At 38.4% G+C, this 934,954-nt stretch overlaps 2 protein-coding genes and 1 pseudogene across 12 annotated transcripts; all 3 read left to right on the forward strand.

The window, feature by feature from the left end:
* Window positions 1-60,385: 60,385 nt before the first annotated feature.
* LOC121433159 lies at window positions 60,386-63,673 on the forward strand (annotated as a pseudogene).
* Window positions 63,674-258,793: 195,120 nt separating this feature from the next.
* On the forward strand, window positions 258,794-333,717 carry LOC121433232 (xin actin-binding repeat-containing protein 2-like). 5 transcript variants are annotated; one of them, XM_041631588.1, is made up of 10 exons: window positions 258,913-258,925; window positions 259,412-259,501; window positions 287,205-287,353; window positions 292,446-292,583; window positions 313,290-313,376; window positions 313,765-313,837; window positions 315,158-315,291; window positions 316,069-325,384; window positions 327,449-327,566; window positions 331,876-333,717. In XM_041631588.1, exons 3-10 carry the CDS (start codon window positions 287,297-287,299, stop codon window positions 333,374-333,376), a joined length of 11,424 nt encoding a protein of 3,807 aa, XP_041487522.1. In that variant the 5' UTR covers window positions 258,913-258,925; window positions 259,412-259,501; window positions 287,205-287,296; the 3' UTR covers window positions 333,377-333,717. The 5 variants fall into 5 exon arrangements, with proteins under 5 accessions (XP_041487519.1, XP_041487522.1, XP_041487518.1 ...); XM_041631584.1 differs by having other exon boundaries at window positions 313,269-313,376; window positions 327,433-327,566; window positions 331,876-332,012; XM_041631586.1 differs by having other exon boundaries at window positions 327,433-327,566; window positions 331,876-332,012.
* Window positions 333,718-366,061: 32,344 nt separating this feature from the next.
* On the forward strand, window positions 366,062-880,263 carry B3galt1 (beta-1,3-galactosyltransferase 1). 7 transcript variants are annotated; one of them, XM_041631421.1, is made up of 6 exons: window positions 366,062-366,839; window positions 547,049-547,152; window positions 656,098-656,162; window positions 747,730-747,777; window positions 830,345-830,476; window positions 872,636-877,536. In XM_041631421.1, the coding sequence occupies exon 6, from the start codon at window positions 872,865-872,867 to the stop codon at window positions 873,843-873,845; it is 981 nt and encodes a 326-aa protein (XP_041487355.1). In that variant the 5' UTR covers window positions 366,062-366,839; window positions 547,049-547,152; window positions 656,098-656,162; window positions 747,730-747,777; window positions 830,345-830,476; window positions 872,636-872,864; the 3' UTR covers window positions 873,846-877,536. The 7 variants fall into 7 exon arrangements, 5 of the variants coding, with proteins under 5 accessions (XP_041487355.1, XP_041487356.1, XP_041487354.1 ...); XM_041631422.1 differs by having other exon boundaries at window positions 747,734-747,777; XR_005972290.1 differs by lacking the exons at window positions 366,062-366,839; window positions 547,049-547,152; window positions 656,098-656,162; window positions 872,636-877,536 and adding exons at window positions 734,826-734,984; window positions 879,968-880,263.
* The last annotated feature ends 54,691 nt before the right edge of the window (window positions 880,264-934,954 follow it).

Below are 934,954 nucleotides of genomic sequence, written 5' to 3' on the forward strand. Positions count from 1 at the left end.
TTGAACCTGGTGTCTGGGTGAGTGATTGACCTTGAGCCTCTGTACCAGAGAGCTAGACTCATATATTAAAATTAAACAGAACATTTCCTTTTTTGAAATGAATTGAAAGGGAAGAATGTATTCTGTAATTTTTAAGCAAGATGAATGATTTTCCCTGGCTTTGCGACTGACTAGCTCCAATCTCCATAATCCACACAGTGACAGACAATTCCCTCTGCTGTCCATTTTAAAGACAGCACCTCTGATCAGAGAGAAAAACTGCTTTGCTATTATTAAAACACATTCTGCCTTTCAACTCAATCAGTTTTCTAGACTAAATTTTTATTGATTATGAAGACCTGATAAAATGCAGCTTTTAAAATGTTTGTTGCTTTTATAAATCTTAGCCTCTTACTTAATGGCCTTGGCCTGATACTGGGATCTCCTTATCGCATCAGCAAAACAACAGTCTAAAAATAAAATAGTAATCAACTCTCCAGAATGTATGGGTTTATAGATTTTAGAGGTGGTAAGCTTGAATATGATGCCAAGTATCCTTTAAAAAAAAGCCTCCTTGTAATGCACACAAGAGAAATTAAGAAATTTTTTATTGATTTTTTTATTGAGCTCTACATTTTCTCTGCTTCCCTCTCTGCCTCTCCTCTCCCTCTTTTAACAATCCCCAAACTCCCCATGCTCCCAATTTATTCAGGAGATCTATGTATGTCTCTCTTAGGGTCCTCATTGTTGTCTAGGTTATCTGGGATTGTGATTTGTAGACTGATTTTCTCTGCTTTATGTTTAAAAACCACCTATGAGTGAGTACACGTGATAATTGTCTTTCTGTGTCTGGGTCTCACTCAAAATAATGTCTTCTAGCTCCATCAATTTTCCTGCAAAATTCAAGCCAGAACCTGGAAACAACCTAAATGCCCCTTGACCAAAGAATGAATAAGGAAAATGTGGTACATTTACACAATGGAGTATTACACAGCAGAAAAAAAATAATGACATTTTGAATTTTGCAGGAAGTGTTTTCTTTACCTTCTAATCATCAAAAATTATTGGGAAGGACTGGGCATGGTAATGCGGCACGTGCCTTCAATCCTAGTCCTTGTGAAGCAGAATCAGTGGATCTATGAACTTAAGGCTATCACAGTCTACATATTGAGTTCCTGATGAGCAAAGCCTGCAGAATGAGACTCTGCATATCATAATAATAATAATAATACAAAACAAAATTGTTGGCAAATAAAGATCTTGCTAACTAATATGAAACAATATACTTAAAATGTATCTAGGTAATGAGACTCAGAGTTCATAATAACCCCTGATTATGGGTGTTAGGTAAGCAGTGAGAAAAGCAAGTGATATCTGATAAACCAAAATAAGGATCTGTTGAATGTGTCAGTCACACATCAGATATGACAGTCCAGTACAAGCCAGGTTCATATGTTCCTTAGAGCATGATGCAAGACGGGGAATGGAGAAGTTAAACATGTGAGCCAGATTTAAGGACAGTGCTCACTTTTTAAAGACAAGGCTCAAGTAGAGTTGTCAAATAAAACTATAACCAGTTCTCTCATAAATTTAATTGATTACTTATTTCAAGAATCACTTTAGAAGATGCTAAATCATATTTGTCTATTAATTTATTTATCTAGACACTAGATTTAAGAATGATATTCATTGGATACCCTGCATTCTGCATATACATCTTAAAAATACAGAGAGGAGTAAAAGTAGGTGTGTGCACACACAGACACATACACACACTTCTCAAGGAACACAACATCATTAAAGAACTCATACAGTTACTGATTCTTGTTATAGGAAAAATTAACTATGTTCATTAGGTGTAATTAAGGGGGCTGTGATGTTAAGTATAAATTATCAAATGGGCTTATTTGGGGAGGGGCCATGAAAAAATGGAGATCTAGAAATGGAACTATTGAGACAGATAGGTGAAGAGCTCCCAAAAGTAAAGAGAGTAATTGGTTCAAGATCCTGGTGATAGGTGAAGAGCTCCCAAAAGTAAAGAGAGTAATTGGTTCAAGATCCTGGATCACACAAGCTCACTGACTTTTCAGAAAAGAGGGGTCCAATGAGACATTTGTCCCATGAATAAGAGGGAGGACAGGGGGAACACAATGAGATAAGTCAGTCATGAAGGACCTTGTACAGGCCATTGTATCATCTTGAAAATCTTCAGACACAGCACGATTTCTTAAAATTATAAAATAAGATTTTACTTCAACCATTGGGGTAATCTTCATATTTTTTTCACAAAGAAGTAAGAAATAACCAGATATTCCAGGGAAATTTTTGAAATGATATAAAAAAGATACAATGGAATTGGGGACATGGCTTGCTCTTACAGATAAGGGTCTCAGCCTACCACATCACCTTGTCCAGCCCTAATAGGAAAGGAGGTCCCAAATATCACTGCAACTTGATGTACCATGGCTGGCTGATACCCATGAGAGGCCTGCACTTTTCTGAAGAGAAGGAGAGAAGGGAGGAGGGTAGATTGTGGGAGCCTGGGCAGTGGGAGGAAGGAGGGAGCAGAAACTGGCCAGAATGTTGCAGAGGTATGGGTCATGGTCCAGCTGCTCAGGTTCCTGGGTTCTTCCCAGAGGTGAAAAAGAATTAATCACCTGAGAAAAAGCAAGTGAAGACTCACAAAAGGTGAAAACGAGTGTTCTCTGAAGCAGAAGCAGAGTATAAATCACCTGTTCCAGAAGGATGGAATCTTCAGAGTTGATAGAAGTGAATTCTGGGCTTATCTTGTATAGTGCCTCTGGGTACTCCTCTCCTTTGATATCTCTCTCTCTCTCTCTCTCTCTCTCTCTCTCTCTCTCTCTCCCTCAATTTCTTCATCGCTTCTCCTATTACTTCATCTCCTCAACCTACCCAAGCTGATACTTGGCCTGGGGAAGGGGGCTGAATATCAACGGCAAATGAAGTAGCATCCCAACTGCAAAGTAGAAATGTTGTAGCTCTTTATAGTCCTGCTACTATGCAGGAAGGTTGTCCCTTTCTATTGTACCTCTTCCATGACTACCTATTCCCTGATCACTCCTCACAAGATTCCAAGTAAAACTGAACATGGTAGCATATATCTATAATTAAAGTGCTCCACAACAGATGGGCTCAGAGACAGGAGAATCACCTGAAGAATGTGGACCCATTAGCCTGGCATAAACCTTAGCAAATCACAGGAGAGTCTCTACCAGCCAAAGTGGAAGAGAAGGATCAAACCCCAAGATTATCCTTTAAACTCCACAGCCAGGTTTTGACTTATGGCTATGCTTACTACTAATAGTACTCTGCATTTTTGACCAGTTCTTATTTTCTTTAATGCTGTCTTTCTCTAGTTATAAAGAGAAGGTTCTTTGACACAGGGTAAGAACTACACTTACTTGTGGTTACAATGATGAATATTACGTTTGTGGTTAGGCAATATGCTGGTATTGGAAAATAATAGGTGTATATTCTCCTCCCAGATTCATGACTTCTTTAGGCCTTGTTAATGTTTACTAGTTTTCAGTACCAGACATGATATTCCTTTTGTTTAGCAGGTCTTAGGTCCAATTAGATAGGCAATGGCTACCGCCAAGATTGCGAGCATCACCACTGGACCTTTAGGTCATCTTGCTAGGATGGGTAATTGTGATTCGGAGGTATCACAAGCTGAGTCAGACTATCCATTGTTTTCCTAAACAGCTTGCATTGAAGTTTCCAGTACTATGAAAGATCTTACATGGAGGAGGCTTACATGTAAGTTGCAGCTCAAATCTTCTAACTCAAGTCTAAAGTCCAATTGCATGTTGTTTTCAGCATTAGGAGCTTACCCGCAACCTTTAGCAGGGATCCAAGGGAAACATTAGTCAATATTGAAAGTCTCTAGGGTTCAACAGCTCGAAAAGTGGTTTCACAAACCTGGTATTGGAATTTTTTTATTTTTAGTCTATGGTTCTTGGGGGTAGACCTATCAGTCCAATTATCAAGTATCATAACTTTATTGAAGTTACATATGTGTGTGTTATATAGGTGATTAAATGTAAATAAAAATAATATGATCCATTGTAGCTTTTAAATAACAAATAGTACTTTCCCTTCTTCTTCCCTCTCCTGTATTGACCTCCCTCACCCCTCCTCAGTTACAACCCTAACAGTTATTTTTTTAATCTCCTTCCTCCTTTATATATCCTCCATCATAGATTTACTTTATTGACCATACACCTCTCCCAAGGTGCTATTTTACTTTTCTGGTTTCTGTACTTACTCCAGGTTTGGTAATAACTTTGGAGGATTGAACCTGGGAGTTTCAAATGAGAGACAATTTAGAGCACTTTTGTTTCTGGGTCTGGGTAACCTCATTCACGATAATATTTTCTCCTCTGTTCATTTACCTGCATATTTCGCGTTTTTTAGCTGAGCAGCATCACATAGTATATATGTGCCATGATTTCTTTATCCATTCATCAGCTGAAGGACATTTAGGTCTGTTCCGTCCCAAGCTATCAGGGCAACCAAGCACATTGCTGAGCAAGTATCTTTGGCCATATGCCAAAGGGTGGTAGAGCCGGGTCTTACGGTAGATTTATTTTTAGATTTATGAGAATTCTTCATACCCATTGCCAGAGGGACTGTAGCACTTTGTCATGCCACAAACAGTGAATGTGTATTCTCTCTCCTCATATCCCCTCCATCATTTTGTTTTTCTTTATTTGTTGATATTTGCCTTTTTGACTAAAGTAAGATGAAATCCCAAAGTTGTTTGAATTTGCATTTCCCTAATTGCTGTGAATGTTGAAACATCTTTTTGGGGATATTTCTTAGACATTTTTGTTTCTTATTTTGAGAACTTTCTGTTTAGTCTAATTATCCATTTTCTAACTGTGTGCATGTTTTACTCCTTTTTTAAGTCTTTTATATATTCTAGATATTAAACCTTTGTCAGGATCTGTAGTTGAGAGAGATACTTTCTCATTGGGACTTTCACTTTTCTTCATTGATTGTTTCCTTAATTATAAAGAAACTTTAGTTGTATCAGGTTCCGCTTGTGAATTGCTGACCTTAATTCCTGGACAAATAAAGTCCATATCAGAAAGTCTTTTCCTACACCTAAGTCTTGTAGGGTACTGCCATTGTAATACCTGTAATTACTTCTTGTAATACTTTGTTTTAGATTTTACATTGAAATTTTTGATATGTTTGGGGTTAGTTTTTCTGCAAGTTTATAGATATATCTCTAATTTCTACATTTCATATTTTCTGGTACTATTTGCTGAAGTTATTTTATTTTCTTTAGTCTTGGCATCTTAGTCAAATATCAGGAGGCTGTAGTTTGGGTCCTTGATATTGTTCCATTTATCAATTTTTGTACTGGTACCATACTGCTTTTATTACTATAACTCAGTAACATATCATAAAATCTGGAATGGTAATTACTCCAACATTGTTCTTTTCTCTCAGTATTGTTTTGGCTATCTGGGGTCTGTTGTAGTTCCATGTAGTAATATGGGCGGCGGGGCTGCGTCCCCAACACCCCAGCCACCTGCTAGCTTATGCCCCGAAATAAAAATACACAAATTGTTTCATTTAAACACTGCTTGGCCCTTTAGCTCTAGCCCTTACTGGCTAATTCTGATATCCCAATCAACCCATCTCTAATAATCTGTGAGCACCAGTCTTACCAGGAAGATTCTAGCCTACGTCCATCCTGGGTTGGAGCTTCATCGTGTGCGTCTGACCTGGAGAGCGGAGCATGGCGTCTCTCTGAGCTCACTTCCTCTTCCTCCCAGCATTCTGTTCTGTTCATTCCTCCCACCTATATTTTAACCTATGAGGGCCAGCCAAGCAGTTTCTTTATTTTTTTAACCAATGACCTTCCTCCATCATTTCCCCTTTTTCTGTTTAAACAAAAAGAAAGGAAGGCTTTAACTTTAACATAGCAAAATTACATATAACAAAACAGTTATCAAGTAAAAATTACAATAATTTTTATCATAACTAAGGAAAACTATAACTATAACTAACTATTCTTAACTCCATCAAAGACTCCAGAAAGATACAATATTACCTAAGCAAACAAGAAAAAAGCAACTTTCAAACTCTAGAAATGACAGAGACATCTCGCTGCCTGGACAGTCATCCAAAGTTCCTCTGTACAGTTGGGGCATCCATCTTCGGCCTACAGGCCCATAGTTTCCAGCAGACATTTCCACAAAGCAGGAAATGTCAAAGGAAGTCACTATCTGCTTGTCCTGAAGAATGTCTTGCAGACTCTTTCATGAATCAGGAACCCCGAAAGATCATCTCACCTTTAGGCAAGTTCAGTAGTCCTCTCTCTGTGGGTTCTCTGTGTCCAGTTTATGCAATAGTCCAGGCAAGAGCAGTTTCTTGCCCAAATGGCTATCAAACTCCATAAGGATCCTCTTCGATGCCCATCTTCTTCTTGAAGTAGATTGGTGCCGCCAGGAGCACACATGTCTCATTGTCATGAAAAACCCTAAGTTATTAAAACATTTAAAATGCCATATTCTGTAGCCTTTGAGAGATATGAAGAATGTCTATCTAACTGAAATGTATTTCTATATATCTAGAAAATCTAACATGACTACAAGCTTTACTATTATCGATAATTATCCATTAACAACCTATATTTCCTATTATACATTACATTTTAAATGAACTACACAATCACAATACCTTAATCAAGATCAGAAATACATATACATATAACAAAATTGACTGTAAAATCCATACCAATGCAAATTATTCATATCTATATCATATCCCCCTTTAAATGTAAAAGAACATTTATAAACAATATTTTGGGAACATGGGCGCAATTTTTTCTCTCCAAACTGCTTCCTGCTGAATGGGGGCGCTGTTAATCAGATCATTTAGGGTGTAACCTGTGTGCCAGGTTTATCTCAGTTGGCAGTTGAGTGAAGTAATTTTTTTGAGGGTGTTCACAGGAACTTTTCGGGAGGTCATGGTCTATCATACCATATCGGGATAGATGCAGTCCACAGGGTCTGGTCCTCTGTGAAAACAAAAGAAGACCCTCTCCAAAGCATCATATCCTTAGACCCAAATTTTGAAATCGTAATACCCTTATATCCATTCTGGTTTAGCTTGGCAACCCATGTAATGAAATGTCTCTCTGTACTTAGCTCCTTTACAGTCAAAAATTTTAAAGAAAACAGAATGTACATAATCCAGACTCTCTGTGAATTTTCCATTTTTACGTGGCTTATTTTTCTTTATTTCTTTTAATCTCTTAACTATCTGTACTCTGTCTCCTTAAAGACTTTACCTTTTTTTTTAACCATTAACTTTATTCTCTATATTCTTTTTCTTCTCTCTCCCAAGCCAACGTACATTCATCCAACAGTGTGACTCATTTAGTGGTCTGAATCTGTCCTATTGTGAATCTGCAATCCATATGAATTTTCGATTTGGTTTTCCTCCTTCTGTGAAGTATGAGATGAAGATTTTAATTAGGATTGAATGTGCATTGAATGTGTAGATAGCTTTTGGCAGAACGGTCATTTTCAAAATATTAACTCTACTAGTCTATGAGCATTTCTCAGCGTTCTCCTCGATTTATTCCCGAAGTCATTCAAAGCTCTCATTGCAGCGTTTATTGGTTAAGTTCATCCCTGAATATTCACCTTCTTTGAGTCTGCTGTGAATGCATGACTAACACTAATCTTCGTTAACTGTTTTGATTGAATCTGATTTAAAAATAAAAAAAAACAAAAACAAAACTATTAAACAGGGCTTTTGTACCAAACTCTCGCCGTGTGCTCTTTAGCAGATAAATTTCTCCTGGTTTCAGTTTTGTCACGGGTAACTCTGGGGACAGTGGTGCTTCTGTTTTGTGACATGTGGTACGTGATGGAGGGAGGGAGTGTAAGCAAGGGCTGTTTCACAGCCACCTGTGTCACACACGGGGGAGGCGGAATTAGGTGTCCAAACGTTAAGGATTAAATGAAAATTTGCATTCTCTATGGGAAAATGAGAATCTGTATGTGGAGACAGAGGGAAGTTAAAAGATAGAGTATGTAGTTCTTTTTCAGGGAAATTGTCTGTTTAAAAAAAAATCACAGGTTTCTAGGAGTTGTTAAAATGATTATTTGAAAATCAGGTCAGATTATTTATCTACTTATTTTACGTCCCAACCACAGTGTCTCCCTCACTCCTCTCCTCACATTCCCTTACCCCTGCCCTCCACCATCTCTCTCAATTCATTCCTCCTCCATTTCTCTTCAGAAAAAGGCAGGCCTCCCAGGGGTATCAGCAGAGCATGTAATATCAAGTTGTAGCAAGCACCTCCTCTTGTATTAAGGCTGAGCAAGGCAATCCAGTATGAAGACCAGGTTCCTACCAGTCAAAACATCAGGGACAGTCCATGCTCCTATTGTGCAGACTCCCACAAGTAGACCCAGCTACACAACTGTCACATGTACATAGAAAGCCTAGGTCAGTCCCATTCATGCTCCCTGATTGCCGATTCAGAATCTGTGCGTTGCTATGAGCCAAGTTAGTTGTTCCTGTGTTTTCTTGTGGTGTTCTTGGTCCCTCTGGTGCTTACAACCCTTCTTCCCTCTCTTCATCAGGACTAGTTTTCAAAACAAAGGGATATAAGCTCACCAGAAGCCATTAGTGGTCAGCAGATAGCTCTCCTAACTGTGCCTAAAAACCAAAAGAGAATTGACTTTACTATCAAATTTTCATATCAAAACTTACAATTTTGTGAGTGGACATTATGATTACTGCCAAAATTGGAAGAGTGCGAATTTTTTAAGTTCAAAAAATAAACATTACAATTTAAAACTGCACTTTGGTATGGTCATAACTTCAGAAAAAATTTAATTGTCTTTCTATAGTGAGAAATATGCTAAGCTATGTTAGAAAGCTTATTTTTTTAAAGAGGCATGGGAATGACAGTATAAGGATTACCTGGAGTTTGACACAGCCAAATAGTAATGACAGAAACTTGGGGAGTAGAGTAAGGGCAGTAATGCTAGAGAGAAATAACAACAACAACGAAAAGTTCTGTTCTAACAGTTTTAGGTTTAGCCTTAAGAGAGCAGAGTGCTAACGAGGTCACTGGGAGAGCAAAAGGCTTGAGCAGCATCAGGTGACTAGGGGAGGTCACGGGAGAGCAGGAGGCATGGGCAGAGCATCGGGTGACAGAGCATCCCGAACCACAGCAAGCCCAGAGAAACCTGAACCACAGCAAGACAGCAAGGATGTTTAGCAGTCCCGGGAGCTTAAAACAAAAAGAGGAATTGGATACCAGAAACATTTTGTGACGCGGTAATGAGATCTGCTTGCTAGTGGATTCATGCCCTGAGGAATACACTCAAGGCCTGTCATCTGAAACATGCTTCATTAGAGAAAGAGAAATCTGCCTGGACAGACGCTTAGAACATCTCAGGGTTTAGAGATTGGTTAATTTCTTCCCACTTCTGCCTGATGATCCATTAGCTTAAGAAACCACCTAGTTAGAGGCAGGGTACTAATTGCTTGCATAAAATCGGGTTCTCTCTTAAGACCTGATGAATCTACTTTTTTTCCTTCTCTAAATCCCGTTAGTTGTAAATTCCCTCAGGTAATCAGATCGCCTAGCTGGGCGCCTTGCACCGCCTGCATAAAGCATTTGTGTAAGGGGTTCCTTTGCAACAGAGCATTCTAGAGAATGGAGGAAAAGGCAGAAAATTGACACCCGTGGCTACTTCCCATTGTTGATTTGAACTTTCCTCTCTCCCTGTGGTATGTTCTTTGTGTTTGCTCTCAGGGGATGTTTGTCGCTCACCACAGTAAAGCACTTCGTTTTTCTGGCAATGCAGATTTGTACAGTATCATATGAGGAAAACCAACATTGTTTGAAAATAGCTGAATGTTTTCCCCAGGGGAAAGACATGGAACAACAGTTTGCGGAATACCAGCAAAGTGTACCTCCCAGCTTTCATTCTGATGAATGATGCTAATTAGCCTTGAGGCTTTTGCACGTGTACACTTCCTAACTTCACTGTGTTATCATTTCATAGTGGTTTCTGCTGATGTAGTCGTATGCTTGTAAAAGTGGTGCTCAACAATGATTTGGGTGTACTAGACACAGACATTCATTCCTCCAGTTCTTTAGTCCTATAACACCTCCCATTCTTGCTTGTCTTTCTGCAAAGATTTCGATGAAGCAGAGGGACTTTCCTCTTAGATGGTTAAAACTAGGAAACATGAGCTAGTTGCCTTTTAGGTTAGATGCCATGGTTTTGGAGTGGGCCATCCACACTGAATACTGGAAGAAAAGAGATATTTGAAAAAGTGTGTATACATAGCCTACTCATTCTGGTGTATTACTGGAAATGTCATATACTGAAACTGTAAAATTTTCTAGACTTGTCAAAATAATCCATGTAGTCCCTCTAGTAAATTAATCTTTAAAGGTGGTATGATGGATACTTTTATGTCAGCTTGAAACAAGTTAAAGAGGAAATCTCAGCTGAGAAAATTTCCCAAACTGATAGTCCTCTGGGCAAGCCTGAGAGATATTTTTAGATGATTATTGATATCCATCCCTTCCATATTGACCTGGGCTGGATCCTGGGTACTAAAAAAAATCAGACTGTGTAGGCCATGGGAAACAAGCCAGTAAACAGAACTACTCCTTGGCCTTTGCATTTGTCTGTGCCTTCAGGTTCCTGCCTAGAGTTCCTCTCCTGAACTCATTTGATGAAGGACTATGATGTGGAGCTGTAATCTTCAAATAGATTCTTTCCTTTCCAAGTTGCTTTTGGTCTTAGTGTTTCTATCTCAGCAAATGAAATATTTTCTAAGACAGGTGGAATATAAATCATCTCTGGTATTGTCAACCTGTTCTTGATGTTGGGAAATGACTTAGCTTTCAAAACCAAACTGTTTCCCTACATTCCAATTTCACCTTTTCCCTTCTCATAGTAAAAAAAGATTAAGTTTACTTTACTTCTACAAAAACTGTCAAGACCAAGACTGTGAGGACTATCAAATTCTTCCCACAGACTGGGCTTTCGATGGCTGTTCTGAAACTTTTCTTCAAATCCCAAAAAGCAGTATTGCTTCCATGCCAGCTCCCTTGTTGGCACACCAATGGTGGCTTGTTTTAACACTGCACTTGTCTCTTAGTAGTTACATTCCAAGAGTTTCTCTTTGAACCATTGTCAAAATAGCAAGGAACCATAGGCCACAGATTATGCAAAGTTCTTCACAAATTCAACAGATTTGACTCGATTCAAAATTCTTTATTTTCTAACATTTGCTAAGCACTAAACTATGTTATTCTAAGAAATGTAATCTACTTATCCTGCTTCCTTAAGGTCTCCGTGTGACTCTAGCTTCCAATGCCTTATGGAGTGGCATTTCTTATTTAAGTAGGCTTCACCTCTTACACGGTAATTCTTGGTATAGGAGTACACAGAGGTCACAAGCGAAGTGCTTTCTAAGACAGTATAAAAGGCTCCAGAACACAAAGAAAGAATTTGAAGCTATTAACACTTTCTCTTCAGTAATGAGACCTGGTGAGTTTATTGGGTTGAGATCGCCTTAGAGAGTCCCTTCAAGGACAAATTGGGTAAACTATTGTTCTGTTAGCAAAGGGCTCAGTACTTAGTTTCAAAGAATGTTAAATAGATTTCCTATGGGAAGCCTGGGGAGAAAAGACATTGATAATCTTTTGCTTTCCACACTGATTGTTCCTTCAAGTTCTAGCTAGAGTTTTGGTATTGTTAGCTAACAACTGATCCAAAGACAAAAAAAAAAAGGTCTGAAACAGGGATACTTGGTTATCTTTTCTTGTTTTTGTTTTTGAGACAGAGTTTCTCTGTAGCTTTGGAGCCTGTCCTGGAACTAGCTCTTGTAGAACAGGTTAGTCTTGAACTCACAGAGATCCACCTGCCTCTGCCTCCTGAGTCCTGGGATTAAAGGCATGCGCCACCACTTCTTGCTTTTTATGTGGATGTTTTATCCATATATATTGTCAACTGACATGTTTGAGCCAACTTTAGACACCATGATCATGTGCATACCACAAATTAATTTGTCCCACATCATAGATAACCTGGTAGCTATTATTGTTTTTGCCCCTCTCTAGTAAATTTCTAGGAGTGGGAGGAGGGGGAGAAGGATGGGAGGAGGGGGAGAAGGGTGGGAGGAGGGGGAGGGAAATGGGAGGCTGGGAGGAGGTGGAAACTTGTTTTTTTTTTCTTCCTTTTCTCAATAAAAAAAGGGAAAAAAAGGAAAAAAAATAAATTTTATATTCTTATTTCCTATTTTCTAGTAAATTTCTAAATTTTATATTCTTATTTTCTATTTTCTAGTAAATTTCTAAATTTTATATTCTTATTTCCTATTTTCTAGTAAATTTCTAAATTTTATATTCTTATTTCCTTGTGCTGTCACAGATTTTGATTATGATTAGCAAATGGGGGCAACCTCATGATGTTAACAGCTCAGAATGTCTGGTGCTGGGAGGGTATATAGGTTTTTATCCCATTGTTAAATAAATGAGTCTTCTGTATCCCTTTCAAAGGTTCTGCCTTCTCACTTCTTTTTCCAACGAAGATGTTAGGGCCCAGTTACAACGAACTCCTGTAGTAAGGAAAGGAAAATAGTCAGGAGGGAACTTTAAGCTTTTATTCTTCTGATTTTCGAACCTTTGGAATTTGCATAGAAAATTTCTCTTTCTGACTCAATTCTAAGTATTGAATTCTAAGTATTCTTAGTACAACTGATTTAAATTTTATTTTCTAAGAGAAAGAATTTTGATAGCTTCAGTTTTCTTCAAACTACTTTTCTTTGTCCTTTGGTTTCAGCACAGGTTCCAATAAATTCCCAAAGTTCATAATCACACCTGGAATGAAAAGGAACAAAGCTTTCACATGACTTCTCAACCATAAAGACTTGAGTCCGCATCCCAAATTCACTTAATTGTAGGAGGGTATAGTAGCCCACTTATACTCAAGCGCTCACTTAAAAGGCAGATTCAGGGGATCCTTGGGACAAGCTGCCTACCCAGACTACCTAACCCAGTTGCCTAGTTCTTTGTTCAAGTTAGAGACACTGGTTCTATGAATAATGTATAGTGAGGAAGACACGCAACATTAACCATGAGTCTCTAAGTGTGGATATTCACATGAACATCCTACCCATGTGAGCCCCCACACATGAAAGCACATGAACTTGAATACCACACACACATGCATACACAAATAATTATTACCACAAGCATTTACCAGCATCAAGATTGAGAATTTGCTTGCACTTTAAGTTCGTTGTATAAGGTAATTCAAGAAGATAAAAGGTTTACTGGTGTCAGTTCTAAGAGAAATGTAATAATTTTAGAATAGAGTTGATGAGCCATTCTTTATCCCTTAATTTCCAGGAAAGCACATCAATTTTAACACAAGTCAGTGTCAATGAAAACTGTAAAGTAAGAAAAGGTGGACCTCAATATGTGAGGATTCTTCAAGACATAAAAGAGATTAGTGTGTGATGAGGTGCCCTGACCAGCCATGGAAGGTGAAAGGGGAGGCTCCAGCAGGCTCATGGGAAATGAGTTTGGCTCCAGATGAGCTGAGACAGAGCAGGCTAATGGAGCAGAGGGCATAAGTATCAGCATCATCACTGTTCTCAGAGCTCAGTTCCTTCATCACAACATAAAGAACATGAGAGAGCAAGGAAATATTCCTCTGTCCTTTCACTTTTTCTCCTACTCTTTTTTTTTCTCCCATTTTTCAAACAGGTTGCAAATTTGTCTGTAAGGTAATTTCCCTAAACTATGTTTGGAATGGGTATGAGAATCTCAGCATATTAAAGAGGAAGGAATCTCTGCATGTTTGGGCAATGCAGAAACTGTAAAGTAGGAGGGAAAGCAGATGAAGCAGCTCAAGCTTGCCTTTTCATACAGTCAAGAGCTATGCTCATGTCCTGCCTTTGTCAGCCACTCTGCAGATATCTGTGTCCCAAGTAAATAGTGTCTCATCCCTTCTAGAGAATGTGCAGTCTAACATGAGATTCAAATAACTAAATTTACAGTGGAGAAATGTACTCATTAGGATGACGATAAGAAGAAAAGATAATGTCTTCATGAACAAATCAAAGATTGCCATAGAAAAAATATATGGTAGTAGCTGGGATATGATTAAGTTGGTAGAGTGATTTCCCTATGTGTAGGAAACCTGAATTCCGTCCTTCATACTGCATAAACCAAGCATGTTGTCATACAACTGTAACCATAGTGTTTTGGAATAGGAGGCAGGAGGAGCATTCTTCATTGCCACTGCAGAAATCAACATCCCTGCAACCTTTGTCAAAATGCACTTAGATGTTAAAACTACACAAAATATTGACCCTCACCAACATCTGCCCACGTACTGCCCTTGCAAGAGGGTTGTTCAGCTCCCAGTACTCAAGGAAGGTGGCTCACAACTGCCTGTGACTTCAGCTCCAAACGATGAGACACCTCTGTGTTTTGGAGTCACATATACCTCTGATTGCATAACCAGGCACACACAAAAATAATTAAAAACAATAAGAATAGTAACAAAATCCTAAAAAAAAGTGAAGTAATTAATTTGTAACGTGTAAGTAAAGTGTATATAGGATGAGTAGACTTACTTAATGGATAAGTAAGTAGGCTTTGTGACTGGACAGCACTCACAAGAAACCATTAGGCTGGGGGGCACCATTTCCTAGTCATCAGCATTTAGAATGGCTAAAGTTCTGGGCATGGGATTGTCACAAAAGATCAAGAGGAGTAAGATATTTAATTCTGTAGACATTTTAGTCATTTAAAACTATTTCAAATGGGACACTCAACATTCATTCTTATCTGTGCAAAAGGACAAATAAAAGACAGAAATCAGACTTAATAATAAGCTATCGCTCCTGAGCCCCATTATTTGAGAAGGGTAATTTACTCTTGGAGCTTAAAAGCAGAATTGACTACCTGGAACTGAGATTCTAAATTGTTTTTCATGCTATTTTTTTTCTATCTCGCATTTTACAAATTAATGTGTTTTTTTTTGGGGGGGGGGGGAGGAAATTAAACATAATTGATGTTAGAAAACCAAGGAGTAGAAAGAAAAGCTTCGCTTTTTCCTACTTACTTTGTTCTTCCTAACTTCAATAAGGGACCAAGCTGTACCTGTGTGCAGTGTACTTAATGAGAAGACACAAATCTATAGAAACAGCAGAGGAGATGTAGGTAGATATCATCCTACAAGCCATATATACACTCACAGTGGTGACCTGGGTAAAATCAGTCCTCTCTGATACAGGAGTGAGAAGCCTTGTGAGAAAAAAGCAATCTGATGTACATACAGAAGGACTCAGATGCACACAGATGGGGAAGAGAAAGGGGGTCAGTACTGATGCCAATGTGGCTGGTGAATAGAGCGCTGTGGGAAAGTGTTCTTGTACACTGTAAAGATTTGTCATTCATATTAGTTTAATAAAATGCTGATTGGCCAGGAGTCAGGCAGGAAGTATAGGTAGGGCAACCAGACTAGGAGAAATCTGGGAAGAGGAAGGCAGAGACGCAGTCACCAGCCAAATGCAGAGGAAGGAAGATTAGAATGCCTCACTGAGAAAAGGTACCAAGCCATGTGGCTAATATAGACAAGAATTATGGGTTAAATCAAGTTGTAAGAGCTAGTTAATAAGAAGCCCGAGCTAATAGGCCAAACAGTTTATAATTAATATAAGCCTCTGTGTTTCTTTGGAACTGAATGACTGCAGGACCAGGCAGGAAAGAAACTTCTGTCTACAATAGAGCTCAGCACCCTGTCCTCCTTATCTTAATTTGGATGATCATCTTTGTCAAAAAGAAGCATGATTGAGAATAAAAGAATTTAAAGGGAGAATAACTATAAAACAGTAGATCACAGTAAGCATTGCTCAGCAGACGTGGAAAGAAGACTCCAAAAGTAAACTGAAATTCTCAATGGCCAGTGGCACAGCACAGTGTTTCTGCAGAGTAAACAAGGAAATTCAGAATGCCCTCGGCTTCTCATACACTGTGGTCACCCTGCCAACTGTCATCTCTACACTTACCAGAAGAATGTCTGTTCTTCCTTCTTTACTCCCTGTCATTCTGAAATGTGCCTTCTAAGCAGCTAAATTCCAGCCATCTTCCTGCTTCAGCCTCCATAGTTGCTGAGATCATAGGTGTTTGGTACAATTAAACCTGGCTTGCATACACAGTATGCATTACAATATACCTTGGAAATTAAACTGATAGGGATAAGTCAATCATTAATATTTCACCAAAAAGCATTAGGCTATAGGCATGTAATCCAGTCCTAGCCCATCAGATATAAAGAGAAATTTTCTTACCCTTATGTAAAATGTTTTCATACAACACAACAAGAGGAAAGCCCCCATTTTCCCAGAGTACCTTTTTCTTTTTTTCAAGACCTATAGTGATATATATATATATATATACATATATATGTGTGTGTGTGTGTTCATATGTGTATACACGCATACTAGTGAAGCGTTATAGCAGCCATTTTATATCTAAACTGTGTAATATGTCAAACTGGAAGGGAAGAGCAAATGAAGGGGTAAGAATAGAGAACAACAGCAGCAACAACAAAAAGAACAAAATAATGTCTTAGTGATTTTTCTATTGCTCTTATAAGACACTGCTGTAGGAAGTCTTACAACCAGTGGTTACCGGCCCATTGGGGCGTGGCCTCTTATACTATATAAGTGGAGGTAGAGTATGCATCTGCTCTCTTTCCTGGCCTCTCTGTTCTCATTGTAGATTTCAGTTTCTGATCTCCATTTAAGCAGAGGTTTCTGATTTGTGAGTCTCCCCATAAATAAATAACTATTCCTCAATTCTGAGCTAGTGTGGGATTTCTTTTAAGCATCCTTCTTTAAGACACCATGACCAAAGCAACTTATAGAAAGAAGAGTTTATTTGGTTATTACAGGTTTAGAGAATTAGAGGTCATGACCATCATGTCAAAAGTATATCTGCAGTTAGGTGTGTACAATGCTGGAGGGTAGCTGAAAGCTTACATCTTGAGACACAACTCCAGACAAAGAGAACACCGGGATTGACAGGAGTCTTTTGAAACCTCAAAGTCCACCCACAATGACACACCTCCCCCAACAAGACCACATCCCCTAGCTCTTCTCAAACAGTTCCAGCAAATGGGGACCAGGTATTGAAATATATGAGCCCATGGGAACTCTTCATCTACAAACTACCAAATATGCTAGATATATAGGAAAATGTCAAGATGAAACCCGTGCCTATATTTGCTAATCAAAGAACACTTAACAACTGAGTTTTATAGAGTAGCTTAAAAACTGTGCTTGGGGCTGGGCATGGTGGCACTCACCTTTAACCTCAGCACTCATGAAGCAAAGGCAAGTTTTTCTCTGTGAGTCTGAGGTCACATTAGACAAAAGAGTGAGTTCCAAACCAAGGACTGACTATTTAGTGCTACTTTGTATGTATAGCTAAAATAAAATAAGAATAAACTGGGCTCTTGATAACAGTACTGGATTTCTACACTATTGAATTAATTGACTTTAAGACTTCTAGATATTCGGTCGGCGCTGGATAGCCGGGTCCCTGTCTGTCCCCGCCGGCGGGTCGATCACCGTGGCCCCCTCGCCGCGTGTCGGGGGGAAAAATAAATAAAAATTTTAAAAAAAGAAAAAAGACTCCTAGATATATTAATTAATTCAAAAACTTAGTTTGTTCTGTCACAATGAGCCAAATATTCTGCTATTTTCATTCTAAAAATTAAAATATATATCCTGTAGTAGTAGTATATTAGCCTCATTTGGCTTCATAGCCTTCATGAACCATTGGTGTTTCAGAAAGCAAGGCCAGAAGTAGAAAGAGATATTATGACAGATGTTAGAGGAAGGAGATAGGAGTTTTAAAGGAAGCTATGATGACATACATCCTCTAGTCTTTTATTTTGATATGGACTTTCAAAAGAGAGATTTGAAAGTATGAACAATAAACTGAATATGTACATGTATTTATTTGTTTGTATGTTATAATTCATTATCTCACCGTTAAAGTCTAGCAACACAGAGGCGAAGAACTGAATGGATGAAATCATAGTTAGCTATTAGAGTAGTAATATAAGTAGACTATTATTAAGCTGTCAAAATAATAGCATATGAAAGAACTTAATATGTCTGCTGCATAATAACTGTTCATTAAAATTCTGTTAAATTTAGTTCATACTTTAGCATCCATGTTTCTTAGTGAAAGTAATTCTAATTAGTGAGTAGCATGCCCCTCAAAAGAGACTAAACTTAATTATGCTTCAGGTGGTAGTAGTGTTGTAATTTGTTTATCATACACTACTCTTACTGAACGACAGAATTGGAAATATGGACACCAGCGTGCAATACTTGTTTGGGAATTTAGTAAATCTGGCATTGAGAGACATTCTCAGAAAGGAAGGAGATACATAAACGGCTTCTTCTTGAGCTCTCACTGGAGTGGACTGCTGCCACAAAAACACTTAAAAAAGTTCTGGTCCCTCTGCAAAAAACATCAAATTTACACCAATTTAAGTAGCCAGAGAAACGTTGGCTAGAGAGTGCTGCAAAGCAGGGGTGGGAAACTTAATTTTTTCATTTCTTCAGTTTCAAGAGGAAAGCAAAAGGAAAAGTTCTCATTGTAGATGAAGGAACTGACAGTTTTCAAGGAACTTGAAAGGTAGAGGTGCACACAAAACGGTCAGCATCTGCTACAAATACCTTTTAGCTATTTCCTTCTTGTATACTTCTGGTGTTTTATCTCAACTTTCTCGAAATAAGAGATATAGTTGGCTGGAGTCGTATTGCATGGGAACGAATGAATATTGGGCCTTTTTTTTTTTTAAATAAATGTGCCACACTTCCATCTGCTCTCCGTCTGCAGATCACAATTGCCTCATGCTAAGACTGATCCTCTTTAGTACCTGAAAGACACAGTCCTACTTTTCTGATGTCGCGAGTTTCATTTCTATTGCTGTGATAAAACAAACTGATCAGAAACAAATTATTTGAGAAAGGGTTGTTCATCTTACAATTCTGAGTTACAGTTCAACATTTTAGGCAAGTTGGGGCAGTAATCAAGCAGTTAGTCCTATCCCATAGCCAAGAGTGAAGAGAGAATAATTGCATCCTTGCCTGCCACCTTGCTCACGTGTAGCTTTTTTCTATTCTTTACAGTTCATCAGCCCTTACACAGGTAGTAGTACTGCCCATGGAGGAATAGGTCTTCTAAGTCAACAATCAAAACAGTACCCCATGGAAATGTCCACAGGCCAACCTGTTTTAATTCATCACTAGTCCTCTGTTTCCAGGTAATTCCAGACTATAAATTTAACAGTTTTAATTAACCATCACAACTGCCTTTTAATTCCCCTTTGGTTTGCTTCCATGAAAGGAAACTGTGTTTTTCAGAACCTTGTGTATCTAATACTCCCTTTTGGTTGCCATACAGTTTTTCTTAGTCCTTATCATCTCAGGCTTTTTCAGTGTTAAATTATGTTGTTCTATAGCTTCCTCCTTCCTCTCCAACTCTCTATTCTATTCTGTTTTATTCTATTCTATTCATCTATTTTGTTGATTTATCAGTACCAGAAAAATGAAAAACTTACTGATAGCAGAGCACCAATGGAAAAATGCATACTTAAATTCAAATATCTACACATTAATTCATGGCAATTTTCAAATGTAATTGTATGATAGCTATGTGCCATACGAAGAGAGGAGAAATTGGGTGACAGAAGACATCTCAGAAACTCTCTCCAACCATCTCTGAAGTCAGAAATATTAATTCAAATAACTATTCTCTTCCCATAACCTGATCTATGAAAATAGTCTAAGCTAAAATTTCAGGGAGCAAAATGCAGGTTTTTGTGCTTTCCATCTAGAGTAACAAATTAACATATACTTAGATGATTTATTTCTCTGTGAAATGTTATGCTTTTCCAAAAGTGCATCCTTGTGACACAAGGCTTTCAAAATGTCAAATGTTCTTTAAAATGTTCCCTGTGTTTCTGTGCTCCTGACACTGTATTTCCAAGAAAAAATAACAACTCTCTTCCTTATTCTTACCTACCAGAGTAATGTACATTCATGTTTAGAAGGTTAACTCCCAGCACTCCACTTATTAAAAGAGGGCAAAGGAACATCATTTTCAAGACTTAACCTTGACCAGAGAGGAATGGCCCTAGGAACCTCTTTCTTCCCCTTCCCCAAGCTTACTATTTTATTACTTCTATTCTCCTCAAGCCATCCATTCTTTAAACATTAACAATTTGGAATTATTTGAAGAATTTAATGCATGTCAGATCTATGCTATTGATTAGTAATACAGCACATCACCTTGGATCAGCACAGAGGTAGGCTGCCTGGATTAATGAATGGATTACTATAAACTATCTTGTTAACTATCAAGTATTTATTATATTATTATTTCATATATCATTTATTTATAATTATTATTTAATTTATAACTCTTTATAATATTATTTATTCTTAGTATTTATTATAATTATTAACCATTAACTGTCTTGTTAAGAGTCTCTGTAAGTTTAGTGTCTTTATATACAAAACAGAAGGATTAGAGCATATATCTATAGTGAAATGTTTGATGTGAGATAGGTTGGACACAGTTCTAGGAACACACTACAGAGTAAGTGTAAGAGAAAAAATTATGTTAATGAAATGTCACAGCATCAAACTAATCATGCTTGAGAAACATACATTCCTTTTCTTCAAAGAATTGGTAGTTCAAGTCTTTCAAATGCTTAGCAGTAAATAACAATCACTATTTTTTTCACAAGGAATTCAATGAAATGTTAGTGAGATCTACAGTGAGGATTAATTGTATTATAACATACTACTTTATTCATATCTTCCCTTTATGAAGCCATTATTTAAAATTAACCAAATGATGGGAACAATGATGTAGGCCAGTAAATCCATCCTTCTATATAGAATTGCTACTTAATCATTAAATTATCTCTTAACAAATCTATTGAGTAACAACTGTATTCTAAGCTTCATTCCAAAACCTGTGTTTTACAGCAAGAAGTAATTAAGGTCCTAAATTAATTGTCCTTAAGGAGAGATTATCTGCAGTGGGCCCAGTGAGACTTTTAAGTAAGTGGACTAAACTAATAAGAAAGTTTCAAATAATGAGAGTAATTTAAAAGCATGGAGATTCTCCATTGCTGTCTTGAAGATGGAAGGACAATAGCAAATTTTGAGGACTGGGGGTCATGCTATGTCTTATATAGTTATAGAGAGATTGGGCCACTGGAATGGGAGTATTAAGTGGAGATTGAGAGGAAAGGTGGGGTAAGAAAGAAAACAAAGGGAAGGACATACTAAGGGCTGTAGTAAGAGGGCCGCTTGTTTATTTCCTGTCTGCTCAGACTCTGGAAATAACCACACAAAAACTGTATTTATTAAATCACTGCTTGGTCCATTATCTCTAGCTTCTTATTGGATAACTATTACATATTAATTTAACCCATCTCTATTAATCTCTGTATCACCATGTGGCTGTGGCTTACCGGGTGAAGTTCCGTCTGGCATCTGTCTCTGGCAGGGGTTACATGGCTTCTCTCTGACTCTGTTCTTCTTCCTCCCAGCGTTCAGTTTAGTTTTCCCTGCCTAGCTTTGTTCTTCACTATCAGGCCAAGCCAGTTTCTTCATTAACTAATGGTATTCACAGCATACAGTGGGGAATCCCACATCAAAAGGCCATTTAATGGGTCATATAGGGGCAAACTACAGTATAATTTTCTTAAAATATATTTGCATATGAAAAATATCTAGATGGAATCACAAAATAACGGGAGACAAAGCCCCATATGAGCCTCTTGCCATTGAGTAAAACAGTGCCAGGCTACATTACATCTCACTGAGCTGTTGGCCAAAAGGAGCCTATGGAAATTCCAAGCAATTCAGGTTAGCTTCAAAGCTCCTTGTTGCTTTCCACCATCTGATGGTAATGCCCTATTGATGAAGACAACACCTGTGTGTTGAACACGGAGAATTTGAGCTGATTCTTCATGTAAACCTATATCCTTACTGCCTAGTGTTCCTGGCACTGAAAGATCTTCTGCACACTCCCAGAAGAGAAAGTTAAACACCAGCCTAGCTACAAAACCTTTCATCTACAATGGTAATATATCTAATGACACACTGGTGCACCAATGGTATAAAGTTGTTGGAGTAATCAAACATAATCTTATTGGACTAAAGTCCATTCCATGAGAAGGAACCCATACCTGGCACTGCTCTGGCAGCAAAGGACCTGAGACTAGATAGGTCAATGACCTAGAAAAAAAAACCCAATACAATGACTCCTAATGACATTCTGCTATACCCATAGATAATTGTTTTATGGAGCCTCCAGTGGTATCTCTTTGGGTATAGAAACCACACTTAGGAGACTTCATGCTCAGCAGTAGTTGGCAAACACAAAGCATATTTAATAATACTTTTGGAGAATTTTTTGTTTCATAATGCTTTGTGTGGGTGTTTATCTTTAATTCTGCAAGCAATTCTCTCTCTCTCTCTCTCTCTCTCTCTCTCTCTCTCTCTCTCTCTCAATGAGATACCACTGGAGGAAAAAAATTTTTCCTTTGCTAGTGGTATCTAAATGGAAGTAGTTTCTGGGTTATGAATGGGGATTGTGTCCATTTCTTTTCTCAGTGCTGGGACTCCTTCTGGCTTAGACCTGAGCAGTCTTGTTTGGTTGTTTTTCTATTGGTTTGTTTTTTTTTTTCTAAAGAGAGTGAGAAAGAAGATGTGGATTTTATAGGTGGGAGGTGAGAAGTGGGGAGGATATGGAATGAGTTGAGTAAGGAGAAACCATGATCAGATATACTAAGTATGACTGGAATCTTGATTTTCAATTCAGAATATACTGGCAAAGCAAACTAGGCTATGTCATACCTAGATTTCTAGCTGAAGACCTGACAGATAAATAGATATTGTTTTAAGCAACTAAAATTATATTTGTTACACAAAATGAGAAACTAAAACAATGAATAAAAATTGCTATGTAAAAGAAATAAATATTTGAAGAATCAATGACTAAAAAAATCTTTTCTAATAAGATTGACAAAGAGTTGGGAATAAAGCTTACAGAATAAGAATAGATACCCCAATAAACTAGTAATTTGAAGCAACAAAAGGCTCTCAGAAAGACTAGAGATTAAATTGATATATTTATATATTTCCTTAGTTACAAGTGTTACTATAAAACGTATAGGCCTCACTCATCTCTAATTCAGTGCAACTCTAATCAAAATTTCAATGAGGATTTTATAAAATTTCAAGAGCTTATTATTGATCTTAACAACCATAGTATAAGAGAAATTAACTAAGGCAATAATGAAAAAAGATATTGGCGGATTTACACTGCAGATTGTGATTTTAATATAAAAAGTTTAAGTAGAAAGTGAGGTGTGAAAGCACTCTACAGAGAGAAGGATCCAGAAAGAGATGTAGACATGGGGTCGTTTCAATAATAGTACCAGGCACTTCAATAGACAAGGTAACTCTTCATTTGAATATTACTGGAAAGTATGAGTGGAAGTAATTGCCACATATCCTCAGCTCTAAGTCACGGAAAATTAATTCTGTGATGCAGCATGGGTATAAAGGTCTTAGAGCTAAAATGCCTTTGTGATCTAAAATACTCAAAACACTTTCAGAGAAGGCACTTAAAGTACAATTAAAGTACCAGCCATAAAATGAAATGATAAAGAAAACTTGGTTCAAATTAACTATCCACCTTCACAAAAGATTAAGAGAATAAGAAATGTTGTGTACCTAGAAAACATATCCCCAGTTTATATTTTCTAAAAAGCAAGCTTTTATATATAATCCAATGATGGATTTGTAGAGATGGATTAACAATTAAGAGTGCTTTCTCGACTTGCATAAACCTGAGTTAAGAGCCGGGCGGTGGTGGCGCATGCCTTTAATCCCAGCACTCGGAAGGCAGAGGCAGGCGGATCTCTGTGAGTTCGAGGACAGCCTGGTCTACAAGAGCTAGTTCCAGGACAGTAACCAAAAGCTATGGAGAAACCCTGTCTCGAAAAACCAAAAAAAAAAAAAAAAAAAAAACCTGAGTTAAGTCTCCAGCACCCAGATCAGGCAGTTCACAACCTCACAAAACTCCAGCTCCAGGGAATGTGTAGCCACAACTGCTCCCTCAGTGTTCATGCACCATACTGTTTGTTTTGTGGTTCATAGATATCATAGCATAGTGGTTTGCTTGGTTGCTGTTGGTTGCTTTCCTTCTTTGGGAATTACATCCTATGCAGGACTCCATTTACCTAAGATTTATGACTAACAGTGGACAACCAAGACTACATAAAATTAAAAAACTTCAACAGAGCAAAATAAGTAATCAATTTGTTGAAAAGAATGTCCACAATATGGGAGACAATCTTTGCCAGCTATACATCCGACATAAAACTAGTATCCAGAACACACACACACACACACACACACGCACACACACAAACACCAAACCTCAAAAACAAATAATAAAAATTCAAAATGACCCATTCAAACAATGACCCTGATATCTGAACAGAGAGTTCTCAAAAAACTAAAACAAAAACTGGGCTAAAGGGGGACAATGAAACATCTCAAAAAATGTTCATCAACTCTTGCACTTAGTGAAATGAAAACCAAAACAACGTTAAGACTTCATTTTACCCTAGTAAGAATCAAAAAGACAAGCCAAAGATCTAAGAACAAATGCTGGAGAGGGTTTGGGAGAAGGAACACTCATGGTTGGTGGGATGGCCAACTGCTCCAACACCCTGGAAATCAAAATTCTCAAAAAGCAAAAAAAAAAAATAAATAAAATAAAATAAACTTATCATGTGACCCAACTATACTGCTCCTTGACATATACACAAAGCTCAGCATATTCTTTGCTGTCGTATTCACAATAGCTAAAAACTGGAAACAACTTAAATGCCCTCCAACTGACAAATAGATAACGAAACTATTGTACACATATGTTGTGGACTACTGTTTGACTATAATTTGCAGATAATTTGCTGGAACTAGAAAGAGTATATTTAGTGAGATAACCCACACCCAGAAAGATAAATGTCACGTGTTCCTTTTCATTGGAGATCCCTAGCTCGAAATCTTCAGAGGTGAGTACAAACCTTGGAGAAACTGCAGAAACCAGGCAAGGAAAATGGGACCATTGCAGTGGTAATGGAGTGGGGGAACAGTAGAGCGGGTGAGCAGCAGGGTTCAAGTTGTCTGAAGGGCAAAATTTAAAAAAAAAAAAAAAGAGGTGTTTAATTAGGGTGAAGGAAAGGAGATGACTACGGAATCAGGGAGTAGAGCGTGAAATGATAATACGGACGTCTGAAAAAGTCATAAGAATTATACTTCTAAATATCTATCTCTGAAAACCTGCAGCACTTTGAAGTCTATGTATAAATACACACATATATTTTAAATGATATTTTTTCTATGTGGGCTGGCAATTCCCCCCTCCAGTGCCAAAGACCATCTAAACCAAATCTCAACACCAGACACGAGAAGCTCTTTTGAATTTATTTTCAGAGATGTCCGAGAGACTGCCCAAACATTACCTGCATGGGCTGTTGTCCTTGGTTGCCCCCACGAGGTGAAAGGTAAGTCTTTATTGCTAAAAAGAACATAGATTTCAGACACAGGGTCCAGGAGTTCCTGATCTGGAAATGTCACAAGTTCTTAATAAGTGTAGTTCAATATCATTCCTCATGAATAAGTATTGATTAAAACCAAAAGAGGACAGTATGCTACATTCACTAAAATTAAAATTATCCCAGACTGTACCAAATTTTGATGAATATGTGAACACCAGAAATAGTCAAACATGCCAGGTACACATGTAAAAATAAAAATGCTTTAAAAAATATTTCAATATTTTTTTAAATCAAGCACTCACTAATATTTTAAATTAATGGTACTACGTAGGCAGGAAAATAGAAAGAACTAAATCTTTGCCCAGTGAAATAGTTTTACTTTAACCTACTAAAACCCAGAAATAACTCAACAATTAACATGAAAATGAATAAGTAAGTTGTCAGACAGTTAGTAGAGCAATGTCTAAAAATTACAAATGAGTCTGCAAAGTTACACTGATGAATCACCGAATCATCTTACTAGTAAGTGAGAGAAACAAAGCAAGATGTTCTTACTATTGCATTTTTGTAAAGTTCAAGTAATATAAAATAATCTGTTATCACAAGATTAACAGATGCTGCCTATGAGAATGCTAACTGAGAAGGGACACTTAGATTTTCCGGAGCGGTGGAAATGAGATAACCTGTACATTGATAAAATATGCTCACATGGATATATGCATTTCTGATTCTCATCAATTGAAACTAAATCTGTTCAAAGTACAAAAGGCATATTTGACTTAAACTGTGCTGCCACTAGGGGTTTCTCTACCACTGCTGTCTGATGCACATCTTAACTTGGTTTCAAATTCTTTTTGAAACTTACTTCAAACTATATACCAATCCTCCTTATCTGTTAACTCTTAATCTGTTTGAATAGAGTTTTACGACAACTATCCATTTCTTTACATGTTGTACACAGCTAGCTAACCACAAAAGCCTTAAGTAGACCATGATCAGCCTAGACAAGTTAATTCAAAGTCTTTCAAGTTTATCATATAATTTAACAAGATTCTTTGCAGTTAATTAAGGCATCTGATTATTCTTCAGAATCAATTGTCATTTAATTCCTAAATCTAAACTTTCTTTCTAGGGGAAAGTGTTAATGTCAACAGCTAACATTGTGGTCAGCCATTTATGAGGGTGTTCTCGAGTAGCTGTAACGTTCACACTCCTATCAGCAATGAATGGGGTTTCTCTTTACCCACAACCTCACCAGAGTTTGAGGTCCTTGCATCCATTATGACTGATGTGAAGCTGATGGAAACTCAAGGTAGTTTTGCTTTGCCTTTTCATGATGGCTGAGGATGTTGAACACTTATATTTATTGGCCATTAATGTTTCTTCTTGTGTGAGCTATCTGTTCAGTTAATTGGCCCATTTATCCATTGACTGCGTAGGAGGGTTGTATAACTAAATTTTCCGCACTTCATATACTTTAGATATTAACTTCTGTCTTAAATATATTTGATAGACATTGTCTTGCTCTATAGACTGTCTGTTTACTCTGATACTTTCCTTTGCTCTACAATAACTTCTGGAAACATTAAACACAGAACTATCTTCTACATTATAGCGCTCCAAGTCTTATGCTTCACGGATATTATATTCTACTAAAGAGATACACATTAATGTTTATTGCCCCTATGTTTACATAAGAAAAAAGTGGAAAAGGTCAGATATCCATATGAACATGTAATGAAAATGTGGTACACAAACACACACACACACACACACACACACACACACACACATATATAATCTTTATTCAGTCATAAAGAGAATAGAAATTGTCTATCTTCATGTTAATACATTTAGGTAAACCTAGACTCAGAATGGTAAGTACTACCTGTTCTCCTCATCTGGGACTGGTAGCTTTCTGTTCTCATATATGCAGCTGTAGGAGTATGGATCTTGGAGCTAGAAAAGGGGCTATGAGTAGCGGAAAGAAATTTAAAGGAGAGATGGGGAAAAGGAAATAGAATGTTAGAGCACATGTGATATGAAAGTGGACTACTGGAAGACGAAAGATATTGAGAATATAGAAGGAGAGAGAAAGAAAGATGAGAACCAGCAAAAAATTTATTATCTATGAAAATGAAACAGTTTGTTCATATGTATGCCAATTACAAAACTAATATATATTAGCTATATTTATATAACATGGATATACAAATATTTAATTTATTTATATTGTTCTATGTGTATGGTGTTTTTCCTGATGCGTATAAGTGTTTCCTAGAAGTGCTCTGCGAATAAACATTAGACGAGGGCATCAGAGTCCCTGGAACTGGACTTGCAAATGGCTGTGATTCACCATGGTTACGCTCTTAACCAAACCTGGCCTTCTACAGGAGTAGGCAGTGCTCTTACTATGTGAGCCATTTCTTTATCCCCTAAAATAGTTCTAGAAGATGTTTTCTCACCTGTTTTTTTTTTTTTTACTTTATTGGCCACATCTGATCTGACTTGCATCTTGAGCCATGAGTACTAATTGTGAATTCATGAAATTCACAAGTGTGTCTGTGCAGTCATAGTTAGGTTTAAATTGATGTTATGTCTTAAGTTATTAGACAGTATGTCTGAGAAAAGGTTTGGGTAATTTTAATAATATGATCATTGAAACAAAAGCCCTGGAATGACTGCATTCGATGGCAGTGGGGAAGACTACACAGTGGGTCAACTTTTCTATACTTTACACCTGGAGACTGGATTGTATGAACATATTTTGTAACAGTTAAGAAGAAGCCAGACATTTCAGTGTGTCTCCAATACCGATTCACAAAAACTAGCAAAATGTTCCAAGATGATGATAAGTAGAAAATACCAAACAAAAAAGTAATTTTAAACATCGCTTGATGAACCTCTTCAGAAGAAAGATCTGCTTATGATTCTTATCAAAATATTCTCTGGCTTCTTTGCAGGAGATAAGGAGAATTGAAGTTGGGAATTACCCAACTATTGGAAAATAAAATCTGGAAATCTAACCTATTTTTATTCCACTTTGAATCCTTGAGATCCTTGCTGTCATGGCCGAGTCTTGCATTCCTTCAGGGCTAATCATTTCCATCCTTCTCAATATCTTTGCTAACTAACCATTTCATCACTACAGCTCAATTAAAGGCACAGCTTGTTATTTGCTGGATTCTGAAACTGAGGTCCACTCTTGGAGAGCTCTGAGCTCATTCAATGAGGCATAGCATTTAATTTCATTTGCTGAGTTTCTGCTATCAGACTTTCCACAAATTAAATGAGATCATCCATTGCTTACCATTAGGCTAATAGGACTTACATTGTTTGCCCACACTTAATTTCTTGATATCTTGGTTTCATAATCTAATATCAAAAAGAAAATCAGTGATAGAATTGAATATAATGTTTTTTAAAAAAAAAATCTCTGTTTATTACCTTTGTATGGCTCTATGAACCCCCAGACCTCTTCTACCTGGCAGAATTGCAAGCGTACAACTGTCAGGTCAGGAAATCTCTATTTACATGTGCTGAGCCTGACATATAAACACAGAGCAGGTTGGGTCTGATGATGACCAGACATCAAACTTCCATTTGTAAGACAAGGAAAATTATCATGAAGAAAAATTGTGTAAGGCATGCAAATAATTTAAGTCGACATTTGCCCAAAATTTGAAAAGAAATTAAATTAATTTTAATCTCCCCTGCTCTCATAGATCACCCACTGGGAAATAAGCAATAAGCAAAACAGTTTGAATAATGATTAACTTCACTCATGCCCTTTAGAACACTGTTTGGAAATAAACATATACCAACACAGTCTTGGGATGTATTGTACAAACTTATCCGGACCTGCAGGGAGAGGCTGTAGGCTTGTTGGAGAAAAAAAAAAATTAGACATTAGATTGTGGAAAAGAAACTAAAAGCTGAAACCAGAAGGAAGAGTATACTAAACACACTAAAGGAGTGTGCAATCTAAGGGAGGTTTGGATAGCAGGCATAATCACAGGATTTATCTAAGGTAGAAATTTCAGCTACAAAATGGAGTGGTGAAGTCAGTAGAAGCACCAGAAGAACTGGCCATTGGTTTGAAGCTCGAGACAAGGTATTTTGAAGCACTCAAGTTGTAAACTAAATTTGCAAGGGAGAGTATGTTTACAATGTTCACAGGGCTTTAGTAATCTGTAGCAATATAGCATTTTCTTACACATTTAGGATTTGGAACCCAGTTCCACACTGATTGAAAGAAAATATTTAGAGTGGTTAGAGGCACTTGAGACATAGAAGAAAACACATGATTTGTAGCAATTTTCTAATTACTAGGAAGAAGTTAAGTTGGTAAACCCAGGAATTCCAGTTTATGTGTGCAAAGCCAGAAAGAAATGCAGTGAACCCTGGGAGCACAGTATGTTCATAGTACAGGATTATTTTATACGGCAACCCTTCTGGGATAAAATTATTCTTAGTACTGCTACTTACTAAATAGGGAAAAAAATCCTAAACAAATAACTCATTTTATATATAAAAGCTTTCAAGTTTCAGTGATTTCACTAGCAGCTTGGTATCCTACTAGGGAACCATTATTCTATTGACAAAAACCTCAAACTTTGCTATGCTTCTTAAGAAATACAGAATACAGGAGAAGGCCAGTTCAGGCATCCTCTCCACTATTGTTTACGGTCTTAGCTGGGGTCATCCTTGTGGATCCCTGGGAATTTTCCTAGTGCCAGGTTTCTCATCAGCCCCATAATGACTTTCTCAATCAAGGTATCTCTTTCCTTGCTCTCCCTCTCTGTTCTTCCTCCATCTGGAACATCATTTTTCCTCTGTTCTCCTTGCTCCTACTCTTCTTCTCTCCCCCTCCCCTTTCACCTTTCCTTCTCTCCAATGCTCTCAATTTTCTCAAGAGATCTTGTCTATTTCCTCTTCTAAGTGGAATCCATGTATGTCTCTCCTAGGCTACTCCTTGTTACCTAGCTTCTCTGGGGTTGTGTACTATAGGCTGGTTATCCTTTGCTTTATGCCTGACATCCGCTTATGAGTGAGTACATACTTGCCTTCCTCTGTAGTGAGACTGATGACTACCTTAGTTGTCCTCATAGAACCTTCATCCACCAACTGATGGAGGCAGATGCAGAGATCCACAGCAGAGCACTTGGACAAGCTCCCAGAGTCCAGTTGAAGAGAGGGAGAATGATAATTAGAGCAAAGGGGTCAAGACCATGATGGGGATAACCACAGAAACAGCTGACCTCAACTAGTGGGAGTTCACTGACTCGCAACTGACAGCAGGAAACCTGCATAGAACCAAACCAGGCCCTCTGAATGTGGGTGACAGTTGTATGGCTGGAGCAATCTGTGGGGCCACTGGCAGTGGGACCAGGATTTATCCCTAGTGCTTGAACTGGCTCTTTGAAGCCCATTCTCTTTGGAGGGATACCTTGCTCAACCCTAGATATATGGGCGTGAGCATTGATCCTGCCTCAAAGTGGTGTTTCAGACTTTGCTGACTTCTCATGGGAAGCCTTACCCTCTCTGAGGACTGGATGGGGGTTGGGGAAAGATGGGAGGGAGCCATAGAAGGGGAGAGAGTGAGAACTGGAATTGGTATGTAAAATGAAAATAGATTGTTTTCAAGTAAAAAGAATATTTAAAAAAGAAAGAAATACAGAATGCCACTCTCTTTCCACTATACACATTGCATTAGCAACTAAAATTTGAGGTGACATTTGGCTAGATGTTTCAAATTTGTCATTTTTAACTCTAGAAGTCCTTCTGAACAATAGATTTCCATTGTATTGAAAGAAAACTATGTCAAAAACTCCTGTCAGACTTGACAACGCAATAAGTAGACATTTCACAATAGAAATGTGGGGGTCAGTACAAGATTGAAGAAAGTCAAATGAGGAATGGGGCCTTTACATGAAAGGATAAAGGGAGTCAAATTAACTAAAAAGCTTTAGAAGAAAATTTTCAGATGGAAGGAATATTGAACAATAAGGGAACAGAGAAGACTGGAGGTGGAGCTGAAATCCTAAGTAACGTGGGCAATGTCTCCTTCTAAAGGAAATGTGGAAATAGATGTGGCCCAGAAGAAAGCACACTCAGGGACCTGACCTAAGATCTGGAGACCTTAAAAGCTTTTCCAGTGTTTAATCTGTAACTCATGGGATTAACATGATTTAAAAGAACACAAAAGAACAAAGTTAAGCACTACTTCTCGGTAGCAGCATTTTCTCAGGTGGACTCTGTTTGCAGAAGGCAAGCACATCTCATTTAAAAGAGGCTTTCTGACTCAGCTTTAGCTTCAAAAATCTAGCATCTCTTTTAAGAAGCTCCACCACCGAACACTTAAATGGTGTTTACAAATAGCCAGCAGAATGCTTCTTGGTAGAAGCAGAACTTTGAAACTCCATAGAGTTGTGACAATAAACCTGGCTCCTACCAGTACATATACTGTGAAAGCAAAGGAATGGAGTGCATTCAGCCATTAAAGTGATAGCTTTAATACTAGCCATAATGCTTAGCAAATAAAGACATATGTGGTCAGAAAAAGAGAGATATACAGTACAGATAGCTTCAGATGAAAAATCTCTAAATGGCTTACAGTGTTAAACATTAAAAATGTATGTAGGCTTGGTAGAGAAAAAAAAAGAATAAAGTCCATAAAAACAGAAAAAAAAAGGGGGCCCTTTGTTCGCTAGCTAACCAAGCAGCACAGAGTTTCCATCTGGGCACCGAGTGAAACATCATTGTGGTGAGTGAGTGCTGCGGCAGTCGGGAACATACCTCAGCCCGCCTACACTTCCTGGCCATCCTACAGGGGCTATACTGCCCTATACCTCCTCTCTCTTCCTATCCCATCCAGCTTACATCCAGACCCCCCCACCCCCTATCTCCCTCCCTCCCTCCCTTCTTTGGCTGCATAGCGCCTTGCCTCCCTGCTCAGCCTGCTCGGGCGCTGGGACCGAACCCAAATCGGGGGGGGGGCGAAAGGGAGGGCAGCAGCTCCTTTGTCCCCATAGCCTGCCTGCAGCAAGCAGGGTGGGCCCTTCGTTTGTGAGCTAACCAAGCAGCAAGGAGATCCGATCTGGATACCAGGAGAAGCATCACTGGGGAATGACATCACTGGGAAGGTACATCAGTGGGCAAGAAGACCTGATCCTGTAAAAGAAGATCCATAGGGGAGTATTGGGAGGAAGAGATGGGCAGATGCCAATGCAAGAATTCACCCAACAATCTGAAAAACAACACGAAACCACCAGAAGCCAGCGACCTCACAACAGGAGGACATGAACACCTTAATCAAGAAGAAGTAGAAAAAACTGACTTCATGAAAGTGATTCCCTTAAACAGCATGTAAAAAATGCCCTTATAGAAATGGATGAGAAGTATAACAGAAAGTTCGAGGAATTGAGTAAATCAGTGAATGATACCCTAGGAAACCAAGGAAAAACAATCAAGCAGATAATGGAAACAGTTCATGACTTGAAAACGGAAATGGAGGCAAAGAAGAAAACACAAACAGAGGGCCGGCTGGACATGGAAAATCTAGGTAAATGAATAGAGACTACAGAAACAAGCATAACCAGCAGAATACAAGAGATAGAAGAAAGAATCTCAGATTCTGAGGATAACATAGAGAAAATAAACGCACTGATCAAAGAAAATAGCAAGTCCAACAAATTCTCATCACAAAACATTCAGGAAATATGGGACACAATAAAAAGACCAAACCTAAGAATAATTGGAGTAGAAGAAGGAGAAGAATTGCAGCTCAACGGTCCTGAAAATATACTTAATAAAATAATAGAAGAAAACTTTCCCAACCTGAAGAAAGATGTACCTATGAAGGTTCAAGAAGCATACAGAACACCAAATAGGCTGGATCAAAAAAAAAACATCCCCTCGCCATATAATAATCAAAACACAAAATATACAGAATAAAGAAAGAATATTAAGAGCCGCAAAGGAAAAAGGCCAAGTAACTTATAAAGGTAAACCTATCAGACTTACACCTGACTTCTCTATGGAAACCATGAAAGCAAGAAGGTCCTGGGTAGATGTACTGCAAAAACTAAGAGACCATGGATGCAAACCCAGACTACTATATCCAGCCAAGCTTTCGTTCACTATAAATGGAGAAAACCAAATTTTCCAGGATAAAAACAAATTTAAACAATACGTAGCCACAAATCCAGCCTTACAGAAAATAATAGAAGGAAAATCACTAACCAAAGAGTCCAACAATGACCACAATAACTCAGACATCAAGAGACCCTTCACCAGCACAACTCAAAGAAGGGAAACACACAAACCCTACTACTAAAAAAGTGACCGGAGTTAACAACCACTGGTCATTAATATCACTTAATGTCAATGGGCTCAACTCACCTATAAAAAGGCACAGGCAAAGAGATTGGATACAAAAACAGGATCCAACATTCTGCTGTCTACAAGAAACACACCTCAACCACAAAGACAGGCACCTACTCAGAGTAAAGGGCTGGGAAAAGGCTTATCAAGCAAATGGACCTAAGAAACAAGCAGGTGTGGCCATACTAATATCTAACAAAGTTGACTTCAAACTTAAATCAATCAGAAGAGATGGAGAGGGACATCTTATACTCATAACAGGAACAATTCATCAGGAAGAAATCTCAATCCTGAATATCTATGCCCCTAATATAAAAGCACCCACGTACGTAAAAGAAACATTACTAAAACTCAAGGCAGCCATCAAACCGCACACACTAATAGTAGGAGACTTCAACACTCCTCTCTCACCAATGGACAGGTCAATCAGACAGAAACCTAACAGAGAAATTAGAGAATTAATGGAGGTAATGAAGCAAATGGACTTAACAGACATCTATTCCACCCAAAGAGGAAAGAATATACCTTCTTCTCTGCAGCTCATGGAACCTTCTCGAAAATTGACCACATACTCGGTAACAAAGCTAACTTACACAGTGACAAAAAAATTTTAGTAACCACCTGTGTCTTATCAGATCACCATGGATTAAAGTTAGATTCAACAACAATGCTACCCCCAGAAAGCCTACAAACTCATGGAAACTGAACAGTCAACTACTGAACCATACCTGGATTAAGGAAGAAATAAAGAAAGAAATTAAAGTCTTCCTGGAATTCAATGAAACTAAAGAAACAACATACTCGAATTTATGGGACCCTATGAAAGCAGTCCTAAGAGGAAAGTTCATAGAACTAAGTGACCACTTAAAGAAAACAGAGAAAGCACATATTGGAGACTTAACAGCCCACCTGAAAGCTCTAGAAAAGAAAAAAAGAAGCAGACTCACCTAGGAGGAGTAGAAGACTGGAAATAATCAAACTGAGGGCTGAAATCAACAAAATAGAAACACAGAAAACAATCCAAAGAATCAATGAAACAAAAAGCTGGTTCCTGGAGAAAATCAACAAGATTGATAAACCCCTATCCAAACTAATCAAACGACAGAGAGAGAACACGCAAATTAATAAGATCAGAAATGAAAAGGGGGACATAACCACAGACACAGAGGAAATTCAGAGATCCTACTACAAAAGCCTATATGCCACAGAACTGGAAAATGTAAAAGAAATGGACACTTTCTTAGATAAATACCATTTAGCAAAATTAAACCAGGACCAGGTGAACAATCTAAACAGACCTGTCAGTCGCGAAGAATTAGAAGAGGTTATCAAAAACCTCCCTACCAAAAAAAGCCCAGGACCAGATGTTTTCAATGCAGAATTCTACCAGAACTTCCAAGAAGACCTAATACCTATACTCCTTAATGTATTCCACCATATAGAATCAGAAGGGTCATTACCAAATTCCTTTTATGAAGCTACAGTTACTCTGATAACAAAACCGCACAAAGACTCAACCAAGAAAGAGAATTATAGACCAATCTCACTCATGAACATCGATGCAAAAATCCTCAACAAAATACTGGCAAACCGAATCCAAGAACACATCAAAAAAATTATCCATTATGATCAAGTAGGCTTCATTCCTGAGATGCAGGGCTGGTTCAACATATGAAAATCTATCAATGTAATCCAGCATATAAATAAACTGAAAGAAAAAAACCATATGATCATTTCATTAGATGCTGAAAAAGCATTTGACAAAATTCAACATCCATTTATGTTAAAAGTCTTGGAGAGATTAGGGATACAAGGGTCATACCTAAATATAATAAAAGCTATATACAGCAAGCCGACAGCTAACATCAAATTAAACGGAGAGACACTCAAAGCCATCCCACTTAACTCAGGAACACGACAAGGCTGTCCACTCTCGCCATACCTTTTCAATATAGTGCTTGAAGTTCTAACAATAGCAATAAGACAACATAATGGGATCAATGGGATTCGAATTGGAAAGGAAGAAGTTAAACTTTCGTTATTTGCAGATGATATGATAGTGTACATAAGCGACCCCCAAAACTCCACCAAAGAACTTTTACAGCTGATAAACAGCTTTAGTAATGTGGCAGGATACAAGATCAACTCCAAAAAATCAGTCGCCCTCTTATACACAAAGGATATGGAAGCAGAGAGGGAAATCAGAGAAGCTTCACCTTTCACGATAGCCACAAACAGCATAAAATATCTGGGGGTAAATCTAACCAAGGAAGTGAAAGATCTATTTGACAAGAACTTTAAGCCATTGAAGAAAGAAATTGAAGAGGATACCAAAAAATGGATGGACCTCCCTTGCTCTTGGATTGGGAGGATCAACATAGTAAAAATGGCAATTCTACCAAAGGCAATTTATACATTCAATGCAATCCCCATCAAGATCCCATCAAAATTCTTCACAGATCTGGAGAGGACAATAATCAACTTTATATGGAAAAACAAAAAACCCAGGATAGCGAAAACAATCCTATACAATAAAGGATCTTCTGGAGGCATTACCATCCCTGACTTCAAACTCTATTACAGAGCTACAGTAATGAAAACAGTGTGGTACTGGCATAAAAACAGAGACGTCGACCAATGGAATCGTATAGAAGACCCGGATTTTATCCCACAAACCTATGACCACCTCATTTTCGATAAAGGAGTTAAAAGTATACAATGGAAGAAAGAAAGCATCTTCAACAAATGGTGCTGGCACAATTGGATGTCAACCTGTAGAAGAATGAAAATAGACCCATATCTATCACCGTGCACAAAACTCAGGTCCAAATGAATTAAAGACCTCAATATCAGCCCGAACACACTGAACCTGATAGAAGAGAAAGTGGGAAATACCCTACAGGAGATGGGCACAGGAGATCGCTTCCTAGGTATAACCCCAGGAGCACAGACATTAAGAGCAACATTGAATAAATGGGACCTACTTAAACTGAGAAGCTTCTGTAAATCAAAGGACACTGTCACTAAGACACAAAGGCAACCTACTGACTGGGAGAAGATCTTCACCAACCCCGCAACAGACAAAGGTCTGATCTCCAAAATATATAGAGAACTCAAGAAACTAGACTTTAAAATGCTAATTAACCCAATTAAAAAATGGGGCACTGAACTGAACAGAGAATTCTCAACAGAAGTTCAAATGGCCAAAAGACACTTAAGGTCGTGCTCAACTTCCTTAGTAATCAGGGAAATGCAAATCAAAACAATTTTGAGATATCATCTTACACCTGTCAGAATGGCTAAACTCAAAAACACCAAGGATAGCCTTTGCTGGAGAGGCTGTGGAGGAAGGGGTACCCTCATCCATTGCTGGTGGGAATGCAATCTTGTGCAACCACTTTGGAAAGCAGTGTTTCGGTTTCTCAGGAAATTTGGGATCAACCTACCCCTGGACCCAGCAATACCACTCCTGGGAATATACCCAAGAGATGCTCTATCATATGACCAAAGCATTTGTTCAACTATGTTCATAGCAGTATTATTTGTAATAGCCAGAACCTGGAAACAACCTAGATGCCCTTCAATGGAAGAATGGATGAAGAAAGTATGGAATATATACACACTAGAGTACTACGCTGCGGTAAAAAACAATGACTTCTCGAATTTTGCATGCAAATGGATGGAAATAGAAAACACTATCCTGAGTATGGTGTCCCAGACCCAAAAAGATGATCATGGGATGTACTCACTCATAATTGGTTTCTAGCCATAAATAAGGGTCACGGAGTCTACAATAGGTGAACCTATAGAAGCTAAATAAGAAGGTGAACCCAAGGAAAAACATATAGTTATCCTCTTGGCTAAGAGAAGTAGACCAAATTGCCGGGGAGTAAATTGAGATCTTGGGGGTGGGGTGGGATGGGGGTAAGGGGAGAAGGGGAGAGAAAAAGTAGAAGGGAAGGAGGCGGGGCTTGGGGAAATAGGAGGATTGGGATAAAGGAAGGGTGGATAGGGGAGCACGGAACCACAATTCTTAGTCAAGGGAGCCACTATAGGGTGGGCAAGAGACTTGGCCCTAGAGGGGCTCCCAGGTGCCCAAGCTGAGGTTCCCAGTTAGTTCCTTGGGCAGCTGAGGATAGGGAACCTGAAATGACCCTATCCTAGAGCAATACTGACGAATATCTTGCATATCATCATAGAACCTTCATCTGGTGATGGATGGAGATAGAGACAGAGACCCACACTGGAGCACTGGACAGAGCTCCCAAGGTCCCAAGGAGGAGCAGAAGGAGGGAGAACATGAGCAAAGAAGTCGGGACCACGAGGGGTGCACCCACCCACTGAGACAGCGGAGCTGATCTACTGGGAGCTCACCAAGGCCAGCTGGACTGTGACCGAAAAAGCATGGGATAAATCCGGTCTCTCTGAACATGGCGAACAATGGGGGCTGATGAGATGCCAATGACAATGGCACGGGGTTTTGATCCTACTTAATGTGCTGGCTTTGTGGGAGCCTAGCCCGTTTGGATGTTCACCTTCCTAGATATGGACGGATGGGTGAGGACCTAGGACTTTCCACAGGGCAGGGAACCCGGACTGCTTTTGGACTGGAGAGGGAGGGGGAGAGGAGTGGGGTGAGTTGGAAAAGGGTGGGAGAAGGGGAAGGGTGGGAGGAGGGGGAGGGAAATGGGAGGCTGGGAGGAGGAGGAAACTTGTTTTTTTTTTTCACTTCTTTTCTCAATTAAAAAAAATCATTCTAAAAAAAAAACAGAAAAAAAGGAGAGAGTAATTTGGTGTGGTGGCACACACCTTTAATCTCAGAACTTAGGAGACAGAGGCAGGTGGATCTCTTTGATTTCAAGGGCGGCAGCCTGTTCTACAGAGTGAGTTCTAGAACAGCCAAAGATACACAGAAAAACCTTGTCTCAAAAAATCAAAAACTAAAAATAAAAAACAGAGTTTAAAATAAAGCCATATAAAGATGGAAACTACAAAGAGAATCTGGATACTGTATGTTATTGTGTTTTCTTTGAATTGTTTGACAACAGAGGAAGGAGCAACAGGTACTAAAAGACATTTTATTATAAATGCTACTGGCTTATTCCAGTACATTTTGAAAATGCTTTGACTTCAAAATTTAAGTCAAAAGTTATGTTGGTGAAGAGGTTTTGCTTTTGTTTCCACAAAAAAATGAGAGGGTGTGATTCATTCTGGGTTAAGAAAAATCAGGTTTGATCAAGGAAGACTCCCTGAGAAATCTCTGATAGGAGCAGATGGCCCAGATAACCCAACATTTCAGAGAACCTCTGTTGGAGTTTTCTCTGAGTTCTATATCCAGAACAGCTCAAACTTCTGGCTGAAATGATCAAGCTTCACAGAGTATTCCAGTCAGGACTTGACCATATCCTAAATTTTCTATAGGTCCCCATAAGATTATTGGCACCCCAATCAGCATGAAGTAGCCTAGAAAACTACACCCACATTTCAAAAAAATGGATTATGGATGTTTATCTTTGTTTATAGTGTTGTTTACAAGTTGTTATAGATAATGGTCTGGAAAAAAAGGTAAACAAAGGAGATTAGATTCAGAGTTCTTGTTTTGAAATAGGGGGGAATGCTGTGAGACAATGGTCTTGTACCCTATAAGGATTTGGCACTTGTATTGGTTTAATAAAATGCTGATTGGCCAGTAGCCTGGTAGGAAGTATAGGCAGGGTGACTAGAACAGGAGAATTCTGGGAAAAGGAAAGTCTCAGACTACAGTGATCTCCCAGACACAGAGGAAGCAAGACGAGAATGCTTCACTGATAAAAGGTACCAAGCCACGTGGCTAACACAGACAAGAATTCTGGGCAAATTTAAGATGTAAGAGTTAATAAGAAGCCAACAAGTTTATATTAATGTAGACCTCTGTGTATTTCTTTGGGACTGAACAGCTATGGGACCAGGTAGGCTGAAACATCTGTCTAAAGGCTAGTTCTTTCCCAGGTGATCCAGTTCTTTATTAAGATCTTGAACCAGCTGGCTGTGGCTTCCCCACACTATATAGAACACTGGGATTCACTTGCTCTTTTTAAAAGTTAATCTTAACTCCAAAATAACTACACAGCAATTTTATGACTGCTGTTTTCCCATAACCTCATAGTGGAGACTAGCCCAAATTGATAAAACTTAATCATCACAGTATTTATTCTCTTGCATCCTAAAATATGGTATATATGTAATTTTCCAAGCTATCAAACTCAGACCAACTATTAAATAAAATACTTTTTTCGATAGTATAAAGTCTGGAAGCCCAATGTCTTTGGCATAGATCTTCTTACTATTCTTTATTTACTCAATCTATGACTTCTTATGTTGTGAAAATAAGTATGAGACTCAAGATATAAAATGAAATACCATGCTTTGTTTGTTAAAACATTAAGCATTATTAAATTTTATTTATATTTATACTGACATGAAAATGCTCATATATGTAGGTAAACACATGTACATCTACTGTATGTGTGTGGGTATATCCCTCAGTTGGTTTTTTAATTCTGGAGATCTTTCAGACAGTTCAGATACATACAAAACCATTTTGGACAGTAATAAAATGATTGTGTAAATTAAAGCCAGGAAAGTGACCACAAACACCATGTGCTATTTGTAAATACCAGTCATTGGTTGAGTTCTGGACACAAAGGCTGATTAGACAGTGTTCACTAGGAATGAATAAGGAGGTAGGGATTTCACTGAGTGGTTCTTCATTCATGGTGCATTTTCAAAACATGCAACGTTTTATTTTTCTTTGAAAATGAGTGTTTGGGCAAAGTAAGGACACAGCTTTATCTTTCACTGAAGATCTATTGCCTTGAGTTGACTGGTGTAAATGCTATAAGAGCATTTACATATAGTACGTTATAGAGAAAAAAAGGAATGATATTACCAATTGAAAGAAAGAAGGCTTTATAAAATTACTGCCCGAGGACATAATTATACTGAAAGCAATTATATACTGACTTTTGTTTAAGTGTCTTGAATTTTGCACACTCCATTCTACAAAATGATATGAAAGTACCCATGGACTAATGGTGGAACAATTGCCTTTGTAATGTGATGGTGGAGTAAATTTTAACAGTTGACTGGTTGACAAATGGTATTTCAGGTCCCTTTCCTTGATGGTGCTAGAGAAGACTTTTGCTAGCTGTTTCTCATAGCCAGAGATTTCATATTTTTATGTTGGAGCTGGAATGTAGATTTGCTTAGTTTGCATATTCTGTTCAGGTTTGATTTTGTCTGTGGGGAGTTATTTCACACAAACAGTCTTGCATATCCTCCATGGATCACAGCCTGCAAGACACACACACAAAAAATGTTTTTCATGTCAGTATAGGACGAAATTCCATATGATGTCCAGATCCTAAGTCTCAGAAAATATAAATGTTATTTTATATAGGGATTTGCATGTCTGATTATAAAGCAACTGAGAAACTGCAATTAAAGTTGCCTTCTGGCTTACACACAAACACACAGTGGAGGGGGTGTCAGGGGTTAGCAGACTGGTATAGATTGTGAAAAGACGGATTAAAAGTCAAGAAAAGCATGATGGGTGTCACTCCCTGGTAGATGTCACTCACAATGACGAGATGTCTATCTAGAGTTCTCATTTCGCAGTGTAGATGTGCACAGGTGCATGGAATTTCAAAGACTAAAGAGCAGGAAGATGGGCTAAAAGAAATAGAATAAATGTGTGTGTGGTTCTCTTAATTTCATCAATTTAAGTGACAAAATCTTGAGATTTCTATGTTTGCATGAACATAAATACACACCCCCTCAGGAAGCATCCACCTTTTTTGTTAATATTTTATTTGAACATTTCATATGCTAATACAATGTTTTTGTCATATTCATAACGACCACCACCCTCCAACTTTTCCTAGTGACCCTCATTCAGTTACACTCCAAACAGCACATCCTCTTTTTATTGTTATTAATAACACCTTGTATTTAATTATTTCTATTCATTTGTGCATGGATGTGGAGCTATACAGTGCAGCATGGTCAACCTAACAGGGACCACATCTCCAACGAATAGTGAATCCTCCTCTCTTAGAAACCATCAACTACCAATATCTTTTCTAAGGGTTGGGCTTCAGGGTCCTCTCTCTCTCTGTTGCTTGGATTTTTGACCCACTTAATCCTGTGCAGATCATGCAGGAATACCTGCAAGCATTCTGTGTGCCAAATCCATGCCATTTCCAGGATTTGGGACTTCCCAGCCCCATCCCACCCCATTCTCCAGCTCTTCTGAGATGCCTCCAGATCCTTGGATGAGGAGACGTGAATATAAATAATGCAAAAGCAGCTGAGCACTCATAGTTATTTATACTTGCCACTATGTTCATTTAGATGTCTCTGCAGTGACTGCCACCCACTGTAAAAGAAGCTTCTCTTACTGAAGTTGAGAACAGTAGAGACATGTGGGCATGAATATAAATATTTAGAAGACAGTTTGGCATCATGATAATTTTGCAGAACAATAACAATAAGTGTCCCAACCCAACCTGAGCCTATGGCATCCCTAGGCCAGTCTGGCAGTACTAGGCACACAGTTTCTCTTGTATAACAGGTCTCATGTTTAATGAGAAAATCATCAGCTACCCATGGACTTATCAAGCCATCATTATACCAATGAGCAACCTTGCTATGACAGATGGTATCAAAGGATATAGGGTAAGACTACTGAAAGTCATTTTTCTTACCAAGCTGTGTGTATGCAACTGTGGTACTATGTAATGTAAGAGTGTCCTGGGTACTATGAGGTTGATTTCTTTGGGCCATTGATCACAAAATGAGCAAGAGAAATCTGACTATCTGCTCTGGTTTGCCCCCACGAATAATGCCAAGAGTCTGTGTTGTTTTGGGTGACTCACTAGCCAGTACCTTGGAGGGAGATGTCCCCTGAGTGGCAATCAGATTTTGACTAGTTTTTACTCACATCATATATTATATTCTGCCCCCATCCCTGTCATCTGTACCCAGCACCATTTCTGATAAACTAGTTCTTCTCTCTGTTGGAAATAAACACCAGTCAATTCCTATTGTGAGCCAAAGAATTATTACCGCTGCTTCATTTTTTTATTACATATGTTTTGGAAACCTAAATAATTTATGCATTTCCTAGTCTCCTTTAGGCAACAATTACTGCTAGTATGCTAGTGCTAACTGTTGCTGTATCTCCCAGGATTTTTGCATTTTATTTTCCCACGAGAGCTGTTAAGCTTGATTTAAAAATCCAGAAAGAACATAAGGAGTGTTTTATTCATCTCTCTAATCCTTTGTACTTCTGTTTCTTTTCATTTTTTTCCCCTGCACCTTTCTTTGTTATGCTACTAGAGAAAAAAAAACATAATACCCCAAACTTTCTCCTTCCGTGATTGAACAAATCATGCATCTGTACTGAGGTTCATTTCAATCTTCAAGAGTGAACAGAAGATGGAGTGATGGGCCATTGACCACCCTTCCATCTACCAAGATAACAATTTCATTTTAATTGTGAAACTGCCAGTCTCTAGTAAGGTACAAAATGAATCAACATGCAGTTTATTTAATGCAGTTTTTTTCTTTCCTCTACCAGAGCAAAAATAGAAGAGCAGATGGGCGTAAATTCAGCAAAACTTAATGACTTGGCAAGTTATGACATTAAATAAGTTAGCAGGGAGGGAGTTTAGCACCTATCAAGAAAGAAATAAAATACAAAAAATATTGTTTTAGATAATAAAACATTATAATTTATACATTATGGATCTTTTATTTCCTTAATATGATTATGTTTAGGTACTTTTATTTTATTGGCAATTGATAAATTATATGTTTGTATGGGGTTCAGTGAAAACAGATACACAGTTATATAATCCAAACAGAGTCATTAACACATTTAACCATTTCAATATTTATCAGAAGATCTAGAGGCTCGTTGAATTTTGGATTTCTGTTATTCTTTTTATTTAGTTACTTTGTGTGGAGGGAGATGTGGGATTGCCACAACAAATATACGGAGGTCGTAGGAAATCTTGGGAAATTACTTCTCTCCTTCTAAAATGTGAATCTTGGGATCAAACTCAGATCAAACTCAGCAGACACCTTCGCCAGTTGAACCATCTCACTCTCTCCTTAAACTCTTTTCAATTTAAAATCTAAGTTAAGCTGGGTGGTTGGGCACATGTCTTTAATTCCACCACTTAGAATGCAGAGGCAGGCAGATCTGTGTGAGTTCAAGGCTAGCCTCGTCTATAGAGTGAGTTCCAGGACAAGGTTCAAAGCTACACAGAGAAACTCTGTCTCAAAAAACCATATATAATGCTGTATAAAAAAATACCAGAATTTTCCTCTAAGTTATACTTCCCCTAATGTGCCCCCTTCCTCTAGTCCCTATACCCATATTCACCTAACCACTATCATTTTATTACTTCTGCTGAGTTTGAATTTGTAGGTTATCATGTAAATAATATAGTATTTGTCTCTATGGGGGTGCCTATACTATTTCACATAACATATATTCTCCAGTGCTTGTTCATGTTTAACAAATCATAGGATGTCTTTCCAAGGCAGTATTACTCGACAATATTTAGGTATCACAGTTTTTAATATTTTGAGCCCTTGATACAGATTGTTTCCTTCTCTTATAATTTGTAAATATTAAGCATAGAAATGGAAATATTCCTACAACAAACTGATGCCCATACCTCTGAGAGTATGCCCAGTACTGGGTTCACTGGATCACACAATAGTTCCATTCATAATTTTTTTATAGTTTCTTGAAACAGGGTTTCTCTGTGCAGTCCTGGCTGTCCTGTCACTAGCTCTGTAGACCAAGCTGGCCATGAACTCACGGAGATACCCCAGTCTCTGCCTTCTGAGTGTTGGAATTAAAAGCGTGCACCACCACCACTTGGCTTATTCTTAATTTTTAAAGGAAACTCTCAAGCAATGGTTCTCAACCTTCCTAATGTTGTGACTTTTTAAAACAGTTCCTCATGATGTGGTGATCCCAACCACTGAATTATTTCATTGCTACTTCATACATGTAATTTTGGTAGTGTTATGAATCGTAATATGCATACCTGTTACAGGACCCCCGTAAAAGGGTCATTGGACCCACAGGCTGAGAAGCTCTGGTCTATATTCTGTTGTTGCCCTGTGTCACAGAGAGCCTACTATTTTGAATTTGTGGCTTACTCCCCTTCAAGTGCTCCAACAGTTCATATATGATTTGGATGTTGGGGTGGGCTAACTCATAGCCCTGGTTCTGAGCCTGCATAGTAGCTGGTAGGTCAGGTTGCTAGCTTTTCCTTATTTTCACTCCCTAGCACTACTTCAGCACTACCTTGGCTTGCTCACCCAATGCACTCTAGAGCAAGGAGTGGGACCCTCAGATCTGGGTCCCTCTCACTCATATCATCAGGGCCAACAACAGAATATCCAAGAGGAACCCCAGTGAGGGGGCATTATAGGTGGTTCAGCGGAAATCAGAGGCCTGGAGCCACATCAACGACTGTGGGCAATGAATACCTGCAGGGAAAGAAGTAGTGACTAAAGGGTGAACTGTGTGTCTCAAACAGACCACCCTACAGCTCCAGGACAAGACACTTCTTCCCCTCCCGTTTCCTTCTTCATTTTTGTTTTGTTTTGTTTCTTTTGCTTATTTGTTCGTTTGGTTGGCTTTTGGTTTTTCTTTTAAATTTGGTATTGTTTTTGTGGGGGTGGGGTGTTGCAAGGGCACATGCAGGGGGGCAGGTAGGTAAGTGAGATTGAGTTACACGATGTGAAATCCACAAAGAATCAATATTATTTTGTTAAAAAAGATAATTTCTTCCCTTTTCTCCAAACCCTCAACACTAGTCAGCTTTCATGTTTTATACAATAGCCAGTCTATCAGGTGTAGACAATATCTCATTGAGATTTTCACTTCCATTTCTCAAAATCACATAGACATTAAACATCGGCAAGCTTTTTGAGAGAGATCAATGCTTGTTTTTACAGAAATGTCTATTTTGCTTTTGCCATTTGTTCTTATAGAGCAAGTTAAAAACAAAATTTATGAAAGCATGATTAATTTAATGAGACTAATTCTATAGAAGCACAAATTCTCTAAAAATACTTTAAAATGCGATTGTAGCTTTGCCAACACTGTTTCTCTTCAATGACTCCTAAATGCCAAATAACTCCTTCAGTCCCTCATTTCAAGAGGCACAATACTATGTGCTTTGGACTCAGATTTCTACATATTTCAGAATTTAATAACAAATTTGGCGCTGAAAAGGGGAATCTGGTGGAAAATGTGCTCCCTTAGAAAATAGGGCTGAATCATAGTATGCCTTGCTGAAATTTGTTCTGTATCCCAGAACAACTAAAGAATGAGGAATTTATATGCAAACATAGAGCAGAGACAGTGGGAGGAAGAATAGCCTATGGAGTTTGGGGGAATGTGACTAGGCAGGGATGAATCCATATTATCCTTTTTAATGAACACTTTCTCATATTGAGCATGTATTATTGACAGAACTGGCACAGTACATAGAGAGCATGGATGACTGTCTAATAATGATTAACTATTTAACTTATACAAGGTAATATGGCACAGTCTACCAAGGACAGACTTCTCAGAGCAAGGACATATAGAATATTGGTTAGCAAAGAAAAAGATAGCTTCAAGCCTGGGTTGCTCATACCCTAGCTGTAATCCCTTTTCTTAGGTGTCCAAGGGCCAGATAATTTTGAGTTCAAGGTAACAGTGAGCTAATATTCAGTTGATCAGGCTGATCAATTTAGTGAATCTCCCCCCACTCCGCAAATAAAATAAAATTAAAATTAAAGGAAGAGAAAGGGGAGTTGAAGAGATAGCCCAGTCAGTAAATTGTCTCTCTTGAACATATCAAGACCTAAGTTCAGTCCCCAGAACACATGTCAAAACTGTGTGTGGTGACAGGCTTGTAATTCCACCACCGAGGAAGAAGGACCAGCAGATTCCCAGGTTCCCTGGCCAGCCAGCCTAGCATACAAGCTATAAGCACCAGGTCAGCGATAGACCCTGTCTCAAAAACCAAGATGGACTGCTCTCAAGGAACTATATCTGATGTTGACTTTTAGCCTGCGTATATCCACAAATGCATGCATACCCACAAGTATATGTTCACACACACATACACAGACAGGGACAGATACACACACACACACACACACACACACACAGAGAGAGAGAGAGAGAGAGAGAGAGAGAGAGAGAGAGAGAGAGAGACAATCCAGCCCATTAAAAAATATGGTTAGAATATTATAATTTATGTGCAAAGATAAGCCATATAAACCTTAAAGATTCTTCTCCAAAGAGTTGATAGGATATTAGGATAGACTGCCCTGTTTATTACATCAGGACTATATGCTAATATATCTTATTAAGCAGATACACTTTGCATTGCTTAGTAATAAATATGAACAATTCAAGTCCATGGCAATCTATAAATTATTCTTGAAGGGTTATCAAGATAAGAAAATTAACTGAGATCATAACACTTTTCATAGTTCTAGGCGAAGGAAAGAAATAAAAAATTAAGGATGATGACTTTTATGAGCGTAAGGTCTGCAAATTTCTCATGTGATTAAAAACAGAGGTCGTTGTGACATTTTGAGACTCTACACAGTCATATGCTATGGCACTAATCTAAATCATAAAGGGTCCTGTTATTCAGCTTTCCTGTACTAAAAATCAATGTGCGCAAGAGACTAATTTGAAGGGGGAAGCATGAGGCTCGGGAGATGACTCTATCCCTAAAGCTTTTCCTCAGAAGTATGAACATTTGATTTCCGATCCTCAGCATTGTTGTAAAACCCTGGGTGTGGCAGTTAATGCTTGTAATCACAGTGCTGGGGAGGTAGAAGAAAAGACCAAAAGGCCAACCCGACTACACAACCAGAGAGCTCTAGTTTCCAAGTTAGATCCTTTCTCAAAAAATAAGGAGAATTGAGGAAAAAAAAAAAACCTGATGTTGACCTCTGGCCTCCACAATGCTCTATGCATGTGTATGCATTCTTCCACACGTTCACATGAATACATGCATTCATAAATGATTACACACACACACACACACCACTCACAGGGGTTTAATTTGGATCACATATCCAAAGTCACTTGGTCCTATCGCTTTGAACCTGTTAGATCACACTGTATGATGTCAGGATGATCAACCTGGTATCCAGAAAAGAATCTTGCAATATCAGTTTTATAGGCATACACCCAGGAAGGCAACCTTCTCTCAATTTGTTGCACCTCTTAAAGTTTCTACTACCTCTTGACTCCACAGGTTTTCAATGAAGCCTTTATTATGTACTCTTTGTGGGACACTCACCAAAACAAAAAAGGCAAAATGGAGTACAAGCAAGTAATTGTGTTCATTTTTTTGACTTTGACTAGAAATAGTAGAAGATGAACAACATTCCTGCCATTAGGTCTTAGATTTACGGATTTATTCGTTTATGATGAGCCATAAAATGGGACAGAGTATTAGTGAGGTTTCATTCTATTTTAGATATGAAGAATATGCTGAAAAGATCATTTTTGCAATTTAGCCTACTGTTTTAGGGAGTGAAGAGTCATGCATTTCATTTTGCTAAAGAGTTACCCCACAAAGATTTCATCTTATGGTGTTTACTTAGACTTATATACAAAAGGAGTACTACTGACAAACCCTTCAAAGTAAAGGTTTTGATACTAACAGATTTGTAAATCTATTACACAATATGTGATCAAATACATTCTTCTCAAGATTCCCTAGTTGACCCTGCTTCTAGCTCATAGAAATATGTTCTGTTTTTATGGATCAAGCATTATTTGAATTACAATAAAGGATCACCAGCTAGCATTGTAACCCCATACTTTCATTTGCAAAATGGTACCATTATATCTGTCCCTGAAAGGATATTTGTAAAGATTATTTTAGCTCAGCCCTATCACACCAAAATTATTAAAGCCTAGTACCTTAAATGATGCACTTTTCCTTTCTATAATTCTGAATGCTGGGAGATCAAGAACAAGAACCAGTATGATTGTGCTCTGACTACATTTGTTCTGTGATAGCTCTACTTCCAATAAGAGTCTCATTGAGAAGCATGACTTCTACTATAGATATGTAAAAAATATCTTTCTATAGTTACAGATCCAAAATCTCTGATCATGGAAGTTGGTAATTTACAGTTTCCAAAACATCCTGAGAAATCTTAGGTCACTGAAGCACGAGATTCATAATGGATAAAGTGTAAAGGCGTTTGCATGTGGTATGATTTGTTTTACAGTGGATATTAAACATACTGGCTCTTTTAATTCTTCTATATGTTGATATCCAGTTATACCAGCACTCCTTGTTGAATATGCTTTCTTTTTTCCATTTTATAGATTTTGCTTCTTTGTGAAAATCAGGTGTTTATAGGTGTGTGGATTGATATCTGGGTCTTCAATTTGATTCCATTGGTCCTTCTGTCTGTTTTTATGCCAATACCAGGCTGTTTTCAGTACTGTAACTCTTAGTAGAGTTTGAAGTCAGGGATTGTGATGCTTCAAGAAGTTCCTTTATTGTACAGGATTGTTTAGGTATCCTGGGTGTTTTTGCTTTTCCACATGAAGTTGAGTACCATTCTTTCGAGGTCTGTGAAGAATTTTGCTGGGATTTTGCTGGGCATTACATTGAACCTGGAGATTGCCATTTTTACTATGTTAATTCTACCTACCCAAGAGCATGGGAGATTGTTCCATTTTCTGGTGTCTTCTTCAATTTCTCTCTTGGAAGATTTAAAGTTCTTCTCATACAGGTCTCCTACTTGTTGGATTAATGTTACTCCGATATATTTTATGTTGTTGGTGGCTATGGTGAAGGGTGATGCTTCTCTGATTTCTTTCTCAGTCCACTTATCATCTATTTGGAAAAATTAAAGATAAATATCACTTACAAAATTAAATCAAAACCAGATAAGCAAATTAAATAGACCTATAACTGCTAGTTATATTTAGATCACTTTTTAGGAAGGGGTCTCCTGTGCCAATGCATTGAAATGTACCTCCAGCTTTCTCTTTTATGAAGTTCAGTGTGGATGGATATTTGTTGAGGTCTTTGATCCATTTGAACTTGAGTCTTCCAATTTTGCGGAGTACAGGTTTTCAAAGTATAACCTGACAATTATCTGGATTTCCTCTGTGTCTGTTGTTATATACCCCTTTTCATTTCTGATTTTGTTAATTTGGATATTTTCTCTCTGCCTTTTGGTTACTTTGGATAAAGATTTGCTAATTTTGTTGATTTTCCTGAGGAACCAAATCTTTGTATCATTGATTCTTTGCATTGTTTTCTTTGTTTCTATTTTGTTGCTTTCAGCTCTCAGTTTGATTATTTGCTGCCATCTAGTCCTCCTGAATGAGTTTGCTTTTGTTGTTGTTGTTGTTGTTCAAGAGTTTTCAGGTGTTCTGTTAATTTACTAGTGGGGAATTTTTTTCCAGCTTCTTTATGTAGCTAAAAATTTAATGATATGATTCTGTACATTTGGTGGTTACATAAGGTGTTTCCCTAGATCAAATATATATAATAGCAGTCACATGAGTGAAGTATTTAATGCAACTCTAAATAAAGAGGATTACCTTTATTTAGATTTGACTTAGCCAATATTTCCTAGCCAATAAGTGAGCAAGAACTCCTAAATTCAGCAAATAAAAATAAGGAGCCCAACTCCTAAATTCAGCAAATAAAAATAAGGAGTCCAACTCCTAAATCCAGCAAATATAAATTAGTCAGCATTAACATCAAGAGTAAAAGCATTTCTCTTGGCCCCTGTGTAGAGAATTACTCCATTTCTGTCTTCCATATACTACCTCCTCTTTTCTGAAATTGCTTTCTTTACCTGCTTCCTATTCTAAGGAACACAAAGTGTCCGTGACAGGTGACAAAACACTGATTTAGGGCCTTCTAACTTTTTCCAAACACTCTCATACATAGTACAGTTCTTCAACGTATACTTTAAAATTAATACTTCCCTTTTACTAAGGTGTTTGACATTTAAATGGTATTTCATGTTTTGACTTCTTGCTTAGGAACTACTTACACTTCTTTAAAATTGTGACTATTTCACATTGAGCGAGCTGTTTTTGCCATTCATATGTCCCAGGTGTTTCTTTATAGATGAGAGGAGCGTGAACTCTTCTTGTGGGAAGAAGCATTTAGGGTCAGCACTAGAAATAATAACCAGCTGGACTGATTCATTAAGTAGATGGCATATCTGATTAAATTACATGCACCTCCTCTATTTTCAGGGTCTCCCGGCCTCCACAGTACTGTAGCAATGGAACCATTGCAGCATATAGTTTATAGACATTATAGTTTCTCATATCTTTCCCCACTATGATTCTCTGACTTAACTTCTGTAACTTAACACAGACAAGAATAAGATTAAGTAGAGAAGCATGATGTTTGCAAGGCATTGCTGCTGCCGAGGAACTGGTTTTCACAATAACATATTTTCATAAGAAAATGATCACAAAATCAGTTTTGTCTCAACTTAATATATGGCATTGTCATCTTAATATCTAGTAGGCCTCCTTACCTCTCCAACTTTCTGCTTGAGCCTATTTGCAGGCATATTAAAAACAGTTATTAATAGAAATACATAAAAAGGTTAAAATGCCTTAGAAAGTGCATTTTATTTCTGCAGTGTGTGGAATTACCTCTACCTCATGACAGAGTCAGGACGTATATTTGTCTAAAAAGTTCCCTGGGGCTCCTGCTGTTGTAACTCTACCAAAGATGGAAATTAAGTTGATTTGGCTGATGTTATTTGTCATGATGCCAAAGAAATTTTATCTGCTACCCTTATTTTATAGGCGCTCCCAAACTGGATTTTTATTGCTGTGTATCAGCAAGTGTTTAACTAGGTGGTGATGGCAGGTCTGTAATTTCTAATACTATCACCTGTCTCATCTTCTGAGATTAGAAACAATAAAGACACTAAGGCAAGCCCTACACTTGTTTTTCTAAAATTACCGGACTGCAATCTGTTGCATACATTGTTCTAGACTTATTTTATAAGAGTCTTACAAAGTAGTATCGCAAATCAGGATAGGAAGCTCTGACTGTGATCAAGTTATAATAATTGGCTTAGTGTGTTTTCTTTATATCACACCCATTTCTCAATGTCATCTCTCAAATGTCACATCAAATAGACCCCATAATTTTAGCTCTCAAATCAGACTTCAGAAATAAAATAATTTGAAGACTGAATAAACTTCTCATTTAATTGCATGACACAGTTCTGCTTATATATGAGGTTCATTTGTTAAACAGTAAAGATACTATGTTAAATGCACCGATCACGTTAAATTTACTTATGTAAAAAAAAGAAGTAATATTATTGTGAATAAACTATCACTGAACCAATTACATAAGGCAGCTTCCAGACAGGAGTGAATAACTATTGGTAAATCACAAAAACTGGGACTCTTGGCATGGCTCAGAAATAGGGTGCTTAGTGAGCATCTATTAGAGACACGGTAAGACCCGAGCATGTATACACACGTGTAAAGAGAGATTGGGGGAGTCTGAAATTATCTACCTATCCATAATTAGACATTTGGGATTTTGTTATTTTGGCTGTTATGAGCAACACTGAAACAAATGTATAGATAAATGACTTTAGATCTTCGCTTCAGTTTTTATGTTGCAAAAAAGAAGTATGAAGTAGGACTTCTGGCTTATATAGTAGTTTGTTTTATGATTAGCTATTTGAGGATTCTCCCATGTTCTTGTCCAGATAAATTACCCTAATTTCCATTCTTTTTAGTGAAACAGAGTTCTCATTTTCCCAAACCCCATTGCTCAAACATTTCTTCATTTTTTTCTGTAGTTTAAAAACATTTAATTATGGTTGAACACAGTAGTCTTGAATAAGCAATGTGTTTCTGAACGAGTGGATGCTATTTTCTATTCTGCAGTTCATTTATCTTTATGTCAATGAGGCAGTAGTTTTCTTTAATTGCAGCATTCACAGGTGCTAGGCATTGGAATTACCTAAGTTGCTTAAGGAAAACGGATTCCCGGACTACATTCCAAACCTGTTGAATATGAAACATACTGCATGAGGCCATGAAAGTCTACAGCTGACATTTCAGATGATGCAAGTATCAGTGAAGAACAGGGCATCCCACTAGACCGTAAATCCTTTAAAGTTGGAATTTATGCTGTTTGCCTTTAGGCAGATTTCCACATTGCTCTCTATATAGCATTACTCTTTTTATCACTGACCTGGAGAGTCATACTTACAACCCTGGAAACACGTCTTGAATTATTTCCCTACAGATGTGCTTCAAGAGTGTGACCGATATGTCCAATGTATCAGGATATCAATTTTGCCCTAAATTTAAAGTTCTTTTCTGGTTCCCAGTCTGCTGGGGATCATCCTGAGAATGTTTAACAATTACCTTAGTTTGTTAAATATAAATGATCCAAGACCTACAGACAAATTCTCAGGATGCTGTAAGACAGTCCGTTTACTGAAGATTGGTTTTTGTTGTGCAGAGTTTAGAAACAAAAGCTTCTTCAATCAGCCTTTACCTGGCAAGTGTGTAAGCTGAGCACCCAGTGCACACAGGGTTATGGTTGAGGGCGCACTTCTCTCTTCCATGACTCACTAAATAATGTAGCTCCCGGGGCTGACTATGACAGATTTGGTGTCTTGTAACTGCTATCTGCCGACGTATGTCCATCATGCTTGATGTCCATTAGTTAGATGACATCAGTGGGTTAAAGAACTGGTAAATTTGTGTTTTCCTCTAATGGATACGTGACTGTGGTACCCGAGTCACTGGACTGAAACTTAACAGAGAAGGACATGGCGGTAAGATAAGCTTATTACAAATATTGCTCCATAAATTCTTTTAATGATTTGTCATAGCAAGCAGCCTTAGCCAGTTCCCTTGATAAATGCGAACGAGGAGATAAAAGAAAGTAAAGTAAACAGATGCTCCATTCCTGAGTCTTTTCCTTCATGGGTATGAATTATGCATGTGTCTTTTTAGAGTTAGTGAGGAATGTGCTGGTAGATGAAAAAGCCTTAAACATCTGTCTCGCTGAACTTAGACGAGCCGGAAAAACAGGTCGAATTTGCAATATTAGTTTTAAATATTTAATTTATTTGTTAATATTGAGACTGTCCTTGAAACTTTTTACTCATTTCTCTCTCATTCATAGCAGGCAAACTATCTGCCAAAAGTTCACAAAAATTTTCTCTCTCAAATGATCAGCTAATTTTTTTTAACAATATTTTTAGAGGATGTCTTTAAAATTCTTTTTGAAAATAAAACTGATAATATTTCTTAATCACAATTAAATGACCAAAAGGTTGGTAACCGAAAATGCAAAGCAAACAACAACAACCACCACAAAATAACTTACACTAATATAACGGGCTTAACATTTGAGTCCTTAGCTTTGTTGGAAGGTGTTAAGTTGATTTATTTCCATAACTCTTGCTTGTTTTAAGCTTTGGCGAGACTGGAGCTTCTGTTGGCAGAGAGTGTGGCTCAAGGACAGCATAAACATTGCAGGTTCTTCGAAACCCTTTGTTTTCTAGTTTGAAACTGCAGCCTGCAAATTCGGAAGCGCCTCACAGTTTTTCTTGGAAGCTGCCTCTGTTTAGGACCATCAGTTGACATTGGAAAGGAGGCTAGAACTAGATTGCAACAATTGTTTCCTCCCGCAGATACATGGTGGTCGTTACCAAAGGAAAAGGGTCAACAAATTGAGAGCCCTTATTCTAGTCTGATGTTATTAATTTTTTAGTGGTTAGATCTTTCATTTGGTTAAAAAAGTGTTTCCTGATTGCAGTAGGCATTAGGATTTTTATTTTCTTTTTTTAAAAAAAAGCTAAATTAGATATCTGAAAACTATAACTAGAGTAACATTTAAAGGGCTTCTTGAGAGATACTTTGATCTAGGTGTGTTGGGAAAGAAGGGTGTTCACTGAAGCCACAGGGAGGAATGAGGATAAAAAGAGTCATTTCTGGTTCTTTCATGGAAAATAAAAATAAATTAATTCATAATCGAAATGATTCTACAAGCAGAAGAGGCTTGCAATCCAGACACTGCAGCATGCTTTATTTCTAAGTCAACTTTCAATTATTACAGAGAGTGAAGCAGAGTTTGACAGTCTCCCAAGGCACTCTCCTTGTCTGCCTCAGAGGGGGGCTTCCTGTGAATTCCAGCCAAGGCTGGTCTCCTGGGTGCCCACTGCAGTCACTTCCCAAGTTCCTGAAGCTGAAATATACATTTTTTTTCATTGATATAAGCTCAGGTTACTCGGCCGCAGAGTGCCACATTTTCAGAGCAACAACACTTGCATCATGTGCCATCAGCCACAGGTTTCATTTCACAGAAGCAATGTGAATAAATGCATTCATTTCTCACTGGAGTGGAAGGAAGCAGCCCCTGCTGGTTGCAGAGAGTTTGCTAGTACGGTAACTTAAAACAGACAGACGTGACCACAGTAAACTGACTCTCCGGCTTAGGTTACATTTGGTGGTCATTCTCTGCTTAGTGAAAAATGAGAATATTGGAATTTGATGCTATAAATATTAGAGTAACTGGGGGGAAGAGGAACAAGGACTCTCAATCATTAAGCCATCTCTCCAGCCTCAGGATTTTGCTATTCTTGACATTAACCGTGCTGTTTAAAACTTCACTCACTATGGTTTTGAGATAGTCATACACTTCTGAGATTTTAAAATATGTTGAAGTTTCTAAATACTTATGCTTTCAACTTTGAAACTCACTATTAATGGAAAAGTGAAAAAGAAGCCTGTTCTTAAATCCACAATATGAGTCATGACTTGGAAGAAGTCATAGTAAATCAACTGTATGAAACATCTACAAAGCTTGTGTAGAATTTGACTTCAGGAAGTTTACTTGGTAATTTTTCTTTATTCAAAAAATTTGCATTGTTTTCTATCGAAAATGTTAAGATGACAAACAAAATCATTATTGTCCTTGTTTTTTTGCAGTGGGTCTCAAGACCATCAGAATTATTTTGGTTAGAAATAAGCTAAGCCCTAAAACTGAGCCAGGAAATAATACTTAAATTTGCATATATTATAAGGTGTGGACTATCAGGAAGAATCCAGTCTTTAATTCACTGACAATGTGCTTACAGACTGGGCTACTCTTTTCTTATTTAAAAAATTTCCCTCTGCAGACCCGTTACACTTTCTCATAAGACAATCAATCACTTGACAGCAACATGACATGCAGTATTTGAAATCCTAATGTGAATTCCAGCTCACATGTATTTCACAATCTTGGCAGATTATATCTCTGTACATCAATGTGACCCATCACTGTCATTTCTGTGATGCTCAAGGCCTATGTTCGAAAACACTGTTCTTAAAGCTATATCAGGTGCTTATTAAAACTGCGTTTAATTAGTTTTCTAAAAGATCTATTGGATTTGAATTAACTATAGGAGAACTCTTATTCCAAACCTTGAGTCTAGCATAAGAAAAAATATGTCTATATAGTGTTGATGATTTGTGTAAAATCTAAATGTGTAGCAATAGAGTGTCGATTTACTAAATATTTACTGAGCCTCAGCTTTGTTCTAAGCACTATGTTAGAAGTCAAGGATAAACTTCTAGACAGAAGCTGACATGATCCCTACATTCAGGACCTTGACGTTAGGGAACTAATAAAATAGCCACCTAAACAAGTGTTAAAGTATAATTGTCATCATCTGTCCAATGAAGACTACAGTGTAATAAAGATTAAACAGTGACCTAAGACAGCACTGAGAAATCAGGGATGCTTCTCTAAATGGTTCATAGTTTGAACTAAAAACAGAAACATATGTAACAAATGCTAGAAGATCAAGTGATAAAAGTCTCACACTGTTTGATGATATCCAATGTCCTCTTCTGCCTTCCAAGAATACCAGGTATTTTGTGTACTTGCTTACATGCAGACAAGCAGTTACACACATAAAATAAATCAACTTCTTTAAAAAAAAAAGAAAAGCAGAATTAGAGGTGGGAAAGAAGAAAGTGTATGATTAATTTACTTAGAGTCAAAACATTGTGCATTATGATCCTCTGAAGAACACATACAATAAGAACATTAGTTTTGTTAATCCATGAATATCCCTAATTTCACTCAACACTGGCCGACTTTGATTGATCCTCAGGTTCAATAACTCAATTTATTAAGGCTAGGTAAAGACACTCGATGAAGACAATTTAAATCCATAATGGTGACCCCCTAGATCTTCTTGATCACCGCTGATGTTTCTGACTGGATAAAGTGACACAGGCCTCATAACAACCAGCAACAGGACAGAGTAAACAGAGAAGGAAATGATGTGACTGTTCTTATGTGTCAGGGTTCACAGGGAAAAGATACTATAAGAATCTGGTTGTGCTGTCTTCACAAAAGAGTATCCTAATAGCTTCCTCTCTTCTTTTAGTGTATGAACAATGGCTTTTGTAACGTCTTATATGTGCAGCTGACTTGTATAATTCTCTGAGTGTTATTAAAACATTCTTGTTTTATACATAAGTCACAATTTACAGCATTATCTTTAACAATGTTTAGGTTCTAATAAAATAAAAATACTCAAAAGTGGTGAATAAAATAATGATCAATGTAAGTTTTTTCCCCTCAGATCTTGCTAAAGTCAAAACTAGGTAAAATGAATAATATATTTAATCAGTTTAATATACAATATATAATATATTATTCTGCCTAATATATTATATGTAAATATATAATTATAATACAATAAATTATATTATATATTAATATAATGCTATATATTATAATAAATATATAATAAAATGTATTATATAATAATCAATATGTATTATATATATATATGAGACTTGCTTTTTTGTGATTAGTGGGTTTTGCGTTCCATCAATATTTATCAAAATAGCTTTGATAGAAGACAGCTCTGATAGAAGAATACAATGAAAAATACATTTACGAGATATCTGGCCTGATAAATTTATAACATCTTTGAATTACTTGCACTTATTTTCTATAGACCTTTTCACAGGATTTTTCCAAGTACCTTATAAGTTTTAAAGGTGGGTATATTAAGTGTCTTAAGCTCAATTTTTCCCATGTATTCTTTTCTCCATGGTTTTCTGAACGACAGTATTTCATACTGGTGTCCCTCAGAGCCAATGTGAGACACGCTGCCCTCTGCTGTACTTGTAATTCCGCTATCAAAGACCACTGATAAAGAACTTTCTAAATGTCATTTCACGTGTGAACACAATCAGCTATCAGGGAGCAGTATCATGACTTATTATTGACAAGTCTGGTAACAATGGTCATCGTGACCTCCTATTGAAACTAGAGAAAAATTATGTTTTATGGAATGAGAGCATCTGGTAGTCTGCATTCAATTAGGAAATAGATGCCCTACAGTAAGATGAACAGTAAAAAAGTAATGTCGTGTTGATAACTGGGATAACAGAATATCTGCCATGTACATGTGCATCAACATAGTATCCATGGCAGAGCATAGCAGGGCATGCGGTCAGCACTTGGTGACAAAGCCATGCAGTTAGAGTTGGACTGTCTAGACAAAAGACCTTCAGATCACAGCTTGTGCAGCTTCTGGGAAAGGGAGTTATGGATCAGGATTTGTCTCTTAATTGACAAGGATAAAAGCCAGGCTCCTTATATTCCCTAGAGGAGTACCCCATTGCCATTAGGTGACATTGTAAGGGGGTCCAGTATCTCCACTGTCGATCATCTCTGTATAACTGGGAAGAAGAAGTTATTTTTTTTACTATTCTCCATGTGTCTTCAACTTGTAGCACTAAGAGAAGGAGGCTTCATGGGTAATTGTTATGGCACAGTGTCCTCTGGCATAAATAGGGAGCAGAGGGATATTTTCTCCACCCCAGGTGAAGACACAGAAGGGTCTTCTCAGAAGGTCTTGGTGAAGATTTGTTATCAAATGAAAATGAGAGTCCTTTTTCCTCTTCCTAGGATGGTCTCATTGTCCTAGCATTTGATGTTTAAGAATGCTGATGTCCTTTGGTCTCCATAGCCCGCATAGCACCTTCCAGAACTCTGAGTACTACAGGCATCAACCATCTTTCCAGTTCAGTTCCCGCTGGATTTCTCTGTATTAAGCAACTGTGGTATAGCTTCACGTCCGCAATATAGTTTACCTTCTGGGTTTGCTGGGTAACCTAGAGAAATGGCAGAAGCCTTTGTTGTTTTGGGAGCTTCTGATGCCTGCATGAAGAGCAACTTATAAAGAGCTATCTCAATCCTGGTAGCAGAGTCATTGTTTATTATTGCCCATGACTTTGGCAGCCTTCCCCATCTATGTAAAGAATGTCCCTTTAATACCCATTTCAAAAAGAAAAAAATAAAAATTATATTCCTCTATTTGATTCTAAGATAGTAAGCTTCCATAGGGCATATTCATTCCCTCTTTGCCTGTGTTAACACCTCTCTTCATGGTCTCCACTGTCCTACTTCATTCTTAAGCATTTCTGTCTGTGGAACTCCCTTCTCTTCTTCCATATTGCCTATATTTTGATACCTCCATGCATTAAGACTTCCCCACCCATTGCCCACGTACTACTTCCTTGGTTTCTATAGAAACTCCAAAGTAAATGCATACAGTTGCAGATTAAAGTGTAGCATCCATGTTGAAGGAAACCTACATTTATCTGTGCCAGATTACCCCAGTCAGTATAATTTCTCTAGTTCCAAATGCTTACCTTGAATTATAAAAATTCACTTTTATACAGCTGCATCATCCCTTTATTTTATAATGGACATAAGAGCTGCAGCCAGGGAGAAGTGTTATGAGCTGCCACCTTCTGGAGGTTGCATAGCCATTGCAATCATGACCTCTCATAAACAAGGAGGTCTGCACTGAATCTGCACAAATATATACCAATTAATAGTCAGACATGGATGGAGGAGGTGATCAATGGACCCCAGGCCTCACTGCTGAACTACTTGCTAATCATAAATTCAGGAAGGGTAGAGCAATGGCCTTCAAACATACACCCACTAGAGGTTCTATAGTTCTCCCATGGATAGTGCCTATTCAGTTGGCTCACAGGTGGCCTTGTATAAACAAAAGAAGTTATAAATTCAATCAAAGATATGAGTCTTTGACAGGGATGGTGAGGAGGAACTTGGTAGAGATAGAAGGAAGATAATAGATAGCATCAGAATCTTTTATATACAGGTGTGACATTTTCAAGAAAAGTAATGGTTAAAACATATTCTGCCCTCTACGTCTTCGCTGAACTGATGACTATGAGAAGAGCAAAGGAAAAAGAAAAAAATTTAGACTCCCGCTCAGTGTCGTGGGAAGCGGGGAAAGTAAGTTGCACATTTTGCAAAGCACTTGCCCATGGTTAAGATTGTTTTTTCTATTGTAGGTTGCCCTTTTCTTAATTTGTCTTGGCTTTTGTCAGTGCAAATGGTCTTTTCACGTGTGAAATGTTCCTGATGTTCTTCTATTAAAGCTTCTATCTTATCGATGCTTCTAGCAACCAGTGGTAGATGGATAAAAGAAAATACAAGAAATCTACTGTCATACTGTCCCTCAGCTTTGTGGGGGCCTAGGCACCATGCCATCTCTTCAGTATTAAACATTTTAAACTTGATTCACATAAAATTTCAGGGTCTTTAGGTATGTGCACTAGGAGGGACTGGGAAATGCAGGTGTCTTCCATCTTGATCCAGAACTAGATGATCAAATAAGTTTAAATCATTGGGACCCATTTGCTATAGAAGAAAATGGGTCTCTGCTCAAGCTTACAAGTTTGTCATCTTCTTGGAGTGTTGTCTTATTTTGTGTTGTTTTCTTTTCAGCTTTCTTTCCCTAACTGTGCAAGTCTGGATTCAAAATAATTATTATATTAAATGACAAGATATGCTTATTCCTACCAGCTGGGACACTGTCTTGAAAAGGAAATAACCACATGTAAATAAATTGCTTTGCATCACTTGTTTATTTACAGGCAAGACACAGAATTACAGATCTTCTTGGTATAAGTCTTGCCATTTGCTAGTTAGTTTCTAAAACAGATTTTCAGGTCTTGTGTGGTACCTCTGTTTCATTCAGACATTCAGTAGTGACTAACAAAAACGTATTAATTACTAATACTTTTTGTAGCCAAAAATTCCAATATGTTTTAGTCTAAGAATCTGTCCCTTTAAAAGTCTCTTCTCTTTTTCCAAGTATTGCAGGCTAGGGGCTCATAAGCACTGTAAATATTTTAGTAATTAAAATAATGTTTTACCAAAAAAATAGAGTTAGAGTTAATGGCAGAAATTAGTAACTCCATTGAGGACTATAATATACACTAAGACAGTTTGCTGGAAGTGAGGGTTAATTACTATATATAAAGTAATACCCATTCTAGGGCTACCATGTGATGTGTCATGCACATATTTCATAAAATTCAAATTATGCATGGCCATATCTTTGAATGTTTATTACTTTGTTGTGATGAAAACATGTAGAATCATTTATTCTTAATATTCAGTACATCATAATTATCTATGGTAATGTACTATGTACTAAACCTTAGAAAGAGATGATCAATCATGATGCTGATGACCGGGCAGAAACTGAGTGTAGAGCAGTGTTCACCGCAGGCTGAAGAGAGTAGGAGCTACTACGAGGGCTAGGAGAAGGCTGACCAAATAGAGATGAGTCACATAACTTTATTTTTAAAGGCATTCGTTTCTCTTATCCACTGAAGCTTTTTCAAGGTCACAATGTTGCTGAACCCCATCTTGGAAATGGGCATCTGTCTGCTGTAAGGTCATACTATACAGTGGTGCCAGGGTCACCATTAAATCTACTCAGTACCTCACAAACTTTATTACAAATGGAGGAAAGCAAAACATAAACTATTATCAGTCTTTTTACATAGTAAGAGGATATATTACTTAATGAAAACAAAGTTTGTTTCTTCTATAAGCATGTATTAATCTAATATGTACATTAGTCTCATACATGAAGTATTTTTCCCAAATGAGACCAACATCCGAAGAAACATATGGCCGTTAATTTAGATGACATTTGAGATACTTCCAAAACTTACTTTAAATGGTATTGTATACCACATTGCTGACAATTTTAAAAGAAAATGCAACATCCTTCAAGAGCAAAATTTATTTTTTAAAGCTTCAAGTTTGCAATGCATCATCTAGGTGGGCAGCAGAGCTATTTATATTTAAGTGACAAACTTCATGGTAGCTGATAAGGCTCATTGACCATGATTGATCTCCCTCCATGTGTGTGAGAACCTGTGTGTTTTATGGTAAGAATATGTTTTTTTTTCCATCTGAAGTTTCTTCTGTTCACCATAAAACTCTGAAACAGAGTCCTGTTTAAATGAGCTTCACCATGAGACACTTAAAAATTACAAAAGTAGCAATAAACCCCAATGGTATCAGGAGCAGTTGCTAAAATTACACAGATAAATTTTTCAGATTCAGACTTGGTCATTGAGGACCTGGGCAAATTATTCAGTCCAAGCCTACAACACACTAATAATAGTTGCAACTAATTCGTCTGTGATAATTTGGGGAACAAGATGGGTACATATACAAAGCAATTATTGTAGTGTTTGCCTTACAGCCAAGGATTAATAATGATAAGCTATTAGTCTGTTACTTCTGAAGTAATAGGTTTACAAAACACCAATAATTCAAAAGAAATATTATACTGTTACACATGGGAAATGGCCCCATTCTGCTTCATTGCCTCCCTCATAAATGACCCTTTGCCTCAGAATTTATTCAACAATGAACTTACAAGGCTTATTTTGCATGAAAGGAAGAGGAAAAAAATCTTGTCTTCCTAGCTGTATTTTTGTCTCTTTACGGTCACTTGGCTGTGTCTATGCTGACTCTTCCTCTCAATCTGTGTGAATTGTGGCTCACTGTCATGGCATTGTGCCATCAAGTCAAGTACCTACCTTCAGTGATGTGTTTGAATACAACTGACGTCTGTGCACATTTATAATGAAAGAACCTTTGCCGTTTTAGGACCACCTGGAGTCGTCTGCTTTCCCCATCCAGAAGGGGTCATTGAATCTCCTGAGGCAGAAGTGGGAATCCAGTGACTGCCAGAGAAGTGAGAGCTACCCTGGAGGTAGTGGGTGCCGGCTCTTCCAGCTTAAGGAAAGCACCTTGCTTGAACCTGAAGGAGATGGGCTCTCTGCGTTTGACCCTCCGGAGCCACCGAGTCTGTCCTGCAGCACAGGGGAAGAGATATTGAGTGGGGAACCTGAAGACCACGTTCCTGAGGACCAGAGTGACAAACTCAAAGCCTCTGGCCAACCAGAAATTCTGAAGGAGGATTCCCTGGCTGGCCGGCGCAGGATTGAACGCTTTTCCATTGCTCTTGATGAGCTGAGAAGTATTTTTGAGGCCCCTAAGAGTGGAATTTGCCCAGCTGGACCAGTTGAATATCTGCAAAAGGTAAGAAGCTATTGATTTCAGAATTGCAGTCAGCAAATGTACAGGCTTACCTAGGTTGGCATTTAGTTCTAAATATATAGTGCATTTTGTTTTCCCATCACCTGTACCCTAGCCAGCTGTCTGGGTGACATCATAGAGGAACTTTGAAGCTTGACATCTTCTTTCATTGACTTCTCTATAGTCTGTGTCAATGGGGACTTGACTCTTCCACTTCTCCAAAATCAATTCTGATAACATTCTCTTGTCTTGGTGGGTCTTTGTGTGTGTGCCTGGTTTGCACAAGTCAGTTATAAGTTCTTTGGTAGCAAGGAAAATTTATAATCATTAGTTGTGTTTCATACATCAAACCATGGCACCAAACTTAGGATGGACTGTGAGAAAAAGTTTGAATTTTTTTCTTTTCACTTTGAAGTTTTGTTATTGTTTGATATGTGGAAAGCAAACTGACACTAACTTAGCAGAAAACAAAATTTGTCATGTTTCTAAGCATGGAAGTCACATACGCAGAAGGAAGCTCAAAGCAGGCTCGAGAGCTAGAATTTAAAAAGCAGGTTGATTGCAAGAAGAACAAGGGAATGGCAGCAGAATGCTGGGAATTGTATTGTGTTGAGGTAAGCCTTGCCAAGAAGAGAAATGTGGAGTGACTTTTGGTCTATCAAGTAGGCAAAGACTCCTATATACCAGTCACCAAATGAAAGCCTGCGTTCAGACCTTCCCAAGCCAGGTGTCAGATCCTGTATACATGAAAATAATTCCCCTCTGAGAATGGTGGTTACTGGTGAGAATTGCTGGCATCTGCTCTTTACTGATGGAGATAGATGTGAGCTTATTTTTCCTGAAGGACATTCCCCCAGGGTCATGTCTATGTCTGCATATGTCTGCCATTTTTCCAAATAACAAACTTAGAACATGCCAAGGGAACAATTTATGGCAAAGTGTTGTGGAGTCCAGTCAGACTTATCAGTAATGCTGTGAGATGAGATGAAAGAAAGCTTTGAAACTACCATGGCCTGGGTTCCCTTCCGCAAACCTGTGACTAGCTTCTGAAACAGAACACCTGACCCTATAAACATGAATGTTTTAATCTACTACTTCACTTTTTATCATAGAAATTATGTATAATATTCTCACGTTACTACATACTGAGTTTGAGTTTTGTATGGTACTTGATGATCCTTCATGGCTGACTATTGTCATTTGCGATGCTGTATGAACTGAGTCTGTGAGATAAAGGGGTCTTTAATCAAAGACAGAAAACAGGATTAGCAGTATTGAGAACAATGACCACATTTTCTATTTCCATGGTCAAACAAAATAGCTATCATTTGTGTCTAAATTACTGAAAACATATTACACATCTTAGGGACTGTACAGAAAGCAAATTACAAAAGAATTTAATTAATAATAAGCACGTGATATTCGCATCCTATCTGGAAGCAAAGTTCATGCTTGGCCTTTGAGGTTTTAACTTATGGATGTTTGTCATGATGCTATAACCCTACACTTGCTTATGTATAATTAGTTTCCATAGAGGACATTATAAAAACGAATTTCCTGTTAGCATAATTGTTGCTGTTATCTATTCTTAATTTTTCTTTTAATTTTGTGTGTATGTGTGTGTGCACACATGGTTATGCGTGTGGAGATGTGCATGTCTGTACTCGTGTATGGAGATGAGATGTTTAGCTTCGCTGTTACTCCTCAGGAGTGGTCTGCCTTGTCCTTTAAGACAGGATTTCTCACAGGTTTGGCACTGGCTAATTAGGGCAGTCATCATGGGGATCTGTGGGATTCCACCTCTGAATTAAAAGCAGGCGCACACAGATTCTCATGCTCATGCGGCAAGCACTCTACTGCAGTGATTCTCAACCTGTGGTTCATGTCTCCTTTGGAGGGTCGCGTATCAGATATTCTGTGTAGTATACAGTAAATGTACAGTGGACAGATCTGTTGAACTATCCACCGGAAGTGTACAGACACCCCACTAGGAGTTTTTGCAAAGCTACGGGGACATTTGCCCTTTAGATAAGTCATTGTCAGTTTGTAGAAATCTTGTGAAATCATGGCATTTCTCCCTTCTATAGTTTCCCAGCAGTGTGTAAACCTGACTTTTCCTGTAGGGCAACTGGATACCTCCCTGCACACCATGAAGTCATGGTGTGCAAAGGATTCAGTCAACCCTTTGTTCTCATAACCAAACTCTACGTAATAATAGTCCCCCACAGACTTTCTTTATTGACAGTAGTCACTGGTAAGTAAGGAGTCTCATACTGGAGGTAATATGTCTGCTCTAGCAGCTGACTGAGGAAGGAGTAATCTACTGGTCTTTTGCTCTGACTTAACAAGCTACTGATATTCTATATTTACCTTTACCTTGGTTTCAAACAACATAAGATCATAGCCCAGGAAATTAGCTGTTTATACAAGAAAAAAGCCTGGGTTGCTAAAACTAGCTTCAGAGAGATACATTCTCACCTGGGCATCCTGCTGGAGTCAAAAGCAAGGTTCCCTCTGGAGACCTTGAGACTCCATTTAATCCAACTAGGTAGATGCTAATGCAAATCACACACATGGGTTACTATGGCTACCAAGGCTGTGTTCCCAGATGCAAGGGAACTTCACAGTCATGTCCCCTCTGAGACATAAGGTCCCTCCTTGCCAGATCCACCAGTTTTTGTGACTGTAAAAATGCATGCTTGACAGTATTGTTACCCCCTATGGGATTGCTAACTTGTCTGTATGCCTACATAAACTGAAAGCTTTATGGAGATCACCCTCTCTTTGACCCTTATGCCTTATGTCTTATCCCCTTTTCCCTTACCGTTACCCCTAATGCCTGATGCCCTTACCTTTAACCTCTTATGCCCCATGCTTATTTTTCTTCTCCCTTCTTTCATCTTCCATGTAGAAGTAAAGAAACATGCAGGAAAAAATGTGCCTGAGTCAGTTAGTTCTACCCCTCAGATCCCATTTCCAAGCCAGTTTTCGCTTGTCGTAGAAGTCCTGTTCTGAACCTGGAGAGAGTGCTGAGGCCAGTACTCAGTAGCTCCCAATAATTCTGCATTTCAGATCTTTATGTTAGGATTCATAACAGTATAAAAAGTACAATTATGAAGTAGGGGCTCACCACAACAAGAACATCCGTTTTAAACGTTCCCAGCATTAGGAAGGCTGAGAGTCACTAGTATACTCACTGACTTGTCTCCACAGTCCCTGTTCCCTACTTTGCCTAGTGGGACTTACATAGCCCTCTGTGCTTCTTAAATATCAAATGACTAATTGAGTTAATGGTAAAAAAAGATAGGAAGTTACACTTGTGAGGTTGTGTTGAAAGTAGAGGCTCTCTCCAAACTGCAGTAACATGATGAACTCTGTTTTAAAAGTTTTCTTTTTAAAGTTTATTCATTTATTTTACATCCTGGCCACAGTTTCCTCTACCTTCTTTCCTTCCATTCCTCCCTCCTCTCTCCCTCAATCCATTCCTCCTCTGTTTTTGTTCAGAAAGGGGAAGTCCTCCCATGGGAGCATGGCATAGCAAGTTGCGGTAGGACTAAACTCCTCCCCTTATATCGGAGACTTGGCAAGGCAACCCATTATGAGGAATAAGATCCAGAAGGCGATCAACGCGTTGGGAACAGCCCCTGCTGCCACTGCTCGGAGTCCCACAAGTAGATCAAGCTACACAACTATCACACTTTTGTAGCGGGCCTAGGTCAGTTCCAGGCAGGCTCCCTGGCTGTTGGTTCAGATTCCGTGAGCTCCTATAAGCATAGGTTAGTTGTTTCTTTGGTTGTCTTTTTTTTTTTTTTGAGTCTATCAAAATCCCTTTATTTGTTTTTTAAAAGTAGTAGAATGAAAGTCTGAAAACATTAGCTCTGGAAATAACCATCAAAGGCAGAGAAGCCAATAGGTCCACAAGCAGGCTAAGCATTGACCATGCTAATTTTCAATTGATAGATTGATGAGCTTTATTATTAAATAGAGTAAGTACCATTGAAAAATCTGCATCACGTGGGAATTGAAGCTCTACATTTGGTTGACAGACTGATGAAAGAAACAGAATGTGGAGACTATCTGGGGTCGTGATGGTTGTGTTGAGGGCAGTAGGATTTGATTACCTCTGAACTGTTGCCTGGAAGAATCTGGAAAAAGTGATCTTTGGTTGTCTTTGTGATGCCCTCCTACAACCCGCCCCCTCCTTTGGTTTATACAATCCTTCCTACCTCTCTTCAGCAGAATGTCTCAAGCTCAGCCCAATGATTGATTCTGGGTCTCTGTATCAGTTTCTGTCAGTTACTGGATGAGGGCTTTCTAATGACAATTTAGGTAATCAGCAATCTTTGATTATAGTAGAATATCATTTGGCATAATTATGTTGACTTTTTTTTCTTCAATAGTTTTTAACTCTATCCTAGGTCTTTGGACCATCCAGCCTCTAGGTCCTGGCCTTCCAAGCAGTGTCGGGGTTAATCTCACTGTCATGGTATGGGTCTGAGGCTAGACCAGTCATTGGTTAGACACCCCCAGAATCTCCACACAACCCTTAACACACATACACACACCCTGTGGGTCTGAGGCTAGACTATTCCTTGGTTAGAAACTCCCACAATCTCCACACAACTCCTAACACCAACCCCCATGGGTCTGAGGCTAGACTAGTCCTTGGATAGACACTCCTACAATTCCTCCATCAACCCTTCCCCAAGGTCCCCATGCTCCCAATTTACTCAGGAGATCTTGACTTTTTCTACTTCCCATGTAGATTAGATCTATGTATGTCTCTCTTAGGGTCCTCATTGTTGTCTAAGCTTTTTGGGATTGTGATTTGCGGGCTTGTTTTCTTTGCTTTATGTTTAAAAAACACCTATGAGTGAGTACATGTGATGATTGTCTTTCTGTGTCTGAGTTACCTCACTCAAAATAATGTTTCCTAGCTCCATCCATATTCCTGCAAAATTCAAGATGTCATTATTTTTTTTTCTGCTGTGTACTACTCCATTGTGTAAATATACCACATTTTTCTTATCCATTCTTTGGTCAAGAGCATTTAGGTTGTTTCCAAATTTTGGCTATGACAGACAATGCAGCTATGGACATAGTTGAGCACATGTCCTTGTGGCACAATTGAGCATCCTTTGGATAAATACCCAATAGTGTTATTACTGGGTCTTGAGGAAGGTTGTTCCCTAATTTTCTGAAGTTCTATTTAGACTAATATACAAAACAAAACAAAAATTCTGTATTATACAATATTCTTATGGCCAGGATCCTTTTCGTTTTTACTTTGGTAAGGTTATTTAGTTGGTTGACAGCTAATTAAATATAACAGTGCTATTTATTTTCTCTTAATAAACTCAGAAAGCAACAACTTAGTAAAAAAGGGGCTAAATGCATAAAAGTTTTACATAAATATTATAATCTGTTTTAATCTTAACGAATCATAGGTTCTTTAAAATGGAGAAATGAAGCATTAATAATATGGTCTCCTTAAAATATTAGAGGACTACTATTCAGCATGGTATATGGCTTGCCACCTAGTATTTAAAAAATAATTATAGCAAAAAAATACAAAAAGCTCATTATTTGTCTTGAAAATTGTGATTTATTTAGTATATCTCATATAATATGTTTAAACAACTCTAGGGTACCATCTCATATTCGGTATTTCTCTATGTTTATAATGCATTAATTGTGTGTTTACAAATCTTTAATCCACAGCACACACATGTTTTAAAGTCATTACATAAGGAACAATTCAAAATGTAAGCAAAATTTTCTTTCTGAACAGATTCCACTGCTTCTATAACAATGTGGTATGGAAGGAAAATGATAAGTCAATTAAGAATTAAATCACTCTTCATCAGTGAAACATTTTGATGTGTTGTTAGGCTTTTGAGCACAATTATTGTCCCACTGAATTTGAAATTAGATATTTCACCCTTTGCATAGTAATAACACACGCAAAACGCGCTTTGTCTCTGTATGTCCTCTCTCCGTCTTGTCAACACTTTATATTATTAGGTGCCATTATAAAGTAATGAGATAATTTTTATTTGCATAAATCATGCAACAATTCCAGCTACTTTGTAACTCTGACGCATATTTACGGAGAGTCTTAGAATATTGATGATGTGGTGAAAGGTCTTTAATATTTATGACTTTTAATGTGAGGGCTAAAAGTAATTTCAAATATAGAAAATTGTTTACAACTAGCAAATTATTTAAGCAATAAGAAATGATCAATTGCATTCTAACATTGCTACAAAAGGAAACACTCCTGCTATAGGCACTTGGTTTGGGATAACCAAGAATATGTTTCAGTTTAAAGAAAATCTACAGAATTTTAAATGTCAAAATAGTATATACACATATATGCAAAAGTAACACACATGGTGTATATGTTATGTAAATATTCTTTCTAAAACTTTTTCACCTAATATGAGACTATGTCTTACTTATTTAAATATCCATTTGAGTAAAGTTTGGTTTAGAAAATAATTTCTCAGCAAGAAAATAAAGAACTAGGAGCAGCTTGATATTATCTTCACTGTTCATATTAGTTTTTATAAAAGTGGAAGCTCATTAAATAGAGATACTTATGTTTTAAAATTTTCCTTGTATTGCAGAACCTTACTTTAAAACAATTTATTCTAATATAAAACAAGAGAAAATTAGCAAGGAATTCTTAAAATGATTTTATTTGTTGCTATATTAACAATTTTCAGATGTGTACAACCTTAACCAAGAATTTATAAAATACACCACTTATGAAACATAAACTGACCTTAAACCTGAATACTACATATGTATGGGACAGACTATATCTTAATGATACAGATTCAATAAGCCTCATCACAAATGAGTAATGTGGAATGTAAACTTAAGGGATTACAAATCTTAGAAAAGTTAGTACATCTTTCAGTTTTATATTGTATATATGAGTTTTAGTGTGGAATTAAGAAAAGAAGGAAGGAAGGAAGGAAAGAAAGACAGGACGGAAGGAAGGAAGGAAGGAAGGAAGGAAGGAAGTAGAAAAAAGAATGGGGGTCGACAAAATGGCTCAGTGGGTAGAATAGCTTGCCACAAAGTGTGATGTTCTGAATTGGATTCTCATAACCTTCATGGTAAGTAGAAACAACTCTATCAACTTGTTCTTTTATCTCCACAAGTATGCTATGGTACATATGACTCACCTCCCACACAGTAATAATTAATTAATTAATTAGTAAATGGTTCAATATGTTATGAGTTAACACACTTAGAAGCCGGACCACATTAAAAAACGATCCATTTCACAACTATCTGTGGCTGTGACTGGTCTTATTCCTCACTTAGATTTGTGTAACTGGAGCTTGTAGGCTAGATAGGATAATTGCCTCCCAAGAACATGTATATCCTAATTTCCACCTGATATAATACTGATATGATATAGGGATCTTGAGAAACTAGGATCTTCCCACACACGAAAGGATTCTGAAAGGAAGGAAGAGAAGACTTGATGTTAGAAAATTGTGACCTGAGGATCACATTGGCTCTCCAAGAATCAGCACAGAAAACAACTCTAACCTGGACTTTGCAGATCGAGTACAGTCCTGTGGATGCAAGGAGCTTACACAGTAAACTTGATGGAGACTTGACTATAGGAAGTTTGTACTGATAAAAGGGATATAAAAGGTTTTAGAAATGAAGATTTAAACACAGAAAAGCATTTCGGATATATTTGTCTCAATTCATATTTCTTCTATAGGTTATGCATAACATGGTGGAAATACATATGCTTTTAAAATGCAATTCACTCACCTCAGACTCGCTATTTCTCAATTGGAGCAAACTTTAGTCTTATCTGGAGAAGAACGAGAAGTGGACTTCTTTCCCTCCCCTTCAAAGGCCCCATTTGCTGTTCATAGAATTGAAAGGATGAAGCCCCTAACACTGTTCCCTGAGAGATCTGCAGCCTTCTGTTTATTTCCATGGGTAATGAATATTTTTGTGATATAATTATTCAGTCTTGACTTTGTTCCATCAGAGTCTCCTGGGCCCCCAATGGTAAACAATATGATTATTGCATTATGTGGCTTAATGCCTCTCTGTGTTTTCAATGAACAGCTTTAATTGTTCCTTAAAACCATTCACATGAAGAATTGAGATGAGTATGCCTAATATTTAACGGTGGCTGTCTCTATCATTTATCTGGTCCCTGGGATTTTGACAAAGACCATTCAAACATGAAACAAACTTAACATAGAACACTCTGCTGGCACACACGGACTGTGCTGTTGCCTTAAAATATATTGGCTGAATCTATTGTACAGTTGAAGGCATGGGGAAAACAAGACTTAAAGCTAGTAAGTCTATGAAATTATATGCATCAATTATTATATGGCATGACTAATCAAAGATAGTCAATGTCATACAATATTATCTATTTCCATTCAACTCAATGATTAAAACACCCATTTTTTTTTAAATGACAAGTCTGGAACCATCCAGTCTTTAGTTCTGAATGAAATCAAGCACTTGAAAACATAGGTGTGAATCAGAAGCCCTATTTCTGCTTGCGTTACAAAATCACCTCATTCGGAGTTTAAACTTACCTGTGCCCCTTAACCTCAGATGCATGGGTACTTAGGGCACGATTTCCCCCTTAGACTGACTTCTCTGCCAGCCTGCTGACCCGATGTATGCCTTCTCACCAAGGCTTGTGAAATCATTTATCACAAGCATTCTGCATTCAATGAAAGTGTTCAACAGAATAAACATTTTCACAATTTGAAAAAGATTACTAAAAATATGTGTACCAGACTCTTACAAACATTAAAACTTTTAAAATTAAAAATTAGTACATATGAAAATACAGTAATAAACTCGAGTGGATGGCCAGAAACCGATGCACATAATGGAAACCCTATATGAACTAAGTGGACTTGCAAAACAGTCTAAGAAATTTGGGAAGACAAAGTGTTGAGCAGCATATAAGGGGAGAGAGTGAGTGGATCAAAATAAATTATGAACATCTATGAAATTACCAAACAGAATTTGAAAAAATAAATAGAATGTTCTTTCTTGAGAATGAATATAGAACTATTGGAAGATGTAAAACATATTTATTTTGCTTAAACAATGGGAAAAATCATCACATAAAGCTGAACTATAGTTCTAATTAAGAAATACTACTTCCCTCTGAGTTAGGCAGAGTATTGTACAGGTTGATCCCGTTCATTCCAGCATACCACAGGAGCATATCTGATGACAACGGGTCAGTTGGAACATTTGTCTCAATAGCTTCCTGATTGCATAAACTTGAATGATGAATTTTACTTCACTATTTCTAATCTTCATGTATATAAAATGAACAAATTATACAGCATGGGATTTTTGTGAACACAAAGCAGTGTGACACCTGAAGGAGAAGTCTTTAAGAGGCAGACCTAATAAAATTTAAGAAATGGCACCAAAGTTACATCAAATGAGTAAATTCTTACTTTTCCCTATCCTAAATGTTTCTTGCTATGCTTGGGAAAGTATAACCTCAATAGACTTCCATTTTCTCCCTTGGAAAGAAAGACAGTTGCACTCGTGGTTTCTATAAGTAGTGGACTAGTTACTCTCTGTCAATTTGACAGAAAAAGGAAAACACTAGGGGAAAGGGAACTTGAACTGAGGAATTCTCTCTATCAGATTGAGCTACAATGTCAGTGGAACATTGTATTCCTTAAAGATTGACAGGTGAGGGATAAGTGAACTGTGGGCTTATCTTACTGTGTGAGCAGTTTGGGGTTGTATAAAAAAGCAAGCAATGCAAACCATTTGAGCAAACTCTCTCTGGTCTCCGCTTCACTTACTTTGTTAGGCTCTTGCCTTGACTTCCCTCAGGATGGAATATAGAATGTAAGATTTAAAAGGCCCCTCCCACCAAGCTGCTTTTGGCCATAGCGTTTATCACAGTAACAGAAAATGAAACTTTAGAAACTGGTATCAGACTGGGTATGTGAAGACTGTTTTACAGAACAGAGGATGCTGGTTTTTGAAGTAATAGGAGCGACGGCGGGGCTGCGTCCCCAACACCCCAGCCGCCTGCCCGGCTAGCTTATGCCCCGAAATAATTACATGGACACTGTATTCTTTTAAACACAGGTTGGCCCATTCTCTTCTAGGCTAATTCTCACATATTAATTTAGCCCATTTCTAATCATCTGTGTGTAGCACCCCAAGGTGCGCTTACCGGGGAGATTCTAGCCTATGTCCATCCTGGGTCGGAGCTTCATGCTGGGAGCGGGGCATGGCGTCTCTCTCAGGCGTCTGCTCCTGAGAGGAGAGCTGTCGAGTCTCTGACCTCACTTCCTCTTCCTCCCAGCGTTCTGTTCTGTTTTCTCCTCCCACCTATCTTCTAACCAATAAAATGGGCCAGGGTGGTTCCTTTATTAGCCAATGACCTTCCTCCATCAGGTTTTGCTAGGGCTGATGATTTGTTGGGGATTCACAAAAGAGTATCATTTAGGTGATAACTTTTGGGAAGATTTCCCTCTTCAGGGTCAGCATCTGGAAGCTATGACCCATAGGATCCAAGGCTGCATCTAAAGCTGGTAGCCAAACTTGGTAATGTGTAAAAATCTCTCAGGTGGTACTGGTTTTGGTGGCCTGAACACTGCAGGTTTGCAGGGATCATGAAGAAAAAAATAAGGTTTATCTCCATGAGGCAAGATTAGAGTCCCTAAAGGGAGTAGAAAACCTGAAGCTGTAGTGCCATCCACGGTGAAGACCAAGGATATTGTATATGTTAGGACCCTGGCTGACTAGTAAGGATAGAGGCAATGGAGATGATCTGAGCCTGTAAGACAATTCTGCATGCTCAGGATGGCAGGTCAGGGACAAATGCTACACAAGCCCTTTGGAATCCAAAGATTATGAGTGAGTAATAAATCCGACACTGGGTGATTGACACTGATAAATGGCATGTTTGGCTTTGATCTGATTGTTATTCCCTGGTTCTTCCTTCATGAAATGAGACAATATATGTTATTTTTTAATTTTATTTTTATTTTACTGGTGTCCATAGGTAAGAGGCTTGGGATTTTGAAAGAGACTTTGGATTTTTAAAGTGTTGAGAATATTAAAGACTGTGGTTTTAAAAATTGTGCTATGTTTTACGTGGTGATATTAAAACAAGGTTTGACAAGAACAAAAAAGGAAACGTGTGGTTTATGGTGCTCTGTTTATGTGTCAACTTTACAAAGGGTCAGTTGTGCTTATTTGCTCTTGCCCACAACACAAACTAGAGCCACTGAGGGAAAGGGACCTCAATGGACAAATTGCCTTCATCAGATGGTCCTGTGGCAATATCTGTGATGGATTGCCTTAATTGATGGTTGATGTGGTATGACTGAGTCCATAGTAGGAAATGCCACCACTGGGTAGGTATCTCTGGGTTGTATAATAAGGCAGGTTGTTCAAGCAATGGAAAACACACCAATAAGCAGTGTTCTCCTATGGTCTCTGCTTCAGTTCCTGTATCCATGTCTCTAAATTCCTGCATTCATGTCTCCAGGTTGTTGCTTTGGCTTCACGTGATAGACTGCAAGCTGTAAGATGAAGTAAAGCCTCTCCACTCCTGCACTTTAAGTTGTTTTTGGTTACAGTGATTATCCAAACAAACTGAAACAGATGAGAAAGAAGGCTGCAGATGGAAGCGTCTATCCTGCCTCGATGAGCAACCATTCAGTCCCAAAGAAACACACAGAGGCTAATGTTAATTACAAACTGTTTGGCCTGTTAGCTTAGGCTTATTTCTTACTGCCTCTTACAGCTTAAAATAACCCATAATTCTTGTCTATGTTTAGTTGTGTGGCTTGGTACCTTTTTTCAGTGAGGCATTCTCATCTTGCTTCCCCTGCATCTGGCTTGTGGCTGTGTCTCTGCCTTTCCTCTTCCCTGAATTTTCCTGGTCTGGTTGCTTCGCCTATACTTCCTGCCTGGATACTGGCCAACAGGTGTCTTATAGTGTACAAGAGCATTTTCCTACAGGAGAAGGCTTTTTTGGCATCTTTGATTTTACATTTAACAGGACATTGGTCTTAGGTCTAGAAAGGTCCCATATAGAAGAATTTCCCTTGTACAGTAAGTGGGTGAAATGGGCAGATATTTATGAAACTTTCCAGCAAAATAGAAAATCCTATTTTGAGATGATAAAACTACACGTTGCAATTTGTACTTTGCAAAACTTACTCAAAACTTAGAGAGTGATATGTCTATCATTGTCATTTTTCATACAAGTTAATAAAGTCCCTGTACTCAGGCTGTACTCAGGAACTCAAAATCCAAATCTAATTAAATATGAGTGTTTATTATGGTTACACACACACACACACACACACACACACACAGACGCCAAGTTAAACCAAGACCTCAAGGATACGGCATGGATAAGGTACATTGACTGTACCATTGTGTTCTATTTAAGGAAGCTTTTATTTATGCTGTAGTTCTTTCGTTGTTTCAAAATAATGCAAAATTTTATTGTTGGTTCTTTTTAATCTTTTTTTTTTTTTTTGGTTTTTCGAGACAGGGTTTCTCTGTGGTTTTTGGAGCCTGTCCTGGAACTAGCTCTTGTAGACCAGGCTGATCTCGAACTCACAGAGATCCACCTGCCTCTGCCTCCCAAGTGCTGGGATTAAAGTCTTTTTAATCTTTTAATGTATTTCTTACTTTAATACTTTTATTAAGTTTAATACCTTTTATGAGGTATTGAATTTTAGTTGAAATAGTAACTGACAAAACTCCCAACAACTCCTTTTACATGGCCTATAGGACTTTCAGAGAAAAACGAATGCCTTCTCTTCTCATTGGTTTTCCATAGTGGAGTATATAGTCACCATATGACACTACTTAATAATGCTGTGCCAATACACACAGAGGAATGTTATATAGTAGTGACTTGACTTCAACTGAGAAAGCTGCCCTCAGCTCTCAGAGCAGCAGGCTTGATGCTTCGCTTAGAATGGTGGGCAATTTACTCCCCTGCTAAAAGTACCCTTGCTAACTCTAGTACCTCTGTTTAGAGTTCAGCCTTTCCCAATTTTGTCATGGGTCATCCAAATTCTATTATTTTTTCCCCAATGGTCATCCAAATTCTATTATTTCTCAATTAGATTGATTTTTTTATGACCGTTCACTGTCCTCTCATTACTGATACTCAGACTCTACCAAGTTATTCTCAGAATCTTATCAGCATCGGGATTCAGTGAAAGAGGGAAAGAGAAAACTTCAAATAATAGGAGTGATTTAATAGGGCAAACTGAACTCTTAATCATTTTCTTTGATTCTAAAAGCAGGAGAGATGTCACTCTAGACAACCTGAAAATCCACTACAGAACATCCTTCAACAATCCAAAACCCTTCCTGAATGTCAGCATGGAGATTTCTTCTATGACAGTTCTCACATAAGTGCCCATTCAACATGGAAAAGCTGGAAGAAAGCACTTTCCCAAGTGATTTAAGTTCATGTCAACACCAGCATCATGTATTTGTTTACGTGGTGCATCTTGATGGCAGAACTTCATTGCACTGATTTACCTGAAATTCCCTAAAACAAAACTATCAGATAAACCAATAGAGTTGGAATTTGCTTAAACAAGTAACCACAGATCTTTCTAGATGGCAAGAAGGTGGAGAAGACTGAAAACCTGTTACAGGTTAGAGGAATCTAAAGCATCATGAAAACCAAATTAAGTATGAGATTTATTCTTAATCCTGGACCATAAAATAAAATACAATCATGGAAAATAGAAATATTACATTGTTGTTGGCTGAAAAATATCACACGAATATTTATAACAATATTAATGAGATAGAAAACTTGTCCTGGAGAGAAAACTGCATCAGAAAGTACTTGCTATGTAAGTATAGGGAGCTGCAGAATTCAGTCTCCAGAAAATACCTAAAGAGACAGACAAAGTCTCTCATACCTGTAATGCCAGACTTAAGGAAGTGGAGATAAAAGGATTCCTAGGGATTTCTGGAGAGCCGGTCTAGCTTCAAATCTTGAGCTCTGGATTCCAGTGAACAAAAATCTCAAAAAGAAAGGTAGAAAGCTCTTGAGAGATGATGCTCAAGGTGGTCTGCTCGCCTCTCCATGCACATGAATCTATATTCACACATATGCCTCATGTGTACACCTAGAGAGGAGGAAGGAGAAATGGAGGAAGGGAATGAGGTAGCGAGAGAGAAAGGGCAGAGGAGAGAAGAGAAAAATTTGTCTTCCCTCAGTTTAGGACAAAGGTCCTTGAATAGCCAGCTTCTTTAATGGTATTGGTTACTCTGTCTGGTCTCCTTTGTTGTCAAGCAAACCTCAGAGTTGATGCAACTTTTTGATATAGTCTCTCCTTTGCTAGCCTCAGACTGAGTTGTTCATCTGCCCATAGACATCTGTAATTATTAAAACAAAAAGTCACTATTAAAACAAAAGATGTTTAGCATGGAGTGCAGTACAAGTGCTGACATTTCAGAATAGATGAGACCCCAGGTAACAAGTCCAGCATCACATCCTGGAGGTCAAGCAATTTTCAGGAGCTTGAGGGCCCTTCATTTCAGCACACCCAGTACTCAGAATATTTTGTATGGGAAGTAGATAGTTAACACAGTTTTCTGTTGGGAAAGTTGCTTCTTTACATACATAATGTGTAGTGGTGGGTGAGTCAATGAGTTCCAAACACCTGAAACAAATTCAAGCTCCATTAATGCTTCTCATCTGCAACAACCACTGAATATGATGATTTATGGTGCTTAATAGTGTACTAACTTCCTTTGGGGCAGTGTAAGTCATTTATTAGATATCGTCAGAAGAGTTGCCCTAGAGCGTGGTTATGCATCATAATGGGTGCAATGTAGTTTCTTCCTCACTTTTACAAAGACATCAAGACCACACATTGAAATTAAATCCTCTGATTTTAACTTTGACTGTCTTCATTTTATTCAAGATAAAGAGTATATAAAATGCTTCTCTTTCTGTTAATAATGATTTAGTTATTTAGATTTCATTTTTCCTGTTTGTTTTCTTTATTTTGGAGTTTAGGAGTATTTTAAGTGCAATTCACTTTTTATTCATTCATTTAAAATTATACCCTCTTCCTCTCACCAAATCATTTCTTCCCAAGTCACTTTCCTACTTTTATTACTTTTCCTTTTTGATGAAATTCTTATATGAAAAAAATTCCAGGATATTTCAAGAAGAGCCAAACAAATATATTATTTTGTTTTACAACCATCAGTGTGCCCACCACTACCACAGAACCTGGAAACAAAGATTCATGTTTAATGTAAAAGCACGAGGCTGTAGGCCTCAGATGCTAATTTCTCTACAGTATTGCTGAATAGAGGTTTGGTGTGGTAAGTCTTTCTGTATATGTGTTGCTTTTATTGGTTAATGAGGAAAGAAGCTGCTTTCAGCCAGTGACTTAACAGAAGATAGCCAGGCTGGAAGTACGATATATAGAGAGAGTAGGTGGAACCAAGGAAATGCCATGGAACCACCAGAGGGGAAAGATGCAAGCTGCCAGCTGGAACCTTGCTGGTAGGCAACGAACCTTGTAGTAAAATCTAAAATAGTAGAAATAGGTTAACCAAAGATATAAGAGCTAGCTAGCAACACACTTAACTGATTGGCCAATAGGTGTAATTAATACAGTTTCTTATGGTTATTTTTGTTCTGGGCAGACAGGAACAAACAAGTGTCCTCTGCCTACAGATTGGCATCCAACATGAGGCACAGGCCAAGACAGCTTCTCTATTCACTAACCAATAAAAGCAACACATATACAGAAGGACTTCCCACACCAGAGGCTCTATGAGCCTCTATGAGCCCTTTTTAGTTGATTCTGTGGGTCAATTCCTTGTCTTACACCTGTTAGAATGGCTAAGATAAAAAATACAAATGATAGCTCATGCTGGCAAGGATGTGGAGCAAGGGGAACACTCCTCCATTGCTGGTGGGAGTGCAGATTTGCACAGCCACTTTAAAAATCAATCTGGCATTTTCTCAGAAAATTGACACTCTACCTCAAGACCCAGCTATAACACTGCTGAGAATAATCCCAAAAGACACTCTACCCTATCAAAAAAATGTTTGCTCAACTATGGTCATTGCAGTTTTATTCATAATAGTCAGAAACAACCTAGATATCCCTCAACTGAAGAATGGATAAAGAAACGTGGTACATGTACACATGGAGTATCATTTAACTGTTAGGAAAATAACATCATGAAATTTGCTGGAAAATTAATGGCACTAGAAAAATATCATCCTGAGTAAGCTAACCCAGCCAGAAAAACAAATACATTATGTGCTCACTTATAATTAGCTGTAATGTAAAGGATAATTATGTTACAATCAAAAGACCTGGAGAGGCTAATTAACAAGGAGGGCTTAATAAAGGACTCATGGATCTCCCAGGGAAGGGGTAATAGACTAGATTTCAAGGGTGTACTGGGGTCAGATTGGGATGGGAACAGGAGGGATCAGGTGAAGGTGAAGGGAGAGTACTGGGAGAAAGAAATGGAATTGGGGTACATTTCAGGGGTAAGGTAGAAACCTAGTGTGTTCTTCAGATCTGTATTTATAATTATTATTATTATTATTATTATTATTATTATTATTATTATTATTGGTTTTTTGAGACAGGGTTTCTCTGTGGCTTTGGAGCCTGTCCTAGAACTAGCTCTGTAGACCAGGCTGGTCTCGAACTCACAGAGATCCGTCTGCCTCTGCCTCCCGAGTGCTGGAATTAAATGCGTGCGCCACCATCGCCCGGCCTGTATTTAATTTTTGTCTTCCATTCAACATCTATCCTTATCATCTTCTGCCGCATTATTATATTACTTCTCTAGTACCCTGGTTTCCGCAGAGTAAACCCTAGAGTTTTAAGCTAACTCCTGTAATTTCCACAGAAGTGGACTTGGAGGCCTAATCTCATAAATATACAATCCGTTTTACATGGCAATATAATCAATTCTGATTCCCTAGTCACATCTAATAACTTTTCTAGTTTCAATTCTAATTAATTAATATGAAATAAATTAAACTCATTTTTTAGTCATCCTAGTGATACTTCAAGTTCTGCATAACTAGTTGCGCATAACTAGTTGCATTGCTAGAAACTAGCTTTATGTATCTACGTCACAAGTGTATCCCCACAGATATACCCATTGGGCTTGGCATTTTAACAGTCTCTACACATGTATCTAACTTCTTCCTTTCACCTTTTCCTCATATTATAGAAGTTTAGAATATTCTTGGCTTATATTACTTATATTACTCTACATTCCTGCCTTTCTACCTTGAAGTGATGTCCCAGGTAGTTTATGTACTTGTATTTTGAGCTTCAATGTTCTCAGAAGCTCTCTCTGCAATGATGCCAGAGGACAGGAGAACAGAACATCATGAATATGCCTGCAGAGATCTGTGTATCACAAATGCTAAGTGCATCATTGGTTCTATAATCAATTAGTAGAAGCCCAGAGGATGGTTTTGGAATGATTGGCTGCATTTTCTCCTTTAAATGTTTTTGAGTGCATATTTCGCCTTACCTTCTATACAATCTCCATAGGCAGCTATCCAGTGGTCCTATTTTACGTTTTCTAAGGCTTTTAGGAAAGTTCTTTGATTGTCTTCTATTCATGACAACCTCCAGCCTGGTAGGTCCTTTTATACAATTAACATTCTTGATTGTAAAGCTTTAGGGAGACACTGCAAGTTCAGAGTTTTATATGCCTTCTCCTCTCAACTCTCTTTCCTTTGCCATTGGCCTACATCAGCACTGTGCACTTGATACTGTGAGGGGTCATTAGCAATGGTTATGATCCACCAAAGCTCACAATTTGTATGAGAATTGACTCTCTTCGAACAGTCTTGAAAAATGTCTAATGTGTCCACTCCACATAATCAAGCAGTATATTTTCAACATCAAAGCAGTAAAACCCTTCACAGTTCGCCTGTTCAGCCCACTTTGACTCTGAGCTTCAGAAATCACTTTTTACCATGTCGAAAGTTGTGTCTTTTTCAGAATTTGACATTATATTATATAGAGACATTTCATATATTTTGTTTGTTTAGTAATATGGACATCTTTGCTTTGTAGCTCATTGCTTTTTATCACTAAGTTATGTTCCTTTGTAGAAATAAATGCCATTTATTCATTAACATACTGAGAAACTTCTAAGTTATTTTAGTAATGGAAGGATCTACTATGAAGATTTCTGTTAAACTTATGCTGTAGATGCATATTTTTAATTAGTTTGGCTTGTAACGGCTGTGGACATGGATTTTCAATTCATCAAAGAGCATGGTTGAGGATTTTACTGTACAAGTATGTTTACTTTTGTAATAAAATGTCAAACTGTTCTCCAAAGTGACTGAGAAAACCTAAAGACATTGTGTTTCTTCCAGCAATGAGTAGAACTCCTTTGTTCTGTATCCCTTGGGCTTCTGAAGCTTTGCCACTCTGGTCACTATATATTTAGAGAAAGTGTAATATTGATTCTTCATTTTTTACATTTATTATCTTTCTCCTGTGATCTAAAATTAATTGGAAAACACATTCACTTTTAATTGACCCTCTAATTCATTGATGTAATTTTGTTCCCTTTCCTTATGACAACATTGTTTTTATTTTGACCTTTTAATTTAATTTTTTTAATTTAAATTTTAATTGCAAAGTAATATTTAAGCAAGAAAGTCTTGAATTGCAATTCAGTGTCAGAGCACTCTCTTGGCATAGAAATGCCCAGAGTTTGATTCCTACTACCTCAAATAAAAATAGTAATAAGCTATTACTTATATTATATTTTTATCATCTGCATGGCAAGCCTGTGAAAAACTGCCTGATTTACACAACTTTACCCTGAATAAGTATTAATTGCTAAATACATTACATAATTAAATTACTAAATTAATAAAGGTAAGTTTTTGCTTCGGATAAACTTATAGCCCTGAAAAAATATTCACCTTAATGTAAAGACAGAAGTCACAAGTTGTCTTGTTCTTTCTCCCATGATTTTTCCCAGAGCACTAAGCCTGTGTGCCATTGGGAACAAAGCCTCTTGGTAAGATGAGCTCAAGTCTCTTGGCATTCTCACTTCAGTCCCTACTGTAGCAGGAATTCTAATTGGTCTTAATAATAAAAACCCAGAGTCAGGTATTAGTGGAGGAAATCTGAAAGATCAGAGAAGCAGAGCAGCCAGCTACCAGTTCATAGAGATAGCTCTTACCTTCACAAACCCCCTCATACCAAATGGGGTACCTGTCTCTACAAGTCGCAGATGGAATGTCTTGAGTTCATGTCTCCCCCAACCTTATATTCCTCTCTCTGTTAAGCCATATCCTTTCCTGTCTCCATCTTCCTAATGATGGGTTTTAAAGTGTGTAATTTACAAGTGCTGGAGCTAAAGGTGTGCACCACCACTGCCTGGCCTCGATGGCTAACTAGTGGCGGGCTCGCTGCACACTTTGATCCTCAGACAAATTTTATTTGTTATAGCACAAACAAAATATCACCACTCCCCACACATAGTTGTCATTAGCTTTTGAGGTCATAATTCCTCAGTCTGCACTGAATCTAGGTGTCATCTTCTGCTCATCTGCCTCATAATCAGATGTCGTTAGCCCCTGGCAAATGGTCAGGGCAGACTTAATGTCCTTCCCTATGGCTGTGTTCCAACTTCTGTGGATTGGACGACCTGTCTTGTCACTCTTCGTGCCTGATAGATGACACTTCTGAAACGGTGCAGGAAGTATATGTGAGGAATTAATACACCTTTTATTGACCCTTCTTTTAAAGGCTGACGCCTCATGTTACTCTGACACCAAACTGTCTGCCAGCCTCCCAAAGGACATACTGTCTCCTGCATTCATATTTATCCCATTTTCCACAGTGAATTATTAAACTGTGACCTGAATATACAGCTAGTTTCAGAAATAGCATTCATCTTGTTACATAAACTCTTGGTGGAGTCTACCTCATGAATTGCAGACCAGCACATAATGCAAAGGTTACCACCAGATTAGGAAGCCCCTCTATGATGTTCTGATATTTTCCCATGTTTGATCTGCTTTTAGAAGTCTCAAAATTACCATACAATAATCAATTATTGTTCACGCTTTTTAAAGGAGAAATTGTTTTAAGCATAAAAAAAGTGTGAAAATATATTCTACATCTCCCCGAAGCAGTGCATCAAAGTGAAATGGGGACTAGATAAAGATGCCCAAGTACTGAAATCCTTTTTATGTTGGTTCCTCTTAGGAAGCTGAGGGACTTTTTTTCTAGCAAAAACTTTATTGATGCTAATGTCCAAATTCTTCTCATGTAAAATATATCAAAAACCTGCCTTAAAAAGGAGAAAGCAAACCCAGAGAATGTAGGATTTAGAGTAAGTAATAAATATATACTGCCCACCCTGCATATATACACACAACATTAAAATTAAGTCAGTTCTTTTCTCTCTCTCCTTTTCTTTCTCCTTATCTATCCTTCTCTGTCTGTCTGTCTGTCTGTCTCTCCCCCTCTCCCTCTTCCCTTTTTCCCTAGAGAGAGTAAGTTTTTTTATTTCCTACATAGCCAATTATTTGTGTTGGATACATAATGTTTTATTTCTTGTTCATAAGTGAATAAAAAAGAGGCTCTTCCCGTCAAAGATATTCAGAATCTTAGTTTCTCTGTTGGTAAAGTTGTTTTCATTTTATGAATATAAACAATCTTATCATAGTAGAGACTGAAAGAGATGAGAAAAAGGAAAAGCACAGTAATGAGAAGCTTAGATGCCACCAACAGTCACTTAGGACCTGCAGCTCCAGGGTAGGTGCATTGAGGAGTAGCAATCTGTAATAAATGGCTTCCTACAGTAGAAGGTAAAGCACATGTTTTTCCTTGAGTTTCCAATGGAGTTACTTGGCATAAATGATCGAGATGGTTTCCAGATGCTCAGGAGGCCTCAATAAGAGATTACTGACAAGCTGAGTTCCGTTCACTTTTATTTATTTATGATAATAAAAACCTACACATTTTCCCACATAAATCATCTCATTCCACAATGAACGTAGCTAATAAATCCCCCTCAGGGTAGAATAACACTGTCTTCTTTTCCTTTGGTGAATCATCAGATATTTTCATTCAGGTTGGACCGTCCAAGTAAAGGACAATTCTGGGTTCACAATACGCGATGCCTCTGTGTTCAGAGTGAATTTGTAGTCAGATGATGCATTGCAGACTTCGGGTACTGACTTCTAAACAGCAGATGATTTTCAAAATAAATGATCATTCAAAATAATGGACAAGCAGTTTTCATATAGGAATAAAGGTTGAAGGAGGAAAGTTAGATGTCACCAAATCAAACTCAAGCTGGAATCTGCCTTCTCTCTCACACAGGCGGCAGCAGTCTGTGTTCCTTTTAAAGTGTACCCTGCTTCAAGGAGTTCCTGCTTCCACAAAGCTCTCCCGACACGTCAATAAATAACTCTTAGGTTCATATTTACATGAAACAGAATGTACCCCTTGAGAACATTCACATTTTCAATAAAATTGTGTCTTTTCAAACAACATGATATAATTCTCTATTTGCTGCCTTGGAAATGACAGGCTATGAGTAACCTTAAGTATGCAGGACAGAGTTTAGCAATGGGAGGTGAGGTAGAAATACTCCTTATTGATGTAGAAAGGGTTGGGGCCAAACCCATGTACGACAAGGACATGACATAGCCCAGTGGGCTCAGAATAAGAGAAGACACGTACACCTCCCCAAAACAAAACTTGCCACCAATTAAAGAGGCAGCACTATCACATCAGCCAATACATTACAGATTCTCTTTTGAAGCTATTTCAAAACTGCTATTTGCTTATGTTTATGGAAAAGTGAGAAATATGTTACAAGGCTTATGTAGACTTTTCAGATATATAGAGGGACAGATGCCACTGGTGAGTTTTCTCTAAGTTTTGTAAAAAGACAGGTTAGGAAGACAGACCATTTGACAAATATAGGCTCCATTATACATGGAAAAACACCTTTCTAGTGAACAAATTGTCCTGTTTATAGACAGGTGACAAATGCATCATAAGATTTTTGACTTTTAAAAATATTTTTTCTCTAAGTATAAATCCCATTACAAGTGCATATGCAGTAATACTTTGAGTAGGGTGTAGTGGCTACACTTGCATCCAGCATCTTAGTCCCAGGGCAATTGAATATTTTGTCAGTCGAAGCAAAGTAGAAACAAGAGTGGAATAGGAAGAGGTTTCTCAAGAACAAACCAGACCATGGCTTTTTTCCAACCCCCACATTTTCCAACACAGTGAACCCTGTCTCTCAGGACTTAGCTCTACAACACACTGGGCCCTGTAGCACTCTTTCATCTTAATCTTGATGTATGGCATGATTCTAAGAGTAATGGGAGAATAAAGATACCTTTAATCTTAAAAGATATCATTAAATTCAGACATTGCAGAAGATTTCATACAGCTAGCCCTTAAAATGTTGATTCCTTTCTCAAGGTCAATCCAACAGTTTGCATTTGATCTCACTCAGAAAGTAAATCTGGTTTGAATGTTAAGAATGTGGTTATAACTCCCACAGAGGCAGCCCTTTCTCTACTGTCCCATAACCTTCAATCCCATGCTACAGAGTACTGGACCTGTTTTAGCAATATGCATTTTTTTCTATCTCAAAAAGTAGTACAGGCTTTTCTTTCATTCATAATAGGTAGTAACTGTATTTATCAAAAATCTTATCAGTCATGAAGCTGGACAGCTGTCAACTACATTCAGCAATATACTGTGAAGCCTGTAAGGAAGTCTCAAGACTAGGATTTAATATTCAATATAGAGTTTCATAAAGTTTCAAATTACATTCAAAAATATTTTTTTGAAACAGGGTCTTAATGTGTAGGCTAGGATGCTCTTAAAGTCATTGTATTTCTCTTGCCTTAGCTGGGATTACAGGTATGAGCCCATTATCTGACTTCAGATCACAAAGTCTTTAAGCTTCTATACTCTCAGAAGTATTGAAAGGCCACTCAGAGATTCTATTTTTCCAATTTCTAGATGCAGTACTGGAAATCATAATTAAAATCACCAAACTTATCTTACTTTTTAGTGTATGGCACAATCTTAATTACTTAATTAATTTCTATTTTTTATTAACTTATTTTGCCCACAGACCACAGCCTCCCCTTCCTCCTCTCCTCCCTCTCCCTCCTATTTCCTCCCCTGTGCCCTCCTCCTTCACAATCTATCCTTCCTCTATAATGCCTCAGAAAGGGCAGGCCTCCCATGGGCTTCAGCAAAGCAGGGCATATCAAGCTGCCATAAGACTAAACACCTCTCCCACTGTTCAGGCTGGGAATGCAGTTCAGCATGAGAAATAGGCTCCCAAGAGCCAGTCAAAGCACTGGGGATAGCCCCTTCTCCCATTACTGAGAGTTACAAATATAGACCAAGTTACACAACTATCACATATATGCAGAGGGCCTAGGTCAGTCCCATGAAGGCTTTCTGATTGTTGGTTCAGATCCTGTGAGTTCCCATGAACCTGATCAGTGGTTTCTGTGGGATTTCCTGACCCTGCTGGCTCCTACAATTCCTATCCTCTCTCCTCATCAGGACTCCTGGAGCTCAGCTGGATGTTTGGCATGGGTCTCTGAATCTGTTTCCATCCGTCACTGGATGAAGGCTCTCCAATGACAACTGGGATAGCCACAAATCCTATTATAGGAAATGGCCAGTTGAGGTCATGCATCCACTGCTGCCAGGAGTCTTAACTGGGGCCATTCTTGTAGACTCATGGAAGTTTCCCTTGCATTAGGCTTCTACCGACTCTGTATAGCACCCTGTTGTGGTCAGCTCTCACAGCATTGTTATCCTCTGCCTACCCACCAACCATATCCCAAAGGTTCCCATGCCCAACTGCATCCAATCCAACTAGGAGACCTCCTCTATTTCTCTTTCCAGGGGAGATTCATGCTGTCCCCCTTGAGCCCTCCTTCTTACCTAACCTCTCTGGGTCTGTGGATTGCAGCATGTCTATCTTTTACTTTACAGTTAATATACACTTACAAGTGAATACATATCATGTTTGTCTTTCTAGGTCTGGGTTACCTCACTCAGAATGATTCTTTTTCCTAATTCCATGCATTTGTCTTCAAATTTCCTGTTGGCATTATTTTAGCAGCTGAATAATACTCCATTATGTATATGTAACGCATTTTGTTGATCCATCTAGGTTGTTGCCAGGTTCTGTCTATTACAAATAAGGCTTCTATGAACATAACTGAGCTAGTATCTTCGTGGTATGATTGAGAGTTTTTAGGGTCCAAAAATTAGTATGCTGGGTCTTGAGATAAATCGATTCCTAATTTTCTAAGAAGCTGCCATATGAATTTCCATTGTAGCTGTACCAGTTTTCACTCCAACTATCAATGAAGGAGTGTTCCCCTTACTCCATATCCTCTATAGCATGACCTGTCATTTGTGGTTTTGATCTTAGCCATTCTGACAAGTGTTAAGATTACCTCAGAGTTGTTTGGATTTGCACTTCCATGATGGCTAAGGATGATGAACATTTCTTTAAGTGTTTCTCAGCCATTTAAGATTCTTATGTGTGAATTCTCAGTTTCAGTCAGTACTTCATTTTTTATTGGATTATTTTGTTTTTTGTTGTCTAGTTTCTGAGTTTTTTAATATATTTTATAGATCAGCCCTCTGTTGGACATGGGGTTGCAGAAGATCTTTTCCCATTCTATAGGTTGTGATTTTGTCCTATTGACAGAGTCCTTTGCCTCACAGAAACTTTTCAGATTCCTGAGATCTCATTTACTAATTGCTGATCTTAGAGTCTCTGCCACTGGTGTCCTATTCTGGGATCTATCTCCTGTGCCAAATGCATTCAAGGCTGTTCCCCACTTTCTCTTCCATCAGGTTCAGAGTAACTGGACTTATGTTGAGGACTGATCCACTTGAACCTGAGTTTTGTGCATGGCGATTGATATGGATCTATTTGCGTTCTTCTACATGTCGACATCCAGTTAAGAGAGCACCATTTGTTGAAGATGCTTTCTTTTCTCCATAGTATTGTTTTGGTTTCTTTGTGGAAAATTAAGTGTCCATTGGAGTATGGATTAATATCTCAGTCTTTGATCTGATTCCATTGATCCGCCTGTTTTTATGCCAATACTAAGTTGTTTTTATTACTATACCTCTGTAGTAGAGCTTGAGATCAGAGATAGTGATACCTCAGGAAGTTCTTTTATTGTACAGGACTGTTTTAGATATCCTGGCTTTTTTTTTCAAATGAAGGTGAGTATTGTTCTTTCAAGATCTTTCAAAATCTGGAATTTTGATGGGGATTGGGAATTGCATTAAATCTGTAGATTGTTTTAAGTAAGATGACCACATTCACTATATATTTTTTCAAGACAGGGTTTCTCTGTAGCTTTGGTACCTGTTCTGAAACCAGCTCTTGTAGACCAGGCTGCCCTTGAACTCACAGAGATCTACCTGCCTCTGCCTTCAGAGTGCTGGGATTAAAGGTGTGCACCACCACTACCTGGCCACTTTTACTATAATCTTACTGATCCATGAGCATGGGAGATCTTTCCACCAAAATCTTGAAGTTCTTTTTATACAGAGAAAACCCTTGCTTAGTCAGTTACCTAAAGTTATTTTATATTATTTGTAGTTATTGAGAAGGGTGTTGTTTCCCTGATTTCTTTTTCAGTGCTTTTATCATTTGTTTATAAGAGAACTACTGATTTCTTTTTTTTTTGTTGAGTTAATTTTGTGTCCTGCTTCTTAGCTAAAGATGTTTATCTTCTGTAGAAGATATCCAGTAGAATTTTTGAGGTTATATCAACATGCTATCTGCAAATTGCAATAATTTGGCTTCTTCTCTTGCAATTTGTGTCTCCTTGATCTCCTTTTGTTGTCTTACTGCTTTAGCTAGAACTTCGAGTACTATATTGAAGAGATACAGAGTGAGAGGACAGTCTGCCTTGTTCTTGATTTTAGTAGAATTTCGTTGAATTTCTCTCCATTTAATTTGATATCGACCATCAACTTGCTGTAAATTGCTTTTATAAAGTTTAGGTATGTTCCTTGTATCCCTGATATCTCCAAGACTTTTATCTTTAAGGGATGTTGGATTTTGTCAAAGATTTTTCAGCATCTAATGAGATGACTGTGTGTGTGTGTGTGTGTGTGTGTGTGTGTGTGTGTGTGTTTCCTTTCAGTTTGTTTATATGGTGGATTACAATGACATAATTTTGTATGTTGAGCCATCCCTGAATCTCAGTGATCAATTCCACTTGCTTGTAATGGATGATCTTTTTGATGTGGTTTTTAATTTGGCTTCACAAATTAAAATACTATTGTTCATGAGGGAGATTGGTCTATAATTCTCTTTTTTTGTTAGGTCTCTGTGTGATTTAGGTATCAGGGTAATTGTGGTCTCATAAAAAGAGATTGGTAATATCCTTCTGTTTCTATTTTGTAGAATAATTTGAGGACTACTAGTATCAGCTCTTCTTTGAAAGTCTGGTATAATTCTGAGTTGAAACCTTCTGACCTGAATTTTTTATGATTGGGTGAATTTTAATGACTACTTCTATTTCTTAAGGGTTTATAGGCTGTTTAAATTATTTACCTGATCTTGGTTTACTTTTGGTATGTGGCATCTATCAAAAAAAATGGCCATTTCTTATGTTTTCCAATTGGTGGAGCAGAAATTTTTGAAGTGTGACCTAATGATCATCTGGATCTCTTCAGTGTTTGTTATGTCCCCCTTTTTGCTCCTGATTTTGCTAATTGGATATTACTCTATGCCTTTTAATTAGTTTGGTAAAGGGTTTTTCTGGCGAGTTGATTTTCTCAAAGAACCAATTCTTTGTTTCATTGATTCTTTGTATGATTCTCTTTGTTTCTATTTTATTGATTTCAGCACTCAGTTTGAGTATTTTCTGCTGTCTACTCCTCTTGGGTATGTTTACATATTTTTGTTCCAGAGCTTTGAGGTGTTCTGTTAAGTTGTTAGTATGAAATTCCTTTAAATTCTTTATGGAGGCACATAGTGCTCTAAGCTTCCCTCTTAGCCCCGCTTTATTGTGTCCCATAAGTTTGGATATGTTGTGTATTCATTTTCATTTGATTCTAGGAAGTCTTTAATGTCTTTATTTCTGCCTGGACCTAGTGATGATTCATTTGAGAGTTGTTCAGTTTCCATGTGTTTATAGACCATCTATAGTTGATGTTGATGGTGAACTCCAACTTTAATCTGTGGTGATTTGATAAGATACAGGTGTTTATAGTGATTTGTCACAGCTATAGGAAGCAAAGTTTTAAAAAAAGTTTCACAAGGCATTCCTTAGGCCATTTATTTTTGAAATTATCTGTTCTCCTACTTCATATTAAAACAAATCACCTCAAATTTGCTTACTTTATAGAATGTTTTCCTGCTATTATTGTGCTGATGATAAATAATCAATTATGATTAAAATATGGAGAACCACTAATCTATCTATCCCCACCTAAACTGTAGAAAAATGACTGCCTTGGTTTCAAAGAGATACAATCCAGTCCCCTGAAACTTGTCATTGTTGCTGCTTGAAATAAAAATTCTCCTGCTTCCTGAGGGTTTGTGGAACTAGGGACTACACATAGGAATCTATAACACATATGCAAATATTATATTCAGCCTCACAGAAGAGGCTAGTCTCCCTCAGTTGCAAATCTTTGTCTTTCAGGTTTCTGTCCATTAGCATCACATCTGACAGACTAGATTCAGGTGCTCATTTGGCATCTTCCAACTGTTCATGCTGTGCTCAGAATCCCTCCCAGACATGAGTTATCTTTAATATTTACTTTCTCCCAAAGATATACAATCTCATTGTCTAAGAGGAAACACATGGATAAACTTCAGACGAGAGGAAATGCTAGCCCTGAACATTCTCTCTCGTCCCTAAAATGTAGCTCATGCATCTTCAGTTTGGTAAAGCAGCAGCTACCCATGCCCCAGCAGACAAAGTGTGCAAATTATAATGTACCCAGCCACAGCTCAAAGTCCTAAGACCATTGCTGTTTCGACAGTCTGTGCTCAGTTGTCGCTCATAATTGGAGGCAAAGATGAGTCGAGAAGATGACTTTAAAGGTCGCAGGTTTGCCTTCACTTTGGAATGCTTGTTCACTCAACGTTACTTCTCAGGAGCTATTTTCAAGCTAAAGAGTTTAATATCTTAAACTTTGTATATTCCCTTTTTACAGAAACTTGCTTAGTTTGAACACAGATATTGTGATTAATTGAGGAAATAACCAAGTAAAAGCAGAAAGAAAATAGACAACTGAAGAGTAAGATTAACACCTGTGGTAGGCTGAATGAGAATGACCCTTAGAGGCTCATATATTTGAACAATTTGTCCCTTGTTAATGGAAGTATTTAGGAAGGAGTAAAGGTATGGCCTTGTTTGAAGAGGAGGTGGGACACTGGGATGGTCTTTGAGGTTTCAAAATTCCACGCCTTTCCCAGCTGTCTGTCATAGTTTGCGTTTTTATTGCTGTGATGAAACACTATGGCCAAAAGTAGTTTGAGGGAAAAAAAAAACATCTATTTTCTTTATATTTCCGGCAACATTCCATCATAGAGAAAAATCAGGGCAGAAACTCAACAAGGCAGGAACATGGAGACAAGAACTGTTGTAGAGGCCCTAGAGGAATACTGCTTAATGGCCTGGTGTTATTGCTTGATCAGTCTGCTTTTTTTTTAATAACCCAGGACCACTCACAAAGGGATGGATTCTTCCCCATCAATCAACAATTAAGAAAATGCCCCAAAGGATTGCTTATGTAGGCTTTTATTCAGATTGGTTTCCACCCTCTTAGGTGATTCTTACTTGCTTCAAACTCTCTCTGCTCCTACTTACAGATATAATTAAAGCACTCAAATACTGCTCTTGTGCCATACCTGGATGCCTGCTGCAATGTCACCTTCCATGACAGGCATGGAATCTAAACCCTACAAAACCGTGAATCCAACATTAAACATTTTCTTTTACAAGTTGCCTTGACTGTAGTGTTCTGTCACAGCAGTAGAAAAGTCACTAAGTCAAAGTACCTTTAGGGTGAGCAGTCCAATTTCCAATGAATATAAAAGTACTAGTAACCAGTTGCTGCTATAACAAATTATCTCTATCTTAATGACTTCAGCTATGCTAATTTATAATTTTAAAATTTAAATCAAAGCTCTTCATGGGAGTGACTATTTGACTCAACAGGCACAAGTACTTAGTGTGTCTGTAGGCCTGAAGATCTGAGTTCTATGACTGAATTTCACAAATGGATAGGGGAGAGCCAAATCCTGAAACTCTTCCTTGAATCTAAACGTATCCTCAGCACCGCTGTGGCACATTAACACACACACACACACACACACACACACACACACACAAAATAAAATAAATAAATATAAACATGCATCTCATTAAGGTAAAATTGAAGTGTCAACCAGGTATTGTGGTGTGTATCTGCAATCCCAAACACTTGGGAGGCTTGGGTTACAGGGAAACTTGATCTAGTTGTTCCAAGCCAAAGGGTATACCATAGTAAGACCCCCATCTCCAAGAAAAAAGAAGGCTGAATAAAAAACAGAGAAGGGAGAGAATAGAGGTAGAGACAGGGAGACAAGGAGACCTTGAGGGGTGGTAATGGGAACTGATTGTGACAAAGCAGTTTGCATAAATGGGACTTCTGAAGATTCCACTTTTTATTATCGCCAGCCTCTAGATGTCTGCTGTACATTTTGATGCATGGCACTTTGACTCTATTTAAACAATTGTAAAAGTCATTATTGCATTATCTTGTTCTAGCTTCTACTTCTGCTTTTTTCCCCCAATTTTATTACCTCTTTTAATCAGACTGGACTAATTCACATAATGTAAGATGAAGTCCCTATTACAAGAGGAAGATGTGGGAATGGGAGTCTGAATTAATCTACCAGAATCATACAATTAAGATCATGTTTGAAAAATATAAATTTGTATCTTGCTTTTACATTTGCTAAAATGCACTTATTAGTTGCTTACAACCCTTCATCTAGCTGTAGAAATTAGAAATGTTAGAGAAAACAGGATGAAAAGATAATGCCAAGGTAAGGATGCTTTTACCAAACTTGGCAACTGCTTTAATCCCCAGCAGCCATTTGTTACAAGGAGAAAACTGACTCCTACAAATTTTCCTCTGACATCCACACATACCATGGCAAGCTTACACACGCACGCACACACACAAATAAAGAAAGAGATGGATCAAATTGTTAAAATAAATCAATAAAAGAAAAGGCTAAAACTATCCATCTACTGACCTTTAAAAAATAAATCTGATGAAAAGAGTTAATACTATTTTTTTCTTTGACTTCAGTCTGTCAATATTTATCACTTATATTAAGGTTAAACAAAGCAGTTGTTATGCCTTATAATAAAGAAGACACCATTCTTGCATATTGACTAAGTCTCGTGAATTGCACGACAGATGTATTTAACATAAAGGTTCTATAGTAAAACTGTCAGTCCTCAAACCAGAGTGAGATTAGAAAGAATGAGAAACATGTCTATAGAAGGCTGCATGGAGCTGTCAAAGTGATCTACAGGAGTCCACTGTATACACTCACTAGCCAGGGAATACCACCGAGCAAGACTTTGATTAAAAAACCAAGGGAAGTCCTAATATCAGATATTGAATACTTAGTATGAAAGGCTTATAAGGTTTCCATTGAGCCATTTAATTCCACTTCTAAGTTTACATTTCACTCTTCTAGATTTCAAATTCATCAAATCTCTACAGTTTCTGGATGAACAATGATACACGCAAGGATACTATTTTTTCCAATTACTAAGTATATTCTGAGAGTTGCCATCCAAAAGATACCAAATTTACATTGCTTTTCGTATATAACATAATTTCAGTTTCTCATCTTATGAGATGCCTCAAGCAGTATAATCAGTTTAATCTCTTGCTGCAACCAACTGTCTTTAAAGCCATGTTCCAATATTCAAACTAAAATATTTGGAAATAAGTCTGTTCCCACTAACCCATACCCATGGGAAAGGACTATGTTAAATTCATCCTGGTATCCCTCTGTTGATCAGTGTGCCAAGCACAGGAGAAGCATGCGGTAGACTATCTGCATCATGCTGAGACTGCCTGGAGGGTATCACTCTGAGGACGTGTTCTTATCTCATCATATTTGCCAAGGAAAGCGGTAATTCACTGTAACAGAAAGCAGAGGAAGCATTAGAATTCTTACAACTGGGCAGAACTGTATCTTTGTAAACACTCTGTTGCCATTCTCAAAGGTAAACCAACCAGCAGCCCAACCAGACTTTGCCAAAGAAGTCTGTTAACCTCAACCATCTGTGATTTCCACCAACACCTGTTGAATCAAAAATGGGTCAGTTAAAAATTCTGAATTGCAGAAAGATGTCTAGCTAGTTTTGATGCTCACATTGGCAGCACAGACATGGACTGACCCTGTGGCTGGAACACAGACCTTTCCATTTGAGCACTCGCTCTTGAAATATGTGAGGTCTGATTCTTAGTAAGAATTGTCGTAACTTCTTCCCAATAAACTCACATTCCCCACTTACCACCCTTAAAGCCACATTGACAACAATTAATAACAGCAAAGCTCATTGTAGGGAATTAAGTTTGCTCTCCTACAGCTCTTCTACACCTCTGGGAGACTTAATTTGCTCTTCTGGCTTGAGTTAATGGGTGCACACTACTGGACATTGCAATGTTACTGAGAATTTTGATAGCATTGTATTATCGTGTCATTGGATTATAGTGATTAGGAAAACTTGGCATGTCACTGAAAAGCATTTTTGGTTATTTAGTTCAATAACAAGGACCTTTGTTCTTTTCCCCTCTTGTTTTATTCTACAGATGATAGTTTTAAACTGTAATTCACCATATATGTATATCTTATTTAATTTCTTTTATTTTTCTTGTTACTTTTCCAAAAACTATAGAAGACATTTTGGAAATAGACTTCTTGCTCCTTCTGTATTGAATTCTTTAAGACAATATACATTATCAGTTACAATAAAAAAGTAAATTTATTCTTTGGACTTAATGTTTTTCATGCTGGTATTAGGAAACACACACACAGATGATAATGATGAATAAATAGACAGATAAGATATAAAAACAGTGTGAACCTCATAGAAGAGCAAGTGAGAAGTACACTTAAACACATTGGCACAGGAGACGACTTCCTAAATATAACCCTAGTAGCACTGACACTGAGAGAATCAATTAATAAATGGAACCTCCTGAAAGTGAAAATTTTCTGTAAAACAAAGGGCATGGTCAACTGCCTACAGAATTGGAAAAGATCGTCAACATCCCCACATCAGACAGAGGACTGATCTCCAAAATATTCAAAGAACTCAAGAAATTGGACACAAAAAGAACAAATAATTCAATAAAAATGGAGTACAGACATAAATGGAGAACTCACAACAGAGGAATCTAACATGGCTGAAAGACATTTAAGGAAATGCTCAACATCCTTAGCCATCAGAGAAATATAAATCAAAACTCTGAGATTCCATCTTACAACTTTCAGAATGGCCAAGATCAAAAACACTGATGACAACTTATGCTGGAGAGGTTGTGGGGTAAAGGGAACACTTCTTGCTGGTGTGAATAGAAACTGGTACAGGCCCTTTGAATGTCAGTATGGCGATTTCTCAGAAAACTAGGAAACAACCGTCCTCAAGACCCAGCAATATCACTTTTGGGTTATATCCAAAGGGTGCTCAATCATATCACAAGGACATGTGCTCAACTATGTTCATAGCTGCATTGTTTGTCATAGCCAGAACCTGGAAACAACCTAAATGTCCCTCGACCGAAGAATGGATAAGGAAAATGTGGTACATTTACACAATGGGGTACTACACAGCATAGAAAAATAATGACACCATGAAATTTGCAGATAAATGAATGGATCTAGAAAAGATCATATTCATTGAGGTAACTCAAAGCCAGAAAAACTAATATCATATGTGCTCCCTCATAAGTGCTTTTAGACATAAAGCAAAGAAAACCAGTCTACAGTTCACAATCCCAGAGAACCTAGACAATAATGAGGACCCTAAGAGAGATATACATAGATCTATTCTACATGGGAAGTACAAAAAGACAAGATTTCCTGAGTAAATTGGGAGCATGGGCACCTTGAGAGAGGGTTGAAGGGGAGAATAGAGGCTGGGAGGGGAGCAGAGAAAAAAGTAGTATTTAAAAATAAATGATAAAAAGAGACAAAAAAGTTATAAAAACAGACACACACCTAATGGTTTTCAGACACAAGTCAAAATAGTTAGAGTCTGACGTCATTGTTGAAATTTGAAAACTCCAAGGAATGAGAATACACAGTGAGGACTTACAGTTACTGGCATGGATTGTCCTTAAAATTCTGTTTCTTTAAAACTTTGCTTTGAAGTTGTTGTACTGATCCTATACTTTTGTACATCTTCATTGGGAAGTTTTTAGATCTGAATGGTATTTAACAGTATGAGTGAGAAGTCAGTTATTTTTAAACAAAGACCGCTCATTTAATCTTAAATATTGTACAATGGCACCTCACAGAATCTTGTGAAATAGATGTCAGAAGTCAGAGTAAACTCACTGCAGTCTTTCTGTGCCTCTCTGTCTCTCTGTGTCTCTCCATGTCTCTCTGTCTCTCTCTCTTACACACATAGACACACACAAACACACACACATACACACACACACATACACACACACAAACACACACACATACACACACACACACACACACACACACACACCGTTTTTACCAGACTGTTGGCATATTAGGATTAGATTAATCAACATCTTCTTTCTTATGGCCATTCTTGTTCATTAACAAGCTTTCTTAATCAAAGTTTTGAAAGGGCATTCTCTTTGTGACAGACATAGTCCACATTCTGTCACATACACTACTACTACAGGCAGAATTCTATTCATGACATCTTAAATTTCCATTTGTACTATGTATTTCAGTAGCTTCATATAAAACACATAATAGATGATAAAAATGAAAAAAAAAGTCAAGATGAAAATTAACTTTGTTTGCTTGTGTAGCTTTTAGGACAGAGCAGTCTTGCGATAGAAGCAAAGGAAAGGTGGCATATGCACCAGTATGTGCTTTATTTCCTAAGTGCAGTTAACATAATTCCCTGTTGATATCAGTGATACATTTTAAGCTCTAAACATCAGTTTCCCTTTGAACTGAGGAGTAAAGAAACTGCCCGTGGAGCTCCTCTGCTTCTCTTCTGTCGTGTCCCCCTCTTCTCATCCACTCCTGACCTTAAAATCAGCCGGCATTGTTTCAGAACAGTGCTGATGAAAAGAGCTAGACAGCAATGAATTAGCCTTGTTCGTTTATGTTGGTGGTTGTTGATTTTCACTGTACTGTTACCTAAGTTCTCGCAACTCCAATTCTTTGCTTTCTCGGCGCAGAAAATAGGTTAAATGATTGCTAATTCTAGAAGCCAGAGTGGGTTGAGCAGCATCAGAGTAAAATGCAATGTGTCTTTATCAGAACAGATAAATCTTAGCATGATGTCAGAAACTCAGTGAAGAATGCCACAATTTTAGGAACTCTCTGGAGACTAACAAGGAAGACGTTGGGAAAATGAAAATGGAAATAGTATAAGTCAAATGGGATTGAACACGAACATAAAAGACTAATTCTAAGTCTTGAACCAGTAAAGCGGTGACATAGGAGACAGGCTCTTGTATTGAATTGCTTAATTTACATACAAGTTTCAAGTGAACAGCTCAGTTGACTTCTACATATTTATACACCAGTCCTCCCATTAGAGAATAAATTAAACCTGACATTTACCTTGACAGCTTCTCCCATGCTTCCTTCTACTCAATCACACACTCCTCAGAGGGGCAGCCTCCCTGGCTTCCCAGAGCAATAGATTCATTTTTGGCGATTATAAGTTCACAAACATGGAGAATTACAGTGCATATACTTTTGTATCTGAATATTTTTCCCTCTGTATATTTTTGGAATATTCACCAAAACTTTTCCATAGAGATCATGAGCCTGTATGTTTCTGAGACTGAGCAGAACACAGTTTTGTAAGCTTTGTCTCCGTTTTCTTGTTGCTGCTGCATTACACTGTTTTTTGTTTTTTCCTACTTTACTCAACAGTTTCAAATAACCTACCACAATGATTTATACACAGATTTTGGCGAATACATATATTCACCAAATAATGTCCTCCTTGTCTTCAAAAGTGATTTATTTTAATGAAGTTTTATTTATAAAACGTACATAAATGTTCCGTATAAGAAATATTCACCAGCTGTAATATGACAAAAATGTCTCTACACCTTCTCAAGGAACTTAATCCAATTCATTTTGAAATAATTTCTATTTGTAGTATGAGATAAAACTCTAGATTCTCCCCTATAGGGACCTATGTATCTTAGCACCAGTGTTTGACAAGACCAACCCTGTCCTATTGTGTACTAACTGTCATAGCACACGTGTGTGAGGTACCATCTACATGTGGACTTCTTTCTACATCAGCCATTTTATGGCTTTGGCCAATTTTTTTCACTTTTGACAAATACTAATCTATATTCATGTTATCTTGTAATAAATACTGCAATCTGGTGAATTTCTCTTCTTTTTCAAGATTTGCTTTTAAGTTATAAGGTTAGTTAATACACACACACACACACACACACACACACACACCACAAATACTTTCTGGAAATTTAATTGAGGTGAATTAAACTGTATTGCAACTTAGAACTGACAGTAATACATTATATCTTTTAATTGAAAAGATCTCTGGTTATATCGGTATTTAAATTTTTCCTTTAAGAGAATTTTATATTTATAATATAGACATCTAACATATAGTTTGCTAAAATTATTCATATTTCTCTTATCTTTAAGATTATTTAAGATGGTACACTGTAATTGTCTTGTCAATTTGAATCCTGCCTTAAATATGTAAGACCACTTCATAAATATAAAAATATTTACTTTTTAAAAACCACGAATAATACAATTTAACTGAAATGCCTCAAATTCATAACTTTTTGTGTAAGACCTAAGCTGAGCTCCAACAATTTTGCCTTCAAAGCTTCAAGGCTTTCAGTGAGGTTGAGACCAGCCTGCAATGATTGGAATAGTGTAGAAGTGGAATCTGCTAGTCCCGTGATCATGTTATTCTGTACGTGAAACTATATTGTGAAAATCTTTCTCTTGCTTGCTTTAAAGAAGTATGGTACCACAAATTAAACCATCATATGAAGAAAACCATGTAGCAAGAGACTGTAAGTAATACAGAGAGCTCAGCATGGCCTTCAGCAAGAACCTAAACCTTGAGTCCCTTGCTGCAAGAAAATGAATTATACCTACAGCATAAAGGGGCTTCAAAATCAATTTCTTTCACATCAATGCCTATGATGGAATCCTAGTAACAACTTGGTCGTATTCTGAATTATAAAATCTGGACTTCTGTCCTATAGAAACTAGAGAATAGGAAATTTGGAATTCTATAAAGTAATGTTTTTAACAATTACCTAGCAAAGTAAAATGAACTCTCAAAGCTCACAAAGAAACTATTTTTGTAATAACTTTTTTATTGACTCTTTTGGAGTTTCACATCACAAACCCCAATCCCATTCACCTTCTGTGCCCCCCTGTTCTCCCCTTATTCCTACCATGCCCCCTACACACAATGAAACAAATCAAAGTAAGCAATCAAGCAAACAAAAGCAAAAGTCAAAAAAAAAAAAAAACCCAACCAACAGAAATCCCACAACCAAAGTGGTATAAAGTCTACAACATCAGAAAAATCTCTTTGCTTCTCGTTCTTTCCTGCTTCTCCATCACCTCTTTATTCATCCTGGTGGCAATGGAGGCTCCATTGTGCCATATAGAATACCTGTTTGTCCCATCAGTTTTACTGTCAAATGTTCATTGCAGTGAGTCACTGGTCTGGTTCAAGGTCTCTGGTTTCTGATACAGCATCTTCACTGAATCCTAACTGGAACTTCTCTGGGATATCCTGTGGCTTCCACAAGTCTTGGAAATCTTGTGGATATCCTTTAAAGGACCAGTTTCTCTACCAGCTCCAGCTGGTCCTAGATGGTGTAGATGCTAGGATGGGTCAACCCAAGGCCCAGCTGTAGGCCTAAATAGTGGCCAAATTGGTCAGCTCAGACCCCGGGGGCCGCCTACTTGGGGTGAGTGGGTGGAGGCATTTCTCTCAGGATCTGTACACCCTGGCCTATGGTGAGGGATGGGTGTCATCTCTCCATTGTGCAGGGGTCAGCTCTCTTGCTGTGGTGTCCAGCTTTCCCAGGACCAGCCAAGGAAGTGGACAAATCAGCATGGCCCCCTGATTTCATCTCACATTCTTCCTAGACTGAGAGTCATGTCGGGGGTCCATGGCCTTATAGCCATGGGTCTGAAATGACATAGGGGCACCATGAGGATGCCCAGGGTCAGATTAGCCACCTGAAGCCAGGTTGGTGTCCAAGGGGCAGGAAGCATCCAGATCTAAGTGGCCTGCCCTGCTATACAAGATAATAGTGATGTCTGGGCCAGAGTTGCAGCTAAGGACCATGTCAGGGTCCATGGCCCTACTGTGGCCAGGGTGTGTGCTGATGTCCAATGTACCTGTTACCACCGAAGGCTGTGCAGACACCAGAGATTGAGGGCCATGTTGGTGTTTCAATGACTCTACTGTGACTGGGGTCTGTGTTGAAGTTCGGGTCTTATATTGCCACCAAAGTTCTCAAAGAGGCCCTAGGTTAGGGTCACAACCATTCCTACCTGAGTCACCAGTCCCTTTACCAGAGCCAGGGTGTCTACTAGGCCCGAGCTGCTACAGAGAACCATGTGGGGATCTGTGGCCCAGTTACAGCTGGGGTCTGTGGGCATGTCTGTGGCCTGTGACACCCCAGGAGACCCTAAGAAAATATTAAGTATATTTTTTCCTTTATAATGTTTCTGGCTTTGTCACTTACAGTTGTATTCTTCCTCTTAAAAATCATGATTAATGTGAAGATACATAGACAGTGTTTGTCAAATGCAGGATAATAAAAAAAAAAAAACATCTTCCAAGCCAATGTGTGCTTAGAGACGTTTTAAAGAAAGTATTAAATTCCTGAGGGAGCCTGTGTATTAGAGTTGATTAAATGGGTGACCCTGAAACTATGATCATGATAATCAATGCTTAACATTATAAAACATTTAGAAGTCTCTTAAAAATGGTAGCAATAATTGTTCTTTAAGGAATTAAGTTTGTGGTGTAATGAAATAACATCTAAGTAATGCTACAAGAAAAAAATGCATAGTATGGTCTCACACCTAAAATATATTTTTCCTTTGTAAAATAAGCTACACAAAGCCAAGCAATAGAATGTATCAAACTGTTAAATTGTACTTGCTATTTGTGTCTGATTCTCAATGTTTTGATATTATAAATTTTATATCTTTATAGCTGTCTTAGATATACACATGAAAATTTTATATGTGTCTCTTGAATACTACGATGATTCTTGTGATGAAAAGAAATGAACAGGGCTGGAGTCAGAGCTCAGCGGTTAGGAACACATTGTGATCTTTCAGAGGACCCAAGTTCAGTTCCCAGCGTCCACATCAGGTGGCTCACAATTGCCCGTTACCCCAGCTCCAGGGGCATCCTACACCTCTGCCCTCTGTTACTTGCAATCTCATGAACATACCCAGACACAGACATAAAAAACAAAAGTAAAAACAAAGTGCATTTTCAGAATGACCAACAAAAACAAGCAGAACAAGAGGGAATCACGAAACATGCTGTATTTGCTTTTCTTTTCCCCCTTAGCCATGACCCTTTAACAAAATTATCTTGAATTTTGGCAGTCCTTGAATGTGTACAGCATTCTTTGTGGGAGGGGGGATTTCTCAATTTGTCTTTTCAAGACAAAGACAACAAAACAGAAGAAATAAAAGTCATATGAATACACACGAGATCGTTGGCAGCAGTAGATGGCCCAAGGACACCCACTTTGTGCGAGAACCAGTCCTCCCACTGGCCTCCAAATGAGAGACGGAACGCTATGTTCTTTCCATAAAACATTGTAAAATTCAACCACAAGCGTCAACATCCATTTATTATTTAAAGACCATTATGATTATGCATATTTCATAGACTGTTACTGATAAATGGCTCCTACGAGAAGGCAGAAAGTGCTTAAACGATCGTTTTCAAACCATGATCTTTTCGTCAAACAGCTCTGTTTTGTACACATTTATATTAGATAAGAAATATCATTGTTAGTATTTTTAACTGCAACACAAAAGCAGAGGGACTGTGTTGAATTTTAAGCTTTACAACATCAATCAAATTGCTGGTATAAGTGTTAAGAGTAATTAACAGCATCAAAATATTACCATTTACACTTTAATTCTCAAATGGCATCTCTTGTTAATAATAAAAAGCCCAGAAATATAGACGAATTATCTAGAATTATATTTTAGGAATGGTGAATAGTATTAAACTCTGCTCTCACTAAATTTGGCTTGACTACCATTAAACTCAAATAAATGTATATCAAATAGGATAATTGCTACCTCCATTGGTATATTTCTTTAAGAAACTTTAATTTCTTTGCTGTTCAGACTAAAAGCTCTTGGTCTTCACTATTCACTTGAGGAGATAATTAAAAGAAACACAAACCTATTGCGAAGCTTGATTGTGGCATTGATAATAATATACAGAGAGATTTATATTGATTTATCGAAATGATAAAATGATGCTGAATTAACTTTTTATGTATAATGGAATGGGATTAATGACTATAAAAGATCAACAGAGGAACTAGAATGCAAGGGACTGGTAAGAGAATCACGAAATGGCTGTCTTGTCTCTACTTCTTTCTTGTTCCGAGATCTGCTTTGTAGCTGTGTAAAAATTCAACTGCCTCGGTAAACCCATGGAGCGTCATCTGTGACTGGTATTCGTGTCATTTTGCCTTCATATGCATTAGAAACCTTTCTACTGTAGTCTGTGTCATTGTGGGTAGAATACCACATACCTGTGTTTGTCACATCATAATGACAGGCCAGTGAGGTTAATGACTGGCCTCAGCCAGGCCCCTCTGAATTTTGCTTGTTTAGTAAGGAAGGAACTCAAACCTTTTAAAAAAAATTTCATTTGATTCTCTCCATTTTGCCCTTGTCTCCATTGGTGCAGGAGGGTTCATTCCATTGGTGGGATCTTCAGCCTTAGCCCTTTGTTCAGGACTCTTTCTCTCTAAAGTACAGACTCCTTCTTCACAGTGCATTTGATTTCTTGTCCAGTTTGATTACACCCAATTTAAAAGTACTTCTCAGCAAACATCCTGACACAATAAAGTTCCTGGTGCATATAATTAGTTGAAATGGCAAGCAATGAGAAGTGAGATATGAATGCTGGCACTCTCTTGCTTTCACCTCTGAAATAAAAAACAGAAAAAATGTCTTTCCACAATGCAGGTTGAACTTTAACTTACAGACCATTTATATATACTGTACTTTCTTTATATACAAAACTTTCAAAGAATAAAAAATATTTATTTTTTAATTAACTATATATTTTATTTTTGTTGATTCTTTACTTGACTTCACATGTTTTGGTTGTGATGTGTTAGTGCTTTCATTTTGCTTCAAAATGAGGTTGACTACTAATGATTATTTTATTCAAATGTGTTTTTTAAATCATGCTTAGTCCATTAACTTTTATTATCAAAAGAAAAATCCATTATTTTAGATTCACTGGGTCAGATCTTCAAAGAAAATTACTGTGCTTATTGTCCAGAGATTGCATATTAGAAGTCTACTTGAGATGATGATGCAGGAATCAGAAAGAGCTTTATGTCCTGTAGAGTGGATAACGCCACTGCCGTCTGTATCCTGGTGTAGTACTATGCTGCAGTTCTTCCAAAAACCTCGCTTTTGAGAGAATAGTGGAAATTAATATCCATGTGTTAGGAAGAAAGACTAGAGAAGTGTCCTTAATAAACATAGCTATGTCCATTTCAAGTCATATGATCAAAACTCAAAGTAAGAAAAATATGATATATATGCATTATATTCCTTTAACTGAGACAAATAATTTTGATATTCAGGCATATGATTGAATGTCTTCTACATATGCTTCTGAGTTCCTTGTAAGCTTTAAACCATTTTATCTCAACAATATTGAAGACGGACACTTAAAAGAAAACCCACACTAGCTCAGATTTGGGTATAATAGAGGGTTACTTATTTGGGGTTATACTCACAGATTACAGTCATCTGCACAAACAGGGAACATGAACCGAATCACAGTAATGGAAGAGATCCTGGATGTGTGCTTTACATCAGTATATATAGTATAAGAGGCCATGCCCAAGTAGTCGGATAACTTAAAGGCTACTGGATGTAGGAATTCATGCAGCACCTCCCCCTTTTGTTTAAGTAAGAAAGTTTTAAGCCTAAAACAAAATTATTACAATAAGAACAAATATAAAGTGTAAAAATTAAAATTACAACCAGTATAAACAATTAAGAAACATGTGATAAATGTTTTAATAATTATCCTATCCTAATGAGTTTAAGTCTTGTATAATAAATAACTCGGCCAAGTCATAAGAGGAAAGTAACTACAACTATCTAGTCTTCAACACCATTGAAGACCCGAAAAGGGAAATAATATTACTTGAGTAAGTACGAAGTGCAATCAAGCAACTTTCAAAATGTGCAACAAATAACAGAAACAACTGGTTACCTGGGCAATCACCCAAAGTCTCATTTGCAATGTTGGAGCAACCTACTTTGACTAAGACCTAGAGTAACTGACAAACCATTTTCAGAGGCAGGAAATTTTTCAAAACCATCTTACCCTGTCTTGGCAAGATTTGACTGTCTTTTTTCTTGTATTCTGCTTGTTCTGTTTGGAAACCATGCATTTGTCAGTGGTTGATGTATGGGCAGTTCCTTGCTCAAAGGCCAGTTTTGCCAAGAACAAAACAAGCTTCAAGTTGAGTTTCTTTGGTGTTCAACATTCTTTCAGAAATAGATTGGTGCTTCTAGGAGCAATCATGTCTCAGGTCAACAGAACCCCAAGTTATTTAAATGCCATATTATACAGCTCCTTGAAGTGACTGAAGATTACCTATGTATGTGGAATACAATTTCTATGTATCTAAAGAATCTGATTAGTCTATAAGTATGAAAAACTAAATGACTATTGACCTGTAATTCTTAATATCTATGTAACTTAAAGTCTAAGACTTTATATTAGAATATTAAACAATCTTCAAAGAACTGTGCAACAAACAAGGACAATGATCTCAAAATTTAAACAATGTATCATTATCTTGATTAGAGGTAGAAATGTGTATTGCAATATGATAAATATATACAAAATGTCTTAAGCAGAGGTAGAAGAATGCATGCGAGCAATATGACAAAATAAATTTGCCTATATATACAAATATTAGATGAAAATAGGAACATATTTAATATATTTTAAGTATCAATGTATCAATATAAGAATCTGTACCAATGTAAATTGCCTATAAATAATAGCTCACAAGTATTCACTCTATTACTCACTATTATAATTAGTGTGAATAAACTCACATTAATCTATTATCCCGTCCATTATCTTTCTTTAAAAGAGATCCCTGAGCTTACATAATTTCCCCCAATCTCCAACCCTATAACAATTATAATTAACCCCTAAATGATATCCCTAACCCTGAGGACAAACTTTGTTGGGAGAGGGGGCATCGTCTTCTAGAATTACTTCCAGCTGTCATGGGGGCAATGTTCTTTCTCTGGGATACTTTGAAAGCAAAATGATGGCTAAGTTTCAAGATTACTGTCTGGTAGAATTACAAATAGTCTCTCAGTATTTGGTAGAATTTTTCTGGGGTTCCTAGTTGGAGTTCTCGCCAGAACGTTGTAAAAAAAAAAAAGTGCACCATTTTAATTAACCAAGTTGGAACCATCTTGAGCAGCTGGTAAAACAGGTCTTATAGTAGTGCTATCAGCATCATGACGTCATAACAACCAGGTGGAATTGTTGTTGTGGGGCCCCATCTTCCTGTTAACTTCAAAGATGACTGCAGAAAACTTTATTTTTCATTTTAGAAAATTTAAACATTATTTATAAAGACATATATTCAATGAAAGGCACCACAGGAAAAAATAGGTATAAAGAAAAGTAAAATATTTTCTAATTTTTTTCTTTTTTCTGTCCTATACCAGACAGCTCTTGACATGAGACAGAAACTCAGAATTTTTCTTTTGACAACATGTTTGGATTTAGAGAAGGACAGAGCCATTGTCCAACTTTAAGTTGGACTTCTAAGTGAATCGTGACTATAATTCTATTTAGTATTTAGAGATTCTTACCCTCAGATGACATGTCTTCACAAGTCATAATTCTCTTTGCTTGGTGATCCTATCCAAATAATTATCCTTTTCTCTTTAGTCATCTTGATATCCAGGCTCTCTTAAGTTTTTGAAGATGAGTATTTTTCTGCAAAGACAAGAACAGAAGCCTGCCCCAACCCTTATGAGGTTTCCTTACCACCTGATTGGTTGTCACCTCTGTGGATGAGCCATCACAGAGGCCTTATTATTATTTTAATTCGTATCTGTTAATCAGAGCTGGTTGTGGTGGCACACACCTGGAATCCCAGAGGTGGAGTTGTGAGCCCAGTGAGCTGCAGATTAGCCCAGGCTACAGAGCAAGACTTTGTCTCAGAATGAAGGAAACGGTATATTCGGAACTATGGGGAGCACAGCAGCAAGGCCAAGATTTGACCTCAAGCAGCTTTACTGTAGAGACTGTGCAATGAATCTATAGACTAGAGTAACTCAGGGTGCCTAAGTCATCCTGGAGCCCAGTGGTGACTTAAGCCAAAGAACTCATCACATGGCTTTCAGTTCATGGTGGGATCTCTTTTCCTCTTGGATCTGGCCACATCGTTTCCTTCTTATGTTGGCCTTTCAATTTGACAGGGAAGCCATCCTCTCTCAGTCAGAGGTTATTGATCTTAGGAAGTATATTATAGTTCATCTATCTAAGCCATAGGGTCATTTCCATAACATCAGGGTAGAACACGTTACTGTATGAAACAGGGCTGAGAATTGTTGGGCAGACAGGACAAAGAAAAAACACATTCTAATTTCTACTGCCTGCTTTCTCAGGAATGATGCCATTCGGTGAGACACCAGAGAGTGTGCATACTTTGAGGATATTTAGAATACGGGAATATGAAGAATAATTACTGTGATTATAAGGTTCTTTATGAATAAACAAAAGTTGAAGAGTTCTCATTTATAGGTGCTTTGGCAAAAGTCATAAAACTAATCAGCGGCTAAGTGGCACCATTTATTTTGAGGTGGTACGGAACAGGGTGGCAAATTACCCTCCCATATGCTGACACCGTTTGTTCCGTCCCTTCCATGCAGATGTCGCATCTCCTGAGAGCTGTTACTGGAACAGCACAATTCAAATGGTCCTTAGGTTCCAGGAGCAGATTGCTGAGAGTCGGTCCTCTTCAAACTGAGCCTGTTCAAATTGTCTGCGCTTGAACCGAGACTGGCTTTAGTGAGCTCTGCGGAGAATCCTGCTTTTATACTGATTTAACTAGAAAGCAGCTTACATTTTTATTGTTTTGGCTTTCTTCGTCTGGCGTTTCTTGTCTCAAATGTTTCGTGGGTTTTAAAAAAGTCCACAGATCTTAAATCAGGCTTCCTGAATAACTAATTGCTAAAAGCATCCTTCGGTGGAATCTGAGTATTTCTAGAATCATTTTTCTGTGTTTGAGAGATAGAAAGGGAGACAGACAGTCATACAGACAGACACAAAGGGACAGGAAGAGAATGAATAAGACTAAAGGATGATATTTAGCACTCCCTACTGAATATAATTTGAAACTCTAGAGGGAAAATATTACTCTCAGAGCTATTCATTATTTAAAGCTCACAGAAGCTGAATTGGCTCACAAACATAAGAAGGGGCAAGATCCCCATAGAATCTGAGAACACTGAACTGCAGAATTTATAATAATAATAATAATAATAATAATAATAATAATAAGTAGTAGTAGTAGTAGTAGTAGTAGTAGTAGTAATATTTAAAGAAAATGTCAAAAGTCAGCATCACATAAGTAATATGCAAGACGTTTCAGACTCTTGCCGGATTACTGCCTCATTCTGGACTGGGCTGTAGAATCAGCTTTCTAAAGTCCTTCATGGGATATATTTACAAAGCATCTCTATATCTTTTATGTGAAAACTTTTTCCTTTTATCCCAGACTTATGCAGTATTTAATAAACAACGTTGTAAAACCAGAAAATACTTTAGACAGTATTGTCAATGAAATTTATTTTTTGTTTCAACTTAATTTTTTGGTGGTTTTATGTATGAGAATTGTATTTACCATTTTAACCCTTACCTGCTTTCCTATAAGTCCTCTGAAATCCTCCTTGCTCCCTGTTAGAATTATAACCTCTTCCCTAGAAATTTGTAACATATAATTATAAACTCATTACAGCCCACTGAATTCATTTTGTATTGCTCTTCTATGAATTTGTATAAGGCTGACTAACATGGACCTATTCGGGGACTTGTCCCTGGAGAAGATCCATTCTCCCAGAAGGAATTAATAGCTTGTATATAGCTCTTCATTCAGGGGTAGAGTCTTGAAAGACGCTATCCATCCCCATTGGGAGGTCAGCTGTTATTGCCACTGTGTAGGTCTTGTTTAGGCAGCCATTTTGAGATTTCATTGATGCAGTGTGTTTGTCATTTGTATTAGACATTACCTCACAGAAGACATCCCAGGTCCTCAGGCTCTTCCTGTGTCTTCATCGTCTGCCTTGTTCCCTGAGCTTCAGATGTACAGACTGTGATGTAGATATTGGGCACATCCTAGTCTCTTTGATATGAATTCCTTTGTAAGTTCTACTTGTTTGCTCTTCTGCATGTGCCCCAAAACGGAATCTTTTTTTTTTTTTTTTGGTTTTTTCGAGACAGGGTTTCTCTGTGGCTTTGGAGCCTGTCCTGGAACTAGCTCTGTAGACCAGGCTGGCCTCGAACTCACAGAGATCCACCTGCCTCTGCCTCCCGAGTGCTGGGATTAAAGGCGTGCGCCACCACCGCCCGGCTCCAAAACGGAATCTTAACCTCAAAAAAAAAAAAAAGAAAGCCAAATTTTTACTTAAATGTTATTTCTGTAATATAGCTTTGGCGATGTGTTAGTTACTCTTTGTTGACTTAGGGGAGAAAGGGATTTTTTTACTTGTAGTTCCACAGAATCAGATTCTATAATGGTGGAAAAGGCAAGGCTACAGGAGGAGGAGGCAGGATAATCGTGTTTTACCTATACATAAGAAGCAGTACAGAGCAGAAAACAGGAAGTAAGCATGGCTATAAACACTCAAATCCCACCCTAAGTAATGGACTTCCTTCAGCAAGATTCTATTTCTTACAGATTCCACATCTCCCAACACTTCCATCTCCTGGAAACAAGTATTCAGATATGTGAGTCTATGAGGCACATATCATTCCAACCACATCAGGCATTTCTGTTTATTTTGTATATGTCTCTGTTATGTTTAGTTTATTTTCATTCTCTCTTTGTCACTTCCATTTGCATATACTCAAGTGTGGTGTTCAAAATTCTGCTGTGAATAAAATTGCTGATGGGAAGGCAAAGTGATGTGATTTTACAACAAAATTAATATAATCTTGCCCCTATGGTACACTACTCAAGACTCCTGTTTTTTACCGAAAGAAATTAAAAAAATCCTTGTTTGCACCAAATTCTGCATTGCTATATTCATATGATATTTATGTACAGCTGCAAATTTTGAAAACATTGAAGTTGTAGCTTCATCAGGTGAATGATAGCTCTGCACGCGCAAACAACAGACTACATCAATTTTAAGGGGAAAAAAATGAGATGTCAACCGCAAAAGATTTGTCGACTTAAATTCATCACTAAGCGAAATGATGTCATATGAAAGCCAACACTAATGACTCTTTTAGAAGCAAAAACTATAGAAACAGATAAAAGAGCGCTGACCACCATTAAAAGGGAAAGAAGAGATAGATACGATTAGCAGAGAGGACTTCTGATGCTATTTTTGAAACTATTGTGTCTGATATGACAGTGATGGATTTATGCCATTTCTAATTTGTCAGAAAGAACAGAATGTGCGATGCCTGGAGCAAATCTCACTATAAGCGATGGACTTTGTGTGATTAGGGGGATGACTTGTCTGGGTTTATCAGCTGTGACAAGCCTGATACTCAATGGGGAATACTGGTAGTGGGGAATCATTGCATGTACAGGGGTGGGGAACATGTCAAAACTCTTTCTTCCTCTCGATCATTCTGAAAATCTTAAACTGCTCGGAAAACGGTGCTATAGGAAGTGAGGTTGTGGTTTCAGAACATTACTACATCTTCTGCCTGGGGTTTTGTGAATCTTTTGCATTGAGTTAAATTTGTATGGAGTTGCATTTGTGTCAGACAAACCAGCAGTGGCTTTGATTAATTTAATATCAAATCAAATTGGATAGCATAGTCTTGATACTAAAACCAGGTCCTTAATAAACACTACATAGAACTGGCCTCAAAGCCAATACCCGAACATGATGTACCATTCATTTTCTAACTTTAGATTGTAAAACCTAAAGATAAAAACGGAAAGGAAACCAAAAAGAATACTGAAGAGAATATGCCAATTCCATTTCAGGTGCCTCATGAACATTACTGTTTATAAGTCATCCCATAATTCTAGGAATCAGTAGCATTGCCTTCATTTTACAGATAGTGCAAGCAATGCTGGTGTAGCCTCATATTTCTATATTCTATTGATCCAGGAAAAAATTCAAAAAAAATTAAAAAGTACTCATTGACTTCATGTCAGTCATTTAATTATTAAGGTCACCAATAAATAATAGAATTCAAAACGTTAGAACTATTTTTTGACTGATCCTATGTCCCTCAGGAAACTCTGTTATTTATTTATTTATTTAGAATGCACCCATTTGCAGAGTAGGCATATAAGACACCTTGGTCAATGTTAGTGAAGCAGAATCACATCCTGCATTATCCAACATGAGATAATCATCATGAACTTTGCCTTATGAGGTGTTTTGACAGTTAATAGATCTTGCTTTAGCAAATCACCACAGCTCATAGATTCATAGAGCTCTTTTCACACCGCCACAAAGTTGGGCTACAGCAGCTTTAAGGCTCGGGTTTTTAGTGTGTGAACATCATTTCTCTTTAGACATGCTTTCATTCTCCTGTTTTTATTTCTCCCTCTCTATATTGCCTTGTGTTCCAGTGGTGGTGTGCTTTATGAATCATGTTCCCTTTGTTTAAATTCATGAGAGCGCTATTCATGGCAGACAACCCAGCAGTGACTCTGATTAATTCAATATCAAAACAAATCAGATACCATATTTATGATGCTTAAGACTAGGTCATTAATCAAACACTACATCGGGTTGGTCTCAGAGCCAACCGTTAACATAATGTATCATTGCTTGAAGTTATTACACAGATGTTGGCCATTTGGACAGGTGTAAGATAGAATCTCAGATTTGCATTTCTCTGCTGATTAAATATTGAGCATTTCCTTAGGTGTCTTGCAGCCATTTGAGATTCATATGCTATGATGGAGAGGATATGGGGTAAAGGGAACACTCCCCTATTACTGGTAGGGGTGAAACCTTGTACAGCTGCTTTGGAAATCAGTATGGCAATTTCTCAGAAAACTAGGAAACAAACTTCCTCAAGACCCAGCAATACCACTTTTGGGTTATACCCAAAGGAAGCTCAATCATACCACAAAGACAGGTGTTCAACTTTGTTCATAGTAGCATTATTCATAATAGTCAGAAACTGGAAACAACTTAGATGTACCTCAACAGAAAAATGGATAAAGAAAATGTGGTATATTTACAAAATGAAGTAGTACACGGCAATAAAAAGCAATGAAATCTTGAAATTTTCAAACAAATGGATGGATCTAGAAAAAAACATTTTGAATAAGCTAACCCACACCCAGAAAGACAAATGTAATATGTATTCACTCATAAGTGGATTTTAGACATAAAGCAAAGAAAAACTTGCTTACAGACCACAACCCCAGACAACAATGAGGACCCTAAGAGAGCCATACTTAAATCTAAATAGGAGGAGAAAAGACAAGATCTTCTGAGTAAATTAGAAGCATGGGGGCCAAGGTAGAGGGTAGAAGGAGAAAGGGGAGGAAGAGAGGGGAGTGAAGGAAATTGTATAGCACGATAAAAACAATAAAATTTTAATAGTAATAAACAATTTTTAAGAATACAGAAAGATAAGAACAGGGAAGAAAAGACACACAAATGCTATACATTGTGGTTATAATTATAGTACTTGATTAGTTTTACTAGTCTTTAAAGTATAAAATTGTCTTCCTATGAAGTGTGTGATTAAGATAATATAACCAACTCAATATCAAATTCCTGCCTTTTTCCTTGCCTTCCCTTTTCAACAGTGTTGTCTTTTAGTGAGTGGAAACTAAACATCAAACTGCACATGTGATAATAAAGAATAAGTCACGAGGAGCAAATGGTAGTTAATTGCATACAAACAGTTCTACAGACAACAATGCATGGCAACACCTAAAATTCTCAATAAAATATTTCACACTGAATAACTTAAATTAAGAATGCAAATCAAATTGTAAATGTAATACAAATGGTGCTCTTGATTGGAATAGCTGTCTGCCTGTAGTGCTTGTTTGTGTAGCCACTAAAGTACCCGCCCTGGTTGTTTGCTATTTGAAAGATTGTCCTAGAATCTCAAGTACTTGTTGTCACTGAGGGAAAAGCTAATTTTCTCTCCATTATAGTATCTGTCTTCGCATTCACGTGCTTAATTGTGGTGAAGTCTTGGGAGTAGTTTCTGACTTTTATGCAAGGGGAAATAAGAGCAGAGCTGTTACTTTTGACAGCTCACAGATAAAAACCTGATAGAAAATAGTTTGGAAAGCTGAATTAAATCCAGACCATAAAAGCCTTAATTAGTAGGAGCATAATTATGGAGAACTATTGTAGAATAAAATCTAAATTGTATTCAAATACTTTTCAACTGACATGAAGATGAAGGGAAAAAGCAGGTTTTACACTGCAATCAATTTCTTTAAATTACTGCCCGGCACTGAATTTCATAATTTAAAACTGAATGCTGGAATAAAAGCTTATTTTTGTTTGTTTTCTTGCTTGAAGTGCTTTGGTAAGACACTTTTGAGCATGGTTAAAGCAGTTCAACAAATTGTTAAAGGCAGCGTGTCACTGATTATTGAAAAGAGCAAAGCGTGTGAAGATCTCTCTCATGCCATTGAGTCTTTCTCAATAAGCAAGTCAGTGTCACGCTCATCCATAGTCCAGTGCCTTACTCTGTGTCGCATGTGAAGATCTCTCTCATGCCGTTGAGTCCTTCTCAATAAGCAAGTCAATGTCACGCTCATCCATAGTACAGTGCCTTACTCTGTGTCGCATGTGAAGATCTCTCTCATGCCATTGAGTCCTTCTCAATAAGCAAGTCAATGTCACGCTCATCCATAGTCCAGTGCCTTACTCTGTGTCGTCAGTGGTACTGAGGAGGGTGAACACAAGTCAAGATTTCGTACCTAGTTTGTTCCAGAATCTTCTCCACAGTGACATGAACAGAGACATAACTATACAACTAACGGGCCACGGGAGACAAGGAACATTTAATTATTATCACTATACACCAGTGCAATCATTTATAATGTTAGAATTCTCTTGATTATTAAAGAAAAGTATTCATTTCCCAAGGCCCCTCTTTGTGCATAGTGTGGTTCCCGTGTTTCTAGATTTTCTAAAGAAAGAATCCACACACATCAGTGTCAAAAGGAACAGTGAGACAACCACCACCCTCTATTTTCACCATTATTAATTTTTTTTAAAATAAAATGAATCGTGTTTTTAAATAAACAAAACACCCAGGAAACACATGGTTGCATACTGGCTTCAGCTTGACAATCCCTGCACAGACCTGGAGGGCTGATGTTTAGGCGTTTTCAGACCCAGCACAGGAATGTTGTTCTCACCACAAACTCCAGCCATGCTGGACCAGTTGTACTCAGATAAGAACGTGTTTCGGAGAGCAAAGATTTGGGTGGGAAGAAGGGTACGTGGAAGAGGGATACTTTCATCTGGAGAAGAAACTGTTCCATATACAAATAAAAATGGAAATTGTTGTGTCTTCATGCCACCTGAAACTTACTTTTAGTATTTATGAGACAATATGATCCTTAAGCTTTTTTTTTACAAAAATTCTCAGTCAAATTTTATTGATTTGAGATACAGTAAAAGAAGCCTTTATTGTAGGGTAACAGATGAGATTTTTTTTATTGGATTTTTTTTTTAAAAATACCAATCCAAATTCCCACTCCCTCCCCTCTCCCCATTCCCTCCACACCACCTCCCACCCCACCCCGCTCCAATCCTAAGCGAGGGTAAGGCACTTTGCTTTGTGGAAGGTCCAAGCCTTTTCTCCCACTACATCTAGGCTGAGCAAGGTATACATTCAAAGAGAATAGGATCCCAAAATGTCAGTATATGCAGTAGAGATAAATCCCAGTGCCACTACCCATGGCCCCTCAGTCTGCCCCAGCCATGCAGCATTCAGAGAGACTAGCTTGGTCCTATGCTTATTCTTTCCCATTCCAACTGGAGTTGGTGAGCTCCCATTAGCTCAGGTAAACTGTTTCAGTGGATGAAGCCTTCATGGTCTTGACCTCTTTGCTCATATTCTCATTCATTCTACTCTTCAACTGGACTTTGGGAGCTCAGTCCAGTGCTCCAATGTGGGTCTCTGCCTCTGTTTCCATCTGTTATTGGATGAAGGTTGTATGATGATATTTAAGATATTCATCAATCTGACTACAGGTCAAGGCCAGTTTGGGCCCCCTCTCCTCTATTGCTTAGGCTCTTAGCTGGGGTCATCTTTAAGGATTCCTGGGAAGTTTTCTAGAGCCAGGTTTCTTCCTAACCCCATAACAGCTCCCTCAATCAAGATATCTCTTTCATTGCTCTCATATCTCTTCTTCCTCCATCTTGACTATCCCATTCCCTCAAGTTCTCCTCGACCCTCCTCTTTCCCTTTCTTCTACCCCCTTCTTAGGCTTTTAGGGCTTAAATTTGTTCATGAGTTTAAAAGTTTTAGCCAAACTAGTTTTGAAAATTGGTCATGCATTATAAGGAAGGTGGACTTCAGAGCTAATTTAATGACGGCCTGAGTGCCATTCACACTTTGAAAATCACTCTGCCTTATAATTGAACAAAATTGAGATCATAACATGTTTTCAATTAGATAATACGTGAACTTCTAATGTTGTCATATGATCTAATTAGACTCGTGAGCTAACTTATTTAAGAACTACCATGCAGAAATATGATAAACTATCTGAGAACTCTGAAATTATGACAAACACGTCTAGAAACACACAAATTTCACACTTCTTCTCACTTAGTAGATTTTTTACCCTTGTCAACTCCAACCCTTTTTGGATTGATGGTGGCATCCCATGGGAACAATGGCGGGACAAGCCTGCTGAAGATTTAGTGTCTTTTCATAGCTTTAATCAGCCAGGCTATTTAAAATGTGAACGAACATATATGCTTGCACTTATTCTGCTTTTTCGTCTTCAGACAATCATTGTTCTAAATGGCTCATTGTAGATAAAAATTTAATTTTAGACAATAACTTGGCTTCAATACATAGATAATGCACTCTCGGCTTCATTTATCTCTAGCGTAGACAATTAAAACAAATGATAAAGTCCTCAGTTTCATCCTAGCCTGTGCAATTTTATTACACAAATATGTCCCAAGCCAAATTCTATTTAAAAAAAGTATAAGTATTCCCATAGATGAAGCTTTATTAAACACTATTGCTAGCAAATAGATGTGTCAAGTAACTGTACAACCGTAAAGGAAATAAAAAGATGTTTTTGCTCAAAAATACCATACTCCTTCTAAGACTCGCTAGGGAACCTCTAACTACTGAGTACATTATGACAGAAACAAACATGAACACATTTTTGTCATTTCAAACTGTAAGAATTTATAGAACAGCAATAAATTCACAATGTGTGGTAGTTTCAATGATGCAATCTGCCAGATAGTCAAACTTTCCTTGGTAACCCCAGCTAAGGAGAAAGAACAGCAGTCCTGGTGAGACAAACGTAGGATCAGCAGAGAACAGTTGAATAGGAAAAACCAACAGCAGGGACCAAGTTGAACTACAGTCTAGAGGACAATCTCGTGCTGCACACACAGAGTGGTCAGAAGACAGACAAGTACAGTGATTGCCATCACAATGCTGGGTGTCGAAACCTGTTTGGAGTCCAGGTGAGGGAGTCGTATCCTTTTTTGATTTGGAATATCTGATAAGTCCGTGAACATGCTTGGCTTCCCTAATATGACTTTAAAACTCCCACATGACCTTACAGTCTCAGTTAACTATAATCAACTTCTAGGGTATACCTTTTGTACTCCTGGGAATAAGACATATATCTCTATGCTATGTGGATGATGTTAGACAGATAGTGCCATTCATTCAACACCCCAGGTCTAGAGTCACCCTCTTTGGTCAAAATGGAGAATGGGAGATACTTGTAAAAATGGAATCTGAGAGTCAGGCACAATGTGAGAAACCATCATTATATTTTACAAAATAGAATGTAATTTAGAGCAAGTGCAGGGGTGACCCAATCTTAACACAAAGCATACAGTACTATCTCTACATTGTAATGCAAATTCCAGCCATTTTAGAGGCTCTAGAAAATGAAAATACACTGTGTACTTCAAACCACCAAGAGCAAAGTGCAGGCGTGTTATGGGAGGTCCTCCCACTCCTCCAGCCTATTGCCGCTGAGATACCAGCCCATTGGGGCGTGGTCTCTCTCCCTTTAAAAAAGCGGACACTTCCCTCTCCTCTCCCTGCTCCGCCAGCAACTAGACTCCTTTCCTGGTTGCATAGAGGGCTGTTGCCTGGGACAGTGATCTGTAAGTTTTTTCCCCTTTAAATAAATACCACCCTAATAATCATAATCCCAAATTGGTGTGGCATTGTTTGTGACTTACGCCTTCATTTTGGCACCCAACGTTTGGTTTTAGAACCTCTCCTTTCCCTGCTCGCAGCCGCGAGTTCGGCTTGGCAGGAGCCCTCCCTTCCTCAGCTGCTGCCTGTGCCTTGCAGCAGCGGCCTTGGCCTCCCCACGTGGATTTAAACTCCACAGGCCCGCATAGTCTCTGCCCCTGTGGTTTGCTCTTTTCTGAGTCATTTTTAAATCTCCCTTGCAAGCACAGCTCTTAAGTGGCGTGAACCAGAGCACGCGGTTGCTGAAAGCTGCAACCCCTCAGGGTGACTTTGTCACGTGGAGGCATAAGCGGCTTCCAGATTGCTTTTCTCTACCCCTGGATTCTGGGTTTCTGGTTCCATCTCTGGAATTGATTCAATTACATTTACTTTGTTGAGAAACTTGCATTTTCCAGTTTTTAACATCTACTAAGGCACTGAAACAGGACCATGTTTTCATCACAACTCTGCAACAGCGCCAACTGCTGGATAATAGGTAATATGGCAGTTTTCGTTTCTAACGCAAATTTTACTGCTTTGTTTTCACTAATACAATGGATTAGTAAATTTATATTTACTAATACAATGAATTACATCATACAAGATTTATATAATTATGGGGATACCTTAATTTGCTTGTTACTAGGCTTCAGTTTTCTTTTCCATATTCTATCATTAAGGAAGAATATGGCACTCCTAAGAACGATTGAATCTTTACGTACTAATAATGAACAGAAGAATATGGCACTCCTAAATACGATAGAATCTTTACAAACTAATAATGAACAGAAGAATATGGCACTCCTAAGAATGATAGAATCTTTACGAACTAATAATGAACAACTAATTGACAGGATTAAAATTATTGAAAATCAGAGGTTATCTGAACAAGTGGATACTATGACAGACAAAATTGATTCCATATCCAAGGGTAATAGAAAGTTACCTGAAAGGGTTCAGGCTGTTGAATTTGACCTTCAGACTTTATCACAAAGTTTTGATAAGGTAACAGACAGAATGTACCTCCAAGATGGGAATCTACATGATATACAAGAAAAGTTTAAGGAGGACATGTTATCTTTGAAGGAAAAAATTAAAGCTTTGGAATCACAGGTGCAGAATGGGGACCAAAAAATTGATACCTCAGTGAAATCACTGGAAATATATACAGGTCAGGAGATTCAGGATTTAAGAGAGACAATGATAAAAAGATTTGAAAAGATTGGAGAAATTATTACAGCTGGTGAACAGAGTAAGGAGGCACAAGGACAGGATACAATGCCTCCACCAGCTATTAGAACTGGCTTACCCAGGGTTCTAGAGACATACCCCATACTTAATTCTGACAAAGCGTCAACTTCTAAAGGCTCAAAGGGAGTCAGAGAAGCTAGATGGACACCAATAGCAATGAATGATCTGAAGGAAATTAAGCAAGCTGTTGTTAATTTTGGCTTGCACAATGCATATGTAAAGGAAATGATAAGGACTTGGGCTTCTAATGCTAGAGCTACCCCCATGATTTCCATCAGTTAGTGTCTGCAGTTTTAGATAATGGACCTTCCTTGATGTTTGGAATTTATTTCAGAGAAGAATCCAAACATATGGAACAGCAAGGAAGAGCAAAAGGTATTGAGGTTTCTCAAGATCAAATTCTTGGTGCAGGAGAAAATGCTGATCCACAGGTCCAAGCTCTTTATGACGATGAAGTACTGTGTCTATGTCACCAAGCAGCTTTAAATGCTTGGAATAGGATACAAGATCCAGCAAAAAGGGTTGAATCATATACCAGAATTAGGCAGGGACAGAGAGAACCCTTTATTGACTTTTTGCAAAGATTAATTAAGGCTCTGGACATAGGGGTAACAGACCCAGAAGCTAAACGAATACTTCTTGAATCTCTAGCTTTTGAGAATGCAAACATAGAATGCAAAAAGATAATTGGGCCTTTAAAGTCTAGATCAGCACCTATGGATGAATGGATTCAGCATACGATGAATATTGAGACGTTTAGCTATAATGATGAATCTTGGGTAGGAGAAGCGATTTCCAAAGCAATGAGGAGACATCAAACTGCCAGGTGTTTTAATTGTGGTAAATTAGGACATTTGCAAAGGGATTGCAGGCAAAGAATTTCTAGGAATAATATCTCTTCTGGGAATGACAAAAATAGGAGACCTCGGCCTTCAGGTATATGTAGGAGATGCGGTAAAGGCAGGCATTGGTCCAATGTAGTAGTAAGGGCAGCGCGGCTGTGTCCCCAACACCCCAGCCGCCTGCTCGGCTAGCTTATGCCCTGAAATAACAACACACAAACTGTATTCATTTAATCACAGCTTGGCCCATTCTCTTCTAGGCTAATTCTCACATATTAATTTAGCCCATTTCTAATCATCTGTGTGTAGCTCCCCAAGGTGCGCTTACCGGGGAGATTCTAGCCTAGTCCATCCTGGGTTGGAGCTTCATCCCGGGAGCGGGGCATGGCATCTCTCTCAGGCGTCTGCTCCTGAGAGGAGAGCTTTCGAGTCTGACCTCACTTCCTCTTCCTCCCAGAATTTTGTTCTGTTTACTCCACCCACAGGGCCAAGCAGTTTCTTTATTGGCCAATGACCTTCCTCCATCATTTCCCCTTTTTCGGTTTAAACAAAAAAAAAAAAAGGCTTTAACTTTAACATAGCAAAATTACATATAACAAAACAGTTATCAAGTAAAAGTTACAATAATCTTTATCATAACTAAGGAAAACTGTAACTATAACTAACTATTCTTAACTCCATCAAAGACTCCAGAAACATATAATATTACCTAAGTAAACAAGAACTAAGAAACTTCAAACTCTAGAAATGACAAAGACATCTCATTGCCTGGACAGTCACCCAAAGTTCTTTAGTACCATTGGGGCATCCATCTTCAGCCTTCAGGCCAATGGTATCCAGCAGACATTTCCATAAAGCAGGAAAATTCAAAGTCAGTTCAGTCACTATCTGTTGTGTCCTGCAGAATGTCTCGCAGACTCTTTCAAAATGAATCAGGAACCCCGAAAGATCATCTCACCTTAGGCAAGTTCAGTAGTCCTCTCTCAGCGGGTTCTCTGTGTCCAGTTTATGCAATAGTCCAGGCAAGAGCAGTTTCTTGCCCAAATGGCTATCAAACTCCATAAGGATCCTCTTCGATGCCCATCTTCCTCTTGAAGTAGATTGGTGCTGCCAGGAGCAGAGTGTCTCATTGTCATGAAAAGTCCTCAGTTATTAAAACATTAAATGTCCTATTCTGTAATCTTTGAAAGACATGAAGAAAGTCTATCTAAAATATATCTCTATATATCTAGAAAATCTAACATGACTACAAGCTTTACTATTATCGATGATTATCCATCAACAACCTATACTTCTTAATTATACAGTACATATTTAAATGAATTACACTGTCACAATACCTTAATCAAAATCAGAAACACTTATACATATAACAAAATTGACCTTAAATCTCTATCAATAAAGCAAAATCTATACTAATGTAAATTATTCATATCTATATCATATCCCCCTTAAAATGTAAAAGAACATTTATAAACCATATTTGGGAATATGGGTGCAGTTTTTTCTTTCCAAACTGCTTCCTGCTGAATGGGGGCATCGTTAATTAGGTCTTTCATGGTATAACCTGTGTGCTAGTTTCATCTCAGTTGGCAGTTGAGCAAAGCAATTTTTTGAAGGCATTCACACCAACCCTTCAGGAGGGCGTGGTCCATCATACCAAATCGGAATAGAAGAAATGAACAGCGTCTCATCCTCTGTGAAAACAAAATAAGAAACTCCTTTCCAAAGCATCATGTCCTTAGATCCAAATTTCAAAGTCAAGGCATCAAAATATCTATGTCAGTTTAGTTCAGAAGCATTTATAAATAAATATCTTTTAGCAGCTGTTGCTCCTTCCTCAGCATTCAAACAATTCAAAGAGAGCATAATAGCATACAGTATCAAAATTCTCTGTATATTTTCCATCTTTGTGCAGCTTTGTTTTAACCTCTATTTTGTTTATTTTTACTTTTAACTCTTTGCTTTTTGAGACAGGTTCTCTGTATCTTTGACCTGAAGTAACTCTGTAGACCAGGCTGTCTTAGAACTCTCAGAGATCCACCTGTCTCTGCCTCCCAGGCATTCGGGATTAAAGGTGTACACTACTACACCTTGAACTCACAGAGAACTGTTTGTCTCTGCCTTCTAGGCACTGGGATTAAAGGCGTGTGTTACCACACACAACAACTCTCTTCCTTTTTTTTTTGTTTTTTACTTTAAGAACTTCAACTTTTAGTCTGCATATATTTTTAACACGCTGTAAATCATTTAGAAATTTTCTCTGTCTTTGAATCTTTCTTTACTGTATATCTCTTTTTCTGACCACACGAGCCTTTAAATTACTGAGCAATATGGGTAGGATTAAAGGCGTGGCTTTGCCAGCTAGATCCAGTCCATTCCTTAGCTTTCCAGCCTCATGGCTGAGGTACTGGCTGTAGCCATGTTTACTGCAGCAACTCTATGGCATTTCAAGGTTCTTGCCAGCAAGCGAGCTTCAGCAACCTGTGCTTGCAAACCGCATGAACCGCCTGCATAAAAGAGTCAGAGTTTGTCCTCGCAGGACAGCCCAGAAAGCCGGCATTTTTAAAAGGCGCAGCTTTTTTCATGCTATGGCTGAAAACGGAAAAGCATGTGTTCAGCTTTTCGTCAACAGCATTTAAGTGTTTCGTGGCAGGACCTCTTAATGAGCTGCAGGCTTTGCAGCTAAAGCTGAGTCAGGAAGCCTCTCTTATATGAGGCGCTTGCTTGCCTCTAGCAAGCAGAGCAGACCCAAGAACACAGCGAGTCTAGTTTCCATCAAACAAATCGTAGCACTTTACTCCAAATGCTCTATTCAAAAGCTCTGTCTCCCGCAGGAGCCAGACAGAGATCGCAATGGAGGCACAGCCCCAGGAAGTCGTGCTTTAAAATGACACATCTTTTTCTGCTACTCTTGCCGAATCAGGAAATCTCTCTACAGCACGCCACCAACAAACAGCAAAAATTTGTGTTAAACTCTCTCTCCCTTATTTTTAAGCCTTCTCAGGTTTTTTAAATGGGTTTCAGCTGCCCCACGTTGGGCGCCAACTGTAGTAGTAAGGGCAGCGCGGCTGCGTCCCCAACACCCCAGCCGCCTGCTTGGCTAGCTTATGCCCCGAAATAACAACACACAAACTGTATTCATTTAATCACTGCTTGGCCCATTCTCTTCTAGGCTAATTCTCACATATTAATTTAGCCCATTTCTAATCATCTGTGTGTAGCACCCCAAGGTGCGCTTACCGGGGAGATTCTAGCCTAGTCCATCCTGGGTTGGAGCTTCATCCCGGGAGCGGGGCATGGCATCTCTCTCAGGCGTCTGCTCCTGAGAGGAGAGCTTTCGAGTCTGACCTCACTTCCTCTTCCTCCCAGCATTTTGTTCTGTTTACTCCACCCACAGGGCCAAGCAGTTTCTTTATTGGCCAGTGACCTTCCTCCATCAGTCCAACGAATGTAGGTCAACAACAGACAGACAGGGCAATCCGATATCATCAGGAAACTCCTTGGGGGGCCTCTCACAGGCCCCCAAGCCAACAGTGGCCCAGTCATTCCCAGTCACATGGAGAAGGTGCCTCACCAAGAAAATTAAAAGCTCCAATTTCTGCTGTAAAAAGTAATACTGGTCTAAATGATGAATTACGTGTGGAGGATGAGTCAAAAATCCCAGTAGGACAGAGTAAATGTATATTTTGGCAGACTTCTATTAATGATCAAAGACCAAAGCTAAGAGTCTGTATAAATGGCACTTTTATTGAAGGCTTATTAGACACAGGTGCGGATGTTAGTATCATTACCCCAGAATCATGGCATCCGAATTGGCCTCTTCAAGAGGTAGATGTTCAGTTCCTAGGAATTGGAACCCTATCTCGTGTGAAACAAAGCACAAGATGGGTTGAATGCATAGGGCCCGAAGGGCAAATAGGAAGACTAAGGCCATATATAGCCAATATTGCCATAAATTTATGGGGCCGTGACCTGTTACAGCAATGGAATACCCAGATTAACATTCCTGTATTTCCAGGAACTCATAATTCTGGGAAGGATATGATGAGGTATTATGGAAAAAGGTCACCAGCCATTCAGGCTGTACAAGAACATACAGCAAATACCAAACCTTTAGAGGTACCAACAGCCCTACCTTTAAAATGGCTAACTGAGAAGCCAATATGGATCAAACAGTGGCCTCTAGCTGAAGATAAACTACAGGCATTGGAACAGCTGGTGCAAGAGCAACTAGATGCTCACCATATTGAAGAATTAACCAGCCCTTGGAATTCTCCTGTGTTTGTTGTAAAAAAGAAATCTGGTAAATGGAGAATGGTGACGGATCTAAGAGCTGTCAACAAAGTAATTCAACCTATGGGCCCACTACAATCTGGAATTCCTTTGCCTTCTCTGTTACCAAAAGGATGGCCTCTTATAGTTATTGATTTGAAAGACTGTTTTTTCACTATACCGTTACAAGAAAAGGATAGAGAAAAATTTGCCTTCACGGTGCCTACTTATAATAATTCTCAGCCTAATAGGAGATATCAATGGACTGTCCTCCCACAGGGTATGCTCAATAGTCCTACATTGTGTCAATATTTTGTAAGTAAGCCATTGGAAATAATTCGTTAGCAATTCCCCAAGTCCATCATTTATCATTACTTGGATGACATCTTGTTATCTGATTCAAATAAAGATACTTTAGAAAGGATGTTTGAAGATGTAAAGAAAGTCTTGCCTAGGTGGGGATTACAAATTGCCCCTGAAAAGATTCAAAGAGGAAATTCTATTAATTACCTAGGTTACAGAATAGGGTTAGAGAAAATTAAAACGCAAAAGGCACAAATTAGGAGAGACCGGTTAAATACTCTTAATGACTTCCAAAGATTTTTAGGAGACATTTCCAGTCTACGACCAGCTGTTGGGATAACACCTGATCTAATAGTTCATTTAAACAAAACCTTAGATGGTGATAAAGATTTGAATAGTCCAAGAAAACTGACAGCTGAACCAGAAAAGGAACTGACAATGACTGAGGAAAAATTACAGGAGGCACATGTGGATAGGGTGAACCCAAATCTTAGCTGCATCCTAGTCATATTGCCTTCCAGAATTTCTCCTACAGGGATTCTAATGCAGAGGGAAGATATTATTTTAGAGTGGATATTTATACCTAATAAACCAAGTAAAAAATTAAAAAAACTTATGTGGAAAAAGTCTCTGAATTAATTATAAAAGGTAAGCTGAGATTTCGTCAACTAGCAGGTATAGACCCAGCAGAAATTATAGTGCCTTTTACTACTGAAGAAATAAAAAAGTTATGGGAAGATAATGAACCGTGGCAAAGAACTTGTGCTAACTTTTTGGGAGAAATTAATAGCAACTATCCCAAAAGTGGTAGACTTAACCTCATAAAAAGAACTTCTTGGATTCTTCCTAGAATTGTACATGATGCTCCAATAACTGGAGCCCGTACGTTCTATACTGATGCAAATAAATCAGGGAAAGCAGGTTACAAGTCAGATGAATTGAGTAAGGTGGAACAAAGCCCTTATAATTCTGTCCAGAAGGCAGAATTATATGCCATTCTTATGGTGCTAAGGGATTTTAAAGAACCTCTTAATATAGTTACAGATTCACAATATGCAGAAAGAGTTATCTTGCATATTGAAACCGCTGAATTTATACCAGATGACACAGAGTTGACTTCAGTGTTTATCCAGGTACAAGACATAATCAGGAACAGGCTTTGTCCGATGTACATAACACACACATCCGGTCCCATACAGGTCTGCCTGGTCCTCTAGCCCAAGGCAACGCTGAGATTGATCAGTTATTGATTGGAAGTGTGTTGCAGGCCTCAGAATTTCATAAGAAGCATCATGTCAATAGTAAAGGCCTAAAGAAAGAATTTTCCATTACTTGGCAACAAGCTAAGGACATTATAAAGAGATGTCCTACTTGCTCTTTCTATAATCAAACACCGTTGCCTGCAGGGAGTAACCCAAAGGGTACTAAGAGAAATGAAATCTGGCAGATGGATGTGTTCCACTTTATGGAATTTGGTAAATTAAAATATGTACAGCACACCATAGGCACGTATTCAGGTTTTCAATGGGCTACTGCCCTGAGCTCAGAAAAGGCTGATTCAGTAATCACACATTTATTGGAAGTTATGGCCATCATGGGTATACCTGCACAAATAAAGACAGATAATGGTCCAGCATATGTATCTAAGAAAATGAAACGCTTTTTTGATTATTATAATATAAAACACATTACAGGTATACCAAATAATCCTACAGGTCAGGCAGTTATAGAAAGATCAAATCGTACTATAAAGGATATGCTGAACAAACAGAAAGGGACCGAAAATACCCCCAGAAATAGATTACATAATGCTTTATTAACCTTGAATTTTCTTAGTGCTAATGAGAAAGGAACGACAGCAGCAGAGAGACATTGGATAATGGAAAAGTCTGCTGAACTAAATCAACCGATTTATTTCAAAGATGTGCTGACCTCTCCATGGAAGACAGGAGATGTGCTACGTTGGGGAAGGGGTTTTGCTCTTGTTTCCACAGGAGAAGAAACATTGTGGATACCATCAAAAATTAATAAAGTTTCGATTTGAAGAGGAGAAACCTCTTGGAAAGGAGAAATGACAACTTATCCACAATGATGATATTCATACTGGTGGTAAAAAAAAAACATATAGAATGGGGGCAGGGCTCTGTTCTTATCTCCACAGGAAAACACTCATCTTTGAAAAATTCAAGGGACCCTGGATATTTGGATACTGACAGATGGAAAAATACCTGCCCAATAGGAAATATCAAGAAAACTGAAAGGGTTGTGTAAGTAATATTAAACCATATTTCTAAATTTATAAAGCTGGTTTCGAAGTTGGACTCTGGCTCAGTCCCTCTCCAATTTCAAGCCTGTTAGTAAGAGAAAAACTCAGAGTTTCTGTCTCATGTCAAGAGCCATGATATGGGACAGAAAGAAATATGAGTTTAGAAAACATCTTTGCTTTTCTTCATATCTATCATACTTTTCATTGAACATATCTATCATGCCTTTCAGTGAATATGTATATATATATATATATATGTCTATATATGTCTATATGATTAATGTTTAAGTTTTTCACAATGAACAATGAGTTTCTCCTGAAGTGACATTTGACGTTTCCAGGAAGAAGATGGGGCCCCATAACAACAACTCCACCTGGTTGATAGGATGTCATGATACTGATAGCGCTACTACAAGACCTGCTTTGGGTACCAGCTGCACAAGACAGTTCCAACTTGGTTAGCTGAAATGGTGCGCATCTTATACAACATTTTGGCCAGACCTGCACAAAATATTCAGAGACTATTGGCAATTTTAAAAGACATTGATCTTGAAATTTAACCATCATTTTACTTTCACAGGATCCCCCAGAAAGAACGTCGCCCCTATGACAGCTGGAAGTAATTCTAGAGGACGATGTCCCCTCTCCCAGTTAAGTTTGCCCTTGGGTTTAGGGACATCATTTAGGGGTGGATTATCATTAGTATACGATTGAGGGTTGGGGAAGGAATTTTATAAGCTCAGGGAATATTTTGAAAAAAAAGAGGGATGATGGGATAATAGATATGTAATTGTGAGTTACTGTCTTTAGACAAATATATTGGTATAGATTCTTGTATATTGATACAAAGTTAAATTATATTGACTATTGTATGCATGCATGTTTCTACCTCTGTTTAAAACATTTTTTATGTATTGACATATATTGTATTGATATATATATATATATTGTATATATTTACCATATTGCAGTGTACATTTCTACCTCTGATTAAGATACTTATATAATGTTTGTGTATTGATACATATTTACCTACTGCAATGTATATTTGTACATTGTTTATTTTTGGAGGTCATTGTCCTCATTTGTTTCACAGTCGTTTATTGTCTTAGTCTTTAAGTTAGATAGATATTGAGAATTATATAGATTAATAGTCATCTAAGTTTGTCATTTATAATTAGACTAATCAGGTTCTTTAGATATATAGAGATTATACTCAGTATAGATAGATAATCTTCAACTTCTTCAAAGAGCTGTAGAAAATGGCCTTTAATCTAACTCAGAGTTTAGTGGTAGTGAGACACAATTGCTCCTGGCAACACCGCTCTATTCCCGAGAGAATGTTGAGCACCAAAGACACTCCACCTGTACCCTTTCTTTTTAGCAGAACTGGCCTTTGGGAAAAGAAATGCCCATACCTCAACCACTGACAGAGATACAGAGCATGCATCAATGGATAAAACAGGACTGTCATATCCTGCCAAAACAGGGTAAGATAGTTTTGAAAAGTTGCTTGCCTTTGAAAATGGTATGTCAGTTATGTTAGACCTTAGCCAAAGTTTGAAGTAATAAGGGTGGCGGGGCTGCGTTCCCAGCACCCCGGCCGCCTGCTCGGCTAGCTTATGCTCTGAAATAACAAGACACAAACTGTATTCATTTAAACACTGCTTGGCCCATTCTCTTCTAGGCTAATTCTCACATATTAATTTAGCCCATTTCTAATCATCTGTGTGTAGCACCCCAAGGTGCGCTTACCGGGAAGATTCTAGCCTATGTCCATCCTGGGTCGGAGCTTCATAGCATGCGTCTGCCCACGAGCCAGGAGCATGTCGTCTCTCTCAGGCGTCTGCTCCAGAGAGGAGAGCTGTCGAGACTGAGCTCACTTCCTCTTCCTCCCAGCGTCCTGTTCTGCCTACTCCTCCCACCTATCTTTCAACCAATAAAATGGGCCAAGGTAGTTCCTTTATTAGCCAATGACCTTCCTCCATCAAAAGTTGGTTGCTTCAACGCTGCTAACATGATTTTGGGTGATTGCCCAGGTAGCTAGTTGTCTCTGTGATTTGTTGCATGTTTTGGAAGTTGTTTTACTGAACTTCCTAATTACCCAGGTAACATTATTTCCCTTCTCAGATCTTCAATGGGGTTGAAGACTATATAAATGTAGTTACTTTCTCTCATGACTTGGCCAAGTTATTTATTATACAAGACCTAAGCTAGTTAGAATAGGATATTTGTACTTATTGTATATAATTTCATAGTAGGTTTAGAACTCTCTTATTTAAACAAAAGGGGGAGGTGTTATGGGAGGTCCTCCCACACCTCCAGCCTATCGCTGCTGAGATACCAGCCCATTGGGACGTGGTCTCTCTCCCTTTAAAAAAGCGGACACTTCCCTCTCCTCTCCCTCTTCACTTCCTGCTCCGCCGGCGACTAGACTCCTTTCCTGGTTGCGTAGAGGGCTGTTGCCTGGGACAGTGATCTGATCTGTAAGTTTTTCCCCTTTAAATAAATACCACCCTAATAATCATAATCCCAAATTGGTGTGGCATTGTTTGTGACTTACACCTTCACGGGCGAATGCAACTGCCTTTTCCAAAGTGTTCAACATTGAAGAGAAACACAGTCTTATTGGCAAGTCCCTGGATAATATCTGGGAGTTCATACCCATGATATACCACCGTCCAGCTCTAAATAATCTTAATAGTTAAGCACATCTGCATGGGAATTAAGGGTTAAGTAACGGATCCCAAAAGTGAATGATTTAGACAGATTAGCTGCTTGATTTTTCTTCTAGTGAAAACAGTTAGTCCAAGGCAGAGAATTAGCACTCCCCTCTCACTCCAAAGTCATCTCTTGATACAAGAAATATACCATTTAAAGCAGCAAGGATAAGAGGCATTTTATTCTTTAGTCAAATATGGTTAATGCTGGTGTGGAAACCAAGATTTAGCTCACGACAAATCCATGTTTCAGTATGGCTGCTATTTCACAAGATCTTTATAATAACTGAACAGATAAAATCATCAATCAATATTTCAACTATATTGATACATCAGGTAGGTGAGCTAGTTATCAGAGGCAGGGCTTCTAGAAAGGTTTTTAGAAGGCAGCTTGGCACCACAACTATTCAACTAAGCATTAGTGGTGGATTCCATCATGGGGTCTCTAAGTCCTCCTCAGAGCAATGAGTTTTGACCAGGTTTACATTGCCAGGTGTTCTCTCTTTAGAAGGAGGCCTTCTACGTTTCAATGAGCAGTTGTCTGCCCCCATAATACCTGTGCTACTGTTGCACTAGCAAGTCCATCAATGATGAATGTTGCACTAACACATGCAGCCGTGATGAGTAGAGGAGTGAAGATGGAGGAACCTCCTCTTGGATTAGTTTGACCAAGAGTGAGCACAGATGTGAATTCTCCACTTTTCCTGTCTTCTCTCTGACTGTACTTTGTGGTTGTTAGTATGCCTGATCTCTGTTTGTTGGATGTGTGTGATTTGTTCTGTGTGTTTTTGCCTGTGTCTGATGTCTGTGTAAGTGTGCATGTGTGGTATGTGTGAGCATGGTGTGTGTGTTTGATGTCCGCCATGCCTGTCCTTAACAAAGCGTTTGTTCTGTATTTTCTGAATAACACTGAAATTACAGTGTGGGAAAGGAGCAAGGGATGTTTTATTGCAGACCGTTGCCTGTATTTTAGAAGGGAAGAAGTTACTAGACTCATCTGACCCAGAATAGCAAACAAAAAAGCTGACCCTCTCATCTTATATCTACATGTAGTGTAAATAAATATATACCAACATTTGTGCTAGATATTTGGTTTGTTTAAAGTTGCTTCAACTCTGCTTTCGTCAAAAGATTACCACAACACATGCATATACAAACACGGGGGGAGGTGTGTGGAAAAGTCCATAACTTAAGGCAAAGTTAAGCATTAGCTTATTAGTTCAAGTTGATTGTGTAGGAAATCCACATAAGGTTGCTAACGTGGTTCTCATAAAGGAAGGTTAAAAAACACAGTAGGAGAACAGATTAAGTAAGTACGTAGTGTTAAGGGATATTCTTAACTGGGCTGTGAGGTGCAGCAAAAAGGTAGTCTCCTTGGGGTCAAGCGACATTTTCAGAAAAACGTATCAACTCAAGTGGAAACATGTTGTCTGGCAGGTTGATATTGTAGTTTTAGTGGTTCACAGATGAATAGGACTATTGAAGACTTTTCTTCTCTAGCAGCTTATGCGGCGCCTTTCAGAACAATAGAATTTAGCCAACAGGGGAGAAAGCATCCACTTCAGTTCTAGCTGATTTCTCTGTGTCTTGTAGTCAAGGTGTATATTATTTCAGCAAAAGGGCATGTCAGTTAGTTCTAACAAAGAGGAATGGCCAGAACCTGCATTTCTTTGAAAACTCTAGGGCCTTTAGAACCAACAGCTTGCAAAGGGTACATATAAAAACTCATAAATGGAGGATATATGTTCATTTGCAGTTATGATTCAATAAGTAGGTGAACCAAGTGATTTCATATAATGATTACCTTTGTGTTTATGAATGTGCCCGATAGTGCATAAAATGTATATTTTATACATGCAATTTAACTGTACATAGTTTTCTTGAACAGAGCTTGAATATAAAATATAATCCTTAAATGCAATCAAAGTGCTGCATGTTGCACTTATGAAAAGAAATGTTTCTTATTCCCATATTCATCAGGTGACTCTATCAAGAGACATTTTTAAAATCAAGCCATGTAGATAATAGAATAGTATAAATGATTTGAGGTCTCTTCTGGGGAAACTTTTTGTCTATTTGATTTTCTCATCAAATCATTGACTTTATTACCCAACCCCCTGTAAGACGCTACTACACTGTAAAACTGTGTACCCACTCAACAACTGATTTCCCTTTGAAACTCAGTTGACAACTGCCTATGTTTTATTACATCGTCTTCTCAGTGTGATTGCTAGCTATTCACTGTGTGTTGATGTGTAAGTAGAGTTACAAACTAATGAAGAGATAATATTCTCAGAATCCACAAAGACTAGAGAGTTCAGAATTGAAGAGTCATCTATTGGGGGGAATAGAAGAGATTTCTCAATTTTTTTTTTGGATTGCAGTAATGAATATCAACTTATTGCCTCACATTCCTGTTAAAATGCCTCAGTACATATGGCTTTCTGACCATGAATCAGTAGATGGTTAGACACATTCCAGAGAATTGTAAGGGATGGTCACTAAATAATTAGGAAATTATATAAATTAGATACAGATGCAACAACAACCAAACTGATTAACCGCAAAGAGGTAACAGGTAAATCCAGTGAAGGCGATGAAGGGTGGGTTTGTTTTTGTTCCCATAAATGAACAAAAGCACACTGGAGATGTAGAGTAATAGACTCAGCCAAGTATTGGTGATGCTGGCCTGGAACTGTATTGTTTCTAGTCTGACTGTAGACAGTCCTACAACTCCAATGTGTGATCATAGGTACATGAATAAACCTCACTTCCATTGAGGTTTTCCATTTATAAAAATAAGTAAAATAGAAAATTGATAATATGATTAATAACAGTGCTAGTCTCATAGTGATGTATTTGTGGCTTAGGACAAGGTCAAGGAGTTAAAAGAGTTCATTATTACTGTGTTGTATGAGGAGCAGCTGCATCCTGCCGTCTGGCTAGCTTAACCCCCGAAATAACCACACAGAAATTGTATCAGTTAAATTACTGCCTGGCTCATTATATCTAACCTCTTCTTTGCCAACTCTCACTTCCCGATCTAACCCATTTCTACCAATCTGTGTAACACCATGAGGTCGTGGCTTACAGGGAAAGATTCCAACCAGCGTCAGTCTCAGGCAGGAGCTTCATGGCATTTGCCACACTGCCTTCTTCCTCCCAGAATTCAGTTCTGTCTTCGCACCTATCTAAGTTCCAACCTATCAAAAGGCCAAGGCAGTTTCTTTATTCAACCAATGAAAGCAACACAAATACAGAAGGATCTCCCACACCATTAGTGTTTATAATGATCTATCATATGTTAGTTGTAAGCTGTCTTTCTATGAGGAGTTTATTTTATTAAGCTATATATTTTTTTCTGTTTTTCTCCCTTCCTCTTCCTTCCCTTCTACCCTCTCCCATGACTCCCACACTCCCAATTTACTCATGAGATCTTGTCTTTTTTTTCTCTTTCCTATGTAGATTTGTGTATGTCTCTCTTAGGGTCCTCTTTGTTGTCTAGCTTCTCTGGGGTTGTGGACGAAAGGTTGGTTTTTCTTTGCTTTATTTCTAGAAGCCATTTAACAGTGAATGCATATTATATTTTTCTTTCTGGGTTTGGATTACTTCACTCAATATGTTTTTTATTACTCCATCCATTTGCCTGCAAATTTCAAGATGTCATTATTTTTACCACTATGTAGTACTTCATTGTGTAAATTATGAAACAATCTTCCTCAATAAATAGCAATACTGCTGTTGGGTATATACCCAAAGGATGCTCAATCATACCACAAGGACATGTGTTCAATTATATTCATAGCAGTATTATTTGTAATAGCAAGAACCTGACAAAAACCTAGATGTCCCTCAACTGAAGAGGAGTTTTTTTTAATACTATGTTTTTCTCCTTCAGTGTATGCAGTTTTGTCCATGTATCTTACAGTTTAAATAACCCACCTTTCACTCCTTCTATTCTCATGGAATGTCAGTGATAAAGGAATTGAGATGTTCCAAAGACATCTTTTTTTTCACAGATGGAGAACTCCATCTCAAGCTTTTCTGCCTTCTGCAGTGACTACTTCATATCCCTTAATACTTAGGTAGGAATATGTCTATTTCTCATAATATTTTAAAGTAGAAATATTCATAAAGACAGCTGAGAATTTCAGTGGTGATTGTCATCTTGACTCAGGAGGGCATCAATTAATGTGTTTATTGGTAGCAGCAGTATTATTCTCTCTCTTGCATCTTTAACATATATCACCAACAGATTGTGTATGTCCCTGGTCCAAAATAAATAAATAAATAAATAAATAAATAAATAAATATTCAGTGCTCTTTAAAAAAATTGTCTTGAAAAGTTATACCTGGAGAGGACTGGATAAAATAAGAAATACAGATACCTTCCATGAACTACTACAGTAATTTATTTTTGTGCAATTGGAATGCAAAGCTTGTCTATAAAGCTATGCAGATAGGAGCCAAGTACAGCTATGTGATTAGATTTTTAATCCCATTTACTGTAAATGCTTCTTATAAGATTTGTACTTAAAGTATGTGTCCTGCTTTAGAAATGCAAAGAAAAGAGAGTGTGATGAAACATTTCCTCAATTCTGGATGGGAAACTGAGAAAGTAGCACACAGGAAAGCTCTGGAGAAAATCTGGCTGGCTTCATTTAAAACTCAACTTATCATGATTACACAGGTTTAGGGATACATAAATCCCCATGTCCACTCTGAAATTGCGTTGTAGCAGGGCTCGGCACCCTCATATTCATTTTTTATAGCTGGACTTTGACATCTTTGTTGTACTTTTGGTAGTTGGACTATGAATTCATGCATGAAAGGGAACAAGTCTCCCAGTTTTAAAAGCTTTTGTTTCGGAGGGTACAATTCCAGCAGCTATTTCTGTATTTCCAAGGAAGGTCTATTAAATACAAGGCTGATTCGGTGCAACTGATAAACAATGCCACTTTAAGAAAATGAAGATGAATTGTGTCTGATGTTTAGAGAAAAGGAAAATATAATTGATCAAATTAAAAATAATTTCAAATCACAATTATAATAGTGCATCATTAGTTTTGCTGTGGTATTCTCTGTTGCTCAACTATAGTATGAAAATTTCCAAAGTAACAAATATTACTATTTGAAGAATGCCTAGCAATAAAGTCCATTTTGCTCTGTATAGTATCTGTTAGTTGTAAGTAAAATAAGATAAGAGTGAGGTTGCTTTTAAACTAATGCAATCACAATGTTGGAGGTTTGAGCACTTGGTAGAGAGGAGATATCTTAATTGAACAGTGAAAAAGTGAGACAAAAAAATTAGGGGAAAATAAAATACCAACAACAACATCCTTTTCTATAAAGCCCATAGAGTAAGGAGAAGAACACAAGAAGGAGAGTAAGGTCAAAGGTGTGAATCTGCCAATTTAGTTAGGGCGGTTGTCGTCATAAAACAAAAGACAAATGAATTGTTCAAAGAGCTAGATCCAAAACATCATGGTGAAATCAGATTGGATCCATGTATGAGTCACTTGCTTTGATGAGTATATCACAAGGGAACTTGCCAAATGTAAGGAAACCTGGGAAGGGATGAATCTCCTTCCTTTCACACTGAAATAAATATTGAAATAGAAAATTATTAAAGAATATGCTTCAAGTATCCTCTGAATCCCAGATTTCCAGACATCTTTTTATTAGTAAAGTTAAGTTAACATGGAAATCATAGCTTCTATGGGTATTTTCTTCACACATACCAGTCAGAACATTGAAATCGAGATAATTATCTCAATAGAAGTAGACACACCATAATTAATAGTTGCAAAATACTTCATAGTGAAAGTCAAGCCCAGAGCTTTTATCAGAGAAGGCAGAATCAGGTTTATTCTGAGCCTCCTACTTGGAAGCTCTTATTGTTCCATTGACACCCTTCTGACCTTTATCTTGTTCGGACTTGTATTAAATGCAGCGGCAGAACACTAGCTTGTGCCCTCAGAGGCCCATTACCGCCATTAGAGAGCTCAGTTTAAGTACCATCATTGCATCAGATTGCTCTACTTGCCTAATTAGCATAGCATGAATATGAAGAGCGCCGCTAATACAAAGTGCCACTGCACACTCTGGTACCCCGGGTCTGTGTGTGTCGCAGATTTGCTGGCAAACTTGCAGTTAAGAGAATTCTTTGTAGACATCAGAGTTAACCCTTGCTTCTGGGTGAAGAGAGCAGAGCCATTAACAAGGAGAGTTGAGCCATTTTGTACTAATTGCCATTTAGAACTTGTTCTTCCACGGACAGATACTGACCTCCTCAGCATCAAAAGGGTCGACGCAAAAGAACATTTAAGCATGCTTCATCTACATTCGTCAGAATGTCATCAACATACACTTTCAGACTGCTTAATGGGGATGCTATAGTTGATGCCAGTGATTCCAGGCTGTGGAGTGGTCTACACTCTGAATATGTGTTATAAGCTACTTTTGAGTCATCAGAAACAGATTCAAATCTGAGAGTTTTTTGTTTATTGTTTTATTTGTATGTTTGTTTTGCTACTCCAGATAATTTAATACCAATTTTCTGCCTTTGACAACACTAAAGAATTTTGATCAAATGTTTCTTTTTCCCCCAATTTTGTCAGAAGTAACTATGGGTCATTCACAGTCAAAGAGCTAGGTAAGGAACTGCATATAAGATCAAGAAATTTCTTGACTTGATGTGTGTGGGAGGGCATCTGTCATCCCATCTTCTTAATTTTTTTTATCTGTTTCTCCCCTAGAGCATAGCTTTAATTTAATTTTCCCCAGATATTCGCTATCTTCACTTTATTAGATTTCAACAAAAAAAAACACTTTTTAGGTATAAAATTTTGGAATGAGTAAAACATATGTACAATATTCCAGAGAGTCTTACAACTGAAAGAAGATTGCATCATACAGCAGAGAAGTTGTAGGGTTAAAAATAATTTGCAACCAGAGCATTCTAAAAGACGGGGGGGGGGGCAGTTTCTTCTTTCTGGCTTCTCATAATAAACTCTGTTAGGACCTTGGATAGAATAATATTTGCTTAGAATCTCTGTCACATCCTAGTCGCAACAACTAAAAAGTACAAGCAGCATGAATTGGCTTTGTTGATGATCGCATATTTTTAGAGGACTGAAGGGTAAGTTTTTAGAAGACATAGATCTTGATTTGTGTTTCTAAATGTTTCTAATGTATTCTTGAAGAGCCTTGTGTAGCGAGAGGTCCGAATCTTCTGTACAGCACTATGGAAGATGAGAGGATGATCAAGTTCAAAGCCTTCCTTGACTTCATGAAGATTTCTAAGACATTCTGGAGTATTTGAGACATTGTCTAAAGCAAGAAAAAGTTTTCCAAGTATTTAAAACTGGGATGCAAAATTTATCTTGGTCTAAACTATAACACAAACAATGCAGAAACTCTGTATGTCAACTGGTAAAGTCCATATAGGCATCCCACTGAATGAGAGAAGATCTTCACCAACCCCACAACAGACAAAGGTCTGATCTCCAAAATATATAAAGAACTCAAAAAATTAGACATCAAAATTCCAAATAATCCAATTTAAAAATGAGGTACAGAACTAAACAGAAAATTCTTTACAGAAGAATCTCAAATGGCAGAAAGACATTTAAGGAAATCTTCATTATCTTTAGTCATTAGGGAATGCAAATCAAAACGACTCTGAGATACCATCCTACACCTGTCAGAATGGCTATGATCAAAAAATACCAATGAGGATCAGGCAATGATGGTGCATGCCTTTAATCTCAGCACTCAGGAGGCTGAGGCAGGTGGATCTCTGTGAGTTCGAGGCCAGCCTGGTCTACAAGAGCTAGTTCCAGGAAAGGCTCCAAAGCAATAGAAAAAAAGCTCTGTCTCTAAAGGGGGGGGACACTCCCCCATTTCTGATGGGAATGAAAACTTGTACAACCACTCTGGAAATCAGCATAACAGTATCTCAGAAAATTGGGAATCAACCTACCTAAAGATCTAGCAATACCACTCTTGAGCATATACCCAAAATATGTTCAATCATACTACAAAGTCATTTGTTCAACTATGTTCATAATCTGTAATAGCATTATCTGTAATAGCCAGAATCTGGAAGAAACCTGGATGCCCCTCAACCTAAGAATGGATAAAGATAATGTGGCACATTTACACAATAGAGTACTACTCAGCGGTAAAAACAAAACAAAACAATGACACCTTGAATTTTGCAAGCAAATAGATGGAACTAGGAAAAAAACACCCTGAGTGAGGTAACCCAGACCTAGAAAGATGAACATGGTATGTACTTACTCATGTGTAGATACTTGCTGTAAAGCAGAAGATAACAAGTCTATAGTTCATGATGCTATAGAAGCCAAGTAACAAGGTTAACTCTAAGAGAAACATACATATATCCCTCTGGGAAAGAGAAATAAACAACATCTCCTGACTCAATAGGGAGCATGGGGGTCAGGGGAGTAGGGAGGGCATAAGGGGAAGAGGAGTGGAGGTTAGGGAAGAGGATAACTTGAAGAAATGAGATAGTCTACATGGGGGAAGGACAGAGATGTAGCACAAGGAAAGAGATAATCTTGATTGAGGCATCCATTATGAGGCTAGCAAGAAACCTGGCACTAGAGAAATTTCCAAGAATCTACAAGGATAACCCCAGCTAAGACCCTAAACAATAGTGGAGAGGGTGCCCGAATTGGCCTTGCCCTATGTTCAGATTAATGAATATCTTTAATGTCATCATAGATCCTTCATCCAGCAACTGATTTTGACAGGGGCAGAGACCTGCATTGGAGCACTGGGCTGAATTCACAAAGTCCAGTTGAAGAGTGAGAGAAGGGAGAATATGAACAAAGAGGTCAAGACCATGATAGGGACACCCACTGAAACAGCTTACCTTAGCTAATGGGAGCTCACCAACTCCAGTTGGACAAGGAAGGAACAAGCTAGGATCAAGCTAGACCCTCTAATGTGGGTGACAGCTGTATGACTGGTGCAGACTGTGGGGCTACTGGAAGTGGCACCAGGGTTTGCCCCTGGTGCTTGTACTGGCTTTTTAAAACCCATTCTCTTTGGATGGATACCTTGCTCAGCCTGGATATAGTCCTTTCTTGGAGCAATGTGTCTTACCCTCTCTGGGGAGCATATGGGGGTGTAAGGGGTGGAAGTAGAAGGAATTGGAGGAGGTGAGGGAGTGGGAACTGGGATTGGTATGTAAAATGAAAAAGAATGGCTTGTTTTCTTTATTTAAAAAATAAAACTAGGAGTTCTTTGAAAGAAATAAAGATGAAAACAAATATTTTGCTGAAGTTTATTAATGTAAAATTGATGATCCAATATCAGTCATTCAGGATATGGGAGCCTCTAAGTTTCCAAATTCTCTTTTCATTAAATTCTGTTACAAATGACTCAAACAATTTGTCATGAATATTGAAATATTGACTGGTTTCTAGATAGGGTTACAAATAGTAACGACACCCAAACTCCCACCTTAGAACAAATTACCTCTTATTTTTTCCCATATGTTAGTATCCAAATACAAAGCCAATCACTCAACAAAAAAAGAGAGAGAAAACAAATGCAGTACAATCTGTAATTGTTATTCATCGTATTTCCATAACAACAGTCAATATCTGAATTATCTACCCTTCACTTTGGCAGTCCTCCCTCCATTCATTCTCTCGTTTTAGCTGATAGAGATTCAGGCAGGTAGGTGCCACCTACCACTCTTAAGGAGTTGGCACGTGCTGGTAAAGAGACTAAACAAGCAAATGGGATCATTTGGAGTGGAATGTGGTGCTAATGAAGGCAATACAGGGTGTTAATGAAAAGATTTGTTGGAAGAGAAAATGTTTCACAAGGGACTGTGAGTGATAGGGATGTGTAAAGAGGGATGTTTAGACAGGGACATCACTGAACCATCTGAAAAAAGAATTTGAATAAGAGGAATCCATACAGAATAATTAGAAAAGATATTTATTGGGGATAGAGCAAGGGAGTATATCTGGGGGGCTGCAAGTTGCATAGTAACAGTCTCAGGACTGGCACACCTCCCAGCTGAGAGAACCTGTCCTGAGCTGATTGGTCAGCTGCAGCTACAGAAAGCTTGCTGTACCTGGAGGCCATCAGGAGACAGTTCTATGGTTACTGCGTTTCACCATTATTAGTAAAACACACACAGAGCCTGCCAACTAACTTCTTTTTTTTTAAATTTTTTGTTGAGAAAAAGAAAAAAAAGTTTCTGCCTCCTCCCAGCCTCCCATTTCCCTCCCCCTCCTCCCACCCTTCTCCCGCTCCCCCCACTCCTCTCCCCCTCCTTCTCCAGTCCAAAGAGCAGTCAGGGTTTCCTGCCCTGTGGAAAGTCCAAGGTCCCCCCCCCCCCGCTTCGTCCTTGTCTAGAAAGGTGAACATCCAAACTGGCTAGGCTCCCACAAAGCCAGAACATGAAGTAGGATCAAAACCCCGTGCCATTGTCCTTGGCTTCTCATCAGCCCTCATTGTTCGCCGTGTTCAGAGAGTCCGGTTTTATCCCATGCTTTCTCAGTCACAGTCCAGCTGGCCTTGGTGAGCTCCCAATAGATAAGCACCACTGTCTCAGTGGGTGGGTGCACCCCTCGTGGTCCTGACTTCCTTGCTCATGTTCTCCCTCCTTCTGCTCCTCATTGGGATTGGTTTCTTACCACCTGGAAAATACCTGGCGGTTTTTCCCCAGTAATTAGGGCAAGGTCTGGGGCTCAACTCATTCTGCTGAGTCTGGGGCCTACATCTTTCTGGGTCTTTTCTGCTGTCTGTCACAGCTGCCAAAATGGGGGACTGGGTGAGGGTCTGGGCCTTTCATCGGAAATATGCAAGAAATCATCACAAAAGATAGAAATGCCATTAATATGCAAATTCTCCCAGTCAAGGAATAACGTAGCTTTAAGATATTGGTAATCCTCCTTGGTTAGGAAACCAAATTTTCTCAAATTATAGAAAGTTATTCAAAGTAATTATGATTCATATGTTTACTTGCTGGATAGAGTTTTAATTTTTACCATTTTGTTCTATATAAACTACTTATAAAACATCACTACATTGTTGTTTGAGTACCTTTAATTAAACTATAATTCTGAGGTGTTCCTGAGGAGTGTGTGTGTGTGTGTGTGTGTGTGTGTGTGTGTGTGTGTGTGTATGTAAGAGAGAGAGAGAGGAAGAAAGAAAGACCTTAGTGTGTGATGTGTGCATGCGAATGTACAGGTACATGCACACGTAAACATGCATGCAGATGTTACAGAAAGATCTTCAGTGTCTTCTCCCACTCTCTGATTTATTAACTTTAGAGTCAGTCTCTCACTCAGCTGGAAACTCCAGATCTCTCCATTTTGGCTAGATCAGCTAGCCAATGAGTTCTAAGGATGATCTAATTACTTCATGTGAAAATCGTAACTCACAAATGGTATGTTGTTAAGGAGTGTCAATTGATTTCTTCATCTTATTTGACTTGACAAAGTAGTCTAGGCTCCTCCAAAAGCATAGAGGCTACACTGAAGTCAGAGACCAGGTAAGAAATATACGTTCTGTTCATACACAGCCTTGTATAAATATGCTTTTCTGAGAACCATTTTGTATGTGCTTATTGATAGAGTATGTCTCTCAATCTTGAAACATTTTATTTCTAAAAGAAATAATTTTACTATATAAATCATATTGCACATAACTAGGTAACATTAAAAGGCACAGAATTTCATTTATATGATTGGAAAAATGACAGCGTTGATCTTTAGGTCATTAGATCTACACTAGGGAAATACAGTTTAGGTCATAAACTGTTAACTTTCTGTGTAAGTTATTGTACATCTCATGAAAATCAAAGATTTGGGGGGAAGTCAAAATGACGATATTCCATGCTACAGCTATGAAAGTTGAAAGAAATTCTAAGAAAATGGTCATAGAACATTAAAGGAAGGAAGTAGTTAATCTTAATTTCCTGCACTGACTTTTTCTTCTGGAAAGTACTAATTTAGGGCCTCATATATACTATGCAAGTGTTTGACCTCTGAGATATACACACAGTTTCAAATTACTTTTACAGAAAATAAGCATAAAAAATTACATCCATTTTCTCATAATGCTTCTATACCGTGAATGCTCATTGCTTTCAAGAACATACACAAACCATGGTAAACTCTTAACTTTAAAGATGTCTTGATGCTACCATTCCCTGTTTGCATAAACTAGCACATTAGCATGTGAAAATATTTTAACCAAGAGAAACAAAGCATTCTTTGTTTTATAACATCATACTGATACTTGCCAAAATTCATTAATATCATTCATGAATTTAGTATTTTTTTTACCCCAAAGGAGATTGCATGATAAAGGGGATTTATTTGTTCACACAGAAAGCTCCAGGAACAAGGCCAATGTCATGTGGAGTTCGACCATAGTAGTGTCTACATTTCTGTGCAGTGTATCTCTGTGTGTCCACATTGTCCTTAGACTTTATGGTCTCTGAAGTTCTGGAGGCTCTTTTATTCCTTATTCACAACCAGAGAGTGTAGAAAACCACTGAGTGGAAATTGGAAGAAACTTTAATGGGAAGAGATGAAGTGGATGTCATCCCCTGCAGCAATCATATCAGTATGATGATGGAGTCCATTCCATCCAGCATTAAGACCATGACACATTAAATAGGATTTTAAAGGAGTTTGGAGAGCAATAACCATAGCTACATTAAATAAATATTTTCATTTTGCTAATATTCATCAATTATAAAATTTCCATATACCAATGTATAAAAATAGTGCCTAATAAAATGAGTCTTTAAATTTGACAAGCAAGAACTTATTAATATGAAATGTGAGAATCCCTTAAAATTAGTTAAAAATCCTGCTGGGTTTTATGATGCCTTCTGTAGTATGAGAGAAATAAATCTTATTACATTAGAAAAGGAGCCCCCTTTCAATCATTGGTCCTTTAAAGCAGTTCCAATCTTAAAGCTTTAAATATAAATTTTCTAAAAATATTTTAAAGCAGCCCAAATGGGAAGCAATTTCATGCTTGCTTTTTCAAGAATCTATTCAAAGAAGCTCATTAAAACCATTCATTTAAATAATCTCATGTATGCTCATTATACTATGTCCTTTGGGAGGAAAAATAAAGGTATGAACGGCTGCCAGAAAGCAAATGAAGGGAACAAATGCTAAATGTAAAAGGTTAGGCCTTCATGGAAAGAGAGTTGGATATCATCAGCTATCCCGTGCCCTGAAAACCTCTGGCCAGACATATTTATATATGCTTAAGACAGCAAATTAAAGGAAGAAAAAGCTGAAAAATAAATTTAAGCTGTAATAACTAAAGACGAGTAATCATTAGTGTGGGGACAATTTAGCTTTTGACTTTTGGTTCCATGTGAATGGTGGAGCTCAGTGCACACACACAGTGCAAGCCGTCAGTCTGCACACACTAAACCACAAGAGGATGCTTGTGGAAAAAGGCAGTGACCATCTGCATTTTACTTAAAATCTTCATCAAGGTAGACATACTTAATGCTCATTGTGTTCTCTCACTTTTGAAAACTGTTAGGATTTTAAGTTTCTGTGAAACAGGGTGGTGGTGGAGCACGCCTTTAGTCCCAGCACTCGGGAGGCAGAGGCAGGCCTATGTATAGAAGTGGTATAATTTTATCTTGTTCCTGAGTGTGTCTTAGATGACAAAGTTGTAGGCAAGATTTCATCTAGTTATTTTCTCTTAGTTTCTCAAAGTTGAGTTTGTTTTGTTATTGTATCCCTCCGCCACTAAAGCCACTGTGGCATGGCAAGAATGGGACGATGATGGAGTGATAGACTGAGCATCTCAAGTTTAATTTCTTCTTTTTCAAATGCCATCATGATAGCTCATAACTCTAATTCCTAATGTTCTTTACTCAAGAACTTTGTTCAGTGAGAGCATCTGAGAGACTCACAGAAGACTAGAGAAAAATGTAAAGTCACTGAGATCTTAAACAGGCAGCAATCTAAAGAAAATGTCAACTATCTGAAATAAACATGGTGATCCTAATAAAATATCAGTAATACATTCATTCCTTAGTGTGGAAAACTAATTCAAAAGTTCCTATTTATAAATACAATATTATATAATACTAAAATAGTGTAATGTCTTGATAAGTAAAGCATGTTTATATAAACATATATATATATATTTCAAATACCTAAATGAATTACTTTCATTTTCTCATTAGTTCATATATATGTGAATTAAATATACAGTAAGAAGTCAATCTGAGATTTAGGTCTATGTTACATTCTTTAAAGTAAATTGTAGAATCTGGAGGTGTGCCTCAGCAGTAAAGAACTTGAATAGCATGCCTGAGACCTCAGGTTCAATACCTAGTTCTAGAAGAAGTCTGTAACAGGAGAAATAATTGTGGAACAAGGTGAGAGTTAGATAGAAGCTCAAGAAGCCGAATGAACCAGAAACTAATAGAAACAATGAGAAGAAAATCTATTGGGAGTATTTTTTCCATCTCACCCCTTTTTAAGTATTAATCTATATCTCTGAGTGTTTCATACAATAGGAATTTTACTTTAATATTTTTCCAATTTAATTAATTTTCTTTTTCTTGTACTGTATGAGACACTGAAGCCAAAACAGAATGATTTTGGCTTATTGATGTCGAAACTTTTTATTGTGCCTGATTCATTGGAGAACTCACTAAATTTTTGATGATTAAATTAAAAATTATATAAAAATTCCAGTCATGTAGGAGATAATTTAAAGAAATAAAAATTGGATGTTTAAGCTCATGGCTGGGTTCCTCAGATACTAATAAGGAGAGTTTTTTTTTTTAACTCAAATATTTTGGTCCATTAGAGCAAAACATGGTTTAATTACTTTTGATATTTCCACTCCCTGCTCGCTCACATTCTTCTACAACCTTGCAATTTACGAGCCTGTAAGTGAAAAAATTACTTCCTTAGTATAATTAGTTTTTTTAATGTACAACATTATTCTGATATCATGACATTTTTCATGGTAGACATTTTTCATTGACTTATTTGAAATAATTCTACAAAATGAAATATTGTCCTGTAAAATCAAATTCATGATTATATTATAAAATAAAAGTTTTTGCACTTATTCAGGAAATTATTTTTAATAATCAAAATCTTGTAGAAGAGGGAACAAAATAGTATCCATATTATTGTAAGACCAGTTGACATCCTGGGCTAAAGTACTACTTATCAGAAACTTAGTACCTGTATACCACTTTTGTATGTGTATATTTGTAAAAATATTCAAAGAAAACTGGATGTGGGCTCAAAGACACACACTGTAAGATGTATATTTATGTATGTTTGAATAAGTACCTTTATAAGAGGGAGAAACGAGAGCACATTCTCTCTCTCTCTTTCTGTGTATGTATATATCTTTGTGTTTGTATATGTGTATATATGTATTGGAGGCAAACCAGGACTATGGCCATAACCAAACACTGAATTTATCTGCACTTTGATTTTGCACTTCTTACAAAGCTGTGGAAAATAGCTATGTTATGCATAAAACATATAGCTTGTTTATATATATGTTGAAAATAGTTTGTTTATGCATACAAAATGGTATTCAATTGTAATAGCACAGAGTGAACTGAACAACTTGTTTGCACTTCCTTCGTCTTGTCCCTGAATTTTGGTAGGGTAGGGTGATCTTATGCACATGAATGAATAGCAGCTCTGATGCCATCGGGAAAGTAGACATGATGTATACATCAGCTTAAAGAGCATCTTTACCTACACGATGTTTAGATCAGCTTAAACAACATCTCTACCTACACGATGCATTATCAGCTTAAATAGCATCTCTCCCTATTACTAAATCACATTTCCAAACTAGAAAAGGTTCTGGAAGAAAGAGTTGAGAGTGGATTCTGGGCTAATGTCTAGTGTCCGCTAAAGCATCATAAATAGTCTACTCACCAAATAGATTCTAGCAAAACGTCGTTACACATGATGCCACAATGATGGCAGCTGGAAACTTTGCCTCAACACAAACTCCTCTCTGACAGAAAATTGGAGCTTACAGAGAGAAGAAATTCTGGCATTCATACTGGAAGAGGGAGGGCTTGGGAACTGTTGTCCCCAAGGCTCCTTATTCATCCCTGTTTCCCTTCTTGCCATCCAGACTCAAGATTCAGCTGTTAACAACTGAGAGTTGTAAATCCTAGCCCAGAATTGATTTTGGCAGAGGTAAAGTGGGAACATTGGTAATTAAATATTTTGTATCCCATGTATTTTAAAAATTCATCAGTACTTGTCTAATGAAGTGAATTATGGTGCCACACTTCTTCCGCAAAGTGATTTTTTCACAACGCCTTTGTTTTAGAGCACTTTTTCTAGGAAATTCTTTAGAGAGCCAGGCGAGTTGGCCTTGAGTTGCTGCTGCTTTTACATTATCTACTCAGCCAGCCTTTCATTACCTCTCCTAAAGTTGCCTACACTTGGAAATCAAAAGTTCTTCACGGAAGGGAGTTGTGGTGATGAATTCAACAGACATAATATTTTAAGAAAAAAATGAAGTGAGAATTAATTTCTTGTATGGGAATATTACATTACTAGAAAATTTCAAGAAAACCATTTTTTTTTTTATCTTTGGTGCCTTCCATTGGAAAACGCTATGTTCAACTAGCTAGTGTTACAGTTCTTCCGTGTCCTGACTGCACACTCCCCAGAGGCTGGAGCATGGCCTGAGTCTTGCTAAGTAGATGAAGTCCGTCTTTGTCACAGCTGAGTGTGCTAAAGTTACCCTAGCTATTCACCGGGTGAAGGCACAGAGCACCACTGTCTTGGAGCTGGGTATCAGACATAGGTCAGAATGGTTGTGATTACTGATCCAAAATCTTTGCAGCACTAGTTTAGATGCCTGGCTCTTAGCAAAGTGTGTTTCACTGTCACGCGGTAGCAACCTCATAGGGAGCCTTAGCACCACTGCAGAGTCTGAGTCCCAGACTTCAGCAATGGAGTCTGCATGATACTAGTACGTCACTAAATTTGGAAAGTTTAGCTTTAAGTCATTTAGGTCATTTAAGAAAAATCTGGGCCCATAGCTTAAAGGCATGTATTCACTTCTCAGTAAATACTCCTGAAATATATAATTACATTCAGACTGATGACTCCATCAGTATTCCCATGAAGTTCTAGATACCTTCATTCCTGATGTTTATTTATCTTTGAGATATCACCTATAATAATATGAACTTTAAAACTGAGTAAATGAATGGATCTTTTGTTAATAATTATAGAATTCTCTTAGATAAATCTATCACGAGAAAAAAATGAACTTAATATGAATTACAAAATCACACAAAGACAGGACTATTTGGAAGAACTAACTGTAAAGAGACAATGGCTCTTTTATATATTATATATTATAATACTGGTGATACATAATATATGTTATATATTATAACATTAAAAAGAGAAGCATGTGCTGTCGGCAGTATTCTTTATATAACATTTATCCTAAATTCACTCCTTTTACTATAGCACAATCTGGACAGAGACATGCAAGCATCTACAGTCCTCTCTTGGCTTAGCGTTGGTTTCAGAGAACAGAATTTACTGCAGCCTCGAACTGCAGCAAATGACAGATGCAGTCCTCTGGGAGAACAGTGTATGCAGGTGTGAACTGTGTTCTAGTCACCCAGGCAGCCCTAACCATTGCCCACAGTTGCGTGCAGAGGAGGATGGCTGAGACCATAACCCAACAAAATCAGAAACGTTCTTAAAAGCTCTGTTAGTTTTAAAGATTTTTAAGTCACTTGTGTGGCTCTCAGTATGATATTTGTAGCAAAACTATACTGTGTCAGAATGTCAAAAGTTTAGACATGCCTTCTAAAGAAGTTTGAGAGGAGAATCAGAAATTAATATGACCCTAAATGAAGTTATTCATATTTAAAAATTAAGCCATTTAACCAAGCCTTAAACTTTTATATGGTGGGAATTATTTCTAAATACATAATTATCTATTCAATTTAGATACTCATCTATTAAATTTAGTAGAAATATGAATATTCACAGGAATAAAATTATATTTACTAATCTGATAATTTCCATAAAATGGTATAATATTAATTTTAAATTGATCGTTATGTGAATAAATATTGTAAGTCAGGCTGTGGTGGCACATGCCTTTAATCTCAGCACTCGGGAGGCAGAGGCAGGCGGATCTTTTTGAGTTCGAGACCAGTCTGGTCTACAAGAGCTAGTTCCAGGACAAGCTCCAAAGCTACAGAGAATCCCTGTCATGAAAAACCAAGAAAAGAAAAAATATTGCAGATATTAGTACCCCATTAAATAAAAAGTAATATTTTAAAATCTAAAAGAAATCAAAGTATACTAGGTACAAGCATGTCTTATATAAAACATATGATGAAATAGAAAAAAAACTAGAAAAACAGATGGAACACTTTAAAAAATTACAAACCAAAAATATATAAATCCAAACATTATCAATAGCACCAACTGTATAGGAAGACTGAACTTACCAATCAAATACAGAAAATAAGACTAGACAAATGAAAAAAAAACAAGTTTAAACTGCAAACTGAATTATACTTTAAAATTAAAAATTGTGAGCATTGAATTTGAAATTGAAGATTCCCAGTGTAGCATGAGACACAAGGAAACTGGTGTAATTTCAGAGACAGATGGAGTAAACTTCAGCAAAGTGCTTCCACGAAATTTCAAGCCATAAAGAGGTCAATACAGAAAAAGCATTTAAAAAATATGGTTATCTATTTACCTTGTTAAATGGCTTCAAGATATCTGAATAAGAAAGAGGTAAAATTACAGGGAAAGGTAAACTCACAACAATGGGAAATTTCATTTTTTCTAAGAAATTGATGGAAAGGCTAGAAAGAAATCAATGGGAACTACAAGATCAAATAACTCTGCTCAGAAATCAAACCAATTCAGTGCTCCAGAGTGAAATATATCAAGCAAGTACAGAATGAGCATGCACTGCAGCTGTGTGTGGTGTGGTATACTCTGCAGTGGGGCATGGAATCTTAAATGTAAAATCCGGTGGACAATGTTCTGCGACTTCAGCTGCTGTCGAGATGTTCTTTTTCAGCTCTCAGCCATGTCCATTTGAATTCTAAATATTGTCTGGTTTTGGATGTAAATTTTTCTCTCTGAATTTGCGAAATTCTTGGCTTCTTGCTAGTTCAATATTTTTGAATCTGTTTATTTAAAAAAATTAGCAACAATGCATCTAATCATCAGTGTATATATGTATTTATCCTAATTGGAACCAAATTTTGAGGTCAAGATACCTTCAATATATATTGGTTTAGCTTAGCAGACTATACAAAGAAATGTCTCTCTGTACTTAGACCATTCACAGTCAAAAAAATTTAAAGAAAACACAATAATACACATAATCCAAACTCTCCGTGTATTTTCCATCTTTTCATGGGTTATTTTTTATTACTTTTTCATCAGTCTGTTTCAAGTATTAAAATGAACTTTTCAAGTATTAAAATGAACCACAATTTCTTTTATATTAATACAATGTAATCAGCAGATACGTAACATCCTCCAACTTTATTTCTTCTCTTCAAGATTGCTTTGAATATTGCTGTTTCATGGGATCTACAATCCTTTCAGGTTTATCTTATCAATTATTACAGCAAAGACTGGTCAAGTGGGAACAGGCTTATGGTAAATGAATAGCTTTCCTGAGAACCAGCAATATTGATTCTTCCATACCGGAATGGTGGTGTTGTTAAAATTATTTCAGCTTTTCTTGTCTTCAGCAAAAAGAACCGAATTACATTTGAGTCTTTCCAACACTTTTAAAAATGTGAGGAATTCTGTGATTCAGTAGAAAAATGGCTCACTTAAATGTCATCAGGTTAACATAGTCTCACTTACCTTTAAAACCCCAGAGAGCTTAAATGAAATCCTAAGTTTAAAAATGAATACATTTTCTAATTTTACTTAGCAATACGTTCTAAAGGTATGTTCTCACTTTTAGCCTTTATATATACATAAAAACAAATATTCACATGCACTCCAAGATCAAATAGTTCATATACATGTATGTTCTGAAAACATATTTTATTCTAGATATTACGCTAAAATATTTTAATGCATTCTTCAGCGTCAGTTATACAAGTTGCACTTGAAAAGTTCACATTATAGTAAGGAAGATATATTAGTGGAAATCTGTGTTAAATGAAGCAAAGTGTGCTTTTAATGATGACAAGTTGCTGGTGCCAAAGATGCTTGTAAAATCTTTGAAAAATAGTGTTGTACGAGTTGGATTTTTGTCACACAAACAGCAATCCTGACATCTGGGTTATTGAATCAGACAAAGGCCACATCATCCATATGGTTATAAACTGGTGGGATATTACTGACTTTGTCAAAAAGAATCAAAATTTACTTTTTAAAGTCACTTCCAACTGCTGTGTTGAATGTCTTGGGCCATAAACCAGGAGCTCTCATGTAATCCTAGTCATTCTTACTTACTAATGGTTTCACTGAATGTGATAATTGCCTATGTGTTCTGTAATCTCCAGAGCTCTTATTGCCAAATGTGCTACATAATTACTTCTTTTTTTCAACCTTTAAAAAAGTTGGTCACTAATAATATTGATTCGAGTAATAATAACCACACGAATCAACTCTTTTTCCACTTTTGTCATAATCAAAAATGGAAATCAAGTGGAATAGTTAGCAATGAAAGTCTCTACAGCTACAGCTAATTAGTAACAGAGCTCAGAGAAAGAGATAAGAAAATCATCAGGTTACAAGAGCTTCCAAGCATGTGCATAGCTCAAATGTGTCACTTATCTTGCCTCACTAACTAACATTGCCAACATGTGATATCCAAGGTATTACTTTAAAAACAATTCCACCATTGTAACAATGTCTTTACCTAAATGTCTTCTGCAGCATTGACTTGGTTGATCTGAATACATTGTGATGTTGGGAATTTCTTATGTCTTTGCTCTAAAAACAAAACATCTAATGCTTTCAATATTCAGAGCCCAACAGAAGGAATGTTTATACTTCCAAATCAAATGTTCCAGTCATTTGTGAAGAGAAGACTGGCAGAGCAAGGAACAAAATTAAGAACAAGTTTAAAAAATTAGAAAGTCACCCTTCTTCTTTCCATGCCAGTGAGAAGAAAGGGCTAGCAGAGAAAAAGACAGCCTTGTCGAAAAAGTTGTCAACTTGACGGGATCGTGAATCACCTAGGAGACAAACCATAGGACACCCACGACACAAAGGAATTCCATAAAGCATTACCTAGATTAGGTTAGCCTCTGAGAGATTACCTAGATTAGGATAATAGAAGTGGGAAGAACTGCACACTATGGGCAGCACCATTGCATAGAATGAGTCCTACAGTGAATAAAAAGGGGAGAGAAAGCTAAGCAGCAGCATTCATTGCTTTCTGTTTCCTGATGTAGATATGCACTATGACCAGCCAGCCTCCTGCTCCTGCTGCATGCCTTCCCTGCCATGATGCAATGTATTCTCTCAGACTGTAAACTAGAACCTTTCTTTGTTTACATTAATTATTTCATGTACTGTATTTTGTCAAAACAACAAGAACAACTTGTACAAGCTAATCAGGCAATGACAAAGTATTGTTGAATATTTTTAAGAATAAAGTTTCATTTTCCTGTCTTTCAGTAGATTAGGTTCTTTTATAATATTGTGTAGAATCCCTACCTTCTCATCCACCTGAATCCACAACTTTTTTCCCTTTCCCATTAGAAGACAGTCAACTAAATGCAAACAAAAACAATAGAAGACAAACAATTAAAAAAGGAACCAAACAAAAATCATAGGCAACACATGCAATACGAAGAAACACACACACACACACACACACACACACACACACACACACACACATTGTTCAATATCAGGGAAATGCAAATCAAAACTACTTTGAGATTTCATCTTACACCAATAATAATGACAGCCCATACTGATGAGGATATGGAATAAGGGGAACATTCATCCACTGAGCATTCATCTGTTGCTGGTGGAGTGCAAACTTGTACAGCCTCTATGAAAAGCACTGCACAGTTCCTCAGGAAGCTTGAGACTGACCTGCCTCAAGCAAGATCCTGTAGCACCACTCTTGGGTAGATATACACAGTGGTTGCTTTATCCTGTTACAGAGATACTTGCACAACCATGTTCACTGTTAATCTATTCATAATAGCCAGATATTATAAGCAACCTATATGTCTGTCAAGGGATGAGCTGATCAGAAAAGTTTAGTACATTTGCATAATGGACTAGTACTCAGATGTAAAAAAAATCACAAAATTCATAGTAAATAGATGGAACTAGAAAAAAAATCATTCAGAGTGAGGTAACCTAGACCTCAAAAGAGAGATATGGCATGCATTCAGATAGATAGATAGATAGATAGATAGATAGATAGATAGATAGATAGATAGATCTTTTAAATCTTCTACAAGTCAGTTACAATCAGAATAACCACAGAGGTTAGGGAGAGAGTAAGGAACTGAGACAGAAGGAAAGGATCTCTTCAGGAATATAGAATAGAGCATACAGTTAGGAATGACTACTGTATATGGAGAGGTCCTGAAATGGGAGGATTAAATGAAGAAGGGTAGTGAGGAAGAGGGCAGTAAGGAAAGAAATATGGGAGGAAATAGCTAAAACTAGGGACCATTTAAAGTTTCTTATGGAAATCTAGAAATTTCTTAAAATATACACATGTATGAAAGAAACATAAGTGGAATCACCAAGTAAGGGAGAGAGAAAGCCTGCACCAGATGAGACCTCCAGCGCCAGAAATGGGTTACACTTAATTGAATTATTGGCCAAAGGGTGCCATGGAAACCCCCGTTGTGTTTTATGATTTCCAGTTTCCTTAATTCCTCCTTGTCCTTTGCCCCACAACACATTTTAAGAATGTACTCTAAGTTTCTGGAGGTCAACAAGAAAAATGCTGGCCCAAATCAAAAAAGGTTTGATGACCAGAAGTGATGCATAGTTAAAGAACTGTGGTCAGTAAAAACAACTTGGTGAAATGTGTCATATCTCCTATGGAATTCATGATGGCATTAGCTCTTACATTTCTATTAATGTTAAAGAAACTGAGAAAAAGTCCTTCTGGGTCTTCTATAAAATTAAAAATAGATTTCAATTTCTTCGTCTCTTATAAAATGGAGATAAAAGGAACCATAAAAACAATTACCATAGTGCAATTTTGTTATAAAACTGATTTTCAAATATAATTTTCATAGTAGGCACTGAATACTGCTGACCTTTTATGCTGTTAATGAAATTTGAAGGAGACTGGGAATGTAGGAAAATTCCCTGTACTCAGCTCTTTCCTTAGGGAATCATGTGACCTCTTCTTCCAAATTGTCTAGAATCATTTTGGTCTCAAACCTGTGCTTACACAGTTCCCAGCTCGCTCTTCCTCTATTTTTACCTCACTTCAACTTCCTTTTATCTTCTTAGATTTATGCCTTTATTAATAATGCTTGATAGTTCCCTCCCTCTCCTTCTCTCTCATATGCCACTTGTATGCATATTGAATAATATGACTGAGGCCAATCATAGCACCTTGTAATTGCTACTTGATGTATTGAGTTCCCAGATAAGTACTAACCTCTTTTAAGTAAAGAGCTGGATTTTATTCTTTCAATTTCCCTAGTCGTTTTTTGAGACTTTCTAATACACACAGATATATAGTAATTATTTGTGAGAAAGAATAAATTGACCAGAGAAAAGAAAGTAGCTTCAAACCTGAAATTTACAAGCCAAACTTGCTTATAACATTTGCAAATGTAAGAAAACTTGTACGATAGCTAATTGAGTATATTTCATACTTTAAAGTTCTATATGTACAATATCATGCAAAATATTGTAGTTATCCTAAACTAAAATGATGAATTGATGCTTTCAATTTGCCACTCTTCTTCATCGCCATCCCAACTAATAGGAAAGCTTAGTTGTGCTTATATAAACTTGGTCACATACATGTGTAGATTCACATTTCACACTTGGAGAATTACTGCATCTGTTCTTCTGTACTCTATCTCTAGTTCATGATTAATCTTTCTTTATCCATTTCCATAATTATGAAACTGCTTTAAAACATGACTATTATTTGTCCACATACCATGAATCTTGAACAAAAGGATCTGAATTTAAAAATGTAATTAAAATATTAGTTCAGGATTTGACAAAGGAAAGAATGAAGTTGTTTTGTTTTGTAAAAGAGAAGATAACTACTATTGCCCTAATTCATGGCCAGCACAATATCGTTTATGAGTGGAGACAGAAGTTTCTTTCCCACCCATTCTCAAAGCCATCCAATCCCAATGAAACACACAGAGGCTTATAATAATTAAAAACCTTTTGGCCTATTAGCTCAGGCTTATTATAAACTAGCTCTTACAACTTAAAAATTAACCCATAATTCTTGTCTATGTTTAGCTATGTGGCTTAGTACCTTTTCTCAATAAAGCATTCTCATCTTGCTTCTTTTGTACCTGGCTGGTGACTGTCTCTGCCTTTCCTCTTCTCGGAATTCTCCTAGCTTGGTTTCCCCACTTATACTTTCTGTTTGGCTACCAGTCAGTCAGCATTTTATTAAACTAATACAAGTGACAAATCTTTATAGCTTACAAGAGCATTATCCCACAGCAAGCATTTTATTAAACCAATACAAGTGACAAATGTTTATAGTGTACAAGATGATTATCCCAGAACAGATGATCAAAATGCATTTATCATTAATGTATTTCAAAGTGTAAAAGTTAGGTTCATGAGGTTTTAGGAGATCTCTTTTTCTAGAATACTTTTCAGAATTTAACACATTTCTGAAATTGTTTCAGTTAGTATTCAGCCAATTTAAAATATAGACAAATAAAGCAATACTATTAGCAACTATAGTGTAAATAAAGGAAATTAATGGAATTAATATCATTTTCTCATTGAAATTTATCACAAGATGATAAGTTACCACCAAAATTTATGATGAGCATTAGTTAAGAGAAAAATGGCAAATGTATTTCATCAATTTAATCATTTTATTGGAAATTGAAGTGATTAGAGCACACAAGTTTAAAGACAATATCAACCCCAGTTTTAAACACATGAAAGCTATGTACTAAAGGAGATATTACACCTTCTTTTTAACAATCTAAGAAAATGCTTTCCATACTGAATCTCAGATACATGGACAAATAATCCTTCAGAAACCACACAAGCAATAGCTGTGCATGGTATGTTATGAGTGTTTGGAATCTTAGGACATGGAGCACAGATTACAGTGAGATTGAGTAGAGGCTGAATCACAAAGTAACCTCCAGGCTAGCACATGCCAATATAGAGACTTATACATTACGTATAGAAACACAGGTACAGAGACAAGAAGTAACAGGAGGGAGAAACAAATGCACAAACACACAGAGAGAAACACAGAGAGATCAAAACAAAGGTAAATAAATATAATTTAAGTAACAAAACTAAAATGTATTTTTTAAAGTTGACCAGTGTTTTGTTTAAAGGTAATTATGTTTCAAAACTAAGTAATTATGTATAATACACATTTTATTATAATGATGGCACTAATCTCAAACAGTAATAAAAAACCCACAAGTTATGCCAATAACTGAAGTTATTACTGAACTCTTATGATTCTATACATGTAGTCCTAAGACAAACAAGTGAAAATATGAGAACATGAGACATCAGTGAAGAAACATGATTCCCCATTATCTTTTATGCCTAAAACACTCTGAACCAATATAGACTTAGCTGTTTTATGTTCGGTTCTTACTTCCAGCATTCGGATTTATTGTTGTTTTGATGGCCCCAACTTATGGTAGTCTGTTTCTTTCTGTAGTTAGTCATTTTTATAGAGAACTCATATTACTTGAGGCATTTTGATTAGAAGTATTTTCCTTCAAAACGTGCCTGTTTTCTTTCTTTCTTTCTTTCTTTTTTTGTACATTTAAAGAAGATTGCTCTGGCGTGGAGTCTCTGCATTTATTACTGTTATTCACTGATTAGATGATTGCAAAGCACTTAGTAGCATAAGTCTGTGCCTGTGACTGCATGGGAAGCCTTTCATTAGACATTCTCAATGTATAGGTGTAATTCACTGAAAATACCATTTTTCACACAAAGGAACAGTAAATAAGAGTGTGTGTGCGCGCGCGCACGCACGCACATGTGTGCACGTGCACGTACATGTATGCACACACAATATATATCTTGAGGACTGGAATGACAATTGACTGTGTTCATATTAAAACAAAAAGCAATATAAGAAATTAGACTTTATTGTTGTCATTGTTGATACTATTCATTGTATGAGCATGCATTGGGAAGAGAAAATTTCTTCAAACAGCATCATTGAGTAAAATCATAACTGACTTACTAAAATGAGTCTTTTCTGATTTATTCTAATAGTTCCCCCATTTATTATTTTTTAATTTGAATATTATTACCATTTTTAAATTGACAAGCCCAGTAAAATTTTCTGAAATGGAAAAATTGCTAGTCAGTTTATGCTCGATTTTAAGCCCTGAATTTTTTGTCTCTTTTTTAAAAACTTAATTGAAATTTATTCACACTATTTCTCTCCTCCTCTTACCTCCTATTCTTTCTATATTAACCATTGTTATAAGCACATACAAATGTATCAACATATAAATAGACCTGTTGTGTGTGTGTCTATGTTTCTAAGGCTGGCCTCTTGGCATCGTATTACCAGTCAAGGAGGTCATCCCTGGAGAAGATTAATGCTCCCTTTTACAACAGTGTCATTATCTGTAGCTCTTCGTCTGATGGTAGAGCTCCTTCAGTGCCCCCATCTACCTCAGAATGTCAATTGAAATTGTTCATGTCTTCTTTAAGCAGCAATGTCATAAAGGTTTCATGTTTATTTCTACCCCATCATTGTCAGAAGACACTGTCCCACACTGTTCTTCTGGCTTTCACAAACTCTTCTGTCCCCTTTTGTGAAGTCTCCCAAATCTTGGGTACCCGAGTTGTGTTATAGATGTTTTATTTGTGTCTCTGCACCTAAAGGTCAGTTGTCAGTAGTACTCTGCCTTGTGACTAGTTGCGACCTACTTTTTCTAATGATCTCCGTCTACTACAAAGAAGCTTCTTTGACAAGGGGTGAGACTTTCCCTTACGTGTGGGTATGAACATGAGTATTTAGAATGCAGGTAAGAGTTATTATACTGGCTTAAGAAAGTAGTAGCATGATGATAGCAGATTCTCCTCTACGATACATGGCCTTGCTAGCCATGTAAGTACATATATGGTACTGTGTGTAGTTTCCATCATATTAGTTGAAGCCGGGCGATGGTAGCGCATGCCTTTTATCCCAGTACTTGGGAGGCAGAGGCAGGCTGATCTCTGTGAGTTCGAGACCAGCCTGGTCTACAGAGCTAGTTCCAGGACAGGCTCCAAAGACACAGAGAAACCCTGTCTCGAAAAAAACCAAAAAAAAAAAAAATCCATCATATTAGTTGAATTTTGAGTACAATAACTAACAGCAAAGAAGTCATCTCCAATAAATAAGTAGGCTCTACACAAGTTCCCCTACAGAGTGTACATGTTAATTTAGTCTTGAACGATCTACTGAAAATACAGTTTCAGAATTTATAATTTACTTAAAGAGCAGCTCTGCCTCTATCTAACATACTACTTCAAACTGCCAATCATTTATAGAAGCTTTGGCTTAAAATAATTTTAACTCTAAAATCATCCATGAAATCACAGAGCAGCCAATAAACTACCTAAGGGATAATTATCCTGTTAGCTATCTTCACACTTCCTAGCACCACTAAGCAAGGCTCAGAAGCATTTCAGATATTTCTCATTTCTCATGTGATTTCTGTATGAGATACTGATCATTTTCTACAAATTTATGCACGTGATATTTTGTTACTGACCTCTGGAAGAAACTATTTTAGAAAAAAATGTTGTGTAGAGAGCTGAAAATAAACTTTCTATTAACTTCAGTCACTTTAGAGTAACATATATTCAATTTATATTAACATAAAAAGAATATTTAATTGTATGCAGTAGGCAAATGTACAAGATTATTAATTCCCATTTGAATGTGTGATTACAAAAGCACAACACTGATATTAGTATACAAATTACTTTGCCCAGTAACTTCCTGCCATAGAGAGAAAAATAATCCAAATGATAGAAAGATAAAATTATTTCCTAGGGACTATTAGCAAATATATTAGAGAAAAAAGACTGATGAAATTGCAAGTGTTGCTTTTGATATCTTCACTAATTTACTATGTCTTCTCTGGAAGAGAAAAGTAATTTCAAATGCTTTCTTCTTGCGTAAGATGCTCACATAATTTTAATTTATTAAGGTGGATTATAAGACAGATAATATGTTTTGCTTGCTTTTAAGAAACCTAAATAACCATTCTATAGTGTTTCCCAAGTTCCTACTTTTAAAATTGCAACTTTAAATTCTTTTGATTTCTAAACATCCTTTAAGTAATCAATTAGATAAGGATTTGTTTGTTGGCTTGATAATTTGAATTATGCCCAATGCTATTTGAGGGACACAGGTTCTTCTGCAAAGAGAATCATAGATCTCTTTCTGTATAGTCCTGTCTGGGGATGTCCAGGTCCCAAGATGAATTCAGCAGTGATGCAAACCCTGGTTATGAAGAGGGACTTCCCTCCATCTACCTCTTTTTTATCTAGAGTTACCTTTTGTCTAAGCAAGCTGACTGACAGCTGGGCTTTCTCTTTATCAGTTTTTCCAATGAATGATAGGTGGTCTCCCTCACATTGTTCAATTTCCACTAATAACTTATACAATTAATGAGATTGGTTATGAATGTAAATATGCATCACCTTCCAATAATCAGCCAAAAGAAGAAGAAAGAAAAGAAAAAATAAAAACAGAGGTATGAGACCTGGATAGAGGTGGGCAGTCCTTGGGCTTCCCACAGGTCAGGGAACCCTGATTGCTCTTCGAGCAGATGAGGGGGGGGGAATTGATCGGGGGAGGGGGAGGGAAATGGGAAGCGGTTGTGGGGACGAGGCAGAAATCCTTAATAAATAAATAAATTTAAAATTAAAAAAAAAAAACAGAGGTATGAATCATATGACTTGTTTTCTTATTTCATTTTGGCTGCCACTGTAGGGAAATTCTGTCCTATACAGTTGCTAATAAGGCTAAGAAATATGAAAGCAGTAATAACCATTAATAAGCTGTTTCGTTGCTTCAAATTAATTATGTTGCCAATGTATATTTCTGTTTCCTTACCATTTCATACATACAAATATTAAACTGTGAGCATAAAAGTATTACTTACAAAATACCAAAGCAGCAAAATTATCATATTAGAAATAACACCATGACCTGGGGATCACTTATTAATTACATCATAAAATAGTTTCCTCCCACGAATATCCTGTGCTGTTTGACAGTTTTTGAAATGAAGATAAAATAGCCTCTAAAACTTCCATGATACATATTTTTTTTAGATATTCCGATGCTTCATGGCTTTATGATGTCTACGGTCATTCTGTCTCCCTAAGATGCTACAATTTGCCAAATATGAGCATAGCTAAACCAATGTCATAAGGATAGAGACTGACTGTTCTCAGTGCTCTTAGATGTTACCTCAGCTAATCGTATTTCTTTACTACCTTGTGTTAATCAATCACATGATGAAAATATATCATAATTCCAATGAGATAACTTGGAAATATTTGATATGGACCTTAAATAAATGTTATTTGGAAAATTGTCTCATTAAAGAGAATATACATTTTTCAAAATTACATGATTCTATAAGAATTCTAAAATAATTGTGTACATGTTCAGGTCTTATATCAGATTGAATTTGGCCAAAATTGGAATTTTTATATGGTAGCATCATTAGATTTAAGTTATATAAAGCATCCAGACAGAGTCTTAGTTAAGGTTTCTATTGCTGTGAAGAGACACTATGGCCACAGCAAGTCTTACAAGGAAAACATTTAATTGAGGGGACTCACAGTTTCACAGGCTTAGTTCATTATAATCATGACGAGAAGCATGGCAGCATGAAGGCAGATATGATGCTGGAATAGCTGAGATTCCTACATCTTTCAGGCAACAGGAAGTCGAGTGTGTCACTTGGCACTATCCTGAGCATTAGAAACCTCAAAGATCACCCCACAGTCACACACTTCTTCCAACAAGGCAACAAGGCCATACCCACTCCAACAAAGTCACACCTCCTAATAGTGTCACTCCCTATGAGTTTATGGTGGCCAATTACATTCAAACTGCCACACAGAGGTAAAAGCTGGTCAAGAGGACCATTCAGACAACTGATCAGTCAATCCAAATAAATCCTGTAAGAATTTCCTTTCAACAATCCATCATTAGGACAAATCAATTGAGTTGGGCACAATAATTGGTACTGATTGTCAACATTCCGGCATTTATCATTTTGTTTTCACTTTGATTTGAGTATGTTGAAAACAATAGTGTTGTGTCACCGAGGATTAAAGTCGACAATTACACAAATGCACAAATATCAGTAAATATTGAAACATTGTATGTTTAGACACTTTTATTATCTCATGGCAAAACTGAGGTTTTCTTCTCCATTTCCAACAGAAATTGTCTTTTCTTTAATTAAATTCTATTGCATTTTGCTATTATTCATTTTATTTATTAGTTCCTGGCTTTGTTATTTGTATTTCTTATCTCACAGTTTCAAGTTTTTCGGGTAAGTATATTTTTCCGGACATTAGTTCTAAATCTTGCACATAATATTTTTAAATAAATGTTTATTAAATAGATAAAATATTAGCTAATTGATGGAACTGTGTCAGTGAAAAGAAAGATGGTAATATTTTTTTATCTAATAAGTGACTCTTCAAATAGTCAAATGCAGTTAGTGTGATATCCATGCATCTTGGGACATTTCCCATATTCATTGATGTTTGATTGCCAGATGCGAACAGTTTATTAAATCTGTAATTTGTGGAATTTGAAAAGACAAGTTGCTAATGAATTTGAATATGTCTCAAATCATTGTTTCTTATATTCCTCCTACTGAATAATTCATAAAAAACAAACAGCTTTGAAGCAGAAGTATCGAGAGAAAAAAGTATGTCTATATTACAAAGACAAACAACAAAGATGTAATTTGATTAAAATATGGTACTTATTAATTATAAGTGTTCATTATGTACAAATAAGCTTCATGCATTCTTACCACAACCATTTGTGTAAGATTGGCATAAAGAAAGAAATTATGAAAGAAGAGAATGTCACTTGTAGAATTTTCACACTTAATATAGATGATAAAAAATATGAACGGAAAAGCAAGATGGCAAATGTACAAAGGAACAATGAGTAAAAGGAAAAAATAATAAAAATAAGTATGGGATTGGGGAAGATTTGTGAAGAGGTGACATGTGAGTTTATTACTTTATACAGCACAGTTTACCATGAAATTGCCTGTGTGTGGAGAGAGGCATTGACTGGTGTCCCAGACACAGCAGAAATGAAAATTTCTAAGAAGATGGAGTTTGAAAGAAGTAGGCAAGGAGATCTCATCAGCACAGTTGAATGTAGATTATTAATGTGTGGGAGAGCAATTGAATTGCCTGTACCTACACGAAATGACATAGAAATAACATTGGAATTAAAATTTGATTCCAACCTTAAAGCAATGGAAAACTGTTAGAGGATTTTAGGTGATAAAAAATTAAATGCAATTCATGATCATACCAATGACTCCACTTGAAGCTACAAGTAAGAGTAAATATGAAGATATGTTTAAACATACATTTTGTCTATGCAAATGAGTTGTGTTTGAAAAGAACTTTCATCTGTAATAAAACAAACAGAATCAGTCACAACAGAATTATAAAACTCATGTCCCTGGGAGAGCACAGTGAGGCTGACAGCAGATTTTAAAATATGATGTTCAAAGATTTCTAATTACTGCCTGAAAACACATTAAATATCATTAAATCGCCTCATACCACAAGTTATCCAGTGACAAAAAAAAGTCTGTGGGATAGTTTAGCAATGCATAGTAACTATAAGAAGTGTGTCTTCTCTTATGATGCTTACAAACATGTATGTAATATAATTTAAGCACATTTGAACCCACTTCTTTATCTACTCCTCCCAGAGTCCTCATTTCACTCCCCCAATATGCTTCTACATTTGTGCCTTCATTTTTCAAGGAAAACTCTTGACTCTGAAAACATGGTCCTTCTGACTCTGGCTTATCTCATTGAGCGTGCTACTCTCTGTGCCCCTGACTTTCCTGAAGATGATATGACAGTATCACTCAAGCAAGAAGGCTGTGTCTTGATGAGTAAATCTCACTATATTTTTTCACCTAATGATGGGTACCTAGGCAGAGTCTACAACTTAGCCATTGTGAGTAGTGCCTCAACTAACAATGTTGTCTTAGTGTTTTTAATTGGTGTGTAGAGACACCATGGCCTCAGCAACTCTTACAAGGGAAAACATTTAATACAATGTCTTATATTAATGGTTCTGTCCATTATCATCATGGTGAGGCATGGCAGCATGCACACAGACATGGTGCAAGAGAGGTAGCTGAGGGTTCTACGTCTTGCATAGATAACAGGAAGTGTAATGAGACACCGGAAGTGACACAAAGTCCTCCTCCACAGTGACATACTTCCTTCAACAAGGTCATCAGTTCTCCAAGAAAACCGTAACTCCTAATAGTGCTATTCCGTGTGAGTTTATGGAGGCCAGTTACATTCAAACCTACCACAAAGGATGCTCTGTTATCTCAATAAATATATACCTTTGTTCTTATACCATGAAGGAAAATCATTTTGCCTACAAGGCAATTTTTATTGACATGCTTGTTACATATCAGCCATATATTTTAGCTGTACTTATTCTTATGATTCTGTTATTCATCTTTCACATGTGAGATGTGCAGATGCAAAATCTAAGGCCGAGAGGAATTTAGTACTTTCCCCAAATTCATTATGATAGTAAGGCGTAGAAACACTTGACTTTAAAAACAAACTATGATAATTACAAATAATTTTAGTATGTTTCAATATTGAATCTACTGTGTATATAGGGAGGCAGAAAAATTAGGATTGTACAATGCTAGGCCAGAACTTTATTTGAAAACATTGTAATTGTTAAAAGAACTTACCATTTTCCACCTCTGAGAGCAGGTGAAGTTGCTGTCAAAAAAAAAAAAAAAAAAAGTTTGGGGTGGTGGGTGAAGAAAGGTCATGAAAAGGCCCTAGAAACTAGAAATACTGATGAGTATCAGCAACACTGTTCAAATCATTAACACAGTGAAGAACTCTATGTCCTCACTGGAGAAAGCTGTACAAGACAAGGTAGACAACAAAGGGGGGCATATAGGATGCCACGTAGGTCTGCTGCTCTCCCAGAGCAAGGTGTGAAATGTATTCTCACAGAAGTGGAGCCTCTATAGAAGGCTTCAATGATGGCCCCATGAAAAATCTCCATCTCTAACTGTTCCGTATGCCAGCAGCCAACACGCTTCCTAAGTGACATGAGATAATATTGCTATCCAACATTGATTGGATTACAGCAAAGCAGACAGATGATGTGCTTATATTTTTATGACTATGTATATATATATATGTATACATATATATGAGTATATACACACACACATATATATATATGTATATATCCTGAGAGAGAGAGAGACTCTTATAACAAGAATAAGAAGTTAATAAAAAGGGAAATGGGAGACAGGGAGGAGGCAGAAATTTTTAATAAAAATAAATAAATATTAAAAAATCAGTTAAATATGGTAAAAAAAGAAGTTAATAACAAAAGCCAATAAATATTTTTTTGCCTACAATGTAGCAGAGAGAATTTTGTTTTCAGAACTGTTGTTTTGCTACATTTGAAAATGTGATGTTAAAACAAATTTCAGAGGTTTTTAATTTTGATAATTATGTACCATGGTAAGGAAGAAGGCTATAAACAACATTTATATCAACCAAAAATAAAACAACAAAAAAAGGCATCCTCCTTCTCTAACTTTCTTCAGAGGCTACCGTAACCAAGGACTCAGGAGCTGTCTTTAATTTCCTTGCAGTAATGATCTCTACAGGGGAGAAAAGGTATCAATACTTCTGGTTGAAACCTCTAGGTAGCAATTATTATTATTATTATTATTATTATTATTATTATTATTATTATTTTGGTTTTTTGAGACAGGGTTTCTCTGTAGCTTTGGAACCTATCCTGGAACTAGTTCTTTTAGACCAGGTTAGCCTCGAACTCAAAAACATCCACCTGCCTCTGCCTCCCAAGTGCTGGAATTAAAGGCGTGTGCCACCACCGCCCAACAAAAACTGAATGTAAACCTCAGAATGTGTCAGAGCACACTCCCTCCATGTGCAGACAAAGGAGATGAGACATAAACAGATTAAAGTTTTCAGGGGACCGATGGACATGGAAATTTTGATAATTATTTAGAGCCTCTGAAAATTATTTAGAATAAGTGAAAAACTTTGAAAAACTTAAGAGTTTAAAGTTGTCCAACATATACTACTAAAAGCTGAGGAACAATTGACATGGTAAATACCTGAGGCGCCCAAGCAACCATTATCAATTGCAGGAGATCAGCATAGAGAAGAATAATTTCCCTTACATAAGAGAAAATGATTAAGTATCTGAAAAATTCTAGGCAACTTTCCTTGTGCAAAAAACATCCTGTCTCGCGTGATCACATGCACCTGCATTTCCCACTACTCAGAGGACCAGGGAAAGAATATTGTGAGTTCAAAGCCAGCTTGGTTTTGACATAGAGAGGTCCTGTCTCACAGAACAACAGTGGAGAAAAAAATATATTTTGATGAAATATCTAGCCATTTACTCAAATGTCTGCCTCCTGAGCCGTATCTGAAATCAGATTAGCTTTTTAAAATACATCTGGTTCAGACTAGATATGTGCTGAACGGAGCTAATACTGCTAAGCCTTGTCTGCTCTGATCTCACCACACTGACATTTCAGAAGTATTTATGTAGCATTATATAATGCTCCGTCTTTAAGAATGTGAAATTCCTTACAGTAAGCACTGTGATGATTTTTATTTATCACTGTCTTCAAGAATTTATTATTGTATATGTCATGTTTTACATTCTCAATATTATTCCTGTGACAATACAGGAAAAGAAAGACTTCCGTTGTTGAAACAGGAACCGTAAAATATTTTGGGTAGCTCTGTGGAAGGTAGGAAGCAGTAAAAATAATCTTGAAAACCTTTCCACTTCTGCTTTACATACATGCTAAGTCATGTTTGAAGATCTTAAGGATTTTTTTTCACTATTATGAGGGGGTGGGTGACAAAGAAACCCATATGTTATGAAAGAAAGAATACAGTTTGCAAAGGCTCCAAACTCTTTGGAAATGCAGAGGACAGAGTCTAATATTAGCAGGACAAGCAAGAAATTATATACGAAGAAATGTAAAGCCATTACAAAAAGGGCAGACTGCCCTTGCACCTGGTTGCTGATGAGGACTGATGTGTGGAAATAGAATGTGCTTGTGTCATTTACATTGTTAAGCTGTAAAACATCACAACACCATGAGAAGATTCAGCTGGATGGTGGGCAAGGGGGTCCCTACAGAGGCAGATGTAACCACATGGTGTGCAGTAAGCAGCCAGAACACAGTCCGCAAAAGCCATGGGTTGCAAAGGAGACCAAACATTACAGCTAACAGCCATTGGCTTTCCTGTTGGTGGCAGAAGAAAAACTCCTTAGGGTGAACTGAAAACACCATTAAAATTCTAGCACAGCTGGATATACCATTTCACTTGTGGTATTTGCTTGTCTTCTTTAAGGAATAACATCTTATAAAATATAAAGTGAAATACACTGTTGCTTCTCACAGTCATATCAGGTCACTCCTGCTCGTTCTTATAGCTCTAAAGTCGTCCACTTCTCTCTTCATTAACTGCAGAGAGGATAAGGAAGTCTATAGGAGAACTTCGAAGAAGACGCACTGGTCTGTAGATTTGATTTATTCAAACGTCACAGGCCAGAGGAAAGGGAGTTGAAACCATTGTGTAATGAACAACAATGGCTTCATATAAAAACATCATCTTACTCATCTAATTACTTAACCATTTTTTTGTTTTTTAAAGACTACTGAGGGGCTGGAGAGATGGCTCAGTGGTTAAGAGCATTGCCTGCTCTTTCAAAGGTCCTGAGTTCAATTCCCAGCAACCACATGGTGGCTCACAACCATCTGTAATGAGGCCTGGTGCCCTCTTCTGGCCTGCAGGGGTACGTGTAGGCAGAACATTGTATACATAATAAATAAATAAATAAATATTTAAAAAAAAAAAAAAAAGACTACTGAGAATAGGTGTATGTTACCAAAGCTAGCAACTTATAACATGTGAAAAGCCTGATTTTAATGCAAATTTACAATATGCCAGAGAATGGCAGTCATGATTGTATAGAGAATATAACTATTTTTCCTAAAATAAATTTGTATTGGGTTTGAATTATCAGTTATAAAAAGCAAATACATTGCAAAGATGAGCCACAACGTACTATGAAAGTAAAATTTCAAATCAATGAAAATGTAGTCCACATGGTAACCCTTAGAACCGAAGTGGGATTATGCAGTGTATAATCACAGACTGGGGATATTTCAGAAGACTATATAAACTATGAAAATTTTTTTCCAACCTAGAATTTTTAATAAATAACTAACATTGGATAGCATTGTTAGAACAATGTAGGATATGAATCATAAAATGTAGGATTTAGATTGAGTTAATAATAGGGAAGGGGATATAGGTGTTTGATGGGGGACAAACTTGTGAATATATAATATGCTTCTAAGATAAAATCTACTAATTTTTTTTAAAATGTAATAGTACATATATTCATGACCTTTAGTAAAAGTGCAAGAGAATTAATTAGATTTTTGGTTTGTCTTGTTTGTTTTTCGAGACAAGATTTCTCTGTGAAAAAGTCCTGGTTGTCCTAGAACTCACTTTGTAGACCAGACTGAGCTCAAACTCATAGAGATCCACCTGCCTCTGTCTCCTGAGTGCTGAGATTAAAGGCGTGTGCCACCACCCAAAATACATTTTTAATAAAATACATTAATTTTTCAAACAAAAAATCCAGTAATGTGTAATGGCTCAGTAGTAAGATATAGAGTCCTTTGAGTATGCACAGGAGTGGTATGGATAAGTCATATGGTGCTTATACTCTTCAGTATCTAGGCTTTGTTTTGTGTTGTTTTGTTTGTAAATCCCCAGACTAATTTCCAAAGTGACAATACAAATTTACACAGAAGGAGAGGTTTCTATTAAGAGAAAGAAGTTACACTACAATTGATTAAACAAATCATTTGAAATCATAGCTTGCTGTTGTTTAAAAAACAATTATGAGGATAAAAATAGAAAAGGAGCAGAAAATGATTCAATTAAGTCAGCGTTTGTCTCTGTTCAAAGGATGATTCAAATTAACTAGTTACAAAATTAATTTGCAAAACCAAGAAGAGTCTTCAGTTTTAAATGTTTAAAATTATATATATGAATATATTGTTTATCATTATATATAATGAAATGTGGTTATATATATATATATATCCTAATTTAGTAAATATTGCTGATATATTTTTTCTCAGACTCTAGTTTCCCTTTTATCTGTCCTTGAAGCTTCTAGTCAGCACCGACGATTCTCATAGACACGGCATCTGTATCGTCACTGGAATCATATATGACTTCATCTTCCCATGTTTGTCCTTTAACTGCTTTCCCTTTGACAGTTCAGAACAGGAAATCACACTCAACAACCCCTTATGCCTTAGAAGGAAACTGCATGTAAACTAGTCTGTCCTCATTAGCAGTCCCTCTACCACAGGCAGCTGCAAATATCCAGCGTCCCATTATTTCCAATTCATCAACTGGATCTTCCATGAAGATTAAAAATTAGAGCACTAGTAGTAAAACTTCTTGTCAGTTGTTCTTCTTTCTTGGTGGCAAAATTGACATCAAGACATCAATTAAAGTTTGACATTTATCAGCCAACTTGCTTCTCAGCTAATTCTCTGGAAACTATCTCTCCAGTTAAAATGCCCCCATAGGACTGCATCTTATTTCTAATCCAGTACTTTTTTCTTTTTTATTTATCTCTGTTTGTGTGTGTGTGTGAGTGTGTGTGTGTGTGTGTGTGTGTGTGAGAGAGAGAGAGAGAGAGAGAGAGAGAGAGAGAGAGAATTTATCACTAAACTTCTGTTTCTAAACACATAGATATACATACAAATACACAACATGAAAAATGTTAGTCAATGCTCTTCATAAGCGTTTTTATTTTTTCTTGGGTATATTATACCAATGCATCTAAAACCCTGAAGTAAGTATAATTTTTCAACATAAAGCAAATAATAAAAGACAATATTTTTATTTTGGAAATGTTCTATTTTTTACAGTTTTGTTAGATTATAATTCTTAAGTGTGGAGTGGAAAATATTTGAATATCATTCTTAATTTTTAGATCATATATTTGTAGATCATATAACATACTAGCCAAGAGACTGAAACAAAGACATGTATAAGTTCAGTGCTTTGAACTGAATCGCCTGCAGTTCAGTTATGGATGCTCTTTGTAGCTGATTGCTACCATTAGGTAGCTGAAGTCTTGTTTTTCAGGTGCCAAGGCCTTTTAGAAATGTTTGTATGATTTTGTTTGTAGTGATTTTAATTTTAGCTTTTAAAATGCCAATTTCTTAATTTCAATTTCAATCTATTTTCTAAACTTTATCTAAATTTTCACATATTGGTGGGTTATCTCATTGTAAGCGTGCATTTTATAATGTGTAAACATATCTACTAGAATTCATAAATACTAGAATATTTAAGAGTGCATTCTATAATGTGTAAGCACATCTACTACAACATTTAGATTCCTTTACAACGGAAACACTACACACTCTCTTCTAGTTTTTTCAAATGAGCAGTCTGTTATTATTCTCTATTGTCACCTAACTAAAAATGGAAATGGTAATTTTATCACCTTTCCTACAGAGTGGTACAGACTTTTAAAAGTGTAAGAATTAGCTAATGATCTATAGTGAAGACATGGTTGTTATGTCTTAGCCTGCAACATAGTTCAGTTATAGTTCAACCAAGCTTAGAGGAAGCCTTCGGGTAACACCTGCCTTTAAAAGAGTCTGTTAATCCTCAAAAGTGAAAGCATTCTTTACCCAAGTTAAGATTATTCACTGGCTAATAGTAAGAAAAAGAAAGTGTGACTTTGATCTGAACATGTGTTTGATTACATTAGGGTCCATTGCTATTCTGCAATATAATAATACATCACTGTCTGGGAACCTTGTTCCTAAACATGAAGATCTGAAATGTATAAAAAAGAAAAAAATAATAGTATTTTTTATCATTAGAACTACATTGAAGGAGGCTGTCCTTTCTTCATCTTCAATTCCAGAGACCATTAATAAACCCTGAGTCCTAAAAAAGAATTGTACTTTAATCTGAATAAATTCTTAATTACTAATCATACATTTTTCCATGTTTGCAAAAGTAAACTGTAGAATTGCCCCAACAGTTCAAATAACTCTTAGCACTTCTATCTTCCTTGCTGTTCCTAGTGTGTACCATTAAATAGTGTTTAAATCATTCCACTTCTTTCATAACCCAAAGTACCAAAGTCCAAATTCCTTCAAACAAACACATGGTCTGGCTTATCATAGCAATATCCCAGTCTCTGGTACCAACTCCAGATTGTCTGGGAAACAGGCCAACGAATTAGTCATAAAAGAGACATATGTATAACGTAAAACATACACAACAAGAAGAAAAAAGTAAAAGATATCATTGATTTATGATAAAAAGTTTGAAATATGAAGATAAAGGGACAAGAAAAATCTGAAAGAAAGATGCACAGACATCGGCCCATTTGCACAAGGGTCTGCTACGTCAGCTATGTGTCAAGAAAACATGAGCCAGGAAAATACTGCATATTTCAGCAACAAATCATAGTCAGTATCCCAGGGCATTCAAGTGGGGCTTGGGAGAGGCAGAGAAGAGTGTGGCCTTCATGTGAGCACAGAAGCAAGTCCTCAAGGGTGGTTATTGAGGATGTCAGTCAGCATCTCATACAAGGATATCTGAGAAGTACATTTTCTTTTGGCCAGCAGAGACTTGAAGACCCATTCCCATCATGTTCTGACATTTACTGATAATTTAAAATTTACCTTAGCATTTATTTCCACTGAGAACGATCTCTTCCTGCTTCCCTTTCTCTTTCCTGTATCCTTACAATACTCAAGCTTTAATCTGTCCCCCAGGATCACAATGTACACAACTGCCTGTTTGCTTTGATCTTTTATGTGAGCATCTGGAGGACAGAGTAATTTTTTTTATTTTTAAAATCCAAGTTCTTACTGTATAGTTCTAAAGGCACAGTGAATACTAAATTAAGTGTTTACTAAATGAATAAATGTATGTCCAAGTGATCAAAGGAAGTCTGCTTAGGACCTGCTTTGCACTGAAAGACCTGCTTTGCACTTAGGTCTGCTTAGGCACAGAAAGAATGATTAGTCATAGTGTTAAAAACAAAGCACCAAGAAAACTTTAAAATCTTTCTGTATGAACTAAATTCAACGTATTATGAATGTCTAAGAGTCAGCTTGTAGAAGAATCATACTTTATTAACAAGTTGTAAACACTAATTGCAAGGAAGTGACCCTGATGATATCATGAATAAAAAGGTTCAACAAAGAAAATACGTGACAACAAAGTGCAAAGAATAGATAATGTCATCTGGAAGGGAAAAAACTTAGAAGTATAAATTTCCCAGGCTCTGACATCTTTGCTGCAAATCTGATCCCTGAGACAAATAGGTTGTCAGAAAGTTTTTATTTATTAAAGAAGAAAATGAAATGGAAAAACAACAAAGCAATTAAATAAGTGTTGTACACACTCATTTAGCTAGGTAGAGTGAAGACCTTCAGTCTGGAAATTTAAGTTGGCTTTATACTGTGTATTCATTGTTAACTGGCAATGTGGTTGGAAGATATTTTTTACTGCTGATTAAAACAATATTAATCTTAAGAATTCCATATAGTTTTATTTTTATTAATAAGACATTTGGTAAAAAAAATCATAAAATGAGTTATATATACCCAGAGCTGTGAATTCCTGAGGTTATTACTTTCCTTATTTGAAAAAAAAAATCACTTTTACGAATGCATTGAAATGTAGATACTTTTACAGCAGTGATTTGTATTCCCATCTAAGTGCTTCATTTGAATTAAGACGATGCATTAAAAGCTTATGTTTTTGTTTTCCAGCTCTCCATAAACTTGTATTATGGCTCACAAATGTAATATTATCTTTAAGGAAATGAATGTTATTTTCAATCATTCTTTCAGGCATTATCAAGACCATAATAAGACACTGTGCACTTATCAAGTTCTTTCCATTTAAGTTAGAACATTCGTCCTATCCAAAGAGCTCCAGGAACTTTTTGTGAAGTCAAAACTGAAAGTGTAAAGGGAAACCTGGGATGAGAAAATTATCCCAACTATCTTATTTTTTGGATTGGAGTTCATAAATGGATTTTGTAATTATTTACATAATACAAAGTAATATTCTTGCATAGCATTTGAATTCTCAAATAATAATTGAACAGAAATAATAATCCATTAAAAAGTGAAGAAAAGCACTGTTTTCTTATTCAACCAATTTAGGCTTCATATTATTTTTTAAAACCTTAAGATGAACTTGAGTGTGTATATGCATCTACATAGTATGGTATATGCCTATGTAATACAAAACGTATCATACATGAAAGAATGTTTTATTATAGTTTTTATGTTGATAACGTTTCAGGGTTTATTTTTTATTTTAAAGCAAACTTCTCTAAATTACATACCAATCCCAATTCTCACTCCCTCGCCTCCTCCCACTTCCTCCACTTTCCACCAACCCCATCCCCTATCCACTCCTCAGAGAAGGTAAGGCTTCCCATGGTGAATCAACAAAGTCTGACGCATCGCTTTGAAGCAGGACCACCCCCCCCCCTGCATCCCCCACAATATCTAGGCTGAGAAAGGTATCCCTTCAAAAAGAATGAGCTTTCAAAAATCAGTTCAAGCACTAAAGATAGTCCTGGTCCCACTGTCTGTGGCCCCCACAGACTACCTCAGGCACACAAATGTCACCCACATTCAGAGGGCCTTATTTGGTCCTATGCAGGTTCCCCCGCTGTCAGTGTGGAGTCAGTGAGCTCCCTTTAGCTTAGGTCAGCTGTAGCACCATAATGATCTTTAACCATTTGGTTCATATTATTGCCCCACAGAAATCACACAGAGAGAACACAGCTGGGTCTTGTGCCTGTTTTTCTCTTCCAGTCCCAGAAAGCCACACCCTAACTTGGATCCACCTCTTAAAGATAATTGGCTAGCAAGATTTCCCCATCACTCAAGCAGGAATGTGGTACAAAGATCATTACAGACCACAGAGGACAACTGTTTAAAGTCTTGCTTCCTCTGACTTACTCATCATCTTTTCTTATACACGCCAGGCTTAGGGATTGTTCTGCCTATAGCGAGCTGGGGACTCCTACAGTAGCGATTAAGAAAATGTCCCTCAGCTGTGTTCATAAGTCAATCTGATAGAGAAGATTTCTCAGTTGAGGTTCTTTCTTCCCAGATGATTCTAGTTTCTGTCAAGTTGACAAGCACTGAGCACATAACGCTTTACTTAAATATTTTCCCATGCATTCTTTATTTCTATCTTGATCCCTTCAATACCTACAAGGATTACAATTCCTTTGAAAATATTAATTTCTATGATTTGTTTATGCAAACATTACTCCACTTATGAGTACTGAGCTTTTTACTCTGAAGATCTATTCAGAGAAATTTTAGTTTGAGGATTTTTCTTTCCATTATTGAATCAAAACTTAATTATTAGTCAAAAAATTTCCTTATTGATTTCCTGCTTTTTCCCATTACATGCACAATAGGTTTAGAATAATGAATACTGTTTATTATTATTTTAAAAATATAAAGGTCTTGTATTTGTTCTGATATCAAGAAGTGATATTAGTAATTCCTTGGTGATTTTTAGGTCGTTGTTAGTGGTATCATCCTCATTGATCTTAATGTATTACCCTTCACCACTCTGTTTGTGAAATCCCTGTGATGAAAGCAATAATGAAGACTCGAGAATTGCCTATTCAGTTATAACTAGACATAAAACTAACTGGGACCATTTAATGAACTCCAGAGAAATTGCTAAAACTAAAACATATCAACTCTACAGATCTAAACAATTGTTTATAACTAGACAATAAATGAACTCAAAACCATGTTGTTTTTTAAACAACACTTGCTTTTTACATAAAAATATTAGTTCTTTCTACCAGTTTTCTGTAATTCTTCTCCAAAATACTACTTGATGTGATATTTAATTAACCCTGACAATTTAATTTAGAAGACACGCACAAGTGCAAAGCTGCCAAAACTATAGAAAAACTGCCTATCAAAGACAAATTTTTATAGATTTATTTGTAATTTAAGTGTACATGTGAGCCTGTGAGAACAAATGAGCTCCCCTTGCATGCAAGGGCCTGCAGGGGTCAGCAGAGGGCTTCAGATGCCCTGGAACTTGAGTTACAGATATTTGTGTGCTGTTATACAGGTGCAGGGAACCAAACAGAGTTCTCTGCAAGAGCATCAAGAACTCTTAAACACTAACCTATCTCTCCCACCCTAAATACACATTTCTCATCAGTAGTTAATTCAATTTTGAAAATATCAATGTTTCTTAGAGATATTGAAGGGGGAAATTAATTGGTTTTTCTCAATGACTCTACTTTCCTTGTTCATAAAGTCCTCTAGTTTTCTAATGGTGAACTTATTTCCTGAGCTGCTTCCTCATCCACTTAACAATGTTTATCATATGCCCTACACTCTTCTAGGCACTGCTATGAACATACACACTGAAAGACGTTGAACCTCAGATCACAGCATTATAAAAACTTGAGTAAGTAAATAAGTAATTGATTTTATGAGCAGAATGAAGAAACCATTGTCTCACCTGCCAACCCATGAGTAGAAAAGCAAGAGTAAATGTTCCGGCAGAGTGAAACATAACATAAAAACGTAAGAATTAGAAAAGAAGTGGAACATGCATTACTTCTTAACGTGATATGTTCATCCTCCCCAAATAGCAACAGATTTTAGTCAACAGGTTAATTAAAACCACTAATTAGTTTGACCAAGTTCATAAATATAATTAATCTACAAGGACCAGTAACATTTCCCTACATTAGCAATAAATAATATGAACGCATATAAATATTCTCATGATAAAAAGAAATCCTTCAATTATTCAGTGACTAGCTGCATTGAGATTATATTAAATAAGGGTTTTTTGGGGAAAAATTTAAAATTATAAATATAAATAATAAACAATGTGAATAAATGTACAGGCAGGCTGAACTCTGAAATGTTGTAAATGCCTTACCACTGAATGTATAAATGCAGTACTATCTAAGTAAAAATAAAAAATTTTATATACAGTTATGAGGGACAATAAAATTACTCATAGATATAGAAGATTCAAAGACCACACTTATTCTAACTATTCTATTTTAAAGAATGCACTCTCACTTCCAGACACTAATATTAGCATAAAATGCTGGCTGTCGCTGTCACCAAGAGTGCATCAATCTTTTATTGTTTGTATCATTTATTACTAGTCAAGTGTTCGTCAGGCTTTGACGAAAGGTGCTGAACTAGCCGGAATAGTCTCAGTACCTCAGAGCCCAGTAAGGGCACACAAACAAAAGTTTGGAATACATCATGATAGGAGTTGGATTTGGTTTTCTGGGTTTTGTTTGCTTATTTGGTTGGTTAGTTGATTGTTTTTCATTTTCTGTTGTGGTTTAATTTAGCAGTTTTAAGTCTAGCCTTACTTTCCTTATCCCAGATAATTAAAACAAAACCATTTCCTAGAATTTGTCCATTAAAAGATGGCATATAGTCCCAGTATGATATGACTGCACATGCTGAAGTCAGTAAGACATTAAATTACCTTTCATAAATTACAAATGTAGCAGCTGTATAGTTATGATTAAATGTGAGTTCTAGCAAATAAATTGATTTCTTATAATTATAAATACCAAATACTTTTGAATGCTCTCTTTTTACAGTTAAAAACTCCATTACTTACTGATTCTTTTATTTTTTTTCGTGATACAAATGCAGCATAAATTATGAAGCCATAGTAAAAATAATGATAAATATCCCAACACTATTTATAAAAGAAAACATAATTTATCAGAGATTTTTTTATTGAGCAACTTTTGCATCAGTAACACTTGCAGGTATTAAATATATAGATATCGTGTTCTAATGTTTATAAATTATTATTATAACATATTGACTTATGCATTTAATACAGCAAGAAAATGTTATTTTCTAAACCTATAAAAATTATTTTATATTTTATATTTTTGAAGTACAATTGAATATCTATGAAAAACTTACTTGCTTTCTTTTTGGAGCTCCTCTACATTTCCAACCTAGGTGTACAAGCTAGAACCAACAGTAGAATATATCACACATGTACATCGTTAGCACATTCCTAGCCTGTGAAATGAATTCATAATTTTCCCATTTACTATTATGTCTGCTGTAGACTTTTTAAATGCACTCAATTTACCTATATTTTTGCCATTGAGTTTTATTGTTAAACTTTTCATAATATATGGAGACTGAATTCTTCTTTTTTATTGATTTTTATTGAGCTCCGCATTTTTTTCTGCTCCCCTCCCTGCCTCTCTTCTCCTCTTCAAACCTCCCCCAAAGTCCCCATGCTTTCAATTTACTCAGGAGATCTTATCTTTTTCTACTTTCTTTTTCTCATGTGGATTAGATCTATGTAAGTCTCTCTTAGTGTCCTCATTGTTGTCTAAGTTCTCTGGGATTGTGGTTTGTAGGCTGGTTTTCTTTGCTTTATGTTTAAAAACCACCTATGAGTGAATACATGTGATAATTGTCTTTCTGCGTCTGGGTTACCTCACTCAAAATAATGTTTTCTAGCTCCATCCATTTTCTTGCAAAATTCAAGATGTCATTATTTTTTCCTGCTGTGTAGGACTCGATTGTATAAATGTACCACATTTTCCTTGTCTATTCTTCTGTCAAGATTTCATCTTACTCCTGTAAGAATGGCCAAGATCAAAAACACTGATGACAACTTATGCTGGAGAGGTTGTGGGGAAAAGGAACACTTCTGCATTGCTGGTGGGAGTACAAGCTGGTACAACCCTTTTGGATGTCAGTGTGGGAATTTCTCAGAAAATTAGGAAACAACCTTCCTTAAGACCCACTAATACCACTTTTGGGTATATATCCAAAGGATGCTCAATCGTGCCACAAGGACATGGGCTCAACTATGTTCACAGCAGCATTATTTGTCATATCCAGAACCTGGAAACAACCTAAATGGAGATTGAACTCTTAAGTTGTATAATATAATAGTGCTCTGTATTTTAAACTTATAACCTGCATTGAATGGATTCTAGCATAAAAATTTTCGCAAATTTTAAAGAATTTAAAAGATTGGCATATTTTAGAATGCATATGTACCTCCAGCCACTATATTGATAAAATACTCAGCATATTATTATTTTCACGAAACAATTACCAGTTTGCTTGCATACATTCATGAGTCTCCTGTCTCTGGCAACATTCATTTCTCTGCTTTGATGTCAACTTATTTACAAACACATATAATTTGGAAGAGAATTGAAAGAATATGTAGCATTCGCTTTCATTAGTGCAGAATAGTCTCCCTTTTTGTTGAATTTTCTGTTGGCAAGAATGTTCTTTCTGTACATTAAAAAGCCTACTCCTTTGGTGGTCATTTGTTGCTGTAGGTTAACTTCAAGGTTTCTGGCCATCTTTTACAAGTAATTTGCCTTCATATCTTTAAACTAGTTTAAAGTTTACACTAGTTTTTCAGTCTGGTTACTGGGAGGTGTTTTGTCTTCTCTCACACAGAAAGAAAGAGGAGGGGTAATAACCCAGTATATTCTATATACGGCACTAATATTATTCATGAGATAATTTCTGCTTAATACATTTTAGTACTAGTTTTCTTGAATGTTTAATTAAAACAGTTGTTTTAAATTTTGATATCATGATTGCATCATTCCAGTAACTTCTTTGTCTATTTTATTTAAGTTTTCATTTCCTGGTATTTTGTATTCCTGTAACATTTTGTGCAATATTGTCCAGTCGATTGGAGAATTCATAGAGTTTCTGACGGATGCTGTTTGCCTTCTAAAAAGACTCATTTTTTTTCTTCTACAGGAAAAGGGAAAGCAGCTTACCCTGATGCAATATTCCGGTTGCTGAGTCTTAAACTCTGATTTATGCCCCCACCAACCCAGCACCATTAGCATTATAGGACTTCAGCAGAAGATTTTGTCAGTTTCTAGCTGCCTTCTTAATGATCTCACTTTTAAAAAAAACTGGAAAAAAAAACATTATCAGTACAAAATATAAAATGCTATTCTTAGTTGTGTTTACCACCTTCACCCCACCCTCACAATCTTGGCATGAAATTCTGGCCCATGGTGCTTCTGATTCCATTTTTTTTTCCTCTAAAGCACTATAATGTGGATTAAAGCCCCACTGGTCTTCCAGCATGTTGGCTGCTGTCCAACTTCCTGACTTATTATCAAAACTAACACTAAGTGAATGCCGGTGGCCAGTAAGTATGTGAGATTTTAAACTCACTCCAATGAGATAAGTTCTCTCTGTGTCTCTGTCTCTCTCCCCCTCTCTCTTTCTGTCTATACACACACACACACACACACACACACACACACACATTACTTATGTTTCTGGCTGTTTGGAACACATGTAAGCACAATCTTTTACTACTACTACTTTTACTATTATTATTACTATTATTGCATGTTAATCATAGAAATTAATGAGATTAACTATATTTCCACATCACATTCTTGAATAATGCTCTGATCATGTCCATCCATCTTTTTTATCACCAATAATTTTCTCATATGAGTTAGAATATGCAATGTTTGTCTGTGTGTCACACCTAGCTTTTAACCAAGATTTGCTAAGTGTTCTCTGCATTAGCGGCGGTCTGCTAATGGATTCCAACATCACATTCACAGAATGAAGCGACAACAACATTGAAATGTATCTTTACTTTTAAAATTTGTCCATATTCATTTTAGCACATGAAAGCCAACATTATATTTAGCTGATGAAAATATTATCTATCTTTCACTTCCACGTTAAAAAACAAAGAACAAGATCCAATAGCTTTTAGATCGTCCTTGGGTTCACTTTATATGTTGCATAGATTCTAATTTTTAGAAAATGAAAATAATTTAGCCTATTTTTCTTTATCTAAACTACATTAAGACACCTTCACAGATCCTATTTTACAATCTTCGTGTCCACTGAAAATGTTAGCACAATGAATAACTTTTCTAACTCACAGTTTTATTTTTTGTTTTGCTCATAAGTGGTTTCTAAACATAAAGCAATGAAAACCAGCCTACAATTCACAATCCCAGAGAATCTAGACAACAATGAGGACCCTAAGAGAGACATACATGAATCTAATCTATGTGGGAAAATCTAGTCTATGAGTAGAAAAAGATAGGAACTCCTGAGTAAATTGGGAGCATGGGGATCATAGAAGAAGATAGAAGGGGAGGGGAGACGGAGGAGGGGGAGAGGGAAGCAGAGAAAAACGTATGGCTCAATAAAATCAATTAAAAAAATTAAAAGAAGAAAAAAATGTTTGACTTATTTAGGTTGCCCCTCTGGCTTTTGTACTGGGGAATGTTTCTGCCGGTGATAGTTTTTTCAAAGTTCTAGTGATTTCTGAAGACGAGAGGCAACCAGTAGGCAAATGAAAAATGGCAGCATAAAATTCTGTAAACGAAGTAATGGAAACTTTTGAGTACACTGTGCCCCACTGGTAACCTCTGAAGAGCGTGGTGGTCAGCTTTGCTTCAGCTTAGACTGTTTACAAAATGATAGATTTAAGATTCCACATGCCCTCAGGCTTCAATTTGGGAGAAGCTATCTCAGAAATGAGTTTTAAACGCTGGCTGAGTTGTTACAGATTATGGCTATATGTAATGACTTCAACGCTTGACATTTTAAGGCATCTAAGATTTCTGTATGAAACCGTACATAACTTGTTTTGGTTGGCAATTGCCTGTTTATTTGAAGCTTTGCTTTCTTATTAAGTCGTCTATATAATTACCGAAGTGTAACTACCACAGGCCCTTGACAATTGCTGTTCATAAAAAAAAAAAATAAGCTATCATTCAGTTGGTACAGACAGCAAAGCTAACAGCTTCTAAGATGGGATTTTAGCAGTTATCCCATCTAAACCCAGTAGTGTCTCCAGGCTGCTTGGTTTTTGCAGCTTAAAATGATAAGCATGTGAAATCTGTGAAAACAGAGACTTTCATTAACATGCATTAGTGGATTCAAGACAATGTACATATAATTCCATATCTCCACCTCTTATCTATGTCATTATTCAAGTAAAACCAAAGTGGTGGTCCCACTCAAAGTAGGAAAAAGAATTGTATTCCAAGGAATTTACCACAACTCAAACATGCTAGATGCTACATGGCATTTCAGAACAGAATTACTGAAATGTTGAATATACAAGACCCAATAATGTAGATTAAGGAAGGGCAGACTGAAGGAAGAGGAGACCCTGGATTGTTTGCTGTAGACCATATTGCTAGAATTAAGAATAGAAAGTAGTAGGTCTGAAATCTAGGTGATACTCCAGTTAGCTGCAGAAACAGAAAGCTTGGTGGGAGGGTGAAGAAGCTAAAGTGTTGTTCCTAGGATTCACTCCCCCTGTATGGTTACCTGCTCACACCTTAGCCTCCTTCATATTTCAACACAAACCATCTTACCAGCTGGGGTGAGAACTGTATGAAGGCTTTATAGCCCATCCTAGCCAGGAAACACTGTGGCGTTTAAATCTGCCAGACACGTGTGCGATTTTATATTGCCAGTGTTCTCAATTAGCATGCCATTAAGTTCGGGCCATCTATTTCAACTCCTGGAAATTCTTTATTTATGAATACCGTGGATTGTAAACTTGCTTTGTGCATGAGGCTTTTAACAGTCACTTGTATATATAGCAGACATTAAATAAATGATTTCCAATAAATAAGTAGACAGTTAAAAAGTTACACACATTATTTGATAGTGTTTCATGTGCATATGTGTGAGTTCTGCTTTCTCCTTTCAACTTGATTTGTTTATACAACATTTAATTTATCCATGGTAAAGAAAACCTTAAGAGAATATAATAAAATGGCATCTTTTTGACTAAATCAAGGTGATAAATGTTATTAGAAACTGATCTCTATTTACCTGTCTTGTTGAAATAGTCTATTATGTAAAAAAACATATACATAGCCAACATAGTCTATTTGAGGAAACTCGGTCAGGCCTCTCTGAGGATATTTTAAGTAATGACCCTCTGAATGATAGCAAATTGTATGGCTCTTCTCTAACTGATTTGCATTTAGGGAACAGATGATGATACAGGATGAAAACAGGCTGTTGAGTTATAATCTACCTTGAAAAGCTGCGATAAAGGCAGGCTTTTCATGATCTGATAGTCTTTTTAGTGTTTTGGAAGACTTGAAGTTATCATTTTCTTACTAAGAAATGAAAGTAGAGTGACGCCCATAAGTAAAGGATATAGAACACGATGTTATACAAAACAGAAACTTTCTCTTCGAGGACATTATGTTCTAGTAAGAAAAACAGTGCTAAATTAGAGCCAGTTTAGTATCATGGTGCCTACCCAAGATGACTTTTAACAAAATGCTCTTATTATTTTTAAATAAGAAGACTGAAGACTAAAGGAACTGATTGTTTTTAACATACAAGAAAACCACAACACTTAGAATATATTTTATATTGCATGGCACTTGCTGTGTGAAAAATCTATTGGAGTGAATTTGAAGTAGTAGGCATCTAATATGTGAACCCAAGCTAACCCACTTAAATTTTATTAGTTTTTAGCGATTTATTTGTTAGATTCTCTAAGAGAATAGCACAGATGTGGTGTGAGAAATAAAGGCTGTTGCGCCATTAATTCATTGTGTTGTGTTAGTATTATATTGAATGCCTGATTCCACTGAAATGCTTAAAAGTATTAATGTGGATTGGTTAGGATTCACAATATTTTCTAAATTGAAATAGCAATTTAATTATCATTTTTCTTAAATCTACTAAATATATTCATTTGAATTTCTTGTATAAAGGTTATCCATTCATTCATGAATATTAGACCCCGATAGGAAATCAGATTAAATTGAGATAGACACAGAAAATAACATGCACCACTGTAAAATAGAATAAATATTCTAACAAAAAGCCATTCTTAAATTACTTTGTTGTTCTTTAAGCTCAAAAAGAAAGCCTTTGTTTTAAGTCTGGCATCCAATTAACTACTTACCATAGATAAAATGGTATTAGATAGAACTAGCTATCATAAAACATCTAACATAATTTTTTAGAATTCGAGCTCTTTAAATTGGGTGTACATATAGAAATTTATTTATGTTTTATTTTTTAATTTATTTATTTATTAAAGATTTCTGTCTCTTCCCCGCCACCGCCTCCCATTTCCCTCCCCCTCCCCCAATCAAGTCCCCCTCCCTCCCTCGTCAGCCCAAGGACCAATCAGGTTTCCCTGCCCTTAGGGAACTCAAGAAAAATGGCAATGGGTTTTGATCCTACTGCACGTACTGGCTTTGTGGGAGCCTAGGCAGTTTGGATGCTCACCTTACTAGACCTGGATGGAGGTGGGTAGTCCTTGGACTTCCCACAGAAATTCAAAAATGAAATGCTTCTTTCTTTTGGCAGTGTATTGGTCTATGTAGTCATACTATGAGATTCTTTGTATAGAGTCTGTTGTAAATATGAGAATATAAGGTTCAGAGAAAAGACAAATTGCCCTTTAGATGAGTTTACTGGGAGAGTTACAGCATCACATTCCTAGACAACCACAATGAGACCAAGAAGAGGAAGAGAAGACCTTTGGGAATGAATAAATATTGCATTAAGACAGGAAACTAGGTGCTCATGACATGCTCATGAAGAGGGCCATCCTTCATATCCCTTCAATTCTGAAGAAGAAAGGGCAGATTCTTACACATATTTTCAGAGGACTCAGGGAAAGTTCTGGAGCAGGGATCCTACATTATGCCCTGGGATCCAGGAAGGTACTGATAAGGACAAGCTATATAACTCAGGGTCATCTTGGATGAGTAGCTGAAGCTGGAAGGGTGAAGGAGAATGTATTCTGAAAGAGCTGCAAGGCCACAGTGTGTGCTGCTCTAGAGAAAATTACAATGGGGTGTGGCCTGATTTTCAGAGTCTATAACCTAATAGTACACAGTTGAAGAGAAAGGTCCAGAGAGAGGGGCTTCCCCCGCGGCTACATGTACCTCCACCCACTCGACCTTCAGTGACTTTATTATCATGCTTCCCTGACTTCACTCAATTAGAGTGTCTCTGTCTCTCTATCTCTCCCTGTCTCTGTCTCTCTCCCATTGTCTTTCCTTAATATCTAATTATAAATTGACGAGACTTCCTATCTTGATGTGACATTGGCATGTTAGGATATTAGGAACCTTAAGCTAGGTGTGGTTGTGCATACTGTGTAACTGTGTAAGCCCAGAACTCTTCAAGGTTACAGCAGCTCATCTTCATCTGCATAGTGATTTTAAGGATCCCAAAACAAAGTAAACAAACCTTCATACTTTCATGATTACATAACTGAATGTCTGTTCAGTTCATATAGGTATGCTCTGAATTTGATATATAGCTTAATCTTTTTCACTTGACAAAGTATGGCATTCATATATATGTTAAAATATTATAAATGAGATGTTTCACTACTTCATTTGACAATTGGAGTTTTATTGACATTTTTATTTTAGATCTAATTTTTACAGCCAAGTAAATTATTTTATTTCAATATTAGCATCTGGCACAGTTCCAACTATGACATAACTATCGAAAAAAACTGAGATGATGACACTATGTATTAGAAAACCAACTACAAAGCTCCACTTTTACATATGATTTCTCCCTTTGTTGCAAGCTATGCTGAAAATAACAAGTTTTGTGGCAAGTGGGTCATTCTATTTGAAACATCGATCATTTATCATGCTTTGCTCAAGCCATTTTGTATAGTTCTAGGGTCATTAAACATTTAATTTTCTGCTTTCAATTACTGCCCTTTGACATTTTACCTTCTTCCTGAGTCTCATAACATCAATCAGCAAGAGTTAGTTATATAAGGTGTGTTTGTGATAATCACAGTTTTGAAGAACAAAATGTTCTTGTAGGGAAATGTTTCGTTTAAGTTAAAAGACACTAAAAATTTGACATTTGAATGGCTTCTTAAACTTGTACTTCACCTAAGTAATCTATGTTAGAACAAAAGAATTGTACTAGTATTTTTTTCTTAAGAACTTTAATAATAATATTTGGATCAAAATTGCAGCATTTTATGCAAAGTTCTAAGTCTAAAATTCAATAAGCATTTGATCAAATGGCCAGTACACTATGTTGAATTGACTACCTTCAAAACTACACAAGCATAGTTTAATAGTAATTTTAATTTTAAGAACAAAATGTGTAGAAACTAAGTTTTCTGTCAATTTAATACAGTTAATTTTTTACACTGACTGCAACCCATACTTACAATGCTCTGGTCATTGAAGATCTAATCTTTGATAGAAAGTAATTAGCATCTATGCTTAACATTTTATCAAGGTTCTTATTAGATAATTGAACTGATGCCATCGTGATTAATGTGTGTTCTGAGGTCAAATGGGATCAAGGCCAGATTTTATCCAAACTTTGATTTGCTTTGCCACACTTGAAATAATCTCTATTGGAGAGAAAATGCATATAATTTTCTAGAATACACAATTCTCTCTCTCTCTCTCTCTCTCTCTCTCTCTCTCTCTCTCAATCTTTTTCTATTTCAAAATCATAGGACTTAAAAGATGGTGGTTGAACTTATTTCTTCATCAAAATTACCAGATTTGGCCGGGCGGTGGTGGTGCACGCCTTTAATCCCAACACTCGGGGGGCAGAGGCAGGTGGATTTCTGTGAGTTCGAGACCAGCCTGGTCTACAGAGCTAGTTCCAGGACAGGCTCCAAAACCACAGAGAAACCCTGTCTCGAAAAACCAAAAAAAAAAAAATTACCAGATTTGAATTATTATGACTCATATTCAGTAATTACTTGATTTTTTATGGAAAACCACCTCAAACTTAGTTCTTCTAAAAAAAAGATTTTATCAAGCTTACACTTTCTTACATTTAGAGGTTTTATTACAGCAGCTATGTGATTTTTTTTCTAATGTCTGAGTTCAACTGTACTCACTGATGCATCTTCAGTCCTTGAAGGGAGCTAATGATGGTAAAATATAAAACTCTTTGACACTTCAGGTCATTTCTAGATTTATGTTCTCTTTACCATACTGCAGGGTTTTATTAAATTTAGAGTATCTATTCATATCTTAACGATGGTACTGAAAATCCTATGTCCCTGTGAGTGAGAATTATAAAAATGAAATGATAATTAAAACTAAAAAGAACAAACAAACAGTGGAGGCGAGGAGATGAAAACAGAAACAGGAGTTCAAGAGCACCAGACCAGAATGATCACATGACTTCTCTCAAAGCTCAATTATCTGTCTATACATCAAACACTAATAATTTGTATGCTAACTGAATTAGGAAAACATCACTTTATAAGGAGGTATTTTTTCATTGAATATTTTGAATAATTTTTTAAATTTATTAAAGTGATATAATTAATCTTTTGAGGTAATCCTGAGCAAAACAAGAAAATTAGGGTGGTATTATACTGCTGGACTTAAAATAATGTATATAGTTATAGTGACAAAAGCACCCTGTCACCAGAGATATAGGCCCAACCTTCTTCTGACATCTTACTGGTCTATATGTTCATGCATTAAGTTATATGTGGAATAAATTAGTCAAAAGAAAGCCAGTGTATAAGCCAATGAATGGGACCAATGATATATATATGATCTATCTAGATCCCTGAATCTAAAGCCAACTGATTTTTCATAACAATCTGAAAATAGGCATTTGGGAAAATAAATCTTGTTCAATAAATTGTCCTAGAAAAATTGTAATCCTCATATTGAAGAGGAAATGAAATATAAAATAATTTCAAAATATATTTTAAAACCTCCATAAATACTGAATCTAAACTTCTATGCTCATTTCCATAATATTAATTTGACCAGAAATGAGCATGGAAGGTTTTCAGCCTCTTTCAGGGGCTATTAGGAATGGAATTAGTTCCCTGATTTCTGTCTTAGCATGATTGTTACATTAAAAAAATTAATGAGTTTTCTAAGTTAATTTTTTATCCTACCACATTATTTAAAATGTTGCTTACTTCTAGAAGTTTTTTGGTGGAGTCTTTGGGATCTCATGCCTAATGGCATATGGTTCACAAACAGAAATAATGGATTTACCCACATATCCACAGATGAGGGTAGCTCTCAACAGTCATCATAGTAGCTTCTTATGGTAGTGGTTTACAAGCAACACACAGCTATTTAAAGTAAAGAAAGCAAGTGATCTGGAGAATGCTCAGCCCCAAATGTGACATCCATGCTACCCTCTCCACCCAAACCCAAAGAAACTAATTGAATGAGGAGCTGAACGATTGTAGGAGCCAAAGACTGAGGGATTTTTCAAAATATTTTATTCTGGATATGGCAGAGCTGAGAAATTCTTACAGAATAGGTAAATAAAATAAAACTTAGAGAAACACGGGCTATGTCTTAAGATCTCATAGGCAATGACTTTCTGAATGAAACTCTAAAAACTGATGAAAAATACCAATAAATAATAAATAAAATCTTATAAAATTTAAAGACTCAGTCCAGCATAGGAAAAAATAAGAGTGAAGAGAAAATATACACAAAGAAGAAAATCTGTGTTAGATACATGGAAAAGCAGCACGTGTATTTAAATAGATGCATTTACCCATAATCAAGAAAAGGCAAATCAAGTTACATATTGCATCTCACACCAGTCAACAAATTCAGGAAAGGATGCCAGAAAAAACAAAGCATTCTACACTATCTGTGAGAAAATATGGCAGTCCATCTTCTATGAAAATCAATCAATATGGAGATTCTTTAATATATTAAAGAGTGTAATATATATTTATTATATATTAATATAAATTAAAGAATGCAATACATATAATATATTAATGCAAATATATTAATAAAATTTTAAGAATTTAATATATAATCTGTATTAATATAAATTTAAGTGTTAATACATAACATATTAGAGAATTTAATATAATACATATGAAAGAATTTAATATTTAATATATATTAAAGAATATCCATAATGATTTTCACAGAAGATGGACTCAGATACATACACACACACACACACACACACACACACACATATGTGTTAGTGATGTTAGTGATTTATTCCTCTAACATTCATCAAAACTATGCCACCTCTAGGTTAATATCTGAAAGAATGAAAGGCTTCAGAACAGTTCACAATAGCCAGCTTTTGGAATCATCATTGGTGCTCATCAAAAGATGACTAGATAAGGAAAATGTAATACATATACACAATAAGAAATTATCACAGGGAAAAACAAAAATCACATTGTTTAGAGGAAAATTAATGGAACTGGAGTAACTCAGTCTCAAAAAAGTAGAGCATGTTTTCTCTTGTATGCAGAATGTAGACTTGATACAGAGAATCGATGGAGATAGAAAGCAAAACAATGTGGGAATAGGAAGGGAGTAGAAGACCTAGAGCAGGGGAGAGCAACAAAAGGTTCTGTGGAATCAAAGTACAACATATACAAGTATAGAGATGTCAGAATGAATTCTATTACAGCTACCTTGCTAAACAAGGCACACTGATACAAAGATTTTACGCTGCAGGTATAAATGTCAAAGAGTACAACTTGTATTTGCTGTGTTCAGATGTGTAGGCAGAGTTTTCTATGTCCCACCAGTCAGCTCTGTCCTGCCAACCAGCTCCCAAATAACCACATAGAGACTTATTAATTATAAATGCTCAGTCAATAGTTCTTACTCCTTAAATTAACCCATATATCTTGTCTGCTCTGTAGCACGTGACGTTACCTTTTTACAGCATGGCATGTTCATCTCCTGGTTACCCTGCACTGGCTGATGACTCTACCATTCTTCTTCCCCATGCTGTCTTTTTTTTCTGCAAATCCCACCTAATCTCTGTTGGCCATTGAGCTCTTTATTAAACCAATGGGAATGAGAACAACAAATCTTTGTAGTGTACAAACAGATTGGTCCATGGCACAGATGTGATGTAAATAGCCTGTTCTCATAAATCATTGCAGAATAAACTTCCCTTGACAAAGAATATGGAATATATATTTTATCTCCAAATTTGCATGTTTCAGTTATGCTTGAAATAGAAGAACAATGTTACGATATAGTTGTCATTTATTGAAGCTATATAATGATTAAGAGCAATAATTGTACTAAACATGAACCAGAAAAGCATGCTTAGCTGATGATATTGAATAGGCAGCTGGCATCACATTAAACTGTAAGCCTATGATTCTCTTCACTTGCTCACGTGGTCAGGCAAAAGAGAAAGTGCTCTTTGATATTTCAGACTGGACACCATAACATTCAATGTCATATTGTTATGCCCAGTCCTTGGGGACCCCAAAAGACCAACAGGGAGACTGACTCACCAAAATGCAAAAACAAGGTTTATTGCGCAGACATTACAAGCCAGCAGGAACCTCACAGCTCAGCAATGAGAGGAGTTACCTCGCCTTTCTAGAGGGCATTATTTCAAGGCAAAAACCAGAACAGTTGTATTAACAGGGTGTGTGCTAGCAGGTCACCCTATCTACAATGATTGGAACATTAAGAATTTCCTTTGGATGGTCTGTTCCTGAGTGGTGTCTGGGTAATCTCAGTTTGTGGTCTTTCCTGAAACAAGGTATTGCCTTGGGGAAACTACTGAAACTCAGGCCTCTGTTGAGCTTGTCTTGGCTGGGTCCTACAATTTGAAATGCATTAACACATTTGCCAGTTAAAATAATATGCAATTTTATAATCTTGCTATTAATTGTGAGCTCTTTTTTGAAAATATATCAGGCTTTTCAACTTTATTTTTTAGCTTATTGATCTTCACACTTAATAAGTAAATTTATTTTAACATGTATATGATAAAGGATTAGACCAGCTCTCCTTACAAAGAACACAGCTCTGGCCTTAACTGGATGTATTTCAATAGGACAATTCCTGCTGAGGTGGCAGTGACTGAAGAAGTTGAGAACAGGCTTTATTGATGGGCTTAGACTTGTAAGTCACTGGGGAAAAAATAAAAGAGGACAATCTTCTCATTTCCTGGTAGGACCCTGAAGTTATAAAATCAATGTTCAAACATAAATGTGAAATTACTTTTTTATGGATATATTTCAGCTGGTTGATTTAAGCAGCGATTTGTCCGTTTCTATGTGTTTCACTCAGTACACTAAAAGTCTCGATGTACATCTCTACACACCAGAAGTCCCTCTCCTTAAATTGATAGTATAAAGTTTAAGACCCCTTTCTAATAAACACTGCGCACTCCCAGTTAATGTAAACTCTGGGTGCTCTGCTTTCCTTCTGCGCGTCCTTCTGAAAGGTTATCAGTTAGCTCTCTATTCCAAATCACTTTGGGAGCTTTAATCATTCACTGAGGCTTGCCAAGTATTAGTGTCTTTCATTGCAAATCAAGAATAATAACAAAAATGCTTTTGCTGATATTTACATTTGCCTGTTTAGGATAGATAGGTAATAAGGTCTGAAGAGTTCTTTGGAGCTGAGAGGGTTAGATGCTTCCTCCCCCAATATTTGGGTTTTTGGGTGTTTTTGTTTTTTGTTTTGGGTTTGGTTTTTTTTTTTTTTTGGACTTTATAAGGAAAGGTAGCTTTGGTTGCATAACTGAGGGTAAGTTGAATATACCTGGGAATCATCAGATCTGCGAAAATAAACGGATGGAGACATACTCCCCATTGTCCTGGACCAGTATGTGTGTGCCTATGATTGGAGGAATGGGATACAAAAATTAATATGATTTTCTTGGAACCTTGTTTAGTCTTAAGCAGTTAAACCATGTGTCTTCCCATCTGTAAAGCGATGCTGATAATAAAACTGACTCATAGAGTGTACTCAAATTCAAATGAGGAATTATTTGAATTACTAATAAATATTAACAAGAACACCATCATCACTATCATCGTCATCCCCCAGGGGAGACTTAGCCAAGCTACTCTGTTTTGAGATCCAAGCTAGCAAGGTGTGACAGGAAGGAATAGGAGACTTTTGTCCTCTCCCTGGGAAATCATGCAAGGATTTCACCAGCTAATTGGGTGAGATGTCTCATGTTTATTCTCTCGGTCCCTAGGAGGCAGAGGCAGGAAGATTGTCACAAGCTTGAGAGTCCTGTGTTATACACAGTGTGTTCTTGAACAACAGTGGCTACATAGCAAAATCCTGTCTCAAACACAAAGCCAAGAGAAATTTTAAAATATTCAATGCATGGATTTTATAAGTATAGGAATGAATGAACGGAGCCAGAATAGAAGAATAGCAAAGTCGTTCTTTGTTCGCCACAAAATAATAGGTCAGAAATGTCTGGGTTGCTTAAGAGCCTTAGAACAGTGTATCCAGGACTCAGAAAACAGTGGCTGTAATTATTACCAGTGAGTCTATTATCTGCTCACTGACAGTCCCCGAAAACTGACAAAGATGCGAACTCTGCAAAGTGCTTCCATCATTTGCAACAGCAGTTTCCTTGGCAGGCTGACAGTTTACAATCACTTGGGCTTAAAATAATGATACAATGTTGTTCTTGTGGCTGTTTAATGAAAATAAAGACAACCGCAAATCCTGTAGGATTTTCTGCTCCATCAGAAGCAAAGAAACAAGCGAAAGCACATTGGACGCAAAGGAGTCCCTTATTCATCTCTCTGTTCGGAGCTTAACATCTCACCATCTTGACAGATGTGTGGGATTTAAAATGGGCAGAGTACTTCACGTTCCGGAAGAAAGTGAAAACAAAAGTCAGTGGCTAAGAGGGAAGGTGAACTCGACTAGCTCTGGTCAGCTGTCCCTGCGGTTTTCCCAATCGTGGGAGCTCATGGACTGTGGACTGACAGCTGGGAACCTGCATGGGACCTAACTAAGACCTCTGAATGTGGGCAACCGTTATGTGCCTTGAGCGGCCCCTAGAAGTGGAACCAGGACTAACCTTTGGTGTATGAACTGGCTTTTGAGAGCCCATTCCTTATGGAGGAATACCTTGCTCAAAAATGCTACAGGGGGGAAGTTCTTGGTTCTGCCTCAGTTAAGTATGCCAGTCTTTGTTAACTCCCCAAGGGATGACTTATGTTCTCTGAAGAGTGCATGGGGGAGTAGGATAGAGGCAAGATGGAGTGCAGAAGGAGAGGGAGGAGAAACTTGGACTGGTATGTGTAATGGTAAAAATAAAATGGCACTGTTCCCTGAGTGGCCTGTAGGCCACAAGGAGCAACAAGTTCTAGGCAGGGAGCCACATGGTGGGTGAGAGACCAAGAGCAGCAAGTCCCACAAGGCGCGCAGTCCCTGCAGTGAGAGACGGATAGGCGCCCTATGCAGAGTGAGGTTGGATATTAATTTAGTGGGTTATGGAGGGGAAAGGAGGAAAGGGAAGAAGGATAACAGCAGAGAGAATGAGAAAAAGGAAAAAAAAGAAAGAGAACCAGAGGGTAGGGAGAAGAGGAGCCATGGCAGCAGCTCACTCAAGGTCAGGAATGGTCTTGTGGCTGGATACTGTTTGACCATCTGTGCTGTGCTTTGTTCTGTTTTTGTATATAAGCAGGTTCTGAAAGAAACTCTCAGCTGTTTGGCTGCTTCGGCATGACCAGACAGACCTCCAGATTCTATCCTGTCTTCTGTATCTTTAGACTCTTCTTTCGCCTCAAGGATCCCCTATCCAGGAACCCTAGCTGAACTTGGAGGAGTGGACCCCTAGAAGGAGCCAGACTGGAGGAAGCACAACTAGCAGCTCTTTTCTGACCTCCAACCTTCCCGCATTCTCTTCAATATTCCTGGCCACCAAGAGGGAATTGGCATTATTCGTCCACACTCTGCAGTGATGCTATGCCGATTAGGATCCCCCCATTTCAGAGCAAGCTGACCATGGACTGGAACTCTGAATCCATTGTGGGCCCAAACGAAAACGTCTTTCTTTAACATTGGCTTAGATATTCGTCACAGTGATGAAGCCTGTTAACACAATGAGTAGGCAAGGGTACAAATCATGCAGTCTGCATGCAGTATTGCTAATAAATTTTAAAGGAAATCTTGATATGTGTGACAATACAGATGAAGCCGAAGAACATTACCTTGAATGTCAATTGTAGAAATAAATCTTTTACCCATTTTCGTTCCATTTCTATACTGCTGGTTCCCTGGAATTTGATTAAGACACACTTGGATGTCGTTTAAGTACTTATTCCACTTGGTGTCCCCTGAGTCTGAGTCTGTAGTTATCACGAGTTTGAACTCTCCTCACCCATTTCCTGCTGCAGTGTTCTTTGTTCCTCTTGTCTTTACATTCTTTTACTAACACTTCAATTACATGTATTTTTTGTTACTTAATGATAGTGAGTTCCTGATAAACTATATGATGATGTTCCTATCTCTTTTTTCTGATGTATTTTCAAGACGTTCTATTATTTTTTCCAAGTTCACTGATTTTTCACTGTTTAAGCAATATTTAATCTGTTTAACCCCAACCAAGCTAGTTCTTATTTTATATCCTATCATTTCTACCTCTATATTTTCCCTTTTGTGCTGGCTATGGTGTTCACACCTATCCTAACATTTGTGAAGTTGAGGCGGGGGAATTTTGAGTCTACAGCTAGTCTGGACTATATTGCAAGACTCTCAAAAGAAAGAAAGAAAGAAAGAAAGAAAGAAAGAAAGAAAGAAAGAAAGAAATTTTCATTTGTATTCCATAGCTCTATTGTACCCATGCTCTCTTTTACTATCTTAAGTGTGCATGTGCCTGTGTGTATGTATGTGTGTCTTTACAAAAACCACTAAAACATCCATAGAAGATCATTCTTTAGGGACTTTTTCACCCTATGCTTTAGTTATACTTGCTACAGATTATAGTTTATTTAAAGATTTGTGCGCTCTTTCTGTAAATCTCTGGAATTCTATGATGATCCACTTTGCTCTTCAAAAGTTCTTTAAAAAGTCCAGCTACTAGTTCTTAGAGCTTGCTCTGTTCATCTTCTTCATCCACTCTCTCTGCCATTTATCATGTAAGCCAGGTTACTACTTTAGTCTTAGACATTTTATATACTACTTCCTTGTCTATATTGTTTACTTTTATAGTGTTGGAGATCCAAACCAGGACCTCTTGGGTGTCATAAAAGGCTCTACCACTAATCTGTTTCAAATTGTAATATGTAGCTTTTAATTTGCAATAATGAAATTCATTAATCTTCTGTATGTTGCCTAAAGTCCTTAAAAGATATCTTAATAGGTATCTATACCTATAATCTCTCTACTTTTCTACTTTAACCATTGCTCTGTATGCAGCACTTAAAATCAAAGACATAATGCAGCCCCAAGATCTTTTCTAAATCCAGTAGTCCATTGTTTGTTTTATCAAAATTCCAGAAGTTCTGTTGTGCTTTCCAGGGACTCTCTGGATTGACCTTCAATCTCCTGCTCATTGCCCATTGCATCTCTGATATTTGGAAAAATTCCTGAGTAGAATATTAACTCTCGACGTGGAGTCTGTGACTCCTCTTTCTCTCTCTCCCTCCCTCCCTCCCTCCCTCCCTCCCTCCCTCCCTCCTCTCTCTCTCTCCATTTTTATACAGATTCCCAGGATATCCTCCAGAATAATCTTACAAATGCCATTTCTCATCTTGGTTCATTCCCCTTCATCATTTAGTTTCTCCATATGTCATTACGTGTGCAGTTCTCCCCTTGCAGCAAGCAGTTGACCTCCATATTTTATTTCACTTTCTTGAGTTTCCTAGTGAGTGACTACTGCTGCCCATGATCCACACCACTCCACTGAAAGCACAATCCATTAAGATGGTTCAACCTTTAAAGAAAATTTCATCGGTATAGACTCCAACAATTTGACCTCACCCTATATTCTATGCAGCCCTTAAATGTGAGCCAGAGTGTACTGAGAATCCATCTTAACCTGCGGAATGCTCCAAATATTTTTCTCAGGGTCCCACCTGAGGCTCTTCCTTTCTAGTTCTCTGCTTAAAGAAGTGAGACCTGAAAACACGTCTCTTCTATCATGTGCTCTTTCGTATTAGGGCCTAGGTTTTGCTTGGATTTAAATTCCCCATGCCTCATATCTCAGGGCTGTACAAATAGCAAACCTCAATAAATATTTGATGATCTCAGTTGAATAGCTTATACTTAGTATTTTGGTACCCTTTGCCCTTTCTGTCTGTGACCTCCTAATCCAGGAAGTTCAGTTCCAGATAAGTCTTTTATTAGTTAGATTATTTTCCAGGCAAAAAGCATTGAATTCTGAGCTCTCCAATCTTTGGGTTAGCCACACAGGACCAGATAAGCAGAAAATCCCACATCTAAATGAATTTTAGTCAGCGAGCAAGCTATTGAAATAGAAATCTTTATCTTTCACATGTTTACAATTTTACCACTGACTTTAGTTTAGAATATAGCATTCAGGTATTTTGTTCTTTAAAATGACCATGGGACCCCCAAGTAGCAGTTTTTTTTATCAATCAATAGAAATGGACTTTTTATTTGTTTTTTGTTAATTTGTTCTTTTGTTTCCTAAGTTTTATTATAGAAATAGATAATACTTCTACTATTAGAAAATCTGCTATTATTATTCATATTAGGTACAGGCAAAGTCATTTAATGCAAACCATAACTGGTAGAATTTTCCATTAAATAACAACTTTATCATGATGCATTCTTGCCAAATTGATTAAAAATACTAAAGAAATAACACATGGTAGCAACAAACTTGCTTCTTGAATGCTTATGATGTTGATGTCATTGTACTAAATATTTGTACAAATTGTATTTTATTGAATGTTCACAGTAACATCAAGAGTCAGGCACTCTTTTGGGGGGGAGAGGGGTTTTGAGACAGGGTTTCTCTCCGTAACTTTGGAGCCTGTCCTGGAACTCTCTCTGTAGAGAAGTCTGGCCTCGAACTGACGGAGATCCGCCTGCCTCTGCCTCCGGATTACTGGGATTAAAGGCATGTGGCACCACTGCCTGGCTAGATAGGCACTCTTACCATCCTAAGTTTATGCAGTAGTCTGCCTAACAAACATCTAGCAAATTTGAGGATGAATTCATCAGCAGATTTTATTGGAACTGGGAAGTCTATCGTCTATGTGCTTCATACTAAGTTAGTCTTTAGTTGTCTGATTAAAACATGGAATCAACAAGAATGATTTCATAGGTAAAAAATTAAATTGAATCAAAATTATATATATATATGGTGTCTTAATCTTTGAACTATATTGATTTATAAAACATAAATTAACGTTGTGTGAAAACTCACATGGAAACATATTACTAAGAAAGTGAATCATTATATTGTAATAAACCAGAACCCCGAAGTCAAACAACTCATTTTCTGCCTTATACTGAATCTCTCTCTCTCCATCTCCCTGTCCCTGTCCCTCTACATCTCCCCTCTCCCTCCCTCTACTCCCTACCCTATGTGAAATATGAAAGTAGGGAGGGAACCATGAGAGAGATGACACTGGAATACATGTGACATGAAGGCAGTAAAGAAAGTAACTATCTTAGAGAGAGAATAAAGAACCTGCAAGAGAGCGGCTGGGAAGATGAGGAGGCAGTGGGCAAATGAGGTGAACAAGAACACACATATACAAAGAGGACAAAATGTAACTCATTATTTCATATCCTAACTTTTAAAAATATTTTTAAAAGAAAGAAGAGTGGATTGATTAGCAAATTAAGACATTTTCTTGAAATCATCTCCAACAGAAAAAAATGATAATCATTAGGAAGAAATATGAAGAAATTAATGTAAGGATTTTAAGAGAAATCTAAAGTACACACACTGATATGTTCTCTGCATATCCAAGCCACTGTCCCGGGCTAATGTGAGTAGAATGTTTCAAAATGTCTACTTGTCCAAGATGGACAGTGTGTGATGGGAGAGAAAATGGAAAGGAAATTTGGCTTTATATTAAGACTTCAGTTTTGAGAGGGAATGATGATCTTGAATAACAGGAGTTGGGGAGGTGGGGTTCATGTTTAGAAGTTAAAATAAAAGTTTCCACTGATCAACATAAGGCAGTCAACAAAAATGTCAGAAATGTGGAAAGGGGTAGAGTTTTGTTTGCCTTACTTGTTCTAGGAACTAGCAAGTCTACTGTGTCAGGACAGCCCCTGAAAATGGCACATTTGGATTGGAAATGGGTATTTAAAAAATGGGATCAATAAAAACATGGAAACATATTACTAAGTCATTATCAATCGAAATTAAATACAGAGTAGAAAAATAGAAGAACAGGGAGGGAGAACTCCCAAAGGTTAACACCATGAAACTGACAAGAAGCTTTGCTTATATGTGTGTGACATTAATCTTAGACATGATTAGGATGATCTGCCACATGCTCCCATAGAAGACCTTGTTTAAAATCAATATTATTTTCTTACTGATGAAGCCACAATGCACTTTGGCTAAATGACATAACAGAAACCAACGTCAAGCTGAACAGGATCCTTTTTCTCAACTGGCTACCTTTCAAATTTCTGGACGGTTCCATAAAGGATTGCTAGAGGAGGCAATACCAATGATCTTACCTTGGGCTAAAACCTGCATGCTGTAATATTGACATACTGGACAAACTAAGCTCAGTAGGGAAATAGGGGCAATAATGTTGTGGAGTAACTGACCACTTTCTGATTAGTTTTGGTGCCTGTTCCACGTGAAGGACTCTGTCTGGTATAATAAACTCTGTCTAAAGCTCATCGCAGGAAAAGTAAGCCCTACTGTTCTTACTAAATAGGTATGCTCACAAATTGCTATCTCAGTATTTATGTTTATGTCCTTAGACCTGATATGCTCTCATACTTGGTCTAAGAAACTTGTTTGTTTCCCCAGTAGGTTGCAGTAAATGGATAGATGCACAACTTGTCACAATGCTGAGTGCTCATCTGTAAGAAAAACACCTGTATCAAACCTTCTTCACACACACACACACACACACACACACACACACACACACACACACAAGTCTTAAGGCATCTGAAAGGATTTAAGAACCAAGGGATGAGAAGAGTACTGTGAGATTCTGTTTTCGGAACATGACATGGTCAACAGTCATGAATTTACAGCAGCTGTGTTTCCTTGAATAGGGCTGGTACATGATCAAGTCAGCCAAAATTGCAGCAGTATGGAGGTCCATTGGCACATGACAGTTTTTTAAATGACAGAGAATCATTCTCTTTTGAGGATGTGGCCACTGATAGGGTTTCTATTCTCCAGTGGGTGGCCCCACACCCATCCATGAATGGGAAACAATAAGTGGATCTACAGGGTTATATATTTTTATATTGTGATTGCTTAACACAATATGAGTTAGATATTTGTAAACTATGTAACATATATTATATCATATGAATCTATTAAACAGGTATGTATATCATGTTTTCAGTGTGATTGTTTTGTATATATGTGTGAGTATATACATATGTATAAATTTTTCCATGCAGATAAAATGAATTTTTCTTCTCTAAATGCTTTATTCAGAAATATTTTATAAGGAAATGTAAGTAGAAAACCGTGTTTTTCAACAGTGTGGTTTATATAATGTAATAAAATAAAAATATATAAGAAAATACAGAGAATTAAATTAATGACTGAGCAACCCCTTTGTGGATAGTCTTTCCTTCATTTTCTGCTTGTCTGAATGTACTTCTTGTCATTACAGGATTGTCTTCAGCCATGGGCAGGACCAGATCTCTTAGTTGCAGGATTCTCCATACTCTCAACGCCATTGTGATAGCAAATATTACATTCCTTTATATGATATGACCTGTGCTACAATAGCAATCAAATAATTATATGTCATTCTCTATTTTTAGCCTAAGAAGTGCACCGCACACTCAGTAAGTCCAGTTGAGCTATATGATCTCTCAAGACAAAGCTTCCTTCTCAGAGTATCTAATAATAGGCTATGTCGGTTCAGATTCCCAATCAGCATTTACAGTATGATTATTATTGTTTATACGAAAATGTTTGAGTTCAGATTAAAATTTCCCTTCATATAAAAGAATGTTTCTTTTAGGAAACAGAATGAATGAAAACTCCATCTGTAAATCATTTAACCTAAGCATACAAAGGGTCACATATTTTGCATATAGAATATGTGTAATACATCATAGAATTCTTCAAGCTTAAACTGTATGAAGCACCCCGCATGTTCCAATTTATTCTCTTGGATAATAAAAGCAAGAAAAGAGTAAAAAAAAATCTCATACAAACATAATGCACTTAGCAAGCTAAAACAATTATTTTGACATGAATCTAAGATAATTATAGTGATTTATTGTAAAAACCTTTCAAATAAACATTAATTTAAAGAATCCAAATTGAAGTTATAATTTTTATGTAGTTTCTTATTTTCTTTGAGTTGTCCAATTAGCCTTTATATTTGACCTTCAGTCTTCAAGATTTTCTGTCTTATATTTTTCTAGCAAGGGATATAAAAATGTCCTAACATAATCATTGAAACAGAACTTTAAAATAATTTTGCATCTTTACTTTCAATTCTGGGTTTATATGGGGGTATGGTATACGTAAGTGCACACCTGTGGAGGGTAAAAGAGGACGTTGGATATCACAGAGCTGGCATTACAAGATATTGTAAGCCATCAGATGTGAGTGTTGGAAAATGAATTTTAATCTGCAAGAACAGTATTTGTTCTTAACCGCTGAATCATCCATCTCCTCAGCCTGATAATTAGTTTTTAATGTGAAAATTTTTGATGTAAATAATGATTATCTGATTCTTAGTTTACTAGTGTAAATACTATTAAACAAACAGCTATTCCCGTGTAAAATGCTTGGTCCTGTTTCTAAAAGGAAACGTCTACATACAATGATTCAGATCCATCCCTTTGATTCACTTGCTTGTGTCTGTCACTTGATTTCATTTCAGATTTTGTCATGACCTTTGATGTATTGGTAACCACATGCCAGTGCTGTCCTGTTTATTATTTAGTGTCTCATCAATATGCCATATCCCCTTACAAGCAAGTGACTCACTATAACCCTACTAGTATTAGAGGCATCGCTGAGGAACAATAAATTCAATTTAGAAAATAATGCATCAATCAAAATCTCTAGAAGCTGATCAACATGAAAAACTTTGATGCATTCAGCACCCTAACCAAAGAGGCCACCTTCTTTTTTATATTCCTGAAAGTAAACAATATTCTCATTGTTAACCATGATGAAACATATAATTCTAAATGAAAAACGTCTTTAATTTAGTATTTAACCTTTTAATGTCAAAATAAGTTAAGTTTTTAAGTATGTACTTTAGTTTATAATTGTTGAAATCCTTTCCTTATTGTGAGTTGGCATTTTACTAGTTAGTTAAAAACTCTGATTACTTTTCTCAGGGATATATTTGTTAGACTCTACAGGATCTTATTATACCATTGCACACAGATAATAGGGGAGAAAACTCTTTAGATATATCTAAATCTGAATTTTTGCCTGGCTCCGTCATTCGCTAGAAAAGTGAACATGGGCAAATAATTAATTTCTCTACAATGACTCTTTTTCTATTAGCCTGACTTAGCAATGTTTTAAGGGTTACATGAGAATCCATGAGACATTTATCTAAAGGTAGTCACCATACACCCATTTCGAGGATTTATTTATTCTTTTTAATTTTATATTTAACCATTTTCTAGACATTATAAAAATTAGAAAAATCATGATACTTTCATTTATTATACTCAGTATTAAATTATATTTCCCTCATAAAATTTGTTGATTCAATATTTTAGGCGGTCATACAATTTTAAGATCAATGTTTTCATGCTTCATATTTTATTTCATTGTATAAAAGAAAGTGAATTGGATCAGGAATCCTAAGTTCCAGTTTTTCGTATGTTTACAAGGTTTATTTAAGCAATTATTTCAGACGTTTTCTTGGTGTGTGTAGTAGTGAGACTGAACCCAGTACTTCACACTTGATAAGCAAATATTCTAGCACTATACTACATGCTAGTCTACAGACATTTAATCTGAAGACTGTCAAAATCAACAGTTTCCAATGGGTCTTAGATGATTTTGTGTCAGGTTCTGTGTCTACCAACTAGTTTGTCTACCACATGTGATTATGCCTCTGTGTGCATAGGGGTATGTGCACCCAGTATATATCATGCTAGTGTTTTTGTAAAGGTAGTAGATGGGGTTGTGGTTTAATTAATAAGGGTTCCCATAGGTTTATAGATTAGAATGTTTTGTTATTAGAGAGTGGAAGAGGTATGGCCTTGTTGGAGTAAGTGTGACCTTGTTGGAGGAAGTGTGTCACTGAGGGTGAGCTTTAGGGTTTCAAATATTCAAGCCAGTCTCAGTCTCTCTCTCTCTCTCTCTCTCTCTCTCTCTCTCTCTCTCTCTCTCTCTCTTGTCTCTCTCTCTGTCTCTCTGTCTCTCTCTCTCTGTCTCTCTCTCTGTCTCTCTCTCTCTCTCTCTCTCTCTCTCTCTTTGTCTGTCTCTCTCTCTCTCTGCCAACATGCAGCCATCTTTACCTCCATGCTTCCTGTCACTCTCATAAGGGACTAAAACTCTAAAATTTGAAAGAATAGCAATTAGACGTCTTTATTTATAAGATTGTATGTGACCATGGTGTCTCTTTATAGCAAGAGATTATTAACTAAGCAGAAGTTGGTACTAGGGACTGAGGTGTTGCTGTGACAGACCCGACCATACTTCATGTTGGCAGAATGTGAGCTTTACAACTTTGGAAATCAGTTGAACACTTAAGTGAGGCTTAAGGGACCATGCTTGTAGGGAGCAAACAAGACAGTGGTGCTGAGAACAATGTAGATCAGAAAAGAGTATTAATAAGTGTCCTTGAGATAGTTCTTGTGATAATTTGGTGAAGAATGTGGCTGCTTTTTGCCCTTGTCCTGAAAGTCGATCTGAGGCCATATTGAGGTGTTTTGTGTTAATGCCGTTGGCAGAGGAGATTTCAAAATAACCTAGTATTTACTGTGTCTGGTGGTTATTGGCAACCAGTCTTTTTTTTTTTTTTTTCTTTTTGGTTTTTTCGAGACAGGGTTTCTCTGTGGCTTTGGAGCCTGTCCTGGAACTAGCTCTGTAGACCAGGCTGGTCTCGAACTCACAGTGATCCGCCTGCCTCTGCCTCCCGAGTGCTGGGATTAAAGGCTTGCGCCACCATCGCCCAGCATGCAGATCTATAATGAAAAGGAACAGACTGTGAAAGGAAAAACACAAAATGCACAGTTTGAAGAGAAAAGGGGTATCAGGAATTGGAATGGAGCTAAGGCCTGTACTCAAGTCAATAAACAGTTTAAAGAAAAGCCTAATGCTAAATGGAAAAAAAAAGAAAATGGTGACTTCATATTTTCCAGTTGTAAAAAAAGAATTAAAGAAAGGAATGTAGGACTCTCAACTTCTCCTCTAGCACCATGTATTCCTACCTGCTGTCATTCTACTCTCCGTGATGAAAGCTTTCTAAATCTGTGAAACTACAAGCAAGCCCCAATTAAATGCTTTCTTTTATAAGGACTGTCTTGGTTATGGTGTCTCTGCACAGCAATAGAACAGTAACTAAGACAACAGGACACACTATGATTACTTAGTGATAAAGCATTTTCGTTACTATAACTAGAAGGAAGAAAAAGTGGTTAAAATGTTGAAAGAGGTAGAAGTACAGAAATAAAAAATGAAAACAAGATGGGAAGAAAGGAGAGGAAGAGCAGAGGAAAAGAGTGGGAAAATCAGATAGTGAAGAAGTGAGGAGGAAAAAGGCAGGAGAGAGGGGAAGGGGGAGAAGAGAAGAAGGGAAAAGTGGAGAGAAGTCAAGGCCAAGAAATAATAAAACACCAATTGCCTACTTACTAAGCCTTGAACATCACACTACAAATTATCAAAAGAAGGTTTGGCAGACCATTTTGCTCATGGGTGACAGTGAGATTTTACATTCTCCGATCATTTTAATAATATAATTTAAATGTGAAAGAAATGATATAAAAGATGCTTAAGTACTCTTTTCCTTTAACAAAACACTGTTTATTTTGTTTTTTGTTTTTTTTTTTTTTGTGGATGACTGTTGAGTGTTTTCTTCCCCTATTGCAGAGCAGGCAGTGTGTACTGGAGTCCTCAGAAGAAAGAGGTAGGCTGTCCTGCCACGCAGCCTTAATGACATACAGAGAGAGCATGGTGTCATGAGAGTGGCAACAGATTTTTCTAACAGTCCTTGAAAATAGTGGTTCATTACTGTAGCTCCTGTTTTTAAGAAATGTAAATCATCTTAAAACATTAAATGCTCCAGTGACGGGCAAAAGTGAAGGTGACATCTCCGAAGGAACTTAGAGAGGATTTATGCGGCATCAAAGCAATGACTCTCTTAGCATAACTTCAATCCTTTATTTGAATGCGGGCGCTTAAGAGTCTTTCATTTCCAGCTGAAGTTAGAAAAAGAGTGATGGAGGTGAACACATTGTCTTAAAACGCATGATGAATTTTCCAGAAAACATTGGTTGTCAATTATATTCAAGTGAAAACGCTAAACGAGAAAAACCATAAACTTGCAAGAGGGAAGAAGAAATTAAACACGGGGAGCTAGTTCACTGGAAAGCAAATGCAAACTGGAGAGCCATTTTTAGTTAAGAAAGGCAAGATCATGGTCCTCTGCTTTAATTGCCATCAAAAGCTGTCCAGTGCTGGTTCTTTGCATCTTAGCGGTACTTTGTTAGTCTTCGGGTTAAGGGGTCTGCACACACGGGTAGCAAGCATAAATGTGAAAATTATTGTTGTAAGGAAAGCTCCGCAGTGCTCATAATCACTGAATATACATCTGTTTGTCAGGAGCACCCGGGAAATGCTTTTCTGTGTCAGATAATAGTTACCATGATTATTTGCTTATTTTCTGTCATTTTTTTACCACATTTCTTGGGCGACCTTTGTCAGATTGTTTTTAAAGGCTGGTATTTCGAATCATTTTAATAGAAGTGTGTGCTTCCCTGATATTATGGTAATTATCACTCTTTCTTGTTGTCTATATTAAATCATTTACCCAACAAGCAATTTTCCAGTGGTTATTACCAGACAGCTGTTAGTCCAGACACAGAAGACAGAACAGTTGCAAACAAAGGCTAAGTTCACACTACTTAACAGCTGACATTTAAGAGAAGAGGCATAAGATAAATAAAAACATAAGCAGTGCTCTCTAAGTGTCACAAAGAAAAGTGCAGAACGCAAAGGGCGCAGGAGCCGCATGGATTAGTGTATGATAGTGACTTGTAAGGGCATGGCCCAGAACTGCCGGGCTGGTATCCAAGAACATATACGAAAGCTGTGAAGGGGCACATCACATGGATTTCTGGGGAGAGAGTGGTTCAACCACTGACAACAGCAAGTACTGAAGGACGGAGGGAGGGACACGCTCAGGATATCAGAGAATTAGAGCTCCACCATGGAAGCCCCGGGCTTTGTCACTGGCTTCAGGGTCCTCAGCAGAAAAGCTGCAATGTCTTGGGCATTGGTTTTTACCTAGTTACTAGTTCTTGCTGTTTTCAGCCTAGTTCTTGCTGTGGCAAAGTACTTGACAAAAGCAATTTAAGAGCAGAAAGGTTTATTTTGACCCAGCGTTCCAGAATATAGTCCAGCCGGGTGGAACGCACGGGGGGGCGAGAGCCAGAGGCAGCTGGTCACAATGCGTCCTCTCTTGGAAAGTATAGAGAGGTAACTGCTGAAGTTCAAGCTTATCTTTTCCTTCTTATTCAGTCTGGGATCCACCCAGTGGAATGATGCTCGCTGCTTTTCTGGTGACACTTTCCACTTTGATTAATCCAGTCCATAAACTCCCCCACAGAAACGCCCAGAGGTTAGTTTCCAAGGAGATTCTGAAACCATTCAAACTGACAATTAAGATTAGCTATCAAAGCTGGCCAGTTCCAAGTGGATTGTAGCTGTTTAGGGACATTTAAAACAATACAATTATGAGACTATTGTTATCACGTAGGTGAATTAAACTTAAGGCCAGGACAACTTGGAAGCCAGGGAAAAGATAAATAAGAAAGCTACATCTTAGCTCTTTGTTTGCTGTAATCGTGGCCTTGCCGATTTAGAGAACTCTAAAGTTAAAAAAATACAGGACATAAAAGAAGTCACAGCGTGAAGACATTAGACAATGAGTGGGCAGCAAGGAGTTTTTAGAGCACAGCCTCAGAAAGAAAACCCTAGCCTTGAAACAGGACATCCGCTCTGCTCTAGGCTAGAGGGAACTTGTAGATACCATGACATTAACAGATACTGAGACGAACTTTCAGGAATAGGGTAAGAAATTAGTGCCAGGGACTCTATGACAAGAACCTAAAGGGTGATGTATACAGTAGAGCGTAAAGGGACAGAGCCTCATAACTGTGAGTTTGGGGCGGTGGATTTGACCCCCTCATCCCTTGGGTACAGAGTAGAGATAGAAGGAAGTAGGGAGAAAACACACCAATTTCTTCTAGCGCCTAGAAAAATAAGTACTTTTTAAATGTGTATTAATTTATGATTTCTTTACTTTATGAATATTAATTTGCCCTTTGTTTAGAATCCCGAGTAAAATAATTTTTTTTCTAAACTAGAATTCCAAGAGAACATTTTCATCCTCTGAAAAGCACTTGTGTAGAGAAATGTAGCATTTCAATATTCAGAAATGTTTATTTCTTAAGTAATTTACTTAAGGGTTTAACAAACACGGCAATTATACTAATGCACACTAAAGAAAAAATAATAATTATTAAAATATTAGATATGACAGTTTTGATGGTTTGTTTTCGATTGTCTTAATTTGGGGTTTATTAGCATATTGTATGTCTGTGTATGTGTGTGTATGTGTGTGTTCGTAGAGAATGGGAAGAAAGCTTCAGTTCCCAGGATAAGAAGAGGGACTCAGATCTCAAGTTTTACAACTAAGGAAACAGACGAGCATGTTGCATTGTGCCATCAGTAAGATATCACCTTCAATTAGGGAAATGATAATTCAAGATTGCCTCAGTGAGAGACCATTTCTCAAAAGACTAAATGGAGAACAGTTGAAAGACAAAAGACACCAAAGATCCACCTCTGGGTCACACACACATACACACATTCACACACACACATGAGAATATATATATATATATATATATATATATATATATATATAATGTGTATATATATATGTATATACTAAACAACAAATGAAACAAAATAATTTACAATTTAAAATCAGTGAATTATCTTCACACAGATTTAGGAAACATGTATGCTTGTAGACACATAAATGAAATAAAATAATATAACAATACAAAAACTATCACTGAACTGTCTTCACACAGACTTAGGAACGATGGCATGCCCTTTTGCAAACAAAACTTAAAATTGCATAATATGGATTTTCGTCAGGTAGCTATGTGATCTCTCGAAGTTTATCAAAATTAACTACTTTTCCTGAAACCATCTCCATACCCTGAAGGAGGCAATGAATCATGATGTCCCACCTCTGTCGGCTGCTTTGGCCAGATTGGTTAAACCCAGTGTGGTTCTGTGGATGGCACAGCCACTTCCCTGACAGGGGCTGTAATGTCTACCAGATGAGTCTGGTCTGCGTATTGTCTAGCTGCTGCCTGAATTCTACTTTGCTCCTCAGGAGTGAGAGTAGAAGCTTGGATGATGTAGAAGTCATGCCAGGGCGAGGTCGTAAGTCTGGGACAGATAACAAAACTCTTTAATAGAAACAGAAGGATTAGCAGTAAAGGAACCCAGCCACTTTTCTATCTGAGAGAGATATGGAAGAGAAAAGGGAACATGGACTTTAATAATGCCATGGGCTCCTGCTACTTTCCAGAGAGGGCAGAGAAGGGCAGGGTTATGGTGAGATCTGGTATGGGAGGAGACAGGATAGGATTGGGAGGGGTTAGCCCAGTGTGTAGAGGGGGTCCCAGGGTAGGGAGATGCGGTGGGGGGAGCAGAAGGGAGGAAGGTGGGTAAGGAGAAAGTTGACCTTGAACTTCTGGTTTGGCTGGGGAGGGAGTAGGTGGGGGTGGGTAAGGAGGGGTAAGGAGAGGAGAGTGGAGAATGTTGCTCCACAGGAGGGGGTTGAGTAGTAAGGGTTCAGAGAGTGGAAGGGGGGACCAGCACCTCTGGCTGCATGGTCCAGGAGGAGCTATCAGGGTCCCAATTCCCAGTTGGCAGGAATTCTGGAGGCGCTGTGACCCTAGCTCCCAGAACTGATGCTGCAAGACACTGGCTACTGAGGGAGGGGTGAGAGCGCAGGGCCCCAGAACCATAGACACATGAGATTTCTGTCCATTTATCTCCACGGCCACAAAAATTTTCTAGGTCCAGGAAGACGTTAAACTCAAGAGTTCCCTCTGGTGGTCATCGCGTCCCATTGTCAAGGTCATATTGAGGCCAAATCTTAGTGTGTAGAATAATTAGCCGCTTGGGACAGATTGTATCAAACAGTCCCAATTTAATAAAGATTTTGTAAGAGCCAGCCCAGGGGTGATAACAGATCTTACTTCGAATTGCAAGCACCCATTTTTAAAAAGTGGCTCCTGAGCCAGAAACAGGGCTGTGAAAATTGAATGGCAGGCATCCCTGGTCACACAATCTTCACCTCAGAGAAAGCCCAGCTTTGACCAGGTGAGTAAAGCTTTGGGCGCAGATCGTGACTTCAGCAAAAGCCCAAAAATCGACAAAAGTAAACAGGAATGAGTTGTCGTGCCCCCCCCCCCAACCCTAATAGCATAGCCAAGAACAAAAAAAAAAAAAAGGGAGAAACCAATCTAGCCTGTAAGCCTACTCTGATCTGGCGGAGAGCTGGGGGGGGGGGGGGGGGGGGGGGGATGGGAATAAGGGTGTTTTCAACACGTTATTTTGAGCCCATGGGAAAAACAGCCTCCCATGGGGCTTCCAAGATGTTAGGAATATTCCTAACTGAGCCTCTCCGCCAATGCAAAAATAATACCAATCAGACCAAATTAAAAGATATCCAGGTTTAATTGAACTCCTGCATTCTTGGGTGGCCCCGAGGGGAAATGGAAAGCCACTGACAGGACCACTGCAGAGGAAGAGGGAAGACCACGTGTTTGTTTTCTGGGGAGCAGTTTAAATAGCTTGTGGGAGTGGCTTTGACTTTCCTGGGGAGGGGTCAAGGTTTGAGGGGCACAGGGAAGGGCGGTTCCAAAGATGGGGGCCGGAGGCTGGAATTACACCCATGCTCCCTTCTGGTCCCCTTAGGTGTCTGTACTCACACACTCACATCCATGCACTGACACACACATGAATGTAAATACTTTTTGAAAGTAATGTTTTCTGAATTCAATGCCTTTGGGAATTCCTTAGGCTTAGGGACAACACTTTTAAGTCAAACAACTATTATCTCACTTACCTCATTTCTTTCTTACACACGGTGGGAAACAGAGACTAAGAAAAATTTTGTGGAAATTAGTTATCTAGTGACTGTCATACCCTGACATACTCAACCACAGTCTAACTTCAACACTCTATTTTTTAAAAAGCAAGTACAATGCTAGAATGTACAAGCATGTACAATTAAGAAAATATTTTTCACTGACTTCTGATTATGTTTAGAGCATGTTATTATTAAACTATTCCTAGAGAAATGTTAATTTCTTTAGAAACTTTAAGTCAGTAATTTTATCAAGGAAGCTGCACAAAAAATCCTAAAGGTTTTACTTGATGAATAAATTATATAATCATGATTTAGGGCTGATAAGATACATGTCATAGTTTTGCCTATGCAGGATTATTGTCCTAAGCGCACACTCTCCCAGCCAGCACTCCCAAAGACTCCCACATAGAAGCAGGGCATTAAACTATCTAGTCCTTCCTTTAAGAGGAATGCTACCTGTACCATTAAGATTCCAGCACACTCTTCTAGCAATTTCAGTCTGTAATCACTCACCTGGGACTGAGCATCTGTTGTGTCAAATCATTGTTTGTATTTCTGGATTAAAAGCAAGTAAGGGTCTAGCCTGAAGTGATTGCTCAGAAAATGAAAACTAATGTGAAATCAAATCACTCTGTTTTGCAGGGTCTATGTCTATGTCTTTGTGTTTCTCCGATCTGGATTCTGCTTCCCTCTCCTTCCATCACTAGCAATTCCCAAAGTGAGTAGACAAAGTCATATTTTAGCATAGCTCCACGTTACTTGACACTGGAGGCATGTTGTAGGTAACATGAGGCAGAACTTTATTTTCTGGAGCCAAATTTAGAAAGGATAGATTTGCCCTTTCTTATTCAACTTTACTATGACATTCTGCACATAACTTCAAAATCACTTAATAAGAAAATAAAACTTCTTGAACACTTAGACATTTTAATTTTGCAAAATCCAGATTCTTCACCCTGAAGAAGAGAAGGAAGAAAACATATAAAAACCTGTATAAAAGAATAGAAAGATTGCCATTTTTACTTGGTTTATCCTATTGATCCATGAACAAGGGAGATCTTTCCATCTTCTGAAGTCTTCTTCAATTTCTTTCTTCAAAGACTTGAAGTTCTTGTCATACAGGTCTTTCACTTGCTTGGTTAGAGTTATCCCAAGATATTTTAGATTGTTTGTGGCTATTGTAAAGGGTGTTGTTTCCATGATTTGTTTCTCAACCCATTTATCATTTGTATATAGGAAGGTTACTGATTTTATTTATTATTTATTTATTTTTTAGTTAATCTTATATCCTGCCACATCACTGAAGATATTTATCAGATATAGGAGTTCCCTGGTAGAAGTTTTGGAGTAATTTATGTATACTATCATATCATCTTCAAATAGTGAAAGTTTCACTTTTTCCTTTCCAATTTATGTCTCTTTGATCTCCTTTTGTTGTCTTATTGCTCTAGCTACAACTTCAAGTAGTATATTGAGTAGATACGAAGAGAGCAGACAGCCTTATCTTGTTCCTGATTTTAGTGGAATTGCTTTTATTTTCTTTCCATTTAACTTGACGTTGACTGTTGGCTTGCTGTTTATTGCTTTTATTATTTTTAGGTATGTTCCTCATATCTCTGATCTCTCCAAGATCTTTATCATGAAGGAGTGTTGGATTTTTTAAATCTTTTTCTGCATCTAATGAGATGATTGTGTGGATTCAGAGACTTCATGATTGAAAACAAATGCAGAGACCCATAGTCAAGCACTAAGCCAAGATCCAGGAATCCTGTTGAAGAGAGGGAGAAAGGAGGAAGAGGATGGTCAAAGTCATCACAAAGGAACACACAGAAACAACTAATCTGGGCTCATAGGAGCACACAGACCCTAGACCAACAGCTAGTGAGCCTACATAGGACAAACTAAGACCCTCTACATATGTATGACAGAGTGTAGCTTAGTCTGTTTATGGAACTCCTAGCAGTGAGATCAGGGCCTGTCTCTAATGCCTGAGCTGGCTAGGGAGAACCTATTCTCCTTACTGGGTTGCCTTGTTCAGCCTTAATAGAAAGGTAGGAGCTTAGTCCTACCTCAGTTTGATATGTTATATCTTGTTGATACCCATGAGAATCCTGTCCCTTTCTGAATAGAAACAGATGAGTGGATGGGAGAGGGCAGAAGGGAGTTGGGGGGGGGGAGGGTGCTGGGAGAATGGGAGGAGAGGAGGGAGGGGAAACTGTGGTCGGGATATAAAATATATTAAAAAGTTAATTATTAATAAAAATATCCAGAGTAGATGGGGGAAACTAAGAAAACAAAGCCTTCTCAACCAACATGAGCAAAGATTATATAAACTCACAGAGACTTAAGCAACATGTTTGTACCAGGTCCTATGCAAATATAGTATGATTTCCAGTTCAGTGTTTTTGTGCATTCCTGAGTGTGCAAATGTGTGTGTCTCTGATTCTGGTGCTTTCTCTTATGCTCTTTTCCTTCTGTTTGTTTGTTTTATCCAACTTCAATATAATAGAATTTGTGTTATATTAGTATATTTTATTTTATTATATTATATTTTTAAAAATTCAAATTCATCTTATTCATTTCCTACCTGTATTCTGATTTTTAAAGTTATAGCTCAAAATGTGTTGTTCATGTTATACAGTGAGATATTATTCAGTTGTGGAAAAAACAAGTCTATAGGAGACAACATAAATAATTTATAAGATACATTCTTAAATAAAATTAAGATATAAGATGATATATAAAATATGATCTCTCATCTAAATTGATTGAATGGTACACGTAAATCCATAAGTGAATAGAGTCAATGTAAAGAAAATGAAATATTGTTTGTGAATTCTGTTTTTGAAGGAAAATCTGTCAATCATATCACATTTTTATAATACTTGAAAACTTTACGTTATGGTTAAAATCATTACAACCAAACATCAAAATGTTTCAAGATTTTTCAAAAGGAAACTGTATGGGCTACAGGTACTCATTCGTTCATTTGAGAATAGCTTGCTAAATTTCTATAATGTATCAACAATTACATTTGAGTTTTGCTGGGAAAGAAAGTGTGTGGAGGAAACATTGGCAGTGAGCTTCCAGGGAACAGCAAAGAAAGAAGGTGCTTTGGATGCTTCTGAAAAAAAAAAGTAGGAGTGCTCATCTGATCAAGATGATTCTCATTTCCTAGTACAAATGAGTGGTTTTCATTGGAGAGTTTAATTAGCAGTGGAGGTCAGTAAGTAGCTGATCCATAGGGAATCTGTTTGAACACTAATGGTGATTCTCTGAGACACTAATTCATAGGCAAACTAAAGACTTCACAGTCAGGTTTGTCACACTAGGGATATGGCCAGGTTCTACAAAATGCAGATTCAGGCATATAGTATCTAATCGGTCAAGCTAAGACAGCTCATTGCAGTAAATAAATAAATAAAATAATAAGTAAATAGTAAATAAAATCTTTTGTGATGATGGTTTTAAAATTTTATCGTTACACTACAGCCACCAAAATGTTCCTTTATTTGGAGGCAAACCAGGCACTTTCTGTCAAAACATAATTGAAAAAATATGCAGATTTTGGTTAATATAAGTAACTTAATATAAACATGAACTTTGTAGGTAACCAATTTTAATTGAAGATTATATTTGAAAATATTTTATGTGAATGCTGAACTTCCTAAGCTGCCTACGTCGTTCTACAGAGTCCTGCTATACACGTGGCATGCCAAAAGTTTATTCCACATTGTTTTCAAGTAGAATAAAATGACAGTGTACACTCTCCTTTAATCTTTATAAAAGAGCTATTATCAGAAGAATCAAAGAGCCAGGGCGGGTGTGATAACTAGGTTGATAAAATGCTTGCCTTGCAAGCAAGCAGGCCTGAGTTCAATCATCAGAACATATGTCAGAAGTGCAGGATTATATTTAATGGTGTTTGTTCATAATTCCAGAGCTAAGGAGTCAGAGAAGTGGGTCCCTAGGGCGTGTTGGTCAATCTGCTTTAACTCCAGGCCAATGAGCTACTTCATCTCAAACAAATAAAGAGATAAGTAACATAAATAGCACCTGAAGAACCAAGGCTAAGGTTCTTCTCTTGCATCTGCAGGCACATGCAGAGATTTGTATAAATACACACACATACAAGTGCAACTGCACGTACACCCCACAGACATACACATGAAACTTGTTAAACGAGGTTTAGGAACGTTAGATCATTGTCAGCTGCACACATTGCTGTGCATGGTCATAAGAGACCGTGTCACATTAGCTAAGATTCTCTTTCACGTAGGATACAGCAACTCCACCGTTAACAGATTTTGAGTTTTGTCACTAGTCAGTATCCAAATGAATCATTTTTTTCTTTTGAAACTCAGTCTTAGCCTTTCTCTACTGAGTCACTTTAACAAAGTATAATGCCTCTATCATTTCACTGAGATAGAACATGAATTTCTGTAAAAGAAGAGAAACTTTTGGAATTAGGCTACTACTTTCTACAAGATTAGCTTTACTATATTATATTATTATTTGTGCATAACACAAAGCTTCCTTCTATTTCAACAGGTCTTGGAAAAAATGCCTTTTTTCAAACCATTAGACAATTAGACAAGATTTTTAAGGAGAAAATTGTCTGTCACAGATAGAATTTGTCTTCTGTTTGATTTCATTTTTCTCTGTTGTTGGTCTTCAAATTGAGCTCACTAAATTCTTACAGAGACACCATTCTTTCTTGGCCATACCAACTTTTCCTCTCATTCTAGAGATTTAGAGAGTCACTACTGCTTCTAGACAATGTACCTTGCTTATGCTGTGTGCTCTGTGTTATGCCCAAATCAGCAAAGTACCCCTAAAGCCAACAAGGAGATGGAGTCCCATATGTAAAAGCAAAGAGCCTTTATTTTATGCATGTTTGCAAACTTGGTCTCTCCGCATGTCCGATGTATTGGAATAAACGGAGAGCCCCAAGCTCAATTAGAGTTGGGATTTTATAGTAGTAAAGGTAGGGGTGAATGGGATTTCTGAAGTTCAGGACCCTTGATTGGCTGACATTTGTCTAGGAATGTCCTGGTGTATGTGTGCTGGCAGGTGACCCTATCTACAGTGGTTGGAACGTTAGGCATTTCCTTTGGGTGGTCTGTTCTTGGGTGGTACTTGGGTAATTTTAGTTTGTGGTCCTTCCTGCAACCAGGTATTGCCTCAGGGTAAACTACTGAGACTCAGGCCTCCATTAAACTTATCAATGGCTGAGTCCTACATTGGCAGGTAATAATGATTGGAAGAAAAGAAGTTCCTTTGGGTGATCTGTTAATATTTAGTTTATCATGACTGACTCCTACACTTTCGCCATGCTAGAGGCTATGGGAAACTTGCAATTGACCAGATGTCACTACAGAGAAGAAAAACAGATTAGACATGTATTTCTATCCTCCAGAAGCTTTTAATTATGTGCTGATACCTTAGGAAATACAGAAATCTGAGTGTCAGAAAACACTTGAGCACAATGGACTCAAACACAGGCTGATAGACCCTCAATCAGATTTGTAAAACTTATACGTATGCTTTTCTTTATAGGAAAAAGGGAAACAGCAAAGTCAATGAGATACCCTCATCACTAGACTTTCTCACAAAAAGATATTTTGAAATGCAAATGATGACAAGATCCTGTAGACATAACCATGAAATTCAACAAAATTCAACATAACAGCATTTGTGGATCCTTTGCAAAGGGTGGCCCTTAACTTTTCATGACTTTACAGCTTCCTAGGACCACTGCATGGGCCTAAAGGTGTTTCTTCTACCTCTTCAGCCTTGTTTTTAAAGTAAAGGCTTTCAGTTGTTCATCTCTGTCAATTTTCAATATTTGATTAAATTCCTGTGATTTGACAGGTGATCAAATATGCTTACTGATTAACAAAATCATGCTTGATGCCCCAAGTTGCTCCAAAGTCTGGAGAATAATTACCACTCAAAGCACTCTATTCCTAAATGAAGAACATTGGGCACTTCTTAATATGGCGCGTGCTAGATACAGCTCAGCAGTTTATTTCTACGCCCATTTCCTTACAGCCTCTCCTCCTCCGTGTGGCAATAGTTGCACATTTGAAGCGCTGATCTAATTGGCCTGGCAGAGCACCCTTTTTCCTTTCACACCATAAAGATGTTAAATGGGTAATCCATTTAGGGGCTCCCCTTCTGTGCTGCTGTATTTAAAGGAGCTTGTTGTGCTATTCACTCGAATTCATAAAATGTGTGTCTAAGAGGAGAGAAATTGCCAAGTGCTGCTAGAACTTGGGCTTCTCTTGGCGCCTTTGAAAGCCGTTCCCTCAGTCACAGTGGGGCTGGTTTCCATCAGTGCTTTTGTCCACGACAGACTCACGGTGCAGAGCGGAGACTCTCTCCGGAAAACCTTTAGAAAAGATAAGATCTTTTTGCATTTCTTTAGTGCTGCCCCATGAACTTCCTCTCTCTGGGACTTCCTATGGGCCCACATTGTTATTTTTAGTAGAAAGTGCAGTCCTCAAAGAGAGGGGGACTGGAGAAAGCTCCCTGTGCCCTCTGTTCCTCCGTGGCCTTCATCGAGCGAAGTGTTCCCTGGGACCGGTTGATGATAGCTTTAGAGGGTAATGCCTTCGTGGGACTTTTACAAACAGTTCGAGCTCTGAATGGTAGCACAATGGTAACACCGCTGAGGACTTCAAGGCATCTCTTGGTCATTGTTTGAGTTAATGATGCTAGTTATCACTATAGTGGGCCTGAATTATCACCCCTCAATTTATGATAAAGAAACGCAGTTCCCTGAGTTCTATGAAGTATTCAAGTTCCTGTGACTGTGGCTTTAGGGACATGAAAGAAGATAAAAGAGCATCTCGTTTTTGATAATTACAAAAATGTCTTCTATAAAACGTGGGCAGCCAGGAGCTTCATAAGACCGTGTTTCTCAAGTTCTTAACACAGTCTCCGCACGGAATAATTAACACATGAATATAAATATTCATATCTTAAAAGTTTCATACTTTGTCTGAATATTTAGTTCAGTGTGAGAGGAGAGTCTCCAGCCAGAAATTGAATTCTCAGGCCGAGGAATCCGGAAGTGCTCTCTGAACTAGGAAACAGTTTCCTTCTCAGTGTTTCACTGATGGCTGCTATTGCCTGCTGATTATTCTTGATTTGATATCACGATGTGACAGATAAAGGCATTCCAGCCAGTAGAGATGAAATGACTGCTATGTTCACGAAGAGGCAGGGGTGGGATTTCAAGGCACTCCAGACTGGCTCCTAGCTGTTAGCTACTTTGTTACCCTAACAGAACCCTCCTTGGTGCATCAATGTCCTAGGAAATTCACAGTTCAGTCTGCCTAACTGTTGTGAGCTCACCATTCCCACAAATATGCATATTTTCACCTTTTTACTTATTTTTATGGTAGTCTGAATACAGAAATGTCCTTTTTAACTTATTTGTGAAACTCTTGGGAATATCACTGGGTTGTCTCATTTTCAAAAGCTTAAGAGAGGTGAAATAAAAAGAAAGAATATAAGGAAAGAGAAAGAAAATATTTCGCATGTTAGCACCTAATGCAAATGGCACATCAGCTTTCAAATGTGTTAGAGCAGATTAGCTTTAAAAGGTTTAGCCATTAGGGAGTTTTCCCTTCCAGTAATATGGTGAATTGAAACTAGTTAAAAATGTTTTAATAGAAGTTTTCTTTTCATTAGAATTCTTTTAAGACTGGATATGGTCTCTAACTAATAAAGATAATCATAAAATACTTTAGGGTACTTTTTAAGGAAATGAGAGTTGAGTAGGGCAAGCTGCAGAATTTCCTTCTTTGGTTGAGAAGTTAAAAGGCAGGATTTCTACTCTCTAAAATATTAACTGTCTAAGTGTGATGCCATCATGGAAATAAACCTTCAGAGCAGTAAAAGTCCATATCGATCTCTACGCAGGTGATAAAGAAAGGTCATGAAGACATGCTCATCCAATTACAACTCAAATAATAATGTGGACTTTTGCACATGGGGACCTCAGTGAACTTAGAATCACATTTCCTTCAGTTTTACATTCTTCCTTTTAATGTAAGATGGTTGTGCAAATGTCCCTCTCCTAAATGAGATCAGTTAAATCCACAGAAATTAGTAAACATAACTCTAGACCCTAAATCAACTTTTCTTTTTTGGAAGAATATTAGATAATAACGCATTCACATATTCTGGATGCTTTACTCTTAAATATTTGACATCTGAATTTGAATATTGGAGACTATCTGAAATGAACTCTAACCGCAGTAGTTTTGTAACTGTATCTTTTCTGTGCTAGATATCTTCCACCTCTAAAGTGAATTATAGTAAACTATTAAACACTTAAGGCATAGAATAAGATTCGGCTTCCAGATTGTGAATGCATTTTGGAGTGTTTTTAAGAGAGACAGAAATGAAATTCCTAATTCTGTATGGGAAGAGTTGATGGCCAACTATTAGTTAATTGTGGGATTGTTGCCATTCAGGGGAAATTAAGACAGGTGATATTATTGACCCCCATTTCTCTGAAGAGCATAGGTATTAATCATTTCTTCTGTCATATCTGAGGTCCCTATGGCTGAGCTCTTCCAACAAGTAGCTGTTTGCAAAGTAAGGATCCTTTTTTGAATAAAGCATGCCTATTAAATGCTTTGTCAATATAATGAGTACCAACAAAGGTAACCCATTAGCCAAAGTATAGAATTTCAAGGTGCTGTCTTTAAGAATATTTATCCAAATATTTTTTTCCTCATTCCTAGATTTTTATAGAGCTCTGATGAGGAAAGGCAGAGACCAGGGCATGCTGTGAGATAGTGCTCTTATACACTGTAAGGATTTGTCTGTCACTCATATTGATTTAATAAAATGCTGACTGGCCAATAACCAGGCAGGAAGTATAGGCGGGTGACCAGACTAGGAGAATTCTGAGAAGAGGATAGGCTCAGTTTGTAGTCACCACCCAGACTCAGAGGAAGCAATATGACAATGCTTCACTGATAAAAGGTACCAAGCCATGTGGCTAGCATAGACAAGAATATGGCTTAATTTAAGTTGAAAGAGCTAGTTAATAATAAGCCTGAGCTAATAGGCCAAACAATTTTTAATTAATATAAGCCTCTGTTTGTTTTGTTGGAACTGAATGGCTGCAGGACTGGGCAGAACAGAAACTTCCATCTACAGCAGTGGTCCTAAGGATCTAAGTTTGTTTCTAGAATCCTAAAGAGTTCTAATCCACATCTCAGGTTTAACAATAATTTATCAGAGACGTAAAATATTTAAAAAATGTCCTTAGGCTGGGTGGTGGTGGCTCACGCCTTTAATCCCAGCACTCAGGAGGCAGAGGCAGGTGAGTTCAAGGCCAGCCTGGTCTACAAGAGCTAGTTCCAGGATAGGCTCCAAAGCTACAGAGAAACCCTGTGTTAAAAAAAAAAATGTTCTTATACCATCAGGAAACTGATGCCAAGGTGGAAAAAGGAATTAATTAGTAAATTTCAAAGTAGATAAAATAAGTTAAATGCTACATAAAATATAACCCATGGAGAGATAGGGAAAAGGAAGGAGGAAAGAAGGGAAGAAGGGAGGAGAGGAGAGAGAGTAACCTTATGGATTGGTGCTGTTTGTGTATATTTTGGAGTTGAGCCTTTACGTTTTGATGCCAAACATATTCATACATTCTGTGCATTCATTAATTCTGGTGGTTTTTCAATGCTCAAATTATCTTCTTAAACCTGTCCTGATTTAATAAAATTGACTATGATGCTACACAGTTGTGTTGGAAACATATTTTGAAATTTTGCCATTTCAATAAAATATCCTCCTTTGACATAGACAATATTATGTAGGTATGATGGGATCAGAGAAATAGAGGCTCTTGCCCACAAGCCTGATCATCTCAATTGAACTCATGAATCCCACAAGATAGTAAGAGAGAACTGACTCCCAAGAGTTGATCTGTACATACTACTTATCATGTACATAGCAGTATACATGCATGCATGTACATGCCTGCATGCACATACACACACAAGTAAATACAATAAATAATTACAAAATAACTATAAAAATTTACCCCAGTAGTTTATCTCTGAATACAAAACTAACATAAGATATATACCATATATAAATCTTCTATCCAGCACAAAATATAGTGAAATAAATATGCAGGCAAAGATGAATCTTCATTTGTGATGGTGGCTATATGAATCTCATAGAGTTAGCACAAAGCAGTAGTGAATGCTAGGGAGTGCTTGGTCTGGTTATTAAGACATACTAGCTAAATAAGCCTAATACTTTTAAGGTTACTATACTTTCCTTCAATCGATATTTTTAATAGGCAGTTATAGTCATATTCCCCAAAGTGTAAGTGTAATATATTAGTTTGTTAGGACTGCCAAAACAAAATGCAACAGACTATAGTAGCTTCAACAACAGAAATCTGTTTTCTCACAGTACTGAAGTCAGGAAATTCAAGATCAGGGATAAGCAACTTTGTTTCATTGTCTTCCTGTGCAGACAATGAGGGAAGAGTCTTTCCACACATCTCTCCTTGATTTACAGAGGGCTGTTTTTTTCCTGCCTCCTCACGTGGCCTCTGTGTGGGTATGTCCTTGATGTCTCTGTGTTTAAGTTGCCTTTTCCTATAATGATGCCTGGATCTTCTTCTAAGGAAACCAGCCAGCCTAGTCACTCTAATAACCTCATTATAACCGAATCACTGGTCTAAAAGCTGTATTTCCATTTTAAGCATGTGTGAGTTCTGGGGCAAAGGAACACAATTTAGTCAAACTCAGTCATGGTGTAGTGAATGACCTGGGATGTACATCATAGTGCAGAAGGCTGGGAAAATCCAGAGAAAAACATACATAAGACTAACATGGCCAATATTGATTCTATGACATTCTGTAAGGTTGAGAACAATCATTTGGCTCAGTACACAAAATTAGCATATGTTCTTTCTCACAAAGTTGGAAGCTTTGGGGGTGGGAGAGAAGACCAGTATTTAAGAGTACTTACTGCTCTATCAGGGGACCAGAATTCAGATCTCAGGTACCACACTAGGCACTTCATACTGCTAAATTCTAACGGGTCTGACGCCCTCTTTTGACAGACACACAGACAGAGAGATGCATGCTCAGAGAGAGGAAGAGAGAGAAAAAAAGTAACAGATAAACGACAACTGTTGTTTTTCCTTTTAGTGTTTAATCTGTTGGAAAGAGCAGGAATTGTAAATTAAGCAACTGTTTTATACTACTTCAGAAAACTCATGACTTTTAGTTTATAATTAACTTTCGATCTCTTAATGTTTATCACATGTACCTTGTATGTTTCAGAAAATTTCAGTGCTGAGCTCTGTCTTGAGGAAAAATTGCACAGCATTGCCAGTAAAATTCGGGTTACTCATGCATACAGGTTTTGATTTTCTGTCTTTTCATTAGTGTTATATTCGTTTATTTCTATACAATCTATCTTCATCATTTTTTCAAAAAACATATCTAGATTCTATTTGCTTCTGTAGGTTCCGTATGAGAGTAAAATTCACAAAATATTTCAGCGTGTGTATTAGCAGCTAGTGGGTGCTCAGCAGTTAGGAAAAGCAGCGTTAGATTTGATGTGGGCAATACAGGTGAATAAAGTATTCCCTTGATAAGATGACCGTTCAGGAGGAAACAAGATGAGCCCAGACTGGCACGAGTCCAATGCAGAATGACAGCAGATATTAAGGAGGCTGCAGGTTCCAGAACTCAGGCCTATGAATGTTTATGACTGTGCAATCTACCGAAAGACTCCCAGGTGAAAGAAGGTTGTGGAAATGGCGACACGGGGAGGCATGATGAAGAACATTCTTTAGAAATACAGGCATGGACACAGGTGGAGAGGAAGAGAATTCAGAGGTGAACCAAAGGGTGAATATTACCCCTTTGAGCACAGGAAACAGAATGGCCCAGTATGGATAGGTTGGGCCTAAAGGAGGCATCTTCTGGATATAAACTTTCTAAGAAGCTCTGTGGCCTCACTCAGATTTGTTAATCTACTTTCTAAGTCTGACTTCTGAATGAATTACTAATAATACAGTCTATCACTAAGTGAAGTTTAGGGCGGGGATTCAAGGCAGGAACGTGGAGTCGGGAACTGAATTAGAAGCCATAGAAGAATGTAGCTTACTGGCTTTTTTTTCTGGGTTGCTCAGTCTGCATACTTATACTATCTAAGAACACCAGCTCCACAATGATACTGTTCCCATCAATCCATCAATAAAATACCATACTCTACAGTCTTGCCTACAAACCAGGCTTATGGAGGCAGGCATTTTTCTTTTTCTTTTTTCTTTCTTTCTTTTTGTTTTGTTTTTCGAGACAAAGTTTCTCTGTAGCTTTGGAGCCTGTCCTGAAAACAGCTCTGTAGACCAGGCTGGCCTCGAACTCACAGAGATCTGCCTGCCTCTGCCTTGGCCTCCCGAGTGCTGGGATCAAAGGCATGGGACATCACCACCTGGCATGGAGGCATTTTCTTAATTAAGATCCCTTCTTCTGAGATGACTCTAGTTTGTGTAAAGCTGACATAAAAACTATCCAGCACAGTGTTAAACAAAATGCATGGTTTATGCCTTGTGTAAAATGCTTGAACCCGTGCTTCATATGTAATGAGCACTGACTGCTTTCTAGTTGTTGTTATGAGTGGTGCCATTCAGATTTCTCAGAGTAATAATGTATACCAACTGTCTCTCTTATTTTCTACTTTTCAATATTATTTCTTCTGTATGAACAAATTGATACTCCTTGATTGGGCAAACCAGGGGATATTTTCATTATTTTTTTTATCTTCCTTTTGCACCTTGCTGTATTTGAAACTGCTTCTTCGGCATTCACGACTTTGCACTTCTCTCTTTCTGCCTCTGGTAGTCGCATGTAGCTGTGCAGGTTCCAAGCTGTTCGAAGGCGCACAGCTAGGGAAACAGATCACTCATCAAAATGAAGTTCAGCAGCGTCGCATGATGGCTTTCCAGCAGAGGGCAGTCACATGAGCTGCTCTGACAAAAATCCTTAGCATTCTCTAACCTGTGGCAGTGACGTCTTGAGGAGAAACAAATTCCAGTTGCTAGAAAGACATCATATGACTTCATGGTGGCCAAGACTTTCTGCAGTTCTTCCTCATTTGTTTTTACCAAATAACCTTCCCTTGTCTCCTATGTGTCTTTAAGGTTCTTTTCTCCATTTACTTGGTGTAGGTGGTTTTTGACCTGGAGGTTGTATCCCCTTTGAGGGTCAGACAACTCTTTGACAGGGCTCACCTAAGACCCCCAGAAAACATGGGTATTTATAGTATTATTCACAACAGTAGCAAAGAAAATAATTTTATGGTTGCGGCCACCACAATATGGGGAATTGTATTAAAAAGTTGTGGCAAAGGAAAGTTGAGAACCACCGCTGCGCATTCTCACTGGGTGATTTAATAGACTCTCACTGTTGTGGCTTAACTTTCCATTAATCCCGTCGCTCTTCCTTCAGCACCAACTTCTCTGAGTTGCAACTGTTTAGCAACCTCCGGGACATCTTTACAGGATCTTAGGAAACACTCAAATTCATTGATTTCACCTCCGTACCTCAGAAATGGAACAAAGGTGCCATTTTTAAAACTGGCTGGCTGTTGTACTTATCAATATTTGTATAGTGAAATTCCGTTTTGTTATAAAGAAGTGTACATTGGGAATGCCAGCAAAAAACATGCTTGTGGGGTCCCCTGTGCCTTGCAGCCATGGGAGCATAGAGTGTTGTCCCAGAACTGAGAGCATTGCAAGTTCTCAATCTTTAGGTTCTGTCCTCATCAACTTAATATTTTCAGGTGTTGAGAAGACAACTCAGGATTGGCCTCTACTTCCTGGAGTCAGCAAATAGTTCAGAGAAGTGGTTCATCACACATTTTTTTTTTCATTTTGTAGACCATCAAAGTTAGAACATCTAGACATTAGAATAGAATTAAAGCCCTATATCTGTATTGTTGCAACTCTGATTGTGATGCCTAATTTATTGGTTTATTATCTCTTCTTTGCACAACCCTAGTAGGAGATGTTTCTATCTCTCAACTGCAGATTTTAATAAAGCTATTTCATAAGATTCTGCTATTGTATCCATTCTTGTGTACTTTTGACACAGCTGGCAGGTATGCTCATATAAAGTACAAATCTAACTTGGCAGCTCAGTGTAATTTGCTTTCACACATTCTTATTACCTGCTGGGTTGAATTCAGGTGTTTCTCATGATTCAGCTTTATTACCTTGTAGGAAGGTTACTCCAAATGAACCCAAGAGCACCTCCTTCACTGTGTTCTCGATACCTTCATTTCCTTATTGATGAATCTGTGGTGTAAAACCTTGCTTTGTGTCATCTTCTGCTTCTACACTAAGATCTACATGAGAAATCAACCTGCAGAGCAGTCACTTTTGTGTTTGAGATGCCTGGAACATTTCATTAGGTCTATTAATTATGCAACATGTTTTAAGTGAAAGATTAGAGCAGAACTGTGTGCTTGAAGAGGTTACACTAAGCTAGGAAGGGCTACTCTTACACAGGGGAGAAAAACCTGAAACATTCCTAGAGAAAAAAATACGGATTTAAAGAAGAGTGCTAGGAATTCAGTGGCAGGAATGAGCAATGGATTTGCTGAAGCCAGGTGAGACAGAAAGAGCAGAAGCCAAATGAGCAGTTTCTTCTCTTGTCTCTTATATTTTGGCAATTTTCCTTTGTTTCTGTTACCCTTTTCATGCTGGTATAAAAATTCTTTATGTTTATTTCAATTTTTATTTCTCTAAGGGCAGAACTCAATGAGTCTGGGAATATACAGGAGCTGCCTCTGTATTTTAAATTCAGACAGATCCATATTTTTTTAACAGCCCATGTTTATTTTTATTTTCTTTTGTACTCATAGATACATGCTCATGGGGAAAAATATAAATCAGCAATGCAATCTGTTTTCCTTAGGGAGGTCTGCACAGTGTGTTAACCATTCCTATTGATCCTATAGTTCCCAGTTCTTTGGCACATTGGGTTTTTGGTGTTTTTCTTTGTTGCCTTAAAAATATTTATTATTTTGAGACTATAGCAAATTAAAATTAAAAATTACATAAACAATAAAGAAAATTATTCTACAGCTTTTAGGTTCTGCTATTTTCCATTCAAGGAACCTTTCCCATTAGGAGTGGGAGGGTATTGGATTTTGAGACAGTCTCATATCAGACACATCAAGGTTCTCCAATTTCAACTTCCTATGTGATGTAGTTACAGGCTTCCGCCACAGGAGGCTTCACAGTATCTGTGGAAACAACCAATGGAAAAAGAGACCATGAATTTAGAGAGAACAAGAGGTGTGTGTGTGTGTGTGTGTGTGTGTGTGTGTGTGTGTGTGTGTGTGTAAGGATTTGGAAGGAGGGAAGAAAAGGGAGAAACAATGCTATTCTATTACAACCTTAGAAAGAAGAAGAAATATTTTATTTTGACAGATTATTAAAGTGAGATTGTCTACCAGTTCCTAAAAAACAACTTCCCATAAACTAAAGCCTCCTCCTGTGCTCTCTATCTCATTTGCAAATTTCCCCTCCAACTTCTGGCCCTGAAACATGATATGGCTTTCAGATGTCACCATCCTTGTATCTTCTGCGTGTATCCAGAGGCCATTCTTCCTCTTGGGCATATGTCAGCTACACTGTGATTTAAAATTCCACAGAGCTGAGGCTCATTCTAATCACACGTACCAGTTTTCACCAGCTAATCACCAACTCATCATACTGTGCGCGCGCTCTCTCTCTCTCTCTCTCTCTCTCTCTCTCTCTCTCTCTCTCGTGCAGTAATGTGCATGCAGATGCAGTTCTTCTAGAAACCAGAAGAGTATGTCAGATCCCAGCTGGAAGCTGCCCAGTGTAGATGGTGGGAACTAAACCTGGCTCTTTGTGCAGAAGCACAAAGCAGTAACGGCTTTAAATTGCTGAACCATCTATTCAAGCCCTGTTACCAAATTTTAATTAAGTCTCTATCTTTAAACAGGTATGTCGGCACAGCCCTTCTCTGCTTTCCAAGGTTATCTTTTATGCTGGAACATTTATCATAGTCTCTGATACCTAGACTTCCATATTAAAGTCTTTTGCCTCTACTCTTCTCTATCATTCTTACAGTGATATCTGTATCCCAACAGTACAACTGATCTACTCCATGAGCAGTAAACATTCTCATTGCCTTTATTACCAAATTACTTTTCTAAGAGAAACAAACAATGCTTGTCTAAACTCACTAAGAATTCTGCTTTATTAATCCTCTTGTCCGTCTCCCAATCCATTTATCCCAACTCTCCTTCTTTTAGTTTAACTTAAATTCTATGGTGCATCATTTCAATCACTTTGCATTATCCTAACATGAGGTTCTCTCTCCATGATCACTCCCTCAACTTATCCATATACAGTGCACATTTTCCTTTTGGTATTTCATTTCCCTTATAAAACTCCTCCTGTAAGTTCTATAAGGCTGAACTGAGTTATTCCTTTCTCATTACCTGAATTACAATCATGAGCACCAAGTCATTCGACAGACCCTATTGATCATTTAGCATTCCTAACTTCAAATGGATCTCCAAAGCTTCACACTCATGGACATCCATGTAAGCTCATCTCACACGAACCCACAGAACTAAACTTTTGTCATTCTCTTTAGTGCTAATTTCGCCAAATTTTGCATCTTAACAGGAAAAACTAGCTGAATTCAGATTGCAAAGCACCACCTTCAAATTCTACACATATAACCATTTCCTGTTCACACTGTTTTTTCCTTCTTCTCCTCCAGGATGGCTTTCTGCTTCCCTCTCTGTTCTGTTTCCCTTTCACAGTTTACGTTTTTCCTCTCTCACCCTTTACAGAGACTTACAGGGTCAAATGTTCCTTCTCAGTTTCCTGTGGGCAACTGCCTTCATATCATTAATTTTCTGAGATTGGCTCTCAACATATTTAAATCTCCTTCTAGAAACTAAAGAGAGGATTACCAGTATTTCCACAATACCAATAGTATTTTCTCTATTCCCCATCTCTCAGCCACTCCTTCAACCACCATGATCAGCTGGCATTTTCTTTCCCCAAGAGTGATATTGCTCAATAGTGAACTTCCATTTTACTCACTTTAGAGTCTATAAAGTTCTCATCTAATTTGTCTTCTCAACAAGAGCATCATTTTAGTGATTCTTCTGCTTTCTCTACTTCTCTCTCTGCCATAACCTTTGACGTGGGCATTTTTCAGGCCTGGTTTTGCACTCAATCCTCATCAGACTCTATGTGCTCTCTTTGGAGCAAACTCAACCAAATTCATTATTGTCAATAAAAACTGTAAGTCAGGCACTGTGTAAATGATGTGTTCTGTTTAAGACACTCCTGGAAGTGCTGGGGTTCCATTTCCAATTATCCTTTGGACATCTTGGTACCCAACTCATGTTCTGTCTTCTCTCACAAACCAGTCTTCTTATGGTATTTTGACATCATTTAGTGCTATCACATCCCACTTTCTTCTATAAACCAGAAAGAATTAAATTTGTCTTCATCATGACCACAATGCCATGTCTCAGATTCAGTAATCTAGCTTGCTCATGTTTTATCCATTGTAACTTTCAAATTAACCCATTTCTGCCCAGCTCCATCTCCCACTCTATCCAAGATTGTCATCACTCTCCTAGAGTACAGCCAGCCCTCTATACCTTTGGGTTCAGCATCTCAGGATTCAACCAACTACACATTTAAAAATATTTAGAAAAAATATGAAATATGGTATAATAAAAACAAAGTAAATAAAATAGTCTAATTTTTCTATAATAGTTATATTAGGAATTATAAGTCATCTAGATGTGAGTTAAAACATAGAGAAGGATGAATATAGACTTCATCCAAAGGTTAAACCATTTCATATGATGTATCTGAGATTCTTCAAATTTGAGTTTCTTCTGGAAGGTCCTGGAACCAATTCTAAATGAATACCAAGGGACAGCTAGCTTCTGGGCCATAGTGTATATCCTAACTAATCATCCATGGGTATTTTGAAAATGTTCAATATGGTCTATATTATTCAATGGTAGCTTTTTGTCAGCAGTGACTAGTTCCTCATGGAAGATTTGACAATCTTAACTTCCATGACTGAGAAGTTGTGGGCAGGTGTTGCTGACATCAAGTGACTAAAAACTGGAAATGCTGCCTAACATCCTAAGCATGGAGAATAAGCCCCTGAAATAATGACTTGCCCACCCCAAATGTTAATCGTACCAAGGATGACAAAATTCCCAGTTACTTTCCACTTGACTAAGACCAGAATAATCAAAATATCTTCCCAGGCACTTGGTGATCTGTAGGTCATCCAGCTCCATGTTTCCGTTCAGATCCCGCCAGCCACAATTCTATGTACTATGAGTTCCCCTATCTTAGGATATTTGCACATGTCATATCCATGTGGAATATCCTCATTTAGTCTGAAAAGACTGACTATATATTATCTCCTCTGGGGAACTATCTGCATAATTTCTTCACTAGGATACCTCTTTTGTATGAGTCTATGAATCTGTAGTAAGCTTATGAGATTTACTATAATTTGACTCTCATCAGGATGGAAACCACAAATGTGGGTAGTATTTCTTTCAATCGTTTACCTCAAGTAAAATAAAATTAAAATGGTAGGTCATTCAACTTGAAATTCAATACTTAGGCCTACAAATGCAAAGGGGCTTGATATAGGACATGTAGCTACTCAGCATCCAGTGGCAAGCTTGACTCAAAACTCCTCATTGTCTAATGTTTCATTTATTTTTTCCTCAGACAAGCATTTATACGCTTATTTAAGCACATGGAGTTTTACTCAAAATAACTCTTGTAGACTTCAGTGCATAAAACAGATTAAAAGGGCTTAGCCCTGATCCTTGCTTTAATTAGAGACAGCTCAGTACAATTTCATCTAAAATACTTGTTACCATTTATCATGACCCTGAAGAACATAGATCTGAATGCCAGGGTTTGGTGACTGAGCCTCAGATAAAGGCTCACTTCATTTACATGTGAAATGTCAAGGCATCCCTTAACCTCAGTGTATGACTTGCTCTAGACACAGCAAATTCTAAATTGGGAATTTCAGTATTGTCTAAATTGTTTGCATCACTGGCTTAAACAATGTCACCAAATCACACTTTTGTATTTCTTCATGAAACTAATTCTAGTCTTTCAAGTAATTAATCTCAGTTGATAGACCATGTTCAACTCTCAATGATTTTTCAAATCATAATTTTTGTCTGATCAAGAATATGCTTTTTGGTGTATTCATTTTCTTTTTGATATGAATGGCATCTGCTTCAGCATGATACATCAATACAAACTAGCAACATTTCGATATTTAATAATTCATAAAAACACTAATATTAAAAATAATGCTTTGAAAATATAAACTTATTTTCCTGGTTTCTTCTGTATATTATTTAATCCAGTCAAAGGTCACGCTAGTGAAGCCTGTGTATCATATATTTTGAGAGTATTTAGTAACTAAATAAATATTATATAGATGTATGGTTAAAAATCATAGTAACACATTGTTTTTTTCAGGTGTGTTGCTCTTCCTAACCACGGAATTAAAATTTTTAAAAAAAATGTCTGAAAAATGTTTTAAATTTTTTAGCCATCTCTTCAACTTGATTCTTCCAGAACAATTTCTTAAAAGCAAAGACAGTTACATTGTTTGAATACCTATTGTTTATAAAATCATCCTCCATTTCAAACTTTTAAAACTTGTACTATTATAATATTTTCAGTGTATTAAATTACATATTTTTATATTTTTAAAAATTACATAATTTAAAATTATATAATTTCTTGAACTGGTTTTGTTTATTTCCTACCTTCTATAATATTAATTCAAGCTATTAAGTATTATAGGCTTGGTGTGTTGGCTTATATTAATCTATAAAATATGGAGGGCTAGACTCTATGTTTAAATATTTTTGCCTTTTTCTTTGGGAACCTTTCATCACTGCACACTTGATTACTATCTGAAAGGAGCAACTTCATTATCTTTCTGAACTGACAAACTGTACTCACTATATGCTGGCTGAATGTGTTTGTAATTTGGGAGCTCTGTAATTGCTAAGATTATCATTATAGGGCTAGCATGACATTAAAAAAAAACTCATTGCCTTCTGTCTTTAGCATATAATTTTGATATATGGCCCTTTTCTGAAAGCCTCTCATTGACATTTCTCAGGCCCAGGGTTGCATCTATTAGCATGTATTTTGCTGTATTGTGACCGTTATTTTCACTTTATGAGGAGGAGGAAACACACACATAAAAGAAAAGCTAATTCAGAAGTGGGCAGAGAAGTAAACCAAGCGTCAGATGTGTATTTGCAGTTCTTGGCAAAGTTATCAAAATTTCCCCAAAGCATATTGGAAAACATCACTCATGCTAAAAAGCCACCCTTCCCTCATTCCTGCTTTCTAAGTCCTTGAAAACCACATCTGGTCACCACTGATAGCTTTTAAAATGTATGCCTTTAATGTTTTCTCACAGGAAGTGGAAATTGGACGAAGCCTGTGTTCACCGTCATTTAGGAGTCACCCTGAGAGTCAGGCGGATGATTCTCTGAAAGATGTAGACCTGAGACATGAAGAAACATCTTTGCACAAGATGTCACCCAAGAATGGTCACAGCCACAGCACCGAAGGTTAGCACAAACATCTTGATATGTCTTCTGATATTTGATTCTGCAAAATGGATGCTTGATAAATGAGATATATAAGTGCTTCAAATAAATTTATCAAAAAATGGTGGAAACATATGAAATAAAAACATAACTCAGGGGTAAGTGCACTATATTCAAATGCTTCCATATCTATTAAAATGTATTTTCAGATCAACATGTATTTTTAATATAAGGCTTTGAACCTATATATTTCACCATTATCTGGCTTTTCCTTTTGTGAACATATAAATATAAAATATATAAATATAAAAATCACATATTCTTTCTCTGTGTGGGTTATAAAATATATTTAACTGTTAGTGCAAAAGAAAACCATAATTAACAATGCCCTAAATATCTTTTTAGATAGCTAGGCTAAATGTGCCTAATGAATTTGGAATAAAAAGAGGAATGACATTGTAGGACAAAAACACATAAATTTGGCAAATAATTTACAAATGCTATTCAATATTAGTAGTTTATATGTTAGCAATTGAACTACATATATATATATAACCGCAATAATAATTTATTTAAAAGTACAGTTGTCATTTTTCAGTTATGATAGACATATTTAGGATTTTTTTCACTCGTAAATCCATAAGCCCCAGTAATCCTTACTGTGGGTTTTATATTAGCTATTGGCAATCATAATTATTTTTGTTTTGATGCTGTCAACTGGAAAATGTATGGCAAACAGTCGCATTTTCAGCTCCCATGAGCTTTGGAGACCACACTAAGGAATTTTCCACTTTATAGTTTGGGAAAAGCATGACAGTCTCTGCCTGAAAGTCTGTTTGAAATGTTTTCTGTGGGCCACTCCGTAAGCATCACCTAGAATGCTATTAGAGATACAGAATTCTTGGGCACACAATAGTCCTACACAATCTTGAGTGATTCTCATCCGCATTAAATCTTAAGAAGCTGTATCTTATGACAGTACAGACTGATCCTTAGGGTAATTTACATATGGCTCAGCCCATTATGCTTCCATTTAGCTTAAGTATGTAATTTAGAGTGGGCAGTGTGGATGTGGGAAGGGTAAAAGAAAGATTTCTAGTGATGGATGGTTCTTTAAATGCATACAAATTGGTACCTCCACCTCTATTCATTTTAAGTTCATTTTGGTATACCCAAGTGATATCCTAATTCAATTAAGTATCAACCTTTAAGACTTTCCCCCTTGTATATTTAGCCCGTGATTAAACTTAATCTGCACTAGATTGAATGCAAGTGAAAGACAAGAAAAAAACAGATTAGTAAAGGCCCCCAAAGGAAGCTTTCGGGAGGGGGCAGGTTCTGATATGGCTAGCCTATGGAGATACTAGCATTGGAAGACAAAACTGAGGCTGACTGGCTGAAGTTGGGAGGCCTTTATCCTCACTCATTCCATCTGTGTTCTTCAGTCCCCAAGCAAAGGTTTTCAATATCTTTTTGGATTTTATAACCTTAGAGATGGCATTCTGCAGAATATTTATTGTTTATTGTCAAGCATTGTAAATTTGCTTTTTAGTATATATTTTTTATTAGTTCTTCAAGAATTTCATGAAGATGTTTTGATCCCTCTTCCCCAGTTCCTGCCAGACCCAGCTTGTGTCCTTTTTTTTCTGAACCCATAAAATTCAATTTGTGCTGCCCTAGTATTCTCGGATGTGTGGCCTTCCACTAGAGCATAGTTAACTTCCTAGAGGCTACACTCAAAAAAGGAACTGACTCCCCATCCCCTAGAAGCTACCAACTGACAATAGCTACGCATATAGGAGTCATACTTCAGGCATAGGTCCCCCTGCCATACTGAGTTTTGAGGTCATAGCAATATTTTTGTGTTAAGATTTCAAATATGTTGAAATATCAAGAACTAAACAATAAAACCCAAAGAAAAAATGTAATAAAGATAGACACTGATAATTTTATTTTGATTTTATTTTATTGGTGCCACAAAAGGCCTCAGTCTTATATACTACTATTTTTTAAACCAAGAAAAATTTTTTTCACTATGAGTTTTTATGAATGCTTCCTTAGTGCTTAGAAATCTGACTCTGATGACATAGTTATAAATTGCTTTAATATTTAACTAGTTTTACATTGATTAACATAGACCAAGACTGCCCTAACGTACACTATCAGAGTGTATTGTCAATACTTCCCTGCTGTAACGAATTGTTTTGCTCCAAAGGCATAAGCATATTTGCCCGGATAGGATGATAACTGACACCTTTCAGAGTTTGACCATGTCAGTTACTCTAATGCAGTTGTCTTCAACCTGGGGGCTATGACCCCACTGCAGGTCAAACAACCCTTTTACAGGGGTCACATATAAGATATCCTTCCTATCAGATATTTACATTATGATTCATAACAGTATCAAAATTACAGTTGTGAAGAAGGAATGAAATAATTTTTGGTGTGAGGTTGCTACAACATGAGGAACTGTATTCAAGAGTCACAGCGTTATGAAGGTTGAGAACCACTGTTCTGTACAGTCACAAGCAATTTAAGCATCTAAGTATTTAGGCATAAAATGTCAAGGATAAATCAGTACTTAGCATTCTTTTAAAAACGTTTGTAATTATAACTCTACAATTATACACAAATGTGTGTATATTTGCAACAAAGGAGTGATACTGAATGCCTGATATGTTACAGTTTTAAATTTTAGTAAACAAGGTAACTAGTAACTCCATCCCAGAACGATCAATACTTGTAGGATTCATTCCAAACATCCACAAGTCCTGAGAAGCATAAGTAGGCAAAAGTTCATCACCCTCAGTTTCTATGCTTAATAATGGACTCCCAGATTCCTAGCAAGTATTTAATTTCCTTCACCATCTATTTAGTTTGTTACACATCCCTCTCTTTTGAACGAAGGCGAAGCAAAGCTTGTATGTTGGTGCAGCCCATTAACACTTTCTCTGAGACAGACTTTATCAGCTGGTTTTTGTAATGGCTCTTAGAAGATTTGACTTAACAAATTTAAACATAAATATATGTAATTTGATGCGTTTGGGCAATGATATAGATATGGGAAAAACAATGAGAATGAATTATTTTGATTGTAATAAATAACATACTTTTATTTTTTATTTGTGAAGTTGTAATATAAACATTTCTCCCTTCCTTTTCTTCCTTCAAACCATTTCACATATGCCTCCTGTTTATCCTTTAAATTTATAGCTCTTTCGTTATTAATTGTTGATATGTGCAAATACATAATATGGTGAGCAGGCTGTACATATGTGTGTGTATATATCGTATATACACATACATATCATCTCAGAATGATTTATGTTGTGTGTGTGTATAAAACCTACTCAGTATATATAATGTTACTTCTATATATGTTTTAGGGCTAACCATTTGGTACTGGATAACCAACTGGTGTGTCCTTCCCTAGGGAAGGTTATTTCTCCCACTCCCAACATTCTTCAGTTACCTCTAGTTCTTGGTTGACTCCTTTTGAGTTTTTGTTCTTATAAATTTTGGCATGTCCATTGGTGTCATCCTTTTCCAGTTCACACTCTGGGTACTGATGTTGGTGAGGCTTTCTGAGTGTAACTCCTGTTATTACTAGAAGATGCAATCTCACAGCGAGCTCCCTGGTCCTCTGGATCTTACAACCATTCCATCCCCTCTTCCCTGAGCCTTAAGTGCAGGAGCATTTTGTAAATGTATCTATTCAGTAAGTCTGTGCTCCACAACTCTACATTGTTATTGGCTGTGGCTCTCTGTAGGAGTCTTTGTTTGTTGGAAAGAGAAGAAAAACAAACATCTTTAACAAAAATTTCTAAAACCCAAAGTGATTCAAATGTCAAGCTTTCAAATGACCAAGCATAAATTCATTAGTTGCCTTTCTGTCTCTAACTCATGAGTATAACCAACAAAAAAATACTATATTGGGTACTATATGATAGATACTATGCTAAGATATTTTTGTTTTTGTTTGACAATTTTATAGATTTATACAATAAATTAAAGTAATTTTTATCCTCTAATCCATCCCTCATGCCCCTCTGTTTTCCACTGAAACCTTTCTTCGGAAGAAGTCTACAACCTCCTCCTCTCTTCTTTTCATGTATGACCCAGTACCTTCAATTAAAATTTCTACCTGACTGTGGATAGAAAATTATTTACTAAAGGAGAGGGAAATTATCCATGGCTCAAGGGTTGAATAAAATGTCACTTCTCTGTCAACAATTATTGCTAGCCAGTAGTTTCCAGAAATGGAGGGGACATCATGGATCCTTCTTCCATCCATTGAGTGCCACTGTTGCTTGGTTTTCCCTGGGCAGATGTTAAAACACATCTCTTATCCCAGTTGTATCACCGATGAGAACAAAGCAACAATCCCACCAATGTGTATCCTAACAAAACAGTGACAATACTGGGTTTACTTACAGGAAAGGATGAAAGTCTCAAAAAGCAATCATCACTAAAACCTCACGCCAGTATATATGAAAACTTACAAAGCTATAAACTGGAGCCCCTGTCCAGTTTTCAGGCCTTCCCATCAAAGCACCTCCTTTCTCCCAGCTGTGGCTCACTGCCTATATAAACATAAAGTTGTGCCTCATTACTCTTGTAAGTTCTGTGAACTTCCTGAAACTTGTGAGATTCCTTCCCTTAAGAAATCTTAAAAGCTTCCTCCTTTGATCTAGGCAGCAATGTTTTAATTTGGAGGAAATATTTAAACAGCAGATACTATAAGTGGAAGTTTCTACACCTGACCTCATGAGATGGGTTATGGTTAAAATATATGGATGAAAATGTTTTATAAAGCAACTTTCAAAAGTGCGTATAAAAATGTATATGGAACATAATGACTTTTGTGCCTAAATTTTGGTCCTATATCTAAGGTGTCTCATTATGTTGTGCAAATGTTTTAAAATCTGGAAGAATATTCCCTAATCCAGAACACTTATAGCCTCAAGTATTCCAACAAGGCTATATAACCTGTATTGTGATAATATAGAAATCTGTGTGCAATATGCTTCTGGTGCTTTCAACTTGCAAGTGAAACAGTACACAATATAAATCTTAAAAACTAAAATTTTATCTGTTTGTACATAGGACAAAAAGTGATTCTAATTTTATTAAGAGGCCAGTGCTCCCTAGGAGACTGAGAAAAGTATATCACATGGGCCCAGACATTTTTAGCCAACTTAGAAAATGTTGAAAAATCACCACCTAGGAGACAAATATTTATCAAATAAAACTTCCTAAATCAAATGATACTCCAAATAGCATGGTTAATTAAATAATCTTTATCAAGCTTGTCTTATCTGGCATTAAATGACAGTTGCTTGCTATTTACTTTTATTCTTTAAATGGTAGTTTTAATTCTAATCTTTTAAATCATCAGTGTGAAATGCTGACAGATAAAATATATATCCAAAGTCACTAACTCAGGGTTTTTGTTACAAGCCTTGGGAATTACCTGCTGCGTTTCTCTTTATTCTGCTTCATTATAGATAAATTCATTTTTACTCTTATAATTACCATTCATCTCTGAATGATTTTGCAAACTGAATATTTTGTTCTTGCTAACTTACTTCCACTTTTTAAATAGTGGGATTCTTCTAGTTTTAATAGTTCTAAGAGAATGAAACAAAGAGGCTTGTATTTAATTTCTTGTTTATCTTTTAAAAATCATACATTTTAGAGTAATACTGCCCAATAGGAATTTACTAAACATTAAGAGGAGTGTTCTATTTCTTTGTTACTGGTAACCAATAGTCAAGCAGCTATGAGGCCTTTGAGAAGGAGATCCTATCCAGATCCCTTTATGAAACCTTCCTAGTCGGGGGGGACATGATGTCAACACTGTTCGAGGTCAATGTATTTCCAGGAACTGACTATCTTCCCAAAGTAAGTCAGGAAGAGGTAGTTAGGCCCTCCATATGTGGGAGACAGTGGTGAAACTTGACCTTTTTGTGAGGCACCTGGCAATAGGACCAGGATCTATCCTTGGTGCATGAGCTAGCTTATGATGTCCATTCCTACCTTAATGCAGGGGGGGAGGGGCTCCATTCTGCTCCAACTTAATGTGTCAGACTTTGTTGACTTCCCATAGAAGCCCTTACCCAATGGGAGGTGTGGGTGCAGTTTAGGATAGGGGGAACAGGAGGGAAGAAGGGGGGGTAAGGAGGAGAACTGTGGATGGAATGTAAAACAAAATTAAAAAATAAATTTAAAAAGATGCTAGTTACTCATCTCATTTTCTTTACACGAAAATGGACATGAAAATTTTATGCAGGTTAAGTAGAAAAAGAACTTGTCAGTAACATGGATAATTAAGTAGCAGCAATCTGTGGGTTAAAATGCTGTTTCACGCAGCACTGATAGTCTCTTTCCTGTAGTGTTTTCAAATTGTAAAGTCAAAAAAAGAGAACTTTCTCCCAGGTCCACTTGCAATGTACCGAAACTCAAAGGCTTTATCGGGGGAAGCACAATCCACTGTCAGCCTTTTTATTTCTCTGTCACACCAATTCAGCAGCTTATGTGTCATGATTCTGTGACTCTCTGTGGATCAGGAAGGAAACCACTTCCTAAATACTGAAGGTCAAAGCAAATTTAAATGAAACTGAGTAAGTAGTCGGATATTGGGAAATTAATAACCTCACCTTCATTAAAAAGGCTTCAGATGGAAACTTATAAGCAACTCAGACATGGAATCACAGAGCAGCTTCAGAGGAGATCCCTGCCACCCTTTGTCCAGCTCTGATGGATTCGCTTCTCTCAAAAACACTCAGAGCACAGGGTTTGAGACACCATTTCTGAATACAGTGTAGGTGATACAAGACACACGCCATACTTATCTCAGGATTTCTTCCTTAACCCTTCATCTTTTGTTCAAGACCTTGTAGTTTCCTGTCTCTTAAATTCCACATCAATGTATATTTCAGTAAGAAAAATATTGTAAGTTAATCATGCCAAGTAAAGACTGTTCTTTCTTGTCAGAAATTCTGTTCCATTGCTTTCCATGGCCAATTTGGTTTATTTTCTTCTTTCCTTTTCTCCTCTTTGGTGGCTCTGAAGATGGAACCCAGGACCCCAGGCATGCTAGACAGTAGTCTATCAACTGAGCTATACCCCAACTCCTCTCAGTGCTTTCTTGAAATGGACACACCTGCGGTTTTTCACTAACTTCTCTATGATCTTTTCAGTCACTAACAGATATAGTCAGTAAGAGAATGCACATTTCAGGGTGAAATCATGGACCCAGACAGAAGGGAGAGCTGAGAGGTGCTATTCTAAGAAATAGGTAATGAAAGAACTATTCCTGAAATATTCACATGGTAACCACAAGTCAGTGCTTTGGAATGCTGGAAGGAGTCCACTGGTTAATAATCAAAACCCAGGAACTCATTCTGAGCATGGTCATACTTAATTTTAAAATATGATGCCATCACCACAGGGGAACACCCATAAATATCTTTTGAGACCATCCATGTTTAAAGTCGGAATGTGCTAAATACATTTTCAATATTCTGATAGGAGAATATAAAAATTTATATACATTAATAAAAGAATATACATTTATTTTACAAAGTGATTTGAGCATGCTATTGCTTGTCCACTCTCATTTACCATTCACTAATAAACATTTTCAGTATCTATTTATGCCAGGTTCTTTGCTAAGTGTTTAGAATTTTAATGACTAAAACTGAAAACGAATAAAAATGAACACCCTTTTATGTAATTTATAATTCAACAGTTGAGCACACACAATGGATAATAGTAATAAGAAAAAATGAAACTAGGAGCAAGGGGAAGAGGCATCATTAAAATTAGGATGTGATGATCAACCATAGTGGAAAATGGCATTTCAGCAATAGCTTAAATAAAATATTTTGGTTCACAGCTATAGGATCGTGATAGCAACCACTATCTCCAGCACAAAGTGTGTGAAACTCTTCCTTCCTTGGTTTTCAACTCTGCATCTTGAACTATGGGGTACTGTTCAGTCCTGCCATAGAAAGAACCCACTGAGATGGGACAGCAGAGAGGAAGGGCTTCAGACTGAATCATCAAGTTGACGGAAGACTTGGATGTCACACACGGGACCCACACCAGGATTAGTTATTCTAGGCATGCTTACATGGGAATTTCATTGCGTAATAGTTTTGAAATTAGAATGTCAGCGCAAAGGTGAAACTCAAGATGTCTGCATCTTAGTGTGGATTCATGATTCCATGTGGTTACCCAGACTGTCATGGCTCGCGTGACTATCAGTGTTCAAAATAACACAACAGGAGAGGTCTAACAGTGTAATCAATATACACAGAGAAGTGCAAGGAGAGATACCAATGATGCAAACCTAGCAAGACTGAGTTTAAGAAAAAAATTATGAAAAACAAAGGAAGTCTAGTAGTGAAGGATAAGGAAATAGATTTAAAAAAAATTGCTACTCTCAAATAATGAGATTTGAAAGAATAGAAAGATGCAAAGCACGTCATGGAAAAAGAGAAGGATAATGAAAGAAGTAAATACACTCAGTAACACCAAAGGGAGAAGAAATTGGAAAGAAACTGAAAGATCAAGCCATTCTGCGAAGCTTTAGAAAAGTAGCTAGAACCCAGTTACTAAAGAATTGCGGCCATATCCTGGTGATACACACCTGCAACTCCAGGCCTTAGGAGGTGTTGACAGGAGGATAAGAAGGCTAGATCATCCTCCTTCAGTGCACAGCAACGTTGAGGCTATCCTAGGCTAGAAAAGAAAGGGGAAAAACAAATGAACTGAAAACAACTATTAGAGACAAATACACTAGCACACAGCCCTAAACTTAGCAAACATTTATGGAGTGTGCTATGAACCTGCCTCTTAGTACTGGGGTGGTACGTCTTTGAAGACAGAGACTGTATCCAAGAGCATTTTATCACTTAAAAGAACTTTCAAATGTGCAAAATCAAGTAGTAAGCAAAATACACCACAGAGAGCAAAAGGAAGCGCCCTACTATGCCCGGACTCAGAGAGGCTTTAAGGGAATATTGACTGGGGAAGGGTACACACATCCTTGAAATATGAATGAGGGCCAATGAAGAAGAAGAAGAAGAAAGGGTTTATGAGGAGAAGGGGGGTAGAAAAAGGAAGGGAGTTCTAGATAGAGCCAATAAAGTGATGGAGGCACATTCAACAGGAGGAATTGGGAGAAGTAGCATCCCTTCAATATGTCTCAGTCTTAATGGTTCATTTCAATAAATATTCATGTATCCTAATGAGTGGCAGCCAGGGTAGGTACTGGCTTCTAAGCTGCAGGTGACATCATTAAGGCTGTGGTTAATTTTACTCTGTTTCTAAGTGAAGAATTCTGAGCCGAGTGAAATGAGAATACTCTATCTCAGGATTTGCCAAGTTGATCATAATTTACGTTGACATATTTTGGTAATTTTTAAGAATTGGAGAGGATGCTTTTGACTGTTTTTCATCATGGTTTAAAACATTACTAGTATAAAAACAACCTTCAATCTTAGGTATTTCAGATATGCAGAACGGGAAAAATTGTTATTTGTGTTTGCTAATTAGCAATGTTACTTATAAATTCAATTTTTAAAACTTTGATGTTTTTAAAAGTCTTTTCCAAAGTTAAGACAGGTAGTTTACTTAAAATGCTTGTTTCCTCAGTCAGCTTATTATTAACATTTAATATTCAATATATACTATTTAAAATAAACAAGAAAACAAATCATAGGTCATGAACCTACCTCTTGTGAAGTTCCATTGAGAGAGTGTCATGTTCTTTTAAGTCTATAAATATAAAAGAGAGTTAAAATAATGTCCTATGAATAAATTCTGCATGTCATAGCTATGGTTCTTCATTTAGAATCTCCAAGATGATGAAAGCGTGTGTGAGCACTCAATTAGAAGGGTACAAGGAGTTCTAGGAAGCTTAGTCCTAGGTACTTAGAACATCAGGAACAATAACATGTCTCCAGATTGCCTGTGACATAAAGCCATGTCCACAGATTTAACATTGCCCTAAAATTAATGTTGTCGAATGGAATAAAGAATTTATTTATTTCATCATTTATTTGGTCTAATCTTTCAGTTCTTAATGTCTTAGATAGTTTCAGACTGATTGCCAGATACATATGCTTTTCTCAGAAACATGACAGGACCACCAGCTTTCATAATTATCAAGGAATAACTTGACACATCACCTTCAAATTCATTTTGCATCATTGCTTCACAATGCTAAGAATCATTATTTTGAATTGCCCCAATAAAAGTATGCTACTCTTTCAGAAGCTATATCACAGTATGTAGTACATGACTTTATATTGCATTCAATATTGAGAAATATTAAATTTTAACAGACCCTCTGAAGTTCACATGAAACAATTTTAATTAAAATTAGAAAAAAATAAAAGGTCAGATAACTATGCATTTTATACATTTTAATAATAAATTTTAGAGTTCCAGTGAACATAAGTAGATACTATGTTTTAAATTAAAATGCTTTCCCCTTAATTTTCTCTAAGATTTCTGTAATCACTATCCTCATATGTAACAGCAAGCTATCTTATTTTCATTTATTTTTGATATATTATGATCATGATATTCCATAGCGTGATCTATACGTCTGGGATGAACACTTCCAAATACCTGTCTTTTTAACAGGAAAACTGTGAAAACTAGAGCTGATTGTGTTTTGAGTATTTGCAGGAATAAAAAAAAAAAAGCTGAAACTGTCGTTGTCTATTGTCATCCTTAGTCTAAAGTCCTAACTTTTTGTCAATAGTGAAAGTTTAAAAAAAAAACAGTAAAAGGGCGTAGAAAATGGAATTAATTAAAATGTAAGTTCAAACCTCCATAACAGAAGGGAGAGGAGGTGTGGATTTCATGAACACTTGTTTGAGAATTAGGAAAAATATAAAACTAATACAAATCTAGAATACTGGAGGAGTATGAGGAGAGAGGATAAGACATGGAATTATCAAAAGGACAAGTTTTTATTTTAATTTTTTCTAGAGCTGAAAGACTCTGCACATATTAAAATTAAACATTCAGTGTCCTAATGACTAAGGGAAGCCCATGGGGACACAGGATGAGAAAGGTGCAGAATGCAGTCCCTCATTAATTCACTCAGCAATGTGTCTTCCCAGAAACTTCCAGATATGGAGGAAAGAGGCGTTCTGACACGAACGTGCCTCAAACTGAAACATCCATGGTAGAAATCATGCCCTCTAACTGTCAAAAGAAAACAGGTCCCAAAGTCACCTTAAGAGATCTAGTACGTTCAGAGTTTCATGAGAAATTACACTGACAGAAATACACAAGAAATTCAAAATGGAGAAAATGATTTAAAATTTTTTTGCAGATTCAATTGCTCATACTCCATACACATTTTTAGATATTGCTAAGAAACAAAGCAGTGTCCATGCATCGAATAGCTCCCTCAGAATTTTCTTGACCTCTCCTCTATGCGTGGTTTGCATTATCTTAATTTAATCTGTATGTTTCAACCGTTATAAAGAATAGCTAAGTGTAAAAGCTTCTTCGGGTTCTGTGAGTGCTAGGGAATTAGTGGCCTATAGAAAACTTTGTGGATCTCAAATTCAAGGGTTCATGCAAGAACTAAAATTTCAAATGATAACATGAAATGCAGATGACAGGTAAGCAGCAAAAATTCTTCTTAGAGGATCATTTTGTTCTTTGAGAAAAGAAAGAGATTAAAATTAATTTTGTTTTGTTAACATATTAAAGTTTCTCAATTAATGAATAAAATGTTTAAATAAAATATTTTTTAAAGTACTAGAGAGGAAAAAGAAACAATAAGTAATTCAAAGAAAAGTCAGAAAAGAGTCAACAAAATCCACATAGTAGTAAAGGTATGTATAATATCAAAAACAGATAGTTGAGGCCTGGCGGTGGTGGTGCACGCCTTTAATCCCAGCACTCGGGAGGCAGAGGCAAGCAGATCTCTGTGAGTTCGAGGCCAGCATGGTCTACAAGTGCTAGTTCCAGGACAGGAACCAAAGAGCTACGGAGAAACCCTGTCTCGAAAATCAAAACAAACAAACAAACAAAAAAAAAAAACCCAAACATAGTTGAAATAAATTTAATTGATCATATTCTTTATAAATATGTGTCTCTGTTCTTTACCAGAATTACTGTCAATTTGTACTTAAAAACAGCTTATAACAGATACTTTCACAAATTGGATTTACTACAAAAGAAGAAAGACTTACTATATAAATAGTAATAAAAAAACGCTCTCTAATTAGTCTTAAGACTGTTTGACAAGAGGGAAATCGTGCCTTGTACGGGAAACCTAGCCAATGACGCAGGGTTAGTGAAGTCATGGGTTTTGGAGAACAGAGAATGTTAATTTTTGAAATTTTCATAATCCCTAACTACATAAGTAATATTTGTTCTTATACTCACAGATTACTGTAGTTCTTAGCCCTCATCAAGGAAACTTTGCTTTGAAACACATAGATGCTATTGCAGAAAACTTCAACAAATGAAAATGCAGAGATGTGTTTTCCAGTTCCATTGGATACATCTACAACACAGCTCCTATACTTAAGGTTCAGGGATCATCGTGTAAGAAAGAAAAAAAAATTGTAAGAGCCAGAGGATCAGGGAGTTTGCTGTGAAATTGAGTGACTTAAATGACTGATGCTATTCCCACACAGCTGCACCTACAAGCCTAAATATGACCTGAACAGGAAAGATACCAATAGATATATTACCATGGATGGGGGAAAGCACCAGGAACCTCAAAGAGCTACAGGTAACCAAAGAATGCTAAGAACAGACAGAATAGCCTTATATATGTATCTATAAAACTTTATACAGACTAAGAAGTTTACATTTATGTGTTTAGAAACACACATACACAAATGTTCATAGATCACACGCCAAAATAATTAAAGACCAAGAATTTGAAAAAGAGCAAGAAGAGGTGGCATGCATGGGAGGGTTTGGAGGGAGAAAAGGCAAAGAAATGATCTAGTTATATCATAATCTCAAAAATAAAGAAAAAATCTTATTTTAAACAATAAAATATTAAGTTAACATTGCTGTTGTGTTTTCAGGATACAAATAGGCAAAACCAGATAAAAACTGTTCTCAACCGACTTTCAATCTCAAAACGCACAAAACAAAAAAAAATAGTGGAATTACAAAAATTGTGTAACAAAATAATTGAATGTTTTAGATATATACTTAAAATAGTAATTCAAGAAATAGAAGCAAGAATATACAACCCTCGTTAAAGAATACATTTTTCTACTCTTTTGATCCTCCAGTTCCGGAAAGTGACATGTCAGGATACCGACTCCCAACTTGAGATGCTGCCAAAACCGTCTGGGAGCATGTTGGTTTATTTCAACTCCTAGTGATGTAGAGGTCTATGTATTAAATTAAATCTAAAACGTGGCATTTCTCTCAAATCTAAGATGATAGTTTATTGGTCTCAACAAGTTTAAGAACTATTATTCGAGGCTATAAGGAAACTCGCAAGCATTTCAATTAAATTATCTCATACAGAGCATATAGTAATTAAATAAGATAGAAAAAGGCTTACTATAAAATATATTTTCAGGGGGTTAAAATGTCTCTTTCCTGAAAATAACATGGCTCATACTTTCTGAAATTATCTAGCCATTAAGTGCCAAAAATATTGATTAATGTTTGTACAGCTAATTCTTTGGAAAGTAAAAGGTATTTATTAAGAAAGATTTGGAGAGAAAATGAAAGTACAAACCCAGGGAGGCAGGACAGATAGAAAATGTCTATTTCTCTGTTTATATTAATAGCTAGAATTTTTTATTTCAAAGATAAATGCATGAAATTGATTTAGGATACTAGGCACTGAATAGAATGAGGAGCTGGATGAGTAGCAAGCTAGCAAGCTGAAAAGTACAATAGGCTGTGCACGAATCAGAAGACAGGCTAAACATATGTTATGTAAAGTATTTCCTGGAATAATTAAAATGATTTTATCTGTAAGCAATTCTTGAAGCAAAGTGTAGTAGCTCCCAACCAAACCCCATTCAAATTTACGGACTTGGAGACATACCCAAAACATACCTCCATTCCTGAATTTGTAGTAATTTCTTTAACCTCATGAAAATTGCAAATTTCTCTGGAGGAATACAATAGTATGGTCGCATAACATCCCCAAGATTAGTAATTGAGAATTGAAGAAAGAAAAATAACTTCTCTTTGATTAAACACAAACTTTGTTTCATGTAGTTTTAAAGTTAACTATAAAAACTCAAACCTCTACATGTAAGAAATAATTGGAAAAACTGCAGAATAATGTTGCGCATCATAGAGCATTTATAAGGAACACTAGAAAGAGAAACTCCAAAGTATTAATATAAGAATAAATTATCACAAATGCATTTAAACTTCTGCTCGATAAACAATACATTAGCTAATATTAAAAGACTGGAAACATAGAAAGTTCACAATACTTATAACCACCAGCATATTAATATGTTCCTATCAAGAAAAGAATCAAATATAAAATTAGGCAATGATGAAGAACCAAAGAAAATTGGAAACAGATAAAAATCATATGAAAATGTGAACAGCACTATTAATAATTAAGGCAATAAACATTATCATAATACTCAGACACAACCTTGAAGAGCAAAGACAAAGAAGAGTTTCACAATGTGTGGCTGTGGACTGTATAAAGAAAGGTTTTTGCAGCAGTACAGAAATAGTATAATCTCTTGGGAGATATTAGCTTAATTAACATTCAAAATGTCACTCAGCTCCACATCAACTTTATCTATTTAACTAAAAGGAGGACTGCACCTGGAGTGCAATCATTAATGATGCAAGATATATATTATGCTATTGATTTTTATGAAGAAAGATTAACACAACCTATATGTCTATATCTTGGAGTGATTGCATAAATTGACTTACCCGTTATGATGAAATATTCTATATATTTCATAAGAGTGACAATGTTCACCTGAAAAAAACACAGAAAATTTCTAAGATGTATTAACTTAGTGCGTTCTTTTAATGTTTTATAGAAAAAATTAATTGCATCTGTCTTACATAGGCGATTTTTTGTGTACCTTCAGCATATCTTATTCCTCCTGGATTTTTTCCATTTCATGAAGACAAATCATAAATACCTACATTTTCACCAATTATTGGAGTTTTCTTTTCCTTACATTGTTTTTTCTACCACCTCCCAATAAAAGAAAGAAAAAGAAAAAAGTTAAATTGTGTACTTTCCTCTTGTTAGAGTCTTTTTTTATAAAAAATAGATTTTTTTCTCACACAATATATTCTGATTATATTTTCCCTCCGCTCCACTGATCCCAGATCTCCCTCCTCTTCACTCCCCTCCAGATCCACTTCCTTTCTGTCTCTCATTAGAAAAGAACATGATAAGATGAAACAAATCTGTTTTAAGTTGGACATGGCAACCCAACAGGAGAAAAAGAGCCCAAAAATAAGGCAGAAGTCAAAGACCCACTTATTCTCACCATCAGGAGTCCCTTCTTCTTGTTTTCTTAAAGCATCCATAGCCAGGAGCCTACAGTGGATAAAAGAAATAGATATCTTAGAACCATGATATCTCATTCATGCTGTGTTTTCTCAAAACATTCATTGTGTTATGGTCTTGAAAAGTAAACCGAGAAATCAAAGCATAACTAATAAGCAATTGATTTATGATATAGATCGTAGATGCCTATTACAGTAGGCAAAAGGTGGCCTGCGAGGGATTCCTCCACTACTTTTGTTATCTCCTCTATAGTTTTTCAAGTCTTAAAGAAAGCACAAGGTTTTAAACATATTTTTTCTTTCATTGTTTGGTTTTGTTTTTCAAGACGGGGTTTCATTGTGTCGCCTTGACTATCCTTGAACTGGCTCTGTAGATTAGACTGACAAACTCATAGAGATCAGCCTGCCTCTTCCTCTTAAATTTTAGGATTAAAGACATGTGCCAAAACCACCCAGTTAATTTTTATTGTAATGTACTGACATCATTTATTTCTTCCCTTTACTCACTTCAGTCCCTTATATGCACTTCATGTCCTCTTTCCATTGAACTGTTGATACACACACACATGCATGCACGCACACGTGCATGCACACACACACACACACACAAACACACACACACACACACACACACACACACACACACACAAATACATAACTATAACATGCCCAATCTGACTAATGTTCCTGTTCCTCCTGTATAATGTTACTCCTGTGTACGCTTTCAGGGAATAACATTCTTGTTGGATAGTTCCTCTAGCTCTCAGCATTTTTTTTTGTTGTTTCCTGTTTTTCTTTTTTTTTTTGTTTTATTGAGAAAAGGAAGAAAAAAAAAACAAGTTTCCACCTCCTCCCAGCCTCCCATTTCCCTCCCCCTCCTCCCACCCTTCTCCCCCTCCTCCCATCCTTCTCCCCCTCCTCTCACTCCTCTTTCCCTCCCTCTCCAGTCCAAAGAGCAGTCAGGGTTCCCTGCCCAGTGGTAAGTCCTAGGTCCTCCCCTCTCTGTCCATATCTAGGAAGGTGAACATCCAAACTGGCTAGGCTCCCACAAAGCCAGCACATTAAGTAGGATCAAAACCCCGTGCCATTGTCCTTGGCTTCTCATCAGCCCTCATTGTTCGCCATGTTCAGAGAGTCCAGTTTTATCCCATGCTTTTTCAGTCACAGTCCAGCTGGCCTTGGTGAGCTCCCAGTAGATCAGCTCCACTGTCTCAATGGGTGGGTGCACCCCTCGTGGTCCCGAATTCTTTGCTCATGTTCTCCCTCCTTTTGCTCCTCATTGGGACCTTGGGAGCTCAGTCCAGTGCTCCAGTGTGGGTCTCAACCTCCTTAGCGATCAGGGAAATGCAAATCAAAACAACTTTGAGATATCATCTTACACCTGTCAGAATGGCTAAAATAAAAAAACTCCAGTGATAGCCTTTGCTGGAGAGGCTGTGGAGGAAGGGGTACCCTCATCCATTGCTGGTGGGAATGCAATCTTGTGCAACCACTTTGGAAAGCAGTGTTTCGGTTTCTCGGGAAATTCGGGATCAACCTACCCCTGCACCCAGCAATACCACTCCTGAGAATATACCCAAGAGATGCCTTATCATATGACAAGAGCATTTGTTCAACCATGTTCATAGCAGTATTATTTGTAATAGCCAGAACCTGGAAACAACCTAGATGCCCCTCAATGGAAGAATGGATGAAGAAAGTGTGGAATATCTACACATTAGAGTACTACGCTGCGGTAAAACAACAATGACTTCTCGAATTTTGCATGCAAATGGATGGAAATAGAAAACACTATTCTGAGTGAGGTAACCCAGACCCAAAAAGATGAATATGGGATGTACTCACTCATAACTGGTTTCTAGCCATAAATAAGGGTCACGGAGTCTACAATTGGTGATCCTAAAGAAGCTAAGTAAAAAGTTGAACCAAAGGAAAAACATATAGTTATCTTCTTGGCTATGGGAAGTCGACAAAATTGCCGGGGAGAAAATTGGGATCTTGGGGGTGGGGTGGGATGGGGGTAAGGGGAGATGGGGAGAGAAAAGGGAGAAGGGGAGGATGGGGGGAACTTGGGGAAAAAGGAAGATTGGGATAAAGGAAGGTAGGATAGGGGAGCACGGAAGCACAATTCTTAGTTAAGGAGCCACCTTAGGGTTGGCAAGAGACTTGAACCTAGAGTGGCTCCCAGGAGCCCAAGCCGAGGTCCCCAGTTAGTTCCTTGGGCAGCTGAGAATAGGGAACCGGAAATGACTTTAGCCTATAGAAATACGAATATCTTGCATATTATCATAGAACCTTCATCTGGTGATGGATGGAGATAGAGACAGAGATCCTGTTTTTCTTTATCTGGCGTTGAGACACTGGAAGTTTTCCCCCTTCTGTGTTATTATGTTCCTTGGTGTCATCCTCTGTCTGGTAATATTTAGACAGCCATTTTTGAGACTTTATGGATATAGCTTTTGAAATTTCCAGGAGACACAATCTCACACCAATCTCTTGTTATAATTTATCCAGCCTCTTCCACAATGATGCCTGACCCTTAGATGTGGAAAGTTGTGTTGTAGATGAATCTGTTGGAGCAGAGCTCAACAACTGTGTACTTTGATGGATCCAATGCTTAGGTATCAAATAAAGTTGGTGCTATAGCCTAGCAACATCACAGCAACAGAAAATGATGGCAATGCCATCTTCAGGGGCTTTCTCAAACATAACCCAAATTCCTATATCTCATCGGCACTGTGTACCTGAATTTAATAATTCTGACATGTTGCATTCATCATACATACTTAAATAACATGTTATCTAAATGGAGTATATGATAAAAAAACTAAATGAACAATCAAATGGATTCATTTTTCACGGGGAGAAATTGTAAGATAGTTAAACATAGTTATAACTTGTAGAATACGGTATTTTTCATATAGACTCAGTTTAATAAATAGTTGAACATGAACTGTGAGGATAGGCAAAAATTTATATTATTTTTATTTGTTCCTTGAAGTTTTCATATTTGAATATTCTTTGAGATGTCACAAATTATTTAACCTAAAGATATTACTAGTCATGTCAATGATTTGGCTGTAATTTCTTCTTAGAAGATAGTGAGATTAATATTATCTCTTCGGTATGTCGTGAGGAGTAATTGAAATACTGCATAAAAATGACTTGTCATATTGTGGTGAGTTCAAAACCATACTGATGCTAATAGAGTTCAAACTGTAGACTTTGCTTCCTTGAAAGTTTATTTTTGGAAAATTTCTTCAAGACATATTTACCTATGGTGAATAATTTTGTAATGTCGCTCAGATATGCCCATGTACTCTGAATTTGTGAACTATAACTTTGTTGAACACAAGGCTTTATAATTCACTCCCAGTACATAATAGACTATCATTGCACACCCAGTACTGACCACACACCCATGTGTGTGAGTCAATGCAGGAGACTGGCCATGGATTATGTTTTTCAGATATCAATTTAAATGATGCACCTGAAAATAATTTTCTCAAATACAAACCATATTTTTATGAGTCCTGGACAGAATAACTGAAAATGACTGGAGCTTACAAATAAGAATTAATGTGTCAATGTAAAATGATAATCAAAACAAAGGATGAGAAAATAGACACCCCATAGTTAAGGCTTAGAGGTCATGAACATGATGTTTTCCTTTTCCCTCTCCCAAACATCCAGGCTTATTTTAGGCTCTCAGTGCTTTTTTCTTCTTATTTGTGTAAAAACACACAAACTTAGCATTTTCCTTTTTTTTTTTTTGCTTTTAATGATTCTTTATGGATTTCACATCATGCATTCTGATCCCATTTATCTCCCCATTCCCTCACATTTGTCCTCTGCCCTTGCCAGCCTCCTCCTCAAACAAAAAACAAAAAAACAAACAAACAAAGAAAGTGGGAGAAGATCTTGTTGTGGAAGTTGTAGTGAAGCCTGTTGGGTCACTGTTGGCCCTTTAATTCATTCATTTTTACTTGTAAAATGTTGCCTAGAAACATTTAGTATACTGTTTTATTGGCAACAAAAATGTGTTGGGTTCACTAAAACCACAGAAGTAAGTGTTGTCAATAACGATACAGAACTCAATAATGATATATACCACCCACATAGTGTTCTTGAAAAAGTTGAATTCACGAGTACTGGGATTCTTACTTATACAGTATTAATCTACTCTTTTTGTCCGTTACACTTTCAGGAATTAATTCACAGGACCATTTATTAGTTTGTTTTTCTATTTGCTGCTCTATTTATGCTGGAGTCCATAAAATAAAGATGTTTTACCTACATGTTAGCATAAATTCATTATTCTTCATAGGATATAATTTTAATGCTGATATAGTCACTGGGATGTTCCTCCATCTCAAAGTCAAAATCAAATTTATACTTATATTCTTAATTTGCATTAAGCAAAGTGAAGAAGTTTATGCAAACATTATAACATAAATCAGCACGAATAACACTTTCAAAGTCACCCCTTTTCCCCCTCAGAGCACCACATAGATAAACACTCCAGAGGGATGGGAGGCACTAAAATAATAGCATTTGATATTTCAAACTCTCTGCTCGTCCTTCCTCCTGCACACAGTATTTGCACAGCACCATCTCTTTAATGTACTTTGAAACGAAGCAATGAAATTTGACAGAGTAACCTAGGATCACTGTTAACATAATTGTAATAGACAAATACATACGAAATGTATATACATTTGTGAATATGTAATTTCATGTACTTAAAGAAAAAGAGAAACTGTGTCGTTTCACAGTTTGCCTGGGTATCTGCTTGGAATTTTGATAAAGACAGTCCAGAAGACATTATTAAGTGTGGACAAAACCCCATGATAGGTTTTTCTCTTCACTAAAATAAAGTCCATAAATATGAAGCTGCTCATCCCCAGGAAATGCTCTAATAGACCGCTCTGCTTTTGCTGAAACATGCACAGAGTTTGCCTCTAGAATCTACAGGTTGCATTTGAAGATAAGCAAAGAAGAATTGTGTGGCTTCCTTTGTTACAGCGTGTAAAATACCTGTGAAAAAATGCAGCTGAAACAGCTAAGTGAGGACACACTAAGGTACTACAGCCTGAAACGACACAATTGTCTCCATATTTTCTTTTATTTTGAGGCAAGGGCATTTTATTGCCACAAAAAAAAAGTAATCTCCATATGGCGTTTCTTCAATGACCATTGCTTTCTCTGAATTAGATTGCTGCTACAAAGAGCAGACATGTCTCATCGTCATGTTATTAAAACATCTTTTTGTTTTACTTTGTTTTTTGAGACAATTTTAATGTGTAACAACCATAAGCTGTCCTGGAACTAGCTCTTCTAGACCAGGCTGGCATTGAATTCACAGAGATCTGCCTACCTCTGCCTCCTGAGTGCTGGGATGAAAGGTGTGGGCCACCTTTGTCCAGCTATTAAAACATCTTAAATACCATATTCTATAGATCTCTGAAATGTTTGAAGATGACCTGTCTATCCAAAATATATTTTTGTTTGAGCTTGAAAATATACTCAATGTAACTACAACTTCATTTATACTAGGTGATTAACTAATCTGCATTTCCTGATTAGCCTAAACAATCGGTAATAATAACTTTCAAATGGCCATTAAGATGGTACTTCTCATATCAATTAGCTTATTCAAGATTTTGTTTCACACAGGGGATTCTAGTCTCCATCAAGCTGACAATCAATATTGACTATCACATGTAACATCCAGTTCACAAGAAAGAGAATCTAAAATAGAACACTTCCTACCAAATGCCAGTGTACCAGGCTAGAATGGAAAGGGTTCAATGGGACCCACTGTGTGAGGAAGTCCTCCACTGGGAGTCTGTACTGGGAGACATCCTAGGCAATTATCCTCCAGGATGCAAAGGTGGTAGCATGGAGGGCTGCCAGATGCCATAGACAACTCACACCGCAGAGACCTTCAGAAGAGATGTTAGAGAAACCAAGAGCCCTTTCTCTCCTGGTTTCCCTCCAGGGCCCTTTCCAAGCTCCACGAAGAAGCTTATCATTTTGCCTTCTCTCAGAGGAGGAATGTTCTAATATCACAGGCTGAGCCACAGAGGGTGGCTTTGGGGCAGAGGATGGAAAAAGAACAGCTAGTGCATGAGTATATTAAGAGCACTTAGAAGCATTGCACCGTTCGGTTGCTAAAATGTAGTACAAAAACACAGTTTACCAAATCTCAAAATAAATCATTTAAAATAATTTTATATAATTATTTATGAAAGACAAGGTAAATCTTAACGTTTTCTCCATTACTCCAAAAATAAAGCTAATAGTCTGATCATTGAAAGAATTTAATTTGATGTGAGTCTGTTTGGAGCAAGTTTTTGACTGTTGACCTTAGAGTAAGTATGTTGGTAAATACACTTAACATTCTTGTGTCTCTATTAATTCATTAAACAAACATAAAAACAATGGAAAACCGTATATTAATGCATATATTTCTTATGCATTTTTAATTATATGATGATTTCAATAAGTCTGGACTAAGACTGGCACATATATAATACTAACTTCTATATTATTGTTTATTGGCACATGGCATTGAGGTAAAACATAATAATATTTCTTATTAAAATATTTTAACTATCTAGAACAAAGAATTGAAAAGCTACAAGAATTTTGGAAAGAAAAATCAGCCACCCACAAATCAACAAAGGTCAAGCCTTACTCAGAGTATGTCAGCATCATATGAAATAAAGAGCAAGGATGACAGATTAGAACCTGAAGAGATGATTAATAAATCATTCCATAAACAAGCTAGGTCCTTCTTATTCATGTTGAAAATGCAATAGAGAAATAAGACATAAAAGTAACAGTTTGCAGTAAGTTCATCTATACTGTACAATGGACACCATCTTATCTAGTAACAAATGGCCTCATTTTTCCTACTTGAAAAAAATGTATTTATTCTGCTTGCTGCATCTCTATGCTTTTTCTAAGCCCTGGAATCAGCCCATAGTAAAAGTGGGGCATTGGTAATACGACCTTCCACACATTCCAAAATCCACAGAAGTTCAAGTCCTTTGTATGAAATAGAAGAGTGTTAACATGTAACCTGTGAATACCATTCCATATTTTTAATTTTGTTCTTTAAGATTTATTTATTTTTATGCTTCATGTAGGGGTGTTTTTGCACTCAGATATGTATGTCCACCCACACAGATGCTAGAAGAGTCACTGAAGCTCCTGGAATGGAAGTTACAGTTACACACAGTTGTGAAGCCCTGTGCGGGTGCTGGGAGGCAACCCAGGTTCTCTCTCTGCAAGACCTCTAAGTCCTCTCAACTGCTGAGCCATCTCTCAAGTCCTAGGGTGCCCTATCATGGAAGACATCTCAAGAATACTAGTATTAACTGCTAAAATGTTTTATATAGGTACTACACTGCATTTCTCAGGAAGACAGCCATGTAGGGGCAGCTTCTCTCTCAATGTTTCTGAGCTGCTGTTGGCCGATGCACAGATCCAGTCCTTGAATACAGATCAACTACATATAACTTTCTGTTGTAACACAGAGAAAAGTTTAGACAGTCACCATTACAGATGCATCTTCCAATTTATTGCCTCCTAGAATTTTTTTCCCTATTCAAGTCCTTGTTACTAAATTCATAGAAGATCTGCTTTGTTGAAAACTGGTGGGGAAGTTGGAGAGATTATTGTTATTGCTTGCAACACAAACATAAAAACCCAAAGTCAATCCCCATGACCCTTAGAATGTCAATGGGAAAAAATCCACAGTGGACACACTTGTAATCCCAGAACAAGCAATGTGGAAACAGGGAGATTCCTAGTGTTCAGTAATTAGATATTCTAATCTAATTAGTGAGCCTCAGGACCCACTGAGTTATTCTGTCTCAAAACTCAAGGGGAAATGGCATACAAGGTTGACCTTGGGGCTCCATAAACTAGTGCACACACATATACAGTTACACATACACGCAAAAAAGAATAAATTTTCCTATGATATCCAACCATTATGGTATTATACTTCTTACTGCATTAATGCTTTCGCCCACTTTCTGTCAATAGATAAAAGTAGCACACAAAACTATCCAAGCATCAACACCTATTTTACCCACTTTTCACCACTGTGACAGTTTATGGGGAAAGGTAGTGAAGAGGGGGAAATGTATTTTACCTGATGGCTCTAGAGGCTATGGAAAACTGCCACTTGCCTCTGTTATTGCTGAGTGAATGGATAGGAAGGTAGTATGCAGCCATGGGGAGCTGGGCTGGGAAAAAGAATCCTCTCTCAGGAAACAGGAGGTGGGGAAATCCAGGAGAAGAAGGGCAAGGAAAAAGACAGATCTTACACAGTCATCCATCCAGTGACCTACTACCTTCAGCCAAGCTGAGACTCCTAAAAGTCCTTTCAGCTATGACTCCATCAACAGATTTATCCACTGATGTGACTAGAAACTCCTTGATCCACTAACTGCTAACCAAGCTTTTAGCATAAAATAAATTTCATGAACGTTGATATCCATTTCAACCAGGTTTGTTGCCTTGGATCATTCTCAAGGGCCCACTCCCAATTAACCAAAGCCAAGACAGAAATGATTACAATTTGATTTTAATCATAGCTATTGCTTTTATTATTCTAGAATTTTATAAAATAAAGTTGTCTAGTTGTCCCTTTCTTCTATGTGATTATACAGTTTATCTAATATGAAATATGTTTCTATCAGCCCCCCTTTCTTTTCTAAATATTGTAATATTATTTTTTGTGAACGCTCTCAATTGGTATTTCATTCTCTTGTTTATTGATGATCACACCGTTTCTTGTTCAGGGTCATTAACAGATAAACTATTAATGCTATAAAATATGTTTTATAGATTTGGGGGTTCTGACTTTTCATGTCTTGTATAGGACATATGCTAAGATAAGACACTGGTTAGTAGTTGGAAAACCATGAATCTTTTTCCATCATGGCTTGGTCATTTTTACTCTTCCCAGCAATGTGAGAACTTCATTTCTTCTGCATCCTTCACACCATCTTTACTCAGTGCTGCTGGTCCTGAACCATCGTATTTGGAATGTTTCATAGCATATTGTATACTTAATTACCACTCCACTGCCTACGAATAATAGTTCTCACGGGTTGAGGGGTAGGTTATTGTGTTTGTTTGATTGGTTAATTTAAAAAATATTTTGTGAAGTATTTGTTTAAATAGTCTTTTATTTTTAATTTGTCTACTTCGCTTTTACTGTCTTACAAGGTTTTGTGAATTTTTTATCTCTTTTTTTGAATGACACTGTATTGTTATTTTGATGAACCATCAAAATTTTTACCTCAAATCTTCCTTCAGCTCAACCCTTATCTTTTATTTGAAGTTTAATTATTTATTTCCTGGCTATTTCTCTCTTCCTCACTAATAGTGACATTTCTTTGATCATGCTTCTGTCCTTCATGCACATCATTATCTAGGTCATCTTTTTCAATTTGGACTTTCCTTCTGTGATATGGAATTTAAGATTTTCTCACATTTCATTGACTGAAATTCAATTTTTACATTTGTTTTCCACCATCTCAAATAGCTTTTCATTTTTCTTACTGGACTTCACATTTTCCCAATATTTTGCTTTGCGTTTTCTTTGTGTGTGTGTGTGTGTGTGTGTGTGTGTGTTTTCAATCCACCCTATTATTTTTTTGTCCAAACATCTAATATGGTTTAAAATAAGGTATTTCCATAAATCTTTTTTGAAAACCAGGTTTATAAAAGTTATCAGATATTTAACAGTGTTTTAATTTCTAACCAAGTTTGTCTCTCTCATAAAAGTTAAAATTACTCTGAGGTATTCTGTAGTGTTTTTATGCATTCATAAATTGTATTATATATTTTTAAATCACAAATAGCATTTCTGCTTGAACTAGTATTTTTCATGATGAAATTTTCAATAAACTTTTTCTCTCTTTTCAAAGTCTATTGCAGTTGAATATACATTCTCATACCACATCCTGTCATTGTTAGTAAACTCTGAAGCCCACTCATTTCATCGGTAGGTACAAGTCCATACACTGCCTACATTCTTCAGCCATCCTACTCCAAGTCTTTCTATACTATCAGTTTCTTTATATTTTCCAATTATTACACAATAAGGTAAATGTAAGAACCATACTATCAATCAGATCAGCAATGATATATGAGCTTATATACTTTACATTTATAGCCTTAATATTGGTTTACATGTGGCATTTCTTTCAAATGAGGTGTTTCAATTTGTCTGATTCTTTTGTCATTAAATACATCTTTTAGCTTCAATGTGCATTTCTCTCCTTCCCATTCAGTTGCTCCCAAATTCTTTAATAGCTGAGCTTGTATAATTTTGCTAATAGGACTTGCAATATCTACCCTGAATCTTACAGTCCTGCTTTAGGCTGAAAGACTTAGTGAGTGTGTGCTCCTTGGCAAAGTACAAAGCAAGAACTCCTGTGGGATTTCATCAACAATGGCTGAAGAAGTCATTTCCTAGGAAGCTAGCAACCAATGGCTAAACTTTTGTCCAGAGGGAAGTAGATGTTAGTGAGAGATACATATTAAAGATGTTATATTAAACTTGCAGCTTAGAATTGATCCAAAATTTCACCAAATTGCAAAAATTTGGTGAAAAAAAATCTCTTAGTTTTGGATCACACCATGTTGTGATCCAAAACTTTTTCTACAATTTTGGGAAACTCTGTTCCCCTCTGACTCTGAGTGTGCTCTTTATATAGTGTCTTATCCAAATGTGACTGGTAGGTATGGCTATTAATAGTAACCACTACTGCAGCTACACAAATTTCATTTCCTCATGTCTCTCTTTGCATTGGATAATATATTAAGGATAGCCTTGAAGGCACCAAATTGTGTCATCAATAATATTACAGAATTGAAACTCAACACTTTTCCTTGAATCAATATGACCAAGAGTGAGCCCAAGTATTTCTCCTCCACTTCCCCTTCAATGTCTTCCTTGTGTCTTGTGGTTATAATTTCTGGCTTGTCTGTAACCATTCTGTTGTGTGAACATGATATGTTCCTATTCCCTGTGACTTTGGTTGCCTCTACTTTATAGAACTATATTTAATAATTTTTATTCACTTTACATTTATTGGATTAATTTTGGCTTACGTGTGGCCTTTCTTTCAGATGAGGTGGATCAATCGATTTTGTATCTATCCTTACTGCTATTGTTAATGCTGCCTCTAACAAAGAGCCTTCCTCTGTAATGATTGACCATCACATAAAATATGTCATGAAGAAGAAATGGGGAAACAGTTTGCAAAACATTTCACATAGTTTTACAAAGGATTAAGTTACTTTCTCCAACCGATCCCAAAGCATTCATGAAACATACACTTCCGTGCTATGTTTCTATGCTGCTTTTACCATTTGGGGCAGATATTTATTGAATAACTTTGTTTTTCACTCCATTTGCTCTTTTTACCAAATGCTTATCATAACACACACATCTCTCTGCACCAGGATATGGAAGAGTACATAAAAACTAAAGCTTTATATTAACTTAGGTTATAAAGAGCATTTATGGGAAACCAAAGGGAAGTAAGAAGTAAGTTTGGTTTTTATGGTGTTCCCTTAAAAGCACATTAAACAAACAGACAGCGCACACAGCAGGATATCGGTAAAGTCTAAATGATCTTAAGATATGTTATGAACTAGACTGTGAAAGCCAGAAAAAGTTCAACTCTTCTTTGAATGTACGAAATATTTTTATATAATTATATTGCCATAACCCTGCATCTGCCCCTTTCTGTCTCTGCCTCTGTCTCAAGCAATCCAAGAGACTAAATGAGTCCCTTTTTTCAGTTTTAATTGGTTGTCAATAAAAATACACCCAGCATGTATTTTTCTTGTCATTTTTAACTAAGAAAATTCCCCAACATATTCTTTCTTTTCTCTAAAGTTCTTTCATTCTTCATTAGAAAATTGATACACAATCAAGTTTAAAGGATAGAGATGATCTGCAATGAAGTTCTCAATGCAAAAACTATTTTTAATTTATTGTTTTATATTGAAAAACACATCATTTGAAAATCCCTCAATGTGTGCTCACAGGGTGAGTCAAGAGGATCTACATTTGGCTTATTACTCAAGTGTTTGCAGATGTCTTTGCCCCAGACAGCCCCAGCTTACACTGTGTATACGCATAGTTATTAATAGTGTTGATTTCACTCTCTGAAGTCCCCTGGTTTGCATTGTCAAGTACATCATCACCCTCCACAGATTATGAGATATGTTTTAAATGAGTCATATATACATAATGACCTTCTCATGCATCCTTAATATCATGACATGCTTTTAATGTAATTAAAATTTAATAGGTAAGGGTTGTAATTAATCTAATTCAGCCGCAATTTATTTTACTAAGAAAAATAAATTTATCATATATTTTATTAGTCCTGCTCAAGAAATACTTAGATGGGGTACTTTGACACCTATACTAGTCAAAGCAGATTTCTAGTCCTAATGGCAAGCAAGTATTTTATATATACTGAGTAGTAAATTATTTATTCTAATTATACAGTTGTTAGGTGGGCCCCTTTGGTCCAGAAGTTACATATATGGTAACTGAAATATAGCTGGCACAACTTTAAATCAGGCCCCTCCTGTCTGTGGAATGCCCCAGCAGCTTACGTTGATGCCCTGCATTTAGAGCCTAGCTATTGCTGGCATGCACTGAGCCTATATCTTGGCATTTATTAATATGGGAAAGGTTTTGTCCCACTCAAAGCTTATTACCATGGCATATAATAATGATTGGAACTTTTAAATTATAGGCTGGATAAATAGTGTCTCTAAAAATGTGAACCTAGGGAACCAGCAGCATTAAGCAGCAGCCCATTTTCTGCTTACAATTAATTTTTATCTTCAAAAAGGTTATTTAACTTTCCTAATCCTCAGTTTTATAGGAAATAATAAGTGTGAATGTGTTTTCTTTTGAGAGCAAGAGGAAATAAATACAATTAACACAATCAAATCTAAGTCATAACCCCTTTAAATGGTCCAATGTTATTCTTAAGGAAAATTTACAGAAATAAGAACATATATGAATTTTCTTGTGAAGCATCAATGGATTCCTCTTAGAAAGGTTTTAGATTCATAACAAAACTGAAAAAGAATGCATGAAATTTTGTGTCTACCTCTCTGTGCATAGACCTTTTCATCATCAATGTCCTCAAACAGAATAGAACATTTATTATAATTTTGATGAACCCACACTGACACACTTTGATCACATAAAGCCTATACTTTAATATTGATTCACTGGGATTGGCAGGTGTATAAAAGAACATATTCACTAGTATGGTGTCATTGAGAAAGAGCCTCTATTTCAGCCCTAACCCTTAAAAACTTAAGATGTTCACAGTAGATTTAAAATCTGTTTTCCTCAATAACTTTGTAGCACTGGGAAGTACTCTCATTTCTAACTGTACCAAATGTTATTGATCTAATGAAAAACAGATAACTTGACACTAAGTTCTGTATGTGCAGGTTTTTTAGTAGAAGTGGGGTTTTAACTCCATACTGGGCAACAAGTAATAACATGATAGGTTTTTTATAAGCATCCACCAAGCATCTTCCACAATGGCTCTTCCTTTTGCACTGTTACCAGCAGTGGATGAGGTTTCCCCACACAATGAATCTATGAAGACATTTGTTTTTTTTTTTTTATGTACTGGATATACCAGTTTTTCCTAACTGTTATATAATCACACCCAACGGTTGTTACCTGCATTTTCCTAATGGAAAATGGTGTGAAGTCTCTTTCACAAACTTGTCTGCCATCTCTAACCACCTCAAGTAATGTATGTGTTAACTTCCTTGGCTCATTTAAAAATTTTAATTAAATTAATTTAACTAATGTATATAAATATAAACATTGTACTATTAATGGATACCATATGATACTTCAATACAACATATAATGTACAGTATTGATACCATGCTAAATATATCAATTTTAATCATTATTTCTTCTTTTGTTATATATGTATTCAAATCAGAAACATCTTCCTTGAAAGTCAAAGGTATAAATTTTAAATTTTGAGAGGAGATCATTGTAAATGAAACTTGAAGAATCAATCAAGAAATTAGTCACTAAAGTAAAAAAAAGAGTGTGACTGAGTAAGATAGATGATGAAGCAGACATCAGATATTTGAACAATTTACCCTACTTCAAAAGTGTATCATTAGTCATCAATAAATAAATAAAGAGAATAAAGTATACCTCATTTATATTTTAAGACCCATCTCATAATTATTATAATTTTAGAACTACTGTCATTTTTATGAATATGAATATACTGCATTGACATAATTTACTGAGAAATATTACACTGGAGTAGTAATATTATGAATGTACTAATTAATCAATTGTTTCATTTAATCTTGGCAACAACCATACAAAGTTTCTTGAACTTACTCTAATTTAGTCAAAAATGAATATGTCAGAATGTATAAGGATGTGGAACTTGTTCAGGTAACAAAACAGAACACAGTTTGTATAAACTGTGCTGAGACCCAGTGTGACAGGAACAATGTCCAGCAGAACTTTCTAGGTGACACCAGCATTCTCAGTGCAAAACCACATGACACAAATGGCGACAAGAAACTTGAAATGTAGTTAGTACAACTGAGAAACTGAATTTTAAAAATCCAATTAAACATTCATCTTATAATATTCAAATGACCTCATGTCTAGCAATGGCCACCATGTTCATCAGTAAAACTTGAAATAGATTACACTGACAAATCTTATGGATATTCAGTACAATTTAGTAAACTTTTCAGGGTTAATAAACCTCAGTATCACTACTTATAATACCTTTAAATGAAAACTAATATTGTATATGAAAAAACACGTGCTGCTCTTCCTTGAACACACTGTGGTTAGACGCTTGCTTGTATTTTGGATGTAATAAGCATTGTGTCAGGAAGATGCTTTCTTCAAGTTGGGGGACAATTTCCTTATTTGGGTTTGTTGGGAAGCCAGCTGGATACAGAGAGGGCACCACTCGAGGGAAGTTACAGAAGAGATGAATGGCTGTTGAGCTGGGTAGTTTATATTGACTTAGAATGTGTTAGACGCTGGCAGCAAGGAGCTGAAGGGATCTGAAAAGCAAGACTAGTTGACTTCTATCCATTTCCAGCTAGGCTGGCAGGGTGGGCTGAGACAGTAGGATGGTAGCAATGGGTGTTAAATCGAATTATCTCAGGAGCATGTGCGATGACTTTTTTTTCCTGTCTACTCTTCCTTGTGCCATATAATTTAAGTCTAATAATATGTTTGTTTGTTTATTCTTTCTACAAAGCCTCTCATTCCTTTCTTCCTTATCCTCTGCCACCAAAAAGAAAAAGAAATAAATAAAGATCCCTCTTTACTTCTAAACATTGCAGTATGGTTTTGATTTATGAGTGAAGACTTGAAAAAATTACCTATCAAGAGTATGTAAATTAAAAATTAAAAACAAATGTTCGTTCTTGGTCCCAGGTTTATTCCTCTGTAATTCCAGCCTCCTGAAACTGAGGTAGAAAGATCCCAAATTCCTTAATAGCCCATTTCACACAGGGAAAGCCTACCTCTCATACAAAGGAAAATTAAAAAAAAAAATAAGGTTTTGCCTCCAAAGGACCCAAGTTAATTATCACTATCCCAACAGAATAGATAGCATTTATTTCCTGTCGCTTTATTTTCATATCCTTAACTCTTAGATAAGTAAAGCTATCTTTATATGGAAGCAATTGAAGGCTATAATCGTTCCACCTTTTTCATAATTTATTTCTTATACTATGTCGGGGAGTTCAGACTTCGCTGTGGTAGGGGCTGCAGAAGGCAGCGTGATTGACGGCACGTGTGTGAGAGCCACGCATACATTGTCCTGGACACTACTAAGCAGCATGCCCTCAAAGACTCACTTCTGAAAAGAGTGGTTGACTCAAGCCCCACCTATACAGAGCTCAGTTCCTAAAAATAGGTGCTAAGTTGCATCCTTTGGACACAGGGCTAAAATAAATTCACCGGCCCCATCTCCTTGCTTCATTGACTTCAGTGGAGCTGGTCTCCACTCTGCTGGTAGCTTTCAGGGGACTGGGAAATTGGCTGTACGTGAAAGTGGAGGGAGCCTGCTAAGTGAAGTGTTGTGAGTCTATAGAGCATCGCCGCGGAGTTAGGGTGGACTCTGGTACAAAGGTATGTGTGATATAGTCCTGTGTGTGTACCAAGGTTATAACATAGTCTATCACCGAAGTGCAGTGAAATCTAAAAGTCATTTGTCATCATTATAAAGGAACCTGAGCAGTTTGGATTTGTTCTTATGATTGTGGGCAGCATTGTTGGATATGAAATTGAGGACCTCATGTGTTAATTTCTTTACAATAAATTACTTTTGTGTTTACTATTAAGGAATAATAAGGCCATAAGGGAAACTGAAAAAAAAGGTTTGTCTTTTAAATTAAAAAATAAAGAAATATGAATGATATTTCATGGAATCTAATGAGGGGCAGGAAAAGTCTGAACTACTTTCAACTGCTTCAGCATGCTCAGAGAAGGGTAGGAAAGTTATTTTTTCCAAGACGTAGTTTGATTTTGTGGTTTTTGCTCTAGCTGTGGGCTTATGTTTTCCTGGAGTCTTACTGGAGTAAAGATTAAAGAATCAGGTTCTTACATGTTTTTCAGAATTAAGAAAAGCACTGCCAGTTGGATCTGCCAGCCCTAATTACAGCAGCCACAAACTCCAATAGAGGAGAGGGAGATTGTGCTTTGAAGGTATCATGCCCTATATCCACTTTCAAATGGATGTTTTTTTCTGTCTCCAATTGCCTGTGAACACCTTAATTTGGTCCTGTTGTGCTGTGTTTAGGTGTTAAGAGACTGAAGCGATTTGGAAGTGACTGACATTAGACGAGAATCTCCTAAGACACGGTGCAAAAGCAAGGACGCTTTCAGATTGCATAATGCAGGGTTTAAATTTAGCCAGCTGGTGCTGAACGAACTGAAAGATATTTTATTTTTACCAGAGCTCTATGCAGTTACGGACAAGCCGTGAGTTATTTGAAATATTTTTAAATTTTATGTTAAAGTGCCAAAGGACGAGTAAAATGTTTACTTCTACTGTGTGCAGAGTTACGGATTTTTTCATAAAATGAAAGAACACCTGTTGAAAGTTTTAGACACTATTCCAATGGAGTGGAAAAGGTTGGGGGCAGAAATTAGAAACTCTACATTGTATGTTTAAATATTGCCAGCTTCTTTGCTTGATATTTGAATGTTTTCCCTTCCTGGTATCAACACGTCAGCTAAGAACTAGATCCGTTTTTAAATATCACTCAGTGTTTCAGATGTCTGCAATGTGGCAAACTGCCAGCTGCTTGGGGGAAAACGCAGTCTGGAGTTCTGATGGAATGGGGTTTCTTTCACCCACCACTGGGCATCTTTTAGGTGCAGCTTCCCACTAGACCCTGAAAAAAAAAATGAAAGTCGACGTTCTGTAATAATCACGGGACGTTTTGCTTCCGAATATGTTCCTGCAAAAATGTCAGCACAGGCCAGCTGTCACCTCTGATTATAGAGGGCAGGAGTGTTGCCTTTATGCAGGTCCGTTTTCGGGGAGAAAGCCCACTAAGTTCATGGATAATTTACTGTGGTGTACAGAAGTGCTGTTCCTGCTGTTTCATCTAGAATTCCAACTCTCACTCTGGATTTGTTACAACCTAAAAACTGAAAAACTTCCACGCAGCAGCCTGTTTTCACTCACTTGAAAACTGTTAAACTTAATGGAATAATTTAAGGTCAGTGGTTGATGATCACTCCCAAACCTGCTCTCTCCCTCCTCTTTGCCCCCCTCCCCAGAGTGAGAGAGAGAGAGGGAGGGAGGAAGGGAGGGAGGGAGGAAGGGAAGGAGGGAGATAGAGAAAGAGACAGAGAGAGAGAGAGAGAGAGAGAGAGAGAGAGAGGGAGAGGGAGAGGGAGAGGGAGAGGAAGAGGAAGAGAGAGAGAGAGAGAGAGAGAGAGAGAGAGACTCACCAGTATCTATCTAAAGACGATCGGTAAGGTCCATTAGATACAGCCGGAAGACATGTAATTTATGAGTCAGGATTGACAAATGGTGCATGACACTGTAGTTCCAAGATGTTTTTATTAACAATCTCTGTGATAATTGCAATTACCATGTCCTTTTTTATTTGCATCCCATCCAGTCTTTTAAAAATATTCGAGTTACCCTTTGAAATTCAACTAAGTTATAACTTGCTTTTTCTCACCTCTAAAAGAAACATTGATTCATTCAAACAGTTTTTTTTATCCCTTGTAGAATGGTGGGAAACCTCACCATTTACAGATCCAGAAAAGCCTTTTCTAGAACACAGATCTATTCCATCTAGACACGTGGTTTTTATCTTGTTGCATTCGGTGTTTTGTTGTTCAATTCTGGAGACTCCTTCTCACACACACATTGCATCCTTTCCCAAAACACGTAATTCTCCTACTCCCTGATTCCAATGGGACATCCTACTGACTCAACACAATTCTGACGCTAGTGTTTCACCTTAGAAAGGTCCCCAGAAGATATAGACTGAATCACCCAAGATAGCTCTGCCTTGGATATCAGCAGGAACCAAGAAATCAGGCTTCAGGTGTTGCTCATGCTTCTCAGGTGTTTGGGGCCACAGACCCAACCCGAGTCTGATAGTGAAAATGGCTCATAGCACTTGGAAGTGTGCTCTGCTTGCTACCAATGTTATTCTAGTATAGCATAGAAGAGATGCTCATCGCAAAGCAATGAGGAAAAGGTGACAGTCCCTTACCCAGCTCTCTCCCAAACCTAAGGTATCTCTGGCATAAACAGGTCCACTGAGGTGGTAATAGTCTTAATCAGAAAAGTACCAAGTCCTGGGACAAGTTCCACAACCACCAGCAGCAAACATAGAATGTCTGTGGAAGCTAGAGCAAAGGAAGATTACAAAACACTATATCTGGGGAAAGGAATTATGACTTATTTCTTCACAGCCAATACAGTGTCAGGTGTTGGAGGAAGCTGTGAGACAGGACAGATGACCAAGAGAAGAATCTACTCTGGAGAGGCTGGGCATTACGTAGCTCTGATGGATGGACTCCCTAAGGGTTACCACCTGGGGCTTGAAGTCAGGCTTCTGTTTATTGTTTTGATTAAATGTTAATATAAATATTAAATTATTATGTTCAATATGTTTACATGGTAAATATACTAACTAGATATGGGGACGTAGAATAATTTTTAGGCCTGGAGAGATGGCTCAGCCATTAAAGACTAGGCTCACAACTAAAAATGCAGAATATACTATATTTGTATATCTCAGAGCTGTTATTAACAATTAACTGAGAACCTTCACTATTTATTTTCTATTATTACTAACACAGAAATTTACCAGACCCTTCACTTGGGGTTTCTGTGGTAGAACTCAGTTTGCAACCTCTCTCTCCTATGCAGAAATAGGAGGTTGGCAGAATATACTAATCTTATCCCTTGATCCAGTTTCTGAGCAAGCTGCTGCCATCCTAGGGCTAGGTCCCACTCCCTTACCCCAAATTCTCAGGTCATCTGATAAGCAATATCATCACCAAGGATACTCCAATGGATTCGATGACAACAACCAGGAACAAAGAACAGATCTTTGTTTCAGAATATATGATAAATGCCCACAGCAAGCCCTTCTCCTTTAACATGCCTCCATAAACTGCGGGTTTAAAAACTTGCCAGTCCTCTTCAAATTTCATCTCCCTAGGGTGTTTTTCCTTTTGTATCAATAAAAGCATAAAGAGCAAGAACAGTTAGGACATAAAGGTAGCGAAGATTTTATTTACTTAGAGTGAGCAAACATAGATTTTTTTGTGTGTCTTTTGATATGTAAAATGACAGTGACTTAATATTTACTGCCTTTTGACATTTTGGGAACCTCAGTGATGGTAAGGAAAATAGTCTGGAGTAACATTTCTCAATCTTTGTAATGCCAAGACCCTTTAATACAGTTCCTCATGTTGTGGTGACCCTCAACTGTGCCATTATTTTCCTGGTTACTTCATAACTATAATTTTGTACTGTTTTAATTGTAATGCAAGTATTTTCTTTTCTTTCTTTTTTTGGGGGGTTTTTTGAGACAGGGTTTCTCTGTAGCTTTGGAGCCTGTCCTGGAACTCCCTTTGTAGACCAGGTTGGCCTCGAACTCACACAGATCCGCCTGCCTCTGCTTCCTGAGTGCTGGGATTAAAGGCGTGTGCCACCACTGCCCGGCTGTAAGTATTTTTGGAGACAGTGTATTTCCAAAGGAGTCATGACCCACTGGTTTGGAACTACTGGTCTGGGGAGGGGAGCACAATAAGTAACCCAAATTTCTGCTGGTGTAGATGTACCTCTTAAAATATTTCTTAAAATAATAGAAAACTTCTTTGTTGGTAACCCAAAGAAACTTCTGGCTGTTTCAACAACATAAATACTAAACTAGAGAAGCAGAGACCCTGGAATGAGCTACCCAAATAAAGTCTGAAGACAAAACCCTTAGAAACCCATTCCCTTGAGCTCAGCTTTATCCAGGTTAGTGCTCTTTCTTGGAGTCTCCACAGTCCTGCCCTACCCATATGGAATCCACTTGGAAAGAAACCCATCTTGATAAATCCTTTGTTTTGCTTTTTTTCCCTGTTTTTTTTTTAAGACACAAACAGCATTTGTTGATTTTCATGCTGTGCTTCACGTTTCTCTTGAAATTAAAACAAATCTAAAAGAAGACATGATCACATAATCTGCAAACACTCCGTTCCCTTCGGCTCCAGTTTTACCTCAGCGTGTTTGTTCCTGCTCCCTAAGATGAGAACCTCTCCCTCCCTCACCCCTGTCAGTCTGTCTTTGGGAACTTGTCATTTTTCACTGCTCCTTTCAGATGAGCTGTCAAGTCCATCTTGTCCTCTCATGGTTTTCTAATTCGATGCAGGCTATGTCTGCATTGCCTGGATGTGTCTGGTTGTTGAAAAGTAAACAGTTGTCAGAGTGATTCAGGTATGCATATAAGGTTGAGTAAATACAGCACAGGAATTAATTGTGGGGACCTTTTACTGTTTCTTTGAGGATCCAACGGTGTCTTTCCTTAAATTGGAATAAATTGGCTTAGATGTTCCTACATGGTTATTATTAGATTGAAAATAATCATGTCACAAGTCTAATGTGTTGGAAGGCATGTTTTAATAGTATAGCTCTTCCACCCACAGGCTTGATATGTGTCAGAAGTTCAATAAGGGTAGACTGAATATAAAACATTCAGGTAGCAATTGTTATTCTTGTTTTTAATTTATTAGAACTTAACTGTAATAAAATGGCATGAGGTAGCCCTCATACCATAAAGAATCTGGGATTTGGATGAAGGACCTAATGAATTATAACTCACCAACATCACTATTTGTTTCTTTTTATAAGTCAACACTGACATAATAAGAATTCAGATTTGAGTTAACTAACTTATATGCCACTTACATAAATAATTAGAAGCACATGAATGATCAACTATATAACTAAGTTTGCCAGGGAAACAATGAAAAATCTTTTTTGTAAAGTTAAGGTTTCCCTGTTGTAAAAGGCTTCCTGTTTATCCCAGATGCCTAGAACTGAAATAACCACACAGAAACTGTATTAATTAAATCACTGCTTGGCCTATTAGCTCTAACTTCTTATTGGCTAACTTTTACATCTTAATTTTACCCCTTTCCATTATTTTATATTTTACCACGAGGCTTGTGGCCTACCAGCAAGGTTCCGGTGTTTCTGTCTCTAGTGCAGCTCCAAGGATTCTCTCTGACTCCACCCTCTTTCTCCTAGCCTTCAGTTTAATTTTTCCTGCCTAGTTCTGTTCTACTCTATCTCCAACCCAAAACAGCTTCTTTATTCACTAATGGCATTCACAGTATACAGAGGGAATCCCAAATCACTTCCCTAATGATTTGTCTGTTTGGTATTTTAGTATTTCTGAATGTCTATCCAGTGGTTCTAGTAAAGTGAGTATAGCCACAGAAAAGGAAAGATTATAGTGAGTTTCTTCATATTAGAAAAATTCTCAACTGCAGCGGCAAACATTTCCTAGTTGCATTGCCTCTGCTTCGGCTGCACATAGGCATTCCCTGCGTACGACAGAGGGCAGAAGGCAGGTGTTTGGTGTTTCTCTGTTGGGCAAAGTCCAGAAGGAGTCTCCACTGGAACAAAGATGGCAGCACCGCAGATGGCAAAGGGAAGCGACCAGCAGTAGCCAGCATGCAGACATTTCTCTGCTCTGCACCTTCCCAAGGTGCTCAGAAAAGAGGCAGGACCCCCGTGACTGTCATGACTTCTTTAACAGGCAACATCCGCTGTGTCCTGCAGGAATGCAAAACATTTATTTTTAGGGGTGGAGTTGTCTGAGAGCATGTCCAATTTCAGCCACTGACTCATTCTGGAGCAGAAATAATTTCAAGATTCATCATCTCGCCGTCATACAGAGCTGGACAACAGCAAGGCTTTGGCTCTAAAATTTCAGAGAAGTGATATTTGGAAGGCATGTTTCCATATCTAATATATTTCCTTTATTTTTCGAAAAAACAAACAAATGAAATCCCTAATCCATCTCTGGCAAATTTTAACTCGAAACTATTATTTCTGGCTCCCCATACTTCTAGAGATAAGCAATAAATTATATCTTAAAATTCCATCTTTACCCTTTTTATTTCTTTTTCACCCCAGTTTAACTGATCACAGCTTCTTAACGCTGCCTTTTTGCTCAGTTAAGTTTAGTTACCTTTACACGTGCGTTAGTGTTTTTGTATTTTGTTCATAGTCTTTTCTGGAAAGAATAGTAGAAACTATGCTTCCATGTTTTTCTCTATTTTTTCATATTCTTGATCAAAAATCATTTGGCTATTCAAAGACCTATGGGTAGTCCTCAAATAACAATCAGTATCTATGATATTATAATGATACATTATGTTGTTTTGTATAAAAATGAGGGAGACCAACATACCTTTGTATAAATATTTGTATTGATATAGAATAACATTAAATATTAATAACAGCAACACAATTTTTAAAGAATTATTATTCTAAGTGTATATTGAAAAGGGGTTCCAGGATTGGTATATATAATGGCATTTATGAATACAGTTTTTGCATTTTTATCACTTAAAGTTAGAAAATGTTTATAAAAATGTGCTTTCCTTCTCTCTCTCTCTCTCTCTCTCTCTCTCTCTCTCTCTCTCCTATCTATCTCTACCAACCTTCCACCATTCATTTCTAAAATATATATTATGAAAGAACCATGAAATATGTCCCTGATTCTAGAACTCTGAACATCCTTGAAGTGTGTGAAGTTCCTTCAGTTGACCTGAATCACACATACATTGTTTCCAAGAGTCATATGAAATCCAGATCATATTGCTCTAGAGACTAGAAATTCTAATGGGTTTTCCTTAATAGGTCAAACATAAACAGTAGCACCAGCTCCTTGGTTTTCAGTTCTGGTTCCTACTCTGATCAACTGTTGATATTGAGCAAATGAACAACTATACTCATTACCTAATTTGAAAATTAGATGCTGGCAAATTTTCTTACAATATTGCTGAGGATGAATTCCCCCATATTTGTAAAGTGACCACAGTCATTCCTGGCACATGGTAACAGGATTTGGCATTTCATACCATAATTAATATTTAATAGTAACATTATTGTAACATAGCCATCATTTGCCAGTATGTTCCCAGGAAGCAAGGTAAGAATATCAAAGTTGTAGGTTTCTCTGTATGCTTAATCTTCAGCATCGCAATGATCCAGAAACCTGTTTAAGAAGAAATTGGCTGCTTGATTGAATAAGTTGTTCCTTTGTTAAGGCAATCCTCACTTTTCACAGATACACTCTTCAGTTTAAATTAAATTTCTGTGCTTGCTGGAGTTGTAGAAAGCTATTAAGTGCCCTCTTTCTATTATAATTATCCTAACACTTTAAATGGATAACTGCTTTGTTATTCTCAGTGGCAGCATAAGGTTACTTCAAGTAGCTAAATTGCATCTACCTCAGCCCCTGTGGCTCCAGCCTTCCGTCTGGAAGAACCAATGTCTTAGTCATTGTTCTATTGTTGTGAAGAGAAACCAAGACCATGGCAAATCTTATAAAGGAAAACATTTAATAGGGACTTGCTTATTGTTTCGGTGGTTTAGTCCATTATCATAATGGGGAGTATGCATGCAGGAGAAGTCACTGAAAATTCTATATCTGGATCCACAGGCAGCAAGAAGAGATTCTGGATTTTGTTTCAGCTTTTAAGTACGTGGGTGTTTTATATTAGGGGCATAGATGTTCAGGATTGAGACTTCATCCTGATGAACTGTTCCTGTTATGAGTATAAAATGCCCCTCTCCATTTCTTCTGATTGATTTAAGTTTGAAGTCAACTTTGTTGGAGATTAGTATGGCCACACCTGCCTGTTTCTTAGGTCCATTTGCTTGATAGGCCTTTTCCCAGCCCTTTACTCTGAGTAGGTGCCTGTCTTTGTGGTTGAGGTGGGTTTCTTGTAAACAGCAGAATGTTGGATCCTGTTTTCTTATCCAGTCTCTTAGCCTGTGCCTTTTTATAGGTGAGTTGAGTCCATTGACATTAAGTGATATTAATGACCAGTGGTTGTTAACTCCGGTCATTTTTTTTTTTAGTCGTAGAGTTTGTGTGTTTCCCTTCTTTGTTTTGTGTTGGTGAAGGGTCTCTAGATGTCTGAGTTATTGTGGTCATTGTTGGACTCCTTGGTTAGTGATTTTCCTTCAATTACTTTCTGTAGGGCTGGATTTGTGGCTGCATATTGTTTAAATTTGTTTTTATCCTGGAAAATTTTATTTTCTCCATTTATAGTGAATGAAAGCTTGGCTGGGTATAGTAATCTGGGCTTGCACCCATGGTCTCTCAGTTTCTGCAGTACATCTATCCAGGACCTTCTGGCTTTCATGGTTTCCATGGAGAAGTCAGGTGTAAGTCTGATAGGTTTACCTTTATAAGTAATTTGGCCTTTTTCCTTTGCAGCTCTTAATATTCTTTCCTTATTCTGTATACTTTGTGTTTTGATAATTATATGGCGAGGGGATGTTTTTTTTGATCCAGCCTATTCGGTGTTCTGTATGCTTCTTGCACCTTCATAGGTATATCTTTCTTTAGGTTGGGAAAGTTTTCTTCTATAATTTTATTAAATATATTTTCTGGACCATTGAGCTGCACTTCTTCTCCTTCTTCTACTCCTATTATTCTTAGGTTTGGTCTTTTTATTGTGTCCCATATTTCCTGAATGTTTTGTGATGAGAGTTTGTTGGACTTGCTGTTTTCTTTGATCAGTGTGTTTATTTTCTCTATGGTATCTTCAGAATCCGAGAGTCTTTCTTCTATCTCTTGTATTCTGCTGGTTATGCTTGTTTCTGTAGTCTCTATTCGTTTACCTAGATTTTCCATGTCCAGCCGGCCCTCTGTTTGTGTTTTCTTCTTTGCCTCCATTTCAGTTTTCAGGTCTTGAACTGTTTCCATTATCTGTTTGATTGTTTTTCCTTGGTTTTCTAGGGTATCATTCACTGATTTATTCAATTCTTCAAACTTTCTGTTATATTTCTCATCCATTTCTATAAGGGCGTTTTTTACATGCTGTTTAAGGGTGTCAATCACTTTCATGAAGTCAATCTTTTCTCCTTCTTCTTGATTAAGGTGTTCATGTCCTCCCGTTGTGAGGTCGCTGGTTTCTGGTGGCTTCATGTTGCTTTTCAGCTTGTTGGGCGAATTTTTGCCTTGGCGTCTGCCCATCTCTTCTTCCAAATGCTCCCTTATGGATCTTCTTTTACTGGATCAGGTCTCCTAGCCTACCCAATGCTGGCTCTCCCCAATGTTGGCTCTCCTGGCGCCAAGAGATCAGGCCTCTGTGCTGGTTGTGCAGCTTGCAAACAAAGCGCCTACCCTGCTTGGTGCAGGCAGGCCATAGAAACAAAGGAACTCCAGCCCGCTTGGGCGCCCCGAGGATTCGGACACAGTGATCAGACAGGCTGGGCTGGGTGATGTTACGTGTCGATAGAGGGCAGTGGGGTCGAAGTGGGGAGGGCTCTGGACGGAAGCTGGGTGGGCCAGGAAGAAAGAGGCAGCACCCAGGGAGTAGAGGCCCTGCAGAGAGCCCAAGAAAAACAGGGTGCCAAGGAACCCCCGAGCTCCCCGTCCCCGGCTGGCGCCAAGGGCCAGAAACTCACCCCAATGCTGGGTCTCCTTGCTCCGAGAGATCAGGCCTCCGCGTTGGTTGGGCAGCTCGCAAACAAAGTGCCTACCCCGCTTGGTGCAGGCAGGCCACAGAAACAAAGGAACTGCAGCCCACCCGGGCACCCGGAGTACTCGCCCAGACAGTGTTTCAGCTTTTAAACATCTAAATTCCCACCTGCAGTGAAACACTTCCTTCAAAAAGGCCACACCTCCTAATCCTTTCAAATAATGCTACTTCCTGGAGACCAAGCATTCAAATCTATGAGCCTAAGGGGACCAGCCTCATTCAAACTACCACAACAACCCATAGCCACGTTAAATCTTGTCAATATTTTGACCGAGTTGTTGCACTCAAAACACAAATTTGAACTCATTATGTCTTCCACTCCTCAAACACAATGGTAACTGATCATGACCCTCAGGCAACTCCATGCCTCCTCAGCCTGAAGTTACAGTATGCCTCCTCTTGCCTTGCTCACCTCTTTTTCTCTGTATTAAGTTCATTCACAGTTACTGAAAGATGGAAAAAGACTTCTCATTCAGGAAGGAGAAACTAATAGATAGGGCTGGGAACCAGATTTTGGGAATCTACAGGAGACTAGGCAAAGCAGAATCCAGTCAACCATTTAAGAGAAAGCAGAAGATAATGAGTTCATGAAACGATGCAATGAGGTAAGAAAATCATGAAGAGTAAAAGAAATCACGTGAGCAGAAATAAATGGGATTCCAGGTGTGGCTACTCACAGCTGCGCTGCTAACACATAGAAGGCAAGAATATGGTCAAAGTTTCAAGGCCTGTCAGTATTGCAAAAAGAATTCCATGCCAGCCTGGTTCCTGGGAAAATTAGATAGGGAGAGTAAGGACTGGATATGATCATATACACATATGGTACACATACAGAAATTTTCAAGTCAAAACAATGAAAATTTAAGAAATAATCATAACTTAAGAAGTAGGAGGACAAGATGTGGCAGGGCACTCAGATCGTGTCCTAATGGCATGTGCTTCTTGATGAAGATCAAGATCACTGTAGAAGTCTTGGAAGTTCTCTACTTCTGATATTTGGAGGAGTTTTGAATATTCAAAGCAGCCATGTTAGACATAGTGTCTACCCACCCAGCCTGGGCCTGCTGTCAGCTGTCACAGCTTGGATCCCATTCACAACTATTTTTGTGTGTCTTTGTATGTGGTGTGTCTGTGTGTATGTGTGTTTAGATAGTGGTCTGAGCATTTTATTTATGTCCAGTCTAATCCTCTCAATAACTACATCCCCACATCTGAAATTTTATAAAATTGGTGTGTAAGAATGTTTTGAATTTCTCCTCCTATGATTTTTTTCCTTTGGCAGCTGAGTGTTAATATTGGTGCAGCTTATCACATAGTCCTCAAAGCCTGCACTCCTAGTGAGTGCGACTTGGGGTTTTGTGCCAAATTGTCTCTCCTTAGCCAGCATGCAGTTCACAAGTGTCCAGGGACACCCCCAAACCCAAAACTCAGAGATCAAGGGAAACACTGCTTATGAGGACACGATTCTCCAAAGATAGATGGGAAAAGTTTTATGTGAATGTGCAATGCATACCTATACTAGTGTTGTAAGTTTTATGTGCATGTGCACAGGCACGTGTTTATCGGTATGTATGTTTTATGTGAGTGTGCTCATGCACATGTTTATCGGTGTGTATGTTTTATGTGCGTGTGCACAGGCACATGTTTATCGGTGTGTATGTTTTATGTGCGTGTGCACAGGCACATGTTTATCGGTATGTATGTTTTATGTGCGTGTGCTCATGCACATGTTTATCGGTATGTATGTTTTATGTGTGTGTGCACATGCACATGTTTATCAGTGTGTATGTTTTATGTGCGTGTGCACAGGCACATGTTTATCGGTATGTATGTTTTATGTGCGTGTACACAGGCACATGTTTATCGGTGTGTATGTTTTATGTGCGTGTGCACAGGCACATGTTTATCGGTATGTATGTTTTATGTGAGTGTGCTCATGCACATGTTTATCGGTGTGTATGTTTTATGTGCGTGTGCACAGGCACATGTTTATCGGTATGTATGTTTTATGTGCGTGTACACAGGCACATGTTTATCGGTATGTATGTTTTATGTGCGTGTGCTCATGCACATGTTTATCGGTGTGTATGTTTTATGTTCGTGTGCACAGGCACATGTTTATCGGTATGTATGTTTTATGTGCGTGTGCTCATGCACATGTTTATCGGTATGTATGTTTTATGTGCGTGTGCTCATGCACATGTTTATCGGTATGTATGTTTTATGTGCGTGTGCTCATGCACATGTTTATCGGTATGTATGTTTTATGTGAGTGTGCACATGCACATGTTTATCGGTATGTATGTTTTATGTTCGTGTGCTCATGCACATGTTTATCGGTATGTATGTTTTATGTGCGTGTGCACATGCACATGTTTATCGGCATGTATGTTTTATGTGCGTGTGCACATGCACATGTTTATCGGTATGTATGTTTTATGTGCGTGTGCACAGGCACATGTTTATCGGTATGTATGTTTTATGTGCGTGTGCTCATGCACATGTTTATCGGTATGTATGTTTTATGTGCGTGTGCTCATGCACATGTTTATCGGTATGTATGTTTTATGTGAGTGTGCACAGGCACACTAGTACTGGTGTTGTATCTCCTGTCTGTACTCCACTCACTGAGAATGGTGATGAAGGCATGACTGGGTTTGGAAGACTTAATTAGCAACAATTTTCTAATAGCATTTTGTGGCTATCTAATAACAAAAAAAAAATCTGCCCAAAACTACATTTGCCAGGAAGACCTTTTATATTTGGCAAATTCAGAGAAATTGCTCCATTTTATATCCTATCTTAATAAGTGCAAAATTGTGAAGCTAACTTACTTTCTATCCTAACTTGTATAGCCAACTCAAAATTATCTTTTGGATCTGGAGACATTTCCTTAGATAAACAATTTAAGCTTTTATATTTCTCAACCTTATAAACTTAGTGTCTCTTATATAAGTTTGTTTTCTTAATTTGATAATATTGAAAACTATAACTATCTCATTTGCAACTTCATCAGAGACCTGAGAAGGAGAGACTATTAAACTACTTCTACTCTTTAGACTGTTTCTAATGCTGTATCATTAGGAATCTGACATCACAGATTTCTGTTGAAATTACATACTGAAGTTGAATGCAAAGGGTATTTAGGTCATGGTTAGAGTGACAGGGGAGACTTATCCAGAACAGGATCAATTCAAAGTTGATACACTGGAGTTATTGTAGCTTTATCTGCAATGATACCTGGTGACAAAGGATATATCAGTTTTCCTGCAGTGGAGTGTCACTGGGTTATCAACCACACTCTAGGTAGCCTCCATGTCAAGGATAACAGGACAACACAAATGATCTCAGTGATATATTTATCAACCTTTATTTTTGTTTTGCTTAATTTGGGTGTGTGTGTGTGTATGTCTGTGTGTTATTGCTCTTTTATGTATTTACTTTTTTTCATTTTTGTGTTTTTGTGAGGGTTTATTGTTCTATTTTGATTTTGTTTATATTCTTTATTTTTTTAAAAAGGTGAGAAAGAATCTAAAGTTGGGTGGGTAGGGAAGTGAGTAGGATCTGGAAAGAGTTAAATGAGGAGAAAATGTGATCAAAAATACTGTATAAAATGTTTAATTAAAAATAAAATGAATTATTACAGTTTTAATTTATAAACACCTTAGCTTTAAATTTTTAAAATATATTGTTTTTAGTGTGCACATCATTGTCTCTTTCCCCAGATGAGGACAACAGTCAAAATGCAATATTGACAACTCACACAGTGGAACAAAATGCCAATTGCCAATTATTTTATTGTAACAACCTACAGCTTTTAAGAAAAGTAATATCTCACAAGGGATTCTTTATATTTCTGCTTGCCATTGTAGATCTAACATCTTATCCAAAAAGAGCTAATATAATAGTCATATTGTTTGGGATGCTTTCAAGGCTTTGTGTGGAATTTTCCTCAACACATTAGTACTTTTAGAAAGTGAAATGATTTCCAGAAATAAATAGATTTAACTGGCAATTGCGCATTATTTAAGTGTGTGTATATGTGTGCTTGTGAGCGCACAGGTTTGTGTTGCTTCTCTACCTGATTGTCTACCTTTACTAAATAGTGTTCAACAGAGCAGTTATGCGCAGTTTGGGCTTCCTGCTTTTATTAAGTATTTCAGCCATTTATTTTAAAAGAAAAAATTATCAAAGTTCACTGCAGTTTGTGGACTTGACAGAGAAAATATTTTAAGTTAAAACTACCAATCACTAAAAAGTTAGTTCAAATTAAGGGGCTGGATTTCTCTAAGACAAAATTGGATCTGTTCAAGTACACTTTACTTGTAAAGGAAATGTGTTATTAGTTGAAGAAGAGTCACCATAGCATGGCTAAGTTAATGAGATTTATAATTTGGTGAGCTGGACTTTCATTATGATTCAACAGAATAAATTCCAGTTTTTAGTGTTAAGAGAATGGTGAAAATGAGAGGAGAGTGTAGTATTGGGGAATTCCTGAAAATGGAGGAGGGTTTTGCTGAGTCAGTATGCTCTTAGCATAGAAATTGCTCCACTAGACAGTAAATGACTAGTTAGCTAATTTCTGCATACATTCTGATGACTTTAATCTAAGCTTGCCAGGAAGATATTTGCCAAAGCTGCAAATCATTTAAGTCTCCTCTCTAGTACATTTCAAGTGCTTGTTTTTTTGGTCTTTGAACATATTGTTGGTTAGTCATGTCAATTTGATTAGACTAGAAACACTCAGTTTTGTAAAATACAACTCTGAATTCTATAACAAAGCTTCCTGAGACAATTATATCAGAAAGGGTCTGATCTAACAGATGGATCAATCTCTTGATGGAGTTTTATTTTCAGAGTGGACGAAAAGTGGGGGGTAGAGCCTACTTAGGGGATATAGGTCACTGGAAATATCACTGAGGATTGCGTCTTGCCATTTTCTCTACTTCCTGGTGTTGATAGGAGCTATTCAGTTCTACCAAGTCTTTCCCGACATGATGGACTGACACCTGAAACTACAAGCAAAGTAAGCAGTGCCTCTTTATAAGCGATGCTCTAATTTGGCCATGGTCACAACACTGTTATCAGTACAAATGCTGATAGCACTCTTGACACACACAGACACACATAAAAACAGATCAAATGATCTATAGAACTTGCTCAAACCCAAATGCATAATAGTTTTAGGAAAAGACACATTTTTTTGTGTAATTCATCCATCTACAAATGATATGTGTATGCCCAAAATGTTAAAGACTCTAGTGGTAAATATTTTAATCTATTTACAAGACATGACATTTTCTTTTAAGCATAAGTACATCTTTCCCATGATCTCTTCAGGCTGAAGTGTGCATATTGGCCTCCTATTTCTTAATACTCAATTTCTAGTCTGGAGAAATAGAAAGAAAAGAAAATCCTTCTCAGAAGACAGACACAGAAACACCCAAGACAGAGGATTAGGGAGATGAGACTCAGAAAAATTTAGAAGGTCCGAATGAAGCAGCAGTATGTATAATATTCCAAAAACAAAGTAGGGAAGAAGTTTACATTTAAAGGCAGAAACTCAGGAAGAAGTGGAAAATGTAGAATGATATGAATACTAAGATTGTTCTAGAACAAAGACCTTAGGAAGAACAAGATAAAAATCGATTTAAGTTGAAGAAATCCATAAACAGAAACAGTCTGTGGCCAAACTAATCAAATACAGCGACATCTTTTTATTTAGGATACACACTTTTTTTTACAGTGTAACATTTTGAAGTGCATGATCACCTAGGTAGCAACACAAACAATATGAGGAATCCTATAGAAGAATGGCAGTGTCTTCTATGTCTCTTTAGTGAGTAGCCAGAGGGCAACAGGGACTGGAAGAATTTACATATTGTCTTCTGGGCCTCTTCCAGGGGAAGGTGCATGAAGTTTCCTGATCATGGGTCTTTGGAAATTAAAGCACACAAACAACTCTGTAGAGTTATTGGAGTAATTTTTTTTTATAGTTTGTAAACCATGTGGAGCAGGAGGGAAGAGGCAAAGTCATTTGGAGAAAAGCAGGGCCCATCCTTGAAGTGTAATATCTTAGGCTATCTCTGTGCACCTTCTGTTTTCATATGACTCTGGCTGGTGCAACCTTGGCTCATTGTCTAGTACTAAAACACCAACAAAACTGACTTTTGAAATCATCTACATTTATGAAGTAATTTTTCTATTTTTATATTCTTGTCTTCAGCAGTATAGTCATATATGTAGTACGATTCCTTGCTATTATTCTAACACCAAATTGCTCAATATTACATGTCTTGTGTCCTCCTTGACTTGGGCATCATGATGCAAAGAATAATGTTCCTTAAGGTAATGGAAACATGAGGTTTAGATAAATCAGAATCATGGTCTACCTTTGCCACATACTAATTTTGCTGGTCATAACTTCCCTTATTTCTCACACTATATCTACGTACCCATATATCATCTATGAATCTGTGAATCATGCCTTCTTCCAGGATATATAATAATACTTGGTGGTTGGAAGACATAAAAATCATTTATTTTACTCTAAGAAAGATACTACGTGAAACGCTTTAATTTTATAAGATTACATAAAGTCACCACAGGCAACTGTCTAGGTCCCATTATATAGGTAAGAAACGGGAGGTTTTAAAACATTTAACAATTGATTTAAAATCAAACATTAATTGCAAGAGGAATAATGAAACTGATAAATTATGAGTCCAAAGCAGATTATTAGAGTCCTTGAACGCTGTCTTTCCAAAGTAGAAAGTCCCGCAAAGACTGAGAGAGTCAGATTCATCCGACTTGTTCCTAGAGTGTATTGCATGCCAATGCTACAGGAGAGAAATGGGAAGAACTCCAGGAGGAATCAAATAAATGTTTTAGAGAGACAAAATCCAGCACATATCCCAGGTTTCAGAATCAAGATCTTTCTGACTCAACTTTTCTAACCTGGAATTTAATGTGTTACTTCGTGTCTGAGTTAGAAGTATAATTTCTAAATTTTAAGATCTGCTATCTAAGTGGGGAAAAATGGCAGCAAAACTGTGTTGTCGTTAACCTAGTTGTGATATTTTAAATCCTTCATCATATTAGACTGGATTCATTTTATGCAGATAAGTTTGGTTTGGGGTGTTGGTAAAGATGTGCAGTGTGGCTCACCAACTTCCTAATGGTAACTCATATAATGACTGAGCACGACATCTTTGTAGGACTGGCCATTTAGGATTTTTTTTTGTTTGATTCAGAAACCAACGATAGAATGACACAATTTGCTTTATTTCTAGCTTTAGAAATAAGGTCAGACAAGCATTTATTAAGATGCTGTATTTCTTAGGAATTTCCTTAGTATTTTCTTTCCAAGAAAAATATGACTGAATATAATGATGATAATTTGTCTCCATGGCACTGACTGACCAACAGTTGACTGTCCTGCAAGGACAGGGTATCAGTGCCCCTCAGTGATGGGGAAGGGCAGATTTAAACCAAGGGAAAAGAGGAGCGCCATCCTACCCTTCATCTGGGGAGTAGACTAGATCACTAGAAAATGAAAGCCATGACCCCTGCTCTGCATTTTCTTTGTCTTTCAGTGAAGTCCATTCCTTTCCCTATTCTCTTAGTTCTATACCTAACTTTTCATTAGTGTTATCTCTGTAACAACCAAAGCTATGTAGCTGAACATTCTATTGTGATTTTCACTTCTAACTGCAAGCTTATAAGAATGAAAAAGGAGCCACTTAGAGCGGTAGAAACCCAATGTACTACTGTTTTCTCTTTCATCGGCCTTAGATTAGACTGAAATCAATATCTAGAAAGGATAAATATGTAGATACTTGGGAAGGAGGAAGGATTCATATCCTTAATTAAAAATTTTACTTGGAAATGTAAACATCATATTTTAGTAAAAGTATCTTTACATAAGAGCATGTGCAGAAAGAAACAAGTGTATATGCAGAAACTCAAGTAAGTTCAGCAGCCACTGTGCATGTGATTCTATTATTTTTTTTTGTTTTTTTGTTTTTTTTTTTTTTTTTTTGGTTTTTCGAGACAGGGTTTCTCTGTAGCTTTGGAGCTTCTCCTGGAACTCCCTTGGTAGACCAGGCTGGCCTTGAACTCACAGAGATCCGCCTGTCTCTGCCTCCCAAGTGCTGGGATTACAGGAGTGCGCCACCACCGCCCGGCAGTTATTCTATTATTGTATGCACATGTGTATGTGTGCGTCAGTGCATGTTCATGTGTGTGCATATATGTAAGCTGGTCTACATGCATGTGAGCCCCAGAGGTCAACATCTGGCGGTTTATTGTTGTTTGTTTTATTTGGGGAATTGTATTTCAAGGAACCCAGAGTTGACTAATTTGCTTAGCCCATTGGCCAGCCAGCTGTAGGGATCCACCTGTCTGCCCTTTCAATGTTAGGATTACAGATGCATATACCCAGGTTTTCAAAAATACTTTGACTTATTCTTGAGAATTTTACACATGTACAGTTGTGGTCCAATCCACCTCCCACTCCCTTCTCTCAAACTCATACTAGAACGTTTCTCCATTTCTTCTGCTCAACTGTGTCTTCCAGTTAGTAAACCCGCTGAGTCCATTAGCACTGCCAGTATAAGCATGGGTATGTTTAGGACCATTCACTGGAATATGAGCAACATAAAAGGGTCACATCCCATCTCTCCCTTAGATAGCCATTAACTACCTATATACCTCCAAGGCTGTGGGTGGAGCTTCATGAGGCCCTCCTTCATGCTTGCTAGAATTTTGGCTGCTTGGATCATGCACAGGTCTTATGCATTCAACCACGCTCACTCTCGGTTCATGTGTGCAATGGCCTTGTCAATTCCGGAAATCACCGCTTCAAGGTCCTCCACAACCTTTGGCTCTTACAGTATTTTATGCATGTTTGAGTGATTTAAACTTGGGCTCTCGTGTTTACACGACAGTCACTTTACTGCTGCTATGATTCCCCAGACCTCGATTTTATCTTTTGTTCATTACTTCATCAGGAAAACAGGAATAAAATCCCTATCGAATATGAGAATCAATGTACAATGTGAGGAAAGTGATGAGCACATAATAGGCACTCATTGACTGACAGCTTATGATGTGAGAGGTCGGATAGCCCTAGAGAAGAAAAACGGCCAACAGGAAGCTTATGCTGAGAAATAGAAACCGTCTACCAGCATTTATCGGTTCGACTTACTTGACCGTTTCATTGAAACTTAAATCATTTTGTTCAGTTATCGATTTTCTTAAGCAGGCCAATTCTCTAAGTTAAGCAATTAATTAAAAATGTTTAATAGCAGTGTGATTAAATTCTCAAATATACCCAAGTTGGTAATATTTTCTTTCTAATGATTATCAAATTTCCTCTTAAATTTGGTTCATTCATATTTGCTCTTCTACCAGAAGTCATTCCCACAGTGTGATAGGATCTTGAAAGAGCATATGGAAAATCTATAAAGCAAGTTATCATTAGAATACAAATTAAATGGACATTTGACCCAAATGTGCTTCCTCTCTCTCTCTCTCTTTCTCTCTCTCTCTCTACCACTCTCTCTCTCCCTTTCTGTCGTGTGTGTGTGTGTGTGTGTGTGTGTGTGTGTGTGTGCGCGCACGCGAGTGTGTGTGCTTTCTTATAACCCCAGGACCACATATCCAGGGGTGATGTCACCTGTAGTAGACTGGGGCCTCGCATATCATTTACTAATTAAGAAAAATATTATAGGATTTCCCTTAGGCCAATATCATGGGCTCTTTTCTTAATCGAAGTTCTCTCTTCCTAAATCAATCTAGGCTCTGTCAAGTTGACATAAGTCAGTGCAATTTCCTTGTGCTTTAGTCACAAATCATCATGTACATCAGGAAAAGTTGCTTTACCACAGTTACAGGAATCCAGTGTCCCAAAGGAAATTTACTATACAGAAATCAAGATGCTCTCTAGGCTAAGCTCCTCCAAGGAGCTCCATGATCTATCCATCTCCTGCTTTTTCTAGCTTTCAGAAGCCAGATCCTGCTTGCATTGCTTTTACCTCAAAGCCAGCAGTACGTAGAATCTCTCCTTCCCTCCCTCTCTACTTCCCTTCCTCCAATTCTCCCTCCGCTCTCTCACCACTCCCTTTCTTCCCTTCTATCCTTACTCTGCTATTCTCCTGTATCTCTCTTTCACATATGAAGTTCTTTAGGATCCCAATTTACCCATAAAGAGAATCCAGCGAAATTCTCCCATATCAAGATACACAGCATCTGCAAAAATTACTCCATTTGTTGCGGGGTGTGGCTGCTTGTTTGTCCTGGCCACCTGGCTAGCTTAGACCTGAAATATCACAGAGAAACTGTATTAATTAAATCACTGCTTGGCCCATTAGCTTTAGCTTCTTATTAGCTAACTCTGACATCTTAATTTAACCCATTTCTATTAATCTGTATATATCACGAGGTCGTGACCTACCAGCAAAGTTTCAGCACATCTATCTCAGGCAGCTCCATGGCGGCTCTCTGACTCTGCCTTCCTCCTCCCACGCTATAGGCCAAGCCAGTTTTCTTTATTCATTAGCCAATAAAATTAACACATAGACAAAAGGACCCCCCACACCACGTTTTCATATAAGTTAATGTATCATAAGTTCTAGGGTCTGGAACATCTTTAGGACAACTCATATTTTGTCCAACTTAGGCTGAGTCTTCTCTTCTTTCTGTCTTGGATAATTTCAGTTATAGGCTGTCTTATGGTATCTAGTAAGCAAGACTAGTTGGAGAAGACCTGATAAGGAGGCAAGAGCCAATTCTCTGCCTTGCATTGAAGAGACCCACCTTTGTGAATGAATAAAGTTCAATACAATTGGATGAAGGGATGGAATTAAGGAAAGTTGCAAGCACATATGCAACATCATGATGTATTGGGTGGAAGTAAGATAACAGGGTGATGAGCTGAAGAAACTGCCTGTCCCCATGCTGGAATGATGCTACAAGATAGTTTTTGTGCTGCTGTGGCATCCATTGGTGCTCATTTTACTCCTCTGCTTTCCCTCATTGTGGTTAAGAACTGGGATTTATTCAAGCCTGGGCTGGACACTTGCTTTTACATTTTATTATCTATTTTCTGGTTTTATAATATTCAAATAAGGGTAAGAATATGAAATTTTAAATTGATTACGTATTTGACATGACAGGAGTACGATGAATGCTTACAGAGATGAATTTTCTGATTAGCTGAGAGATATGCAAATATTAAAATTATAGAAAAAATGTATTCCTGCTAATGGAATGCTATGCTGTGTCTAATGGTATCGTATCCTGCACACAAATCCAAACTTGGTTATAGGTCATCTATTTAGATTTGATAGAATTTAGCTCAGCACTTTCTCCACTCAATTCTAAATCAATTTGCCAAGTACTAAACAGTTGACTTCTTTATAATACATACAGAATAAAATATCAGGAAACTGCTGTATTACTGAAATGAGAGTTGACTTCTTTTCTTTTGTTTGTTTGTTTGGTGTTTTGAGATGGGGTTTCTCTCTGTATGTCGGGCTGTCCTGGAATTCACTCTGTAGACCAGACTGGCCTCAAACTAACAGAGATCCGCCTTCTTCTGCCTCCTCGAGTGCTGGAATTAAAGGTGTGTGCCACCACCACCTGGCAGGAGTTGCCTTGCTGACTGTGGTAGCTAAGACTCCCTTGACCTCACAGACATCCATGGAACCCATCATCCCATTATTGTTTGTTTCTTGGAACTTTTAAGTTGATGCCAGAGAAATTTCATGGAAAAAATAGTTCAAATCACTTTCCTTTAAACAGTTTAACTTGCTTTTGAACCTTGGAGTCTCTTTTGAGTCATAATTATGACTGTGGTAGCCATCTGGGAGTCTGTTCAATGTTTTATTGTATCTATGATGTGAATCAGTCCGCATCAGAAGGACTTTGTATCAGTCAATGCTCTCTAGAGGAGCAGAACCGGTAGAATTAATTTTTATGTGTTCAAAGTGGAATGACTTATACTATACAATAGTCCATTAAGGGCTGTCTCCCGGGTGAAAGGCCACCAATTGGAAAATTTTCGAGTCTGGATGTCTCACTTGGCCTTGAGTTCATGTCAGAATCCCAAGGAGGTGGGCTCTAATAGCAGAGAAGGAACACCTCAGCAACAGCACAAATGAACATGGCAGCGAGACTGAAAGCAAGTAGGCAGAAAAGCAAATTCTTCCTTTGTGTCTTTTTATTTGGGCTACCACCAGAGGGCACAACACAGCATTAAGGTGCATCATCCTACCTCACATGATCCAATCAAGATAAATCCTTCAACACGGGTACAACTATTTGGGTTTTAGTTGAGTCCAGATAGGTCAAATTCACAACAACGACTAGCCATCAAAGAAATCTTTTTGAATTTTCCTTCAAGTGCTAACTAGGGATGCTCATACTTGTCTCGTTTCTGGACCCATGTCCTTCCTGACAGATGACTGAGAATTGTGATGAAGCCAGGGAACTAGACACAGAGGGCCCAGCTGCTCCTCCCCCTCTACAGCTCACCAGTCATGTGACAAGGAATAAGTTTTATAAGTCTCTGTATCTCTGCTTTTTTGCCTGAAAAAATGAACAAACAAACAAACAAAAAAATAAGTAAGACAATCCTTCCATCACGGCATGACCAAGAGTATTACATAAGATTGTCTGACTTCATCCAGATCTAGTAAGTTGAGCATCCAAACTGCCTAGGCTCCCACAAAGCCAGTGCGTGCAGTAGGATCAAAAACCCATTGCCATTGTTCTTGAGTTCTCAGTAGTCCTCATTGTCCGCTATGTTCAGAGAGTCCGGTTTTATCCCAGGCTTTTCCAGACCCAGGCCAGCTGGTCTTGGTGAGTTCCCAGTGGGAGCCTAGGCAGTTTGGATGCTCAACTTACTAGACCTGGATGGAGGTGGGGGTTCCTTGGACTTCCCACAGGACAGGGAACCCTGATTGCTTTTCGGGCTGAGTGGGGAAGGACTTAATTGGGGGAGGGGGAGGGAAATGAGAGGCGGTGGCGGGGAAGAGACAGAAATCTTTAATAAATAAATAAATAAATTTAAAAAAAAAAAGATTGTCTGACTTCACCCAGGTCCACTCTTGTTTACTGGCAAATCATCTCTAATTCTTTCTTCATAATTCAATGAAGTCAGCATTTGGTTGACTTGTTGGTGCTCTGTATTGAAGTTGCATGCTTAAACCCATTCCTTATTCTCCATCTCTAGTTTTCTTTTTTCCTAAAAACTTAGCCTAAAATATTTGGCCTTGAACTTTTGTGCTTCTCACATCCATTTCCAGTTTTCTTCCTGCTGTAGACTTTATATAAATGATTTTGAGATCCTTTATACACCAGAACATTCTACTGAAATCATTCTAGACAATACCCATGGTCTTCTAAAGACTTTTATCACTTTAAAAAAGTATTTAACACTTCGTCCCAGCCTGTTCTTCATTTAGCACATGTATTGTTTCCAATGTCACCATCCAATTTTTCCAGCACAATTTTTCCAGCCTTTCTCTCTCTCTCTCTCTCTCTCTCTCTCTCTCTCTCTCTCTCTCTCTCTCACGCGCGCGCACACACACACACACACATACATAGCACAGCAGGTGTTTCCGATGCTCTCCCCAAAAAGCCACGCCTCCGCACATCACATATATGCTTCCTGCAAGCTCTCAACTCAGCTTGAATAAGCACACTATCATTTGGCACTATAAATATTTGTTTTTTATCTAAGGAGGTGAGCAAACACTGGAGGATAATGAGACACCCTATGTTCTTTGTAGATGTAGTAAAGTAAGCCTTATTAATTACATTGTTAAAAACATTGACTTGTAACTTAACTCTGACAAAATGAAAAGGGATAATTATAGGAACCCATTCCAAAATGTCTCTTTTATTTTCTTATTGCTGATGTTATCTTGTGTTTCTTTCTGTACAGTGATATTGAACACATGGAGATCCACATAGAATGGCCCTCTATCTTATTCAGTATAATTTTTTCCCTGGGGATTTTGCCTGTCAAGAATATATCTTAGAAAGATTTTCTTTATTAAAATTTAATATATTTTGTTCAACATTTTCTTTCTAAATGACTAGATTTATTGCCCATTTCTTCTGAGTCTATTATTAATCCCTGTCTTTCAATATAAAGTTTAATCTGTTATCAGTTCAATGACTAATACAATTGTTCTTATCAATCTATCTTCACATGGAGGAACTACCTAAGAGTCTTTTCTTGTTTTTGATTGGTTTGTAGTAGTAGCTGCGGGGCTGCATCCCCAGCACCCTGGCCGCCTACTAGCGTATGCCCGGAAATAATTACATGGACACTGTATTCTTTTAAACACTGCTTGGCCCATTATATCTAGCCTCTTCTCAGCTAACTCTCGCACCTGGACTAGCCCATTTCTAATAAAGTGTGTAGCACCGAGGTACTCTTACCGGGAAGATTCTAGCCTACGTCCATCCTGGGCCGGAGCTTGATGGTGTCTGCTTCAGAGAGCAGAGCTATCGCGTCTGCCCAGGAGAGGGGAGCATGGCATCTCTGAGCTCACTTCCTCTTCCTCCCAGCATTCTGTTCTGTTTAGTCCTCCCACCTATGTTTTACCCTATGAGGGCCAGCCAAGCAGTTTCTTTATTTTTTAACCAATGACCTTCCTCCATCATTGGCTGCCATTGTTTTATGGTTAATACAGATGCTTTTACTCTTTTCCTCATGGTTATCATTTTAGACTCACATAGACTCTGGTCACATAACTGCATTTTGATTAACCAGTACCTGGTTATATACTTCCTCACAATGTTCAGTGTATAAAAGGAATATCAAATGGTGTCTGAATATTGTTCTTTCATCATAGAACCTCTTCATATGTCTGGATAACTCTGATTGTATCTTAAACTTGAAATGTTCATAATTTTTTACCAATAAATTGGTATGGTATGGTATGGTATTTGATTGAGGTCACATCTGAGTCATGGTAACTATTTTCATTTACGTTAAAATTTCATTTTCAACCATGTATTTTTCTATTATGTCTTACCATGTGATGTGGACGACTTCGATTTTCTGTGTTCTCTGTGTCTGCCCTCTGCTTTCATGCTGTTGCTTACATGTCACTAGCTTTAATCCATGGCCTCCTATAGTACCTTAATGTTTCTGCTGTGTTTCTCTAACCTTGAAGTTCTCTTGTCTGTTGATTTCACCTTGATCTTTGCTGAGAATTTGGCTTGGCTGATATTGATTGTATACAATAATGGGTGTCATTGTGACATTTCAATGTATTATGAAGTTTCACATAGTCCATGTTTAGTAGGCAAAGGAAAAAAGCGTGATTCACATACATTTAAGCTTTTTTTTTTTTTTTCATTTTCGAGACAGGGTTTCTCCGTAGCTTTTGGTTCCTGTCCTGGAACTAGCTCTTGTAGACCAGGCTGGCCTCGAACTCACAGAGATCTGCCTGCCTCTGCCTCCCAAGTGTTGGGATTAAAGGTGTGCACCACCACCACCCGGCTCACATACATTTAAGCTATATGTAAATAAATAAGTTTTAAAGTGTCTAATGTCTAATGCTTGTATTTCAACCCATAGAATCTAATTTTTAATTATCCAGTCATCCTTTTAATAAGACTTTTTCCAGAGCTACAGTCTGGAAATGTGCCTCCCATATTTCAAAAGCAATGAGAAATATTTACATTTAGAAAACATGCCGACAGAAGATCTGGCTTAATAAATGAGATAGTGACAAAGCACTTGTCCCTATGAACCCAGCCACATTGGGCATTTTATGTGCGGATATTTTTATGGTTCTGGCAGCATTTAGTAGTCGCACACTGACCCTGGATTTATGTATCAGTATGCTGGCCTTTATTTCACATTGATACTGTATACAGATATTCGGGCTGAATTTACAACATTTAATATTTTAAGATAATTGATGAGGCATGCCCATCACTTTTCATTTTTATGTTAATATGTAACTTGTATAAACCATTTCTAAATTGGAAACTTTCTAAATGGGTAGTTCATACTAGGATAGTTCATACTGAATGTGTGAATGACCCTTTCTTTATTCTTATTGATGGGAGTCAGTGAATAGTATTAAGTACTCTTTCTTTGAGAACATACTTGTGAAAGAAGGAGGATGCAGGTTATAAAAATCTTATTCTCTGCCTCTTGTTATAGTTAGTGTCTGGCCAGTGAGATTCATGATTGTATATCCTCCGAGAAACACAGACTGGTATATCCACAATCATCTTTGATTGATTGTGCAGACGTGAATAGTTGGTCAAGAATTCTCAGAACATACATATAGCACCAGTGTACTTTGAAAACTGCCTCAAACATTAACTCCCTGTAAAAAGAGAAACTCAGAAAAGTATAATGAATTTCTGTCATGTGGGAAAAAAATTATAAATTGATCGATTTTTTTTTAAAGTTGTAGAAGAAAAGTATGTATATAACCTCTAGTTGTATGATGTTTTGGGAGGTAATAAACAAGAATAGACATAATAGCTTGAATTTTATGTATTATAGAATGAGTTATATCTCAAAAATGATCATACACATCTTTTTTTAAAGACAAATTGAACACTTAAAGAAAGGCATTTTTGCATTTGGTATCTGAAACTTGTCTTTGTGACAGATTGTATTTTTTAATATTTAATTTTCTTTCAAAGTAATTCTCTGTATGTTATTTCTTTTTACGTGGTTTATCATGCTACATAAAGAATTAATGAATTTAATAAAGGTTTAATGAATTGGCAATGGCATTTGTATAAGCAATAAACTTAAGAAACTGCGTACTTAGAGTGTGATGGATTCTAAGCATAGTAATGCCCTTAGCATAGGAAACAACAAGGGATCCAACCTCCTTTTTTGGATATAACTTAACTTATCTGCACAATGAATTACCTCTAAGGCACATAGACAGAAAACTTCTAAGACGTTATTTGTGATGTTAATACATATTATAAGGCTTCTGAAGAGGGTATGTCTAAATGTTTGGAATTTTCTCTTCATCAAGAGACACGTCTAGCTTGTTCTCTTGTCCTATATACAGCAAATACAAATATGATAAAATACATCAAAGAGTTGTGCCTTCTTTGTTCCAGAAGCTATAAGTCCTTAGAGTAAGAAGTATGGGGTACATACTTAAGGGGTAAAACACATTCACTCATTCAGGCACACACACACACACACACATAAATGCATGCACGCACGCACACACACAAGCATACATACACACACACCATCTTAGAGTGAATAGTAAAACCACAGAGTCCTCATGTTCCTTTCACTGAAAGGTAATACTGCAGTGCATGCTGTCTTATGGCTAAGGATGTGCTTAGATTGGCTCAGAGTCCCTAAGATCCTCCTGCTTCCAGTTACCATCATCTGTAGACTTGCAGTCAGTCTTTTGGTCTGGTACCAGGTGTGCGGCTAAAAACTTCTGTGCCGGGTAGATGATTTAATGGAAAAAAAATACCAAACTCTGTGACATGGGTGACAGACAGAGCTGCTTCTAATGATATTATTGCTCTTTCTTATGTGGCATCTGCCTTTGCAAATAAAAGTCAGAATCTACAGTCTTCTGTAGATTTTGGCTACATATACCTTCTTCAGTGTTGAGGCATAAGAAATGATACAGAGAACAAGTTTCACTTGCTCAATATTTAATCCAACTGTACTCAAACCTGCACCTTAGGAATTATGTGATTCTGGGGAAGTTTTCTGTTGCTGTTTTAGCTACTATGTGCTTCTTTTTCTGCCCACGTAAGCCTTAGGAAATAGCATCTGCCCACAAAGTTGTTAGAGAAGCCAATGAGATGTTTATACAATATTTAACATAAATTCGGCATATAATGCTTGGAGAATGTTAATTATTTAGATTATGTCTCTATTAATAAATCATTATTTCTCATCATCCTAACTTCAGAAAGGAGGAATGGGCAATAATAGTTCTATGAGAATATTCTCCTGTATGGACATTTTCTAGCTTTCCCCGGAAGCTTGGAGAAACCCTGAAAGTGTTGCGTTGCTTTGCAGACCAAGTACATTAGAAGCCCTCGCTGGTCATAACTTGATGCTGTTTTCTTCTCAAGTTAACACCCGTCTGAAAAATGCTACATTTGTTTTCAGTGACCTTCAACCTTACAAAGCCCGGAGAAGCCAGTACTGCTGGGAGTGAGGGCGAGTCGGAGCTCCTCGAGGCGCTCTCTCTGAAGGAGCGGATGGCAAGATACCAGGCAGCTGTCTCCAGGGGTGACACCCGCAGCTTCTCTGCTAACGTAAGCAACTCTGCAGAACTTTGCGTGAGGAGATATGCATGCTGTCTGTACATACTTCTCCTTTACTTTTGAAAAACAATAAGAGTACTACGCATTAAGATATTTCTTACAGAAGAACCAAAGAATAAAAAAATAAATAATGTGAATCTAACTCTGGCCTGATGAAGTGTAGGTGCGCCTTTTGGTGGTTGAATGAACTTGAACTATTCTCTTGACCCCTCCCCGAGCTCCAGTTTCCTACAGTGAGGAATAGGAATAGCTGTCTACCACACAGGGTGTTGGGGAAGAACCGGGGAGATAATTTATGTGGAAGCCAAGAGGCACTGCAAAAATGTGTTATTATTGTCATCATTACCACTTAACCTATAGCTATTCTCCTCAGGAAGGTTGAGAATTAATTTCAAATTTTAATAATGTGGGCTTCTATGCTTCCCTCCTCCGTCTTGTGTATCATTCATTGAAATTCTCTTGCAGTGTAATTTCTTTTGCTTTTCTCTGTATGCAATGAATCCATTAGGAGAGGCTTAATCAACATCGAAATGAGAGAGATTATCAATGCAGGCTCTTTACTAAACCAATTATGATTGTGGGAAACTCTGAGATTCAGAAAGACCACCAATTTTAGAGCCAACCCATAATAAAGTGATGTTCAAAAGAATTGGTTGGATTCTGTATTCTGTGCCCTTCAGCTTACTGAAATATGAGGATATTCTTTTATAAATATAATCCCCAAATTAGCCATGAAGTGTGTGTACGAGAGGGGGAGACATTGAGTGAGGCAGAAAGAGAGAGGTTCCCAAAGGTAGGATTTAAAAATAGCTACTCAACATTTACACATTATTTAGAGACAGGGCTGCCTGTGCCAAACTCATTAACAGCCCTGAAATTGCAGATGACATTTAAGTTTCTTCATAGTCATTAAAATACATTTTAGATACTGCATAGATTTGGAATGGGTGTGTAGAAGTGACTTAAGTAACTCCATCACTTCCATAACCCACAGTATCAGCTCCACAGGGCACTTTCTGATAGTCTTCCTAGTGAGCACCCCCTGCTGGATTGTTTAAGAACAACACTACACATTAGTCTAGATTACAAGGGAAGCAGTAAACATGGAAATGTATAAAATCCTAGAAAAAAATTGGAAGCTATCAGATAGTTTCTAAGATGAGAAAATGCCTCATTAAATACTTGCTACTTAGTAAACAATGGTTTTACTTAGGGAGATTTAGATCTTTTTTTCTTAATTGGATAATATGTTATAAAACAGATTGGTATCATGGTATGATCTATACTTCCATGGTGCTAAAAAGATGCTAAAAATGGGGAGACAGCCGATTTGCAATACAAAAGAAATTCTAATTATTAGCAATGGCCTATAAAGATATTAACTCTGTTTAGCCACTGACTCATCCTCCTCTAGCCTTAACATTTTGTGATTTATTGACTTCTGCTACAATTATTCTACCTCCCCTCCCCCATTATCTAGCTGTTAGGAATAACAACATTGCCCTAGTATACTCGTATGAGGTGATGTATTAACTACTGCTCACTGTTCCTCGTTGTACCTGCAAAGGGGCAAAATATGAAATGCTATGAAGAAAAATATCCTTTGACCTTAAAAAAAAAGAAAAACTCTTTATGATGAGAAACTCTTTCTTGTTGAAAAGCCTCCCTATCAAGGATTTAGTGGAAAGGAAGTGTATTTCAATCATTTTCATGTTTGGTTACTGTTTTCAACCACTGTTCTATGAACCAGAATCACTTCTGATGGTTCATGTACACCCAAGGCTCTTACCATAGTGATCAGAAATGAGGTGGAAATACCAAGCCCTGCCTACAAGTCAGCTCTCACTGGAAGCTGAAAGGACTTCTGCCCCAATTCATGGGTAGTGAAGAATTAGCTGCTGTTGGGTCTGATTAATTGCCCATGGACTATACTGTCTTGCTTTTGGAGGTTATTGTGTGCATAACTAAAATGGACATGGGTAAATTAAATAATTCTGTTCAATAATAGATATGGAAATTTTCTGCATAAAGGAATATAATAATTGATTTTATTTCTGCCCAAATTGTAGTCCAAAACTTTAGTGAAAATTATATGCAAATGATTATACAATTATGAATTTAAATTCCTAGATCCATGAGGTCAATGCTCTCTTAATTATATTTAAAGTTCTATTTTATTACAAGAGATTGTTTCATCCCTCAAACTTCAATGGATCTCAAATATTATGATAAAGAAAATATTACAATGAAGAAGAACATTTATAGGCTCAAAAAGTCCTTGTAAATAGAGACAAACAAAGTAGAATAAAGGTCTTATTTGTTGGTGCCATCAAGTGCTTCATCACTTAGCCCGATAAGATTACTTGTGACTCTTTCTCTACACAGTTGACACCAACACTGTAGGTGAAAAATCTAGAATTCACAGATTCAGCCCTAGCTAAGTCCAATGAGCTCGCACAGCTAACAGTGACCCACTGTTTACCGTTGTGTTAGCTGCCAGCTGGCATTGGCGGCTCAAGGGGCACACCATGCCCACGGAACAGCAGCAGTCTGCAGACAGCCTAGAAGAGAGAATGACATCATGTGTACCTAGCAACAAATCAAATGTCAGGTTCTCCAGGGCAGCTTTATTCTCTTTATCTTATTAGCACACACCATAAATCTGTAAAAATAAAATAAAATAAAATAAAATAAAATAAAGACTTATTTCCATGTCCAGTGTATGAAATAGAAGCTTCAGGAACTTTAACTTAGGTTTTTATAAAATCTGGGATTACAATCACTGTTTGTCCATCTTCCCAAATTCGGCTGTTTCCTTTTAGTCCTAGTACCCCAAAACTATTCTTTTTCATTGATGAGGCCTTACATCTTAAGTTGGCCATTGTGTAATATATTTACCTAGGTTTAAGTATTGAGAATTTAAATTAACTCATAATTATCGGCGTATCCATTACATTCCCAGTTTTATTTCGAAGGCCAAATCTAAGTTATGAGGTATTAAAAGTAATACAGATGAGTTGGAGTATTCAGAGCAGCGCACTAAATAAAGTGAGGCCACTGGAATGATTCTTTAGGTAGCTGTCACTCCAGATAGGAACCAAACCTGTAAATCCTGCAGTCTCACCCAGGTAGTTCTTCCTCTACACGACTAGTTAGTTCCAGGTAACGTTAGCACCATTATTATCCTCCTTCAGGGAAATCTATCTGACGTCATACTAACAACAACAAAGTAGGGGTAGTAATGTTTGCAAGGTTATGAAAACTCAGCAGCTCTTTGCACTTGTGTGTGTGTTTGCTTCCAAAGTAGATGTCAAAGGAAAGGGATGGGTATAGCCATATTTTAATCCACGTGGTAGGTAAGAAGCAGGCTGAGAACTGATGCTCCTTTAAAGAATTCCCAGTTTTTGACATAAATACTAAGACTAAAATAATTAATTTGTGTATGATTTTGAATTGTTTATACTTTTTAAATAATAAGGTTCTTGATAATAATTAAACTTATATTTTAATTGCAATACGATCTGTTTAAGGAGGCCACTTTCAAATTCTTGGTAGATGGGTTTAAAAGAATTATTGTGGCCTAAACTCATATTTCTGTTTCTTTACTCTCTTATATTGCAAAATTGATCTCCTACTTTCTCCTGGTCTTAACATGGAATACATAGAAGGATACAAACATTTCCCTTCCCATTGAGCAATTCTGAAATGACCAAGAAAGTATGAAGCCAGAGAAAAGTTGTTATGGTAATACAACTTCTCCAGGGTCTGACAGGAATTCATAGAACTCTTCAAGAGTTCAGATACCAGCACTTCCACATCAGTGCCTGAGATAGATGGATTTCTCACAAACTTTCAAGAGTTTTGGGTAAAGATGCCAGGACCCTGGATATTCAGAGTAAGCAGGACATGAAACTATCTGTCAGGCCTCCTGTGATTTATACAGTCCTAGGCTCCCAGGGCTATTTATGTCAGCACCGGACCATACCTCAGAAATCCTGCTGTAGTTGGAAATGTCACTGAATCCCCATCCTCTCTCATGTAGAACCAGAAACTTCCCAGGCAAAGGGCTTATACGGGGTCAGGTTGCCTGTCACTTGGCATCCCATCTAGGCTTGAGTGCCTGCTGGGCTATGGAAGTTGTTGATTCATCAAAACGAAAGCCCTAGGCTCTTAGGCACTTCCCTGTGAGTCCTATAATCTGACAGGGCTCCTTGGTACCCTGCAAGTTGTTTTCCTGGCTATGGACAGAGATCAGTTTTCTCATCTAAAAATATGCCCTTCTATTCAAACCCTCTATTTATGATACTTGGTTCTGACAGGCCAGTGCTCAAAGCCAAATTGAGATGTGCCAGCTCTAGTGAAAAGTAGCTGGGTTTTTTTGTCTATTCATTGAGGCTATGATTGAGACAGACAGGTGTGATCGGATTTAATGCCTTCATTTAATGTCCTGCATTAAAGACCATAAGCTGTTTCACTTCTCTAAATCTTAGGTTCTTTCGATTAAAATGTAGATAATTGGTGACCATAGCTCATAACAGGAGTGAACTGAGGGAAATATAATGTATGCAAAACTCACCTAGCGTTCTACCTCTGGAAGCTTCAGTTTTTACTGATAGTTTTAACTCACTTACATAAGGCACTTTATTTCGTTCATCCAAGATAATTGAAATAAAACTTAGTGTTATTAAAAATTTTGAATAATCATTCTTGATATTGTGTCTGTTGCCTGTACAGATGTTGGAGATTTTAATGACAGCTTTACTTTGAGTTACAGTTAATTTAATTATTCTCATCCCCACAAGTCATATTATTAGAGGAACACAGTGTTCAGCCTAATATAGACATAAAACTTTATCTGAAACAGGGTAATATTGCTCAGTGTTTTGAAGATGCATTGTATAAAACTGGTAGATAGCAAAACAACTGAACAATTTAGTTTCAAAGGAAGGCTGTCACAATCAGTTTACGTTAATATCTCTTTTGGGTTCCACCCATCAATAATTGTCATCTGTAATGCAAAAATAGCCTGAGCATACCGTCTACACAGATGAAACTGAACTGTTGTCCTCTTAAATCACTGTAGGTCATGGAAGAATCTGAAGTATGCACAGTGCCAGGTGGCTTGGCCAAGATGAAGAAACAATTTGAAAAGGATGAAATGACTTCAACCAGGAACGCCTTTTCTGAGTATCAAGACCATCACCAGAGCAGATCTGAGCAGGTACTGCCGCTGTGCGAGATGGGTGAATTTAGGGGTGAATTTGCTCTCACCAGTGTAGAAACACTCCTTCTCTGGTGGTAGAATTATCCCCATTTCTCATTTTCACGTGATCATTCAGAAAATCATCTAAGCGTATTGATGTGTTCGTTTACTCAGTTGAAACATTTTGCCATGTGAGCCATGCTGGAGTATTCTCTTTCAGTGTTTTTATGTTTCAAACGTAAGTGAAAGTTAAATAGTGTAACTTAGTCAACAAGTAAACAGAAATGCTGAGGGCAACGTTGGCACTGAGCTTCTGCTTCTAGGTTGTGATTCATGATAAACTATCTGTTGGTCGTTTGCACAGTTGAAATATGAAGCATTATTCAGTGTTTGTTGTGGGAGTTTTATTTTGTTTTCTTTTAAAAATATCATGAAACATCAAGCAGTAGAATCCAGATGTTACATAAAACCACATAATATGACTTTTGTTTTATAAAACTTTTCTGTTTCACTACTTCAGAATCATATATCATCAAATATTTTCGTGAGATATAATGATTTTTAAATGTAAAAACCCATCAGACAGTTCAGCATGCAGAAAGTTCACAACTGTAAACAGCTGTACTTTGAGCCTGTGTTTTCCACAGAAAGGAAGTAACTGGGAGGTGAAATTTTGCAATAGCAAATAAAGTGGGTGTGTTTTGTTTAAAAAAAACTCAGAAAAAAATGCAGAGCTAAATAAATTTTATAAATATGAAACAGTCAGGTGCTGTGTGTGGCAAGGAAGTAGTTAAGGAATCAGGTGCAATAATTAAAAGTTTAATACCTGAACAATAGTTATCTTGTTCTAGTTTTGTCTGGAGAGTGGAAAGGTATAATACAGTTAGCTAAATACACCTACTGCGGTAATTCTAATGATGCATACAGGCATATAATGCAAGCAAGAGAGCAAGACACGACCTATCTGTGATCTCATCTAGCTGCTGGAACAGAAGGAAACGAGTGATTCAAGCGTCATTGGGAAGTTTAACTGAAATTTGTCAAAAATATAAAATATAATTATGTTCATAACTTAAGTAACCGATTCCTCACAGAAGCAAGAATATGTTTGTAGACACATTTCCATTAGGAAAACTGTGTTACAGGTTGTCAGAACGTAAGTTTTGGGATTTGCAAATCAGAGTTCAGTTCGAGCTCTGAGACTCACCTGTTGAATGGTATAGGCCTAGAGCATCCTTCTTTGGTATCCACATTTTTGCAGTTATATAAGTCCTTCCTACCATGCTTAGAAGGGCCTAGTTTAGTACTTTGTATACTTCACTCTGAAATTTGCAATAACTTTTAAGCAAATAACTCCATGTTTTCATTTCATCTAATTATGAATATTATATTCATTATCTACATGACTGTGAAGTTGTACTCACATCTGGAAGCATAAAATAAATCCATGGTCCACCCAAATTTCATTCACGAATGAGTAGTGGATTTAGGCTCCTTTGGTTTATCAGAGTTGACTTGTACAATTCTTTAATCATTAAATATGGAGAAAAGTTTGCACAGGAGATGAATTATTGGGAGCTGGAAGATTGGCAAAGCATGACCTCTTTGTAGTAGTCAGGGGCACAGATATTAGCGGCAGGGCAGGGGTCAAGTGTCTACACCTTTAGTTATCTGTGTGACACATAGCAAGGTCCTTAACGTCTCTGTGCCTTAAGATTATAATGGAACCTAGCTCCTGGGCTTATCTACAAAAGGTACGTTAATATTTATAAGGATTGAAGCAATGCCTAGGGCGTGAGGTAAAGCAACTCAGTGACGAAGAGTAAGTGCCACTCTCATGTTTGCACCATGACTCACAGTCACCTACTTTCCAGTTCCTAAAGATCCATCATCCTCTGTTGGCTTCTACAGACACTGTTTGATCACACGTGTAAACAGACCTACAAACAAGCACACACACACACACACACACACACACACACACACACACACACTTAGAGTAAATAAATAAGTAGCCACCTTCAGCATCCTGCCTATGAATGGAGGACATGCATTCATCATGGAACAAAGAAATAAATTGGTGTGACTGGCTTAAGTACCTGCTCTTTATTTACCAAGTAGAAGTTCTCACCCTATGTCTATCAGTGAAAAGTACATCCTGTGAAAGCCAAACTAAAGGAGACACAGGAGCCCTTGTGAGTTTCATACAGACATGCCTCATGACTGTGAAACACGGAAGTACATGAAAACAACAAAACAACACAGAGAATATCTGGACCCAGAGCTGCCGTGATCTGTTTAAGCTTCAGTTTCTCTATCTATCTTCAGATAGGGGGATAATATCTGACAATTCCCTGAGGATAAATACATCCAAGTTACGAAAACGTACTTTATATCATATAGCAATCACAGGTAAAATTAAACTAGTCAGCGGCATTCATCAAATGCCTCTTGAATATAGAATCCTATGAGAAAATAGAATAAGCCACCTTTACCTTTAAAAAAAGAAAAGACTGTAATTTAAATCTTGATTAGAAATCTGAGATAAATGTCAAATTTGATTCTAGAGGGGAAAGGGAAAACTGTCTCTCATATCCACTTAGACTTTTGAAACAATCTAAATGCATCCTAAAAATGTGTACTTTCATCACTAGAGACAAAGGACAACATGCATGCCACGAGACGGGTAGTTAATTCTGTCCTTACATAAGCTATCGTCAGCTCAGATAACATTTGCAATCCTCTGGCTTATTGATAGTATTTGAGATCTATCTTCCTGCTCTGTCCTCCTTGGGCCAAATGTATTTAATTTGATGACATGCAGTAACTAATATTAATTTGGAAACCAATTTAATTAGGGTGAAGAGAAAGAACATTTGTCTTGGGTTTCTGACAATATTTAATGTCACTGTTAGTAATGTTTTCATTAGTTGTAATAATTAAGTCCAATCTGCCCCTTTCCTTTTTAATGTATTGAAGTCATTGTTTTCAAGGTAATTGGCTATTTGGTAACAGTGTGTCTTGGAGATCAGCAATTGGAGGAAAGCAGGCTTGAAAACTGAGCTATCTGTGAAATTAGAAGTCCCTTATACTCATTTATACTTGCTAGAAAGAAAATGCTTATTTGTTTTCCCTGTGCCACAACACCAGAGAGAAAGCCCATACAATGGGTCTTATTTTGACTCACAGTTTCAGGGGATTCAGTCCCTTAAGGCGGAGAAGGCAAGTAGATTGCTGCTCCTCATTGTGGAAGATCAGGAAGCAGACAGTTCAGAACTGGAACCAGAATTAAACATGAGCAATAAGCTGCCCTCTATGACCCTCAGCAGCCTTGGTCTGCTAGCTACATACCACAGGCAACAGACCAGAGATTTCAAGCTCTCCCGAAATAGCAGCACCTGCTAGGAATGAAGGGTTCAAACCTATGAGTCTGTGTGTTACCTTCAACCAAAACAGGGGAACGAAAGCATAGGAACATTCATTGTTGTCATGGTGGTTAAACAAGATTTTGCCTCATCTCATATGTGGGACTAGTTATACTATATGGTTCTGTATATCAGCAGCATCACTGCTGCCCAGGGAAGTAGTCACAGGAAAAATATTAGAGAAAGGATTCAGCCTTTGCCCCGGAGAGAAGAGGGATTTGTGGTAGGACAAATTTGGCTTTTTAAAAGAATAGAGTTGGGATCAGGAAGATCATAAGTCTGAGACTAGTCAAGTCTGCTATGCAAGTTGCCAGTCTGGGCTATGTAATGAGACTGTTACTTAAAAAACAAACAAACAAACAAATAATCTTGATTGGATTGCCCCACTGATTAGTACTAGTTTTTAACAGCACTCATATATATTTTGCCTTTCAATTAAACATTTTTGACTCTAGCAGGAATGATTGATATCTGTCTCTGTCTGGGGATATTGAGCACTCAGAATACTTCCTGTTTCTTATTTATGTCAGATTTATACTATCAAACTTTAATTAAGTGAGTCTTCAGCATTCTATACTAGAAAAAGTAATTGATCCTTCTTGATAAAAGGCAAATATCACTTAAAGGGATATTTTTAATTTTAATGTTTTAGATTTATTTCTTTGAGTATTTTGCGTGTGTGTGTGTGTGTGTGTGTATGTGTAAGTGCGCGCGTGTGTGCATGCGCTTATTTTGTGTGCCTAGCACCTACAGGGTCAAAAAAGAACATCAGATACCCTGTAACTGGAGTTACAGATGGTTGTGGGTACTATGTAGATTCTGGGAACTATTCAGGTTCTTCTTATAAGTGGCCAGTGCACTTAACTGCTGAGCCATCTCTGCAGTCCTAAAGGAAATTTTTTTTTTCATTTACTACAACAGCTTCTGGGAAGAACATCTTAGAAATTCAGTTCTTCCATCCTCAAATGAGGACCTCAGAATTCACTGTGGAGCGGCTGCTGGAATGAGCATGTAATGGGAAAGAAACTCCCCTTTGTCTCCCCATGTTCATGCCTGTGCACCAGTCCGCAGCTTCTACGTGTTCTTGAGATTTTCAGCCTCTTTTAACTGTTTCCCTCATTTAGAAACTCACTAACATATCATTTCCATGCTGTAATATCCGCTCACTCTATGGGTACAGCTCAGGGACCACTTTATATACTCGCAGAGTTATTTAATGTCACTGCAGCCTAGTCTAGAGTGTGCCCAGCCCTCCCAAAGAATCCTCAGATCCCATAGTCTAGCTACCAGTGTAGCACTCTGTGCCCCCTTCTCAAGCTCAGCATTCTCCTTCGTTTTTTAAAGTGGATTTTCTCATCCTTCTTTCTGCCTTCTTTGTGCACCACTGAGGAGGCCTCTAATTGGGGCAGTCCAGAATCCTCTTCCTTTAGGGAGTTGCTTGGTTTCTTGCTGTTTCTTACTTCATTCTGTGGCTTCAGTGGGAAGGAACAGGTTGGGATCCACACATTTTCGACATGCTCCGTGCTGTGGAGCACCCAGGAAATGGCCTGTCATTGTAACTGCTGCCCTGGACCTCAGCAAGAGCTAAAAGTATCTGCCCTTCTCTCTACTGCCATTTCAGATGTGCCGGGAGAAGGCACCTACTTTCTACACGCATCTGCTGTTGCACAAATGCAAATATAAACAGTCATACCCTGGAAGACTACATGGTTTTGGAGCGATCCCTGGACAATTTTAGGTCTACAGAAAACATTTCTGACAGCTTGTGACAGATGAGAAATGACATCTGAGTGTTTTCAATTCTATAAAGGTGACCTGCAATGATTTCTAAGCAAACTAAATATATTTTTATCAGTTGGATGTGCACATTGCAGAGTTACTCATGCTTTAAAATTACCTTTAATTTATGCCACATATATCATTTCTCAAGGTCATATGTTGACAGTACCAACTCTGCCTTGACCCAGGTCACCATCGAAACTAAAGGTGATGGCCAAGAATGTCTTGTATTGTATTTTAATTGTATATACTATTTAAAATAACGGAAGATAATAGCACTCAAAATAAAGCAGTCTGAAGTGCTGTTGTACTCCTGGCTCCCAAGTCAGACAACTTGGGTTATAATCCCTGAGTCAGCCACCTTGTTCTATTCTATATTGTGTTGCTAAACATAATACCACAAACTAGTTCATTTATAATGATCCAAAAAGTAGAGGCTCATATTTCAGGGTGCTGGTATCTAGCATCAAGGTTATGGAACCCAGTAAGGTTTTTCTTGCCATATCTTAACAGGCAGACAACAAGAGGAGGAGAGAAAGGAATAGAGAGAGATAGGAAAAGGATGGGGAGGGGGTACAGGGAGACCCAGATTACCTGACCCGTTCGTATATGTTAGGCATTTTAATGAGGATAATAATTCCTCACATAGAAAGGTTGTTTTTAAAATCTTTATGTATGTGGAAGGACTTGAAGATTCATTTACAACTTAACATTCTTGTCAGTTCTTTGTTTAGCTCTAGGTAACACCCGTTTCTCAGGAGCTGCAGAAATAATTAGAAATTATCTTAAAACGAGCATACCTGTATGTGCTCTGGGCATGTGTTGTTCTGGAATCGTCAGAAACACTGCTGAGTGCACATTTTAAAATTTAGAATAGTAAGCAGCTCTTCCTCTGAGGAAAAGTGCTTAGCCTCATCTAAGAAAGAGAAAAGATGATGTGTCAACCCTCGCAGAACACAGAGGAGAGGAGAAAGAATAAAGCCCTTTTGTGCAGGCATGGCTTGTCTCCGGGATGCCACAATGAATGGAGTTTGGTTTTTAAGTAGGAGCAATTGAGAAGGCTAGCGTTGGCTTTTGGAGACCCCTTTGTTCATGGCATTGTGGCAAGATGCATGAGGAAAAGATGATTTAGTTAGTGTACGAATTGAACCAGGCAGAAAAAGCAAAGCTATACTACTTGAAGAAATGAAGAAAAGAGAATGGATTGAAGGGGTTGGTTTTCCATTTCTATGCATACTAAAATTACTGCTCTCTGTGTTATGACTTCTCAGCACATTTTACTTGTTGGGTGGAAAGGGGATAAAAGTAACGTGTGGTATAATATGGTTTGTGCAGTTGGAACAACCAACAGAGACACTGCCACATACACAGGGACCATATACTGGCTGCCTGTAACAGACTCGCTTGGTTGAGAGTTAAAACTAATGACAAATCATCCTCTCTTTGTTGTTGCTTTTTCCCAAAGTCAGCCCTGTGGCCTGTCTACCTTCTATAGTTCTTCCTTTGTGTCTCTGGCTGAAGTGACCTAAGATTAACTTAGCGCTGACTCAGAATAAGAATCTGAAGACCAAGTGCTTACCAAACAGTGCACTGTGGCCTCATCAGTTCACGTCTGGAACACTCATGGGGCCTGATCTGCAGGAGCTGCTCTGTGCAGACTTCAGTTGGCTGATGGTTATGTGGACATCCCAGCTGGTGACTATCCCTTAGTTGACCACTGCAGTTCTCCACAGTTCTTCCCTGCTCTCTTCAGTTTAGAAAGTCAAAGTGCCAAGTTCAACCCCATTGTTCGTCTGTAGGTACATGCTTCATGACTGACTGGTTTTTTTTCCGCTATTCCTGCTTTAAGAACTGTTGGCCAGTCTCCTGAATGTCTATGTCCATGGTTCTCTGGCTGTACCATGCTGCAGCTGGCTGTCACCAGTCTCTCTGCCCTCTTCTTGCTCATTCCCAACTTCTTGTATCTCTATAGGGCATGATAGGATCCTGCATTATTTTTAATGCAAATTAGATCCCATGAAATTATATTCTAAGAGAAGCTCCTGTGCTCAAGTTGGGGAGCATTTTCACTGACTGTTGTACTTCCTCTGCTAGCAGTGTGGAGCCAATCACAAATCAAAAGGCAGTCGGATTCAGATTTCTATTTCTCAGGTGGAAGACAGAGTCGCCTCTCTTAAGATCCTCTACAAACCATCAATTTTTCCCTTGCCTGTCTTGGGGTCTACCTGAGGACAACCTGCCCACTACTTCTTGGCTTGAATCCCAGATGCAGTGGTAGAGGATAGTGGTGGTGTCTGTTATTGCTTTTCTGGAATCCTCTACCCTGCATCAAGCCATCTAGTTAGCCATACAGACTTCCTGATCTTACACCTAAACCTACACTATAAGAACTTAGCATCTATAAGAAATTTTGGCATCAAAACCCATCTCCATGTAGACCTATATAGTGGAATACCATGGACACTCTGGGCTGGTTTGATTTTATTTATTTATTTAGTTAGTTAGTAAGTTGGTTAGCTAGTTAGTTGTTAGATGAATGATTGGGATGTATGTAGCTCTCTGAAGTATTCTTTGTCTGTCTATGTATCTGGTTGTTTGTGAACAACAAAGTCTCATAGCGTCCAGGCTGGCCTTGAAATCACAATGTAGCTGAGACTGCCTTTAACTCTGGATCCTTTTGCCTTCCCCACACACTTCTCAAACACTTGGGTTCTTGGCTTGTGCAGCGTGCCTGACCTTCTTAGAGTCATTCTAGTCTGTAAAAACAAACATGGTACATATCTAACTCAAAATTGATTATTTCAAAACCGACCCTTCTTTCTCTCTCCTCCCTCTCTGTCTTTCCCCTCCTCCCTCTGCCCCTCTTTTCCTTTCTCCTTCTCTCCCTCTCTCTTTTTCTGAGGCTTACTTTCTAATAGCTGTGCCTTTCTGCTCCTTTGGGCCTTTCCCTTGAGATGCTGGCTATGGTCAAGGAACAGAACACGAGGTGAAAGGGTGAAGAAAGCAAGGCTTTAAAGAAGCTACAGTTAAATGTAAAAACATTAATTAGACAGTCAAACAGCCAATCTACAAGAAGCCCAAAACCCAGTTAATATTTTTTCTTAGTAACAAACTATATTGAAAATAGCATATTTTTGATTCTAGATTATGCATTAGAATTTTAAAATACATTAACTAGTATGATATAATTTAAGGGTATGTTAAAGTATTAAATTAAACTAGTACAACAAAAACCCAAAGTAATGAATTAATTCATTAGTTCATCAAACTGGTGTTCTACTAATTGATTAAAACTTGGATTTAATGAATTCATTATTTCCATCTGTAGTAAAAAAAAATAATAATCACCATGTTATATAACCTGTGCATTTAATGTCCCTTGGATACGAATCTTCGATATTTTTATATCAGTAATAATATTTTGTGAATGACACAGCACTTTAATTATAAGTGTAAAGTTTTATTAACTGAGCATGTAAAGGTGTCTGTAGACTTTTAGATCTTCACACGGCTAAGCCGATATGTAACCTTTCCCTGGGTTGCAAGGTGTGCTCATAAAATAGGATAAGACAGACTTCCGTGATCTGCTCAAATCAGCCACATTACTCTGCATGTTGATTTGCAACCTCTGCTGTCCTCAAGGGTAGCCGATGGTAATTGCTACCAACCAGCCTGCTGAGGCTTGGTCACGGTCCCCTCATAATTTGCCTTTCAGCTTTGTGAGGTGAAACCTGTTGGTATATGAGTAATCCTGCTGGAGCACAGAGAGGCTGTCTCCTCCCTCCTCCTGGGAACACTGCAGCACGTTCTAGTACCTCATTATAAAGGGAATCTCATCTCCACCGGCACTGTGCAGAACATTGGCCTGAGTCTTTTATGGAAGCTCCATCTTCCTGGTAAAATAGTGCCATCTGTATGAACACCCACTCAGTGCCAGTCCCTCTACTGTTTAAAAAGAGAAAGGGGGAGGAAGGATAAAGGAACGGATCTTGGTGACTTCAAGGGGCTTAGAAATGTTAATATATGTAGGGTACAGTGGACGGGACAAATAGGCTTGAGAAAACTGTGCTGCAAAAAATAAATAAAAAAATAAAATCTTGAAACGCTTGTTTTTATTTCTGAAATTTATTTTGTTCATTGTTTCAAATAGAATTTGTAGGAGTGAGTGTTCGCCCAAATTATTGGAGTCTTACTGCTTCAGAACCACCACTTCGTAGTGTTATTGCAGCTCTGCTTTTCCTGCAAACCAGTTTGTGCTTACAGAACACGGTTTCAGTTTCATTTACAGAAGTCAGGCGTTCTTACATTTATTTCTTTTGCTCTTTTAAAGTTAAGTGACTCAGAATCGTTTTACCAAGATAGTAGGGAGACAGACATTTTCACAATGCCTAAGGACAAAAGATTCTAACAGAATGGCCTTGCCACACTTCACTAGATGATTTCAACAGTGTTTCCAGTTGATAATTATATGAAATACTTAAGGGAATTTTATGTGTCTTATGAGAGCTAATGGACATGTAGGAAAAGTTAAAATGGTATTATATTGTTTCTTCTATCAGAAAACTCAGACTAGCTTCAAAATATGGGTTAACGTTTTATCTAACTGTACTGAAAATAGTTCTCAAGTATATAAATTATGTTTCCTAATATACTAGCTAAATTTGCTGTGTTTTCAGTTTTTTAATGGAATAGCAAGCTGCACTATTTTCAGTTCTTGCATTTGCCTATGTTGTAAGAAACATACCAACAAAAGAAAACATTCATATTACAGAATCATTGTTTGTAGAACTTACTGAAATCCGCAAAATGTGCTTTTTTTTCACATGGTTACTTTCATAAAAAAAAATAGGTGTTTGTTGTGCTTGAGTTCAGGGGATATTATTAGCTGCTTCTGATAAACTTCTTCATCTATAGCTCTCAAAATAAACCCTTCCTCGTGGATCTTTGAAACCGATTGGATTGAGTCAAGCTTGTCTTTTCTTTGGATGTTCATTTAGTTATTAATTTGCATAATTACAAAGAAATTATCATGCTAGAAACGAGCTGGGGGAACACAAGGCCTGAGCAAAGGGAGGGGCTCTCGTTAGTTCTGTCCTTAGAACAATGCTGTTGCAGAAATGTGCTTGGAAAATTTTTCATTTCCCTAGTTTCTTCATAAATCTCAGCATTTCAGAACAGAAAGTTTGGTTCTATCTTCCGATGGACTTTTCTTGGATTTTCTTTTATCTTTCTCTCCTGAGCAATCTACCTAAAGCCAAGAACAAGTTGTCCATCTCGTTAGTAACAATGAGTACATGGGGCCCTCTTCCTCCTTATTGACAGAATAGGTTATAAAATACACCAGCCACTCAATCAATACAAACAAAAAAGAAGTTAAGTCCACTTGGCATGTCTTGCCCTGGGGTAAATATCTGTGTCCTGTAGAGATCTGAGTGCATCCTGATGTGGCGACCAAAACATATTCCTTTTCCTCAGCATATGAATTACAATATGAAATTGTAACATTTCAAAGAATTCAGAAAAAATAGTGCAGGTCTCACTGAGGCATTCTTACATTTTGACATTCTGTTTATGAATCTTTTATCAAGGGAATTATATGTTATTATTTAAAAACTATAAAAGCATCTAAGTCTTAATTTTCTTATTTAATTATCAACTAAGGTTTTTTTCCCCTCTGTAGTCTTTTTCTTTTTTTTGTCACTATTCCACAGGGATAGCTATAATGAGAAATTGTAACAACAACTCTGTATTTTAAGAAGATAGCAAATTCGTATTGGGTGCTTCATTTTTGTATTTAAGTATTAAAATATTAGTTTAGTGGGCTGCTGCTTAGTGTGCTATATTTATAGCATGCTCAGATTTTTCTGCTTGGTTTCCAGTAAGTGTTTTAGATTGTGTCACACTGTATAGCTAATTCTGGTCTCGAACACATGATTATCTTGACTTAGACATCAGGTATTTCTCATCACCCAGCTACTTTTGTAGTTTCTTTTTTTTTAATTGCATATTTTATTTCTTTTTAAACTCCTTTTACTTGTTACAATTATTTGTAATCAATGTGTTTCAATTTAGAATTTTCATGAAATTGGATATTATACAGCATATTGGGCCTTCTGTATTGAATGTTATGTTCCAACATGCTTTAAGGCTTTAGGTAGGCCTGTTTTCTTCAGCGCTTCCACAACCTCTGCCTCATAAGCTTAGTAACAAGGATTCCATGTGAGGTTGCAATTACTTATGACTTTTTACCTTATTTCTCACTTCAACGACGATGAACTGCAGGCAATAGCCAACATTTCTGTTTATCGCTCTCAGCTTTTTCATTTCTCCTTGGAGGTCACCAGTAGACATATCCACGTGGACAATGATGTCCAACCACATTTGGATTGTTCTTTATTTGAAAGAAAACCCAAGTGATCAACCTAATTTATCTTTAACTATAATTAGTATTTACAATGATATGCTTTGTTTGCACAGACAAACTAGGCTACTTACATGAAAACCAAATCTATTTTCTCCTTCATCTTTCTTGTTTGGATTTTATACAAAGATTAAAAATGTCTTTTGACCCAGCAAAAAGACTCATGGCCTTGCAGACTCAGAAGGAGAATATGTCAGGTTTGTGTAGGAGGAACTCTTAATGACATTTTTATCAGGCAAGTTGTGCTGTCAAAGTCTGCATACAGTTCTTATAAAATTATGTAAAACTTATTTAAAATAAATAAGCCTCCCTCAAATCGACTCCCTCAAAGACCTGAGTAGTTCTTTCTGCTGTGTTGTCTGATGTCAATAGTGAAAGCCACGAATCCCATTTTGGTTTTCACTACTTTCCAGTTGGTTAAGAATACTTCAGAAATCATGATTAATATTTTTTAGCAAGAGAAATGAATGATCACATATTTAAATACCCAAAGTTCCTTCAATTTTGCTTCTCAATGAAGCAGAACCTGTCAGTACTAGGAGACACTGCAAATATCACACCTTCACTAGACTTTCTGGAACCCTGGATCTGTATCTGTGAATTCTACTGCATCGATCAGGCCTCCAGCTGTGGAATGGCTGGAAAGTTAATGATGCAAGATGCAGGATCCATCACCATAAGGTATGACAACGGTACTCGTTAATGTATATAGACAATGTATACAGACTTATTCCTGCTTTTCTAGAGAGTCTTGAGATGCACGACACACTCCTATCATCTAGTGTCTCTTTACTAAACTCCTTTTTGTTTACACCATCAGTCAGATCCACTTGAAAGTGGTAGGTTTATGAGTGATAAAACCTAAATGTTTGAAAGGTTTTTTGAGACAGGATTTCTCTGTAGCTTTGGAGCCTGTCCTGGAACTAGCTCTTGTAGACCAGGCTGGTCACAAACTCACAGACATCTGCCTACCTCTGTCTCCTGAGTACTTGGATTAAAGACGTGTGCCACTACCGCCCGGCAAAATTCTTAATATTGTTTATAGTCAAGATAAAAGTCATACTACAAAGACTTATTTTTTAAAAAGGGTAGAAATCAGTCTGTAGATTTATCTGTAGATTTATACTTTTTTTTTTTTTTTTTTTTTTTTTTTACTGTGAGCTGGCTGTTCATTGTGTAGCAATTCAAGAAAAAGGAACAAGAGGCCCCTGACTAGCTGGTCACGTGGCCACCCTCTGACCATGTCTTTAGAGATTATTTCCATGTCTAAAAGATGATGTTGGCTTGGAAGCCTACAACATGTACAATTTGCCCATCTCTCTTAAAGAAACCCCTTAAACTCACTATTTCTCCACTAGAGGAAAGAGGTGCTCATGATACTTGATTTTTCTTTTGTTTCTGGGCTTGCACAAACTTAAGCAACCAAAGGTCAACGGCACCTGAGGGCACAAGCTGGCGTCAGCAGAAACTCAGAGTGAATTTAAGCTGAGGGAAAACTCATGCAGGAGGGAACTGTGCGTGTGTAAATACGACAAAGAACGGCATAAGCTTGATGCTGGAGGCACAAACGAAATGGAAACTATTAATGAAAAATAATATGTTAAACATTTGTCAACTTATTCTCAAGCCACCAAGGACCTCTGAAATTTTAACAGGGACTTAAGATAAATAGATATGCTTTCTAGAAAGACTATTATGCCTGTAAATGATTGATATAAGTGATGTTAAGGTTAGAATGGGATAGAATAAGTTGAAGGATTAAAACAGTTCAGATTCTGCGGGGTTAAATAGGTCTGAAGAGAGAGCTCTAGCTGAAGAGGCACTTACAAAGATTTAGCTAGCTTGTGCCTAAGTAAGTTAAGAGCAAGGCTTAGATTCTTCCATCTTGTTTTTTTTGTTAATTAATATAGGAAAAACTCTTGCCTCTGGCTGTCTTTTTCTTGGAATATTTTGGTTTTTTAAATTTTTAATAGATAATTTTACCATTTTTACAGTTTGGGCCACTTTCTCTTTGCTGAACTATTATTGATAACCCTATTTTCCCTTTGATTGTAAGGTGTTTCAGTTTATGTGGAACTGAAATATTATATATGCATATATCTTAACATATTTCTACATAAAATCTCTAGAGAGAATCTTTTATTTATTGTAAGTTGAATGTTTATAGTAAGCTGCTTTTTCCATTTGACAAATAAATATTGTTATTTATGTAACTAATATGCTTGATGACCCAGTTGAGAGTACATATTTGATATGCTGCTTTTATGAATCTTCAACCCTTTTAGATTCAGGCTTCATGGTTCTATAAATAAAATGCTTAAAGAAAAGGACAGTGGTGTCTCAGCAATGAGTGTTTAGAATCTAATCTGAGAATGACAACCCTATTTTCCACTTTTAAACTAAGCATCATTTATTTAAAATTACTGTTGATATCATATTTATATAGAACCAAATCCAATTTAATGAAAGAGTTAAAATTAACTGGATGACAGTCATTTCCAGGTTCTTGCAATAAGCTTAATCACACACACATTTCTATGTATTTAGTATTTTGTTTAAAGTTGAAACATATTATCTCATAAATATAAATATATTGCATATATAGAGATAAATCAAATATCTATAGAGAAGTAAGACTGATCAAGATATATAGATTATAGATAGTTAAATATGGATAATAGATAGATGACCAATAGATAAATAGTTTGAGAGATAGATAGATAGATAGATAGATAGATAGATAGATAGATAGATAGAGATAGATGATTGATAATAGATACATAGATAGACAGATAGATAATAGATAGATGCATACATAGTCCCTTGTGATATGAGAGTTTTGCTGTAGGTTCTCATAATTTTAAGCATGATTATTACTAGAACAAGTAAAATTTTGGTTCTGAGTATATTGAGTCACACAAAGAATCAGAACTTACAACTGCCATAATACTTGTTTTTCTGTAATTCTCAAAAATTTAAAATTAAACAAAGCAATTTTTATTATTAAAACTATCACAACCTTGCCTTCATGCCACAATAATTTTGCTCAATGCCTTCTAATGCTGTTTATATGTGGTGCTTGTCAGCATGTAAGATTCATCAGCCTTGTGAGTAAAAGCAAGCTCACTAAGAAGATGAACAAGAACTAGTTTTCTCATAATCGTTAGCTTGTTTTTCAAAGGTAGTTGAAAGTGTGTCTTCTTGGATTGAAGATTCTTTGCCTCTGTTTATTTCTTGTTTATGTATTTATTGCTTCTTGGTCCAGCTTGTTTTCCCTCTCATGATGCTTGCTGCCTTTCACCTTACTACTGCACTGCCCACATTATCCTGTAAGCATTCTGATCACTCAAATCAAGCACCCTTTCTCTGAGTAGACTTTGTAAACTATTCATATGTTAATGTTATATACATTAATACCAACTGTGCCTGTTAACTATAGCTGGGCTGTATAATACCTAAATAACAAAGATGTAAGCATTCAGTTGAGGGAATAAAAACAACAGAGAATCAAGAATATCTAACCTTATGAAGAGCAGTCAGAAGTCCTTTAAAAGAGAAGAAAACTGAGCCATGCCTTCAAAGAACATAGTGAATATGAAAGATATTAAATCATTAACCCAACAAGTGTATGTCAGTTGCAGATTATGATTTTAGCATATGTTTTTAAAACATTTAAAAAAGAAACAGTAAAGGAAACATATTATTTTGAACATAGGCAAGTCAAGAAAAATGGCTGACTGAAACATAGGTTTATTAAACTCAGACCTGAATGGAAAGAGTGACTTGCCGTATCAATCTTGAGCCCACAGAATAACAGCCATGTTTTTATATAACATTTATGTCTGTTTGACAGAAATGCAGATAAGTTAACACACTATGGTCCCTTCTACTTTCGCTGCAAATAAGATTAGTTGTTGGTAAAATGTCTCCCCTGATGTCAAGCATGAGCTATTTCTTCACTGTGAGAGGCAGTTGGCCATGATTCTGCCAGTTTCTCTTCATTCATTTTCATTCTAGCATAGAGATGTCTAAGTTCATAATAATAGTGAGTCAGCATTAAAAGACTCGTTTTTTTCTTCTCCTGTAGCCTTAGAATGAATATGCATTTTTGTTGGTAAAAATTAGCAATGTCTTTTCCTGAAATGACAATGACAGACCGGAAAATTCAGAATGTGGACAATTTCTTTGCTAAAAAAAAAAATAGAGTTTGTGTAATTTTGTGTAATACACCTGGCTAGTATAGAAGCTGACATCAAATACATATAAGCCATGCTTATACATTAACAATGTTTTGGAATTGTGCTTAAATCTTTCAGATTTTAGAGTTCAAGTATTTATATTTTCTCTTATTCTACCTTTCATTAGCAACATGAAATGGAAAACCTGAAGCTAAGTTTTTTTTAGTGATTTGCCAAAGTCTACAATGTATCCAGGACAGGGGGAAGTTAATATTAACTCCTCATTCTTAGCTATTAGCTGATCTATCTGAGGAAAGAGCAGCGTGTTTTTCTCACTCAGCCTGGTTTCTAGGTGGATTGAATTTCAGCGACCAATTTCATGAATCATTTTGTGTGAACTTGTGTGTAGTGTTCTGACTTGAATTCTTTATGATATTTTATTTGTGTAATTCGAGTTCTGCCTGCGCATAGCAATGATATATCCTTTTCCCTAATCCTAAAATCTAGACAACAAAAATTAGGAGAGAGTCAAATTTAAAATTCAAATTATACCTACTTGCAAAATGGAAGGCAGAATAAATGATAGAAGCACGATATTGGAATATTTTAAGCAAGATTTTGTGCTAAGTTACGGCAGCTAGGGGACAGTAAAAATTGATGCACCAATGCTTGCACGTCAAACTGGTGTGGCAATTACAGTTCTACTTAGCAATGGCACATAAATGCCGAAGCTGAAATCTACAACTATAAATAAAATTGATGTGCACTTGGATTGCTTCTCTTGCTCCATCTCCTATAAGAAAATGTATTTGGAGGTGATAAGTGCTGGGTAGTTTCTTCTTGAATGTGTACATGCTAACTATAATTTTTTTTCCCCTCTGGAAAGTGATAAATATCGAGTCACATGTCAGAAATGCATTTTTTTCCTAATTTTTATCACATATATATTGCCTTTGTCTTTCATACAACAGAGAATATTGTCATTTTACTCTTTCACAATAACCATTGGTGGCATGTACCGGAAGCTGATGTTTCTCTGGGTACCAAAATGAAGGCATATTTTAGATGTCATTTGACAAACATGGGAAAATAATAGGGATATTGACTTGATAATATTTGCCCCATTCAAGAAGAACGTCCACTACTTTATGTTGGCCAGATGCTATCACGTTGAAATATGAACCAGTTATCATCAGATATTCACCTTTAAAAGGAGGAAGAAGCATTAACATTTGTAATGTGAACTAATCCAAAATGTTAAAAATCACTATGTAGGACAGATAAAGTGTGTTAGGAGGCCAGCACTGCGCTAGCATACAGGCTTCCAGTCAGAGACCTGTTCCGGTGGACATGATCACGCTGCACCTCAGCTAAGACCGTGGTGTGGGTCTGCTTCTCAGTGCCCTTTGCTCTTTCACTGTCCCGCTGGCACTAAGAACATTCCCGAAGCTCTCCCTGCTTCTCTAGAGATGAAAGCTCTGTCGCTCACCAAAAGAGCTACCATTTGTCCTCTGTGTTTTCCCCACCTGCTGTCTTTGGTGGCTCTTCTCCTTCTGTCCTGCACACAGCTTCCAGTACCATTAGGTAAGCGCTAACTAAGTAAGGCATCTCATTGCATGGAATCCTGATTCTTTGAACTTACAGGAAGCAACATGGATCACCTATTTTCCACACTCCTCCTTAAGGAATAAAGGGTTTTTTTTTCCTTCTCTTTGTTCTGCATCTCAGCATCCACAACACACCTGGCAAGTGAATTTAGATAGAATCAACGTATTAATAGAATTGTGCCATTTTATTCTTCCATTTTGATTCCTTCATGTGAACTTGTTTTTAATGGAAATTAGGTGAAACAAACATATACCTAATATCACTTGAAGTACGTAGGTCCTTAACTATGGGTGGGAAATTATTCTCTTTAGAAAAATATATTCACAGAGCTACTTTATTTTAATAAAACAATATGCCAATAAGTTTGAAAGTATAAACCCCAGATTTTCTATTATATTTTGTAGATTTTGGGGGCAACTTTTTCTTAATTCTACTTCCCAGAAAACTATAATGGAATCAGATTATCTAACATATTCTTAAACCAGAAACACCTGTTGCTTAGCTTATCAGATGTCTAGCCTTGCATGACAAGTGCCATTATGGGAATGGGAAGCCACATTGTACACCCTATATGTGTGATGTAATTTATAAGAGGTATAGTTGGGAACAAGATGCCATGAAATAATTTTATACTTTAAGAGATTAGAAACTGATTATTTAAAATTATTTAACTCACTGTAAAAAAACAAACTTAATTCTTACTATTCTGTTCACATAAGAAGAGCAATATACTCACTAGATTCTTTTGTCTTATGTGCATTAGTGTTTTGCCACAGGTTTTGGATCCCCTGGAACTATAGTTACAAACTGTTGTGAACTGCCATGTGGGTGTTGGGAGTTGAACCCAGGTCCTCTGGAAGAGCAGCCAGCACTCTTAAGAACTGATCCTTAAGCTGGGCCATGGTGGCACACACCTTTAATCCCAGCACTCACACTCAGGAGGCAGAGGCAGGGGGATATCTGTGCATTTGAGGTCAACCTGGTCTACAGAGTGAGTGCCAGGACAGGCTCCAAAGCCACACAGAGAAAACCTGTCTTGAAAAAAATAAAAGACCTGAGTCATATCTTCAGCCCTTGATCATTCTTTTTTTTAATTGATTTTTTATTGAGCTCTACATTTTGATTATTCTTACTAATAATAAATAATTTAAGATATCAGATCTCAAAAATAGTACTAATAACTTAGACATAAATACAAGTGTGACATTTCAACGTTGTGTAATTCCAAACACATGCATTCTTGTAAAGCCAGCTGAACAGACCCCCATTTCCTCTTTCGTTCCAAGTTCATATTATTTTATTCATGGTATGCCTGAATCTTTAAGTCAGTTTCATAAACTTTTAAACTTTTATTTTATTGTTTAAATCATTTTCCATTTTATTGAAAAGGAGATTTTTTTTTCCTACAGTATATCCTGATTATAGTTTCTTCTCCCTCTATGTCTCCCAGTTCCACCCCACCTCCCCTTCCCTCTGGAGAACAAAATAAAATGAAAAAAAAACATCAAATAGAATTTGGATAAAACAAGCCAACAAAAGGAAAAGAACCCAAGAGAAAGCACAAGAATCAGAGACCCCCCCTCATGCACATATTCAATTTAATATTTATTTAATATTTAAAATATTAAATTAAACACTCCAATATATACACAGAGGACCTGATGCAGACCCGTGCGGGCCCTGTAAGTGCTGACTCAGTCTCTGTGAGTTCATATGAGCTTTGCTCCTTTAACATAGAGGGCCTTGTTCTCTATGGGTCCTCCCTTCCCTCTGACTCACACACACACTTTTCTGTTTCCTCTTCTGTCAGGTTCCCTGAGCCCTGAGGGGAGGGATTTGGTGAGCAAATCCCATTTAGAGCTGTGTGTTCCAAGGTGTCTCTCTCAAATGTTCCAAGGTCTCTGTCTCTGTCTCTGTCTCTGTCTCTCTCTCTCTCTCTCTCTCTCTCTCTCTCTCTCTCTCTGTGTGTGTGTGTGTGTGTGTGTGTGTGTGTGTGTGTGGTATAGCAGAATATCATTAGGGGTCATTTTATCACTGTTTTTGTTTCTTTGTTTTTGTTTTTTTTTTTTTTAATACTGATACGATTTGGTTTTACCCGAGATCTCTGGGCTGTTTAGTCTCTGGTTCTTGATCATACACACAATGTCTGATATGGGGTTCCATCTTGTGGAGTGGCCTTAAGTCCAATCAGATGTTGGTTGGTTGCTCCCACAAGCTTTGTGCCACCGTTGCCCTAGCATGTTTTGCAGAAAGGATAGCACTGCAAATCAAAGGCTTGGTAGCTGGTTTGGTGTTTCTGTTTCTCTTTTGGTAACCTGCAGAGTACCTTTCTGTATCAAGACACTAGAACCTAAGAGTGAAGGTTCTCTGCTCACTCTCTCCATGTTCAGTGAGTTGTGATGGTGTTTGTCAATAGATTCTTGCTCTCGGTTTGTGGAGATCACCCTATTGTCTTGGCAGCAGCCTGGGTTGGTGGGGAACTTCCATGGGATGCTCGTTAGTCCGCAATGCAACTGAATGTAACTAAAGTCCCAGTACGGGTAGCTTCACTGGGTGACACGGATGGCCAATTGGGATTCTGTCTTCTCCATTATTTGGAAACTTCATTAGGATTGCCTTCATGTGTTTTATGAGGTTTCTACTGAAATAAGTTTCCGTACTCCTCAAATGCCCCTCAATTTTAATTGATGTTCCTTCATTCCCTCCTTAAACTAATCTCCTCTTCTCCTACCCACACTCTTCCCTGTTCCCACATCTTCCTACCCCTACCCCCAGTCCACCCATAAAATTAAATAAAGCTACCAGTCACAGAGTTTTATGATGAGACAAATCCATGTCCATTTGGGTCAGTCCAATGTAGTCACAAAAGCCCTTAGAAGCTGAAGATTATATCAGACTGGTGGTGGTGAGAAAGAACTGCGGCTGAATGAAAGAAGAAGACATGAGCAAAGGAGGGTGGCCGCTTCTAGAAGCTTCCAAAGACAAAGGAATGAGATCTCCCATAGGGTCTGCAGAAACGAGTTGATCCCTTGCAACACTTGTCAATACACAGTGAGGCATATTCAGAATTTCCGAGCCTCTTATGTATTAAACTAGATTGTGTCATTTTAAATAGCTATATTTTCAATATTTTGTTTTGACAGCCAAGCACGAGGAGGAAGCCCATGCTACCTCTGCTCCTACTCATCCTTCCTTTCCTTCCCCGCTTTCTTCCTCTTTTCTCAATTATCTGTCCCTGAAATTACATTAATAAAATAATTCATTTTTCAGTATTTTATAAAGAAATGGTCAGTCTGTTTATCTGTCATTTCAGGAAGCAATCCATAGCAGTCAAGAGATGAGAAAGAATGAACAAGAATTCTATAAAGCACATGGAACCGATGTCTTCAAAACAGAAACGGTAATTACTTAGTAACACACACAAAAAAAAAATTCAAATGGTCTCCAGGACTGTGTAGGATTTTTTTACTTTTCTGTAAACATATGCTTTTACTGTGTGTACTTAGGATAAATATACAACAGTGTGTCTAACCCTACTTTCCCGTTAGAACTATTTTGAAAAATGAAACAAGCTGCCTAAAAATATGCCTGCAGTTAGGTGTTGTTCGCATATGTTCTGTTATAACTTGAGTACACATTAAAACAAACAATAGAAATAGTAGCTGACCTCCCTCAACATGTACCAAATTCTCAGAAGAAAAATACTGCAAAATGAAGATTATTTTCAGTACTCAAATCACTGACTTCTTAAAAACAATTACTTTTTTTAAAATTGTCTTTCGAAACAGATGTCACATCTTGAAAAGCACACTGAGGAAGTAAACCAAGCTTCACAGCTCCGTCAGTATGTACAAGAAACAGGTAACAGTCTGGCACAATTGGGTACACTTGACCTTTGCCCTTTCTGAGTATGTGGGTTTGGAGGACTTTCTTTCAGAAGTCAGTCCTCCCCACCAAGGAACTTTAGTAGCTGTGAGTCATGCTCCCAAAGGGGGCAAGATTGCATTTCTGCATATAATAAGATTTTGCGTGTGTTAGTACATGTAACATATTTTAAAATAGCTCATTGCCCATCAGACCTATAATAAATTCATTCTAAACTCCAGAAAGGTAATAAGCTAACCACTACTGAAATTTTTTATACCTTGGAACCTAGAATACACTTCATTGCCTATGAAGCACCCTGACAATAAAATTAAGGAAATAATAGGTCAATTCTCCACCCACAGTTGGGGGTCAGGTTATGAGGAAATTGGTAGATGTTTGCAGATGATGAGATGCAGCTGTCCACTCTTACAGAGCGGGAATGGCTTTCATCTGGTAAGATGAAAGGAAAGATTGCACCCCTGCTGTGGCCTAAACAATATTTGTTTCTTGCTACATAACAAATGCAGCATTCTTCTTGCCAAGCTCAGTGGTGCATGTTCATGTTTGTAATTCTGGCCTTTAGGGGGCTTAAGCAATAGGACTGCTGCAGGTTCAAGGCCAACACAGGGTACATAATGAGATGTAGGCTACAGAGCAAGAATTTTTATCAAACTATCCAAACAAACAAACAAGAAAAATGGCCTATCTTTTTTTCTTTAAAATGCATTATTTTTTCTGCATCTATAATTTAAAACACAGTTGTAGAAATTCTGAAAATATTTTTATCCAGAGATAACCACTCCAAATAATTTTAAAGTTTATTTTTATTTATGTGTATTATGTGGTGTTGTGTGTGTGTGTGTGTGTGTGTGTGAGAGAGAGAGAGAGAGAGAGAGAGAGAGAGAGAGAGACAGAGAGAGAGAGACAGAGACAGAGACAGAGAGAAAGAGAGCGAAACACCCAGAGGCCAGAGGACCCCATCAGATCCACTACAGTTGGAGTTCCAAGTTGTAATGATCTGCCCAACATGGTGCTGAGAACTAAACTTTGGTCCCCTGTAAGAGCAGCAAGCTCTTCTAACTGCTGTACCATCTCTCCTGCTTCACATACAAATTTTCTTTTCTGTGTTTCTTCCTTAATAATTCTTGCTTCACTTCAAAATCAATGGATGAAATAATGCCATGTGCATAAATGTGTCCTTTGAGTCTTGTTCGCTAATTTTCATTATAAGGCGTTTAATGCAGCATGGTGTTTTCATCTCAAATACCATTTTACTCATTATGTAGTATCCCTGGTATCTGTGTGTTTTTGTAGTCATTGATACACCCGAGGATGAAGAGATGCCTAAGGTTTCCACAAAGATTTTGAAAGAGCAATTTGAGAAGTCTGCCCAGGAAAAGTTTCTCTACTCTGACAGAGAAACCACAACTCCATCCAGGTGCATAAAGGTATGATATACTCTCTATACATTAGGGTTAAAAATGTGTAAATATACTTGAGGTTTTGTGGTGTTTTCATAACAAAATAATCCGAACTAGCATTTATTCTATCTCAAAAGGAGGATATTCATCTATGAGGTAGAGTGAGAAGTCCCACCTACTGGAGAATATGAATGAAGAAAGTCATATATATTTTAAAGTCTATAAACTAATATCAAGTAAAGTAACTAAGTCAATTTTAATTGCCAGATAGTTACATGTTTTATTTTAAATGATAAAAAACCAAAAAACTAACAAAGTACCTCAAGACCTCTTCTGCCTCCATCGATTACTCTACACATCAATTGAAGAGGGGCAAATTAAGCGTATGTAAACCAGGCATAGTGTCGTATTCCTCTAATCCCAGAATTTGAGAGGCAGAGGCAGGTAGATCTCTGTGAATTCCAGGCTCGCCAAGGCTACAAAAGAGAACCTGTGTGTGTGTTTATATATATATATATATATATATATATATATATATATATATATATATAATGTGTAAGTATGTGTTAATGCTCAAATGCTGAGTCAATGATACCTTGATGGAAGAATATTATTATTAAAAACAGAATGATATTTACTAACCCATATTGAGTATTCTCCCAAGTAGGTTTAAGCACAGTTCATACCTGTTTTCCAAGGCAGGCATCACAGCGGACCCTTGTATATGGACAGGTGAAAGGTAGGGCCCAGGAAATCTCCGTACTACAGACATCGTTATAAGCCTTGATTTTCTCTCCTTTAAAGATTGAAAATGACAGTGAAGAATCCTTAAAGCCATCATCAGCTGTGGGTACCTCTTCTTCTTACACTTCAACCAGCCAGAGGAAGGAAATCTCAACCTCAAGTTATAGTAATCACAGTGTCACTTCAACATCCCTGGCACAAGTTAATGGCGCTCCTTCAGGGAAGACGGAAGAATTTCCTCCTCCCCCACCTGACGTACTTCAGACACCAATGGATAAGACAGCATTTTCCCAGTCCCCTGAATTCCCCAGTCCCCCTAGAGGACTACCAATCCCCAAAGATTTATATACCAAACAACGAAATTTGTATGAATTAAACCGTTTATATAGACATATCCATCCCGAGTTAAGAAAAAACTTAGAAAAGGATTACATCAGTGAGGTTTCTGAAATTGTCTCTAGCCAGAAAAACTCAGGAAACTCCGTTTCGGCAGATGTGCAACAAGCTCGGTATATTTTTGAAAATACAAATGACAGTTCTCAGAGAGATCCGAACCAAGAAAGCCTGGAATGGGATGAAATTCTGAAAGGAGAGGTGCAGTCCATGCGATGGATTTTTGAGAATCAACCATTAGATTCTATCAAAAATGGCTCTGCAGACGAAGGGTCCACTTTCAAGGGCGCTGCTGACCAAGAACTCATTGCTGGGGGTGATGTGAGATACACGACTTGGATGTTTGAGACTCAGCCAATAGATGCCCTAGGGGTTCCTTCTACTGGCACTGAAGGAAACACAGAGAAAATTCCTGAGCTAGCTAGAGGAGATGTTTGCACAGCAAGGTGGATGTTTGAAACAAGGCCTTTAGACTCAATGAACAAAATGCACCAAAGTCAAGAAGAAACAGAATATACTGCTATAAATGACATAACTGGGGGAGACGTTAAGACTGTGAGGTACATGTTTGAAACTCAAAACCTGGATCAGCTTGGGCAGCTTCACTCTGTAGATGAAGTTCACTTATTACAACTCCGATCTGAGCTCAAAGAAATTAAAGGAAATGTTAAGAGGAGCATAAAGTGTTTTGAAACTCAACCACTCTATGTCATCAGAGATGGTTCAGGCCAAATGCTAGAAATTAAAACTGTGCAGAGAGAGGACATTGAAAGGGGGGACGTGAGAACAGCACATTGGATGTTTGAAACACAGCCTTTGGACGCAATTAGCAAAGATATCACAGAAATTAAAGTTGTTCGAGGAATATCCATGGAAGAAAATGTCAAAGGTGGGGTGAGTAGAGCAAAGTGGTTATTTGAAACTCAGCCCCTGGAGAAAATCAAAGAAGAGTCAAATGAGGTTGTCATTAATAAAGAAGCCATCATAGGTACAGATGTTTCTAAGAAGTGCTGGATGTTTGAAACACAGCCGTTAGACGTTCTAAAAGAAGTCACTGATGCAGATACTACATCACCTGAAGAGAGAATAGGAGGTGACGTAAAAACCACCAAGCATCTATTTGAAACGTTTCCAATAGAAGCTTTAAAAGACAGTCCTGATGTAGGAAAGCTTCAAAAAATCACTGCCTCTGAAGAAGAAAAAGGAGACGTTAGGCACCAAAAATGGGTTTTTGAAACTCAACCTTTGGAAGACATTAGAGAAGGTAAGAGGGAGTACACGAGGACAGTGAGGCTAGAAGCAGTTGAGAGAGGTCAGGTAAAGAACTACACGCATATCTTTGAGGCCAATAATTTAACTAAGGTTGATGCATCACATAAAAATGAGGTGGAAGGAGTACCCAGAGGCACTGTGGAGTTGAATAAATCTCTCTTCGAGACAATCCCACTGTATGCTATTCAAGACCGTCTTGGAAAATACCATCAAGTAAAGACAGTTCAGCAGGAAGAAATCCTCACAGGAGACGTAAGAAGCTGTAGGTGGCTTTTTGAAACAAGGCCCATTGACCAATTTGATGAAAGTCTTCATAAATTTCAAATAATTAGAGGAATATCTGCTCAAGAAATCCAAGCAGGGAGTGTGAAAACTGCTAGATGGTTGTTTGAAACTCAGCCTCTTGATTCATTTAAATATTTTAGTAATGAGGAGGAAACAGAAAGCAAAACTGAACAAACTACAAATGTTGTTAAAGGAGATGTCAAAACCTGTAAATGGCTCTTTGAGACCCAGCCAATGGAGTCTCTTTATGAAAAGGTTTCCTTGGCGACAAACACCGAAGATATTCATAAGGGTGATGTTAGAACCTGTACCTGGCTTTTTGAAACGCAGCCACTTGATACTATAAAAGATGACTCAGAAGCAACAATCAAACTACAAACTGTAAAGCAGGATGAGATACAAGGTGGGGATGTTCGGACAGCATGTTTTCGCTTTGAGACAGAAAATCTGGACAACATACAGGGGAAGGAAGGGAAAGAAAACAAGCCTGTGGAGGTGGATATACAAGCTGGCGATGTCTCTGGTATGAAGTATAAGTTTGAGCACCAGTCCTTAGGTTCTATCAGTTGCAGTTCAGAGGATGTTTTGAATAAGATCAAAACCCTAAAAACTGAAGACATTCAGAAAGGCAATGTGTTAAATTGTAGGTGGCTATTTGAAAACATACCCATTGATACGATAAAGGAAAATCAAGAGGGTGATGGATTGGTTAAGACAGTGACAGACATACAAGGAGGAAATGTGAGAAAGGGGTGCTTCATTTTTGAGACGTTTTCTTTGGATGAGATTAAAGATGAATCCAATGATGTACGCATCAGGGAAACGAATAATGAAGAAGTCATCAAAGGTGATGTGAAGAGCTACAGAATGCTCTTTGAAACACAGCCGCTCTATGCAATTCGAGATCAAGAAGGGTTTTACCACGAAGTGACTACTGTTAAAAAAGAAGAAGTAATTCATGGAGATGTACGAGGAACGAGGTGGCTCTTTGAAACAAAACCATTAGACTCAATTAATGAATCAGAAGATGTGTATGTTATTAAATCTGTCACCCAGGAAGACATTCAGAAGGGGGACGTGAGTTCTGTCAGATACAAATTTGAGACTCAACCCCTGGATCGGATCTCAGACGAATCACATGGTATTGTGCACACTGTGGATTCTATTCAAGGAGGTGACGTGAAGACAAGCAAACAATTCTTTGAGTCTGACAATGGTGACAAGAAGAAATATGTAAGAACAGTGAGTGTCAACGAAGTGCAAAAGGGCAATGTTAAGACTTCTACTTGGCTCTTTGAAACTCGCAGCATAGATGAACTGGGAGCAGGGTCTGGATACGACACCATCAAGACTGTCACCCAGGAAGAGATGCGGAAAGGTGACGTTAAGAATGCAGTGTGGCTCTTTGAAAATCAAGCATTGGATTCTATTAAGGAAGTAGACGAAAGTGATGCAAAAATGACCAAAGAAGAAATTCCTCCATCAGATGTCAAAACAACTACATGGCTCTTTGAAACAAAACCTATTCATGAATTTAATGAAACAAGAGTAGAGAAGGTAGAAATTATGGGCAAAAGCATTAAAGAAACTCTGGAAGACCTCTACTCTCAGAGAGTTATTGAAGCTCCTGGAATTATCATTGAAGCTGATGAAGTTGGCGATGTCCGAATGGCAAAATACAAGCTCATGAACCAAACAGCCCCAGAGATACAGAAAGAAGCAGCTATCAGGGCTGATCTCAGAAGCATAATGATAAATTTACTTTCCCAAAGGGACGGTAAAAAGAAAGAGATATGTGTCAGTGAAGAGGAGAAGGGAAATGTCAATTTGACTAAAACTCAATTATTAAACAGATCAACTGAATTTCATGCTGAAAAGGAAGAGATAGTGAGAGGGGATGTTAAACAAGCAATAAAAAAGCTGTTCTCGGAGGAAAAACACACAAAGAAAGGCATCTTAATTCAGGAAGATGAAAAGGGAGATATCAACATGACTATCTACTGTCTTCTTCATGAAAATGCCGGTGACAAGACTGAACGAGAAGACATAATAGGAGGTGATGTGAGAGGCGCCATTCATAACCTGCTATCTTCTCCATCAAATGGTAAAATACCTGAAAGGACAAAAGTCGGTGCCTCAGAGAGGGGAAACGTTCAGTTCTTCACAACATGCATAGAAACCGGAGCTTTGGATTACCTCAAACAACTTCAAGCAGGGACGAATGAAACACTCACAGCCAGGGAACAAGAGGGAGAGGGAGACATAATCAGGTGTGATGTGGAGGACACAAAACTGTTATTAAAGGAAGGGCAATCTCTGGTTGAACATACCGTTCATGAAACTGACATCATCCCAGGAGAAGTGCACAATACAGTTAAAGTCCTCATGGCTGGATCTCAGGGTTCATCTTCCAAGACACAGAAAGAAGAGACTATAAAAGGTGATTTGAACTCAACCCTAAACTCTCTCAGCCAGGTCATGAATCAGAAAACAGTGTCGGAAGCAGATGAAATTGTAAACTGTGACAGGTTGACCACACTAGAGTCACTTAAGGAGTCAAGCCACAGACAGAAAGAATCTAAACAATCTGGTGGCATCTCTGGTGATCTTGAGCAAGCTATTGCGTGCCTTGAGAAGGCTACAAATACAAGGACTGAAATACTGAAAAAAGAGATGATGCTAGATGACCTTGAAACATCATTAAGGTCTTTGAAAGAAGCACAGCAGTGTTTCAAAAAGCTGGATAGAGCAGGGCTAATCAAAGAAGATGCACTGGGATTCGCAGAACGACAAAAAGTAGGGATTCGTCCAGCTACTGTCCAGAGAGACAAAAAAAGTCTTCTCCAACCAATGCCAGGACCATTTGAGCCAGCAACCAGGCAGCAAGCAGGACCAGGCCCTCTCCATGAAACCATGCAGCAATCGTACAACCAGCCTTCAGTAGAAGAAAGATGTGAGGTTCATCTTTCCAGAGCCCCGAAGGGCGCTGTCAAGATTGTTGTTGATCGGGAACAAAACAACGACGCTCTAGAGAAAAACCTTAGGAAGATGTCTAATCCAGAGCACAGAGCTGTGAGAAATGCTTTAGACATGGGTGACAGAACTGGCATCTGGACTGAGAGCAGAGAATATCTGCGTGGTGGTAACAATATGAGCAAACAGTTAACTACAACCCTGGCAATGAAGGAAAATGTAAAAATCAAGGAATCAGAAAATGTGAGAGAGTCAAAGGATGCTATCTTTAACTTCTCTCAGTCTGTAGACAAAATGTTTAGAAAGCAGCAGACTCAATCTTGTGAAGTACAGAATGATTACCAGAAGTCTCAGTCCTGGGATTCCTATGGGAAGAGTCAAAATAAAATGAAAAATGTGAATATATCACCAGGGGCACAAAGTTATATGCCAGATCCCACCCAGCATCCCACCAACAAGACAGCTGAAGAGATGCATGGGGCAACCAGAAACTCTTGGGAGCAAGCCTTGCTAAGTCAGGAAACATGGTATTCTAATAAAGATATGAAGAAAAATGATGGGAGTCTTCAACCTTTACCTGCAGGTAAGGATGTCCACGGACTAACAGGAATGAGAGTCTCTGGAAAAGGCCACAAAAAATTTCAGGCAACTGACAAAAACCAGAAAATTGATGTTCGTCTAGAAAGCCAGGACTTTCTAATGAAGACAAATACTTCCAAAGAGTTGAAAATGGCAATGGAGAGGTCCCTTAATCCAATCCACCTTCGCCCTGAGTGTCATGTGAAAGAAAATGAGGACTCTCTTCCACCTCCATCTCCTCCTCCTCCTCCACCTTCCAATGCATCATCCGAAATTGAATTTCCTCTTCCCCCTCCACCACCTTCAATGTTGTTGCCTGAAAAGAATGAGTTTCTTTCCTCTTCATCCACAGAGAAGACAAGGACTGAATTTGAAAATTTCCCAAGTCTCCCTCTCCCTCCACCACCAGTAGATGAGAAATCAGAAGGAGAACGTCTGTCAGCATCCCTTCCTCCTCCACCTCCTCCAACTCCATGGCAAGCAGCACAGCTTCTACCCCCCTCTGCCCTAGAAAATCGTAGTGAATCACTTTGGCAGCAGCATTCCCAAACAGAATCCTCAAGCTCTCGGCAGATTCACTCTCAGGCTAAAACCCTAACAGGAAAAACACCACCTCCTACACTCCCCAAACCCAAACTTCCCAAAAGAATTAAAGATAAAATCAGTCAGCAGTACCCAAATGGCGAATTGGGAAAATCTGTGTCAGATGTGGAAATGAAAACCATCCTCCCGAAGGATCAGGAAAGATCAGGGGTGGCAGTGAGCAGTGAGCATACTGAGACAAAGCAGGAGGTATTCAGAGAAAGCCTTGGTGAAAGAAAACAGCTGTCAATCCACTCAGCAAACTCTCTATCTCAGACAGTTCCAGAAGTCTCAGCTCCCAGGGGTAAACAGAAAGCTCCCCTAGTTAAATCCCACTCACTTCCATCGGGTTCAGAGCAACAAAGCCCGAAGCCTTACATGAGAAAATTTAAGACACCTTTAATGATTGCCGAAGAAAAATACAGACAACAAAGGGAAGAGCTTGAGAAACAGAGACAGGAGAATTCTTGCCACAGCACTGTCAAAACAGAAACCTACCACCAAAACATATCCGAGAAGGAGAAAGAAACAGCGTCACAAAAAGCAGCGGAGACAGTCCCCATACCCAGGAAGGATTTGGACTTGACTAAGAACAGGGCTGTGCTTGTAGGTGTGAGCTCTGACAGCCAACCCTGCACAGCCTCTGCATTGGCAGTTGCTACTGAGAGGCTCCAGCATGTTCTAGCAGCTTCAGAAGATAAGTGTACCATGAGAAAGGGAGGTATACAAAGCTCAAAGAACATGCAACAATCAAAATCAGCTTGTGAAATTAGCCAGAATTACAAGGAATGTAAGACACAACAAACACATATGGAGACGTTGCCCTTTCCCCAAAGCAAATCAAATTTCCCAAGTATCAAAGTGAAAACTATCAAGCTCCCGACACGAGATCATACATCGACTGAAATAGATCGCAGTTCTGAAAGTCACATAAAGCAATCTGAAGTTGACGCCCAAACCATCACTAAACAAATGAATCAGGAAATCAAGAAAACCCAAGCAAAGACACGGTTTGATGATAAGCAATCTGTGCCTGAAAAATCTTTTCCATTACCTAAAATGGAGAAAACGGTGACAATACAAATGCCTGAAGAATCTTCCGGGAAAAATCACAAGAGTAAACTCAAAACACCTCCCAAGAAGCAGAGGGGATTTGGGGAGCTTGACGGAGGAAATGTCCTAGGGCGTGAAGAAAGTCGTCAGGACTCATGCATGAGCAGTTCCAAAGAGGACAGATTAACAGACAGAAAGCAAGAGCATCTGCAGGACCAGAGAGTACCGAGGGTAGTCCAACAAACGATTTTTGATGCATGCCTAGACACACGGACTCAGAATTTTCAGCAAACACAAATACAAACATCTGGAAGTACAGTTGAGCACAAAAAACTGCCTGATATGACAGAGAAAAAATGTCTTAGAGACCAGGGAATTCAACAGACCCATGTCACTCTTAACACTGAGCATTCAAAGCAAGAGATGATGCAGCACAAGTCTCCATTTTCCTCTGTGAAAGAATCCCAGCAGAATGATGGGAAAGGTGCCATAAATATATTGGAATTCTTGAGGAAACGTGAAGAACTACAGCAGATTTTGTCTAGAGTAAAACAGTTCGAAGCAGAGTCAAATAAAAGTGGCCTTCAAACATTTCAGACACTGTTAAATATTGTTCCGGTATGGCTGATAAGTGAAGAAAAAAGAGACTATGGAGTTCGTGTTGCCATGGAGAATAATTTAGAAAAAGTCAAAGAAGAAATAACACATATTAAAACCCAAGCAGAGGATATGCTTGCGCACTGTGAACATGTAATTCAAACAGCCATGATGGCCGCCCAAACAGGAAAGCAGAGAGATAAGCCTACCCATCTTAATGAAATGTCACTGAAAGTGTCTAACGTCAATGCCAGCTCGAATAAATGCACTGAGCAGCGAGAAAATAAAATTGGAGAAGAAAAATCATCACACCGCCAAGTAGCAATGACCCATGGCCCTGCTGAGACACATCAGGAGCCTAAGGGAGATTATAAGGAGACACATCAGGAGCCTAAGGGAGATTATAAGATTGCTCCTCCCTCTCTGAAAACTCGTCCACCGTCACCAACGTTCATTACAATAGAGTCCACTGCCCGCCGAGCCGAAACCTCCACCAAGAGTGAGCTTTCTCAGTCCCCTAAAAAGAACAATTGTGCTGAACCTCCACCTAGAAGACCCACAGAGCAAACACCTAGACTTCCCAGAACAGGCACCTCCCCGTCGTCCCCACCAAGGAGCCGCTCTGAACAACTCGTTAGACTCAAAGACACCACGGCCAAGTTAGCCAGAGGTAGCATCCCATGCTCGCCAGGGACCCCAGTTCCGATGGCAGAGAAGAGATCAGAAGTGATCGTGTCTCCAGCCACACTTCGCAGGCAAATTAAGATAGAAAGTCATGCCAGGGACTCTCCACCAGCTGTCACGATACCTGTCAATGTGAACCACGTCATGAGTGGTTCCTTCCGAGAATCTGTAGCAGCTCAAGAGGAAAGGAGAGAAATACAGAAAAAGGAGACGTATGTTCATAAAGATGAAATGAATTCAATCGACAGCACAATGCCAGAAATAGAAAGCTATGATGCAGTCGAAATCATCCGCAAGGTGCAAGGGCCTCGCCTATCAGAACACACAGAGAGATTTGAAGCAGCTACCAATCAAACGGTTCAAATGGCTGAACGTTTTCTGAATGGCCATGAAAATGAAATGCACAGATGGTTTAGGGAATTTGAGAATGACCCAGTTTTTGGAGCAAAGACGGATAGAAGAGCTTATGCAAACGGTGAAGTAAACCGCAACATGAAACAAGAGAGTCACACATTTTGTAAGGAGGAGTTTGGATTAGCATCTTCTGGAAATGCTAACTTTCCAGGCTTTTCCTACAGACATCCTAGAGAGTACCAAGAAACAGTTTCTGCAATGCAGCCCAGGGTTCACTCTGAAGCAAGGTCTCTCAGTGAGCACTTCTTAGGCATAGACGCATTTGACAGTCAGATCATTGGGTCAAAGGTAGCAACCTCATCGACACGTAGCTCGGATGCAGGCAGGTCTGGCTTTGACATCAGGCATGCTCCACCAACCTATGAAGACGTGATTGCTGGCCACATCCTAGACCTTGCGGATTCACCTCCAAATCATAGAAGAGATTTTCAGAAGACGTGGCAGGAGAGTGAAAGGATTTTTGAGCACTTGGGCTATGAAACCTCCAACGCACATGCAACTGAAATGAGCCGGGCCTTCCAGGAGGAATCTGCCTTTATACGTGGTAAATGAGATTGAAGAGTATGAAAGAAGATTAACACATTTGAAAGCATGCGTGTCAATGTCAAATAATATTTGCAATTAAACAGTGTGTGGAAATAACCCAGGAACAAGCTAGGACTAACGGCAAACCCTACGGGCTTGTGATTCTTTGCTATCCTTGCTTTCTACTTCCTTACTTAACAATAACATTTAAAATGACTAACTTGCAGAATGCATTACGGAAACCTGTTCTTCAAACTCAAGTTAAATAGGAGTTTAAAGAAAGCATCAGATGTAACAACTGCTGGGGTGGTTTTAGCAGTGGTGGAACTATTTGTTTGCTATAAAACAAACTCGTTAATAAAATTTAATAATAAGATTTACTTCATTCAATAGTTTATGGTGGTACCATATCAAAACCTTTGACATATTTTAACTGTGTGCTTAAATAGCCTCAACACACCTTAGTAAAAGCCTCAGACAGAACTCACAGTATGCATGTGTGCTGTAAGTATTTTCATCAGCATGTTAAAGATGTAGATGTAACGTTAGACATTTTATACATTTAGCTATTGTAATTGAATTGAGGTGATAACACACCCAGATCCCAATGTTTTCTGTAACGATTATTTTCATCTTTATGAACATTAAGCCTAAATGACAATTCCATTGACCTAATTCATAGACGAGGATAAGTAATATGCTTTAAGACTTGATTATGTTTGTAAGATAAGAGATTTAAATCATAAGAACATCATATTTTTAATATCACAAGACAACTCATTCAATTGTACATCCCATGCTTTTTACAGTAATGAGGGTTATGGTAAAAGGATGGGACACAATGCATCTGCCACGTTAATGCAGTCTATTCTTTTGGACAGCTTCAAAGAAACGGCAAACTTCAAAATAAAAACCTGCTGAAATTAGTAATTACGCCTCTCATATTTACAACATATGTGTCTAGTTTATCAAGTTAATATGGTTTCTTTAATGTGCTTGCTTCTGGCATAATTAAGCAAAGCTGTCTAATTAATTTCAAATGCTCAGTTTTTGCTAAGACAGTTCAAAACCATAGAAAACACAAAGAAGCTGGCGTGAAACATAGAAAGATGTCCCTAGTCAAGTGAAAGAGTCAAAGGAGTCCTCTCAATCACGGAGAGGCAGAGCGTAAGCACAAACGTGGCTTTTGTACGAAGGGCCTCGACATAATTGCTTTCATAGGTGACAAATCCAAAAGGTTGGTTATTGTCGGAAGAGTATAGTGAAAGTCAAAACCAATATTTAATTGATGTGTCTGTGTCCAGGGTAAGCCACTAGAGGACCCTGATTAGTGATGTAACTAATGACTGTTATTTATAAAGACTACCCTTCATATGGGAGCAGTGGGGAGCAGCTGCAGGTAGTAAGTGAGATAATCAATTGTAAAAAAACAAAACAAAACAAAACAAAACAGAAAGGGTAGATGTAAGGATCCTAAAGGCCGTAAAGTCTAAAGTCAGTTAGGAAAAGAGGAGAGGTCCTCCTTGACATTACATGATGGGAGAGTATTATTACAAGGAAGTAAACTGCTGGCGTCACGAAGTAAACCTGATATTATTGAGATAATATTTAATCAAATACTATACAATGCCTTGGCTCATAAAAATCTGAATGCACTTTAGAATGATTGATCCATAATACGGTTTTAGAAATAAAAGTTTCATATAAAACTTTATATGTATGGAAAGTCTAGTTGCTTCAAATGATAAATTTTCTTAAAGTTCCCCATGACTGAGTTTACTGTATATATTTAATGTATTCATGTAAGTAAGCATAATACATACTTATGTGTTTATAAATAATAGTCCAATTTCCACAAGGTATAATGGTAGAGGCGTTAAATCTTTGTACCAGATCCTCAAACTTCTGTGCTATTGCACACTGTCCAGAGAACAAGACATAAAGACAATTTCCAAGGATTTTTCACTTTATCTGCATGGCCTGTTTATCTATTATTTGTTTTCCTCTGTTATTGCAATTGTGATGGAAAATAGAAACATATAAGCCTTTATAAATTTTTACTTTTAGAAACTGCTGGTCCAAGACAAGGAAATCTGCGTAATCTGTCAAAAGACAGTTTATCCAATGGAATGCCTCGTAGCAGACAAGCAGAATTTTCATAAATCTTGTTTCAGATGCCATCACTGCAGCAGTAAACTGAGGTAACAATGTCATGTTGAGTGTGCCACATGGGCTGAAGAAGCTAGGAGCCTAGTACAACAGCTAATCTCTAGAGAGAAGTAGAATTCTCCAGATCTCACAGCTGCCCTCAGTGGCTACCATCGCACAGGGGGCTGTGACCCTATTCTACTGTGCATTGCCCAGGCTGATGCTCAATACTTCCCTTTCACAAGCTACCTTTCTAGTTGTGGGAATGGGGTGGGTCAGAAAGCGTCCTGAGTACCTGTGAAGCCAGGCTTTTTAAGTTGGTCATGTGCCTGAATGCATTAGCTCTAGATTACAAGCTGGTAAACTCTTTCTGTAAAGGGCAGATAATAAATATTGGAATTGGCAGGCCATTCTGTTCCCATCAGGACTCATGTTTCCTTGGACCCCAAGAATGACTGGCTAGAGAGAGCAGGTGGGTGTGGCTATGAATAGGCTTAGATACATTCCGGGGAAACTTTGTATCCCAGAGCAGAGGATGGTGCAGAGCTTGTCTGTTTGAGCTACGGTGTATAAGTTAAGAAATGGAGTTGGGAATAGTGTTAGTGACAGGTCAGGCAAAAGCTGTTTATTTCTGAAGCAAAGGCCACATGCTAATCAACACAGTGGCATGAGCTTTCCTTTTCCACCTCTCAAAGGAGATGCATCTAAATGAACGTGACATTTGGTAAGGCCATAGTTTGAAATGCTGAAATGGAATTTATTTTGCTGAATCTAATGTGCACCTCTCAGGCTATCACTTCCCCGACTCTAATTGGCAGTGTCAAATATTCCTCGGTGCAACATTATTGTCCCTTGGTTTCCATGACAATATGACATAATGATTCCCCTCGATTTCCAGGGTGCTCCTTCTCAGGCACCTGTGTGGGTGACTCTTTTTCCTGACCATCAGCGAGATGCTGGAGCTCCTCAGAAGCCCACAAGTTTGGATATACTCTTCTCATTGTTTCTGTTTCCTTCTGGTGAATGAGTCAGTCACACACGACCCTGTAACTTCCGTGTGGGGGTGACTCTGAATTGTGCACTGCTGGGCCAGATTGGACTTTTGCTCATTAAATACTTATTTCCAATCATCAAGGCCCCTGTAAGCATAACGACATCAGTAGGACTCTTTTACTCTTCTCGTTGTTTCCATGCATTCTCTGAGTGTAGCTCCTATCCCTCTGTATCAGTAAGCGACACGAACATTCACTGTGGCCTAGTCGTGAAGCTATCTTTCTTTCAATTATTCTTTCACTCCATTTCAGCCACTACCCACTTTTTTCAATTTCAGAATTCAGAATTTTCCCCTTAAGCTGTGCATTTTTCACCATCCTCATAGCTCAACCTTCGTTCCAGCATATATTGTTTCTCATTTGGGCAAACGCCACACCCATTGTAGCTAGTGTGGTCTTCCTGTGTTCACATCTCTTAGCAGTACCACTATCAACAATCCGTTCTAAGACTGCATTCTACAGTGTTGTAAAATGATCTTTCTGAAACACAAATATGAAACACCTTCTCTGTTTAAAGCGTAGACCAGCTTCCCCAGTGCATTAAAAATATCTGTCATTAAAACATTAATCAACCTGCGGTTCAAATGTAGCCCTTATTTCTCCCCAATTCTTCAAGCATCCCCAGTCCTTTTCAGTTATAGGTTACGCTCCATGCAGAATTACCTCTTTCTATTTCTAATAAAAGATATATTTTTCTCTCTCACACTTCCAGCTAATGTCAGATGTCATCCCTACTCCTTCTAGGAGTTTTTAAACACACATCTTCCAGATCTCTACCAGTTCAACGTCCACTCATTCTTCAGACCTCAACTAAGACTATCTCATTCATGAACCTTTTTGTTATTTTAACTTTTTGGCTTGCACAGAGAGGTCAGACATCCTTCTCAATCATTCTTCAAAGCATCCCCTGCACTTTCCCCACCATCAACCTGAGCTACTATAATCATCATTGACATTAACTGTGGTAATGTTTGCTTTCTCAACACCTAGTCAGGGCTGACATATAATAAAGAGTCAAAATTACATATCAAATACTGGTACTTTTAAGTGATGGATCAAAAATACAAAGAAAGTCAAAGGAGCGAAATGCACGATACAATAAATCATTAGAGCATGAACACTTTGTAACCACTAATCAACCTAAAGAACTTTGCTGGCCATATTGGAAGAGCCTTTTATGTATTCTATTTTAAACACAATCTCCACTCATTCCCATGAGTAAAAGTATCCATTTTAATTATCATGTATTTTCCTTTAATTGTTGCTGCTCTTGTATACATTTATAGTGCTGTATCTTATTTTTATATTTTGTTGTGTTTTGTAAATTCTTTTTTAATCCTTAAGCTTCCCTTGCATTCCCTTTCTGCTTCACCATCTATTTTGCTAAGAGCACAGGATATTTGGCCTGTAGAATGTTCTGGTCTCAAGTTGCTGATTGCACACTCACCAAGTAATTCAAAGCTCTCATTGTCCTGGATACTTCTAAATTGTCAGATAGGGCATGATTTTGAATTAGACCTGCAGGTGTACACTATTCCTGGTCATGTGACCCTTTTTTCGGGGAAATAGTGGAGTCCTCATAAACTTACTAATCACGACTGGGAAGGAACAGTTGATTGACCTCAATAAAATACATTGACTGGGGTTCACCCTTCTTTCACCTGGTTAGAGGAATCTCTTCTCTTTCCATTGTCTGCTGAGTAAGTACCTTTTCCATGACCTAAGTAAACTTTAGGAACTTCATTACTTGATAACTGCAGGGTGTCTTTCCATTCCCCGTGCAAGTCCTGGTCCCATCATTTCTGCAAGTCTTCCTTACTCTAGCAACATGTGCTACTTCAAGTCCAACCCACTTGATGTCCATTCTAATTTTGTTTCAGATTTTTGTTTCTAAGCCATTTTGGGTAGATGAACTAATAGATATTTACATATATTATACACTCTAAATTCAATGATAATTTCAATCAGATTCCAAACTTATCTATGTAGCTGCTTCCCTTCTAGGTCTCTATGTCTTTTTCTCTGTCCCTCAAACATAAAGAAGATGACAACTAAGCTGCTTTGAGGCTGAGATATTACAATAACTTTAAGATGTCTTTGAGCAACCTAATGACACCCTATGTGATAATAAAATGTAAAAAGTGTGGATGGGATACCTCTTAATATCAGAGCATCTGTGTAGCGATTGCATGGGCCTAGATCCAGTGCCAAGTAGTATAAAAAATATAACAGACTTAGAATATCTTGTATTCACTCATCTTAATAACAGCCTTGGATTGGAACTGAGGCTCTAGGTGGGGGGATAGTTTGTGAAGCACACACAAGGCCCCAGGTTTAAACCAGAGCACTGCATCAGACAAGAACAGTAGTGCAAGCCTTTGATTCCAACACTAGCTTCAAAGTCACCCACAACTATGTAGTGTGAACATAGTGTGCCCTTAATGCCAAGTCCAGTAGACCTGGCACCCTCTTCTGGCCTCCTCCTGTACCAGGTACTCAAATAATGAACAGACATACATACAACAGTCAAATGACACAAAAAGCTTAAAGTCATCTAATAACAAAAACTAATGATAGTACCAATCAATGAACCAAAATTTTATAAAATTTATATTTGATTTAACTTACCCACCCATTTCTAAATAAGTTACTGTATTATCCATGCCAGATCCGTTTGACACTGCATTGTGCCCTGTTCCCCTCTCTGCCCCCTTAACCATTCATTTTATCTTCCAGGTATCATGGCATTAGTGTCTAGTGCTGAGGTTCTTCTTTAGATATTCTGGTTATTCAAGCTTATTTTCTACGAGACTATTTAGAACTTGAATTTGTGGTGGCAGTATTCCTTAAATTCTACTACGCTGGTAATATTTACTCTGTGTTCTTCATGTGTGCCATCACAGCCGACAACACGAAGAATTCTTTTTCTCTGTACTTTTTATTAAAAGTTTGGTAGTTTCAGCATAACAGTTCTTGGCACTGGTCATTCTAGGTCTGGACTATATCTAGTGTCAGAAGTCGCTGAGTCGGCACAGGTTTAGGCCCATTGGTCTAATGGATGGACTGTGCCTGAGCACACCTACTATATCCTTGGTGATATGCAGCATGAAATTCTGAATACTGAAAGGCACACATCACAGTGGGGATTGGTGGTAATTCGCCTAACTGGAATTTTAATTAACAGTGCCGTTCCTCTGGGTGGTAAGGGGGTTCCTGATTTTCTGACTCATTACTAAAATAATTCTGCAATTCTCCATAAATGTATAGTAAGTATACAGAACCCTCAATATTATGTCTTTTCTTTTGGCAGTTTGGGAAATTACGCATCACTTCGTGGACAAATATACTGCAAGCCCCACTTTCAACAACTTTTTAAGTCTAAAGGAAATTATGATGAAGGTTTTGGACACAGACAGCATAAAGATCGATGGAATTGCAAAAACCAAAGCAGCTTAGTTGATTTAATTCCCACTGAAGAACCCAGTGTGTGTGAAAACCCTGCAGCAGATACCCTCTTGTCTGGGGATCTTACTAAACATGCAGAGGTTTGTAACAGCGAGTGGCAAAACGATGATTTGAGGAAATGGGGGGAGAGAGGAAAATTAAAAATTGTTTGGCCTCCTTGCCAGGAGATGCCTAAGAAAAGCTCTCCCCGTGAGGAAGAACTCAAAGTGAGTAAGCCTAAATGGCCACCTCACGTGACAATCCCTGTTCCCTCCGAATTTAAAAGGGAGTCGCCGACAGAGCACGTAAAAATCATGGAGAATCAAGGGGAAGAGCCAGAGAGCTTCCCTGTCCTACAACCGTGTCAGCACCACGCGTGTCAGAAAGAGGACATTGGGGTAGTCCAAGAAATAAAAGTGTATGAAGCAAGAAAAGAGGAGAAAGAGGGAAAGAGAAATGCGCAAGATAAGCTGGATGAAGCTGAGGGTGTAGCAAACAAGAGAAAAAGCGGGATGGATCTTTACGACAGTCACCTGTATGTGCAGAGCGACGCAAAGGAGAAGGATGGACATGCTAATGAACCTGATGGCGCAGAGGCTTTACAAGTTACAAACCCTGGTGCTGACGTGGGACCAGAGACCCACAGACAGAACTTCAATAACAACAACAATAACAATTCGGTAGCTGTCCCCTCTCTGAAGAACGGCAGGCAGGAGAAACCTGTTTTAGAACGTCCTCATCTAGTGCCGTCGGCCAGTGAAGCAAACAGCTACTACGCAAGTGAATATCAAAACAAGAAGTTAAAACAGACATCTAGGATCTCAGAGTTACTTGGTATCTTTGAATCCGAAAAGTCGTCCTCCAAGAAGGTCCTAGCCATGGCTCTGGAGAAAAGGGCTGACGGAGTGACTGCAGGCAGTCCTGAGCAGTTCGCTCCGGAGCCAGGCTTCCGGCAGGGCTCATCAGTTAAAGAGGAAAGCCGTGCAGCCTCTCCTGATAACAACCTCTTACCCATGAAAGGAAACCATGAAAATAACAAAAACGTACACCTTTTCTTTTCTAACACCGTGAAAGTCTCTTCTTTTTCCAAGAATCATCACACCCTTGGGTGTGATTTCATAGATTCTGTTGATCAACTCAAAAGTATGTCACGCTTGTATTTAAGAGAACTTGGAAACGATGTCAAATCCTGGCATGGGGAAACTACAGGAGCAGCTTGGAGTGATGGGAGAACGGGTTTTGATGCTGCAAGCCCAGGGTGTGCGGCTAAGCCTGTGGTTCCCAGAGTGCAGTGCCAGGCTGAACATCTGACCGTGGAAGAGCTGATTAAAAGGGACAGGTGTTACAGTACCAGCGATGCTGACTGAGACTTCTCTGGCCACTTGTGGTTCCTACACAAGCACGGAGAGATGTTCTCAGATAAGATCTCGGGATCATGACTCACTTAGGATTGCAACGATCATGTCTCATAATTTCATATTTCCTGTATCGCACTCCATAATTCTTCTCCACTATTCATTTGAGTCTGGTTTGGATCTGAACGGCATGCTGAGGTGAAACAAGGTAGCCATGGTTTCTTCCTCAAATGGCCCAGGCGCTACTTGTTTCTATACTGTATAGTGTGCGTGAGGGGTCTGTATTGCTGGCGGTTGTTGCCATTCTTGCACCTTCTCCATAATTTCAGATGAAATAAAATTGAATCACCTGAGATACAAACGCCTATAAACCTGTGTTTTCTTTCTGTGCTGTATATTGCTGTTATGGTTTCCAACATTTGAGAAATACTTAGGAGGAGGGGGATGGTCACTCATGCCTTTATTACCAGCCCTGAGTGTGGGAGTCTTCTGTTTTGTGTTGATTTCATTGGTTAAATAAAGAGACTGCCTTGGCCCTTTAATAGGACAGGAAATTAGGTAGGCAGAGTAAACAGACAGAATGCTGGGAGAAAGAAGCCGTGTCAGTCAGTCGCCATGATTCTCCCACTCCAGACAGACGCAGGTTAAGATCTTTCCTGGTAAGCCAGCTCGTGGTGCTACACAGAATGTTAGAAATGGGTTAGATTCAATATGTAAGAGCTAGCCAATAAGAGGTTAAAACTAATGGGCCAAGCAGTGTTTAAAAGAATACAGTTTCCGTGTAATTATTTCGGGTAAAGCTAGCCAGGTGGCGGAAAGCAGCCCCGCCGCTCCTCACTACACCTGAGGAAGTAGAGGCAGGCATAGCTCTGTAGATAAAGCACTCAACGTGCAGAAATGAGGACTGGAATTCAGATTTCCAAGCACCCTAAGAATGTTAGGAGCTGCACCAGTAAATTCTCATCAAGGAAGCTGCCTGAACACAAGGGGAGGAAGATGACTCCCAGACATGTCCATATGGGGATGGGAAAGTTAATGAGGCCTCCGCCACACATAGAGCTACAGACAACAGCTTCCTTGGGGAAGAGAACAATTGGTTACCCATACCAAGTAGTCAGACCTAGAAACTGTCATATAAACTATGTATATAATACTGTATTTAGGAATACGTACATACATACATACACACACACATACAATTTTTGGAGGAGCACATATCTCTTGTCTTCCTACCTCAAAACATAATGTTAAAAAAGATAAACCAAACCTATAGTTAACAGGAAATAAAAAAATTTCCATTAGTCAATTGTTTAAAGATATAGAGGTTGTTCTAATAATTACCTAAAATATCATAGAATATACCTAAAAAGATTCAGAGGAAGTTTTGAATTTTCCTCCAAAATAATGTGGACTGCATACTCAGAAACCAAATCAGCTGAAAATTTTTAAGAAAATTATGTAATGAAATTCTACACATTTGTATGTTTTTGCTTCCTCTAAGGCTATGTTATTGTAAAGATGTAAGTCTACAACTTCTCATGCTTTTAAAAGTCATATTTGATGAGTTTTTTCCTGTTATACGAACATCCTTTTGAAAATTTGGCTTCTAAATTATCTGCTGATTTTGCCTTTCCTCAAATACATCTGATGATCCTGAGAAAAAAAAAATAGCACGAATATAAATGAGTGGCTTCACATAAATTTGGAACGTACATGTATGAAACAGACCTTATCCCATATTCTCCCACATAAACACAACCGTTGATTTTCTATAAATATGAAACCAAAAGGCAGTCTTGGAAATAATATCTTTTTTGGAAAATGTAACAAACTCCCTCTTGCAAGTAATTTCTCAGCCACAATCTGAGAAAGACCTACAAAGCACTAGTTCCATGAGGCCTCCACGGCAAAGTGCCATAGATTGGGGACTGCATTCTTTTAAAGCAGAATTAAAGTTTATTTTGAAAAATATTAATCTTAGAAATAAACAAAAAGAAATACTCTCAGAAAGAAAGTAAGGCATACTTTACAAGTTGGGCATGGGCTTCTTAAAACTTTCCAAGACTGAGGATTTTAACTAACAAAATCTTACTTCCTCACAGTTTTGTAGAGGGTAAGCTCAAGGTCTGGGAGGAGATACAGAGGTATGGCTCTCCTCCAGGACTTTCTCCTTCGCTTGCTGGTACCTGTCTACCTCACTGTGGTTCCTACATTATCTTCTCTCTGCACATTTACACCACAGAGGACTTTTGTTCTTCTCATGAAACATCAAGTCTCCTTGGATTAGGAACCACCTATCTTACTTCATGTAGCCTTTACTAAACCTTTAAAGCCTTATTTCCAAATACAGTCACTCTGGGTGTTAGATTAGGCCTTCAACAAATCAATTTTATGAGGCTATAATTAGAATCATAACACACATTTCTATCCAATTTGATAAAATGCTATGAAATTCTGCCAACTACATGGTAAACTATGGGGCAAGCACAAAAATTTAAATTGAATTATTTTACTTTTCATTGTTCTTCATAAATTCTTAATAATACAGCATTATTTCTATAATCATTTATGCTAAGATACCACAAAAGTTTCTAAGAAGAAGAAATAATTTACAAAAACTCATGACTTTATATTTTGAAATATAGATACTTAACAACAGTGATCCTTATAAAAACAGAGTTCACTATTTACAAAAGTCCTCTTATGGGACTTCCCCCAGTTTATCTTGGTAGCAGAGGAGTTTTTCTATGCTTACATTAAAGTCTAACATTAAAATAGGCTAATATCTACATCCCTGAAACTGTTAACTCTTCTGTTTATTTTTCACGCAAATGCTGCGATGGCTAAAGTTGTATTTTAAGATTAAATTACTCTGATATAGAGATCTATAAGACAAAAGTCTCAAACCTGTAAGCCCCACTTGCCCAAGGACAGATCATTTCCTGGAATACTGAGGAGTGCTGTTCATGCAAGATAACAAGCTGTGTGATTTCACTTCTATAAATAAGCATAGTGGCACCAATTTCACAGAATGTGCTTGGTCACATGTAGGGGGAGGTATGTGGGCAGGAATTATATCAGGATACCTGCTTGCCCCTGACTGGATGAACATGAGAAATACAGAGCCTTGAAGAGTCTGTCTTTATAAGCCCCTGTCTAATGTAATTCAGTGCCGTGCTCTGAGAATCCCAGTTACGGGCCTGGCCAGTATCCATGGTCCTGGTATTTAAGAAAGCTTCCTTCAAATTTGGCTCAAAAATTGTGGTAATAGTCTTATTCTTGCCCAGTGGGATTAACAATACCAAAGCATTTTTAGAAAAGCACTCCTAAATTTGAAATGACACCTTATTATTATTGCTTGTTATGCTGTCTTTCCTGGATTATACACAGAAATTTCCAAAAATTCAAATAGCTTTAACAAGCCAAATATAGTTTTATTACTAATGAGATCATCTTTATTATGACAAAACCTTTCAGCTAAATATCAAGCTTAGTAACTAAACAAAAAGATTCAGAAGCTTTTTTCCCATTGTTATAGGGAGTATATTATATTGTTTTGGCTGTCAAAATAAAATACCACAGACTGAATGACTAAAACAAAATAAATGCATTCAATTCTGAAGGCTTGAAATGGGCAAGATCAAGTTGTCTATAAACGTGGTCTCTATTAGGGCCACATTCTTCAAGTCTTTGCTTGGTTTCACCTTGTATGTATCTGTGTCAAACTTTGTTGCCCATGGTCAGGGTAGAGTCAGGTATTTCCAGAATCTTGCCTCTTGTCCAGAGAAAACAATGACTCACGAAGATTTACCAAAGTAGAGAGATGACTTTATTAGAAGCAGAGCAGAGGTACAAGCTAAAGAGTAATAACTGTCAAGAGTGGTATGAGTAGGTATTCTCTAGGGTCCTAAGCTACAGCCCGTGGCCTTATTTTTATGGAGTATAAAAGAAGGAGATGGAGTAACTCTTGGGAGGAAGCAACAGTATGGAATGATTTGCTCTTTGGAGCAGATCAAAAAGCCATGCCTCTAACTCAGAGACATATTTATTTATTTATTTATTTATTTATTTATTTAAGATTTCTGTCTCCTCTCCGTCACCGCCTCCCATTTCCCTCCCCCTCCCCCAACCAACTCCCTCCCCCTCCCCCAACCAACTCACCCTCTCTCATCAGCCGAAGAGCAGTCAGGGTTCCCTGCCCTGTGGGGAGTCCAAAGACCTCCCACCTCCTTCCAGGTCTAGTAAGGTGAACATCCAAACAGCCTAGGCTCCCACACTTCACTTTTACTACTCTTTACATTTTTCCATCAAAAAAGATGTGCAGAGACATCTTTTTTGATGGAAAAATGTAAAGAGTAGTAAAAGTGAAGTTTTCCTTTCTTATGTTACCAGAAAAATGAGAGATGAGGTCAAAGCAAGCTATAACAGGGCTTCTAAAGTTACTAATGCCTGTCAACCTACCTAAAACTATGGGTTAAAACATAATCATATAACTTTTATTTTCTTTTCCTTCTCTCTCTCTCTCTCTCTCTCTCTCTCTCTCTCTCTCTGTGTGTGTGTGTGTGTGTGTGTGTGTGTGTAGAGAGAGAGAGAGAGTCCATTTAGTGTTGCTCATACTTCCAAGTGTTTAGAGCTAACCACGTGGGACAGAATAACCTATAGGGGGCGCAAAGCTGGAGAAAACTGATTCTCCCTCTGTCAGCAGCTGTTGATCTGATCACCTGAAGGTCTTCATCTACACATGGGGCTTTGTCAAAGTTCCTTTAGCTTTCATTGCCATGAATTGGGGAGGGGTCATGGGAAGAGTGGGAATAGAAGAGAGAGGACTGGAAACAATAAAACATATAGTACTTATGTGTGAAATTCTTTTAAAGGGTAAGTCACAAGAAATATTACATGTGAATCTCAGAATGACACATTTGTGTCCCGTAACTGATAGCTTTTAAATATGTAACCATTAGCATTATGAAATAATTTTTAATAGTCATTAATTTAGGATTTAAATCACAGAATTATGTAAAGGAGAGTTATGCTTTGAAATTAGTTTTTTTGGCAACACAATTCTTTTATCGAGGTAGACTCAGGAAAGATAGACCAATGACTATGTAGAGGAGAATACGCAGGAAGATTTGGAGGGTGAGGAGCTTCATGTTATTTATTCATGACATGGCCTCCCAATGACTCTTGTAAAAAAAATGTTCCATCTCCCGGAAAATTGTGCTGAATTGTCTTTTGCAGCTTTCACGCAATCAATCCTTGTGACAGATTTGGGTTCCAGGCAGCACATTCTCTGGGTTGGGACAATGGTTTCCTCACAATGCAGTGAAACCGAAGAATGCAAACAGACCACCCATTCCCAATGTGCAGCCACTGTGTGAGCCTGGAATCGTCTCCTCCAGACAATTTTCTACACACATCTCTAAAGTAATTTCTAAGGGCATATTAATTTTTCAGAAAAAAAACTGAAGTAAAAGAATATTATGTCTCAGATGTTTTGTAAGTTACTCATGACTGGTGGGTGACCAGTTGTAGAATAGGAAAATTGCCCACCATCAACACAGAACTTCCTAAGCATAATCATAGACATCAAAGTGAAAGAGACCTCTCTCTCTCTCTCTCTCTCTCTCTCTATATATATATATATATATATATATATATATACATATATATATATATATCAGAATCAAGAATGTCTTCCAAAGGATGGTTTTTTTTTAATCTACAAATACCAAATTTAGTATAACATCTGTTTTTCAAAATATGAACTGACAAGAAAATAAGAGGACTTTTGGGGGCGGCTGCCAACTCCCAAATAATGACATAGAGATTTATTATTAATTATGAGAGTTCTGCCTTAGCTTAGACTTGTCCCACTATCTCTTATAACTTAAATTAACCCCTATTTTCTCCATGGCACTTCTCTCCCCTGGAAGTCCCACTTATATCTCCTGCCTAGCTATTGACCTTTCAGCTCTTACTAAACCAATCACAGCAATATATCATCACACAGTGTACAACTATCTCACAACACATGAAGACTATGAACTATTTACAGATACTAAGATTCAAATAAATAAAGTGAAGTGAATAAACCATAAAAAAATAAAAACAAAAACAGTGAGATTTGCAGGGAAATGGATGGAGTCAGAAAAAAATCATTCTGAGTGAGGTAACTCAGAACTTTAAAGACAAATATGGTGTGTATTCACTTATATGTGGATGTTAGCTGTTAGGACACTGACAAGCAAATTATAATTTATATAACCAGAGAGGATTAGGTACTGAGTGAAAGACTAAGGATGAATGATGAATTTCTCTAAGAAGAGGAAATAAAATAGTTATGGATGGATGGGGACTGTAATGGAATAATCAAATGAGGAAGGGGAGGAAAGGGGGGTGAAAGAGAGAATGCGAAGAGGAATAGCTAAAACTAAGGGCCATTTGAGTGTTTATATGGAAACTTTATACAATAGAAGTTTCCCAAAATAGATACATATATGAAGTTGATTTAAATGACATTGCCAAATAATGGGAAAGAAAGAACACCAGAAGGACATATTTCATAACCAAATGAAGTTTTCAGTACTGAGGATGGTTAATATCTAATCAGATATTGACCAAAGGGGTCCCATGGGAACCCCCAACAACCCTGGCTATAGCCAAAGCTAATAGTTGCTCATGACAAACCAAGGGCAAGGCCCTATTGCTGAAGGCAGTAACTACACAACTCACTGAGCATGGAGAAGTCGGGCTGGTTTATTTAAAAATATTATACTTCTGGAGAGAGGAACAGAGTTAGGATGAAGGATAGAGGAGAGGGTAGTGACCTTTATGGGTCACTGGCATAGTGTGAATTTTCTTGCTCATTCGCATAGTGCTAACTAGCTGCACCTCTCCAGTCCCTAACTGGTACAAGTGGGTCCTAGTGGCTAGGCTCCTGGTCTTCCGACCTGTTTCTTTCATATGCTAATCTCCCAGCCCTCTTGTATATTCCACTTGCCTGAATCATCAGCACTGTTTTAGTCCTGTGGCTAATTTAAGCTGCTTCCCATCGTTCATTGCCTGAGGACATTTTTTCCTAAATTATTTTGGAAAACATTTTAAACTTGCAATTATTTGTATATAAATGAAGTTGTAGGGGAAAACAATGTCATCTATAGGTTGACGTTATCATTTAACGTAGCATTTTTGTAGACATCTAAAAACCAACTGGTATGGACAGAAAACCTTATGAGTTTTTAGTGTAGCTTCACCCAGTCACTCCACAGACACTCATGGAGCCATTGATATGTGTAGGGAGAGTGAATAAGGAAAGAAAATAGCTAAATCATTATCTCTCCCACATGACTCTCTCAGTCAAGAAAGAGACATTCAAATAATGAAAAAAAAAAACAAATTACTGTGTTTCATATGGATCTCAGAAACTCAGGACAATATATAACCACAGAGGTGTTTGTTTACTTGTTTGTTTTTAGCTGAAATATGGCGGGGTAAAAGGAAACGGAAAAATAAAGTATTTGGGGTGTAAACAACCTCAATTTGCCTTTCTTTAAAGAATATTTTGTCTTTGAAAATTCCCAACAGTATATTTAGATCATATTCCTCCACTAACTCCTCTCAGATCCTTCCCCACCTCCCTATCTTCCAAACTTCACTTTCACGGTTTTTTTTTTTTTTTTTTTTGGAATTGGGGAGGGTCAGATCTCACTCTGTAGCTTTGACTGCCCAGGAAGTCATTATGTAAAGTAGCCTAGTCTTAAATTCATAGAAATCCGCCTGCCTCTGTTTCCCGAGTGATGAGATCATAAACAGCCATCACACATGGAGGTTTGGGCATAACTTCATCAGAACTTTTTGGTGCACAGTAAAGATTTCTCTTCAAATTTAAAGACTCTCTTACACAAAGGCTGAGATTGTGGTTCAACCTTTATCTCTTAGCCCCCTATAATATCGCTTCTGATGACAAGAACTGTCATGTCGTCCAGTGTGGGCCATGTAGGAATTAAAATCATCATGAGGGCAACTCAAGAGAACTCAGTTCAGATGCTGCTGTGGGGTTGGTTTGACTTAAGACATTCCTCAACTCAACTTCAGCTCAATCTCTTCTTCTCCCTTGATAGCAAGAACCCAAGTCCAATAAACTTCCTTTATATTCATCTCTGGCTTACATGCCTGTCTTGGGAGAGCCCAGACAGGGGTCTCCTGCTGTTAGGTATGTCTAAGAAAGCCACCCTGAGGATGGTGTTTTAGAAAGAAAGCATCTTCTGCCTGGCTAACAATGGGCACAAGGTGGCAGTGTTAAGACTCTTAGTCATCATGTACTCAGCAATCAGACTGGTTGAATAAATGCTACTTGGTGCCCTGTATCAAATATTTGAGATGATGAAGAAAGTAGCAGTTCTAAAAAAATAAATAAATAAAATAAAATGGAGGTGGGTTAATGGCCACTTTTGAACATTACTGAAAAAATAAATGAAAAATTCATTGTGAGCTTCCAAACACTAAAAGTTGACTGAGTGCAATTTGCTTGAGAGTAGTTGAGCACAGAAACAAATAAAACCATTTGCTAACATTAGGGAGATTTTTTTTAATGAGTTATACAATATGGGTAGAAATAAATGGCTGACAACCAGAAATACTGAAATCTAAGTCTTCAGAACTCTTGTTTTTTACCAGAACTTTCCTCTGAAACCTCATGGCCCCACAGGCCCAATCTCCTAGGATCTACAATCCCACCAACAAGCCAATTAAAGAGTTAATTAATGCTGAAAAGTAGAGAGGGGGGTGTACTCAAATTGGTCATCTTGCAAAGAAAAAGAGACAAAGCGGCCAGGAACTCAAGTCTAGTTTTCAGTGGGCAGATGGGTGGGTGTGTCTGTTCTTGAGGTTTTGCCCTTCCAGAAACTCAAGATGACTCAGGGGATGAAGTTAAGGACAATACATTATCCCTGCCTCCAGCTCCAGGACAGTCACAAAGTGAAAACAGACATGCTAGGTTTTTATCCTGCTTTTTGGTACCTTACAGGCTCCGCCTGCTTCAGGAAAAGCCAGTAGGGTGCCTAGTTCGTCACGTTCAGGTCACTCTCTATCTGGCTATATTGTCAGGGCTTGGCACAAACTGATACCGCCATCACTGCCAAGTCAGGTCTCAGAGCATCACGAAGAGGTGATTTGTGTGACTTCAGTGTGCTCAGACAGTAACAACACTAGGCTAAGTGCTAGAAGGACACACGATTGAATAACTTTTGACAGACCTTTGTCACTGTGATAAGGCACTGCCATTTATAGATCTATTGGCTGTATTAGGCTACATTCATAGATATTATGGAACGCATGTGCCCCCAGGATGCAGGTCTAACATTCTTTATAACGTTTACCGAAGGAGAGAGGATATATATGTTCTGCCTAGTTTCTGTCAACTTGATACAAGCTAGAGTCATTAACACGCAAGGAATCTCAATTGAGAAAATGCCTCCATCAGATCCAGCTGTAAGCCCTTTTCTTAATTAGTGATTGATGGGGAGGGCTCAGCCTATAATGAATGGTTCTATCCTGTGTGGGCGGTCCAAGGTTCTATAAGAAAGCAGGCAAGCAAAGCCACAAGAGCAAGCCAGTAAGCAGCCTTCCCTTTCCCTCCAATAACCTCTGCATCAGCTCCTGCCTCCAGGGCCCTGCCCTGTTTGAGTTCCTGTCCTGAGTTCCTTCATAGAGGCTACCGTGTGGAAGTGTAAGTCTGGCAAACCCTTTCCTTCCTAACTTGCTTTGGTTCATGGTGTTTCATCATAGCAATAGGAACCCTAAGACAATACAAGAGCAGGAACACACAATTTGTGTGCCTACAATGCCTTGTGGACCCTCTCTGAAATTGAAATTGGGGACATAACTGGAGACGCCCACACACTGCCCTTCTTGCCGCAGTAGCTAACACAAAACCCTGACCATTGGCGTCTGAAATTTAAGACACTGGTGGGAACAAAAAGAGGATGGAGACTGAAACACACACATGCATGTGAGCACGCGCGCACACTCACACACACACACACACACACACACACACACACACACAACTAAGTGACTCCATTGATGGAGGAAGGTCATTGGTTAAATAAAAAGAAACTGCTTGGCCCTCATTGGTTAGAAGATAGGTGGGAGGAGTAAACAGAACAGAACACTGGGAGGAAGAGGAAGTGAGCTCAGACTCCACAGCACTCCTCTCGGGAGCAGACGCCTCAGAGAGACGCCATGCTCCCAGCTCCCAGGCAGACACATGCGATGAAGCTCCGACCCAGGATGGGTGTAGGCTAGAATCTTCCCGGTAAGCGCACCTAGCTGTGCTACATAGAATATTAGAAATGGGCTAGTCCAGGTGCGAGAGTTAGCCTAGAAGAGGCTAGATAGAAATGGGCCAAGCAGTGATTAAAAGAATACAGTGTCCATGTAATTATTTCGGGGCATAAGCTAGCCAGGCGGCTGGGGTGCTGGGAACGCAGCCCTGCCGCTCCTATTACTACACTCCATGATAGTTTTACCCAGTGCCAAATACAGAGAGTGCCCTGGTGAACTGGCACTCTCTGGTTCTTTCTAAGCAATGTGTTCAGGGAGCTGTCTGCACAGTACAGTTTGTCTTGACAACACAAAGAACCATGACTTTTCCCTCAAACTACCATTTGTAGTTAAGTGTTAAGACTTAAGAGATTGAAAGGGCTGTGGTGGCGCATGACTTTAATCCCAGCACTCAGGAGGCAGAGGCAGGCAGATCTCTGTGAGTTTAAGGCTAGCCTAGTCCACACAGCGAGTTCCAAGGCTACACAGAGAAACCCTGCCTTGAAAAATTTGGGATGGGGAAGAACCGGGTAAAAATTGGCAGTCACCAATAGTGATAAATGATCAATTTTATGACATGTATATTCTCCACTAAGTCATTTTTCTTTGAGACGTAGTCAGGTTAGCCAAATAAAAACACCTTTCTCATTGACTTTATTTGCCTCGACAAATGTTTGGTTTTAAACCTCCTCAGAATTAGTTAAAAAGTGGACTCCAAAATAATACATTATTTTTTGAACTCTATCTAACCTAGAATATTTATTGCTCAATAAAAGCTTCAATGATTTTATAATTGAGATGATATATAAAACACAATTAACACCAGCAATCTCAAGGAACAAATAATGGAAAATTATTAAATGTCATGCCCTAGCTCATTAACTGATTAAAAAAATAGTTTCTGAGTTTAATGCTGTGTGTGTTTAGATATATGAATTGAGAGTATGTATTTAATAGTTCATGTCAAATGAAACATCAGGATCAGCAATTTTCAAAGCTGTTCAGCTTCCTTTCAGCAAAGGAACACGTTTGCTGTAAACGTCATCAAGTTGCTAACTCCGAATACAAATTTCTTATGAATGAATAAAAACATTAGTTTTGTGTGTTTTCATCGAGTAGATAAAATTTATCGTCTCAGCTGCAGCATTCAGTTTGTACACTTTATTCTTCTTAGTCCAGGAGACTCCTCCATTGATTTGCTGTGCTTGGTGTCGTAATTGTGCTTATATACCTAGATAACACACTGCACTTGTTCAGCTTGTCCAACTAATCTCTTATAATTCCATTCCTGCCGGAGACTCCAAGTATCACTTTTAATATCAATGGCTTCCGAATATCCATCACCTCCTCTAAATCTGGAATGAAGCTCAAATCTGTCCTTTTCCAATAGATCCCATTCAGACACCAGCATCTACCAGTTGGTAAAAACACACAGGAACCTATGTTTTTTATACACTTCCAGAAAAAAAAAATCCCTCCAAACACAGTTGATTTTTTTGTTGTTGTTGTCTGTTTGTTTGTTTCTCGAGACAGATTTTCTCTGTGTAACGGCCCTAGCTGTTCTGGAATTAGCTCCTGTAGACCAGGCTGGCCTTGAACTCACAGAGATCTGCCTGCCTCTGTCTCCTGAGTTCTGGGTTTAAAGGCTCGTGCCACCACCGCCCAGCTGCACAGTTGATTTTTACTCTTTCAACATTTCTTGCTTTCACTTTTTCTGTCTCATGCCTATCTCATTTGTACCTTTTCATGGCTTTATAAATTACTTTACGTGTGGGAGACTCCTCCCACTTTCCTGGAAGCTGAAACTTTGATAAGGAGTTTATAATTCAGGCGTTCTCAATTCCTAATACAATCTTTTAGCATATGGTTTTGATGCCATATACAGCTACAATTTGAGTTCTCGTTAACACTCTTAGAACAACACAGAAACATTATAGGGATATTATTGGAATATTCTGTGAAATACTAACCACAGGCTCTGCTGACAATACTTGCTATCATAGTTCCAAAAGAACTGCAGTTTTAGGCAGGAGACCAAATAAAGGTATCTCATCTTGAACAGAGAGCTGGCTCCGCCCCTTGCCTCACATGGAGTGGTCCCAGCAGCCAGGTCTGACCAACATTCTGGGCCTTGGGTTGGTTGACCCATCCTATTATCTAACCCGTCTATGACCAGCTGGAGAGCTTGAACAGACCAGTCCTGTAGGACGATACTAGCAGGATGTCCTTGACTCAGGACAACAGCAGGATATCCAATAACAATTTCGGGAGGGTCCAGTGATGATGGTGTGCCGGAGGCCTCAGCCCTTGAGCCAGACCAATGGCTTTTGCAACGAACATTTGTGGGTGAGTTGAACAAAAGGGTATACTGCATGATACACCACAGTTCCAACTGCCTCTAGGACGAATGAAGAGAGGTGCTGGAGAGGCAGGAAAAGACAAAGGAGCGAATCAGGTTTTTGTTTTGTTTTTAATTAAATGTTGGGGAGACACCGCAGGGTTGAGGGGCAGATAGGGACTGTAAGGTGAGTGGAATTGGGGTGCAGCATCCTAAATCCCCAAAGAATTAATAAAGAATTATGTTATACCAAACGTAATTAAAACCAAAAAAAGAACATGAATATTTAGATTGTATACCAAATGCTAGACTATTGTTAAGTTTTTGAGTTGAAAATTTCAAAAATATACATAGAAACAAAAAGTCATTATATGGTGAATTTTAAACAAGCCCATCATGCATATGTTTAAGATATAATAATTCATATGATAATACTTCTATTGTTTTTTACTAGCTATAGCTACTTATTATATATGACTTATTCATGATTATTTAAATAAAATATTAAAATCTTTGTGCTCAAGAGGCTTGGGAAGATTTCTTTTTTTGTTTTTTTTTTTATATGTTTATTGCTAGTTTATTTTTTTTTCAAAAAAAAAAGTTTCAGCCTCCTCCCAGCCTCCCATTTCCCTCCCCCACCCTTCTTCCCCTCCCTCCACTCCTCTCCCCTTCCCTCTCCAGTCCAAAGAGCAGTCAGGGTTCCCTGCCCTGTGGAAAGTCCAAGGTCCTCCCCCCTCCGTCCATGTCTAGGAAGGTGAACATCCAAACTGGCTAGGTTCCCACAAAGCCAGAACATGAAATAGGATCCAAACCCCGTGCCATTGTCCTTGGCTCCTCATCAGCCCTCATTGCTCGCCATGCTCAGAGAGTCCGGTTTTTTCCCTTGCTTTTTCAGTCATAGTCCAGGAAGATTTCTAAAAAGTAATGAAAAGACGAATAAAAAGTCCTTTATTTAACTTATTTCACTAGAAATTCTAGACTTACATGGAATCAATTGTAGTTAGATATTAACTATGTACGTTCATATAAAAATAATATAATTGGGATAAAAGTCTAACTAATAGTAAAGTGGTAACATAACATGCACAATACCCCGGGTTTGATCCCTAGCACATATAGATGGATAAGTACTTAAACATCTATATGTAGAAACAGTGGCGTGTATTTGTCCTTAGCTGTATTTCAAGCTAACAGCAAGGACAATCATCATGATCCTTGTTTTCCTTTTCTTCGGGAACATCCCATGAGTAGGATGTAAGGATTTACTCTGCTTAGTAGAGAGTCTGTGTGATGTTAAAATTACCTGATCAAGTTTAATTGCTCAACCTATTGATATTGGTTCTCATGGACAAAAAGTCCACCAATCCGACTTCCCTATGAAAATGGCTTAGCAGTTTATTATAGCTGCAAAATATGCAGGTATTCACACATATCAATGTATATAAATATCTCCTAGTGTTAGTGTTGTCATTCATTATAGATATTCACACATATAAATATCCCCCAGTGTTTTCATTACAGATATGAAGATAGATACATAGCTATATACACTCTACATTTTTTAAACATTGAGTTTGTGCATCCATATGAAAGTGTCTCTGTGTGCTCACACACATTGTGCTAGGAGCATTGTGAAGGGCCCATGCCAGAGTATTCCAAAGGCACACGTGCGATGCAAAAGCAGAACAGCCAAAAGAAAAAAAAAAAAAAAGGTTCTTTATTGAAAATGTCATCAACTGCTGGGAAGGGATGTGAAGGAAATACATCAATTCCCCTGCCTCCCTTAAAGGCAAGCAGAAAGCAGAACTGCTCTTTTTTCAATCAATGAAATTAGCAAAAGCAATTGAATGTGGCGGAGAGGAGATGTCAGGTAGGAACCGGCAATGTGGAACCCGAAGGCTGTGAATAACTAAGAGAGAGACATCAATGCCTCTGCTACTAGTGATTACCTCACTCTCCATGTGGCTGTAAAACACGGCAGCACTTGGTCCCTGTGCCAGGAAGTATCAGAACTTTAAACATCCAGTCCTAGTTATCTGGAATAGACCAGGAACTATTTGCCCTAAATACTAAGCCTTTTAATTTTAAGAGTTATGAAATATTTAAGCCAGAAATATTCCCAGGAAGATCTTTAAATGGCTGCTTTAGAAAGAAGAAAGGGAGCGCATATGCCTATTTTTTAATTCATAAGAAAATTATTAAATCACTGGCTTTTCAAAGAGCCCACTTTCAATTACCTACAGACAGATTGCCTACAGAAAATGTTAAACTCCAGCCTGGCATCTCCATCCAGCCCAGACCACAGCGTCCCTTCAGCTTTCACGCATGGCCTCAGGGAATATGAACAAACTTCAATATCAGCAAAAGTAAAATGTAATGACCACATTTATGGAATAATTCCCACTGATATTTTCATTCCAGCACAGAAGGGAGTCGTGAGCATGCCTCGCTCACCTGGATATCTGCGGCTGCTGTCTGCAGCAGACTTTTGCAAGACCACGGTGGTGCATCTCAGGGTCTTCCAGGACCGGGGCTCCCCTCCCGTGCCAGCCTTATTAGCATCTGTTGTTACTCCTAGACCCTGCCTACTCTAACACTAGACTATAGTGAATACTCAGTGGATGTTTAGAGGGGAGGAAAAGACAAAGAAGGAAGGGGCACGGAGGGGAAAGGATGGAAAGACAGGTCCGTTTCTTAAATGAAGCAAGTGGCAACACTTCACAGGAAAATCAGTTCTTCGTTCCCAGTGCAACCCATAGTAAAGAGTTAGGAGCTAAAGACGTGAAGGAAGGACTACCTAATGGGATACTTACATTTTGTGCAAAATTTCAAACTAAAAACAAAATAGTTTGATATCTATTCAATACTTGGGGTACATCTTTTGTGGCTTACAGGGTCAAGTTTCAAAATAAATTTTTGAGAAAACATACACAAAGCCCTGAAGAAGCTAAAATATTTTCCCCAGGTAATCCCTTCAGAAGCAGGAAGACAACACGGACATGTGGGTTATCATGTGGACACTGGCCAAAATTAGAGTACTTAAGCTAACCTAAGGTATCTAAAAAGTAGACATACATAGATAATAGAATAAGCTTTCCAGTGAAACAGCATGTATGTATTTGTGTCTGTGAGTATGTGTATATGTGTGCACATAGGTATGTATATTTGTCTGTATGTATACATATACACATGTATATATGTGTGTGTTTCTATGTGTGCCATGTTTGTGTATGCATTTATGTGTGTGCTCATGTACATATTTCTGTATGTGTGTTGTGTGTCTTATGTGTGTATGTAGGTCTGCCTATATGCATCAATGTTTGTATGGGTATATGTTTGTGTATCTGTGTGTGCGTTTTGTTTCCACGTTAATATCAGTGTCCAAAAAGCATGTCAAAAACATTTATTTGTTGGCAGGATTGCCCTAGCTTTCCTGGAACTCTTTATGTAGACCAGGTTGACCTCAGACTCACAGAGATCCCCTGCCCCTTCCTCCTGAGAGCTAGGACTAAATGTCTGCACTATCCTAACCAGTTCTTCTTTAGCTACATTTAAATTAGTATTATTACTGTTTGTAAGCAAAAAAAGGAATAATTATGGATTTGAAAATATGACTGTATTAGATATTGTATTCTAGGAATAAATGCCCAGGAGTGGAACATTTTCTGAGTAGATCCCTTAAACTAGCTGTGCAATGGTTTTAGTTATGAGTTAGTTCAAATGGAATGTGCCAAATACATAAATATTGTTTAAAGGTTGTGACTTCAGTATGTACAACCTCCCTTTAACAAGAATCCATAGACACAGTTGAGAGGTTGAGTAATTGTGATCTAGGGGAGCACAGAGGTTCAGGGAGTCCAGTAGGGGGCATAGAGCAAGGCAGGCAGAATAGAAGGTAAGCATGAGGGAGAAAAGCTAGCAGACAGAGTCCCCAGTGGAACTGGGAGTTGAAAGTAGCTGTTTAGGCAAGAAGCAAGCTATAGTGGCTCATCACAACAGGAAAGATAACCAAGAACTAAGTGCCCTGGCATGATTGTTCAGAATAAAATAATCCCATTCTGCCCCCAAGACTGACACATAGGAGTCTTTCAGAATCCCTGTCAGACTTGGGACATTGTTACTAACCCTGCAAGCATGTGGAAAGCTGGGTAATAATGAGGACAGATTTTATAAAGAGGTTAGCCTAGCTAGAGCTGCAGCTTCATATTCAGAAGGGATCACAAGTACCTAGACGGCATGCTGGGAGAAAGGCATTCTAAATCCAAACACGAATGGCTGTAAGCATTGACACTGTCTCCTGCTTTGCATTATCTGTGACTTCTCTCCCTTTGCAGAAGCAGATGATGGGAAATTGCACATTTTTTGGAGCCAGGCAAAGAGCGCCTGATACATCCATGTGTCACCTCACACTGTGGCTTCTGTGGTCCCCGCAATGGTGCTTCTCTGTCCCTCTGGCCTCTGCAGAGACACGTCTGGTGTTCTGTCATCTAAGACATTTCAATTTGGTCTTGTGTCCATAGTTTGAATGTCCCCTTGTAATTTTCCTTGCAGTTATTCAAATTGGGTCCCTAGTGAAGCTTTATAGAAATAAAAATCGGGATATTTTTTGCAGGTGTGAACTTTACTTTCAATTCATGCTTCACTTGTGTTGAAAGATGTATGCTTTGTTCTTGTTGAAGAACAGAAAAAATAGTCTTTCATATCCTGGGTACATGGAGCAGAATATGTTGTTAATACACTGATGACTAGTTTTCCCATTCAAGAATTAAAATGTAGTAGTATTTATAGAGATGCCTGGCTTTGATGCCTAATAAGACACAGATGTTTTTGAAAGTCTCTTTGAATTCTAATTGTTGAATTACACTTCAAACATATTAACTAACAAGTTAATCCACCTCTCATTAGGTAAAAAATTGCTAGTACCTATCATGCATATAGTAAGTTGGAAGAGTTCAGGGAGAAAAGGAAACACTTGTAGAAGAGGAGGTGGAAGTATTTTTTATCCCTATGAAATATATAATTTAGGAGATAACTGAACAGAAACCTGCTTGATATATTCATGGTATTATGGAGCTGACTTCTCTGCTGATTTTTTAAAGGCACCATTGGCCAGCCATAAGAGTCTATATTTTGAACACTTTATCACACTGTATTTAGAACTATATGCACTGTGCAAAAGCTTGACAAACTGGTAGAAAAGCTCTCATAGTCTTCATTTAGATTTTGCTTTGTTGCACTTTTATTACTGACCAGATGGAAGAAGTGGATGTTTCTGTTTCCCCATATCAAAAGTCCCAAAAACTAAGTTGCTTCTCTGCTGCCTCATCTGGATGCTGGTCCTTCCGTTCTGCTTTGTTTTCTGCCTAGACCGGTTCTTTTCTTGCCTTTTCCCATCACATTTTTCTTACAGGAAAGCAATGCTCTCTAGACTAGACATTTTCTTTTACCTATGTACAGCTCCTCTCTTTCAAAGTAAAGCTGCCTGAACACATTTTTCTTAGTTGCTGGCCTTCTTCCTCATTTTTCATAAATTGTTTTGCCAGCTGAGAGCTGGGCTCAGACAACCCTGACCTGTGTCAACCCTGTTCTTGAACCCAAAGTTTCAACCTCTCTTTCTCTCTTTCTCTGGCCACCGTGTTCTCTCTCTCTCTCTCTCTCTCTCTCTCTCTCTCTCTCTCTCTTCCCCCTACCCTGTTTTTCCCTCTCTTCCTCACTTCCAGTAATCCCAGGATTCCCGGTACTGAACTTCATGCTTGCTAAGGAGAAAAAAAAGTACTTAGCTCTTGCCAATGCTCTAAACACCTGACACTGGTCCTTTAATCTTCAGCATCACCCTGTTTACTTGTTTTGAAGCAGTTCTCTTTGGCCCCCTGACTCTGTAGCTGAATGTTCATACCCTCTACCAATCCCTCTAAATCTGACATTATTTGTCCTTCTTTTGGAATCTTGAACTATTTTGATCTTTGATTCTTCCTTTCCTGTTATCTTGGGGCTCTTTGTCCATGATGTACTCACTGGCCTAGTCCCTGAGTATGAACATTTTCTCAGATCTGGTCACTGGAAAGTAACCCCTAAAGTAGGGGGACCATTTGATCAAGTCTGTTTTCTACTCAAGTAACACTGTGGGTTATTCTCACCTTGTAATCACCTTATATCTGGGTTTTTCTGGCTTCTGTTCTAGTTTCCCCTTGCTCCTTCTCCTCTTTTCTTGCCTGGAAGATCAAATTCATGGACTTTTCTCTTTAGAACTCTCACCTCCAATCATGCAATCCTGATTGCAATCCTGATTTATCCACATCCATGTCTACCTTCTGTGGGTAAATCCTACTGGTGTTTGCTATCCCTCAAGGCAGAACCTATTCGCCAAAAGAACTTGATCATCAATGTTGTTGGTTATTGACATTTACAAATTGATATTTTTGAGGAAGGGTCTCACTGCTTTGTTTAGATTCATCTCAATGCACAGGAAATTCTTTCTCCAGCTCCCCAAATACCTGGGAACTTCACCATGACTCACTACACTCAGATACATACCTTCTTTGGAAGAAGAACACTATGTCACTTTTTAATCTCCCATTTTAAAACCCTACTCTTTGGTGTTTTTGCTATTGCGATTTGGAAAATCTCTCGATATGATCAAAATGGAAGGCCTTGTTTGATGTGAAGTTTGAAAAGTTTTTCTTTTTCCTTTTTCCTTGCTTCCCACCCTATTTTATAGCTTATTTCCTCATCCTGTTGATGGTTTCATCTTCTAGGATGGATGGATTTCCACTTGGGCATATAACTTCTTTTGACTTGGGAGTCTTGTCCACAGGTAATTTGACTGTTCTGATAGGCCAAAGATGTCCTTTATTCTCCTTTCGTAACTTCACAATCTCAGACATTCTACTAATTTGAAATTTATTTAGCACTGATTCCTATAAATAGTGAGCAGGGCTTTGAGCTTCACTCATCTACCTATGCATATCCAACTTTTCCAACGTTTTTCTCCAGTACTTGTCTTCGGCACACTACTTGAGAAGAGTTGGCTAGTAGTGTATGGTTTTACTTCTAGGTTCTCTTCTGTTGATTGATTGACTTGTCTGCTTTACGCCAAGATCAAGCTGGTTCGACCACTGGAGCTGTGTATTGTTTTTGGGAAAGCAGTGTTTCCATAGTCCAATGCCTCTTCAAGAGTGGCTTTGGTTTGTTCCCAGTTTTTGTGCTTTCTTATGAATGTTAACATGGCTTTCTAGTTCTGTGAAGAATGTCAGTATTATTGGATATGACAGGCATTGACCCTGTAGACTTGGCAAAAATGGACTTTTTAATAACACTAATTTTCCTATTGTGTGTCTTCAATTCTTCTCATCAGTGTTTCATCGCTTTTTTTCTCTAGAGAGTTTTATATGTGTGGTTAAATTTGCTCAGATATATATTTGTGGGTATTATAAATGGGATTACTTTCTGAGTTTCTATTTCAAATAATTTATTGCTGACATGTAACAACACTGTTAATTTTTTAATGCTGATTTTGTAGACTGCAACTTTACTAAACTCATTTATTAATGTGAATACGTGAATAGGTTTTGGCAGAGGTTGTGAGTTTGCTACATATAAGATAATGTCATTTGAGAACAGTGACAATTTGACTTCCTTGTTTTTAATTTGATTACTTTTTTTTTTCTCTTGACTATACCTTAGACTGGACTCCCAACACTTTGCTGAATTAAAGTAATGGAAATGGGTATTCGTGTCTCTATTTCTTAAAGACAGTTTTTAGCTTTCCTCTACTAGCCAAATAGAAGTCATTGACTTATTGTTATCAGTCTATAATGTGGGGGTACATTTTTTGATACCTAATTCCTTGGTTTCCATTAGTAAGTGATGTAGAATGTTACCCAATGTCTTTCTACATCTACTGAGGTCACCACATGTGTTATGCACTCAATCTATTTATGCTCTCTTATACATATTAATTTTTCTCATGCTTAAGACGTATTTGCACTCTGGATGAATTTAACTTAATCATGGTAAAAAATGTAATGTGATGTTAGATTTAGTTTGCCAGTATTTGCTGAGATTTTTTAACTTGTATTTTCATCTAATGTGTTGATCTTTAGCTTTTTTATTGTTTTGTTTTTAACTTGTTTTGTATCAAAAGACTTCCACTATTGCAGAACATCTTTGAGAGGATTATTTCTTCTCTGTGGTGCTTTGAATAAGAATGACCCACATAGGATCATATATTTGATTACTGGATCTACAATTGGTAGAACTGTTTTAAAAGAATCAGGAGGTGTGGACGTGTTGAAGGACGTCACTGACGGCTGGCTTTGTGGTTTCGAAAGCCCATGCCATTCCCAGTTAGCTCTCACTGCCTGATGCTTATAGTCCAAGGTGTAAGCTCTCAGCTACTGCTTCAGCACCATCCCTGACTGCTTTCTGTCATGCCCCTTACCACAGAGGTCATGGGTCACCCTCTCAAACTGTAAGTTCCTGATGGAAGAAGGTCATTGGCTAATAAAGGAACTGCCTTGGCCCATTTTATTGGTTAGAAGATAGGTGGGAGGAGTAAACAGAACAGAATGCTGGGAGGAAGAGGAAGTGAGCTCAGACTCCACAGCTCTCCTCTCGGGAGCAGACGCCTCAGAGAGACGCCATGCTCCACTCCCAGGCAGACGCACGCGATGAAGCTCCGACCCAGGATGGACATAGGCTAGAATCTTCCCGGTAAGACCGGTGCTACAGTTTATTAGAAATGGGTTGATCGGGATATCAGAATTAGCCAGTAAGGGCTAGATAGAAATGGGCCAAGCAGTGATTAAATGAATACAGTTTGTGTGTTGTTATTTCGGGCATAAGCTAGCCAGGCAGCTGGGGTGCTGGGGACGCAGCCCCGCCGCCCCTATTTACTACAAGTTCCAAACAAACTCATTCTTAGATAAATTTCTAATAGAATGGAAAAGTAATTAAGGTTGTTTTGGAAGAATTTAGCCAGAATTGGCATTAGCTCCTTTTTGGACGTTTGGTAGGACTGAGTTACAAAGACATGGAGGCTCAGGGTTTCTTCTTTTTAATAGGAGCTTTTTCTTTCTCACCTGCCCCAACTCCAAAATCAGTTTCATTACTTATCATTAGTGTGTTCATGTTTACAACTCAATTATCCTCTCTACTACCCTATAACAGCAGAAACAGGGAAAAGGGGAGATAGTAGTATTTACCTAACATGATACCTTTCCTGAATACATTCTTCATTTTGAACAAAAATGAGAAAGTAGAACATATCTACACACATTTACAACCTTCTGTTGAAGTCAGAAGCATAGCATGATATCAGAGGCAGAGGGTTCTGCTCTATAGAAACCATTATAGACCTTGGCACAGGTCCCTTCTCCCCTTGGTTACCTGGGAGCCCACCCAAAAGCTGGTGGATTCAAAGGGGGTTGGGTAGAGAGTATAGCCCTGTGCATAAAAGCATAGCTAATACTAAACTCCCATATCAGGGGCCAGAAGCCTCTGCTTCTGAGAGGTGGCAGAGCCTCTGCTTTCCATCCTTGGAAAGAGGACACTTTGACTAAGCTGGCGTTGCTCTCCAGTGTTTACAGAGATCATCGATCCACATAAGGATAAACCAAGGATTTAGAATTCTAACTCTTGCTGTATGTGAGAATTAGAATTCAAATCTGTTTTAAGACTTTAAATGGTATGGAGGCCAGAAATAGCATGTTTATGACTTCTAGCATATGAACACTGAATGTAAGGAGAGTTAGTCATGGAAAAGAATAGAACTCAATACTGTCTACACTGTCATTTAATTTTCATATTCAGAAAGGGATGCCATCCACTTCAACACCTTCTATCTAATCTTGTCTAAGGAAATCCTTTATGGTACCATCAACAATCATGTCAAACCAAATCAAATAAACAGAAGGACAAAAGATAGATGATGTGGTTCCAGCAGTAAAACAAACACTTCCCACAATTTTATTTCAGATTTATTTGTGAATCTGTATGTGAGTAAATGCGTACGTGTGTGTGTGTGTGTGTGTGTGTGTGTGTGTTGTAGGTTGGCACATGGACAAGGAGGTTTTCAACATTCTTGTGCTGGAGTTACTGAAAGTTATAAGATGCCTAGTGTAGACTCTGGAGAACTGGTTAAAAAAAGTCCTGTATAAAAGCAGCAAGTATTTTTGACCACTGGCCATTTCTCCAGCCATATTCAGTTTTATGAAACTATTTGGGAAAATGAAGTTCACATCACCATAATATTTGGTTTTCGAGATGGGGGAGAGGTTCTGGAGCAACAGATTACTCAGTAGCCTGTGAAGGTGCTCAAATGTTCTAACACAAACAAGGCCACATTGTTTTTAAACACTGAGGCTTAAACCGAAGCAATACTAAGAATTGTGTGCACTGTAAGCCAAGCTAAGAGAACACTGAAGGGGGATAAAGAGAGAACAGTGAGGATGAAGTGAGGTTCTTCTGTGCCAAAAGCTACTGAGCAGGCAAATCACAGCAGGATGGTAGTAAGCATCTCTGAGGCCAGTGCAAACTTGGATGGCCTTGGCAACAGCTGTGTGCTGTTCTGCTATCTTAGGAAGCTGGGGGGAGGGCGGTTAATAGGAATCTATCTTGTAGGATGTAGGAAAGGGCAATACGTCGGGCAGAGGGAGTTGGTAGTCTACAGTAGGAAGACTTTGCTTCCTGGTGTGTAAAACTGAGGCTTTGGAAGGAGGGAGGAAAGCATACCTCTGAGCATGTACACTCACTGTGAGTGTGTGGGTCTTGGTAGGAAGCAGCATTAAAGGGTGTATCTTTGAAAGTCATGGGATTAGAAGTCTTTCTAAATTTTGAGAGGAAGGGATTGTGCCAGCCAAGAAAGGTTTCAAAACTTGGAATTTTGAGATGAATACCTGCATCTTTTATTCTTATGATCACTTTAATAGAAATCATTTAATTTCATCATCAAGAGTTAATATCTACTACCTACAGAATACACTGTTACATGTTACAGGGATGGTGTCCTCAGCTGGGCTACAGGCATGTGCACGTTCAGATTTTTACATGGGTTGAGATTTGAACTCAGGTCCTCATGTTTGCAGATCAAATACTTTATCCCCCCAGGACCTTTTTTTTTTTTTTTTTTTTACAGGATTTCAAATAGCTTAGGCTGGCCTCAAATTCCACAAGTAGAGGGAGGTGACCTTGAATGACTGTTGTCACTGCCTCCATCTCTTGAGTGCTGAGATTACAGGTGACCAAGCATTTCTGCAGACAGTGCTGCTGCTGCGGTTGGCTTCAGCACTTTGAGGATTTCTGCTCTAGAATGACCTCACTAGGACTCGGGCCTGCTTCTTTCCCCTGCCTGAGACCTGCAGCTGCAGGGAAGTGCTGGCTTAGACAGACTGCACAACTTGCATGCAGACTGCAACCCAATAGGGCACCTTAGAAGCTGTCATTCCCAGCTGCGCTAAGCAGAGGGAGGTGTGTAGTGAAATATGCATCCTCCCTTACAGTCATCTCAATGTTTAACTAGCTGCCCAGGTGGTTGCCTTGCATCGCGTGGCTTGGGAATCTGGTTCTATGTGTCTCTAGTATAAAAACTCAGCTTGTGGACTGGAGATAGTTCAGACAGTAGAACGCTTGCCTAGTATATCAGCTACTTTTTGGCTGTTTTTATAAAACGTCATGACCAAAAGCAACTTGGAGAGGAAAGGGTTCACCTTACAGCTTGTAGTCCATCATGAAAGGAGATAAGGACAAAACTCAAGGCAGAAACTGGAGGCAAGAGCTGATTCAGAGACCATTGAAGGGTGCTGCGTATTGGCTTGTTCCCCACTGCTTGCTCAGTCTGCTTCCTTACACAAGGAAGAACAGTGGACTGGGCTTTCTGTCATCAGTCATAGTCAAGAAAATATCTCACAGACATTCCTACAGTGTTACGGGAGGTCCTCCCACTCCTCCAGCCTATCGCCGCTGAGATACCAGCCCATTGGGGCATGGTCTCTCTCCCTTTAAAAAAGCAGCCACTTCCCTCTCCTCTCTCTCTTCACTTCCTGCTCCACCGGCGACTAGACTCACTTCCTGGTTGCGCAGAGGGCTGACAGTGATCTGTAAGTTTTTTCCCTTTTAAATAAATACCACCCTATTAATCATAATTCCAAACTGGTGTGGCATTGTTTATGACTTACGCCTTCACTACAGGACAATCTTACAGGGGCATTTTCTCAATTTAGTTTTTTTCCTCTCAGGTGACCCTAGCATGTTCAAATTTAAAAACAAGCAAACAAACAAACAAACAAACAAAAATTAAACAACCAGAATACATGCTAAGTAATTATTTCCCAGAAACTACTCAAAATAGATAGTATTAGACCTGTTTGGCTAGTAAAAAGTCTTGGACACAAAGGTAAAAAACAAAACAAAGCAACTTGCAGGGTCTAAGATCCTGCTTAAGCTATGTTTAGTGTTTAAAGTGATATTAACCTTTTCCCTGAACCTACATTTTAAACCTTCCTTAACATTACTAAATACACCTGTTTAGAAAGGAACACAGTTTAAAATTCCGCTGACACCCAGTGATTAAGTAAATAAATAAATAGGGAAATAATATGGAAGATGTGACATTGGGATGGAGATGCATTGGGAGACCCTGAATTGAGTTGGAGCAGGGAGTGAGGGGGTAGATTTACACACAATATACACATGCGTGAAATTTTCAAAGAATAAATTAAATCCTAAAAATCATGTCGATATAACCTGTTTGATATAACTGAAAATATGCATACACCAGAGGACATTCCAAGGCTGTGTTTCTAAAGCAATCCAAATTATGAGTTTTAGCAAAAAGTGCTCAGTCGGTCATCGAAAGGAGTATTCATTTGACTGTTTCTTTTTCAGTCAGCTTAAATCCAGAGAACCTGTAAAGTCACCTGAGCTCACGGCAACTTGTGTTTACCACGCCACTGCAGCTGATATAGACACAAGTCACTGGCTAATATTCATTAGAATGTATGAAGTTAAACACACAAGTCGGCTTAGCGCATATGTTGGTTCTTTGTTTTCTCTTTTGACCCATCTGAATCGGAACTTCATGTAATCATTCCGTTACTATCTAGAAATTTATGATCCTCTTGTCTCCAGAAACTGGAACCCAAACAAAGAGTATCTGTGGTCCAGTGCCAATACCAGCTGTTACGAATTATCTTCCAGCTCCGATTTCATCTGTTGCTTTCAGATTTCAGGGGTTCCTCTTGAATTCCCAGAAATAACATTTTTCCCCAAGGCTGAAAGACACTAATTAGTCACCTTAAAGAACCTGACTTAGTGTACTATTAAGGGACTTATAAGTTGTTACAAGCACCTGAGAACTTACATAGCATCTAATAGGAAGTCTTGTTATACACTTTCTGGCGCACTAGGGCAGGGGATGTAACTCCAGGGTCCTATTAGTGAGGACTGAAATGGCATGTGGCTTAGCAGTGGATTTATTCAGAGAGATTTACACTAAAGACTTAAAAACCAAAAGCAAGCGGCTGTTTGGGAGCTGAGCAAGCAGAGGTTATGTGCATAGAACAGACAATACAGTCTAGTATGAGTACAATATACTCATATCTATCTTTCTTGTACAAAATAATTTCAATTCTAAAATAATATATTTCTACAGTAGTCATACCTTAATAGAGATCTTCAAATGCTCCACAATGCACTCATGATTTTCCACTACTTATTGTAAATATTTATGGTTAATGCTTCAGCGGGAAGGTGTTTGATGATATTGTGAATTGCCTTTCCAAGAATGGAGTGCTTGAGTCAAGACAAGAACTATATAGGTCTAACTACTGAGTATAATTATGACCAAAAGAATGCATCGTGTACACATAGAAAACTACAGCCAAAACACTGAAAAAAACAAAAGCAGAAGTCATTATTAATACTATTAAAAAGACATCCTCTCTCTCTCTCTCTCTCTCTCTCTCTCTCTCTCTCTCTCTCTGTGTGCATACTAGCGTAGACATTCTGTGTGTGTGTGCATGCTAGCATAGACATTCTGTGTGTGTGTGTGCATACTAGCATAGACATTCTGTGTGTGTGTGTGTGCATACTAGCATAGACATTCTGTGTGTGTGTGTTCATACTAGCATAGACATTCTGTGTGTGTGTATGTATATTAGCATAGACATTCTCTGTGTGTGTGCATACTAGCATAGACATTCTGTGTGTGTGTGTTCATACTAGCATAGACATTCTGTGTGTGTGTATGCATATTAGCATAGACATTCTGTGTGTGTGTTCATACTAGCATAGACATTCTGTGTGAGTGTGTGCATACGAGCATAGACATTCTGTGTGTGTGTGTGTGTGCATACTAGCATAGACATTCTGTGTGTGTGTATGCATATTAGCATAGACATTCTGTGTGTGTGTTCATACTAGCATAGACATTCTGTGTGTGTGTTCATACTAGCATAGACATTCTGTGTGTGTGTTCATACTAGCATAGACATTCTGTGTGTGTGTGCATACTAGCATAGACATTCTGTGTGTGTGTGTGCATACTAGCATAGACATTCTGTGTGTGTGTATGCAAACTAGCATAGACATTCTCTCTTTCTCCCTCTGTGTGTGTGTTATGTGAGTGTATGCATACTAGCATAAACATTCTCTCTCTCTCTCTCTCTCTCTCTCTCTCTCTCTCTCTCTCTCTCTCTGTGTGTGTGTGTGTGTGTGCGCGCACTAGCCTGTGTGCAGGTATATGTGTCATGGTGCATGCGTGGAGGCCATGGAGAGTTTGCAGGAGTCAGTTCTTCCCTTCCATAATGAGGAACACAGAGATCAAATTCAGGTTATCAGGCTTCAGAGCAGGAGCCTTTGACCACTCAGCCATCTCACCAGCATTGTTATAATTTCTAATTTAAGTGGAAGTAATGGGTTTTGATTTTTGAAATCCCTCACCAAATTGATAAGAATTAATATCGCTTGGAAAAAAAGAAGTCATCCATATAGTTTTAAAAAGCATTATAAGCCTGGAGTAACAAAATCTAGAAAATACAATTAGATCATTTTAATTCTCCTATGCCAGAGCGTAACACAATTCTGAAATGTGAGAATAGACTCTCATAATCACTTTGTGGTTATGAGAATATTAATAAATAAGTAGGGTTTTCTCCCACTTTAAAAACTATTCCTTCCACTTTTTCTTTCTGGTCACAACTGATGAAGGAAAGGGAGGCGTGGCTGTGCCCACTAGGATACAACTAGTACTTTACATGTCATCTGCTCATAAACATGCTTCCAGCTTCTTGATTTTGTTCAAGAGCCTCTAAAGGCATAAAGCCTAGTAAAGGCATAAAGTATGTTGTTGGGGATTTTTACTGTAGGATTTCAATGCGGTGATGCTCAAGGCTCTATTTTGCCCCCGGTAGATATAAAATGTATCCCATGGAAGCAGCAAAGGCCTTGCATGCTCCCCTTACCAATTAAACAGCCTACCTACCTCCGATGGCATCGCCACATCAACAGCCGCTGTGCGAGCAAGCTTTACTAAGTCTCTCGGAGTAGAGAGGCTTTCAGAGCAGAGAATAATTTCTTAGGTACAAAAAAAAGAAGCTTTTTAAACCTGATTTCTAGAAAGTAATTATCAAACGGCATGGTCGCCTAAAGTCCCATTGATCTAAATTTCTCTCTCCGTATGAACTTCACAGACTTGCATGACTTGGCATCATAAAAGCTAATGATGATTCATGCGATTAGCTTCCGGAACCCAAGTCCCTAGGAACTCAGTTTTGACCTTTGATTATCACTTTTCTCCTAAGGCGAGGAAGATCATCCTCCAGACACTCTCTAATCACCCTGCAAGACCTGGGGAATTCGTTAAAATCCAGACAGGGTGATGAGCTTGAATGGTGCAGGAGAGTAAAGGAAGAGAATACATTTGACAGTATCTCCACCTAGCCACCTGGGGAAGCCTTAGAAAATAACATTGCAAGTTAAAAATTAGATTATATAAAACCCAAATGGGCAAGATTGTAGGGATGCATGCTGAATGCTACAGTAGGTTGATTCTCTAGGAGAACTTATAGTCCTCTTCCCAGCAACCCCGTGGAAGGTGTATATGTTCATTTACCCTTGATAAAACACGCACTGGGCTCCCAGCATGGTGCTAGGCACTTAAATTACATTCTGTTATGGCAATATAGAGGTAATTAACTCTTTAAAATGAGCATTTCAGTGTTCTATGCTTTAACTCGTTCTTGATGCAAGTGTTGATTAATGAAGTCATAAAGAACAAGTTTGTAAGAAAATTCCTCTTTACTGATCTCTTTCTGACTTCCTCCTCCTCTCCAACACACACACACACACACACACACACACACACCCCACAATTTTCTTTCCATTTTCCCATTTCAGGATGGACCAATGTGATGTGAGGCTCCTCTTCAGTGATCAAGACAAATCAATCAATACATTTAAAAAACTTATTAGAAGAGATTGAATTCTCTTAGTTAATACATAACACTTTAAACTACATTTTATTTAGTGCGTTGAGTGTATCATATACCACGGGAATTGAGGTCAGAGGACAACTTGTAAAAGTCAGCTCTCTCCTTCCACCATATGGATCCCTGGGGCTGATGTCAGATTGTCAGGTTTGGTGGCAGGTGTCTGCCTGCTTAGCCATCTTAGTCCCAAATAACCTATTTTTAAATTACAAAAATTGAAGGCATAATCTATTAAGGCAATAGGGCATCTTTGTTGAAATTTTAGTAATAGTTTTATAAACAAATACTCATTGAAAGGTTAATACCATTAATATCAGTACCATCAAAGACATTTTTATATTAATTACAATCAATATAAAACAGCAGAGAGTCCATTAAACAGTGTAGAGTCCCCTTAAACCTAAGATAACATAGCTCATCCCTAATATAAAAGAAACATCCTGCTTGGCTTATTTTTTATTCATTCTTTGTGGAATCATAAGGCTTTTATGCCAACCACCTTATTATATTCCTCTCTTATTCTTAGCCAGTACTATGGTCTTATGCCAATATTTATAGCCCAGATTTAATATAGTCAATTTTCCACTCTTTTAGCAAATATACGCAAAATTGTTCAGTAATATTCTTATAATATAAATAGTATCAGTTGTTCCAAGTATTGTAGCTTTAAATATGAGGCTCTATATGTTTAGAGTTATGGAATTAGTTTTATTATTTGGTTGAAATATCTTCATTAAAAGTATAATTTTGAAAAGATAATAAAACAACAATTGTCACCCTTTATAATGTTCAAGCCTTTAAAGTTATGTGTTTTAATTGTGCTGGTTATGTCGCAGGGAAGAAAGGGGGGGAAAAACTTTTGCCAGGAAACATTAGCACAAACAGCGTTGTGTACCTGATAATCACCCTATCTCAGCTTTGGCAAAAGAGCCTCTTCAGAACGCAATACAATCATGTGCGGAAATAGGTATTTCCCACCCATGAAGAACAGCTACTGTGAATTAAATTATTTCACATCTGAGAGAGGGCAGCGTTCTTATTAAATCCATGTTCTCCACCTTTTTTACAACGGCCTTCCAGCAGAAACCTACCTTGCCTAGTAGCACTAATTACAAGTTAAGCCTCATACCTGAGAAAGGCAGCTAGAGGTTTGATTTTGTTTTCAATCTCTATTTTAAGATAAGGAGTACTGTGGTAGTTTAATCACTCAGATGGATGAGCGAGAGGTAGAACTAGCCAGATTCCTCTTGTCTACTTTTCCACTTTCCCCATCTCTTCGGCTAGGTGAATCCTTATTGCTTTAAATAAAGAGCAAAGTAAGTCCTCCTTTGGAGATAAGTCAGACATAGGTAATTAGGAATGAAAAACAAAAACCCTTAAAACCGTTTTCAGTGAAAATATAATCGGGTCATTAAATAATCTTTTAACATTGGTGTTTCTGCATGCCAATACCCATAAAAACGCAGGGAAACCTGGCACCAACATACAATCTGTTTGATTACTTTTAGAACGCTTTCTTTTTCTCTCTTCCTTTCTCTCTTTAAAAAACAAATGAACAACTACCAGAAACTTCATTGCTCTTAATTATTTCACAGTTCTCTCTGTCCGGCATTAATGCTGAAGATTCGTTCTCCTCAGAGCTGAATCCACGGAACACTAAGGATGGGAGATATCGGTGTTGTATACCTCTGGATGCTGATGGTCTTGAAGCCTTTCGATTGCTCATGCCTGCTCGGTTGTCTTAATCACTGAGACTATGTCATGCAGAACTCATATCTTTCAGAAGTAGCAACTGCAAAGTAATAATACAAAAAATAAACCAAAATCGCACAGTTGGTAAGATATTCAAAGAAGTCATAAAATTTATGTAGCTATTTGTAGAGTTCAGCCTTTCAAGATTTAAAATAACCTACCTCTTTCTTTGGCAGAAAGGAGCTTTTTATTGAAGTTCTTTTTAAATTTACATTTTGGTTAGAGATATTTCTAAATTATACCTGCTTTTGTAAAAGATGAATCCTTTAATAAAACACTTATTTCTATTTTGAAATTTATGTGTGTCTAGGTAGGAGTTTGCACAAGGGAGAACAGACATTTGAGATAATCAGTTCTTTCCTTCTAACGTGTGGGTCTCGGGTTGAACTTGGATGGTCAGGATCAGCAAATGCTCTCAGGCTTGGAGCCATCTCAACAGCTTCTTACTGTGTTTGGACTTTCTAAAGATTTGTATACTTTACACATATCAACTGCTCTCCTCAAAATTTTGAATAAATCACACGTTTTTGTCTTTCTCTCCAATACTTCGTTCCTATATGGATTTCCTTGAAGATACTGTTTTTCCTCATTATGCAATAATAACGCATATATGTATAATTTAAAAAATTAACAGGTAGAGTCAAGACGTCCATGTTAGAACATAAATCAGAGAAGTGTGGCCTTCACCTCAGTTTTTAAATGTTATGAGAGAGAAAAAAATGTTTACTCTCTGTTAGTATGGCCAGTTGTTTTAGAAAGAGATGGCCTGGTTAGATGGGTCAAAGGGCTGAGGGGAAGGAAAGGATAGAACACACCAAGGATCTGAGAATGTTCTTGTAGTGAAAACGTGGTGATCTAAGGCAAGTCTATTGTACAATGAACACTTCCTTATAGAGCCCAGAAAGTTTGTGCAAGGTTTGTTTCATAAATCAAATAATACACCTTTTTTAAAAAAAAATAAGAAAAGTAGATGAAGAAACGGATGTTGAGCGCAATAAAAACTGAGCCACTTAACAACTAGCTAACTGAATAGAGACACAGAAATAAAAATAAAGGACATACTGAATCTCAAGGCACTTATCAGAAAATGATGTAGTTAAAATTTAAACATCTAATTTTTTCAACACTCACCAAAAAAAAAAAAAACCCAAAAAACAAAACAAACAAACAAACCAGCCGTGTGAAGTGACTCTTATTATCTCCATTGGACAGCGAGGGTCATTTGGGGGTGTCCCTTTCTTCTTCAAGTCTTCGTGTAAACGTTTGATTTCGTTCTTTTCCGTGTTTCTAGAAATTAAGTGTGGAAGCTTTTAAGTAGTACTCTGGGCCATTTTGATATATCTGCAGTGGAAAATTAAAACACTCCACAAGGAGGATTATTAGTGTTTGCGGCGGGGGCTGGGGGGGGGGGGGGGGAGAGTGCAGCAGGCGAGGTTTCTTTTATCGTGCCCGGCCAAACAGAATCACTTAGTGTTCAGACACATTTGCATATGCATTCTTAAAACCTCTTGGGTCAGAAACACTTGAGAGTCCCCAAATGAGTAAATAAAACCAACGTGCAAGTGCTAGGTAATTAAGTCCCCTGTTTAAACCGGACTGGCTTTCTCTGTGTGGTGTCTGTTGTTTATTTTCCTGCGGTGGTTGTTTTGCCGGGTTCAAGTTTAAACCGAGAGCAGCTAAGGGAGGTCCACGCGGCCAGCAACTTTCAGTTGTGTCTCTTTCCTAGCTTGGGCTAGTCTAGGTTGAGGACTAGCAGAGGTATCCCTTTCCAGCTGCCAAATCAAGAAGGACGGGGGCGCTGTCTGGTGACTTCGCTGGCTTCCTTCAAGGCAGTGACCACCTCCAGGGATTTGGTCTCCTGAAGTGCCTCTTCTACCAGGGGTCCCTAGACCGCTGCACAGCGATGCCAGGACGCTGAACCTCCATGCCAAGGCTCTGGGGACAGTCACCCGGAGTGCACGGTCACGCCAAGACGCTCTCCGGGAGCGGTCAGAAAGCGCCCCCGGCCCGAATTTGTGGGCCGGGCTTCTTCCGTGCGTCTTCAGCTCCGGGCCTTGAGCCCCCAACCCTGAGCCGGGGCCCTGTCTCCCCCTCCCAACAATCCCACACCCCAGCAGCATCCTCTCCCGGAAACAAGCCTGCTGAGCAAAGGCGGAGGCAAACCTTGGGCCTTCCGCTCTGATTGGTCTTCCCCCGCCGCGCGGGGCGAGGCGACGATTGGCTGCCGGGCGTTGTCAGTCGCCGAGGCCAGAGCCGTCGCCGGGGAAGCGCAGCCCGGCTCCCGTGCTCCCGCTGCCGCCGCGGCTGCTCGGCTGGTGCAGCTGAGCGAGCCCGCGCGGGCACCACCGCCGCCTCCGCCGCTGTCCACCGCGCGCAGCCAGCGCGGCGGGGCTTGCAGGAGGCCGACGGGAGGGGCGGGCGCGCGAGCGGAGCACGAGGAGGCGGAGGCGGGGGAAAGTGATGCTGGCGCCGGGGATCCGGGCAGCGGCAGCGGAGAATAAGCATCTTCGGGACCCCGGCTGCAGCGTCCCTCTGGCCCGCGGGCCAGCTGAACGGCCAGAGACCGTGCCTCTCGCAGGTAAGGTGCGGCTCTTTAGATGGCTTTGTGATCTTAGGGTGCTTACGAGGCGCTTAGCGGCCAGGGTATCCGGACAAGGATGTTTGGCACCTGGACGGCGAGTCCTTTGCCTGGCCAGACTGCTGCTCGTGCCGGTGCGGCTTCAGCTCCTGCCTTCTGGCTTAGGCAGGGACAGACTTTGACAGCGCGTGGATGGCATTGTGTGTGAGAGAGTGTGGGTATGTGTGTGTGTGTGTGTGCGCGCGCACACACACACGCACGAGGTTTGGGGCACTTTGCAAGGAGGAGAGGAGTAGGTCCTCTTTATGTGGACCTGTGCCCTTCAAGGGATCCCGGCTGGGATGGAGTGAACAGTATGCTTTTAGCTTGGAAGGAGGGAGAACTCGGAACACTGGAAAGTCTCCCGTGGTTCAGAAGGAACTCGGCAAATTGAACTTTATTGCCTTAATGAAAAGGAGCCTTTGGGTCTGGTGCGTCAGGGGAGAAGCACATTCACCAAGGCTCCCTGGAGTCTCACTTTACGCCAGGGACTTTGGAGCAGCGAGTACTGCTTGGTCCTCCTTACTGAAGAGGAGCAAAGAGAAGTTATGCGGGGCGAAGGCCAGAGGCTAGGCTTTGGTGCTGACCACTTTTAGGTTGCAGAAGCCCGGCATGGGAGACTTTGTACACTCGCATTCCGCTCCAAAGGATTGGCGCCTTTGGACTCAGGTGGGAGGCGACTGCACCGCAGGGCTGAGGTGGAGTGGAATTAGTGTGGCTGTTGGAGGAACGTCCTGGAGGAGTCACTTCCTCCTGGCCCCCTTGACAGGTGTGCCGTCCCGTCTTGGGACTTAGTGTGTCCTGGGACAGATGCTGGGCGAACTGTTAAGCTCCCGAATACTTCACATCTGCTGGGATCTGGGCCCCCAGACTCGGGAGCACCCAAACTAACAAAGCTAACCAAGGTTTCTGTACCCAGCCTCTTTCAGGGCGTATGCTGTTTTTGTTTTTGTTTTACTCACATGTTCCGTATTGTAAAAGCATCGCGAGTACCATGTACACTGCAACCTCTTTCGCGGAAGATGAATTTTATGCGCCGCAGCAACTGGGTATTGCTCTCAGCTGAGTCCGGATCTCCGTAGCTCACTGCAGTGGTTACCCCATCCCTGTTTAGGACGCACAAACTTAGAGTTAGCGACTGTTTTCTCTGGGATCCGTTGCCTCCATAGCAATCTCTCCCTTTGAAACTTCGTGAAATATTTCAGCACTCAGGCACTTTGCCTACCCTGTTTCAGACGGGAAAGACTCTGTGACAAGAGATGGGATTGCAGGGAGCTGTCAGGGTGGGGAGGGCAGCTCCCCTGGCTGGCAGTGTTGGGAAAACCAAAATTAGCTCAACACATTGGAACTGGATCTTGAACTGGCTACAGCGCTTTCTCTGTTTGAAGCTGTGTTATCTTTTAAATCAGAGGAATCAAGCACAGAACAAACCCAACCACCACCACCACCACAACCACCACCACCACCACCAAAAATGCCCAGACTTAAGACGCAGAAACAGCTTTGTTCGGGTTCATTCCTGGTTTGGTACCAGTGAAGATGAAAGTACGGCGTCCCATGAGTATATTATCGGCAGCAAGGAGAGCACTGTTTAAAACCTCAGGCTTTTGCCTCTAGGTGTTTTTGTAGTTTGCAGAGTAAAGATTCTGTTTCCCCTCAGTTTAGTAACTGAGTTATTCTAAAAGCGATGAGCAATTTATAGTGAAGTTGCGGTGGTGTTAATTTTGTATCTGAGGGTAGCTGCTTCAATAGAAATTGGTACCGAGTATTCGTAATTAATACTTATGACTTCTGGCTCCAAAATCTGTTTTTCTGATATATTTAAAGTATACATTGTTTGATTTCCGATCAAGATTCACCTGCCTCCAGGTGATTTTTTTTTTATCATAGCAACTTTTAAGTTGCTGTAATAGTCGGTATTTTGTGACTATTTTTAATATACTAAATGGTTGGTTTTTTGAAAACCTGTGGACTAGCAAAAATATTTGTGTTCACTTTGACTTGGTATGAAGGTACTAAGATTAAAATGAGTTACACATTATTAATAAATAATCCCAAATGAAGTTAAACTCAGAGGAAATAAGTAATAGCAGCTAATATTAAAAATTGAACTTCTTAGGAGAATTTTGACAAATTGGCCAATAAAATGCCTTTCATGTAGCTATCAAGTACTTTCTAAGTAGACTGCATTATATATTAGGGTAAACTACAAGCCTTAAAATAGAATAATGTGCTCATTTTATGGTGGCCCTTTTAAGGAGAGGCTTATACTTTGGGAAAGGAATCTTTTCAGATAAATATACCTTATGAACAATTAGAATAAATATATTAAAGTTTAGATAAAGATGTGTATGCCCATAAATCAGGATTAAAAATAGAAGGACATTTATGTGTAAGCTTATTGAAGATGCCTGTAAAAGTCAGGAGGGGAGGCCAGTATTGGTTTGTGGGTGGTAATGGGTACAGTAGCAACCTAGTTTCTAATCCTGTCTGCTAGCCACTCTGTCCTTTCTCTCCCCATTCATGCATGTATATGCCATGCATACCACACACACACACACAGACACACACAGAGCATTTGAAGTATGATAGCCATGCATTTGAAACAATTTCACATTCCATTTTGCAGGAGAAATAATATTAATTTGTCAATATTGTCAACCCTTTTGGTAATCTGTTATTGATTATGATGCTTAGTAAAGTAAATTTGAGCAAATTGTACTTTGATCCTAATGTGTGGGTAAAAGGCCTTGTAGGTGTTAGGACTGTATCACAGAATAATGACAGAGACAACCGCCATTGTGTTCTATTTAGATAAGCAGATCACAGAAAAACAATAAAACTAGCATACTGATCTTCTACCGACGTGTATTTTCTACACCCTTACTTCAGGGTTAAGATTTTCCATTTCATTATCTACTCAGATAATTCACATTAATTTATATATCCCCATCAAGTACTTTAATTGACGTTGATACTATCAAGCAGTCGCAAAGGTAGCCCCATGCCTGCTGGTCTTGCATCTCTGGATGAGGCCCACAAGAACATCTGCTGGACGTGAGTGTTAAGGTGACGGTTGGTGCATCTGAGACAACCAACCAAGGAGATGACAAGATGCCTACCCTTTAAAATGTTTAACATTCAGTCAGATGTGGTGGCACCCACTTGTAATCCTAGCCCTTTAGTAAGCTGAGGCAGGGGGAGGGATTGTGAATTTGAAGCCATCCTTAGCTACCTAGTGAGACTGTGTCTCAAAAAATTGTAAATCAACCCAGAATACTTTTCAGAGGAACGAAGGAATGAAATATTTGACCTTTAGCATAATTAATCTAAATCAATAGTTTAAGAAGACGTTTATGACTATCTAAATTCAACTTATATATAAAACATTATCCAACGGAATATAGTGAGTCAGTGGTGGCTAAGGATGGATTCAAAGGCATAATTTTAATGAAAGAGTTTCTACTTCTTCTACATTGAAAGTGTCAAATCCATGGCATTTGTATAGGCCTATCACAAGCCCTGGATTTTGGACTTAATGTTGCCATTAAGATTATCATCAGTAAAAGACTTATGATCCAAGTCTCTGGTAAGAAATGCCACGCTTACAAGAAAGTCTGCCTTTAGTTAAAAATCAAGTTGGTTATCCAGACAGTTCAGCTACAAATAAAACTTGTCAAAAAATGTGCCTTTATTCCATTTCCGAGAGAGAGAGAGAAAGAGGAGAACGAGAGAGGGGGAGAGTGGGAGAAAGAGAGAGAGAGAGAGAGAGAGAGAGAGGTGGGAGAAAGAGAGAGAGAAAGAGAGAGAGAAAGAGAGAGAGAGAAGGGAGTGGGAGAGAGAGAGAGAGAGAGAGAGAGGAGTGGGAGAAAGAGAGAGAGAGAGAAAGAGAGAGAGACTGTAATTATAATTCCAATTTTATTTTCTGTGCTTCCTTCTGTTCTATCCTTTCTTGACTCTGAAATTAACACTTACCCCATGTGAACAGTGGACCCAGCTTAGTTTTTCAGAAACTACCTTTAAATAATATATTCATATTAGAGGAAAGTGATGTTTATGCTCTCAAGAAGCCGTGCTGCATAATAAGTGACTGCCAGTTTGCTCTGCAGCCTTAGTGTGTTGGAGAACTGTATGCGATGTGTAGTTAGTACCAAATGTTATTTCTCATTGCTTTTTGTCATCCAAGAAAACATTCGAAAGTTAAGAGATCCAGTCTAGGTTTACAAGATATGGAAAGCCTTCTGATATTATCATCTCAGTATTTTGTTCTCCAGAGCCATAAAATATATATCAACCACTCAGTATTTCATCACTCTTATGGTATGTTGCCCTCCCTTCATCCCTAACTACAAACTTGAGAAAACTTGTGTTTTACCAAGAAAGTTAGCCGGTGAGTATATCTAGCACACCCAATCTGATGTGGAAGGTGTTTGATAAGAGCTAAACGGGAATCAAATGTTTTAACTTGGGAAGAGCACAGATGCTTAGTCCGAGCGTCCTCCATGAATAAGGATGAATATTCCTTCAGGATGTGGTGTCTGAAGCCAGTGAAGGTGGAGCTAGGTTTAGAAGGAGCGTTTGAAACAGTCTATCACCATATACATTTACCCCGAGAGTTAATGTTTTCTAAAATAGCCAGGAAAGAAGAAATGAGAGCATCTAATCATTTATACATATAGTATCTCAACATATGACCCAAATGTTACATTGTATTAATACTATAGTGGACTCAAGAAGCGGTGAATTGTGATGCATTTAAAGATGTTTTGGAAAGTTAGTTGGATTGTACATAAGTTTGCAATGAGATGTTTGTTTTTATGTCAGTTTTTTTTGTATCTATAGAATATAATTGTCTATGGTTTCTAAAGCTAAATTTATAGACTCATCGAATTTGCTCTACATGCTAGAATCTCTAAGTAGAAACGTCTCCATTTCCGGGGTCTGTGAAATTCAGCGATTAATAGATAAAATTCAGGGACTCTGAGAAATTCCCGAATTGTTGGCCAGTTTTTATTGTGTTTGTTCTTAAATGCTGTAGAATGAGGAAACTATGGCAGAGGAAAATTTAAAAGTTACTTTTCTGTTAGTTTTATAAAATGGGGACAGTTACAGCAACTCACCACACACACCACAAAAGGAAGCTTCAGAACAGAGAGGGCTAGCATGAGTGAGTGATGCAGGAGTTTTAAAGAATTAGTGTTTGCCTTTTAGTTCTCATAGAGAAGAAAAAAGGAACTTGCTAAATTCCATCGTAAAACACCCGTGCGTAGTAAAACCACTGTCCTGAAGAACAGATTTCTAGCGGAAGAGATGGTTTGTAAATGCTACATGCTACACTGTCGTCATTGGCTTATCTTGATTCTTTTGTGACCAGTGACTCCCTGACATATATAAATGACACCATGGTCGAGTCAGTTCCCCAGGGAGCTAGACTTTCAGGCAAGTTTCCTTCTGTCCTAGCACTCAGTAAGGACAAATCCCAGAGACAGAGTTTCTTACTGTGCAATCAATTGTAGGTTTCGATGTCATTAGACAAGAAGGAACGTGCTAAATATATACAGGTTTCCCATGGGCTCATGCATGCTATGTAAGGACTATACTGGGGAGGTCTTTATATCAGTAGTAAGCTAATATACATGCATTCTGGACCATCACTACTAAGCTCATGCCTATGCAGTAGTACCTGAATCATTACTTGTATTTCAATATTTGAGGACACGCACGGATCAAATATGAGTAATGCATGTTCATTTCTTTGAATGAACACAGCTATATAATTGCAAAGCAGACAGATGCTACATTTTAAAATAAACAGCAGCTAACAAACAATGGACTTCATCTCTAAAACTATTTTGGTAACTATTTTGGCCTAATTTCCTAATGATAATCTTTTAGTTTCTAAGCTTGCTGACTATACTATAAAATAGGCCAATCCCGAAATTACTTGGTGAACTAAAAATAGTCATTTCCCTTTGATATAATGTTGATTTTTCTTTTTGATACACGTCTTCCCTCATGACCTCTCCGCTCTCCTCTTCTCTCCTCTCCCCTGCTCCCCTCACCTCTGCTCTTCTCTCCTTCCCTCTCTTCTCCTCTCCCCTCCTTTTCTTCCCTCCTCTCCTCCTCCTTCCCCTCCCCTTTCCCTTTCTTTCCCCCTTCTCCATCTCTATCTCTCCCATATACATACATATAGATATACATATTTATATTCCAACTCTTTGTACTCTTTATATGTTAAAGTTGCAGTTATTAAGTACTATGCAATTTTCTCCTTTATATGTAACATGAAACCAATACCAGAGGATATTAAAACTGAAAACTTTCATTAAGAATTTTTCAATTAATGTAAATAAATACGTAGGTTCCTATGTGCCCTATGTTCCTATGTATGCTCAAGTGGAATTATACAGAGACATCACATTAATTACAAAGAGGCCATCAAGAAATTTATAGAGGTTCTAGCATTTGAGACAGAAGGTGAAGGTAAATGGCCAGAAAACCCAATTCTTGGTTGCTTTAATCCTGAGCACAACAACATTAGTTTTTGTTTAAAGAGAAGCAAATATATCTGGAGTATCAAGTGGATTTTATTAGCAAAAATGATCAAACATAAATCACTCCAAGGAGGTAGCCTGTCAAATTGTTAAGGATATCAAAAATTATAATAATTCTTCTACCATTTACCAGTGTATTGTTAACAAATGAGAGGAGAGATTAAAGACCACAGACCAAATAAAGCACACTGTTAAATAGTGAAAGAGCTGTGTGAAACTAAAAAAAAAATGAGATTGATATACAATTATAGGAAATAGGGTAATTATTTGAGGCAATATATAACCACATTGCATTCTAAGTTGAAGAGCACACGAAGTGAGTGGTTAGCATCAACTGATCTGAAACTAAGTGGAGACTTATAATCCATAAGTGTATGAAGAAAATGCAAAGCTTTAATCTTATACAAGTTAGATTTCACCTGTAAAAATACCTTAAGGGTAATTAGAAATGAATTCAAAAGGAAATTTTCTTAGTGCAAATTACTGATAATGTGATGGAGGAAGGTCATTGGTTAAATAAAAAGAAACTGCTTGGCCCTCATTGGTTAGAAGATAGGTGGGAGGAGTAAACAAACAGAACGCTGGGAGGAAGAGGAAGTGAGCTCAGACTCCACAGCTCTCCTCTCGGGAGCAGACGCCTCAGAGAGATGCCATGCTCCCAGCTCCCAGGCAGATGAAGCTCCGACCCAGGTTGGACATAGGCTAGAATCTTCCCGGTAAGCGCACCTAGGAGCGCTACACAGATGATTAGAAATGGGCTAAATTGGTATGTGAGAATTAGCCTAGAAGAGGCTAGATAGAAATGGGCCAAGCAGTGATTAAATGAATACAGTTTGTGTGTTGTTATTTCGTGCATAAGCTAGCCAGGCAGCTGGGGTGCTGGGGACGCAGCCCCGCCACCCTTATTACTACAATAATGATTTAATATCCACCCTTACAGGAGCTTATCAGTGTTTTCTGTGAATCGAGGGCTTTTCGCTGTTATAATTCTCAAATCCTGTTTATCCCCCTCCAGTGGACTGAAAGTTAATTGAAGAATGAGATTTATGTTTGTTTTTTATGCAGGAACATTGGATGTAATTAGGCACAGTGCGTACCATGATTATACAAAAACTTTAAAACATCACAAAGGCAAGAGTGGACAGAAAGTGTTTTTATGATTTGCAAACGTACAAGCCCGGGAAGCATTTAAGTATTAATTTAGTAATAGAAACAAAGTTAAATTTCTGATGAGACATTTCTAAGGCTCTTACTGAAATACTAAAGTTTTTAATGAATGTTGGTTTACTTATAAAGTTTGATCAAGACGCCAAGGAAGAGGTAGAACACAGGGACTCTAGGACTCCTGATAAGGTTGTTCGTTGACATTTAAACATCTCTTTAGTTGTGTCCAGCAGAAGTCACCCACAACTAACTTAAGGAATGGGAAGCACAAGAAAAACATTCCATGTCTAGCGTAGGGAATCAAAAGCAATGGAGAGAAGCAGAATGGTTGCAGAACTCCTAGGAGAAACTGATGAGATCCTTTCCAGGTCCAGTCACCAATGGAGGAACCATTATCAAGTCTTTTTCAGTTTTTCTTTGCTTCCAGTCCACATTCCTAGAATGGGGAATGGACTTCAGGACACATTCCCATGCCCTAGTCAAGGTACATTTTGAGTTTTAGCCTTTCCAAACCACATTTATGGGAAACCAGAGAACTGTTCCTCTCCAGAAGGGAAAGTAGATACTGGGCAGGTCAAAACTTCATACATCCACTGTGTATATGAAAAGCCTTAAAAACTCCCTTTGTTTCAGTACCAGAACTTTATTAACATGCATTATACTTGGATTAACCAGAGATAAACACAGTGTTATTAATGTAATCTTTGAGAAATGTAGACATACAAATAATCTGTTATCCAGTAAAGAGGGAATTGGTGAAGTGTGCTTCTCAACAATTAGGACTTAGTTTTAGCTTGGATCTGTTGCATTATTTGGAAAGATTAGCAATTACATTAGACCTTTCTCATGAAATAAAAAGATACAAAATGTGTTATGAAGGACGATCATAAATTCATTATGTATATATGTAAGCTTAGATAAAATACTGGCATTTATATTTTGGATAGGATAATTGTATGTATTGTAGTTTTAAGTAAAAGAAATGGTTTAGTTGGGAATTGGCAAGTCATTATCTTCAACTTTTTCATAACTATTGATAATAAATCATAACTCTTAAAGAAAATAAAACAGTGGCCAGGATATATGTGTGGTAAAGCACTTGCTAGAAGGTTCAGTGCCCTAGAATCATCCTGACCTGAGCAGAGAGCAAATTAATTTTTCTTCAGCATTTGTATTCTCTCCACGTCCTCAGATGATTGGATGATGTCTACTCTTAATGGTGAGGAGGTCTTTACTCCGGCTTACTAACCAGTTCTTATCCCTTCCACCCTCCAAAATACCCGGCAGTGATACTTGGCCTCAGCCTCCTTAGCATCTCCAGCCCAAGCCAGATGGGGGCGTGTAAATTAAGCATGGTACTCCTTCACAGACGGCCAATATTTATATAGAAACTTTTTTTGTTTTTACTTTTTCTCTAGTTTTTATACTGATGTTGGCTTATCCCATAATTGCTGTGCTTTTTACTTTTTAAACTTAACATTTGAGAGGACTGACAAAGTTTGAATGCAAAGAGCCTCCTTCAAACTCTGTGACATTACATTTGTTGAAAGTACTATACTGTTTTTCATACGAGATAAGCAAACAAACAAATAAATGTTTATAATGAGATAAATAAGCAAATAAATAATTAAGCAAATCTCTTGCTGATGAAGAGTTATATGGACATGTATTTGATCCTTTGGTCAGCATAACCCAGGCCTAGACTTATACAAGAGGTGTAGGAGCTGCTTTGAAATGTGGTTTTGAAATATGGGTGCATGTGTTCGCTTTCATACTTGATCGTGTGCCTTCCATTACGGTTGAGTGGGCCGTTAATGCTGCTGGATAGGACTGGATCAGAGACTTGGTTTGTGAGGTTTCCTCCACACATCTCTCCACCCACACTTGTAGTTACCATCAGCATGCTGTAAGTGCATGCAAATGATTGTTCACCGATCTTACTTGGCGATCCCCTGGGATCTGTGAAGTCATCTTGACCACCGGATAGCATTAAGCTATTGAAGTTTTGTCCATCTTCCTAATTTTGGATGTTCGCCTTTCTCATCTTGTAATTAACTGGACTAAATAAATTATATGAACAATGTGATGACTATTCACCTGCTAAATGACAATATTAAAAATAATCATGTCTCATGTTGGCAGGGATAAATGGGCCTGGTGCTTTCAGTTCATTGCAATTAAAACTGGCACAGTCCTTTTGGAGAGCAATTTGGCATTATATGGGGAAAACCCATGAAATATTCATACTATCTAATCTATTAATATTCCTTCTGGGATTCTGTCCTAAGGAGATGATCCAAAGTGTGGAAATGGTCACATTGTTGGAGACATTAGTGGATTCAACATGTAAAACAAAAAGAAAATATAGGTAATCAAATGGCCAGCAGTGTACTTCTTTACAGACGTCAGCGGCAGGCGCACAACTATGACAAGGAAACATGAGGATTATACTAAGGTGAAATGGGTGTAGTGTGGTGTTTCTTACAGTGCACGATTACATGTGAATACAGTAAAATCTGGTAAAGCATATATAATAAAGTGGGTTTTAAATGTGTTGTAAAATACCTGCTCTCTCCCTGTCTTTCTCTGATTTTAGGATGTATTATGGCCTTTTGTGAAAATTTTAAAAAATTCCAGACATATGCTTTCTGTAGTAATATGGGCGGCGGGGCTGCGTCCCCAGCACCCCAGCCGCCCGCACGGCTAGCTTATGCCCGAAATAACAACACACAAACTGTATTCATTTAAACACTGCTTGGCCCATTCTCTTCTAGGCTAATTCTCACATATTAATTTAGCCCATTTCTAATCATCTGTGTGTAGCACCCCAAGTGCGCTTACCGGGCAGATTCTAGCCTAGTCCATCCTGGGTCGGAGCTTCATCCCGGGAGCGGGGCATGGCGTCTCTCTCAGGCATCTGCTCCCGAGAGGAGAGCTGTTGAGACTTAGCTCACTTCCTCTTCCTCCCAGCGTCCTGTTCTGCTTACTCCTCCCACCTATCCTCTAACCAATAAAATGGGCCAAGGCAGTTCCTTTATTAGCCAATGACCTTCCTCCATCAGCTTTCTTCTTCTTCTTCTTCTTCTTCTTCTTCTTCTTCTTCTTCTTCTTCTTATTCTTCTTCTTCTTCTTCTATATTCTAGCATTGGGTGTTAGCCATTGCTCTGGGCGGTTGTCGTCCTTTTCTTGACCACTCTCCAGTGATCTGGATGATCCCGTGTGCGCACTGCAACAGTCTGCCTTCAGAAGAAACTTTTTCCCCATGTCAGCACACGTCTAATCACCATGCTCCCTTTCAGCCCCTTTCCATGCACGGTTCTCCTAAGAGAAGACGTTCAAATGCTGAGTGACCCTGAACTGCCTTCCTGTCCACTGTTCAAATTGACCTTCCTGTCTTCCCCTCCTCCACTAAGCTCCCCCGTGAGGCGTTTTTGACTTCCTCAACACCACTGAGCATAATGTTCTATTTTTTAATTTTTAAAAATGATATTGTGCCTCTTTAAATTAGTGTTCTTAAAAAACAGCTAATTATAATAAGTAAAAGATGCGAAAATATCATATTGATATTTAGTGATATTGCCTATGGCAGTGAGATATCATTTAAAACAGGAAAATAATTAAAATGTAGTGATAAAATATCCATTTTATGAGTTCATTTCTTACCTTGATGGAAAACAGGAAGGAAGTGTATGAAGTGTCTATGTTCCTCACTAAGTGTGTAAAGAAAATGCGCTCATACTGGTTCTTTATTGAAGATTATTTCATATCATAGTCTTCCTTGTCATTTCTGCTTGTCCATTATCATATTCCCTTCAACGTACTAAGTTTGAAGTTCATTTCCAAGAGGCTGCGGTGAGTATATGAGTACCATGTTGAGTGTGAAGTACAACATTGTAGTTGGAGGTACTTAACCTTTCTTGTCAAATAAGCTAATTCTTAATTTCTCCATTACAAAGATGTTGCTTTCAAGGGAGATATGAGGATGAGAAGAGATCCTTGTGAAGTCATGGTGGAGGATGTTGTGGGGTTGGCCACAGGTCTAGCTGAGATACCCCTTCATTGCATGGCTTTCTGTGACTGTATCGGAGGACACACTTGTGTGAGCTAAAACCCCTTTCCCCCTCTACTACAGCTTCCAGGGATAGCACTGGCGTGCCTCTCTTCTTTCCTGTTTAAACTCCCACACTTCCCTGTATAATTCCAGATCTCCCAGCAACCACTTGATGGTGAAATAGTTGTGTACTTTTTACAGCTTTTAAAAATATAGAAGCATTTTTATTTGTGTTTTAGTGTTTAGTCCATTATTATGAGTAAGTATAACGTAACAAAATTTGAAAATTAAGTAAAATAACGCTTTAGTAAATGGAAAAATTATTCTTGTCTTATTAAGAATTTTATTGAGAATAATGAAAGCTGGTAATTTTAGAATTGTATTATGTTTTAGATACAGAATTGCTAATCAGTTTACAACCATTATATGATTTAATATTTAGGAAAACATGGGAAATAGATGATATTATTATCTCCATTTTTATGGATATTGAAACTGAGAACAAGAGATAAATTATATAAATATCTTTTAGGATGGAACCACGAATTTAACACCAGAACTTTAAACAAAAAAGTCTTACTTCTTTGTCTTATATGTTCAGATACAGTAATTAATCTTCATTTTCTCTTCACTTTTCTGTAAAGATAGTAAAGGAAACAAAATATTAAATAATCAAAACTGCATGTTTACATATATAGACACCAAAAAAGTTTTAAACGGACAGACTTAGAGACATTTAATCAGTAATGAGACAACCCGATAGTCCTCAGTTGTTGGAAGAAATTTCTGTCTGCATTACTTATACGTTCTAACAAGTACCTTCTGTCATATACGGTACAATTTTGCTACTTCACATTGGAGGTCAAATTACGATATGCAAAGTAAATGATTTTTTTGAGAGGTCTTATGTCCTTAGTATCCAAAACGCTTATTCACTTTTGCCTGTCTTAAAATAATTAAACTGCATTTTGCATTACTATTAATTCTGTAAATGACTAGAATTTGTTTAGTGCCTTCTGTATACCAAGTATAGATTTGGACTATAGCAATGAGAAAAACAAGACCTCCACATTCTTGGAACCCACGTTCTGAAAGAGGTGGTAGAGAGAGGAGAGAGACATACATTAAACATTATCATACTTCGGGAAGTGTGCGTCCTAGGTATGAAATGAAGACAGAGGCTGACTGAAAGAATTCCAGAATGTGGAGAGGGCCTTACACAAGATAGCTGAGAAAAGAGATTGAAAGATGTGGTATTTGATGAGAGACCTGGGCTACGTGAGTTCATGTGACTGGGGAGGAAGGTCAAAGGCTGTAGAAAAAATCAGCCTGCGTGCTACAGGCACCTTAAGCACACCCAGTGTCACTAGAGTGGATAAGTGAGGAAGAGTAGGAGATGGGAATGGAGGGATAAAGTGAGCCCAATGGATGATGGATGATGTAGAAAGGACTTAACTCCTCATTTGATTGGGTTTTGAATTGGAACGTGGCTGACCTTCCTGGTGTAATCTATGATAGACCACTTAGGCACCAGAACAGAGTCTTGCTGGGATGCAGGATAGTTGGGAGTCCTGGACAAGAAGCTGTGAGTTGTGTCCAGCATGTCTAGATAGATCTCCCTTTTACTCGACATTGTAAAGAATGGAAATGGCAGGCACCAAGGTATTATCTGAATCAATTTTATGTGTTTGTCATGTTTGTGCACTTTATTTTTCTTGATGCTACTTATTAGTACTTAAGACATTGAATGATTTTACTATTAAAAATTAAATAAGCTAATTAGCATTTTCATTTTTTCTCTTCCATAGATTTAACTCCTATTATACTATTTTTTTTTCATTTTATATGCCTTCTCTTCCACTTTAGATTATTGTTCGTTGACCTGAACATATTCTGTAGTTGTGTGAAGAATTTTATTGTAAGCATGGTTTTTTAATCTTTTGTAATCACTACAGAATACATGTTACAGAAAAATATAATTCAGAATTACTTAGAAAATGTAACTATCCGGCAGTCTCTGCTATTATTTGAAGCAAGCCAGGATCTATGTTCCAGTTAATAAACCTGTGTCTGTCTGTCTCTCTGTCTGATCTGTCCCTAATGATAAGGGATTCTTTTACCGTGAATCATTGTGCTCTGTTTATTTCTACTTGACGTAAATCTCAGATAGTTTAATATCTCTATTATATAGAAAGTGCTCATCAATAGAAGAGTAAAGCAAAGGTCGGTGATGTTCGCAGCATTTAACTCAAGTGCAGCCATGTATATTCTACACATTGCTCTCCTGCAGCTTTCCTGGAATTTTTAAATATTTTTAAAATGGAAACTAAAAATAGACCTAGTAGAATTGAAATTATCATATATAAAGTATCATACTAATACTGTAAAAAATTTACACATCAGACCATCATAGCATTTTTGAAAAATAATCATATTGAAATTATGAATGAAAAATGCAATCATTTAGACTGAGATACATCATGAATTTAATATCACATTACACAACAGGGAAGAAATTTGGTGAGCTGAAGGTAGAAGCAGATGAAATGACGCTAATAGCATAAAAACAGGAAGAGCTGATGAGAGGACATCATGTGTTTGGTTAGAGGTGTAGGGCAGAATCAAGAGCATAAGCCATATTTGATAGGAAAATGTCTGAAAATTTTCTAGAACCATTGAAAAAGTTCAATGTAATGATATAAGGAATCATAGTTAGGTTTAATACAAGAGGGAAACAATGGAGAAAGTGGACCACACTTAAACAGAGCAATAAAAGAGAAAAGGGTGCACATAACCTTCAGTAGATATTTTTCATATTTTTCTATTTATTTTTGAGATTATAATTCCATAATTTTCCATCCTCCTCCTACCGTCCAATCCCTCTCATATATTTCTCCTTGTTCTTTTTCAAATTCATGTCTCTTTTTCATGAAATATTGTTGCACGCATGCATGTATGAGTGTATATATATGTATACATACATATACATATACATACATACATATATATATATATATATTTACTTGTCTGCAAGTTTTCAGGCAGACCATTTAGTATTGGATAACCAATCAGTGTGCTCTCCCCTTAGGAGGACGGTTCCTCCTGCTCACAACACTTCTTTGTTGCCTGCAGTTCTTTGCCCTGGGGTTGAGGCCTGGCCGTCTTCTCTCCTTCCTCTTTGGCATGTCAGCTGATGTTGTCCTTGGTCAGCTCATGTTTAGGCAGGCATGTTGGGGAGACTTTATCAATATCAAAACTGCTGATGGAAGCCTGGATACAATACAATGTACTCAGTATACCAAATGAAAATGACAATAAATCATACATTTATAGTCAGTGAAAATGTCCTTAAAGCAAACGGCGGGATATAATCAGTTTTAGAAAAAAATAAAAGATATACAAAATCCTCCAGAGTTTGTCACTAGAAAAGTCCGTTAAAGGCATCTTTTATGTAAGGAGACTATTAACCCAGAGAATCAGGAGGCAGTAAAGAGCAATGAGGGTGATACATGTGTAAATAAATCTAAATGAAATTTGACCTCATAAAATAATGCTGAAATTGAGTAAATTGAATGGAGCAATGTACAGACAAAAAAAAAAAAAAGATACAGCGGAATGCTAAATGAAGTGAAATTGGGTCTTTATTCCTAGAATTATCTAAAGAGGGTCATCTGACTTTGACAAGTAGGAATGCATGGTGTAAGAGCAGAAAACTATAATAATAGTGATAAAATTGAAATGCTGATTAAAAATAACACTTGGATGTAAGATTGTGCAGTCACAGCCAAATATCCTGTTAGTGACATAAATTATAAACTGATAAATATACTTGTTTAGTGACAATGACTGTCAGACTGTTTTGAAAATGCAACCATGCCCTAGTTTCAAAGGATTATGTAAATATTAGGATGTACAGAGTTTGAAAGAAAAAAACACAGGAGATGGTATGACTACTCATGTTTATTCCCAGTAGCTAGTGACAGAGCTCAAGACTGTATGACAGTAATTTTTTTGGTAGCAAGTAATAACAATATGAAAGATTTTTCTCATCATACATCTACACTCACATGTATATCTACTGTGTCTAACAACCTCATGTCTCTCTTCTCCCCACTTCCTTCTGTCTGTCTTTCTGCCCAGTTTCTAGTTCTTTATTGTCTCTCCTCTACATTCAGGTCAACTTAAAAAAAACACTATTTTACACACTGAGAGAAAACATACTTGTTTTTCCCGGTGTCACTCTCGAGTGTCATGGTTTCCCTAAAAATGACAGGATTCCATTCTTTATGGTGGAACAATAATCTACTATATAGACTTTGCTTTTTAGTCCATTTGTCTCTTGATGCCTAGGCTGAGTCTCTATCTTGGACACTGGGAACAGAGCTGTGGTGAATTGAGTATATAGGTGTCTCTCTTGCATTCTGATTACATGTCCTTCAGATTTCCTTCTAGCAATGGAAAAGTTCTGTGAAGAGAGATGGTCCTCTCTTGTCAGCTTCAGTTTGCTGTTCTTATGGAAAGTTCATGCTGCGTTCCATAGTAACTATAGTTATTTGTATTCCCACCAATAGTGTGGATACCTTTTGCTCCAGACTTTATTATTTCAGATTTTTTAAAAAGATAATAGTTATTCAGGGATGAGATGCAACTTCAGTGCGGTTTTGATTAGCAGTTCCTTGATGTCTCAATTTGATTCAGTATATTTGTGGGTGTTTGTATTGCTCCACTTGAGAAGCTTATGTTCATTTTTGGTAGTTTTAAAACTGAATTACTTGTTCTTTGCTGTTTATTTTATTTTTTAGTGTGCTTATAATAGAAATAGGCTTGCCTTACTTTCTTCCTTCCCTTTCCTATCTCCAGCCCCTACCAGGAATCTTCCTTCTAACTTCTTCTATGTGCCCTCCCCCTCTCAAGTTGATAGCCCCTTTTCTTTAAATAAATATATATAGATTAATATACATATATTATTTATATGCATATATAACTTACAAGTATTACACATATTCATTTAAATATATAAATGTGCATGTATGTATTTTTTGTGTGTGAGTACAAATATATAAAAATATAACCTACTGAGTCCATGTTTGTTGTTTGTATATTTATGGTTTCAGACCTGACTACATTGGACAACTAAAAAGGCGGTTCATCTCAGGAAGGGGCTAATTATCCTTCTTCCAGTAGTCATTAGTTGCTTTTACTTCTTTGTCTAGAGGTGGAATTGTACAAAATTGCCCCCCATTCCCCATCAATATTTGCATTAACAGTCCCACCATTCCAGCGCTGTTTATCCAGATGTTTCTAGGGGAGACTGTTTAGCTACAGACTTCCTTGCATTCTTGCTGTTAGAGCCTTTCAGCCAGCCCTTCTTCCGTGATGTTCTTTTAGCCATAGATGCAGGAGCAGCGCTATTGATGGATCCATTAGATCGTTGTTATTTTTAAAAAGAAGGTTGTACTTCTGTCTTTAGTAATGTGTGTGTGTGTGAGTGTGTGTGTGTGTATGTGTGTGTGTGTGTGTGTGTATACATGAACAGTTAATGAAAAAGGAGGCTATGGATATGTAAAAAATAGTTATGCAGTGTGTATTGGAGAGCTTGGGAGAAAAGGAAAGGGATAAATGGGGGTTACTACACCAAACCAAACGCCAGTGTGGTAACTATCCTTTAATTATTTAATGTTTCATGAATGCTCAGATGAAAAAATTATGAGTATCAGATCTATATAGAAACCATCCGGCCATCAAAATTATAAGAATAACATGGATCTCCAAGAAGTGTGTTGGCTGCTTGGTTTTTCCCAGCCGCTTGGCTGCTCACCTCTGAAATAACCACACAGAAACTGTATTAATTAAAACACTGCTTGGTCCATTAGCTCTAGCTTTTTATTGGCTAACTCTTATATTAATTTAACCCATTTCTATTAATCTGTGTATCACCATGAGGCTGTGGCTTACCAGGTAAAATTCCCAGGGTCTGTCTCTGGAGGCTCCATTGCTTCTCCCTCTCCGCCTTCTCCCAGCATTCAGTCCAGTTCCCTCCCCCCCCCCACACACCTACCTAAGTTCTGCTTTATCAACAAGCCAAGGCAGTTTCTTTATTCATTAATGGTAATCACAGCTCACGGAGGGATATCCCACATCAAAAAGTGCTGCTTTGTTTGCCCAGAATGATATTAGTAAATAATATTAGGCAACCTGATTTTATACAGTTTCATAGTCTGATGTAAGGTTACATTTCTACAATTATCAATAAATGTTAATTAAAGAGGAAAAAAGTGGACTGGAGATATTGCTTAATAATAAAGTAATTGCTTAGTGTGCATGAAGCCTTCAGTCTAATTCCTAGCCCCACATATATTCTTTTTCAAGTACCTCATGTCTCGATTTCAATCTTTACAGCTATAAACATTTGGGAGCTTTTCCTGCATCAGTGTAATATATTTTGAGATTGTCATTCCTCTGATCAAATTATCTATTGGGTTATGTTTTGCAATGTGTTTGAGAATTAAATGTTTAAATTTATTGTTATTAAAATTGGAAATGTGAGTAAAAGCTCATATAGATTCATGTATCAGTTTATATATTTGTATATTTGTTATTCATTTTACATATTACTTATTTATCAATCTTTTGTTATCTGTACAGGGTTTTTTGTTATTCAATGAACTGTTTCTTCATTTTGTTGTTTGCTTATTGGCATTGTCTGTGTATTAATCCCCAGTTAAGTTATTATCCATATAGATTTCTCCTAGACAGTGGGCTCTCTGTTCATTTTGTCATCTGTTTTTCTGTGAAGAAGCTTTTCTGAAATTTTTATAATTGGTCCTTTGTGTCTTTCACATCTTACCTTCTGATCCCATCCAACTTCCGCCCTACCCCAAAGTAAATTAAAATAAAATTGAAGAGAAATAGAGGGAAAGAAAGAAAAGGGGGGAAATCTTATCATTGAAGCTGTGTGTGACACAGTTAAGTCACACAGTAAATCTTCTTACATATATATATATATATATATATATATATATATATATATATATTGGTTTTTCGAGACAGGGTTTCTCTGTGGCTTTGGAGCCTGTCCTGGAACTAGCTTTGTAGACCAGGGTGGTCTCGAACTCACAGAGATCTGCCTGCCTCTGCCTCCCGAATGCTGGGATTAAAGGCGTGCGCCATCATCGCCCGGCTTACCCATATATTTTTACATGTAGGTGTTTATAAAAATGAGTAATTGGTCTCTGCTTCACTCTTAACACTGGGCCCTCACTGAGAATTTTCCTGGGTATTCCGTTGCTGCCCTGTGTCTTAGAGATCCTGCAGCCTTGGGTGTGCGGCACTGACCATCCCTGCTACCCACCCACTGTGGGTGTGACCCAGCCCTGTACAGTTCACAGATGGGATGGATGAATAGGATAGATGTTGGAGTGGACCAACACATAACTCTGGTTCTGGGACGGGGTAGTTGCAGTATTGGTCAACCCGCAGCAGCTTTTTTAGTAGAGGTTACCCCATTCGGCAATTTTTATTTTTATTTCCTAAGGTTTTGAAGTCATTATCAGAGGTCATTACCTAGGCTAGTATCTTGATGTGTTTTCCCTAGTAGCTTTGACATTCCTGGTTTTATATTAAAGTCTTTGATTTAAATAGCCATATCTAAAAAGATAATGACAGTTACTAACTATGGTCAAGATGTTAAATTACTAACAAAATCAAGATGTCAGTAGAACTCAAATTAATTTAAATTCAAACAGATAGTTGAATATAGACAAATGCAGGCATTTTTGTCACCTATATCTGGTCCAGATATCCAAGTGCAAGGGGGCTACTTTGACCGTGGTCTTTTGACATTCCTAGTCTGAGTGGTCACATGATGACCATTCAGTTTGGGCTCTGGCTTGCTAAGGCAGTGAGGGAAAACAGTTCTCACCTGGCTGCTTGGAAATTCTCATATGATCTCAATTTATTTGGTCGTGCTCATCAGTGGGAGACTTCTGCTCTAATATCTGTCAGTTATCTTCTCTACTCTTCAGTTCTGACAGATACCAGCAAGTCATTCTTCCTAATAGAAAATCCTCTTCCTTTACAGGTTTTTCAAAGCCCAACTCACTTGTATTCATTTAGATTTTCCTTCTTAAAAAAAAAAAAACCCTATTATTTTGTGTGTGTGTGTGTGTGTGTGTGTGTGTGTGTGTGTGTGTGTGTGTATGATGCGTGCACTATGAGAGAAAGCTGTTGTGTGCATTGCATGGCACACCTGTGAAGGTCAGATAAAGCTTAGTGGGATAGTTTCTTCCTTTCCACCTTTGTGTTGTGTTTCAGAGGTCAAACTCCAGTCGGCAGGGTTGCACGGCAAGTGCCTTTACCCTGCCAGCAATCTTGCTGGCCCTTTCAGGATTTTTCTTGCTGGCTTTCCTCTTTGACCAAACAAAAGTGCACTTGTCTGTTTCGATTACTCTTCGTAAGTCCTGCAATATGCTGAGTATCTTTTCTTGTTCTGCTTTCACTAACAGTAAGGTGGCTTTGTGGCTGATCGGATCCTGTTATAGGCTTCGCTGCCTGGGTGATTTGAGGACCGCAATCCTTAAGAATAAAAACTTGGAGAGGGAGGTGTCACCAGTCTTAGTGTGTGGCAATTTAAACTGAGTTTGTCAGTAGATCATTTAAAATGTATTGTATGTATGTGCTATATAATATATGTTATAATATATGTTATATATAACATATATACATATGTTATACAACATATAATAGATATTTCTGTGTTATATAATATATACGGGCAATATATCTCTGTGTATATAATATATATGCTGTGATATATATATATATGCTGCTTGCTTGACAAAGGCTTAAGTATTAAAATTGAAAACAAGTTCAAGTAACTTTGCTTATACATTGAATCTCTCAGGATGGGAAAGAAAACCATTTAAAGGCTGTTGGCCTGGAAATATGTTAATCTGGCTTCTGACCCACAGCACACTCTGAGTCATTGTGACTGGCACATGCGGGTTTACCTTGACTTACATGGATATCATAGCCAAGGTGGTATATGCCAGTGTGCTCTTTAGCAAACACCCTTTGGTTGCTTGGTTTACCAGCTCCTCTAGTAAAGACATGGTTTGTTCCTAGAGTGCCAGTGGTATGCCATGGTATGCCCGTCATGGTTTCAACAAGCAATTGTTTGTGAGTAATCAAACTATGGATCTTTTTTGTTGTTATCAAAAGCCAGAATATAAAATATGAATTGCCGTTTAACATTCTAATGATTGTTTTCACTAAGAAGTCGTATTTTATCTCGACTTATATGTGAATAGGATATCTTTTTCGATTGAAGCATTTTTTTTCTTGATTATGATCAGGCTGTTAATTTGGACTGCCGGAATGTTTGGAATATTTTTGTTGTCTAAAATAATCATTTCATTTTGTATTTTAAAACATTTCAAGTTTTAGGCCTTTAATTTATTATTATTATTATTATTATTATTACAAATGCTAACCATAGAAAAGATACTCAGCATAAATTACATGGCTGTATATGCTAATATACTAATGAAATTCTCTTAAATCTACATAAATAGGTTATTAAATGTTGACTATCTGGTACTAATTAGAGTGGTTACACTGCTCAGTTTTCAGAGTGATGATTGCCAAATATCTGTAGAATAGGAATATTTAATATACTTCTTAATTTATATTTCTTAAGAATTATTAGAGTAAGTCATAAAAACTTGACTAGAATTTTTTCATGATAGTGTAATATGCATCATTTGATTCTTAAAACTTCACTGAAATATTAAACCTTCCGAAATAAGTGTTTGTTCTTTTAATAAAATTGGAGGCCAGTTTGTGGTGACCTTTGCTTTCTGACATATCAATTATTATTTCAAAAACTTCTTTAATGTCCCAATGGTTGTATAAAATTCCCACTTGTTACGAGCAAACTTCTGAAAGAGTTGTAAAATGTGACCCAAAACAAAGTGAAATTTTATTTTATACATATTTCATATGTATGATGTTCTATATCAACAGAAAACCCTGCTCTTTCTCTATCTCTATCTTGTGTTGGACTCTTCTGGCCTGTGTTGTGAGATTTGGTTTTCTTTTACAAAGCTAGAGTGAGCAGTCGTGCCTGTCCCCAACTCCCCCATTCTCTGCTTTTTAGTTCCTATTTTCTGTGCCTGGCAAAGAGCTTCAAACTCATAAAACGTCCTCTCTGCACCGTGGAGAGAAGTAGCACCTTACCTGGTCCAGAACAGTTTCAAAAAAAAGAAAAAAAGAAAAAAAGAAAAAAGAAAACAAATTATTAGTATCTTGAAGGTTGGACTGATGGAATACTTGATAATTTTTATGTAATTCAAAATATGTCCCTCAACCTGCTCCCATGCCACTTAACTGGATAAGTAAAGCAGAATTAACTCCATCTTTCAAATTTTATTTCACACTTTTTCAAGTTACCTTAAGGCAGCATGCTAATGTTGGGAGGAGATCTTTTCAAAATATAGTGATTGTTTTTATTTCCTCGAAAGTTGCTTAGCGTGACGCAGGAGGGTGTATTTTGAAGCATTTCTATCCGTTGTTTCCCACTTCAGCATGCATCTTATCTACATTACCTACAAACAATTTGCAAAGCGTTTTCAACAGAAAGTCATACGTAGACAGATTTTTCTTTGGGCTGCTAGCTCACACACACACAAAACCCCCAGAAAGATATTATTAATTATGAAAACTTGAGCCTATAGCTTAGGCTTATCCCATTTGTGCTTATAACTTACATTAACCCATTTTCTATTGATTTACTTTCTGCCTCATGACTCTATTACCTAATCTCTGTAGTAGTACCCTCCCTGCTTGCCTGCCCCTTGCAATTCCACCCTTCTTCCCAGCGTCCTGTGTGCCTGGAAATCCTGCCTAGCTATTAGCCATTCATCTTTCTATTAAGCCAAGCAGAGTGACACATATTCACAGTACACAAAACAATTATTCCACAGCAGTCATATCTGTTTATATATATAATTATAATTTCTAATAGATGTCACTTCAAAAATTTAGAGGTTCCAGAAACTCATCTTTCACATTTAGCCAAGTCTTGAAAATAAACACAAATTCCTGCTACAAATTTACTGTAGTTTCATGCTTCCTGCTAATTCTGTGAATTTAGAGAAGAAGTTGATATAGCAGCTGGAATTTTGGGTTAAGAAGATACCACAACAAAAATATCTCAACATTTTCCTCTTTGATTGAAAATATTAAGGAATTAACCTGCTTCGAATATACTCAGAGGTGGGGAATTGATTCATGTGAAAATTTTTATAGGGTTTTTACATAGTGATTTCTGGCTAGTGATACTCAATCAAAAATAATTATTACGTTAATATTGGTCCTGCTCATTTCATATAAAGAAGGACTTAAAATATCTGGGTATGATACAGGAAGTATAAGGAAGATGGTGTGTACTCTTCGTCTTATATTTGCTCTTGACGCTCAACATTGCCCATTGGCCAGTAGGTGTCGTTGTTTTAAGTCTTGTGTTTGAATCACATTTTTTTTCTCAGCCCTTTGCAAAGCAGGTCAAATGCATCAGAGGCTGCTGCCATATCTAATAATCTAATAAAATGCTCGAGGTAGGAGCATTTCACTTTTTTACTCCCAAAGTGGATGAATTGAAGTATATTCTAACTTTTTCTCTTCTCATCCGGGTGAGCCATAGCCAACGTCAGTATCCTTCCTATCTCTCCCCACCCCAGCACATGCTGACTTTGATGCTTTCTTCATCTCATCTCAGTTCTCAGCTTTCACATGGGCCAGGTGTACTTTCCCCACAGGATCCAAGACTTGCAGAATCCACAGTGGAATATTCACGGTCTCCATAATTCTAAGACGACAGTACTGACTGGAGAAAGTGTGCATCTTGTTGTGTATGTCTTAGAAACTATTTTCAATTTTGTCACACTTTTAATTTGATCAGTAGAAATATTTCATTTTTATTGGCCACCATGGACTGAGTGTTGGTTGAAAAGAACAGATGAAGAAGAGTAGAGCTCTAATCATTTCATCGAGAAGCATTATGCTGCAAGGGAATTCTGGGTTTGGTGTACTCTTGAGTTCTTATTCTAGTTAATAAAATAATTTAAGAATGGACTCAAAAGGGAGCTAGTGGGCTCCCTTTTAAAAAGTTTAAAAGAAAATAACTGAAACAAAACTCTGAAGCAGGCAAGCTGCCAATCTCCACAGCTGCCCAGAGGAGGTAGAGGAGAAAGAGACAGAGACGGAGGCAGAGACACACAGAGAAAACTGTTAATCAGGTTAGGTAAGGGCCGAAGTGTGTTGAGTAAGCAGCCAAATGGCACCGAGAAAGAAGGGAGCTCAGAGTACCAGAAAGAGCATATGTAGGCTCTAGTTAGCACCTAAAAAGAAACTCATAAGAGAAAGAAATGAATAATACATCTTCCTGAGTCTTTAAAGGGATAAATCCCTCCATCTCTTTAGTATGGCCAAGGTGGCTCTGCCTCCGGAAGGTTGGTCCCTTGGCTAGGTGATTGACCTGTCAGCCTGGTATGCCAAATCTTCACCAAGGCCAGAGATTCCAGTCTCTTTAGCAGAAGGAATTTATTTTCTTTTAAAGGGTACTGCTTACTGTAATAATGACAGACATTTGATAGGACACGATAAATAATATGTTAATGTCAGGAGGTGAACTAAAGTGTATCAGCTGCTCCTGCTTTGACAGAGTGGCCTATGGCGTTGTAGAATCCAGACAGTAAGCTCAGTAACCTGAAATAGAGCTGAAAATACAAATGGGAGAAAAAGGACATATCAAACATTAAGAAGAGATATGTAGAATGGGACTTGGGTGTCCTCAAGTGGCCTCTGCTGGTCTGCAGATATGAACAAAGAAAAGCAACTTGCTCTGTCACACTGCGTATATAGCACAGTCACATTGTTCCTAGAAGTGGTTTCAGGAAGCATACAAAAATACATGAATTTCTACGGTTCCCCTGCAAGATGGCCTGTGAGCTGCTTACAAGCATAATAAAGAAGCTTAATTACAGGTTCTCAAAGGAAACTTTTATATTCTCCTTCAGTAGCTCCATTGCAACTTTTGGTGCATATATATTTTCTATGTAAAATCCAGCATGTATATATTCTTTTCAAATTTTGTCTGGTCTATTTTCATTGTGCATATTGATGTGTTTCGTAAAGACATCTTAATACAAGTATATAATGTGCTCTAACCGTGTTAATGTCCCCTCCCCTTTCCATTATCCTCATTCATCTTCTCATGCAACCTCCCATCTACTTTCATGTCATAGATATTTGACTTCAACGAAAAAAAATCATGATTCACAGATAAGAAGTGGTTTGCAGTGTCTCAGATTCTGACTTAGTTGCTTTATATGATTATCTCCAGTTGCATACATTTTCCTGGTATACATTTGATAGAGGACCGTATCTAGAATACCTATGAAGTTAAAAGATTAAATACCAAGACAACAAGGTAGTCAGTAAGTAGGCTAATGAAAAGAAGATAAAGGACAAATGTCCAATAAACATGAAAAAAAGTCCAACATCTTTAGTCAGCGAATTATGTCAAGACAACATTCAGAATTCATCTCACCCTAGTTAGAATGGTTCATTAAGGAAACCAATCAGGGGGTTTTTGAGATGCCTTAATGGATAAAGATGCTGCCTACTTAGCCTAAAGATGGGATGGCTTGATTCTCAGAACCCACATGATGGGAGAGAACCAGCTTCCCTATGTTGTCCTCTGACATCTCCATATGTGGCGTGGTTAAGTACCTCCTCCCCAAATAAATAATTTTTTTTAAATTAAAGAAAACAAATCATTAAGAAAACAAATAATAAATATCATCAAGAACGATGGGGAAATGTGACACTTGCCAACGGTTGGTAGGAATGTAAATTAGTCCAACTACAATGGAAAACAGCATGTTTTCTAAACTAAAACAACATTACGGCGGCACCACCTGTGAGTCCACACCTAACAGAGTCTAAATCGAATTCCTGCCCTGCTATTCACAGTAGCCAAGTTACAGAATTAGCCTTAAGGTCCAAAGCAAGATGAATGGTAAAAGAAAATGTTTCATGATACAGACAACTGAGTTTTATTTTGCTTTTTAAAAAGAACGAAATCATGTTATTTGTTTGAAAATGCTAGGGAAGTATAGAGAAGACCACTTCAGGGTGTAAACACAGGTGAAGGCTTTCTGAATAGAACCCTAATGACTTAGGAAATAACTAAGATGTGACCAATGGGATTGCAGGAAGTTGGAGAGCTTCTGCATAACAAAGAAAACAATCAAGAAAGGGGTCAGCAGGCAGAATAGAAGAAAGGCTTTCTTAAAGTATATGGTTTAAAGTGTCAGAAGTCAAATAATTAAAGATAACTTTCATCAGAGACCTGACAAGAAGTGCTTCTCATGGTTTTTAAGGCAAAGATTGCTGTTGATTGTGCATAAAGGGAATGGCAGAATTTTTTCCTAAGTCATTTATAGAATTTGAGTCCTGAGAAAATTTATTTTCAAAATTTCTGTGTGCTAAGCTTTCACATATCAAATATATTCAATTCCAACATTAATAAGATCTAAAAGTCATTAATTAGGGACTGTGGTTAGTTACTTTTTACATGGTGAAATACCTCAGAAAAGCAACTTTATCTCAGAGTTTTGGGCGTTCTAGTCTGCATGAATGGGAAGGCATGGCAGAGCTCATGATGGCGAGAGTGTGTGTCTAGGACTTGTCACATTTGGGCAGACCAGGAAGCAGAGGGTAGGGAATACAGGTCCTCACCTATTCCCATCTGATTCTGCCCAGGACTCCATCTGGGTAAATCTTTCCTCTTCACTGACTTCTGCAGAAGCTACCAACCACAAAGACACACCCAGAGGTGGTGCATGTGGGTGATTCCATCTCCCATTAAGTTGTCAGTGAAGACCAAGCATCACAGATTGTGTTAACGTCGACGGAGTTGTGTAAGGATAAAGATGAATGGAGTGTTTAAGTCCAGCTTCTCAATTAGCTCAAACGCTTGGGTCATTTGTGCCTTTAGTGCTCCCATGTATACATTAGGAATGCCATTCCCTAACAAGTCGAGCTGTCTAATCGGATTGCTTGTTTGGTTTTATCAGATAGATGATCGAGTCAGTCCTCCCACTGGGTCGTCTTTTAGTCTCCTACTATGCCACTGGGGTTTGGGAAGGGAAACTAAAGATTAATTTACATTTCACTGCTGATTTTTTTTGTAACTTATATATTTCCTTTAATTTATTTTTATTAGCTTTTAATTTTTCATGTACGAGTGTTTTGCCTGATTATTTGTATGTATGCCACATGCATGCCTGGTGCACTCAGATCCTATAAGAGAAAGTTGGTCTCCCAGAAAGTAGAGAGTTAGGGATGCTGCTGAAAATGGAACCAGCGTCTTCTGGAAGAGCCTCAAGCATTTTTTTTCCAGTTTTGCTATATTGCTGCTGAAGCAAGCAGACACAAGCATTCTTTCTTTTTCTTTATTTTTTTTTTAAAGAAAACAAACTATCTTTTTTCATTTTACATATCAATCCAAGTTCCCACTCCATTCCCTCTTCCCATTCTCTTCCCTTACCCCACCCCTACCTCCCATCCACTCCTCAGAGAGGATAAGGCACATTGTTTGGGGCTTTGTTCATAATCTCACTTCTCCTACTCTTCAGCTGGACTTTTGGAGCTCAGAGTCCAGTGCTCCAATGCAGGCCTCTGCCTCTGTTTCCATCAGTTGGTGGATGAGGGTTCTATGGTGATATTTAAGAAATTCATCAGGTGGCACACCCCTTTAATCCCAGTACTAGGGAGGCAGAGGCAGGTGAATCTGTGAGTTCAAGGCCAGCCTGGTTTACAAGAGCTAGTTCCAGGACAGCCTCCAAAGCTACAGAGAAACCCTGTCTCGAAAATAATAATAATAATAATAATAATAATAATAATAATAATAATAATATAATAAAAAAAGAAATTCATCTGTCTGATTATAGGTCAAGGCCAGTTCAGGCACCCTCTCCTCTATTACTTAGTGTCTTAGCTAGGGTCATCCTTGTGGATTCCTGGGAATTTCTCTAAAGCCAGGTTTCTTGCTAGCCCCATAATGGCTGCCTCAATCAAGATATCTCTTTCTTTGCTCTCATCTCTGTCCTTCCTCCATCTTGACTATCTCATTCCCTCAAGTTATCCTCGCCCCTTCCCTTTTCCCCTCCTCTTCCTTTTCCACCTTCCCTTCTCCCCCCCACCCCTATGTTTTGAATTTTGTCAGGCGATCTAGAAACAAGCATTCTTAACTACTGAGCCATCATCTTGCCAGTTCCTACAGGCTCAAAAATTGAAGCAAACAAACAAAACCTTCATGATTTCATAATTATGAAGTTAACCTTTGTATCCCTTATCTTTGCTTCTTTGTATCTGTATCTTTGTATTTGTATCTTTGGTTCAAGAATGTAAGCCACTCCAATGTCACTCTTACACAGGAGAAGAGACAAACTCTGGCTCCAGCATCCTGGAGTCCCTTTGTTTCCTGGGCTCTAGGCCAGGATCCCTAAAAGCTATGCATAGGGAACATGACCTATAGAGTCCCTGAATGCAGAGACTGTGAAAGAAAATCTCTCTGAAAATAAGCCACAGAAGGAAAGCCAGTTAGAAACAGGACAGTGGGGTCTGAGCAACTCGGAGGATCTGTCCTACAGTCTGCAGGGTGCCAGTTGCTGTCCAGATACTTTTTTGTTACCTTTGCTGTCCAAAGAGCCTAGACCAGTTCTATTTATAGCATAGAAGGAGGAGACTTACTTGCAGACAGGTCAAATGGGCACTGGAAAAACCTCAGCATTAGAAGCCACTGGCTTGTTCTGTGATGGTTTTAGGACTCTCTGCAAAGAATAATAATGGCCAGGGCAGGCTGAAGGTTGACCTCCTTTTGCTCATGATGCCAGTGTGGAGTGCATTAGGAACAAAGCCAACACTAAGCTCCATGACCTTGATTTCGTTTGTACAGTAGGAAAATCTGCATGTAGCCATCTCTAAACTTTTAAGGGAGTTCTTCTAAACCTTTCCTTTATTTCTGCACACTAGTTGTGCAGAAAAAAATGATCGCTATAGTTTCTTTTTTAGAAAACCTGGATTGATTTTTTTTCCATTGGCTGGTAAGGGTAGAATAACCATGCACAAATTCAGCAAAATCTTGGAATGGATTTCTATCAAATGCTTGTGCAGAGAAGCAAATGATGATCATAAACATTTCCAAAACAATCGTCATTGCAATCAGGAAACAGATACACAGAAGTCACGTATTAAAGCTTTAAATTATTTTAACACAGGCAATACAGAATAACAGCCTCATTTGTTTTTGTCAAGAAAGACAAAAAGAGGTGCTAGGAGGGAAAAATAACATAGTGGTAAAAAGTGCATATAGTTCTTGCAAGAGAATGTAATTTTGGTTCCCAGCACGCATGTTGGGAGTCCTACAACTGCTTGTAGCTCTAGCTCCAGGAGATCCAATACCTCTAAGGGTGTAGTAATCTCTCTCTCTCTCTCTCTCTCTCTCTCTCTCTCACACACACACACACACACACACCCTTTAACAGCAAAAAAGATGAAAAGAAAATGCTAATATATTCATAGTTACATCTTAAGGAAGATTTTAATATTATATTAAAACATTATCATTAAAGAGGGACACATGTGATGTTTCTGATTACTCAGATATGTACTAACATTGTAATGATTAATGACGACTAATCAACCAAATATCATGATATATGCCTAGCACTGTGCTGATCGTCTTGTTAGGCTTAATGCATTGGGCCCTCCAGACAGTGCAGTGCCTCAACCCCATTTGGCAAGGTAACTCAATTCCTTGCTTACCCTTTTTGCCTTACAGTTGAAAGAATCGGATTTGAAGTCAGTCCATTAGACTCCTGTGTCGTCATGACTAACCACTGATCTACACTCCTCCTTTTGTGGCAGAAGCACAAGAGTGCCTGTCCTTCCCAGTTAGTGTTGAGGATGCTCTAGCATTGTGAATTTATTCAGTATTTCTCTAGTTATGCAATTCCACAGCCTGAGCTGCTGTTTGAGACTCCATCTCTGCTGGTCAACATCAAAGCTTCCAAACTCAGTCCAGAGCTGGGCTTTGCTAGATCTGTAAAAATAGTGAGAGTCATAGAGTCATACATGGTAGCTATCTAAGACAAAGAAGTTTTCCACACCATAGTTTAATACATTGGTACCCAGAAGTGCATCCCTCTTCCAAAATATCCTACACATTGAAAACTAACAGGTAGTCTTCTTAGGGTTTATGTTAACTGAGGCATAAAGAAAAGGGACAAGACAAAAACTTAGGTTGCATAACTTGCCATTACCCCTTTTTGCCACTCTCTCCCCACTTCTACCTGCCTCTCTCCTCCTGTCTAATAATCCCCATTCTGCTGTTATGCACACACACACACTTGTGAATTAGAAAGGACATGCTCTATTTTTCTGAATTTAGCTTTCTTTAAACGATGATCTCTAGTTCCACCCACTTTCTTGCAAATACTATTTTTTATGGCTGAGTAAATTCCACTGTGTGTACTGATGCAGAATTTTCTTTGCCTGGTCATCTGTTTGGGGGCATCTAGATTGATTTCATATCTTGGTTACTCTGAGCAGTGCAGCAACAAGCAAATATGGAGGCATCTCTATGAGAGGCCAGGATCCTAGTGGTGGATATATATCCAGAAGTGATCATTATTGGACCATGGGATAGTTCTAACTTTAGTCTCTCAGAAGACTCAATGCTGATTTCCACAGTGGCTTCTTTGATTTATATGTCCACCTGCAGTATAAAGGGTCCTTTATGAGGGTGATAACCTCAAGCAATGCATAAAAAGCTAGACGTATTTTACCTAGTATAATAGGCCTATATTAAATCCCATTTGGTTGAACTATGTGGAAAAAGCTACATTTTTAAAATTCAAAAACATGTGCCAGTTAATATTTACAAAATAAGAGAATACTAATCCTAGGGATCCTGATAGGCTGTATAATAAATTTTTGGAATATAAAAGTTTGAATGGATCCAAGGACCCAAGCAATAAAATAATTCCCACTAATAAGATAGTAATTTGACAGTCTCTTCTCCTGTGTACTGTTTTTTGGACACAGAAACATAGTTTCAGGCAAGTCAGAAACAGGTTTTTTTGAGCACTGAAGCACAGCAATGCTTGTGAAATTGCCCCACTTTATGAATAGAAATACTTAGTGTAGTAGGATACAGTCTTTTCTAGTATATTTTGAAGAGTTACCTTGTTAGATGCTATTTCCTAGTGCCAGTTAAAACACCAGGAAATATGCTTATTGTTGTCTTTCCAAACCTAACCCCAGGAAACAAGCATCATAAATGAGATTCGTCTCCCAGATAGTGGAAGATACAATCCATAATTATTGTCCGGCACTAAAATTTAATGATGTATGTTTTGAAAATTCATAACATTTATGAAAAATCTTAAAGCACATGTCATTAGAACATAAACAAATTCATGCCTAAAATAATTATTTATAAAATCTCCTTCACCAAACAGAAGATGTCATGTCTTCTACAATGAATGACATAAATTCAGAGATTACTTGAGTAGTATTTAGGAAAATAAAAGTAAGTGATTTGAGTACTGAAAAGTTCTTGGTCGTCATTTGCCAGGGGCAAAAGTGAGGGACCTGGATGGTGAGGATGATGGAGGCATATCTGCTTTCTTGAAGCTTTTGTCAAGAGAGTTACATGTTTTCTTCTTATCAAAGGCCCGCAACAGCTGCCTAGCTGCCACGATGGAAGACTGATACCCCCTCCGAGACTGAATTATTGGCATTCTTTTTAACCTTGATTTTTAAACTGATAATTTAAAACGCTAGCTCATTTTGTCCATCAGTAAAATGGGGTAATTCAGACCAACTCTCTGTGATAGAAATAGGGCAGTTCCTTAGACTGAGATTAGGTTGGGTTGTATTTCCTTGCCATTGGAAACTGAGCCAATCAGTGAAGAATTCATCATTTTGGCAAAACTACCTATTTTCATTTTATTCCAATTGTCCAATCTTCAAAACAATGCTTTTATTTTCCATTTTCCTGGTCTCTTTTTCTTTTTGTAAAATGAAGGCAAAGCAAAATGAAACATTATTATATCTTCTGAAACAATCATTTCTGCATAGGATAAAAAAACCTTGTGTGAGGCATTGGCATGCAGGAAGGTACTCCCTCTGTTCAATTGTTCGAAATATTGCTTCAGCGGCGGAGGTTATAAAGGTCAGAATCTAGCAGAAAAGAAAATGTAAGTAGTTAAGGTATAAACCGAAACGTGGAAGGTATGTTGGATGTGTGAAAATGGATTAAATTATTTCCTAAATGCAGATGGCTATGTGTCCTATACCATCTTTAAAAGCCAATGTATAGTTAATTTATTCAGAAGAATTCATTAAATTGTTTTGAGTAGGTTGGTATTTGTAGCATGTTTAATTGGTGCATGTTTGACTAAGTGGAGAAATGGAGGGCTTGGAGTGGGGTCTTGTTCATTGTTCTGACACAGGGACTCAATGTATTCCCTTGGGTGGCCTGGAGTTTGCTTTATAGACTAGGTTTGCCTTGAACTCAACAAAGATCTCCTTGCCTCTGCCTTCTGGGTGCAGGGAATGCAATGCTTTGTTAGAAATCCCAGTCCCTTAGGAACTTAGCCATTGAGCAAGATGCTTATTCACACGTGTCAAGGACTGAGGTCTATTTCCTTTGATTACTTGATTGTTTTCATTATAGTCTCTGTTTTCTCATCCTTAACACTGAGCCTTGGTCCCTCCCTCCCTCTGTCCTGTCTCTCCCTCCTTTCCTTTCTTCATAAAATAGGAGTGGTTTTGTGTTTTGCAATCAACTTCTGTCAAAAATATTTCTTACTCCATGAGTTACTTTGTCATTCCAGAAACTGAGCATTTCTTTATGAACTTACGTATCCATGCCTATCCTTTGCATATGACATCTCTGACCTAGTTCTCCAGAGTTCCACATTGAGTCTGGAATTAGACATTGGCTTAGTTGACTGTTTCTTTTAACGTCTGGTCTGTGATATTTTCTTGCTTGTGAGAGTTAGAAGCAGCAATGCAGGTCACCCACGCTGTCCCCAGGGCTTGTTGCACAGATCCGCATGTGACTAGGCCTAAGGAGTGGTCTTTGTGTATAATTTTTTCTACAATATTCTGGCTAAAAATGTCCTAGTGTCCTGCTTCAACATGAACATTAATATTGATTCCAAATATAATTAGTCAGCAAACCATATGCTAACTCTGCTTGCAGTTTCTATGGACTGTGGCCAGAATTAACATACTTAGAGTTCATTTAGTTTTTATAAAATAAGCTTAATCATTGATATAGACCATGGAATTTATAGGAAATAAAATCTTGAAAGGTAGATGGAAAAATCTTTATCCCTGGATTTCCTTTCTTGTCCTTACTGCTTCAGTTCATGACATTTAGTTCACAGTGCAAGGTGCATTGCATTATGACAGATAATGGACTGTCAGGTTGATAATGGAGAGTAATTATTTATTCATAGATCTCCTGCATGGCATCAGGAATGTGCCTAGCATTTTCTCTGGCTGCTACCTTGTCTTTGTTATCACTGTTAAACTTTCTGAGTGTGTTGAGATTAACTAACAGCATGTTTTATGGCTCACACCCAAGGCCTTTATCTTTCTATGATCTCAAACTAAGGTAATTAATCTTATGAGGTAAATGTAATATACCAACATGTTATAGAGAAATTGCTGAAGCAGTGTCGTGAAAATGTATAATTATGTCATCGTTTGCTGTAATTCCAGGTGTAATTCAGTGTTAATGAAGGAAGACTAACAGAATCAAAAATGACAAGTACCCAGATTTATAATTTATTGGGGAAGAAATGATAGATCTTAATAGCAGCGTCCCATTAATGAAAGAACTGACCTCCACTGGCTGCTCACCAGGAAGGGGCAGGGAAGGAAGGTCTGGTCCAAAATGCCATTGCCTCGAAAGGCCATTATTAGATACAACTTTTCTTTAGGATCCTAAAAAAAAAAAAAAAAAAAAAAGGATCCAGAATGGAAGATAAGCATAAAACACCTTGAATATGTGGTCCTGTAATGGCGATCTGGCCAGGAAACACTGCTGGTTGTGCAGCCATGTTTTCTGCAGGAGCTATACCACACTCTCTTAGGTCTCATGAAGATCAAATGAAAATCATTATGTTCTGTAAGCGGTGCTGGCGAGCTAGTACAAACCTCTGAGAAATTCCAGGGACCCATAGCTATGATGCTATGTTAATAGTCAGCAAATTGCACGATTTAATATGGTGTCAGTACTGCTCAGATAAATTTTAAATTTCAGTATCACAGCTCAGGCCTGTTGCAGATCCACTGGAAGTAATGTTATATGTTTCCTGAAAGGGCTTTAAGAAAATATCATTCTAGGTAAGATAGAAAAGTGGATGTGTTTATTTGCTTTAATTTCTGCCCCTGAATAATGTTGCACTGATAATATGGACAAGTTTTTCAAAGATGTGAACTCACTAAGAAAAAAAAAAACCAAAATAAACAACAACCTAATTTTAGAAAACAAAAAGTCAGTAAACAAGTGAGTGGTTGCAAACATTCGTGTCCTAAGAAAGTAAAATCTCGGTGGTTCTACAGAATGGCACAGCTGCATTGCTTAAATCAGAGACGTCAAAGTCTTTACTGGGATAACTAGAAGTAAGTATAAAAATGGGCGAAAAACAAGAGAATTCATCAGTATTCTGTATAAGTATCAGTGAAATTCTGGTGCCGTACTGCCTCTGGGTGGTAAAAACTGTATACGTGGATACAGTACAGGGTCTGCACTTATTAAGAAGGTTGATGTCGCATGCGTGTTTGAATCATGCAGCGAGCTGCCTGTTCTTACCTCACATGGCATTTAGTGATGAACGTTTCATCAGAGAACTATGTTTAAGTTTCTTGCAACCTTCATAAGAACTGCCTCATAACCTGGACTGGCCCTGGACTGGGATTCATCAAAGCAATAGCTCAAGATTTGGACCTTGATAAAGTCACGAGACATGATGGGTTGCTGGTTTGGAGAAGAAACTAAGGGAATCACAGACCACATGTATTTTTCAAGATTTCGTGGATGATGTCATCTTAAAGGTCACACACCATAGTGATATTGGTAGGGACGGAAGTACAAGAACAGAGATGAATGAATTAAAGGAGAACTACCTGCCTTTTGAGAGCTGTAGTTAGTATCCTGGAGAAAACTTCTTTAAGTGTTAAAGAGGCTTTTAAAAACTTGGCAGCATGAAAGCCTTGCAGAGTCACCTCACTATATATATATATATATATATATATATATATATATATATATATATTCTTACTTTCTAGGTAAGGCTGCTATGACTTTTATTTAGGTGCTTTTTTATTACTTGTTTTAACATTGATACATTATAATTAATAGAATTTAGTACAGTATAAATGCATATAATACATCAATCCAAATAGTTTGGATTATATAATATATAATAATTAGAGTCCTTATAATTACTCTGCTAGTGACCCTCAAAAATGACTTACAAAGTATCCAGAAAGTTGCTTAATGGTAGCATGGACCATTTGGCGTTTGACTGCCTTTAAGATTAGTATGGATGTAAACGTAACCATCTGTTATCTCCTCCTAATCTTCTTCGAAGAGGAATAATAAGTGGGAAAGTGGAGGGACTTTATTGACTTTTAAATAGTCCCTGCAAGGTGATTTAACTATGCTTTGTAATTCATTATGTTAAAGGCAGTTGATGAAGCATGAAGCTGTCATTTCTGAAGTTAGTTTTAAAGGAGGTCATGACTGATTTTTCAAGTTTTAAATCCCGTGTGAAATCAGCTCTGAACTAAAAATGTGTGTGTGTGTGTGTGTGTGTGTGTGTGTGTGACTTCATTGTGAGGATTATTTTCTTATTACTTAAATGTTTATTGAAAGAAGAATAAGTTGTAATAGGCAATACAGATAAGAAAGATAAGTCTATGGTCCTTGAATGAAATGCAGTTTTATCTCCTCTTCACAAGAATAAAATTTTAGCACAATTTCTATGAAAAATTTATAAATATGTTTATAAAAATCAGTGAAAATATGGTAATAAGGTGAACACTGGGTTGATTTTTACAAGTTAAATTATTTCAATATAATCAAAAAGTTATTTGTGCAAACTAACACTTGAAGCGTCTCTTGCAAATTATATTACAGATATGTGATTGGATTTCTTTGATTGTGGCAAAATAATTTTCTAAAAACTATTTTCTCTTAAGTTCCAAATGACTGGATTCTGTAATTTCATTTTTTAAGCGTTTGCCCTTAGCTCATGTTCTTGGTTTATTGGATTCACTGTTGCAACTCCACGACATGACTGTCTTGCTAGGGTACTCACACTTTCTATTTCTCTATTTATATTTCAGCCTTAGGTATAATCTGTCGCTTTCCTTACATAAACAGTTCTCTAGGCCATGCTCTATTCTCTTTACGTAGCTCCAAATACATCTCATTACCTTTTAATTTTTTGTTTGTTTTCCCTAAAACCTTCCCAAAAGGGGGGAAAAAGTGAAATAGCTGATTCTCTTCCAAAAAATGGACTGGGTAGCTAGGTTTATAACAACAAATATATATTTAATATAGAAGTTTTATTAACGTCAAAAAGCTACTCCATTTTAATAACTGACATACTATAAAGTATGTAATTCTTTATCTTCAAAACCTATAGTGTTTAAGTGCTATAATAATTGTTAAAGATCTACTAATTTAACTCCTCCATTTTAGATATGAGAAAATGTGTACTGAGGGAAGTTTAGAATTTTAATCAGTGTTCTCTAGCTGAATGTTAACAGACCCTGACTCGTTTAGTAATTTATTGATGATAAAAATTAGGAAGTAAAAATTTGTATTTTTTATTCCATGTTTAAGGTGTTTTATTACATGCATTCCTTCAAGTCTCCACTTACTAAGTTGTTTTGTTAGGCAGTTCACTCTGTTAGTATCTTGGCAGGAGCTCCAACAAGAAACCCAGTGGGAATTTGTCTGTGCAGATTTATGGCCATGGATTCCCGCATACTGAAGTAGTTTCCAGCATGCCAGACATGCTTTCGGAGGCCCGGCCTGGCGGATAATGCTCGATGAGCCTTTGAGGGTTTATCCTGTGAGACAAGTTTAAATTCCAGAAGACACTTACTTATTCTCATGGTCATCAACGAAGTTGCTTACCCGATTAAATGATTCGCTGGTGTTCAGCCTCACATCTGCATGACCTTGCTGGTGCAGCAATGGGGCAGGGTCAAGGACATTGTGCTTGGACCAGTGCCTCCCCATTGGGAAAAACAAGCTGTTCTTTACTCCACAATTGACTGATTTTTTTTTTCATTCCGTTGCTGGGGTATGCAAATTATGTAGGATAGTTTCATCTCCTGTAGCCTTTCCTTATCACCCTTTAAAGTATAGATGCTTATTAGCCATTACTGTGTCTTGTTACATTAATTCTTTATTTCTTTTTTTTTTTTCTTTTTGGTTTTTTGAGACAGTGTTTCTCTGTAGCTTTGGAGCCTGTCTTGGAACTAGCTCTTGTAGACCAGGCTGGCCTTGAACTCACAGAGATTCACCCATCTCTGCCTCCCAAGTGCTGGGATTAAAGGCGTGCACCACCCCCGCCCGGCTAATTCTTTATTTCTACAAACCCTATAATGTAAAATTCAGTCAGAATAATAATTTTAATGCTCTTTAAATCAGCAGATAACCTACAAATACCTTTATACTACTAGAGCTTTTCTTAAGAACTTGTACATAGAAATTTGTTCAGAACTTGACCCAAGAGGACCAGCCAACTCTAATTTACAATTGTAGACAAGCTGCTGGGGTCCCACCTGGAAATCATTCATTCTTCAGATGGGAGGGGGTTAATGTGAACAGGACTCCCACAATTCTCCTCGGGATACCTAAGCTTTACTCTTCTCTCTAAACCCACATCCCGTTTCCAGGGATACTACCTGAGTGAGAACTCAGCTCTGGTTAGAGGTCAGAAGGCTTATTGAGAATCACTTGAAGTCTGAGTTAAAATTAATTTGGGTGTGAAATTTTCCTTAATTTCACCTGAAAAAATAGGCTCCAATACTTGAGAGCCAAGATACACATTTTTTTGTGGTTTCTCATAAGATAGGTACTTTCTGGTGGGGTGGAGGGAAGGATCTAGATGATACACTGTAGAGCGTTCTGAAGACAGACTGTACTTCTATCACTCTTTAGTATCCAAACACCACACACACACACACACACACACACACACACACTTTCTCTTTCTCACACAGGTTTTCTCAGAGTATTTGAATTTTGAAGAAAAACCTGACCAGCTGGGTTTCCTGTATAATTTGGCCTATTTTCTAGGAATAGAATTTAGCAGTTGGTGTGTATTATTTTTTTCAGACTATTCGAATAGATTTCCGTATTCACTTTATATTATGCTAACAATGGGCTAAAATAATGAAGAGTGCACTTCCGTTGGTTTCTGATGTGCTTTCCTTGAGTAATTTATGTCCCGAGATAATGCTGTTAGTTTCTTGTTGCTGCGTCTGATATCTGTGTTTAAGTTCTCAGTTGTAGGTACTTGTTTATAGCTTGTGCTTTCCTTGAGTAATTTACGTCCCGAGATAATGCTGTTAGTTTCTTGTTGCTGCATCTGATTTTTGTGTTTAAGTTCTCAGTTGTAGTTACTTGTTTATAGCTATGTTAAACCAGTGTCCCTTTGTATTCCCTAATTTTTGAGTAATGCACTGAACTCTGTCATCTATACGTATTGTTTTTTTTTTAAATCAAGTTATTAATGGTAAGGGACAATCAGTTTTATTAGTTTCATTGGAGGCAGTTTTCTGGTTTCTCTGGAACCAATTAGAGGAATCTGCACAAGCATACCGTATTTCTCCTCCTGCCATGTGGGACAACTCTGAAACCCAGTAGAGAATGGGTTTTAGAGTTCTGTTGTATTCAACTGACTGCCATGGAGTTGGGTAGTGCTTGGGTTGGAGCTTTTCAAAATTTGTTTTAAAAGATTCCATAACCATCCAACTCTGGGCCGTCATTTATTATTTTTTTAACACGTGGAGTGGTGCCATATACTCTTTAGATGTCTGGACACCCATGGGAACATGTTAGGCCTACGAGGGCCACACCCTTCAAGAAAACACCTGACAATTACCAATAGCGCTTCAGCTGAACACTTCCTGTCCCCTACCTCTTCCATGAGGTTTTGTCAGTTTTGAGCCTTTGCATGTCTTGTGCCTGATGTCACAACCACTGTGAGTTTGTAGATGCAACTGTCCCAGTGTATCAAAAGCAAAGCCAAACAAAACAAAGAACAAAACAAAACAAAGCAAAAAACCATGGTTTTCTTGTAGTTTTCTACAACTTCTGGCTCTTAACTTCCTTCCCTCCTCTCTTCTAAGGTTATCCCTGAACTTTCGGAGAAGGGGGTCACCAGTTGGCATATCTTGTCAGACTAGTCATTATTGTAGCTTAGAGGGTTCACAGCTGTGCAGGGCTAAGGATTGCTCTTCTCCTCCAGGAATGTGCACAGCATCTTCTAGCACCGCGAAAGCTAGCCCATATGAAGCTTCCAGACATCACCAGCCTGCTTTCCGTGTGTTCTATGACTCAAGGCTGTGATGTTGTTGGAAATAGGATCTTCTAGGCAAGTTCTGGAAGCTAACCAAGGACAGTGGCCTTCAGAGGCGAACATGAATACCTGAAACCTTGGAGGATACAGATGGCACGGCAGATCAGTGAAAGAATGACAAGGGCATTGGCTCCTCATGTGAAAACATAAAGTTAGATGGATCTCTCATGCATTTTAGATAATGGTTAGGTAGAAATAGAATGCACAAGGTAAGAATTTTTTAACTTTTACAAGGAAACAATAGAGGGATTTTTATATTACCTTTTGTGATGTCTCTCTCTCTCTCTCTCTCTCTCTCTCTCTCTCTCTGTGTGTGTGTGTGTGTGTGTGTGTGTGAGAGAGAGAGAGAGAGAGAGAGAGAGAGAGAGAGAGAGAGGACAGATGTCACTGTGCATGTGTGAAGGTCAGAATATAACTTGTTGGAATCTGTTCTCTCCAACTATGTGTGTCCTAGAGTTTGAATTTAGGTCATCTGGTTTCACAGCAAACATCTTTGTCTAACAAATCATCTTACCAGTCAAGAAATTATTCCTTATCCAAGACAAAACTGTGTAATCTCTGTTGATTCAATTATAAAATGAATACATTGAAAGATTATATGACCACATGTTAAAACATCTTATAAATATAAACATAGAATGAAAATTGATAAGGTAATACAAACAGTCCAAAAACCACTAATATTTAGCACATGTTAAAAATCTCTTGAAAAAAAAACATGGTCAATATAACAAAATGAGATGTAGGTCAATATCATCAAATTGGAAAAAATATAATAGCTGATTAATGTATTAATAAAGGAATAGAGGAAAAGAAACCCCCTTAAAATGTCAATTTTGAGAGAAATTTGCTCAAACTGCAGATAGAAAAAGTTTTTCATTTCAGTTTTTACTTTAGGTGTACTCTCTAAAAATTCTTACATATGTGAAAAATATTTCTACTAGAATACTCTAATGAGGATATCTTTTGCAGGATTAGAACAGTCAGCAAAATAATAGAAAAACAGATATTCATGAAAATATATAACAAAACTGCATTTATCACTATAATTAAGTTTCAAAACGAGCAATCTGAATTTTAAAAATCAATTTGCTCAAGGTATTTTAACATACAATATCATCTGTAAACAGTTTATATTCATACAAAATTACTGTGCAGTAAATTACAAATTTAAATCAATTTTGAGATGGAAGGAAAGAATGGGTATGTCTAAAGATCATGAAGATGGCATAAGAAGTAGGCTGTGCCACCACACATTTCCACTGGCCTTGGACCTCTGCTTTCCTGTCTGCCCCCACTCAGTCATTCCAATACAGAATAATTCCTCCTCTCCATTGTAGCTGTTTCTACTGGGAATGAGCACTTTCTGCTTTAAGATTCTGCTGCCTTACACACCACGAGCACCAACATAGGATGGGAAAAAGACATTGTATTCCTCCCCTGGAGCTCTGGAAAAATAGGTACTAAGTGCAAGCTTAACGTATTTTTATGTTGAGGACCGTGTATGCAAGCGCCTTCCCTTGTACTCTTAGCACCTTATTCACTGACTTGGGGCAGTTTTCAAACTTTTGAAAATGGGAGGAAGGTAGAGTGGTGTTTGGTAAATACTTTATGTCTTTGTCTAAAATAGTAATATGAAAATGAGGGTGTCTGTTGGAATGGAAAATTCAAAACAATGAAAATGTTCCAGAAAGATGAGAGAGTTCATAGTAGGTCAAGACTTTTTACTAAAAACACAAATAGAAAACCAACTTGTAAATATAAGAGTAGGAGGGACCATTGGGAGATGAACTGTGGATCTACAATGGCCTCTGGGTGGGGTTACCATATCTGCACACATAATACAAGATGTAAATATGGTAAGCTCGGAAAAGGAGCCACTACTAGCAGTTTAGAAGCTACTAGTTTATTGCAGTACATAGAGCATAGGAATGGAGATGGAATTTGAGAACTCAAACACATGTCAAGTTTTCAACTCTGGCCTCGTTTCTGAAGCCGCATAAGAGGTAGGTAAAAATTTGGAGGAAGCAGGATAAGTTTCTTCATCATGGTGTTCAGTGTCAATAGTGGGTTTGAGAAGCAGAGCTTGAAGATGATAGATGAAGATGGTAGAAATGATGACCGTCGATCTGACGGTTGTATCTTCTTTATCCAAAGGGCCATAAAAATTTCTGGACATAGTGAAAAATCACTTCTCCTAGCTTTTTCCTTAAAATACTGCAGAGAATACTCAGTCTGTTTCTGAAAACATTTTTCAAGATGTGAACCTACCCAGATGCAAGAACTGGAAAAAAAAAAAAAAACTATGTCAAAAGATGGCTAAAAGAACATTATACATTTGAAAAAAAAAAAAAACATCAGGACTGAGTAAACAAAAATTCACAAACATTTCCACAGAGATTCATAAACATTATCTTTATAAATAGAAGGCAATAGAGAAGGATATTGAGTCTACCAAAAAGACCATCAAAGTGCTTTGGGATTATCAGTATTGTCCCATACTCACAGAAACGGAAGAAAGAGAAAAAAAAAAAAACCTTTGGTAGTCAGAGAACAATTTTTGGAGTGTCTACCATTTCATAGTTGAAGTATATAATGCCTTATACATAAAACTTCATCTGGTGATGGATGGAGACAGAGACAGAGACCCACACTGGAGCACTGGACTGAGCTCCCAAGGTCCCAATGAGGAGCAGAAGGAGGGAGAACATGAGCAAAGAAGTCGGGACCACGAGGCGTGCACCCACCCACTGAGACAGTGGAGCTGATCTACTGGGAGCTCACCAAGGCCAGCTGGACTGTGACCGAAAAAGCATGGGATAAAACCGGACTCTTTGAACATGGCGAACAATGAGGGCTGATGAGACGCCAAGGACAATGGCACGGGGTTTTGATCCTACTTAAGGTGCTGGCTTTGTGGAAGCCTAGCCAGTTTGGATGTTCACCTTCCTAGATATGGACGGAGGGGGGAGGACCTAGGACTTACCACAGGGCAGGGAACCTGGACTGCTCTGTGGACTGGAGAGGGAGGGGGAGAGGAGTGGGGGGAGGGGTAGAAGGGTGGGAGGAGGGGGAGAAGGGTGGGAGGAGGGGGAGGGAAATGGGAGGCTGGGAGGAGGTGGAAACTTGTTTTTTTGTTTATGTTTTTTTTCTTCTTTTCTTAATAAAAAAAATTATTAAAAAAAAAAAAAAGAAACCCAGTTGTGAAGCTAAGCTAGGCAGTGAAAATAAAAAAAAAAAATTCATAAATACGAAGAGAAAAGCTTGGAACTGATACTATAAAAAGACGGCAGACAAGGCAGTTACTGGACAGCCAGTTTCCATTTGCAAGAAGTTCTAATGGGTGGCAGTTGCTGTCTATGTCTACCAGTCATTATTAAAAAAGAAGGCATGGCAATTGTAACCAAAGAACATGCAGCTGTAGTTGGTGGGGGATGTGATAATTACTGTCACCGGCATAACTTCCTTCCCCCTGAAAATGAGGAAGAAAAGATGAGCAAATCTGTGTCACGTGGGTATTGGGAATTATTTAAATTCACTTAGCATGCTACCATGCTGCTACTTTATGTTGATCATGTGCTCATAATCAACATCCCTTCTCTTCTTCCTGGTGCTAATCAAACACTCTGAAATCAAATTATCCTCCCAGCCCGGGTAGGTGACAGTGACAATTGAGCAACTCTCCTTGGGGACATTAATCTAGGGGCAGAGACTTGCTAAGTGTGTGTGAGAGAACAAGAAAGAGAGGGTGTGGAGGGAGAGGGATTTTCGCAGATACTGTAACAACCCTCAAGATGGGAATAGGATGCAAGTTTAAGTAAACTTCTGGCCAGCAGCAATGACATATGCCTAGGATCCTAGCCTCTGAGCCAGGAGGATTGCAAGTTCAAGGCAAACCTGGCCTGTATAATAAACCTTGTCCTTCTGTGTCAAAGTACGTATTTCATGCCATCATCTAACAAGTGTTAGTTATCGTTTCTTTTCATGTGGAATTTCAAATTTCTAGCGAGACCTCATAAGAAGTACCACATAAAAGTTAACAGAAAGAACACATAAGTTTATGATTCATTAAGATACCTTAAAAATTATTCAAAATTTACATTTTGATGTTAATGGGGAAATTATCTAAAAGTTCAATATTTTGTCTAGAGGACTTTGAAAGTATTAAAATATAATTCAAAATTTAACTTCAGTGGAATATTTGTGTCAACTTAAGGAATAAAGAAAGCTTTAATTTTAAAAAAATGTAACAAACATGACTAAAAATATACAGTTCCTGTCAAGTGTTAGAATATCACTGGAGACCATTCCTTAAATGCCAAGACAATTTAAACACTGTAAATTGCTTAATACATTTCTAAATATGTCTTCCTCTTTCATAAGAAAATATATTAGATGATAGAATAATTTTAATTATAGACTATTTGAAGCAAATATATGATGTGGGAGTGATTTCTTATTAATAAAGAAACTGCCTAGACCCATTTAATAGGCCAACCCTTAGGTAGGCGGAGTAAACAGAATGGAATGCTGGGAGAAAGAAGCTGAGTCAGGGAGTCGCCATGATTCTCCCACTCCAGACAGACGCAGGTTAAGATCATTCCTGGTAAGCCAGCTCGTGGGCTACACAGATTAATAGAAATGGGTTAGATCAATATGTAAAAGCTAGCCAATAAGAAACTGAAACTAATGGGTCAGGCAGTGTTTAAAAGAATACAGTTTCCGTGTAATTATTTCGGGTAAAGCTAGCCGGGTGGCGGGACACAGCCCGCCGCTCCGTATTTCAACAAATATAGTCTTGTTCAGGAAAATATTTTAGCATTTATTCATAACTACGTATAAGATACTCTGTAAAACAGCCAAACATTAGACCCAGCTTGGGGAATATTGCTGAGGAGAGAGGAAGAATTATAGACACTAGAGTAGTCAAGGTCATCACAAGAAAACCCACAGAATCAGCGAGCCTGGGCACATAAGAACTCGCAGAGCCTGAACTGATAACGAAGGAGCTTGCATGAGACTGACCTAGGCCCTCTAAGTCTAAGTAACAATTGTGTATTTTGGTCTACTTGCAGGACTCTTAACAGTAGGAGCCAGGGCTATCTCTAATGATTTGGCTGGCTTTTGGGAACCTGTTCTTCATACTGGGTTGCCTTGGCAAGCCTTAATACAAGGGGAACTGCTTAGTCTTACTGCAACTAGGTTTGCCATGATTTGTTGATGTCCACAGAAGGCCTGCTTCTTTCTGAGCAAAAAAGGAAGAGAGGATTGAAAGGGTAGAGAGGAGGTCGGGGCAGGGAATGAGAGGAAACAGGGAGGGGAAACTCTGATCTGCATGTAAAATAGATATATACCTTTAATTAATAATAATGAAAAGATACTGTGTCAAATTTTGTTAGGATCTTCCTGTAAAGGTTTAAATAACATGATAATCCTGATTATGCCTTGTCTAATATAAAGTCAGGACTGGCTTTAATGAATTTTGAGTAATATTAGATGCCTGAGAATAAAAAATTCTATTAAATGGCCATCCTGTATATCTCTCCCACAGTGAATTCCCAGCTTCCCCACTGCCATTCATTCTGTCACTATTAAGTTTTATATTATGAAGTTGTCCAAATTAATGATTTGATTACCCATATATGACATTTTTTTAGAACCTACCATAATGCCAATTATTACTGTAAAAACTAAGGATGGGCTACCCAGAGTAATGACATTAATTTGGAGTCAATTGTTAGAGTATCACCCAGGAAAAGAAGACAGTATATCCTGAAAATGGACTGAGATCCTCAGAGACTTTCAGATGGAAAGTCTGTAAGTCTCTCCATGTTGTTTGGAGCCTTATGGAGGGAAAGGATTTTCAATGATGAAATCAGAGGCTTTAGAGCCGGAGGATTGCCCAAGGGTATTAGGCTGAGTGAAAAATACTGAACCCATAGGAGCCCCACACTAAAGAGATCACAAGTCAAAACAACCACATTAAGGAGACTGAGAAGGAGCCGTTTTAGTCATCAAAACATCACAAGTAACATAGAGGCAGAGGGAGAAGGAAAATAATTATTGTATCATAATTATTTCATTATGAGCTAATTCGATTTGAGGAATTAACAAATCAGATAAAGTAAGAATGGGCAGATTTTTAGCAGATATTTCATCTGTTAGGTCACGGTTGGCTTTAGGGAGATGAATTTAAAGAGAGTGCATGTTTTTGAATGTGTGAAAGATTTAGGAAGGACTAAATTTCAAGATGAGGCTTTTGCAGTACGTGAAAGGAGATGAAAATATGTAAGTCCAGTAGAAGAGATTGGTAGATCAACCCCCAGAACTTGATGCTGCTGTCGCCAGTTTCAACAACTGTAGGACAATAGTCACAGAAATAACCTATCAGTATGCAGTACTAGATATTGGACTTGTAGTAGAGCATGGACAGCCTGGGTATGCGCTCTGACTTAGCTTCAGTCCCTCAGGAGATGCCTAAGCTTCTAGTATCTTGCAGGATCACACTCTCTGTCTGAATACATATAGAAAGAGAAGAAAGAGGAGCAACCCGAGGTCCAATGGGACAGCAAATTGACTATTGTTCAGGTAGGAAAGAAACAGCTCCATCTTATTCACACAAACTTAACACATGTCTTTAGGCTTTTGTAGCCCTAGACATAGATGTATCAAAGTGTGAGGAGTATCAAACTGTAGGTGGCCATGGAAAGAGACAGTAAAAGAAACCAGGATATGGGAATATAAAAATGTTACAGTTATTGCTGTATGTATTTTCTATCTAAGTATTCATTAACTATAAATCCTTCTCTAGTTATATTATCTGAAACCAAAAGACAACAAAACAGTAAAGATGATAAATTAGAAAGTCAAAAATTATGTAGAAGAAAATGAAAGCAAATAAATGAAGTTATATACCAGTGATATTTCTTTACTTTTCTAAAAGGTAAGATTATTTAAAAAATCCATATTCAAGTTTGATGATAAAAAATATGCCTGCTGGTCTTCAAATTGAGAAGATATTCTTGTTTTTAAAGTCTCTCAAAGATAAGCATCAGTCACTGCTATTTCGCCTGTGGTGGGACAAGCATGGGGAAGCTCTTCCACATTCTTGGTCGGCCTTTGAAATACGCATGAAAGTTGTGTTTCATCCCATGTGGAGGAGAATGAACCTCAGAGAATATCACACAGTGATCCAAAGCCACTCTACTACTATCGAGTAGGAGAACCAGGTTCATTATCAAAAATCTAATTTAACACCAATGATTATTCAAGTAATAATATTAAGCAAGATAAATGAGTGGGTTTGAATATTGAATATATATAAATAAGATTAATTTTCTCTAAGAGACATTTAATCTAGAATTTGGCTGCTACAATGAAAAAATTAAATATTCTAATATTTATGAACAAGTATTTGTTTATTGCCTACTATGTACTAATTACTATAGAATGTGAAGTTAATGACGTTGAAGCAAAGATTTTGATCTTGACTCAGAGATAACCATCTTGGAGGAACTCTGTTCATGGGGTATCCCTCATAAGAAATTTTCTGTTATTTGGGTCAATTGATAAAAATTGAAAGCTGCCATTCTTCCAAAAACAAGAGTATCCAATATTTCAGATATACCATTGGTTTTTGACCCCAGACAATAACGAAGCCTAAGTGAGCTGCTTAGTTTTAGCTTAAAATTCCAGAACAACCATGCCTCTATAGACAATCACAGCCTTTTCCTGTAGAGACTGGTTCTGGTCATAATCCAAGGAGGGCCAAGGTAAAATGAAAAACGATCTAACCAGATGTGTAACAAGTAGTTGGTTTAAACTCCAACATGGTGAAATTCTGCTTCATTAGCTACGGAGTTAGAAATTTTAACATTAACAGATCTTGGTGAGCAACCTTAAGGGTCCATTTGATATGTGTATATATGATACAATAATACATGTACTCTCCACTGCTTGAGGAATTTTAGAGTGTTTCTAGTGAAAGCCAGGGCTTTGTGGATCCAGTGTATGGCCACTTCGTTTACCGTTACATTGTTCTGAATAACCTCAGTTTCTGTTTATTTGATTACCAGGGAAATTTTAGAGCTGTCTAGTACTGGCAGTCCCTACTACCTGGTGGGGGAAGAAGTGCACTTAGTCACGTGGAAGCATTGGGAGCTTTTTACTGTTCCATCATGGCCTTGGGTATCATCAGCTCTCACTGCTGGACCTATCTGTCCTTTAGGAGAGGGGTTGTGATCAGAGGTGTCCTGCAAATTATCTGATCATTATCTTTCCTGGTTTCTGGGACGTTGTTTGAAGTTCTATGCCAAAAAGGTTTCTTTTTGTTATTTTATAAAATACAGAAATTAGTGGTTGTGTACACTCTGTTTCCTACCCAGGGTCTGTGTGATTCAGGATTTCCCATAACTGCTTCACTCCAAAATAGATTGACTGTTTCAACATCTAAGTCAATGTCAGTAGCCCATATAGTCAGCAAAGTGGAATGAGATTCTATGGAATCTATAGTTCTGTCTTGTTTTTGTTTTGATAGCCCTGAGTTTTCTATTCTTCTTTATAGATGTCATTCATTTCTGTGACCCAAAAGAAGGATGCAGAATAGTCCATGTGTTTTATTTTCATCCTGGAGGAGCTGATATCTAGACAACCCTACTGTATTTATATCTTTAGAAACCAGCATTGTGTTTGTTTTACAGATATTTGATGTTTAGGTTCCTAGAAGGGCATTACACTAGCTTTAGAGCTTGGCTGTTCTGGGTGGTCTTGCTCTGTCTAAAATTTATTTACACTATATCCATGGACATTTCTGTTTTTAATCTTTTATCTCCTATGACCTAGTTATTTTTAAGTTTTAAAATCTAGCATATAATATTATTCAGGAAATGTTAATACTTGCAGTACTCTCATTAGAAATAATCATTTACTCTGTAAAGATGCATATGACTAATAACTCACAAGGGCATACTGATGCAATTTATGCAGTTTCTGTGGTTTGCTCAAAAGGTTTAAAATGTCCCGTCTATATTATATAAGGTATGGCATTTCATCAAGGCAATGGTTTTTATATTTATATTTAATTTGCTTCATTTTCATGCAAAACCTTAGGGTATAGACAGATGTCCATTGGTCAGTTTGATTGTTGAGATTCTTAGGACATAAAGTCTGCCATTTGATAGAATCCAACACGAAAGCCTATATTAAGACATTTAAAACTAAACGTTGGGTTTTTGTTTTTGTTCCTATTGTGTAAGGATTCATCCCATTCTGCTGCTGCAAATTTAATTTCTAATCAAGTTTTCTTATGTAGGCTAAGCTTTTGGCATTACAGGTCACTGTCATTTATTCAGGGAATGAAGTATTGCCATTTATCTCAGTACATTAACATCTTCACTCTAAAGCCACTGAATACAGAAAGCTTTCCTAGATCGCTCCATCTGGAAGTACTGTGCCATCACTCCTGGAACTGCTTTGTTGTCTTTCTGTAGAGGTTTTAGAATAGCTACCTTTCTACTTTGAAATATAACTGAGGATCCATGTCCCATCTTTCCTAATATATTAAAAACATTTTAAAGTAGGGCACATCATTATTGATGTGTCTCTGTAGTAATCGACTGTAGTTTTGTACCTGGTAGTAAGACCTTTTCTTGAGAAACTGCTGCTAATTCATATTTTCTGTCCAGAATATAGGTAATGATATAAAGTTCTTCTTCTTTTAGTGTATATAATACAGTCAGTGGTGGTAAGTCTTAGAGATATGCCCCTTTCTGTGTAAGATTTCTTTATGAAGCAACATATTCATAAGGAGCTACTGACGGCTGATATCTTCTGGAGGACAGAGTCTGTTTTCCTTAACATTGTGGCCCTTGGTCTCAGCCATGCTTTATACGATTACTCCATACCTGTAAATATATGGGCAATACCAAATAAACTTGCTGGATTATTAAATAGAGGCGGGACATGAAACTGGAAGGGGAGAGAGATGAGAGAGTGATACAAAGGGAGTTAGGACAGTACTTCGAAGTAAATGTGATCAAAATGCACTGTATGAGTGCCTAAAACTCACAGAATTCATAAAAATATTGTGTTTAAAATCTTAAATCATAAGTGATGTGATGGATAAGTTTATAATAAGTATTCTAATTCTTCAGAATTATGCAAAAGTGTTCCCTTACCTCCCTCATGTAGGAACGTTTGTTGGAGGACACACATTCTCACTGCAGCTTATATTTCAGACTTGTGATTTTTATGTACACATGGTATTGAAGAGATGAAATTTGAAAGCATGTCATAATTCTAATATATCAATGCAATGAAGAGTAAAAAGAGTTCTATGCTAGTGGCTACAACTTGGGTACTACTAATTAGCTGTTTCATAGGTTATCAAAAATGTTTTGATTTCCCATATTTAAATCTTAACCAAAAATGATCTAAAAATAATTTAAATGTTTTCAAGCTGAGCAGAATCATAGTATCAAGGAACTCAATTACTCATTTATGATGAACTTTTTGATATATCCCCAAATGTTTTGAATCATGGTTTATTCCTCATTTAAAAATGACGATAATTGCACATGGCCTGCCCATTCTCTGAGTCTCAGGATTAGTTGTGATTACATAAACAAGGACCGTCAGACTCTGAAAGCTTACGTAATACAAATATTATAAGTGGCAATGATGGCAGTTTCTCGTCTAAGAAAAATAGATCATGTGTCCATGGGAAGTATCTTCACAGCCCTGTGCCTTTTCTGTGTTCCAGATAAAAACTTTGTCCTTGAGACCAGTTTGCTGAATGCTTCCAAAACCTCATAGCATCCAAAGAGCTGGACACAGACAGTATATCCCTGTTCACTCAGGGCCCGGTACATGCAAGTGTTTCTTGAAAATACATACTCTGTGCACAGCAAGGCTTGGGAGCATCACCCCTCTGGCATTTTGGATCCTGTGGAATATAATTTAGGCTTGGTGAATTACAACACAAAATGGAAACATGGATCCATGTTTCTAGCATGGATCTACTAGCCGTAGTGGTTCTATAATTCACTGAAATTAAATCTTGTACCTCTCTTTCCCACTTGTCCCAAATAGACATTTTAAGTGAACTAAGCATGTTTTCTGTTATTTGTTATGTTGATTTGCAGACCAGCCTGTTATATGACAACTCTCACATGCCTTTTTTTAAAAATTTTTTATTGAGAAAAAGAAAAAAAAAAGCCTCCCATTTCCCTCCCCCTCCTCCCACTCTTCTCCCCCTCTCCCACTCCTCTCCCCCTCCCTCTCCAGTCCATAGAGCAGTCAGGGTTCCCTGCCCTGTGGAAAGTCCAAGGTCCTCCGCGCTCCGTCCATGTCTAGGAAGGTGAACATCCAAAATAGCTAGGCTTCCACAAAGCCAGAACGTGAAGCAGGATCAAAACCCCGTGCCATTGTCCTTGGCTTCTCATCAGCCCTCATTGTTCGCCATGTTCAGAGAGTCCGGTTTTATCCCATGCTTTTTCAGTCACAGTCCAGCTGTCCTTGGTGAGCTCCCAATAAATCAGCCCCACTGTCTCAGTGGGTGGGTGCACCCCTCGTGGTCCTGATTTCCTTGCTCATGTTCTCCCTCCTTCTGCTCCTCATTGGGACCTTGGGAGCTCAGTCCGGTGCTCCAGTGTGGGTCTCTGTCTCTATCTCTATCCATCACCAGATGAAGGTTCTATGGTGATATGCAAGATATTCGTCAGTATTGCTATAGGATAGGGTCATTTCAGGTTCCCTATCCTCAGCTGCCCAAGGAACTAACTGGGGACATCGCCTTGGGCTCCTGGGAGCCACTCTAGGTTCAAGTCTCTTGCCAACCCTAAGGTGGCTCCCTTCACTAAGATTTGTGCTTCCCTGCTCCCCTATCCAAACTTCCTTTATCCCAATCATCCTGTTTCCCCAAGTTCCCCCCATTCTCCCCTTCTCACTTTTCTCTCCCCATCTCCCCTTACCCCCATCCCACTCCACCCCCAAGATCCCAATTTTTTGCCCGGCAATTTTGTCTACTTCCCATAGCCAGGAGGATAACTATATGTTTTTCTTTGGGTTCACCTTCTTATTTAGCTTCTTTAGGATCACCAATTATAGACTCCGTGACCTTTATTTATGGGTAGAAACCAATTATGAGTGAGTACATCCCATGTTCATCTTTTTGGGTCTGGGTTACCTCACTCAGGATAGTGTTTTCTATTTCCATCCATTTGAATGCAAAATTCGAGAAGTCATTGTTTTTTACCTCAGCGTAGTACTCTAATGTGTAGATATTCCACACTTTCTTCATCCATTCTTCCATTGAAGGGCATCTAGGTTGTTTCCAGGTTCTGGCTATTACAAATAATGCTGCTATGAACATAGTTGAACAAATGCTTTTGTCATATGATAGAGCATCTCTTGGGTATATTCCCAAGAGTGGTATTGCTGGGTCCAGGGGTAGGTTGATCCCGAATTTCCTAAGAAACTGCCACAATGATTTCCAAAGTGGTTGCACAAGTTTGCATTCTCACCAGCAATGGATGAGGGTTCCCCTTCCTTCACAACCTCTCCAGCAAAGGCTATCATTGGTGTTTTTGATTTTAGCCATTCTGACAGGTGTAAGATGATATCTCAAAGTTGTTTTGATTTGCATTTCCCTGATCGCTAAGGAGGTTGAGCATGACCTTAAGTGTCTTTTAATATTCACAATCTTTATGTGACATTCATCCTGGTTACTCAGAAAACAATATCATCTTAAATTAATATCATTCTGTAATATCATCTTCAATGTTGTTATGTTGTATGTAGCTTTGTACAGTCTATGTTACAAGTCGTGCCTGACCTGGTAGATTTAGACAGTATTCATGTATGTCCTGCTGCAGTAAAGATGAAATGTACTTTATGACAACAAAAAAAAAAACTTGACCATTATACCTTAATTTTATTTAGAGCAAAATTGAACAGATAAGAAGCAGTTCTGTCAGAAAAAGCAGGCTTGGCTCTGTAAATAATCTTTAGTGTGGCAAATCAAATGAGCATCCAGTACGCTGAAGGAATGATGAAGGCGAAAAGGGCTTTGTGTTCAGTGACATTTTCACTCTTCTGAATTTTAGCCATGTAATGAGTACCGCACTGACAAAAGAAAACAAGGTGAGGGGGTGAAACCTTGAGGACCAGGACATGATTGGTTTTTTTTTTTTCCCCTATTATTGCTGGTTTTTCAGTAGTACAAAATGAGGGTTTTTTTTAATTTTTAAAAAATCTATAGTTTTTGCTTTTCTGCTTTATTAGTTTGTTAAGATATTTAATTGGCTCGTTTCTCTACTTGGTATAGACTGTCCGTGGAGTTTATCGTTATGTTAGTGTATTGCATGTGTGTAGGTTAGTTTGGGATATCCGGACACTGGGTCAGGAGCAAGGGAGACTAATTAGCTAATGAACACCACGGGTGATAACTTCAGAAGCAAATGAGGAAGTCTGGTGGAGTAATGAGTACCCAATACTTCCCAGACGAGAGCAGGCCAAAGGAGATAGATACCTGCCACATGCGAGGGTCCCAGCAGATCTGTTCTTTTCTCACACTGAGCTACAATGCTGCAAGGAATGAACCACTCGTTGATGATGGAGAATTTTAGAAAGGTCTGTGGGATCAGCCAGATGGTCCAGTGAGTAAAGGCCCTGATACCATGTTCAGCAACCTCAGTCCAATCCTCTAGGACTTATCTCGTGCAATCTGAGAACTGCCTCCAATAATTCATTCTCTGATTTGCACATGCATTCAGTCGCATGCCTATGGCTACACACTTACATACAAAGTAAATACTTCAAAAAAATTGTAAAATAAAATTCTATGGAGAAAGTGTGAGGAAGCAAAAAGGGTCAGGATGCATAGTTGCCCTTTATTACAGGTACATTGATACATTCAGTCTTGGCCAAACTCTGGCCTTAAGTTTCGTTCAGAGTTTTACCCTGATGATAATACTGTAAAAATAATGTCCACCCATCAATCTCTTCCAACTGGAAAAAGAAACTAATTATATATAAGATGACTGAGAACAAAAATATTTCTAGATTTTTCTTTTAATTTGAGGCTGGTGATTTGAAGTCTTCATGTGGTTGGTGTATTTGAGTGTCCATATATTTAGACTTGAGAATTTTTTTCAATCATATCCACTAAAATTCAAGCCGCCTTAGTGTCAAGTGATCTGAGACTTAATGTTTCACAGCTCTTTCAAAGATCATTTTATTTCAGGGATCCACTGACTGTCTTGTGATGTCAAGCTCTCTTTACATGAGCATTCTCAATATTGCAAGGTAGGGTATTTTCTAAGGCTATATAAAGTATCTTACCCAGTCAACAAAACTAACATTGAAGATGAAAGTATCATAAGAGATATGTTTATTACTGTTTCCTATGCCTTTGTCTAGCTCCAATACATCCAGCAAATAATATACAATAATATAAAATGCATGCTGAATTTTAGAATCAGATTGTAATAGTTCAGTTTAAGAACCTCCTATATGTTTTTCCAATTCCTTGCTTCGTTGTATTCTAACAGAATGGGTATTCTGGCTGAATCACTTGCTAATAACTAATAACAGCCACATAGAATTTTTTTGTTGATTAGCTAATACCACCTGCAGGTTTGGGGAAGGAATTTAATGTTGACGTTTTGAGTGATGGAAAGTTAAACTTCTGTTTATTTATTGTAATAAATGAGAGGATACATGTGCTTCATCCAATAATAGTAGTGAATTCTTAAGTGTATTGTTTTTATGATTATGAAGTGTGTGTGTGTGTGTGTGTGTGTGTGTGTGTGTGTAGAGGTGATACCATTTTGGCACCCATCACACCTGCAGTAAAAGCCATGAGGATTTTCTACTACCATTTTGTCAGTTCCTTTGTCTGAAATGTACTTCCTAGAGCAATACCATGCCCCGATTGGCAATTTTGTAATAAATTTCTATTCTATACAGTTATTTTTCCTGTCATCATTAAGCCAGTATGTTGATCTCTCTAAAATGGCTGAAACATTGAATTACTACTCTGTGTGACTTCCTCCTGTCTCAGGGTGGTGTATCCAACAGGTCATTGTTTCTGCTTGGATAAGTCTGACGTTTCTCCACTTCCATTCCCGAAGTATATGCCAATACTCTGACAATCTACTCCCAAGTTTACTGAGAGCCACTTGCTGACTCTGCCATCCTGTCTCCCACAGTAATTCAAGTTCTTATTCACTCTTGCAGAATCCTAGAGTTGCTTCCCAGTGATTGTACTTCAGTTACTATCTGCTTGCCCAGGTTTATTGTAACTTGCTCCCCACTTAAAAAAAAAAAAAAAACAAACCAAAAACAAACAAACAATAAAACACCATTTTTTTTTGCTACTACCTTGTAGCAAACTTCTGTTTTGCCAACATAATTCTGTCACGAGTTACCTCCATTTTTTTCCTTTTGTTGTTGTTTTTGTCTACTTAAAACAGATTGGTTAATGCTTCAGATCCATCATACCACATGGCTAACATCAGGTTTTATTGCTTCCATTAGTGAGGTAGTGAGTTCTGTAAAATAAGCACTGTGTATAATAGGCCTGGATAAAAGTACAAGAGGAACAAACTGTATTTGTTATCTAGAACGTGCTGAGCATAAGTACCATTTCTTCTTCAAACATGTTTCAAGACGGTAATTTATTTCAAGTTGAACTCCGTGGATAACTCTATCAAAGTTCCGGATACCCAACAAGTATGTTGAAAATGATAGTTTGTCTAGAGATGAAGAATAGTTCAGCCGACCTTTATGGATCATTACCGTGAAAACTGGATTGTTGCAAACTGCATTTGCATTATTACTTATGACACGACTTTGGAGCTGAGTGAGTTCCAGGATGCCATGGAGCTATCCTCACTTTAAATACCAGAACATGACTAATAACTGTTAAACATTTACCTGTGTCTCATATTTAACAACTTGACAGGTAATCAGTATAACATATTTTCTATAAATAATAATAATTTGTTTTCATGGATCCAAGGAATCAATGAAACCAAGAAGCATCATATGTGTACCCCTGCAATACTTACCAGTCTTCCGTTGTTTATCCTCCATGAAGATCGTTTAATAAAATTCATCCCTATAATTATAGTTTGTATTTTTGTAATTGAGACTGTCTTTCATTTCATCAGTTATACCAAATAACTGATTTTTTTCAAACATTAAGGTTGAAATGTATGCAATTAGGTTGAACATTTATAGTGATTACCAACCATGGACATTTTAACTAAAAGTAGAAAAATCAACAGTGAAGTTTTGTTTTCCTTCAAAAATTAAGTACATTGAGATTTGCAATTAGAATAACCAGGGTCTGAGGATACCTTTGTTTTCCAAGTGGAGGAAAGGAATGAATCCCGGTTGTAAATTTGATTCACACAGCACCATTTAAAAGAGCTCTATAGCAGGGATATACCACTGAGTATATCTAGCCCTTTTAGAAAATGAGGAGCCTCACTCAGCTGGGAGATTGTGGAGTCCAGGACTGGCCACATCTCCTCTGTCAAGAGAATTACTACCCTAACCCTGATTGTACTTGATTATTCTGTTTGTTTCAAGAGTCAACGTATCATTCATAATACATCATGAATAGCGATGTTTGAAATGTAGATATTCTGCGCACACATAGGGACCTATGGTCCCTTTGCTTTTCAATTGCCCAAGCAGTGGCAATAGCAGTTCCTAAATATTTATCTTTGCTCATTAATTTTATGATAAAGATATAGACTAGATTAACATTTGACTTATTTAGTTTTGGTTTTGTTTGTTTTTCTTGTTTTGTTTGTTTTGTTTTTTGAGACAGGGTTTTAGTGTGTTGACTTGGCAGTCTGGCAACCAGTAGACCAGGTTATCCTTGAACTCACAGAGACCTGCCTGCTTCTGCCTTCCAAGTTATGGGATTTATGGTGAAAGCTAACACTGCCTAACAACTTTTAATTTCTTTAGGCATCATCATTCTGAAATTGGACAATAAGGTGTGTTATTATTAATGGTAGATAAACAAGATTCAGTAAAATTGAGCTAAATTATGTCCTATGTAAGGATTAATATATAATGATGAGTTGAAAATGTTCTTATGAAGTGAATTTTTTTCACGATTTGAGATTATATTTTCTTTGATGTATAGTAGAATTTTAAACTTCTCTAAAAGTTTTCCTCAAAACTTCTACAGTAATTGATAAAAATTTTATTTTAATGAAATTTAAGTTGCCATATATAGTCACTAAATATACTTGTACTTATTATATCTATCATATATATGCCATTCATTTTTTAATTTTTATGTCTAGTCATTTTGCAGTTACTAAAGATATACGTTTAAAGGGCAAGATGTTCCAACTTTCCAAATAATAACTGAGTTAATATTATTAGAGAAGAATTTCCTAGATGGAGACAAAACATTCTTCAAATATGTTATTAAATTAGATACATAAGTACAGAAATTATAAAAAAAACTAAATTGAAAAACATTGACCTAAATTTCATAAATTCTAGTATGAATGGTGTTTATACTTTGCAGTTTAGTTTGTTTGCATATACATATGTATGTCAGTATGTGTATACATGTGAATAAAGTCATTAGAGTTAATGTTTTCTAGTGCTTTCTAGAACTTTGATGAGGTGTATAAACTGGAACTTCTGATAAGGCACATAAAATTTATGCTTAACACCAATCAATATGTGTTTTTAATACTGTTTAGAGATATTGATCAATTTTGCCCTGAGATTTTTTTCTTTTCTCCAAATAACTTTTACTTGGTTTGTAGAAATATTTATTAAAGTAGTGTGCATAATTAATTTATGGAGAAGAAATATCTAAGGCTAAATTTGCCAAGCCTGGTGGCACAGGCTTTAATCCCAGCGATGGATCATAGGTAGACAGGCCTCTAAGAGTTTGAGGCCAACCTGGTCAACAAAGTGAGGTCCAGGAACATAGTAAGATCCTGTCTCAAAGACATGAAATAAAACAAACAAGCAAAAACTAAAACCATTGATAAAAAAAAAAACAAAAACAAAAACCAAAAAACACCAAACATTTAATTGATTTAAGAACTTTTTATTCTTTGGGGAAATCATTATTTTTGTTACCATTACTGCAGGAGAAAAAAAATCCCTGATGTAATCTTACTGATACATGAGCCTTGGTTTTTCTTAAAATAGAGCATTTGATGTACGGAATTCTACTTGGATACTGTTTGTTGCTAGAGGAGGGATTTTCTTCTTCTTAAGTCTCTGCCACTACAACTTTGTGTCAAAGAGCCAATCAATTCTATCAGGGTCTGGGACAGTGCTTAAGAAATTGAAAACATTTCTGCTGGCGGGTTCACTATTCATTCCTGACACTGGCTGGCACAATATCGAGCTCTTTAATTTATTGAAGTTGCTATTCAGAAAATAAAAGCCATACATTCTCCTACACGAAACCTATTTCAACATTTCTTTTTATCTGTTTGGACACAGTTCATAGCTTTTTAATAAAACATTGAACATTAATCTTTTTAAACTCCAATATAAATGATAGGCGAAACTGTAAACTAATTTGAATTCAAGGCTCGTTTTTAACATTTACAGAAATCATGGACTATCAAGTGAATAACATTTAGAATGGGAGATTAAGTGAATTCCTGTTTTACTCTCTCTGGCCATAATTTTACAATTTAGGTGTTTTGAAATACAGTGACTGATGTTTAAAAGGCCGCTTTGAAGGCAAAGTTATCGCTTGCTGCTTTTTGCATTGGATAAACTATAGAGGTACAGATCACTTGTGTTAATTTTGGATCCCAGAGTGGAGATGGCCAGAGACTAATTCTGCTACAGTTACCAAGAACCTTCAATGCAACCAAATAAGCCCAGAATTTTTGGCAGCAATAGTGTCTGCAAGAAGCACATACATTTATCTGGATAGGGGTGGGAGAAGCTTTGGTGATTCTGAGGTATGGTGAAATTTGTGGTTGATTCCACAAACCATTGAAAAAAGACGTACGGGAAGAATAGACTAAAATGGTTGTAAAACACCGGGCACATCTTCTTGGATTGACTTTGCCTTGTTGGAGATGGTTAGCCACATTTTCTTCCGTAGATGCTGTTCCATCAGCATCTCTTTTTGCCTGACATTACAAGCCATGTTCGAACAGTTAGTACTTCTTTTTTTCACTTGTGAAGAAAAAAAAGAAAGAAAGAAAGAGAAAAATCCTGTCTCCACACACTTCCCAAAGCATTTGGCCAAGTGAATATTAGTGAAAACATTGTTGGGTTTTCACCATCTAATCTATAGTCCTTCTCTAATTGCATGAAGAAAACATTACTTTCTGGGGTTAAAAACAGCAACAAGAATTACCACACCTAGGAAGCAAGAGAATAGTGATAGTATAGTTAGGAAAGAATAAAGCTTTCGTTTTTAAATGAATTAAGAAGTAATACTAAAATATTGTCATGAAGAAGCACTTAAAATTCTTTTAAAGTTCAAGAAACTTCTATATACTCCTTAAATACATCTGATTTACTTGTAAAGATAATAGAAAATATAGATTATAATCCTAAAGTCAATGATTCATATTTACACTTTAGAGAAAGTTCTTTGTCAAAATCAACTGGAATGTTACAGAGATATATGGGAGTAAATGTATGATAAAGTGTAAGCTTATGATACATTATTTGTGTTTTTTTATGTATTTTGATATGTTTCTCATATTCTGCTGCATACAGATAAGTAGATAGGAAACAACTGGGCTTTCTGCTGATAATGGTGAGGGGTATTTTTGGTTGTTTTCAAGTTTAAGGTCTGAACATAAAGCGTTGTTGTAATAAAGGGATTTATGCCCATTTACTCTTCACCAATGCACAAGCACTGATCCTGAAGAAAGCCTCTTTGGTGCGAATGATTACAGCAGCCCTTCAGCACATGGTCCCCAGACATCGAGTGTCATCTTTAAACTTAGAAACACAGTTCTCGAGCCTCACTCCAGTCTACTGCTTCAGAAACTGGATGAGAGAGGGAATCAGCTTCCATCTTGATTCTCAGATGATTCAGAATAATTGGAGACATTACTGATGACTGGAGAATCTGACCAGTTGCACAGACAGAAAGTACAAGATTATCTAGTCATTCCAGCCTAATGAATCATCTTTCTTAATGATACAGAGAAAAGTTTTTATTAAGACGACAGCAAAAGCTAACAGGGCACAGTTGTGTGAGAACAGGAGACAAACAGAATGGTGCTTGGATTCAGGTGTTAATGTCCTAGCACTTCCACAATGCAGATCTACACAGGGGAGCTTGCCATTAGTGAACAAACCCCAAAGAGGAAATTGAAGTAAAACCCCACTGCCTTCCCTGAGAGAGTCTCCCTGCTTAGCATGCTTGGTGACTGTTCACCTGTCTCCTTCTCATCTGCGCGCTGACAGCCAGCACCAATCGACATTTATTCCTGCTTCCCTCTTTCTTTTCTTTTGCGTTTCATTTGAAAATCTTCTTTGTTCCAAATCAGAGTTTTAGATCCTAAGAAAATTACCTGTCATCTTAACAGATATTTACTATATATCTGATATATATATTTCACAGTTTAAAGAGGTATAGTATTTTGTAAATTGTCTACAGGGAAAAACTATTGTTTTTACTATTTTTGACTTTAAAAAAAATCCTTGAAAACTGCATGCCTGATGAAGATAAGGTGATGCATAAAAAATGAAGAGGATTTGAGTGCATTAAATCTAGTTCTACTTCCCCTTGCTCTGAGCTTCTTGCATTCACGTTCTCACTCTTCTTCCCTCACCTTCTTGTCCCTCTTCAATGTTATCTTTCGTTTTCGCTTATCATATGCCATTGATTCGGCCCCTTTCAAGCCTTCCATTTTTAACAAGAGAGTTTCTCCAAGACACAAGTGTGGGATTCTTTTTGTTCATTATATCATCGACCTACTCACATCTTCAATCTTCTGTCTTTGGGTTCATTTATTCACTTGTCTGTGCATCGCTTTGTCTCTTCCTACTGTGATCCACCTTCTTTCTGATTAGTTTCTCTTAGCTGTCTTTGATCTCACTTTTCCGAGAACTTTGTATTTCTTATTTTTTTTTTCATTTTAGATTTTTCTCCTGCTCTTTTCCAATAAAGCAGTTAATGCTCTGAGTAAAATGCCCTTTGTGTGTAGCTGTCTCAATGGATAGTTCTCATAGAAAGATGATAAAGCCCCAATGAAGGCAGCATTCTCAGGACTTACTTCTCTGAAAGAGGTCACATTCACTACCAGCTACTCCTATTCAGCTGAATTTCATACTTACTTCTTTTCTTCCTTCCAAGACTTATCTTGGTCTGGACCTTCCTTGAGCACAATTGCTGATATGAGGTATTCTATGTAGATTTGTTACATTACTTCCAGTTTGCAAGCTATGTATATTCTTAGATTGGATAGAAGTGAAAATATAATGAAGTCTTTTTTTTCTTAATTTAACTTATTTTTTAAAAGAAAACAAACTATCTTCTTTTCATTTTGCATACCAATCCCAGTTCCAACTCCCTCCCCTCCTTCTGTTCCCTCCACCTGCCCTGCCTCCCCCCCCCTCGACCCCCATTTATTCCTCACAGAGGGTAAGGCACATTGCTTTGGGAAAGTCCAAGGCCCTCCCGACTATATCTATATCTCTATATCTGTCTCTCCATATATCCTATATATACCCTGGCTGAGCAAGGTATCCATCCAAAGAGAATGGATTCCCCAAAAGCCAGTACAAGCAGTAGGGATAAATCCTGGTGCCACTGCCAGTGACCCTACAGTCTGTCCCAGCCGTACAACTATCACACGCATTCAGAGGGTATAGTTTGATTCTATGCTGGTTCCTTCCATGTCTGACTGGAGATGGTGACTTCTCATTGGCTCAGGTAAGCTATTTCAGTGGGTGTACCCATTATGGTCTTGACTTCATTGCTCCTATTCTCACTCCTTCCACTCTTCAACTGGACTTTGGGAGCTCAGCCCAGTGTTCTTCTGCCGGTCACTGCTACTGTTTCCATCAGTTGCTGAAAGAAGGTTCTATGGTGACACTTAAGATATTCATCAATCTGTATACAGGGCAAGGCCAGTTCAGGCACCCTCTCCTCTTTTGTTTAGGGTCTTAGCTGGGGTCATCTTTGTGGATTCCTGGGAATTTCTAAAGTGCCAGGTTTCTCGCTAGCCCCATAAGGACTCCCTGAATAAATATCTCTTTCCTTGTTCTCATCTCTGTCCTTCTTATAATGGGGTCTTCTTATAACACACTGTAATCCTGTAGATTTTAAATATTGCATCAATACATGACCTAGAAGTTCCTGAGCTGAGTAATAATAGTTCATTAATAACTAATTTTCCTCGGACTTTTAAACTCTAAAATATAACAGCAGCAAAATTATATGCTGCAAAAGCTGCTTTTCTGATGGGCAGGACCTTGTACCTGATTTATAATATTAGCTGATGAACTGCCTCCGTAACTATTTAGGGTTTCTCCATATTAGAAACATGTCCAAGTTTTATAAAATAAAGTACAGTCTAAGAAACAACTGAAGACTTGAATTTGGCATCTTTGTCCATAGATCAGAAAGTGAAGTCTCAAAACGTTCTTGGGATAGAAGGAGTTCAAAAATAGTTGTGCTTCTTCTTCCCTTTCAGAATAGTTCTCTGGCAAAGTTGCTTGGAAACTTGCTCCAAAGACTAGTCAGAATTCTTCCAGTTAGCTTAATTTATTCTTACTAATGTATGAAGAACTTACTCAACTGTAGAGACATTAGAGCTATTGATTTTCAAATCTACACTATGGTTGTTGTTGCTACTGCATCTATAATGATGTTTTTCTTTTCTTTCTTTGGAGTGTGTGTGTGTATGTGTGTTTGTGTCCATGCGTGTGTGCGTGTGTGGGTGTGAATGTGTATTTAGGATAGGGTTTCTTGGCTGTCCTAGAAAACTCTCTTTATATACAGGCTGGTCTGAAATTTACAGAAATCCACCCTCCTCTACCTCCCAAGTGTTGGGATTAAAGGCTTGAGCTACCATGCCCAGCATAATATTTTTATTAGCCATCCCTAGTTTACAATGTTTTAAGCATGAGATGGAAAACAGTTGATTTTCCCAAGAGGGTTCTTATTTATATTAGAAATTTGAACATAAGCTAATTGAATGTATACAAAAAATACACACAGGAGAAAGAGAATTTCCTTGGTTAATTTTCAAGTACAAAAAGAAGTATGTGCCCTTCTGATTCTATTTTTAAAGACTATTTTTTCTTCTTTATTATCTCTAAGGATACAAAAGTACATCACCTTAAAAATCTCTAAAACATAATGAGAAGGCATACATACTAACACAGCATTGAAAAGAAATCCAGGTAATTATGACTGTCAGCTGTCATTCACTAATTGCCACTGTAGATACTCCAACGGATTGTTCTTAGAGAAGATATTAAGATTTGAATTTTCCTGCTTCATGGCAAACTCTGCTGGATATTATGGGCCTATAAACTGTAGGTGGATGCTCTAAAGATAACAGAAGAACTTTGGGTGACTGTCCAGGCAGCAAGATGTCTCTGTCAATTCTAGAATTTTGGAAGTTGCTTACAATACACTTCCTGTTAACTTAGGTAATATTGTATCCTTCTGGAGTCTTTGATGGAGCTGAAGAATAGTTTCCCTTAGACACGATAAAAGACAAAATAGATATAAATATTGTAACTATAATTTTTACTTGATACCTGTTCTGTTATATGTAATTTTACTATGTTGAAGTTAAAACCATTCTTTTTATTTATTTTGTTTTTTGTTTTTTTTTAAGCCATTCTTTTTATTTAAACAGAAAGAGGGAGGTGATGTGATATTCCGTGCTGTGATTATCATTGATAAATAAAGGAACTGCTTTGGGTCTATAGCAGAGCTATAGGGGAACAGAGCTGGTGGGGAAATCTAGGCTGAATGCTGGGAGAGAGAAGGCGGTGTCAGATAGAAACCATGTAGCCTTGCTGGAGCCAGATAGAACTTTAGTTTTGATACAAATTTTTATTTAAGCTCTGAGTTTATGGCTTTTTGAGCTAAGGGCAAGTAGTTATGGTTAATAGTTACACATTTATAGTCTTTTTATATTTTTGTACTCTATGTAGATGAACTTTTTTCTTTTTCTTCATATTTTTAACTCCTTTTAAAACCTTTTCCAAAATGAATATCAGGCATTTATATCTTTCTTTTATCCTTATTTTATTTTTGCTGAATCTGTCTTAATTGCTTAATTAAGTTTGCCTTTTGTTTTTTATTTGCTAAGCACCAGATTCAACTTGGAAACCTTTCTCCCATGAATGTTAACCTGTCTTTTTCCATTAGCATCATATACTTTTGTATATGGCAGTGATTCATGAGTAGACTTCGGAAACGTAAACATATTATCTTCCCTTTCAGAAGAAACCAGACTGTATTCCTTAGAACATAAGCAGGTAATGCCAAAAATGCAAGGGTTTCAATGCAGAAAGCACAGCACACACACACACACCTTCTCTGCGGGCACTCTTCTTTAAAGCTTCTGCCACATCTTACGGGAGAGATCACACAGACTCCATAGGAGATGGCATGGCACACCGTGATAGCATTAGAATATTCAAAGTAATCAGGAAAGAGACATTGTACACAGTATTAAAAGATTTCCAACAAGTCGCACGTATAAAATTCATCTAATGATGAATATTATTAAAAATAGAAAAGAATATATAATATGAAAAATCCTCTAAAGTAGGATTTCACCCTTTTTCCTTTTTATCAATATAGTTGTAATCTGATTTCACCTGCATCTTTTGTGGGAGCGTATGGTGGCATATTTACCCATTGTTTAACAATGGGTTTTTGGGGGGTATGCAGTACACCTTCTCTGTATTCCCTACTGGGTATAAATCCACAAGAGGCTACTCATTCACGCTAATACAATAGTTTAGATCAATGTGTCATATTTCATAGACTCCACATTTTTAGGACAATCAGCTTATTAAGTCAATAAGATGTCTTAGAGATGAGAACTAAGACTTATATGCTCTGTATAAAGCCGGAGGTATTTGCAAGAATTGGAAAACCAGCCACTGTCACTAACTCTCTGACTGGGAAACAGCTAAAATTCCTTAGATAGGAATTCGTTCTCCTTAAACTTACAGACTGAGTCTGGAGAGGCTTCATCAACAATTTAAACAGTTACCTCCAAATTAAATTAAGAAAATATGTTCCCCTTCCCCGAGCAAAACTAGACTCCTTCATGGGGTATTTATCAAATGTTACATCTCTCTACCTCATGTCTCATTACATCTTTCTGTCCTTCTTAAATATGAATAAGAATCTCCGAAGTGTTTCAAAGCACAGAAAATCAAATAACAGGACTTCACAAAGCATGAATTTCCCCATTCATTCTTGTACCAGTGTTGTACCCGGGAAAGGGAATTTTCTTTTTGTTAGCATCAAACTGTGCCAGTCTGATACAAATGCTTCCTGGTGTAACAGTTGGCCTGAAAAACAAATAGCTATAAAGACGTTTCACCCCTAAGAAAAAAGACTGCATGACAAATTCATCTCACATAATCTATGGGCCAGAAGATCCCGGGATCAGTTAAAAGGTGGCCGAGAAATAAGTAACTTAAGAGAAAAATTGTTTTCTGGAGTTTTGTGAGCAGAGTACTCAGGTTCGTGTAAGTTTTGCTCATGGATGGCTTGAAATTTCATACGTGAGTTTTTCTTTGTCACTCAACGATGTAAGGCTGTGTACTCTTAAGTCCAGTAGATTTTCTGTTGAGTCACTACTTGGGATAGAATGTAAACCTTGAGGATTATATTAAGATTTGGGAACCCTTAAATCCAACTGTCTTCTTCCTGCTTCAGCAGCGGTGGCAAAGATTAATCTAATCACATCTTGGTTATACAAATATGAAGAATAAAGTAAAATTCCCATCCAGATCATGATGCCAGCAACCTCTCTAGTATTTCTGCATAGATTCCTTGTTTTTATTGAATCTTTCTAGATAGTTTATAGAAAGAAATTGCATCCCCTAAAACATCTGATTAGGAATTGTTACTTAAGACTTCTTATTAGTTACGATTAAGTCTCTAAATTTACCCGTGTGTGTGTGTGTGTGTGTATGTGTGTGTGTATGTGTGTGTGTGTGTGTGTAGTGTTTCTCTGTGTTTGATATTAGAATACCTGTACTGCATCAGTCCCGTTCCAAAACATTGTGGTATTTGAATTTTGGTTGCTTTTTTTCCCCTCAGTTCTTAATGTCAATATTCCTAAGATAGTTGACAAGCCATATGGCAGACATTTTAAAAAGAGGAACCCATCATTATATTAATTATCCATACCTAGCTTGACTATTTTTAGCACATTATTTGCTTTTTAACCCAAGAAGCTATTTATGTAATGGAAAGAATCAACTTATTTTCAAATGTGTACATGTGCACGGGCACACACGTGCTTGTGCGTGTGTGCGTGTTTCATGTCTTTGAAGATGAAAGGATTTGGTCTATTTTACATATGTCTGACTTTGGACACACTGGGGTCTTTCTTTATTGGTAGTTATAAGGCAGAATATCATGAAGCCAGTTTTTACTTTCTACCATCTCCATATTCAGAATAGTGGGAGAGAATGAGGGGTAGAATATTCCGTCAGCTTTGAGCCACAGTGCGGAGAAGTCAGAGCAAAAGTTTCTAAGATTGGCATGGTACAATATTTTGTTTTAACTTGCTGTGTGATGGATAAAGGGATGAGTTTTATCATGGAAGGGATATAACACAGAGATGCTTTGAGTGATAACGGGCAAGATTAAAGTTTGAAATATTACATTAAATAAATGTGGAGATATTTTATGTTAACTCTACCAAATCAACTGAGCTGTGGAATGGTTAAGTGAAAATACATATACTTTCCAAAAAAGTAGCGATCACAATGCTCAATTTTGTCTGAACCATTCAGGCACAGATTGGAGTATATTATGTGGAGGAGATGAAGCTAGGGTGATTTTGTAGTTCTGGAACAAAATTGCTTTTAGCTTCAATTCAAAATGCGCTGCAGCCAACATGAAAAGAGCCATGTGATATTAAATATAATAGTGGTTCTGATCAAATGAAAGCCACGTCTTCGAATGTCTTAGCAGGATCCCATCAGACTGAGGGCAAGGGAAACTCCAGCATAGTGCAGAGAGATAAAATTAACCTCCCTGGTTTTTCTTTTTAGTTGTTTAGTCTTGGCAAGGTACTGAAGTTCTTTAATTTTTAACAGTTCATTAAAAAAATCATTCTGTTTCAGGTTTTGGCATCAAAATAAATAAAAAAAAACTAGAAGAGAGGCAGTCCAATTAGTGAGACTCAGTTATCCTTTCTTTGCATCTTTGCTTATATTATTTTAGTAATGGAAGCAGTGATGGTTGAAATTAACTGTACTTTAACCACAAAATAAGTCACTGCTAATTTTTTTGCAGCCAAGGTTTCTATTGCTATATAAATATTAGCATATTCTCCTTGCTTGTATTATGAGACTTCAATATATTTTATAGTGAACATGCAAAGATTCTCTTACTGTATCACATAGAACGTATGAGTTGTAGTTTAGGGTGCAGTCTCCTACAAGTCCAAGGATAGACCATTTAGCTCCTGGGCCTGTGCCCAAAGAATTTTGCTATGCTCTGCTCATATTTGCAGTGACATCTATTATACCCAAAGCTACATACATCTCATAGATCTGAATGATATATCAAGAATTCCTTTATTACTTTCTCTAAACAAACATTCATTAAATAACAGCATGATGGTAGACCTAACAGTGCTAGGCCTTTTAGGAAGAAAATTTATGGAAAAGCTTGTTCTCCAAAGGTATGTACTCAGAACGTAGCTCCATCATATCAACGATACAGTAGAAGCACTGATCTCCTGGAGGAGTTAGAGAAGCAATGATTGGCCCTTTCTAGTGAAAGACTGGTAAAACAGGTAAGGAGATTAGTGCATAAACTGTCTTTTTGGGGCACGGCATATTCGCACATTCCAGGGTAGGGGCATGAGGATCAGAAAAGTACTGTAGGAGGAGCAGAGATAAGAACGCATCACAGCGACGTGGAGGACAGTATCGGGAGAACCACTCAGTCTCCTGCAGACTGAGTTCTGAGTATTGAGTTCCTGAGTCCTGAGTGTGCCCAGGTTTCATTTTCCATCCACTTTTATACTCAATACAAAAGGAGGGAGAAGGCGAAAGACGGCTTTAACTTGATACGAAGGACAACCAGAACAGTTACTTGTTTCAATTCTTTGAGACATCGAGTTATTAATTCATGAGAAAAGTGTTCTGTCGATTTGGCAGTGAACCCACCCTAGACCAAGGCAGCCACTCCTTAGGCCAAACCTCTTAATTCAAAAGAAGAAGCAGAAAAGTATGCTTGAATTTCCTGACCTTTGATCAGGGTGAAGTGGGTCTAACTTCATGGACAATCTTAATGTCCAAACCACCAAGTAACCACATCCTAGGACAGGGTGTATAGCCACAGTTGTTGTCAATAACTTTAAGCAAGCTCGAACTCTCTGACCTTCAAAAAAGGTGGAATAGGCTAACATTTTTTTAAAGATTTCTTTATTTATTATGTATACAACATTCTGCCTCCATATATACCCGCACGCCAGAGGAGGGCTCCAGATCTCATTACAGGTGGTTGTGAGCCACCCTGTGGGTGCTGGGAATTGAACGCAGGACCTCTGGAAGAGCAGCCAGTGCTCTTAACCACTGAGCCATCTCTCCAGCCCATAGGCTAACATTTTTTTGGGGCCTCCACAGATTAGAAAATACCAGTCAATTAGGCAGTAATATATTGATTATTTATTTCGTTTCATCTTTATAGTGTCCCCTGATTTTTAAAATAAAATACCTTATTGACCAGTTGTAAGAAGAAATAATAAAGCTGTATCTTGAACCATGAATTACAACATTTCCATATATGATGTAAAATCATCTTTAGGAATTGAGGGAATGGTAAAATGTAAAAATTGTTGGGGACTAAAGGTACAAGAGGCAATAGAAGCAAATATTACATATTTCTCCTGTGAGTCAGCATCAGTATCAGTTTTCATTGGCACCCACAAAAATGTTTTTGTTAAGAGGGCACGACATGTATGTGTGAATGTGTGTGCATACCTGTGTGTGTGTCCGTTCACTGCTCATCTCCAGTGTCTCATACACAGGAGTATCAGAATATATTAATAAAAATTAATAGAATATGATATAAAACTCTTCAAAACTCATACATCCTTTAGTGTTTGGAAAGTTTAATAAATGCTATTGCACCAAAGAGTGGCTATTACTATGTAGGCAGTTTTTTACAAAGAACCTAAAGATCTATTTTGCCTGCTGTTAGGTATGTGACTAATGACTAATACTAAGTCTCCATTTTGTAGACCATGAAAAAGGTCCAACTGCCTAAAATTTTCTTCAGGAAGCATACCATAAAATCTACAAAGTAAATAGTGTTATTTATGGTTATAAATATGGAATTTCTACTTAAAATCTACATAACATATTAACTAAGAAATAAATTACAGAATTCATGACAATTTGGATAAACTCTTAAAGCGTCCTCTGTTTTTAAGTTAAAAATTGAAAGATTTACTTTGTGAATTGCCAAATTTCATGTATTCATGGACAAATAAATTAGCTGGTTTTGATAAGTTACATAGGTCAATTCCAGATATCTAATAAGAGAAATATTTTATCTATGTCACTTATAAAATTTAAACCAGGGTTAAAATTTTTCAAAACTAGAAACTTTACAAAACCTTATTAACATGAAATGAGTTCAACTATCTGATTTTAAGATTATAAATATATTTACAGTCTGATTGTAAAAATTGGTAGTAATGTACTTTAAAATGTAGTTCAAAGAGTTTGCTAAATTTCTGAAATAGGTTAAATCTAAAATCTAGAATAAGTTATATTTCCATTATAGAATATATTTAATAATAAAACTTCCATAAAGCCCAGGTTGCTTCACTGTTTAATTAAAAATAGAATGGACTTTGTATAAATTCATTTTTCTGCACATAGATGAAGCTCCATGACAGCTCTCACCAAGAAGTTATAATAATAAAAAGGGCAAACACTTCCTCCTCACTGATATAAAGGGATGGTTCTTAGTGTAATCTTAGCAAATGACACAGCAGGGCACAAATGCTCAATCCGTTTAATCGCAGAAATGAGATGTTTTAGCATGCAATATTCATCTGCACTAGTCACTGAGTTAGAGTAAAAACCAAAATCTGTAAGCTTATTTTAATATATGTACAAAAGCATTTGACCAAGTTCAACATTCATTGATAATTAAAAAAAAAACTATCAGAAAGTTTAAATAGATGGGAACATCCTTCATCTAATGAAGAAATCTGTACTTAAAAAAAAACTATTAATGATATCAGACAAAACAGTGAGATAAACCATACATGGTATTTTGGTCATGTCTATTCGACCTTCTGTTAAAAAATCTTGCCAAAAAAATAAAAATAGAAATAAATACATAAACATATTATAAGTGAAAAATGACAAATATATTATTTAGAAAATCCTAAAGAACATAAAGTACTCATATTTTTGCATGTATTTGAAAATATTACTGTTGAGTGTACAAAATAATTAAATTAATTGGATATGATAAGATCAAACAAAATAGAATTATAGGAAATCACTTATAATAATATTGAACCAAAAAAGACAATGAAATTTTTAACAAAATTATGATTAAACAAAGAAACTAAAACCCATGATTTATATAATATTTCTAATGGTACGAAGGAAGGCTTACCTTCTGTACACAGCGAGACATATTGTGCCCATGGATCATAAGACTCTCCCCAACTCATCTTCTAATCAAATGCAATTTTCAGTGAAATTGCAGCTGACTTATGGAAATTTATGAGCCTAAAATCATGTGAAAATAAAAATGATCTCACCTAGAAAAGCCAGAACACTTTTAAAAGAGTAAAAAAGAAGTTATTATAAATCTCAAACTATGTAATTTCAAGACATATTTGAATCTGTAATAATAAGATAGCTAGAATGGCATTTGCATAAAGATTAGCACACATATCAATGGAATATAATGATAGATGGTTGAGAACTAGCCCTACACATCTCAAAGCAATTAGTTTCTTTATAAGGTTCTAAGGCAATTTATTGCAAAAGAAACATGTTTGGAACAACTGAATATGTTATATGGGGAAAATTGAGCTGTAGCCCTAGGACACATCATATACAGAAACTAATTACAGATAGCTCACGAGTCTATATTTAAAATCTAACACCATGGAGCTTCTAGAAGAAAACACAGAAAAACATATTTCAAATTTCTTGGATAGATAAGAAATAAAATGCACAAAAAAGCCGAATTAATAAGTAGAATTTTACCTAAGCTTAAAGTGTGTTTTCTCTGAGAAAACAAACAAACAAAACACAAAACACTGTTATGAAATCACTAAAAATTATTCTCAGACAAGGAAAAAATACCCTGAGTCGCTATGCCAGGAGGAAAAAACACGAATATACATCAAACAAGGGATTGATGTGCAGACTATACATTTTCAATATTCTTTAAATCACAGAAAGCGAGAAGTAGGACAAGAAAAAGTGGGTGCATAGAGAACACACAGTGACTGTAAATGGCGGGGCTACTCATGTTTTCTTTGGTCTGAGAAAGCAAACAAGCAACAAGACCAAATATTAGTCACTGGCTTATAAAATTTAGCAGATTAAAAGTAATTTTAGCTCATTATACACCGATTTGGTGATAATGTCTAACCCAGTAATTTTCTAGAAATATTTTATTAGTACATATTAACAATAAAAATTGAGTTTCATTATGACCTATAGATGTGTGCAGCTCAATTGGGTCACATTCTTTCCTTCATTATCCACTTTGACTCTCTCTTTCTTGTCTGTTAGTCATGTTCTTCTTTTCCAGTATTCCCCTTTCCATGCTTCTGTGTTAAAAAAACAGAAGAAAACAAAACAAAACACAATCCAGTTGAACTAGACTTTGTTTGGCCACTCTCACAAGCTCTGTGCCACCATCATCTCAGTACATCTTGCGGGCAGAATAGATTGTAGGTCAAACATTCTAGTTTAAGACATTGCCTGGATGACTGGGAATTGGAGACTAGAAAGTCCAGAGACCTAGGGCAGAACCAATTATGGATTGCACCCCCCCCAAAAAAAAACAAGAAAATGACTCCTAATGATATTCTGCTATTCTCATAGATCAGTACCTTGCCAGTCATTATCAGAGATGCTTCCTCTGGCAGCAAGTCGAGTAGATGCAAAGACCCATAGCCAGATATTATGCAGAGAAAGTCTAAATTGGAGGTTTCTGCAGGGTTCATTCTCTCATAGCTCCTGGAATCCCACAGAAGAGGGTTCAAAAGATTGTGGGAGTCAGAGAGGATGGATGACACCAGGAGAACATGGCTCACTCAGTCTACTAAGCAGAGCTTTCATGGACTCACAGTGAATGAAGCAGTAAGCCCCCTAGAAGTGTTAAGACTCTTCAAGGGTCTGCACCAGGTTTCTGTGTATATGTTACAGCTGTTAGCTTGTGGTTTAAGGTGTGTCTTTGACACTTTTACCTATTTTTCAGACACTTTTCCTCCTTTTGAATTATCTTGTTCATATGAAGACTTTTGACTTATCTTATTGTGTCTTGTTTTGTGATGTTTGGTTGGTTCTTGTCTCTTGGGGGGGGGCTCCTCTTTTCTGAAGGGAAACAGAGTGGATAGATCTGGGGGAGCTGGGAAGGGGAGCTAGGAAGAGTGGAGGCATGGTAAACGATTTGGAATGTGTTGTATGAGAGACAACCCTATTTTCAATAAAAAATAAATAAATAAAATTTCTTTGAAAGTCCCTTTAAAAAAATCTAGAATCGAGAGAAATGTGATATTTATCTTTGTGAGTCTAGTGTTATTTGGTTTAGCATAATGATCACCAATTACATCCATTTTGTATGCACCCTCTCCCTCTCTCTCTCTGTGTGTCTGTCTCTGTCTCTCTCTCTCTGTTATACACTTGTCGCTTGTTGGTATGGGTGTTTGGACAGGTGCATATGTGTGTGTGGAGGCCAAAAGTCAATGTTAAGTGTCTCTGACCTCTCTGAGCTTCAGTATATGAGACAAGGTCTTTCACTGACCCCAAAGCTCATTGATATGGTTAGTCTTAGTGGCCAGTGAGCGACAGGGATCTGCCTCCACACACAGAATGGTTACATGTACATGCCAGTATACTTGGATCTTTACACTGGGTTTGGGGATCCCAAAACTATGTAGTCACGCTTGTGTAGCTGGTAATTTACCAGTGAGACATGCCCCCAGAGCCTCTCCATTTATTTCAGTAATTGACATAATTTTATCCTTCTTTATGGCTTAAAAATTCATCATGCAAGTACCCCTCCCATTTTCTTCATCCATTCCTCTATTCATGGGATCATGGACGGATTCCATAACTTGTCTGTGGTCAATATTGGCCCAGTAAAGATGGTGTGCAGGAATCATTGTCTGCTGACATCTTCCTTCAAGTATATTCCCAGCGCTGGTGTAGCTTCACCGTATGGCAGCTATAGATTTTAAGGACTTCTTTATTTCCACGGTGGCCATATAAATTTACACATTCCCACAGACAATGTACAGAGGTTCCTATCCTACCCAACTTCTGTCCTTTTCATTTGGTTAATGATAGCCATCCTTACTGGGATGTCAGAATCACAATGAGGTTTCCTTTTCATCTCCCAGATAGAATGCTGGCAGCATGAGACCCAGTACTTAGCCATGTGTCAAGACCCAGGCTCTGTCCTTGACCAGCATCTTTGAACTGAGGACCTTAAGAGAAATTAGTCCTGTTTGAACTTGGTGGTTTCTAACCAAATGTAACTGGTACTTACATGCTGTTTAAAGATAACTTGTGTAAACTCCAATAAACACGTACGTGATTGAACATTGCCGGCTTTGTGAGGCACATTAGGCATTGTATCACAATACTTACAGGGAGGGAAAAAGCAGTATCAACTGTTAACTAGACAGAGATAGTTGTTTAAGGATTATACACAACCTTAGTATTGTTAAATGTCAATGCTAGCAGTGTATATCTCATTTAGTGGCTTACATACCCACCGTTAAGAATAATTATCTTCTTACTGTGATGATACAGATAGCAAAATACTTTCAAGTTTGCATCCATTATATTGACCAGAGTCTGTCTGATCAGTAGCTGATGTAGCCGATTGTAGTCAAAGGCTGATGCTGTTAGCTCGGTTGAAGCAAGAGTGTCACAGGTGAATTACTGATCTTAGATTGAGCTCTTCATTGTATAGATGTAGGGTGTCTTGTATGTCCCTTTATATTTTCAAGTCTATATAATGTTATTCCATCACTAAACAACTTTTTTTTTTTCACATGGAAATACTTCTTGGGTTCAGAATTGGTGATCACTCAGTTTTAGGTTTGCGACTCTTTCCATTTCCCAACCCTAAATTAGGGTTTTAGTTATGTCTGGTTTGCATCCTCATTTCTATTTCATGAATGCTAAAACTGACCTCTGGGTCAGAGAGGAGGCTCAGCAGGTAAAAAGACTTTCTTCCCTGCAGTCTGAAGATCTGGGTTTTGTCTCAGAACCCATAATAGAAAGAGAGAAGCAATTTAAAAAAGTTGTCCCGTGACCTCCACATGTATGCTGTAGCTCATGTGTGCCCAGTCACCCACACAATATAATATTAAATATGCATTTTAAAAAGGTTGATTTATTTTACCCTCATTAAGATCCCATTACTTCATATTCCTTACTTGATGATATTATCAATGATTAGATTTATCATAAAGCTTAGTTCCTGGCCATCCTGTCTTCTCCCCTTCCATACCTGCTCTGCTATCTCTTTCTTCTTGCTTCCTCCTACTGGATTTTTAACAATTGCCCACACATGGGACTCATTCAACAGGTAGTTTTAAAATCACAGTTGAACCCAGAGCTTTCAAAACCGCTGTTGCTAAGCACAGATTTGGTGGAAGAAAGTACAGTTAGCCACACACCTTCATCTAAACATGGTGACTATGGTTTATAAAACCCAGCCAACCATCTTTGCAAGGGAAACAAAGAAAAAGTTAGGGCACTGGAGAAGATGAATGGAACCAGTCTTGTTTAAACTTAAGTGATTGCTAAACACTCCTCAGAGGGATTTTATTTTCCCCAGACGTATTTAAGAAATAGTTCTTTGCTTCCAATTTATTCACAATGGTTAGATTCAGTCACCTTCTGAGGCCATCTACGGCATTTTTGTAATCCCTTGTTCTGTGTTTTATTCCAGTGGGAATGTATTAATTTATAAAGGGTTACTACTAAAAGACAGGGCAACTATGGTTCAATTCTGAGGAATAGTTTTTAATTTAAAGAGAAATCCCTGTTCACAAAAGAAGTCCCGAAAGAAGCAAATATCATGGTTCATATCAATGACCTACCCTCAAGGCACAAAGTCCGCATAGAGTAGGAAATGGCTTTGTCTGTCCAACTATTTAGAGTCTTCCTTCCAGGCTTCTCTCTTGGTTAATTCCCACACAGCCCTCAGACTAGGGGTGGCTGCTTTCCTCTGCCTTCCTTGGCTCTAGATCCCCAGTTTAGTCAGCTTCTGTTTGCCCTCATGAGAAATACCTGGTACACTACAATGTCTTACAGAATACTTGCCCCAGTTCTCTGGGTTCGATCAGGAAGCAATCTTTTCAACCCAGAAACACCAGCATTTCTCAAAGTATGGAACACTTTACAACCGTGGAATAATTTTTCTTCACCCATTGTTTTCCAGTCATTCAGCCTGGCTGGAGTAGCTGCTGCGCATGCACTACAGGGCCTTGTTCAGCTCTAGTGGGGAAACCCCCGCAGTTGTTTCCAGTATAAATTCGCAGTCAAAGTGTGTCTTGACGTTTTCCTAAATGAGCTTCTCTCAGATTTCAAGTTTTGTGATTAAATTTTTATATATTTTTTTTCTGGCTAAAATTTTACTATGAATTTTAAAGCATAGTATAGTATTGACTACTAGACTTTCTCCAGAAGATTTCATACTCTCGAGTACAAGAAACCTGCATGTATGCATTTGCTTATACATATATAAAGATTAAGTAAGGTACTGCCAGGACTAGAATCAGAATGGGTTTGTGTTGAGAGCGCCAGCTCCCTCAGAAACTAGCTTTTTGGCATAGCAGACGTTTCCATTTTACTTTTGAAGTGATTGACAATAAAAGCTGATCCCATTATGGATGTGACGTGAAGTTCAAGAGCTACAAAGATGACACTGTTAGCTATTAGTGAAATGGTGCTGTCTGTCTATTCTGGCTCCTTGAAGAACAGAACCATTCTAGCTTGCATCCTTCCTCCCTGCACGGGGCAAGTGTATGCTAGAGAACCTTGTGGATTGATGCTGCACTTTTCCTTGGAGAGATGGGCACAGCAGGTGGTGAACATTGTCTGCTCTCAGAATGCTCAGGTGATCCATGGGACTCCTGGGGAGGTTATGCTTTAAACTCTTACGTTTTGAAACCCTTTCCTAAACGCCATAGACTCATTTCTTCATACACTTGATCTGTTTATTATTCCATTAAGCAGGAATCATTATCCTGGCAGCTGTCCATCCTACAAACCTCTGAATTTCCTTTGCCTCTCCCCACATGGCACCATGTCATCAGATTCCCCTAAAATGTTTGTCATGTGCGTTTCCCCCTCTCCTTTCTGTACTGAAGTCATTAGGAAAAAATCTACACCCTTATTTAAAAATTTATAAGGCTGATTGTTAGGAACTTTGTGTTTGTGAAAAGTTGGAATGCAAATCCAGAACCAAGTTATCTTGGCCTTTGTGTAATCTTATTAACAGCCACCAATTTCCCGACTCTGCCTCTGATCTGGCCTCATTGTGAGAATTAGTTACATTTGGGGATGTATTGACCTCATAAACCACTAGCTTTCACCAACACCAAAGTTAAGATTGTGTTATCAGATAGTATCTGATATTTCTAACAGATTTTTCTGCTTCCTTTCAGCCTACCTACCTGACATTTCTACCAATGTATCTGAAAAAAAATAGCCTTTATTTATGACTCCTTTTCTATTCTGTAATTATAAAAACTTAATGAGATCATGTTCACATTGGAACATGGTTTACCAAGTAACCCCATGTCAATGCAAATTACTAGGAGGAAGGGTTGTCTTCCAACATTGATTGATTTGATTGATTGGTTAGAACTGCAGTAATGGAGAGGTAGGAATGTTGAAGGATGAGGGTTAGCGCTTTATCTTAGGCTAGCTTTAGCATCCCCTCCATCACCAAATAGTCATTGCACTCCTCCATGTCAACTCTAACGCCCTGTGACAGGTAGATAAAACCCTTTTGAGATCTGTTAACTTAGCAGGCCACCAATTCTCACCCAACCCAAGGCTATGAATGTCATTCAGTAACATCAGAGTCCTGTAGGAGAGTGCCCCCATCTTGGTAAAAACACCTCTCTGATGTTTCCATCAATGTATTTGACAAGTGTCTTGATTCGTGACTTTGCTTTGTTACTATAAAACCTTCATGAAACTGCTTTCATGGAATTTAGGTAAGCCAAAATCTGTGAGCTTGGGCCATGGTCACTCAACTTTGGTTCTAGAATAAGTTATCACTTATTTGTTTTGAGATAATAGCTGTAGATTTTTGTTTGTTGGTTTGTTGCGTGAGACCTGAATCTTTGTTCCACAGACATGGTTGCTTACATTTGACTAAAATCAAGTCCTTCCCCTTTATCTAAATTTGTATCATTGGTTCCTCTGCACATCTCTCTGCACTGTTGTTACCTTAACCTCTGCCCAGGTTCCCCCTAAGCGCCTGGCCTTTCTCTTCCCAGATTCATATTCTCATCTTTGCTCAGGCTTGTTTGATATTTTGTTGTTATGGTAACTATTGTTCATGTATAAAACCTCTATTGCTGCATCCAGAACTGCTCCAAAGATTGACCTGACTGGGATGGCAAGGGAATGATAATGGACAGACACAGGGCCATAGAAAAGCTGGGATAATGTGGGCTGGGCTGTCTGACAGAAATCCTGGAAGCTCAGGGTGTTTATTATATATAGCTGAATAGAGAGGTATGGCTATTATTGCATACAGCTGAAGTAAGGTGGCTGTTTAGCTAATCTCAGTAAGAGCAGTCTTTGTTGGGTAGCAGTATTTAGGCCTAAACTTTGGAAGTATAATGGGCATTTTCTGTGAAGATTATCAATATCCACACAAGGACCAGGAAGGAAGTTTTTGTCATTTCCCAGATACTAGCCCAGGGAAGGGTTTGCCAGTTTCCCAGGGGTCCCAGGCTGTGAGCTTTTGATGCTCACTTAAGACTTCACTTGCTCCCAATCCTTCATCTCACCACTTTCTGTAGACTAAACTCCTAGACTTCTCTAACATAATCCAAAATCTCCTTGAGGCCATGGAGTCCTTTTTTTTTAGTGTGTGTGTGTGTGTGTGTGTGTGTGTGTGTGTGTGCGCGCGCGCGTGTGTGTTTTGAGCACTATTTTATTCCAGATGTGGTGTCCCCAGTATCCTATCAGTCACTATAATGGCAGCAACTCACTAAATGCTGAGAAGCAGTCATCTTATTTAGTCTTTACCACAGTGAAGCCCAGTGATGCTACAGAGGGGAAGTGGAGGAATGGAGGATGCTGGAGCTTTTCCATCCCACCTCAGCGCCAGTCACCATAAGGAACCAGCTCTCCCCCAGCCCGTTTGTCCATGCTTATCTTCCTGCCCTGATTCCCCTCTCTCGGTTTATATCCAATTCTGCGATTTAAGACAACACCCTACTTCCTCCCTCCTCATGAAGTTTTTCCTTGAGTAACTGCATGCAACAATTCAATAGAATTATTTCCTAGCAACACTTAGCATATCACTTATAATTACTTACCTTTCTTCTGTTCCTAAGCTGAATAACCTCATATGCATTGCCACTAACTCCCTTTTTGCTTGTCACCAGAGATGTGATCTTACTTAATATGTACTGGCCAATATGCATTGGGGTTACTGTATCACAATGAAAGTTTAACCCTAGGTCTGTGATGGAATAACTAGTGTAGCAATGGGATGATGTGTAACTAGCATCTATTCATCGCTTTTGAATCATAACACTGAGGGCTAGAGGGGTTGTAGAGCTTCCAAAAATCACATTAATAGGAAATAATAAAATGAAAATGTGAAATAAAATACAATTTCAGAGATACTGCTGTGTCATACAGTTTTCCTTTGACCAAAATGGCTTTCCCAAAAAAAGCTTGCAGGTCTATCAAAAGACAAGACCTTGATGGCTATAGTTTCCCACTGCAACTCAAACTCAGTAGGATGTCTGCCCAAAGAGCAATTGATGCATGTCCCAGTTTTCTACCTTACAACCTCAGCAAGAAATAGAAGTATTTGTAAACTTCATTTTATGCTGATGGTAAACACTCCAAGTAAAGCAGATGGTACCCAGATCCTTTGATCTTTCTCTTCTCCCCTTTCTTTGTCATGCTCTTTGCAGGGCTGAAGTGGAAACAAGTTGATTTCGTACACTAAGTTTGAGTGGCTTTGCTAATTGATGCCGAGGACAACTGAAGTCGATCCACAGTGGGGATTCTGCAGATCTTTTCTCAGGCAGGAATCTAGCCCAACCATTCCTCTGTAGATGCTAATGAACTCCGGCTCGGTTCCTGAGCTCTCCTGGTGCCTGAGCGGGCCATTTTGTGCACCACCGCACTGCTCATTTCTTCTGGAGAAAGGAAGGACGAAAAATGAAATTCCTTTTCTCAAATCTAGCATATTAGATTAGATCACTGAAGAGATAAGTCCCGGGTTGACTATCTCATCTCTGAAGTTCTTTGGACCACAAGATATTTACATTGTGGATAATTTGGGGTCTTGCAATGTCTGAATAATAATGAAGTAACTTTGGGATGGGAGCCAAGTCGAAACATGAAGTTGGTTTGCATTTCATGTACACCGCAGGTATATATATAACTTAAGGTAATTTTGCACAACTTGTTTACTTTGCTTGCATTTTGACTACAGCCTGCCCTATGAGACTAGGCATCAAATTTCCAATTTGTGTTCTGTGAGTATTTAAATTTCCGGTTTTGGAGCATTCAGATTTTCATATATGGCAGGTGGAAGCAGTATTAATTTTATATTGGATAATTAAATTAAAGACTGGGGAGTGAAAACATAAAAACTAATGCCAATGATGGTTCTTAGTTGAGAACGAACAGCAGACTAGCTTGAGAACATGTTTGCAAAATGCACACCAACACATCCATCTCCCTTTCCCCAGATTCTGGCTCTAGGTCCATGCCGTGGTGCCAGGCAATAAAAGCTTTCCAAGTAAATCTGATGTACCAAACTAGATTAAAAATGGGACTGATGGTCTCAAACTGTGTAAGTCTCCATGTACAGTTATCATCTAATATTAAAGTTCAAGACAACATCTTCTGTTGACAAGCAAATGCTGCTTCTCTGTGGCTTAGGACCTATCATACAGTTTTGGACTCCAATTGAAAAATATTTCTACTACTTGAAATCACACAAGATGCTGATCTATTCTCATAGTGATTTTCAAAAAAGATCATGTTTTTATCTTTTGACATTAAAATATAATGACATCATTTCCCCCTTCCCTTGCCTCTCTTCAAACCTTTCTGTGTGCTCCTCCTGCCCCAGTAGACACTGTTTTTTAAATTCATGGACTCTAGTTTTAGAACCAGGTTTTAAAAATAAATCTTCCTTTTTCCCAACTAAAATTAGCTTAATGATAAAATAGATGAAAGAGGAGTCAGGTTTGATGAATTGGGACTGCATAGGTGTTCTCTAGATTCTTTAGCCCTCTAGTTACACTTTTATTTCTGAAGGCTCCAACGGGTGCCGTTTTAAGGATTGGCTGACTGTCTAACATTCATTTCATAGAGCACGAACCTGAGGTTAAATGGAATGAAATCACTGGCCTCAGAGACCACTGTTAGAACAGGAGGCCTCACTGCTAGGAAGATGTACTGCTTTTTATTGTATTTATTTGCTTCTGCCAAGAGAGGGCATTAAAAGAAGCAGTGGGAAGCCACTGTCTCCATTAGCATCTGAACAACAATATACCATTCCCAAACTTGGATATATAATTACTCACAGAAATAGAATAATACATGTAAAATTAAATTAACTTTATTATCCTATTAAAGGAGCCATTTGATTCTGTCAGTTGGGAAAAATCTTATAAAATCAGATGTTGAATTAATTAAGTAGAGTAATATAATGAAGCTTCAATGTGTAAAATCCGATCTGGATAAGGTCCTGTAGAGGAGGCAATGTGTTAGCTCACATGAAAATCTCATGGAGTTCCTTTAATAAACATCAAACTGCAAAACACAGGCTGTTAGTTATTTCATTCCTTATACCATTGTAGGCCTAATCCTCATGACAAAAGGATTGATAATAGAGTCGAGGGGCTGGAGAGATACCTCAGTTGGGAACATGCTTGTTGAGCAAACAGAAGGAATTAGAGGATCCCCATAACCCTTTAGAAGCTAGGTGTAGTTCTGTAGGAGATCAGACATCCAATAACCTTTAGTTACCCTCCCACTTGGGCATGACCTCTTATACTATTTATGCTGAAGTAAAGCACAAGCTGGCCTCTTTTCCAGCTGTGGTATTTGGTTGCTGTTCTCCCTTCCAACAGAGGATTCTGATTTGTGAGTCTACATCTAAATAAATAACCATCTATTATTCTCAATTCTGAACTAGTGTGGGATTTCTTGTAAGTGTCCTTCTTCAGTGTAGTGTGGCACATGCCCATAATTCTAGGCTGGAAAGCCAGAGACAGGTGGATTCCTGCAACTGACTAGTCAATCTGTCTAGCCAGATGGATGTGCTCCATTTTCAGTGACAAACTTTGTATCAAAAAAATAAAGGGGTTAAAATTACTCACTGCTCTTGCAGAGGACCCGGGTTCAGTTCCCAGCACCTACACTAACTCTCAACCTTGTGTAACACATCCAATTCCAGGGACGCTGAAGCCACTCTTCACTTCTTAGGGTTCCTGCATGCATGTGGTGCACATACATAGAGTTGTGTGTGTGTGTGTGTGTGTGTGTGTTTGAGACACATTAAAATAGATGAAAATAGATGACTCTTTTTAAAAAGTGGAGAACAATAGAGAAGAATATCCAATATTGACCTCTGGCACACACACACACACACACACACACACACACACACACTCACACACAAGCCTATGAGTAAATGAAACTATCTAACTTAACATGGTTTCCTTTATTAATTTCTAGACTTATCCTTAATATTTCTAAAGAAACTTATTGCAAAACTGTGCACTTAAGTTGTCTGTAAACGTGCATATTTCATTTTTAATATACCTGTTCACGGGCTGAGCAAAAGATTATGTTAATTCATGTGCGTTTATCCCTTATAATAATTGTGGACCTATTCTCTTTGGAAAAGGAGAAAAGTGGTTATTGCAAATCACTACCAACCCTCCCCAGAAAGTATTAAAATGCTTTATTTTTTGCAGTTGACAGAATCCAGATAATGCACTTGAAATCTGATTTTACTTCCTGACAGCACTGAAGGATATTTGAAAGGAAAATATGTCACTTAATGGGATAGCATTTATTATATCACCAGTGGCATTTCCTAAAGAGCAAGGCTTGAATAAAAACATAAAATAAATATTGAATATTTTTAAAAAACAGGTGGCACTGGGCAGAGAAACAGTTTTCCTGTCAGTAGCATTCACTTTTGAAAGGCGCATTCTATTTGGAGGAGACCTTTGGAAGCATTATAAAATGAAATCCTGCATTTATTGAAGGATGTAAAATAATGAGATGTATAGCTCTCACAAAATGAAGCAAGGATGAATAGCACCGCATAACATGCTGACAAGGGTGGTGTCTGCTTTACCTGGCAGGATTAGGTTTGCCTTGAATTCTCCTGGAGGATTCTCTGCAATCTGGGAGAAAACGCTAGCCTCAAATCATAAAGTGAGTTAAAAATAGCAAAATGTTTTGTTAAGACAAGCCATCTGTTCTAAAGTATCAGCAGTCAGGAGAATGAGGCTATCTCCAGGACGGCTCCTTGGGCTCACAAGTACAAAGATGACTGCACTACAATGGATCATCTTATGGGTCTCCTCAAGATTATCCTTCATTCCAACATGTTCAGAATTGAAGGGAATAGTGATGAATATTTTCTTCCAAACAAGGTTCTGTACCCAGTCTAAAGGGGAAACAAAGCCAAAGTGATCCCGTAGCTATGCTTTTTATTGTTGGCTGGGAAACTGAAGAAAATAACCTTGCCAGCTTGGGCTTCTCTTTGGGTCAATTAAGTGGAAGCACCAAGGGATGGCACTCCCCACTTTGGAAGGATGTGTTAAATACTCAGCAGGTGACTCATTGTGCAGCCAGATTTGAGAACTTCTGTTCTGTAATAAGAGGAGAGGTTCTCTAGATCCAAAGAGAGTCCTCCCCTAATAAAATGCATGGAAATATTTGGCAAATTGGACTCCAACCAGTTTAATTGGAGGACTTGGAGATTTTGACCTCTGAGGGAAAATTCATTCGTTTCTTTTGTGGGCATAATAATTTCCTACAGTGTAAATGATCTTTTTATCTTCTTTTTAAAAGTTGGGAGACACGTTTAAAAAACATGTCAGGTTTTTTGCTGGCAGGGAAGAAGTCACAATCTGGAGGGAGAGAGAGAGAAAGAAAGAGAGGGGGGAGGGAGGGAGGGAGGGAGGGAAAGAGAGAGAGAGAGAGAGAGAGAGAGAGAGAGAGAGAGAAACGCACCAGTATATTATATAAGAGGATATAAGAAGAATATCTTCTAGAGTGAGTTCTGGGATTCTGGAGTGCCATGAATATTTTTCATGATGAAGCCAAGCCTTAGAATATATTCCCCCATAGCTCACATTGCTGCATGAAAAGTGTTATGTGTTCAGTATTATAGTTCTACTTGCAAGTTAAATAGGAAGTTCAAATGCTTAGACGTCAGTACTATCATACAATAATAAGTAGGAAAAGGAAAGGAAACATAATTGAAGCATCCACATGTATGACCTAGGTTGTTGTCAACTGTGTTGTGTCTTTGACTTACTTCAGGGTCAGTCCTAGAATCTGAGGGTTTCTGTAGGGAACAACTACCCTAAAAGTAGTGCCTTGAAAGAGCTTATCATTCTAGCTTGCTGATGGTGCTAACCTCTAATCTTTAATAAGATGCTTGACAACTTAATAAAGGGCAATCCTGTATATTCCGACCTTGATATTCATGGGAGACCTGCCCTTTCTGAAACAGAAACCTAGAAGGAGTGGATTTGGTGCAGGAAAACAGGGTGTAGAGTAGGGGGAGAGACTAGAAGGAGAAGGTGGGGAAAAGTTCAGCCAGAACACATAATAAATAAATAAATAAACAAACTTTTATAAAAAGAAGAGGAGTCCAATTCAATGGGGAGATGTTCTGGAAGCAGCCTCATTCTGAGGGATATATAAACTCTTTCTAGAAGAAATCATGACAAAAGCCTGAAGTATATACCAGACAATGACGAAGAAGAGAAATATCACCTAAACATTTCCCACACTCCATTGATAACCTCCAAGCCCCACTAGAAGACAGCACTGATGCATAAATGTATACTGATTCAGCAAGAGTTTGGTCCAGTGCTGGGGCTAAACTCGTGTGTTGGTTGAGCAATCTGGCAATTCAGTCTGCAGGAGCCAGAAAGATAGAGGAGAAATGAGCGGCCGAGGCAGTTGCTCTTGGTACAGAGTTTCCTGATCTTGCCATTTCCAGAAACTGCCATCAGTGATCCATCACTTTTCGTTAAAAAAAAAAAGAAAAAGGAAATTACCCCCACCTGCCGAAAGAATTCTTTTTTCTCCTTCCACTTCCCCCACTGGGATAAAGCATCCAAGATTTTTGGTAAAGCAGGTTCTGTTGGACCTGGGCTATAAGCAGAGCTCTCAGCTCAACTGTACCCAACTGTACCACATTTGGAGCGTTCCCAAGATAAACACAGCCTACTTTCACTTATTTCTTCAGCTCCCCAGAAATGCTGCTATGTCCTCGTCTCCCCTCTCCCAGCTTATTCCTTTCCATGTCCAGAGGAAAATGTGCACGTAAGATCTTCCACATCCCCTGTGACCTTCACAGGAAGTGAGGGTGCTGATGACTTCTGGGAGAGCAAGTGGTGTATCTGAAGTAAAAAGAAGACATTTAGCATATTCAAATATGAATTTATTTCTGTTTCTGTTACTTTGGTTTTTTGTTATTTAAAATGATATTTTAAAATATATTTTGATCATATTCTTCCCCTCCTCCAAGTCCTTCCATATCTTCCCCTGTCTCTATTCACCTACTTTAAGTTCTTTCTCAAAAGAGTAACAAAAACCCAGTGCAACAACAAAACCTCCCCAAACCAAGAAAATAAAATAAAACACCACCCAAAAAGGGGAAAAAACTGGAAATAAACAAACAAAAAACAAACAACAACTATAATCAAATAAAAGCTAAAAAATAACTTTTTAGTTTATCATATGTTGATCAACTACTTCTGAACATGGGTCTTCCTCTGCAGTGATTGGTATACACACTGTCACTTCCTTGGAGAAAACTAATTTTCCCTTTCCTATCAGGCTTCATAGTTCAACTCTTAACCTTTACCACAGTGGTTAGATTTTCCTTCCTCTCCTCCCTCCCTTCCTCCCTCCCTCCCTCCTTCCTTCCTTCCTTTCTCCCTTTTTTCTTGCTCCCTCCCTCTCTTCCTCCCTCCCTTCATTCCTTCTTCCCTTCCTTCCTCCCTTCCTCCTTCTCTTGCTTCCTCCCTCCCTTCATCCCTTCTTCCCTTCCTTTCTTCCTCCCTCCTTCTCTTGCTCCCTCCCTCCCTTGCTTCTTTTCTTTTAAGAAATATAACAAAATTAGATATAAAAAAAAAACACAGAAACTATCTCCCTGACGTTGAACCAGACACACCAACAGAAGGAAAAGAGCTCAAAAGAAGGCACAAAATCAGAGACCCACTTGTTCACACACCAAGGAATCCCACAAAATCACTAGACTAGAAGCCATTCTGTATGTGCGCAGGACTTGGTGGAGATCTGTGCAAACACTGCACTTGCTGCTTCAGTCTATGTGAGTGGGTGGGTCATATGAGCTTTGCTCATGTTGTTTTAAGAGGTTTTCTTTTGTTGTCTTCTCTTTACTCTGTCTCTCACACTCTTTCCACCTCCTTTCTCCTTGTGTTTGTTAGTGTGTTGTGGTGGAGGATTTCACAAATCCCAAGCTGCAGAGAACTCTTTCTGTAGCTGGAATTGAGCTCCTGATCTAATGTGTGTGTGTTTCACTAGGCACAGTTTATGCAGTACTACTGATGGAACCCAAGGCTTCATGCATACTAAGAAAGGACTGCATCAACTGAGAGCTACATCTTCAACCCACCTCCTTGTTTTTAACTCAACACATTCTCATGTTTTTCTTTTTTCTTTTCTTGCCATTCTTAACATGCATACATTCTTGTTCTATCCAATATATATTATGTACAATATAGCATATATAACATACAATATAATATATAGTGCATACTATATATTATAAATACTACATATACACTATATAATTGTAATATATTGTATGTGTTAAATATATGTAGTATAGATGATATACTTATGTATATTAAACCTTAACCATCTTTCTCAGTTTTAGTGACTCTAGAGAAGGGTCCAAGTTTTATATGTATTTCTATCTACACTAAAAAATTTTTGGCAGTACAAATTTTCTCACATCTGTCACCTAAAATTGAGGGGTGACAGATGGATTCCTGTTTGTTGGATTCTCAAAGATAGCATTGTAAGAACTGTAAGGGCATAGCTACATGTGTTTCTTGTATTACAGAATCTCTGTTTGCTTGGAACACAATGGTGTGCAGATGACTGTGTGACGTCATAACAGCACTCATGTGGCAGCTTTGACTGTACTGCGTTTTTACTAAACATGATTGCCGTGTTAACCCGGGGCTTCTTTGTTGTTGTTCCTCATTTGTTAGTTAGAAACTTTTACATAACAGCTTCCTTGCTTTGATAAACTTAGAACTGCCTTCAAATATTACATTTTGGGTGTAGTAGATCTGTGAAGTGTACTGATAAAGATCACAGGAATAACTGATGGAGGAATAATGAATGCTTTGAGGCCCACTGCAGGCTGTCTTAATGATAGTTCTAATTAAAAGAGATGTGATTTTGCTATAGCTCAATCCAATCAACCTGATGAAATAGACATTAATGGCAAATTTGGGCTTTTAGTTTCCTAATTTCTGGGGATCAATAATATATGAGAATTCTCTTCCCAATTCTTTGTACATCTTTGTTGTTGCTGCTATTTGTGTTCAAAAATGTTATCAGTATTTTCTACTCCAGTGTATTTGTTTGTCTTCCCACCATAAATGGGCTGTACTGTCTCCAATGAGAGCAGGTGGCTGGCCTGTCTCAACTTTGTGTCTCCAGGTGGGATGACAGATACATTAATTAAATACCTACTGAACCCTGAATTTGTATAATCTTAATTACAGCCCTGTCTGAACAAGGTGAAGGTGATTGTAATTGGGGAATGTATGTGTTTGAAATGTGACTGTGGGATTGATCAATTCTCCAGCTCTCCTGGACTGGACTGTGTTGTCTCTGTAGAGCCTCCACTTTCCATCAGCTCTGTGAGGTGTTCTCTGCAGCATCTGCATTGTCTAGTTAGGATGGAGCAGATGCTTTTAACTTCCTGTGACTCCTCTGCCCTTTGTGTCTTTTGAGTTAACCAGATCAGAAATACCTTTTCAGTTGTACCGCAAGTTATTTACACACACACACACACACACACACACACACATAAAGTAAGAAGCCCCTCTGCCTCTCTGCCCAAAAGATACTAGTGGTGTTGGAAACCAAGAGTAGAGAAGATAAAATAAGACACTAACTTAGCAAATATGGCAGTCTTCCGGTTTGTGGGGCTGAGCTTTGTGAACTGGTCACTTGGTTCTCTTCTGAATCTCCCACTGGGCAATATTGTAATAGATGATATCCAAAACTCCTGCAGGGGATTTTGATAATTAATTAATGTTATACACAACACAATTCTAATTACCCTAGGACTACCCATAATCAACAGACTCATTAGGGATTTTAACTTCTTAAAGATCCAAGGATGTACTAAATTATGTACTGTACTATTAATATTTCATTTTTTTTTATTTTCAAACATTTGCATGCTTTGTGTATGTGCTAGTCTCTGTGAGTATGCATGTGTACCATATGTGTGCCTGGTACCCTCACAGGCCAGAAGAAGGCACCAGGTTCTCTACAGCTGGAGTTACAGGTAGTTGTGAGCTGCCTAATATGGGTGCTGGCTGGAATCTGAACCCAGGTTTTGCGAGAGCAGTGAGCACTTTCAACCGCTCTAGCCTATTTCAGTCTATGTTTAAGAATATATAAGATAGAATTAAATCTCATTAGTTACTCTATATGAAAATGTAAATAGCACAAAATAATAAGACAATATCTCAATGGAATTTTACAATATACATTGTATCTACTGCACAGATTATTGTTATTTTAAAGATTTATTTATTATGTATCCAGTGTTATGCCTGCATATGCGCATACACACCAGAAGAGGGCACCAGATCTCATTGTAGGTGGTTGTGAGCCACCTTGTGGTTGCTGGGAATTGACATCAGGACCTCTCGATGAGCAGCCAGTGCTCTTTACCTCCCCAGCATCTCTCTAGCTAATAGATTATTATTTTAACTTAGTATATTCAGTGGTGCCCCAAAATACCCTTTATCGGTGCACACATCGTAACAATACTGCTTTTGAATACACATTTCTGACAAACCACATTTTTCTTCCTTCTGTCATTAAAACAATTTCTTAAGGTGGTCAGGGTGAAGAAAGACACTCTGAGGCTATTCTCCCCAGAGGCACAGCAGAGTAAACAGCTTTTCACACAGCAAACTATTTTTATAAGAAGACCGATACAGGTGAGAGACCATAGCGCTACATTTTTGTATAATGAAAAGAAAACAGCCAAGGAAGAAAGCAGAAAGGAAAGAGCAGCTGCTGTTTCTCCTCCCAAACTCCAACCAGCTTTGAGGGTGAGACTGCTTCCTCTCCTGCAGTAAAACCCAAGGTAATGCTGTGACGACAATGATAAAATGCGGTACTAGGCATCAAACTAAAATCCAGGTCTGGCAGATAGGACCATGAACCTACCCAGTAGCAGATAGATCTGTGTGCCAATGGGACAGGTGAGTGTCTGTCTGCATCCTTGTCAGTCTTGGGTGGTATACCTGGGCACGTCCTTTTCTCTGTACTGTACAGATACCTGTAGCTTTGAGACTTGTGGGACACTCTAGTGTCAACCTTAGTTTTGTAGAGACTGCTTATAACATCCAGCTCCAGCTGTCCTCAAGTTTCTGTCCTCAACCTTGTCCTCAAGTTTCGCTCTCTGCGGGACAGGGGCCGCCTCCAGCAGCACAGGGCTTTGAGAGGAATCCACGGAGTCTGCGTAAACTAGACTTTTCTATCTTGGGGGGTTATAGGAAAATAAGCACCCACAAACTCACTTGCTGGCTTCCTTCTTTATTCTTCCTTCTCTCATGATCTTTCTTCCTTCTTTCTACTGTATACTTTCTGTATACCATAGAATATATTCTCCAGCAAAGTTTTTTGGGAGTTTTTTATATCTCTTACATGATTAAACATTTCACATACTACAGGTGGAAAACAAATTATCCCAAGAATAATCCACATGCATCCATACCCCAAAACTTATTATAGCTTAAGATTAACCATGTGGGCAAGCAAGGTGTTCTTATAAGGTCTTTTACTAGCAGGCTGCATTTCACAGTTACAAAGATAGGGCCAATTACTTTATTACTTATCTTGAAGTGTAATCTTATAAGGAGTCTTAAAGGAATCTAAACTTTTACATATGAAAATCAGTCAGCTTTACTTTAAACTTTATGGTGCATATATATTCATTAAACGTATTTTTATATGAGGAGATTGAGGGCAAAATGCATATTAACTATTAATCATCAATTTAGTCATTAACCAGACCCAGAAAGGAGAACTAGCAACAATCAGGACATTCTGTATTTTCAACCCTAATCTAATGAGTCAGACCGCTCAGCTATGCGTCTTTGGGAACTGTAGCTTGTTTTCTGGGGTTATTCATCTTAACACTGTTAGCAAGGCATCTGGTCTAACCTGAAATTATTTTAAGACTTTGTTTTAGTAGTGGAACGTGACTGCCTCTTTTCATCATTAAGAGAATTAGAACCAGCCCGGCTCCTGGACTCAAGTTCTTGCCTTATAATCATTAGTATGAGCGGTTCCTAAGGTGGAACTCGTAGGCCTTAGCTGTGAAACATATCCTTGTATTTATTTTTATTCAAAAGCTCTGTATAGGATATCATTATTATTATCAAATTAGACAGTACAGCTTAGAAAGAGGTCATCTTATTGACAATCGACAGGTAACAATGCCCAGTAGAAGGGGGATGTTTCCAGGAGAAAAACACATTATATTCCAGGCAGTGGAGATTTCTGCACACCACTCACACCAAGCGTGATACCAGAATACGAGAACTGCAACAAACAAATAAAGGCACAGAGAAGCAAAAAGACATTCGAGGGTTGCAGTCCCATGGCCTTGCCTAAATGAGATTGGCCAAAAAGAGGGTTTCTGTCTAGCAGCTGACACTGGGAACTTCAGTTGCCACTCACTGCTCCTCTGACATGACCAATGGCACTCAAGTTACTGTCTTCAAATGGAGCTCTCAGACCTACCTCGGCACCAACAAGAGACCTGTAGTCTGGTGAGATGTACCTGTGTTTTGACCTGTATCACTTTGAATGGGACATGGGCTGTGAGACTACAGCCTGATCCGGATTAGTGACAATGCTAGTGTCCAAGAGGATGTCTTAACCAATATGATTCCTCTTGTCACAGAGTGTAAACATAGACTACATTCCCTGGGATAGAACAGAGCATTGAGCATAAGACTTTGTCTTAGAACTTAGTGTCAGAGTAGTATGTCTGGAACTGGGATGATCCCATGGCCTTAAAAATCCAGATTTGTTGGAGAATTGTGACTTCTAGAATAGTCCTGGTTTCAGTGATAGACATGCGTCACCATTCTATCACCTAGCCAGCATCATGAGCTGGTGATTGCTGATCTTGGGTTTTAAGTCCATATGAGCACTGGGCCACATACTGCACTGTGGAGAGGAACTGTGGACCAATCTCTAACTACTCTTAGTTGCCTGTAAACTCAAGATGTGACAGTTTTAGGACATTAGTGGCCACAGTGGCCACTATGACTGGCCCTTCCATGGTGATTGTGTGAAGAGCCTGGTAATGACTGCACACAAGACATCTTTGTGAACTTGGGACTAGTGAAAAAGCTTTATAAGGACTGACTGACCATTTAAAATACTCTTCTAGTTCATGCTGAATAACTCACCAGCCCCAGAACTGAACAAACTGGGCTTAGTTTGTCCTCTTAGAGGGCTACAATAAGAATACCCCCACAGTACACTTTCAGAAAACCAAGACATAGGAGGTGCTACTTGGTGCTAAAATAAAACCATGAGTTGGTTATAGGCTCAAAAGTAATAATCAGCCCAATTAGAATTGTAAAAACACGGAAAACCAATGAAGTAAGGTATAGAAGAAAAATTAAAAGCCTAGTCCTACAATATACTGATTATTCTGCATATCAGCAAGAATCAGGACCTTTGAGAACACCATGACATCACCTAACGACATCATCAAAGTAAGGTGCCAAAAAATAACTGGCTACAAATGAGTACGGAAAGACTCTCAATGGGATAATTTAAAACAGTCATTTTAAGGAGGCTCAGTAAGCTTCTAGGAAGAACTGCAAAATGATTCTGTATTCTAAGAGAAAAGCGATAAAGTTGGAAACAGTATTAAAAGTTTAAATAGAAATACTTGCACTGGCTGGGTGGTGGTGGTACACGCCTTTAATCCCAGCACTCGGGAGGCAGAGACAGGCGGATCTCTGTGAGTTCGAGGCCAGCCTGGTCTACAAGAGCTAGTTCCAGGACAGGAACCAAAAAAGGCTACAGAGAAACCCTGTCTCGAAAAATAAAAAAAAAAAAAAAGAAAAGAAAAGAAAAGAAAAGAAATACTTGCACTGAAAAATATACTAAGTAAAATTTAAAATGTGGTTTGTTTCAATAACAGTATAGATAAAATTTAACAGTGAACTTCTATGCTTGAAGACAAACTGAAAATATACAGACAAAGAAGGAAAAAATGGGTGGGAAAAAATTAAGAACAATGATATTGGGAGAGATAGTCAGGGTATGAGCATTCAAGGAAGACTTAAGAATGCAGTGGGGTAGAGAGATTATTTGAAGAGAAAATCATAGAGAACATTGTAAACCTAGACAATAATAGAAATATATAGGTATGGAAGATCAAAGGTCACCAGAATGAACTCATGAAAAGCAAACCTAAGAGATTAAAATCCAAGCATTATACAGTGTGAGATAAAGAGGATTCCCATAGTAACAAGAGAAAACAACAGCACATAAGGGAGTCTTGGTTCAACTGACCACTGGCTTTTCAACAGAAACCTAGCAAGTCTGGAAAGAACAGTGTGAGCAGCGTGTATTTCAATGTACCAAAGGAGAAAGGAATTTCTGGCTGAGAAGAATGTACGGAACAAAGCTGTCACTGTCATTAAGAAGCAGGAAATAGGAAGTAATGCAGCTGAGGACCATGCACAAATCCCTTTCTTTAGTTGTCAAAAGGAAGGTTTTTTTATTCTTTGAGTATTTCATGCATGTAAGTAATTGATTTTGATCATATTCGCTCCCATGATCCCCTTCTGCTGGTTTCCTCCTGCCCTCTCCTCTCAGCTTAAGTAAACTTAATTATACATGTTCATTTTGAGAGGGTAAATGGTGATGATGAATTTATCTTGCATTCCTCCGTTTTGAAGTTGGCTGCTTTGCTCTTGATGACAAATCTCTATTTCTAACCTCTGAAGGTTGTCTAAACACCATCTTTCAATATAGTGTATCAAGTTTTTCAGATGAAAAATGTCTTCTGTCTGGATGCTGATCACATGACATGATGCAGAACTTAAAGAGGGTAAGTCGACCGGCCTAGACTTCGTGTTTGATAATTGTCTTAGTTACTTTTCTATCGCTGTGACAAAACACCATGATCAAGGCAACTTTTAAAAAAAGCATTTAATTTGGGGCTCGCCTTCAGGAGTTAGAGGCTCTGACCTTCGTGGCAGGAGGCGTGACAGCAGCAGGCAGGCGTGGTGCTGGAGCAGTAGCTGAGAGCTTACATTATGATCCACAGGCACTAGGCAGAGAGAGCTATCTGGGAATGGTCTGGGCTATGGAAACCTCAAAGCTTGCCCCAAATGACACACCTCCTCCAACAATGCCTTAGCTCCTAATCTGTCCCAAACAGTTCACCAGCTAAGGACCAAATATTGAAAAATATGAGTCTGTGGGGGTCATTCTCATTTAAACGACCATAGTCCTCATGCATGTCTGACTTTGTAATAGTGGACCAAATTGGCAAGGTATGAGCCTTCCCTGTACTATTGTGTATAAACATAAACATTAGATTTTTAATGTTTTTGGCTCTCCAGATCTTATCCAGCCATGTTTTCCTCTTTGCTCTGGGAGCTGGCTTGTTGAATGAGAGGATTTGATAGGTCGTATTTCTAAGACATCACATTTTTTCCCCAGTGAAAATCTTTATTTAAAGTTAACAGTCCATTCTTCATATTCATTTGTATTTTTGCTATGAGATTAATCTTGAGTAAATATCAAATCAAATTACTGCTCTTTGCGTTCTTTTAACAATATGATCTCAATGGACCCCTGAATCTTATAGATTTTCAGTGAAATTTGGGCCTAAACAACACTCTTAGAGCTAAGTAGTGCTTCTATTAATTTAAACATTTTAAATTTGGGTCACATACATTTAATTTTCTTTATCTATGAAGTTTTGTAAATACATCTGTCTTTACGCAAGCGAGATTATCTTGAGTTAATCATTGTATCTAACGCAGAAATAAAACTACCCTATCCAAGATTTTTTTAATTTTGCAAAATGTACTTAGATAAATTTAAAAATAATGCAAATATCGAAAATGATAAACTTTATATTACTCCAATATTTACATGATAGTTTGATGCTGTAGTTTTGATACTGCACATGTAATTTTGGAGTCTTTTTTTATATGTTATAATCCCTTGAATTAGTCCTCTCAATAGGAATGATGTCATGTAAGGATTTTTTAAAAGCATTATTTCATTATTATTAAGGGAGAGGCAATATATCTCTTTTCTTTTCATCCTGAGGCACACTGTACCCAATATTCTTTTCACTCAGTGAATTGGATAGGTGTTTGCAACTGAACTAAGGACGAGTGGTTAAAACTGAACACTTCAGGACATTATCCTCTGTCCTTGAAGACTATTGGAGTTTGATCAATTGGATTTGAAGTTGCTTAAGGCCTTTTATTCCTGTCTTTTTTCAGTTTTTCTCCCTCTGTGTTCCCAGACTGTACTGTCATTTCCTTATAGAGGCAAGTTGTTTGTTCTCCAACTTTACAAGTCTGTATAGGCAGGGGATTTCTCCTGAGACTTGCATGAACCTAAAGTCTCATCCTCACCTGACTTTGGTGACTTTTGGGGAAATTTAGGGTGTGAAAATGGGCTTTGTCTCTACTGCTGTGATCAGAAGTTAACTTGGGGGAGGAAAGGGTTTGTTTTATCTTGCAGCTTATACTGCATCATCGAGGGAAGTCAGAGCAAGAACCCACAGCAGGAACCTGGGGGCAGGAACTGACAGAGGCCATGCAGGGGTGCTGCTGGTGGCTTTTTTTCCACGACTTGTTCAGCATGCTCTCTTATAACACTCAGGACCACTACCCCAGGGGTGACATTGTCTCCAGTGGGCAGAATCTGCCCAAATTATCAGTCGTGAAAATGTACCACAGGCTTGCCATAGGTCAATCTATTGGAGGCTTTTTCTCAACCGAGGTTCCCTTTTTCAAAATCATGTCATGTAGTGACATAAAACTAGCTATAAGAGAAGGAATTTTTAAAAAATAACCAAACACCAATTTCTACTTTGAATTGATTATATAATGGACTGAGACTGTGGACAATATGGGAATACAGTGAGTGACTTTTCCATCTGTGATGGATATGAATCTTTCGGCACCAAAGTGTAACTGAATAATAGCTCCCAAGAAACGGCCATACGCTAGCCCTAAACTCGTTAAGGTTTCTATGAAATAAATTTAAAGTGATTAGCGTAAGGGTCTTGTGATGGAGAGAGCATTGCGGATTGTCTCGGTGGCTCAAACAGTATCACAGTGGTCCACAAAAAGAGACTCCTGGGGAATCCGGCTAAGAGGAGATGGAGCTGTAGTGACACAGAGACCAAAGTCCAGTTTAGAAGCTAGACTAAGGAGGCACAGCTATACATATAGTAAGAATAAGGAAGGAATATGGGAAAATGTGACCTCCATTTGAACTTCGGGAAAGTGCCCATGCTTGCTGACAGATTAATTTAGCCCACCAAAATTGATTGCTGGATTCTGACCTCTAGAACAGTAAGACTATAAACGTGTTGTTTAAACCAATAAAAGCATGGTAATGCGCACAACACCTAGATAATAATTCAGTATGTTATCATGAATGCCTTTAAAATGATGAATTCTCCTAGGGGACTGATGGCACCTTCTTAAATAATTAAAACAAATAAAAAATATGCCATGTAGTAGAGTTGAAAGAGTCGGAAAGGCCAGGATTATCTACCATATACATTTCTTAATACAACTGAACAAGGTTATTTTAAGTATAGTGGGGGAAAAAAGCACTGCATCAAGAATCATTCTGTTATTTTTTCTGGGTGTTTGCTTTTTGATACCCTCACCCTCATCCTGCCAGAAGATATCAAGATGGTCTTACAGAGGCCATCTAGAACAGTGATCCTCACCCTGTGGGCCACCCACCACCTCTTTGGGGTCAAACAGCCCTTTCACAGTGGTTGCCTAAGAGCCTCCATAAACACAGATATTTACACTATGATTCATACCAGTAGCAAAGCTACAGTTATGAAAAAACAACGGAAATAATTTTATGGTTGGGGTCCTCACAGCATGAGGAACTGTGTTAAAGGGTCACTGCATTAGGAAGCTTGAGAACCGCTGCTCTAGAAGGTTAAATGAAGTTCAAGGGCTCCAGTCCTTGGTTTCCCTACTGAGACAAAGGATACGCTAATTAATGGCTTTTAGGAAGACTTGGATTTCCTGCAAATAAAATCAAATAATTCCTTTGAAGTGTGCATTACGAATTCCTTTTAGCATAATTTATTTGAATTTCTTATGGAAAAGAGCTGAATACAAACAGAGTTTATTATCATGAGTCCAAAAGTTGTTTCGTATAGCCGTACTATAAACGCAGTATACCCTTTGTAAATTTTGTTCCTGAATATGTGCTCTGCTTCAGAGCACTCTGCACAGGGGAGTGCCTGATGGACATAGGCTGAGAAGAAATGCAGGACATATTTCACTGAGCAGATCTTTCAGTAAAGTAAAATCGTCAAAACTGAAACTTTTTTCTGTAGGGTTTCTCATACTGAATATTTCTGTTTTTATGTTCTTGCCCGGGAATTCGCTCTTAAGGGGTCTCTGTTCTGACACCAGTGTGTCTAATGCTGAGGAGAAATTTTTCAACATAGACCTTTATATGCTAAGTCCTTGCAGACTCTAACCAACAACCTCCGGTCCCAGATGCTTGAGCAGCCCTTGGCTGTCATGTGGTTCTAACTAATCTTGCAGATGTGTTTTTTATAGCCGTTACAGGCTGGATTTTGATCTAATTGAAATGCCTTGGATAGGAACAGTGCAGGTGGATTCATTAGGTATGGAACACAATGGAGTCAGCAACCAGGCTCTGAAATTCTAGACCTGGCAGTATAAATACCCAGCAGTAATTGAGTTACATGTCCCACCCCAAACGGGAATCATTATCAAAGAAGGTGCTGTTCTTACAAACTCAAAATAATTGTTAATTTATAAGATGATTTAAAAGAAAAAAAAACCATTTAAGATGGGCAGTGGTGGCACATGCCTTTAATCCCAGCACTTGGGAGGCAGAGGCAGGCAGATCTCTGTGAGTTTGAGGCCAGCCTGGTCTACAAGAGCTAGTTCCAGGACAGGCTCCAAAACTACAGAGAAACCCTGTCTTGAAAAACAAACAAACAAACAAACAAAGAATAAAAAAAATAACATTTAAATGTATTTTCCTTGTGATATTATTGTATGCCTAACATATTAATAACTTTTGCCATTGGCAATGACAGTAACAACACCAATAGTTTCAAACTTTAATATTATCTTTCTTTCCTTTAGTTTCCCCCCAGATATTCTACTACTGTGTTTTTGCTGGTTCCTTGAAACATATTGAACTTCAGGTTATCCACATTTCCATTATAATATAATGGAAATTACTCATTTTCCCACTATCCTGTTCCTCTTAGAAAATCCTTCCTAGAGTCCCTGAGCTGCTGCTCCACGAGCTGGCTGTTTTTCATACATCCTGAACACACTGATGCTTATCTGAGTTACGGTTTGGTGTTGGAGATGCACTACTTTCTGGAACTCATAGGGCTTGTGTGTGTTCCTGGCTCTTGCCTCCCACCCGCATCATACCACTGAGGTACATCTTCACATTTCTTTCCCAGAAAAAAGGAAAAAAATGAACAAGAAGAAAACATGGTAGTTGAATGCTAGAAAGTATAGATCCAAACAAATCTGCTTTAATATTTGAATGTGTCATCCTAGTGTTATTTAGTGTTTATTTCTGGTCATCATCAGTCCTGCAAAAGGCATTTCTCTTCAGGTGGTCTGAATTTTAGTCTCCATGAGATTTTCTATTTTTCATTGAAGTTATGGTATTGTGTATTTATTGAGTATGAATACTTGATCTCATCTATTCTTAAAATTAGTAATTCTCAACTTAGGACTTATCCTCATCAGTGCTGTCTAATATTTTGACTACATTTTTGATATTTCCCTGTCCCTTTTTCTTGAAATCCTCTCAGTGATACCTGTGACCTTCAGGGAACTCTATCCTTTCTTGTATTTCATTCACATTTTCTGTCTTAATTACATTTTATTATAAAGTGTTCAGTTACCTTTTACTAATCACTACATCTCTACCTACCTACCTACCTACCTACCTACCTACCTACCTACCTACTCTTCCTCTGCTGTGTGTTAGGTTTTTTGTTTGCGAGAAGATCTGAGCGAGTCCTATCCTTTCCTAGATTTTCTTAGAAACTAGGTGACACTTCCTCTCGAAGATTTTATTATCATTAAGGCTCAGCTTCCTATATAAATTATGATCAAATTTTTACTTTATTGTGTGTTTCTGGAGTGGTACAATGTACCATATTTTATGTGTGAACATCTGAGAAATACTTAGGGGTGTATATTTCTTTCAATCACGTTGGTTTTGGAGATTGAGCTCAAGTCATCCAGTTTCTTGGCAGGTGTCTTTACTAGCTGAGCTGCCTCTCCTATGCTCACTTCCTTTTCTTTCTGTGTTAATAGAGTTGTACTTTTTTTTTTAAGTCTTCCCAGTCATTCATGAGGTTTGGAAAGGACTGGGAGAAGAATCCCATATGATAATTTGGCAGCATTGGGCTGAGTAGGAATGTGTCTTCTTAATAGCTTAATTAACTGAGGAACTAACTTAAAATCTGGCTTTTCATAGCAAATTCATCCCGAAAGTCAACCCTAGACAGGAAATAGAAACTGCAACATGGGCTCACATGAATCACGCAGGAAACGGTCTGACTTAATCCTACAACTAGAATTTCTGGTCAAACTTGTTTTGCCTCACTTGTTTGTTTTTCTAGTTTTTTTTTTTCTCCCTCTTGCAAAGATATGATTAACTTAAATGATGATGCAGGTTTCATATAAATAATCATATTTTTTATTTTTATTGCTTCCTTAGTCTACTTAATAAAAGATTGTAGTTTACTGGTACTGGACATCCTAGACCAATCTTCCAGTCATTTAAAAATACCCAACGACTGCGTAACTAAAATGATTCAGATAGTAGGAAATTTTCTAAATCTCATTTAAAAAAATTCATTCTTTGGCCCTCTTTCCTCAACAAAATAATCTCACTTTCTGCTCCAGTGGGGCTAGGAGAAAGCAAAGCAAGTGTGGTTAATTTCTCGGAAGTCAGCAGGTGTTTCAAACCAGTTCTTTTAATGGGAAGGTTAATGGGTTTGGGGAAGAACCTCTTGCTGAGTTCTCTGACCACCTTTGCCTTCAGATGGGTGTTGATTTAATTTGACAGATTTCTCCTGGTTCCACCGAGTGTAATGCATCTCAGCAACACAGATTTCTCTCTGAGAGATACCATCCATGTTAGTGGGATTATTTTTACAAGGCTGCACTGTTCTTTTACCTGGAAGGTGTCCGTACACATCTAGACAGCCAGATGATTCCTTGGGAGTCTTTACCACTTTGTTTGATTTAAAAACAAAATAAAACAAAACAGCACCCGCTTGATTCCACCCACTCAGAGGGTAGGTTCCCAGCCCTGCCCCTTCACAAGAAAAAAATCTTCCCCTCAAAATGCACTCATCAACCTGTTATCCGTCATCAAAACTGTCCACAATCAGCTCTGCCCCTTCATAAGGAACCCAAACAAGAGAGAATCACATTTTAACAACACAGGCTAACAGGATTGAGAGAAATTTTAATTACTTTTATAAGGTTGTCTTCAATAAGAAAGTGATTTAGACTTGAATTCTGTGACTTAGAATTTTATTAATTTTATACAATGAATTAAATGAAAGTGTTGTTGCCGATAAATCTTTTGAGGAAGTCACCAGTTTGAACACAAAATCTTAGAGTAAGATAAGTGTGGACTGGCTTTTATGTCTTGGGACCCTTTTCGTCCTACTGGGTTGCCTCATCCAGCTTTTATATGAGGGCTTATGCCTAGTTTTACCAAATCTTGTTATACCGTGTTTGGTTAATATCCCTGGGAGGCCCACTCATTTCTGAAGAGAAATGGAGGGGCTGTGGATAGGGAGAGAGAGGAGGTGGGAGGAACGAGGTGGAGAGAGGGGAGACTTGTGGTAGAGATGTACTATATGAGAGAAGAATAAAGAAATGTAGGTAGCACAAATTTGAGAAAAATTGATTAAGGGATAAGCTTAATGATGAAAATATTATAAACAGTTCCATTAACAGATCTAAATTCAAGGAGATGTTAAAATATCTACTGCCCAATTATATCATTTGCGTTTTAATTTCTAGATCAAATTTACAAGAAACTACACTTTTTTAGATTTGTATGAATTACAGAGACCACCAGAAACAACTCAGAAGTACACAAAAAGCATTGCATTTTCTGCCTAATGGAGTTGATTTTCAAAAGTAAAAAATGGCTCAGCGGTTAAGAGCATTGCCTGTTCTTCCAAAGGTCCTGAGTTCAATACCTAGCAACCACATGGTGGCTCACTACCATCTGTAATGAGGTCTGGTATCCTCTTCTGGCCTGCAGAATATTGTATACATAATAAATAAATAATTAAAAAAAATCTATAAAACAAGAAAGAATCTGAAAATGTACACGTATATGTTATTCAAAATAAATAAGTTCTTAAAATTACTCCCATAGACCCAGGACTGAGCCCTGATGTCAGAAGAATTGATTACAGGTTCATATATTAGATCCTTTTAAGTAATTAACGCATCTTAATAAACTCTAGTAAGAGGCATATAAGGGAGATAATATAATTTCTATTGTACAGATAAATAAACATGTCTTAGAGAGTCTAAATGACTCCTGAAAATCCCTCAATCAGTAAGCAATAGAACTTGAATAAAGCATCAGTCCAGCCTAGTTTTGGATTTACACGCGGAATCTTTACACTGCTGGAAATGGTCCTCTGAGAAAGTGGAAGCTGTCACATTGTTTGATTTGGTCATCAGCTTGAGGTCATGCTCAAGATTTCTGAAGTTCCATATCTTGTCATGTTCCCAATCCTGAGGTTTTAGAAAATTATTTCAAGGCATTAGCAACTTTTTCAATATGATTCAGAAACAGCAAAAAAAAAAAAAGTTGAGAAGAGAATACAATAGAAGTAAGAGAAAGACATTCCTAAACATAAACCAAAAAGGATTCTGGGTACCAGCTGACATCATAGCAGGAAAATATGTATTTCTTAGTCCAGGTCTCTGCCAAGATCTTTCCTTCTAACTCTCAACTTTCCTCCATTACATATGCCAAAATTAAAATAAAATCATAAGCAAGTCTTAGCTAAGTAGCATATTTTAAGAGAAACAAAGTAATGAGGCAGAGATTTGATTGCAAAAATGTTGCTCAGTATGAAACCAGTGAGATACATGGAGAGAGGATGATGATGTGGCCACATTATTGGTTTGAGAAAGGGAGAAGCAGTTTGTAGAGAAAGGAAGCCCTTTGGAATCTACACTGATGGAGGTGCTGTTCTATTTTGTTGGCTTTTTTAAAAAATTGTTAACTCTGCTTGTTTTCCTGGTATTTTTGGCTGATATCTTCAACTTGACTAATTATTTTGACATTGCGAGGCTGTAATCCAGTGGGTATAAATATATTCGCTATAATTTTCATCCCTTTTTATTGTGGAAAGTTACGTTAGAGGACACAGTCATTCTTCCTTCTGTATAGTTTGCTCCGAGACATCTCAATTAACAAGAGTTGTCTTGTCTTTCCTTCGTGTAGATTTCAAATGGTTCAGTGATTTGCACCGTGCATCTCGAAAGAATGTGCATCTTGGCACGGGGATGAATGGATGCCCCCTGGCACTGTGTGCACACAGTCCGCAGAGTTCATGATAATTAGCAAGCTTGTTTAATTGCTGTGCATTTATTTCTGCTAGATTGTGGCAGCTAAAGGGCAACTTGCAAACCATGTATGCGACTTACGTAGGTAAACAATGAAATCATTTTGATTTTGTAAGATTTTCATATGTTTTTCTCCATTTCCAAAGGGGAAAATCATCTGAGTGCAAGTCAGTGTATTAACTGATGAGGGTAAATTGCTTCTGTTTCTTGGATGGGATAATTCTACTTCAGGACTGTCTGGGTCATTTGAAACAATATCTGTGCTTTTGGATTTATTGTAGGTCTGTTCATTACAAATAGCTGTTTAATATGATATAGCTGCCAATCAAATCAGGAAGGCATATTTTGTTTCTGTATCTGTTAAGTAATTGTTACAATTAAAAGGATAGTTTTAACAATGCTTTAATAATCATATATATATATATAACTGGATGTTAGAAATATTAAAAGATATCACTTTTTTTTTTTTTTTTTTTTTTTTTGGTTTTGCCAGAGAGTTTCGTTATAGCTTTGGAGCCTGTCCTGGAACTAGCTCTTGTAGACCAGGCTGACCTCGAACTCACAGTGAGCCACCTACCTCTGCCTCCCGAGTGCTAGAATTAAAGGCATGTGCCACCACTGCCAGGCTAGGATATCATATTTCTGAGAGTTGCTAATATCAACCATTAGAATACAGCAGTTACATCCTCAAAGCAAATTTTACTGTATCACGTGTTGTTTGTTTGGTTTGTTATTTGTATGAGCTCAGCTTCCTGGAAGTCTAATGGGTTCAGAGTCTGTCAGAAGCTGAGATACCATCATTCTTGTAAGCAAATGCACACTGAAGGCCAGGTGTGATCAAGGTGATAAATTGGCCTCTGTCCCATTTACCTATGAGAGGGTTTTCTTCCATATGACTTTGGAGTTGCAGACTTATTTATTTTTAGAATACTCACGTTTATCTTTTTCTTTGTCTGGAGTAAAATATTAAGCAGACTATATAGGCTTATTTAATCCCATTTTTCTTAAAACTTATTTTGTTTTTGGCTATGATTTAAATTGAACTTCTCTATAGAGAATCATTAAATAGACAGATATGACTATTATCTGGAGAAGAACAAACGAGCCCTAGAGTATTATACACTCCAAGGACTCAGAGAGGGGAATTATATTCAACAAATAGGGCTGAGTAAATGAAGCGTGATGACACCGATGATGGGTAGGCTGAGTGAAAGACAAGGATCGGAAAGAAGTATTGGGAAATGAAGCAGCAGTTTCATAAAGATGAATGCTATTTTGAAAAATGATCTTATTTTGCTAAATTTTGAAGTAATTGAAATATGTTAAGTTATCATTTAAAGTGGGCACCTGATACAGTTCCGTGACATTAAGTAGAACGATGCCATCAAAGTATTCAGGGGTGGGGGAAGGCTGAGAGTTAGAAGGAAAGGTCTTAGCAGAGACCTGGGTTAAGAAATATGTACTTTTTTCCTGCTATGATGTTAGCTGGTACCCAGAATTCCTTTTTCCCCCAGAATCCTTTTCACTTCAGTTTGAAAATGGCATTACCTAAGGGTTGAGGATCTCACCCTATATCCAATACTCTGCAGCAAGTCATTGCTTAGAGAGCAGCACCAAGGGGTTGGAGAGGGGGCATTGTGTTTAGACTACTTGACAAGCATGCATGAGGATTTATCTATCATCCATCCAAACCAACAAATAAGCCATTGCTTCAAATTGAAAACAAGCCAAACCAGAATTTCTGGGATTGTCTCGAGATTCAAGGTAGAATGTAAAACAGTTATAAATTGACAAAATAGCCCATTACTGCTTAATGTGGAACTTAAGGTGATAGCGGAAGCCGTGACCCAAACTTCAACAAAGATAAACCTAAGGAGGTGTGATCGATAGCTCTCTAGGTGTCTCTGTATTCATTCCTATTGGTTTAGAAGACAGAGCGCCTCTTGACTGAGGGTCTTAGTATCTGCTTCAAGTAATAAGGATAAGGAAACAGAGGGTGACTTTCCAGATTTGGCTGTTCTTCTTCTTCTTTTTTTTTTTTTCAAACTTACTGTGCCATATCTCAGGCACCAATGTTAGTGAGGACCTTAATCACTGTGAAAAGACGCCTGGCAAGGCCACTCTAGAATGAAGGATTTCTTTGGCTCACAGTTTGCATGTTTCAGTCCATCACAGTAAGCACTGTGTGGTGGACCAGAGCAGCTCATCTCAGTAAAGCGGAATGCTTGCCCTCACTGGTGACTTCCTACCCTCAGCTTTTATTCAATCTGATCCCCAGCAAGTACGATGGCACTGTAGCCCAGGACTTCCTTGCTTACATAATCTCCTCTGCAAATGAGCTTCCAGATACACCCAAGATCATTATATGGTATTGTCTCCTTGGTGCTCCTCAATACAGTTCTGTTGATCATGAAGATAAACTACATCCCCCGCCAGCTTATGCAAAAGCAAATTGATTTTTTTCTTGCTACCACAAAACAGTTCAGTAGCTGATGGACGATGCCATTTGTCAATTTAATATTGATACATGTGCTTCTGGACTGAAATGAGAAATGTGTGTCTCATTCTGGCTGATCAGAAATGTGGAAGGCCATGAAGTCGATCTATAGACCCTTCTGGAAAAAAACTATGCTGTGTTATTTTTAGAATAGCAGTTTATTACTTTGTCCTAGGACACCCCGGTGACTTTTTTTCATCTAGTTCTTTCTGTGGTACACATTCAGTAAGCAGTGCTTCCTAGGAGGTTGAAAAGGCACTTAGGCATAAAATTCAGAATGAGGTATCTGCACAACCAACAGACACTGTTTCTTTAAACAAATGCCCGATACCCTAAGCATCATGGTGAGTCATACTAGTGGTTGAAAATTATTTCAAAGTGCAAAGAAATGAATAGATTGTTATTACATTATGTGTTTCTTGCAGACAAACAATCTATTTCAGTTATCAGATAAAAGTTAAAACTTAGAGCCACCACCCTCTGCCTAATTTTATGTCTAATAGCAAGAGGCCGTGAATTATGAGGTAAGATTGTCCTTAAAAATTAGCAAGATTCCAAGGACCTAACTGTTGTGCTTACACTGATTTCTCAATGTAAACTATAATTTCAAACAGTTGTTGCAGCTGGGATATCATACTTTTATCAAGATTAGCTGTTATTGCATGGCATACCCAGTATTCCTTGATATTAGAAATTGGAAACATAAATTTAGAAATGTAAAATAACATTTTTATTGATAAGTGGAAAATCTAATCATGAAAAACTGATAGGTGTTTATATTTCTTTTAATTGGTCAGCATTATATATACTTAATTCCCTGCATTAATTCTTGGGATATAAACCAGGGTTAGACTGATTGCCTGGCATATTGAAAGAATTAGGTCTAATCCCCAACAGTGAAATGAGAAGAGGAGGAGTGAAAGAAGAAGGAGGAGGCAGCATCAGAGTGAAAGATAAAAATGCTTTCACTAACATAAATTATTAAAATTTGGCTCAATAAATTTAATTTTTATAATATCCCATGGTGTAAGTGAAAATCACCACATTGACAAACCAAGAAAAAGGGAAACATCAAGCTTAAAAAGCAAAGTAAAACTTTGTTTTCCTTTAAATAATACAACAATACCAAGAGACTTTGTGCTCACCCTATCTGGAATCAGTGAATGTTCACAGTTTCTGAGACACACCCTAGTATCTCTAGCTTCCTCTCAATCTTATGATATCACAGCACCAGGAGACAGCGTAACGTCCCATCGTAGAGATGTGATCCAGTATCCTCAAGTGGCAGTTGACTGGCCTTGTAACTAACTCTGGCTAAAAGACAGTAAGTGGCAAAACCTTCGCTTCAAGTAATTAGTTATAATTTAAAGGACACAAGTTTCCAATTAGGCTATAATTCTCACATTGTGGCAGTTATTTTTGTTAAGTAGGCATCATGTGACATCTAAAGTGTGTTATGTGACTTCTACATAATTCAACATTTGTTCCCTTCTTTGCTTACAGCTTCTTATAGCATCCCCAAAATTTTGAAGAGAGTTTCCTTGATTTCAGTGCAAAAAAGTAAAGTGAACTTTCTTATATAAAAAGCTATTTTTGTGAAATAATGTGATTATTCATTTCTGTGTAGCCAAGACAGAACTCAAGCCTTTGCTTGTACTATGAAAGTGCCATTGAAGTTTCTTCCCAGTAGCTATGGATGTGCACTCATTGTATGCCCATTGAAAATACCCTTGAACACTATCAAACGACTATTTTAATGTCATCAATTAATTGGCAGCGTCTTTGTTCATATAAATGTGCTTTCGTCTTTCATCAAGATTTCAGAATGAGTGTAGTGGTCTGATAGTCATTGGAGTTATTGTGTTTTGTTCTTTCCTGTACATATACAGCTCAAACGTCTATCTTGATGTAACATGTATTTTCCAACGTTGATATATATTAGCGCTTCCTAAGTGAGAAGGAAACCACTTTTAGCGCTTATTAGATGTCTTACCCGCCCCTTTAATTGTGCAGGAATTTATTGAGTTACATATATTTTTATCCTTCCATGTGTGCACTAAAAACTATGTGTCAGAGTAGCTTCATGATTTTACTTATACCCTGTTACATCCCATGAACTTCAAACCATCAGATTCATGGTCATTGGAGATAATGACTTCCCTAACAAACACCAAATTTTCTGAAAACACATTTTCTTAATGTGGTAGTGTTTCTATCCTATAATGAGCTGTGTGCACATTTCATCCAGTAATTGCACCGTATGAATTCTGAAGCACTATCACCTCCAAGTATTGTAATAGTGGCTCTTCAGGTTAAGCACTATTTACTGTGTTGCAAAGTTGCATTTTTTTTCTGTAGCCTAAAAGTTTCAGAGCTTTTTAGAGTAGCAAACATTGGTCATGGTTTAATAGTCACAGTTGGCCTATCACTTATTTCCATCTTGGACCTCTAACTTATAACCACTTTATACTCTTCTGATCGAAAGCAATTTTAGAATCATTTCTATTTATTGTTTTCATCAAACCATTTATTCCAAAATTGACACACAGCCTATAGTTCCTGTACTTTCCTAACATTTCTGAAATGCTCAGATCTCTAGAAAACAATGAATTAACCTTCTGTCTCTTACTTTGTCTCACATTCTCTTCTCCAGTGCACGTATACAAGCAGTAAGTTAAATAGGGAAGACAGACAATGCAATGACTAATAGTATCCCCAACCCTGGAGGTATCAGAGGCAGAGATAAGACATGAATTTGGAGAATGGCTTGTGAAACAGCAAACTTCATTTTCCTTTGGCAGGATTAGTAGATTAGATAGTAGATTAGAAGAAGAGTACCCAGTTGTGTTTCTATCAGAGAAAACCAACTCTTTCTGTGTTAGGTGTTTTTGAAGATCAAACTTGGATTCCAGTGATCACAAAGTCAACTCTAGCACCAGATGTGTAACATGTAATGGGTGTTCAATATTCTTTCACCAATAGTACTAGGGTTGTATGGGAGGTCCTAGATAAGGCTGTTTTCTGAATTCCTTCCTCACCTCTCTTTTCCATCCATTTGAATAAAGAGTTATGGGAGCCTGGTTAGATTGCTTATTTTATGAGAGGACACCATGTTGTGCTAACCTTTGTTTAGTAGCATCCAGACACAGTCTTATTGGGGTATTAAGGTTGTCTCCATTAGTGTCACATTGTAGGAACAATTACCTGTTTGTCTTACTATCCCAGGAGACAGGAAAGCATTAGAAGTGTGACACTGGCTTCTGGTGTAGTGAGAAGTTCACACAGAAATGATGAAGGCTAATAGTTATTGTCACAATATCAGAAAAGTCACTAACACATAAATAGAAACTTTTACTTTCCAGAAATAAGGCATCTACAGTGTTGTTTAAAGTGTAGTTAGCAGCATTCTATCATTAAGTGAAGTATGAATATTTAATTATTATCCATTAACATAACAAACATACTTAAATATCCTTGACAAGAACAGTTGGCTTTATACATGTTACTAAATAACTGAGGATGTGGATTAAGGGGAGCACTCCTCCATTGCTGGTGGGAATGCTAACTTTTATAACCACTCTGGAAATGAGTATAGCAATTTCTCAGAAAATTAGGAAACAATCAACTGTTTTAGCAGTGTTATTTGTAATAGCCAGAACCTGGAAAGAACCTAGATGTGCCTCATCCAAAGAATGGATACATTTACACAGTGGAGTATTACTCAGCGGCAAAAAACATTGACACCTTGAAATTTGCAGGCAAATGGATGGAACTAGAAAAAAAAAAAACTTCCTGCGTGAGGTAGTCCAGACTTAGAAAGACAAACACAGTATGTACTCACTCATAAGTGGATATTAAGATGTAAAGCAAAAGTCAACCAGGCTATAACCTCTAACCCAAGGCAAGCTAGGTACAAAGGATGACCCTAAAATGGACAAACATGGAGGGGCCCAGAAAATAGTTAAAATCTCTTGGGTAAAGTTGGAAGGAGAATAGGAGGGAGTGGATTTGGGATGGGAACCCGAGGGCTCCAGGTGGCCAAGTTGGGGGAGCGACAGAGAGAGAAGACAGTGAAAGAGATATCTTGTTAGAGGGAGTCATTATGGGGTTAGGGAGAAGCAAACTGCTAGGGAAATTTCCGGGAATTCACAAGGATGACCCCAGCTAAGACTATTAGCAACAGTGAAGAGGTTACCTGAATTGGCCTTCCCCTATAATCAGATGAGGGACTACCCTCATTGCCATCATAGAGTCTACACCAGTAAGTGATGGAAGCAGATGCAGTGATCCACAGCCAAACACTGGGCTGAGCTCCTGGAGCTTACTTGAAGAGAGGAAGGAGAAATCATATTAGTAAGGCAGGTCAAAATCATAATTGGAAAAGCCACAGTGACAGCTGACCCGAGCTAGTGGGAATTCACAGACTCTGGACTGACAGCTGGGGATCATGCATGGGACTGAGCTAAGTCCTCTTAATGTGGGTTTCAGTGATGTGGCTTCATCAGTTGCCACTAGCAGTGGGACCAGGACTTATCCTGGCTATCTGAACTGGCTTTTTGGAACCCATTCCCTATGGTGGGATACCTTTTTTTCTTTTTTCTTTTTTTTTATTGAGAAAAAAAAATTTCTGCCTCCTCCCAGCCTCCCACTCCTCCCCCCTCCCCCCACTCCTCTCCCCATCGCCCCACTCCTCTCCCCCTCCCCCCACTCCTCTCCCCCTCCCTCTCAAGTCTGAAGAGCAGTCAGGGTTCCCTGCCCTGTGGAAAGTCCAAAGTCCTCCCCCCTCCGTCCTGGTCTAGGAAGGAGAACATCCAAACTAGCTAGGCTCCCACAAAGCCAGAACATGTAGTAGGATCAAAACCCAGTGCCATTGTCCTTGGCTTCTCATCAGCCCTCATTGTCCGCCATATTCAGAGAGTCCGGTTTTATCCCCTGCTTTTTCAGTCACAGTCCAGCTGGCCTTGGTGAGCTCCCAATAGATCAGCCCCACTGTCTCCGTGGGTGGGTGCACCCCTCTTGGTCCTGACTTCCTTGCTCATCTTCTCCCTCCTTCTGTTCCTCATTGGGACTTTGGGAGCTCAGTCCAGTGCTCCAGTGTGGGTCTCTGTCTCTATCTCCATCCATCGCCAGATGAAGGTTCTATGGTGATATGCAAAATATTCATCAGTATGGCTATAGGATAGGATCATTTCAGGTTCCCTATCTTCAGCTGCCCCAGGAACTAACTGGGGACCTCGCCTTGGGCACCTGGAAGCCCCTCTAGGTCCAAGTCTCTTCCCAACCCTAAGATGGCTCCCTTAATTAATATATGTGCTTCCCTGCTCCCCTATCCAACCTTCCTTTATCCCAATCATCCCGTTGCCCCAAGTTCTCCCCATCCTCCCCTTCTCACTTTTCTCTCCCCATCTCCCCTTACCCCCCTCCCACCCACCCTTAAGATCCCGATTTTTTGCCTGGCAATCTTGTCTACTTCCCCTACCCAGGAGGATAGCTATATGTTTTTCTTTGGGTTCGCCTTCTTATTTAGCTTTTTTAGGATATCAAATTATAGACTCACTGACCTTTATTTATGGCTAGAAACCAATTATGAGTGAGTACATCCCATGTTCATCTTTTTGGGTCTGGGTTACCTCACTCAAGATAGAATTTTCTATTTCCATCCATTTGCATGCAAAATTTGAGAAGTCATTGATTTTTACCACTGAGTAGTACTCTAATGTGTATATATTCCACACTTTCTTCATCCATTCTTCCACTGAAGGACATCTAGGTTGTTTCCAGGTTCTGGCTATTATAAATAATGCTGCTATGAACATAGTTGAACAAATGCCCTTGTCATATGATCGGGCATCACTTGGGTATATTCCCAAGAGTGGTATTGCTGGGTCCAGGGGTAGGTTGATCCCGAATTTCCTGAGAAACCGAAACACTGCTTTCCAAAGTGGTTGCACAAGTTTGCATTCCCACCAGCAATGGATGAGGGAACCCCTTCCTCCACAGCCTCTCCAGCAGAGGCTATCATTGGTGTTTTTGATTTTAGCCAATCTGACAGGTGTAAAATGATATCTCAAAGTTGTTTTGATTTGCATTTCCCTGATCGCTAAGGAGGTTGAGCATGACCTTAAGTGTCTTTTGGCCATTTGAACATCTTCTGTTGAGAATTCTCTGTTCAGATCAGTGCCCCATTTTTTAATTGGGTTAATTAGCATTTTAAAGTCTAGTTTCTTGAGTTCTTTATATATTTTGGAGATCAGACCTTTGTCTGTTGCGGGGTTGGTGAAGATCTTCTACCAGTCAGTGGGTTGCCTTTTTGTCTTAGTGACAGTGTCCTTTGCTTTACAGAAGCTTCTCAGTTTTAGTAGGTCCCATTTATTCAATGTTGCCCTTAATGTCTTTGCTGCTGGGGTTATACATAGGAAGCGATCGCCTGTGCCCATCTGTTGTAGGGTACCTCCCAATTTCTCTTCTATCAGGTTCAGTGTGCTCGGACTGATATTGAGGTCTTTGATCCATTTGGACTTGAGTTTTGTGCATGGTGATAGATATGGGTCAATTTTCATTCTTCTACAGGTTGACATCCAGTTGTGCCAGCACCATTTGTTGAAGATGCTTTCTTTCTTCCATTGTATACTTTTAGCTCCTTTATCGAAAATGAGGTGTTCATGGGATACTTTAATACAAGGGGAAGGGCTTGGTCCTGCCTCAGCTTGGTATACCAGACTTTGTTGATTGCCAAGTGAGGAGGGATGAAGAGAGGTGGGTGCGGAAGAAGGGGAGCAAGGGGGAACTAGGGCTAGTATGTAAAATGACAAAAGAATTTAAAAAAAAAAAGAACTGATAAGTATTATCTCATAGATACTGTCTGTCTGTCCAGCATAATAGTGGATGTTAGGAAACACAGAGGACATCTTGAGTGACATCTCCTCTGTCTATATGTAGAGTAGATATGTAAGGCCAATATAGATGATATCTCTAGCTTGCCAAACACAGTGACTGCAGCAGATGCCTGGGAATTCAGAATATTAAAAAGGCTGACCTGAGGTTACGAAGTGGAATGGTCTTCGGGGAAGAATCGTGATAGAATTACCTTATTCATATCACTGTTTATATTTGGATTGATGTGTCTTAATGCATGAAGATGTATCTGATAGTCTTCAACTATTAAATACAACAAGATAATTGCACTTGCTGTTTTTTAGTGTGTTGTCTTTATGCACCACCTTTATTCAGAAATGCTCCCCTGGGTTTGATTGTGTAACCACCAATGTGTTTGATAATGTCATTTCCCAGCAGGTTCTAAAAGTACTATATTATATAAAGTTATCAGACTGGACTAAAGCCACTGTTATAATGAACATGTCTGGTTTTAAGCAAAACATATTTTTCCCCCTTTGGAATTTGTTCTGAAAGTTTAAAAGGCAATTAAATATCAACTTGATTGGCTACCTCTTCTGAGATTAGGCCTAACAAACGGTTATCTGGCTTCTTCCCATCTCTTGAGCACCAAGCCAAATGAAGCCCTAGAAGGAAGGGAAGATGATTGCAGCAGTCTCAAGTGCTGGATGTGTTGCTGATTTAGAAATGATTCAACACTCACAGGTGGCATTGTCCATCACATGTACAGCCCCTCTGTGCTGCTCATAGATTCAAATTGCAGGGTGGAGAAGAGCAAATTCTGAGCTAAATCAGTAGCATTTCACTTAAGTTGGTGAGTAATGGGTAGCAGCCTAGCAGCTAGAAGTTTTGGCAAGCTACCGAATGATAGTTGAAGAGCAAAGAAAAAAAACAGGAAGAAATATGCCAACTTTACTAAAATCAACTAAAAGGAATCTAGAGGGCTCTCAGTAAGTCCTAGAAATAGCCAGTTGAAGACCAAACTTTTCTAAATGGCACTCCTTTCTGTTCTTTCCCACTACACAGGGAAAATGTTCATCATCTCCAAAAGTAATTGGCTAAATGGTTTCAGCATACATGAGGAAAATAGAAAACACCAAGCAAACAAATATAGTTAGCATCATATCACCAATACTTAATAAATTATTAGGTTCAACTGAACTTTAGTTATTGTTCATATGTAAGGTTTGTCTTCATAGAATTCATGGAGGAACATTCAAATATTAATCTTTATACCTGGGAGAAAGAGTTCAGTTGTTAAAGTATTCATATGTTTAAAAGTATTTTTCCAATACTTTTTCAGAACTTCAGCTAATTCACAAAGCTGAACCTCAGTACTTCTCCATGGAAGAATGTTCCTAAATTGCACATATAATTCTTCAAAACAGGTAACAAAATGAAGATGATCTACTTCTACCTATCACAGAATTTTATTATTTCTCAAATTTGGTTACAAAAATCTATAATACTTGGTGTCATAGATGCAATATGCAGGGTTTTAAGGAGGTAAGTTTAGTTGATGAGATTGGAATTCTCATGTTGGAATTAGAGATTGAAAGGGAAGAGAGACCCAAAGTGTCTTTCCCTTGCGATGAGAGAGCCATCTACGGGCTAGTCGGACACCCTTACTTGGGGAATTGCATCTTCTCCTTTTCAGCCTCTAAAACTGTTAGCAAACAGTTGTGTAAGCCAACCCCAAGCGTCTATGGCTTTTTGTTTGATCAGGTGAGTGGAGTCAGACACTGTCCCGGTTTACAGGCTCTGAAAACATGCAGCTATAGATAGGGTTTTGTCAGAAACATGTTTGTCGTGCTAACACATATTTCATCTTGGAATACAGAGTTTACCTCTTTACTGTAGTCCCTCAGTGAAGTAATTCTGTGGATAGCTTAAATATCTTGAGTCTTCTGATGCCTAGGAAAATAATTATGAATACCTGAGACTCCTAACACCAGGAGTCTGGCAGTCCCTCAAAAACAAAACAGAGGTCATTTGGGCTACAAAATCTGTAGGATGCAAATATTAGGTTATTAGTCAGTTGAAGTTTGACTGTTTTCTTCAAAATGATTTTATTTTTTCTCTCATTCCAGTATGGAGTATTGAAAGTCAACATTATGAGTGAGGGAAAGGGATGGAGGAAGCAGGATTGAAAACAAAGGAGAAGTTGACAAAGGCTACTGTATATATGATGTACTGACCCATGGTTGGACTTAGCTTGTAGAAGAGAGAAAATAGCAACAAGATTTGTTATTATATTAAATTTGTCTGATCAGTGAAATGTCAGGAAGTGAAGTTAAAAATCATAGAAGAAAAAATAGATTGTAGACATTACTTACAGAGGCCTTGGTGAAAAAAAACAATCTTTCTACACTCAATCTACTATGATCTGTCTATTCAATCAGACACACACATTAACCTCTCACTTCCCCTGATAATTAGTAATTTAAAAATACTTTCTTAATAAAAGGTTCACCAGATGCATATAAAGTATTGTGAAGCACAAGGTAATGTTTCTAATTCAACTTAGCAAACTCTTAGTTCATGGTTTATTGCTGTCGTTTAATGCAGGAATTGGTATTCAGCAGAGGAGGGTTATTAAGGGGGCATGAAACCAAAATCAGGGCATGGAAGACTTGATTAATGGACGCAACTCTTTGAGTGCTCATGAGTGGCTAATCTCTCAATCTGCATTTTCCCACCAGCCACGGAAACCTTTATGTAGAGTTATAGCAACCCCCTTTCATCCCACACATAACATGGAGAATTTTCTCTAAATTCTTTTCTCCCAGTGCCAAGAGAGTGCCTGGCATATCGAATATCCTCAGTACATATCAAGTGAATTCCTTAAATCCTTGCCCCAGGAATTCTATGCGGATGTGATGAGATGGTAGCCATTACAACAGCTGTTAAGCTTCACATCAAAGCCAGAAGTGCCCATGTAGAATAATTACATAAGATGCAATCACCCAGAAATGTCCAGATGTTGTCGTACTGAGGTGGTTTTGGCATCTTTAATCATTCAACCACAACACATTAAACACCTAGTATGTTAAGTTGTTGGCTTTGATGGCCTGGTCCTGTCTGTCTGAGCACTACAGGTGCTATAAGTAAGAGTCTTTAAAGCAACCAAAGAGGCATGAGAAAGAAAATTCGGAGCAGAAAGAGTTTTCTTAAGATTACAATAGAGGGATTCAAGGATAACTCTTTGCTACAAATGAGAAGACCTGGTTTTATAGCACCTATAAATGATGATGACAATAATGTAATTTTAGATCAGTGGATTGGCAACCACATAACACACTGGAGTGCACACACAGATGCTGGGCTTCACTGATCACTGAAATGCCACCTGCTGAAATGCCAGAAGGAAGACGCAATTAAAATTATACAATCCAAGGAAGAGCTTTTCTCCAACTTGAATCTCTCAGCAGTGCTCTGTGTAGTAATGTACATATGTGTACGTATGTGTATGCATGCGTGTGTGTGTGTGTGTGTGTGTAGAGGTTTCAGAAATGGTGAGGCAAAAATAGTATGCGTACCATACTTAGATAGAGACAAGTCTGTATGACCTCGGGCACTCTTGTTCCCTCTGACTTTTCTTTAGCAGACACTGTAACAGCCATCCACTCATAGCCAACGGGTTGTTGTGAGGGATTGTAAAGTTACAGTGATAATTGAAGCCTTACATATACTATACCTCATTTCTAGCAGCGGACAGACAATGCAATTGGAAAGTATCAAGTTTAAATTCTGTGCCCGGAGGTGAACACAGGAGGGAAAGGAGAACTCTCTTCCCATCATTTTGAAGTCAACATTGCATTTTAACCAAATGCACATACATATGCCTGCACTTCTCTCCCAGCTGCTCCTTCTGGTTCATTTGTTGACTTCTACAAGCTACATCTTGTCAGTGGTTTTATCAGCCTCTCCTGCTACTATAAATCTACCCCATTACCTAATATCTAGCTGAAAACAATTCGCTTTGTGACTGCAGACTGCTGGCACCCTCTCTATTTGATGGGTGCTTGGCAAAAACCTGCAGCCCTTTCTTTGCCTACAGCAGACAGAACCCTGTCATTTCTGTCTTGTGCTTAACACAAATCGCCCAGTGTTAACTTGGAGCATTCCCTTGGCAGTTGCTGTTTAACACTTTCACTTGGAGGAGTACAACTTTTGGGGGGTTGTTATTTTTGTGGGTGACTCATGTTTTCCTCCTGGTTTCTAAAGGAGTAATGTGGGGACAAGTTGCAAAAAACAAGTAAGATATTCTGCACTGTGGAATATTAAAACAACGCATGCCACCAAAGGGAGAAAACATCTATTTAAAAGAAGCATTCATCTCAAATAATATAGGGTTTAATGGATGAAGAACACCATGGAGCTATGCTTGGGGAAAAAATAACTTTTTCATACATCTCCAGATGATATGCAATTCTCCCATAGCATGCTGTGCAGACCACTGCTAGACTTGGGTTATCTAAATTAACTCCTCTGGCAAATTAGTATGGGAATAAGAGAATTGTTACCCTGCACAGTCTTTTACTTGCTATTCAGTGCCAGATTTTCTGAGGTTCTTTCTTATTTATATATTTCTCAGGTTCTTTATGTATATTTGTGACTGGGTACTTATGTGTGATGGTTCAGGTCCTTTGAGCATGATTTACACGCACTGATTTTGTAATTTAATTATGAGCATAGTAGGTGTGTGTGAAAAAGTACAGGCATTTAGAAAGGAAACTCATTGAAATTAAATGAGATCAGAATTCCTATTTAAAAATAGAACTGATTAAACCTTATTCTGACATCAAGCATTACGTGCCATTCTTTCCTGTTTCGAGATACCTTTACTTCAGCCCATCATCACTTTATCAACCTAAATACCAATAACCTACATCCTACTAAACAACAATCAAATACATTTTCCTATTACCTTAGAAGATATTAGGTATAGGCATTGCACATTTTAAGCCAATAGAAGGGTAGAATTATGTGACCAGCTTTTCAACATGGTCTCTCATCATCATCAGAAAGATGAATTCAATTCCACACTGCTACATTGAAAAAAAAAATCATAGTTTATGGCAATCTAAACCTTGGGGACACATGCTCATCATTCTTTAGTCTCTGTTATGTTCACCTTATATCCTGGTGACTAGTACAATACCACCGAGAGGCCGTTTTACATATTGGTGATGGATACAGGGACCAATAAATGGAAGTATAGCCTAGTTAACCTGCTGAATGTGCAGTTGTTAGAAAGGTCACGTTCAAAGTGCATAAGGATGTAAGCATATAAATTTTTAAGACTGAAAATGTTGTAGTTTCCATCTGATTGTGTCCACAATAAGCATGTCCTAAATCTTTGCATTCCCACATTCTCCCTTAGCTACATAGATAGCTTCTATGAAATATATGTTTGTTCTGTAGAATGCACAGAAAACACATTCATTACATATTGTTTCAGATAGCGCTAAGCTGAATTCTGTCTAAAATGCTCTGAACAGTGGAATATATAAGCAGTTATGATATCAGAGTGCAGTAACATCAGGGGAACAATTATGGTCCGTATTTTCAATACTTTTGTGCAAAATTGAAATGAGCAAAAAAAATGAGTCTACTTTTCAAAGTTAAAAACTAAGCTATAATATTTTGGTAAATTACAATGAAGTACGCAATTTGGGGAAATTAGTCAAGTCTACAGAGTTACATAGAAGAAGAAGAAGAACATTGTGATTGGAGAGGGACACCTGTGATGGAAAGGAGACCTGTGGATTAGTGATATCCTATGCTTGATTGTTAGTAACCACTCAATAACTTTTGTTAAGTTTTTGTTAAGTTTTGGAATCATGAAGGGTTTCTGTAAATATATTTTGCGCAGTAAGAAGGTAAAACAAACACAATTGTTCTACTTTGCTAATGGCAAGACATTCTTAGCTCCAGAGTAAGAGATTCTGTTAAAAAGTTAATAATTGTTTATAAATAATTAAGGATCATTTGTAATGTAAAATCAGAAAAAACTAGTGTCAGCAATCAATTCAGCCCAACTTTATGTTTTGTTTTGTTTTTGACACAGTATTTCTCTGTAGCTTTGGAGCCTGTCCTGGAACTCACTTGGTAGACCAGGCTGACCTCGAACTCACAGAGATCAACCTATCTCTGCCTACCGAGTGCTGGGATTAAGAGTGTGCACTGCCACCTTCCAGCATAAATGTGTAGCCCAGGATGGCCTTGAACTTGTGATTCTCCTGCTTCTGCCTTCTTCAGCAAATCCTGCTGGCATCGTTTCCCAAAATTCATAATAACAGAAAATAATTGACTAGAATTAGGTAAAGCTGTGTAATAAAAGCCAAAAATGGCCACAGTTTGTCTGGCAGTACGTCTATGGAATATTAATCCTAAAATTTTCTATTGGCAATACAGTTATTAGAGAAATGCCATCATTTTTTCAGATCTAACTCCAGATGACAGCTCTTTTTGTCCAGGTAGCTGTCTATTAACCTTACAATATGTATTACTTTACCAAGACTTTTCCTCCGAAGTTTCGTTTCAGGAGGCTTACCTGGACAAGGTCTTGGCTTCATAGATTTACTAATTACTATGTTGTGCACAAAATATATCTGAATTTGGCTTCACCGAAATGGCTTAAATGAAGATTTTGCTAAAATTTGAAAGGTGCCACCATCTTGATGTTGCAATGCGCGAACTGTCATTAGATCAATATCTCTTCAATATGGTTAGGGTTTCGTAGGTTTGTTTGCCGACTTGACATAAGAGGAAACATAAGTGGCAAGAGGGAACTCTCCAAAGAGCAGTTGCCGTCATCTGACTTCCTGTGAGAATGTCTGTGGGGAACCCTGTTGATTAATGAACGATGTGGGAGAACCCAACTCCCTGTGAGCCGTGTTTTCTCTGGGCAGGTGCTCCTAGTTTACGCAGGAAAGCAGGCCTAGCAAGTCGTGGAGAACAAGCCACAAGGATCAATTAAGCAGAACTCGCCAAGTTGCTTTAGTTCTGTCTTCCGTTCCTGCTTGAGTTTCTGCGCTTACTTCCTGAAGTGGTGGACTGTGATTTGGATGTGTAAGCCAAATGAAACCTTTTCTTCCCCAAGTTCTTTTAGGTCATCATTTTTACCACACCAATAAAAGTCAAGCTAGGACACTCCTTAAAGATTCATAAGATTCTGAAACTTGGAGGCCAAGTGAAACACCTATTAGGTTTAGATGACATGAAAACTTAATGAACCTGAAGCTTCTCAGAAACTGAGCAGTTTTTAACCAGACACTTTATAGAGTTATTTTAACCTGAACAATTTAGCCTCTTCTTTATTAGTGTGAATTTTCACTTATCTTTTGTTGAGAGAAATTGTTTGTATTTATAAAAGGCACACATAATTGGAGCTACAAACACATCAACTTCTACTGGAATAGTTTCTCAAGAGTTTATAAATAATTGTGAGAATTCAAGGTTACATTTTTAATGGTTTTATATGCAATCTTGTAGCCTTTATGTAAAAATAAGTCGTGTTAGCCATTTAGTAAATGGATATTTAATCTTTTTTTAAAAAAAAGATTTATTTATTTATTTGTATATAGTATTCTCAGTATTTGTCTGCATGTAAGCCTACAGGCCAGAAGAGGGCGTCAGATATCATTACAGATGGCTATGAGCCACCATGTGGTTGCTGGGAATTGAACTCAGGACTTCTGGAAGAGCAGTCAGTGCTCCTAACCTCTGAGCCATCTCTCCAGCCCCTGATATTTAATGATTCAATTACCTCTAAAATATTTTTGTTTCTGGTAGTTTTTGAAAACTTTTTATACAGCCTACTTTAGAAATACAGCTGTAGGCAGCATGTCTCAAGTTTCACAGGAGATTAACTATACACAAACAAGAGGATGCTTCTTCAGTACTGATATCTTCCTGTCCTAAAACCCTACGGAGAGCCACAAGAGCAGAGACATATAGTCCCTCAGAAACAGTTAGGAAATAACTGTATGAAAAGCTAATTTTATTTTATCAGTTTCCTGGGAATTTAATCCTTGGCTTTACAGAAGTGGTCCAGATATTCATTATAAGATGTAGCCAGCCTCCCCCCCCCCAGCATCACATGAAGGAGAGTAAGGGAAGCACTAGGAAAAACTATAATCCTTTGCAAGTGTTATTTGTCTACTCATACCAGGACCAGCATTTATATAAGCCTGGAAAGTTAATATGAGATGGAAATTAGCTAAGAATCTGATTGTGGTAATTGTTATTCATTTCCCATATATTATGCCTGTCTGTTTAACAAACAAACAAACAACAACAACAGGATCAAATGAGGGAAAATGAGGCCTCAGGATCCTGTTTTAAAATTCATTGTATGGAACAAAAATTTTTTTACTAAAATAGTGTCAACTATTTAGGCTTGAAAGGTATTTTATATCAAGTTACTAATTGTTTCTCACAACTGCGTTAACACAAATGAAGCTTATAGAACCAGAAACTTGAAATGACAGTTTTTAACTTTAGGATATTGAAATAGCAAGTTTATCTGAAAAATGTTTAAAAATTACGCCTTCAAGATAGTATCTCTCTAACTCTGCATCTCAATCTCCCACTCCTGCCTTTCCTCTTAGTTTAGTGTTTATTGATTCATTTATTTTGTGTCTAGGGCCAGAAATAATCTGGAGTTGCTTTGGCAGGTAGGGAACATGAGTGTTAGTTTACAAATTCAGGCTTGTCAGAAATTATACTTTGAAAGCCGTTATTTTCTATGATTCAATTCTGTTCCTGACCCGGAGAACTTGGGGCCTGCCAAAAGTCCACCCCAGTCATTCCTGGAATACTAGCCCTGAATTGTTGTCCACCTTGGGAGCCACCATCTTTTAGGCCACCATGAAATAGGGGCTGAAGGAAAGCATCACTGTTTCTGGCTTCATTACCAGATCAACATCTGTCTGTTGATGTTGTTCTTGCATTGTTCTGTGGTGGCTGAATGGTCGGAGTGATCCAGCATGCCCAGACATTGCACAGAGCATCTCCAGGGTTTAGCTTTCTCTCAGTAACGCCAGAGGCAGAGTCCATTCCTTCTCTCACCTTCTTATTAGCCTACCTCTGCTTTTTTCATCCCATTGCTCACAAATATGCTACTTCCTTCTTTTTCCGGCTTCCAAAAGTGTTTCCGATCACTCAAACTCATGTGTCGCTAGAACATGAAAGAAATACATGCAAGCCGGGCGTTGGTGGCGCACGCCTTTAATCCCAGCACTCGGGAGGCAGAGGCAGGCGGATCTCTGTGAGTTCGAGACCAGCCTGGTCTACAGAGCTAGTTCCAGGACAGGCTCCAAAGCCACAGAGAAACCCTGTCTCGAAAAACCAAAAAAAAAAAAAAAAAAAAAAAAAAAGAAATACATGCAAACCATTTCCCTTCTCTGTCTCGCTCCACGTTCTCTCTGAGGCTGTGGAAAACAGTAGTCTGCTGCCTGCTAGAATGGAGAGTGGAGCATTAAGGTGGAGAGAGAGAAAAGAACACCATTAAATGTTCACCACCCCCACAAAAATATGGATAACAAGTAGAGTAAGGAAAGATGGAAAACTGACCGCCATTGTGGAAGAATATGGCTCAGGAGCACTTTCAGCACGTTTTTATGAGATCTGACATGGCTTTTAGAGGAGGTCGGAATTATGGGTTTTGAAAAACAAAACAAAAAAAAGGATCAGGACATAGCTCTGTGAGTACTCACGAAAGAAAGTGCCTCTTTTGTTGTTATTTTTCCTGGATAGCCTGCAAGATGTGAGAATTTTGTTGTTGTTCTTCATCCCACACGTATTTATGTGCAGTAGATGAGATCGCAGGCAGCATTCTTTCTTTGTGCTGAATACCTCCAAGGGGTGGCTTGCCCGTGTTCTTGGTGTGTCAGCTGTTCTTGAGTCTCATTCACAGGACAATGAGAGCACAATACTGAAGAAGACATTTAAGCAGATCGTTTCATAATAGTGAAAAATAATTAGCTACCAGAATACAACTATTTAATTAATTATTATATTAATTAATATAATATATTATATATAATTATATATTATATATTATATTATATTAATTAATATATCTGTTGACCTGTGATGCTGTCCTACTCTAGAAGCATATCCGAAGTCATTATACAAACACTATACAACCTAAATAGAAAAGAAATGGAAATCCGAAAGTAGAATAAAGTCATATTTGATACAACACTCAGTAATGTGTTGGAATGCAGAGCTCTAAAGGTGATGTCTCCACGAAATCCCTTCCCTCAGAACCAGAGCTCAGGTAAGCCTGTGGAAAGGGAGATGGAAAGAGGGTAAGAACCAGTGGGGATGAAGGACACCACGAGGGCAAGGTTCTCGAATACAACTAAACAAAGCTTGCTGAACTCACAGGGTACCACAGAGACTGAAGCAGCAAGCACAGAGCCTACTCCAGTCTGCACCAGGTCCTCCGGCATGCACAGCATAGCTTTCTGTTTTGTATTTTTACTAGACTTCCGAGTGCATAAATGAGTGGGCCTCCAGTTCTTCTGCTTTTACTTCAATGCTTTTTTTCTTCTATTGGCTTTCCTTCCCACTTCAATGAGATGTTTTTTTTTCTCTTGTCTTATATTTGATTTTGTGAAGGAAAATAAAAACCTAGAGGGCTACACACAACAGAGAGAATATCTAAGTAAAGGCACAGTATGATGGAACATCATACATGGTGTGGGAGGAAAGGCAAGGAATAGGGTAAAGAGTGCCAAAGATGGGTGGCATTAATTCAAATAAGGCATTGAGGAGTTCCTCCGTTGAGCAGGAGTAGTAATGAAAATATCTGCAGGAGAACACTTCACACACGAAGCAGAATGCAATGCTCATGAGATTTTGAGGATCAACATGCACAACAGCCTGGCTCAAGCACGATGATAAGAAGGGTTCAGGAGAAGTTAAGGAGCAGAAGAGGTGCCAGAGCTTGATGGACCTTGCCTTCCACTTGTAGTGCTTGCCTGAGATAGGAGCCACTAGAGATTCTGCACAGTGTAACATGGTCTGACTTATATTTTAATGAGATAATATGATTTCTCTGTGGGATATTGTCTCTATGAAGGACAATAAGGTGATAAAAAGGACTCAGTAGGCTTTTACACTTATCTGAGTGAGTCTAACAACAGTTACTATCCTCATGGTAGCAGGGGAAACAGTGAAAGATATTCAACAGCTGCATATATTCTATTTATTTTTTTAAATTAATTAATTTTCTTTTGTATCTATGTGCATGTGTTTGAGTGGTTTGTGTGTGCACCATGTACACACAGGAGCACACAGAGGCAAGAAGAGATGTTGGGTCCCCTGGGTGTGGTTCAACAGAAAGACTTGAGCCACTGTGTAGGTGCTGGGAATGGCATCCATGTCCTCTGCAAGGTCAGCAAGTGTTCTTAACAGTGGAGACATTTCTCCAGCCCTTACTTGTATTTCTAATGTAAGGACTGTAAATGGGTGTCAGTGTTGAAGAGGAAACAGTGATGGCACAAATCTGTGGCCATAAACAACAAGAAGTCCCTGCTGGCGTGCATACTAAAGGGATGATGAGGCCATGGAAAAGGCAGGAGAAGATCATGAGTGGAGCCACTTTTAAATAGCATATTTTAAAACTCATTATCTCACTGTTGTGAGGGTAAACCCCAGTCCACAATTCTGAGAACAAATCACAAGTGTGCAGCTTATTAACAGTCTAAGGCAGTGATGAAACCAAGGACAGCAGGAGGAGTAAATGAACTGCTTTTCCTTTAGGCAGTCTTCTGGATTCTTTCTTGCTATTCCAATTTTGATGATATTTGTACAACTGAGTTTTTATTTTGGCATAAAGCTATAGCATCTTCTATGCTACCACCCCGAGAGACTCTTCTAAGCTACCACATGCATCAGTAGTCAGTTGAGTGGACAGCACAATTAATTATCTGCAATGCAATGAAAAAAGAGCGTGGGTTGAATAATACCATTACCTTTACAGAGGGAGAGGTGAGAGACTGAATGATTAGGAGTAAATATTTTTCTCAGAAAATAAGATTGAGGTAAACAAAGACCCTGAAATTCTTTTCCATGGAACATGGCTCTAATCATTTTAGCCTGGTAAAATTTCAAACCATTTACCAGGCACCATCAAAGAAATTTTTCAATAATAAACATATGGGATTTTTCTTTAAAATTTAATGTAATATTACTTCTTGATTAATTCTTTGGGAATAAATTGCAAAAGATGTATCAGTAAATAGCTAAGTGAGTTTTCCAACTATATCTCCTTATTCCATGTCTTTGAGTACTTGAAGAAACACCTCCCACAATTAAAAGATGTTTGCTTTTCAAATATTAGTTCTTAAGACATTTTTTCTTACAATAATTGAGTTTCTCATTCCTTTGTCTGTCAGGAATACTCTTGCTTTAGCCTAATAAATATGTATCATTTATATAATTTTGTTTACTCTGTTAGAAATGTATGCATGAACCTTGATTTTTTTTTATTGAGAAAAGGAGAAAAAAAAAACAAAACAAGTTTCCACCTCCTCCCAGCCTCCCATTTCCCTCCCCCTCCTCCCACCCTTCTCCCCCTCCCCCCACTCCTCTCCCCCTCCCTCTCCAGTCCAAAGAGCAGTCAGGGTTCCCTGCCCTGTGGTAAGTCCTAGGTCCTCCCCTCTCCGTCCATTCCTAGGAAGGTGAACATCCAAACTGGCTAGGCTCCCACAAAGCCAGCACATTACATTACGTAGGTTCAAAACCCCATGCCATTGTCCTTGGCTTCTCATCAGCCCTCATTGTTAAAGAAATCGGGACCACGAGGGGTGCACCCACCCACTGAGACAGTGGAGCTGATTTATTGGGAGCTCACCAAGGCCAGCTGGACTGTGACTGAAAAAGCATGGGATAAAACTGGACTCTATGAACCTTGATTTAAAGCAATATCAGATCATTGGATACATATTGAGAAAGGATTGTCAAACCATGCTACCCTTCTGATCACTAAAAAGTCTGACCAGTCTTTCCGAAAGAGAAGTTGCTGGGATATGGTATTTACAGATGGGGATGGTGCTCCTTTAGGGTAAGAAAAATATCTGAAAGTTAAAAGAATAAGGAGAATACTACAACACAAGACTAACTAAAGACAAAACATCAGAAATAGCTTTAAATGCTTCCTACATAAATCGATGTCAGTGACTATATAACTAACCTTGTCCTCTTAAGCCAATGCCAGGAGAAGAGTAGCCTCATAGAAAGTATACAATATGATGGAGAAAAAGAATCCTAAAACTGGCGACACAAACACCAGAAAAAGAAACATGGGTCACCAGGTCCTGTACATGGTAGATGCTCTGGAGCTGGAGACTCACGGTAGCAAAAATGGAAAATATATAGCAATGAAGACTGCAGTGAATTGGCTAAAGTTAGTGGTTTTGAATACAGATTAAACTAAGACACCAGCATCTGTTGATGTATCTAGGAAGCTTATTCTGATATTGACTAAGAGATTTGATTGATGGACCTAAGCTACCATATTCAGAACATAGCATGTTTTAGAAATCTATTTGATTTGTTTGGCAAGAAATTTCAATCTATATTTCCTCTGTAACTTTAATAAGGGAAAAAAACAGAATATCAAGGAAGCTACTTGAAAGACGGAGATATTATTAAAATGGAGGCAGCTGAGAGACCAACAAAAGATTAAGGATATTAATAACACGGGCAAGTAAATCTTATAAACTGTGAAAGAATGTTTAATTGTTTCAGGAGTAATTAAAAACAGAAGCTGTAGAAAAATGTAAGCATTTTAGACCTAAGGATACAGACAATAATAAACTTTAACTGAATAGCAAAAATATGTTTTGTGGAGAACAACATGGAATGAGTTAGTAAATCAGAACAAATTAAACCAAATGATACTAAAGCATGCAAAAGGAAAAAAATATTTCAAAGATAAAGATGTAATTTGTCACATAACAAGATTTATAACATTAATTTCCGAAGACCAAGGCATGGTCACAGTGAAGATATTGAGATTAAAGCAAAAGGAATCCAACAAGCAGTCTGGGAAGAAATAGTGAATAAACAATCCTTTTTCTTGCCAAGCAAACAGTATTTTTAGTTGTCCCTTCCACATTTGTCGAAAAAATAAAGAGCTAGCCTTTTTCTCCATTTTGTTCCATTATGCAAAATTTCAGATTTATACGAAAAGTGGGGCACTCAAACCTTTAAGTCAAGTCACTTCAACCCAGTCTCAAGATAATCAGCTATTGCAACCTGTTTTCTCTTGCATCTCCATCCACTCCTCCATCTCTCATCCTGTAAGTCCAAGATAGTGCTGCTTGTTGATTTAAAATACCTCAATATATGTCTTTTTAAAAAACTTCCTTTTTATTTATTCTCTGTGTCTTTCTCATCTTGCATCTTTATCTCATTCATTTCCTGTCCCTGCATATTTGTGCTCTGCCCTTCCAGCATCCCCCAAAAATTAAGAGGAATAAAGAAAAAAGAAAAGAAAAATATTTCATCATACAAACTGTAATGTGACAGAGTGAGTCATGCAGTAAACCCTTTTGTCTACATATCTTTACTTGCAAGTGTTCATTGCAAAGACACTGGTCTGGTTTGACATCTCTGCTTTTGCACAACTATTGATGTTTGACCCTTACTGGGACTCCTCTTGGTTATCCTGTTGTTGTCCTGTCTTGTGGACATCCTGATGCTCTTGGTATGCAGGACCACTCCCTTCACATGCTCCAGCAAATCACAGATGGGGTGGATGCTGGGGTGGGCTAACACATAACCCCTGTTCTGTGCCTGGGTAGTTGTAGGGTTGATCAGACCACCATCTCTCCCTTGTCCTCACCACCAAGGTAATCTCTCCTGCATTGCCTTGATGAATTCACCCTTTGTCACAATGAGCAAGGGGCATTGCCAGTTCTTCTGCTTTCATGTCCTCAAGGTCTCTCACTCCTACACCTCAGGGCCAGCTCTATTGTGTTGCCCATGCATGGCATAGGGTCCACTCTTCTGAATGCTCCATTATGAAATGGTCAGGGCTGGCTCATCCACACCTCTACCAATAGGATTGGCTATATTGTGCTGTCCAGGGAAGGTACAGGGCCTGCTGTCTCGAGTGTTGTTGTAGCTGGTGGAATGCAGGACCAGATCTCCCACCTGCCTCAGGCATTGATGGGAGTTGGGGGGGGGGGGCGATGTCTCCCTTCCCATGCTACCACATGATAGATGAGTAATGGGGATAGTTCTCCCATGCTAACAAATTCAGGGCTGGCTCACTAACACCTCCACCAATAGCATTGGCTTTATCCTGCTTCCCAGTCAATATGAGTCTTTAAAACACAGAAACTATCAAGAAATACAAGTACAAATAATTCCCGTACCTAACACCACATACTTCCATAAAATCTTTCAAAAATCAATGAAGGTTCTCATATCTATATTAATGTTAGTTTATTCTAAATAAAAACCTAAACACACAGATTTTACATGCTATGTTTCTAAACCGTGCATAAATCTAAAGATGTCTTCTCTCATAATATTTTTCAACAGTTGACTTATTGACAAAATGGTTATTCTTATAGAATTTCCATGGAAATATTGTGATTTAAAATGTCTACCTCTACTCCATTAGTCACTTGTTTGGCAATTAGAAATTATATTGCTTTAGGATTCTAGCAAAAAAAAAACAGTATGCATAGCAGTAGAAAATTTCAAATTTTATAATGTTGTTATATAAAAAGACAATCACAGTAAGATTTTTAAATATGATGTAATTTGTAATAAAGAGGAAATAAAACAGCTGATTCTTAGAAGCAAAAAATAAAGTGTGGGAATTTAAAATATTCTATGGATTTTTTCTTTATAAATTGTAACTTAAAAATAATTTTTCTTATTTTTGAGAATTTTGTACATGTATAAAATGAAATATGAACCCAAGTATAATTGCTTATGTCTTTAATACCAGCACTCAGACGGTAGAGGCACTCTGAGTTCAAGGTTAGCTTGTCTATAGAGCAGGTGCCAGGAGAGTTAGAGCTACACAGAGAAACCCTGTCTCAAAATAAAAGTGAGGAAGAATGAGAAGTAAAAGAAAAGAGAGAGAGAGAGAGAGAGAGAGAATATGACCATATTTTTCTTGTATAAATACCCATAGTGTTTTTGGCACACTCCTTCCAACTACACAGCTTTTTATTTTTCTAAATTTATATTCAGTTATATTAAATTTACATTCAGTTAGTGTTGCCTAAATGTGCATGGATTTGTAGCCTTCCCCTAAAGTGTGTGAATTCTACTAGTGGTCACATCCTCAAAGAGGAGTAGATTTTTGCCTCTGTCAGTAACTGTTAACCGCCTTAGCTCCTTAGTAAGTGGTGTAGCCTGGAGATCATCTGCCCCATCAATGCAAGACCTTTCACTGGCTCAATCTTGTGCATGTCTTGTGCAAGTAATTTGATAATTTTGATAAAAATGAAGCTACACATTTAAAACAATTACTGTGGATAGGAGAAATGTTTCTTTAACATTCTTAAAAGTGGATAATAAAAAAAAATTGAAATCAGATTTCAAGAAAAAGAGACTCTTGCTTTTTTTCATGTTACCTTGTGACAGGAACAAAATTACTGAAAATTACTTATCTAAGTTTGAGTACCTATACCAAATTCTTGGCTCAACACCTTACATTATCAATAGAAGATAATTCAAGAAACCTGATATGTTTTTAAATCAGTTGGATATGAAAAATTTCATATAAAGCATCTTTCTGAAAGAACATGTTCATGTGAACTCTCACTGAAAACGTTCCCAGGTTCACTTTTGGATTTGTTTTCCTGGTGGGATTATGCACAGTGAGCAGGTCTTTGAACTGGTGTCTCACAAATGCTACTCATGGATAAGGGACTTCCATATCTGTGCCTCTGAATTGCTTCTCCAGAAAGACTCTTATGATTTTCTCTAAGTAGAACTCCTCCACTGGCAAAGAGAACTCACATGCGTGAAAAGGTCTATGCCTGTAGTCATAGAGGAAGATCTTTTTGTAATTCTTCACCCTTCTAGCAATATAAATGAATTCCTCCTGGACAGAGTGAATGAGTAGACTCAAATGTGTAAGAAACCCTATATTCCATATGAAAGCATGTTTTTCATAGCAGAGACCCTTGAATCACAGTGCTGCCCTTTATGTCGTTTAGACCATTGACATGGTGACTCTAAAACTACCGTTGGTTCCTTAAGTTAGCTAAATATAAAAGTACTGGGTAGAAATTGTATGGATATATGGAAAAACTTGTGATGAATATTGTCAGTAGACTATATCAGAGAGAGATAGAGGGCTCACGTGATTGCCACAAATGTGGAAGATTCTTCAACTAGATTGGACACCTGTATTGATTGACACCAGAAAGTTTAAATGGGACTTAGAGATTTATGCAAACATTACAAATGTGGGGAGGACTTCAGCCAGGAAAATAACCTTTATTCTCACAAAAGAATACATGGTAAACAAACTCTGTATTTGTAGACATTTTAAGAAGATAGTCCTCAAGAATTCATTCTTTAAATATAATGGACAAACTCACCTTCATCCATTCCGGTTTTACTGAACTGCTACATGAGAACATGTAGACTTGAACTTGTTCAATAGGACAGAAATACTTTAAAGATGGATTTGTACAGTGAAGACAAGGTCTACTGGAGTCCAGGTATAAGGAGGGATTAAAATAAGACCGAGAATCAGAAAGAAAACTGTTCTTAGACCTATAACTTTTATTTATTCATCTGTTTTTAAAATACAGTTTCCCCTCCCTCAACTCCTCTCAGGTCCTCCCCACCTCCTTCTCCATCCAGATTCACTCCCTTTCTGTCTCTCATTAGAAAAGAACAGGCTTTCAAGAGATAACAACAAAATATTAAATAAAACTTAATAAGATAAAATGAAAACCATCATATAAAGTTGGACAAGCTAAGCTAAGAAAAAAGTAAAAGAGCCGAAAAGAAGGCACAACAACCAGAAACCTACTTGTTTACACATTCTGGGGGCCATAAAAGCACTCACTGGAAGCTATGGTACATACTCGTAACATCTGGTGCAGGCCCTGTGCATGCTCTCTGTGAGTCCGTATGACATTTGCTCAGTTGTCTTAGAGGGCCTTGTTCTTCTGGTCTCCTCCATACCTTCTGTATCCCCAACTCCTTCTGCTTCCTCTTATGCAGGATTCTCTGAGCTCTGAAGGGAGAGATTTGATGGAAACATCTCATTTAGAGCTGCCTGTCCAAGGCCCAGACCTTTATCTTAGAAAATTCAGCTTCTCAGTTTTACAGTCTGACTTCATCTAGACAAATAAGAGAACTGGCTATATTGTCATTAATTTAGTGAGAGCTGTTTGGGTATAATCTCCATTTGTAAAGGGACTTGAAATATTTGTTTCAGTGGGTTAAATTTGTGGTTCATGGACTATCATTAATTTTGAGTTTAGTTTCATTGTGATTCGATATTTATTCCTATATCCATTATACTTTTTATAATTAATGGGGTTTTAATTAATTTCCAACTAAGTATTGTATTTTTATAAATGTCTCATAAGTACTTGAAAATCAAACTCTGATCTTCTCTGTATCTATATTGCTGTTTCACTCTCTGTCTTTCTTCATCACCACTTTATATTCATGAGTATTCACACACACACACACACACACACACACACACACACTTATATGCACAGATCAACATATGAATCAAGTCAATGCAATCCATTTCCTCCCATTTGATTCTTGACTCTTTAGTACATTCCCTGACTGGCATAATATGTCTTGTAGTCTGCATGGTCAGAATCATATATCATGCACCTTCTCTATGCAAAATGCCAGTATCACAATAAAATTCCGGTGTTTGCAAAGCCCTACAATTGCTTAGACAATCTGGCTGTCTTGTTCTTCTGATGTCACCACTCACTCTGCTCCCTCCACCAACTGCTCTAACCTCACTGTTTCTTGTGTCCATTTTCTAAGAGTAGGCACACCACCGGACTCTTAAGTGCCTTTTTCCTGCACCCTTGTGCAGATCTGTGTGTAATGTGCCCCCTTGTGATTCTCAGGATTCAACTTTGATGTGTAGAGTAAAATGCTATTAAATATAATCAAGTACCTGTTCTCATACTCTTAACTATGATTTAATTTCACTTTTCTTTTAAGGATTTTTTTTTTGGTGTGTGTGTGTGTGTTGGGGGTGGGGTCGTTTATGTGATTATGTATCAGACTTCCGGAACTGGAATTATCAAGAGGCTATAATGCATTTTGATCTGAATGCTGGGAACTGAACTTGGATCCCCGCAAGAACAGTTTTCTTCTTAACCTCTGAGCCATCTCTCCAGCTTCCATTTTTTTCTTCATTGCCTCTAGTCACTATATGAATCATTGACGATTTATATTTATCATCTTCCATTCTCCACCGAATGTAAACTCTGTCGTATTGTCAGTTTCCAGAACAGTGCATGTGCAGAGCAAGTGTCTGGTTGGCAGATAGGACTCATTCGCCTTCATTCTCTGCTTTCTGTTTAAGTCAAATTTGTGCCACTCTGAAATGAGATGTTTAAGCCAAGTTTTCTTATCCTCGCCACTGCTTCCCAAATTACCACAAGAGAGTCTTATTATTAATTATAAATTCTTGGCTGATAGATCAGGCTTGTTATTAAGTATCTCTTACAATTTAAATGAACCCAATTCTATTCATCTATGTATTGTCAGTGGTCCATGGCTTTACCTGGCCTCCAGCATGTCTTGCTCCCTCTCTGATGTCTGGTCACTCCACTGACTCTGCCCTCTTTCCTCTTAGCATTCTCAGGTTGGTTGTCCTGCCTATACCTTCTTCCTGGCTGCTGGCCAGTCAGTTCTCTCTTAACCAAGAAAAGTAATATATATTCATGGTGTACAGAAGGATTAGTCCAGAGCAGAGATGTAGTGTGGCTTTTAGCAGCCTTCTGTTTCAATCTTACCACTACTTTTTCAGGTCAGGAGTAGAATTAGTATTCACTTCAGCTGGGTATTATTGTTTGTGTAGCCAAAACATTACTAAGAGGTAGAAGTTATTTTTCTGAAATTTCTCTGAAGCTTTAGCTTCATACTCGTGTCTGGAAATGAAATCTCCATTGTTTATACTATACAGTGGCGCATGTGCCACTGTGGTCTGCTTCTGTCTAGCTTGAGAAATAGATGAAATTTTGACTTCTCCTGACACTTTGGAAGAAGTTACCTTTATGTTGTGAAAATAGGTTTTCACCAAATTTTTCTTTATTAAGGATCTCTTTGCAGATAGCAAGTGATGGTTTTGAATTTGTGAACTCCTGTGGTATAGGTCCCTTTCTGTACTAGTTTTATGTAATAAACACAGCGTACTTAACAGTAACAATTTTACCCAGGCAAATATACATCTTCCTAAATTCTTGCGATGTCTCCCTTCTATCTGAATTTTGGCATATATCAGTTCAAGTCCTCATAAAGGCTGAAAATGGTAACAGTTTGAAGCTTCACCGTACACTAATATGAATATTGATGAATGCAATGTATTTATTGGACTAGGTATAAGTTGTTGGGGTTTTGCATTTTCTTTACCCATTCAGTTTTTAATTAGGCTTAGCTGCACCTATTTCTCCCTCCTTTCTCTTTTTTTCACCATTGTTCTTTGCTTATTTCATTCTAATTATGAGCAGTTATTTCCTCTCTGCATGGTCTTTTCACTTGTTCTTACGGTTGTTAAATTGATACTTCACTTCTCAGCTTCTCTTTTAAAGGTTTCTTTTCATTGTGCTATGAAAGAGTTTCTGATTTTGAGGGTTTTTTTTTTCTCCTTGTTGTCTTTGATCTATATTTTTCTCTGGATGCACGGCTTTTATTCTATTTAATACTTCTCTGTGAGCTTTTGAAAATAATTGCTACGTATAATTTTTGAGCACTCTAATTAAGCATGGTTGCTGATTGCCATTTTAAAGGATAGAGTCTAGGTGGAGCTCACTCCACGCTAGACTTGGTTTATTTATGCCAAAGAACACTCAGGGTCAGTTAATCCTGATTCTGATGACATGTTCCTTGGCTCTCACACACTGTACTGAGCATGTTTGGCTAAGAGGATTCTGTTTTATACAGGAGTAGTTTGATGTCAAAGTTCACAGTGAGATCCAGTAGGTCATTGGCTAATAAAGGCACTGCCCTGGCCCATTTTATTGGTTAGAGGATAGGTGGGAGGAGAAAACAGGACAGAACACTGGGAGGAAGAGGAAGTGAGGTCGGAGTCTCCACAGCTTTCCTCTCAGGAGCAGACGCCTGAGAGAGACGCCATGCCCCGCTCCTGGCATGAAGACCCAGGATGGACTAGGCTAGAATCTTCCCGGTAAGACCGGTTCTCACAGATTATTAGAGATGGGTTGATCGGGATGTGAGAATTAGCCAGTAAGGGCTAGGGCTAAAGGGCCAAGCAGTGATTAAAAGAATACAGTGTCTGTGTAATTATTTTGGGCATAAGCTAGCCAGGCAGGCGGCCGGGGGTGCTGAGAACGCAGCCACCGCTGCCCTAATTATTACATATGGCGCCCACAAGGACAACTGAATCCACAGAAAGCCTGAAAAAGCTTGGGAAAGAGTAAAGCATGTTTTCTTGATAGTGACAATTTCTCGGATCTACTCTGCTTGCTAGAGGCAAGCAAGCGCCTCATCTGAGAGAGGCTTCCTGACTCAGCTTTAGCTGCAAAACCCTGCAGCTCATCAAGAGGTCCTGCCACGAAACACTTAAACTGTGTTGACGAAAAGCTGAACGGATGCTTTTCGGTTTTCAGCCATAGCAGGAAAAAAGCTGCGCCGTTTAAAAATGCCGGCTTTCTGGGCCATCCTGCCAGGGCAAACTCTGACTGTTTGAGGCAGGAGGGCCGGCTACCGAGAGGACTTGAGTGTTGTCTGTTGTAGCTCACTTGCTGGCAGGGACCTTGAAATGCCATACAGTTGTTGCAGTAAACATGGCTACAGCCTGTATATCTGCCATGAGGCTAGAAAGCTAAGAAATGGACTGGATCTAGCTGGCAAAGCCACGCCTTTAATCCTACTGATATCGCTTGGTAAATTAAAGATTCATGTGGTCAGAAAAAGAGAGATATACAGTAAAGAGAGATTCAAAGACAGAGAAAATTTCTGAATGGTTTAAAGTGTGTTAAAAATATATGCAGACTAAAAGTTGAAGTTCTTGAAGTAAAAAACAAAAAAAGGAAGAGAGTTGTTATGTGTGGTAGCACACGCCTTTAATCCCAGTACCTAGAAGGCAGAGGCAAACAGATCTCTGTGAGTTCGTTCAAGGTGTAGTAGTGTACACCTTTAATCCCGAATGCCTGGGAGGCAGAGACAGGCGGATCTCTGAGAGTTCAAAGACAGCCTGGTCTACAGAGTTACTTCAGGTCAAAGATACAGAGAACCTGTCTCAAAAAGCAAAGAGTTAAAAGTAAAAATAAACAAAATAGAGGTTAAAACAAAGCTGCACAAAGATGGAAAATACACAGAGAATTTTGATACTGTATGCTATTATGCTCTCTTTGAATTGTTTAAATGCTGAGGAAGGAGAAACAGATGCTAAAAGATATTTATTTATAAATACTGCTGAACTAATCCAACATAGATATTTTCAATTTGGATCTAAGGATATGATACTTTGGAAAGGAGTTTCTTATTTTGTTTTCACAGAGGATGAGACGCTGTTCATTTCTTCTATTCCGATTTGGTATGATGGACCACGTCCTCCTGAAGGGTTGCTGTGAACATCTTCAGAAAATTGCTTCGCTCAACTGCCAACTGAGCTGAAACTAGCACACATGAAAGACCTAATTAACGACACCCCCATTCAGCAGGAAGCAGTTTGGAGAGAAAAAACTGCGCCCATGTTCCCAAATATGGTTTATAAACGTTCTTTTACATTTAAAGGGGGATATGATATAGATATGAATAATTTGCTAATGCTTTATTGATAGAGATTTAAGGTCAATTTTGTTATATGTATAAGTGTTTCTGATTTTGATTAAGGTATTGTGATTGTGTAGTTCATTTAAATATGTACTGTATAATTAAGAAATATAGGTTGTTAATAGATGATCATTGATAATAGTAAAGCTTGTAGTCATGTTAGTTAGATTTTCTAGATATATAGAGATATATTTTAGATAGACATTCTTCATGTCTTTCAAAGATTACAGAATAGGACATTTAATGTTTTAATAACTGAGGACTTTTCATGACAATGAGACACGTCTGCTCCTGGCAGCACCAATCTACTTCAAGAGGAAGATGGGCATCGAAGAGGCACCTTATGGAGTTTGATAGCCATTTGGGCAAGAAACTGCTCTTGCCTGGACTATTGCATAAACTGGACACAGAGAACCCGCAGAGAAAGAGGACTACTGAACTTGCCTAAGGTGAGATGATCTTTCGGGGTTCCTGATTCATTTTGAAAGAGTCTGCGAGACATTCTGCAGGACACAACAGATAGTGACTGAACTGACTTTGAATTTTCCTGCTTTATGGAAATGTCTGCTGGATACCATGGGCCTGAAGGCTGAAGATGGATGCCCCAACGGTACAAAAGAACTTTGGGTGACTGTCCAGGCAGCGAGATGTCTTTGTCATTTCTAGAACTAAGTTTCTTAGTTCTTGTTTACTTAGGTAATATATCTTTCTGGAGTCTTTGATGGAGTTAAGAATAGTTAGTTATAGTTATAGTTTTCCTTAGTTATGATAAAGATTATTGTAACTTTTACTTGATAACTGTTTTGTTATATGTAATTTTGCTATGTTAAAGCCTTTTTTTTTTGTTTAAACCGAAAAAGGGGAAATGATGGAGGAAGGTCATTGGCTAATAAAGGCACTGCCCTGGCCCATTTTATTGGTTAGAGGATAGGTGGGAGGAGAAAACAGGACAGAACACTGGGAGGAAGAGGAAGTGAGGTCGGAGTCTCCACAGCTTTCCTCTCAGGAGCAGACGCCTGAGAGAGACGCCATGCCCCGCTCCTGGCATGAAGACCCAGGATGGACTAGGCTAGAATCTTCCCGGTAAGACCGGTTCTCACAGATTATTAGAGATGGGTTGATCGGGATGTGAGAATTAGCCAGTAAGGGCTAGGGCTAAAGGGCCAAGCAGTGATTAAAAGAATACAGTGTCTGTGTAATTATTTTGGGCATAAGCTAGCCAGGCAGGCGGCCGGGGGTGCTGAGAACGCAGCCCTGCCGCCCCATATTACTACAGCCTAGGGCATGATTTCATTTCTGATCAAACTCAGAACCCACAGAAGGAATAGGTGGAAAAAGATTGCTCTATTTAGAGATCTATTTTTTCATCAGTATCAGAGAAAATTACTATAGCCAGTAATCTGTGGAGCCAAGCAATTAAGTTACTTTTGTAGCCATTAATAGACCCACCAGTTGTTCAACGTTCAATTCTTCTCTGAGATCATGCTCTCTATGTTCTCTGTATCCAGAAATCTTCCAAGAGATTTCAATTATGACAATTTTTTCTGCTATAATGACTTCTTAAGATTTACCTGGTATTCTCCCTAACATTCTTCTATAATACTAATTTTTTCCTATGACACATTCTTTAAATTTTTGTTTGATTAGACTTATTTGCTTAGCAATTTTAACTTTACACTGTGACTGTCTTGCCACATCTCTTTTGTCACCAGACCTTCTGACTACTCCTGAGAGAAGTTGACAACCATGTTGTTGAATTGGTCACGAAATTATAAATTTAATTCTCTCCTCAGAGACCTTGTTATACAGAGAAAATGGTTGAATAGGCTCCGTTAAAATTAAAGAAGGAAAGAATGCATGTGTTTGTCCCAGCTTTGCAGCCTCCAGAATGTAAACAAAGAAACAAACAAACAAAAAAAGGATGAGCCAGACATCGTGGTGCATGCCTTTAATCCCAGCACACAGGAGGCAGAGGCAGGAGGATCTCTATGAGTTCAAGGCCAGCTTACTCTACAGAGTGAGTTCCAGGACAACCAAAGATACACAAAGAAGCCTGTCTCAAAAAAAAAAAAGAAGAATTATTCATAGTATTATTTTTAATTTTGATGTGATTTATATAAAATGAAAAATATTCATATATGTTTTCATTCAAATCAATTTTTCTTGGATCCCTCATACTGTATCTGAATATCTCTGTAGTGAACTTAACAATTTTGGGTGAACACAGTGCTTTTTTTAATATCCTTTTAAATAGGGCCTTTTTGAGCTGCTTAAACAGCCATACAATTTAAAACATGTACAATATTTTAATATGTGAAAAATATATTTTTCTAGGTCCTTTTTAGCCGTTATATTTATTACCGCCCTTGGTCAGTAAATTATATCATACTCACTGAGAAGAGAATTAAATTTAAAATTTCGTGACCAATTCAACACCATGATTGTCAACTTCTCTCAGGAGTAGTCAGGAGGTCTGGTGACAAAAGAGATGTGGCAAGATACAGTGTAAAGTTAAAATCTGCTGGCTGCATCCATAAGGCTTCATAGTGTTCAGCCCAGGTGAGACCAGGAAACATCCAATGTATTGTTCAAATATGGAGACATAATTGTACACCTTGAGACACAAAGAGCAGAGTGTTTCAGTGGGGAAAGTAGCCCTCTAATTAAATATCTTGTTGACATATACCTTCTGGTCCAGCCAAATGTTGGTTCTTGGGTCTGCCCTGAGACTCTGCATGTCTATACTCCCCAGATGGAGCCAGTGCTTCTAATTCAGAGAATCACACTTCCAAAAACAAAAACAAAAGTGCTAGAAGTGTCTTCCCATCATTGCAAACCCAACTACCTCAACTTGAGCAACTCCCCTAGAAATAACTAGACCACCACGCTTGAGATAAGAGGGCAGCGTGTATAAAACAGCTCCTGGGCTTAATATGGTGTCGCGTCTCACCCTATGTATCATTAGAGTGACACTTATACAATTCCTGCTTCGACCTTTCCTCAGGAGGTTCTGAGGCAGTTGGTCTAGAGTCATGCTAATTGACATCACTGCTTGTTAAAGTCCTTTGGTTTTTGTGCTGTCACACTGAGGAACTCTGAAGTGCACTGAGAATTATAATGCTGAGCATGCTAGATGTTGCTCCCTAATTGTCCCATTCTTTTTCCTCAAGACACATCACATAAGGAATCCACATGAAGTTAGCTGTTTGCCCAAGGCATGTGGAATCAGAAGCGTGAGTGATGCACACACTCAACTAAAACGCAGTTTCCTTCATGGCCTTCTCCAACTGGTCTACCCCAGTATTTCAAGTTCCTGTAGTGTATATGGCATTGACACCCTTACTAAATTCCCTCTTGAAGCCGTACTTCCAACATCATTTCACAGGGAGATTATAATTCACTTCATTCATGGTAAACACTTCTTTCCAGCTTCCTTAACTTCTTTTGTCTGATAGCTGCAAGGTTGGTGTTTCAATACTCCCCTACCTTCACTTTTTAGTTCATGTTTTAGAGTACACTTTCTTTATATAAGTCAAGCATTTTTGGTGATAGTTCCTTCTGTTAAATGCCCCACCCAGGAAATAAGCTTTATTTTTCAGGTTTACTTACTGTCATTATATTTCCCAAACATTACATTTAATATAAACTAGATGCATATGTGAATTTAATGTATATATTCTGTCCTTACACAGTTAGGAAAGTATTCAGTAACAAAATTGAGACATGTTTGTAGACAATACTTTGGTTTAAGATGAGAAAATAATACGGTGTGTTTCTACTATTTAAGAAAAGTGTTTTAGTATAACATTGTACATACACATTCAAAAACACTTTATTACAAAGTTGCTCCAACCTGAAAATAGACAAGTGCCAAGTAAACATTTGCTTTCTGTTTTAAGTGGGAAGACGGTGGCTCAAAACTTTTTTTTTCCTAAGTAAACTTTTACTATCATAAGCTCAGTGGCAGTTTTACCAACAGATCATTTTGAAAACATGTAAAAAGTAGGAGGCGCCATTTAGAATTTCTTTGTCAGGTCTGTCAGACTAATTGAATTTTCCTCTGTCAGAATGATAGGCCTGATACATCAGTTAAAGTAGCAGCCGTAATTTACCTTGACTTTAAATGAGTTCTGACTTCACCTTGTTTGGCATACAAATTACAGATGCTTTACAATCTGTCAGGGTTAGATTTTATTCTTCCCCATCGGAGACTTTCTCAAAGCTAAGATTTGTGTCTTTGTGCACTACGGAATTTTAATTACAACTGTGTCCATTTCATAGCTGTGTATTATCTACTCACAACTGCTGGTGAGGCAACTATCAGACATACAACAAATGAGAAAGTGTGTGTGTGTCTGTCTGTGTGTGTCCGTGTAATCTTTAAAAAGAACACCAGTAGACTGGGGACTTACTTTGAAAGGCCAAAATACAGACAGAGAACAGAAAAGTACCTTTGTCTCCCACCTTTCCAAATATCCTTCCTGCCCACTAGGAAAAGTAAAATTAACTTTTTTCTCTTGGCCCTGAAAAAGTAAAATATACCCCATCATTGCACCAAGGTGAAAATAAACAGAAGAGAAATCTGAGGAGTTCTGTTGTAGCATAAATATTTTTAAAGCCCAGGGACAAATGTCTCAGACATCATTATCACAGCAGGAGAGATGTGGTTCCAATTATGCTTTATGCAAATTTCATATGCTTAGTTAAGTGTCATCCTTGTTCTGGAAAACAATACATTCAGAGAGGTGAGTAATGATAGACATAATAACACTTGCAGTAGGATTATGCTGTAACAAAGCCAGATGCCCATCTGTTCTCACGTTCTCTGTGGAGCATCCCTGCAATGGGATGACAGTCATTGCTGCACGACTGCCTTCATATGGAAAGATGGAGTGCGTAACTGTGAGTCTGCCATGCCACAATGAATGAACATACAGGCATTGGGTACCTGCAACTTTATGGGGCTATGCTCGTGCCTTTCTCACTCTGAGGATAGAGAAAGATGTGGAGGCATACCCTGGACCTGCAAACTGTGCATTCCTGAGCCTGAGACCAAGCGAAGATGAACCTAATAGCCCCCCAGAATCTTCCCTGGAGAGCGTGCTTCAGTGAGCTCAGGTTATATGTCTGCTTACTGACCAGCTTCATTTGGGGGAATTTAACAGACCCAAGTTTGTCTTTTCAAGATTAAATTCATTGATGAAATTCCACACGTGGATATGTTTCCTTTTCCTATGTCACAGTGCATCTCAAGATGAAAACCTTTTGGTATGACCTCACCATGCTCCATGCACGATCATATTTACTCATAGAGAAAATAACCAGATCAAAGTTACTTTTTAATGGTTTTCATGGATTTGAATTCAAGTTTTACTATATTTGGAAACTGAACCTGTTATTATTTTGTTAGCTATATGTGACAGAATTAAATTTGTCTTCAAGGATGGGAATAAAGCAAAAATGTCATTGACTCTATCACCATGAGGCAAAATTCTCCATCCTAAATGTGAAATGATTAGTAAATGTTTATTCATCTATACACATAGACAAATATTTAAGTACATAAATATTAGAGTTTAATGTACAACTATATACAGATTATACAAATATAATTATGTATAGGTTATACATAAGTATAGAATTATACAGAATGTCACATTTATTTCAAATGAGGTCTAATAAACATCTATGATCACATAACTTTTTAAAAAATGTTTAATACAGGAAAAGTGTTATTTAAATATGTGGTAAAATGGGCACAAAATTATTATATCAATGCATTCTGATTTATATGTAATTCTTTAAACAATTAAATTGAACAAAAATGAAAGCAAATCAGTCGTGGAAAAGCAAACTTTTTAAGTGAGAATCATTCTATGTGATAAAGGAATAAAAAGATAAATATGACCATATTAAGTTGAAAATAATTTTATATAACACAATAAATGGCCAAAGAATATATATCAATGCAAAAATTTAAAATATAAACATTTTAATGTTAAATTTCGTTCTTTCAAACACATGAGATACCGAAAAGATAAAACACATCCTTGCACAATGAATGAGAGGATGGGTTGGGATGGATGGATAGGTAGGTAGATAGATAGATAGATAGATAGATAGATAGATAGATAGATAGATAGACTGACTGATGAAAGAGTAAGTGTGTGAACTTGGAAACAAATGGAGGGAGGCCTGAGGTAGCACAAAAGCATTTTTTCGAAGATGTAAGAGTAAATTGGGAGTGTGTGGGTCATAAAAGAGGGTAGAAGAGGAGAAGGGAAAATAGGAGGGGAGAGGAGAAAAATGTATAGTGCAATAAAATCAATTTTAAAAAGAAGAACGACAAACTCCAGAAGGACTCACTCTTCATGTATAATCCCATCAGGCATTACAATGGGAAACATTTCTATTACATTTCCAAGCTTGCCGTACTTACAGTCAATGTGTCCATAATAAGACATCATTTTTTTCTGAAATGAACATCATATCCACCAAGGGCATGTACCTTCAGGACCTAGTATTACAAATGTTAGAGGGTAAATTCTTTTTAGAAATACTAGCAATACTTAAATTTTCATTCATTGTGAGGACTTCCCTTAGTCATAATAATATGAGAGAGAGAGAGAGAGAGAGAAAGAGAGAGAGAGAGAGAATAACATGCCCATATATCCATCTGTGGATTTGCCCGTGCATTCAAAGAATTAACTACACTAAATAATGCTGCTAGGAGTATAAATGTATTAGTATTTCCTTCAGATATTTTATTTTTATATAATATATATTCATAAATGGGATTTTTAGTTTTGTGATAATTCTGTTTTTGTTTAAGAAACTTCCATATTATTGAACACAGTTGCTATGCCATTTAATATTGCCACTAGAAATTCACAAAGAATCCAGTGTCTCTTCCTCTTTGCCAATATGTATGAATTTTTATTGTTTATTTGTTTATTTATTTATTTGTTGTTTTTGTTTTTGGAGACAGGGTTTCTCTGTAGCTTTGGAGCCTGGGTAGACCAGGCCGGCCTTAAACTCACAGAGATCTGCCTACCTCTGCCTCCCAAGTGCTGGGATTAAAGGCATGTGCAACCACTGCCCGGTGTGAATTTGTATTTTTTAAATGATTGTCATCCTAATAATTGTTAAAGATATCTTATTTGCATCCTAATAATTGTTAATGGTTTGATTTGCATTTTCTCAGTCACTAAAGAGTTTTTGTTTACTTTCCAATATTTCATATTTTTCAAAATGTCAAGGTGCTTGACTGTTACTTAACTAACCAACTAATTAATTAGTCTGATTAAGTTATTAATTTTTGTTCAGGAGTTTAAAGAATTATTTTATATATTTGACATATCAGTCTATTATCTGAGGCAAGATTCACAAATATTATCTGCAATACTGAAATTTTACTTCTTATACTTTCTTGCTAGGTCCATTTTTGTTTTCTTAGACTCTGCATTTAGTAGATTATCTTTATTATCCTTATATGTTCTAAACTCCTTTTTCTTTTATTCTCTCATACACTATACCCCTGCCACAGTTTTTTCTCCTCCTCCTCTCAGTTCACCCCCACACAACCACCCTCTCCCACAGATCCACTCCCTTCTGAAAGGAGCAGACCTCCCAGGGATATGTTTTCATGGATGTAATTCCAATGTTTGGGAGACTGATGTAGGATTACAACAACATAAATGGCCTGGTCTACATGGTGAGTGATGGGAGAGCCACAAATAAACCATGTATTAGAGTTGCATGTGTTGGAGGAGGGTAGAGATAAGGTTTGGGATTAGAGAGGAAGGGAGATTAATTCTAGTGTGTCTAATTTATTGAGTTTTTTTTTTAATTTGTTTGTTATGCTTTTGATATCACTTAAAAGAAATTTCAGTTCTAGTGAGTGGAACTATAGCTAATGTGGGTGCTTTTTTAGTCTAGAGAAAACCCTGCATGTGGCTCTATATTGCTGTACTCCCAGTACTTGGGACATAAAGATAGGAATGTCAAAAGGTGATGGTCACCTTTGTATAGCAAGTTTCATTGGGATACATGAGACACTGTCTCAAAAACAGACAAATAACAACAACAACAACAAACTCCACATAAAATATTAATATTGAAACAGGCAGTGGTTGGCTTGCATTTAATCCCAGCACTTGAATGGCAGAGGCAAGCAGATCTCTGTGAGTTCGAGGCCAGCATGGTCTACAAGAGCTAATTCCAGGACAGGCTCCAAACTATAGAGAAACCCTGTCTCAGGGGGAAAAAATCCTTTAAAGAACTACACTGAGTTGAAGTCTTCTGAGTCCTTCTGGAGTCTATCTTCTTTTCCTTTTTATGCAGTCGCTGTTAATTTTTTCCTGAATATGCAATGGCTTTTTCATATCCAAGTCAGTATTATATGCTCCTGTTTTGATTTGTTTACATCTGCTGGTTAAAATTGGGAGGCATGATCCTTGTGATTATACTATTACTTTTCAAGAATGCAACTAGATATTTTTTTAATATATTGAAATGGATGTATAGAGTAGAACTGAAAAGAAAAAAATAAGAGTATAGCATTATGACATTTCATCTTTCATGTATATATTTATACATATGAAGGTATATATTTTACCAGGTCGCAATATAAAATGCTTAACACCTCTGAGAGCAAAGCATCCTGTGTCGCAAAGTTTTTTCAATTTTAACTAAATAAATAACCTGCTCCTGCATAGATGATGTCAAGATACCAATGTTCCAAATATAAAGAGAAACTGCACAACATGTATTCACATACACCATCATGTCATATTTTATAAGTGAAAGAACTTGACAATGCAAAAAACTTTAAAGGCATTTATAAAATTGAAAGTAATTAAAATATGTTGTTTGGCTTATTTATTACTTTTAAACAATTGATTTAATTTAAGATTGCATAGCTTTGAGTTCAAATTGGTTATCACTAATGAGTCTCTTCCAGCATTGCTGGGAATTTAACACCCACTGTTAGGAGCTAACGTGGCCTGCACTATAAAATTTGAAAGTTACCAGTTCAGGATATTCACCATATGCCCTACTGCTGACTCAGACATCTTGAGCAAAAGTGAAATATGTAATAAAGCAATTCATGACCCTTATCATTTCTCTGGATTGCACAAGATGGTCTATTAAAAGAGAAAAATCTGATTTTCAGCCACTCAGGGTTTACATAACTAAATCAGTTTCTCCCTTAAAACTACCATCTATCTCTTTCTTTGTCTAGTACACAGGTACTAGTATCTCCAAACAATTAATTTAGTTAAGGCTCTGAAAGAGTGGAACCATTGAAAATTCCTGATATTCAGATGTCGTCTAACTCAGTGTGGTTAGCTTCAATAACTCCACCCTTTCAATCTCCATATTACCTCAAAGCCTGCATGCAAAGGCTGCCAGTGAAAGCTCTTTAATTGGTGTATTAAATTCCAAATGCTAAGTGGGTAAGTGCCACATGGATTTGTCCTACGATTCATTTCTCAGAGAATTTTTTTGCTTGTTAATTATAAATCAAATGAGAGTTTATTCTGAGTGAGACTCAGTTTCTCCTTAATCTCCTAGAATGCACCAGAAGAGCACAACTTCAGTCCCATTCTTGCCTGCAGAATATTTCCTCAAAACTTGCCTGGATCTATTTACTTTCCTCATTTTTCTTATACTTGCTTTCTTTGTGACAAAATTAAAATTGTGTTGTTCTCACACCATTGGGTTTTCCGAGTTCAATTTTGAGACTGTGTGGAAAAGCACTCTATAAGTTTCTCAGTTAATCCTATTCTTCCTACCACTACTTAGAATATACAGTGTGCAGTGCCTTTTAAAGTTTTTTTCAAAGTACCAAATTCTGTGCATAACTGAACAGTTATTTCACTCTAATAATATTAATGGTATATGAAGAGCTTATTTTAATATTTTCTATGTACTAAGCAACATTCCGTTCATTTATGTGGTTTTACCGTATAATTCTCCTGACAGTCTTTAGGTAAGAGATGAAGGCAGTCCCAGGATTCCATGGGTAATGGCTGGCACATAGTTGACTCTGCAGTCTGGACCATAATCTCTTACTCTACCATCTGACCTCCTGATACGATCAAGCAGCAGCAGAATGCTGCAGCTGCCTACCACCAGAAATCCCGACTGATGGATTTCAATGCTCGAAAGACTCTGTGAAAAAGGAATTTAAAGTTTTGAAAATACTGTAAAAGTAGCCAAGTATAAGATCAAATGTAAGAAAAGATATAAAAGTAAAGTCTGCACAATTCAGACATCAGATTTGAGCGTTTCAGAAAGTGAGATGCAAGAGATGGTTGGCAATTCGTTGTACTTTTACTAAAAGGGAGACAGCATTTGTAAGATCAGGCTTGCCCTTTGGGGCTGTAGTTCTGTATACTTCTAAATGGCCTAAGCAAGTGATCAGACAAACCAAGCTATCAGGGGGATGCACCTTTCATTTCCTTTCCCCGTGCAAGTTGAGAAACTCTACTCTTTTGTCTTTAATTTACTTTCCAATGAAAAGTCAATGTGAAAGTGAAAGTTTCAGAAACACAGTCAGCTTAAACAATTTATATGAAGAATTTCTAACAACAGCAAAAACCAGCTGTGCATTTTTCAGTAGCACACTTGGCTGTCAAGTGCCCTGGGTTTGATCCCTAGTGAAGCAAAGCCAAAAGCATCAAAATACAATGCATCAGGAGTATGAGTGTGTATGCAAATTTTTATGCTTTGCTGTGGGTTGACCTTTTGTTTGTTTTGTTATGTCTTCTGAACTTGCTGAGACTCGAATGTGCTAAGCCAGTGCTCTACCACTGAAACACAAGCCCACATGCCTGATCCTCATATAATCTTCTTGTTACATTGAGTCAGGTATACCTTAAGGACAGTGACCTGAAAATAGAGCAATAGAAACAACTGTTCTATTTTGAAATTTACTTAGTAATTTTGTCTTCTGTCAATTTCCTAGCTGTATAAAATGTGTTATGATTACTTCCCTAGCTCCTTTGTCTCTTTCCGACTCCTACCGAAGGCCTGTTTCCCTACATGACTGATTTCATGCTACAGTTAGTTGAACCAAGGCCATCTGTGTTACCTTTAGATTGGGGTATCATATGGCGCATGAGGTCACCTGTGCGCCCATTACTGAAGGCATTTCCCTTTCCCAGAATCTATTGTGAGAGAAGAGATCAGTAGTGTGGGCTCAGGCCCTCATACCCTCCTAGAAACATCTCTATTGATGGATCCATTCTTATGCAGACGCAGTGGCAGCATCTGCAGCTGCAGTGACTTGGTGATTTCAGTGTTTGCTTTATACCCAGAAGATGACGTTTTCCAGCCCCTTTTCTGTATCTCCTGATTCTTATCTTGATGGAGGAAGGTCATTGGCTAATAAAGGAACTGCCCTGGCCCATTTTATTGGTTAGAGGATAGGTGGGAGGAGTAAACAGGACAGAACGCTGGGAGGAAGAGGAAGTGAGGTCAGAGACTCCACAGCTCTCTCGGGGGCAGACGCCTCAGAGAGAGACGCCATGCCCCGCTCCCGGGATGAAGCTCCGACCCAGGATGGACTAGGCTAGAATCTCCCTGGTAAGCGCACCTTGGGGTGCTACACACAGATGATTATAAATGGGCTAAATTAATATGTGAGAATTAGCCTAGAAGAGAATGGGCCAGGCAGTGTTTAAATGAATACAGTTTGTGTGTTGTTATTTCGGAGCATAAGCTAGCCATGTGGGCGGCCAGGTGTGGGGGACGCAGCCCTGCCGCCCCATATTACTACATTTGGCGCCCAGACGTGTGAACAACTAAACCCACTTAAAAAACCTGAGAAGGCTTAAAAATAAGGGAAAGAGAGTTTAACACAGATTTTTGCTGTTTGTTGGTGGCGTGCTGTAGAGAGATTTCCTGATTCAGCAACAGTAGCAGAAAAAAGGCTGTGTCATTTTAAAGCGCGACTTCCTGGGGCTGTGCTGCCATTGTGATCTCTGTCTGGCTCCTGTGGGAGACAGAGCTTTTGAATAGAGCATTTGGAGTAAAGTGCTACGATTTGTTTGATGGCAACTAGACTCGCTGTGTTCTCGGGTCTGCTCTGCTTGTTAGAGGCCAGCATGCGCTTTCATCTAAGAGAGGCTTCCTGACTCAGCTTTAGCTGCAAAGCCTGCAGCTCATTAAGAGGTCCTGCCACGAAACACTTAAACGGTGTTGAAGAAAAGCTGAACGCATGCTTTTCAGTTTTCAGCCGTAGCAGAAATAAAGCTGCGCCGTTTAAAAATGTCGGCTATCTGGGCTGTCATGCCAGGACAAACTCTTTTACGCAGGCGGTCCCTGCGGTTTGCAAACACAGGCTGCTGAAGCTCCCTTGCAGGCTACAGCCAGTACCTCAGCCATGAGGCTGGAAAGCTAAGGAATGGGCTGGATCCAGCCGACAAAGCCACGCCTTTAATCCTACCCATATTGCTTGGTAAATTAAAGACTCGTGTGGCCAGAAAAAGAGATATATACAGTAAAGAGAGAATCAAAGACAAAGAAAATTTCTAAATGGTTTACTGTGTGTTAAAAATATATACAGACTAAAAGTTAAAGTTCTTAAAGTAAAAAACATAAAAAAAGGAAGAGAGTTGTTGTGTGTGGTAGCACACGCCTTTAATCCCAGTGCCTAGAAGGCAGAGACAAACAGATCTCTGTGAGTTCAAGGTGTAGTAGAGTACACCTTTAATCCCGAATGCCTGGGAGGCAGAGACAGGCGGCTCTCTGAGAGTTGAAAGACAGCCTGGTTTACAGAGTTACTTCAGGTCAAAGATACAGAGAACCTATCTCAAAAAGCAAAAAGTTAAAAGTAAAAATAAACAAAATAGAGGTTAAAATAAAACGAACAAAGATGGAAAATACACAGAGAATCTTGATACTGTATGCTATTATGCTCTCTTTGAATTGTTTGAATGCTGAGGAAGGAGCAACAGCTACTAAAAGATATTTATTTATAAATACTGCTGAACTAATCCAACATAGATATTTTCAATTTGGATCTAAGGATATGATACTTTGGAAAGGAGTTTCTTATTTTGTTTTCACAGAGGATGAGACGCTGTTCATTTCTTCTATTCCGATTTGGTATGATGGACCACGCCCTCCTGAAGGGTTGGTGTGAAGGCCTTCAGAAAATTGCTTCGCTCAACTGCCAACTGAGATAAAACTAGCACACAGGTTATACTATGAAAGACCTAATTAACGACGCCCCCATTCAGCAGGAAGCAGTTTGGAGAGAAAAAACTGCGCCCATGTTCCCAAATATGGTTTATAAACGTCCTTTTACATTTAAAGGGGGATATGATATAGATATGAATAATTTGCATTAGTATAGATTTTGCTTTATTGATAGAGATTTAAGGTCAATTTTGTTATATGTATAAGTGTTTCTGATTTTGATTAAGGTATTGTTGATTGTGTAGTTCATTTAAATATGTACTGTATAATTAAGAAATATAGGTTGTTAATGGATAATCATTGATAATAGTAAAGGTTGTAGTCATGTTAGTTATATTTTCTAGATATATAGAGATATATTTTAGATAGACATTCTTCATGTCTTTCAAAGATTACAGAATAGGACATTTAATGTTTTAATAACTGAGGACTTTTCATGACAATGAGACACGTCTGCTCCTGGCAGCACCAATCTACTTCAAGAGGAAGATGGGCATCGAAGAGGATCCTTATGGAGTTTGATAGCCATTTGGGCAAAAAACTGCTCTTGCCTGGACTATTGCATAAACTGGACACAGAGAACCCGCAGAGAGAGGACTACTGAACTTGCCTAAGGCGAGATGATCTTTCGGGGTTCCTGATTCATGAAAGAGTCTGCAAGACATTCTGCAGGACACAACAGATAGTGACTGAACTGACTTTGAATTTTCCTGCTTTATGGAAATGTCTGCTGGATACCATGGGCCTGAAGGCTGAAGATGGATGCCCCAACGGTACAGAGGAACTTTGGGTGACTGTCCAGGCAGCGAGATGTCTCTGTCATTTCTAGAGTTTTAAAAGTTGCTTTTTTCTTGTTTGCTTAGGTAGTATTGTATCTTTCTGGAGTCTTTGATGGAGTTAAGAATAGTTAGTTATAGTTTTCCTTAGTTATGATAAAGATTATTGTAACTTTTACTTGATAACTGTTTTGTTATATGTAATTTTGCTATGTTAAAGCCTTTTTTTTTTTTTTGTTTAAACCGAAAAAGGGGAAATGATGGAGGAAGGTCATTGGCTAATAAAGGAACTGCCCTGGCCCATTTTATTGGTTAGAGGATAGGTGGGAGGAGTAAACAGGACAGAACGCTGGGAGGAAGAGGAAGTGAGGTCAGAGACTCCACAGCTCTCTCGGGGGCAGACGCCTCAGAGAGAGACGCCATGCCCCGCTCCCGGGATGAAGCTCCGACCCAGGATGGACTAGGCTAGAATCTCCCTGGTAAGCGCACCTTGGGGTGCTACACACAGATGATTATAAATGGGCTAAATTAATATGTGAGAATTAGCCTAGAAGAGAATGGGCCAGGCAGTGTTTAAATGAATACAGTTTGTGTGTTGTTATTTTGGGGCATAAGCTAGCTGAGCAGGCGGCCGGGTGTGGGGGACGCAGCCCTGCCGCCCCATATTACTACATTATCTTTCTTTAACTTCTTTGGCATTCAACCCTGAGTCTTAGAAGGAATAGCAGGAATGCAAAAGTATGCGTTTGATCATTTTTCCAATGCTGAGGACTTGACCAACAAAAGTTTTGATCTCTATGAGATAATTATTTTATTTTTCAGAAGAAAATAGAACTGATAACAATTAAAATTAATGTACTTTTTTGGTAAGACATTAAACTGCTTTTTCTTGCATCTGTTTTTATTTTATCAGCTGAAGTCTCCATCATTACAATTAAGAAAAAAAATTAAGAAATTAAGAAATACAATTTTAAAAGGAAAGAAAATCTAATATATTCCTGGACAACAAATGTCTGTTTTGAATGCTGATTGTGAGCACCCTTGCCTGTTTGGTAGAGTCAGAATGTCTCAGTAGAGCAAAGGAATAGGGTGCAATGGCAATGCACAGTGGACTGAGTCACATGTTCTCAAACTTAATTAAAACTCTGGTGTCTGATTTTTTAGTTGAGTGGCCTTCATTTACCTGCAGTTTCTTGACCCCCACTGTCAAATCAGACAAGGATGTGAATACAGGATGTGTATGGGAAGTGCAGACTCTAATAGATATGGAGGTGGAGGGGAATGCGCAGAAATCACAGTGTGAGATGTAAGTGGAAGACACCAGTTTTCACTCACGGCTCGTTCGCAGCATAATTGATTATAAGAATATTCTTCAGATTGGTCTTGGCACTGTGGTCCATTTTATTCATTCCCTGAGTTGACATAAATAACTCACAAGTTTGTGAGCATCCACCTGGCCCTGGAAAGGCATCTTTTCCAGCTAAATAAATAAATAAGCAAATGAGTACAATGCTCTTCTAGATAATGAGCCCTACAGTCTGTCCTAGAGTGAGCCGCTAACTGCTCTATTTCAATCCATTGTATGGAATATTTTTCCTTCTTTTTTCCTCTGTAACATAAAGAGTAAAGCAGAAGGTGGCCCTGGTATTACAGACTTGTAATGGTAGCTTCCTGGAAGGCTGGACCAGGAAACTAGCAGAGTCCAGGAGTGCCCAAGCTACAGAATACTAGGAGTACAGCCTAGGTAGTTTAAGGTGCACTAGGGAATATGTCAAAAGAGGAAGGAAAGTGAACAGAAGATGTGAGGGGGAGCTGAGAGTATAAGTCAATGATAGAGTGATTGCTCAGAATGCAAGACACGACAGGGTCAATCCCCAGAAACAAACAGGCAGATGGGAGAAAAAATAGCAACTAATGAATGGAAGGTTTTAAGAAAGACATAAACCAGTCATTTGAATTTACATGGGGTTTTTCATAAAATATCCAAGGATGCCAGGCGATGGTGGCGCACGCCTTTAATCCCAGCACTCGGGAGGCAGAGGCAGGCGGATCTCTATGAGTTCGAGACCAGCCTGGTCTACAGAGCTAGTTCCAGGACAGGCTCCAAAGCCACAGAGAAACCCTGTCTCGAAAAACCAAAAAAAAATATCCAAGGATATTGTCTTACTCTGCTCCTGCCAGGATAGCAAAAGCATCCTAGACTTGGTAGTTTATAATTAAAGTAAATTGATTTTTTTTGTATTTCAGGATGTAGGCAAGTTCAGGATCTAGTAGGTTCAGTACCTACTTTATAAATGCTTCCTGCTTTATCCTCACAGAGCAGATAGCCAAGGTGTAAACAGGTCCCACACAGCTTTGTTGCTGGCTCCTTACTCCCATTTAGATGGGCACCGCCTTCATATGTTAATCACCTTCTAAAGATTCCATCTTATAAAAATACTTGGAAAAAAAGAAAAGAAAAATGACTAGACCTTCTAATCTTGTCCCACGGGTGGGTGGAGAAATCCTAGCCTGTGAATTTGTGGCCACATTCACACTACAGTAAATACATACGCTCTTGTGTATTTTATAAAGAACCCTTACTCTCAGAGAGGAATTGTTTGTATTTATTTCAAACATTACCCAGTAATTGAGATGAAACTATAAAATGCAATGGGACCAAGTAATAAATGTCAGATCCATATATCTAAAGGGAAACTGGCCAATTTAATAAAGATGTGGCTGGATTTTTTTTTTTTTTTTTTGGCCTCCCTCTTCAATGAGGTTATTTCTTCCCATCTCCAAGGGCATCTTTCATAGTGACCTTTGTGAAAGAAAAGTGCAATGACATTGCCCGCGGAAATCTTCTGCTGCTTTTCATTCAGCTATGAGTCTTGCTTCTGGACAAGGAAATGCATTGCTCCCATTAGACTAGAGTGTGCCTAATCCTCAGAGGACTCGCCTCACTGTAGATGCCAACTTTACCTATTTCTGTGCGTGGATTTTTAAAGACAGAGATGCAATAGCAAGATTTCTAAAATGAACTAATCAATTTTGGGTTAAAATATGAAGATGTTCAGCATATATTATGAAATCTGTGTGCTATTTATGTATATTGTAATCTGGCTGAACAGAAAGGAGAAAATAAAACAATTGACTTGGTCTTGGTAAGATGTGTGTACCCCGATTGTGCATTAACTGTTATCATAGCCTTCTATTACTTTTGAATGCATACAGACTCATCCACAGTTTTCCTCAGTGCCTTGGCATCTACCCGCGAGCAGGGATACCAAGCTTTCACATTCTGAAGATAAAAATAGCTAAAGGGTAGCTCATGTCACATGCTCAGTAAGGAAAAGTCAGGATGCCTGTTTCCAACCACAGCATCACTATAATACCCAGGATCTTTACATTACCTAACTTGTAAGTATCGAGAAATTATGAAACAAATTTTACAGAAACCCAAGGGTTTCTTGAGTTAATAGTTTTGTTTTTCTTTGTTTCTTTGTTTTGTCTTTTTTTTTTTCCCCCCAATACAGGGTATCTAGTCCTGGCTGTTCTGGAGTTGGCATTGTAGAATTGTAGAACAGGCTGGCCTTGAACTCACTAAGATGCACCAGTCTCTGCCTCCCAAGTGCTGGTATTAAAGGCGGGCACCACCACTGCCCAACCTTAAGTATGAAAGTATTACATTAACAATTGAACAAATTCCTAGGAGGACAGAAACTAAGGAACACTGATTGTACTTTAAAATTTTTAAAAAAACAAAAACAAACAAACTGCCTTCTTCTTTTAGTTATTATTACCTGTTTTCAAAATCCTTACTCATAAACTATTGGCTTGTGATTTTTTTTGTCCTGTCTGCCAGATTATGGACATGATGACAAATGACTGGCAGGGTTATGTTTTCTGTAGAGGATGGGGGCAGAAGGCTACTGTGAAGATGCTGAGGGGATTACTAAGTTGACTTTCAAATTAAAATGCCATTTTGATATTTTCATTGTCAAAAATGGCTGTTTTGTTTTACTTGTGGTAAAAAACCAAGTTGTCAAATCAACTCGATGTACGGTGTATAAAATGAATACCTATATATGGATATACATAAAACCTTGAGTACAAAAATTATTCAGGACATTATGTATCAATCAATTGAAATGTTTTGATGCACATGCAAACAAGATATGTTTGAGACAATGAAGTAAACCATAGTCCCTGCTTCATGGAACTTACATCTTTTAGACTTAAGGGGACAATAACTCAATAAAATTCCATCTATTGTAGGTCATTGGTGCCAAGCACTTGGGAAAATTATAAGGTGATGTACAGGCGTGAGATGGGGCAGATAATGGTGCATTTGTGGCTCTGACATAGACCCATGGACTGTGGACTGAGAACTGGAATTTTTCCTGAAATAATACCCATTTCCTGTAGATTCTGTAGCCTGCTGGTGGTCTATACTGCCCAAGGATTGTGATTATATTGTACAGCATCTTATTGCTTCAGGCCTGTGATAAATAGCTTTTCAAGGCAAATTAGTTTTGAGAAAAGGTTGCAAAATGTCTTTTAAATCAAATCTAATCAAAATTTGGCAGAGATATCATATAAAAAGATATTTGCTGAGTCTTATTCCCAGAATGGAAATGAAAAATATGAAAAAAATCCTTACCTAAAATATTCCAAACCAATTCAATAAATAAGAATAGCCACAGCATTGCAGAACCCCAAAATTACTGTTCCTTGACAAAATTTCACAAATGAATGCTCCTCTAAATAAACACAGAAATCAAGTTTGTTCAAATTTACCATTTTTATCATTTGAAAGCAACTCTAGCTAGAAAAATGGATTTTTATACTCTGATAAAATTTCTGCTACTGGACTTACTTATAAATGACTTAGAGTAGTCTCAGATCTCTGGTCTTCTTAACAGTCTCATGTATGGGTTGCATCTCATGCAATAGGCATTAAACCCAATCCAAAGGCTGCTCCATTACATTTGCATCGCTGTTGTACCAGTGGGTATATCTTGAGGGCAGGTAACTATTGTAGCTGGCTGGGTTTGTAACTGGGTGAGACTGGTGTTTACTTTTTTACTTTCTGGTACAACTTTCTAGAACTTTGTCAGTCAGTTATTAGCGGTGACCCTTTCATGTTTTGTGAAGCCTCGAATGTAGGAGGTTTTTTTTTTTTTTTGTATCAGTTATCAGCCCCATGTTCCGTTCTTACTCTGCTGTTCCACCCATTTGATGTTCCTATCCAAGTGTCACTTTTACTTCTCCATAGCATTATATTTTATTCCTCCTTTCTTGGTGATGGGGGGGGGGTCTCTCCCTGGTCCTTTAAAACATGAAACCAAAACAATAATGCCAAAAGCAAAAACAAGCACAGGAAAAAGAAAAACAGAAGCAAATTAAAAATGAAGTCTGTTTATGGTAAGAGAAAAAAAAAATATGAAGTTGCATGGGTAGGAACAAAGGAAAGGAGTAGATCTGGGATAGTTGAGGGAAGGGAAAGAATATGACCAAATATATTTTGTATAAAAAAATTAAATGAATTTAAATAATCACTTAAAACTAACTTCGTGTGGTTAAGGAGTAGCACTATATGTCCTTTTATCAAACATTGTATAAGAGGCCCTAGCCAACTATAAAAAAGCAAATATCAAAGTGTTAAAAAAAAGACAATTTGGTTGCGCATAAATCAAATTAAAAGCAAAGAGAAGCACAGCAAGCTAACACAGGATCAGAGGGCAGGAAGGAAAAGACAGACTTGAGGACGATTTTCACTGGACCCTGGACACCATTTAAGCTTTTAGAAGTTAAGGTAATTTGTCTTTAAACCACATAGTGTGTGTATATTTCAGGGTTAGAAAAGCAATGGGGTTTCTGCAATTTTTTTTATTATATTTTAGTCACAATTAAAATGTTTGGGAACAATCCAGGTGTCCATCAATAATTATTTAAGATTTTTCATACTGTGAATATGCACACACAGGGTTATGTTTATTCTTGAATTGCAATAGGGTTAAAAATGAGCAAACTGCTACTGTGACAGATATGTAATAAAAGTAGACAGACCTTCTGTATATATTTAAAAATAGACTCGTCTTAGCCATTAGGAGTCAGAACAATGGCTGGGAGAAGGAGAGCCGTTCAGAGGTCTGTTGTGACTCCACACATCTTGTAATAGCTTGAAATATTCATTCAAGTCTGAAAGAACTGTGGGAGCCAGAGATAGACGACAGATAACTATTTACGCCTGAAATTGCACATTGTAATGCATAAGATTTTGAAATCTGGAGCCAATCTACAGAAACGTAAAACTTTCATTGTATTCTTTTTACTTGCAAACTACAAAGCACTGAGTTCTCACATACTTCTTTTTTTTTTTATTGCGAAAAGAAGAAAAAAAAACATAAACAAAAAACAAGTTTCCACCTCCTCCCAGCCTCCCATTTCCCTTCCCCTCCTCCCACCCTTCTCCCCCTACTCCCACCCTTCTCCCCCTCCTCCCACCCTACTCCCCCTCCCCCCACTCCTCTCCCCCTCCCTCTGAAGTCCACAGAGCAGTCCGGGTTCCCTGCCCTGTGTTAAGTCCTAGGTCCTCTCCGTCCATATCTAGGAAGGTGAACATCCAAACTGGCTAGGCTCCCACAAAGCCAGCACATTAAGTAGGATCAAAACCCCCTGCCATTGTCCTTGGTGTCTCATCAGCCCTCATTGTTCGCCATGTTCAGAGAGTCCGGTTTTATCCCATGCTTTTTCGGTTGCAGTCCAGCTGGCCTTGGTGAGCTCCCCGTAGATCAGCTCCTATGTCTCAGTGGGTGGATGCACGCCTCGTGGTCCCGAATTCTTTGCTCATGTTCTCCCTCCTTCTGCTCCTCCTTGGGACCTTGGGAGCTCAGTCCAGTGCTCCTGTGTGGGTCACTGTCTCGATTTCTATCCATCACCAGATGAAGATTCTTAGCGAAGAGGACAACTATATGTTTTTCCTTCGGTTCACCTTCTTCCTTAGCTTCTTTAGGTTCACCTATTGTAGACTCCGTGGTCCTTATTTATGGCTAGAAACCAATTATGAGTGAGTACATCCCATATTCATCTTTTTGGGTCTGGGACACCTCACTCAGGATAGTGTTTTCTATTTCCATCCATTTGCATGCAAAATTCGAGAAGTCATTGTTTTTTACCGCAGCCTAGTACTCTAGCGTGTATATATTCCATACTTTCTTCATCCATTCTTCCATTGAAGGGCATCTAGGTTGTTTCCAGGTTCTGGCTATTACAAATAATACTGCTATGAACATAGTTGAACAAATGCTTTTGTCATTTGATAGAGCATCTCTTGGGTATATTCCCAAGAGTGGTATTGCTGGGTCCAGGGGTAAGTTGATCCCGAATTTCCTGAGAAACCGAAACACTGACTTCCACAGTGGTTGCACAAGATTGCATTCCCACCAGCAATGGATGAGGGTACCCGTTCTTCCACAGCCTCTCCAGCAAAGGTTATCCTTGGTGTTTTTGAGTTTAGCCATTCTGACAGGTGTAAGATGATATCTCAAAGTTGTTTTGATTTGCATTTCCCTGATTGCTAAGGAAGTTGAGCACGACCTTAAGTGTCTTTTGGCCATTTGAACTTCTTCTGTTGAGAATTCTCTGTTGAGTTCAGTGCCCCATTTTTTAATTGGGTTAATTAGCATTTTAAAGTCTAGTTTCTTGAGTTCTCTATATATTTTGGAGATCAGACCTTTGTCTGTTGCGGGGTTGGTGAAGATCTTCTCCCAGGCAGTAGGTTGCCTTTGTGTCTTAGTGACAGTGTCCTTTGCTTTACAGAAGCTTCTCAGTTTAAGTAGGTCCCATTTATTCAATGTTGCCCTTAATGTCTGTGCTGCTGGGGTTATACATAGGAAGCGATCTCCTGTGCCCATCTGTTGTAGGGTATTTCCCACTTTCTCTTCTATCAGGTTCAGTGTGTTCGGACTGATATTGAGGTCTTTAATCCATTTGGACTTGAGTTTTGTGCACGGTGAGAGATATGGGTCTATTTTCATTCTTCTACAGGTTGACATCCAGTTGTGCCAGCACCATTTGTTGAAGATGCTTTCTTTCTTCCATTGTATACTTTTAGCTCCTTTATCGAAAATGAGGTGTTCATAGGTTTGTGGGATAAAATCCGGGTCTTCTATACGATTCCATTGGTCGACTTCTCTGTTTTTATGCCAGTACCACACTGTTTTCATTACTGTAGCTCTGTAATAGAGTTTGAAGTCAGGGATGGTAATGCCTCCAGAAGATCCTTTATTGTATAGGATTGTTTTGGCTATCCTGGGTTTTTTGTTTTTCCATATAAAGTTGATTATTGTCTTCTCCAGATCTGTGAAGAATTTTGATGGGATCTTGATGGGGATTGCATTGAATCTATAAATTGCCTTTGGTAGAATTGCCATTTTTACTATGTTGATCCTCCCAATCCAAGAGCAAGGGAGGTCCATCCATTTTTTGGTATCCTCTTCAATTTCTTTCTTCAATGCCTTAAAGTTCTTGTCAAATAGATCTTTCACTTCCTTGGTTAGATTTACCCCCAGATATTTTATGCTGTTTGTGGCTATCGTGAATGGTGAAGCTTCTCTAATTTCCCTCTCTGCTTCCCTATCCTTTGTGTATAAGAGGGCAACTGATTTTTTGGAGTTGATCTTGTATCCTGCCACATTACTCAAGCTGTTTATCAGCTGTATAAGTTCTTTGGTGGAGTTTTGGGGGTCGCTTATGTACACTATCATATCATCTGCAAATAACGAAAGTTTAACTTCTTCCTTTCCAATTCGAATCCCCTTGATCCCATTATGTTGTCTTATTGCTATTGCTAGAACTTCAAGCACTATATTGAAGAGGTATGGTGAGAGTGGACAGCCTTGCCGTGTTCCTGAGTTAAGCGGGATGGCTTTGAGTTTCTCTCCGTTTAATTTGATGTTAGCTGTCGGCTTGCTGTATATAGCTTTTATTATACTTAGGTATGACCCTTGTATCCCTAATCTCTCCAAGACTTTTAACATAAATGGATGTTGAATTTTGTCAAATGATTTTTCAGCATCTAATGAAATGATCATATGGTTTTTTTCTTTCAGTTTATTTATATGCTGGATTACATTGATAGATTTTCGTATGTTGAACCAGCCCTGCATCTGAGGAATGAAGCCTACTTGATCATAATGGATAATTTTTCGGATGTGTTCTTGGATTCGATTTGCCAATATTTTGTTGAGGATTTTTGCGTCGATATTCATGAGTGAGATTGGCCTGTAGTTCTCTTTCCTGGTTGAGTCTTTGAGTGGTTTTGGTATCAGAGTAATTGTGGCTTCATAAAAGGAATTTGGTAATGACCCTTCTGATTCTATATTGTGGAATACATTAAGGAGTATAGGTATTAGGTCTTCTTGGAAGTTCTGGTAGAATTCTGCATTGAAACCATCTGGTCCTGGGCTTTTTTTGGTAGGGAGGTTTTTGATAACAGCTTCTAATTCTTCGCGACTTACAGGTCTGTTTAGATTGTTCACCTGGTCCTGGTTTAGTTTTGGTAAATGGTATTTATCTAAAAAAGCGTCCATTTCTTTTACATTTTCCAGTTTTGTGGCATATAGGCTTTTGTAGTAAGATCTAATGACTCTCTGAATTTCCTCTGTGTCTGTGGTTATGTCCCCCTTTTCATTTCTGATCTTATTAATTTGCGTGTTCTCTCTCTTTCGTTTGATTAGTTTGGATAGGGGTTTATCTATCTTGTTGATTTTCTCCAGGAACCAGCTTTTTGTTTCATTGATTCTTTGGATTGTTTTCTGTGTTTCTATTTTGTTGATTTCAGCCCTCAATTTGATTATTTCCAGTCTTTTACTCCTCCTAGGTGAGTCTGCTTCTTTTTTTTTCTAGAGCTTTCAAGTGGGCTGTTAAGTCTCCAATATGTGCTTTCTCTGTTTTCTTTAGGTGGGCACTTAGTGCTATGAACTTTCCTCTCAGGACTGCTTTCATAGTGTCCCATAAGTTCGAGTATGTTGTTTCTTTATTTTCATTGAATTCAAGGAAGACTTTAATTTCTTTCTTTATTTCTTCCTTAATCCAGGTATGGTTCAGTAGATGACTGTTCAGTTTCCATGAGTTTGTAGGCTTTCTGGGGGTAGCATTGTTGTTGAATTCTAACTTTAATCCATGGTGATCTGATAAGACACAGGTGGTTACTAATATTTTTTTGTAACTGTGTAAGTTCGCTTTGTTACCAAGTATGTGGTCAATTTTCGAGAAGGTTCCATGAGCTGCAGAGAAGAAGGTATATTCTTTCCTCTTTGGGTGGAATAATCTATAGATGTCTGTTAAGTCCATTTGCTTCATTACCTCCATTAATTCTCTAATTTCTCTGTTAGGTTTCTGTCTGATTGGCCTGTCCATTGGTGAGAGAGGAGTGTTGAAGTCTCCTATTATTAGTGTGTGCGGTTTGATGGCTGCCTTGAGTTTTAGTAATGTTTCTTTTACGTACGTGGGTGCTTTTATATTAGGGGCATAGATATCAGGATTGAGACTTCTTGCTGATGAATTGTTCCTGTTATGAGTATAAAATGTCCTTCTCCATCTCTTCTGATTGATTTAAGTTTGAAGTCAACTTTGTTAGAAATTAGTATGGCCACACCTGCTTGTTTCTTGGGTCCATTTGCTTGATAAGCCTTTTCCCAGCCCTTTACTCTGAGTAGGTGCCTGTCTTTGTGGTTGAGGTGTGTTTCTTGTAGACAGCAGAATGTTGGATCCTGTTTTCTTATCCAATCTCTTAGCCTGTGCCTTTTTATAGGTGAGTTGAGCCCATTGATATTAAGTGATATTAATGACCAGTGGTTGTTAACTCCGGTCACTTTTTAAGTAGTAGGGTTTGTGTGTTTTCCTTCTTTGATTTGCGCTGGTGAAGAGTCTCTAGATGTCTGAGTTATTGTGGTCATTGTTGGACTCCTTGGTTAGTGATTTTCCTTCTATTATTTTCTGTAAGGCTGGATTTGTGGCTACGTATTGTTTAAATTTGTTTTTATCCTGGAAAATTTTGTTTTCTCCATTTATAGTGAATGAAAGTTTGGCTGGATATAGTAGTCTGGGCTTGCATCCGTGGTCTCTTAGTTTTTGGAGAACATCTATCCAGGACCTTCTGGCTTTCATGGTTTCCATAGAGAAGTCAGGTGTAAGTCTGATAGGTTTACCTTTATAAGTAACTTGGCCTTTTTCCTTTGCGGCTCTTAATATTCTTTCTTTATTCTGTATATTTTGTGTTTTGATTATTATATGGCGAGGGGATGTTTTCTTTTGATCCAGCCTATTTGGTGTTCTGTATGCTTCTTGAACCTTCATAGGTACATCTGTCTTCAGGTTGGGAAAGTTTTCTTCTATAATTTTATTAAGTATATTTTCTGTACCGTTGAGCTGCACTTCTTCTCCTTCTTCTACTCCAATTATTCTTAGGTTTGGTCTTTTTATTGTGTCCCATATTTCCTGAATGTTTTGTGATGAGAGTTTGTTGGACTTGCTGTTTTCTTTGATCAGAGTGTTTATTTTCTCTATGTTATCCTCAGAATCTGAGATTCTTTCTTCTATCTCTCGTATTCTGCTGGTTATACTTGATTCTGTAGTCTCTATTCGTTTACCTAGATTTTCCATGTCCAGTCGGCCCTCTGTTTGTGTTTTCTTCTTTGCCTCCATTTCAGTTTTCAAGTCATGAACTGTTTCCTTTATCTGCTTGATTGTTTTTCCGTGGTTTCCTAGGGTATCATTCACTGATTTACTCAATTCCTCGAACTTTCTATTATACTTCTCATCCATTTCTATAAGGGCGTTTTTTATATGCTGTTTAAGGGTGTCAATCACTTTCATGAAGTCAGTTTTTTCTACTTCTTCTTGATTAAGGTGTTCATGTCCTCCTGTTGTGGGGTCACTGGCTTCTGGTGGTTTCGTGTTGTTTTTCAGATTGTTGGGAGAATTCCTGCATTGGCGTCTGCCCATCTCTTCCTCCCAATACTCCCCTTTGGATCTCCTTTTATAGGATCAGGTCTTCTTGCCCACTGATGTACCTTCCCAGTGATGTCACTCCCCAGAGATGTTTCTCCACAATGATGTTTCACTAGGTGCCCAGAACGAAACTCCACGCTGCTTGGTTAGCTCACGAACAAAGGGCCCACCCTGCTCGCTGCGGGCAGGCTATGGGAACAAAGGAGCTACCGGCCACCCCTATGTCCTCCCGGTTCAGATTCGGTCCCAGCGCCCTAGCAGGCTGGGCAGGGAGGCGCTATGCCCCAAAGGAGGGAGGGAGACAGGGGGTGTGGGGATCTGGATGTAAGCTGAGTGGGATAGGAAGAGAGAGGGGTTTGGGCAGTATAGCCCCTGTAGGATGGCCAGGAAGTGTGGGCGGGCTCTCTCACATACTTCTTTATGCTTCAGCGTCACACTTGCAATATGATCGTACCCACTTTATAATGATTTTAAAAAATAAATGTATATGAAGCCCTCAGAATATTTCTGATATAGATTTAGTGTCAATTTATCTAAAGATAGTATATAGTAAGATAGACTATTTGATTCATGATTTTTTTCATTAAGGTTAAATGTTAAAATGATTTTTTATCACTTGTATTGCTCATCCATACTAGTCAGCAGACTGACAGACGCTCAAGCACTACTTGTGTGACGATGTCATCATACAGCTTTATAAAATACTTGTGGAGTCATTAGGATAGTACTGAATATGCTATCTAAGAAATATCTGTTATTGTGAATTAAAGTTAAAAAGAGCACCTGCAAGAGGCTGAGGGACTTTGAAGGTATTGGACCATCCTAAGAAACAATCATGATCACAAATCTAGGAAATAAAACCAAATTTAAGTTTCATTTTAATCATACTTTTAAATATCATACAATCTAATTCATGCGCTTGTATGTGTGTGGGTGGTGGTCATCAAAAATTTATAGAAGGTAAGAAAAGTCTATTGTTATCTTTCATTTTCCAAACCCCATGCAAATTTGTCAAGTATTCTGTCTCTTTTAATACTAAATCCCATCAGATTAATTGTTAGGATTTGCAATGAAAGACTCATACATTCTTTATCTTCTAGAACACATGTATTCATTTTTATGAGTTCATATGAACTTTGCTCATGTGATTTATTTTTTCAGTTTCTTTTATTAATGTTTTTGAGCTATATATTTCCTCCATTTTGTCTATTTTATATGTATGAGTGTTTTGCCTACATGCATTTGTACAATGTATACATGCCTAGTGCCTGCAAAGACCAGGAAAGCAATGAATCCCCTGGATTTAGAGTTACAGACAATTGTGAGCCACCACATGGGTGCTGGGAATTGAACTCTGTTCCTTGGAGAAACAGCCAGTGCTGAGCAGTCTCATCCAAATTATTGATTATTATTGCTTTAATTTCCTCTTTTCTCTTTTTTTTTCATTTGATACATTTTAATACTGTTATCTATTCCTCAAACTCTTTCAAGATTCACTTACCTTTCTCTTTTTCTCTCTCCCAAATGGAAACCAAACAAAAACACAAAATGAAAAACATCCAAATAAGCAACAACCAAACAGTAGGAAAAAATTTAAAAAATAAAAATCCTAAAATAAAACAAAAGTCCTTAAAAGCAAACCAGGGAATTTGTTCTGTGTTGATCCACTACCCTCAGTTATGGTTATCGGTCCTACACTGGAGTATAGTTGATATACCCAGTGAAACTCCATTGGAGAAAACTGATTTTCCTTTTTATTTATTATAATAAGCTAAATTAGTTTTGTTATTTGTGCATTTCGGTCATTCCTTTTCTCTTATCTCCCAGAGTTTACCGAGGGGAATAGCAAGCCTTTCCTGAGGCATTCCTCACTAATTCATACTTACTGGAATCACAATTGGAGATGATTATATCTGTAAACACGGTGGCTTTTTCTGGATTATTAAATGTATCAGGTTCTAGCCGAGAGACATCAGGCTCAGCACGCATCCACCCAATTGCAACCCTGTGTCTCTCTACAAGATTCCTGCTACATTTCCAAAGAATCATAGTCAATTATATTTAATAATCCAGAAGATGCACTATGGTGCTATTAATTACCTTTTCCTGAAAGATTACTTCAGAAGACCCAAAAATCTGTTAACTCATTTTCTAAGTTTGAACAATTAAATGTTAGATAGGAATAGTCATTTTTGTATGTTTCGTTTTCCACATTTTTAATTACGTAATAGATTTTGGCCTCAGCGTCCTAACGTGTGTGTGTGTGTGTGTGTGTGTGTGTGTGCAATTAATATAATTCACTAGACTAAAGACAGAGCATTAAATTCGTATTTTAAAAGGGGCTCTGAGGTTCCTTTAAAGGGATAAAAGATTTTTGAGGGAGAAGAACTTGATCGGGGAGTGGGAGGGAAATGGGAGGCGGTGGCAGGGAGGAGGCAGAAATCCTTAAATAAATAAATTAATTAAAAAAAAGAAAAAGAAAAAAAGGATAAGAGATTTTAAGTTGTTGCTTTTAATGTTGATGTCTAAATTGTAGTAGAAACAGACTGGAGTGACCGAAACCAATTTTTCCAGCTCGAGATTGGACCCACTCCATAGGTTCTTCATCTCACCCTTGACCTACTGCACAGAAACACGAGCCATCCAATCTCTCTTGAAGACTTTTCAGCATTGTTATTTCTGCCGCTCTCGACTTTTACTTTGTGATATATAGTACTTTCTGGAGGCTTATTGCGTTTTCAAAGAACTTTGAAAAACGTTGAGAAAGTGGAAAATTAAAAATAAAACAGGTACCTATTCTCCCATGGAGCTGATCACACAGCTCTTGCAGTGAGGGCATTCAAGAGGTGGTCCTGAGGATTCTATGTCGGAAGGAGGCTGTTTGGCTTCGGACAGCTTAGTGTTTTGTTGTCGGCGTGCGCTTGGGAAGAATGGACTGATGGAAGACGTTCATTACGATACACTCATAGCTCCTTGATCCTGTCCAATGAGAAAGTGAAAAAAAAAATCTGCTAAAAATAGATAAGCTGCATCCTGGGCAAACCACATGAGGCAGCACTTTCGTCTTCATCCCTGTTTCCTGAAAAAGCTGTTGGGAACTGTTATTTCTAAACAAGACTGGCAAGCCAATTAACACATATTAAATATCTGTGCGATTTGAAAATAAAAACTGGCCTTTGGTTCATTTTTTTTCCCACATAAATAGAGAGGAAACACAGTCTTACATACACCAGTCACCCTGTTACGGATGACATATTTTATCCTTCAAAGTTAACGAAAAGGAGAAAAATCTATATACCAAACTCAATCCTCTAAATTACTCCCATTGAAAATGAAAAAATAGATTTTGGAGTTGAAGATTTAAAAGAGCAGATGTAGAAGCTGAGATTTTGGCAGCCTGTGAAAGAATTAATGAGCTTTGGGAAACCTCAGGTGATGGAGAATTGGGGTAGATTACCATGAAAGCTAGAGGGTCTAACACCTGCAGTGAACCAGCTTCAAGGTGGTTCATGGAAGCAGACCAGGGTAGGCCAGATTTTCAAATTACTTACAGGATTATCCCATCTTATCAAAAGCTTCCTACTACATTAGTCAATATGCCTTTACATTAGCCTTTATCTTTTTATCAATATATAGTTCGCACATGCATTCCTTCAACAAAAATTTTGCCGTGTTTTAAAATTACAAGGCCGCTCAGCTTGTAAAAGTGTGCATGACCTTTCTTTGGTGTTTGTCCACTGTGTGGACAGTACCCACTGTGTGGACAGTACCCACTGTGAGGACTCGGAGTCTTGGAGCCTTAGGGCCAACTGTAGACGAATCTTGGCAACTTTATGAACCACTGTATGAAAAGAATGTTCTAGCAGGCCACGGGAATTCAGGCTTCTTTAGTGTATGGTAAAGAATTCTCTCTCTGTTACTGGCTCCCCTAATGGTTTTGTAGATCTCTTCATTTTCGTGACTGACTATACGCTAACTAGGTAATTTGAGAGTGTTGATCCTAAATATAATTAGTTATACTTATATGGCTTGGGTATTCCCCGCACATCTGGATGTAGGTTTTCCAGGGATATACAAATTAAGCAATCGCTATCTATATGTTGTTGCAGATAAGATGCAGTTATGGGACTTCAAGTCAGAATTCATACATAAACATTTTTTTTTTGGTTACTCAGTTCTGCTACATTGATCTGTATGTTTGGAAAGATTTGAAATAAAAGTGTGTGTGGAGGATTTTAACAAGTATTTGTAACAATCCTTGTGCCAGAGACTGTCATTTCAGGCTTACTGTGGCTTCTGAGCCACCAAAGCTTCTGCCAAAACCCTCCTAGCCAATGGACCTAGCCTAGTGTTTACCAGAAATCTGACCTCACGCTAGGCACTATCCCATGAGTGTGGAATGTCCACTGATGTGATGTGTACCCTGCTGAACCTTGGGTGACTTCATTAAACTTCAAGATGAAGCTTAAATGTTTGATCAGAGTCTAAAAGGCTCTACAAATCTCACCCCTGCCCTTCAAATGCACAGTGCTGTACCCAGGTCTCCCTTCCCTAAAGGTCCACACTCTTCTTAGCGCAGAACCTTTGCCTCACTCCTCCCTTTTGCTTGCTGGGCTCTTCCTAACTCTTGACTTTCTAAGGGAAGTTTTATTTGGCAGCATGAAAGGGGCAGAGCTATCAAATGTGAATTGAAACATTGTGAGAAATGGCAAGCCCCTATGTGATACCAGTATTTTCATTCGTTTGAAATAATCTAGGACAAATTTTCAAACACTTGTGGGCTCACCCTAAATGACCCTCCACTTTTCACAGGAAAGTTACGGAATCTTACATAAATTTTCCGCTTGGAAGATGAAAGTGGTGTAAAGCCAATTTACCTTGGATTTGACGCCTAAATTATATAACAAGTTATGAAGTCTGTAGTGAGTACATTTTTATTGAGAAATACATAATGTTTCTACATGTGCCTTCATATCTATTTGAAGAGGTTTATGATTTACAAGCACAAATTTGTGAATTGATTATTTCAACTGGTAGAATTTATTGAACAATGGTTATATATGTCTTTCCTTAAGCTAAAGTGTTAAATTCCCAGTATTTGTGTTGATTTTTATTTTAAAAAAATCAAGGAAAGTAGATATGCTGGTAATGTGGGATTTCCCTCTGTGTGCTGTGATTACCATGGATAAATAAAGGAACTGTTTTGAGCCTATAGCAGAGGTATAGAGGAACAGAGCTAGGCAGGAAAAACTAAGCTGAGTACTGGGAGAAAGTAGGTGGAGTCAGAGAGAAACCATGTAGCCCACCAGCAACAGATGCTGGGAACTTTACCTGGTAAGCCACAACCACGTGACAATACACAGATTAATGAAGATGGGTTAAATTAAGATGCAGGAGTTAGCCAATAAGAAGCTACAGGTAATGGATCAAGCAGTGATTTAATTAATACAATTTCAGTGTGATTATTCAGGGCTGAGCAGCCGGGAATGAATAAACAGCCTCCTTACTACACCCTGGAAATATCCAGTGCTTGCACTTCACTCCCTTTCTTTTCATATTAGCTGAGCTGGGATCATTTTCTTGTCACCTCACTGAACTCTGAGGATGCTGAGTCCCTGATTTCACCAAGCTCATGTTCTGAGGGATTCATCATCATTTCATCATCTTCTATGCCTCATCAATGCGTAAGCATGAATGGGCAGCCCATTTATGGTGGTTCTGCAGTTGTTCCTATTCTGAGCAGTCCAAGATGCTTGTGTTATTGTCATGCCCAAGGTTCCACAGTCTTTTTTTATGCTGTCTATTTAGTATTTTTGGGGCCTTCCTCTTTGCCTTATTCCATGCCTTTCTCCAAGGAGTGCTATCTTTGGGTATCTGCCGTCATTCATTCTCATAACATGGCCCAAGTATCTTAAGTGTTGTTGCCGTATCCTGTAGCTTACTTCTTTCTGTAGATGGAGATGTTTGTTAATGTCATCATTGTGTAGCCTCTTCGTGTGATGCCTGGAATCTTCCTGAGACATGCCATTCCAAACACATTCAGTCATTCTGAGGAGCATCTCATTGTTCAGGTTTCAGAGTTAGAAAGAAGGCAGCTCAAGACTAGTATTCCATATGCTTGTAATATTATTCTTGTCATTATGTCTCTTGCTGACCAAACATTTCCTAGTGCCTGGAATGCAGCCTTCACTATCCCTATCTGCCTCTTGACATCTGAAATAGTTCCCTACTATGAACTGAGGTAGACAACGTTGACTGTTTGCTTGAGGTTCTGATTCTTTATTACGATGTTAAAATCCTTGAACGCCTTTCTGAAGTGTTGTATATCAGTCTCCTTGATGTTTGCTTTCATAACAAGGTTTTCACTGACTTCCACCACTCTATTTACCATGGCCTGCAGCTCATTTGGACTCTCAACAAGTATTGCTGTATTGTCAGTGAAACACAAGTTATTGATTCTCACATTGTCTATCTGCACACCTATCCCCTCATCCTTCAGGGCTGTTGCTATTTATAATTTCAGGAATATATTAAAGAGCAGTGGTGAGAGGATGCATCCCTGAAACACGCCTACGATTGCCTTAAACTGATCGCTTAGTTCTCCACAGATTTTGACTGATGCAAAGGTATCTTTTTAGGCATTTTCTAGTATTCTTATGATTTTCTCTGGGTACCTTTAGAAACTCATGTTTTCCAAAGTCCTTTCCTCCAAATGCTATCTAATGCCTTCCTGAAGTCAATATAACAGACTTTTTTTCTTTTCCAAAGTCTTCGTATTTTTCTGCCACTTGCCTCAAAGTGAAGATCTGATCAATTGTGCTCCTGTTAGCTCTGAATCTGCACTGGGCCTCTGCTAGGATTTCCTCTGTTCTGCCCTTGATCCTTTGCAGAATAATAAAGGAGAAGATCTTACAGATATGTCATAGCAAACTAATGTCCCTGTAATTTGAGCAGTCCAGCTTATCCTTCTTCTTATATATGGGAATTCTGACTGAGTGCTTCCATTTCATGGGAATCACTTTGTGTTCCCATATCTCTCTGAAGGGTCTAAAAAGTGCCTTGGCCCCTGAGCCTTTTGTAGCCACTTCCAGCTCCTCCGTCGTGATGTCATCTACTCCTGGGGTCTTCCTGAGTTTCATCCTTGATAGCTTCCCCTATCTTGCTCCTGTCAATGTTTGCTATTTTCTCATTGTCTCTGGTGTTTGAGTGGCTGCTGAAGTGTTTCTCATTGACAGCATTAGAGTCCTTATAAAGGGTGCCAAAGTCTTTGTTTTACTTCCCATGGTTCTGTTAAGAAATGGCCTTGCCCATCTTTAATCACCCGAAATCTGAGGCGCATATTTGGTAGTTATCCATCTGATAGTTTTATAGACAAGGTGTGTTTTATTATGGAGTCTAGCCTCTTCGACCTCTTTACATATAACTTGTATATACCTTCTTCATTTTTCTTTTGACCTCCCTGAACAGACAGTTGTGGTGTTTTGCTGCCTGTGGATTGCCTCTTCCTTTGCTCTTTAGCTTCCTTCTTTCTTCGACCGGGTTGATTGTCTCTGTAGTAAGCCATTCTACTGGTGTTGACCTTTCTGCTTAACCAGGTGTCTCCTTTGAAGCCTCCTGTATAGTTCTTTTGATTTTTTCCATTTGCTTTCTATATTTTTAAAGGGTTCTTTAATGATTACCCTCATCTTTTTTCAGCTGTTCTCTTTTGCTCTATCCATACAGCTGGGTTCACCAGTTGTTTATGCTCGATCTTCTGGTTCATCTTGCCTGGAGTGCCTCCCCCAAGTTTCAGTTGAATGTTGGCCATAACAAGTTGGTGATCTGACCCTAAGTCAGTACTAGGAAATGACCAGCTATTTTGGATCCTAGATAAGAGTTTCCTGCTGACCAGAATATAGTCAGTTTGACTGTATGTGTGTTTTTTCAGGGGATTTCCACATCCAATATCTTGATGGTTTGGCCTGCTTGAATTTGGTGTTGGAGGTATACAAGTCAGTTGCATAGCAGAGGTCAAACATTCTAAGGGAGATAGATTAGAATATAGTAAGTTTATATATTACTATGAGAATAATATTAAAAACTTGTTATAACATGGGATAATCAATTAATGGTGAGAGAGTTGTCAGTGATGCCTCATTAGGTAGGCTTTCCTGGGCTTTCTAATTGTACATGTGTTTTAAAGACATGGATGCTTCTTAACACCATAGAGTCTCTCTGCATAGCCAGAGGTGGTCACCTTTGTTTCCTTCCTGCCACCGCTTCTCAGACACAGTGGGCCATTAGCTGATCAGTTCCTTCTTAGGAATGTAAGTGGCACTAAGAAATGGACTACAACCTTGACCTGGGAGAGCTTACTAGGGACAATTTAGGATGAAGATTTGAGCAAATAAAATTGAGAGGATAGATACTTAAAAACTATGGCTTTTCAAATGTATGTGTCACATTTATGGCTTCAGGAACTTCACTATCGTGAATTAATGTTGAGTAATATAAATATCCTCAACTCCTGAGTTTATGTCCTGGCACCGAACTATACAGGACAGAGAAAGTCAACTGCACCCTTCCTTGGAAGAGAAAATATGAAACCAGAGTATCAGAGGCATCAAATCAGGATAGGGACCTAACTAGATTTTTTTTTCTTAGAAGCTTGATATTGACCATTGCCAATTGTAATAGGATCAGTCTTTGAAATGCAGGTGTCAGAACCCATGCATTAGCCCACTGGAAGATGGAAAGCTTCTAGTGAACCAATGAATTCAAAATTCCAATGCCTTTTGACATGTTTATAATTGGCAGTTTGGCTGCCTAAGTGATTTGACTTCTCATTGACAATGTTTATTTATAGAGAGAAAAAGATTGCTGACATGAGAAAAGCTGGATTGAACCATCTAGGACATTCCTAATACATTTTAGTAATTTCCCCTCTCTTTTCATTTACCTTAATTTGTTTCACAACCTAGCAAAATGGCATTATCATAAACATCTCCAACTCTGTGAGACTAGTTGTTTTATATCTGAACTTTATTATCATTTTTATACCAGGCCTACAGTTAGGGGGTAGCAAGTAGAGCTTTAGTTTCTGGACCTATTACTTACAGTGCCTCATTCTATATTAGTCTTGATATTTGACTTACAGCATCGTCTTTCTACTTTAAAATATAGGAATCCTAATGTTCCATAAATTTCAGACCCAATAAATCATGTTTCTGCTTCTTCACTTTTCTCTGTCTTAAAATCTGTGGCACAAGTTAGGAAAGCTGTCAACAGTACTTAGTCAGCTCTTGAAGTCACAATGTAGATTCTCATTGTCACCATTTAACAAACTACTAAAATCTGATGTGACTTTCACACAGGTTGTAAAATGAAAATGATTCAAAGTGTAGTTTGTTCCCCGAGATAGTACATCAAGGTGGTTCTAAATGAGTCTAAAAAACAGTTGAGCTCACATTTCAGTTATAATGACCACATGATTAAATTTTTTATCACATCATTATAACCACTTAATATACCTGCTGTGTGCTGTAAATATTAAATCAGGTTCTATGAACGCCTGTAAACCAGTGAGACTATTGTGCTAGAGATGAGAAAATAAAATGCTAAAATCATAGGATATCAAATGATGGAAATGTTCTGTCTCAACATTCTGGGCACTAAGAATTGAAGACATGTAAGACCCTAAGTGCTTCCTTCTATGAAATATAAACAAGAGTCTGTGGTAATCCCTTCCCTGTCCTAGTCCCCTGCAAATCTTTGATATTCATTGGCAACTGTTGTGTCCTATTTTGTCGCTTTCATTAACTCCTGTTTGGTGTTCCTCTCAACTATAAGTATAGTCCACATTGCCCGTTTGCAGAAAAATGCCATGATAGTGGGTTGGAGACCTAACCACTTCCAGTATGAATATTTCTTAACTAATCATATCAACACTGATCTTCTTGGGTCACATTCTGTAGTCTTGGGCCTTAAGATTTAAACAGATAGGAGGAGATGAACTTGAACCCACATTAGCTGTTGATGAAGAGGGCCTAGAACAACATTTGTACAGTTGCTCTGAGCCCTTTTGACACTGCATGACATCCAAGGAGGCAGCTCTCCACATTTATTTCCAGTAGCTGAAGCTAAATTCAGTCAACTAAAAATACTGAGCATTGTTGTGAGGATTTAATTGGAGTTCAGAAAAATCTCCTATTGTTTCCACTAGTTTGTGGCCTTAAGTGACCGCTCAGTCTGGGGACTTGTAACTAAAAGTATTTATGAATTTTTTGTTTCTGAAAAATCCTGACTATTCCTTATAAGCTTCTTCGGGGTTTTTCCATTTAGAGAGAATTAATTAATAAAATACTCTGCATGGCTTTGTCATTCACTTTTGAAAAGTGTAATATCCCTTTATAAGTAAAATTTGAAACCTCTGTCCTATACATCTCTTACTGAGATTATGGGTGCCTTACATTTTTGAACAAAATTAAGCAACCCATTTTATCATGTACAAACCATCATTAAAAACAAGAATATTAAGGAAAGCAAAGAAAACAGGAAGGCGGCGGGGGTGTTCACTCCAAGAGAAAGAAAGGCAATCACCACTTTCGTTTGAACTTCAAATGTGTCTTTTAAAGAACTACCGTAGTTCTGTAAATAATTACATCTTCAGAGGATGAAAAAACTGACCAGTTGATTTCAGACTGATCATATCAGTGTTTTCATTAATTATTCAAGCTTTAAAAGTCATCAAAGATTCCAGCAAAGTAAGGGGTAACAGCTAAAGCTTTGGCAAGTTTTTTTTCTTTAATTCCTCCCACTTAGAAGTATTTGTGCTTTTGAATGTTGGAATGACTTAAATCCTTCTCCTTAGGAAGGAGCTTGACAGTTTAACCTTTGGACAAAGGATAAGGAGGATATAAATTGAAAGTGACTTAAAGGACACAGTGGTCCTGTGATGGCACAGCAAGGACACGCTGACTGGACGTCAGAAACCCTCACGAAACACTAAATCTGGCGTGAATTCATCTCGGATTTCCAGACTGTTGAAATGGGAGAAGTAAATTGTGCTGTTCGCTAGAACCAAACCAAACAAAGTCAGAATGGCAAGTCCAGCTAGAAATGCACGAGGAAGTGGTGGCTCTGGATAACATGGCACATACTCAGATTCCACCCTGTGCGTCCATCCTGAACCTGCATGTGCGGATTTCGCTCCAAATCCGCAGTGACTCACACACAGAACGGTTGCTCCTGGGTCTCTAACAATGCCTCAATTGTAAGTTTAAGAAACAAAAGAGTGGAATGTTTAGGCCAGATGAAAGATGAGGGAGGGTGATGCGGCAAGAAGCCATAAGAATGTGAAAGTGAGTTGGAAAGAAACATTTCCCCTAAGTTTGGGATATATGGCTTTAGTTTTATATCAGCCGTAAGTTACCAGACCATTTTATGTGCACATAATGTCACCAGAAGTGCCTGTCTAACAGAATAAGAATGCATTACCAATTCTGCTGTGATGACTGCAGCACAGAAACTATTAGACCCATTTGTCAATGTGGCATGGCATCTAATAGTTTTAAAGAATGGGCATTTGAGGCAACCATTTGACATTTTAAAGATACTGTTTCTCCTCCAACACATTCCATTGACTCATCAGGTCTGAGTCCATCAGTTTGTCCAACCATGTCATTCCAAGGGTCTAATAGAACACAAGGAAACACACTGTCGACAACTAACAATGTGAGTTACCTTTAACAAATATCTCTCTGGTTTTAAACAGGGTTGATATTTTATTAAACTCGGGTACTGCGCAAGTTTACACACAACAAGAAAATAGATTGTATGGATTATATACAAAGCAGATCACCTGAACAGTGAAAACCTGCTTTTCCAGGAGATACCCGGAGGATGGGCATCTTAATTTGCTTTCTGTTGCTGTGATAAAACCATGAACAGAAGCAATTTGGGTAGGAAACTGTTTGTTTGGCAAGGCTTGTTTACCGTTACACTCCATCATCAGGGGAAGCCAAGTCAAGAAGTCAAGAAACCCGAGGCAGAATAAAAGCAGAGTTCCCAGAGGAATGCTGCAGACTAGCTTGCTCTCCATGGCTAGCTAAACCTGCTTGCTTATATCAGTCAGGACACTCTGCCCGGGGGTGGCATTGCACCCAGGCCTGGAGCGACCCTCAACAACCGTTATTCAAGAAAATGTCCCACAGAATTGCCTGCAGACAAATATTAGGGAGCATTTCCTTAGATGATACTCCTCTTCTGAGATAACCATAGAGTATATTGGGTTGGCAGAAAAATTATTCTATCCTGCACAATAGGTAAAGCAATATTGTTCTCCTAAACCTTTTCTTCAAGACGAACACATTCAGCAAGTTTTCTTTTCTTTTCTTTCTTTTTTTTGTTTTAAATGTGCAGTGTAGCACAATTAATAAAAGCCCACAGGCAGATTTTGGGGTTCAACCTGAAGGACAGAAAAGCAAGACAGCCAACCACTGGCTCTTACCTCTACCTCAGTCTTAAATGATGATCCTGCTTCCAGGAATCTCACAATGAGACTGTGTGAGAGCTGTCTCCTCCCATCTTATATTCCTCTCTAGGGTTGGAATTAAAGGTGTGCACCCCTACTGCCCAGTTCTTACAGCAAACTGCTGTGCCTACTGGGATTAAAGGTGTGTGTCACCACTGCCTGGTCTGTAAGGCTGACCAGTGCAGCTGTTTTACTCTCTGATCTTCAGGCAAGCTTTGTTTATTAAAATACAAATGAAATATCAGTACAGTGTAGTGTAAGAAGTTTATGATAGTATTTTCATACAAAGGGGTTTGGTTCACCAATTATAAAGTCTACATGACTGCTGGTCTTGGATTTTCAGTCTTTCATATTCCTGAAACACAAGTGTTCTTCACATTTTAGTTAGTTATTACTAAAGTGAGTACGGAAATCAAGAAAGAAATCCTAAATGTAAACAAGGAGAACATGAAGGAAATTTCTTTCCCCACTAAACAATGAAATACTGGTTAGCTCCAGCTCATTGAATGAGTCTGTTCCACCGGCTGTTGAAGAGGGAATGAGACGTGTTGTCTCAGTTTCCCTCCGGGCCTACTCCTGTATGAGGGTAAGAGAGGAGATTAAAGGTGACAGACACAAACAAGTGACGGTGTCGACCTAAACACCCCAGAACTTCTTCCACCTTCAAACACAATTTTCTGAACTCATGTTCACCCTCTCAGTATTGTAAAATGTGTATACCTTGGATAGTCTGTTTAATAGATTTAGGATTATATTCCTGTAGTGTCGATAAGTAAAATAGGTAATATAGTTAAAATAGGGAAAGGGGGGAAGCTTACTACATGAAAGTATTCAATAGTATTAGCTTTTATTAGCTATTATTATTCATATAATATAACCAAGCCACTAATTTTTTTCTTTAGTTACTTATTCAGAAATATTCATGGATGTAGCTACAGTGTAGTCTCTTCTGTTTTTTTGCTATTTATTTAAATATGAAATTATCTATTTTTCATGGAGCATATAGATTCCATATGTGTTAGCATTTGTTCGAGACAATACATGATGACAATTGAGGTTTCAGAAGAAGATAGATTCAGGTCCTGGCAAGCTCGCTTTCCTTTTCTTCTGCAAACCCTGTAGTTTTAGGGAGATACTGCCCCCTTGACTGGGATTGGCCAGCCTGTGGCTTTGTTCGTCTTTGTAATCAGCTCATTTCCAACTGGATTTTGCTGACCCTCTACACATAGCTCCCAGTTGTTCCCCAGCTGTGGTCATAGGAAACGCTGTTCCCTGTAACCTGTAAGGGACACAGAACTCTTGGCTAGAAGGAGAGCTTCTTTGTCCTTCTCTAGGTCTCTTTGGTGATTATTCTACCTGTTGTCCTGTTTGACAGAGGTGAACCATATAATTTTTTTGTTTTATATTTGTTGCATTTTTGTTTGTTTCTCCTTAAATGTTTCGGAGTAGGCGGAAGTTGTGTCCTCACTCAAAGCTGTTAACTATTTGCGTAGGTTTCAGACCTCTTAATCCCCAGTCAGTTTCAACTCCAAAGAAGACTCTGAGTACAAGGCCACTCTCTTTGGCTTCCGGTCACCTCGTTCTAGTTCTCTTCTCTCTGTTCTTCAGGGAAACTACTATACACTCTAATTTTTTTCCACTTTCTTTGTTGACTAAACCCTTGTTTCCGGGGCTCTGAAATTTGGTTCCTTGGGAATGTTTTTCTCTGTACCTGGAGGTACTTTCAATTCACACCATGGTTGTAAAGACTGTGGTCTGCAGTGTTGGTTTGCAAAGGTCAAATTAATTGCTCAAAGCCGAAAATCTGGTTCTTTCGTTTTTCTCAATCAACCTTACCTCGAGGCATAGTGGAATTTAACATTGTTACTTAAATATGGTAGAAAACTTGAAGAAAAAGAAATTGAAAACAGAAGCCTTGTTTTCACATAGAAGTACTCCACTGAATAACAAATATCGACAGTGGAGTGAAAGAATAGTGCCCTCTTAAATGTTTGTTTGTTTCCATATACTAAAATAAAAGCAAAATATTAAATGTGATATTCATGTGTGTTTGTGCTCTAGCTTAAATAATATTCCCTGGTTAAAGCCAAATGAAGAGCGGAATGTTTCTCCTATCAAAAAGCTGCGCACAGTATCAATGAGATAAATTTCTCAAAATTTTTCAAAGCCTTCTCTGAATCAGGTTGGTCAGAGTGTCTCTGATTCTTGCACATGTGCCCGCTAACATTGCCAGCAAGCACTCATGTTAGGTGAAAAGCAAGAGTGGATACATTGCTACTCCATTAAATGCTTAGAATAAATTCTGAGAATTCTTTTCTGGTCTGAGAAAGATCATCTCCCAGAAGAGAACCTCCTAAGCATTGTTGATCAGACCTGGAACCATCTTCTCTCGTTTTCTGGTACAGCTTAGCCATGTGCTTAGTATTTCTTTCTCCAGCACTAAAGTAAGGCCTCTATGGCACACATACCCTACCGAATACTCTCAACACAGTTTTAAGATGCAAATCCACAACCAACTCTTTTAAGTGGATAGTGCATATGCAGAAAAACCAGTATTTTTAGCTAACACTTCCAACCTAAGAGCTGTTTTCCCAAGAGATAAGTGTCTGTTGTTACAGTTTGCTTGTTTTTGTTTTCAGAGAGTAGGATGCAGCATAAATCCATCTGCCCCTGCGGTCCTTTTTTAATGAAATAAGCTTGAAGCCTGACTCTGTTACCCAGTTCAAATGAATAATATATGGAAGCCTGAATAGATAAATGACATGTTACTGCTGCACGGGAAAGCTTACAAAGCTCCATTAGGGCTGGGTTTTCAGTATAATGACATCTATTCGAAACCTTCTTCAGTCTTATATGATCTATGGGAAGATAGTATGAATTAAAAATAATAATGAACTGATATTGGTGGCAGAAGTTTTAATGTCAGCATTCTGGAGCCTGAAGTAGGAGAGTTATAGCCAATTCAATGATAGTTGGGATATGTAGTGAATTCAAGACAGGTCTGAGCTATTTACAAGGACCCTACCTTAATAATAACAATAATAATATCAATAACAATAAAAATTAACAATGACAGTGCAGGTCAAGTGACTTCATTGTTTTAGAATAGCATAGCATAATATTCTAGAGACTTTATTTTCATAAACGCAGACTGTTAGTATTCTATTTTACCAGTGTTTCTCAACCTCGTTTTTAACGATTTAAAAGGCAGTCTTTAAGGATTTAAAAAAATATACACACTTTTTTCCCACTAAACACCTGTGTTAAATGATTTCTATTACAACATTATTTTAAAATATCTAAACATAAAGTCAAGTATAAAGGCCTTGTGTTCATACCTTTTGCTATAATAAAACTATTCAGTGTGCTGCATTGTTGCCCTTCTTCTGTTTAGCATAGCCTCTCATGGCTTCATCCTTGGCATTTCTTTCTCTATTCCTATTCCTTACATTCAACATGATTATAAATAGAAATGTTAAGCTCACGCAGTAGTGTACAGTTAAATGACTGTGGCGAGTCTGAACAGAAAATAGTAAGAGAAGGCAGACAAGAGTGGCCTTGTACTCAGAACCTTCTTTGGAGTTGAAACTGACTGGGGATTGAGAGGTCTGAAACCTAAGCAAATAGTTAACAGCTTTGAGTGAGGACACAACTTCCGCCTACTCTGAAACTTTCGAGGAGAAACAAACAAAAACTGCAGCAGGTTCACCTCTGTCAAACAGGACAACAGGAAGAATAATCACCAAAGAGGCCCAGAGAAGGGACAAATTCAAGATTGTAGAATATGTGTTCAAAAATTAAAAATTACTAAGTTATTAGGAAGACATAATTATATTCCAATTAATGTCATATCAAGAAATAATCTATGACTTTTAAATCATCAACGGAAAAAGAAACAAAGGTGTTGGAATGAGTCTAAAAGTGGATGTAAAATCAATTTACCACCTGGTGTTGGAGAGGGCAGGAAAACAAATTGGCCTTCTGGAAGAAGGATCTTACATTTCTTTGGGTAAGTTGGCTTTGATTGTAAGCATGGCTGAACCTTCTCTCCCACTCAAATTTCACTTTGTTTACAACTGTTATGTACAATTTACAGAAAATAAAGTAGACCTCAATCAGTCCTTCATAGAATATAATATTAAGTGGATTAGATACTGCCTAGTTTTTCAATGACGAATCCTGATGTTGTTTTGGTACATTCCAAAGTCTTTCATATAGTTTTAATACAGTTAAAAAGAATGTGCAGCTCTCTTAGAACCTATGACCTCTGTGTTCTTATGAAACCGATGAAATCCATTTCTACATTGTAAAGCCAGTGTTCCCAGGCTCTGCACTGACTGTTACATTGCAGAGTTGTCTAGAATCCCAGGAAGTTTGAATTCAAGTGGCCATTTTAACATTTTTTAAAGATTTGTTTTTCTTTATTTGTATGTTTGTATGTGCAAATATTTGTGCACAAAAGCTCACATGTGTGCTCACTGTGGGCCGCCATTGTTTGTAGAAACCGAAAGAGGGCAACAGATCTCCTGGAGACCACAACTTCAGGCTCTGTGAGGTAGTATGCAGGTGATGGGAATTGAACTGTTGTCATCTACAAAAGCAGCAAATGCTCTTAACCTCTGAGCCATCTCTCCAGCCCTTCCACATGGCGATTCCTATCCTGCCAAAATAATATTGGACAAAACCTGTGTTCTCTGACCAGAGCTTGGGAAAACAAATAGAGACCAGCAACAAGGCAATGTTAAGAGTTGACTTTATATAGACTGTTTAATGTTCAAAGGTAAATCCTTACCAAAAGATAATTTTTAAACTAGACTTTTTATTAGCTTTCTCTTTCTTCACTCATTCTTTAAAACATTCTGTTGTTTTTTTCCCATTAGATATTAAAGTGTAAGAAAACTTCCCCCAGGATTGGAGGTTTAGTAACTTAATTACGTGGTTCATACTTAATTTTGGCATAATTACATTCTTTCATCTCTTTAATCTTATAATGACACTTCCCTCTTAGCAAGAATTTTAAGTAAATTGGTTAAAAACCCAAAAGGGACTGAGGATTTGCAATCCTAGGCCGGGCATGGAAATTTTTCACTTGCTTTACGAACGGTATTGCTCACAAAGAGGCTTTATTTGAAAGTGTTGGCGTGGATGGTGATGGGAGAGACTTGTTTACCTGAAAGGGTGTGACATTAGATTAGTCTGTTTGTCAGTGTATTTCATATGCCAGTTGCTGCCAGTCCCAGCTTACATGCGTCGAGTGTATGCTTGCTGCTGTTCGTTGAGAGTGTGTGCACATCCCTCACTGGCAGCAACATTACCAGAAGCAGATACACCTGTCTTCCCAGCTGGCCTTTGCTCGTGGGAAAAATTTCCCTTAACACCATTTTATCCTCCTGGACAGCTGTATAGAAGCTGCCCAAAGGTCTAAAAGACTTAAATTATTTCTGGAAAAATAACAACAACAAAAATGGTCTTCAATGGCTAAGCCAAGTTTGGCTTTAAAAACAGTGCTGTTTTGATTTCTTCAATTGGGAATGTGCTGGCTTCGTTCAATAGAAAAATGCTGTGTTTTTCACTGGTCTGAGTACTCCATTAGCTTTTTATTTTTCGATTTTTTTTTTTTTTGAGACAGGGTTTCTCTGTAGTCTTTGGAGCCTGTCCTGGAACTAACTCTTGTAGACCAGGCTGGCCTCGACTCACAGAGATCTGCCTGCCTCTGCCTCCCAAGTGCTGGGATTAAAGGTGTGCGCCACCACCACCCAGCACTCCATCAGGTGACTTGCTGGACATCAGTGTCTTCACAGGTTATCTTGTGGTTTGGTAGAAAGTAAATTGCTCTGGTTTAGTACAGACCTTAGCTAATCATGTATCTTATCTAATTTATGGCCATAACTCGTTTTATCCTGGTTTTCATATTTCAATTGTCTATTTTTCCGCAATGAATTAAGCTTTTTAGTCTAGGCTGCTTCTCCTGTTAACCACTTAGAGCGCACTACCAGCGTCACATTGTGTGTTGTGTGTTTCTTTCATAAATATCTCTTAGGAGGAAAAACAAATGAAGCAATGAAGAACTCATTTCACTGACCAAGAGCAGAGTGTATATTCCTTCTTAGAGGAGCCCACACTCATAGTCTTTCAAAATGTTAAGAAACATCTGTGGTGCTCATTGGTTTTTAATCAAGAGATACATTTATTACAATAAGATGTTCAGCTTTAAAGGTCTAGTCCACTGATGAGTCTGTGTGATCGGTATCCTGATTAAAATACTGAATTGGGCTGTTGTTAAAATATTTCCTTTTGATGTGCCTCTGTTAATCATGTGTAGCCATGGTTCTGTATGTTATTAGAGATTATTTTTACCTTTCCTAGAAGTTCATAAATATAACCAAAGAGTAGGTGGTCTTCAAAACAAAGTGCCTGGATTATTCCATTCAACTTAAAGGTTTTTATATTTATCGACATTGTAGATGATTATTTTGATTATGGTGGGACAAGAAATTTATGACCCATGTTAAAAATTATGGGATCAGTCATGAAAACCTGTAGCATTACAGACACTTGATTCTCTAAACTCACCTCGGGTTTTTGGGTTTGCTTTTCTGTGTCTCCACAGATTTGCTGGTGAGTCCCAAAAGCATACATAATGATTCTTAGCAGAACCACAAAACTCCTATCTTTGCCCTAGAAAGTTTCACAAACAAATCATTTAATCAAACAAGCAGATTAGGAGGCATGTTTTGAGATTGGGAAACAGCCTGGGTATCCGAGTATCCCCATGTTTCTTCATAGCTACACCTTTGGCGCCCCTTTGCATCCACACAACACTGTGGGTGGCGATGCAAGCATAACAGTCTGTAAGATTTTGGAGCTACAAAATTAGATGTTCCGCTGCAAGTCTTTCCTAAAACACATTTTTTTCATGGCATGAATATGGAAGGCTGTAAAGGGTGGTTTGGCTAGAATTCCTAAGGAATGTCACAAAGCAGTGTTGTCAGTTTGCAGGCAGTGTAAGAGGCTTTCCAAGAATAGCTTGTGGATAAATGGATTCATCGAATTGAATTAGAACTGTCTATGAGTGACGGCCAAAGCCAGCTTAGTTTTTGCTAGCTCCAGAAAGGGACACATGGAACTTGTGTTGATATGGAAGACTATCTTACAGAGCATGCGGCTGGAGGAACAGTAGCTCACACACTCAGGCCAGCAATATTGCAGGCTTGATGGGGCGCTTAGGAGTCCACTAGAGATTTTTAGATTAGAAAAACAAATTATATTTTTGGCACCAAAATGTGCTAGTTCACCTCATAGATGAGTCAAACGACAAATCAGTTTCAGGAAAGCCACAGACAAATACTTTTGCAAGCCTGCCAGTCCTCTACTTATTCTCCAGAAACACTTGGTATTATTAGTGAGCTAGAAAAATAAGTAAGTAATTGTTGAAAATAGTTCAAATGAGTATGTACCAAATGAAGGCAACAACCCCTCAAGGTGGACTGTTCAGTCAGAGATGACATAAAGAAAGAAGGATTTTGTAAATGTTTTCCAGACACAAATTTTGGTGCAGCGGATTGATTAAAATATGTGGGACATTCGTTCAATGGCAGAAAGATAATCAGAACACCATCCATCAGAGTGCTAATGCTCCCTCTTTGTTTTCCTTCCTTGTAGATCTACTAGAGCAACTTCAGGGACTGCTGAGTCCCGGAGTGGAGGAAGGGTTGTGTGAACAAAGAGTCTCTGCTCTCAGAAGAATGCAGAAACCTTCATCATAGGTAACAGCTGATTCCTGTCTTTAGTTTTGCGTTCTCCACGAATGAGTGAAACTGTAGTATAAAGATGGATAGCATCGTGGGGAACCTCAGGATGTCTTGAATTTGCTTTTCATGTGTCCTCTTTTCCTGGTTCTTATCCTTCCTGTGAAGTAGGTTCCAAGGTCATTCCGTAGCAGATGCTATCTTCACATTTGAACTAGGGTGACGTGGTGAAGCAGGCATCATTGCATCATGAGCTGGCTCCGTCCTACTTGAGTCACCAGTAGGAAGGGTTGTGATGATATAGAAGATGCTCCACAGTCTGTCGTCATTGTATTCTTTCCAGGCTCACTTTGACATTTAATTTATTGTAGGAGAGTCTTCAGCTTGTTACCTTTGTAGTTATTCCAATAAATCATAAATGGTTTGACATTGGGACCTAGTGCAAACCCTGATTGAATTCTATAGTATGAAAACTGCAGATGCATGAGACCTAACCACTGATCTTCCTCTGCTTCTACATCTTATACTTTAGTAATGAAAGCTGTCCACTGCCATACCCAGTGGTATTATCGTGAAAGATAGCAGAAAATGTCCTCATCCCAAGTTAGACCTTCTTGTTGTTTTATCTTAACAATATCTTTACCTTAGCTTGATTCTGTTTGCTTTTCCAGATTCAGCGATTTTTTGTTTTGTTTTGTATCCTTCTTTACACAGGCTATATTTTACTTAAGATAGTTTCATGTTTGCAGGAAAGTTCATTTGAAAATCCAGAGAATTTCTTTGTAGAATCTTTCCCAACACATACAACCTCCACTGTTATACCCTGTATTTGTGTAATAATTTGTTATAATTGATGACTCAATATTGATACACTCCTAAGTCCGTCATTCAACTATGGCTCCCTGCTACTCTGTCTATTCTTTGGGTGTTGAGAACTGTGTAATGACCTATTTTCATTGCTATTACGTAGATGCTTTAAAGTTTCCTGCTCGATTATATAGCCCACCCTTTCTTTGCTGATATTCTGGCAAGTTATTCTTTGACTGCATAATTTTGCCTCTTCCAGAATGTGATGTAATTTGGATCATAGCATGCATAGATGTTTCATATCAACTTTTTCATTTAGCAAGGGTGCGTGTGTGTGTGTGCGCGCACGCACATGGTTGTAGCTGATTTCTTTATACATCATAGTTTATTCATTCATCTGTTCAAATTGCTTCTAAGTTTGGGAGGTGTTTAAAAAAATCCTAAAGACCGTCATTTTCAAACTTACATAGCAACCTGTTTTCAACTCATTCAGATGTGTACCCAAGGATTATGTTGACTAAATCAAATATTAATAGAATATGATTTTGTAAGAAATCACCAAACTTTAGTACACTGCAGCTGTCATATTTTACATTTTTCACAATATGTGAGCAAGTTCCTGCTGTTCCCAGTCCTTACAGACATTTCTGTTGCCAATGCATTGTGTCTCACCATTGTAGTGGACACTCTGTGCTTTTCTATTGTCTACATATGAATAGAGCTGCTTATACAATAATTTTATTAAAATCTATTAAAACCAAACACTAGGTAGCATCTTCCTGTATTCTATTATGGAATGATATTAAGAATTTGAACTCTTTCTTGGGCCTTATTAACCACTGTAATGCTGTTTTGTAGGACATGTGCTTGGCATCACAGTGTGACAGTGGGCAAGAACTCTTCAAATAAATTATTGTGAGTGAAATATATATATATATATATATATATATATAGTACATCAAATCAAGTCATTTTTGTTCATAACCAAAATATACATGTTCTGTGGATCTTAGTTAAAGCAAATCATTTTTTATGCCCCACAATCTAGGTTTTTGCCATGAATATCATTACATACAAGGCCATACTGCTCAGAATACATCCCGTCACCTAAACTGGAAGATAAGGAGGACTGAACGTAGTTAGTACTTGGATGGGAAGCATCTAAGTAGAAACATCTGTGTTTCCTATAGATAGCCCCAAAGTTTCAATGATTCAGTTTATAATTTTTATCCTTTTATGATGGTATGAAACTAATTCACATCAGTTTCTATCTATTCAGTTGTTACAATTTTAACCTGAGCAACCTCTTCATGAGAGTGTTGAGAAAAACAGGGCTTTAAAACACAAACATTTGGTAGAATTGCCATTTTTACTATGTTGATCCTCCCAATCCAAGAGCAAGGGAGGTCTTTCCATTTTCAGAGACCCACACGGGAGCACCGGACAGAAATCTCAAGGTCCAAATCAGGAGCAGAAGGAGATGGAGCACGAGCAAGGAACTCAGGACCACGAGGGGTGCACCCACACACTAAGACAATGGGGATGTTCTATTGGGATCTCACCAAGGCCAGCTGGCCTAGGTCTGAAAAAGCATGGGATAAATCCGGACTAGCTGAACATAGCGGACAATGAGGAATACTGAGAATTCAAGAACAATTGCAGTGGGTTTTTGATCCTACTGCACGTACTGGCTTTGTGGGAGCCTAGGCAGTTTGAATGCTCACCTTACGAGACCTGGATAGAGGTGGGCAGTCCTTGGGCTTCCCACAGGTCAGGGAACCCTGATTGCTCTTCGAGCAGATGAGGGAGGGGGACTTGATCGGGGAAGGGGGAGGGAAATGGGAAGCGGTTGTGGGGACGAGGCAGAAATCCTTAATAAATAAATAAATTTAAAAAATAAAATAAAAAAAAATAAATAAATAAATAAAAAGAAAAGAAAGAAAGGGAAAATTGGCTGGGATTATAAGTTAGTGAGTAATAGAGTGAATACTTGTGAGCTATTATTTATAGGCAATTTACATTGGTATAGATTCTTGTATATTGATACAAGTTTAAATTACATTGAAAATGTTCCTATTTTCATCCACCATATTTGTATACCTAGGCAAAGTTATCTTGTCATATTGTATGCATGCATGCTTCTACCACTGCTTAAAACATTTTTGTATATTAATACAATTTTAGGATATATTTAAAAAAAAAACACAAACATTTTAGTTGCTCCAACTCCCCCCCCCCCATATACTTTTGATTTTCCAGTCAACAATATAAACTCTCTACAACATCTGTGGATGCACAGGTCCCTTCTGGAGTTTTCTCTTCAAGTGCAACCCTGCTTCTAAAGCAAGGGTATCCCTGTAACTGATGTTTTTCCTTTTGGGAGGCTTGCCACCCAGCTCCTAAATAAATACATGGAGATTTATTCTTACTTATGAATGCCCAGCCTCAGCTTATTTTCTTTCTATCCAGCTTTTCTAACTTAAATTATCTGGTTTCTCTTTAACTACATTTTACCACGGGGCTTTTACCTTTCTTTATATATCTTAGTTGTCTTCTTACTCAGTGACTGTCTGAGTTGGCTGGTGGCCCCTGGCATCTTCCTCTCCTCCACTTCTCACTCTTCACTTTCTTCCCTAGATTTCTTCTCCTATTTATTCCTTCTGCATGCCATCCCTTCTGATCCTTTCTCCTACCTCTATATTGGTTATTCAGTTCATTATTAGACCAGTTGGGGGTGTTTTAGGCAGGCAAAGCAACACAGCTTCACTGAGTTAAACCAATACAACATAAAACAATGCAACACATCCTAGCACCGTTAAATAAATATTCCACAGTATAAAAGAATGCACATCTTAAACTGTTATTCCACAAGATGCCCCTGATTAGAGATACCTCTAAGAATTTGGGGAGGAGAAGAAACTTGAGACCTCCAAATCACAGTTTCCCATAATAAGAAAGTAGGAAAGTAAATAAAGGAAAAGCAGAATACTGGTGAAAACACTGTTATTAATGATCCAGAGAAATCATAGTTTTATACCTGCATGCAGTCAATTCCAGAGAGAGATGAGCTTGACCTTTCCGTATAGATAAGTCTCTTCCCCTAGAACATGAGGATTGAGGTAAGGGCATTTTGATAATGAGCGCATTTCCCGAGTATATCAGTCATGTGGCATTCTTCTGTGGCTTCAGTTTCATTCTTTAGTTCAACTATTGTTTGTGCTTTCATTTTTATAGTCTATCTTGTCCAGTGACAATAAATCATTTTTACCATTCATAGAACCTCCAAATGTGATGTCAACAAATATTCCCTAAGTGCTAGAAATTTACAGCAGCTAGTCAGAGTCCATTGAGATGTGAGTAGAAGACTCTTGATTTCATTGGTACCTATGTTGAAAAGAGCCTTGCACAGTGTCTTACACTGAAAGTTTCTAAGAAGATAATTTCCGGCTTTAAGGAAGAAAATCAGCCAACAGTAAAGGAAACAGATTAAAGAGAATGAACAGGAAATGTAATTAGCATGCTAATTAGCTAATTAAAGGAGAAGAAACCAGAACTATACTACTGGCTGTGAAAAGGAAGCAGAGGTGGTTGGTTACATAGAGAGACTTGACTTAACTGGGGTGTATTTATTGGTCACCGACTAGATGCTGGACTCTGTTCTAGGCTTTCATAAGTTAGCAACGACAGCATGCTGTCTAGTCTAACAGGCTGCTGTGGACAGAGATATTGGTGTCTTCTTTAGAGGTCACACATTAGAAGCCTGACTTCAGTCTGTGCAGTTAGGAGCTAGATACTCAGGAATGTTGCAAGAGTTATACCATTCCTTCTGCCACAGGAGTGAGTTCCGGCAGCGCCTGAAAGGCTGCCCTGCTGATTTCAGCCTTTCAACCCCTAGAGCCTTCAGACACAAATTCTGTCGACAAGCCATCCATTTCAGTCAGCTAGCAAATTAAATAATGCCTGGAAAAATCTAAAGTGGACGTGATGTGTTGAAATTTGAGAATTGGATGCAAAAAATAAATACGGATTTGAACAGAGTTAGGGAAATGAAGGGGAAATGAGCAATAGGTTAAAATGTTAAGTATGGCGGTGTTAGAGTTCTCACTGGGAAGCCTGGGCAGATTTTTAAAGAAAGGGACTTTTGAGCTGGTACTCACAGGGAGAGGGAATGGACAAAAGAGAACATGGTAGCGCCCACCATTTGGAAAATTGAGGCAGCAGGATTTCAATGCCTGCTGGTACTATATGGTAGCTATATACTGAGTTCCAAGCCCATGTGGTGTGAGTGAGACCTATCTCAGAAAACAACAATAACAAAAAAAAAAGGGGGGGGGAATAACAGATCCTCGTGTAGAACCCAGCAGTGGATATTCCAAGAATTTAAGTTATGAATTTAAATTCTATCTCAGGGCTATTTTACTAATCTCCAAATACTAAAATGGAGACTTTTTCTGCTGCAATATAGTTCTTTTGAAATCTTGCTTCAGGTCAGAGTAATTCTGTCTCTAAAAGACAAAAAAGAGACAGAATAAGAGAGAGTTAACATGTAGCCCTTGGTCCCTACATAGCCTTAAAGTCAGTCAGAGTAGGCCAAGGTCATTGGGGAGAGAGGAACAAACAGGCCTGGCTTTCCCTTGAATCTGTGTTAAAGGGCTTGGGTAAGAATAGGAAACAGACGGAGGAAGGATCATATGAGCAAGGATAAGGGAAAGAAAGATCATGGTTGAGAAAACTGCAGAGACAGCAGAGAGAGCTGACCCAAACTAGTGAGAACTCCTGGAGGCTGAACTGAGAACTTAGGATCCTTCCTGCATGGGACTGAACTAAGCCCTCTGAATGTGAGTGACAGCTACATTGCTTGATCTGTGGGGGTGGCCCCTGGCAATGGGACTAGGATTTATCCTGGTTGCATGAACTGATGTTTTGGAGTCCCTTCCCTATGAAAGGATAACTTGCTAAGCCTTAATACAAGTGGGAGGGGCTTGGTTCCACCTCAACTAGGTATACCAGCCTTTGTTGACTCCCCAAGGGAGGCCCTATGTCTTCTAAGGAATGGATGGTGGTGGGATTAGGGGAGGTGGGTGTGATGCAAAAAAGGGGACCGGAAACTGGGGATAGTATGTAAAAATTTTTTAAAAATTTAAAAAAAAAAGGAAGAAAGAAAAGGAAGCACCATGGTGTGCAATGCATCTTCAAGGTGGGAGGAGAAAGATGAGAAAATCAAACAACAAGAGCAACAACCCAAAAACAATCCTGTAGGTAGAGCTGGGAGCAGGAATCTTTGGGTCACGAAATTACATTCCCTACAGAACAAACTTAGTTGGCTAAGAGAACAAGGTTCATAACCAATCGTGGTTTCTGTAGAGACACAGTGGTAAGTCTGACCAGTGAAGAAATAGTAATGCCTTAGATGATGAGTATACTTGATTTCACTGTACATTACAGATATGTTAATAACGTTTATGAATCTGTCTTTGCTAACAATGTGCTGCTAAGTTTGACAGACTAATTTTGCATGCGCTATGCTGGAATTCAAGGTGCCTATACCTATACATCCTATCATCCCTGCTCCTCCCTGTCTCCTGTGATTTCACACAAGGCACACAGTCCTGGTGCCTCAGTATTCTTCCATGTGCAGAAACTGTTCAGCCCAGAGCACAACTTTCTTCAGGTCATCACTAAAGTCTGTGTTTTAGTAATGCATAAAGCTGATGTATAGAACTGGCCGGATTTCCTTTTCTTCTAATGCCCGAGGAAACCCATGATTGTAATAAGACCGAGTTGCTGTTGAATCGGGCTGGGATGATGGATCAGTAAGTAGAGTGCTTGCTGGGTAATCATTAGGACCTGAGTTCAGATCCCCACAACCTACATAAAAGGGTGGGTGTGGTATCATTGCATCTCAAAAACGAGAAAAAAAAATAGATCCAATGTTAACCTCTAGTTTAGACACACGCTCTCATCGGCAAACACAGTCACAGAGTTTACACACACATATTCACGCACACCTTTGTACACACACTCATACACAACAGGTTAACGATATTTGAAACTCTCTTCAGAAGCATCTTGTGGTATATTTTTTAAGTGTGTAAGAATTAATATATAGCAATAAGTCGCGAATGAATGATTTCATACATCTCTGTAGAATGTTAATTAAAGCATATATTGAAGTCAGGGATTTATGATGTCAGGACAAATCAGCTTTGGTTTCTGCTCTCTCTATGGCATAGATTTTATTTATTTATTTAACTTTTAAATATCTTTCTATGCTGTACAGCAGGCCTTCCAGAAAACAGCTGCTTTGAGAGAAGTAAAAGATTAGATATATTAAAAATGGGAACATGTCTTAATATAAGAAAGAATGGCCTTATTTTTCTTGGAAACAAAATGAGAAAGTCAGTGTGGCAGATGGCAGGGGGTATTTGGGATTTTGGGATTAGTTGTAAGGGGCATTCTGAAGAAAATAAAACTCACGTTCAATGTGAATGAAATGGCCCTTCCCTTCCTCTTCTTCCTCATCCTGCCTCTACTATAATCCACTCTCAAAAAAGAACCTGTAATCAGCCTTTTACAACTCCATGCCTCCTTAGAAATTCAAAATAGCATGCTATTTCTCTGAAGAGTACTTACTATTTAAACAGGAGGGTGGTGATCTCTTTATTTAAAATAATTATAAAACAGCCTACTGCCGTTATATGAAAGACCTAGGATTTTTATTGTTTTTTTTTCCTTGTGGTTGCACTTTGATATTTATTTTTTGCATCTATTTTCCGTTAAAAGAACAGTGTAGTTCTCATAATTGCCACACAATGAGCTTCTCATTGGCTTTAATTAACCTGCTTTATTCTTTCTCAACTCCACAATTAGTTTGCCTAAGTTCGTTAGCAAATGAAAAGTTCTGACTGCAAAAAGTTGCATGTAGCTTTTAATTATTTACTGTCTGATTCTTGTGCTTCAAAGAAAAAGCATCAGCAAAAAATATTTGATGATTTTATATTGTGTAGTAAATATCACAATTTTTCCTTGAAGGCATTGTCCCAGGAAATATTTTTTTTAAAAAAAGAAGGTATTGCTATTGGTTTGTAGGATATGTCATTTTAAATAGGAAATAGTAGTCTCGTATATTTGTATTGAGGACTCGGGGATTTAGCATTAAAAATAAATCATAGTAAAAAAAATGAGAAATTGCAAAAAGAGGGATAGGGCAGAATTGCTGAACTTAGCAACATTAGAAGTGGTTACTTAGAATAAAGGCTTTTAAAAAGCTTTTTATTTCGATACGTCACCATAAATAGATCAAAATCAGAATTCTTAATGTTTATAAATCCGGAAATACACATGGAACTTTCCCCGTACCTTCAATCTCCCAAACTCCTGAAGACATATGTTTTTTTAGAAGCAGAATGAGAGAAAATTAGACTTATCAAACATCTGAGAGCCTTACATCAAAGTCTGAAATAAATTATGTTTTCCTTTTCCCAGCAAAGAGCAACAAAAGGACAATGTGGGAGGAGCTAAGCAAGTGGAATGAGTGTGTGTTTGATCTGTGATCCTCAGATATCGTAGTGAAGTTAACCTGATTGTTGCTCTTCCACTGGTATCACGTGAGCAACGCCTGGAGCTGGGCGTGCCTCTGTGATTTTGCACGTGAGAGCCCACAGGATAAAAAAGTCTTTTGTTGCTTTGGAAACATCATTTTTAACCTCTTTGCATCTGCATTTTTCTGAGAAAAGCATCCACTTAATCTCACAATGGCCTCCGAGGAACAATTTAATAGTTCCTCTAAAAGCCCATAAGGGCTCTCGAGGTAGAAGATGCAGCTCTGTCAATCTTAACTGAAGGAATTGCAAGCCTGATGGGGTTATTTACCAAGCCATCAGATGCAGAGAACACTTCTAAAGAAGTTGCTAAAATGTTAGTCAAATCATGATCAGGAAATACATGTTGACTTTGTTTGATGAATGTAACAAATAGGTTCTGTATGGACAGTGTAACTTCCATACCTTAAGTGACAGCAACTTAGGGGAATATCCCTGAGGTGCCATTGAAATGACCTCTGGAGCAGCCTCTCTTCCTCTGTATGTTACTCTGAGTTGTGGAACTTGTAGGATGAGTGTTGGCAGACTTCTGGAAGACTCACTGTGGACATCTGGATAGTCTCCTGATGTCTCTCTTAGAGAACCTATTCCTCAGAGACTGTGGGGATTGGTCAGTTGCGCCAATGGTGCTTGTTATTATGGCAGGAATGGTTTCCCATTGATATAGGTCTTAGTTACCATTCACCATGACCAAGGCAACTCTTATAAATGAAAGCGTGTAACTGGGGCTTGCCTGTAGTTTCAAAAGTTTGGTCCATTGTCATCACGCCAAGGAGCATGGTGTCAGGCAAACACAGTGCTGGAAAAGTAGCTGAGAACTACATCCTGATCCATAAACAGAGAGGGAGAGGGAGGGAGGGAGGGAGAGAGAGAGACAGAAAGAGAGAGAGAGAGAGAGAGAGAGAGAGAGAGAGAGAGAATGTGCCTGACATGAAAGGACACCCCCAGTGACACACGTTCTCCAGTGAGGCCACACACCTCTTAATCCTTCTAATTCTTTTAACGACTTGCACTTGCTGGTAAGTGGAACTCCCTAAAGCATTCAACTATATGAGCCTATGGATGCCATTCTTATTCAAACAGCCTTTGTGCATATGTTAAATGAGTCTCAATAATTCTTTAATGCATTGTTAACACAAAATAAGATGAGTATGACTGATGATGTTTTAATTAATGGTATTAGATTCTTGTTCACCTGCTGATCCCAAACAACTGCATGAACAAATGGCAGAACCATTAGAATAAGGATGGATGGGAAGAAGTTGAGTCACGTGAGGTAATGGGATCGTGGGTTATGGAATACTTAATGACACTCAACTCTTAGGGCCATAGTTCTTCACTGATATCAATTCAGTTAAACTGTGGGAGAAGCAGTAACATTAATTCGAATGTTTTATATTATATCATTGCATTGCTGTGAAATTCTTAACAAAACAACAGAGTACTTATAAAATTCACATTTAAGTGTACAATGGTCCGACCAAGTCTGGAGATATTTTATTAAATGTAAGCATCTGGTAAATAACTATCTTTTTGCATATATAAGATGCACTGAGGTAGAAGGTACAAATGTTTTTGATTTCTTGAACACTACTCAAGATGTTTTAATTATTAAATTCACAATAGATTTATATTACCTTGTTGACTCCACATCTGTCTTATTTCTCTCTACTGTCTAGTTTTCAATTCTGAAGTTTCTAAATTTTTTCACTTTAATATCTTTTTACAGTATTTTCTGAGTTGGAGAGATGTCACAGCAGTTAAGAGCCCTGTTAGCTCTGGCAAAGGAAACAACTTAAGCTTCCAGCACCTACTTGTTGGGTCAGTGGCGCAAACTTTTAATCCCAGCACTCAGGGAGGCAGAAGCGGGCAGACCTCTATGAGTTCAAGTCCAGCCTGCTCTTCAGAGCGAGGTCCAGGATAGCCAGAGATACACAGAGAAATCCTATCTCAAAAAAACAAAACAAAACAAAAAAGACAAAAACGTCTGTCACTCCAGTCTCAGAGGATCAGATGCCTGCCCTCTTCTGGCCTTTATAGAAACACAAGTGATGCAGAGACATACATGCAAGAAAAGCATGCGTACACAAATAGAAATAAATAATTTATTAAAGCATTTCCAAGTCTTGATGTTAGAGTTCAAAATGAAAAAAAAAGAAGCCTAAATAATTTTTAAACTATTAAAATATTAAATTTACAAATGGCAAAGAAAGGCTTTTTAAAAGTTTAAATCTGCCTTTTACTTATATTGTCCATATAAAACCAAGTGATCAAATCTAGATTTGAAGGTCTTTTGTTTCTAAAGACAAATCTCAGAAAATGCTAATTTGTGAGTCTGTAACAATAACAACCAAAAAATTAATGAGGCTGAATCAATCACTGGGCCACTATCGTAGCAGTTAAAAGCCTTGAACTTCACCTTAAACTGTCCCCTCACCTCTTGGCATTACTCACTCAGTGCAGTGTTGGGTTATTGAGGCAAGTGCGCGAGAGAGTAGCATATGGCACTTAGTGCAAGGCTCCAGAATGTCATTGCTTTTATAAATGCTTAAAGTAATGATGGCTCCCAAGGTTTTGACATGCTAGTTGAGTAGGCATACATGGAGGCCCTTCCGACTTCTATGTCCTAATATTTTCTCTTTATAATAGAAGCAAGTGATAGAAAAAAAAAAACAGATTGCTTGTTTGCTCATCCAACCAGTATTGAGTGAAAGTCTCCTGCAAGCTTAACCCTATATATAGTGCTGAAGGCTAATAATTTTTGAAAGGATATGATTGTTATGGTTTGGGCATAAGATGGCCTCAGGGATTCTTATGTGGAAAACTATGTCCCAGTTTGTGGCACTATTGAAAGGCCATCTCACCAGTGGTTTGAAATACCCTCCAACCACAAGGACCCTGGTTGGAGGAAGTATGTCACTGAGCGCTTGCTTTTAGAGGGCATTTGTTGCTAGTCCCTTCCGGACTGTCTTCACACCTTACTGCCCAGGGTGAGCGGTTTGGCTTTACCTTGTCTTTCCACCCTGGTGTTTTGTTCTTGCCCTCAGCCTCAAGCAATCGAGCCAGATAATCATGGGCAAAAATCTCTGAAAATATGGCAAAAAAATGTCTTTATTCCCTTAGGTTGTTTTCACCCTGAATTGAAAGTTAACCCAGAACCTCTCATTAAAGAAATGAAATTGATCAATTTTTTTCATAGATACCATTATGAGAAACACTATGAAGAAAAGAAAAAGATGTGATGAGCTAGTGGAATTGAATACCTCAACATAGGGCATGGAATTCTCAGGAAAAAGACAGGTAGAGTGAAGGAAAGAGCCTGAGGAAAACACAGAGTGTATTTAGGGATATATTCATCATGTTGCTTCTTGAACAAAAGTGTAGAGCCTCATATACAGTTATACAGGACTTTATTCTCTGTAGATATTCTAGGAACTGTTAGTGTGAAGGTTGTAGGTTGAGTGTTGTGATGTGTTCTGGTAATCCCAGCACTCAGAGGCTGTGGAGAACCAGAGGACACGTTGGGCTGTACAGGGAGACCCTGAACAAGTAGGATCGAGATTATCAATTACTTATCACTATAACTTGACAAATATCCTCTTCATATTCCTCCTTCCTATCCACGCACAGGCTTGCTTAACATTTACAAAAGCAGCGACTCAGCTGGTGAATGTTTCTGATACGTGGTTAGAAAAAGTTCACGTGTGTATGGTTTAACTTGACCCCTGCAGAGGATCCGCCTTGGTTTTCCCTTGCACTTGATTAATCTTGTGAGGCTTCCCAGAATGAAAGGTTACAAAACTAAATTGAATGCTAAATATGGATCGTGTTAGACTTTTTAAGGTCTCTAGTAGCTGACGTCTTATGGAATTATGTCAATGATAATAGCTCAGCACTAAACATATTGTACATTGTTTCAGCAGAGCACCCACAATTCCCAACACAAATCCTATGCTTCAGCTAAACTAGCCAATTACCCTTCCCCTCCACACTCTACTTACCTCACATCTAAGCAAACTACCCTCATCAAAATGATAAGTCATTTGCTCTTCTGTAAGAACGCGTTGAGTCTTCATAAGAGTACTACTCTCCGACTCACGCCAGTTTTACTCCGTCCTGATTTTCAATGTTATTGGAGGAAATGCTTTTTGCTCATCTCCTGTGAGAATGAAGATTATTCTCAGCAACAGACAGTTGGCATTCCAGAAAGTGGCCATCACTGCATAGGGGCATACAGTTTTCGTGAAGGGCCAAAAAGGCTCCCAGATGACAAACATGGGGGAAGCAGAACGAAAATGGCAACTATATGAAATTTCAGTAGTTGTTACCAGAACACAACCAGCGATGACACGCTGTGTTTCCATTTGGTCTCTGTATGCTCGCCTACCCATCAATGGAATTATTGAGAAAATGAGTCTTTGGTTCACATCTGCAGTTTCATTGGTGACAAATACATCCTTATGTTTCCTATGAGGATAGCTGTTACACTCTGTTTCTCAAGCCCAGAAAATCAGTGTCTCCTTGAAGAAAGTTATATGAACTTTGTTCAAATGTAGCAACTTCCATTCAGTGGGCCACAACAATTAAAAAGAAGGATATCAGAAAGCTTTTGGGTGACTCTATTTGTCCGAAAAAGGAACAGTATTCAACAGGCTAATTAATAAGAACAGCCCAGTTATGCAGCCCCAGAAGCAAGATCTGTGATAAGTACACTTCATGATGCTTTGGGGACAAAGGAAATGGTCCTGTTTTAAAGAAGTTATGCAGGTTCTTCAATGTCGTTCCATATTTTTGCATGCCTCTCACATGAGTAATCCTTACTTTGTTCACCCTCATCATTCCTAGGTTTCGAATATACAGCACATTTTTGTTCTGTAGTTAAATCTCATTTGTATGGCACAACCATATCCTATGTATTTTTACTCACTTTTTTTTTACACTTTCAGTTCATTTTCTACCTCATCTTTAAGTTCTCAAGCACTTTCTTTCCATATTCAATGCTGAGCGAATGCACGTTGCTGGGTTGCTGCAAGATAACAGAGACTTCAGAATAATTTCCAAGCCACAGAAGTGCCGTATCATCACGAAGAACTTTCAGGATGCCAGTGCTAATCTGCTGTGGTTCCATAAGAGATTAATTGCCTCCAATCATGAAGAAGTTAAAATACTCTTAGAATGTAGAGCTTCACTTGAATAACAATGAGGTTCTTTTTTAAAAAATTTTAAATCAGTGCCAAGTCCAAAGATTGAGTGTCTACTATTGCTTAAGTTGACCTTATTTATTTAGTGGTAATCATTTCTTAAGACGGTGCAGAATATTGAGTTGGAGAGCCAGGCGGTGGTAGCGCACGCCTTCAATCCCAGCACTCGGGAGGCAGAGGCAGGCGGATCTCTATGAGTTCGAGGCCAGACTGGTCTAGAAGAGCTAGTTCCAGGACAGGAACCAAAAAGCTACGGAGAAACCCTGTCTCGAAAATAAAATTAAAAAAAAAGAATATTGAGTTGGAATGGATACAGTTCCAGCCTACAGTATACATTACAGAAATACTTACAAGCAGCCAAAGGTTACATGTGTGTATAATAATATGTCAGCCATGAAAGTAAGCACTAGCCTGTTTTCAGGATCTCAGAATAAACCTTCCCAAAGGAACCAACGTTGTCTGTTCTCCTTGTGATTATTTTTCATGGGAAACCAAAGTTTCAGACTATTTGAAACATAAAGATCCTCTTTTTTTCATAAACTAGATATAAAGATGAAGAAAAAAATAGATGGGAAAATAGCTTATCAGAAAGGAATAGATTCATTTAATTTTTATAATGGAGGACTTAATTAAACTTTACTGTATATAGGAAACGTAACTCATACAGTTGAGAGAGCACAATTTTTTTGTCAATATAGAGACATATAAATGTCTCTAATATGTATTATATGAACAAAGCAAAGTTCAGCTAAATGTGTGATATGCTATCATCTATAAGCTAAAGAAGAATATTGAGGCTCCAGTATCTGTGCAAAGGATTGTTGGGATGTCTACAGTTAGGCTGGATGTGTTTGGGAGGGAACATGGGATAACAGCTCTTCACAGAATTCCTTCCTGGACACTCTGTCTTCTAAGCTCTGAACCAAGGAATGATGGTAGCTTAATAGCTACTTTTCAAAATAAACCTCGTGGAAGAGAACTAAGGGCATCTAAGTGTGATGCAGCCCATGGAAACTTCCGTTTGTTTGTTTGTTGTTTTTGTTGAAAGCAATAATAGACATGCCAAGGCTTTAGAAGTGAGAAAACGTTGTTGATGAAAAAAATTGAACTTTGGAAAATTACCTAGAGGTCATCAGTAACCCTTTGTGGGCCTGCCATGATATACCCACCTCACCGGAGAACTATGTTTCCATGTGATCATCATGCTTAAAGAACTTTTTTTTTCTTTTTATTATTTAAATCCATGGTATATAATGTAATGTGTTAGAAATTTGATATTTGTCAAATTATTTAAAAGAAGGGGATAAACTACATAAAATTAAAGCTGCCTAGATTTAGGATTAGAGTACAGTCAGGTGCTCTGATAAAACATGTACCTAGCATTCTGAACTCATGCAAAAATAGTAAAAAGTAGTCCCAGATTAATTAGGGAAAAGTCTTAGCATTTTAGATAGGTAACGTTGAGGTGATAAAAAGAAGCAAATGTCTGGATCAGATTAGATAGTATAAGACTATGCAAGTTCTGTGTGTGCCCACTATGCTACTGGCTGCATTCAAAAGGAAATACAGAATCATTAAACACTGAGAAACATTATGATTAAGTGATAAAGAAACTGATGTTACTGGACTATATAATTTTACACAAAAGCAGAAAGACCAGTGGACTAGAAGAGATAGAAATTCCAATACCAAATCTTGGTAAAACCAAAAAGGTAGATTAAGCTAAAAATAAATTTTAATATAGTATGATTGGAGAGAGAAAATTATTCAGAGAAAGTTTCCAAATTCAATGCCTATTAAATTATATTGTTATTAAATCATGCATCAGTAAATAACTAACAGAAGCAGGTAGCATTGTAATTTTCATAAGCTATGTACCCTCTTTTATAGTATTTAGTCATTGTAAATAGTTTGTAAATTATAATGATTTAATTTATTTTAAAAATAAGGCAAGAATAATTGTCTACTGGGGACAAGACGTTAGCGAAAGACTTAATATGTGGACTGAGTGGAGTATAATTAATAGAGATTAATAAAAATCAATTTTTTATTGTTCTGAGGATCTGAATTCTAAAGTCAGGATACCAGAAAAATCAGGCCTAATTATAGGCTCCAGATTGCTAACTTAGTCTTATATTCTTACCAGATAAAAAGCACAAGAAAGCTCTCCATTGTCAAAATTTACTATGATTGACATTTCCTATTGTCAATCACATTTATGACGACACCACACTCATATACTGATAGCATCCAAAGGTCACCTAACCATAAATGTCTGTGGTTACAATGAAGTCAGCATGGAGGGGATTCCTTAGGTAGGTGGGGCACAGCCACATGGCACTCAATTATAGAATTAAACTTTAATCAAAATGTTTTTATTTATTTTTAGACATAGTCTTCCTTATTGATTTCTCATCCTTGGATAATGAAGTTGTTCACCACAGAACTACCTTTTCAAGGATTAGCAACACCAGTTTGTAAATGAATAACATGCACCCAAATACATTCTAAAGCAGCATTAAATGGTTTATCATAAACACAAAGTTTTTAAATGTTAGAGAGGTAGCATATGGTACTATGTATTTTCTAAAATTTATATAAAGAAATCACAAAGAAAATATTTAGTAGAATTTGGCCTTTACACTTTCATGCATGAAGTACATCAAAATAAATACCTCTATTTCAAGTTTCTCCAAGTAAATTTTAAGACAAATTAGTATAAAATGCACCTGTGAAGATTGTCATTGATGTATTTACATAGGAGATTAATTAGCCTATCTCACTCTCTCCCAGATAGTTTAAGCAAAAAATGAATTACAGGCTTACTGGTATCTTTTATTCTCAGAAAAAGATGAAGTTTTGGGACTCTTACTATAATAAGTGAAAAAATGGATGTCAATCAACTGACTTGAGGACAGTGGTGTGAGAATGGCATCTTTAGAGGAAGACCGCTACTTAAGATACATGTGATAACACTCAGATTCAGAGAGTTCTTACAAATCAATACAAAAAAGATCAGCACTTGGAAGGAAATATGAACTGTATCATATATTTAATTTCAGATTATCTATGTAATAGCTAGCTCTCACCTTAAAGGTAGTAAAAAAAAAAAAAAAGCTTGCTCTGCATCCAAATGTGAGTGACTTTGCCGTAGGATCACGGATTCAGACTACCCAAAATGGTGTTCCACTGTAACAGCCAATTTTATAAAAATTTTGACTACAGAACAAAAGGAAGGTCATATAGCAAGGCATTTTCAAGTACAATGGTGGAAATATCAGGTAGGCAGGTTATGGAGAAAAGAGACATCATTGGCTGGAGGTTTCAGATACTGTCTGATTGCGTTTTGCTACTTTTGGATTGCTGGAGTCTATTGGTCTGTTAGGTTATTGCATCCCATAATGCTTCAGGTGATAGTCACAGGATATCAGTTCAGATGCAGAAGGGGACAGCGAATGGCTATTAAGATGGCAAATGATATCTCAAAGTAATTTGACATTAAATCTGTAATTTTTGCAACACTCAGTAATCATGACTTTCTAATTAGTCACTCAGCCTTGTGTAGCTTCTTTAAAGGAGGCGTGCTTTATTTCTGTTCACAAGTAATGTCCAGGGGCTACAATGCACATTATAAAAATTAAGCTTACCTGTAATCAAGTTAAAATTAAATGACATGCATGATTGAGTTATTTTACACACAGACATATAATATCAAGCACATAAATAAAAAGCTGGCATATTAATAAGTAGCAAATAATTAAAAATTCTTCCTTGTAGGAATTTGCACTATAGTGGATGGAAACAAGTAATAAGTATAAGTAAGGAAAATACATGTTATGTATTTTAATATTTTCTTTGATATGTGATATTATGGTATTATTTCCTCATTTCTCACTTCCCTTTCTTCCCTTTACACTATTTTTTCAAATTCATGGCCTCTTTTTTCATATATATATATGAAAAAATATATATATATATAATCTGCCCAGTCTGTATAATGATACTTACATGTGTGTTTTCAAGGCTGCCCATTCGACATTAGATACCTACTTGGCATTCTCTTCCCTGGAGAATAGTTTTCCCACTCAGAATTCATTAGTTGCTTGTATGTAGTTATTTATGTAGTACTGAAGTCTTGTGTGCTTTTTTTTCTTGTCAGCTTTGACATATCTACCACAGCTGTCCTTGTTGAGGTCATGTTTAGGTATCCATGTTAGTGAGCCTTGGTGAATGCAGCATCTGACATTTCTGGAAAACACAATCTTTCGATCCAGTCTTCTGCAGTGATCCCTAAACTCAGGTGTAGAAGTTCTCTTATAAATGTATCTTTTGGGATAGGGCTCAACCACTTGGCATTTTGATTTGCTGTGGTATTCCAATGGTCTCAGTTGCAAGGAGTTTTCTTCATGAGGGATAAGTACCACAGTTATTGAAAAGTACAATGAAAAGTACATCTAATGTAGTTAGGGATTATGTTGGTTTAGTTAAAGATTTTTGTATATTCTCCCCCAAGATTCATGACTTCGTATCACTAGTAATTGGTTAGGTTTTCAGTACCGTGCATAATTTTCCTCTTATTGAGTAAGTACTAAACAGTGCCAACTACTATCGTAAACAAAACCAAGGGAGATAGATAGGGAATATTGATGTTAGAATTTACCAACAGACTATCATCTTCTATTAAGATCCCCAATGGAGATTTTCTAAGAGGAAAAAATAAACAACATTAAATTAAACTTTAGGAATGAGACAGTAGACATGTCATGCAGAAAGCAAGCTAGACGCTTCAGCAAGTGCACATATTTTGAGATGAGAATATGTCTGGCATGAACAAGACATCCACTGTGGCTTTAGCAGTATAATTTGAGGCAGAGGAGTAGATATTGGAAAAGCTAGTGGGTGAAAGAATTACAAGTCACATAGTCTTTGCAATTTAGATAAAAAGAACATGAACTCAGAAAGGCAAGGAAGATTTGGGTTATTTAGTCTAAGGGATTTTCTATATAAATACTTCTGCATAGCTGGACGGTGGTGGAGAACACCTTTAGTCTCAGGACTTGGGATGCAGAGGCAAGTCCATCTCTGTGAGTTTGAGGCCATCCTGGTCTACAGAGCAATTTCTAGGATAAGCTGCAAAGCTATGCAGAGAAATCCTGTCTCAAAATGAATGAATAAATGAATGAATAAATAAATAAAAATAAATAAATAAATAAATAAATAAATAAATAAATAAGTAGAACCTTCTGCATAAATTGTAGAATGAATGAGATCAGGTACAAAGTAAAGCTATAATTTATGAGAGTAAGATAGAAACATCACTGGTGTTATTAGCTTGGGAAGAGGAAGTGAGGATATATTAGAAGGTATATCTAGTAGGGTATCCTGATTCTCAGACGTGGAAATTGAGAGAAAAAAAAATGTCAGAATACCTGTCGATGTCTACTCAAGACAAATTATTGTTCCTGTTCTTTATAATGTTTTCCAGTAAACATTATGTCAAGCACCAGCCAGACATAAGTGAAACAGTATTGCTTGCAATGCTGTGTGCTCTGTGCCCAGCTCTTTAAACATGCTCTTTTCATGTTTAACCACAAGCTCCAGTTTGAATTCACACAAGCCAATGTGGAATATTGCTTGCATAAAATTAATTTCAATTATGAAGTATAGTCTTTATCTGATTAATTATATAATTGATGATATCTATCCCATGGATCTATGCTTTATAAGTCACATATTTTTAACCTAGATATCTAGATAGACTAGACACACCCTTCTGTAGAAGACCACCTCCCATGAGTCAATACCATTTATTGTACTAGGAATTTCAATGAGGTGTTTACACAGGAATCTAACTGTGTTATCTCTTTCCAGAATGGTTAAAGGAGTAGATATTATACATGTTGTTAATCTTTACTTTCCAAGAGAATAAAATGTGACTTTCAAAGGTCTCCCCTAAAGACCCAGAATGATAGAGTGTTCGTTACCTGCAGTAAGGACAGCAGTCAGGTGGGCAGTCCCTGATCAGTGAAAGGATGGAAACTCGGTTTGTGCCTTCACATTTGAAGCACAAATTTTGCATTCAGGTAGAGACATCAGTTCCGTAATTGCTGTGGGACACTAGAATTCAGGGAGTTATCTGGAACCTTGGTATAAATTTGGGAATCATTAGCATATAAATAGTATTTAAAATCATGAGATAGGAAGTGATCACCAGGAGATTGAGAACAGATTGAAAAATGAAACTTAAAATAGCAACTCTAGAATAAATAAATGGAAGAAGTGAAGGATGAATCATCCGAGTATTAACTATATTTAGGATTTAATTAGAAATTGTTTACATCATCCATGAAATAATCACAGAAATGAATAAAGATGTTTTAATACTATTTCCTGTACATCATAAGATACTTAAAAGAATCAAATGGTAGAAAATAGTTGATATTATGAATAAAAACACAAAAATCAAGTGAAATAAACTCAAAACCCACTTAATTTTAAAAACGCCAAAAGCACATTTTTGCTTTAGATAGATATTTTGTTTTACTTGGGAGAGTTTTCTAACCTTAGTTAGTAAGGAATTACTCATATGTGGCAAACTTTCAGGGATTACACATATTTTACATCAAAAAGTAAAACAGAAAAGTATGAGAATAGATCTGGCTTTTGTTGAAAGTTTTAAGATAGCTCCACATTTTTGAAAGTATAAAAGAGGTTTGATAATTACATGTATGCAATTTTGCTTAAAATTATTTCTCCTATTGTAACAGACAGTTATGTCTTTATCATTCCTGCTTAACAGGTTATTTTAAACTGAGAACATCTTAAACACTAACAAGTGCTTTAGGAGCATCTTTTTAGACATTTAATTCCACATTTCAAAGTAGAGAACAATTTGTAAATGATTATGTTGTAAAAGAAAACTGTTTAGAACCATTAAAAAACAGCATCATGGTTTATAAAATTATTTTTGACCTATTGTTTTTCCATAATATGTGTTTTATTATTATCTCTGCATTTTCTTTAATTATGAGTTTTTAATCTAATTACTTCTTTCCTCCTCTTCCTTCCCTCCCTCCAAACCATCCTATATACATCTTCTTATTATTCTATTTTGGTCATATTTTCTCCTCCCCAACATTCTCCCTGATCGTCACATCTTTATCCCCACCCAGCATCTTGTTTGCCTCTCCACACCAAGAAAACAATAAAAAGAAAAAGAAACTAACGCAGCTAAAAAGGAAAAATCAATAAAAACAACACATACCCAAAGGAAACAAGAAGCAAGCATGTGTGAGTGTGTATGCACACACTCCAAACAAACATGGGGTCCATTTTGTGCTGGCATCTCTCCTATAAAAATGCCAGTTTGCTTTTGCTATTTTTACCATCTGACTAACAGAGTCTCACTAGATACGCCAGGTTTTCTCTGACTTTGTCCCAAATCAAAATGATTTCACTATAAGCCAAATAGCTACAGAAGAATAAACGTAACTACTACTTGCCATAGTTAGCAGAACTGGCTGCAAGCAAGTACACGTGGAATTGAGATTTAATAACAACATACAGGTCAAATATCTTATACTGTTTAATGTGGTATTGTAATTAAACAATGTAAAACACACAAAGGGGTAACAATGTTGATTTTAGAATCAAGCAACTGACATTGGCTCCTAGTATGGAAATATGATTAAATCACCAAAATGCTCTAAACCACAGTTTTTTAAGCCATAATATAGGACAAAAAATTAGATCTACTTAAAATTACAAAGAAATGAGTGGCATCAACTGTTCATAGCTCTAACGTTCCGTGACGTTTCTTATCTTAATCATCATGATGGTTTGTTTATTTTACTATTAACCAGAACGAAAAGTTTAGTATAAAATACGAATATCAATGTTTTGATAATTAGGAAGATGATTTGACTGTTTTACTAGCTTCATTTATTTATTTATTTTTATGAGTTGCCAGCTTCATTTGGTGCTGCATGTATTCATCAAGTAACACTTGGCAACAAAAATAAATAATGTCTTCCCCAAGAACTAACATATAATAGAGGCTAGAATGCCCTAGGAAGCTAAGACTTTTTTTTTTTAGATCAAGGAAGCAAATAGATTTCAGCTAGGTACTTCTAACAACAAAGTATGCTCTGACTCAAAAATGTTATTATTGCATTCAGCAGCTCGAGGCCAATCACGCATCCTTGAAAAGCCAAATACTTGAATGGGGAGGTGTTTGCTTCAAATTGGCATCGTATTTATGTTGGAGTTTACAAAGGAATTCTAATGACAAACCACTGCATAGTGTCAGTTACCAGCTCTACTGATTAAACATCAACACAGAAGCCATGAAATTACAGTGAAGCATAAATCAGAATACAGCAAGTGCTTCTGTGAACTGATTGTACCTCAAGAATGATGAGATTCTCCTTATTGTTTGGTTTTTGCCCTGAGAATAAAGCCACCTCCAATGCTGTTTATCAGCATGGACTATTTGTGTTAGCTGTGCTTTGGCCTCATATTTACCCCAATTACATTAGTTTCCTAAGGAAGTTGAAGGCATCATAAAGCATTTCTAACATGCATGCTAAACTATCTTAGCTCTTGGAACCTCCTTCCAGGTCATACGGAACTAGTGAATTTCTTCAATTTTACTGGACAATCAAAATACTTTATTATAAAATAACCTTTGGCATATGTGGTTAAATATTATTCCAATCTAACAATAACTTCTAAAAATCACACTTACACTAAGTCATAAGAAAAGCCTACCCAGATTTTCAAGATCTGCTGTTTAAGTATTCTGATGATACTATCGCAAAGCAAAGATGAGAAAATGGATTTTGTTTTGTTCTTGCCATCACGGTAGATCATGTGTACCCATTTAGAGAATTTTTAGTTTCATGCATAGTTCCTTTTTAGGCTTCCTACTTCCTTAACATTGATATACTGTTTATAGCTAGAAACTCTATTATGTGTGCTGAAAAAAACATAGACTTATTTGTGTTTTATTCATAGGGATTTTTTTCTTTAATCAGGCCTTCGTTCCTTCTTGTACAATGCAAGAGTTTCCATTTGATTGCTCTGCCCAACGTCTGGTTTCTTTCCATGCCATCTTTGACACTTCTGACAGAGAGAGGTCTATAAAGCATATATTGGAATTCTGGTTTTGTTTTTGCCAAAAAAAAACCAAAAACATTTGAAGGATTCTAAATCACGTTTTGATATACCTTCCTAATTGCCAATTTTGCCACAAAATACCCATCACCTTTGGCCCAGAGAATGCCCGAAACAGTATCTGGCACAGAGTAGAGATTATACAAGGTTAGCATTCTTATTGTGTTATTGCTGCTTCAATCAGTCTTTGACACACTCCCACCCCTGCCATATGCAGCTGTATAAACAAACACCGTGCTGCCATGATAATATGATTATACCAACTGATCAAGTCACTGAGATTCATGATTATTCTTTATTCAATTCTGTGACTGTGACATATAAATACTTATATATAAAATTCACTACTCCTAAATATATATACTATATAAATGTACATGATGGCATTTTATTACCTAAATTCTTCAATGGTAACAGAAGGATCTGCCACCCAGTGCGTGTTTGCTACCTACTTGAATAATAGATTTGTGACAGAACATGAGGCTGCAAACTTCTCTACTGAAACAGCAAGGCTCTTCTCACTTCCCTCTTGGAATGACATTATTGGTGTAATTTCTTAGGCAGCTAGAAGGAAACCCCTTGCCTAAATTTCCATTTATAGTGATAACAAAATAGCAGCAGCGAACCCTAATTAGTAATCTTCAGGGCAAGGGGTTCTATTTTGTAGTAGCGATACTGCTGGCCTATAGAAATTACAAAAAAAAAAAAAAACCAAAAAACCAACTTCTCAAAGCAAAATAGCTTTACATCAGGAAATAGCTAAATAATATAACAAGTAACTAGAGTGAACAGATTTATTCCACCAGCTAATCCTAGCCAGTTAGTAAACTGCCCATGTAATTAAGAGCTGCTTTTCTGAAATTTTATATACACTTTTTTGTTGCCTGTTTTATCAGTAAGCTTCTTACTCTTTCATTGATTTCCATTTCACTGAGAAGAGCGGTGGTCCAGAAATAACCCATGAATTGCATTATCTAATTTAATTAAGGTAAACTTGAAGTTTCTGTAAAGATTCAACAGCCAGCAGACAACAAAAAGGGAAACTTTAAAACTGCCTTTGTAGTGAGCATAAACTTCTGCCACCTCCTGTGATTCCACCAGCGTATGTTCCTGGACAGTTAGGTAATTTCCAGACACCATTCTGGATTTGATGAGCAAAGCTGATGTTTCTGTAGCTCAATCTATTGCTCAGCCCCTCACAATTCTAGGCTAAAAATTGTTGCTCAGATCTTCAGAGCCCCAACTCTGCTTGTGTGACCCACAAGTCAAGAAACACAGCCCTTTTCTTATAACAGTAGAAGCACATTTGATTGCAGGGTCTGAATTCTCCTCTCCATGGGTGGGCAGAGGATACACTGTGCTTGCATCAGTAGACCTTGGATCATAAGTGACTTGGGGGGGGAGATAAGATAAAATCCAGATGTAAAGAAAAATGTTAAAATGAAGAAAATTAAAACAAAACAAATATTAACATGTTTCCTTCAGTTGTATCAGGGCATACAGTGCATATCCTAAGAGACAGGGAAGGTGAAGCTGATGGAAAAACTGCAAAATACTAGACTGTGTTCTGATTTTCAAAGCAATAAAGCAGACACCCATCTTTCAAAGAGAAAACAAGCAAAGGATGAAAGAGTCTCCAAGATGATGTCCTCAGTGGCAGCATGCTGAAATTTACTAGGTAGTTTGGCTGCCTTTAACTTTTTCTTTTTGTTCCTTTCCTTTCCTTTCTTTTCCTTTCCTTTCATTTTCTTTCTTCCTTCCCTCCTTTCTTTCTCACTTGCTTTCTTGCCTTCTTTCTTGCTATTCTATTCTTTCTTTAAATAACTTTCCTTTTATTGAAAATAGACTCTTTTCTTATACAGTATATACTGCTTACAGTTTATCTTCCCTCTACTTCCCCCAATACTTCAACATGACATCCCCTCCCATTGGATCGACTCCCTTTCTTTCTCTCTTTAGAAAAGAACAGACTTCTAAAGGATAACAACAAAAGATAACAAAATAAAATGTAATGAGATAAAACAAAAGCCATTACATAGAACTTAGTCAAAGTAAACCAACAGAAGGAACAGGACCCAAGAGAGGGCACAAGACACACTCAGGATTCCCATAACAATACTGAACTGAAAGCTATAATATATATGCAGAGGACCTGATACATCCCCATTCAGTTCCTGAGCTTGCTACCTCACTTTTTGAGTTCAATTGATTTGGAGGCCCTTGTTCTCCTAGTGTCCTCCATTACCTCTGCCTCTTCTTCCGCAGGGCTTCCTGAGATCTGAAGATCTGAACTGTGGAATTTGTTTGATTAAGAAATTCAATTTAGTGCTGTGTGTTCCAAAGTTGCGCTTTCTCTCTCTCTCTGTCTCTCTCTCTCTGTCTCTCTCTCTCTGTCTCTCTCTCTCTCTCTCTCTCTCTCTCTCTCTCTCTGTCTGTCTTTCTCTCCCTCTGTCTCTGACACACACACCACAGTATTGTGCAGCTGTGGGTCATTATATTTGCTTCCCTGTGCTTCAAAAGGAAGCCTCTCTGATTATGGCTGACTGAGGCACTGCAAGTTGTTTGACTTGCTCACAGTTTAGTTTAATGTCTCAAAGAGTTACTCATTAAATACATTTTACATTGGTTTCTTGTAAGAATCGAAAATAGTCCTGTAAAGGTCTAATAACTTCTGTATCTTTCATTACTGTAAGCTTTTTGCTGTAAAGAATAAAACAAATAAAATTTACATTAAGCTTAAGGAAATAATTTTCCATTTGTTGATTTTTGAATAAGCAAGTAGGAGTCAACTAAATTGGCTAATATACCATGCTAATAATATTAAAATTGTGAGGTTTATTCCCAAATAGGGAAGTCTTATTTGAAAGAAAACTATTCAAGGGCCATAATTTGGATTCCCAATGAAATTCTTAGGAAATAAGATGCATACCAGTTGTGAAGAATGTGAGGAAAGCCAAGATTCACTTTTTAGCCAAAAGAACACAAGTATACTTAAAAAATTTTAAATCATGCAGCTCGTCAGCTGGCTGATAATAGCATCCTCCTCTGCAAAGATGCTCATCATCATTTAAATAGGCACCTAAGAGACCATGGACCTTGTGCATTCTTTAGCTCCACACCACTGGAAATCACTTAGGATGCCTGAAAACAAAGCTACCAAATACAAAGGATAATTGGGAAAGGGCCTCCTGCTAGAACAATTATTAAGAATGATTCTCCAATTACTGTGAATGGACTATCAAACTAAATAATACCAACTCAAAAATATTTATATTTTTATTAGCTATGTATAAACAGAGAAACAATGAAATTTAATGTAGTCTTTCCCTTTTCCTTTCCAATTTGAACAAATCTATGTGAAAAATATTATACTTACATGTCATATTTTTCTACATATTAGTAAATTATTAGTATAGTAAAAGTAAAAATTTAAAAAGTACATCTTCATTTGAGAATTTTTGGAAATATTCTTTGTCTGTTTGCTTTTTCAAACTAAACGGATTATACAGATTTTTAAACAACAACATGGGGTCATTGTGAACAATTTGTTAAATGTATGAGTACACATTCAATGAAGATATGATATACTGATTATCCCTACCGTTAAACATAACCAGATCATTTTACTTCCTCTCTTTTTTCCAGTAGAAGTCAATTTATTAAAATGGAAACTAGAGTGAAAATAGCACAGAAAGAAATTACAGCCTACCTGTTTCCCTTCTATAATTGTTTGCTAATACTTGTTATGCAGAATGCCTCTTTAATGGTTGCATAATGTTTTAATGGGTTTCCACTGTTAGAAGTAATGCTACTGGGGATGTTTGGTTACAAATATGCTTAATTTTTATTGGTTCTTTAGTTAGGACTGAGAGTGTTAGCTTAAAAGTTTTAAATAAAGCCTTTTTTATCACAAATGCCAAGTTTCTTCTCTTTTTAGTGAAACCTTCCTGATTTATCCTACCACAGTCATCATACAAGAGTTCTTAATTCTCGTTTGAAATCTCACGCACTACCAGTTTACTCAGCTCTTAGAACCTGTTTTCCACAAACCTGCCTTCCTATGCGTATGGATAGAAAATGTGTATAGCTTTTTCTGTTTTCTATTTACGTAAGACAGAAGTCAGGTAGCATCATTTTCCAAGATCTTGCAATCGTTAAAGAGTAATAATTCATGAATACAGACATATACCAACTGAAAATGTTTATTTTGTGTCATTCAAGACGTAAAATTATCTAAATGTTACCTAAGCTATATTATGACCATTATACAAAAGAAGTCCATAGTAGGACGTTCATTTTGAGATTTTTAGAAAGGAAATAAAAACTTTATGAGATAAGTTGGAGGTGTCCTTAATAAAAAATATTCATTAAATATTGAGCCACTAAATACTTAGTGGCTTAGAAGACTGGATATGGGAAGCCTGTTGGGATTTTTGGGGGGATGGAGAAATGAATATGGAAATTTATGTCCAGAATTGATCATTTTAGGACCCTCATGTCTCTTTCTTTACTGTTGCTTTTTTATATCTTACTACTCTCTTTCCAGTCAAGCATATTATAATTAAAATCATATTTTACTAAAATACTTAAAGTAGAAAGATGATGGAGGAAGGTCATTGGCTAATAAAGGCACTGCCCTGGCCCATTTTATTGGTTAGAGGATAGGTGGGAGGAGTAAACAGAACAAAATGCTGGGAGGAAGAGGAAGTGAGGTCAGAGACTCGACCGCTTTCCTCTCGGGAGCAGACGCCTCAGAGAGAGACGCCATGCCCCGCTCCCGGGATGAAGCTCCGACCCAGGATGGACTAGGCTGGAATCTCCCCGGTAAGCGCACCTTGGGGTGCTACATACAGATGATTAGAGGTGGGCTAAATTAATATGTGAGAATTAGCCTAGAAGAGAATGGGCCAGGCAGTGTTTGGAGGAATACAGTGTCCGTGTAATTATTTCGGGGCATAAGCTAGCCGGGCAGGCGGCTGGGGTGTTGGGGACGCAACCCCACCGCCACACTTATTACTTCAGAAAGACTCAGATTTTTCAGAAATTTCTAGGATTTTCCATTCCCAAATTCCAAGCTAAGCACAAAACTTTTATTCTACGATTAGGTAAAGATTTTGTTTCCTAAAAGCTCTATGTAACCAGCTATCATCCCCAGAAAGATGTTATACTGATGTGTTTTTTATTATATTGTTAAAATTCATTGTTAGGCAGTCATTTATGTTTCTTTAATATGAAAATAAACTAAAATTTGATTTGTCCCTGGAATATTTTATATTTTATTATTTTATTCTTGTTTTGAAATGTGTGTGTGTGTGTGTGTGTGTGTGTGTGTGTGTGTGTGTGTGTGTCTGTGGTGGGGTATATACATATGAGTATAAGTACCTGACTGACTAAGGGAGCTCATGCATGTGCATAGCTTCCAGGAATTTCTTTCCTCATCTATCTGTGGGTCCCAGTGATCATACTCAGGTTGTTGTGACTCCATACCTGGTACCAGGTACCTCTCTGATCCCCTGCCAAACATTTAAACCACTATTTAGCAGCTAGTTCAACTGTGTTAAGACAAATCAACTAATAATATAATGTTATCTCTCTAAGGAAAACATCTATGAGTGTCCATGTGTAAAACTTTGTTTCCTTCTACATAGATATTACTTCCAGCACACCAAGGATATTAAAACATAGAGAGGTATGGCAAGAAAACAAACCACTTAGCATCGCCATGGCTCGTCTTCTCATGTCCTCAGTGAACGATTCTGACATGAATGGAACAGTTGCCTTCCACAAGGGTTTTGTTAATTCTTGTCTTTGAGTCCATGGAATAGTGGCAGTATGTGAAAAAAAAATAGAAAGAAAAAGAAAAGATTTAAAGGGCCACTCTATTTTGCTGGAAAGAAGAGAATAGAGATTAAAACACTTTGTTTTGTTGCGTCTGTTTCCTAGGCAGGAATCTCACATATCTCACGATTCCAAGGGGTCATTCTGTTTTTCAGGGTTGTTGTGTTTGACTCTGATCTGCTTCACACCTCTCTGTCCTCTAAGTAGCAAAGCTGTTCTAAGGGCTGTCTACACCTTGTCTAAAACCCCTGCCTTTTGACACCTTGTCTATATTTCCTGCCATCTCTCTGTATGCCTTTTGTTTTCGCTGCGTTGTTCCTACTATTACAGTGAGACTTCTGTGTTCGGTGTTCCTAGGAGCCTCTGACCTTTGGGAACATGCGTCTTTTCTTAGTTTTTATCTTGCATGACGTGGCTACTGTCTTCCACACATTAATCACACGATCTTCCTGAGGATATATATTCCTCACCTGCCTCCAACACATGTGCTTCCTATTTGTCCATCTGTGACTGCAACCCATTCTTCTCAGGCGTTTCATTGCTAACCACCCCCCCCCCCGATGTCCCTACTGCAAAGTTACCATATCTCATGACTAAGTCTTTAAGACCACAGCTACATCCTTTTTCTAGCTGATTTCCTTTTTAATGTCTTAAAATACTAACGATACAGTGGCAACCTCCAAGTTATTATTTCCACCACCATTCTGTTCCTCAGCTGCATCCCTCACAAGTATTCTCTTGTACTATCTGATGGGATTCTCCAGTCCAACACACAACATCTCCCAAGAAGAGCACCACCAGAGGTGTTATCACACTGATGGAAAATTTATCTTTCTACTGATTCAGAAGAAAGTGCTTAGTATTGCCCTTCTCTTTGCTTCTTCATAAAGGATCAAGTCCTATTGGTTAAGTCTAAAATTATATTGCAGAACTTGGCCACTTCTCAGTGCTTTTTGTGTCTACTTCCAGCACTCCTTACCTCTGGATGCCTCCATACCTCACAATACATCTTTTATGTCTTTCTTTCATATAACAACAGAAGAAAGGTGAGCTGCGGCATAGTTCTCTGTTATCAGCTCCCAGGTGAAAGATTTCACCTATCTAGTATGGTTATTTAAGCCCATCACCCTTTCTTGATCAAGCCTCTGTTTACTTTTGGGTATTAATGTTCATGTGATGACACTTTACTTCAACATGAAAATTCATCTGATCTCTGGTTAGTGACCTTAACTGGAACTGTCTTCTTGCACATATTTATGAATTTGCTCTCTCATTCTAGTAATATTTTTCTCAAATGTTTCCTAACTTACCACTCCTAGGCGGCACTAACTACAACACATCTCACGGGCCCTGCTCTTTCCCACCTAAGTTTCTTTCGTTTACTACACCTGTATTCCTTGTCATTATGATGATAAGATATTCCAAAGACGGCAACTGAATGGGGAGGGGTTGCTTATAGGTCACAGGTTGTAAGTTGAACGAGATGCACCCCTACCCAAGTTCAGGCATTTTAATACTTCTTCACCAGTTGGTGACTGTTTCAGAAAGTGTAGGAGGTTGTAACCTTGGTGAAGGAAACACGTGAGGAAGGGGGCAGGTGCAGGCTTTGAGGCTCATGTTGATTTGAATTATCTTTCTCTGTTTTCTGCTTTGGTGTGAGATGGGAACTCTTAACTGCTGCTTCAGAAACCACGTCTTACCTGCCTGTTCCTCACTTACCCACTGTTAGGATGATGGACTCATTACCTGCCAGAACCATAAACTCCAAGTAAACCCTATCCATGGCATATGTCACACTAAAATTAATAATACACTAAAGTTAATAGTACACTATTCAAAATACAGTCCATCTTAGTGACAATGTGAAGACACCAGGATCTTGTAGTAGCCGGTAAAGTACACAAGCAGGATAAGGAGTGACTTCACACACAATGGGTATGATCAAATAATGCCATTAAGATAAGCCTCCAGAGCCTTGTCCACCGACCATATCCCAGGAAGTTCTAGATTTTGTCAAATTGGCAATAGTAACCATCACTCATCTTTTTTTATACACTCCACCAACAATAGAATGTAGTTTTAGAAAAGCAGATTCTCTCCATAATAGTTCTCTGCTCTAGATCTTAACACCTCATGGAGAATAAGGGACCCGTTTACAAATGTTGTGTATACATGGTGCTATAATTGTTGCTTGAATAAAGCCTCAATCTTCTTTTGTGCTGAATGGGAAAGAATGATTCATGTTCCGTGAATTTGGTATTTGTTTTAGCAAGGCCATGAAATAGCAATTGAAAATGTAAGAATTAAACACAGGAGAGAATCCAGCAGTTCGTCTGAGCCAGCTCTCTCTCTTGACTGCATGGCACTCTGGCAGACATCTGTCTTCATTAACTGTCTGTCTGTTATTACTCTTCCAGCCTTTACAACTTCTATGAAAAATATGCTCCAATACTTAATTATTCTGGCATTAAAACACCTTAAAAAAAAGGTTAAATCAGATTTGGCCACAAGATTTTAAACTCTTCCTTTGTCAATTTGGGAAAATGAAGAATTCTACAGACTGTTACTCTTGCATGTTCACTGTAGCGGTGGGTGCCAAGAGCACTAGTCCCAGTTAACGATTATAAAATGAATTGCATGTGGACAAAAAAAAGCAAATTTCTTTCAGCCATTTCAAGCATCGGATGGCTCTCATCAGGAGAAGTTTTGAAACTAGATTTAATTAATCTTGTTTTAGTTGTAAGAGGTGTTTCATTATCTACCATAACCCAGACACCACAGCTAACAGCACGTGAGCAGTGCCAGATCTGGTTGTACCGACAACCTGGAATGTCCGTGCAATACCAAGCCCATCTCAATGAGAAGTTTTTAGATTGTGTTCTTCATTAGATTGCAAAAGAGAGCCAACATTAATCTGAGACTAGACTGGAAGGGGTGCCAGAGGAGACAGAGAGGAACCCAAACTGATGTGAAGATAGTGTTTAGAAATGGTCTTTGATCCATTGAAAAAGATCACTGGTGTATCAATCTTTATTTTTCATAAGGTACTCCAGAGTAACACAAATGTTCAACCATCCGGTATGAAGATGAACCTGCAGGTGTCATGGCATGACTCTGTCACCTCCAGGATAGAAAACTATAAATCAATAATTTTGATTTTAAATACTGCAAAGTTAAATTCTTACACAAAAATTGTTAATGCAGGCTGCTTGTTTGTTTCCTAGCTGCTCAGAAACTGAAATAATCACACGGAAACTATATTATTTAAATCACTGCTATGCCCATTAGTTCTAGCCTCTTATTGGCTACCTCTTATATCTTAATTTAACCCATCTCCATTAATCTGTGTATTGCCATGTGTCAGTGGCTTACCAGCAACGTTTCGGCATGTCTGTCTCTGGTGCCACCTCCATGGCTTCTCTCTGACTCGGTCCTTCTTTCTCCCAGAATTCAGTTTAGCTCTCCCTACTTAACTCTGTTTCCCGAGTGCCTACTATAGGCCCAAAACAGTTTCTTTATTAACCAATGGTATTCACAACATACAGAGGGGAATCCCACATATATATATATATATATATATATATATATGTCAATATAAAAAGTAAAAACATTGGTTTTAAAAAGTAAGCACACTACCATTATTTTGACTATATAGACTGAATAATTATTTACATTTTTCGCTTCATTCTTATCTTCTATGTATATTTCAGCGTGTTAATGAATATATAGTGCCAGTTATACTAATTATTATAAGTGTATGCCCATCCTTTACAGAAAGATTTTTAACTCAGGCAACTAACTTTTTGTTAGGAATCATAGTGTTTGTGTTGATAAATAATATGAATGTACAAGGTATTCTCTGATGTCTCTCTTGTGAGACACAGCATGACACAGGGCTGGTCTATTTATAGTCACTGAAATTAGACCTCAGTGTACATTAAGTGGTCATTGTTTCGACACCCTTAGAGCTTCAACAGTTTCTTGGGTACATTTTCTTACATCTTCTGTTTATATTCATTTTCCTTCTTCCTGGAGCAAACCCTGGAAAAGTTCTCAAGGTGTGGTCTCTTGTTGATAGTCCTCTTCATTTTCATTTTTTTGGGGGAATCTCTCTCCTTTCCTGGTCGTGTAGATAGGTGTGTGATGTAAAATTCAAAATTAACATTTTCTTCTTGGTACTTTGAAGATGTTACATCGCTGTTTTGTAAATGCTGCTTTTTTCTCATTTCTTGGTCATTCATTTTTATGACTGATTCTATTATCTTCTTTGTCTGAGGTTTTGTTGCCCTGTGTTATGTGTCACACACACACACACACACACACACACACACACACACACATTTTGTTCAAGGTTTCCTGCTCTGAGAGAGCATGCCTTATTTTTAGCTTTCCTCTCTGAGGAATCTTTCTTCTTCTATCCTTTCTCTCACCTTCTGACATTCTGGTTAGAAGTAGGTTGGACTTCCACATTCTACCCTCCACACCTCTTTATTTCTTCTTCATATTCTGCCTTTTATTTTCTCTTTCCTGAATATCAATAAATTTTCTACCTCTATCTTTAGTTCAATTACTGCTTTAAAGAAAGTAGGTTGTGTTGGTGGGAAAGATATAAAAGAAATCAATGAAACTGTGTAATTTTTCTTTCTATGAGGCTACTGGACCAAATCTGTTACTGTAAATCACCCCCAATTAAATGTGTCCTTTATAAGAGTAGCCTTGGCCATGGTGTCTCTTCACAGCAATGGAAACCCTAACTAGGACAGAAATATATGTGTGGGTGAGCATTTTAATGGACATAAAAACTTGTAAATGATTAAAACATCAAAAAATATCGTATGCTACAAATTTAGAAGTAACAAATAACACCTAGAAGGTATGAGTACATTTCATGTTATGGGGAATGAAGGCAATGACTCCAAAAACCCCATAGGAATGGCCATAACTATGAACCACCAGAATGATCTCTTTTCTATCTTTCAAAAACCAAAGAACACGATCATGCAGAGAAAATAGCCTTTCATACTGGAGGATTTTAGGTTGCCATGAAATTAGATAATTCTAGGTAACTCTGCGAAGAATTAGTCGGGGTTACTGTTGCTACAATTTTAGTAATCAAATGTGGACTGGCAAATAGAAAGGAGAAGGAAATGACTACTTATTAAGTATTTATGATATTATGTCTAATGATAGGCTTTAGATGCCGGGATGTTGATTATAAGGGAAAATCAAGTTCTGTTACCTGAACGAAACAATGTGATACCTTGGTTCCTTACTGTCAGGAAAGCACATTTTATAATGGAAGAGGCATCATTGACTCCCAAATTTGTTCAGACTGAAAAGAAGGCAAACACCAATAAAAATGTAGATAGAAGAGACAGTGATATTAACAGAGGCATTTGAGGTCATGCCTGGAATTTGCTACGGCACTACCTAATAGGAATAAAAGACTGGCATTAATTGTGTTTGCAAAGTAATTAGGCCCAAGTGTTATTCTTTCATCAAAAGCTCCCGATTCTGCTTGTATTATTTCTGTGGAATAACTCTTACTACATAGGACATAATAAGAGGCATTAATAGTCAAACTGTATTTTAAATGTAATTAGTGGTATACAAGGTCAAAAGGTCCACTTTCAAAACTGTCTTATTCAGCAAAGTATATTCAGTACAGTAAGACATTTAAGTCATATTAGAAATCCAATCTTCTAAATGTTAGTTGATCCAAAGAAAGGAACAAAGGAAATTGAAAGAGGGAATGATTAGAAAAGATACAGTGAGGGAGAGAAAAGAGAATAAAAAAGAGAGAGTCTGATACTAGCAATAATTAAAAAATATTTTATCTTTATTTTGGTTTTCATTGTATATATTCATTGTGCATACTACACATTACAGGAGTCACTTTCCCAACAACCTTCTATGTTTTGTCTTCCCAGGCCTTTCACATTAACACCCTTTACTTCCCTAGAGAGTTTTTTTTGTACTTACATGTCATATGTACATTCTTGATTTCAAGTATTTATGCTGACGTGTCATTGAAAAGGCATGATGTCTTTTTATAATGTCTGTTAACATTTTTGTTTGTCCTAAAATAGTAAATGTATTAATAAAAACATACAACCCTACAATCCCACTTGTCATAGCTTCACCTTGAATATTTCTTGGAGAATCCCACGCTGTCACCTTGTCGTCCCCCTTATACCACAGAATCTTAATTAAAGCAACTCTTGTGTTAGAGATTCAAATGTAGTTTTGTGTTGAAAGAAGAGAGAAGAAAAAAGGAAAATGTGCAAAATAAATAGAAAAGATATGTGACCCATTTTATACACGGTTTGGGCTTCAAACCGTTACAAGTGAAATAATCATTCCATAGGAGAGGCAAACCTGGACTTTTCTATTCTGTGGCTACAGTTATAGAGAAGGGAGGAACCTCATGATAGACACAGGGAAACAACTGGGAATGGACCCAGAAAAATTAAGAAGAAAATAGCAATTTTATCTGCTTTTCATAATCTTGAAAACTGTGTTTTGTACACTAGACAATAGATCTGCCTACTTCGTGGCTGATGAGTTTCTGACAGTGTCCTTGACCATTAGTGCCCTCGATGTCCCAGATTCCTGACCCAAGTCATTCTCATGCCTAGGATGCTGATTAAGATCCTAAGGTGTGTACTATACTTTATACAAAATTTGTTTGCTTCAATTCACTGGATCAACCTAAAAGTCTCCTTTTTGCAGGCTATCTTTTATAGTACAAGAACGTTATGTAAACTTGCAAGGGAAGTGAGTAATCAATAATCCTACCCAGCTATGACACCTATATACTATAGCAGTGATCAGCATGGCAAGAGAGCCCTTAACCATCAGCCGTCTACTAGGAATTAAGGAACATTCATAATATATGAGCGAAACCACGCCTCCTGCTAGAAACCTGCACAACTACATGGGGTTAGTGAGGTCATGTTATCTTAGAACAAAACCCACGACCATCACTCTGCTAGACCAACGTAACTTCTGATTGCATTCTAGAGCGTATCCTTCACCTACAGATGAGTACAGCTTTCACTCCTCCTCAAAAAGCTTCTCTTTACAGCAGACTGAGACCGTTACAGAAAACTACAACTGGTCTTGATGCAGAGATCAATGGATACAAAGCAGCTGCCACATCTCAGGTTCAGGGGACACGGGAGCAGAGTGAGGCAAAAATATTTTAAGAGCCAAAAGACTAGAGAGTTTTCTGTGAGGTGACAGAGTAGCTACATCCATGATACCTCAACAACATAGCTGCCTAAACAAGACCTCAACAACGATAATTTTATTATATAGGCTAATGTGGAAAGGAGGAAGGGTTTCAACTATAGACAAAGAATTAAAAGCAACTAATGTCTGCTAAGAGATGGATGAGCCCCTTAATTGGTTATCCCATACAGTGTGGTCAACCCTGAAATGATAAATGCACAGTCACACTTAATGGACTCAGCAGGTTTATTTATATATTTATATACACATATATGCATATGAAAAAGAGACTATTACTTGAGAGAAAGTTTGGGGAACATGGGGGTCTTGAGTAAAGGGACATTTGAGGGGTTACAGGGAGGAGAACCATGAAGGGGAGAGTGATGTAATTATATTTTAATAAAAATTTTGATAAAAAATTTAAATTAAGTTATATTTTATTCAACAAATAAAAAGCACACAGATATGTATGTATGTGCATAAATTGTGTGTCAGTATAAGTACATGTGTACATATATCAGCATACACGTATAGTATGGATATTAATTTTTTGAGTGTCACTCATTGAGACAGTGGACGACTATGATTATTTCCAAAGCTCATCAAAATAAAAAACACTCTTAACATTGACAGCGGGTTAGAATGAAAACAGAGCACATGAAGTTAGAGGAGACAACTTATAGGGAGGTAGAGAAGGAATGGGACTGAAGAGATCGCTCAGTATTAAGAGCACTGTCTACTCTTCCAAAGGACTCTGTGTTTCCAGTATCCACCTGGAGGCTCATAACTGTCTGAAACTCCAGTTTGTGTATCTATAGCCCTCCCCTTACCTCTGCAGACACTGAATGTAAGTGATGCCCAGACATTTACAGGATATGCAAACAAAACACCCACATTTATAAAATTTTAAAATAATATTTAAATAAATGAATGGAAAATTTAACAAGAGAACTGTACCAGGCACTTTTGGAGGGCCACCAACTAGCTCCCAAATCATGATACGGAGACTTCTTATTAGTTAAGAACGTTCAGCCTTATCTTAGCTCTTTTAATCTGATTATCTGCATTTTTTTCACAGGGCTTTTACTTTTCTTTCTTTGCCTCTTACTCTCCTGCTGCCTCTATGTCTGTCTGTCGGGAAGCTGCCTAGTTTCTGGCCCTGTGTGTCTCCCTGTCTTTCTCCTAGTTTTCTTCATTGCTCTCTTCTCTCTCTCTCTCTCTCTCTCTCTCTCTCTCTCTCTCTCTCTCGTCTAAATTTCTCCTCCGGTTATTCTCTCTGCCCGTCGACCCCACCTATCCCTCTCCTGCCTAGATATTGGTTGCTCAGCTTTTTATTAGACCATCCAGGTTTCTTAGGCAGACAAGGTGAAACAGAAAAACATCTCTTTGTAATTAAACAAATGAAACATCATAACCACATCTTTGCCCAGTTAAAGTACTATTTCACAACAGACAACTTCAGTTAATCCTTGAGAAAGATACTTCTTGAGCCACAAATTATTGTCCTGCAACTTGTTTTGAAATGTAAAGAAAACAGATGTGTTACATTTGTTTATGCGGCAGAATATTACTTTACCTATATCAAGGTGTGTTACATTTGTTTATGTTTGATTTGTAATAGCCAATGTACCAATGTTAAAAATAAAAACAATTGGCATACTGTTTGCTCATTGTTAAGAGTACTATGAAAAGTTACTGATGTATGAGTGCCTCTGAAGGAAAGCAAGAAAAGTAGGCTGACCTTTCTGAACTCACGTGTGAACTGTGGAAGCAGCGACATGGTTTTCCTAATAGTATGAGTATGATTAGAAGCCTCAAAATGTGCTCTGGTGAGTCATAATCATTGACTTTTCCATAAAAAAATTAGAACTAGAGCAAAGTTAGCTTTATAAAAAAAACCTAACTCTATAATTTAGTACAAAAAAACAAATAAGACCATCAAGGACAAAAAGTGTCTAAAAACAAAAATATTCATCACTTCCCAGAGGATTATAATGCACATAATGTGTACCTTTAATATACATATACATATATAAATGTTAGACAAAAAAATTAATCATGAATAAGCCCAGAACAATCCATCACATTACAAGGCAAGGCTGCCCCTATGAATAAATTGATACTTATTTCGAACCTCTTACTGATATGATTTATAATCCTTGTGTGTTTTGGAGAAGACAGAACACTGCTGATTATTCCTTGACATTACAATCTATACTGGAGGTCACACGTGCAATAGAGTTCCTTTACAGTCACTTGCACAGATGTACCCTTTGCCCTTCCCGTGTCCCTCTGTTTACAGTTAACAAGAACTTTAGCTTTCACTCGAGTTTTATAGCCTTATTTTGGGATTACTAGAAGATAAAATGAAGGAAACATAACTTGATTTATACAAAATATTAATGAGAACAGGACATAAGCAGGTATGATTTTAATTTGAATTAAATTTAATTGAAGCAGCTTCCTTGAATGTCGGTAATTATTTTCAGTTTTCTAAGCCTCAGGTAATAAATCTATAATGAATTTCTTTTTCTTCAGCAATTAAAATGCATCACTGTTCTCTACAGGAAAAAGAATATGTTGTATATGATTCTGATTGTATTTATTAAGAACACATTCCATTAATCAAATTAGCCTCAAGTAATTAATAAGCGATCACTTCCTAGACTTATGCTTGAGAAGTGATCATCTTTTCATCTCCAAAAGTAACCCTACTGTTCCATGACTCCACCTCTAAGTGACCCAGTCACCCCACAACTGTGTCAGTAGAAAGAATACTGCCTGAGACAGAAGGTACCCAGGTTTTCTCAATTTATCCAATCCATGAACACCCCAGCCCATCACATCTTCTGTTTGTACTTGAAATCTGGCTCCCCAAGCAACCTTGTCCTTTGGGAGCTTGCTGGAGACACACGAAGATATCAAGCCCCAATCCAGAGCCTCTGAATCAAGACTTTTATTCTCCTGAGCTTGGAAGATGATCCACAGGACAGTTAATTTGTGAGAAATTTTTCCTCTGCTAATAAACTCTGTCTTGTAATCCTCAGGTTTGCTGATTTTCCTTATTACTGTTAAATACTATAATGCTTCAATCCAACGTATGCTGCAAAAACGAGCTGGTTACTTTGTTAATTCTCAGCAGTACAAACCAGTGTGAATTGACTTGTCTTTTTTTTAATTGCTGCTTTTGTTAATCTTATGCCTTTGGCTCTCTCAGATAGGTTAAAAAATGTTTTGCCTCTCAAAGGCTTTTTAAAATGTACCATTAAGTCTAATTTTATATTGTATCTCACTCCCTGAAATTTAATTCTGGAGAATTAAATTATTTTCTCTATTAATTCTTGACAAAGAGGAGCTGAGGATGCTGGGAATGTTAAGGTGATCTCATTCAGACAAGACTACCAACCAAATAACAATATGATATCAATATTAACTAACCCAAATGATCGCTTTCTAGTCTTGGCATAGAGAATCACCAAAGCAATCTAAAATAAAAGCAGGATTTGTTTTGTGAAATTCTGAAATCACTTTGAAACAATTATTTTTTTTTTCTAGTCAACTGCTTGTGTTTTCTAGCTAGAGGTCCTACTTGACTATACTTCATACACTCTCTATGTTCATGGTCCTTCTGGGGGAAGCTCTGGGCTTCTGGTGTACCCAGGCTCTGTGTTTCACCCTCTTGCTGTTGCATACTTGCCCTTAAGGCAGAAAACAATCTATTCCCTTTCTGATTTTGCTCTGATTATATGAACAAGAAGATGAAAGGACAAGTTTAGCTCTTCTGACTCACTGTGATTAGAGATCCTGCTTTTTGCCCCGCACATGTTTCTTTCATTTCGATTTCGTACAACACCAAAAACTAATTCATTTTGGAGCAGCTCACATAGAAAGGGAATCAGTTGAACATCTAAAATGCTTTTAGGTAAAACTGATTTTGACAAGAGGCTTTTTTCCCTCTCCACATACTTCTTACTGTCATTTAAAGATGTCTCACCAAGGTATTTGCTACCCACACAACCAGGAAATAAATGAAGGTTTGAAGCTGTCCAGGCCTTTCTGGAGTAGCCTTTATAGTTCATTTCTCACGTAGAAAAATCTGAAACTTTAGAAATACACTTCTGTTCTCTGCTTTATTCTTATATATCCAGACAGGAATCTGGGTATTGTCACAGTAATTCCTGTAGAGATTGACTGAAGATCTTTATATACAGTGATTGCCAGACTTTATACTTGAAGCTCTGTTCAGCCCGGATTCCCAGTTGTTGCCTTGTGGGCTGTAATTGTTTTACTCATTATTTCTCAGTAAAATATTTGAGTTCTCAATGTCACTAACCTCTTCAATAAAACTCATTTCTGTAAAAGATAGGTCATGTAGAAGAAACAGACCGAGATCTGGAGGTGATAACGTGAGGCTGCTGCTCCTGAAAACCGACCTGGATAGATGATGTCAGACTCCATGTTTAAATCAGTGTTAAAACTGATATCAAACTTTCATCAGATATTTTGAGGACTCTAAATGTTTCCTTCAAGTTCTTCTGAGCCAACATTTTGATCAGTGCAAGAATCTGTTTTTCTTTATTGAATTGTACATTTTTATACACTTTTTATTGAAAAGTGATTCTGATTATCATGTCCCCCCAGCCTCTGCTTCTTCCAGTTCCTCCTAATCTACCCTTCCATGAGGATCCTCTCACTTTCTGCCTTTCATTAGGAAACAAAAGACTTTTAAAACATAAAAATACAACATAACAAAATAAAACTTAATACAATAAAACAAAAACAATCACATCAAAGTTGGATGAGGAAAATCAATAGGAGATAAGATCCCCAAAAGAAAGTCTAAGAATCAGGAGTCCTGTACAAATAGTAACCTAATAGCTATAATATATAAGCAGAGGACCTGGTACAGACCCTAGTATGTTCTGTGCTCACTCCTTCAGTCTCTGTGAGCTCATATGTGCCTTTCTTGGTTGATTCTGAGGGCCAGATTCTCCTGGTGTCCTCCATCCCCTCTGATTCCTATACTCTCTTGTCACCTCCTCTTCCATGGTATCCTCTGAGCTCTCAATGGAGGGATTTAATGGAGACCTTCCATTTAGATTATCTCTCCACATAATGTCTGTCTTTGGGTCTCTGCATCTGTTCCCATCTGCTTCTTAAGGAAGCCTCTCTGATGGTGACTGGATAAGGCACTGGCTATAGGAGTGAGTATGAGTATATCAAAATATCGATAGGAATCATTTTATTGACGATTTTAGACCACTTCTTTTTGCTTTTACCCTCGGTCTCTGAGCTCTCAAGTCAATGGCTCTTGGCTACACAAGCAGTGTTGTTTGTGGGTTCCATCTCAGCTTTTGCCTTAAATCAAATCAGACATTGCTTGGCTATTCCAAGTTCTGTGCCATCATGGCCCTACCATATTTTTCAAAATTGTAGACTGTAAATAGAGGCTGCATTTCCGCTTCCTGCTGTCCAGTCCCAAAATGATCACACAAAACCTTAATATTAATTATAAACTGCTTGACCTATAGCTCAGAGATTTATTACTAACTTGCTCTTACAACTTAAACTAGCCCGTTTCTATTAATTTATATTTTGACACATGGTTTCATGGTGTTACCTGTTAGTACATCTTGCTACTCTGGCAGTCTGCTGACATCTCTCCTGATTCTGCTCTTCTCATTCCTTGCATTTTCAGTTTGACTTTCCCACCTGGATTCACTCTTCCTATATTCTTCTTATAGGCCAAATCAGTCCTTTTATTAATCAATGGGAATAAACATATTCACAGAATACAAAAGGGTTGTCCCAGAGCAGTCTTTTTCCTGACTTTAGTGTAATTGCTTTGAGTTTCTATCCATTTAATTTGATATTGGTTATAGGTTTTCTGTGACTTGTCTGTATTATATTTAGCTATGTCTGTTGTATCCCAAAAGAATTTTATCATGAAAGGGTCTTGGATTTGGTCAAAGAAGTTTTTTTTGCCTTTAATGAGATCATAATTTTTTTCTTTCAATTGGCCTATGTGCTGGATTACATTTATTGATGTTTTGTATATTGAACAACCTCTACAGCAGGTTCTCAACCATTCTATGCTGTGACCCTTTAATACAGATCTTCATATTATGGTGATGCAAACCATGAGTCTTCATTGCTACATCAAACCTGTAATTTATCTAATATTATAAATCATTATGTAAACATTTCTGAAGGTAAAGGTTTGTTAAAGTGCTTGCAACCCACAAGTTGAGAACCACTTTCTGGCATGAAGCCTACTTGATCATGGTGAATTTATAATCTTCTAGATGTATTCTTGGATTTAATTTGTAAGTATTATAAAGAATATTTTTGTTCCTGTGTTTGTAAGGGAGATGACTTGAAATTCTCTCCCCCTTTTTTGAGTTTTTACGTTGTTTGGGTTTCAGGGTAACTCTGATCTCATAAATTGGTCAGTGTTCTTCCTGTTTTTCTTTTGTGGAATAACTGGAGGAGTATTGGCGTAAAATCTTCTCTCAAAGTCTAGTAGAATTCTCTGATGATAAAACATCTTGCTCTGTACTCTATTATTTTTTTGGGGGGGGCTGGCTGAAAGATTTTTAATGACAGCTTCTATTTCACTAGAGCTTGTAGGTAACTTTAAATTGTTTTTCTGATCTTGATTTAACTTTAGTAAGTGGTACCTATAGAGAAACTTATCCTCTTTAATATTTTCCAATTAGTTGGAGCATAGGTTTTTAATACATGCACTGTGATTCTCTGAATTTCCTTGCTGTCTCTTATTATGACCCCCTTTTCATTTCTGATTTTGTTAACTAAGATATTCTCTCTGTGTCGTTTAGTTAGTTTGGATGAATATTTGTCTATCTTCTTGACTTTCTCAAAAAAGCCTGCCTCATTTTCTGGCAGCTCTATTTGCCTTTTTAAATATTTCCCTTGTACTCTTCAGTGTATTATATAAAACATTTTTTTCACTTCAAGAGAAAACAAAGCAACCTACCCTTTTGTAAATTGTATTTGCTTTGTGTTTACATAAATATTGCTCAGTTGTGTTTTATCTTAAAAATGTTTAAAGTCTTAAAATAAAGCTTATAAGTGATAGTACAATTGAGGTATCTTGTAAACCATGTGACTGTTTAGTTGAGTACTAGGTGGAGGTTGAGCTGTGATGGGTTTAAGAGTGTGTTCAAGGCAAGCTTGCTATCGTTCTCTTCTGGAAATGCTCCCTCTCTGGAAGGGAAATGCGAGTGGAATTGCAGCTTGTTCGCACACTATGGATTTCTATTTTAGAAGCTTTTACTTGTTTTTATGTGCAAAATAAAATAAGGTAGAAATTGAGCGGAATGCTTTCACAAAGATTGGGAAGTGTATTTCAAATGGCACTCCCTGATCTCCTCCAGTAAAAAGTCACTTGTTCTAATGGAAGGAAACCAAGTCTATAAAATAGAGTTGTGCTTACCCCATATCATTTTCTGAAATACTCAGGTCACATAGAATGAACAGAATCTTCTCAGTATTATAATATTCTGTATATGTGCTTGTTATATACTATTATAGCTTCAATACATTATTGTCTCGTAATTTTATGCTTAGAACAGTATTCCAGAGTAGAACATTTATCTGTAAGATTAGTGGTCTTATATGAAAAGATAAATATGAATACTTTTATATATTGTTTTCTAATTAAACATAAAAACATTAGAGTATAATAATCAATTTCTAAATTGATGGATTTTCAACTGGCCAGTAACAAAAGTATATACACACACACACACACACACACACACACACACACACACAAACATACACTTCACGTATATATCAGAATGAAGGAGCAAAGGAGGGAAAGAGAAGAAGAGAGGAAGAGAGAGAGAGAGAGATTTTTCCTTTGAGGCAGGGTCTCTTGCCTAGGCTAACCTTGAACTAGTCAAGATGAGCTTTGCATTCTTGATGCTGCTCCCTCCTCTTCTGGAGTACTGGAATTTCGGATGTGTATATTTTTCCTCCCTGCTGATTGTGAACCTAGGTCTCACACAAGGTAACAAAGAAACAATCTTTGAGATGTGTTTCCAGTCTTCAGATATTACAGTGTAAAGGAATAACTTTTTTCAAGAAAAGTGTGATACCTGATTTTTTTAAGCAGATCATGAGCTGTATTTAATAAACACTCAGAAAGGCAGTTAAGTACTTCTTGAAAATAAAATGATAAGTTTATGTGGTAGTGCATATTTATGATCCCAGTTACCAATAAAATTAAATAGGAGGCTCACAAGTTCAAAGCCAGTATGGTTTATGTCAAAAAACACTGCCTCTAAAATAAATAAATAAGTAATCAAAGAAGAAGAAAATTCATTTTGATCAGAGATTATACAGATTTTTCCAAGTAATAATCATATTATCAACTTTGTGAATTCCCTGGCTTATGTAATAACTTATTTTTTATGCTATGTATGACATGGCTATACACCATGTTTGAATGTGTTCAGTATAATGGAATGGCGTTAATGTAACCTAACAGAAAAAAACATATAACTATAAGGGAAATACTTCCAAGGTCACATTGGCCGAGTTTTGTTACTTCTCGGTTCCAGTAGTAGAGCTTTGATCTTCATATAGCTCTCATATGGAGTTTCTATAACTGAATGATTGTTTGTTAAGCTTAAACACAGTATGTAGGCCACTATACCTATGATCCTCCAAAGATAAAAGATAACATTGAAGAAATAAAATGTATCGAGGCTAGTATTTGATTGGGAGTCGGGAGACTGACATTGTCTTCATGCAATCCATGACCTTGCATGTGGTGCTTTCTTTATTCGTTGCTGAGGACATGTACCTGTTATATTTAGCTGCAATCAATGAAAAACAGGTGTTGGCTGTAAAGAAATACACATTTATTTTTCCCATCCAATAAGAGGTCTGGAAATTTGCAGCCCAAGGCTAGTGCCCTGGCCCAACAATCGTATTGGAACCTCAGGCTCTATCTGGCACTCCCTAGCATTCTGCCTGTAGCCTGGCAGTTTGCCCTCTAACCACCACAGCCTCCTCAAGACAGAGAAGAGTTCCATGTATCTTCTCGGGAAGGTAAATGCTTCTCCTCTAGAGTATTCATTTCTCAGAAAGGCTGACTGCTTGGTGGCCGGAATTAGATCAAATGACTCACCAAATAAAGGGAGAGCAAAAAGTGGAAATGCTGTGATTGTCGTGATGAAACTTGTACCGATCCAATGTCATCAAAAGAAAGCAAAATATGTTTTTTAAATGACTACCTGAGAGTATCTATCGTAAGGAGAACTGAGATTTGGGGGTGAGAGGGAACAGAGTCTGCCAATGGTTTCTGACATCAGTTGCAATTAATTTGCTGAAGCGCAATGGGGAGGACACACCGATTAAGCAGACTGTAGCTTTTCAGACAAAAGGGCAACCAGCATTCCAGACTATTGTTTCGGCATCACTTCCCCTGTAAAATCCATTTGCTTCAGCATCCAGCTTAATACAGTAATTGGAAACAATTTAGGACCCAGTCAAAGAAAAACACAGCTAGAATCAAGTCAAGGAAGGGCTTTAGTACAGTTTGAAATTCTGGTCTCCTCCTGGAGTGTTGGGTGGCATTGCACCTTTATCTTTGCCTGACACAATTTAAAGCAACATTTACCAGGGATGATGGCCTTTGCCTTGGTGCCCAGACCTCTTAGGGGCTCAGTCACATTATGCTCCTTTGCTGGTGTGTTTTTCTGTTTGTTTGTTTATTTGCTTGTCACATAGGCTGTCGTGAATGAAGCTCTAAAGCAAAGCCATTGCAGGGGTTCAGATACCACATTCACCCCCAGTCTTTGGCTTGAATTACTTTTTTTTCTATAAAGCCAGTACTGTACTGTACAACACAAATGGCCAAGAATTGATGCAGCTCTTCCATAATACATTGGGGTATCACCCCCCTCCCCAATTCACATTGTGCAGAGCCTGCTTAATGTTGATGAATGCCTGTCTCCACATCCTTTTGCTTTTCTCATGATGATTTGAACTTTGTGTCCCAGTGACTTACCTATGCAGTCCAATCAAGCCACGAGCTTGGAAGAGTAGGAAACCATCTTAATCTTGAAGAAAAAATAATACTATCATCTCACCAGCATCTCAGCACTGAGCTAAACCTTCTCAAGGTCAAGATGTAACCTCATCCTTCACTGTCTTTGCTCCACTGTGTCATCAGCAATTCAACACAGAACCTTTGAGCTGGGCGCTCAGGCTGCTGGGACTAATCTGTCACTGGTTCAGTGGGCTGAGCCGTCTGTCACCTGTGCTGGGTCAGTTCCACCCAGCAATGCACCATCATTCTTCTTAGTACCGCACAGTTGCTTGGTGACAGTGCAGAACTGCAGCCACTGCTTTTGGAACCTTCCATCTTAAGGCAGTTCATGTTTCACCAGATAGGGGAATGGTTTGTTTTATTTTTATTTTGATCAGCCTTTGTGGAATCTCTTATTGTTAACTGAGAGACATGTTATACTATTTTCTTGGTATGCCTACAGAAATTTTATATATAGTGAGCCTGAGATTCAACTGTTACTGTTTGCTAAAAGTCTCAGCGGTGCTAGTCACTCCAGGCCAGAGCACCTGACTTCCTTCCAGGTCTCCCTGAAAAAAGAGCTGGATCCAGCAGATCTTGCTAGTAACATTTGTTCTTTGCAGACACTCATGGACTATGTCGAAGAGGCAATTTCCTAGGGATAAATGAGTCCTCCCCTTCCACGACTCTGGAACTCTATTCCTCTCCTAGCTCAGTGGCCTGGTCAGTTATCGATTTAGTCTCTGAAGTGTTAAACTCTTGAACCTTTTCCAGTTCCATTTCATAATCCTACTAGTTTGTTTTTAGTCCTGAGGCAATCGTTGAATTTCAGATTGTTGAAGGATGTGTTCTCATTTTATAGAGGGCAACCTAGCTCTCTTGCTACAAAAACAGAATGAGAGGTGAGAGCTGGTAGTCATATGGGAAGGATTTTAGTTTTCTCTCTTTAGAACTAAATAAACTAAAACCAAAAAGCCCCAGGAACCAAGCTCCAACCCATATTCATTTTCAATCAGCTCTAATAGTATTTAAAGACTACCTTCTAGAGTCATTGAACCCTCAGTGCAGTCCAGTGACTAAGGTCTGATAATGGGATGTAAGCAGAAATATTACCTATCTGTGGGGTGTCTTCAAAGTGGTCCCTAGGTTCTGCCTATTGGGCAGGATGCAGATACATTGTTGCATAAAGATAACAGTGGAAACAGTAGCATCAAGATGACGGTCTAGAAGGTGAGTTCTAGGGTCTAAAATTGAGAAGTCAATCTCCTCCTTGGTTTCCGATCCAGGCAAGTATGAGGAATGTGTTTTTGTGTATGTAAAGGAAATGTTTGTGTTAAATCTAAATGGAGATTGTACTGTCTTTGGTTTTTATGAATCCAGCCACACTATCCATCTAAATGCCTAAAAGTCAGGTCAGTCTAAAAGAACTAACTTTAAGCAATCTCTTTTTAAAAAGTTTTTGATCATTATATTTATTGGTTCCTGCTCATGAATATATTTGATTTCATCATCTACAGCCCATTCCCATTCCTACTATCATTTCATTTTATGTTAATATCTATTGTTTTGAGGGTATGCCTTTCTTCTCCAAATACTGTCATGGCTTACCAATGGGGACATTCTGAAAAATTGATTTTTCTGGTCTGGTGATTTAAACATTGTATTACTATCATAGAGTGTACTTGTGTAAACTAAGATCACACAAACATGGTTGCAATGTCACTGGCTATAAGGAATAAGAAACCACTGTCATATGTGGCTCATAGTTGTGCAAAGTATTGATTTGAATAAAAGGTCCAACCACTTCTCAGAATCTTTTATAATATCTAATTCATTACCAAAAGCATACCAACAACTCAGCCTAGAATTGTATTAAGTGAATTTTGATGTTTTATGTTAATATAAGTTATTTTAATAGATTAAAATAGGACAAAGAGTGAGATTAGAAGAGGGAGATCAAGTGAGAGGGAAAGAAACAGAGAGACAGACAGACAGACAGAGAATGTCTGTGGCTCATAAAAATATAAGATAAATTATAGGCACAAGTTGATGTCACTCCCAGTCCCGCAACCATTAAGTCCCAAGAAAACATACAGAGGTTTATATTAATTATAAACTGTTTAGCATATTGCTCAGGGTTATTAGTAACTAGCTCTTATGACTCAAATTTACCCATAATTCTTATCTATGTTTAGCCACGTGGCTTGGTACCTTTTCTCAGTGAGGCATTCTCATTTTGCTTCCTCTGCATCTGGTTGGTGACTGTGTCTCTGCCTTCCCTCTTCTCAGAATTCTCCTAATCTGGTCATCCTGCCTATACTTTCTGCCTGGCTACTGCCCAATTAGCATTATATTAAACCAATATGAATGACAAATCTTTACAGGGTACAAGAGCATTATCCCACAGCAATAAATATCTCCCTGTTTTTCTAAAGAAAAAGAGTTAAGATGTTTTATCACCTATGTTCCAACCATCCAAGGAGACTTACCTTGGAAAAGAGAGTCATGAATGAATTCAACCTTCAGGATGTATACAGATTTTATATTTCTTGCTATATTTAATTTTTAGTTCTAAATTGTATATATTACCATTTTTTCAAACAATGTATTTTGTTCATATTATTTCCTCTCCTCCATTCCTTTCCACATCTTTTCCACACCTTTCCCCACCCAACTTCATGATCTCTCTCAAAAAAAATAGAAATTAAAACAGTAACAAAGACAAAATGAAATTCAAAGCAGACAAACTCTAAAAAGAAAACCAGTAAGAACCAGTAAGATCCAAAATACCAAAACAAAACAAAATCCCATAAAAGAACAGAGTCCATTTTGTGTTGACCAACTCCTTCTGGTCATAGTGCCTGTCTTGGAGAAAAATTGCTATTATTCTGAGAAAGGAACATAACCGTAAAATGACCTCTAACGACATATTGCTATACCCAGAGATCAGTGCTTTGGTCAACCTCATTGGAGAAGCTCCTTGGAGTAGATAGTAAGTAACAAAGAGATTTAACACTGGACAGTGTGCACAGAGTGAGAGAGTTTGGAGTGCTCAGATGTCAATGGCATGTCTTTACCTAACCCATTCCCTCAGGGATCTATGCACAAGAGGAGGCAGAACAATTTTAAGAGCCAAAAGTTGTGGATGACTTCAAAGAAACCATGTTTCCTAGATACAACAGGATTGATGCACATATGAACTCACAAAGACTGTGACACCACACACAGAACAACACAAATTCAAACCAGATAAAATCTCAGCACTGAAAAGGAGAAGTGGACACAAAGTCCCATCCTAGCCAAGAAACTATTTATAATTGATACCCTGCTTTGGAAAGGGGAAATCTGTTTTTTTTTTCTCAGTGAAAAATCATTGCTATAATTTTAAAGCATGCTCTTTATTTTTCCTGAAATGTATGTATTTATTCAAGGAAATACAATCAGGTGTGTCTTCCATCCCTTCCCCAATTCTCCTCACAACCTCACCAACTCCCAACTTCACGTCTTTTTAAAAATCCTTATATATTGTTTTGTGTTTTGCATTTCTTTTTAAAAAATGTATTTATTAGTTCTTTGATAAGGTTGTTCAGTGAGTTTTGAATATACCTTGCTTTGTTACAGTATCAGACACCACTCCCTCTTTTCTTCTTTAGTTAGGATGTTTCAGATGGGGTCCCTAACTTAGTATTCGATTGTCAAAAAGCATTAATGTGATGATTGGCCCCCCTCACATAACAAAATAACCATCACATTCTCCCGATATGTTCTGCTCTCAGCCATGTTCCTGGGAAGAGAGGCAAGAGTGACTTAGCCACTCACAGGCAGCCTGCTTTCCTTCCTAGTGTGAGCACTGCAAGGTATCAGCCAGCTCTGCTCCCTGTGTCCTCTGCTCATCAAGTGTTGTCCATTGGCTTCCAGGAGTGTCACAGCAACAGGGCTGGATGTCATGCAGTACCGATTTATATAGTCAGAGAATCTGAGTGCCTATGCTGTAAAAACTAGAAATTTTTCCAATATAATTTCCAATTTCTTCCAATATAATTTTACCATCGATATTACTATCATTGGAAGCTCATGGTTTCATTTTCTCTTTTAGTGTTCATATTAGCATATCCTTAGAAAGAAGTGCTTCCAAGGGAACAGAAAAGCTTGAAAATGCCCTTTGTTCTTGATAGACCAAATCTTCCCCACATCTTGATATTCTCCACGGTGCCTCCTTTGTGGAGTTTTGGTTGTCAGTTCTCTGTTTCTAGCTCTCGTTTTTGATGTTGTCTAATATCTCCTTCCATTTTCAACTGTGTTATGAAACTTCTTATTTTATCACCAACACAAAAGGAATCATAACAGATTACTTTAATCTCAGAAGTAAATGCCTTTCTCATGTCTTTACTATCCACTCAGCGAGCTGGAAGAAACAGATGGAATACACAAGTTCACCTTTTTATGTGCTGTGCACTTCCTAAATGGAGCTATAATTATTCTCCTTTGTATAAAAATCTGAAAATTTGTAAAGAAAGCAGTGACCTTTGATCCATACTTCCATACTCTTTTGATATTCTGATATAAGATGCAACAGATTTTTTCAAGCCTATTTTTCTCTTAAGAGGATCCTATGAGAGTATGCATTTAAAAAAAGGCCAAACTCCATGTATCATTTCCCACTATTACAAAATATCCCAAGCCAGAAAACCCAAGTGAAGGAGGCAGGCTTCATGTGACAGTCCCCATATTTTCATAAACTGATGCTGCTTTCTACTTTCCTGCCTCTCCTGGCTCTCTGGATATTTGGTGTTCTATCAGGAATCTCAGGTTCTGGTGACTGATAAATCCTCACAAGAGCTTTGATGACAGCTTTTTAAATTTCACATGAGATAAACAGATCAACATATCAGCAGTTGCCACAGAGTAGTGGCCTCTGGGGGTTGAGGTACTGCACACCCAACTGGGTTTTACTTTCCAATAAAGCACGTTTGAGAATGGGAACTCGGTAAACTAAGCCGCATCATTTCATGAATTTAACCCCTAAGTATTCTCATTGATATGACAGACCAGCGACAGCAACTGTGCAGATTCAGAGACCACAGTTTCCTCCCTCCAGTCTCAGAGAGCCCACAAATGCTACTGGATCTTTTGTCCGGAAAAGAGCAGTCAGTAGCAGGTTGGACAGGAAGCTGTCTAGGTGGCCAGACTGACATGTCAACTGCCCTATTCACCAAATCCTAGTGGCACAGCACATCTAATCATAAGAGAGCCTGGGAAACATGAACAACCTGTGTGCCAAAAGAGAACCCAGTGAGCATGTGAGAAGCCTCTGTCACAGTATGAGAATAGTGTAGAATAGAGTCTGTGTAAGGAAAACAACGAAGATACATAAGGAAGTGTCAGAAGACCTGGTGGGCATGTTGTATTTGGCAAAAGGGTAGAGAAGCTTCTTCTCTGACACTCTGACAGTGACGTATGTATGAGCCTATAGGCATATGAGGACTCAGGAGGCAGACAGCAGGTTCTAAATCAAGATTGCTGTCTAGAGTAGAGTGCCTTGTGTAGTAAAGGCTCTGCCCTGCCTGGAAATCAAAAGGAGACAGAAAGAAGCCAGGAGTGTCTACAGGAGACATTATAGAACATTTCTGTACCCTAGGCAAGGAGAGTCCTTTTCACTACACAAAGGCATCTCCTGTTTGAAGAACTGAGTCACCCAAGTGAGCTTCCTGGTTTGTTTGTTTGTGTGTGTGTTTTTCACTTCAGCCACTAAGAGAAGCATCACCTTAGCAATTACCACAGACGACCATATGGCACAGCACTGGTGTGCTAGATTAGAGGTGACCTGGAAGAACCTAAAACACAGAAACCTAGGAAGTGGTGATGTGCATACCGAAGTGGTGGCCTGGGAGACGAATTGAGGGACTATCAGAGAAAGGTTCTAAACCCTACTTGTGGCTTTACATTTTAACTTTTCTGTTTTACACATCCCCAAGCCATCATGTAGAATGTCATGACTGAATTCCTGTCCCAGCTCCACCTAATGTTGTACCCTCAGCACAACCAAGGACACAGTCTAGTCTTTCCAGACCATTTGTAAATGTACATCTAGAGTCCACGGGTACTTATGACTTTGGACATTGATTGCCCTGATTCCCTACAATGATGGTTCATTTTTTCCTACTAATGGAAACCAGATATTTTCTATAAATTACATTTTACATTCCAACCACAGTTCTCCCTCCCACCCCTCCTCCTACCCCTCCTCACCTCCCACCCCAACCCACCCAAGTATCTGGATACTCCTTCCAATGGGTAAGGCCTCCCATGGGGAGTAAACAAAGCCTTGCACATCCTGTAGAGGCAGGACCTAGCTCCCCTCCCTACAGATCTTTTCTCTTAGGCAAACTTTGAGCTTGTGATTACAGAACTATATGAACATGAGGCTCTTAATCACCAAGTCATTTTTTTCACAAGACACTTAGGCTGATGCAATTTTCTGAAATTTAGAAAACAAATTTTGTAATCACTTTTCTTCATGATTGAAAAGAAGGTGAAAGGACAGATCAAAAAGATATAATTGCATGGTGCATTGAGTCAACAACCATACAGGCAGAATGTCAAAAACTATGCATCTCAACTGCTACAAGATTTTTTATGATGATACTTTGCCTCCAGAGGACCCATATGTATTAGAAGAGTGACCGCATGCCCTAGTTCACAGCTTAACCTCTGGCCCCTAGCCTAGATTCCAACTCTTCCTTGTTTACTTGAAAACGGTATGACTTTGCACAAATAGTTTCTCTAAACCTCATGAGAACAGCACTTAAGTGAGGTCAGGAGATAAACTTTTATGTTGTGTTTACGTGTATCTATTATAGTTAACATGTACCATGTTAGAAATATGCTTTCTGGATAGTTCATTATTCACTGTATAAGAAGTTAAATAATTTGATCAATGACTCTATATGAAATGAAGAATGCTTGGTAAGGGAAATGACATCACCAGAAGGAGAATCGTCGCATTTAATGCCAGCTCATGCAGGGAGCCCTCTTGAAGCGCTCTGGATGGACCAATTTTACATGGCCAGTCAACACGTCAGTGTCACTGAGGACTGCTTCAAACACACTTTTCACTTCTCAGCCTATTGAATCACAGTTTCCTCCTTTTCTTGTCCCTTCTATTGCAGGGCTAGTAAGAAGAAAACAGGTATGCCTGATGAAAGTAAATCCTAGCATTACAGTTTGATCACACACTATTTTCATTGATAATCTATGATACCCAGAAAATAATCTGCAAAAGTTTGTGCTTACATATCTGAAGCTTACATTAAACTTTGACTTTATTTATTTGTTCATCTATCTGTTTATTTATTTATTTATTTATTTATTTATTACTGTATTGCTAGTCAAGTTAGGGGAAATCATGTTTTGGGTGATTTCCAAATCACTTATTCAACTATAATTCTAGTTACTAGTTTATAATATGTATATATATTATATATTTAATATATTTATATTCTTTTAAAATATTTGTTCACATTTATTTACGTGTAGTCATCACAGTAAACTTTCATTTTGACTTTATAATTTTTATTTAATCATGGGTGTGATCTGCACAATGAAATATAGGATGCAGAGCGTGATGCTCTACTATCTGGGTTTTCCAGCATCAGAGTGATAGCACAGAGCTAAGATGATGTGGCAAGCAATACAGAAATCCTGTTCTCTTTGATAGACTTTCCCATCAGCCTAGTGGTGTGGACTGTCAGTTCATCAAAGACTTGTACATATGAGCCAGTCTCCATCTAGGGGATCAACCTAGGCGAAGTGTAGAGGATGCAGAATTATGGGGATAGACAATTCATTAAGCATATTGCATGCTAGTTCTATGAGAACTACACTGACCTGGCTGGTGAGGTGGTGAGGTGGGGAAAGGGACTTGCTGCCAAACTTAAAGACCTGAGTATGTCTCTAGGGGGAACACATGAGTACACGCACACACACACACACGTACACATCCACCACAACACACACACACACACACACACAGATAAAGAAATAGAATGTGTTATTATTTTAATATCAAAAAAGAACTGTCAAGTCTTTTTTGGTCATTCTACTATGCCACGTTTTTTAGAATGAAGCAAGTTTCCATCTTTTATGGGCACTTTCTTTTTCCCAGCATGTAGCTCTTCTTCTTGTCGATGAATTACCACATCTGGAACTATTTCAGCATTTTGCTTACATTTTGCTTTTATACACTGCTATAAAAGCTGCCTTCCAGGAAGAAACATAGGCTTTTATTCAGACATAAAAATAGGCTAATGGCAATGACAGGGATGGCTGTGAAGGGGGAAGAAAAGCAAGTGATAGCGCCAAGCGTGTATTAGAAGTTAGAGTCTTCATTAGGAGAGAACTCAAGCATGTCATATTGTGAAATAGCGTATGATGGAAGATACAATGTGCTTCTCCGACGGAGTCCATTTTCCATATGGTGTGTTTCCATACAGCCTGTTTCCATGAAAGACGAAACCCTCAAAAATATATTGAACAATCCTCTCAATCTGAATAGATTTTGATTATAGCAACTTGACATTGACTCAACAAAGATGGTGAAAGAGCAGACTCGGAATGCATGTTGCACTTCCCACTGGCCACTCCGCCAGTCAAATGGGAACTATTTCCACAGCACACACCCTCAAAGGATTATTCTCTGTACTTCTGGAACAACATGGAAAGAACAAAAGGATTTATGCTTGTAAATTACTGTTTTTTAAACAGCTATCAATAAAGCTTCCAATTCTAATTTGTGTTCAGGGGGACAAATATTCGAAAGAAAGTTCTTTATGAAAAGAGTCAGCAACACCATCTAGAATAAACTTAAAATAATAATTTGGGTATAAGAGGGCCTCAACCAACTCAGAGTTTAGATAAAAAGAATAGCTGTTTAATCATGATCCCTCAAACAGTACAAGTGCGGAGGAAGCAGGGGAAAATAACCACTCTGGTAAGAACTGAACGAAACACTTGAAATGCTTTACTGTAGAGAAGAACTGTTTATCTCTCCGTTTATGGTGTGTGGTACTGAGGAAGCAATGATTATCAAGCACAGAAGCTGAAGTATTTAAAAATGTAATTTAAGGACAACGTGAAGAAATTAGAGTAATTTAAGGGTGTCTCTAGTTATTCTGACTTTTAAAATGTAGCCTTCATTTCAGTATTCAGTTTATTCTTTTTTTCCGTTTATTTATTTATTAAAGATTTCTGTCTCTTCCCTGCCACCGCCTCCCATTTCCTTCCCCCTCCCCCAATCAAGTCCCCCTCCCTCGTCAGCCCAAAGAGCTGTCAGGGTTCCCTGTCCTGTGGGAAGTCCAAGGACCACCCACCTCCATCCAGGTCTAGTAAGGTGAGCATCCAAACTGCCTAGGCTCTCACAAAGCCAGTACGTGCAGTAGGATAAAAAACCCATTGCCATTGTTGAAACAGTTTATTACTATCAAGATATTTACGCCCAGGATTGCACCTCTTTCTCAAAGACTAGAGCTGAGACAGTGAAGGGATATTTATCAGACACTGCAGAACCAATACAGTGAGAAAGTTGCTCATCTGTCATCTTCCCTCGTCAGTGGAACCCGTCGTTGAGAAGTTTCTTTACCAACAACTTTGTGGAGGAACAAACAGTATGACCATTCTTCTTAGTGCAAGGTACCCTTTAGGAATGCCTGTCCTCTTATGGAAAGCCTGATTGATGTACTCCTCATCAAAGACAGGTTCCAGCAGGGGCCTCCTGACTCCATTTGACTCTCATAGTGGCACTAGAAAGTAGGTAGTTAGATGCCTATCTTGCAGATAAAATTGAAAAGGTAAAGACGATTGGGGAGAGAAAAAAATACATGGTGCCTCTGAGTCCAGTCAGGCATAAGTTCCTGATCTCTTTAATTCTAGAAAATGTGAGTAGATATTGTAGGTCACTCTACATTGTACAATGAAAACATTTACCTAGCACCAGAATAACTTTTCTAGGTAATTCTTCACCTTCATCAATAATCCATTTTTAAAAAAGAAATTCCATTTATATCTTCATATTATATTTTAAAGACTACTTGGGCTTGCGTTACATAATCATTGTCACCTTTATTTAAGCACCTTATTTTATGTTTGTGAGTGGCAAATGTGACTGCCAATGACCTTTATGGCCAGGAATGTCACCTTTTCTATTAAAAGCTGATGGATTATTTTTTACCTTCCTAACTAAAGCCGTATGATTGTGATTCCATGTATTAAAATTTTGGCCACAGTATATATGGTATTCTACCTCAGTACTACTTTGTGTTTGTTAAATATTATCTAATACCTAGAGGGCTTGGCTCCAAAATGTTCAGTAGAGAAATGAATTGTATTTTAGATTTCAAAACAAACCAATACTTGGCAGGATATGGAGAAGTCTTGTTCCTTCTTGTCCTAAAAGTGAAGACTCTAGAATCCTTGTGCTGACTCCAGCTCTACCTCTTCTCAAGGTGACCGTGGGCTGCACAGCACACACAACTCCACCCTTCAATGTCTGTCCTTAGTAGCTGAACAGAAGGCATACGCCGGCTTCTGTAATGCCCTGAGAATGAATACGCATTACGTCTTTTATGTTCCACATAAACAACTTGCAGTGGCTTGACACTGCCTGAGAAGGCTGCTCATTGAAATTTCATCCTGGAAAGGAAGACCCACACATCTCTTTGCTGGCCTAGTGTTTCCAGGAGATTATCATTGATTGGAAATCTCTGCCAGCTCTGAAATTGCACCTACCTTCCAACTGCTTTCCCTGCTCAAGCAATATGAGAGAAAAACCCCACCATATATCTTATCATATTTTTTTCCTCCTCACATTTTTCCTTTTTCTTGACTGGAGGACTTCCCGAGTCATTCACAAGTCTAAGTGCAGTTAAAGGTCATGATCACTAACTTTGGTTAAAGCGATAGTCTCTGATTTTTTTTTATAAGATGTCATATCTCTGAAATTGCATGGATCTGACCTGTAGTACTATGAAAAAGACAAGCCTTATGTTATCAGAAAAATGTGCTTTAAAATTCTTTTAGAAAATAGATGGTTATGCTAAAATAACATGGAGGGAGGAAGTGAGAAGAAAAATCAAATTTGCACCAGGTTTGCAGAGTTTTGAAAGCAATTTAAAAACTAATAGTGTACATGTGACATACCCACCTTAAGTGGACAACATGGGGGCACTGAGAATATCCTTTCCAAAACCATGCCAGTAGATTGCCGTCTTTGGATGGGTGGAAAAGTCAATTTAAAAAGACCGAGCTGGTCTCCCCTTTTCACAAATGCTTCAGCACTTCCATGAGTCACTTGGACACCTCCAGTAAGTGGAGATTCTCGGAGATCACGCACTTTCTGAATAAAATCATCTCTGGGAAGTATCTGCCTTCTTAGCATGTCTGCGGTGATTCATGCCTTCTCATGCTTCAGGGTGCACTTCTGAAGAAGCTGACTTGTAAAAGGCATGCTGACCTGATCCCACAAAGGTTAGAAATGTATCTTTATTTTTTTAGGCAGAAAAAATTGTGCCTTCATTAAGTTGATATTAGAACAGTGTCTCTGGTTAGGGGGGAAAAAACAGTGTCTTTGATTAGAAAACTGGATTTTAAAACTTACAAAAAAAAAAGCTAAGGAACATAATTAATTTGTAAAACTATGGATTGTAACCCTTGATTATTTTTCAAAATGCACTCAGCTAAATGTAATCCTTTGTTACAAATATAGGAATGGTCTTCTATTATTCACAGAATTATTATTTATTTTATATAATTCAAGGCCATCTCAAGGATGTGTGTGATAAACTCTCTGAACCGTTTGAACAAAGGTATAATTCTTGAGGATTTGAATTTTAAGTAATCTGAAATGATAGTGGCAGTGATGGTAAATTGAGTTTTAAAAATATCTGTTAATATTGTGATGTGTTGCTTAAGGCTTTATTATGCTTTTATCTTCTATTCAAATTAATAAATTCACTGGTTTGATGCAGGCTTAGGTTTTTGGCACAGCTGATAGTTCAGTGATTTCTGCTGTGTCTTCCATTTTTATAGGCAGGTCCTGTCTCATCATCAGTAACCTCACTAGAGTGGTCTCCACGTTAATCTCTCATTACGTCACACCCTCCTATAGTCCGTAGTTTGCACTTGAATTCTGTTGGGGGGTCCCATTGTATCAGTGTGTGGACAATTATAAAATGATAGAATCCACCAGTAAAGTATCATGATAATAATGTTGCTACCCTGAAATTTTTCTGAGTTACACCTCTTGGTATCAACAGATCCAAACCAACTGCTCAAAAACCTCCGGCCATTTAAAGAGAGTCTTAAAGCATCATAGAATCGAAAATTTTTTCAGATTGGTTTGTATTAGTCATATGCATTTAAATTTCTTATCAATCTTTTCCTGGCTTGGGTCATATTTTACTTTAGCTTTGAAAAATATTTTGCTACCTATATTTTCAGTTACTGAAAACTTCTTGGTTACTTTCAAGTTCTGATCATTGTGAGTGATTCTGTTATTAACATCCTTGTGCAAGTTTTGGGTGGACATTAGAGTTCAGTTTCCTATATGAACAGGACAGTGTTAGAAGGTCGAAAAGTAGATCCATGCCTCATTCCTGATTAGATGGGAAAACATTGAATCAATCTCTCACCATTCAGAGCAAAGGTAAGGTTTTTATAGTCATACCCTACTGTCTTAGTTAGGGATTCCTGTTGCTGCAAAGGAACAACATGGTCATGGCAATTCTTATAAAGGAAAACATTTAATTGGGTGACTTATAGTTTCAGAGGTTTGTTCCATTATCATCATGGCAGCACATGGCGGCATGCAGTAGACATGTTGCTGGAGAAGGAGCTGTATCTTAATCCCTCAGGAAAAAGGGAGGATCTGAGACACTGGGTGTGGCTTGATCATATATAAGACCTCAAAGCCTGTCCCCACTGTGGCACACGTCTTCAACAAAGTCACACTTCCTGATAGTGCCATATATTATAGGTTTATGTGGGCCAATTACATTCAAGCTCCCACACCTACTTCATTAGGAGTTTTGTTTGTTTTTTGGCTACTTGCTAGTTTGTTTTTACGGGCAGGTACTGAATCTTATGTGCTATTGTTGTTGTTATTATTGATTTTTTTTCCCTGTGTGTATTTTAGGAGTGTGTGGTTGGTGTTTTGTTTGTTTGTCTTTTTTAGTCTGTCAGCTTCCTGCATTACACAAATTGATTTTGGGGATTGAAATAGGCTTACATTTCTAGGATAAATCCGAATGATTTCATTACTATTCATTGGCTAGCATGAAAAAAAGTGGTCTGTAGAATTTTGCTTCTACTCATTTATCTACTTTTCATACTACAATAATACTGACCCTCAAAATGAACTAGGCACTGTTGTCTCTGATATCTTATCCAGAAATGCAAATGTTGAAAATATTTTTTCTTAGATATTTGATGAAAATTCTCAGTGAGCTAAGGTAGCCATGATGCTTTCTGATTCTCAAGGGTATTGATTATTAATCTGATCTTTAAAATACATACATGTCTGTTTCTTCTCATATGAGTTTTGTTCAATTGTGTCTTTTTAGTTGTTCTATTGCATAAAGGTTAAGATGTCCATGGACAAAGTTCTTCATGGTATTAGAATGTTTCAATAAATCTGTGACAAGTTTTTCAGACACATATGTTTATATGTTCTTTGTTTCAAAGATATTGCAGAGGATAAAATAAAAGGGTTTTAATTTCAATGCAATAGAAGATATATTAAGAAAAGAAGTATTTTGGATATGTTCATCATTATTTTAGAACTATGCTTCTTAGAAGTCAGAGAAATAAGTACAAATATTTGTATACTAGTATTCAAATCATAAATAAAGATTGTAATTTTCTTTTGAACACAAAGAAGTAAGTTATATCTATATGTTATATCTGATTAAATATTGATGTGAATTTCCTGGAGATGCTCAGTATGCATTATCTCCTCAGAATCTTAAGAACAACCTATAGTTAAAAAGATTCTTGGGCTGGGTGGTGATGGCACAAGCCTTTAATCCCAGCACTTGGGATGCAGAGGCAGTCAGATCTCTGTAAGTTTGAGATCAACCTGGTCTACAAGAGCTAGTTCCAGGATAGCAAGGGCTGTTATACAGAGAAACCCTGTCTCAATAATAATAATAATAATAATAATAATAATAATAATAATAATAAAATAATCTTGGCCCAGTTGTTGAAAAACTTTAGTTTCCTCAGCCTAAATTTTGTCACTTTTCTTATGTAATTACATATCTCACAGTAAGTTCCTTTGAAAACTATTTTTCAAACTGTAAAGTTGCATAATTCTCATTCCAATGGATGAAAACATTGTATCTTCTATGCATTTCTCCCATACATCACACCTGACCTGAAAGAAATCTACCATGGGACTAAGAGGAACTTCTGCATGGAGATTGAACAACCTAAGAAGACATCAGTAGCAAGCCCAAAGTTCCTTGTATCAACTTGACTTGCTTCTGCCCTCCACAAGTGTCTCTGCATTCACTTTAATAGGTCTTTCTGTGTAGGTTATTATGTATCAGGTATGAGTCTCTCCAGTCATGTAACCTGACACAAGACAGGACACAAACTGTCTAGAAAGGACATCTTCTTTCTATTAAATATCACAATGACAGTTTCCTAGGTCTTGGGAGAGCACTGGGAAGGACATGTGTATTCTGTGCTTCTAATTCAAAGACAATGTGAGAAGGCAGGGCTGGCATTTAAATATAGAGAAGAGAAATTTCTCTTGGAACTTACCCAGAGCCCCTCAGAGCCATTCTGCAGAGCTCACTCTGGAAGCATGTTCCACTTCTCAGAAGACTGAATTGTGTATAAGGACATGAACTAAATTTCAACCTATACAAGATTGTTTTTTAATTTGGAAACTTCAAATATCAAAAGCAACTAATCGTTTGAATCAACCAAAAAAATTGTAGTTTGCTGAGGTAACTCCTTCAGTCAATAAACTTTAAGATATCAGCCCACTTTGGGCATGGTCTCCTGTAGTATAAATGTGGACTAAAAGCATGCATGGGCTTCTTGGCTGCTGGATTCAGTTCCAGTTTCCAGAGCACACAGAGACTGCAAATTGCTACTCTTTCTGTTAGTTTATCCACAGATAAATAAACCTTTATACTCCATAAATGTTTTTCTCCATTCCAGGCAATTGTTAAACTATTTTGTATGCCAAAAGTAGTTCCTGTTCTTGCCCTGAATTTAAAAAAAAAATTATTATTGCCTGGCAGTGGTGGTGCACAGCTTTAATCCCAGCACTTGGGAGGCAGAGGCAGGCTGATCTCTGTGAATTTGAGAAAAGCCTGGTCTACAAGAGCTAGTCCAGGACAGGCTTTAAAACTACAGAGAAATCTTGTCTCAAAAAACCAAAAATAAAAAAATACATATTAATTATTTATTGCCAGCATGGTTTGACCAAAGCACACAATTCCAGAGAAGTGATAGCAATTAACCACATGCCTTTAGTGATTAAGTGACATTATATGATAGTATAAAATAGGGAGAAAAATAAAGAAAGGAAAATCCAGAAACTTATGAAGGAAACAACGTAAATATTCCTTAATTCCATTGTTATAAAATCATCAATGACAAGGGAAAAATGTCCTTTGTTTTAAGGCAGTTTTTAAAGCATAATGGAATGGAAATCGTGACCAGGTACCTTCTTCAGTTTTGAGAAGTCAATCAAAAGTAGAAGCATAGTTATTACAGATAGAAGTAAAGGTAAAAATAACAATTAAAATGAAAGTCATTCCACGTATATTATTTATAACTACAGTAAGTTATATAAGATGCAAATACTTCACATTAAAAAATTCTAAATAAGTAATTTTGCTATGACTATTCTAGTCTTTAATTGCCCAACATAAGCCCTTGATCTTTAATTTGATTGACATTTTCAGCTGTATAAGAAGAATCATTCAGATTTCTCTTTTTCAGATTTGAAAAGTAGAGGAAACAGATGCTGTTCTTTTTATTGTTTATTGTATATGCCCTGTTGAGTTTGTTAACATTGATGCAACCTATCTACAATCATGCAGAATGGAATGACTGTCTTCTCAGCCATCTTTCCCCTACCTGAAACTCATGAATATTCAGGCAAAGCACATAAATCGGTTTGCATATCTAGTGCAAACCTGCCCAGTAAGGTCACTGTTCACTGTCTTTACTTTACACTGTTTATTCCTCCAGGTTGAGAACTGGTGTTAAATTGGGTTAAGCTGGCTTGGTTTTTGACAAATGCATTTACTTATTTTTGTTCTAAGGTCACTTTGTAGTTGTCAAAAGCACCTCATTATGACTTTTGAGAGGACCCTGCGGCTCAGGCAAGGACGCTGGTACTCAAGTTAACAGGAAAAGAAAAACGCCAGTTGCTCTGTTAATTAGAAATATTAAGAGAAGCTAAATTAAATCCTGCTGTTTCCTCACTCCCGTTCAAAGAGACATTGATGAACTGAATCATCTCAAATGTTTCCTTTCATATAATCCCCAGCCCCTGTCCCCAGGTTGTCTTCCTCCTGTGCCTTACCTGCCATATAGGTAGGTGATCTATGAGTCAGACTGATACCCGCTAAGGGAAAGCAGGTGTAAAATACGATGGGGGACTTTTTCTCATGTGCACAGAGACATTCATCCCAGATCTATTTTCAGCATAAAATTAAAAGCGTATTTAACTAAGAAAATGCAACACATATTTACAGAAATACCTGAGTATTACTTGATTGTGCCAGGAGACTACTTTCTATTTCTACTAAGTGAATTGAAAATTGAAAATGTGTAAACTTTTTTAAATTCTTTAAAAGATTATCAAATTTTGTTTGACACTAGAGATGACAGGCAACGTGATTAATTGCCACTCATAATTGCAATTTCATTCCACTGCTTATTGCTTGTCAGTATCAATTAATAGCTCAACAAAAACCTCATTCATTCCAGAATATTAAAGAAGGATGTCTTGTGGGAATTGTGCTAAACTAGCACTTTCAATTAGATTCTGAGTTTTATAGGGTACTGAATAATAGTTTATGAGTTTATAATAGTAAGTACCAGTGAGTTATTGTTAAAATATAATTACTATAATTATGCATGTTTATCTTGAGAATTGTAATTGGTATTGTCTTCATGTTTAAAAATAGTCTATTGTATTTAATTGTTCACATAATGTATAGGTTCTGAAGTTTATTATAACAGGGAATCAGGTACAAAATAACATATTAGAGTAATCTATCTGAAGAGTACAAAACATACCTATTGGCTTATGGTGGTGTGGACTATGGGAATATAAAAAGTAGACAACCGAGGAAGGTTTGTTTGAAACATAATCCCCTGTGCATAATCTGAACTCCATGCTCCAGTATTCTTTTCCTGTTGGATGTATAATTCACTGTATGAAATATAGCAAAACAGCAATATATAAAATAAAATGGAATGCAATACAACTTCCTAGGTGTGGAGACTGGAATTCAAACTTTAGTATGATTCCAGAATCATTACATTTGTTTCCAGAATTACTTCTTGCAGATATAATTTACTTTCTGTCAGTCTCAAAAAGATGACAAGGTATATATATATTTCAAGGTAAATGCCATAAAGCTTTAGTTTTATAATTTAGTGATAGTTCATAAGGAGAGAAATCTAGAAGGTCATTTTAACATTTGAATAACACTTTCAAAAAAACTAGTCAGGAATCCATTCATCCAATCCAAAATTTAAAATTCAAAGGGGACTCTGATTAAAATTATTAATCCCAAATGATCAGAATAAATTGAAACTTGAAACCTACTGAACCACAGTCCAATTCTTACTTATTAGTGTTGTGGCTGCAGCTTACAAGAAGAAAAATACAAGCACTTTGATCAAATTAAATGAGTGTTGAAAGAAGTTCTGATTATTTGGGGAACTTGAAGTTCACCCAGTGGACTCAGTGGATTATGGAGGAGTTGTATAACTCATTCGGAAAAGGACATAGATCCATTAAGCCACAAGCTCCAACCTTCCTTTACCTAGTCTGCTGCCTTCACCCAGTGCCAAACAAAATTTTCTCATAATTTGGCACCATGGGCTCAAATTTTACCATGCCTTACTTTATGCTATTGTTTCTTAATGAATGATCTATGAACATTCTTCAGTATGAGAGAAGTCTAAAATGATGTGAGATGAAAATGGAGAAACAGGAGAATGTTAGCTTTTTACCTTAATAATTAATCAACTAATTAATTTTTCCCAGCCCAATCACAGTTTCCCTCCCTCGTTCCTCTCTTCCCAGTCCCTCCCCCAGCTTCCCCTTCCCTGCCCATTCACTTCCTCTCCCTTCTCTTCAGGAAAGGGCTGGCCCTCCATGTATATCAGTCAGCCATGACATATCAAGTTGCAGCAAGGCTACACAATTCTCTTATTAAGTCTGATAGAGTCAATCCAGAAGGAGGAAAGTCACAAGAGCAGGCAACAGAGTCAGAGACAGTCCCCCGCCACACACACCATCTCACGCCCCTACCCATACTCCACTCCCTCTGCCAGGAGTCCCACAAGAAGCCATACAACTGCAACACATATGCAGTGGGCCCCAGGTCAGTCCTCTGCAGGTTCTCTGGTTGGCAGTTCAGTCTCTGGGAGCCCCCATGAGCCCAGGTCAGTTGGCTTTGTGTTTTCTGGTGGTGTCCTTGGCACTCTGGCTCCCATAATCCTTGCTCCAGCTCTTCCACATGCTGTGAGTCACTGCATGTTTCTATCAGTTGCTGGGTGAAGTCTGTTGAGGGGCAATTGGACTAGGCAACCATCTATGAGTTTAGAAGAGTATCATCAGGAATCATTTCATTGACTTTCCTTCCTTCCTTCCTTCCTTTCTTTCTTTCTTTCTTTCTTTCCTAGTCCTGTCTTATATCTCTTAGATATAAGTCTAGTCTGTCTATATATCTTTCTAGCCTCTTATCGTAGTGGAATTTCTTCATGGATATAGACTTTCACTGACCACAGATAACCTACTGTTAATTTCTGCCCATCATTCCATCCTATCAAGTGACATTATAACCATCGTGGATTTTTTGCATAACTCCATGAGACATAAAACATGACAGAAAGGTCTTCTTCATTTTCATAAAAGTCACTCACAATAATGTTTATCAGTACATGGCTGAGTACAGCCCTACTGGGCATGCCAGCAGGGTCTCCTTGCCAAGGTGGAGCTGATCCACTAATATATACACTCTGTATAAGGTGGATCAATCAGCTTTGCATCTTTTGAACCAGATTATGACATAGCTTGCACATCTCTGTCTTGTCTATGAACAGATCATGGCTGATATTGTGAAATGGCTTTCCTGAAATGCATCCTTGCAAACTAACAGGGCTGGCTCCAAACAGCCTCCTACTTAGGCTTAAAGATAGGTGATCTGTAGGGCTTACTCAGTCATCTCATACGCTGGAAAATACCTGTCTCCAGAGGGTGTGCCAGAGAAACACGGTATTACTATCATTCTTACATCCAGAATTTTAGATCCAGTATATAAATTTTACACCTAGTAAATAAAAAATTTATACTGCCTTATTTAAAAAAATCATTTGCAAATGATTAAAAACATTATACACCCAAACTAACCAGAGTCAAATTCTATACAACTTAATGAACTTAGAAACATCCCTATAGATACAATTGGTATTCGAAATGGAAGCTGTAAAGCTTCTCCTTAAATTTTACACCTTAAATAGCAAATATATTTTAATAAAAATTAAATATTATATTAAAGACAGTATAATATCTAAATATTTATAAAAACAATTTACATTTTAAACATGTATTCAAAATTAGAGCTATCTCTTGGCTTTCTATATTTTTCCCACCATGAATTATTATCTCTAGATAATCCTGTATCTTTAATACACTCTGTAAATAAAAATCTGTACATCACACAAAAGATTATGTTATTCAGTTAGGTTATGATTATCAAACATCTTATTTAGTATGTTCTGTTAGGGCCTAGAGTTTTGACTCCAGGTAACTTTGAACACGGTTCTGTAAGATGGTTGTTCCCCAAACCATTCATTGTAGGTGTTGGAAGAAACATGTCTTTTTTCCCTCTTAATTTTAAGAATTAATATATCTAACATTTAACTTGTAAACAATTTCTTGATCGCATAAATATTGTATACGGAGAAATGAGCCTCTACAATTAAAACAGTACATTCTGAAACTTTAATTAGACAGCTCTGATTGACTTAACTAGATAATTGCTGATCTCAATTATAAACTGAAAAGACACAAGCTAAGGAGAATTTTGGGAAAGGAAGGTTTAGTAGGCTTATTAGAATATCATCTTTTTTTCCTGGTTCTTTGAGTGATTTTTTTTAAAATAAAGTTCATGGCAGGGACAGTAATAAAAAGTTTGAGATCTCACCAATGGCTTCAATCAGAGAGTCTTCTCCTAGCTATCAGCAGTGGGAGTGGTTGGAGACAGCATCAACATTGAGGAACAGAGCCTACTTGCACTTGATCATCTGTCCTGGCTCAATTTCCCTTCGCTAAGGTTGCGTGATCGCCTTTGCAGCAATGCTACTTGCTCTAAAGTAGCTCTAATACTGCCCATGCACTAAACATTATGAGTGAAGGGTAAAGAAAATGCCACTATCACTCCAGTCACACCTCTGGATGCTCTGTCACCTTGCAGGATGTGTCCGTCTTTACACCAATCACACAGCTTAGGGAGGAAGCATGAGAGAAAATAAATGTATCTTTCTGTTGAGATCTCCCACCTCTCATTCTCACAGGGTTTCAGTAACATCAGGCTAAACACTCTCTCGATCTATCACATGCCAATCTCTCCCGCCATTTGCTGATTCCCACACACCGAGAATTTCTCTTAAAACTTGTGACCAACTGGTTGTATAAACAATTTGTGAAAATAACTTCATGGTGTAACTTAATAACCTTAATAAGTAACAATGAAACCACTTTATGTGCCTTAGGTTGTGTGATATTTCTGTCATGTTCTGTATTCTAGCCACAGAACCAAAATATTTAAGAAATTCTTGGAACATGTAAGTTGTATGAGGGGAAAACTATTAAATTAAAAGCACCTAGCTTGATCTCTAATGTTAATAATTATATTAAAGATTATCTTTTTTGTGCTTAAAACAGTCTATTTGTAGAAGAGAGATGAGAACAGACTAATAATGACATATAGATCAGTTAAAACTAAACACCCTTATTTTTATATTGGCAGTGAGCATATGTTTATAGTGATAGAACAATATGCCTCTGTGCCCTGAATCTGAAGCACATGATGTCTTCAGCAGTAGGAACTTGCCTTCCTTATCTGGGATGCATCTAAGGATAATAATAACTGACTGGATTATTTTAGGAGTCTCTTGGACAGTCCTGACCAACAATTCAAAGCATGGCTTCTCATGCTTAATGTTAAGATTTTTTTTTTTGGATGTCTTTTGAAAAGAGCATTGTCAGCACAGATGGAAATTTTTCATTTAAGCTCTATATGCCTATTTGTATACCACCCTATCTGTATTATAGTTATTTTAGGTAGATAGTTAATAACTTGATTTCTTATTGCATTTTCAGATATCCTACTCTGTGTGTATGTTTATCCACTTTCAGTATTTATCTCTCTTCTGCTTCCTAATTACATGTTTCTGTTGTAAGGAGGCCACTTGTTCGTTTTCCAGTCACCTGGCAGCTCAGATCTGAAATAACCACACAGAAACTATATTATTTAAATCACTGCTTGGCTCATTAGCTCTAACTTCTTATTGGCTAACACTTACATCCTAATTTAACCCATTTCTAGAATTCTGTGTAATGCCACGTGGCTTACCGGGTAAAGTTCCATCTGCCTCTGGCAGGGCTACATGGCTTTTCCTGACTCCGTCCTCTTCTCAGCATTCAGTTTAGTTTTCCCTGCCTACCTGAGTTCTGCCCTACCAACAGGCCAAGGCAGTTTCTTTATTCACCAATGGTGTTCACAGCATACAGAAGTAAATCTCACATCATACTTCCTTTTATTTCTCCCCAAGAACTACTTTTCATGACCAAAAGGTGCCATAAAAACTTTCAGAGGAACACACCCAACATTCCTACACAACAATGGCACCTGTGCACAACAAAAGCCAACATGGCACAATAACCCTAAAGAGTGCAGTAGTACTACACAAACTTTGGTGTTAACCAAGGGCTTTATCATTGGAATTAAGACCTACCCCACAACATAGCCTCCATACCTGGTGCTGGATACTACCCAGAGCTAGTGGAGTCATGAAACTTGGAGGAAAACTTACAAATGCCATTTTATTAAACCAGTATAATCCTTAACTACATCCTAAATATCTGTCCTGTAACCATAAAGAAGTGTAATCCTCACTCATCATCAAAGAAGCTTTTCTTTGCAACAGCTGAAAACCATTACAGAAAATAGCAGTCAATCAAAATGCAGAGTTGTTTTTCCTAGTACCAACTGGTATATCTACACAATTACTCCTGCGCCTAAGGATAAATGATCTTGCAGAAGAAGGGGCAGAAAGAATGTAAAAGCCAGAAAGACAGGAAGTTTGCTGTGAGATTCTACCTCCTAGAAATGACAGAAGCTGTAGCTATAATGTCTCATTAACATGATTCTATAAACATAAGCTGAGAAAGGGATGCATCAATAGAAATGACAGTGTTCACAGGAGAAAGCCCAGGAGACCACAACCTACACAAAGACTTTCAGCCAATTAAGGAATGATTAGGGTAGGATAAAGAGTCTTCCTTAAAGCACAACAATAAGTTATTCAGTACCTAATATCCCTGAAAGCATTATTCGGACTGAACAGGTTGTACCTATTTTGGGGTGTGTGTGTGTGTGTGTGTAACCATTAATGAAAAATAGGTTATAAAGTAACAATTAATTTTTATAGGTTATAAATTTGAAAGAGAACAAGAAATGGTATGTGGGAGTTTGTAGGGAAGAGAGCGAAGAGGAAAATGATATAATTAATTTCAACAAATAAAATTATTTTTAAAAAGTGAAGAGGCACAGAGCCCCAGCACTGCTGCCACGATGGCCACAGGTCGCATCGGCATCGATGGTCTTGCTGAGGGGAACACGGAATGCTGTCTTTAATTACCATGCCAACATTATAGAAAAGGGAGAGTCCCCAAACCAACTCTCTCCTGCCTTATCAATGCTGAAATTTGTCTTCATCAAGAGTAGTTCAAACTATGCAACTAATTTCATAATTTTGAATGATGGTTTTATCGTAGTAATGTGTATATTATCTATTGGGATTTGTGTAATAAAAATCTAAGGAACAAAGTTTTATAACTATAAGCACTTATATTCTTGACTTTTCTTTAATGACTACAGTGTATCCCTCAGTCGGCCACACGTCTACCCATGCTTTCCAGTGGTGACAAGTGTTTTCCATAGTGTGCAGGTTCAGATCTTTAACTTAATGGCAATAAATGATTTAAATATTTGTTAAAAAAAAAAGTGAAGAGGCTTTCAGGTTGGAAAGACAGTTCAGTCTGTAAAGTACCCAAGGAAGGCAGGCCTGAATTCAAGTCATAAAGCTAACACAAAAAACAAACAGCATACTGGTTTGTTCTTCTAATCCCAACCACGAGGAGAGGAGACAGGTAGAACCCTGAGGATCATTGGCTTTTTGCCCTCACTTAATATGGGAATTTCAGATCCCAGTGAGAGACTCTCCCTCAGAACACAAGGTAGACAGCTTCTGTGAATTCACATCTGTGGTTAACTAGTTAATCCCTAGCCTCTAAACACATCTACATAGATGTGGACACATGCCATGTGCGCGCACGCGCACACACACACACACACACACACACACCCCACAAATAATATGCTTTCATGGAATTCCAGTTAATCAATACATATGCATTGATTGATCATTTAAATCATGCTACATGTTTACTTTTATTATATATATGCTTCTCTTCCTGATTCATATCCCTTCTTAAGGCTCAATCATGTTTCCAATTTGTCTCTAACATGTTGGTTTTCTTCTTTTTTTGGTACAGAATGTGACTTCAGGGATTACAAACATTCAAGTTAATTTCCCACAGGCCACGTAATGTTTTGGAAGAGATATCAAGTAGCATGCTAAGGTTACTTCATTTAAGGACATTCTTAATTAGTGAAATTAACTGAGCTTCCCCATAGTAATTTACTGAAAAATATTAAGAGAAGTCAAGTAAAATGTTTCCTGGTGAACATGCAGAAACCCTGTCCCTCGAACCCTATTATACACTTAACTAGTCAAATCGTCCTTGAAAAAATTATTGTATTAGAACTCTGAATAAATGAAGCAATGAAAACTGCTCTTCTCTGGATGATTCCATTCCGATGTATATTACTATCCACCATAAATGATGAGCAACATGCATGAGTATTTTTTCCATTATTAGTGTTTTTTATGATATAAACACATGTGTATCACTACTATGTGACTATTTCTATGCCTAAAAAAAATCACACATCAAGTCCTATAAGGGGCAACTCAGCTGTCACCTTTCCTACATCCTCTGTTAGTAGAACAAATCGAGACATTTCAATGAAATAGAAAATTTATTTCAAAGTCACAGCTGTCAAAACTGTGAGTTAAAACTTCTAACGCTCTGCAAGAATAACCCAAAATGCAGTGGTGCTAGCAGGCTGTCTTAAGGTTGTATATCACTCAGCTCCTCATCACAGGCATTAGCACCACATGTCCAATAAGAAACTGAATCTTCAATTGCTCCAAGAACCATGACTAAAAAATAAAAAATACATTAGGTCAAGATTTTTCCTATGTGAATCATTACATTCTATCTAAATTTCTTGGTAATTTTTCTCTATGTGTACATATACATACACACGCATATATTCCCGTGTTTGCTCAGACATGTACACATGCATGTGGTATTTTCTTCTCTTGCTCTTTGGCATACACTTCGAGCCAGGGTCTCTCACTAGACTTGGAACTTCCTGATTCAGCTAGACTGGCCAGTGAGCAGGTGCCGGGAATCTTCAGGTTCTGTGTTCCCAGTTCTGGTGCACACGCACCCTGTGCAGTGATGCTGCTTCCCTGAACTCTAGGTATTCAAATGGGGTCCTTTACTTCTGAGCCTCCATGTAGCCCCATTCCTTGAGGCTTTCTAGCAGAAAAATAATCCACCTTTGGAAATTAAGTACAGATCTTATCAGCCTCTGATAAATGCATTTTCTCCACAGAACAGGGCAACTGAAATCAGGTACTGCAATGGCGCGTCTCTTAAAGATCCTTACAGTTGTCTTAATGGATGTGGAGAAACAAGAATAGCCTGGGTGGGAATGCAAGTGTGCTTGTGGGCTCTGGCATCATCGTGGCTCTTATCTAAACCTATTCCAGGGGAAACTCAGATGGTGAAAGTCAGCCGTGCCCCGTATGGGATGTCAGCAAGTACTGAGTTTGGTGGGGACATTTGGAGGGCAAATATTCTCCTTTCTCTTTGCAAAATTCTGACATCCAGTTCAGAGATAGTTGTGTATAATAGAAAACCTAATAATATGGTGGGAGGCATTTCCTTTCAGCCACAAAAGAGGACCTTACAAAGAGAACAGATGGCGAGGATCCTGCAGTAATAGGCCAAAGCACTGAAGAATCTTTGACAGAGCTTGCCTGCAGATAGAACGGCAGTGGCGGGGCTCAGATCTGCTTTTATGTTGCTCAATTGCTCATTGACTTACTCAGCCTACTAATAGGTGTTCAGAGACTCAATTTGCTTCGCCCTGCTCTGCTAATGCTATATGTCCTACACTTGTTTTGTTTAACCACATCACTTCTAAGTTGCCTTCTGAACACCTTTACAATCCTTCTTTTTTAAGTGAAATTTGATAAAGAGAAAAATATCACTCCTAACAGTTATTATGTTCTTGTTCAGGTTTTTCTAACAACCAGAGCAGTAAGAGAAAGAAAATGCTTCTCAACCCAGAGGAAGCATCAGAACCCATTGTTGAATATGTAGGGCTTGTGGGTTTTGTTTTTGTTGTTTCTTTGTTTTGTTTTGTTTTGTTTTGTTGTTTGGTTTTGTTTTAGACATGGTTATTCTGTACTACAGGCTGGCCAAGAAATTGCTATGTAGCATAGGTTGGCCTCAAACTCATAGCATCCCTCTGTCTCAGCTTCCCAGGTACTGCAGTTGCCTCCTCTTATTTCTGACGCCCTCCTTTGTTCCCACAATTCCTTTATCTTAGAGATATGGACAAGTTAATCTTTCCAAAATGTTTTTTGGTGGACCCACTATTCAGTAAGGCTTGCTTGCTCCTGGGCTAAGGACAATTTTTTCATATTTCAAAAATGTGAAAAGGAGCATGTATATTTGCATAAGCCTTTGATCCTAGCTCTGGGGAGCCAGAGGTAAGGGAATCTCTACGAGTACAACACCAGTATTATCTGTAGAGTGAGTTTCAGGACAATCAGAGCTGCATGGTGGGACACTGTCTCAAAAACAAAACAAGAACGGAATAGAGAGAGGAAGGGAGGGAGGAAGGGAGGGAGAAAGGAAGGAAAGAAAGGATTATGCATACTTCTTTAGTTGGCCAGAGCAGCAGTGCAATAGAAACAAGTATTTTAACTGAGTTACATAGTATTTTTTAATACATCAGGTTTGTGCTTCCTTCATCTCTTTCTTTCACTCCTGAGAAAAATATCATCTTATTTTTTGTTCGTCTGCTTCCTAACCTTCATAAAAACAGAAGGTTAGAACAGCCAATTGATCCTCAAAATATATAAAGAACTCAAGAAACTAGACTTTAAAATGCTAATTAACCCACCTAAAAAATGGGACACTGATCTGAACAGAGAATTCTCAACAGAAGAAGTTCAAATGGCCAAAAGACACTTAAGGTCATGCTCAACCTCCTTAGCAATCAGGGAAATGCAAATCAAAACAACTTTGAGATATCATCTTACACCTGTCAGAATGGCTAAAATCAAAAACACCAATGATAGCCTTTGTTGGAGAGGTTGTGGAGGAAGGGGTACCCTCATCCATTGCTGGTGGGAATGCAAACTTGTGCAACCACTTTGGAAAGCAGTGTGGCGGTTTCTCCTGCGTGGAAAGTAGAGGCCAGTTTTTTTTTGTTGTTGTGTTTTTTTTTTTTGGTGGGGGAGTTGTTTTGTTTGTTTTTTGAATTGACTAATTAGATTAATGATTTCAAATACTAATCATTTTATGTTATCTTTATAAAACACAGTACTGAATAAAAATACTGAAGTTCCTCAACACTTTATTGCATTCCTGATGGTCAGATTAATACTATGATCAACTAAAAATAGACTCATGCAAAGCCATTTTTAAAAACATGGCTATGTTTCTACTTAAATCCAATACATTTCTAAAGGAAACAGGATTAAAAACCTGTTTTATACCCTGTTGCCATTGCTTTTGATTTAGTATACCAGAATTTGATGGTTAGACCCTATTGCTGAATATGCAAAATACGTTGATCATAGGACTTGGGAAAATCAAGTTGGCAATGGTGGAGAAGCTATATCCCCTCTGTTGACTTCCTTTCTATAACTGGGCATTTATCTGTATTATTATCCTTTGTTTACTTAGTCTTAGAAATGAAGCTATTCTATACTCCTCCCTTTTATTATGTGATTTTCCAATCTTGGAGCTGTGAATAATGAGTTATAGACCCTGCAAGAAACTGTATCTAACTTCAAAATTAGGTGAAGGATCATCTATTTTTCCTACTATCCACTCTGTAGACATGCAGACTATAACTAACTATGTTGACTTATTTGTTGATAGATTATTTTGTTCTATAATTTTTATTGCTTATCAGTTCCTTCAGCTTCATTTAAACACATTAAATTTATTCTCAATTCCTGGAATGTGAATCATGAGATATTAAGTGTTTACATCCAATATCTACATTTAGAGGGTCTACCTATTATCCCTAATGAAACAAGAATGGAGGTCATGGGAACTTGCTGCTCATGCTGATGCCATGATGAATAGGAAGGGAAGTTTCTTTCAAGTTAGAAAATAGATCTATGAAGACATTGATAGAAGTTTCCTATACTCTCTATTATACATCTGATGGCAACTATGATGTGGAGAATGATAATGAACTCAAGTCTCTACTATAAGGTGTAGTAGCCTCTTCTATTCACCCTACCCACAGCTCAAGGAGAGAAATATTAGATTCTATTTATTGAAAAGTATTTCTTATGATAAAATATTTTTCAAAAATATGACATTCCAACCGAATAGATGCTACAGGTTTTCATTGTTAGCCCTCATCAGCATTGACTGGGCATTAACATTGCAGTTAATTTGAGAGCCTATCCTGGTTCAAAATGTGCTCAAAAAAGAGTATAGTGTAAGTGATTAATCTTAATATTCTGTTTTATGTGCATCACAGGACACATACTCTGTTAACAGGTATTATGTCTTATAATTGTGGATCTAAGTTACAAATAGTCACTAGCTCTTCAATTGACTATTTATTTGGCAAAAATATAATTAATTGGCTATTAATTTGATCAATAATTTGTAATAATTTTCTTACATTCCCTCTAGGATTTTGTCTTTCTTTTTAAAATGCTTTTAGGAATTCCCTAATATCATAAAGTAATATCATATGTTTTGAGCTTTGTCACACCCCTTAATTCCTCCCCAACACTTCCCAGATCCACAACCATCTCCCTACTGCCCCAATTTTGTGTCATCCTCTTTCTTGAATATTCCACTGAGCCCAAATTGTGGTGCCCATATGATTCTGGTCATGGAACTGACTGTCCACTGGAGTCTGTATGACCCTTAAGCATAACTGAATTATCCTCCATCAGAAACAGTCAACCGCAGTAACTTCTGTGCTCCCTTTCTACCTTTTGGCTGGAGTGTTGATTGGCTTGGTCTTGTGCAGGCATTGTGCCAACAGTCCCAAAAACTCATTCATATGAAAGAAAAAGACAACTTGAAAATATCTCTTCGGCACCACAGAGATTTTATTGGTTATTTTACATTTATTTTAACTTTTGACTGACAGAGTTACTATGTGCTATTGTCAGACAAATTAGTTCAAGTGACTTAACAAATTATATTTAGGCTTTAGTAATTGTGCGTTAATGGGAAGCCATTAAATGATAATCATACAACAAAAAAAAAACTCATTCACATTAAGTTCTGTTGGTCTTGGGGAAGTATATGCTTATAAAGTACTATGCTTCCACATAGCTTTTTCACATATCTATTAAATTATACCTCTCCTTACCCTCTACTCTTCCCTTCCTTCCTACTCCTCTCCCCACAGAGAACTCCCTCTCCATTATTCACTGGAAAGAACCCCCACCTTTGGCACAACTGAAATAGACTAAACTTTTCTCTTGTGCCTGGTGTATTTCTTTAAAGCATTTCTTCAAAAAAAAATTATCTGTACACAACTAGATCTCGTATAGTTCTTTTGAATGTGTCATTTTCTGATTCTAGCCATGCAAACCTCCTGTGGTTTTCATGCAATAATATGGAGTAAAAATCATGACTAGCAAATCATGGCAGTGAACTGTGTCGCACACCCAGCACACTCTCCAGTCATCTAGAACATTAATTTCAGGAACACAGAGACTTAAAAAAAAAAGTATGGCAATGTGGCTTGCAAATTCTTTACAGTACCTCATTTCAAATATTTCCATAAGTTAGCTACTCTTCATATTTATGTATTGAAATTTGCATGGGCCTGACTATTAGAGTGTTCAGGAAGCCTTTACTAGGTCTGCATTCTGTTTGTGTCTTGCTAGTGTCCGTCTGGGTAAACGGGCACTTTCCTCTATACGTGTGTGTCTCCCTGATAGCACAATGCTCTTTTTCTGCCACGGGTTATCAGCAGCCTGCAGAGTGACGGCACTGAGCTAGAGGGATTGCTCTCTGATGAGCGACTTTACAAGGAAAGGCATAGCAAGCCCATGATTGTTGGTCAGTCTCCCAGATTATAGAAACTGACTATCTCGTTAGTGATTAAAACACCAGCTGGTAATGGCTTAGCGTCAGTTGACCAGTTTTATTATCATGGAATCTGGCCGGACTTTTTGTCTTTTCTCCAGCATGGGGATTTCATTCTCTCCAAACTTACCCTCAAGTGAAGAAAAAAAAAATCAAATGATGCTGCTGAAAAGAGTATTGTTGCCCACCTTGCTTTTCCAGATGTGGCAAACTGCTCGTTTAGCTCTAGTAATAAGCATGCAGCAGGCTTTGGGGTTGGTGCCCCCGTGGCTTTGGCAGTGCATTGCATTACACCTAGAGGAACTAGAAAATGATGCACTTACTCTAAAACCATGCTGAAAGCCTTCAATCGCTTCTACATACTAAGTAGAACAGAATGCAGATGGAAGACAATGATTTTATCTCTAGATTTAGGAGTTCATTTAGATAAACTGTTTGGCTTTGCGATTTCTCTATTTACTATATATATGTATTTCCTAAGACATTGTTTAGGTTCTGGCTCAGAATCCATGGTTCACTATGGGCATAGAAATTTTAAGAGAGGTATATTAAGAAATGGAGATAAAATAGCCAAGCATGCATTTTTTAAATATGAAATTAAGCTAATTGAAAATGTCTTAACACAATCCCGGTTCTATGCAAACTGAAGCAGAGTTCAAGGCCATATTCAAAACTGTCAAAGAATTCACTTTATTAACTGAACAAGTAATTTGGACAGGCACTTCACCAAGAAGGCTCTCCAGATGCCCTTGAGGGAAGATGCTCATTATCTTAGCTTCCACTAGTGTTCAGAGAATTTCTAATTAAATACAAATATAATAGTTACATACCCAGCATGATGGCTAGCATTTGTGTGTACACTTAGAAAAACTGTTGACCAAGTCTACCTACTATAAATAAATATATGTGCCCTAAAAGAGATCTCCAAGACGTTTACAACCATGTATATACTAAAAATTCAATAAAACTTTAAATATTCATTTATTGTATAGTAAATACATTTTAATATCAAATTCAGATTTTTATATAAATGTTATAGAAGAGTATATAATGATGAAAAACACAGGGTGATATTGCAAATACATTGTTATACATGCTAAGAAGTTGCAACGAGTGCCAAAGAATGCACACAGTGAATGGCTGTTTTGCGGAACACAATTTTACAGTGGTCTGAAGAAGGACGCTTAAAAGAAATCCCACACTAGCTCAGAATTGAGAATTAAAGAGGGCTATATACTTTGGCGTAGACTCACAAATCACAATCCTCTGCTGGAACAGAGAACAGCAACCGAATCCCGCAGCTGGGCATAAATAGTATAAGAGGCCACAGTAACTTAAAGGCTACTGGCTGTAGGAATTCCTGCAGCAGCAGCCATGCTTGGGAAAGATCATATCTATGCCAGCAGGATGTATGTTCCTGGCCAGTGTTCTTTTCCTTGGAATGGCTTGTGTTCAGATTTAGACATACTCACTTACTAAACACCAATGAGGCTACGTACTTTTCTTCTGTGTTTTTATTATGTTTCAACTTTTTAAAGATTACTTTGCAAGCATTTTCCAATTTCTAGGAGACACTTTGTTTTGAGTAAAATCCTTTAATCCATTCTTATTCCAGTAGGCAGTGAAAAGCAAAACACAGAAGGTCTTTAGGGGGCATTCAGCAGAAAACAAAATAAAACAAATGTCATGTATTCACAGATGTCCTCAACTATACCGTCAAACTTGATCAAAATAAAGAACTGGGTAATAGCAGTAACATATTAATCAAGACATTACATAGTAATCGCACTAGGGTATTAGTGTTTTCAAGATGAGTAAGGAGCACAGGGCTCTTTGTATATTATTCTACTTGTATGTTTGGAATTTAACACAGCATATAATTACATAAATAAAATTAAAATTTAAAATGGTGATAGCAATAAAGCAATGTCACAAGTGGGTTCATCTTGCTATAAGGACCCATAGAAAAGAATACACTGCGCTACCTTTTGGTGAAAAGCTTGGTTTTGCATTGCCTAAATTATAGTTAGGCATCTTGTACCCTTATCTTCTTTTTTTTGAAATGTATGTTTAGAGAAGTTACTCTCTCTCTCTCTCTCTCTCTCTCTCTCTCTCTCTCTTTCTCTCCCTCCTTCCCTCTCTCTCTCTCTCTCTCTCTCTCTCTCTCTGTATGTCTCTCTCTCTCTCTCTCTCTCTCTCTGTGTGTGTGTGTGTGTGTGTGTGTGTGTGTGTGTGTGTGTGTGTGTGTGTGTGTGTGAATTTGTGTGCATGTGAAGTTAAGGCAGAATTGAGGTGTCACATTTCGGATGTTATCCATCTTGTATTTTGAGAAGGGCTTTGATAACTGAAGCTCATCAATTCATTCAGGCTGCCCAGCTAGCAAACCACTAGGATCTATCTCCCTGTGTCCCTCTCCCCAGAGGTAAAATTTTGAACCACGGTCAGCTTTTTAACCTGGTTCTTGGATTTAAGTGCCCATGATTGCTTCGCAAGCACTGTGTCATCTCCCTTCGCCTCCTACCTTCTTTCAAATAAATTGAATGGGTATTTGTATCCTCCAGGACTTATTTTGAACCTTCCTCTCTAAAATATCTTAATTACTACTGCTGTCTCCAAACTCCAATTGTTCTGTTATTTGTCACTTAATTGATCTTCATTATCTCATTGTGTACTGCTACACTAGTTATGTTTCTATAAAAGAGGCTGTTATTCTCTAAAATGGCTTACTGTAAGAACTGGAACCTTCTTGTGTCTAGGAAATATTCAACACATTTTAATTTTCAATCTTTTGGGGGTACCTCCTGCTTTATTGAAAAATAGTTTCTTGTCTCATATAATATATCCTGATTACAGTTTCCTCTCCCTATAGTCCTTGATTTCTTTCCTACCTCCCTTCCTATAGAGTTCCTCTTCTTTTCTATCTCTCATTAGAAGAGAACAGGTTTTTAAAACCTAAAAACACAACATAAAATAATAAAATATAATAAGAGAAAAACAAAACCATCACATCTAAGATGGACCAAAACAACAGAATGAATAGAACCCCAATAGAAAGCTCAAGAATCAGCATCCAACTTGTTCACACTTAGGAGTCCCATAAAAATACTAAATAGTATTAAACTGAAAGCCGTAATATATACATAGAGACCTAGTGCAGACCCCTAAAAGCTCTGTGCTTGCTGCTTCTGTTTCTAAGTTCATATGAGCTTTTTTCAGTTGATCTGGTGGATGGACCTTGTTCTCCTGGTGTCCCTCGTCTCCTCTGGCTCTTATAATCTCTCTTCTTATCCTTCCACTGGGTCTGAGTTCTGAAGTCAGAGATTTGGGGATTTGATGGAAACATCACATTTAGGGCTGAGTGTTCCCAGGTCTGTCTCTATATGTGTAATGTCTGGCTATCGGTCTCTGTATTTATTCTCATCTGCTACAGCAGGAAACTTCTCTGATGATGGCTGAATAAAGCACTGATCTATGAATATAGCAGGATATCATTAGGAATCATTTTATTACTACTTTGTGGGGTTTTTGTTGGATTGTTTATTTCCAGTAATATTTGATTTTACCCTAGCTCTCTGGGCTATCTAGTATCCGGTTCTTGATCACCCAAGCAGTGCTGGGTATGGGTTGCATCTCCTGGAGTGGGCCTTAAGTCCAATCAGACATTGGTTGGTGACTCCCACAAGCTTTGTACCTCTATTGCGCTTGCATCTTGCAGTCAGGACAGCATTGCTGAAGAACAGCTTTGTGTCTGAGTTAGTGTTTACCTTTCTCTTTTGGTAGCCTGCAGAATATCTTCCCATACCAAAGACACTAGGAGATAGTGATGAAGGCTCTATGTAGGCACCAGCTCAGACTTTCCATGTTCAGTGAGTTGTGGAGGAGTTGTTTTCAGCAATGGGGCCTTGCTGTGAGTGTGTCGAGAACAACCTAATATCTTAGTAATAGCTTAGATTGTTTCCAATGGACCTCTCTGGCCAACAACTCTATTGGATATAACCCAGTCTCCAAACTGGAAACTTTGGTTATTGACGAGAGAGGTCAAAATACGACTTCGTTTTCCTTGTTATTTGGAGACTTCATTAGAACCACCTACAAATATTTTAAGGAAGTTTCCACTGCAACAGGTTTCGATAACACCCCTCAAATGCCCCTTAATCTAACCAACTCTCCTTTCATTACCTCCCTCGATCCATCTCTTCTCACCATCCACCTGATCCTTCTGTCCCTACCCCCTCACCACAGTCCACCCATAAATTCTTTTATTTATTTAACAACCTCATTTGATAGTTTATCAAACCATTATTTATCGGCGCCTTTTAAAAACTGGTATTTTCTTTTCAGATATTAGCTATTATCTTATTTAGTGTTATAAAACATGTACAAAATTAAATAAGTGGTGCACAAAAGAAATAAGTATGCATAGTTCCAGATATGAACTGTCTCTCGTTTTTCCTTTATTTTATTAATGGTGTGTGTGTGTGTGTGTGTGTGTGTGTGTGTGTGTGAAGGTGTTTCTATGGAAGCCAGAAGTGGTTATTGGTTGGCTGGAAGCTGAAGTTATAGGCAGTTGTGAACTGTGTAGTACGGGTGCTAGGAAGCAAATGTGATCCCCTTGCAAGAGGAGTAACAACTAAGCAGTCTCTTTGCCATCGGACCAAAATTCTTTAGCCCACCATATATTGGCTCTTTTTGGTTTTTTACTCCTAGGACAGCAAGGCAGGAAGTTGGAACCAGGCAAGGTGATTCAAGCATTCTGAGCCTTCTCTTTCAGAGTGTTGCAGTTCATTTGATCATGTCCAGTTTTCTTTACTTCATAAATAACAGGATATAAAGTTGCCTCTGAGTGAATACTGAGTTTGAATTTCTTCACAAAATCATTTGTTGTACATTATCAAAATTTCTGGGTTTATTTTAACCAATGTTCAGCTGTTTACGATTAATTATTTTATTTTCAGTGTCTCAGTTTGAGGATTTCATTATATACATAGAAAAATAAATAAATACCTACAAATTGTGTGGGGATAACTTAGGAGAAAGTTTTGATGCATCACTTTGCTTTCTTAGGTGGAAACAGAATTCAGACTTTTAGAGTCCAAAGAAATTGCTGTCATGTTCTATCACAGAGGTTCTTTAGATTAAAATTAGGGGCACTGTGCACTTTTAGAAACCCAGGCACACACAGGAAGTGATAAGAATCTTATTCACTGATCCTGCTGACGTCATTGTACTTACTAAAATCTACTTGAGTCTTCTTAGCTGCCAAATTTTTAATACATTAATGAAGCACATTGTGATTCAAAAACAGCCATCAGAGTGCAATGTCTAACCACGGCTTCAGGTCAAAACATAGGCACACAAATAGAAAATTATCTAAATCGCTTGTGATCTCAGGCATCCATACTTACTGATGACAATCATGTTGTCCTCATCTCTATTTCCTAAACAAATTAAATATTTTCTTATTTGAAGCAGGAAAAATGGATGTCCGGATGTCATAGTTGGCACCTGTGTTTACATAATTGATAAAATGTGTCTATAAAATAAAAACTTGCCTAATTTGTTGCACTTTACAGACATTTTGTACAAAATGCTAAATAAATTTCTTGGAAAATTGAATTAATAGTGAATACCACAATAGTATATGACAAAAAGAATTTCTTACTCTCATAATAAAGTAAGAAATGTTTCTTACTTTATTATTTTTGTACTTCAACTGCATCTCAGTATTTAACACTGATTTTATTTAATTAGTGAGATAGCAGAAACTTTCCATTGTTGTCAGCATTTGAGTTTATTTCTATAACAATTTTATGGCATTTTCTTAATTTTATCTATTGTGCCATTCATGTTTTTATTGATTTGTAATATTAGGAATATATTAATATTTCTCTTTATATATACATTTCTATATATAACCATTTAATAGGTACTTTAGATCCTCTTTCTATTTTCTTTTTTACGTTTTTGACAAATAGAAGCTTTGAGTAATTGAGGGCTTAAGGCTGCTTGTATTCTCTTGAATAGATATGGTTTTCAATACTATGCCTAGAATAGCCTCACATATCACAAGACTTAATAAATGTGCATCCTACTTCTGTTTTATGATTTTGCTTATGAATAAAGCTGTTTCAGCCAGTGGCTTACCAGAGTAAAGCCAGGCTGGAAATCCAAACAGAGGTACAGAGAAAGAGCAGCTGGAGTCAAGGAGATGCCATGTTGCCACCAAAGGAGAAAGATGACAAGACATTGCTAGTAAGCTAGAGTTTCATGAAGCTACAGCCTCATGGTGATACATAGAATAATAGAAATGGGTTAATTTAATATGTAAGAGCTAGCTAGGAATATGCCTGAGCCATTGGCCAGTGTTGTAATTAATATAGTTTCTATGTGATTATAAGGGTCTGGCTGGCTGGGAAACAAAAGTGCAGTCTCTGTCTAAAAAAACATTTAGTTTGGTAATAATTTTCCATTTATTCTAGTAATATTTGTTAATTTAGCAGCACTTTGCCCAGAAAAAGTCAATATTCTAATTTTAGCATATTCTTTGATGTAACCAGATCTCCTTTTGCAATTTAATTTTTATTAATCAATCTGCCTTCTTATACTGACAATAATACTACTTTGGATTACTGTTAGGCTTCAGTAAAATTACATTTTTTAAATGTTACTATAACAAGCTTTACAATTTTATTATAACTACAATAAAAATGTTGGCAGGATTTTTACAAAAACACATAAAGAATTTTAATTATTCTTATTTCATTACTATTAATGTTATAACGCTCTGGGTAATAGGAAGTCTAGCAATTGAAGTTGGGTCCATTCCAAATTATTCTACAGTTTTTCCAGTGTCATTTTTTTTATATTAACCCTATCTTTTACCAAATCACTTTTTAGCATTTTTCTCAGGCTTTACTGCCTAATTTGTTTACTTAAACTTGTTTTTCGTATTGTATTTTCATCTACTAAAGACTCTTCATCCTGTTCTGAAGTGACAGTAAAGTACACATCAAAGTTTTCAACAGATTCTCAATGAATTTATGGCAACAAAGATAAAAGCAGTATGGGCTGGCACTGTGAAAAGTATAGGGAGGAGAAACTCTAATCAGAGCATATTCTATGAGAAAAGCATTGATTTTCAATAAATAAAAAAATCAAAATGTTTGGCTCATTTCTCATGCCATAATGAGATTTACAAAATTTCATTCATTCATTCATTCATTCATTTATATTTTTCATAAATCATATTAAACTCCCTAATTGTCAGACAGGATGGTTAGCTCTAGATGTGTAGTGAGAAAAACAAACAAACAAAAAATCTTTTCCCCTTAGAGTCTACATTCCTGCAGGAGGAAATAAACACTAAGCTTAAAATGAGAACGAGTTAAATATTACAAAGCGTGGTGGGGAACGGGCATGTGGATGGGGTATATATGTAAGAAGGTGGATATTTGAGACAGATTGGCTAGAGTTCCATTGTGACCACCGTATGCAATAAGGAGTTATTATCATAAAGCACTCTTTGGGGAACATGCTGCCAAGGAGGTAGTATAGCTGAACATAAGTGAGGTAAAGAGAGGAAATGGTGGGCAGTGAGAAAACCTTCGTTCCTTGTCTACCTTTTCTCTCTTTAAGAAACTTTTCAAGATATATATAGAGAGGACTTCCTCTATTAAGCCCACGTTCTTTCTGGCTCATTGTGCTGTATTGGGAGTAAGGAGAGAAGAAAGCATGCATCGGCCAGGATGAAGTCTGTGTCAGGGAGCCAAAGGAGAGAAGATAGCCTTCTTACTGGATAATAAAGGGCACAGCAAGGGGTGATCAGATTAATTTGTTGCGGAGAGGTCTAACAATGGGTCAGCTATAGTTTTTGAGCAGCACAGATGAATTACTAATAGAAAAATTAGTGACAAGATTCTGGCCTGAGCTATAAATGTCCGGCTAGGGGAAGTCTAAGGGAGGAACATGTTGGAAGGGGAAGGAACCTTAACACAAATTGTAGATAACAAAACAGTTGAATATGAGTGACTAGTATTCAGTTTGAGATGAAGATAGGAATTCGGAGTCTTTCTGTATCCTTGGAACAGTTAAATCTGTAAGGCCAATGCCATTATTGACCCCTGCCCTTGCAGTTAGTGAGTTCAAATTGCATTCAAGTGCATGGTCTCTGATATAAGAGAAACTTTCTTATCCATTGCCTTTCATCAGACAAGCATTCCAGAAGATGTTCGTGAGGATAGCAGGGAAGGGCAGCATCCACCTGTCTGCTTCCTCTCGATTGTGGTTTGGGGGTGAGAAAAAGCCACTAAGTGAGTAATGGAAGACCCAAGGAATTTAACAGACCTGGTAATTTTCTGCAATCATAGTTCTCAATTGCTTAATCTTTCAATCTCTTTCCATTCAGTAAATTCTATGGGCTGGTTATCAAAGCCAGATGCAGTGTAGAGTGGTAGCTTGGAAGTGTAGCATCCTTTCTATGAATTTCGGCCTCAAACAAGCAGGCCCTTTGTTCTGTGTCCTATAGCCCTCTGTAACCACCCTCATTTTGTTCTTCGCTCCTACCCTGGTTTCTAACTCCATATAGGGTCCAGCTGTAGCATTGACCTTTATTGAAAAGGTTTAGCTAATGTCCACCTAGAAAAGATATTTTGAGTGCATAGTACAGGAAAAGAGCTAATAACTTACTGCTAATATAGCAGATATGGCAAAGTAGGAGATATCCAAAGCAACAGAAGTATGAAAAGAAAAAGATGGTCAATGCTAAACCTAGTAAGAAAAATGAAAAATGAAAGTAATCACAATGGCATACACCTCACCGATCAGGCTGACAAAAGTGTGGGTTGGGGTAGGAATAGAGAGTGATGGACATAGACATTAAGGAAACAAATGAAGTCATATTTAAATGCTCAAAAACATATATTTTAAGACCGTATTACTAGGTGGCTAAAATTAATAATTGTTGTGACTTCCTATATTGTAGTCTTTATTTACCTAGACAGTTTCAAATATCCTATTATGTTTCTTCCTCGTGATATTAATTTAAAAATATTTATCTTATTGAAAAGACTATAAATTCAAGAAAAATAGTGTCACCCAGCACATTTAGTTAGGCTTCTAGATCCCTGCCCTGATCACCTATTGCTACATAGCTCATCACCTCAAAAATTGTTCATGAAACTGACTGTATAATTCTTTCACTTCCCAACATGTCCCCTGGAGCTCTGCATAGATGGAAATTCCAAAAGAATCTCAACAGCAGCTACTCATGCCCATATCAAATCGGTCTTTGGAGCTGGAGACAGCTCAAGGCGGTATTGCAGAGTACCTGAGTTCCCAGAATTCACACAGTGGTTCAGAAACATCTGCAACTCCAGTTACAGGGAATCTAACACACTCTTCTGACCTCTACCTGCACCGTGTACATGTGGTGCATGTATATACATGCAGGAAAAACACTTACAATACATAATTTAAAGGAAGTAAATCTAAGATAAATTTAAAAGATCACAGATTTCTCTACGTCCTTCTTGTGTGACATTAGACAAATTGACGTACTCAATAAACCACAGATCACTTTCTTTCTCTGGCTAGGTGCTCAGTAAACCACAGATCACTTTCTTTCTCTGGCTAGGCTGTATATTTCCATCCAGAGGGTGCTAGTCTTAAAATAAATGTGCTGTATTGCTAGAACAACAGTCTAGAGCAGTGGTTCTCAACTTGTGGGTGACAACCCCTCCCGGGTCCTTTATCAGACATACGAAGTAGCAGCACAATAATTTTATGGTTTGGGGTTAATAAAACATGAAGAACTGTGTTAGAAGGTCACAGAACTAGGAAGGTTGGTCCACTGGTCTATAATATCACCACCATATTTCAAAATTATGCCTATAGACTTATGTGATTTGGTATGTATTATTAGAATTGTCTTAACAAGAAGAATATCTACCAGAGTATTTTCTGGACTTTCTAAAATTAGAAGGACATGTAATTATTTATGGTTTATGTATTTATTCAATACAAATATGTAAAACTCAGGTGATAGAGAAAATTAGGGGTAAATTAATGAATCCTTCAGAACCCCATTTTTACATTAGTGTGACACAGAATTTGTTTCCATGCAAGAAGCACAAATTAAATTTGATGAGAGTAGATCCTCTAGCATGAGAGGTGTTTGACTCACAGAAGTCTTAAGAAAGCATGGATATTTAATATACAGATAACAGAATACATGTTACTGAGTAAGATCCATTCAAGGAAGTGTGACTGAGCATAATGTTGGGAAAGCCCGGGAAGCCATGACAGTGATGACATTGAATATGGTCATTGCTAGGGATAAAATAGCTCTATGGAGATTATAGGGAGAAATGGTACATTAATGAGTCATTTCAGCTGACTGCTGCAGTCACACCCCACATCATATGTTAAGTCACCTGTGTTGAACAATTAAATATTTCAGAATAAAACCAATTAGAACAGTCATGGTCTGTTAGGTCATAAGCATGTAAAGCCCTCAGAATGTACAACACTATTTAAAATATTGTTTGTTTTTATTGTACACAATTATGTACAGGGCTAACTTTAACAAAATATTATCGTTTGGTCTGTTTTACAAGAAAAGTATGGATTGGAGGGAGAATCTTTGAGTTCCTAATTCTAAATACAACAGAAACCCTATCAATGCCAGCGTCTTCACTGAAGAATCTATACCATAGAAACCCTAGCAATGCCAGTGTCTTCACTGAGGACTCTATACCATTGAAACCCTAGCAATGCCAGTGTCTTCACTGAAGACTCTATACCATAGAAACCCTATCAGTGCCAGCGTCTTCACTGAAGAATCTATACCATAGAAACCCTAGCAATGCCAGTGTCTTCACTGAAGACTCTATACCATAGAAACCCTAGCAATGCCAGTGTCTTCACAGAGGACTCTATACCATAGAAACCCTAGCAATGCCAGTGTCTTTACTTAGGAATCTATGCCATAGAAACCCTAGCAATGCCAGTGTCTTCGCTTAGGAATTTTATACCAGAGAAACCCTAGCAATGTCAGAATCTTCACAGAGGGCCCAATGGCAAGGACTAGTGGAAAACGTAAATTATGCAGTTTAGGAAGATAAATCGCAACATCATTTCCACTGAAATATGACGAGGACACAATTTAATTCTTGTGTGATTTAAAATATAAACTTATATACTCGGATATAATACAATTTAAAGTTGTTTTTCTGTTTATATTTCCAAGTCCCTAGCGTGAGACAAATTTAAATGACTGTTTTGTCTCCTCCTTTGCCGGTATCTACATGTAATGATTTTTCTCACTCATTGCAGTAAGATTCGGCTTTTCAATTCTTCTGACTTCCTTCTTACCTTTAATACTGCTATTTCGTAAGAGGAAGGAAGCAGTCCTCTGAGCCTTCTTGGAAGATATAATTGGGCATGACTTCCTCGTCTCCTTCTTCAGCTCCTAATGGTTAATTAGTTTGTGCACTTGCAGTTTGGTCTTCTGAGGAAAGAAATTAAATGTCTTCCTTTTAGCCTAGAAGAACATGGATATATTTCTGATGTTTTTATTTTACTTAGACTGCAGGGGAATGCTTTGAGCATGAGCTCAGGGTTTTATTTATAAAACTATGTTATTTTACATACCAATCCGGGTTCCCTCTCCCTCCCACCCTCTCACTCCTCCCACTTTCTCCCCATCCCCATCCACTCCTCAGAGAGAGTGAGGGCTCCCATGGGTAGTCAGCAAAGTCTGTTACATCACTTGAGGCAGGCCCGAGGTCCTCCTCCCCACTTATATAGACTGAGCAAGATGTCCCTCCATAGGGAATTGGCTCCAAAGAGCCAGATAATACACTAGGGATAAATACTGATTCCACTGCTAGTGCCCCAACAAACTGCCCATGCCACACAACTGTCACCCCCATCGGACTGGCAGTTGGGGAATCAGCTTAAGACCAAACTAGGTTGTAATTTTTAGACATCTGTTTAAGGTCACTCTATCTGTTCCTTGGTCAAGCATATAAGATGAAATCTCAGTGACGCCATCTCTGAATATAATAAATAACCTGGCATCTCCCACAATAGCAAGAAATTTCAAAGCTATTATAAAAAAATCTAAAATATCATTGAAGTTGTTGGTATATAAAGAGTAAATAGTGCTGAGAGATAAAAGGCGTCAGTTGGCCTACTAAGAACTCTTTTTTTTTTTAATTTATTTATTTATTAAGGATTTCTGCCTCGTCCCCACAACCGCTTCCCATTTCCCTCCCCCTCCCCCGATCAAGTCCCCCTCCCTCATCTGCTCAAAGAGCAATCAGGGTTCCCTGACCTGTGGGAAGCCCAAGGACTGCCCACCTCTATCCAGGTCTCGTAAGGTGAGCATTCAAACTGCCTAGGCTCCCACAAAGCCAGTACGTGCAGTAGGATCAAAAACCCACTGCAATTGTTCTTGAATTCTCAGTATTCCTCATTGTCCGCTATGTTCAGCTAGTCCGGATTTATCCCATGCTTTTTCAGACCTAGGCCAGCTGGCCTTGGTGAGATCCCAATAGAACGTCCCCATTGTCTTAGTGTGTGGGTGCACCCCTTGTGGTCCTGAGTTCCTTGCTCGTGCTCTAAGAACTCTTGTAAAGATTGTGGAAATGTATCCCTGTGTTTAGCACCGCGTCTAAGGAAAACTTAAGCATTGGTATTCAGTTAGTTTGCATGTTTCTAGAACCTAGTTCAGAGTATAGATTTCCCAAGGATTTGTTGAACTCTTTGTGTTTAAACTCACAGATGAAATTATTTGTGCCATTATTAAAGCAAAATCAAAATCCATAACCCGACTAGTTCACACTTTTGGATTTGATTTTCTATGGCATATATATCACATTATATATGGGATATATGTTTTAATGTCTCTAAGAATTTTTAAATCTATTACCTCATAAAAATCAAGAAACTACATCTTGAGCAGCACAAACACTAGTCTGAGTCAGTTCAGATATTATGTGTTATTCTTAATGTAGGTTTTTGTCTCTACAGAGAAATACTCATAAAGTGGAAATGGGAAAAAAAATCCTTCCCTAATCCTGCAAAGAGATATTTAGAAAATGTTCATATCACAGACTTGAAAATATGGTTGAAACACAAAAGTAAACTAATTTTCCTTAGCACATTTGCAGGTCAGTACTAATGTCTTTGGTATAAGACTTTCTTTATTAAATACACATGTGTGTTACATATATAGTAGGTCTTTTTGCAGTGATATCTGAAATGGCTTCAATTATTGCCTTAAAAACCTTATACTTAACACTTAACAAGTGAATTTGATTATAAAGAAGACTTAACTAACATGCGATAGAGATGTGCACTTCTTTCTCTTTATTAGTTTTCAAACAGGAATCGAGAGTGATTTCCCAGAATTATAGACTTCCAGATCTTAAAGAAGTGTTCCAGAGATGAGACTAGCCAAGAGAGGCTCTGCAAAGTGCCTGAAACTTCTTGGGTCGTGGCTTGCTTACCATGAGATAATAATAGATTTGGGTCTCTCTGTTCAGAACTCTCTGCCTCTGTCTGCACTTATTTTAGTATTACAGCTAGCTACAGAAGAAGCAGTTCTTTGTGATTCAGAAATTACCATAACTAATATTTTATGAAGGAACAGTATTTCATTTCTTTTCCTTGTAGTTTGCCTGGTTTTTAGGATGTGCATCATAATTCATCGTAATTGAAGATAAAACAACCTAGAAAGTGACACATAATGAGATTCCTCTTTATGAAGATAACAAATCCCAAACCAGATACATCCTGTTTCTTGTTTTGGTTTCCGTTATCAGCTTCCTTACAGATTAGACTCCACGTGGCTTAGGTGTCAAAAAGAGGCAAGTTTTCATTATTCATGCATTGCAGAAAGCAGTGATTTTTGTGGACGGTTCTACCCACATGCCATAAGAATATTTCCAACTGAAATATTTGTATTGTATGTCACCAAACTCTGTGTCAGCTTGTGGTAAAACATTTCATTTTTATCTCATACAGAACATTAGATAAACATGAATTAAACTTAATTCCTTTCACAGTATATCCTCCTTACTGCCAAAATTGTTTTTGTAAAAACATTGAATAATTTGGATACATTACCAACTATGTACTGTGTGTTCTTTTCCCATTTCTCAATGGTTATTGTTGTAGAAAAGTTAGGTATCTCCTGAGTATTAAGTATTTCAGTATTAATCACTAATTACAGTGATGGAGGAAATGGAAGCAAAGATGAGACATTTATCTTCATTGTTTTCTGCTCTTTAGACAAGTGTATCTTTCATGCAGAGCATGTCTTTGTAAGCATTTGATATTGCACATTACCAAGCTATTTTTGTGTCATCTGATGAACTACTATTTTTCTGTCATAAATCTAGAAAGCCAATTCATGATAGCAGAAAATACCTAAGTATTCTTCAAATACAATCAAGGGAGAAATAATAGGAAAAACCTTCAGTAGAAACATAAGAAATAATCGTGATGGCACTTGCCAAATATCAGCCTTCATCCTCTATGACTAAGGCCATGGAATCCTCCAGAGAGGTCAACAACCAAGGGTAATATTAATGTTCCAAGGCTTTGGTAGTCTTTTTCTACATTGAGCTCCTATTATTTTTCATTTTATGAAGGTAAATTCATATACTATAGGATTAAATAATGCAAAGCCCAATCCATGGCAAATAATCCACTCACAGCTTTGTGTCAATAGCACCACAATCACTTTTAGACCACTTTTACCATCTCATGAAAGAGACCTATTCCATTTTGTTATACTTCTTCAATATCGTCCCCTTTCCATGCAAGTGCTAGTCTATAGACACACATGTGCTGGTCATTTCACCACAGAGTCAGAGAATATGTGTGCTTTTTCATGCCAGCACTTTAACGTGGCATAGTATTTATAAAGTTTATCAAAGAAATTAGAATAGAATTCACTTTTATACCCAACTGACTTGCCTTGTTGTCAGATTTTGTTATTTGACCTCTGCAGGGGTCAATTGCATCGTTGTTCATGTCTGATGTTTTAGGTCATAGGGAAATCACAATATCTTGTTGCTTCAGTTCCAGACTAGGCATTTCCCAGTCCCTAAATATCTCATCTTTTAAAAAATATTTTTATTTAGTTTTTTGAGAATTACATATCAAGTTTCATCATATTATTTTCGCTACCCTAACACCTCCCAGACATTCCCTTACATCTCTACCCACCCAACTTCATATTCTTTATTGCTCTTTTAAAAAGCCAAAATGAAACAAATGTCACCCCCAAAAATAGAGTCTGATATGTGTAAAAAGAAAAAAGTAATCACCATTATGAGCCATAGTAGCCACCTGTCTGCAAGATATGTCCACTGGTTCAGTAGTGGCTTAGATTTTATGGGAGGGACCTACCAGTGAAATTTAAGGGCCACTCCACATTTCAGTTTTTAAAATAAATTACTCTGTTCATATTTGCTTCAGCTACATCCTCTTTCATATCTCTATTGCTTGCTTCTTTTTTTTTAAATGGACATGTTTATTTTCAAATAAAGGAGAAGAAGGAATATCTATCTTTGGGAATGCAAACTTGTGCAACCACTCTGGAAAGCAGTGTGGCGCTTTCTCTCTCAGGAAATTCGGGATCAACCTACCCCTGGACCCAGCAATACCACTCTTGGGAATATACCCAAGAGAGGCCCTATCATACAACAAAAGTATATGCTCAACTATGTTCATGGCAGCATTGTTTGTAATAGCCAGAACCTGGAAACAACCTATTGCTTGCTTCTATATTTCTGGTAAACCAGCTTTCTACTGTGCAGATTGTAATGCCAGTATTGATCGTTTTCTAAATTCAGGCACCATAGTAAGTGTTTTATTTGCATTTCCCTAACCCCAAAACAAGCCTAAGTAATAAATAGCAGTATCACAGGTGAAGGAACAGGGTTCAAAGACTCTGGTAACAACTAGGGTAATTTGCCTAAAGCTAGTAAAAGACAAAGTAGAAACAGGATGAATAATACAAAAGTTTGCTCCTACTGCTGTGATAAACACCTTGACCAAAACCAACTACAGAAGGAAAGAGCTTATTTCCATTTATAGGTTACAGTTCATCTTCAAGTAAAATCAAGGCAAGAAATGAAAAAGAGACATGAGGAAGACTGCTTCCCAGCTTAAGTTTGGGCTCAGAGTCAGCTAGCTCTGTTACATAGTTCCATCCCACCCACCATGAGCTAGATCCTCCTACATCAATTAGCAATCAAGAAAATACCCCACAAACATCCCCAGGTGCCAATTTGACGAAGGCAGCTTTTTCAATCTAATTTACCTCCTCCTTAGTATTGTCAGGTTGAAAAACAAGATTAACTTTTACAAGTCTACCCATTGTAAACTTGATGCACAACATAACACTTAATCCATAACCTTTCCTGGTCCCCAAGATCGCTTTTGAAAATCACACGATTTTAAAGGTCCCACAGTCTTTTAAAGAAAAAGTTCAGTATTTTAAAAGCCTAAGGTTTTTTTTTTTTAATTCAAAGTCTCTTAATTGTGGTCTCCTATAAAATAAAAGATAAGTTACTATTTGCTTAATTTTTTTTTTGGTTTTTTTTTTTTTTTTTTTTTTTTTTTTTTTTTTTTGGTTTTTCGAGACAGGGTTTCTCTGTGGTTTTGGAGCCTGTCCTGGAACTAGCTCTTGTAGACCAGGCTGGAATCGAACTCACAGAGATCCGCCTGCCTCTGCCTCCCGAGTGCTGGGATTAAAGGCGTGACCACCACCGCCCGGCTTATTTGCTTGATTTAAAAAGGAATAATCAGGGCACAGTTACAACCAAGTCAAAGCAAAACCCAAAGTTACAGAATTCCTCAAATATTATTCTTCTACATGGAATATTCGTGAGGAGAGTAACGACTCTATTGGATTGTCTGTGTGATATTTTCAGTTACAGATCTGTGAAAGTGAAAAATTCTATGTTTTTCTAGGACAATGAATGCTAGTTAGCAGGAACTGAAAAATTAGCTATGATTAATAAAAGACTAGCATTGTTGAGGCAAAATCTTTTGGTTTTTAGAGTATTCCTTCACAGTCAGAATACAGATACTGTGGTGCAAATCCTTCATGGTTAAAATACAGATACTGTGGTCCAGAGGGTCCAAGATTGAATCTCAAATTGGCAGCTAAACATGGCTGTGTTCAAGATTCTTCCACATGGTTTTGTTTCTGAATGCAAGAAAGGGTCATGGGGATCCATTGATAGGGTTGAATTTCATGAATAGGCCTGGACATTATATTAGTGAAAGTAAAACCTCAATTTTAGTGGAGACTCCATCTTAATTAGAAATGCCAGGGCTGTGAGATGACCTCAAGGACAGTGGCAGATGTGTAGTAGAACTGGCCTGAGCCTATAAGGTAAGTTGTGTATGCTGTGACTTACAAAGCTGGAGAAGTAGAGTTGCCCAAGCCTTTGGAAGGGCTAGAAGGTTATAAGTGAGTCCCACATGCTGGACATAAGCTAGATATTATGTTTGGTCTCTATTTCATAATAGCATCAGAAAGCAAACTAGAATAGAAACCAAATATATCTAGTTCAAAAGAGTAAATTCTGTACATGTACCAAGCTGTTTCTCAGAAGGTATAAATTAACATTGATAGCACATGCATATTCTCTTCCAAACCTGTATGTTTGCTTAGCTATTAATTCCAACACAGACATAGAGGAGCGTGAGCATTAAAATATTAGAGGTTACCTCTCTAGCATGCTTCAGAAAACCTCTAGCACTGTATATTAAATTGGTAACTTACAAATGATTTTTATCACAAATCAAAATAAGAATTTTTTTATATAAGAAATTCAAAACAGTTGTAAGTTTTAATCATGACTAAAAGTTTTCTGCAGATTCAGGAATCACGTTCTTGAACCGCAGTCGTATAAACACGGGTGAAGAGTGCCTGCCATCAGAACAGACTGTTACTTTTCTTTATACTTTCCCACAGATCAGAAAGTTACTTTTCTTGAAAACAGCCAGGGACTGTGAAAATCAGTCCCATTTCCAGAAGGGTGTGAAGGAGCTAAGTAAAAGATGGGAGGCAGATTAGAGCAACAGCAGTGTACTCTGAGCTTTAACTGGCACTTTCCAGAACTAAATGAGCTCCCAGTAAAGGGAGTGTGCTGAGAGACAGAAAGCTATAGGGACACACAGATGGAGAGTTCCAGGAGATTCGACTGATTCTGGCCAATGTCTGGAGGGAAAGGGGCTGCTATATACATAGGCCTACAGTTCTATTTTTAATCAACTACAGACTTGGAAATAAAGCATAAAAATATTTTTAAAGGCTTGCAGGAAGGAAAGAGTCTTATTATAAGACCAATGTGAGGCAAAAGTAGGCCAATAAAACATATGGGATTCCCGATATTCATCCTGGTTTCAGTAAGAAAACGTGTGTATCAATCATGCATGCTTAGAGATGTTCATTAACAATTTTTTATTCATCCTAATCTTTCAGTTGCCTCTACAAAATTCTGAGCTGTAAAAAAATCACAGTATGTTGATATATACACATACCCTCGCACTCAGGAGACAGAGGGAGGAGGATCATGAATTGTAGACCACCGTGATATACAGTGAGACTCTATCAAAACAATTACTATTACTAAGGAAGATTCTTGATGATGTTGTTGTAACAACCACATTTATCAAACATTGCAAATAAGATAGACAGTGCCCCATGAGTATTTCTTCAGGAAGATTTAATCTATTTGTGGTGCACAATATCATAAGAGCTGGTTCACAGCATTACTCACTAACTGGAATAATAAATAAACTAATATTATTCTACATATTCTACTAGAGGCCTCCTTGGTCCTCATGACAAGAAATAAGAGCTATACACGAGTGTAGTTTTCAATCCATATGGCATCCAAATTTAATGAAGAAATGTTTAATGAACATATTTGCTATTAGGATAAGCAATTCCAGTTATTTATTAGCATTGAACAGATGTGCACTTCCCTGTCTTTCTTTTGGGGGTGGTCTTTCCTCACCTCTACTTATCCTTCATATGGTTTCAATTTAGATATATGTAAAGAATGATACCCCCCAAGAAGGTTAGAAACCCCACTGTTAGAAGATACAAAATACCAGCTCTTTCTTATTAATTATATCTTAGATTGTCTCCTCATGGAAGGAATAATATTAGGAAAGGCAGATAATTTCTTGGTTCTCAGTTTTTTTTAGAGATAAGGGAAAATCTTACAATCCTGGCCTACATGAAGAGGTTCTTAAGAGAACTCTATAAAACATAGTTCCTTAAGATCCTTGTAACATTACTGCAGTTTTGTAAAGATGTGGGTGCCTTTTTTAGGCAGCTACTTTTCTTTACACCTGTGGTCTTTACAATCTGTCCATCTAAATATTAATACCAGGATAATGACCAGCAGTTAGAACTATTTGTGTCTCAAGTTCAAACCTTCTCTGGGCTTCCTAAAAAGTTTCAGACCAGCCTAGGTTACCATATAAGACCCTTCCTAACCTAAAATCAAATTCCAGAAGAACCAAGTTACTATACTGTTGACTACATCAAAATGTTTATTCTTAATTGAATTATCACAATCAAACTACAAAATCAGAAACTTTTCTAAAACAAAACTGTTCAAAAGAGAAATAACTACTATGTTTATAAAAAAAATTCTTGAACCAAGCATTGTTATGCCGTATCTTCATTAATTTTAAGTCATGATCATCATTAGTTGAAAATGCATAGTTAGTACTCTAGTCCTAGAGTGACTGAAACTTCCTTAGAGAAAAGGAAGCTTCCAGAGGCAGAGAAACTTTAAAGTGCTGGTGCCAAGTGTACTGTGATAATTGCTTGGCTCCTCCTTTGTTAAAATAATCTATTGTACACACTGAACATGACAAGGAATTGCTCTCCTCCAGAAGATAAAATTTCACAGTATTCAAAAGCTTAGCTAAATATCATGAGCAATGGGGATGATTAGTTATTGAATATGCAATTTTTATTTTGTTGCTATCATCTCTGTGAGGAAATTTGCATAGAATCACCTAACCATTTTGTTTTGTATATTACTGCAATCTTCACTCATTTGCACTGTGGAAAAGTTTCATGTGCTTACCCAAAATCAAAATAATACTACTTCTAGCGCCACTTTCCCATAGCAACAATAATTCAGATTAGAAACAGAAAGAACCCAAAAGGTTGTCTAAAAGGTGTCTATTAAATGTCATGGATTTATGGGAATAGCCAGTCAAGCCCAAGGGTTGGGAAGGAAAATGGTAGCAGGTTAAAATGCATACCATCCAAAAGATACAGAAAACAAATAAAGGTTAGGAAATTGTGGCAAATGATCGTGTTTGGTGCGTGGTATGTGTTGACCACAATGAGAGGTATAAAGAGTGCCAGGGGGAGAAGCAGTGAAATCTGGCAAATTCAGAGGCAGAAAGAGTGGGAAAGCCCTTGAGAGCTACCTCATTCACAGCTTGGATATTGTTTTAGAGAGAGCGGACCTAGTCTCAATCACGATGCTTCTGTTTATGTGGTGACTCACCAGTCAGAGAAGAGGCTGGTTGAGTACAGTGAAGATTACAAAGGATAGACAGTGTTTGCCATTCTACATGTCTTCAACTTCTTTTCCCACTTACTTTTCTCCCCAGTACTTTGTCACTTAGTGAGGGTGCAGGACATATGCACCTTTCTAAAGCTTAAAAGGAAAAATTGGGGCAACAATGTACTTTCCTTTCGCCTATCACTAAGGGAACAGCAATTGCTCTACTCATCAGCGTTGCTTTTCTTACCTACTGCTTTTTAGTGAATACCCCAAACTCAATAGATTCGGAACGTGAAGCTAATAACGTGACTGTGTCTACGAATTGGTTGTATATGTCGCTGAATGATTCTGCTTTCCCAAAAAGTGATATTTAAGACTTCGGTTCCCTGGAGCTTTGGTTGGCCATGTGTATCCAATATGATTCCCTCACATCCCTGGAGAGGTATTGACTGCTTCCTGGCCACTGGAATAATGCTTCTGGATTTTCCAGAAGTTTGAATATGGTCACCTATTTGAATATGGTGATGATTGGAATCAAAATAGGAGCATTGCCAGCATGACTGCTGCAGATCTCTTCAGGTCCAGTGATACTGGATGATATTTGGTGACATATGGTCATATTTCTGCCATATTTTTTTAATTAAGGCATGGGGTAGGGGAGAACAAGATTCATGGTAAGGTAACTAGAAGTAGACTCTACTGTTGCTGAGAGAAATAGGAAAAACCATGTTATTTGACCCACTCCAACTGCCCACCACACTGTAGTTTCTCTACCCATGGAACCTTATGTAAACCTCAAACCCGTAACCTCAATTGTTATGTTTTAAAGCTTAAAACGCAAAGGTATTGAATTTTAGAGATAAAACCAAATTAGATGGAGCTGTGATCCTCTCCATATTCCTGATAAGTCCTTAGAAAAGGATAGGGAAGACGGTCACATGTGCATTTGTTAGATATAAGCTATGGCTGTGAGTGGTTCCCAGCCAACAAATGTAACCGGGGAACTTAGCCTAATCCTGGCTTGTTCAGATGCACAAACTTTCTGCCCTATGTCTTTGCTTCTTCTAGTGTTTCTCCACAGTTGGCTATGTTGAGTTGTCTTTTGTGAAGTTACTGAGCAAGGTTAAGGTAGATCATTTGCTCCAAGTTTTTCAATCATGTCGAATTCTGGCCTGATCAAATATTCTTAATTGAAAGAAATCTATAGGGAAGGTGCCTAGCTGAACTGAAAATTACTATTATTATAACTAAATTAAATCCAAACAAGTTGTACTATAAAATTTGCATAAACATCTAACACATTAAAGCCCATGGAACATTGTTCCCATAAAATCCTTCATTAGAATTTTCTCTAATACTCCATTTCAAATTTTGTCCTTAAAAAGCTCGGAAAGCTGTCTAAGAAAGTAACATCTCATTAAACATAGTTTTTTTTTCTTAATAAACAGCTGGTTGAATGGATATCTCTTCAACTTTATTATTCCACCAAATAGATCAAGCATATAACTATATCTTAGGAGAGATATAACAAAATTGGAGCTGTTAGAAGTTTTAGTTCACTTATTAAGAAACATTAAAAAAAACACTGTTGTGATTTTGTTTATCTTGTAAAGGGATTGGGCGAAACTTCAACTATTTGAAGAACTAAATTCTGTTGTAAGAAGAACAAGTGGGAAGGCTGGAAGTGACAGTTACACAGTTGGTAGAACTCATTGTAGGAAAATATTGCTATAAAAATATTGTAAATTATGCATTTGAGTTTTAAAGGTGTAGGATCTTGATCCGCCATCTCCTGAAAGTGAATAGCGTTCTCGTGTAGTCGAAGGTGTGTGGAGTGGCATATTGCACCTGAAGGCATGTACACGGAGAATTTGTCCTACAGTGGATCCAGGAGGTGGTGACCTCGTAAAATGTGTGTGTATGAATTCTTAGATGTTTGGGAATGGGCACATCAATGAAGTAAATTAGATGTTAGCTAATTAATTATTGGTGAGTTTGAAGCACTGATAGTGTTAAATAAGCCTGTCTAAAATACCGTAAGATTCCTTTAACTTTGTTATTTGTTTCCTTTACTGCTAGTAAACATAGCAAGAACGTCCAGGAAGTGTGTGCCCCCCCCCCTCTCTCTCTCTCTCTCTCTCTCTCTCTCTCTTTCTCTGTGTGTGTGTGTGGGGGGGGGTCTGTCTGTGTCTATGTCTGTGTGTCTGTGTGTATGCCTTTGTAGAGGAGAAACAGTAGCCAAGCTGAGACACTGATCGGAATTGGCAGTGCTTTCATGAACTGTGACTTTACTAGTACAATACGAGAATGCATTGGTGCCTCAGGCATAGAACATTTTCAATCCTTTACAAACATATTTTGAGAAAAATGTGGAATTTTTTTTCAGTATGGATTTCTACTCTAATTTCATTTGAAAATCACACGTGCTGTGAAATTCTCAAGGCCGAGAAATGAAATAGTGTAATTTTTAGCAAGTGCCAACAATTTCCATGTGAATGGTGCCTTTATTGAACATATTTTAACACTCCTGTGGATTAATAATGTGTTAGCAGAAAAAGGCATGTTGAGCCTGGTGCAATTATCCTTCCATCCCAATTATACTGTGACATTAAATCTTGTGACATTTAATAAGAAAGGCCATTTCACCCATGGCTACCTCTAGTGCAGACGATTTATGCAACAGTGTTCCCATAGACAAAATTATGAAAAGAAGGCCTTCCAACATGCTGATATGTCTAACTGCCCGTGCAAATTAAATAAGGTGTACCAAAATATATAAGTTGTTAATGTTATGATTGCCTGGTACCTGAGACAAAAGGAAGATGAATTAACCACCCTGGCTTTTATCTGTTGCAAAATAAAACAAATGGAAATGGGTGACTAATGGCGTGGAGACTTCCTATGAGACTCAGGACTTTAGCTTTCTGCCCATAGGAGGCCTTTTCAACTTGGTTCATAATGTATGAACCAAGGTTTATTTGCTATTTGTTTCCCATTATTTACCTATATCATAATCATAGGCATACTTTCTCAAAGCAGGTTTGGCTTTAATTAACTCAGCCCTTTATAATAAGATGTTTCATGTCTATTAAGTATAGGTCTTACTGGCTTTCTGGAGATTACCTGGATCCAATCATCATTTTTTTTAGAATTCACTTTCTGTCCACATTAAAGTTTTATGATTGAGTTTCACTTACAAAAGTGTTGAAAAGGCAAAAAAAAATTATTTTTTCAAGTATCAGGTAAGATACCTCATTTCTAGAAATGCAGATATATGGATTATGGATAATATGTCTACACATTGCCCAGAAGATGAAGTTAAGGAATGGGCTGCCTGTAGGACCCAAGCAGAGAAGGGATGGGCATTCTCCTGAGTGCCAATCACAAACCATGTTACAGTGCAGTTATGCCAGACCACACCATTCCCTGTTGTTGGAATACAGGCTCTGTAGCACTGAATGGACAAAAGAGTTACAGAACTGCAGTATACTGCAAGACAATTTCCACTGTCAAGTGAAAGCCAGTAGCCCCAGCTTTAAAACACATTGCTTCTAAACTGAGCATCTGACTGAGCATGTGATTTCCACTCCTTAGACCCTTCTTGTTGAATCGCTACAGCGGTAAATGGTGTTCGTGCACCTTAAACTTCCCTTTAAGGATGACATTGTCTTCTGAAATGCCCCCCCCCCCATATTATTAAATAGAAGCAGAAATATTCAAACGTAGATATTAAATAATCACTTCGGGTCTAAGAAATGAATGCATCTCAATTTTTTTTCTTGCGATGAGAAAGAACATGTAACAGATTGTGTAATGTGATAAAGAGAACAAGTGGCCTGTTGATTAATCCCATTAGTTCCCAACATTCCTGGGAGACAGCTCATCAAATGCCTTCACATGTATCGTTAACAGTGTGCCTTTTTAGGATGCTGGCCATCATTGGTGGGTGAACAAGAATGAATTTACCTCATTGCACAGTCCTATGGAGCTCCATCTCCTCCAGTTAAGAAAATTGCCAGTTTCTTTGAATGATCTAGTGTGTGGTTTTTATCACTAGATGGTTAATGCATGAATAGTGGGCCTAAAAAAATCCAATATTTTCTCCCCTGCAGCCATATGTTTGCAGTAAATGTGACATTAACCTTTTAAAAGCTTTTGCCTGAGACCAAGAGTCAAATGGTTTTAGCAGATGTTATTAGGCCTTTTCTATTATTTTCATTTTTTTTCTAGTGGTGAAACGTGCTTATGAGTACAGCTCAATTGCTATGCTTTTGCATGATAAATTAGCATAAAATTCTATAATGCAGACTAATCAGGTCTTTGAAAATCCTGTTATAATTTGTATGAAAATATTCAATCTGTGTTCTACAGTTGCTTTGCATAGATTAGGTAGCCAAGATGTCTTTGTGTCTTAAAGTCCTTTCTTTCAGATCTGGTATCTTTTCCTTTCCTTTTGAAAAGTATTTAATACATTGTATAATTTCACAGATATTTTATAAAGCTAATGCATAAGTTTTACAATAGAAATGTTTCCAATCTATTCATATTAAAGAATAACATATTAGCCAGGTGGCGGTGGCACATGCCTTTAAGCCTAGCACTCAGGAGGCAAAAGCAGGCGGATCTCTGTGAGTTCGAGGCCAGCCTGGTCTATAAGAGCTGGTTTCAGAACAGACCCCAAAGATACAGTGTAAACTCTGCCTCAAAAACAAAAACAACAACAACAAAAAAGAATAACATTAATTTTAGTAGCAATGGCAAGTCATATCTGTGAAACATGGGGGAAAGGTTAAACATTAATAATTAACAATTCCTTACCTTACTTGCATTATCTATTCTAACTCCCATTTTCATCTGATATCCAAGACTAGATTTAAATATTTTATCCTACTTGGGATGTAAAAATTGATTTATATTATTAGATTGTGTCATTATCTAATGATATCTTTATTATATAGAGAAAGTATGTTTTTGGTAACCGTTTATGAAATCTTGGAAATCAAGATTCTTTAAAAAGCCCTGCGCTCAAGGGTCCCAGCTCCCATCACAACTCTTGGAATGGAAAGTGTGGAATTATTGACAAACATCAAGAAATTCATATAAAAAAAGACACTTATTGTATGTGAAGAAATAGAGAATTGGTCATGTGACATATTCTGAGAATGTAGAAGAGATAACAGAGAGAAATAAAGAAAATGAGGAGATGTATTTTCCAATAGAAGAAAGGGAGAGATTTGTTAGCATTCTGAACAAAGTCTAAAAATGTGCACACCTCAGAACTGCACTTCACCCAGAATTTTATGCTCTATGAATATTCAAAAATTTTTGATACTAATTGTTTGTAGCATGTTTTTACAATATAGGAATTTATAAAAACAAAAATATCCCATTATCGATAGATGATCATATGAAGTACATTATATTCATAAAGTACAATATTAAGGAAGCATGGCCATGAAATTATAATTAAATGTAATATGCAATACAAGGCTATGTATGACTCCTATAAAGAAAAAAGGACAGTTATAAACATTTCTGTATATAAAATTACACATATGTATTAGAAAGAAAAAATAGGAAAAAAATGCCCAGGGTGCCTGTTAACTCAGAGTTTTATGTTTCTTTTATTTACATTTACATTTCAAAAAGTTATATACATACATATATATATATATATATATATAATATTTATGGTGCATAAAATATGGCATTATTATTTGAAAGAATCAGGCAGATAACTTCATAGAAAAAGTGCTCCAGAACCTTTTAAAACATTTTTCTTTATTGAACATTATAATTATATATAGTTGTGTGTATTTATAACCATATATGATATATTGTATATATTGTATGTGTACATACACATATATCGTGCATGTATATTGCATTGTATATAATGTATTATATGCCTGATAATATGATTCTGTATAATATATAGATTTATATTTAATTACATGTATGATATGTATATTATATATTATAGTTAATAGATCATATATAAATTATCATATTATATATTATGTTATCATATGTTATAAATGTGTCTTAGTTAGGATTTCTATTGCTGGGATGAAACTCCATCATCAAAAAACAAGTTGGGGAGGAAAGGGTTTATTTGGTTTGTACTTTAGCATTGCTGTTCATCACTGAAGTATGTCAGGAAAGGAATTCGAACATGGTAGGTTCCTGGAGGCAGTAGCTGATGCAGAGACCATGAAGGGAAGCTGCTTACTGCCTTAATTCCCATAGCTTGCTCAGCCCACCTTATAACCCACCTTACAGAACTCAGGAACAACAGCCCAAGGATGGAACTATGACCTGGGCCCTCCTCTATTAATCATTAAATGTGAAAATTCCTTACAGCAAGATCTCAAGGAGTCATTTTCTCAGCTGAGGGTCTTTTCCTGCTAATGGGCAAAGTCTCAATTTTCTTTAAATAATTAATTCAGAGATCTTTTCCATATAAGATTTTAGTTTTTTACTCAGTTTAGGTGATAAAAAGATCCATTCTAAGATATCTTTCCTCTGCATTAAAATTAAGAATATTTAGAGGGTAATATGAACAGAATACAGTTAATTTTCAGATCCACATGGTTTACATGTGTCTCCTGTAATTTCTCTTTGATAAAAGTCAATTCTTTCTCAACTTCAGCTGTTAATTCCCTGGGAATATTTATATCTTTTCCCCATATGAGTTTTATTTAATTATTTTATCAGATATTATCCCAGAAATGGGCCTTAGTTTGGAAATGTCTCCCAGCGATTTTTGGAAGTCATTAAGAGTCTGCAGTCGGTCTCTCCTAATTTGCACTTTTTGTGTTCTAATTTTCTGTAAACCCATTTTATAACTAAGATAATTGATAGGATTTCTTTTTTGTATTTTTTTCAAGAGCAATGTGTAATCCCCATGTAAGCAAAACTTCCTTTACTTTTTCAAACATTGTTTCTAAAATATCTACATTTGAATCAGATAGCAAAATGTCATCCATGTAATGGTAAACTTTGGATTCAGGAAATTGTTTACAGGTTATTTCCAATGGCTGACATACAAAATATTGGCACAGGGTGAGCTATTTACAATTACCTGTAGGAGGACCCTCCATTGCTATCTTTTAGTAGACTGAAAATTTTTATAAGTAGGCACTGTGAAGGCAAATTTTTCTCTCAATTTTTCATATAAAGGTATAGTGAAGAAACAATTTTTTAAATCAATAACTATAAGAGGTCATTCTTTAGGCAATAGGGAATGGCAAAGGAATTCCAAATTATAGAGGGACTATTGGTTGAATCGCCATATTAATAGCTTTTAAATATGTAACAATTCTCCATTTTCCAGATTTCTTTTTAAGAAACAAATACAGGAGAATTCCAAGGGCTGGTTGATTCTTCAATATGCTGAGCATAACCCATATAGATTTCTTAGTTAACCATTTTGAAGGTAGGTTATTGGTACCTCTGAAGGTTTGATAGTTGATTTGATTCAGAATGTGTGTTACTAAATTTCTGCTGCTATTTATTTTTACAAATCTTAATGGGAAATACTTTAACACAGTATTAGTATTCTGCTCCTCATGGACTGTCCCCACTACTTTTGCCTAAGTCCTTAGTAGATGGTTACCGATGGTTGCCTATCTGCATCCCACCCATGTACTAATTGGCATCCTTCTGTAACAGATGGATTTCATTGTGCCCTGTTGATTTGTTAATTTTTATGATGAGGTATGCCTAGATATTTGTTTACTCTCAAAAATGCTCTTTAATTATTATTTTGACATTCAAATTGTCCTAGATTTTACTAATAGAAGTTCCTTCATGCTTTAAAAAACCCTGAGTGTTCCCTTTCCAGCTATGATCTTTAGGCAGATGTCCCCAAATTAAATGACATAGGCACTCTAAACTCCAGGCCTATTGACCAAATGGAAAATATTTCAATCTGTACATCACTTAACACAGCCACAAAATCTCAAAGCCCAGAGGCATCATGACATGCTAACAATCCAAGCTCCCTTAAGATATTAAAAAATCCTCACTACTTATTACTTTTTGGCAAAGGTATTTCAGTAGAAACAGGAATGCGATGCATTTTATTGAAATGGGCTGGCTGGTTTCTTCTTCCTTCTTTATGTGTTGTATACATTCGTGAAGTTTTAGAACAAGGTAATGTTGAATGCTGTAACAACTTGTAGGTGCCTAGCAACGATTCTCTGGAGTATAAGTGAGAAGTTTTTGTTTTGCTTCTATTCTCTTCTAAGTGTGCTTATTCCGAATGAACACTCTCCTGTGGCTTTAAATTCAACCTGGCTCTGACAATACTTACAAGTATAGCTCTAAACAGAAATGTATTTGGTTTTCCCTGCCCCGCCCTCACTGCTAGCACTTTTGTCTTACTTTCTAGTGCATATCAAAATTTGCAATTAGATAATTATGTGTAATTATGTGTAATCATGTATAATCACCTCACACTACAGGGCACTCGATACTAAGTGCATGAGGCCAGGGACCAGCTCTCCCATTCATTCAACAACAGTGGAGTGCCTGGTCATAATAGCTGCTTTCGAAAGAAAACTTGTGTATCTAAAAGGTATTTACAAGGACATAAACCTGCATGGGCATTGTGCTGTATTCTCCCCAGCCCTTAGAATTGTCACTGAAAGGGGGGAAATTATCCTGATTGATGAAGAGAACAAATTAAGAAGTAATTTGCAGTTTGAAGTTTCTGTGATTACAAAGAGAGATACCTTCCATATTTTCTGTCGCTGCTTCCAACATATAGGAATATCATTGCTTCCCAGAGGGTTACAGTGTGATATTATTGTATTATATATACATCATTGTCACTGTCTACTGTAGCATCTAGAAAAGTGTTCCATGACTGAGTTTGCATGCCATGTTATAAAACTTTTGGATGTGAAATCAAGTAAATTCTATCACATTCTCTCAGAAAATCGGAACCTCAGCTACGAGCGGTGGTGATGGTGATATTTACTAGTTATGACAAACAGGTACTCCACACTGATACCTGTGTGGCAGAAGCCTGATGCCCACAGTACTTGTGCCATACTACATCTTGGAGACAACTATCACCACTTTATTCACCTAGGCTTTGTAAAGGATTGATGAATGCTTTGTCTTAAGTGAGCTTTTTGTATCAGTTATCTGTTGTGAAAAGTTTTTATGTTGTACAAAAATTAATCCTTTAAATCGTTCACTCATTCACGCCTTCTGGGTACTTAATATACTGCAGAGACTGCAGCTGCCAGGCACAAAGCAGAGTGTAAATGCGCATTGGTGATCACAAAGGAATACTCCCCCCCGCTCCAGGCCTGCACAAGTTTGGAGTATACACTGACAATGATAGATATTTAAAAAAATAAAATAAAATATTCCTGGCTATTAATCAGTTTTAATGATAGGAAAATAGCGTTCTGAGAGATGTCAGCAGGGTGGCTCGGTTGCGTGGGAAATCATGTCTGAAATAAAGATGTACTCTGAGGGGAAGCCGGTTGATTTGTCTTTGGTTATTTGTTTGCCTTTCTGATTAGGTTTACCCAGCAGTTGTTTGTCTCCTGGAGTTGTAAGGGCTGGGATGTCCCAACTCAAGGAGCTGGTAAATTCAGTTATCAATGAGGATTCTTCCCCAAATTGGAGGAAAACCAAATTCTCACTGCATAAAGGGATAAGAACAAGTGGTGCAAGAGAGACAGAGAGAGAGAGAGAGAGAGAGAGAGAGAGAGAGAGAGAGAGAGAATGAGCTCATTTGCTGTTTTTCCTGTCACTGTAATAAAATACTTAAAGGAAGAGAATTAGTCTCTTGCAGGAATGAGCCCTCTTATTAGTTGTGCAAGGCAGAGTGCTCAGCCTTGAAACGATGTACACACCACCCATAAAAATGGACTCAGCATATTGTATTTACATGTATTTGTAATACAGACATGTTCATAACAATAATTAGATAGAAGTAGTCTGTCAACGTGAAAGAAGGAGGGACATAGTGGGGGCTTGTGGTAGTGTATCAGGAAGGGCTTGGAGGGGAGCAAGTGATATAACTCTATTTCAATTAAAATGCATTAAAATAATATAGAAATAATAAGACCAAAAAAAAACAATTTAAGGAAGAAAGAACTTATTTGGAATCAGGATTTGAGAGCATACAGCACATGATGTCAAGAAGGACATCATGGTTTGTGGTTAGGCAACAGGAGCAAATAACACATGCACACATACATCTTTATGGATTCTGAAACAGAGAAAGACTGAACAAGAACTGGGGACATGTTAGAGCTCTTAAGTGGTCCCCAGTCCAATTATCCACTTCTTCCTGCAAAACCTCACTTCCTGCAATCTTCAAAACCACTCAAAACAATGCCACTGGCTGAAGATTAAATGCTCAGCCCCAGGAGACTGTGGAACACATTTCAGATACAAACCGTAACAATAGAGAGAATACTCAGTGTCTCTCCTCCTACACCTTCCAGAATGAGATTTTTTAATTAACTCACAAAAGACAGAGACTAAAATATTCATTATGGGGGTTAAAATATATATTAATAAATGAGCATGAGTATCTGCAGATAGTGACAACCTGGCATATCCTCAAAGTAGATTAAAATCTATGTGGCTAAAGCACCATTTGCAAGAGGCAATGTCTAGAGCAAGTCTAACATCTAGACTGGAGAGGTACTCTGCAGAGTCTCAGTGATGTGGGAAGGAGTTAGGATTGTACAATTTACTGTGGAAAATGAGAAATTGTTCCTGATTTTAACCAAGGCCACTGTGTTCTTCTGTACTTAAAGATTCTATACTTACTTGAAGGTATTTATTCATAACACCCAAGTCAATTCTTGTGGCACTTGTGTTGTTACCTTGATGCATGTTTAACCAGTTGATATGGAGCAAGATGACACTATGTGTTACTTCTTTGGTACTCTAGTTTTAGTGTTTCCTGATCTAAGCAGTGCCACATTTTCAAACATTTTGATTTATTAATTTTATTAAATGTTCTTTTTCAAATGGTCCTCTGTTGGAAGGCTGTCTGATGTTCATGAATGTAATAGGAAATGAAAAGACTTACTGAGAAAATATTTGGTACCAAGAAGTGCATTGCCGTCTCTTGGCCATGCAAACTAATCATATATTAAATAAGGTTACCTCTAAGCAAAGTTATTAGTTGTTTAATCTATGACATTGATTAGTGGATGAAAACATTGTGACCAAGGGCTCTCAGGGACATTTCTGTATTTCCCCTCTCAGAATTGAATAAGTACCTTCTAGTTCTTCATAACTTAGGGTAATTTTCTAAGGCATAATAGCAGAGAATATTGAGAATTACATACATATATTAAAGTGTCACCTTGCTATAATACGGAGAAAAAGAGAGAAAGCCAGAGGCTCCTGAAGTCTCAGTAGCTAATATGAAGATGAAGGCAACCTGTATCAGGATCGGGCTTAGAGTAGAGATAGACAGAGAGACAAATTTAAGGAGACTTGAGAAAGTTTCCTTGGGTCCTTTTCTGACATCTTCAGTTGCGATTTCACATTTCCAGAGCATCTGCAAAGGTTCAGTGCATATAACTCTTACATTATGAGAGACTAAGATACGCTTATAACTTATCCATTTAATTCATTTATAAATATGACCATTTACATCTTTAGAGATGATGTTGACACCGACCATTTCATTTAGACTATGGTTGGCATTACTTTATTAGTGCAGTTTTGATTCATTTATTCATCTGACATATATCTAATGTCAAGATTAATGGCTCTTAATCACTACTATATCAGTCACTGCTGGGCATATCTTCTTCCTTGATTTATAATACTGTTATTAGCCAGCTTGTGCTAACAAGGATTTGCCCCATAATCTAGCAACTTTATGCAGGAAATTTTCCTCCCATCACCACGCTAAAAATTTCTTTTCTCTCCAGAGTGGAAGGCTTAGTATATTAATAAAAAAATAGTTAACGACATCCACAGATGTGGCAGCTATGAAGTACCCATCTTTTTTTTATTTTTAATCAATTCAATTAATACTCCATTCCTTGATCTGAGAGGTCTCCAAAAAGAAAGTAGCAATTGATGAATGTTTTGGTTGCTAATCATGAAGATACAAAAAGTAAAAATTTTAAATTAAATATAAGAATATTTTAGTTACAAAGACTGAATAGTAAAGACACAAAGGCCAAATATTTACATTGAATTTGCCCAAAACTAACCAGAAAAGAATAGGCATAAGTAGAAATGCAAGTAAATAAACATAGAGCATAGGTGGCGTTTGCATTCTGAAACTGATGTTCACAGCATCTCAGTGTTGTGGAGATGTTTTCCTCCAATGCCTATGTTCTAGGAAAGACACCTTGTGCCCACCCCAGTGGTTTGAAATTTGAACCACTATATCCAACAAAATGTTTTTTTCTCTTCTACCCAGGATTGACTTGGAAAAGTGTTGTGGACCAACTCTGGCCAACGAAGCATGAAGACTAGTCTTCTGGGGTAAGTTAAGAAAGATTGTCCACTGGTCAACAGACATATGAAAAATCTACGTCTTTCAGTGTGGAATAAGGAGAGCCAGTGTGACCTGGAGTTGTGGACATGACTTAGAGCTACTTCTGTGAAAGCATGTGGACAAAAGCTATTGCCCCCAAAAAGTGTGTTAAACGACCAAGATACTAATGATTCTGAATCACTGATTTGACCAAACCCAGAGATGAAAAATTGTTATCTGCAAATTAAAATTATTAATGTTTAAGTCATTTTGATTGGAGTTTCCTATGGCTGGCTAAAGCATTCTGCTATGAGTCACTGTTTAGGTTATGACTTTTTCATCTTTTATTAGTTGCAAAATATATACATTCATATACTTGATTGACAATTCAGAAAGGATGTTGCATCTTATAACCAAGATCATCTTTGATTCAGAAAATGTTAGTAAAAGGCTAATTAATTGAGGACACATCACCAAATTCCATCCATGAGCACTTTCTAGCAGGAAAGGTTCAATGGGCATGAGGGATGTGCTTTATTAACTAATAACATTTAGGGAAGATAAAGCATGAAGGTAAGTAAGTATAATAATATGCAGCAGTATTTAAATAATGGTAATGACTTTTCGCTGCTCTCAGACTACCAGTGAAGCAAAGTAGACTCTTTTTTTAGAAAGTATGCAAGGGGAAGAGTCATCTGAAATAAGTTCTTATGGGCCTACTAGACAAGCTAAATTTGTTAAGCTAAACAACAACAACAAAAAATGTCTTCAACAAAATCTTAGGACCTACTGTGACCTCCCTGTCTTTCAGGGACAATGAGACCCAAAAAGGATAAAATAGAAGGAGATGGATTGGGAGAGATATACCCTTACCACAAGTCATTCTCCCAGGCTTTCCAAAGGGTGTACATGTATGTGTGCATGTGCGTGTGTGTGTGTGTGTGCGTGTGTGTGTGTGTGTGTGTGTGTGTGTGTGTTTAGAGTTTAGGCAAGCAATGTGACAGTGTATGCACAGAAGACAGAAAACAACCTCACACTTCTCTCTTCATTTTCCACTTGTTTAAAAACAAGCTCTTCTTATTGTTCCATGCTGCATGCACCAGACTCGCTGGGACCCAATCTTCCTAGGGTTCTCCTGCCTCAACACCTTCCATATAGTAGTAGGAAGAGAGGGACTACAGACATAAACTGCTGCCTCATGCTTTACATGAGTTCTAGGGGGAGATGGGCTTGGGTTTCCTTGCTTGCACACAAAGGGCTCTACCCATTAAACCTTTTCCTCAGTCCTTCTTTGAGTCCTGAAAAGTCTCTCCTCTCTGTTGACATTTACGTTGAAGTGTAGCAAAGGCAAGTCCTGATCCATCCAATGTCTTTAAAATGCCCCATGAAAGTCTTTCAAGGAACTTAAGACAGCATAGTACATCACTGAAAACTGCAACCTGACACTCATAGAAATAATTATTAAAAGGAAAGTCAAAACAATTTAATTATTTTACATGCCACCTCAGGACAGTTATGTGACATCATCCAGCATCCAAAGCCACCTCTTGGAATAGTCAGGATTGTTTTAGTTGTGTAAATAAGTGCACGCATTCCTTGCCCAAGGTCAACTAGAAATCAGACAGTAGACTTTGTCTCTATGCCTGTCTCACTCCCAAACCCAAGTTTATATCCTGCATAAAATACAGCCGCACAATCTCACTGAGGCTGATTCTGCGTTTCACCATGCTGAAATAGGTTTAGAGGTATATCCCTCTTTCTTCTGATTTGTTCTTTTTTAAACACTTTATTTGCTTTGGTGTATTATTTGCATTATATAAAGACTATTCGTGAGAAATATCTAATATTTATTATTAGAAAATAACCTATAATTCACCATTTTGTTTTTAATTAATGAATGGCTACCAAAAGTTTTTTAATCCCAGTGGATCAGCCAGCTAGTTACTTTATATCAGCCTGAAGTACTCACTGTTCTCTGGCCCAAATTTCACCCTGTAAAAAACAGAGGGCTGCATCTAATTGGGAATAAATTTCACAGATGCATCTTGAAGGGTATAGATTTTATTTTATTCTCCACAAGTAACTTGTCACAAAGGTACCCTGGATTTCAGAAAGGCTTTTATAGCTATTCAGATTAAAAGTACAAGTAAAATAGAAATATATGAACCTTTCTAGCTTCTCCTTTCAAATAATTTAACCCCCGAGTCACGTACTTCAAAGCTCTTTTAAGTGCAGACTGGTCCGAAACACCAAAGGCCACAAAATGCCATAGAAGCGAGAGTGTGTGGCTGACCTTTGAGTCAGTCTAGTCTGGCCTTGCTTCCTATGACCTATATGGTTCATGGTTTGGGCCTTTTTACATCACCTTTGGAATCGCTTTACGTGGAATGCTTTTAAGTAACTGCCGGATGGCTGAAATGGTTCCCCTAACCAATCAGTGCGTACTGCAGTAAAAGGCCTAATGGTTCTCACGTGGCATGTCTATTGAAAAGGTAAAATGAAGACATAAAACGGTAAACACCTGAGGAAGACTGTGGTACTAAACACTAAATCAAAGCAAACTTCACACTGACTTCACACTGGTTTGTATTTTGCGTTTAGACGAAATTCACTAACAAAGCATTTTCCTTGTCAAAAGAAACCGTTAGGCCAGGGTTGTAATTAAACCCAAGACATGTTGTATTCCAAACTATAGCTGATCAGTTTGTTTGCAATTAATTTTCTTCTTTGTAATCTTCAGACACTGAGTCTTCTTTCTGACTCTCATTTACATTTCGTCATGCTTGCCCGTGGACTTAAAAATGACCTTGAGCACATGACAAAGGTACACTAGGAAGACAGTGAGCATGGTTATAGCTGTGATTCTATTCGACCTCTGCTTCAAAAGGGGTCGTGGAAATAAGACACCACGCTGGATAACAGACAACATCCGGGCATCTGGGCCTGAACATGTTTGTGGGTATACGTCTGAATCTGTGTGCATCTCTATCTGTTTGGCATGTCTGTCTGTGTGTGTGCGTGCGCATGCACACGCATCTGTGTGCATCTGTGTATCTGTCTGTGCATGTGTATGTGTTTTCATTGCAGGTATTTAATAATTGAAACCATGGTAATATTTGTGGAAAAATCCAAAGCAATTTCATTTTGAAGGAAACAATTTTCAGCTCAAGTGACACTAAAATAAAGGGGTTGGGGTAAAGGAAAGATAGGTTTGGAAAGGCGGCAGAAAGTTGGCCATGATGAGAATAAAAAAGACATTTGTAAGTACTGTAACTTTTTCTGTCTTTTGTTGTTGGAATAACAGTGGATCTTAGTCGTATCGTGATATTTTATTTTAATTAAATAATAAATAATAGACTCAAAACAGTTGCTCTTGTTTTAAACTAAGCCCTCTGTGGACCTCCCCTGGTATTTCCCCCTGAACTTTGCTCCTCCCCTTCATCCCAGAAGAACCTTTGTGGCCAACAGTACCAATGTGTCAATATGTTTACCCACCTGCTCCATCTGCCGATATCATAACACAACCACTATGTAGAAGTCAGGGTGTATTGCACAGCAAGAATGTCAAGGTAGGATAACATCTTTTGAGCAATATTATTAGATTGGCCTGAAAATGTTGCCAAGTAGAAAATACTTATTCGAAATGTGTTTGAAGAGAACGAACAGTTCTTTTCGGTTCCTAATACTTGCTCTTATTCAGGGACCAAAGAGCAAGGACATGTCGGGGGGAAAACACAATTGTCCCTTTCTTCTTTCTATGACTGCTAATAAGCAGATTAGTGAGGGATGTTAAGACAAGTGAACATACATGGTAAGAATTAACACTTGTGTCTCCTTACAAAGTGTATTCTGTGAGATGATAATAGTAAAATTATTTACTTTTAATCACTGTGGAGACTCTTGGAGCCCTTATTCCTTGTTCTGTAACATTAGCACACATAAGCATGTGAAAGAGGAAGGGTCAGAAAGCAGGAGACACTATGTTCAAGGTCTTAAGGACCTTGGTGGATCACAGAATACAACCTGTACACTTTCTCTTCAAGACAAATAAGAAGACAGTTATCACAACATGTTGTTATGGTCTCTTAATTCAGTCACTATGGTATCTGTGACAAGAGTCTCAGGCTGTAAATCAGTTCACTTTGTGGACCAGTATAGCACAAATAACAAAAACGCAGAGGCAGATATTGGGGTTCTACCTGAAGATCAGAAAAGCAAAATCAGCCAATCCACTAAGAGCTCTTACCTCTTTGAAACCTTCATCTGAAAAAAGAGCTAGTTACTGTCTCATCTTGCCTTATATTGCTCTTTATGGCTGGGATTAAAGGTGTTTACCACTACCGCCCAACTTCTGTGGCAAAGTAGTGTGGCTGCTAGGATTAAACATGTGTGCAGTCACAGCCTGACCTGTATGGCTGACTAGTCTAACTGCTTTGCACTGACCTTCAGGCAAGCTTTATTTACTAAAATACAAAGGATATAACACTACACACTGGAATAGAAAGATTAGCTCCTGGATATACTGAAGGAAGGCAATAGAGCTCAAACTGCAGTGGAAGACAACATGCCTCCCCCCTCATGTTTGGTTGTCTTCTTTTGGGAGAAGTATTCCTTTTGTTACAGTGAGTTCCTTTGTGTCCAGTTTTCTGGGATTCAGTTCCCATCATGCAAAGGTCATTCATGATTGACCCATGGGCTCTTCTGGGAAGTTAGCGAGTCACTGTGTAATTTTTAGTTGCCAAGCAAATAAGGACATGACTGGTTGATCAAAGGTCAGCCCTGATCAAGAGCGCAGGACACAGGTTCTTGTGCCCAACTTTATGCTGTCAGACTATAGCATTTCACAACTGGCATTTGAGATTTTGTACCAAATTTAAAAAAATTCCCTCACTGAAGGCTGGCTCTGTTTTCCAGGTCTTATCTCGTTTGTGGCCTTCTCTACACAATGACAGTTTCATGCTTATCCCATGATTTAATTCATAGCCCGACTAAGTGAAAGCCCCAGGAACATGATGTGTTTATTTACTATCCCTACTCATTTTTTCCAATGCAGTAGAGTGTAGGGCACATGGATGACCTTTGCAAAGTGCCTCACAGCCAATACTTCCATTATTTGAAACATATCATGAATTAGACATGAGCTGAAAACAGCATCACCGAGTTACATTCTATATCCATGAGATAAGCACTTGGAGCAAACAAAGCTACTAATTCTATAAAAGGCAGATTATCTGGTCAGATGCGATTTTTCAGTATTGAATGTGCGCAGAACTAATCAACCAGGAGAGTGGATTGGTCATCTTGTAAAGTTTAAGTCATATGAGAGTTTGGATGGCAGGACTTTGTTGTAAAAGTCCCATGAGTGTCAAGTCCAGCACTGTTCTGAAAACAGATGAACTTCATCTACTTGCCTGAAGTTATTAAACCTTGGAATCTTTTAAATAACTTTCCTTGTTTTAATTTCAAGGTCTGCCTTTGGGCAGATTACTTACTCATCACATAGATGAGAGTGCCATGCTTCTTATTTCACACCCAGAATTCATGAATTTATACTATGTTATACTCTTATTATAACTGTAAATCTGTGAATCTGTACAGTTTGTTTCCTGCGTGAGATATGTTAGTATGAGTTAACCATAAGACAGCTTCTATGGAGAATCTTTCCCTTTCATCCTCCTGATTTTTTTACTTCTTTCCCTAGTTATAGTGTATGTCATTAAAATGTAGTCCTTTTCTCTAAATTGTTTTTAAATGAATTCATCTATGTTTTCATTAAGTGTTATAATAAAGAATAATATCAAAAGTTATGTTGCATTATTCGCCTTTCCTAAGAACGATACATAAAAGTGGATAACTATGAAAATGAAAATTGTCATGGACCTAAAGTTGTCCTGCAGACCATCATGTATAAATACTGTTAAAGATATGATGCCTACCTGCAACTTCCTGGTGACCTTGGATCATTAAGTGCTTTTCATGTGTAGAAATTATATACTAAGTAATTGCATAAGTAGGCGTATCACTTAACTGCTATTTCTGGGACTTTATTTTTCACATTTAAAATCAGTTTACTTTACAACTTTAAATCTATAGTGCTAAGAAGAAATGGCTGAGATTCAGGTAAGGCAGAAAAATACAGACAGCATGTGATCTCAGAGAATAAACTCTCATCTGTATGTCTCACTAAAACAGTGTTGTTAATGTCTCTGTATTGTCTTAAGAATTGAATGATATTGGTTTCATAACATCTGTTTTTATGAGTCATACTATGTGAGCAACAGTGGTGAGCCCTTTAAAACAGGTGACAGAGATAAAGTTAAAAATAAATGATAACATGATGTTTCTTCATAAAGACAATGTAATTTTTAAGTATGAAAGGAAACTTGTTCTAGATTATGAGAGATTTTTAAAATCTCAGTACCCAAATTCAATACACTGTGTTTTATTGGTAAAATACAGCTGATATGTATAGAAGTTCCAGAGCAATCAATTGATAGCAACTGGGAAATATTTTGAGATGTTTTAATAGTCAGTAGATATTATTTTGTGTTTAAAAATTATTGCTAATTTTATCAGGCATGACAAGGGCTATAGAGGATCCTGATGGACATATAGGTACTTGAAAATAAACAGTCATTCTGGGACACCTGCGGTTTACTTTGCAGTGACTCAGCTAGAGAGAGAGGAAGAAGGGGAGAGAGGAAATGGGAATAAAATAAGCAATTAAAGCAAAATTTTAGTAATTTTCATCCAGATTATTGTATTATGATGGTTTATTATACAAAACTTTTGATTTTTTGTGCATTTGAAAATTCTTACATAAATAGTTTTTGAATGGTGCATCTGCATTGATATGCAGAGATGTCTAAGAAACATAGAGAAAATAAAAGAAAAAAAACAAGGGGATATGCAGGACAGTCTCATTATGTGTATTTTCTTCCCTTGCGTTCCAGTTGCCTTTATAAGGTTAGAATAATAAACAAGAAAATATGAGTCCTGGCTTATTTCTTTTTTCCTGAAAGTCTAGTAGAATTAGGGGAATAAACAAAAGAAATTTACTTTGTGTGGTTTTTTTAACATTAATTTGTACTGTTTCATATGTAGCTTCAGTTTTATTTCTAGTGTTGATATTAAAGTATTATCCAAAATTCTTTGAGTTAATCATGATTAGCCTTTTATCCCCAAATTATTAATGTTTCTCTGAAGTAGAAGCTACCCTGAAATATGATAGTGCACATACTCTGAAAGAAATAGCTTTCTACAAAATGCCATCTGGCCATGGTGTATCAGTCATAAAGAAACTCAAGTCAGTCAGGATACAAAGTACAAAGACCTGATGATAAGACTGTGGGCTGTAGATTCTCCATGAACCAGAGTAGAAAAAGTATCTAGGTAATCCCATTCTAGACACGCACACACTCCACAGACACACACACTCCACAGACACACACACACACACACACACACCATATATAAAACACACCCACTTTCACAAACACATACACTTGGTTCATCTGTCTCTTTCACCGTTATGGCTTTAATTTTTTCTGTCTCTTTCTCAGCTAACTAGGTTACAGTGTTGTTTTAGAGAGATAGGCAGCATCTATTTCTCTAGCCTTTTTCTTCTTCTTGCTCTCACCAAGCGCTCTTTTCCTGAAGAGATTAAAGAATAAATTGATCAGAACTAGGAAGTAATGGGCAGGCTAAAAGCAACTTTGTCAGTAGCTGAAGAGATTATGACTCTCCAGAGGATGTTAACTCTCCAATCTTGCTCAGGCCTGCTCTGGTGGGGACAGGCAAACCAAGGCCAAGAATGTTTAGAGTCAGGGAGGTAAATGCTAAGGTCAGTTCTAAAAGGCGTTCTATGCTAGTTCTTCCACAGTGTCACAATGTACTCCGATGGCTGATGTCACCTGTCTAGCTGTGATTGTCCATGCAATCCCAGTTTGTTGCTGTTTGTCCTGTCATGACTGGCTATGTCTCTAGGCTTCCTGCTCACATATTAAGTTGTCGTTTTCTTGCTTCCAATTTTTGTGTGTGGCAACTATGCTTGTCTCTAAGACATTAAAGCACTATGAGGGTCCTGCTGTCACTAATGACCCACTGTCCAGCACCACTGCCATACTGATGCCCAGTATCATGTTTGGTCCCTTACGGCATTGTATGCCTATGTACTGTACTCATACGCTCTACAGTTCTCTATCAAATCCCTTCCCACAGTCCCTGAACCCATAACTAAGGTAAATTAGATGATGACTTGGATAACATTAGCAATGGTGAACAAGGCCAGAAGTCAGAATCAAGCAAGCTGCTTCTTCTGTGGACTTGTGACAAGTATTTATCAAGTACAGGACACTCTATAGCGCTTCGTAGGATTAATAAAAATTCGCCCAAGTCAAGTATTGATGAGATGGCTTCATGTCTGTACTGATCCATTGGATTTTGTCCAATCAACTTCAAAATTCTGCCTGGAGAGTCATCACATCATCTGTTTCATAGCAATATAGGTGGGATACTGTGTGATGCATATTTCATATTGTTTGGCTAAAATATAGCAGCATTGGAACAGTGTTCATAAATGGAAGGACAGTTTAACTAATAACTAAATGACATTTTATGGCCTTAAACTGAGTCACCCTGCTTACACTGAGTTTCCGGGATCCTTACCTCCTCTTCATGTCTCACTGTATCTGCAAGTATCTTACAAGTCACGGGAAGGAAAGTGAAGAAGACAAATACCCTGGGGTTTACTGGCATAATGATTATTGGGGTCTCAGGGTGGGAAAACTGTACCCATCATCCAATAACAGCAATCCCAGAATCTAAACAGTCTTTTAGATTTAAAAGAAAAACCACAAATCGTTTGAAAATCACATTGGATTTATGCCATTCTTTGATTTTATTGTCTATTTTCTTTCTTTCATTCAGGGAAAGGATGGAGTAGTATTTTCTAAGCTGATAGAGAAAAAGATCAATCTGACTTGAAGTTCTTGAGTATTTCTTGGATATCGTTTTCAGAGTCTATTATAGATTTGAAAGTCTATTAATACAGTAAAAAGCAAGTAACACCAATAAAGGATTCCAATTGCAGCCTTGACATCGATTCACTGTATAAACTTAGACAAATTACTTTTCTGGCATTGGATTTCCTGGTCAAATAATTCAGTTCCAAGACATTTTGTTTAGTCATACACTTTTTTGCACCATTGACCAGTCTATGGCACAAAGAAAGACGCTATGCTAAGCTAATAGTGCCACCAACATAAACTTCTCATTGAGATGTAAATGATGAGGACTGAGCACATGGCTCAGTAGTTAAAAGCACTGACTGCCCTTCCAGAGGTCAGGAATCTGATTTCCAGCAACCATATGGTTGCTCACAAATGTCTGTAGCTTTGGACCCCCACCGATACTGCACATATGAGATGTACAGACATACACAAAGGTGAAGCACAGATATGTATCAAAATAAGTAAAATTTTAAAAGACACAAGCAATAAAGGTATGAGATATCCAGAGGAATTTAATTCTCTCTATATATATTATATGTATGTTATATGTATAATGTTATATATACATATAACAGATATGTTGTATCACGTATATTGGGGTAATAAAACCAGGAGAAAAACAAACAAAAGTATTTGATACTGTTTTTCAGAACGTTATACAAAAACTGAAAGCCATGTTATAAAACATATTATGTATATTATCTTACATAGTATGTATATACTCATATAGTGTATATGAGATTGAGAGAGAGAGAGAGAGAGAGAGGAAGGGAGATAATGAGAGAGAAAGACATGTTACTCATTGTAACCCATGATGGATCTTTGATGGATAAAGATAGGTGTTCTAAATTATATGGATCAATGTGTATAGTATCGGAGCTAAGAAGTATTCTTTTGCAAACCAAATATTTCCATAGCACAATACTAGGCGTCAGATACCTGATTTTTCTGTGATTACAGAATTAATCTACATTTTATTAATGGAATTAAGTTCTTATTAAAATTATTTACATGTGAATATCAAGCAACAAAACTGAAAAATCATCTATTCAGGAAAGATACACATCAAGAAATGATTCATTTGGGTAACCATAAAGTTATTTATTCATAGTAAATTTTTAATAAATTGAAATTATACCACTTTTTCCTGTGTTGTTCTAATTTTACTATGTATTAAGCAGTCATTGTGAACTTACACTGATAGACAAGAAGGGACTGATGGACTATGCCATCTCAGATCTGCTTCCGTCTTACTAACAAGCACACAGATAAAGTAACCTTGCAATACCAGTACACTAAAATCTGTTGTCATTTTTTGCAAGTTCTTGAAGGACGCACAAGGTTTGTGTGGTCCATTTATGTATAAGTGATGTCTCATTCCCCAGATCCCGACACTAAAGGAGCCTGCTGACATTGTTGATCAAAAGAAATAATTTAACTGACAACCAAATCATTGAAGAATTAGCTGGCCTCCGTATGTGGCTAATGCCTCTATTCCACATGCCATTGATGTGAAACCCCAAAGACCCTACCAGGACAAGTGTGTACTATGTGAATTTGGATGAAAGAGGCCTTTATTTGAGCTTGCCTGTCACACCAAAGAAGGAAAATATTCATTTTAAGATTAAATGATAGATTAGAATATTGTTTTTCAGAACTCTAACTGCCAAGAATCTATATGAAATGACTATCTCTTAGGATAGGTTCTTTTGAACTAGGCAGTGTGCGGTGAGGTGAGCCAAGTAGTGATAAAATATTTACCCGCCTCTTGAAGATTCTCTTTCCCTCAGAATAAGCTGACCTCACGTCCTCCCACTTCAATCGATGTCACTCAAGGCTGTCACCTCAGCTGTTGCCTCAGAACGGGGATGGGTGTCTTCACTTCACATCTGTGCTTCACCCTCAAAGTACACTGGGCTCTAGAGATTTTCTTGCAATACGATTTTCCATATTGCTCTGTATCCATGACTAGCAATAGGAGGTTACATGTGTTTTTCATTTCTCTTCTCACTAAAGGCCTTGAAATGCAAGCATTTTGTTCTCAAATGGCTTCTATTTTTAGACTATCAATTTCTGTTTAAAGTTCTGATAAACTATTGGTTTGATTCCCCCCCCCCACCCCCCGAACCTGTTTTTCTCATTACGATGTCATATGCAGTTCCCTGCATCCGGTTCCATCAGTTGCTGGATGAAGGCTGTATGATTATGGTTGGGGTATTGACCAATCAAATTACAGAGGAAGGCCAGTTTTGGCATCCTCTCCACTATTGCTAGAAGTCTTAGCTGGTGCCATAAGGGGTTGGTAAAGGGAAGGGGATGAAAGATGAGAAAATGATTCTGTATCTGGAGTGTCGTCTGAACATATTTGAAATTTGCCATTAATATCCAAACCTTATTTGAAAAGACATCTTTATATAAGCCTTTTTTCATTGATTTCTGAGTCTGATCCCTAATAAATATTAACTTACAACTCTGAAAGGGAACTAAATTGTAAATTGAAAGCACAGATGTGTGGTTAGAGTGTTTAGAATTCAGTGGGAAAGACAGTCACTTGAAAGATCGCTGATGATGCTATTTTAATAACACAAATCACCTCAATATCTCTACATTTAGACATCGTAGCTTTATGCAGATGCATATAAACATAGGTTCTCACTTTCTTCTTTACGCTCATGATAACACCATTCCACAGTAGACTACTGAAATAGTTCTAAGCCTTCAGTTTTCTCCAACTTCAATATTTGGACTGAATACGGAGGATATATTGTGACTTCTTCTACTTCTTCTACAATTTCATCTTGTGTAACATTTTGACAACAATAATAACTTCGAAAGTATGAGTCCTGCCAGGATTAAACAGAATAATTCTCATACACCTTCAAAATAATGTTTACAAGATGATGGTACAAAATGTGTTAGCTTTTATTACTGCTGTACCACTTCTTCATTCTCACTGACAGCATTGTTGGCACCACTGGGCATTCCCTACTTGAAACATTGTCCCGGGTTTGCCTTTCTGTTCTCTATCTACACCCTCACTAGAGTCATTGTATTTCATCCATAGCTTTAAAAGCTACCTCTGCTCTTATGACTATTATACTTAGACCCCCTTCCTTTACTCCAGACTTGTTCAGCCACATGCCTTCTTGCTGCATCTACCAGGCATCTCTACTTCCAATTCCCGATTTCCTCTACGCATTCCTTCCTCCCAGTTGACCCTTTTGAGGATACTTTTTTCCACCAAATAGCAGCATGGTTTTTTCTTAAGTTTCACACCATCCAATGCTTCTCTACTGTTTGTTTGGCTGATTGTCATGGACATCACATAGTGCTAGTGTATGGCAAATAATTTCATTGCAGAGTTGGAGAGATGAAGTTCAACAGTCGCCACCTTCCACCAGCTTCCTGGTGTTACCGAAATTGTAGAAAATGAATGGCAGTGGTTACTAAAGACTTTCCACCACCAGAAGCTTCAACTGAGGATTTTATATCACTCTAAAAATTTAAGCGCCATGAAAAAGATTGTATAAAGAGTGCAAGAGATGTTGGATTAATCCCCATTGCCAACACCAAGCAAAACATAGACGGAGGTGCAAGGAGCCCTGGTTCAAATCTCGTTGTTACTAATAAGCAAACCACGAAAAAGTGCTTATCATGATAGATGAGGCATATAAACCACTTCTTTTGTCTCCCAACTTTAGAGAGGTTCATATTATATTTTCAATTGTGCTTTTGGACTAGTGACAGTCAATGGAAGTTTGATCTTTCAGTGAGTCTCAGATTTTTCCATCTGATAACCATCATTTAGTGTCTGGTCTAAAGTCATGTTATCAGAGAAACCAAGATCTCAACTGGCACTTCATTGCTTGGAGGTCACCCAAGAAAAGAGGGGGAGGAGAGCGCAACCCCAAACCTAGCTTAGTCTTCTAAGACACTGTACTTTTTTTTTTTTTGAGTGGTTCATACCTGATGGAGGAAGGTCATTGATTAAATAAAAAGAAACTGCTTGGCTCTCATTGGTTAGAGATAGGTGGGAGGAGTAAACAGAACAGAACGCTGGAAGGAAGAGGAAATGAGCTCAGACTCCACACTCTCCTCTAGGGAGCAGACGCCTCAGAGAGATGCCATGCTCCACTCTCCCGGGCAGACACAGGCTATGAAGCAAGCTGCCAGGTTAGACATGCTGAATCTTTCCCGGTAACACCGGTGCTCACAGATTATTAGAGATGGGTTGATCGGGATGTGAGAATTAGCCTGTAAGGGCTAGAGCTAAAGGGCCAAGCAGTGTTTAAATGAATACAGTTTGTGTGTTGTTATTTCGGAGCATAAGCTACCCATGTGGGCAGCCGGGGTGCTGGGGACCCAGCCCCGCCGCTCTTATTACTACAACACCAGCAGAGTTGTTTTGGTTGCTATTGTTCCCAATCTTTCTTCTCAATAATGCAAGTTCTACAGGAAAACTGGCTTCCTAGTTTGTGTTTCCATCGTATTCCCAACCGCCTACAAAGTCTGCTAAAATTAGATGTCTGGTGAGAAGGTAAGAAATGCAAGAGTGAATTAATGATCTCACCATGCAAAATGCTACACATTATTTCAGCACACAAGTCTACGACCATGATTACGCGTAAGTATGGAAATGCTCTGAACAAACTAGGCATAGAAGGCTTCATGAATTTCATTCTCCATAAAAGTAAGCTTTGTGAAATTCTTAGCTATGAAGAAAAGATAAAACTAAACTACGTTGAATATTTCTTGGAATTTTAAAGGGAAAATTACTTAGCTGCATTAGCAGTGAGGGTTTCAAATGTCTTTTAATCTTAGTTGATTATTCAAATATTTTGAAGACTTTATGTTCTAATTTTAACACATATTAATTGTACATATTAATTGGGTACACTGTGCTATTTTAACACATTCATACGGATTGCTCCACTTTAATCAAGGTAGTTAACATTTTCCATTCCCTTCTCTCCTTATCTTTGTCATTTCTTTCTCTCTGTTTTGGTAAGGTCTATCTGTGTGTGCCAGGCATATGAGTACCTGTCAGCACATTTGTGTCACAGCTTTAGAGTTACTGGATCACACCAAGCCTCGCTTCCTTCTCATTCCTCAATGCCTGCAACTTTTTCTGTATTCTCTTCTAGGTCCTGGTTAATTATTACACTTCTTTCTAAGTGGATTTCGGTGTAAAATAGCCAATGTCCCTTAGTCAATATCCCCTAAGCTCACTTCGCAACATCTGATAGTTACCATTCAGTTATCAGGGTGAAGAGTTTGTAGCGTCCACATATGTAGACACAGCGGCAGTTTGTATTGTGTGTTAGGCTTATTTCTTTGCATATTCATGTTGTCACAACTGACAAAATTTCATTTTTCTTTGTGCTAAATAATATTCTTTGAATGTGCACATTTTTTTTCTTTCTTCACTTGCTGATGGACACCTACTTTGACTTCCCACCCTACATTTTAATTAAGTGTGAGGATTCTTTCTTCTCTCAATTTTATTAATATTTATTGTTAATTTTATCACAATAATAGCCAATTTTGACTACAGTGACATATCTTATTATAGGTAGTTTTGGCTTACATTTTTCTGGTGGCTAAATACATTGAGAGTATTTTATTTTACATGTATTTATTATTGCTTCTTTTGAAACATGTCTATTCAGATCATTTATTTACCCATTTTAATTGAATTACTGTTTTTAGTTTTATTGATTTCTTTATATATTAAAAATAGTATAGATGAATTATTGTTAATGTTATAATGTTATAACATAATAAATGTTAATGAAAATACAACATATATAATAATTATTAACATTAATAAATATAATGATAATAATATATTGATTGATTTTTGGTATTATTTATTGGATATAAATAATTGATTATTAGTTATTGATTAAATAATCAATATCATCTATTATTAATATTATTTGTTATTTCATTAATAAATGCTATTTAAAATTAATGAATAATATTAATAGATATAATACATTAAATCAACACAATAAGGAATAAGATCATCTGATCTTCTAAGTAGTAACAAAAATTGTGTATGATAGACTCCAACATGTTTTCATTATAAAATCCTTGAACAAAAAAGACAACATTCTTGTAAGATAACAATCTTATAAGCACCAAGATAATGAATAGAGAAAACCTGAACACACTTCTCTAGGATAAGTGTGCGCACACACATTGTTTTTATTCAATATACTAGAGGAACCTTTATGAAAGTCAGTTAAGAAAGAGATGAAATAAAAGGGTTGTAAAAAGAAAGAGCTGAATTATCCCTCTTCTCAGATGATGTCATTTGTGTGTAGAGAAAAAAGATCCAAAGGCTACAAAAGACAATTAGAACTAATTAAGGGATTGCATAAAACTGCAGGTAATGAACACAACCCGCAAAAGTCAGTGACATTTTAACCTATGAGCAATTTCGTTGGGAAAGAATAATGAAAACAGTCCCATTCTCTATAGCTATAACAATAAAATAATTAAATTACCTAACAATAATTGTAACTAGCGATGTTAAAATGAAAACTTTAAAACACTGGCGACCTTGAAAAGGAATGACACACATATACGCACACTCGTGGACAGGGAGAAAACATGTTGTTAAAATGCACCTGTGTTTACTGGTTTATGTCAACACAAACCTAGGCACACCTTGGAAGAGGAAGTCTTAGTTCAGTAAAATGTCTCCTTAAGACTGGCTTGTAAGTGAGTGTGGGCACCATTTTCTTGATTGATGGTCGATGTGGGAGAACCCAGTCCACTGACAGGTGGTCCTTTGTTGTATAAGAGTGTAGGCTGAGCAAGTGATGAAGAGAAAATGAGTTAACATTTCCTCGGGGCATCTGCTTCAGTTGCTGGCTCCAGGTTCCTGCCTTTCCTGCTCACGTTGCTGTTGTTCATAGTGTTTTATCACAGCAACTGACACCTGACATAAGACAGTACCCAAAGTGATTATTGATTCATTGTAATCCCCATAAAAATACACGGACACTTTTGACACAACTAGGAAATAAAAGAATAATACTAAAATCTTTACGGGAGCACAACAGACCTCTAAGACACAACGCAATCTGAAACAAAAAGAACGGAGCTGAAGGCACCACAATGCCTGACTCCAAAACACACTCCAGGAATATGGTAAAATGAACAGACAAACAAACAGGGAAAAGACAGCATTATATTGGCATAATCCGGTACCATCAGAGAGCAATAGTGATCCCAGAAATAAAACTACATCTAAAGCCAGCTGCTCCTCAACAGACCTACCAGAAATATACACTGGTGAAAGGACAGCCTTTTCAACAAATGCTGTTGAGGAATATATAAAATCTATATTCAGAACAGTGGCACCTAGCCTGTATCCCTCCCCTTGTATTAAAATTAACTCATAATAAATCAATAGCCTAATACATAACCTAGAACTGTTTGCTAAAGCAAATAACGGACGCACTTTAAGAAACTATAATAAGTGGTGGTTTTTAGACAATTATTCCTAAAATGTAAATGCATACAGACAAACAGAACTTTATTTCTCTATCTCACTGGCCAGTGATGATGATTATGACCAATATGACATTCATATTGAATTTTTTTCTAAACCCATGACACATATGCTTCATATACTTCATCCACAGGCACTGCTGGTATTGCAGATAAAATGGCACCCCATAGACTCTTAGACTAACTTCTCAAAGTAAGAAGTAGAGTCAAGAAAAGAAACCTGGAAGCTAAGCTGTCTATGGAGAATCTTTATGATCATACTGAAGCCTGAATTTAGGACACTGCCCAATGCTACCCAAGACAGAAAAGAAAAAGGGAAAATCAGTGATGTTTCATTTCTTCAGACTAAAGCATCCCATAGCCTCTTCCTCATGCCTCTGGTACTGGCTGGAAGAGGCAGGCACACATATCTACTATTCTTGACAGAATATGCTCTTCCAAAATTTTCACTTTTATGAGGTTCATTGAGATGAAGCATTTCCTATTTACGAATGTTGGAGGCCCAAATGAGCTGGCACAGTGATTATTTAGAAGGGTCTGGGAAAATCAGAGCAGGCCTGATCTGCAGGGTGTTTATACTATGACCATACTGGCAATCTCTGTGTGGTTCTATCTCTCATGATGAACTAGACACCCAAGAAGTTATCTTGAACTAAATCACCTACATCTCTCTTTTATGTGTTTACATGGTCGAGGTTTGTAATTGAATGTGAGTACCACGACAACTTAAACTCAGGAAGTAAAATAAGGTAAAATATCACAAGATGATTAGGAGTCTGGTGTTCATGCTTCCAATGAGAGCATTTAGAACCATTAGTAGTAATTATTATCACTCAAATTGTTATGCTAAAGCAGTGCTGGTATTTTTTATGCTGGCAATCATTGGAATATGCAGGTTTTAAAGTCCTGAAGCAGAGGACTGTGCCTAAAGCATGTGCTCAATTGTCCTGTTCCCGATGAAATAGAAGTTCCCAGTGGCAGAAAAGCAGCCAAAGGCATTTTGATGTGGCTAGAAACAGCTGGGAGGTGCCGCTCCCTTATAAAATTGAAAATAAGTGTGCCTGTTGATTTGACTGATGTCTTCCTCCCTTAGAAAGCCCAGGAAACCTTGAGTCTGGAGACAATGAGAGAAACATCTTTCAAGCTCTCCTACTGAATTGATCTTCAAAATATTTTACCACCTTTTATTCTGAATGATAGATCCCTAGTAAATTTTCTATTGCATTCCCAAACTGAAACCTTCTTTGAAAGAATTTTCGAGGCTGAGTTTGTTATCTAAGTTTAGTATCCATCTACCTGAGAGCCCTATTGTACCACACAATATAATTGCAACTAAACTTGAACTATAGAAACCCCACAAGTTCACTGTTGAATGTTTTTCTGTGTCCTCATTCTTTCAGATTATACCACTGTGTGCTTTCTTGCACAAGCGTTCTCTATGCTGCTTGCTGGGTTCTGATTCTTTTATTCCTTTAAGCAAAACTCCCAAGGTTAATGGGGACTATTTGTGAAATGAATTCAACAGCCACTGAGGCTAGACTGGCCACCGTGTTCTCAACACCCTGATTCATTTCTCAGAACTCTTCTAAAATTTTTGGAGCAATAGAAAAGAAACAAAAGTGAATTACAATAAAAGAATAAAATGCTTATCATTCTTGGAAATATTCCATTCTTCTCTGAAAACTTTTTAAAGCAAAACAAGATTATGTAGACAAGTTTTAATATCTAACTATCAAATTATAAGTTCAAGGATAGAAAGCCATGGGCATTGTGATAGATTAAGCACTGGTGATTAAGGACTGGGTTGTCAATGTTGCTGAACATCTTCAATAGCTGCAGATGCATTGAAACTCTTCTGCCCTTAGTCACTTCCAATAAATGTTCATAATTGGTGTGTGGGCTGTGGCAAGACATCTACTTCCCACCAGGATAACGATTGAAAACTAACAAAGACAAAGGTAATAGTGGTATGTGGATAAATTGTTTCCCCCCTGAATGGCATTTACTAGTGACAAGGTTTCAGTTCCTTTTCTGAAATCTCACAATGATAAGCAGGAGGACAGCTCAGAATTTATTTCTTTCGACCTTTCCTTTCACGGAACAGCATCTGAGGCATGCCTTGACAGAGCATCTCTGTAGAAATCGCAAATCATATTTCCTGAATATAAGCTTGAGAGGCTACCTGATGCATCCCAACTGTCCTTGGCACGATCCGAGAACCTTTCCAAGAGAGCCAGGTCTCCTGGTTGTAGAAACATAAGGCTCTCTTGTTTTAGACTCTCATTGCTTGTGGGTAGTATTAGGAATATTTCTTAAGATGAGCTTCTCCGCCAACACAGATAATTCCAATCAAACCAAATTAGACCAAATAAAAGATGCCCATGCGTAATGCAGTACTCCTGGGGGTCCTGGAAAAGCATGGCGAAGGGGAGAGAGAGACCATGTGAAACCTGGAGATCACATTCTGGGAGGCAGCCTAAATAGACTGTGGGGATGGTCCTGACCCTTTCTTGGGAGGAGTCACTGTTTGGCAGGCTTTTCTAGAAGTCGAGTCTGAACCAAGGCAACTTTTAGGGTAGGGGGCTTGAAATGAAGCTTCCTGCTCTATTCCTGCCCCATTGGGGTGAGTGCCAGGGGCTGGGGTGACACTTTTAACCAAACATCCCAGACATCCTTGGATATAGGGGTGTCAGGGGGCTAGGGTCTCACTTTCAACTAAAAATCCCAGACTCCTTGGATATAGGAGTATCCGGGGGCTGGGGTCTAACTTTTGAACAAACATCTCAGACTCCTTGGATATAGGATTGTCAGCTCAAGTCTGGCTACTTCCTGGGGTAATGCTGGAGAGGGGAGAGCTGGGAGTTGCTGGGCTCACACTCAGCGAGAGGCGTGGCTGGAGTGACATCTGGTTTACTGTCATCCTGGAGACCTCAGGCAGCTGTTTCTTGAGGGAGATGAAAAGGCAGGTGGCTAGGAGAAAACTATTATTATCATTATTATTATTATTATTATTATTATTATTATTATTATTAACCCTATGAATGGGACTAACCATGAAAAGTCATTAACTGCCATTAAGAATGGGACCAAGAAGTGCCCTAGTTGTACAGGTAAGGCTCACGTGTGTAACTGGGACACAGTAGCGGACAAAACCAGATTTTTAGCTGGTTGGTGTCCTTGATCCGGGAGAGTTGGTACCCATGGTGAAGTCCCAGGAGCTGGTGCATGTGTTGGCATTATCTAGAGAGAGCTTTGTAAGTTGGTCTTGGTCCAGACAGCAGGAGTAACCTATAAAATATGCTTGAAAATGGGTGAGGTTAAAATAGGCTCTGGAGACTGTTAGATTTTTTTTTTAACCAAACCTGATTTTTGATACAGCAGCAGAACTTTTTCCAGGAACCTGCAGGTATATGTTAGAGAGCTGGAACAGATTTACATCTTGGTGTTGTAGAAATAGGCTATTGCTGTAAGTTTAAAAGTATGCTCATTTTAGAAGACAATTAAAGGGAATTGGGAACTCTGGATTTTTTTTTAAGATGCACTTGAAACCTATTAATCTTGAACTATGAAGCTTGTTAAAGAGGCATACCGGTCTGTGTTTTAGCAGGAAACTTAACATGTAATGATATGCCAGTACCTTAAGTCATCAAATGCCACTAGACAGATCTGGGAGGGATATATGAGCAGAAATGAGGTAGCTTTTTAGCTACACAGGCAATCCAAAGACTCTCCTCAGTCCTTGGCAAACATCAGCCTAGAAGTAGTGCTTGTTAGTGACTGAGTACAAGAGGACCAAAGATTTTCCTGTGGGGGGAAGAACTCTGAGGAAACTCCAACATAAGCATTCTGAGAGGCTACATCACCTGGGCCACCCATTTCCCCTGGTGTCTGGTCGCTTTGTTCTGAAAACACACGGACTTTCAACACAAGTATAGAATGTGCAATGGGCACAAGTCAGTTAAAGATGATTTTTTTTTGTTTTATGTTTGAGCAGGTAAAATATTCATAACATGTCTTGTAGTTGTTTTTTGGGTTTATTTCTTTATGTGTACAGCTGGGATTTGCAGGGGGGTCTTCCTTGATCAAATCTGATCTTTATCAACCTTACATGAATTCACAACCTTTTATTTTCTCTGGAAACATAACCCTCTTCTCCAATGCAACAGATTTTTTTTACTTCTATTTTGAAGTTAAGACATTTTTAAAATATATGCGTTGGTTTAATTTAGCAGTTTCCATAATCCAGTGTCTCAGCAGCTATCATTAGTTCATCAGCAATCAAAAAATTCAAAGGCAAACAATAGCATACAGGATAGAGACTCCTTGTGTGTTTCCCAGCTCTATGTGGCTTATCTTTTTATTATTATTTTACTCTTTCTTTAAAGACTTCATTATTTTTATTATTTTTGTTTATTTTTATGACTGCCTATAAACTTCTTTTATTTCTTAAGCCTACTCACAATGTTAAATACACTGTAATTAACAGTGTATCTGCTTTACTGAATATCTGTAACCTTTTCCATCTGCATGAGCAAAACTTAAACTCCCAGACAACTTAGCTCATGGCCTACTGGTGACTGACACTGTCTCCTCAGTTCCCTGTGAGCCTAGCTTCATGGTGCAGGTACCAGTGAGAGTCATATTTACTACCACAGCTCTGGGCAGTTTCTAGGTCTACACTGCTGTAGGCATTTCCACCTAGTCTGCGGCCACAAGGTAGCTTTCTGTCCACTGCTCAAATTTCCATTCAAGTGCTTGGTAATAGGGCGGCTTAAAAGAGCCATGCCTCTGTTTGCCTAGAGCTGAGTGTACCCATAGTCACCAAGAAGTCACAATTGGCTCTGTTTTTTCTGTGTTTAGAAACTTTTTGAAAGCTTCCTTAGGTTTTATATGTAAATACATGCCCCTGCTTGGACGCCATTTGTTGACAGACTTTTTGTTGTTGTTGGGATTGTCAGCTTCTGAATAAAGACACAGAGACTTACTGTTCATTATGAAAGCTCAGCTAATAGCTTAGGCTTGTTTCTATCTATCTTAAATTAATTTAGATTAATCCATTTCAACCAATCTACATGTTACCATTTGACTTGTGACTTCTCCCTCTCCTCCTGCACATCCTACTTCCTCTGTGTCTGCCTGGTGACCCTTGCATTCTTCTTCCAAGCATTTTCTCTGCCCTGAAAATCCTGCCTAGCTAAGTGGCCGTAAAGCATTTTATCAAACCAACCACAGTGGCATATCATCACACAGTGTAAAGGAATATTCCACAACAGAAACAGGCTTGCTTTGGCTCAGATTCCCTTTATCAAAGATTGCTTCATGGGAATCTGTTGTTCATCATGTGCAGGGTTCAGCAACAGAGTTTGATAAAAACAGTGGGAAGCTCACATAGAGTGGAAGTTACAGTGTAAAGCAGCTTTGACCCTGTTCTTCTCTTGCCCAGGAAACAGTTAATGGTGTTACCCAGGAAGTATCATGGGACACAAAAGGACATGTGTTTGCAGCCTGAACGCTGACAAAGAAGCAATTCTTCCTGCTAAAGAGGGTAGAATAAATCTTCCCTTTGCCCTAGCACACCCGGAGCTGCTGATCCAGCAGAGAATGCTGATTGCTCACATCTACTGAGGCTGCAGGGTCAATCAAAGCAACAAGAGCCATAGCGGGGGTTAACCAAGAAGGCATGAAACCAACATTTTGCTGAACATATTTGGAAAAGCAAAGTCTTGAGGCCATTGAGAAAAGCTGTGCCCAGAAGAATCTCAACACCCAAGAGCTAAAGGGTTCAATAGTAAATAAAAGAGAGTGAGGAGTAGCCAAGCTCAGAAGGACTAGTCTGGGAGGAGAGTAGCGAAGGAGAAGAGGCGTCACTGAGCCCAGGCCAGATTCCCTTGTCCTTGTGACTCAGAACTGTGGATATTCTGAGACTGAATGCCAGCTCCACCATTATCCTGCTGTGACATGGTTTGGGTCATTGAACCTCTCAGAAGCTTAGATGTTTCACCTATAAAACAAGCTTACAAAACTGTGAGAACAGGAGAAAGTAGATGCAAAGTAGGCATTGGTTAAAGAGCAGTTGCTTTTTATTCTCTAAAGGGCTGTTCATCCATCCATCACAAAGAAGGCTTCAGTAGTTTTCTCAAAATTGCAGCCTGTCTTCTGCTGTCCCATGTCAGGGGTCAAAGCCAGATGACTGCCTTGCAACTAGATTTTAAATGTGTTTATTCTCTTTCAGTGAGGCACCCCCTTTGATGAGTTTTTTACAAGTATCTTGCCTCCTACTTTTAGCTGCTGCCCTCCTACCCCTCAATGCTAGGTGTTCTTTATGGACAGACATACTAGTTTATCTTTGTTCCCACTGATTTTCATACTTTTCCCCATGGTGGGTACTTAATAAATACTTAATATTTGTTATTAATTAATTAATTATTATTAATTATTAATATTTAAGAGTCTTTCTTTGCTTACTTCATGTCAAATCTTTACAATTTTTGTTTTAAAAGGCCATGCACCTTAAAAGAAACCTTGAAGAATTTTATATAGGAACATTACATGTTTGCGAATATATATCTCTAGAAGCCGGGAAGGACCTCTCCAGACTGGCAGATGATACTATCCCTGTTCACAGACAGGAAAACCTACAAAAGGGTCTTTAAAGTATTCATAGAAGTGACATTCTAGAAATATTATAGGGATATGGGAAGATTCCTCCACCCCGCTTCCGATAAAAAGCAGTCATCCCGTTTCCCAAGCAAATTGTTTATTCATTATGTAAAAAGAACTTAATGTAAAAAGATCTTGAGGAAATTAAGACTTGAAGCAGCAGGCAGTAGTTGTAGTCAATGTGGACCCGTCACCACAGTTCCTCATTTCCATTCGTTGTTGCTAAGTTTAGCCTTCAATGGTTTTAAGACCCAGCCTTGACCGTGACGATCCTGCTATTGATGATGTTTTAATCAGTAGCCTCTCTCCAAGCACTGCACAGTCTTCTTGCATTGCCATCGTTAAACACGGGAGAAATGGAAAGAACTGCCTGCATTTCCCTGCATCGCAGGATAACTGCAGCTACTCAGCCAAAGCCTCTCAGCAATCCAAAGGCTCACAACCCCATGCCCCCTGCTTCGTCCTCCCTGCCATTGCCATCCTCAAAGGAGCGTTAGGCCTGCCTTGGTGGGTGACCCCATTTGCTGAGCAATACCTGCATCTAGGGTGAGAGACAGCACCTAAGTTTCCTTAAAGCCATAAGAAATAAAAATATCCAGAATATTTTATTAGCTGAGTGTTATGTGTGCCACCACTGCCATCATCGTAGTGAGTGATCACCAACTGACTTCATCTGGACTCTGTTTGTACAGTTCATAGTTCATGCACACAAGCTGTCCAACGTATCATTGCCTAGTTTTTGGGCAGGTGATCATATTGAATCATTTGTTTGAGAGGTTGGTGAACAAAGTCCTGGGTATTAGTCTTGCTAAACAAGAAACTGATGAGACAAGGATAGCTTTGACTAGGCCATTCTGAAATGGAAGTAGAGTGTTTGTTAACAGTGTCACCTCTATGGTCAGGATGGGTGTCACTATTACTGTTCAAGCTTAAACACTTACTGGTTATAGTGTTATCTTGGACATCTTAATTTCAATGTCTGTTTCCCTTCCATAAAAGTACAAATAATTATAGGACATGGGCATTGTGGTGAAGATTAAATAACCCTTATGATGTCCTTAGACTGTTTAGGAGTTAGAATATATTCAGTAACAATAGTAGCGACTTCAAGCCTCACTGAAAGGACATAGAACAAACCACAGGGTTTCTATCCATGTCTGCTCCTGTTAAGGCTGAGTTCTGAGACTCCGCCCTGTGAATCTCTTTCTGTAACTCCTTCTAGACTGAATGAGATGGGAGGGTGAAGTTCCACAAATCGGCACCCAGAGTTCCTTCCTTCTTGCCAAACCAACACTCTCTGTTTTTTTCAGACTTACTTCACACCGTTCTCTTTCAGCTGTTGAGTTCCCTAACAATACCCTCTTCTCTCTTCCCTCTAGCGTGAGAAACTAACCACCAGAACAGGGACATCTAATGAGTGCTTCTGTCGAGTTGCCCAGAGAGCAGAGGGAAGGCCCCAGGGGTAAAATTAACAACAAATTCTATGAGTAAAGAGGAGCAAGGGAATTGATTATTATTTTTCCAAACAGTATTTTGTCTTATAAATTTGGAACTACACTTAAAAAGAGATTTTTATTAATATCTTTCTCAAATTTAGTTAATCCTAAGGGGGGAAATACTATATACAGGAAGATATACAAATCCCATTTGGTGAAAAGTATTGGCTGTACATGTTTTTTTGTGGAATCTCAACACAAGTTAGAAGATTAAGAGTAATACTCTTTATCTTTGTAATCTAGTATATTAACAAAATTCAGGCTAAGTGCTTATTTCAGACCAGTGCTTATTAGAATTCCATGATACACCCCAGAAATCCAGCTGTTACCTCAAAGGAAATGTGCTCAAGAGTTAAAAAAAATACCTTAAGAAATAATCCAAGCATTTGGCCAAATATGGCTCACTGTTCTCCATTCCTTAGCCACAGAATCATTGACTACATTTAATTACAACAATTAAAATCCTAAAAGTTAACATAATACACACTTATTAAATTATAGAAACACATGGAAATGAAGCACCATTCCTATCAAGAAAGCTTTTGAAATAAAATTTGGGCACTGAAAACTTATTTTGAGAGGAGAATATGAAAATCTGTTTCAAATTGTTTATTAACAGTTGATAAATGGTTTTCCCCATCTTTCTCTCTGTGGTACAGATGGAAGTAACATCTTCCAAATCCACTTATCAGCTATACATATGTGTAAATTAGCCTGTTCAGATTACAGGTTTTCTTGCATGCCTTATTAAATTCTGCCAAAGCTGTTATCAGAACTGATTTTATACTGTTAGGTATTTGTGAAAACTGACAATGCAGGCCCATGAAATATCCCTCCAAAAGACTTTTAAAAAATGTTTTATCAGATGTCAATAAACTAATGGGATGCCCAGATAGACAAGTATCCAATCTCACCCACCACAAATATTCTCATTTGCGTGACTACTAGGCTCATATTAGAAGATGCTAAAACAATGCTTTTTTAACCTGGGAGTCACAACTCCCCATAGGGTCACATACCAGATATCTACATTATGATCCATAACAGTAGCAAAAATTGCAGTTTTGAAGTAGCAATGAAATAATTTTGTGGTTGGGCATCAATACAACATGACAAACTATTAAAGAGCCACAGCGTTAGGGAGGCTGAGAGTCACTGCACCACAGTATTCTAGGTACTGGGTCAGCTATTATGAGTACTTCTCCTCTTGGTGACCCGGAGTATTTCATTGTCAGCTTGGTTATCTGGATGTCTAGTGGATAAAGACAGTACTACTGTCGCTCTGTCCTCTCCAGTGGACAGCTACCACATGAATGTGCCTGTAGAATCAGGATTTCTACACCGGCAGAAGAATTCTACTTAATTAAGAAAACTACTTAATATTTGACCTCCTGACCAAACGTTCCCCCATTCATATCATGTGGTTCCGCCTGGCCCAAGTTCTGGTACAGCCTAGCTTTCCTTTGGATAAATTAGCCCCTTTTAGGTCTTACCCCTAGTTCTTAATATTTTGATCTTGTCCTATGGATCTATAAAGCAATTAGTGAAAAATAGAAATAAAGTAGACACACAAATGTAAGTATAAAATTGATTGTGGAAAAATTTCAGTCTGACTTTTTTTCAGTATAGAAAAAAAGTATAGACTTGATTTTTCTAGCAAACTATTAACTTTTAGAATCCCCTTCTATATGAATTTCAGTTAAAACTCTAAGGAACCTAATTTGAAGGCACTGTGCTATTAAGGAAGAAGAATTGTAGTTCAGTGTCTTGTGCTTGAAGCATGTAATTGGAAAGAAAGAGGCATCAAAAATGAGAATAATGGCAAGGCAGTCAGGCATTGCACTGGCATATTGGAAAGTTGTGACTTATCCTGGATTAGCCATCCAAAGCTTGTTGTTGGAGCAGCAAAGGGAAAACTGATTACAGTGTGTAATCTGAACCAAATTTGAGCGCGTTCACTTAATAAATACTCCATTTTGGCACCTCCCTAATAGATGTGCCGTATAAATTTTGGAAAGGAACAGTGTGGTGGTATAACTGAGAAATGTGCTCCCCATCAACTCATGTATTTAAACCTTTGATCCCTAGTTAGTGGTGCTGTTGGGCAAGGTGATAGACCTTTTAGGAACAAGATGCCTTGCTGAAGAAAGTACATCACTCAGAGGTGGAGTTTGAAAGCTCATACTCTGGCTCATCTCTTTGTTTCAGTGTTTGGGTAGAGGTAGGATGTCTCAGCTTCCTGCTCCAATTGCCTGCTACTATGCTTCTCCCATCATTATGTCCTCTCCTTTTGGACATGTAAGCTCATTTAAAGCCTTCTCTTTTCTGTTGCCTTTGACCACGCTAGAAACTAAAAGGTATGCACTGACCCACTTCTGCAGTACCTTAAAGGCCAGTGCTTGGAAAATTGCAAGAACATGTGTTTGTTATAAACAATGCCACATGTGAAAGATGTGAAAGATGCCACTGAGGGAGAAAAAACAGTGGGGAGGCCACTCAGGAAGAATACGGCAAAGGAGAGAAATGATGTTTCAACCGGATGGAGAATAGTATCATTCTTTGAGATAGGCAAAATTGAGAAATAGCAATGGAACCATTGTGGAACCAGAAAAGGTACAAAAGAGTTTGCACCTGTCCTTTGAAATATCTGCAGGATATTCAAATGGAGGCGGGTGGTGAGTCGCTTAGCTTGAAATTTTTTCAATTGCGAAAGAGATACTCGAGCTGGAGAAAAGATCAGCTGTTGGTCACTGAATCCTCAAGACAGGCCTAGATCAAGAGAGGAGATTACGCAGTGTGATGCAAGCAGAGTTATGAAGAGATCTGATGCTTTATTGGTGTTTAAGGGAGGATCTGGTAAGGGAGTCCTGTAAGCAGAGTTATGAAGAGATCTGATACTGCATTGGTGTTTAAGGGAGGGTCTGGTAAGGGAGTCCTGTATACCAACCTGAAAGTGGATCACACTTGTGCCGAAGATATATGCTAGCATGTCTCTTGAGCATGAAGGAAGAAAGGATTACCTGAGTGAGCTGTTCGTACATCTGCTAACAGCCTTTTAAAGCCTCACACTTTCAGAGTATATAAAATTGCATAGACTCGTGTGCAAAGGATGATGTGGTGAATTTAGATAAATACCTGATAAATCAAACACCAGACGTTACAAAGAAGGAACAGGAACCTGTTAAAGGATTGTTTTAACCCTGCTGGATCACTAACAGGACATTGTCTGAGGAAATGGCTCAACAGTTAAGAGGCCCTATTTCCTCTGCATGGTGGCTCACAACTCTAGTGCCAGGGATCTGGTGTCCTCTTTTGACGTCCACAAGCATAAGGCACAACCATGGTGTGCAAATATATGAGCAAGCAAAACATCCATACGTGCAAAAGAAAATAGAACAACTGCCAGAAACAGCAAATCGGGGAAGAGTTGTATTTGGCTCACATCCATGGAGGGTTCAGTTTATCATGGTGGGATAGGCATAGCAGCAAGGAAGAGTGACTGAGACTCCAGATGCTGGTATTTCTGTCATAGGCCATGTGGAGTCAGAATTTCATGGACAGAGACAGAAACACATTAGAGACTTCAGAGTCTGTACCCAGTAACCGGCACTTTATTTTATATCATCATTTTCATCACCTATACCCTGTGATTCATTTCTTTCTATTTAAAAAAATAACAATATCGTATTTTTACATAATACACTGTAATCATATTTACCACCATCTAAACTCTCTTGCTAGGTCACATTGTGTTTAGAGTCTGATCATTTCTTTGTTACTCTGCTCCTTTTTTTCTAAGATGTATTTTTTTTATATCATGTCTGTCAGTGTCTTACAAACATGTATGAATATGCACAATGCCTGGTGCCCATGGAGGTCAGAAGAGGGTGTTGGATCCTCTGAAACTGGAGTTACAGATGGTTGTAAACCGCCAGTTTGTGTTGGGAATTGAACCTAAATCCTCTGCTAGAACAAATGCTCTTAATCATTAAGCCATCTCTCTAGCCTGTTTGTTTCTCTTATGCTTTTCAGTTTTATTTTTTTCAATCAATCCAGAGATTCAGACTTAGAAGAAGAAGCTCTCTGTGAGTTCAACCTACATCTCTTGGTAATCTGTTCCTGGCAGTTTTCTTTGGCTTCGTTTATCTTCTTGACCAAAAGATTAGCATATTCTGCAACCTCCTCTTTTTATTTTATTCTTGATGCATTTTTTTCCTTCAGAGAATTGTGTTTACATTTGTGTTGCAGGACATATGGAATAAGAAGACACTACATCTTTGGAGCTTTGGTCCTGGGCATTTTGCCGTTCTTGTTTAAGGGTTTGCTGATAACCTATTGACAAATATCATTTTCTTGGGAAGGACTGAAAATTATGCAGCTTCCGCGAGCTCTTTGGGATCCCAACCACTGAGGCACGGTGGTATCTATCAGCCTTCTCTTTATTTACCACAACTAAATTAAGAGCTCTCAGACTGGCATCCTCACACTGCATCCCCAGACTTGCTCTTCCTCTCTCCAGCTCTCCTTGGTCTATAACAAGAATGCCCAGTACTCAACAGCAGGCACCCTTTGACATGAGGCAAGACACCTTGCTTCATGGGAAGACCTTGTTTGTTTTTCCCACTACAAATTCATACAACCTAGTCCTTCCACTCTCTGCCCAGAGCATCAGCAGCACCTTCTGTGACCGTGCACTCCTTCTAGAAAACACAGGTTTGCTTTCATTGTCCCCTGCAATGACTTTATGACAGCTGCTGGCTGAGAAGGAGATGCTTAGCTTTGTCTTGATGCAGCTGAACATCCTCTGGGTCCCATAGTGGGGGCAGGGAAGGCTGTCATGTATCTTAAAAGTTCTACACAAAGGGATACCAGCAAATACTGTTAGAAAATCCTCCCAGACTTAAGAAATGGATGATTTAGGATGGAAATGTTTAATCGTAGAAGTGGAGATTTTAGATCAAGAGATTGTCCACGAATGAATTGGCTCATTATAGTAACAAAAGCAAAGGGCTGTTTGAGAAATGGGAACACATTAGGCAAAGCTTTTATCAACATTACTTTCAGAGGCTTCACTGTGTCAGCCGGTCGGTATTTATGCCGTGGGAATTAAGAAATGGCATATGTCGGAGGTTTACTTTTTTATTTCCTTTTCTTTCTTTTCCTTCCTTTCTTTCTCTTTCTCTTTTTCTTTCTTTCTTATATTTTGTAAAAAGCAACACATCACTGACCAAGTGCAGGAACACATTGACACATTTGAATTTTAGGAGACAGAGAACTATTTTTTTGTCCTGGTGTTATCTATTCATGTCTATGATTATGGAGAATAATTAGTGACAGGGTAGTTTAGGTGATTGGAGCAGATGAGTAACATCTAGATGGCTGATGACATTGGTGTTGGCACTGCACATCCAGCAGAAGTTTGAAATAGAAATAGATGATCCCCGTCATTTCATCCGACTTTGAAAATACATTATTTTATCATAAAAGGGAATGGTAAGAAACAGCAAACACAGAGCTGAAGAGATGGCTTAGAAATGAAGAACACTGCTTTCTCTTCCACAGGACCCAAGCTCAGGTCCCAGCACCTACATTGTAGCTCACAACCATCTGTATCTCCAGTTCCAGAGGCTCCAACACCTTCCAGACTCCACAGACATTGCATGAATGTCATACATAGACATATATGCAGGCAAAACACCCATACATATAAAATAAATAAATAAACAACCAACAAATTCTATTTCACTTTTTAAATTATATAAAGTTATAAATATAGTTTATAAGTATAAACTTATTTATGAATTACAAATATAATTTATAAATATAAACTATATTTATAAAATTTTAGTATAAAAGTATATACTTTTAGTATAAAAGTATAAAATCATTTATAATTTCCTTTTTATTTTTATTACTGTTGTCCAATTATTCATTAAGTTCTGTTCAAAAACCTATAATCCTATGATTTAAAACTGTACCGCAATTTTTAAAAAAAAAAGGGAAAACACAGAATAAAAACAAGTAAGTATTTCAAAAGTTAAAATCATGAAACTTGTATAAGAGCTTTAGTCAGAAGAAAAAAAACTGGGTCCGTTTTATGTACTTTTTAATTTGTAATTTCTCATTTTATTTAGAAAATTAATTGCTGGGCTTTGCCAGCAGCTATTCTATTCTGTCTCTCTGGCTCCCAGTGTCAGCGCGCGAACTACAGGGTAGTTCAATATGGGTAATTAGACAGATGCCTTGGGCGAGAGCGCAGTCAGAGGAAGCCTCGATGCTGAGTTCTTACGAGATGAAAGTACTGAAATTGTATCAAAACCAAACATCAGAGAAACTTTACCAACTGACAGTAGACAAATTGGAACTTTTCTTCTACCTTTTGTGGAATATTAATTTTGCTCCTTAGTTCTTCAGCAGCGTGTAAAACGACATTGATTCCTTGCGTGTCTGCCCACGCAATTCATACAGAGCAGGTGAAAGCGATGTGAGGCCACACCCCGTTCCATGCTACTCTCTTGCTCCACGGTAAAGGCGAAGAACTGTTTCTCAAGAGACCGCTTCAGCCACTTCACGTGTGTTGTGTTTCTATAATCCAATGCTTGCCAGGGGTATGGTTTTTCGGAGTTTCACTGATGCTGTTCTGAACCCTGCCATGTCATATATTACTGAGTTTCAAGATATTTCAGACAGGGATTAATTCCCCCCTTTTTCTAGTGTGGAGAAAAACCTATCTGCCCCTGCTTGTGAACAAGGATCAATAATGATAGTTACACCAATATTAGCCCTGACTGCTCCCTGAAATCAATATTTGTCCCAGTCTCAGAAGCTTTTAACCTAAACTTGGTATGATCTCTGTAGCAGGCTTTTCTTTTAGGCCACCAACTAGCTCCCAAATCAGGAGATAGAGACTTAGTAGTAACAAATATTTGGCCTTCTTATAGTCTTGTTTCTTGCTAGCTTTTATAACCGAAACTGTTTCTCTTCGTCTACATTTTGCCTTGGGGCTTTTTACCTCTCTTTCCTTTTGTATATCATCTTGCTTTCATTGTTTCTCATGCCTGGCAGGCTAGTGGCTGTCTGGTTTCTGGCTCTGGGCGTGTCCTTCTCTTCCTCTCTCCTTCTCTCTTTCTTGTTCTCTCTGGAGCCTTGATTTCTCCTCCTATTTATTCTCTCTGCCTGCCAGTCCCGCTATTCCTCTCCTGCCTAGCTATTGGCTATTTGGCTTTTTATTAGACCAATCAAGTGCCCATCTTTATATAATTAAACCAATGCAGCACACACAAATGTAACACACCTTCACATAGTTAGAGTAATATTCTGCAGCATAAACAAATGCGATATGTCTTTGCCTAGTTAAAATAATATTCCACAGCACATCTCCACCCAGATTAACTCTTGTAAAGATCCCATGACATGCAGTTGTTCTTCATCCCTGGCACAATTCCAAGGTGTGGCTCATTGTAACTAGGCAGCATTTCATACGTGTAATGGAAGTCCTTGGTGGGAAAATGGGATATTTCTTCTTGTTGAGTGCTCTGCTGGTACAGGTTTCTTTAGACAAAGACGCAAACCTTAGAAGTTATAACAGAAAGCTGTCTCTGTCCACTTACCCTTTCTTGCCTATGTGCTTTTCCTATTTGTGGAAATGGAAAAAAATAGAGGCTGCTGTAGTGTTTACTTGGCTCATTTTTGGAGAGCCCAGAAATAGCAGGATACACTAGAGAACTTGAGTTAAGTTCAAGGGAGATCCAGTAGGAGGAGCAAGCTTACAGTTCTCTATTGCAGACTTAGCTAGAGAGACGCTTCTATTGTTGTGATTTGCCTTTTCAGGTCTCAGGAGACTGAGTACTTCCCATCCCCTAACTGCTTGCTACCATTTCTAGGATAATTCATGGGGGGGAGGGGGGATGGAGTGAATTACTATCTGTGAAGGATCTATCAAAATATAAACCAAGAGCTGAGGGCTTTCCTTCCGTGTGTGTTTGAGTCTGACCGTGTCCAGAGATTGTCAGTTGTATCCCTCTGAGCTTGCCTGCAGCAAGCAGCCTAACAGTGGTCTGACTGTAGGATCCACTGACAACGCAGATTTTCTTTACTTACAGATCACAGATTACAAACTACAGGTTATGTAGTTTGACATAACTACACCATAGCTCCTATCTGGCTTACTGATCCTATGAGCACATTGCATTGTAGGATAAACATTTTAGAAAGGCTAAAATTGTGAAAATATGTGTGGCTGGAGAGAGTAAATTAAAGAGGAAACCAGGGAGAATTTTCTAGACCGCCCCAGCACATTTGCAAATCTGGTAAATAGCCTATGAAGAATTATTTCTGATAGCTTGTCATTGCTAATCCAATTTATAGTCTTTCGATGTGTGTTTGATCAAGTGAAATGAAAAGAAAAAATGATATACTCTAATATCTATGTTTTCTTCATAGTTCAATGAAACTTAAATTCACAGTGTAGGATGGACGGTTGCCGTCACCACTAACCCTATAAAAGAAGTTAATTTAATAGGTGAGGACTATTCTTTTACATTTGGAAAGCAATATTGTCACCCTCTTCTCCTTCAATTACAATGTGTGAAATCTCGTTAGAATTTTATTGAAGATGCTTTTATAGTTCTTTGTGTTTCATTACCTCCCAAAGCAATTTCTATAATATACCATGGCAAGAGCTTCATTCTATGGAAAAGTCCATTCTCCGGCAACATTGGTGCATGCCCCTGGAAGACCAATCTGTATAGACTAACTGTTTCAATGTGGTAAATGTTCTGTCTGTTGGGACGGCCCCATGCACCATCTCAATGATTCTAAACTGTTCATCTAGAGTAAGACTTCCTATTCTCACTCCTGCTGACATTCGGGACAACGTAAGTCTATGAAACCTGCCTAGTGTCGTAACTTAGCCTAAGTCGTAGCTCTGGGTATCAGAAACAACTCACTTCAAAAAGTGGCCATGAAAAATAGCTTCAGGCTGGGCCTGAGCACATCCCTGCAATCCAGTTGCTCATGAGGCAGAATAAAACAGTTGAAAAGTTAAGACCTACGTATGCCACAGAACAAGTCCTGACTGTCCTGGGCACCATAGTGAGACCATGTCTCAAACTAAAAGATCAATAATAAGATCAGGGTGAGTTATGCACCTAAGTAGGCAGTGGTTGCCTCTCATGCATCCACAAGACTCGAAGAGCAATAATCCCCAAATCAAATCTGATTAAGAATCTTTGTCATACTGGGAAGAGGCCCTGGGAGAATCTGTCTCACCCCTGTGATAATGATCCTCAGAAAAGATGCCAGAGAATGGGATAGATAAAATCCCTAGGACCAGATGGCAGGAGCTTTCAGGTTTTATGCTCCATTGTTAGAGCATCAAACTACCTCTGAGTTAAGGCAATGTCAGATCTGGGTTTAAAGACAGGAAATATGGCATCTACTTTTCTCCTCACGTTTCTTTATTTTCTGTAAGGTAAAATGTTAATCCTTCAGCATGCCGAGTAAAATAAGCCAGACACAGAAAGGTAAATAAAACAGTTTCTTCTCCCATAGAGGAAAGCTGGAATATGAACACACAATAAAAGCAGAAGAGGAGTGATACCGAGTGACTTTCCTTGGGTGGATGTTAGCAAACATCTGTATACTCCTGATGAGATAATGGTAGCAACCCAAAGGATGGATTCTGCTCAAGTCTGTCTTAAAGAAGCAGTGGGTTTATTGGAAGACACTTACAGATATATATATATATATATTGATATTGATATAGATATGGGATTACTTAGAGAAACACTGATGACTAAAACCTTCATTTTATACACACACACACACACACACACACACACACACACACACACACCTTGCATGGGATATGATTTGTGAAAGCTGTAGCCCTAGCGCTCTCTACACGTGCAGACAGCTTAGCAATCAGAAAGTCTCTACTCCCTGATCAATTAGTACTATTCATAACAGCTGGAAAACCAGGGGCCTTGCGAGGCTTCTAAGTTTCAAGAGCTTCTGAGATTCCCATGTTTCACTTTGCCTTATGTTTCATTTGTTTTCTAAGGCTTGTAAGCCCCTTTCGCCCCTTCGGAAGAGAATGTTTCAATTTAGAGGAACTAGCTATACAACACTCCTCCTCTGTCTCCATGTAGTGTGTGTGTGTGTGTGTGTGTGTGTGTGTGTGTGCGTGTGTGTGTGTGTGTGGTTTTAACCATTCCCAACTCTTTCTCACTGAAACCTGTTTCTTCCCAAAAGGTCATCTGACCACCACTTTGATGTATTTCATATATGTGACCAAAAGAGTGATTTTAATTTGAGCTGCTTGCATGTGAGTGAGTGGAAGCTTACTTACTGGAACATGGGCAACTTATCAGTGGCTGCACCTCTGAATAAAGCTATTTGTTGAAAGAGTGGCAATAATATATGTGAAATAATACAATTCCTAAAACATGGATTCTCACAACTTTGATGTTTAAGAGCCACTGAAAGTTTCACTTCTTGCAAGCATATTACCCCCAATGCTCTCGGCCGTCAGTTCATAATATTTCCCTCTTACCTTCCTTATTCTAAGCTCCACTGTAGGTTGCTTTAACATAGATCAGCGGCTCTTGATCTTCCTAATGTTGTGACCCTTTAACACAGTTTCTCATGCCGTGGTGACTCTCAACTGTAAAATTATTTCATTTCTATTTCAAAATTTTAATCTTGCTACTATTAGGAATTGTAATGTAAAGATCTGATAGGCGGGATAGCTGATATATGGTCCCTGTGTGTGGGGTCTCAACTGATGTAGCTACTCCTGAAAAGAAGTAGCAGCCCAAAAATATTCCCAAATATTACAGTGATAAACTGAGAGCTCCTCACTAGAGCAAACATTGCTATATAGTGGATAATATTCAAAATATTTGAGAACTTCTGAGTCTCAGAACAGACGTGGTGAGTTTGAGCAAATAATTATTCCTTAAAATCACAAGTGGAATGTTAGAGCCTTGAATAAGGACCTGAGACTATTAACTAAGTTAATTCTAGCCTTAAATATGCAATATTTTCTTTTTTATGTCACTTCATTTGTGTAGTCTTAAGTGTTCTAAAGCAGTGTTTCCTGGAGGGTGTGATGGATTTATAGTAATGTTGTCCTTGTTGACAAGTTATATTAGAAACAGCCATGTTATTTTATTAAAATATTTTAGAAATCATGTTATTCCCTTTTGTGAAAACTGTCATTCCTCCTTTGATGGGCATCCTCCCAAGGACATCCAACCATCCTTCAAAAGTTGAGTCATGAACCATAGAATCAACTGCCCACAGACAAAACTGAAGGGGCCAACTTACAAAAATAATTTTAATCATCATAATTTTTAAATAAAAAGAGCAGAGAAATTAATACCCTAATAATATCAAATTCTACAGTGACATAAAACAGGTATTGTGAAACACTTTGAATTTGCCCAATCAAGTCTAGTCCTGGAAATTCACAATCTCTCAGGAAAACCTTCTTTCTACTTGACTCTTCAATATACTCCAGAGATCTATGACAGGAACAAAGCTTCTGGTTTTAAGAGAGACAATACCATAATTAAATGCTAGACTCCAGGTGTGAAATCAGCTCCACTATGCACTTGTGCCAAAGGCCAAGTCCTTGGTGCCTGATTTTCTCCATCTAAAAAATAGGAGAAGGATAACCCCTTAGCCTATTCACATAGTAACTATCGTACTAGGATTTATAAATAAAAATTATTGCGTGTGGAGAAATTTATTTTACAAGCTCAGAAGTGATTACAAGTTGCCAAAGGTCCCTAGTTTATGAATATGGAGAATAGAAGTGGATTATCTAAATTGAAGTATTGTTCAAGTATTTTATTTGCAAATAGATTGTTTTCATTACGCTAATTCTTCAGACTTCATGAAAGGGCTATAAAACACCAATATATTCTACTGAGAATGTAGCAGCAGAATTGGTTATGTGTGTGTGTGTTGGGACATGTGTTAAGAAGTACATGATAAAAATAGTTAACGAAACAGCACACTCTCCAGAAAGCAAAATGCACTAGGAACGAAAGGACCTGTATAGATAAGGAACTCAAATGCTAGGTAGAATGAGGTGCTCTAAGAAGGCATGGGAAAGCACCGTGGGGCTCTGTGCAGAGTCCCTTCATAGTGGCAGACCTGTGAGAAGGTGCCATGGAGAAGGCGATGGCAGAGGGCATGAGAGTGACAGCAAGTTTCCTGCTGTTTCTTATAAACTTCAATTGGCAAAGAAAGACACTGCCCTTGTTCACTGGGAATATAAAAATAATTGAGAGGCAGAAGATGTTCTCCTTCCAGAAAAGATAAAGGCAGCCCTTGCCACAAAACTCTGTGATTTTGGAAAGAGTGATCTTGGCTAATCAGTTGAAATCCCCTCGTTCTATGTTCAATAAGCCAGGCACTGAGAGACCATCCTGGAACAAACTATCACCGTGCAGTAGGCATTGCCCTTAGTGAATAGTTATTAAGTAGATATTCAGAAAATTAACACCAACATATTTATATTGCCCCCAAATAATCTAATGAATATATGTGCATGTATACCTACATACACATTATATATATGTGTGTGTGTATACACACACACACACACACACACACACACACACACACACACACACATATATATATATATATATATATATATATATATATAGTTTTTCGAGACAGGGTTTCTCTGTAGTTTTGGAGCCTGTACTGGAACTAGCTCTTATAGAAGGCTGGCCTCAAGCTCATAGAAGCCACCTGCCTCTGCCTCCTGAGTGCTGGGATTAAAGACATGAGCCACTATGGCCCGGCCTAGGGAATATTTTTAAACATGTTATTAACACACCAAATACCCAATAAGTGGTCATAATAGTTATAAAAATTATCCACTTCAGAATTATCTAGATATGTAGAATTCAAACTATAAATAATGTCTAAAATAAACTTCTAGTAAACTATTTTTAATTATCTCTAAGTAATCAGAAAATGCCCCGGTACACCAAAAAACAAAAATAAAAAGTAATGATTGATCATTGCAACATCAGCATAGCAGAATTAATTCTAAGTTAGATATTAACTAGTTCTGAGTTAAACTTTTCTATTTTTTCCCGTTGAAGTTCTTGTTTTAATTAAACAGCTGTACTAATTAACAGTAGGTGGTCTAAGGATTATGTGAGGCACCAATTATCAGAATTTAAAAATTGGTTACCTCGAATAATGGGATTAAGGAGTGAGAAAATTTGCATTCATATTCGGGACTCCAAGAGTATGAACCAAGTAGTTTTGCTTGTTGCTCGAGAGTACCTGCCACCGATCTGTCCAGACATGCCCGCTTGAGTTATAGAGCAAGACTGTATCTGAGTCTATTAGTGACTAGTTAATGAGAGGAAAGCGCAGCCTCCAACTGTCCCTGCACGCTTCCTTGATCATCGCAGATGCACATGGCTTTCATTTTCCCGAGAAAGTGGCATTTACTAAATGTTCCCGTGTATTTCCTGCAACCCAAAGACTAACACTTGGAAATGCATTAGTTACCCAAAATGGCCAGTTAGTGGCCACAGGGCCACGTCTGAGCTGAATAATGTTTTGATACAGTCTGTTGATAAGTGACAAATATTTGAATTAGCCAAATAGCCCATCAGGAGTGTATCCAGGGGTCTACAGTAGTCTGCTGTGAGCATATGTAAATGACATCTTAGGAAATATATTATAGATATACTGGACAGAGCAATAAAATACTAGGCCAAAGAAATGAAGAACTAAAGAAGAGAACTAAGGTTTATCTCACTTTCATAAATACTGATTTTTAAAAAGAATTAGGATATTTAGTGATTTTGCAATCCTAGAGAGTGTGACATTAGATTTAATGAATAGTTACAGATTACATTTAAAACTTTTACCAAATTGTTTTCTAAAACCTTGCCTTTGATATAGAAGGCAAAGCTGTTAAACATCACTTCCTGAAATTACCTTTGACTGGGTTTCAAGATAAGCAGCTGCCGTGGGACCAGCTGCCGAAAGTGTATTCTCAAACATTGCAGACACCAGACTGGCTCAAACACCCTGTCCAGGACTTTGGTCTGGCCCTGCCAGAGGCCACCTGTTGCAGCTTGATGGCCTGGCTCTTGTGTAATGCAGGCACACGGGTCTTCTTGCTTCTGGCGTGCTTTGTCGTCTTCCATTTTCCACAGTATGTGAGCGAAAATGGTTTCTGCTTGGAAACATTAAAGTCAAATCAAGAAATGAAGCCGCTTCTCAGCTCACCACAGCATAAGTAGCTGCATGGTTTGAGAACAGGTTTATGTCGCTTTGACTCATTGTTGTACTCGAAGCCCTAGATTTATTGCAGATAGTTTATGAGACATCTTTATTCTCCTCAGAGAAACTCGGGGATAAACCCACTGCGTTGACTATTTCAGTGAAGTGGATATAATGCCTGACCTGGAATATAAATAGGTGTGTAATCTCGCTGGAGATGCACTACACTAAAGACATAATGAAGTCATCAGATAGGACACTATGCTGGAGGAGGCCCAGGTAGGGTCTTGTCAGCTCAGCAAGCTCAAATATATAGACTCTTCACAAGTTCCATCAATGGTATTATTATCTGTGATGTTATTTTCAAAAGCAGTGAACAATTCCTTGTTCTATGTGTTTGTGTGGCATATATATATATATTACATATATATATATATATCAAACAGCTTCCTTTATTAATATATATTACATATATTCCTTTACATAGAGATATATAGAGATACAGATATATCCCTGAACAAAATGCCCCCCTTCTCACACAACAGTTCTGTTCTTGAGGAATACAGGATTTGTTAAAGCATCATGCCACATATTTCTTTATTAAAATACATTTGCAACTTCTGTAATTCTAACTAGTTAGTCACCTTTAGGAATCAGTATGGAGCCATAGTATCTGTACTGCAGTGTGGCTAGGATCCCATCAGCAGAGTTTCTATCTTTATGGCAAGTAAACCATCTCCACAGATTCCCACAGCACTCCGCAATCATGAGAGCTAGAGACATTGTTGAGGTTCGTACCTGAAACCCCGCATGTCACTTTATCACCCCCAGTTCAGCCCTGCTCTGTTCTCTTCCTCGCATGACAAGGCACATTCATGCCACCCCCTAAATAGTGGCTGTCTGGTCCAATCCCAAGACCCTGGGGGACTCCATGTACACATGGACGAAGAGCATTGTCGGCTCTGCACACTTCCTTTCTTTTCTTGCCTTTCCTTTTGACAATTCGCTACTTACAAATCCAACATTTAAGTTACTGTTAAAAAAAAATTTAGCACCAAAGATCTTTTGAAAAAAAATTACTCTCAAAAACATACGATGGGAAATGGAAAGTCTCAAAGAAGCAGAAAGTCTTCAGAGTGAAGGGCTTAGTGGTTTGTTTGTTTTTTTTTTAAGTAAGTATATAAAGGCATTAGAACCACAGATGCATTCGTTGAGTGGGGAAATCTTTATTTTATTTATCATCTCCCCTCATCCAACTTCTATTTATTAATATTCATGAAATGTTTAGAACTCTTTCTTGCATGCTGTAAGTTTGCTAAATAATTAAATAAGCACTCAAAGTTATTCTGAAATCAAACCCTAACAATATTTCTTCTTTGATTAAAAGCTTTGGTGCATTTTTTATTTTGAATTTAAATATTTTTACGGAATACAAATATAAATAATAAATAGTGGTTACCAGAGTAACAACGTGGGAAAGGATGGAAGTCGGCGTGAAGGGACACAAAATAGCAGCTATGTGGATGAACAAGCAGAAAGATCTCCTGTAAACCCAAGGGCTGCACAGGCAACAATAGTGTATTTGTAGCCAAGATGTTAGTTTAATGAGTAATTTATGCTGTTGATCTCATGAGCATGTGAGTTGACAATGAAGGCAAATATGCACCTATAAATTGGTAGTCCTTTAAACTTATAGTGGAGCTAAAATTTGGTTTTCCCTTCCCCATGTGTATATATGTTTAACACATATACTGCTATGTTAAAACAGCATTGTATCGCAATTGTGCTCCAGTATTCAGTATAGTAATATACAGTTCAGACTTGTAGCCTATGAGCGATAGGCTATGCCACAGAATCTAGGCCTAAAGTAGTCTAGAAGACTAGTTTTTCAGGAGGGACTTTAGATCATCACACAGGAAACAAAATAGGTCAGTATGACATCTCTTAGTATGCACCCTCATAAATAAACAATGTTTAGCTGTATATGAAAGAATCACAAACATCTCTGCCTTGGGTGAGTCCTGCACTGTCCTTACCCAAATCTCTGTAGCACCGCCTGCAGCAATTCTTCAGAACTTTCTACCACAGGAAAGCATTGCCTCTAGCTTTCATGACATGCTTTCGGCATAATTTATAGCAGCCAGACTCTCCTTTAAGAATCTCTCCAGCCGGGCGGTGGTGGCGCACGCCTTTAATCCCAGCACTCGGGAGGCAGAGGCAGGCGGATCTTTGTGAGTTCGAGACCAGCCTGGTCTACAAGAGCTAGTTCCAGGACAGTCTCCAAAACCACAGAGAAACCCTGTCTCGAAAAACCAAAAAAAAAAAAAAAAAAAAAGAATCTCTCCAGTAGGAGGACTCACACGTCAGCACCCAACCATTCCTTGCTGGGAACATTCGTTTGCAGCCTCTCTCTATTTCTGTTTCCATGTCTACCTTCCCGTGACCCCTTATCACTGCCGTCCAGGTAAGTGATAAGTAGGTAATCTACTCTCTAGGGCGTTCTTCTCAACCCTACATAGTCAATCTCTTCATCATCCATCCCACTCTACACTGAGAGAATCTATCAGAGGTTTCACCATGGCAGCCTGCATTGATGAAACGCCTTCAAGTTACCGGAGACATTCTTGTTTTAACATGTATCTTCGGCATAGTGATTCTGTGAGACAGGCATTAATAACACCTTCATTTTATAGAACACCTTCATTTATAGACTCTACAGACCTGGAGGTTGGAGCATCTAAATTTAGATGCCCAAAACTTTGTGTTTTGAAAATTAAAGTTTAACACTAGCTAGCTTCATCTCTAGTGCAGCCTGCTTAAAATCCGTGTCCTTTCTTACTTCCCTGCCCCGACTCCAATACCCAACAAACCCAGGAAGTGCTGTGGAAATATGATCACAAGCAGTTCTTCTTCGTGAGGTCAACGCAATGAAGGGCTTAAACTCAAAAATTCAAAACATGGATAATGCTTTCCTGCAATAATCTCTTTCTTTTTCAGTTCTCACCACCTTCTTATTAACTGATAAAACTAGGACTGCAAGACCACAATACGTAGCTTGCAGCCACGGTGATAACAGAAATTGAAAATATTTCATAGTAAACTCAAGCAATGTGTTTATAATTATTTTGTGAATGAACTTGGCCAAACTTATTTGATAGAGATCTATCCATTCAATATATGCAATTATATGTGAGTTATTGTTTTAAGAAGGTCTTTCCCTCTATAAAATAACATTTTAAAAGAGAGATTGGGATGCTCAAGTATGTAATCCAGGCTCAACTCAAATTTGATACCCTCCTCTTGGGATTTCAAGTACAAGCCACCACACCAGAATTGTATAAAACATCTTAAAATATAAGGGATAATGTATTTCTACTTATAGTTTCTAAAGACACTGTTAAGCATTAAGTCTGAATTACATATATTTTCCTGGTCTTTTCAGTTTATTCTTCTCATCCACCAGTTCATGGCCTCTTCTCCTCAGCCAGCCTTCCTGAGGTAGGGATAGCTAAGAATGTGAGCAATGGAATCCTTCAGCCTCAGAGTCTGTCTTGTTCTGGGCGAACAGCACAGAATGCAGTCACTCCTTCCTTCTGAGCATGTTTTCTCACCCTTAGAAGTCGATTTTCTTCATTTCATCATCTGTAAAATGTTAAGTTAATGCCCAACTTAAGTGTATTTTAGGGTCAAGGATTGCTTTCAGCGTAAATGTCTCAACTTTCTGTTAGAACTCCCTTCCTTCCTCCCTCCTTCTTTCCTCAGCATGGATCCTACCCTAGAGTATAGTTGATATACCCAGTGATGCTCATTTAGAAAAAGTATGATTTTCCCCTCTCATCAGGTATCTATTACAAATAGCTTCTTGGTTAGCGGTGGGACTTTGTGCCCACTTTCCCTTCTCTATGCTGGGATTTTGTCTGGTTTAAACGTATGCAGGTCTTGTACATGTTTATATGTGTGTCAGTCAGTCCTGTTGTGTCTGAGAGATGCTGTTACCCCCTCCTTCCACATACATCCCTGTGTATCTAGGGGAGAGTTTGCTAAAAACATCCCACATATGGCTGAGTACTCATGGTGAAAGTCAAAACAAACAAACAAACCAAAACTAAAAATCCAATAACACAAAAACATTTCCAGTTGTGAGTCTTTCTTAATTACCATCTAATGCAAGAAGTTTCTCTGATGAGAGTCCAGTGACCCTTTGGAGAATTTCTTTGGTGTCTGTTGCGGTGTTGCTTTCTAGTTTCTGTTTGTTCGTGCCCTTTCTTTCTTTCCATTTGGTTGAGCCACTGATCTGTCCATCTCGTTTATCTTTTCCTTTTTTTTCTTTCTTCTCAAATAACTGGTTCTTAGACAAACTGAGTCTTTGTATGGTTTTATTAAATATTAAAAAAATTGTTTTTTCTTATTTTCTTGCCATATTCTGTATTGGGTTTTATTTATTCCTGCTTTCCAAAATATTTGGGTTGCATCATTAAGTCATGTATTGTACTCTTTCTGATTGTTTTAATATAGGCACTTAGAGATATACATTTTCCTCCTGGAACTACGTTTTAATGTTTTCCAAAGGTTTTGTTGCGTTGCTTTCATTTTCATTTATTTCTATTATTTTTATTGCTTTCTTAACTTCTGGCTTCAACTATTTATCATTCAATAATGAGCTGTCCAATCTCTATGAGTTCATGCACTTAGCACAAATTTGTTTACTATTTTAAGCTTTATTGCCTAAAGGTTGAATAGGGTACATGGAATTATTTCAAGTTTTCCACAATTGTTAAGGTTTATTGTGTTCCAAAGTATGACCTGGTTTTTGTAGAAGCTTCCATAGATTGCTGAGTAAAATGTAGCTTTTTTGTTTGCTTGTCTGTTTCGTTGTGTGGTTGTGTTGGTGTGTGTGTGTTGGGAGGTATTTGGGTGGAATATTCTATAGATATCTATTAGGTCAATTTGATATAAAATGACATTTAATTATGAAATTTCTTTGATTACTTTTTGTAAAAATGACCTACTCAAAGAAAATGGGTGTTGAATTACCAATTTTTTGACTGGTGTTAATCTGTTTCTTTAGTTATAAAGGTATACTTTATTTTTATTTTTGGTAAAATTGAATGCACCAGGATTTATTGCATATGTGTAGTATTGTAATATTTTCTTCATTAGTTGACATCAAGGTTAAATGGTATACCATTCTTTGTCTCTTCTAATTAGATCTGTGTGATGTCTATTTTGCGAAATATTGGTATAGCAATCCCTTCTTGCCCCTAGTCCCACTTGTTTGAAGTATTTTTTCTATACCCTTTCACCTTAAGGTGGTGCCTATGTTCAAAGATAAAGTGAGTTTCTTATAGACAAAAGCAAGATAGGTGTTCATTCTTATTAACTAACCTGCCTTTTGATTGGAGAATAGAGGCCATTAATATATAATTTGTATCTCATCAATGCTGCTTCATTTTTTTACTAAAGTTTCTTAGCTGTGTTTAATCCACTCCAGTTTGAAACATTGTTTCCAGTATTCTCTTTTGGTTTGTTTTGGTGGATAAGATTTTTTTTTATGCTGTTTGTATCATTTTAAGATTTTGTTTAGATGTATGGGGTTTTTTTTGTCTTTGTTCATTATGGATGGCACTTTTTGTAGGTTCAGTACTCTGGTTTGGCAATCATGGTATTTTAGAACTTAGAATGCATTGCTCCAGGACCTTCTAGCTTTCAAAGTTTCCACTAGGAATTTAGCCATTATTCTCATGAGATTTCCTTTATATATGACTTCTGTTTTTATTTTTCTGTTTTCTACCACAACTTTCAATGTTCTTGGTACTTTGTATTTAGTGCTTTTATCTATGATATTCTGTGGAAAATTTTTTCTGTTGTTGTCTAATTGGGTTTGCGTGTGTTTTCTTTTATGATCTTGTTGGAGAACTGGTTTTTGCCATTGACATGGGATCCTTCTCCCCCATCCATGCCTATACTTGTAAGAGTTGGTCTTTCTCATAATGTCCACATTTCCTGCATGTTCCTTTCTTTACTTTAAATTTTTTCATGTTCATTGCTTTTGTTGTGTAATTCCTCTACTTTATCTTCAAATCTTCATAATCCATCCAACTTGTAAATTATGTTCTACTTATAAAGCTTTTGCTTACTTTAAGTTTTCTAGTTGGGACTTTCCAATTCCATCTTCATTTCAGCTTGAGTTCTCTTTAGTATTTCTAACTCCTGAATTCATCCTGAACATCATTGTGTTTCTTGACTTCACTCAGGGATTTCTTGCAAACCTCCTGAAGTTTAATGAAGTGTTTGTTCATGTCCTCTTTAAACTCCTTAAATTCTTCAATAAAGTTTATGGTTATTCTTTTAAATTTAGTCCTGCTATTCTTTTAGGTAATTTTCATTAGAAAAACCTCTGTATAGAACTAGTAAGGTTTGATGGGAAACATGCTATTTTGGTAATTTTTATTTTGGTTTTATTTTGTGATGTGTGTTTTTTTTTTACAATCATTTAAAAACAAACCACAGAGAAACCCTGTCTCGAAAAACCAAAAAAAAAAAAAAAATGTAATGCCAATCAACTTACCTTGTACTAATAGCTGCAAAGGTGTTCTAATCACTGTTATAGTTTAACTAGAAAGCATAACACATAGATAGAACAAATCCCGTACTGGGATCCCAATTTAACCAGTGGGAAATCTTGAAGAGAACTGAAGGATGAGGAAGAGTGAAGGGCATGCCTCCTACACTGTGGCATGCTCACAGTTGACAGAGCGCCATGAGATAAATATGAGCCTCTATGAATTGTGTTTCGTCATAAAGAAGTGCAGCTGTAGCCATTAACTGCAGTTTTCCATCAGTCCCTCTAAGCAGGATTTTGCACTGGATAAAGACAAAGAATCAAATGAGTTCGTCCCTATCTCTTTTTTTAATGAGCCTCTGAAGTCTAGGGAGCCATCTGCACTGTAAATGTATTAGTTACTTTTATGCTGCTGTGATAAAAGTGCCACCATCGGAATAACTCAGAGAAGGAAGAGTTTACTTTGGCTAAGAGCTCCAGAGGGATGAGCATCTGTCATGGCAAAGAAGCATGGCCGCCAGATACAGGAGCATGACGCTGAGAGCGCACATCCTTCTTTGCAAGCACAAAGCAGACAGCAGGAACTGGAAGTTCTGTAAGCCTTTAAACTCCCAAAGCCTGATTGCAGTGACATACTTCCTCCAGTAAGATTGCACCACTGAAACCTTCCCAAATGGTGCAATCCCTGGGACCTGAGCATCCAAGTGCCTGAGATGATGGGGAACGTTTTTCATTCAAACGACCGACCGCAGTGAGTTATCTCTTACTCTCTGTCCCCAATGAATCCTATGAACCCTAAAATAGTTGAATCCTTGGCAGCCCATGAGACTTTTCAGGGTCCTCATGGTGTCGCTCTTTGAGATGATTGTTGACAGAGTAGGCAAAGATGAGCTGTGGATCGCACGGATACAGATTTCAGGGCAAATGCTAAGCTCTACCTCGTTTATTGTTTGATTTTCAGCAAGTTATGTAGTGTTTCTCAACCTCCACTTATGAAATTTTAAATATGGAAAGTTGTACCTCATATATTAACCATAAGGGTTTTCACGTCTTGGCATACAGGCTGGGTTTGGAACTCAGCTGTAGAGTGCTTCTCTCGAATTTTCAAGGCCCTGGGTTCCATCCCAGAACCACTTGGCCGGGGGCTGGCAGACTTGGCTTCGGTGCTAGCGCTTAAAACAAACACTATGGACAATTTTTTTCACTAACCCAAGCTCATTTGCAGTTATTTTTCATTTGACAATAGAAGTTTCTTTCTCAATAGCACCTTGAAATAGTTGGTTTGCATAATAATGAATTGGTTTTCATAGAAATGGACTTGTTCACTAAATAATCAGTAATGGTATTTGGTGGTTTATATTAAAGTAAGCGCCCTGAAGAAAACTTTATTAATCCCAAATGATCAATAAATAAACAGCAATGAACGCCAAAGAAATTGAAGAAAATTAATCTTTAAGTTAAATGAGCAGTTGGTGTAAGTGAGAAAGTAGCATGAGCTCTTAAGCAAAGCAAAACTGGCAGAATCCAGATACTTGCCGCATTGCCCTGGGACCTGAACTGTAGACCTGGTCCTCACCCTTGACCCAGGGACCTCAGAGATCACATCACTTTCATGAGTTTAATTCTCATTGTAAGGCAAAAACAAGATAAAAATCTACCGAGACTCATTCAATTCTGATGTTTTACAACTGGCAAAATTGGAAGAATCTTAGCCATTAAAATGCTAAAAGCAAATCCCAACCCTTAAACCTTCCAACCTTTCTTTTAAAATTGTATTTAGCAAGTATAATTGTTTGTGGAATTTTGCAGAATTGAGTCTGAGAGACCACAGGCAAATCCAGGTCATTTCTCCAAAGTCAAATTGAAGGCGACTGTTAACTACTGTAAACATCTGGAAAGCCATCTGCCACCATTCATGCTCTCGTCTTCACTCTCCTCCCTGTATGACATACAGTGTCCTGGATAATAGTGTGACCCACAGGAGCACCTTGCCTTTGTGTCTCTCAGGGAAAGGACACTGCCAGAGGACAGCCGATCTCACAGGAGAGGCTTTAGCTATGACCTTGCTCCAAACCGGAAGCATCTGTTAACAGGTTCTCGGGATGTTATTTGAAACCAGAGAGTGACATTTCTAGTCAGAATAAACGTTAATGAATCTATTCGTGTGTCATAGGCTACCATGTGCAAGTCACTGAGGCTCTACCAGATGAATGCAGGTTCTTCAGCTGGGGTGCTGGTGGCCTGGGACAAGAGTCTGGCAAAGAAGCCAAAAATTTCAGCACAGTGTAGTGAGAGCCAATGTAGACTAATGGGCATTAAACCCCAACGTCATGTGCAGCCTGTCAGGACCACTGGTTCTTTTTATAGCAGTGAAATTTTAGCCTTAACTCTACCTTTTTAATTTTTTTTAACCTGGCTTGCTATGAACCACTTTGATGAAGTGAACTTATTATGGTAAAACCACCTTAAACCAGATCCATATTCCAAACTAATGACTTCCTCTTTTGCCTAAAATGTTGCCCTGGCTGTTTTTACTGTTTACCTTTCCGTTCAGTTGAAGGTCACCGCCCCTCATGACCCTTGGTGTTGCTGAACCCCTTCTCCTCATTCTTTTATTTTTGATTGAATTTCTCCTCTCTTTACATCTCATCTAGGCAGCTACAGAGCAGAGCTTTTGCCACTATTATTGCCTAGTTATCATCGATTGTTATTTTATTACTTGGCATTTTAGGTATAAATTATGATCTAAAAGAATAAACTTTTACAAAAAAAATGTAAAATATTGACCTTCTAACTAAAATTATAAATTGTCAATTTGGCTGTTGGCCTAAGTCCTAAATATTATTTTATCCCTTTGAGCCTTGTTCTATTTCATTCTATAACTGAGACTGTTGTCTCAAAATGTTTCAGTTTGCATTCACCGAATGAAAATTCCCTGACTCCCTCCATAGTTAGCAGAGCACTCTTAAAGCACCTGCCCCCTCGCCCCACATTCTTGCTTCCAATTCTATAATAGCCTTTGGTTAGCAAATCAAAGGCTCTCTGACTCTAGTAAGTACAAGAATAACTGCAGCAACTTTGTAAAATGTAGTTGTCAAGGTTGAGGTTGTAGTTTAGTAGGAAGTACTCAGTTAGCATGCTTGAAGTCCTGGGTTTGATCCTTAGGCAATAGTGCTACGCATGCATATACAGTTTTATATACACACACCTAAGCTCACACACAGTAATTTCTCAAACCAAACCTTCCTGGGAGACTCAGTCAAATCAGGGGATGCACAGCCCAGCAAGGCTGAGCCTCTTTGGTTCCTGGAAACTCCCCCAGTTCAACCTTCTCTCTGCATCCCTCCCTATCCTCTGCCTAACAGTTTCTTTCAGATTGCATCTATGTCCCAGGCATCTAGCAATCCATTTAGGAAATGAATGGCTCCCGTAATTATTTTTAAATGAAGAAAGGAAGCACTGCTTAACATCATTGTGTCTGATTTGATAAAACTAGAAACCCGTGACATTTTAACAACTATCTTGAATGAATGCACCAGTCATACTAAGACTTTTTAAAAAAAAAAAATATGTAACAGGAAAAGCATTCAACTTTAGTTCAGATTAGCATTTATTTCCATTTCTCCTGTTGGGAGAAAATCCTAATTTATGACTACTATGATTATTGTGAAGATGACTCATAAACATGTACATATTGAGAAAAACAGTTTGCTTGCATTTCCATTTCAGAACTGCTCATTTACAGAGATACAGTGATGTGGGAGTGTCATATATCAATCTGTTAATTTCATTGGTTATTAATAAAGAAACTGCTTGGCCTCATAGCTTAGAACATAGGTGGGTGGAGTAAACAGAACAGAATGCTGGGAGGAATAGGAAGTGAGCTCAGACTCGATAGCTCTGCTCTCTGAGGCACATGCGATGAAGCTCCGACCCAGGATAGATGTAGGCTAGATTCTTCCCGGTAAGTGCATCTTGGGGTGCTACACACATGATTAGAAATGGGCTAGTTCAGGTGCGAGAGTTAGCCGAGAAGAGGCTAGATATAATGGGCCAAGCAATGTTTAAAAGAATACAGTTTGTGTGTTGTTATTTCTGGTGTAAAGCTAGCTGTGCGGGAGCCGGGCGGGACGAAAAGCAAACCCGCAGCTCCCCACAACAGTGCAGGTTCCCTGAGTGCTTTCAGGAGTAGAGCACGAGAGTGCTTTGCCCTGTTCATAACAGTGTATTGGTATTGTTAGGCATGGTGCTTCCTTATTGTCTTTACTTAAAATGACATGGAGACAGTAGGCACCAAAGACCCTCCAAGGAAGGCGTGGGATGGTCACATTGTGGGCATACCTGGCATTTTCAATTCCATGAAACACTGTTTCTCTCCAGTTCTACCCATTGGGACCTCACAATCCCCACTTCCAGGGTGTAGGATTTGTTATCAAATGGGAGCCCAGCCGATCTCTTATCTCTGCTTTGGCTCTAGTAGCCAGAAACACTACTGCATTCATATTGACTCAGTGCATTTAACTCTACCCAGTGGATGGATACAATAACACAGTCATATTGACAACGCTCGTAGCTCAACCCAGAACACTTTCCTCCCTTGCCTAAGTCTCTCATGTTCTTCCTTTAGATCTCCATTTGCCTGTGAGTTCTTGGAAGGAGAAATGCCATAGATTATCACATTTACATCTAAGATGAAGAGTACAACCTGCAGCAAAAGATGCATGCGACTAGCCCTTTCCAAATGAGTCAGTAGCTTATTTGTATTTATTTCATACAGAACACCGACTATAGCTAAGTGCACATGTTACCAAAATATTACCTGCTGATTCTGACGCCTTCAGGCCCTGAGACTCTAACAGTGTTTGCATTTCAAAATAGAGATAAATTGTCCAGAGTTAAAGATGAGCAAAGGTGGAAATCCGTGTGGTCAGTCCTGGCTCTCCCCTAACTCAGTGAGTCAACACAGCAGATAGGATGACTTTCTGAAGCCATTTTCCTCATCCTACAGAGCTGATTTCTACTCCAGAGATCTTGCAAATTCAAAAACAAGGTCTTCATATTTCAGACAAAATACTGCCTTCGATGATAAATATAAGTATTATGAAAATAACTGTATAAAATAAAAAGTATAATGCTTGAACCACAAAGCACCATTTCTGTATTCTAAGTGAAGCTGAGACAGAAGAAAAAAACAGATGGTCTGTGCCCCATAGTCATGGCCGTGGCTTAGTGATCAGATCAGCTGGTATTCACGTCAAGTGCTGAAGAAAGGTTCAGAGTCTACACAGTCATCTGCAGTCCACATATTACTATCCAACCATGTCGGTCTCAAAAAAAAAATGAGCAAATTACAAGGAAGGCCATCCAAAATATCATCAAGCGCCGTCCCTCAGATTTGGGTCTGTATCACTGCATGGCCACTTCTGACTCTAAGGTGTGAAAACAGGCACCATATTCCCCCAGTTCACTTGCCTCTCCGTCTAGGCTTACAAGATCTTGGACATGAGGAGTGTACAGTGTTAGTTCTTTCTCAAATTCAAACAGACATGGATTTTTCCCTTTCAAATAACCTGGCAGTCGGTCTGTCTGTATGTCTGAAGCACATGTCATAGTTCTAAAAGTAGCCCAGCTGTACTCCTAGAGGGTTAATAGAAGAGGTTCAGAAAAGATCTAGAATTTGACTTGAGAGCTTTGAAGAACTGGTGAACAGATGTGATGACGTGTGTGCTGGAGAGTTTAATGAGCTAAAGTCATCGGAGAAGAGGAAACCCAACTTAAGACAATGCCGCCATGAGATCAGGCTGTAGGCAGGCCTGTAGAGCATTTTCTTAATTAGTGATTGATGTGGAAGGAGGGCCCAGCCCATTGTGGGTGGGGCCATCCCTGGGCTGATGGTTTTATCAGAAAGCAGGCTGAGCAAAATGAGCCAGGCAGTGGTGGTTTACGCTTTTAATCCCAGCACTCAGGAGGCAGAGGCAGGTGAATCTATGTCTGTGAGTTTGAGACCAGCCTGGTCTATAAGAGCAAGTTCCAGGGCAGGCTCCAAAGCTAAAGCAAGCCAATAAGCAATGGCCCTCCATGGCTTCTGCTCCTGTCTCTAGGATCATATCCTGCTTGAGTTCCTGCCTTCACTGCTTTAATAATGAACAATTATATAGAACCTATGAGTACAAAAACCCTTTCTTCCCCAAGTGTTTTCGTCTCCCTACTGCTAGGGTTATAGGTATGTGCAGCTGACCTGGCTCCAGCCTACTGTTCCTTAAGCTTCTTTTTCCTAAAGAGCTAAGTGGGTAAGCCAGAGAGGCACCTCTCGGGGAAATTTTAAATAAACTAAGGACCCTCGCTGTCGTTTGCTTTCTTTCTTACACTTGTTAAATATTTTATTCCCCAGCTTTGCTTAGGTGCAAAGGTCATTTTTAATTTATTTATTTTTAGTTTGCTTTTCTGAAGACTGAAATAAAATCAAGAGTCGTTTGCAATTAACAGTGACTGTCACTCTGTGATCCTGGGACACAAAGTGAAAATTTATTCAACTTTTTCCTGCCTCGGCTGGTTAATTTTGATTATTATTCTGTTTTGGGAGAAATTGGAGGTAGGAGAATTAGAGAATGCATAAGGATTTGTGAACAGATGATTTTTTAATAAAGACTTTTTTCACATTTTGTGGAAAATTAATTTTACTGATAAAAACATGATTTATGTCACTGCAATATCCCCACGCAAATGAACATCCATGGTTATTTACTGCACATTGCAAATTTATATGTAGTTGTGATCTGATCTCATGATTTGAACTAGGTAAAACCTCATCCATTTAAGTGAAGATTTTTGATAAGGATTGAAGCATGGTTTTAGAAAATTCAGTAGTACTTACATGTTTATATATGCATAGATATTAGACGACTATTGATATACTTACCATGCTTTCTATTTCCATAATATTGAAGTTATTATCTTTAAAATTCAAGTCAAGTTATCGAAAGGTTAGGAGTTATCACAACAGTGGCATTGCTACTCACTTAAAGGCTTTTGTTTATGTTTTCAGTTGGCAATATCTGAGGATGATTCTCTTCTACTTCAAAGCTAGTCAAGTTTTTATAGACAGTATTTAAGTGACATGGAGTATGAAAAATAGCCAAGGTGGTCCTAGTCCATGCTGATTCCAGCATGCCTACACACATACACGTCTTCATAGGGAACTCCTAACCAAAGCCCCTAGGGTAGAAGACCCCCAGACAGAGGTAGCCCAGTGTGTGCTTCAAGATCACCATTGTTGTGCACCTGCAGAACCACTGAACCCCCACCCCCACCTCCCTCATGATGGTCACCCCAGAGTTGTAAGTCAGTTAGCTGTCTGCTGCCTCCCTGAAAGGTGACACAGAGAAAGAGAGGGAGGGGCTAGAGGCAGGCAGGAGGGAGACAGAGAGTCCTAGTTTTAAGAAAAGGGTTTTTATTATCAAAGTGTTTCAGTATTCTAGTTTGCATGTTGGGTGTCTTTAAAAGAACTCAGTACTTTAGTTTAAGTAGAAAAATAATGCCTCGGGAGTCAGTGGGACAAATCCTTACACAGATGTAAGAAACTCTCTTAGACAAGTGTTACCTTTTTAAAAAACTTGCTTTGCAGGGATGCTGGGTACTGGGGTGCTTCACAGTTAGTGAGTCTCTGACAATTATTATCCTTGAAAGAATGAACTTGAAACTTATCATATAAATACTATTTTAAAGAAAAAAATTACAGAGCATTTTTAAATTGCATAAGTCGCATTTCTATGTAATGCTGAGCATATTTAAAAGAAGATGAGCTTAAAGGTTTGGTAGCTATGGCAACATGATGTGAAAATATACCGTGTCATTCAAGTCTATTAGGAAAAAGAAATTATCATTCCAAAGGTTTTTTTGTTGTACTTTGAATACTGACTGCAGAGAAGGAAAAATAGAAAAAAAAAAAAGGGACTTGAAGGGTATGAAATACATTTAATATTTATTAGGAAAATACCGACTTGAAAATAATGTGACCTAAACTCTGAATCAATTTAACTAAAACCAAAATTGATGTTACAATAAAGAATACGAGAAGGAAGCAGAAAACAATTTTTTTTCCTTACAAAATTGTGTTAAATTTAATTCTTGTAAGAGTCTAGAAATAGAGAAGACTATCAGAATGTCTTTATAATTTAAATTGGTTACTTTTAAAACATATCATTTGTAATATTGATCAAGAAATGACATCAAAAAATTGCAGCTTTACACAACCAAGTTAGATGTTTGGGGCTCTAGTTGATATACTTAGGGCATATAGAACCAAAAGGGAAACCATACAAATTATATTCCTTAAAATCCAGGTTAATATTATGAGTTCTACTCTTCACTTCTTTCTATTCCAGCAGCCCATATCTAGTTGTACATTTTTTATTATAAAAAATAGAATAACAACATACGTATTTGACTAAGGATTGAGAGTGTAAGAGCCTCGCTTTGATCAGAAACACTTGATCATAGTATCGGTTCCCATTCCTGTTTCCAAAGATTTGCTGTGTGATTCATCAAAACCTAAGTCTCCTACATGAAACAAACAAGCACACACAAAACATAAAAGCTCCTATAGCAAATTGTATATTTAGACGAGGAAGATACCACTCTGCTGGAGAGGGTGCTCAGTGTACCTTGCAGATGTGACAAAATGTTAAGAGTTCTCAAGCAAAAGTGGCAAGAGAGCTGAGTTTAAAAAGAAAATAGTGCTTCCGCAGCAGACATGCATAACTTGAGACAAATGAGAGTCACAACAAAGAAACAAAAAATACAGAGAAGAACAGAATGAAAATTTTGGAGCTAAAGATATATATTAAGGCTGTAAACTAACAATAGCCAAAAGAATAAAGGGGACAGAGTTGGGAAATTGATCAGGATATTTTGAAAACTACAAAGCCATTAATGTATATTTTAAGGCACGTGTACACCATCCTTCAATATCAGAGAAAATAACAATTTAAAAAGTGTTTAGACGTTCCAGGACAGGAACCAAAAGTTACGGAGAAACCCTGTCTCGAAAAAATAAAAAAAAAAGTGTTTAGACATCATATTTAATATTTAACAAATAATTTATTTTAAAATGCAGCCATTAAATCCAATTAGAGAAATGTGGGTAACCACCAAGGTATATGTGCCATCACTACTATCGTAGGGTTATCATACGATGCTGCTTTTGTTGTGGTCCATAGGCACCACAGCTGGATAGGACTGCTGGTCGCTTTCCTTCTTTGTAAGCTTGAATATCACCTTCTGGTGCCATGGAAACAGGTCCTCTTTGAGAAGACTTTCACGTCTGTTCCAGCTTAGGGACCTCGATGCCTTGTTTCTGAAGTACATAGTATTTAAATAAGAGAAAACTGGTACTGATACCCAGAGCTAGTGTGATCGTAGATCTAGGAGGAGAATTTACAATGGCCACTTGATAAACCCGCATAAACGCTAGTTATATTTTAATTATCAGAGAGCATAAGACCATTAGATAAATGTAGTCCCTACCCCTCATCAAGGAAACTTCTCTTTGCAACAGATGGATGCCATGTCTGAAAATTACAGCCAATCAAAACACAGAGCTGAGGTGTCCAGTCACAATGGGTACAGATGCAAAATTACCTCTCACCTAAGGCTCAGGTCACGTTGTAGATAAAGAGGCAGAAAGATGGGAGGAGCCAGATCAGGGAGTTTGCTCTGAGATTGTGACTCCAACTGATGTCAAAACTACACCTATAAAGTCTCACTAACTTGACTGCTTTAAACATGATAGAACATGGGTAACAACACTAGACAGGCTCAAGTGGACTCGGGAAAGCCCATGAGGCCTCAGTCATACACGAAGAGCTACAAGCAACTATAACAGTGAGAGAAATAATCTTCCTTAAGGGAGAGCACACTAACCAGATACCCAATACCAAATGGTCAGCACTGAGAAAAATAGATACAAGTAACATTATATAGACTGAGCAGATTCTTTTAACAACATATTATATACATATATGTATATAATAACAGTGAAAAAGTAGCAGTGCAAATGAGCAAGGAGAGTTATACGGGAGAGTTTGGGAGGCATAAAGGAAAGGAAGAAATGATATACTATCAAAACATAAAATAAATAATAAAAAGTTTAAAAACAAAGGCATTACAAAATTAAGCAACCAGAACTATTAAATGTGAATAAAAAGCATAACCAAATTTTCAAGGGAAAAACTAAAAAAATAATTAGAATATACTATCCAAGATTTGAAATTGCCTACAGAGTAAAACATTTTTCTAAAATAAATCACTGAATTGTACAGGGAAAATGATCAGTAATTTGTATGTTTCATGAAAGTGAAATCTTACAGACCAAAACTGTCATTGATGAATTTTGAATACACTGTCGAGAAATTTTTCTAGTTCTTTTGAAAAAAATGTCTTTTTCAATCTAAAAGGGTTAGGCGATGAGCAAGCGCATTGTGTAAACCTACTCCAAATGTGTTCCTGTCCCTCCTTACTGTTCGGTAATTCTGACTTATTGACGTCCTTGGAGGTCCTTTTTAACAAGACTTTGCCATTTGTAGGAGCTGCGGTGTTTTTCAGTGAAAGCTGAAATCCGTGTTTCCACGAATAGCCGCCCAATTCATCTTACCTTTGCTTCATCACTAACAGATGGAAAGTTTACTTCTCAGAGTCACTGAACTAAAATAAAGATCAATTCCCGCTAGAGAAGCTCTGATCCAATGATTTCCATTGTTCTTTCCCTCCTACAGATTATTTACATACAGAAGAATGCAGTCTAAGCAGACACACCTACTTCCATACGAAATTTTAATGAGTTTCAAACTATGGCTCAATCATAAGATATAAATGACTAAAATTCAAATTTTAATGTAAAATAAATGTAGAATATAAATATAATAAATATATAAAATAAATGTAAGTAGAGGATATGAATATAAGAAAGAATATAAATATAATAAATAAAATATTAAATAAATGTAAGTCAACGGCTGAAGATGTATCGCAGCAGTAGAGAACTTGCCTGGTGACTCCTACCTGTACTGCCAGCATTTTAGAGGCTGGTGCAGGAAGATTGCATGGGTTTAACACCAGCCAAGACTACATAGTGAATTCTGGGCCAGCCTGGGCTACATGTTGATTCCTAGGACCAAAGAAAACATAGCAGAGATATACAGCTGAAAGTGTCAGAATTTTAGTTTTTTAGAATCGTGTGTAATATCATAATATTATACACAAAAATAGAATATTCATATTCACTGGTAATTATCTTTGAATTCTAATGTTTTAGGTAGCTATAACCTTTAAAGAATGGGAAATCTTACAAGTAGTTACAAATTACATTCATGTTTCCTCTTCTCTTCCTTGTTCTCTCTCTCCTTCCCTTTTCCCTCCCCCTCCTTTCCCTTTCCCACTTCTGCTTCCTCTGAAATAGCCAGGGCTGTCTTTTGTGTGTACTTAGTGTGACCTTTAACTTCAAAATATATTGAAGTTAAACACTGAACAGCGTTAATCTTTGCTACATGGGAAAGGATCTCTTTCTGCACTGTTGAACAGTCCCTCGAGAGTCATTGCGTTTACTCTACCGCCTTCCGCTGATATGAAGAGGGGCAGCGTATTTTCCTGGGCAGCCACTTTGCTTTCATGACGACTAGGAACTAAAATATGACTACACCGTCTCCTAAATCTTTTCTCATTAATATTAAAGATCAATACCAAAAACCTAAAGATGACCTGATTATAAAAAAACATTTTTAAGTGATATGATAACATCAGCATGAATTTTATTACTCAAAAGCTGGTAGGCACGCCAATGGGGTCAGATATTTATTCTGTTTCCTGCCATGTCCTCAGTACTTGGATTTTTTTCACAGAGTCATATAAGTTAAATTTATGTTTAATAAAAAATGTAGTGTGTATTTTGCTGTACTTCAGAATATTTAGTTCTGCTATGGAATACAGGAAATAGGATGAATATGTCAGGCATTGATTCTGAATAATTTACCACTTTATAATGCATGGGAAAAATCCGTAGGCTGTATTGGGTAAAGATAATGAATAAATAAGGAGCTTTAGAAACAGGCAGAGCTTATGTGTCCTTTTTAGATGTGTCAGTCAGTGTTCTCCAGAAACAGACTACTATGACAGGTGTGTGTGTGTGTGTGTGTGTGTGTGTGAGATTGTGTAAAAAAATTTGTTAAGGAAAATGGCCTCACAGGATGATCAAGGCTGAGAAGTTTTACAAAGACCATTTGTAAGGTGGATAGCCTTGGAGGTCAGGGGCATGGGATGGTACAAATTCAGAAGCCTTAGACTCAAAGCAGCCAGTAGTATAATTTCCAGACAAGGATCCAAAGGTCAAGAATCTGGGGGCTAGAGGAAAAATGTCCCGAATTTAGGAAAGAAAAGAAAACACTCTTTGTTGGTTGGTCTCTCTGACGACACCCATCCACAGTAAAGAGTAGATCACACAGACATCTTCCAAAATAATACTTTACCCTCTCTTTAGACATCACTTAATCCTGTCAAGTTGATAGCAGAATGCACCGACTTATTAAGACCTTCACAGCCTGCACAGAGAAGAGCATGTGAGCACTAGGTGACGAGCTTACATCATCAGCTAAATCCACAGAAGCTGCTGGGATACTCTAGGCATTTTAAATTGACCACCCCTTAGTGGCACGCATTCTAGCAATTGAAGCTAGACGAACTGCTTACACTGAGCTGTGCACATGGGCCTCTTTTTGTACCATCCACCTCAAAGTTACTTTGTTGAAATCTTATCTTGGGTAGTCATGACCACACCCTGTTTGTAGAAAGAAACAGAAGATGAGACACTGCATAAACCAGAATCCAGTAGCAGGTCCTGCTCTGTTGGCACTTTCCCTACCCTGTGTCTCCCCTCTTTCTTATCATTATGTGCTTAAGTTGATTTAATGAACCAAATGATTTAAAGTATCTTAATTTAGTCTGTGTGCCTTTCAGTTCCCTGGCCTTAAGGGTAATTTGCTTAATCATGTACATAAAGTATACCTAGCATCATATCCCAGGAGTCATAATTTTCATCATATTATTGTATATGCAAATATGTATTACTTTATACTAAAAAAGAATATGCTTGCTCATTTTCTGGAATTCTAGGGCTCAGCAGAATTTCCTTTTCTTGTTTCTCAATGAGTTGGTTTGAGAACTATAGCACACTCCCTATGAATTTGCTCCAAGCTTTGTAAGTGCCTAGTAGTTTAAATTTTATGTTCTTCTTTGCACTTAAACAGATCTTTTAACTTCAATGGGTTCAGATTTTTTTTTCTGATTAAAAGTAACTTGGAAATAATAGAACTGTTCAAGAGTTTTTAAATTACCCCAAATCATAAAAATCAAATGCCAAGTGTCATCTACTTGATAACATAATGACAGCTGACTCCAAGAGAAAATAATAATATCTTAATATTTTAATCATTTAGTGCTACGCTTTTCTTTTTAACTCGTGAATTCATCATGGCCTGTGGGTAATCCAGGAGAAAACTAATGAGATGGGCTCTTCTTTCAAGTTCCCCAGATTTGCAGTTCAGGCCAATTTCCAACAATTGTGATGAGCCAGGAAACGGAAGGAGGACAGCCAGAACTCAGCCTGGCAGCGTGATAAGTCAAATTACAGCCCTTAAGGAGACGAACGACATAAGGGGCAGCTGAACTTGTGATTGAATCTGCTAAGGCTCTCAGTGGGAGCACTGAGATGTTGGTCCCAAATGAGAATTCACAACACTAGCATGCCCAGGGTCCTGGGGCAAGTGCAATGCCCTGCAGAGAGTATGGGTAAGTGCTTACTTAATTTCAGTCCCTTTGTGGGGCCTTTTTAAAAAAAGAACCAAGCTTACAATTGAATAGCGACTTAAAAATCAGTAGGAGATTAAAACAAAAAGGGGTGTTCCAACAGATGTTAATGAGCACAGCAGACACTTTCAAAGAGAAAGTATCCCCAAGTATGAACCTGACATAAAAGGCACAGATACTTTGTGTTTCGTTTATTTAATCCCCTTAGTGGAAGACTGAAGGGGTGTTTGTCCATCTTAGCTATTATAGCAGACTCCCTGGGGCTGAGGACTTTAATCTAGAAAAAGGAGTCATTAAGCTCAAATTGTATAGACTAATAGTCTAAACAGTGTGGCACTGACTAGTTAAAATGCCTCCCTAGCTGTGCTCCAGCGTGGTGGATGGCATCAGGGCATCTGAGGAGAGAGGAGAGGTCACATGGTGAGACAGAAAGCCGGAGAGAGAACGAGGTTCCTCGAGAACCTATTACTCCCCTCTAAGGGCATGCTTCCAATGCCTAAAGGCAGCCGACTGTCCCCTCCCTTATTACACCCGCCATTCCTAATGTCACCATGCTAGAGACCAAGCTCCCCACGCATGGTTTGTGGAGGCACAGTTAATCCACATCTATGCTACACAGTGAGCTTAGGCAAGGTTCAATGGACAGAGAATCAAGGGAATCTTAGCTTATTCCAACCTCGTTGCGAGTGATAAACAAAGACAAATACTGTGCGCTACAGGATGTTCGACATAACGTGTCTTTTGGGAGTACAATCACAGTTCAAGGGAGAAGCATCCTTACAGGAGCTCTTCACTGGATAGGACAAAAGGGAAACTGTCCTTTTCATGAACCAAAGGCACTTAACAAGTTGGCATATTCCCTTTGCTAGCTGACAGTATAAACAGTGCTCATGCTAAGTCTGTCACGCTATCGTAACTCTTTGCAACATCTGCTACTGTAGATGGTTCTTGACTTAAAATGTTCTTCCATCGTGCTACCTGATTCCGATTCCTCTCCAGCCCATTCAGATTTGGGCTTCTTCAGTTCTACCAATGAGCTGTCTTTGCAGAAGCAACCAGCTCGAAGCATGGAACCTTGAAGCAATTCTTTACTGTTCATAACTTTTGGGTTGCTGCTGGAAGCTGTGTGATTCTTCTCCGTGGTCTATTGGCTGGGCTTTCCATGCAGCTGTAGCCACTGAGAACGCAGCTGAAATGGCTCAATTTCGGAACAGCCATACTCATTTGTTCCAGCCTTGCAACCCTGTGTCCCCCCATGTTCTCCCATAGTCTTCAGTAGGCATGCAGGATGCTCAGGTGCGGTCTCCCCGTGGTTCCCTCGGTGACTGTATAGTCCACAGAATAAAAAGAGCCACCAGTGTTCTATTCCAAATACAAGTTCACAGGTTCGGAGGTTCATACATGGTTTCAACACAGGCACTAGCAACTCATAGGGCAGTGCTCAGCCTCACAGCCCTGAAGGGTCTCGCAACTCTGCTCACACCCATAGGTTCCGCAAATCTGGAGCACCGGTTCTTTATTGAGGAGTCCCCCATGGTCTTCATACTTAGTATTCCCTTATGAGGTAGCCCCATACCAGTCAAGATGGGAGAGAATCTTGTGAAGAAAGCATGTCAAGGAACTCAAGAGACACTTAATTAAGGGTCAAGCTGATGGGACGCACCCTATTTCTCAATGAGAACAGCGTGGGAGTTTGCACCTGTATCTATTCCTCTTCGGTTTTCCAGGCAGCCACCATTTCTCTTGTAGAAGATGTGGAAATTAACTTTATCTTCTTCTTCACTGGTGTGCCTAGAAAACTTCACCCTACCGCTCTTTAATTATCCACCCACATTTCAGGGTCTAATTCCTTTTTCACTTAGACTGAGCCATGTTTTCTTATTTGGGCTCTGCCCACTATATTCCCTATCTTCGACTACTACCTCCTTATCTTGTCTGCTTCTAATTAATCTCTTGTCAGGCCATAACTTGAGCAACACTTCTAGAATGATCGAAGACAGGTAAATTTTACCCTGTGGGTTCTACCGACACTCTGTCTTCTTTCTTTCTTTCCCTTCTAAGTCTTTCCTGTCTGCTTATTTGTGTACTGGAGAGTCAGCTTGGAACTATGGTAAGAGTGCAATCTACTACTTGATTCTCTTGATTCTACAGCTTCGCTCTCCGCCCTTGATGTCCTGTTCTTTAATGCAATCCACCGTGATGTTAAAGTTTCTAATTTGCATGTTAGCAATTGCACGTATAAGTGATTGAATAATCTAACTTTCATTTTCATGCCCTGGCTCTTTTTTACAGACATGCACCCAGATGATTAGTTAGCTATTTTAAATCGGGGATTAATACTGAAGAACAGTATCTTTAATCGCACAACCCAGGCTAGGTAATCAATATACATTTGATGCTTGAGCAACCTAATAAACCAGTGTAGAAACCTGCGCTCACCACCACCACTGCTCTTGTTTACTAAACCTCAGATCTATACTATTAAATGTTATGAGAATCTTTGTCTTTTTTCATTCTCACCAATTTGCAGAGAAACTGGGATGAACTGATCAAAGGAAATAGATTTTATTTTAATTAAGATTTGACCAAACTTGGGATAGGGAAATTCTCGGCTACTCTCTGCATTGCTTGCAACAGGGTCACAGTTTATAGAAAAGATAATACAAAAGCCAGAGATACACATATGGAGATTTCATTGTTAGTCCGTGTTATCAGACCTGGGATATACATTTTTTTTTCTGGGGAGATGAGACCCTCATCTGGCACCAGGGTCCCCTGGGTGCCTTTCTTTCCCTCGGCATGAGATTCCTGAAGAAATTCTAATCCTGAGGGCTTCATTATATAAAGTCAACCAAAGAAATCTTTTCACAATTGGATACCTGTTCATTTGAGGGGAAACATCCCCTGCTCTCCATTATTCTCCAGCACAATTGTTTTACGACTGCTTCTGCCTCTTGAGCTCGGGTCTTTCACTTAATGAGTTTATTGAGATAAAAGATATACTCTAATATGAAATCGGAAATGGCAGCAGCTTAAGCAAGAACAAGCTAATTTTTTTTTCTCCTAAAGAGTGATCAAAACACAGTAACTTCAGGGCCGATATCACCACCCCATGATGCCTACTTCCTTCAGCTCTCAGCACAGCTTTCCTGTCAAGACCTAAGCTGGTTATGTCCTAAGGCAGAGCAGCCTGCTCACCTTCCAACCATAGTAGAGCTGGTCGGCCACCAGGAGGTGATGGGCTGTCTCTTGTAAGAAGAGCTCAGATCCCTTGGTTCTCATTCACCTGCTAGAATGCAGACAGAGAGAAACATCTTGCTATATCGAATGATGAGAAAACTTGGTCTGTAAGTGTCATCCGTGGGACCAACTGAAATTTGAGGAAGAAAACGGACATTGGGAATGTAAGTTATCTCCACAAGTTTCTTTTTATTATCTATCGTATTTATATTTCAAGGTCTGTTTTGTATCCACAAGTTGGATAGAGTAACATTCAGATCTTAGTTCTGGCCCTTTAACATCTTAATCTCATTAGCAAAGTGTGACTAATAAATATAGAATACCTAGTGCTATAGCTGACAAATTGTAGGCAGTCGATAAATGAGAGTTGCTATGGTGATGATGATGCATTGTTTTCTTTCATTAAAAACTTGCTGGCTACATTATCATTCAAGGAATTCTTATCTTTATGTGCAGTATGAATTATTTAAAAACAAGAAATTCAGTGTCATCAAATGTCTTCCCTTGTTTTCTGTGTAGTGTTTTTGTGTCCCTAGCTATGAAGAGAAAATGTCGGTTGTTCATTCTATAAAATCTCTACACCCAGCAATTCCACAAACAATGAGTGATAACATATTTGAAGCTGATGGCAGTACCTACAGAAGAGAGTAGCACACACAGTAGAGTTTGGCTAGGTCAGCTGTCAAACATCATGCTACACCTGGAAATAAAAAGAGGAATGTTGTGTCCAGGTTTTTATGGCTATTGACAATCAGGGAACACTGGCCCATCTCTTTTATCAAAAGACGAATTGTACTTCTAAGATTTTTTATTTTCCTAGTCTGGGTTTAATACATCTACTGCCCGGAACCTTGGAAACTTATTTAATGCTTAGGCTTCTGATTTTCTTTTTTTTTTAAAAAAAAATAGCTTTTTGAGAATTTCATGTATGAGCACACTGTATTCATATCATTTTAAACCCTCCCTCCCCCATCTCCAACTCACAAGTCCCCTCTGGGATTTCTGACTTGTTCTAGCCTTGCTATTGTTACACATACATATCCTCTACTCCCCCCCCCCACACACACACACCACACACACACATTTATATATACAATCTGCAGAGTTCATTTACAGGTGATTGTGTATACATATGTTTAAGGCTAAGGTTGGATACATGGGACTGGATAATTTATCAGGAGGCTTTGACCTGGGGAAGACTGATTTGCCTTCTCCAGAAGACAGTGCATTGTCTGCATTCTCCATAGTGGCAGAAAGAAATTTCTTTTGGTGACGGGTTGGAGCTACACTCATCTTGGCATATAATGACTGATTGTAGAATACAGGTAAAAGCTGTGTTTCTTTGGGAATGTGACAGAAGCAGGTTCTCCTCTAAGGGCTATGTACTCTCTAACCTTCAGCAATTGCCTAGTTCCACAGTACCAGGCATGGTTTCCCTCCTACTGTATGGCTCTTAAGCCCAACTAGACAGCTAGTGGTTATAGCCAAGATATCATTGCCACTATGGCGCCATTAAGGATATCTTGCCAATCTGATCATTTTGTGGTTGCCAAGTTTTACGGCTAAGTGGGATTATTGATTCTTTTTTTCCCAGGGTAACTTGAATAGCACCTTCCATTGTTAAGAGAGGTATCCCTTCAGGAGGAAGTTTCCAGAATCAGTTTGATTCTACCAGGTCCTGGATTCAAAAATTGGTATGCCTTTAGCAGTGGGGTCTTACCTTCAAGTTCAGGGAAGCAAACAAGGGGAATATCTATATTATTTTGAAGTTTTCTTAGAACCTCCTGACCAGCAACTTGAAGAATAATTTCTCTTGTCTGACACTGGGATGTTTGTTAGATTGTCTATTGCATTTAGGGGAGCATTATCAACAATAGGGCATAATTCAATTTTAATATATATTATATTCCATGTTATATAGAATATATTTTATGTAAGCTTATAAAATATGTTTCTCTTTGCCTTTTTCAAAAATTCTTGCTGTTACTTATCTCTTCTTTCTCTATTATTTGTGATACTGTCTCCTTGGCCCCAGTTAACCCTTCTCATTTCTTCTTTTCCTTCATTTATCATATCTGTGTCCTACTATTCCCCCACTCTATAGCTCCTTGGGTCTCTGCTTTTCAATCTACAAACGCTGCAGTTTCCTGTACATCATTGTATTGTGCAGATTAAATGATAAAGGGACACATATAGCTTTGCAAAGTTGCTTAGATATAATAAGGACTTAATGATGTTGAGCAGCTCTTGATGATACTGTTGTTTTTCTTCTTCCGCTGCTCTCAAGACAAATATTACCTTAATTGAGTGATTCAGTGTCTGTGGTACATTGCAGAAATTTGAAGAATTGCCTTGAATTAAATAAAATTGAATATATTACATGAAATGACTATGTTATGGAATTTAATGGTTTTTGCAATTATATGCCCATTTTCAAAGTTTAAATATGATCACTGAAGTTGCTTATGATCAGAGGATAGATGGAGATAAATGAATAAGAACTGAGTATGCAAAAGAAAGTACACTGCACCACACATGCTGTGCAGTTTGAAAGAACTACCTTCTTCTGTTTGAATCCCAGTCTCCACATCCCAGCTGAGATTCATTTGTTTGTGTTTGTTCATCTGTGTGTTGCATTGCAACAAGATAATTGTGCAGCACAATTCCTGGTGCTTTTCCAAAGGTGGACTTTTCTTTCTTACCAGTCAATTCCCAAATAACCACACAGAGAATTAGTATTGATTATAAATGCTCAGCCAATAGCTCAGGCTTGTTACTCTTACATTTTAAATTAACTCATATTTTTTCTTTGTGCTCTGCCATGTTTCTCAGTTCCTTTTCTCCACATGGCAAGTTTAACTCCTGTTTCCTCTTCATCTCCTCGCCACCCTGAGACTCCTCTTCTTCTTTGTGTTCTCTTTTAGTCTGCCGGAACTGCCTAACCTCTACCTGTCCTGCTAATGGCTAGTCAGCTTCTTTTTTAAACTAATCACATTGACATATATTCACACAGTGTAAAGGAATATCCTGTACTTCCCAATGACAGAGCACAACCCACTACTTTTCGTTCTTGGATTTGACAAAAAATGTGCTCTTCTGTAGTGATGGACTCTTCCAAACAACTTGCTATCATTATACTAGATTCTTCAGTGGATCCTGACTGATCAACATGTCCTGATAACAGTTTGTTGTTGTTTGGCCTTTTGAGACAGGCTTTCTCTGTATCTCGGAAGCCTGTCCTGAAACTAGCTCTTGCAGACCAAGCTGGCCTTGAATTTACCAAGATTCACCTGCCTCTGCCTCCCCAATATTCAGATTAAAGGCCACCACTGCCCAGCATAACACAGTTTACTTTTGCTACTAACACCCAGAAGACACTTACAAAGAGAGAAAGAGCTAACCAGGAAATCAATTAATACGAGATTGTGACCTAAGTGTTAATTAATAGAAGACCGCAGCCTAAGTAATCCGCCGCGAAGTAGGTTCTAGTCCTTTGAAGAGAGAAAAGATGATCAGAGGCAAGTCACGCATTTTCCTCAGGACAGCAGGGATAAATCCTTGAAGGCATTGATTAGTGTGCTCCTTGGAATCAGAGAGTACAAGCTAACTCAGTAGGAAGACACTCCATTTTGTCATTTGAACTGGTCTTTCAGCCATTGGAGCATCGATTTCCGAACCTAGGCAGTCTGGGTTTTCTTGAACTCCAAAGGAAAGGCCTTAATACTTTTAAAGACTGTACCATTGAAAATACTTTTATTTGCTAGGTACTGATATAGTTTCACCCTCTAACAGTGAGTTTGTTCAGGACCGCGTTTATGCCTTCGTCCTGTTGCTGGCCTAATCTGAGAAAGCCTGAGTGTCTTACTGTATCAAATGTTATGATATTCAAATGAGTAGTCTTGTACAAAGCAGGCAAGTGCTTTGGATGCTGCTGCTCATTACAGTAGTGAGTTTATCAGCAATTAAAAGTTTTGTGGATTGAACTTTCCTTACGGAAAAGCCATTCATTCAGGTTCAACTACAGTCCGACGGATAATGAGTAAAAAATAGAAAACGATTTTTAAAGCACTTCTTTTAAGGTCATCTGCTTCCCATTCTGCTATCAATTAGTGCTTAAATGAATTTAGATACTTAAAAAGATATTTAAAATGGAGTACTAGAGATTAACTCTGTGAAGTCCCTTATATCATACATTGTCACAGAAATTCAAGGTCAAGAATCGTACGTCATCTGTGCAGAGGCTGAGATAGAAACAATGAAGGTCACCCGAATTCCAGTTCGCTGGGCTTTTCTCCACACCAAATCAGTGTTCCTGAAAAGTAAAATGGACCAACTGACTTACTGGCTTTGTACTTTTGAACTACAAAAAGTTATATCAAGCACAGTACTTAGACAAGTTCATTCGAGGATAACTGCTGCCAAGAAACTATTGCTGAAACAAAAAATATTAGAGCATAAATTTTCATAATAAACTAACAAGCTCTCACCGCTGCTCAATGACTCTGTGGCTTTTAGAGCTGCAGCTTTTACAGTTTTGACTCTGAAGTCTCCGGCTTGGCTCTAAGGCTGGAATTTGGGGCATTGCTGAACCGCTATATTTTAATCCCCTTGCTTTAAATACTTAGTCATGTTCAGAGGACATTGCTTGTGGACTTCCCATTCCCACAGGGAACTCGTGTTTATTGTTCATAGTAGAAATGGAAAGATGTAGGGACATATCAAGACTGGTTTCTTTGTAAAATAAGTTCTAGAGTATTTTGTCTACACAAAGAATCACTGGGCACCAAAAGGACACCCTCACTTTTTCTTTTATGCAAAAAAACGTATTCCATGGATTCAAGGGTCTGGATTTTTCTCTGTTTTGAGAAAAAGCATTCAGCACCTCTTTTATGGTGTTATGAAAATAATTAAAAGTCTCATTTTCACAATATTATAAATTACTCTCAGACACAATTGTATATGAAGTAATGTATAAACATCATCATACTGATGTTGCCAGGATATACATGATACATAATTTGGAGTTGCTTGACCGTGATACCCAATTTAACATCTATCCAACAAATGTCCATAAATCAGAATATCATAAATAATATCCACTTAGGTTTTAACTGAAAGAACAAAGGATCAAGAAGAGTGAACACACATTCCTGTAAATACTTCCGCAGATACAACCGTGCAAATTCCAATTCATTTTGTTTTTTAAATTTTTATGTGTATGGGTGTTTGCCTGCATGTTTATATGTGTACCACATGTGTTCTTGACACTCCTGCAGACCAGAAGAAGGTGTTGAATTCCCTGGGACTGGAGTTACAAATGCTTGTGAACCAACATGTGGATGTTAGGAATCAAACCCTCGCCCTTAGTACTCCTAAGCACTGAGCCATGTCTCCATCCTGCTGTTCAATATTCTATAATATCTCTGGCAAAACACTTGAATATGATTTGAATTTCATGAAAAACTACTTCTAATCACCATAACAACTTAATCATACCTAAAATATCAAGGATCTTAGAATATAGTTAAATTATAAAGACAAGGATATGGAACTGTATATTTTACACAAATTTTAAATGAGAATTTAATGGAGTTATTACTATGTAGTTCATCAAGTACAACTGTCTGTACAGCAACCAGCTTAGCAAAGGTTGGGTGTGCTGGATCATTTGGGGGTGTTTGTTTACCTAGACTTTTATTACTATAGAAATAATGTAGAAAATAATTCAAAAGAAAATTGTTTTTTCAGCAATGATAAGATGCTGTCTTTTTAGGGTTGCTTTAGTTTATTAGTTCTAGGTATTGAACCCAAACCATCCCATATTCTAGGCAACCACTGCCCCTCTGTCTGAGGCTGAGCGTTCCACATATCACTCTGGTAGCTGGCTGTATAGAAAGGAAAGAGCATTTTCCCTATGTGATTTCCAGCCTAATTCCCAATGGATGCATTTTTAAGGTTTACTAGTATTCTAAACATTTATCTATTCAAAGAAAAACTAAGGGCATAAATTATCTGTTCTCTACTGTCCTAATTCACATTGTTCCAAAGAATGTCCTTGCTTCTCAATAGAGAGAGAAAGAAGAAAGCCACAGGCCAGGGGATCTGAAGGGCCAACCAGATTGCAGCAATGCCTTGGTGGCTCACAGGCTAAACAACAATCCAACCCTGGAATCAAGTCAGCCTGATTCTGAGTCTTCACCTGGAAGAACAGGAGGGTAACAGGGTAATCTAGAGGGACATAAATCTCCAAGGAAGTGAAATTTATAGTCATACATCATGAGACCATGATTCAGGAGACTGTCCTTTCCCAGAGCCAAGGTTCCAGTGCCTACTTTCATTATAATAAAGTTTTATGTTTACCCTGAGCACTTATTGTCTAATGCTGCACATCAAAATTCACAGCAAAATTTTAAGATAAGCACTATCATTTTCTTTGTTTTACAAATAATAACAACAACAAGAAGCCATGATGAGGAATTATCTCAGAGAAGTCATTACTAGGATAGTGAACTCTACCAGGATTAAGGCTCCAGAATGTCTGGGCTTGAAGAAGGTGTGGATGTTGCTAACTCACTGGTTCCTGGCCTTGCCGGCAGATAAAGGTTTGGCCATCAGCTGTGCTCAGAAGACAGGGAGAGTTGTCCCAGGAAGGGCCTGGGCACTCAGTGTGGTAAAACAACGAGCTGAAAATTTCCAACACAGCTAACTATGTCAGAGAGACCAAGGGCCCTGATGGTTACGGTAGCCATCAGCATTTACTTTTAGGAAAAAAAAACAATCCACTTCCTATAAAGACAACTACGCTGGCCATGAAGTTTACTTTGTAAGTCCTTTGCCAGAGCAACGAATCCTGGGTTTGATAACAATGAAAATAAGTTGTCTTGGCCCTGATTTTCTCCCACAAGGGTTGTCAAATGAGAGAAAAGTGCTAAGAGACAATGACTTCTTTATGCTCCTTTGTTTGTCTGAAACAGATGGCCTTTATCAAAAATTAATTAGTTATGATAAAAACCATGGGGCTTTTTGATAACAGCAAATAAAATTCACCCGGTCTGCCAGCCTCTATTTTTCTTTGACTAAAATTCAGATAAGGATTCAATTTTGGCATGAAGGAAGCTTTTCAGACAGGCATTTTGAAGACAGATGCTGTTTGGCAGGCACCAGCACACTCCATCAGACCTCTTCTGAGTCCCTGGTGGGAGCTTTGGTTCTTTTCTGCTACCTATGCTGCCTTTGGACCACAATACACGTGATAATTTTCAGTCATTTCGAATTATACCTAGCAAAGTTTGGCAAGTCAGTTACCAGCCTGAGTCACGCTTGAGTTTTTAGGAAGTTGGGGCTTTTTTGAAAAACAAACCTTAGGCATTGACAACATTGGGGCCTGCAGTTCTTGAGCTAAATTGCAAAGTCATAGCTTATAAATTACGTCAAGTTGATCCAGTCCTGTCTTTACTCCTTAGCAGCCCCAGAAATTCTCAGTTACTCGAACTCCAGCATAAGAACCACATGGAATTCTCCCTGGGTCACTCCCGAGCAGCATTTATCAGCGAGAAGAGAAGAAAAGAGAAAGAGCCTCCTATTGTATAGTCAGGACCAAGTTAGGGTCATTCCTGTACCTGACTAGTGTTATACATATCCCTGAATTATATGATTTTTTTTCTAAGAATTTTCAGAGAAGCAATATTCTTCCATTTTAATTTCCAGGAGAGTTGGAAATTGTTGAAGAGCAAAGGGTGGCATTGCATAATGTGGATGGAATAGTCATTTGTTTGTTTTATATCCTATGTATTTTTAATAAACAAATTCCCATTTATAGGAATTAAATGTTTCAGATATTGATTTCAGAGGGGTTATATACAGTATGAAAATAAAATTTGGTAGCATTGTGTGGGGATATGTAATACAATGTGGCTAGAACCCTGGGAAGTGAATAATAAGGCCATTCCTGTTGAAATACTTCAGAAAATCAAATTCATTCCCTGAAGTGCAATGCAATAAAATTGAAACAATTTTACATGATTTACGGTACTCTAATTCAGACTTTTAAAGTGATTTAATGTCAGCAACAGGGGATTCTTTCTCCCATACTGTCAAATACTATAATATTCTGTAGTGGCATAAGAAAAGCTGCAAAAGAGATATCACAAAGCAAATGTGTTCCTATGCTTGTTGTCATGCAAGCCTGCCTTTTTAACAGGAGAAAAATAGTCACACGTTATGTAAGTGAATCTTATTTAAAGCTTAGTCACTTGTAGGTTTTCTCAGAAAAAAAGCAATGCTTTCAATTCTTTTTCTGGAAACTATAGAATATCCTACTATATTTACATTAACTTCCCAGAACATTAAAGGGGAAATTCCTCAAATGTATTGAGTTTCCTGCATGTCAAATACTCTCCTAGATGCTCTAATATCTCCTCTTTATACCTCAGGAGTCAAGGAAGCAGGCATTTTTTTATTATTATTCTTACTTGTAAAGAAACAATAAAGGAGACACAATAGGGCTTTATTAAGCTGGTGAATGTCATATAATGTAATGCAGTAATGAAGACATCAAAATGTGTTTTTTAATAATTATCACTTTAGTGTGTGTGTGTGTGTGTGTGTGTCTTTGTGTGTGTGTGCATGTATATCAGGGTAAACATGTAAATGTCAGAGAACAATTTGTAGGAATTGGTTCTTTCCTTCCACTCTGTGGCTTCCACAGATGGAATTCACATCCATATTGGTAGCTTCGGAGTGTTTTTACCCACTGAGCCATTTTGCTGACCTAGTATCCTCCCTTAAAACTCAGCAAACAAAGTCTTTGTCCTGACGACTATTGGCTCAAATAGGAAGATTGACTTCCATGATTGACCATGAGTATTGTTATGACATTCTGGTCCATGTAAGCTAAATGACAAAGGAGAAAGCCTATCATTGGAAACTTAGTTTGCAGATTTTCTCATTGCCAGTTGGTACTGATGGATTAGATTATCTTAAGGTAAAATCAGAAAGATTGGAGCAATTCTAAAAGAACCCTTTGCTATTAGAATGGAAGACATCTGCTGCCCCACTACACAGAACTTTTAGGATGGCGTGAAATGGTGCTTCAAAGGCCATGAAGTTTTAGCACTTAATCATAATCATTTTTCCTATAAGTAACATCCTTTCCTTTAAACTGAGCTAATGCTGGGATGATTATATCGGATTACAGGGTAGATTATTTCGAGTATGAAATTCATAGAAATAAAGAACCAAGAGTTTCATGCATGTTGAAACTCAAGAAGTAGAAAAAATACAAAGCTCCTGAGCCCTAAAATATTCCTGCAGACATCCAAAAGGCCACCCTTATTGTCTTTCTTTCCTATTCTGCAATGGAATTCATAACCAGAAACCAGTAGTTCATAGAGATGTGAGTTTGCTTTCTATGGTGCCAACTGTGACAACCTGTCAAAATATTGGAAGTATGGTTATTAGTGGGTTTTATTTTTAACAAATTTACTTTTCAAAATAATGCTGCATCAACAATAAGATGATGCTCAAAAAGCATGTGATGAAGAGAGCTCACAAACACTGCTTCCTAGAGATGAAGCATCCTTCCTCATCCTCAATCAGATACAACTACAAGCATTTGTTTGTGTAAACAGAGTCATGGTTTATGCACACACATCATTCCCTAACCTACTTTTCAAAAAAAGAAAGAAAGAAATCGTGCACCATTCGTTTAAAGATTTGGCATCTAGGAACCTTGAGTGAAGATACTAAGCTGGGATGACTTTAGACAGATACTGCTGAGTTCCAGATATGATAAGTCCAGAGAAATTGATGTGAAATTAGTGTTTTTTTAAAGTAAATGAACATGAAAGGCTTTAAGGGAAAAGGAAAAGATAACAAAATTGATGCATTTAGACTAATTCTTCCATTACAGCCTTGGAATATCAAGTAAGCTATTAAAGATCAGAATTAGTAATATCATTCCTAGCTAACCCCAATAGTTGATTCATTTGCAATGAAAAATATGGTTAAGAAACAGTTTCTCAGAGATGGAAGTAAAACGAGAGAGATGTCAAACCATTAAGTACCATCTTTCCAGAGATAGAAAATGTTTTTGGTTTGTTTGTTCATTTATTTTGTTTTAAAACATTGGTTCCATTGTCATTACCAGAAAAGAAAACAAGACAAATACAGACGTTGGTGGGAAAGAATGAGGAGAAAGATGGACGGGAACTCACACACACAACACACACAGTGATCGGGAAACAGAGACAAAAGGAGGATGAGTTCTCCTACTGGTCATAGCTCCTCACTCTCCTGCAGTGAAGACAGATGATGTCATACTTTTAACATACTTGATAGAATTCTACCATTTCTCTCTAGGCTTTACTATGTGAGTTATTTGAGCATCTGACATCTCTAGTAGAACACACTCCCAAGGTATAGGACACAGGCAGATCTGAACCTGGAACCTGGAGACAAATTCAGCTGTAATCAGTCAAGATGAGCTGAACCCAGACAACCCAGGCATGTTTGATTTATGAGCCACTGAGTTTTATGGTGATTTGCTACACAAAATTATTATCGAAATAGATGACTTGCAGGAATAATACAGGCCTTGCTAACCTTATGGCAAGACCTGAGACTTGGAAAAATCAAGATGCCAAAGTAATTTCCATGATGAAGTCACTGGCATAGCCATGTCTTTAGTGAATGAGGTAGGAGGTAAGTCTCATAAAACTAAATGATTCCCAGTAGAAAGCAGCATCCTATTAAACTGCCCATGCTGCTTGGGAACTGTAATGGTTTCCAATTTTGATACTTGGTATTGAGGCACTTTTCAGAAGAGGATGATGGACAAGGAAGTCAGGCTAAGATTCCAAACCACTATCCCCAGTGCTAACATAGTAGCTACTACCTATTGGGATTATTTAACTCTCACATCAAGGAAATAAACCCAATATTACCATCTCCCTCACAGCAGTCATTTCCCAAGAGCTTGGTAACCACATGGACAAGTAGATGACTCACTGGGCTTTATAGACACAGAACTCTTTCACCATGGAAAGAATTTCCATTGCTGGCATTGACTGACAGGAGAGCAGAGTCCCAGTCCATTACTCATCCCTCCTAAAATCAGGAGACTAAAGGTGTTGTTGGAGCCCACTTGCTTGTTCTCAGCTGTCCAGCCCTGAAATAACCACACAGAAACTGTATACACTAAATCACTGCTTGGACCATTAGCTCTAGCTTCTTATTGGCTAACTTGTATGTCTTAATTTAACACATTTCCAGCATCTGTCTCTGGTGGGGCTATATGGTGTCTCACTGACTCCGCCTTCTTTCTCCCAGCATTCAGTTTAGTTTTACCGCTGCCTAGCTCTGTTTTGCTAAGCCACTGGTTGAAACAGCTTCTTTATTCATTAGCCAATAATAGCAACATATATACATAAGGACCTCCCACACCATAAAGATCATCTGAAGTTGAAGACATTTCTTTGAGATGGGGAAAAAAATCAAAAGAAGAAATTATCAACTATGAGATCAACATACAGAATCTACTTTAATTGATTAAAAAGGTATTTTTAATTTGTTATTTTATCTATCATTCTGGTTTAACCTTTCACCCAGTAGAGTCAAAAATAAAGATATTAGGGTAAGGAAGGCAAATCGGTAAAGAGAACTTTAATCTCCTAATTGATGGTCAGGTATGGCTATACTAGCTCATGTAGCAGAAAAATTAAAGTTGCCAAAATTTATAGAAATCTGAATTCTGTTATATGAGTCTGAAATTAATATATATACTTGACTTCAGGTAGACTTGTCTTGCAGGATGCTATTTGCATAAAAGACCAAGGAACTTCCTAAAGAAATAGCATTCTGCTAAGCAGTGGTGATACACACCTTTAATCCCAGCACTCAGGAGGCAGAGGCAGACAGATATCTGTGAGTTTGAGGTCAGCCTCATCTGAAAGAGCTAGTTCTAGTACAGCCAGAGCTGTTACACAGAGAAACCTTGTCTCAAAAAACCAAATATTAATAATAATAGCATTCTATTTACTATTTCTCTACAGTAAAATAACAAGAGAAGACAGATCATGAGCGGCAAGTCTTCCTTTATTTTAACCTAATAGAGACGTGATTATCCCCTGATGAAGAAGGCACAGTAGGAATAAGAACAAACTTGGGGAATGGAAGTCCCCCAGACACAGCTGTACAGACACAAGAGGGGTGGGGGAATAGGATGAGGACAAAAACGGCATGGACCTTGTGGCAAGCACAAGGCTGATCTTTCAGTACTATTGAAGAATCCTTGTCATCCCTGTAATGGCTAGTTTTGACTGTCATCTTGGTGGGATTTAAAACCACCTTGGCAATAGCCTCTGTGAAGGATTATCTGTAGTAGATCATTGAGGTTAGAAGGCCCGCCTTGTATGTGGGTGGTGCCATTTCTTAGGTAAGGGTTCTGGCGTGAATTAAAGGTAGAAAGCTAGAGAAGCACAGGCATTGATTCCTCTCTGCTTCCTGACTTGGGCACAGTGTGACCAGCCACCTCTTCTTCTTGTCACTGTGATGGACTGTGCCCCTTGAACCATAAGCAAAACAAACCCATTCTTTCTTAAGTTTCTTGTTGTCAAGTACAATCAATGAGACAATGAACTAATATAGTCTCTGGGGAATAATATTGAAAGTAATATGTGAAGAGGGCAATTTTTACATAAATGACTGTTGCAGAATGTGCCTTCTGAAGATGCTCTAACTCATCTACCCAGGCCCACATGCCTTCCCAAAACTGCATGGCAGAAAATGTATGGCAGAAATGAAATCACATCACATTCATGCATCATTTGACAATAGAGATGCATTTAAAAATGTATGGCTAGGCAAAATTATGTGGTTAGACAACACACAGCATACTTACCCAAAATTAGACGCCCTAGCCAATTTCTCCTAGGCTACAAGCCTCTACAGCCCATTAGCATTCTGAATACTGCTGGCATCTGTAGCATAGTGGTACTTGTAAATGTCAATATAGAAAAATGCACTGTAAAAGATACAAAACTAGTATACATTTTCAGGGCCATACCCTGATTGGGTTTAGCATGCCTCGATGTTGCTCTAGCTGTATCACTGAGTGATTTTAATAGGCTACAGGGGTTCAGGACATTACTGCCCATTACTGTAGACCTGACAAGCCCTGAGTGGTTGTATTCATTATGTATAAAAAACTTGTGGTAAATTCGCCTTAGCTTGCTCTAACTGTTACTTTATAAACTCTTTAGAGTCATTTTTGTTCCACTTTTTGCTCTTTTGTAGTAGCATTCAGGGTTTTTTTTTTAAAAAAATCCCATGCTTCTTTTTACTTAAAATATTTTTATTATTTTTTTAATTTTTTGATAGAAATGTGGATACAAACACCCACATTGGCAGAGGTCTGCACAAGGTTAGCATCATCAGCATCGCTGTCTGCCACCTTGTGTCTTGTCTCATGGGAAAGTCTTCAGGTTCAATGGCATGATGGATCTGTTGCCATCAGTGCCTTCTTCTTTTTCCTTCCTCCACTCCCACCCTAAGACCTGTGGAGAGGTGTCTCTGGAAAGAAATGCAATCTCCCAATTAGTGCATCTAGAGTCTAATAAAATCCTTCTGCTGACCTCATAACCACATACATATACAGCTCTCTTTCATATTAGGTAATAGAGGAAGACTTGGATCATTCAGACTGCCCAGAGGTACACTGGTACACTGTGTGCCGTGGCCCAGAGGTACTGGTAAACTGTGTACTGTGGCCCAGAGGTACTGGTACACTGTGTACCGTGGTGGAATCACTCATGCTGTACGACACTGCCTACTACCATTGTTTTTGGCTGTGACATGGCAATATATCTGGTCTTTAATCCAGACCATAAGAGGTTTTCCCATGTTTGATATATATCTTCCTCAATTTGTCTTAGTGTCCTTGTCACCAGTACATATTATCTGTCACCCGTTCTTATATTTTGGGACCACAGCTGTGGTGTGATGGAACACTCGTGATTTGGGAGAAACATCCACTTTGATTTCCCACCTTCATCATCTTTAATTGCTCCAGAATTCATGTCCAGGTCATTCACTTGACAATCACTTGTCAAGCACTCTTACTGGGAAGATTAGCAGTGGGTATTTTATATTTACGGTCCATGATGAAGAAAACAACATGAAATTAAGTAAAGAACAGGAGGCAATGATGCAATCGGGAGACAGAACAATGATGAAATGGATGAGGTTGCTGCCAGAATGGCTCAGCATGGTCTTTAACACATGCAGTCTAAGCAGAGGGAGGCTACGCAAAAATGAGAAAATATATACTCATACATAAACCAATAAATCATTAGTGTAGATGATTCTGTGTGCCATTGATACATTTATACTGTTGCATCCCTAAGCAACATGAATTATTAGTTCCTATTTAATTTATAGGGTCACCGTTGACTATGTTGTTTGCTGTCAGGTAAACCACAAACTCTGCAGCAGAATTTGACTGCACCTCCCAAACTACATCATGACAAGGCTATGCACTTCTGCCTTGGTATTTCCTTTTGCTCCCTTGGCATTCTGGATCTGTTAGCCTGTGTGAGGAAGTGAAAAGAGCCCGCGGAAAGGCATGTGGAAAGGGAGTAAGTTGCTGGGCCTACAAACGAGCTGAGCTTAGCTCAGCTCCTACCAGGCATGCAGTGCACACTTCTCCGTCATGAGAACAATCCCTCTTGAAAGTGGACTCCCCGAGTTCTCCAAAAAACACCCACAGGGCTGATAGTGCATGGAACCGAAACAAAGGGCTCTATTTAATCCTTCCAGATTCCAGATTAACAAACAGCACAAAGATGGTTGATGTTTAGACCACTAGATTTTGAGGTGACTAATATGTAGCAATAAAATCAGATCCAAAAATACTTTTTTTTTTCATTATTGGTCAGCTAATTACAATATTTTACAGTCTTACTGTATGAAAGTTTGCAAGCCCAGCCTGAGTCCCACTGAGCTAAAATCATGGTAACTAGAACTCGTTGTAGAACCAATTATATCTGCATCATAGTTGTAAAATAAAATTAAAATCGCTTGATGACCTGTAGATATTCCCAGGACATCTGATCCCCTGAATTGTCAGTGAAAATGGTATAAGTGTCAGATATAGGGTGAGTTTCTCATGCTTTGTAGCTTTCTTAGGCATTACTTTGGGGGACAGACTGGCTCACGTTGTACCCAGTCTCTATTTTTACACTTTCACATCTTCACAGTTTGTTACATTTATGAATTTTCTCACCATCCCACACACTGTCCCTGCTCTCCTCTATACCTCGCTAAGATATAACCGCCTCCTTTTCCTCAATTTCCACATAATAGCTAATCCAATCATACCAAATACAATAAAAGACATAGCCCACAGCCATATTTTATGAAATTTGTGAGGAGTCAGAAGGAATACACCTAACAAGAGCGACACAAAGCCACCCTTAGCCACTCCCGGTGATTGACAGTGCTGCTAACTCAGGTTAGCCTCCCTCCATGGCTCTGGAGAAAACCTAGATAAAGTGAAGAATCCTTTGCTCCCTGGTGCAGGAGACAGTGCCTTGTAGCCTCTGACCCCGGGTTACTGCAACCCTAACCTTGTAAACAGAAAGCTTGTTGCTGACCCCGTTTGAGAGATTTATCCTCGGACCTGTATGAAAAATGCCACCATCTTCTGCTATCCTCCCAAGAAAGAAGGCAGATAATGTTACTGTCTTTTATGGGCTAAAATATAGTTTCCCCTTCAGTTATATGAATATAAAGAAAATTATTTATATATAACCTTGGTATTTGGAGAATCTTGCAAATTCAGTTTTTGTTCCTGGGGCCTTACAACAAACTTTTTCCTGCGTATTTTTACTTCATATTACCTATTTTTCCCCTACACCCTCCCCCAGCCTCCCTCCCCCTTTTTAGAACCATAGTCCAAAAAGTAGAGGCCGCTGCTAATCAACAGGGCAAAGTACCTAGTAATGTGTGTTTAAGAAGCAGAAGAGGGGGGCATCCATGCCAGGAGCTGGCCTCAGCTCAGGGTAGTGTGCTGCCAAAGGCAGGGAGGATAAACACCAGGTGTCATCCAGGGTCTACAAAAGAGATTCAGCATTTCCAAGGAAGATTAACAGTGAATAACTGGATGGATGGCACCCTCTGAGCTCTGCGCCCTGTGACTTCTGAATTCTGGGTGAGGTGAGAAAAGGGAGGAGGAAGGTGGGAGCCCAAGCATTAGGCCAGCAGGCACAGGTGTGGTGTTAACCCTGTGTCTGATGGAGCCCGGAGGCTCTGGGAGTCCTGTTGATTTTGAGTATGCTGAAACTGTGTTAATATTTGTGTAGTTAGATATATTCTGTTGTGATAGAAAATTTGAGTTGGGCAGAGGTAGGAATAATTTTCAGATTTTTAGTAAAAGCCACAGTCTCAAATAGCAGCAAAGGCCCAGGGATCTGTGACATTGGGGTGCTTCCATCACAGCTGGGGGGCACGCACTGCATGGCGGTAAGTGATTCTCGCATATCGTATCAACTTCATTATGCCTCACAGTGAGGGACAAGTCTGTTTCCTTCATTTGCTAGGATACGGGCCTGGCTCGGGAACCCTGCAGAATTCAGATGCAGTCCTTGCTCTGAAATATGCTAAGATCCAGTGAGCCCTCTTGGGCAAGGAGATAAATATATTCACCACTTCTCAGATGAAATAAGGTGATATGCAAAACTTCTCAACACAGTGTATGGTATCACCGTGGAACCTATTTAGTAATGACATAAATGCTTCTAAATATATGTTGATAGGTAGGTGGGTAGATAGACAGATGACAGACAGAGACAGACAGACAGATAGATAGTAGTGTATATTCTATTAAGTAGAGTTGACTCTGAAAGCGAGCTATGGCACCCAAAAAAAATTTCTTTGTTAGAATAAAGGGTAACATGCTAATTGGGGTTTATATACTTCTAAAGAAAATCATTTACCCTCCAGGTACAAAGGGTAGACTTGCTGTTCAAACAAAACCAACATTACTTGCTCGCACTCCAGAAGGACTGTAAATGCTAAACCAGCTTTAGGAATGAAGCAGAAAAACAACTCACCTGCCTTGAGACCATTAATGAGTATAACCTGCTTACAGTTAATGGCATAGATACCCAGAGCCCTGGAATGGACACTCTGGGGTATTAGACACTGAAATTTCTGATTAGAAAGAGCTCAAGAGAAAGTTGAGTTCAAAATTCTTTTTTTTTTTTAAGACGAGGAATGTGAGGCTTTTAAAGAGTGAAGTCCCTATCTATGCTCTACCTATAGCAGTGAGATAGTAAAGGGATGGAGAGGTTTCTGTGAAGACCTTGCTCTGCCTGCTCTTTGAAACAGGCTGTGCTCCTCATGGGCAAGGAATCTGACCACTTGGCTTCAGACATACAAATGAAGAAATAACACCCGTTCAAAACCGTGCAGCGCCCGCTCTGCTGGAGTTGCAGGCCCTTCTGTTTTCCATTTGTTTGAAAAAGTTGAAGTGTGTTTTTGTTGAGATTCTAAGTCTGTTTAAACTGATCATCCTTGCTTCTTCTGTTTCTCTTTTCTTCCACACCCTATCAAATCAGCCAGCTAGCCCCTGATGAATGTGCTTCTTGAATCTGCCACTCTGGTCCCAGATGCCATCATCTTTTGATTTGGATTAAGTCAATATCCTCACATCTGGTCTCCTCGCTTTCATCTTGTCTCTCACGAAAATGATCTCTTTTAATGGCCCTGTGCAAGGCATCCCAATATTACCCACTGAATTTCGAATAACATCCAGGAGATTTGCCTCAAATACAGCATCCTGTGCATTGTGGTTCCTGTGTCCTTCAGTAAACTCACCTTTTGCTTCCCCTCACCTTGATCCTGTTCTCTACCATGCTTGCCTTTATTCTGTTCTTGAATGCTTCCAGCTCATTCCCATGCTAGAGCCTCATGTGGTGATTCTGTTTGCAATATTTTTCTACCAGTGCTCTGAAATCTAATTACATATTTTCAGTCATCATTCCATTTGCATGTCACCTCCTCAAAGATACTTTCCCAACCCTCCCCCCACTTTCTGCAAGGCCCCCAGTCAGATACTATTATATCGCTGACTCTGTTTTCATTGTAGCATCTAATAACTCCATGACTCTTTTCCTTTGACATATTATAAAAATTCCAGGCCCAGTATCAATGCATGATACACTAGCAAATGTTGAATAAATATGCATATTAAGAATAAAAGAGTTAATAGCAATATAGTTGGGGAAAGAATTACATAAAGCTCCTCTGAGTTGCTGAAAAGATGCAGATACTGAAAAAAAAGCACATGGGGAATACACCTGCTACACCAAATATGAATCTGATTTAAGGGCTAAATTTATGTCACTTGGTATTTTTCCCAAAGCAGAAGTTACTATTGTAGTTTCCAAATAGTAAGTTATTCCTAAGTCACAAAAGTAGAAACAGCAAGGAATAACTTTCACCATTTCCTTGGGTATAGAATATAAAACTTATTAGTCTTACCACATTCAGTCTGAGCTTTCCCAAATTTATTGTGGATTCCTCTCCAACTCTCAACCCAAACTTTTCAAAAGGTCACTTTAGAAAAATAGACAGCAACGCAATAAATATGGCTCCCAAACTTGAATTTGCCTCCTCCATATAATCCCTATTTTTATTTGCAACAAAAGTCTCTATAGCAGCAGGACGAATAATCACAGCGGTTTCCCAAGAGCTTCCAAAGTGCAAGCACATATGTGATAAGTACTGGAGGAAGACATGAGAACAAAAATAACACAGACGCCAGTGAGTGCACCTGCCTGCAAGGAGCATCACACACCCAGGGCTTCCCAGTAACAGGAATGCTTCTGAAGTGGCCAGCTCACAGCATTGGGAGAGCAAGATCAGTAACACCTCTGAGAAGTCCAGTTCCCAGAAGTCCCATGCTTGAAATGCATATTGCTTCTTCAATCTTACATTTTCTCCTTCCTCCTCTCCTTGTGAGCTCACTGTATTGACCTAAATCTCTAGCAAATTGGATTACCCTGTGCTTATTTGGGAGTACTTGGACCCTGGACAAGGCTCTTTTCCTTGTCTTCCAACTAACATCATGAGTTCCATTGCCTGTGAACTTCTTTGAGCCATGAAGAAGGCTGCCGGGAGTGAGGGAAGGGGTTATCTCTATCCAATCCAGGAAAGAGTGTTGTCTCCTTTCTAATAACAGAGATTAGGGATCAGTGTGTTCAAAGTTAATTTTGCTTTAATAGCTGTATTTACCTTCTCTGCTGTCAGATGAAAAGCGCAGAGGGTAGAGTCGATGACACTCCGAAGCAGAAATACCCATATGAAAGCATTTGATAATTAATCTTTGGAGGAGTTCATACAAACTTTTAAGATGCACATGAGAAAATTATTGTTGCCTGGTGGCAAGAGAAAAACGTGAGTATATGTTCTCAAAATATTAGCCACAACCCAGGCTCTATTACACTGTCTACTCCTGATTCCTGACGTCTAGGACCGAATCACTTCACAGCTTATTAATTTAAGTCAGGTTCAAAAATAAGTATGATACAAGAAGACATACAAATTCCAGAATGGGTATGTGAATAAGAACCCTGTTAATTTTCTCACAAAAATTATTTGAAATGGGAGATATAAAATGCATTACAAAATGGTAATTATTTTATAAAATGCATAAAATATTATAAAGTATATTTAGAAAATGTATGCAGAAACATGTAATTCCACCATCCTAACAAACTCTTGTTTGCTTATGTTTTAAGCATGTCTCCACATGTAGTTTGGCTTATATGCAGAATTTCCTTTTTGACCTTTCTAACTAGATTAATCACAGTATTCTCATCAACACAACCAAAAAACCTTTGACCCACATTCTATCCTGCCTACAGGTTGTGCTGGGGTAATGTGGCACTGAACTTGCAAGAGTGGCAGCCAATTACCTGTTTAACTTGAGGCCCACTCCACTAGAAGGAGCCCATGCTCAATACTGCCTTGGTATCCAGGAATAGGAACAATGCCTAGCCTAATTGTCATCAGAAGGGTAGCATCCATCAAGGGAAGCAGATGCGGAGACCCATACCCAAACACTAGGCAGAACCAGGGCAACCCTGCAGAAGATGGGGAGGAAGAGTTGTAGGAACCAGAGTGGTCAAGGACATCATGAGAACACAGCCCACAGAATCAAATATGCTGGCTTCATGGGGCCGGACAGAGACTGAAGCAACAATCAGGGAGCCCGTATGGGTCTGAGCTAGGTCCTCTGCATATGTGTTATGATTTTGTAACTTTGTGCTCTTATGGGATCCCCTACTAATAGGAGTGGGGGATGCCTCTGATTCTTTTGCCTACACTTGGGACCCTTTTACTCCTATTGGGTTGCTTTGGCCAGACTTGATATGAGGGCTTATGCCTAGTCTTACTGTAACTTGTTAGACTATGTTCAGCAAATAGCCCTGAGTGCCCCCCCTTAAGGAAAATGGAGAAGAAGTGTATCTGGGGAAGAGGGGAAGTGGGGTAGGGACTGGGAGGAGTGGAAAGAGGGAAGACTGCGGTAAGGATGTAATGTATGAGAGAAGAATAAAAGAGGGACAAAGAAAGTATTTTCCTTCACTGCTACACTTACCCTCATGATTTGCCCCATGATTTTATAATACAGCAAAATATTTTATCAGGTACCTGTATGATAAACATTGAGAAGGAAATATTGCTGTTGCCCAGTCTCTAGTAATCTTCTTGCCTCAGTTTCCCTCAAGTGCATGTCAACACTCCATTTATGCTACCATAATTTAGTTACTATCTCCATTAGCGAATGATATTTAAGTTTCTTTCAATATTAAAATTAATATTTGAAATGGACACTTTTTAATTAGGATTCTCTGTTCCCCTTTTGGTTTCTATATTTAAGATAACTACACAAAAATAGGATTCTTCAATCTATGCCTGAATACTTTTATAATTCTTGGAATTCTTTAGCCAATTTATTATTCAAAGGCTGTAATTAATTCTTTCTCCAGTTACATGTAAGGATATTAGGTTCTCCTCAATTTCATCAAAGTGCATCTATCTTCTCTGCAATATGAAGGTAAAAAATGCTTTTTCCTCCTCTGTTCCTTTTCATTTGTGTGATCATTGGTAAGATCATCCTAGCATGTTAGGGAATGGTCGTCTATCTCCTTTTATATGCTCTGATAGTATTTCCAATGAGTTTTCCTGTCTTGGGAAGGCCTTTCCAACATAAACTCGGGCAGATGTAGGACCAAGTGAGGAAATGCAGAGGACATCAATTTGTTTGGATTGTGGGCAAAACAGAATATAAACACACAAAGCATGTAGAACCCATCACAAGAGTAACAGTAGCTTCCACAACAACACATAAGGCCCTTTCCTTGGGAGTGCTGGCTCAGATGTAGATTTATAGTTCTTTGATAGAATATACCCTTGTTGGTTCCTAAGAAAGCAGTAGTAAATTCCATGTCTCCTCTTCCTCCTGCCTCATGTAACAATTCAATCTGCTCTAACTTTCGAGGACATACAAATAAGTTAGTCTTTCTACCGATGTTGATTGTGTTCTTAATAAACACTGTCTTACCACCTCAATGTTATTTTTTGCAATCAATGAGATTTTAATATAAGAGAGAAAAGTATTACCTTTCATGGCCCACTGCTAGGTTCATGGCTGAGATCCTTATAACAAAAGAGATGAGCCAAAGACGGGCAGGATTGGGTGAGATGGAAGCCTTCAGAAAGGAGAGCATAAAGAATGGCACCACAGTGCTGTTCTGTGGACAGTGTATGGTTTCAGAACAAGGGTATTATCTGTCTGTTAGTAACAGAATGGGGTAGCTTATAAACCTGTTTGTTTAGATGCTCTTGACTGTCCTTCAGGATAATTAGATCAGACACTACTACTTAGGGACTTCTAGCAAAGAAGAGAAAGGCAGTCCGAGAGGCCCTCCAAGATTCTGTGGCTAGTTTCAAGAGAAAACAGGATGAGAGAAACATAGACCAATCACGACCAACGTGTCATTTTGGGGTTGAATGTTCAAAACTCCATCAGTAGCACACTAAGAACTCTAGTTTACTATTGAAGAATGTCGTGCTAGCAGGTAAATATTTGATTAACATTTTCTCTTCGGAAGTAACTAAATTGTTTTTTATTTCTTTTCTTGGTTTTAAAGTTTGATGTTAGTTTTTTTCTGCTTAGTATTTTCTGGTAAATGGTTTGTTACATAGAAACCCAGCTAACACATCAGTCATCTGGATGCTTCACTCTACATAATAGCAAAGACCTGGGCAGAGGGGACTGTCCACTGATTGTAGCTGGATGGTTGGATGTGATACAGAACTCAGTAACTGCCAGTAAACAATTTGTACTTTAGAATAACAGAAGGCCAGGTGTGGTGGTCTTGCCATCAATCCCAGCACTCGGGAGTTCAAATCCATCCTGATCTACATAGCAGATTTCAGGACAAAGAGGGCTACATTCAAAGACCCTGCCTCAACAATAATAATAATAACAGAAACACAGAGCAGGCAAGACAACCATGAAAATAGATTTCAGTTCAAGAGTTAACCAGAAAGAAGATGACTAAATAGTTACATAAGTATCAAAGAGAGATTCTGAGGAAAGAACCTAACTTAAGCCCTGTTAATTCACTGCTTCACTCTCCCCCCAGTGAATCATCTAGTTACACATGCAATGCTATTGATGCAGGGTTCTGGATTTTAAAAACAATGCCCTGGGCTATGGCATTGTTCAAAATTCTTCAAAGAAAAATTTGTCAACCTTGTAGAAATTGTTGAATATTTGGCATAAAATTTTGAGTGAAATATTGTACAGGGTTTTCTGAAAAACAGATTCCTTCCCTTTCTGCATGGAAATGTGGTATGTCATATTGTTTACTTGTTATATACTGTTGGAGAAGAAACCCAAAACTCCATCAGGTCAGGCAGGTACTCTGTCATTGAGCTACATTCCCAGCTCTAGGATACTGTCCAAGAAGTTGACCTAATTAAGAAGGTATCACCCACTTAGAAAATGTACTGAAATCCTCAACATGATCCATCCTTTAGAATTAAAATTCTGTGATATAGTCATACTTTTTCCTTCTCTGTCTCTCTCTGGGTATCTCCTCTCTCCTCTCTCTCTCTCTCTCTCTCTCTCTCTCTCTCTCTCTGTCTCTCTCTGTCTCTCTCTCGCGCCCCCTCTGCCAGAAAATGTCATGGGGGTGTTATTCATCATTAAAAGTAAGCTCTGCTACAGACAATTTAGTTTATGGGCTACAGCAAATACGTAGTTACAGCCAATTTATTTAATGCACCCAGGAAGTTCTGGTCTCTAATCACAGCTTGTACTTGGAGCAAGAGGAGCTGAAGACAGTGGAGGAAAACTTAGGCTTTATCCAACGATGGGAGAATTTGTAAATCATGTTCCATATGCTTTTGATCACATCCTGTCCTAGAGAGGTCTCTTCGTATATAAACAAGGGCAGGAGCAGACAGTAGAAGTATCACTCAGTGTTCTTTCCCTGTCCGAGAAAATAATACATTATTTAAGAGAGGCAGAACATGGTTTCTGGATGCTTGACCTGTGGAAATAAGAACCCTTCCCCAAAGTGAAGAAAGGAAATGTCTGCAAAGTCCCTCAGCTGAAGTCAGGGTTTCAAAAGAAGAATCACTCGACTCTGAAGAGAAGAAAACCAGGTAGAGCTCAGCAGTCTCACTGTGACTGACATACCTGAGACTCCAACAGCTGTGTCGGGCTCCCAGCACACTGGCCATTAAGCAGCAATGCCTCTCTATCTGGGCACGACTGGTCCTACAGTAGACCAAACCCAGTGCAGTAGGAAAGTAAAGGTTTTAAGAGGCAGGGATAAGCATCTCCCTTTTGAAGAAATTATTTTGTAACCCTGATATCTTCAGGGGGAAAGCTCATTTGCCAGCAGTCTTCTCTTAGTGATCAATCTTATGTTTATATTAGTTTCTATGTTTTATTTCCAGAAACCTTCCCTTGGCTGTAGTGCTATCTCTATTGCTTTTGTTCTCAGTGAAAATCTGTTTTGTATAAAGAAGATAAAGGTGTCAACTAATTAGTTTTCTAAAGTGATAATTGTAGATCCCATTCCTGTTTACATAGCATCTGTGTGTTAGCTGAGGTTTCTATCCCACCCGGTCCCGCAGTCATTCAATCCCAAAGTGGGTCTACATTAATTATAAACTGGTTGGCCTAGTAGCTCAGGCTTCTTATTGATTCATTCTTACATCTTAAATTAGCCCATTATTCTTTTCTATGTTCACCACGTTGCTTGTTACCTTCATCAGCAAGGTGTTCTCATCCTGCTCCCTCTGGATCTGGGTGACAACTGCAGACTGACTCTTTCCTCTTCCCTCAATTCTCCTGTTCTGGTTGCCCTGCCTCTACTTCCTGCCTGGCCCCTGACCAATCAGCATTTTATTAAAATACAACTAATAAATCTTTACAGGGTCAAGATCATTGTCCCACAGCATCTGTGTATAATGATCAGAGACTTCCATCCAGGCTGTCTCAAAGTGCACTGCAATGTAGATATAAAATCTGCTTGTAGTCCATCATAGATTCCTTTCCTGCATAGATCTCATAGAATTAAATGAATCTTTGCACATATTATAAACTGACTGATCCTTCCTTCTCTTGATACAGTGTCAGAAGACTGTAAGTTATTTAAACATCTGACTCCTATTCTCAAACAAAGCCAAAAGGCTAAAACTGCCTCAGGAGAAACTCTTAATAACTTTGACCTGGCATTGACCACAGTTTTCAGCATTGCAGATGTACGTAATAAGTAGAGAATATCAGAGATTCAAAAATCCTCATCCTTTTAATTATCTTTTAATTAACTTCCTGTGTCCTTTAATGAAGATTTCAGTTTTCATAATCATACAGAGTTCATGACTCCCGCAGGTCCTTAGTGTCATAGAGCTAGATTTTCACATAATAATTGGTTACTTAAAATGCAGTAGTGTGGTAGACAGGCTATAAGCTGATGAGTCTGATTTAGCATAGTCTTTGAAAGGTTTTTTGTTCCACTGCCCTAGACTGAGATCCTTTAGGTCAGAGTCATTTGGAGTTTCACCAAATCAAATAGTAAATGCTGAAATTCCTTAAGCAAGTGATACAGGTTTTACTGAAACAGAGAAACTGTAAAGTTGGATTTATATCAGAAGTATGATTAGCTCCTGTCTCCATCAACTCTTTCCAAGATAGTCCGAGGAAGGGGGATGATTTGTTTTTTAATCATTTAAGGAGATGGAAATGTTAAACATCTTAACTTGACAATTACACATTAATTACATGGATCAAATCACCACACCCCACAAATATGTACAATTAATAAAATAATTTTAAGAGTAAAGGAAACGACACAGTGATAAATGAGTCAAAATTATTTTATGGAAAAATCTAAATTCTTTAATGGCAAAATGATGGCAAAAGGTCCTTCTGTCTGTGTTGCTTTCATTGGTTAATAAAGGAACTGCTTTGGGCTTATAGCAGAGCTATAAGGGAACAGAGCTAGGTGGGGAAAACTAAATGGAATGCTGGGAAGAAGAGGGAGAGGGAGAAGCCATGGATCCTTCACCTGAGACAAACGCTGGTTAGAATCTTTGCTGGTAAGCCACTGCAATGTGGTGATATACAAATTAATAGAAATTGGTTAAATTAATATAAGAGTTAGGCAATCAGAAGATAGAGCTAATGGACCATGCAGTGTTTTAATTAGTACAATTTCTGTGTGATTATTTTGGTTCTGGGTGGCTGGGACAAACAAGCAGGCCTCCTCCTACAAATTGGTGCTCAACATGGGGCCCAAACCCACAACGCTTGGATTAAGAATCCCATGATCTACCGACTGAGTTGCTTTCTCCACTTGCTTGAGATACAGTCATTCTCAATGAAGGTGGTCCTGAAGTCCCTTGGAGAGTGTCACTTACCTGATAGCATCCTTCATTGTTCTGCAATGATCTCCTCTACCATAGTGAATAATATAGTTTATAATTCTGTAACACAGAAAGAGACATATTAGACAAAAAAGAAAAAGACAAGACACTTCCAAACGTTATCAGGAAGACCTACTCATTCTATCTCTTACCGAGCACAGAAGGCTAGAGTCACTGTGAATGGTGACAGCCACATCATTTAGTTTAATATGAAACCTGGGCTGGAAATCAACTTAGTTGTTCAGAGTTTCAAATGATGTGTCTTCTTTTCATTTAAGCAAATCCAATAATGCATGTCCTTTTAAAAACTCTGTTATTTAAAACTGTAAATAAGACATTGACTACAAATCAACAATAGTTCATTTATTTTCATATTTCATCTGAAATTATTACCACTCTAAATTGATTTTTTATAGATTTATTTTGGAGTTTGTCTCAATTAGCCTTGTTTGCTGAGACTGGCCTACACTCATAAATATATTTGCTCTGAAGATGAAGCTTAGCTGTTCTGTTTACTGTTTTCAGTAAACTGCACTCCAATGAAATACCAAGAGGTATTTTGTACTTTATCCATCTAACCAATGAGATCTCAGACAGCAACCTAGAGATCTTTCAAAATGTAATATTTCACACCAGTATCAATAGAAGATCTTCTTTGTGTTAGTCTCAATTTTTATTCACTCAGTTCGATAAGGTGTGTGTGCAGTATACTTTCTGTGGTCCTTGGGTTACTGTAAAGGCTAAAAATGAAGGTGAATATTGTGTGGAGCCCATTGGTATTGATTGAAATGAAGGTGTGTGTGCAGTACATTTTCTGTGGTCCTTGGGTTACTGTAAAGGCTAAAAATGAAGGTGAATAGTGTGTGGAGCCCACTGGTATTGATTGCCTGTCAAGACTTACTCAAAGCTCAAATCCAGTGTAAGGTGGTGGGATTCAGAACTCTGAAAAGCAGATATCGCATTCCTGTTTGGTCAGCCCATTCTTTGTCAAATAAATAACCTAAAACCTAGAGAGTAGCCACTATGTCTCCAAGACTTTATAACACCTCTGCATTCAGAAATCAATATACTGTTAGATTTTACTGTTATTAGAGTCTGATTACTTCTTCAGAGAGATTTGAATTAATAGTCTTCTGTAATAGTACCTTTTTAGTCTGGACCATTTATACACAGTTTGTAAACCTCGGGGACTATTTTTAATATGCAATATATGTTCATTAATATTTAATGCATTAAAAAATAAACCTGAGAAAGTTAATACCATTAATTTTAAATAGTTTTAAGAATTAATTAGCTGACTTATTTTCAAATACATAGCATCTTTTTAAAGGAAAAGTAACTTCATTGTTCAGTACAAATTAGTGAGAAGATGACTTTCTTATATTTTTTCAAGTATTTTTACTAGATAGAAAACAACTGGACTCCCATATATGCTCCTTAAATCTGTTGTGATCTGTCATTGTGGTTGAAGTACAAAAGGAAATGTAGACCTCGGGTAGATATGTAGCCAGAGAAGTTAGGTTATTATGGGCTCCTAAATGGTGTCAAAGACCAACAGGGGTCCAGCAAACACACTTTGGGAATCAGTGTTTTTTCAAACACAAAGCCTTATTCTGCCCGCTTACTGAAGAACATGACTACTCTAAAGTCCCATTTTAATTATTCAGAAGTAACGATGTGGATCAATTGGCCTAAAGATTATAAAAGCTACTCCAGGAAGCACTAGCTTTTCCAGAAAGATTTCTCTAGTTCAATGGCTGTTTGTCTAAGAAGAGGTATTTGGGGCCATAACACTGTCCTGTCGTATTATGTACTTCCCCTTAGATATTCTGGATTTCATAAAACACTGCATTATGTCTTACAGAATAGTTGCCCATCATAGCCATTTGGAAATTTATTCTCTTATTAATTCCTGGGCTAGGTATCCAGGCAGGTTCTTTACTTCTTCTCTGGTCCACAGCTAGTATAGCCCATCGTTATCATGCCCATTTGGTAGTTATTTCTTTTTGCTAATTGTACAGTGATATTTGTGCGTGTGCACACACATGGTGGAGGTGCTGGTGTTAGGATGAATCCTGATTACATACTTTTGCAATTGTTTGTCTTCAAAAAGACAAATTTTCCCTTATTACAATCCATGAATTAATACTTTTATACCAAATGCTCCATATTATTTTCTCCATTATAGTGAAATATCTCCTCAAATTTTTTAGCTCAGTCCTTTTATTTTTCATATAAATAGAAACAAAGAGGAAAGGGATGACTTTCTCAACACTATGCAAAAAAAATTACAGGAAAATTTATAACCATCTCTTTATGGATACATAACACCACTGTGTTTAGACAGTATAGTAAAATACATCAGTGTGGATTGAGGAAATGTATCTAGGTCACTCTTCAAAGTCATTATTTTACCTACTAAGGATCACATTTGACCCAGACAGTCTTAAATGCCAACAGCACAGTAGTGTTGAGAGAGATGGAGACCTTGCCAAGAAAACCATGAACAAGTTCTGGATCCCACACCCAAGTCAAACCAAGATGCCAGTAGGTTTTGTTCTTTGTAAAGGGAGCCAATTCAGAGTAGTTCTGTCCAAATATATCATCCTGAGCTATACCTGGAAATATTAAATGATACAAATCTTACCCTGATATTGGAGGTCAAATATGTATCAATAGATTTTAGTCCAGTAGAGCACCATAAAAATCAGTTGGAGGGCTAGAGAGATGGCTCAGAAATAAAGAGCATCATCTGCTCTTCCAAAGGTCCTGAGTTCAATTCCCAGCAACCACATGGTGGCTCACAACCATCTGTAATGGGGTCTGGTGCCCTCTTCTGGTCCGCAGGCATATACACAGACAGAATATTGTGTACATCATAAATAAATAAATATATAAATATTTTGAAAAAAATCAGTTGGATAATCTTCCATTACCTTCTTTTCAGGAAGGAAGAAATGGGTCTCCATGGAACTGTGGATGGTCTTTGTGTCAGGTAATAACTTTTTAACCTTCCTGGCCACCTTAGTCTGTCCTGCTTCCAAGTACTTAGATGATGCCAAGTGTGAGTTCTGTCACAATTATTTCTCAAATCCTTGCCTGTCCTTTCTACCCAAAAATGCTACATTGTGGGTTGATATTGCCGCTTACCTCCAACCTGATCATCTTCCTCTCAGAAGTAACTTTGTCTTTGCCAAGAATCTACTCATCTATTTCGGATTCTGCATTGGCTTCTACTGATCCCAGCTTGAGACAGCAATGCCCAAGACTGATCTTAGGAGTTAATAGTAAGCATGATTTAAAGATAACTGGAAAACCACACCCTCTCCTGAAGTATCTTCTCTTATAGATATTAAGTATGACCCTTGGGAATATATCATCAAAGAACAGCTAGCTACAGCTAAATTTATATAGGCCACTGGTGAAGTCACTGGATGTACTTTGTCTAATTAACGACTACAATGTCTTCATAAGATATTATTAGCACAGACTTATAGTTGACAGAACCAAAGCTCAAAGACTTCAATAGCATGTCCAATTTAGCACAGATAAGATATAATATAAGCAGTCTCATATTTCAGTCTTTTTGAATCTACTATACCCAGGTCACTCTACCTGGCAGACTAGTGTCTAGGAGAACCTTGGGCCTCCTTAAATTCATTGTAGTTTACATGTAAGCAAAGTTTGGCATTTTCCCCCTTTTTTTCATTTACTTAAGCACCTTTTTACTTCGAGGTTGCATGTTCATTCATGCTTGTCCAAGGGTAGGGCAGACACCTGTACTTTGCAGTCTGCTTAATTGAGTGCAGGGGCAAAGCTGTGTTGTGCACAACCTCTAATCCTTTTGTCCCTGCTAGATAACAGGAAATTAAATCACTGTAATTTGCTCCAGGCCAGAAGTTCATTGACCAGGACAAGGTCCCTTTACTTATTGTTTTTAGCTTAAAGATACCATTAACACTACAATGCTCTATAGCCAGAATAAAGGAATTATTTCAAGTGATGGATAGAAGGTTTGTCCTTAGAGCCTGAGATATATGTTATACCCATCAGCTTTTGTTGACACTGTTACATCTCATTTTCTAATTTGACTTAATCTTCGATGTTGTGTAATTGAAATCTCTAATGCTTAGGGAACCAAACACAAGATAAATGCTTCCTTGACCAGTCAGCTGGTTAGTAACTGGATAATCACTTCCTGTCAAGGTCTTCAGTTAAGTACTATTGTTTGTCATATTAGGTAATAGGGAATCGTTACAGGAATTAGAAAGAAAATAAATCCTGGAGTAGGACATATTTTCAACCTATCATCCCCTCTGCTCACTGCAGATTTATGTCAAACTATGCAGAAAACTGATATACCCCATCTGGCATCTCCCAAATCTAAACATCAACTCAACGCCCATGTAGGTCTCACTTGAAAGTTGTCTGACATTGTCTTCACTGTCTAAGATGATTTAGATTTATTATCGTCTCTACCATCCATACCAGGTATGTGTGAGATCTAAGTGGACTCCATCCTGAGGCAAGATTCCTTTCTTGTGATTTTTCATGATATACATTTCTGCACCTTCATGGAAATCAGAGAGCTCCAAAAGCCTATCTGACTTTTAAATTTTTTTACTTAGGTTCAGGGTTTTTTAATTATTAATTTTACTACAAACTAATGAAAAGTAAGCATCCCTAGAAGGTCCTCCTGAAAGGTTCAGTAGGTTAGTGCTGGAAGGAAAGCCACAGTCTATGACTCAGGCACATTAGTTTCTGCCTTTGACTCTATACACCATCTCTGAAGAGTTTCCAAGATCTTTGGCCTTTATTACGTTTTCTGACTAGTGAAAGACGAAATATTCTTGATACACTGTTTTTTTTTTTTTCCGGGTCAAAGTTACCTCAAAGAATATCTCAAGACAGTTACATTGAGCAATAAAATGTCAGTAGAATGTACAAACTTAAATGAAAATTCAATATATCATGATTTTTCAAACAATTAGGGGGCAAAGAGATAAGCATAAACTTTTCTTTCTATACATAACTACATTTTCTCACTCATATGGCAAAAATCTTATGGCACAACTAATTCATCTACATAGTGGCTGATGAATTGTTTAGAGGTAGTTTGAAATATAGTTCTTTATTTCAGAGTCCTTAAAAATGCATTAGGTTCTATCTAAATGACCCAGTAAGTAAGGTGCTTGCTGTAAGCCTGAGAACCTGAGTTCAGTTCCTGGAATCCTTTTGGTAGAAGAAGAGCATTGGCTCCCTCAGGTGGTTCTATGTACTCTGACCTCCCCACATGTATGATGGCATACAGACACACACAAGCACACACACACACACACACACGCACAATTAATTAACTAGTTAAATGTATTTTATTTAATAAAAACAAATCATTTGTACATATAACTTAAGAGACTATATCCCTTCCTTCTGAGTACCTCTTTTTTCAGGATGTCATTTTAATGTTTGTACACTATTTTCTTGTGTTGTACATCACTAATGCCTTTTCGGTTGCTGTGGTTAAACCCCATAACCAAGACAGCTTACAGAAGGATTTATTTGAGCTTTTGGTCCAGAGGGATAAGAGTCCATGACTATCATATAAGAAAATGGGGCAGTGGGCAGATACGGTGACTGGAGTAGCAAACTGCGCGCTCACTCTCAAATCTCAAGCAAGAAGTGTGCAAGGGAATGGCCCCTAGCTTTGAAACTTCAAGGCCTGCCCCACTGACAAATTTCCTCCAGCAAGGCAACACCTGCTAAGTCTCCCCAAACAGCCAGCAACTGGGAGCCAGGTATTCAAGTGCCAGAGCCTATGGGGAGGAGAGTCTTATTCATTCCACCACACCACTGGACACTGAAGTCATTTCCAGTACTTATCTAAGTAGAGTTTGCAATCTAGACCCTTATATTGAAATAGTCAGACATTTTAACATTTGTTCTATAAAGTATCTTAATTACGCTTAAAGCATTATCTTGTGTATAGTGTCTCTACTCAATACCAAGAGCTCAGCTCTGAAATCAAATACATACAATAAACATTATACATACAGAACAGGATATACTTATATATTTAGTAATACATATGTAATATATATATATAATCCAAATAGAAACAATTAAAGAAAAAGAGGCCATGAACTAAAGAAAGATCAGGGAAACTATTAAGAGGGGTAAGAGGAAGCAAAGAAAAGAAATTAAGGAATTATAACTTAAAAATATATTATAAAAACATTATTTTGGATTAATATATAAATATTCTATGCCGTTTTAAATTCCTGCTTTCTGATTTCCTTCCTTCTTAGTTCTTATTATAACTTTTAATTTACAAGCATTGACTGGGAAGCCCATCAATTCATCATCAATCATAAGTGCCTCATCTACACAGCTGATTATTGGATTCATTTTACTGTGCCAGAGTGACCTAAGGAAGAATATTTTGCCTAGGAGATTTGTGGGGCAAGAGAAATTATGGAGAAAGTCCCAGCCATGAGAGAGAATAAAAGCCTTCCCACACTAAGGGGCCGGTGAACATCATGAGGGAACTAGCCCATTGAATGGGCAATCGGGCCCAGGTTCTGGAAAGACGGATGAGGGCTGATGGAAGACAGGCACTGTCTGATTCTTACTTCACTCCTTAATACAACTAATCGACATACAAACAAGAATGTTTCCTGCTTCCATTCCTCCACTGTGCAAGGGCAAGTGCAGATGCTCTAGGAAATGCGGGAAGAGTGTATCCAGTCTAGAAGTGTATCAAGAGTTACACCTCAACAGAATCTGGGGTAGGGACTACTGCCAAGGAAACCATGTCTGTTCTATGCATGTCTTCCTAGTCCTGCTATATAAGGCCCCTATTTAAATTTTTAGGAGAGGAAACCTTGCTTTATTCCTTAACATATTGCCCTGTCAAATTCTGTCATTTGCCACATGTGGTGGTGCATGCCTATAATCTCAGCACTGGGGCGGATGAGGCAAGTTTGAGGCTGCCTAGACTATATGTGGCGATTCAACCTCAAGATAGATAGAAAGATAGATAGATAGATAGATAGATAGATGGGTAGATAGATAAATAGATAGATAGAGGATAGATGGATGGATTAATAGATAGTCAGACAGACAGATAGTAGGATAGATGGATGGATAGATGATAGATAGATAGATAGATAGATAGATAGATAGATAGATAGATGATAGATAGATAGCAAGTGTTTTGATAAGTTTCTTTTCATCATCAGTACATTCTTCCAGCCTTTCTGTTCTACTTGCTGTTATATCCTCTCTGCTTCCCTTCTAAATACATGGATACAGAAGTAAATAATGTGCAGAGGCAGCATATCTCAAGCCCCAGGACACAAGGGCAAAAATAGCTGAGGGACATTCTGTTGACCCACAAAGCTGCAAATGTGGCACTCTACTTTACAGACATTATTTCTCCAAGTACACTCATTTCCACTTCACAGATAGAATCTGTATTGTGTAATTGCTGTGTGTGTGCACGCGCATGCACGTGCGTGCATGTGTTTTGGATAAAGATCATGGCCCCATTGCTGACCTGCAGTGCCCAGCAGGGCACTCCACAGGCATTGTTCCAAAAGGAACAAAAGAACAATTTTTTCTTTATACCAGCTCAAAATAGAAGTGCCCTTTTCAATACTGCCTAATATTGTAATGTTCCTGTCTTTTTTTTTTTTTTTGACTGACTTTAACCACTGGGTCACTCATCCGCAACATCACTCTCTAGGTTTCTCTGAGTCCTTTGCTCACACACAGCCAGCTACATTTTTTAAGGTTGAATCACATTTCGTTTTCTTGTTTGTTTTAAGCTATATTTAGGACTGTGGTGTCTCAATTCTTAATGGTGTCTGTAACAACTCCCAAATTAGGAAGCTCTTCAAACTTCTCCAGCAATGTGTTGTTCCTTTGCTTTTTCAAATCATCTCATGGTGTTAACATAATAACTAATATTTGTACAGTGACTTACAGTTTACAAAATACTTTCAAACCTATCATCTCTAAAAACGGAGATACTAGGAACTCTCTTCCAATTCAGATACAGTCTTGAAGACAACACCTGGCTTAGCATAGAGATAGATGCCAGTGATCCAGCACTTGCCTGGCACCTACTATGACCCTGGGTTCAAATATTAGTATCACTTTCCTCTACAAAAATATTATGTAGATTATGTTTTCCAAAGTCTATACTGATGCAGACTTTAGATTAAAGCTGGTCCCCTAACTCCAGACACCTCAAAGTTCATTGTGCAATAATGCCTCCTGTCCATTGATGGCAAACATCACAGTTACTGTTTAAAGCAAACTTCATGTTTAAAAAGTCATCTAAAAAGCAAAATGTATGCCTTTGTCAACATGAAATCAAGACATAAAATTAGAACCATGAACTTTTACAGATAATAACAAGTAACATTTACAATTTATAATGCAGGACAGTCATACAAAGTATGTTCCAATCTTTCTACTACATTTAGCATAATGATGATTCTATAAAAGCGGTATCAACATCCTCTTCCTCTCGAAGTGAGAAACTCAGTTGAAAGAGGGCATGCACCTCACTTGAGCTAGAAAGTGGTATGATGGGGACTTGAACCCAGTACATGGGAGTCCATTGAGCGTGCCCTTAACTTCTATGCCATTGAGTTAAGAAGTCTGGCTCTATAATCAACTTTCAGCTCCATCTATCTATTTACTGACAACATTAATGACAAATATTTTCACCCTCTAATTGAGGGGGTTTCCTGTAAAGTCATAAAACATGTTCCAAAATTCAGTGCCCAGTCACCAGTTAATAAATGTCTGCTCACGTCCTACTGACAGTGAATGCCCTTCACTTATTTATTTCTGCCATATGTGATGAGCATATGCTGTGTGTGCCATGCTCCAGCTTCTACCTACTTGGTCTGTGGAAGCTCCCAAGGCCACCTAGCCGTACTACCTTCTTCCCTGTACTTAAACAACTGTTTCTGTATATAGAGTAGAACTGTTCTTTTATCTTGGCCTTTTTGCTGATGTTTCAAATGAAGTTGTAACTACAGCATCATTTTTTGGAGGGTGCATAAGCACTCTGTCATGTCCAGATAGTTTTCATTCAGAATGCCTGACGTATGGTTATTTTATAAGACTCTTTCTCTGTGCTATTATTACATGCATAAACAAAATCAGCTTTCACTGCAGTCACCTCCCATCCACACTACATTAGTTTAAATTAGAGGCTTTCTACAAAGGACACCTTGATTTCCTGGCCCATCTTCCTTCCTGCCCATAGCCTGGATCATGGACAAATCCCTACCATTCAGGGCAGTGGTACCTGATGGTTCTCTACATGTAGTGAGATTTGTTTTCAAACACCTGCCCACCCCAGGGATTCATTGTCTTCCTCTAAGACTTTAGCTTCCTCTTTTCCTCGGCCCTTAAATTTAATTGGACAAACTTTCAGTTTGCTTGTGATCTACTGTGACTTGGTAAAACACTTCTACAGAACCTGACTTAGAAAAAAAACAGTATTTTATATGCAATATCATGACTTAAATTGCATCTCTCTGAATATGGCCAAGAACCAAGACTCTGAGCTCAATGTCAGGCCTGACACCCTTGCTATAAAACAAATCTGAAATTCCTTTAATTGGAACAGGCATTTTATGATCTGAATATTTCTGTAAACCCATCCATACAACCAATGTAGCCAAAATTAGCATATATTAGCAGGCATACAATTATAAATTGGACATGTGGATGAGCTTTATTGGTATTGTAAAATATTATGGTAAGACTTTCCATCAAAATGTTCTCATTTTGTGGCACTACATTAAAAGTACACTAAGAGTTGTGGGTGGCACCAACAAATTCAGAGTTGAACTTGTTTGGATTCATGGTGCTCACTCCAGACAATCACATCTTTAAACACCTAGCAGATGGCCAGACCTAAGTCTGGTGAGCTTTCTCAACAGCGATGAAGCCAACACACAGTATGGCAAACCATTGGCAAAGATTTACCATCACCTGGAAAAGAAGCTTGGGGATGAAAAATAATGAAAATTATCGGAGAGTAATTTCCGTAACACTGATGGAAAAACTGTTTTCATGGCTGAATCTTAAGAGTCTCTGCGTAGAACTAAAGTCTTGGATAATTTGGTGCTAAATCTATTACTGAATTAATGGATGAAGACAGTAATAGAGGTACGTGATACTGCTGAATGGATTATTCTGTGCAGGGAAACAAAATCTTCATGGGAGGAGCAACCTATATGGCTGGTACTGGTGATTTGTTGGCATGTTAGAATAATCTATCATATACTTATATTGATGATAATTGTTTCATAGTGTTCCTCATTGTCATTTAGTAACTGAAAAAAATAAGGAAGGAAGGATATTGGTTTTAGGGATTTCAGTGCAGAATCAACTCCTCTACTGTTTCTGGGTCATGGTGATGCAGAAGATCATACCAGAAGGGCATGTCTCCAGGATGCAGAATGAAGGAGATGAGAAGGGGACAAGTAAGATATACCCATCAAAATCACACGCACACACACGCACACACACACACACACACACACACACACACACACGGTGGGAGGAGAAAGAGACAGAGCTACTTCCACTACCCACCTTCTACAGTTTCTTCTCCTTCCGGTAGTTTAGCCCACGTCTGACCGCATCTACGGATTACACCATTGATTAAGTAAGGCTCTCCTGATCTGATAATCTCTAGAACAGGCTCACAGACACGCTCAGCAGTGTGCTCTATTAATCTCCTAGGCATTTCTCTTTCCCATTCAATTTATCATCAAGATTAACTATCAAAATAATGGAATGGAAGGGATAAGAACAAGGAACATTATTTTTGAGGCTTATGAAATTGTACTGCAACAGTGCACACCTGAAAGTTGTGTGTCTGTCAGGCTGTTGCAAAGCCCTTTAATTGTGACTGTTTTAATCCTCATGCTTTGTGTGGTAGACACTGTTTGTATTTGATTTTCGCACCCCAGGAAAGTGAGATAAAGAAATTTTTCACAGCTAGTCTGAAAAGAATATGCTGCATCTAACATAGGGGGTATATCTGGGCCCCAAAGAGGGAAGCTGGAGGAGAGAGGATGGACACAGGACAGCTAGAACAGCTGTGGAGTGTTACACTTCAGCATCTGCATCAAGCTGTTTAAGAGTTCTCTTAGATGGCTTCCTGTCTAGGTTGCTATTTTTCAGTGGGAGGGGGCGAGGGGAGTAGGACTTGTTGCAGAAGCCTTCCATGTCCCTCCCTCTCCACTGTGCATCTCGACTCATCAATCTCACAGCAAAATTAGGCTCCTTGCTCTTCAGGTCAGCCTGAGCACTGCAGCTTGAGTCTGTATTGATGTCCATGCCCATATTACCACAGAAAGTCAAGTGGATGCCCGTAGACTGTGCTGCCACCTGAAGCCATGCCAATAGCTAGGCCATTCTGCCACTAAGGGTCATGTCTGAGTCCTTGGTCCTCTGTAAGTGGGGTCTGTGTTGATATCTATGACTTGGTACATGGTCCTACTATAGCCAGGGGCCATGGTTGTGTTCTATGCTGTTGCCAGAAATCTTGTTGAGGCCCAGTGTGATCTTAAAGTCACCTCTTCTACATTCCTTGTTCAAGTGCTTTCTGACTTGTTAAAACAACAAAATGAATACAGCTTGATTGTTCACCAGACATGTCAGACACACCATCTTCATTTCACAGATGAGCTGGGAGGCACAGATAGGTCTCAGATAAGTTACTGAATGGACAAAGGCTGGTAACATTTTTAAGAGAACTCAGTACATCATTCTACCTTTGAATTTACTTGTGATGGAACTCATTCTCCAAGGACATTTGTATTTGTCTCAGGTTTCCACAAATGAGCTGGTGAGGTGTTTCATCATACCTCTAATGGACTACAAATTCTTCTGTGGTAAAGACATGATGTGTAATGTCTGTGTAGATGGTGGCCCAGAACATGATGGTGTTACTGAGCTCAGTTCAATTGTGTGTAACAGGCATTCTGCCATGCTTTGATTGTGACCATTATTATTTAGTGTCTAAATTCAATAAAGTAGAAATTGGTCAGTGTAAATGGAAGGACATAGAGTGAATCACAGAGAAGCTTCAAGGCACTTCAGTTTCTAAGCAACATTTCACCCTCCCCCACTACAAAGGCAAGCCGTTGAACTAAAGGGTTTCTTGACATCTGAGGGGCGTATTTGTAGTTCTATGAACTGTTCGTTGATATAAAGAGTCAGAAAAGCCAGTCTATGGAAACTTCAAGAAGATATTCCCTAGTTAGATTATAGAGCAAATAATAAGGAAGTAAACATCCATTGTCCTAGTGAATAGTCATCTTAACCATAATGTAAAGTTTCTTAAAAGACAGTGATCGTCTTTGACCTCCTTTCCTTCAAGTTTACAAGTCTGTTACTTGTGGCTGCAACTGGAACATGAAGTTAAAGTAATTTCTTTCCAGGTTCCAGCCCATTATTGCTGTAAGGCAAGAACAAATTTTCAGTTGCTGTGAACATGGCCTGAATGCCTGGGAACATTTCCCAGACAACTCAGACAGCAATATATGAACGAGGAAGAGTTCCACACATCACATGATTCTTTGGTCAAGAAATCAGAAACATCGTTCATTTTACCTGAGGCACACAAAGATATAAAGAACATCTCAGTAGCTCTGTGGTCATGTTTTTAAAGTGCTCAGATGTGCATGGGAAAGAATAGAAAACCAACAATGAGCAGTTCTCTTTTAAAATTACTTTGTAATAATTCAACCATCTATTTTCCCAAGATCATACCTGGGATGCGTGCCTGTTAAAACAAATAGATGATGTAAAGAGGAGAATAAAAGACAAGCTCTAAGTCAGCTGGCTTTTTAAAAATAAAGTAGTCTCTGAATCTACAATTCCTCTCTCTCTCATCTGAGAGAAAGGGGGAGAGAGATGCTATCCATCTTTGCTTGAATTCCAGTATTCTTCAAATAACCCATTCATGATTGTCATTTTTCTGCCTCTCTCTCATTTTTAACACATGCAATATTTTATTTCCCATTCCACTTTGCTTGGGCTGCCAGCATCTCACTCCATTCAAGTAACTGGATTTGTGCATGGTTTTATATTTTTAAACAATCACTCTAACAATACCCCAACTGTCTCTGGAGGAAGGAGTACAATCTTAAATATAAATCAGCCTGAATAGAGTGAAAGCAGGCTCAAGGAAGGCATTCAATCCCCCTTCCAATCTCCAAAGCCATGCTGAGAAAGCGCTGAGACCAGCTACAGAGAATATGGCTAAGGTGAAAAATGACAATGTGAAAAGCCCCCAGTTATATCAAATTTTGCTTTTTTATTACTTTGGACTTGTCAATAAATCTGAGAGTCATGCCTTTTTAATATGTTTCCTGGGTCTCTGCTAACTCCAGCATTTGGCAAGATGAAATTCCAGTAGACTGTTTAGAGTCCCCTTGCTCCTACAGCAGCTGAACATCTCAATGGGCCAGCCACAGAGCAATAACAATGAGAGACAAACTCCAATGTATTTCTTTCCTTCCTTGCCAGCTGTTGTAGCAGGGACTGCTGATGTTTTATGTGAAGCATGTATTTGAGAAACATTTCTAAAAGGCACAAAGCACATTGTGCAAAACAGGCAAGCACATCTTTCAGTCACATTCTGTATGTGTGCATGTGTATATGTGTATATTTACATACAAATAGAGAGGCATTGTTATATGCACATAGAAATGTATGGGTATATGCATGTGTGTCAGTAAAGAATAGAGAAGTGGTTAAAGATATGAAAATAAATAATACAGGATGGTCCATTGAATCCACAGTCTGTTTAAAGTGTCTTAGACATGTCATATTTATTCTTATTGTGATCCATTTTGAAAAATAAAACAGAGAGTTGGTGAAGTGATAATTCAGTGGGAGAGGGCATAAAAACACTTGCTGCATGCACACCTGTGAGAACCTGAGTTTGGGTTGCAGCCTGCACATAAAAAACCCAGGAGAGGCTGCATGTGCATATAACTTTTACACGATGAAGGCAGAGGCAGGAGTATTGCTGATGTCTACTGGCCACCATCCAGTAGCTCCAGTCCCCTAGTAAATGTATGCAAACACAAAGAATTGGAGAAAGAAGGTAGAGAACTAAAAAGCGTATTTCTTATGTGTTATCACATTTGTACACGTTATTCCCTCCAGTTTATTAATTAAAGGTCAAAGAATGGCAAAGATAAAAATGTATCTCTTTCAAAAAGCTACTAGGTTGAAAACTCCAGATTTTGAACTATAGCCAACTGACTAGGTATCCTACAGTGCCAAACCTAAATTCCCACTTTTGCCTATGTAAATATATATCTTAATGCATTCAGAAAGGAAACTCATCACACACACTCACACACACACACACACACATATACACACAGACTGTCACACAAACACACTCACTGGGAACCCTTCATTTAAGAAACTAATGTTTATATTTCCATATAAAAAACTGTGGTCATTTAATACACCAATAGCATGCTAATGGGACCCAACACATGTGGTTGTGTGAAAAGACAACTTAAGATGCCCATCTAGTTCCTCAATATCTTGTCTTCACTGCAACACACCTAAGGCCCCCTTTTGAATGAATTAGGGCACAGATAGCAGCAAGGGGTTGGAGAAGAAGAGAGTGGCCTTAAGATGCAAGGCCAGCAATGTAATAAGCTCCATCACTCATGTGGAATTAGACTGCTGTCGAGCTAGATTCATAAATTCAAAAGATTGCAGAAACTCAGCTAGCATAAACTCAAGATGCTAGGACTCCACAGAATTCAACCAGTGAATTCACTGTCATAAATTACTTTTCCAGCAGCAATTAATGACAGCTATTTTCCCCTTTGTTGAAACTGCTTCCAGAGAACACACAGGAAACATCATTTTTTCCCCAAAAGTTATTTTCTGCATTAACTCTTTAGATTTAATTGTCTTCACCGTCAGTTTTAAAAATGTAAACGAGAGTATGGGGCCAAAGGTTCCTACCATTTCTGTGTATGTACCTGTGCCAGGTATTCTGACATGGTCTTTACCTGAAGAACAGGCTGGTAGTATTTAATATGTATTGAATAGGTAAGGAAACTGTTATATTTTTTAATCCGTATCAGTAAAAACAAACTCCCCATCAAACTCAGATGGTTTGACTGCAAAGCCTGAATTCTGAGATGGTGTTCAATGAATTCATAGCTGACCAGCTGAAAATGAGTATATTCAGAAGAAGTCAAACAGAAGATCCGTGCCAGCAAGGAAGGGCTGCTCACTGTTTCAGTTCGGGATCGTACAGTTAAAACACAATACAGATAAACTAGCATATGCTGATGAAAAGAGCAACCTAAATGGTAGAGGGCTCACAACCACTTCAGCTAAAGAAGGATCTCAGTGGCTAGCAATACTCTACCTGGAGAAGAAAAGGCTCACTATTGGTCTGTCTTAATACATCTGAAATGAAAGGAGTGAGAGAAAGGAGGGCGCTGTAAAAGATTGTCTGCAAGGCTCTCTAACAGGCTGTTTCTATGATATATTCCTCAGGACTCCCAGAAAGTGGAGCTATTAGAGGAGACTTGTGAGCAGAACATGAGACTGAATTTTCCATTAGTGCACTTTGATGGTGGCTGTTGTAACTCACATTTAATTCATCCATGGGGTTTCTGGTGTTGTAGGAAGGAAATTTAGATGTGGAAGTATTCATGTTAAACTAGAAGCCTTTCCCAGACTCAAGAGTCAACACATAAATGCTTCATGATGACAACACACCAAAAGAATGTGTTAAGATTTCTTAGGCACTGAGTGCCCATATTTCCTCTTCTCTTCTTGGGAAGCTCTATGGGGAATCTGAATGAGAATGAGAAGCTGAATGAGAATGACCCCCTCCCAGGGGCTTATGTATTTGGGTACCTGGTTGCCAGTTGGTGGAGCTGTTTGGGAAGAATTAAGTCTTTCCCAGTGATTCTCAACCTTCGTAATGCTTTGACCCTTTGATAGAATTCCTCATGTTGTGGTGACCTCCAACCATAAAATTATTTCATTGTAACTTAATGACTGTAATTCTGCTGCTGTTATGAGTCATAATGTAAATATCTGTGTTTTCTGATGTTCTTAGGCTAACCCTGTGAAAGGTTTGTTTGATCCAAAAAGGGGTCACATCCCATAGGTTACGAACTGCTGAAATAGTGTGGCCATGTAGGAAGAGGCATGAAGAAGGACTTCAAGGCTTCAAACCTTGTTTTCTCTTTCTCTCTCTTTTCCTCCCTTCCTCCTCCCTCCTGACTGTGGATCCAGACATAAGCTCTCAATTACTACTCCAGTGGCATGCCTGTCTACCTAATACCATGCTCCCTAACGTGAAGATCATGGACTCTAAAATCTCTGGAACTGTGAGCCCCAGCGAAATGTTTTCTAAGTTGTCTTGCCTATAGTATCTTATCCTAGCAAGAGGAAAGTAACTAAAACAACCTCCTAAGGGAAAGAAAGTCTGAAAGAAATGACAGTATGAATCTAACACATCAGCCGTCCTGTTCTGCAATGGGATTCTAAAATGGTAGACATGGGAAATACATGCAGGAGTTGATGAGATAGCTCACAAGAAAATGTTTCTAAGAGAAAAACATGTTGACATTATAGGGAATAAGTGTCTCAACTTTGAGAGGCAACAGTGCTAGTTAACAGACAATCTTCCTTGGCTAAATGCTACCGTGCATCTGTCCATGGAGTGAGTTGATGAGTTAAGTATTTGAGTTAGTTAGCTGAAAGATCAAGTTCATTCTCAAAATGTAGTGACATTGGTCTTAATGACAGACAGAGAGAGAAGGTCTAACCTGTTTAGCACAGACCCAGGAGGCAGAATCAGTTACAACTTCAGCTTTGACTAAAGTGATCTTCCCCACAATGAACAGCACACAGAGTTTTCAGAGGTCACCACAGTCACATTCTTCTTAGATGTGTCCCTCTTTAGGCCTCAGATACTACTGGCATCTTCTGTATACACCACATGCACATGGAAGTAAAAACACAACTGTAGTAGGAAGCTGCTTGTTTGTTTCCTGGCTGCCCAGACCCAAAATAATCACTCAGAAATGATATCACCTGAGCCGGGCGGTGGTGGCGCACGCCTTTAATCCCAGCACTTGGGAGGCAGAGGCAGGCGGATTTCTGTGAGTTTGAGACCAGCCTGGTCTACAAGAGCTACTTCCAGGACAGGCTCCAAAACCACAGAGAACACTGTCTCGAAAAACCAAAAAAAAAAAAAAAAAAAAAAGAAGAAGAAGAAGAAATTATATCACCTGAATCATGGCTTGGCCAATAGCTTAAGCATATTTTTAGCTAGCTCTTACATCTTAATTTAACCCATTTCTATTAACCTGTGTATCACCACATGGCTATGGCTTACTAGCAAAGTTTTGTCATGTCTGTCTCTGCAGCAGCTCCATGGCTTCTCTCTGACTCCACCTCGGTTCTCCCAGCATTTAGTTTAGTTTTCCTCGCCTATCTCTGGTCTACCCTATCACAGGTCCAAAAAACTTCTTTATTAACCAATGGTAATTCACAGCATACAGAGGAGAATCCCAAATCACACAATAGTTGTTGAGTATGCTGCTCAGACTACAGTTCATCTCCATCTGAGATGTCAAATAGCTCCTCAGATTTCTTCACCTTTCCAAAGAACTACTCAGTTTTTACTGGTTGAGTTATGTAATTTCCATTGTGGGACTAACTGTTATCTATATTTGAAAGCTAGAAACAACTGAATTTTAAATTTCATATATTCTTGCAATCTTCTGTTTGCTGACATGCAGTAGCTTTGCAAATTCCCCTAATAGTTGTGGATTGAAATGTACAACTACAAAGACAGCAACATAAATAGTCATTCCCTTGTGAACAGACTTGAGATGTTCTGACTCCCTATGCTGTTCTACTGACTTTTCAATTTCACAGAGATTAACTTCAGTCTAGATTCCAACCCTTCACCCTTCTTGCTAAAGATGAGTTTTATCCTTTCAACCTGCTAAGCCCATAACAACACGGAGTGCATAGAAAAGGACAAATTATCCATGTTTCTAACCAATACTCTGTGAAATACGGGGATGTTTTTAATAGAATTGTTGATCTTAACTTTCTCCAAGTAAAAGTCCTTTCTAAATTAGAATTCCCAAATGACTCTCAAACTTCCAAGATTATTTACTAGTATAAAAAATACCAAACATGCCTATTAAATGTAGTAGCTTTCTTGGGTTAAAGGAGAGGATGGAGGAAGGTGAGTGAAAATAGGTATCAAGAGACATTTGTCTACAGTTCTAAGGTCAAGAACTTTCTTGGAGGCTGCTATGTAAAGAACTATGGTCCAATGCCACTGTTTACTGCATTTTGAAAAGCATAGGAAATAATTCTCTTCAACTACATATTTTCTATGTATTTAGAATTTAGCTTGCTCCCTTTTGAAAGTTAGACTAATTTGTCTTCTCATATTCTCTCTTTTCTAACATGCAAATGTTTTCCTTATCAACTTCCATATCACTAGACTATAGACTTCCCTTAATTCTGAAGGTTAGCCCATAGTAGATGGACAAAAATGGATATTTTCAACTTGAAACTTGGCTCCAACTAAATAACTCCACTGTAATTTGAACCTATCATTTCATAAATCTAAAAGGTATTCCATATGCAGGCAACCTTGCACCCTCGCAGCATACAATGGAGTTCAGCATAGAGAATCAGTTGTTAGCCAGCTTGACCATGTGGCTGACTGAAGCCATGGCTCTCTTTCTCTGCATAAGAGAATCTGAAACCAGTATTTTTACCCGAGAAAAATATCATGTGCAAAAATATGGTTTCTATTAAAAGGTATACAAATTGTAGGCCATTATATAGTTGAAGAATTCTAAGTTAAGCCCGCATCAGTTGGCCACTATGTGTATTTTTAGAATGAAGGCATTGATGAAGAGTGAGTCAACCTATTTTACCATCCACTTCACCCTAAAGCAGCTCTGCATGTGGAACTTAGAAAGCTGCACGTTGGGTCCTACTCAGATTGGGGCAAGTGGAAAAGACTTAATATCTCTTGAAAGGAGTCCACTGCAGCCACAGTGAAGCTAGACAGTGCCTTCAGCTTCTTTACTCTCAGGCAGAAAGTGAAGCATACACTATAGACTGTAACTACAGGTTTTCAGAGTCCGTTGACCTATTTCGCTGCAGGAATGTTAGTACATGCTCACCGTGGTAACCAGTGAAGCCACCATTTTATGTGATGTGCTTGAATCCAGGATGATTCTAAAAAGGAAAGCCTAACTGTTTGAACTTTCATGTAATCAAATCAGATGTGGTAAGTAAAATGTTATGATTACAGGATGATAAAGAATAGATTTGTAAATGTATTACAGGAGTGCCCCGTGGATAGGCTTCAATGAAAGTCAAGGGTACGAACCATCTTTCTCAAATAGTCTTTTGGATACTAGCAAGGGAAAAAAATAAAGGTCACCTTTATATAAATGCTTAAATAATATTAGTAATATAAACTAACAAATAATGTAGTTTCTACAAATTGCTCACAGACACTGGAGCATGTTTTAGTTTTTGCTCATGACGTCATCATAGTCTGGCTTCCAAGTGAGAACCTCCTCCTTGCTACACAGCTAGTCACACCTATTCTCATGGTTTTCACTGTCATGGAATCTCAACTTCCATCACCACCTCATCTGATTAACGCGATGATTCCATCCGTCTCTGGAAGGGTCTCCCTCTTTCCCTTGTTCCAGATGCTTTTGATTCAGAGATAAATCCTTGGCATGGTCTGGACAAGGCACTGAGAACAGAGTACAAGTTTTGTAAAGAAGCTTCTCTGCTGTTTTGAGGATGCCTCTGAGACCAGCTTGCTTAGCTCTCGTCATACACAAGGACCTCTGTATCCCTTAGTTGTTAGCAGTCAGATTGTTTACCTGGTTGAGATGGCATTGCAAAGGTGGAATACAGAGGCAAAAAAGAAAAAGTGAAAAAAAAATGTGGCTGTTTAAATATACAGTAAGGTTGCAGAACCAAGCCTCCCTCCTGAGGCAATCCATCTACTTTGTTAGTAGGTTCAACGTAAGTCAGGTGTTGGACAGCTTGCAGTCATGCATATTAAAATAAATTAGAATCATGTCTTCGACAAGTATGTACTACAGATATGTTAAGTGCCAGACTGGGGATCCAAACATGGAGGAGACAATCCTTTATGTCCTCAAACAAATCTTTAGGAAAAGCGAAAAAGGAAATACTCGGGTGGGTGGTGATGTAGTGAGAACGATATAGGGGAACATTCTTACAGAGCTCTGTAGGAAGAATGCAAACTAATGTGTTGTGAGGCCCTGCCATTCTCGGTGCTAGTGGTGAAGACTTCGACCTCCCCAGATATCCATTCTACAACTTCAAGACTCCAACTTTGGTAAATCAATTATAATCCCTTTCTATGAATCAAGCTAAATATCTGTTAGTCATTTTACTTTTTACTGAAGTAATTAACTAAGAAAAGGATCTTTGGGGAGGAGTATTCTGGCAGTTCTAATCCATGACTGACCGGCAAATTTGAGCTGGAACCATATAGAAACAGCATGTCATGGTAGATGAATGGCAGAGGTAAGCCATTCACTTCATCACTCTGCAGGCAAAGATAAAGGGTGAAAACTCAAGCCTCCATTGAGGTCATGTCCTTAATGACCTAAAGACTTTCTCTGTGCTGCACTTACCAAAGGCTCCATCATCACCTTTTATTAACATAATTTGGAGACCAAAAATTACATGCTTAGGGGACTCATCCAAAACTCTAGCAATATCATTTGTGCCTTGAAGCTTATCCATTAGAGAAAGAACCCTTCAAAAGAATGTTTCTTTTTGACCAAATGAGAAGCCAGAAATTTGATTACAGTGATGGAGTAGTGCTATCTAGCTATTATAATGTTGGCAACGGATGTGTTTAACTGATTTCTATATTAAAGCTGCTTAGGAACTTATTGGGACTAGATGAAGGCACATTAATAGGACCAGGGAAATGATATGCCACCAAAAATTAATGGTGGAAAGCAGTGCATTCATTTGTCTTTACTGAGGTGGAGATAATATCTCTCTACCTAGTACATCTAAAAAAGAAAAGACTAATGAATCTAAATGACTCTAAAATATCTTACTACAGAAGCTTAATTTACCAATGCTCCTCTGCACATTGGCCTTCCACCTTCAATCCAACTCTTAGTAGAAGCTTGTTTTATTATAGCAGTAGAGAGGGTTCCTTTTATTAGCTTTTACACTTATCTAATTTTTATTCTTTGGTAGTTTCACACCCATTTATAACAAAGTTTCATCCTTACCAGTCCCTGGTCCTCTTATATCAGCTTCTTTTATCTTCTTTTGCAGCTTTTCTTCGCAAACAGTCATCTTCTTACTTCGTGTGTGTGTGTGTGTCTCGCTGAGTTACATAAGGTTGTCTGCATAGCATGCGTGGAAGGTTCTTTATGCAGTGCAGCTGAAGTTGCTGTACATGACCTACACAGGATTCATCCCAGCAATAGTTCATCATGGAAGGGGGAGGAGGAAGAGCTCATGAGGCCCTGTGCTTGTTGTTGTTGTTGTTTGTTTTTTGAGACAAGATTTCTTTGTAACTTTGGAGCCTCTCCTGGAACTAACTCTTGTCTCTTATAGACAAGGCTGGCCTCAAACTCATGGAGATCTGCCTGCCTCCCGAGTGCTGGGATTAAAGGCGTGCACCAATACCACCAGGTAGCCCCATGCTTTCTTGAAGGACTATTGACAGTTAATGGTGGCAAGGCAAGGGTGTCACTTCTCACTGTGGAACCATGATAAATTACCCACACAATGCTAATGGACTCTTTCAAAACCTTGTTTTCTAATGAAGTACTCGTACCTGCCAATATTTGTTTTCAGGGTATTCTTTATCCACTGTGCACTGAAAACCTGTTGCTTCACCATTATGGATTAGCTATTTCCAACCAATGAGTGTAGAGTAAATCGTGATAGAGGTACAAGTTGCGTAACATGAAGAACAAAGCTAAAGAAGTTTGGCCTCGGCTATAAACCAAAACAAGCTGAAGCCTACAGGCTGTGAGGTGTTATCATGGGACATGCTTTAAGAAAATGAAAGGAGTGAAAGCTGAAGAAGCAAGTTAAGAAAAGCCACAATAAGACGTGGACATTCATTAAAAGAGAGCAAGGTAACACGATCCACAGCAGGTGTGAGGCGCACAGTGAAGGAAGGCACCTGTTCTGACTTTGCAGAATGATTACCTGCCATAACAAAAGGAACTTGAACCTGAGCTCCAGGCGACTTATGTAGGTTACCTGCTAATAATTTTGAAAATTATCATCATACCAGTTACATAATCCTGTTTGTCAGTTGTCTTGGTTAGGGTTACTCTTGTTGTGATGAAACACTTTGGCCAAAAGTATCTTGGGGAAGAAAGAGTTTATTCTGCTTACTCTTCCTTATTACAGTTTATATCCAAAGATGGTCGGGGCAGAAACATAAGCAGAGCATGAACCTAGAGTTAGAAGATAATACAGAGGCCATGGAGGAGTGATGCTTATGGCGCCTCATAGCTTCCTCAGCCTGCTACTTTATAGAATCCAGTACTACCAGCCGAAGACCCTACCCACAGTGAGTCATTTCACATGAAGCACCACTTAATATGCCAGGCCTTCCTACAGACTCATCTTTCAAAGGCATCTTCTTAGTTGAGGTTCCCTCCTCTCAGATGATTCTAGTTTGTGTCAAATTAAGATGAAACTAACCAGCACATCAATCTTGTGTTCTAGAATCCATGACTGCTCAAAAGTATATTTCTAGCATCTATATAAACTATGAATAACATTACCAGCTTAGAAATGACTGCCTGACTTAAAGAATCATACTAATTCTTACACAATTATATATGTACACTGCTTCTTGCTCATATTGGTCAACCTACCATAAGAAGTGTTGTTTTGACATTTCTTTGCTGTTTCTTAAAAATGTATCATCTCTATTTCCATAACAATGTGTTGTTGGGTTGTTGTTTTGATTTGGATTTTGGTTTGGTTATTCATACAAACCATGTAGTTCTATATGGTTATCATCATTTGATTTTGGTGGGTATTTTTTAAGAGACTTGTTCATGTACATTATAGCTATGGTTCACTCCTTTCTTCTACCTAATATTATAGTGTGAACATACTGTGTTCCTCCTGAATAGCATTGTATTATGTCACATGTTCTGGGGAAATGAAGAATTTTTCATGCAAACCTAGGAAGGGAGCGAATGAGAGTTTTAGTTTAAAAGGTTAGGATTTATAACTAGTGTACCGTATTTCTCACATCATCAGTGTTATCAGGCTTCTTCTACTTTTACAAAACCTGAAAATGCTAAGATGCTTGTAACTGTAGCATCAATTTGAATGTCCCTAGAAACTAATAAACCTTTCTATCTACATAAGATTATTTCTTCCCTTTTAAGATATGATGGGTTTTGTTTCCTTCTTATTCTTCAGCTGAAATGCCTTCATAGTTATGGAAATATTTCACATTTCTATATTTTAAATATATTTTAAGAAGAGTATGTTGTCTGTCCAATTTGCCAAATTTTTAGATTATTGCCAATTATCCTTTCTTTGAATACCTTTTCATGATTATGTGAGTTTGGCACACACATACTTCATATACATATATACAATATTCTGTCTGTGTATATGCCTGCAGGCCAGAAGTGGGCACCAGACCCCATTACAGATGGTTGTGAGTCACCATGTGGTTGCTGGGAATTGAACTCAGGACCTTTGGAAGAGCAGGCAATGCTCTTAACCTCTGAGCCATCTCTCCAGCCCCACACACATACCTCTGTTATTCATTGTATTTCAACTATTTATTATCTGTATACTTTTTTGTATCACAATTTTGTACATTTTAATAGAAAGACCTTCAATATGTTAGCATCCTTTTAAATTTGTTTATTTCACTTAGAATTATCTTTCTTATCTTGTATCATATTTTCATGGAAATAATTCTGTGCTTTTAGCATTTTGATTTGCCTTAGATGTTTTAGCAAGTATGTGCCCATGAAGTCTAATGTTACCCAATGCATTAATCCTACCTTAGAAGAACACAAGGATCTTGACATGACCCCTTACTATCATTCATATGGTATATTTGTCTTTAATTCCCTGAGTTAAACATGATTACAAGTGTTTATCTTGACACCTCCCTTTCCTATCATTCATATGATATAGTTGTCTTTAATTCCCTAAGTTAGACATGGTTGTGTCTTTATATAAACAGTGTTCATTTTTAGTTTCTTTTTGTTAACTAGTGTCTCTCTACTGTTTCTTCTTATATTTGAGACACTCCATTAAGATTGTTTCTTTCTTCTAAGAACGTCTGTAATTTTTAATGATGGTGCAGGAGAGAATCCTGTTTTATTGCACTGTTTTGTGAAACTCTCCTCAGCTTAAGATGACAAAAAGAAACTATTTTCTCAGAGCACTTTGACATCGTTATTAACTGACCAGCAGGAACCAAGGTGTTTTGAAAACTTTATTGTCAATTTTTCATCCTCTAGTTTTCTACATTTTCTATCCAGGTATTTTCAGGGTTGTTAAATATTTTGATGCCCTGGAATGTCGATGTCTATGTCTATGTTTAGGTTTCTGCACATTCATTCCATTTCCATGTATTATGCTTTCCTATCTGTGGACCTATGTGTTTCATCAATTCAGGAACATACTGAACTTTCACATTGTATGTTGGAGGGAACCGCTTGCTTGTCCTGCCCACCCAGAACTGAAATAACCACACAGAAAATTTATTAATTAAATAACTGCTTGGCCCAACAGCTCTAATTTCTTATTGGATAACTCTTACATCTTATTTTAACCCATTTCTATTAATCTGTATATCACCACAAGCTCGTGGCTTACCAGCAAAGTTCTAGCATGTCTATCTCCATGGCGGATCTATGGTGTCCCTCCCTGTCTCTTATTCCCAGCATTCCATTTAGTTTCCCCCACCTAGCTCTGTTCCCCTATAGCTCTGCTATAGGCCCAAAACAGTTTCTTTATTAACCAATGAAAGCAACACATAGACAGAAGACCTCCTACACCAATTGCATATCCTGTATTATCTCTAGTCTACCTTAATGTTACTGCAACGCTACAAGAATAATCAATACTCTTTTTTATATTCTTCCCTCATATATTACTGTTACCCTCCCATTGTCAATACTCTTATGCTTTTCTCTCCATCTTCTTCCTCTTTCTGATTATTCCTACCTCCTTATATCTGTGTCATTTTATTAAGTCTGAGTGTCATTTGTGACTAATTTGATGAGTTCAATGTGTTGATTGGGGAATGGATAATAAGGGCAATTATAAAACAGATAGCCATCTCAAAGCTAGAGGAGACATCAACTCCTTTCTGGATAATTTGCATTCATAAACATTCCATATAGTCTTGTAGAGGGTAGCCATAAAACTCATTCTGTACAATAATTTTTCACTTTAACAAAATAATAGCTCTTCCAAGTATTATGTAAAACCATTTTTATTCTGAAAACTGTGAGATCTTTACTAGATTTCAAAAGTTGAAAATCATTTTAGAAACTTAAGTCAGTGCGCTTGCTGCATTTGCGGCAAGCTGCATTGATTTACGTGATGTGTAATCATCTCACAAGCCCTTTTCAGCCTTGCCTCATCTCTGCAATGCAGCGCTCATGACTGAATCAAAGGGCAACGCCGTGTTCTGTAAGGTGGTAATTTATTGTTCTCAAAAAGCAAAAGGCAAAAGAAAATCCTAAATTCATCATATGTACCTGAATTGCCCTGATCTAGAGCAAATGAACTTATTAGCTTCCTATAAAAAATATGCGACCACAGACTCCCTATTCGACTATTCTTAGAAAAATAACCACACACTTTGATATATAATAATTTGGATAATATCCAAGAGGTGTGTTGGTAAAACTAAATATTCTTTGTTGTATACAAAATTAAGCTACAATTTTACCATTATAATATTTGTTTTTAAATGTCAGTGTTATCTGCAAAAGAGCCTGCAGTTTGTTGTGTATTTGTAGCCCCCTTTGCAAAAAATTTTATAGACTAAGTAAATGAGAATGATCTCAGAAAAGGTTATTAAGCACATGTACTCCTAAATATTTAGTAATATATTACAGTGCCATTAAGATTAAACAATTTGTTTATCCTCTGTGTTTCTGATGTTCTTCTAGTAATAGATTATAGTACCATTAAGATTCAGCAGATAATTTGTTCCATGTATTGCTAATGCTCTCCCTGTATTCTTGCTCCATGTCCCATGCCCCACTTACCTCACGCATATACAAAAATAACTTGCAACTCTGTTTTGACTTCTTTCGCTTTTTGTTTGAGTTTAGCATTTCTTAACATCAGCATGTGGGGCTTCTGTCTACATAATGTCTTGTTAGTTCATGCTGGTAAGAGGAAAACATTGTAAACATGGGAGGATTTAGTGCTTTTAGGAGTCGATACAATGGTGTTAGAAGGCTTTCTGATCCTTGATGCTATTCCTGAAGACCTAAAGCCTACTAACAGCAATTTCTTCCTTTGGATCAGGGGATGGCCTCTTACAAGAATGCAAATCCCTCTAGGCTAGAAAATGCCTAAGCCCGTGACCCTTCTTAATATCGCTCAAAAAAAAAAAATGTCACATTGAGATATTTATTAAAAGAACTGGGCTTGCAGTGAATTTAGGGAACCCAAAGAGATCCAGTGTGAAAGATATTCAGCACTGAGTGAGGCTGCTAACCATCTGGAGAGCAGGAGGAAGCCAAGACTTGCAAAGAAGGGGAGAGCAAGAACAAGTGAGACCAGGAGGCTGGCGAGAAGAAACTCACCTGATTCCTATCTTCCCTTGTCTTTTCTCCTGAATGCTTTGTTTAAAGGACAAAACAAATCCACATAAGAACTCTAGGAGTCTAACCCAGAGGACAGAGGGTTCTGCCCCATTTCGTCCTTGATCTCATTACGTAAGGGTTGCAGAGAGTAGAGAGGACCCATAGAAATGAACTGACGGAGAACAAGATCACGGAAGTGGAAGTGTCCGGGGTAGACTATGTGATGCTCATAGCGTTTGTAGGGTTTTAGAATGCATATGTCATTCTGATCCTGACTATTAAAGGTAAGCTCAACATTTGTCATAAATCATGCTTCAAGTTGCCAGTTAAATGTTCATTTTACCAAACCAGATTTGGCTATAGCCACACACACAAATACATTTTCTCTGCTTACAATTTTCCAGGTTCACTGTCAGTGTTCTGGGAATCAAATGAATAAAAAATACAAGAGAGCTGTTTCTGTGTAGATCCTAAAGAAATGTAAGAGGAAAATAAAACAATAAATGCAATGCCTGCCAAGGGCTTGATGTGGGCTCTGTGAAAAGTACAATTGAAACACCATGTATCGTATGCTCAGTGTAAAGTAATAGTCAGCGCTTGTGAATAACCTCTCAGACATCGTTAAAACGGCTAGAAATTGGGGAAGGCAGGTACTCTTATGTCAATGACCTAAGATAAGATGGTAATATCCACTCAGATGAGATACACACACACACACACACACACACACACACACACACATATTGGTGAAGAGTCTGTCCCCACATCTACTGGTAATTCACAAGGTTAACAAAGCCAAAATTTCAGTATCCTCCAAGCTTTCTCTGAGGTCAGGACCTCTTCTTGTTATAGTAGACTTGGCCACTACAAATGGCCAAACTGCTAGTGGGCAGAGCACTGGCCTGAGGGGACAAAGCAGAAGACATGATTACCCACAAATCCAGGCTTTGTGATCTGAGTTCAGTATCTACTTCTTCTTTACTTTTTAACTTGTGTTCTGCTAAGCTTCTTTTGACATTCTGAGTCATACATCTCCACATAGTGTCTTGAGATTTACTTTCATGGAGTGTTTTGTGAAAAGGAATGAGGCCAGATTTCCTGGGCAAAGGTCTAAGACAGTGGTTCTCAATCTGTGGGTCATGACCTCTTTGGAGCTACATATCAGATAGTCCATATATCAGATATGTATGCTATGATTAATAATAGTAGCAAAATGGCAGAAATGAAGCAGCAGAAAATAACTTTATGGCTGGGAATCACTACATCATGAAGAACTATATTAAAGGGTCACAGCATTAGGATAGTTGAGAACCACAGGACTGAGAGAATATTGACAGGCAAACCAACCTTCCCAGGGAAGAGCATCATCTATGTTCTTGTACTTTTAATTGCTCAACAATAAATGATGAGAATCTTTCTTTTAGTCATTCATACACATATTAAGTAATTGTAGTATTTCAGGCACCATGCCGAGTGGATATAGAAACTCGGGCAGAAGCACTTGTCACCTGAACCTGATTTCTGAAGTTTAAAACACAGTTTAGCTAGAGCTAAATTGTACCCATTCTCATTTGGCTGGCCAAGGGCTATCATTAGAAGACAAGCTTACCATACCTATCGTCATGACTAAGATTTTCATAGAACTTGGATGATAAAAGACCTTTGGTTCGCAACCATTTGGAGACAAATGTTTTATAACAATTTAACATTGAGCACACTTAACTTGAAGGACAGTTAAGCAAAACATCCCTAAGCTCTTTCAGGTAACATTTAGGGGACTTTGAGATTGCCACATCCGTCCTCTTGCACGTACACACCCAGCCATCTGCTCCTGTCACTCAAGATGACAGAATTCTATTCCACGCTCTGGATTTTCACTTCTCAATATAGACCCATGTACCTTACGTCATGGTCCAAATGACTTCCTGATAATAAATCACTGATGTTGGACTCGTAAAAGACAACAAACACTGACTTTGTTGTTAATATACGTATAGCCTTGTCCATCCAATGGATCACATATTTTAATCACCAATAAATGTCCTAAGACTTAAGACGATAATGTCCTGAAGGATCATCTTTAAATCCATTATTGCTTACCCTTTGAGAAGCCTGGTGTACAGATTTAATGCAATGTTATTTATGCCACGGTAAGTAAATCTTCTCTTGAAATCGGGAAAGCCTTTTAAATGAGTAAATGAAGCTTTGCTAACGTTTGGAAGTTTGTGGCATTTTGTCCTAGTTTTGCAAGGGAAAGGATTCCTTAGCGATGTGTTGAGAGGCAGCCTGAGTTCACTGGGAGGCTTTGATTGTGTTTAATAGCTTCACTGTCAGACGGTGAGTCACGATCTTTCACTTCTGCTTAACAGTTTGTGTTTACACCTCCTTGCATTTGACAAAAGCAGTGATGGGCTCTGCTCATTGACAATGATGACTCCTGTTTTTTTAATCAGCACGGAGGAAAAAATAAAATGGCTTGGTAGAGTGTAAAATACCTTCCTCCCGCTACTTTAAATTGCAGGAGTTGCGTACGCACCCATGGAGAAAGACTGTGGCGCTAGCTGTCAGCCAATCCGTCATTTGATTTTCATGAGAAATTTTTCCTTCATTCTATGAACCTCAAGTCAACAGATGAGGTTGAGAAAAGAAGTTATATTTTCTATTGCAAAGCTAGTTGAAATAAACATTCATGAGCACGTCTTTGTAATAGTGTATCTAATGGGATGAAATCAAATCAATCTGATTCTTTCCCCAATCCAGTAAAGCCGGATTTATCTAACAGTACGGTGTGGTCAGAGCACATAGACTCTAAGGAAAGCAGCCACTAAGAAGTGGACCTGATATTTCTGAAGAGATATCAGACAACAATAACTATTAAAAATTTATCTCAAGTTTATCCCTCGCTAGGCTGCTTTTCTTTTTTAATAAGAGAATCTGGAAATTATAAAGCTTAGCTTCGTGCTTGATTACTTTGTGAGCACAAATATCCTCATTTGAGTGACAGTTGTATGAAAAGATGCTTTATCTTTTGGGGATGAAAGTAATTCAGATTTGGTACCCGACTACCAAATTTGGTACCTGACTACTCCTCCTATTAGGCAGGAGTCTGTTTAGAATCAAGTAGAGAGATCAATAGAAGAGAGAAGTAGTCAGGCTTTTTGTGTAAAGGGTTGGATGTAAATATTGTCAGCTTCGTGACAGATGCTGTTAGAATGTGAATATAAAACATCCCCTGTAGGCCTGTGTTTGGTCACGTGGTCCCCAGAGTGGTGCTTCTGCTGCTGCTGTTGATGGTGTTGTTGTTGTTGTTGGTGGTGGTGGTGGTGGTGGTGGTAGTGTTTTAGGGAGCTCTGTACAGCCTTCAGGAGAGAGATTTTAAGTAAAGAAAGTGGGAACTTGGGGCCAGACTTTTGACTGCTTGTCTTCATGAACTGTAGACTTGAACTGTCAACCAAAATAAATCTCAGCCCTCTTGACTTACTTCTTGACTGGTGTTTGGTTAGACAAAGAAGAACAACTAATACAGCCCTGCCACACCTTCTCAACGCTGCTTTTGTATCATGAAAATGGGCATGAGCAACATAAATGAATGATCATAGCTTTGCTCAAATAAAACTTTATTTATAAAAACAGTGGTTGGATTTATCTGGCTTGTGAACCAGAGTTTGCTGATGCCTGGTAAAAGACATCATTTCCCTTGGGATATATTTTGGCACATTGCTAAAGAAATAGTGACTGTATTTACTGTCTTGGCCTTTCCATACAGAGAAAATGGTAGAGTTTCCTTAGATTTTGAGTGTACATAAAATTTGCCATAACACCAATAAGCTTTTGTTCAAGACTGGCAGGATCCTAAGAACCAAGTTCTGGGGTAAAGGACAGAAGGATATCAGATAAGATAATGGCAGAGTTATCAAACCACTATAGTATACTATGTTTTACCAAATGTTACTAGCACAGAATAATGCATATTGAATCAGAAGAGGAGAAGGCTGTCTGGCTGTGGGAAAGGAATGAATGCGAACAGGGAATATTGTTTTCAATAATTCCATTCGTAAGGATGATCTATGCCAGCACTAACTGGCCTGAGACAGTTCAGGGAGGACACTCAACCTGTAGGAAAAGCTAGCATATGTACAGGGATTGAGGAGGGACACTTGAGGAACCACAGGAAGTGAAAACAAGCAGAGCGAGGTCCAGGAGCCCGGCAGAAACACAGAAACCTGTGCTGCAGGCAGCTTGCTTCATCACTCAAATTCTTCCCAGACTGAGATATTGCAGCATTTAATAAAGGTGCCTCTAGAGTGTGTGAGCAAGTTTCTGAGGAGCAGGTCAGGTAGAAGTCAGCAGCTACTAAGGCAGAGCCAGGGAAGGAAGATAATGACAACCCAAGAGCCAGGCAGGGGCTGACTGCCTTAGAGCTGAAGGCATTGTCCTCCTGTGACAAAGCTGTGACAACCTAAAATGAACTCTTCCTTCATGGAGTCTCATTTATGTCTCTGTATGAAAATCAGAATGCACGCCTAATGCTGCATTGTTCCAGGAATCTTCTCCCTGGAAGTCACATTGCCAGCCCCCTTCAACACATACGAACTTTTTTGCTTTTGAAAGAGTTGGAGGCACACTTGGAAACTGAAGGGTTTTCAGGACGAGGAGAGGGAACAGAGGGGAGCACAATGGGTATGACACACTAGAGACATTTCCAGATGACATGAGTTTGAATAGAGAATAGGCTTTAATATTTCAAGTGAGAAAAACAACCCTTTTAACCATATGAAAATGTATATTCAAATGCCAAAGGCATTTCTGCATTTTATGACAAATAAAAGTAAGAGGAGATACTTGATGGTGAGTCTACGAATGCCTACAAAATGGAAAACTTATGGCTTCTATTGTCATGAGGAGACCCTTGGGTGTGATTATGTACACATTTATGTATATCCATTGTAGACTTTCCAAAAGAGAGACTTCTGTTGTTTTCAATGAAGTGCAGGATCCACCGCGAGTGGAGAAGAACAGTTTCCCTTTCTCATCACAGTTAGATGTGTCTCTGTATAAGATTTGCCTGAGAGGAAAAGTCCACTATAGTTCCGGGAAGTGAGCATATGCCGAGTAGAAAGATGCTTGGAAGAAAGGGAAAAAAGAGCCTTTGTCTTAGATTTCACAATACTTGGACACAACAGGACAGAATGTCCTGGACGTCTTTGGCAACGACATTTGGGGAGCTGTAAATGCAGAGAAACTGGAGCTGAGCACATTCAACTGAGGGCAGCCCAAGCGTCAGTGAATGCACCCAGCGCTGAGTTTATCCGACAGCCCTGAACAATGGCAAATTCAAATGGGTGTGTCTAAGACTCGTGTTAGATCATCTGCCTACAGTACCACGCAGATTCTAGAAAAAGAAGAAGAATAGTCATACAAATCCCTGTACAAACTTGCTTCTGTCTGCACACCACTTGTTCTAGAACCTGGGGACAGAAATGCAGCCACACAGCTGACTTGAAAACATAACAGATGTACTCAGCATCTACTCTGCAAAAGAAAAAAATAACATACAGGGAAACTAGGATAATAGCACAAACCTCTAACCTTGTCAAGATTAAATACTCAGAATTATGCCACTTAAATCTGAGCTGGCTACTGGAGATTAAGTGTGCTAGGCCAAGAGGACCTCTGAGCAACCATACTGAACCTCCCACAGTCCATGCAGAGAGGGGAAGTCAGGCACAAAAACATGCAAGTCTCTGCAGAGACAGAATCCTATTCCCCACCGACTTCCCCGTCCTCTTCTCTTTTTGTGGAAATGTGAATTCACTTCCAAAATGCTTTGTCTTGATTTCAGATAAATCTCTGTTTTCATTGGAACAACAGAGTTCATTGATGATTTTGAAAACCTTATGCCCTTGCCGGGCAGTGGTGGCACACACCTTTAATCCCAGCACTAGGGAGACAGAGGCAGGCGGATCTCTGTGAGATTGAGGCCAGCCTGGTCTACAAGAGCTAACAGGACTCACTCCAAAGCTACAGAGACAGAGAAACCCTGTCTCAAAAAAAAAAAAAACAAAAACAAAAAGCCTTGTGCCCTTTTGTAGCGTTTATTCAAACTGCCTCCTCACAGAACAGGGTAGAAGAGTTCCTGGCTGCCGAACTGAGGCAGATTCTTCCAGATCACATTCATGTATCTTCTTCACTCTATCAGCATGGTGATAAACTAGACTTTGCAAGTTTGGGGCCAGCTTTATACAATAGGAGATTGGAAATGAAATGAATACTTGAAACAAAGGCAATAAAGTATTATTACAGCTGATGAAGGATTGATTTGTCTCAAATGTCAATTGCTTGGAGCAAGGATTTAGGAAAAATCAGATAATAATGGCTACCATATTGGCAATGCATTCTCTTATTGATCTTCTGTAGAAATCAAATTTCAGCCAGGAAAGAAGCCTGCCATGCTTCTGACCAGATCAGAATGCAAGGGTCTGTGATGAATTGTTATCAAGTGTTCAACTGCTTACAGTACGTTTTCAGAAGCGCCCTGTTACTTAGGCTCATAACTTTTTTATGTTGCTTGATTTTCTAGATTCTATAGGTCAATAAAATTGAAAAGTGAAGGCTTTATGACCCAGAATAAGGTTATACTGCAGCGAAATTCTCTTACGTCTGCATTAGTCTTTCCTGGGGAGTTTATTTAAAAAAGATTCCCAGAACTTCATCCTCCAACAGCTGCCACACAGAGGTTAAGGGGAGTCTATGGTTCTGTATTTGCACTCTGTAGCCCAGGTACCAGGAGGCTTATTGATGGGGGCTTGAGAGAAACAACAATAGATGCATCCTGCTTTTGAGTCTAAGAAAGAGAGTAGGAAAGTTAAGAGGCTTGAAAGAGCTGAAATCAGAGCTGGAATCTCTAAATACCTCTGGTGTAGAGCGCCAAAATCCTTTCAAAGGGGAGGAGAAAGATAAAAAGAAATAAGTCTTGAGCTAGGCCACGGACCTTGCTCCCCACTTCACCTGGTTCATGCCAGTCGACAGCACAGATACTAGCCTAATCCCCTTCTGTCTCTGATGCTCCCACTGAGTTCAGCACCCTGCTTCTTTTTTTTTTTTTTTTTTTTTTGGCATGGGGAGGTTTTAGCAAGAAGTACTAAACTTAAAAAGACAAGAGCTTCTCAACACGTGGACGCAGTAACAAAACTGCCAATCTTATAAACGTATCACCTCTACACAACTCACTTCCAAGCATCTGGATGGCGTACTTCGTCTATATTCATCCAGATGTTGCAGCTTTGCATATGCAAAGCCTTCCACGCATTTAAGCCTTCTGTTTCCCTGTGCTCTTCTGTGCTTGAACAGTGTTGAGGGTGGGGTGATGGTACACTTAGAACCATGCAGTCCTCGTACCAAACAGATTCCATCCCAATAGTTGATTTGTAATTCAAATATTGAAACACAGAGCAAAGTTTCCCCTGGAATCATGTTACATATGGTGTTCATTGCTCAGGCCAGCCCGCAGAAGGCTCCTTAACGTAACAGAGCTGACATTGGGATCAAGACTAAAATATTAGCCAGGAGATAAGAAAGCCCATTGCTTCTCTGAAACTTGAAGGAACACGGTGTAGGGAGAATTCTTCCTTCCTTCCTTCCTTCCTTCCTTCCTTCCTTCCTTTCTTTCTTTCTTTCTTGACTGTATCCAGCATGACAAGGGAAGCATTTTGAGAGCAGGATTGCATTATCCATTGTACGGTTTGTTCTACTATTATCTCTTTGACCCTCCTCTTCTGTCCCTCCCTTACCCTCTGGAGAATGCTGTGTTCCCGTGTTATCCAATCCCATGCTCACAACGTTCCTAAATGGTCTGAGCTAAATACTAAAAAGAGAAATCTGGACAGATTTGGACCCTAACATTTTAAGAAATATTTGTCTTTTGGAAGAGACTGATAATCTTTCAGAAGTGACGCTCAGCTGTTACAGTGTCAGTCCGTGCGACATGATACTATGCGAACCTGAATATTCATGGATTTTCAGGGAAAAGGAGATTATCCATAGTCTAGACTGGACTTTGGAATCTCCTTCAAGGCTCTGTATATGCAAACCACTTCTATAATTTCAACTCTGAATTTTTAGATTTTTGCATAGCGCCTAGGTTTTTCGGTTTGTTTTTGTTTTGAGGCAGCCAATAGGAAGTCAGTGAGCTCACAGATATCATTGCCATGGACAGGGCCTTGGAAGAGGCAAAAGGGACAAGCGTTTGAGCACGTGAAGCGTTTCCAAGGTGAGTTCTGCTACCACTAACAACTGTGTTGGCCCGCGTATACAAATATTCATGTTGAGTGTGCTCGTATGTACCAAGGGCTGGTGGTGAGTCATGTTAATTAAAGCAGAAGAGTGTTTCTCTGTGCTAGGCTGTGATCAGTACTGGTCCATGTGGTATTCATGCCCAGTTCATTTTGGTGCAGCTCACTAAAGTGGCAGTCTTCAGCTGAACGGGGAACGGATTTTTGAAATATGCATTGTTTTGCTGCAGACTGAACTAGTGAGTGACTCACCTATCTTTGGGGGGTAAAGAAATCATTTCGCTTCACTGCTCTCTGTGGATGTATTCAACCAGAGAACCTCTGCAGAGAGGAAAAGGCATAATCACTGTAGAATCTAAGAGGCAGTAAGGAAAGAAACTGTGTGGATGCCCACGGAAATCTTGAGCAGAATTCATCGAGCAAGAAGGGCCAATTCACTTGTTTTTTTTTGTTTTTTTTTTTTTTTTTAAGGCAGAAGCTCATACTCACAGGCTCCATTCTGTTCTCTTTGTCAGAGTAGAAAATGTCCTTTTCTAATGTCAGAGCCAAGTGGATGAGAGCAATAAACAGAGGGGCTTCTCAGACCCAAATAAGTAGACTCAAATCTCGTCCTTTCACCATCCCTCAGCCATCTTGCTTAGGACAAAGTCCTTGGGCTCTCAAGCACCCTTCATATCTGTGACACAGACTAACAACAGTTATTACCATCCACTACCCCAGAGGAAGTGGTGAGGAAGAAGACGTGCAGAAGGAACCTAGCTCACTATAAGCATGCACCAAGTGGACCTATTAATAGGATGAAGGAAATAAGTTGGTGGCCTGCTCAGTTGAGTGTACTAAGTGGCTGGGCGGGTACCATTTCAGTCTACCCACACGGACAGAAGCATCACATTCTAGGGCAGCTCTGCTGCCCCCATGACCATAGGTCTGGAGGAGTAAGACACATGACTTCCCAAAACGTCTAGTCAGTGGTGTCAGGCTTCGTACAGTTTCAATCAATTAGTCACACGCAGGGGGAAGATGAGTTATTAGTCATCTATGACCGTCTCCATCATAATCTTAGCACAAGACTGATTGCAATCTGAAAAAGAGAAGGGCCCCTTTCCCGGCAAGGCCATGTATAGCCAGAGGTCAGCCTGGGGTTGATTCAACTTGATTTCCTATTTGCCTTCTCACTGTAGACTGTAGCTGGCTGTGAACATCCAGTAGATGCCTGACAAAGCCAGCCTTGAGTCAGACCGTGATTCTAGCTCCCCCAGGGAGGAAGACGTTCCCTGATGCCAACTCTAGGTGGAGGAGCTGTCTCAGGCTCCCTCTTCATTATGCTCTGCTACAACTTGTTTGCTGTGTGTCCCTCACTCTACCGTGCTTTGAGCTCACTCAAAATAGGCATAGAAAGAAGAAAGGTTAGCTTCTCTTCTAGCACTGCAGGCAATTGATAAAATATGTGAATTCAAGTAGGAGTAAAAATACATTAGGTTCTCTATCTATCATCTATCTATCTATCTATCTATCTATCTATCTCTATCTCTTTCTGTTTTGTCTTCCCACATTATACTCATTCCTTTCCTCTCCCTTTCCTCCTTCCATCCTTTTCAGACAAAATCTCAAAGAGAGCATGAAACTGTATCCCATGAGTCCCTGAGAGCCTGTCCTGAGATAGAGCCCAGCCTGTATCAGCACACCTAATTCTACCTTATAATGAGATACCCATGCGTATCTCAATCTGTTGTACTAAATCATATAGTGAAAGGATCGAAGGTTTTCATCCAACTTTTAGTTCAAGCCTCCATCTTCCTGTGACCCAGTTTCTGGTTTGGAAGTATTCTGAGGTGATTCAGTGTTAGGACATAAGTAGGGATATAAAGGAATTGAGGACGTTCCAGGTGTGTGCCCAGGATCTTGCAAGCTGGGGTGTCTTTAAAGAACAGCCATACTGAGGACCCGCCAGCACTTTTGCAGACTGAACTATGACTCGGCATCCTCGGAGATTTTGCTGACTCTGCTCTCATTCCACCACCGCCATCTTCCTGTTCCCATGTCCCATTATATCATGTCCTCCATTGTCTCATCTTAAGGACAGTGTTTAGTGTGTTTTAGTGTTTTTCTTGGTTTCCATGTTTCACTGTATTTCTGGATGTAGTTCAGTGGAACTGGGCCAACAGGTCTACTGACTTAGGCAGAGTGTGCTTCCAGAGGGATTCTGCCAAAGAAGCAGGTTTGAGTGTGTCAGTTACTCAGCCTCTTAGCTCATTTCCTCCAATGAAGGACAACTGAGCCCTGTTAAAAGGGTTTTTTGGATGACAACCTAGATGTGAGCCTGGGCCTCTGCCTTCGGCATGGCCAGTACATGTGGAACACTTTTCAAGTCAAAGCTTTTCGGCCGGGCGGTGGTGGCGCACGCCTTTAATCCCAGCACTCGGGAGACAGAGGCAGGCGGATCTCTGTGAGTTCGAGGCCAGCCTGGTCTACAAGAGCTACTTCCAGGACAGGCTCCAAAACCACAGAGAAACCCTGTCTCAAAAAACAAAACAAAAAAAAAAAAAGAAAGAAAGAAAGAAAGAAAAGAAAAAAAAGTCAAAGCTTTTCTACTCTTTGCTGAGTCGCTTTCTTTACTCAGGTTTCTTGTCTGTAAAGTAGGGTTTGGTACAGGGCAGAAAAGGGGAAGGAATACATGGAGCCTAGTAATTTATAAAGGAAAGAAACTTATTTAGGCGCATAGGCCTGGCAACTAGAATAAAACAAAATCAGGCTGCTACATCTTGTCGGGATCTTGTGCTTTCTACCACAGCAGCAATCTGGAGAGAGGACATGTGGGTACGAATGGAGAAATAACTGGATCCAACAAGAAAAATCAATTCATTTATTATGGCTCTTCACCTACAACACGAAAATGACCCACCAGGCTCTACCTCCCGCCAATGCCCAATAATTAAAAGGTTCAAATATATAAATTTGGAAACAACCTACTTGACCCTCACCCCTAAGAAGTGGATTCCACTGCCCCACTTCCTGGTGTTTCACAAACAGCTGGAACAGAGATCCAACAGCGCCTTCCTTAGAAAACGCTCTAACAGGTAGATCTGTACACATGGCATTCCGCACCACACCAGGCACATGGAGAGCAGCCATGCATTTCCCTAGGCATCCTAATCCCTAAACATTCAAATGGAAGTGCCCATAATGTCATGAAGAACCAAGGAGGAACTGGGTCAGAGCCTCTACTCATTTTTAGGGAGAAACCAGCACTTGGGAGGTTGAAACTGAACCCTATGGATTCAGTGTTTCTGCACCGGGCCCTCCTGCGCTATGGCAGCTTCTCGCTGTGCTATGCAGGAATCTAGAGGCAATCAACTGCAGGGGGAACCCTGAAAGTGAGAGTGGGCTACAGGGCAGTGCCTTCTGTCTGCAGTAAGTGGCTATTCGCCTGCCAAGTGCATCTCCTGCTATAATGGGAGAACGCGGAGCTTCTATAGATTTGCATCGATTTTGTGCTCATCCAGGCTTTTTAGGGTGTTGTTAGAGCCGAGCAACTGTTTGCTTAAGTTTAACTGCTCTCAGGCAAAGCGCAAGCATGAAAAATACATGATTAGGCTCCGACTTATTTAACTCAGGTTTTCTGTTGTCTTTGGGGACTAGAACCAAGGCACTTGTTTAAAAGTCTAAGTACCAGCCAGAAAGGTCATTAGACAAGGAAGTTCATGTAAGGGGACAGCTACACTTAGTGTAAGTAACACACACACACACACAAATTAAACAGAAAACTCGGAGTCACAAAGATTGGGTTTTGCTATGTGATTTTCTTTTAGAACAATTGGGGGAGACTCATACTTGTTTAAGCTTCCAATTAAAGTAAAAAGACCTCTTTTAGATAAACTAAGAGAATGAAACTGATTTTGGGCTAGAGGGCACTCTTCATAATATTCACATGGCCAGCACTGTGATGGCTGTGGCACTTGTGTGAGTTGTGGACAACGTCAGAACCGTGGGTGTGGGGCAATGAACTGTTTGATGAATGGGAGAGCTAGATGTCACAGCAGCAATTGTCCTCTATAATAATCAGGCCAGACTACTACCTGCAACATGCTGAGCAAGGAGGTGATCAGGGACAAAGCTATGCATTAAAGTGACAAGGAGGATCTGCTGCAAGCCAGGCTCGGAGCAGCACATCACACGAAGTAAAGTGCTGAGTTGTGTGAAGTCCTTTTGCTTTTCCTTTATGTATAAACAATGACCTCCTATTGGATCAGATCAGTGTTACCCTATAGGTTTCTCAAGAGACATGCTAGCGTAGAGAATAACAATTGCCTATTGCAATTCCTTTCTTGAGCTGCCTAATAAGAAAAATATCATTTTATAATATGTGCATCAGGGTGCTTAATAAGTATAATGGGACAATATTATAAAGTTCTACAAAATGTAAGAATAAGGGACCAGATATGTGACCCATATTATTGATATTCGTCTGGTAAAGGGTCTATAATGGTTTTACTGTCGACACCATTGCCTACAGCAGAGATGGGATTTTAGACATAGCACATTTAAACTGGGCCTGCAGAAGGCACCTTATAATTCAATGCTCTGTATTCCTGTTTGACCTTAGATTCCCTGAGAACTTAAGACACATGCATCAGCAGCATGAGTCCAAGGCTGTACAAAACTTTGCCAGAGGTGAACTGAATATGAAATAATGTGGAACAGCGATCAAATAATGATAGTCTACCTATTATTGCATATTCTTAAATAATTAAAAAATTAATTTTGGTAGCAGGTTTTTTTTTCTTTCTATAGCAAAGGAGAGATAGTCAAATTATGACACTGGCTGATACAAAGACTGAATTCTCTCCGGACATTGCTGTTACCATTATCTGATCCTTCCTTTCTGGAGAAATGACATAAATGGAAAGGAACTACATTCATAAGAGGAAGGGATAAAACTGCAGGCTGGACACGTACTCTGTGAAAAAATGCATTTCAGGTCAGGAGATTCACCACATCGTCCCTATCTCTTGTGCATTTATTTAATTTAATCTATTCTTAGTGGTGTTTAGTGATAAGGAAGAATAAGGAGAAATTGTGCAAACGAACTGATATTTGGAAACCCAGGACACTGAACCACTGCTTCTTAGATTTGTAAATAACCAGGCCACCATAAGCCCCTGGTATTTCATAGACGGCCTCCTGGCATTTTATTCCAAGCCATTCCAGAAGAGTGCAGTTGACCATGTGGGAATGAGGATAAGAAATAAATTCTTCCACCTGAAACCTCTCCACAGGATAAGAAGTTTCTGGATCGTATAGATATATTCAACCCTAGTATTTGATCAACACATGTTTAAGACAGGGTCCAGTATCGTATGCTCTCTTAGGTGTTACCCATGAGACAATCTGCCTCTTGTTCATTGTTGAGCCTCCACCACAGGGCCCAGGATGTAACACAGAAAACAAATGTGAGTTGATGAGACTCAGAAGTTTGAGTAATCCTACATGTGAAAAGGAAAGAATCCAGTTGCAATGTCTTTCTTTTCCTCTACTAATTAAAAAAAAAAAGTACCTGTTAAATATCATATTACATATGAAATGAAATGTTGTTTCTTGGACTTTTTTAACATGTTATGTGGAACAGATAACTTAAAAACGAACGTCCCTCAACCATGACCCATTGATTTTCATATTCTAAAGTTTAATTTGACGTCATAATGATGTGTCACTCAATATCTCCTGAGATTGTAAGAATATCTTCATGTACACTCATTGAAATCACATCAATACATGAAATTCAGGTTTCTGTATCAATAATGCAGCGTTTCCAATGAGCTCTGTTCTTTTTTCTACCCTGGTTCCTTTGCAGTTGAAAGTATCTTTTCTGGGAAAATTGATCATTCTCTTAGCAAAACTGAGAATACCAATCCGGCTTTTCCGATAAAATGAAAGTGAGTCTTCTCTGAGCAAGCCCCCAGCTTAGCCATTCAGGTCAGTAAGCCTCCTGGGAGTTCTGAGAGCCCTTTAAGAATGATGTTTCTGTGTGAGGGGGAGGAAAAGAACTCCCCACCAAACTAAAAAGGAAGTAAAGGGTGGAACTTAAGAAAGTATTCATGGACCTCCTACATAGCCATTGTCTTGGAGGCTCAATAGAGCATCTAAGGAAATAGAGCATCAATATTTGGGATCTGTTGCCTTTTCTTCCCTTTGGGAAATCATCTCACTGTGTTGCCCAGGCTGATCCACATCCTTGGCTCTGGTGGTTTCCCAGCTGTAGACTCCTGAATATCTGATGTGACAGGCATGGGCCACCATTCCTGGCCGTAGACTTCCTTCTGCAGGAAGAAGGAGAAATTTATTTATTTTTTTCCTTTTGCTGGACTGGACAAGAACTTTGGTTAAACATCTCATACAAAGGATTTCAGACATTACTCCATTTAACCATCTTAAGCTTGAAACAGTGCTGGGGCTGGGAAGAATAAAATCCCAAAGGCAAAACTCTTTTGTACAAGTAACCTTTTGCAAAAATATAAATAAATAGATGATAAATAAACCAAAAACAAACACACAAAAAACTCACTTTAAAAGCACAAAAAGAGCTCAGAGCTCAGAGTGTGATTTTTAAAATTTGTTTGGTTTTGCCCAGAGGTTGATTAGATCTGTAGCCCATCAGCTATGCATGAAATTTGCATGTCTTTAGTAATAAAAATTGTTTTTAATCCCTTCATAAGAGAAGCTGCTATGTATTCCATAGTGATCACGTTTGCTTCCTTTTCAAGTTGAACCTATGGCTGACATAGCTTAAAACAACAAAAATTCATTAAGTGAACAGACTGTACACAGAACAACACTGAGTATTCTGATGATTTACAAATGAATAACTAAGAAGACTTTTCCTTCAATTATAAGTTAAATGTTGACCAATTTTTATGAAAATAAAGCCTTGAGAAACTGATATTATAAGTTTCAGTTGGCTTATGAGTGATCAGAAGGGTGTAAAGGAACAAGTTTGGGTTGGTAAGTTTAATGAGTTTATATCTTGTAGATACATATTTTGGAAGAGACATAGTAACTATATGAGTTAATCCAGATAGAGACTAGATAACATCCGTGGAAACAACCAAGGCAACCGGTTGCATTCTGTTTTTCCTTCTCTGTAACCTACTCGATGCCAACATAGTCATGGTAAGATCGCTGATAAACTACTCAAGAATATGAAAGCACAAACTGATCACTGGGTGCATATCTAGTTCATGAAGTCCCAACTAGCCTCAAGAAGAAAAAAGAAAAAGTGTGCTCTAAGCATCCCCTGAAGACAAAGACCCATTGTCTTAATGAATGCCTGCGAAAGGCAAGTGCTGTGAGCTAAACTGTAGTCAAGAGGCCTTTCCATGGAACTGTACAACAGGTTTTGAGAAATGAAATCATTCTAAAACAATCATTTATGTTCTGTAATAATTTGCATTATTTGTTTATCTATTCAGTATGAAGATTTCATTTTTCTGGGTTGGATCTCAATTTTCAAGTAAGAAAATGTAGTCTGCAATCATATATACAATTGCCTCCACTTTCAACAGTCAGGTTTGCTGTAATAGAACTATTTAGTCTTTGTTTTTTCATGGTTAATGGTTCCAAATACAATTGAAGTACACATTATACAACAGTGTCTTTTCAAAAACATTTCCCCATCTACGCACTGAGTCCAAGTAGTTCATACTAGAGGTAACAACATTAGTCCCCATCATCATTTGTGGAAATTATTCTAACATGTTTATGATCCTTTTACTTGTATGGGGTATGTATTGTTTCACTAGCATTGTTATTAACCCAAGGCTGTAGAGTAGCAACTGTCTACCCAATAGAGGAAGAGTTATGTACCGCCGCATAGGTATAATTAAATGCAAATCTAGGGCCAAAGAAAAGAATGAATTGCTCCCAGAAATAGTCTAACATTCTTGGTTTGTTCTAAAAAGCCTTAGAATAAGAGGATGTAAACACAAAGAGCCTTCCTATTTTTTGTTTGTGCATCTTGAATGCACTTTTATTAATATGTAAAAATTAATACTTTTTGAGAGCTTAATAATTCTATTCCTAGATAAACACACATTTGATAAGAAAAAAATAATTACTTCCCGATTTATTCCAAATGAGCAACGGGGCCTAAAACATAACACAGACAATAAAGAATATAAATATGAAAAAGTTTTATTCAGCCCCTGATTTATTCGAATATGAGGGTATGAAAATAACAAAAGGCATTCTACACTGGCATTCTTAAACTATGCTAGAGCCTGATTGACTGGGCCTGAACCCAAGATGGCTGAGAGGTCCTTGCTTTACAATGGCTGGAAGAAACCATTTAGAGACAGTAGTGTGCTCTCTTTCTTTAGAAATTGCTCTCACACCTCGTTTTTGTTGTTGTTGTTGTTGTTTTTGAGAAACCCATCACCAGATAATGTCAAGATTGAGCTGTATAAGTCAAACTTCTCATCCACGTGAAAAAAAAATCTGTAATAATTTGCATTATTTATCTATTCAGTATGAAAGTGTGTGTGCACAGCATGTGATGTGGTGTGCATGAAGTATGGTGTGCATGTGGAGATCGGAGGATATCTGCTAAACTCAATCCTCTCCTCACTACTAGACACTGAACTTAAGTCGTCCGGCTTGGCAGCAAGCCCTTCAGCCAGCTGAGCCAACTTATCAGTCCCAACATAGCAAGTTAAAGGAGGAAATCATTTGTTGGGCCTCATGGTTTCAAAAGCTTCAGCTTATGTGTATATACCCCTTAGATCTGTCTCTTCACAGCAGCAGAAGCATGGGACAGAGGGTGCTCATGTGGCAGCCAGGAAACAGATGGAAAGGACCTAGGGACAAACCTAAGAGCCACCCGCAATGATTCACTTCCTCCAGGCGGGCTCCATCTCCTCAAACATCCATCATCTCCTAAAGTACCAACACCTGGGTGCCAATCATCTGCCTAATTTCCATGGGGGACACTTCACCTTTGTGCCATAACAGAAACCTTTGCTTACCTCAGAAAACTCTCCGTGCTGTTATTTGAGAGGAAGCAGTGAGTCTGGACTGTTCAGAGGTCACTACCTGGATGGCTGTGCAAAGTGGCTTCACTAAAGCCATAGCCTGCAGGCAGAGGGGGGCAGCAGGGTATGTGTTTGTGAGGAGCTTGTGTCAGGCCTTGCCATGCATCATAGGTTCTGGTCGCCAGGGAATTATTAGCTGACCGATTGCATGCACTGTCGTTTGCGGTTGCGTGTGTGAAGGATGTACAGTCACACCGAAGGGAAAACAGAGGCCCCGGTAGAAAGTGCAGCTGGAATCCTCTCACTGCACTTGGAGCTACAGCTGTGAGTTCAAAGGCAGTGGGAGTCGTTCACCCCTAATTCCATCAAGGCTGGCTGAAATAAATAGCATCCTGCTTAGAAGAAAATAGCCAAGAAATCTCTAACTCTTGAGCCAAGATAATTTATAAAAAGCATGTTTCTAAATAATCAGATTGTAACTAATTTATTGATGATAACTAACCATTGGCAAATGAACATGATGCCTTTCTTATTTTGTTGACTCCTCTGATCAAATTTAAAAAAAAATCATAAACGTAAGGAGAAAATACATTTTCACGGCAAAGTAGCATCATTGCATGGCCAAATACGTGATAGAAAGCACTACATGGAGGAAAAATTTGTATGGGTTCGTGGTTCCAGTGGATTCGGAGCCTGGTGGCTGGCCATATGCATAATGGTTTGGGGAGTAGGAGTCAGAGTTCCTCTATGAGTATGGATGAAAGGAGGCAGGGATTGAGAGTCAAGGAAAAATGCTAGGGAAGAGGCAGGGCAGGAAGAAACCTGGAAGAAGATACAGGCTCCAAAAACATACCCCTGATGGCCTCCCTCAGCTAGGTTCCTCCTAATGTCCCAAGTACCTCCTAAAATAAATAGGTGAGGACCAAGCCTCTAAGAAATAAATTGTTTGAGGTGACACTTCCTATCCAACCTTTAATAAAAACAAAAGCAAAAACCTCAAAATAAAACTTTAGTAAAACATCTTAGGAGATGATTTTCTTAAACAACGTGGGCCTTGACCATATGGTCTGAGACATAATACTCACTGCCACACCCCCGTGTGATCTCTCCCACAATCTGGCTTGCTGCTGTCTCTCAGTACACTGTTTAAGAAGTCAATGACACGCGTCTGACCTGTGAAAACACACCCTTGACCAGGCAGCCAGCAAGCTTGCAAGATGCTTCTATCCGTTGAGGGCAGGAATAGGTAACGAGACCCATGTATTTTTCTTTTTAAGTATTTCATAATTTTGAAATGAACTCTTCCCGTTCCCTCTGGAAGGCAGGTTGCAAGGCCACTGGGTTCACTTCAATTATCCATAGCTGAAGGGATCCTTCCAAACTGTGTGGTTTTATAGCCAAAGAGGGAACTTATATAGCACCCATGGTGACAGCTCCAGCCACGGGGAATCAGAGTGGAAACCTGTGTCGAAGACGAGATTTATGAATGGCAGGAGGATCATGTAAAATTCAGTGATCTGAACTCACCGATGACCCCCGAGTCTCCCGGCATCATTTATATTCATTACTCCCAGGAAACGACACATAACTCAAGGAAAGAAACCTTTCCGGGGAAACATCAGCCACGTAGGAAAAAAAATCACATATATTTGCTAACTTGCCATGTTGAAATGAAACCCAGCAATTTATGTGAATGAAGCCTCTACCAGAAACATCTCCAAAATAAACATGACCTGCTGTCGGCATCCGCTAGCCCAGACTGACCGAAGCGTGAACCATGTGGATGGTATCTGACAAATATCGGAACAGACTTAACACTGGGGCAGTGTGCACACCTCATGTTCTAAGTAGCCAATATGCCTCTGCTCCTAGCAGTAGACCTGGGTTGATTAGCGATTCCTTGTGGACTTTTGTTTTTGTTTTTGCTTTTGTTTTTGATTGGGGGAATTTTCTTAAGAGAAAAGAAAACCATCAACTTTCTCAAAGGTGCTAGATAAACATGTTCCCAGGTAGTATCTGCGTCTTGATGACAGTCTGGTGACTTCCATGACATCGCTTCCTGACCCAGAGGCTGTGGGGGATGGCGCACTTACAAACTTCCCTGATAATCAAGGCAATTATTTTGATAGCTGGAGAATTTATTCCTGAGGAGATCAGAACAAAAATTAAAATGTTAGACACTCAAACTGACATCCAAAAAAGCAAAGGTTAATCCCACTGGGCCGGGTGGATATTTTGCTTCTGACAAACTCATGAAGGTCACCTTTCCCTGAGCTCTGTCACCAGTAACTCACCCAGATACCTGAATTCCCCTGACTGTAGAATGCACAGAAAGAATATGACAGACATTTAGAGACAGTAAGGTTCAACTGAGCCTAATAGCAAATGTGTGAAGAGCCCCACAGTAGCCAAGGTGCCTATGGACCCTGTTGGCTTCCACTAAAGCCCTCATCATAACCAAGAGCCTTGTGTAACTTCTGTATCGTCTAGAGACGCATTGCTTGCCAAGACCTTAGTCCTTTCAGAAAGGCAATATGCCTCCAAAATTACTTCGTTTTCTCGCCTAATTTTCTTATAATTGAGTCAACTTTTAAAATTGTTTTTATTTAATCTATCTTTAAGTGGGTGGATGGAGTAGGCATGAAACATCTTTGGGGCTGTGTTAAACAGTTGGATTCTCTTGGTAGCATCTGATGTTCTGTGCCAGGCACCCCTGTGGCTCTGGCATCCCAAGCCAGCCGCAGCAGGAATGCTTCCAGAAGTCTCTGAGAGCTGAGTCCGTGTTGCCACAACTGCCAGCTGCACAAACTCCACCCTATAGAGGTATGGTGTGCTATGGGCAGGGTTAGCCTTTTCTCTAGAGTGGTTTCCGTTCTTTGCCAAGGTCAAGCAAGGAAGAGTCAAATCTGAATCTCATAAATCTTGGGGTCTTCTTTGGGGTGGCTTTCAGCTTTCATTTATATCATCATAAAGTTTATGTACAGTAAAAGTTACTTTCTGGCATAGGTTTCTATGACAAGTGACAAATGCATAGCCCTACATAATGGCAGCCACTATTAGTACGCAGAGCGGTTCTATCTTCCTAGCCCTGCATACCATCCTGCAGCCCCTTTCAGTCAAAACCTGAATCCCTGATGAGTAGAAAAGCTGTTGTCTTCACCTGGACGTTTGTCATTTCCAGAATGTCACTACTACAGTGTGGATCCAGATGTACTCCAGAGGCCTGCTTACTGAGGGCTGTTCACAGCCTGTGATGCTGTGGAGTGCTGGCAGAACTTTCCCAAGGTGGGGCCAAGTATAAAGAAAATAGGTCACTATGGCAATGTTCTTGGAGGAGATACGAAGACTCGAGTCCTTCCTCTTCTATGTCCCTGTCTCCCCGGGTCACTTATGAGGTCACTAAGCCCCCACCACATCCCCTTGACAGGATCAATAGGGCTTCTAAGGGCTGAAAGCAACAGAACAACACAGTCATAGACTGAAACCTCTGGAAACGTAAACCAAAGTAACGTCCTTCTTTGAAGCGAATTATCTCAGGCATTTCTCTACAGGAACAGAGTCAGCTGGGAGTTCTCTGGACTGAGTTTCTTGTTTCAAAGCTAAGGACTTAAATAAATGAAAAAATATAAATTATGTCCTATAGTATATGCTCTGGCTTACTTTTGCCTAGCATAACACACGTGGCATTCAGGTGACATTTTACACGTGCATAGATCAGCAACTGGCTCCTTACATTGTTGCATAGGATCCGTTAGGTGGATGTGCCACCATTTGCTTGCTGTGCCTCGGTGAAGGAGTAGTAAATTCCAGAAGTGGATACATTTGAAAAATACTCAGTGTTTTGTGTAAACACGGATCTCCATTTCATTTTAATTATCTGTGAGTTCAATTTCTGTGCCTCGTGGTAAGCTTTTGTTTAACTTCATAAGAAAAGGTCAAGCTGATTTCCTAGACAGGAGACTACACATTTGGCATTTGTACCAGTGATAAATGAAATTTCTTGCTGTTCAGTGACTTCCTTAGTACTGGATCTGTGGTTATTTTGTTTGCTTGGTTTGGGTTTGAGCTAGCCGATGTACTTAATAGATATAGACTTCTTTTGTGGTTTTCATTTGCATTTCTCCAAGGACCAATGGGATTGTAAACTGTTTCACGGACCTGTTTACCATTTCTTTACCCTCTTTGCTAATGTATCTGCTCAATCTTTTATCTGTTTTTCAGTGATGTTTTTGAGAAATATTTAGATATTGAGGAAATAAATAATTTCACCTAAAAAATAGTTTTCATGTACATGGCTGAACTTTTCATTCTGTTAATTTCTTGGTGTATAAAAAAAACAATCTTAATAAAAAAAACAAAATCTTAATCTTATCGTTTTTCTTTAATGGAAATCTAAGAAGATTTTCCTTAGTCCAAAGCCACAAAGATTTTTCTCTTATGTTTTCCTAAATGACTTGATTTTTCAAGCCAATGTATCCTCTTAATGGGGGTCAGTAAGTGTTTTGCATATTCTGAGTGTTAGAAAGGAAAAGGGAAAAATTATAGTACCAGAGAAGACCTTTTGATTCTCAGCTTGATTTTTTGTTCCTTGGAGACAATAGCTTCATCTCACAGTGACATCACTGTGTCCTGTCTTGGCCCTCTCCTTGTCAATGCTAGGTTATTAACTGTTAGTCTTTTCTGATGTGCTAGCTTCATATTTCAACATTGTACAGTGAAACAAAGATGAATTAACAGTCAGCTCCCTGTCTTGTTTGCGCATTCCTTTTGCTCAAACTCTCTGGAGACTAAGAACTGTGGATAAGTATGCATTCTGAGATGGTTAAGTGGGGACTGTGTGATCGCATATGAAGATGTCTTCATATGGTTTCATATATGCTGGAATTCTATAAAGAGTTATTTCCTTTCCATTCCCCTTTCCATCTCGATTTTGAATGTATTCTTCTAATGGACAAGTAGCTATGGTTATGAACAACAACTGGCATCCCCACAATGCTGTGAGAAGTGTCCCGGTATTTGTTCTTTCAAAGTCGTCTTTGGTGTCTCCATGAACTTCTAGCAGAGAAGACTAAGATGGCTCCATGTGCCAACTTTCAGCGAGTGGTCTTCTTAGAATCACCCCCTAATATATAAGTGTAGAGGAGACGAAAAGGTCCTGTTTGAGACATGAAAGAAGATAGAAAAATACAGAGGGTAGTGTTTCTGAGAGGACTCCTCGTAAGTATTGGGATTTGTCAAAGTCTTCCTCACAATCTGACAAACAAAACCTACCCCATAATTAAATACAAACTGAGGGAGAATAATGCCACCCATGGTTTCTGTACCAAATCATCACCATCATGTTATGTTATAACTGCTTTTGAAAATCCTAGAAAGCTTTATCCTGAAATAAGAAGGTCTCACCAGTTCAGAGGGCTTACTAACAACCAAGAAAAAGCATCCGGGAGAGCTTCCCATCTCTGAAAGAAAAAAGTCAGGAATTCAGCCACCATGTTGCTTCATGGACAAGCGGCAAAATAAACCCCAGAATAAAATAGCTAGAAGAAGGGCCAAGCCAATGTCTCTCGGTCCTCTTTAAATTGACTCTTTTGAGAAATGACCCAAAAGGAACATCACATAGGTGGCTTTTCTCATAGCACAGCTGTCTCCTGAAGGATTTGATAGATGCCGGGCAGGACGGCTGAAGCACTATACGCATCTTCTAATTCAGTTCTCATAACAGCCCTGTAAAGAAGTGTTGTTCTGTTTCTTATGAACACATGAGGTTCAAGCTTAACTTAAGTATCTGCAGCAAGGTCAAGGTCACACTGCTAAAATTTTTCTAGGGTAGAATTTGAACTCAAGTTTTAGAGTGGAAAGTCCCCGTTTGGAAGAACTGTCATTTGTCATCTTACCCTGAATGCTTGGCAGCTTATGGAAATGCACTCTGAGCCATGCAACCTACACTCAGAAACGCTGTCAGCTGGGGATGTTTCCAGCTTTCAGAAAGGCGACACAAGGCCTTTGATTAGGTGCATATGTATTTCATTCGCAATTACAAGATTAAAGGTCGCTCTAGTTTCGTGTTTCCTTATTAACCTCCGAAACATTTTCGCAGTCTCAAACACATGACTTACAAAGTATGTTACTCTTATCAAACCTTTCTAAAAATATACGGTGATACTGATTATGCATTATTGATATCTGTCAAAAGGTAATTATCCCTTAATGGATCTGTCCAGTGTTTCTTAATTTCCTCAAGGCGGAATTTCCCCAGCCAGAAGAAAAGCCTGGCTTAACCCACCATGTCGAAAGGATCTGGAGTCTCTATATCACCAGTATATTAAAAAAAAAAGTACGTGAGCATCTTCAAGAAGGAACAGAGTTTTGTTTGTTGTAGCCTAGCACATGACACTAAGGAGATAACCAGTAAATGTCTGTGACGTGGACAGATGAACTAATGAATAAATGCAGTAGTCTGTCAGAAAAAAATGTAATGCAATACATGATTATAGATGACTTAAATAATTCTTCATTCTTAGTTTTTAGAACTTAGTTGTTATTCTTTATTTCACAGAGTGATAGTTTTACCAACTAGAAATGAAGCATCATTGGTACTGTGTTTTATATTTAAATGTAAAGGCCTGGAGAGCTGTCCCAGTAGTCAAGAGGAAACAGTAGTCAGAGGAAACGGGTTCGATTTCACACAACCCCATGGTGGCCCATAACCCTACACGCCAGACACCATGCCATGGACACTACCCATGCACATGATGAAGAGACAGACATACATGGAAGCAGAACACTAAAACACATAATATAAAATAAAAATAATTTTTAAGGGGCTGGAGAGATGGCTCAGAGGTTAAGAGCATTGCCTGCTCTTCCAAAGGTCCTGAGTTCAATTCCCAGCAACCACATGGTGACTCACAACCATCTGTAATGCCCTCTTCTTGGCCTGCAGGCATATACCCAGACAGAATATTGTATACATAATAAATAAATATGTAAAAAAAAAACAAGTGAAAAAAAATAACTTTTAAAAATTCATATTTGAAGGTAAAATTACTAAAAAAATATATATTAAAGAACACATGGATATCAAACATAATTTACCTTAATACACTGTGCTACACTCATAGCTTGTGACTACATCATCATAATTGATGCTTTCAGATGCTTTCCAATAAACTAGATCACCTACACAAGACTTCTCGTGAAATAGTCACAGCAAAAGATATGTTTTAAGATCTCATATAAATACTAATATTTGATAAATAAGCTAGCTGAAGAAGAGCAAGGCCTGCATATACAGTAGGGTGAAGATCCTTCAGTTTTACAAGACCTTCTCCAGCTGACATTGTGGAAGTCAGTGAGCATATGATTTTGGCCTCCTACAACCTGGCAGGAATCTCACTCCATGGAAGCTACTCATACTCATTGGCGATCAATCTAGTGTTTCTCCCAAAGGCAGTGGGAGCCACACACAGCATGCTGTGATCATTTCCTTATCTACTTGGCAGATGCCTCTAGGGTAGGACTGTCAGGGAGCTCTCATAACCAAGGCACACTTGCCAAGCTGCTAATCAGTGCAAGACCAGAGATGCTCTATCCCTAAGTCTGGGTGTATGGTTAATGGGCTGATGGGCAAGTTAAGCTGATATCTGATGGTTCTGGGTGCTCATACTTCTTCATCTTTATATATTTGAACGTGCTGCTTATGCCTAAATGAACAGTTCCTTTTTCATAATCCGATGTGCACTTGTTTGTTTATTGAGCTAGCATCTGGGTGTTAAGCAGGTGATAATGAAATCACTGAGAGAAAAAAAAAGTGCTATTTGGTTCAAGAATCCCACGGAACAATAAGCCAACCATGTGAAAAACACGCACAAGTCTATAAAGATTCTCATTTGAATATTTTCTCAGCGTTAGTTGACATGTATTTCAGAGCAAAAGGCCTTTACATTTCTCACAGACTACCCTGCTAAGCATCTATAAGTCACATTAAAAATAAGTATATCCCTGGAAATTTGCAAGATTCAAAAGCATTTTATTGCCATTTTCATTCCAGAGATTTTCCCTTTCTGTGTGTACTTGAGAAAGCCCTAACATTTGGACACCTGCCTTTTAACTTCCCTGATTTTATTCTTAAACCTGAACTTAAGCTAATGAACTGGATTTTCTTAATTACCTTAATAAACTTTTGAAAAATCAAGCCCACTAACAATCAAAGGAATGCAAATTAGAGGAGCAATGGGATATTATTATTTGCCTATTAGAGCAGAAGTTCTGGTATTTAGGTGATAGTGTTAAATGCTGATGAGGTTGTTACCTTTTTAAGATAATCACCCTCATGTGTGGCTTGAAATAATTTAAATCTCTTGGAAGGCCTTAAAATGTTTCCACCTTTTGATCCAGTAATCTGATTCTTTTAGAACTCTGTTAAAAGAAGGCAGACCTAGATGGAGACAGAGATTTCCACACTATTATTTGAGACAAAAAATGTTTAACTACCTAAATGTTCACAATATGAAAATAGTTGTATTGGGGTACATACGTATGGCAGCACGTATTTCTCACAGTAACAGCTGTGTTAAAAGACTAAGCATTCAGGTGCGGGAAAGATGGCTCAGCAGAAAAGACCTTACTAACCTTACAGAAGACCTGGCGTGGCCTCCCAGCGCCCATACCAGGTGGCTCACAACCATCTGTAGCTCCCGTTGCCCTAGATCTGATCCCCTCTTCTGGCCTTCGTTGCCAGCTGCATACACATGGTACACCTAACACAGAGATGCACAAAAATAAAGAATAAGTAGACCTTAAAAAATGTAAACGTTCATAATACTATTATAGAAAAGTATAAACTATAGAAAATAGAACTTTAATTTACTTGGGATACTTTTATTTTTGTTTCTGATTTCTGTTTGTTTGCTTCTCTTTCCCTGTATAACTGTCTATATGAATCTTTGCATGTGTGTGGACATGTGTGAAGGTACATAGGTACGTGTGCACATGGAGAGGCCTGAAGTTGAAGCTGATAACCATCTTTTATCAGCCATCGCTCTTCTACCTCATTCGTAAGGAAGGACCGCGCCATCAAACCCATTGCTTGCTCTAAACAGCCTCTGTCCCTGCCTTTCATGACTGTATTCCAGGCAATTGATTACCCCTGAGAAATCTCCCCAAGCCCTGTGTTAGTTATTTTGAAACAGAGTGACGTGTAACATAGGACAGCATTGCTTTTACTATATAATCTAGGAAGACCTTGAACTTCTGATATTCCTGCCTCCATTTTCCAAGTGCGAGCATTACAGGCCTGGGTCAGTGTTCTAGTGTATATCTAAAAGTACATCTACATGCAGAGAAACTTAGGTAGGAATCTCTGTACCCAAGTAAATGAAGAAGTAAGATTACGTATATTAACTATACTACTGATAACATGACCATCAGATGTTTTACTTAAATTGAAGGGTAATAGGAAATACAGTTTCGTTAGACTCATAATTACTCTACTCTAGTCACCGTCAAAAGAAGCAAAAGAGATAGCCAGCAGTCTTTATTTTCCATGGGTCTCTTTCTCAGAATAGAGAATAGAATACAAGAAGAGCACCAGAACAGTTATTAGCTAACTATGTAAGCTGGTTGTTATGAATGCATACCAGCATTTAGAATGTTCGCTCACCGTCACTGAGAACATTCTGGCAACCATGTTCACCACCAACACTCCCAGGCACCTACATTAGTCTTTCTGTCTTTGAACATGTATATAGTCACATGCCTTGACATCCGTAAGTGGATGGGGAGATAGAAACCATATGATACGATATGATATTTTGTGGGGGAACTTGCACACCATGTCACCCCAAATATCTCTCTGTAATAATTAGTAAGGTACAGAGAGTTAAAAGACCCTTTTCCACATCCCAATTCCACCGCTTACCAAGGTTCTTAAATTGTGCTACTGAGCCTGCCGCCTCGTCTCTAAAGTGTGAATGACAGCATTGATGCTCGTGGGTTTTCCTGACAGCCAATCAGAGAAGGTGAATGAACGGGGCTGAGTGTAGTGTTGGCCCAGAACTGACACCTGAGAGGCTTACCTGAAATGGGGCTAGAGCCTACATATGGATAGACTGGAAGTGGACGGAATGAGAACTTCACTTTGACATGCTCTCTGACATAAGTGTCACACGAAGTTATTTTCATCTGTAACTTGTCGTAGGTTCCCCGTCTATGAAATTGGATACTATGGAAGGGTAATTTCTTCTTTTGAATGTCTGAGAGACTCTGGTGACAGATATGACTTAAATAATAAGAGAATTGGGAATGACATTTAGAAAGCATTCTAAGTACCTTTAAAGCTATTCACCTTGGCTTGGTTTTATTTTGCTTTGTTTTTAGGGTTTTTTTTTTGTTTATGTGTTTGTTTAGGGAGAAGAAAATTCATATAAAACTCCATCTTTTAGTGTAGATCTCCACTTATATGAATCATTCCTCCTACTTGCATGTATACTAACTTGGGCTTGCTTTTACACAAACAGAATAAACCAAAAAAAAAAATCCAAATCTTAGTCTAGTCATAATCCATACCAAACACCTCACCAGAAACTGTTAGGAAACCAGAATAAGAGACAAAGTCACTATTCAGCCTGTCTGAGAAGCAAGAGGATATTATAGCTAGGTATAAGACTGAGCAGTGTCGCGTTTGCCTAGCAGGCATCAGGCCCTGGATTCAATCCCCAGGACTACAAAAGAAAAATAACATTAGAATCGACTCAAAAAAATATATATAGTCCATTATTTAATAAAGTTTGAGAAGAGCAGAATTTCTAATGGAGCTTTTAAAATAACAAAATCCTAAAATAAGCATGTAACTGTATATGTAATCTGGAGCATGTTAATAATAACTCAGAGTGAGATGCTGGGCTTCAATCTGAAAGGTCAGAAAAGCAAAACAGCCAGCAACTGGCTCTTACTTCTACCCCAGTCCTAAATGGCGATTTTGCCTCCAGGAGTCTCAGAATGAAATGACACTAAGAGCTGTTTTCCCCCATTTTGTAATTCTCTCTAGGGCTGGGATTTAAGGGATGCACCACCTGGTTCCTATGGCAAACTAGTGTGGCTACTGGCATTAAAAGTGTGTGTCACCCCTGCCTGGTCTGTAAGGCTGACCAGTGGGGCTGTTCTACTCTCTGATCTTCAGGCAAGCTTTATTTATTAAAATACAAATGAAGTGCCACTACAAATAATCTGGAAATGGAACTGTATAGAATTTATCAATATACAAATTATGAGTGATCATTATAAAGAATCACAGTAAACAAATAATATTTGATTGCAAAACCTCTTTTATTGTGAGAACATTCTTATAAAATAGGACATTGACAGAAAAATCAATCCTTTCTCAGCTGTAAACAATGCACATACAAAACCCCATCTTTTAGTGTTGATCTAAATAGCTTAATGTCACTAATTGCTAAGTACAGTATAGCTCAAAGACAGTGGTTCTCAGCTAGGTCGTCCACAGTTTGATGGCATAGCTTTGCAGGTAGTAAACATCGAAGGGTGTTGCCATTGAAGTCACACTGACTTTGGTGAATGGAAGTTTTCTCCTGGATGGTAATAAAAGATGCAGAGACTTTCATCCTTGTGTCTGGATTGGTTGACAACCTTCCCTACTTTGATTTTATGTTCTACCCTCTAGGGTCTAATCAGTATGTTATTCTCTCCTTTCTCTTCCTCTGCTTCTTTCCACGAATGCCCTCAGGCTGATTTCCTTTTGCTTCCCTGTAGCTTGTCTTATCCTTTGCCACCCCTTATATACTTTTCACCTTTCTGACATATTAAAATAAGTCTAATTTTGGATTTTTGGTCTTTGGATTCATTTTTATCATTTAAATTCAAAGTATTAAAAATTCTTCCCTGTAAGCCAGGGGGTGGTGGTGTGTACCTTTAATCTTAGCACTTGGCAAACAGAGACAGGAATATTTCTGTGAGTTTGAGGCAGGACAGACAGGGCTACACACAAACCTGGTCTTAAAATAAAACCAAAACCAAACAAATAAAATTCTTCACTATTAATAAATAAATTATGTGGAAGCACAGAGCTCAGTATTATATGTCTTGGATTCAGGGAGGAGGAAGTCTAGAACCTTCTACTAGCACTTATTAGAAGAAATGTTAAATGTATTTGCCACTATTTTATCCTGGTTGTAGCATTTTGAGAAAACAATGCGTGAGCCGAGTCTTGCAGTGTTTTTTTTAAGCCACATTTTCACATGGGGAGGGGGGTGGGTGGGAAGAAAACTGATTTATGCACGGCAGGCTGAGCAAGTGGACGTAGGTGGCAAATGCCTCAGCATGAGATTCTGCAAGGACTCACAAAATATTAAAGCAATGCATTTTTCTTAACTCACCAAGTGTTGTCTGGTTGATAAAGAAAAAAAAAGGTCTGAAGAGAAAAAGATAGGGTCCTTCAGGCTGAAGTCCTCCCTCCCACTTTCTCTTTAAGGCCTGATGAAGATGTGACAGGCCTCCCCCTGCCATCCAGCAGCTTCTACAGTTCACAAGAGTCCCATGCAAGGACGTTAGCCACAGAGTTGGAACGGGGCTGAGTCTGCATGGAAGGAGCATGACAAAGAACTCAAGAAAGCCTTGGGAAAGACTTACCAAACAGAAAGGCATCTTTGCATGTCTTTGTTAGCCCCCTTTTTAGCCACACATTGAATGAAATGCCAGACAGGACTAAAGTATCTAGACCGTGGGCCCAAGGCTTTCAGAGGCTTTTTAAAATAGAAGGCAAAGCAGAAGAGAGACATTTGGAGCCACTTAGAATTACTTGCATGTAGTTGTAATCTGAGTGTAATGAACTCTGTGATTGGGGAGAATGACAGGCTCATCAGGACGCGCGTGAAAATATTCAGTGTGGTAAATATTTTGAAAGCCAATGGATTTCTTACGGTACCTGCTACAATTGATGACATTTATTCCCGTTTTGGAATGGCTCTAGGTCGCATGAAACATATCCACAAATAATTCCCTGGTTTGGTGAAAATGTTCAGTGTGGTAAATATTTTTAAGGCCAATGGCTTTCTTAAGTTACCTGCTACAGTTGATGACATTTATTCCCATCATTGAATGGCTCTAAGTTGCATGAAACATATCCACAAGTAATTTCCTGGTTTTTCTGATGCAACTAGCCATGATCAATAACCTCTCTAGCATTGTTTCATATTTATTGATCATAGACACTTAACTGAGAATGATTGCTGAAATACAAACCAAGATGGGCTTTCTGATGGAGCATTAATTAGAGCATAGAGTAATTTGTTGACACTGGTCATTGCATGTGCCCGAGGTTTCTGCAGCTTAGCCCTTAGCAGTGGAGTCAGCTCTGTATGTCTGCTTGTGAAAGCAGCCGTTCAAAAGAGCAATAAGAACGTAAGTGTCACACACTGTATTGTTCTCTCTGTGCTGCTCAAACTATAACTGTTATTAATTTCAGAATCATCATTAAATGATAATGTAGTAGCCATCTGTTCAGAGAATTGGGAAAAACTGGTTCAAGATTGACCATATCTGTAGTCCCTTTGACTTAACATCACATATCCTAAGGCATTCAACATATTTTAAAGTATGTTTCAAAATAGCAATTTGAACATTAGGAAAACTATTTGATTGCTAACTTTCAAGGTCTTATTATACATATCAAAAACTGCAGGCAGTTTTCAAGCAGATTTACGAAAACATAATACAAGAGGTATGGTGAGTTCCATAATATTCTAGAAAGTAGCCCAGGTAGTTAATCAAGAGTTCAAAGAAGTTTTTACAGACAGACATTTTACATCTAAAGGATATTTGAGTGACATATACTTATAGAGGACAATGCATAGCACGTGATCTTTTAGATCAGTCAGAGCTTCCAAAATGGTGAGATACTGAACTCTGAGCCTGAGAGTGGCCAGATCCAATGGTCTATCCACTTCATGGCAGGACCAACTAAATCCCTGAGCCCAAACACACTCTCACGATTTCTTCCATGCAAAGGTGTTACTTTTAACTATCCAATTGGATAATCATGTTGTCCATACTAAGGAAGGCTTATTAAAGTCATTAAGGAAGAGAAGGGCACCACCATAGTAGCATCTAAGCACAGCTGTCCGTGCATGACACTTTCAGATAAGAAGTCAACTGCAACAACCATATTCCATCCATAAAACGTTTAGGTATTCTGACTTCTTTCTTTCTATCCTTCCTTCTCCCCTTCCTTCCCTCATTCTTTTGCTTCCTTCTTTGTCTTTATATCTGGTTTGGGGACTGAACCACCAGGCAGGTGCTATGACATTGAACTATATTGTCTCTATATCCCCTTATAGATTATTTTAAATCTTTTCAAGACAGATTCTTACCAACTTGCCCAGACTAGTCTTGAACTCACTCATTTTGTAGCTCCAGCAGGCCTTTTGAACTTGTGATCCTCCTGCCTCAGTTTCGCATGTAGCTGTGATTATAGGACAGAGCCACCACCCCAGCCTTGTTAGTGTGTTCCTGTGTCCTCATAAATAATACATGCCCCACTGGCAAAGTGAGGAACTTAGGAACATTCTGGATTGTTTCCTGCCAGAAACTGCCACCTTCCTGAAACCCAAGACATCGTTCTCTCCAAGGCTTCGGTTATGGGCTCTAACTTGATTTCAGCTTTGTGGGTATTATTATTTCTGACAGGTAGGCTCAGTCAGTATGTGACAAGTCACTCTGCAGTCATCGACAGCATATATCAGAGAAATCCTCAGAAATTACTAGAGCCACAGATGTGAATCATAGAGTTGAAGAATAATAGAAAACATGCTTTTTCAAGAAAAAAAAAAAGGGAATCTCAAAGTTGAAGATCTCCAACAGGGTATGGCTCTTTTTTCCTTTTAAGAACGTGAGGATTGGCTCAACATTATGAAGCTGTCATAGGGCGGAAGCAGGTATCCTGTATCTAATATATCTCTTAGATAAGAGATAATATATTATAGAGATAATATATTAGATAGAAGGAGGGACTGCAACGAATCCCTCCTAAGGATTTTTAGTAGTTTTAGGATTCAGGGTTCTGGAATAGGGTAAAATATAGTGATTTCTGACCAAGTTTAGATCAAGCAAAGAAAAACTATCTTAGTTAATGATGCCTAAGAGATGCAAACACCCCCCCCTTTTCTGTACAATCGAATGTATTTTTATAAGATCTTTCCCAGAGCTGAAGGTTTGCCCCAAACTCTGCTTTAATTTGAAGATTACCTATATGGATCCAGTGCTCAATTTAACTGAAAGTCATGTCATATACAAAGCTTCATAAACCAAACAGGAAAATGCTGATGCCAAGAACTTGGATATCCCATGAGATAGAGCCTTAAACTCCAGTAATCCCTTCTTCCTTTCTGTAAGAGAACAAAGCTTCATTGGTTCCCTTCTGTCTGTACTCACTGGGCTTTCTAAGGTGTAGGCTGCCTCTTCTCCATGACTCTGATCAGAAAAGCCAGATGTGAAAGATCAGAAACTACCATTCCAAGTCTAAGCTGAAAGCTAAGACTAGAATGGGGAGTCCTGTTCTCTCCCAAGACAAGAACCTGCATCAGGACATTAACAGAGTGCCTGGCTCTAATCAAGAAGCAGGAATCACAGCAGCAGAGCAGGCAAATAGGGGTCACTAGGGAATTCTATGAAGATCTGGGGTAGACAGATTCATGGCTCTGGTTAACTATTTAGCATCCCCTCATGGTACTAGGTGGATGTGTGTGGATCTCAAGTAGAATAGATATGGGAATGTTGGACATCTCGTAAGTACACATCAAGAACTATCAAACCAGGCAAGAAGGTACATTTCTGTAATTCTGATACCTCTTAGGTAGAGACAGGAGGATCAGAGATGAGAGAGGGAAGAGTGGGAAGAGAGGGGGCGAGGGGAAGGGAAGGACTAAAGGAGGGAAAGAGGAGGAAGGCGGGAGTGAAATGTCGGTACTTATTAGCCAAGATGAGTCACAACTCATAATCCCCTAGGTCAAGACTTCACATGTTCTTCGTGAACCCCCCAGTGGCTTTTCAAGCAAAATCATCTCAAGAGTTTTCAACTCGACAGTGGCACAAAATAATTTTCTCCTTCACATGGGTATAAATTGCTTAACTTGATCATTGCATAAGTAAAGCAGGCAATGATAGGTCTTTTCCTTGTGGAGGGAGTTAAAGCATGCATGGTAAGATTAACAATTCCTTTTCTAAAGATAGCTTCTAAAGACCAATAGAATTGTTTGTGAGCGCCTCCTGAGCATTCAAATTAATATTGCTTGTCAATGGTCCTTTGAAAACTGTTTTTAAAGTCATAAAATTATTTCAGCATTAAAATAGAGAGAGCACTAAGACTATATTTAAAAAGTACACATTTTAGATTAAATACTAGACTTGGCTTCTGGCTCTCTGCTTTATTTGATTGCTAGGAAGCTATCATTCCCACATATGCGGCCCCAGAGTGGTGGGATAGTTAATTCATGGTGGTTTGGCAGAGAAGAAGAAAGCAAACTGTCTACTACAAATTCTCTATTCAGGGGGGAATACGGCAGACAATTTTAAATTGAACACTTCTGCCTTCCACAATGCTCCTGATTTCATACCGGCCAAGTAAAGTTTGAAACAAAAGCAGAAGTGATTAGAAAGAATGAAGAGCCTATGAAAAAAATAGAATGCCTCTCTCAATGAGATTTAATCATGGAACTCAACAGGAATACACGGAGGGGGAAAAGTGCCAAATGTTTGTGGCGCACCAGGGGATGTTTTTCTACTTATCTTGTGTCAGCTAAAACTGATGATGTTGAGAGAGGAGACGGCAGAAGCTGAGGGGCCCTGTAATTATTATTTCCTTGAGCCAGTGAGGTGCAAGATCCATTATAGTCCCTCCCCACCTCTACCTGATGCCTGACTCTGAGTCACTGTGCTGTGCTTCCCCCCGCAGAGTGGGAGGTATTTTTCTGGAATCTGAAGTGGGAAAAAGTACAGTCATTTTCCACACATTCTCTTACCCTGAAGCGAGTTGGGAACTGATTTTCTTGTCCCCAGCAGAGCTGATATCTTTAAGAGTAAATAATAAGAGGGCAAGGGAAGTACTTATCACTGCCTAGGAAGGGGAAGGAAATGCTGATTGTGACCACATTGATTCCCCTAGAGAGACGGAGGAAGGGAGGAAGGGCGGGAGGGAGGAAGGGCGGGAGGGAGGAAGGGAACGCCAGAATCCAGGTCAGAGACCGTGTGCCCTTTTGGCTAATCTTGGTTTCAAATGCCAGGTCTTGTGAACTACAATTCAGTGAAGGTCATTAACTTTCTCTTTCTCGAGGAAACCGCCCACCTCGTTAGCTTTACAAGCAGTTTTTCCGGGCTGGTAACCTCTGACAGAAGCCAGGTCTAATGGCTACGCACAGGAGAAATAACCATGGTCATTTTCTGGGGCGACACTGGCACAAAGGAGAGAGGAGCCAACACAGACGACTACAAATGAGTCGGAAGCAGATGGTGCTGAGGAATTTGAGCCTGCAGATACCTGGAGAATTCCAAGTCATCTTACTTCCAAGCCATTGCCCCTTGACTCTGCCTACTTAATGAACCCCACTGTTCCAAATCCCCACACATCAACCCAGATCCACAAAGGACCAGAGACCCTATGAGCAGTATACCCTGCTGCCTAGACTGTCTACTGCCAGGGGACAAGGTCTTCTGCATTGCTGTCTTTGTGACATGCTTGGTTGACTGTAGACAAGGTCTAATAGAAGAGGTGGCCTATTGCTTTTGGAACCATCCAAACCCTTGTCACATTTCTTTTGAGAATATAAAATATTCCTAGAGGTTAAAAGAGAGATGAAGAAAAGCAGAGAGAGAGAGAGAGATGCCCAGGTGCCCTCTTCATTAACAGTGACACTACTAATTAGGATGTTACTTTTAGAGAGCATTCTGGCACCACAAGAGCTCAATAAAGTCATCGTGCCCCTTGAGCTAATCATTCCCACCTTGGGGAATTATTGAAAGCAGCAGCATTTAAGCCTACTTGAACAAAGATGTTTATAGCCACCCTGTTTGTAATCACACACAACTGGAAACAGCCCAAATGCGCAACAATTAGAAAGTGATTAAGCAAACTTTAAAGCTTCACTATGGAAAAAGGAAGTCTGTGGCAATAAAAATGATGAACATTTAGACTGTGTAATACTGTAAACCCCGAGGTAAAACAATACCACATTACAAAGGAGATCATATAATGTTCTAAGCACACTATAAAAATATGGGCTTGATTACAGCAGTGCCGGTTTCATTCTTAATAGTAAGAAGGGGCTGTAATCTGGACGAGGTTGTGTATCTTTCCCATGAAGTGCTTAGAACCGGAAGTGCTTTGGATTTCAGTGACTTGGGAATATTTGCTTACATATAATGAGCTTCCACAATGAGCTATGTTTGGAAGAGGAGCCTCGTATAAACGTGGAATTCATCTGCTACACGGATACCTTACTCACACAAATGGGAAATGCTTTTACGCAGTATTTCTGCTTTGACTAGGGTCTGTCACAAGAGGTCAGGCATTCACAGAATCCCATTGGAAATCCAAAGGTTTTTGATTTTAGAATATTTGGAATATTTCAAATTTTGGATATCTCAATGAAGACCATTCATTCCATCAGTAGATAATTACTTCTCGGAATGAATAAAGACTCAATAATCTTACAATAGTTTGTGTTTTTTCATATCAACTATAAGCCTGTTTTGAAATACATACGTAAAAGTACTACAGTGGTATAAAATATACTGAATCTATGTTCGTGTAATACTCTCCATGCTCATTTATGGTCTACTTCTGACATATACCATAGGGTCAGTAACTATTAGTGGCCATGGAGAGACGAGTGCTTTAAACCTGTGCATCATTGAACTTGTAGAAATAAGCACCAACTTTGCCTTCAGTAAGACTTGCATCAAGATAAACCAAGGTCAAAAACTCTGTCGCCAAGCAGTCAAAGGGGGGCCCAGAGCCTGAGAACTGGATCTGATAGAGAAGCCCAAGGCCAGGGGTCAGTGGGAAGGTAGCCACGGTTAGTGATGCAAAGCCGGGAGAGGGTGCCAGCCTTAAAGACTGCACTAGAGAACTGAGAAAGAGCAGGTCCCTTAAAGGGCTCTGTGTAAGATCCCTCCAGACAGCACCTTTTATTCATCCCGAGTCCTTGTTCTTAGATTTCTCAAATAGTTCCTGGAAATGATCCACCTTAGGTTTTTGAGAAAGTTCTATATACCATTCTAATGGTATACCATTCCTCAGGGTAGCAAACCCATGTCAGTCCTGAGACTCCAAAGAACAGTATCATTTTCAATGGCGGGCACCCTGTTACATGGTTCTATCTCCTTTTAATCATATTTCATTTAGTGATTTATCGTTGGAATGAATCGTAACTGATTGCAGCAGAATACATAAAATTCCTGAATGTCATGCTCCACTGGACATTTAGCAATTGTGTGCATCTAGAATTATTCATGGAGGGATATCCATAAGAGAGCAGTAGTCAGTCACACCCCAGCTCCCCTGCTGCTGTGAGGCTTCCCCTTTGGGAAGCATCCATTAAGAGTCTGATTATTGTTCATGAAGTCAAAAGAGAGAAGTCTGCAGCCCTTCATGAAGGCTGACAACGCTGTGTTCACCATCGGGGCTTGTCCAGACCTGCATTTCCAATTCCGTATCCGTAAACTTTTTACTGTTCACATCAGCAAGAGCCATTGATTCATGGGCGCTGTGCTGAAATCAATCTCCCCTGATCAGGTCCGATCACTCCCTCGGTCAGCCTTTCGGAATGACGGCAGCTGTTAAAGGAACACAGATACAAAGGACAGGCCTGCTTCCTACCCAAATGGGGGTGAGCTGAAATCACAAAAGATCTCTTGACCCCAGATCTTTCCTGTAAGTACACAGAGGTAGAATGAGGGCAATGTTTGGGACTGGGTTGGAGTTCCAGTCTTGGGTAGGCATTTCACTATGAAGGATATCTGGATCTTCACCTGCAACGTAAGAATAACATCGCCCATCTAATAACGTCTGATGCCATGAGGGTCAGACAAAACGCACAAGAGGTCAGCTTTCATGTGACATCATTTGATACTCTTTAAGAGAATGAGGCTGTGTTCGCGTGGGTTCATTGTCTACACTGGCTGCATGCTGTTATCTGTGTTCAGGACAGATTTAATGATACGACTTCAGGCCACTGCCAGAAAACCTTCCTTCTATGTTATAATAAGTACTTTAGTATGTTAAAAGTTAATTTGAAGGAAAGTAAGTAACAGGCACTAATAAATATAATAAATGTGTTGCCACTCCTTTGTCAAGTATTATAACATGGGGCACACAGACTACAGTGGTTGTTAGGGAAATAACAGAGGTTTTGATATTGGGTTACTTCTTTTTTGATGATATTAATGTACCTCCTTCTTCAAAACCTTTTGTCTGTTTTCTTAGCAATCACAATTCTTATAGATAATCCAGACAAGTATTTAAGGTAAATAGGGAATGGCTTGTAGCCAATTAGGAACATCAAGAAGCTTGGGACACTGTGGGCAAAGCAGATTCACAGGTCCAGAGATTCTTTGTTTTTTGTTTTTTTTTTTGTATCTGTTTTCTTTTTTTTTTTTTAATTTATTTATTTATTAAGGATTTCTGCCTCGTCCCCACAACCGCTTCCCATTTCCCTCCCCGGATCAAGTCCCCCCCCCCATCTGCTCGAAGAGCAATCAGGGTTCCCTGACCTGTGGGAAGCCCAAGGACTGCCCACCTCTATCCAGGTCTCGTAAGGTGAGCATTCATTGAGTAGTTTGTCATGGTATGTTGTGTCTTGCCCTACGCGCGCGCACACGCGTGTGTGTGTGTGTGTGTGTGCCCATTTAGTAATTGAAATATGTACTACTCTCTGAGGATCACTGCTTTAGATTTTGACTAGAAACAAGGGCATCCTTGGTTGGTGAGTGATTGGGCCACCCTGTCCTTGTGGGTCACCTGGAGCACATGGAGAAAGCCTGTATCATGTATCAGAAAATGTGCACTAGAAAATTCTTAAAACAAACAACAGTAAAGCAGTATCTCTGTTAATAATTAGAGCAAAAAACCAGGATATCGGAGGCCTCTAGTTAGTTCCCGGCTGCTCGGCCCCAAAATAACCACACAGATACTGTATTAATTAAATCACTGCTTGGCCCATTAACTCTAGCTTCTTATTGGCTACATCTTACATCTTAATTTAATCCATTTCCATTAATCTGTGTATCACCATGAGGCTGCAGCTCACCAGGTAAAGTTCTGGTGTCTGTCTCCGGTTGGGCTCCATGGCTTCTCCCTGACTCCGCCTCTTTTCTCCCATAATTCAGTTTGGTTTTCCCCACCTAGCTCTGTTCCCCTATAACTCTACTATAGGCCCAAAGCAGTTCCTTTATTAACCAATGATATTCACAGCATACAGAGGGGACTCCCACATCACCAGGACACCCAACATCTTTGTCAGCAGTGGACAGGTTGACTAGAGAAGATCAGAAAAATGACCCTAATTGTTGTTATTTATTATGTAATTATTGTTATTATTGTTAGAGGCTAAGGTCTATTGGATAGAGCAAATAAAAAATAAACCATCTCATTATAGGTCTCCTGAAATAACAAGAGATTCAAAGGACTTTTCCTTACTATCTTATGTCTCCACTGTAGCCTCAAAGCTGACATATGAGGAACTCAGGTCCCATCAAGAGCAGAGAAGTGTTCTTCTGTGTATCAGGACACATCAGCATAAGGCAGAGTTAGTTAAATTACCCATCGCCCAGAGCTACACAGGGCACACTTCTAAAGTATGCCAAACTGGAGTCATTTCCAATGGGCCATTCTCTTATAGGCCTCCCTGCGCAGCCCAGGAGCTGAGAAGGCCCACTGGGGAAAGCACCATGTGTGTCAGCAATGAGAACTGTACAGGAGAACCCTGTAGGTGGGATAGTGGCAGAGACCCAATAAAACTGCACACCTGCCCTTGAGCTAGAGGTCCAAAAACTAATAACACTGATGCTAGACCGTACTCTGTTCCTTCTCCCAAGGCAGAGACAGCACAGAATGTATGCGAGGAGAGGGGAGTATCTGAAGAGTGAGTAAGCCTAGGACTGATGTCAAAGACACAGCCCCCCCACCACCACCACCACCACTGCTGCCTGAGCTGGGACAGAGTTTCTTTAAACCTAGTGAGACGTTGCAATTTCTATTTAGATGGCCCTTGAATTTTTAGTAGCATCAAATGAGACTTTCTAACGTCGCGATGCAGTTAGGAAAAATTCTACAGACTGTACACAAGATAATGACTACGGGAGAGGAAGGCAGAAACTGCAGAACGGACCTGGTACAAAATGGGAGAAAAGTGGGTTCTGTCTTGTGACTGCCTTCCAGCAGGCCCAGCCCACTCCATATGCCTGTGTCTGTTTCCTGGGCAGAGAGACAAAGAATCCCTTGCCACCTCCAGATCCAAAGGACTCTGACGATTTGAAATGGCATTTGGCCTCTTCAGAAGCAAATCTCTCTAGTTCTGTATGGACTCCCTTCAGTGTCTTCCAGGCTGAAGCCTTTTTCTGACATTTTAACAATTGGTACCAGCCATTGGCTCACATGTTCCATAATTTACTTAACTCTTAGTCAATCTGATACACCAGGTGACAGGTTACTGACCAGTTCTCTCTGCATGTATGTGTCTGTGTGTCTGCATGTCTCTCTGTGTGTCCCTTTCTGTTTCTTATCCGTCTCTCTGTGTGTCTCTCTCTGTCTATCTTGCCTTCTCCCTTGCCCTTTTTCTCTCTCTCTCCTCTCTTTGTACAGTCTTGGTAGAATTATATGGCTTTGTGATACAATCTACTTCTGGTGGTGGTGCTGAGTCCATGATATAAACAAGAATGTATATAGTTAGGAACACAGGCCCAGGAGTCAGACTTTGGGACTTTAATCTCCCTCTGCCACTATCTGAACCATATTGTAGTTATTGTATTTTCCTAACCTTCCTGGCCTTGGTTTTCATGTACAAAGAAATGTCATGATATTCTTAATGGGTTTGTTTTCAGGACTAGATTCAGCAGTGCCTTTGACATGTGTCTGGGACCCACATGCTCAGTGATGGTAGATGGATAGAGTCCTATACAGTAATGATAGAGAAGTAATGATAGCACTTCATATGAAAGGAGACGCCAAAGCTAACTGTTCACTATTGGGTTCTAAATGTTATTACACCAGCACAAAGAACTCTTGCATTCCTTTGTACATAGTGGGGACGAGGACTTTGCCAGCAAGTTCCTCCAGAGCTAGCCCTTCCTCTCTACTTCTCTGACTGCCTCCTCCCCCACAGCTCTCAGCTCCATCATCATGAAAAGCCTCTCCACACCCTCTGGTCATTAGCTGTAAAGTATAGACCCAGGACCCTTAAGACAATGTCATCTGGCTTGAACAAGTCAGAACAGGGTTAAAGAAGGCAAGCGCATTACACTTCCACAGAATCCCCTCATTTGCTGTATAATGCACGCGGACAGACAAGTGCTTCAAAGACAGACAGATGCTTTGAACATCTCTAGGGAAGAACAGCGGCTGAAGAGGTTGGTGAAGCAGAGACTTTTTCAGCCCCATGTGTTATTTGGCACCCCCTACTCTGAGAAAATTCTGTGAGATATTCATCATCTCACTGGCATGCCCGGAAGTCACACTCCGCTGCTAGTCTTGATGAGCTTAGGTCAGGTGTGGCTCTCTCTCCTCTTACAAAGAACACGCACCCTCCTCCCCTTTTTTCTAGACCTTCATTCTCACCCAAGAGGATCTCAATAGATTTGCTGGCTTCTTTTCCTGCAGGAAGCATTGTTCAGTCTAAAGCCCTCTCCAGTGTTGTCAGCTAAGGAAACCGAGCTGAGTTTTGGAGTTTTGAATTCTGTGTCCAGCATGGTGAACACTGTGAATCTGGTTCCATAGAGAGAAAGAGGGAGCTCTCTAAACTGCAACTTGTCTGAATCCATAAGGGATGACTGTGGGTGGGACGAATCATCATATCCCATCCCATCCACCCTTGAACCACAGCCACACCCTATCCAAGCACAAACTACCTCTCAGACATCAGGTGATGCGCAGGCATTTCTCCCACTTCGAAAAAAGCAAAATCAAAACAAACAAAACAAAAAACAAATAGCACCACTCCCCCCAACTCCCCCCCCCCAGAAAGGTATCAAATCTCTCCTGGAGGACAGAGCCTGGCCAGCTCCTCCCATAAAGCCTTTCCTTTTCTTTCTTGTCTAGTGTCATTCCTTGTTGATTAAAATAATGAATTTCCCTCCTTCTAATTGTTGGTCCCTTGACTACAAAGGAAAAAGAATGCTCAGCCAAAGCTTCGAGATAATGGTCTGTGTTGACCTAATTAAGTTCTTAAGCAAGGTACTTCCTCTTTTTCCGAGTTGCATTATTTATTTCCTCCTAGTTGCCCTTTTATGGAGATGTGGCATAAATTCAAGGAGATCCACTTCAAATCCATTTGCTGGCACCGCTTCAAGAGATGAATACAAATTACTGTTTATCCACCGAACACTTACATTGCGTTCCTGCGTGCCGGGCAGCATCCTAAGTGTTTTATAAGCAGTGGGGCTTTGCATGCTCATGACAACTCTGTGGATGGGCGTTCTCATCTACTCCACATGGGGAGAAAAGCACAGAGAGGTCAAGAGACCCAGCCAGTGCCACAAAGCTGGATGTAATAACAGGATTCTCAACCAGGTTGTCCTGCCCTGGAGCCCATATTCACCAATGGATGATCCTATCTGGTTTTCTTATACATAAAGAGGATAGATAGGTAGATAGATGATAGATAGATAGATAGATAGATAGATAGATTGATAGATAGATAGATAGATGATAGATATGTTTACCTCTATCAAAATACAACCCTCCTGATCTGGGCAATTTGTCATCATTTTTTACACATGGAAAGAAGCTAGAATCTAAATTTTTAAGTGGCTAAAAACTCAGCTACCATAGATACCTTCTGCTTGTCTAGGTCTAAGCAGGGTCTCAGAAGGATATACACAAAGGAATTTCTTCTATAGAATCTCATTTTCTTACTTGACTTTGCTATCAATACAGTCATTGGATCAGGCCTTTAACTAATTCAGAGCACATTTGCCCAGAGGGTCCTGTAATGAATCCATTTGTAAATTACAGAGACAGTCATAAATTATTTCCACATAAAGAGAGCATAGATCAAGGCTGCCATATTCCTGTGAGCACTGTGGTACACCCTTAACCTAAATCATATTTTCTCCTTGTAAATGGGAAGGAAAATTGCATTGTCTTGACCTTTGGATCATTGGATCTCGTATTTATTTTATATATTTCTCAAAAGAATTCACGAGGAAATACATGCACTTAACCTTCTCCTAGAAAAGGGTGCAAAGCAGAAGTCCTAGGCATGAAATAGACACAGTCTGCTTCTTTATGGCTTGAACTATCGAACGACTCATACTTTGATCATTATTTAGCACAATTTATGACTTCTGAGAGACCATTTATCAATAACTCCTGAATGATTTTTCCAAAACAAGTACAAATAAAAAAAACAATTTACTCTAATCTCTTTGATAGGGTCCTGATTATTGTCTTATTGATCTCAGCCTGCCATGACAGCATTGTTAGCTCCAGGTGGAAGCCACAGAGCTACAGGATACCTTTATCACTCTACTGTTTAGAGATATGGTGGGGGGTGAGTGTGCTTATGTTTAGTGCCCACTCTACCTAATGTTAGTAAATTAACAGCGTGCCATGACTTGAAAATAAATAAAGCATGACCCCTGTCTTCAAGGGGTGTGAGGATTGGGGATGAAATGGAGTTACAAAGACTATCCTGAGATAGGTGCTAGTTACATACCAGGCACTGAAGTGACTTGAGGAGGTTGTCAGCTGGCCACTCTAGCCAGCCCATCTTCTTTCCTTTGTCTCACTTTCCCGAAAGGTGAGTAGGAGCCAGTTGAAGAGTGTCTAAGAAGAAAATTTTATGATAGGAAGCTTGACAAGATGTAGCTCATACAGCACCTTTTATACCATGAAGATGTCTGAACTTTGTTCCCATCTCCCAACGGTACACATATGTTAAATATTTTGAGAGAAAGAGTGACAGGGTGTTGGTCCTTTACTGGGGGAATAATGAGGCTTCTAGAAAGATGGAGAATGGGGGTGGGGGATCAGTGAGAAATCATCCTAGGGGCCCCAAAGAAAGACATTTAAGAACAAAGCCACGGCAGATAAATTACCAGAACTGAGAGAACGTCACCACAGAAAGCTTACTAGGTGACCTTTATTATGTGACTTGCTGTGAGGGAGGTAGTGCCATGCTCTAGATGAGGTCAGATATTAATCACCTTCGTTATTGACAGCATCAAATAACAAGAAATTCCATTAAGACATCATAAACGGATAGAGACTTTATCACTTCTGGGAAGCATAGCCCAGAAGCCATGTAAGCGCAGGATTGGCCCATTTAGCCACACCTGCCAGAGTCCCTGTTTTCTTGCTACTCATCTTCCGTTTTTCCACCCTCCACACTATGCAGACACATGATCCAGTGTGCAGAGCCTCAAGGATTCCACACCAACCTATGGTAGAAAGACAGGAAGGAAGGAAGGAAGGAAGGAAGGAAGGAAGGAAGGAAAGTGCTGCACTCAAGTGCCTATTTCAGAAAAGGGCTTCTATCCCAGGCTTCAGCAGCTGCCCCTGCAAATCTCAGTGCCAGGACAGAATCCAATGTCCTGCTCAGTGCTACCATCTACAGGGAAAATGAGGGCCTGCAGAGCCGAGCCAAGCTCTACCCTTCCTGGCTCATGTTAAGGGTAGAGATGGGAAAAGTCAGCTAGAGAAAAGCCCAGAAGAATGAGGCTGTCAGCCTGAGTGACCGCAAGGAAGACAAGAATGGATTGGGCAATTCTGCCACAGCCTGTTGCGGAGGTAAGGCAAGTGAGCCCAAAGAACAACTATAAAACCAAGATGGAAAACAGAGAGACTGTGGAATACTCAGTCAAAATAAAGAGGGTGTCTCCATCAACCCCATGTCCCTGGCTGGCCCAGGCAACTGTGCAGAACTGAAGGTGGAAAGAGTAGAAGAGCCACAGGGGGTAAGGGACACCGGGAATCCAGGCCTTCTACACACAACAGGGCTGATGCACATATAGACTCACAGAGACTCAGGCAGCAGTATACACAGGGCCTGCATAGGTCTGGACCGTTTGGAGTCTTAGAGCTGAAAGGACAAGGGGACACATGCCCCCATCCCTTCTCACTGGGGACATAACCACTCTCAAGAATAGGGCCCCATGCCCAGCAGTAGATGGCCAACATGAAACAAACTCAGCAGCATCTTGGAGGCTCTTTGTCTCACTATGCTGTCAGGGCGTTTTTTTAACCTTACATATGCGTTGTATACATTATGACTTCTGATTTTGTCTTTTTATGGGATTCCTGTGTGTGCAAATGTGTGTGTGTCTACATCTGTACGTGTCTTGTGGCTGGCTTGTTTGGTTGCTTTCTCTTATTCAATGTGTTTTCTTTTATTGTATTTTATTTTGCTATGTTTTTCAGTTACCTGTTTGCTTTCTTTTCTTTGTTTCTTTGTTTCTTTCTCTCTTTCAATTTTTCAACACATAGTTTCTCTCTGTAGCATTGCAGCCTGTGCTAGAACTAGCTCTTGTAGACCATGCTGGTCTCAAACTCACAGAGATCTGCCTGCTTCTGCCTTCCAAGTGCTGGGCGTAAAGTTGTGCACCACCACTGCCTAGTTACCTGGTTTTTTTTTTTCTAAGCAGGGACAGAAAGGGTGTGAATCCAGATGGGAGGAGAGATGCAAAGGAACTGGGAGGGAGAAGGGAGAAGGAAAAATGAAATCAGAATATAGTGTATGGAAAAAATTATTTTCAGTTCAAGAAATTTCAACATTCAAAAAAGTTTCCAAGATCTAAACAACCAAATGAGCCATTTGTTTGAGTAAGAATTAGGCTTCCAGCTGATATTGGACCATCACATCTCACCTCACACACTTAGCAGCTACCTGGATCGTGGGCATCATTTCCCTGATTTGAGGCATCAGGATTTCTGTAGCTACAGCCTCTATTTCTCTATAACATCCTCACAGAGTAGACATGAAGGTATCAGACCCTGGACTTTGAATTACCCCAAAACTAGTCCATTTCTTCAAATGGAACTTTTCAGAAAGAAAGGAGTTTGGGAGTTTCTCCCCTGCCTCTTTTAGTAAGAGGCATATCAGCTGGTGTTTTGTGCCCTCACTAGCACTGAATGTTCTGTGCCCAGCGAGGAGACCTCAGTGCTCTGAGCCCTTGACATATCCTGGAGAACTGCCTCTACCCGAACATTCTCGGTGTTCCTTGAAGCGCAAACATGTTCTCCCATGTTTGACAGTAGTCTGATTCTTAAATCTCTTTCAGCTTTATTATTACCAAATAAAATGAATCCTCACCATGAGCCTGACAAAAGTCATGTTTTTAATAAGAAAACACACAACCTAGGAACATGTTGCTTCCCTTTATGAAGCAGATTAGAATTATTTCCGTTGATTTACAGCTGTATAAAAAATTACAATCAAAGTATCTGCTGTGTTACTTAACTTCATATTATGTTAAACAATCACTTAATAAGCAAGTTGTCTGTAGAGAATTCCCTCATTTAGTGGCCACCTGCTTAACCGATATCTGGATCTGCTGGCCCTTCCCTGATTGACTTGACAGACCAGAAGGTCAAAAAGCTTTGTTGTGTCCCGTATTTTCCTCACCCTGGAAATGTACCCACAATGCATTCAGTAAAGCCCCTTTGAGATGTCAAAAGGTCAACTTCCTTGTCACTGCTTTTCTAACATGCTGTTTGTTGAACAGATTCTTTTCTTTCCCTCTGTAAAAGTTTAAGTTGGAATTCACCCGTGTGACAAACTGTTGACCTTCATCCTGGTCACCCACTTCCACCAAATCAAACTCATGAAAGACATGTTCGACTTCCCACCTCGCTTTAAACTCCCTGCCTCCGTGGAAGTAAATACTCACACATGCTCTAAATACCAACATCAAGATAAAAGGAAATGGCTGGTTTTCACCTTTAGAATTATAAATGGATTGATGCAAAATAAATTTCAGTGCCTTGAGTACTTGCTTGCTTACTGGTTGCAAACGATGGTTCCTCACAAGAACAAATGCCTCCGAGAAAACCCTCAGAACTAGTAAGCTGAGGGCAGGTCTCCACGGTCAAACTCAGCTTGGCTTGGCAGTTTGAATATTTACATTAAACTGCTATTGGCAAACAATTATTCGTACAGTTCTAAGAAGATTAAGAGAGCTGAATTAAAAGAGAAATGAAATTATAAGGAAAATAAAAAACACCCTGACTTTGCTTCACCCTATAACAGAACCCTAAGGGAAAGCTCTTTTGGGACCAGCTAGTACTGACGCTTACTTTTGAAAATTCCAATTAGGTAACATTGGTTCTTAAAGTCTGTCTTTTACACCTGCTTGACCCTTTCCTCCTGGTTTTCCACACTTTTACCAGAACTGCATTTTTGCTAGCCTGAATTCACTAAAATAATTGGTCAGTTTTTATCTACATTTAAAGGAAATTCCCCCAGCGACCATGTTCCTCTGTTCTGTGGTGCTGTTCAGGCCTCACTCAAGGTCTACTTACTCCACCCCATGCTATCCTCTAAGGAAGCCTGGGCTGGATGACCCCTGTTCTCCGTTCAGTGGCTCTTACCAGACACAAGGAGGCCCATGCCAGCTTGCAGCCTCATCTTTCCAGTGAACGGGTAGCCCTCTTAGTTGCTTAGTCCCAAAACATATAAAGCCAATCAAGAGTATAAAAAACATTCCCTGAGATTATCTTCTGACAAACTAAAATTGTCAGGTATACAGAAACTTCTAGTGCTTACACGAGAGTAATTTGAGAGTACACAGAAGGTAATCATGTTTGGTTAATCATATTTTGTGCCATGAATTCATATTATAAGGATCTGATTCCTGATCAACTGCCTACATTAAATTGTGTCTTAATATCGGTCGTTGGCTTTTATGGAGTCGATTCATTAGCTGATTGGAATATGCTTCAGCATGTTGGATGGTACTCATGATATAATTTAACTCACCCTCTGTGAAAAATAGTTCTAGAATTTAAATGAGGAAAACTTATCTATAGAAAACAGCATGCTTTCTTTTTATGTTCAGATTTTAAAAAACAGTATATAAGTAAGTTATCGAATTTGTTACCCTTGCACTGTCTGCCAGGGAGCTCACTTCAAATCTTGGAAAGGCTACCAGTCACAAGTGAAAATAATAGTTCTTACATATAATATATTTGATTTTTTTCATAAATGGGACCTGTTTCATTATTTGCCTTGCGATTATGTTTTCTGCTCTTAAAGTCTTGTTGTAATGGGATGGGGTGTTTGTGTGTGAAGTTAGCAAGTGAAATAGTCTTATTGTAGCTTAAGGATTTTCAGAATTTACAGCTTATGAGGGATTTTATAGAGAATTACAATCGACTGTATTATCCTTTTCCCTGCAAACAGAGAAAACCAAGAATGAATATGATGGATCATACCAGACATTTAAAAGCAATTAGTAAAAATGAAGATTTTTCCCCAATGAAGTAGACTGATGAGGAAAAGTGTAGAAATGTTTCCAGAGACCATGAAATAAATGGAAGGTAGTTTTACAATCTTTTGTGTCATCTTGAATATTTTATCATTCTAGTCTGAGTTCTACTTAGACTGTTGATAGTTCTGATTCACCTCTTGAGAGTAAGCTTCCATGATTGGGTCACTCCTGGCGTATAGAACAGTATGCTTCCTGTGTATGTTAGCTGTCCAGTACGTGAGGAAAGCCACCAAGGAAAGGACAGCTCATCCTGGCTCACAGTTTGAGGGCATACAGTCCTGTGTGGCAGGAAGGCCAGGCAGCAGGAGTGTAAGGTGACTGCAATAAATCTGTAATTAGGAATGGAGTGCCAATGCCTCATTTCCTCTTTTATATTCACACTAGACCCTCAGCCCATGGGATAGTGGCTCACCAGATTCATGGTGAGTCTTCCCACATTTGTTTTAAATTGCTTTGAAATCCCACAGAGACTCACCAAGGGGCTCATCCCCTAGGTGGTTCCAGATCCCATCAAGTTAACCATGAAGATTGGCCATGACATGAATCATACAGGACTTCAACACATCTTTTGAAATGCCAGTCAATTTTTCGTCCCTTCAGAGGCTTCTCTCCATTAAAAATATTTCATGGAGCTTGGAGATTTCAAGAAATGCACTTTTATCTTATGTTGCTATAGATACCATTTCCTTCATATGGCACTTGTTACAATCCTTTGGTTTTTTTAATTCATTTCATCTATGAGCAATACATTATCAAGTTAAAAGACACATCCAAGCATTTGTCTGTTGATGGAAAATCAACTCCAAAATACAAGCAATCATTTTTGAGAGTAATAATTTTCTTTATTAACTTTACTAAGAATGATTTTCTCACAAATGCAAACATACTTTAGAAATTGTTTCAAGCCATATTATTAGATTTGATTTTGAATACTGAAAAGTCACATTTTCTGGAGAGCTCTGACTGGCCAGTCATGATTTCATTTCTTTGTCTGGTGCCTGTTCTTATCAAGCTGTGAAAAGATTGTAATCTCATTAAAAATTGAGGTGGAAAGTTCAAAGCAAATGTTAAAGGGCAACCTAATTACTTTATGAAATCTGAAATATGTGTGCAAGTACCACACACCGAAGTTCTTAGTTTTAGCCAAAATTCTTACTTTGCCAAAAGTTCTATTTACTATTTACACACACACACATGCATGCACACACATGCAAACACACAGCCCCCGTTAAAAAGCAGGGATTTTGTTTCCTTTGCCCACTGTGTGTTGCAACTCCTGCAATAGTGCCTTACTCAAACTTCTTCCCAGTACACACTGACTGGACAAGTATTAGAGGTTCAGGATGGAAGAGAGTGAGCATTTCCTTGTCAACTCCACTGAGGTCATTTCTCCTTTACCCCATACCCATCCTTTCAGGTTAAAGGTACAAAGTTGTGGTGACAGGAAGTCCTAGGAGAAACTCATAGTCACTGACGCATTTCTCAGGAAATCAGTGCTCTGCACCAATGCGTGATGCTTCCTAGAGTGTGGAACCTCAAAATTGTTCATCCCCACAATGAACTTGCCTATGGAGTCTTTCTTGCCATGAAAGCAAATGTTTTGGGAAAATGCCATCAAAACCTCCTCCCCCATTCTGTTCACAGTCTTCCCAAGTCCTCCTCCACAAGGGAGCAAAATCAAAACAAAACATAAAGAGATGGAAATATAGTCCCAGCCTGAAAGGAAAATACACACACACACACACACACACACACACACACACACACACACACAAATCATTAGCTGCCCTACATAACCACACCCCTTTGAAACTGTAGAATTATTCCTAGGTATTAAAAACTCCTTTAGAAAAATTGACAATTGGGTGGAACACTCCTTAACCCCATCTTTTCAGCTTCAGGATAGGGGCTTCCATTGAGGAGCCACAGAGAGACTTTGGGGGATTGCTAATTGTCTGGGTGAACCATGACCTTGGTGAGTCTGTAGACTTCATAAAGGGCTCAAATGCTCAGCTTGCATGTTGTGGCCTAGAGACCTAAAGAGCATGAATTGTTGAAAGAAAGAATCAAGAGAAGACATCTATAGAAAGGAGACCCTTTCTGAACCTGTACTTGGCTGGATACTCTTACTCAGAGTTATTTATGTGAGACAAATTCATGAGCAAATAGTGAGCAACCAACGACACATATAAATTGGGAGCTTATGCATTGGCTCCTCAACAAAACCTGCTTTAGACTCCATTTCCAGAGGCTTGCTGGTTAGTGAGACACAGAGATTTGACATTGCGTTTCAAAGACCAGGTCTGAGGCTCTGAAAATACATGTGCTTCAGGACAGCGGTGAAAAACAAAGCATGCAGATTCAATGTGCCCTAACCTAAATAATCTGTCAGATAGAAAATCCATTCCAGCATTTCTTTGTCTTGCCTTAGAATGAATAAGAAAAACCACTGTAGATACAGGAGACAGAAAAAATAGGAGCCTTAATTTTATTTAACCAAATAATCGAATTTCCCCCAGACTACACTTAAAAGGTCTAGAAAGTGAGAAACATGCATCTTAGATTTGTGATGGTTTTATTTGCGATATCATATATGCCTTACTAAAACTTGGCTAAATTCCTTAGGGAACACCTAATAGTATATCCAGGTTCTATTGCATCTCCTCAAAGGGTACAAATGTTTTTATTTGCCACAGCGAGCAGCTCCAATGGCATGCCACAAAACAGTACAAAATCTGGGATGACTTAGCATGGGGACATTCTGGGGGAGGTATTTTGTTTAGATTCACATAACGCACCAGCGAGGGTCGCGTGTAAATTGCAAGAGCTCCTTGGGTTAAAATGTACTCAAAACCACGTGCTTCTTGTGAATTCCTATCATCAAACAGCACCTCCGTAGATTTAGCCTGGGAAGAAGACCCCGTGATAAACCAGCTATTACCTCTTGATATGGAGCAGGAGAGGGTCCCATAACCGTTTCGTGTCCTAGCACAAGCTGAAAGAATTGTTCATTCTCTTTGTCCATAGGGAGATGCCCTAGGTAGATAGTCACAGATGCAGTAGGTTAATCCTATAGTCCTGTGGTCCTTACACACATGGGTAGAGTAGTAGGAGAGCTTTTACTGCATTCCTTCTGTGAGCCCAGACTTTACAGAAAGCATACAGCCTAGCCAATGCCCAGAATATGGACTTAGAACCTACTAAATATGATTGCAGGCAATTTCAGAGATTATAAGGTCCAAAAGAAGTTCTCAGCTTTGGACTGTCAGCCTAATGTAAAATAAGAGAGAGGGGGCCTGGACGTAGATCCTCGCAGATCCCATGGGGGGCAGTTGATCTCACTTTATTTGATTATTTCCTTTGTATTATTTTTAATTATAAAAATAATGTTTGAATGCATATTGTTATAAGCAGTTCAAATAACAGAGAGCATAATGAATAAGAAAAGGCTCTTTGTATTGGTTCACACACCATCCCTTCCCCTCCTCAGAGGTCAAGTCTGTTAGTTACTTCCTAAGTGTTTTAGTTTGGGATCATGCCTAAATATTTAATGTAATATAACCAAGTGTTTTAACTATTTGTATAGTAGGATGTAATCATAATTGAAAATCTTATCATATATATCATATCCACTCTCTGTTTTATATCCCTGTGACATTATAACTGCTTCATCAGGAATTCAAGAAAGGTTTGGGAGTGCATCTACTCCCGGAGAGATGACTCCTTAATATTTAAAATGCTCTTGTCAGTCTGTTGTTGCAATGTTTTCATCCCCCTCAGATTGAAAAATAATCATAACAAAACCCTCCAGTGAAGCTGACAGTACTTTAAATGAGTTTGTATTTTTTTAATCACACAGGTATATATGCATATTTGAAAAGTTAATAGTGTCTGCGTGTATGGGGTATATTTGAAGCTACGAATAACAATTAGTGTGAAGATGGATTGTGGGAGGACCACAACCACCCAGTCACCCACCCACCCTCCACCTCTGCCACAACCAGCACCGCTCACATACACCTTGGCCGGCACCTACCAGTATCAGACTTTAGAAATTTCCCATTGAGCACAGAAATTCACCTTAACGTAACTCTTTAGAACCATCAGCAACACAATTCTAAATGGGCCATTGTTTGATTTTCCGATATTCATGTGTTTCAAAGAGCAGTTAGAGTTTTCTATTCCAAAATAGCTCGATTATATTTTGATTGCCACATCAGATTTTCCAAGGATCTCGCGTCGCAAATGGTGTAATCACTTATACATAAGTTGATAATTGCTTTACAAAAATAAAAGCCGTTGCTGTGGCAGTGGCATAATGTGGGCCTAGGTGGTGTTTTCTCTCATCCTTCGGGCGTCACAAGATGCTTAGCTCTATTGTTTTGGAAAATAAGTTGCTGGATTCTGGGTGTTAGGTACCTGCAGTTTTCCCCTACGAAAGGAATGAAATGGCACTTGTCCCCATGTTTTCTGGTGGAGCCTCGTCTGAGCCAGGGCTGTTTAACCTGCTTACACATCTCTCTGACCTTCAGCTGTTGGTTTTGCTCTGCATGCTTGGTTTCAGTAACCTCTCCCAAGGGACCATTTCTGTTTATAGGGAAGGCTTTACTGACCATTCATGTTCTTGTCCCACCACATCTGTCAGAGTTCAGCTGAAAAGTGAGCATGGCCTTGATTTGGCCCCACGGAAGGGTTGTTTCTCACATGGAGGTAGAATTCACAGGTCTCTTGTGTTCTTTGCTCTATTTCTCCATGAAGTAGTGCATGAACTATATACGAGTATGTTCTACACATATTCACATATAGAACTCCTCAATTTTTTTTTCATTTATCTCCCAAGGAAAGAAAAGAGTCAGCTTTCTGGTATTTGGAAGTCAGTTTTAATCACTTCCTTGGGTTACTACTATTGTGTTTAGTGTAATGTATACAGGTAGACGTGAGTAATTCGGCGTGAATCTAACACCGATCGTTCCAGCCATCTCTGTACCACAAAGCACACTGTTGGTTATTGCCCAGCGTTTAAGCTCTAAATGCATCTATAAAGCCTCCTAGCACCCACATAATGCCCCCACACAACAAAGCACACGGACCCAAAGACAGTTTATCAGATAATTTTTAATAGAGTCCCAGAAAACTCTGCACATATTCCCCGAGGTTCTTGATAGTTATCTTGGGAGAAAAAAATAGTTTATTTACCTCATATCTGTTCAGTTAAAATGTATGGCTTCCTCGTGGTAAGAAATCAGGCAAAAATAATAACACAAGAACAAAGCATGAGGAGTTAGCTTACATGCCCTGATCCAAGCCAGAATCGGCTGCCCAGGTATCAGACCCATTCAAGGCAAAATAAATAAATGAATAAATAAACAAACAAACATATCAAAGTGATATATTCCCGCTGATAGAGAAAGGCATGAGTGGCCGCTAAGACCCTTAGCAAACAGAATTCCACAGGCACAACTTGGAAAATTAAAATAAAAATCATATATGTGTGAAATATGAAGTAGATATGAAACCGTATTCATGTAGTATGATTATAGGGGACATGATAAGATTGTAAATCTCCTGTTATGAATTCCTTCTTTTCTAATGTGTATTGCATTCATTTATTTGTATGTGTGCAATAAGAAAATCTTGCAAAACCTCTAAAATGCTCATAATTTTAATAACTAGCTTCTACCATCAACATAGGAAGGTCCCGTAGTTTCAAAGTCTGACAACCAAGCATATGTAAGGATTTATCCCATTCTTCATTGTTAGCCTGGGACAAGGTTATACTCAAGTTTACAAATTTATTAAATTCATTTATCTAGGCTTATATGTTTAAGACATTAAAACTCCTGTATTCCCTAAAGTATCATGAATCCTTATCAAAAATTTAAGACTTATAACATAGTATATACTTGAATATTAGACATTAAAATCAGGTTGAATCTTTTTCTTCCTTTTAATCTCCAGGAAATAGCATGTAAATTACACATAAGATGAAATGGGAAAACAGTTGTTGAATTGCTGAAAGAATGGCTCCATTTAAAATCTAAAGAAAAGACCAGATCATTCCTAGGAGTCTGTGCTACGTTACTCAAGAGTCCCTCTTAGATAAACATAAGTTTCAACTGTATTCATAGTTTACAGTCAGTGAAGTTTTGCCCTTTATCATCAATATCCTCACTGTATTACTCAACTTGCAAGGTATTAAATTGCACACTAAAATACACTCACACATACACACAATTAGGGGTTATATGCATGCTTTGATGTCTCCATCACAGTCCCCTGTCACCTGAACTACTCCTGTCTTAAAGAGATACAAGGGCTGTAAAGATGGCTTCATAGGTAAAATGCTTGCTGTGCAAGTATGCAGACCAGAGTTGAGAACACAAGTAAAATCTGTGTGGGGTGGTCACCTGCCTTTAATCTCAGTCCACAGAACACAGAAATGGGAGGCCCCAGAGTAATCTGGCTATCAAGACTAGTCAAAATGGCAAGCTCTGGAATTGGTTCAGTTTGCCTTCCTAGAAATTAACCTCAAAAGTACCTGGAATCATTTAACCCAAAATATTGTGTGGCTCAGGCAGTAACGCTAACATTTTATCCCACCTTATGAGATATGATATAACCTGGCTCCAAAACTGTCCATGATGTCATTAAACGAAGAATGCTATAATTAGTGTCCTTCTACTTCGTTGGGATAAGTAAACAGGTTTATTAGCAGAGAATAGTAATATCACCTAACTAAATCACCTCAGGTTTTCTTATAATATTTTTTTTCAGACATGGCTTAGTCATCACTAGTACTTAAACTTTGACAACATCACAGAGACTTTAGAGATCATTCCAACAGGTGGCGCCCATGTAGGTGGTTTATCTTCCGTGGGAGTTCGCCTCATTCAGAAAGCCAGACAGACATATCTCTTGTAGCACAGTAGAACTAAAATACTAATATTAGACTAGTAACTTGGACATAACTAAAGTGACACAAGACCTCTTAATATAATATACAATTTCCTCTCTGTAACCCATATTAAATTAAAAACCAATCAGAGGGATCTGGGCAGGAAGTGCTGAAGATCCAAACATTCTCTCTAGTTCAGAATTTACTGGTCAACCAGCTTTCCAGGGATTGAGGGTTAGAGCCTGATTTCTAGTATTTACCTATGACTGTGTTACAAATGCCCCATCCCCACCAGCACCAAAGGAACTACACCTGATGCTGAAGAGATGGGCATCACTCTGCCCTATGGAGCCCATTCAAGCAGGCTGTAGCACACACTAGTCTCTGCAGGCCCAGCCCAGATCTGCTGTAGTGGCGACTCTAGCCTCACCTTCACTACAGGGGTTGTTTCTACAAACAGGCCCTAATGGATTTCCTGCATGGAAGTCTTGGAGTCTCAGAGTCTATTTCTCAGATACCCACTACGACAAAGAGAAAGTGAAGTTCATTATTGATGAAGTGTGGAGCTGGGAAGTCCTCTATTCCCTTACCTAAATCCACTAACTAATGAGACCGCTGTTTTCTCCACCGCCTTTCCCACTGAGTCACAGAAATGACCTTGATAAACTAGTGAATAAACAACTGAGCAATGCGTTCTGTTTTATTCTTTCGGTCTCTATGCCCTTCTTTTCCCACAAACCTTGATCCAATGTAGCCAGAGCTGAGATCAGTGATCCGCATGCAAAGTCCTTTGTTATCACGGAGGGAGGAGGAAGACTGGGAAGGCTAACCCTGATGCCCACGTTATTGCTATCTTATTTGCCCTGATATGTCACTAAGGTTCTCACTTAGCTCACACTTGTAAATATTCTTGCAGAATAACTGAATTTCTCACCCATAATTGGCATCGGCAAAATTCCTTCTTGCCGGAGGGAGCTGAAAAGAAGGGACAATGCTGACGAATATAATAGTATGATACACTAGAAGAACCAGCACTCTTGAATCTGGTGGAAGTGCAAATTAAATTAAAATCTGGGTGACAAATGTTGAGTTTAAGTCATTTCCCTATAAAAAACACAACAATTTATGTAGTCAATTTTCAGTGGTTCACCCAAAGAGAAATAGCAATAATGGCAATTACCCAAAAGAATAGACAATGGACAAATTAATATCTACTTGACTTTGAAATACTGTTTTGTATTCTAGAACTAACATCTGAATGGAGTTGCATTTTGCATTCTAGAAAGTTACAGTGCCTCTGGGTTAATTACTAAAATTGCATGGGAGAAGTCAAACTAAAAAAATGGTTTGTGCTTTTTCATCTTGTCCTATAAAGCTTGTCTCTGTGTTCTAAATTAGTTCTATGAATTAGATGCCATTACCTGTTAGGATAATATTAAGTTTAAGTTAAAGCCAAAATTAATTATTCCACCACACAAACCACACACACACACACACACACACACACACACACTTCCTTTGCCTTGTTTAGTGAACTTTAATTCTTTTAATATGTTAAAAAAAACTCCCATGTGACTACTTTAGAATATATCCAAAACACAATTATGTGTTGAAAATTTAAACTATAATATCTGCCCTTGGGAAAGTCAGATTAAAAGCTTGCAGTTTTTCCACATTCTTTTTGTGCTTGTGGTGGTGGTTTTTCCTTAGTAAACACTGTGTTAGAAACAACTGTTAGAAAAGCTGCTACAGAGAATCATGTATGATTTCCTTTAACACCACTTCCTTCAACCTTTGGTTCCTTCCTTTTCAGCAGTCAATGGTTTTTATATAAAATGTTCAGTGTTGGCATTCAATTATGTTACATTTAGCTCTTTCTCTTGCATGGATTTTTTTTTTTTCATAAAAGGGAAAACATTCAATATTCTAGAGAACAATCTTCTAGATGTTATTGTCCTGAATTCAACATTCAGTACTCATTTCAGTTATTTAAAGATATGTATACAAAAATTATACTTCATGCAAATAGTGTATTAAAGACTATGGAATTTTCCATTTAAATTTAAAACACATAACTTAAAGATGAGCTAACACTTTCATTTGTTCTTAGTTACGTGGTACAATCGCATTACAGACTAATACAATTTTTCATAAGACATCACTAAGTATTGTAGTAACTTAAAATGCTTCCTGTGATACATCTTTGCCTGACCACTTAACCTATTATTTGATGTTTGACCAAATTCAATTTGCTACTTTTGACTGCATAAGGATACTTTCAGTTGGACACTGACAGTTCTAGAGAGGTGGGCTAAGCATTGGCAGGTTGAATAGACCCCTGTACAAACACTGTCCCCTCTAAATACCATGCACTTAGTTCTTAAAGGACAAATAGTATAAAAACCTAAGAGGAGTTTGGTGATAGTGATAGATAACAATTGTGACAATAATGACATTCAAATATAATCCACATTCAATAAATGTTAGCAATTGCTCCAAATACTACTTAGCATTTGTTATTACCAACATAGTGAGTATGTATGCCTACCTTGTGCAAACACTGTTCTATCCTCAGTTCACCTCACTGATACAGACTGTTATTTCCTTTGTTTTGCTTGTAAGACCTAGAGAGGTTGAGTTAAATTTAAACCCAACCTAAACACATCCATCAAACAAAATGACAATCGTGTAAAGAGAAGCAGCTAGTGTTTGGCCAACTTGAAGCAGCATGTGACTTCAGGAGACCCACTAGACAACGCTTTTGTTCATACACCGCCATCTCCTCCCCACAACTGGCTTCTCTGGCTCAAATCCATCCAGACAGATGCCTGCGACGGGAGCCATGCTGCAGATGCGGGACAGTATGCGCTGTAGTCGCTAACTTTCTCAACAGCCTTCCCACTGTGGATGGTGAGACTGGAATACCACCGGTCCTCAGTCAGGAAGCTTTGTACACGGGTAGTTTGGAAACCCAGAATCAGATCAATGAGAGGCAGCCTTGTGTTTTCCCTCAAATAATTGTCTAAACAGATCTGATTAGTTTCAGCCAACCCTAGAGCAGTCACCATTGAAAGGGAAGAGCCTGCCTGAGAGGGGTGGCCCTCCTACCTGACACCTTAGCTCTGCCTTGTTCAGCTTCTCCTCTCTGGATATATTTGGTCATCACTAGAGCATAGGTAACTCTGATCCTCATTTAGACTTTGGCTTCACTATTACCTGAATTATTTAATTAATTAATTAAATCCTAACTTTTACAACTCAAGACCTGCCACATAAAACACAAATTTACAGTTTCCTTGAAAATCTGAAGTCGTGACATCATCGGGCTTTTTTTTTTCCTTATTGCTTCCATAACAACCATCAGTTCGGCCTGAGTCACAGCTGGCTCTCCAGCGGGTCACATGATCACTAGCTAGCCACTGTCCCTACCATTCCTTGTCACCTCACACACAGAGTCTTCTCTGTCCTACTCACCTGACCTTACCTGCTGCCCTAGAACTGGCTCAAACTCTCTTATTCGTTTAAAACCTTTTAGACTTTTATTCACAATGGGCCCATATCCCCATTCTGCAAAGTAGAAATCTTTTTTAAATTAGGGAATGCTATCTTCGTTCTCTCACATCCAATTAACATATATATATATATATATATATATATATATATATATATATATATATATATAACATTGTCCCTCTTTCTGGTGTCTCCTTAGAAGTCTACATGTTGGTGACAAGCAGCTTCTGGAGTAGGCCTCTCCAATCTCCACAGACCCATGGAGACCACGGTAGATGCTCTCTGCAGCTGGGGTGAGAAGAGAGAAGAGGCAGCCGGCTTGGTCCAGCAGGTAGGAGAAGAGCTTGCTGCTCAGCGGTGGGGCTGGTCACAGAGGAGAGGAAGCACAATGCTATAAGATCAGAAGTCATTCTCTAATAGCTAACAGGTGATAAGAAGTGTTGATCTTTCTTTTATTACCGACTCCAAATGCATTTGCTCATCACTTAGAAAGTGAGGCTATTGTACCTGAGCCTTAGTGGAATGGTTAATTCTTACCCTCATCAAGCCTCTGGCTTTACTGTTGGCTATGTGAAGTTTTATTTATTTAATGAAATCCTAACACGTATGTAAAATAACCTTAACTGTGAAAGACGAGAAAAATTATAGTTTAATAAATGTAGCCTTAAAAGCCATATTTGCAGATGTCTTTGACACTTTGGATCGGTTTCAGTAAATGGGCTCCTTAAAAATGAACTCCTGGTGACCACTGATTTCCTTCAGGTGACCTGAGACAATTCCTATTTAAAATCCATTCCTCCCAGCCATTGCTAATTGGTTCTTGAATCTTCGTTGAAATAACCTTGCCTCACAAGGCAATTGTGCTTCACTCACTTCTTATTTCAGTTAAACATAAGAGATTTATATATTAAAATGATGGCAGGATTATTAAAAATATATAAAATACAAATGATTATTAAAATAATTTTACTGAAATGGACATGAAGGAAAACACGCTTCTATGTGATTTACCCCAACTAGCATAAGATAATAAAATAGTGTACAAACTCTCTGCCATGTGGTTTGGGAAAAGAGCACAATCCCCACAAGAGGACACTGGAGTCTGCTTCCCTCTTACCCATCACCTTCCTATGACCTGTGACCAACCATTTGTCATGTCTAAACTACAGTTTCTCTATCCATGAGATGATCAGCTCTCTCAAGTGCCTTCTACGTGCTAGCTGGACTCTGAGGACAGCGGCCAGTGCAAGGTGGGAGACAGCTCTGAGCTACTTTCCCAGCAAGCTGATTTCCCAAAATCAAACTCACCGACATGCCGGTGCACCTCTTTGTCTTTGTGTCCAGCAATTGGCACCAGGTATATTGGTTTTCAGTACCCTTTCTGCCTTCCATGATGCGTTAGTGGGCGGCTTTTGACCCTTTGCTCCTTGACAGCATTCCTAGTCTCTGTCTGTCTCTGCCCTGTCAATCTCAAGGCCAGAGGTGAGATGAGGCATGGTAGAATTGAGTCAGTACGTGCCCCAAAGGGCAGCTGTCAACGGACATTCCCCAGAAAGAAACACAAGTGCTCGGGCTGTTAATGGCTGCCCTCTGCTGTAGAGAGGGAAGCCAGCAGAGGTATGAGAACCCAAAGGACGGTTCCCATACATCTACCTAGCTTTCCACAGGCATCATGGATCCCATTTTCTGTGGCAGTCTGTCTGGTGACCTGACTCAAGATGGGGTTACACCATCAGTTGCAGCCTCTATGTCTCAAAGGGCCCCAGCAACTCCCAGTGAACAGCATGATCAACTGTATCAAACCAGCAAGGTGAGGGAGCTTTTGTTAATGCTGTATAAAACTTAGCCGGCCCCACATATTCCAGGAGGTATCTGCAAAGAAGCCTTAGTCCTGGCTGCCTCCCAGAACTGAAAAAAGGCCAATACGGCTAGATTACAGTAAATTAGGAAAAAGGAGCAATCTTCAGAGATTTTCCTACCCCAAGTTCCCTCAATGCTTGACTCCTCTGATGTTTATATTCCTGGCAGTGCCTTAAACAGATTAAATAGCTCTACTGAAAATGCCTTTGATTTGTTTACCCAAATCAAACTCTCATATTTTATCTCACGCCTCTAGATTGTGAGAGTTTTATCAAGAACTTTGCATGTGGGCTATTGATATGATAATGCAATCCTAATGCCTGTTTGGGAGCCAAGGGCCTTCTTTTCAACCCACGCTGAGACTCGGAGGGGCAACTCACAATGTTTTCCGATGAATAATGTCTGATATTGGGCAACTTTTGAACTCTTAACTTTTCACATCGATTGCTAATTTTCTGTCAACAAAACCCAGGAAAGGGACTCTCCCCAGAATCTTTAGTGTTTACATAGATGGGATTGTCTTTTGCATTTAAGGTCTTGTTTGCAGACAGAATACTGCCCCCTCCACACACACACACACACACACACAGAGAGAGAGAGAGAGAGAGAGAGAGAGAGAGAGAGAGAGAGAGAGAGAGAGGAAGGGAGGGGGAGGGGGAGAGAGAGAGAGAGAGAGAGAGAGAGAGAGAGAGAGAGACTCCTTCTCTTTGGAAGGAAAGCATTGAGTCAGGCCCTCCTGGGATGCTCCCCTGGGATTTGACACACCAGGTACTGCCTTACCCCTGACATTGCTCAGCTGGAGTCATTGATGTGGCCATGCCCTTTATGAGGCTTCCGAGGGTTTAGAGGAAATTTATTCATCTGGTATCTCCGTCTTTCTTGGAGCATTCTGAACATATTAAAGGTTTTTATTCAAAATGAATGAAACCTTGTTAAAGGAAAGGGGGGATGAAATCTTGATAAAGAAAAGGGAAGGAAGAGAAGGAAATCGATCAAAGATTAAAATCAGTTTTGAATACAGCCTCCCTCCCCAGCCCCCACCCCCAGCTCAGTGTTGGGGGCTTTTGTATGCACTTCTAGAGAATGAGAGAAAGAGCTCACTGAACACACTACCAAGCCACGGAGTGGGAGAGCACCAGAACACCAGGCTTCTCCATGTGGGCCCACTATCTGCCCTCTACCATCAGACTAGATTTTAAAGTCCTCTATTCCATCACCACAGTCGAGTATAAGATGGCCAAATCTGGAGTTTCAAACGTCTTCAAAGGATTCTTCTAAAAGGTGAATCCCAGATGACTGTTGGTCTAACAGGCACAGTTCAGCAAAGCCCCTGGACCTGGCCGCCTTGCAGGAAGCACTGTTCTGCTAATTGCATGCTTTCCCTTTGTTCAGCCTCATCCTCTATAATTAGCTCAGTCTTGAAAACAGAGGTTGTCTCAGCCATTAAACTCCTTACACAGCAAATCCTCTAATTATTTCATATCTTCACATTAGGGGCTAAGATACTTGTGGTGAAGGGTTGGATCTGTTTGTTATTTAATTACTTACAGAAGGAAGACAGGGAAAGCAAGACAAAAATATTATTAAAATAATGTCTGTTTGACTCTGACTCATACGAAGGCTGACTTCCATTTTCCCTCCTTTTGCCCTCCCTGCCTTCATCTCTCCTCATTCCCACTCCTCCCATCTGAACTCCTTCCCACCCTCACCCCATTCAACCCCTACTCCTTCCTGCCCTCACTCCTTCCTGCCTTCACTCCTTCCTGCCCTCACCCCCTCCCATCCAAACTTCTTCCTGCCCTCACCCCATTCAATCCCCACTCCTTCCTGCCCTCACTCTTTCCTGCCCTTACCTTCTCTGTCCTTGTCTCTCTTGGCATCAGCCTCAGTTCATTTTGACTGAGGCTATTGCATGTTACCTTTTCCTACCAGGAACTCTCTCATTTTTCCTTAATCTTTAAGATGTTGCTGTTGCCCTAAAGTCTCCCAGTCCACTTCCCAATGTTCTGTTTACTGATTTCAGACATTCTTTCCCCTTGCTTTATTGGGTAAAGTGGAGCAAAAACAACCAGAAATTTGCTCGACTATTCCCTCTCTCTCTCTCTCTCTCTCTCTCTCTCTCTCTCTGTCTTTCTCTCTCTCTCTCTCTCTCTCTCTCTGTCTCTCTCTCTCTCTCTCTCTCTCTCTCTCTCTCTTTATGGGCTGACAAATAGCATTTTCTAGCCCTCTTTAGAAGTCTTTAGAGCTGGATTTTCTAGCAGAGAGAAACAAGTGGAAATCATTTGCGGGCAGAGTTTTGAGGCAACGAACATACCTTCCCAGGGCCTTTCATTGCACACTGCAGGAGAATTGGGACTTAGTACTGGAGAGCTCCAGCAAGAGGAAGGTGGACTCTTGAATCACCAGGAAAAAGGCTACCTGGGCAAGCATTGAAACTGCAGTAGGCTGTTACACACGCAAGAAGCAGTCCTCTCATGTTTAGACTCAAAAAGTTGAGGCTTCTTGAACAACTGCCGGTTTAGACTTACCTTGTGCAAGATGCACACACCTGTGTGTCCCTGTGAATTCCTCTAGTCTTTCCTTCGGAAAGCCCCGGTAGCCTAGAAGAGGGCGGGACCGCTCTCATCTTTAACTGTGAGTTAAACTGAATTGTCATCTCCTTTAGAAGTGGAACAGATGGTCGTCACAAAGGAGAGTGGACGATGCTCCGCACCATCATCTCCAGGACCGCAAAGGCCGTTTCTCTCATTTGCAAGCGTCTGTCTAGAATTTTGTAAACACTCTCATAGGTGACACATTTGGCTTGCAGAACAAAAGGAATACCCAGTTAGTTTCCCTATGAAAATGTGTCCTGCTTCGTTACTCATTCAAACACTCATTATCCCAATCAGCATATCCATAGTGGGCGCATTTTACACGCTGAGCTGGCTTCTAACAGGACGGATCAGTACCAGATCTGGCTTCAGCTCACTCCAAATCCTAAGTCCTGTTGGAGATCCAAGTTTTCAGAATTAAATGATCACACAATTGAAAGTCCACTCAATTTAGGCTATTGCGTTCCTCCTACAGGACAGCAAGCACCTGTAGCTCAGATTTTACCGTAAATTTAGTTAGATGAGATTTAAATATCATGTTTGTGAAATCATTAGACTGTGGTTGATGCTCGAACTTTAACTAATCCTCAGTGCACTGTATCGGTTAGTGTTCATATTAATTTAGATAAATATTATGATCTTGCAAGATAAAGGAACCTGACTGGCCTGTTAGAAGGACACCTAAAATCTCCCTTCAAAGTGTCCCTTGGTGTGGTAACTGAGACTTTGGAAGAATGTCAAATGTTCTGGATCCTAAAAACTAAAATAAAATTTTAATAGTAGTTGGGAAGGACCTGTGGTAGGAAGCACACAGAGAAACTGAAGACGCCAGGGTATCTAGCGTGTAGACAGCAAGGGTACTGATGCAGGGAGGAGACCCTGTGGAGTCCTAGGAGCCTCCCTGTGGTCTCGCTGAGAATGGAATGTTTCCAGCAGGTGGTGGCGCTGAGTGATCTGATAGGCTTGGCAGGTTAGGAAGATCATTGTGACTGAAGGCCAAACAAGAGGAATCAGGAAGGAGCTTCTCACAATGGAGTACGGGAGGGTGTGAGTCCCAAGAGACGTGAACGTGTGAAAACTCACTGCAGGACACTGGCAGGGCATACTGGTGGATTAGGAACAGAGAGATGGGCGGAGTTAAGAGTGTTTCCGGTCTTGCAGACAGACGGGGATATTTCATAGACACACCCTGAAGAGAACCATGGTTATCAATCTGCTTTTGTGCATGTTACATCCTGGGGTTCCTGAGATATGCAAGTGTACGCTCAGGTACTCAACTAGCTGTATGAACCCAAGGCACTATAGATTCTTTTGAGCTAGACGGTGCATCCAAGAGTTATTATCCGCATGCAGATGGTTATTAGGAAAATTTCCTTAGGAAACAAAATTAAGACTGGGAAAGAAGAGGCCCCAAGACTTAGCCTTTAGGAACTTGTCAACCAAGGAGGCTTTCTGGGTCAGTTTCCAAGAGAAACAGAACAATTGGCAGGAGCTTCATGAGTGCAGAATCTGATGGAGAAGCCCATGGAAGCTAGAGGCATGGGAGAGGAGTAGTATCCAAGTCCAAACACACAGCTGGACAGCTGGGAGAGCAGTGACTGGAAACTTTATGCTTTGTCTTACATGTTCTTACAAATGAATAATGGGCTGAGCCCATGGAAATTTCATCCAAAAGCTCCCTTATAGGCAAATATAAGAATAATGTTTGAGCAAAGAGCTGAGTTCTATGACCCAGCTGAGTGGACTCAGAAAATTCCCACCAAAGACAAGAAAGGAAAACCAGAAGTAGTGACCGCCTCCCAGGTAGGTCAGTGAGTAGGTACCAGTGATGCAACCTGTGGCATGGTCACAAGGCAGTCCCTGGGGTTAGACAGCCTGAGTTTCTATTCGGACTTGGCCATTCATTTGTCTGTGACCGTGACATAGTTTTACAAGTCAGTATCTTGTCTTTAAAGTGGGTACAGAATTTCCTGCTTCTGAGAGTTATGAAAACTAAATTAGTTAAAATACAGAAAGGACTCAGAAAAAAAATGCCTGAATATAGTCAATGCTCAGTGTCGCCTAAAAATTCATTAAAAAGTTATATATGTATTTGAAAGATAGATGTAGACATCACAGTTAAGATTTATCTAGGGTGGTAGGAGTGATGAGGAGGAATAGCAAGTACATAGCAACAGCCAAGAAAAAAATGTGGTAGAAATATTGGGCTTCACTTCAGGTGCTGAGTCAGGCAATAAAAGGAGGAGGTAGCTACCTCAGTGCTTTAGAAAATTCTAGAATTTTCTATCCTCTTCCTCCATTCAAGACAACTGTACCATGAATGAGCTATGACACTTGTAAGATAAATCCTTGTGCTTTCCAAATAAACTTCTAAAGAACATATGTTGAGATACAAGCTTCACTGGGCCTGCCAAAGTAGGTCTGCAATCCCAGCTACTCAGGACACTGTAGCAAAAGGATCATTGGTTCAAGACCCACCTGGGCAACTTCTGAGAGCCTATCTCAAAATAAAGAAGTTAAAGTTGTGGCTCAGTGATAGAGAGCACTTGCTTATCAAATGGTAGCTTCAGTCCCCAGAAGTACATAAGAGAAAGAATGAAAGAAATGGGGAGAGGGAAGAAAGCGTGAGAGGGAGAAAGGAAAAAAAAAGAAACAATAGAGACACAGATGTTACTGGAGAGGAACCAGTAGCAGCCTCTGTTAGAACTGTGTGGATTTCTTTTCTGACAAACCACTCGGTTCTCAATGGAGCAAGGCCCCTTGCACAGGAGACTTTGAGAAGGCCTGAAAAGGCTTCAGTGGCTAGATAATGCCTTGGGAGGCCGAGGAAGAAAGGTGAGAAGGTCGATAAGGATGTACCAGGAGGACCAGAACACTGTAGTTACCCTATCCATACATTGCATTATAGAAGTTAGCTCAATTTGGGAAATAACCAGGCTAGCTAAAAGATAAAACACTTACATTTTTATTAATTATAAGGGGAAAAAACACGAAACAGGAACAAGAATTCCAAGCTCAGATGTGCGGCAAGAGAATCACAGAGAGGGAGCACCTGGGCCGAGCGCCCGTTTTTTTCTCAGGTCCCGGAAAGCCACACCCTAATTTGATCCTGCCTCCTGAAGATAATTGGTTAACAGAGCTTCCCCATCACTACATAGGGTGTCCATGAAGGGCATGAGGCACCATGCACTCTGCTACCCTAGAAGGTACTTAAAAAAAACTTCCAAAACCTTCATTTGCTTGTTCTAAAACAGCATTAACTTTAAGAATTTATTTTCCCTACAGTAAACTAAAAGCATTTGCCCGGAGTCGGTTTTCTTTCTAACTCCACACTGTCCTAATGTCCACAACTAAATTATTTCTTCTCCCATCATCCTTGGCTTCTCCCTTCTGAGATAAACATTTAACCTCACTCTTTTCTCCAGAGAATTCCCTTTTCCGAGTCTTTCCAGGACTTGGAGAAGGACTCTGAGTCACTTTCTTTGAATTTCTTTTAATTTTTTAATTTCTTCGGGCAGTGAAAAGGTGTTTGTCACACTACAGGGTCAAGAATTCAACATTCACTATGAAACCGAAAGGCCGTTTTTATTTTTCCTTTAAATTAAATACTTATAAAGACTTTGGACCACGATGAATCAGAGCAAACTATCCACCATAATCCTCTGTGCCTTCCGTTCAGTGCTGCACAGCAAGACCTTAATGTCAACACCATGTCCCCTGGCTCTAATTTCCCTCAAGTTAGACTTTCTGGCAGTTTTTCTCAGGGCAGAAGACAGGTTCTTTCTATACTTGTCTTCTGTAATTACCAGCCTCCTTTCTTCAAGTGACTTCCGGCCTGCATCCCATAATAGCAGTGTGCTGGATCCTCTGAACCCCATCCTGTTCTGTGTGCTCACTGGGTTCAGTTACTGGAACCTATGTCAGGTGTTCCCCCTGCCTTCGTACCAGCTCCCTCCATGTCTCCAGAGCTCAAGAAGGAAGAGACCAGCAGCACAGGCACATGGGCCTTTGGTGTCGATGGAACGGTTCTCCAAGCATCTAAGCCAACTCCCAAAGAAGAGAAATAATGAGGGACAACGAGATTGACCCATCCCTGGGCTCTGCAAACAGTTCAGGGAAACAATACAACATCACCTTTACTACATCCTGAAAGATCTCTGAGGGCCAAGCCATCAAGAAAGCTCAAGAAACTTCTGAGAGAGTCCCTATTAAGGGTGGGCTGAGGGTGTTAAAAGAAATGATAGGGATACTGAAAAAGATCAAGAGGGGGCTGGAGGTCAGGGATGGGGTGAGAGGCGTGGAATTATATATAATGCAAGAATATTTGAACATAAAACAGTTTTCCATTGTAGCCATACAGACTACCCTTTGCACTAAGACAGTCAAGTTTTTTCTTTTTTTTTTTTTGGTTCTGAGTCAGAGCAGTCCAGACTCATGTGCACCACTGTGGCAGAATTTACAGAGAGTCCCCGCACTCTGCAGCGGCTGTCCCACACTAGGGTTTTCTGATGGCGTGTTTGTTTAGGGCCTTGGATGGGCTGTAATCAAATTCCTCCACAAACTCCACCTCGGCCACTGAGCACCCGGGATCGGAAAGTATTCCGTCTCACAATCCCTGGGTTTTAGATGTTTGAGAAAGCACCAGGGGCAGCTGTTGAGTCAGCTTTGCCCACATCCCGGTGTGCTTTCCTGGGAATCGGTGACAGCTATTCTCAGCAGATGTCACTGGTCTCTAGAGAGACTGCGGGAGAGGCTGCACGGGGGATTCTGGAAGTACAGTAGAGACTTCTGCGGGCCATAAACCTGTCACAGCCAAAGTCATCATTTCCTCCCTGCTCTCTTAGGACAAAGTGTTCTAAGGTGTCTAACCGCGCTTAGAATAAGTATAGGCTTATTTCCCAAGCAGCTCTACAAATATATATTGAGCTACCTGGAAAGCCCTATGTTCATCGTGGTGCAGCTTTGACTTCCAGCACCCAGAGCTCAGAGCCTGAAGTGAGACCATGGCTCTGCAGATGCTGGTTGAATGAGTCAGCTTAGACCTGCAGTCCCAGAACACAGGAGTAGAAAACTGTCCTTCATGAGTTAGTCTGCCTACCACCGCACAAACGACTTCTATAATCTTCACTCGTGGCATAAAATATTCCTCATCCTCTAATGAAATGTGTCTAGTGTTTGATGAACTGCCTCATGAATTAATGAGCAACCACAGCATGGAACATTGTCTGTGGGATTTTTGAAAGAGCCAGAAAACTGATCAGGAGAGGCCACTTGGTTGATGAGACCGACCGTCGTGATGGGCGACCTTTCCCTGTGTTCTCTGCATAAGAGCTGAGTTGGTCACGGTTGCACGATCCCAAGTGAGCCATTCAACTGTGTCCTTTTCTTTGTCAATTAGGAAAGTAAATCATAGGCAAGCAGACAAAATGACAATTTTAGAGAGACGAGCTTGAGTCCACTCTCATTTTCACAATTCTAACCCTAACTACGCAGATGACTGTGCAATGGTTACTGTGTGCTGCACGCTGTGCTGTGAGTGAGTTTTGCATGTAACATCATGTCCCACTTGTACTAGAAATAACTCTAGGTGTTTGGCTTCTTTAAACCTTCCTTTTTGCAGATTAGAAAGCAGGACTACCAGGGTTTCTAAAAGTAGTGGTGGCTCACGTGGAATTTAGGTCTTTATATTAGTGTGCACAGGTTTCCAAACCTGGTGACCATAATAAGTTGGTACATGCCTCACAACTGACTGGAATAATTTGTAAATCACAAATAGCACAGAATTTTATTACAAACCATTTTTACTTCTATAAAAGGGATCTCATGCCCTTGTTCCAATCAATTCTCTTATTGTTGATTTAAGTTGCTTTAAGTCTTGAAAAGCAGCAATATTATAATAATAATAATTTCTACTGAGTATCAGTTATGTTTTACTTACTATATCAGACATTTTGCAGACCTTTTTTGATACAGGGTCTCACTATGTATCCCTGGCTGGCCTGAAACTTGCTATGTAGACCAGATTAACCTCAAACTTAAAGAGATCTGACTGCCTCTGCCTTCTAAGTGTTGATATCAAAGACAGATATCATCATGCCCAGCTAGAGACATTATTCTGCATATCAGATATTTATATTATAATTCACAACATTAGCAAAATTACAGTTATGAAGTAACAACAAAGCAGCGTAATAGTTGGAGGTCAGCCCATGAGAAACTGTATTAAAGGGTCGCAGCATTGGAAAGGTTGAGAAACTACTGCCCTAGAATCTAGAGGGCACTAAAAGATTTTTAGGTAGTAGACCACACAGAATGAGTAAGCAGCCTTTCCTAGTCAAGTTCTGGCGTTTGTATAGAAGGTCTATTGATAGATAACCAGACAATGTCTTTCTGTCTTTCTCACCAATCACCATTCCATCTGAAGGTCATGGCCTGAGAACATGCATGCAGATGGCTAAGGAAAAGTGAATTCTCCCAAGCCTTCCCACTAGAGCAGGTTCCTGAGTGACAAGCTGCATAGAGATCAGGTGTTTTCACAAATCAACGAACAGGGCTGGAAGTGGGGATGGGATGGGGCAAGGATACCATTGTCAAGAGCTAGAAGAAGAAAGCCAGTGCATGGGAATGAGGTAGGGTAAGGATTCAGTCATGTTTTAAAAGAACCATGTTGTTCAGAAAGAAAAGTCAAGGACCAAGTTTCTCAAGCCTTCAGCAAAATGCTTCCAAGTTTCCAGCTGAGGAATAAGGATGCTCACTTACTGCATGTTAACCTGCAAGTTGGAACTACCCCATCAATATGAGCACATTGGGCTGCACATCTGAAGAGGCGTTCAGCCCTGATCATTCTGGAAAGACTTGCATAGATCCAGTGGTGCCTTGTGTTACACCAAGAATTGACTTCCATATGGTTAAAATTGAGAGTCTGGGGCAAAATTAATAGGTTCTTCTTCACCTGTGTTTTTCATGAAGACCTGATTAATCTCTTTGATTTTTAAATTAGCAAGTCAAAACATCAGTCTATTTGATTAAACACACATGTGCGCAGTTAATTGATTTCCTGACTAGACTTGATTTCCAGGAAGAGCAGTGTGGCCTGAAGCTAAGACGAGTGACAGGTAAGTCTATCAACCCAGACTTGGCCCTGGCTTCTGCTACAAGCCAGTTGTAATAGCACAATGAACCACTGAGCGGACAGCATCTATATTCTGAAGTCTGCTGGCAATCAAATAAAAGACAAAGGCTAGTTTGAACAAGAGGGATTTCTCTTCAAAAGGAAATTCATTACGGGGTCTAGAGAAACAGCTCAGTAATGAAGAGCACTTGCTGCTCTTCCAGAAGACTCGGGTGGGTTCCAAGTACATACATCAGGAAGCTCACAACCACCCATAACTCCAACTCCGAGGGATATGACTTCATCTTTCTGCTGTCACATAACCCAAGAGCAGTTATTCATCGGGGTTGGAATGCCAACACTATACTGAATGCCCTAACTCATGGGAACCTTCCCATGTTTGACTCTCGTTCTAGTCATTCTTCCCAACAGTTTTCAACAGCACCCTTTATTAACAATTTATTCCAGCCCAGTGTGGCTGAAGATGGCACACCCAGCATCGCAGCAGCTAATGCAAACTCCTGTTGTTCTGTGTTGCACCTGCGGTTGCACATTTGTCTGCAACCCAAAGAGAGGATTCAGTGTTCATAAGCAAATTGAGTAATGACTATGCAATTACAATTTAAGCTGTGTGGTCGTTCATCAACTCTCAAAATTTCTATCTTTTGAATATGCTCAAATTTAAAACCACCTGACTTTTTCCAGAATAAGAGAGCATGTTCATAAAATGTCCCATAAAGGACTTGAGGTAAAAATCTGTGGCCCAGATAGTAAGATTAATCAAGAAGTTGGAAGAGAGGACATAAATACAATTGTGGAAAGACTCTCGCATTCTCCAACTAGAAAACCTAACCGCAGTGGCATTGCTACATTCGCTGGAGCAGCTTTGGCAAGCTATACAAAAGGGAAAAAATAAGTCTGACCATAAGAAATAAGGACAAGAAGACTAGAAGATTTAAGTAGTATTCAGTATCCTATTATAGTTCATCTGAAATAATAATTACCTTTACTTTGGGCTTGCTTTTGCTTAGTTGAACACCGGAAGCTGTTAACTGGACTTTGTCTGGGTTCTTTAAGCAATTGAATGGCATGCAGTCTGTCTTAAATGTTAGTGTGTCTAAAAAAGGACCAAATGGATTAAAATTTATTCCTTTAACTACATTATATATCTCCCAGTTACTTTATATGGAGTATGGAATAGGAACATACCCTATTTTATGGTATGATCTGCAAAAAAAGGTAAAGGCAATGGTCAAAATAAAATAAGAACGTGAGTTCTTGCCAGTTCTTTAGGCTTGGTCCTGGTTTTTAAAAGCCTAGAGGGAGACAGCAGCCATAGTCTATTGCTGGCATTGCCTGACAAGTCTAGTTCAACTGTGCATGTCATGTGACCCCAATAAATGTCTTCTGCATTTGTCTAGGCCATGCAATGCGTCTTCATAACCTTGCATTTCTACACTATATTGAAATGAATCAAAAATGATTACTCTCAAGTCATCTCTAGTGTCCTTCAAGGATGATACCACCTGCATGGTATCATATATATTCAGGACAATATGAGTCACAGCATCCATAATGGTTAACAAATTATATTAAAATAATTTAATATTTTACTTATTTAAATAATTTAAAAATTAAAATATAATAGCATTTTATCTGAATGCTAAAATGAATATTCTGACCTACAAAGTTATGTTGTGTACTACACTCCCACTTGATACTTATTTCATTTCCATGGATCTGAAGTGGGCATCCATGTCCCAATTTAAAGCTGAATAAATTACTGCAGATCAGTGATACTGATAATAACCAGTAGAATTTGGATGTAGGCCATCTGACCACACGATCTGTAGCTTTACCATTACACAGTGCTACTTCCTGGTATAAGTACCGCAAGAGATGTTTTTCAAAGTTAATGACATGATCTATAATCACAAGGAGTAAAGCAGATTTATAGCTGCAGATTTTCATAAATATTTGATCCTGACAAATAGCCAACATATTATAGACCAATCTATCTTTACATGAAATTTCATTTCAAGATGTTTCACAATTAGGGAAATGGAAGGAAATTCAGATCTTGTCCCCACAACTTAATTTACCTGGAGTAGAATTCCATTCAAAAAAGGGCAAATCCAGCTCTTCGGGTTCCATCAGGCCCTGATTCCCTGGGGATTTTTGTGATTAATTTAGAGCTAAGAATCCTCATACTTGGCAGTCAGATCAACTCATTATTGAGCTGGCTCATCAGAGACCCCCATGATCACTGACTTCAGCCTCCAAAGAACTTCCCCGTGATGCTGCAGACACCCACTCTAGAATAAACTCTAAAATAATAACATAGAAGCCTTCATACAAAAGTAAGAAGACTTCAAACAAAAAGTAAATGACATAAAATAAAATAAATTTATGCTACCACCATAACGACCACAGATGCTACACTGTCCTCATACCAGCACGACAGGGGTTAATATCATGCTGGTCTGTGCACTTGGCCCTACCTTGTAGGTTTCAATGGCTTTCAGCATTTTTATGACATATGCATGGCCCTGGACTATAGTCACAGATTGATGACCCAGGTGAGGAATTCATGTCTGTCACTAGTACTGTGAACATGATTTGAGGGATTCCAGGCCGCAGATCATTGCTAGTGCCTTTGTTCTTTGACACCACAATTGAGACATATGAAATTTCTAGGACACCAGGAACACTGTCATCTGTTCTAAAAAGTCACTCCACTGCAGTCTCTGAGAATACTAATAGGGGAAAGTTGGAAAGAGCAGGAAGCCTATTAGACTTCCATGCCAACCGTGGAGGAGTGATTGCACAAATGGAATACAACAGTCACCGAAAATAAATAGCAGGAGAAGCAGGCAACAGCATGCAAGTGTTGATGACGCTTGTTAAATGGAGGGGGGAGAAAGCACATGAAAGGGGACAGACACCACGACTCCACGTTTATAAAAGAAACAGCATAAAACACAAGTAGAAAAATATCCCCATGTTCTTGTCAACGGTGCTTATATCTTCACAATAGGATTACAGTTGATTTTTTGTTTGTTTTACTGTTTATTTTCTGTCTTGTGCTTGTAGCATCCGTGATGCTGAAAGCCTTCTCAAGAGCAATAGAGCTTTCAAATGCACCGTCAGAAAGAGAAAGTAAGAAAATCAAGAATGATATTATAGCGAATAGGATTATGGTTACTGCATAAAGAATTCAAGAAACTGCCTCCAGTCATTTGCCCCCATTGAATTAGACCTTGTTTGTAAGAAAACAAAAAACAAACAGCAATATAACAGTGTGACAATTATTTACAATTGCAGGAGGGAAGTCATGAGGTATCCTAACTGCCCACTTGCTCATGGCATCCCAAACTATGCCCCTAAAATGTTTCTAGTGACAACAAAATTCTGTAGCTGTGTTCCAGCTCTGTCTGAGATCTTCAAAGGAACAGACTGGGTCAGAACTGTCCTGCAGTGAGGAACTCTGATGAACTTTGTCTAACTACTAGCATTTCTACCCATTAGCTTCTCACAACCCAAAGCAATATGTCAGGAGCTTGATTTTTTTTTTCTTTTTGACCCCCATGAATATTTTAATCCTACTAGGCACTTTTGTGCTGAGCTCTCCTAACCAAGTAGAGATAAATAGTGATTCTGAGATCTTATGTTTGTTCCAGGAGCCATGTGCTAGGGCTCCCCAGAGAGGCCGAGGCAAGGGCACTTTTCCATTCATCTTCTGGGATCAACATGGACCATGCAATCCATTTGTACAGTTGTGTCATGCCTTGAAAATTTCCCAGGTCTTAAAGGGCTATTTTCACCTTATCCCTATTATCCCAAAATCCAATTTATCCTCTTCAATCTGGCAGTAAATGATCCTATACAAAATTTTTCAAGTGTATTCTAACCAGCTTAACAATAGCTCTGAAGAGTCCTTCCGGGGAGGCAATCTTGGCCATGAAGATTCATCTCATCATCTCCAAACTTCTCAATGTAGACACCCTTCTGGATGCCACATGAGGGAAAGCACCTTGTGAGGGGACTTCAGAGCAAACACAGCCCAGCAGCAGTTGCAAATCAGGGCTGTGGTGTGGGAAGCCAAGGTGGAAAGCACCATTTGCATCTCTTTATCACTCCTTAGAGATGCAATTTACACCCGCTACTGCTGTAGCTGGACAAGATGGATGGAATCTCAGGTGACCCACCACAATAGCAAGGCAGATCATTTATAAAAATCAGTTCACAAAGACATTCAGAGTAGAATAATTCAAGAATCCGACAGTTGACAACCTGTGAAAAGCTGAAAAAAGGTTCAGGAAAAGTTCAGGCTCTATATTATATATCCTGAGTTTCTCCTGTGTGTGTGTGTGTGTGTGTGTGTGTGTGTGTGTGTGTGTGTTTACTGCTTCCCACTAGAAAGCAAGAATTAATTCAGAGACACAAATTTCCCTTGAATTGGAAAAGATATCATATACACAAAAAAATGCCTCACAGGTATTTTTCAATATCACTAAAATATTTTCTTTAAGTTTCCTTACCTTTACTATCTCAGCAAAGGACGCTTGTTGATACAACTATTGGATAAAGCTTACTATTTATGACTCTCTGGAAGTCATTTACTCAATTCTTATTCATCAGTTACAATATTTCTCGCACTACCCTGTTATGCTAAAGTATAGTGGTAAATATAATTATGAGGTTCATAAAAATGGTGAGGAATTCAGATAAAATCTTTGGCATTATAGAGGTCACAGCTTATCAAAGAGGCATAGTTAAGAGCAATTGAGAAAATTAGCCTATTGATTGAGGCATCTTCCCAAATGACAGAGTAAACAATCAGCCTGAAGTACAATCAATTGTTAAATTATGAGGGCATACTGAGGATGAAAAAAGCGAGAGAGGAGAAGTAAACAAACAATTGCATGCATGAGAGATAAGCTTCATATTCTTAGCACAAACCACATTCTGTTATGAACCTAATGACCCACCACATCTGAAAAAGATCAAGTAACTTAACCCTTTTATTTCTTTGTAAATGCTCTCATCTTGCTAGTGAATGTAGAGAGTTTTTCCTAGAAAGTTTCTGCCTATCATTTCTTACATTTGTGATCCAAGTCATGAGTCATTGAGAATTAATGCTTGTCATTTTAGTACTGTGCCATTTGTACCTCAGTTATCCCTTACTTCATCCGACATAGGTGGTCATCAATATATCTTTTGGCTTCTTTTTTTTTTTTAACTTTTTGACTTGTTAAATGTAAAGAATTTGTAGTTTAGGTTTTGTTTTGTTTTTTTTTTAAATTAGCAGGTCAACAGATTTTAAAGGTGGGATCATGAAAGTTGGGGAGATGAAGGCTTGGTCAGGAAGGGTTTGTTTGCTGCCCACACATGCCTGAGCTTACTGCCTAGACACCACACAAAAAGACAGGCACTCTGGGGAACTGGAGATGAGTGAATTCCTTGGGCTCACTGGCCAGCTACTTTAGCCTAAGAAATGAGCTCCAAGGCAGTGAGGAGTGAGCACACACACACACACACACACACACACACACACCTCAAGGCGGACAGCACCCGAGGAACACCCAACATTTCCCTCCCATCCCCACGTGCACATACAAACAAACATATACGCAATATAAGACTGTCAAATGTGCTAAATGAATAAATATAAAGAGTAGTGCCATGGTTCATTGAAAGTGCAGAAGGTGCAGAAAGAGTAATAAGTTGGCAGTCCATTTCCACACCCACCAATAGGAGCAGGCATGCTGGCGTATATAATTAGATACTAAAATCAGACATCACAAAAAGAACCAAATGAGTTCCCAGCAATTTAAATAGCAAACTTATGTTGGCCTATTTTTAAATGAAGACTCTATAGCTTCCAATGAATTTATGTTGAGGAGAGAGTTCCCTAGGAAAGACAGCTGTCATCCAGGCTATGATCACCTGAGGACCACGGGACATCTGGTCAAAGGTTAACACAATACACATGTTGTCAATTAGTCTTGTCAAGTAAAATCCTTGATTTAAAGGGCTCTTCCTTACAAGGCAGTGCTATATACTATTGTCCAGTATGAATAGAGCAAGGATTTATCTGTTTCATGCTGGCTTTTTTCATTTGGGAACAATATAAACTTAAGCAACAAGAAACTAGAAATAAGAATTAAAACTCTGTGTGCCATTTTAAAGTAAACCATGTACCTCACTATTAACCTGAAATTTATATTCTCTTAATCTCATTTCACATTAAAGAAACAGAGACAATTCCATGTGATATGAGATTCTTAGGCGCAACAAAACCCATTTTATAAGGCTAAAAAGGAAGAGATATCTTTAAAGATGTTGGCACCCATGAACCTTTGCAAGGGTGTGATGTGGTTTTGGCAAATAAGCCATCAGCACAGCATGGCCATGAGCAACGTAACCCTCAGTACTGGGTGATTCTTTGTGAGCTAATTCAGTAGACATCCAATCGCTGCCACCATTAGCAAACTATCACTACGGCTTCAAGAGAGTCGGGTGTCTTTGACACTCTTTCTGCTTTCTTGTAGCTCCAACAGTCATAAAGCAGCTGCTGCTAGTGTTACCCACTCCTGCTTTAGCCTTACCCAGAGACATCTGTTGGGTGAAAATTAGGTTATGTCTCTATCCTAGTTGTAAAGAAGCCTGGGGAGTTACGTTGTTATTTTTAGCTTCTTTTATAGTGACCCAATCCCAGGAAAGAAGGCTAAAGGGGGATGCGAATGGGAGATGAACCAGCCGTGCTACCAAATCTTCTATAACTAAAAAGTTTCTTAGGCACAGTTACCAGCTAGTAAATGGTGGAACTTAGATGCCAAGTTACATGGTTTTCCTGAGACAAAGGAATGCCCTTCATGATGGATAGGTAGCTCACTTGGTCCTTTGAGCCCAAATGAAACCTTAGGAGAAGTTACTTTCTCCTCCTATAGAATAGCATGCACTCCTAACATGGTTACTGATCTGGCTACGAAAGTATAATACTGCGATAGAAGCAGCCCTGTGAGCGGAAAGTTCATAAAAGATGTATTCGTCATCCCTCACATGATTATCCTGAAAAATGCCAACTCTTGTAGCTGTGTGTGGTGGTGCATGCCTGTAATCCCAACACTGGGGATGTAGAAGCAAGAGGACCAGGAGCTCAAGGCCATCTTCATCTGGGCTACATGAGACCCTGTCTTAGAAATAATAAATAAATTTGACTGACACAGTCTAACCTTTGAAAGCAGAAACTCAGAAACAAGATGCTCTTCCAGAGGGCCCAGGTTCAAGACTCAGCACCCATCCACAGTGGCTAGCAACCATCAATAAATCCTGTTCTAAGGATCCAGGGTCTTCTTCTGCCCTCCACAAGCACTGCGCAGTTGTGATGCACAGACACACATGTTTTTTTTTTAAATAAAATAAACACTGTGTTGTGATGATCCACACATACTCAAATCCAGGTTCAATCATATATATATATATATATATATATGTATATATATTCACCTGTATGAATCCATATTTATATGTATACATGTGTATATAAATATATATGTATATATGTATTTGTTGTTGTTAGACTGTCTTATGAGACGTGATGGGTAGTCAAACAGTGACTCTCTTGCACTGGAGAAACCAGACTCTGATAATTGCTCCATCCATGAGGCCGGATGTCTGAGCAGTCCTCATCAGGTGCTGAAGGCCTGTACGACTCCTGGAGAGCTACTGGTCTTCAGCCTCTGTTGGAAAGGTGAGGAAGCTGGTTGTCACATCAGTGCAGGACTGCCACAGGAACAAAACGACAGGTATGAGCTACCCCGCCACACTCTCACAAGATTATATATGCTGTTTGCAAAGGATTTTGTACAATGCTAGGAAACTGGTAGGTATTAATTAAACAGGTATTAATTAAACATCATTTAACTTAAAAAAATGTCTAAGTGTCATAAGGTTGATTTACTAAATCTTAGACATTATTTGCTGTATAACTCTACTCAGCCATGAAAATGGTGATCCTTCTGCTTGAAAGCTCAGAGGAGAGAACAGAAAGTGAGATGTTTTTCTCTGTAGTTTCTGATGAACTTATATCTGTATGGTTCTCTATGTTTAAAACGACAGAAATGACTAGTTCCTTTACAGCTGACCTGATTCAAATTGCACTTGAGACCTCCTCTGATTTCTCCTCCTGCAAGGCCTTCAAACTATCTGATGGACTTTCAAATTACGTGCTAAGAAATGGAAAGCAAATAACTTAAAATTCTTAGAAAAATCACTTGTGCCATCTGTCCAGTCCATGTTGGAAAAAAAAATGACTATTAAAATGAAGTCTTTAAATAAAAAATAGCTTCAGAATTTCACAGAAAGTCATCTCTAATGGGCCAAGAAAAATGTGCTTTAAATGAGACTTTTTGCAGCATTCAACGAGTTCCAGAAACAGCCTGCCATCTCCAACGTAAAGAAAAGTGAAACTTGTATCTGTGGAAGCTCAGGGGCAGCACAGAGTCGTATTTTAACCTGATGTTGTCAGAAGCAAATCCTGCACCATCTTCTTGTTATCTTGTCTATGATATACTCTCTCCAGTCCAAGAAACTGGATTTAAACCCTGGTGCTGTGAAATATGTCTCTTGCTATAACAAGGCAAAAAGAAAACCGCCTTGTTTCAACCCAAGCTTACCTTTGTGTCCTGCAGAGGAGAGCGCGGCTAAGTATGAGAAAGGACCTGTCGTGCACCAATCTCTGAGCCAGGCCTGGGAAGGTGGCTTCAGAGCCTTGGTGCCTTCTACTGATGATACTGGGACAGGGCAGAGTCCTGGCTTGGGGAATTGGAAGAAAAGGAAGGAAAGAGAGTTGGGGCACTTTGTGAACAGCTCCTAGCAGCAGGGAGGCCAGTTCTGGGAATGTCCCACACACCCTGTCAACAGACTGCAAGAACCACAGAGGTTAGGCATTGGGCTAAAGCAGGAGAGAACATTCATTTGGGGGCCTGGTTAGGAACCAGGGAAGGAAGGGTGCCCCTCATGGGAGGTGATGCCAGACCACAAGCAGATGGTGGCCTTGCAGTCATTGTTCTAAGTGAGGGAGCCCATGGCCATAAAGAAGGACGTTGCTTCTTTAAGGGCTTTTCAAAGCAAATGCAAGTGGCAGGATTTTGGAATTGTGAGAATTAATGATTCTTGTAAAATAAGAGGTATTTTGAGGGGCAGAAATTGTAAGGAGATGTGACGCCAGACCTGCATCTGAAGTCTTAATGTCTGTGAACTGTTGGCTCTGCACTTGATCCGGGAGACTAGATAGCTCCAGGTCTTTCTGACTATGAAATGTCCTACCTGGAACAGTCTAAAGCCCAGGAATAAGGGGAAAGGGAATCGACAATAACAGAATACGGAGAGAAGAGTGAGATGAGATAAATAAATGTGAATTAAAAAGAAAAAGACCAAGAGAGTTTAAAATTGCAAGCTCTACTCATTGAACTAGAGGAGAAATAGCCTAAAACTCAGGGAAGAGTGGCTTAAACATAGCAGTGCTGACTTCCCACACCAGAAAGGTTTTTGTCTCTAAGAATAGATGGAATACAAATGTTTTGTAGAAAGAAAGTCATAAACAAAAAAACTTAAGGGAGAGGAGTATATAGACATGGACATTTATGTAGAAGGTGGTATTCATACTGTTCCCTGTACCCGGAGTTGTTAGGTCTTCTGGGGCCTTGGTCGGATGATGATGTACCTTGTAGTGTTGCCTCAGAGACAGGCTCCATCCATTCTTAGCAAGCTAGGAAGAAAAAGTCCGAAGTTACATTTTATATCAACTCTCTTAAACCCGAAAACAATCATGGTATAGCTACTTCAGCAGAGTTTAGTATATTTATAACATTTATTATAACTGCATGTATACTATTTAGAAGACTGAATTTGTGGACTTTTTGTATTCTAAAATTATATCTGAAAAACTCCGAAATTTTGTCACACAATACTAATAAAGAATAGTCATAATGACATTTCTGTAAGCTAATATGCCCCCTTAATTATATAATTGCATGTTTTTTTATAGGAATATTATAAAATGAATTTGAAATGACTCTTATGAAAAGAGTCAATTAGTGGGGCCAAGTTTTATTTATTTTTTTAACTTTTGAGCAACAGCCAAGTAAGAAAGCTGTTTTTGCACCAATTATTCAAGATACGTTGGCTGATAATTCTTCATGAGACACCAGTGTGCATTCGAGTGTGTGTGTGTGTGTGTGTGTGTGTGTGTGTGTGTGTGTGTGTGTGTCTGTGTGTCTGTGTACTTTTATCATGGACCAGGTAAAAGCCAAAGGTGTCATTGAGTATCTTTCCCATCACGTCCTGCTTATTTTTTTAAAACAGGGTCTCTCACTGAACCTGGAACTCCAGGGTTGGCCAAACTGCCTGCCTGTCAAGCTCTCAGGATCTGCCTCTTTGCCTTCCTCTCCTCCAGCACTGGGTTACTGACATAGGTTGCAGAATTCAGCATTTCTGTGGGCACTGGGAATCTGACCTCGGGTCCCCATACTGGTGCCACAACTACCCCATTCGCCAAGGCTTCTCCGCAACCACAGACATTTTATAAGCCAAATGTTTCTGTCCTTTGTCATGTTTGAGTCAATAATGATAATGCATTATGTTCCTGGAGCAAAAATCAGCTGATATGAGATTCTGCCAATAACTTGTCTCATTTAAACCTTAGAGTGATCACACAAAGCACGGCTGTGTAATATTATTCTTATGTGATAGAGAAAAACAATGGAGGCATAGACTTGTAGACTTCCAAACTGATGATCAAAATTCTAAAGTTAAATCTAGGTCTTTCCCTACTGTAAGATTAAATTCCTACAGAGTCATTTCCACTGACAGCAGCTGCATAAAATTATTTTAAGCTATTATGGTTTCTAATAAATTGTTTCATAAAGAAAGATTTCAATTAGGAAACAAATGAGGAGAAAATTAAAGCTCACAAATTCTCTTCTGGATGCTATCAGTTACTATATAGGACTGATTCCATTAGTTTTGAAATAGGACTTGAAATAATACCACCCTTCTGTGGTGAGCCAAAAAAAAAATCTCACTAAACATTATGCATATTCCAAATAGTAGGCACACTGACATTTTTCTGGTTTATAAACACATCTAGTTATATCTGCTTCAGCTCCTCCCCCTGTAACGAAGCAAATGAGGACGATTTCGGTTATTGTACAGTTCGGCAATTTTTAAGTTGTCACCGCAGCAATTTATACTAAAGTTCTGGTGACAAAAAAACTACTGGAGGTTTTTTTTAAGTAGAGAAATCACACACAGGCCCATCAGTGGCCAAGCTTCTGGGTGCCCCCAGACAAAATAGATACCTGCCCTGTCTGTTTCTAAAGGCATGTCTTCTATAAGACAGTGACGACTGTAAAGGAGGCAGAACATTTATTTAACATAACGAGATGCTTTCATTTTCATTTTTCCCTGGGAGTGTTGGGTGCAGTAGCAGGTGGGGGCACCACTTCTCCAAATTCTAGAACTACAGCAGTACATTGATTTTGAGAAAGCGGTATCTTCCTCTCTAATTTGAAATGCACATTCTGGGCCGCTGCTGTGAAAGAGAAAGTGACTTTCAGATTGCAAAAGCCCTGAGCTCAAGCAAAGACCTCCTCTCCCAGACCACTCCTCCCCCAGGTTGGCCCCATTCTTCTAAAGGCAGGGATTTATAAAGACCTTTGCCATAAATGTCAAGGAGTATTAAACTAAAAAAGAAGAAAGGCCCAAATCTTTTTTTTTTTTCCCAATATGGGGAGGAAAATGATTTCAATTGCCAATCCCTAATGAATAATCCTTTTTGCTTCAGGCTATTTCCTTATTGTACGTGATCGACTAGGTAAATTCAACCCTGGGGCCTCTCTGAAAAGACTCATAATTAAAAATTTAAAGGGAACAAATGAGCTCTTTGGCTGTCAGCAGCACAGGAGTGGGAACTTTTACTTCTGCCAACATCCAGGCATTGTCTCCTGTGAGAGCCTGGTTTCTTCCATAACAGGGAGACTGGCTAAAAGAACAGCTAAGCCAGCGAGCTGTGACTTGGGGAGATAATCAGTCAGCAGGTTGGATAGTATAATGCTTATGAAATTCTTCCTTCAAGGCCTGTTATCTAGTGTTAGCAGTGTTTTACTTCTTCCTCTCCTGTGCTTATTTACGGCATAATTACAAACGGGAGAGGAAGGGAGGGAGCCAGGCATGAATATAGCCATATGGCTGATCACCACAGCCTGCTAGAAGCTCCGCCCTGTGGGGCTCATTTGTCCATTAGTTATGTTGCAGAATGAGTCGTATTGCCACACAGATTGAAGAGGCTTTGATTTCACTCAGACACCTTTGCTTTCTCAGAGAAGACCTTTTGCCCTACTCCGTATCATGATGAGGACACACAACCAGCACCTCACCCATTTCAAGAGCATTCCACAACCAGTTCATCCTTCTGCGTCCCTCTCTTCCTTCCCTGTTTGTTTGTTGTTTTCCTGGATTGCCTAGCTTTTAGTGAGTTTTCCTTCTTTCAAATGCTTTATTTTCCTTCTATTTTCAAAAACTCTCTGTACGGGTCCCTGTGTTGAGTTCTCTTTCCGTAGCATGCGCTTGTGTGCATAGATAAAACTGACTCTGAGTAACAGAGGAGCTGATGGTTTTGGATGAGAGTGAAGACATGTGGTTGCTAAGCAGAAGCCAAGCCAGTGCCTCTGGAAGTGTGGGTTTACAAAATGAGCCACAGTCCTAACTTCCCTTCTTCAGCAAATGTGAGATCTTTCAAGACTCAGAAGAAAAAGACCAGGTTAGTGGGAGAAAAGGACTGCTTTCAACAATGACACAATCGTCAGGTGGTCCTACACTCGGCTGACCTTTCTTTCCTTAATCTAAATATAAACCAAATTTTCAGTTCCCGTTCACACTTGAGTTTCCTTCTTCCTTGAATGCTAATTGCGAATGTTTCACCCTCTGAAATCCGGAAAATTAAATGTGCAGGAGGGAAGCTGTGTGGCAAAACCTCTCCTCTTGCTGCTCCCCAGGAAAGTAGAAAATACGCTAAACTGGGCCGCCATGAAGACACAGTGAGGTCCCCACACTTCAGGATGTAATTTTATTTGGGACAGTCTTCGTGGTTGTGATTCAGATGATGTAAGGTCATTATAGTGGCCCTAATCCAATATGGCCATGTACTTGTAGAGGGGAATATGGGGCACAAAGATACGTGTATAGGACCACAGCACATGCAGATGGAAACAGAAATCAGGCTGACATCTACAAGTGGCAGGGGCGTGGGAGGGAGAACCAAACTACCAAAATCCAGAGGATAACCCTGGAATAGAGTCTCTCTTCATGATTCTCGGAATTTTCTCAGTGTCTGTTGTAATGCCCTCCCCCGCCCCCCGTATGTAATTTTGTTAATCTGGATCATCTCTCTCAACCTTTTAGTTAATTTGGCTAAGAGTTTTCTTGTTGAATTTCTTAAAAAAAAAAAATTTCTCATTTCATTGACTGTTTTTTATTTTTAATTAATTTAATTTTTGTCCATCTGTCTGTTTTTTTTTGTTTTGTATTTGTTTGTTTTCATTTCACTATTATAGTCCTGGGTTTATTTCTTGTTGTTTACTCCTTTGAGGTATTATTTCTTCTTATTCCAGAGCTTTCAGATGTGTTAATAATTTGTTAATATAAGATCTCCCCAGTTTTTGCTACTATGAACTTGCTTCTGAAAACTGCCTTCACTGTGTCCTGTAGGTTTGTGTATGTTGCGGTGTAAATTTCATTCAGTTCCAAAACGATTTTAATTTCCTTCTTTATTTCTGTCTTGATCCATTTTTCATTCAGTAGTGAGTTGCTCAGTTTCTATTCATTTGCATACTTTCTGCCTTTTCTGTTGTTGGTACCCAGTTTTAGCCCTTGGCTTTCAGATAAGATGTAGAGTATTGTTTCTGTTCTCCTACATCTGTTGAGTCTCGCTTTATGTTCCAGTTAATGATCAATTTTAGAGAAAGTTTTGGGAGCTGCTGAGAAGAAATTATATTCTTTAGTGTTGCGGGGTGGGGAGGATATTCAGTTAGATGTCTGCTATATCCATTTGACTTATGGTGTTATTTAACTCCAGCTTGTCTTTGTTTAATTTTTGTCATCTGGGTAAAGGGGAGTACTGAAGGCACTTACTATCAGTGTGCGAGAGTCAATATGTGAACTTAGGTGTATTAGTGTTTCTTTAATGAGCTTGGGTAGCCCCATGTTTGGTACATTTAGAATGGTAATATTCTCTTGTTTGGTTTTTCCTTTAATGAGTATTTAGTGTCCACCGTTATCTCTTCTGATTAGTTTTGATTTGAAGTGTATTTTGTCTGATATTCAAATTGTTCCAGCAGCTGGCTTCTTGGATCTATTTACTCAGAAAACCTTTCCCATCCTCCTACCCTGAGGTAGTGACTATTCTTGGTAATGAGAGTGTGTTTCTTCGATGCAACAGAAAGATGAATCCTGTTTTCAAGTCCAATCTGTTAGTTTGTGTCTTTTTATTAGATAATTGAGAGTTATCATGAGCAGTGTTTATTGATTCCTGTTATTTGCTTGTTATGGTGTGGGTTCTCTCCCCCCCCCCCATTTTGATCTACTGTTCTGTAATTGTTTATTCTTTGTATCCTCTGAGGTGTGATTAATCTCTTCAGACTGAAGTTTTCCTTCTGTGGCATTTTGTAGAGCTGGATGGCTAGAGAGATGTTGCTTAAATTTGGTTTTATTGCGGGATGCATTTATTTCTCTGAAGGTTGTGATTAACAGTTTTGCTGAGTAAAGCAGTCTGTAGTCTCCTAGAGTTTGTAGAACATCAGGATGTCTCAGGGTTTGTAGAACATCCACCCAGACACTTCTGGCTTTCAAGGTTTCCATTGAAAAATTAGGGGTTATTCAAATGGGCCTGCCTTTATGGGTAACGTCATCTTTTTACCTGGCAGCTTTGACTATCCTTGTTTTGTACTTTTAGTGTTCTGATTATGATGTGTCCTGAGGAATTTCTTTTCTGGTCCTGTCTATTTGCTCTTCTATAGGTTTCTTGAACCTTGATAGACACCTTCTACTTTAGATTTGGAATTTTTCTTCTATGATTTTGTTAAGAATGCTTTCTATTCGTGTGACCTGGGTTTATTCTCATTCCTCTATCCCTGCCATTCACACATTTGGTCTTTTCATAGTGTCCCAGATTTTCTGGATGCTTTTTGCCTGGAACTTTTTTTTTAGATTTAATATTTTCTTTGACTAGAGTATCTATTTCTTCTACCATGTCGTTAAAATCTGAAATTCTTTTTCCCATGTCTTACAAGTCATTAGTTAAACTTATCTCTGCGATTTTCGTTTTACACCCTAAAGTTTCTTTTCAGTTTTATTTCAGTTTAACTTATCTTTAGTGATTCTATTTCTATGTTCATGTCTTGAAATGATTTCATTATTTTATTCAATTATTTGTGTTTTTATGTTCTTCATGAAGGCATTTGTTCATATCCTTGTTAATGTGCTTAAGCATATTCATAAACTGCTCTTTCGAATTCCTTGTTTGTGCTTCAGCTAAATCACAGTTCTCGGGCTTCTGGAGGAGGTGGATTGTCTTGGCTATTTATATCTGTGAGTGTTCCATTCTTTTGCTACTCTTGTTCACTCTGAATGCTGGCAAGTGTGGCGGCAATGGGGTACATGGTAGGGAGTGCTTTTGTGGGTCAGTGATTGACACAAAGGCAAGAAGATGGGCCAGGAAGAAAAGATTTAAGGGGAAACAGGAAAGAACTAGTGGACTAGGGTCCGCACCAAGAGGAGGAGCCCAAAGGAGTAGAAGTAGGATGGGTGATAGGTTCCTTCAGGAAGGCTGCTACAGGACTAAGAGTAATTCTGGAGAGACCAGATGGAGGACAGAAGTGATAATGAATATCATGTGCCTACACACCAGCGCATTGTGGCCAGAAAGACTTTTAAAACTCTAGAAATGACAGAGACATCTCACTGCCTGGACAGTCACCCAAAGTTTCTCTGTACCGTTGGGGCATCCATCTTCGGCCTACCGGCCCATAGTTTCCAGCAGACATTTCTACAAAGCAGGAAATTTCAAAGGCAGTCACTATCTGCTTGTCCTGAAGAATGTCTTGCAGACTCTTTCATGAATCAGGAACCCCAAAAGATCATCTCACCTTTAGGCAAGTTCAGTAGTCCTCTCTCTGTGGGTTCTCTGTGTCCAGTTTATGCAATAGTCCAGGCAAGAGCAGTTTCTTGCCCAAATGGCTATCAAACTCCATAAGGATCCTCTTTGATGCCCATCTTCCTCTTGAAGTAGATTGGTGCTGCCAGGAGCAGAGTGTCTCATTGTCATGAAAAACCCTAAGTTATTAAAACATTAAATGCCATATTCTGCACTCTTTGAAAGATTTGAAGAATGTCTATCTAACTGAAATGTATCTCTATATATCTAGAAAATCTAACTAACATGACTACAAGCTTGGCCATTACTAATGATTATCTATTAACCTATTTCTTAATTATACATTACATTTTTTAATGAACTACACAATCACAATACCTTAATCAATAGCAGGAATATGCATATACATATAACAAAATTGACCTTAAATCTCTATCAATAAAGCAAGATCTATACTAATACAAATTATTCATATCTATATCATATCCCCCTTTAAATGCTAAAGAACATTTATAAACCATATTTGGGAACATGGGCACAGTTTTTTCTCTCCAAACTGCTTCCTGCTGAATGTGGGCGTCGTTAATTAGGTCTTTCATGGTATAACCTGTGTGCTAGTTTCATCTCAGTTGGCAGTTGAGCGAAGTAATTTTCTGAAGGCGTGCACAGGAACCATTCAGGAAGACGTGGTCCATCATACCAAATCGGAATAGAAGAAATGAAGAGGGTCTCATCCTCTGTAAAAACAAAATAAGAAACTCCTTTCCAAAGCATCATGTCCTTAGATCCAAATTTCAAAGTCAAGGCATCAAAATATCTATGTTGGATTAGTTCAGAAGCATTTATAAATAAATATCTTTCAGCAGCTGTTGCTCTTTCCTCAGCATTCAAATAATTCAAAGAGAGCATAATAGCATACAGTATCAAAATTCTCTGTGTATTTTCCATCTTTGTGTGCTTTATTTTAACCTCTATTTTGTTTATTTTTACTTTTAACTTTTTGCTTTTTGAGACAGGTTCTCTGTATCTTTGACCTGAAGTAACTCTGTAGACCAGGCTGTCCTTGAACTCTCAGAGATCCGCCTGTCTCTGCCTCCCAGGCATTGGGATTAAACGTGTGTGCTAGGACACCTTGAACTCACAGAGAACTGTTTGTCTCTGCCTTCTAGGCACTGGGATTAAAGGCAAGTGCTACCACACCTTGAAGTCACAGAGGTCAATCTCCCTCTGCCTCCCAAGTGTTGGGATTAAAGGTGTGTACTACCACACACAACAACTCTCTTCCTTTTTTGTTTTTTACTTTAAGAACTTCAACTTTTAGTCTGCATATATTTTTAACACACTTTAAACCATTCAGAAATTTTCTCTGTCTTTGAATCTCTCTTTACTGTATATCTCTCTTTTTCTGACCACATGAGTCTTTAATTTACCAAGCAATCTCAGTAGGACTAAAGGCGTGGCTTTGCCTGCTAGATGTAGCCCATTCCTTAACTTTCCAGCCTCATGGCTGAGGTACTGGCTGTAGCCATGTTTACTGCTACAACTCTATGGCATTTCAAGGTCCCTGCCAGCAAGCGAGCTTCAGCAGCCTGTGCTTGCAAACCGCACGAACCGCCTGCGTAAAAGAGTCAGAGTTTGCCCTGGCAGGACAGCCCAGAAAGCTGGCATTTTTAAACGGCACAGCTTTTTTCCTGCTATGGCTGAAAACCGAAAAGCATGTGTTCAGCTTTTCGTCAACACCGTTTAAGTGTTTCGTGGCAGGACCTCTTAATGAGCTGCAGGGTTTTGCAGCTAAAGCTGAGTCAGGAAGCCTCTCTTAGATGAGAGCGCTTGCTTGCCTCTAGCAAGCAGAGCAGACCCAAGAAATTGCCACAAGAAACATGCTTTACTCTATTCTTTTCCAAGCTTTCTCAGGCTTTCTGTGGACTCAGTTACCCACACGTGTGGGCGCTATCTGTTGAAATAAGAGCGGCGGGGCTGCGTTCCCAGCACCCCGGCCGCCTACTTGGCTAGCTTATGCCCGAAATAACAACACACAAACTGGATTCATTTAAACACTGCTTGGCCCATTTCTATCTAGCCTCTTCTAGGCTAACTCTCACACCTGGACTAGCCCATTTCTTACCATCTGTGTAGCACCGGTCTTACCCGGAAGATTTTCTGCAGGTTCGGGGGTGACATGATGGCATAGAGATCAGCTAGAAGGGGAGGCTTTCATAAAAAGTGAAGGGTATCCCAGGTCTGCACCAAGGAGCAGAGTTCCCAGGGAATGGAAGTAGGATAGGAGGAGGGATTCCTGCAGGCAGTCTGCAGAAGGACAAAGAATACCTAAGAAAAGGCAGAGATGAAAGGGCAAAGGGGCAAATTTGCTTAGAGGCAAAGTAACCAGGGAATGGAGATGAGTGGGAGGAGGCATTTCTGAAAGAATGAGTAAATCTGATGAGGCTAGCATGGAGGTCTGGTATGATTGAGCATCCCTTTGGGTATATGCCTACGAGTAGCATCTCTGGGTCTTGAGGCAGATTGATTCCCATTTTTCTGAGAAACCATCATATTAATTTCCAAAGTGGCTATACCAGTTTGCACACCCACCAGCAATGGAAGAGTGTTCCCCATACTTCACATCCTCTCCAGCATAAGCTGTTATTTGTGGTTTTGATCTTAGCCATTCTGACAGGTTTAAGATGACATCTCAGAGTGTTTTGATTTATATATCTCTCATGGCTAAGGATGATAAACATGTAAGTGTTTCTCTGCCATTTGAGATTCTTCTATTGAGGATTCTCTGTTCATGTCTGTGCCCCATTTTTAAATTTGATTATTTGGCTTTTTGGTGTCTAGTTTCTTGAGTTCTTTATATATTTTGGATATCAGCTCTTTATCAGATGCAGGGTTGGTGAAGATCTTTTCCCATCCTGTAGGCTGCTGCTTTGTACTATTGACAATGTCCTTTGCCTTACAGAAGCTTTTCACTTTCATGAGGTTCCATTTATTAATTGTCAATCTTAGTGTCTGCACTACTGGTGTTATATTCAGGAAGTAGTCTCCTGTGCTAATGCATTCAAGGCTACGTCCCACTTTCTGTTCCATCTAGTTCAATGTAACTGGATTGATGTTGAGGTCTTTGATCCATTCAGACTTGTGTTTTGTGCAGGGTGATAGATATGGATTTATTTGCTTTCTTCTACATGCTGATATCCAGTTATATCAGCACCATTTGTTGAAGATGCTTTCTTTTCTCCATTGTATAGTTTAGACTTCTTTGTCAAAAATCAAGTATCCCTACATGTGTGAATTTATATCTGTGTCTTTGATTTGATTTCATTGATTAATGTGTCTGTTTTATGCCAATACCATGCTGCTTTTATTCCTATAGCTCTGTAATAGAGCTTGAGGTCAGTGATGGTGATACCATCAACAGTTCTACAGTTGTACAGGATTGTTTTAGCTATCCTGGTTTTTTTTTTTTTTGGTTTTGCTTTTGTTTTTCTACATGAAGTTGAAAATTGTTCTTTTGAGGTCTAAAAATAATTGTGTTGGAATTTTGATGGGGATTGCCTTAAATCCATAGATTGCTTTTGGATGCTTAATCACACCACAAAAACAATTGCTCAACTATGTTCATAGCAGCTTTATATGTAATAGCCTGAACCTGAAAACAATCTAGATGCCCCTCAACAAAAGACTGGATAAAGAAAATATTGTACATTCACACAATGGATTATTGCTCAGCTGTTAAAAACAATGGCATCAGGAAATTTGAAGGCAAATGGAGGGAACTAGAAAAAAAAGCATCCTTAGTGAGGTAACCCAGACATCAGAAGATAAGCGTGGTATGTACTCATTCATAAGTGTGTATTAACTGTAAAGTAAAGAATAACCATGGTATACTACATAGACCCAGAGAGAGGTAACAAGGAGGTCCAAGGGAGGCCTAATAAGTCTCCCTGGGAAGAAGAAATAGAAGAGATCTCTTGGGTGGACTGGGGGCGGGTGGACATGGGAACTTGAGGGATCAGGTTAGGGGTGGGTTGAGAGGGAAAATACTGAAGGAGATGATGGAAAGGGTTTTTTTTTTTCCCCTGGGGTCAGGTAGAAACTAAATTCAAGGGAAACTCCCACAAACGTACAAGGATGACCCCAGCTAAGACTCCTAGCAATAGTGGACAGGTAGCCTGAACTGGCCATCTCCTGCGATCAGATTGATCAGATCAGATCCCAGTTGTCATCAGAGAGCCTTTATCTAGTAACTGATGGAAACTGGTGCAGAGACTGACAGCCAAACATTAGGCCAAGCTCAGAGACTCCCCCTAAAGAGAGAAAGGATTAGAGGAGCCATGGACACTCGTGTGTTCGGAGTTCAGTAATGACACTGACCACTTCCTTTGGGCTTGGCCTTTGGCCAAAGAAAAGAATACTTTTTAGCAAGTTTAGGGGTTTTAAAAATTAAGTTATTCAAACTAACAGACAATCCACCATGCCATTTCTAAGAGAAACATGTGCTTCTTAAATTGAAAATTCTGCCCCATTAACTCCCTGAAAGGTGAAGGGGGGTGTTTACTGGGGAGCTCTGTGAATGAGCTAATCTGCAGTACAGTGAGGCCCCTGGAGGGAACATCTTTCAAATGATCTAGCTGAATGTTCCTATTGGAGGAATTTGTATTTAACGGATGACAAGTTAATGTCTCTTCAGTGTCTTGAAGTTGTGGCAAAACGGCTAAAAGGCGTGATAAATGTTACGTGCGCAACTTTCTATTTCAATGATATATTAACTCGCCCATTAAACAGGATTCTGAAAAAAACTTACCCAGCTCGCCAGAAGGCTGTGCTCTTGGAAGTCAGCACCTTCCCCGGGCTTCCCAGCTGGCTTTGTTTTTCCTTTTGACTTTTAAACGGGTCTCAGGCTTTGAGTCTTTGAGGAAGAAAAGTGGTTCACAAACATCTTTGTGTTCTTCTCACCAACCCAGAAGGACAAAGCAAAACACTGAGACAAATTCTTATCCACTTAAAATAACCAAACCATCTGCATGCTCGGGGTCCCAAGTCATGAACTTTCCAAGCTGACAAAATCTTCCTGTCTGCTGAATTTCAGCAAAACCCTTCCCTCAGAAACAAAGGATCTAGCCGTGCTTGTGAAGACCTCTGACATATACAGAAGTAGATAGGGTGTTACTTTTGCTTTGATTTTTTTATATGCAAGGCCACAGGAGACAAAGAGACTCTGGGTTACAATGTATCATTATGCAAGGAGCAAATGAGACCATGCCTGATCTATTATCACCTACTTTGTCGGCATCCATGAGGTCAGTCTATGGAGCTCTGGGGATGATGTGGCTCATCTTCAGTCCCACTTCCTCCCACTTCCTGTCCCAAAGGCCTATCTTTGTGTGGCCATGCAAGAAATCTGTTTCAGGAGAAACAGTGATTGACTCGTTATGTACATGGACTTCTGGACTTCAACAAAATGCGCTGCAAAACATTTCCAACTCCTTCAAATAATGGTTTCTCCTCGGCCCCACCACCACCTTTAAGTGGTAGTGTGTCTTTGCAGTGAGCCTGTCCCACTAATCGGAACTCCCCGCAGTCTTGACTCGGTGCGTGCGCTGTATTCCACACCAGGATGCATGCAGTATCCTGGAGTTTACATGTTTTCTCTCATGCTATGCCTTTTGCATATACTCTTCTTGGCTTTGCTAGGATGCCCAAGCTCCTTCTAGATAATTCTTGGTTGTGCTTCACATTCCAGCTTGGCTAACTTGAAATGAAAATCCCATGGACCACAAAGAGTCTAAGGTGTAGCATCATAGACTAGGATGAATTTTCCATCCACAGTGCCTCTCATCCCAGTGGGCTATAGGAAGCTGGAGAGTGGCCACTTGTCTGGTCACTTACCAGCTATGATCTTGAACAAGCTGCTTACCATATCTGAGTTTCCCTCCTCTCACCTGTAAAGTAGAGGAAGACATGCCTTTCTTGAAATACTGTAAGAAACGGTGCTATATAAAGCAAAATAGAATGCCGTAGAATACAGCACATTACAGGACACCTGGCCTAAGCAGTTTATTTAATTTTTTATTTATTTTATATGTGCACGTGTGTTTTGCCTGCATGTATATCTATACATCCGTTGCACGTCTGGTGACTGCAGAGGTCAGAAGAGGGAATCACATCCTAAGGACCTAGAGTTACAGATGATTATGAAATCCCATGTGGATCCTGGGAATCGAACTGGGTCCTCTGGAAGATCAGCCAGTGCTCTTAATTGCTGAGCCATCTCTCCAGCCCATTGAGATATGCATTTAAAATGAGAGATACTGAGCCATGTGTGGGGGGGTGCGTTTCTGTGGTATCAGCACTCAGAAGGCAGAGGAAGAAGGTCACTACCTCAAGGCCAACCTGGGTTGTATAACAAGACCTTGTCTCTCAAAGCTCAAAATAATAATATATTTGGAACCACTGAAGCAAAAACTAACAATAATGATGTTGAGATTTATCATGTGCATTAGCTGTCTAGAGAAGAGTGTTTATTTTTTCTGTGGAAAGTATTTATTTATAAGTATACATAAAAGCTTTCTTCACACGCCCATTTATCTCTCTTGTATTTCTACACTCTCATCTACCTGTGTTTACACATTCCTTTTGTCCAGACAAAAATCTGACTGAAAGACGTCATGAAACTAATTCTCACTCCCCTAAGAGCTAGGAGTGTGAAATAAAGAAATCCTTAATATAAAAGAATGGATTGTTATTGAAATCAGTGGATGGGATTTGGAGAAGGTCAAATCTTCCGTCGTATTATGAGACTACACAGGCAAGTAAATGGCGTCTCAGCTCAGAATGGTTTAGGGATGATGCTCGCTACAGGACCACTTCATTTCTCCATAGCCCGCCTCTCCCTACACTCGTCACCAACATGTCCTCTGTCTTTACTCAACCCTTTCCAGTTTCCTGTGCACATCACGTTCTTTGAATGTGCTCTTCCTTTTGTCTGTGCAGTCACTTCGAGATAACTCCTAGTTGTGTTTGAAGCTTCCACTGAGCTCGCTGTTTCTGTTTCACAGATTCCATTCATTGTTCCACGACTGCTTGACTCTAGGATGGATAAAGAATGGGGCCCATTCTGTGGCCTGTGCGAATAATGGCCTCTGGAGTTTTTCTGTGCCTTTTTCTCAAATGTTCTTTTCTCCACCCCACTCCTATGTACTCCAAAAGCCCCATGTTGACAATTATTTTAATTGTTGGCTTGAAATCGAGTCTCTTAGCCTAAGACTTCCCAAGACAGCAATTTGAGTCCAAGTTTTCTTTTCCCAATACTCTGTAGCTAAAAGGTGTTAGAAGTATTTGATTAATTGGTAGATTCACGGTTAGTGAATTCACAAATGAATGAACAAATTTTGAATGAAGACAGCTGTGAAATGGGGGATAGTAATTTGACTCTGTAGGGACAGGAAAGGAGCCGTAGAAAAGAATATCAAACAACTGAAGAAATCCTCCATTACTCGTTTGATTAATTTCCCCTGAAGATGACTGGCTCGCATCAGACTGTTTCAGAGTTCCTTGACGTCTTAGTAATAGTGGGCTCACAATTTAGTAGGGAAGGATACAAGGGCTAAGGATAGGAGGATGATACAGTTGGGCTTGTAAGAATGGGAAACCCAAAGTGAGAGCATGATAAAGAAAAGTTTGGCTTCCAATAGCATCTTGAGACTCATTCGCCAGCGTTTGTAATTAGAATGGGATCAGTATTTGTATACGCAAATTAAAAAGGCCCATATTCTACATTCTCCACTATTAGTTCTTCTCGGTTCCTTTTCTTACATCTCAAGCATTGGTTCTCAACCTCCCAAATGCTGCGATGCTTTAATACAGTCCCTCATGATGTGGTGACCCCAACCATAAAAATTATTTTTATTGCTACTTTATAACTGCAAATTTGCTACTATTATGAATTGTAATGTAAACATTTGATATGCAGGATGCCTGATATGTGACGCCAAAGAGGTAAAGACCCAACAGTTGAGAACCAATTGCTCTAAAGTATCAAAACTTCTGTATATGCTTGAAGCCATTCATCGTGACCTCCTTGTTATCAGCTTTAGTGTGCCTTAAAGCAGGAATGTTCTCCAGGAGACCAGGAATAGTAGATTTTCTGTTACAGAGCTCTTGCTACTAGCAGAATGGATGACTACCTCTACCCAGAGTCATGTGGCTTGAAACCACTTTATTATTAAGTTAGAACAAAAACCAGATGAATTATTGTTGATCTCTCAGTTATCTCTAAGTTTAGACAACAGTATGGGTTTTATCTCTGATGTTGCATATCTTGCCTTTTGTTTCAATATGGTATCAAACTTCGAATGACGATTTTTCCACCCACAATCCCAATTAAATTCTTTTAACATGCATATTTAAGCACATATCCAGTTTGCATTCTGTTGATCTGATAAACACTATAACCAAAAGCAACTTTGAGAAGAAATGGTTTATTTTGATTTACAGATTATAGTCCATTTCCGAGAGAAACCAAGGCAGGAGCCTGGAGACAGGAAATGAAGCTAAGACGACGGAGCTTGCTCTGCTTCTTACATTATACACCCCAGAGTCACCTCCTCTGATGGAACCACCCACAGCACACTGACTCCTCCCACATTCATTGCTAATTAAGAAAATGCTGGACAGGCATACCGACAGGCCAATCTGATGGAAGCAATTCTTCCATTGAGTTCTTGTCTTCCCAGGTGACTTTAGTTACTGTCAAGTTGATAAAAACTTACCAGCCCAAGCTTGTAGTTGTCTCTGAAGGAGACTTTGATAAAATTAGTATTCTGCTTTCCAGGGCTATTGAATTTTGCTCTTACTAGGGAGGAATAAATATTTATTTGTTTATTTTTGTTTTCAATCCATCCCAACTTCAGTTTCCCTTCCCTCCACTCCTCCAAAGAACCCCTCTTCCCAGTCACCCGCTCACTTTTCCTCTCCCCCAGATCTATTCCTCCATTTCCCTTCAGAAAAGAGCAGGCCTGGAAGGGATATCCACTGTATACAGCATAACAAGATACAATAAGGCTAGGCACAAATCCTCATATAAAGGTTGGGTGAGGCTACTCATTAGGAAAAAAAATGACAAGAACAGACAAAAGGGTCACACAAACCCCACTCCCACTGTTAGGAGTCCCACAAAAATCCAACCATATATACAAAGGACCTAACTCAGACCCATACAGGCTTCTTGATTGCTGCTTCAATCTTTATGATCCCTTTTGATCCTCAATTAATTGATGTCTGTGGGCCATGTTCTTCTGGCATCTACATTTCTTCCTTCCCCTCTTCTATGGAGTTCCTTCAGCCCCAAATGGGAGGAACCCAATGGGGATTTCCAATGTGGGCTCCCTCTCCACCTAATGTCTGGCTGTGGATCTCTGCATCTGTTCCCATCAGCTGCTGGAGGAAGCTTCTCTGATGGCAGTTGGGCTAGGTACCCAACTATGCATATATAAGGCGGCGTACACCTTTAATCCCAGAACTTGGGAGGCAGAGTATCTCTGGGAGTTCAAGACCAGCCTGGTATACAGAGCAAGTTCTAGGACAGCTAGGGCTACACAAAGAAAACCTGTCTCGGAAACCATATGTGTGTGTGTATCTATATATCATTAGAAAATCATTTTAATGATATTTTTTCTATCATAGGTCTCTGATATATCCAGCCTCTGGTTCCTGGTCTTCCCAGCAGTGTCAGGAATGAGTTCCCTCTCATGGTGCAGGCCTCATTTGGTCAGCCACTCCCATGAGTTCTGAGCTTACATTGCCCCACCATGTCTTGCAGGTGGGATAGATTGTGGGTCGCAGGTTATGTAGCTAAGTTGGTGGTCCCAGTCCCACCACAGGTTACAAAGGATGGCTGGCTCAGGCTCTGAATCCTCCATTCCTAGGAGTCCTTGTTAGGGTCACCCTGATAGAATCCTGGGATTTTTCTACTACACGAGGTTCTCACATCGACTCCTCATTGTCCTTCAGTTTCAGTAGTCTTTCACGTACTCTCTCCATCCCTTCCTTCACACACACCCGATCCCTCCTGTTCTCATTTCCACCACCACCGATCCTCTGGGAAAATCTGTTCTCACTCCTATTCCCAAGGGAGAGCCATGTATCTCCCTTAAAGCCCTCCTTGTTGACTCAGCCTTCCTGGGCCTGTGGATTGTAGCATGATTATCATTTACTTAACAACTAATATCCACTTAAAAAAGGAGTGGATACCGTATTTGGCTTTCCGGGTCTAGATTACCTCATTTAGAATGATTTTTTTTTCTAGTCCCATCAATTTGCCTGCAAATTTTATGATGTCATTTTTTTTAAAGCTCAGTAATACTCCATTGGTTACATGTACCATGTCTTCTTTATTTATTCTTCTGTCGAGGGGCATCTAGGTTGTTTCCAGTTTCTGTCTATTATAAATAAAGCTTCCATGAACATAGTTGAACAAGTGTCTTCATGGTGAGATGGAGCATCCTTTGGGTATGCGCCCAAGAGTATAGCTGGTTCTTGAAGTAGATAAATTCCCAGTTTTCTGAGGAACCCCCATATTGATTTCCATAGTGATCAGGTAAGTTTGCACTCTCACCAGTAATAGAGGAGTGTTCCATTGCTCTACATCCTAACCAGCAAGAACTGTCATTTTGTTTTTGATCTTAGCTATTCGAACAGATGTAAGATGGAATCTCAAAGTAATTTTGATTTGAATTTCCCTCATGGCTAAAGACGTTGAACATTTCATTAAATGTTTCTCAGCCATTTTAGATTCTTCTGTTGAGAATTCTGTTTAGATCTGTACCTCATTTTTAATTGGATTTTTAGTTTTCTTCATAGCTATTTTCTTATATTCTTTTTTTAATTTGGGATATTAGCCCTCCATCTTTTTGTGGAGTTGTTAAAAAAAAGTTTCAAATCCAAGGACTTTGTAGGTAGTTGCAGACAGCTATCTTGAATTTGAAGACAGACTGGTCTATGAAGCAAGTTCCAGGACAGTCAGAGCTGTAATATAAAGAAACCTTTTCATGAAAACAAAAACAAAACAACCAACAAAACAAAAATCTTTTCCCATTCTGTAGACTGCCACTTTATCCTATTGATATTGACCTTTACCTTACAAAAGCTTTTCAGCTTCATGAGATCCCACACATTAGCTGTTGATTTAGTGTCTGTGTTATCTGTGTTCTGATTAGTAAGTTTTCTCCTGTGCCAATGCATTCAAGCTATTTTTCCTCTTTTTCTTCTCTCAAGTTCAGTGTATTTGGTTTTTGGCTGAGGTCTTTGATTCCCTTGTACTGAGTTTTGTGCAGGGTGATAGATATAAATCTACTTGCATTTTTTTCTGTGTGCACACATCCAATTAGTCCAGGAACATTTTTGATGATGCTTTGTTTTTCCATTTGTATTTCTGCCTTCTTATCAAAATTCAGATGTCTGTAGGTGTGTGGAGTTATGAGTAGGTCTTCAATTTGATTCCATTGATCAAAGTGTCTGTTTTTATGCCAATACCGTGCAGTTTTTGTTATTTTAACTCTGTGGTACAGCTTAAAATCAGGGATAGTGATACCTCTGGCAGATCTTTTATGGTTCAGTATTGTTTTAGCTCTCTTGGACTTTTTGTTTTTCCATATGAAATTGAGTATTTTCCTTTCAAGGTAAGTAGAGACTTGTGTTGGAATTTTGATGGAGACTGTGTTGAATTTGGAGATTGCTTTTGGTAGGATGGCTGCTTTACTATGTCGCTCCTACCAAACCATAAGCATGGGTAATCTTTCTTCTTCTGATATCTTTTTAATTTTTTTCTTTAACAACTTAAAGTTATTATCATGCAAGTCTTTTCTTTGCTTGGTTAGATTTACCCCCAAGAAATTTTGTATTATTTGTGGCTACTATGAACAATGTTGTTCCAATTATTACTTTCTCAGTCTATTGGTGATTTGCCTATAAGAGGCTACTATTTTTTTTTTAGTTAATCTTGTATCCAGCTACTTCCCTGAAGTTGTGTATCAGCTATAGATGTGCCCTGGTAGAAATTTTGAGTTTGTTTATGTATCCTATTATATCACCTGGGAATAGCAATAATTTGATTCCTTCCTTTCCAGTTTGTATCCCTTTATTCTACTTAGTTGTCTAATTGCTCTAGCTAGAACTTCAAGTACTATATTATATAGATATGGAGAGAGTGGACAGTCTTGTCTTGTCCCTGATTTTAGTGGGATTGTTTGGGTTTCTCTCCATTTAATTTGATGTTGGCTATAGTAAATAGACTTGATGAAATTACCTTTATTATGTTGAGGTATGTTTCTTGTATCCATACTTTCTTCAAGACTTCTCTAATGCAGTAGTATTATATTTTATTACAGGCTTTTTTTCTGGTATCTAATGAGATGACCAAACAGTTTCAGCACAGAATTTTGCAACATTCTCCAAGAAAAACTAATACAAATACTCCTCAAATTATTCCACAAAATAGAAACAGAAGAAATATAGCTCAATTTATATTGGAAGGCCACAATCATCCTGATACCAAAACCACACAAAGATACAACAAAGAAAGAGAATTACAGACAAATTTCCTTTTGAACATAGATGCAAAAAATGCTCAATAAAATACTTGCAAACAGAATCCAAGAATGCATCAAAAAGATCATCCATATAACCAAGTAGGCTTCATCCCAGAGAAGTAGGGATTGGTCAATATATGGAAATCGGCTCAAGTAATCCACCATATAAATAAATTGAAAGAAATAGAAATATTTTTATGAATGTACTTTGTAATCTGACACATATTTTTGACTGGGATAATATTTATAAGCTCTAGAAAACCATAACAATTTTAGAAATGATTAGTGTTTTAAAGAACAACTTCATTTGAACACTTTAAAACTTTTTGAAGTATTTAAAACTTCAACTTGTCTTTGTTTAGAATATTGGCTACAATTTGTTAAGGATAATGGTCAGGGAAAAAGCTAAACAAAGGAGATTACATTCAGAGTTCTTGTTTTGAAAAGAAAAAGTGGGAAATGTTACAGGATACTACTCTTGTACATTGTAAAATATGCCACTTATATTGGCTTAATAAGATGCTGTTTGGCCAGTAGCAAATCAGGAAATACAGGTGGGGTGACCAGAACAGGAGAATTCTGGTAAGAGGAAAGGCAGAGACACAGTCACAAGCCAGATACAGAGGAAGCAAGATGAGAATGCCTTACTGAGAAAAGGCACCAAGTCACATGGCTAAACATAGATAAGAATTATGGGTTAATTTAAGTTGTAAGAGCTAATCAGTAATAAGCCTGAGCAATAGGCCAACCAGTTTATAATTAATACAAACCAATGTGTGTTTATTTGGGACTGAATGATCATGGGACCAGGTGGGACAGAAACTTCCATCTATAGTCTTCTGTCACATAGTCATTGAATTTTTGGACTTTAAACTCAATTGTCCTTCACATTATCCTCATCCAATGTGTATAACCACATATCAGTTTTTTTAAAAAAGGAATGAATGGAAAAGTCCAGTGTGTAATTTTCTTAAGGAAATATATAGGGACATTGAAAGCTGACAATCCTGTACTGCTAGAACAACTCTGAAATCAGCATAACCAGTATGCTGAGTTGGTACTTTCCATGTACTGGCTATTTTCATGTAACTATAACTAAAGTACTTCTGAGAAAACATACAAAGAAGAAAGATTTATTTTGCCTTATGGTTTCTGAAGTTTGGCTTTATGTTCCTTGGGTTTTTGCTCCTTTTAGATAATGACACCACAGTTGAAAGTATTCAGTCAAGACACATGGAGCATAGTATAGAGGAGACTCCAGACTTCATTTAAATTCATCGATGGCCAGAGTCCCAGGTGATAATGTTTGGAAGTAAAGAACTTCCTTTGGGTGACCTTCCCAGACTTAGCTTATCATGGCTGGCCCTCACATACACAATATTTAAGATTCCTGCCATCAAATTTAAATAGTAGTCTACTAATGATATCCCAGGCAGTTTAGCAAGGTATATCTCTTCCCATAGTGATATATAAGACTAAGGTACCATTCTTCTGATCAGTCGTTAGAGTTATGAAATTCCAGTCTTTTTTTTTTCTCTCGGCTGTTCATTATGAGGGAGGGTAAGAGCTGTGCCCGTGCCAGATCAGGACCAGGCAGTAGTTCTTCCTGTCTAAGCTAAGAAAGCAGAGTACTAGCAAAGGTTTGCAGGCAGCGATCAAGACATTTCCAAATGCACAATGGGAGAAAGCAAAGCAATGTTAAGAGTTGATTTCTTTATCAAAATCAAGCAATTAGAAGCTCAAAGTTTGACAAGTAGAAGGGATATGAATGGCGTGTGAGCTTTTCAGAAAGTTTTGAGAGCCCAACAGTGTCTAAGTGCAATAATAGCCTCTTCTAAATAAGGAGATTCCTTCCAGGAAGTTACTGATATTAGGTCTACTCCCTAGCCATCTCGTGCTCATGGTTAGTGTAATTATGTATTAAATATAAATATGCATAAACAATTTCTGTTCATGCCACAGGAGAAGCTAGGAGGTTATGTCAGGGTTTTTTTTAAGGCTTATGGAAATGAATGATTTTTGTCATCACTGATAATTCTTATGCCTTTATTGTATTTATTCAAGAATATGAACATGGCTAAGTAAACCTGAACACAACTGTGCTTTATTGATTTTGCAGAGTTCCAAGGACGATTTCTGAGGCATGGAGCGTCCATTAGGGTGGGAGGAGAGAGAAGTGAGTGCTACGAAGCCTGAGCATAGCTAAGGCTCAGGGACACCTAGCAACCGACTCCTCTCCCGCAGAATTCATTGCTTGCTGAATAATATGCTGCCTTTGCAAAAGGACGCAAAACTCGTGCCCGAAAGACGTGTTCTTCAGCCTTTGCACTAGACCTGTTCTCAAGACCATGGCTTCAAAGGTCTCCTGCCTCTATGTTTTGACCGTTGTGTGCTGGGCCAGCGCTCTCTGGTACTTGAGCATCACACGACCTACTTCTTCCTACACTGGCTCAAAGCCATTTACTCACCTAACAGTTGCCCGGAAAAACTTCACCTTTGGCAACATAAGAACTCGACCTATAAACCCCCACTCTTTTGAGTTTCTGATAAATGAGCCCAACAAATGTGAGAAAAACATTCCTTTCCTTGTGATCCTCATTAGCACCACACACAAGGAATTTGATGCGCGCCAGGCCATCAGGGAGACGTGGGGGGATGAGAACAACTTCAAAGGGATCAAGATCGCCACTCTCTTCCTCCTGGGCAAACATGCTGATCCTGTTCTGAACCAGATGGTGGAACAAGAGAGTCAGATCTTCCATGACATCATCGTAGAGGACTTCATTGACTCTTACCACAACCTCACCCTCAAAACCTTAATGGGGATGAGATGGGTCGCCACTTTCTGTTCCAAGGCCAAGTATGTCATGAAGACAGACAGTGACATTTTTGTGAACATGGACAACCTTATTTATAAACTCCTGAAACCCTCCACCAAGCCGAGAAGAAGGTATTTTACTGGTTACGTCATCAATGGTGGGCCCATCCGGGATGTCCGCAGTAAGTGGTATATGCCTCGGGATTTGTACCCTGACAGCAACTACCCGCCATTCTGTTCAGGAACTGGCTATATCTTTTCCGCCGATGTGGCTGAACTCATTTACAAAACCTCCCTCCATACCAGGCTGCTTCACCTTGAAGATGTGTACGTGGGACTGTGTCTTCGAAAGCTAGGCATACACCCTTTCCAGAATAGCGGCTTCAACCACTGGAAAATGGCCTACAGTTTGTGTAGGTACCGCCGCGTCATTACCGTCCACCAGATCTCCCCAGAAGAAATGCACAGGATCTGGAACGACATGTCAAGCAAGAAGCATCTCAGATGCTAGGGGTTTTTATTGATGTACATACGTTTCTTTTCTAAGAAATGGAGACTAAGGTGTTGGTATTTTGCGGGCGTCACCAAGGGGAAATGAACTGGTAAGGGGTTTTGTAAAGTCTTTGCTTCCTGTTCCTGGTTCCTTTCTTGGATCACTAATTTACAAGTGTTAGGCTCAGTCATGGAAACAGTAAGTGCGTTGGGAGGGCCAGATTTCATTCTCGGGTCCTAAGACATTGTCATTTGTTTCCAAAAGTGACTCCACATGACTGCTAGGATTTGTGGGCTGCGCATCTGAGATCAAAATCTGGGTCAGGAAATGGAAATTCACACCAAGGTCTTCATATCATTGCTGCAAAAATGAATAGTAACTCTTTAGAGGGGGAAAAAAAAGCCAGAAAAGATACATAGTCAGGAAGGCACACTGGATATGATTTTGGATTTTTGCATATATTGCCAAGGAATGTGTACAGAATTCACGATTCAACCAATAATTGATTTTATCTTATCCCTGATAGGGAGACTGTGGTGAGATAGATGGGAACTGAAACTTGAGAATCAATTATTCTGTATGAATAGAAAACACGTAGGCTTATACTTTCAAGGATTAAATCTGGCCATCAGGTGGGATGTACATAAAATGCTACTCCAAGTAAGCAAATAAACACATTTTTTTTCAGAACAGATATTACATGGTGCCACCAAGGAGACTGCCAAAAGTAGTACTGTCACCTGCTTCCCTCCATATAATGTCTTTAAGTGCATTTTATAGTTCTTTGATCAGGCAGGTGTATGTCTCCATGTGTAGAAAATAAGTTAGTAGGAGGGCCAGAAACAACACATAGCAGTTGATAAAATGCAAATTTAGGCATCCATTCTAACTAGCATAAGCTTAGCAATAGGTACAATGCCCCTCTCACATGTGTGCAAAGCATGTGAGAAAAATCTTTAACAGGTACCAGTGTTATTGAAAGATGTGGCCCTGCTACCACAAAAAAAAAAAAAACCTGTAATATGCTCATGACATCTAAAGCATTTAAGTACTTTTAGCAGCAGAGCTGTTCTGAGATGTTCTGGAGGTTCTGTGGCTGAGATCCAAGGGAAGGAAGAGCAGGGAAGCCTGAGTTCAGATCCCACTGATGCCACAAATTTACATGGACCCTATGAACAGGCATCTCTTTTTTTTTTTTATGTACTTCTGTATGCTCACTTGCAAAATGGCTAAACAGAAAATCTACCTCACAGGTACTGTGAGAGCAAATCATGACTGCTAATAAGTATTTTGAAATCTTTAGTTTAAAAGGTGCTACGTAATGCCATGTATCATGCATTATGCTAAATGCTAAAATGATTACAGTCATTATAAAGATGGTCATCAGTTGTGGAACGTCATCTTAATATAACAATTTACCCAAATAAAGATTGACTGTGAACTCTCAGTGTACCTAATTCTTCCAAGACTTGATATTTCCTTGGCTATAAGTTAGCTGATTGTGGAAGCTTCAATTTCTCTGCCATGTTTCTTGTTTGGGTGACAAATTTGTCACTCTGGTGTGTTGCCTTGGTATCCCAGAATGTTGAAAAGCATTTGCTTTGCTTTGGGAGGAGTTTTACGTTTGGTTTGCATAAATCATAGGAATCATTTGCCATGAATTCTTAAATTTTTTTTAGGATGAGTAGAGCTAGTCCTTAGATGAGGATTAAGCACTCAGCACATCTTCCATTCATTAGGGAACTCATCACTGTCATGCAAAAAAAGACCCGCAGCTAAAAGTGTTCCAAAAGATCTATTTTATTTGCACCTTGACATCTGGAATACCCACATAGAAGCTGATGCTGGTAGTGATAGGGAGACAAAAGGAAGAAATGGAGCCCCTATCATCTCATCAACCCTTGCTAGGAAACACCGGATCTATCATTATTCCCAAAGTACTAAATGGCACAGGTCCTCCCACCCTTTCATTTGATTTGATCCCTGAGCAGTGTCAAGGGTTCAGAGAAGAGGTGAAGCAGGGTAAGTTGAGCCACCCCCTCATCACCCAGCCTCAACCATTGTGAGCTCCAATCACTGGGAAAGCCTCATAGCCTCCCAGCTGCACAGCTGAATGCAGTCTCTGTCTCCTACTATGGCCTTGCATCTACCATGCTCAGCCAAGTCACTTTTCATGTTAAAGAATCTCACATTATAATAACCATGTGTGTCCACCTATGAATTGTTTTATACCTATGTGTGGAATATGCATAGAGCCCTGGTCTTGAAAAGGAGCAAACATCAGAAAACCATGTCTTAAAGAACTATTTCTTATCTTTTTTTATGCTTCATAGTGCCCATATGATAAACATGTAAATAGACATCAACGATTACATGTACATATTTTAAAAGAGGTTTTTCTTCACTTCAAGTGTATGTACAGATAGAATCTGCTTGATGTGTAACATTTTCCTCTGCATGGAAGTGGATGAGGCAAGGCCATTTGTCCAGGATTTCAATAGCCTTAAGCATGTTTGCTCTTCTTTGTTTTTTGGATGTTCAAAAAAAAAAATGTTTAACTTATCAAGGAAAAGCTCTAATTTTCTACTTTTGTTAGTTCTATGACAAGAAACTGGTCAAATTACTGTCAAGGTTATTTATTAAGCCATTCTTACCATTTATTTAAGAAAAAAATCATAATAATGACAGTATTCTGGGGCTGAGGGTGTAACTCAGTGGTAAAGCACTTGCCTAGCGTACAAAGGGCTCTGGGTTTAGTCCTCAGCACTGCAATAATATAGTGAAAATAATGATGGCACTATTGAGCCAGAAGTCACTCAAAGAATTTTGTAAACACTGTCTAACTCCCCATTATTTCTTCATTATGTACTAGATGACATCAGCATCTATAATCTTAAAGTTTCTTCATTTATTTCTTAGAGGGAAAAAATGCTTTCTCTTTGGTGCCTCATTTATGTGGCTTTGTGTCTTCTTGGAACAGTTTCACTATATGACAATGTAACAATGTACTTTTAAATAACCAGGTTCAAAACATGAAGATCATTTTTGATTTGAATATTGATTAAATACGGGAGAACAAAACCCCTTATGTGATGAGAAACGGAGGGGAAACGAACTCTTTACAGAGAAGCCAAGGAAGGAGTTTTTCAATCAAATTTCTTCTAACAAAAGACAATGGGATATTTATGTACAGCATCTGGAAATCATTTTCTACCTTTCCTAATATGTGGGTCCAGTGCGGCAATTGATTGTATCATTTCTGTAAAGGTGAAGATACTTTTTTATAAGCAACAGGTAACTTGTGAATGGAAGAAATAATTTACTAGACGCGCTTGATGATAATTGACCTTTAGGTATATTGTTATATATGAATGATTGTATTTATGTATTTATTTGTTCAAAATTGTACATATGGTTTTGCCAAAAGTAACTGTGTGTTAAAGTGCACTCTCTGGGTTTGTAGTACTATTTAGGGTTACATGGGTTGCCAATCAAGCTGCTAATCAGAATACTATTTTTTGTATCAGTGTTACAACGTGTGACAAATAGCACTGTCTTCTCATCACTTTCTTTAACTTCCTCTTGAAATGTAAACTGTTGGTTGAAAGCACGATGCTAATGTACAGATCCATCTGTCAAGGGGAAGATCATGGTTTCATAAAGCTGATTTTTTTTAATTCCTGGGACAAATAAACAAAAGAAGAACTCATCCCATTTTCTTCTGCTTCTTTTGCATGGCTCTCTTTGGGGAGATGTGATTGTTGAGAATAGTTTGTTTGCATACAAAAGAGTTCCAAAATAGCCCAGAATGGAGTATAACAAAGGTGTATTTATTAGGGGATAAACTCACAGAAATAGTAGCCAACCACTATCCTCTGTATGCACTAAGAACTGAAACCAAATCCAGCAGCGAAGAGGCCTGCCCATGCTTTTCATCTGTATTTATAGTACATGAGAACACAACCAAAGTGGGCTGGTATCCTAAAGGCTATTGGCTGAAGGAGTTCCCTCAGCACCTCCCTCTTTGTCTATATAAGAGAGTTCTAAGCATAATACAAAACTATATACAATAAGAACAAATATCAAGTATTGCCCAGGGAAAAGAAGAGGCAAAAACATACATAAAAATTATAATTACAACCAGCATCAACAACATCAAACAAGAAACATATGCTAAAGGTTTCAATAGTTATCCTAGCCTAAGGAGTCTAAGTCTTATAATAAAAATGGCTTGGTTAAGACATGAGAGGAAAGTAGCTATGACTATCTAGTTTTGAACTTCATCAAAGGCCTGAGAAGGGAAAGTACAATCAAGCAACTTCCAAAAGAAACGAGAGACAACCGGCTACCTGGGCAATCACCCAAAGTTTGCAATGTTGGGGAAATTGACTTTGGCTAAGTCCTAGAGTAATTGAAAGACCATTTTCAGAGTCAAGAAAACTTTAAAAATTGTCTCAAACTGTCTTGGCATGGTTTGGCAGTCTTTTTGCTTGTATCCTGCTTGTCCAGTCTAGACACTGTGCATTTTGTCAGTAGTCAAGATAAGGGTAGTTCTTTCTCAAAATGCCAGTTTTGCCAAGAAGTAAACACACTGAACATGGAGTATCTTCAGTGCCCAAAATTCTCTCAGGAACAGATAAGGACTGCCAGGAGCAATTGTGTCTTACATCAACAGAATCCTAAATTACTTAAATCCCATATTCTACAGTTCTTTGAAGTGTTGAAGATTGCCTATCATTGTGGAATGCATCTAAAGAACCTGGTTAGTCTAAATATAAGTATGACAAACATGGATGATTATTGACCAGTAATTCTTAATACCTATATAATTTAAAGAATAAGGCTTTGCATTAAAAAATTAAGCAATCTTTAAAGAAATGTGCAACATTTCAGAGACAATGACTTCAGAATGTAAACAATGTATAAGTATCATGATCAGAGGTAGAAATGTATAGTGCAATAAATAAATATATCCTAAAATTGCATCAATATATAAAATATCTTAAGCTGAGGTAGAAAAATGCATGCATACAATGTGACAAAATAACTTTGCATAGATTCATAAATACGTAAAGAGACAAAGGAGCATATTCAATATAACAAATATAATTTGAATTTGTATCAATATATAAGAATCTATACCAATGAAAATTGTCTATAAAGAATAGCTCACAAGTATTCTCACTATTATAACTCAATATTATTATTAGTGTGAGTAAACTCACACTAATCTATTATCCCATCCCATCTATTTCCTTTTTTTTAAGAGATATTCCTCCCTAAGCCTACTTCATTTCCAACCCAACCCTATACCAATTATAACCCAAACCCTAATAATGTCCCTAGCCCTGAGACAAACTTTGTTGGGAGAGGGGATGTCATTTTCTAGAATTTCTTCCAGCTGTCATGAGGGCAATGTTATTTCTATGGGATCCTATAAAAACTAAAATGATGGTTAAGTTTCAAGATTACTGTCTGGTATAATTACAGACAGTCTGGGTTTTCCTGAAGTTCTTATTTGAAGTTACAGCCAAACGTAGTAAAAAGGTGCACCATCTCAGCTAGCCAAATTGGAATCATCTTGAGGAGTTTGTAACCCAAAACCAATCTTAAAGTGGTGCTATCAGCATAATTGTATCATATTAACCAGGGGGAATTTTTGTTGTGGGTCCTCATCTTCTTCCTGGAAACCTCAAAGGTTACTGCAGGAAAATTTATTGTTCATTGTAGAAAACTTAAACATTATTCATATAGACATATATGAATATATATGTAAAAGGTACCATAGAGGCAAAAATAGGTATGGAGAGAAGTAAAATTTTTTGAAAGCAGAGTTTTGATAATACTAAGTCTTTAAATTTTATTTTCCTTCTGTCCCATACCAGGTGGCTTCAGATATAAGACAGAAACTCTGAATTTTTTCTTTCAATAACATGCTTGGATTTAGAGAAGGATAGTCACTGTCCAACTCCAAAGCCAGCTTTGATTTTTAAGTGAGTTGTGACTCTCATTATAGTGAGAAGTAGAAAAATATGTATGTTTAGATAATGAATTTTTACCCTGTACAGGGTATTGGTACCATAAGTCATATTTCTCTTTGCTTGGTGATTGTTTCTGGATAACTATCTTTTCCTCTTTAGGTATCTAGATGTCTAAGGTCTCCTGACTTTTTGAAGATGGATATTTTCCTGAAAAAAACAAGAAAAGAATCATGCCCCAAACTTTATGAGGTTTCCTTACACCTGCAGGATTGTCACCTCTGTGGATGAGCTGTCATTTCTCTTTATCAAAAGGTTTCACCTTTTCAAAACGAATCTTTATTAATTTTGATGGTATTTGTAGCTTTTCTTCTCCTGTGGAAACAAGAGCAACACCCCTTCCCCAATGCAGCACTTCTCTTGGTTTCCATTCTGAGGTCAACACATCCTTGAAATACACCGACTGATTTAATCCAGAAGTTTTTTCTATTATCCAATGTCTCTCTGCTGCCATTGTTCCTTTCTAATTAGCATTAAGAAAATTCAAGGTTAATAAAGCATTATGCAATCTATTTCTGGGGGTATTATTTTTTCCCTTTCTGTTTGTTTTACATATCCTTTATGTTCAATTTGATCTTTCTATAATTGCCTGACCTGTAAAAATGTGTGGCATACATATAATATGCTTTATATTATAAGAAGCAAAAAATTGTTTAGAGACATATTCTGGACCATTGTCTGTCTTTATTTGTGCAGGTATACCAGTGATAGCCATAACTTTTAATAAATGTGATTACCAAATCAGCCTTTTCCAAACTCAAAGCAGTTGCCCATTGAAAACATGAATAAGTGTCAATGGTGTGTTGTATATATTTTAATTTTCTAAATTCTGCAAAGTGGAACACATCCATCTTTAAGATTTCATTCCTTTGAGGTAGTGGTGTTTGATTATTTAAAGAACAAGTAGGACATCTCTTTATAATCTCCTTAGCTTGTTGCCATCTAATAGAAAACTCTTTCATTAAACCTTTGCTATTGACATGATGTTTTTATGAAATTCTGAGGCCTTCAGCATATTTCTAATCAATAATCGATCAATTTCTGCATTACCTTGTGCTAGAGGACCTGGCAGACCCGCATAGGATCAGATGTGTGTTATATATATTCCTGATTATTTCTTGAACCTTAGTAAATAATGAAGTCAATTCTGTATCAGCTGGTATAAATTCAGCAGTTTCAATATGCAAACAACTCCTTCTGCATATTGTGAATCGGTAACTATGTTGAGAGATTCTTTAAAATACCTTAGTACCATGAGAATAGCATATAATTCTGACTTTTGGACAGAATCATAAAGTTTTTTTTCCACTTTAATTAAATCTTCTGCCATTCCTGATTTATTTGCATCAGTATAGAATGTAGGGGTTCCAGTTATTGGTGTACAGTGTGAAGAAGGATCCAATTAGCTTTCTTTATAAGGTTAATACTATCACTTTTGGGATAATTGTTATTAATCTCTCCCCAAAAATTTAGTATAAGCTCTTTGCCAGGGTTCATTGTCTTCCAATAATCTTTAATTTTATCATTAATTAAAGGTACTATAATTTCTGCTGGGTCTATTCCTGCTAATTGAGAAAGTCTCGCTTTTCCTTTTATAATTCAGAAATATTTTCTACATAAGATTTTAATTTTCTATTCAGTTTGTGTGGTAAAAAAGGATCCATTCTAAGATAATATCTTTCCTCTGCATTAAAATCCCTGTAAGGGAATATTTGGAGGGTAATATGACCAGAACGCAGTTAAGATCCAGATCCACACGATCCACATGTGCCTCTGTAATTTCCTCTTCAATCTAGGTCAATTCTTTCTCAGCATCAGTTGTTAATTCCCTGGGACTATTTAAGTCTTTGTACTTTCTAAGGTTTTGTTTAAATGGATTATTTGATCAGGTGTTATCCCAGAAGTGGACCGTAGTTTGGAAATGTCTCCTAGCAATCTTTGGAGGTCATCTAGAGTCTGCAATTTATCTCTCCTAATTTGTGCGTTTTGTGTTTTAATTAACTTACCTCCGTTATCAAATTAACTTACCTCCATTATAATTTTCAGGAAATTGTTGTAGGTGTAATAATCTTTATTGGCCAACAGGTGTAAACAGTTGAGGCAGAAAGACAGGTCAGAAATAGTACCTGAGACTTAAAATTATTAACAAATTTATTTAAGAGCTAGTTCCAGGACAGGAACCAAAAGCTACGGAGAAACCCTGTCTCGAAAAATCAAAAAAAAAAAAAAAAATACTTAAAAGCAGCACAGCCACATACGGAGAAGGTTTGAGTTGGGCAGGTTAAGAAGCCCAGAGCTTTCAGGCATTTCTGAGCTGCAAGGTTACTGGCCAGAACTCGAGCCAGACATTCGCGGATTTGAACTGGGACAGCAAGCCTGTGCTCCAGGTTCAGGGTTAGAGCTTCTGCTCCCAAAGTCAAAGCTTGGCCTGATCAGTGTAAGCCTAGCAGAAGCCAGAGAAGCCATTCAAGAGGTATAGCAGAAAGCAGCAGGCAGTAGTAAGCGAGACCAAGCCAGGCAGATAAGGGCTGCTGTTGGAAATTTCCTAGTCACCCTGATGGCCCAACAAGTCAAACTGTATGCAATTGCATGCCAGCGGGGGTAGTTCAGCTGTGTGGGGTGGGAGAAGGCCACAGCTGCTGGTCTGGGCAGGGCCCAGCAATGGCGTTGACGCAGCCGACATTGGGTGCTCATTTGTTGGTGTACAAAAGAGTTCCAAAGTAGCCCCAGAATGTAGTATAATAAAGGTTTATTTATTAGGGAATAAACTCACAGAAATAGTGGCCAACCACTGCTCTCTGCATGCACTGGGAGCTGGAACCAAATCCAGCAACCAAGAGGCCCGAGCACACTTTTCATCTTTATAGTACATGAGACCATGCTCAACGTGGGCCAGTGTCTTAAAGGCTATTGGCTGAAGGAGTTCTAAAAGCAATAGTTGATGCTAGCTGGCTTAAATCTTCCAAACAGTTTCAATGCAAACAACGTTTTTTTTTTTTTTTGATTTATTTATTTATTAAAGATTTCTGTCGGAGGTGGGGGTTCCTTGGACTTTCCACAGGGCAGGGAACCCTGATTGCAAACAACGGTTTAAACAATTCAGAGTTCCTCTATGACAGCATGCATCACATTAGTGATCACCTTGGAGGCTTTTTGGTCCATTGAATAAGCCAAGGCCCCCCCTGGGTAGAGGAGACATGCTTCTCATTGGCTTCAGAGAAGTGTTTCTACTGGCCTACTAAGTGTGTGTATTGAAAATTCTACCTGCAGAGGGACATTCTGTTGAGAACCTGCTGAGCCAGCCAGGGCAGGTTAAATCCAAGAAAAAAAATATCATTTAATGTTTCACCCATATATCTGCTGAGGAATATCACATATAGCTTCAAGAGTTTATGAACGGAAAAATTATTCCAACACAGATGGGTAGATGCTGATGCCTAATTACTAACTGTAAGCAAGGGACTAAGAGCTAGTTAAGAAACAAACGGAGTTTTTATATTATTATTCATTTAGGTCCAGCTAACCATGTCTTAACTTTCTAAAAGAGATGTAAATTTGTTTAGTCCCTTTTCCCCTTGTAGCTCCAAGTTTACAAATGCAAAAATTTAAGCTGAAATATGTGAGCAAACAATAAAACCATAAAATATACAGTTTTGCATTCCATGTGACTTTTTCAAGAGTCACCATTAAGAATCTTGTAATCTGATCAGAGAAATTCTATTCGTTTGCAGACATATTAGAAATGCAAATTCATTTGTTGTACCACAGACTTAAAAATGGAGCTCAGCAATTTACACTTTTGGTGCCCCATACACGTGCTAAAGTTGAGAGCACAGATCTAAAGTGGAGACAGTCATATCAGTCTATGAACTATACAGTCTATGAACTATATCCAGCCCACTTCCCATGAGCTAAAAAGGATTTCATGATGAATATACTGGCCCTTTGACTGAACGCAGTCTGTGCAATGTATTATACCAACAGTAGGAAGTCTATTCTTTCCAGTAGTAGATATATTCCAAAATATGAAAGTCACTGCTGTATTATATTTTGATTTCCATCCATCCAAAAAGCATGCAACTTTACTTTCTGTCTTTAGAACTTTCATGTAACTACAGTGTTGGTATCTTAACCTGCAACGTGGAAAATATTATCTGACCCATTATCAGAAAGTCTGGCCAGTTTTGATCTAGAGAGACAGAGAAACACTGTAAAAGGTGTTAGACATGGGAATCTCTGCATGTATACACATGGAATCACATGGACCAAGCATGCTTGCGTTGTCTCCTCATGTAGCCAGAGAAATGACAATGTGGTCATGATTACAAATTATGTTGAAAATCAACAGCTGCATGTATTTTTAAAATAGTTCCTTTCTCTCTCCGAATGATTTTTAAAAATTATAAAGCTTGATTTTAATTATAACAATTACCCACAGTTTAATTAATATATTGCTTAAAGATATGTGGGTATCAGACCAAAGAGGGTGGGTTTCAAATAGCTTGATTGTCATAATTGCAAGCATTCTGTTTTCTCATTTACTTAATTGATTGTCATAGATTTCCAGATGAATTCACACCACTGGAAGAGAGTCGAATGCATTTCTAAAAAGAGGGAGAAAAAGAAATAACAGAAATGGGTCTATTTGGAAAAACGACATGTGATTCACGTGGGCACGAAAAATTCCCCTTGATAATTCCCTCTTACCTCTTCACTGTTAAAATGAGCAGTTTTAATATGTAAAATAAATGAATTTTTAAAGTGTTATTGATTCAACACATCTGTAATAACAGTGACTCTACTGTGTCAGCTGGAATTGCCTAAAACTCCAGAAACTTCCCCGCTTCCATCTTTCTCATGGCATCTACTAGTTTAATGTATTCTGTCAATGATGAGTTAGGCCTCCCTCCTGCAGTGACCTCGGTCCCCACCTGAGGGGCATAACTGGTGATTTATTCTCTCTCTGGATATGTACTACAGAGTGTTTACTGAGCAGTGGGTGCCGGAGATGGCGGGCACAGAGGAGTGACATGAAGTTGGGGTTGGGAGGGAGCTAGTGAAGACTTTTTCAAGGATGACCTCAGCCAGTGTGAGGCGAGGGGGAGAGACACACTAGAGAATATCGGCCATTGCGTTATCTTCCAATGTGTTTAATCTTAACGGCAGCCCTGCGCCGTGGATGCTGCTATCTCCACTTGGCAGATGGGGAAGCAGGCAGCAGAGAATTTTTGTAATTTAAAGGGTGAATTCAGGCTCCTAGCTTTAAAGTCCATCCATGTTCACTCCCGAAATAGGAAAAGACTTTTTTAAACAAAATAAAAAGAACAGAAAACAATAAAATGAAAATCTGAAGGTAACATTTAAGCAACATGCAAGTGAAAGATTCGGGGGCGTTAAATCATTGATTTGATTCCGTCCAAGTCTAGTGAATATGAATAGATCAGATGTCCATGACCCCACTCACTTGAGTAAGCCCGTGTCACTAGAAGTTTAATAGAGCATCTATCCCTCCGAGCTCACACATCTTACAGTAGAGGGAATGGACGCTCTGGAAGTTCAATTATGTATCCTCCCTTGTGGAAGTAAAGGGTCCGCTGGAGAGATATCCATCCTGAGTTAGTTCGTTAAGAAGACTCTGCACTCTGGGTCTGTCTCCACATCTCTACCCTGCCTCACACCACACTCAGATGAGCTCTCCTGTGGCTATTTTTGCTTCCTCCTACTGGCTTCCGCATTGTACGCTAGTTTCCCTTTCCTTCAGAAAAAAAAAAAAAGAAAGAAAGAAAGAAAAGAACAACTTTACAACTACAAACCTCAACCAAAGAAGCATCTAGGTTAACCTGGAGAGCATGCCACCTGTGACAGACTCCTTGTTAGGAGGTTACAGGCCACAGGCAGAAAGGGTGTGGGTTTCTCAGATTGCCCCGTGCCTAGCTGCTACGTGGGAATCTTACTACAGTAAGGAGTGGTAATTCTGGGGCGCAACCCAACATTCTGACTTTCTTTTATGTCCTAGGACAATGTTGATGCCAATGGTAGAAAAGTCTACAAAACTAGATTCTACAAAGAAACACTATTGCTCATTAAGCATTCATTTGGGCCCTTGTCAAAGTGTATGTGTGTGTATTCATGAAAAAACAAAAACTTTGTAAAACCTTAAGCATTAAGATCTTGAATTTCTAATCTATGTGATCCCATCACTTAGGAGTTAAAAGCAAGAGTTCAAGACCAGCCTCAGCTACATGTCTGGTTTGATGTCATCCTGAGCTCTATGAGACGCAGTCTTAAAGCAAACCAAACCAAACACTGATGTAATTTTAAGACAGAAACAGACTCTCTATCTCTTTCGCTCCCCCGCTCTCTTTCTCCCTCCCTCCCTTTCTCTTACTCCCTCTCTCTGCTTTCTCTGTCTCTGTCTTTCTCTCTCTCTTTGTGTGTGTGTGCCTGTTGTAGAGTTTATTTTCCCTAAGGCATGTGAAGTAAGTTGAGGTCTACAAGGAAGCAGTACACGCAAACAAGACTTGAAAGGAAAACATCACACTATTATTTTGGTGTTTGTTGTGGTTTAAACAGAAAGTAACGAGCAACCATCTCCTGTTTTGATATCTTGGCCCCATGCTAAGGGATCCAATCACTCTCAGGTAGGTTAACTGATAAATTTATAATTCCCAGATGAATTCATAACTTTTATATCCTTTAAAACCTGGTAATAGAAACCATGCTGAAGGAACTGATTCCCTGAGTGGTTTTCAGTGTCTGTGACCTCTTCCTGTTTACACCTTTGCTCTGTGGCCTCCACAACATAAGCAACTTTGCTCTGCCACATCTTTCCACCATGAATTTCTCCTTCTTCAAGGCTCAAAAGCAGGAGTTGACTGCCAATTCTCTTAAATCTCTGGAACTGGAAGTCCGAATAAATCCCTTCTCCTTTTAAGCTGCTTTCTTAGTTATTTATTACACCAACAGAATAGCTGACTAAATTTATCTAGTGCCCAGTAACCAACTACTAGATACTATATTAAAACTAACTTGAAAACAATTGGAGACTCGTGACTTACCAACCAGGTGCAAGTCAAGTCCAATGGCTTTGACTTTCCAGCAGCTACCACTTATCAAGACAAAGAGTAGACACACTGAATAATAGCACAGAGAACGGATGGAAGATGAGAAGCACATCTAATTGGCTTCCTGACTGCCAGAGCAAGGAATAACAGGAAGTGGAGGGAAAACAGTAGAGATGTTCACAAAAATCCATTGTGTGTCAACAAATGTTAACCACCCCACACCTATACCACATGCTAAATTGTTCCCCAAGAATGTGACCATTCCAATTAATATATATCTTGGAAGGACTAATGTTACGGGGAGAGAATACACATCTGGACATGAAAAAAAAATTAAGGAAAATCTAAGTGAGTCCTTCTCCCAAATATAAATCCAATATTTCCCATTGCCTTCATTTGGTAGATGAGAAAGCAAGAAGTTAAGTAGCCCTTGCAATGTTTCTTTAATGATCACTAGGGAGACAATCATTCAAACTCCATGTCTTTTGATTTAAGAGCAATGTCCCCTCACTGTATTCCACTGTTATCCATTCTATTTACAGTTTTGAAAATAAAGTAGGGGAAAATCCTGCATTTAAAATTCTAGTACATCCAAGGTCTTATGGGCAGAACGGTGCTTGGAGTTTACAAACAAGCCTTTAGTGTAAGAAAAAAAGGTTCGTAATCAAGGCATAGAGCCCAAAAAACATGCAAATAGTTGAGACAACAGGGCCAGAGTCTGTAGAAAGAGTCAGAGTGCCAGGGTCAGGGCATCCACTGGGATTACTACGATTGAAGGGCCAGACACGGAGGATCTGATTTTCAAGCAAAGCTCACATCCAGGAAACATCTGTCACTGTGAATTGGGATCATAGTACAGAGCAATGAACCATGGAAATAGAATCTAGAAATAATCTAGATCAGATAGATACAGTTACACTCATTTGTATAACACCTTATTAGATTCCTTTATCAGAATTATCAGTGTTTATTTGAGCATTCATTCTTTCCATCCCCTCTTTTCAAATGCAGTCTCCATGAAGACCCATGCCTGCTTTACCCACATCAGATGTCCAGAACCTAACATGGAGTTAGACAAGAACAGTATCCAAGAAGCAACCATGAAGTACCTAAATCAATTAAGTTCTTGAGCACCTCAAAGAAAACAACAAAATTTCAAATACTTCTCAAGAAGCAAAGATTTGCTCCACTTCCCCCATTCCCCACTTCCTGATTTTACTTTGTCCTTTAAAAGTAACAAAAGTCTTAAACCTAATTCAAGAAGTTTCAATATCCAAATGTATACTTGACCACTAGTGATTCAATTCTGGAGGCAGGGAGCTCTCACCCAGTCCCTGACTTCCTTCAGTTACTAGAAAATACTATGATGTTGGACATTAGTCTTCTATATTTTCCGTACACCTCCTACTAGTGAACATAATCTCTCTAATACTCAGAGGTCTGATTCTATTATCTCTTACCAGATACTCTTTAAATGGGAAAATGAAAGCTGAAGGCAATGTAATCACATTCTGACCGTTGGGGAGCCAGAATCCTCCCTTTACATCTTGTGCCCCAACCTTCTCTCCCGGTGCATTTTTCATACACTATCTTCTCTGCTTGAAACCTTCCTTCCCCCTCCCTCTTATGTAGTTCTAAGCTCTGAAACCTTCATTCTGAAAGTCGTCCTCAATGCTTTTCTGCACCTCATAGAGCCTACGCATTTATTGGAAACGTACAAAGCAGCACGTTCTACTTGGCCATTGAACATCAGTCATTGTCCCTGCACCTCTGCATATCTCTCCGAGACAGAGCTACAAGTGCAAGCATGGCAGCAGCCTTCATCCAGTCATCTACTCCAGCACACATGCTTGCACCAAATGCTTACTGGCACCCACGGTGTGTGAGACACAACATCTGAGCATTGGAGACAAAGCAACAAGCAAATAAACTGACAGCAGAAGCCCAGCCATTACAATTATGACATATTCATCGAATAATTCTATGTCCAGTTCCCAGAAAAATACTGGGCCAAAAGCATGTGATCCCTAGTTCGCTTATCAATTCAGCTGTGACATACTGAACATTTACTCTATGCCTAACTCTAGATGATGGCCAACAAAAGAAAAAAGACAAACAAATTAAATCTTTACCATTGGGCCTTAGAGTACAGCAGAGCCAGATTTCAAACTACTAACATACAATTAGATATTTAAAACTGAGACTCCAGATACCTTACTGACAACAGTTTATTTTATTTTTACATATACACTAGGGTGAAGGTCAGCAAAATATAACAGCCTATGTATTTGTAAATAATGTTCATTGGAACACAGCAACCATAGGCCTCTGTTTACAAGTCATCTGTGGACACTTGGACTCAGCATGTCAGAACCCAGGCTTTGTAACACAGACCATTTGTCTACAAAGCTTACATACTTCTTTTATGCCTATTTAGCATCAATCTCCATATCAGAGGGTAATGAAATCTATTTTTTTTTGGCTTGATTAGCACTTTTTTAAGTGAAATAAGGTGGAACAGAATGGTTCAAAGATTGATGGAACAAACAATGGAGTGGAATGGGGAGGAGGGAAGGAGGGGGCCTGAGGGGAGGGGAAAGACCTTAGGGGAGGGCAATCAAAGGGAAGGGGGTAGAGGGAAGTGGAGGGGAAAGAAGGAGGGCAGGGAAGTGGAGGGAAGGAGAGAGAAGGGAAGTAGAGCTCTATCTATGGCTATGGCACCCTGCCAGAGCAGGCAGTGGCTGCTTATACTGCATTTGCAGGCAGGAAGCAGAGAGGGAGGAAGGGAGGGAGAGGGGGGGGGGGAGCTACTCCTGAGCTTGCCCACTCCTTCTTCAGTCCAGAACTTCCATCCAGAGAACGGAGTGTCCATATTCAGACTGTCATCCTTCCTCAGTTAACACTTTCTCAAAATGTCTTCCGAGATCGACCTAGCTGGTTATTTCCAGGGGTGACTCTAGACCTGTGTTGCTGATAATGAAAATCAGCCATCAGGTTAGGACTGGAGGTCTAGCTCAGGGAAGAGTGATTACCTAGCACAACTGAGTGCAGTATCCTAAAGGCTAATTTTGACAAATGTTCTTATTTCTTTTAAGATGGAGCAGATTTTTAGAGTCTTATTCCACTATTATATGAAATAATATTTGCCAGTTCACTCACTCACATAAGAACTGATAAATGAATAATATGAATCAATGAAAGAATGGTAAATATTTTTCATTTGACAAATAATTGCAATTATTTGGTGTATACTGAAACTTTATCATGGTGTTGTCTATATAGAGATTAGTGGCAACAACCTCTTTCAGGAGGAGCTGAGTGTCTGAAGAAAGAGTAAATCCTGATTTTATAGAACACAATTGTTTGTGTTATTACAAGTATATACAGAGCCATATAAAAATGAGAAAGCAAATTATGCTATGGGGCTTTGCAGAACTGTAACATAATCTAAACAAAGTAAGATGAATCCAAGCTTATCAAGAAGAATACACATGCACCAAGGAAAGAGTGAGGGAAAGTAGAAGAAAATGCATGCTGCTAGTGTTTAATTGGCTGAAACTTAATGGCTGCTTTAGAAACTGGGAAGCATAGTGACTGAGACGTTTTGAAGCAGAATAGTGGGGGTACTGGGGTCCTCATGTCAGTTTTGGATTCTACTGTACATTTATTTGGACATAAGTAACAAAGGCTGAGACCAGAGTATTGGACTGCAGGACCGAGTGGACAGATGCAGCCGTGTTTGTGGCAGTCGCCTGCCAGAGTTCCTCCCTGCTGAGATATTTTGTCAATACCGTCTGCACGGCACATCACCTCCCGCTTAGTAGGACGGTCTAGGCGTGCTGCGTGGTGCATCACTGGTAAATCAATTAGTCACCTCGGAACAGCAAGACTAACATCAAACCAAATTCAACTCAGACCTCTAGATCTTCCTGTATAAGCACATATCCCCTTTCTTTGTTAGTAATAAAGGAAGGTTCAGGGAAAGAATGGGTGGGTAGCAGTGAGGGGAGGGAGATGGGGGAGGGTAGAAGTAGCTGTCCAAGTGGTTAGGTGATCTGCACTCAACCAACATACATTCATAACTAACCTTCATCTTAAACAACTTACAGAAAGCACACACACACACACACACACACACATGTAAGCATCAATCCCTCCCTTGTAGGGCACTTATTACTTACTGTGTTTTATTCTTTTTAATTGGCCTGTGCTAACTGTACACAGGTATGAACTATAGTGTGAAATTTCAATACATATATGTAATGTATAATGATCAGGCCATGGTAAGTAGCTCTTTGTAACCCCAAATACTTACCATTTCTTTGGTTCGGGAACATTCAAAGTGTCTATTGGCTATTTTGAAATATTCAACTAGATGTCATGAACCATAGTTATTCTGCCGCTGCTGTGCTTGTTATTTAATATGCTCCCTTGAAATAACTTTCCCAAGCCTATTGTTATGCATTAATGATAACATTAGTGATATTTCCCACATTATCTGGAATCCCATTTTATTAAAGGCCATAAATATTTATGTGTTTTTCACTTATTGCACACATCATGTTAATGGACACACTATATCTCTGCTGTGGTACACATAATTTAATCAAAATGTCTCCCACTATCAGGTATTTCTGACACACAATGTGAAATCATCATTCCAAGAAGACACGAATCCCCGGGTTAGGAAATTGTGCATTAAAATTATATTTTCTTGCTTTCAAGATGCAACTACTGCCTGCCATGCGACAGCCCCAAGCTCATGGAGGAGACTTGATTAGAGAAGCATGGGGCTTGCAGTTGCACTTGGAGAATAGAGCATTCGTTTCTGCCCTGGGGGATGTCACACTGCTGTTACTCTCTAACTTGCCTAGAAGAAGCCTGGCTAAGCAGAGCTTGGCCTCTGGCATCCAGAGGAAGCAATTTCTTCCAGCACCACAGAAGTCATTAGCATCCAGCTCATCACATTGATCTCAGCTTCCCTCTTGGAGACTCGGGCAGGTGAGTCTTTATTTCTCACAAAGGGGAATCAAATGCCCTCATTTGAGTAGGAGCGTTTATGTGGTCTGGGCAGCTCTCCGCCATGGTTATCTCCGAGTTTATTTTATCTATTCCCAGGAAAAAGTCTATGGAAATCATTAGGCAGAATCTGCTTCGCAGAACCCAGTGTACCCTCTTTACATAAAGGTCTTCTTTAGTTCATTTCAGAGTAAGGTCATGCAGTGAAAGGCTGCTTTTCTAAGGCTTGGGAAAAGAAAGAGACAATAGAAGACTTTACTGCAGGTCCAGAAATGATACAAGGATCAAAATCCATGGCCATTTCATGTATTAGATAATTGATAGTATTATACCTATATCAATTATCAGTGAGTCAAAAAAGATGCATGTCTTTTTGTAGTATTCCCCATTTCTCATTCTTTTCTTCACCCCGAGGAGTAGGTGTGAGCTACGTTTTATGTGACTCCACAAATAGAGGCCAGAAATGATCTTTTCTTTTGCCTGAAAAAGCTGTATCTTCAAAGACTCAGACTCCACATGGAAGTTTGGGATGACTCTGGGTACATAACCCAAAAAAAGCATTTCTCTGTTGCAAGAAGAATGGGAGGGAATAATCTCAGTGCTGGAAGAGAGTTTTTTTGCAATGATCTAGCCCCATGACACTCCAATACCTACCCTTCACCGGACCCCCTGACTACAAAAACCTCACTACTCAAGCTTTGGAGACACAGACAGTCGCATCCTGGCCCCAGGGGTTCTGAAACAACAGGACTAGATCATAGGTTACTCTCCTGCTAAGCCAGGTCTGAAAACCAATGAAAGAATCGAATCAAGCCATTATGTTGCAGTAGAAGAATGGACACCAGGGAGGAGGGTATTCAACCAGCTGCTAGCAGGGGCAGAAACAAATTGTAGACCTATCACACTAAAGCTATATTACCTAGAGCTGTAATGGCAGGACAAGCTTACAACCACCACTTTAGAGTTCCCTGAAATAAATAGAAATAAATAATAACATTAGTGAGCTAAATATTCGCTTTTAGAGAATTCGGCTATGCTTTCTTTCTGAAAAAGAGTCCTGGTGACCAATTACAGAGAAGCAGAGGGCTAGTACAGTGTCACCTCTGTTTACTTTGCCCTTCCTTCTTCTCTCCACACAGACTCACATAAAACGTGAAACAGAATGACAAAGATGAGTTTAGATTGTAGTCCAAGCACCTCCAAATATATCAGACTAGGCTAGGCTCTAGTGATACAATTAAGCAACAACAATAAAAGAAACATTCCCGGCCATGATAAAGTTTATACTTTAGTGGGGGGGGTTAAGGATAATTAAATAGACAATTTATAATTTAGGGTAGTGAATACCATGATAAGTTAATGGGTTTCATGGAGTAACCAAACCTTTAAAACCTTCATACAGTTACAAAGAAATAGTTTTCCCTAGCAGATATTCCCGCTGACTCGTAACACTCAGAGAAAAATCTTAAAATGCATAGATAAGCAGCTATAATTACAGCAACTCAGAATTCCATCCATGGCTATGTGGGGTAAACAGTTTAGAACCCCTCCCCCACCCCGAAAAACTGTAGAACTGGGCTAAATGATCACAGGCCACTCTTTCAGAACTCTGGAAATGAGCTAAAAGCAGACAAAAAAAATCGAGGAGTGTTTATTCATTAAAAAGAAGAGGAGGTCTCATAAGGTGAGCATTCAAACTGCCTAGGCTCCCACAAAGCCAGTACGTGCAGTAGGATCAAAAACCCACTGCAATTGTTCTTGAATTCACAGTATTCCTCATTGTCCGCTATGTTCAGCTAGTCCGGATTTATCCCATGCTTTTTCAGACCTAGGCCAGCTGGATAGAGGTGGGCAGTCCTTGGGCTTCCCACAGGTCAGGGAACCCTGATTGCTCTTCGAGCAGATGAGGGGGGGGGGGGACTTGATCGGGGGAGGGGGAGGGAAATGGGAAGCGGTTGTGGGGACGAGGCAGAAATCCTTAATAAATAAATAAATTAAAAAAAATAAAAAAAAAGAAGAGGAGGAGGAGGAGGAGGAGGAGGAGGAGGAGGAGGAGGAAGAGGAGAAGGAAGAGGAGAAGGAAGAGGAGAAGGAAGAGGAAAAGAAGAAGCAGAGGCAGCAGCAGCTGGAACTGTATGTAACTACAGTGACAAAGGCCTTATTGCCTGTGGTGGCTCATGTTCCTCCCACCCCCCTCTTCGTCCCCCATGTCAGCTAGGGTAGAGCTTTCACCAGGGGGAGGTCGTGGAGGTGGGTATCAACACTGAAGTGTGCTGACTTGTTCTGGAATAGAAAGTGGAAACCTGGGCCCCTCTGCTGCCAGTAAAAGTAGGAGCTGGGGGATCAGTAGCTCGAAAATGGTCAGCAGGTCTGGAAGAGACAGCCCCAGCTGGGAAGATAGTCTGATTTGAACGGCAGCAAACACCAGACAGCATTGCACTTAGTAGTGAAATATCACTTTCTTTCAAAGATTGAAAATAGTCAATCACTTCTGTTTAATATTTTATTGGGTGTTTTAGCAAGTACAAGGAGACAAAAAGCAAACTAGAAGTTTATAGCATGAAGAGGAAGAAATAAGAGAATTTATGTCTAGATAATGTGAGCTAATAGAAAATCCCAAGGAACGATGAGCAAACAAACCCTCCAAATTATCAGACATCACTAGTAAATTTAGTGAGCTTTTGTTTTGTACGATCTCTACACAAAGTCATTTGTAATTCTTTACAATAGTAGTAAAAATTCAACAGGAAAACATACGACAATTTATTGTCTACAGTGTCAAAAGCAATGAAATATTTAAATTCTTAACAAAAGTAGTTTAAGAGCTATATATTGAATACCAGAATAAGTTACTGAGTTAATAGAAAAGTTTAAATAAGTGGAGACATCTCATGTGTGCAGCTAAGATTCTAGAGCCCAAACCCTCACTCTGTTTTGTTTTTCTTAATTGAAAGCTTGACTCTAAAGTTTACATAGAAATATAAGGAACCTTAAACCATATAATCAATAAAAATTTAAAACAATAAGCAAACTTGTGTGAGTTCATTTAAAATTAACATAAAATAATAAGTCAAGATAGTATAATCTTAGTGTAAGGATAGAAATTGTGCTTAGGAAATAAAACTGAGAATTCTGGAAGAAACTCTTTGTTAAGCAGTTCTTAACAAAGAATCATCACCTGTCAGAGAACATCATTAAAAAAAAAGAAAGAAATGATTTTTACCTCATACCTTACACACACACAAAGAACTAAATATCAGAACTGTTAAGTCTAGAGAATTAGAGAGCTGGCAGACAGGGCAGTTGAACACTTAGGAGGCCTTGCCTGAGACTTAGACATGCTCTGGGGAGGGTTCCGGGATGGTGAGCAGAGGAAGAAAGACAAGGATTCCCAGCTGTGAAGAAAGGGACGAGCGTTCTACACCTGGCAGCCTAGTATCAGAACCTTGTCTGCCTCTCAAGCTCCATTTTGTCCTCACTGGGCACACTTGGAGAGGAGAAAATGAAGGCTCTCAGTTGAAAAAGGCCACACTGTAATGGCAAACAACGTTAAAGCCATTTCAGCACATAAAGCCTTTGAGCTACATCACTGACAATGCTTTACAAATTTATTTCCAATTTGCAGTTATGCTGAGCAGACATTTTGGGCGGTGCCGCAGCAATTCAGGGCTGCGAGCTGCAGTCTTCGGCTGACTGTCTATGAAATGTGCAGGAGTGCTTTGTCATGGGCCGTCAGGTGCAGATTTATTCAGAAGCCTCGCCCACAAGACAGCTAGGCAAGACAGCCCCAAAGTTACTTTTCTCACCATTTTTGCTAAGTATACAACTCCATGAAAGCAGAAGAAAAAGACTTTGAAGAGAAGCAAAGAAAGCATGTGTTTTAAGTCCATTCCTGGATCCCAGGCCTGCCACCTGCTAATTGGCAACCCTTGGGCAAGTCATGTGATCCCTTGAAGCGGACACCCTCTTTACAACACTGTGGGGAGGGTACCTGGCTTATAAAACAGCACTGCAGAGAAAGCCAAAGAAGATAATAGCGTTTATTTTCTTATGTTCTATAAAAAGGGGAGATATTTTTGGTCCACTATTTTATCCCCAGCAATTATCATTCCAGTACCACAAAAGAGGTTCTTAATAATCAGGGGCTGGATAGAAGAAGGCATTAGTAGACATGCCTGAGACTCTGACATTTGGGAACATAGCAAGACTCGTTTCTTCTTAATTATTTCCTCCAAGGGAGAAGCGAGTTCTCTCTCTCTCCCTCCCTCCCTCCCTCTCCCCCTCTCTCTTCTCTCTCTACCCCTTTCCTCTCTCTCTCCTCTCTCTCTTTCCTCCCTCTCTTTCTTTCCTCCCTTCCTCCCTCCCTCTGTCTCTCTCTCTCTTCTCTCTCTACCCATCTCCTCTCTCTCCTATTTCTCTGTCTCTCTCTCTCTCTCTGTCTCTCTCTCTCTTCTCTCTTTACCCCTCCCCCCCTCCTTCATTTCCTCTCTGGGGTAACTGTTCTTTAAGATTGCTGTATGACTTTCATCCTTGGAATTGCTTCAGATACTGTTTGCTTTGTGTTTTTCTGCTCTCGGCATCCTGTGCCTTCTACTTGATTAGCATATTCCCTTCACTGAGCTTTCTGAAAGGAGCAAATTGAAGGGAAACTCGGAGTGGCTTCAGATCTAAAGGCGCTCCATTCTATGCTCTCACTGAGAACTGAGTAGGCCACGACAGAAGTCCTGACTGAAGTTTCTTCCCTTTGAAAGTGTAAAAGCAAGTTCCCATTATTTTTCATAAGTTAGAATTAGAATTAGTAGTTTTTTTTCTTAAAAAAAATGTAAGAAAGAAGACTGAAAAACAGCAAGAAATTCCCACTCAGAAACAAAACAACCCTATTAATGTTCCTGTATGTGCCCCTGGAAGATACAACACATACTGCAATATTTCATATGTCTTCACATACATACATACATATACATATATATACCTGTGTGTGTATACATACAAGTGCATATAGTTTTACATCCCGATTCATATAATGCTGTGCAATGAAATTCTCTAGTCAGTATACATCATTAAGTTACTTTAAGCCCTTTTCAACACAAAGATCAATGATTCTATGATTTGTTACAGCTAGATTGTCACATATGAATGGCTTCGATACAAGTAGCAGACAGTTTAGGAGTTGGATTCATTGATACTAGCATGAAATAGAACTGTGGCTGAGGAAGATAAGGTTAACTACCTGCCAAGTGCTTTTCATTTAGGGATACAGAAGGTTCTCAGAGAGCATAAAAGAATCAAAGACATATTACAGAGGGGGTTCAATAAATCACTGGTGTCTAGCCTACAGCCAGGAAAGGCATGTTAGGTTTGGAGAAAAGGGCACAGCTGGGTCTCAGGAGGAGAAAACACATTGTGTCTAGCCCTTAGGATGAAAGCAGACCATGTACACACAGAGTGCTGGAGGTTGTGGATCGGAGGCAAGCGACTGAAGCCAGTTTCAAAGGCCTACAGCTACCGATGACCGAGCGACTACATAAGCAGCTACCCAACTGAATACAGAAACGCGCTCGTGCAATAAGAGTTCAGAGCCGAGATGGGGGCTTCTGATGGAAATGGAAAAGAAACAAAGAGGAGGGGAAAGAAAAGCAAAGCAAGAGCCGGAATGAGGAGTCCTGCGGCAGAGAGGGCAGCTCCAGCTAAGGACAAGGTCAGGTCCCACTTCCCAGCACCCTTTGCGGGGCTGGCTTCCAGACAGAGGCGGTGGCACCCATTTCACCCTTCTTGGGATTCTGACTGCAATAACAAGGAAAGACTGGGTGAGTCACGGAGGTGGGACAGTGCTGGAAGTTGGAAATATTTATCAGCAAGTTGACAGTCTGAAGGAAATTTCTACTGACAAATCCCAGTAGGGAAAAGAACAGCAGAAAGCCAATGTTTCAACGTGGGGGATGAGCAATGGGCCCATTCCGAAAAAAAAAAGGGGAAGGGGGGAGGGAATTAGGAGGTCAGATGAGGGGTCTGCCTCCTCCCTCTCCAAATGAATTCAAGAGCTGGATAAGCTCAGGTTTCTGGAGGACCCGTGAGAGTTCATGTTGGTCACCGCTGTTCTCTTCACTATGGTGACATCCCCATTGCTATTTATGTCTCACGCCCAGAACCTCCTTCTGTTTTAACAAATGGCCTAAATCACAGCATACACGGTTGTTACTTTATGGTTCTGTAGATGACAAATCAGTGAACCGAAAAGAAGATGCTAATATCTCTGTGTTCTATTCACCGCTGAGCATAAGTGGCCACCTCACCTTTTCCAGTATCTAGAGCGCCACACTCAGTCTTGGGACATGACATCTTTCCTGTGTCTGTCTTCAAAGCTAGTGAGGGTGCTCAAACTATTTGTTTTTGTTGTTGCTGTTGTTAGTTTGGGGTTTTTTAAATTTAGTTTAATTTTTTATTTTTCTTACATACCAATCACAGTACTCCCTCTCTCCCCTCCTTTTTCTCCTCTCCACCTCTAGTCCAATCTAGCCCTCCTCCATCCACTCCTCAGAGAGAGGAAGGCATCCCATGGGGTCAACAAATTCTGACACATTAAGTTGAGGCAGGACTAAGTCCCTCCCTTCTGCATGAAGACTGAGCAAGGCATCCCACCATAGGGAATGCAGCCCCAAAACCAAGCTCATACACCAGGATCCTAGTCCCACTTCCAAGGACCCTTCCAAGAGACCAAGCTACTCAACTGTCGCCCACAATTCAGAGGGTCTAGTTGGGTCCCCTGCAGGCTCCATAACTGTCCTTCTAGAGTTTTGAGTTCCCATGAGTGAGGGTCAGCTGACTCTGGATTTTCCCATCATGATATTGACCCCCTTTGCTCATCCAATCTCTTCTCCCTCTCTTCATCTGGACTCCTGGAGCTCAGCCTGATGTGGCCACACCTTTCTCATTTCTTCTGCCATCCTCTTATACTCCCCAGAGCCTCTGTGCTTTCTTTCGACCCAGGAGCTAATCCAGAATGATCAGTTGACATTAGAGTCAATTGGCTAGCTATCTATTACTTTCATTTCCCCTTTGCTGCCTAGCAGAATACATTTGCAAGTTCCAAATATTATGATGAAAACATCTTTGGGAAGAGGCATTATTATGGCCACAACAGCCACTAATCAGGGATTCTTAGTAAAAAGAAACACTTCTGAATGCAGGTATGAAATGTCCATGGAGCGTCCCTCTTCCCAGACCCCATCAGATACACTGCCTAAAAGCGCATGATTGATTATTAAGATCATGAGATTTAACATGACCTACTTGAAGAAACTCTAGCCAGTCTGAGCATGCAAACATGTCTCTGGCAGGCTTTGCCCTTCTCCTCCCGCCCCTTACCTCTGCCTTGAAGAAAAAAAAAAAACAGATTACATTCCTAAAGCTAACCACCAAGGCCTATTCCCTTTCTGACCACTTCTTCCTCCTGAGGCTGAAAACCAAAGTCCAACTATAAAAGTATTGAAGTCCAGCGATCAAAAGCCCCATTTAGCTCATTTAATTAACATGCCCAATTAAAATTAAGCACCTCATCCTAACATGTGCTTTCCCTTTTTACCTTTACATTATCATGGTGGGAAAACAGAAAATTATTACTATCTTCTTGTGTATCCTATATTGCGTAGTCAAATAATTAAAATGTATTTGTACATTTATTATTCTCTTATGTTTTAGAGGAGTCTTTATTTTACAGAAAAGTTGAGTTAAAGGAACACAAAATTATCACTAATACCTAGCTAACCTCTTCATCAGCATCTACCATTACAGTGGTATGCTTGTTAAAATAAACAAATGCCTACATTGACAATCATCCAGAGCTCATGGCTTATATTAGATTTACTCTTTGTTCTGCACATCCTGTCACTCTTCCCAAATTTATAAGCTCATGTTGCCACCACTAAAAGAGAAAGTGTTTTCACTGTTCCACAGTCCTCTGCTACCTGCCTTGTTTGGCTTTCCCTCCCTACAACCCACTGGCAACTCCATAGTTTAACTTTTCCCGAGTAATTGAACCCGGGGTCATATGACATAGTCTCTTCCAGTCCACCTTCTCTTACTTAGTAACGTGCATTTATGTTTTCGTGTGATTTTTCCATGACCTGAAAGTCAATTTTGTTTATTACTGATGGTCAGTTCAGGCTATTTATACACTATTGCTAGGAGTCTTAGCTGGGGCCATCCTTACAGATTATTGGGAGATTCCCTTGCACCAGGTTTTTACCCAACCCGAAATGCTTCTGCTTTTCCAGTAGTCTCTTCAGTACTCCTCCCCTTCTCACATTGATCAATGGAATCAAACTGAAGACCCGGACATATATCCACACACCTATGGACACCTAGTTTTCGACATAGAATCCAAAATTATACAATGAAAAAAAGAAAACATCTTCAACAAATAGTGCGGGTCTAACTGGATGTTGGCAGGTAGAAGAAAGCAAATAGATACTTTGCTATCCCCATGCATAAAACTCAAGTACAAGTGGATCAAATACCTCAATATAAATACAGACTGCTACTGACAGAGGAGACAGTGAGAAATAGCCTTGAATGCATTGGCCCAGGAGACAACTTCCTGAACAGGACACTAATAATTCAGACACTAAGATCAAAACTTAATAAATGGAACTCCATGAAACTGAAGTTTCTATAAGGTAAGGAACAATAGGACTAAACATCAGCCTACAAAATGAGAAAAGATCTTCATCAACCCCACATCTGACAGAGGCCTGACTTCCAAAATATATAAAGAACTCAAGAAACTAGACATTTAAAAAGCAAATGTTCCAATTTTTAAAATGGGGTACAGATCTAAACAGATATTTCTCAATAGAAGAATCGCACATGGCTGAGAGATTAAGGAGATGTTGAACATCCTTAGCCATCAGAGAATTGCAAATTAAAATGACTCTGAGAGTCTACCTGATACCTGTCTGAATAACAAAGATCAAAAACACAAGTGACAGCTCGTGCTGGAGAGGATGTGGAGCAAGGGGAACACTCCTGCATTGCTGGTGGGAGTGCAAACTTGTACAGTCACTTTGGAAATCAGTCTGGTGGTTTCTCAGAAAACTGGGAATTAATCTGCCACAAGACTCACCTATGTCTCTTAGACATATACCCAAAGGATGCTCCATCATACCGCAAGGTCAGTTGCTCTTCCTCACTCTCTTTTTTTTTTAATATTTATTTATTTATTATGTATAAAATATTCTGTCTGTGTGTATGTCTGCAGGCCAGAAGAGGGCACCAGACCTCATTACAGATGGTTGTGAGCCACCATGTGGTTGCTGGGAATTGAACTCAGGACCTTTGGAAGAGCAGGCAATGCTCTTAACCTCTGAGCCATCTCTCCAGCCCTCTTCCTCACTCTCTTAAACAACAACAACAACAACAACAACAAAGACAAAACATAAGAAAAAAGCACTGCAAAACATGGAATCCAGTTTGTGATGGCCATCTGTAGGTGAATCCACAAGAGCCCATTTAAAGGAGTATCAAGAGTTTATTAGGATACACTCACAGATACAGAATAAGGTAAATAGCCATAGTTGTCTTCCGTTCTGCCCTGGGGTGAATGGAATCAGCAGTCCCATCTCCAGCCACTGCACAGGAGAGTGAGTGTCCGACACCCCACCCCCTTTCTTTAAGAGGTCACATTGGCAGACAAGAAGCACCACCTCTAGTGAGCCTGATAGCTCAAGGCCATGGGCAGAGCGAATACCCACCACACCTGCTTCTGCACTTGGGGCTTACCGGAAAGTACAGTTAAACCCTATGTATATTTACTTCATTGAAGAAACTGGTTTTCCCCTCCGGCAGAAGCTGTTGTTTGTGAGCAGCTTTCCGGATAGGCATGGGACTTTGTGTCCACTTTTGCTTCTTCACATTGCAATTTTGTCTGACTTGAGCTTGTGCGGTCTGGTGCATGCCGTCACAGTCTCTGGACAAAGTGAGATAAAGAAGCTATCACCTAAGGAAATAAAAGTCACCCAAACTAGATAATATGCACACACAGAGAAGGTCAGAATCACCAATGCTATTAAATCATACAGAAAAAAATCACAAAGATAATATTTGAGAAGATTAAGACAACTTTTTTTACAAGGACTCAGAATGGGGGTAGTATCTCCCCCGAGGGCCTATGAGAAATAGAGGATATGAGGGGATTATTTCTGGGTGCACTTTTGGGTGCTCAGAAACTGGATGGCCCATGAGGCCACCTTGAAAGGAAAATACACATATGTGGGCTGGGCCAGCATAAGCTGAGGTTGGTAAAATGCATTAGCTCCCAAAAGAAATGTGCAAAGAAGGGGAGTTAAGGCTCCACTCTACTGCCCCAGATGAGATGGCCTAACCAATCCAATGCCCGAGACAAACCTGACAAGAAAAACATAGCCACCAAAGTAAATTATCTAAAATCATGACTGGATTAAGGCCCACTCCAGGAAATGGAACCCCAACCTAACACAGCTAACGTGCCCAAAACCTACCTAAATTCTGCTAAAGGAATATAGCATTAAAAGGCCTCCTAGTGATGTATTGTTGTATCTATAGGATCAATCCTACTCCACCCTCAACAAAGGAGCTTCATTTTGCAGTAGAAGGGAATTAACACAGAGACTGAAAAGTTCACACAGAGAAACTTCAGAGTACTCAATCTTAAACTTGATGTCTCTGTAAAATCCCTCCCCTCAAGGCTCAGGAATCTATATGGAAGGGGCGTCAAGAAGAATGATTGTAAGATTCAGATGTTGTTGTTGGGAAATATTATTTTCAGGTGTGTGACTTTTGTTTGCGCTGCACTTGTTTAACTCTGTGAAGCTGTGTTACTCTGCCTGCCTAAAATATCAGCTGGTCCTAATAAAGAGATTAACAGCCTATAGCAAGGCAGGAGCAAGGATAGATGGGGCTAGCAGGCACAGAACATTCATAGAAGGAGAAATAAGAACAACAGGCCAGCCACCCAGCAACACACAGCAAGCCACAGAAAAAGAAGTAAAGGAAGGTGTACATAAATAGAGAAAGATAAATAAAATCACAGAGGCAAAAGGTAGTTAGGATAATTTAAGATAGGAAAAGCTGGCTACACACAAGCCAAGCCATGGCCAGGCATTTATAAGTAAGAATAGGACTCCGTGTGTGATTTATTTGGGAGCTGAGTGGCGGATCCCCAAAAAGTCAAAAGAGTAAAACAGCACACAATAAGAGGGGGCAAACAACTCCAAGGGAGCAGAGTTATCCAGACAAAGCAGGGTTGCTACACATACGAACTCACAGAGACTTTGACAGCATGCCCAAGACCTGTACAGGTTCAAACCAGAGAAGACACCAACACTGAGAAGGGAAAGTGGCCACAAGCCCCACCTCTGATCAAGAAGCTGTTTATAACTGATATCTGCTGGGAAAGGGAAAGTCAGTTTTCTCCAATGGAGTAACACTTGGTCTATCAACCTCACCGCAGGGCAGGGCCTATGCTCAGGAGTAGTTGTCCAACAGAAATAAGATTCTATCTCTTTTTGTGGACTTTTTGATTGTTTGTTTTGGTTTAATTTGTGTGTTTGTTATTGTTGTTTGCTTGTGTCTAATTGGCTTGTTTGTTTCAATTTTCTTTCTTTTTTTGAGAGAGAAAGAACAAAGTTTGGTAGATAGAGAGGCTGGGGAGTGTGAAAAATATTGTCCAAATATAGTGTGAAAAAAACTATTTAAATAATTTTTTAAAAGTCATAAGACTACCCAAACCTTAATAAAAAAATTGAAATCTCTGTAAATGACATATTTAGGAAAGGATATGATTTCATTTATTTTAAGAAGCCAGAACATAATTACATGAGAGGAACTTGGCTAGCAGCATTAGTACAACTAATATGGAGTCAGGAGAAAAGTTGTAAAACGTAAAGTAAAAGGTACAATCTTTTTCTTTTGATGACACCATGAAATTGACAAAAATTCATTTGTTAAAAGCTAGAGATTCAAGGTTCGTAGGGAAGAGGGGACAAGTTCTTGCAGTTCTAATAGCTCCGGCAGGAAATCTCAGAGGACATTCATACTAAATTAGAAAATGAAGACCTATGAGAAGGAATAGAGTAAAAAGCAGGCCAGCTTTTGCCATCACTAGCAAGAGCTGGTAGTGTCTGAAGCATCTCATTTCTCAATGAAGAGTAGAAGCAAGGAGTTACTGGTGAGAATTAGTTCTTCACAAATGAGGGCAATGATGTGTATACGTGGAAAGAAGAAAATGAAGAGGTTTTTTTTTTTCAAAGATGGAATCTATATATTCATGTACTAAAGATAAGAAGAAAGAGTTGCTGAGTTAATAATGGCATAGGCCTGTAATCTCAGCACTAAAGAGGTAGAGGCAGGAAGACATCTATAAGTTCAAGACCAGCTGGGTCTACATAGTAAACTCCAGACTACCCATGGTTACACAGAAAGGCCTTATCTCAAGGATGGATGAGAAGAAAAGAAGGGTGGGCATAAGGACTAGGCAGATAGCTCCATAAGCAGAGTGCTTACCTTAATCACTCAAACATTAAGACTGCCCTATAGTTCCCAACATACACATAAATGCTGGGAGGGAGGTGGCCCGGCTTCATTCCAGGGACAAGCTAGCTCTCTAGGGCTAACAGAATATGGTAAGCTCTGGATTCAAGGAACCCTGTCTCAATATTACCTGTATCATTAGATGAGAGCTAATCAAGCAAGGTACCTGGTGTAAACCTCTTGCATCCACACATTCGTGCACGCTCACACACGTGCATGGACATTCACACACACACATGTGCGCTGACCCCCCTTTAGAATATATATATGCAGGTATGTGTATATATGTATATACATATATACACATACCTGCATTCATACATCACACACACATGCAAATCTTCCAGAACGAAAGCAAGTTTATGGGCCAAATAAGTATCAATAAAGGATTTCTGATGTAAAAAAATGCATTCCCACATGATGGATGATGTGGAGGTCTCCAGCCTCAAGTGAAGGTAGACAGAGGCTGAAGGTGGGATGGGCTGGGGGAACTCCTGCGAGGATGAGTAAGCCAATGAAGAATGACCGGGAGCAAAGAGCAGGCACAACTGAGCTGATACAACATGCTACTGATCTCCTCTGGCAATGCGGTGTCCTTGTTCCCCCTAGAAACACTCTGAAGCCCAGAAACTGGAGTAGTGAGAAACTGGACACGTTTGCCAATATGCCAGTGGGATTTCCCCGAAGAGGAAGCTTTCCGAATCAGTCTGCCAGGGCTCCTCTGTGCAGCCCACTTCATTAGGACGGTTGGATCAGAGCAAAGGTGCCCAGAGTTCCTTCCCTTCTGGCTCAGTACCCTGGAGTTGGGAAGCCATTATCCTCTCCGTGGAAGTCATCAGAACAGGCACCTGACTTTTTGGAATGGCAACCAGGAAGCAGCCCTGCTAGCCAACTGCCTCTGAAGAGCAGCAATCCTATCAGAAGCTTTTCCATACTTTCCCTAACTTGGCTGAGGCTCTTCTCTGACCTAGGAAGCTCCTCTCTCCCCCAGGATTTGTCTGACCAAGTCTCACTATCCTTGGCAGCTTAGCTCCTCATCATTCCCCAAGGCAGCCAGGCCCGACTCCTCTTCACAGTCTAGAGCTTCGGTGTGCACAGTGAGCAGAATCTGGTCAACAAGAAGTTCATTTGATCACTAATTAGATCTTCAATACAGAGGAAGGCATCTTATAATAAATATTGGATACATGAAGGAATGGCAATCTCTCAGAGAAATGACATCTTACAGCAGTTGTTCTCAGCAACCTCCAATAGCAGCATCTCTTAAAAACTTGTCAGAAATGCAAATTCTGGCTCCGTACCTGCTGTCAGCTCTGGGGCCGGAAGCTTCTCCATCTATGTTCCAGTAAGTGGTCCCAGTGATTTTAGTATTTGCCGAAGTTTAAAAGCCACAAGGCTGCAGATAAGTAATAAGTTGGTTTCTGACTTGGGCTGAAGGCAAATGACAGATCATTAAGGAAACAGGTGCAAAGTGGCCGGGACAGCTGGGACCGTGCTGAAGTAGAGCGCAAGAGCGAATGCCCACACCAAAGGTGACCCGCTGCTCCACACTCAGAAGTTCTACACGCAGGGTCCCCTGTTTTCTATGAGCTTCTGGGCATCCTATTTCAGTGTGGCATTTATAAACGGTTAACTTTTAGAGGATACGTGTAACACATTGGCTGGTTTATGCCAGCTTAAAAGACCCATACAAGGGGTCAAGGGGTTTGTATTTATTGCTGGGGATCCTCGTCCAGGTCCAAACAATAGCAGAAACACGCCTGTGCGGTATTTTTGCCTGGCCCATTCCTGGTTATGGGGCAAAAAGGAAGGAAATATTTAGCTTTAACCAGCTAAGTCAGCTTTAGACCAGCTTAGCATCAGACTTATATAAAAGTCTAATCAATACCACCCTTGCTTGTAGGATCCTCTAGAGGACTGCATATAGAAATTTTGCAGGAGAAAGACTATAATACACTTACAACAAAATGATAGGTTTTTACTCTGAATATCACCCCAACCCCAAATTATGCAGAGAGAGATGGGGATGAATAACAAGAAAGATTTAATTGTTCAGTTTCATTTTCAGACAGTTGTTTTTTGTTTAATGTATGCAATTGTTCAAACTTCTATGGCTATAGCTAGATCATTTTAAAAAAAAACAGACATCAAAATAAGCATAGCAGCAAAACGACAACAACCAGAAACACCACAAAATCCAAAAAAAACCATACTGCAAGAGCTTTCCCCACCCCCACTCAGACACGAACACCCATACAAATCACCCACACATTTCTTACACAGCCTGGAAGCTGACAAGAGAAGAATTCAATGAAGAGGAGCCCTGCCTGGGCCACAAAGCCCAAATCTTCCAAGTTCTTTATGGAGATTGTTTCAAAGAAATGGTTTTAATTTCTAAGAGGTTTTGTAATGATAGCTTGTATCTCCACATCAACTGGTAAAAGAACAGCAAAAAAAAAAAAAAATCAGAGGAGCTCTAGAAAAATTCACATATAAAAAACACTAACAAGACAGCTAAATTATCCATTGAAGGAACAGAAAAGCAAAATTGACAGGATTTTATTTAGAGGAATGTCCTTGTCTTTTAAATAAAAAAAAGACTGGGGAGCAAATAAAATGGCCAGAAGAATGCCTGCTTGCCTGAGATGCTCTGGTGAGGAATTCTTAGAAATGAGCAGGTACGGAAACCTGGGGGCTCCATAGGGTTGTGTACAATGCTGAGACTGTGTCCCACGGGGAGGCGGTGGATGCTGAGAAGCTGTAAACCATGGTAAAGCTGTATTCCATGGTGAGGCCGTAGATCCCGGGAGACTGTACACCATGTGAGGCTGTGTATCACTGTAAGGCTGTGTCCCATGGTGAGGCAATGTACGTTGAGAGGCTGTACACCACAGTAAGGCTGTATTCTATGGTGAGACCACCTATCCCAGGGGACTGTCTATCATGGGAGACTATGCACCATGATAAGTCTGTGTACCACAGTGCAACAGTAGGGCTGTATGTATACCACTGGAGGCTGTAGACTACGGTATGACTGTATTGCATGGTGAGGCTGTAACCATGGTGAGATTGTGTACCGTGCTGAGGCTGTAACCATGGTGAGATTGTGTACCGTGCTGAGGTTGTAACCATGGTGAGATTGTGTACCATGGTGAGGCTGTAACCATGGTGAGATTGTGTACCGTGCTGAGGCTGTAAACCACGGTGAGATTGTGTACCATGGTGAGGCTGTAACCATGGTGAGATTGTGTACCATGATGAGGCTGTAACCATGGTGAGATTGTGTACCGTGCTGAGGCTGTAAACCACGGTGAGATTGTGTACCATGGTGAGGCTGTAACCATGGTGAGATTGTGTACCATGGTGAGATTGTGTACCATGGTGAGATTGTGTACCATGGTGAGGCTGTAACCATGGTGAGATTGTGTACCATGGTGAGGCTGTAACCATGGTGAGATTGTGTACCATGGTGAGGCTGTAACCACGGTGAGATTGTGTACCATGGTGAGGCTGTAACCACGGTGAGATTGTGTACCATGGTGAGGCTGTAACCATGGTGAGATTGTGTACCATGGTGAGGCTGTAACCACGGTGAGATTGTGTACCGTGCTGAGGCTGTAAACCATGGTGAGATTGTGTACCATGGTGAGGCTGTAACCATGGTGAGATTGTGTACCATGGTGAGACTATATACCATAGTGAGGCTGTGTACCATGCCGAAGCTGGATAACTTTGTGAGATTGTGTGCCTTGGAGAAGCTGTGTACCATGGTGAGATTGTGTACCATGGTGAGGCTGTAACCATGGTGAGATTGTGTACCGTGCTGAGGCTGTAACCATGGTGAGATTGTGTACCGTGCTGAGGCTGTAAACCACGGTGAGATTGTGTACCATGATGAGGCTGTAACCATGGTGAGATTGTGTACCATGATGAGGCTGTAACCATGGTGAGATTGTGTACCGTGCTGAGGCTGTAAACCACGGTGAGATTGTGTACCATGGTGAGGCTGTAACCATGGTGAGATTGTGTACCATGGTGAGATTGTGTACCATGGTGAGGCTGTAACCATGGTGAGATTGTGTACCATGGTGAGATTGTGTACCATGGTGAGGCTGTAACCATGGTGAGATTGTGTACCATGGTGAGGCTGTAACCACGGTGAGATTGTGTACCATGGTGAGGCTGTAACCACGGTGAGATTGTGTACCATGGTGAGGCTGTAACCATGGTGAGATTGTGTACCATGGTGAGGCTGTAACCACGGTGAGATTGTGTACCGTGCTGAGGCTGTAACCATGGTGAGATTGTGTACCATGGTGAGGCTGTAACCACGGTGAGATTGTGTACCATGGTGAGGCTGTAACCATGGTGAGATTGTGTACCATGGTGAGGCTGTAACCACGGTGAGATTGTGTACCGTGCTGAGGCTGTAAACCACGGTGAGATTGTGTACCATGGTGAGGCTATAACCATGGTGAGATTGTGTACTATGCTGAGACTATATACCATAGTGAGGCTGTGTACCATGCCGAAGCTGGATAACTTTGTGAGATTGTGTGCCTTGGAGAAGCTGTGTACCATGGTGAGATTGTGTACCATGCTGAAGATATGGATAAGGCTGAGGTCATATCACGCTGAATACCATGGGCATGGAAAGAAGCAAGGAGGGGGACCCGAGAGAAAAGTGCACCTTCAAGGGTGTGAGTACAATCACTAAGTTCCCCTCCAGTGCCATTCCTATTCAAGGAAGAACACGCACTTCCTAGTTCTCTCCCTAGACACAGAGGCATGGCACATGGATTGTCACATCCTGTTTTTCCCCTCTTATATTGAAAAAAAGTTTAATACACTATATTCTGATCACAATTTGTTCTGTTCTTAATAAATGCCAGAATCATCCTTCAAATAATAACACCTCCTATAAAATATTCATCTTTAGGAAAAATCATGTTTTGAGATTATGAAAGTGGTGTGTGTAATTATGAAAATCTCACAATACAAAGAAAAGCACTGAGAAGAAAATCAAAGCCGTCCATAATGCTTCTACTTGGAGGCCGCTATTGATAGTTGATATGCATCATGTAGCCATCCTGTAGCCACCATACAGAACCAGAGAGATACATGGGCATGGGTTTTGATTTTGAGACCAAACTAAGCTATTTTTTTTCATAAGTGGCCAAATCACTTAACATGTTATAGTCTTTTTGAACATGATACTATCTGTCTCTTTACACATTTTGTTGTCATTTGGCATTTTTAGTCAATTCAACTTTAATGTTTCTTTTTACATATTTTGAGTGTAGCATACTTTAATCAACTTCCTTTATTCTTATTCTTGCATGTGAATATTTGTCATTACCTGTGGCTTTTTTTCTCAAGTAAGTAATTTGGATGGGAATTGCTAAATCAAACTCTGCTGAAGGTCCCAGAGGCATTTCTTTAAGGGAAAAAGTGATTGAAATGCATAAGGAATAAAGAAGGGGCTGGCTGTAAACCCATGCAAACAAAGAGAAAGCAGGAAGGGGGATGTGGTCCTCAGGCAGGTCACAGGGAAGAGTGAGGTTGCCACATTCCCCTGGTCTTCTTCTGTTTGCACAGGTTGAGAGGCTAATTGATCTTCAATTGCTCTCTCTCTCTCTCTCTCTCTCTCTCTCTCTCTCTCTCTCTCCCCCAGACCACAGTTTCTCCTCCCTCCTCACCTCCCATTCCCTCCCACTAGTCCATCTGTTTCTGTTCAGTAGGGCCAGGCCTCTCATGGGTATCAACAGGCATATCAAGTTGTTGTGAGACGAAGCACTTCCCCTTGTATTTAGGCAAGGCAATCCAATATGAGGAATAGGTTCTCAAGAGCAAGCAAATCTTCAGTGGGGTGTGTGTGTGTGTGTATGTGTGTCTTAATACATAAAGAGTTAAAATGGAGTTGCACTGTAACCAGGAAACAAAGCCCCAACTAGACACCAGAGTCCAATGAATGAAAAGCCAGTGCAGGAACTGAACACTTGTTTGGAGTCTGCAGTCAGCGAAGTCTCATAGACCCTCCAACATTATAGGTTATTGCCAATGTACTCGGTTACCCTCTAGACCAGTGGTTCTCAGCCTCCCTAATGCTGTGACACTTTAATATGGTTCCTCATGTTGTGGGGACCCCAACCATAAAATTATTTGTTGCTACTTCATAACTGTAATTTTACTACTGTTATGAATTGTAATATAAATATCTGATATCCAGGATATCAGCTATGTGTCCCCCAAAGGGGTTTTGACCCACAGGTTGAGAACTGTTTCTCTAGAACTTGGTGGTGAGAACATGGATCCCCCTAGGAAGGGGAAAAAAGACAAGGTCTCCTGAGTAAATTGCGAGCAAGAAGGACAGGGGGAAGTGTAGAAGGAAAGGGGAGAGGAAAGGGGAGGAGAAAAGAAAAATATATAGCACATTCCTATCCAAAGAATTAAAACAAGAAGGATTTAAAAAAAATAAAATAAAAAAACATTTATTTTTTATTTTAATTGAAATTTTCCTATGTAAAAGCAAGAATTACACAAATTGTGATGCTTTACATGGTATTTTGATAAACCTTTGCCATTTAAATCAAATTCCATATATGTCCCTTGAATATATTTCTCAATGGTGAGACATTCAAATCCTTTTTCTAGTTTATAAAACACACAGTACATCATTGTCATCTACAGTCATTCCACTGTTCAATAGCACAACAAGCCGGGCGGTGGTGGTGCACGCCTTTAATCCCAGCACTCGGGGGCAGAGGCAGGCGGATCTCTGTGAGAAAATCCAAAATCCAAATCCAAACCAAAAAAAAAAAAATAGCACAACAGATTTCTAACACCAATCTAACAATAGTTCAATACTCGATAACCTCTCCGCACTCTTTCCTTTCTTCCCCTCCCCTCTCCTCCCTTCCCTTCCCCTCCCCTCTCCTCCCCTCCCCTCCCCTCCGCTCCCCTCTCCTCTCCTCTCCTCTCCTCTGCCTCTGGTAACCACTATTCTAATCTTAATTTTCTTTATTTAATTGTTTTTATCGAGTTATTAATTTTCTCCACTCCCTTTCTTTTCTCCCCTCCCCCTTCTGCCCTCTTTCATGATCCCCACACTCCCAATTTACTTAGGCGATCTTGTCTTTTTCTAATTCCCATGTAGATTAAATCTTTGTATGTCTCTCTTAGGGTTCTCTTTGTTGTCTATGTTCTCTGGGATTGTGAATTGTAGACCAGTTTTGTTTGCTTTATGTCTAAAAGTCATTTATGAGTGAGTACATATAATATTTGTCTTTCTGGGTCTGTGTTACCTCACTCAATGTGATTTTTTCTAGATCCATCTATTTCAAAATGTCATTATTTTTTTCTGCTGTGTAGTGCTCCATTGTGTAAGTATACAATGTTTTCTTTATCCATTCTTTGGTCAAGGGGCATTTAGGCTGTTTCTAGATTCTGGCTATGACAAACAATGCTGCTATGAACATAGTTGAGCATATGTCATTGTGGTATGATTGAGAATCCTTTGGGTATATATCCAAAAGTAGCATTGCTGGGTCTTGAAGTAGGTTGTTTTCTAATTTTCTAAGAAATACCCATACTAATTTCAAAAGCAGCTGTACAAGTTTGCACTCCCACCAGCAAGAGAGGAGTGTTCCCTTTACCCTGCATCCTCTCCAGAGTAAGCTGCCATCAGCATTTTTGATCTTGGCCATTTTGACATGTGTAAGATGTTATCTCAGAGTTGTTTTGATTTGCATTTGTCTAATGGCTAAGAATGGTAAGTATTTCCTTAAGTGTCTTCCAACTACTTCATTTTAGCCTCATCTGTTGAGAAGTCTCTGTTTAGGTCTGTGGCCCATTTTCTTTATTGGATTATTTGTTCTTCTAGTTTCTTGAGTTATTTGTATATTTCGTAGATCAACCCTCTGTCTGATGTGGGGCTGGTGAAGATCTTTTCCCATTTTGTAGGCTGCCATTTTGTCTTGTTGACCATGTCCTTTGCCTTACAGAAGTTTCTCAGTTTCAGGAGGTCTAATTTATTAATTGTTGCTCTCAGTATCTGTGCTACTGGGTTATATTTAGCAGAACCCTGACATTCCTAGGCCATTTCAGATTCTCCTGTTGAAAATGTTCTGTTTGGGTCTATATCCCATTTTTAAAATTGGAATACTTGGTTTTTTGATGTCTAGTTTCATGAGTTCTTTATATATTTTAGAGATCAGCCCTCTGTCAGATGTGGGGTTGATAAAAATCTTTTCCCATTCTGTAGGCTGGCATTTTGCCCTATTGACACTGTCCTTTGCCTTGTAAAGGCTTTTCAGGTTCATGAGGTCCTTTGTATTTACCCTTGGTCTTAATGTCTACACTATCAGTGTTCTTGCTCAAGAAGTTGTCTCCTGTGCCACTATTTCTCTCTTTCTCTTTGAACAGGTTCAGTGTATCTGGATTTATGTAAAGGTCTTTAATTCACTTGGACTTGAGTTTTGTGCAAGGTGATAGCTATAGATCTATTTGAACTCTTCTACATGATGATATCCACTTAGTTCAGTACCACATCCAAATTCTTCTTCAATATGCAGTAAATTTTTTTCTCTCATATTTCATATTCTAATTTTATTCATGTCTTTTTATGTTTTCAAAAACTTTAGGGGCTGGAGAGATGGCTCAGTGGTTAAGAGCATTGCCTGCTCTTCCAAAGGTCCTGAGTTCAATTCCCGGCAACCACATTGTGGCTCACAACCATCTGTAATGAGGTCTGGTGCCTTCTTCTGGCCTGCAGACATACACACAGACAGAATATTGTATACATAATAAATAAATAAATATTTTTTTAAAAAAACTTTAAAATTTTGGTAGCACATCTTTCAATCAATATTTTTGAGCAATAAGCATGTTGATAATCTGTAATAGGTACCATAGGATGTAAGTGGAAGTATTCAGTGGGATTATGGGCCTCAAGGTCATAAAATAAATATAAAATACATACTTTGTGATTGTTATTAAATAAGTTAACTTTAAAATGTGTAACATAGTTCCCAAACTGTAACAGTTTTTCGTGTTTTGTTTCATTTTTTGTTTGTTTGGTTAGTTTTAAATTGTGAAAGAAATATCTTTCACAGTGAAACAGAGGCAGGAAATATGAGGCATTAAATTGATAGTCCTTGCTATAGAACTCAAAGGAAGAAGATTATTCTAGGAAAATGTGGTTATGCTGTATTGATTGAATATATAGGAATGGAAGCTACTATCTGCCAGCAAGTGGACTGTGGAAAAGAACTGGACCAGGCTTTGAGAGATAGAGAGCAGTGATTCGGACAAAGGAGAGACTTGGGCATGTTTGGTCAGGAGCACATGGGACTGGAAAGATAAATTGTGGTCAGATTAGAAAGGCCACTAAATGCCAGGCTAATGAATTTGGGTTCGGCTCATCAGAAGCTGCCTTGGATTTATGGGCAGGGTAATAGCACGATAGAGGTTGCATTTTAGATTGATGACCTTGGGCAGCCAGCCAGTATAGATCGGGGTCAGGAAGAGAGGCAGGAAGGTCAGGGTCTGGCTTCAACTATGGGCTGAACATAAGCTAATAAGGTCACTGAAAGGGTGCTGGGGAATGAAAGAGGGGTGTCGGAAATAGGAAATATGTGGAAAAGTCATAAATTAGATTAAATCGTGATATATGGTGGTAAGGAACAAATTCTTCCAAGATGGAACACACACAATGAAGTCTGGGTAACTAGACACGGAAGAGAAAGCACTGTTCAACAAAAATCAGAACATTGCCAAAGCTGATTTGTTTACAGCAAAAACCCACCCTCCATTTGGAACATTCCACCCAGCGTCAAAAAGGACAAGGGATCTGCAACACTTAAAGCTAAGATTCATGGGCAGAGGACACATTGGGAGGATGAAGTGTGGGATAAGATTTTGTATTGAGAGTGGTGTTGCTCATATTGACTCATGAAGGAGAAGGGACACGCGTTCCATTAGTGCATGTTTTGAGAGTCACAGGAGAGGAGAGGGTGATAATAAAAGGTAAATACGGAAGCCTAACTGTGTGAGATAGATAATGGAAAAATGATGTAGAGAATGAAACTTTAGTAATGTCATTAGAGTCAGCTCTTGAGAGGTCTGCACATGCTCGGCATAAAAGTTCAGGACGCTGCAGGGATGGTCCAGAGGGCTACAGAACCAGAGAACAAGCAATAAAAAGGTCTAGCAAGAGCTTTGGATCTTGAGAGCGGATTGCCTGGGTTTCAATCTTACATTTCCTGGCTTTGTGATCTTTCTGCTTTTTTGTCCCCTATCTTAAAAGTCATAGAAACAACAGCTATCTCAAGATTTCCCTTACCGTATGGGTGAAACTAAGGTGATAAACATAAATTATTTAATCCAATATAGGGTCCACAGTAGCACTGAAACATACTCACTTCGTGTTGGTCATACTACTGTTATTGGAATGGTACTGGGTGGCACTGGGCCCAGGATCTTAGCAGGAAAAAACAGGAGTAAGCCAGCAGGATGCCTGGGGAAATCATCCAGACACAGGTGTGCACCTATCTGGAGGCAACTTGGATCGCGCCAAGGCAGGAGTAGAGGCTACATGTGCCAGAAGGAGAGTGGTAGAAAGGAACAGAAGCCTCTGAAGAGCAGAGCAGGCTGGGGGCTGGAAGGACCAGGCGACCAATCAGTCTAGGAAAGAAGAGCCAGACACCTCCTGGGTTGAAAGAAAAGGGGAGGAGTCGTAGAAAGATGGTGTTTTGAGAGACCCAGAGGGAGCACAAACAGGCATATACTTTTGTCCTTTAGATAAAGGGATCAATGAGGGCACTGGTCACAAGTGAGAAGTGCTAACGAAGAAAGAGCCTCTGAACACTTTTGCAAAGGTTTATACAATCCAGTTTTGAACTGCTTTCAACCTTTATTTTTTTTTCCTTCCTACAACCCTACCATTGGTCCAAATAGAAAGTAAAGAACAAACCGGAGATCAAAGCAATCAGGCATTGTGGTAGGATTAACCTGGTTCAACCCTGCAGTATTGATAAGGGAGCTGGCAGTGGGAAGCAGCCCTCCACCGGACAAGTCCATGTCCTCCTGCCAGGACCCAAAGCAAGAAGAGCCACCCCAAGAGGTGGCCATACTCCATCAAAGATCTCAGCAAACCACACAAATACCTTTTCATCGGGTGGTGTGAGCAGTGATCCCACAGCCTGGAAAGAGGACTCTTCAAGGTCCTTTTAGATCTATGGTTTTAGAAAGAGTTCCACGTTTGCTTATAATAGCAATATAGCAGTAGACAGTGGGTGGTCTCTCAGCTTTTAACTCTTTTATGGAACCACAAACTGGAAAAAAAAAAGCCTGTACTCTAAATAATAATAATAAAAGAATAATTTTAACAAAAGCTTCCTACTGTGAGCAAGCCAATGACATCTGGCAGGTTGGTCCTTTGTTTCCAATGTGGTGTTGGTCGGTGGGTGAGGAATATGTGATCATTCTCAGCAATGGGCTTCCTCGTCAAATGTTACCCCTATGTGCTTTCGTGTGCTTTGTGAGCTTACTCTATGCCACCATTTCTCATGGTGCAATTGCATCAAATACTAACACAGAAAGTGTGTAGGAGGGAGCTTATCCTGCAGGGCTACAAGCCTATTTGATCCTAAGAGAATATGAGGGCTTCCGGTGCTATGAACAAGCAAAGGGAAGGACCTGATAAAGATAAAGTACTGTGTGCCATAGCTCGTTATTCTGAGCAGCATTGAGGCTGCCTGCCCATTAGACTTGTTTCTGTTTTTGCCATCAATACTGCCCTGGAGATGACTTATTTGTAAAAGGAGCAGGGTGTAGAATATGCATTCATTTGTAAAAGATGCCGCCACGTGCACTCTGGAGCTAATACTGTGCTCCTGAACTTTACCTGTGACTAAATACATTTTATTTTCTCACAGCTGAGCTTCAGTAATTGGTTTTTGCAGCCTCAGACACATCCAGCAAGGAAAATATGAGAGGCCCAGCTTTCCTCCCTGCTTTTCGAAATGGCTTTTACTGCAGATGGGAAAAGCCATCTCGGCTCTAAGCTGGCAGTTCCCAAGGTCAAATCTCAGAGAGCTGGCATGGGGAATTCAAAAGCGAGGAGCAGGTGGCTTTGGAAAAACAAATGACCCTGAGGGTGGGTAGCCAAGGAGGGGAGAAGCAAAGAGGAGTCAAGGGAGGCTGTGGTCGGAGAGGAGGAATGGCCAGCGTCTCCACAGACATTAGCCTCACATCGACAGTTCACGACAGCCGACATCGCTTGTTTTTCCTGATTCTAATGCAATCAAAGATGTCTGGAACTGCTTAGTAAGCCATCAAATCATACAGCCCAGTCAATTCCAGACCCAGCTACCACTGGAGACTAGGGAATCATTCTATTTTGTGAGATTCAGCTGTGAAAAACAAACGTGGGCTCATCCAATAGATTGGCTCTTTAAATTCATTCAGGAAAAAAAAAAAAAGCTAAATACGCAGCATTAGATTTGGCCTAGAAACACTGAATCACACACTCCAACAGTGTGGTTCATAGGTCCCACATCACCAGGAGAGTGTAACTGGTTGCCCAGTTCCTCTGCTATCTGCATATAAACTTGAGACTAAAGCAAGCACTAGTATCCTAAGCAAGCATCAGTGGGTATGCAGAACCAGCAGGTTTCCCTGTTCTGGGCTAAATTCATAGTATAATTAAGGACTTTTGTAGTCTCCAGTCCCTTTCATAAGCTGTCTCTTCGTTGCCTTTTCAAACACTGAACATCTATGGCTTTTTCCCTTCTGCAAGAGACTACTGCATTGTGGCTACCTTTAAGACTTTTGCAATCCTTTGCAAACCCTTTCTTCCCTGAAGTTCACTTTGTAAACCATTCCACCCCTGTACCAATAGAGGAGGGACAGTGAAGAACTGCTTTCTTGCTGCTTTTGGTATTTTGTTTTGTTTTGTTTTGTTTTTTTTGAGACAGGGTTTCTCTGTAGCTTTGGAGGCTGTCATGGAACTAGCTCTTGTAGACCAGGCTGGCCTCGAACTCACAGAGATCCGCCTGCCTCTGCCTCCCGAGTGCTGGGATTAAAGGCGTGCGCCACCACCGCCTGGCCTGCTTTTGGTATTTTTATAACTCTCTGGCCCTATATAAAAGCAGAGCCAGCCGGGCGGTGGTGGCGCACGCCTTTAATCCCAGCACTTGGGAGGCAGAGGCAGGCGGATCTCTGTGAGTTCGAGACCAGCCTGGTCTACAAGAGCTAGTTCCAGGACAGGCTCCAAAGCCGCAGAGAAACCCTGTCTTGAAAAAAAAAAAAAAAAAAAAACCAAAAAAAAAAAAAAAAAAAAAAAAAAAAAAAGCAGAGCCAGGATGGAGATGTTGGGAACACTAGAATTTACAGGGCACCTTGTATAGTATCATAAAGATGGTTAGCATCGCTATTTACTTCTGAATTTCTCCACTTGTTTATTTGTCCTTCACAAACCCTAGGGCTTTCTGTGTGGCAAGCTATGACCCATGGTATAGGAGAGAAAGCATATTCTCTCATAGGCTCCTGATCTTGAGACAGAGCAAGTACATCTTTTCATGGACTTTTTCAGATGTTAAAACTGTAGATGAAGTGTCATCAAAGCCCAAAGAAGGGGCTTCTTCATGGAAGAGAAAGCGGCCGGTGAGTTGATGAGGTTTATACTGGTATTTTAGAATGCCCTGGTAACAAAGATGTGAATATAAATCTAGTAAATGAAACTTGCAATCAGTCTGGAGGAAAAACATATCAATGGTCTTGAACAACTGTGTCAAAATCTCCCTAATTTTTCAAGAGAACTTCAGACTCTGGGAACTTAGTAACTAGGTGCCTCCCACAGGAGGAAGGCTTTGCTGGCTTCTAGGAAGCATCGGGTGAGACTATGCCTGTGCCTGCGCCAGTGACAGGGCCTGAGCGAGAGTCTTTCCTGTATGATGTGTATTCAGAAGCCTGTACCAACCTAGGACCAGGCACAGGCCCCCCTCTTGTTCAGAAGGTTACAAATGAAAGCAGATGGTTGGATTCCATACCAACAGTGCGGTGCACCCAGCACACCGTGGTACTTATTACAGTTCCAACTCTCATGCAGGAGAGCCTCCTGGATCAGACACCAGTGTAAAGGTTCAGGAGAACTGAATTGATTTTTATTCCCGTTCTATTTGCTTGGGTATCAGGTGCTGTGAAGAGATTTATAAAATCACTTCCTCCCTGTCTCGTCCTTCACTTACATTATTGGAGACCAGATTCCAGAACCCAAGCTTGATTCCTACAAATTACACTTGAAATGGTAAGGTGCTTGGTTAAGACTATAAGGCTTTCGAAGACAGATGGCCTGATTCAAATCCCAACTCCTTGGTGATTTGCACATAGGATGTCAGCAAGTAATGAACATTTCTGTGCATACCTGTAACATGGGGATTGTATCGGTGCTTTTTGAAAATGGATGTTATATGTGTTAGATAGCATAATGTATGAAAGCAGTTAAAATCATGCCTGGCATATTGTAAACTGTCTATATTAGCTGATGCCATCCTTCCTTTGCTAGGCACCTTCATCTCTTTCTAATTCTTCACTGCGATATTCAAGAAGAAAGAGCTACAGCATGTTCTGAGCACTATCAGGGCTAACCCGAGCACACACAACACACAGGCGCCACTGGAGTAATGAAACTGTCTCCTTCCTACGACCGGGAGGCAGACCCCAAGCTGGCCAGTCTTTTTTCCTTGTCTGCCTCCCGAGTAGTAAGGTGTGGCCAGATGGGACACATCCTCTGTCCCACATGCTCTTCACTGAAGTTGAAAGGAACATGGGTCTGTGAAGGTCTTTGGAAAGTCTTTAAAGGATCCTTTATGTTCTCAATGGGCCAGTTCAACAGGTAGGATTCTGAAAACAAATAGCAAAGCAGCACATATCCAAAGCCTGGGGTCATGCTACCTGGCAGCTCTTACCATGTAGCTAGCTAAAAATGCATCATCATCATCACCATCATCATTATTGTTTCTATATGTCGATGTGTGTGCCATCATGTTCTTGTGGAGGATAGAGGGCAGCTTCGTAGAGTCGATTCTCTTCTTCCACAATTAAGTTGGTTCTAGAGATCAAATTCAAGTTGCCAAGCTTAGATGACAAATGCCTTACCCACGGAACCATCTCACGGGCTCAGAAATGCCAGCATTTTATATTCATTCCGCATCAAGATCAATCTAGATCGGAGTTAACTCTCGTGGGATCTAATGGTGGTAGCCTTCCGGCTATGTGGCTCTCCGATTGACGTCCTCCCTTCTCTTTAGTTAGCTTTCCCAATAACTGTCAAGCTGACTTTCTGGCATTGTTCTGGTCACTCGAATTTCCTGACAGAAAATCTCCACTGGTTTCCTGGGGGACCAACTGCTACTGTAAATGAATGAAGTTGTCGTCGGGCTGTGATAACGGTGCACCTTAGATCTGAAAGCCATTTCTTCCGTAGGGACATATGCCACTTCCATTTATCTGGCCAACAAAGACCTCTGGGTCTACACTTGCCTTCCCATCTTTAGTCAATACCTACACACTGATAGAAGAAAATAAAAACAATTTCCCCTTTATCCTCTGAAAAGCAGGCCACCAGCCAACAGACTAAGCTTGGTTTAATCTGAGACCAAATTATCACAGTTCATGTGAGATAGTCTTATTTATCACCCACGTGAAGGTCAGTGCTGGTAGCTCAGGGTGAGGGGCTCAGCTTATTTGACCAAATGGAAACCCTAAGTCATTATTAGATCAAAGAGACCTCTCGGACCATTGTCTAGGAACTCTCAGAGGTATTTGGGACTAATTATCTGCAAAGTCATTTTTTTAAATTAAAAGTACTAAGGGGTTTTTTTTTTTTTGGCCATTCTCAGTCTCCTTTTCCAAAAAGTTTATGGTTTATTCTTGCATCCCTAAGATTATTAAAGACAATAATGAACAAGTTCGAAATTAGATAGTTCACTTTAAAGTTCTTAGTAGTTTCATATTTATTTGCTTTATAGTTATTATATATTTGTACAAGAATAGCTTATGTTCACTTGACATTTATTATGGGTCAGTTCAAGCTGGAGCAGCTGGGGATACAGTGAAGAGCAAGAGATATGTCCCTACATTTAAAGAGGCTTGTGATCCTCAGTCTAAGGTAGATTGATCAAGACAGTGTGTCCATCTTTTGCAGCTAAAAATACAATTCTTTGAGCATTCCAAGATTTGCATTGTCCTATCCTCCTTTTGAATCCTTGATCAAGGCAGTCAAAGGGATCCCCAAATCGCACAGATTATTGCACCGTTGCTCTTGGTTGCCTCTCAGAAACTGAAGGTAAGGAGACCATATTGGTAAAGACACTATACAATCCAGATAAAAAATTGGAAGAAATTGAGCTGGAAATGACTGAAGTCTCCTCCTCACAGTACAGGGAAAAGCAATATAAGCAGTCAAGGGGAGAAAATCAATCCATAGTCCTATCCAGGTGGAATGCTTCCAAACAATAAAAATGTAAAGGCGTGAAAGATATCCTGAAAAAGGCAACAGTGGTGTTTGTATCCTGGAAGCAACCAGAAGACATCTAATTGGACTTAAGGCCTTCTCAATTGAGAGAAATTTATGTCTGGTCCTATTGAGCTATCCCACAAGTAGTAGAGAATCTACTGCTTCCATTTCATTAAACCATTTTTTTTTTTTACTTTTTTCTTTTTAGTTTTTTGAGACAGAGTTTCTCTGTCTCTGTGTAACAGCCCTAGCTATCCTGGAACTAGCTCTTGTAGACCAGACTGACCTTGAATCCATAGAGATTCACCTACTTTTGCCTCTCAAGTACTGGCTTTAAAGGTATATGCCACCACTGCCCAGCCTTCATTAAACCTATTTTTTAACTGAATTCTAAGTACTTATCCTGTTTAAGTATCCTGTTTAACTCCCTGAACATGCCTGATCTCATCGAAGTGTTTATCCCTATTCACACTGATAGCTGTAACTCTCACTCTTCCTCAAAGGACCTGCTTCTTGTAGGAGATGGAAACCATGACAGAAAGCCAAAACTGGTCAAAATTCAGAGAACTGACTCAGCGTGCCCTGCCTCGTGTGACAACACAACCCGAGGCTCAGAGAACATAGTGTGTGAAGGGCTGGGATATCCGGTTTCTGCTATTTGTTTATTATTATTATATATAATACATTTACTCAATGCTATTACTTACAAAATGGTGTGTTTTATTATATAACAATATTCCCATACATTCCTTGGATCATATCCCCCTTCCTCCTACCATTTCTTATCCTTTCACTTGTACTGCCCCTTTTCTCTTTTAGTCCATATTTGATAGTTAGCTCAACTTATTTTATCTTATTTATTTTTTCACATATGAGAGAACACATTTCATAGTTATCTTTTTGGGTCTGTCTTGTGAGATGTTTTTGCTCTTTTGGCTTTTTGAGAAGCCCACCACCCAGCTCCCAAATAAAGCACACACAGAGTCTTATCTTTAGGTATGAATGCCTGGCCTTAGCTTGACTGTTTCTTGCCAGCTTTTCCTAAGTTAAATTATCCTGACTACCTTTTGTCTCTGGGCTTTTATCATTATTTCTGTATACCTTTCTCTACTTCTTTCTCTGTGGTTTGCTGTGTGTAGCTGACCCCTGATGTCCTCCTCTCCTTGTTCTCTCATTGCTTCTTTTCTTCCTCATTTCTCCTTCTATTTATACTCTCTGCCTGCCAGCCCCACCTATCCTTGCTCCTGCCTCGCCATTGGTCATTCAGCTCTTTATTAGGACCAGCAGGTGTTTTAAACTGGCAAAGAATCACAGCCTCACAGTTAATCAAATGCAGCAGAAACAAAAGTAACACACGTGAAAATAATATTCCACAACAGGTCTGGCTATCTTTGCTTAAACTGTTCCATCCATTTTTTTCGGTAACTTATATTATTTTCATTTTTCTTTATGGCTAAGTAAAAAAATCTCTCTCTCTCTCTCTCTCTCTCTCTCTCTCTCTCTCTCTCTCTCTCTGTGTGTGTGTGTGTGTGTGTGTGTTATACTTTGAAGAAGTATTTTCCTTGAGTCTTGAGATAATTGGCCTTCAGACTTCAAATATTAACTCCTGACTTGCAGGACTTCAAATGCAAATTGAAACTATACTATTACTTGCATGGGTCTCTAGCTTGCCAATATAGAGTTTTTAGGGTTGTCAGCATCTGTTATTCTATAAGCGAATATTGTATTATTCACTAAATCACAATGACTCTGCTTCTGTGGAGAATTCTGATTAATATATCTTCTGTGTATTTAAGTTATGTTTGCAAGATCTACCTGTGTTAAGGTCAACAGGCTTTGTTGACATCAAAACCATCTGAGGATGTCCTATCTTTCAACTGTACACTTTAACATGTTAGTATGATGCTTGGCTTTTATATATATCTCCGAGACTGAGTATTAATGGAAGAATTAGAAGTCTATTTTAAAGTTCCATTTACCTGTAAATAATTCCCTGTCAGCAATATAATGGCTGGCTTGTGCAAATATAATAACTCTCACCTCATTGTAAACATGGCATTAAACAAATATAATTTAGCTTCAAAAGGAAAATAAATCATTCTTTCTACACATGAAAATATACCTGGATAATTTTCTCTTAGACTCCCTTCTCTTCTCTCCCCAACCTGTCATTTCATTCTGAAATCTATAACACAAAATAAATTATGCTCATTTGCATTAAACCTTGAAAATTCAGGCTCCCCTGAAAATGTTTACCACGAGTCAATGACTACTTAGACAAAGTGAAAGTAGACCAGTTCTTAGTCCTAAATTTAGTTAGTCCAGCCTATGGCCTGTGCAACATTCAGGACTCTGGAAAATTCCCAGATAAGATGATGTATTGATGCTTTCATCCCTAAAGCCTTTGCCAACTCCTCAGATGACTTAGCATTTAGAGAAGTCCAGAAGGGCATCAGAAAGTGTGCCAGGAATAAGTGATTCTCTGGTCTCCTGAAAAGTGGAAAAGTGTTAGTTTCCAGATGAATTTATTTGAGTTCTGACTTTGACTGTATCACTAACAACTTGTAAGAAATCAGGAGTGAAGCTGGAAAAGACTTGACCAGGATAGTGTGTCAGAGTGATGGTGTCTGTAGAGATGTTCTCCTGCTTGTATTAAAACTTCCAAGTGTTTGGATATCATTATTCTCATCATCTAAGAAGTGGGATTCCTTAAAAGTTTAGCTTTCGTTGGTATTTCTGCTTATCTATCCTTTTTATCTTTTTATTCAATAAATGTCTATAGGGGAACTGTTTAAGCACTAGCCATTTTTAATTGGGATTTGTTAATTGACTGGAAAGAACCTGTGCTTTCTCCAGCTTGCTGAAGCTCTGTGTTGATAATTAAGACTGTAGAGACGCAATGTGTTCTAGTTTCAACTACATTCATGTGCGATTTCAGAGACCCTTGGACAGGTTTATAGAAGAGCAAATTCTTTACCTGTCTTTTCACCAAATCTGAAAACCTTCACATGTCATGCTCTTTGGAATTAAATGAGTGATGGAGGAAGGTCATTGGTTAAATAAAAAGAAACTGCTTGGCTCTCATTGGTTAGAAGATAGGTGGGAGGAGTAAACAGAACAGAACGCTGGGAGGAAGAGGAAGTGAGCTCAGACTCCACAGCTCTCCTCTCGGGAGCAGATGCCTGAGAGAGACGCCATGCCCTGCTCCCGGGCAGACACACGCCATGAAGCTCCGACCCAGGATGGACTAGGCTAGAATCTTCCCGGTAAGACCGGTTCTCACGGATTATTAGAGATGGGTTGATTGGGATATCAGAATTAGCCAGTAAGGGCTAGAGCTAAAGGGCCAAGCAGTGTTTAAATGAATACAGTTTGTGTGTTGTTATTTCGGGGCATAAGCTAGCCAGGCGGCTGGGGTGCCAGGGACGCAGCCCCGCCGCCCATATTACTACAGTGAGGAGATTTTCTCACTAGGTACTCTGTATTTCCTTAGCTTGTACAAACTGGTTTTGTTTCAGGCATCATGATACCTGCCGCTAGTCCATATATTTTGAGTGCTATGCTAGTTTGGTGTCACTATGACCAAAATACTTGATAGATACAGCTTAAAAGCAGACGCTGTTGGCTCTTGCATCAGCTCATGGTTTCAAAGGAAATCGTGGTAAGGAAGGCGGGTGGAGTTCATGGCATTGTCATAGTTGGTAAAGAAGCAGAGAGAAAGACCAAAATCAGGGGCCAGCTATGGTCTTCACAAATTTACACTTAATAAACTCTTTTGGCATGTTAAATCTCCTCCTAAAGGTTTCATAGTTTCCCTCAAACAGTGCTACCAACTGGGAAACAGATATTCAAATCACGAGCTTGTGGGGTCATTATAGATTTAAACCACAACAGATTTTATAACAAAAACAAATTGGTAGCATACTTCATAAGCAGAGAGAGATAGATACACAGACAGACAGACAGATAGATCCATTTGGGATATTATTCTATGTTCACAAGAGTAAGGTAGGAGTAAAGACATGACCTCCTCAAGACTGCAACAAAGACAGAGGGCTGAATGCTTTTACTAGCATCTCATTACTCTGCCCATTTGATAGAGTGCCTTTTCTATTCCGAGGTTTCAGAGAAATATGTTTAGAGAATATCAGCTTCATTTCAGAGTTGTGGGACTTTATGACTTTAATTTTGCGGCATCATTTTCATGAAAGCCATCTCAGACTCGTTCTTGCATCTTCTGCTACTGCAGGAAAGCAGTCCTTGGCAGTTAAATACTTTCAGGAGCAGATGGAAGAAAGGGCTTCTCAAGAAGCCACCACATGCATCTAGAGTTTTTATTGGGGCAAGAAAAACAAAACAGAGACCACCCTCACCCTGCTTTCCTCTTTCATGCTTGTTGTTTACAGTCTTCCTAATTCAATCTCCCCTTTGCGACACCCAATGGTAAAAGCACTTACGAAACCTACCTGCTGAGCTGAGCAGTCACAGAACTTTTAAATTTGTGGCTCTTCTCTAGAAGCCTTTCCAAATTATGGACCATTACGGCTCTTATGTCCTGTCCCTATTCAGGCAAAGAGAGGCATTTATTGCCAATGTTTTCCCAATTTTCACCCAAATTATTCATTTTCACACCCCCAAAAGTCATTTGGCAACCAAGAAATGTGATTTTTGTTCACATTAACCCATTTTAAAAACACTTAAGGAAATAACGTGAAGTCGCCCAATCCCCATAACAGTGCTACCAACTAATGACACCTCTCCAGGCTCTGGCTTTAGAGGGAAAAACATTTGGTTCATTTCGTGACAGAAGCAAACCGAGCATTGTCTTTTATTTCTTAAAGGGTACAAAGTTCAGCTATAAGGCTGGTTTGCAAAAAAGAAAAAAAAACTGTAATTACGAGTATGCTCAAAAACTGTATTTTTTTAAATGTAGCATTAGAACATTTTTTAATATTTATTTATTTGTTACATATACAATATTCTGTCTGTGTGTATGTCTGCATGCCAGAAGAGGGCACCAGACCTCATTACAGATGGTTGTGAGCCACCATGTGGTTGTCGGGAATTGAACTCAGGACCTTTGGAAGAGCAGGCAATGCTCTTAACCTCTGAGCCATCTCTCCAGCCCCCTGTATTTCTTGATAGGAAAGTTTGGCACACTTTCCTGATCATGAACAGTCACCTTAGGCTAAAATAAATATTTTTATTAATCTTTTAATTAAAAAGATTTCATACAACTCTTCCTATGTTAGTGGAATATTTACCCCCTAAACATGATACAGGCTTTCATGGGGATGCGATGATGGGCAGGGGCGCATTTCTGATGTAAAATAATGTCTTGCAACACTCCACCAACAGGGGACTTAGAGACACCATCAGGACCTTGTGAGATATTGCCAGTGTTTGAAAGTAGGAAAAGAGCCTCAGCTCAGCCACTTGCTGGGTGCCTTGCCACCTTTTCTTACTTTGAGACCCAGAGCAGTTGCCCCCAAAACAAAACTTGCGCATCTTAGGCACCCCACCCTACAGGGCTATTATGAAGATTCAATGCAATCTTGCTTGTGTAGTGTTCGGTGAGGAGCGCACAGCAACTAATGAAGATCAGTGCTGTTTCCTGCGGAAGACTCGGAACCCAGGATGCCCTGTAAAGGATGCTTCAGCATTTCTATACACAGCATTTGGCTCATATGATGCCCAGAGAGTCCATGGGTTTTCTCATCCTTGCTGACTCAAAAATCTCAAATCATTCTACAAATAACCATTTGATTTCCAGGCAAATAGGAGGAAAATGATTTACTTAGCAGCCCTATTGAATAAGAATTACTATAGTGATCACAAACTTTTACACATGAGCCCCTCAACATATAATTGTTTTTGCCAACCCTAAAACCCTTCTTGGTTTGGTTCAGGGTGTGTGTGTGTGTCCCCACAAATCTCTGAACAGTGAGTCATGATATGTTGAATTTCAAAACACCTTGACTATCAACAATCTAACAATCATAACATAGCCATAAAGTGGTGTTTGTATGGTTTGGAATATTGGCATTATTTGTGGTCAGCCAAATAAATTATGGAAGCGCCACAATGTTGGACAGCAAAATCTGGAGAGCTAATCAGCTGGGCCAGGCTGGATGGAACTGTATGGGAAGCATAGATTCATTCTTTCCGGATGAAGCAAATCTGATGAGCATTTTCAGTCTCCTGGCAAGAGATGCGGCAGGCGCTCCAGGAAATCAAAAGCCCACCCTTATTCCTATTTAGTCCTTTAAATAAGTTCCTGCCGGGCACATTTGGGGACATAGGCTACACCTGGCCAATGGATGTTAGTAGATTAATGGAGCAAGCCAATCACCCAAACAAGTTTTTCTTGGGAGGATTTTGGGACGAACACAGAAGAGAAACATTAATATGTAAATGTGATGGTTCCATCCCCATCTCTCCAGACTGAGCCCTGGCATGCTGCTTTCTGCCTCCTAACTTGCTCTGAGCAAGATTTCTATGGCCCCTAAAGTAGTCTATGTTCCAAAGTGCCCTAGAATCCCCTTGACATTCCTGTTCTCATCAGAAAGCTGTTGTCTCCTGGAGTCTGGCAAAGTGATGAGCTCGAATGATTGCACAGTAATGTTTAGAAGCTGGCAGTCCCTGCCAACATTGCTATGCTATTTGTATTTTAAAAGATAACTCCCTTAAATGCAATAAATCCAAAATTGGTAAAAAAAAAAATAAATTTTGGTCTGCATGAAAATGGGAAATGAGCTCCGAGAAAAAGCGTCTTTGGATGGTTTCTCTTGCTGTTGCTGCTATTTCACAGCTTCCCCCATGTTTTCACCGAAGAATTCCTTCATTTATCCATCTTCCAATATTTACTCAGAGTTCATAATATCCTCCTTACTGTTCCCAGAACTCAAATATACCAGTAAATAAAACAGAGGTCTCTAAATTCAGAGAGCAGCCGACACAGTGCATACTAATGTAAGTAAAGTTTGTAGGGCTTTGAAGATAGTAAGTGCTTCTAAAGAACATATAGAAGATACAAGGGACCAGGAATGATAGGTGGGTGGGCAAAAGGGCATCACCTAACCACCGAAATCGGCAAAGACTTGGGCAGGAAGGGATACTTTTACAATGATTGAAGTAGGAAATGAAAGGGATACACAGTACTGGTGTGTTAGGGCCACAGCAAGACCAGCAGATGGAGTAGAGGAAACCGAGAACATAGAAGGAAGTGGAGCCGCTTGTGCTGGTTGAGTGTTTTATGAGCTTGGCACAAGCTATGGTCATCTGAGAAGAGGAAACCTCACCCGAGAAGAGGTTTGCTCTGTAGGCAAGGCTGTAGGGCATTTTCTCCCCTAATGGTTTATGCGGGAGGGCCTGGACCACTGTGGGTGGTGCCATTCCTGAGCAGGTGGACCTGAGAGGTATAGGAAAGATGGCTGAATGTGAGCTGGAAAGCAAGCCAGTGAGCAGCATTCCTCCGGAGGTCTCTGCGTCAGTTCCTGCCTCCAGGTTCCTGCCTTGACGTCCCTCAGTAATGGACTGTAGTTGGGATGTGATCCAAATAAACCCTTGCTTCCCCATGTTGCTTTTGATTAGGGTGCTTATCACAGAAATAAAAAGCAAATTAAGACACCACTTCAGGTGTGTCTCAGCTACCCACCCAGACTTCTAGCACAATGTGGGTGTGGTGGAGGGGTGGTTCTTCAGCAGAATATAGAAGTAGGGCAGGGGAGACAGGTGATATAATTTGCACATAAGTTGTAGCTAGGATTAGTAGTGCACACCTTTAATTCCAGCACTCAGTAGGCTGAGGCAAAATGATTTCAGCCAGACTATATAGCATAACTCTATACTGGAAAAAGAAAGTATAGGCCAGGGACTGATTATAATTTCCCAAGGTCAGTAAAAAGTCACACCTTCATATTGACATAAGAAAGGGAGGTTGAAAAAATTACGGAACCTACACTGCCATCTTCATGTGTCCCGAGCAAGGCAGACGATGTGCTTAAAGGCTGTGTTTGAAGAAGCTATTGTAGTTGAGTGCTTGGATTTCATTCTTCTTTTTAGATGGACTCTGACCAGACAGGTCCTTTGACCACTTATTGTACACACATCAACATCTTACAGCCATCAGTTGCAAACCCAAGGGCAGGGAATGAATACAGACCCTTAGCCTCTACAGTCTTCAGCACAGAGTGCAGCTGTAGAGGAAGCTGGCTGGCAGAGACACTGTTGAAAGATTAATCACTGCTCCGCAGCTCAGAGCTGCAAGGTGGTTTTTTATAAGACTCATGGTTTAAAAGTCAAATATCTGCTTGTGTACCTGTGTGTTCATTCCAGACCAGATGTCTCTCGGCTGACATTTGGGGATCACCCTACCTTTAATATATTCGCTCTTTGATTAAAAGCTTCAGTGACCTCTGGACCCAGAAAATGGATCTGAAAGATCTTTCTCCTTTAATACCAGGAAAGCTGTTTTCTGTACACAGTGGGAGAAACATAAGATAGATAAAGGCTGACCCCTGAGGAAGACTCCTGGGAGGATTAATCACATGATCACTGAAATCCCTTGATCATTGAAAACACATATTCAATGAGTCTAAATTTGAGGAAGTTAGCATACACCAGTTATGATACTCATTCACTCAATAAATATTACATTATTATCACAATCCAAGTCTATATGTGTGTGAACACAAGGTTTTTATGTGTTCATAGTTACTTAACAAGTGTCAACATCAAATAGTTAGGGTTGGCTTAGTTGCTGTGGTCGGTGAGGACTGGGAAGCATCAGCCATGAGCAAAATCCCTCACACAAATGGAGCAGGAACAGAGACACTGATGGATATCCTTTCTGACTTTTTCTATTGCTGTGAGGAGACACCATGGCCACAGTAATTCTTATAAAGGAAAAGGTTTCGTTGGGGCTGGTTTACAATTTTAGAAGTTTAGTCCATTATCATGGTGGGATACGGCAGCACGCTGGCAGACATGATAACCAGAGAAGGAGATGAGAGTTCTACATCTTGGTCTGCAAACAGCAGAAGGAAACTGTTTCACACTAGCCAGACTTGAACTTTGAAGACTTCAAAGCCTACCTCCACAGTGACACACTTCCTCAAACAAGGCCACACCTACTCCAATGAGGCCATACCTTCTAACAGTGCTACCCACTATGGGCTAAGCATTCACACACATGAATCTATGGGGGCTATTTCTATTCCATCCACTGCACTTTCTAAAAGACAATAAACTATTTCCCAAAACCAGGAAGGCATTATAAGACAGAGTCTAATATCATGCCATTGTGCAAAACAAGAAGGCAAAAGGGCCATGAAAATGGGAGACAGATAGGCTTGAAGTTCATCTCTTACCCTGGCGAGGACCATCCAAGTGCTACTTGTAAATGAACTTTAACCTTCTTTTTTTTTTTTTAAACATGCATGATGATACTAAAATGTTGAGAAAAAAAATGTGGCCCTTAATGTCCATCTAATGATAGGCATGCCACCTTTTCCCTTTCAACACAGTACGGTGTCATTCTGATTTGCAGCTCCTGGCTGATCTTCTCCGCAATTTGCTCCTTAAAGTCTACTCACCTGTCAATTACTCTTCAATTCCTTTCACACAGTTGATGCTGGTGCTGTGCGGTTCTCTCTTAACACATTTAATAGTTGTTGTGACTTTGAAAGGCTGCCAGCACAGAGGGACAGATGAGAGAGAACGTTACTCCCCAGCCAGATTGTAATGTCCTTTTCTTCCTCAGCCTGACACGACCATTTGCAATTTGTATAGTTTAGATCCATTGCTGGTCTGGCTGCAGTCATTAGTTTTCTACAATATACTCCTCCTGATGGATTGTTTTGCTGTCTTGTGCTTAGGTTTGCCTTTTATATTATCGGATTTTCCAACACATTGAATGATGAATTGTGCAACAGCTCCGAGCTTCATTTGAAACAATTCCTATAAGCTCACACCCTCTTGTCGGGCTGAAAGGCAGCCAAATGACATAATAAATATTGGGACATGCAGATTGGCAAGCAATGTAGCGCTGCAGGAGGATACAAATACGTTGTGATCCTAGTACTGCCATGCACTAGCTCTGCATCAGTGGGTAAGTTACTTAACTTCTGTGAGCTACATTCCCATGGTCTAAAAACTAGACACAAGCATTGCATCAATATTATAAGCTAAAGTGACAATACATAAGGAACACCCAAAATATGTAAGTGCTGTCGTGACTACTATTACTTGTAATTAATATGAACCACCTTTAATAATTTTGATTTTTCTTAAATTTTATAAACTTGATTGATGTGGGAGTCCCCTCTGTATGCTGTGATTACCATTCATGAATAAAGAAATTGCTTTGGACCTATAACAGAGCAGAACTTAGGCAGGGAAAACTAATCTGAATGCTGGGAGAAAGGAGGTGGAGTCAGAGAGAAGCCATGGAGCTGCCACCGGAGACAGACATGTTGAAACTTTGCTGGTAGGCCATGACCTCGTGGTGATGCACAGATTAATGGAGATAAGTCAAATTAAGATGTAAGACTTAGCACATAAGAAACTAGAGCTAATGGGCCAAGCAGTGATTTAATTAATATAGTCTCTGTGTGATTGTTTCAGGGCTGAGCAGCTGGGAGTCAACAAGCAGCCTCTCTCCTTCCAACATTTTACTGTAAAAACTTGCAAATAAGCTATTTTTTTAATTTTCTTATTAACTACTCACAAAATGAAATTCCCATAAATGCTAGGAATATGTAGCTTTCAAGACCTCAGTTTCTGACATGGATCCTAGACGCCATCAAGGGTACTGTATCTGCCTTTACAGGCACATTCCCACCCCAACTCCCACCCATGCCTAAAAGAACATAGCCCAGGCAAAAAGACGTCTCAGATAATACCCTAGGTCCTAAGAGAAGGCCTTGTACCTGTTACAGGACTCTGTTGGCTTTTGTCTTCTCAAAGGAAAAAACTGAGCCAAGGGACATGGGTATTTATTTAGTAGAGTCTCCAAAGAGAGCCTGGAAGAAGAGGGGTGGCATCATAGTAGGCTCTGAATTATGGATCTTGATGGTATATTAATATTTATGAGATGGGTGGTATATTCATGGGGTAAGGTAACCTTTTTCTCATCCAAATAACAGTAAACCAGATCTTTCTTTTGGGCTATTTGTTGTCATTATCTTCTGGGAAAAGCCACAGAAATGGGATGGGAGGTGTTGGGATATGAGGAAGTGTTGGTCTTTTGAACTGTAGAGACTTCATTAGTGCATATGTGTGAAAATGCTCCAGCATCTTATCATTAATACAGTGGGAACTATGTGTCTGCAGCTTCAAGGACATTGAACTGTATCCTGATCATCTAGAGACACAGCTACCAAGACAGCAATAAAATTTTCTTGATTACTTCATGTCTAACTTTTTTTTTGAAACTCCGAAAGATCCCATGATTGATCTTATGGTTGTCAGTTGAGATATTTTGCCATTTTTTAAAACTGAGGTTACAATAACTTGTCAGGTAGTACAAACAGAAACAGAGCTTGGGCTGGCTCTTAGGATGGATACCCTCCCAGCTCAATTGTGTCCGTCTTTCACCCAACACATATCTGGGAGCCAAAGCAGTCTAATGTATTCAGCAATGTGAGGGCTAGGGTATTTCCTCAGCTTCTCTCCTCCCTACTCACCAGCTCTCTGCAAGTGGCTCCACAAGCAATCAGTGAAGCTGTGGAGAAGGCCTACAATACCCTTCCTTCTTCTAATTGCCCGTAGACTAGTCCTGACTTCTCCTGTATGTACAATACTTTACTATAATCAAGGATCATAATTAGATGATGGTAATTTCTCTAACCTAATTCATCATCAGTTCAACTGTTACCACGGAAATGATAGGCAGGCTCAGCCAAGCATCAATTGGTTCATTCTTTCCTCTGCTGAATTAGGTCCCTAGAATGTTCTTGGAGCGAATGTTGAATGACTGGTTAAACCTCCTCTCTCTAAGCCCGAGTTTACTGAGCCTGCATGATGTGAAGTGAAACTGTCTTATGCACAGACATCAAGGAAGCTGAAACAGGATTTATGTTTTACATATTAATACTATAGAATATGATTGTTTTTTAATTTGAATTATCTTAGGTTCTAAAATCTATTTAAGATGAAAAACAAAACTGTCATTTTTCTTATGACTGTTTGGTTCTTTGATGTAGGGGAAATTACTTACCTTCCTGTATTTACAGGACAGATCACAAGACTGATGAGCAGAGAAAGCTGTGATATATATTGCAATAAGAAAAAAAACAAAGGAAAATCATGACTGCACAGTGGCAGCCATCAGTGATCATGCTCAGGGCTCCTTACATAACTGAGTCCCCTACCCCCAAATGAATTAGTGTCAGTCTAACATGTTCTAGATTTTTCTCTAGGAAGGCAGCATGGCACAGTGGAAGTGCTTTAGAATCCCACTGTCTGGGCTTCAGATCCTGTCACACCAATTGGTTGGCTTTGGCGAAATGACCTGGGCGGGGTGGGTTGGGGGGGCGACTCTGCATCCATCAACTCTATGCAGTAACATAAAGCTCCCAGAGTTGTGAGGTTTAAGCAAAGTCACATGGGAGTAGGCCTTTGCTCCACAGCAAACCTTCAATGAAGTGTTTCTTGCATTGACTCATGAGTTTGTCTAATTGATAATTAAGAGTGGGCAATACTTATACCAACCTTCCGCTACACAGTGTAGTATTTACTCTATTTTATTCATAGCTTAGGCTTTCCAAGCCTTGATTTTCTCACCGTAACCTCTGATAGTCATTTAAGATTAATTGATGATTAAATGATGCAAAATACTTAGCAGAGGATCTGACTGCTTCAGCTGTAGAAAAGCAAACATAATTAGAAACAAAAAACGAAAGTGAGACAAACAAAAACCTCCCACAAATACTCAGCATGCAGTAAAGCAGTAGCTCTCAAACTTTAGGGCACAACCAGCAGGAGCAAATGATGCTGACATTGTTATTTAATTCACCTCTGCATGCTTTCAAATGAGCAATGTGTGAAATCAATTCACTAATGAACAGAGCTATGCTACCTATAATTTTGAAAGGGGAAATGGAGAATGCGGTTCTGAGTTCAGGCTTCCCCAGTAAGGACTGGCATCTTCGCACCACAGTTTTATATTTCTCTTCAGTCTTCTATTTCATTATCATTTGGTTATTTCCAAGTTTTAAAATCTAATATTTTAGAGAATAGATGACAGACACATGAAACACGAATATACTCCACCTAATTGTGACAGGCTATTAATTTTGAATGATACATCACTTAACCCATCCCTGTCTGTTTGGACCCAGCGCCTTTTAAAAGGCACTATCTTACTTCTAGAGCTTCATCCGTTTACTGAACACTCTGCTTGAAGAATAAATAATTTTTTAAAATAACTTTCCTCTGTAATACACATCTTTGTTCCTGAAGTCAGTATTCTAAATGAGAGATAAAAGTACTATGCCAATAATTGTCACTGGCCTTTCATTACTCAGTAATAAACCCAATAATCACACAAGACTGTAACTTTAAATAACATTCTTTGCCATTCAATGAATTATGAGCAATGGGCTCAATAAGTTCTTCAGCTAATGATGTTTGTTTTGGAGTTATAATTCATACAGGGAGACATTTTTTGGTATGGTTTACTTTCATGTTTCTGTGAGTACAACATTTGAAAAAAAGAAGTAAAGGAAAGAAGGATTCATTTTGGAACATGGTTTCAATCAATCCAACGTGGTGGGGGAAGTCACTGCAGCAGTATTGTATGGCTCTTCACATCAAGGTAGACCAGAAAGCAGAGGCCATTCTGCAACCCAGCACTAGACAGTATATCACTTGTGCCCCATCCTTAGGATGTATGTACTTTGCTAGTTAGGCCAGATCCTT

Source organism: Microtus oregoni, unplaced genomic scaffold (genome assembly GCF_018167655.1).
Source record: "Microtus oregoni isolate MIOR12 unplaced genomic scaffold, Mior012 000037F_ref0000500, whole genome shotgun sequence".
Taxonomy (NCBI): Eukaryota; Metazoa; Chordata; class Mammalia; order Rodentia; family Cricetidae; genus Microtus; species Microtus oregoni.

What these genes read in the sequence shown, in the direction of transcription:
- LOC121433232 (XM_041631588.1), top strand. Translation starts at nt 287,297, where the DNA reads ATGGCAAGATACCAGGCAGCTGTCTCCAGGGGTGACACCCGCAGCTTC. An exon ending in ACCAGAGCAGATCTGAGCAG is followed by an intron (nt 292,584 to 313,289) that starts GTACTGCCGCTG and finishes CTGTCATTTCAG; the next exon opens with GAAGCAATCCATAGCAGTCA. An exon ending in GGAATCTGCCTTTATACGTG is followed by an intron (nt 325,385 to 327,448) that starts GTAAATGAGATT and finishes TGCTGGTCCAAG; the next exon opens with ACAAGGAAATCTGCGTAATC.
- B3galt1 (XM_041631421.1), top strand. Translation starts at nt 872,865, where the DNA reads ATGGCTTCAAAGGTCTCCTGCCTCTATGTTTTGACCGTTGTGTGCTGG.